The sequence below is a fragment of the Lissotriton vulgaris genome, chromosome 4_1, assembly GCF_964263255.1.
Source record: "Lissotriton vulgaris chromosome 4_1, aLisVul1.2, whole genome shotgun sequence".
Classification (NCBI taxonomy): Eukaryota; Metazoa; Chordata; class Amphibia; order Caudata; family Salamandridae; genus Lissotriton; species Lissotriton vulgaris.
In genome coordinates this window covers 877,939,612-879,093,044 of record NC_141691.1, presented here as the reverse complement: position 1 = coordinate 879,093,044, position 1,153,433 = coordinate 877,939,612, and the positions used below count along the sequence as shown (strand labels likewise).

At 43.5% G+C, this 1,153,433-nt stretch overlaps 1 protein-coding gene across 2 annotated transcripts; it reads right to left on the bottom strand.

Moving 5' to 3' along the window:
• Positions 1-269,690: 269,690 nt before the first annotated feature.
• Positions 269,691-1,132,455, bottom strand: LOC147722680 (cadherin-10-like). 2 transcript variants are annotated; one of them, XM_086965170.1, is made up of 12 exons: positions 1,132,077-1,132,455; positions 852,694-853,062; positions 564,963-565,257; positions 489,034-489,153; positions 486,647-486,814; positions 467,958-468,145; positions 382,300-382,553; positions 349,029-349,165; positions 347,392-347,513; positions 336,064-336,172; positions 300,988-301,239; positions 269,691-270,732 (listed from the first exon to the last, which is right to left on the bottom strand). In XM_086965170.1, the coding sequence occupies exons 2-12, from the start codon at positions 852,943-852,945 to the stop codon at positions 270,242-270,244; spliced, it is 2,388 nt and encodes a 795-aa protein (XP_086821296.1). In that variant the 5' UTR covers positions 852,946-853,062; positions 1,132,077-1,132,455; the 3' UTR covers positions 269,691-270,241. The 2 variants fall into 2 exon arrangements, with proteins under 2 accessions (XP_086821296.1, XP_086821297.1); XM_086965171.1 differs by having other exon boundaries at positions 269,691-270,726.
• Positions 1,132,456-1,153,433: the final 20,978 nt, after the last annotated feature.

Genomic DNA, 1,153,433 nt, shown 5'->3' with positions numbered 1-1,153,433 from the left:
TAGCATGTTTTATAGTAAGGGTCATTACAAGTACTATTTCACGAAATATGATTTGGTACTGCCAGAAGTTCCTGTTTATAAACACCTGAACAAATATGATTATTACAAGCAAAAAGAGAGAATGGGAACGATTTTTATACAAACTGTAACACTAGACACTGCTTAAGTACACAGATACAATTTACCTTGCACATTAACAGACATAGAGAAGACATTTGTAGATCAAGTAAAGGATAGACATAGAGGCTTAACTGTTAAGTTTAACATAGGGAAAGAAAACTTGAATGAACCAAGAAGGAATTAGCTCACAAGGCTAAGGAAAGTTGTGGTGCTATAGGTCTAGATTGGAAACAACGAGGCAAGTTTTGCATTCGACAGGTACAGACCCATTATGGCACTATTTTTGTGGGACAGAGTGTGTGTGATCACATCTTCTTCATTAATGCTTCTTCGAAAAAGTTCCTCCAAGAAGCTGTGCAAGTAGTGCCTGGAGTATATTTTGTGTGTGGGATAAATGCATATGTTCGTCTTCCGAACAATTGGTATATAACTTGTTATGTGGCAGTTGTATTTCGCAAGAAATATCATGTAGAAGATCTGGAGAGTTTAGCGAGAAAATCAAACCATTGAGAAAAATGTGAACTGAGTGCCTGTGAAATTGTGGGAGACATATTTGGAACAATGATACCACGTTTGGGCATGGTGTTGAATGACATCAATATTAGAAGGATATCTACAATTGTGGGTAAGTTGTTGGTTATCACAGCTCAGTCATTGTTGCTCGTAGTTGGAGAGATCTTTTGATAAGGGCCATGGTGATGCAAAACCGTCTTGCTTTAGATGTGTTATTGGCAAAAGGGAGCAGAGTCTGTCGGTTGCTGAAGGTTCAACAGTGTTGCACTTACAGTCCTGATAAAAGTAAAGGTCTGAGAGGATATATACATCACTGAGTTACATCATGAGATGCATCACCTGGTAACTGATGGAGATTAGGATAAGATTAGGAAAGGATTAGGAACAGTTGAAAGTTAGTTTGCTCACCTAGGAAAGGGAATTCTTTCATACATCTTAAAGCCAATAATAATTGTTGTGATCTGTGTTATCATCTTGCTAGGTATGATAAGAGCGTACAAATGGCACGAGGTTGGTCAAATATAGGATTCCTTTAGGGAGAGAGAAAGAAGGGTGGAAAGACTGCAGGACAGTCATTATAAGAAATTAAAGCGGTTGGAGGAGTGCAGACAGAGGAGACTAGCTACGACATCTGTTTAGGTCGGTCTACTCTACAGGGATTTAAGTGTTTGTGATGACTCAACGTCATCAGAGGAGGGAACTGATGTAGCAGAAATCACATTTTATTTGTAGGGGTGCATTATAATCACACGTATAGAGCGCACCCGCATATAATCCTTTGTTGCATTAACTTGAGGTGTTGGAATTTCGAATTGAAATAACATAAAACATGGTGTTTAGGCCATTAAGTAGTAACATTGAGAATTAACGTAGACAGTGAATGTAAATAACAGAAACCATTATCATGAAGAGTTTGTGTTGTGAAACTGACCATCATTTTTTTATGTGTTTATTAATCATATCATTTTAATATAGGCAAATGCATTTAGTTGAATGTGCCTTCTTTCCTATACAATTTCGTATAGCTCACATGCCATTTTTCCTAAGTTAGCTGGATCTTGTAGGCCTGAAATGCATTTCCCTGGAAACTCTTGCTTTAGAATTAATAGCTACATTTCATGTATGCTGTGCAATTTGTTCTTTCTCACATTTTGTGTTACAGGTTGAAGAAGTACCCTTGTTAGCTAGAATAATGTCTTTGTTTTGTTACTCAAGCAAGGAGAGAAGGATTTAAATCGTAAATTCAAGTCGATAAAGGAAAGCTGTTGTGTTTCAGACTGGGGAAGGCCTTGGAATCAAGGTCAGCTTGTTGCAAATCAAAAACACCATAATCTCATGGAAACTATCTTTGAGATTGCACTCAGAGTAGATGGTGGTGTGATCTCCAAAGACTCTTGGGAAAGACTAATGCGATGTTGAGAGTACGGAAAGTGCCCCACTTCTTCTCTGCCTTCAGAGAGAGAGCATCTTAGAGCAAGCTCTGTCTCTGTAGCTTTATGCTACCTGACTAATTATTGTGGAGAGACTTAGGGAAACTCTTTAGGTCCAGTTATTTTTGGCTTTGTAATAAATGAACAAACCTTATTTAATTGTTTGTGGTTACTGTCTGTCAAGAGAATTTCCTGTAAAGTTGAATGGCAATAATAACGACTTTCTCCCATCTATGCTTATATGCTGCTAATAAGAACCATCGGATTGTGATTCTAGAATAGGTCCAGAACTTATGGGCCTGGCCCTTTCACATGCAAGGAAGGATGGATTCAACTTTGGCCCACCCATTAGGGTTTAGGAAGTAAAAGATAATAGTGTACAGGTAGAAGGTGGTCAGTGGTGGAATATATGTTGAGTGGTTAGAGTGAAGTGTGTAGGAGAAAGGCGTGGAAGAGATGAAGAGTATGAGGAATACTCTGGAGTAGGTATGGATGCTGTGAGTGTTGGTGAAGGTATAGGAGGCAATAGTAGCTAAAAGTAGGTACTTTTTTGTTTTAGGGCATGATTTGGTTGTTTCTCAAGGCCTGTCAGTCTTTACAGTGATATGTTTAATGCCTTTAATATAGTGTCTGCAATCATTAGATATGGGTTGAGGCCTTACAATTGGAACATTTCCATGTATTACTTTGTTAGTAACTGTGGTTTGCCTAATATGGCATTCAATAGTTGTAAGATATGTATATTTAGTAGCCATTTATTTGTAGGGCTAAAAGTTACCTTTTGTATCTTTTAAGTATAAGATGTTATCTTTGTTCTATTTATTGAAAGGGGAAACCTGTTTATTACATTATAGTAGAATGTTGGGAAATGGAACGATTCCATGTGGCAGTTTCATGTTCCCTTAGGGAATATAGAGGTGACAGTTGGAAATCAGTTGCTGCCTGGTATGTGTATCTGGTGTCTCGCTTTTTACTTTCTGCTGAGAATAAACATACCTTTGAAGGAAACCTACTGGGTCTTCCAACTTCAACTGCAACAAAATCTTAGAACAATTATCTACTTTTTGGCTGAAGTGTATATCTTTGTGTTTAAACTGGTTTGCACTTTGGATAAAGTGTATCTAAAATGTAACTTTAGATTGAATGATATAGAAAAGTCATTTATGTGTCCTTATCTATCAAGTATTGTGTGGCAAACTCACATCAAGAATCAATTTTGTCTATATGAGAAATGTAATAATGTTAATGATTTGTCGTATCTCCCTAATTTAACCTTTGATCTGATCTAGTAAGCCCACCACAATGAGAGTAAGGCTTTTCCTGGCGGAAGAAGGTGTTGGGCAAATTCTGCACTCCTGTTAGCAGCACCTTGTCAAGTAGCGTGCATGATGTTTCAGACATGAACAAAGGGAGGACAGGTAGACCACTGTCTCGAGTCACCACATGGGTTTCTTTGAAGTCTTAGAGGGCAGAACCGAGATCTGCCTGAGCAAAGTTTGTCTCGAAGAGGGAGACATGCTCCAATTTAGCTTCAAGCTGACACCTTGAATTCTTGAGGTGGCATAGCTGGATTTCGCAATTGACTCCCAAATTCTAGGACATCTATTTCTAAACCTCTTCACAGTGTAGAGCAGCTCAGCAGAACAGGAAAAAAGGAACAGAAGACAGATCAGCACGACTAATAAATCAGTGTCTGGCATATAGAATACCCTATAACTTGAATTCTGTGGCATTTGTGAACTCTATATCCATGAGTTGTCAAAGCTTGGAAGCTAAACAAAAGAAACACAGACAACTTGTCACATTTACATTTTTATGTGATCACGAAGGACCAAGCTAAAATAGAAAGATGACCACAGTACAGAATTTTACTGGGTCTTTTATGCCCGAAAATCGCAAAAGGCGGTTTAATCATACATCAAATCAAAATGCAGTAACAAGGTGATTTATTCATTATCATGAGGAAATATATTGTGCATTGTTGACCAAACAGGACAAAATGACACGAGCATTAGGCTTATAACCAATCCGAGGAGAGAGGTGATATGTGTCACACAGTAGCAGCAGGCATAGCTTGCTGGTGGGGGGTGGGAGCAAGGTCACACTAGGAGAGGGTGTCGCTCAGAGAAGGGGGGTCAATAAGTACCAGAAATATGTAGACCTACCTTTCCGCCGGCCCAGGTCCCTCCTTCTCACTGCTCCTCCTCTCCTGCCTCCGACAGGAACAGGAAGCAGGCAGCCTCCCTCCCCTCCACTAAGTCAATCACAAAGCTCCAGTGGAGCATTTTGATTGGTCGGAAGGCAATCCAACCAATTGCTTAGGGGATTGCATGTTCTCCATGTAGGCTGCAATGCATCCTGCATGGAGAACTGCAGAGTGTGCATGATTGGTTTGGGCAGCCGAGAGGGCTGACCAAAGAGTCTTTGCACACACAGGAGTGGGCAAACTCCTCAGGCCCTGTCCGGGCAGCTCTGCCCACCGGCCTACCCCCAATGAGCAAAGAAACATAAAGTGGTAATAACCAAAAGTTATTACCATTTTATGTTTTGGCTTTTTCGCACTGTGAGAAAGCAGTGGGGCGAAGCTCCTCCACCATAGTGGAGGAGCCATCCCTGGTGCCACAGGAATGATACAATATGGCAGCATGTAATTTCCACATGTCAGCTACCTGTGCGTCATTACACAGTATTTGCACAATACCTGTCTAGGCAAATGTAGACACTTGATCCTACCTATATATGGTCATTGCTAAGACTTCTAAGGCTGGCTTTTGCTGGGCTAACAAGATAATGCATGACACCAGAGGAGTCCTTGAGGACGCCCTGTGCTACAAGATATTCAACCGGGTGCATTGGTATCTGAGGATATTATTAATATTATTAGACTTTTGATCACATTTCGCAGGCCCTATCATCATTGAATACAACAGGACATGAACAATACAAAATGGACTCCATACAAAATAAAACAAGATTCCACATTGTGAGTTTTCTAACTCCCTCACAGGACTCATAATGGGGGGTCTTGATGAGGATCTGGAATGATTTGATGGATGTGTTCTGGCAGTCAACGCCTTAGACAAAGTCATTAGAGGCTCCAGCTGGACATACAGGTACCCTGCATGTGGCTGAAAACCTGGTTGAATGGAGAGTTCAGGCAGGGAAAGTGGTGTGCCATGAGGATGGTGAATTGATGCTGCAAGGAAGGCCCAAGGACAAGAAATCACTATGCTAAACAGAAGAACAGGTCCAAGCCAAACTGCTGCTAAGGAGTGGAAGATCAGAGGCTGTGAAAAGGTATCAGGCTTCCTCATCAAAATGTTTGGGTTCAGGAGGTCTCAGAAGAGTGTCTCTGGTGGCTGGAGTGTGGCATTAGGAGTACCATCCAGAAAAGCATGTGTGAATTTGTGTGAAGAGGCTGAAGATATCACACAAGTAAGTCATTGCTTCTAGACAACCTTTGTTTGATTTCTGCAGGTGAACAACATGCGATGGAAAAAGGCCAGGAAATCCAAAGCAGGATACTTCTTTCTACATAGAGGAACAGCATGGATGTGAATCTCCCAGAGAACATGGGGCCTGGTGTACAAAGGTTTTTTTTTCATTTGCAAACGGCCTGATTTGCAGAATCTGGCTGTTTGCATATTCAAAAAAGCCTTTTGCAATGTATAAAGGCCCAATTTGTGATTCAATAACCTATCACCGAATCGCAAGTAGGGTATGCAATTCGGGATTAGGAATGGGCATGTTTAGAGCATCCCCTCCTAATGCAGAATCGCAGTGGTATGTGTGAATGATTTGGGACAAAAATACAGTTGCAAAACTTTCACATTTTACCACCTACTACAAGTAGGTGGTAGCCAATTCACAAACAGAAAAGGTTCCCCACGGGATCTCTTCGCCTTTGTGAATGTTTGTAATGTGAATGTTTGTTTCTGCTTGACTTAATGTTAATGCATGTAAAATAGTCCTGTGTAGTTGGAAGAGCTTTGGGAATATCACATTCAAGAAATGGCAAGAATGGTTAATCTTTTTGAGAGGAGCAGACAATATTGTCTTAAATACCTCCCCTTGGAAATCCAGGCACAGGAAACTATGGAAGGCGCTTGACGCTAGTCCTAAGATTTTTAAACCCCCCTGAGTTGCTAGACCTAGATGTCCACGCACCATACTACCCCATGGCCCTTTGGTGCCAAGCTCTAACTTCTAGCTCCTTTCTTCTCACTCTTACTCCTTCTGTACCTCTGTCACTCTCTACTTTCCTATCCTCATCTCTAGCCTTCTTATGAGGGCTCTGTACTATACATAATGTGTCCCATGTCAGAAATAAGTTTCCCTGCAACTTCGAGGAAAATATGCTGCCCATAAGACCGGTTTCAATCAAGTTTGATCCTCACAGACCATTACGAAGGATTGCACAACTCAAGCATCTGTCACGGATCTGCCAAGTACAACTTGCATCAATGCATGTTTGCTGTTTCCTTGAGGTCTTGGTCACTAAGGCCAAGTACAACTTGCATGTATGCTGTCTCCTTGAGGACTTGGTCACTAAGGCCTACTGCATTCCAAGGTTGTACACTCACTAACTTGTGTCCCTTCGTATCGATCCAATTTTAATGTACCGTCTGATCCACTGCTTCGCTGTCTTCTAGTAATGGCGTCATGGCTGACGTGATGTACACACAGTACTTTGCCCTGTCTTTTATGTATTTTGTGTTTGTAAGGAAAATAAATAAAATTTCTTTGAAAAAAAAAACATTTTAAAAGAGCAGGCAGTGGTCTCATGGACTTCTGCCTAGTCTTAAAAAATTTAAAGAAAACTTTTCATCTATGTTTTAGAAACGCATCCCGTTTTCATCTAAGGAAATGCTGTATTGAAAAGCAATTACAGGCATCCCTTTCCCCCAGCAGACCACCATTCCTGTGATTTTGCAATTCCCAATGGGTCAAAAACCGAGACCTAATCATGAATATTAACAAGGTAGGTCTATTTGTGACCCACTGGGAATCAGAAAATGTGTTACACACATATTTGTACATGAGTGTTTGCAGTTACCAAATAGCGAGTTGCGAAATTCACTATTTGATAATCGAAAGCCATACACTACATACATTTGGCCCATGAAGCACAACTACACTATCTTTGAAAACTGCACTGATTTTTGAGGTGATAAACTGGCATAAATCCTGCACCCCCATACAATGAAGGGCAGACACAATATGCACCATGTATCTCTTTTTGCTCTCTGCATCCAGATTGGGAGAGTAGCAGGCAGTGCTTCCCCGCCCAGAGCTTTATGAGCATTCCTGTGTGCTGCAGGAGACTGCATCGCCATTGGGTCACCCCAGGTCCCTTCAAAGATGTGCACCTGATATGGTGTTTTCTAAGGGAAAGTTGATTCGTTTCTCGTTTTACTCACAGTCAAAAGAATATGTTGTCCTTGATACAGCTGGTTATATTGTGTAATTACCCCTAATATGCTTCTTGAATTCTTGGATTAATACCAGTTGATTTCCCTCCAGTTTGTGATAATTCACTGTTGATATTCTTTCAGTTTTGAACCATGTCCAACTGGTAGCGTTGCAGCGTAATCAACGATAATTCTAAACTTGGAATGTTCCCAGCTAGAGCAATTCCAGTCTTGAAGCGCGTACTATGGTATGCATTATAATCAAATTTTCACATTTGAAGGTATCTGAAGATTAAAAGACTGCATCCTAATGTCACTGACGATGCAAAATGTAATTTATTGCATAATTGTACTTCATAATAGATGTTGGATCAAATATTCCTTAATTTGCTTTGAAAAAATGTAAATGGAATAAAAATGTTTGTAAATTATTTAATCATTAACACGATTTGTATCTCCAACCGCAAATTGGAAAGAACTGTGGGGCTTGCAGAATGTATCTTTTATATTCAATTTCTGCACTCTTGCTACTACATATGCTAAATCATGACTGATTTGTTACTTTACACATGCTTAGTCACTGTATGAAAATTCTTTCAATATACTAGATTAACAGTCAGTTTAATTTTATTGGGTATTATGCCAGAACAGCAATCTGAAATCTGGGCACGTAATGGTAGTGTTAATAATTGTGACAAAGTACCCTACTACTGGGCTCTTTTCTAAAAAAAGAATTACCATGCCTTTTTTTTAGTACAAGTTGATGACACCAACCTCATCAATTTAGGGAGGGTTCAAATGTCACCTATGGACAAGTATTACATAAGTGCTTAGAGGTTCCTCTCCTCAAACTGATTCACCACCTAATTAAGCAATATTTTAAATCAGCCAGCTAGACACTAGCAAAAATCTTGCTTTTTGAATGGCCTCTAGCTTGTCCATATCAACTGAGGAAACTCTAAGGGGTCTATTAGTATGTCAGGCGGATTGCCACCACGTGTATGGTGGTGGCGATCTGACCAACATTTTCCTCCACCCGCATCTCATTTCCCCCCACCATATTATGATGGCGGGGGAACCCCGGCGGATGGAAAGACCGTCTGCCGGTTTTCCGCCGGTCGATGAGTTGACCGGGTGGAAAAGGGGCTTTATATGGTGGCGGTGTCTGCAAGACACCGCCATCCATATTACAAATCAGCCTGAGATGTGCCTTTCCATGGCGTCGTTGCGAGAAGTGTGGCTCAGGGGTTAGAGGCGGCAGACCCGGAAGCTGAGATTGGCCCTGGACCAGGGTTCAATTCCCCGCCTCGGCGGGTCTTGGGCTAAAAATTCCACGGACTCGATAATTCTCGCTCCAGTGCCTTCTCGACTCACGGGTTCACACTCTGCGACTCTGGGCAATAGCTTGCTTAATCTCCACAACGGCCCCTTGCGGTGGGATGCCTGGCTTTCACCTTGTGGATACCCTGCTGGGGTTATCTCACAGGGGAATACCAGGACGGGTTCCCTAAGCAAGCGCCGGGAAACCCACTGCGGGTAGCTGTGCGCTATACAAGCTCAAAAACATTTACATTTACATTTGCCGCCATGGAGAGGCATGCGGTCTCTGAATGTGGGGGCCCGTTGCAGGTCCCAAGGTTAATGGGGGGTGGGGGGTGCACATGGGGGGTACCATACATTTTCATGCACAACGTGGAAGGCACTGTGCGGTGCCTGCCACGTTGTGAATGCAAATGCACAATGTGCAGTCACAGCATTTTGGCGAGCAGTGAGGTGTGCACTGCCCGTCACAATGTTGTGGATGGGGGATGTCACTGTGGCGGTGGCATCCCAATTGCCGGTGCGGACCACCGCATCACTGGCGGCCAGTCCCAGCACTGCTAGGGTGGCAGGCGTACGAAAGTTCGCCCACCATCCTAATAGGCTCCTAAGCTACTGCCTGATACAAACCTCTTTACAGTATAATCCTACATATCACCACTTCTTCATCCCCTAATAGCTTCCCCAGATTATTACAAAGCTCTAATAAATAATTTTGGCCCTGATGTACAAAGGATTTTACCTTTTGCAAACACTCTAATTCGGTAAATCAAAAGTGTGGAATACAATTTTTTTAAATAAATGTACTAAGCCTGTTGAATGACTCAGAATGGTTTTTCAAACCTTTAATTGTGTTTTGGAAACCATAATAAATCAGTATTGGGAAGGGGGCGTGGTTGGGGCGTCCTTTCCAAATACAAATTTCCTATGGTATGTATTAATGTTCCCCAATCAAAATCTGATTGCAAAACTTTAATATTTTATTGACAACACAAAGGAAGTGGTGACTCATTCGCAAATAGGAACAGGTCGACCAGGGACTCCTCTTCGTGAATGTTGACATAAATGTTTTTAGGAGATAAATTGGTTCATGGGACCATTGAAATACGCCTAAAAAATGTTTGTGAAACTTTTCATTATTTTTTTATGCATCCTGGTTTCTATTTAAGCAAAACAAGATGCATTTAAAAAATGATGGTTTTATTTTAAAGCAACCACAGACTTGGTCTGCTCACTCAGAAGGCCACCATACAGGTATGGCTACAAATTGTAGTGAATCTGAATTTGCAAGCTTTTTCATTAATATGCATGAGATAGGCCATATACCGACCCACTATCTCTTTATTTATTTCTTTATAAAGTTTTATTTTTCGCGAACAAGATCCCGAGGGATATCAGAGCACTTTACAATAGGGTGGAAGGAAGAACATGAATACAAAATTATCATCAAGTAGGAGTAAAAAGACAAAGAAAACAGGATTAATCTCATATTTAAGAACCAGTTCACTATGGAGGGTAATACAATAAAACAGGTATAAGCGGGCAATGAAGGGGGTCACAGTCTGCGGTAAAGAGGAGCAGTAACAAATGATGGCACAATGGACATAGGAAACAGTGTCTTTGAACAGATGAGCTTAGCCCAATTAGGGTGGGAATTTATTCTTATGGAATCTTTTGGCTTCCAATGTGAATGCCGTCTTTGAGGAGATTCTGTGTACTTCCAGTGGAAGAGTGTTCCATATCTTTGGGGCAGCGCCGGAGAAGGCTCTGTGACAAGTTCTCGTTTTGCTATGGATGAGTGGTTTTAAGAGGAAAGAATTGGCGCTTCTTGAGGCTCTTGCACTACAAGATTGCTCAAGTTTTTGGGCAAGACACCTGGGAGTATTGAAGTGAAGGGCTTTGTGCACCATAACGGCGATCTTTAACTGAATTTGTCCTTCATAGGGCAACCATTTAAGAGATTTTAGGACAGGGGATATGTACTCATTTCGTTTGGTGCCTGTAATCAGTGTAGCCGCTGTGTTCAGTGATGCCCTTAGTGGAGCCAGGATGTATGTGGGAAGGCCACAGAGGGTAGCGCTGCCGTAGTCAAGCCTCAGCAAGACAAGTGCTTGGACCACCTGCTTATAGTCATTTTGTGGAAGGAAAGGTTTGATATTTCTGAGTGTCTTCATTAAGCATGGGCGAATTTTGCGAATCTCGCGTTTCGCGAATTTTGCGGATTTGCGAACTCGCAATCCGCAAAATCCGCGAATTCCCGCGAATTTGCGGATTTTTTTTTTGTGTTCGCGCGTGTTTCTGCCAGTTCGCGAGGGTTTTTACAATTTCGCAATTTGCGAACTTACCTGTCGGGTCGCGAGTTTTGCGAACTTGTTGTTTCTACGTGTCCAGCCTGTTTGGGACACTCTTCTTCATCACTGCCACTCTCTGTCACCACTGCCACTCTCTGACTACTCATGCCACCCTCTGGCCCACCCATGCCACCCTCTGTTTCATCACCACACCCTCTGGTTGTCCAGTGTACATTATTTTCGGCAAAGCAAAGCACACCTTCCCTGCCTCAAGTGACCTGAATTAATTTGGGGCTGATTAATGTGTCACAGAATATTTTTTTAGCTGGCACCTGCTTCCTTAGTGCTTCCTGATTAGTGATCTTTTGCACTTTCTAAGTGCTTTCATTGTTGCAAAATTAGTTACAACACCTGCCCTGCCCCAACTGACAATAATGAATTAGGGGCTGATTAATGGATTTTAACTTCCAGCCTGGCTCCTGCTTGTCTCCCTTAGCTGTAATTCAGGACCTTTGTGGCATATGTGTAACTATTCTGAGGTTCAGAGCAGGGTCACATAATAGTTGCAACTGGCAACTGAACTCTGGAGGGGCCCCTCAGGAAGCACTACAGGAAATGGCTACTAATGATGAGCCTGAACTTTTGAACCTGGTAAGTAGTTTCAGTTTTGCTAAGATCGTATTTCTGCAATTTAGCACTTACTCGCGGGGTGCGAAGTTGTACTGGCAAGCCACGAACTCACGCAAACAGTGCGAGCAAGCCATAAAATCCGCTGCTCGCGAATTTGCGGATTTTGCGGGAGATTCGCGGATCTCGCGGATTACGAATTTACCGAAAATCCGAAAAATCCGGGAGCGAAACGGATTTTCCGCCCATGCTTAGTCTTCATAAAGTGGTTTGCTCCCTTACACACATTGCTGATATAATTTTTCATATTTAGGCGCTTGTCCATGGTGACGCCGAGTGATTTGGCTGAGTCTATGATGAGAGGAGTGCAGTTGAAGGCAGTGAGGTGACTCAGCCACATGTATAGATTGGGGATGTGGTTGGGAGGGGAGATGAGCAGAAATTCCGTTTTGGAGCTGTTGAGCAGGGGATGGTTCTCAGTTAACCAGTTTTGAGTATACGTTAGGGTATTGTTGAGTGAGATGATGTTCTCTGGGGAAGAGATTTTCAAATAGTAGCGTATTGTCCACATACATATGGAAGAGAATGTTAGTGGAGTTTAATGAGTTAGCTAAAGGTTCCAAGAACAGGTTGAAGAGGATAGAAGATAGGGCGGACCCTTGGGGAACCCCCATGAGAACTGGAGAGGGCTGGGAGAGAGAGTGATGTGCCTTGACTCTTTGAGATCTGTGGTGAAATAAGGACGAGAACCATTGTACCACCTGACAAAAGAAGCCCATTCTGTTTTTCAAAATGGAAAGGAGTTTGTCATGATTAACCGTGTTGAATGCGGAGGAAAGGTCAAGGAGGATCAGGAGGCAGGATTCGTTTTGGTCAAGTATTTTTAAAATGTCGTCCATGACATGAGTCAGCGCCGATTCAGTGCTGTGCCCCTTCTGAAAGCCGGATTGATGCTGGTGAAGGAGTTAGCAATTCTCTATGTGAGACCAAAGTTGAGATTGTATGCAGTTTTTAATGAGTTTAGCTAGGGTGGGGATGTTGGAGATAGGGCGGAAGTTAATGAGATTAGCTTTGTCTGCTTTCAGATTTTTTAGAATAGGAGATACCTGGGCTGCTTTAGGCAAAATGCGATCGTGCCTTGTGAAAAAGAAGCGTTTTACAAACCTCGTCCAGGAGGGGATGAGTGCAACAGTTCACTGAAGTGGTTGGATGGGTTGATATTCAAGAGGATCTTGTTGACGTCTTTTTCACTGAATGGGGTAAAGGTGCCCCATGACGCAATGTTCTTGGTGATCAGGCTGGTAGATCTGTGCTTTTCTAAGAGGTAAACGGGTGATATGGCCCTGGGGGAAGGTAGTAGGGCCTTCTTAGAGGCGAGGTCAATGGAGATGAGTATTGTTTACTCAGTGAAGAAAGCAGCAAGCTTGTCACAAGAGGGTGGGCTGCCACCTGGGTCAGAGTGGTTTTAACCTACAACTGATTACTGTTTGACCAACTAGAAAAGTTTCATGAGGCGGTTTGCCACTTGATCCAGTTGGTGTCTAAAGTAGTCAGCCTTAGCGATCTAGATTTGTTTGTTGTAGAGGCTCCTAGCCTCTCTAGGGAGCTTTAGTTGGTCCGAGGAGGGATTGCATTGCCAAGAACATTCAACTGCCCTAAGGTGCTGCGTTCCGTGTTTAGGTTGTCATTATACCACGGTTTGGATATTTTTGTTGAGACATTTTTTTGTTAGATTGGAGCAATGGTGTCCATGATGTTGGAGGTTGTCGAATTGTAGGAGTCGGTGAGTGACTGCACCTCAACCAAGTCATCTTGGGAGGTGAGGGACGACTTGCATTGGGCAGCAAGTACATCAGAGTTTGTTGATCCAAGATCCCTTTGCCATACCTTTGATTTCATTGGTTGAGCCTTCCTCATCGATACCTCCCTGTTGATATAATAGAGGATGCTAGAGGATGCAGTGATGGTCGGACCAGTCACACAGGGTAATGGAGTCCAAGGAGATGGTCTGCCCTTTCGAGATGATGAGGTCTAGAATTACTCCTTTAATATGAGTTGGTTGGTCACAGTGTTGAGTCAGTTCTTGATCTTTAAGAATGATTACAGCGAGGTCGTTGGGGTTAGACCAGTGAAGGTTGAAATCACCAAAGAAGATTCTGGACACAGTTGAATCAACATTGACAGAGATGATGTCCATTAGTTGCTCGATGAAGGGAAGATTGTCCCCCGGGGGGTGGTAGAAGGTGTGAAGTTTACAAACCGGTAGGTTCGTATTTGAGATGTTGAGACAGACGTTTTCACATGAGGAGGCTTAGAGGACTCCAAGTGAGAGATCAAGAGTGTGTTTCTATGAATACAGGCTAGGCTGCCACCCAACTTCAGAGCTCTGTCTAGCCTAATTATGTTGTGAGTGGGATGTACTAGGAGGTCTAAAATTGGAGTGGAAGAGGGATTTCACCAAGTTTCATTGAGGATGATAATGTCTAAGTCATTGTGTTGGATGAGGTTGAAGATGTCGGAGGCATGATTATTGGCTGATTGGCAATTAAGCACTACACATTTCAGTCGTAGCATATTAGGGGGGAAGGAGTCTGGGTGACTGACACACGAGTGAGGTTGTCATTGTTGCTGCCTCTAAGATTGTGAGGAGGTACTCTGTACAGGTTTGAATGGATGGAATGAATCTGGCTGGACCATGTTGTGGTTGGACCAGGTAGAATAAGAGTTGTGAAGGTCATGGAGATCAGCGGATGCCAGGCGGATCTCGAGTCTTCTGGGGCAGGATGGAGCATTAGGTAGGGGAATGGATTTCGGGATGGAAGTGGCTAAAGGAGCTGATTACGGGGAAAAGATTGTTATGGAGGGCTTTCAGGTCATGGAGTTCAGAAGTGAGAAATATTTTTAAGAAGCGACCTATATATAGTGCATAGGTCAGTGCTTAATATTTTTACTGGTCTTACAAATGTACCTGCACTGTTAGAAATGCTGCTGAAGAAGACAGCATTAGAATCATTCATTCTCTTCTACAGACTGACTATGCATATTACAAGATTTTGGACCTCTCCTGCCACAAGTTCCCGAAATAAATGAGCCTCAAAAAAATTCATTTTACATGTGTTAGTATTTTAGATTTAAAGAGTTCTCAGACAGTGTCAACTGTGTAGTCGATGGCAGTTTTTGTAACGTTTGGGGGGGCGCTATTATTAAAACACATTAAAAGGGGACCATAATCGCAGGGGCAATAATGGCACAGACACTCATGACTAGTGGTGCGGAACGGAAGTCCAGAGCGACCCCGGACCCTTTATTTAAGCTCTCTGGCCACGCCTGGCCAGAGAGTGGTACATTGTGTGGTTCTTTTTCTGGGTCTTCACCCAGCCGGGTGAAGAACTAGACTGCTACATCCCTTCCCAAATTGGTATATGAAACAAAATATTGTCAACAGATTATTAACAAACAAAATCTGCTAGTCTTTGGTTTGGCCGGGGATTCGGCCTGAGGTTATATTGGTGCCAGTGTTCATAGTGTTGGTGTCGTGGACTTGAAGGCGATGTGCTGCTGGCCTGAGCTCCAGGGCTGTGGGCTTCGGATAGTGGTGACTGCTTTGCTTGCAAATGCTAGAGGGACCCAGGTCCCTGTCTCAGTCTCTTGGGTGAGTAGGGCTCCCAAACCTACTGGGCTGTGGGACGAGTGGTGTCAAAGTATGCCATTGATGTGGTGTCCAGCAAGGCCGACTTCACTTGCTTGAAGGCTTTGTCTTTGTTAGACCTGTCTGCCTCTGGGTGTGCCTTTACTGTTAATTATTTATTGTGTCCCCTTTGGCCTCCTAGTGTTCCCAATTCTTTTTCATGTTCACCAGTGTTGTCAAGGGGCTAGGTGTTGCCTTACCTATGGTGATTTTTCTTTAGGGCCTAGTTCCCCTCAGAGAAGGAACTGATCAACACAGAGACCTAAAATGGTGGCTGGCAACTGCCATAACGGTTCCCTCAGTGCTGCTGACCCATTGGCTTACATAAGGAAAGCTATAGCCTTCTGGCTAATTCTAGCAGCTGAGGGCTAGCCTATATAAGGCCAGTGACAGGGCGGCCATTTTAGGAGAGAGAAGTGACCAGAGGTAGTGGGGTGGGACTGGACAGGAGTGAGGCGGCTCAGTGAGGAGGAAGGCGCTTTATAGGAAGAAAGACTGTCCTGTGGGCCAGCTGCACTTCGTTATTGATGTGACCCCTCATCTGTTGACCGATCCCTGTCTGCGGGACTCAAACCTAGTCCCAATTTACCCCCACAATATTTATATGCAGCCCTGGTGAATCGACTTGGCGTCGCCGTGCCATCCCCACACCAACAGGGGAAACAGCAACTTTATGAACTCAAGCCAAAAGCACTTTGTAGCGTAATGAGTCGTGGGCTCTGTGAATGAGCTGAGACTTACTGGGTGAAGTCGCGATCGCCTATCTGCAGGTCCGACTGCAAGGCGGTGACCCCCCCGCTGATGCGAGTTCCCCCGCTACATGTGGGAGCGAGAGTCGGCGTGATTAGCTGAGTGTCAGCGGAGGTTTCCCTTTTCGTCAAAGACGCGGCTTCCGTGCCTGACGTAGCTGAGGAGGCCGGCGGCGTCAACAGAAGAAGACGACGGACGCACAGGAGGTTGGTCGGAGGCGGAGTCAGGAGTGAGGGAAGCCAGGCGGAAGAGCGTCGCTGGAGCTTCTTCGGACCCCCCCCAGTGAGCAGCCGTGGAAGGTGCGTCGTAACAGCGAAGAAGGTACTGATGAGAGAACTACCCTGAAGCTGGAAGCTCACTAAAGTAAGCTGGGAAGAGTACTCTGGTGGGGGGCGGTGAAAGGAAACGCTTCCAGGCGCTGGGCGTGAGCAAAGTACGAGCCTCCTTCAGTGGCGCTTCCTCCGGTGCTTGGGCTGTACGAGACGAACCACTAACTAAGTTGTGCCCCTTTAGCCTGGAACTGTGACACTCATAAAAATTACCTGACAAGTGGTGAGACGTCCGAAAGGGACTTTAGAACTGAGGCAATAGGGCGGGCAGGCATTACAGGAGGAGAGGAACTGGCCGTAATGCAGTATATGAACTAAGCTGTAGAGAAAAGCTTTCATTGAGAAAGAATATGTGTACAAAATATCCCAGCTTTCCCATGAGTGCTTAGAGGAATCTAGGGGGCTAAATGTATTGAGCTATTAATTACCCTGTCTCCTTTCAGATATCCAGCTGCCTAATCCAGTTACTAATACAACAGTAAGGTCCTCTTGTTGCACAACTGATCCTTCCAGCTGATATTGTCTTACAGTTCATATGGTAATGTAGAACTTGATTCTCTTATAGGAAAGTGTCATTTAGCTATTTACCAACTGTATATTGAGATCAAATAATAAGAAGTAAGGCTAACAGTGGAATTTTGATACACCTACCAATCAGAAAGAGGTGGGGGCAAATATATGCAATGAAAGTTATGTAAAGATTGCGAATGTAAAAGTACACCAATGCAGAAATATTTTATGTGAAAAGGTGAAACGTTATTGCAGAACCAAAACAAGAAACCATAGCTTTCTTTTATAAAACATTCGTATTTTTCTAAATTGGTGTGGCGCCCTTTATTTTTAGTGGTAAGACATTGAGTTACTGTGAGTGGGTTCTGTAAGTACTACACAAAAGCCTTGGAGGTTAGCTGTTTCCCCTCTGTGCCAGGCTACCCTATGTAGTCTAGGATTCCCTAGGTCTAACAGTCTTCCTCGGCGGTCCACTTCCAGGGGGTTTCCTTTTTCGTGAGATTCCGCAGCAGCTCTGCAATTGTCGCTAAGTACAGGATGAATCGTCCGCAATATGTTGCCATTCCCAGAAAACGTCTTACTTCAGAAGCATTGGTCGGCTCGGGAGTGAGTTGAATTGCTTGTGACTTTCTGGGGTCTACTTTGACACCCTCTGCACTGAACACATACCCGAAGAAGTCAATCGTTTTGCGGAAGAATTGCCACTTCTCCCTGTGAAGCATCACACCATGCTCTGCCAGCCACTGGAGGGTGGCTCGGAGTTGTCGGTGGTGGTCCTGAATGGTTTTGAAATGAATAGGGATATCATCACTTACATTAAGGAAGCTGTGAAGACCAGATAGAATTTCTCTCACAGCATTCTGAAATATCTGTGCTGCTGAAGATATCACAAAGTTTAGTCTCTTGTAACGACGAAGCCCCAGGTGAGTCGAAAATGTAGTTATATATCTGCTTTCTTCCACTAGTTTTAATTGGTGCTTGCCAGCGTTTAGGTCTAACTTCAAAAACCATTGTGAGCCGTTTAGGTCGACCAAGATGTCATCAACCATTGGGGTCAAGTGTCTCTCTTGTCTTATGGCTTGATTGGGTATTCTCATGTCGATACATATTCTAATCTTCCCTGGTTGCTTCAGTTTTTCAGCAATCACCATGGGTGACACCCAGGGGGTTGGACCTGTTACTTTTTTGATGACTCCTTGGTGTTTAAGCTTTAGGAGCTCTTGTTCTACCAGTGGTCGGAGATGAAAGGGGATCCGTTGGTGTCTTAGCGCCACCGGCTGTACAGCTTTGTCTATATGCAGCTTAACGGGTGGCCTCTTTATGCTCCCTAATCCCTTGAACAGTTGCGAGAACAGATCCAGGATGTAGTCAGTTTGTAGGAGTTTTACAACATTTGCAAAAGCAATCAGGTTGAGGTCTTCAGCAGTATGTCTCCCGACCATTATGTCGGCCTCCCGATCCACGATATGGAAAGTTGTAGTTACTTCTTGGTTCTCTGATTTCACCTGTACGGTCATTTTTTCCTTTAGGGGAAGTGATTCCTGGCTTCCGTATGTTAGAATCCTGATTTTTGATGGGGTAAGAGGTGGCCTCGGGTTCAGTCGTTTGTAGTGTTGCGACCCCATCACGCTAACCGTCGCTCCGGTGTCAATTAGGCCGGTCACTGTGGACCCATCAATCTCGATGTTGCACTTGGGTTGTGGATGTCATCTCTTCTTGAGGTCGCTTGCAAACGACACGAAATAACACACTTCGTCTTCTTCTGTGAATGAATCATCCAGGCGCTGCGGGTGGCGAGTGTAGGTCTTTGTCGATCTTGAAGTTGTTGATTCTTCCAGTGATAGATTCCTCATGGCTCCCGTTGGCGGCGTCTTCCCTGTGTTGCCTCTCCCTCGTGAGCCTCCTCGACACACACTCGCGAAGTGATTAGGTATTCCGCACTTTGAGCATGCCTTTCCTCTTGCAGGGCAGCTGTCTGGAGGATGTTCTTCTCTCCCACACCATCCACACGAGGTTCGCCGCGTTGTCTTTGTGGGCCACTTTCCTCTTCCTCCTCGAGATGGTGTTCGAATGGCATCAACACGCTCCGCCTTGACACCGACCACTTGCTCGGTGTGCGAGTTAAGCGTGTTTTCCATTGCCATCGCACGGACATCAGACAGTTCATGTGAGCGAGCGAGAATCAGAATTTACTCTAGGGTAATCCGGGGTTGTTGAAGTATCAGCGTTCACAGCGTCTTGTTGCAACAGCCTTGGATGAGCTGTGCTGTCACTTCTTTGGTTTGATCATCCTCCGTGCATGTGCTTGCTAACTCTCTGAGGCGTGCATGATAAGTGTCCATTGACTCTCCTTCTCTTTGTCTGGCTTGCCTGAGCTTTAATCGTTCGTAATGAGGATTGAGCTGGGGGTCAAAGTGAGCATTTAAGGCTCTCACTGCCGCATCATAGTCAGTGGGTGCACCAGTGTTCGGGAGATGCTTGAACAACTTGTATATTTTGTCTCCCGCAAAGTGTACGAGTAGCGATCTTTTGACTGCTTCGTCTGTCTCTCTTGTGGCCACAAAATAATTATCTGACCAACCAATACCTTCCATCTTGGTGACGCGGTGGCCGGGTCAACGAGTTTGCTGAACGGGGGAAGTGCTGTAATTTGTGAGTGTACCAAATGCGGTATCACTGGCGGGGCCACTAGCTATTGGGCTGCCTGTCCTGCGGTTGCCTGTCCTGCTGGGTCCGACAGGATGCCCCTTCCTTTGTTGACTGCACACGCATTTCACTAGTCGTATTAGGTGTCTTTAGTCACGACTCTCTTCCGTTCTGCACCTTTTCTTGGGATTTTTGTCTCCCTAAGTGCCCTGGGTTGCTTGGGTTTGCCAGTGTTTGTTGTCTTCTTATGTGTCTTGGGGCGCCTGACTTTCCCTTGTGTAGTGCTGTGCCCCAGCTGTGCTGTTCTGCCTCTTCTTTTTTTTCTTTGATACTTATTGGCCTTTTAGCAGCCTCAGTGCCACTGTTCCCTATGCATTTGCCACTGCTTGTTTGGTTGTGGCTCCTCTCTGCCTGGTCAGCTCTGTTGCTAAGCGTTATGACGCTCATGCGGTGTGTCCTGCCTTGGAGATGGCTACTTTGTCCCCTCGCAGCTGTCTTGTGCCTTTGTGTGCTTTCTCTCCCGTTCAAACGGGCTTTGCTTTGGTTCTTCCTGGTTCTGCGCATGCGCGCGTTGGGCCGACTGAGCGCAGGGTTTCTCGGTAGCGCTGGGATACCCCCGGGCGGTGCGCGCAAGCTCTTCTCCCCTCTCAGATTGGGGCACCCAAGAGCGCAGGCTGTGTCGCGCTCTGCTCACCGCGGGGCCTCCGGACGGGGCTGCTCTTCCTCCTCACTGAGCCTCCTCACTGCTGTGCTCGGCTGGGCCTCTCGCATGTCAGCGCTGCCTCGGGCTGTACGGTGGGTGTCTATTTCTTCAGCGGGACCAGGATTGCACGTATCGCAGCCTCGTCATCAGTGTAACGTTTGGGGGGGGCCGCTATTATCAAAACACATTAAAAGGGGACCATAATCGCAGGGGCAATAATGGCACAGACACTCATGACTACTGGTGCGGACCGGAAGTCCCGAGCGACCCCGGCCCCTTTATTTAAGCCCTCTGGCCACGCCTGGCCAGAGAGGGATACATTGTGTGGTTCTCTTTCCGGGTCTTCACCCAGCCGGGTGAAGAACTAGACTGCTACAGTTTTGACAGCCGTAAAATAGTAACCTCATTGTTTTGACTGATTTACAATATTAATTACCTTTAAAATATTCTGTAATTATCTTTGAATGTAGTTATTTGTAAGGTATAAAGAAAGACATTTGTGTGTGTGTGTGCGCATATGTACCATATTTTATTTCATTATATTTAACTCACAATAACAATTATTTTAAGCCTGTGAACATTCATGGATGGAAATACAATTATTCACAAGAGGAAGTGAGAAAAAGTAAAAATAGGAAAATAAAACAGCAATGCCTTCAAAGGATTTCACTACACAATGGAGTTCAAATATAAGACTTTTAAATGTGTGATCTGTCTCTAAATAGCTTTCTGCACCTCTTACAAATATTCTCATGTACATTTAAATGGAAGATTAAAACACCTTTAATGTCTACAAAATAGTGCTAATTTAAGAGTAGAGAGATGTGACTCAACAGAGAAGATTGACATCCTGAGTTAACCGATGGGGAGCGGGGAGGTTTGATTTAGGTAGTGATAGAGCGATATCCTCATTTTGCAAACTAAATGCATTTATCCAAAAAGTGCTAAATTAATGCTGATGAACACATGCATAAGAAATGCAAGCATATGTAGTGGGAAATCTTGTTTGGGCACTGTAAGCATGCAAATGAAGTAAAATAATGTACTGACTTAAGCTAGTCTAACTGATATTGCCATATTAAAAGTCCATGCTACTTGTTTGGGACAAGAAGCATGGTTTCACATTTAAACTATTGAATTGTATGAGATAGTTTTCTTTTTCCGACTGCAGATGCTGTAATGTTTCAGAAGCCGTCTTTTAGCTAGTGAATATACTTTTGATATCTATTATGCAACTATTAGTGAGGTTCTCACTGGCAGGAGAAGAGATGGCAGGAAGTGCGACTTGAGGGAGAAACTGTCTGATACACAAGATGTGATCAAAGTAACAATCCAAACGCATAATTATGTAGCTCATTGTGAAGACTTGAGAAACTAGGGAGTATACTTTCTGCCAAATTTTACTGGAGACTGGTTGGTTGGTGGGAACAGGGCATGTAAGATGTGTTACTGATGATATTTTGTAGAATCATATGAGTGTGTTACTTAGATTATTCAGAGGATCTCCTTCTTTCAGAGAGCTTCCCTTTTTCACCCAGAGACTAGGACACGAGAGCTTACTGCATAATTCAGAAGCAAATCTTAGGGATGTCCGTTGACTGTGAGCTGAGAATAATTTCCAGTTTATGCTAAGTGTCATTGCTTTAGTGTTAAGGCTTCATGCCTATGCATTCTTGTTCTCTCATCAGAAGCCTTCATTTCGGATTTGGAAACTGACATATTACGTTGCTTGCTGAAATTAAATTTCCCTTCATATCCAAAATTAATTAATTTAAATTAGGGATCTTCCTTTATGGAACACACTTTTGGCATGTTCTCTATTTTGTTTCGAATTCTTACTAATGCAGTATTTTATCTTATCATGAAATGTCAATTAATCAACTATTTGAATTTGTATCAACGATGACCAAATGTAAGACCTAGAAAACAAAAAAATTGACTTGAATTAATCTGTAAAGAAAACCTTTCAAACAAACACAAAATCTCTTATTGGAACATGTGAAGACAAATTGGACTTCACTGTTCATGATGTTTGAAGTAAGTGATTGCCCTTTATCATCTCTCCTTGTCAACTAACAAGGGTCAGTATGACCTGTGGCGGAGGTAATTTAATGAGTATTCTCAACAATTGAGGCACATTCATTTAACAAACTGTATTGATACATCGGTGCTCATAGACCTTCAGTCTGCTTCACAGCAAATGCTTTCAATTCAACAGCCCACATTCCAACATAATGGCATTCAGGGGCGCCTCACCTTGTCTAAATGACAGAATCTTAGTGCTCTAATTGTTTTTTAGAACTCTGTGGTGAAGTTACAGTAAATACCTATTGTAGATCACTGGGAGTCAACTTTCAGAATGCTACTGGTGTTGGAAGTACAGGTTTCACTCAGCACACCAGAAATGTTTCTGATATGGATGAGAAAGATATTTGAGAACTGCTTCCTTATTTTAGCTTTCAAGAGCACCAACCTTAATTTTTATGACACAATGAAATCCCTAATTTTATTCATTTACTGCACCTCTTCCTTGCAAAATTATTTCAACTCTGATTCCAGTAACATGGCAATCAAGTGTGCCTCATATTTTTCTTAAATATCGAAAGTTAGCACTTTAGCTGTTCAATAATACTCTTTGTTATAGACGCAGGAGAACACTTCAGAATAAACTAACAGACTGCAGCTACAATTTGAAGTACACATATTGCTCAGCATATCAGAGATTTTTCTCACATGAAATCGGAAGTGTCTTGTTGCCTGTTACTTTATCAGTCTCAATCCACATTCTTGTATTAGCTGAATGGACCAGGCTTCCAATGCTCATCCTATTAGGTTGTACATATTGGTTATGACTTTGTTTCAATTATGAAGTATACTCAAGTATAACAATAGTCCAACTTTATTTCTTTATTTTCCACCACAGTATTGTAATATTCTAACGGTCATCACTTTATATCACTCACAATGTTCCTTTTGTTTCATTTTGTCTATGTTTTTTTACTGCAAATATCTATTTATGAATACGAATGCATTTTTAGAAACTTTGAGGCATATTCACGAGGAGCTATCCCCAAATTAACCGCACTTTATCGCAGCCAAAGCTGTGATAAATTTATCCCACCGTTCACAAGCAGGTGCTAACAGCCCACAGCACCAGTTTTGCAGTGATAGCAGCAGCAAAACACATTGCCACAGAGGACCCCCGCAACTGTCGATTAAGGGATGCATAGTAGTCGTTCCCATGCCAAAACTTGCGACAACACCACACCTCAACATTCACAACAACCAGACAGATCGGCGATCAGAACACAAAATGTGCAATAAGCAGCAGGAATTTTTACACCTGTTCTGACCTGGTGTAAAGTCGGATGGCAGCCTGACTACAATAGAGAGCCCTGCCCAGGGCATAATCGGAAGGGCAACAGATGCCATGGAGCAACAGAACACGCACACCCAAGAGGCCCACAAGACCCACCTGGCACCACCCGGGACCACCACAGAGGCAGCGCAGGCAAAGACAGCGGCCCCCCCAGGAAACACACCTGCCTCACAGGCAGAACACCTGTCAATCCCACTATCCACTACAGGCTGAAAGGAACAACCATTCTATACATCCTGGCCGCCATCGCCCAACAGACCAACTGCACCAACACAGCGGACAACCAACATCCCACCCCACACCAAGCTGCTGGCTGTGCAGCACCTGTTGGCCCCTGCCACACCCCAACCAACACCTGCCAGAGTCGGTGGGGTATCACAGACACCAACATCCAAGACCCCCACACCTGTCCTGGACATCACCTTCACCCTGGCACCCCAGTCCCTGTATGGCCAACACAATGCGCAGGAACTGCTGGAGACCAAACAAGGACCATACACCATAGCCGGATGCACGCACATGTTAGGGGCACTCCATTGCACACATGTCCCATTTGTGCCCCCTGATGACTCAGTACACAATCAGTGCAACAGGAAGCACACTTCACACATCAATGTGCAGGCAACATCAGAACACCATGGGACCTACACCAATCTCGCCTCCAAAGACACAGCCAGTGTGCATGATCCCTTCAACCTCAAACAGTCCAACAGCAACCAGCCATCCCAGGATGGCACCAAGGGAAATGGGCAGCCCCTTGGCAAGTTCAAAATTAACACCCCACTCTCCTCAACTCCACAACCATGCAATCCACAACTGTGGCAATGCACATGTCACAAGTCCACAACCCATTAGTGGGGAACGCAACACTAACGTTCCACACCCTGGTGCACAGCATTTTATTTAAAGGATACTAGTTCCCCCTTAAACTCATCCATTTTTTCTGATACTGATTCGTCCATGTTTTAACTTTAACATATTCTTTTCAATATTTCCATCCGTTCCACATATCCATCAAATTGCGTGTTTTTTTAAACTTTAAGTATTCACAGGTGCCCATCCAAGCTTCCTTGTAAATATGATTCATACCCGAAAAGTAGTTCTCAGCAGCATCCTTTATTTACAACCCAATGCATTTCGAGCAATTACTTGCTCTTCGTCAGGGGTAGCTGTAATACAACATCACAAAATTTGCATTAATAATCAAGACACCTCATTAAACTCAAAATTCAGTTTAGTGCAGACATGGTGATCAGAATGATTTCATTGCATGGTTTAATTACATCAAAATACGTTTACTTTGAACTTCTCCCCTAGTGTTTTACTGGAGCTAAATGACTACCCAGACATTTTAGAGTCGAGATACTTTGCAACGAGGCTGTCTGTCATTTTATCCTTCTTTATTATATATAGGTAGACACCCGCTCTCATAACCTACTTGGTTGTTATACACTTGTTCGTTACGCCATCGCTACACTTTCCGCCTTAAAATTCTACCACTTCTTCTGTTTCCAACACGGACCAGTTTTTTCACATTCGTATACGCCGGTGGCTTTATCGGTTTACATATTTAAGCTGAAACTGTGTTCTACATTACTAGAACTTGCTAATTTTCTCTGTGCGCCTTGCGTACCTGCTTACGTATCTTCCTCATTTAAAATCCAAGTTCCTCTCGAGCTCCTGGGTGTATTCCCCTTAGCCGCTAACTTTATCAAATACTTCAGCTCCTCCCTCTCACGTGCAATCAATTAGCAACCTGCAATTCACCATAATGTGCCCGCCCGACTCATAATCCCATAGTGCATCTTGATTACACCGTAAGCTTTGTGCGCACAGTCCGTAAGCCGATCGTTTTGCATTTATGAAAAATGGCACAAGCTTTAAATATAAAAATAGATATCTCTGTATTTTCAAGTCCCCTCTTTAAAGTGCTCATTAGAATTTGTTGTTCCGATAATGTGGCATTTTTCAGACGGCAGTTCCTTACGTACACTCAATTCATCTTCGGGTGCATCACCAATGTGGCAGTTCAATGTTAATGGTGAATGTGGTGGTATACGAATGTGAAAAACCTGGTCCGTGTTGGAAACAGAAGAAGTGGTAGCATTTTAAGGCGGAAAGTGTAGCTATGGCGTAATGAACAGGTGTATAACAACCAAGTAGGTTCTCAGAGCGGGTGTATACCTATATATAAAAAAGAAGGATAAAATGACAGATAGCCTCATTGCAAAGTATCTCGACTCTGAAATGTATGGGTAGTCATTTAGCTCCGGTAAAACACTAGAGGAGAAATTCAAAGTGAACGTATTTTGATGTAATTAAATGATGCAATGAAATCATTCTGATCACCATGTCTGCACTAAACTGAATTTTGAGTTTAATGAGGTGTCCTGATTATTAATGCAAATTTTGTGATGTTGTATTAAAGCTACCGCTGACGAAGAGCAAGTAATTGCTCGAAATGAATCGGGTTGTAAATAAAGGATGCTGCTGAGAACTACTTTTCGTGTATGAATCATATTTACAAGGAAGCTTGGAAGGGCACCTGTGAATACTTAAAGTTTCAAAAAACACGCAATTTGATGGATATGTGGAACGGATGGAAATATTGAAAAGAATATGTTAAACATGGACGAATCAGTATCAGAAAAAATGGATGAGTTTAAGGGGGATCTAGCATCCTTCAAATAAAATGCTGTGCACCAGGGTGTGGAACGTTAATGTTGCGTTCCCCACTAATGGATTTTGAAATTGCGCGATGGCAAGGCAAATCCCAGGTTACACGCAAGAGCAAGGATGTTTAAATATATGGATTAAGAATTATTGTGAAAAGTCTGGTGTGCACACCACCACATTCATCATTAACAAGTCCACAACCAACATGCACAACAACATGCCCACCCGCCGGAAGCAATAGAACAACTCCCAATGGTAACCTGGGCAAGCCATGAACATGGCCAATCAACGGCATGGCACCTCAGCCACACAATAGACGAATGTGGGGAGAGGAGGCAACCAGACATGTGTGAAGGATGCAGTAGAGCCATGATTGGGAAAGTACACAATGCCAAGAGTGGCGGCGAAGTGCTGAACAGACCGCAGTATGCAGTACACACCCATATCCATGGCGACTTACACCTCTGATGAATGGAGTGTAGTGGACAGTGGACCCAACCATTTCACCGCAGCCATACGGGGTCCTTGCGGAAATGTTGCCTGTTACGCCTTGTTGTGTGTCGATTTAGATACCAGATATAGGTTTCCCGATTTATGCCCTTATACGGCCACAATTCGTATTGCCAATATTTAGGCATAGAAATCCTACCCTTATTTAGGCATTATCCATGCTAACCAAATACAGGCATGGCCACCTACATCCATCCATGGACGTCACAACGAGTTCTTGGAAAACCAGACTCTTAAGCCTTTAGGACTTCCCCTTGCTTGGATTATTGATTTCTCCTAGAACTCATTTAATATGCATGAACATCTATTCCTTAGGGGGTTCATTCATGAAGTTCTTCTGCCTGACTTTTATGTCAATACTGGCATTCCTAAACACCTTCAAGGTATAAATATACCTTCACTTGCCATGACAAACCACGGTTCGGCTGCTGACTTGCATGATGTGGAGCCCCACGCCAAGTTTGAAAGGAAGTCAAGTCCCCGCCTGACGCACTGACTAGATGCTGTCATCCTCCTCACAGAGAATCCAGCTCCAGTGTTTCTGACTCCCCTTGCGGGGTGTTAGAGATCGAGACCCGGAAAGAGATTCCAACCTCTCTCATTCTAAGATATGGAGCAGATTAGAGACTAGAGGGACTCTTGACAACTCTGGCAAAACTAAACTATAGCTAGCTATACTTTAGAAACAGCACCTACGTCTTACCTCGTACTACACTTAGGCTACGTACACTGGGGTAGAACTAACTAGAAGCATCAGTATTCACATTTTAGCCTGTGTTATTTATGTATCTATTTTTACGAATATATGTCATAGCTACAAACCATGCTATTGCAGTATTATCTGATGTTACTGCTAACCCTGTACGTATTATACTTTGCATTCTGTCTTACGTTTGTAGCAGTTCATATCTCTTGCATGAGAAATAAGACTGTTCAATAAACCTTTTTTATTGAAACGCCTGTCTATCTATTTCTGTGTAAACTCTGTAGAAACGAAGCAAGCACAATTGACTGAGTGAAACTGTTATCTATTGTTTCCACGATTCTGAGACTGTTCCGATTCTAAGGGAAACAAAGTTGTCATGTTCATGCGGTTGTCAGAAACGAATCCCTTCTTGTATATTTGAGAAGTTTCTAGTGACCTCTGAGTTAGCTGGCACACACAAGTAATTAAGTTTAATGTACTCGATAGAGACATACTGACCTCAGACCTATGTCAAATCTATAGTGTATATTATTCCAATGCGCGGAGCTTATCAGGGATATAGGAACTACACTACAGCCTGTAGGAAGGTACCTCCTGACTATGGTTGCCCCCAACTTTTTGCCCTGTGTTTTAGCTGGTTTTGGACATAGTCGACCTGGAGCCCTGCCAATCAGGACCCCAGGCCTACTGCTCTCTCTTTAAAATGGATTCCATGTACCCTAGGTGCATTTCCAATTGGTACTGGGCCACCTTATCAGACCCCGTAACGCAGGGCATAGGTGTACCCAGGGCCGCCAGGGGCTGCAGCATGTATTATGCCACCCCTGGCTGGCCTCCTAAATTTGACACAACTGGCTGCATGACAGCTGGGGCGAAGTCGTGTAATCACACTTTGCTTTAGATATAGTAGCCCTATATCTAACCATACCATGGACACCCGAGTTCCTATCAGTCACTCCTATGGCAGGCCTTGACAATCCTGAAGGCAGAGTGCGTGGGCTCGTGTGAACTAGGTTCTGGCCCGAGCCGAGCCCGGTTGCAGCTTGCGGAATCAAGACCCAATGGCTGTTCCATGATAACGCGTACCACATCGGTAACTTCGGTGTCGCGTTATCAAGACATGTCGAGTAAGGTGTCATACGAATCGGGATGCTGCCCCCTCACCAATTCTGGCGACGAGGTTAGCATTCCGCCCTTCTAGAGGGACACGACATGTACGTAACTGTGAACCCCGGTTAAAGTTAACTAAAGCCTCAGCTCCACAAAATGGATGCTGCCACCACAGACACGAGTCTGACCTCCTGCTGCTGGGAGTCCTTCCAGCGAGGAGAGCTTGGACAAAGGGTTTCCTGTCGAGGGCGGTGTTCGCACCGTCCCAGACAGGGTTTGTGTATTCTGGGTAGGTAGGGCTTTTGCGAGAAGGTGACTGCGGAGTGGCACCCCGGTGCTCACTACGCATCTGCCGGTCAGAACCAGTTCCAGGGGCACCAACCCTGGCCTGGGGAAAGTCTGGCAGGGGAGAGGGGTGTAACTACCTCCCTTCCTGGTCCCACCCTTAGGGCAGGACCTAGTCATGTACCCACCCCTTTCTTTAGAATAAAGGCCGGAGCGGGGACCCTTCCAAATCAGATCATCTTTGAATCAAGAACTACTTTCTACGAAAGGACACTCAAGACTCTTCTCAAGATTTCTCCCTTGTGACTAAGGAGTAGTCACCCTGCATCAGCGGGCACCATCTAAGAACTCTGCGGTTTGCTGTAAGTCCTTCCTCAAGGAATCCGACAGCCCAGCTCGACGAGAACCGGCTTCCCTGGCACCTCTGACCTCTACCCACGTCATCAGCTCAGCTGTGATCTGTGGGTGCGACGAGACCTCGAAGGGACCGGCCATCATCAGAACCTGCACGCTCTTAACCAGCACGACCTTCGAAGCAATTCCCTGGTGAGTGCTCTGGGGTCCGAGAAGCCCCGACCCTGAGCCGCTCCAGCACCGAAGTGCAGTCCCCCAGCATCTCCACGATCTGCGTGGGGCCCTTCTGCTCGCTGCTCAGCACGTTGTCTGGTCACTAGCCGCCGGCTTGTGCCCTTCCTTGACGACGACCGACAAACAACTCTGCTGGTCTGGTTGCTCCAGGCTGGCCCTTGCTTCCATCTTTGCGAGAAGCACCCCGGACCCTCCTGGTCCACTCACGACGCCATCTTAGGCCCACCACGTGGCCCTGAGATCTGCCAAGGCTTGTTGCCCCATCCTGGGCCCAGCGACGCCGACAGCATCATCCTTCGTGGGACAGCTCACACCTCCGATGTGGTCGCCGACAACGCCTCCTGGTCCGTGAGACTGCAGAGCCTAGCGTCGCCCACTCACCTGGTCGAGGTGACGGCCAACCGGTGCCCTCCTGGTACCCTCTGACTACTGGCTAGTAGTACGAACTTGGTCCCCTCTGCTTTCAGGTATCAACAATCTCTGATCCAGGCTTGGATCTCTACGAACTATTCATCACTGGTCGCCGGCCAGCAACTCCTTTCTTCCGGCTCCTGGCTCGTCAGCGAAGACCCCGACGCCTGTAAGACTTGTGCAGCCGCAGCCCTCGTGGCTAGGTAACTCGGCATTTCGGTGCCTGCATAGCCTCTTTACTCTAGGGTCCCGAGTCCCTCGCTTCTGACTTGCCTTATCGGGTCCGCCCGAGACCTTAAACTTTCCGTGTCCTCGGACACTTGTTTTAATTGTGCACTTGAAGTATTTTCCTAAAGAGATTTGTTTTGTGCTTAGTACCCTGTCCTCATAAAGAGTACAGGGCTGTTGTGATTCTTAATAAATATCCTGTTTATTTTCATAACACTTGTGTGGTGTCCTTTCACTTGGTGTTCAAGGGGTACATGTGTGGTAAACAGCTGGCTTAACACGCCCTCTCGAGTCTTTAGCCTTAGACTGCTCGTATCCACGCTACTAGGATAGCTGGTCTATAGGTTGACTTACAACCAAACACCATAAGGGTCGTTGGAACGATACATAGCGGTCGCTAGAATAGCGAACGTTGCATATCGGGCCAACTTCTCACATTGGTGGCAGCGGTGGGATTTGAGCTTGCTGTTGTTTTACCACACGTATCCTAAGAATATCTTGTTGAAAGATCGCATAAGTACTGTTAGTACATATAACTAAAGCTTAGAATACTCTGAGTTCTACTGAACCAGCTGTTGCAGCTCCTCAAGGCTTAGCACACCTTGGCTGCAACTCTTAGCAAGGGAACAGTAGGTAAACCCATAGTGTAGGTAGGTGCATCACTTACACCACACTAGAAACAGTATGTCGGACAGAGGAGGAAACTCTGAGTCTCCCCTTGTGTCAGTTGACCCTCCACAGGTCATCCCTTCAAGATATACTGCGCTTAACTTCCATGAGTTACGACAAGTATGTACCTCTAGGAAGATTAAGCAAGGGGCTAACCCCACCACGTCCTTTCTGATTGGTCTCTTAGAGACTTATGATGCCAGAAAAGCTGAGACCCGTCTTAGCTCTTCTAATCCAGAAGGAGACATGCCTCCCCTCGAGGGAACCAGAGACGATCCTGACCTCATCCACCTCGCAACCGAGAACGAAGATGTGGAGGAGGATGAGGATGAGGATCCCTCTGGGGATGAGGCAGATAAGGGACAGGTAGAAGTCGTTAGACTAAGCAGGTCCAACTTAAGCAAACATGACAGTGGTACTAGGGGACTCCTGGGCCCACTCTCAGGTCAGCTTAACATTGGGAATGGACGAGTTAGGTCTCTATCAAGAGGCTCTAACAGATCCTTTCGAACCAATGGCTCTCTCAACTCTTCTCACAGAGGAATGTCTTCCCCTAAGAGGAGAGTGTATGAAGCTGAAGAAAGGGCAGTCAAACTGAGGATCGAAAGGGAAGAACTTGCCCTGGCCAAAGAGAGACTTGCCCTTGCTAGAGAGCAAGAATTATGTGGGCTACAGCCCACTGGTGGCAGCAATAAACCTAGCAATAGGGAAAGGAGTTTTGATACAAAGCACCTGAATAAGATAGTGCCCCCCTTTAAACAAGGGGACGACATCCACAAATGGATTACTGCTTTGGAGAGGGCCTGCACTGTGCAAGGAGTTCCCCAGAGTCAGTGGGCGGCTATCTTGTGGCTCTCCTTTGAAGGTAAAGGAAGAGACAAGCTCCTCACCACAAGGGTAGAGGATGCTAACAATTACAAAATCTTGAAGAATACACTGGTTGATGGGTTTGGTTTAACCACTGAACAATACAGGATGCTGTTCAGAGACACCCAGAAAACTCAGTCTCAAGATTGGACTGACTTTGTTGATTGTGCCACTAAGGCTTTTGAAGGCTGGCTACTGGGTAGTAAGGTTACTGATTTTAAAGGATTGTATAATCTAATTATGAGGGAGCAAATCTTAAATAATTGTCAGAACCAGCTATTACATCAGCACCTGGTAGACTCTGAGTTGACCTCTCCACAGGAATTGGGTAAGAGGGCAGACAAATGGGTCAGAACCAGGGTTAGGCCTAAAAACCAGGGTGGTGACCAGAAAAAGGAATCAACCAAGCCTCAAGAGAAGGGTGGGGATAAATCCACAGAGAAGACTTCCCAAGGGCCCCAAAACTCCAACAAGGGTGGTGGGTCCCAGAACACTCCTTCAGAACAGAAGAAACCTTATTGCCATACCTGTAAACAGGTGGGCCATTACAAAAGTGATGCCAAGTGCCCTAAAAATAGCAATAAGGAAAACATACCCCCAAGTAACACTCCCAGACCTCCTGTTACCACTAGTGGTAATCCCCCAGGTGGTGGGAGTGCCCCCAAGAATGTGGTGGGCATTACTTTGGGCAATCAGGAGGACTATGGCCTAGCCAGGTTCCCTGACCACACTCTTGTCTGTGAGACTGGCATGGGGTTTGCCAACTTCACTACTGGACCCCACATTTTGGGAAAGTATAGACAAGAAGTTTTAGTGAATGGTCAGAAAGTTGAGGCATTCAGAGACACAGGGGCCAGCCTCACCATGGTGAGTGACCATCTGGTCCCCTCTGCTCAACTGACCCCTGGTTTTACTTATCAGGTGACAGACATTCATGGAGTGAAGAGAAGGCATCCCATGGCAGTAGTCAAGCTCAGCTGGGGTAATGTCACAGGGCCCATGAGAGTGGCAGTGGCAGATAACCTACCTGTAGATTGCTTACTGGGGAATGACCTGGAACTCTCAGCATGGGCTGAGGTGGAGCAAGAAACTCACTCCAGAATGATAGGCCTATCCAGACAGGTTAGTGCGGCAGTAATAGCTACAGCCCCAGTCCAAGCATCATTCCACCCTGAAAAGGTTGGAAGGGCAGTGGTAGCCACTGCCCAGGCTCAGACAGACATTTCAGAACAGGATAGGAGGGCTGTGACAGTCACAGCCCAAACACAAACTGAGTGCCCTCCTGAAAAGGTTGGCAAGGTTGAAATGGTCTCAGCCACTACTCAAACAGATAGTGAGGTTGTGAAGCCTGAAACAATGGATCACTCCACTCAAAAAGAGAGCATTGAGGAGGAAGAAGAGTCTTCCCCCTCCCAGACACTAGGTGAGAGCCAGCCTCCTCAGGGAACTGACTCTACCCCTGTTGAAGGAACTGCCCCAGAGGTAGTCAGGCCTAGCCTGGCAGAGCCCCTGATGGCAGTGGACCCTTCCCAGGTGGGACCCAGTCTGGAGCAGGTAACCTGCACCTCTCTACCCTGCCTCAGTCAGCCCAGGGCGGTGGAGGTCAGGGAGGCCAGTGGTGGACCCAAAAGGGCCCCCTGTCCAAAAGAACCCCTTAATCAGCAGATTAGGATCACTGAAGCTGGTAAACCTAGCCAGGTGAAAATAGAACAGACTCCTGAGGGATCCCCCTTAAAAGTAGTTAGGGAACTCCCACAGCTGGACACTGTTGGGCACAGCCAAACATGGGGCCTAAAAACCCCAGACCTGACCTGTCCCTCCAGTAAGCCAAACAGAGGGACTCAGCCTCCAGCTTTAGGTAGCCACAGGCTGACCCTGAGAGCTCAGTGCATCTCAGCTAAAGAAAGAAAGGCACACATGATGGATGGTGATTGGAGGAAGTTGAGCCCAAAGATAGAGGAGCCTCACTTCAGTACTCCATCTCAGCATCAGCCTTCTTCTTTCCCAAGACACACCAGAGACAGAGATTCCCTATGGTGGAGACCCTCAGATACCCTTAGGGTGAGGGGTTGCCTAGTGGACCATGACACAGGGGGAAACCAAGCCAGAGCTGGTCCTTCCTTATATGGCCACTTAGGTAATAGAGGCTTACCTGGACAAGAATAGCCTTATCTCCTTTCGTTTGGGGGGGGGGGTTGTGTAGGAAGGTACCTCCTGACTATGGTTGCCCCAAACTTTTTGCCCTGTGTTTTAGCTGGTTTTGGACATAGTCGACCTGGAGCCCGGCCAATCAGGACCCCAGGCCTACTGCTCTCTCTTTAAAATGGATTCCATGTACCCTAGGTGCATTTCCAATTGGTACTGGGCCACCTTATCAGACCCCGTAACGCAGGGCATAGGTGTACCCAGGGCCGCCAGGGGCTGCAGCATGTATTATGCCACCCCTGGCTGGCCTCCTAAATTTGACACAACTGGCTGCATGACAGCTGGGGCGAAGTCGTGTAATCACACTTTGCTTTAGATATAGTAGCCCTATATCTAACCATACCATGGACACCCGAGTTCCTATCAGTCACTCCTATGGCAGGCCTTGACAATCCTGAAGGCAGAGTGCGTGGGCTCGTGTGAACTAGGTTCTGGCCCGAGCCGAGCCCGGTTGCAGCTTGCGGAATCAAGACCCAATGGCTGTTCCATGATAACGCGTACCACATCGGTAACTTCGGTGTCGCGTTATCAAGACATGTCGAGTAAGGTGTCATACGAATCGGGATGCTGCCCCCTCACCAATTCTGGCGACGAGGTTAGCATTCCGCCCTTCTAGAGGGACACGACATGTACGTAACTGTGAACCCCGGTTAAAGTTAACTAAAGCCTCAGCTCCACAAAATGGATGCTGCCACCACAGACACGAGTCTGACCTCCTGCTGCTGGGAGTCCTTCCAGCGAGGAGAGCTTGGACAAAGGGTTTCCTGTCGAGGGCGGTGTTCGCACCGTCCCAGACAGGGTTTGTGTATTCTGGGTAGATAGGGCTTTTGCGAGAAGGTGACTGCGGAGTGGCACCCCGGTGCTCACTACGCATCTGCCGGTCAGAACCAGTTCCAGGGGCACCAACCCTGGCCTGGGGAAAGTCTGGCAGGGGAGAGGGGTGTAACTACCTCCCTTCCTGGTCCCACCCTTAGGGCAGGACCTAGTCATGTACCCACCCCTTTCTTTAGAATAAAGGCCGGAGCGGGGACCCTTCCAAATCAGATCATCTTTGAATCAAGAACTACTTTCTACGAAAGGACACTCAAGACTCTTCTCAAGATTTCTCCCTTGTGACTAAGGAGTAGTCACCCTGCATCAGCGGGCACCATCTAAGAACTCTGCGGTTTGCTGTAAGTCCTTCCTCAAGGAATCCGACGGCCCAGCTCGACGAGAACCGGCTTCCCTGGCACCTCTGACCTCTACCCACGTCATCAGCTCAGCTGTGATCTGTGGGTGCGACGAGACCTCGAAGGGACCGGCCATCATCAGAACCTGCACGCTCTTAACCAGCACGACCTTCGAAGCAATTCCCTGGTGAGTGCTCTGGGGTCCGAGAAGCCCCGACCCTGAGCCGCTCCAGCACCGAAGTGCAGTCCCCCAGCATCTCCACGATCTGCGTGGGGCCCTTCTGCTCGCTGCTCAGCACGTTGTCTGGTCACTAGCCGCCGGCTTGTGCCCTTCCTTGACGACGACCGACAAACAACTCTGCTGGTCTGGTTGCTCCAGGCTGGCCCTTGCTTCCATCTTTGCGAGAAGCACCCCGGACCCTCCTGGTCCACTCACGACGCCATCTTAGGCCCACCACGTGGCCCTGAGATCTGCCAAGGCTTGTTGCCCCATCCTGGGCCCAGCGACGCCGACAGCATCATCCTTCGTGGGACAGCTCGCACCTCCGACGTGGTCGCCGACAACGCCTCCTGGTCCGTGAGACTGCAGAGCCTAGCGTCGCCCACTCACCTGGTCGAGGTGACGGCCAACCGGTGCCCTCCTGGTACCCTCTGACTACTGGCTAGTAGTACGAACTTGGTCCCCTCTGCTTTCAGGTATCAACAATCTCTGATCCAGGCTTGGATCTCTACGAACTATTCATCACTGGTCGCCGGCCAGCAACTCCTTTCTTCCGGCTCCTGGCTCGTCAGCGAAGACCCCGACGCCTGTAAGACTTGTGCAGCCGCAGCCCTCGTGGCTAGGTAACTCGGCATTTCGGTGCCTGCATAGCCTCTTTACTCTAGGGTCCCGAGTCCCTCGCTTCTGACTTGCCTTATCGGGTCCGCCCGAGACCTTAAACTTTCCGTGTCCTCGGACACTTGTTTTAATTGTGCACTTGAAGTATTTTCCTAAAGAGATTTGGTTTGTGCTTAGTACCCTGTCCTCATAAAGAGTACAGGGCTGTTGTGATTCTTAATAAATATCCTGTTTATTTTCATAACACTTGTGTGGTGTCCTTTCACTTGGTGTTCAAGGGGTACATGTGTGGTAAACAGCTGGCTTAACACGCCCTCTCGAGTCTTTAGCCTTAGACTGCTCGTATCCACGCTACTAGGATAGCTGGTCTATAGGTTGACTTACAACCAAACACCATAAGGGTCGTTGGAACGATACATAGCGGTCGCTAGAATAGCGAACGTTGCATATCGGGCCAACTTCTCACACAGCCCCCCCCCCCATAAGCTTGAGTAGAGTGGGATGGGACGGCGTCTGCCAAGCCCTTGTAGGGGTGTGAATAAAAAGCACGTAGCCCTGGGTGTTGTCCTCTTCCGGAAAAGCCCAATGTTTCTGCCAGGGCGGTGCCTCCCATCCCACCACGAGGCTGATGCCGTCCTCGATAGTGGAGTTGCCTGAGATCCTGTGCACCTGCCGTACCCCGGCCCGCTGGTCCACGAAACTGTCAGGGCCGACCCTGCACAGCCAGGCCGCACTGATCTGCAGCCAACACCGGCATGTGTCAAGGAGGGCCCACCACGTGCCAGTGTAAGCTCTAAGCCCAAGGCCCTCGACCCGGCCAGCCTTTTAGACCATCACTGTCCCCCCGATATTCGCCCACATTACTCCTTTCTCATTTGCATGTTCTATGGGTGACCTCTGCAGCCCAGTGAGTCCCATATGTGAGACTGTGTCCTGGCCCCTTAATGGCAGTGACCCCAAATCTGGGACAGCGGTCACAGCACCAGACCCCCTGATCAGTGAGGCATAGTTCCATATGGGCATCTTGCGACACATGCTGCCCCTACTCTGTCCAACGCCATCCTGCAAGCCGTGCTGCCACAAACCCTCTTTAACGCCAGCCGGCGACTCGTGGATGAGGGACCAGGACTACCTTGTGGACCAGTACGTCTCACATCCAGCACCTAGTCGCAAATTACGAACGGCTGAGTCCACACCAGTGGTCGCACAGAGAGGAGTAAGACGAAAGCCGGGTCACAGTCACGTAGGTGACAGAATACGTTGTGCCACTAAACCTGAACAATGCTGAGCCGGTGGGGCCACCAACCTATGCCGGCAATACTTGGTGAATGGCCGGTGCTGACCGCTGCCTCCGGCCTACACTGCTCTTGGCCTAGGCTGTGCTCGAGTAGGTCACAGATTAGGAAATTAACATTAAGTATGCAAAGGCAAATTACACATCAATGCACCCAAGGAGAGGCCTAAGAAGATGTCACCTTGCATCTTGGCAGAGAGAAAATGATCATCGTTACGGAAGTGTTCGTACACCACCGACAACTGCCCTGGTGTCACTAGCGCTGTGCATCCCGAGCCAAATACACGAGGCTGTGGCCCTCTGCTGACCGCTGCATACGGCCTACACTGCGGTTCAGTAGGTCACAGAGTCATGATTCAGCAATGGCAGAGTCCACATCAGTGTACTGGCATCATCGCAGTCTGTATTCCCACTCAGCCCCAGTGCCACTAAGTCTGCTTCCCCGACATTGATGGACACTCTCTGGTCAAGTAGTGGTGGTGTCTGAGCCTATGGATTAGGGTGCAGTTTTCACCCCATGTAGCTGATACGGAATTGGTGGTGACAACGGGCTGTCGTATTCTACTCGTCTATTTGCTGCTTCTGGATAAAATCAAACCTTTTGGCGCCTTGCCCTGGAGAATACCTTCCACTATCCCCTGAAACACTCCGAAACATACATTTCGGACAATGATGGTTACCTGCTCAGGTTTTATGGCCCATCTGACTGCACCACAAGTCGCCGTCCCGTGGCAGGGGGCCTGTGCCAGCAGCAGTGCATCTGGGGCCGCTAACTCTGTGCTGCCCCTGTCCAGGACCCCTTATCCAGAGACATAGACTGGCCCATGAGGCATAGGCTTTGTGCTGTACGCAGCCTCCAGGCCCAAATGCGTCCCACCAGGGCTCACACACCAAAGTGAGTCCAGACCGGGCAGGACGACGCATCACCGCAGGAGGAACACCCCACCACCGCAAGGACCACCTCCAAACGCCATATGCCAGAGTCAAACCAGTGGTCCTGACAGACTTCCGGAAATGCTCAGACCTGTTGTGGAAGCCATCATCGGCCTGATACCCTGCTCAGCACTCCAGGTGCCAGTGACTCAGTACACCGCAGGCCATTGTCTGTTGCTGATTGTGTTTTGTGCTATGTAGCGGTTGCACAGGTATGTCACCTCAAACAGCGTGGGGGCCCTGAGACTTTGATGGGGAAGATGATGCATGTCTGACACACCCCACTGCATATGCATCAGGAATATATCGAAGAGACACAATCCGAGACTTTTTCTGCACATGAGCGCGATCATCTCTAGTCTCCATAGCCCAGTGCACTGCAACTCACTGACACTTCTGTTTGCATGTTGGCTGTCCTCTGGACTTTCTCCACCTCACTCCATGTTGCTCAGCAGTTGAGTCTGTATTGCATGTGTTTTCTGTTTCCATTGCATTGGTGTTCCATGTCCAAGTGGTTGTCAACACAAGACATTCCATGCGGGTTGGCTTACACTCACCCCACACACATCCATCACAGGCATCACTGTACATGTGGCCCTGCCAATAAATGGGCAGGGCGCATGTGCCCGTAGCCAGTTCAACATGATCTCTGCGTGTGTCCCTGTGGTCTTGTAGTATGCATGTGGGCCCTGGCCCTACGACTTTACATTGTGCTGTGTACATCGGATGCAGACATCTCACCAGAGGCACCAGGTTGGGCTTGGACATGTAGCTTTGTCGTCACCCACTCAATTCGTAAGGTGAATGGCCAGGGCCATCGTACGCGCAGCCAACATAGGTGTGTGACTGCTATTTGCACGCCATGGTGTTCTGTGCTGTGAATGTGCATCTGCATGTGTCTCTTTGGCAGTTTGGGTCTCCTTAGTGGGGAGTGGGTGGGCTCTGAAAGGTAATAGACCCCTATGTATGTGTCCTGGTTCGCATTCCATGGGTTCAGCCCCCACCCACACCTATTGGGCCGCCTCCTTTTGGCATGCTGACACATGCCATTGGGGTGCCATGTTTGGGTGGGTGAAGTATTGTGAGTCAGCTGTGCTTGTGGGTGCTTCCTGCGGTGTGGTCTGTTGCAGGCTCTGTGTTCTCCTCTGAGTAGCTTGGCTGTCCCGGTCCTGGTGGGGGGTTGTGTGGGATATCCATGTGCTGTTGTAGTGGGTCGGTGTCAACGATGTGGTGGTCCTCTCAAGCATCACTGATGTGTGGTATTATGTGCTCTGATGCAGGTGTTGTGTGCCCCTCTGTGATGTGAAGGGGAGGTGCGTGTTGCCTTTGTGTTGATATATATGTTGGTGCATTATGCTAGTTTGCATGCAGACTGTATGGCAGTGTACATTGTGACTGTTTGGGGGTGCTGGATTCTTCTGCCGGTAAGTGTACATTTGGACTACATGACAAATGTAAGGTCATACACGTACTTTTCCATTTCACCGGCTCTGTCAGTTGTAGTGGGTATGTTTCGGTGCATGTGCGGAGCCAGTTGTGTCCTCTGTTCTGCAGTGCCAGCTATGCGCGTAGTTCGACATTGTCATGAATGTGGGTGTGCTGTTTGAGCTATGTGTGTGAACTGCAGTGTGCCAAGGGGATCAGGTACATGATCTTGGGTATTTGTGGGTGCGCAGGGTGCTACACCTCGTTGTGCATGTATGCCATTGAGCCCATCTCCCCCGTCCCCCTAGGCCCTGTTCGTTGCACTCCCTGTTGGTGTTGTGCCAGGTCCTCTCGAGCTGTGTCCGTACTCCTTACTCCTTGCACAGTCTCCACACTGATGACTGTGGACTGGGTTTCCTCCAGCTCCTCCGGTGGTGCTGAACTGCCACCTCCTGTTGCCATTGCTGCCTTCCTGTTGGCATCGGGTTGGTGCCTGTTTTAGGTTTTCACGTCATGCCGTCACCTATTGGCCTCCTCAGCACTGCAACCTCATTCCAGGTGGTCTGCTTGTGGGTCAGTTGCTGGTAGTGTTCTGTCACCTCCGTGACGCTGGTCTTGTTTTCTTGCGGTCTGCACCCCATCTTCCTCTTCCTCTTCTCCTTGGCCTTCCCCGACCCCGTTAATCCTTGCTGGTATCTGTGGGGGTTGTGGCGTTCGAGTTGGCCTCTAGTCTAGGTAAGGGTGCATCCATGTTGCTACGTGCATTGGCTTGTTTCTGGTGTATTTTTTCTTGGCTTTTTATGGTGCATTGTCCCACCAGATGTGTGGGATTTGCAGGCCTGTGGCAGGTTTTCGCTACCTGTTGTGCTGCAGTTGGCCTCATCGCATTTTTTTGCGTTCGGGTATTGCATTTTTGCGGCGTGGCGTTGATTTCCACATGGACATTGGCCGCATTATCTGGTGTCTATTGCATGCAACCGCCTTGTTGTGAATTCCACGTTGACACATGGTCATCTTTCCGCGACAGGCTGCGATGTTGAAAGTTGTGTTACGCTACTCTTGCTGTAGTTATCACATGTTCTTGTGAATATACCCCTTTTTCTTTAATTTCTGCTCTATTTCCTTAACTTATACAATAAGTTAAATTGTCTTCAGTAGGTTTCAAAGATGTCCCTCACCAACGTAACATTTACTATGACTCTTTCTCCGGAATAAATATCTGATAATTGACGAATTGACTCATAGGCTCTTGGTTTCTAACCAGACAGTGAAGAGGTCAACTAAAAGTAGCAATCATCATGTGAGTCCTGATAAATGTTTTTTTCTTCCCTTCTGGCTATGATGTCATTATGTCTCAGGCACTACCAGATTAGTCATATATCATATTTTCCCAATACTCATTCCCTGTACTCTTATCCTGCAGAGCTTTCTGAATATTCTTTTCTCACAAGATCTGGTCTCCTTCATGGTCACCTGTTCTCTAAGCCTGGGCGGTGAACTCCACTCCGTTTGAGGAGTTTGTGGAGTTTTTTACACTCTGCGAAGCTCTGAGTTTTTTCCTCTCTCACGCTCACCATCGATAAGTTGGGGAGCGCGAGCAAGGATAATCCAATGCTAGACCACTTCCCTGCAAGAGTTCTCAACGCCGGCGGTTGCGGTTGGTCACTAACACTTGCATTGAGAAACCTTCCGCTCGCATTGAGGCAGCTGCCTTCTATTGCTGAACCTCTAATCAAGCAGCAGAAAAAAAGCAGCGCCCTCTTTCACTGTGCAAGATGTAATTTGCGCTGATTTTACAGTGTATACGGCATAAGGTAGCCAACTCTGACCCTCGTGTAACTCTGCATAGCGCGGAACTCGGCAAACTCCACCCAGGCTTACTGTACTCCCAACTAATCAAAAAATGTGGCCAAAATCTAATACTATATCTTATTTAGAGAAAACCCAAAACACTTTTCGCCAACTATTGTTACTTTACATGTTGAATATGCCTGAAACTAATGACCTGATCACAAGTTTTGCGGATGAGATACTCTGTCACAAACGTGACGGATATCCCATCAGCCAAATTACAAGTTCCATTGGATAGAATGGATTTTTTATTTGGTGGATGGGATATGACGGAATAACCCTGTCTGCCAAACTCGTAATCAGGCCCTAAATGCTCTTCTTCGAAACCAATCCTAGGATGCTTGTTTCCAGTCCACCAAAACCGGTCCTACGATGCTTGTTTCCAGTCCAGGGAGGACCTGGCTTGTCAGTTCAGGCTGGACTGTTCCCATGAGGCACAGGGTCAAGACTGATTTGCATTAGCTGGGTTCAAACTGGAATGGCATGGTAAGCAAAAAACCATTGAATGATCTCTGTACTGGGGTGAATGTATGACATTGTTCTGCATTCTGTCCATCAATTGTTCTTTTTGCACATCTACAAAAATAGCTCTTCACGAATGAGATCTTCAACAGCTACCTAAAGGTCGCTCTTGTAAAAAAAAAAATTCTATGTCAGCAGAAATTGAATGCCTCACCCTCCACTTTCTTGAATGTCATCATCTCTATTTCTATATACAGAAGTGAAAACATTTTGATTCAAACCGTAAAACATTTGAACTATTTTGAAACATTTACAGTCATCACCCGCTCCTTTTAGCTCAACCATTATGCAGCTCAACCATTATGCAGCATTTGCCAGTTCATTAGGCTATTTCTCCCTCCTACCTCTCTCTCTGTATCTCAATCTCTTAATAGACACACACTCCCTCCTTATCAAATACTTATTTTGTCTAACAATCGTGTGGGTACCACCATCAGAACTAACAGTCAGATTTCTTCTTCTTATCAGTTTCTGAACACCTGACTGTTAAGAGGCAAGCCTAACCTCTCCACCCTCAAATATTGTTCACCTAAGTCGGATATTACTGCTATCCATGTTTTTTTTACCATTTCTAGCTAATATTCAGAATGAGTGGGGTGGGCTAAATATTCTATTCCGCCCAAAAAATTGGTGGCATTTTGGCCACTCACTTTACTATTTAACACGAAGTTCTGGCTAAATTCCCCCAAATGCTGCTTGGCAGAATTGAGCTGGTGAGCGCTAGTGAGATTTGGTGTCCCTAAGCATGATATTGTAACCAGGGCTGGTGCCTGCATCTGCAAGTGGCCACCATCAGAGCGCTGCCATTCAACTAGATTTGCTGCGACTTGAGTATATTTTCTACTTGAGCAGCAGAAAAATCAAGCCAAATGGCAGCACACTTTTGCGCAACGCACGGTGCCATTCATGCTCATTTTCAGTGGTACTCACGGTACTGGCACTAAATTGCAGTTCAAGCTGCATATTTTCCACCCACTGGCAGAGTTGCATAGAATGGGAGGTGGGAGCCTAGAGCCTGGATTTAAAAAACGATTTGCGGCGCAGGTCTTTTCTCTTTCCTGGGTTTACGTGGTGTAGCGCTGTAGCACTGTGAAAGTGTGCCGGATTTCGAAGCGCTGGTGTGCTGGTGTGTAGGTGTCTGCCTGCGGAAAACAGAGGAGTGCTCTGCGCTGGCCTGGGTCACTGCTGCTGCTGCCCGGTCTATTATGAGAGGCTTCCAGCTGGTTTTTTCCTGATTGCGAGGAGGAACGTGCAGAGACTGCCCTGGGTCGCAGATGCCGGTTTTGACTTTTTGAAAGCTCCCAGTTTGGTCTCCCTGAATGCGAGGTGGTGCAGGTGAGAGACACCCTCAGAGCGGAGGCTGCAGGGGAGGAAGGAGTGGCAGCTGTATGCCAGCCGTATGCCAGAGAGCATAAATCAATACGTGCCCTGGGCTGACTGGGGAAGTGATGACGCCCAGCGAGCTGCGATAAAAGGGGGAAAAAACAGAGCTGCACTCAGAACATCGTGAGCTTAAAATACGTGTTCCCTGGGTGAAAAGCTAGGCTGCGCTACCCACGTTACCCACGTTAAGAATCTGTAGGTTCACATTCTATAGAATAACGTGAGCTCTCTCCCCTGGAAACATATTTGTTTTGGTTTTTTTTGGTCTGGTGGGCCCCACTGAACTTGATTACACTCTATGGTGAGATATAACTGGGCCATTACTCTTTGGGGGCATTTTGGAGGTGGACCCTTACCTGCTGGGTCCCGTGGACACCTTGTGACCTACACGCAGCTGACATCGCGGCCGCCGAGGGGGGCGAGCTTACTGGACCACAACTCCCAGTCTTCCCTCACTGCCTGTGCTGACCGGCCGCATCATAGAGCAGCGCCCGGAGGGGCATAAGAGACAGCCGCCCCTCCCGCCTCGCGGGCCGTCTGTGGCTGTCAGAGGCCGAAGGAGGCCGGGCTGGGCTACCCCCCTTACATCTACAATGGGCAAGAGGAAACAAGTATGTGCCAAGGACGATGGGGGGTCTAAAGCTAAACACCCCAGAAAGTCAGAATCCATCATCTCATACCTAACCTCTGCAGTAGGGGCCTTGACACAAGAAATTGCGATTGCGGAGAAAGAGCTGGGCTTGAACTCTGGGGAAGCTGACACGGTCTCAGCTGCAGAGCATGGCAGGGTGACACCATTGGAACCTGACATTGTGATTATTAATCGGAAAACAAGTCCAATACATACTGCCTCTATCACTCCCCAAGAGCCCCCATCTCATCTTTTGCCCATTACACAAGTAGATACCAATGTGAAATCTCACAAGAAACGAAAGTTGCTAAACACAATGAGCAGGTCGAGAAAAGACTCAATACTGACTAATCGTTCCGACCAGCGACTTAAGGGGCAAATTGGAAGAATAATTGAGGATTTATTTGTATCACGCCTGGAACCTGCACTTGTTTCCGTTGCCAAAGACATTGTAGACACTTTAAACACCTGTGTAGTGGGGCTTCTATCTAAATGTGCAAAAATTGATGAATTAATTAAACAACATAGAGCCCTAAATGAGGCCTCGAGCCCCACAGTAGGCCCCGTTGACATTCGTCCAAGAGATGACAGTGGGAAAACCAACTTTAGCTCCAGTCAACCCCGTGACCGGGAGGGGCCTTCAACTATAAAAGGACAGTCATCCACAAGGGGGGAAACAGGGAACATCACGTTTGCAGTTAACTCTAATACGCATCAAGCAGATGACACCAATATACGCACTCGATATCCTGGCTACACCCTGGACTTACCCCCAGAAACTGCCCCTTTAGTGGCGGTCTTCACTGGGGTCCCCCCTGTCAGAGGGGGCCGCGGTGAGACCTCGAACGACTTGATGCTATTGGCTAGACAGTGGTGTGAACAGTTCAGCTCAGGAGGAGGCGACATTGCTAATACTGTTACCATGGCAAGAAGGGTTCGCTGGGTTGGGCGACGCCATAAGAACATTCCGGGTGATTGTGTGGTGGTGAATTTTAACAACAGGCATGTGGCTGACAGACTACTTTGGGATGGTTCGGATTTAGATAACAAAGGCATAAGACCATTACCTTTGGGATTCTTTTATCCCCACCCAGGGCTTATAGAAACCCGCAGCCTCCCACCAGGCCTCATACCCACCCACATAACAAAAGTTCCCTATCATATCAGGCCATGATGAGCGCACAGAATATAAGTTCAGAGGGACATGCGCAGGGAGCAGTTACTGCACCTACACTTATTCCAGCAGTATCCACGGTACTCTACCAATCAAGGGGAGAGGTATATTTCTGCAACCGATTTTCCCCCCTGTCCCAAATGGAATGTAATGATTGACTGGGACCAGAAATCACGACACAGGGGCTTGGGCCAGGTGGGGCTAACCATATAAAGAATAACCGACCAGATGCGTGTAAAATCCTAAGCTGGAATGTGGCAGGAATTAAATCTAAAAACACTGACCCCATTTGGCTGCAATTTATTCAACAATATGACATCCTGGCCTTCCAGGAAACATGGGACCCGGAGCAAAATTTTGCCCTGGATGAATATTATAGCTTTACTATCCCGGCTGTTCGAGGCTCTGTGGGAAGGCCAAAGGGGGGATTACTCTTCCTTATTTCTTTAAACCTGGCTGGAACATTTAGGAAACTAAAGGGGGCTTCAGATAATTTCCTCATACTTGAATGGCGCGTCCGTGATAAACATTACCTGCTAATTAACTTATATAATGCTATGGAAGGCTCCATACAGAAGGAGCCTTTTAATGTATTAGAAGAATTTTTGTCAGTCTACAAACTTAATAACTCTTTTGTGGCAGAGATTTTATTAATGGGAGATTTTAATATACATCCATGTTTATATGATTGTCACGGGTATGGCTTGGACGGATACATGCTGGGGAGGGCTCCCCACTTTGAACATGGTAAACAGGGCGATGACTTGGAGGAATTACTCTCTAATTTAAACCTACTAGAACCATGTAAAGAAAGCGATAACGAGAGCACTCCAACCTTTATAGGTCGAGGCGTCAATTCCATTATCGACTACATTTTTTTATCCCCCTCTGTTTTGACTAAAACCCTGACTTATAAAGTGTTGACGTCAACATTTAGTGATCATAACCCCCTGGAACTGGCAGTAGATCTGGGGTGCAAGACAATCAGCACTAATCAAAGTGTAGAGTCAGCAAGGGATCTAGCTACAAAAGATCAAGGCAGACGCTTAAAGTGGGAGGGGGTCGTTCCGGAGGCCTTTTTTGAAGACCTGGTTGCCAAGGCAGAAACAAATATCGGTATCTGCCTAGATGAGCTCGCTGTGGGAACAGGAACAATTACCGCCTTTACTGCAATCTGCAAGAAAGTTGCTGTAAACCTGCACAAGGGGGGTAGGCCCCACCCTAGGAAACCTCATAGATGGTTTGATTCCCAATGTTCCAGGGCCCATTAAGGCTCTCCTAAATGCCCTGAAGAGGACCCCGAGAGACAGGATCTTAGTATCCTCTCTCCGCAAAATATACAAACAAACAATCAATAGGCGGAAACTCGAAATCAAAGAAGAGGCTTGGGATAACTTGCGGTCAACAGATGTACTAAGGTACAGTTGAAAGTTTTGAGCCACAATAAACCAGCCTTTCTTCTCAGAGGGTGACAATTTGGACACAGAATGTGTCATTCCAGATGATACCTGGCTCAAACATTTTAAGAGCATTTATGGAGACAAGGATCATCTCGAGATAACCACGGGTTTAGACACTCCTGTACGCCCTGTAACCTGCATTAACTTTGCCCCGGGGGAAGTGGAAAGGGCCATTAGAGACACGTTAAAAAACAAGGCGCCTGGACCAGATCGGGTCCCAGCTGACCTTTATATTATGTACCCTAATTTCTGGGCAAATATTCTGACCAACGTGTTTTATGCCGCATCAAAAGAGGGCTGGCCCGTCTCCTGGGCCTCGTCCATTATTGTGGCTATTTTCAAAAAGGGGAATAGAGGGGACCGCGCTTGCTACAGACCAATCTCTCTGTTGGACTCTGCCGTCAAGATCATGGGCAGAGTCATCCTGCAGAAACTGGGAGTTTGGACAAAGGACAAGGGGGTCCTCTCGAACCTCCAGTATGGCTTCAGGCAACATAGAAGTACCATGGACCAATGCCTAAATTTACATCTCTTGATTAATTAGTACACCGTTGTAAAAGAGGGCTTTTTATATCTTGGGTTCATGGACTTAACATCAGCCTTCGACCTGGTGAATCGCTCCAAATTGTGGTCTATTTTGTTGGAACTGGGAGTAGACGCACCCTTGGTGTACTTCCTTAGCGACCTTCATCAAGATCTAGTGGCCGCTGTTAGGGTCACGCAGGAAGGCAGATGCACAGACCAATTCAGCTCCAAGCGTGGGGTCAGACAAGGCTTCATTCTAGCCCCTTTACTGTTTACGATTTATTTCAATGGCCTGGAAAAATCTTTGGTCGGGGCAAGTATGGACATTCCTCGAGCAGGGGGAACGGACATTCCGGTCCTCCTGTACGCGGACGATGCTGTACTGATCGCACGTACAGGCCTGGGCCTACAGAGGTTACTGGACAATTTTGGTGGATTCATGGAGTCCCTAGACTTAAAAGTAAACAGTAAAAAATCCCATGTAATGATCGTCGGGACCCGTAGAAAGATCCCAAAGGTCAAAACATTCAGATGCCTAGGTGCGGAGGTCTCAAGGGTTCCGGTGTTCACTTACTTGGGAGTACTCTTCGATGAGAAGGGTAACTGGGGACCCCAGCAGAAATATAAAAGTAATGCTGTAGCAAGATCAACAACAGCCCCCCTTAGTTTTGCTAAAAGGTTGGGTTCGAGGCCCATGGAGGCTATGCTGAAAGTATACAAATCTAAGTGCTGTGCAATAGCCTCCTATGGGGCATCGATATGGGGATACGCGCCTATGGACAAAATACAAATAGCTGAAAATAGGTTCCTTAGAACATTACTGGCGGTTCCCCAGTCGTCGCCGACTTTGTCCGTTCATTCTGAATTAGGCCTGGGTTACATATCAGATGACATAAAAGCAGCTCCATTGATCTGTTGGGCCAAGACGTGGCTCAACGAGGAAATTACCCTTAATCACCTAATCCTCAAAGATTGCTTGGCCCTTGATAGAGCAGATAGTATCCCTTGGCTGGCATACGTTAGAGCGGCGTGTGCCAGACTGGGACGCCCTGAACTATTTACAAACCCGGAGGGTATAAGGAAAGAGGACTTGACGTGGATCAAACACACTTTTCGATCTATGCTAGAGGCAGAGAGGGAAGAATTGGAGCTGAAAAAATTAGGAGTCAGAACCATCTATGTTTTACAGTCCTCCCTAGACATGGAACCCTACCTTAAGATTGTCACTAAGCCTTTCCACCGCTTCTTGTTGACAAGATTTAGGTTTAATTTAATTCATCTCACTTTAGGAAGTTTCCCACATTGGGGAAAACCAGAGGACTCCCCACCATGCTCCTGTGACAATTTCTCTACCCAGGACACTCTCCATGTGATTATGTTCTGCGATAAATTCTCCACTGCACGGAAAAAAAATGTATATCCCATACTGCGTGAAGCTGGGTTCCTGCAGGTCAGACCCGCACTTTTACACTTGCAATTGCTCAGTAGCGTGCGTATCATCTTCAGCGTATCCAGTTTTCTGGTAGCTGCAGGTAGGATAATTAATAAAAAAGATATCGACATGCACTAAGCAAAGCAATGTAGTCTGAGAAAACGAGGGGGGCATCGAGTCCTTTCTATTTCGTAAAATGAATTGGGGTTTTTTATATTTTTAGCGTTGTACACATTGTGGTCATATAAATAATGTACTGTTTTGCACAACTCTTGTATTGTTTTGCACAACCCATGATCGGTATATAGTGTACATATATGACTGTCCATAAGTGTATATATATTTATTTATTGTACTAACTCTTTTAATTTAATACATTTTTATTGATTGATTTTATGTATAATTGAATGTATGTTTTGCTGCTTCTTTTATGATTTTAATTAATTGAAATAAGGAGTTTTGACTGACTGGCATAGAATCTCACTGAGTTTTTCTGTAACTCTGAATAATTTATACTCGAGTATTTTGCCATTATTACTGGTTCTGTCTCGTCATGGGCTACACTCTGTGAAGCCTTTAAACATACATGAGAGGGGTGTGCCTCTCTAAACACGCAGAGGTTCTGCGGGATCTCAGGACAACACTTAAACAGCTTGAAATGCAGTGTGCTGGACCAGGAGTTAGTCATGCACCCAGAACGGGACATACGAACGGTAGGCTGACGTTGCCAACAGAGTTCAGGGAGGCAGCAGAGTGCGAAACACACTTTCTGTGCAAATACGCCACAGCGTGCCGATACGCTCGCCCAGGCTGCATGCTTGCAAGAATGCTTCATCCCCCGACAGGGTGGACTTGTATTACGATGCTGCACTCTGCACAGGGGCAACTGCTTACTGGTACCACAGACATTTGATACAAGTTTTTGAGTTGTTATAGGCAATTGTGTACATCACGACTATCGTCCAGTACTGTTGAACGTGATAACTATTTGGTAGAAGTGGCGGTAGTGTGGTTAGAAAAAGCAATGCAACAATTTCTTTCAGGACCCTTTTTCAAAGACGAAATCATTAGTGCCTTCGAAGCCATCAATGGCACCACAGCACCAGGCCTAGATGGGTTCACTGGTAGCATCTACAAAGCATATGAAGATATACTTGCCCGCACTTATTAGAAGTTTATAACAAAGCAGTGCAATGGCAGATTCTGCCTCCCACTTTGCATGAGGCAGTGATCATACTGCTACCTAAACCAGGCAAGGACCCTCCCTTGTGTGTCTCATACAGGCCTCTGTCATTGCTGAATCTCGATTACAAAATACTCGCTATAATGATAGTATTACGTTTTTCTTTGTTGCTGGACCGGATATAATCGCTGGTACAGTCGGGCTTCGTGCCACACCGGTCTACAGCTTTAAATATCCATACGCTCTTTGCCACCATAAATAGGATAGACCGAACACCCAGGCAGCGGCAGTGCTCCTAGATACCGAAAAGGCATGTGACTCTTTGGAGTGGTCTTTCTTCCTAGTAGTTATGAGGAGGATGGGCATGCCAAAGATCTTCATCGACCTCATTGCACTCCTTTTTATTTTGCCCTCCACTAGGCTTCGATTGAATGGAACTCTTCCCCCCCCCCCAATTTCAATTGAAACGAGGCACCAGGCAGGGTTGCCCGCTGTCGCAGCTGCTTTTTATAATATCTCTTGGCCCCTTGGTTAGACACCTTCTGGCGAGATATTTGCACCTTGGGCTCCAAGTTTAAAACTGGGCCGCTATTCATATCTCTATACACGGATGATGTAGTCCTGTATGCTCGTAGACCACAAAAAAATCTAGATCACTTAATAAGAGAAATCATCCGTTTTGGTGGCTTTTCTGGTTTGGCCTTAAACTGGGCAAACCCAAGTTATTTCCGCTGATGTCCAGTACAACTAAGTGGTATTGTGAGTTCCAGTTGACGTGGTGCAAGGGCGCCACTAAATACCTGGAAATTAATTCAGGCACAGAGGCTGAGCAGGTGGTTTGCCTCAATTATGGTCCAGCAATATACACCCTGGAACAACAAGTGGAGCGCTGGTTTAAACTGCCTCTTTCAGTGGCCGGCAGAATCACACTTATTAAAGTGCTCCCTAGTTTCTATATCTATTCCAAAACATACCTATCCCACTCCCTAATAAATTCTCCCTTACACTGCGTTCACACCTCATTAAACTTGCATGGGGCGCCAAAAATGTTAGGGTCAACTGGGATACCTTGACCCTCCCATACGAGAGAGGTGTCCTGGGATCCTGAATTTTCAAATCTACTACTTGGTCACGCAGTGTAGCTACACGTACTCATGGTACCACCAATGGTGCACGCATACCCTATTCAAAGCTTGAAGCAGATCTGGTGAGCCTGCCCTGCTAAACACGGTTTTACATAAGGGTTTCCCCAGGGACCTGGTCGATGTACAAACTGTCTCTACCACCAGTTGGGCTTGGCGGAAGCTGTCTACAGTCACAGGGTGGTGCAAGTTATACTCGTCAGATATCCCCTTGCTAATAATCCATGGGTGCCTATCACTGAGGAAAAGATTGTCCAAAGGACACTTGCTAAATATGCACTACTCACCTTTGGTGATATATTTCTGAGTGGACAGATATTTCACAGTGCAGAAGATGAAAGATTCAGAGAAGCCTCCTAAACTGACACATTTACCCTCAATAGACTGCGCTGAGCACTTAGAGCACTGTTGTTGAATTCCCCCTAGAATCAGAATCTTTTTCGCCTCTGACAACTCTGATCATCAGCTCGCAAGGGGATCATTTAGTTTCAAAACTGTATAAAACCTCTATATCGCTGCTACTGAATAGAGATACCAGAATCCATGCAGCTTGGGAACGGGGTTTGGGACCCTCTATTGACAATACACATTGGCCATCTGTTGCACACAAATTAAGGAAGTTTAATTGAATAGCAAACATAAGCTGCTGCACTTCAAGTTCCCGTGGAGGGCTTACATGTCTCCGGTGAAACTTCATTCCATTGATCGCTCAAGACCGCACGTGTGCCCTAAATGTGGGTCTCAGCATGCAGACTTTGCCCACATGACCTGGAACAGTGTGAAAGTTGCTAAATACTGGAGGGGGTATATGTTGCCTTGAGCAGGATGACTGATTTGGACCTACAGTCCACACCGCAGGTTGCCCTTTTGCGATATGTTCGGAATATTCCCAAACAACTCCGCTGTTACACCTAAATAGCATTACTGTTAGCGAAAAGGGAAACAGTTGTGGCCTGGGGAAGCAAGCGTATCCCTACTGTTAAGGTATGGTTAAATAGCCTTATTTACTGCAACACGAACAGTGATTTATTTTCCTCTACACTGCCAGTGACCTCCAGACCCAACGACTTATGGGGTCCCTTGAAAACCTTGAAACTGACCAGACCTCCTTGCTACAGACTCTCTCTGGGATATTCCCCTCTGGGGTGGGTTGAGATTTCGATTTTCATATTAGAGTACGATGGATCAGCCACTTAAATGTATGTCAAATGTGATATTTTATCAAATTGTGGGCTTGCTGTCAATGGAATCGACAACTAATATTCAGGCAGATGCATCAAAGAAAATACTGGGAGAAAACGGGCAGATTCTCAGAATCTGGCCGTTTGCTCCCGGTATTTTTGCATTTGGGATGCATCATCCCAAATGCAGAAATCGCAATTTAAGGAATGTCTACATAGGGATTCCTTAAATTGCTCTTGCATTTAAGGAATCCCAAAATGAGATTCCTTAAATGCAATGCATGAAACCCAAAAAAATAGCGATTTTGCTAATAGGGGGAGCAAATTACCATGAAGTTGAACTTCGTGGTAATTTGCTAAAAGTTTGAAAAATGCACTTTTGTGCATTTTTCAAAGTTACATGTTGCGCACACACATGCCCTTAGGGCATGTGTGTGTGTAACATTTGTGCACAGGTCCATTTCAGGGGTGCAACAGGGTGTCCTTTGGACACCCTGGCACCCTTGAAATAGCGGAACATTAGCGATTCGGTAATAGCTAATCGCTAATAAGGAATGGCTTTCCCATTCATTCCTATGGGCTTTTAGGCCCATAGGAATGAATGGGAAAGCCATTCCTTATTAGCGATTAGCTATTACCGAATCGCTAATAAGGAATCTGTAGGAATCGCTAATAACATTGCGATTCCTACATGCATCCCGTTTTGCGAGTCTTTAATAGCGATTCCTTAAAATTCGCTATTAAGGACTCGCAAAACATAACTTTGATGCATCTGCCAGATTGACTGGGGAGAAGTGGTTTTATTCTATGCTATTTTATTTTCTCCTCCTAAGTGTTGCAAAGAGACTATGTACCTGATGATTGCTGTTGATGAAAATGGTAAATAAAGTTTAAAATCAAAAACCTCCGCATAATTCTGAAGAGTGAAACTGTGCAAATTCTGCCCACCCTTTCTGATAAGGTAAGCATATTGTTTTGAGAAAATAGACTAATAGCTGCTAACCTAAGACACACAGTAATTGAAAATATGTCAGAAAACAGATTTTCTTCTAATACTCCCATCCAGTGCTTAAGGCTTAATTCCTATTAATACTGCATACAGCACAGGGTTTTGTCAAACATCTCTGTGCTGATGACATTAAGAATTGTATATGTCAGCAGTCTAAACAAGCCCTCCTTTAGTCCTCTTAACCTCCCCATAATTGTGGGTGGCAACCAGCATAATGCAAATCTTGACACAAATGTCCAAACCTTAATAGCAATATTGAGATTCTGAACTCTTCAACCAAAATCAGTAAGTCTGTTAAATCTCATCTTAAGTGAATTTCTCATAACTGCAAATCTACTACCCAACACAGTGAGGAAATTTAGATACAATATTATCCTTTGGTCTCAACATGCTATTTTGTCTATTTTGTCTAAATGAGTCAATTTGTCTACTTATGGATACCCTCATGACCTGTGACTATTTACTCAAACATGTCAGCTGAGCTGGAAAAACAAGTGTAGGAGTCACATTGATTTGACAATTAAAAGTCTGAAAGATTAAACTTTCTCTACTTTTCATATTTGAGGCTAGAATTTTTGAGAGAAGACACAATCCCTACTGAAATCTACACTGTCTATCATCCACTTGGAGGTCATTGTACATATACTGAACTATTGATGGAGCGGATCAATGAAAAATCAATAGCATTACTCTAGAACAACTTCTTCGTGAAATTCCCTTTTATCCCATATATTGGCTGTTCAGTTCAGTTTGACACCTTTCTACAGAATAATGGATTTGCACAACGCTTTCAATGCATATGCATCCAAAGAGTTGTAGCTTAGGCTCATTGAAGGCTGAAGAAAGAATGGTGAAATCAGATTTCCCAATACCAATAGACTAATTGGACAACTACCCCATTCCGTTTTTTACTACCATTATCTGAGGTAGTCATTACTGGTCAACCATCAGAAAGCCTGTCTCTTCTTGGAGCTCTAATTCTTTCCTACTAGAAATTGTCCCTTAAATAATCAAAAAGACATCTTGCACAATGATTCTCTTCTACCCACCATTAATATCAACATAAATCCCTTCTTTGGGACTTTCTTTTTTTATTATTATTTTTTGCAAAGGAGACAAGCACAAACAAATGTAAAAAAACACATTACATCAACATATTACATACTTTTCATATACATTCTAATTGCAAGGGGGAGATAGAGAAAAATAGGAAAAAGTAAAAAGAAAAGAGGCATAATAAGTAAAAATATTTAGGAAGTATTAAATAGTAAAAATGCCACAAGTTTAGAAAACCTATCCTGATTCATAAATGGCAATAAGCATTACATTTCCGCAATGCCTTTAGCCCCCTAACCTGTAAACCTGTAAACCTGTAGACTTGTAGAGCGCGATTGCTGCCCGGAGGCGTCCAAGCACTAGGGTAACCAGAACCTACCGAAGAGCAGATGAGGAGGAAGCTAGGGATTAGTGGGGGGAATTAAACAGGAAAGTCTTTAATTGTTTATGAAACACAGTGAGGTTGGGATTGGCTCTGAGATGTAGTTGCACAATGTTCCAGGTTCTGGACGCATTGTAGGCGAACGTCCTTCCGCCTGACCTGGATCTTTTTATTCTCGGCGCCACTGCTAAAAAGGTCTGGCTGGAGCCAAGGCTTCGGTTGGGAATGTAGTGAGTAACTAGGTCACGTGAAATGCTGGGGCCTGTGTCCCAGAATGCTTGGTGGGCTATGCACATAGCTTTAAAAAGGACTCTCTGCCGAATCGGTAGCCAGTGAAGGCTGACCAGTCCGGCCCTCACTGATTGTCTCCGAGGGATCTTGAGCAGTAAGCGCGCTGCGCAGTTCTGCACTATCTGCAGTCTGCGCAGAGTGTAATCTGGGGCGCCTAGATAGAGCACATTGTTGAAACCTTAGCCAAAGCCTTTTCTCGTTCCAAGACCTCTATAAAAATACACCACCATTCTATTGCATTACATGGCCTTGGAGAGATACATGCATGGGCTGGGGCCAATCTAACAGTGACAATAACTATAGCCATTAATGCACACTTCGCTCGATTAACCCCTTCCATGCTCATGACTAACTCAGCTCGTCATGAGGCACAGTGGAGCTGTGCTCATGACGAGCTGAGCTCGTCATGACCCCACCCGTTTCCATTGACCTTCAGCACAGGAGAATAATATGTGCAGCATCGTTGAGGTTAAGATCAGTCCTATAATCCAGCAATATCTCTTTGCTAGAGAGGGTCATATCCAATCTAAGATGATTTTTTGAAACAAGCATGACCTCACGCCAGAAAGTCACTAGATGGGGACACGTGGCGAACCTATCAACAATATTAGCGCCATGTTTCCCCCCTTTAGGACAATTTGTCCTATTACTAGATTACTGAATCCTTGTTTACCCCATCTAGCTATCTCATCAGGTGTATAGTACAACATACATCTAGTTTTAAATTGCTGAAGTCTCAGATTATTAGACGAGACAGCATCTTTTAATGTTGCATCATCCAGCGTTGTTGAAGTTATTTCTTCAGCAAGGATTACACTCAATTTTCCAGCTATCTTTACAAAAGAAGCCGATCTATCCGGGTTACATAGCCGATAAGCAGTGCATATTAGTTTCGTCTGGGGAGGTTAATGTAATAATACCAATAGTTGCAGGGACTCCACAGATTTAAACCCCTGCGATCTCACAAAATAATCCCTAAATTGAAAGTACTTATAATAATGTTGACATGGTATCAAAAAAGAATCCTGCAGATTTGAAAAGTACGAAACCACGAACATCAAAGAGGTCTTCTAGTTTATCCACTCCTAGACTAGCCCATTGTTTGGTGGTCCTATCCGGAAATATATCTGGGAGAAGTGGGTTGTCCCACAGTGAAAACTTAGTGAAATAAATCGGTAGAGAATACGTAGTAACAATTTCCCGCCAAATGATAGCTAACCCCCTAAGGGCCAGATGTAGGAAGCCCAATACCGGTCGGTAACGGCCGAAAATACTGATTTTCGGCCGTTACCGACCGGTATTGAGCGTTTGGGATGTAGGAGTCCGAAAATCGTCCGATTCGGTAAATTTACGGAATCGGTAAAGTTACCGAATAAGTAAAATACCAAACCGGAAAATTTACCGAATCGGTATATTTACCGAATCGGTAAAATACTGAATCGGAAAATGTACCGAATCGGTATATTTACCGAATCGGTAAAATACCGAATCAGAAAATTTACCGAATCGGTAAATAAGAAGTGGTAAAATTGAATAATGAGATGTAGGTAAGCACTGAAATACCGAATTTGCTTCAAATTCGGTATTTAAGAGTCGGTATTTACCATGGATTGGAATCAGGTGGTAACCAGGTCCAACCCATAAAAAAGGACCCAAAATGCAATTCTTCTTGCACAATGGCAGCATCTTATGTCATTGCAAGATGGCTACGGCTACAGGAGGAAGGAGAGAGGGAATGGCAGAGAGAGGAGCAGGTCTACTGGGAGAGGATCACCCTCTTCATGCTCACAGAGGCAGAGATTCTCCAGAGGTACAGGTTGAACTCAGACACCATCTTGGACCTCATCAGGGACCTCCACCCACTGTTGGAGCACACTACCCCAAGGGCACACGCTATCCCACCACACGTGCAGGTGCTGTGCAGCCTACACCTGCTTGCGTCTGGTAGCTACCAGAGTGTGGTTGCTGCGGTAGGTGGGGTGACCCAGAGCAGCCTGTCAAGGTTTTTCCACAAATTCCTTGACGCCATGTTACAGAGGATGGACCATTGCATATCTTTTCCTGCAACCCATGCTGAACTGGTCCAAACAAAATCAGACTTTTACCAGATGGCACGATTCTCCAATATCATTGGCTGCATTTATGGCATGCACATTCCCATTTATCCCCCTGCTGCCACCGAATATATATACAGGAATAGGAAGTCAACGCACACCATCAATGTGCAGGTGATTTGCAATGCAAAGTGCGCCATCACTGACCTTGTGGCAAAATTCCCTGGGAGTACCCACAACTCCTATATATTTCAAAACAGCAGCATCTATGCATGCTGACTGCAGGGGAATTTGGTGAAGGATACCTCCTAGGTAAGACACAGTGTGAGACCCCCATAATGCCTATTACATTTAGAAGTACATGTATGCATGCAAGTAATCTATTCCCATTTCCTTTTAGGAGACAGTGCATATGCCCTCCGCTCCTTCATACTCACCCCCTACCTCAACCCCTCAACACCCAGCCAAAGGAGATATAATCGGGCCCACAAGAGCACAAGAAATGTAGGGGAGCGTACGTTTGGTATCTGGAAAAGCAGGTTCAGGTGCTTGCACAAGAGTGGAGGTGCAAGGCAGTATACCCCCATCACCTGCTGTAAGATCATTGCTGCCTGTGCTATGTTGCACAACCTTGCTGTGAAGAAGGGTACTGAGGTGGAGTTGTCAGACTATGAGGATCATGACAGCGACATTGCTGTGCCTGAAACACAACCTGCTGGAGTGTCAACACCAAGTGATGGCAGATACAGATGTGAGGAGATTACACACTATTTCTGAGTAAGTAATGAGACTGAGACCTATGTTGTAAGCAAGAATTTTAGTTTAATTAAGTACATATGTAGGTATGTTAAGGAACAAAAGTGCACCAGTAAGCATTTCACTGCAATGCTCACAGTGAGTAAACACACACAGAAAGGTGTGGAATGCACCCACCGTAGTTGTATATTGTCACTACACAGGTTTCAATAGCACAAATGTGCAACTAAGACTTTCAAATTTCAAAATTGTATGTCCAATGGCAGTAGCCCATACTATTAACTGGTCATTTGCGGCCACGCTTTGCACTGGCAGATGTATGTGGCTCACCCTGTTCCCCGGGCGTTTGGACTGTAGCCTCACCCTGTCGCCTGCTGCTCCTCCTTGTCTCTACAACATGGGCGCTTGGCGTGCTGCTCCTACTGGTGCTGCCTTTACTCTCCTGCACGTCAATAGCAGTAGTTTGTGCAGATTGAGCATTGATTAGAGCCTCTAGCGCACCGGTCATTCCGGCTATGCCCCTTGTTAGGGGATTGCTGTTTTGAGTCAAGACTTCCTGACTGTTCATGCTACGCCTGCATAGCAGGGATGTGGCTGTTGCCAGGTGGTGAATGGCTTTGTCAGTTCTCTGTGCACGCTGCTTCTCCCTGCGCCTTGATGTAATTTCAGAGTCCAGTTTAGTGCACAGTTGCTGCATGGATTGGGTCATGTCATGTATGCCTGTGGCCATGTTTTTGTTAACTTCCACCAGTTCCCTGATGCCCTTGCCAATTTCCTGCATGTTGATGTTGAGGTCGCGCATTTGTCGTTGACAGGACATTATGCCCTTACCCTGCATCCCCTGAATCTTGACCATGAATCCCTCCAGGCCTTGGAAGACACTGGACCCCTCCCCACGTGCACCTACACTCCTTCCTTGTACTGTGCGGTGTCTAGTGGTACTGGGTACAGGCTCTGCGCTGGGCTGCAGTGTGGCAGAGATGTGAGCTCCAGGCAAGTTGTGTGAGTCTTCACCCACCATTTCACCAGCAACTGACTCCATTTCCATCAGTGGGGAAACAACATGCCTCCTGCTAGGTTGTGCCAATGGTGACTCAATTTCCTGTGATGCTGGCATTTCTGGTGAAGATACCAATAGTGGGGACTGTGAAGGTCTTGGGGATGCCTGCATTTCCTCACTGATGTCAGGTTTTTGGGAAGGTGGCTGCACACTCGGTACACCTGTGTCCTGTGATGCACTGGGACATGGATCTTGACTTTCATCCCTCTCGGGTGCCGTGCCTTCTGCCTCCTGTTACTGCCTTCTGGATGTGTGACCTGTGGACATATGAGCGCATATCAGCTAGGTGCAAATGTCTCACAGCCACTACAATTAAACTTGGGAAATTGCACTTATTACATGCTGCCTGCCCTTCATTGTGTCTGCAATCATTTGCCTGACTTGGTGGTTACTGTGCTGTATGACATGGTCTTTCATTTACTGACTACATGTACCATGATGCATTGCAACTGTTTTGCACAGACACACTGGGACTAGGGTAACTTAGCTTCAAGGGGTGAGGGATGGATGAGGGTGTGAGGGGGATTGCTGTGCATGCATCTTACCTTTTCTACTTGCAGACTTCGCCGAGCTGTCCACCTCTCCCAGTCCGTGGACGCTTTCTGGCTCCAAGGTTGTGGCCATCATCTCCTCCAGGTCAGTGAGGGGGGATGCTGTATTCTTTCCTCCCCCTGTTAGCGAGGCCTGTTTGTGGTGGTCTGCTAATTGTTTTTTGGTGAGGCTCCTTAGGTCATAAACCTCTTTTTTAAATCTTCAGTGACTCTGGTGGTCACTCCCACTGCATTCACTTTATCAAGGATTTCATGCCAAACCTTCCTTTTTGCAGATTCAGGCACAGAGAGGGACTGCCTTCCAAAAAGTTTGTGGTGCACCTTTACCATCTCCTCCACAAGGATCTGGAGCTCCATGCTGCTGAATTTGAGCTTTCTTTTTCTGTCTGTCTGCTCTGTGTCCTTGCTGCTTGCCATGTTTGAGGTTTCGAAATTGCACAAACTCTGTCTGCTGCTGCTCCCAGTCTCTCTGCTCCAACTGCCTCTGCAGAACCTTCTAATTAGTTGCAGCTGCCTGTGTAGCCACTTCCTGGTAGGAAGGGGGAGGGTGGTTGCACCTGATTGGCTGTTGTATTGAGTTTCACTTTTGCTTGCTTTCCGATTCGGTATTTACCGATTCGGTATTTACCGATTCGGTATTTACTGAATCGGTATTTCCAATGCATTCCTATGGCCTTTTGGCCCTTAGGGATGAATTGGAAATACCGATTCGGTAAATACCGATTCGGTAATTACCGCAAGTCCGATACCGAATTTTACCGATTCGGTAAAAAATACTGATTTTTTCCCTACATCTCATTTACCGATTTTTGAATACCGAATCGGTAAAATTCGGTATTTAAGAATTGGTAAATGACATTTACCTACACCTGGCCCTAAGTGTCTTAAAGAGTAGTCTCCTGAAATAGTTTGTATCATGTATCAGGTAAAGAAACCTACATCTGTCTTGTTTTAACAAAAGTTTATGATTAAAATCTTGGTCCCTATTAGAGACAAGGCTACATAATCTGCTTGTAAAGGAAGCCCAATAATAAAGTTTAAAATCAGGAAGTGCAAGACCGCCTTGATTAAATGGTAAATTTAAATATTTAATTGACCAGCGAGCATGCCTATAGCCCCAAATGAAGCTTCCTACTGCCTCATCTAGTTTCTTTAAAAACAATTCCGAAACTTTCAAAGGAATGGACAGGAACAAGTAAAGAAACTTAGGTAGAATTGTCATCTTTACAATATTACAACGTCCACGTACACTGATAGGTAGCCTATGCCAATTATTACATTTTTTAACAACATCACCCAACATTTTTAAATTTGAGGGGTGATACAAACACCAAGATATGTGGCTTCTAGACAAGTTCCCATTATAGGACTGTTGTGTTTAAAATTCAGTAAGACCTGAGTTTTATTAGTATTCAATTTGTATCCCGAAAAGGTACCAAATCTCTCAGCCTCTTGGATATTTAGTTCTAGAGATCCGGCTGGATCGGTGGAAAAAATTGCAATATCGTCTGCATAAGCATTAACTTTTACTTCATAAGGTCCTGGAGAAAGTAGTGAGATATCTTGGTTCATCAATAAAACTCGGATGAAAGGCCTAAGATATAAGGCGAACAGCAAAGGAGAGAGAGGGCATCCCTGTTGAGTACCCTTATTTATCCGGAGAGACCTTGACTTTAAACCAGCATAACTATATTTAGCCTGAGATAAACGATAAAACGATTTTACCCATATCAGAAAACTGTTGGGGTCCCCAAATATAATAAGGGTAGACCAAAGATAACCCAATGCCCCCCGGTCGAACGCTTTCTCAGCATCCAACAGTACCATACGAAGGTTAACATTAGTTTGCTCAGTCAGATCAAATGGTATAATCGTGGTGTTAATATGGGTTGACGTATCTCTTCCCAGAATAGAACCATGTTGTTGCCTATAGACTAATATCACCATCAATGGAGAGAGACGATGAGCTAGAAATTTGAAAACAATTTTGCATCAGGATTAATGAGTGCTATTGGGCAATAAGATCCGTAATCTGCTGGTGGCTTTTTCTTCTTAAAAAAAAGACAATACTTGTAATGTCCCAGGAAGGTGGGACAATACCTAGTTCCCCTATTTTAGGAATGACCTTAATAAAGAGAGGGGTTACGAGGTTTTTAAAAAATGTGTAAAATTCGACAGAGATCTGACCTTCACCCGCAGCTTCACCCGAAAGCCATCCAAATATCCTCCACCGTTATCTATGACTCCAATTGGGCAACCTCCTCAGCTGTTAACAAAGGAAGTCACACACTAATTAAATACCTAGAGATCTCCTCGAATACTATAGGATCCAAAGGTGCATAGAGATCTTCATAGAAAGACGCAACTTGTTCAAGAATCGTATGGGCTTCAGTATGTAGGGTATTATCTGCACCTTTAAATTCAGTAATCCTACTTTTAGCCTTTTTATCAGCAATTTTATAAGCTAATACTCAACCCACCTGCTCACTATACTCGCATTGTTCCGAGCCGTATTTATTAAAAGCAACTGCAACTCTCCTTAAGAATCCCCAATACTGATTCTTTTTACTCTTTTAATTTAATAAACACCTGTAATTGATCTTCATCTCATCTCCTAACAGACAGAGCATGGTAGAGTTCTAAACTAGTTAGAGTCCTGCAAGCTACTTTAATGGAAACCTCATTAGTTTTGTTTTTAGCCAGCATAAATTGCTGTGTAATGCCCCTTATGAATGCCTTCGAGGAGTCCCAAACCATATGGGGACACGCAGTATGAGTGTTAAAATGCAAAAATGTTGCCAATAGTTTCCGCATATGTAAAATATACTCATCATCTGATAGCAAATATCGTGGACAAGAAAATGGCCATCCTGCCTTAGGAGCAGGTAGCAGCTGAATAGTTAACAAAATAGGATTGTGATCTGAAGTGATCTTAGGGCAAACCTCCATCTTGGCTGTACTCAACAGTACGGAACTAACCCAGGCCATATTTATCCTAATATTGCCCATGTGGGCAAAAGTAACAAGTAAACCCAGGGCCACTTGGATAGAGGATCCTCCAAGCATTGTGGATATTGTACAAACGTGCAATTTCCAAGATTGCAGCCCGTACTTTTGACATTCTTGAAATAGAACGCCGAGAAGTTGAATCCAATGTTTCATTCATAACGCAGTTGAAATCCCCCATAATTATTAGAATCCCCTGAAATTCCAGCAAGGTTAACATGAATATATTAAAAACCGCTGGATCGTGTGTATTAGTTCCATAGATGACAGAAAAAACATATTTAGTTCCGTGACCCTCCAGTTGAGCAATAGCCCATCTCCACCTAATATCAGCTAAAACACGGCCAATTTCATATACCAAAAATTAGCTAGCTAATATAGCCACACGCCTTATTGAGACTGTTTGGGATGAACAAACAACGTTATATCTAAGTTGATTGAGCAATGTTTGATCCTTGTACGCTAAATGCATTTCTGTTAAGAAAATTAAGTGTGGGTGATACATCTTTAGCTCTTCCCATACAAATTGGCGCTTACGACCGTTATTTACACCGGATATGTTCCAGCATAGACATTTAATCACTCCCATGATACAACAAGAATAGGTTGCTTTTGCTAAATTTTCCTAAAGTACACCCGAAAACCACTCCCCCAAGTGGAAAAAAGATATCATATTCATGGCTTCTTGGCTTTTGCCCTGAAGCAACACACCCTCCCCCACCCCCCTCTTCCCACCCACCCCGTGTCTGAAGAAAGGAATCACTCCCCTCATTACTGTCCAATAGAGACAGCATTGAAGGAAGATTACATCCAGAAGTGCCCCCGAATTAGAAAAACAATTTCTGTCATCTGTAAGAAAGAATGCAAATGTAACAGGCAAAAGAAGGAGAACACCAAAAAGAAAATACATCGAAGCATGAAGAGCCTATCCATTAAGCATTATAGCTATCACTTCAGGTTATTTCTCAGTTTCCTGTCGCCAAGATTCCAGGATAGGCCTAGGAAAGCGACCAGGAGGTGTATTACAAATCAGTGGTAGCCTGTGTGAACATTGGACTTGACTGTCCCAGTTCCAATCAGCTAGGTCTTGGAAATATTTCTGGAGAGATTTACGATATATGTCCAGCAGTCCACACATTCAAGTCCTTCTGGTACCCCAAACACTTGCAGATTTTTGCGCCGCTGCCGGTTCTCCAAGTCCTCGATCTTCTGTTGCATGGTTCTAAGCTTAACATCATGCACCTCAGTAAGCTTAGCTGTTCTACTCATGTGGTCTTCTGTGTCAGCTACCCTCTGATGTAGCTCGGATATATCAGATGTGAGAGAGGCTATTTGGCTTTTAATCTCTGAGGGAGAAAGCCTAATTACAGAGCTGTCGGCCCTAGCTTGGGCATAATAATCCTGAGCCTCCACCCTCTGTGCTTGCAACGCCTGCAGGATTTCTAAAAACGATGTCTGCTCAGATATCTGGCTGGTACTGACTGTGCATCAACTTGATCCTCTTGTATAACCACAGTAGTAGCTAAAGATGCTGAGGAGGAAAGCGACAAGGATCGCATCTGGCCACCAGTGCCCCTGTCAATGGTACTGGTACTGTTTTGCATTGTGCAAAGGTTACAGCAAACAAATAATGGACGGAATGCTGACAATGCAAACATTCTGCAAAGGTTACAAAAAAGAGTCTGGAAGAGTCTGAATAAGCTGAAAAACGCGTTCTGAACCATAGCCAGAAGCGGCAAAATTATTTTCTTGACTTCTCCCTTCTTCGTAACCCATTTCTGAAGAGGACTACTAGTTTGCTACAATTTTAGCGGAGCTGTCACATTGTTTATCGGGAACTTTCTTTTTGTGCTGTTTCTGAATGTTAGGCTTAGCATCGCCTTTGTTATACTTTGTCATTGAAGCCCCCTCTTCAGTATGCTCTGTAAGACCCTCCTCACAGTTAATAGTTATCCAACCACTGCTAGTACTGTCCATACTATAAAAACCTTCCTTGGCCCCAGAGCTATTTTCAAGCATATGGATTTTCCTAGAGAGTATGGGGCTTCTACTTTGCTGCAGAGCAGCTGCTTCACTGTCCATGCCAATTATAGCACATGACATAAGTTTTTCAGAGGGCACATAAATACGAGCATCCAAGGGTGCCAATGACACTAGTTGACCGCGTGGAACCTGGCTGCTATTAGGGTGCTCAGAGCTTTGAGTAGTAAACCGTGGGATAGGAATGGTAAAGTCTTTGCTTAGTTGCACTGAAAAGATGACACAGTGCACACCTTCTTTTCTTCCAATTATGTAGTGTTAATCCCTTTGTTCTCTTCTGTCGCGTGCAACTCCCCGGAAAACGCGGACAGCCCTGCCACGTTGTTGAATGAAAATGCACTGTAAAAGGAGCGAGTCCCACTCCTCGCCGGGTGCACAGCTTAGGTGTTCATGGCATTACAAAATATGCCACCAAATAAATCATTTATTCTCTTCTTCTTTATTATGCATCACAATCATCAAAACTTTTTCTAAACATTTTTCATTCTTCTTGCTTTTGCGCATGTCACAAGGGGGAACACTTACATTTTCGCTCAACTCTAAATGAGGCAGAAATGCTAATCCAAGCCTTCTTTTGCGCCACGAAAGCATATGTAAGTTTTGTCCATGTACATAAAACTCATTTACCCAATGCATTTCGGGCCTTTTGTTTGGCCCTTCGTCAGGGGTTATCTAAAATGCAAAATACATGATTTAGACTATGTTTTACTCAATCCCTCTCAACATCAAATACACATAACAAATCATGGCTGTCTCATAAATCAACGTGTTCCCGCTAAAAACTGTAGCGTAATGCTACATATTTCCATGAATACCTCTACTCTCCTCCATGCCTTTCCCTCTTCGTGTATCCTCTCGATCCTTCCTCCCCCATGTGCTCTAAAACCTTCCTTTCCAACGTTCATTCTCCCCCCATCACCCCTTTGAAACACTCCTTCCCCTGTGCACCACCTTCCATATGACGGTATTCTTTGTAATATACCCACTACCCCACTCATTTACCATTATAACTTGTGCATACCTGTTCAAAAATGTTCAAAGTCTTTGCTTAGAGCATTATTGACAGTTGCTATATCTGTGTCTACCGAAGTTGCAGACGTTTCCGCTCCCTGTGAGTCATTCCCCCTATTAGCTTTTTATTGAGTACCTGGTTGCAATCCAAAGCAGTGAGTGAATTTACATCCTCCTGTCGTTTTTCTCCCCTAGATGGCAGTACAGCCCCAATAGGTGCGCTCACCATGTCAATCTTTGGTGGATAAACAGTAGGCCCCCCCAGATTAATTACTGCTGAGGCTTTTGCAGATCGCAGAATTTTCAAAATGGAGCGACCAACTCATGAAGCAGAGCGTGTTGAGTCACTTTTTTCCTCTTCTCAAGAAGTAGCAGCTTTTTCCCCAGCTCCAGCGCCAGCCACTGCTGCGGCAGAGCGAAATCCTGTGCATCCACCCTTCTGGGTGTTCCCCTTCGTCAGCCCTATTCCTTGCAGTTTACTAGAATGAGGCAGTCCAGTGAGCATGTCGCAAGAAGCCTGCAGCGGGAATCGGCGAGAATGCCCAAGACGCCCGGTAGAGAAAAGTAAAACCCGGAGTGGAATACGGGCAGCTAGTAGTACCATGTGAGCAAGTCCAAAGTATCTTTCCTCTATGAATTTTGGCAAAAAGGTTCTTTCTTCAGCTCCTCAAGTTTATTTTAACTATCTTTTGTACAGACCTTTCTATGAATTTAGGCAAATCTCTCCTTCGTGAGGTTTGTCAAAATGTAAAACCTGGAGCAGAACACGGGCAGCTAGCAGTATCGTGTGAGCAAGTCCAAAGTATACACTGTAAATTTTTAGCATAGAAAATTCTTTCTTCAATTACTCATGTTTGTTTATAACAACCTTTCACACAGCTCTTTCTCTTCCAGTTGCCTCTAGTTACAGTGTTACCACAGCCCCTGCATGCCAGAACCGGTAAGTGAATCAGGAGCACCAGCTCTGCCTGTGACCTTCCCAGCGGCAGAGTCAATCCGCCATCTTTCTTTCCCGTTGTCCCCTGGAACTTAAAAACATTACTTGAAATACCTGTTGATCCACTCACTGCCAATGTAAACATAGCCATTTGAGATTGACTATCCATGTAATCAGAAAATAACAACAAAAGAGTGTTCTAGTGCCGGTAGGGTGGGGGTCTGCACTGAGCACAAGGAGTCAAACACAAGCCCATTTGGTTTGTTAATAAAGCCCTCACTCACCGACCTGGTCGGTGACTTGCTTCATCATCGGGCCCCACCGGGTGTGACCGAATGTCACCCCGGTGTGCTGCAACGCCAGAGTTACTGCGGAGCTGGTCTTGTGAGGATGGAGGGGCTATGTAATCCATGTAATCAAGCAAGAGCGATTATATTAATTTACCTTCTTCATTTTATCTGTATAGTATATTTAGGTTCCCAGTACTAGTGTTCTTTTTCTAAAAATGTGCCACAATTGGAACAACTTCAATTACCCCTGTAAGTCCCTAGTAAATGGTACCCAAAGTACAAGGTGCATGGGTACTGAAGAGGGTCCTCTGAGGCTACAGCACTGTTTTTTCCACTGCAGGTACCCCTCACTATGACTTTGACTTTGCAGTCTGCCATTGCAGGCTGCGTGGCACACAGCCCTGTATATCCATCAGGTGTAGAGCGCTGTTACGCCCCAGTTCCAGTCGCACAGCAATGTCCATAAGTACACAAAATGCTCCATCTCAATTATGTAATCCATATGTAACCATTTTATTCCATTTCATCCAATACCGTTTCATTTCTCTCCCCATCCATATGTAAGGTTGCATGATTTTACAATGCTTTTAATGCTAGAGATTTGCCCATTCAGGCCTTTTTCTAAAGCACAGGTAGAAATTCATCATTCATCCACCACCAAACATGTGTCTGACATCATGGGGTGAGAGCAAGCACTCTCAGAGGACAGAGCCAAAGCCTGCTCTGGGTGGGGGTGCTTCACACCTCTGCCAGGACTGGGTAGTGTTCCTGGGTGGGCAGCTTCAAAGGCAAAGCCACCACTTAAATCCAACCTAGAAACCTACAGATAGCGGGGAGGCCAAGCCCCTATTCCCGCTCCACTTTGGGAAGGAGGAAAGATGGGAAAATTAGTTAGTTTAGAAGGAGGGCCCCCACTTAGCCTGCACAACCTTTAGGGCAGGGCAGGTGAGGTGAAAACCTCGCCGGAAATTCCACCTTCTTGGGATGGGGGAAACAACCTATCAGGGCTAGGGAAGTTCCTCTTCCAACAGGAAGTGGTCACTAGAGAGTCTACGCAGCCTCAAGGTATGTAGCGCATTGGCTACCACCTGTCTCCCCCTGTAATGTCCCGTAATTCAGTATTTAAATGGCCCCCGAGACCTGAACATCAGATTCGACAGACAAGAGAAGACCAGTACAAAGAAGATCTGCTGCATGAGAACTTAAGCTCTGCTGCAGAAGAAAAAGGGGCCCACCGCAGGCACTAGTCCCATGAAGGTTGGTTTGTCAAATTGCTGCTCCCCAAAGAGCTTGATACAGCACCAAAGCAAGAAAAGGCACAACAGCACCAGAGTGACAGATCTGCCTCTCCACTAAGCTTGAAGGCACCAGGGCCTAGCGGAGCCACAGTGCACCAATACCCGGGATACAAGATGCCCAACGGCAATCACTGAAAAGAAGAGTTCACTCCATACTCCCTAAGCACAAGACACCCGAGACAGACTTCCTGAGTGGCCCAGCTGTCCCGAGATCACCTCTCCAAGAGTGCCTGTTCCTGACCGCAAGGACCTCAAATGCACAGCACCCAGCTGACCTTTTTGCTCTGCACCTGGCAGTGTCCTCCTTCGTCTTTGCACACAAGCTTCCAAGACCCTCACAACTCTGCTCCCAGCAGAAAGGGATGCTCCCGAACGTCTCCTGCTGGAACTTTGGACCTGGTGCCAAAATTGACCTAAAATAAGACAGTAAACTTTGTGAAAGCATTGCTTGATGGTATACACATTTTTCTACTTCTTTCCCATTACATCCCATGGTGTGAAATGTGCACAAAAGTGGTATATTTTCAGAACTTTAAAAAATCGTAACTACGAAAGTTCTATTCTTAGAACTGTGTTTATGGTCTTTCAAATTGCATACAAATTGACTTTATTTTTATAAATTGGTCTTGGATTTATTCTTGACTGTGTGTCTCACATTGCCTATGTGAGTACAACAAATGCTTAGCACTACCCTCTGATAAGCCTAACTCCTCACTCACACTCCCTCAAAAAGAGAGTTAGCATAATCTACTTAGACCTCTGTACACTTGTTAGGGATTCACTGAGGTCTCTACATAGTGCCCTTCACTACTTTAGTGCACTGTACAGAGAGCCAGCTTCCCACAACCTGTATTGTACTTTTCCTACTTTTTTTAATCAGGCCCTTTGTCATTCATTGAGCCATTTTTTGAAGAGACCATTGGACATATACATATAGAACAGTCACAAAAGTCCAATTTTCACATGTAAGCTCTGAAGCATTATGCTGTGTAAATATTGTGAAATTTCTAAAGGTTTTCAAAGTCCCTCTGTCAAGTTAGGAAAATATTTCGCAATTGATACTGCTTTGAGTTAAAAAGAATATCTGAACACTTCTATTCAGTAATCAATGCCCCTAAAAATCTTCACTATAGCTGAAATCACTTACTTTAATACGCTGATTTAACTAACCCTATAAATCTCTTTCTAATGAAATTTAATATGTCTTTCTGTGGCTGATGCTGGCTTAAAGGGTAGAGAGAAATCACATTTCTGTTTACACAATCCTCTATGTTTAACAAAGGCCAATCCCAAAATGTCCTTTGTTTCATAAAGTCTGCTTGGGTTTTGAGACCTTGGGGCCTGATTCCCAAAAGTAAAGTCAGACTAAAAGTCTAACCTAGACCCAAAGTCTAACCTTAATATTTTTCGGTTTTCACAAAAGTAAGTTAGTACCAGTAAGTTTACTACTACTAACTTTACTACTGGTAAGTTTACGAGTAGTAAAGTTACTAATAGTAACTTACCTTTGTTATTACAGAAAAATTGTAGTAGTTAGACTTTTGGTCTAACTTTATCTTTGTGAATCAGGCCCTTAGACTTCAAGCCTAAACATAGGGCATGGTTTATACATCACAATGGTGACAGATATCCCATCACCCGAAATCTAAATCCCATAGAATATTAATGGGATTTAATATTTGGCGGGTGGGATATCTGACCTGGTTGTGATGCAGTACCTCGCCTGCTCAGTTGTGTAGCATAGGTGGGCGATCCATCCCAGGCGGCACAAGTTTTGGGGGCAGCGGTCCTCCTCACCCGCTTTTACCTGCAGCTGTCACTGGGCAGCAAATGCAGGGACCACCAGGGCAGCAAAAGGTCTACTTCGCCACGGCATCCGCCGTTATCTAAATCAGGCCCTTAGACTTTAAATCCATGATTACCTTTGTGAATTGGGCCCTTAATGTGGTATCACTCACTACTACAAGGCCCCTGGAAGGAATTGCTATGGTTTTCTAATTTAGAATCTGTGAGTTGCCAGACCTGTTTCATGAAATGTAATTAAAGAAGAATCATATATTGTGATTTTCTGCAAAAAAGCGTTTAGTGCGTTTGGGCCACGTGCAGACAAAAGTACAGGACCCTGACGTCAGTAACACGCACACCAGCAATATGTTCAGAAGTTATAAAATGAATATTGCAGCTGTGAATACATAGCCTGATGGCACATTTGTGCCTCTTTTGGTCCTCGTGTACTGTATAACGGCATGTTGTTTACCAAATTAAAATATATTGTGTTTATAATAAAATTCTTTTGAGTAGCGTAGGGAATGGATCTGCTCATAGGACTACTAAGTAAAATGGCAAAATAGTTATAATTGCACAGTGGGATGAAAGAGATATGATTATAAAAAACAACACAAATTGTTTTTAAGTCCTTCTTTCAATGCACTACAGACAGATGTGCCAAAGTCTTTACTTCAGCATCAAGCCCAGACTTGACGAGGTCTAGGTCTTTCCGCTCAATGAGATGTAAATTCAAGTGCCTGCACCTCACCACCTGTGCTCCATTGCGGCATGCGCAGCCGTCACAAATATTCAAGGGATTTCTCAATTACTGTGAGAGACGTTTGGGAGGGAAAGGTGGGGCAAGCCACACTGACAACCATTTGTGTGAGTAAAACGCTTCTTTATTGAAGCAGGTGCATTTCACAATTTTATTAACACTGGTACTTTGCCTTACAAAACTAAAATCTCTCTATACATCAAAATACTTGACCCCTTGTTTCCCCCCACCCCTATGATCCCCACATCATAAAACTCCACCCTGCAACATACAATACATAACTTTAAATAACAATAATATTACACAATCTTACAATATAGCATTTATAACTCCTTACCTCCCATGACCTAAAATCCTACCTGCCTTCCTGCAACTGTAACTCGCCCATGATCTCTTGGAACTTGTCCAGCGCATACTGGCAGTCCGTGGAGCCTGGTGTGCCCACAAAGAAAAAGTCATCCAGGCAGTGCATTACTCCATGGTGACCCATCCGTTCCATGAACAACCATTGTAAGAACGTACTGAAACATTGGAACAGTTCGCAAACATGGAGCAGCCCATCGACAGTGCTTTGTCCACTTACCAGCGGCCGTTAACCCCAATAGGCCCCAATCGTCCGGGTGGACTGGAAGCAGCCACAAAGCCGACTTGTTGTCGCACTTTGCCATCATCGCTGTTGCGCCCGCGGTCACCACAAGTGACATGGCTGCATCAACTGATGAATATGACACCGTGGTCTCTCGCTCATCAATAAAATCATTTACCGAGCCACCTTCGGGCCACAACTGATGTTGTATAAGGCGACTCTGCCCCTTCTCCTATTTTGGCACTACCCCAATGGGGGAGACTATCAAATCAACCAGAGGCCAATCCTCAAAGGGTCCGACCATGCGTCCCTCACTGAATTCCTTGTCCAGCTTTTCTTGCACCACCTCGGGGTGCTCCTTCATGACTTCAAATTGTCAGCCCAATGCCTCCTCCTTGGTCCGTCGTAACCTAATCTAAACCCCTCTAGAAACCCCATCTGCAGACGTTCTGCAGCCCCCACATCTGGATATCCCTGCAGGGCTACAACCAACTTGTCTTCTGTAACCGGTGTACAAGCCCTTTGGCCCAGGCACCTTGGCCCCTCTCCCACCAGCGGGCTGCTGTTGATTCACGGACCTAAACCATCCTGACTGTCCCTACTGGTTCCCCTGCTGCTGACCTTGAGCTCCCCAGCATTGAACCAGGGCATGCTCACTCTTCCCACAGCCCGACCACTCATGTCAGAAACTGCAGTATTTTCGAGTGCATAACCCTTTATTATAGTCCCAACAGGTCCCTTTGGATCCTGACTGTACCCTACCCACGCCCCCCACACCTCCTTGAGTGGGCAGCCGTGAAAGGGCTGATAAACTATGGGTAGCCCACTAGCCGTAAATATGGGCTTCCCCAACCCTGCTAACCCCATTGTATGCTGCCACAAGTCTGCGTCCAGCTCACCCCATTTCACCTCAGGGTCCCACTCCATGTGGGCCCTAAACTCCTTGTCATATTGAGCCCAGGCATAACCCCCCCGCTGTAATCTGGGCATTCCTAATAACGTCCATGTATTTAAACATGGCTACTGACCCCTCTGGGAATTTTTTGCAATAATCGCTGGCATAAACGAGAAAAGTCGCCATCCAGTTCCCTATCTTGAGCGGCACCTTAGGCCTTTTCTGAAGCTCATACTCCTCCTCTTTCGTCCCTTCTTTTTCTCCAACTTCCCGATATCTCCACATACTCCCCTTTCCATATACGCTCCTTAGTAGCCAACATCGGATGCGCCCCCAGCGGCTTCGTGACACCCATATACAGTAACCATTTCACCTTCAACTCCTTACTCTCCACTTTTACATCTGACTCCCCGTCGTGTCGCGTCCTGCTGCATCACCCCCTTACTCTCTCCATCCCCTGGCCCCTTACCCGGGCCGTCCCCCTTAGCCGAAGGCCCTGTACCTGGGCTATCCTTGCCTCCAGACACCTTACCTGCGATCCCCAGTACCCCTTCTAGAGCTTTGTCAGTTCCCACTTCTACGTCAGCAACGTACGTCCCTTTATGTAACCTGCCCCCATATCCCCCACACTTCCTCCCACCCCCACCGATACCATAAAGGTGGCAGCACGGGCTGCCCGTTTACCTGGAGCCAAAGAAGCCTCTCGCGGATCTCTGATCCTCCCCTCTGGGGGGCCGACCTGTCCTCCCAGCGTGATTTCCGACCCGTGGGCTAAGCCTGGCGCCGTGACACCTGCAATACACTACTGACAACATTACTCTGCCCCCCGCTCACCCTCTCTCAACTCTTCTTCCTCCATACTATCTTCATCATAAACTAAATCAACATCCTTAGAACACCCAGCCCTCATGGCCGGCTGCGCCGACCGCACCCTCTTAGCAACATTAAAAACAACTTTCACGTCGCTCCTCCTCCGATGTTGGTCCCCAAGCCGTGGCGGCCCTGTGGGTGTAGGGGCCGGTGAGCCTGCTGTGGGCCTACTTCTGCCGGCCTCAACGGGATTCCGGGCACGCCGCCTGAGGCTCAACCCTCCCTTCTCCTTGGCGCCAGTTTCCCGTCCCCTGCCCGGCCAAGTCTGGTGCCCTGTGACGCTCCGCCTCCTGAAAAACAAACGGAAGGTCTGATGTGCTTGGCCCCACTATCTTCCCCCTGCCTATCCCACTCCGCCTCATCCCTACCCCAAAAAGCTGGCCGCCCACACCCTACCTACCACAGTAAGATCAACCCCGACTCCCCCATCCTCCCCATCCCCCTCCTCCTCACTCCATGCCAGACCTCTTGTCCCAGCCCCCCTCACCTGAGGAACTCCCCTCCTCACCCCAACCCCCCTTGCCTGCCTTCCCCTCGCCCATCCCCTTCACCATAATCACCCTACGTCCTGAACGCGGGGACATGGAAACCAAGCCCCTGCCCACCCCCCTTCACCCTGGGTGTCCTTAACCATCTCTGCCCATGACTCGAATATGTCCAGCCCCCCAGTCCCTCTTGCTGCCATCTGACTCTACCAGCACCGGGGACATGCCCCCTACCTCTGCCCACTAGCCCCCGCTTCCCCCAGCCCTGTCAACCTCCATTGCCTCCCCCTGGCACCCCCTCTCTTCCTGCCCCAGTCCCTCTGCTCTCCCCCCTTGTGCTTCCCCATACCAGGCCTCCCTAACCTGCTGGGCCCTGAGGACATAGCCCCCCGGCCCGAACTGCTACTGGGCCCGGGCCCCTGCCGACCTCGATCCCACCGGCCTTCCGTGAGCCCTTCGCCCCACTATATTTAGCGGGGGTCGCCCTCTTCACTCGCGGGCGGCCCCTGTCATCATGCACGTGGGCCGGGGAGAGGCTCTCCTCCCTCCCCTTCCACCCCTACCTACCAGCCTCCATCTCCCTTTACATGAGTGCCCGGGCCTCCTCATACACATCCCCGGGCCCCGCCCCTACCTCCCACATTCCAGCAACTGCTCCCGCCCTACCGGAGTAGCCGGGCTTTATAGCCGGACCCACCGGAAAAACTCAAGGAGCGCTTCCCCGTCGAGGCTTCTTCTCACCGGCACCCCACATATCTACCTCTCCCACTCCCCGGGGCCCGACAAACACCTATCCAGGGCCGCGCTCCTAGCATACGTGCGGCCCTGTACGCTCACCTGCCTCGTGGATGTTTTGCCGGGCGGTGAGCAGGCCATGGCGGCGGCCGCCACGCCCGCCGACGTGTGGCTCACGGGGCCCGCCACTAACAGATCCATGCGGCCAGCCTCACTGAGAAGGCGAATGGCCTCCAAGACTCTAAAATCCTCACCAGACATGACACTAAATGCAACAATAATCGCTAATCCTCAGTCTAACAACAAATCTCTCCCCCTAACCAGGCCTCAGACAAAAACCTGCACTACCGCGCTCCCAGCCACAAGGTCACAAGAACCTAAAAAGGTGGCTGGGCGAGCACGCTAACCCCCTAAGAAGCTTGGGCTACTATTAAAAATTTGGGCTACATTTGGGCTAGTCCCAAAGTAGCACAAGGCCACAAAATGGGCGTGCCTATCTGGCCCCACCCACCTCCCAATCTGCCCGGGGGCAGACCTCGCGATACTTATGCCCCCCAAACCCCCTTGGCAAGTGTTTCTGTAATTATAGTATTCACATATGTCAAACGTTCCTCATTGAAGATGGCGGAGAAAACGACGCAGTCCTTAATTGACAGACTCTTCAATGCTGCTTTCACGGGTATAGTGCTGCGGGAATGCTTTGCATGTGTAAGTGCTAAGCCGGTGCTGGTTGTTATCTATACTACTATTATAAAGGAAGAACTTTGAACCTTTGAGGGGGGTAAATTCGGGAACCACAGCGCCAATCCACGCACCCGATACATCGTTGAAATTGTCAGGGTGTGCAGATGGACATAGGCTATATAAATTAAAAGTTATTTCAAAAATTTACGAGAAAAAAAAGTAGTCCCATGGAAGTAGCGCCGGCCGCGACGTGCCTGCTGACATCAGGAGCGCGGGGAGGAGCGGCGTCTAGGAGCGCGAGGAGGAGCGGCAGACATGAGCGCGGGGGAGCGGCGGACAGGCGGGGAGGAGCGGCGCACAGGCTGGGAGGAGCGGAGAGGAGCGGCGGACAGGCGGGGAGGAGCGGGGCGGAGCGGCGAGGAGCGGCGGACCGGTGTATTCAGGAGTGCGGGGAGGTGCGGCAGATTAGGTAAGGCTTCGGGGGACCCAATGACAATGTCGGAGCGGGCGGGGGCCCTGAAGCCAAGGTCAGGACGGGCTGCTACTCCGGGGGAGCCACGGACAATGTTGGGGCGGGCGGGGGCCGGGGCGGGTGGGGGCCTTGAAGCCTGATTGCTCCCGGACAAGGTCGGGACGGCCTGCTAGTTTTTACTAAAGTGAAATGGATGTAAAATTCAATTTGGGAAATAATTTACTCAAAATCTAGGACCTTTCGCTAAAGGTGGAGAAAGTTTTTGCTTGAAAAGATGTTTTTTTTCTCTACACACATACATAAGTGGGAGTCAGCTATCATTAGATATCTCTAGCTATGTGTTACACCAACTGCAACAGATCAGTGAATATTATACTGGTGCATACATCACAAGCAACTTACCTATAATAAGAAATTTACCACGCCGATTTCCGTGAAGCTAAAAGTCAATAGTTTATGCAGCAAGTGTAATGTGCTCTGCGAAACGCAAACAGTAATTTACATATTTGAACGAATTGCAGTTCACTGCATTTACACCATGGTTATATTTAGAAACACTTCCTAAGAGAACTCAATGTAACTGAGAATATCTTCTACTCAAGTTACAGGGGCAGAGATCGTGCAATAACTAGTACTGCATGGAAGTGCAATGGGTTTCTAAAGAGGCCAGATCCACACAAAAATTTCAGGATAACCACCAAGTGTGTGTGTGTGGGTGTGCGCGTGTGTGGGTGTGCGCGTGTGTGGGTGTGTGGGTGTATATGGGAACCATCCAAGACTTCTCTACTTCCTTTTTTGCATAATTTATGCAAGCCTCTAAGCCTAAGTGGGAAGTTAATAGTCAGGACAATGTTTCCATAGGTAAATATTTTTTTGGTTTGCTTATAACTTTGCCACCTTTTGCTAAATCTGTATGACATTTTCCCTCAAAAAATGTTCTTCCACCTCATCTACTAATTGGTAAGTTTCAGGGCAGTATAAGTGTATGGATCACCCTGAAACTTATAATCAGGAGCCTAGCTGGAAGGCATTTTTTTAGGTAAAATTTCATGAAGATTTTGCGAAAATTTGCAAAGTTACAAGCAAAGCAAAAAATAATTTTCCAATGGAAACATGGTCCTAACTATAACTTCTTACTTAGGCTTAGAGGTCTGCATAAATTATGCTAAAAGGAAGTGGAGAAGTCTGTATGGTTCCCAGTTCCTACTTTTTAGGCGGAGAGCAGCTCCTTTATATGGAACACTCCACTAAACCCCAGACACTCTAAAACTGTCTGTTCAGTAGAAGAGTTTTTAAGCATAGGATTAGTGTAGTCTCATCCATGCCAACCTAGAAAAGTGACATAGTCATTTACCATTTTTGCAGCAAAGTCTTTAAGCATAGGACTAGCTAGTGCCATTCACGCCAATCTGAAAAAGGGGAAGAGCCTTTTACCTCCCCAGGCAAAGTGCACAGATTTAGATTGGTAAAATACAATCCAAGCCAACCATGAAAGAATAAAAGCAGTGTAATGGTACCTCATCTTGTCCAATTATTTCAATAGATCAGACTCACTGTGTCAGATAAATAACCAAACATTCCATCCAAGGTAAACCTTCCTGGAGTTTGGGGCCAAAAGGTATGATAATAGTGTGCTGACCAGCTAGTCACGGTCTAGTGGTTGTAAAATAATGTGTTTTCACCAGCCAGTCCTTGAGGGCTGGCTTCACACTCACCCCACACCCATCCATCACAGGTGTCACTGGCCAGGTGACCCTGCTAATAAAAGGGGCAGGGCAAATGTCCCCTGGGCCAGATTCAGACTATACACTATGTGTTGGTGCTGTGATTACCTGCGCATGAGGCCCTTGGGCTCAAATCCTTACAGCTAGGTGACTGGTAAAATGTATAACAACTTCAAACTGAAACTCATTACAAACTTCAGTTAGCCTAGCCCCAGGCAGCTTTATTTGGAAAGCAAAGGCTTCACTTTTCTTTGGTGTTTGTATGAGGGGTCTCAAGAGTAGTGCCCCGGATACCAAAATTCCTAAATGAAGTCTATAGAACTATTCTTGGCATTGTATGGGTTTTGGCTATTCAAAAAGTTGTGAACATGCACAGAAAGAAAGTGTATCTTGAAATAGGGAGCTACAAGTGCCATTACAAGCTGGGAAATGTAATGGTACATTTCATGGGGACTGAGGCAAAGGATTTTTTTTTTCAAAAGTAAATTTGTATGCCTACAGGGGAAAAATAAGCATTTACAAAACCAAGAGGTCTGGCCTTACAAAGCTGGTTCAATACTTTTTTTTTTTATTGCCAGCAAATGCCACATATATAGAAAAAAGATAAAAAGGAAAATATGGTGCTCACTAAGGGCTAGATGTAGGTAATTGCAATTTACCGACTTTAAAATACCAAATTTTACTGATTCGGCATTTTAGAATCGGTAAATGCAATGTAGGTAAAAATTCGGTATTTTTTACTGATTCGGTAAAATTCGGAATCTGACATTCGGAATTTACTGAATCGGTATTTACCAATTCGGTTTTTACCGAATCAGTATTTCTTATTCATTCCTATGGGCCAAAAGGCCCATAGGAATGAATGGGAAATACTGATTCGGTAAATACCGATTCGGTAAATACCGAATCGGAAAGCAAATAAAAGTGAAACTTAAGTAGGCAGCCAATCAGGTGCTACCACCCTCCCCCTCCCTACCAGGAAGTGGCTACACATGCAGCTGCAAGTAATTAGAAGCTTCTGGAGAGGCTGTGAAGGCTGAGCTGAGTCACCGAGCCACAGGAAAAGTTTTTTGCTTTTAAACTTTGAAAATGGCAATCAGCAGTGAAAAGGAACTTCCAGAGAGGAAGAGAAAAATACAATTCTGCACCATGGAGCTGCAGGTCCTGGTGGAGGAGGTGGTGAAGGAACACCAGAAATTGTTTGGCAAGCTGTCACTGAATGTGGCTGAATCTGCAAAAAGGAAGATTTGGCTGAACATACAAGCAAAGGTGAATGCTGTAGGAGGGACTCCAAGGGACATAGATGACCTGAAAAAGAGGTGGTATGACCCGAGGAGCCCAACTAACAAAAAAATTGCAGAGCTCCACAAAGAGGCAAACAAAACTGGAGGAGGGAAGAACCGTGCACCCCCCTGACTGAGCTGGAGGAGCTGGTGGGGTCCACCATTGAACCAGAGAGCGTCTGTGGACTGGGAGATGCAGACAGCTCAGCCAGAGCTGCCACCAGAATAGGTAAGAGGCATGCACATCAATCACTCCCACCCCATCACCTTCCCTTTTCCCTATGTGGCAAAGTTAACCCCAGTCCAGTAGAGGTAGCACTATACAGGAGCAATGCATTATGGGACATCTGGTCATTAAATGAAACACCATGCCATACAGCACAGCAAGCAACAAGTTAGGCAAATCATATCAGACATAATCAAGCGCAGGCAACATGTACAGTGTTTCAGTGTGAATCATTTAATTGTAGAGGCTGTGAGGCAGGAGCACAGAGCTAATGTACGCTTATATGTCCACAGGCGAGACATCTCGCAGGCATACAAGGGAGACGGAAGGCACGGCACCAAAGAGGGATGACAGCCAGGAGGCAGCCACAAGTGCAGAGAATGTCACAGAGGACACAGGTGCACAAACAACACAGCTACCATCCCAAGACCTTGAAATATCTCCACATCTGCAGGCGTCCCCAGAACATTCAGGATCCCCTCTGCTACTGTCCTCACCTGAACTGCCTGCGTCACTGCCTGTTATGGTCCGACTCGCGCCTCACCTACAAGACGCTAGGAAAGTACAACTACAGGGTCCAGAATGCTTAGCGGCATGGAGGCGGGAATAAAAGGCTTGAACTTCCTGTTTCCGGTGTCGGATATTCTGACTCTTGACCCGGCTGGTTAATGACCTGATTCTGTCTAGTGATTATCTTGTGAACTCGTTCGTTTGGTTGTTTCTTCCAAGAGGAGTTGAAGTAATTCCCGTTGTTCGTTTGGAGCCAGTGACCTTGTTCTCCGAGTGCGCTTTCTTCCTGGCTTTCCGTTGGCGAGCCTTCTCATCGGCTCATGCGGAAGGCGGTTCTGGTTTTCCCTTGTGCGCAGATTTCCCTGCACCTCCGTTGGCGAGCCTTCTCCTCGGCTCATGCGGAGGACAGGATTTCCATGGTCAGCGCCCCCACTAGTTCTCCCCGTTTCCGTTGGCGAGCCTTCTTGCATCGGCTCATGCGGAAACGGAGTTGTTGTGTTTTCATCTTATCGTAACCCTATTCCGTTGGATAGCCTTCTTGCATCGGCTAATGCGGAAAGGGTTTTTGCCTATTCTATTTAATCCTCTGTTGGCGAGCCTTTTTTCACCGGCTATTGCAGAGGATTAATTTGTCTAATTCTACTGGAGGAGAGGTCTTGGTGGAGTTAACCAAGTGTTCCAATTCTTCATCTTCTGGAGGCTGCTTAAGAGTGTCTCCAAAAAACAAAGGTACTCGCTTAACCTTACCTTATTAGGGTGACGTAACCCATATCCATTACTGTTTTTCTTTATGGCTGCTGTGAAGGCGTGTTTCTTAGACCCCCACGTTAACACCTGAATGAAAGGAGTTTAGGGTATGTGGATTTCCAGTTTAGACATTCCATCTATTATACTATAGCTCTCTTGCATGAAATATCATACCTTGATTTCAATTGTGTATTTCAGAGGGGAGGTTCCAGTTATTCAGACAGGGCCTGTTCTCAGTAGACGAGAAGTATCTTCTGAGTATCGCAGCCTTTTTCTGTTATCCAGGTAGGGAAGGAGTAAATGTGCGCACTGGATTGGGTATCCTTGAATAAGAACAGTTTCCAATATTTTTGTTCTTTGTCTTGCAGCTCTCCCTCCCCGCTGTCCCCTTCCTTTCCTTCCCGTTTGTTCCTGCAGCCCTCATCTGATCCGTCTTTAGCCCACGGCTGTAATAGCACACTGGGTTTGGATAGATCTGGAGGGGGCCTTTTCAAACTACATACTGATCCTGAGGAAACAGAGGTTAACAGAATATCCGACCCACGGTTATACCTCCTCCCGGTCAGTGTGTAGACATGGCCACCCTAGATGACGTGTTGGCTGCTTTAGTCATAGTTCAGTCCGAACTACTTTCCTCCAGACAAGAGACCACGGAATTGCGTAATAGATTAGATACCATACAGAAAAATCCCTTTAATGCTGGGGCTTCTGGTTCTAATCCGCCCAGTCCAGTGGTACTCGAAATCCCTACTAGCGTCCCTCTTGCCAACCCCGAACGTTTTAAAGGAGACGCTGGTTCGGTGCAAGTGTTTTTGTCTCAAGTACTGATGCATTTTACATGCAAACCACGCTCCTTTCCCACAAATCAAAATGAAGTAGCGTTCGTGATATCCTATTTAGCTGGGGATGCGGCACAATGGGCGGTTCCCCTGATCCAAAGGGATGACCCTCTGATGCATGATTGGGAGGCATTCCGGGATGAGTTTGTCAAGGTCTTCGACAGAAGAGCTGACTCTTATACTGCCGACAAGGAATTGTTGGAGCTTCGGCAAGGAAATCAAGATATTTTAACATATCTGAATTCCTTTAGGAGATTAGTCACCGAGACCAAGTGGCCGGAGGCAAAACTGTCGTCTCTGTTTCATCAGGGTTTAACAGAGGACATGAAGGACATCATCGCCCAGATAGATCCACAGCCTACGACTTGTGAAGACTTAATCAGTCTGGTGTTACGCCTGGATCACCGTCTCAAGAATAGAAAGGGTGATTCCAAGGTCAAATCCAGAACCATCCCTGTATCTGGCCCTACTAAATCCTCTGATAGTCCCCTCGCTTCCACTTCCGAACCTATGGAGATAGGTGCAGTACGCGCCTCTCTTACGCCTACAGAAAAAGAACAAAGACGTAAGAATGGCCTCTGCTTGTATTGCGGGAAAAAAGGACACTTTGTTAGGGAATGTCCTGTAAAGCCCAAATTCCCTAAGTTTCGTTCTAACAGAGGGGTATCCGCTGCGATTGAGAAACCGGCGGAAAACGAATAGACTCTAGGGAGCATGAAGGGGGTCCGTGGAGTCGTGTTTGTATTCCTTCAATGGTAAATCCGGTATTAAGGGCGCAACATTTGTTTATCAATATAGTATTGGTGATCAGTATGGTGCAAGTCCCTACACGAGCTATGGTGGACTCAGGGGCCACGGGTATGTTCATAGATAGGGCTGAGGCGGAAAGGATTGGAATGTCTCTGATACCTAAGGATCATGGGGATGAGGTATATGCTGTGGATGGGAGGAAGCTTGATTTAGGTCCCGTTTGTTATCAGACTGCTGAAACAGAGATGAGGTACGGGAGTCACAGCGAACTGGTCACTTTCAGTGTTATACACGCCCCCCAGTATGGCATTATAATAGGATTACCATGGTTGCAGAGGCATAACCCTGAGGTACACTGGGGTACAAACATAGTAACCATGAATTCGCAGTACTGTAGGGAGCACTGTTTTAGTTGTACTCAGAGTCCTTCTTTTGCCCTCGCTAATGGGAATAGTGTAGCTACTGCTGCTGAAAAAGACGTGGTATTGCCAGGCATGTACAACGAATTCCAAGACGTTTTTGATGAGGTGTTGGCAGAAGGTCTCCCCCCCCATAGGCAATATGACTGCCAGATTGATTTAGTACCCGGGGCCGTGGTGCCTTCGGGACGTTTGTATGCTTTAACCGAACCCGAGAATCACCACTTGAGACAATATTTGGATAAACTGTTGAAATTGGGGTTCATCCGTCCTTCCAAGTCTCCTGCTGCGTCCCCCCTTTTTTTTATTCCTAAAGCGAATGGGGAATTGAGGGCGTGTGTAGATTTTAGGGCTCTCAATGAGATCACGGTCAAGAACCGATACCCATTGCCTTTGATCAACGTCTTGTTGGAACAAGTGAAGCATGCAAAGATATTCACTAAATTGGACTTGAAAGGGGCATACCATTTAGTAAGGATGAGGTCGGGAGACGAATGGAAAACGGCATTTAAGACCAGGTATGGGTTATTTGAATACCTAGTCATGCCGTTTGGATTATGCAACGCTCCCGCCGCATTCCAATTCTTTCTTAACGATGTGCTGCGGGAGATCTTGGATCAATATGTCATAGTGTATATCGATGACATCCTGATCTATTCAGAGTCTGAGGCCATGCATGTAGGTCACGTGAAAACTGTCTTGTCAATCCTACGTCAACATAGTTTGTACTGCAAGCTGTCCAAATGTGACTTCCATGTGTCTACAGTAGAGTTTCTGGGGGTTATGCTTAGCCCTCAGGGTCAGGAAATGGCTGAGCGTAAGATACAGGCGGTTCGTGACTGGCCAGTCCCAAAGAATGTCAAAGACATTCAGTGCTTCTTGGGATTCGCTAACTTTTATCGCCGCTTTATTGATCAGTTTTCTAGAGTAGTGGCACCCATCACAAAACTGTTGCACAAGGATCAGAGGTTTGAGTGGGATACGGAAGCTCAGGCCGCCTTTGAGACCTTGAAGCAGGCGTTTGTGTCAGCACCAGTGCTAATTCACCCTAATACTGAGTTACCGTTTATCGTTGAGGCAGATGCGTCTGAGGTGGCAGTAGGGGCAGTTCTGTCCCAACGTAATGAGCAGACTCGGATCATGCACCCGGTGGCATATATGTCACGGAAACTCAATAAGGCCGAAAGAAACTACTGTATCGCGGAGAAAGAGCTTCTGGCGATAAAGATCGCTTTCACAGAATGGCGACACTTTCTGATGGGTGCCAGGCATAAGATAACTGTCTACTCAGATCATAGAAACTTGCAATTTATGACTGCAGCACGCCATTTGTCCCCTAGACAGCTTCGGTGGATGCTTTTTTTTTCAGAATTCGATTTCATTATAACTTTCCGCCCAGGGGTGGATAATCGAAAAGCGGATGCACTCACTCGCCAGTCTTCTTCGAAGACACCTACAACGGGGAATGATACCTCCATTGTGAAACCTACGCAGGTGATTGGTGCCCTCCAACCTGATGCCTTTTTGCAGGGTATACTTAGAGGCGTCACTACCGAACAATGGCAGAAGTGGTTGCAATCACATCCGGAATGGCAAATGAGGGATGGCTTCCCCGTTAATCGGGGGCGTTTGTTGATCCCTACAGAACCTCTTCGCAAACAAATGTACATGTGGTGTCACACTTCCCCAAGTGCTGGTCATATGGGGGTGGAAAAAACCTTGGATCTGATCACGCGTAAATCTTGGTGGCCATCAGTGCGGGCTGATGTGAAGAGGTGGATCTCGTTGTGTGCTGTGTGTGCTGCAGCAAAATCGGATCATCGGCGTCCTGCTGGTCTTCTTTGTCCCATGCCCACTCCTTCAGTCCCGTGGGAAAGAATCTCCTTGGATTTTGTGGTGGGTTTGCCCAGGGACCAGGGATGTACTGCAGTGTTAGTGGTCATTGACTTTTTGACCAAGATGGGCCATTTCATCGCCTGTCCTCAGGTTCCCTCAGCTGGTCAGTTGGCACATTTACTGATGGTGAACATCGTGCGTTTACACGGTCTCCCTGCGGTCATAGTATCGGACCGTGGCTCCCAGTTTACTGCTATGTTTTGGAAGTCTTGGTGTTCCTCTCTGCACATTGAAACGTCACTGTCAACCAGCTTCCACCCTCAAACCGATGGACAGACAGAGCGTCTCAACCAGTCGTTGAAACAATACCTGCGGTGTTTTGTGTCCCAAGGGAAAGACAATTGGGTGGAGTATTTGTGGCTAGCTGAGGTGGCGTACAATAATGCCACACATTCAGCCACCAAGGTGTCCCCTTTCTATGGGACGTATGGTCATCATCCTAGGTTCTTGCCGTTTTTACATCCTATTCAAGAAACCTCGGTACCTGAAGCGGCTAGGAGGATTGGTGAACTTAAAGACGTCCTGGTAAGGGTCCAGAACAATCTGAAGGCCTCTAAGGTGGCGTATAAAACCTCAGCAGATAAGAAACGACGTCCTGGCCCTTTGTATCAGTTGGGTGACAGAGTGTGGCTGTCGACTAAGAACTTTCGCTTTAAGAAGTACAGTGTATTCAACCCTCGATACATCGGACCTTTCCCTATCGTTAAATGTATCAATCCTGTGGCCATGAAACTAAGGTTGCCTCAACATCTCAGGATCCACCCTGTGTTCCATGTATCCTTGCTGAAGCCGGCGGCGCGGATTGTCCAACGTCTGCCTCCGCCCTTGGTTGTTTCGGATGGTAATGAATTCGAAGTGAGTGGTATCTTGGACTCAAAGTGGCATGGAAGAGGGTTGCGTTACCTGGTGGCATGGAAGGGATACGGACCAGAGGAGAATTCCTGGGAGCCGGCGTCTGGTGTACATGCCCCCCGTCTGGTTGCCGAGTTCCATCGTCAGCATCCTTTGAGTCCAGGTCCTGTTCGGCGCTCTAGGTGAGGGGGGATATACTGTTATGGTCCGACTCGCGCCTCACCTACAAGACGCTAGGAAAGTACAACTACAGGGTCCAGAATGCTTAGCGGCATGGAGGCGGGAATAAAAGGCTTGAACTTCCTGTTTCCGGTGTCGGATATTCTGACTCTTGACCCGGCTGGTTAATGACCTGATTCTGTCTAGTGATTATCTTGTGAACTCGTTCGTTTGGTTGTTTCTTCCAAGAGGAGTTGAAGTAATTCCCGTTGTTCGTTTGGAGCCAGTGACCTTGTTCTCCGAGTGCGCTTTCTTCCTGGCTTTCCGTTGGCGAGCCTTCTCATCGGCTCATGCGGAAGGCGGTTCTGGTTTTCCCTTGTGCGCAGATTTCCCTGCACCTCCGTTGGCGAGCCTTCTCCTCGGCTCATGCGGAGGACCGGATTTCCATGGTCAGCGCCCCCACTAGTTCTCCCCGTTTCCGTTGGCGAGCCTTCTTGCATCGGCTCATGCGGAAACGGAGTTGTTGTGTTTTCATCTTACCGTAACCCTATTCCGTTGGATAGCCTTCTTGCATCGGCTAATGCGGAAAGGGTTTTTGCCTATTCTATTTAATCCTCTGTTGGCGAGCCTTTTTTCACTGGCTATTGCAGAGGATTAATTTGTCTAATTCTACTGGAGGAGAGGTCTTGGTGGAGTTAACCAAGTGTTCCAATTCTTCATCTTCTGGAGGCTGCTTAAGAGTGTCTCCAAAAAACAAAGGTACTCGCTTAACCTTACCTTATTAGGGTGACGTAACCCATATCCATTACTGTTTTTCTTTATGGCTGCTGTGAAGGCGTGTTTCTTAGACCCCCACGTTAACACCTGAATGAAAGGAGTTTAGGGTATGTGGATTTCCAGTTTAGACATTCCATCTATTATACTATAGCTCTCTTGCATGAAATATCATACCTTGATTTCAATTGTGTATTTCAGAGGGGAGGTTCCAGTTATTCAGACAGGGCCTGTTCTCAGTAGACGAGAAGTATCTTCTGAGTATCGCAGCCTTTTTCTGTTATCCAGGTAGGGAAAGAGTAGATGTGCGCACTGGATTGGGTATCCTTGAATAAGAACAGTTTCCAATATTTTTGTTCTTTGTCTTGCAGCTCTCCCTCCCCGCTGTCCCCTTCCTTTCCTTCCAGTTTGTTCCTGCAGCCCTCATCTGATCCGTCTTTAGCCCACGGCTGTAATAGCACACTGGGTTTGGATAGATCTGGAGGGGGCCTTTTCAAACTACATACTGATCCTGAGGAAACAGAGGTTAACACTGCCTCTAACAACACCTGCATCACAAAAGAGCAAGAGGCAGGTAGTTGCCCCACTAGTCCCAATGGAGTCATCAGCAGGTGACATAGAGGGGGATTACACTCAAACCTTGGCTGGGGAAGGAAGCACTGCCACACAGCAGTCCAGTGCAGAGGGTGCCCGTACAGGTATCAGACGCCGCAGGCCCAGAGATAGCAGTGTTGCAGCACATGTGGAGGGTCCCAGTGTCTTCCGTGGGCTGGAGGGTAGCATGGTCAAGGTTCAAAGGATGCAGGGGGAGGCCATTCAGTCGGTGCAACGCCAGATGAGTAACCTGAACACAAATATGGAAGACATAGGGAAGGGCATCAGAGAACTGGTTGATGTAAACAAGGAGATGGCTGCAGGGATGCGGGACATGACACAATCGTTGCAGCTTCTGTGCAGTAAACTGGACCAGGACATTTTAGCAAGGCGCAAGGAGAGGCATCATGCGCAACAACAAAGTAAGGCAATGAACCGCCTGGCCACAGCCACTTCCCTGCTATGCAGACGATGCATCAACATGCAAGAGGGACTCACACACAACAGCAATGAGGTGTCTAGGGGAATTGCTAGGATGACCAGTGCTGTAGAGGTGCTGATTAATGCACAGACAGCACAAACTGCTGCTCTGGATGTACCGGAAAGTGAGGAAAGCACCAGTAAGAGCAGCATGACAAGCCCCCTTGTTGTTGAGACACGGAGGAGCAGCAGGCACCATGGTGAGCCAACAGCCCAAACACACAGTGAAGAGAGCCAGCCACTTACATCTGGCACTGGTAGGCGTGGGCAGAAATGACTTGTACAGTAAATGGGGAAGTGACCCAGGACTACCATTATTAAATGGATTACATTTGTGTTGCTTTTGAGTACCTGCGTAGTGCCAAATATTAAACTACGTTGGGTGCTGTTGGAACCTAAATATGTCAGGTCACCTAGGGTAGCCTGGCCTAGGGTAAGACACTATCACTAGAGGCACATGTGTAAAGGTTGCAAACCACCCAGCAGTAAACCAACGCAATTTCACTCAAAAAGGACGCTACACCAATGTTTGGAAAAATACAAGCTTGTTTATAAAAATAATCTTTGCTCTCTTGTCTTTAGAAATCACAGCTTAGTACATTACAGTTTGTCATGAAAATAATAATACTTTAAAAGTTGCCAAATCCTGTCATTGAACAGTTTTTCAACTTAACAGCACATTACATGTAGTCATGGGTTTAGTAATTTCCTCAAAATTGTCAGAACAATCACACTACTTGGCTCTCTAACGTTACATCACATTACAGTAGTTCAAAAGAAGCAGTGTCTGTACTTCTCTAGAAACGATTTACTCATTTACTCCCTTTCCACTACTAATCCAGAAGAATTGGTGAGCTTTACTCACTTTAATTGCCCTATATAGGCTCCTCACCAGATCTGACAACAGTAAAGGGGAGGGATTGGTATAAAGAAGTCTAATCACAGAGGGGGACCTTCTGTATTGAAAATTAAGTCTCAATAGTTTCTTAAAAGAAGCTTGATAGCATTCCCCAGTATCAGCCCAATCTTTGTTTGGCCAATCGGAAGTCTTGTTCCCTTGAAGGTGACTCAATGGCCTCCAACTTCCCCCCTCACAACCTCCTTACTTTGTTTCTGTGTGTTGGGCCCCCGGGGCCTGTGTTTCTATCTCACGGGAGGGGGGGGGGGGGGGAAGGAACCAATCTCCTCAGGCACTCGATGCGGTCCTCCGCCCCTCCTCCCGGTCCTCCGCCCCTCCTCCCCTGCTCAAGGCCGCTCCTCGTTGAGGCTTGAGTAGGGAAAAGAGACCCACGAACGGGGAATCGCCGATGCGCGCTTCCCGCCACTTCCTCGAGGATCTTCTGCCACAAACGGAGAAGCGCCGATCTGCGACGTCTCCCCCACAGCGGTGCGACCGCGCATGTGCGGGAGACTAGCGAGCCAAGTCCGGAGTCTGCCCCGGCCGCCTGCTGCTGGTAGTGGCTCTCCTACGGGCCTGCTCGCTCCTAGGCCCCTCCTGTTAGGGATAACTGACACTGTCTGGGGCATGCGCGATGGCGCCTGACTTCTGCAATCAGCCCCCACCTCTCCTCATATCAGTGGCGCCGCCACAACAACGCAGTTGATGCCCCCGGGGTCCTGCTCACGGCGGAATCGGTGCTGCCCCAATAAATCCGGCACCCTTCTCTCTCCACTGTCTCACGAGTGGGACAGTGCTTCACCAGCTGCACGACCGGTCACCAGTAAGTGATTTCAGGGTCACAAGGGCAGTAACCGGCTTCAACACCCAAGGCAACGGGAGGTAGGGATTGACCCTCACACGTATAAGTTCCCAGTTCTTGATCCTTAACAGGGACCCACTAATCCTCCATACTGGACAGGGGCTGGTGAAAAGAAGGGGGGCACTCAGTTCCGTTCTCACAGCAGGGATCTTTACAGTTCCACAGTCCACTGGGATTAACCCCTTCACCTAACTGTCCAGGGTCAGCAGGACGAAACTAACTCGGCTAGGTCAACAGGAATGGGGGGTGGAGAACCCAGACAGAGCGAAACCCTTGAAGAGCAATCCACCCTTCAGGACCCTACCAGACCTCAGCCTTCACTCTAGCTGTTCCTCACTGGCAAGACAAAATGGCTGCCCAGCATTCCGCCTTTTATAGGCTGACCCTCAGAGGTCCAGAAGGGACCAGAAGGTTCTGGAATGCCCTACTCTATCCTATGGTACAGGTTCCAGGTATGTCAGTTATGACAGTTGGTAGCCACCATTTTGTGACTCCAAAGAAATTCCTGTCAGGGAAGGCCTCTAGGCCTGAGGTGAAAAACCATGAGGGTGAAAAAGCACCTATCCCCTAGACCAACACCTTGAAAAAGCTAGTGGACACAAAAATAAATAAAGGCATGAGGGGCAAAAAGGGGACAAAAAAGATAATAAATTGGAGGGACTACGCAAAAGGTCAGACAGGTCTAACACGCGTCCCCCCCAGCTGAAAGTGGGGAGAACTACCCAACCCCTTGGGAGTCCTCATCACTAAGGTGGAAATACCTAGAGAGACCGTCTGCATTGGCGTGGTCAACTCCAGGTCGATGTTCCACCCGGAAGTCCATTCTCTGTAGGGAGATGGACCACCTCAACAGCTTGGGATTCTCCCCCTTCATCTGCATTAGCCAACGAAGGGGGCGGTGGTCAGTCTGAACCATGAAGTGCGAGCCAAACAGGTATGGCCGCAGCTTCTTCAGAGCCCACACCACTGCAAAAGCTTCCCTCTCAATTGCACTCCACTTCTATTCCCGGGGAAGCAGTCTCCTGGATAAGAAGACTACAGGCTGATCCAGGCCCTCTTCATTCAGTTGCGATAACACTGCCCCAATGCCATGTTCTGATGCATCTGCCTAGACAATGAACTCCTTGGAGAAGTCTGGGGCCCTCAGGACCGGTGCTGCACACATTGCCTGCTTCAGTTTTTCAAAAGCTTGCTGACAAGCATTCGTCCAAACTACCCGTCGAGGTTGTTTCTTGGAGGTGAGCTCTGTGAGGGGCGCTACAATAGTGCCATACCCCTTCACAAAGCGACGGTAGCAGACTGTGAGGCCCAGGAAAGCTCGGACCTCAGTCTGTGTCTTGGGGGGTTCCCAGGCCATGATTGGCTCAATCTTCGCCTGCAGGGGCTGCACTGTTCCCCTACCCACCAAGTGTCCAAGGTACACAACCGACCGCTGCCCAATCTGGCATTTGCTGGCCTTGATTGTCAATCCAGCTTGTTTCAGGGCCTGGAGAACTGCTTGCAAATGTTGCAAATGGTCCTCCCAACTGCTACTGAAGACAGCAATGTCATCCAGGTAAGCAGCGGAGAAACCCTCCATTCCAGAGAGGACCTGATTCACCAGCCGCTGAAATGTGGCTGGGGAATTTTTGAGCCCAAAGGGCATCACGCAAAATTGGAAGTGTCCCTAAGGCGTGGAGAAGGCTGACCTTTCCTTTGCTCCATCTGTCAAGGAGATCTGCCAGTACCCTGAAGTGAGGTCAAAGGTACTTAGGTATTGGGCAGCTCCTAGCCGGTCAATTAATTCATCCGCCCTAGGGATCGGATGAGCATCAGTCTTTGTAACTGAATTCAGTCCCCGGTAATCCACACAGAACCTCAGTTCTGGCGTGGTGCCCGGTGGGGCGGCTTTTGGCACTAGCACCACCGGACTGGACCAAGGGCTGTTGGAAGGTTCTATAACTCCTAGCTCTAGCACCTTGGCAACCTCTCCATGCATGCTAGCCTTCACCTTGTCGGACAGCCGGTAGGTCTTCGACTTCACTGGTGGGCTGTCCCCTGTGTCCACATCATGGGTACACAGGTGAGTCCTTCCCGGGACAAGGGAGAACAATGTAGAGTACTGCTCCAGTATCTGGCGGCAGTCCTCCCGCTGTTCAGGAGTTAGAGTGGGAGAGAGAATCACTCCCTCCACTGACCCATCCTTCTCTTGAGACGAGAACAAGTCTGGGAGAGGTTCGCTTTCCGCTTCCTCTTCCCCATCAGTCACCATCATTAAAATGACCTCGGGCCTCTCATGGTGGGGTTTGAGTCGGTTGGCATGCAGCACCCGTAGGGGCTGTCGAGGGGTCTTAAGGTCCACCAGGTATGTGGCCTTACCCTTCTTTTCCAACACTTCAAATGGGCCTGTCCAGCGATCCTGGAGGGCACTAAGCTCTCCAGGCTCCATCACCCACACTTTCTGGCCAGGCTCCAATTCCACCTGGTGAGCATTGTGGTCATACCACTCTTTCATGACTGCCTGGCTGGCCTCCAAGTTGTCAGAAGCTTGCTTCCACACTTCGCCATTTGGCTCCTGAAGGCCAGCATGTAGCTCACCACATCCTGGGGGGGTTTCCTGGGAGACTTTTCCCAACCATCCTTCACCAGGCTGAGAGGACCGCGTACAGGGTGCCCATACAGAAGTTCAGAGGGGCTGAAGCCCACTCCCTTTTGTGGCACTTCCCTGTAGGAGAATAGCAAACAGGGTAGGAGGACGTCCCATTTCCTCCGCAGGCTTTCAGGCAGACTTCTGATCATGCCCTTCAAGGTTTTGTTGAACCTCTCAACCAGTCCATTCGACTGGGGGTGATAAGGAGTGGTGAACCAGTAGGTCACTCCACACTCCTTCCACATTGCCCGCATGTAAGCTGACATAAAGTTGGCCCCCCTGTCAGACACAACTTCTTTGGGGAAACCCACTCGGGTAAAGATCCCCATTAGGGCCCTAGCCACCACAGGTGTAGTGACTGTCCTCAGAGGAATTGCCTCTGGGTACCGTGTGGCATGATCCACCAGAACCAGGATGAACCTGTGACCAGCTGTTGTTGGTGGATCTAAAAGCCCTACAATGTCGATGCCCACCCTTTCGAAGGGGGTGCTAACAACTGGAAGTGGTTCCAGAGGAGCTTTCAGCTTCACCCGTTTTCCCACTGGCCTGGCAGGATACACATGTCCGACAGTAGGTGTTGGACGCCACTTTCATCTGAGGCCAGTAAAAGTGGAGGACAAGCCGAGCAAAGGTCTTGTCCTGACCTAAGTGTCCTGCCAAGGGTATAGCATGAGCCAATTCCAGCAGAAAGGCTTGGAATTGTTGCAGGACTACCAAGGCCCTTGATGAACCAGGTAAGGGTACCTTGGGTTCACTGTAGAGGAGTCCATCCTCCCAGTAAATATGGTAGTGTCCCGTAACATCACCTGCTGCCTGGGCTTCAGCCTGTCGCCTCAGTCCCTCAAGGGTAGGGCACTCCCTCTGCCCCTTACAGAATTCCTCTCTGGTAGGTCCTCCCTCCACATGCCACTCAGCAGGGATGGGTAGATCCTCCAGAGAGACTACTTCCCCCTCCACGGATTCCTGGTCCACCACCGCAGGTGGCCGATCTGTCACATGGGGTGCGGAAGCCGAAGCAGGCTCTTCCTGACTTCCGGTCTGTCCCTTTTTGGCAGCGGGTTGGGCCATTGTTCCAGGCTCCAACCCAGGCGAACTCCCCCTCCGGGCAGTCGCAGACCGTGTGCTCACACAGGCCCAGTCAGGTGTACCCAGCATCGCAGAGTGCGTCCGGTATTCCACCTCTCTCCAAGCGTTGTGCTCCATATCATTCCCCAGCAGACAATCAACTGGCACGGCAGGGCTTACGGCAACTCGAAGTGAACCTGCAACCCCTTCCCACTCAAAGGGAACCTCAGCCACTGGATAGTGGCCCATTCTGCCGTCAGCCATCGCAGCGGGGTGGAGTACATGGGGAACCACCTGCTCTGGAGACACCAGTTGACTTCTCACCATAGTCATACTGGCTCCTGTATCTCTCAGAGCCTCCCCTCTCTGGCCATTGATGGTGACCCATTGCCCATACTTAGCAGTATTTGGGGGCACCTGGATCTTAGGAACAATCTCCCGTTCTCCCAGGGACACTAAGGTGACACCCGCCCACTCACCCCCCTTATCTAAGGGCAACTCCTCCCCGAGCGCTACACTAGCTACTCCCGGTGGTTTTCCTCCGGTGGGAGGGGGTGATCTCTTTGGGCATCTGACATCTCCCTTATAATGTCCAACATCACCACACTCGAAACAGTGGAGAACCCTTGGCTGCTGGCTTTGGCCAGGATTAGGGTTTCTGGGCGGGTTAGCCTTAGGGGTGAAACCTGTTCCCTTCCCCTGGAATTGGTTTTGGGGACCTTTAGAGAACTCCCTCTTTTTATCTCCTCCCTCCTTCTTCTGAGGGGTGCCCTGTCCGACCTTTTGGGAATCCCCTCCAGTCCCCTTTGAGGACACCCGGGTACTTGCCCAGATGTCCGCCTCCTCTGCAAGCTTCCGGGGATTGGTCAGCTTGCTGTCCACCAGGTGTTGGCGCAGCTCAGGAAAGCATTTCTCGAGGAGGTGCTCTTTCAAAAATAGATCATACAACCCCTCATAATCCTTCACCTCACTGCCCTTTACCCAGCCCTCCAAGGCCTTTCTTGCGTAATCAAGGAAGTCTACCCAGTTCTGGGTGCTTAACTTGTGGCTCCCCCTGAACTTCTGGTGATACCTTTCTGGGGTAAGCCCAAACTTCCTTACCAATGCTAGCTTCATGGTGGGGTAGTTGATTTGCTCCTCTGGTTCCAGGGCCAGCAAGGTGTCCCGACCAGTAGGAGGCATGTACTTATACAAACCACCCCCCCAGTGCTTCTCCTGCACCCCATGGGCTCTTAAGGAGACCTCATAGGCAGCCAACCATTTGGCTATGTCATCTCCCTGACTAAAGCTAGCAATTAGGTCTTTTGGCAAATAGGGTCTGGTCTGGACTCCCTGGCTGTTTCTTTGGATTCACTGCCACCATTCATCACAGGAGAGGACCCCCGTTGCAGGGTCTGGAGTTCCAACTCTTTCAACCTGAACTCATGAGCCATCCTCCGCTCTTCCTTCTCCTGCTCCAGCTTAGCCAACTCCCATTTTAATTGTCTCATTTCCCTCCTGTCAGTGAGCTTGGCTTCGGTCAGGCTTCCCCCGGAGACACTACTGCCCCTCCTGGAGTAGGACACTGGTCCTGGGAGTAGGTTTTCCCCCTCTGAGTGGAATAATCCTTCTATCTCCACAACCGTGTCCCGGTCTGTCCCTTCATCCTCCTCCTTCCCTTCTTTGTGTGCTTCCACCCAAGCCCTTAGACTGGTCTGGAGTTCCCCCTTCCTGGCACCATGCTTAAAAAATACCCCCATTTTTTGGCAGAAATCTGTCAGCTGAGCCACAGAATAGGTGTCTAGTTTCTCTAGTGCAAACTCCATTTTTCAACAGGCAATACAAAGTTACACACACAAGGAAATTTGAGTTGCAAGGGCAACCTGAAGCTACCTCCACCCCACCACCAGGAACAAATTTGGAAAAACAAAAGTAAAAATTAGGAGGGCCGCTAGGAGAAAACTCCTGGTGTAGGCTAGTGAATTACGCTCAATTACTACTGAGTAGTTGCAACCACAGTCAGGATCCCACCGCTAGACACCAACTTGTTGGAACCTAAATATGTCAGGTCACCTAGGGTAGCCTGGCCTAGGGTAAGACACTATCACTAGAGGCACATGTGTAAAGGTTGCAAACCACCCAGCAGTAAACAAACGCAATTTCACTCAAAAATTATTTATTATTTATTTATTTAAAACATTTATAGAGCGCGACTGTCACCTGGCAGGTATCCTGGCGCTGGTAGCTTACTCCTGGGTTAGAAGCAACGGGAGTTAATTAAGGGGGGGCGGGGTGGAGGGCTAGGGGAAGAGCCAAGTTTTTATTCGTTTCCTGAAGGGTAGGAGCTGAGGAATTTGGCGAAGGACACTACACCAATGTTTGGAAAATACGAGCTTGTTTATAAAAATAATCTTTGCTCTCTTGTCTTTAGAAATCACAGCTTAGTACATTACAGTTTGTTATGAAAATAATAATACTTTAAAAGTTGCCAAATCTTGTCATTAAACAGTTTTTCAACTTAACAGCACATTACATTTAGTCATGGGTTTAGTAATTTCCTCAAAATTGTCAGAACAATCACACTACTTGGCTCTCTAACGTTACATCACATTACAGTAGTTCAAAAGAAGCAGTGTCTGTACTTCTCTAGAAACGATTTACTAATTTACTTCCTTTCCACTACTAATCCAGAAGAATTGGTGAGCTTTACTCACTTTAATTGCCCTATATAGGCTCCTCACCAGATCTGACAACAGTAAGGGGGAGGGATTGGTATACAGAAGTCTAATCACAGAGGGGGAACCTCCTGTATTGAAAATTAAGTCTCAATAGTTTCTTAAAAGAAGCTTGATAGCATTCCCCAGTATCAGCTCAATCTTTGTTTGGCCAATCGGAAGTCTTGTTCCCTTGAAGGTGACTCAATGGCCTCCAACTTCCCCCCTCACAACCTCCTTACTTTGTTTCTGTGTGTTGGGCCCCCGGGGCCTGTGTTTCTGTCTCACAGGGGGGGAAGGAACCAATCTCCTCAGGCGCTCGATGCGGTCCTCCGCCCCTCCTCCCCTGCTCAAGGCCGCTCCTCATTGAGGCTTGAGTAGGGAAAAGAGACCCACGAACGGGGAAGCGCTGATGCGCGCTTCCCGCCACTTCCTCGAGGATCTTCTGCCACAAATGGAGAAGCGCCGATCTGCGACGTCTCCCCCACAGCGGTGCGACCGCGCATGTGCGGGAGACTAGCGAGCCAAGTCCGGAATCTGCCCCGGCCGCCGGCCGCTGGTAGTGGCTCTCCTACGGGCCTGCTCGCTCCTAGGCCCCTCCTGTTAGGGATAACTGACACTGTCTGGGGCATGCGCGATGGCGCCTGACTTCTGCAATCAGCCCCCGCCTCTCCTCATATCAGTGGCACCGCCACAACAACGCGGTTGATGCCTCCGGGGTCCTGCTCACGGCGGAATCGGCGCTGCCCCAATAAATCCAGCACCCTTCTCTCTCCACTGTCTCACGAGTGGGACAGTGCTTCACCAGCTATACGACCGGTCACCAGTAAGTGATCTCAGGGTCAAAAGGGCAGTAACCAGTTTCAACACCCAAGGCAACGGGAGGTAGGGATTGACCCTCACACGTATAAGTTCCCAGTTCTTGATCCTTAACAGGGACCCACTAATCCTCCATACTGGACAGGGGCTGGTGAAAAGGGGGGGGGCACTCAGTTCCGTTCTCACAGCAGGGATCTTTACAGTTCCACAGTCCACTAGGATTAACCCCTTCACCTAACTGTCCAGGGTCAGCAGGACGAAACTAACTCGGCTAGGTCAACAGGAATGGGGGGTGGAGAACCCAGACAGAGGGAAACCCTTGAAGAGCAATCCACCCTTCAGGACCCTATCCCTACCAGACCTCAGCCTTCACCCTAGCTGTTCCTCACTGGCAAGACAAAATGGCTGTCCAGCATTCCGCCTTTTATAGGCTGACCCTCAGAGGTCCAGAAGGGACCAGAAGGTTCTGGAATGCCCTACTCTATCCTATGGTACAGGTTCCAGGTATGTCAGTTATGACAGTTGGTAGCCACCATTTTGTGACTCCAAAGAAATTCCTGTCAGGGAAGGCCTCTAGGCCTGAGGTGAAAAACCATGAGGGTGAAAAAGCACCTATCCCCTAGACCAACACCTTGAAAAAGCTAGTGGACACAAAAATAAATAAAGGCATGAGGGGCAAAAAGGGGACAAAATAAATAATAAATTGGAGGGACTACGCAAAAAGGTCAGACAGGTCTAACAGGTGCATACTCCACCTGTCTGTGTCTCTTTACTTACTTAAAAGTAGTTGCGTGTGATCTCTGCCCGTCTGTGTCTGCCATCTGTTGGTGTCGCAACTCCTGCTGTGTTGGGTTCCGGCAGTGCATGTTCATAATCATGGTCCTCATAGTCACTCAATTCCCCCTCAGTGCCCTCCTTAGTAGCAAGGTTGTGCAACATTGCACAAGTTGCAATCATCTTACAGCAGATGATTGGTGAGTACTGCCATGCCCCTCCACTTTTGTGGAGGCAGAGGAACCTGCTTTTTAACAGCCCAAAGGTGCACTCCACAATGGTCCTAGTAGATTTGTGTGCCACGTTGTATCGTCTCCGGCTGGGGGTTGAAGGGTTGAGGTAGGTTGTCAGGATGAAAGAGCGAACGGCATATGCACTATCCCCTATTTGAAAATGAAAAAGCCATTACTCACATGCACACATACACATACATCTGCAATATGTATCAAGGGAGTGTCGCACAGTGTTTTACCTAGCAGGTATCCTTCGCCAAATTCCCCCGCTGTCAGGCGTGTGTAGATCCCACTGTTATGAAAGATGTTGGAGTCGTGGGTTCTTCCTGGGAACTTGGCCACTATGTCCGTGATAATGTTCTTGGCATCACAGATTACCTGTACATTGATTGTGTGGGTTGACTTTCTGTTTCTGTAAATTTACTCTGTGGCAGCGGGTGGGCATATTGGGATGTGGGTGCCATCAATACAGCCGATGACATGTGGGAAATGTGCAATTTGATAAAAGTCAGTCTTGGTCTTGAGCAGTTCGGCGTGAGTTTCAGGGAAGCTGATGTAAAGATGCATTCTCTGCATCATGGCCTCTAGGAATTTTCTGAAGAAACAGAACAGGCAGCTCTGGGACACCCCACCTACCGCAGCAATCACACTCTGGTAACTCCCAGATGCAAGCAGGTGTAGGCTACACAGCACCTGCACATGGAGTGGGATGGCGTGCGCCCTTGGGGTTGGGTGCTCCAAAAGTGGGTGCAGGTCCCTGATTAAGTCCAGGATGGTGTGGGGGTGTAGCCTGTACCTTTGCAATATCTCTGGCTCAGTTAGTTGAAATAGCTTTATCCTCTGCCTGTAGACTTGCTCCTCCCTTCTCCAGACCCTCTCTCCTGCTGGCTGTAGCCGTAGCCGCCTTGCTATCACGTAGAATGCCGCCATTCTGGTCAAACTATTGCATTATGGGCCCTTTTTTATAGCCTGCACCTGGTTAACACCCGCTTTCAATCCATGGTAAATACTGACTCTAAACATACCGAATTTCATGGAATTCGGTATTTTAGAAGTTACCTACATCTCAATACTCATTTTTTAGCATTTCTTATTTACCGATTCGGTAAAATTACCGAATCTGTAAAATTACCGAATCTGTAAAATTACTGATTCGGTAAAATTACTGAATCTGTAAAATTACCGAATCTGTAAAATTACTGATTCGGTAAAATTACAGAATCAGTAAAATTACCGACTCGTATTTATCGAATCTGTATTTTTTTACCCTACATCTCAATGTCCAAATCGGTAACAGACGAAATTCGGTATTTTCGGGCGTTACCAACCGGTATTTGACTACCTACATCTGGCCCCTAATGTGGTGGGTATAGGCCCACATTCAGCTTTTTTAATGAAAAATGTAACCATGGTATATAATTCCAGTAGAAGGGTATGGTGGTCCTGAGCAGGTATGTGTACTTAAAACAGGTTTACAATTCCTTCTTTATTTTTAATGCACATCACAGATAATAATATTCTCATTAGCACAAATAAAAGTATAATTGTTTTCGAATTATTGTAGCAAGAGGACATAGTTTAACTGCACAAGGGAGACTGAACGCAAAAGCAATGGATAAAAAATGGAGTAAACAAGAATTCACAAAGGAGAAAAATGTCCACAAGCTCTGAGACAGAAGTGCACTTCTTTTTAGATGGATGGGCATAAGTGATCTTGCAAATGCCATCACTCACTGTGCACGAGAGCCAGTGGCTAAAGTAAGTGGGCCCATTGCCTCATGCTATATGCTGTGGTGGGTGGAAGCCAAGATATAAATGACAGGACCAATGAACGAAGAGAGCTAACCCAGCCTCTCTATATATGTAGAGGTGTAAGCTTTTTTTTAATGCATTTTTATTACATGAGGCTACCAGATAGCTAAAGCTGTCTAAAGACCAGACCTACAACTGAAATGGAAAAAGTGATTTTGTACTCTTCTGGATTGCCGCACTTCCGAAAAAAGTAACTCTTCATGCATGTCTAGTGGTATGTGTGGACATTTTTGATTCTTGTAGTTTATCATGGGTACCCTTAGGAGTTTTATGAATCACCATAATAGCCCATATCTCGACAAATCGTAGGTGATTAAACTTCCATGGACTTCTACATTTTTATGCATCAATCGGCCTCACAGTCATTATAAATGACTGTCCCTTTAACCTTGTTTAATCCCACTTACCCCGGTTGTGTCTTGAAATGTACGCAATTAAGCAATATCGCGTTCCTTTTTTTGACACAAGCATTATTTCCCATTTGTTTAATCCTCACGTTTGTATCTGATCATATCACCGAATTAAATTCACATTTTTTCATGTATAAAATAATTTCTAGCACACAGAGCAATCTTTATATCTCTGTTACACCATAATTCCCAACTATTCCCTTTCAGCCTTTTATCCCACTTAATTAACTTCTAACCCCTTATAGTAATTTTACATTATTATCAAGAAAGTACAATTGCACTCATTCTACCCTTGTGATCAGTTGACCTTTTTTCGCTTTCTTTTTTGAACGCAAATACTTGACCATCACTGATGCTGTCTTAAATTCCTTTAAATTATCATCAAGTGGCCGCATTCCTGGAACTATTAACGTTTCCGCTAAACGTATTTCCGCTTTACCATGTAATGTAATCATGCCTTCCTTTCAAGCACCTGCGCTTCCAGAAATGTAAAATACCCAAGACTCAGTTTCATAAATCATCTCCTTAACTTTGGATTCAGACCCTCATATAAATATAATTCGACACCAGCGACTTTTTTTTGTCCTCGTTATATTTTAAGGGTGAGTATTTTACAATCATGCCATCAAATCGATATGCAACTATTTACACTATCAAAAACTATTTAAATCTTCTTTTAGCGAAATTCTCCTTTCTGTGCAGATTATTGTTAAAAACACACTTTCTGAACGATATCCTGAGTGGCACAACCAACTCGAGTTTCACTGGACCAACAGATTTGTCAAAGGCAACCCACTACATTCACAGGTCGCATCACACTGGAATCCAGTTAAAAAATGCTAGACTCATTTTTAGTATAATTGGCCTAGTTAGCATGTCCAAAAAGTGTTATAAGCTATACAAATGCAAAAGTTGCATTTCTTTGCTTTGTGAAACACATCTTCCACTAGAGTTAGTATTTAATTTATTTCACCCTTCTTAACCCCTTCCATGCTGATGACGAACCCCAGCCGTCATGCACTACGGTGCTCGTGTGCTGATGACGGCTGGGGTTCGTCACGGCCCGCTCCTGTTCGTGCTGTTTACAAAATCTATTTTGAAAGCAGATCTCGTTTAAATGCCTCTTTACAAATGTATTTCATTGTTTTAAAAAAAAATTATATGCACCATAGTATAAAGAAAAAATAATAAGATCAATACAATCCTTATCCATGATAAAAAAATGCTGTCGAATTTTAACAATAACTATTTTTGAGCAACGAAATATTATCCTCAGAAAATCACGCACAAATAAGTTCAAGACATTTCTTGAAGAAAAGGAAATCAGAAAGCATTCTCAGTGTTGATGGAAGAGAGCTTCTGATAGAAATGGGGGTCTCTAGTTGGCAAGGGTTTGCACCTTTGTCCAAGCAGGAACCCTTCTTCCTAGTGAGCAGGGCCGGACTGGCTACCGGGCAGTTGTGTGTCCTGCCGAGCTAGGGGCTAATTTCTCTGTGGTGGGGGCTTATTTCGTTGATGGGGACCTGCGTGCGATTTGAAATAAAAAAAGCAAAACGAATTTCGTTTTGCACACGCAGGTTCCCATCAACTAAATTAGCCCCCAGCACGGCAGCACACACAACTGCCCGGTAGCCAGTCCGGCCCTGCTAGTGAGGGTAAGGGAGAAACACTCCTAAAATAAAATCTGCTCACCCACTTGGTAGCTTGCCACGAGCAATCAGGCCCATCTCAGAAGCAGTGTGTAAAGCGTTTGCGCATAAACAACAGTAAAAGAGTGAAAACACCACATCACTTTCGAAAAATGTCTAATATTTTTATATATCCAAAACAAGACCAAAATGATAAAAATCCAACACAGTGGGCCCGATTCAGAGAATGAACTTAAGACGAAATCCTAAACTTACTACTATTTGGTATTCACAGAATGCACTTACTACTTTTGGCATTCACAGAATGAACTTACTACTTTCGGTATTCATAGCATGAACTTACTACATTTGGTATTCACAGAATAGACTTACGACTACTAACTTTCCATCCGCACCCGGGCCGTAATTTCCGCCACTGGGCCAGAATTTACGGCTCTGTGGCGGGATTTACGAATCTGACCCGCAATTTCCGGCATTGCGTCGTAATTTCTGATTCCGGGCAGTAATTTCCGATTATGGGCCGTAATGTCCGATTCCGGGCCGGAAGATACAAATTTTGGCAGTTGGTCATGTTAGCCAAGGGTAAACACCTGTCCAAGTGCCTACCATCCCCCACCATGGATCAGCTGAAACGATGCTGCCAATTGCAGTCAATAGCTCCATTTTCCCATGATGAATGTTGCCAGTGCCTACCATTCCCCACCACGCTCCAGCTGAAGCCAATTAAAACTAATTGACCAGCACCACAAAACACATAAATGCAGCACACATTGAAGGAACAGGTTTGGCCACAGAGAGTTCGTGTCCACAATGCTCACATTGCGACAGAAAATGGAAATGAGGAGAAAAATGAACTTTACTGCAGAGGAGACCATCATGCTTGTGGAGTTCATAGTCAGGCACCGCAAACGCCTATATGGACTCCCACCCTACTGCACCAGTGGGACACAGAAGGCAGCCCTATGGCAGCAGTTAGCCACTGCTGTCTCAGCATTGGGGGAGGAGAGGGGCACAGTACAGGACATTAAAAAAAAGTGGCAGGACGAAAGGGAGAGGGTGAAGGAGAAATACTCCAGGATCGAATTAAGCAGGATCCTCCCTGCTGCATACCCTAGACCCCGTATCTGTCTCACCCCCACTGGAGGAGGATATCCTCACAACAATACACTCCCACTTGGTCCATGTGCTGCCTGTCAGTGACGTCCGCTACGTGGTACCAGGTAAATGGAATGAAAAGAAAAAGTGCATGAAAAGATTGTCTGTGTTACAACGTCATTGTAAGTAAGGAACTTGTCCAAAGTGTATATAAAAATATAGTCAGTCCGAGACTCTACGTAGCACCACAAGTCCCAGAATCCTTTGCATTAGAAAAGGCTAATCCCTCCACCCCTCTTGAAAACATGGGCACAGAACAGCTGCTGTACATACACAACCCTGCTAAGTAGCAATTGACAAATATTAGCAGGGAAGCGCCAGTACCAATGTGACATGCAATTCAACCCTTGCGCAAACACGGATGCGTCGCATTTACATGGCGGTGCACTGTGGAGCAGGGATAGACAGATGTGTGTTGAATCTGATGGTGTTTGGGGGGGGGGCTTTGCTGGAGTCATGTCACAAGAGCGATGCAACTCCAATAATGCCCATGGACTGCCCATACCTAACATGCTGTGCCGCTCCTTACGTTTGCTTCAAACAGGCGTAAGGTTGTGTCGCAGCGGACCCTGAAAAGTGACTCTGTGAAATCTTGTCGATTTCACTGAATCACTTTTACGCGGCATATCCCAAAGGAATGCCCACCCTGACTACATCAAAGCTGATGCAGGTCCAATGTTGCGCAGGGCCTCACAACATGAAGCTTCACCATAGATGCGTCACATTGCGAATATTTCTAAATGTGTCATCTGTTGTACACCACCGCTGTGTCACAGAAGTGATGCAACAGCAGTGTAAATCTTATTCAAGGGGCTTGTAAACCTGCCACAAATTCTCCAAGAAGTACATCACCCTGTGCCAGCATAAATCACAAAGCAGAAGGTTAGGGAATCATCAGATCAAAGTATGTCATACACATATTCCGTTGTCCATTTTCCACTCTGCCACGCCATTACATCCCCAACACACCACTGCTCCTACCTGCCCCGTCTGCGGCAGTACTTCACAACACTGTTAGCATGCAGAAGATATGGGAAAATCCCTGAAAAGTCCCACAAGCACATTTCCTATTTGGTTACTTTTCTCTCTTCTCACCCATTGACACATCCAGGCAGAGCACAGACAACTGCAGTCGCAGAGGTCACCGCATCTACTGCGAGGATCGCCAACGTACAGAAGAAGGCATGACAACCTCACTAACTGGTAAGTCAAACTTGCCAGGGGATGGTCAAAATGCATACATTGTCAGGAGACGACAGAGGGACAAATAGTGCCCACCTATGAAAGTCAACCAGAGATGCAAAATTTGCTTCAATACAATTGGAGTTGTCAATGGACATTCACCTTCAAAATATGACATTTGTGAACAGCGAAATACAAAATATAAAATGTCTTGGCCCATCATACCTTTGTAATTGTGGTACATAACATGTATTTCACCAACCGTCCCAGACCGGGGAATCCAACCCTGTAATCGAGTGCCACCACTAGTCAAAAGGGTGTGCCCACTATATTGTAATAGTGTCTGTAGATCTAATCAATAAATCCTATTTGCACAGATATGGAAATGATGAACAAGCAGTGAGATACCAGTCTCAGTAGTATTGACAATGCATCCACTGTCCAACTTCAAATCTTTCCATTATACATTAAATTGCACAGTCCACACAGCTGGTCATGTGCGGCTTACATTGGATGGATTATTTTTTGGGCATCAACAAAACACCATAGTGGACCTTATCTCTTGATTCGCAGGCATGTAAATATGATATAGGTAGCATCAAGGTAGTGGGCCCATTCTAAGTTAGATGTGGGATCACTCATTACATCATGTATGACACACTACTGCAACGGTGGTGCCCACAACTGCTTGTGCTCGTCCTTTGTGTCAGAAATTGAGTGCATCACATGTGGCAGCAGAAATGTAGAGTTGCAAAACACACTTATCATTGTAGGTACAATGCGGTCCCCCATATTCCAAGACACCCACTGACTTCGGCTACTAGGTGGGACGTAACATCTGTTCAGGGACCAAACACTGCTTCGCTGCTGGGCCACGGTAAGTCAACATGGCTGAATGCTCATTAATTGGGCCTTTCACCTCCCCGTGTGTGTTGTACAACACTGATGTCCTGCATCACAATATGCTCACATATTGTATTTGAACACATGGCAGATGAGACCCTGGTGGCAAATGAGAGGCTGACACAAAATGTATGCCAAGTGAGTGCACAATGGACATACAATAGAACAATGTGTCATATGAACTGACCAAAACACAACAGGCTTGCAATTCAATTATATGGTAAATCCCTAGCATTGTTAAAGCAAAATGAAATTGGTATGGCTGAGGCACACACTGATGCCAGCTGTGTACCTTTGAGATGGGTGTAGGGGCTGATAAGGTGACTCTTCATGCAGTTACACCTGCAAAATAAATTGGCTGTAGAGCAACATGAAAATCCAGTGCAGGCGGGAAGCCTCAAAGATTCTCACATCATCTGCAATGTGTGATCATAACCAAATGGTGTTTTCTGCTTGCCTCCCTTCTATCATATTCACATGTATAGGTGAGTGTTTGACATATGAGGTTTGGATGACTGCTGCACAAGACACCATCCGGTGTCAGCTAAGTAGTACCATGATGTTGGAAATAGAGTATGGGAACAGAGGACACTGAAAGGATAGACATTAGTAATCTGTGTTCTCTCATTCAAAACTGAGCTGTGTGACCTCATGGGTAGGGAAGCACAAATGAGCAACATCATGTCCCGGACTACTGCACATCTCACAAATGAACTCCTTTCTGACTTGTCAACAGACAACATTACACTCATGAAAAATGTTAGTCTCAATGGTAAAGGTGAAATCAGTATGATGCGGATGAGTCAGGGTCATTTATCCCCTTCCTTGAAATATCAGTAACCTTCTCATACAAGTTTGTCAGTTGATGTGTCATCCGATTGATGTCAGTGCTGCATGGAGGTAACAGCTGGCAAATGCTGCATGTGAGCAGGTGCTCACATGTAAAGTCAATGAGGTAAACATACTGCACATTGTCCTTGATTATCCGCTAATGGTTATTGAGAATGACATGTAGGCTCATAGCTACAATCTGTTGTACTAAAATATGGACATGTATGTCTCATCACAGGTGCTGACAGAATGATACCACTGTAGCAGACAACATCCTGGGGGATGCATGACATTCCGGCTGCAGCTGTGTGACCCTCGCGGGCCTGTCTTTCCGGTAAATCTGGCCTGAGGTGTGTCACTAGCTTAGATCAATAGGCCATGACAAAGATTAAGATCCCCTTCTGCATGGAATCAACAGTTGTTGTTTACAAAGTGAAATACAAATCAGGAGTGTCACATGTGCCTGTCTGTCAATTGGTGATGCAGATCATTGAGAATGTTGTCTCTACCCTCTACAGCTATGTCTACAACATCTATGAGGAGACAGGTTCAGCAGGATACACCAGGGGGGAACGCGAAGGGACAGAGAGTTGTGGCTGGAGCTGGTGAGTTTGCTAGTATTATGTACATCGCATGTGAAAAATGTGGCAACAAGCTGATCACAGACTTGCATATCCTGACGTCCTTCATGTACAATGGCCAGGTTTCCTAGATTCAGAGCTAGCAGAGTTTCCAGAGGCATGTGTAAGCCATGCGTTAAAGCAATGTTGTGCAAAACACAACAGGCTAACATGATCTTGCACACGACTTCTGGGGAGTACAGCAGCACACCCTGTGTACGGTCGAGACATCTGAATCACGACTTCAACAGACCAAAAGTGCGCTCTATGATGGCTCAAGTCCGTATGTGTGCCCTATTGTACAGTGTTTGCACGCCTGTAATGGGTGAGGAGATGTGGGGAGTGTGCATACCCAGCGTCGCCTGAGGAGGGAAGAAAGGACAGTTGTTAACATTTCCCTCTTTGACTTGCACAGAACATGATCTATATGTTAGTACATGCAGTGTCTGTTGGGCCATGATTCTTATTGTACAATGGTTAATATTGGAGATTATTCAGACATTTCAATGACACATATCACTCATTTTTAGTGCTTGGTACTTACCCAGTAGCCACATGTTGCCCAATTCTCCAGCAGCCATACGCTGGGCAAGAGGTGACATGCGGAATATGAAGCTGTCATGGGTACTGCCTGGGAACACTGCATGCACATTGATGAACCTCCCACTGGCATCACAGACAGCTTGCACATTGATGGAATACCATCTGTGTCTGTTGCAAAAGATGAGTGCAATGTGGCGGGGTGGCTGAAGGGCCACATGGGTGCAATCAATTGCACCCAGCACACGAGGGAATTGGTCAAGGAGATAAAAATCTCTTGCTGTCCTTTGTCTCATGGCCAGTGTATGTGGCATTTGTATTTGATTGGGGGCTCTAGCAGTGATGCATCTCAGTACCTGATGCAGGCACGCGACTGGCTCACCTGGAAAATGTCCGCATGGTCACAGAAGACCCTTTGGAAAGACCCAGTGGCAAAGAAGTGGAGAGCAGAAAGAATCTTTGGATATGCTGATATTGCATGTGAGCAGCAGGTCACAGAGTCAAGTTCCTGCTCCCACTCACATACCATATCCAAGATGACTTTTGGAGGGAAACGGTACCTGACCCTTACATCTTAGCTGGACATTCGGAATAGGTTGATCCTCTGTCTCAAGATCCTCTCTGCTCTCCTCCTCCTCCTCAAGTAGTTTTGCCACATGGCAACGGGCAGTGCTACAAACACATTCAGTGACATCTTGAAAGGGTTTGTTTGTGTCTAATCTGCATTTATACATGCTGCAGGGCTAGGATTGGCTGAAGTGTGTCAGCTGATCCATGGTGTTGGATTGTAGGCACTTGGACAGGTGTTTACCCTTGGCTAACATGACCAACTGCCAAAATTCATACCTTCCGGCCCGGAATCGGAAATTACGGCCCAGAATCGGAAATTACAGCCCAGAATCAGAAATTACGATGCAATGCCGGAAATTGCAGGCCGGATTCGGAAATCCCACCGCAGAGCTGTAAATTCCGGCACGGTTGCAGAAATTACGGCCTGGGTACAGACGCAAAGTTAGTAGTCGTAAGTCTATTCTGTGAATACCGAAAGTAGTAAGTTCATTTTGTGAATACCGAAAGTAGTAAGTTCATTCTGTGAATGCTAAAAGTAGTAAGTGCATTCTGTAAATACCAAACAGCAGTAAGTTTAGGATTTAGTCATAAGTTCATTCTGTGAATCGGGCCCACAATACTTTAAAAATATATACTTTGCAAGGTATCCTTAAAATTGCAGAAATACCTCAAAAACACAGTTTGTATGAGTCGGTAGCTCTGTCCGAGGCTACTGTGATGCTGAAAACAACAGAGTCTAACAGTTCCAGCCAACAGCGTCAGTACGGGCCAGAGAAAGCATGGACAGACTCTTTAATAGTACCTTTCTCCTTGCGGCTGGCACGTTGGTGAGAGCCTTTCATGGTAACCGCTGCGGTTGATTTGCAAAACGGAAGTGGTGCAGGGTACGGTGCCCTCACGATACGGTGCTGGAAGCGGCTCAGTGAGAGTCGTCCAGACGGTGTCGGTGAGATCAAGGCTTATGGTGCAGGGTGAGGCAGTGCTCAATACAGTGCTGGTGGGTTGTGGTCCAAGCAACAAAGCTGGTTAGCAGGAGCTGGCATCGGTCAGCCCAGACTGCTGTGGGGACGAGGCTGTGCATCATGAATTGTACGATCGGTGCCCCCAGCCACAAGGCGGTCACGGGTGTCAAAGTCAGCAGCAGCGACGGCGTAGGAGACACCAGGATGGAGAAGTGAAGTGTGGCAGTGCAGAGTGTGGTGTCCACAGGTCACGGTGCAAGCAGCGGGTCAGTGGCAGCGGTGTTGGTCATTGTTGAGAACATTCTGTGGTGCCGTTAGGACACTGACCCAGCGACTGAGTCAGTGACAGAGTCAGTTCCTTTTCCCTTCTCTGTGGCAAATGAAACAACGGTTCCAGAAGTGGTACCCAGAGGCTGGTGAAATCTTTGCAGTCAGCGAGACTTCAGTACAGGAGGTGTTAGACCCTGGATCCCTGGTTGGCTGAGTTAGGTACCTTAGGCCAAATAGGGACCCCTGTTCCAAGTCAGAGAAAGTAAGGTCACCTTCTGAGATAGCCCTGCTCATCCCCTTGGTAGCTTGGCACGAGCAGCCAGGCTTATCTTCAAGGCAATGTGTAAAGTATTTGCAACCACGCTCACAGCAACCCAATGATGACACCACAAATGGACTCCACACGAGTTTTATAAAAACAAGTATATATTTTATATAAAAAGATATGCGATAGGACCACACAATATAAATCCAACAAATGAGTTTGTGTACTATATCTCCTGGCCGGTTGTTCGGCCAGCCAGCCCTTGTAAGTTCTGGCGATATTAATGAGCACTTCTAAACATTCTCCTGGAATCCTAATAACATGTTATACAGTTAGTTTTACTAGAATCAGACACTTTTGCAATGTAAAAATAATGCAAGGTGTAAAGCAGCAATCAGACTCTGCAATTTAAAAAGAATGCAAAGCGTAACGCAACAATCAGGCACTTTGCAAGGTAAACCACCAGGTAGGTAATTATGCAGAAATAAGGCAATGCCTAATACACTAATCAGGTAATTCATTATGCAGGAATAAGGCAATGCGTAATAGGCTAATCAGGTAGTTTGTTATGCAGAAACAATGCAATGCGTCATACGACAATCAGGTAGTTTGTTTTGCAGAAATAATGCCATGTGTCATGCACTAATCAGGTAGGTTGTGATGCAGGAATAATGCAATGCGTAATACTCGAATCAGGTACTCCATTATGCAGAAATGATGCAATGTATAATACGACAGTCAGGTACTCCGTTATGCAGAAAAGGAATAATGCGTAGGACACTCAGGCACCGATCACCGTGCCATAGGTGGTCTCTCTGCCACTCCTTCTGACTTGCAGTCAGCCTCTCAACAGTTGCCCCCAAAACGGGTATGGTGTAATCAGAAAGTGTAGCTCCGCAATCAGGCCCCGGTACTGCCACTCCTTTGGCAATTCGGGCTGCGATACGAGCCAAAGCAGAGGCTCGCGCGGCCAGAATGAAAGAGAGGCTGAGCGCGTCTCCTTCCAAGCCCTCACCCCACCACAGGAGTCGACACACATTACCGGAGGGGCACAAACTCACTCTCCTCTCCTCGTCCAGTGAATGGGCCTCCAATGCAATCTTTGTGAATTGGAAACTGTGGGCACGGGCCAGCGATCAGCTCCTCCAGAGCTGCCGGTCCGGGCCGCTACTGTTACGAAGATCCCAGGCTGCCACAGGGCACACCCACACAGCGTCGCTGAGACTTCCTTGAGCTTCGGGTGCCCGATCACCAGGCACTCCACACGAAGGTCTCCGGCTGCATGAAGATCACGCACACAGAGTTGCTGAGATTCACTTTAACTCCGGGTGCACATTCACAAGTCAATACTCACAAAGGTCTCACATTGCATGAAGCACACACACACAACGTTGAGGAGACTCACTTGGACTCCGGGTGCACGATAACAAGGCAAATCCAAACGAAGGTCTCACAGTACACAAAGCACATGCACACAGCGTCGATGAGACTCACTTGGATTCCGGTGCACACGACAACAAGGCAAATCCCCACAATGGTCTCACGTTGCACAAAGCACTTGCACACAGTGTCGATGAGACTCACTTGGATTCCGGAGCATATGATAACGGGACAATCCTCACAAAGGGGTTCAGGCTGCAAAAAGCACACCACACTGCACCGCTGATCCATGCTTGGACTCCAGGTGCCCACGATTACAGGGCACACCTTATGAGGGTCTCAGGCTGCAAAATGCATGCTCACACAGCACCACTGAGATTCTCCTGGAAACTTTGGTGTTCCTGTGTTTCTGCAACAGGGAGCCAGCTCACCTCTGGCCCTTGGGGATAAGGTACTTCAGGACACAGCACAACAAAGTCCTTTCAAGCAGGGGGACACAGCACACAGCAAAGTCCCTTTAGCCTTTACTTGGTTAAAACAGCAAACTGCAGGTCAGCGCCAGAACACACAGCAAGGTTCAGTTCTTTCCTTCAGCCTCTTCAGTTGTTTCTTCCTTGTCAAAGGTTCCTCTTGACCACCATGTAGCTCCAGTCTTGTTCAATCTTGATCAAGCCATTCTTCAAAGTTCAGGGGCTTCAGCTCTCATAGGTATACCCCTCAATGGCTTACAACTCTTTGTTTTCAGGGGGCACTGACCTGTGTTCAAACCAGTTCTGGGTGCCTCCCTGCCAGTGACACCTTCTTCCTTTGATTAGTGGGGGTCTGGATTCTCAATCACTCAGCAGGAGATGGGACACTTGTGTTATAACAGTAACCTAGGACTCTCCACCTCTAGGGGTTACTCCTACCCCTACACTCCAGATGCAGGTCAGCCTGTTGCTGTCTCACCTCTTCCCCTGGGTCAAAACATTCCCCAGATCCTATCACTTTCAAATCCAGACAGTCAATCCACAACCAGGCAGAGACATACGGAAATGTTAGAGCACAAAAACTCAGCCACTTCTAAAAGAGTGGATTATAAATGCACAATGCAAAAACCACCTTCATAAAAAGATGTGTTGTTACATTGTGAGTTCAGGCACACTAAACTTCACCTTTCCATTTTCAGGCTTTGGGAAGATAGGCTGGAAAACATATTACCCAGCCTTCCCAAACAATCCTATGGGCAAGATGGCCTTTCAACAGTGAAAAATGAAATGGAGATTATTTCACAGTCAGGACATGGTACACACCTTGGTACATGCCCTACCTTCACATGCACTGCCCCTGCCCAGGGGGTACCCTAGACCTACCGTAGGGGTGTCTGATGAACATAGGAAGGGAAGGGTAAGGCATGGCAAGTGGGTGCACTTGTCAGAACAACATGGCAGTTTAACAAACTGCCGGCAGGCACTGCAATGGCAGGCCTGAGTTCCCTTTTTAAAGTTACTTGTGTGGGTGGCACAATTAGTGCTGCAGGCCCACTAGTAGCATTTGCATTACCAGCCCTGGCACACATAGTGCTCTTTACTAGGGACTTTACTAGTACGGCAAACATACCAATCAGGGACAACCAATTACCATTACACTTTATACAGGGAGCACTTACACCACTTTGATACTGTTTAGCAGTGGCAAAGTGTCCAAAGCATCTAAGTTGGCAACACCTTGTCAGAAGAAAGGTCTAGGGGGGAAGCAAAAAGTTTAGGGAACTTTAGCCAAAAAGGGCCAAGTCCTACAGGAGGCAAGTTCTATTTCAAGCAAGCCCCTGGAGATACTAAGCCCAAGTAAAGAAAGATCAGCCCAGTCCATTCACTGTCCAAAGCAGAAGTAGCAACTCCAGGCCAACCCAACAGAGCAAGGAAATCTCCTCCCACTACTCAAAATGCAGTCCAGGTCTATTCAGCCCAGCCCTGAACCTTCCAGACTCTCTGGAGCCAATGCACATCCCCAGCCACTGTCACTCCAAAGCCAGACAGCCGATCTGCAAACCCAGCAGAGGCACAATGAATGGCTAAGCAAGAACATACCTACTTTCTAAAAGTGGTATTTTCAAACACAGAATGTAAAAATCACCCTCACTAAAAGATGATTTTTACCATTATGAGTTCAGGCATACTAAACTTTATTTTCCTACCTTGTTCCCAGAGGTAGTTATGTTTATAAGATGTTATAAGCAAACTCCCTGTTCTATCCTATGGGAACAGGTACCCTTGCAATAGTGAAAAACAAATTTGGCAGTATTTCACTATCAAGACAGGCCACATTCACCAGGGCATGTCCTACCTTTCACATACACTGCACCCTGGCCACATGTGTTCCTTGGGCCTACCTTAGGGGTGACTAACATGTAAGAAGAGGGAAGGCTGGAGCCTGGCAAGTGGGTGCATTTGCCAGGTCGACATGGCATTTACAAACTGTGCCCAGACTCTGCAGTGGCAGGTCTGAGTTACCTTTACAGGGGTACTAGTGTGGGTGGCTCAATAAATGCTGCAGGCCCACTAGTAGCATTTGATTTACAGGCCCTGGCACTCTCACTGCACTTTACTAGGGACTTAGCAGTAAATCAAATATGCCAATCATGGAAACACCAATCCATAATACAATTTACAAAAGGAGCTCATGCACTTTAACACTGATCACCAGTGAGAAAGTGAGCAGAGACACTAAACCTGCAAAAAGAGAGTCAAAACCGTAAGGTCAGAAAGCAAGAAGACAGGGGTAACATGCCTAAAGAAGGCAAGTCTAACAGCTTCATACTGTACTAGACACACCACAAAAACCATAAAACTAAGTTGAATTATTTTCCAAACGTAGGGCTTTACTATGAATTTGGCGGTCCATGAACTACCATACCCACTGGTTGCGGTCTAAACACCACGAGCTCGGTGGTCCAACCAAAGGACTACAAGATGTGCGGATTGTGTTGAGGAAGACTACGGCTGAACTGCTGACACTGCCAGCACACTGCAGACCACCAGGGTCGCAATCGGGGAAAAGCAGCTGCCATAGGTGCTACTGGGAAGTTTCATTGCCATCTGAATGACAAAATGGCTTTTCCATGAGCTGACCACAGCGATGAGACCACAGTTTAAGTCAGCAGAAACAAAGGATTTGGGGTGCATATTTACCCCTTTCCTGTGATGTCAGCCAGAATTTGACGTGAATCCCTTTTTTCAGGTCCCCCATTTACAGCAGCATCTTCAACTTGAGGATTATGACCCTGTTTGTAGCAATGTACAAGTGAGTCCTTTATCTACCTTATACCCATTGCCTGGGCTGCTCACATATGGTCCCAACTCTGGCAAAGGATAGGTGGTATTTTTCCACATGTATCATGGATATGTGTGCATTTGACACATGCAGTCAAAATGCTCAATCAGACATCGATACAAATGGAAAAGTAATAACCAGTGCTAGGAAATCTCCAAAACCACACTGCGGGCACCGCAGTAAACTCGTAATATGGTGGTCGGAAGACCACTAGCACTGCGATCTCCTGGGGACTGCAGTGTTAGAGCGGTAAGACCACCAAACTCATAATCAGGCCCTTAGACAAACGTAGCACCCCAGACATAGTTTGCTCTCCTAAGCAGGACACTAAACACTAGTAGCAGACAAACTGTGGCCGGACGATCAAACTTGCCAGATGTCTTTCTAATGGGTCACTTCTGGACTATCGCCTTTAAAATTTCACGCTCATGCTGGAACAACCTCAATCCGGGAGATTGGGTCATGATCAAGAAGGACGTTCGGAAAACTTGTCTGGAACCGAGATGGAATGAGCCCTTCCAAGTATTCCTGGTCACAAACACTGCTGTTAAATGCACTGGAGTTCCAAACTGGATGCATGCATCACACACAAAAAGAGAAATAATTCACCTATAAAGAAACAGTGTTCTTTGAGCCTGAATGAACAGGCACTGGTGATGGCATCTTTGCAAGGTGAACATCTTTGAGAGCCAGGACACAAAGATCTCAACAATAGCAAGTAAAAGAAAGGGGTGAAGAGCCAGACACACTTGCACCAAAGCAAGTGCCTATTATTTCACAAAGTAGCATTTCCATGTCAGAAAGGCCGACATGGAAATGCTGTCAGAAACGGACATAATAATCCTGACAGTGGTGCCTGAGCAGGCACCACTGTCATTTGAGGATTATCTGTCTCACCGATGCCCAGATGGTATTTCTGATCCTGATAGAGGCGTTGGTCTTTCCTCCAGACTGCAGCGCTCTGACTGACTGCATCGCAATGCAGAGGTCGGACCATTGCTTCTGATGTCGGGCGGACCACCATTGACAGCCAATTGGTGGTGATCTATCCGACATCGTAATGGGCCCCTAAGAAATATCTAAAAGACTTAAATTGCTTGAAATGTGCCAAAGGTCTGAAAATATATATTTTTGGTTTTAAAAAGATTTACCTATGCCCAAGGCTGCGGAAGAAGAGTAGAGATAACTTTTTAGAACAACAAGGAGCAGAGCTAAGGTGGTCCATATGAAGATCTTCAATTAAAAAGAGACTTTGTGAAAAAGAGAATATTTGAGGAGACGATTGCAAAGAAGAATTAAAGAAACTCTGAAATACCAGTTGAGCTATTGCTGTACACTTTGCTTAAATGTTTGCACACACAACAATTTACAAGCTACAAAAAGATGACTAAGCAATTAATGTTTATTCTAGGTTAATTTAAAAATATACACATGCCATGGTTTTAAATGACTGCTATGTATGCACTCACTTACCGTCATCATCAGAAGAAGTTATATATTACTACATTCTGTTGACATATCCAATTTCATATAGAAAATGCTTCAACTGGTGAGAGCATTTTGAATATTTCAATTTCCCACCATGATGTAATGCTCTCTGGAGTGCCGCTGGTGCAAAGCATTAATTTACACCCACAACCAAAGGCAATGGACATAGCTTGGCATTGTTTTAGACCGTCTATACCCATAGATAGTAAAGAAGAATAGGTGACGTTACAACGCATGCCATTAAATCGCATGCCATTGCAACGTAAGCTTTTACTCTGACTTTCTGCCGTAGGACGCTGGAAGTTATAATAGATTACTTTTCTATTCCAACTCCAGTGTGTGCAACAGTAGAGAAGGTGTTGAAATTAAATCTAACACCTTCTACCCACTGCTGCACACTTTTCAATTGCAACAACATGCAATGTAATAGCATGCGTTGTAATAGTTTCATTGTAAACGCTGTCTCCCGTCTAAAAGCCTATCAAAATAATTTAACCTGTTTGATGAGACCTTTATTGAAAGTTGTTACTATTCCATTAGAGGGTAGGAGCACTAACATTTACTATAGTAGGAATAGAGAAAATGATGTGTTGAAAAATGTTTGAAAGAAAGAAGAAGATGAATTTAAAAAGAAAATGTTTTACCCAAAGCTGAAATTAGACCACAGTCAAAAAGGGAAAATGTGTGTTTACAAAAGAAAAACACACAGTAGAACTAGACATGTGGGACCCAGTCATTGCGAACACACATTTACTTGAATTAATAGGGAGGGAGGGGATGGCAAATTTTACAAGGGGAAGAAACTGAAATTCCTGGAGAATATTTTGTTTTGGGGATAAGCCATTCACTTCCACTTACCTGCTGATTGGGAGGGTATTTGCTACTTAGCTATATTGTTTCCTAAGATATAGAATATATACAGTATAGAAGCATTAACAGAGACACCATCACACAATCACAAACATAGTGTAGAGGATATAACCTAGTTAATGGGAGACATTTTTAGAACAATTATATCACATGTAGGCGTCAAACTGAATGACAAAAAAGAAAGAAAACTGTCAACAGTTGTCGACAAGTTGAAACTGGTACTTGTGGAGCTTTAAGAGTTATAAACACTGAATTCGTAACTACCTGCATACAAGATGAAAGTAAGAAAATTCAAGAATTTGCAAAGATCATTTCTGATCTAAAACCTGAGATAGAGAGACTAGAATCACCTTGCACATTGCACATTGGGAAGGGAATATACACAATTGGAAACTGTTTCATAACTGCAGAACGAGGAATCCTCACTGCTATTTTAATGCCAATACTAATCGTAGGGCTTTGTTTACTCTTTCTATTTGCATTATTCAAAGTCTGTAGATTCTGAATAAACAAAGGAAAAGTAGGGAGATGAATAAAGGAATGGAAAAATAATTAACTTTAAATGATTGCTTATATGATGAAATCATTACAATTTAAACGTTTGAAAATAAAAAGACTAGACTCAACTGATGACAAGAGTGCCCTGTAAATAGAATTTAATATGATAGCGAGATAGTTAAGTTAAGCATCAGATGAGAGATTTGACAGGGATTTTTTAATGCAAAAATAAATAGTTACTAATTAGATGTGCATCATTAATGTGCAATTTATATTGAACTAAATTGGTGCTTAAAAATTTATAAAAGTGATAAGTAGTCACACTTATTGGTGCTAGGCCTCAAAATGTTAAAAAGCAGCTTTGGTTCATAAATGACTCAACAAAGAAGAGCTGAAATCAGCATGGAAACTGTTTAAAAGGTAACCTGACTAATATTATGCCTTTTAGAGAAGAGCTTCACATAACTTTGTAAAATGTTTCTGATTAATCATAACATTTTGAAATGTTTTCTAAAGGAACCTCATCAAAACATGAAGTAATAGAAAATACTTGCTCAAGAAATGCTTGAATAAAATGTCAACCTTGTAACATGTTCCTCGTATTATAATGAAGGATGTGGTATGCAAATATTTTCTCATCATAGTAGATGTTTCTGTTTCATACAGTTCATAGTCTACCTAACACACTATTTAGTTAATTAGGTTAGACATGTTCATGGAAAGAGGGTCTCAATCGAAAGGCCTCATATGTAGTTACAACTGCAAATTTTGTTTCACCTCTCATGATAACTGTCTGCAGTCCATTGTACAAGATGTGGGAAAGGAAGAGGAGAAACTGTTCTCAGCAGAATCCTTAGAGCTGATGAGATGCAGGAGACAAAGAGACAACATGGACTGCAACATTTCTTTTCAATTTTTTTTTATTAATGTGTTTACCTAGAGTAGTGTAATACTTTATCCCCAGATGCCTTTTTTTAGATTCCTTGGCCAGGTGCCCTTTCTCCTCTTCCATACCTGCTCCTGAGGCTAAATGTTGAAAGCTCTATGCTAAATGCAGAACACTGATTTATAACTTTTGATTTATTGCTGATTGCAGTTTGCTACTGCAGAATTAATGCTTGAGACTCATTTGAGTTTCACAAACTTACCTTTGTGCAAAGTTCTGCTAATATTGATAAATTGAATTTGAGTATGGACTATTTCTCTCAAACATGAACTCTTTATGAGTTCTGACTAATGTCATGTTTGCTCCATTCTTAAAATATGGATTCTTGCTTTATGGAATGTGCTTAATGCTTTATTATATGTTTTTGATCTAACCATACCTATATTATCATTTCTGTAAACTGACTGAGATATTGAACTAATCAAATAAAGAATAAATAGATTTGACTAAGCTCTGATTAAAATAAGAACCTATTAAACTAAATCAAGCTTTCAATATTGACTAAAACTAGCATTAAGAACTCTAATTGTGATTTATGTGATAGTTAGCTCCTTATTCTCATAAACAGCAAGCAAGATCCGTCACACAATTGAGAGAAAATAGAGTAAAGATGAGCTCTGTACATGAGGTGATAAAAGATGAATATTTTAAACTGAGTTTTGCTCTAGCAGCACCAATGGTAGCCAACGGTCACAGAAGACTGGGAGCTAGGTGTGATTTCAGCCTGACTTCGATGGAGCACAGGTCTGATAAACCAGCCACATTTTATCCGTTCTGAGTATTTGCCTTGGGACTAAGCAGCTGATTACGGGTCTGTTGGTCTTTGACTGCCTGACTCATGGTGGAGGTCCTGTGGATGGCCAGTACTGAGTTGGCCATTTGAACAACCACTGCTTCGCTAGGGAACCAATGTGCCCTGGCAGTGGTGCAACAGACAGTTATATCTAATATGCAAGGCGGGACAGCTGCGGTCTACCAATTATATTTTGAGTTTTCACACTGCCAGCCTTTTCATGGCATTGAGGAAACAAAGGGTGCCCAACAGGGCCCCCATTCCCCTGCTGCCATTGGGATGCATCCGGGAGAGCATAACATGTGCCCCCCTGTATGAAATCACACTAAGTTCAAGCACTGCATGGACTTCACAGTCTATGCCGTGCAGGAACTTCTTTTGTGTTCCCATAGTGGAATCTGGTGGGCGAACTATGCATGGCTTTGGTGGTGCTGTGCCGATACAAAGCTGGCACAGCACTGCCAAACCCGTAATCAGCCCTTAGTCTTTGGCCTCAAAATCCTGCAGCAGGGCAAGGCAGCAGGCTGTATCTGAAGAGGGCTCCAAAACAACTTGCATTGGACAAGGTATATAAATTCCTTTATTCGGTTTTTGTCAATTATAAAACCATAAAAGCAGCAATATGAAATGTACAGCATTAAAACAATTAATACAAAAAAAGATTTCTTTTTAAAGATTCCTTCGATGTCTAATAATGCATTTTAAAAAGTTCAGTACGTGATAGCAGGTGCGCTCAGAGTCTAACATCTGCAAAAGGATCATGGCCGGACGGCATTATCTAAGGCCCCTGTCTTTTAGTAATGGAAATAGCCAGGTTCTCCTGTGGGGATGGTAGTATTTACAAAACAGTATCGTATGCATACATGTTTGAACGGAAGTCTCATCACAGGGGCATACAGACAGTTTTGATTCCCAAGTGTTCATTTGCGGGAAAGCGACAAGTCTGTGAAACAGATTGAGTCTGAGTCTAGTTAAGAGCATCCTTTCATAAGAGTTAATTTCCAGTGCAAGATAAGGCTGGATTTGTAGCGATAACTGTACCATGTTCGCGTGTTGTACAGATTGTTTGTTTGAGAGCAGGGAGATTCTGAGTGACTCAAGATGGCTCATTGCCTTCAGTTTCAGCTCTTTCTTGCTTATCTCGGTCAGAGATTGTGGACTGAAGTAGAATCTTTCTAAACCCATATCCGTAAAAAATCGCTTCACGTAGGTAAGCCAGGCTATTCTGTGCACATTATCAAGGGCCATTGAATCCTCTATAATGGCTTTGGTCAACATGTTCTTGTCAGAGAGCCATATGCGCCTCCAGAGTAGCAATGGCTGTACTTTTATTAGGTCCTCAATGTAGGGGATTCCCAGTTCCATGTGGCATGCGTATGTGGCTGAACACTTGGGGGCGGATAAGAGGAATCTGATGAATGAGTTCTCAGCTGTTTGTAGAGATGCGGCATTGACATGTCCCCAAACGCCGGCCCCATATAGGGCAGTGGAGAGGCATTTTGCGGAATAGATTTGCAACATCTCCACTGGGGATCTCCTGATGATGCCTGTGAATCTGCTGATTTTATTGGGAAAAGCTCAGAGTGGGAGAAAATCCTATTTCAAGCCAAGGGAAGTCTGGCTTGGCAGGTTTGCCCCAGGGCCCAGTTTTAATATTTCTCTTGTCATTTCCTAGCCTGATATAACTAAATTAATAATAAATATTGTTTACCTGGTGTTTCTGTATGGACCAGCCAGCCATCCTACAGTGAAATAGCTTTTGGGTGCTGGTCACAAAATACTGTATCGCAGGGAGTTGAGAATGACCTGCATTCCAAAATGGAAAACTCTTTTTTAAGCCTCCAATTATCCTTAAATAATCCAGTGCAGCTTTAAATAGAAGAAAATTCAATTTTAAAAATGTTTCCCCCCCACCGAGGCTGCCAACATGATTCCCATAGGGAAAGGATTACTAAAGGGACCGCTTACCTTTTGCAAATTATTTACTGCCCCAACTTGAGGGTTGTTAGCTCATCAATGGTTTCTGACAACAATCACAGTCAGTCAGTCAAGAATACTGTATTTTGATTCTTAAGCAAAAGAACACTAAATCAGGGCAGACAATAATTACAAATTTTAAAATAATCAGTACTTGCTTCGAATTTAAAAACAGTAAAAAGATCATTTAAAATACAGTGTTTGTTCACAACTGAGCCTGGATAGAGTAAAAACTCAATTGCCATATTATAATGCGTAATCCTTGCAGCAAGTAGTAGTGGGCGAATACACTGTTTTCTCTGAGGGGAATAGCATCCACAAAAAAGAACAAAGTGCGTAGTGCTTTGCAATGAGTAACTATCACATGGGCAGACTGGGAGTGAGGCAAACCATGAGTCTAGGATAGGAAAGGCAACTAAGATATGTGTTGTTTTTAACAGCAGTCTTGTCAACAGAAATTTCCTTCTTTCATTTAGATCAATTTGAAGGTACAGGGCAGGTTCTCTTTGCGGGTGATGACGGTGCTCTGACTGATTAGTCTCATAGGTGTATTGGGCCAAATTGAACATAGTTTTGAAAAAACAGTGACTTTATGGTGGCAGATGATGCATTTTGTAATGTGTCGGGGTTTGTATAGTATTCTAAGACACCTATTTTGGAAAAACACATTTTGACATACCTAAGCCAAGGTATATCTAAACTTTATCCAACTTCATGAAGTATGACAGATTTGTTCTACAGAGGACAGCCTCTGGATTCTTCCAGGTTTTTTGCCAGAGCAGCAGCAGTTGGATCGCAATGAAATCTTTCAAATAATCCAGACCATCCTCCTCATGACAAAAGGAGAGACAGGGGAACTCTGGGGTACTGAGAGAAGTCTTCTTAGAAACGTATTATCTATTATCTGAAGTGATTTACAATTTACATATCCCCAAACCCGAGCTCCAAAGGTTGCCATGGAAAGGCTTTTGCTCTTATAAATACATAAAATCTCCTTAGTTGGTTTGCATCCCAGTCTTTTTGCAAATCTAAAAATGTCATCAATCGATTTCTGGAATTGCATGACTCTAATATCTAAAGCATGTTTGCAGTTAAAATTGGCATCAAATGGCACCATCAGATAAGGAAAATATTGAACTTTCTCAATTTCTCCCCCAATACAATTTTTCTTGTTTTGGCTTTTTTTGGACCATATTTCATGATAAATGATTTGAGCAAGAGCAGAAAGAGTGGTACATTTATCATCACAATACCCTTATATAGCAAAGCTGATAACCAGACTCCCTGTGATGCATTAACGGATATCAAGGAGACCTCTGGAGTCATTAGTTCCTTCAATCTTGACCCTGATACTTCTACTTTTCACACTTGTGCCTGCCTGTGATTTGTTTCCATATATTTATGAAGTTATGTAAATACATATCAATGTCACCCATGTGTTGCCATTAATCAGAAGCATGTGTGTTGCAAATATCTGTGAAGAAGCCAGGGTCACTGCTCATGTAATGTCCTCCTGTCATATCATCGTGGGGTAAATCCCTATGTCTCATCGGCGACCCGGATCATTTATTTATCAGCTATTATGGGTTTAGGCGTTCTTAAGCTTCATTCGGCATGTTATCAGTGAGTATGAAAGTTGAGTAAAGCATAGAGTAGATAAATTTGGCAACAAAATCCATATGGACTGGTAATTACTTACTGGGCATTTTCAGCTGAGAAATTTCGGCAGGCTGAAATGCTCCTGAAAATCAGAAGGCGAGAACTTCATTGCATCTGGTTATAAATGGTGAGATAAACATGACAGTTCTTGTATCTCTGCACAACGATCTTGAATTGATGAGACGCTCGAAATCTAGGCCTAAACCATTGAACAATATGGAGCATATTTACGATGCCCCTGCAGCACTTTTATGCCACCAGAGCGGCACTTTTATGATGCTCCCGAGGCACAGTGTGCCGGCCCATATTTACAAGGCGATGTAAAGCCACCCAGCGTGGCTTTTCATGGCCTTGTAAATATGGAGTAAGGTAATGCCTTACTATGCATGGAAGTGGCGTTGCATGGGTGTTGCTGTGGGTGCTTCCGAGCAACACCCATGAGGACATATTTAATAGAAAAAGATGCAGTGTGGTGCTGCAAGCCATTTTGCAGCACCATGCTGCATCATTAAGAAAGTGCAGGGTTGCTTCGTATTTACAGCAAATACGACGCATCCCCATACTTTCCTCTGCTCTGGTGCACAATTGGCTGCCTAGCACCAACCCAGGCCCCCTTGCACCATGGTGCATGCGTGCCTGTGTTGCAGGAATGATTGTTTCTGTGCAGGAAGGGACACTTTCCTGCACAAAAACAATCATTGCTGGTGTTTTCCTCCTATGTGTGCTGCAGAATACAGCGCACATAGAAAGAGCACTAACGGGGAGAAAAAAATGTATTTCTCCTCATTGCACCACTTTAACATCTCCCCTGGGGAGGTATTAGAATCTGACACATTCCCAAGTTTATGAAACCTTGTAAATATGGGAATGCTTCAGACTCCACAGGCGCTGTATGGAAACACCCACAGCAACATTCATGGAACACCCCCTTCATGCAGAGAAATGTGTAAAAGGGGGCCATATTTACAAGGCCATGAAAAGTCCCACAGAATGTCTTTGTGTGGCCTTGTAGATATGTCCCAGCTTTGAGCACCAATGGAATGTCAAAAAAAGTGATGCTCCGGTGGTGCAGGGGCCTTTGAAATATGCCCCATGGTTTTTGACACTGTCACAAATTTACAACACAGCAAAAATCTGGGTCACAGCCAAAATTAATGCCTTCCCAAAGCAGGCATAATGAGGAGAAATGTTTACATTTCTCGTAATTTTTTCTTTTACTTTCTATGGGTGCTGCATTTTGCAGCTGACATACAACGAGGAAAATAAATGCCTTGTTTGATTGTTTTTGTGTAGGAAGGTGGCCCTTCCTACACAAAACAGCCTTGCCAACAACACAGGCACCCTTTCACCGTGGTACAGGGGTACCTGCATTGGCACATGGCTGCAGTTTTTTGCGCCGGCGCTGACAGAAAGGACAGGAATGCGGCATATCTTATAAACACAGCACATTTTTGGCCTTTTCTTCTGATGTAGGGCAGCGCAGCTAGAAGGCTTGCAGGGCTGCCCTATGCTAAAATATTGTAAATAGGCCCCCATTTGAGAGAATGAAGTGATGGGACACAGAGTAGGTATCAGGAGGAACAGCGCACGACCGTGAAAAACTATTTAAAAAAGAAAAATGGTTTGACAAAAAAAAAAAATGAACTTAAACATTTCTGACGGGAAGCTGTACTAAAACTTGCTTCACCAAGTGTCGTAATAGTCGTAAAATAATAGAACATATGTGGATGCCATTTATTCAACGCTCAACGTTACAATACCCAAGCTATCCATACAGCAGGTGCGAAAATAACACGACACGCATGTTTATCATCTCTACCTTTAGCAAAACAACACCCGCTTGCTGTCATGAATTCCGGAGCTTCTTTTCTAAAAGGTTAGTCTGGCATTTGTAGGTATTGTTTATTTATTTATTCATATTGCTAATGGGAATCCAACAGGGCTGTTCTTTTCTTGATTATGTCCTGACATTTGTACCCTGCGTGCGTTAAGCAAAAATACAATCCTAGCATTTGTTTTCACATTGACAGGTCATTATATATGCAAGAAATGGAGAATATGCTTCCAATGGAACCTTCCAGCATTACCCTCAAGGTTTCTTGCTTTTGTTAATGTTAACCTTCTAAAGTGCTGGGCCTTTCAGATCCCATTGTATGCTGCTTGAATGAAGGGTCTGGTTATTGGCAGTACTTTTCTGCTATTTCTGCTCAATCCACGTTCCACGATTCCGACAAAGCAGACTGCTAATAAGCTAAAAGATACATTCATATGCTGCCAAAGAGGAAACAAAGAATGATTCATATGTATGTGTTTATTCTTTCACTGAGAGAGGTGGAGGCTAGTCTAGAACAACAGTCAGTGGTGTTCAAATCCCAATAAGGTCCTCTGTCACCTGTGCTTCATGGGAAAGTTGTTTAGATGACCTTTAAAGAACATTGCAGCTCTGAAGAATACAAACATGGTTCACCCATGACTTTAACCAGAGGTTGTTCATGGTGATTGGCAACAGGGGGTGTTATGTGTCACAGTTCACTAGGGTGACCTCACTGCTCACTTACAACACTTAGTGATGCAAGCTCAGGTAGCAGGAAGTCAAGCACGGCAATGCTATAATCAGAGGAGGACTGTAGGGGGCAGTATGGGGATTTCTTCATCTCCCAACAGCCAACATTCTGTAATTTATAAAGGGAGAAGGGGTTCAATGTGCAGGCATTTCATGTGAGACTTTCTGGTGACACGGAAGAGAAAGTGAGATTAGCTCCATGCGCTGATAGCCTTTACAAAATCAGAGTAAATGTGGTCGACCACACACATCTTCTAGTTTTGCAAGCTCAACACATTTTTACGTGATTGATTTTGATATTCTTGTGGTCTCAATGGAACAACATTGCATGACCTGCCTCCTGGATGAGAACAACGGCAGTTCCACGACCTTTGACATTCTTGGTATCACATGAAGTGGCAAAGCCAAAGTGGGCAAACGCAATCTTACGAGTTTGCAATGAATTGACCTGCTACACCATCTCACTAAAGCATGTAAAATGCTATTATCAGTTCTTAGCAAATATTGTCTAGGATCCTCTTGTGACATAACAGATACCTAACCATTTTACAGCATCATATAATCAGTAGAGGCATCATGGTTGACATTGTTTTCATATGCCATGAACTACCCCTGTGCTACTAATTCTGCTGTATGCCAGACATAGACATCCTCTACCATGTACCATCTCCATTGCTCTAAAAACAGACATATATTTTTAGGTGCTGTCATAATTGTATGTGCTGCCACCATTAATTTGATACTGTCTTCATATCTCATACTATCTTTTCACATGGCAAACACCACAGCACGTGACAACTACCAATGATCATAGGGTAAGATATAGGGCCTAATTACGACTCTGGTGGTCCATTGGACCATCATAATCATGGTAGCGGTCTGTGGACTGCTAGACTGGTGGTTCACCTGCTGTACTACAGCTTTGGTGGTTGGACCACTGCCATCACCAGGGATCTGCAATCTTGTCGTGGTGGTGCAGCGGTCCGAGGATATTACAAGTTTTCTCACTGCTCTCCTTTTTATGGCAGTGAGCCCACCATGAAAAGGGTGGCCGTGAGGAAAATAAGGGGTCCCTACCAGGGCATGGGGGTGCATGCAAGGGGCACATAGTGTGCCCCCCCTATATATTTCTGCACCCCGTGTTCCGGCACTGGAAGAAATGCACAACATGGTGCATTTCTTCCTGTGCAGGAACGTGCTGCAGTGCTCCCACTTTGGTTCCTTAAAAGGGCACTTCAATGGGACCGCTGCAGCTCGTACCAGCAGCCAGGATATCATTTGTAATCCGGAGGGCGGTCTGACTACAAGTTTGGCATTCTGCCTGTGGGGCGCTGGGCCGGCAGCCTGCAGTGAGACCACCAAACTTGTATTCAGGTGCATAGCCAGGTACCAGGTAGAGCTCTCCCAGGGGTCAAGTGCTGATTATGTGCACATGATAACCTTTCCACATATACCCTAACTGCTCTAATGTAGCAGTTTCAGCCATGGATTGCCATTTTCTTTTAGGGATGACACTACATGCCAGGTGTTATCATCGTATGTCATTCACTATAGTTTTTACTACTAATTCATCTATAATGTGCTAAAGAGAGAAAAGTGGGAAGGAAAATGAGGCAAAGCGAAGATGCAGTTTGGCATGAGAAACAAGTAACTATTATGCAAGTAGATCTTCAACAGATGATTTCTCTGTTAGGTTTTGAGCTTCTTTCTGAACCCAAGAAGATCATGCCTTGGTTACAGCGTTAAGGAACATGATCTGACTTTGGGATATTTTTCTAAAGATAGCAACACAAATGTAAGATTTCTTGGAAGGCGCCGCAGTCAGTGCCCCAGAGGTGCCTTCAGACTTTTATTCCTGTGTATTTCATTTTGAAATCTCTTGTGGAACTTCCCTGATGATAAATTTGTCCTTCATGACCAAAGGAAGAAATTACTAAAAGCACCCATTTGTCCAGGATCTCTGATATTTGTCCATCACTTAGACCTACATAACTTCTTAGTTTGTAAGTCCCATCCCCAAGTTCTTCAGGTGTATGTTTGCCTCATGTACTCTCTTAGGGGTTTATTTTTGAGCTGGTTGCATCACTATTGCACCACATAATGCGCCAAAAAGATGCCCATTCCTAGGAGAGGCATAAAGAGGAGAAATATATTTATTTTGACTCGTTACATCCTCTTTTTTGCAGCACACAGTGAAAGAGCAAAATTCCTCTCAGGAATGGGTTTGTGCTGGAAGGTGTCCCTTCCTCCACAAAACAATTCTGCAAGCAAGGTAGGCACCTTTGCACCATGGTGGAAGAGTAGCCATGTTGCCACTAGACAGCCAAAAGGGTGCCAGCGCAGAGGAAACGCAGGAATGTGCTGTATTGGCTTAAATATGGCACATTTGTGACTTTTCTGGAAAGAGCACCAAACAGCAGTTCTTGGGGTATCCAATGGTTTATTGAGCTATACAGTCACCTCCAGCTTCTCTCTCTTGATCACAACCACCAACTCCCTCTTCACAGGATGCATTCTAATCCAACAGTTCCAAGTTCCCTATTGCATAGCAATAGAATCAGTAACATTCCAGCAGCTCTATACATCCCTTCTATTTACATTAATTAAAACAAACAAAAAATAAGATAACAATTATCAAAGTATAACAAATCAATACATTTAACACAATAATAATTGTAAAAGTATTAACACAATCATAGTATTAGTATAACTGTTATGCACCTACTCTGTCCAGGAAATTTCTTTCTACTACTGTCTTTGGCACTCGGAATGTCCAGAATACCTTAGTGAAAACAGTGAATATTGTTTGAACAGTACAAAGAGAAGAATCAACTCTGTAATCCCCAATTATTTCTAACAACTAGAGGAATACAATGGCTTTGTTTTATGTAATAAGATATCAAGCTAACATCACACTTATTTGAACCTTCTACAAACTGTGGCTCATATAGACCTATTTCGCTCTTAAACTCGGATTATAAGGTTTTTACCAGGATATTGGCCGACAGGTTAGGTGCAGTCACAGGAGACCTGCTGCATACTGACCAGAAAGGTTTCATAAAAGGTAGAAATCTTTTTGACCTTACGCACAACTTCATCGGCGTGATTGACTTTGCCTCTAGCTTCACACTCCCGTTGGCAGCAATGACGTTGGACGCAACAAAAGCCTGTGACAGGATAAATTGGAACTATCTGACAGCTGTGCTCGAGAAATTGAATTTTGGCCAAAATGTTGTTAAACCATCAATCTTATATACAGTGATCCTTCGGTAAGACTAGTGGTTAACGGCAAATTGACTAGACCGTTCCAGATTAAGAGAGGAACTAGACAGGGCTGCCCCCTCTCCATCTTTCTTTTTGACCTGTACATAGAGCCATTTGCTCAGCGTCTTAGGGAGGAGTCAGCTATTCAAAAATTAAATAGCGGTATTTGGAAGAGGAAGATAGCCCTGTACGCTGACTATATTCTTATTCTTTCGTCAGATTTAGAGTCATCCTTCCCTCAAGTTATTAGTTTAGCTAGGGAGTTTGTCCTAGTCTCTGGCTATGAAGTCAATGCTGAAAAAACCAACATCATAACTTGGAACCTGTCGAAGGGACGACATCAAACCAAAAAGGAGATGCGGTATATGGGAGTTAAAATCGTCCCTAATATAGAGAGGATTGCCAAGACAAATCTTTTGAACACTTTAAAAGAGAGACAAAAACTAATGAAATCCTGGGCCCACCTTCATCTGGCTGTCTTAGGTAGAGTCAATTTGATAAAGATGACAATTCTCCTTGATAAATTTCAGCAATCTATCAGTTCATTTGTGTGGGACTACAAAGCAACTAGAATATCTTGGAAAAAGCTAAGACGGAGAAGAGAAAAAGGTGGTCTTGCACTCCTAGATGTTCAGTATTATGTGTTGGCGTTTCAATGAACCCACTCAAGAATGTTGCTAAAATCTCCAGACTCAACAGGTAGAGGGAAGATGTTTACGGCCATGTAAGAACAGGGGAAACTTCCACATGAAGGTTTTCTTTTCAAATATGGAGACAAAAAATTATTTACAAAAGTAAGGCTGAAGGTTTTATTGGGCGTAGCTCAAATATGGGCTAGAACAAAAAATGTATTTAAAATTGATTTTTTACAAGACGGTGGCTCCAACGTACAATTATAACAGGGAGTTGCCAGATGTTTTAAAAGGCGTCAAGTAAATAGCTGAAACTGAGGTGGATACTTTTAATGCCCTAGGGATTATGAAATTGATGAAACATAATCCGACTCATACTATAAGATTTAAATAAAAGACTTGTTTCGTCCTGATGAAGGTGGTAATCATCTACTGTACACGGAAACGCCGAGTCGACTGTTTTTTAACAAATTGTATTTGTCTCTTTAAAATAAAGAGACACGTATATATCTTATTAGATTGTAACCCTTAGGGAGGTCTACGTTTGATTCCATATGAATACATTTTTTTTTAACTAAATATCTTTTTTATATGTGCTTTGTAGTATACTGTGATACCCATAATACTATTAGAATATTTCAAATATCTTGTCAAATGAAATTAAGTCTGTGAAGGCAGACCTTTTATTTTTTGCTCACAAACAGAATTTTTAATGTGGTTAATAGGTTGTTCTGGTGTAATACTGTGTAGCAGGGTTTATGTCCTTTCGGTGTCAGAGTCCGACCTGGTGCTAATCAAACCAAGTTTGGGAGACTTAAATGTCCTTTGATTTCAGGTTTGGTTCCTACTCTATCCTTGTGGAGTTGGCGTCAGCGAGTAGCTCAACAGTGGGCTGCTTAGGTTCTGGGTGGTTCCTGGTTGTTCCTTTCTGCCCTTTAGGTCAGCGTTCCAGCTCCCAGCTGACTGTCGGCCATTTCGTGCGCTCGCGTGCTCAGCACCGCGCACTTCAACTGTCATTTTCTGGCGGACGGACGCGCTTTCCTTTGGTGCGTCTATTCTCCGCATTATTCTGAGTTTCGGCACTTACTGTTAGTGCGGGGTTTATTGACATTTCTGGAACCTCACTTTCCGTCATATGGGACGTCTCCGTCTCATAGTTTTCTGTGACAGATTTAGTATTCTGAGGTGCTCCTGCACCTAAATTCATCTTCCGCCTCATCAGAGTCTGGAGCAGAGTTCGAGCCAGTTATCCTGTCGAACACAGTCTGAGTATCTTCGCGCTTCTGAATGAAGAGTGGATTCCTGTGGGTCGTCCTTCCTGAGAGTTTCCTGACATTCGTCTAAACCACAAGTAGGAGGTTTCCTTTTGAGTTCCTTTTGTGAGAAAAAGTCTTTTGAACCAGCTCTAGAGACAATCGTTTAAAGACTTCCGCTTTTGAGAAGCAACTAGCAATTACCAGTCTATTCATGCGAGTTATTCGGCAAGTATTAGTTTTGAGCAGAACAGTCCTTGTCCTACAGTATAAGCAAGGAGTGAAGTAACTTCTGGAACTTTTGTAGTCAAGGTTTTCTCATCGATCCAGCCAGCACTTGTGACAGCCTGCAACAGCTCTTGTAGATAGGGGTATTCAATTGTATGCATATAATTAATACTGCTGTGTACCACCATATCTTCTTCTTCTTCAAAAAAAGGGTTGTCCTGTCATCGAACTAATTGTGCTTAAATATTCTCAAGCTACTGAAAGTAATTCTGGACATTCTAAGAGAACAGCTAATTCCACACAAGCTTAAGGTGTGACTTGCAGTGTAAGAAGAGTCAGAAGACACCTGTGTGGACGTCTCTCTTGTTTGTCTATCCACTTCCCCTTTCCCTTTCGTTCCGGGCCTCGGAGAGATCCGGGTCCAGGGAGGTGAGGGAATTAGGAAATATTCAGCTGGGGTCCTCCCTTCAAGTCATCTGCTTCCACAGAGAACCTCTGGAATTCAGGTACACTTCTGACAGATTGAAGTGCCTTAAAATTCCTCCGTCTGAGCAAGATGGCTGAAGGATTAGATGTAAAGGCGCTTGCGTCAATCTTGGAAGGGTTGCAGAAGCAGCTTAGCGAAACTAGAGAAGAGGTTAGGAAGTCTAATCAAGAGGCCAGTTATCTTCAACAAAGGTTAGATCAATTATCTGAAAGTCCCAGTCCTAACTTTGGGGGTCTAAAGGCACCTGTCTTTGATTCTTCTCCTATGACTTCATCTTCCCTTACAACTCAAGTAGTGCATGTTATGTCTCCCACTATCCCTTTGGAAGCTCCGGAAAGATTTCAGGGGGATCCAAAAAGGCCCAAATTGTTATGATGCAGTGCTCTCAGCATTTCTTATGTAAGCCCATTTTGTTTAAGGAGGATCAGTCCAAGGTGGCTTTCGTGCTCTCTTACCTGAGTGGTGATGCCGCAGCTTGGTCCATGCCACTGGTTTCCTCTAATGATCCAGTTTTATATAAGTTTGAAGATTTCAAGGCAGAATTTTTACGAATTTTTGATCGAAGAACTATTTCGCAAGCAACAGAAAATGAATTATTGGATCTGAAACAGGGAAATAGAGAATTGGTGGCTTATCTAGCCCAGTACAATAAACTGATTGTGGAGACCAATTGGCCATCTGAAAAGAGAGCAGCAATGTTTTATAGGGGTTTGAAGGATGAACTAAAAGATGGATTATCACAAATCCCAAGGCGACCAACAGATGTGTCTAAACTCATTGATCTAGTGCTCCAAATTGATCAGCGTCTATCTGAACGAAGAAGCGAAAGACGTAAAGACTTAAAGCCATTTTTGCCTTGTTTAGATCGGGCGAAATCAGAACCAGTAAGGCGTACCGAAGAGAGCGTTGGTGAAGAACCTATGCAGATTGGCACAGTTTGAGACCTCTTTCCAAAGAAGAGAGAGAGAAACGTCAAATGGGAAAACTCTGCATGTATTGTGGTCAGTCAGGTCATTTCGTAAAAGATTGTACTAAAAGATCAAAATCACGGCAATGGGTAAAAAACAGGCTCCACCAGTAGACGGAGTTGCTCTGGTGGGAGCTCCTTCTGAGTCAACTCCCAAACCTCAACATTTAGTGAACACTCTTCAGGTTGCAGCAACGCATTTGATAATTTCCTGTAAAATTTTCTTCGGGAAAAAGGTGGTCGCGATCATGTTGGACTCAGGTGCCACAGGAAATTTCTGTGATATTCGGTTCGCAAAATCCTTGGGAATTCAATTCGAGAAGAAACCCAGACCTGAGTCTGTTTGTGCAGTGGATGGCACCAATTTATCTTCTGGTCCTATTATCTTTGACACGGAGGCAATTTTTGGTACAAGGTCCTGGAGAACATTGAAGCTATATTAGTTTCAATTTAATTGATGCCCCTCAATTTCAGATGATACTTGGATTGCCCTGGTTAACTGATCACAATCCTCAGATTGATTGGACCAAACGCACAGTGGAAATGAACTCAACCTTTTGTAGAGAGCATTGCTTTCATGAGCGGGCAGAAGAGGCACAGGCCACCTTGTCATGAAGTTTGGCAGAGCAAGTTCAGATGATTTGTGCTGTAGAAGTCCCAGAGATTCCGCAAGAATATCGAGACTTAGCTGAGGTGTTCAGTGAACAAGAATCCAAGAAACTACCACCTCACAGGGATTATGACTGCCGAATCGAATTGGAGCCAGGAGCAACCTTGCCCTGTAGCCGTATATATGCCCTATCGGAACCAGAGAACCAGCATCTTAAAGATTACATCGAGCAAAACCTGGCTAGCGGTTTCATTCGGCCCTCCCAGTCACCCGTGTCTTCCCCCCTCTTCTTCATTCCGAAGAAGGATGGGTCCTTGAGAACTTGTATTGATTATAGGGCCCTGAATCTGGTGACCAAGAAGAACCGTTATCCGTTGCCTCTAATTTCTGAACTTTTAGATCAAGTGAAAGATGCTTGCATTTACACCAAACTCGATCTAAGAGGTGCGTATCATCTTGTGCGAATGGCAGAGGGTGAGGAATGGAAGACGGCTTTTCGAACGCGGCTGGGGTTATTTGAATATCAAGTCATGCCATTTGGACTATGCAACGCCCCAGCTGCCTTTCAGCATTTTGTCAACGATGTTCTTCGAGAATTTTTGGACCGTTTTGCAGTGGTCTACATCGACGATATTCTCATTTTTTCTAACAGTTTGGAGGAGCATGTAGGTCATGTACGAGTTATTTTGGAGCGCTTGCTGGAGCATCAACTGTTCGTGAAATTGGAAAAATGTGTTTTCCATTCTTCAAAGGTAGAATTCTTGGGATTTATTTTGTCTCCAAAGGGAGTTTATATGGATGATTCCAAGCTACAAGAAATTAGATCTTGGCCAGCTCCTAGATCCGTGAAAGAAATACAGAGCTTTTTGGGATTCGCCAATTTTTATCGAAGGTTCATCCAGAATTTTTCGGAGAAAGTTAGTCCCATTACTCGGCTTTTGAAGAAGAATGAGCGATTTGTTTGGAGACAAGAATCTGAAGACGCTTTTCAAACTTTAAAGGAAGCTTTTGTATCAGCACCGGTTCTTCAACACCCGGAACTGAAAGAACCCTTCTTCATTGAAGCTGATGCATCCAATCTTGCCATAGGAGGAATCCTTTCTCAACGCCATAAGCAGACTGGCCAGTTACATCCAGTGGCATACCATTCTCGGAAATTGTCCTCAGCAGAAATCAATTATTCCATTGCCGACAAGGAATTGTTGGCGGTAAAAGACGCCTTTTAGGTCTGGAGGCACTATTTACTGGGCGCAAGACATGTGATTACAGTATTCACAGACCATCGAAATCTGCAATTTTTGAAATCTGCTTGTACCCTCACACCTCGCCAGTTGCGGTGGTCTCTTTTCTTCGCAGATTATGATTTTGTGTTGACCTACAAACCAGGTTCTGCAAATGGGAAAGCTGACGCCTTGTCTCGGCTCAGTTCAGAAGGTGATGTTGAGGAGGTCCCAAAAGGATATATCATCCCTCGAGAAAAGGTCGCAGCCACTGTTGTGGAGGATGAACTGGGAAATCGAATCAGAGAAGAATTCCGAGGGGAACAATTCCGTAACTGGTTAGAAGAAGGTCCGGATCGAGAAGTCAGAGATCAGACGCCATACCTTCAAGGAAAGATGTTTGTGCCTAGCGAGGAATTGCAGAAGAAAGTTATTCGGCTTCTTCACGATCATCCAATGGCTGGACACAAGGGAGGTGTTAAGACCTTGGAACTGGTGAAGAGAAATTTTTTTTGGCCTGGAATGGAAACTCAGGTGAGACAGCACGTAGCCACTTGCGAGCAGTGTGTAAAGGGAAAAAGTTCTAGGCAGTCTCCACAGGGTCTACTCATGCCTCTGCCCTTGGCACCGTCCCCTTGGCATACCATTTCCATGGATTTCATTGTGGAATTGCCTTCTAGTCAAGGGTATTCAGTGATTTGGGTGGTGGTGGATCAATTTTCTAAAATGAGTCACTTCGTCCCTTTAAAGTCATTACCTACAGCTCCACAATTGGCCTCCTTGTTTGTACAGCATATTGTCAGGTTACATGGAATTCCTAAGGTAGTTATTTCGGACCGGGGTTCCTAGTTCATTTCTAGATTTTGGAGGTCCTTTCTGAAGGGGTTGGGAGTGGACTCGCGTCTGTCCACCAGTTTCCATCCGGAGACGGATGGACAGACGGAAAGAGTAAACCAAGATTTAGAGCAGTATCTCCGTCTGTATTTGATGGATCAGGAAGGAGAGTGGCCTTCCTACTTAAGCACAGCGGAGTTCGCTTACAATCACTCAGTACATTCAGCAACTGGTTACACCCCATTCTTTCTAAACTCTGGTAGACATCCCAATATGTTGGTCGGCAAGGAACATCTTGAGGTCCCAGCTGCTGAGGAGGTGATTCAGAATTTGCAGAAAATATATCAGTCTGCTTCTCTCAATCTCTCGAAAGCAAAAACTGGTTATAAGAAACAAGCTGATAAGAAACGGAGGGAAAGTCCAATTTTTAAGGCTGGGGATTTGGTTTGGATTTCTACTTGTCATATGAAATTAGTAGGTAATCGAAAGTTTCAACCACGATATGTAGGTCCATTCCCTGTAGAGCGCATGATTAACCCAGTTAGTGTAAAAATAGCACTTCCTAAGTCTATGAAAATCCATCCTACCATCCATGTTTCCTTGATCAAGCAAAACCCACCAAATTTAAGATGTGATTCGTCTCCTTCAGCAGTTCAAGTAGAGTCAGCAGAAGAGTTTGAGGTGAAAAGAATTCTGGACTCCAAACTGAGAAAGAACAGACTGTACTATTTAGTTGATTGGAAAGGTTTTGGCCCAGAAGACCGCTCGTGGGAGCCTAGTTCAAATGTTCACGCTCCCCGACTGGTGGCAGAATTCCACAAGACTTATCCGCAGAAGCCTAGAGAGGGGGCTTTAGTGGGGGGTACTGTCAAAGTCCGACCTGGTGCTAATCAAACCAAGTCTGGGAGACTTAAATGTCCTTTGATTTCAGGTTTGGTTCCTACTCTATCCTTGTGGAGTTGGTGTCAGCGAGTAGCTCAACAGTGGGCTGCTTAGGTTCTGGGTGGTTCCTGGTTGTGCCTTTCTGCCCTTTAGGTCAGCGTTCCAGCTCCCAGCTGACTGTCGGCCATTTCGTGCGCTCGCGTGCTCAGCACCGCGCACTTCAACTGTCATTTTCTGGCGGACGGACGCGCTTTCCTTTGGTGCGTCTATTCTCCGCATTACTCCGGGAGGCAGAACCGAACAGAAAGACCAACGGGAGCCAGGACCAGGAACAGAGAGAAAGAGGACCCCCGGCCCCACTCCGTCACAGAAACCAGCACCACAGAGTGCAGCGACAAAATATAGGCCGACGCCAAAGAAGATGGCAGAACGCATCACAGTGCCAACGGACAACAAAGCAACCGTGAAAACAGCCTAAAAGAGGGACGACCCCAGAATGGAAACCGGCAACTAAGAACGATGACCAACAGGACACACTATTCGGAAAGCAGACCGGACCAACGAGTCAGGAACAACGGAGCCAAGCCCCCATATCGAAACAATGTCAACAAAGGAGACAGGTGACCCACAAGCAGGTCAACACCAGGAGCGGAACACAGAACCTGAAGAGGAAGAGACTCAACCACCAGGCCACAGAGACTCCTCCTGGGCACAACATATCCGACTGACACCCAGGGGGCAGCAGCAGGCGCCGCAGAGGCAGGGAATCAAACGGAGTGCAAAAAATGCAGGCAGCGGACCAAGGCGCCAGGGGAATGGCAAAGCACCAAAACGCAGGCCAGAGAGAAACCTCACAAGCCCCCGCCGCCCCTGTAGCCGAGGACAAGGCCCAACCTCCGCATAATCTCCCCAGTTACCTCGCTGTCGGGAACGCTGGTATATCGTCCACCGGGCAGTCTAGCAGACTTTCCAAACAAAATTATTGATCAGACCTCCATTAAGTGTACGTCTTCCACCAACTACATACTACTGGGAGACCTCAATGTACACTTCTTGGACCCAGTCGACAAGCAGGCCAGTGAATTACTTCAGGACATCACCTCCATCGGCCTTGACCTAAAAAACCCACAGGCCACCCATGAAAAAGGGCAATTGCTTGACCCCATCTTTTCAAATATTCCTGACCTGAAAACCCTTGACCACATCCCCCTCCCCTGGACTGACCACTTTCTGGTCCCCCTCGTGTGGGACATCGACACTCCGCCCCCTCAACCCCCCAAAACCAGAACTCATACCAGACGATGGCAGAAACTGGAACCAGACGTATGGGCAGCCAAACTAAGGGAACACGCTCCCTTCCCCTCTTTAGACCCCATAGCTGGGGACATGGAATTTAACACCTGGGTCACCCAATCGCTTGACGCCATCCTGCCCAAAACCTACTCGCTGAAACACACCAAGAGAGTTAACCCCTCACCCTGGTATACCCCCGAACTCAACCTTTTGCGTAAGGTGTGTAAAAGGAATGAACGCCTCTGGAGGAAGGAAAAAACAGAGGAGAAAAAAGAAACATTCCGCACCTCCATAAAATCCTACAAAAGGGAGCTACGCAACACCAAAATCTGCTTCTACGAGAGCAGAATTAAAAACGCTGCCTGCTCGGCTCACGAAACTTACTCCGTTCTCAAAGAACTCCTCCACTCCCCGACCCCCCACTCAAACCTCTCGATCCTAAGGAAGCAGAAAGTAAATGCACTAATTTAGCCACATTCTTTGACGAGAAGATTCAAAAAATTCTCCTGGCTATACCCCCCTCTGAACCGGCCCACACGGATCGAAATCTCACCATCACTATCACCAATCCCCCCCTCCCGGCTGATAACCCCTAACCCTCCCTGAACGTCTTCGGCCCAGTGACAATGGAGGAGGTAGGGGCAACGCTGGCCTCAATTAAAAGTGGTTCCCCCCTCGACCCCGCACCCCTCCGCTTCCTGAAAAAAGTGTCTAGCACCATCATCCCCCCCTTACGGCTCTAATTAACTCCTCCCTCTCGGAGGGTACAGTTCCCCCCAGCTGGAAAGCGGCAGCTGTTAAAGGCCTCCTAAAAAAACCCTCCCTAGACCCGCAGGACTTCTCCAACTACAGGCCCATCTCCCTTCTCCCAGGAAACAGCAAGATCGCAGAGAAGTTGGTGAACAAACAACTGTCACTCTTCCTAGAGAACAATAACCTATTGGGGGTCTCCCAGACAGGGTTCCGTCCAGGCCAGGGCACTGACATCGCCCTCCTGGCAGCAGTGGAGAAGGCCAGAAGCATTCTGGACACGGGAGGATCAGTGGCAGTGATCCTCCTGGACCTCAGTGCGGCCTTCGACACTGTAGACCACCCTACCCTAGTCCAACGACTGGGAGAAATTGGATTAAAGGGTATGGCCCTGAAGTGGCTAAAATCCTTCTTATCAGGACGTTCCTTCCAGGTTTGGGAGAACGACAGCCACTCACCTATCATCCCCCTCCGATGTGGAGTACCGCAGGGCTCGTCCTTGAGCCCTACGTTATTCAACGTATACATGGCTCCACTGGAGAAGAGGGTCAGCTCGTTCGGCGTGTCTTTAATCAACTACGCCGACGACACCCAGTTGGTTGTCACCCTCTCCCATCCCCATCACGCCCCCTCTGATCTTCACAGCTGCCTCTCTGAAGTCCACCGATGGATGAATCTTTCATCGTTAAAGCTGAACGGGTCAAAGACCGAGATACTCTTGCTAGGTCACAAGGGGCCCTCCCTACCACCTCATCTCCGGCCCAGCTGCTTGGGCGACCCTCCCGCACCTAAGGACGAGGTTAAAAGCCTAGGTGTCTGGATTGAGAAGGACATGAGCTTTAAAACTCAGGCAAAAAAAACAGCAGGGACATGCTTCGGTCTCCTCAGAGCCTGCAGGAAGATCTTCCCTCTGCTCCCCGCAAACGCAAGGAAGCTCCTTATTCAGGGCCTAATTCTAGCGAGATTGGACTACTGTAACGCCATCTACCTGGGAGCTCCCGAAGCCACCCTTAACACGTTGCAGAAAGTCCAAAACGCCGCCGCCCGCCTACTTACGGGCACACCTGCAAGATCCTCTGCCAAGCCAGCTCTCAAGTCTCTGCATTGGCTTCCAATCAGAGAAAGGGTCGTCTTCAAGGCCCTCTGCTTGGCCCACAAAACCCTCAACAATAATGGCCCCCCCTTCTCAAGGAACTCTTAATCCCCTACAAGGTGGAAAGAGATCTCCGGTCCAATGGAGAAAATCTTATCTCAGTCCCCAGTGTCAAAAAAGCCAAAACCGGTGGCCGTCGTTTCTCGGTCCACACGGCCAAACATTGGAATTGCCTACCACGAAGTCTGAGGACAGAACCAAATTACCTCCAGTTCAGGAAATCCTTAAAGACTCTCCTCTTCCCGCAAACATAATTTCGTTTAGACGGCTGAAACCCCCTGGAGAAACAGGTCAGCGCTGGGATGCTCATCGAGTTACTACGCGCTTTATAAAACCATTAAATAAATAAATAAATAAATTATTCTGAGTTTCGGCACTACCTGTTAGTGCGGGGTTTATTGACATTTCTGGAACCTCACTTTCCGTCATATGGGACGTCTCCGTCTCATAGTTTTCTGTGACGGATTCAGTATTCTGAGGTGCTCCTGCACCTAAATTCATCTTCCGCCTCATCAGAGTCTGGAGCAGAGTACGAGCCAGTTATCCTGTCGAACACAGTCTGAGTATCTTCGCGCTTCTGAATGAAGAGTGGATTCCTGTGGGTCGTCCTTCCTGAGAGTTTCCTGACATTCGTCTAAACCAAAAGTAGGAGGTTTCCTTTTGAGTTCCTTTTGTGAGAAAAAGTCTTTTGAACCAGCTCTAGAGACAATCATTTAAAGACTTCCGCTTTTGAGAAGCAACTAGCAATTACCAGTCTATTCATGCGAGTTATTCGGCAAGTAATAGTTTTGAGCAGAACAGTCCTTGTCCTACAGTATAAGCAAGGAGTGAAGTAACTTCTGGAACTTTTGTAGTCAAGGTTTTCTCATCGATCCAGCCAGCACTTGTGACAGCCTGCAACAGCTCTTGTAGATAGGGGTATTCAATTGTATGCATATAATTAATACTGCTGTGTACCACCATATCTTCTTCCTCTTCAAAAAAAGGGTTGTCCTGTCATCGAACTAATTGTGCTTAAATATTCTCAAGCTACTGAAAGTAATTCTGGACATTCTAAGAGAACAGCTAATTCCACACAAGCTTAAGGTGTGACTTGCAGTGTAAGAAGAGTCAGAAGACACCTGTGTGGACGTCTCTCTTGTTTGTCTATCCACTTCCCCTTTCCCTTTCGTTCCTGGCCTCGGAGAGATCCGGGTCCAGGGAGGTGAGGGAATTAGGAAATATTCAGCTGGGGTCCTCCCTTCAAGTCATCTGCTTCCACGGAGAACCTCTGGAATTCAGGTACACTTCTGACATTCGGTCTTCTACATACCCCCTCCCTGTAAATTCTATAGGGTTACCTTCTTCCACTTTGACGTCATAAAGTGATTTAATCTGTGACTGTCAGTCAATGCCAAGACCATATTATTGAAAATTGGAGTGCTCATTCGTCACTAGCAGCTTCATTGCCAGGGCAAAAGGTAGGGAATACTGGAGTGATTCCTATTCAAGCATTGTTCATTGCTCTTTCCTTTATGCATATACATTATTCTTGACTCTAGCAACAGTGCACATATAATGATCTGGACTATAGCCACAGGGAACACTTAAATACGTTTGATCCAGTGAAATACTTGAGTACCAAATTCCAATTTCCACAGTAAGTAATTCATAGTGCAAAAGTGAATACTTTACCAGTTTTCAAATTCAGTAAGGCTGTTGGCTCTTCTACTCCCTCTAAGACACAAAGGGTTACTATAGATACATCAATAAATGTAACTGTAGTATGATCCCACATTCATATGTATTATTCATGGAGTTTAATTGTTGCTGCACCATCCTTGCAGTTATGATGATTAACGTTCACATTTGAATGCTTATAGAAACAGAAGACTGTACAAATCAAATCAAATCAAAACAAGCTTTATTCGATTAGTAAACAACCATAAAAGAATTCTATAAAAGATCAAATATAAAAACGGTAAAACATTTATCATAAATGATCATAATGGGATATAAATAATTTATCACAGTGGGAAATAATAAAAATTCATATAAAGTTCAATTACAAGCTAGGTTATCATTATACATAAAGTGCTAAGTGCATTTTGAGAAGAAGACCATATTTATCCTTGAAGCCAAAAAAAGGAAAAGAAAATTCGCCTGGGAATTTAAAACACTAATTATGCTAAGAACATTATAATTTCTATAGACTAAAATCATTTCATTTTCCTTCCCAATTCAATTACTACATTCCATATCGTCTCCAAATACCCAGTGCTACTTTATTGAAACTCATCATTGTAGAATAAACAGTAGAATTTTCAAATAGTTGCAAACACTCATACCCCTCTAGGTATGTACATGGAGAGATATTTTTTAGTATTGGTCTCAAAATCTCCTTCTCGGACTGTACGAGTTTTATCCATTTGTCACATTTACCAGGTGTGGGAGCTCACTGTTATTGATCATCTTCTTTCTTGTTGATACATGCAAAGCCTTTGCTACCTGTGCAGCCACAAAGGTGTTTATGACAAGTGGGATCAGTATATATGAATGTGCCTTGTCAAGTTTGAATGGTAAGGCACCAATGCCCCGGTTATAGTCTTACCAATTAATTCAATTAGTTGGAGTTCCTCAAGACACAAACTATGTTGTGGAGCTATTGATGCAATTTTCATCCATTCCAAAATGTTTGGTGCTTGTCTATGATTAAGACCCTGGAGTACAATGTGATATACTCCTCTTGAGATGTTGTATTATTTTTGGTTTATCAAAAGTCACACACCAAGTGCATTTGTTGATTTAAAATATAGGTTTCACATTGTGTTCCTAGAAGAATGGCAATATTCAAGACTTCTCATCATTCACTCCTTCCCTGTGATGCCTGGTTGAATATTGCTTGTAATTGGCCATCACAGACCATTAAAAGCGTGTCAATATTAACGTGTGCAATAGATTAGGAGGATTTATTATCTAATTTTTTTTGCAGCTACCTTAGTTTCAAATCTCTCAACTCCAACACAAAAAGCATCCATGAAGTTCAAAGTTCAATGATGAGGTGTTTCAGTATGATCCAAAATAATGTGCCTCAGAGAATTCCAAGATTTAGGCCCATATTATGAGTTGGCAGGAACTCCTGTTTCTGCAGAAAACTCCCATTTACAGCTGCAATGGAAATCTGATTTACTTTGCTAACACTGTCGATGTATCCACGTCCAAGTAGCAAGAACATTTGTTGCATTTAAACAGCCAGGAACATGGGAAAATCCTGGATATCAGGGGCCTGTAATACTGGTTTCTACATATTATGCCTTATTCCATATGGTTCTTTCGGAATAAAGCACAATCCAGAATTTTGGGTCTTGTTTTTAAAGTGAGTAGGAGTTTGGGCTTTATAAACATTATGTTGTCAGTACACATTTTTCATCTGTTTACCTTTGCCTCCTCACTGATTTAAGTGCCTTACTGTAGCTACACCAGAACAACAATGGGTCTTTCAACCCACTAGCAAGGGCCAGCATGGTCACTAAGGCATTTTCAGATCTGCTTTCTCAAGCATAAGTTCAGGAGCGGTGGCTGGTACTGTGAAGGGGTGGGGTGGGGTAACACAAAAAAAAGACAAAAAAATTAAAACAACTGCACTTACGTACTCTGACGGCTGCCTCTTTCATCCCGATCCTCGCATTTATGTCAGGAACCTAGTGAACACTGCAAAGGCTCCCGGCACCCAATCCCAGTGCTGCTCACATGCTGGGAATAAAATTGGTCGGGGCACCTCAGTTCGGCGCTCATACTTGGACTGGGAGCCTGTGGTGGTTTCTCTACCCAGCTGTACAACACAGCTAGGTGGAGAAAGGGTAAGTGCGCATAACTGTTTGGTCGGCCCTCTGGAGCCGGCCAAACCATCATGCGCATTCAGCAGTGCACACCACTCCCCCCTCTTCCCTGATGCGGCAACTGCAGCGTCACTATTGCTGCCCCCACCACTCCCTCAGCTCAGCTAGCAGTATGCATAATAAATTGACTAAAATGTTTTATTATCATTTTATTTGTCCTTGCATCTGCTGGCTTTCAGCAGGGGGGTCGACGATCCTCCGCCATAACGGAAGAGCTGCCCTGGCATAAGACGCAATGATGAAGGCTGCAGTGCAAACATTCACATTGTACATTCAAATCAAATTGATTTAAAGGTTGTTTAACTAGAGAGTGGGGGACAACTGCTTTCAATCTTAATTTGCGGGAACAATTGGCTGTATTTAAATATTACAGCAAAGTTACCAAAGTTACCGGCTTACTATGCTTCATAAAGAGTGTATTCATTTAAGGGTTGTCAAGGTTGCAACGAAAACCTACTTTAGGAGTGATGACAATAACATGACAGTTAACGAGAAAGAGAGAGAGAGAAAAAAAGACAACAAAATCTCAAAAGATGAATAAAGTAAGGCTGAAAATTAGTGGAGAGAGAAAAAGAGAATCAGGTTAAGAGAGACTGGCTGTAAAAGGTTATAATTAATTGACTTGTGCAAGAAACAGATTTCATTCACAACAGAACCTAAAACAACTAATTAAAATGACCTACGTGAAATCTATCTACTCATATTCCCATATAAAGTACCCACTGGCCAATCAGCTGAGAGGGGTGGAGAAGGTGCAGTCCTCAATACTCCCAGTGCTGCCCATACTCTCCACCACCTCTCCTTGTTCTGCCTGCCCTAGTGTGTTACTAGAGTGGGTGGATTATATCTTATACTATCCCTATCTCCTAATGAGGAGTCATTTCCTCTGGTCCAAAGCTGCTTCCGATCATGGCTTTATATTTTTCCTCTATCTCCTACTCTATCAATTTCGGCAATACCTTGAAGGAAATCTTCATTAGAGTTCAATGTCTCAACACCTTTCGTATTAAACTGTATCACTTGGTTCTTCTCTTACGTTTGCGTGGCTTCACTGTGGTTTCCAATGTTATCCAAATGTTCCATCAGCTGGTCTGCTATTTCCTGGCTCTATAGTTCCATTGTCATGATGTATGCCATACCCTTTTGCTTTATTGTTAGGCACTATACTGAAGTGGAGGATTTAGTTCCTCCAGTGAGACTTTGCCATCCTGTGGTCTCCTTATACTATATTTGTGCCTAGGTTACTGTTGGACTTGGCCCTTTTTGCAGGGTTATCCCTAAGCTTTTTACCTTTCTCCCAGCCTTTTTCTGACATGGTGTTGGTGGTTTTAGGACTGTAGGCACTTTAGCACTGCTGTCCAGTGTAAGGCGTGTGTGCTCTTTTTGTTACATATGGTAAGATTGGTCTACACCTGTTTGGCCTATTTAATTTACCTTTCAGTCCCTTGTAAAGTGGTATCTCATATACCCAGGTCTGGTAAGTTAAATGCTACTGGTGGGCTTGCAGCGCTGATTGCGCCACCCACCAAGTAGCCTTTCAAACCTATCTCAGGCCTCTGCCATTGCAGAGCCTGTGCACGCAGCGTTATTGCTGTTGTGACTTGGCACCTAAAGTTTGTGCCATGTCTGTGACCCCCCCCCTTTACTGCATGGCTGTCACCCCTAAGGTAGGTCCTAGCTAGCCCTATGGGCAGGGTGCCTTGTAGGTAAATGGACAGACATGCACCTTAAGTGTGTGACATGTCCTGGTAGTGACAAACAACCATTTTGGTTTCTCACTACTGTGGGGCTGCCCTCCTATATGAATGCATTGGGTATTTCCTGATAAGTGTTTCAGTGGTAATTCCTGATATGAGAGGAGCAGTGTGGTCAAGTTTAGTGTATTTGGACTGGTGATAATAACTGCTGCCCAATAGTGTGCGCAGATTTATTATAACTATTTTAGAAATTCCACTTTAAAAAAATTGCATTTCAGTATGCTATGTGTCTGCCTGCTTGATGGGAATTGCATGTCTTGCTTTTGAGTGACAGGGGCTGGTGAGGTTTGTGTGGCCCCAAGAGGGGCAGGGTGAGTCAGCAATAGGCTGAATGGGACATCTGCATTTGGAGTAGTAGGAGGTTAAGTCCCTGGTCCCTGAATAATTCTGTGCCTAGCCTGTACAATGCTGGCTCCACCCCCCTGTGGTGTGTCTGATGACGAGCCCCTACCTGACAAAGGGGAAGAGGAGCCTGGTAAACAAAGTGGCTGGTTCCTCCAAGCCCTGTGCCAGGGCAGACAAGGTCAAGATGCCATTTAAATATAGGCGATGTGACCCCATGAAGTGTTGTGCTGTTCCTGTGCTGAGTGGGCCTGCTGCTGCTGGGCTCCAGGGGGAACCGCCACAAGGGTCTGCCACCCTGCTGGAGGGCCCTGTGAGCTATTCTGCCTTGGCCCAGCCTTGTGCCCCTTCAGCGTGTAACTCCCTTGCCTTGACCAGAGTGATGGTTTCTGCCTGGCTTTGGAGCAAGCCTTAGCCAACCAAAAATCCCATTTCTAACAGTTACCCTAAGCTTACTCACTTTACTGGATCTGATGATCTAGGAGTATGGGTGCTTCTTTCCAATACTCTACACTGCTTAACTCATGGTCACCGGGATCACTTTACTTTTTTCATGCAATGAAAAGCTTGTAAGTTGCATATTTGCTTTCCATTTCCTTTTGCTGCCTTGGAGCATTGCCATGTCACCGTATGATGTCTGTTTGACTCTCGACACTTCTCTCAGCTCAGTCAGACTACTTGCATTCTCTCCTGTCTTGCAAGCCTGGTGTGTACCTGTGGGTTTCCTGGCTCAAAGTCTGCAACCACAGTTACCTTTCCCAATGCATCTCAGGCCAGGTATTCTGGAGCTAATATTTGTTACTGATTATCATTTCTTGAGGTTACTCCACCTAAGAGTGTCTGGAACAGAATAACCTGCTAATACAATATGCGCACAGACGCAAACGCACATAAAAACAGATTTCAAAGTCTGCACCAACATCAAAACGGCATTACAGAACGATCCTATGTAATGTCATCGGGCACATACTCTGGCACACAGCGACAATGAGCTCTGGCACAGTCATCGGTAATACGGCCCCATGTCAGTGGGTATTGGTTTATGGGTTTTGATTGTAGTGTCCTGAATCCCCTGACTGATGTGTGTACTGATTTTTCCCAGTACCAGCAAAAAGACTGCATCCGGGAGCATGTGCATTAAAGTTCCTTATTATTGTTAACAGTGACTACAAGCTGCAGCAGTGTCTTTGAAGCCCTGAAAGAATGTCGATCATTTTGATCGATATCACTCCTAAATAAATACTCTGGGGCGGTCCATGGTATATAATATTCAGGGTGTATGTCTGAAGTGTCCCAAGAATCAGGGCAGTGTACCTCCGTGCTAGTGCAAAGAGGAACAGAACCAGCGCTTGATTTAAACCGGTTGTTGCAGGAGGAACACATTGACACTCATTTTTGGGGACCAGTACTTATATTTCCTCATCAGACTTTGATCCAGAGCATGAAAGAAAAACATAAAAGGGGGAAAGAAGGAGAAAGAGGAAGATGATAAACAGTGAAAAAGAAAGAAAGAAAGAAAGAAGGGTGGGGGTAGTAAAAACCGGAATATGGATGAACGGAGTTAAGTAAACAATCAAATACATAAAACAAATTGCATTACGCACGCTGCATCACATTTTGCGATGCAGCACGTGCAACGAAATTTGGGGCATATTATGAAGAAAAGGCGTTACATTATCGCCGCTTTTATAGGCAGGAAACTGCCTATAAAGGGGCGATAATGGGATTGATAATATGCTCTATGGAATTCCAATCGAAGCCCATGTTAGATGTCTTCACATCCAACATGGGCTTCGATTGGAATTCATAGAGCATATTATCAAGCCCATTATCGCCGCTTTTGCCAATAAATGTAACGCCCTTTGATAATATGCCCCATCAATTTATGTACACCTGCCCCTCCCCCGCCTCACTGCTCCACGGAACTCCCTCCATGGTTCGCTACTGTGTATATTTTATATATTTTTAGCTTAACTTCAAGAAGCAGCAGTGGGATTCACAGTGAACATTCTTTTATTACATCAGGGTCAGTTCAAACGTGAGGCACTGCACATAGTATAGCATTATGGGCGCGGCGACTGTTTGAAACCAGATTATAAAAGCAGAATCTCATCTGGAGATGGCAGATAGGAACATGTCAGTTGGACTTCACTACACAGCACACTGTAAAGTTTTGTATATTACACATTCACTATCTAAGGTACAATGACATACCACAATTTGCCTACAATCACGCAGCATGCTGCAATGATGCTGAGGTTAGAACCTTGATTTGGAGGTCCTAACGAAAAAATGCATACATTTGAATATGGTAATAATTAAGGTTGGGGTGGGTGAAGTGACCCATTACCATCGTAAACGTGGTCATTTTTGCACTTCAGAAGAAAGAGCAAAGTTCCCCAACTTTGTTAGAGCTTTAACACAGTTTAGCCAGGACTTTAACTAAAGAAACTTTTATAAAAGGCATTGCTTATGTAAGTACGAATGTTCTAATGCATTTGGCCCATAATCTCACCTGGCCTCCTCCTCTTCCTCCTGACCCTCTTCCTCCTGATCCTCTTCCCCCTGATCATCTTCCTCCTTGCCTTACCCATACTTATCACAGTAATCCAGGTTCCATTTTTTGACCTCCTCCTAGTCCTAGCCCTCTTTGCCTTGATCATCTTAGAATTGCAGGGACTGGTCATCATTTTCTACATGGTACTGCTCTTAGTACTGGCACTGATCATAATGGGCTAAGGGTCCATTCCCCCTCTCCTTTTGCCCAAAAAGAATAGTGTCTATCAGATTGAGCAAAGGACAGCCTGACAGATACTCTTTACTTTTCTGGTCAGGCAGCTAGGACCTAGATATGTGCCATGGTCAGGCTGGGGATGGCCTGAGGAGAACTTTGCTAGGTTAAGGATGTCACAGCTCCAGTGTTTATGAGTGCATTTGTGTCCCGTCCATTCCCCTCCCTGCCACAAGTATCTGTCTGCCACTGGTTATTATAAGCCTGCATTATTCATATACGTCAGTGGAGTTTCAATGTATTGTATTTGATGACATTTTCATTGCTATTCAGGTATTCTAGTTTTCTGCTCACTAAGAAAGTCTACCGGAGAGATCAATAAAGCAAATATAGACCAGAACCTCCTGTTGGATTAAGAAGCATTTCCCTGTGCCAACCTACTGTTCCATGTTGCTCAGGTGGGGTTTGGTTATCTCACTCTTACGAATACTGATCACAGTGAAATATGACATATCCAGGCCCATCATAGAATCATTTTCCATTAGGATACAGGAAGTATCATGTTGCTAGTTTTCATAATAACCCATAGGAAAAGAAACACTGTAGCCAGGTCAGTATATATATATTGCCCTCGTTCGGAAAGCAACACAACAACTAGCCCATTTTCCAAAATACCTCAATATGAACAACACTGTAGAGAGGACAGTATCCATGCAACTCCACTATGTATCAAACTCCAGTACAATATTGCAGTAGTAAGTAAAACACTTAATCCAGGGAAGGATTGCCCCGGTATGTAAAGCACCATAACCACGTGATCCAGGAACAAAAAGCATCACAGTCAGGACAATAAAGCGCCTGTATGTTAATCACCAGAGCCAGGCCAGCTCTATATTACACCAGCATAAAGTGCTTTGATGAAGGGCCACTACAAGAGGCAGGGAAGAGCTATGAAAGTGCACAATACAATCCATTGTATATATCATTACGGTAAGGCCAGTACTGACATTGCCCTGGTATGTAAAACACTACAGCCAGGCCCATTTCACAATACACCTGTTTGTCAAGCTGCATAACCAGACCAGTTTCCATAGTTGATACCACTCTGAATGAGGTGAATAAAACACACGTAACCACTAAGCGAAGCACCATAGGCAAGCATGTATCCATATTGCCCTCACATCACTGTATGTAAAGCAACATAACCAGACCAATTCTGCATGTACCGACCAGGTAAAGTAAACATTGACCAAATGGGGTCATCTTGAGAAAACCACTATTACCATCCTCATATGCCATTGCTGCTAAAATTGGGAGCTTTGATAAAGTACAGAATGCAAACAATTCAGCTCAGCAGACCACATGAGTGTGCCATTCAAATGTTTAAAAGTACATTAAGAACCAAGTCATTCTTTTAGCCCCTTCGCCGCGGGGCTAATTCCCCTGCGGCGCTGGGGAGAAGGTGGCGTGCGCAGCGCCACAAGACTCGTGACGAGCTCAGCTCGTCATGCTGCACAGTGGCGCTGTGCTGATGACCACGCCCGTTTTTTAGAACGCTCAGCATCGCGGGGGAATTAGCCCCACGTGTGAGCGCCACATGTGTAATGACGAGCTCAGCTCGTCATGAGCACACGGCCACAGTGCCTCATGACTAGCTGAGCTCATCATGAGCACGCAAGGAGTTAAGGTGTGTGCTGTATTTTACTGTTTTGGTGATCAAAACACAACAATGAGATTCATGTATTTTATATTGTTAGACCTGTCAGCATTTGGTGCGGTCTTGCACCATACTTTTTGACTTCTCCTCTCCTGTTTGCTGTTTGCGCTCACTCCCTATACTTGGTAAAATTGTCTAACACCCAATTGGCACATGTTAATTACTTGTAAGTCCCCAGTAAAGTTGGGCTTTGCATACCCATGATCTATAAATTAAATGCTACTAGTGGGCCTGCAGCACTAGTTGGGCCACCCACTGAAGGAGCTCTTCAAAACATGTCTCAGGCCTACCATTGCAGCCTGTGCGCGCCTTAAAACTGCCAATTCAACCTGGCAAAATAACCCTTCTGCCAGGTCTAAACCTTCCTTTTAATGCATATACGTCACCAATAAAGTAGGCTGTAAATAGTCTTTAGGGCAGAATGCAGTGTATTTAGAAAGTTGGACATGTAGGTATAAGTTTTACAAGTCATGGTAGTGAAAAACCTTCGAATGTGTATTTTACTACTGCAAGGCCTACCTCTCCCATAGGATAACATTGGGCTACGGTATTTCATTTAATAAGTGATAACATTTGTTTTGTAACAGGTGGAAATGTCATGTTTGGTCTTAAATTAATTGTAATTTAAAATCCTCTTTAATAACAAAGTTAGATTTTAAGTCACAATTCTGATAATGCCACAATTAGAAAGTTGGTATTTTCTTGTCCTAACCATTTGGTGTCTGCCGCCTGTGTCTTGGATCATATAACTATATGTAGTTGGCAGTTGGACTTTGTGTACTCAAAGCAGTGAGACAAAGGGGGGCTAGCTCTTGACATGATGGGCCATCCTGCCAGGATGGGTGGGGCGGAACTGTTCCCTGCCCCATTTACATTTCAAACAGGCTGCCTCCAGTAAACTCACAAAGCACTTGACAGCAGTATTTTGTCAGTTGTAGAGCCTGGGCTAGGGAAGGGGCGAGTTTTTTAAAACTAGATGTAGAAAGGCCTAGAAGTTTCTCCCACTTCAAAGGCTGGCAGGAGGTATAAATATTGAACCCTCAGACCAACTCTTCAGTACACTCCCTGACCTGTGAAAGACTTCAGAAGGACTTGACCCAAGGACACCCAGAGCGACTCCAAGGATTACCTGGCTGACCTCCTGTTCTGAGCTACAGGGACACAAGTTCCGGAGGCCTCCCTGCAACATCCCAGATGACCTGCTGTGACTAGATCTGCCTCGACCTACAAGTGGACCTGCCTGACTGCTTTTATGCCAAGCTACCAGAGGGTTAAGCACATGCTAATTCAGGTACTCTCGTGGGTCACCATGACAAGAATCAGACATAGGCTTGTCCCATCACACGTGGTAATAGGTAGTGTAAGTGGCCGGCCAAGCCACCGCTCTACTCCCACACCACCAAACCTCACAACCGGCCACTCACAAGATTACAAGTTATCTCATGATCTGGCGGGTGTTCCTTTGGTGTTCCTACGGCAGTACCTCATAAAAAGGCATCACAATTTAAGCGCCAATACCCATTCCTGCATTGCATGGACTGTAAAGTCCATGCAGTGCAGGAAAGGGGGTGCATGCAGACATGGGGGAACACCACATGCCCCCCTGCATGCATCCCATGGCCCTGAGGGAACAGTGTGCCCTGTAGGGCCCCTAAGTTACCTCACCACCGCCCTTTTCATGATTAGCTAAACGCCATGAAAAAGGGTGGATGTGAGGAACTCGTAATATGCTTGGCGGTCCTGCAGCTGCACCGCCGCCATATTGCAGTCCTCAGACTATCATGCCAACACCAGGAATTGCAGATCAGTGGTGGTTGTGATGGTCCTTTTGCGGTCTTACTGGTGTTTTCGTAATACGGCGGTTAGACCACTGGTGCGGTGGTCCACGACCACAAGCGCACCTCCAATCACAAGTTTGGCAGTCCTATGGACAGCCAAACTCATAATCGGGCCCTGAAACTCTGTATCATTCTCAGGATGTGGAATTGTACTTAAGTCAGTGTCAGTTTCAGGCAGAATCTCTCCCGATTCAGTTGTATTTAATCAACAACTCTGTTAGCTTTTATTTGCAGTGTTCCTGCTTTACTATGCTGGAAGAAAGGATCCTTAAGGCCCATGACTCGGGAGGAGAGATGACAAGAGGACCTGAGATGTGTTGCCACGCTTTGGCAACATCGACTGCAGTGGCTATAAGAGAATTCCACAGCTTAAAGGCCAAGATGCATTACAGGTGTTATCCAGGTGTAGCATGGTTGCGGAGCTTAACAAGTAAAGATGAATTTTGGTGGCATTGATGCAATGAAGTCCAACGCATGCTGCAGGGAATCTGAGCATGGGTGCAAACACAGCAAAGATCGCGTGTATAACCAAAAGCTGCTGCCTTGTTGATGGGGTACTGGATGTCTTATTACATACCACCTGTGCAGCGAGGCCCCAGATTGGTTGAAAGGGTGTTGCTCTTTCCCAAGTAGTTTCAGTGTTGCTCAGCAGCCCAAGCAGTAGACATATTGGTCAGAGGAGGAAAGTATTCACAGGACGAGCATAGTTCAGCAAGTCACATGAATTAGAAGGATTATTAGAAGCAAGTGATCAGCGCGCTGTGGTTCAATATAAAATGTAATGCTGTTCAGAGAAGGACAAAGCATTCAGAAGGTATTAAAGGCAAGGACAAAGCGTGTTGTGGCCAATATACTGTTCAGAGCTTGTAGAAAGTGGCTAACAAAATATATAAAGTGAATAGTGGCAGAAACATTTAAAGCCAGTTATAAAACTACAAGACCACTGTCAAAGAGGGAGTCATGGATTAATTTTTGGCCTCCATGGTATTTCTACAGATGCCAGGGGAACTGAATGTACCTCAGGAGGATCGGAAAAATGGGTTTGAGGTCTATGCAGAAGCCAAAGGAGAAGACATTTTTACAGCTCCCAGGAAGTTAGCCATACACAAACAATGACTTGGGGCTCAAGGGAGGTGCATTTTGAAATATCTACCACCTTTAAATGAGGCAGATGAGGAAGAAGGAGAGGGTGTAGATGAATATAGGTTGGCATTAATGCAGTAAACATTTAATTTTGGAAAAAAGAAAAATGAGGTGATGCATATATTCAAATGTCTGAAAATAAGTCAAATGCCTGATGAGTCAGTAGGGGGTTATGTAGCAGGGCCGTGGTTGTTGGCAGCCACATGCAACTACAAGTGTTTGAAGGATGAAACGTTGAGAGATCAGTTGGTATTAAAAGCAAATAATAAGAGGATGCAAGAAAATGTTGCTGAATGCAGAGGATCTGACATTACAAATGGCTGTTGATATTATGAAGAGGACTGAGCTCACTCATAAAGTATTGAAGGAGCTGGTGTTGAAGGAAAGAATATATGTTGTTCAAAGAAAATATGTTAGGCCTGCAATGAGGGAAAATTATGCAGTGTCTAAGTTTGAGGACAAAACAGATTTCAAGTGTGGACTGAAGAGCTATTTGGCAAAGAATGAAATATGTACCACAAGAATATGTGATGTAACAACGTGATCAAAATGATCGCGGTATGTTATATCGCAGTCTTTACAACACAAGTGTCGTTACAACGTCTTGCGCTGGAGGGCGCTGGACTTATGAGTAGTAAGATTTACTATTCCGACACCTGCCTACGTACAGTAGGGAAGGTGTTGGAATAGTACATCTTACTATTCCTTAGGTTATAGCGCCATCCAGCGCAAGTCGATGTAACGCTTGTGTTGTAACAGCTGCGTTGCAACTGCATTGGGGTGTAATCACCGGGTTGTAAAGGATGTTTCCCGTACCACAATAGGCCTGGTGCCCAAGAAGTGGAAGCTCAAGGAACATTTTCAGGGAATATGCCAGGGGAAATAGAATTGTTCCAAAAAGAGAAGAGAGGGAATCAACATGGTGGAGTTTGAGGTTAAGTCAGATGAGATTCAAGGAGTCATATTTCAGAAACAGCAGGTTGGGAGTGTAGAGGGTAAAATAACCCATTCTGTGGGATCAAGATAGATGGAAAGCAGGTGAATGATATGGCTGATTCAGGCGCTGGATACATTCTTATTGGGGAAGAATATGTCTGCAAGTTTCCTAATCACTTACTCAAATCAGCAGATGTCAAATCAGTAGCCTATGGAAACAAAACTACAGATTTGGTTGGATTCATAGAAGCAAATTTGGAAATTCAGGGTGTTGGGGTACCCTCCAAGGTTTACTTTGTTAAGGACAGTTCATGTCTTTTGTGGTGGCCTCAACAAAGGGATTTGAAGATGTGATTAGACCCTAATCATCCTGATTAAGTGTTGGGGGCAAAGTCTGGGTGGTTAACATTGAGGAAGTATCTTTTTCTATCAGAAAGGAGTTTGCGTCCGTATTTGCGGAACATTAGGCATACTGAAGGGGTTAATTCGCAAAACTCTTTTGAAGCAAGGAGCTGTGACAAGAACTCATAAGCCCCAGAGTCTTCCTCGGATTATCAGAGAACAGTTATGGTAGGAAGTAAAGAGGATGTGTGATAAGGGGAGCATTGACGAGATAGAGTGATCAGAATGGTTGGCACCTTTGGTTCTAGCAAGGAAAGGGAATGGTGAGTTGCATATATGTGTGGACTTGCATGATCTAAATGCTGCTATCTGAGTCAACAAACATCCTTTGGCAATAGGCGAGATACCGAGATGATGACCACTCTAAAGGGGGCAAAAGTTTTTTCAACACTGGGTTTGTCTTCAGCATACCACCAGATTGTGCGGCATCAGGACTCAAGACCTTTGTCTTCTTTTGTTAACTCTAAGGTGCTTATAGATTCAAGCGGATGCTGTTTCATCTGGCTTCGTTCCCCGCTGTTTCACCGTGCACCATTTGCTTAAGGGCATTCCTCATGTGACCAATTGCCAAGATGACATCCTTTTGTTTGGGAAAGACAGGGAAGAGCATGGTCAAATGCTGAGGTTGGATTTGGATACATTGCAAAAGATGGCTTGTCCATCAAAATGGAGAAATGTAAAATACATGTGAACGGTTTGGAATACTTGGGCTACTGGGATGATGACAAGGGAATTTCTCCTAAAAAGAAGCTGGTGAATGCCTTAGAGAAGGCTCCTTCACCTGAAAATAAAGATAAATTAAGGATATTCTTATGGCTATCTGAATACTACTCCCAGTACATCCCAATGCTTTCTGGGAGAACTAAGCAAACGAGAAAGATCATGTTGAAGAATGATAATTGTGTATGGTGTGATGATTGTGAGAGGGAGTACGAACAGCTGCAACTAAGAATAGCATGTGCTCCTGCATTGAAACCATGAGACACCAATGATGCTGCTATCGTTAACACTGATGAAGGTTGTGTGACATTGGGGCCTGTAGTTCCGTTTGTTTGTGAAGGAGGCAGGGCCACCACTGCATTTTCTTTCAGGCCTTAGAAGGCGATAGCGAAAAACTATTCTACCATTGAGAAGGAAGCATTGGCCTGTTGGTGGGGGGTTAACTATTTTCAGAAGTATGTGTGAGGTACAGAGTTCACACTTCACACTGGCCGTTGGTCTTTGGTGGATGTATTTTCAAGCAAGTGAGCCAATAGGATTTCTGCCAGGATAGGTTGATGAATCATAGGAATGTTGGAATGCACTTTCAGGATGGAGTATGTCCCTAGAAAGAAAAATGTATTAACAAATTGTTTGTCCAGGTTGCCATCCTAAGAGGAAGAGTACATGGAAGAGAGCCTGGATAAGGGGATGTTGCTCAGGTGAACATGACCACGGAAGGGAGGATTTCACATCAGGAATGGGTTTGTGGCTATGCGAGATGGTTAGGTGATGCAAAACGTCATGGGTTGGCTGGGGAAGGAAAAGTTATTTGATGTGGCAGAAATATTTCAGTGTGGAGCTGTTGTTTGTGAATGGAATTTTGTTCATAGTAGAGTTTTTGGTGATACAGTCAGACTTGAGCAAGAGGATTGTTGACCTCATTGTTAAGGGCCACATCAGGATGAGCGCCACCAAGAGATGGATAAGAGCATAGTATTTTGGGCCCGGAATGGATTAAGATGTGGAGTGCATCATACAGGAATGGGTCCCATGTGCGTGGCGTGACAAGTCTCAAAGGACTGTAAAGTATCTATTGCTGATTTCAGATAAGTCAGATGGACGTTGGAAGAAGGTAGCCATTGATGTAATGGGTCATTTGTACATGTTGGGTGGGTTGCCCAAGTATGCCATGGTGGTAGATTATCATTTTTTATGGTGGCCCAAAGTTACATCACTGATCGTGTGGATACCAAGAACATAGTTGATTTTTTAACACTGGGTTGCCCGGCATGCGATTGTGCAGAAGAATCTGAATGTGTGTTCTTTGTCTGTACTGGCTATAAGAGAGCAAGAAAACGATGGCTGGTTCAGATATGTAGAAACGTGGGAACTAAGCAATGCTCAGAGGCCTTTAGACTATTGAAATATAATGCTAGTCTCCCTAAAGCATACTCAGTGGCATGTTTTCTATTTTCCATGTGGTTTACTCGAAGAGTCTTACTAAAAATGCCCCCCAAAGATGGTGACTAAACTGGCGTATACTTTGTTCCACTTTTTAAATGATGAAACTTATTGGTATATCTTTTTAGCAGCAATTTGAAAAATGTATCTAATTTAAGGTATATATCACTTGGTGATAAAGACTATCAAGAAATAGGACTGGCGTTAAAAGGTCTATAACAATGACTTTAATGCCTTTTTGATTGAAGTCAACTGTTTTTATACAAACTTGTTATCTATTTTTAAGGTTCTGCAAATTCCCTATTATATTATGCACCAGCACTTTGATGTAATCAGTTATGCTGCTAATTGTCTCATTGACCGATTTAAGCTCTTTATATAAACGTAGATATTTCAAAATTTGCAAACATTCGTGACAAGAATTTTCAATTCTATTAAGGACTAGGAGGCGAGGATTATGCTTTCTCATTTCTTTAATGAAATGCTCAGCAGTCAATAAAAATAACCAAAAAACTACATTTCCCATGAACACCAGGGAATAACCATAGAGAGTAGTGTATAAAAGGTCCCAACATCAGTCTGTCTTCCTCTTTCTTTGTGGAAATAAGTCCAAGTTAAAGTAAAATCCCAAATACAACAGGAACAACAATTCCAAACAAGCCGCTGTCATCCAGAGGATCCTGAAGTAGGCAGCCGAAGAACCATAGGTCCAGAAACCAGGAGGAGAAACAGATTCCGCCAAGGAACAAACGCCATCACTTCTGGTCTGAACCTGGAAAAAGATACAGAGCCATAATATCCAAAGTAATAATACTGTCCAGAGCAATTCAGGGAGGGAGAACAAGGAGTGAAATATTTGCAATTGCATGTATACAGTCATAATACATTAGCATACAAATATGAAACACGGGTGGGATAATCCTCGCCTCCTAGTCCTTAATAGAATTGAAAATTCTTGTCACGAATGTTTGCAAATTTTGAATTCTATGTCAGGACAGGAGGCTCTGATTATGCTTTTTTAAAGCTGATCCACCACCACAGAAGCAACACAATCAATCGGTTTAAAATAAAACGTTTTAAATACAGAAGCAGAAGACCAATCTGCAGCTTTCATGATATCAAACAAAGTAACACCCATGGAATAGGCTTTGGACGCCATCGCTCCACGTGCAGAATGCGCACCAAACACAGAAACATCAATACCTGCTTCAGACATAAGCCACCGCACCCAGCGCGCCAAAGTAGCTGGAGAGACGGGGCGAAAGGGCTTTTGTAAAGCAATCAGCAGTTGACCCTGCATGTCTGAGCGAAAAGAAGCGGTACTCACCTCGTAATCCTTTAGGCACTGAACCACACAAAGGTTGGGATGAGAGGGAAAAGAAGGATAAGTAATAGAAGGCGTATTAGATTTTGTACGCCTGGAAAGACGAAAAGAAACCCCTTCAGGAATAAAACTGCGACCCGCAAGATCCAAAGCGTGCACATCTGACACGCGTTTACATGAAACCAAACATAGCAACATCGTTAACTTCGCAGATAACTGCTTGCGAGACAACAAAGAATTCGAAGGCCAGGCTTCCAAGAATCTGAGAACAACTGAAACATCCCATAAGGTAACATACTTAGGAGTGGGAGGTTTTGCAAAACGAACCCCTTTAAGCAACCTGGAAACAAAAGGATGTTCACCCGCAGGTTTCCCATCGATGTGGGCATGACCCGCTGAAATAGCCGATCGGAAACCACTGATAGTCGAATAAGCCAGACCAGAGGGGGCTAAAGAGGCCAAGAAATTAACAATCATACTGACATCTGCTGAAACGGGATCAACTTGTTGTTGAGCACACCAATCGCACCATCGCTTCCAAGACCCTTTATACCGTTTGTGAGTATTGGGAGCCCATGCCTCACTAAGGAATTTGGAAGCGTCGCTTGAAAGGCCCGGGAGCGACCAACGATCCCTGAGATCCTCCACGCGAGCAGTTGCAGGGAGCCTGAGAGGATCAGGGGATGTGGATCTCCGAGAGGATCCAATAGGAGATTCCACAATGGGGGAAGGAGAAACGGCGGAGCCGAACACATTTCCAGAAGCACCGGAAACCACGCTTGAGCCCTCCAGAGAGGGGCAATCAGAATCAGATCCGTCTGAAACCGTTTGGAGTAAGCCAATACCCTGGAAATCATTAGAAAAGGTGGAAAGGCATAGCAAAGGGTCGATGGCCACTGCTGGAGAAAAGCATCTGTGGCCAGAGCTTGAGGGTCCGGTCTCCAACTGTAAAAGCGCGGAAGCTGCGCATTGAGGCGAGAGGCAAACAGATCTAGCTGACAAGGACCTCAACGCCGATGGAGAGCACGGAAGACTCGAGGGTGAAGCTTCCAATCGCTGTAATCTCGGAGATGTCTGGAGTGCCAGTCCGCTATCTGATTGTGGCATCCCGGAAGATACTCCGCAATAACAGTGATCTTCTTCTGCAGACAGAAGTGCCAGAAATCCTTGGCGATCTCCGCCAACACTTTGGACCTGGTCCCGCCCAGTTTGTTCACATAGCGGACCGCCGATACATTGTCCATCCGGAGAAAGACACAACAACTCGGTTGCCGAGGGGAGAAACATTTGATCGCAAAGGAACCCGCTAGGAGTTCCAGACAGTTGATATGCAGAGTCAATTCCTGAGGGGACCAACGACCCCCGGTCGAGAGCGAGCCGCAGCGGGCTCCCCAACCCCACCGACTGGCATCGGACTCTATCACTAGATCCGGGGACACACCGAAAAGGGCTCGACCATTCCAGGCCTCCATGTGGTCCAACCACCACTGCATTTCCCAACGGACCTCCTCCGTAAGAGGAATCTGATCGGAATATCCGAGGCCTTTCCGGAGATGTAGAATTTTCAGTCGTTGCATCGCCCTGTAATGCAGAGGACCCGGAAATATTGCCTGAATGGACGATGCCAGCAGACCCACTACTCGTGCCAACGACCTCAATGACACAGTCGGTCTGGAAATAACAGATGTCAACTCTCTCTTGATGTAACACATCTTTTGCTTGGGCAAGAGAAGTTGACAAGCTACCGAATCGATCTGGAAACCCAGGAAGTCTATAGATTGGGCAGGGACCAAAACCGACTTCTGAACATTGATCAGAAAACCTAGAGACTGTAATAGAGCGATGGACCAATCCAGATGACGTAGAAGTTGAAGAGGACAATCCGCCATAAGGAGGATATCGTCCAGATAAATAATCAACCGCACACCCCGAGACCGTAGATGTTCCACAACTGGTCTCAACAGTTTCGTGAAGCACCATGGTGCCGATGACAGGCCGAACGGGAGAACCTGATACTTGTACCAAACTCCCTGCCAGAGAAACTGGAGAAAACGGCGATGAGGTTTGTAAATTGGAATCAAGAGGTATGCATCCTTGAGGTCCAGACGGACCATCCAGTCTCCCTCTCTCAAAAGATCCCTCAGAAGATGGATGCCCTCCATCTTGAAATGACGATAGACTACCCCCCGTTGAAGTCTTTCAGGTTGAGAACTAGGCGGGAGCCGCCCCCTTTCTTCTCGACCAGAAAGACTGAACTGGCAAACCCCAAGGGGTGACGGGTCGTTGGAACAATCGCCCCTTTCTTGCGGAGGGTGTCTATTTCCTCGGAGAGACAAACCTGGTCTTTTAGAGGAAAATGTAAACAAGGGGGGGACGGGACTGATGGACCGGGTGATAAAACTCTATTCTGAACCCTTGAACAGTTTGTAGCACCCAGGCATCGCTGGAGATCACGCGCCAATTGTGCAGGAAAAATTGAATGCGACCCCCCAACATTACATCGCATGCATGAATCAGGCTCACCTGTAGAGGAGGCATCGTGGTATTGTCCTTGCTGGCCGCCAGAACGGCCTTTTCCGTACTGGCCTTTTCCTTTCCTTGAGGGGTAGAAGTTGGCTCGGGTGGAGTAGCCGGAATCATAGGAACCTCTCTGCTGAGAGGAATTTCCCTTCTGGGACTGGTTCGCAGAGCCACGGCCGAACGAGCGTCCCCTACCTCGTCCGGCCTTTGCAAAAACCGGGCGCATTGCCCGCCTTAAGGAGGCCTGCGCCCTGTCTATCCCGCTGAATGTGGAGACAAAACAAGTGAGTTCTTTCAGGAACGGCTGGCCGAATAACAGTCCTTGAGCCTCAGGACCAGACTCCGAAGTGGCTAATTCCGAAAGTTTCGGATCCAGTTTTAGGAGGATGGACCTGCGACGTTCAGCCGACATCGCACAGTTAGCATTACCCAGATAACATATGGCCCGCTGGGCCCATTCAATCAATTCCTTCGGGTTCACCAGAGCAGAAGCCTCCTCAGCCTTGTTGCCGAGATCCAATATCTTGGTGAGCGGAGCCAACAAGTCGAGCATCTTGTCCTGACAGGACCGCCAAGATCTATCCAGGCCCTTTTTAGGATCTTTAGCATACTTCTTGAGGTACGTGACCATCATGGGGTCAACCTCAGGAGTGTCGGCTAAATGGTCCGCCAATTCCGGTCTGGGGCACTCCGAGCGCAAACGTGCCCGAACCGAGGCCTCAAAAGGCTGACGAATGTGAGTCTCAATATAGGCAGCCACTGCAGGTGAAGGCATCCAGGTCGAAGAGTTCGGGTGGATAATATCTGCTGGCTCGAAATTAAGCACCGGAGGACGCTCAGGGGCGTCCACAAAATGTTCTTTACAGACCCTCTTCCGAGGAGGCGGTGAAGCAGACGGGGAAGAGTGGGCATTATCTGATTCCGATTCATGCAGAGCAGGAGAAGCGGAAGGAGCCGTCGCCAAACTCTGCGCAAGGCGCTGAAAGTCTGCCTTATGAGGATTGACCGGCGACTTAGCCGATTTCTTGGCAGCAGGAAGCCAACCCTGCTGTTGAGCATAAAGATTCAGGTGACGCTTCAGAGGATTGATTGCACGCACCAGTGCCTTGTTAACAGATTGTTGGACCCCTCTGTCCAACTGCTCCACCAAATTCTGCTACAAGGAGTCCTCCTCCTCGACATCATAGCAGTAGTCATCATCAGCGTCATAGTATTCCGCCATTCTACCAGGTAGAAAAAATAAATGCCCACAAGACGACTTAAATCCGGGGTGTCAAAACACCAGTCAGGGGGAGTGTGGAACCCCAAAGCAGGCTTCGAACGAAGCTGGACCGGGTCCGACTTCTAAGAATAATTCAAGTGTGGAGGGAGCCAAAGCCTGCACAGCACCAAAACACTCTAGGCAGAGCCTATGCCACAATGTTGCAACCCAAGTCTTCAAGAGACCTCAGTGTCTGACGGGATTAAAGTCTGGAGACAGGCCGTGGGCAGAACGCCAAGAACGTCGTCACTCAACCAGTTCTGAGGAGAAACTCCGAAACCGGAAATAGGACAGTGCGCATGCGCGACTGTCGCCTGTCACCAAACACCGTCTCGAGAGCGCTCGCGCTCCCCTAAAGAAACGGAAACCCCTGCTCCCGCTCCACCAAAGTACACGAGCGCGAGACAGCGCTCGGAACAAACGGAGGTGAACCACACGCTCCAAATGGAAGGGAGAAAAAACACGTAGTAAGAACGGAGACGAAGCCCCAAACACGTGAACCCCAAATGCGCAAAGCACAACAGGTAAGAGAAGCAACAAAGTCAACCAAGTAACAATATGCTTAGAATAGAAAATGCACTTAACTGGCTGCGGAGCAGCAAAGAAAGAGGAAGACAGACTGATGTTGGGACCTTTTATACACTACTCTCTATGGTTATTCCCTGGTGTTCATGGGAAATGTAGTTTTTTGGTTATTTTTATTGGCTGCTGAGCATTTCATTAAAGAAATGAGAAAGCATAATCAGAGCCTCCTGTCCTGACATAGAATAACGTTTTTGAGTTTTTCTGAGGGTCATACTAAGAGCAGAAAACATCTTGTTATTATAAACTGAACATAAGTACTGCATATATAGGTAATTGCAGACCGTGGTACCAGGACTGCCTGCAAATTAGATCTTTGCAGTCTATACTATATACTTAGATTCAATGTAACTTGATGTCTGTATTCCTTTTTTACTTGTTTTCAACACAGATGAGGTGTGCACATTTTGTGTAAAATGCTTTTATGGTCATATTGATCGAAATAAAGTTTTACAAATGAAATGAAAAGAAAATGATTTTCTAAGCAAATTGTTAAACAGAGAAGGGATACCTGAGATTATTGTGTCTGACAACAGTGTGCAATTTGTTTCAGAAGAAAAATAGGGATTTTTGCAAATGAGGGGAGTCGAGCTCTTGTGGACATCTATTTCTTACTCTCAAAGTAATAGTTTTGTTTAGAGGTGGAAGAGAACTTTGAAGGAAGGTCCGCAGTTGGCATTGGGCATTTGTGGACAGTGGTGACAGGCAGTCAGCGGGTTCATAATGGCTTATCGGACTACACCCCATTCTGTCACCAGAAAGTCTCCATTTGAGCTGATGAGAGGACACACATCTTGGGCATGATTGGCAAAGGGAACTATAAAAAAGAGATGGGTGTGAAGGTTTAAAGTGAGGTTGAGGATTATGTGGTGTGCAAATGGGTGCATGTCCTGAGGAAGAGAAGAGTGAAGAAGGGAGAGTCCAAGTTTTCTCCTCCTCTTAAGGTCAGAAGGGCAAGCAATTACATGCTCATACCCAGTGACAGCAATGCGTGAAATTGTAAGAATGATGTGAATGTCCCACAGGTTGTGATTAATAGGGGTAACATGGAATTGTGTTTGGGTGGAAGGGCGTTAGTGAAGATGGGTGATGGGCTGGAGAAGAAGGTACTCCAGAATCATAAGGTACTGTATTTCCTAAAACGTATAATGATTTCATAATGTATTACCTTATATTTTTCTTTAGATTTTTCTCATGTTAAATTGTCATGTAATATATACTTAGTTTTAAACTTCTTCTGTACTCCCAAGCCGTAAGAGAGAACTTCCAGATGAACAAGCTTGCTTCATAAGCAGGACCCGACTTCCTGAATCGTTGCGAATCAGAGCATCTCAATCTGTTGCAGGGATCTCTGGCCACAGTCTCCTTTCAGGTAGGTGCCCATTTATTAGTACAGCTCGCTTGGAAGTCTTACTCTTTTTTTACTTCCAAGCAGTTTTGTGGTGTGAAGTGTTCAGGCTTACATCTATAAAGGATGTAAAAGGGCTAAGATCATGATTATATGTTCTGCTGAACAGAGTGGAATATTTACTACACCCTGAAACTATCACAACCCCATTGTGAGATATTTATCAGGTGTCACATAACATGCCATGACATAACATGATATGGATTTGCATTGTTAGTACTCACACCTTGGAGCAGTTTGGCACCAAAACAGATGGTGTTTGTTACCCAGCTCAATATTGTGAATGTAATTACCTTTAAATGATGAAAGACTGTACCCACCAGTATTCGAACATTTGACCATGAGATCAATTACGGAGTTCAGCAGTATTTGCATTATTCCATTAAACAACCACACCTAGTTTTCAGATTTCAAATCCCTGTGCAAACCTCTATTTATCCAAGGAACAGAAGTTAGCACTTATATAGTATTCAGGGATTACGGTGGATTTCAGCATTTTCCAGAGTTACTGGAAATGTGTTCCCCATGGTTAAACTTTCCAGAGTGTCTCAGGCTCCAAAGTATAAAGCGTGTATCTCCTTCACAAAGTCTGCACTGGGTAAAGTAACAGGCATTAAGAGGAAATAACTAAAAAATTCTAATTATGAAAATGATTGTTTCCTTATTATTGAGGAGAGTGTTAAAACTTGCAGATTTAGTTCTTCCTCCTGAATGATGAAGAGGCAATATTTCCATTAATTCTTGTAACCAGCCTTTTCCATGGTAAACAACTGATACATCTAGTACAGTATAAAAAGTGCCCCAGGTCGAATTAAAGATACAATACAAACATACTGCTGCAATCAGCAATATTATTAGACTGAAGTCCACAATCATTTAATGTTCTTCTCATTTGCTGTGGCATAATCAGTGACAGCAGGGGTATTTTTTACTTCTGCCTTTTGATTTAGTTATAGTTAGTGATTTATATAGCGCTGAAACACCCATGAGGGTATCTCGGCGTTTAGACCGTGGAACCCTTCCTGGCTCTCCCTGTGAGGGACGGAGCCAGGCATCCCAGCACTGGTGGGGCCGTTGTGGCGATTAAGCAAGCTATTGCCCATAGTTGCAGTGTGGGGGCCATGATTAGAGAAGGTACCAAAGCGAGAATTATCGAGTCCGCGGACATTAATCTTAGACCATACCGCGTCGGGAATTGAACCCTGGTCCTGGGCCTGATCTCTGCTTCAGGGTCTGCCGCCTCTAACCAGTGAGCCACTGCAGTTTCTTTGCTACTCTTCTGTTTTGTTAAGATGTGAAAGATTTTCAAGCCGGATTGGTAAACTGAAAGCATCTTCTAATGCAGTAAACTGAGAAACTTCTAGACATCTTCATGTAATGGCGTGATTAGATACTTTGGAAAGATATTGCACAGCCTCAATTAATTGCATGATTGCAGAATAAATGAATATAACAATGGCATCTATATTTAGATTTTGGCACTTATTGTTTGCCAACTATTGGAGATTAAAAACTGATACTTGATGCAATGTTATATTGGTTTGCATAGCACACTAATTGCCCAATAGTGTATCCAGTATGCTTGGGCAGGTGTGTAGATGGGTGGTCCAGAAGGTGATTCTATGAAGAGCCAGGTCTTCAGCCTCTTGCGGAACTCAAGAACTGAGGAGGAGGCTCTGATATGTTGAGAGAGGTAATTCCATGTCTTGGCTACAACGTACGAGAATAAGCGTCCTCCAGTTTTGCTTTTGCAAATGCAAGTAATGTGTTTGAGAGAGGCAAAGCTAATGTGTCTGGTGGGTTAGTGGAAATGTATAAATGTGTGTTCAGCTATTCTGGTCCTGTGTTGTGTAGGGTTTTGTTTGTGTGCGTGAGAAGTATGAATTGGCTAAACTTGTGAATGGAAAGCTACTGTGGTGCAAAGTGGTGTTGGTGTGTAGCCTGAGAGGTCAAGTATGAGCCTTGCAGATGTCTTCTGGATGGTCTGGAGTCTCTGTCCGAGTTGAATGGAGATTTCTGCATGGTGAATGCTGCAGAAGTCCAGCCTGCTGCTTATGAGTGCTTTTGTGACAGTCTGTCTAGAGTTCTGAGGCAACTATTTGAAGATATTTCGTAGCATGTGTAGGATTTGGAAACAGGAATTGCACCCTGCATTGACGAGCTGTTGTGTTGAGCTTGTCATCCAGGATTATCCCTAGATTTCTTGCATGGTGTGTGGGTGTGAGTGTTGGTCCTAGCTATTGCTGCTACCAGCTGGGGTCCCATGGGGAAATGTTGTTGTCGATGACCAGTTCTTCTGTCTCGATGGAGTTGAGATAAAAGCTGTTGGTTCACATCCAATCAGCTATCATGGTCATACAGTTGATGAAGTTGGTTCTGGTGGTGGTTATCTTGTCTGTCAGGTAGAGGTGTTGGTTGTTATCAGCATGGGCGAAGACAGTAATGTTGTGCGATCAGAAGATGTGGGCAAGCAGTAACATGTATTTGTTGAAAAGGGTGAGGCTGAAGGATGATCCCTTTGGGACTCTGCATATCAATTTCTTGTTCTCTGATGTGATGGGTGACAGCCTGACCCTTTGGGGTCTTCTAGTGAGGAAGGGACAGATCCATTTGAGAGCTGATCCTTGAATTGCCAACTTTGCGGAGTCTTCTGATGAGGGTGTTGTAGGAGACAGTGTTGAAGTCTACAGACAGCTCAATCAAGATGAGTGCCACTGTTTCCCATCAGTCCAGGATGATTCGAATGTCGTCGGTGGCCACAATGAGTGCTGTTTTGGTGCTGTGGTTCGCTCCAAATACTGTTTGAGTATTGTCTAGAAGATGGTGAAGATCGAGGTGGGTTGTGACTGAGTTGCTTGTTGTTAGCCTTTTCATTCACGTTCGCTGGATAAGGGAGCAGGGAGATGAGTCAGAATTTGCTCAATTGATTGGGTTCAGCTGCAAGCATATTGAGGAGGACATTGACGCCTGCAAGTTTCCATTCACCTGAGAACCTAGAGAACCAGATTGAAGATGTGGGTCAGGATGGTGCTGACTGGTGATGTTCCCAGATTGCAGATGTATTGGGGGATGGGTCCATTGAGGCCCCTGAGGGGATGGTCCACTTGATTGCTGTTGTGTCAATTTGGGTGAGGGTAGTCCATTCAGTCAGATGGCCATCTTGGTTTTTGGTGGATAGTTTAACAACAACTTCTCTGGGTTTGGATTGGTGTGTGAAAATGCTGTGGGTGTTTTGCGATTTTGCTGTGCAATATGTTGGATAGATTGTCGCAGATTTGCTGGGAGGCCGCATGTTTTTGACAGTGACTGAGGTCGAGGTGAAATCCTTCACGATTGAGAAGATCTCCTTGTAGCTGTTGGACCGTCTTTCAATGCAGTCCACTAGTGCTTTTCTCTTGGTTTATATTTTTTATGGTGATACAGTCTGAGTGCAGTGTTGTAGGTAGTTCTGTAAGTGGTATTGTGGCAGGCTCTCCATTTCCTTTCTAGTTGTGTACAGTATAATTTGGTGTCTTGGAGGCCTGTGTATCAGCTGGGCTACTTTTTTGATCTACTATGCTTGTTGGGTGTGATGGTTGTGAGGCATTCCGCACAGTTCTTGATCAAGTTATTGAAGTTGTTGATGTCTTTATTGAGGGTGTCTGTTTGGCTTGGTTGATCAGTTCTGTGGGTACAGAGCCAGTATTCTGGCATTTTTCCCAGCTCTGGCTTGAAATGCTGAACCTCGTTGGGGTGTTTACTTGAGGTGTATTGATTTGGAAGTGGATGATGGAGTGGCCTGGCCATGTGGGAGGTGTGGTTGAGTTATATTTGATGCTGTCGCTTGTGGCGAAGATGGGGTCCAGTGTGTGTGCTGCAGTGTGTGTTTTGTTCTGGGACAAGCTGGGTTAGTCTGATGTTGCTCAAACTTTCGAACAGTGCTGTGGAGAAGAAGTCCTTTTGGTCTTCCAGTTGAAAGTTGAGGCCACCTAGGAGAATGTAGGCTTTGGAATCAATAGTGATCTGAGCGACAAAGTTAGTGATGTGATTGGTAAAGGTGGCTCGTGGTCCAGGTGGTCGATAGGCGAGAGTTCTGTTCAAGGTGAAGTTTTCTGAGATTTCCAGCTTGAAGTGCTGGTGTTCCATAAATGTGATAGTGTTCTCTGTGGATGATGTACATTTGCCGGATTCCTTGTAGAAGATAGCGAGTCCTCATCCTGGCTTGTGAATGTGATCCGGTAGAGTGAACTTGTAGCCTGCTGAGATTAGCATGGCGATGTTGGGAGCAGATGAGGTGTTGAGCCAAGTCTCTGTGATGATGAGGATGTTGGGTGCATCGCTATTCAGCACGATCCTTATTTTGGTTGTGTGTTTGCTAAGTTGTTGTATGTTGAGAAGCAAGCATAAGAGTGGGTGTTGACGTGTGGGTTTGCTGTGATTTGTGTTGTAGGTTAGGGGTGTAAGTATTGCCGCTGCTTGTGTGGCATGTGTGTTGGGAGTGGGTGTTGAGGGCATTTTAGTATTTGCGTGAGTGGCTGTTGGAGAACTGGCAGGGGGTGCAGGTGAAAGATCCTACCATGATGTGGGGCACACAGAATTTGGGGGGAACGGAATCCAGGGTCTTGCAACCTAAGGAGTGCTGCAGAGTTTCGCTGGATGGTGATCAAAACAGGGATCCTGGCACTGGGCACAGACTAGCTGCAAACCGGCACAGATGGGCGCAGACCGGTTATAAACAAATATACAATACCATTTTACACATCAACAGAGGGCTAGGGATAACACATATCCATGTACTAATATTTATTAATTATTATTTTTTATGGATATGTTGAACCTGATGCAGTTGTTTTTGGTATTAGAATTCTGTTAGCATGTTGCTGTGCACTATAGTTCTGTGAATGGAGAATTTTAATCTCCAAATCATATAATTTTCTTTTAGAGATTTTCAGTAAAAAGTAATTACAAGAAAATTAAACTAGAGAAAAAAAACATTTCTGTGAGGCATGTCCAATAATCTGACATGATTCTGTTTGTAAAGTTTAAAGGAATACAATGAGCCTTCTAATTAACTATCTGTGCCACTCAAACATTAACAGGAGACAATGTGTTCTCCGAGTAAGAAGTCGGAAGTGACGGGTCACAGCAACAAAGCGCAGACAGCAGACAGTCAGCGGAGAGGAGCTACTGTGTGGAGCTGCTGAGGTTACTGTGGTCTAGGAAGCTTAAACCAGAGCCTAATCCCACAGCCACAATGGCAACCTCCGTGCCCCAAGCCCTGAGCAGAACAGAGGGGCTGGGGGATGCGGAGACGTTGCATCGAGTAAGGAGCTCAAAGACCATGTGGGATGTCGCATAGACACTGCAGCGAGGGCACGGCCAGCATTGGGCAGGCAGGCAGGAGTGCAGATGCGGGCACGGGTCCTCCTGTTGTTAACACTGTCACCCATTGCTTGACTGAACTATACTGTGGCTGTGTTTTGTGCAGGCATGAAACAGTTGGAGATAACACCCCGAAAGAAAAATATAAAAGGGGGGTTCCATTCAACATCACAGCCACCACACAGTTTAACACATCAAACACATCGTGCCATCAGAGCGCTACATGAACCTTGTACAGTCTGGGTCCCTGGAGGGGCCTGGGAGGGTCCCGGCCCATAGAGGGGATTAGCCCACATCTTTGCAATCCTCTTTTGGCCCTCCTCACCCCAGTCCTGGATACCAAGGCTCGATCTGGACTGAACCCTGCCCACTCTTCACTACAGTGGTACCACCGCAAGTGAAGCTGGAGGTAAACTAAGCAACTCAAAGGACAAAAGTTGGACATATATATGCGAAGTACTTGTCTTACAGATGCACCCTCTGCCCAATGGGAGGCTTAAGAAGTAAGGTCCAAAGATAAGGAAGGTGTGAGAAAACACCAGGGGGCCAAAACAGATGTTGCCATTATCCCTAAAACCAGATACAGAGCCCTACTCACACAAAGTAAATGAACCAGACCCTACAATCCTTTTTTATGAGGATGGAAATTATTCCATAAGTTCTTCCTCTACAGACACGTATTTGCAATGGCAAAAAGAAGAGCTCAACGTCAAGTAAACTCAAGCTGGTCTAGTCCCAGTCCCAACTTCACCCTCAGCACCCACTCTTGTGTCCCAGACAGCCCTAAGCATGCCAATTGCTGTGAGTGGGCAATTCAGCACAAAAGGGTTCTGGGTGGGGCCCACTTGAAGAGGTTTAAGTTCACCCCAGACTGAGTACTACAGTCTCCTACCCAACTCAAAGTAATACTGGCGATATATTCTTGCTCTGTAAGGCAAAATCAATTGATTATTTCTTTCAGAAGGGCTGGAGTTCTCAACTCAAAACTTGTGACCCATCAGCTCGAGTAGTTCAAACAGCTTAGGCGCCCTCTACACTTTTGGAATACTCAATCCCAGTCTCGCCCACAGAGTCTATACACGTAGGACAGCATCGCTGGATCTCTTCTTGCCCTACCTTGTGCAGAGACATTTCCATCATCGAACTATCATCTGACAGTATACTGTGTGCATCACTGGAATGCAACCCACGATCAACAACAAGGCCAACAAAGAGGATATGGTCTCCCCACAATGCAAAGGCTGGACTTATATTGAATGACGATTGGTCCTCTCACCCAGAATTTCAACCAGATGGTATTACTACCTAATGGTGAGTGACCAGGCCAATCCTTCCTTCACACTGACAGAGATCATGGGAACTTACTGTCCTCTATTAATTCCACCTTGACCGCCATGATAACCGCCCTCACCTAGCAGTCAGATAAACATAAACTTCAACTGGTCTTGATATACATTAGCAGTGCCAATACCAGGCTGGAGCGTCAACTAGATGCCCTTGGTCCATGTGTCCAACCCGCTAATAATAAAACCTGTGAATGGGTTAGCACCTGCTCCTGTCATCTGATAATGGAGAAACTAAGCACTCTTCCAGAAATCTTAACAGCTATGATAACAGACTGGAAACAGGTTTTATTAAGGCTGATCAATACAGGCACTCACTGTACATCTCAAACCTTGACTGCCTCAGTCACCATCATGGGCCCAAATGTTACCAGCTCACAATCATCAGTACATCATACGGCAGTGGTGGACAGTTAGGATACTATTACTAGTTACTCACAAAATGCAGACCCTCTGTTGGGCAAGCAGAACAACTCAGTGATCATAGATGGTGCCCCCCTTGAAGGCCAACTAAGCACAACTCAAAATATAGCTTCTCTGTGGTGCAAACTGGGCACTCCAGTGAATGCCACCCTCACAGTCATTGATGGCCAACTAAGTGTAAATTTAACAGTATCATCCCAGATGTTTCACCAGGCTATATTATTCACCACAGCATTTGTACCCACTAGCAGACAGTGGAGTGCATCTACCACCACTAGTGTCAACCTCAGTGAATTAACTCAAGTGGCCAATGCGTGGGGCAGATACCTATCGAAAAAATCCAGGAACAGAATGAAAAAGGACCAAAACAAAACCAAAAAAGCTGCCTCAAACACAAGCTCAGCCCGCAACCAAAATCTAGGTCAACGTGCACTCTATCTTCTAGGAAATTTCACCCCCAAGGAAGATACGGAGTGGAGGGAATACAAATTTACCTGAAGAATTGTGCGTGCCTCCCTGCCAGTCACCAGATGACCCTCTAAATAGGCCGATACAAATACACACCCAGGATACTCCTGCCCAGACTCATGATCAGCCGAGGCCCAGTCAAATAACAATAAATGCCTGGCAAAAGCCAATACTAACCTCACAAAGACCTCCAATTCCACTTAAAACCCCAGACCAGGCCTATATCACAATCTAGCAGACTTATGTAAATCAGTACCAGAAAGGGAAACCAGGACATATGGTTGTGGTCAGCTTTATGAGTAGCAGTAGCTCCACCAAAGAATACAGGTCTGAACAAGCATCGGCAAAATTGATCCTCACCCCTTTCTCTCACTCCGAGGGCCAACACAATATCTTAAACCGATCCAATCTGCTGAGATTAACAATAGAAGATATCTTGGCAGTCACATTTAGAACATTGACAAATAGCCCAAATAGACTTGAATCAACAATTATAGTACTTACATTCTCCGCTCTAGTTGCAGATATCCTGTCTAGCGAGACTTCGTTTGATGAATGAGGGATAGAGATCAGTGTCAAGGAAGATCACGACTGACAATGGCGTTAAGCAGGTTTTGTGCTTGCGGCCCTCTTATTCAATTTTTACATGGCTGATATGAGTGCAGTGCTGAAACACGCCAACCTTATTCCTCCACAGATTGGGAGAAGCAAAATTCTGACGATATCGCCTCCTCGACTGCTTGAGCTCACAGGGAGCTCTCAATGCATCGCACAACTACAACCTGGCTAACAAAATGGCAGCAAATGGTTCTAAAACAAAAATTCTTGTCTTTGGTCACCTACTCCAAAATTCACCTCACAGATAGAGCCTGGGGGTGCTACAAATTGAAAATGCTGACTCTTACAACTATCTGGGTGTATGTTTCACCACTAAAGGTGGACATAAAAAACAACTGAGCCATGTTGTCATAAAAGCTGAGGCAATCATCATCAGTGTAAGTAAACTGAATAAATCTCTAGAAAGCCTGTCCATTGGTCCAATAAGACGTGCCCTGGCTGCCACTTAGCTGCCAATGATTACTTATGATCATGAGGCTTACACGGGTCAGCTAGTATGTACCCTGGATAAATACCAGGTTAAGGCTTACAATAGAGTCTTCAGCCTTCCTCCATAAATACAGAATTGCCTGATAAGGCTGTAATTCAGTCTGGTGACTCAAATGTGGGGGAGCGGAGCATACTGACCTTTGTAAGTTACTACCACAGAAAAATCAAGGCACTGGCTAATAGAATGAAGCAGCCATATGGCCAATTTTCAGCCAAAGTGATAATCCTTGGTCACAACACCTACAACTCTCAATTAACACCCTTCAATTTTACCAAGAGGTGTTAAACGTCCCACAGCTCTTGTGTGCCATGCTCAAACATGCCTTGATGAAACAATCTAGAAGGCTATCCAAGGAAAGCAACACAAACAAGCTTAAAAACTCCAGACTTCTGCAAGCCATTAGGTGGTTGTATTCCAGCACACATTCAGATTTCCTCTGACTGCAGCCCTTTCTGTCAAGTGCACTCTGTAAAGGCTGCCTAAAACAAATCGTTTTCGCCAGGTTAATGGGCCTACAAATCAAGGAACTTAACCTAAGATGGCGATCTCTTGGGGCAATAGAAAACTGCTGAGTCTGCCACTATAAAAAGGAATATTTTAACCACCTGCTTTGCTGTTGCCATGCACTTCTTACATCGCATTGCAGACTATTAACATTACTTTTTATTGCTTATGGAGCCCAAGCTTGAAAGGAGGCAGTACATTTGGTGTTCAGCATCACAGAGCTGGTAGATTTGGCAACATTTTGCAAATATATTAATATTATAAAACAGACAATAGAGGTGGACATATCCTAAAGATCAGGCCCAATCGCTTTGTTCGAGTATGCTCAGCTCATAATGAACTGCTTGAAAGTGGCCTTAACTCCACAGATCCTAGACATCGTACTGCTTTTTCCTTCTCTGTATCACTGTTGTATACTTATCTATTGCTGCTAAATTTAACTGCTCCTAGTACACCTTTGATCTTAGCTCCTCACCTAGTAGCAACACACTGAGACAGTTGCTTTAACGACTTTTTGGTGGTTTTATGGATTTTAAGCATTACTTTTTTTACCTTATATTGTAAAGATTTATTAATCATGCAATAAAGATTATTTACTGTTATGTGTTCTCATTTTATGGGGCACAGAATCATACTGATAAAGTGAGGCAATAGGTAGACAATAAGTAGATACAAAGAGCAAACCTTAAATTAACTTTCATTGGTAGTATCAAACGCAGTTTGGGGGCAAGGGTGACACTGGCCAGACAAGGGCAACTTGGGTCCAGCTGTGGAGGGTGAGGTTGTTTGTCATTGGTGTCCTGGCTCTGCAAACTGGCCCAAATGTGCCATTTCTGCATTTGATTCTAAGGATAGCTCGTTCAAGCACTCACAGGCTTCTCAGGGAGATAGTGTGGGAGGGAGCAAGAGCTCAGAACTCAAGAGTCAAGCAAAAAACGCAATAACATATTATCCAGGACGGTGCTTATCTTTTGGATTAAAAGAACGTATTTTACTCACACTGGATAATGTAATATTACTCAGCCCAAATCAGTGATTGATAAACAGTGTTGTATCCCTGGTTGCAATCTCTTGTGAAGGGCTACTCTCCTTCCTAATGGAGAACCTTGTATCCATAGTGGAGAACTAAGGACATGGCATTGGTTAGGCACTGCTACATTTCCCTAAAAACACCCCTAGGGTGTAGATGTGCACAACAGTTCAGTGCTTTCACCTATTAGTTGTTAACCAATACAAATCTTAATTTCAGTTCATAGACCTTAGTATGCAGTCTCTATTGCCACTAACAGTTCTAGGCTCCATGGTTACCTGCAATCTGTCACTGTGGTGTAGCACCTTCTTTTTAGCCATCATCTTCAACATTTGAGGCCTCCCGAAGCTTCATACAGAAGGGATGCCATGTTCTCAGGTGTGGTCTAATGCTGATCTGATGATATCAGTGTGTTCTGCAGTTGTGGCTTCCTCGCTCATGAGGCCTACCACTTCCGTGAAAAAGTTTTTCTACTCAGATATTGACAAGTGGCAGTACCAGTATCTCAATCACATGGCAGATAGCCGGTATAACAGATACTTGGCACTTGCTAGAAGCATTGATGCAGCCACTCAGGACTAGGAAACCCGACCACACCTGGGTTGCTCTTGACTGTTCTCCCTTGTAGTCACTTGCTTTTGCTGACAAGTCCAAATGCGGAGAATATGCTGGGCTTCCCTTCCTGGAAGGGTCTCTGTACTGCACTACCTGGCATATTCCTTCACTCTCTAAGAAGGCAGACAGGCTTCTAGGCTCCAGGTAGACTCTTAGCTCCTCCAGCAGAAACTGCAAACTTCAACTGATGCCCTCAACTTTGTGAAATTGACTGTCATGCCTGTTTTTACAGTTATTACAGACCCCCAGGACTATGTTCCATGTTGCGAGTTTTTTAGTGGGGGCTGTCAGGATTAAGAAAAGGATGTTGTCTGATAATGTAACTAATATGATCCTATAAGAGATGAATTTAAACATTGGTCATAGGAAATGTTTACTTTATGAATTAATATCCTGAAATACAATATGTATATATGGTTTTTACTTACTGACCTCTTTTTAATACATTTTAAAAACGGAGTTTGTAAAATGTTAATGTGCTTTTTATCTTTTTCTTTTTTTGTAAAAAGTTATTGGATGTAAATTAATTAAGATTTGATTTTGTATAATTATGTGTTGTTGATTGTATAAAATTGTATTGTGCCTATGTCTTTTTATGATATTAATTTATCGAAAATAAAGTATTTTGACTGACTGACTGACTGTCATGCAGAGACCAGCCCACATCTCATATGAATCCTTTAGTACTCTGCGGAGCAGTCCTACTTGGAACAGGAACAGTGAAGTTGTGTGGATCCCACAGTTATACACATTTTCTAGACAAGGGATATGGATACACTATCATTTCAATACTGGTTGGGGTTTATTGTCTTTCAAATGTAATTTTCTGGCTTTTCCTTTGACTCAGAGAAACAGATTCTGGTTACCCTTGACATAGAGTCATTATACACTAATATCCCACAACAAATGGCTTGTGATACAATACATAAAACTTTGGAATCTGATCACCAAAAAGACCACCCTATAATGTTCCTCTTACAATTGTCTGAGATTGCCCTGAGAAAAAACTACTTAATGTTCAAAGGTGACAACAATCTACGAATGAAAGGAGTAGCCATGGAGGCCTGTTTCACTCCAAAGCATTGCAAATATGGTTGTGGCCATGTTTGAAAAGGGCAAAATCCTATTGATCTCCAATTATTACAGACCAAATATCACTTTATACAGAAGATATATGGATGATATATTGATGATATAGGATGGAGACAGCCTAGTCCTTTTAGCTTTTGTCGAATGGCTTAACACACAGGACACAGATGTGAGATTTGCCCATAACTTTACAACATAACAGATCAGTTATTTGGACATTCTTGTGTAACATAGCGGAGGCATGATATGCACAACATTATACAGAAAACCCACAGATTCCAATTCACTTCTAGCGTACAACAGTTTTCACCTCATATCATTAAGCAACAACCTGCCATATAGACAATTCCTCCACATACAGAGATGTAGTCTGAAAGTTGAATACTTTAGGAGATGATGACTCTTAATTCATAAACTAATTGAGAGAGAATACCCCCAAAAGATAGTATGCCACCCATTGAAATGGGCAATGAATGGACCTAGAGAGACCATACCTACCCCCTGGACAGGACCAATAAAATCAATAAACACATGAGTATGGTCACCACCTACAACCCAGCCAGCAATGCAGTCAGTAAGATCACCAATAGCTATTGGTACATACTACATAACAAAGTCAATACTAACCCTCTGTATGCATACATACAGGGCACAGTGATGTCATTATAGTACAGCAAAAGTAAAACAAGCTAATTGATTATTTTTACTTTCTCTGCATCAGAGCAAGGCATATCTTAGCTCAGAGCACTGACTGCTTTGGGAGAGTGAATTGTTAGAAATGAGAGGATTTCCCCTTTCCAATATAACCTCTGCCTCATGGTTCCCTGCTTGGGGATCTTCACAAGAGAGTGATTCCTAAGCAGGGATCCATCCACTAGGCAGCAAGGATGGGGGGAGCAGCCCAATAGGCAAGTGTTTGTGCGCCACATCATATTGGGGAAGTTCACTATTTCTGCCCCCAGGGGAGTGGATGGGGTAAACTTCCCTGATCTGCCCCCTCGGGGCAGAAAACACACTAGATGCCAGGGCAAACCTTTTTTTTAATATACTGGTGGGGGCTGCTCACATTTGCATGGCAATGCCTTCACCCCAACTAAATGGGGTATCAGTGTTTCTGCCCCCCTGGGAGAAGGATGGGGGTAATTACCCCATATCTGCTCCACTGGGAGGACAAAGCCCACTATAAGCCAAGGAAAGCTGTTTTTTAAGAAAAATGTAGTAGTAGGGTCTGTCCACCATTGGCATGCCTATGCCCCAACCCAAACTAAATAGGGCAGTAGTATTTCGGCCCAACTGGGGGTGGTTGGGGATAATTACCGATCTACACTTGACAGGGGGAGAAAGCGCCCTAGACGACAGGGAACGCGTTTTAAAAAACAATTAAGGGGTGGGTGGCTGCCCAGCATGGGTATGGCCTTGCTCAAACCCAAACTAAAGTTGGCATCAGTCTTTCTGCCCCCCTTTCGGGGCAGATGGGGGTCATATCCCCCAATCTGCTGTGCTGAGACGGAAAGCCCACCAGTCACTAGGGAAAGCTTTTTATGTTTTAAACATAGGGTTGGGGGCTGGAATCCACAATATTCCTACCACCCAAGAACACAAAAATGGAGAAACAAAGATCAATGAGTTTTGATCTGTATTTATCGCGGGCACTAGGCCCAGCCAAACAAGTGGCACAGCATTTTATTGGCACAAGTAGGGTAATGCTGGGTGAAGGAATGTTGTGGATTCCTGCTGATTATGCAAAGTTTGAGGTTTGCAGGGTACCGTGGGTAAGAGAACCTTGTGGGATCCATGCAAGGCATGCCACTCTGTAATTCCCTGGTTGTCTAGTTTCCAGACATTTCTGTGGTTCATAGGATTGCACATGTGGTGCCACAGCATGGCTCCAATTAATGTAGCTACCCCTCTTACTTATCTATCAATGTAGTGCTTTAGTGGGGTACTGCTCTTCTCTGGGACATGTAGGACCTGAGGATGGTCAGACATTTGTGGCTACTCGAAGAATCCAGCACTTTCCATTACAGAAATGTGAAGAAAATATTTGCATTTTTACCAAAATTTGAAGTTTTTGAGGGCTTCTGGGTAAAATTACATAGTGGGAGCCACAGACGTCCCACACCCATGGACCCTTCTAGTTGCCTAGTTTTCACAAATCTGTGGATTTGCCTGGTTTCCCTAGATGCAGGCTGAGTTAGGGCTCAAAACTCACATCTACCCACATTGCAAAAAAGTGTCCGTTTTCAGTGTAGAAATGTGATGCATCTATGTTACATTCTGGGCTGTTTCCTGTCATGGGCACTAGACCTACCACACAAGTGAGGTATCCTTTTTTTATTGGGAGTCTTGGGGGAATGTTGGGTGGAAGGAAGTTTGTGACTCAAGTATCAATATACTCATCACAGATTCTAGAACTTTCCATTGCAAAAACATGAGGAAAATGTGTTTTTAAGGCAAAGTTTGAGATTTGCAAGGGATTCTGGGTGAGAAAAGAGATAAGATTCCGCAAGTGCCTAGTTTCCAAAAATGTGTAGGTTTGCTAAGTTTCCTAAGTACCGGCTGAACTAGGGCCCAAAATGTACAGACAGCTGAGAGGTATGTTTCAATTCACAAAGGAGATTCCCTGACATAAGTAATATAGCCATGACGTTAATATATGATTCCACAATTCATTCCCCTAGGTGTTTTAGCCACACTGATTTTTGTCCTAAGGAGAGCCACTGGAATTAGTTGGAGAGTCAAAATGGAGATGCTGGAGTGGGAATTATCCAATAAGAATAGATTTTAACCCTAAATCAGTATTTGCACTAAACTGAATATTGAAGTTGTGGATACCCCGAATATATATATATATATATATATATATATATATATATATATATATATATATATATATATATATATATATATATATATATATATATATATATATATATATATATATATATATATATATATATATATCCAATTCGACAGAGTCACCTCCCAAGGAAGAGCCGCTTCAGGTAGGTTAAAAACTTGCTTCTTTTTATTTCACACGAAGGCTGCATACAGGAAAGCAGAGATGTTCATCAAAATTACACTGCACAGGCCAGACGCGTTTCAAGTCAAAAGACACTTCTTCAATGGCAGCAGTTAGGATACTTCATGGGAACGGTATTCGTGCAACTATGTAATTTAAACATTTTCCGCCTCAGTGGGCGTGGCTACTCTAACAAGCCTTCTGGTCTTTGTAGTTTGCACGCATAATTCTCCAGTGAGTCCGTTAGCAATGAAGCACATTTAAAGTTATTATTGTTGCACCACAGTGGGGGGATGCGCACCTTCAGATTGTCCTGCTGCAAACTTGCTCCTCCGTATGGAAGTGCTACCCGCCTCATAGGCGAAGTCGGCTGACATCACCAAGGAACACTGCACTTCACAGCTGGGCCCTTCCGCGACCGAGGCAGGCCGCTTCAATCCAATTCGACAGAGTCACCTCCCAAGGAAGAGCCGCTTCAGGTAGGTTAAAAACTTGCTTCTTTTTATTTCACACGAAGGCTGCATACAGGAAAGCAGAGATGTTCATCAAAATTACACTGCACAGGCCAGACGCGTTTCAAGTCAAAAGACACTTCTTCAATGGCAGCAGTTAGGATACTTCATGGGAACGGTATTCGTGCAACTACGTAATTTAAACATTTTCCGCCTCAGTGGGCGTGGCTACTCTAACAAGCCTTCTGGTCTTTGTAGTTTGCACGCATAATTCTCCAGTGAGTCCGTTAGCAATGAAGCACATTTAAAGTTATTATTGTTGCACCACAGTGGGGGGATGCGCACCTTCAGATTGTCCTGCTGCAAACTTGCTCCTCCGTATGGAAGTGCTACCCGCCTCATAGGCAAATGTGCTTCATTGCTAACGGACTCACTGGAGAATTATGCGTGCAAACTACAAAGACCAGAAGGCTTGTTAGAGTAGCCATGCCCACTGAGGCGGAAAATGTTTAAATTACGTAGTTGCACGAATACCGTTCCCATGAAGTATCCTAACTGCTGCCATTGAAGAAGTGTCTTTTGACTTGAAACGCGTCTGGCCTGTGCAGTGTAATTTTGATGAACATCTCTGCTTTCCTGTATGCAGCCTTCGTGTGAAATAAAAAGAAGCAAGTTTTTAACCTACCTGAAGCGGCTCTTCCTTGGGAGGTGACTCTGTCGAATTGGATTGAAGCGGCCTGCCTCGGTCGCGGAAGGGCCCAGCTGTGAAGTGCAGTGTTCCTTGGTGATGTCAGCCGACTTCGCCTATGAGGCGGGTAGCACTTCCATACGGAGGAGCAAGTTTGCAGCAGGACAATCTGAAGGTGCGCATCCCCCCACTGTGGTGCAACAATAATAACTTTAAATGTGCTTCATTGCTAACGGACTCACTGGAGAATTATGCGTGCAAACTACAAAGACCAGAAGGCTTGTTAGAGTAGCCACGCCCACTGAGGCGGAAAATGTTTAAATTACGTAGTTGCACGAATACCGTTCCCATGAAGTATCCTAACTGCTGCCATTGAAGAAGTGTCTTTTGACTTGAAACGCGTCTGGCCTGTGCAGTGTAATTTTGATGAACATCTCTGCTTTCCTGTATGCAGCCTTCGTGTGAAATAAAAAGAAGCAAGTTTTTAACACCTTCGCTGCTAGGTGTTTTCCCCTCCTGTGCTGAAGAATGCAGGATGTCAGTGTTTCATGACGAGCTCAGCTCGTCATCAGCACAGCTCAACCGTGCATCATGAGGAGCTGAGCTCGTCATGAGCATGGAAAGGGTTAACCTACCTGAAGCGGCTCTTCCTTGGGAGGTGACTCTGTCGAATTGGATTGAAGCGGCCTGCCTCGGTCGTGGAAGGGCCCAGCTGTGAAGTGCAGTGTTCCTTGGTGATGTCAGCCGACTTCGCCTATGAGCCGGGTAGCACTTCCATACGGAGGAGCAAGTTTGCAGCAGGACAATCTGAAGGTGCGCATCCCCCCACTGTGGTGCAACAATAATAACTTTAAATGTGCTTCATTGCTAACGGACTCACTGGAGAATTATGCGTGCAAACTACAAAGACCAGAAGGCTTGTTAGAGTAGCCACGCCCACTGAGGCGGAAAATGTTTAAATTACGTAGTTGCACGAATACCGTTCCCATGAAGTATCCTAACTGCTGCCATTGAAGAAGTGTCTTTTGACTTGAAACGCCTCTGGCCTGTGCAGTGTAATTTTGATGAACATCTCTGCTTTCCTGTATGCAGCCTTCGTGTGAAATAAAAAGAAGCAAGTTTTTAACCTACCTGAAGCGGCTCTTCCTTGGGAGGTGACTCTGTCGAATTGGAGATATATATATATATATATATATATATATATATATATATATATATATATATATATGTATATATATATATATTGCGTCGAGTCCGATATAGTGCAGCAAGCGCAGCCACGCACGCCAAACCGCCAAATCGGAAGATTGAGTAAAGCCACAGACTCCGTGCTCTTGTCGTTAGTGCATTTATTCGTGAAGAATAAACAGCCCACCAGTCGCCATGACGCGTTTCACCTCAGCCGAGGCTTGATCACATGTCATGAGAAGGAGGAAGGAGGTAACTTTTGAATAACAGTATTGGTCACATGACCGGCAGTATATCCTGTTGTTGTTAAAGAGCTATACATCAAATTTGCATCCAGGGCACAGTGCCCTTGTTAACACTCCAAACATACATCAAAGTATATAAGTATACATGTTTCACGATGACACAGTTCGATTATAATAGAACAATCAGTCAAAAATTACAAAGTCGGTGTGTACCATGAGGCCACTAGTTCATAAATTTCATCATTTAAGAAATTTTAAAACTGTTCGTCCTACTTTTAGAAAAATATATACGTATATATGCGCATATATACATGAATTTAATTTCATATATTTACACAATATGCAATAAATATATATACAACTATTTACACAAATTGTTATTATATATAATCATATTGAATATGCCTCATTTGTCCTAAATTAACAGAACCAATTAATTTCGACTACTGATTGTTATTAGGACTTCCAACTGATTTGTCATAGGTTATCATGTCATAACATTTGGTAGTGTTTATTAGATAATACCCAAGTGGGTGAAGATGCTACCTGAAATTGATTGCCAGTAACATATTCATAAGGTATTTTTTGCTATTTACCTCCCTTCGGGTTGTTAATAATAAACTGAAATTAAAGTGACAGTGCTAAACAAATCAAAAAGAACTCATTCTTAATTTTTTTAAATATTCGAAACACAGGCTACCGAACACTACACATTAAATTGAACTATTCCATCAGCTAATTCAATTGTCAGTGGAAAAATTACAGAGATCCCTTTATAAACAAGTATAAAGGTCCTCTGTGCTGTTCAGCCCCCCAGGGTATTTGCTGTTCAGTTCGAGGATATAGCGGGTTTCCAGTAGACGCAGCTTGCTGTCTCTGTCTCCCCCCCTCCTCAACGGTAGGACAGAGTACACCAGATAGTATTGAAGCATTTCTGGGTTGCTGTTATGACTTTTTTCGAAATGCCTCGCCACTGGATAGGCTTGGTCCTTTCCAGAAATTGCCCTTAGATGTTGAAGGATGCGTTTGTGTGCATGGAGACGGGTACTTCCCACGTATTGTAGTCCGCAAGGGCATACCAATACATAAATCACAAATTCCGTTTTACATCCCAGCTTTTGTCTGATGGCAATAGGTTTGTCATGGAAAGGACTTGAGTAATGGGTTTTGTTAATGGCGTGCCTACAGGCCTTGCAGACTTGACATTTTTTAAAACCTGTAATACGCTCCCACCATTTTTTAGGAACATCTAAGGTGTTACTTACAATGGCACTGCCAAGGGAAGGAGATTTTCTGAATGTGACCTCGGGTCTATTTTTAATGAGGTCACCAATGACTGGATCTCCTTGTACAAGATTCCAGTTTCTTGAGAAAAGTTTACGAATTTCGGCATGTTGTTGGCTATAGGTGACTATAGCCCTACACTGAATTTTTTCAGTTGCTGGAATTTCAGTTGCATCAATCGGGTCTGGACAATTACCTAGTAACTGTTCCCTTTCCAGTTTTGTGGTCTTCTGAATGGCTTCATCTATCATTTTAGAGCTGTACCCTTGTTCCAAAAAACGTAGTTTACATTGTAGTTGTGCTGTTCTACATTCTTCATCATTACTACAGATACGTTTTATTCTTAGCATCTCCCCGTAGAGGATACTATGAATAAGGTGGCGAGGGTGGCTGCTTGAGGCATGCAACACAGTATTACCAGCGGTAATCTTCCTGTGTAACTTAGTTTCTATTCTGCTGTTTTTGATATATACCTCCACGTCTAGAAAACTCACTGAGACGTTACTAATTGTAAAAGTAAATTGGAGATTTAAATCATTTACGTTGAGTTTATCAACAAAGTCAGTAGCACTTTCTATGGAACCCCTCCAGATGAAAAACAAATCATCGATATATCTGAGGTACAGAATTGCATGTTGTTCCATTATGTCCCTGTGCTTCCCCATTAGGGTATGCTCCTCCCACAGTCCCATGTGTAGACACGCGAAACTGGGAGAGATGCAAGACCCCATGGCAACCCCTCTCGATTGCTGACAGATCTGACCCCCAAACATAAAGAAATTCTGCTGTAGACATATATCAAGCATCCCCATAAGCATCCTATTATGTTGTGCATTGTGTAATGGGCGTTTGTCCAGAAAGAATTGAGTTGCCTTTAAGCCATCAATATGCCTTATAGATGTATACAGGGAACAGATGTCCAATGTCATAAGTAGGTAGTCCTCATTCCAACTTAGCCGAGATAACTTACTCAAGAAGTCACTTGTATCTCTAATGTAAGAGTTCAATCCTTTAACCCATTCTTGTAAAAAGAAATCAATGTACCCGGACAATTTTTCCGTTGCACTGTCGATTGCCGATATAATCGGTCTCCCCGGAGGAACAAGAGTGTCCTTGTGGATCTTTGGCAAAAGATAAAATGTAGGAATTACAGGAAATTCTTTTTTGAGGAATTTAAATTCTTCCATCGAGATCAATCCACAGCTACGCCATCCCATAAGTTTGGCATTCAGATCATTCCAAGCCATTTTAACAGTTGTGATGTTGGTTTTCCTGTAGCAGGCAGTGTCGCTGAGTTGTTTCTCGGCCTCAGCTACATATTTGTCTCTTGCCCACAGGACAATATTGCCCCCCTTATCTGCTTGCTTCACAACTAGATTTTCCTCTGATTTCAATTTTTTGATCAGTAGATTGTAATTTTGATTTTGCCGTGCAATGGCTTGGCTCTTTTTGTTTGTATTGGTGTAAAGCTTTTTTAGATCTTCCACCATTAGATCCTGGTAAACATCCAAATTATCATGTGCCGAAATAGGGTTAAAAGTGGACTTCGGCCTGAATGGTGTTGTTGCCTTGTCTTTACCAGTGCTATTGATAACAACAGAGGGTGGTGTGTCTAAGTTCACTGTGTTTTGTTCATCCTGCAATTCCCAGATTTCTTCAAAGGAGGAAGCATCTCCTGCTGTTAACAAGTCTGGACTCAAGGGAATGCTGGTAGCATCTTTATTATTCTTAGGTCGTAAGGTCGTAAATATATATATATCAATCATATTTTAAATATTTAACCATTGCACCAATAAGCACTGCATTGTCTGCACTTTTTTAAATTAATTTTGCACCTATCGGAAGAATAATAAATTGTGTAGAAAATCAATTTTGGAGTCTACTTGAACCTCGGGGGTAATCATGATTGAGACCCACAGAACCATTTGTTCTAAGTGTCCACTGTACTGGGGTTCTGTTCTGCAGATTGGGGTTTGGTCCTGTGTATTTTTCTATGCTAAATGAGAGGACATCCAAAATAGGGTCCTTTGGCCTATGTGCTCACACTCTTATCATACATGGAGCTCTACTACCGTACAATTGCAACAAAATCCTTGGACACACATGCAGTCAACATGCACACTGAAATTCAGTGCATGGATCTGGGATTCACATAACAGAGGAACTGTACACAAGAGAAATCAGTAGACTGCACTCTCCCTTGAGACAGAGAAAAATGTCTGCTCCCAGAAAATCTTTGACCCAAGGCCTGGACAGTAGCCCTACAACTTGCTATGAGTTTATGGTTCATGCAGGTCACAGAACAAAATCTGGATCTCACATCACTAGGGACATGTCTAGGCCTGTGTGTCCACGCTAGATTAACATGATGACAAGGCGAAAACAGAAAATACCAGTTTTACACTCAGAACGGGTACCCGCTCATTTAAGATCTAGGGAACATTCCTGTCTCAACAAGTACCAAAGAGAGTAAGACCCAGATTTACTAAGCCATGTCATTGTCCATGAGTTGCACAAGATGACGAAAGGACAACACAAAGGTTTCAGTAAGATTTACAAAGCAACAAAAGGGACAATTTTCATTGCCGTGTGTGGCTTTGTAAAGAAATGTAATGCAACGCAGCAGCTTGATCTGAATGACATTACATTTCGAGATGGTAGGCATTGCATTGGTATAGATTTGGGCATTTCTGTGCATCCTCCTATGGATTTCACGCCATCCCTGATTTACAAAGGTGTGTAAACGAGGCATTGTATTATCTTTTTTCTCCATGTAATTTCTTCTTTCTACATGAGATGTATCCTGCATCACACATAGAAAAAGGAAAATGTCTCTTTGGATTGTTTTTGTGCAGGAAGGTGTCCCAAAATGCATGAACCCTTACAGCGTGGCAAAAGGGTGCCTGCATTAGCGCTAGGCAGCACACAGTGTGCTAGTGCTAGGAGAGAGCAGAAATTTGCCATATCTTAATAGATATGGGCATTTTTGCTCTCTCCGTTTCATGCAATACAGTATTGTGCAGCAACTTTGCTTGCTGGCCTGCGTGGCAAAATACCTTAGTAAATATGCGCCTCAGTATTTTGCAGAAAGAAGATCTATGACACTGAATGAATGTTGATTCGAAAATTCTTGGAACTCCAACAGTTTTCAAATGACAAAAATAGAAATACAGCTAGATTGTGGACCATTTAGAGGAGCTGTCATGAACCAAGTGACATAAGTCAAGTACACATTCTATGTTACTCGGGTTATCTGAAAGTAGTATAGCATCATATTTGATGGTCTCCATGTTCACTAATTACTGTGTGTACTCTGATTTACTTTGTTTGCTGCACAGCAGCACTGCATAAATAATTAGTGTTGCATTGTGCAAATGAGGAAATATTACACAGTGCCAACTTTAGCAAGAGTTGTGAGTCGCTGAAGTCATCAGGCTAAGAAAGCTGTTTTAGCACAAGGCTAGGCATTGCACTATGGTCAATTGTTTTTTTCTTTGCCATTAAATTAAACTGTGGGAAACGGTGTAATAGCTGGATTCATTTAATAATCTATTGCTCAAATTTGAATCCCTAGTATCTTCCTCATTTTATGGATAATAATATGTACACGGTTATTTCTCCTAATTAAATATATTGATATGGGCAGACTATGTATGTCATAATCTTTCCTTTCCCCTCTTCAGTACTAGAACAGCACAAAAGCACACAGAAAGACAGATAGCTGGCGTGCAACTTACACACAGGATGCACATCCAGGGTTGAATCTCAGAATAGTCCCTAGTTCACTAAAATGAGTACTTATGCTTTATATTTCTAATGCACACTCGTCAGTTGTGCCGAATTCTGTTTCGAACAGAAGCAGCTACTGTTTCAATCCCCCCATTACCCTTTTCCATCAGTGATTCAATTTCTGATAATCAAATAGACACCAGTCATTGAGCTTGGGATGAGAAATGAAGACTTTTCAGCTGCTCCTGACAACCCTGTGGAATTGCAGGCTTGTGATAGATGTTTGATCTTCCATGTTCTTTCACTTTCGAGGACCATATGCGTTTCAAAAGATATTGCATTTTGTGGCCTGAACAGATATGAGCCACCCTTTTCTTTCATGAACGTAGTAACAAGTCAAAAACCACCATTACTCAATTTGTACAGCAATCTGAGAGCTGCAGTCTGAGATCATTGATTACTTGGTCATTTTAACCTTACCTTGATAGCATGTTTTTTTTCTGAACAACAGTCCAAAACATGTCTGACAAAATCTATGGAGGAAAGGTAGCAATTTCAAAGGTTACTTTCCAAATGTGACAAAGCAAAAAACACTATTTGGCAAACCATAGCTGCTTAATTTCTCATGGATGGCCCAGATTATTGCAAGGTGTTGCTCACTAAAACAAGGTTCAGTACTATATTCGGTAAAGCTGACAAAGTGATGCTTAGAGGTTGGAATATTTCTTCTAGTCAATGAGAGACAGTCTCCTGGATGATTATATTGAAAAATATTTGACCAATGGCTTCATCTGCTTCTATATTTATGTGTCTATTTCCATGAGTAAACTATAAACCAGCACAAAATAGCAGCCTTTAAACCCCATAGTAATCAGAAACAGGTACAACATGCCATACATTACAGAGATACACAAGCAACCATCATCTGTCATCAATGACAAACACTTTTGCATCCAGCAAAGAGGCTACCATTTGAAAAGGATCAGGGAGCGTAATATGAGGAAGACTGCCTTCCATGTTCATCACAGCCCATCATCCTATTACAGTTTATGAGGATCCCACACATGTACAGGATATTGTGTATAAGACAATACGATCATCAGTGATGAATATTTAATACCTTGGATTTACCAATGATAATACACAATTTATTAAGGCATTTTGTCATTTTGTCATGCTAATGTGAATACCTAGCCCAAAGAAATAGGATCCATCATTCTATGGAAGTCTGAGGCGTATCCCTCTTGTAGAAGACTACAAAGTGCCCTTTCCGTTCCTCTTTTCTCTGGCACCGCAATGAGGAGCTCCAGTTCTTCATGTAAGCAGTAGTGTCTGGTTCAGACATAGAAGCCGTTCTCTCACAAAAACTCTGCAGTGATATTTTGACTCACTATTTGGACATTTATCTTGTATATCCTGTGAGTTTGATTACAAAGTGGTGATTATGATGCTTTTGAATGTGCATACCGCTTCATAGGAGATCATTATGCTAATGTGAATGTATATGATCACTGTTCCCTAAATTGTTGTGTAGTATTTCTGTCTTCTCATCAGTTTGGGGAAAGGATCACTTGTCCTGCCTAAACCAAGGTATGCAAGTTGGTAACTGGGTGTCTCCCAATAAAATTACCCTCATACACGTGTTTTTAATTTTCTCTTTCTTTTGGTAGCGGTATATGATGTGTCCCCGCTTCTTTTAACACGTGCGTGCGTAATCCTTGGGTCAATTTTTGTGTGCACCCTCCACCAGGAGGCTTTACCTTTAGTTGAGGCAGTAGTGATCGTGGAAAAGTGGTCTAGTGATAAGGGAAGTGGTGAATTAAAAATAGTTCGGACAGCCAGTGAATGATAATTTATTAAGTCTGGATTCGAACTATACTTTAAAAATAGTAAGTTGTGCTGCTATGGAATCGGTTATGGATTCTGGCAAACTTTAATGGTCTGATAAAATGGTCGACATGTTTCAGCCCTTGTTGACAAATTGGTCAGTTGGCTTTCTTCAGGACCAGGGAGTGAAATAGTGAAAAAAGTGAGAGAATAGGTAATCGCGGCAGAGACAGCACATGCTGCAAACGGAGAGGCGAAGGCTGAAGCGAAACCTCCCTCTTCATGTTCCCCTTTTCCCGATGAAGTAAAAACTTAAAAGCGAAGAGGTACATTACGACCTCAACCACTTGAAGAATCAGGTTAAATTTTACCTATTCTCTCACTTTTTTCACTATTTCACTCCCTGGTCCTGAAGAAAGACAACTGACCAATTTGTCAACAAGGGCTGAAACATGTCGACCATTTTATCAGACCATTAAAGTTTGCCAGAATCCATAACCGATTCCATAGCAGCACAACTTACTATTTTTAAAGTATAGTTCGAATCCAGACTTAATAAATTATCATTCACTGGCTGTCCGAACTATTTTTAATTCACCACTTCCCTTATCACTAGACCACTTTTCCACGATCACTACTGCCTCAACTAAAGGTAAAGCCTCCTGGTGGAGGGTGCACACAAAAATTGACCCAAGGATTACGCACGCACGTGTTAAAAGAAGCGGGGACACATCATATACCGCTACCAAAAGAAAGAGAGAATTAAAAACACGTGTATGAGGGTCATTTTATTGGGAGACACCCAGTTACAAACTTGCATTCCTTGGTTTATGCAGGACAAGTAATCCTTTCTCCAAACTGATGAGAAGTAATTCAAAAGGAGACTGAAAGGATCCAATCTCTTTCTCCCCCCCCCCCCCATTGATTATCCTAGTATTTCTGTCTGCCAATTTAGGCAGAACTTATCTTGCGTGGAGGTATTTTCCTGATTACATTCCAAGCAGGATCTTCTATCAGAAAGGTTGATTCCTGGGGGGAGGAGCTACGCGGGCATCCAAGATGGTCGCGTGAGCAGAGAGCTCCCTGGACCCGCACCGCCCTCATCGATCTATCCTTTTGATATCCTGATTATTTTGATGGGCTTTTTAAGTACTACTCTTGCTGATACTGCTGCACTTTTCAGGGCTGGGATCGGACTCTGGTAACCATCTCTACGTCGTCCTACATTTTCTGGCCTAGCCCCGGACGGGACCGGGGTCTCTGCTGCTCTGGATGGCCGAGATGTCATTCAACAACAACGGTCGCCTGGCATCTGCTCAACCGGTGACGTTGTCACTTTCACTTTCGGTTTCCCTCTGCCTCCGAGCTGGCTACCTAGGAAGCAATCCGCATTCCTGGCCCCGGTGGTCTAGCCAGCTGTGCTCTCCGACTATAGCCCTGGGCCGGCAGGATGCGATTCCTCGTCTAAGTCCTACTTTGGAGACCAGCGGATCGCTGCCATTTTCACCAGGTCCAGGAAGACCCTTCGGGGTGCTGATTCCAATATGGCGACTAAACCCGAGACAGAGAAACGCAGGACGAAGGCGACTACCCGTGGGGGATCGGTCCAATCCAACGTAATGGACCGCTACACTCAACCAAAAGGCTCCCCCAATGCTGCCAGCCGTAGTCTTGAGGACCCGAGGACAGACCTGGTAGCTACATCGGAGGTGCCCTCAAGAACTCATGGCCGCCATTGCTGGGCTCAAGACAGACATGGGACAACAGTACGAGGCCATCGTATCCAAGATTGACACGGTGGCGGTGGATGTTACCCTTATTAGAGCTGACTTGGCTAAGACCAATGAGAGGGTCAAAGCCTTGGACCTCAAAGCCACCAGTCTGGTCACCGACATGGCGGAAGCACAATCGGAGATCGGTAATTTGCGGTCCTCGCACGATCTACTGGCCAGACGCATGAAGGAGTATGATAACAGGGCCCGACGGAACAACATTCGCCTTGGTGGACAGTGGTGCTGCTTCTATCGATCTCTTGGTCGAAGAATTAATTGTGACCAAACTTGCTCCCGCAGGCCTTAGTAAGTTCTTTGCGGTCGAGTGTGCGTACCGCTTCCCGGGTGGACAGACCAAACCGGGGGCTCCCCCGAGGCCTCTCATTGCTAGGCTATTCCACTTTCGGGACCGGGACGCCATCCTTCAGGCCTCTCGTAGACATGGTCCGCTGAAATTTGAGAACAGCTCTATTTCCATCTACCCTGACTTCACTCCTCAGGTGCAGAGGCAACGATCGGGATTCCTGGGTATGAAACGTCGATTGCGGGACTTGGGACTCAAGTACGCGATGCTGTTCCCAGCTCGCCTTCGCATCCACCGGACAGTGTTGGCGATTGGTTGGACTCATTGCCTAAGGAGGACACCGAGAGCAGAGGCCTCGGAGGCGCGGACGGAGGTGCATCGGCACAGGTGTGACATTTTGGTTCCTGAGGTTCAATCCTGGGTCGTATTATTTACAGAGTATTGTCTATATGCTTTCACTGTTAGGGCCGGGGGTGGGGCAGGTGGGATTGTCTCTCCCTTCCTCATCAGGGGTTCTTTGTGTAGAGTTTGATGAAGGGGCAACAGGCACACTGCAGTTGGGGTGGCTTCTAAGTCAGCAGGGGTGCAGGGTGGGGGGTGTTGAACGGGTTTTTGGTTGGGGGTGGGGGGGGTTCTGGTTGTTCTTTGTGTTTTGTATATGGTTTCTCACATGGTACTTTTTCATTTAGTCATTTAGTTCTGGGGTTCTGGGGGTCCGGGAGGGTGTGGTTTGGGGGTTCTACGGGGATGGGGGGGTGATATGAAAGTGCTGTCTTGGAACGTTAATGGTCTGGGAGACAGGATTAAGCGTGGTATTGTGCTTCAATTTATCAGACGCCATTCCCCTGATGTAGTTTTGCTGCAGGAGACCCACTTGATAGGGAACGCTTGTGAAGCCCTGGATCGCCGAGGGTACCGACTGGTGGCACATGCGGGTTTCACTTCCAGTTCCCGGGGGGTTGGCATAATGGTAAAATCCTCCCTGCCCCTTGAGATAGACGAAGTCACGCTTGATGATCGGGCCGATATGCTGCTGTTTCGGGGAGGTGGGAGGGAATGCTGCTTGTAATAGTTGCTGTTTATGTTCCTCCGGGACTCCAGGCTACTACATATGCTGACCTTGGTAGGACCCTCCTAGGGCTTCCGGACGGTGTCCTTATAATGGGTGGGGACTTTAATTCGGTGGTTTCGGGTGAATGTGACCGGCTGCCCCCCAGGGTTTTGCCTTCGTCTCAATTGTGGCTGACTGAGTTGATTGAGACTTTTGGGTTAGTGGATGTCTGGCGGATGTTGCACCCTACACAAACCCAGTACACTTTCCACTCGGGTGCCCACGGCAGCCTTTCGAGGATTGACTATTTTCTGATGTTAACTGCTAATACCTCCTTGGTGCGTGGGGTCCAACATCTTCCCAGAGGTATCTCTGATCATTCCCCCTGTTACTTGAAGCTTCGGTGGGAGACGGTTCTGGAGGTAGGGTCCCCCCTCTTCATCCCTGGCATTTTAGGAATCCTCAGCTTCGTTCAGACCTGGTTAAGGCCATTGACTGTTACTTTGACGAGGATAAGGGATCTGTCTCTTCCCCTACTATCTTGTGGGAGGCTTTTAAGTCTGTCATACGGGGTTCCGCGTTGTCCTTTATTGCTGCTGATAAGAAGGCCAGGAGAGAAAATGTGTTAGATCTTGAGGCAGAAATTACTTCGCTTGAAAGTGGTTTGGATGGTGACGATACCCCTGCAATTTTGCACTCCTTAGCGCTGAAACAGGCAGACTATAGGGCCCTGGTGACTGACGCTGCTAAAGTGATGCGTATGAATCAGCTGGGCCGGCTCTATGATGTGGGCGATAAGGCTAGTAAGTTGTTGGCGTGGTTGGATAAATCTGAGAGACTGAATCGTGTGGTGCCCGTGATAACCCGTGAGACTGGAGTGTGTGTGACTGATCCGGGGGAGATTGTCGAATGTTTTGTGGACCATTTTCAAACAGTATACCGGTCTGTGAGTGATCAAGACGAGGCTGACTCCCGCTTGCTTTTGCGTGACATCGCGCTTCCCTGCGTGTCGGAGGAGGATAGCTCCGCTCTAGACGCGCCTATTACGGTGGACGAGATTGCCACTGCCATTCGGTCCTTGCCATCAGGTAAATCTATGGGGCCCAACGGTTTACCTATCGAGCTATACAAACTGCGCCCGGACAAAATGGCGACCCATCTGCGCACTATGTTCGTTGATGCTTTTGAGGCGGGTAGCCTCCCTTCCGACCAGCGTTTTGCCACTATTGTAGTCATTTACAAGGATGGCAAGCCTTGTGATCGGTGCACCTCATATCGCCCTATCTCGTTGCTTAACGCCGAGTCAAGATCCTGGCTAAGACCCTTGCTAATCGCTTACTGACAGTTATCTGTGACTTGATCCATCCGGATCAGTCCGGTTTCATTCCTCATCGGAATACGGCGCTCAATCTCCGTAGACTCCACAGCGTTCTCGCGAGAGCTGGGACCCTCACTGAACCCGCTGTCGTGGCCTCCCTGGATGCCACGATGGCTTTTGATACCATTTAGTGGCCATATTTGTGGGCGGCCCTTTCAAAGTTTGGTTTTGGCCCTAACTTTATTGCGTGGGTGCGGCTCCTGTATGAACAACCGTTGGCCCAAGTCGTAGTTAACGGCAGAGTTTCTGTACCGTTCGCATTGGGGCGTGGCACCCAACAGGGATGCCCGCTCTCTCCACTTCTTTTTGCTTTGGCATTGGAACCACTGGCGGCGTGGCTTCGATGGGAGCCCTCGATTAAGGGGATCCGGTGGGCACCGGACCTGGAGGATCTTGTCTCTCTGTACGCAGACGATATTCTGCTCTATTTCACCTCACCTCAGAAATCCCTCAACGTGCTCTTTGATGTTCTTACCTCTTTTGGGAAGAACTCGGGGCTCTTCATTAACTGGACCAAATCATGTGTGTATGTTATAGCGGGGGAGCTGCCTCCGCTACCTCGTAGATTCCCGATCCAGGTGGCAGAGACTGGGTTCAAATATTTGGGGATTTTCATTTCCATGGATTCCTCTGTGCGGTATGACCGTAATCTCTATGCTCCTCTTCGTCGCCTCAAACAGGATGTGCGGAGGTGGCGTGGCTTGCCTCTGTCCCCATTGGGACGCGCAGCACTTTTTAAAATGATGTGCCTTCCTAGATTTTTGTATGCCTTGCAGAATTTTTTTGACCCTGTTCCCTCTCGTTACTTTCGCGAGGTTGAAGGTCTTCAGAGGCAGTTAATTTGGGACGGACGAGCTCGCATCTCCTTATCTAAACTCACGCTCCTGTGGTACGATGGTGGCATAGCCCTTCCGGACATCAGACGTTACTACTGGGCCTCACAGCTCAGCGCGATTAACCACGTGACGTACTCCCCGGGCCCACTCCCGCCTTCGCTATGGATAAACTCCTGTTGCCGGGCGGCAACTTTAATAGGGCCTTATATTCAAAGGCACCATTCCGCCTTCTGACTGGACCTACGAAATGCGCCGTGCGTGCATGGAAAGATGCGACTGTGGCCACGGGTTGGAGTGATAGATTGACGCGAATGACTCCGTTGCATGACTCAGAGCGGTTGGGTGGTCTGTGGCGAACGAAAGGGTTTGACAGACGGGAAATGATCGGTATTAGCAAGGTAGAGGATCTTTGGGCCAGTGGCACAATTAAGTCTTTCGAGGCCCTGAAGGTGGAGTATCAACTGGATGACAGGGAATATTTTCGTTATCTTCAGGTGCGTTACGCCTTGCTCTCTGTTTTCCCCCCTGGGACGGAAATCCCCCAATCATCCCCGCTCGAGGATCGGATTCTGGACGGCCATGTGCCGGACAGCACGATTTCTCTAATTTATAAAAAACTTAATAATACCAGGGCTGATCTTCTGGTGAGGCTTAGGACCTCTTGGACGGGAGATGGCCTCGAACTGGATGACGAAGTCTGGCAAATGGCAATTTCCTCCCCCAGGGAGGTAGCTATTCCGGCCCACCTTCGATTTGTACAGTTAAAGATCCTCCACCGAGTTTACATGACTGGTACGCGTCTGGTTCGGATGGGGTTCTCGACTGATGGGCTATGTAAGCGTGGCTGTGGTATGGATGGCACCTTTCTTCACATTCTATGGGAATGTCCGGTGATAGCCGCATTCTGGTCCAGAGTGCATGATGTAATGGGGCGAGTCACCGGGATCTCCCTCCTCCCTGAGGCGAGGCGTTGCCTGCTTAATGTGTGGGAGCCTACGGATTGTACGGCTGCTCAGACCTTTTGGATCACTCTGGGCAACATGGTTGCCAAGAGGGATATTGCGCAACTCTGGGGCTCCCACAGACCACCTGGGATAAGTGCTTGGAAAGAAAACGTGGACTGGTGCATGTTTCGGGAGAAGACAGTATATGAGGCTCGGGGCCGGCCCAGGAAATGGGGTAGAATTTGGTCACAATGGAATGAATACCGTGGAGACATTTGTACCCCCCCACTTGATTTTACTGCTAACATCCCCTCGTCCCCGTAGTTGACGTTCCTTTAGACTGATTACTATGCCTTTTCAATAATCCTCTTCACCGTCTCCCCCCCCCCAAAATGTTGCCTTTATTCTTTCAGATTTATCTTCCCCCTCCCCCCTCCCATGCCCTAGATACTGTTCCCACCATGTGAGTGTTTGTGTTGTTTGTTTCAAATTTCATCAAAATTATAAAATGAAACCTGAGTGATCCTTCCTCTGAAGTTTGATGCCAATGCACCGTAGTGATGTTATTTCTGGCTTTTTCCGCAGCGCAATGTGGTCTGAAATATTGTCTATTGTCATAGCGGCTGGCCCGATTGGGTTGTAGTCAGACGCTGTGTACTGTGCATATGATAATAAAGGTTTTTTAAAAAAAAAAAAAAAAGAAAGGTTGATTCCCGATCAAGCTAACAGGAGGCAGTCTCTTATGTACTGTCTCCTATGCTTGTGCTTGACTTACAATTAATAATTGCCTTATGGGCATACAACTGACCAAGGGCAGCACCTTGGACCGAGGTAAATATGATTAAAAAAGTTTTGGTTGTGCCATCGGCCATCATGCACAAAACCATAAATGCTTTCCTCAGCAGGATGGTCATAATGCCTGCCTACTTAAAGGTTCCACTAGCAGGCAAGCATTGATTTAATGAGTATGCCAGTACCTTTAGCCAATTTATATCAACTGTTAACAAGAAGCAAGGGCTGCTTGTACCTTTATCTTCTGCTCATACCCCACAGCACTTGTTATTCATGGATTTCTGCTGACCTACCCCTGCATCTGGGCTACATCACAATACTGATGTGGACATATTATCTGTGACACATATACTACCTTTCTTAATACACAATGTAGTCCAGATTCAATGCCACTGTCGAACCACATCTCTTGCAGACGACCCCAAGACTATTTCTTAGTTTGGGAATGCACTCTCTTACCATTGGAGCATCGCTACTCAATTAATTTCATGTTTGGAATTGGGCGACCAGACAGAACATTTAAATAAAATCCTCAACCAATATATTTGGTTTTAAGGGGCAGTTGTAGTAATTTTTCACAAAAGACCCTGCAGTAACCAAATATTATACACTGTATTGTGCCTCTGGAAAAGCCTACATACACTGCAGAAATGCGTGTGGGCACACCCTTAGGGTGGTGTTCTGAGTGATAGATACTGATGTGAAAAAGTACCAAGGCACAGCCCTCTTAGTTGCTATTCTCCAAATATAATTTTCGCCATTACAACTCCAAAGACAAGTGATTTCACCAACTACTCATAGTCCTCAAAAAGACATGTACAATGTTCAATGTTATTCCAAGTCCATTTATTAACAATTCCTTTCTTTTGCCACACCGTCACAGCCGACGCGCGTTTCGCCCTCCGTGGGCTTTTTCAAGGCTAACAAATTATATGGTGAGCATGTGTCTTTAGTAGTCAACAAGAAATCGTATGGTCTGAAAGTACATGGGTCCTTTAAAGCTTTTGTTTTGTGCACCGGGAATTCGGTTTATGTAGTATGGTGTCAGTCCTTCCGTTCTTTGGTCAATGAACAAGTAATTACACGTCTGATGGAGCCATGATAAGTCCCATCGCCATCTCGTGTTCAATCGTCTTTCGTATGGAGTCCCGTTTCGTTTGGTCTGACCAATACTGATGTGATTTGAGTGCACACACTTGATTCATGTTAGTGGGCAGTGTTCATAGTGTAGACACTCTGATGAAATGGGCGGAGTGAATATATGACAATTGATAGCACAAACATACACCAGATTTCATCATTGGACTAGTAGTTTATTATCATAGTATCACATATAGGGCTTTACTTACAAACCCTTTATGTCACCGGTATGTCACTTTTTCCCATGTTAAAAGTGAAGCACTGGCAGCCCATGGGGATTGGAAATAAGCCCCATAGTCCGGAGCCATTTCTACTAATATTGGCCTGTTGCTACTGCTGTTATTTCCCTAATTGGTGCACTCAAAGGCTGCCTTGTGTGATTCACCACCAGATAGAGGTCAGTATGCGCTGTGTAGCCTATGATTTGTACTGGAAACATGCCCTTCCAGAAAGAATTCTTATGTCTAGACGAACATAAAAGGATCATGCCCCCTTAATGTGCGCTGGGCACTTCAGCACACATGCAATGGGTGGGTATTTTGCTAAATTAAAACATTTCTTCTTGTTAGCACTTAGTTCAAGGAGGTGTTAGTTTTTTATGTTAAGCTCGGTCTGCCTCTCTCAGTAGATTGTTTTTTGCATCAAAACATTTAAGTGCTTGATCCATCTTAGTACCACCCCAGTACCGACCGCTTGATGCAAATTGATGCAAAGAAGCACAAAGGGTTATTTGGGTTGAAAGGAAAACACACCATTCCACTGGAAAATAACTTTTGCGCTGGTAAGTCAATGCCAATACCAATGTATTGGTTTGTATTGGTTTGTATGCCTTTGCATCACTTTGTAACAACACAGAGCTTTGGTAATTCTGACCTATATGTCAGAGTAATTAGGCTTAGTGTGACATTCTTTGGGGTAGCAGAGTTTGCATTCAACAATGCCTGATAGACCCTCTCACTTTTACCAATATGAATGGATTGTGTCTCAATTTATTGTTATTTGGGGAACCAGTGCTGATTAAATCCTCAGCGAGACCTCAGTTCAGCATCAATTCTACCCCGCAACATTATCCATTCCTAAATGTTCGCTGTTGCACTTGGCCCTTTTTGCAGGGTCATCCCTGAACGTTTTGGCTTCCTCCTCTATTTTTTCTGACCTGTTGTTGGCTGTTTTATCACTCAGGGCAGTTTACCACTGCTGATCAGTGCTAAAGTGCATATGCTCTCCCTATTGTAAATTGATGTATGAATTAGTGACTCTATGATTGGCTGATTTGGTTTACTTATCAGACCCTAGTACAGTGCACTGAGTGTGCCCAGGGCTTGTAAACCAAATGTTGCTAGTGGGCTTTCAGCACTGATTATGCCTTCCACAGAAGCAGCCTGTAAAAGTGTGTCTAAGGCCTGCATTGCAGAGCTTGTCTGCAGTTTGGTACTGCCATGCTGACTGGGCAAGTGCACCCACTTGCCAGTCCCGAAACCTTCCCTTTTCCTCATTTCAGACACCCCTATGGTAGGCCCATGGGCAAGGTGCATTGTAGTATAAGGTAGGACATGCCCTGGTGTATGTGGAATGTCCTGATAGTGAATTACAGCAATTTTCGTTTTTCACTATTGCAAGGCTACCTGTTCTCCTTAGGCCAGAATGGGCAGTTAGATTATTACATTTTATAGTCCTAACTGACTCAGGGAACATGGTGGAAATTTGAGTTTAGAATTCCCAAACTCAGAATGATAAATTACATCTTTTAGTGAAGTTGGTTTTAATATTCTGTGCTTGAAAAAAACACTTTTAGAAAGGTATTTTCTTGTCTAACGATCCATGCCTGTCTCTGCTAGGTTGTGTATTCCTTGTCTGAAGTTTGCGTGACAGGGCTGGGGGATTCCAGGAGACAGGATGAGTCAGCCCAGTGGTGAATAGAGAGATCTGCATCTAGATGCGATGGAGGAGTTGCACCTGGGACCTGAATAGGGCTGTGCCTTCCCTTCTGTGGTGCGTCTGATGTCTCTGCCCTGCACTGTGAAAGGAGAGAAGGAGTCATGTCAACAGAGTACCCCAGGGCTGTGCCTTTCCTCCACAATGCTGGTTCCACCTCCTGTGGGGCGTCTGACGTCTCTGCCCTGCACTGTGAAAGGGAGAAGGACTCATGTCAACAGATTGCTCCAGGCTGTGCCTTTCCTCCACAATGCTGGCTCCTCCTTCTGTGGGTCTCTGATGGTTCTGCCCTGCACTGTGAAAGGAAAGAAGGAGTCATGTAAACAGAGTGCTCCAGGACTGACCAGAATTGGTTTGGATTAGGCAAAGGCCCCTCTGCCCTCAGAGGACAAAGGATTTTGGGGTATAAATAGGGGGCCCTGATCCCAAGAATTTAGATCACTTTTGGACAAACAAGAAGAAACCTTTGCTTAGAAGAGGAACCTAAAGAAACTGAGGGGAGAATATCCCTAAGTTGAAGTGCTGCTTGGGGGATTGGCCTGCAGTGGTTGCCTGTCTGCCAAAGAGAGGAGAAAGGGACTTTGTGTTCTTTCATTAACTTGTAAGGATCTCCAAGGGCTTGGAACAGAGCTTGCCTCCTGCTGAAGTCTCAGGGACAACAGACTTCAACCCCCTGCTCCCCAGAGTTCCTTGGGAAGTGCATGCTGCTGTTTTGGGCCTTCTGAGGGACTTTGTGTCGCAAGGAGCTGGAAGCACGACTCAAGAGGAAGAAGCGTGTCGCCGTCACTGCTGCTGCCATCACATTTAGGATGTCGCAGATGTCGCGGTCATATTGTACCGCATCGAGGGAAGCGTCTCGCAATGAAGAGGAAGTGTGTCGCCAGCGCTGCAGCTGCTGCCACATCTTGTATGTCGCCGCTGTGCTGTCGTATTGCATCGCATCAAGAAAAGCGCCTAGCATCCACGGAGAAGCGTGCCGCCTTCAGAGCTGCTGTCATTGAATCACAGAACAAGGGTGGCGCCGCTGCAGTTGTTGCATTGTTCAGAAGTGTCTCGCAACATCGGAGAAGATTGTTGCCACCAAAGCTGTTGTCGTTGCATAGCATGCCGCATCTGGAAGATCTTTACGCATTTCCATCACTGCAACACTTTTGTTGTGGAAGCGTAACGCATCGTAAGGTACATTGACTCAAAGTGTCGCATTTTTAAGAACTGAACAGAACTAAGCTAAAACTACCATTTTAAGTACAGTATTGTAGATTTTTGTCATTTTTGGTCTTGTGTTAAATCTATATAAAGAATACTTATATTTTTACTATACAACTGTGTGGTGTCCATCTGTAGTGTTGTCATTTTATTACTGTATGTGGTCACAAATGTTTTACACAGTGCCTCTGAGATAAGCCTGTCTGCTCGTGCCAAGCTACCAAGGGGGTGAGCAGGGGTTATTATTTTAGAAGTGTACCCCCTTACCCTGACTAGAGGCAAGGGTCCCTATTTGTCACAAGTACCTACCTGTGCCAACTAGAGAACCCCAAATCTAACTAGCCTTGAAGACATTGTATAAAAAGTCAAGAGGGACGCTTGTATTTCTACTTACCCTGCCGTGAGGGCAACGGCTCCTGCACCAGATCCAGGGAAACGCTGTGACGGGAACGGCTGCTTGTAACGCCGCAACATCGCCTACAGCCACCGGGGGCCATAAACTACACCTCCCAGGTGCCCCGGCGGCCAAGTCGCGTCCCTGACGCCAGCTTTGCGCCCGGAGGCGCCAGAAAAGAGAGGAGCGCCGAGCGCTCTTTGGGACGCTTGTATTTCTACTTACCCTGCCGTGAGGGCAACGGCTCCTGCACCAGATCCAGGGAAACGCCGTGACGGGAACGGCTGCTTGTAACGCCGCAACATCGCCTACAGCCACCGGGGGCCATAAACTACACCTCCCAGGTGCCCCGGCGGCCAAGTCGCGTCCCTGACGCCAGCTTTGCGCCCGGAGGCGCCAGAAAAGAGAGGAGCGCCGAGCGCTCTTTGGGACGCTTGTATTTCTACTTACCCTGCCGTGAGGGCAACGGCTCCTGCACCAGATCCAGGGAAACGCCGTGACGGGAACGGCTGCTTGTAACGCCGCAACATCGCCTACAGCCACCGGGGGCCATAAACTACACCTCCCAGGTGCCCCGGCGGCCAAGTCGCGTCCCTGACGCCAGCTTTGAGCCCGGAGGCGCCAGAAAAGAGAGGAGCGCCGAGCGCTCTTTGGGACGCTTGTATTTCTACTTACCCTGCCGTGAGGGCAACGGCTCCTGCACCAGATCCTGGGAAACGCCGTGACGGGAACGGCTGCTTGTAACGCCGCAACATCGCCTACAGCCACCGGGGGCCATAAACTACACCTCCCAGGTGCCCCGGCGGCCAAGTCGCGTCCCTGACGCCAGCTTTGCGCCCGGAGGCGCAAGAAAAGAGAGGAGCGCCGAGCGCTCTTTGGGACGCTTGTATTTCTACTTACCCTGCCGTGAGGGCAACGGCTCCTGCACCAGATCCAGGGAAACGCCGTGACGGGAACAGCTGCTTGTAACACCGCAACATCGCCTACAGCCACCGGGGGCCATAAACTACACCTCCCAGGTGCCCCGGCGGCCAAGTCGCGTCCCTGACGCCAGCTTTGCGCCCGGAGGTGCCAGAAAAGAGAGGAGTGCGTCTCGTCACGCGAGCCGCGCGCAGGAGCAGCCGGGCGAAGCCCGGGCAAAGGGCGGGCCCTCTGTGGCCCTCAGAGGCACGAGGAGGACGGGACGGGGCCACCCCATTTCGACATTTCTCTAAGGTACTTTCCATTGGCCCATTGGGCAACCTTCTTTCGGAAACTGTGGTCACAGAAAACATTGTTGGGACTATCTGCCTTTTTGCTAGGTGTTATTGACATTTGTGTCTGTTGTTCCGCGACGCAACCCATATCGCAGAATAAGGGCAAGCAACTGTCAGCATGTCCCCAAGGGGCACTCGCAGCAGAACAGCTGCCACTGTGACTGGCCCCATCGACCTTTTTATAACGAAGGCCAATGACGCCATCAACCAGGGCATTAGCCTTTTAGAATGCAGGGTATCACAAGATCTGGCGCATGCCAAACGTTCCTCACTTGGCCTTATTGCTACCGCCACTACACCTGCACAAGCTATGCCTAATAACATCAGACCCCTACTTGACGTATGTGCTGACATTCACACCATCCCCAGCGAGGTTAACCTTTCAGCCTCCATTCCCCTGTTAGATTCAGATACTGATATTAGCACAGACCTGGAAAAAACCCCTGACCTACCCATTAACCCCTCTCCCAAAGTAAAATCCGCTGATAACACCAGGCAAGTGAGAGGCAGGTGAGAGGGGGCAGTTCAAAAACGGAAGTTACATGCACCAAAGCCCCGGGTCACCATGGTCAGGAAATATGGCCGGGCACAAAGGAAATCTGGGAAAAATACCAACTCTGTCCCTAACCATAACACGACCAGGGTTACGGTAATATCTCAGGGGGATGAAAGTGAAATGGTTCAGCAGGGTAGAACAATGGATACTAATGATAACACAGATAAGGCATACGACCCTCTGCTGGAAAGACTGGGGGAACTATTAAACATTTATCTATCCCCCATCGAAAATAGGCTTACTCGAATAGAAAAACAACTAGCTGAATTGAGTAGCCCTCTTAAGAATTTCCTAAAGGAAGGTCCTGCAACAAGTACAAATAACAGCAACACCACCAAAATAGCAGGCTCCAAAACAAATATTCTACAAGCACCTCCAACTATCCCAAAAAATGCACACAAAGTTGCACCTGTTGCACTGGCCAATGGCCCAACTACTAAACAAAAAGCAGCAACATCGCACACTAATAGCGAACCCACAGATAAAAGGAAGGAACCTGGTACCAATACCATCACTAATACTAAACCTCCAAATGTGAGCACCACAGGTCACCCTGCAACTTCAACAAGCAATCCTATCTCGACCCAACCCATTCCAAAAACACCTAGACAAGTTCCTGCCCGCATTAACCTCCCCCCGGAATGCGGTGCATATGTACTAGTGTTAGTTAATGTCACCAAACTAAGAAAGGATCAGGATGAAAATCCCACATCACTCAAAAACAAAACCTTGCACTGGCTAATTGCTAACTGCAACTACCCTATTGATGGTGCAAGGGAGATTATTAACACACAGCGAGTGGGTTGGATTGGACCACTTAGGAAAAAATTTGAGGGCGACTGTGTCACTATAAGCTTTAGAAACCCACAATGGGCAGAGAAAACACTAGCCAATGCCCCTCTACCATCGCCCTGGGAATTCAACACCACGCTCCTCCCCTTAGGATATTTCTATGGACACTTGATACCCCCCGAACAAGCCACGGCTAATTTCCCCAATAATTTACCCACTAACTCTCATCAGGATATGAATTTTGGAGCAAGGATTAAATCACCCCTTTTTGTCCAAAATCAGAACCCAAATGTCGCCTACTCCAACAACCGTAACTGGCACCCACAACCCCCAATGCCAATCCTAACCCCCAACCCTCCGCAGCACTTTCAAGCCCCAACTATGCATCAGAGTAATTATAGGGATAGGCCTTACCCAATCCCTAACCCGTTCCAGTTTGCACAGATGACTGACGTTAGGCCAATGTACAATATTCCTACTTTCAATCGGTTCGATTATTTATCATCTTTAGACGAACAGGATTGACTGAGTATATCCCCCAATAAAGAAATGTGCAAGGATGCAAAAGCCTGTAACTTAGAGGGTGCCACAACTTCAGCTGCATTGCACCACGTTAAAACTGTTGTTACAGAAATTATATTGTCGGATAGTATCCCGGCCATTTCTAACGAATCACTCAACCATGATATTGGGAATACTGGGAGCACATCCATCAAACACGGGTTCAAACATGGCCTATCAATTCTAAGCTGGAATGTTGCAGGTTTAGAATCCAAGCTTTCTGACCCTGCTTGGATTGAACTAATTAATGATGCAGACATACTTATGTTCCAAGAAACTTGGGCTGTCGATAACCTGTATATTGAAGGCTACCACTGCTTCAGCCTGACATCAGTAAAACCTAGCTTTGGCCGAGCAGTGGGTGGTCTTTTTATGGGGATCAGAATCTTGGCAGGCGGTACAATTAGTGATCTGAAGCTAGACAACCTTGCCAATTCCAATATTCAAATTTTGGAATATAAATTGAAATCAAAGACCACAATTTATTTAATTAATTTTTATAATAATGATTTTTATGGTGTACCGAACAAAAACTTTGTTGCATTATCTAAGGTTTTAAACATGATTGATTGTTCCCTGTCAGTAGACACCAAGACTAGTATTCTGATTGGGGGTGATTTTAATGTGAAACTTATAGAGAACTATGGATCTACTAATCTTGATTACTGTAACGACCGCAGGGGTTTGGAACTGATCAGCATACTTTCAGATTTTAATCTTGTTGATGTAATGAGTGTAGGGTATGATATGAATTTTCCCTATGCCCCCACGTTTAAGGGCAGGGATAACGGTTCAATTATCGATTACATATTTACATCACCTCTGTTAACGGACTGTTTAATCAAATCTTCTGTGGTGCAAACGTCTTTCAGTGATCACAATCCATTGTTAGCTATTTTTAATTTCGCACCCAGCCCGATTTTTATGAATTTAAATGGGGCAAGGGATATTACACCCTCAATTGACGGCCTTCGCCTTAAATGGAGGGGAATTGACTGTGGGGCCATTATAGACACGATTCAGGAGGCACATCCCGATTTACTGAAATGCCTCTCCTCCCCAAGCACTAATAATGAAAAATTGATCACAGACTTTGAAGCTTTATGCTCAAATATAAAAATTATCCTGTCAGTCCCACTCCCTACTGAACACAAAGAGCCACGGTGGTTTGATACATCTTGCTCCGTGGCCAATAGAGAGTTAAGAAAGGCCCTCTCTGCCAAACCCAGATGTAAAGATGTAGTTCGAGCTGCCAGGAAAAACTACAAAGACAAAATATCGAAAAGGAAGGCAAACTTGCTCTCCGACCACTGGGATAAACTAGTCATCAGCGCTAATCTGGGTGGCAGCGCCCCATTTTGGTCGGCTGTTAGGAGAACGAGGGAAATGGGCAAAGAGCTTACACAAACTAGCTGCAATATAACCAGTGCAGCCTGGGAGACCCATTTTTCTAATATCTATGCCGCCCCCTCTGATGAGCAACTTCTCCCCAATATGGACCAAACAGAAGGCTTAGAGATCTCGGACCTAGAAGTCAGGAAAGCCATCAAAGAGAGCCTAGGTAACAAGGCGCCCGGGCCGGACGGCTTCCCTATCGATATTATTAAATTTAATGCTGCTCTTTGGACGCCAATACTCCTAAACATCTTTAACAGTCTCCCACATGTAGCCATGCCTGCCAGCTGGGCTACTAGTATCATCGTCCCCATCTATAAAAAGGGAGACAGATCAGACCCAGCAAATTATCGTCCCATTTCCCTCCTGGATAATACTCTAAAAATACTAGGACGAATAATTTATAACAGGGTACTGGAATGGGCGTCTGATTCTGACTTTTTAGATCCCTGCCAGATGGGGTTCAGGAGCGGGGTAGGAACAGTCGAGCAATGCTTAAATTTAAAATTGATTATCGACAAATACTGCATTGCTCGCTCATCCCCTGCCTACCTAGCTTTTATGGATCTTTCATCCGCATTCGATCTTGTGAATAGATCTAAGCTTTGGTTAACTCTCCTGTCAAACGGTCTTGATGCCACTCTTGTTAGATTCTTAGCCTATCTCCATACTGACCTGAAAGCACGGGTACGTATTGGGATGGGCGGAGAGGTATCGGGAGCCATTGAGATAGGGAGGGGGGTGAGACAGGGGTGCGTTTTAGCACCCTGCTGTTTATCATTTATATCAATGGTCTGTCCAATTGTCTAAAGAAAGCTACCCCTGATGTCCCAACTATTTTAGGTAACCCCCTACCCGTGCTTTTATATGCAGATGACGCTGTCCTTATGGCACGTACACCTATTGCTCTACGTCTGCTTGTACATAGTTTTGTAAATTTTATGGAGGGACTGGATCTGAAAGTTAATTTTAAAAAGTCTTTTATTATGTCCTGTGGGCCGGGCAAAAGGAAACTCAGCACAATTCGAATTGGAACAGATAAACTAGAATCTGTCCATAAGTTCCCTTATCTGGGGTTGGTTTTCGCTGCAAACGGCTCGTGGAGTGGGCATGTGGCCCACGCCATGAGCAAGTTCTCGAAAGCCAACAATTCTGTCCTGAGTCTCCCCCGCCCAAAGAAAATCGGCGCCACAAAAGCCATCGCTAAAATTTTTAAACTACAGTGTTCTCCTGTTGCCACGTATGGAGCCAAAGTTTGGGGATCGGCCAGCAGCATTAGCATCCAAAGAGAGGAAAACCGTTTTTGCAGAAAATTGCTGGGAGCACCGATCTCCTCTTCTAATTTTATCTGCCATAACGAACTCAACCTCCCCTTCATAAATGACTTTATTAAAGCAAGACCAGCTCTCTTCTGGATTAGAATCTGGAGGAATGAGGCTGCTGTCCTTACGCAAAACATCATTAAGGACTGCCTTAATTGCGAAAATGGCATGCAGATCCCCTGGTTTAAAGAAGTTTTTAAAACATTTAATGAAATTGGTAGAGGCATTTTGTTTACCGAGCCAATGGCTATCGAATTAAAGGATAAATCTGAGGTCCAAAAGGCACTATATGCACTTTACCGTAATGAACGGCTTGGAAGTGAATCACAGAAATCAGGGGTCAAGAAATACATTGGAAATGGTCTTTGTATGCAAATCATGCCACCCTACCTCTCACTTCCTATGTCAAGTTGGGAGCGATCTCTATTGTTTCGTCTAAGGGCAGGAACTGTGAAATTTTTGCTGTCTTTTCCTTTGGGGTACCGACATCATATAGATCTTACCCCCTGCCCTTGTGACGGTATAAGTACTCAAGATGATTTGCACTTTCTGTTTTTCTGTAAATTTTATGTGAGATATACCAAATGGCTTTTAACCCCATACTTTAGGAAATTCAGACCTCTCACACTTCAGGAATCCTATATGTTGTTGCTCACCTTGGACACTGATGAACTGACATTTCGCACTAGCACTTTTTTAAGACTAGCCATACGTGCACGTAAGACTATGGAAAGTCCCTGAAATCAGAATCAGTCATAAAGATACTACTGCAAAAACTTTATAAGATAATGAAATCTATTGTTTAACCACTGTATGAACTGTTTTGTTACTATGGAATGCTATTTATATAACTGTTTTGTATTATATGTATATATGTGCTTTGGTGTGTTCGGTACTTTTATGAATTTTATCAAATTCGAATAAAGGTCTTTTGAACTTTGAACTTTGAAGTCAAGAACCACCAAATACCAAAGAGGGACATATATATGGCCATCCACGTACATCATTGCTTTTAATGCTCTTGCAAAGTGGGACAGCGGTTCATCCTCCCTTTTTTGTTTTAAACTATATTACTTCAGTGGTAATTAAATTATTCATTGATTTCTCTCTCAGAATTCAGCCTTTGTTCAATTTCACCTCAATGTTTTTATTTTCTACTGGTTTCTGAACTCTCTCCGAACTGTTCTATCCTACTTGACCCGTGGTTGGTTCGTTAGCAGCTTTAAGGACAGTAAACTGCTCATGTGCATTTGACTCTGGTTTTCATGACCAGGACCTCTTTTCACCATCCCTTCCCTTTTAAATCAGCATGTAGGGTTAGTCCTTTGACGTGGCATGCAATTAAAATGTTCTAGAGAGTTAACATGCACATTGATAGTCCTTGACTGGCTACCATAGTTTCGCTGCCCAACCCCACCATTTGTTGACTTGCTGGTAGATTTAGGAGTGTTTTGTTGCCATTATCACTATCCTGTCCTCTGCTGTGATAGTGTGCTTATGCACTTTTCAGTCACTGTTCATTGTTTCCTTCAATACTTTATGCGCTCCAGGGTGCCTAGGAGATTACTCCTTCTGGTCCCACATTCTTTTTGTGGTTTTTGTTGTGATCCCTCTTTCTTTATCGTATCAAGCTTGTCTTAACTCTATTGTGGCATGAGCAGAGCTTCTCTTATGAAGAGCCTTGCATGCAGCAACTTTGAGTCTAAGCTGCATCACTGATAGCTTTCTTGATTTCATGGGAATAAAAGCCTGAGCATGTTTTAAGTTAATTATTTTGGAGTTTTGTATAAGGCTGAATTATGTTGATTTACATGTGCTTGCGAATCCTTGCTTTGAGCCAGGTCTATAAAATATGGCACCCACTCTGCAACCTTCTTTGCCATCTGTGCAACTGCCATACCGCCAAGTAGGCAGAGATCTCATGATATTTTGGACAGTGCCAGGGAAACAGAAGCAATGGCCTCCGCTAACCTGGCAGGCCGGCAGGGCACCTGCCAGGGTCTAAATGGACCTTAATGCTTTCTGAAAAGAAACATCAAATACCGAAATTGTAGTACATTTCTCTAACTTCTGTTCTTACCATAATGTATTTTGCTTGCGTCAGTATTCTTAATATTTGCACAGGAAAATATTCGTCTGAGCATAAGCTTTATATACCTCTTATAAACTGAGCCACATTTTCACTGAGCCTCACATGTAAACAACAGCTTTTATTGAAGTGAAGTTTACGCTCCTTGCTTTTTGAAGAATTGTTATCTCATGATTGCAAAATAAACCCTTCAATTCTCCTGGAATTTTAATGATGTATATTCATAATATTAAGAAAGTATTCTTATGTGTCCAACAGAAGGGCTGAACGTATCAATTGTTGTCAGTTGTTCAATGGTTGAAATCTAAAATATATGATGGTCAAAGCAATGGTACTGATCTGCCTCTAACAAAGAAAACAAACTCCTAGCAGCTCATCTTAATACCCACATAAACTTGGATGAGCTCCAAATGATAAATTCCCAGATGGAACAGTAGTCCAGAAGGATACAACAATAGCAGACTACTTCATGGAATTTTGCCAGTACCTTTGGTTTAAGCAATCAGCGAGCCCAGATAAGTTTACCGGCTACCTAGAATTGCATCTCAAGGATACCATACCTCATTCCTGGCAGCAATCCCGAGATGAACCAATAGCGATAGAGTAGTCAATATCTGACATTAAAAGATTCAAATCTGGCAAAGTTCGGGCTCTAATGGATACACAGCCAAGTACTATACGATGTTCTATCTGAAACTAGCCCCACTCCTTACATGTCTATTTAATGCAATCAGAGAACCTAGCCTCCTCGCAGACACCGTGTGTGAAATTGCGTTTACAGGTATTACCAAACCGGGGAAAGGTCCAGCACAATGCTCATCATAGGCTAATCTTACTCTTTAGTTTGGTTGTGAAACTCCTTCATGGAATTCTGGCAACCACACAAGCCTCCCTTCTCCCTGACATCATTATGCTAGACCAAGTTGGTTTTATCCCAGGTGGGCTATGTGGAGACAACATGAAGAACATGCTTCACATCTTAGAAAATTACCAGTGAAAAACACAAGAAAGTCCACCCTCTTTCCCTAGACACCAAAAAGGTGTTTGATAGAATGGACGGTATTTACAAGAGAGCTGTCCTACACACATTAGGCTTATGATCATGCTTTTATAAACTGGCCATAGCTAAGTATCAGGCATCAAGAGTAAGAACAAGAGCAAATGGGAGAGTATCACAACCAACCACGATAGAGAGAGAGAGCAGGGAACGATTCCCACTGTCACCTCTCATCATTGCCCTCATGCCCTTAACCTTTGACAACACAATAAGAAGTAGGGAAGACATGAAAGGAGTCACAATTGCCAAAGACACGTTCAAACTTACCATGTTTGCTGATAATTATTAGATTAACTATGCTCAGTGCCGCAACTCCAGGAAAAACACAGGGAATCTCATAAACCTCTAACTTTAAAATATACATAACCAAATCAGAGGCACTGCTCTTACACCCTAGCATAGACAACTAGGTACGCTGCAGTAGCTTATCCCTATTTCTTGGTGATCAGATAATAATAAATACTTGGGGATCCAAATTTGTCTCACAAACTTAAAAGTAGTGGCCATGAATTATGCTGCACTTATCTGAGACCTAAAGCGAGACCTCCAGAGATGGTAGACCAAGCAGTTCTCATGGTTTGTGTTAGACCTGGCATCATTGGCATGAGTCTCCATTCCATTTTTTACTGATTGCCTCCTCTATTTTTGATATGTTGTTGCTGGTTTTATGCTTTGGGCACTGTGCCACTGCTATTCGGTGCCACAGTGATAGTGCTCCTTATGTTAAATTGATGTACTAATTAGTGATTTAATGATTGGGTTATTTGATTTACTGATCAGACCCTAGTACAGTGCACCATGTGTGCCGAAGGCTTCTAAATCAAGTGGAAGGGTGCATTGTAAGTATAAGGTAGGACATGCCCTGATGTGTGTAGCATGTCTTAATGGTGAACTACAGCCATTTTCGTTATTCACCATTGCAAGGCTACCTGTCCTCCGTAGGCCAGAATGGGCAGTTAGATTATTGCATCTTATAAGCCTAACTGACTCAGGGAACATGGTAGAAATTCAAATTTATTATGCCTGAACTCAGAATGATAAAATACATCTTTTAGTAAAGTTGGTTTTAACATTCTCTGTTTGAAAATACCACTTTTAGAAAGTAAGTATTTTCTTGTCTAACTATCCAAAGCCTGCCTCTGCTAGGTTGTGTATTCCTTGTCTGGAGTTTGAGTGACAGGGCTGGGGGATTCCAAGAGACTCAAGAGTCAGCCCAGTGGTGATTAGGGAGATCTGCATCTAGATGGGATGGAGGAGTTCCACCTGGGACCTGAATAGGGCTGGGCCTTCCCTCCACAATGCTGACTGCACCTCCTGGGGTGCGGCTGATGTCTCTGCCCTGCACTGGGAAAGAAGGGAAGGAATCATGTCAACAAAGTGCTCCAGGGCTGTGCCTTCCCTCCACAATACTGGCTCCATGGGGCGTCCGATGTTTCTGTCCTGCACTGTGAAAGGAATGAAGGAGTCCTGTAAACCAATTGCTCAAGAACTGGTTGGGAGTGGACAAAGGCCCCTCTGCCTTCAGAGAACAAAGAGAAAAGCAGTATAAATATTGGGACTCAGACCCAAGAACTTTAGATCACTTCTGGGAACAAGAAAACTTTTGCCAAGGAGAAGAACCAAGGAAGCTGCAGGAGTTTTGGACTGCCCCTCTGCCAGTGTGCTGTTTGCTGGGTTGGCCTGCAGTGGTTTCTTTATTGCCAAGGGGAAGGAGAAGTAACTTTTTAAGGACTTTCATTATCTACAGAATATTCTCCAAGGGCTTGAATTTGTGCTTGCCTCCTGCTGATTTCTCAGGGACAAAAGATTTCACCTCCAGCTCCCCCCTGAATTTTCTTGCTGGGAATTCTAACTGCAGGAGCCGACGTGTCGCTTGGAGCTGGAAGCGCGACACATCGAGAAGTGTCTCGCCACCGCAGCTGAAATCGTCGCACCACCGGAGAAGCTTGCTGCCACCCCATCTCCCAGAAAGCATGTCTTTGTCGAAAGCTCCCTGCTGATGCATCACCGGAGAAGCATGACGCCATCGATAGAGTCGCCATCGCATCACCGGAGAAGCGTGTCGCAGGGCCTGCTGCGGGTTCAAAGTACAGAGTCGTCGCAAGGCTGCCAGGGCGTCTACGCATTGTTATCGCATCTTCGCATCAAGGGTGCCATCTTCTTGCATCGCACCAGGATCGTTGCTGCGCCATCTTGCACATCGCAACCGGACCGCAAGCCGAGAATCTACGCATAATCCCCGCACCGGTAAGGATCACGACGCATCCAATACTCAGCGCAAGCATTGAGGCGCGACAAATCATCTCCCCCGGATCACGGAACCGAAGCACCTACCCTTTTGCAAGCCTTTTGTTCATTTTGCGTTACGCATCGTGGTACTTTGTTGAGAACTTTGTCGAATTTATCATCAACTTGAACTAAGTAACTTTTACCATTTTTAAGTCAATCTGAAGCACAGTTTTGGGGATTTTTGTCGTTTGTGGTCTTGTGTTAAGTCTATATAAAGAATACTTATTTTTATAAACGCCTGTGTTGTGTCCATCTGTAGTGTTTTCACTGTATTACTGTGTATATTCACAAATGCTTAACACACTGCCTCTGAGATAAGCTTGTCTGCTCGTGCCAAGCTACCAAGGGGGTGAGCAGGGGTTATTTAGGAGTGTAATCCCCTTATCCTAACTTAGAAGCAAGGGGCCCTATTTGGACATAGATGAATACAATTGCCAACTAGAGACCCCCAGATCTAACATTGGTGGTCAGCAATGAGGATTTGGACCTGCATTTGTGACTCTTATACAGTAATTGGTGTACACTACTAGTGAGTGCAGACCAAACGCGACCACATCCTTTTTTTTGGTAGAATCTTTTTCCTTGGACTGTTATTTTTTTTCCTGAAAACTCTCAATTCTTACTACCATGAGTAAACCAGCATCTGTTGCATCTAGGGATCTTGATTTTGAGGAACAGAGGTTGGAAACCTACACTTTGAAACAGCTCAAGCACCTCTGCAAGAAATTGAAAGATGCTACACCAGGCATTTCTAAAAAGGAAGACTACCAAAAGGCGCTGAGGGCCTGGGTAGAAGCATGAAATGCCCCTGATCTTGTGGTGGAGCCAGTTGGGGATGCAGATGGGCAACTGGATAGGCCAGTGTTTCCAGCCAGGGGAGGGGTACCGTTCCCATCTGGCAGTAGTATCTCTTCCAAAGACTTGTCCCCCAGAGAGTTGGAAGACAGGGAGAGAAATAGGGCACACAAGATGGAGATGGCTAAGCTTAAGAAGGAGAGTCAGAGGGCAGCAGGGAATAACAGATTGTCCTTGGAGAGAGAGAGAATGAGAATGGAACATGAGAGGATGTTGAGGGAGTTAGAGATCAAGGCAAATGGCTTTGAGATCAATCCCTCTGGTGACAGCGTACCATCTGTGCCTTCAGCAGGCAGGTTATGTATCCCCAAAAATGTCATCAAAGATTTCCATAAGCATGAAGATATTGGGCAAGTGGTTTGCAGCCTATGAAATAGCAGTGTTTGCCCACTGGGTCCATGACAAGGATTGGGAAGCGGGGTTGCGGGCCGCTTTGTGAGTGAGGGGAGGGATACTTTGTTAGACCTACCCAGTGAGAATAGGATGTCTTATGCCCACATGAAGGAAGCACTGATGACAAGGTATGGTTTGACCCCAGAACCCTATAGACAGAGTTTCAGAACTTGTATGAAGCTGGAGGGAACTACTTGGATGGAATATGTATCTTTCTTTTGCAGAGCTATGGATGGTTGGGTGAGGGGTAGCAAAGTGGATAATTTTCAAGCGCTCCATGATTTGATTGCCAGGGAACACTTGTCTGCTAATTGCTTTCCAGAGCTACGCCAGCACCTGATAGCAAGTTGACTAACCCTAGGAAGCTTGCTGAGGAGGCGGACCGCTGGGTCAGTACCAAGGTCCACAAGGCTCATGCTGGAGACTCAGCCAAAGGTGGGAAGGGTCCCCAGCAGAAGAGTGGGGGGGACAAGGGCAAACAGAGGGAGTTCCAGAAAGGGTCCCAAAGTAATTCCCAAGGGAACAAAGGTAGGGGTTCCCAGCCTCCCCCTGAGAAGAAGTCAGAACCCCAGACAGGTAAACCTGTTGATAGGGGGACTGTTACCTACTTTTAGTGTAAGCAGGTGGGACACCATTGGTATGATCCCCAGTGTCCCCAAAAGGATCAGTATGTGTCACCCCGTGCACCACCCCGTCAGATGGCCAGTGCAGGCCTGGGTGTGGAGAAGAAGGGTGCCCAAGGTGGATGGGGTCCCGCAGAAATGTCCCTTGTCTCATTAGGAGACTTTGAGATGGTCCCAAATACTCAGCTGCCTGATAACACTAAAAGGTACTGGCAGTGGATGACCATCAATGGCCATAGAAAGGAGGCTGTAAGAGTCACCAGAGCCAGTGTGACAGCTGTCAAGTGTCACTTGGTGTCTGAAGAGCAGGTGGTCCCCAACGCATTCTTCCCAGATGTTGCCGCAGACAACACAGAGAGCCATTGCAAAGTGGCTCAAGTTCCCATTGAGTGGGGGAGGGGTGTCTCTGGTACTTTTCAAGTAGCTGTGAGGCCAGCCATGTCTGTTTATTGTCTGTTAGGCAATGATTTGGAAAGCTCCCCTTGGGCTAAGGTGGAGAAGAAGGCTTATTTAGTGATGTTGGGTCTGCCTGAGTGGGCGTGTGTGACCACTCAGTCTATGGCAGCCAAGGGTGTTCAAGAGATCCTGGAGCCTGAAAGTATGGCCCATGAATCTGCCTTAAATAGAAGAGGTAGGGGGTGCGGGAAACCATCCCCCAGTGTTTCCAGTGACCAGGAGTAGGCAGACCTTGAGGGGGATGCCCTGGAACCTACAGGGGAGCAAGTTTCTGAACTGGGGAGCCTACCTGAGCTGACACATTGGCAGCAAGAAGGGGGTACCTCCAGGGAGGAATTTTGTGCCGAGCAGAAGAAGTGCCCTTCTATTGAGGGAGTGAGGCAACAGGCACCAAACCAGGCAGGAGGTGATCAGTCTGGATCACATTTGATCTACTGGGAGAATTGCCTCCTGTTTAGCGAGACTAAGGTTGCTGAGACTGGGTCAGCCTGTGTGCTGGTGGTACCCCAGTACTTCAGAGCCTTCCTACTGTGGTTGGCTCATGATGTACCTTTAGCTGGACATCTGGGGCAGAACAAGATCTTTAATTATTTTATTTTTTTATGATTTTTTTATTTTCATAAAAAAATAGCTATGACAAAACATACACTTTTAGAGCAGGTTCATTACATCGAAAATAATGTACGAGAAAATGCAACAAAACATTACCATTAATACACTTTCCATGGTGAATAACGTAGTATTATAAAAATACAGGTCTGTCTACTCCAACCATCTGGCTACTGGGGCCCAAAGTTTCTTTCCCATGGCCGGCCTCCTGCGACCTTTAAGCCTATACACTGCTGTTTCCATACTATATATACCAGTAACCTAGCCCTCCAGTTGATGAACATTGGTGGGTCCAGAGTAATCCATTGTGATGTGATATTGCCGCAACGATTACCATTGCAATAAAAACCTAACCGGTTTCCGAGCAAGTCCAATTCATGTTGCTCTGAGTCTGATATATCCCCAAGATCACAAAACCTGGTGTTATTGATATGGATTTACCAAGCATCTGACCCATAAAGTACTCAATGTCGTTAAACAATTTCATAAGTTTGGGGCATTCAAAAAAATATGAACTGTACCTGCAGCTAGTGTACCACACCGGCTGCAGGAGCTCCCAAGGGATCCTGCCCATTTAGTAATTTTTCCAGGTGTATTATATAAGTAGAAGACAGACATAAAATGTTGAGTTCTCTGACTACCCGTTATTAGTATCTGATTCACCATTTCCAAAGAAAATTCCAAATCCGTACCAACTTGTACTAACTTCCTATCCCAAGTGTCATTCTGAGAGGCTAGATCATCGGGGAAGGTAGATGGTAAGATTTGGTACAATTTTCCAATCCTGGACCTGGTCAGTATACTATCAACCAATGGTACTCTACCAAAATTACCCCTCCCTTGTGTGATGCTTTTGTCTAGAACGCTCCTTATCTGCAAGTACTTAAAAAATGTATGGTGGGGAGCTCATATTTTGCCTGTAATTCCAAAAAAGAAAAGACTTGACCCTTATAAAAGAGGCCACCAAACATTGTTAGTCCTAAAGCTTCCCACCCTATTGGTATCTGATCGCAAAAGATTGAAGGGAGTAGGCCGTGAGCAGAAAACGGGGTATAGGTATTAATATTCCGAATCCCAAGCTGCTTCTGTATTTTCCTCCAAATTGAAAATGCTGATTGGATAATCTTGAATTTGGTATTCTTATAGTAGCTTGGTTCTATTACTCCAGTTAAATAATATTGTGCATCCTCTCCTAATAATATTTCATAGAAGATAGGTCTTACTGGTTCAGGGGCTATTTCTTTACTCCCAGCCAGCAGTATTCCCATTTGTTGCAGTAATGTCACTAAATGATAAAGTCTCAACAACGGTCAGCCCAATCCCCCCCTTAGCCTCGGGAGAATTATCAATGTGGCTGCCCTCCTTGCTTTGTGATACGCTCAGAGAAATCTTGTGCACACAGCTTCTGAACAAGACCTTTGAAAGGCTTGTCTCCCACTTGTATTGGCCCCAGATACGGAAGAGTTCAGATACTCATGGTAGGACTTGTCAAACTAGCCAGGCAAGTGGGAAAAGTGGAAGGGAGCACAAGGCTCCTCTCCAACCTTTCCCTGTAGTCAATACCCCCTTTGAACGGGTCGGCATTGACATTGTGGGGCCAATGGACCCAAGACAGCCATGGGCAACAGGTTTATCTTAGTCTTGGTGGACCATGTTACCCGGTAACCAGAAGCCATCCCGCTCAGGACAGTGACGGGCCCTAGGGCAGGACGTGATGGGACGTGCACTGATGGGGATTTTCTCTCATGCTGGATTCCCCAGAGAGGTGGTGTCTGACCGAGGTAAAAAAACTTCATTTCCAGTTAAATAAAGTCTCTGTGGAAGGAGTGTGGTTACATATAAGTTCAGCACTCCTTACCACCCACAAGTTAATGGACTGGTTGAGAGATTCAACAGGACCCTTAAAGGCATGATCATGGGTCTTGAGGAACCAATGAGGCGTAAATGGGATGTCCTCTTGCCATGCCTTCTGTTTGCTTACTATGAGGTGCCACAAAAGTCCCTAGCGCTCAGCCCCTTTGAACTGTTGTATGGACACCCGGTAAGAGGACCTTTGAGTCTGGTCAAGGAAGGCTGGGAGAAATCTCCCAGGAAAGCTCCCCAGGATGTATACAGTTACATGCTGGCCTTCAGGAACCAGACTCAGCGATTCAGAGAGCTTGCTCAGGCGAATGTGGACGCCAGCCAGGAAGAGATGAAGCAGTGGTACGATCAGAATGCAACACTGATTGAGCTTCAGCCTGGTCAGAAAGTTTGGGTCACGGCCCCTGTAGAGCCTTGTGCGCTCCAGGACATGTGGACTGGTCCATTCGAGGTGGGGGGGGGCGCAAGAGTGATGTCACCTATCTGGTCAACCTACATTCTCAAAGGAACCCTTTGAGGGTCCTACATGTTAACCGCCTGAATCCCCACTTAGAAAGGTCCGAAGTGGGCATGCTCCTAGCGACAGATGATGGAATGGAGGAGGAGACAGAACGTCTTCCTGACCTCCTATCTGCAACAGAGCAAGATGGGTCAGTGGATGGTGTCAGCCTCTCTGCCACACTGGCCCCTGATCATCAGCAAGATTGTTGCCCACTGTTGGGACAATTCTCTGATTTGTATTCCTTGGTTCCCGGTGTCACTGAGTGGTGCGTCCATAATGTGGACACTGGGGACAGCCCTCCTGTGAAGCAAAAGGCTTACAGAGTGACCGACAAGGTCAGGGCTTACATCAAGGAGGAAGTCTCCAAGATGTTTGCTTTAGGAGTGATTGAGTCCTCAAACAGTCCTTGGGCCAGCTCAGTGGTTTTTGTCCCAAAGGCTGCCGCGCCTGGTGCCACACCTGAACTCCGCTTCTGTGTGGACTACCGAGGACTCAATTCAGTCACCAGGACTGACACGCACCCCATCCCCATTGATGATGAGCTCATTGATCGGTTAGGGGCTGTACGGTACCTCAGCACGTTTGATTTGACGTCTGGGTACTGGCAGATCGCCTTGACTGATGGGGCCAAAGACAGGTCAGCCTTCTCCACACCAGATGAGCACTACCAATACCGGGTAATGCCTTTTGGGATGAAGAATGCCTCTGCCAACTTTCAGATGTTGGTCAACCAGTGTTGGCTGGACTGGAGGATTTCAGTGCTGCCTACCTGGATGACATTGCAGTGTTCAGCACCAGTTGCGAAGAACATCTCTGCCACTTCTGGGAAATGTTGATGGCACTGCGCCAGGCGGGCCTTACGATCAAGGCGAGTAAGTGCCAGATCAGGAAGGGTTCCGTGGTGTACTTGGGTCACCAGGTAGGGAGTGGCCAGGTGGCACCCCTGCAACCCAAGATTGAAACTGTCATGGGGATGAGCCTTGCATTTACACTGTGTTAAGTTAGCATGAGCTTATTAGCAGTTTAAACGCCATTTTTCCTTTCTGCTGCCTTTGCACACGGCACACATTATTATACATGTTTAGAGAGTCTCGCAGACTGTTTTGCTTCACACGAGAATATTATGTTTTCCTATTGTAGCAGCCTTGCCTGGTAAGCTTTGTCTGAACAGTGTGTGCCGAGGCCTTCGAGGTTATTTCAACACAGTGGTTGTTGTTGGGACTGATCAGCGCACGTTCTAGACATAACATATATGCAGCTGTGGCCACCTCTGATTTTGGTGCATTTAATAATGCACTGCGTAGGCATGCTCACACACTTTGGAGAAAATTTGCATGCAGAGAGCTGGTGTAGAAAATGATGTGATCCATTTCTACTAGGACCAGAGGTATGGGGCTGCCCTTGTAAACTCAAGAGACCTTCTGTAGATATAAATAGCCTACTAGCAAAGGAGGGTGAGATCTAGGTGTAATCTAGTCTATTTCCATTTAGCATTTTAACATGCTTTCTCCCTTTGTATTTTATGGAATAGTAACTATGCTGATAATCTTGTTGCTTATAGTATGTCTGCTTGTATTAGCTAAGATACTGCCGCTGAGAACACAGCATTCGAAATATTTATTTCAAACTTGCGCGTGTCTCCATTTACTTCCCACTTTTGGACTGGTATGAGAGTATAACAAAAGAGTATTCATGTGTTCCACATTGCCTGAGGTATTCTAAGTTCCATGTTCTGGGTTGTCTAATCATTGGGGATATGGAAGAACCAATGAGACACTGATTGCTAGTCTGGTAGGGGATTTTGGCTACTAAGGTGAGTTTTGGTACACCCTAATTCACTGAGGTTCCAAATCTCTATGCTCAGTTCTGTGTATGAGCAGAATCCCTGCTACATGGCGTACATACGATGGTGGTCTTATTACATGACACTTAAGTAGTACTTCATTCAATCCTTAACCCCTCACTATTGTTTGCGAATAATAGTAGCATCGGACAAACCTACCTATAGTTACATAGGTCTTTTCAAGCTTTAATCTTTTCAAACAGTTTCCTTTTGAATTACTACCCAGTTGTGTTACTACGTTTTACATTGTGCCTTTTTCTTATCTGTGTCACTATGGCTGACATTGTTATACCGCAACATAGTCGCATTGCGGTTCGCAATCATTTGCAAGCATACAATGTTGGTTTGGAGGGCATGGCAGTGATTTTGGTCGTAAGTGCTGAGGTTGCTTACCGGTTTGAGATATTCTACTCTTGGGTGACTTTTCCTGCAGTAGAAGCGGCTACGCAGATTTTTCACACTTACACTCACACGGCCGTGCCCAGGGAATATGTCCCTTATAGGACAAAGGAGATTCTGATTTCTGCATGGCAGCACCGTGTTTGGTTTGATGGCACCCTTCCCCACAGTGTAACGGCGGCTAGATTAGGTCCTTTGTCATTCCGGGCGCTTCCTGGCCAGTTTTGGCTGGATTCACTCGCATCCTCGTGCGGGCCAAGTCCCCGTTGCTGAGTTACGGACCCTATATGACTCTTCTATTAGTGTTATTAAGGCCCTAGTTCAATATATTACCCGCAATTCCCAGGGCGGGCCCCTGGTGTTGCGGCCCTTCAAACAGGACCGAGCAGAATGAAGCTTAGTCCCGTGATGGTCAATGCAGTAATGGGCAAGCGTCCCCAAGATAAGGATAATATGCCTTTTTGGCTTGCCGGGAAATTTGACCAGCTGGAGGCAGTTTTTCCTAATTTGAGTCCCGTAGAAAAACACAGGATTCTCACAATTAGTTTACCCAAAGATTTGGTATCAGAAGCCTGTGACTGTGAGTCATGGGGTAGGATTTTTGCGGCAGTGTACACGAGGTGCTTCGGCACTCCGTCAATGGCTGTCCTTCCAACGGTCATTAAGCGTGTTCAGGACAAACACGGACCTGAGGCTGTGGCTGAATTGGGAATGAGACTCGTTGGCACGCTTGATGTGGTAGCCGATCTCGTCCTTTCTAATGTAAAGGGAGATGCAATGAACTTTCAAGTGGCTAATGCCTTACGCGATGTCCCCGATGCTGACAAACCCCGACAGTTACCGAGAATTATTACGGCTGCGTATAAAACCATTGGCTGCAATCGTTTAGGTGTCAAGCCCTTTACAGCTAAAAAATAAAAAAACAAACCCATGGTGCAAAGTCTGAAACAGACGTTCAACCCACAGCTCCAAAGAAAAATTGGAACAGAAATAAAAAACAGGGGAAACACCAACAGAAACAGGAGTCTCGTCCCCCATCATCAGTGCCTGCTTCTACTGAGCGCGTTTATGATTTGCGCGACCGCACTACGATTAAGTTGCCTGATAGATTTCAGGTTCCCGATCAACGCTCTCCTCGTTCTTTAAACGACATCGTCTGGTGGTGGAGGCGGCGGCAGAGGTCGGGGTGGCCAGCAGAGTCGCGACCAGCCCTGCCCCAAAGATGGAAAAGGCAAACAGGCCGATTCTTCACAGAAAAGACCCCAGTTTCAAAAAAAGAAAGTTGCCACTTTAACAGCGAGATATGCCACAGATAGTAAGAACGCAGCTTCGGAATCAGACATGGCCACTGACGTTGCTGGGTAGGGCAGCGGAGATTACCATAGTGCGAGCGGCCCTGCGTCCACTACTGAAGGTGACAACGACTGACCAATATGTTGTTGTGGAAACAGCTGATACCAGAGTAGCTCCCCCTGATAGGCTTTATAAAATAGTCCTTTTAATTGAAGGTGACATACAACGTACCACAAAAGGGGTATTTTGGGAATATCTTACAACTACCTATGACATTTTGTTAGCAGAGGCTGACTGGCCCCCACCTTTTGTTCTCGCAGCTCCGAGAGGAGAGGAGGTAATCCTCCCTAGTTTCACACACACGGTCTCAAAGGAGCATGAGCTAAATTTTGCAGAAGAGTGGGCTAAAGCCCTTGCACCGGCTCTGTACCGTACCAACTGTGGTTGGGATACATTTTCCCCACACCACGAGATTCCATTACGGTCTATGCCACAGCCTCAACCTCAATATCCCATCCGGCATAAAGCTAAGGCTTCCGTCGCGGAGATCCTTGAACAATTGGAAAATCAAGGAGTGATTGAAACTTGTGTGTCACCGATGAATAACACACTTTTTACTGTGACCAAGCCTGATGGTTCGTACCGTTTGGTATTGGATTACCGGCATTTGAACTCACATTGCCGTACCTGTGCAGTACAGAATACCCATGGCTCTGCTCTTGTGGATGGTCTTGTGCGAAAAAGGTTTAAAACCACACTTGACATATCCAACAGTTTGTTTGCCCACAATTGGGATGGTCTAAGTTCCCAATGGACCAGTTTTACCTGTGGCGGCAAATACAGCCAATTTAAACGCCTGGCCATGGGCTATAAGAATAGTTCAGGTGTGTTTGCTGCCCGTATCGTCTCTGTTAGAAATGGAATTTCTGGTTGGCTGAGGCTTGCGCAAAAGCCAGGCAGAAACCAACCCTCTAGTTAGGGCAAGGGAGTTACACGCCAAGACAACCCCTGCTCACCCCCTTGACACCAGCAGTAAGGCTTATCTCGGAGGCAATGTGTAAAGCATTTGCGCAACACACACACAGCAGCAACACACTAGGCACACCACAAAAAGGAACTCCACAAAAGGTTATATATAAAAAATACCCTTTGTATTACCATAAACACATTAGATCATAATTACACAGATACACTGTGCCAACTGGCACTGGGCAGTATTTACAGAGGATTATATACACATGACAGGGCCACTGTCAAAATCAGCACTTAGTCAAAATAGCACTTCTAGAACATAGACTAATTGTAGCACCAAATAACAAATGTAGAATACAACCAGTAACCACTGGTAAAAGGTAGGTACACACTATGCAATACTAATCACCTTAGGCATAGATCACGCAGGGAAACATAAACTCGCTAGTATTTCTATTTTCTATTTAGGGAGTTTTGTAAAGCGCTTGGTGACGCACAACGGCGTGTCCCCGCGCTAAGGAGCAACTCTTACTGGAACCTATAGAAGCGGCATACCTTACTGGGCAAATAGTGCAGTTTTAAGTTTGGCTCTGAAAATTGATTCAGATGGCTCTAATCTCAGTGCCAAGGGAAGTTTGTTCCATCTTGAGGCTGCGAGGTACCTAAAAGATCTTCCGCCCATTCGAGCTCTAGACACCTTGGGAACGACCAGGAGTCCAGAGCCAGAGGATCTCAACGAACGGGACGGCTCATAAGTAGTCAGTAGTCCCTGCAGTGGAAGAGGGGATCTCCCATTGATGATCCGATGGCACGTACATAGAGCTTTAAATTCTACCCTGCTTCTGACCGGAAGCCAATGCAGAGATCGGAGGGCCGCGGCCGATGCAGCTCTCCTGGGTAGTTTAAGCACTAAGCGGGCAGCGGCATTCTGTAGGACCTGTAGGCGGTTGAAGTTCTTCTCCAAAGTCCCTAAATAGAGAAGATTGCCATAGTCCATCTTTGATGTGACTAGTGCATGCACCAGGGTTTGACGGGCTTTCACGGGTAAAAACTTCAGGGTCTTCCTGAGGCTTTGAAGGGTCCCAAAACATGATCCAACCACCTGATTGATCTGGGGGCCAAAGGTGAGATCAGTGTCAAACCAGATGCCCAGATTCTTTGCTTTCTGGCACGGAGAGGGTGTTGGACCTAGGCAGGATGGCCACCATGCCGACGTCCACGCTAGTTGGCAGCCCCCCACGACCAGCACCTCAGTCTTGCCTCCGTTGAGCTTGAGGCAGTTGGCGGACATCCAGGCAGCTAGATCTTGCATGCAAGCTCTGAAGATGTCCGCCGAGAGACTGGGTGCACGCGACAGGGAGATCACCAACTGCGTGTCGTCGGCGTAAGACACCAAGCGGAGGCCGTGACTCTCTACTAAGGTGGCGATAGGAGCGACATAAAGATTGAAAAGTGTTGGACTCAGGGACGAGCCCTGCGGCACCCCCTGGTCCAAAGAAATTCGCTCAGAGTAGTGGTCGCCCTGCCTCACTTGGAAGCCTCGGCCAGTGAGAAATGAATAAATCCATTTCAACGCTGCTCCTCTCACCCCTCCTTTGTTCAGACACTGTAGCAAGATGGAATGTGCTACAGTGTCGAATGCAGCGCTGAGATCTAATAGGATTAAAGCCATGGTTTGTCCCTCGTCTGCACCCTGTCTAAGGGATTCGGTGGCCCTAAGAAGGGCAGATTCCGTAGAATGACGGGGCCGAAACCCGAATTGGGTAGGGTGAAGAATGTTACCTTCCTCCACATACTTCATAAGCTGTTTGTTTACCACCTTCTCCTCTACCTTAGAAAAATAAGGCAGCAGAGAGATGGGGCGTAGGTTGTCTAGCTTCTCGAAGCTAATGTTGGGCTTCTTGCGGAGGGGGAGCACCACAGCCTGTTTCCAGTCCTCAGGTATAGAGCTCGATCGAAAGGAGACATCCAGCACGTGCCTAATATAGGGTTCGAGGGTCTCCAGACTGTCACTCAACCTTTTTGGGGATGCAGGGTCCCGGGGGGAACCGGATTTAACAGATCTGCAGATTTTAACCAACTCTGCCTGTGGGGGGATGGTAAAGTTGAGAAGCAGATTTGGATCGTCTTCCATCTCTGCTAGGTCTGCAGGCTCTACCGCTGCAGGAGGGATTTCGGGAAAAGCAGAATAAATTTTGGACACTTTGTCTCCAAAGTAGCTAGCAATGCGGTTGCAAGCTGCTACTGAGTAGTCATCCTCCTGAGTGGAGGTTTTAGGAGTGGCCAAAGATTTATATATACTGAACAGTTCCCTGGCAGAGTTCTCTGCCCCCTGAATTCTGTCTGCATAATATGTGGCTTTCTCTATCCGGATTTTATTATGATAGGTACGCCTCTTAATGAGATAGGCCTCTTTCGACCGATCGTCGTAAGCCCCTCTCCATTGTCTCTCTGCTCGTTTGCATTCCCTTTTGGCACAGCGCAACGCATCGCTAAACCAGGGAGCAGTTCTATGTCTGTGGACTTCTTTTGTTGGCCGGCCTAATGGGGCTGTACGGTCCAGAGCAGCAGTGATGCGGTCATTAAGTAATTTGCTGGCCATTGCCACATCATTGCCTCCTGGGGGCCCACCCTCAATGAGAGCTTTATTGAACTCTGGCAAGGAAAAACATGCCCACCTGCGACGGGGGTAATTAAGAGGGGCAGGAGCAGTTACTTTCTGCTTAGGCAGGTGTATAATGAATGGGACATAAAAGTGATCTGTCCAGGGTAGGGGTTCTGGGGATGCCACCAGGACATCCTCCCAATTGGCAAATATAGGATCTAACAGTATAACCTATACTAGGCAAAATAACCTCCTAAGCATGAAAATACAGTTAGAGGTATCACAGGACAAGCATAAAGGCAGTGCGCATTACACATAAATCACATTAGGTATGAGGTAATTATCAACATAAACACAATATACCATCACCTTGCGCAAGAGCCACCTTAGATACTGACACAGTGCGCCCCAGGCGGGGGCACAACACAGGAACACTGTCCCTAGGCCCACTGGCCTCTCATGGGGCTAAAATGCCCTTTGTCCAGCAGAGTCAGGGTAGGGTACGTAGGCATCCAAAAGCAGAGGGCGCAGGGTTTAGGGCCTAAACGTGGCAGCTGCCCACTACTTGCTGGGCAGCTGGAGAATCCCAAGGAACATGTCCCCTCAGAAAAGAAGAACCTAAACGGTGCAGCTGCCCACTACTTACTGATACAAAAGGGGATGATGGACGGAGCGTTTGAGCAAATCAAACACTCACCCCCAGTCAACTGATCTGGGTTTAATCCATCACCATTCTTTAGCTCACTCCGTCCCCCCAGTTCAGACATGGCCATATGCAAATCAGTCTGACCCTGTGCCTCATGGGAACAGTCCAGCCCGAACTGCCAAGCCATGTCTTCCCTGGACCGGAAACAAGCATCCTGGGACCGGTTTCGGATTCATAATCCTCATCAGCCAGGCTATCTTGAATCCAGTGGCAAAATGAGCAAGGGACTCATGTCTGAGCATACCCTGCCAACTTAGGGCGAACAAGGCGATACAAAAGGGGATGATGGATGCAGCATTTGAGCAAATCAAACACTCATCCCCAGTCAACTGATCTGGGTTTAATCCATCACCATTCTTTAGCTCACTCCGCCACCCCAGTTCAGACATGGCCATATGCAAACCAGGCTGACCCTATGCCTCATGGGAACAGTCCAGTCCGAACTGCCAAGCCATGTCTTCCCTGGACCGGAAACAAGCATCCTGGGACACAGAGTTACCATTCTTTTTTTGGTACAGATTCAACATGCATCTCTCTTCTATCTGGAACGTATCATCATCTCTTACATAACAGTTCATGCTCTACTTTTTTCTTATTTTCCCTTTTGTATCCTTTAGTCTTTCTTGCTACAACAAGGTACTATACATTATATAGGTCCAATTTTTCTAGCATTTTCTATACATGATATTATTTTAACCTATTAATCACTCTGCCTCTACACTACTACACTTGTTACGAAACTAATGAGGTTTGCCTTTCCCTTGCACTCTTTGTCCACTGCTGTTATCCACTTCTCTTGCACACAATGCGAGCATATGTATAATGTTCTTATTTTACTATGTACCTTATTCATGGTAGATGTCATGTCTCCATGGAGTAATGATGTTCTCTTCCCAAGTACAAACTATGGGCTTCGAAATAATAGACCGGTCCCAGGGTTTTCTACGTACTTATTCAAGTTACGATGTCACTGTGTGGAATAAACATTTCTTGATGTAGTTGCTTATTTCAGGGCAATTATATGGACTCTTTACTTAATCTCTTGAGTATTTCTGATCGAGAAATAATACCTTATTGGATGAAGGAATGTTCTCAATATTTCTTTGGGTTGTCGTGTCTATTGTTCATTCTTCTACCCATCAAGTTTCTTTCTGTTACACAAGGCAAAATAAATAAAACTTATTTGTGTAGCTACCAGTTCGCTTATTACTTAATTTCTTTGGTATTTTATTTATTTATATACCTGTTTCTGTAGCATGAATTTGCAGTGTATTTAACCGCCAGGAGGAGCCACCGTTCAATAGTTTCTGGTTGCCGTCTCTTTACCTATTTAATTTAGGTATCGAGTGTAGTTTCTATAAACTACGGTCCGTTTTAAATTCGGTCCGTTCTGTATTTTGGCGACAGAAAAAGACAAATACGCATAATTGGTATCTTTTACTTGTTGTTAGTCATCTAATTAACAATTTGACTTTACCCTTCTCTTTTTATACTAAAAACGTGTTTCTAAGGGTTTGAGTATTACCACCCCACCCTCTCTACAACTCGCTATTGGCGGGAAATGGCACTCGGCCGGCATTACACTGGGGCTTCGATCTTTCTCATAGGGCATGACCTGGTGTTATATTTCACTTACCCTTAGTCTTTAGGTCGGCCTCCCCGCTCCTTGTCTCCTGGCAGTCAGTCCGTGTATCCAGCGATCGGATTATCCCGAAACGAAAGGAAACACTGACTGTCTGTTTTCTTGGGTTTTAAACTAGCCGCTATCTAATTGGCTCCCCGTCACGCATTTGCTCATTGGTTAGGATGCAACCAATCACCCTCCTGTTGCTATGGTAAACTAACGCGTCTCGCTGTACTTTCGCGATGTTTTTTCATTCGCTCTTAAGATTCCATCTGTCATCTCTTATTGGTGCCTCAATATCCACGCGTTGTCATGGAAATTTTAGTTGCCGTTTACACACTGATTACCATAGACGAATCCATGACGGGACCCCGTATTTACCGATGTTTCTAATAAAACGCTTTCCCATATTATTTATTATTTATTGTTGTTTCAATCATTGTTGACGGAAACCCCTGAGAAACGTGTACAACACAAAAATCCATTTAGCCTACCGTTACGACTACACCCTTGAATCAGGCATACCGCCATTGTTGAGGGGCTATGATTAAGCATTAGCGGCTAGGTTATTTTCTACCACGATTATACAGCGTCCACACCTACTTTTCCGTGGAATGAAAAGGTTATTCCTCTACAGCCTATTTTAGTAACCAGTACCCACAACACCCCGTTATCATTCAGTTTTTGGGTGTATTTGATTGTGGGTATTCCTGGATTTAAGTGGAGTGTTCTTCATTTGATAATTTTTTCCCAATCCTCTCTCGAGTTTAGGCCACACCTCACACTATTCAGGGTAGACATATAAAATTGCTCCCTTCGTTTCCTTTTGTTGTCCTGATTGCCACCTCTTATGCTGCCACTTATCTTTTCCAGGCCACACCATTTAAGGTCGTTGATCATATGACCAGCTGCCCTCCAATGCTCAGTGAGGGGTGCACCTACTTTATTTGTTCTCAAAGCCGATCGGTGTTCATTAAGGCGAAGCCTAATTTCCCTGGATGTTTCCCCTACGTAGGATTTTTTGCATGGGCATTGAATGAGGTAAACCGCATTCTTTGTCCTGCAATTCATGAAACTTTTGATGTTTATCGTTTTCTCATTGACTGTAATTTTGTTGCCTTTAATTATACTGGCACAGTTGGCACACCCCATGCATGGATGGGTCCCCGTTGGTAAGGGGTTGCCATCCATAGTTGTCTGGAGGTTCTTAGGGGTCTCTCGGTATGTATGCACTAGGGAGTTTCTTATTGTCCTATTCCTCCTGAATGAGAACTTAGGTTTTGGAATTGGGACTAGTGTTTTGTCCGAAATTAGATTCCAATTTCTATTTATGATATTTTTTACTTTATGGCTTACTTGAGAAAAATTTGTTACGAACATGATTGGTTGGGCACTCTTCTGATTTTGGCTTTCTGGTTTAAAGATACTGTCTCTATTAAAATATTTGGCCCATTTATAGGTGTGTTTTATCATCCTTTTAGGGTATCCTCTTTCCACAAATTTCGTTTTTAGATTGGTGGCATGGGTCTCATAATCTTGCATTGATGTACAATTTCTTCTGAGCCGAAGAAATTGCCCGAAAGGGATGTTGTTTTTCTGTGAGGCCGGATGGTTACTCTCATAGTGTAACATGCTATTTCTATCCGACGGTTTAGTGTACAGTTCTACTGACAGACGGCCGTCTGTATGCTTGATAATAATATCTAAAAATTCTACTGAGTGTTTACTAGTGTGTGGTGTGAATTTTAAATTCACATCCCCCAGATTGAGCCAGAGAAGAAAATCATTCAGAGTCTCTACCTCACCTGTCCATATGAAGAAAATATCGTCTATATAGCGTCCCCATTCCGAGATGTTTTCATGGAATGGGGCCACTACATTATAGATGTGTTTATCTTCAAATCTGGACACATATAAACATGCCAGACTGGGGGCACATGTGGCCCCCATGCTGGTCCCCTTGATCTGTCTAAAGAAGTCATCATTATACAGGAAAATATTGTTTTTGAGGATCACAGTTATACACTCTATGAGGAAGGTCTGGTGGTCTGTTAAGTCTAATTCATTACCTCTTAAATTCTCTTCCATGATCTCAATGGTGTTGTCTTGCGGAATATTGGTGTATAATGCTTCAATATCCAGAGTCACTAGCACCTGTGTCTCTGGATTGAAGCTTAGACCCTCTATTTTTTTGATCATAAATGTAGTGTCATTCACGTATGCTCTTTGTTGTTGTACTAATGGCTGTAAGAAAACCTCCACGTACTTACTTAATGGTTCGGTAAGGGACCCTATGCATGATACTACAGGCCTCATTGGGGGGTCAGAAATATCTTTATGCACTTTTGGCAAGCCATACAGTGCTGGAATTAGGGGTTCTGTGCTGCGCATAAATGCAAATTCTTCATCACATATGATGTCCTCATCCTTTGCTAGTCTTAACATTCTCTCTATATCGCTCTTAAGGGTGTGCCATTCTTCCCTGCTGGATTTTTTGTAGTGTTCAGTATTATTCAAGAGTTTTAACATTCTATTGTTATAGTCCTGGCTGTCCATTAAAACTACACTACCACCCTTGTCTGCTGGCTTTACTATCAAGGTATTATCATGCTCCAGGAGTTCTAATGCTTTTTTCTCTTCCTTCATCAGGTTAAAAGGTGTCCAGTTTTTTGTTTTAGAAGGTTATCTACACTTTTATCGACGGATCTTTCAAAGGCTTCTACATCCTTATGTACCATGTTCAAGGGGGGAATCCATGTTGACTTATTTTTTAAACCTGATTTGTTTTGTCTCTGGTGTTTCTCTTTACCATCAAAGAAAATTTGAAGCCTCACTTTTCTAAAAAAAATTAGCAAATCTCTCTCTAGGGCATATCGATCTACCGGGGAACAGATTGCATACCCTAACCCCTTTTCAAAAAGTTTGATCTCTATTGAATTTAGTTGGTGGCTTGATAGGTTAATGACTGCTGCTTTTTTAGTTCTAGTTAGTCCCACTGTTTCTGACTCCTGGTGCAAGGACGTTGAGGGTTTTGGGCTTGTGTGTATTGTGTCTGATGGTTGTAACTGTTTCGACCTCTCCCTCTCCCTCGTGGTGGGCTGAACATTTGATTGCGTTTGTCTAAAAAAGCAAAACCTTCCTTTGATGTTGTTTGTTGCTGTTTATTAGTATCCCCACTTCTTTGTTGTTGTTTATCATTTATTAATTCTCCCTCTGAATCTGTACTGCTATATGAGGAATCAAAAAACCTCACTCTTCTCTTAGATTGATTTCTGGGTTGGTTTTGCCACTGTCTGCGGGGTTGGAAATGTTCCTTTGGGCGTTCATAAAAGTCTTTCTGCAGATAGGGATAGACAAATTCAGGGTTGTAATGATCTATATCTTTTTTTAATTTATTACTTTTCTTTTTTATAAGATACTCGTTATATCCTTCAACGTCATTTTGGATTTCTTTTAGCTTTGCTATGGCATCATCCAGTGCCGTGCTATCCCTGGGTTGGCTTTCCAGTTCCTCTATCTCTTTCTTTTCAATGACTATAAATTCATTCGCCGTCTCAATGATGAGCAAAATCCAATCTCTACTACACCTGTTTGCCACAAGTGTCCATTTATCTAAAAAAAATGTATCTGTTATAAAGATGCCTGGTTCATTAGTAACCTGTAAGCCTTTGGGAATAACACCATTTTTACAGTATTCTACTAGGAACTCTGCATGAAGTTCCGCTCTTATTACCTTTTTCTTTAAGTTCCAGAGCTTCTCCCATTGTTCCTCGTCAGTTTTATCTAGTCTTACTGTACTGGTATTGCGTGATCTGCCATTGATCAATTTATTGAATTGATCTTCAGAGAAAGTATATGTTTTTATACCCTCCATTGTTGTGTATTCCTTATTACTCTTTCAATTCCTATTTGGGTATTTTTTAGAATTTTACCCTACTGCTAATATGCAGATAAGATTAAAAAAAGGCCTCCTCAGCTGAAAAGCCGAGTTTAACGTTGTAAAATTGAAGGAGGACCCCGCACAGACTTATAGGGGATTGTGGGGAAGAAAGTTTTTAAAGGTGAAAACGTCCCCACTGGGAATGGACAGATACAAGGTGTCCAATTACAATGAGTGATCACTCGAGTGGATCTATTTATCTGAAACACAGCATGCCATCAATTGGGCGGGAAAGGCAAAGGTACAAGGCTATATCATAGATTTCTCGTGAGAGGTTAGGAGTTAAAACTAGACACCCCCAACAAATCGTTCTCCAAATATTGCTATAGTATGACGCAAAAACCAAAAGTGAAATTTTAAAAAACTTACATAAGTCCAGGAAAGAGAGATGTTTTCCACACTATACGTTTGGTAAAAACTCTGTTACACTTTATTCTATTACAGTAATTTCTCATTATTACAATAATTTAAAAACACATGTTATACATTTTATTATAAAAAAATTTTAAGATTAAAAACAAAGAATCAAAACAGTCGACGCGGCGTTTCGGTATTTTTGATAGTAGACCTTCTTCAGGACTGATTCTAAATGAATTTAAAAACACAGAGTTACCATTCTTTTTTTGGTACAGATTCAACATGCATCTCTCTTCTATCTGGAACGTATCATCATCTCTTACATAACAGTTCATACTCTACTTTTTTCTTATTTTCCCTTTTGTATCCTTTAGTCTTTCTTGCTACAACAAGGTACTATACAATATATAGGTCCAATTTTTCTAGCATTTTCTATACATGATATTATTTTAACCTATTAATCACTCTGCCTCTACACTACTACACTTGTTACGAAACTAATGAGGTTTGCCTTTCCCTTGGACTCTTTGTCCACTGCTGTTATCCACTTCTCTTGCACACAATGCGAGCATATGTATACGGTTCTTATTTTACTATGTACCTTATTCATGGTAGATGTCATGTCTCCATGGAGTAATGATGTTCTCTTCCCAAGTACAAACTATGGGCTTCGGAATAATAGACCGGTCCCAGGGTTTTCTACGTACTTATTCAAGTTACGATGTCACTGTGTGGAATAAACATTTCTTGATGTAGTTGCTTATTTCAGGGCAATTATATGGACTCTTTACTTAATCTCTTGAGTATTTCTGATCGAGAAATAATACCTTATTGGATGAAGGAATGTTCTCAATATTTCTTTGGGTTGTCGTGTCTATTGTTCATTCTTCTACCCATCAAGTTTCTTTCTGTTACACAAGGCAAAATAAATAAAACTTATTTGTGTAGCTACCAGTTCGCTTATTACTTAATTTCTTTGGTATTTTATTTATTTATATACCTGTTTCTGTAGCATGAATTTGCAGTGTATTTAACCGCCAGGAGGAGCCACCGTTCAATAGTTTCTGGTTGCCGTCTCTTTACCTATTTAATTTAGGTATCGAGTGTTTAGTTTAGTTTAGTTTAGTTTTTAGTTTGTATAGCGCAAACAGCTACTCAACAAAGGGTTTCCCGGCGCTTGTGATTCAGAGAAGGAAGTTTGGACAGCTGACTAGATGTTAAATAGCCAAGTTTTAATGGCTTTTCTGAAACTGATATGATTAACCTCTGAGCGCAAAGCCTGTGGCATAGAGTTCCACAGGGAGGGGCCAAGATAGGCAAAGGATCTACCTCCCATGCGTGATAGTCTTATTTTAGGCACAGCAAATTTGTTTGCTGTTGCGGATCTCAGCGTCCTGGATGGACGGTAGTGTTGTACCAGATTTAACAGGTATTTAGGGGCTTTGTTTGCTGAGATTTTATGCATAAAGCATAATGATTTGAATTTGATTCTGCTCTCAATTTTCAACCAGTGTAATTCTCGTATGAGTTTGGTAGTAGGTGCATGGATGGGAATTTTACCTAGCAATCTAGCCGCAGCATTTTGTACGGTTTGTAGTTTGCGAACAGTGGCTTTTTTGGCTCCCAAGTATAGTATATTGGCATAATCCAATCTGGATGTTATGAGGGCGTTAATGACAGTTCTTTTGGTGTGATCTGGTAGCATCCAGCAGATTTTCTTTAGCCACTTCAGAATGACAAAGCAGGCGGCTGATGTTTTGATGGCCTGCTGGTGCATACTAAGAGTGTCATCTACCACAAAGCCAAGGTTACGGGCCTGGTTAGTTGGTATAGGAGGAGAGCCCATTTCTGGGGGCCAGTGTTGGGGTCCCCAGAGTTCTTTATTTTTTCCTAGGATTATGAGTTCGGTTTTTTCACCGTTTAATTTCAAAAAGTTATTTTTCATCCATCCAGCAATTTTTGTAAGCCCAGTTCTCAAGATAGAGGGATCTTGAGTGTAGGGAGTGTAGTTTCTATAAACTATGGTCCGTTTTAAATTCCGTCCGTTCTGTATTTTGGCGACAGAAAAAGACAAATACGCATAATTGGTATCTTTTACTTGTTATTAGCCATCTAATTAACAATTTGACTTTACCCTTCTCTTTTTATACTAAAAACGTGTTTCTAAGGGTTTGAGTATTACCTCCCCACCCTCTCTACAACTCGCTATTGGCGGGAAATGGCACTCGGACGGCATTACACTGGGGCTTCGATCTTTCTCATAGGGCGTGACCTGGTTTTATATTTCACTTACCCTTAGTCTTTAGGTCGGCCTCCCCGCTCCTTGTCTCCTGGCAGTCAGTCCGTGTGTCCAGCGATCGGATTATCCCGAAACGAAAGGAAACACTGACTGTCTGTTTTCTTGGGTTTTAAACTAGCCGCTATCTAATTGGCTCCCCATCACGCATTTGCTCATTGGTTAGGATGCAACCAATCACCCTCCTGTTGCTATGGTAAACTAACGCGTCTCGCTGTACTTTCGCGATGTTTTTTCATTCGCTCTTAAGATTCCATCTGTCATCTCTTATTGGTGCCTCAATATCCACGCGTTGTCATGGAAATTTTAGTTGCCGTTTACACACTGATTACGATGGCGGTATGCCTGATTCAAGGGTGTAGTCGTAACGGTAGGCTAAATGGATTTTTGTGTTGTACACGTTTCTCAGGGGTTTCCGTCAACAATGATTGAAACAACAATAAATAATAAATAATATGGGAAAGCGTTTTATTAGAAACATCGGTAAATACGGGGTCCCGTCATGGATTCGTCTATGGTAATCAGTGTGTAAACGGCATGTTGGTTGTTACCCCGTATCCTGCACTAGAGGCAGTGACGAAGGCCAGTGTACCAAATTCTAAAGCTTTGCACCCACTGTGGATATAATGGGCTGCATCTTTGAGGTCTCCGGATGTCACGTTTATTTTTGATGGCTCCTTGCAGTCACAAGAGTTTTTGCAGTATGAATTTGTTCATCCTGCGCCATTGACTATGCGACCTTTGGAGGATTTCCATTGTATCATTTACACTGATGGTTCAGCGCAAGTTGCGCATGGGTCTAAACACGCATACGTTTCCGCTTGCGCCATTGGGGTAGGTACCATGGTGAATGATGAATTCAAGTCCAAAGTAGTGCATACGCAGACTTTAGGGGACTGTACCGCACGATTGGCAGAGCTCCGTGCTCTGATGTTTGCATTGGAGTACGCTGATCCTAGTGTGACGACTCTTATTGTGAGTGATTCTTATTACTGTGTCCAGTCTTACAATGAGAACCTGTACTTTTGGATTCAGAATGATTTTCGTGACTCCACAGGTAGCACAATAACAGATAAAATGATCTGGGTCAGAGTGGCTGAGCTTAAAGAGCAGTTGCCACTAATTCACACTCTCGGTCATCAGCGCGTGGGAGTTCACGCTGTTGACAATTCTTTGGCCAATGAGGCCGCAAAATCAGCAGTATCGACATATTTGCTTGCAGCAGTTACACGCTCCAAAGGTAAGATTGATGATGACATCTTGGCAGCTGTAGCCGCGACTGAGAAGGGAAGTAAATATCCTAAGGGGTTCCCTTCGAAGTATTCATACCACTTAAGTCCTGATAAAGTTCCTTATCTGAAAATACCGGATGTTTGTGAAAGGTTAATTCCCAACGCGGACCGCAGGTCCACACTGATTACAGCTGCCCATGAAGGTGTTGCGTCTGCGCATGCAGGCGTTTCGGCTACTGTATCTCAGTTACAACAACGTTTCTGGTGGCGGGGACTGTACAAACAGACAAGTGATTATGTCTTTCAATGTGACATTTGCCAGCAGATTAAGCCTTCAACTGCTGCGCGTCCACCCCAGACACAGTTGTACATTTCTAATAAACCACTTGGTTGTGTTTACTTAGATCACTGTGGTCCTTTTTCTTCTGAAACTGCTTATAAGTACATCTTAGTAGCAGTTGATTCATGCACAAGCTTTGTGTGGGTGTGGCCACACCGCAGCGCTGATTCGCGAACTGTCATAGAAGACTTGCGTGTCTTTGTAGGAATTTTTGCCTGTGGCACCTTCCATTCAGATCAGGGTCCTGCTTTCGCATCTAAGGCATATAAGGATGCATTGACTTCGTTGGGGGTCCAAGTCAAGTTACGTCTACATACAGACCTGAGGGTAATAGTGTTGTGGAACGAATGAACCAAGATTTAAAGCAGTCTTTGACAGCTAGGGTTAAAGGCACTGGCAGGAACTGGCTGGCCCACCTCAATAGCGTGCAGCGTGCCCCTAATAATCTCCCTAGAAGGTCTCTGTGTGGGCGGACCCCAAACAAAATGCTCGTTGGTATCAAGATGTTTGTGCCGGATCTTGACGGTCTAGACCAGGCGGCAGTTGCTGCCTCCTTTGATGTAGATGAACATTGCAATGTTTTACAGGATCTACAAAAGTCGAGAGACAGTCTTGCAAAGGAACACTTGCCCTCCACATCTGAGGCTGCTTTGCAGATTCTGGTACTTGGCTGGCTACCCCAAGTTGGAGAACTGGCTCGAGAGAAGATCAAAAACAAGAAGGAATTTGGTCCCTCATATCGAGCTCCGGTTCCAGTGCTTTGGCGTGAAGGGCACAGGAACAGTGATTTTCCCACCAAATCCTGGTCATAAAAGGTATATCTCCATTGACAATGTCAAACTACACAGTGTGGCCGATTCTTCTTAGTATGACTCCGGCAGTTTCATGCCTATCGATTTGGAGAAATTCTGTTTTGGCCCCGGCTTCTAACCCCAGGCCTGATGTTGCCCTTGAGATGCCTGCAGTTTCGAGTCCTTTATTGTGTTCCCTACCTGGTGCTCACCTTGATGAGACTGAATATACTTACCCCACTTACTTATAAAAGCCTGATTTGCAAACTTATTTTGCTACAGAATCCAGATTTTCATTTGACACAAACTCTCACACATCGAAGACCCCTTCAAAGATTTCTGTTCTTGCAACACTGTTTAAAACACATTTGTTGATTCCTCCTTGGACCTACATTTGGTTGGTGCTTTTTTCGATTTACCTGTTTATGTCTATTGGATTTGTGGTGTATTTTTTTCTGCCTTGTCAACGTACACTATGTTGAAGAAAGAACATGCATTTGACATATTAATGGAACATTGGCTCCCCATTCCTCATCACACAGATTGAAGAGGGACCTGGCTTTTTTTAATATCACTGCTTGGCCCGTATTAGATGGGATTGTGTGGGATGCTATTAGATTTCAAATCCATGGGCCCACTGAGGTTTTAAATGTCCCACATCTCCTAAGAGTTTCTATGGGGGATGTAATTAAACAAAATATATATTCTGATGATTGAGACGTTCAGGCCGTAGAAGCTTTGTTTTCTGATTTGAAATATTATGCTGCCTTTGATGCTGAAGATTTATATCTAGATTCCACAAATTATGGTGATTTGTTTTGTTACCAACATTTTGGCAATCACTACCTGCATAAAGCAAATACCAGGAGGAATACGGTTAATTATACACAGTGGTAGCATTGTCCCGCTCCTGTACAAGGCAGTTCCATTTCTTTTTTAAAGAGGTTCACTTATTTTACTGATTTCAATCAGTCAAATCCCAATGCATTTTATTTTAAAATGACTGAAAAGTCCACTTCCAAGGTTAGACTTACCCACACAAAATTATTGTTTTCAAAGTCCTTTTAATACCAATTGGCTGTTGGAGGCTACGAGCTGTGGAAAGATACTATTGATCTTAAATCTGTTTGGGGTTGTAAAAGTTGGCAAGTGCAAGGCACTGAGGCTTTGCATCGTGCATGCCTCATCCCGAACCATATGTTGTTTTTGAATTCTACAATTTCACAAACAACTTGCTTTGGATTGGCTACTACTAAAAAATTAAATGTTCCGTCTTTTCCTGATTTAGAAGAATATTCCGGTTGGGATAATAATACCAAGTTGTCTATTAAAGAATTACAGACCATGTTACTGAATTCTTCCTTTAACATATCCAGTTTGGATCCTAAAGGTTGGTTCCTGTGGAACAAAAGTGCTGACTCTTGCCAGCATCGTTTTCTGGGTTTAGCTCCAGGCTACACATGGGTCAGGGTGGATCCTCGCTTTGAAAGTGGCCATTCTGTGACTACCTATTCTGTAGGCAAATTATGTCAGAGTTGGCTCAAACACTCCACTTTGGGGTCAGTTAAGATGCATTTATCTAAATTGACTGACGATGTTGATCTGAATGATTTTGTGAAAGGCCCAGCTTCCGGCAGATCTAAAAGATGGATATATGCTATTTACAACGAAGTCTGGAAACTGTCCCAGATTGAGGCGGCTTCCCGCATTAGAGCTATAGATCAAGCAAATTTAGAAAAAGTGCTAGCAGTTGTAGATAACAGCATTAACACGCTTTCTTCCCGCATTTACACGTTAGACAATATTGTGTCATCTGTTGTTGATATTGTGCAAGATGTATTGTCTGTTTTGTACCATGGTCAGAATCAGTTGCGTTCTGTTATGCAGTTTGCATAGACCTTACAAACCTTGAAAGGTGGAAAAGTGCCATGGCACTACATGAATATGTCATCATTATTTGCCCCGTTTAATTTGAGTGAAAAGCAACGTTTTATGTCAATGAAAGATGCAACTTTTTCTATGTTACACATTGAAAAGTAAGAACGTTTACCATTTTCTGTGGCTGAGACCAATTCGGCAACATGGCTTATCAACGGGTTAATAACTCTACCTTTTCCTCTTTTCAAGTTCAAAGCCTGTATGAAGTACTAAGCAATTGGCAAATATGAACCTCTGGGCACCGCTTATCTCCATGAAGCTTGGTCGATACTGTTTACCTATAGATGCCTTAAGGAGGTAAAAGAGTCTTACTTGAATGGTGAGGATTGCACTACAACACCAGATCATTCATTAATGTGTAGGAATATCCAGTTGCATGGCTCTTGTAACCAGAAAGAGCCAAATTTAGCCTGTTTTTTGAAAGGTACACAGCACCTGCTATCATACCAACATTCACATTACTGGCAAACGGGAGTTATTTACTTTTAAATAATGAAGATTGTTGTGGGATGGTTGCAGGAATTCCTTACGTGGTTACCGTCAGTGAGCGTGTAGTTTGTTGTAAAAATGTAATGTTTCCTCCTCCGCATGGGAAGCTTGATGTTTTCATCTGGCCGACGATTCCGCCTTGAAAGCAGAGTTCAACAAAATGAGCCGTATAAGAGCTCTATTGTCACAAAAAGAAGTCGCCCTCACATCTGCTCGTGAAACATTTGTTCTTCACGTGGCAAACCCCTGCACAGAGGTGCATGCTTTATTAAATACTGATTTGCCCATGCATTTTGGTGAGTTGATTCACACTATCTTTATTGCATCCTCTGAGGTTCTGTAAAATCTGCCTTGTCCTGTTATGTTATGGTTCCGTCACGGTTTTGGTGATGTTGTACCGTATTTAGCAAGTACGGCTAATATGGAGTGAATTCGTCATGTTAACTAGCGAGTTCATTACGTATTCAGAGACTTTGTCTCGAATATGGGTTCCATTTTGTTCGTGCCTCCATTTTGGTGTTGCCATCACGTAAGCCCATGGAGGTAACAAGACGAACGAAGTTGCATGGGCTTCGTTGTTCATGCACTTATTAAGTAAGCCTTTTCTTGACTCTAAGGTGCATTGTAAGGAACTGACCTCTTTATCTGAAACTGACCCTTTGCGAGGCCAATTTCCTTGGACGATTGCTATCTGAGATTGCAAGTCAAAGTTCAGGACATCGTCAACTTTTAGCTTTTCTACATGTGCCTTATCTTGCTCGTTATCTATCATTGTTTCCTTTTTATGTTCCTTTGTTACATGCATTGTGCTTTCAATTATGGGTTTGTCCAGCTTTTGGAAATTGAATTTGGGACATCCTAATAATTAACTTGTGGGGTTGGTACAATGTAAAGTGAGTCTTTTTGGAATGTGATAATGTATAGAAACGTTTTTCTATTGGTCAGAATTTGCTGCAGTGGGTGTCCATTTGTAATATGAATATTGTGTATAAATACTGAAGTCTTGCTCTACAAAATTGAGCAGTTTCTTGAGTTGTACACCGTATTGTGTTGCTGCGATTACTGCTACTAGCTGCAGCTAATAAATTTGATCTCTGACCCCACCTAGAAGTGTTCCGTGTCTCTGTTTGCCAAGACAGGAGAACCCAAAGACTTTGGGCGTGTCCCTGGCGCCGCTGGGTTCTTAAAACCCGGTTCTTCAGTTGGCGCCCAGCGGTGGGGCGACTTCAGCGGTACCAGTCCAAGCCCGAGGATCCTGAGGAGCCACGTGAGGAAATTCTGGAGGAAGGCCACCACTTCATCGACCACTGCATGTCGACGTGGACCGAAGGTATTTTCTGTGAGGCTTCCCGCTTTCCGACGGCTACGAAAGACTGCTGCCCTCACTGTCGCCCTGTCTTGGACCCTCGATAGATGCTTTGTAGAGCGAGACGATAGACGGTCTTCTGGTGGCGTGACAGATATTTTGGTTAAGTATAAGTGGGTCGCTCCCACGACTTTGTTTGGTTCTTTGTTTGGTTCTTGGTTTGATTCTTGGTTGGGTTTGATTCGGCTTCTGCAGTAATCGAAGCCGAGTGGCTTGTATATTTGCGAGAGTATCGATAGTTGATAACCCCTTGAAGTATGAAGCTAGATTAGTGAGCTATAAGATGCCTGGTCTTAGCAAAATTAGGAAATGGTTTAGTTGTAGTTGCAACAAGGATTCCCGATTGGAGAACTTGTGTCCGATACCTCCGGTTGGAACTCCAACTTATGAGCTGTATTCAAAACACTGAGTGGGTCCTATCACCTATAATGAGGTATGGATCCGCTATACTAGGTGTTAGGAATCGGGTTCAGTCCTCTTTCAGTGACCATGAACTGTTATCACATGACCTGCCAGTCACAGGATATAAGCCAGTCCTACCTTACTGTCATTGCTTGTTATTGCCGATGCGTGGGTTCCTGGAAGCTGGTTTCTGTGTGACTTGGATTTACTCCGTTTGTTCTCACGGGCTCGTGAGAACCGTTCCATCCCCCTTTCTTCCTCTGAATGCGAGTTTTTTGCCTTTCCCCTCCTTTCGCTTTTCCCAGTTAGTAAGTTAGCGTGTTAGGGTTCCTTTCCCCTGTTTCTTCGGATAGATCCCGGTGCTTTTTCCTATTTCCCATTTTTATGTTGAGCTGGGGGGGTTTCAGGGGCTCCTGTTTTTCCCTCCCATATATTTTTTGTGAGTATCGTTGTGTGGAGGAGACGCGGTGGTTGTATCAACGCTTACCTGTGGGTTGCGCGTCTCCGGTATTCACCGCTCCACATCGTTACTCGCGGACGTGACGATTTTGGTCATTCCGCTATTAGGATTCCAAAGACCCTATTCTAAGTGCTGGTTTTTTTTCACGCGTTATTGTTATTTGCGTGAAGGGGTTTTTTGTTCATGTCAAGAAAGTGACATGTTTTTCCCCTGACATTTAAACATTAAGAGGGACACCCTTTTTACTCAGTCAGCTACTCGAAGTTCCAAGACATTCCATCATTGGGGTGCCTCTTTTTGCTGATTGAAGTCTCCACGATACCAAGCCTGTGCTTTCAACTGGTAAGCAACGTGAATGTTATGGCAGGACATGGTCACTGTAGTTGAGATCTCTCGGAGAGGTACGTGTAATTGAAGTGTATTTCTCTCATTTGTTCAGGTGCAGAAGCGTGGAGCAGGGAGCAGTGCACTCTTCGAGCTACAGGGGTGAAAGACTTGGTGTCTCCTCATATTCCACCCCCTTTCCTGGGTCATTGGTTCACTCATCGTTTCCATTTCATGAGTGGCTAGTGAGTCGGGGAAGTGGATTGGAACATACCGCGTTCCTGCAGTATGTGGGCTGGGCGGAACCCAACAGAATAACAAGCCCACAAAAAAGAGCACACTGCCTGGACGGGTATGGATGTGGACACGGGGGTACTTCCGGGTGGGGGCGCTGACGCCCCTACCATGCAAGATGTGATGGGGGCTTAAACGGCCTTACAGCTTCAGGTACAAGACCTACGGCAGGAAAATGTGGGTCTAAGACAGGAACTAGGGGCCATGTGGGCTAGAGAACAGACACAAACTAGAGGGCCTGGTCCGATTATACAATCAGCAACGTTTCAGTATGGACGAGGGACGGGACAGAGCACCAGTGGGAGTGGGGCTCCTATAGCAGTTACCGTGACATCTCCTGCTCCTGTTCCTTTGGCTCCCCCTGAGAGGTTTACTGGGGATAGTGAGAAGTTCGGGATGTTTATGAACCAGTGGCAATTACATTTTATGTGTAGGTCTGGTGCTTTTCCTGATGACTCTGCCAAAGTCGCTTTCACTATTTCATATCTGGCTGGCACGGCTGCTCAGTGGGCTATACCCTTGGTAGAGAGCGGCGACCGAGTACTGTACAATTATATGGCTTTCAAAGAGTTGATGCGGGGATTATTTGCTAAGCATGCATTCATGCAAGCAAGGGATGCAGAGCTTCTGAAATTACGGCAGGGCAGACAGGATCTCCTAACATACATAGCCTCGTTCAATCGGTTGGTGTCCGAGACTCATTGGCTGATGGAGAAGCGGACCTCCCTATTTTACCAGGGTCTTTGTGAGAAACTTAAGGACGTGGTATCACAAGTGGTGGATCCTCCCGATAACTGCGCAGCGTTCATAGACCTGGTGGTGAAGCTAAACCATCGACTTTCAGAGAGGCGTGGGGGCCGTCATCGTTTCCAGATATCTAGGGGTAGCTATATGAAGCCTGAAGATAAACCAACTGGGGAGCCTAAAACAACATCCGAACCCATGGAGATAGGAGGAGTAAGGGGACCCTTAACTCCTGAGGAAAAGAAAAGGAGAAGAGATTTGAACCTGTGTTTGTATTGTGGTCAGGGAGGCCATTTTGCTAGGGAATGCCCTGTCAAACCATCAAGGGCGGGGTATGAAAAGAAGGTGGCATTTGTCCAGGTAGAAGGAAGCATAAAGAGAAACGAAGAGCTGAGAGGACAGTATGAGGTACAAGGGGCGATCGATTTGGCTCCTAGGCATTTTATCATCACGGCCCATCTTCTGCTTTCGGTGCACAATCGAGTGCCGGTGTCTGTGTTGTTGGATTCCGGGGCAACCGGCAATTTCATTGATATTTCCTTGGCGGATAACTTGGGGATTCCCTGTCACTACAAGGAGCAACCAGAGCCGGTGAGAGCCATAGACGGGACTGAACTGACATCAGGGTGTATCACACGTCAAACCGTTCATTTTCGGCTACTGTGCAACAAAGGGCATACCAAATCTGTGGTTTTTCATTTGATTGATGCCCCTTCCTTTGGTTTGGTGTTGGAGGTTCCTTGGCTACAGGACCACAACCCCAAGATCGATTGGGTGCAGTGTTTGGTGACATTGGATTTTGCCTTTTGTTTGGGACATTGTTACAGAGAGGCGAGCAAACAGATTATCCCTTTGTCATGTGCGGTAACCGAGACTAATACTGTTCCACAGCAGTATTCCGCTTTCAGAGACATGTTTGATAAGGGACAAGCGCAGAGTCTTCCCCCGCACCGGTCGTTCGATTGTAGAATCGATTTGGTGCCTGGTGTTCCTTTGCCATGCAGTCGCATATATGCGCTATCAGAACCCGAAGAGCTGCATCTGAAAGAATATCTGGACGAGATGTTGAGGCTGGGATATATCCGTCCTTCCTCTTCGCCTGTGTCATCTGCGATCTTCTTCATACCGAAGAAGGAGGGGACGTTGCGGGCCTGTGTGGACTATAGGACCTTAAACAAGGCCACAGTGAAGAACAAATACCCTCTTCCGCTTATCCCTGTGTTGTTGGACCAGCTCCGCAAAGCTACGGTGTTTACCAAATTGGATTTGCTGGGCTCGTACCATCTTATCCGTGTTCGACCTGGGGATGAGTGAAAGACGGCCTTCAAGACCAAACATGGCCTGTTTGAGGACTGTGTAATGCCGTTTGGCTTATGCAACGAGCCAGCGGCATTCCAGTTCTTCATCAATGAAGTCCTAAGCGAATACCTGGATAGAACTGTCATCGTATATCTGGATGACATTCTCGTATTTTCAGAGATCAGTGCAGAACATCATGAACATGTGACACAGGTGTTACGGAAATTACAGGAACATCATCTGTACGCCAAACTGGAAAAGTGTCAGTTCAGTACCCTTGAGGTGGAGTTTTTGGGATTCATCATCATGGCGGACGGTATCCGAATGGACCCCAAAAAGATACAAGCGATTGTGACCTGGCCTATACCATCTACAGTGAAGCACATCCAGGTGCTTTTGGGGTTTGCCAACTTTTATCAGCGTTTCATTTCTAATTTTTCTGATGTTGTGGCACCCATGACCCGCCTGTTGAGAAAGGGGGTTCCCTTCATCTGGTCCACTGAGGCTCAGGACGCTTTCCATTTTTTACTCCGGAAATTTACGTCAGCACCTGTGTTGACGCATCCTGATCCTGCCCTGCTGTTCTTTGTAGAAACGGACGCTTCCTCATGTGCGGTGGGTGGGGTGTTATCCCAGTGGGAGGAGGGTACCGGCCATATGCACCCCCATTGCCTTTTTCTCTAAGACCTTGCTTCCGGCGGAATGCAATTATACTGTGGCGGAGAGGGAGTTGTAGGCAGTGAAGCTGTCCTTCGAGGAATGGCGTCATTATTTATGGGTTGCCCGGCATACAATCACGATCTATACCGATAATAAAAACCTGGAGTTTTTTCGGTCTGCCGGGGCTTTAACTCCGCGTCAGATGCGGTGGGTCTTATTCTTTAATGAATATGACTTTGTTATCACCTACAGGCCTGCTGCACAGCAGATCAAATCTGATGCTCTTTCCCGGATCCATGTTGATCCGAGAGAAGTAAGTTCCCCGAAGGAAGCTAGACCGATGATCGATAGTGAGAGGATCGTTGGGGTCGTAACAGCTGAGGACTTCCCTTCTCTTGTAAAAGAGCGCTTAAGACAGATGGATTTGGCTCCGTGGTTAGTGTTACCCCAGGTGGCAGATCAGGATGGGTTGCTGTACCATGAGAGCAGGTTGTTTGTTCCCCCTGTTTTAAGAGAGATGGTTTTGGAGTGGTGTCATTCCTCTGCATTGGTGGCACATCCAGGGATGCGGAAGACAAAGGAGTTATGTTTGAGATGGTTCTGGTGGGAGTCGCTGGCGAAAGATATCCAGAATTATGTGACCGCTTGCCCTGTTTGTGCCATTAGTAAACCTTCACACTGTAAGCCCTCTGGTCTTTTACAGCCTTTAGAGGTCCCTCCTACTGCCTGGCATACCATCAGTATGGATTTCGTAACCGACCTTCCATCCGTGTTGGGATTTACCGCTATTCTAGTGGTGGTAGATTCATTTACGAAAATGGCACATTTCAACCCGCTAGCTAAGATCCCTACAGCGAAAGAAATGGCATTGGTGTTTCTGTCCTCGGTTGTGAGGATCCATGGCTTACCCTCTGTAGTGATATCTGACAGGGGGGCTCAGTTCGTGTCCCACTTCTGGACGGAGCTTTGTTTGGTGCTTAAGACGGAGATACGGCTGTCCTTGGCGTATCATCTGCAGTCCGACGGCCAGACCAAACGCACCAACCAGACTGTGGAACAGTATTTGAGGTGCCTGATTTCGTCTCTATCATGTAACTGGGTGACTGCCCTCCCAATAGCGGAATTTGCCTGTAACAACAGTCTGCACTCCGCGTCGGGCATGACTCCTTTTTTTAGTTCTCTGGGGTACCATCCTAGGGTGTTAGCTATTCAACCTACTGGGCATGTTCCAGCCATTGAAGATTGAGTGACATCTGGGAAGCGGCAAGGGTACGGTTGCAAGAAGCTAAGGCGGATATGAAACAGCAGGCAGACCGGCATCGGGTCCCTGCCCCCTGTTATCAGGTGGGTGACAAGGTTTGGCTAGCGTCTCGCAATTTGAGACTGCAGGGGTCCCGTAAATTACAACCTCAGTACGTGGGCCCATATCCCGTGGTACAGGTGATTAATCCAGTGGCCATGAAGCTTCAGTTGCCACAGGAATACAAAGTTCATCCCGTCTTCCACACATCGTTGCTGAAACCTTATGTCCCTTCTGATCAGGTGTTGCCCCCTCCTGCTCCCTTGGTGGTCGATGGACAGGAAGAGTTTGAGGTCCAGGCTATTCTCGACTCCAGACGTAGGAGGGGTCATCTATTTTATCTGGTGGATTGGAAGGGCTATGCCCCCGAGGATAGGACGTGGGAGCCGGCTGGGGGGTGCATGCGCCTCGTTTAGTCAGGTTGTTCCATAGACAACATCCCCGAAAACCCCGCCCGGTGGGGAGGATCATTGGGGGGGTACTGTTAGGAATCGGGTTCAGTCCTCTTTCAGTGACCATGAACTGTTTTCACATGACCTGCCAGTCACAGGATATAAGCCAGTCCTACCTTACGGTCATTGCTTGTTATTGCTGATGCATGGGTTCCTGGAAGCTGGTTTCTGTGTGACTTGGATTTACTCAGTTTGTTCTCACGGGCTCGTGAGAACCGTTCCCCCTTTCTTCTTCTGAGTGCGAGATTTTTTGCCTTTCCCCTCCTTTCGCTTTTACCAGTTAGTAAGTTAGCGTGTTAAGGTTCCTTTCCCCTGTTTCTTTGGATAGATCCCGGTGCTTTTTCCTATTTCCCGTTTTTATGTTGGGCTGGGGGGGTTTCAGGGGCTCCTGTTTTTTCCCTCCCTTATATTTTTTGTGAGTATCGTTGTGTGGAGGAGACGCGGTGGTTGTATCAACGCTTACCTGTGGGTTGCGCGTCTCTGGTATTCACCGCTCCACATCGTTACTCGCAGACGTGACGATTTTGGTCATTCCGCTATTAGGATTCCAAAGACCCTATTCTAAGTGCCGGGTTTTTCATGCGTTATTGTTATTTGCGTGAAGGGGTTTTTTGTTCATGTCAAGAAAGTGACATGTTTTTCCCCTGATATTTAAACATTAAGAGGGACACCCTTTTTACTTAGTCAGCTACTCGAAGTTCCAAGACATTCCATCATTGGGGTGTCTGTTTTTGCTGATTGAAGTCTCCACAATACCAAGCCTGTGCTTTCAACTGGTAAGCAACGTGAATGTTATGGCAGGACATGGTCACTGTTGTTGAGATCTCTCGGAGAGGTACGTGTAATTGAAGTGTATTTCTCTCATTTGTTCAGGTGCGGAAGCGTGGAGCAGGGAGCAGTGCACTCTTCGAGCTACAGGGGTGGAAGGCTTGGTGTCTCCTCATATTCCACCCCCTTTCCTGGGTCATTGGTTCACTCATCGTTTCCATCTCGTGAGTGGCTAGTGAGTCGGGGAAGTAGATTGGAAAATACCGCGTTCCTGCAGTGTGTGGGCTGGGCGGAACCCAACACTAGGAAAGATGGTGTCTTACGATGGCCCCAACATGGTAGTTTCAAATCAAATATTTTAGATAACCTAGAAGTTGTGCTGTTTAAGAAGAAAGCCCGGCCGGCAATGTTTGACTCTTTCCGCCTTTGGCGAAAGGAAGCCAAACAGAGAGAAATTAAACAAGCAAAAAGAGATAGGAAAGATAAAAATATGTCAGTATTACAAGCTGCTAGGCAGTTTAAGGAAGATGGAGAAGAAGGTGTGAGTGAAGTCTTAGATAGACAGCGTTGCATGGCTATCGATAAATGTTATCCGGCCTTGCCGCCTTCACTTCCAAAAGTGAATGAAGACCCTGAAAAAGATCCTTTGATCTCTCATTTACTGAGATTGCCACCCCCCTATGTGCAGGGTGCTACTGCACCTCCATTACCCCCGGTTGTTCCACCCTTTGTTGTTCAACCTCCTGCTATTGTTCAGCCAACCGGTGCTCCACAGCTGGTTTTGCCTCCTCCTGCGCAACCCATTCTAGGGTCGCCAGCTTTGCTACCAGCTTTGCCTCAAACTCTTTTGCCTTCTGCTTCTGCATCTTTGACTACTACTGTTCTTGACCCTACACCTTCTTTGCCTCAGAATACTTATTCTCCTGTTCTTATGTCTACTTCTTCTCCTTCTGCTCGAAAACGAATGACCGAGACTGTTGTTAATCTGTTGTCACCATTGTTTGGGTCACTGAATATGACCCCTGTTTCGGAACACAAGCAGAGTCGTAGTCAGGTTCCTAGTTCCGAGGAACGGACAGTGTTGGATTTGTTGGCTCGTAGGTGGATTTTAAATGCTCCAAGGTATGATTTGCCAGCAGTTATGGATGTTTTCTTTCAGTGGGAGTCGCCTAAGCAAAGGTATGTTTTCAATGTAATGTGTACTTTTCTGCGTCAGGAATGGGAAGATAATGAGTTGGGTTTGATTCCGCAGGATGTGCTCGATGTTCAGTCAGAGTTTGCTAAAGGGATGATAGTGGAATCTGATGTTACAGATGCCGTAGAGACGATCCTTGCTTTCAGATCTAGGCTTTCGCCTCAGACATTGTATGAACCTGATTCCTCTGTTAGGAGGAAAGTGAAACAGTACCCTATGAGAGAAGTTCCTCCTGTATAGGAAGCAGTTCAGGCTAATGTAAATCAGGGTATTGCTGCCGCTCAGGCTCATTTTCAGCGAGTATGGGTACATGTCCCTTGGAAGAGAGCAGAGGTCTTGGCTCTTAAGCAGACCTTACCTGACCCTCGTAAGAATCCTGCTGGTTGTAACAAGGAGTTGTCCCAGACAGTTGAAGCGTGTATTATGAATTTAGCTGACATCGATATGTTGATGGGTAATGTAGTCCCTCAACCTTTGTGGGCAAAGATTCGTCATGAGAATCATGCTGCTGAATTAGGTGATACCTGGGCGAATATTGTTGCTGCAGATGGTAGACAGGAGGGAGGTGCTAAACCTGAAACTTTAGTTTCAGAATTACCAGGTAGAAATATTAATTTGATGAAAATGATGATGCCCGCTTTACGAGTGAATTGGGATAAGTTAGCAGCATGTAAGCAGAAGAAAGAGTGTATCTGATTTCTTCACTAGGTTTGAAGACACATTTGTTGATCATAGTGGTCAGGATATGAGTACGGAAGGTGGCCAAAGGTTGTTTGTGGATAAATTTGTCTTTAATTTGCTTCCCGAACTTTCTAATAAATTAAAGGACTCTGAGAGTTCATGAGCTGTTTCTTCGTCGGCCAAGATATTGGCTACTGCACAATATTACGAGAATAGGGATAAAGATGAGAAGGATAAAGTACAGAAGAAAACGAAAGAGTTAAAGACGAAAGTTCTTTTGCAGCAAGCTTATCCGCCTCGTCAGAATCAGCCTCAGTTTCAGCAGCCTCCACAATTTCAGAGATTGTTACAGAAGCCTGAGCCCTATGCTCCGCGATTCTTTCCTGGCCCTAATCAGTGTGCTTATTGCAGAGAAGAAGGTCATCATAAGAATAGTTGCCCGGCTTTGTTGCAGCGTGCAAATGGTGTATCTGGTCAGAGAGGTTGTGGTAGTTTTCAGCAGGCACCTAGGGGTAGGGGACGTGGTGTGATCCCCCAGAATGAACGTTCCTCTTCCCTACAGAATTCTGCGAATTATTTTGACAGACATAATGTTCCGAGTGGTCAGTCTGCCCAGTATTATGTTGAGGATTACTTTGTCGAAGGTGAGAGTTCTGGTTATAATGATAACTAGGACAGTCAAGGACAAAGTGAGGGAGTAGTGTCAGTTCCAGTAGATCAGAGTGGTTTTTATGTTGAAGTGATTACATCAGGTGTGGTAGAACCTTTTCTTTTGGATACTGGTGCGATGAAGAGTTCTATTATGCACTCTAAACTTCCTGGCTCACCTTTGTCTGGCTTGACCAATGTTTCAGTAGGATTTTCAGGTGCCCCAGTTCGTAATCCGGTTTCTAGTCCTTTGTCCCTTTCCATTGGCCCTTGTGAATTGGAAGCTCCGCTTATTCTAACGACTGGTTGTGGTGAGAATCTGCTGGGTTTGGACTTGCTGAAAAGATTGTATGTGACCTTGAATTGTTCTCCTTCAGGAGTACAACTTACCCTTGGTAAGAAAGTGATTTCTCCAATGTATTTGTCTAAGGATTGTTTGCCACTGGAATTGTGAAATTGTGAATTGTGGAATTGCTGAGAGGTCACTCCCTGGTGAGACCTGGTATCGTTGTGCTGCATTTATCTAGCATTCCAGCTAAAAGTTTGTTTTTATTGTAGTGCATTGGGCGCTGCTTCGCCTCGTTTCCGCTGCAATTAATTTAACTTTAGTGCGGGTTTACCCCCGGCGCTGTGCTCTGCCCTCCCCTCCACTGCCATTTTGTTTATTTTGTTGTTGTCCTCGGTCTGCGTCCTCGTGAGCCTGCCCCGCCTCCCAGCTGAGCCGCCCTCCCACTGTGTATATACAGCGCTCCCGTACCTGGAAGCGCTGTGATCCCCTCATTGCTGCTTGCTGAGAGGTCGCTCCCTGGCGAGACCTGGTATCGTTGCGCTGCATTTATCTAGCATTCCAGCTAAAAGTTTGTTTTTATTGTAGTGCATTGGGCGCTGCTTCGCCTCGCTTCCGCTGCAATTAATTTAACTTTAGTGCGCGTTTACCCCCGGCGCTGTGCTCTGCCCTCCCCTCCACTGCCATTTTGTTTATTTTGTTGTTGTCCTCGGTCTGCGTCCTTGTGAGCCCGCCCGCCTCCCAGCTGAGCCGCCCTCGCCCCTCCCTCTTTCCACTTTCCATATATGACAGATGAGCTTCCGCGCAGCGTTCATGCGCAGCGTTCGCGCCCCAGTCGCGCCGAAGGTGCGCCAAAGGTAAGCCCGTCTACGCCCGTCCGCGCCTTGACCGCGCCCAGCGCCAGAGCCCCTGGTCCTCGCAATGCCCAGCCTTCCCGCATTACCTACGACGCCTCTACCCTCCTAGCCCTTAACCCCGGCCGACTCCCCAACTGCGTCCAAGCCGCTCCCGGATACCTCCATGGACCCTTCTCCTGCTACTCCTGCAAGTTCGACGGCAGCAAGAACAACTCCTAATCTACGAACACACTACAGATTTCCGACCCCAACCACCTACAATGCATCCTGCTCAACACCCGCTCGGTCCACAGGCACGCCATCGACCTCTGGAATCTACTAGACACCACCTCTCCGGACGTCGCCTTCCTAACAGAAACATGGATGAACACCACGTCAGCCCCAGACATCATCATTGCCATCCCGGAAGGCTATAAGATCATTCGCAAGGACCGTACCGGCCAAACAGGAGGAGGCATCGCTATCGTCCATAAGAAATCCATCCGCATCTCAACCAGCTCAGACGTCAATCTCGCCAACACTGAACACCTTCACTTCCAGATCCACATCGACCCCAAGACCACACTCAGAGGCACCCTCCTCTACAGGCCACCAGGACCCCGCGCACAATTTAGTGAAGAAATCACGGACTTCATCACTCCACACGCGCTCCCCTCCGAGGATTACATCCTTTTGGGAGACCTCAACTTTCACCTGGAAAAGAACAACGACCGCAACACCACCACCCTTTTGGACAACCTCGCCAAACTCGGACTTAAACAACTTGTCACTACCCCCACCCACATCGCAGGTCACACACTCGACCCTATCTTCACCTCCAGCAAACATGTCTCCTTCAGCCACACCACAACTCTCCATTGGACGGGCCGCAGCTGCGTTCACTTTACCTACAACAAGACCCCTACCAACAACCATCCTCAACCCACTCTGCGTAGAAACTGGAACAAAATCACCATCGACCAGATCTCCTCATCGCTTCTTCAAAACCCCCCTACCCACTCCTCTAACCCCGACCAAGCAGCCACTAACCTCACCCAATGGTTATCCAACAGCGCCGACATCCTAGCACCACTGAAAAAACGACATATCAAACTAGGCAGCAAGAAGGCCTCCTGGTTCAACGATGATCTTAAGAAATCCAAGAAACTCTGTCGCTCCCTTGAGAAGGCCTGGAAAAAAGACCCAAACACCAGCACCAAGGACGCCTTCAAAAACGCCACCCGTATACACCACCAACTAATCCGGTCTGCCAAGAAAGCCGCATTCAAAGACCGACTAGATAACAACGCCCACAACAGCAAGGAATTATTCAACATCGTCAAAGAGTTTACCAACCCCTCAGCCAACTCCAACGACATCACCCCCTCTCAAGCCCTCTGCGATTCACTGGCCTCATTCTTCCACAACAAAATTGCTGACATCCACAACAGCTTCGACAACCGACCCGAAGACCAACCCACCCAACCCTCTGCAGGACCCCCACCCCCCTTGAACATCCTCAATGACTGGAACCCAATCTCCACTGAGGACACCATCCGTCTGATGAACTCTATCCACTCAGGATCCCCCACAGACCCATGCCCTCACCACATCTTTAACAAAGCAGACTCCATTATAGCACCGCACCTCCGAGACGTCATCAACTGCTCCCTCAACTCCGCAACCTTCCTGGAAAGTTGGAAACATGCCGAACTCAGCGCCCTCCTGAAGAAACCCACAGCTGACCCCACCAAACTCAAAAATTACCGCCCTATCTCGCTCCTTCCATTCCCGGCCAACGTCATCGAGAAAGCGGTCAACAACCAGCTCGCCGCCTTCCTCGAAACCAACAAATCCCTCGACTCCTCACAGTCCGGCTTCCGAGCCAAACACAGCACTGAAACCGCCCTCATCGCAGCAACCGACGACATTCGAACTCTACTGGACAATGGAGACACAGTCGCCCTCATCCTCCTCGACCTCTCCGCAGCCTTCGACACAGTCTGTCATAGCACCCTTTTACAGCGCCTCAGAAACGTCGGAATCCAAGGAAAAGCACTGGAATGGATCACCTCGTTCCTCACCGGAAGAACCCAGAGAGTCCGCCTTCCACCATTCAAGTCAGAGGCCACTGAAGTCATCTGCGGCGTACCACAAGGATCTTCACTCAGCCCCACCCTCTTCAACGTATACATGAGCCCCCTCGCGCTCATCGCACGCCAACACAACCTCAACATCATCTCCTACGCCGATGACACTCAACTGATCCTATCACTCACCAGAGACCCTAACACTGCCAAAACCAACCTGCATGAAGGAATGAAAGAAGTAGCCGAATGGATGAAGCACAGCCGTCTGAAACTGAACTCAGACAAAACAGAAGTCCTCATCCTAGGCACCTCCCCCTCCGCCTGGGATGACTCTTGGTGGCCAGATGCCCTTGGAAAAGCACCCATCCCGACGGACCACGCACGGAACCTGGGCGTCATCCTGGATTCCTCACTCTCGATGAACAGACAAGTCAACGCCGTTTCTTCATCTTGCTTCAACATTCTTCGCATGCTCAAAAAAACATTTCGCTGGATCCCCACCGAAACTAGAAAAACTGTCACCCACGCTCTGGTCTCTAGCCGCCTGGACTACGGAAACACCCTATACGCCGGTATCACCGCAAAACTCCAGAAAAAACTCCAACGCATCCAGAACGCTTCAGCCAGGCTCATATTAGACATCCCGCGTAAAGAACACATCTCTGGTCACCTGAAAAACCTCCACTGGCTCCCTGTCAATAAGAGGATCACTTTCCGCCTCCTAACCCACGCACACAAAGCACTTTACGAAATTGGACCCGAATGCCTCAACACACGATTGTCCTTCTACACCCCCTACCGCCAGCTACGATCCTCCAACCAAGCCCTTGCCACTGTACCTCGCATCAACAAAACCACCATGGGAGGTAGATCCTTCTCCTACCTGGCAGCTAAAACCTGGAACTCATTTCCCACTCACCTTCGCCTTACTCAGAACCACCTAGCATTCAGAAAGCAACTTAAAACGTGGATATTCGACAAGTAATTCCCCACCCTTCTTCAAGCGCCTTGAGACCCTCTGGGTATGTAGTGCGCTATATAAACATCTTGACTTGACTTGACTTGACTTCCTGATACACTTTGGGCCACAGGTCCAAATGATGTTGGTCTTTTGCAGATTCCTCCGTATGTTGTTACCCTTAAGTCAAATGCTAGGCTGCCTCGTATTACACAATACAGATTTCGAGCGATGGTGAGAGAGCTCTTCTAGCGATTGTCTGTGATCTGGTTGAGAAGGGTGTAGTTGAGGAACCGAGAGGTAATGTGTGTAACAGTCCTGTTTTGCCTGTCCTTAAACGTACTGATGCTTCTCAGCCACCAGTGTACCTGTTTGTGATTGACCATCGAGAGGTCAACGAGATTGTCGTGCCACAGTTTCCTGTGGTACCTGATATCACTGCTTTGTTGACTCTGGTTCCTGCTTCGGCAGCTTGGTTTTCCGTCATCGATTTGAAGAATGCTTTCTTCAGTATTCCTATTGCTGAGGAGAGCAGTGATATTTTTGGCTTCTCATTAGGAGGCCGAAGCTTCCGGTTTAAGAGAGCTCCCCAAGGTTATTGTGAAAGTCCCTCCATCTATAGTCAAGCGTTGAAAACTCAGCTTGACGGTTTTGTGTTACCTGTTGGCGCTACTCTTATTCAGTACGTCTATGATTTGTTGATTACTGCTGATGTGAAAAGATTTGTAAAGAGGCTACTCTTTCTTTGTTGCGGTATTTGTCTGACCTTCATCATAAAGTGTCACCTTCAAAGTTGCAATATTGTCGCCAAGAAGTGACCTACTTAGGTCATCTCTTGTCGAAGGAGGTAAGGAGATTGACCCCAGAACGAATTCAAGCAATTGCGCAAATCAGTGTGCCATCCACACAGAGAGAAGTGCGTGCCTTTTTAGGTATTACATCGTATTGTAGACAGTGGATTCCCAATTTTTCACTCTTGACGAAACCTTTGTTAGCATTGACTCTGAAAGATACTCCGCATCCTCTTCCTTGGTCTGATGAATGTCAGAAAAGTTTTTCTGAACTAGGTGATGCATTGTGTTCGGCTCCTGTGTTGGGTACTCCAGAGTATAGTAAGCCTTTCACGTTGTACGTGCACGAGAGAGAAGGTTGTGCGTTGTCAGTGTTGACACAAACATTGGGGGACAAGCAGCGCCCATGTGCGTATTTTTCAACGACGTTAGATCCGGTAGCTAGAGCGTTGCCAAGTTGTCTGAGAGCTACAGCGGCCGCTGCTGTTTCTATCCGACAGTCTGCTTGTTTGGCATTGGATAATATGTTGATTGTGATGGTCCCACATGCAGTGGATACCTTATTGAATACGACCAAGACACAGCACCTTACTAGTGCACGTCTGTCAGGTTACGAGTTGACATTGTTGGCTAGTCATGTGCACATTAAAAGATGTAATGTGCTGAATCCAGCTACATTGTTACCGATCTCTACAGAGACGGATCCTCAGGAACAGCATGATTGTTTTCTTCGTACAGAGGAAGAAACGAAAGCTAGAGTTGACCTAGGGGCTACTCCCCTTACGGATGTTGATAGTACGCTGTGGGTAGATGGTTCGTGTTTTAAGCTTCCGAATGGTGAGACGACTGCAGCGTATGCTATTACAACCTTACATACGGTTGTTGAGACAGCACGCATACCACAGAATTCTGCGCAAGCAGCAGAGTTGATTGCACTGACTAAAGCGTGCGTATTGTCAGAAGGAAAGCGAGTGAATGTTTACACCGATAGCCAGTATGCGTTTGGTGTTGCCCATAGTTTTGGGCGTTTGTGGAGAGAGCGTGGGTTTCTTACTTCGCATGGGACAAAAATACAGCATGGGCAGTTGGTGAATGAACTTTTGGAATCTCTCACTCTCCCAAAGCAGATTGCAATTGTGAAGTGTAGTGCGCATAAGAAAGTTGTGGACGATGTTGGTCGAGGGAATGCGTTTGCGGATGAAGTTGCGAAGGAAACGGCGAAAGACATGATGAGCCGTATGTATGTTGCAGGCCCAGCTAATTGGGCTATGGCTGGTGGAATATGTGAAGACACAATAGAAAGGGTGAAAATGATTCAGGCTGAAGCGACTGAGAAGGAAGTAAGTATGTGGAGAGAGACTACGGGTATGTTGGATCTTAGAGGTTGTTGGGTTGAGTTGTCAGACCACCAGCGATGGTTGTTGCCAGACGCGTATGTGCTCCCAGTGGTTACTATGGCTCATGGAATGGCCCACATCAGTTCAAAGGGAATATGCAAGTTGTTGGCTCCAGTTTGGCAGAATGCTGGAATTCCGAAATGTGCAGAGAACGTGGTGAAACATTGTATGATTTGTTTGAAGTATAATCCTGGTAAGGGAACTGCAACTCCAGCTGGTCATTTTGCTCCTCCGACGTATCCGTTTGAGGTGATACAGCTAGATTATATTCATATGGAGAGATGCAATAATTTGAAGTATGCCCTTGTGGTTGTTTGCGCCTTTTCCAGGTGGATAGAGGCTTACCCCCTAAAGGATAATACTGCCTTGTCTACAGCCAAGGTTTTGCTCAAAGAATACTTCCCTAGGTATGGTTTGCCCAGAATTGTATGGTCAGACAATTGGAGTGAATTTGTGGGTCAAATCAAGAGGAAAGTGTGTTCTGGTTTGGGAATAAATCAGAAGTTCCATGCAGCGAATCACCCCCAGCCTGCTGGACTTGTTGAATGTTACAATGGTACCTTGAATCTGAAATTAGCTAAGGTACAAGCGAGCACTGGTCTTACATGGCCGGATGCCTTGCCGTTGGCTCTTTTTTCAACAAGGACGACAGTGCATTCTCGTGTGGGACTTAGCCCATACGAAATAGTTTTGGGTCGTCCTGCGAATGTTTGGGGTGTGCCTCGTCCTAAAGAATACAGCAGTATTGAGTACCCTATGTTGGTGGATTACTTACGTGACTTGACTGCTAAATTACGTGTTCTCCACCAACAGTTTGCCGACAGCTACTACAATCCAGGACATTCAATCCTACCTGGTCACTACGTGTTGGTCAAGAACTTCCAGCGTACCAAGAATTTGGAACCCAGATGGACTGGTCCTTACTTAGTCCTTTTGGTTACTAGAACCGCTGTTAGAGTAGTCGGCAAAAAGAACTGGGTGCATGTAGGCGTGGGCGGAAAATCCGTTCCGCTCGCGGATTTTGCGGATTTTCGGGAAATCCGCAATCCGCGAGATTTGCGAATTTCCCGCAAAATCCGCAAATCCGCGAGCAGCGGATTTTGCTCGCACTGCTCGCACTGTTCGCGTGAGTTCGCGCCCCGCGAATAAGTGCAAAATTGCAGAAATACGATCTTGGCAAAACTGAAAGTAACTACTTACCAGGTTCAAAAGTTCAGGCACATCATTAGTAGCCATTTCCTGTAGTGCTTCCTGAGGGGCCCCTCCAGAGTTCAGTTGCCAGTTGAAACTATTATGTGACCCTGCTCTGAACCTCAGAATAGTTACACATATGCCACAAAGGTCCTGAATTACAGCTAAGGGAGACAAGCAGGAGCCAGGCTGGAAGTTAAAATCCATTAATCAGCCCCTAATTCATTATTGTCAGTTGGGGCAGGGCAGGTGTTGTAACTAATTTTGCAACAATGAAAGCACTTAGCAAGTGCAAAAGATCACTAATCAGGGCGCACTAAGGAAGCAGGTGCCAGCTAAAAAAATATTCTGTGACACATTAATCAGCCCCAAATTAATTCAGGTCACTTGAGGCAGGGAAGGTGTGCGTTGCTTTGCCGAAAATAATGTACACTGGACAACCAGAGGGTGTAGTGATGAAACAGAGGGTGGCATGGGTGGGCCAGAGGGTGGCATGAGTAGTCAGAGAGTGGCAGTGGTGACAGAGAGTGGCAGTGATGAAGAAGAGTGTCCCAAACAGGCTGGACACGTAGAAACAACAAGTTCGCAAAACTTGCGACCCGACAGGTAAGTTCGCAAATTGCGAAATTGTAAAAACCCTCGCGAACTGGCAGAAACACGGGCGAACACAAAAAAAAAAAATCCGCAAATTCGCGGGAATTCGCGGATTTTGCGGATTGCGAATCCGCAAATCCGCAAAATTCGCGGATTGCCAATCCGCAAAATCCGCTCATGCTTAGGTGCATGCCACCCACTGTAAAAGAGTTCCTTTGCCTTTACCGTATGATCAGTGGGTGAGGGATGGTATAGCTGATACAGATTGCGAGACATTTGTGCCCTTTAGTGATGCTCATTTGACATGGACACGGTCAGAACGCGAGGATGATGATGTTCTGCAAGCTGCTGTGCCTCCTCATCTAAAGAGTGACACCACCAATCCGGAACTTTTATTTAAGGATCCAACTGTACCTGATAAAGAACGTTTTGAGGCCAAGAAAGCCTGTTGCTATGGACAAATAAAACCAATTTTTTTTATATAGTGAATTACACCTTGTCAGATCAAGAGACTTTTTTACTTTTTCCTATTTCGAGTCACCATCTGGACTCAGCTGCAGGGTCGCGGTACAGCCTTAAGGGGTGAGCCACGTATTGACACAAGGTCTGTGGTTCATGGTCGTTAGTGCGATCTTGGCGCACACTTAAGTGAAGAAGCTAATAGCTGTGAGAAGCACGTTAGTGGATGGAGTCTTTTGGGTCTGATAACAGTGTTGAGAAAAAGGGTTTCAAAATGAAAATTTATATATTGGTCCGTAGCAAATGTTTTTAAATATTACGTTAGCTTGGGTGGGTTGGATTTTCTATATCACACAATTGCCGCTTACATCTACCTCCCAACCTACTCTTTCTTTTTCTACTGTTTCTCCACATGAGTTTCATACGTTACCTGAACATGAGCAGACACGAAGATCAGAATTTGTGAACAATTCGTTTATACAGATGTTGCATCAGCATCAGCTAGTCATAAATACCACAAATTGTTGGGTGTGTGGTCTTATGCCACATACTACAGATAAGGGAATGCCATATTTGGTTTTGCCTTTTTCGCCTACTGGGTCAGTTTGGGCACTCCAATCAATGTTTATCTATGCGAATGAAGCCTCTTCTGTACGTTCTGTTAAAGACAATGCGAGTAATAATGCCTTGATACAGGGAATAGTTGATATGATTAGAGATATCGATGCGTATAACGCTATCCCTAAAGATGAGGTACGAGAATTTGTCGGTTGGAATAAGACGACATATAGTGTTAGCTTGACGGAGAAAGAAAGACAGCGGAGGTCTCCTCCTATTTGGATTGTACCCCACCGAGGTCATCTTTGTTTGCAAGGTAATTGTCAGAATCCGAGAGCTCAGCTTGGTAAGAGTGTGTGCGTTCACACATACGTTTATACGTCCCAGAAATCTCCTCCGTTCGTGCCAGCCAAAGGCACGTATTTTGTCGGTTATGAGAGAGAATATACATAGTTGCCGTCTGATTTTTCAGGTACATGTTATGTGGCGTTTTTGCTTCTCCCTACATACACAGCTGTTTTTGACTACCATAAGACAAGATTTGGTAGAGGTATTATCGATGCGAAAGATACTGTCGGACAAGAAGTTGGAGATTTCTTTAAGGGTTTCCTACCCTTTTGGGGTCCTATGGCTAATAGTAGGAATATTCTTCACCTTACGAGAGTGGTTGAGGCCACTATAAATGAGACTGCAGGTGCCCTTAGCAATATTACAGCTGAGCTTCATGCGGATAGCCTTATGACATTACAGAATCGGTTTGTTTTAGATATTATACTTGCAGATAGAGGTGAGGTATGCAAATTGATTAGATCTAGTTGCTGCGTTTTCATACCAGATAATGCCCCGACAGTGTACCAAGCCATCCAGAAGTTGCATAAGTCTGCTGAATCTATACATGTAGACGAAGGTAATTGGTCGTTGATGGGATGGTTATGAGAATTGCTGTCCAAATGGGGATGGAAGATTCTGATGTTTCTTGGTATGGCGTTAGCTATCCTTTTCTCGTGTTGCCTATGCATCCAGTGTGGTCCCGCCATTTGTAGTCTTTGTGCTACAATCTGTGTGAGAAGACACGTCCTGAGAGAAGTGAAGGCTAATAAGATGATGTTACAGCAGCACCTTGATGACCTGATGAGAATAGATATAGACCTGGATTCAGATTGACTTGAGTTCAGGTTCTTGCCTACCTAATGGCAAAAGGAGGGTCTGAGGTTCTGTAAAATCTGCCTTGTCCTGTTATGTTATGGTTCCGTCACGATTTTGGTGATGTTGTACCGTATTTAGCAAGTACGGCTAATATGGAGTGAATTCGTCATGTTAACTAGCGAGTTCATTACGTATTCAGAGACTTTGTCTCGAATATGGGTTCCATTTTGTTTGTGCCTCCATTTTGGTGTTGCCATCACGTAGGCCCATGGAGGTAACTAGACGGGAGTTTTGTTCCACGTGCCCGCATGGTCCGGGACCTCCCGCATGAGTGTCGACTGCTGGGGGCCCCGGGTACTGGGACTTCTCCCTGTCAAAATCTTAGCTTTAATCAAACTTCCGAGATTCCCGTCGCCCCAGACCCCCTGCATGAGAGGTGACTGTCGGGGGCCTTGGGCCTCGGGATCTCGGTTTCTTGCACCCGCACGGCCCGGGACCTCCCGCACGAGTGTCGACTGCTGGGGGCCCCGGGTACAGGGATTTCCCCCTGTCAAAACCAAAGCTCCAGCCAAGCTCCCGAGATTCCCATGGCCCCAGACCCCCCGCACGAGTGTAGACTGCCGGAGGTCTTGGGCCCTGGACCTGGATCCTGTCTCACAATAGTGAGACAGGATGCCCCTACTGGGACTCCCACTTATAGTTCAGACAATATTACACTCAGGGAAGTTGAACTGGCAATTGAGAAACTGCTCCCGAATAAGGCCCGGGTCTGGATAAGCTCCCTGGAGATCTCTTTCGCTCTCAGCCAAAAATCTGGGCCCCATATTTGATGGTCCTGTTCAATGCTGTCTTACAGGGCTCCCCAGTACCTGAGACCTGGCTGGGAGCCGAGATTGTTACAATTTTTAAAAAGGGCTGTCCGCTCGCCCCATCAAATTATAGACCAATTAGTTTACTTGACACGACCCAGAAGCTGATGGGCCGAATCCTGCTGGAGAGATTATTGGGCTGGATGGAGGAAAACAAAACTTTGACCACCCTCCAAGCCGGTTTTAGATCAGGGGTCTCGACTCTGGACCAGATCTTTCGACTCCAGGTCCTATACTGGAAAACTGCAAGAGTAGAGGGTGGCAGCCTCTACCTTGTTTTTGTGGACCTGCGGGCCGCATTCGATCTTGTCCCTAGGGAGAGGCTCTGGACGGTGTTCGAGGAACTTGGTCTCCTCCTTACTTACTAGATGCCCTAACCCAACTTCATACTGGGAACTATGCCTAGGTGAGGTGTGGGAAAAACGGGGAACTATCCGATCGCTTCCCTGTTACCCGGGGAGTACGCCAGGGTTGCGTACTGGCCCCTACTCTCTTTAGCTTGTATGTCAACGGCCTGATAGATAGACTTAATTATGTCAGGGATAACGATGCTCCATGCCTGGCTACTGGTAGGGTGCCCGCTCTGATGTTCGCGGACGACACCTTGTTGTTGTCGCGGACATCATCGGGCATCCAGCGGGTTCTGGACGGCTTTGTTTCCTTCTGCGCCTCGCGGGGTTTGGAGATCAACTTGGAGAAAACCAATTTTATGATCTTCAACCCCCCGAGGCACACCCGCCCAAACCCCACATTGAATGGAACCCCACTTGAGCAAGTTAAGACCTTTATATATCTGGGGGTAACTTTGACTGAACACTTTACATGGGACCACCAAGTCTCTAAATCCTCCTTGAGACTTGCACAGATTATGGGTGGCATAGGCAGACTCCATAGTGCCTCAACCTTTAAACCAGCTACCCCTGCCCTAGAGATATACAAAACACAGGTCAGGTCTGCAGCCTTGTATGCTGCTGAACTCTGGGGACACACTAACGCATGTAATTTAATGAAAGTCGAGCAGTCTTTCATGCGACATCTGTTTGGTCTTCCACAAAGCACGCCCCTGCTACCATTACGCTTGGACCTGGGTCTGGAACCTATTACTGACCTGGTGGCAGCTCGACCTCTGCTCTATTGGAGAAGGCTCTGGTCTGTGCCGGAGCTTGAACCGTTTAGAGCAGAATTCAATACTATCTGGGGGCAGCTAAAGAACAAGAATATACCTTGGTTGGTACATGTTAAGACTCTCCTTTACCAAATTGGTCTTCCACAACTTTGGGATACACCGGAGGACAGCTGCATGAGGATGCAAAGGATTGTACTGGTGGCAGCTGTAAAATCGCATATCCTCAAACTGCTACACTGTTCTACTTCCCTGGGCAGATTGTCCACTGCGTTCCTCACAACAAAAGTTGAATACAGGATGGAGGTGTTTTAGGACCTGGTGCAGCCTCCACTGGCAAGAAAACTATATATTCAATTGAGGCACGGCTCCTTACCGGTTGGGGCATTCACATCCAGATGGGCAAAAACTACGAAGGCTAACTGCCCTGCCTGTAATCACGCCAGGGAAGACATTATACATATCCTCTTTTTTTGTCCAGCATACAGTGAAATTCCGAAGTGCTGGATTATCCCCTTATGCAAAAACTTGGGTTTTAGACACTGTGTACATGCTTGTAGAGTCCTAACTTATGACACTGCCCCTCTCATTGTTTTTGCCGTCTCCCGGTTTTTATTCGGCATGTGGCGGAGAAGAACTGTATTTATCCACAAGAAATAATGGACTACTGCTTTTATGCTTTATTATTCCTTTGATAACCAAAGTTTAATAACTTTTTAATTCTGAAGTATTTATGTTTTATCATTGTGCTTGTACATAGTTTATTGCACTTTTATGGTCTTTGACCGAAATAAAGTTATCAAAGAAGAAGTAAAAGTAACTAGATGAACGAAGTTGCATGGGCTTCGTTGTTCATGCACTTATTAACTAAGCCTTTTCTTGACTCTAAGGTGCATTGTAATGAACTGACCTCTTTATCTTAAACTGACCCTTTGCGAGGCCAATTTCCTTGGATGATTGCTATCTGAGATTGCAAGTCAAAGTTCAGGACATCATCAACTTTTAGCTTTTCTACACATGCCTTATCTTGCTCGTTGTCTATCATTGTTTCCTTTTTATGTTCCTTCGTTACATGCATTGTGCTTTCAATTATGGGTTTGTCCGGCTTGTGGAAATTGAATTTAGTACGATTGAGATTCGGATAGATGCACAGCTGATTTATTCAGGTAGTACTGAGTTTTAGTTGAAATTTAATGGTGCACCGAAAGGTGACGTCGAGGGTCCGACGGCGTCGTAGACATAAGTTGAGAAGTGAGACTAGAGGATCTCTAGACTCATCCCTTTACAGGCACACATATTGTTGTCTTCCCATAAAAAAGAGACATCCACTCCGTTGATTCTCTTGTTTGCGTGTTATTTATTTCATTAAGATTTTAACTGGTAGTTTCAAAACATAGTTTCTTTTCCATTAGAATTTTCGAACATTTTATACTTCAGGCAATGTGATTACAACGTATCCAATGCATTTCGGGCATTTGGATCATGCCCTTCATCAGGGAATCGAGACTGTAAACATAATATAATAACATTACTATGGTGTAAATCAATAAGTGAAGCAAACAATGTCATTGCAACGCACCATCTTTAAAATAAGCATTTAAAATGTGCACAGAAACTACAAATAACACAAAGGTCCTAAAGATATCCTGCTTGGGTGTGCGATAGTGGTGTACATGGGAAGTGGTCAATAACGGTAAGAACGAGGCGTCACTTACATGTCTTTCTTTGTACGGTTGCTGTAATCTGTAAAAAAAGTGGTAAGGCACGGATTAGGGTACGGTTGCCGAGTGCTTGGTTAGAGCGCTCCAAGGTGTAATTCAGTCCCATATCATAAACTAACCTGAAGGGAGAGTTTGGCGTGTTCGGGTCCGTTACTCGTCTTCGGAAGCGACGGCACAGAGATTTCCGGCCGCGCTTTGATATTTTGAAATGGTCCCGGTCATGTGATGTATCACGTGACTATTAACAAGAAACATAGACTCTGAGGGTCTGGATATGTCGACCGAAGGATCAGAGTGGGGTAAAAAAGATACCAATAGGTAAAAAATGTTGGGGGATAAACACCTGAGTGTTGCGATATTCAGTGGGGGTGTTCCACAATGAAATGGAAAGAGTAAAAAAAAACGGGTTCGAAAAAAAGAAAAGTAGTGTGAATGGGTGAAAAAAGTGTGTGTATGCACATCCAGGATAGAACACCTGGTGTGTGTGTTTACGAGCAGTCTCGCTCTAAGGGTAGGGCCACTATCATGTGCTCGTGAAGGTGCGTGAAACATAAGGATACCGGTAGATGTAGTGGAATGAGTGTCAGATGTAATTGTGAACAGACACAGTATTAACAAGATACAGTCTACGGAGCAAATATTACAGATAACATGAAAATTCAATTCTTTCGTTCAAGCCCTTCGGCTTTTGTGTAGACAGTTTTTGAATCCAGTCATTCTCTCTTCTTAGAAGATGTTTAGAATTGTCTCTCCCCTCAATTTTCTGGACAGTTTCTAGTATAGTGAACTTGATTTGGGAGACATTCTGATGTTCTTCTACGAAGTGCGATGATAAGGCAGATTTCATATTCTTCAATCGGATGTTAGATTTGTGTTCTGTTAGTCGCACCTTAATGCGACGTTCAGTCTTACCCACGTACATCTTTCCACATGGGCATCTTATACCATAAATCAAATTGCTGGATTCACACGTAGCATTTACCCTTAGTTTGATAGGATAGCCTTGTGAAGGGTGGCAAATCGTGTTTCCTCTAATTATACTGTTGCAATTGCCGCAGTTGAGGCAAGGTTTAGTTCCAGAATACACTGTGGTTTCAAGAGGTTTATTCTGTAGGATTTCTCCCAAGTTCTTTGCTCTAGTGAAAGCGAATATCGGTGGTTGACTAAATGACTGTTTGAAATCAGGTTCAATGTTCAGTATTGACCAATGTTTAAAGATGATTTGTTTGTACTTCTTGCTGACTGTGGAATATTTTGACACCACCACCATGCGTGTTTGGTCTGATTTCACTTTAGGAGTAAGAAGTTTAGTTCTGTCAATTTTGTCAATCCTCTCTTTGGATCCTTCCACTAGAGTTTGGGGATAACCTCTAGTGATAAATTTATTAGACATCTCTTCTAGTCTTGTGTTAAGAGTCAGTTCGTCAGAGGTAATTCTTTTCACTCTGGCCATCTGTGAGAATGGTAGATTTTTGTTTAAGTTTGGTTCGTGGAAGCTCGAGAATAGTAACATATTATTTCTGTCTGTTGGTTTGACATATAGGTCTGTTACAAATCCATCTGGGGTTACTGATACTTTAACATCCAGAAAGTTAACCATGGTATCTGATATATCCCATGTTAGTTGGATTCGTTGGTCTATATCGTTGAATTTGGTCAGTTCCGTTCGTAGTTTCTCCTCCGTATTTGTCCAGATGATGAATAAATCATCGATGTATCTGATTATCATTTTGAGGTTGTCAGCCCATTCACTTTTAGAAAGGATGTGTTGGTTTTCGTACCACTGCATGAATATGTTGGCATACACGGGTGCTGCCGAATTGCCCATCGCCATACCGGTGAGCTGTTGGTACCACGATTCGTTGACTCTGAAGTAGCTATGATACAAGGTAAAGTACATGAGCTCCATGAGAAAAGTTTGAAAGTCTTGATCCAGTTCTGTGTTTAGAAGAGCTGTTTCCATTGCTTCTATACCCATGTCATGGGGTATGCTGGTGTATAGGCTTCGTACATCGGCTGTGCATAAGATCACTTTTTCTGCTGAGTTCCACGGAATCTGTTGCAGTTTCCTTAAAAATTCCGAGGTATCCTTGACATAAGTCTGCATGGATTGCACTGTCGGTTGTAAATATTTGTCTATTAGTTGACCGATTGGTTCATGTAGGCTCCCTCGTGTTGATACGATTGGCCGCATTGGTGGATCCAAGGTGTTTTTATGTATCTCTGGTACCATGCGTAGTGTTGGACTTTTTGGATTGGATGTAATGAGAAAGTTCTTCGTCCTCTCAGTGATGGTACCTTGTTTGTAAGCTCCATCGATGATAGTTTTTAGAGTTTTAGAATACTCTAATGTTGGGTTTTGATCAAGTTTGCTGTAGGTGTTGGTGTCTGTGATGTGTTCCATTACTTTAGTGTTGTACATATCAGCGTTCATGATAATGATAGCTCCACCTTTATCAGCTTTGGTGAATATTGTTTTGTCATCAGTGGCCAGTTTGTTCAGTGTGTCAAGGTCCTTCTGTGTAGTGTTCCTTCTTTTGGGTTTGGTGTGTTTGATCTTATGGAGATCCTGTTTAACTAGGTTTTCAAATAAATAAATAAATTGAATTTAGGACATCCTAATAATTAACTTGTGGGGTTGGTACAATGTAAAGTGAGCCTTTTTGGAATGTGATAATGTATAGAAACGTTTTTCTATTGGTCAGAATTTGCTGCAGTGGGTGTCCATTTGTAATGTGAATATTGTGTATAAATACTGAAGTCTTGCTCTACAAAATGGATCAGTTTCTTGAGTTGTACACCGTGTTGTGTTGCTGGTATTACTGCTACTAGCTACAGCTAATAAATTTGATCTCTGACGCCAACTAGAAGTTTTCCGTGTCTCTGTTTGCCAAGACAGGAGAACCCAAAGACTTTGGGCGTGTCCCTGGCGCCGTTGGGTTCCAAAAACCTGGTTCTTCACCTCCGCCACAGGGCTGGCTCACTTTTTTTAAGTTGTTAGCAGTGGCCTTGTGAGTTCTTTTCAAACTATGGGGCTGATTAGGATGGCGGATGGATTGCCCCCCGCCGGGCTGGGGGTAGCCACCGCCGGCCCGGCGGGGACAATCCATCTGCCATCCTCACAGTAATGACCCCCCGCCACATTAGGATGGCGGGGGAGTCCGCAGCGGATGGCAAGACAGTCCACCGCTTTTCCGCCAGTCGCCTTCATGACCGGTGGAAAAAAGTGCTTACATATGGAAGCAGTGTCTGCGAGACACCGGCAACCATATTAAGATGCCGGCGGTTCAATGCATTTCCATGGCGGCATTGCTGCCGTGGAAAAGCATATGGTCTTTGCTTTGGGGGCCCGTTGTGGGCCCCCAGGGTGAAGGGGGGGTGGGGTTGCACTACCTATGGTACCCCCCTGCATTTCAAAGTACAACATGGCAGGCACCGCGCGGTGCCTGTCATGTTGTGCTTTGAAATGCACAACATGCATTTTTAGCATTGTGGCGGACGGTGCTTTCAGCACCGCCCGCCGCAATGTTAAAAATGCGGGATGCACCCGCCACTGTGGCGGGTGCATCCTAATTCGTCACAAAGGACCTCCGCCCCTGTGGCGGACGGTCCCTTCCTATGACGGGATGGCGGATGGACAAAGTCCGTCCGCCATCCTAATCGGCCCCTTTATTTGGTGTGTTCCCAGCATTTTTCCATTCGATTTATTCCAGCCTGTTTGGTGGATTTCCCTTAATGCTAGCTCTGGCCGCAGGCGTACTTCTGTTGTTTTGTTTATTTCAAAATGGATGCACGTCCTATGTTGCGAGAAGATCTGTCACAACCGATGCTGCTCTGCAGCCGAATGTTTGAGTATTATGGAGCGCTGCCTATTGCTACATTGAGTGCGGTTTATGGATTATCGTTTCAATTTTCCTACTTTACATGCGTCCAGCCTGTCTTTCATTGCATGAGTTGCGATTTCGACTGGGCCCTGGATTTGTGTCTCTGCAATACGGTGTCTCCCAATGCGGATTATGATCAGCTTATGAGCCCCTTAGTTCCTCATGAATTGCTTTGTTCTGGTGGAGGGATTATGGCCTTTGCAGTGATGCATGGAGTCCTGGGACGTTGGAATTTTTCGCAGCGTCGCAAGATTTCTTGGCACGCAGCTTCATTGAAGAAACACTGAGTTGCCCTCTGAGGGTGCTAGAGGCTCCGGTAATTGAGGAACATGTATGTTCTTTCCCTTTGCTGAATTGAATGGCTGGCATGTTTTCGGATGAGAACAGTGACTTCCTATTGGAGGCTGTTGCTACATATTTTGCATATACATTATTGGAGTGAGTTGTGTGATTGCTTCTCTCTTCCATGACCGAGGTCGCGAGTTGGACATCGGATATTTTTTAACATTTTTTTTCTCTCAATTTCATTTTTATCTGCCCAGACCTAGGGACTTCACTATGTCCATGGCTAGAATTGCTTGATTTGAAGTGCATTCAAATTATGGAATTTTTGTTCCTGTTTTTTCCCTGTGGCAATTTGAACTTGGTTATGACACTAGTTCTTGAACTCTGCTTTCCAAATTTGTCCTTTGTCTTATCCGTTGCTCGGATCAAGGGAGGGTGTCATGGGGATGAGCCTTGCATTTACACTGTGTTAAGTTAGCATGAGCTTGATAGAAGTTTAAACACCATTTTTCCTTTCTGCTGCCTTTGCACACAGCACACATTATTATAAATGTTTAGAGAGTCTAGCAGACTGTTTTGCTTCACACAAGAATAATATGTTTTCCTATAGTAGCAGCCTTGCTTGGTAAGCTTTGTCTGAACAGTGAGTGCCAAGGCCTTCAAGTTTATTTCAACACAGTGGTTGTTGTTTGGACTGATCAGCGCACGTTCTAGACATAACATATATGCAGCTTTGGCCACCTCTGATTTTGGTGCGTTTATTAATGTACTGCGTAGGCATGCTCACACACTTTGGAGAACATTCGCATGCAGAGAGCTGGTGTAGAAAATTATGTGATCCATTTCTACTAGGACCAGAGGTATGGGGCCGCCCTTGTAAACCCAAGAGACCTTCTGTAGATATAAAATAACATACTATCAAGGGTTGGTGAGATCTAGATGTAATCTAGTCTATTTCCATTTAGCATTTTAACATGCTTTCTCCCTTTGTATTTTATGGAATAGTAACTATGCTGATAATCTTGTTGCTTATAATATGTCTGCTTGTATTAGCTAAGATACTGCGCCTGAGAACACGGCATTAGAAATAAATATTTCAAACTTGCATGTGTCTTCATTTACTCCCCGTTTTGGACTGGTATGAGAGTATAACGAAAATGCTTTCATGTATTTCACATTGCCTCAGGTATTCTAAGTTCCATGTTCTGGGTTGTCTAATCATTGGGGCTATGGAAGAACCAATGAGACACTGATTGCTAGTCTGATAGGGGATTTTGGCTACTAAGGTGAGTTTTGGTACACCCTAATTCACTGAGGTTCCAAGTCTCTATGCACAGTTCTGTGTATTAGCAGAATCCCTGCTACAATACCATCCTGGCATGGGTATCCCCAAAGACTCAGACACAGGTGAGAGCCTTTTTAGGACTCACAGTAGGAGGTTACTTCCACTGGAACAGAGGTGGAGTGCAAATGAGCGTGAGGCATTTCCTGTGGTCTGAGCACTGAAAAAGTTGAGACCATACCTGTTTGGGACTCACATCCTGGTTCAGACTGACCACAGGCCCCTCAGATCGCTAATGCAGATGAGGGGTGAGTACCCAAAGTTATTGAGGTGGTCCATTTCCCTACAGGGTGTGGACTTTACGGTGGAACACCGCCCTGGTACAGAACACGCCAAAGCTGATGATCTGTCCGGATGTTTCCGCCTCAGTGAAGAGAACTCTCAAGGGGAAGGGTAGTTCTACCCACATTTCAGCTGAAGGGGACACGTGTTAGACCTGGCATCATTGGCGTGAGTCTCCCTTCCATTTTCTACTGTGTTTTTATATGATTTTGCTGGTTTTATGCTTTGGGCACTGTGCCACTGCTATTTAGTGCCACAGTGCAAGTGCTCCGTATGTTAAATGTATGTACTAATTAGTGATTCCATGATTGGGTTAGTTGATTTACTTATCAGACTCTAGTACAGTGCACCATGTGTGCCCAGGGCTTATAAATCAAGTGCTGCTGGTGTGCTTGCAGCACTGGTTGTGCCACCCACAGAAGCAGCTTGTAAAGTGTGTCTCAGGCCTGCCATTGCAAAGCCAGTGTGCAGTCTAGTACTGCCATGCCAGTCCCTAAACCTTCCCTTTTCTTCATATCAGACACCCCTAAGGTAAGCCCAAGGGAAGGTTGCATTGTAAGTATAAAGTAGGACATGCCCTAATGTGTGTAGGATGACCTAATAGTGAATTACAGCCATTTTGTTTTTCACTATTGCAAGGCTACCTGTTCTCCGTAGGCCAGAATGGGCGGTTAGATTATTACATCTTATAATCCTAACTGACTCAGGGAACATGTTAGAAATTCAAATGTATTATGCCTGAACTCAGAATGATAAAATACATCTTTTAGTAAAGTTGGTTTTAACATTCTGTGTTTGAAAATACCACTTTTAGAAAGTAGGTATTTTCCGGTCTAACTATCCGAAGCCAGCTAGGTTGTGTATTCCTTGTCTGGAGTTTGAGGGACAGGGCGGAGGGATTCCAAGAGACAGAATGAGTCAGCCCAGTGGTAACTAGGGAGATCTGCAAATAGATGGGAGGGAGGAGTTGCTACTGGGACATGAAGAGGGCTGGGCCTTCCTTCCACAATGCTGGCTCCACCTCCTGGGGTGCGGCTGATGTCTCTGCCCTGCACTGGGAAAGAAAAGAAGGAATCATGTCAACAAAGTGCTCCAGGGCTGTGCTTTCCCACCACAATGCTGGCTCCACCTCCTGTGGGGCGTCTGATGTTTCTGCCCTGTACTGTGAAAGGAAATAAGGAGTCTTGTAAACAGTGCTCAAGAACTGGTTTGGACTGGGCAAAGGCCCCTCTGCCTTCTGAGAACAAAGAGAAAAGCAGTATAAATATTGGGACTCAGTCCCAAGAACTTTAGAGCACTTATGGGAACAAGAAACCTTTTGCTAAGGAGAAGAACCAGGAAGATGCAGGAGTTTTGGTCTGCCCCTCTGCCAGTGTCCTGTTTGCAGGGTTGGCATGCAGTGGTTTCTTTATTGCCAAGGGAAAGGAGAAGGAACTTTTTAAGGACTTTCATCATCTACAGAATATTCTCCAAGGGCTTGAATTTGTGCTTGCCTCCTGCTGAAGTCTCAGGGACAAAAGACTTCACCTCCAGCACCCCCCTGAATTTCCTTGCTAGGACTTCTAACTGCAGAAGCCTAAGTGCCGCTGGGATCTGGAAGCACGACACATCGAGAAGAAGCCTGTCGCCGCCGCAGCTGAAATTGTCGCACCACTGGAGAAGCGTGCCGCCGCATCTCCCAGAAAGCGTGTCTTTGTCGAAACCTGACTGCTGTCGCATCACGGGAGAAGCGTGACGCCATCGAGAGAGTTACCATCGCATCACTGGAGAAGCGTGTCGCAGGGCCTGTCGCGGCTCCAAAGTACAGAGTCGTCACAAGGCTGCCAGGGCGTCTACTCATCGTCATTGCATCGTCGCATGAAGGGCGCCATCTTCTCGCATTGCACCAGGATCATCTCATTGCATCGTGGCGCCATCTTGCGCATAGCAACCGGACCGCAAGTCAAGAATCTACGCATCATCCCCGCACCGGTAAGGATCACGTCGCATCCCCTACTCTGCGCAAGCATTGAGGCACGACGCATTATCTCCCCCGGATCACGGAACCGACGCATCTTCCTTTTTGTTCATTTTGCGTTAGGCATCCAGGTACTTTGTTGAGAACTTTGTCGCATTCCTTATCAACTTGAAATAAGTAACTTTTACCATTTTTAAGCCAATCTGAAATACAGTATTGTGGATTTTTGTCGTTTGTGGTCTTGTGTTAAGTCTATATAAAGAATACTTCTTTTTATAAAACCTGTGTTGTGTCTATCTGTACTGTTTTCAAATTATTACTGTGTATATTCACAAATGCTTAACAAACTGCCTCTGATATAAGCCTGTCTGCTCGTGCCAAGCTACCAAGGGGGTGAGCAGGGTTATTTAGGAGTGTAATCCCCTTATCCTGACTAAGAGGCAAGGTCCCTATTTGGACAAAGGTTAATATAATTGCCAACTAGAGACCCCCAGAACTCATATTTACAAGCCACTTAACTGTGCTTCCTCGTAGAATGGGGGAAGGAAGAAACATTGAAACATTGAAATGGTTGTATTTTATAGAACACCTTATAACAGACACATCACTATGGTAGGTCCCATGGCTGAAGAGGTCACAATGAAGCTGGGAACTCCACTACTTCCCAGTAACAAGAGTCACCCTGGAGACCTGGGATGAAGTGTTTATGAAGCTAAGGTTCACTACCTTCCCATCACCAAGAATTTGATATTTCAGAGTCTGAAAGATTGGCATATACTCAATTTTATTTTTGGGTGCTTCACTCAACAATGAAAGGAGGGTATCTAGACCACTTACTGGGCTGGAAATCAATGTTTAAAGATAGCCTACAGGACAAGACACTGATTTCCTCTCTTTATAAGTTCCTCATTGATTATGCTCATGATCCCAAAACACTGGGGCAAAAAACTATGGGAACAAGAGCTAGGAGGCCAATTGTCCCCAAAAGAATGTGGAAATCTCTTTGACGGAGCTCGTGCTTTTGCCTTTGAAGCTCAACAACTCGAAATGCAATAGAAGCTACTGACCTAAAAATACAGTTTCCCCAAGAAGATCGGCAAATGGAGTGCGTTTTTGCAAGTGAAAAATGTTGGTGGGGATGCAGGTCAACTGGATCCTTTTACAGTCACGTTAGCACTGTCCCAAGTTGGAGAGGTATTGCACTGAGATCTTAAATTAATTGGATGATATGTTCAAAACCCTTTGCCCTAGGGATCCTTGTGTAACTACTAATAGCAATTAGAAAAAGATAGAGCGTTAACAGCTTGACAGTTACAGTCAATAGTGCCTCCTATACAGTGTCTCTGACATCATTCACTGTGCCACATACTGCCTGACCATCAAAGCTTTCTTGTTTTTCGTACAAATTGTGGTGGTGTATATATTTGTGCACAAGTGTTAAAGATGCAGGTATAGTCTTTGGAAATCTTACAGGCTAATTGATAAGGATTTTATGTGGTGTGACATCCTCCAGTTTTGAGATAGCATAATGGCTTCATTACTGGTTTGGAACTGACTTTTTGTTCTTCCTTTTTCAACATTTTACACCCTGGTTGTGGGAAGTGTTAAGTGCCACACACCCCAGACTGCTCACTTTTTTAATTAATTTGTGGTTCTTAGTGACCCTATCATGAAAGCTGCCAGAACTGCACAAACTCATTTGTCTATTTGTTGTTATTGAGGTTGGGCACAGAACGTTCAAGTTCCACAGGGATAACAAATAGGAAAATAATTAAGAATCTCTATGCAAATCACTAAATTATTGTTCCTAACATACATTTCTCTTCTGCACCTCTGAAAAACAGCTAACATCAGCTTTTCCGATATCAAGCTCCAAAATGCAATCTAATGAATATATTCTGCTATTTATTACCTGGCACAATTTGTATAGGGGAATGAAGTGAAAATGTGCATACAACTAATATTGATTGAGGTAAAAACTCCCATTTGCTCTACAATCTGGATTATTGATGCACCTGGCATGATGGCGCAATTAAGCTTTAGAAGCAATCACTTAAAACCATTGTGTGTGTCTGTGTAATATAGTTTGCAGGATCCCAAGGTTGGAAAGACTGAGGTGTAGATCACCCATCAAATATACCATTGTGAATGATGAATAGTTATTTAAAAATATTGAGCCTCATACTTTGCCCCTTATCTTTTTAGAGGTACTTAATGAATGAACTGTAAGCATGGTCTAAAAGCATTCTGGGCCATATTTATGAAGGGGGTTGCATCGCTTTTGCATGGCACAACAATGTGTATGAGCGATGCAAACCCCAAATGAGATTTATCAAGTCACACAAGGCCACTTAGTGTGCTACTACATGGCTTGATAAATCAGGAGTAACGCAATACAGCGCAAATGGCGGCATTGCATTTCTCTGCCCTGAGACGGTGCTCCATGGGCATTGCATGGGTGTTCCCATGTAACTACCATGGATTTTGACACATTCCCCGATTTACCATTTCTAATAGACCTGGGAATGCACCAAAATGGTACACCTTACCAGGTGTGGCCTAACAAGGAGAAATATCTTCATTTCTCTACGTTACTTCCTCTTAGTATGTGTGCTGCATTCTGCAGCACACATAGATCAGTATGTCTCATGGGATTGTTTTTATGCAGGAAAGTGCACCTTCCTGCACAAAAAACAATTCTGTATGCAAGACAGGTACCATTGCACCATGGTGCAAATGTGCCTGCGTTGGCGCTAAGCAGCCCATTGTGAACCAGCGCTGGGGAAAGGAGAGGAATGCACTATATTGAAATAAATATGGCATATTCCTGCCCTTTCCATGTAATTACTTTTTTATATATATGGCCATCTGTTTCTATTATTTTAATTTCCTTTTAGTTTTTTTTACATTTGCTTTCTTTAAAATTTATTTTCTTGTCATTTGTAATCCTAGTTTGTTATTGTGTATACAAGACTCGAGCCACATATAGGAATATGTAACTTTTGAAGTGCCCATCCGTGAACTAAATAGTGATGCTATTGTAACACTCTTGTTTATAATAATACTAAATGAAACGTTAAAACAATTATTCCCTGGCAACATATTGATAATTCAAGAACCATGTTCCCATAGGCAAAATGATACAAAAAAGCTAGTTGTAAAACCTGGTTTATTTCTTAAAAATAAATACAAAAATATAAATATAAAACATTGGCAGATTGAGTTGGATGAGATGACGCTCTATAGACATGTTTTTTTCACCATCTGCATACCACACTTACTAACACCACATGTACATTTGTTTTCTGCATTGTTTAATGTACAGAACAGAACATATTTTTCTTAGACTCAGTTCTCCGTTTTATTTTATATAAAAAGCTGTCATTTGAAGTGGCAGTCCGTGTTTTCCCGCAGTTTCAGCTTGCCCTTGAGGTGACTGCCTGCAGGACAGTGTTTGAAAGTTATCTTCCACTTACTTGACAGACAACACTGACGCCCCATAGTTTTTCAAGGAAATGTGACGTAAGAAAAGGTATACCTCATGTAACGTACTACGTGAAATTATTAATTCAACAAACGAACCATTTATAAAGAAAGCAATCATTTCAGTTCATAAAGAAAAGCATTGTGCTGCGTGGTAGGGCAGTTCGTCTAATTGTTAATAATTGTAAAGTGAAGGTGTCCGCGACGTTAATTCATCTTAGTTTTGCAAATTGGGCTTTGTTTACAAGTCTCTGTCGCTCTCGCCCCCGCCGTACATCTCGGCCAGCTTGTTGAACTGGGGACCCCATTCCTTGAGGTATTCATAGTTATGGTCGCTTTCTGTCGTCGCGGACTCCAAAGAACTCAGCGATTCGGCGATCGAATCGTTTCCTTCGTAGGCGTACGTCGCGAGGGAGTCGTACGGCGGCGCCGTCGGGTCGACGTCGTGCTCTTTCAGCCTTTGGTTAATGAAATCCCGCACGTCCGTGCTGTCTGGCGCTGACGCAGTCCTGCGTGGCAACAATAAGGTCTCGGGGACAATATCTCTGCGGAGCTTCTTATCCTCCATAGCCCCAGGGTTTCGCAGCGTGCCGATATCAAAGGCCTGCGTGTCCTCCTCTCCGCCGCCTTCATCGTTGTAGCTCACAATGTTATCTCTGATGTCTTCCTTGGACAGGATCAACGGCTCTTTCTTCCTCTGCCTCTTCATAGCCGCAAACAGCACCACTATAACTTGAGAAAAGAGCAGAGGGACACTGTCAGTCAGATCACAGCCAGGCCTCTCTTTGAAATAACATGCAAGGAAGACACATTGTTCGATATTTTCGCAAAACGAATTTACAGATTTCAAATGGTTGAACCTCGCGACAGGAGTTCATGCCTTTTATTTGTTACAGCAAAGCATGGGATACGATGTGATTCAAAAAAGCCCAGACATTAATCATGCATTATTGTTTGCACATGAAGACGAGTTTGACGGGGGCATTTGTAGATATAATATGTTTTTGAAATTTACGCGTCAAGCAAGAGTTCTGTATTCCCCACTTTTGTATTACTAGGTAACAATGTTGCTAAGTGGAATAAAACCTGCAAGCAGACACAATATATTTCAAACCCCGAAATGCCTACAATAAGTTAGTTACAATCCGAATGGTAGAATCAGACCAAGGGGTTATAAATGCACAGCTTGTTCTTAAAAGCATTTGCAGTTAAAACAAAATGTATTCATAAAACATTTTCCTGCCAGGAGTGTGTTAAGGTCAGCATTCACCTGTCAATATTAGTATCTATTGCTTTATACACATCACCGTGGAGGACACAGAACAATGCGTTTCATGCAGTGTTGTTATACATGCAATTCAATAATTTAGTCTTCCAGTGTCAGATTCAACAATTGATTCCTGGAGGTTCATGAGAAGTGTTCATCACTCAGTGAGTTTTCAGCAGCATAACAGCAAAATAGTGTCCAGCAAATCACCAGACTATGTGCATCTGCAGGTATTCATTGAAAAGAAGTTGACAAATAATGTGCAGCCAAAGGGTTCCAGACCGCTCATAAATGTAATCTTAAAAGGCACCTCTTCGGCCATTCAATTTCTCTTTTTTCGGTTAAAAACAAATGATCATAACAGCACATACAAAACAATCACAAAGGATAATACTTTTTAAAAAGGCAGTCATATACAAAACAGAATAATATAAATGACTGGTCGTAAATAAGACACACTAGTCATACGATAATGTTTAAAAGGTGGGAATTAAATTTGATTACATAAAATTGTATTGAAACATTATTGATTTGCACAGTTTAGCAGGATTTTAAAACACACCCACTCACATATTTCCTGCGCTATGTCGAGCCTGCAAATAAATTCAGGCAGCTCTACAGTTTCTTCTCTGTCCCTTCTGGCTCTCTGGAATGAGTAGGGCCTTGGAGAATTCTTTATAAAATTTGCAGAAGAAAACAAAGTGCAACAGGGTTTGGCCAGATCTTTCATCATACGGATAGCGGCTGATAGTATTAACATCATATTGACCAAGTGGAAAACAGTTTCATCCTTACTGAGCCCAGCCGGAATTTGGTAAGGAGTGATATTGCTAAAGGGTGGTTTATCCTCTCCAAATAAGGTTCAATTCCAGAACATTTTTTAATCATCCCGTAGCTTCTGATGCTAACCGAGATATCATTGACCATTCATAAAGTCCCTCTCAATTACTCAGTCCTTTAACCCTTCACACTTTCCAATGTATACAAAAATAAGTTGCTGCAGCCCTCTCACAAATTATGTATGTTCAACTCTAACTATTATGTACAGTGCTTTGTTACTACAGAGTAGCTGTATTACTAAAAGTGCTTTTTGCGTCCATGGTGCACGTTTGGCGTTACAGAAGGGTCATAGATGCTTGTGCTGCCATTTCTATAAAACAGATCATACTGGTGCACATGTAGTGCCGGGGCAATCTCAAGGGGGAAGTCCCTCTTTTGCACATTGCTTCTGCTGTTGTGCTATGTTATAGGCGTAGACGCTAGAGCTGGAACATATTAACTCCGAAGCGTGGAAATATTGCGGCACTTGGACCAAATTGGTATACATAAATTTTAGTAACTTACTACTATCTTTCAAATTTCAACACCAATTATACTGCCCACAAAACACCAAAATTATTGACTACGATAAATCCCTATTACCCCCTCTACTGTGAGAGATGCATATGTGATCCAGCCAAGTTTTTCCACCTACTATTGGAATGCCTGATGATCATAGATTACTGGGTAGTAGTAGCACAGGTCATGAGGGATATAATAGAGGTACATGTAGAATGATTGATACTTATAATGCTGCTAGGCCTTGTGAAAGAATTCCCAAAGATGACATGCAGAATGGTGGATGTATTGTTACTTTTATCCAAATGGTGGTTATTGTGCTGCTGGATGAAAAGCCCACCTTCCAAGATGGAAGACTGGCTAAAGGATGATGCTAACAGTCAAGGAAGGGTGCTGGATTATGTAGCACTGCAGCTCCCACAGGCATAATCAGAGAAATACGAGGACCCTTTAGGAGCTACCTGGGCTCACATGACATAAGAGAGCAAGATGGGTGAGTGCATGGTAATACTGATGTATTATGTGGCTTTGAAGGCTTAAATGACTATGGATTGAAAAACATTTATGCCATTATATAATTGAAACAAATGTAATGAAGTCTGCGCTGCCTATTAGTCGACTGCATAAAAGACAACAACTAAACTGTCATGGCTTGTAGATCAAACACAGTACTGTAATAGCCGATCATGCATACTAATGTTGCAATGACATCCCAGTCAAATGTACCAACAAAATACGTTGAGGATGCTCACTGATATATCTGCTGAATGTACCATTCAAAGTCATGTTAATATTAACCATGTACCAGCCAGTAGGCCTCCAGATGTTGTTTATGTGGCATAAGTCATGTGCATTGTGACTTGGGACTTAAATGAAGAGAAATCTCAATGTCTATGAGGACCAGCATAGGGGGTCGTGTTTCTATGGTTTTCATCGAGGGTAAAATCAGCAATGGATGTCTTTACGCTCTGAGACATTACATTGGGAGATGCTTGTGAGGGCAAGGGGCTTTTTACTTGCTGGTCCTAAAGAATGTCAGTGTTACCACTGAGATTTGGAACAGGATTTACCAATTACAGAGGGTGGAATGCTAATTATTGAGAATCTCAATGCATATTTTCACAAAGTGCTTCTTTAATATGTTATAACTACAAATCATTTGGAGCCTGATCCACATTGGTTCTCGAAAATTGAGGACATCTAAATATCATCTTTTATCTCATGATATGCGGAGTGTTCTGAATCTTAGGGTGTTTTGCCAGTGGCCCGTGGCAGTGGGCTGACTGGTTAGCGCTTAGGAGAGCCTGTCATCATTTTATGCATTTCGCCCCGCTGATTGCGAGCGGAGGCGCTATTTCATTGCTGATTGTTTTTATTTACTGTCACTAACATTTTTAAAGTTATGCAGGTGCTGATGTAATTTCTGCTCCTAGGGGTTACCTGCCGGCTGGGGCTGATCGTGTTTTCGCGGGCTCCCAGCGGCAGCGGGCGCCATCTTTGATTGGGCTCAACTCTCTATCCCAGCCCTGCCACTCCCCCGCCGCTCCGCCCCTATTTAGGAGCGCGTTTCCCCTCTCCCTCGTGTTTGCCAGTGGCCCGGTGGCAGTGGGCTGACTGGTTAGCGCTTAGGAGAGCCTGTCATCATTTTATGCATTTCGCCCCGCTGATTGCGAGCGGAGGCGCTATTTCATTGCTGATTGTTTTTATTCACTGTCACTAACCTTTTTAAAGTTATGCAGGTGCTGATGTAATTTCTGCTCCTAGGGGTTACCTGCCGGCTGGGGCTGATCGTGTTTTCGCGGGCTCCCAGCAGCAGCGGGCGCCATCTTTGATTGGGCTCAACTCTCTATCCCAGCCCTGCCACTCCCCCGCCGCTCCGCCCCTATTTAGGAGCGCGTTTCCCCTCTCCCTCGTGTTTGCCAGTGGCCCGGTGGCAGTGGGCTGACTTGTTAGCGCTTAGGAGAGAGCCTGTCATCATTTTATGCATTTCGCCCCGCTGATTGCGAGCGGAGGCGCTATTTCATTGCTGATTGTTTTTATTCACTGTCACTAACCTTTTTAAAGTTATGCAGGTGCTGATGTAATTTCTGCTCCTAGGGGTTACCTGCCGGCTGGGGCTGATCGTGTTTTCGCGGGCTCCCAGCGGCAGCGGGCGCCATCTTTGATTGGGCTCAACTCTCTATCCCAGCCCTGCCACTCCCCCGCCGCTCCGCCCCTATTTAAACGGGCGGTATGAGGCAGCGCAGCGGACGAGCGCAGCGGGCACGACGGAGTTGCGCCTGAGTTAAGCCCGTCTGCGCCCGTCCGCGGCCAGCCGGGGCCAGGGGCACAAGACGCTGCCCGATGTTCCATGTATTCACCCTCTCTGCTTTGCTCATATTGGTCACCATACACTATTGATCCCTCAACAACTTCCCTTCTGATGCATCTTGGTTTGTTTACCCCCCCTCCTTCGTCACCTCCTAGAATTGTATCTTTCCTCACTACGTCACCAACCATGCCCCCCTTTGCCCCTCCGTTATTTTCTATCCCCCTTGCTCCAGTATTTAGCACCTCGGCCGCACTTCTAAACACTAGGTCTGCGGTCAACCACCAATACGAACTATTCGATTACATCGACTCTCATGAACCAGATCTATTATTTCTGACAGAGACCTGGTTCAAGGCCCACTCCCTGCCCAACGTGCTAGCTGCTTTACCAACTGCATATTCCGCCATTCGGGCGGATCGCTCAGAAGACAAACGGGGCGGAGGAGTGGCCCTAATAGCTCGTACCGACTTCAGTTTTCAAATTCTTCCTTTCCCCCCCTATTCCTGACGTAGAATGCCTTGTAGCCCGTTCTACTTCTCACCAGGCCCCGTTCACTTTTGTTCTAATTTACCGCCCCCCCCCAACCAACTCCTTCCTTTCTCCCTAGCATTCAGACTCTCCTGGCCACCTTGGTGATTAATAATTCCTCAGTACTAGTCCTAGGGGACCTCAACTTTTGGCCCAATGACCCTGCCGAGACTCCCCAATCCAAAGAGTTTACTAACCTCATGACCAACCTGAACTTTTCTTCACTTGTTCACAGTTCCACTCATACACATGGTCATACGTTAGATCAAATTTGGGCTCTGAACGTCCCGCCAACATCCCCTATTATATCTCCGTGCTCCTGGTCAGATCATTCCATCATCACCCTTTCCCTCGCCTTAGCCCCTACGTCCAAACCACAGCTCCCCAAGAACACCTGGGTTAGAAAATGGGGCAAAATCGACTTGCCTTCTCTCTGCTCGACCCTAGCCAAAACCAGTCCTGACCTTTCAGGCCTTGCAGCTACTTCCCAGCTGACGGCCATTAACAACCGGCTGACCCTGGTAGGTGACGAATTCGCCCCCCTAAGGCGACTTACAGTCAAGCGGGCTCATGCGGCCAATCGCTGGTTCACCCCAGACTTAAAAGAAAAGAAACTAGCTGCAAGGAGAGCCGAGCGAGCCTGGAGAAGATCATACAGCCCCGAGCTTAAGACTACCTATTTGTTGGTCTTACAAACCTATAAAAAAGGCATCCTCGAGGCTAAAACTGAGTTCTACACGAACAGGATATTGGCAGCAGAGTCTCACTCGAAGGAAATTTTTTCCACTGTCCATGAACTGGCATCATCCAGCAGAACCACGGCCACCATCCCCCCTTCCCAGACCCTTTGCAACTCGCTCAATGAGTTTTTCATTGATAAAGTTGCTAAAATCAAACTTAACATTGCCCTACCTTCCCCTACATTTGTCAATCCCTCCCCACCCCCAACAGCCATTAAGCTGACCACCTTTCCACTGTTAACCAACGATACACTCCCTCCACTGCTCCGTCGGGTAAAATCAGGCTCCCCCCTGGATTGTGCCCTGTTAGACGGACCGGGAGGGTCGGCCGAGGACAAGGGGAGAGGTCTCCGGGGAGAGCCGTCTCCAGCGATCGTACAGACGAGTAACTTCCCCCCCACAGATGGGCACCACACAAAGATAAGGTTTAAGGTTCTTTATATGCAATCTTTAAGTACGATAGAATGGTACAAGGAGGTCTGGACTCTGGGGTCCCTCGAGTTTAGTCTCTTGGATGGGAAGGGGGTAGCGGGACAGTCTCATTACCAATCTGGTAGAGGTGATGATACGATGGATAGCTCACAATCCTCGAGCTCGGTGTTCTAGATGATCGGGCCGCGGCGGAGCCAGCAGGTCCCGAGATGATCGAAGGTGACGACGGTCCGCGGCGGTGCCAGCAGGTCCCGGTGAAGATGGTAGTTACAACGGTCCGCGGCAGTGCCAGCAGGTCCCGACGAGGTTGAAGGATTCAGAAGGTTGCGGCAGCGCCAGCAGGCAGGACAATTCTACGCAAGGTAGGACTAGGGCAGCGCCAGTAGTCCGACAAGGATGAGTTTGTCGCGGTGTCTCTCGATCCCAGGATACAACTGCCTTCCTGCTCTGGAGCTGCCCCAGTTATAGGTCTGGAGCCCTTTGATGTCCGGACCCTCGCACTTGGAGGTCGGGAGGTCTGGGATGAGGGAGTCCAGACACCCTGCAGGGGGGTGGAGCCAGCGCCCGGGGGGAGCTGGGTGCGATCGGCACCTGGCGGGGGAGAGCCATCGACACTTCTTTCTCCCCTTGACCTGCCTTGTGGGCCGTTCACCTCCTGGGTGGATGGTGGTGCCGGGATGTCGGGGCCTGGCCAGGCCCAGGGTTAGGGTCGATCTGAGGCCACGCGGCCTCGTGGTGCAGTGTCCAAGATGGCGGCTGGGCCGGCCGAGGGAGCTGGAAGGGATTCGACCACATGACACAGAGATGTCCGGGGGCAGGAGTCCCGCCTGAGACGGGTTGCGGGTTGCTTCTGTGGGTAACATTTGGAGGACCGGGGCTCGGGCCCTGTCATGCGGGGAGGAGGCAAGCCCCTCACGTGGCCTGTCCAACATGCCCCAGCTCATATCCTTAGGGAAATCTATCTGGCTTGCCCTATCCCACCTTTGACCTTGCTTAATGATTCACTCAAACACGGCACAGTCCCCAGCTTTCATAAATCGGCGGTTGTCATCCCCATCATAAAAAAACCTGACGCCGACCCATCTGCCCCTTCCAACTACCGTCCCATTTCCCTTCTGCCTTATCTAGCAAAAATTCTTGAAACCCATATCACGTCCACTCCTAGCACTCACGTAGAGGCAAATCATTGCCTCTCTCCCCGTCAAGCTGGCTTCCGCCCCCTGCACTCTACGGAGAAGGTGGTGATCTCAGTAATGGACACATTGCAAGAAGGTATTGACATCAACCTTCCGCAAGCTCTGATACTCCTGGACTTATCCGCCGCTTTTGACACGGTGGACCACTCCATCCTCCTCAACCGTGTCAGGGCGGCGGGCATAGAGGGCTTGCCCTTCTCATGGCTCGAGTCCTTTCTAGCTGAGAGAGCTCAAGCGGTCCATCTGGCTGGCTTCGCCGCTGCCTCCCGCAAGGTAGAGTGCGGGGTCCCCCAAGGATCGTCGCTCTCCCCTCTTTTGTTTAATTTATACATATACCCCCTCATTTTTATGTTACAGCAGCTGGAGGTCACGGTGTTTAATTACGCCGATGACCTTCAGCTAATCTTTAACCTCTCCCACTCACCTTCATCCGCCCAAAATGTTCAGACAATCATGAAGCTCATCCAGGGCTGGATGAACTGCAACCACCTTAAACTCAACCCGGACAAGACCGAGTTGGTCTTGACCGGAGGTGGTTGCAGTCCGTGGTCCCCATCCTTTTGGCCCCCGTCCCTTGGTGTCCCCCCACTCCCGGTACCCAAAGTTAAAACCCTTGGGATTCTCCTAAACCCACAACTCTCTGTCCATTCACAAGTTGGTTCAGTGGTCTCCTCCTGTTTTTTCTCCCTTAGAGTAATCAGGAAAGTCTCTCGTTTTTTATTCCCTTCTGCTTTAAAAATTATTTTGCTGGCCATGGTACTGTCGCGGATTGATTATGGCAACATAATCTACAACGGGGCCCCCGCCTATGCGATCCACCACCTGCAGCTGGTTCAGAACCAGGCAGCTCGCCTGATTTATGGCCTACCTAAATTTCATCGGGCCACTCCATTACTTAAAGCACTGCACTGGCTGCCGGTGAAAGAGCGCGCCCTTTTTAAACTTGGCTGCCTCACCTTTCAGGCAAGGTCGGGCACCGCCCCCGCGTTCATATGCTCTGCTATTAAGCCTTATATCCCAGGCAGAGAACTCCGCTCCTCTCATTTGGCCCTCCTAGCCATTTCTCGATTTAAAAAACAGAGGGCGGGTGGAGCGAAGTTCGCTGTCCTTGCTCCAACTTTTTGGAACTCCCTCCCTATTGCCCTCCGAACATCTCCTTCCTACCCTCAGTTCTGAAAGGATCTTAAAACCTTCCTATTTGCTCAAGCCTATACTGACTAAACCTCTCCCAGCTGCTACCGTCCACTGCATCACACATACCGCTGGGTAAAAGTGCGCTGAACAAATAATTTTAAATTCAAATTCAAATTCACAAAATTCTATTGAATTTGGCTATGAAACCACACACATACTTTTAATTGGCTATGAAACCACACACATCATACATTTCAATGTGTAATACTACATTTGTATGTTACTAATACAGACTATCCAGGGGATCTAAAGGAGTAAGAGAATTTGCACATGTAATTCTTTTGTGGGATATTGGATAATATTATTTTCTACTCAGCACGTTTACTTCAGCCTTTTCTGGCATTGAAGACTGGGCCATTGGTGGCTGTGGCACACTGACATAGTGGGACAAGTCACTCACAAAGATTAGATGTGTTCTTTAATATGCATATAAGTGCCTGGAATGGAGTTATTAATTTGGGAGGAGGGCACCTCTACCAACTGAAAAAAGTCCAGTCTGTTTAGATCTAAACGCAGCCCTGGGAGACTCATCTCAACTCTGACACCAACAGCACCATCAACACAGAAAACTTTAATAAGGAAAAAACAGCATGTTCATTAAAATTGTGCTAGCTTGTGGTGTGGTGATTTCAGCATATCTCACATCATTGTTACACTGCTCGGTATGTGAATTTGGTGCATTAAGAGTAAGACACAATATGCCGCCATAATGCAATTGCTTGTTAGTGGGACACATGCTCTCTTTGAATTAGGTTGGGTTTGCTTCCTGTGCATCAGTGGGCTCATAAGTTATTTTTCTATGCCCACTGAGTATTGTAGAGGTCGACCACCCAGAAAATAACCTTTGGTTGGTGAATAATTCCCCATGATCACTGCTGCCACAGTATTGTGTTGTTTAACCAATTAGTGAAGATTGTCTTTGTATATCTTGTAGGACATCATTGCTTGGTTCATTGCTATAGAGGATATTTATTTGTTCCCTTTTTTGGATGATGTGGTATGCATCATTCACTAAGCAACTTAGGTAAGCGTTAAAATGTGCATACATTTATCATTTTTGTGTACCACTATATAGACTCACCACTTATTACACATTTTTGTTTTATATAGGGTGTATCCCATCATTCTATCCTGGCCAACACCTGAATTCATATCATCTTCAAAAGGGTCAAAACACTACATATTTTAATGCATGATTAATCGCAAAGACAAATGGGCATAAACATTGAACCAACTGTTTGCCAATGTGCATTTAGTTTACATCATTGTATAGTGAGCTTTAATTTCTTACCCTGGACTGTCTTTTGTCCCATATCACCTTCACCAGAAGTGCGCCTATGGCTCATCATTAGGAACACCCTTATGTGATACATGTTGTCATGTTTAAAATGTAGACTCAGTCTATTCATAATGTCGGTGTGTACTAGATTTCTTTTTCAATTTCGGAGGGATGAGAAGAAGTGAGTTGGAGCTTCTAAGAGCCCTTGCTCTTCCTGCTATGGAAAGTTTGGAACCTAGGTAGTTTGTATTATGGGTTTGAAGGGCTTTGTTGGTGATGCAAGCAGTCTTGTAGATAAATATACCTTCGATGGGCAGCCAACTGAGATTCTTGAGGGCCGGTGTAATGCGCTTAAATCATTTCACACCTGTTAGTAGCTGGGCAGCCATGTTGAGAACTGTTCTAGGGGGGAGGCAAGGTGGGTTTTCGGAGTTCTTGTGAGGGTGGCGTTGCCACAATCCAGTTTTGAGAGGAAAAGAGGCTGCACTACTGTCTTAAAATCATTAGGCGGAATAAATGGTTTGATTTTCTTGATATTTTTTAAAGTGTACAGGGCTCCTTTGGCTCAGTTGTTGTGGTCTTTCATTGATAGATTTTCGTCCAGAGTGATGCACAAGGACTTTACGGAATTAGATAGTGTAAGAGAGCAGTTAATGACGTCCAAGTTAGTGAGCCAATCTGGATTGGATTGGAAGAGGGTTGTAATTCAGGGAGAAAAGTTGTAATTCCATTTTGTTGAGGTTCAACTTTAAGTGGTTGGTGCTAAGCCAAGATTGTTCCTTGATTAGTGTATAATTCAGATGACTGATGTGATTCAGTGAATTAATGTTGTGGTAAAGTTGGGTTTCATTGGCATAAAGGTGATATTTTACCCCTGCTTGGTTCAAGATAAGAGTAAGGGGTTCCATGAAGGGATTGAAAAGAGAAGGGGAAAGAATTGAGCCTTGGGGTACACCAAGGGAAACTGGTGTTGGTTTTGAGAGACAGTTGTTGATTTTTATTTGTTGCGAGCAATGTTTCAGGTGCAAAGGGAACAAACTAAGGACTGTGCCATTGATACCACTGTGGCTCTTGAGTGTCTCAGTTAATGCTGGGTGGTTAACCGTATCAAAAGCTGCGGATAAATCAAGTAGGATTAGGAGGCATACGTCACCTTTTCCGAGGATCTGCAAATGTCATGCGTGATATTGAGCATGGCAGTTTCTGTGTCACAGCCTTTCCTGAATCCTGACTGGAAGGATTCAAGGAGATGGAATTGTTCAATATGATGGTTGGGTTGTAGAAGGATGCATTTCTCCGTTGTTTTGGCTAGGAACAGGAGGTTGGTGATGGGTCGCAGATTATTGTAGTCATTGGGGTCAGTCCCTGGTTTTTAAGTATGGGTGAGATTTGGCCTAGCTGGAGGGATTCAGGTACAAATTCTGAGGAGAGAGAGAAGTTGATGATTTTTGTCCAGAATGGGGCGATGATATGGTTGAGGTTTTGTACTAATGTGGATAGGAGGGGATCATTGGATTAGGAAGTGGGTTTCAAGTTTGCAATTATATTATAAACTTCACTCACTGGTTTGATGTCAGACCAATTAGCATCATTTTTCAGTTGACGGAGATCAGAGTTGACACTAGTTTTTCTTGAGGCCATTTAGTCAATAGTAAAATCTGGGTGGGAGCAACCTTTAGGTAAAGTGACTCAACGGGGTGGGTTGGTAAGGAAGACGGAGTTTTGACTTGGCTGATGTATTGCTCAATTTTTGCTATTTTGTCAGTAAAGAAGTTAGCAATTTCTGTTGAAGAGCTCCCTGGTTCTGTTCTTAGCTCAGTCAAGTTAGTTATGATGGGAAGTGGCTTTTTCGCTAAAGATGTGTTTCTTATAAGAAAGCTGTGCAGATCTTAGGAGTGCGAGGTGTGTTGTGTGTGTGTTCCATATTCTTTCTATCTTAGCTGTCTCCTTTCATTGTCGAGGTCGGTGTTGAACCAGGATTTCGATTGTAATTTTCTAGATTGTTTTAGTTTTACCAGTGCCACGTGTTCAAGAACACCTATCATCACTGTATTGTAGTGGGTGGTGAGGTCCTCAGCAGTGAGAGTGTGAGGTTGATACTGTAGTTGGGTCCGGACCTTGGATTCCTATTCAGTTATAGGGATTTGTTTGATATTCCTAGCCCAATGCTTAGGTTTGTTGGAAGGGGCAATGTGAGATCTGAGGCGGGTCTTAATCTTAAACAGTATGAGATGGTGGTCAGACCAGTCAATTGTGTGATGGACTGAAGTGAGATTAGCTAATTTTTGCTGATTATATCATTTAGGGTGGTGCCTTTGCAAGGGGTTGGTTCATTGCAGAATAGTTTGAGGTCATTTTTTCAAGAAGGATAGTAAGGAAAAGGACTGAGATGTCTTCTGGGTTGTTCTATTGAGTATTGAAGTTGCCCAAGAAAATGTAATTCGAGTCAGCAATATGGAACTGTGCTATTAGATCAGTAAGTTCCTTCTGAGAAGAAGGTGTGATCACCAGGAGGGAGGTAGATGTTGTGAAGTTTGATGGGGAAGGTGCCTTTAGCTGAAAGTTCAGCTCCGAGGTATTCGAAAGTAGATTATTTTTTGGTTGTGAAGAGAGTGAGATGGATACCTTCTTTTTGAATGATTGCCAGCCCTCCACCTAGTCTCTGTGGTCTGTTCTGTCACATGATGGTGTAGCCAGGAAGAATGAGCGTTGTTAGGAGTCGAGAGTTCATTTAGCCAGGTTTCGGTGAGGAATGCAATATCTATTTCCCATGGTTCAATTTCTGACTGCCTAAAAACAGGCCTGGTCATCCCCCTACTGAAAATCCTTCAGACCCAAACAACTTTAGGGCAGTAACAAATATTCCCTTACTGGCCAAGGGTTTGGAAAAATATGCCAACAACTGAAACGTCACATCACAGAATATAAGCTACTAAATGACTGTCAATCAAGATTTAGACCAGACCACAGTCCTGAAACAGCAATTTTGCACATAGTTGATGATGCTCTACATGCTCTGGACCGTAACAAAACCTGACAACTAGTCCTCCTCAACCTATCTTCAGCATTTGACATGGTGAATCATGGCAAGCTATTAGACCGACTGGAGAATAGGATGGGTCTCTCGGGTACTGTCCTAAAATGGTTCCATTCCTTATTAGAGAACCGATTGCAAAGAATCTTTGTGAACCACATGCTAACCCTTCCATTCATGAGTCATATTGGAGTTCCTCAAGGTTCAACTCTATCCCCATCCCTATTCAATCTATACATTGAGCCTCTCACTGAGGTTCTGCAGCAGGCTAACATCTCCTTCCACATGTATACAGACGAAACTCAGCTGTATATGAAGATCACATCACTTGAAGAGATCAACATATCGAACCGAGCTCTACAAAAGACTGTTCACTGGCTTTCATGCAATCATCTTAAACTCAACTCACAGAAAACAGAATTCCTTCTAATCTCACCCCCCTAAATCCTCCATGATGATCAAGTAATGGACCCAATTGATCACAGAGCTAAATGGTACTCCGGCGCTAGTTGAATCTACCAAGTCACTTGAAATCACGTTGGATAAGGATTTAAACATGCGAGATCACATCAACAATATCGCTAAAAATGCCCAATTCCATCTGAGCTATCTTAGAAAATTAAAACCGTTCATCGACACTGCTGACCTGAAAATGGCTGTCCAAGCTTTGGTTATCTCAAGGATTGAGTATGGATGCACAACTCTAGCTGAGCTTCCTAGGATTTCTACAGCTCCACTAAAAGCCTACCTGAATGCTGCTGCGAGACTAGTAACAGGTACTAGAAAATTTGACCACATCGCTCCACATCTGAAAGTGCTCAAATGGCTACCGTACGAGGCAAGAATTCTCCTAAAGATGGCATGTACTACACTCAAAGCTCTACACTATAAAACTCCACTTTACCTTTCCCAGAAAATTATGATCTCAGGAGGCCTTATATCTTCGAGGGGGGCCGCTGATCTCCTACTGAAACCTGCAATTTACCGTAAGAAGGGAACTTACAACAGAGCACTCTTGGGAGCTGCTCCAGGAATTTGGAATGCGTTGCCACCAAATATCAGAGGAACAACCTTGGGATTCAAAAAAGAGGCCAAGTCCTTTCTCATGAGTTATTTCCTCCCTTAACTAACTGGGGCCCTCTCTTTGCTCCTCTGAGATATTTGGTCATTCCTGAAGCTTCTTTTTGTCCTCAGATGTGCTAATAGGTAAAGATAAACAGGTTGATTATACTGCTATTATCAGAGTAACGACTCAGAGGATTGCACAAATCTGGGGACTTTCATTGAGTCTCTCATATGCTCCTCAGTAAGACCTGTTGGGATACCCTAGTCCATGCGTAAGATTCTGGGCTAATGAAGGTACCTCTACCAAGCCACATGGATATTGGTCTAGTCCTGCAACTGTCATCAAGTTCTGACTCAACGTTTTCTTTAGGAAGGATTTTTATATGCAAATATGTCATGTCATGTACTACTATAACCTAAGAGGTCTCCTAGAAGATGCAATATGTTTATTATTTGTAATTTGTAAACTATGAAAAAAACTAATTGCTGTTAAGTTGTAAAGCACTCTGACACCCACGATTGGGTCATGTTCGCGCTAAAGTAAACACTAAATAAATAAATAAATTATCTTCTGAGATATCAGTGGCGTGTTTTATTGCAGATCTGCAGTGGATGGGTTCACAGCCATATATTTAATCTGCGAGTGCTCATAGATTCTTACAGCGCTATGACCCAGAATATGGTCAACAAACCTTTGTCCACTATTCCAGTAACTGTGGGCTCCAATAGAATACCTCGAATGTCCACCTCACCCAGACCAACTGCACAATACACAACTATTCAGACACTTTTTACCACAAACAATAGTCCTAGCCTTTTGAATGAATATGACCCTTGTGGTCATCATCACACACTCAGGCAGTCTCAATATTCTTTCCAGGTAGTATGCTCATTGTAATTTCTCAGTAGTCAAAGGTATTCACATAGAATCTACATTCAGACTACCAGTGACCAAATTCACCTCCAATTTATTCATGAACACTGGGTGGTAGTGGGCCCGATTGTCAGCGTTTACCATATGGTGAGGCCCGTTGGAAATAGTATGATCCTAAAACACCAGTTAACACATGGAAGTAGTTCTGTTGCCTCCTGTGTCTCTCAGAGTTTTTACCCTCTTTTTATTGTTGGTGTACCACTGCCTGTGCCATTTTGTGTAATTAGACATGTAAGCCATGTGTTCCACCAACCAATTACGCATACATAGCAGGGCAATCTGGCCTCCCTTCTGTCCCCACTGGGCCAATATTTTCAACAAGCCCTACCCTAGCAATCCCGATAGACCGTCCACCTGTGGGGAGCTTCTTGGAATAAATGAATCCCCCTCTCTTGAGCCATGCCTGGAGACAGTCATAGCAGTGATCTCTGATGGAGAGGTACAGGGACTTCTTCATTTAAACCTGCGACCATTCATAAGTGAAATTGGATTACTCTCTCTTTCTTTTCAAGCATGTGGAGCCATTACAGAACTACTCCTTATTCACCCATTCCACTGCTGTTGAGGGACCAGACCACTTTTTTTAGCCCCCCCCTTGTACCTTCCAGGATACTCTAATGCTAAGCCAGAAGTCAGACACTTTCCAAGCTCCCTAAAAACAGTGAGCTTAGACCCAATCAGGTGCTGATGCAACTCTGTAAGATAATGATTCCTGCATAATTAATTACTACAGCCCATAATTGCGATTTACGTTTCAGCCCTCACCCAGACCTACAAAACTTTAATAAACATGTCAACAAATCTTCCCAAGACTGCTGTAATTACTTTTTGGTATCCCTAAACCTCAGTCAATTGTTTTCAGTAGTGAGACAAAACTTGCAAATAAGGGTGGCCTTTATGGGTTGGATCTTGTCTGCTCTGACTCCTTCAAATTCAGGTGTCTCTCCCCATAGCTCATTAGAAATCGGGTCTCTAGTTGGCAGAGGTATGCACCCTGCCAAAGTAGGGTCCCACACTCTAGTCGGAGTAAGTTTAGTACACACTAAATATTTACCTCTGCCACGTGGTCGCTAGGGATATTGTCGACATCTTTAAGTTAGCATGAGCAGGGTAGCCATGATGCTCCTTTTGCGCACGTTACTAGACGTCTTTATTTATGCAAAACTCTGTTTATGCCTTTCATATGAGAACTCTCTGCTGCTGTGCTCGTTCTCTGCCCATTCCTGGAGTTTAGTCTGAACATTGTGAGTACGGTCGATAAACACCGCCTCTTGTTATTCTGCTCTAGTCAGGCCCTAGCACCTAGGCAAAACATGCAGCTGTTATTGCTGGAGACTCGTACTTTGATATTTTGGGGGTGCATGCTTAGGAAACACACACTTGGAGGGGGACCTTTCCAGGGAGAAGAGCAAAACCCACCTGTGATGTAAAAGTAGGATCTATGGCCTGAGGTATGGGGTCTGCTGACAAAGCCTAGGTATCTCCTAATATATAATAATACTTCTTCTTACCAAGGGCAGCCAGCATAGGCACTGTAGTCCTTTCCCCATAGTCTTTGTATAATGACGTCTCCCTTTATAATATATGCCCTTACTTCGATGCTAACAATATTGATATTATGAATCTTTATGCTTGTGGCATGTATACTGCATTTTAGAGCACGTTAGTTAAAATAAATATTGTAAACTATATTTGTGTCTCTGTCAGATCTTATTGTGGACAAGAATGAGAGTGTGAGCAAAAAGGTGTGTCTTGTTACCGCGATTCCTGAGATAACTCAGGAGTGTTGTGTTCTGGGGTGTCTAATCATTGGTTTCTCCATTTGTGAGTAGGACAGCAAGTGAGACACTATAGCTAGTCAGTCCTGAGCTCATCGGCAGTAAGGTGGTAGGAAGGCTTAGACCCTATACACAGAGGTTCCACAATCCTGCGCATAGTTCTGTGTATGTGCAGAATCCCTGCAACACCTCTGCTCACTTTCTGGTAGCTTTGCAGAGAACAGTCAGGCCAAGCCAAAGAGGAAATGTGTAAAGTATTTGTGCACACACACACAGTAATGCAGTGAAAACACCACAAAATGATTCCACACAAGTTTGGAAAAATAACCAATATTTATCTGAGTAAAAGGAGACCAAAACAAAAAAGATCCAGCATACCCAAGTCAAGATATGAGTGATTAACGATTAAATCAAAATGCAGTGCTTAGAAGTCAATAGCTCCAACTGAGGCTATCTGGTCACGCTTGACCAGGACAATTTAAAACTTTCAGTTTGACTGCGATGGAGTGTGGTACAGATACAGGAATCATGCCGACCCCCTTACAGTACCATGGATGCGTCGGAAATCGAAGAAGATGCATGGTGCAGAGGAGGTGAGGCGTCTCAGATGCCGGTGATGATAGGGTTCCTTAAGGCAGTAGAAGGTCATTGAAGCTTTAACGCCCGGGGACGATGCAATGCGCAGAGACGCTGATGCCTTGGTTGCTGGTGTGAGGCTTTGGTTCCTGAAGGCAACGTGATGTCTATGATGTGTCGATATCAGCAGAATGCATCGATTATATGGCTTTGAAATCGACACCGGGGCTGAAGGAGATATGTCGGTTGAAAGTCACACAGGCTGCGTCACAGTTGCAGAGGTGCATCACATACTTCGGTGAAGCAGTGCTCGAAACCACGCTTTGTCAGTTCTTCAGGAGCGCTGCAGCAAAGTCAGTGCTGCGTTGAAAGTCAAGGTAACTGCAGGCAGCAGTGATGCATCGGTTTCACAGGGATGTGCCGGTTCTGAACTGACACTTTGGAGTCAATGCACTGGTTTCATGTTTACAGCACCAAATTCAACTCCAAGGGCCCAGGATTGGATTTGATACCACCTGGCAGGGTAGGGCTGACAGTAGAGCAGCTGAGGTGCTGGTAACAAGATGCAGTTTAAGTCTTTGATGTCCCAGAGACATCAGCAATAGGAGGCAAGCTTAATCAAGCCCTTGGAGAATCTTAGCAAGTAGCTGCAGTAAGTAAAGTCCAGTCTTCTCACTCCCAGGCAAAAAGCAGAAGGCACTAGGCCAACACAGCAAACTAAGCAGCAAAGTGGCATCCCCTCCTGGCAGCACAACAGTTCTTCTTACTGGCACAATGTCCTCAGTCAGAAGTGTTGGGAGTATATGGTGTCAGAGTTCCAGTACGTATACCCATTTTGGCCTTTGAAATAAGGAGACTTCAAAGAAAGGTCTTTGTTGTGCACAGGACCCATCCCTTCCTGTCCTGACTCCATACACAATACAGGGGGATATGCAGCTCTTTGTGTGGGGACAGGCACAATTGTCAACCCCTCCCACCACTCTAGCTCAGGAAGGCTCCTCATCCTGGTGATGGGCCATCATGATATGCAGGGTACACCTCAGCTCCTTTTATATGTGACTATCTAGAGTGAATTCACAAATCTCAACTGTCATCCAACCCAGACGTGTATTCTAGGGACAGGCAGAGGCACCAAATGGTTAAAGAAAATTACAACTTTCTAAAAGTGGAATTTTTAGATCTGCAATTTAAAAAACAAGTTCACTAAAAGATTTGTTTTTAAATTGAGTCCAGAGGCACAAAACTCAATTCTTCTATCTGCTCCCAATTGAAACATGAATAAGGCAGTATGAAAAGCACATCTAACTTCAACAATTGCCAATGTAGGCAATTCCACTAAAGAATTATATAAAGCATTAAACAGCTTTATTAAACAATGTGCTTATAGCTTAACAAGAATTTGTAAGCCAGCCAGGAAAGCCCAGAAAGGGAGTCTGATTTAAATTATTCTCATTCAGGAGCCACCGCTAGTTTGAACGATTTTGAATTCTGCTCTGTGGGTCAGGTGCAGGAGATGCTTGTTCTCGCTAAATCTGTTTCTCCCCAGGACTTATGTCCTCCTAAGGCTTCGTTGTCACCGGGAACATGAAAGACCGGACCCACGAACTGCGGACGTGTCATTTTCCCTGATGAAGGGCATGTAGGTTTATGCCCGAAATGCATTGGAAGCCTAAGAATGACAGTGCTTGCAATATGGAATATATTTTTGATTACTGAATGAAGGAATACAAAATATGAATACAATTGAGATTACCCTAAATGAATAAATAAAGTACTGATGAACAATCAAATAAAAGAGTGAAAGTCTTCTTATACAGGGAGACAACAATGAGTGCCCGGTAAGGGATGACACTAGAGAATCTCTAGTATCACTTCTCAATTTTTCTCCTAAGGCTTCTGCCAGCTTAGCACACCTTCAGGCATTAGCATTTAGGGAAAGGTTTAATCTCTCATTGGCTGTAGCCAAAGTGGCAAAGGAATCAAAGTGTGCCCAAGTATCTCCTCTTTTAAAAAACACTTTGCAAACCTTAATGCACTCTCTAACTACAGACCGATTTGGCTGTTACATTGGTACGCACACGCTCTAGAAAGAAATATAACATACATTTCTTGAAGAGCATAAGATAGAGTTCCCTCTCATTCCGGTTTCAGAGAGCTACACAACTGAGATCGCACTGTTGGTCCTTACTGATGAATCAGCCTCTCTCTAGATGCCGGAACACTGGTCATGTTAGTGTTACTGGATCTATTGGCAAGTATTTGTACACAAGGGAAACTCAAAAATCGTAAGGGACCAAGGGTACTTGAGTAATTCTAGAGACAATGGCACCTTAACAAAAAATGAAATATGGTTTTTCTGGATACAAAAATCAGCTCCATAAACAGATTCAATAATCAAAGTTTTCAATTTTAATACTATAATTCAAACAAAAATTGAATTACCACAGCCGGATTATTTCACAAACTAAAGATCAGGCTAGCACACAAACAGTTCACTGTTTTGCTTTTAACAAGAAGTGACGTAAAGGTGTTATATTAATGTTGGTCACTGTTTGCTTGCCTGTATATGTCCATAGGTTTTTTGTTGTCAGTTCTTAACACCTGGTTTTCTGTGCATTATTGTTTTTTTCTCATTGTTTGCTCATTTTTGTTTCAGGTATTAGTTTGCACCCATCTGTGCCAAGACCATGCACAGCACCAGAAACCATGGTCCAGCTGCCACTCTCCACTACTGCCAGAAACCGGTCCCCGGGAGCTTGTTTCCTTCCCAGTGTAAGAATTGGCTTTTGTAGTTTGGTTTGCCCTGTTCCCATCATGCACTGGGACAGGAACAGACTAATTTGCATACAGCCAGGTTCTGAAACTGGGATGGTGCAGTGAGCTAAAAAACGGTGTTGGATCTAGCCCTGATCTCTTGACTGGGTGAGAGCTTTCTGCTTAATTCAGAGACTCTGTCCCTCACCACCCCTTGTTGTAAATATTTTTGTCCACCCTAAGCGTGGAAGGGTATTCTCAGATGTGAGACCCTTGCTCATTGCACCATCAGGATTCAAGCAAACCGGGCCGAAGACGGCTGTAATGCCAGAAACCGGTCCCCGGGAGCTTGTTTCCTTCCCAGTGTAAGAATTGGCTTTTGTAGTTTGGTTTGCCCTGTTCCCATCATGCACTGGGACAGGAACAGACTAATTTGCATACAGCCAGGTTCTGAAACTGGGATGGTGCAGTGAGCTAAAAAACGGTGTTGGATCTAGCCCTGATCTCTTGACTGGGTGAGAGCTTTCCGCTTAATTCAGAGACTCTGTCCCTCACCACCCCTTGTTGTAAATATTTTTGTCCACCCTAAGCGTAGAAGGGTATTCTCAGATGTGAGACCCTTGCTCATTGCACCATCAGGATTCAAGCAAACCGGGCCGAAGACGGCTGTAATGCCAGAAACCGGTCCCCGGGAGCTTGTTTCCTTCCCAGTGTAAGAATTGGCTTTTGTAGTTTGGTTTGCCCTGTTCCCATCATGCACTGGGACAGGAACAGACTAATTTGCATACAGCCAGGTTCTGAAACTGGGATGGTGCAGTGAGCTAAAAAACGGTGTTGGATCTAGCCCTGATCTCTTGACTGGGTGAGAGCTTTCTGCTTAATTCAGAGACTCTGTCCCTCACCACCCCTTGTTGTAAATACTCTCCACTACTCTGTCATGACCTTCCTTGCTCCCAACCCAAGCCGCCTCTCACTGTGCTGTTCCCGCTTAGCACCTCACAACATGGAAGGAGTTTTGCTTGTGCCTCTTTTGTGTTTTCTTGCAATCTTCCACACAAGCCACTCCATCATCCAAACAGCACTCCATGCTGTTTTGTATGCTCCTCATCAAACGCTCACCCACGCCACAAAAATCTGGGACCTGTTTCATGACTACAGCCTTGATGTGCTCTTCCTCTAGGAAACATGGCTAAACCCAACCTCAGGATTAGACATTGCAACAGCAATTCCTGCAGCTATAATATTTCCAGGAAGGACTGTAAGCACAAACTCAGAGTTGCAGTCACCATCATATGCAAGGACACCATCAGTTCTACCACCTCCATGGAAACTCCCAGAACCTACATGAAACACCTCACATCCAAACTACACATCACAGCAAACTTCAGCCTGCATGGAATCCTCTTCTACTTGTATCCAGATGCATGCACAAACTTCTTCTGCAATTTGCATCCCTCATTATCGGCTCCAACACCTTTATCATTCTTGGAGACTTGCATTTTCACATGGAAGGCTGCACTGACCCAAACTCGATTTTTCCCCTCGAAAACCGCAGAAACATGGCCCCACAGCAAAATTAACAGACCCACCTGAACTGATGGACACTTTCTGGACCACATTTTCACCTCCTGCAGCAACAGCACAGTCAGCAAGTCATCACTAGTCACCTAAACAGATCACATCTCTGGCAGTTTCCGAATCCCCATCCCCACCACCACCAGACCTGCCTGCTGCAGCAGGAAAAACATCAAAGAGTAAGACTGGACTTCTCCTTTTTCTGCACACTGGCCCAAGAATGCCATCTGGCCGTCAAAAGCAATCAAGAACTTTAACAGCTGGATCAGCACAAGCACTGACACTCTGGCTCCGCTGAAGAGCAACAATATAGCAAGAACCTGACCAAAAGCTAGAAGATACACAGAGAAACCCATGTCGATGAAGTGTTATTCTAAGAAACTGGAGCGCAAGGGGAGAATAACTCGAAACACTGCAGACAAAGACACCTTCAAATCTGTTCTGAGATGATGCCACCAACATATCCGGAACACAAAGTGCATAGCACTCACAGAACGCTCAATACCGGCACCTACAGGAGCCTTCTCTTCGTGATTTCTCATTTCATCCAATGAATAGACCTTGACCTAGTGGACATCCATCTCCACAAATGAGATCCCCACCATCATGAAGTCCGTTAACTCCAGGACCCTGTAAGATTTATGCCCTCACCACGCCTTAACCAAAGGACCCCCCCTATCCGAGAAGCTCTAAAACAAATCTTAAGTGCCTCATCACCTTTGCCACCTTTTCTGAAACTTGGGGACAGAACACTGGCATGCGCCTGCTCGAAAAACCCTCTGCGTACCCATCCATGCTCTCTAACTACAGACAGATCTCCATCCTTCCATACCAGCAAATGTCTTAGAAAAACTCATCAACAGACACCTCATCGGCCACTTCAGCTACCACCAGCTTCTTGACAACATGGATTCTGGCTTTAGACTAAACCACAGAACAGAAACAGCACTCAATCCACTACAGACAACATCTGCATGATGAGACGTGATATATCAACCATAAGCCTCCTAGACTTTTCAGCAGCATTCAATACACTCTTTTCACCCCATCCTCATTAATTGCCTGTATAAGATTGCATCCAAAGGCACATTCTATTCTGGTTCTGCTCATTCTTGATGGATAGAACTCAAACTGTTAACCTTGCATTATACTCCTCAGAAGCCTACAAACTAATTTGTGGATTTTCTTAAGGTTCGTCCCTCAGCCCTATCCTCTTCAGCGCATACATGATCCCTCCTGCTGATGTCAAACTTGAATTGACATCAACATTCTCCACTATGCCGATGAAATACAGCTCATAATTTTCCTCTAGTACAAGACCCCCAACACAAGGACCAGATTCACCTCATGCATGCACAAAGTCACCAACTGGATGAAATCCAACTGTCCCAAGCTCAACAGTGACAAGACAGAAGTACTTCCACCCCCAGCACCCACGCAAATAGACATGGGATCATCACTGACTGCAATTAAACATCACTGTGTAAGTCAGTGCTGAACATTAACATAGTGAAAACACCACAACAAGATTCCAGGTTAGAAAAGTAGAGAATCATTTTTTAAGTTAAAGAAGACCAAAATTACATAAATCTAACAAGTAGAAGTTGAGATATTCTTTTTTTTTATCTTAGAAGCAATAAGCACTTAAATGTGATATCTGATCACCCAGGGATGGGGCAAAGTCAAATGTTCAGGCCGACTGCATTGCAGCATGGGGTGGATACAGGAACTCATTTGTGGCTGCTGTACCAAAATATCTTGATCGAAGAAGTGCCATCGCCAACAAGGATGGGAGGCGCAGCTGTATCAATAAGTCGGTCTTGAGCCACGCAGTGGATGAGATGTGTTGATTTTCTCTAAGCAAGTGTAGCTAAGCATCGGTTCTGGGTTTGAGGTGCTTGTTCCAAATGTGATGCATGGCTGCTGCTTCCCACTGTAGGGGATGTGTCATTTCCATAACCAATGTGCTGGTTCCATTGGTGATGTGTTGAGTCTACTTCCTGAAATCATGAGGAAGCATTGGTTATGACTCATGCAAAGGCAAAAATGAAGATGGAGCAATGAAGTCTGTGATCTGGTTGCTCGGAGCCTGAGGGTTGGAAGGCGAAGGTTCCCTCAAGGGTGGCTTTGTAGTCCCTTCGTATTTTGAAATGGAGGTGTTCCATGTTGTTGGTGTCTGATTCAATAAAGGTGGTGCAGTCAATCTTGTTTTTCCAGATGATCATGAGTCCTCAGCCTAGTTTGAGGGTTTAGTCATGGTGCATGTTGTTTTAGGCGGGCAGGATGGCTGTGGAAATGACTGGGTTAGAGTTTGGGTCGATTTATGTTTCGGTCAGGAAGAGAAATTCGGTGTGTTGCTGTTGAGGAGGGCCCAGATTTCGGTGGAGTGTTTCCAGAGGGATCGGATGTTGAGGAGCATGGTGAACAGTTGGTGTGGGGTGGTGTTGATGGCATGCATCAGTTATTTGGAGGTGGTGGTGTTGGTGTCTGAGGTGTCGCAGGTGAAATCACAATGGATGCTGGAGAAGGGTCCTACCATGGTTCAGGGGAATGCAAGGCTAGAGCGTGTTTGCCGATGTGTGTTGCTGTTGCAGAGGATAGCGAAGGAGGAGTAGTGGTGGTGTTCATTGGCTCCGGTGGCAGCTGCAGCAGTGGTTGTGGTGTTGGATGGTTGTGGGGCCAGGGTTCCTAGTGCTGCGCGTGGTCCAGGTGTGAACCGGTGCAGACGCCCTTAAAGCACCCCAGCGGCATGCCTGCGCGGTCACCCTGTGGCCTGCATTAAGTAGATCCTGGGGTGGCCGAGGCTTCTGTTGGGCGGAAGAACGGTGAGCGAGAAAATATAGGTGGAAAAGCCCCGGCAGTGGTGGAGTAACTTGGTCAAAATATGGCAACTGGATCAGGCTGGAACAAGCAGGAGCTGGTGGTCACTGTCAAGTGGCAAGCTGGGTGCCCAGGTGCCTATAATGCAATTCCAATATAGAGTTCAGTATAAAGGTCTGGTTAGGCCACTCTTTTAACACTGTTTACATCTGAAGCAAATACACATCATTATGATTCTTCACATAACTTAAAGAGGCAGAATATAGTTCTCATTACAAAGTAGAGGGAACAATTAAATGCAATGTAGTGCTAGTGTCTTCTGTAACATCATTAAAACACGGAAAGTGTCTAACAATTATATGAACTTCAAGTTTCCAAAGCTGAAAAGACAATGCTGAAACTTGGGACACAGTTCCTCCAAGTTACAAGGAAAAGAAACTGCAAAGCAGTAAGTCGATACAGGCCTTAGAAAGCAGATCAGGGGGATCTGATTGCTCAAAAGCAAGAGCCCTCACACACCAGATGGGGGTCATGCTTCATTATTGGGCAGCTCTGTGTTGGCCCAGCGCTGAAATGTCCAACAAGCCCCTGTTACAACTTTGCCTCGCGTCATGCCCTGTCCCGGCGGGCACTCGTCAAAAGTAGCCAGCGGAGAGCTGAGTATCTGCGCAAGAGGCATCCATCTCACTCTAGTGGGTGATAATAATTTCTTGCGGTTTCTTCTATATTTAGTTACCTCTGCATCCCGATCTGTTTGGATGCAAGATGGTAGAGGAATCAACACGTGTTTGGTACTAGTTTTATGAACCAGTGTTTCGCAGGTGAATTAACACACCTGTGCATTATAGCCACACCTGCCAGTGATATTTATCACTGTGCCTATTATTTCAACACCTCCTCTGCTCCCTCATTACCTACAGGGTAGCAGAGAAGGGTAGGTTGCCACTTTCCTAGCGTGCTGGATGCTGTGAGTATCTTGGAGAAGTCCTTACTGTACTTACCTGCTTTCACCATTCTAGCGTTGACTGATATTTGTTTCATTAGTTTTACTACACAGGTAGCACGGTCTCTGCCATCACCTAAGGTGCAATTTGCTTACTCAAACTGGGTAAGATTTGCCACCTTTGTGGTCTTCTACTGCATTTTTACCTACACTAGCTAAAGCAGTTGTTGTCCACACTTATATATGTGTAGATGATAGGGTTTATGTTTGCATATGTCACATGTGTATCCCCTGCCTTCTTGTTTTGCATGCTCAGACAGGCATGATTCCGCCTACAGAATGAATTTCTTTTAAATTGCCTAATATTTTGTCGTTTTACAGTGGGGTATGACTACCTGAATATCCAACCCTTTATTCTCTCTTATCTTGCATTGCTTTCTTTCTCCTTGCAGGCCGGATTTTAGATTTTGTAAATCTACACTTTGAGGGTGTCTTTTTGTGATTGGGCATTTTGTCAATCATCACAACTACAACCCCAATCATTTGTAGATTATGTTTACATGGTTCTGATAAATCGCCTAGATCCACAGCGACTATCCATAGCAAGAAACATGCTAACCCACTTTTTCACTACTCTGTGAGTTGTACTGGGTCATTTTTTCCAACACAGTTACCCTTTGTTTTTACTTATAACAAGAAGACCCACTCCTTTTTGTCTTTCCTAGTTATTTTAATACTATACTTACACCAATCTACACATTGCACCTCCACTCAGAGCTTTATCACATCATCTTTTTTTCAAATGACTTCCGGCAAAGAGTCTCCTCGAGGGGCCCATTGGGCATTGAAGAGTCAGCCCAATGAGCTGCTGCCCGATGATGATGCATGACATACATCTGGGTGTATAAGGGCTCTTGCTTCTGAGTAATCCCCCAGATCAGCTTGCCCAGGTCTTTCCGACTTACTGTTTTACCTTTTCTTTCCTTTTAACTTGGAGGAACTGCATACTCTAAATGAATACATGTACATTGGGGGAGCTTGTATGCTGGACGTAGACGTGCTCCCAGTCCCCCCATTATTGTGTATTGACTAAAATATTTTCTAGCCCTAAAACGTCCTCATAAAATAGTCTAGGAAATGATCAAATAAGCCATAGAGTAAGATGTGTGCTTTCAGGTAAAGCACCTGCAAAATGTATTTAAATCAGCTCCTTGATATTACCTTCTTTTTATTGGCATTAAGATTTGGAGCAAAGAGAACTGCTATTTTAGTAAATTTGGGTTTGCACTAAATCCTACTGTTTTTGCGCAGGCCCACCCCAGAAACACCACGCTTTCATAGATTAGCATTGGTTAGTGTAAATAGGTTCAGGGGTTTAGGCACAGTGCAAGGGTCAACTTTCTGCACAATTTGCGTTTTTGAATGAAAGTTGATCAGTTGCTGTTGTTTATGGCACTTTTTAATGCTTTACGGTGCGTAGATTCACATAAGAATCAGTGCAAACTCTTAGTAAATCTGGCCCTTTAATGCTTATACAAAGCAAAGATATGAAATAGAAAGATTCCGAGGCATCCAGATTTTTTATCAACCAAATATTAAATGCCCTGAGCAGAAAATAAAGTAGAAAAGCCTCCTGATAACTGAACCAACACGAGGAGATAAAACAAGTTCAAAGTTCAGATTAAGGCTGATGCTTTTTAAATTAGAGAGTAGTGTAAACTCTTGTCCAATAATTAGGATCAGGGATAGGTTCTACATTTGTGCAAAAGTATGATTTTGGCCTTGCCAACATAGAGCTGTTGTTACTTGATAGTCACCTAACACTTAAAAGCCTTTATGCAATGGATGGCGGCGAATTGGAGGATTGGGATCCAGCAGGCACTAAAAGTTCATGCTATTGCCGCAGGCATGATCCTTAATGGAGAAATATGGGAGCATGTAGAAAAGAGGAGCCATGTAGGCAAGAAGAATTGGCAATCCTAGTGCAATGGTATGAAATAACCCTGCACGTTTGACAAATGAAAGACCTGGAGTCTCCTTTAGTGCATGGCTGGTGACCTGCCATCTGTCAGGGTGGCAAAGGTAAATACCACCACCATCCTGGCTGGACTATCACCTGCCATATTTAATGATTTCCGCCCCCCCCCCGTGGAGATGTCTGGGCCTTGAGTTGAGCCACACCCACAGTGGTCCCTCGGAAGGCATTGACAGTTTGCTGAGCAGCCAGCACGTTTGAGGTGGTTGATCACCAACTTTGTTTGTTTTGGAAAATAAACTCCTTAAGCTGGAGTTTGTATTTAAAAACAAAACAAATAAAGACTTGAACACCCTGGGAGGGTTCTCCTACATGTGGGGGACCGTTGTAATTTTGTTTAATTGGGTATTTCCAGGATTTCGCTACATGGTCAATGCTGTAGGAAACACAATGGGCTGCCAGGATTCCTGGAGGATAAGGTATTCCACCACGTTTGTATCAGAGAACCCTGTAGACAAAACTCTAAATCAGGATGCTCATTTGTTTTTCTGATATCTGTTTGATTAAAAACCAGCATAACCAACTGCTGATGATGTTGGTCGTGCAGCTGGATTGGGGGAATAAGGCTGTTTGTACACCACACTATTTAGGTAAGTAAACTTAGCCTTACCATTAGGTCATTAAAGAAAATAATGATAGGTTAATATTGTTTTACTATTCTTAATGCCACATCTATGAACAATAAAGATAGATAGATACATATTATCAAGTTACTCAGATGTGGAATCAAGAATAATAAATCTATAGTTGCCGAGATGTACTTACCTTCACAATATAGAGGCAGTTGATAGTCTGGAGACACTATTTTTTTCGAGATGGTGTTTAAAGCTGTAGAATGTGGTAGAACACCAGGATACTTAAAAAAAGAATGCCTCAAAAAAGTCGCACCTTTTGAGTTCATCTGAGAATTTTCTATTAACATTGCATACGGAACTCTAAAAAAAACATTCTCTTCATCAACGATAGCTCTTCGGGAAACATCCTTAACAACGCGGTTAGTACACAGCAATGCTGTTACATCGCGGTCATTACAACGACCGCATGTAAGAACGCTATGCCATTACAACGCAAGTCTTTACATCTACTTGCGCTAGATGGCATGCTAACATTAAAAATTGTGTTGTTTACTATCCCAACACAACCTACCCAACACCTTCCCTACTGATAAGTGGACTGGAGTTGGAATAGTAAATTACACTTTTTTAATGTTAGCACGCCACCTAGCGCAAGTCGATATAAAGACTTGCGTTGTAAAGGCATAGCGTGGTAACATGCAGTTGGTGTTACAACTGCGATGTAACAGCACGCGTTATAATAACACGTGTTGTTACACCATACATCCAGCTCTTCTCCTGTCTTTCTGTACACACTTCACTATCTGTATTTCTCTTGTTCTTCTGATCATCTTGTTCACTGTTCATTTAAGGTGCAGGGCACCGCCTGTTTCCCCTTAGTTTTACAATATCAAAGTGTTTATTAATTAGCTCAATGGCTAACGCATTGGGAGTTGTGCTGGGATAATCTAGGACAAATGTATTTAATCCTGCGTAGAGTGGTGCACATTTATTCACCTGCATGATATTATTGTAGTCCTCAGTATCTGTTGCGCAGGCTCAGAGGAAATAGGATGAGCCATAGTGTCTCCTTTTGACTTTACTGCGAGTTTAATTCCTGAAAAAGTGGAGCAATGATGGGGGTCCGTTCTGGTGGGTTGTTTATGTGGAGGTGTTGACATACTATACCTGATTTCATGATTCCATAGCGGTCTGTTCTAATCCTTTCTTTGCTTTGTTACATTTTCAGGGTGCTTTATAGTTAAATGTGATAATTGCCCACAATGTTAATAACTCTGTAATTTAATTGAAACTTTTGTATTTAGAAATGACACATAAAGATGTGTATTCTCCAGTTTGGTATTTCCCTTGTCTAATTCATCATGTTGTTATTTGGAATCTGCCGATATGACTGGAGTCGAATTAATTAATAATTCCAGTAGAAGAAACTTCTGACGAATCAGGTTACTAGATAAATACTGATAATCACACGGAGAGAGGATACAGAGGTATGTTTAATGATTCCTTCTCTGCAGAATTGTCTGAGCGGTCCCACCACCCCTCTAAAGTATGAAGATAGGGTGCACAGGGTGCACAAAGAGGTGCATGCATGCAGAAGGGTACCAATTTCACTATATAGTTCTGTGGTGAGCTTTGTCGTTTTAGTTTACAGGTTGAAATGTATTAGTCACTTTGAGATTTTCATCAAACTGACAAACAAGCAATTTCAGACCAGGTTGTAGCCTGTTTATGTCTCGTCAGTGAGGTATAGCTTGAGTCCTATGGGACAGTGAGTACAGCACCCATGTATGAGCAGAGGGTGTGTAGACGTTTCACGGAAAGGATAGAGATATGTTAATTTTGAATGTTGTCAATTATATTTCTATACTAATAACAGGTGAAAATGTATTTGAGGGGGAGAGATTTCAGTTTAGAAGTCCTTTACGATAACAGCATAGTTAAATGTACTTTATGCTGTTGGTTTATGGGCAGATACCCAAATCAAGGCACATACTTCCATAGATGTAAATATGCTGAAATATGCCCCTAATCTGTTGTGCTTTTATGATAATGCATACACTTGGCAAAACAATACGGCTTAGCTAAAAGGAGCCCTGGTAAAATGGCAGGCATAAAATATACTCTGTTTCAATTCTGCGTGGCTTCACCTGCAATGGTCCACTTTTTAATCATGATTTTGAATGATCCAGTCTAGAGTACAATATCCCATCCTTTTATTGTCTGAAAGGTTATCGACCGATAAGCCATAGGTTTTACAACTAGCTCTGTTGAGAAATTCATGAAATATAACAGCCCTTTAAGAATTCACTTGATTTTCCGAAGCATTAATTCTTAAGAGCAGGCAAGCACCAGTGTACGCACAATAAAGTTATTAATCACTTCCATAGGGCTGCTTTCAGGGTTGGTTGAAGTGAAGAACCTTCTGCTCAGGAAGCCCAAAAATCAACTTTCCAACCCCCTAGTCCACTGGGATGTTACATATTTTCTCTGTGGCTGGTCAACTCTTGCTGATTCAAGACATAAACAACAAAGCACTCTAAACATTAAAAAAAAACGAAACACAAAAATGTGTGGCAATATCATTGCTTTTGGTGGTCTTTTTATGTAACTTACCTAACAGTATTATAATGCAAAGTAGAATGGCAATGAGCGCCCCAGTACTGAGGCCGGCAGGAAGAAGCAATGCCTCTGCATTACAGGACTGCATATTGCCCTGGTTATCGCACGCGCACACTCGTATTGTCAGGGTGCCGGTACTGCTCTGGATAGGGTAGTCGTTGTCAGATATCACCACAGGCAGGAGGTAGTTACTGATTTCGTGGCGATTGAAGCCATTCCGTCGTGTTACAATCCTGGCGGTGTTATCTGTAACAAAATTGAGAAATTATCAAAAAAACTCAAACGCTTACTTATCATGTTTTTTTTTTCTTTGACCAGTCTAAAATAATACATAAAGAAACCGAAATAATCTTTACATTCATTTACACCTAGGGTTTATGTACATCCTCACCTGTTCGCATGTGCCGCTCATTTGACAAATTGCCCAATGTTATCTCATTGGATTCATTAGGTAATTTGCCTTTTAATAAATGCAAACTTTAATTAATACAGTTGAATCCTGCACGGAGTTGTTAATGAAAACATATAGCATGTGCAGTTTGTCTGCTGCACATTGGACTTCAGGGCGGTTTTGCAGTTAAAGCATTCATAACTGCTGTGCAAATCAACACTGTAAGTGCAAAGATCACCCTGGCAGTCTCTCAGAGAGACATTCCATCTGGCGCTCTGTGAGTTTGTACTGCTCCCTGCCCCTTTGACCACATGATGGGGTGAGTGCACCCAAGGAGATATGTACAGTTCTTGCTCATCACCTCCTTGCCTGCCACAAAGGGCACGTGCACAGTTTTCCTGGCACACAGCCATTCTTCATGCCCCTGCATGGTCTTGGGCAGCTAGCTGAAGTTGCCGTCCAAGACTTACCTTCTCTCGGGGCCCTCGGGATTGCCATTAGACACTGTTTCCCCATTCTGAAGTCCACCATCCCCAGAAGGTTTCAAAATGTCTCCAACCTGTGAATGCTGCGTCATAATGGTGCATGCTCATTATTGGCCAATGGGAAATTCCATATTAGTGTGGTGTAGGTGTTGTCAGCATGCAACTGCGGGAGCACCCCCATAGGAACTGAGCTTGATCCTGCGCCCATCTATTCCATTTTACATTGCATTGTGGCAAACGCACAAAGGTGACAAAGATGGCGTATTCCCGCATCTCTGTTTCCAATACAGTAACACCCACTACCTTGTTTCAAAAAATTACAATAAGCACCGCCTTAAACAATTTCTTTGTGCAAATCGTAACCATCTACTGCATAGTTTGTTAAAAATAAAAAATAAAAAGATTCCAATACTCCAGAAAGGATTGTGCAATCCTAACATATTACTTCATTATACTGCAGTGCGACAAATTCAACACTTTTAAGAGAATACTTACATGCATATGTAAATAGTAGCATATTATACTCTGCTTCCTACAACGTCCATAGAAATTCACCCCAGCCGAATTTAGGTTAGTCTGACAGCACAACCTTCTTTAAAAAAACTGTAAATATATTGCTAACATTTTACTTTTGAATACATTCAGGTGCTTGCCTCATGTTCCGCCGCTCTCTTTTTATGACCCAACGCCGGTGTTTCAGCCCTCAAACTCGTAAAGAGAGGAGCTTTTTACGACTTGAGGTAAAGCTTTCAATGATCAGGGGCTCATATTTGCAACATTATTTCCTTTTTATCGTTTTAATTTTACCTGACATTTAATAAGACTCAGTACTAAGCATATACATGTCATCTATTTGATATACTGGTGTAATATAGGACCGTTTTTATTTTTGTGCAAAATAATAAAATACATTATGCTACGAGAGGTATAGTGCTCATGTGATTACAAAAACGACTGTAAAAGTCTTCTTAAACTCAAATATTAAGAATGGATATGCTGCTTTGATAAGACTGAAGGTGTCCCTAGCTCACACGTTTTACCAATCTTCACTTTGTAGCGTCACTGATAGTTATGAAAACATTTTCATTCCATTCATTTTAGATCTTACAACAGACAGCTCGAGCTGTCTCCAAGAGCTTAGATCTTAGGCCTCTTTCATGAACAGGAAGCAGGCAGCAGGGAGCCAGGCTCATTCCCCTAAGCCAATCACAAAGCTGCAATTGCAGCATTGTGATTGGTTTGAGCAACGTGACACGGCACTCAGTCCGGGGCTGCAGGAGTGGCCCCTGTTCTGTGTGCAGTCTGTAATGCAGCCTGCATGGAGAAGTGGGAAAGTGCACATGACTGGTTTGGGTTGCCCGAGAGGGCTGACAAAGCAGTCACTGCTCATTTTTAGGAGTGGGCAAACTACTCCTCCACTGCCCTACTCGCAGAGCAGAGCAGCCTGCCTTCCCGCCCACCGCAAAGCAGCCAAACATAAAATGATAATAACTGAAAGTTATTATAGTTTTATCTTTTTGCATCTGCACTGCTTGAAAGCAGTGGGGCGACGCTCCTCCTCCATAGCAGAGGAGCCGCCCCTGGTTGGCGGTCTCACCCTTTACACTATTGTTTATAGAAAGTTACTCAGAACTAGGCCCAGACATAATTTAAATCACGTTATTCATGTCGCACAGAATTCCAGCAATTATGTCCTTAGATCACATCATGTAATTGCCGCTGTTCACAGAAAAATTATAGCATGGGAACAATGTGAACATCCAGAACGCAAATGACTGTTGTTCATGGCAATTGTGTATTTTGCGCTATTGTTTTTGAACAAAAATTGTCCTCGCATGAAGCATTCTGTGCAAAAAGGAAGAACTTAGTAACAAACTTCTTTCTCGTATAATTCTGTTTAATTTTGCATAATTTCCCCACAATTTCAAGAAATTAGTCAAAAGAAAATTATTTGAATTTCACACACCCATTGCTTACTCAGAACCTCTTGGTGACTAACATTCCATTATTCAGATGTACCCATCTTCAATTCCATTACATGGGGCTTTCTGCTTGGAGAAGGCACAGGCACCATCCAATCACTGAGCTGCAGTGTCAACACTGGCTGTCATCCAATCAGAGGGACTGTAGCATAGATGGTAGGAAATGTCTTAAAAATCAATGTGAATAAATAAAGATACAGGCTTTAAGGAAGATTGGTCTTTTCAATGTGGATTCCATCGTCCCCGCTGTTGTCTTCCTTGCTGCTAGCTCTCATTGAATGCCATTTTCCTTGCTGCTGTTTCTTTTCTGGAATGCACCATCCTTCCTCGCTGGCGGCCATCACTGACCACCTATTGTCTTTGCTGATGGCTGCGCCAGGGTTACCAATATGCCTGGACAGAAGATGCATATTTTTTTCTGGTGTTCCATTCCCAGCATCCGGAGCCTCTTCCTCCTTCCCCCTTCCACCCACCACACATTGTTCCATAGGTAGCTCTCAACATGCCCTGACAATTACCCTGGAGCGGGTCATACAAACACTGTCCTTCTTCCTTCACTTTCTTACTGCTGATAGTACTTCATGTGCTGTATAGAGGGAATAATACGTTTACTCAAATTATGGCACTCCAATTACAGACTTTCAGGAGGGTGAAAACCTCAGTGTGCCTTGAAGGACTTAAACTCTTGACCTGGCCAACACCACTTTGTTCAGGGAAGAAAGTTCTACCCAACTAGCCATCCCTGGCATACTAACAGTTTTTGCAGCCAGGAGATAAGAGCAGTATAAAAAAAGCCCATGTATAAAAAGAGAGACTGCTCTATTAGACATGCCATCACGCCTGAATCAGTGTTAGGAAGTGTACATACAGCAAAAACAGGGATTCAGAGTGAAGGGTGAAAGATAAAATAACACGCTATTTGTGTAAAATAATCAGATGCCTCCTACCAAAACTGAGAATTTTACATGCCAGCGTGCTGCAAAAAGTTGAAGGGTGTCATCATTCTGTTGAATTATGGCAATGCGGAGAGGAGCATGTGCTTGTGTACCATATCACACAGCCCAACTTACACCCATGTGAGGATTGCCTTGCAGCACAAGAAACAAATTGTAACTCATTGACTCATTCACTCAAGCTCTCATATACATGCACACATAAACTCTCTCTCTCTCTTCCTCTCTCAGGCTAACAAAAATACACGATTTATCACCCACAAAAATATCTTGCACTCTCACTAACCAGTCAGTGTTCGGAGGTTTGTTTCATAACTGTTGTCCAAAATAATCAAGAGCGTACAGGATAAAGTGCAAGGCAGGGGAAGGTGGTTTGTTGGACTTACATTTAATGGCACCTCTTTGGACCTTATCTCAGGGGGGAGGGTCAGGACTTGACTTTATCTTTTTTCCCTCTTGGGGTGTAGGGCACAATCTGCATTGGGGTGCCCAAAGGGTTGTCAGTGTGCTGGTAGTTTCACCATCTTCCTTCCCTGCATATGTTTGCTGCAAATATTATTCTTGAATAGTTTAACAATTGTAATTTACTTTTGAAGTGATAGCGGCTTGTCTTTATTAATTTCAGTTTATATTGCAAGGAAGAATTATTGTAGATCCTTATTTATTTCCCACAATCTTTAAACTGATATTGACAGAACATTTGCTGTCAGGCTATTAAAATACTTGCTGGGTGGAAAAACTAATTGGGGGTTTTGAATTCGAGAGGGGCACAAAGTTGCTGCTCTTAAAAAGCTGCATATTTTGTTCTTTTCCCTTTGACGTTCAGGCTCATTGTGTGATTACCTGGTACTCATTCAGATGGAGATTCAAACTTGCGATGCACGTTACTCACAGATCTTTACAGGAGTTGTATTTGCCCATTGAGAGATTTGCAGCAGCTGTTTGACATTGCTTTTGTTCCAAGGACGTTGTGAAGTTTCCTTTCATTCTAGGAAACGTGCCTTGAATCAGGACACCCCACAAACCTGAAAGATGCATAAAAAATAGGGCTGTCTGGCCTAGAGATGTATGGACTCTGGGATTGCCCGGATTTGTTTATGTGGCTGTTTTGAGGAGCAACTGTCTGAATGTGCTCCATCTTCAAATTAAGAACATGTGTCACTGCCCAGGAGTTGTGCATCTGGTTTCTGGGAAGATAGAAATGGTACAAGGCAGGTAAGATTTGGCCAATGCATTGCAATGAGCAGATGAATGTTTGCGTTTGAGTGATGAGTGAAGAGACACTGCTGAAGACTTTCGAGACTCAGTTGGGGCTCGTTGATTATTTTGCAAGTGATATGTGAATGGAGTGCTGAGAGATTGCATGGGGTGTGTTCTAGGTTGAGCCTTCAGAGTTGCCCATCAATGAAATAACGTGCTTGCCCCCATCATTTGTGTATATGCCTTTAGTGCTCATCAAGACAGTCTGCTTTAACTACCCTGTATATGCATTCTCCCACAATGTTAGCACAATCAACTTAAGAAAGCTAGGACCAGCTGGATTTTCTGGTTTTTCTACCACCATGGTGCTGTTTTTTTTATCCATGTGCAATGCATACAACTTTAGAGGATATTTTAGCACAGGCGTATTTTTTGTAACTGCAAAGGGATGAAAGTATCCTCTATGCCTTAAGCATTGACTAGGACATGGCCGTTTTCTGCTGGGTCATTCCAAACTTATTGTCTTTATATACCTATTTTTAACCCATTTTTATTGACTGTTAGGACTCTGTGCACTTTACTACCGCTAACCAATGCTAAAGTGCTTGTGGAGAAGGACTGCTGTGCTTCTGAAATAACTGCCACTCTGCTGAACTGCTGCCCTGCTGGACTACTGCCTTGCTGGACTGCTGCCTTGCTGAATCACGGCCTGCTGCCTTACTGCCTAAGTAAAAGGGATTGGACCTGGACCTGTACCTGAAGCCATTGCTACCGGGACATAAAAGGCTCACAACCACCTGAACCAGAACCCAGATCTAGCTGTAGTAAGACCCTGACACCCAAGTGGTGTGACCTTGGATCCTAGGTGTGACCTCAGAGGAGCTGAATTGACGTTTTGGAGCTCTCCAAATTCATATATAGGCCTATTGCCACCAACAATTTGCAGCTCACCCTACCCGCCAATGGAAAATTGGACTGCAGCAACAACCATCCACAACGCCAGGCCTGCTCTTTGCCCTACATCAGCAACCATCTTTGATGCTTTCCTTCTTCTTGTGGCCCCCTCCGCCAAGAAAAGGACTCTTTGTGCTGAAAGAGAAGGTCGTTTTTCTGGAGGAGTAACCTTGCCCCTGTACCCATCATATGCTCCATCATAGTAGGCTTGAACCTGTGATGAAGTCATTTTATTTTTATATCTTTTTTACTCTTTGGTGTTATTATTTATGACAGTTTTGCTATATTATGCTGCCCTAAAAACTCTGGTTTCGCACTTTCAAAAAAGTCATAATTTGATACTGTAGAGGGAATTACTCTTCAGCAGCGTATTTTCCTACATTTTTCAACACTCGTTTCACCACCTAGCCAATCATTTTCACCTCCCTTCTTACACTCAATCACACTCCCACCCATACTGAATAGCTCACCCATCGACTCATTCACAAAATTCAAATCCAATCCACCTACTCTCATTCACAGGGATAATTAAGAGGTTTTTAAGTGCTGCACTTTGCTGTTTAGTCAATGCAGAGTGCTCCAAGTCACTGCTATATTGTAATTTAGTCAGTCGTCCATTCACTCAGCTACTAGCACTAACACACTCTCTCTCCATCAAAAACCCTCGGATTCCTACTCAAAATTCACCTAACTTCATCTACCTACCCACTGGTAATCTCCCACCTGTACTTTGCATACCAGCTTACATTAAACCACCAACATGCATTCACCTAATCTCTCACATTTTCCCACAAACATATATTCACATGTTATACATATATTCAAAGTTATTATCACTTATTATTGTATTCCATTTACATCAACAGTTAACAAACATGAGTCATTTAAAGACACAGCTTAATAGCAATGTTTTAAATTTGTAAATAACCCCTGACGAAGGGCTGAGAAGGGCCTGAAATGAATTGGGTGATGAAAAGTACCGATTGAGGAAAACTTGTGTGAAACTCCATGTTCTAGAATAAGGCCTGGCAGGCATATCTATAACATTAAGGATTTAATGTGAACATAAGTGTCCTTCATGTGACTGGATTAAAAGGAAAAATGTACGACAAGAAGTGGATGAAAAGGAAATAAAGCAACGAAAAAATTGTATTAATGGTGGCATCTTTGTTATGCACTAAAAATGCTGTGCAACCAGTTTTGTGAGGTTACCTACACCCCATCTCTTTCAGTGATTCATACAAACGTGGCTGGGCAGTCCACATCCCTGGGCTTGCACGCAAATACAAGAAAAGAAATCACTGACTGGTGAAACATGATATGAATAAGGTGTGCACTCCGCCACTTTTCTTTGTGATATAATACTATAATGCTCACCCTAATTGCACCCACAAAAGGTTGACAAAGGATCAAAACGACATCGACACATGTTGGACTTTTTAAACATCTTTCTTCGAAAGTAAAATTCACAAACTACTCATTTAAAAATCATGGATTAATTTCTGGCTGGACTTATAGTGGGCTTTATGGTTTTGTTGAAGATTTGCACGGAAGCGATTAAGTTACACAGAACATTTGTATGACCATTGATTGAATATATGTAGTAGCATTAACGTTAAAAATTATACATGCGGGTGGGCGGGGAATTCAAGATGCAAAACGTAAGGAGTGCGATAAAAAAATGTGAGGTTAATGTTTCCGGGAAACAGAGGGAAAATCTAATAGTTAATGATGGAGAACACAAGGTGTCATTGAATAGGTATGAACAAATGTCAGGGTTTACGTTAAAAAAAGATCCTAAAACAGAGTTATTGCTCTGGTTTAATTTAAAAATTATGTTGCAATGCACCATGGATCTTGTAGTTTGATGGACCAGTGGGCGTCAATTGGATAAACACAAATGGGCGGGGACATGACACAGGTGTTTAAGATGAGGTGAAAGAGCAAGGCACCGTGATTAGGTTTTCAAAACACGAGCAAGAGCAGCTACCAGAACACTCAAGGTATGAGCTTAGTGAAACAAGGGTGATATGAAGGGATATTGGGGTTCGAAGTAGTTAATTCTAACTTCACGAGGGATGGGAGCTTATGAAGTGTACATTTGAGGGTATTAGAGAGCAGAGGGACAGGGCATGCACTCAGTGGAAATACATCATTAAGAACTCAGAGGGCAAAATGTTAATAATTGGGTGAACTTAAAGTTATTATCACGTATTATTGTATTCCATTTACATCGACAGTTAACAAACATGAGTCACTTAAAGACACAGCTTAATAGCAATGTTTTAAATTTGTAGATAACCCTTGATGAAGGGCTGAGAAGGGCCCGCCGAAATGCATTGGGTGATGAAAAGTACAGATTGAGGAAAACTTGTGTGAAACTCCATGTTCTAGAATAAGGCCTGGCAGGCATGTCTATAACATTAAGGGTTTAATGTGAACATAAGTGTCCTTCATGTGACTGGATTAAAAGAAAAAATGTACAACAAAAAGTGGATGAAAAGGAAATAAAGCAATGAAAAAATTGGATTAATGGTGGCATCTTTGTTACGCACTAAGAATGCTGCGCGTCCAGTTTTGGGGGGGTAACCTACGCCCCATCTCTTCCAGTGATTCATACAAACGTGGCTGGGCAGTCCACGTCCCTGGGCTTGCACGCAAACACAAGAAAATAAATCACTGACTGGTGAAACATGATATGAATAAGGTTTGCACTCCGCCACTTGCCTTTCTGATTATTTCATCTACCACAACAATTTGCCTACCACTGAATCAACTCATGCAGTGACTGACTCACTCATCCATAACCACCTATACAAACTCAAACTGCATGCAATGTTAATTAATTTCACTAAAAACAAGTCAGACCTGTTGGTTTTGTCAGTTTGTTTGGGAATAGTATTTTGTAGTTTGTAAATAATACTACTGTAGTGCTATATCACACACTACATAATGCAGTTTGTAAACAGACCCCAATGTCTTGAGGAAACATACAGGACCTGATTCAAAAAGCAACATTTACATGTATATATTTACTCATGTGTAAAAACACCGCTGCAAGTTCCTGTAAATCTACCCATTTTCGATATTCAGAATTTTCCAACATAGATGAAGACCTAAGTGTACACCTACATGTCTATATAATCCTCTTACATAAGGATTTATAGCTGTAAAGGTAATCTTGGTATCTTTAGGAGATCTCTGTGTGGGAAAGTACAAGGAAATATAAGGTGTTTATTACATTTTTTAAATAATTTTTTTAAAATATAACATATAACTATAAAATAATTATAAATAGTCATTATAAACACATAACTGTTAAAACACAATCTTACATAACGTTCTTTCATTAACTTCAATGGTATTGAATAATTAATTTAATAAAAATATATTTATTTAAATTATAAATAATATTTCTTAAAGAATAATTGAAAGTAACCACCTACTATATTATTTGTTTCTAATATGTATTACATTTTGTGAAATGAATGTGTAGAATTAACTTCAATCATGTAAAGTTTTCTAACAAAGTTAATTGTATTTATTAACATTATTTCCCTTGGGGTACTTGAGGTGTTAGTCTCATACCCTTTCCCTATGTTCGATGAGAGTGTGTTGAAGTACCTTTAAGTGGCCATGTATGTTGCTCTATTGCTTGATTACCGCCATGGCTGAGATTCAGTACATTTACGACTGTTTTGCGACCTTCAGAACCGTGGTAACTTTAGAAGTGTAGTTTTTGAATAGCAATGGGCTTACTCTTTTTTGGGTGAGTGTTTTTAGTAGCATTTTCCTTCCTAGATTTACCTTAGCTTTCCATAATCCCTTCCGATTGTGTGGTAAGTATCCATCATTGTTCAGCCGCTCCCCCTTGTCCCTCCCAAATTTACTACCAATATATACAGTAAAAGTATGAAAATCTCTGCCACCATGCAAACATCTTTTCACAGAAACGTCAGCAGTGGCAGAGAAGGAGGTCTTCGAGTAGGTTAGTGAATATCATTTTATATGACGTGAGTAGTACCACTGCAGTAATAGTCAAATACTACAAGATGTAGTTTGTGTCTAGGTCCTTTGTTTATCGTTTGTGTTGCCATCCGTGCTTTTAAAAGTCAAGGGTACACAGACACAAAACATTTAAATGTAAACACCATATCAAATAAAGTCAGGAACCAAAGACAAAAGTGGTAATGTTAGGAAGAGTATTTCAAGTTGTGATCAGTTTGTCATATGGTGAGATATGTAAGCCGGAACACTAGATATTGCAATTCATGTGGTTGAGGGTTGCAGAGGCAAACATTTGTGACAAAATGTATCTTCAATACTTCATCTAAAAATACTTAAACAATGAAGCATAAAACCAGAGTTTTAAATTAACAATTCCCACTAATAACTCAATTTTAGTTATTGCATTTCAGCAACTGGTAACAATGAACTCAACACATCTTTTTTTTTTTTTAGAAGATTAGCTTGTGTAAATTGGGTTTCTGCACTTTTTTACTTTTTGTCTGGTGTGAAATTAATGTCATTTTTAGCTTCTGCAAATGGACATGGTTTTCACATGCAGAGACGTGGTAATGGCTTAATATTTGATATGATAATAGGAATGTCTTCTCAATGGAAAAATCAAGATGAATGCAGACAAAAGAAAACCACTTTTTTGAGATAAATTTAGATTTTTCACCCACAGAACACCTCAAAAAAAAGGCTGTAGATTTTTCTTCTTACATAAAAAGACATGTACTCAATTATGCTAATATTTTCTTTCAATGTATTGCTGTCTTGGTTATCTTTTTGGGTAGCTTCATGTGGCCCTTATGTTTTTTTAATCAATGCACATATGTATGCATGTATGTTTGTATGCATGTGGTATTTCTCTAGTGTGAACCTAGCAAAAAGGCAGAAGAGTGCTGTGCAGTATCAAAGACGAGCATAATTTAAGTGAGTGATAGGAAAGGTAGCTGTGTTGGGGTTGGTAATGCATTGTGATGTGATGTTGTTTAAAGAGGCGAGTCTTCAACTCTTTCCTAAATTGTAATACTTGTGGTTGTCCTAATGTACATGGGGTTGTTGTTCCAGTTCCTGGGTGCATTGATGGAAATAACTTTTCTTATTTACACTTCTTAGGCTGTAGCCTTATAGTGTCCTGGTTCAGGTGTGCTAGGAACCGCCAGAGACTGCAAGCTTGTTTGCAATATAAGCAAGGTTGCTGGTCATTATACATTTGAAAATGATGCAGCTAGGTTTATAAATGGCGCAGGTTGGCAAGTTGAGACAATTGAGTTTTGCCAGGATGGAGGTTAGTATTTAGGCCCTGACGAGAGATGCTGTGAGTTGTTGGATGGCCCTAAGGAGTGTCAGTAATCAATGTGCTTGGCATTCAATTATAGCAAATTGGATATGTTAAGCAGCAAGGGCAGTGTTGAATGTCACTGAATTATTCCTATCACTGATGCTCCAGACCTAATCAATGTGAAAAAGATAAAGAGTGCTGGAGGAGAATGAAGCATGCTAAAGAAACACTATGGGCCCTGGGACATTTACCATTCACCATTATACCTGCTTATATAATGTTTAATTAGTGTAGATGATTTCCATCTGAAAATCAAACATTTGTTTGTGTAATGCAATATTTGCAAAATTCAGAATCCTTCTAGCCATTGAACAAGTGGACAGAAGAAATACGCAAAGGAGAATGCCTTCTGCTCTGCCCTTTTCATTTTTTTACTATTCAAAATTTTTGGATCCTAAAGTATTTGCAGATTTTTCAGTGTTTTCTTAAGTACCAGTGATCCAAATCCAAAACCAGTTCAGACGGTTTGCAATCTGGCATCATCTTTGAGAGTAACCTCTCCTTCACTCCATATATGAACTCCGTCAGTGATATCTTGCCTAAAGTTCTGCAAAACCATCAACATTGGCCTCCTTAGAATGTGACTACCAAAATTTGAAGAATTAAAAATCATGACAGGAGGCTCATCTGTGGCCTCACACATAAACATCAATACTCACACAGTGTAAACATTTAAGGGCCTGATTAAAGGGAGGGAACCCCTCGACCATAGGTGGGCGGTTTCAACATCCCAAGTTGGATGCAACCGCACACAGTGCAGTTGGAAACATCCATTTTCCAATGGGAGCTTGAAGGGCAGGCTGAAATTACCCACAACACAAGGTCCCACAGAAAAATTGATGTTTTCAAACATCCCTGCAGCATGTGGCAGGCACCATGAGGTGCCTGCCGCACAGTGCAGGGATTTTTAGTGCCCCTCAGGGCCACGATGCAGAGGGCCGGGAAGGAAGGGGCCCTGCTAGGGTCGCCCAGTGTCACTTTCCAACAGCCTTTCCATGTCGGAAAGCCAACAAGGAATGGCTGTCGGAAACTAACATCATAATAGCGAAGTCGGAACCGTCTTCATAAATGGATTATGATGATTTTTAGATGCACTGATGGGCTCCTTGAGCTAGTTGGAAAGTGCTGGTTGTCCCGCCAACTGCTGCCTCTGACCGCACGCATTGTAATGCATCGGTTCGACCGCAGCAGCAGATGGTGATCGAACCACAACCGAGGAGCCGTTGTATGTGGTCCGACCACCTCCCAGACAGGATCAAGTGTATTGAGGATAGCCACCCCTCTGTCCTGCCCCTCCCATAGGAGTGTCCACAGAATCTATCCAACCCCTTACCATGGTATGAAGTGGGTTACCTGACCACAGGACTTTAGATTTTACCTAGACAAGATTCTTTTAAGAAGAAACCAAGTACTTTGACCACCTGTACGATACTGCACAACTGCAGAATCTCCCTTGGTGTAAAGGAGCTACTCCCTTGCAAAAGCAGGCACCAAAACGCATCTACCCGGTTTGCTACTCTCGAGCTACTGAGGACTCCAAAGATTTCAGCAACACAGGAGGTCCCTGATGTCAATCTGCCCTCTCAGCGTTTCTGAGACCAGTATCCCTCATGGGGACCGTGCAACCTGAACCCCTTTGCACCGTGTGGTTTTGCAGTTACAATGCTTAGTGGCGATTCCTGAGCCTGTGCTTTGGTCTTCGTGTAGTCCTGACCCCGAGCAGTATTTTTAGGCTCTGGAGTTTGTGCTTTTTGATTGTGTCTTAATTGTGTTCAACCTACATGTGGATACCTGTAGCTTTTATTAAATGTCCTCTCACCTGCCCTGCGACCCCTCTTTTCTCCCTGGTCCACCACAGCTCTAAGGGGCTGATTGAGTGGAGGAAGGGAAGGTAGGGGTAACTTTCCCTTCTCACGTTAATCTCTTCCGGTACTAGGGAAGTTGGCGGTCTAGTTGCTGGGCCCTGCAGAGATTGGCCAGGCTCTTCCACCTCCTCCACCATATAAACACAGCACGGCACTGTGGCACAGTGGGCTGAAAGGTTAGCGTTGCTGGCCACTTAATTACTTTTAACCCGATTATCCTACTCTCTTAATCATTTTGCTGATATTCTGATTTTAAGTGTGTATTTTTAGGCTCACGACTTTGTGCTATTTTATTTTGTCTTAATTGTGTTCAACCCACACTTGGATACCTGTAGCTTTTGTATGACTTCCTCTCTCCTGCCCTGCAACCGCTCTTTTCTACCCGGTCCACCACAGCTCTAAGGGGCTGATTGAGTGGAGGGAGGGAAGGAAGGGGTAACTTTCTCTACTCTCGTTATCCTCTTCCAGTACTAGGGAGGCTTGCGGTCTAGTTGCTGGGCTCTGCCGGGATCGGTTGGGCTTTTCCGCTTCCTCCAGCATATAAACACAGCTCGGAGCCCCAATGCAGCGGACGGGTGCCGCGGTGCACCGTCGGCGTGCTGAAGGCACGCCAAAGGCAAGCTTGTCTGTGCCCAATAGCGCTGAGGGCCAGGACCCCTGGACCTTGTCAGCTAGGAATGCAGACATGTTTTATAACCTATACAAGTAAGCCACTTAGGGCTATTAACAATGGTGGTAATCAGTGCAAACAAGCTTGTGTCCACTTCAATCTAGCGTATCTTCCTAACAGGGCCACAGTGATGTGTCCTACCTGCGAGTTTAGATAGGAGGCCCTGGAGAGGGTATATACTAACCAGGTAGAAACTGTACTCAGCAACACACAGCCTAAAAAGTTTAGGAAAAAGGACAATATGTATTCTGCCCTGATGAATGCATGTTCACTCCCTAAACACAAATACGAAATAGCGGAATTCCTTGACAATCACCATCTTGATCTTCTATTCATCACAGAAACTTGGGAAGACCCCTCAGCTGGTCCAGACTTCTGTATCGCCACCCCAGACAGCTTCTGGGAATATAGATACAATAGAGCAAAGAAGAGAGGTGGAGGACTGGCTCTCAAACATCGAAATGACTTTTTACTCAAGATAGAAACGATTCCCTCCATGGAATGCGAGGTTTTTAATTTTAACATAATGCTCACCAGTCATTTATGGGGACCCTCTTATACCGTCCACCAGGCCCCAGGGGAAACTTTCTATCAGCTATGGGAAACCTACTGGGACCCATGGCTGGTGAATGTAATTTCACCATTCTTTGGGATTTCAACTTTCATCTGGAAGCCCCTGAAGATAAGGATTCCATAGCCCTTATTTCGGAGCTAGAGGTGGTAGGACTCTCTCAAAAGGTCACGAGCCCTACTCATTAGGCAGAACACACTCTGGATGGTCTGTTCATGAATAATGAGCAGATATCTATAAAGGAGATCCTCCCTCTCACATGGTCTGACCACTTTGCAGTACTATTTGATATTAAGCTATTGCATCCTACACCCTTCCACCCCAGTTCTATCCCCCAAACAGTTTAAGGATTGGAACAGAATAGGTCAGGCCCCTCTTAAACAGCATCTCATGGATACCCAGCCTAAAGATGTGTAAGACCCAGAATTGGCCTCTACAAATTACACAGAATGGCTCCAAAATGCTTTTACAAGAATAGTACAGCACAAAACAGTGTCTAAAAACAGGAAGACTTCTTCCGCCCCTTGCTTTTCTGAGGCACTGAGATTGGAGAAACAACGTTGTAGGAGACAAGAAAGGTGTTGGCGCCAAGAATATGACAGTGAGGAGAAATCCCGCTATCGGATGGCTCTGACAAAGTATAAACGTCTCATAATAATTACAGAAAAAGTCATTACTAATCTAGGAAAATAGAGACCGCACAAGAATCCTCTAAACAACTGTTTCAGGTAGTCTCGAAGCTGGCAGAACCATCAGACAGCTCCATTAAGTTGGCATCACAATCACTCTGCAACTCTCTGGCTAGCTACTTTTTAAGATAAGGTGAGACAAATGTATTCTACCTTCACTGCCCTCGCGGTGTGCTGGAACCAGATGGTTGGAAATAGCGAGAGCAGAGATAGCCCCAACTTAATAGAATTTAGACCTGTTTTAGTGGAACAGATCTCCAATCTGATCAATAAAGTCCAATCAGGCTCTTCGTCCGATCCGTGCCCCACTTCAGTCTTGAAACTGATTTCACATGAATTAGGCATTAACCTGACGAGCATCTACAATTCTATGTTCTGTTCAGGCATCTATCCCTCCCTATGGAAAATGGCCATCATTGTTCCACTGTTAAAGAAACCTAATTTTGACCCAGGAGAAACTAAAAACTATGAGCCAATTGCGCGTCTCCCATTTCCAAGTGAACTCATTGAAAGGACTATGAAAATACAGCTGGCTCGATTTATTGAGGAAAATAACCTACTGGACGACACTCAGTTTGTCTGCCGCAAAAAAAAATAGCACTGATCCCGCACTCATCAAAGCATCAAATGAAATTAGGTTTGTGCTTGATAAAGGTGGTAACGCAGTACTGGTACTATTGGATCTATCGTTAGCATTTGACACAGTTGATCATGCCACACTTATCAATCGTGTCTCTGCCATAGGTATTGGGCACAAGGCCAAAGCCCTTCTGTCCTCTTTTCTATCTAATCGCACCCAGTCAGTCAGTTTGGGCGACTTTAATTCACCAGTTTCTCACTCCCGTGCGGAGTTCCGCAAGTGTCATCGCTATGCCTGACGTTGTTCAACATTTATGTGACTGACTTAGCACGAGTAATTAAATCTTTTGGGATGAAACTTACATCATATGCTGATAATACACAACTGGTGTTGGATGTGCATAAAGACAGAGACACAGTAGCAGCTAGCTTTCATGATGGCATGTTGGACATTAGTTTCTGGATGTCTAATCATTGCCTTAAATTAAATTCGACAAGACAGAGGTAATGGTCTTTAGTAACCTTGCCCCAGGATTGTTCCCTACCTGGTGGCCAGAGAATCTGGGAGTAGCCTCAATCCCTGTTAAAAAGGCCAGACATTTGGGCATCATATTTGATGACAAATTACCTTTCATACTTCATGCTAATGCAGTGGTCTCCTCATCTTTTTATGTTTTAAGAATAATAAAGAAACTGCTACCTTCCATCCCAGTCATTACCAGGACAAAGCTAGTTTGTGCTCTGTTCATGTCGAAGGTTGACTACTGCAACATCCTTTTTAATCAATGCCCAAGAAAGAGTTCTTGGCAGAATGCAGCTGGTACAGAACGCAGCCGCTAGGATATTATCGGGTACCCCCAAGTTCAACCCGATGTCCAATGTGGTGCGACAGCTCCATTGGCAGCCCATAAGAAGTAGAACAAAATTCAAAGCTCTTTGCATTGCCTATAAAGCAATTCACAATTCAGGACCAGAATGTTTAAAGAAAGCTTTCGAGCTTATACACCCAGCAGACCTTTACGCTCACAGATGCCAGTCTGCTGATCATGCACAGAACTAGGAAAGCCAACTGGGGTGACAGAAGCTTCATAGTGGCCACATTCAAACTATGGAATTCTCTTCCCCTGCAGATTAAGGCTAGTCCCACGGCTGAAATGATTTAGAAAACAAATTAAAACCTGGCTTTTTAGCCAATAGGCTTCACGCCAGATTTTGCGTACCTCCAGCTCACAGCGCCGAGACACCTATGGGTATTTGTGTGCTTTATAAGTTGTTAAAATAAAAATAAATAAATAAATACGACGGATTTGCCAATGGGTGAGATCAAACTGGAATGGCATGGGGAGCAAAAAAACGATGGTCTCTGTAAAGGGGTGAATGTATGACATTGTTCTGCATTCTTTCCATCAATTGTTCTTTTTGCATTTGTCACCCCAAGTGGAACGGGAATGCCTAGATGTTGGTCCCATGCTCTCCATGCAACTGGAATTAAGCTATCCTGGCTGATGAGGGGTGAAACCCCAAAACTGGTCCTAGGATGCTTCTTTCCAGTTCAGGATGGACCCGATCTGGCAGCTCAGGCAGGACTGTTCTCACTGGGTGCAGGGTCAAGACTGATTTGCATACAGCTGGGTTCAAAGTGGAATGACAGGGGAGCAATAAAACAATGGATTTAGGCCCAGATTCCTGAACTGGGGTGAATGTATGACACTGTTCTGCATTCTGTCCATCAATTGTTCTTTTTGTAGGAGTTATCAAGACCCTTGATGCCTAAACAATGTGCCAAATATAAAATGATCAAAGGTTCATGCAAACATAAATAGTAGGGAAAGGAGAAAACGAAGAATGAGATGCACATCACACAAACATAACCAACAGTCCAATGCTTAATAATCAAGCTCAGGAGACAATCAAAGGAAACAAATGCAGGGTTAAAGAGAGCTATAAAAAGCATAAATGCATTCAAAAGAGGTACCCAACATATTGCTAGTAATGAGAGGAAAAATACCCCTTGAGTCATGATTGCACAACAGAGGTAAAATAATTATCAGCCTTCACAAATACAGAAACAAACACATTGAAGTTACAGATGCTACTTGAAGGGTTAATCTCAACAAGAAAGACAGTGTATGCAAATAATAACAACATTCAGATTACGGATAAAGAAGTAAGACAATGAGGAAAGGTTTGGATTATCTGCAAGAAGCAATCTGATATATACATTTGGAGGAGTAAAACAGTAGCGGCCCGTGGAAATAGTGCTGCGGGTGGTGGAGCGGGGCAGGGGAGGAGCAGGGTGGGGATAGTATACTATGGAATACGGCTGAACGGAGGTAGGTAAACAAATAAAGCACATTTCATTGCGTGCGCTGCATTGCCAAATGTGATGCAGCGCACGCAAGGAAATTTGTTTTATTTATTTATTTGTTTACTTACCTCCTTCCGGCCATATTCCGTAGTTTACTACGCCCCACCATGCTCCTTCCCCGCCCCTCCCAACACCCCGCAGCACTCCCTCCACGGGCCGCTAATTGAGTGAAAATATATCACAATGCTATAAAACACAACAAACAATAATGCACCGGGGAGCAAATGCAAAGCTGAGAAATATAAACTGTGCTGTTACCTACACTTTTAAGATACCTTAAAAACGAAACTAGTGGTTTTAATGCATTAATCCAGGAAAAGATTCTCAAGCTACTTGAAAATTGCATTTCAACCACGCTTCAAATATTGGGGCCAAACAGGACATTCCTCAGATTTTGATAAAAAAAGACACATTGAGAGCATTCTTAGCTTTTTTTCTGTGCTGAACAGGAGTGCATTATATTCACTGATGCTTGATAGGCGCATATTCTTGATAGCCACTGGTTTCCTCAAGAGGCATCATTGCCAAGGTAACAAGAAATCCCTAAATCAGCCTCCTCGGCTGTCTCAATTGAGAACTGGGTATCCCTTGCAATGCCTATGTAAAATGACAATATTAAGTGGCCAGATGACAGGAGAATGCTTGAACCGTATGAGCTGTAAAAAATTGCTCAAAGAGCAAGGAGGAGGAACAATCATTATCCCCAAATTAAAACAGAGGACATACGTTATCACGTTTGTATAACAGCCACAGAGCAAAAAAGTGGTAACAAGATTGCAGTAAAATAAGGAAAGTGTAGAAGGGCGAATAAGCAGCCTTGGTAATGAGCAGTAACTTGAGAAAGAGAACAAATAAAAAAAGAAATTGTGATCACTAACAAAGCAAACAGTAAAATAGTACAGACTAAGATCTGAACAAGAAGGAAGAAAGATTAAACAAACTGCACAGGGCCCTCGAATAATACGTTTCTAAAGATAAAAGGAGGTGTATGTGAAAATTCAACAATAAAAGGAAATATACTTCTTTGACAGTGATTACAAAGAAGAAATTGTCATTTAATTAAAGCAATGAAAGTATGCGAAATATGAGGGTCACAGAGAGGAGGAGACAGTGAAGATAACAGAAAGACACGTATAAACATAAAAGGAAAGGGAGCTTGTGAAAGAAAACCTGAATTAAAGTGAAGAACAATTTAAGAACTAGACTGAGAACACGTTGGGGTGTGCGAAATGAAGAATGATGAGTGAAGAGATGATGGGAAACATGTGGTAGAATTCTTTGAAGAGCAGAGGGATTGAAATATATCGCAAGAGTACAGGAGCACAAAAGGTGGTCAGACGTGGGTCCCTTGCTCTCTGTGCCACTGGATTAAAGCCAGCCTGGCTGAAGAAAGGTGACATACCCTGAAACCGGTCCCAGGATGCTTGTTTCTGGTCCAGGGAGGACCTGGCCTGGCAGTTCGATCTGGACTGTTCCCATGAGGCAAAGGATCAAGACTGATTTGCATATGGCTGTGTCCAAACTGGGGTAGCGTAATGGGCAAAAGAACAATGGATTTAACCCAGATCTTTTGACTGGGGGAGAATGTTTGCATTGTCAGCATTCCGTCCATCATTTGTTTGCTGTAACATTTTTCACCCTAAGTAGGATGGGTATGCCCAGACGTGGGTCCCTTGCTCTCTGTGCCACTGGATTCAAGCTAGCCTGGCTGAAGAAGGGTGACATACCCTGAAACCGGTCCCAGGATGCTTGTTTCCGGTCAAGGGAGGACCTGGCCTGGCAGTTCGGTCTGGACTGTTTCCCATGGGGCACAAGATCAAGACTGACTTTAATATGGCTGGGTCCAAACTGGGGTGGCCTAGTGGGTAAAAGAACAATGGATTTAAACCTGATCTTTTGACTAGGGGAGAATGTTTGCATTGTACGCAATCCATCCATCATTTGTTTGCTGAAACACGGATAAACAGTGAAGGCACAGAGAAATTAATTCAGGGGAAGAAAATAAGCATGCTGGCTTACAATTGCAAAAAACAATTGCGTTCACTGTTTGAACTAAATGGGTGTTCACAATAAAAATTTGTTGGCAGAGATGCTAAAACAAATAACAGGAATCTTTTTCGCAAACAAAATATGATGTCACGACGATGCACAACATCAGGACAAGAAGCTGCAGAGATATACCTTGGGTCCTTCAGTGATAGCTGGGAATAATAGAACAACGGTTTCATTGAGTGTCTATTACAAATGTTGCAACTGGAGCAAACCTCACATTAGTTTACTTGTAATTGTATGGGTAACATATTGAATATGTTTGCAAAGAATATGGTATAGCATGTTTTATGGTATGTAAACATATTCTTATCATGAACTATATTCAATTGTAGATTCCAGGATATATTGATAGGAGGAGAGAAAAAAAAAACAGGAGTTAGTACCTTTTCCAAAAGTTGATACAAAATCCTCTAAGTCTCGGCAAATACTACCCGAGAGATTGTAGTGAACATGAGACAATAAAACAGCTATTAAAGAATAGCTACAAAAAAGGTCAAGGAGGCATTTTCTGAGCTGCAAAGGTTGCAACATCCCTAATGGCACATTTAAAAAATCAATCAGGCATAATTACAAGGAGATGCATGGAAGGAGTAAAATGCAGTAGCACAGACAGGCATTTTTGAGGAGTGTATGCGGTTTCCAGTGTAGATTTTGGAAGGCTAGGTGGACTGTCTTGAAGGCTTTTGATGCTCCTATTTTCCATTTTTGGTGATGATAGGACTACGGCTATTACAGCCGTGCTCTGTACAAAGTGCAGAGCAAAACCCATTTGATGCTGGTGATGTACAAGTGCTGATTCATTTCATACCAGGCACAATATAAATAGCACCCTTGTTCGAAATGCAATAGAAATTATTTCTGGACTTTAAATTCCATGCAGCCTTCCAAATATCAGCTATTGCATCAATAAACAATCGTTAATTAACAATACTTCGATAAATAAAATCACTGAAATTGTGAAACAGTCAGAAAACAGTACAAATACAATGAATAAACATAAATCGGACCACCTGCGTCACTGACAAACAAATGCCTCCAATACGGCTTCACCGTTCATAACGTATGAGGCACATATACAATGAAAGATAAAGGATGTACCATTCCCTCAAACTTACCGAAGTTAGCCCATTTATGTGCCATATTAGCACAATGAATAGTGAAATAAATAAAATAAAAATTTATGACATAATTTCCAAGTTTCAATGTGTAAAACCTTATTTAATGTGAGAATTATTTCCAGAAGATTGGAGAGAGGCCTCAGTAGCAGCAAGCAAAAAATAAATAAAAACTATATAGGCTTGTTTCAAACCTTTCCTTTTCAAGATTAACTTGGAGGACTCGGTGGCGGCCGGCACAGATCGGTGTTGGCGGGGAGGAGAGATGGGGAGGAGGGCGGGGGGTTGGTGAGGAACAGACAGGGAAGAGGTAAATAAAAACAAATAATTCAACTTACCTCTCACCGCGTCCTCCCTCGCATCCTCCCTCGCTGCTTCTTTCTGCTGCTAGCCCGAACAAGGCACAGGAAGCACCCAGGCTGTAGCTTTCCTGAGCCAATCACAATGCTGCATTGCAGCATTGTGATTGGTCTGAGCAGCAAACCACATCGCTCAGACAGGGATAGGGTGCCTTGCCATGCTCTCCACCCAGGCTGTAATGCATCCTGGGTGGAGAACATGCTAAGTGTGCATTAATGTTTGGCTGGCACCTTAGCGAAGGAGCTGCCACTGATGGACGTCAGGGCTGGGCATACCTTAGAATGTTCCGTAAGAGCAGCATCTAAATGCAGAGTTTTCACTATAAAAATGATGTTAGGCTACAGTAACGCCAAGTGTTGGGTACAGTACCATGAGAGTGTGACGACTTCCTCCTGCTTGATGTGGCAAGACATGTTTCAGGTCACCAATGAAGAAAGGAAGAACGTCTAGTATCATATGTAGGAATTGATTTCATGCCTTAGATGTTGCTGCCATACCTAGAACACGCCTATTTTACTAGCATCGATATTTAGGCTGCAAACAACTACACAAGAAGTCTGCCATGGCCACACTCTGGCACTTATTATTCAAAGTTATAGAGCTCCCAGAAAGCCTTGATTATGTTCATATTGATACTGGTCGGCTCTAATGTTCTTCATTAGAAGTTAACAGCTAGCCCACTGCGTGTCAATGTAATTGAAAGTTAACAATCCAAATTTACTCTAGTGAATATTTGTTTCAGTACATTTTTATCACGCAACTAATTTTGAACCATGTAGACAACAGCATTTGAACTTGGGTGAGGTGGCCAATGATGGCAGCAATTTAATGCTATTTGTAGAATCTCTACGCCAAGCATCACATTTTGTACACACTCAGATTCCCTTAAACTGTTACTTAAGCCAGCTATTACTTATTTTCTGGAAACGTTTGAAACTACAAAAATGATTAATCATGTCTGCATTCACCATGGACCACTTAAAGGAAAGATAGATTTCAACAGAGCCTGCACTATCACGACCTCATTTTTCAAGGACTAAAGAGAGTCTGTCAGAGGGAAACTGAACGGTGCGGGGGGGTGGGGGGGTGGGAGAGCATACTGTCAATATGTCAATATAATGAATCCTCCAGGTATGCACACATTTGTTTCATGAAATGACAGTGCAAGGTGCCCCACGATACATATAAGTACTGTGTACTGACTGAAAATTGTAATATACATAACATTTAACCACGTCTATTTGTTCTACACCAGCCTCTAGGAAGCCTATCAGCTCCCAAAATGAATGGGCAATTCATTATTTGATTATTTCTGCACTGGATACAGTTAATAAGAACATGGGGGTGTGGGGGGGGTATATATAGATTTCTTCAAAAACCTCTAATTTGTAATCAGATCTTTTTTTTCGAAAAATGCTATGAGATGTTGAAGATGTTCATATTCAGAAAGGAATTAAGGGATCAAGCAGGCACCTGCAGATGGTTTTCCCTCATAATAATAACTTCCACATATTTCTTCACACTGGGTTGATTTGAGTGAGCAGGTTTTACGAGTGGGTGTTAAAAGAGCACTTGTCTCTCTCTTTCTTCTGCTGGGGATCTTACTTGTCAATGTGGTTTGACGAGCCACAGTTGCCATCTTGTCTGTTATTCACCTCGGTTGGTGCAATCTTTTTGTAGTCCAGAGGAAATACTGCACTTTAAAAAGTCCAAGTTTGAAGGGAAAACTCTGGCAATTGGTGTGGACCAGGTAAGTCCTGGGAGACCTGCTTGATCATGAAAAATGTCTCATAGGCTTTGGCGTACATCACCCAGTTGCAAAACGCAGAGAAATACAAATGTCTCGAAGGAGTGTACAGGCACGGAATATGACTATGCATCTGTCTATGAACAAACAGTGTTGTCCATTGCGCATACACTTACTTATGTAACTATATAGCTTAGTGTAGGGGCAGAGCAGAAGCAGGAAGCAGCAAACTACACTCCATATTTATGAGCTGTACTGTCTGTAGCTCACTCTTCACTAAATAGTTACCTAGTTAGTGTATGCACTGTAGACAGGGTAATTTCTCCAGGTACAGACACATATTTCTATTCCTCGCCTCTGCATATTAACAATATAACCCTTAGAGAGCTTTCACAACCTCTGCCTGAATATCTGCTTGTCTAAGCTTTTTGTACAAGGCAGAGTAAGATAGCTGACTGATCTCCTTCAATGCCCAATAGAGCATCTCCTTTATTGCATTTTTCATTCTGCTCTGGAGGCCTGCCATCTGAGTCTAGAAGTGCCTAGAAGCTGGTTGGTCCTGAACAGAGGAGTCAAGAAATAAAGGATGGATGCAAATGCAAAATTTACTAATTTATTGTCAGTCAATGATAACCACTCTGGGCTACATTCTTGCTTGTTGTGTTTATTTTTTAAACCGTGCCCCTTGCAAATTCACCCAGAACATGCAACACAGTCTTTGTTCAGCCACAAGTGGCCAGTCCAGCAAACACCCCCAAGCCATGTCCCTTTAACCAGTTGGACAAAACTCCAGCCACAATTTGACATTGTTGTGACCCTTTAGAGTTATACAAATTGAGTCCAGGAGCTCTAATCGTTATGGGACGTTACTGGGAAAGAAAACGAAAAGCATGTAATAATTTAATTAATCTCAGGCGCTGGTAATTATTCTTGGCCTTATTATAGTAAATAGATTTATGCTAACTGTGCCATAGGAGACTGGGACCGATCATGTGCAAATCGTCTCTTACTCCCTGCCCCCGCAGCCATTAATTGATGCAGTCAGGCACAAATTGTGAGATTGTGAAGCCTGTACATGAACACAAAACGAGAGCGATTACCAGTAGTTCAGATTAATTAAAGAATTGCAGTCCATCACTTTTTGATGTATTAAATAGAAAGGGTATGCCTCGATCTGTCTCCAGAGCTGTCCCAAAGGACTAGTGCTGCCCACATTGATGAATACAAACACATCTGAAACAGGTTTGGTGTTCATTGTGGTGCTATTTAGAGGGTCCACAAGTTCAGGCTTGATTTTCTATGTAGCACAGGGACAAACACTGATTTGTATATGGTTGATCCCTCTTTAGTGCCAAAAATGGACTAAAAAACAATAGATTGGAATGTGTCACACAAGGATGGGAAAGTGTCCATAGAAATTACACATGTATCAGATTAACTCAAGCACTATCATTGATCACTATTTTATTTTAACGGTGAGCTAGCATCCCTGCTCTATGACTTACTGTAAAGCATGAAGGACTTCAGGATTGATTGAATAGTGTGCATTATGATGTGTGTTTGTACGTAAGTAGATTTTTGTATATCCCAGAGAATTACAGAAAGCCAGTAATGCAGTATTACTACGAGTTCTGCATTATTGCTGGATGTAATTTATAATTGAAAGAATGAAAGCAAAAGCATCAGTTTTTGTATAATTTTCACTTGAAGAACTAGAGGCAACCCTGGCATCTATATAAAAAAGGAAACAACCACATTTGATGGTGGGGGAGGGTTGCCCAGCTTGGATACATGTATGTTGTATAGAAACTGACCCGGGCAAGCTCTGTAAAAGAGCAGGTTTGGATCAAGAAGTTGTGTATGAATACAGAACTCCAATATTATCTACTAGGAAGATGAAATTTAAAAAATAACCTGCAGAATAAGAGCCAAACACTGGAAAAGTCCTAACAACAAGCAGTCATCTTGCAGCCAGAATCACCATTGGAAGGATTTTTTGAGTGTATTGATGTTTTCTGCTAAGTGTTTCCGACCTCAATTCGGATAAAATCATTAACCTCAAATCCTATTATCTGACAGTGTTCACTGTGGGTCACTATTGTCTGGTTCATAGGTGGCACTAAGGATTTTAGTGGCCATGTTATTTTTCTTCGCATTGTTTCTTGCCCATTGGCATGCATTAAAATGCCTTTAAAATAATTTTAGGGGCATATTATCAAGAACGACGTTAAAATTATCGCAGGTTTAGTGGCAGAAAACTGCCGCTAAAGCGGCGATAATGGGCTTGATAATATGCCCTTGAGAATTCCAATAGAAGCCCATGTTCACACCAGAATATTATCCGGCATATTATCAAGTCCATTATCTCCGCTTTAGCTGCAGTTTTCTGCCGCTAAACCGGCGATAATTTTTAACGCCATTCTAGATAATATGCCCCTTACTTTCCTAAAAGGGTGTCTTCATTTTTCTGGCATTTACCTAATACATATGTGCTCTTTTGTTACAATTCTTTGGAAAAGTAAGTTCTTTATTACCTTAATAATAGTCTTGATTGTTGTATTTATTCACCATATATTCTACATATTCTCTCACAGTAGTCACTGTTGCTTAAGGCCAACTAACAAAGATGTGCCACGAGTAAAATTTAAGAAAAGTGTTTTACCCTTTTGAGTCCCCCTAATAAAATGGTTTTGGGACTCAGGTGCAGCTCACAGCAAGAACGTAGACTCTTATCCGTAATATACAGAGTGGACTTCTACACCTTGTGACTCTGGGATAATGGATTACTGACTCGAAATATGGGAATATCATTTGTAGGTCTTAGGTGAAGATGTGACTGATTTAGATTTTTTTCCGACAAATAAGCTGTTGCAAAAAGTAGTTGCATTTTGAGCATCAACTTTCTGTGACCTGTTTTAGATTTGTGATGTGACCTAAGTACTTTCGATTCAGATTAGCTTTATTCGATTTGATTTAAAATCATAAAAGCAACAGTAAGCATAGATACATACATCAAGATTTCGTTACATGTTAAAAGCATGATTAAATTAATAAAACAAGTCAGCTAATCAATATAGAACAATTCCCTGTCAGAAGAAGCACATATGGAAGTAAGAAAGAATCGAACATTAAGTGCAAATTAGTGGAGTAGTGATCTAGGGAAAGTCATCAAGCAGTGGTCTATGAAGGTTCGAGTATGATGGCAGCAGTAAACTAGGGTCAAATTGAAGTGCGGAGTCCCCCGCCCCAAACATTGTAGTTCTTTACTGCTGTTCTTGGTAATTGGGTAGGTGGAATGCTCGGATAAAAGTCATGTAAGTCCCAGATACGAATTGGGCCATCCCCCTCTTTATACTTACAGGATCGTAAATAAGGGACTATTTTCCTGTGCTTGAAACTAATTAGCACCAGGTCCCCTGGGATGGCTTTTGGTAAGGTGCCCGACCACCCCACCCTCCTAACACTTAGGATCCCCCCATCAAGGTCAGGTGGGAGGGGTCTATTGTCTGTAACCAAAACATAGCCTTATGTAGTAGATCTTGACGTGTTTCAAGTTTTCCGTGGGTTAGTGGTGGGATCCCAGAAACAACGGTCACGTAAGGGGCGGCTTCGGGGGGTAAGTTAATTCGTGGCATTCTAATAGATTCAGGTTTAGCCTCAATATGGTTTGGTTGTACAAACGGTATGGTTTGAGAATGCGCATTCCTGCGGGAATTCGGTTTGGGTTTTTCCGGGACAGTTGGGGGAATAGGAGGGTCTGATAATACTGGTTTGGTTCTTGAAGGAATGTGTGTTTTGATGATAAGTTCAATGCTAGATATCCTGTCCCCCAGATCATTAATTTTTGCCACCAGTGGTGAAATTAGAGAGGTTAATAAATGCTCAAGCTGGTCCAATAAAGTTGATTGAGGGGATGATGGGCGGTTTTCCATTCTTCCCTGCTCCATATCCCCCGGCACAGAGCTAAGGTTGGAGTGGGGCTGAGAAGGACTGGAGCATAGTTTTTGAGTGTTGGCTGGATTCCCGTTGGCAGTGGCATAATCGTCCTTTCTATTGGTGTTGAGCCCACCCCGTGGTGCTTTGGTTGGAGATTGGGGTTTCTTAGAGCAGAGGGGTGAGATCTGCAGGGTGGTATTTACATCGCCTGGGTTGGTGGCTATGTTTGTAGTGGGTAAAAAGTCAGGGATATATTTAGTTCCACACAGGGCATTGAGTTCCTCCCAGATAGACATGGTATGATGCGAATCGCCAAGGTGGGTCAATAGAAATGGTAAGGGGAATCACAGTACCTCTTTGATAGAAATGACAGGGGAGTGGCCTGTCCCGTCCTCCTTGTGCCTCCGAGGGCCACAGAGGGCCCGCCCTTTGCCCGGGCTTAGCCCGCGCGCGGTCCCGCGACGCGGGGGCTTGCGCTGACCTTAAGCGCACCTCCGGGGGCGGGGCAGGATGCTGGATGCGCGCCTTCCTGGGCGCAAGGGGTGCTGGGAATTGTAGTTCCTGATCTACCGCCTCGCCGCGGTGATCGGGATGCGGCAGGCAGCAAAGGTTTGGTATCACAGGGGAGCAGCGCTCGGGCTGCAACTGTCCTCAACCCCCAAAAGTGACCTCCCAGGTCTGTATGTGGCTCAGGTCCCCCGCTCCCCCGGGGCTCGCGCTGGCCTTAAGCGCACCTCCTGGGGCGGGGCAGGATGCTGGATGCGCGCCTTCCTGGGCGCAAGGGGTGCTGGGAATTGTAGTTCCCGATCTACCGCCTCGCCGCGGTGATCGGGATGCGGCAGGCAGCAAAGGTCCGGTATCACAGGGGAGCAGCGCTCGGGCTGCAACTGTCCTCAACCCCCAAAAGTGACCTCCCAGGTCTGTATGTGGCTCAGGTCCCCCGCTCCCCCGGGGCTCGTGCTGGCCTTAAGCGCACCTCCGGGGGCGGGGCAGGATGCTGGATGCGCGCCTTCCTGGGCGGTAGGGGTGCTGGGAATTGTAGTTCCCGATCTACCGCCTCGCCGCGGTGATCGGGATGCGGCAGGCAGCAAAGGTCCGGTATCACAGGGGAGCAGCACTCGGGCTGAAACTGTCCTCAACCCCCAAAAGTGACCTCCCAGGTCTGTATGTGGCTCAGGTCCCTAAGTACTTAAAAGTTGAATTGCAAAATCTCTAGCCAAAAAAGGTTGTATAATGACCTGGTTAATACTTATTAATTAGACAGGTTCAAAGGTAGGCTGCTATTGGTAACCCACTTAATTGATTACAAACATAGGGATGAGGGGTGACAAGGAACAACAATGAAGATCATAATTAAACCCGCTGATAAGGGTGGCGGGGTAGTAATCCTTACAAAAGAAGGATACAATGAACAATGCCTCACTTTACTGTCCAACGAAACCTTCTACAAACAACTAACTGTGGATCCCACTGAGAGATTGACCAATACAATCGCAATGATGGTACACGAAGCAGAAATAAATAGATGGATTTCGAAGAAAGAGGCCGAATTCTTAACACCAAAAACACCCAAAATACCTTTCTTCTATTCATTACCCAAAACCCATAAGAACAAAACACCTCCACCTGGACGCCCGATTGTTTCGGGAATCGGTTCCTTACTCGAGCCCCTATCCAAATTTGCTGACGAGTTCTTAAAACCATTGGTACAAAAGACACCAACATATCTTAAGGACACTAGAGACCTGCTGAACCAAATTGGAGATGTAAATTTTGACCAAAACAACATGCTACTGGTAGGGCTGGATGTAGAATCCCTTTACACTAGCCTACCCCAAGAAGACACCTTAAAAATGTTGGAGGACTTGCTCTTCAAGCTTGACTGGACATACAAAACTCCACGTCACTTCATACTCGAATGCTGCAGACTTGCTTTGCAAGAAAATTATTTCGAGTATAATGGCCAATTGTTCTTACAATGCCATGGCACATCCATGGGGAGTGCGTTTGCGCCTTCGGTGGCAGGACTCTACGTGAGTCGCCTTGAAGAAGAAAGCATCCTTCACGATACCAACCCATACGTTTCCAGTATAAAATACTGGAAACGTTATATTGATGATGCTCTCCTGATCTGGGATACCAAAATTGACCTCCCAATATTTTTGAATGGCTAAACAGCAGAGACCGCTGGCTAAAATTCACCTCCACAGCACACAAGGAGACAATTGATTTCTTGGACCTCACCATATTTGTGGAAAACGGGAGATTGGAGACAAAAACATTTACTAAGCCAACAGCTAAAAATTGTTTGTTGTCCTATCACAGTTACCATCCCCGTCCGCTGCGAGATAATCTCCCATATAGCCAATTCCTGAGGCACAAACGGAATTGTAGCAAAAAAGAGGACTATAAAAAACAAGCAGACGAACTGAGCCAAAAACTCAAAAAGAGGAACTACACACCATCAATAATATCGAAATGCAAAAAAAGAGCCTCTAACCAACCTAGAGACTGTCTACTACAAAGTATACAGAAAGAACCAGTCAAAGATCTCGTCACTTGCGTGACCACGTTTTGCCCAGCGACCTATGAGGTGCAAAAACTAATAAAGAAAAATTGGCATATATTGACCTCTGGAACATTGACCTGGCCAAGGCCGCGCTTTGCCAACAAAAGAACTAAGAACTTAAAAGACTTCCTTGTTCACACAAGACCTAGAAAAACACCCTTAAGATCTACAATCAGAGATGTACATATGTTGCCAGTCACTGGACATTACCCATGTGGCACCTGTGGAGTATGTAAGTTCACGTCGAGTACCAAGACCTTACAGTTAAATGACAATCTCAAATGGACTCAGAGGAGCCATACTAACTGTAACTCCTCACACGTGATATATCTGATCACATGCCCTTGTCAAAAGCAGTATGTGGGTATGACATGCAGGAAAGTCAAACTCCGCATAGGGGAACACCGGAGCAATGTCAGATTAAAAAAGAACACAACCAAACTGTGCACCCATTTCATAGAAGCTGGCCATACATGTGATGAGCTAAAGTGGACAGTACTAGAAATGCTTGAAATCAAGGATCAAAACGCAGAACAAGTTCTTTTTAATAAAGAACAGAGATGGGTTGATCGCTTAAAGACTGATGAAATAGGAATGAATGACCACATTCCGTGGAATCAACTTAACTAAAAATGTACTTCATCTGTAACTGTTCATATACTGCATCCCAGAATTTCACATGAATATGTGGTCTAAATATAGGTTTCAGTACACTTATGAGCATGATCCGCAAGTCCAATACACTAGCCTACTATAGCGGCCACAAAAACAACTGGTCCTTCCTTTGTGTCGATGGCCTATATAAAAGACCAGCAATACATGACCCGCCCACAGCCGGGGGCAGAGTCAGCACAAGGCTCACAGATTGATGCCGCATGGGTAAGAATGGCGTTCTTTGAGTTCTCCCGAAGAAATGAGGTAAGATGACGGCCAATACTAACCTGAATGAATATATTATCCCGAATGTAGAGTAAATCCAGATGCGACTCTGATTCCCTGTTGGATACCAAACTTCTGAAAACACCAGGTACCTTACGGGTCTTCTTTGGGGTGTGCATGGAGTTGGTAGCACAAACCACAAATGTTGTAAACCCCTTTTGTAAAACCCAGGTTTCCCAACACCCGCGATTCACTGTACACGCGAGTCGTTTCTCATATAACGTTTCTCAACCTACGTATAGACTCACAATCGGCGATATGTAATGTTAACATGCTTTTTAATCCAGAATTGTTACAATTGTCCGCATTCACCTCTATCGACTTTGAATTCCGCGCCAAATCCTTTACCCACAATAGAACTGTAAATACAGCCATGTCACAAAAGATTTAAAGCTTGGAAGTGTTTGCCCGCAGCTTCCAAAACCCATGAGTTTTCTCCTACGTACCCATTCCACGAGAGTTAAGCCACAATTAGGTTTACTCCCGTCATCGCATTTAATAATGCTATTATTTGTATGTGTCTGTCTTAACCCAGTTAGCGCACTGTTGTTACAATGACCTTATTAATTTCTTTCACAGATCGGAAATTCCATTGTGTTATTTGCACCATACACACAAAGGGTGTATGAGTTATACATTTTTTTGTTCAAATGTTTGTGGTTTATGTCCTGACGAAAGCTCCACTGACCCTCTGTGGGCCCGATGAGCTGAAACATGTCGACTCCTGTCAATAGTGATATGGTAGTTTAGTAACACAACTACCTCAATATCCGAATCTTTTTTAACATTAGTGACTAGTCAAACCTTTCAGATTAAAAATCAAGTCCTCTAGGCTAAGTCATTATTTTTAAATATTTCTCTTTTTTCATTTCTGGACACTTCTGCACACACCAGAAGTAGCCTCGGGTGAGGCAGGCATACTGCACGTCAATCGTTGACCCGATGACTATGCCAAGACTCCTGATGGGGCGGATGAAAAGATATACCGCTATAACAACTCCAGGATGTCTATGAGGGTTTTCGATAAAAACTAATGGTTTTTGCAGATACCAGTGTCCGTTCTCTTTTGATTAACAGTTACCAGTTAAGGGGAAACGAATGGACTCTCTATCCTCTTCCCTCCCTTTTGTTTGATATAAGGAACAACAACTCACCATCTCTGTGTTTATGTTCTCAAACTGGAAACCTTTTTTTAAATGATACCATGTTCCCTAATGGAACCATTGCTGCTTCAAAAAAAGTCCGTTTTCCATTTGGGACTATATCAAGAGGAGCAGGCACTTCAACCACAATTTGCTGCTCCTAGGGTCTCCCAACAGGATTCTCTAACGAGAAGTTGTCCTAAAGGGACTCAGTCCCCTTTTCGAAGCATCTACCACCTCCTGTGAGGTGTCAGTAACTGATCAATGGTTTGCAACAGCAATTGTGATTGCAGTTTATTGAAACATATCTTTCCAAATCGCAAATATGGAGGGGACACTTCTCCAGACCTCCTCCTAAAAGTGATTCTGAATGGATCACAAGACTGACTCCAGCTTTGACCCACATAATTGGTGTGCCAAATAAAAAAAAATACACTTGCTGGTCACAAACCCGTGAATTGCAGGGTGTGCAAGCCCAAATGGCTTAGTGGTTCTAAAATGCATGCCATATTTTCACATTACATAATCTTTTCAAACTGCATGTACGGTCCTGCCTGGACATGACGGTGAGTCTCTCTCTGGCTTCCTGCTCCCTGGGTTTCCATAAAATATGCTCTGTGTTGTGTGTTATCAATTGAGGAAAGCAGAAGTACACACATAGTAGAGGCTGGCTCTGTGGGAAATTTGGTGAGGTGGGTGACCTGCTGCATAGATTGGAGGTAACAAAGAGTGCCTCACTGTTGTTGTCACAATATATGTATCATTCAATTTTTATTCATTCTTTTCTATCTTTCTTTTCCTTCTTTCTACCATTTCTTACATTAACCTTCTTTATACCTTTTCACCTAAAATTAGTGGTAGGGCTCATGACCATCCCAAATCACTGCTCACCTCTCGTTTCAAAAGCCACAGGAATTCAAATCATTCCGTTCCTCATTCAAATATTAGAATTAGTGTGATGTAGTTTTACCCAGAGTTCTCCATTAAATGCAAAGTCTGTCATTACCAAAAAAAAAAAACAACTGCCAAGTGATGACACTCCAGGACATCCTACCACTCTTAGCTAAGGCTGCTCATGCAAATTAGCAGGGCTTCTTTGCTTTGCAGGTTAAGAGTATGTAGGATAATTTAAGTGAGGCATTAACGAATGATAACGAGCTGCTCCAGGGATGTTAAACCAAGCAGCTGGGATCTAACCACATTTTTAGAAATCAGCTCTCGTTACCTTGGCTCCTAGTGACACAGAGAATAATGTTCAAAATAATATTTTCTGTTTTCCTAGCTCAAGTGGAAAACGATAAAAAAAATCAGAACACCACACTACACTGCGCAAACCTAGGCCCTCTCTTTGTAGAGTGTTAAGATAGTCCCCTTCGTCTCCCATAGCTCAACGATATTCATTGGTCTTGGGATAAACACCCCCCCCCCCCGCACACAATGGTGGAGGAGCCCCTGAAGGGTTGGGGACCACCTGCACCACAGGGGCTGCCAGAGCCTGTGTCCTGCCGCTGACTACACTCCCAGCTGTAAAGGTAAGACGGATATAACAATAAAATCCATAAAAACCAGAAGCCAGAGGGGGCAAAACCATCTTGAGTTTGGTCTTCAAAACTGTGGAGGGTTTGGAATTCTTCATTCAGGAGTCAATGAACTGTGACTGCCTGATGAGAAGCCTCTTCGGAGAGTTCTATTTCACCACAACTTGAGGCCTCTAAACTGTTAGTGCCTTGTTCGTCAGAGCACAACTTGGTACCCGCATTAGTGCGGTGGCTGAAAGTCAACATGGTGACTATCATCCCTTGGGTTTGCATCACTCATCCATATAGAGAGTCCTAAAGGGTCTTCAACCCCTCCACAACATCATAGCATTGCATAGTATCTGAAATGATAAAACATTAAGGGACTGTAAAGAAGGGGCACTCTGGAGCAGTGCAGAGCTGTGTACTTCTTTTTAAGATATCTTAACACAGCTTGGCAATTCTCTTAGTCAATGCATGTTCCTAGAGGCAGCACAGCGCAAAAAAAGGGGATGTAGCTACTGTTCTCTTTCCGAGATGTTCTGTCTGCAGCTTATGCACTAACTCTAAGAAATTCCAAATTAAGGGGCATCTTTACTAACATTTCGTGCAACGCAGTGCACGTGGGCAGACCAGTGCCATATTTTCGAAGATAGGGTACAGTTTTCCTTTCTACTAGTGCTGGGACACTTGTGGCTACCTAGCTTCCTTGCCTCAAGGCGCTAGAGTGCCTGTGTTATGGGGCGTAGAGTTTTTGTGCAGAAAGATGCATCTTTCTTCACAAAAACCATCATTTGAGGCAATTTCTTCTCTGCATGTGTGCTGCAGAATGCATCACCCATGCAAATAGGAAATAAAAAGAAATACAAATATTTCTCCTCTTTATACAGGCCTCATGTAGTTGCACCATTTTGGCCAAAACCCATGTTTACACGTCTTTGTAAATATGGGGTTGTGTCAAAATACATGGGTGAATGCACAATAAGGCCAATGAACTACCCATATAGTGCCTACCTTAAACAAGGTAACACAAGGCAGCGTTGTGTGGAGATACTTTTTTTTAAAAGGCATGCAAAACCATGCAAGCTGGGATCTGCGTGGCTTTGTAAATCCCAAAATGGATTTTGCAGCGGAGCAGTGCTCAATAGATGACACAACCCAGACGCAAAATCTTTGTGAAACTGGGCCTACGTGTATGTGCTGTATCTTAACCCCTTCGACACTCATGACGAGCTGGGCTCGTCATGGTGTAGCCCGCTCGCACACTGATGACGAGCCCAGCTCGTCACGCAAAGTGCGATTTTGAAAAACCCAGCACGCTAGCGGAATTTCGCTAGCGCGCATGCGGTTAAAAACAAGGACACAGCTATGCTCTGCTCCGGCGCAAACAATAATAATACAGCCACTAATGTTCAAAAATATAAGTACGAGCTTGTTTCAAATTAACCACAAGAAAGATGATATGTGTCTGGAGCAAAAAACATGAGAGCACATTTTATCATGAAATGCAAGTAGAGGGTTTGGTCTCCTATCATAATGTAATCTATGTCTGCATGGTTACACATACACATAAAGCATGTTCGTTTTAAAGCCTATTATGGAACACAGGAAAGACTAACAGGGATAAAGTTACCTTCAATATCCTGGACTGTAAAGTTTGGATTCACCGCAGCAAGACTGAAGAAATACTTCTGCCCACCGGGAGGTTCATCTTTGTCTATGGCACTTATAGTTTGTATTAACTGCAAAGAAGAGAACAAATATAATACAGCAGAGTCAGTAGGACATTGTGACAATGAATTGATTTGAATTCCGTGGAGTCTGTAAGACGAAAGCATGCAGCTTCCAGAAAACAGTCTCAATGCTCGTCATAATGCAATCAAGGTGGAATAAAAAACATGTTATGCTTCTAGAGAAGAGGCATCGATCTCAATAGTGCAGCACGGCTTTACGGGTCCATTTCATCTCAATATCGCAGTATTTCAGTGATAAAACAGCCGATGGGGGGGCACTGTCCTTGCTTTACCGGGGGCCTTGGCACCCTTGCTACACCACTGTTCTAGAACAAAGATATTGTCAGATGATTATTGTCAAAAATTGACAAATTGATTTCTTTTGATGTGTCAGTTGATAATTTGATGGAATCGTGTTTGCAGCGGAGCTGAGAAGGAGCCAGGAATGGATCAAGGACCTTCGGCCAAGTTGCGCCTTGCCTCGGTGCGGTTTCCAATCTGTGTCGTCAGGTGACACGAATCGTGTCACCTGACAACACAAATCATTTTGTGAACGCCCGGTTCCTTTCTTATTAGTGCACACTCATACCAAAGTTATGAGGTCCTGATGAGAACCCCCCCACCAGCTAGGGGTTTGAAACGCATAGACCGCCTATCTACACCATAAGAGTGCAATTTTCTAAATAGCTTATTTTGATATGGTTAAAAATTAGTGATCCAACCAAATAAGTCTCTTTGGTGTACTCTAAAAATTTCTTTTGTGACATTAAAAATTGTAAATATTGATTTGTGTATGTATGGTATGCGTGAGAGTGTGAGATTTGAATGTTAATGTTGATCAACCACGTTTGAATGTTTCTTTCCCACTAATGTGTACTTTTATGAAAATGTCATTTTTATGAAGATAGTATTTTGTATTGTTTGTCCTTTATACTTGTTGTGAACTTTTGGTGAACCTTAACTAACGAATATTTTGAAAACTTCCATGAAAAATAAAAGTGATTTATTCTGACAAATTGTCCAAACTCGCACTTAGTTTAATTTGTTGCGCGTAGAAACTCAAGTTGGTCTTTAAATAGAAGTTGCATTACTGGCTTTTGTTTTGTTGTTTAGTATTTTGTTACAGTCACTGAGTCACTGGCACCAGAACACTTGCATTGACACAGGGAAACCTCCAGGAGGACAGGCACTGGGGCACCAACACCTGCACATGAATACTGAAGAGAAACGTTGACAAATGGATACTGACACTTGAACACTTACAAAAGAGCGCTGATATGGATACACCGACATAGAAAGACAGGGTTGAAGAGTGGCAGTGGAGCACTGACAATACATTGGGCTATGGCCTTGCTTTAGTGCCTGGCTAGGTTAAAGACTGGCACTTATTGTCAGGAGCTGACAACAGTGCCATCCAGAATTCTCTCCAGTATATGAGGATAATGTTGATAATCAATTCCAGGACACACAAAACTAATGGCATTTAATGGAAATAAAATCTGCAGATGTTCAGTCTCCAGGTGAATCATACATATATTTAGTGTTCTTTCATGACTACATAATTACGAGAATACCAAACTCCATTAACATATTATGATCATTAAATTCTAGGAACAGAAAATCCATATTTAGCTCACAAAAGAAATAGTGACACATCTGTGTAGTAATCTATCTCCAATGGCTTTCCCCTTCAGCTTTTTAGAAAAACATACTTCACAAATCAATATTTTGGCCTTTACATGTTTAGCTCATCGGACTAGAAAGGTGAGAGCGTTTTAGACAAAATGCATAACTGTTGTTTGTTGACCATTTATCAATTCTTGGTGAAAAAGGGATGAAAAGACACATCATTACATGTTCACAAATCAAATCGAGTAATACAAATTTAGCATCAAATGATAGATACGCAAGAAAATAAAGAGCTACAGGGAAGCCACGTGGAGACATTAAACTTGAATTACTTTTAGGAGTTTGATCTCAGAAGGGATGCAAGATAAATTGCACTCTTCGGAATCAATAAATAATTAAGATCTACAGCGGGCTATTTTGGAAAAGGTTAATGTGAGGACCTTCTGAGGGACGCGGAAACAATTGATAATCCCTATATTCTGCATTGCTCAACATTGAACTAATGGCCACAGGCGCAGCTCAACTTTCCTAAGCAGAGCTACTATAATCACATTTTTAAATATGGCTTTAAAAATGTATTTGTATCTGACAAAGCCATGAAATATGTGAAGGATATGGAAATTTAAGAGAACCCTTTCATTTGTTAAATGGGTGTAATTGCACATCTATATGTATTCATGTTTTTACTTTGTACTGTCCATGGAAAAGGGATGCAAACATCTTTTACCACAATATTCTGAAAGCAGATAAGTAGAGTTAGTGGTGTGTTTTGTGCTGTATTATGTGTTTTTGTACTGTTTCTGTGCTGTGTTTTTGTTGAATTGTTGCATAGTGTTTCTGTTGTGTTGTTCAGTAGCTATTATGCTGGTTGCCCTCTGTGTTTACTGTTTTGTTGTGTTATGCCCTTTTGTGTTTTTGTTGTCTTGTCATTTTGTTTTGTGGCTCATCGGTGGGCTGTTTGTTTTTAACTATAGACATGTCAAAAAATGTTGCTATATTTCTAGACAAAATCAACACTTCATTTATAATACCAGTAACAAACAACGATTTACAATTCTCTGTGGTGGCAAAATGCTGCTCATCAAAATCATCAACAATTTAGGGGCACCAGTCAGTTAAAAAATGTGGCAGAGACCTGTCGAAAATTACCACTTTTTGGGCCAGATGTAGGTCGCCAATTACCGGTCGGTAACGGCCGAATTCGGCCGTTACCGACCGGTAATTGGTGATTGAGGTCTAGGGGCCATTATTTTACAGAATCGGTAAATTTACTGAATCGGTAATTTTACTGATTCGGTAAATCAAGATGTAGGTGACACTCCACAGAGTGCCTCAGGCCCTTAAGAGTCAGTATTTTCCCACCCAATCCTATTGGGTGGTAAAATACCGAATTCAGGTGTGCATGCACATCTGTGCATGCACACCTGTGCAATGTGACACACAGACATGCCCTTAGGGCATGTATGTGTGCCTCATGGCACACAAGCCTGCACTTGGGTTGCTAGAGGGTGTCAAAGTGACACCCCCTGCACCCTTACTGGATTCGGTATTTACTGATTCGGTAAATACCGAATCGGTATTCCCCATTGATTCCTATGGGCTCAAAAGCCCATAGGAATCAATGGGGAATACCAATTCGGTATTTACCGAATCGCTAAATACCGAATCTTACAGATTCGGTAATTCAAAATAAAAAATTACCTACATCTCCCTCCTTCTAATTTACCGATTCATAAATACTGAATCGGTAAAATTTGGTATTTATGAATCGGTAAATTAGTTTTACCTACATCTAGCCCTTAGTGCTCACTTTTTTTATACAGCCCCAAAGGAATTCATAGTGCAGAGAGTATGAACATGGCTCATATAAGCAGTGTAGCGCATGCCCCGCACTTGTTTAAAGGCCCCCATTAAGTCCAAGGAAAATGAATATAGCTGAGAAAAGGGAGGCCTTCATCAAAGTCTGTGGGGGCAGGCGTTGTTTTGCGTTTAAGGTATATTAGAGTTTAGTAGTCAATATAGCCATGTAAAATAGTCCACTTCCAGCCAGCACATGCAAAAGTCACCTTGGCATGTCCGCTTTGAGAAGCTGTACAGCTGTTGTCTAAGCTGTTTGAAAATGTTGTCAATTTTTAGAAAATCGGGCTTCAAACTGTGGCATTATTTTACAACAGGTAAGATATTCTTTAACGTGGAAACACAGATATTGCAACATCGCTCAATATTATGCAAGAAAATGTCACTAGGTTTGTCTTAGGTGTCACTATTAGCTTACAACTTCTAAATAACATTACGGTCCGAATTCACAAATTGCATTTTGTAGTATATAAAAAACTACTACAGTAGTACTACTCTTGTACTACAAAACACATATCACAAACCTTCGCCTGGAGATCTCTGCTATATTTTCTGTGAGGAGATCTCTGCCTAGGAGGGACAGGGGGAGTGGTGGGAAAATTGGGAAAGACGGATCATAAATGGGTGGGGTTAGGGAGGAAAATGCAAATACAAGACACACACATCATTGATGTAATCAGTGATGTCACTGACCGTGGCTTGAGTGATGTAACATTTGTGTTCATAAGCAGTGCATTGCTTGAGCATAAGTTATAGTTATCTCAGGTAACTATAACTGCTGAATTTCTATGGTTTTGCATGAGTGAAATGTCTGTTTAATTCTAATGTCCCTGTAACATTTGTTTTTTTCAGTGAATATATATATAAAACCATGGGGACATAATCTTGATGAAGAGCTGCATGTCCATTTATGAACAGACCTATATGGCAATTGACAATCTGTGCATACATGTGATTTTTGCCTGGGTATTTTATTGGAAGGGCATTGTTGGACCCTCTGTCATCTAGCCACTATGAGATAATTGTTGAGTATAAACTGTTTCTAATTTGCACATTTCCTAGCACTGAGCAACATTTGCACACTACTATTTTTGGCATATATGTTGTAAGGGACATGCACAAGCCTGTGACACAGTATCTCGTCATAACATTTCAGATATGACCACTTCAGCCACAGTGTTTAGTTGTAAGCAGTGTGACAGACAATTGTTTTCTTTGATTCTTGTTTTGCCACTAGTATGTGCAATACTGTTTTTTCTGCAATATTTGTGTAGTATTATTTTTTATTAATTGAGAATAATATACCTCAATATATTATTATTATTATTATTATTATTATTATTATTATTATTATTAATAGAGTTTTATAAAGCGCATTACTACCCGGAGGCCTTGTAGCGCTAAGGACGGGTGGGAAACGATAACCACCAGCTACGGGTTAGTGGAAGAGCAGTGTTTTCAGGTTTTTGCAGAATTTTAGGAGATCAGGTTCACTGTGCAAGGTGAGTGGCAGGGAGTTCCAGTCAGAAGCCGCATTCCACGAAAAAGAGCGGTCTCCCCATCTGGCTCGTTTGATTTTCTTGGTTATAGCCACAAAGGTTGTACTGGAACGCAACGATCGCCGTGGATGGTAAGGAGTGGCTAAGGAACAGATCATTGCGGGACCTTTTTGCCACATAGCTTTGTGCGTTAAGCACATCGCCTTGAATTTCACCGTGGCCTGTATGGGGAGCCAGTGTAATTTCCTCAGGGCGTCAACACCCGAGTGTCTCCGAGAAAGTCCGAGAAGGAGACGTGCCGCCACATTCTGGATGACTTGGAGTTTTTTAATCGTGCTGACAGGAGCGCACACGTAAAGGGCGTTCCCGTAGTCAAGGCGGGACAGGATAATGGCCTGTACCATTATCCTTCGAGCTTGAAAGGGGAGGAGAGGCAAGACATTCCTCAACATTCTCATCAGACCAAAGCATGTGGCAGAGAGTTTGGTGGCTTGCTGATTGAAGCTTAAGTTGTTATCTAGCCATACTCAAAGACTTTTAATCTGATCTTTTGGTTCTGGGGGAGCATCCATGCAAGTCGGCCAATCAATGGTGGTTCTTGGTACAACAGATTTTCCTAGGAACATCAGCTCTGTTTTTTCCCCATTCAGTTTTAAGTGGGACAGGGCCATCCATTTTGTTATTGCTTTTAGACAACTGCCCAGATTGCTGGATGTGCCCCCCACCTGGTTCAGAGCCACCACTAGTTGTGTATCATCTGCATAGGTTACATATTACATATTGAGAATAATATACCTCAATATATTTGCTCTTGCATTTTAGTAACATCTGAATTCTTTTATAATTATAAAAGGGTACAGTGTTTTTTTGCACTTCCATTTTGTATGTAAATATGAGAGTGAGAGGTTTACATCTACTTGTTTATGGAATATTGATTATGAATTAAGAGAAACGGACTTGCATTTGCACTTTAGTAGCAACTGAACAGAATCTATATAGTATTGTGTTTACAAATGGCAATTGCACTTTATAATAACTATGGCTCATTAGAGAGACATGCATGAGCACCCTTTGACCCGTACATGATTATCATGGCAAGCAAAGGTTTAATGCATTTGCACTTTATCTATAAACATGTGATTGCACTTTATATATGTTTTAGATTATTCATTTGCACTTTAGATTGTGTAAATGTGAATATAAGAACAGTCTCGGACAAGCCTTAGCACTCTATGCGTAGGACTATGAGATATTGTGGGTTATTAGTTTTAGACAAGCATTTGAGCTTCATGAGGTTCTGTGCAATAATACTGGGATGTAAACATGAGTGTAGCTGGTCAACATAGAGATACAAGTAATTTGCCGTCCCAGTGCTTTTTAATGCCTGTGTTGAAGACATGCATTTTTTATACCCTTAATATAGAAATTAAGAAACAGTAATTCTGGCCAGAAATGCAAGTTCTTTCTCATGCGCATGCTTATCTATGCGCTTTCCGCTCATTCGTGAATATGTCACCAACCTTTTTCCTCCCACTTATCAAACCCCTTTATTATGCCGACATTATATACAAAATACGTACAACCAAATATGTGATTCATATTGTGACCAGTTCAGACATTAAATAAATACCATCAACATTATCATTTAAAATACAATCGCACAAATAGATAAGAATAAGCACAAGGTTTTCACAAAGGAGTAGTCAGTTGTGTTAGTGTATACTTTTGTAGTTAATGGCATTTTATTGAAGGTGCATTGTCATGGCAAAGTGTTATATTTCTTTAAGGTTTCAGGTCCAATCGGCATTGTGTCATGGGGTCATCTTCGTTGTTTTCCCATTGGTTAACACATTATGGTATTCACCCGGAAAGCGCGTAGATAAGCATGCGCAGGATAAAGAACTTGCATTTCTGGCCGTTGGAGAGAGTATGAATTATGTATTTAGGCTGCTGGCCTCAACTTTGAAGGTATTACACTAGTTTTTGTGAAGGGATTTAAAAGGTGTAGGCACAAGATAGGTAACTGAGTGGAAATGGGGAGGTAGTTTGGAGGGGTTGTAGCGTTAAGCAATTTTATGTTCATGAATGAATGGGGTTTTGAGCAGACAATGTTTTTTTGGTTTAGCCATTGAGGTTGTGGATGAACGGATATGCTTTTCATACAGATTGAAGTACAATTTCACGAGGGTGGAGGGGCATGGGTTTGCAATCAACAGTGGAGTTTAGTTTTTGTTTCACTTGCACTATTGAATATTGTTTAGCCTAAGCAGATGGCATAGATATTCTGTTATGATGTCTTTTCTCAGTTACCCCTGACAAAGAACTTAACAGTTCGAAATGCATTGGGAGATATCATATGAGGCCATCAAAATGAACTGCTTTACTTGACGTGTCTATGTTGAAGCCCGGATGGGAATGCAGCGACCTTTGAAAATTATGTAATAAAAGCAGATCATGGAATTCAGCTGACCTAGTCGTGAGTGTGATCTTTTCGATGAAAATTGGTATAAGTACTGAAAAATTGGTAAAATATTGGTTTATCTCGTGGATTGAAAGTGGAATTTCAGATATCAACGAGGAACAATCCCTGAATTGAGCAGTGCGACTGGCGTGCACGTAGAATACGTGCACATACTCATCTGTTAACCACATTGCCACGATATTGGGATAGACCGCGGCACCAGATAACGCCTGAAATTGTCTAGTTTAAATTGAAAGAAGTAAGTGAAGATTACAAGGGAAGGAGTGCATGCTTGCATCATGATTACTTAAACTTTCTAAAAGTGGCATTTTTAGACCTGCAATTTAAAAAGTACCTGCACTTAAAGATTATTTTTTTAATTATGAGTCCAGAGATACCAAACTTACTCTTTCTATATTTTCCCAATTGGAATTTACACTTGTAAACCTGTTACAAGGCGGCTCCTATGATAACCTATGGGAGAGATAGGCGTTGCAGTAGTGAAAAATGAATTAATTAGTTTCACTAGCAGGACATGCAAAACTCCACAATCCGTGACCTACTGTTTAAAAACACTGCACTCTGCCCATGGGTCTACCTAGGGCCTACCTTAAGGATACATTTATGAAAATAAAAGAGAAGGTTTGGGCCTGGCAAATAGGTGAACTTGCCAGGTCAAACTGGCAGTTTACACTGCGCACACAGGTTCTGAAGCAGCAGGCCTGAGGTAGGTTTGAAGGGTTACTCATGTGGGTGGCAAAATCGGTGCTGCAGGCCCACTAGTAGCATTTGATTTATAGGCCATGGGAACATGTTGTTCACTGTACTGGGAGTTATCAGTAAATCAAACATGCCAATCATTGAGAATCCAAATGCCATTACATTTTAGACACAGAGCACATGCACTTTAGCACTGCTCAGCAGTGAAAAAGTGCCCAGAGTCCTAAAACCAGCAAAAATGAAGTTCAGTACACAATCAAAACAGGGGGTCAGAAGGCAAATGTCAGGGGAATCCACATCAAAAGATGCCTGGTCTAACACTGGCTCATGGACATTCTTTTTGTTTGAGGTGAAGCACACCTCAAAGAGATTATATTTACCTAAATATTAAATGGTAAATGTTACTGATGTCATGAAATAAAATCTAAAATAGGAATGGTGATAAATCTATTAAGACCTCAATATTAACCAATGATCATTCTCATTTTAGCCATTCTTTGCTATTGAAAGTACATTGCCACCAAACACTGTTAAAGATCAGACAAGGAAATTACACATTTTTTGAAAATTAATTGGGAACAACAAGACCTCTTTCAAATATGACCTTATTGGGGATATAAACCTCATGAAGGCCTTTCTTATTTTCAAAATTGCATATTTTGCAATAGTATTGTATGTTGGATATTATATTCGTAAACATGCCTATTTTTTACCTTTTACAGTGCAGTCTTATGTTCATTGTAGCTTCATGTATACTGGTACAGCCTCAACTGCTGAGATATAGTCTAATTTTCGCCTGTGGTCTAAAAGATCCTCTGATGCCTCTTAAAGTGCAGTATTACCAACAGTTCCCCTAACAGTGTCTAAAGAGGATAATAGACTGGTAGATCTAAGTTTTGTCTCAAATGACCTCCTCCTAAGCTCAAGTAAAGCTTCAAGCTATAAATGTTGTGCAATTTCATGTGTACAGATGCAGCTCCATACACTCAGTTGTAGACCCCTATGACATGCATTCTCACAATGATAGTAGGCATGGGATAAAGTACCCACTGCCATACATTACTGTCAATGAGTTCATTGACCATATTGATTAGCAAGGCCATGGACCTCAAGCTCTTGGAACTCCAAGAGGATATACAAGCCAAGGATATTAAATGTGTTAAATGGGACAGCAGATTTAATGCTCATTCGTGCTCATTCATCAACATAAAAACAGTGAGCAGCTGTACACAAACTTGTTGTACCAGGGGCTCGATGTTAGAAAACACATGTTGCAAATAGTGAGGGTAAATTGCACACTGCCTTTTCATGACCTGCTTTTGCATTTTGCTAAATGACCTAAGTATTAATTAATAGGTTACCTTGAAAAATTTCCAATAACAGGTTGTTGTAAACTGACTTGCCTAATGAATATTAATTAAATAGGTCACTATTTGCAACATCCTCTAATTGGCTACAAAGGCAGGATTATTGCCCTGCAAAGAACAGCAGACCATCTTCCCTGTGTTTGCATTCTGAAACTGAAAACTTTTTTTTATTTTTTTTTAGGGAACTGGTGCTGCTTTAAAAATAAATCGTATTTTGGAATATTTTGAGAAAAGCAGCTCGCTGTTATTTGGAGCACTGCCCGCACCTACTGAGACCACCCGACATGTCTCAAAGTGGAAGCGGCCCTTCAGGGACAGTTTACCCTTTGCAAAGGGGTTACCACTCCCTTTGAGGTGTCTGTAACTGTTCACAGGTTTGCAACTGCAGTTGTGTTCCCAAACTAGTGATACATCTCATTACGAATTGAAAATAGAATGGAATGCCTTTTTCACCCCTCCTCTTAATTGACTTGAATGAGTTGCAAAACTCCTTTTGCTTTTCTTAATAGCTTTACCAAATTACAATAAGATTTTGATGCATTAGGAATTTAGAAATCGGCACAAAATTGCTATGCTCAACAGGCCCTTTTTTCCTACTTTGGTCTGGCACTTTTCGTGAAGCATCCATTCAGCGTTTTGTATTAGCGAATATATGTGATGTGCGACAACTCATGGGTTGGGTTGCAAATGGCCAGCTCACGAATTTTAACAATCTGTTTTCAGCAAATTAGGAATTTTCAAATTTCTAACCTGTGAGCTGCTCGCCAACATTTTAACATATACTTTTAAAATGTGTGCATGCGCACTGGATAGCAAGATTCCTGCTTTTCTAAAAAAATAAAAGAAAAGCAAATCGCAAAAAACACGAAATGAAATTGCATTGTGTTGATTTTTTTCAACAACGTTTGTCAGGCACATGCAATTTCGATGCCTATGATTGTATTGGAACCAAACATTTTGCCTTTTCCCCATATGGATGTATCCTGTATTCCCAGATGATAGCCTGAAAAAGTTAATTAAAATGTTTAATTAACCATGTATACATTTTGTGAATGTTTGGTGCAGAATGGTGACGTGGGATACAAAAAACATTATCGTCTAAAAAGCGCCTGTCTAGCTAAAGCAGTACTTTGAATTTACAGATCCGTGAATGGTGAGAGTGCAATATTTATATTTCATTATTCTTTTGGCTTGTTCATAGAACAAGGTAAACACAATGTAGCCATTGAAAAATGACATTGCTTCAAAAAAATCCATACACTTTTACATATTCCAAAAATGAACTTCTATAGACATCCTTTTCATGTGTTCTTGCGACTCTCTTAACCAGAGAAACACACGTTTCACATCAGCACCACGTTGTTTTAATCTAAATAATTTCATTTTAAGAAATTACATTTGGGTGGAGTTAATACATTTTTTCATCCTCATGTCCCACTCGGTCACCTGCATTCTTTGTATTCCCTTTTTTCTGTTTTTTGACAGATTGAGCATTTGTAAGCCAGTTAATGCCCAGAGGACAACCAACGACCAACGATAGTCAAAAAGGGAAATCGAACTTAAAAAATATTGCATATTATATAATGACATGTATGTATCATGTTAAAGTTTCCCGAATAATGATTTTAAAAAATCAGTTTGTAGACGAGCTCAAAATTACAACATTAGGTTTGCTTTATTATGCAAATACATTACCTGCCCAGCTCTTGCATTTTCACATACAAAAGTGTCATAGAACGTGGCAAATTCGGGTGCGTTGTCATTGACGTCCAGCACTTTTACGTAAACATGAACACGAGTGGCTTGTTTGGGGTTGTCTGTAGACAGAAACAAATTAATGAAATGATGGTGCTGTTGAGACAGTCCCAGCTTAAATTAATATTTCCTCTTCTATTATCCAGTGACATTCTTATATTTTTTTAAAAATGAGCTAAACTGATTTCCATTATTGTGATTCCTCGACCAATTTTTCCCAGTCAACGTGTAAGTGAGATATTCATTTGGATGTGTTTGCATTTATTAAATTTGTTTATTTTATTATTATTTTTAGAATTATCTTTTGTTATGTTAAGTGCAGAGTAGACCCGCCCTGCTGTGCGATATATTTGTACATTATTACCTTTGGCTAATTATTTGTTAAACTCAAACAAACAGTAAATTGTAGGAAAAGTGCCTTACAAAGGGGCAATAGCACTGTGCATTAACTGGTGACACCAGTATAACCTTCAATTTTCCAATCCCCATTGAGTTCAAATCGCTGTTTGAGAAACCAAAAACGTTTTTGCAATGTGCTGAATGTAAGAAACACATTATAACACTCCCTAAATATTTACTTATTAGATTTTTGACTCTACCTCAGCGCTATTTTGAAGGGACTTGTTAGTGTCCCTTTCAAATACTGATTCAATATGAGTTGTATAAACGTTTTGCGTTGGAAATCTGGTTGCTAAACAATGAAACATTACCAATTCCCGAGCTGGGGTGGTAAGCCATTTTCTAAATGAAGGGATACCTTTGGGCACTCTTTCCCTTTTTGAATGTAAAAAAAAATGTTTGTTGGAGAGTAAGCTGTGGCCCAGATGACCACTGCAACCCCTGCCAACTATTGAAAAAAACATTGAAATTGTTTTTTTTTATACTTAGCCCTACTTCCTGTAAAGAAAATGAGGCTGCATTACATTTTTTTTACTTTATTTGAAGGTGATTGCAAACATTTTGATATGCCGACCCAAGGAATCTACCATTCCTGTAATGGCCACCAATCGGTAAGTCAAAATTTGTGACAAACCTCATTAATATTAATGAGGTAGGTCAGCTTGTGACCCATCCAGAACTGAAATTTTACAAACAACCTATTAGTACATATGCCAGTTTGTAAAATTCTATTCAGGGTGCAAAGATACTGATTGGTCATTGCAGCTAGATTTTTTGACCTGTGTTTAGTACAGTGGACCCTTGGTCTCTTCAAGGCCCTATTTTTCACATTAAGTGAGTTTATGAGAAAATATTTGGTAGGTAGCAGCAAAAGGGAATTATGAAATCTAAGCCATACTGCCTGATGCCTACAACATGTCAATGCCTAAAACATGTCACTTCACACATCCATAATATGTCAGATGATAATATGTCATTCTATATTTTTCCCATTCAAGTCATGTCATTTTTTAAGTTGGTTTTGGTATTATGTTTGATTACTGAACAATATATACAAAAATAAATGCTAATACAGAATGACATCCCTGAAAGGGCTGTGTTACAAAAATTGTCTCAACCTCCACAGAATCTATAAGAGGCACATGAAAGACAAATACATTAAACACTAAACGACTTACTGATTTCAGTAGCTATTATGCTTAGGTTGTGCCATTGGGATATTTCACGGTCAAGCGATTTTGACGTGTAGATTGATCCATTTCCAGAGTGTATATTGAATATTCTGTCAAGGTCAGTATGACGATCCAAGGTAAACCTAAGCAGATACATAAAAAGCAAAGTGGAATAAATGAAAGGAAATAAATACAGCAATAGCATAATGAAATATTGATATATCTATTTATACTATTTCTCCTTATGTACTCAAGTATATACAATATGGTGCCATATGCCTTTAGCTTTGCCACGTGTGACCATTATATTTTAAAAAAATGTGTTGCTGTGCGCAGCGGTGCAAAAAGCTAATGCTTTTCAAAGATGTGGCTTACGCCACCAAGTTTTGCTCTGAGGTCATAGTTAGACTTTCGTGCCCTATTCACAAAGATTGTGCTGTTAGTTGGTGTGACTTACTCCTGTAGTACTCCTGATATAGGCCTGAAATTCACGAGTAAGCAGGAAGTACTGCTGGAACTAAAGAGTAAGCCAGGAGTAATGCAAGAGTATTTCACAGTTCGTTTTTTATGAATAGGGCCAGACATGTATACATTTATCTTATATTTGTAATAGCAAAACATTACAAGTGTGTAATTAAAACTACAATTATAATATAGATAACAAAAAATATATATATATATATAGGATAACCATATTGTTAGGACCCTTAATATGAGCCTTGTGGCATGATACATGTCAACGATAGGGGGGCTGGTCCAATAAATCCTGCTGAAGGTGGGACCTCATCATATATACAATGTAGGCAAAAAGTCCTCTACTCAGCCATTAATTGTTAAGACATAATCTAGACACTCAGTCATATTTCTGGTGCTCCAAACTCTTAGGGGGATATTCACAAGAACGTGTGCTAAACATCACCAAAAAATGCTAATGCAACTTTACACATGGCAGCCTATCACAGGAAAATAACCCTGTGTCAACGTGGAATTCACAACAAGGTGATACCATGAATAGGCTGCCGAAACCGAGGCCAATGTCCGTGATGCAACCAACTCGGAGATAAAAACACAAACCACAACACACAAAAACGTGCGATGAGCCCATTCGCGATTAGAAAAGCAGGGATAGGCACCACCAGGCCCGTGACACACACGTCAGGCGGGAATAAACACAACAATAGCCTGAAAAAGAAAGACAAACCAAACAGAAAACAACAGCCAAGCACAATGGAGGCAACCCGAGCCACCAGACAACCCCACAAGCCCCACTGACAGTTGTGGGTTGGATGGTACCCGAGGCCGGCATGTGCTGTGCAGCCGGCAGCTTTGTCTGCGGAGGGATGTTGGTTGTCCGCTGGGTTGGTACCGTCAGCAGGTGGGGGATGTGTGTCAGGATGCGGGGGATGGTTGTCCTTTTGGGCCTATAGTGGGCAATGTCCTTCTCTGGCGTTGGGTCTGGGAGGCAGGTGCATTTCAGGTGGGTCCGTTGTCTTTGTGGGGGGGGGCGGGACGGGTCCTGGGGATGGTGGCGGGCCTAGGGTGGTTGCGGTGGGTGTTTTGGCCCTCATGGGTATCCGCATTGCATAATCATTGTCTCCATGGCATTTGTGGGTATTCTGGTGTGGCTCTTGGCTGGGCTCCGTTTTATGCTGCAGGTAGTCGTCCTGCTTAACACCAGCAAAAGGCAGGTGTTCTTTCCCTGTAATGCACTTGTAATATGACAGACGTGACATTCATCATATTTATGATGACACATTCCGTCTGCCAAACTCCTTGCTCTGGTTTTGTAAAAGAAACAGCACTTTCATGATCTTTACAAATAAACAAAATACAATTTAAGTGAACCTCTCCTTACAATAGAAGACACTTCACGAGCCTCAAGCCCATTTCAAAACACGCAATGTGTTAATTAAAAGAACAGTTTCAAATATCACTTTTAACGAAAAGTTCACATACTTCCTAACTTCACAAGTGACAGCCTTGAACTCAGCATGTTTCCACAGGCAGAATTTCAACCCCCACAAACCCAGCGAATAGGTACCCAGCAGATATTTTCTGTCTTGCCAACTTCATAAGGATGAGACCAGGAATCAAGAAGTAAACAGACTGGAAACGTTCAAGAATGTTAGTTTTTTTTGTCTTTTTTCCATACGTTTTCCCTACATCCTTTTTAGGATCGAAACATCTGCATAAAATCACTGAACAACTCCTAAAGTTGTTTCAATGTTAAGATTACAACTCAAATATTTAAAGGTCGGGGGATGCAACTGGTAAAATTGATACAGAACCTTAAACAAACCCTCCTTAAACTATATACTGCTTTTAGCATTACGTATTCTTCATAAACAAATGGGGATTGGGTCCGTTTCGTGAAGTAGTGTGTTGTTCTAACTCAAGGTATATTCATAGGTTATGGAAAAAAAACTTGCTGATCAGCAGCCAACAACAGTACTTTATAATACAGTAGATATTGTCTAGTGATGGTTTGGTATGGAATACATCCTGTAGTTTGAAAACATGTACACATATATCGTTATATATACCATGCCAGAGACACAGTATTAAAATACACCTTACTGTGTTGAACATGAAAAAGAGTTTCACAATATATTCAGCGTTGTAGGTGTGCAAAATGCTTCATAGTGAATCCACACTCCAAGACAACCACACATTTCCCAATTGTCGAAATGTGTTTACTACTAGAAGGACAAGACAACTTATTTCACATACTGAACATTGAACGCTTTTCTTGAACTTAAAACATCATGGGCTGTGGATGGCCCACTTCAAGAACTGGTCCAAAGGCATTTCAGACAACAAGGCCATTAATAAAGACAATCCCCTGTATAGCTTTATATGTATTATTATACCATCAGCTCTTCATGTTATTTATATACAACATTAAACAGGTATTTGTTATTCTCAATCTTCCTTTTTGCACATTTACACAACATGGTTGTCCACGAGTGCCTCTGGCCTTGCTGCCCTGGTGGGATGCTAGGTTCTCAGCTCAATGCGTCTAGTGAAGCTGTGGCTTTTGCCTCTGAGGGAGGGATTGGGTGGTAGACCTCAGAGTTAGCCTTACTATTTGGCGCCACTGCTGTTTGGACTGCTGCCTCTGGATGGGGGTAGGAGTTCCAAGTTGTTTTTGTTAAGAGAGGTTGAATGTGTAGTTGGAGGGACTTGGCTCAATGTTACTGAACCAGATATGCGAAGCACTGTATATCTGAGGGGGCGGGTGAAGTGTGAAAGGTGCACGGTGGGACAGGTGTGCAAGTTTTCCGGGAACTTTGGACGTTTTTAACATGGAATATTTGGGGACTGGGTCAGTCCATTAAAAAACAAAGACTTTACTCTGACCTCAGGTACTATGGTGTCTATGTGGCTTCCTTGCAGGAAACTCAAACGTGGGAGCCATGCATTAAAGAACTGATACATAGGTGGTGGGGTCACATCCTCCTAATCCAGCTGTGTCAAGAGGGCTCTGATCTGGTCCCGCCTGGAGTTCCCTTTGTGACTAAGGAAGTGAAACTGGACCCTGAAGGACTTTTTGTGATTGTCTTGGAAACGTTAGATGCTGAGATCTATGTTTGGTAAAGGTGTATGCCCCTACAGTGGATGATACTGCATTCTTTGGATCTGCATCGAGTGTGGCCAAAGAACATGTTGGCCCTGAGGTACTGATGGATGGAGGTCTGAATTGTGTACTGGATGGTGGTTTGAACTGACTCCCCCCAAGACTTGACACCAAGAGTGCAATGATGAGCACTCTCTGGGAGATTATGCTGGGTCCTGGACTGCAAGATATTTGGAGGGTACATTTCCCGCAGGGCAGAGTATATTCTTTCTGTGTGCCTGCAACTGGAATGCATAAACACCATGACTTTTGCTTACTGGCAGGGGCCCTGATTCAGTTTGTGGAGGATGCCTTCTATCTGGCACATTACTTATCTGACCATTTGCCCCTGCTGGTCTCTTCCTGAGTGAGTAGGGAGGCCCCTATAGTGCCTTCGTGAAGGATGCGAGTTGAGGAATTATCAGACCTGGTGTTTGCAAATGAGGTGGCTCAAGTACTAGATCGATATTTTACTGAGAATAGGGGTATAGTGCGATGACAAGAGACATGGAATGGGATGCTATAAAATGTGTGTGCGGCATGGATAGTGCTTGAAAGCATCCAATGATGTTAGGCAACAACTATGCAGGTCCTTGAATGTCCTGGAAGAGCAACTTAGTGTCTTGGAGAACAGTGTGGTTGAGCAGCCGCTTTGATTACCTGAAGTTAAGGAGTTTAAGCGTGAGTTGCTGGAGATGTGGGACAGACTAAATAAGTTTGTCCGCTCTAGCTATAGACAGCAACTCCACATGGAAGGAGATAAGGCTAGTAGAATGCTTGCCACGCTTCTCTGTAGAGAAAAATGATGCCCTCCCAGTGAGGGGTACGGGACACCTAGGGGCTGATGTGGAGTACACAACAAGGCATAATGGAAGTTTTGGATCACACCTGCAAAAGGTTTATGCAGCACCGCCTGACAGCGTACCACTGGCCGGTGCTAACTATCTAGCTAATTGGCAGATGTCCTCCTTATTGAGGGAAGAGAGAGGAAGCTTGGACACCCCCATATCAGGGGAGAAATAATGGTAGCAATATGGGCATTGAAGACCGCAAAAGCCCCGCGAGGGGATGGCCTGCCGTCCGAATTTTACCAACGCAACGGTGGACTGTTCTCTGGAAGTTTAAAATGAAGCAATACAGGAAGGGTTTACTTCCAGCCTTCATAAGAAGGCGCTTATTATCATGTTGCCCAAATCAGATAAGGATGTTATAGAGGTGACATCCTACAGCACCCTGTCAATGCTCAATGCAGATGTGAACATTTGCTGAGTTTGGTGAAGTGTATGGGTTACCCGTTAATCGTACAAACTCTGAACTGTTCCCATTGGGAGAATTGACTGGTAAACAAGTGCAGAACCTACCATGGTAGGATCTTCCCTGGAAAATGAAGGAGGTCAGATATCTTTGGATAAGACATACACATGGAGAAGCAGAGTTTGAGATTGCAAACATAGGTAGGGGGGCTAGTAAGTTATAAACTGAAGGTGAAACACCCTCCATTTTGCTCTGACGGCGAAGCTTGCGTTGGAAAAAATTACAGTACTGCCATGAGGCCTGTTTTTCAAGGGACCCTATTTGACATGCATAGGAAATACTTCATGGAATTAGACAAGCTGATAGTCGAACGTTCGTGGGTCTCTGGGAGAAAGAAGGTTAGCATGGCCACTCTCAAGGGCCCCTGGTGGAAGGGAGGCCTCAAAAGACATTGCATAGCACTTTACTATCTGGCAGCTCATCTGTAAAATGCTGTTTACCAGATGGACAACCTTGAGAACTGGGTGCGTAGATTGTCTGAGGGTACCTGCAACGGCGTTTCATTGCCTGAGCTATTAATGATGGGGCCAATGGTTTCGCCTTCCATGCCATATGTGGTCAGACAGGTTTGCAGGGCATGGGAGAAGGCAGTCAGACTTGTATTGCGAAAGGCCCCCATGCCCCAAACATGAATTTTTGGGCATTGCGCCCATTCAAACTCATTGCACAGAGAATGTCAAAAGATAGGTGACATGCCGGTGGGTGTGAGACATTGCGGACTTATACCCCAATGACCGGTTTATCACCCTGGCTGATGCTGTAGAAACATTTCATTGGGAACTGGGCAATTCCTGTAGTTTGTGAAAATTGCAGTGAAGGCCAATGGGATACAGCCATTCTTCCCTGAAGTCATGGGCATCCCAGAGTTTCAGAACACTGTTGAATATGGCTAGTGGGAGAAACTGACCTTGCACATATATAGGGCACTGCAGCAGTATATGCCCCTTGAAGATTTACAGGTGCACATCAGGTGGCATGAGGTGTTGGATTTGACAGTGGCAGCCCCGTAGGCTGAGAGTTTGGGCCAGTCCCATTACTAATTTAAACCAACTGATAATTACTGATTGTGTAGCACTGGAGGGAGCTGTGCACATCCCTTGGTTAAAATACGTAATGGATCTGACAAAATGGCTCAGCTGCCCAGACCTATAACGTAGCCCTAAATCCTTGGGTAAATCAACAATCAGAACCATTAAACAACAGTTCCTGGACAAGCGCCAGGGACCTACGGAGGAAAAGGAGCTAGCAAAACCAACGGTGAGAAGATATGCTACTGTACCACTGTGCAATCAAGTTCAACCGTATCTACTGGTCATCAGAAATGCCTTTCATTGCTTTGTGCGGGCCAGATTCCGACTGCATTTGGTCCCCTGGCTTTTGGCTGTCCCCCAAGGATTTACAAAACCTGGTACTGTAAAACCTTGTTCTTTTGACAACTTCTCTGAGCAAGATACCTTACAATATACTTTTTTCTGTGATTATTATTACTCACTGCGCAAAATATTTATATTTCCATTACTCAGAGATTGTCTCTTTACCCAAGTCAGGCCCGCTTTGTTGTACCTCCAAACAGGCACAGCCGGTAGTAGGTGTAACTGCAGGGCGGTGACGTAGGGAGGGGTAGGGGCAGGGTGGGGGGTTGTAATGTATGGATTACGGACCATAACAGGTAAGTAAACATATAAATAAATAAAACGAATTTCGTTGTTTGCACTGCATCACATTTGGTGATCGCTTTGCCTACCTGTCTGACTGCGTGTGGAAACGCTGCTGGCGCTTGTTCTTTGTCGGCCTTCTGCGGATACTCGGCTGTCTCTACACCCACGCCTCGCGGCCCCCGCTCCGCGGGCGCCGCTCGTGGTCCACAAACTCCTACCCACGCCGGATTTTCTTCTGCAGGGGGTCCTGCCACTGCTCATCAACTGTCGGGACTGCGAGGACCAGCAGGCGCAGCGCTGCTCAACTCGCCGCAGCTGGTCCTCTTCCCGCCCCTCCCGCTGGAAGCTGATATCTGCGGGCTGGGAATCTCTGCGTGGTGTGATCGCTTTGCCTACCTGTCTGACTGCGTGTGGAAACGCTGCTGGCGCTTGTTCTTTGTCGGCCTTCTGCGGATACTCGGCTGTCTCTACACCCACGCCTCGCGGCCCCCGCTCCGCGGGCGCCGCTCGTGGTCCACAAACTCCTACCCACGCCGGATTTTCTTCTGCAGGGGGTCCTGCCACTGCTCATCAACTGTCGGGACTGCGAGGACCAGCAGGCGCAGCGCTGCTCAACTCGCCGCAGCTGGTCCTCTTCCCGCCCCTCCCGCTGGAAGCTGATATCTGCGGGCTGGGAATCTCTGCGTGGTGTGATCGCTTTGCCTACCTGTCTGACTGCGTGTGGAAACGCTGCTGGCGCTTGTTCTTTGTCGGCCTTCTGCGGATACTCGGCTGTCTCTACACCCACGCCTCGCGGCCCCCGCTCCGCGGGCGCCGCTCGTGGTCCACAAACTCCTACCCACGCCGGATTTTCTTCTGCAGGGGGTCCTGCCACTGCTCATCAACTGTCGGGACTGCGAGGACCAGCAGGCGCAGCGCTGCTCAACTCGCCGCAGCTGGTCCTCTTCCCGCCCCTCCCGCTGGAAGCTGATATCTGCGGGCTGGGAATCTCTGCGTGGTGTGATCGCTTTGCCTACCTGTCTGACTGCGTGTGGAAACGCTGCTGGCGCTTGTTCTTTGTCGGCCTTCTGCGGATACTCGGCTGTCTCTACACCCACGCCTCGCGGCCCCCGCTCCGCGGGCGCCGCTCGTGGTCCACAAACTCCTACCCACGCCGGATTTTCTTCTGCAGGGGGTCCTGCCACTGCTCATCAACTGTCGGGACTGCGAGGACCAGCAGGCGCAGCGCTGCTCAACTCGCCGCAGCTGGTCCTCTTCCCGCCCCTCCCGCTGGAAGCTGATATCTGCGGGCTGGGAATCTCTGCGTGGTGTGATCGCTTTGCCTACCTGTCTGACTGCGTGTGGAAACGCTGCTGGCGCTTGTTCTTTGTCGGCCTTCTGCGGATACTCGGCTGTCTCTACACCCACGCCTCGCGGCCCCCGCTCCGCGGGCGCCGCTCGTGGTCCACAAACTCCTACCCACGCCGGATTTTCTTCTGCAGGGGGTCCTGCCACTGCTCATCAACTGTCGGGACTGCGAGGACCAGCAGGCGCAGCGCTGCTCAACTCGCCGCAGCTGGTCCTCTTCCCGCCCCTCCCGCTGGAAGCTGATATCTGCGGGCTGGGAATCTCTGCGTGGTGTGATCGCTTTGCCTACCTGTCTGACTGCGTGTGGAAACGCTGCTGGCGCTTGTTCTTTGTCGGCCTTCTGCGGATACTCGGCTGTCTCTACACCCGCGCCTCGCGGCCCCCGCTCCGCGGGCGCCGCTCGTGGTCCACAAACTCCTACCCACGCCGGATTTTCTTCTGCAGGGGGTCCTGCCACTGCTCATCAACTGTCGGGACTGCGAGGACCAGCAGGCGCAGCGCTGCTCAACTCGCCGCAGCTGGTCCTCTTCCCGCCCCTCCCGCTGGAAGCTGATATCTGCGGGCTGGGAATCTCTGCGTGGTGTGATCGCTTTGCCTACCTGTCTGACTGCGTGTGGAAACGCTGCTGGCGCTTGTTCTTTGTCGGCCTTCTGCGGATACTCGGCTGTCTCTACACCCACGCCTCGCGGCCCCCGCTCCGCGGGCGCCGCTCGTGGTCCACAAACTCCTACCCACGCCGGATTTTCTTCTGCAGGGGGTCCTGCCACTGCTCATCAACTGTCGGGACTGCGAGGACCAGCAGGCGCAGCGCTGCTCAACTCGCCGCAGCTGGTCCTCTTCCCGCCCCTCCCGCTGGAAGCTGATATCTGCGGGCTGGGAATCTCTGCGTGGTGTGATCGCTTTGCCTACCTGTCTGACTGCGTGTGGAAACGCTGCTGGCGCTTGTTCTTTGTCGGCCTTCTGCGGATACTCGGCTGTCTCTACACCCACGCCTCGCGGCCCCCGCTCCGCGGGCGCCGCTCGTGGTCCACAAACTCCTACCCACGCCGGATTTTCTTCTGCAGGGGGTCCTGCCACTGCTCATCAACTGTCGGGACTGCGAGGACCAGCAGGCGCAGCGCTGCTCAACTCGCCGCAGCTGGTCCTCTTCCCGCCCCTCCCGCTGGAAGCTGATATCTGCGGGCTGGGAATCTCTGCGTGGTGTGATCGCTTTGCCTACCTGTCTGACTGCGTGTGGAAACGCTGCTGGCGCTTGTTCTTTGTCGGCCTTCTGCGGATACTCGGCTGTCTCTACACCCACGCCTCGCGGCCCCCGCTCCGCGGGCGCCGCTCGTGGTCCACAAACTCCTACCCACGCCGGATTTTCTTCTGCAGGGGGTCCTGCCACTGCTCATCAACTGTCGGGACTGCGAGGACCAGCAGGCGCAGCGCTGCTCAACTCGCCGCAGCTGGTCCTCTTCCCGCCCCTCCCGCTGGAAGCTGATATCTGCGGGCTGGGAATCTCTGCGTGGTGTGATCGCTTTGCCTACCTGTCTGACTGCGTGTGGAAACGCTGCTGGCGCTTGTTCTTTGTCGGCCTTCTGCGGATACTCGGCTGTCTCTACACCCACGCCTCGCGGCCCCCGCTCCGCGGGCGCCGCTCGTGGTCCACAAACTCCTACCCACGCCGGATTTTCTTCTGCAGGGGGTCCTGCCACTGCTCATCAACTGTCGGGACTGCGAGGACCAGCAGGCGCAGCGCTGCTCAACTCGCCGCAGCTGGTCCTCTTCCCGCCCCTCCCGCTGGAAGCTGATATCTGCGGGCTGGGAATCTCTGCGTGGTGTGATCGCTTTGCCTACCTGTCTGACTGCGTGTGGAAACGCTGCTGGCGCTTGTTCTTTGTCGGCCTTCTGCGGATACTCGGCTGTCTCTACACCCACGCCTCGCGGCCCCCGCTCCGCGGGCGCCGCTCGTGGTCCACAAACTCCTACCCACGCCGGATTTTCTTCTGCAGGGGGTCCTGCCACTGCTCATCAACTGTCGGGACTGCGAGGACCAGCAGGCGCAGCGCTGCTCAACTCGCCGCAGCTGGTCCTCTTCCCGCCCCTCCCGCTGGAAGCTGATATCTGCGGGCTGGGAATCTCTGCGTGGTGTGATCGCTTTGCCTACCTGTCTGACTGCGTGTGGAAACGCTGCTGGCGCTTGTTCTTTGTCGGCCTTCTGCGGATACTCGGCTGTCTCTACACCCACGCCTCGCGGCCCCCGCTCCGCGGGCGCCGCTCGTGGTCCACAAACTCCTACCCACGCCGGATTTTCTTCTGCAGGGGGTCCTGCCACTGCTCATCAACTGTCGGGACTGCGAGGACCAGCAGGCGCAGCGCTGCTCAACTCGCCGCAGCTGGTCCTCTTCCCGCCCCTCCCGCTGGAAGCTGATATCTGCGGGCTGGGAATCTCTGCGTGGTGTGATCGCTTTGCCTACCTGTCTGACTGCGTGTGGAAACGCTGCTGGCGCTTGTTCTTTGTCGGCCTTCTGCGGATACTCGGCTGTCTCTACACCCACGCCTCGCGGCCCCCGCTCCGCGGGCGCCGCTCGTGGTCCACAAACTCCTACCCACGCCGGATTTTCTTCTGCAGGGGGTCCTGCCACTGCTCATCAACTGTCGGGACTGCGAGGACCAGCAGGCGCAGCGCTGCTCAACTCGCCGCAGCTGGTCCTCTTCCCGCCCCTCCCGCTGGAAGCTGATATCTGCGGGCTGGGAATCTCTGCGTGGTGTGATCGCTTTGCCTACCTGTCTGACTGCGTGTGGAAACGCTGCTGGCGCTTGTTCTTTGTCGGCCTTCTGCGGATACTCGGCTGTCTCTACACCCGCGCCTCGCGGCCCCCGCTCCGCGGGCGCCGCTCGTGGTCCACAAACTCCTACCCACGCCGGATTTTCTTCTGCAGGGGGTCCTGCCACTGCTCATCAACTGTCGGGACTGCGAGGACCAGCAGGCGCAGCGCTGCTCAACTCGCCGCAGCTGGTCCTCTTCCCGCCCCTCCCGCTGGAAGCTGATATCTGCGGGCTGGGAATCTCTGCGTGGTGTGATCGCTTTGCCTACCTGTCTGACTGCGTGTGGAAACGCTGCTGGCGCTTGTTCTTTGTCGGCCTTCTGCGGATACTCGGCTGTCTCTACACCCACGCCTCGCGGCCCCCGCTCCGCGGGCGCCGCTCGTGGTCCACAAACTCCTACCCACGCCGGATTTTCTTCTGCAGGGGGTCCTGCCACTGCTCATCAACTGTCGGGACTGCGAGGACCAGCAGGCGCAGCGCTGCTCAACTCGCCGCAGCTGGTCCTCTTCCCGCCTCTCCTGGTATTTACTCGCCACCACTGACGCGCTAGCGGGACGCGCGCGGAGCAAAGCACGGAGCGAAGCCCGGGCAAAGGGCGGGCCCTCTGTGGCCCTCAGTGGCCGAGGTAGGCCGGGCCGGGCTCAGGCATTTTGATTATTGAGTTGTATACCCTTTGATACTCGGGTGTGCCATTATATTATAATTTTAAGTATTGCTGGAGATATTGAACGATTGAACGCCACTAACTGTATGCACTTCTAGTTCATCTCTCATGATCATTAAGTGAATATTTATAGTATTTCATATAGTGTTTGTTGTTTTAAGAGTGTGGATATTTTGTAGGCTCTATTTACATACGCTACCATGGAGTGTAAGACATTACGATCTGGGAAAGTTGTTATGGAGAATTATGACTCATTTTCTAATTTAAGTCATGTCGGAAAAAAGAAAACAAATAGAGGCATCATGAAAGGTCAGATGCAATTAAATCAAATTTGGGAGAAAAGTTTGAGTAAGTCTCTTGAAGTTCCTAGAAAAGATGATACTGAACTACTACCGCAATTGAATCTTTGTTCAAATATGGAGGAAGCTGGTTTTCCAGCTTTTTTGGAGGAAAAAAAAGGGTCTCTGAGTCAGACTGGAGAGGCCAATCGTTCAACATGTGTTGCGAATACGATTGATGCTGTCCCCTTGCTAAAATCGCAATCCTTGACCCATGAAATTCCTATGGGGAACGGTATTCCGGAAGAGGATAAGGGCGATATCTCTATACTCAACAGCATTGATTTAGAACTCTGCGGCCGATATATAGATAAGACATCTTTACCCAATTTAGTAGGTAATAAAACTCCATGTGGTGAAACTCCATCTGGTCTACTATTATATAGTAGTACGCCCTCCATCAAATCTAAAGATAGTCTTTCTCCGCAGCTTGAGATACAATCCCCGCACTTTAACATGTCAGGGATTTGTCCCCTCACATCTTCAAATTTCCCAAAAAACGAAAAACCTATCTCAGAGTCACTCATTGCGCTGGAACAAATTTTATCCTCTATGTTATTGCTAATGGGAAAATTTGCTGTAAATTCTGACTGTATCTTGTCTTCGGTTACTGAGATTCTGCAGGCTTTGTTGGCACAAAATGGGAAATTGGTAGAAAAGGTACTTAAGCCTCCCACTATTCCTGTTGACACTGGTCTTTCTGCTCTTAATGAGGCAGACAATATTATAAAAGAGAGGGGAGAGGCTCATCTGGGATCCTCCACAGAGGCGGGGATGCTTAAGTCTTTTAATCAACCTATTTCACCCGCCTCGCATTTGAGGATTGAGCCTTTGTTACCTGAGCAGGAAGAGAGTGTCTGTGAAGCTCCAACAACGGGGGGCCACGATCTATTTCCTATTTTTGCACAGGATAAAAAGGAGCCAGAAGCTGCCTCGGGGTCTCCAAAAGTCACCAAAATGAAATCAAGAGAAAAAAAGGGGAAACCTACACGTAAATATAAAAAGAAAAGACCTAGACAAATCATTTTTCCAAAACATATAATAACTGTAACACCTGCTCCCATAGAAAGAGGGCATAGTCTTCCCTCTGTTAGTCCGGAGAAGGTGGAAGTGGAAAATATCTTAGAGGATTCCAAGGGACTTCCCCCGGCTGAAGTAAACACGGATATGGTGGTCTCTGGTTTAGTAGTTGATGCCCCTGTTCCTCAACTTACAAGTACAGATGATAAATATTTCCCCATAGTAACACGAGTATATAACCCAACTGCTCCTATTTTTCTGCCTCAGAAGGAGATAGTTAGGAAGGCAATACCACAATCTGTAAAAAGTCCAATCTCATATGTGGACACTTGTGTACTAGACTTTCTTCCATTATTTGACTCTGATCTAAAAATGAATAGATCTTTGTTACTTAGCTGCTTTAAGGAGATTGAAAGTTTAAAGTTGGTCCTATCAAATGATATAGATTTAGTTTCCCCAATAAGATCATTAAATGGCCAACGAATAAGGGTAAAATTTTATTCGAAGATAATTGCTAACCTAGTTCTCCAACAAGCCGAAGCATTTCAATGTAGAGGTATTGACGTCCTTCCCTATGTTAATAAAAATTTGTGCCTTTCTCTTAATGAAAGGAACACAAAGTTAAACATGGGACAGGATGTCCTTCCGTTATGTAATAACGATCTAAAAATGTGGATCTCTAGAGGCAAACGCATGGTTTCCCAGGTTTGTCCTGTACCTAGTAGTACAGACAATCTACTTACTGAAGACTCTGCGATGTGGAACTGGCTACCTGGAGTTCTCTCAAACACCACCTCGAGAAACCCACGGTCACCCTCACATCTTTAACCATTGTTTAAAAATTGTCTCTTGGAATGCTGCCGGCTTGACTAACTGCCCTGAAAAATTTGATTATCTCTTCTCCCTAAATGCAGATGTGTTATGCATCCAAGAAACATGGTGTCATACTTTCCCACATGTTGGAAATGATTACTTCGTCCTGGAGGCTGCCGCAACGCCATCAAAGAAAGGCCATGCTAAAGGCGGAATTGCCTGTTTATTATCTAATGCACTACAATGGCATTTCGCACACTATAAGGACGAGAGTAATCTATTCCAAGTTATAACTATTTCTAACCTGGATCCTGGTGTCCAACGGACCTCGCTTATCATAGTAAACGCCTATATTCCACCTGAAGATAATTTTATGGTAGTTTTAAAACGTATGTTTTCCTATCTAAAGCGTCTATTAGAGGTGGATGATCCTCCATACTTATTATTAGTGGGGGACTTAAACTGTAAAGTGTCTAACACTTCCCTAGACTTATTTAGAAACAAAGCAAAGGAAGAGGTTTATAATATCCCCCAAGCCTCTTTGCCCAATAAAATAAAAACTAATAAAAGGGGCAAGATTCTCCTCGGGGAACTCAATGCCATAGAGGGAATTATTATAAACGGCAGAATGCCCTCTGATACTCCAGCTAATTACACTCATGGTTCATCCAGGGGAGAATCTATTTTGGATTACGTAATTACAGACTTTGAAATGTTCTCTTTCTGCAAAGATTTGGTAATCTCTTATACGCCCTTGAGCGATCATAAAATCATTACATTAACTGTTTCTTTAACATCTCCTGAAGCTGACCTCTGGTCATTAAAGAACAGAGGTTTTACCATTAATAGTCACTCAGATAGATGTTATTGGAGATCTAGTTATAACAAAGATGTACAAAACATCCTTACCCAATTCCTAACTGAGCTTGACTATTGGCAGGGAAAGGAATTTATGTTCCTCGAAACCCTTATCCAAAAAATTACTGAAATAGTTAGGACTTCAGGAAATTTTAAAAAGAAATGTTTCTCTCCTAGTCCTCTATTAAGGTTGAATAAAGAAATTAATAAAGTTGTTAGGATGCAATACCTAAATAGATCTGGAGAGCTTGGGTTAAAACTAGCTTTATTAAAAAGAAGGAGGGTGAGATTGAGAGCCAAATTAAAAAGAGAAAAAGAAGATATCTTATGGATTAAGCTAAAAGAGGCATCTAAGTGTAAAAACGTCAGAGATTTTTGGTCTATAATAAGGCAAGGATGTGGATCCGTAACAACGCCCACTCCGATTGCAATTACTGAAAATGTCTGGACCCAATTTGTGACTACTTTATATGCGTCCAACCATGTAGGGACCGATGTTTGGGTTCCAGATTTCAATTCTGACGTTATAATGGAACTCCCCTCTGAGCACACCATAGCTAGTGCAATCAGGAGCATGCGCTCTTCAGGAGCTATGGGACCAGATGAAGTGCCTATGTCTATAATTAAGCAAGATGTAACTACTTGGAGTAGGATCCTTCTTCCAGTGTTTCGGGTGTGTTTTAAAACAAGAGTAGTCCCGGACTCTTGGCGGGGAAGCATCCTGATCCCAATTTTTAAAAAAGGAGACCGGGCTAATCCCGCTAATTACCGTCTAATTGCATTACTGGATGCTATAGGGAAAATCTTCGCTAAACTTTTATTAATATCTATAACAGAATGGGCAGATAAAAATAATATTATACCCAGGGAACAGACAGGTTTCAGAAAAGAGCACGGAACTCTGGACAACTTAACCATGCTACAGGTAATTGTAGATAAATATGTTCGTGTACGTGGTGGAGGCGTATACGCAGCATTTATAGATTTCTCTGCAGCGTTCGATAGGGTGGACAGACCAACGCTGTGGAGAAAGCTGTCGGCATTGGGCATGCCGGGACATTTATTGGACCTAGTTAAGTCCTTGCATTGGAACACATGGTGTCGGGTGTTACAAGGAGGTGATAGGGGTCTCTCCCAAGCCATCCCATCCCGTAATGGCCTAAAACAAGGATGCATACTGGCACCCACTTTGTTCTCCCTATATATGGCTGATTTGCCAACAGCTGTTGCTGACTGTGAGGGACTTGCCCCAAAAATTGGAGGAACTGCCATACCCATTCTAATGTACGCAGACGATATTCTTGTTCTAGACCTGACCCCGAAAGGTCTTTCTAATCGTCTCCATACATTGAATGAATTCGCCGATGCACACTTTATGAAAATCAATAGTTCAAAAAGTAAAGTTATGTGCATCTTTGGAAAAAAGAAATGCAGGTCCAAGAGTTTTAATTGGACATTAAGTGGTGAAAAACTAGAGGTAGTTAACTCTTATACGTTTTTGGGCAAAATAATATGTTCTAACCTTAGTGAGAAACCCCACATTGAAAATAACTCTAGAAAAGCAATGGCCCATGGGAGGGGATTATGTTCCTTGTACAAAGCGACTGGGAGGAGACACTTCTCATGTTGCTTGGATGTATTCCGTGCAAAGATTCCTGCTACCCTTTTGTATGGAATGGAATTGGTGGATCCATATCAATGGGAGTTTATGCAAAAAATGGAGGGGAAGGTATTAAGGAAAATTTCTTCATTAAATTCTGCCTGCTCCACTTCATCTTGCAGGCTGGAATTCGGACTGCGAAGTTGTAGGGCTCAAGGGTTAGCTGCTCTAGTAAAATGGATAACATGCTTGGCCCGAGGCAAACCAGGAACCTTACGAGAAAGCTTAAAAAAGGAGCTCTTGGGCAACTTTAATGAGTTCTCGCAGCTAGTAAAAAACTTTTGACTGGCTGTTTCAATATTGGATTTGGATGAAAGTACGTTGTTTTTACTTTCTCCATTAGAACTAAAGCTAAAGTTAAAAAGTGTGTCCTGGGAATACTGCTACAAACTGGATATACTTGCCCAACAGAAAGATAAAGATAGAGAACTCCTGGTTTTAACCTATACACCTAAACAAGCCCAACAATATCTAACTTGGAACATTCCGCATGGTGTCCGTAGGGTATGGTATCTCCTTCGCCACAATTTGCTTCCACTAAATACCTTACTTGCAAAATGGTATGGAGTGTCCCCCTTGTGTAATTTTTGTAATAATGCCGCTCAAGATTTTAAACATGTTCTGCTTATTTGCCCAGGCCTGTACTTATTGAGGAAAAAATGGATAAAACCAATCTGTATACAAATGGGAATTACGAATGTAAAAATGTTTTTTAATGCTCTTCTCTGCCCCCCTAATGAAATGTTCTGTTTTAGAATTTTTAAATATTTTAAAGAATTTTTAGATATCTATTAATGTGATTCTGGTGAGATGTTGATGAGTGTAACTTTGTATATAACAAGTGGTTGTTTAGTCGTTGTATTAAGTTTGTGTTTTAAAGTATGTTTACATGTATGTTATTTTATGTGGCCCTCATTGAGAGCCAAATCATAATAAACTTTGACTTTGACTTTGACTTTGACTACAACCCCCCACCCTGCCCTTCCCCCTCCCTTCATCACCGCCCTGCAGTTACACCTACTACTGGCCGTGCCTGCCTCCAAATTCTATCTTCCCCTATGGTCTGTTTCAGGGTTGCAATTTTCCTAACAGGAGACATTAGGTATAGGAAAAAGTTGTTTTTATAGCAGACACTTGTCTTTGCATGTTTTGATACTAGGGCCCATCTCATGCTAATATTGGTATTTTTATGAAACACTGTCTTTTGCACTTGGCCTAAACACTTTGCACTCTATATGATACTTTTATTCTCATTTTATGATTTGAATTTTGCTCTTTTATTGATATCAAGAATGTTCCTATTTTAATGCTTTTAAAGGTTTTGAAGCATGCTGATGAAATGCATCCTTTTAACATGTTCACTTTTATGGCATTGAGTTGCCGAATAAAGTACCTTTGATTGATTGCTTGTGTTGGAATAGCCACTCTCGACTAAGGACTGGGAAGGATCCCTGAAGGGGTAAATGCAACCGCTACTAATGCAATGTTTAGGTTATTCCAGTATAATGTGGTGCATCAGGTTTATCTCACCCCAAGTACACTACATGCAATATACCCGGCACAAGGAGAGGATTTCCTTCACATGTTTTGGGAGTGTCCTCATTTGGATGAATAATTAGGAGGCAGTTTTAAAGTCCCTGAACCCTAGCACAGGGTGGTCCATCACCAGGGATGTAGGTCAGCATCTATTGGGACAGAGTAGAAAGTTCCTCTTTCTGGAGCTTGTTCTGGCCAAGCATAGAATAGCCTTTAGATGGATGATCCCAGATGCACCGAGGATAGCGGAAAGGCAGAGAAGTATCGCTGAATAGGTAAATGCTGAGGAGAGCCATAGGCATAAAAAACACATAGGGATAATAAACATGCAGACAAACTACAGGCCTGGACAACAATGCTCACTGAGCTTTTAGATCCCCCAGATGCACTGACTCCTTGAGTACGAATGATGATAAGGGTTGGAGCGATTACGTTGACTGACCGAGGAACAAACAATGGAGAGGAGTATAGTGCTATCTAGTGTCATGTAACCTTGCCATCAGCAAGCCTCTTACGATGTGCCTGGTTCCTTATACAGTGCTAATTACGGATATATGATTATGTTAGAGCCTACACAAGTGGGAGGGGGGTTATAGTAGGACCATTTGTTATCCTCATTGTGATATCTAAATATGTAAACATTGATATGTTAATTAGGAAAATGCCAATAAAAACGTACACTTAAAAACATGTTTTTCCACTATAAATTCGTGGAGTGCAGATTCCATAACACATGTTTTGCACACCTATATCTTTAAAAAAAAAATTTTGAAAATCTTTTTTATGCACAGACAACTGTAAAGTGTATTTTACAACTGTATCTAGGATATACGTATTCACTCACGAGAACTGTGTCAGTGCAAGGGTGGCCTGGCAGGGAGGTGAGCAATCATCCACATATTTTTTCTCTTAATGCTTTAAGGGATCACCTGTATGGTTTGGGAAGCATGGTATTGGAGTCTCCTCTTGCTGTATGTATGTGTGTGCTCATAGCAGATACATAGCAGCAGCCCCTTTCTTTGACGAAAGATACTGCCCATTGCCTGCCATACAGGGTTCAGTGCTGAGCATGAAGTGGAATCACCCAGTCTGTGGAAAACTACTCCTCGTAGAATGAGCAAGCTACCCACCCTAAAAGACATCAAGAGAATGTGCATACAGTCCACAAGGAACTCTTTGAGAAACAGGAATAAAAGGTAAACCGGCTAATTCTGATGTTCTCACATATAAACGTATCTATATAAACTGCATATCCATTTATGTTTTGAATATTTGCAATTAAATTCCCAGAAATATTTGTTTATAAATAGTGGAGAAAATATTTTCCACAATTTATTTGCCATTTTTAATATTTTCAAGAGACAGCTAATTTGGTGTGACAGTCTGTGACTCGAAGATAGTAAAGCTTATTTCAAATTGTAATAGACAAACCAACATGCAAATTACGTTTGTGCCATCATAGAGGTTATTCCAATCTGAACGTCTGTTTTAATTAATTTGTAGCCATTGCATTTTTAATTGCGGCAGCACAGAAGTAATATACTTTTTGTATCAATTACTACTGTAGTCTCTATTCATTTCTTCGACTTGGAAAGTCTCAGAAACCTCATTTTGTGGTTAAGCACTGGGGACTGGAAAAAAAGGAGTGAAGCATAATGGAAGGTGATGGAACACGCAATTTGCAGTGACACATTGGAGACATGAAAATCGCATTATAGTTGCAAAAATGAAGCCATACATTCTGACAAATATAACAGATTTTCTTGCTGCTAATGCTTTCCTTATTTATTTACTTCAGGTTTGTGACTTCTCCCATGATAAATGTTCTGCACTAATGACCAGTTTGATGGTTGCCGAGTATCCCCTTACCTTCCAGTTTTGTAGGAATTTAACTGCCTTTTTTACCCGATAAATGGTTAAAAATTGGAAATACTCTGCATTCAAACAAGCTGTTTAAAATGAAACTTCTGGCTCACCTAATAACTTGTAGTGCTCCCACGTGAAAGTTGCTGCATTACTTCCACCTGAGCAAGTCCCGTTAAAATACTGGTGTAGGTAGCATAAGAGACGACTAATAGAATGACACGTTTGTACGGCCATGCCTTGTGTAACAGAACAAAATAGGCATTTTATGTCCAGACTAATGGATCTGGTGCCAACTAATATCACGCAACTCTAGTAGCTATGAATAACGTAACTTTCATTAATATGTAGGGGAAATGGTACTTGGCTGGGGTTGATAATATAGCTCTCTTGAGCCTAAAAGTGCTCAAAATTAAATTCTCCATCATAGTTACGAGAAAGCAGTTGCCCATAATTCAGAGGTGCAGTTTATATTTGTATATATTGCAAGACATACTTTTCGACATACATGACCGGAGGTTCCGCAACTGCAGATGAATGATTTTACAGTGTTTTTAAATAATACAATCACCATCCATTGCTCGGGGAAGACAGAAGTCAAGGGCCGTTACTGAGAATGAAAATAAAGATATGTTAGATATGTATATATCTTGGTGCCTCTAAATCCTGCTGGAACTTTCAGGTGCACAGTGGGTTGCACCCAGGAGTCTTTTATTTTTTTGAGTTTGCTGTGTAGCTATATCTGGTTAACATTTATAGTATGTCTTCACATAGAAGTCTAGATATGCATGTATTTGTTTGTCTAAACATATATCCATGTACAAGAAAGAGAAGTGTTGTAAAGAGATATGTCTTAAATTCCTTCTGCAAGTGAATTAACCCCTTGGCTGCGGCGGTAATTCCGCCGCAGCGCTAGGGGGAGGGGGGAACGTGCTTGTGACGGAACCGCTCCGTCACGAGCCTCGGGCGCGCTGTGCTTGTGACGGAGCGGTTGCGTCACGGCCCCGCCCGCTCAATAGAAAGCGCTGCGCAGGCGTGCCGGGTGGGCCGTGACAGAACCGCTCCGTCACCAGCACAGCGCGTCCGAGGCTGGTGACAGAATGGTTCCGTCACCAGCATGGAACGGGTTAAAAATGGTGCAAGGAGTGTAAAAAACTCCAAAACCTTACTACATGGCAGGAGAAGGTTTGATATTGTCTTCACATTTTTTATTTCCTGTTTTTAGCAGTTACCTGTTGTAAGTGCAGCTTAGATACCTGGAGAACTTAATGTTATTCGGAAGTTTGTTCTGGTGCGTACGTTCACTGCTCTGTCATTGAAGATGATCTGGTAGGCAGAGAGATCCTTTGGAGTTGTCTGAGCACCTGGGATGTCTGGACATACTTTTTCAGCCTTTTGATCCAACCAGTCATAACACGGAGATTAATCTTCAGTGGAGTTAGATGTGCACCAGGACACCAGTAAGCAGAGCACTGCCCATAATGAGATGTGCCAGGTCCAAGAATAGCATCCCATTTCTGGGGTCTGATTCATTAAGAAAATATTTGATGACATGGAGCAGTGTAAATGAATGTTGCTAGGGTTATGTCTTATTAGTTGTGGGAATTTTAATTATTTAATATTTTAATCAAGCAGCTCATGGACTAGGTGCCATTGTAAAAGTAAACCTTTGGAGAACACATCTCTTGCAGAGATTGAGTTTAGAGTAGACCTTGGTTGAGGAAAAGCATTGAGTTAGGGGGCTGAGGCCTCAATTAGGAACAAGTAAATTGTGATGTTCTTTTTTAAAATACATATTTTTATTGGAGTATTTATAATGATGGTAAATATTAATACAAGGCATGGAATATCACAAATACATGTCAGAAAAAGTTGATACAATTCAATCTTTATAATGCTAATCACCCTCATTTTGGAAATAGTTTGTCTCATCAGGTGATTCATTCTTTGAAAATCAATATCTAAGCATATCAATGAGAAAAAGAGAAAAGATTAAAAGGGGTATGGAAAAACATTCGGGAAAAGACAGATGAGGGTAAATCTACTCCCAGTGAAATTACCATATCATAAATTCACCAAGCACCTCAATAATGCTGTTTCAACAACTTAGTTAAACATGCTGCAAGAAGCCTTCTCCAAATCGGCTAATCAAGTCAGATTCTCAGTTAATGTACCCTTTCCTACTTTTTCTCCAATGTTGTAATAGGTTCCTTACAGTACAAGTAAGTTTTTTTCAAGTTTTAAAATATGTATTTTCGTTGACACCAGTGTGTTTAATAGTGATGTTGAAAAGAGCAGAACACGGGCCACTTGGCCACAATTCCAATGTCTAAAATTAAAGTAGAACAAATAGAGAATAAAAACAAGGATGCATGCTTGAGGCCCTTATGTTTAATCCCTATCCTGAGGCATGGGACCTTGGCATGCTAAAGCATATTCCCTTCCTTCAAAACTGTACACTTACCCTTTCAGCTTATTAAAATAGGCCTGCGACAGCATCTTCATGAATTACAGTTCATACAAATTGAAAAATAAACTTGAGGTTCCCCATTTGTACAACATTGCCCATCAACTTTCACAAAACTTTCTTTAATTAAGACTATCAAACAACAGTTGGGTGTTGACAACAAATTTACCACATTGATTGTATTCTATGCATTTCTAAATATTTTTATAGGTTCTTAGTTCTAACTCCATGGCTAAAATTGATTTCTGTTTCCATATATCAGGCTGGATTGGGGACTTTTTATCTTTTTTTCACATAGTTTGTTATTAAATCAAAAACATGAACTGAGCAGAATCTCAAGTGCATGGAATTCTCTCATGTGGAGTGCATATGGGATTAGAAAGTGTGGGTGTACTGGTGGAGGGGATATAAGGCAAGCCTTCGCACAGACCGAGACTAGTTTGGGCATCCTGCCTCCTTCTCACAGCAGTCTGTTGGCTGGTAACTCAGTGGTTCCAAGATGAAACCTATAGCAGTCTGATCATCCAGCATTTGAAGTGAAAGGTTCTTTCACTTTCAGTCTGGGGTGCTGGTATAACTGCTGAACTACAATGAATCTAGATTCAGAATAACGTTGTCTGGGTCTTAGAGTGGTCTCAAAATAGTGCAGTGTTTCCAGTTGACATTTGCAAGTCACATATGATTTGGCATATGGGCAGGGAGACAGTACTACCTGTGCACTTCAAGGGTCTCCTTATCATCTCCCATGATCCCTTTTCTCCCACTGGGCTGGTTCTCAGATGGGATTCAGCAACCAGGATCTCTTTCATTGGTAGGTAGACACTTACTGGATAAGGCTCTCTCCTCTTTCATGTCAGCAGGCAGGCAGCTCCCAAGGTCACTGGCAGACACACATCTGCTTCCATAAGGGCTTGCAGAAACCAGACAATGTTTCCTCACATTCAGGTGACTGACTTTATGCCATACCCATCCTGGAACACATCTGCTCTTCTCCTCCTACAATAAAACAGCCTGAAGAGAAAATGTTGGGACCCATTTTTATACGGAATATTCAGAGAGAAGATGTGAAACCACAGTCTGGACTTATAAACCAGTTTGGCCTGGTTTATTTCAAAGTAAACTTATCCACTGCTGGGCGGGCAGTTTACTTGTGCACAGTGATTGGTCCTCACAGAAGGTATTGATGATACTGGCTCCAAGCAGGAGTACCCACAATATGAGTATGTTATGTATGAATCTCTGTATCAGGCTCTCAATGGTGTTCCAGGATGGGCTACTCAAAGGAAAACAAATGATCCAGCCTCTCCCCCGAAATGACTCTTTCATTAGCAACTGTCTCTGCTGACCATTCCCCCTTTCCCACCATTAAGCAAACTGAAATGATCATGAAGACGTAATCTGCAAACCCTTGCTTAAAAGATTGCACAGAACTCCTAAAAGGCAGCCCTGTCTCTATCCCTTCACATGTCTGTGTCTAGAATTACCCACTTCTATTCTGGAATGCAGGCGACAGACTTCAATCATCTAGTGGTGTTTCACAATCACCTTCTAGTACCATGTTAGACCAGGGGCAATCCAAAATAGATTTAACTGGTAACAGCATACTAGCACACTGTTATCATGCACCATACATACATGTGTGATTGACAGTCACACAGGGATGTCATTACAGGGTCTGGTCATGCCACATGAGTAGCATTTTACTCAAATAAAGCTGTAAGCATCACACTCATATCCTTGAACTGCCAAAACAGCCTGTAATCACTAAAACATGGTACAGGGATACTGATGCCCATCCAAACGTATGCTTAAGGTGCCCAAACAGGCCCTCAGGATCCGGCTCTAGACCCCTATGTCAATTCCAGGACTGTAGCATGAAAACAGAGTTTGTTTATGATGAGACTACAATAAACCAAATAACCAATAAGAGAGCGAGAAGACGCAGTAAGGGCTCTTTCCTCTTCCTCCTTAATACATCAAAAACAAACAGAACAAGTTCGCTACCAATAGGCTCTGTTGTCATGAATTTTCTTCAATCATGCATTCAAGGAACCATTAAGTTTTTTAGAAGAACCCTCTCTCACCACCCTAGTTGGTGGCATGCTTCATCAATGGGTTTCCACCCAAGATGCCGAGTGCTGCAATGCCTGATGACAGGGGAGCTGCATTTTATTTTTATTTTATTTTATGTGGGTGTGACTTTGTGAATGGTTTTAAAACTGCCTCAATGTTGTCCTATGCAATCATTAATATGAGTCCACAATGAAGTCAGCATAACAGATTTATTGGCAGTTCGGTCACCCAGGTAGCAGCCGCGGTCGGTAGTGGGAGTACTTGCCGGGCGGTGACGTGGGGATGAGGAGGCGCAGGGTGGCATGGTAGTAAACTATGGATTACGGAGGTTTACAGGTAAGTAAACATATAAATAAATAAAACGAATTTTGTTCGGTTCACTGCATCCCCAAATGCGACGCAGTGCGCGCAACGAAATTCGTTTACTACCCTCACCCTGCCCCTCCCCCTCCCCACATCACCACCCAGCAGGTACTACCATTACCAACTGCAACTGCCAGGGAGGGGTACCTTGCAGGGGAACATTCCCATCCCAATGATTTTTATTAATGAAACAACATTGGAAGACACTGAAAAAATACTGGGTTCAGTTTAGTCCCCAAAGAAGATGCTATTTTTTCACATTCTGTTTCAGACCTGTAGTATTCTTCTTACCAATTGCAACAGAAGATTTTAATATGCCATTACATGCTTCGAGATAAGGGTTCATTAGACAAGACAAGAATTTCTAACACCTTAAAGGCTTCTCAGATGCCAAAAAACAACAGAGTGACCATTATATTTCTGTTCATATATTGGTTTGCATAGTCAACGATTGGAATAGTGTATTATATTGGTTCATCTCTTGCTTAGGTACTTGCTGTGTTGCACTATTACTTTTGCTACTTTTCATCACTGCCAAAAAAAGGCTCTCCAGAAAATGATAGGTGTTTTGGTATAATGAGTACTTGAACGTGTTGGCACCCAACTAATAATAAATCTACCTAATTTCACCACCCAGTAATTCTTTTACAGAATTGATATGTTTGGGTGCTGAAAATATGCAAACTCGTTTGTACAGGCAACTATTAATAATATCTGTTTTACAGATCATGCCATTTTTGTGTAAGTATGCTACACACCTTTTAACGTCCTGTCTAGTGAAATTAGTTGGAGATTTTATGTTTTACTGCTACACAACACAGAATTTGTAAAAAATGTATTGACGAAGATATAGATGAGTATTTTAATATTAAACCGTGGAATCTTTCTAGCATGAATATCGATTGGGATTTTTTATTAGGACACAACAAAGTTGGAATATAAATTAATTGCCTTTTAAGCAAAGGAAGTGCTACATATTTGGTACCACCTGATAAAGTTAGAAAGAAGGCGACAAAGGGTATCAGCACAAAATGCAGCGGTAGACTCTTAGAGATGTAATCACACACATTTGAAATAAACAATATTCAGCAAGAACAGAATATGCTATGTACAGGCTAACACAAACTATGACTGCGTAAAGAAAAGCGGATGAATATTGGTTTTCAGATTAAAACAGAAGTGCAAATCTGCAATCATAGGCAAGACTAACCCAAAATACTTAGGTCTTAAAAAATGCAGCAAAAATAATGTGAAATATATACATCTCCTGAATACTATTTGAAAAACTTTTCTTACAATTCTTGACTTTGAAAGTCACTATTTAATAATTACTCTAATGATGATCGTTTGTAGTGCGTATTGCTAACTGTAACATACAACACTTTTGCATGAAGGCAATATTCATGTTCATGCAGAAAAAAGGTGAACCAGCTGAAACGGATAGTTAATGACACATTTCTCAAATGAACATAAATGTGATTCAGGTGCCCTTAAGCCAGTCAATAAAAACAGCAAAGGTTTCAGCCAATATGACCACTCTGGGTTTCCTGAATGCATGGTCACTTCGTATTTGTCCCACGACATCCAATTAGATTGGGTGATTTTGGGGGTGTTCTAACCAAACTGATTTACCTCCTTTTGGCTGATCAGATTGTCTTCTGCATCCAGGCCACAGTGGGAGTGAGTTTTTCATAACTTTCTCAGCCAGGCAGGTATTTTAGTTCAGGGTGACATTTGTGCAACCTGGCAGGATGGAGAGGCACAGATATATCCTTATGGAAGAATTTCAACTCCCTAAACTGGCTATGCCACAGACTTTAGTATTCACTGGGGAAGGGTTGAATTCAACCAATTTTGCCACATTGGGCCAGTGAGCAGGGATGAGCAGGTACAACCCCATCTACAGATCCTGCTCACTGCAGTCACCCTACATGAAAAAAAGAACCTCATATGGGAAGAATGGTACAAACTTAAACCTATACTGCAATCGATCATTAAAGCTCGGCAAGGGTTCAAAATCGCATAATAAATTAAACTATCTGATAACTATAAAAATAGCTTGGAGCTCATTGATCTTAAAGATGGGCTTCCACTAATACAACAGTCACATTCAGTGGTCCAGCCTCAGTATACATAAAACATAAATTCAATTATACTACATTAATGACACATTTTAACATCTTTCCCACCACATGCCTCACGATAAAGTGTGGTCCTAGGTTATCTGCTATTTGGTGGCAGCAAAATGAATTGCACTTATTTTGTCTACAGAGGCAAAGTATACTAATAAATAGTACCTCTATACAACATATAACAGACAGTAAATGTGACAATACATTGACAAAGAAATGTAAATAAATCAGCTAGGAGCCTTAAAGAGATTTACTGAGAGGCTGCTAGTTGAGCGCTCAGTCGTTTTTAGCTTTTAAAATTATTGCTCTTGATTTTTCCTTTGTGTCCGATCCCCCCCCCTGCATTTGCACTACACTTAGGATTCAGGCTAAGAAATTTTAAAAATTCTTTTTAAAAATCTTTTTAATTGAACGCTCCTACCCTCATTTGGGCTTAGACTTCATCGAGGCATTTCCCTCGGTCCCCGATCCCTGGGTGGTGCATTTCTACCAGGTCCCGGGCTCGATCCGGTTTTGGCGGCCATCTTAGGTGGGGTCACATTCGCCGAGCGGTCTAGTCGCCCTATAAAAGGAGGGCTTAGCGACCAGACCGGGAGATAGAGATTTACTGAGAGGCTGCTAGTTGAGCGCTCAGTCGTTTTTAGCTTTTAAAATTATTGCTCTTGATTTTTCCTTTGTGTCCGATCCCCCCCCTGCATTTGCACTACACTTAGGATTCAGGCTAAGAAATTTTAAAAATTCTTTTTAAAAATCTTTTTAATTGAACGCTCCTACCCTCATTTGGGCTTAGACTTCATCGAGGCATTTCCCTCGGTCCCCGATCCCTGGGTGGTGCATTTCTACCAGGTCCCGGGCTCGATCCGGTTTTGGCGGCCATCTTAGGTGGGGTCACATTCGCCGAGCGGTCTAGTCGCCCTATATAAACGGTCCCTTATGGCTCCGCGCAGCGGACGCGTACAGCGGACGCGCCGGATTCGCGCCGGAGTTCCGCCAGAGTTAAGCCCGTCTGTGCCCGTCCGGGCCCAGACGGGACTAGGGCCAGCTGCTATGCCTGATGCGAGCCCCCAACAAGCTGCTAGGATCAGGTACACGAAGAATGATCTTTTATCCTATAGACTACCTAAGTTTGACACATGCTGCTATATTGCAAAAGGGGGAAAGCGCTTTAGGGGATGTAGAGTCTGTCAACCAGGAATAGGAGAAACTACCCCTACCATCTTGCGTCGTCTCGCCCTGCTGAATTGTAGGTCTCTCCCCTGCCATGCTACGGAGATTAACTCCCTAGTCCTGGACCACAAGGTTGATGCCTTGTTTCTTACTGAGACTTGGCTATCTGACACCTCGGGTCCGGACGTGGTTACAGCGTTGGCCCCGGGATATTTGATCTACTATCTTGACAGAGGCGTAGGGAGGGGGGGGGGTCTGGCCATTATCTACAGGGATTCACTGGGTTGTAAGGCACGGGAGGCAGGGGTGAAAGACTGTGAGAGCTGCCAATTCTCCCTTCAATTCTCCCCTACCAGCACGCTGACAGGCCTCCTAGTCTACCGGCCACCTGGGAGTGCGGGTGATTTTATATCTTCACTAATGGAAACTACCACGCTCCTGGCTTCGGCCTCGTCCATCTTCATCCTGTTGGGAGACCTCAATTGCCACTTTGATGAAGCAACTGACCCAATGGCAACTAATCTGATGAGCGAGCTGAGCGCCCTGCAGATTAAATTAATGAACACTGGGGCCACACATGTTAAGGGTCACCTTCTGGACCCTTTCTTCGCGAATATGGTGGGTATATCAGCTATGCCCCCCCCCGCTCTTCCCTGGTCCGACCACTCATTGATTATGGCTAGTTGGGAAGTAAAGTGTGACGACACTCTCCCATCCAGGAAATTTAGAATAGACAGGGCATGGTCAAGGCTCCCTGTAGAGGCCTGGAATGCCCGCTTGGAGGTCACCCTGCCTGAGAAGGGTCGGGATCCGGTGACTGCAGATGCCACTGTGAGGAACTGGCTGACCAATGCAGTGGACCATGTGTTTCCACTTAAGAAGATGCTTATCAGGGATAGGAGAGTGGGGCCCGCCCCATGGTATACCCTAGAGCTCAGAACCCTGAGAAAGAACTGTAAACGGGCTGAGAGGACATGGAGGTGGAATTTGGGGACAGATAGCAGGGAAAAATATTGCATGGAACTAAGGACATACAAACTTGCAATACGTGCTGCAAAGGCCTCCTTTTATGGGGAGAGAGTTAAACACGCAGCGTCCTCATCCAGGGAAGCTTTTCTAGTGATGAAGGAGCTTCTTAAACCGCCTGATCCCCCACTTGTCCACGACAGACCACAGGAAAAATGTTTGGAATTGGCCACTTATTTTAAGAATAAAATTGACACCATTGTAAGCTCTCTTCCCCCGGTTATGGGGACTCCGGCCTCTTTTGGGGACTCGAGCATCTCGGAAAAGCGACTTACGTCATTTGGCCCTGTAACCTCAGGCGAAGTACTGAAGGTCCTCGGGAGCCTGAAAAGTGGCTCACCCCGGGACCCCGTCCCAATGCGGTATTTAAAGCAGGCCGTCTTGTCGATAGGATAGCCCTTGACCGATTTGGTCAATCTCTCCTTCGCCCACGGGACTGTGCCGCCTGACTGGAAAAGTGCGGTCGTCAAAGCGCTTCTGAAGAAGCCCGGCTTGGACTCGCTGAACCTGGCCAACTTCAGGCCCATTTCCTTGCTACCAGGGGTTAGTAAGGTTGCCGAGAGGTTGGTAAACCGACAGCTATTCAACTTTCTCGAGGAGAATGGCCGGTTGAGGGACTCCCAGACGGGATTCCGACCGGGTCATGGAACAGACACGGCTCTGCTAGCAGTGGTAGAGGAGGCCAGAAGCAATTTGGACGCAGGGGGGTCAGTGGCAGTGATCCTCCTGGACCTTAGTGCGGCCTTCGATACGGTCAATCATGGAGTGCTGATACAACGTCTAGCAGAGTCAGGTGTCACAGGAGTGGCCCTGGAATGGTTGGCCTCCTTTCAGGAGGGGCGTACCTTCGAGGTTTGGGAAGGAAACGCAAAATCTCCTCCCCTCCCACTTCACTGCGGGGTGCCCCAGGGCTCATCCCTGAGCCCCACGTTATTCAACGTGTATATGGCACCCCTGGAGGGTGTGGTGTCTCCATTTGGCTTCAAGACCATAAGCTATGCGGATGACACCCAGCTAGTGGTGGGTCTGACACAGCTGGAGAAACAGCCTGAGATGCTCCACTCATGCTTGGGAGAGGTGTTTGATTGGATGTCCAGGTCATCGCTCAAACTGAATGGCTCAAAAACAGAGCTGATGATCTTGGGCCAGTCAAGTTTCGCCCTCTCGCCGAGCAGCTGGCCCAACTGCATGGGCACCCCGCCTGACCCAAAGAAGGAGATCAAGAGCCTGGGGGTCTGGCTGGAGCCGGATTTGTCCTTTAGGACACACGCCAAGAAGACCGCTGGCGTGTGTTATGGAATGCTCCGGTCGGCCCGTAAGGTTCTTCCCCTGTTACCAGAACTCTCTCTGAAGCTGTTAGTCCAAGGTCTAATCATCTCGCGCCTGGACTACAGTAATGCGCTCTTTCTCGGAGCGCCGGAGTCAACGTTCAAGATCCTGCAACAAGTGCAGAATGCGGCAGCAAGGTTGCTGCTGAACGTTCCGGCCAGGCAGTCAGCCAGGCCCGCTTTAAAAGCACTCCACTGGCTCCCTATCCGAGAGAGAGTCACCTTTAAGGCCCTCTGTATTGCCCACAAGAGCATACAGGGGACAGGACCAGCCATCCTGAAGGATATGATCCTGCCTTATAAGCCTACAAGAGCTCTACGCTCTGACAACAAACACCTCCTTCAGACGAAGAGAGTTAGGAGAGCTCGAGCAGGCGGCAGGAGCTTTTCCATCCATACAGCGCGGGCCTGGAACTCCCTCCCACTCTCACTACGTTCTGAACCAAATCTTCTCACGTTCCGGAAACATTTAAAAACCTATTTATTCCCGGTATAACTTTAGCTCTTTGCTCTGCATGTGCAGCTCGCTCTAGGTCTCTATAAGCGCTGGGATGCCCCTGGGTAACCGTGCGCGGTACAAAATTCGTTAATAATAATAATAATAATAATAATAATAATAATAATTATTAGCTCTACAGCTCAGATCCTGCCATTATTACTACCAGGTCAGTGGGAAGTGTATAAATGAATGTTAGTGTGCATGTTCATTGCTTGATACAAACTGATTAGAGCACCTGTGGTGTGAAAACTTGAGCACAATGCTGTATATTTGTCAATCGGTTGAAAAGCATTATTAATTGTGGGCAGCCTGTCAATATTAGTCCCCCCCATTCTTGGGGACCAATATTAACATGGCTGCCCACAATAAGGGTATTCTTGCTATACAGATAATTATTTCAACTAGGTAAAAATAATTATAAAGGTATTGCTCTCATGATGGTCATGAGTGTGGGTCCTCAATGGGGTCTCTTACAACACAAAATTCAGGTATGAAATTTCTCCACAGATGAGCTAAGGTAGAAATTAATAAACAAAAATTGTGATCCTGTTTGAAAACTTTATAATGCATATGCGAGGTACGTAACTTGGTGTAGTGAACCCACATGTCAGGTTTTAAGGAGAGATGACACTGTGTCCTAGACATACTAATTCACAACTTGAGTCTAATTAATGTTTTATGGTCCTCCTTTAGATGGATACTCATTAATAGTAGTTCAAAGAATTGACATGACAGAGCTAAGAGTTAGGGGTTGCGGCTTGGAAAGGAACTAATTACAGCAATGGAGACATAGAAAGAGACATGGTGTAAAGTAGGATGCAATGAAAAGGAGAGAGAGAGACTGCGTGAAATAGAGTAATAGAGGAGGCGAATAGAGACAAAAAGGGATAGATAGAAATGAAACTAAGAAATATGTGGAGGTGAAGAAAGAAAAAAATCAGAGAGAAATAAAGAGGAAAGCTATAAAGTTGGAAAAAGAATGCCATCCCAACGCACACTCAGGGCTAGATCAGCCTCAACATATTGAAAGTACTTTGGGGCTTATTTATGAACCCTTGCATCACTTTTGCCCCGCTGGTGTGTCACTTTTTGTGACACACCAGCAGGATAAAAAATGCGCCATGTTGTGTCATATTTACAAAGTGACGCATCTAGGTAGATGCGTCACTTTGTAAGCCCCTGCGCCACATTATACCTGCGCCAGGTATAATGTATGCAGAGTGGGCATTTTGATGCTAGTAAGCCTCGTAGAAATGACGCAGTGAAATCTAGGACGCAAATGCGTCATTATCTTACGCCTGCCTCACAGCAGGTGTAAGACTAACGCTGGCACATCGAAATGGGACTTGCCCATGTTAAATGGCCCATTGCTGAAGTTGCGTCCCTTTTGTGACACACTCCAGCAATGCGTCATTTTTGCGCCTACACATACATCAGAAATACTGACGTATCTGTAACTCCTTGCGACATTATGCGTCATATTGTAAAAATTACGCATCCAGCATGTCGCAAGGAGGGCGCAATGAAAAGTGACCCAGCGCTGTTTTCATGCAGCGATGCATCACTTTTCATAAATGAGGCCCTTTGTATTTTGGATTATTTCATGAGTGCCCCTTCAGAAATTCTTGGAAAACAATTCAGCGCAAATATTTTAGAAATTAGTTATAAGATGCTCCATTTTTGTTTTTAAAGTCATGTGAGGAAAAACTCTCACCAGGTCAGTACACACCTGTATAGATGGTCAGACTCACTCGCTTCACTTTAAGTGAATGGTTTACAACGGAGACATTTTAGATTTCTAGCTACAGACTACTGACCAACCTTGCTAGAAAACGAATCCAAAGTAGGCAGCAGGCAATTAAATGATTTCCTGGAAAATGTGGCATGCATTTAGATTAAATTAAAAATACCCTGGCAATGATTAATTTAGGACTTTTTGTTTTGACACAATTTTAATGTATATTTATATTCCAATGGAAAATATCACAACAATGACTAGCTTCTTTAAAATGCGATAGTGAAACCCATCATATTGTGGCCAGTTACATAACCGGGTGACTCAGTATATGTTGGTGTGTACCTTCAATGGGATTGTAAAGAATAGGTGGACAGCATACATCCTATTACAAAAAATACCCCCGTTTAATGCAGGAATCTTTTTCAAGTGAATGCATCAGTGAAAGGTGAAGTGATCAGCATCTACAAAATGTACGCAGTGCAGCTACCAGCAGGGTGTGCTTGGGAGGTTCCATGTACACACTAAGCCATCTCCTAAAAGGCACCATCAGGTTTCACTGATTGTGTAACACTGTTGGTATTGTGTGGGTGCAAATTGCACACCTAAGCAATGAGTATAACAGAAACAGCTGTGTATGCTTCGTAAAACAGTCAGTAATTACAGCAATGCCCTAGTGACCCGAAATATTGACCCAATTGGGACATTTGACCAGTACAGCCCATAGACATCCAATATAATGTTAAACCCTGTGGGCCCGATTCACAAAGGGATTTCCAACTTGTAAAGTTATGAATGCGGAGTCTCCACACTTGGGGCGGAATCTCTGCCCTGAGCACTGCAATGCGGAGATTCTGCCCCGAGTGCGCAGAATCCGCTTCGACTGCACTCATAACTTTACGAGCCATAAGTCCCTTTGTGAGTCGGGTCCTGCGACTGTGAACAATGCAGAGCATTTTTGATTCACTTTGAAAAATTCTTAAATGTACCTGATAGGACTTGAAGCACCATCTGGGTCTCGGGCCATCACTGTTCCAACAATGGTTCCGATGTCGATATCTTCAAGAACCTCAAACAAATATGATGGTCTGCTAAAAATGGGGTGTTCATCTACATCTTCAATAGAGATTTTCACAGCTGCTGTATCCTTAAACGGCCCTAGATAGTAAAAACGTGGATCCATATGGATGTTCATCGCTTCAACTTTTAGGGTGTAAAGCCTTCGTGTCTCATAATCCAGGTACTGCATGACAAAAGACAGACAGAGAACATGTTGAAAGATGTAGACTTCATTGAGCGAAACAGATTTAAAATATTATTTAAGGGTGGCATATCCAAGATAGATCCAGAGAAGTCGAAGCCCTGGTACCTTTTTAGGATAGCTATATAATAATCATTTAGATATAATGAATCTGAATCGAAAACATTTACGTGGTAAAATCGGGTATGACTTATTCCCACATGGACACATTTTAAACATTCCTGATTTATAAGGTACGTCTTAAAAATGGGCTTCTGAATTTCGGGACATAATTATTATTTACATTTGAAATGCAAATAATGTAGTTGGGTATGATTAGAAAAAAATACTGATTTTGTTAGAGGTAACAGGCAACGAAGATGAGTTAGCCGGTTATATGTGCAGTGGGTGTAAGAAACTAGAGCAATTTGGTGATGAGACATCAAGGGTCATATTACTAAAATGTTACACTGATGAGAATACAAGGTAAATCCATTCCCATCTTTTTTGCTGCTTGTGTAATATGACGTGCTATTACTTTTGCACTCTGTGGTGCTCTATCTATAATAAATAATATGCCTCCTGTTCTTTACTTCGATTTTGGTAAAGTACTTAGGGGGATATGTATAAGGAAGTGGAGGAGAGAGGCGTTAGTTTTCCTGGCTTAACGCCTCTCTCTTCAACTTCTGACACCCAAGGCTGCACCATATTTACAAGAATGTGGTGCAACCTTGCGTTTCCCCCGGCGATGGCGCTAAGTTTAGTAACTTAACGCCAACGCAGTCTCCCTTGTTCCAGAGTGCAAGGGTGTCTGCCTGCAGGGGAGGATTGTTTGTGTAGGAAGGTATTCCTTCCTGCACATAAACAATCCTAAAATGGAATTTTGTCACTTTCATGAGTGCTGCTTTATGCCGCACACTTGAAAGTGACAAAATAGATTTTTTTTTAAGTTTGTTAATGTACAGGAAGGGACACCTTTTACATAAACAAACAATGGCATTTTTGCTTTTTCCATGTGTGCTGCACTAGGCAGCACACATGGAAAAAGCAAATACGAGGTGAAATAATGCATTTCTCCTTGGTTCGCCATCTTAAGACCAGTTTTTATATGGTCTTAATTTTGGCACTGCCTCCTATGTACGCCACCCTTGTACATAGAGGGCAGCGTCAAAATGAATGGGTGTTGCGGTGGAACACCCATTGCAACACCCACTGCCCACGTCTTTCACGCTACCCATAGCGTGAAAGGGGGAGTTATGTACAAGGCAGCGCTAAGCTACATTAGGTGGCTTAACGCTGCCTTGTAAATAAGGCGCAGCCCCTATCGCCACCACAACGTCACTCTAGGTGATGTACATATGCCCCTTTGACTCCTAGTGGTTTTGAACTTACTATTTCAAATTGTTAATGAATAACATAAATAAATGTAACTGAGCAAACATATTTGTGCACAAAGTCATATATGAATGGAACAGATTGTAAAACCATATGTAACAATTACATAGCTTATAAATTATTTTAATGATTAATAGATATATTACAAATGCATTCTCAGTGCATGAATATTCTTTGTTCAAAGAAAATACTTTAGTTTGCTATTTTTTCTGGTTATTTATTCAAACATTAAAAACATATCCCATTGTTGTTTTTTGAAAAGTGGAAAGAATATATTAAATAAATGTATGCTATGTTTGTCCAGAGTAGACTGCACCATGATTAATACGAAATTCTACCTTCATATGCATTTGAGGGGTGGACTGCATTCTCGGTGGTAAGAATACTCCATCACCATTGGGATGGAGTATCCTTACTGAGTGAATTAGCTCCATAGTTACTTTTCCCCATTTAGTTGTACTAAAAAGGGATTTTGAAAAGTGCCCCTAAAAGACAAAGTCAAGTGATGGTGTTTGGGAAATGCAGAGGTGTTATCTGCCTATGTGCTCATTAATAGAAGTTTAATTTTCCCCTATATTTTCTAGGAAACTATTCATGAAAAATCCGCTGCCGATTATGCACACCTAACTGTCCTCTAGAAATGGTAATGAATCATGCTGAATAGACTTAAAATACATTCAGCGTTTTTGAAAATCCTGATAGCTATATGCAAATGTCCAGGAAAGGTGTAGACATAATGACATGCTTGCTGTAAAGTGCTCTAAAAGATAAGGAGCATCGGATTGCAACTGAGTAATCACACCCATATGCTGAAGTGCTAAGAAATTTGTAGCCTTAGGCTTAATTATAGATAGTAGTGTATTCTGGACAACTTCAACCAATACACTAAAAAAAGCAAAATTAAAACACATAACAACTGATTGAGCAATAGTTTTCTGTTTGATGCCATATCAATTACAAATTCCGTAACTAAAAATAAAAAATGAAAGAAATAAATAGAAGAAGAGATGGATAAAATATCTTTAATAATGCCAAGAGAAGGATAACATATAGGAAGGTGCAAAGCAAGTTGGATCAATAATTGAGAAAATAGGGAAGGGTAAATGGTAAAAGGCTTATGCGGTGCAGAGAACACCTAGCTAAAGATCGAAAGAAATTACCTCCTCATTTACAAATATGATCTATCATGCACTCCTTGAGTAAGAATGCTATGGTTGTCCCTACTAACCATCCACTAGGTTCTAAGATCACAAAATAAAGTTGCATCACCTAAACCTCTTTGACTCTAGGTACACATGGCTTACATCAAGAGACATGGTGTAATAGGGATCCATGCAAAGTAAAGCACAAGAATCACTGTTGCAATAAAAATGTGAATTTCCATCTCAAACAGTTTTTACTCAACACTTTCACAGTACCCCTGGAATATTTAAATTTAACTCTGGTTATAAATAGGATTCTAAATGGTATCAAAGGCAAAGTACATTTACAGTGTGTTAACATCAGCAAAACACTATTATAATAAGTATACCGGACCAATGTACTCACTGAAACTTCTGTAAAGTATGGAATCTTTGTAAACATATGATTGCAATCATTACCAGACAATGACCAATACATTACAAGAATGAAGATTAACATCCTCCTCTTAAAATGGAGTTACTTTGTTACAAGTCAGTAACATTTGCTGAACTCAAACCTAGTGTTCATGAACATCTAAAATTAAACCAAAACTAAGAAAGAGCAAGGACAACAAACTACTTGGTAACCGACAATAGAAGAGCACAAGGTGAGAGATTTAACAAAGGGCATTTAGTGATCCCAAGGAGGGAAGTCTATCTCCTGCATTTTAGTTAGCTGCTCAAAATGTGGATAACTACCCTAGTGGCTCTGGATCAGTAACTCCACATTCTGGAGAGACCAAACTCAATGAAGATGTGAAGTAGATCATGTTCCAAAACACAGAAACAGTTGCAAAAAAGGCTTCTATAAGGCCATGCAGGTCTCTCTCAATATGGATAGCTTGTAAGCCCAGTGAATGCTGTTACCATCGCCAAAGAATTAGGATCAAATGAAGAGCAAAATAAAAAAGAGACTATGTCTGTCATGTAGAGACACTATGTAGCCCACCTGCACTTGTAGCAGTACATTTCTGTTCTCTTCTGTGGTAAATACCTCCAAGGATTTGAAGAAATGGTTTCTGCAGCTCTGAACTCCTTGATATGACTGGTAGCTTCTGTGTAGACAAGGGCCGCACCAAGGCAATTCAGCAGAGCACATGATTTCAGGCACCTTGCTTTCCATGAAGAAAAGGACGGAACACATTTCTGTGTTGTTATGCGCCAACAGCAGATGGTTCCTTGTACGTCCAGGTCCAGACATGTTTGACAAGCTAGAGGGGAACTCCGTCTTAAACGTTCTAGTTCAGCTATGCAATCAACTACTCACTGGGTAAACCAGCTATTCACTGGAAATCAGATCCAGTGAATTCTCTGGATTCCAAGTACCCAAAGAATCAAGCTGAGGTACAGTTTACTCTTTAGAGACAAGTCTGGTAATGTCTTTTAATCAGAATGCATGACGTAGTCTCTGTTTATGTGCATATATCCAGGGACAGCTTCCAAGGGACTGGTGTGGTGGGATCCTAGTGTATCAGCAGTTGCAAAATCGGTTCTGACCATTAAATGAACCCAGATTTGTTAGCCTTTATGATCACCCATTTTTGGACATTTTACTGTGGGCGATTCTAACTATATGAGCTTCACCCACGGTAAGAACACTGTAAATGGACTGTGTGTGTTTTCTGCCAGTGTCTGCCTTTTAGGATAAGGCAAAGGTAAGGGGCACTTGCCTGGTTACACATAAACACGTGTGTACATGCTTGTGAAAAAGTGTGCAGACTCGGCATATGAGACTACTGTCATGTACAGCCAGGAACTTTTTACAGGTAATCTGGTGCGTATGGGACTCTGCAGGGTCACATATTGCCCTGGGGAAAGCCTTACAATATTAGTGCAAACAGAACAATTGATAGACAGAATGCAGAAAAATGTCGTACATCCACCCCAGTACAGAAATCTGGGCCTAAATCCATAGTGTTTTTCCTCACCATGCCATTACAGTTTGGACCCAGCCATATGCAAATCAGTCTTGACCCTGCTCCCAATGAGAACAGTCCAGCCCGAACTGCCAGGCCAGGTCCTCCCTGGACTGGAATCAAGTATTGTAGGATCGGTTTTGGGCTTTCAGCTCTCATCCTTCAGGATAGCTTGACTCCAGTGGCATGGAGAGCACGGGACCCAAGTCTGGGCATATCCGTCTCACTCGGGGTGACAAATGCAAAAAGAACAATTGATGGACCAAATGCAGAATAATGTCGTACATTAACCCCAGTAAAGAGATCTGGGCCTAAATCACTGACTGGGGGTGAGTGTCTGAAAAGTTTCAGCGCTCCGTCCATTATCTCCTTGTGTTTGCTTTGTTCGCCCTAAGTTGGCAGGGTATGCCAAGACGTGGTCCCTTGCTCACTTTGCCACTGGATTCAAGCTAGTCTGGCTGATGAAGGGTGTTAGCCAGAAACCGGTCCCAGAATGCTTGTTTCCAGCTCAGGGAAGACCTAGCTTGGCAGTTCGGGGTGGGCTGTTCCCATGAGGCACATGCTCAAGACTGATTTGCGTATAGCTGGGTCTAAACCGAGGTGGCGAAGTGAGCTGAAGAATGATGATGGATTCAACCCAGATCTGTGACTGGGAGTGTGTGTCTGAAAAGTTTCAACTCTCCGTCCATCATCTCCTTGTGTTTGCTTTGTTCGCCCTAAGTTGGCAGGGTTGACGTGGGTCCCTTGCTCACTTGGCCACTGGATTCAAGATAGCCTGGCTGATGAGCCACCACACCCGAAAGAAGTAATTAATAGGGCTTCCTTCAGCTTCTGTTGAGAAAGGGACCGGAATGAAAATCTACATCTGTTAATTACCTGCCACACTCTACCAGGGATGGCGACAGCATAAGCCTACTGTACAAAGGGGGAAGCCAAGACAACTGGGATCTTTGAGGGGAAATACCGTGGCAGTGATGTCAGTGACGAGCAGAGCTCAGGTCCCCATAGAAAATGTGAACTATGACTCCTGGATGACATCATATTCAACTGTCCCAGGATGCTGTGCAGAAGGGTTGAGACAGGGGTGGTGGGGTGATTTGGCATGGTAGGGATGGCCAGGGGTGCCCGACTTCTAGAACCATCCACGCCCCTGCAAACAAATCTGGCACAAGTGGAGAACTTTCTTTTTGCTGCTGAACCATGGGATTGCAACAGCCATGGACCAATGGAAGGAGAAACCCCCTGATGCACAAAAGGACTAAGGACTCTGTCCCAGTTGACCCAGGACCAGTGGGTCTCTCAAAGGGTAAAGCCGGGGCCCGGAGGGCGACACATAGAGCATGTGAAAATTAAAACCCTGGCTGGGACTCTGTGTGAGGCCCCATAGCCAGAGCTCCAGAGGCCTGATGATCTGAGCCCTAGGACTGGTTGTTTTATCATGGTGGTCTGGGACCTCATCTCTGGGCCCCCAACACCAAAACGGAAAGGTGGAGCACTGTTGCCCGTCCAGGAAGCAAAAAAAGGGGCCCGGGATCCCAACTCCAGACCCCAACTGTCCATCATCCCCTTTTGTTTCGCTTTGTTCGCCCTAAATTGGCAGGGTATGCTCAGACGTGAGTCCCTTGCTCACTTGGCCACTGGATTCAAGATAGCCTAGCTAATCAGGATTATGAATCCGAAACCGGTCCCAGGATGCTTGTTTCCGGTCCAGGGAAGACATGGCTTGGCAGTTCGGGCTGGACTGTTCCCATGAGGCACAGGGTCAGACTGATTTGCATATGGCCATGTCTGAACGGGGTGGCTGAGTGAGCTAAAGAATGGTGATGGATTAAACCCAGATCAGTTGCCTGGGGGTGAGTGTTTGATTTGCTCAAACGCTCCGTCCATTATCCCCTTTTGTTTCGCTTTGTTCGCCCTAAGTTGGCAGGGTATGTTCAGACGTGAGTCCCTTGCTCACTTGGCCACTGGATTCAAGATAGCCTGGCTGATGAGGATTATGATCCGAAACCGGTCCCAGGATGTGTTTCCGGTCCAGGGAAGACATGGCTTGGCAGTTCGGGCTGGACTGTTCCCATGAGGCACAGGGTCAGACTGATTTGCATATGGCCATGTCTGAACTGGGGTGGCTGAGCGAGCTAAAGAATGGTGATGGATTAAATCCAGATCAGTTGACTGGGGGTGAGTGTTTGATTTGCTCAAACGCTCCGTCCATCATCCCCTTTTGTTTTGCTTTGTTCGCCCTAAGTTGGCAGGGTATGCTCAGACGTGAGTCCCTTGCTCACTTGGCCACTGGATTCAAGATAGCCTGGCTGATGAGGATTATGAATCCGAAACCGGTCCCAGGATGCTTGTTTCCGGTCCAGGGAAGACATGGCTTGGCAGTTCGGGCTGGACTGTTCCCATGAGGCACAGGGTCAGACTGATTTGCATATGGCCATGTCTGAACTGGGGTGGCTGAGTGAAATAAAGAATGGTGATGGATTAAACCTAGATCAGTTGCCTGGGGGTGAGTGTTTGATTTGCTCAAACGCTCCGTCCATCATCCCCTTTTGTTTCCCAACACCAACTGGAGCAGGTGCAGTGCTGCTACATTCCCCTCAGCAGTAGTGGGCCTGTTCCCAACTTCCTGTGGCAGGCTCATAGGTGAGCAGGACATCCACCACAAATGAACTCCCTGGGCAACTGGAGCCGGCAGGGGAGAAGAGCTGATGGCTCCCATGGTATCACAGGAGACGTTGCTTGTGCAGAGACCCAACCACGGCAGCCAGCTTTCCCCAACAAATGGAGGCATACAAGGGGCCCAGGTGGGACAGAGCACCCCAAGATATAAAAGGATATAGGAGATGCTCCCTTCCGCTTTGTGTCTCTCTCCAACTCAGTGGGTGTGCTCCTACTTAAATATTCAATGTTCCTCACCCCAAAATGCCTTGCATATATTTTCTCCTTTTTTAGTGTTTATTATTCCACACCATCTCCGTTGAGTAGGCCTTGGACTGCTCTGCTTTGTCAAGGAAAGTGAAACAATGGGGTGCTTGGTTCTTTGTAAGGGGAAATTGTGGACCTATTACTTGTGCAGGCCTCACATCCTGCATAACTAACAACCTAATTTCATTCAGTAGCAAAGGACAAAGAAGTGTGGATGGACTGTCCTCTGTCTGGACAGCATCAATCCTACATGCTTTCAACTGTCATTCTTAAATAAATGCATGTAGCATTTAGGTATGGTTATCTTACAAATAGGCAAACAGACTGTGACAACAGTGCATGTACACTACATACATGTTCCAGTGATCACAATCAACATTCCAAAAAGTTATGCTCATTATAATCACACACGTCTCAAAGAAATAATCAATAAAAAACAATGAGGAGAATCCTGTCTTTTACAATTCTCTTAACTTAATTTACACAGGGGAAGCACATAGGAAACTTCTCTCAGTACACCAGATAAAGGACAAAGATACATAATCATGCAGCTATCCGCCACGGCTTGTGCAGAGGAGGCTAAGACTAGTCCTTGTGATTGCACTATTTGGAGTACATCTGTGGACCTCCCCATCTCAGTGCACTCTAAAGTGTGTCTCTTCAGAACTACTTCTCCTCAGTTTGAAGGGTTCCCATGGATTAGGGGACCTACACACTGGGTCTAAAGCAGAAATGCAGTTCACTCATTAGGCAACACAAACAATTTCAGAATAGTATACCAATGGGTGGTTCTCGACTTTCATCAATACCAGTGGGTATCAGAGAAAACACCAAAGCCAACATGCAGTTAATCCAGTTTCAATGACTGCCACAAAACATATAAACAACTTAAGGTGCCTTCTACAATCCTGCAAGTGATGTCATAGATACACAAATCCAGTTATTGACCTTCATAATTAAGTAAAGCACTAAATCACCAAATCCAGTTTTTGAACTGAGCAATGTTCTCATTCCTGACAGGTAAGTATTCAGAAAAACAAATAGGTGTGGTGCAACTTTGAAAGTATTTTCACGTATAAGTGAGGTCCCAGGAAAGTTCCCACACAGTGCTTCTTTTTGTTGAATTAAAAACAAACTTCCAAAATGGCCTACCATAGTGTTGTAACCATTGAAACCCATACTGTTCCCTCTCTCCACTAATACTTTGTTGAATTAAAAACAAACTTCCAAAATGGCCTACCATAGTGTTGTAACCATTTAAACCCATACTGTTCCCTCTCTCCACTAATACTTCAAACACCTGACAATGCTGAGGTAAAGAAGACAGTGTAATCGCTTTTACTTTGGGACATGTATGGCCCGGATTTCTCATATCACCTGATATAGCAATCACTGAAGCAACACATAAGCAGTTAATGCGGTTGTCAGTCTCCTTGCCCTCAACACACTCTACACGACAATATAATATGAAATGGATCTGGGCTGGTGTAGTCAGGCGAAGGTCTTCAAATTCATTTTCTTATTCATTTACTTGGCTATAGCTCTGAAAACTAAAAAGCTATGCACCATAAGGTCTTTCTCCTGGCTTCCTTCTAAATGTTGCTCTGATAAATCTTACGTACTGGGCACAATTATTATCTATCATGAGAAATGTATAGATAATGAACTATAAATATGGTGACTATCTTCTATCCTCACGTACTTTCAGGCAATCTCTGCTCGTTTCACTACAGGTGTATATTTTAAAGGTTAAAGCTTGATGAGATACTTCGAAGTTTGTCCTATACCCTTTTTAAATATTTATGCGGGGGTCCTTCATCTTCATTAAAAGATGCAGTCCTGAAGATGGTCTCACAGATGTGCAACAACTGAGACTGAAAAGTTGACGCATAACCCAACTATCTTTTTAAAAATTGTTAACACCTTCAAAGAGTCTTGTATTTTTAAAAAACAGTCTCTAGTTGTATGTCTGAAAGTGAGCATAACGTACATCAACATATGTTATATAACACTAAAAATACATTGGAACAAACATTGTCTATGTACAATGAGATTTATGTTTTGTACCCCTGTGATTATTTGTTTAAATATCATTTTTTTCTAATATAAATATGAAAACACATACACCTGCATCTCAGATTGATTTCTTTTTTTCTAATTACTCTATATAGCTTAAATAATCTTCAGTTGACTTGAGATGTCATTTCTAGGCATCATAAATGAATAAAAAATCAATCGGAAAGATTGGTTTTAGGTAAATCCCTCGGCATCTGTGCTACCTATCTTTTTTGTCGAATGGCATCATTTTGTCATGGTTCTGAAAGTTTTATGAGAGCTGTTTTTCTCTTTGTTGAATACATGTTGTTTGGGGCTAAAAAAAAAATTGGTGTATTAAAAATTCTGTTGATATAGTTTCACAATTTAAGATTTATAAATTGAACAACCACTCTTGAAAACAACTTTAAAGGGTTGACAATTGTTTACAGTAAATTGAAAGTTGAGCATTTAATTATGTAAGGCAAGGTAATATTCACCAACTTATATGGACAGACTCAGAGTTGGGACAGTGGATTTTCCAACCACCCTTGCAACAAATTTCCCTCCTCTGTCAATTCTTTTTAATTTAGATTTCTCTGCAAGTCAGTGGATCTTTCTCTACTAAAGGGCCTGCGTCTGCCACTGGAGAAGCCACTTATTTTTTGTATTGAGCAGAGCATTAAGTACATGATATACATATTATGATTAAAATAATTATTGAAACCATTTTTTACAAAAATACGATAGCTTCTTCTTTCCAGGACAAAATTTAAAAAGATATAGCTGTAGCAGCTAATAACATCAACAATAATTACAAAAAATACCAATGTGCAAAAACATTTAATAACGTGCAACAGCAAGGAAAGTGCTTCTAAAGTGCAACAGCAAGAAAAATGCTAGTGCTTTTTATCACAATAACTGCTACAACTTCTACATCAATATTGAGTGTTACTATACCTCCTTTAGCTTTTCTAAATTACTAAAAAACGTACATTTTTTTTCAAATTTCTTAGTGGCTCCCACCCGTCTTGCATAAGCTTCTTCAAAATGTTGTGTCCTTTTCATTTTATTATACCACTTCAAAGGAGAGGGAGTGTCACTAGATTTCCAATTCTGAAGAATTAGAGAACGGGCTACAGTACAAGAAATAAATAGAGAAACTTTTTCGGCCTCTGGTAACATCATTCTGTCGCTACATAATCTAAACAGCAGCCTCGGCCTCAAGCTGAACTCTCTTTCCAATTGTCAGCTCTATGTCTACAAAAATTGCCTCCTAAAAGGGCCTCAACCGTGGCAAGTAAAATAAATATGGTGCCACCCACCTTCTCTATCGGCCTGGCAGCGAAAGCATTTATTTTCGACCTCCAAATATCTTTTTACCAGAGCTTCTGGAGTCAAGTAGGAGAGTCATTGCGATAAGAAGGCCATCCTTTTAAAATGAGCTGCGCGCAGGGATTTACTACCTAGGCTGCTTAGGGCTTCCCAGTCATTAAGAGAAAAAATAAATTGTGTCTCGCGACCGATTTTAGCCAAATGGCTCTCTATCAAGGGAACTTGTCCCTGATGATGTAGCAAGCGGTACCAATTCCCTACGCCATTAACTTTGGTCCCGTAGAGAGCAACCACAAGTTCATTTGGAGCATCAAAAATGCCATTAGTGTTTTTTAGAAAATGAACCACTTGCAAATATTCAAAAAAGGTAGGTTTCCTAAGGCTTTCAGCACTTGCCATTACCTCTTGCCAGGAGGTCACCCTATTTTGAATAACAAAATGTCTTAGCTCCCGTAGCCTACAACCTTCCCAATTATTTAGATGGCTTTCTCGAAACTGGAGGCCGAGACTAGTAAACTCTCTCAGTCTCACATATTGCAGACCCGAGGAGCCCGTCTTTTTAAAAAAGGACTGAAGTCTAAAAGAATAATACTTTAAGGTCTTGTATCTAGTTTTTTAGGAGGTTTGTAGGTTTTTAAAAACACTCAAATTTGAGAACTAATTTCTTGTATCATTTTATAAATAAAGAAGCTATCTCGGGTACATTTAGATCCCATCAAGCCAGCCACTATGTCTAAAAATGCGGCCTCATAATAAGTTCTTAAATGAGGCAAAGCTAAACTCCCCTGTGCAGTAGGTAATTGCACCTAGTCAGCTTAACCCTTGACACTTTTTTTCCTCAGACAAATTCTCTAAACAACGTTTCCATTTCTTTAAAAAAAGACAGGTTTATTTTTATAGGGACATTAATAAAAATAAATATAGGCAACGGAAGTATGGACATTTTAATTATTGAAATTCTACCCACCAATGATAAAGGGTTTAAAAGCCACTGTTCTAAAAGTCTCTTAATTTTATCTTTCATTCTTTTTTCATTTCATATATAATTCAATGTATATAGCTGTTGGTATTGGCTGGACACGAATATCCCAAGATATCTAATTGGATCTAACTTTGAGGCTTGAGCCCTCAAACAAGATGGAAAAAGATTTGAATCTGTATTGAGGGCAAAGGCTTTAGTTTTGTTAGAGTTTATTTTATAGCCGCCAATTAGCTCGAAATTCCTAAATTCCCTTAATACCATTTCCAGATTATCTTTGTCGGGCATCAAATATAAAATAATATCGTCCGCAAAAAGATTCAGCTTCGCCATGCCAGGGATGGGGTGTTGAATAGCAGCATTATTTTGCATTTTAATTACCAATGGCTCTATAATAAAAGTAAAAAGCAATGGCGAAAGCGGACAACCTTGTCTTGTCCCACAGTTTATTTTTATAATTCCTGCTCGTTTCAAATTTATCGCTACCAGGGCCGAAGCCCCTTTGTAAATATTACGTAGCATGTTAATAACCTGAGAAGGAAAGCCAAATTGACCGAGGGCAAAAAACAGTGTTCTCCAATTAACCAAGTCAAATGCTTTCTCAGCATCAACCGTTATAATACATGCCAGAATAAGATTGGTATTAAAATAGTCCAAGGCATGTATTAAAAACTCGATATTGGCCGCCATAGATCTACCTGCTATAAAACCAGTCTGGTCTCTATGAATTGTCTCTTGGGCGGCAAATAAAAAGCGCTCGCCCATACTTTCATTAAAATCTTATAATCTGAATTCAAGAGACTGATGGGCCTATATGAATTAACATCCGTAGGATATTTATCTTTTTAAACAAAGGACACAATTATCGCCTCTTTAAAAAGTGCAGGAACCAAAGCACCCTTTTTAAAATAATTAAATTGTTTTTTCAAAGGTGCGATTAATTCTTTTGAAAAAGTTTTATAAATTCGATGGGGAAACCATCCTGTCCGCATGCTTTTGCCCTGGCTGTTGCTTTAAAAGATGCCAATATCTCAGCTGATTCCACATCAGATCCTAGTTGACTGATCCGGTTATCTGAAAGTTTGGGAATATTCACGTTTGAAAAATAATCCTCGATCAGCTCCTCCCTCACCGAATATTCTGTAGAATAAAGTTGGTGGAAATGTTCTAAGAAGATCTGTGGAATCTCGTCGCCATTGACAACTTCGTGACCGGTCTGGGGGTCAAGAACTTTAGATATTATGGCTGCTTTATGTTTTTTTTCTTGTCGAATTAGCCAAAAGTGTACCAACTGTCCTCGAAAACCTTTTGTTGATACATTTTAGAACTGCAGATCTCTTCTAAAACAAAAAAATCCCTCAGAGCTGTTCTTGCCTGCTCGAGTTGATTGGGGTGCCGCTGAATCTGGAGGACATACTCTTTTTTCAACTGCTGTTTGTAGTTCAGCTATTTTAGGCCTCCGAGCATTTGACTAAGCAGCCGTATAGGCAATTATTTGCCCGCGAGCTGCCGCCTTGAACCCGCCCCACGCGGAAAAAGGATCCACAGTGTTCTCATTAATCTTAAAGTATTCGGAAATCCAGTCTCTAAAGTTTTTCACCCAATCCTGGTCTTGGATGGGGAGGCGGTCTAGCTGCCACCTATGCTGACCTCTGCTCTCCCCCCAAAAGATGAGTTTGAGCCCAATATACGCGTAGTCCGAGAAGGGATTGCACCAGATATCTGCTTTGAAAACCTGAAGAGACCTGGATGTAAGAAAAAAATCAATTCGGGATGCAGTTTGAAAACGGTGCGAGTAACAGGTAAACATTTTTATCAGGGTTATTATTTCGCCAAGGATCTACTGGTTGATATTCTTGTTTAATGGTCTCCACCATGTTTTTGGTATTTGGTTTCAGTTGTTTTTTATTTTTATTTGAAGTATTCTCTCTTAAATCCTGTATAAAGTTAAAATCCGCTCCTACAATAAACTGTCCAGGGGCTCCCCTCAAAAGCTCATTAATTTTAACCAGCCCTGAGATGTCATCTGAGACAGGGCCAGAGTAATTTATTAAATTCAAGGTCCTCCCCTCTAACCTTGTTGCCTCCCATATCCATCTCCCCTGTGGATCCCTATGAACTTGTAAAAATTCCCAGGGTAGTTTTCTAGAAAAATAGATGGCAACTTCTCTCATGGCAATGCCTGCAGACGCAAAGAAAACATTAGAAAAAACCCTGGATAAAAGTAATTTAGAGGAATTGGATTTTAAGTGTGTCTCCTCAAAAAAACAAGACTTGGGGGTTGAATGATATCAGCCATTTAATAAGAGCGCCGTACTTTCGTTTATTTAAAATTCTGTTAACGTTGACTGATAGGATCTTACATTTACCGATTTCTATTGATGTTTCTATCTCTAGAGTAAACTCCTGGTTTATTCAGTGACAAATGTATAAATTGCTTACTATCTGTACCTTCTGCTCCTGCTCTTTTTCGTGCAGTTAACCCTTTCCCAACCCCACCCCAAAGAAAACCCACAAATTGAAATGTGGAGATGCCCCCACTAGCCACGCTAGCCACATTTCGTCCCACCCATCTAGCCTCCTTGGTGTCATGAAATTACACCCTAGGAGATACCACTGACCCCAGCAAAAAAAAAAGAAAAACCAATCAAAATTATCTGGTTGACGAGCACACTTAGCACCAAAAACAAGAGAAGCCCTTTTTGTTCATATATAGCGGATCCGAGTATTTTAAACAGTTCCCTTAAGCTCCGGATCCATGCAACATCTCTTTTAATAATGCCTGTGCTTCTTCCAAATCAGAAAACATAAAAAACTTTCCCTTAACTAGAACTTGCAGTTACGATTGTTGGGCAATTGTTGCTTGGGTACCATGGGCTTTGAACAAATGAAGAATCTTAAGAAATAATTTTCATCTACGTGCAGCAGCGGCAGTCATATCAGAAAATATGCAACACTTGATACTTTCGTTTACTAAAAACTGCCTCTGCTGAATCGCCTTTGTCAAGATTCTTTCCTTTATTCGAAAGTCTGCAAAGTACAGCAACATTGTTTGTGGCATAGTGGAGCTGGGGAAGGGGAGGTTGGGACTCGATGTGCCCTAGTAATAGTAAGATCTCCTTCAAATTCCGGAAGAACTTTCTGCTTAATGAAGGAGTTGACCCATTGCAGAGTTTGAGAACCTTCAATACCTGCGGGGACCCCAACTATTCGGAGGTTTGACCTGTGGGAATGGTTCTCAAGATCCTCCAGTTTACTCTCCATGTGGTTCTTATTTTAAACTGCCTCTTTCACTTTCCTGATAACCATATTCATTTGATCTTCTAATGCTGAAATTCTAGCTTCCGCCTCCTGTAGTTTTATAGGGAAGCAAGACATTACTTCTACAATTTTTCCTAGCCCTAGGTACAGAGAGGCAATTTCCAATTGTTTAGCTTTTTTCATTTCTCAAACCTCCTCCAATATTTAGTTGAGCATATCTCTGATGTCTAATTGATAAACCCCCGATTTCTCTGTATCTTGGCTGGGGTTGTTTTGCAATTCGGTAGTACCAAGATTCGAATTTACAACCATGGTATCCCCCTGGGCCAACAACCCCTCTACCAATACTTGACCCTGAGACAGTGGGTGGGGTTTTGGCTGAAGTTTAGATTGAGGTGACATCGGGTTTAAAGAGATTTTTATTGCTGACTTATTGCCTTCATCAAATGTTCCTCTGAACTTTGAGTGAATTGTACTAGAAACAGTTGTTTCCCCTAAGCTTAATAATGTTGGTGCTGACAAGACCACCTGGTTTTGGCCTTGATCTTGATATGACTCCTGGTCTACCAGATGATCGGGTTCAAGATAGCAGTGAGGTCTCTCCTGATCTTTTAAAGCTGGATCTACTAATGATACGGGCAGCACTGGTACCACTGACAGGCCTTTTGATGTTTTTGAGGTTGGACTTGGCTAGGGGGGTTGTAAGGTTGCTTTTTTCAAAAACAACGGAAATTCCTTTGCCCCTTTTAATCCTTTCTTTGGGACATCTGATACAGAATTGTCCTGCTGTGATTTAGATGACAAAGCTGCGCCTTCTATCTAATTTGATGCAGCATTTGTCTTATCTTTCGCCGATACCGCGCATTCCGGGGAGGTGGTGGGGGGCATCTCCTCCTCCGAGCTCTCAAGGGTGCTATCGAAGCCATGGGAGTTGATGGTGTTCTCCTTGTTGGCCAGTCTTACAGCTTCTTTTGCCTGAGCTAGGCGTGTTTTAGCCTTAAGACGAGCTGCTGAGTCAACTTTGGTGACTACGTTTGCATGCTTCAAAAGTTTGCCCATTTTTTCGTGTCTTTTTTTTCATGTCCATTCGTGTCCCACTTCTGCCTCTAATATCACTCTTACTTCCAGATGTCACCCCCTGAATCCTCTGTACCTTAAATTTTTGGGGCTTGTTTTTCCCCACAAAGCTCTTCACCATGCTCCGGGGTACGTCCAGTTGCTGTCTCGTTGCACGGTGCCAGCGCTCTACTCCGCCCGTCAACAGAGCAACGAGTTCAGGGGGAGACAAACTGGCATCCAAATGGCCTCAGCTCCCTGCTGCGCTGGTGCCGCAGGCAATGCGACACAGAAACCCGTAACATTTCCACAAAGTGGCCGTTGATCATTAAAGCAGCCGTTGAAAGACTTCCCCGCTGGTCAGAAAGCAGAAGCAGCCGCCTGCCTCCACTGATGGCATCCACCTCCTGCAATCGCCTCGCCTCGCCTCCTCAGTGTGAGCAGAGAAGATCCTGTTCCTGCACTCGACTTGCGCCTCACCTCGCATCTTTGGTGTCTACGACCTTCAGGTACTCGAGACAGCTTCAAGGATTTCACCCGGCGGAATCAACAGGACGCCAGCCAGGTACGAATCTCCATTACTGGGGGTGGAGCAGCAGGGTCAATTGTGGCAACTCGGAGGTGTGGTTCTCCCTAGGCATCCCCGCGAGGATTGAGACGAGGAGCCACTTGAATGGAAAAACATTTTGAAATACTTTTGAACAATGTACATCACAGCTGGTGAAACCTCTATCACAAATGTGGACATAAACATGCAGGTGATTTACTGCTTGTTGGGTATATAATATGTAACCTTTCATGCGTTTTTCCCTGTTTCCATGGTGGATTGCCATGGAGGGGAACATCCCCAAAAAAGTACGTGAATATGCCATTCTTGATCATTCAATAGGTACCTCTGTGCTTCAGTGGACCTGTCGACTGACATGAAGTACGTTTCTCCACGTAAATGCCTACCATCTACTGAATTCTAAGTAGGGTAAGTTTGCCCAGGAACAACACATACAGCAATATTGCCATTAAAAAATGATTTTACTGTTTATATTTCCAAATATTAACAAACAACAATAGTACCCCGTCGGGTAACATTGTGTGGTAAATTTCACATCAAAAACTTTTCTTTATATAAAAACCCACACAAGAACAAAATCACATAAGCTTTTTACCACAACAGAAACATACATTTCTATCAATGCCCCTCTTTTAGCAAAACAAACATTGATTTTCACAGAATGGGAGAATGCAGTACAGTCCCACAAATACCATGAAATACCCCAATAGGCCCCCAGTTCTTTCTACATTTGTGTAAGCATGCTCTGCTCATTTATACTGATTCTTCTGCTATTATACACCAAAATGACCTACAACTGAAGGAATGTGTTCAGAGGTTGGAACAGCTACCCCTTGCATTTGTTAAAATTGAGTCATAAAAAAGGTAGGGTATTTTGGAAAGCTAAATTCTTCCTTTTTACCTAGCATTGTTATTTTCGAATTTGGGGTGATTTCTGTGTCATTCACTGCAGATGTAGTGATTTCCCTTCTACGCCCACTTTGGTTCTCCCTTAGTTTTGCTTATTAGCTCTTTTAGGCTGCCTCTGCTTCGCTTGGCCTCACATAGCACATTTGTTTTCATGACATTATTTAGGGATACCAATCAACAAATGGGAGAGAAAGGGATTAGGGCACTCTTAGTCCCCAGTCAATTAGCAAATAAACAAAGGAAGAGTGTCCGTCAGAGAAGCGTTCAGAATGGTTATAGCACGTGAGATTGAGGCCAGTTGTAAGTGGTCGTATGAAAGGACCAATTTCAAGAAAAAATGCAAGATTTTTTAAGGAAACCCTCACTCACCCTAGTGGTGACATGCTTCATCATCGGGTCCACCGGGAGATATCGAATACCTCCCCGGTGTGTTGCGACGCCAGGAGACTGCGGAGCAGGTTCTTGTGAGGGTAAGGAGTGAAAAAAGTGTAGTGAATTTAAAAATGTCCAGGGTTGTACCAAAAAATCATTTATTGGCTGGTCAACCTGACATATTAAAAACTTGCTATGTGTAGGGAAAACTAACCAAATAAAGTATACTGGTGTTTCCCTCTTAGAGAAAGGTCAACATGTTTCTGCCCGTGTTATGTGTGACTTTACAGGGCTTTCTTCAGGACCAGTTTGCGAGTGTCACCTTGACAGGTCTGGGCGCACTAAGGCCCACCCTGCCAAAGGCGGTGAAAGTTAAAAATAGCACTATGTGTAAAAAGGTGCATAAAAAATACAAACTTGTAAGTCTGGGGAATTACCTCTGTTATGAGGAACCTAGAAGTATGTGGACAAATGGTGAGACAAACAGACAAATAAACAGACAAAGAACATAAAATCAATCGATATTAATCATTTTTAATGGCAATTGATGCAACTTGGTGGCGTGACACGTGCTGGCATACCTATCAAAGGCCGTGGCCGAGATGAATGGGATGCGAAGAAAAAGTTGTGCCACAAGCCGGGGTGGTGGGCCTCAACTAGCGCTGAGAAGTGTAGTCCAGCGCGATCTGTTGCACGTTTGAATAAGGCAACAGACTGATAAATGGAGACTTACAGTGTTAAGTCCATCCGTGCGTGAGGCCAGGAATGGCTACCCATTGTTACATGGCTACCTATAATCGGGCGGCGAGGAGTTGGTCCCCGAGGTGTTAAACGAGGAGGCAAAGCTACAGTGTGAATAACGGTACCTCTGCTGGCCGTGACTTGTAATTTTGATCAAGCACACAAATATATGAGCGTGAAAGGGAAATACTCCTCACTTGTAAAAAAATTCAACCACGCCCCATAGAACTCAGGAGGGGGGTGGGAGGGAAAATGGCACACCCTATTTGGGAAGGAAAAACACACACAAAGAGGATTTAGAGATCTGGCAGAATCTCGAGCAAAAGACTTATCTTAATAGAAGATGTCCGGAGAAAAATTCCTTATGCCCGCAACGCTCTGCACCCTCTCGGTACCTAGCTGTTCCCTCACTGGATCTCGTGGATCCTGAGCGAAGGGCGAGCCCGGTGTTATGAGGGAGGTGACAGGGCACGGGCCAATGGGAGCCGATTTTCAAAACGAGGCTTGGAATACAAGTCCCGTAATCCCGCGAGAGGTGGGTTCAAAGCGGGGGTTGATGACGAGATGAAAACGAGGCTTGAGAAGCAAGCCCTAGGCGACCTTGCGGTAGGAAAGCGCAAGCTTCGCAATGTTTGGAGCGAAGTTGGTCCTGTATTTACTGTGTAATGACAATCATAGCCAAAGTACATTAACCAGAGGTGGTACAAATGGTTGTGACTGAAGAAAGGTACTGATACAAAAAGAGGTTATTATATTCTGAATTTGTATTAGAATAATAACGCCAAGGATGTTGGAGTTTCAGCTTAGTGTCTCAGCACTAGTGGGGCAGGATTTGTCAGGTATGGTATAGAGAAAATTATTCCATATTCCTATAGAGTGGATGATACTCAGTATACCATGAGCCCTATAACTTCGAGATTCAAGAAACAAAGTCACATGGTGCTAGGGTTCAGCCCAGACTCAAGGTACTCAAGAGAGTTAAATGGAGTGCTAGACTAGAAAGTACAACAGCTCTGACTCGTGTTAAATCTAATGTTTTAAGACACTAGTCCAAGGAATTTGATCGTTCAGCCCATGGATATGGGTACTGACTCTGTATACCCAGCGCTGTTCCTTCTCAAACAGGATGCTGTCTCTGTTTCTCGGATTGTTGACCTGCTCGATGACTGTCCAGGTCATGTCATTTGGGGTGTGATGTGCCTGCAGAAAATGCTCGCTGAGTTTGGTGGTGACTTTTTTACAACGAATGTTGCTACGGTGTTCGCCAATGCGTGTTTTTACTTTTCGTGTTGTCATTCCCACATAGCGTTTCGCACATGGGCAGGTAATCAGATAGACAACATTAGCAGAGTTACAGTTGGTATGGGATTTTTGAATCCACACTTTACCGGGTTCCAAATTGAGTTGTGTGGTGTGGGTGGTAAGGTGACAAACACTACAGTCAGTGCAAGGAAAATGACCAGTAATGGGAGGCAGGTGCCAGGGTTCTGTAACAGACCTAGTAAGTGTAGCTGGTGTTGAGCATGGTAAGGGTCTTGTATGTACCAAGGCATCTTTGAGGCTCCTGCCCTTTTTGAAGGAGAAGAGGGGTTTCTCCCAATCATTCATGTTACTTGTGATTATTCTCCAATTTTTATTGATTGATTTCTTGACGTTGTCTGAGAGGGTGCTGTAGGTGGTTACACATGTGAGTGGTACCTCTGTGTTTGTCTTCACATTCTCCTCAAGGAGGGCATCGCGGGGTTGATTGCGTGCCCGGGTCTGGCCTTTGTTGAGGATTCCTTGCGGATATCCTCTTTGTTTCAATTTTTCGGTCAGTTCTTTGGCCTGAACTTTATAGTCAGTGATGTTACTACAATTCCTTCTCAGGCGCAAGAATTGTCCATAGGGCAGATTTTCTCGCAGAGGTCTTGGATGGAAACTGCTGAACTCCAAAAGATTATTTTTTGCTGTTGGTTTATGATGAGTCACAGTGGTGAGAGATGTTCCCTCTATCCTTATCACTACGTCAAGGAAGACAATTGATTCTTTGCTATGATTGTGGGTGAATCTCAAGTAAGGGTCAAGGGTATTGACCCAGCTCAGGAACTGTGTGAGACTGTCTTCATTCCCTGTCCACAGGAGGAGAATGTCATCAATGTACCTCCTCCATAGTCCTATGGAGGAGGCAAAGGGGTTTGTTGTAGGTAAAATATGTTTGGTTTCGAAATCATACACATACAACCCCGCTATGCTGGGAGCAAAGGTACTCCCCATTGAAGTCCCTGTGCACTGGAGGTACAGTTGTCCTTTGTATTCGAAATAATTTTCTCTGAGTGCCATCCTTGCAAACATTGCGAAGCTTGCGCTTTCCTACCGCAAGGTCGCCTAGGGCTTGCTTCTCAAGCCTCGTTTTCATCTCGTCATCAACCCCCGCTTTGAACCCACCTCTCGCGGGATTACGGGACTTGTATTCCAAGCCTCGTTTTGAAAATCGGCTCCCATTGGCCCGTGCCCTGTCACCTCCCTCATAACACCGGGCTCGCCCTTCGCTCAGGATCCACGAGATCCAGTGAGGGAACAGCTAGGTACCGAGAGGGTGCAGAGCGTTGCGGGCGTAAGGAATTTTTCTCCGGACATCTTCTATTAAGATAAGTCTTTTGTTCGAGATTCTGCCAGATCTCTAAATCCTCTTTGTGTGTGTTTTTCCTTCCCAAATAGGGTGTGCCATTTTCGCTCCCACCCCCCTCCTGAGTTCTATGGGGCGTGGTTCAATTTTTTTACAAGTGAGGAGTATTTCCCTTTCACGCTCATATATTTGTGTGCTTGATCAAAATTACAAGTCACGGCCAGCAGAGTTACCGTTATTCACACTGTAGCTTTGCCTCCTCGTTTAACACCTCGGGGACCAACTCCTCGCCGCCCGATTATAGGTAGCCATGTAACAATGGGTAGCCATTCCTGGCCTCCCGCACGGATGGACTTAACACTGTAAGTCTCCATTTATCAGTCTGTTGCCTTATTCAAACGTGCAACAGATCGTGCTGGACTACACTTCTCAGCGCTAGTTGAGGCCCACCACCCCGGCTTGTGGCACAACTTTTTCTTCGCATCCCATTCATCTCGGCCACGGCCTTTGATAGGTATGCCAGCACGTGTCACGCCACCAAGTTGCATCAATTGCCATTAAAAATGATTAATATCGATTGATTTTATGTTCTTTGTCTGTTTATTTGTCTGTTTGTCTCACCATTTGTCCACAGACTTCTAGGTTCCTCATAACAGAGGTAATTCCCCAGACTTACAAGTTTGTATTTTTTATGCACCTTTTTACACATAGTGCTATTTTTAACTTTCACCGCCTTTGGAAGGGTGGGCCTTAGTGCGCCCAGACCTGTCAAGGTGACACTCGCAAACTGGTCCTGAAGAAAGCCCTGTAAAGTCACACATACCACGGGCAGAAACATGTTGACCTTTCTCTAAAAGGGAAACACCAGTATACTCTATTTGGTTAGTTTTCCCTACACATAGCAAGTTTTTAATATGTCAGGTTGACCAGCCAATAAATGATTTTTTGGTACAACCCTGGACATTTTTAAATTCACTACACTTTTTTCACTCCTTACCCTCACAAGAACCTGCTCCGCAGTCTCCTGGCGTCGCAACACACCGGGGAGGTATTCGATCTCTCCCGGTGGACCCGATGATGAAGCATGTCACCACTAGGGTGAGTGAGGGTTTCCTGAAAAAAATCTTGCATTTTTTCTTGAAATTGGTCCTTTCATACGACCACTTACAACTGGCCTCAATCTCACGTGCTATAACCATTCTGAACGCTTCTCTGACGGACACTCTTCCTTTGTTTATTTATTATTTAGGGATACACTGTAAATGTTGTTGGTTTCTCAGTGATTCTTCTTGGGAGTCAGTCTGCACATTTTGTACAAGGTTGCCTGGAATACATAAGAACATGGTGCACTGTTTGTTTGTTTGAGTCACAAACAGCTCCTAACATTTTAGACATAACACTCTAACACAGCTGCAGCTTTCCAACACAGTAGTTTTATGATGTAAACTGTGTCTCGTCCCCTTTAGGGCAGAGAGAGGAATTTCAGCAGAGACACCTGTCCTCGTACAAATGCACACACCGAGCCATACGTGCAGTCTTGCGTAAACCAAGTTTTATACAGCCTGAGAGAAATGATAATTACTTTGTTTAGTTTCATCTGCCTAGTGATCACAGCACATATACTTCATAATAGACTAAAATAGTTTCATCAAATGTATTGTAAACTCTCTTCGTGACTTTCTTTTGGTTACTAAGGGCATGCATGAACAGGAGCAGTCCATACAGGTAAGAGCAGTGGGGTGGTGTGGGTGGAGTCGACAGACGACAATGAGGGAGAATAAAATAAAATATAAAGAAAACCACATACCTTGCGCTCTCCACATCGCCTACTCTGAAATGCAGCCACCGCAAGGTAAGTGGTTTTCTTTACTTTTTATTTAATTTTCTCTCGTTGTCGTCTGCGGACTCAGGTCCACTCGCCCCACTACTCTCACCTGCACAGGCTGCTCCTGTACGAGATTGAGAGATTGAGAGAAGAAAGGTGACAATCGTTTCCATGGTTCCCTTGAGGACTAGAGGGTCATGTTCTGGGTTGCAAAAATCACCTGCTTCTCTGGGAAGTTTAGAAGTTCAGGTGAGGCACTGTGAGCTAGCCAGGATTGGGGCCAACAGACACTGACATTGTAGATAGACTGGGGGCTTATTTACAAGCCCCTTGCACTGCAGTTGAGTCACTTTTTTTTTTTAATGCAGTTGCTTTTCAATTGGGTCCAGTGAAGTGGCTTTTCAATTGGGTCCAACGTGTCAGTTTGTCGAGAACTGCTTCTCATTTTCCCTGCACCAGGTATAAGGTATGCAGGGTAGGCGTTCCCAAGCTAAAAGCCACATAGAAGTGGTGCAGTGAAATTTTACAACATTTCACTGCATCACTATACAACTTGACTGTATCAAAATCTCTACGCCTGCTCAAACTAGATGTAAGGCAGGGCTTTTACAATGGGACGCACCAATGTGTTTATTGCTTGAGTTGCATCAGTTGATCAACCAAATCCAACAATACGTGGCTTTTGCACCAATAGATGTCTCAGAATTTCTGATACATCTGTTAACTCTTGTGCAACGTAGTCCTGTATTGTAAATACAGCACATCTATGGTGTCGCAAAGGCATTTCATGCAGGCGCAAGGAAACTGATGCATCGAGCAGATGCATCAGTCTCTTGTAAATAAGGCCCTTAGTCCCTACATTCTGGCGTCCTACCATCCCAAGGCAGGGTTCTGCTCACCAGCAGAATCCCTGCAACGTGGTGCTACCAACGATTGGTCAGGTACTTATTTAACAAGTGTACTTGTGCGTGTCCATAGTACCCTTACACCTCCTACGGAGACGTCTGTGGTGTTAAGGATTCATCCTCCACAGTATTTTAGAAAGTACCTAATTTTTCCTGTTGCTTGTTCAAGATTGAATCATTAAAAGAATTACCCATATTAGTGATTGCACTTTGTTTCCATCACTGTTTTATTAGTGGCGGCACCACAACTTCCAACAATAGCTGACAATTGCAGACCTTTGAATTTATATGGCCTTCGCTATGCAGGCGGTGACATAATCTTCATGGTTGAAGCCCACGATATCTATTATTAATAAGTATTTAATTGGTCCATTTTCCAGCTGTGGATGCTAATACAGGAAAATTTCATGAAGACACTAACGTTGCACTACCATAACAAAACAGTGTGTAGTAGCTTTTAGAAATGTATCTTTCTCATTGGAAACATCTAAATTGGTTCTGAGGTACCCTAACACACGTACTTGTCATGTATGCATGGGTCCCCTTAGTAATGAAGGGGCCACCTAGCCATCGTTAGGTGGTTATACATTGTTAGAACTGGGATTTCTGGTTGGCTAAGGCTTGCACCAAAGCCAGGCAGAAACGACCACTCTAGTCAGGGCAAGGGAGTTACACGCCAAATATGACCCCTGCTCACCCCCTTGGTAGCATGGCACGAGCAGTCAGGCTTATCCCGGAGGCAATGTGTAAAGCATTTGCGCACGCACACAGTAACAACATCCCAGGCACACTACAAAAGGATTCCACACAAGGTTATTTAAAAATAGCTTTTGTATTCTCATAACACATTAGATAGTAAACACATAACATACACTGTGCCAACTGACATGGGCAATATTCACAAGGGATTATTTACACAGGACAGGGCCATGTGGGCCACTCTCAGGATCAACACTTAGCAGAAATTCTTACAAGTAAAAATAGATCATAAACCTAGAACCAGTAACTACTGGTAATCACTGCATTCCACCTCAACCTGTAACATAAACTACATTATGTACAGTCACATCAGGCGTGAATTACATCCTGCGCCAACCTCACCAGCATAAACACATTATGCAATCTTCTCACTAGTCTAAACATGTTAGACCCACCTCCTAAGTATAACTCACATTTAGGGGCGTAAATAACACAGTGAAGTACAATCTCACTAACACACACCTACATAGGTAAAACAACCTCATAATCATAAACCATATCTAGAGGTATCACACAGGGTGCGTAAAACATACTAAATGCATTACATTTCCTAGCATCACAATTACTTCAGCACATAAATCACATTAGGGCCTTGCGCCCTATCCACATACCAGCCCCCTGGCCAACTGGCCATCTCAGGAAGGGGCTCAAATACCCTGTGCCCAGAATGTCAGGGCGTGCTGCCAATGCAGCGCCAGTCAGGGGTGCGCCATCTGCGCAAACCATAACGTTGCAGCTGCCTACTACTTGCTGGGCAGATGAGAACAAGAACAGGGCCTAAACGCTGAAGCTGGCACTAAGTGCTGTGCAGCTGTGGAAGGCCTGGCACCACTGTGCCACTTCTGGGGCTCTCTGAAATCACTGGCAAAAGGTTGGAGCCACCAAGGCTCTGTAAACAGCTTAGGGGCGTTGGAGTCATCTGGCTCTAAAATCAACTACGCCCCAGGAGCCCATTGGCTCCTTAAACCATCATAGGTGCCCCCAAACGTTGGGGCCACGCATAGGCTCTTGAACTCAATAAAACATTTGCCCACATTTGCCCAGTTGGAGCCACGTAGGCTCTGAACCAGAAAACATGCCCCCATAGGCTGGAGCGGCCCGCTGCCATCAGGGCTGCTCTGAAAACGGGCACTGCACTGTTATGGGCATTGTGGGGCGGGTACCGACAATGTGCCCAGACACCACCCCCCCTAAACAACAAAGTATGGGCCCCTCTTGTTAGAGCGCGCTGGCTCTTAAAGATAAAGTAGCCCCCCCCCCCATGGGGACCACGGGCCTAATTAAACCTGCTTCTTGGAAACACAGAGAGAGAAAGGAGTTGCGTCCGTGGTTACTGGACGGGGAATACTCCTGATTCCCTGGTCGAGGTATAGAAAAGAACAAAAGAAGGAGTATTACCCGATGAGGGTAATGAAGGCTTTGTCCAAACTAAGGAAACGTTGTTCCTTTGTTAGTAAACCCCTCACTCACCACCTGGTGGTGACTTGCTTCATCATCGGGGCCCACCCAAGTGGCCTAGCGTCACTTGGGTGTGCTTCAACACCTGAGTTACAGTGGAGCAGGTAGTGAAGTGTGGGATGTGAACAAAAAAAGTGTGAGTGTTAAAATTGTCCTGGTTAATGCTTTTATACAGATTTTAATAAAAAAGTAACTGGACAATATTAAAAATGTGGGTGAGATAGTAGTAGGGAAGTTACGGCCTACATATCTCAGCTTATGTGTTGGTCAACATGTTTCTACCATGTGGGGTAATCCCCGGTATTCTTCAGGACCAAAACAAGGAAGTGGGTGGTATGCGCCCCCTAAAAGACGCACCCAGTCCTAAATCCTTGGTCATCCAGAAGGAAAATATACTTCTGGGCAGGCACTCCTAAGATTTAGGGTGCAGCGACAGGGAGACGTAGGTGATTCGCCTTTGCTCGCCACATCCAACTAATATGTTGTTACCGGCGAAGCCCCCTCCTCCTGCTTGATGCAGCTCAACTAGAGTTCCACCCCAGTTTTTTTCTGCACCCTAAATCTTAGGAGTGCCTGCCCTAAATCTTAGGAGTGCCTGCCCAGGAGCAGGGCAGGGCCCAGGGAGGCAAGCCTTCCCCTGGGCCCCAGCAGCAGCAAGCCCCTGGTAGATTTTAGTCAAGAACAAGAACATTTTTCATGGGATCACAGCCCCTTTTTATACACCAAATCCTTTGTTTCCAAAGGTGCAGGCAAGGGGTGACCCAGATGCAACTGGTTCTTGAGCACTTTGTTTTGCTCACCCACTCTGCCTATTCACAGGATGGGTCAGGGAAATCAGACACACCACTGGGGGTGGAGCCAGCATTGCGGAGGGACGGCCCACCCCTATTCGGATCCCAGGTGAACTCCTCCCTTCCATCAACATGCAGATCTCTCCATTCACCACCGGGGCAGACCCATCCTGACTCCTGGAGCCAGGCACACCAGCCAGCTCCAGCCAATCAGAAGCCAGACAGTCAGTTCACAATTACTGCACAGACATGCCAACTTCTAGAAGTGGCACATCTCCACTAGACACATTAAATCTTCACACATCATCGCGCAGCATTCAATCTCACGAGTCCGCACATACCAAACTAGACCCTGCACTCCCCACACATCAGGAACTACCATGGACACACATATCATCATGCATTCCTATGGGAGGACAGGCCGCTCTCAACACACATACACAGAGAGCGCACACACTTTACACTGGAACACAGTGAAAAAGTGCGCAGAGGCCTAAAATCACCAACACCAGGTTACAGAAACAGGCTAGGCAAATGCAAAAAGTTTCGGGGTGAACCTGCCAAAAGGGCCAAGTCCAACACACATCATTCCCTAATTTACAAAATCTAAATGCTAATGAGCTAGTGCAGTTATAAAATGGTCTAGTTAGACTATAGAGATGCTTAACTCGATTTGTTTTGTGCACCTGGATGGCTGTCCCAGTAAGGGCAACCACAGTTGCCTGTAGTATGTACAATAAGTTAGGGGAGAGAGTGTAGCCTTACTGCTAAAGCAATCCAACTCGAAGCTGGGGAACTGGGTTAGAGACTCGGCTACAATGCTGAACATTCAGTGATTCTGCGCGAATCACTTAATCTCCCTGTGCCTAACGAAAATAGATATGTCCATCTGTAACACAACTGGTGCTAATGTAAAGCACTCTGATGCCTGATATCTTCGGGTCTAGTTCGCACTATATAAAACTAAAAAAAAAAATCTGTAATTATTCATTCAATTATGGATACAATTAACACAAACCATGAGAAAATTCCTTTTGGATAACCCAAATAATTGATCAAATTGAAGCCTTGTTTCCCCTTATGGGACCACATGAGAAGTGCAGAATATTGACTATGTGCTTACTCAATGGGATAGTACCTCAAACATGTGACTGTGACATTTGGGGCACAGTCTTTGCTGCAGTTGTTACCACCATGCATGGTACTCCTCCTATTTCAGTTTTGCCGGTGGTGTTAAAACAAATATGAAATGAAAATGTGACAGCTGCTGCCCTGGATTAGGGGATGAAATTAATGGGAAACTTTCATGTGGTCTCCTCAATGGTTCTGTCAAACATGTACGGTGAAGCAGCATCTTTAGCTATACACCAGCAGCTCAAGCAGGTTGCACCACCCAGCCAGGAATGTAAGCTACCTATAATTATTGCTGAAGTATTCTTCTAAAGGTCGAAATAAGGGCATCGGAGGGGTGCACCGACGCACGGGTGTGGTTCAGACTAGAAGACAACTTAATACCGTATGGAAGCAGTTGAGGGCGCTGGACAGTACTTGTGTGGGGTATGCCCTCCTGCACACTAAGCAGCACTACTATGAGGTAGAGACTCAGGATAGGCAAAGCTTTGGGGGGAGACGGTTTCCCAGTAGATTTCTACAAAGCATTTGCACCTGAATTTACTCTGCATCTTGTGTGACTTTTTAATCCATTCAGCGAACCAGGAACCTTAACCCCCACAATGTCTATGGCGGAGGTGGTAGTTCTACCGAAACCCGGTAAAGACCTGCAGGACTGCGCCTCTAACCGCCCGATATCCTTACTGAATGTTGATTTAAAGATTTTCAGTAGCATCTTGGTGGCCCGCCTCGCTCCACATATGCAGGGCCCAGCGGACCAGGACCAATCCGGCTTTATTCCCGAACGCAATTGCAGTGACGGGACGAGGATAGATCAAACTCAGCACACTCAGCAGCCTACACTGCTTCTATTGGTCAACACGAGAAGGCATTTGGCTGTGCACACTGGCCATATCTGAGACACGTCCTGCGTTGATTTGGGATTAGGGAGCGAAACCTGAGGTGGTTAAATTGTATATACAAGCCCGGTAAGCGTTTATTAGAGTGAACGGTCTAATTTCTCGCCCTGCTGTGATAGGGAGGGGCACACGCCAAGGTTACCCGCTCTCACCCTTGTTCTTTGCACTCTATACGGAGCCGCTTGCGGAGAGAGTGAGAAACCTCCAGACGGTCTCTGGGATCTGAATGGGAGACAGGGAACACAAAATATCTCTGTACGCAAACGACATGGTGCTCTTCCTTACACAACCATCACTTTCCCTGCCCCCTTTTGGAAGAGGTCACAACATTTAGCGAGGTCTCGGGATTTAAAATCAACTTGCAGAAGACACTGGCTCTCAGTATGACCTTCCCCGGGGTAGAGCAGGAACAACTGAGGCAGAAATTCCTGTTTGCTTGGGCTCAGGGGGGAATTTCTTACTTGGGCTGCAAATATATCCCAAGATGGAATAGACAGCTAAGGTGAACTATGTGACCTTACTAGATGAGACTCGTCATGAGCTCCTCACCTGCAAGAAACATGCAGTGTCATAGCTGCAGCAGGCTAGCAGCCATCAAAATCACCCTTCTGCCTCGCATCTTATATGAGATGCAGTTGCTCCCACCATCCCCCCACCTCAATTTTGGCGCAGTTGCAACACCGTATTGGGAACTTTATACAGGAAAGAAAGAGAACCAATATGGTGCTGCATCAAACATATCTAAAACAGAGGTCCTGGGGTCCTGCAACTGAAGAGATATTTTCAAGCAGCACAATTAAGATACATGATTGAGTGGTATAAATTACAATCTGAGAAACATTGGTGCTTCATCGACCAAGCAATCACAGGGATGCACATATGGAAGGAGCCTTGGCTCCCTAGATGGCACAGACCGGCTGGAGTGTATATATCGGCGATACCGAGAGACACTATTGGAGTATGGGCTACAGTCCTGTGGTCTCTCAACTCCCGTGTCTCCACTGATCCCTGTTATTGGCAACCCAGATTTCCCCCAGCAATGGAAGGGAACAGGCACATGAAGCAAGAAGCTAACTGTAAAAGAATTGGTGACTTATTTGATGACACAGGTATTATAGACTATTGTCAGTCTTTAGAATCCCAACAGATGCATTTTGGCAGTACTTAACGATCCGCCACTGGGTGACACAACCTCAGGTGCAACCCCATGTTAGCCACCTCCTTATTAAATTTGAGCTTTAGTACATAACACGCACTTCCGATAAGCGCCTGTTGTCAGACATTTACTCCTTCCTGAATAAGCCCAAATACACAACTAAGACTCCAGTGCAGAGTATGTTGGAATCGGAGATAAACTACAAATTCTCCCCTAAGGAGTGACAGGATATAATCCACAGGGCCAGAGCCTCCTTCTGCAGTACGGTGGAAAAAGAAATGTTCTTAAAGATCTCTCACTACTGGTACTGCACCCTGGTTAGAACTGCGAGATGGAAACCCAGTGGCAGCAAATTGTGTTGGCGCAACTGTGGGAAACTGGGCACACTCACTCATATTCTTTGGGAGTGCCTGAAAAGAAAGTCATAATGGGACACAATCATGCAAGACATCAACTCCATCCACCACACAGAAATACCCAGACTTCCCAGCTTCATCCTGTTAGGACTACCGAACCCCCTTACCTATCCTCTTAAATCATGTAAGGCGGGCAATCACTCTCATGTTAGGCGCCGCTAAACAGGCATTGCTGTCCCGCTGGGGAACAGACAAGATCCCGACCAAACTAGATTGGCTGTACAAGGTCTGGGAGATACTGGGCATGGAGAAAATCACTGCGGGCTTGGCTCGCGCCTTACCCAGATTTGATAAAACATGGGCCAACACTAACAAGTTCCTCTCCTCAGAATTTGGGGAACTCACCAGCCCAAATTACCTCAGAGTACTCTGACTCCCCACCACACAATCCCTCACATTAGACCACCCCCAGGATATGGAATAACTCCCCCCAAGTGGCCACGGGCTAGCGACACGAAACCAAGGACTCTCTCTGAGCACCATAATCTCTATTTGATCCACATCTGTATTCTATTCTCTGTCTTTTCTCGCCTTCTCTGAATTGTTAAATTTTTATTGCACCACACTGGCCGTTGGATGTAGGTGGAGGTTAATGTTAATTAATGCATCTTTGAAAACAAATAAAAAAAGATATAAACGCTAAAGGTCGCAATACTGTCGGAGCCAGACCCAATAAATCACATCTTGGCAAGCCTGGTTCCGACAAGGACACTGCTAAGCAGGACCTGGAGTTTGAAATAAAACGATGAGACAAACCAAAACCTAAAGAAAAAGCTAGGTCTCAAGGTGTGTCTCCACCACCAGAGCCCTCTAACAGTTGCTATAATTTGTGTGATTCCGCACAGTTGAAAGAACATGATAGGCATCAGCTTTCTGACACACATCCTTCGTGTTCCTTTCAGAACTCAGCTGAAAAACAATAAAAGAGAGAAGGGCATTCTGAGTGTAGGCAGAGGAGTATGTGAAACTGAAATAGGACTCACAATGCTCATTTGACGTAAAGATAAAGAAGGAGGATAAACCTCTGGGATTTATGCGAGTATGGTGTATGGTGAATTAAGCACAGAGGCACTTTATTGACCTTCAGTTTAAAAACAGTGGAATAATATAATGATGATATGTAAGCACAGAGGTATTTTATTGGCCATCTAAATGGCCACTGATTCTATGGTGATCATTGACAACTGAAATGTTATGTTTAGGATGCATTTCTGTGGTATCAATGGTGTAGTACAGTGTGTTATTCGTAAATCATTACAATATTTGTTGCATAATTGCTGAAATTGATGAAATGTTAGTGGGCTCTGCTTTCATAATTTTATTAAACTTATCTTGAACTAATACACATTTGGTTTTCCATGTTGTAATGATTGTAATGATTTTTAGAAATCAGACAATAAAGACTAATCATTATTATTATTACTCTGCAATTTAAGGCCTAATTTCAGAAAATGAAAGTTTTGCCTATTGATACAAAATATGCCATAAACACAGAGAACTCGCCTCCTGAACAGGAGGTGGGCAGTTATTCTCCTTGAAAGCACAGCAGACGTCACTACAGTGTGCCGGAATATCCAGAAATTTCTGGTAGCGAAAGCAACTGATCAATATGCAATATTTGAAACTCCAGACAGGCGCTTACCCCCTCCAGATAGATAATGTAATTTAGATATTTAAATTGAGGGTAACATGCAATGCACCATTTGGATAATATTCTGGGAAAATGTAAAATTTTCATAATGCATTCTCTTAGCAGAGGTCGATTGGCACCCGGAGTTTGTGCAAACATGTCCACAAGGTGAATATGTTATAAAGCCATCATTTTCTGCGCTTGTCCCTGATGAGGTCAAACAAGTTAATGCCACAGAATGGGCTCTTGCATCAGCCCCAACGTTATATCGTAATCATGTCAGCTGGGATAAGGACTCTCCTTATCATATAATACCCACACGGTCCAGCCCACAAGTGCAACCACAGTACCAAATAAAACGGGGTGCTAAAGCACCTGTTAGAGAAATACTCTCACAATTATAGTTCTAGAGAGTAATTGAACCCTGTGTCTCCCAAATTAATAATAATATTCACCTTTTTCCTGTCTTAAACCTGGGTCATTCATATTGTATAGTCTTAGACTACAGACATTTAAATAGTCATACATACACATTTGTAATGCAAAATACAGACAGTATGGCCCTTATAAATAATATAGTTAGTAAAAAATTTAAAACACTCTTGGATAGTTTGGAATGTTTTTTCTGACAGAATATAGCATCTGAATGCAGAGATTAGGCTGCCTTCTTTTCATTAGGCTTTCAACCTCACTTTGCTTGACTCCCCATAGAGTATAAGAAGAGTCCATGACTGTTTGCTGCACGTATTATGTCAATTCTTTATGATCTTGACCCAGACCCACTATCCTATGTAAATGATATCTACCTGATGGACAATGAGTTAAATACACATTTGGCCAGAGTGGATCACATAATATTGGGAATTACTGAATTACTGGTTACAAGTTCAACTTCAAGAAATTTAATATAGTATTTCTAAGTGCCCTATTTTTAGGATACAAATGTACCCATACGGGAAAAAGCCTTGCACCTCACTTCCTAGAAAAGTGCGCTCTGCTACAATCACCAAACACTCTTAGAAAACTTTTATCCTCATTAGGATTCCTTAATTTTTACCGAACATACATACCGCATTATGCACAGTGCATTAAATTAATATATGAATTCATTCATTTTGATTTTTTCAGTTCACATTGGACATCAGATCATACAGACATATTCAGGTCACACCAATCTGACTTGCTTGCTACACAGTACTTACATACATGTGTAACTACTACAAACCTTTTCATCCGGTCGCGGGTGCCATGGGCTTTACAAATGTCACCTTTAATTAAAGTAAAGCATTGCTAATTGCATATGAATCGTATTTATATTCTAATGCGGAGATGCTTTTTGAATCCACTGAAAAAATGCTGAATATGGTGCAGATGGCTATACCTAAAGAGAGGCCACTTGCACAAGGGAAACCATTATTGCCCTTACTACCATGCCAGCCTTAAAGGCTGTCACAAAAGCGAGCGTTACAAATGCTAAAGCCCTCCATCCCAGATGGATGCAATAGGCAACATCCTTAACAGAATTTTTTCAATATGAGCATGTTTATCCTGTGCCCAGCAATGTTTTGCCTCTTGAGCAGAATAAATATATTATTTATACTGATGGTTCAGCCCAACCTGCCATAGGGACCCAGCACGCAATATTCAGAGGCATGCACCACTGTTCTTGTTGTAATGTTGGAGGGTCAATTCCAACCGCAACTGAAAGCCTTGGTTCTCGCACTAGAACTTACACAACCTGAATAACCCACAATTAGAGTGTGTGATTTGTATTATTGAGTCCAGTCATTTATGATAATTTGCATTGTTGGTGCCAGAATGTATTAATTGATTCTAAAGGCAACACTATAAAGCATAAATTACTTTGGGTTACGGCGGCAGACCTAACAGATGGGTTGCTATGGACTCATATCATTCATATATTGAGTCATCAGTGTGTGGGAACATGAATAGTAAGGACTTCTTTGGCAGATAAAGCAGCAAAATCCACTGTTGCAACTGTAACAGTTTCCTGGATTACTCATTCTCTTATGAGGGTAGATGACTATATATTGGCTGCCGTTAATGCTACATGCAACAGCACCGCTTTGCTTAGGGGCTTTTCAGCTAAATATACATACAATTTAAGTGAACAAAATGTTCCCTTGTTACGATTCCAGGAGTTGGTGATCATGTGATTCCCAACCTAGATCGCCAGCTAGCCTTAGTGATGGCTGCACATGATGGTGTTACTTCTGTACATGCAGGTGTGGTAGCCATAATTTCGTTACCACAGCAACTTTATTGGTCAAATGGCTTATATAAATAGGCCAAGAAATATGTCCTTTGTTGTGACATTTGTCAACAAATTCCAAGTTCTACCATGGTACACCTACCGCAGACATACCTGTTGATTTCCCACAAACCTGTCAGCTGCATTTTTTTGGACCCTTGTGGTCCTCTTAATTCAGATGGAGTGTTTATATTTATCCTACTTACAGTTGATTCTTGCTCCTGGTTCCTCTGGGTGTGGCCACAATGTTCTACTGACACTGGCACTGTTATTAAAGATCTGAAAATATTTTATCGGAACACATGTATGCACTACATTCCACTCAGTCAGAGCCATGATTTCACCTCTAAGGCTTAAAGGGATACCAAGGCTTCCCTGGGTGTAGAGGTGTTGTGTTACTTTTCCCTCTATCGTCCTGAGAGAAATTTGGTAGTGGAGCAGATGAACAGTGAGTTAAAGCAATCCCTAACAGATATAGTGTTAGGTTGAGGGTAAAGCTGGATCCATCACCTATACGGGGTACAAAGAGCACTTAACAATCTCCATAAATGATCTTTGGGTAGCCGGCCCCCATATCAGGTCATTTTTGGCATAAAAATGTATCTTTCAAACCTTGACGGTCCAGACATAGTGGCGGCAACCATGCTCTTTGAGGTGAATGATTGTGGTGCGGCCTTACAGGATTTACAAAACGTCTGTGACAGCCAATCTAGAAAACAGTTGAAAATGTCTGCCTCAACCAGAATCAAGAAGCAGCCAGCACCTTCCAGCTGGATTCCCTAAATGGGGGATCTAGTTTGAGAAAATGTTGTGGTGAAAAAGGAATTTGGCCCATCGGCTGATGATTGAGATGTTGGCACTGTAAACTCCATGCTCTCAGAGCTGAAAAATTATCTTGTTTTTAAAAGTGAAGACCTGTATCTAAATTCTGCTAATTATGGAGAAAGGTTCTGTTATCAGCATTATGCACATAATTATTTACATTAAACTAGTGTTCAATGCACATTTTTTAGTTACACACAATGGAATCATTGTGCGTCTCCCTCACAAGGGAGTTCAAAAGGATGTAGGGATAATTTAATTTTTTTTTCTGCCCATGATTCATTAGACCCAAAATCATTTTATTTTAAACTTGTCCCTACTCCAGCAAAGAAATATATGCTGACACAAACCAAGGTAATATATACAGATTGGTTGGTCAAACAGTTATCCTTAAAAGGTTATGAGTATTGGAAGGATAGGATTGACAAGAAATCAATTTGGGATACCAAACATTGGCAGGTTCAGCGAACAGACACCTTATTTAGAGTCTGCTTAATTCAAACACAAATTATTTTTTAAATTACACATTTTAACAGTCTACTTGTCTAGCATTTGCTAAAATTATAGATAATATGAATTCATCCAACATTCCTTCCATTGCCTGGTTTGGTAACTGGCTACATTTAACAAATTATACTAAAGAGAAGCTCCATAGTTTCGAGCAGAATGGTACATTTACCTCCACACTTCTTGATCCAAATGGGTGGTTATTGTTGTCAGTGGATACAAATGGCTGTCATGCTCATTTTTCTAATTCCACACCAGCGTTTAAGGCAGGTAGGCCCGACCTTCATTATTCTGAGTCTCAACACTGAGGTATAGTCACCACCTATTCAGTAGGGAAATTGTACCAACAATTGTTGAAATATTCCACACTGTCTACAGTAAAACAGCATCTCTCCCTTATGTCAGAAGACACTGACCTATTTGATTTTGTGTTGGGTCCTAAGTCACCGTGCTCTAAAATATTTATTTATGCAACTTACAATGAAATTTGGAAAATGTCACAAATGGAAGCAGCTGCACATTTAAGACAAATTGTTTAAGATAATTTGGATAAAGTCCTAGCTGTTGTTGATAATAGCATTAATACATTGTATCTTGCAATTTGCTGACAGTAAGGGTAGGCCTAGACAGATAGATTATTTGCCATGGTGGGGATTTTCATTTTATGCAGCCTAACAGTAATACTAAATACTTTGTATAGTTTAATCTGCCTAGTGATCACAGCACCTATGCTTCATAATAGTTTCAATAACTGTATAGTAAAGTTTCCTTGTATCTTTCTTTTGTTTACTAAGGGCATGCATGAGTGAGAGACGAAAGGTGATGAACTGCTTCCATCTTTACATTGGGGACCAGAGGGCCATGTTCTAGGTTTACAAAATCACCTGCTACTAGGGGAAGGTTAGGAGTTCAGGTGAGACACAGTGAGCTAGCCAGGATTTGTGTCAACAGATACTGACATTGTAGAGAGACTTAGTCCCTACATTCTGACATCCTTTCATCCAAAAGCACAGTTCTGCTTACCAGCAGAATCCCAGAAACAAAGATACCTCTATCTTTCTCCTATTCCAAGATAGTCAATTTTTTTCAATTCAAATTTCTTTATTCGAATTTCAAGAATTCATAAAAGCACATATATAATTATACAGTTTCATAAAATCCATAAGAAATAATAATATTATTACAAATAAGCACTGGTGATTCAAATTTAAGCATTGTCCATCATCTTACGAGCATGAACTGCAATTTTTAGGAAAGTGCAAATGCGGCAAATTATCTCCTCATTATCCAAGGTCAGCAACAACAGATAAGATTCGTCCAAAGTAATAGGTCTATGTTTATAAAAAAAATGGGATTAAAAGCCATTTGGTATATTTTAAATGAAAATTGCAAGAAAAAAGAAAATGTATGTCACTTTGTTTACTTAGCCCATTACAGGGGCAGCTTATTTTATTTAGACTGGGGTGGAAACCCAGGGGAAAGTTTAACAAGAATCTAATGGATCCAGCCCTTAATCGAAACAGGAGACTTCTTTCCCAATGCGTCATTGGTACAGTTAGGTACAGTGCTAGGGGATGTCTGTATAATTCCATATCCATATACCTAACAACTGTAGTTTTCTCTGATTCTATCCTGTTTCGAGCTGTTGTACAAAGTGCATAAAGTGCTTCCTTCAATTCAGTTTTTTTCACCATATTAACATTGCTTGGATTGGTGAAGATGTTATCTTTCCCTATCTTGCACAAACTTTTGTGGACAAAGGAGAGCCATGGGATCTCCATCCCCCTTTCACAACTTAGGCAGGCGGTTATTATTTCTTGAGTCAGAGTGGCTAAGCTATTCCTCCATACCGAGTGCCAGAATAGCACCGGTCGTGCACTAATAAAATCTGAAACAAAATGTAAGTTTAATTCTCTGTGCACAATATGGTAAGATGTGGAGATTGGTAAGCTTAGCAACTTTCTGCAAAAACGGTTTTCTTCTTGTTGTATGTGACAATTATTTCCAATACCCCATACTTCTGCCCCATAGGTAGCTACAAGCACACATTGTAATTTAAAAATGTTAACAATTGCTTGAATGGCTCCAGATCTCTTCGGTCAGGGGATGCTTAAAATAGAGTTGATGGCCTTTGAGAATTTGCTCGTGGCCTGGGCCAAATGCCCAGACCACGAGCCATTTGCAGCCAAGGCCACTCCTAAATATGGGAAAGTTTGAGTAGCAGTGAGTCTTTCATCCCCTACCTGTATAGAGTTCAGCGGTCTTTTCCCTGGGCCACAGGACATTATAAAAGATTTTTTTAAATTAACCCGCAGATCTAATTCATCCATTAATGTCTTAAAACTTTTTACTAAAATACGCAGCGAGTTAGGGGTGCAGCCCATTAGGACCGCATCATCTGCGTAAAGAAGAGCGGGTAGCAATTTTCCATTTATTATAGGAACATCCGGTGTAGAATTTTCAAGATAGTTACTGAGGCCATTGATATAAATAATAAAAAGCAGTCGTACTAAAACGCACCCCTGCCTAACTCCCCTTCCTATTCTTATTAGCCCGGATAATTCCCCTTCCGTTCCTATTCTCACTCTTGATTTTAGATCTGTGTGTAAAAAGGCTATAAAATGAACCAGTGTATCATTCAGTCCGTAACCCAATAAAATAGACCAAAGCTTGGACCTGTTAACTAAATCAAAAGCGGATGACAGGTCCATAAATGCTAAGTAGATCTGGGCAGAACGAGCAATGTTATACTTATCGATAATTAATTTAAGATTTAAACATTGTTCGACTGTGCCGACCCTACTTCTGAATCCCAATTGACATGGTGATAAAATGCCATTTTCCTCTGTCCAGACAATTATTCTATTATAGATAACACAGCCCAAAATCTTTAGAGTGTTATCTAACAGCGAGATCGGTCTGTAATTTGCGGGATCAGACCTATCTCCCTTTTTATATATAGGGACAATTATACTAGTTTCCCAGGTTTCGGGCATCGTTGCTTGAGGTAAACTATTAAAAGCATTCACGAGCATAGGGGCCCAAAGGTCAGGTTTCCATTTAATAAGGTCTACGGGTAGCCCATCAGGTCCGGGCGCCTTATTGCCAAGACTCTGGGCGATTGCCTCCTCCACTTCCCCCAGGGTTATCTGTAAACTACTAAACTGTTCTGGCATGTCGTAAATCGAACTATCTAGTGGAAAGGCATACATTTTTGCAAAATGTAGTTCCCAAGCACTACTTGCTACATTTCCCCCCTGCGGTTTCGGCCAGGAATTCCCAGCGTTCGCACAGGAGTGTGCCTCTCCGTTTGTCTAGTGCTAATTTATAGGCTTTCCTTGCCATGCTAACAGTTGTCCTGATTCGAGGGATCTCGGTAAGAGCTTTACGCAAATTCCTATTTGCCTTTGAACAATTATAATCAAACCACTTCGGGTCTTTTGGGGCCTGAGGTGCTGGCACTGATAAAAGGGATCTAACCGTAGTACATATTTTAATAAAGTGGACGATAACTTCATGGCCTCTGGCTGTTGTATTGGAGCATAGATTGATTGATGTCTGCTCCTCCCTTAATAAGGACTTAATAGTCTCTTATTTATCTATGCCTCTCCATTTCGGCCTCAATCTATCCGTAGATACACTTATGTCCCTTGCCCCCTGCATGGTAACATAAACAGGTCGTTGAGCTAGTCTTAGAATGACTGTCACTGGGTAGTGGTCCCCAAAATCTGTTGGCACAACTTCTGTTACTAATATACGGTCCGTCAGACCGGGGGAGACAAAAATGAAATCGATGGTCGAGGTACTGACTCTTCCTCTATGTGTGGGGGCCAACTGGGCAGTCGATTGATGACCAAAGTCCATTGCATTACTCATGATATGTTCATTTATCAGGGCTCTCAATTCAAAACCCCTCCGCTTGGCTGGGTCCCCCTGTCTTGTTCCCATTTCCTACGTGTCTTTTGAAAGATTTGCATTAAAATCACCGCCCAATACGATCTCCAAACCTTCACCTTTACCCTTGCTGTCCTCTAGTTTGGAAATACATTTAAAAAGTGCAATAAAATTCTTATTTGGAACAGAAATAAAATCATTATTATAAAAATGTATTAAGAAAAAAGGGACTTGGCGCTTATATTCAATGACTTGTATATTGGGGTTATTGGTAATTATATTCCTATAACTCCCCCCAGCCATTATGCTGAACCCAACAAACAGCCCTCCTACTGCCAGTCCAAAATGTGACTTGTGAGCCGCTATACTAAAGCAGTGAAACCCATCTATATGCAGATCATGTGGAGCCCAGGTTTCTTAGAACATCACTATGTCATACATAGAAATTAAGTGTACCCAGTCTTTGTCCATTAATCTGGGTTCAAGGCCAGCAACGTTCCAACTAAGTATTTTAAGATCGTGATCATTATTGGGCTTAATTGGTTTAGGTCCTTTTAGCACACCAGTTAATATGGTTGGTTCGTTGACTAGACTTTTTTGGTTGTATAGTTCCTCTTCTACTACCAATTGCTCTGGGTGATTCCTAGCGTCCCGCATGTCCCATGGAATATTTGGTAACGATGTTCCTATTCTATCTCCTGGGGCGGTTATTACTATTACTGGGGGCAGTTCATTTTCACCATTTCCCATAGTTACTACATCTCTGCATATATCAGGTGAGTACTGAGTGATAGGGATGGGAGTGTCCTCACACTGTCAGTCTACTCCCTCGAGACCTTCTTGTGCGTATAGAACATCAAATCGGTTTTGAGTAGGGACTTGAAACTGGTTATTATAGGAGTCCCTATACCACTTTCCCTGCGTGCTTTGCAAATGCATATTGCGTTGGGCCATGGGAGGTGGAGGGTAAAAATAACTCAGGTCTACTGTTCGTATCTTACTCTCGAAGTTTCCTACCCTCCAACCACTGATGTGGTTTACCATCCGCCTATCTTTAAAATTTACTACAATACAATCACCTTCTTGATCTTTTTTCCCCTGCCCCACCCAACTTAGTCTGCGGACATGGAGAATTTCGCCGTGTAAGAATGGGGGAATCGGCCTATACCTATTTAACCAATGGCTAACTTTATTTTTCAATTCAAAGTAATTTTCTGACCTTCCCTCTCCTAAAACTGGTACCCCTATTTAGACTGTAGTAAATGGGAATGATTCAGGCGGCAGGTTAATGCGTGTGTGTTTGTTCGTTCTTCTTACCCTAACAAGTTGATCTGATTCTTTCGATTGGTTCTTGCCCTGGGCTTCATCTACCCTTTTCTCCCCGTTCTTCCCATAGTTATTACCAGGTTCTAATTCCCTAGTCTGGGGGATAATGGGTATCTCCCTTCTCTCTACCCCTGGGATTACTAGGGGATTATTTGTTGCGTCCGTATGCCCGGTAGCAAGTGTTACAGACAATTGAGAGCATTTAGCGGGCTTGTGTATACCTGGTGCAACTACTGAATTATTCACATTTTTAGGCGGGTTAACTGGTGTCTTGGTATTTGAGGTCTGTGTTGTTTTTACACACTTCGACAACAGCTCGGTGTTCAGCTTCGAGACTTCCTCCATTTTTGCCAGCTTAACCCCTATCCCTTTTACCCTATCATGCAACGGTAATATAATCGATTTCATCAGGTGTTCTATCTTTAACAAAAGCCCCTCTTCAAAGTTTGTATTATCCGATACCTGGATTGCCTGTTGTACCGTGATAATATTGGGGACTATAGTTCCCTGGATAGTTGTTTGCGGGGTGTAATCTGTAGTTGTTGTGGTCTTTACAGCTACACTGGCACTCATGGGTTCTTTGACCTTATTTCCTCCCTTCCCGAATATGCTTTTTGTCTTATCAACCCTTTGTTTCCTGTGTGCTTTGGGCTTGTTGATGGGAACTTCCTTACACATTTTAGTTTTCCCTCCGTGTTTGGGATATTTTTAGTCTTAGAACTGGTCCTGGGGGGTGGGGTATTATTGGTGGCTGTGCTATTTGAATCACTAGACTCCACCAATTCTACAACAGATCCATTATTTTGTATTAGTTCCAAGTTTGGCATAGAAGTGAGAGAGCCCTCATCATTAGTTACCGAGTTGTTTACCCCCACTGATAGCCTAACTTGGTGTGGTGTACTAGAGTTTGCTATGATTCCCATAGATGAACGCCTATTATATAATGGTTCCAATGACAGGCGTCTCTCGGTTAGAGCAATTTCTTTTTCGAGGACACTAGCTGCTCTGATTATAAAGTTATCCAGTGTCCCCGTGATACTGCCTCCAACCCCTCCCCTTCGCACTGTGTCATTCCATGTACTCATGGTCCCTATAACATACAGTTGATATTAAATAAAGAGGTATATTGGAATGTACATTACCCTGAGAGATGTTAATAATATGGCCCAGCCCAGCCTCGAACAGTCACAAATGGTCCCACCCTTGTCCCGGGCTTCTCCCGGGACGCTCCCGCGATGCGGGGAATGATGCGTAATTTAAAGCGCCTCCTGGCGTGTTCACACGGCGTGTGGCTTCCGGCCGCAAGGGCTGCTGGGGGTTTATGTTTCCTACCCCTCGAGCTCGCCCCCACACAGCGGCTGCACTAGGTTGTAGAAATGCAGCGGCGGGGGGTGAGCAAACACGGCAGCACAAAGCGGCAGTCCCGGTAGAGAATATGGCCCCAGTGACAGCAGGTACGATTTTGGCAAGGTTCACCAGTGGCGCTATTGGTCCCAGCTCCACCGCGAATGATGCGTGATTTTAAGCGCCTCCTGGCGCGTTCACACGGCGTTCAGCTTCCGGCCGCAAGGGCAGCTGGGGGTTGATGTTTCCTACCCCTTGAGCTCTCCCCCACACAGTGGCTACACTAGGTTGTAGAAATGCAGTGGCGGGGATGAGCAAACACGGCAGCACAAAGCGGCAGTCCCGGTAGAGAATACGGCCCCAGTGACAGCAGGTACGATTTTGGCAAGGTTCACCAGTGGCGCTATTGGTCCCCGCTCCACCGCAAATGATGCATGATTTTAAGCGCCTCATGGCGCGTTCACACGGCATGCGGCTTCCGGCCGCAAGGGCTGCTGGGGGTTGATGTTTCCTACCCCTCAAGCTCTCCCCCACACAGCGGCTGCACTAGGTTGTAGAAATGCAGCGGCGGGGGGTGAGCAAACACGGCAGCACAAAGCAGCAGTCCCGGTAGAGAATATGGCCCCAGTGACAGCAGGTACGATTTTGGCAAGGTTCACCAGAAGCGCTATTGGTCCCCCAAGATAGTCAAATTTGTGGACAGTCATTAAGGTTTTGCACAATTGCCCCTGTTGTCCACATCCTCCAACATTTACCTCCTACAGCTGGGACCTCATAAATTGATATAATTGTATATGCATGTATGTGCATATGTGCTATTTGTATAGGTTGAACTATTCCAAAAAAAGCAGCACAGCTCTGTAAAGAGTCAAAGATAAGCATATTGTCACTGAGTGATATTAGTGTATTCCGATGTAGTGTTCTTTAAAGAAGTTTGTCTTCAAATATCTCCTAAATGTGTTGAAGGGGTCCTTATGGATACCACAATGTTTCCAGACCATGGGTGCATATATGGTAATGTCCTGCTGCCTTATTTTTTCTTTTTTACACTTCTTAGTTTGCTGTCCCATGGCAGCCTGGCTGTGGGTGAGCCCAGAGTCACCAGATATTGTGAATTTGTCTGCAAGAAAAGCAGGAGTGCTGTTCATGAAGACTTTGTAAATGATGCAGCTAGTTTTAAAGATGGCGCAGGCAGGCTAGGTAAACCAGTGTAGTTCCCTCTGGATGGAGGCAATTCAATCATATTTAGTACAGTATTCGACTCACTCCTCACCACACGTCCTGCACTGCCTCGCTTTCTCGCCCCGTTCCACTGCGGCTGTGTGCCGTTTGAATGGAGAGCATACCAGGAAGCAGGCAGGCCAATCACTAGCCACCTCCAATCGGGAGGGCGGAGCCAGGCTCCCACGATCGCTGCTATTTCAGCCTAATGTGCCAGCAACCCAGCAGCGGGCGCGCCGCTGGCGCGCCAACAGCAAGCCAAAGGCAAGCCCATCTGCGCCCGTCCGCGGCCGGCCAGCCGGGACTAGGGGCCACAACCCCTGCTCGTCCTCTCGCTCACATTAGGAGCTACAGCCCCAACTCTCTCTTTAATCTGAGAGGAACAACAAATGCCCCATGCCTTCACTCTTGGAACCCACTGGACCCACACACCTCCTGTCCTCAGTGCAACTTCAAGCTCAGTACAGTCTACTCCAAAAGAAAAAACCTAAGTTAAAAATGTACCTCCTGAACTGCAGATCGCTCCCTAAGCACTCTACAGAAATCTCTATGCTCTTGGAGGAACTCTGTCCAGATGCCCTCTATTTAACAGAAACCTGGTTGACCAGAGAGTCAGAACCCAACCTGGTGCAAGCCCTCCCCCAAGGGTATCAGATGCTGCGGGAAGACCGTTTGACCGGGAAAGGGGGTGGCTTAGCAATAATTTATAAGGACTGTTATAAGTGCCGTAGCTCTCCCAACTCGATCCCAGACTGCGAAAGTCTCTCTTCGCTATTGACTTTTCCCCCACCAGCAGTTTTTCTGGGACACTTATATACCGTTCACCTGGAACCCTAAAACAATTTCGCAATGCTTTGCCTTCCATCATAGCCGATCTAGCATGAAGTCCGTCCAATTACACTCTGCTAGGGGATCTCAACATTCAATTTGATGATAACTCAGATCATTCCGCCCTGGAACTGATAGCTAATCTTTCTGCACTACAATTGAAACAACTTGTGCTTACACCTACCCACGTCAAAGGTCACCTTTTAGACCCTGTCATCAGTAACTGCGAAGACCTCACCGTGGGCTCCCCCTCCCCCCTTCCGTGGACTCATCATTTCCTGATCCCCCTTGTTTGGCACATCCAAGGCCCCCCCTCCAACATAACCGCACGTAAATTACGCAATTGGTCAAAACTTCCCCTAGAGAACTGGCTAACAGTCCTAGAAACTTCCAGACCCTCAAAAACTCAAGATCCTTCTCTAGCTAACGAAAATTATAACAGCTGAATCTCTAAATCACTTGACTCTATACTTCCTATAAGCTGCACCAAGCCTAAGCGTAATCTAAAAACTGCCCCTTGGTATTCCCCCGGACTTCGGGAGATGAAACGCCATTGTAAAAAACTTGAAAGGATGTGGCGCCTAGACTACTGCCCTTCAAGGAAAGCCCCCTGCAGGGAAGCAATAAGGTCCTTTAAAAACTAAATTAAAACCACAGAATCAAATTTCTTCGCAGAAAAAATTACTGCAGCCGCTTCTAAGCCAAAAGATATGGCAAAAATCCTCCTCAAGCTTCCTGAAAAAAAAACCCCTTCCCACAACACACAAACTCGTTGCAACGACTTGGCAGAGTTCTTCTTCCAAAAAAAAATTCAAAGTATTTACATTTCCTTTCCCCCACCCACATTGACATTGACCATTCACTTATGCTTCCATTGGAATCTGGGCAGCACCTCCCAAACACTCTTGAAGACCTTCCTCCCCTTGACCCAAAGATGCTTGACTCCATCATGTATCAGGTAAAGTCTGGTTCTCCCAATGACCCGGCAACTCCACGCACCCTGGTCTCTGCTATCACCAATATTCTCCCCACCGTTCTGGACCTTCTTAACACCTCCCTTTCCACAGGCATCGTTCCACCTCCTTGGAAGCAAGCTGTGGTCAAAGCCCTTCTCAAAAAAACAAATCTAGACCCAGATGATCCCAGCAATTATCGCCAGATCTCCCTGCTACCCTGGGTGAGCAAAATCTTGGAGAAACATGTCAATAAGGTCATGACAGAGTTTCTCGAGATCAACCACCTACTCGATCCCTCCCAGATGGGTTTCCGTCCCATGCACGGGACCGAAACTGCCCTTGTTGCAGTAACAGAGGAAGCCAGGAGGATCTTGGATCGGGGAGGATCGGTGGCAATCATCCTCCTCGATCTAAGTGCTGCCTTCGACACTGTGAACCACAAAATTCTACTGCACCGACTCACCAGCTTAGGAGTCTCAGGGACAGCATTTGCCTGGCTTGAATCTTTTCTGGATGATCGCTCATTCCAGGTTTTTGAGGGTGACATCACCTCCCCCAGCAAGCCCCTTGGATGTGGGGTGCCGCAGGGCTCTTCTTTGAGCCCTACTCTATTCAATATATACATGAGTCCACTAGCTGAGATAGTCCGTCCGTTCGGGATAAAAATCATCACATATGCCGACGACACTCAGCTAGTGGTGGCCCTCAATCATTCAGATACACACAAAGCACAGGACAACCTTAGGGGTTGTCTAGAAGAAGTCAGCAATTGGATGACCTCCTCATGTCTTAAGTTAAACAGAGACAAAACGGAGCTAATGCTCCTAGGCAACCCCCCTGCTTCTACGATCAACTCACTCTGGCCCGCCTGCCTTGGCTCCCCCCCCCCCACACCCAAAGATACTATAAAGAGCCTTGGCATCTGGCTGGATAAATCACTCAGCTTCAATTGCCAGGCAGCTAAACTATCAGCCATTTGCTTCGGGCTTCACAGGCTACTTCGGAAGATCCATCCCTCCTGCCCTTTCGGGCAAAGCAGATCATAGTCCAAGGTCTAATTCTGTCCCGTCTTGATTTTGGTAACGTCCTTTACCTAGGAGTCCCCCAAACTACCCTACGGAAGCTTCAGATTATACAAAACTGTGCTGCTCGAAAATTGCTTCAGATCCCCCGTCGCCTTCTAGCCAAGCCCGGTCTAAAAAGCCTTTATTGGCTTCCAGTCAGGGAGAGAACCGACTTCAAGACCCTCTGCATCTCCCACCGAGTGTTCTGGAAAACGGGGGCTGCCATCAATCACTCCCAAATTATCCCCTACCACCAAACCAAACAGCCCTGATCAGCACTCTCCTTCCTTGCCACAGTCCCTAGGATTAAGAGATCCAGATGCGGGGGCCGGTCATTTTCGTATAACGCAGCCAAACTCTGGAACTCCCTCCCTCTCCATCTGAGATCCGAGCCCAACCTACTCTTGTTCCGCAAACATCTAAAAACCTTTCTTTTTAAGAAACCCGAATAAAATCTCTTTTTATCCGTCTTACCTGAAAGCATCGCTCATTTAGCGCTAGGACACCCGAGGGCAGCTATCACGCTTTAGAAACTCTCTTTTCATTTCATTTCATTCATTAGATGAGACATGCTCTGCCATGTAGGACATCCTTAAGAGGGGCAAGTGTGGAGTCTAGGAGGTCCTGGAGCAGGACCACCATCCAGATTTGAGAGTACTAGGACTTGAACGACAGTTACCTTATGAAAACAATTGTTTCACTTTCTTTATAAGAGAGAGCTGGTACAAGGTAATGTGTTCCTTGAGGATAAGGATGGTGCCAAGTGTCTTGCATTCAGTGAAAGTTAGGGTTTGAAGCCATCATGGTTCATGCCGTTGTGCTAGGTTTATACTTTTTTTTATTGCTAGTTGTTCTTTTTCCAAATAACAGGACTTCTGTCTTGTTTGGGTTGAACATCAGGTAGGCATTGGACATCCAGGTCTGGATGAGGTGCAACAAGTGTTTGAGGTGCTGGATATCTGAAGCAGAGGAGATTTCCAAGTAGAATTGTGTATCATTGGAATACTGGTGAATCCTGATACTATTGTTTGTGAGTTGAGCACCAAAGTAGTTCTATTTACAATTTGAAGATGACAGTGGGCACAAAGAAACCCTGGGGGACTCTGCATGCATTAGGAAACTTTTTCAACCTGTAGAAATGCAAGTTATACCACAGTCTACCTGAGCTGTTTTTTCCTATTGTTGTCACTGCTTCCTAGTTGGGCAGGTCTAAGCACTCTGCTATGCACTTTTCACTGGTTTCCAGTTGAGCAAGTACCATGTACTCTATTTTTCACTTTTCGATGCTTTCTACTTGGCAGGTGCAATGTAATCTGCTATGCACTTTAGTTTGACATGCTATGCACTTTAGTTTGAGTGCACTCTGTTTAACTAAGTGCAAATGGTTGGAATTCCCTCTGAACAAACATGTGGTGCTGATTAGTTAAAAGCCTCTGTTTCTTGCAGACCTCAAGGTTCCCTGATATTATTGTTTGTTTATTTGTTCAACAGCCCTTCAAGGCCATCTTTTCCTGCCTCAGTCTCTTGCCAGAGAGAGTTTTCTATTTGACAAGAAACACTCAGTAATTTTCCAGAAGGATCCAGCACCTAATGTGTTTGTTTACTCAACCTTCTATTTCCTTCCCCAGTCTCCTGCTGGTGACAGCTTTCCAATTGACAGGAAACACTTAGTAGTCTTAAAGAAGTCTCCTGAAGAACACTTGCATGACAGGCTACATATACTGCTTTCAAACTCAATCTCCTGCTTGGCTTTGTCGATCCATCTTGAGAGAGAGCTGTGTCTCCCATCAGCAATGTTCAAGCCCCGCTACCTGCAACAAGAATAACCTGGACATCTTTGACTGGAAGCTGGGGGTCAGCAGCCACTCTTGAACCCTGGAACGTGGTTGATCAGCCGGCACCTCTGTGCTCCCTTGCCTTGACAGTGATCATCTTTCTGTTTCTTAATGCTCCAGCTATTCCATCCCTTTACACAGAACACAGGTTAGTGGATAAACCAGACAATTCAAGTTTTGGTATCCCTTTTACTTCAAGGACACCCTAGCAATCTGAGTTTGAATAAGAAAGCTTTGACTAAAGGAAAAGGTCTAGTTTTTTGAGGTAACACAATGTTCAGGACAATTAAATATTTCTGAATGATCTGAGCAGAGGCTAAAGGACACACACTCACGATTCAGCTCAGGGGTCAGTGCTCAGTGCCCTTCAGATGGACTCAAATTTCCTATATCAATTCTTGTTTGGTGTGTTATATTTAGGAATTTCAACTTGGGCTGATTGCAGAACATTCATGAAATGATTGCGTTCTTGTTGCAGAGTGCCACTCCTGACTGAAGGACTGCTTCTTGCCTCTTGAACTTCAAGGGTCCTGGTGGGAAGGTTTAACACTCACCCACCATCCTTTTTACTAGAGCTCCAAGTACACCAGAACAATTGCTCTCCCTCCCTCTTGATCTCTCTCTCTCTATCTCTCTTTCTCTCTCTCGAACCCCTCCCCCCCTTAGGGTTAGTCATCATGGTTATTTATATCAGTCAACACTTCCGTTAATAAGAATGAACCTCCAGGGGAAATGGTGGATGGTTTTCACTTTCACAAAAGTCCTGGGAATGCAGGTGAGTGACCCTTATTGTGACACAAACTGATGCTGATTGAAAAGGCAGTAGGAAAATCAATGAAGAACTGTTTTAATGAATCTCATCTGAGACAACTATGTCAAAAGCAGCTGAGAAGTTCAGCAATACCAAGAAGCAGGGTCATCGTCATCTGTGGTCAAGAAGGTATCATCTACAGCATCTACACTGTGTAAGATAGTGGCCTCTGTGCTGCTGCATGATCTGAAGCCAGATTAGTAGGAGATTGCTTTTGCAATGATCTCGCCAGTAATGTGTGGGTGATGATAGGCCTTTAGATGGTGATATCATCAGGGTCTAATGTAGATTGCTTCTTGAGTGGGAGAGTCTGGCCTATCTTAAGAGCTACTGTGAAAATCCCTTGAGTGAAAGAAGCAATGACTATGTTGTGTAGGAGTGACAGAGGTTCTCCAGAAGATGATGAAGATGGAGGACAAGTGTAAGATATCTTCTTCAATGGAAGTGGCTTTAGGGTGTTCAGTGTGCCATTGAGATCTGTGTGATATAGAGCTTTGAAGGATGGCCATTATGGGACTGCATGAGAACGGGTTGGAATAAGAGCAGAAGCACACTTGGTGCTGTTGATGTGCTGTTACATTTAATTTTTTCAATGAAGATGAGGTTGATGGTTTTGCGCCCGTATGTGGAGTATGGGATATGTAAGACAGACAAGGGTTTGACGAAGTGCTTGATGGTCTTAAAATGTTTTCTGCTTCTGCTGGTTACTTCTGTGCTGCTGTTGGCATCATACTTAGCTGGGATGAGCTGTCTGCATATTGCTTGGAGTGACTTCAAAATCATGAGTTTATCTGGAGTTAATTTGAGTTGCTGTTTCTCCTTCATTTTCTTTCCTGTCTGTAGATGGAACATTTATTGTCAGCAAGGTCTTTAAAATACCAGCATGCTGAATGTTTTAGTTTACAGGAATTCTCATTGGAGCATGGATATTTACATAGTTTCCCCAAAAATACATTGAAATAATTTGTTGGTTGCTGTTGTTTTCAGGGAGAGAAATTAGTTCATGCATTAAGTAGTCAATGGAGAAGTCTTTGAACGATCTAACGTTATGGTCGTCTCTTTTGGGTTACATTTGGTTTGCTAGTATCATTCTTAGCAGGGAGATATAAATGCAGAGATGTTGTAGATTACATGCAGAATTTTTAATTGCACTAATATGAACCCGCCAAAGATTGCCAACTTCCTGCGGTACATAGGTGCTGTTTCCTGATCTGTTTCTTTCAAATGGCCACATCTAAAAACTGTTTCTAAATCAGCTACTTAGGACCATAATTACAGTACACTCACTAATCTGTTGACCATCTTGATGAGGTTCTAGAGAAATATGTATGCATGCCTGTTGAGTGACAGAGATGTGCGTTCGTCATTTACAGCATACATCCAAACTTTTCTATGTTTTGTTTATGTGCTGACAGAGAAAGCATTGTGGGGTATAGCATAACCTATGTCAGATCTATGTCCTCTCCCTATGCATCATACAAATATTCATAAAACAGGGTTTCTAACTATCTGTCCTATGTTTTAAAATGTTATGCTTTTTAAACAAATAACATTTGGTTAGGGGGAAGAATACATGCTATTTAAATGTACATTACTGTGAGTGTCATTGCATATTCTTTACATACTCTTGCCTTTTAAATTTGTCAATTTGTATATTTTTAACCACATGATAATAGTTCAACAGCAAATTTGAATGATGAAAACAATTTGCTCCAGGAATGTAACAATAGAAATGAAAGGAAAAATAAATATTATTAAGACTATTTGGAATTTAAAAATGCCACTTTTTGTATTACGTATTATATTGCAACATCCAGGGTGTTGTTGCACACTTTTTTTCTATAGCTCGGACCACTCCCAAAATATTTATGTAAAGTTTGGCAGACTTTTTTCAGAGATGGAATCCAAAGATTCTCTACACCACAAACTGATTTCCACATTTTTTTAAAAGGGATGCTGAGATGAGTGGGGACCTGTAATTTGGCATTAGGTGTACAACATAGATGGATTATAGTGACATCAAACACATGTTTTAGCACTGTTTTCCAGTTTAGACGATTGAGATATAAAACCAAGCTATGGTTGAATGTCATTATCACTACTCAAGTTAAGACTATAAAAGTTAACTTTTTGCATTTTAGATAATGTTACAAAGATTAATTTCCATTGCCTCATTGTCAATGTGTAACAGCAAATGACTCAGTAATTAGTTACACTCTCTCTCAGGATCCTTCGCTATGTCTTCCCATGAAGCTAATATGTACATGAACTGTATTAAACTATTCTAGTTTTGTGAAGTTCCTTGCTGAAATTGATCCCCTCAATAGTGGCCTCTAGTTTTCTCTTGCATAAAGAATATCAAATTGTGCCCTCTGAGATAGTGAGGAAAAGTATATAAATCTGCACCTTTAAGGCAGTATGATGAAATGTTAATTTCCTCTTATATTAGTTAGGAAAATCTGAATTTTATTGCAGCAGCAGACAAATGATATTATGCTTGCTTGAGGATTCTTTGCGAGCTGTTAATGAAGCATCTTAATATGTTTAAACTGTATTATCTTCAAAGTGGAGTAATGAGAGCAATCTGCGGATCTCAATGCATACAGGAAGATTTGCAAAGTGAGATTAACCAGAAACCCAGGCTACCAACTGTAGAAAATGCAAGAAAAAGTGAAATCTACTCAATGTGAAATTTATCAGAAATAATTCACCCCTGGATATTGAATGCTCTAAATTATTCAATGAGATTTCCTATGCTTTCTGAATACATGTTCCTTAGGGATTTAGTCAAGCTAATCAGATCTAGAAATTCCCCCAGCAACCCTTCTCCAAAACAACATCTTGGACGCAAACTCGGTAACCCCTATTCACTTCTATATATCACATTGAGGACATACCAATTATGTCAGCTATCCTCCATAATAGATTGCAGAACTCCCCACCACTCTTACTAACACTGCAGGAAGTGGAGTTGGCCATCCATCATAACAAAGGTGGGAAAGCTCCAGGTCCAGATGGGGTACCTATTGATCTATTGAAATCCATGCCAGCAATATAGCGTCCCCTTATTACGAATACATTTAACGCTTGTCTATCAACTACTATTCCTCCCTTTTGGACTACAGCAAAAATGGTACCGATATTCAAAATGGGGAACCGTATGCTGCCTAAGTGCGATCAACCTATTTCACTCATCAATAGCACTATTAAAATCATCAGAAGAGTCTTCTATGATCGCTTGGTTACATGGGCAGCGTACAAGGATATGCTCTGCCCCTTTCAGAACTAGGAACCAAGATGAATGCCTAAACGTGGCACTGACTATTTCTAAATATTCTCAGGCCAAGTGCTCCCCCATTTACCTAGCGTTCATGGATTTATCCACTGCCTTTGTTTAGTGAACAGAACCAAACTTTGGCTAATGTTGCTGGATCAAGGTGTGGACCCTCTTTGGTGAATTTTTTGCACTGCCTACACTCAGACCTTTCAGTGTGGTCCGTTTAAATTATTATGGGGAGATTTCTTCTGATTTTCCATTGAAGAGTGGTGTGAGGCAGGGATGTATATTGGCACATTTATTATTTATTTTATACATTAGTGGCTTGAAAACCCACTTATCCACCTCCCACCCAGACATACCCAGAATCCAAGGCTCCCGAATTCCTGCTTTACTGTACGCTGATGATGCAGTACTGCTAGCTCTCACTCCAAATACACTGAGACATCAGGTGGACCGCTTTGCTATTTGTATGCACAATCTGAACCTAAAAACCAATTATACTAAGTCACACATCATGTCTGGTGGCCCAGGCAAACTAAGATTAAATCAAACTAGTATTAACGGGCACGATGGAGGTGAAAACACTATTTAAGGAGCTCTGTGCAAACACTAGGCAAGAAAATGAGCTATCCAAACCCTCAGTGTTGCATTATTATAGCCTTCTACATGAATCCCCTTTGTATTTATCTCTGGACTTGTCAAGATGGGAGCGGTCACTTCTCTTCCAATTCAGAGCAAGGTCAATTTTTCGGTACCCATTTTTCAAACGTTTTTTAGACCCAGAGGGGAACACAGTTTTCACCGGCCCCTGTGAAAATCAATCCACACAATCACTATTGAACTGTATGTTTTTCTGCAAATTGCACAGCCCAGCACAACAGCACTTTCTGGTGCCCTTGTTACAGAGGTTGCGTTTCCAACAATGTAGACCAGCTCTCCTTTATTTACAATCCCTAAGTTTACCTGAAACTGTTTTCAGTGTCTGTACCTTTTTGACAGCACCTATTAGAGCTAGACAAACCATGATAGGTTACCTGGTTAGAATTGTATGTGCAATGTGGTTTAGCATCTGGAGTTTAGTTGAGATGTTTTAGCTTAATTTTGGGGGTTAGTAGGAGGGTGTAGCGGAACCTACTTGAGGTTTTTGTTCTCTCTATTCCCCTTTTTTGTTCTTTTTAAATCTCAGCCACTCTCTATACGAGTGTAATGGAGCTTTGAAATCTGATTATGACCTGCACTTTTTTGCTCATCTTAAACATGGTTATTTGATGTATTGAGGAATTTTAAAGTTGTTTATTCACTCAGATGTTTTTTATCTGTTTTTAATGTATGAACATTTAAAAAAAATTATGTGTGATTATAGCTATGTGCAATGTTTCTTTGCACTTTTATGGTCTATTTCTATTTAAACCGAATAAAGTTATATTGAATTGAATATAATTGAATACACATCAGGGTATTTATGCAATGGTAAGTTCACACTGAAGATAGTTAGCTTGTGAAAGAAACATAGGAATAATCATGAGGCAAATTCTGGGAAGGTTTACAAGAATGTGCAGTGCACACCCTAAACCATAAAATATTTAAGCCCTTCTAAAATAGAATGGCTGGTAGAATAAAAGGTAATTCAGACATTCTGGAGGAAGAGCTATTAACAAAATAATTATTCAAAGATAAGGTTATGCTGTTTTGTTCAACCATCTACTGCAGAGCATACCAGGGAGACTGCCTCGGCCATCATTACGAGTAGCCTCTTAATTCCGAGGGGCTGGCAATAACGGTATTGGGTCCCATTTGAATTATGAGATATGAAGTGTTTCCGCAGATCAATTTATTTTCAGATTGAGAGTTTGGATGCTGAATGCCCTGGAGAAAATTAGGTATTACCAATAAGCCAGTATTTCCAGGTATAATTCAGCCCATAATTCCCCATTTCCAAAGAGACCCTTAGGAGTTACTGATACCCTGGATACCTGTAACTCAGAGGAAGGAGAACATCTGTGCCATCTTCTATGTCACTCATATTGTGAGGCTTAAAAGTACCATAGCTTTGGAAGGAAAAAGTATGATATTTAAATCAAGTATGCATGTAGCCACCATTCAAAAGGATGCCTTTCTTCTCATCAGCATAGAAGTTTAAGTAAAGCCATAATGCATAGTCTTAAAGTGGACCTTGTCAGATATTACTTACTGACCACGAGCGGCTGTCTAACAAACTGTTTTACCATTTTGGATACAGCCAAAAGGATCCATTCAAAGTGTTTGAAGAAGATCACATTTATGAATTTGTAATTATTATTTTTTGTTGTTTAATTAGTTTTTTATTAATTTACCAAGTCATAGTTGCACCACACGTAGGTGCTAACACATACAAATTGATGTATCACATGCACAATAGCTTAGTATAGCATCTATGGTTAAAACAGAAATTTCAAACTGTACAATGCCATATTAATAAACATTACACCTAATAAACACATGGTTCCGGTTACTAAAGCCAAGCAACAATATCCACTTATAGTCATAGAGGCAAGTGTTACTGCCCGAGAACTGTTACTAATAGTTTTATGTTAGACATGGTCAGTGGGAGGAGAGGGAGGGAGAATACCTACACAATTAGCATTTGGTCACTAGGAATGGGGTCCCACATCATCAGTTAATCGACCCTGCAAGACAAGCTCTCCCATATTATATCAATTCCATTATCATCAGTGTGGGGGTGCATGGGTGGGCCGTTCATCTGATTTTGCTTCAAAGCTGAACACGACCATGTGCTATTCATCACATACTCTTCGCTAAAAACCCTGTGCTCTGAGACATATTTAAGCATGGGCGAATTTTGCGAATTCGCGATCCGCGAATTCGCGGATTTGCGAATTCGCGAGGGTTTTTTGCGTGTTCGCGGGGATTTTTCCGTCTTCGCGAGCCGCTTGCATAGCGAAGTAGCCCATGCAGTCGTTTATGGGAGAGAGAGAGAGAGATAGATAGATAGATAGATAGATAGATAGATAGATAGATAGATAGATAGATAGATAGATAGATAGAAAGAGAGAGAAAGAGAGGGAAAGAGAGAGGGAGAGAGAGATCGAGAGAAAGAAAGAGAGGCCGGATCTCTGAAGGGCCAGATTCCTGAGTTGCCCCTACAGAACATACAGCTTTTTATTTTTAGCAAAATGCATATGAAAATTGTGCTGTAAAGGTCTCTTTTAGTTTAACCCCTCCTGACAACTCAAAATGGGTGTATTTGCCATCCTCTCCCTTCTTCCTGTTTATTATATCTGTAAGTGCTTCCTGATGAGGTTTAATTCCTTGGACAGGTGCCTGGTTGCCTATTTGTAACTATTCTCTGACCCTGCTTCAAGGGTCAGAGCAGGGTCAGAGAATAGTTGCAAGTAGGCAACGAGGCGCCAGGAAGCAATTAGCAGCAGGTGTCCAAGTTGAAGTTAATTTGTTTGTAACCCTTTTGTAAAAGGTTACAAAGAAATTAGGTTCAACTTTTGCACCTGCTGCTGTAACCCTTGCTTGGCTGAAAATTCGCCCCCGCTGATTCGCGGATTTTACCGCGATTTCGCGAGATTCGCGGATCGCGAAATCACGGAAAATCCGCAAATTCGCCCGCTAAACTGATTTTACGCCCACCCTTAGACATATTTGTGTGTCCACTTCAACTTGTGCCTATAGTTTAATGATCAGAGAGAGATACCCCCAAGGCTCAGGACAACGACCACCTTCCAAGACATAGCCAATATCTTTTATTCTAATATCAATTTCACTTGAAGAAATCTGCAGATACATTTAATAGGTTTTGGTGTGTGACTGCCCCAGCAAACATACCTGTGCTATAGGTCTCCCAGATATATTCACCACTGTTGCCCAATTTCACAACAGATGCACACATCAAGACCATATAATAGAAATCTGCATCCTTTGAGCCATAGCATAAACACTCAGAGGATGCACCATTGTATGCTCTATTGATGTGCTGAAGAGATAAATATATTTGGTTCACATAATCAAATTGAGTGTACGTAAAGTGTGGGTTACATGAGGCTGTCTGTATATATTCTAAGGAGCGCACCCTCTGGTTATTCCTCAGGGGTTGGTCAAGTTGGACTTTCCACCTTGTCCTCAAAATGCTACTGACACATGCATAGTCCTGTAACAGTGTGTTATAGAGTACAGTTATAACCTTCCTCGAAGGTCTGTGGGACAGCAACAATATAAAGGCAGGTGTTTCCTGTGGTTCTGTCGTTTATTTCCTAAGAATACATATGATCTGCGCTTTGTTGGACAACATAAACTTAGGGATTGGTGTCTAGACTTATTCTGGACACCTCCAAAGGATATGTCAGCCTATAGACCAGCTAGCTCACAGTGCCACCATAAACCCCCTAATCTTACCAAGGAGCGAAGAGTTTCTGGCAATCATCGAACATGACAACCCTTGACCCTTCAGAGATCGTGGAAATAGTACAGTACTTTTCGCTCAGTCAATTGTGCTCACTTAGTCTCAGAGAGATACACAGAATAAACGTCGGGATGTTTTCAATAGGCATTTATTGAACCAGCGTCATTCTAGTATAAAACAAATTTGCTGAGACAATCATTAGACAGACGCAAATGTGAAAGATTACAAGCACCAACAGAGTAAATAGAAGGTAGAATTTTACCATTATGCTTTAACAGTAAATATATGCAGGCATATAAACATAACAGTAATCACGCATACTCCTACAATGCGGACCCTTCCTAGGTGAACCTAGCATGTATGTGGGTGTAAAACCAAGAATCCCCTAGGAAAGAGCCAAATTCATTACCTGATGGGAGAGAATGAAGGACCCCGCCTTGGTCTCGAGTTGGACACCCTGCAAGGGAAGTCAGACCGCTGTGTGTTGAGGATTCAGCATGCAGGGACCCCAGTGTCTTGATTCAGCATGGAACCGTCTCCTCTGGTTACCTAATCAAGGTTCTTTTATACCACAAATATAGCTGTTGGGCTCCTACCACAATCAATATGTTGTGAGTATGATTATGTAAATTAGCCTAAATCAATAATTTCAAGTAGTTCTGTCGCCTTAGGATGAAGATCACCATGACTTATACAGCCTATGTTAATCCTGTTATGTACGTCATGTGCAGGAAATTTTACTAAGAATCCTCATGCATAATAAATGATGCTCGTTTCAAGGAAACCAATCGATATTTATTCAGCATATAACTGGCTAAAAGGTCAGTGCTGGAACTGTTATGTAGTGCAAGGTAGGACAAATGTAGGTGAAAGGTTGCTTTACTACTTAGGCCTAGGTTGGGGAACATAACAGTCCCACTTCACACACACTCCATGTGCATCTAACTGCCTCAACAAGTGCTCTATGTGTTAAAAAAAGGCCTTCCCCCAACCGAGAGATGACTCTCATCATTCAACAATAGGACACAACAGTCCATTGGTAAATAAATCCCCAATAGCCACTATCTTAGCTGTAATTGTTCATTTTTACTATTCTATGTAATGCAGGATGGAACTACAGGGATATTCTGAGCTAGTAGGGAGTAGCATAACTATTCCATTTTTTTATGTTATGCCCAACATGCCTGGGCCAAGCACAACAACAAAGTGATTGAGCGAAGGAGTATGCCTAACCAAGAAGTCATGACTAAACATCCACCTCCAGTAGTACTGCCTGCATATCCTCCCTCTCGACTGTGGGCCCACTCTCATCTGTCCATCTCATCACCCATTGCAGCTGAACAGGCAGATGATATACTTCATAAGGAGGTGCCACCAGGCCACTCTCACGCGGGCTTTGTCAAGTGCCTCACATTTCCTTCCGGTTCCAACTATTTGGTGAGGATGGCATTCGGTGAAGCTCCCTAAAAAATCTTTATGGTAATGATTGGTAATGCCGATAAAAAAAATTATAGTAACCTTGCGAGCACCAGCATTTGATCACAGCTGCCCTTTGCGTTGGGGACAGCAGAAGGTGGGTCCAAAATGAGAGTGAGTGCTTGGAAGCCGTCAGCTCCTGTCACAATTTACGCTATCTGTATTACAACAGGAGCCGCACAAGCATCTACGGCCACTTTTGTAATGCCAAAGTTCCCCGGAGGCGCATAAAACGTGCAAACGTCCGTTGTGCCCCATGAGACGATTGTGTAATGTAGCCCCCTGGTCCACAATTAGTACATCATCAAGCACAGCAGCAGCCTATTAACCAGTGCTTTACTTACTATCTTTAAATTACACGGAAGAGGGACAAGAGGTGGTAGTAATAAAATTCATGTTAATGACAAAATGCAATTTATAACTTTCTAGTAGAGAGTGCATCACAGTAAAAGTGCCATCTATCCAATTCTAGTTGAATAGGAAAACCTACTTTAACCATCTCAGATATACACATGGCACCAACTTCATTGTTCAGTCTCAATTGCATCACAATAACTGGGGCAAACCAAATGTTCCCCCCTATTCTGTTCAAATTGGATGCTTTGTGTCAAAATGTTTAATTGTATTAGAAGCTCTATTCGCATAAGTGGATTGCATGTCCTGCTTCAAAATACTCACACTGTATTTTTGAAAAACATGGTTTTGTGTTCTTTGAACTCATGTGGATTCAATGCATGCACTTCAGAAATGATCTTGCAACTAACACAACTCAACATACCTTTTACTTCATCCACATTTACCTTTTTTCTCTTCCTTTACAACTTGCTTGTTTAAGCTTGTCTGTCATTCCAACAAGGTCTTCTCATCATTTTCTCCAGCTCTGTGTTTATTCCCTTAATAATCATCTTATTGTCAACATGTAACTAGTTCTTTCAGTGACTGGAACATTCACCATCCTGAATGTCCATACAGTGCTTAATTTGTATAACAAAGTGAATGGGGCTATATTTTCCTAAGAAGAATATATGGGTGCCGAATACCAAGGCTGCATAGTCTTTATTTCACCTTATGCATCTTTCTTTCACCAACAGACACTCCCTTCCCCTTTATCTTACTCTTGTAGGTTCTTTTTCATCCATGTTTTCTCCCCTTGTTTCTGTTTTCCGTCTTTTTCTTCCTGTGTTTTTTGCCTCCATTGCTCTGAGTGATAGCCTGATGAGGCAACACAAGTGCTGGGCCCCAAACAATAGTGCTGGATGGCCCCACCTCCAAACACAGGCTCACGTTAAGAAGCACTGCTAAAGCAGTGTTTTTTAAAAGAATGCGGACCCTATCCACAAAGAACAACCGTGAAATTTGCTCTCTAAGGATGACTCATACATTTAGAAAACATTTTGACTTTTCAGAAATTCAATTACATTTCTCAGGACTACCCAATGGACCATATTGCTTATCCGGCATATTTTCCAAAACAGTCCATGGGCACACCGGTAATTGGATACATCTGGCCCAGTCTGGGTGTGTACAAAATATGTGCTGGTTACTGTGCAGGTGCAAATTAGTTTTTGATATCCTCAGGCTCGATGAAACACTTTGATCCATCTCATACTAACAGTCCACCGGTCCCCAGCCTTGCTCAGATGCAGCTAAATATATTTTCTGTAAGATTATTAGTTACTGACGGAAGTTCAGCTTCCATTTCAGTAGAATATGTTGAGATGCTACATTAGTTGTTTTTGGGTGCTAAGCAGGATATAAAATTAACTTAAATTAAATAGCAGGGAATGATCGTTCCCCATTACTTCTCCATAACAGCCCAAAGTACCAGGTATCTAAGCTCATAGGCACCCATCCTTTACAATTGGATTATACAAAGGTTATCAGCAAAAGAAGTATTCTGCACTGCAGCATACATAGAGCACAGGGCCAATGGTAAATCCCAAAAAATATATGAAACAGCTTTCGACATGGTATTTGGTTTCTCCTGCCCAACAATAGTTCCAGAATCAAAATATATCACCACATTTACAGTTCCTGGGTCCAACCTGCATAACAGTCCTAGCGCTTTTGCCTAAAGAATCCTAGACTATTGGAAGGATTTTCATTTTCATGTGTCAATGGCATATGTGTTAGAGATGAGTTACAAGGACATCTTAATCTGGTAGACAAAAAAGTCAATATTCTCTCAGGACCGAGATATAAAATACATTCAAGAAAATCCAACATACTATTACCCAATGTCCAGTAAACGGAAAGTGTTAGAACAACAAGTACAGTACCTCCTTGTACCAGAAGAAAGTACAAGATTGCAAGTTATTAAAAATCGAATTTTCACACAACCCAACTCAACTCAACAAGCCATCTTTCTGTACTGCATGAAAGGGAAAAGGAAGGAATGTGCTGTATTTTACATTATACAGTACATTCACTGGCACACAGTAGCTGCCTACCGCCAACACAGGCACCCTAGCAATGTGATGCAAGGGTTCCTGCATTGTAGGAAACATTGTTTTTGTACAGAAAGGGACACCTTCCTGCATAAACTCAATCTTCAGAGGCAGTTTCCACATTCAATGTGTGCTGCAGAATACAGCAAATGTGGAAAGAGGAAGAAACAAGGAGAAATAAACACATTTCTCTCATTACGTCTCCCTGGGGAGGTGTAGCTTTTTTACACACTCCCAGGTCTACCACTAATGGTAAATCTGGGAATGTGCCAAAATACATGGGTGGATGTGTGGGAACACCAATACTCCACCTGTGTAGCACCTCCCTGGGGCAGAGTAATGCAAGGCAGTGACTTGGGCCGGCTTACATTACTCCAAACTTACCAAGCCACACAGGGCCATGCAAGGTGACCTTGGGTGGCCTAGTAAATATCACCCTTGAGCGCCATGCAAGGGTGATTCAAACCCATGATAAATATGGGCCTCAGTTAGTTATACATGTGGGTCAGAACACATCAGGCTGCACATACATTCTTTATAATAAAGGGTAAACAACATCCGTTGTATTTAAATCACATACATGGTTGGCTTTAGAAGAGAAATGTGTACCTGTATAAAAAATACCAAGAGAATACAAAATTCAATAATCCAGTAATGGTGTTTAAAGCAAACAGCCCAGGGAAACAAAATAATATTGAGGCTGCCACAAAGGCTAGTATACCTAATTCCAGAGCTTTACAGATAAAATGCATGCAAAGAGTCTATACTCAATCGGGACATATACACCCAGCATGATGCTACACTAAGAAACACAAATGCTTGAAATACGAAAAGGCCTCTCAGGCCAGGAATTTGGATCAAACATACATATTGTGCTATTTGGATCAAACATACATATTGTGCTGCTTGTGCATCAGTTTAAGGAACAGTTGAGGGTGTATGTAAGCCATTGCAGACTAAGGGCCTGATGACGTGTTTGTCGGCCTTCCAGCTAGACTGCCGCCATGGTGGTCCGAGGGAGACCAGCATCTTGCTGTCCAATTACGATTTTTTGTCTTGGTTGGTGGGGCTGCGGTGGTGGTCTCATTGCAGTGGCATGCTTCGGCTGAAGATTACAGACAGTAGTCATGCCAATGCCGTGGGACCGTGGCCACGTCAGGTGCACTGTGTGGCATGCACCATGCCATGCATGCCACACAGTGAATGCATGACAGTGCAACACTAGGGTGGCACAACAATGGGCAGAATCGCCCCGAGGGCCCTGTTTGTGCCCCCTTCCCTGCCTTTCCACCACCCTTTTCATGGCAGGGTTGTAATCAGCTTGGCGTTACCGGCATCGGCACTGCCACCATTTTCAGCCCCTCTCACCACCGTTACTGCAGGATCTAGGATCCCGGCGGAGGGGCAGTCTTGTGGTAGTCCCACCACCACCATCATAATTGGGTGGGAGGCTCAACGTGAAAGCGATGGCCGTACCACCCTCCATCCAGTCCCAGGACCGCTGTACTCGTAAATAGGCCCTAACTCTAAAACACTGTGTGACTCCAACACCCAAATAGTAGAAATAGGCCATTATTATTGGCCCTGTAGAAAGAGGATCCCTTTATTCCCACTGCAAAATGATTACATAGGCACAAAAGGGAAGCCAATTAAAGGGGAACAGCTATGGAACAGTCTACATCTTGTGTATGAGCTGCACATTATGGCATATCCAATCCAATCCAATACAAAAATTCTTTATTTCGGCCATTTAAGACCATAAAAGATGCAATAAAAACATATAAAAGACATACAAACATACAATATAAAAGCAATTCAAGGAAGCGAGGGACTAATTAATTCAGTGCATACAAGAATTTGGGAAACTAAAAACCCTATTAACTACAGTTTGTAACAGTTCATTTCACATTTAGAGTTAAGAGTTACCCTTTCAGTATTTTTCCCCTTATCTGCCACATAGCCATTAAATACTTGTCTACAGCACAAACAATAAAGTGCAGGGTGCTTGTCTTCAGAATTCTGTATGATTGTAGATAGTTTCTGAAGCCCAGATTCCTACATAGTGGCACTAGCCAGTACTTTCTCGGTCTGATGTAAGCAGGGCAAAAAAACAGCACGTGTAGTTCGTCCTCCACATTCGTGCAGCACCCAGGACAGAGTTTGTCGTCCAGCGTTGTCCATTTACTTGTAAAGGCTTTAAGGGGCAGTATGTCAAACCTCCACTGGATAAAAAGTTTCCTTGCAGTGATAGAGAATATAATATCCATGTATCCTTCAAAATAAAAAGAACTTTTGGTGGCCAGGAATTGTTCAGTGAGGGAGCCGGTTTTCAGGGTACACACAAGTGAAGTTAGGCTCTTGTCCTTGAAAGTCTTGGTGAGCGTTTTGCGGGACACCCCTAAACAGCCTCTTTCTGGATCATCCCACAGATCAGCCAGTTCCAGTCGATAAAATTCTCGTTTTACATATGCCACCCATGGAATTCTGTCGCAGGAGTTAAGACTCAGGACGTGCTTCAGATCTTGTCTATAGTGGGAGAGTTCACTAGTAGACCAAAGCCTATGCCAAAACCTCAATGGCTTTAGAGCCAGTTCATCCCCTGTTGAAGGGAGCCCCAGATCTATTCTCAGTGGTAACAGGGGTGTACCTTGTGGTAGAGCCAGCAAACGTCTAAGGAAGTTGTTTTCCACATTGACAAGTTCTGTCCCAACATTGTGGCCCCACAGCTCACCACCATAGGATGAAGCTGCTCTGGCTTGGGTTTTATACATCTCCAAGGCTGGACTAACTGGTTTGAAGGTTGATGAATTCGAGACCTTCAGAATTGCCCCCACCATTTGGGATAACTTTAAACAGGATCTTACTATCTGTGGACCCCAGGATAGATTTTCGTGTAGAGTTACCCCCAAATACTGGAACGTTCTAACCCTTTCCAGCCTATCAGATCCCAAGGTTGGATTAGGCCTAGTGGTTGTCGAGGGATTGAATACCATGAATTTGGTTTTTTCTGCATTGATCTCAAGGCCATGCGCCCTGTAGAAATCACCAAACCCATCTAGTATCCGTTGAATCCCCATCGGGGATTTGGTGAGCAGGAGGGTATCATTGGCAAACATAATTGCCGGAACCCTCCTGCCTGCCAGCCTGGGGGCATCGTTGTTCCTGACATTGTCAAGGTGAGATATTACACCATTAACAAAGATGCAAAACAGGGTCGGTGCGAGGACACAACCCTGTCTTACCCCCCTGAGGACTGGAAATCTAGATGACAACGCCCCCTCCCTCCCGCACCTGACCTGGGCAAAATTTCCATCATGAAGCCTAATTATTGCCTGTAGTAGCTGTGGAGGAACACCTAGCTCCCTGAGGACCGCCCATAATTTCTTGCGTGGTACCAAGTCAAATGCGGACCTCAGGTCCACGAACACCATGTACAGACTCCCACCCTCGATCCCCACCGTTTTCCAGTAGAGAAGGACAAGGCGAAAAATCTGGTCCATGGTGGACGCGTTCTTCCTGAAGCCCGCCTGGAGCTGGCTAAGAATCGCATTCTCCTCCATCCAGTCCAGGAGGTGGTCCAGCAGGAGACGGGCGAAGAGTTTTTGAGGTACATCTATAAGGCTGATCGGCCTGTAGTTGGCTGGGAGCAGAGGAGAGCCCTTTTTAAAAATCGGTACTATCTCTGCCCCCAGCCAAGTACAAGGGATCTCCATCCCTCTTAGAATAGAGTTGAAAATAATAGGCAAATAGGGACCCCCAGATCTCTGGTTGGTGTCTAAACAAATCTCCAGGGAGTTTGTCGAGACCTGGAGCCTTACCTGACGCTAGTTTCCCTATAGCATTTAATACCTCACCCAGTTTCAACTCTAGTTTTTCATTGGGCTCAGAGGGGCTATCAAGAACTGGCTCTGTGGGAATTACAGAAGTATCTTGATACAGTTTACTGAAGTGGGATTCCCATATTGAGGCAGCGATATTTGGCTCCACAGCTGATTTCGGTTCCCCTGCACCTGTATGGACTAGTGACCAAAATTTTCTTGAATCCCTGGTTTCGAGTGCCAATGATAGGTCATGCCATCTATCCCAATCCCAGTCGGACTTTGCATGGGCGATGGCTTCCCTGTATTTCCGTCTCATCTCAGATATTTTATGTTTATCGGTGCCAGACTTGACCATAAAGATCAACTCTGATTTTATCTTTTTACACATGGAATTGTACCAAGCTGAGGTTGGTGTCCTCTTCTTCCTGCTCACGGTCTCGGGGTAAAAAACCTCTCCTAGGCTTCCCACTAGGTCTACATGAATTTGACCTAGTTTCTCGTTAAAGTCAGTAGCTTTGGGTTTATTAATCAGTTCATCCATTTCAACTAACTTAGGGAGCGCAAAATCATAGATTTTCGTGATGCACTCTGTTGAACTGACTAATTTCCCCCATCTTACCCTACGTCTATTATTAGATAGAACTAGGGTCCCTGTGTCTTGCTTTGGGTCATTAAGTGGCGTGCCTTCTTTGGGCCCTAGGTGTACCATATCCAAGCAGAGAGCATTATGATCGCTGTCTGCTCTTTCAATCACCCTGAAGTCCAAAACCGTGGGCCACACGCTTGTTTCTTCAAAAATGTAGTCCAAACGCGATTCCTGGTCCTTCCTATTGAAGGTGCACACTGAAGGGGCATCAGATGGTGTGCGTCCATTACAGGCCCTCAGAGCGTGGTTCAAGGTAAGGGACGTGATCTGCAACGCTAAGGGGGACCATGATTTCGGGTTTGGAGATTGGCAGGGGGGAATCCCCCAGTAATCATCCTCAGCTGTTAAGGCACCCTCCTTTAAACCTTTTAGTGGTTCAAAGTGGCAATTGAAGTCCCCACCCATCAATATCTTACAATCAGCGGGTAGTTGTCCTAGAAATGAAGATAGACAGAGATAGACCATCTAGGGTGGATGATTCCATGGACACACTTACTGGACGTGAGTACACATTCACAATCGCCAGGTTGTAGGCGTCTGGCCATTTAAGAAGAACACATTGTATGTCCTCCGAATGGGTTGGTAATATCTCTGCTATACAACCTATGTGGCTAGCCACCCAGATAGCGAGACCACCTAGCATGGACATAGAAAGTTGCATAACCCACCCTGGGGTAAGCTTCCCTAGCCCAAGTCTCCTGAAAGAGACAGATGTCATTATTATCTACTAGGGACCCCCAGTCGCTGGAATCTACTTTATTGGCGATGCCTGCAACGTTCCATGAAAGGACCTTCATCCTCTTCGGACCTGGCTTGGGTGCTATTCCCCTCACTTTCTCACCATCTATATCTGTACATGGCACTGGAAACCCGTCCAAAGTTACATGCCCCTCTTGGACCCCCGAATCTGTTACTCCTTGGAGTAGTATATTCTGGTGTAGGATTCTTGGTGGTTGATCAGTAGGGAAGCCCTGCGTACTAACAATAATTGGCCGTTCTGGTGATAGAGGGTCAGAGGTACAATTTCCAGTGACATCTATCCCTGTCCCAAGCTGAACAGAATGAGGGACCACCCCTTCGGTACTCCCATAGCATGCAGCCCTCGAAAGTCAGTCAACCTGGTCAAGGCAGCTATGTCTGTGAGCATGAACATAATTACTATGTGTAAATGTGTCATGTCGTGTGGGCCTATACCTTGAACCATCAATGGCAAATCCCACCCTAGTCCAGCCGTCATTTACCCCAAGATGCGAGTCATTGCTTCTTGGGTAACAAAACAACAGCGGGACCAATTCAATGGATGTATTCCCCGTGTACCCCAGCCAGTTACAGATATGGGGACAATCTGGGAATTCCTAAAACTTACAAGGATACAATCACCCCCTTTTTTCTTTACCGTGTGACCAACCCATTGATCCCTCCTGACCATCAGTACTTCCCCTCTCAAATTTGATGGTAATGGCCTGTGAATGTTCAACCAACTAATAACTTTATTGCGTAAGGAGTCAAAAGATTCCACCGCAGAGTTAGAGAGCTCAGGTACCCCAGTCAGGATTACAGATTGACTACAATTGGTCGAGGACGCTCAGCCATTCTAGTGGGCGACTTTTCCTGCCTCGTTGTAGTAGTTGGATTAGGCAACTTTGACTTCCGGACTAAAGGCACGGGGGGAGTTGCCTTGGAGGGGGTGATGGGTTGGGTTGAGGTGGGGTAGCTATAGGAACATTCCCATTAGCAGTGGAAGTGGGCTGGTTTGGAATCACAGTTCTAGGAACACTAAGGGGAGGGGAAATCCCAGTGTTTATCGCAGTAACTCCTTGGGTGCTGGTCCGCAATCCCTGGTGATCATCCATACCCCCAGTTGCTTTTTCTATTGCTAGGAGTCTGGCGTCAATACAATCAAGCCTAACCAACAGGGGGTCTAATAATTCTTTAAGGATATTAGTGAGGAGGTGGATGGAATGGTCCATACTACTACAAGACCCCTCTCCGAAAATGAACGGGCCAGGCTGAAGTGGCGTCTGAGTGTGGGCAGGGTGCATTGGGCTTACCATTTCGTTGACAATCACGGCGGAGGAAGTTTCCGTGACATCAGTGATATTAACAGTGGTGTTTGGGATGTAATCCAATTTTGCCCTCTTTACACCTTTTGACTGTCTAGGTCTCTTTCTTTTCGGGACAGCGCCCTCACGAAGACCCCTTAGATGTGTTGGGTTAGTATCACTCCCCTCTTCCCGAGTCAGAACTGGATGGGATATTGAGGGTGGCGTCGTCTCAGGCATAGTGAGGAGTGAGTCTCGATCTCGGTGTGAATTGGAGGGTGTCCTCAGCTGCTGTAACACTGATTCGATTGTTTGATCGATACTATCCAAAAGGGATAGGTGGGTAACGTCCAAAAGTTCTGGGGATCTGGCATTCATGGTAACGCCCATGGAGGATCTCTGTGTACTTTCGATCCCCTCTACTATCTGTTTTTCCAGAGCTGTGAGTCCATTGTTTACCACAGTATTTGCTTTAATGAGAAAGCTATCCAAAGTACCTGTTACCAGAGTAGCCACGTTACTCCTCGTCTCCCTCGTTGCCATATTGGTCAGATCCTAGTTGACACAAGACCAGTCCAGGTTGCAAAAGTGTGGTTCTGACAGTCCGAGGGCAACTGGGCAAGGACTTAGAGAGGTGGCCCGGTCCGGTCTCTCTCGGGCTACAACGGGCTACAACGGGCCCGCCCTTGGCCCGGGCTTCGCCCGGCGTCGTCCCGCGCGCGTTCCGCGATGCGCGTCAGGGGGCGTGAACTTATAGTCTACTTGAGCGCCATGCAAGGGTGATTCAAACCCATGATAAATATGGGCCTCAGTTAGTTATACATGTGGGTCAGAACACATCAGGCTGCACATACATTCTTTATAATAAAGGGTAAACAACATCCGTTGTATTTAAATCACATACATGGTTGGCTTTAGAAGAGAAATGTGTACCTGTATAAAAAATACCAAGAGAATACAAAATTCAATAATCCAGTAATGGTGTTTAAAGCAAACAGCCCAGGGAAACAAAATAATATTGAGGCTGCCACAAAGGCTAGTATACCTAATTCCAGAGCTTTACAGATAAAATGCATGCAAAGAGTCTATACTCAATCGGGACATATACACCCAGCATGATGCTACACTAAGAAACACAAATGCTTGAAATACGAAAAGGCCTCTCAGGCCAGGAATTTGGATCAAACATACATATTGTGCTATTTGGATCAAACATACATATTGTGCTGCTTGTGCATCAGTTTAAGGAACAGTTGAGGGTGTATGTAAGCCATTGCAGACTAAGGGCCTGATGACGTGTTTGTCGGCCTTCCAGCTAGACTGCCGCCATGGTGGTCCGAGGGAGACCAGCATCTTGCTGTCCAATTACGATTTTTTGTCTTGGTTGGTGGGGCTGCGGTGGTGGTCTCATTGCAGTGGCATGCTTCGGCTGAAGATTACAGACAGTAGTCATGCCAATGCCGTGGGACCGTGGCCACGTCAGGTGCACTGTGTGGCATGCACCATGCCATGCATGCCACACAGTGAATGCATGACAGTGCAACACTAGGGTGGCACAACAATGGGCAGAATCGCCCCGAGGGCCCTGTTTGTGCCCCCTTCCCTGCCTTTCCACCACCCTTTTCATGGCAGGGTCATCACCATAAAATGGGCATTGAAAAATTCAGGTTGTAATCAGCTTGGCGTTACCGGCATCGGCACTGCCACCATTTTCAGCCCCTCTCACCACCGTTACTGCAGGATCTAGGATCCCGGCGGAGGGGCAGTCTTGTGGTAGTCCCACCACCACCATCATAATTGGGTGGGAGGCTCAACGTGAAAGCGATGGCCGTACCACCCTCCATCCAGTCCCAGGACCGCTGTACTCGTAAATAGGCCCTAACTCTAAAACACTGTGTGACTCCAACACCCAAATAGTAGAAATAGGCCATTATTATTGGCCCTGTAGAAAGAGGATCCCTTTATTCCCACTGCAAAATGATTACATAGGCACAAAAGGGAAGCCAATTAAAGGGGAACAGCTATGGAACAGTCTACATCTTGTGTATGAGCTGCACATTATGGCATATCCAATCCAATCCAATCCAAAATTCTTTATTTCGGCCATTTAAGACCATAAAAGATGCAATAAAAACATATAAAAGACATACAAACATACAATATAAAAGCAATTCAAGGAAGCGAGGGACTAATTAATTCAGTGCATACAAGAATTTGGGAAACTAAAAACCCTATTAACTACAGTTTGTAACAGTTCATTTCACATTTAGAGTTAAGAGTTACCCTTTCAGTATTTTTCCCCTTATCTGCCACATAGCCATTAAATACTTGTCTACAGCACAAACAATAAAGTGCAGGGTGCTTGTCTTCAGAATTCTGTATGATTGTAGATAGTTTCTGAAGCCCAGATTCCTACATAGTGGCACTAGCCAGTACTTTCTCGGTCTGATGTAAGCAGGGCAAAAAAACAGCACGTGTAGTTCGTCCTCCACATTCGTGCAGCACCCAGGACAGAGTTTGTCGTCCAGCGTTGTCCATTTACTTGTAAAGGCTTTAAGGGGCAGTATGTCAAACCTCCACTGGATAAAAAGTTTCCTTGCAGTGATAGAGAATATAATATCCATGTATCCTTCAAAATAAAAAGAACTTTTGGTGGCCAGGAATTGTTCAGTGAGGGAGCCGGTTTTCAGGGTACACACAAGTGAAGTTAGGCTCTTGTCCTTGAAAGTCTTGGTGAGCGTTTTGCGGGACACCCCTAAACAGCCTCTTTCTGGATCATCCCACAGATCAGCCAGTCCCAGTCGATAAAATTCTCGTTTTACATATGCCACCCATGGAATTCTGTCGCAGGAGTTAAGACTCAGGACGTGCTTCAGATCTTGTCTATAGTGGGAGAGTTCACTAGTAGACCAAAGCCTATGCCAAAACCTCAATGGCTTTAGAGCCAGTTCATCCCCTGTTGAAGGGAGCCCCAGATCTATTCTCAGTGGTAACAGGGGTGTACCTTGTGGTAGAGCCAGCAAACGTCTAAGGAAGTTGTTTTCCACATTGACAAGTTCTGTCCCAACATTGTGGCCCCACAGCTCACCACCATAGGATGAAGCTGCTCTGGCTTGGGTTTTATACATCTCCAAGGCTGGACTAACTGGTTTGAAGGTTGATGAATTCGAGACCTTCAGAATTGCCCCCACCATTTGGGATAACTTTAAACGGGATCTTACTATCTGTGGACCCCAGGATAGATTTTCGTGTAGAGTTACCCCCAAATACTGGAACGTTCTAACCCTTTCCAGCCTATCAGATCCCAAGGTTGGATTAGGCCTAGTGGTTGTCGAGGGATTGAATACCATGAATTTGGTTTTTTCTGCATTGATCTCAAGGCCATGCGCCCTGTGGAAATCACCAAACCCATCTAGTATCCGTTGAATCCCCATCGGGGATTTGGTGAGCAGGAGGGTATCATTGGCAAACATAATTGCCGGAACCCTCCTGCCTGCCAGCCTGGGGGCATCGTTGTTCCTGACATTGTCAAGGTGAGATATTACACCATTAACAAAGAGGCAAAACAGGGTCGGTGCGAGGACACAACCCTGTCTTACCCCCCTGAGGACTGGAAATCTAGATGACAACGCCCCCTCCCTCCCGCACCTGACCTGGGCAAAATTTCCATCATGAAGCCTAATTATTGCCTGTAGTAGCTGTGGAGGAACACCTAGCTCCCTGAGGACCGCCCATAATTTCTTGCGTGGTACCAAGTCAAATGCGGACCTCAGGTCCACGAACACCATGTACAGACTCCCACCCTCGATCCCCACCGTTTTCCAGTAGAGAAGGACAAGGCGAAAAATCTGGTCCATGGTGGACGCGTTCTTCCTGAAGCCCGCCTGGAGCTGGCTAAGAATCGCATTGTCCTCCATCCAGTCCAGGAGGTGGTCCAGCAGGAGATGGGCGAAGAGTTTTTGAGGTACATCTATAAGGCTGATCGGCCTGTAGTTGGCTGGGAGCAGAGGAGAGCCCTTTTTAAAAATCGGTACTATCTCTGCCCCCAGCCAAGTACAAGGGATCTCCACTCCATCCCTCTTAGAATAGAGTTGAAAATAATAGGCAAATAGGGACCCCCAGATCTCTGGTTGGTGTCTAAACAAATCTCCAGGGAGTTTGTCGAGACCTGGAGCCTTACCTGACGCTAGTTTCCCTATAGCATTTAATACCTCACCCAGTTTCAACTCTAGTTTTTCATTGGGCTCAGAGGGGCTATCAAGAACTGGCTCTGTGGGAATTACAGAAGTATCTTGATACAGTTTACTGAAGTGGGATTCCCATATTGAGGCAGCGATATTTGGCTCCACAGCTGATTTCGGTTCCCCTGCACCTGTATGGACTAGTGACCAAAATTTTCTTGAATCCCTGGTTTCGAGTGCCAATGATAGGTCATGCCATCTATCCCAATCCCAGTCGGACTTTGCATGGGCGATGGCTTCCCTGTATTTCCGTCTCATCTCAGATATTTTATGTTTATCGGTGCCAGACTTGACCATAAAGATCAACTCTGATTTTATCTTTTTACACATGGAATTGTACCAAGCTGAGGTTGGTGTCCTCTTCTTCCTGCTCACGGTCTCGGGGTAAAAAACCTCTCCTAGGCTTCCCACTAGGTCTACATGAATTTGACCTAGTTTCTCGTTAAAGTCAGTAGCTTTGGGTTTATTAATCAGTTCATCCATTTCAACTAACTTAGGGAGCGCAAAATCATAGATTTTCGTGATGCACTCTGTTGAACTGACTAATTTCCCCCATCTTACCCTACGTCTATTATTAGATAGAACTAGGGTCCCTGTGTCTTGCTTTGGGTCATTAAGTGGCGTGCCTTCTTTGGGCCCTAGGTGTACCATATCCAAGCAGAGAGCATTATGATCGCTGTCTGCTCTTTCAATCACCCTGAAGTCCAAAACCGTGGGCCACACGCTTGTTTCTTCAAAAATGTAGTCCAAACGCGATTCCTGGTCCTTCCTATTGAAGGTGCACACTGAAGGGGCATCAGATGGTGTGCGTCCATTACAGGCCCTCAGAGCGTGGTTCAAGGTAAGGGACGTGATCTGCAACGCTAAGGGGGACCATGATTTCGGGTTTGGAGATTGGCAGGGGGGAATCCCCCAGTAATCATCCTCAGCTGTTAAGGCACCCTCCTTTAAACCTTTTAGTGGTTCAAAGTGGCAATTGAAGTCCCCACCCATCAATATCTTACAATCAGCGGGTAGTTGTCCTAGAAATGAAGATAGACAGAGATAGACCATCTAGGGTGGATGATTCCATGGACACACTTACTGGACGTGAGTACACATTCACAATCGCCAGGTTGTAGGCGTCTGGCCATTTAAGAAGAACACATTGTATGTCCTCCGAATGGGTTGGTAATATCTCTGCTATACAACCTATGTGGCTAGCCACCCAGATAGCGAGACCACCTAGCATGGACATAGAAAGTTGCATAACCCACCCTGGGGTAAGCTTCCCTAGCCCAAGTCTCCTGAAAGAGACAGATGTCATTATTATCTACTAGGGACCCCCAGTCGCTGGAATCTACTTTATTGGCGATGCCTGCAACGTTCCATGAAAGGACCTTCATCCTCTTCGGACCTGGCTTGGGTGCTATTCCCCTCACTTTCTCACCATCTATATCTGTACATGGCACTGGAAACCCGTCCAAAGTTACATGCCCCTCTTGGACCCCCGAATCTGTTACTCCTTGGAGTAGTATATTCTGGTGTAGGATTCTTGGTGGTTGATCAGTAGGGAAGCCCTGCGTACTAACAATAATTGGCCGTTCTGGTGATAGAGGGTCAGAGGTACAATTTCCAGTGACATCTATCCCTGTCCCAAGCTGAACAGAATGAGGGACCACCCCTTCGGTACTCCCATAGCATGCAGCCCTCGAAAGTCAGTCAACCTGGTCAAGGCAGCTATGTCTGTGAGCATGAACATAATTACTATGTGTAAATGTGTCATGTCGTGTGGGCCTATACCTTGAACCATCAATGGCAAATCCCACCCTAGTCCAGCCGTCATTTACCCCAAGATGCGAGTCATTGCTTCTTGGGTAACAAAACAACAGCGGGACCAATTCAATGGATGTATTCCCCGTGTACCCCAGCCAGTTACAGATATGGGGACAATCTGGGAATTCCTAAAACTTACAAGGATACAATCACCCCCTTTTTTCTTTACCGTGTGACCAACCCATTGATCCCTCCTGACCATCAGTACTTCCCCTCTCAAATTTGATGGTAATGGCCTGTGAATGTTCAACCAACTAATAACTTTATTGCGTAAGGAGTCAAAAGATTCCACCGCAGAGTTAGAGAGCTCAGGTACCCCAGTCAGGATTACAGATTGACTACAATTGGTCGAGGACGCTCAGCCATTCTAGTGGGCGACTTTTCCTGCCTCGTTGTAGTAGTTGGATTAGGCAACTTTGACTTCCGGACTAAAGGCACGGGGGGAGTTGCCTTGGAGGGGGTGATGGGTTGGGTTGAGGTGGGGTAGCTATAGGAACATTCCCATTAGCAGTGGAAGTGGGCTGGTTTGGAATCACAGTTCTAGGAACACTAAGGGGAGGGGAAATCCCAGTGTTTATCGCAGTAACTCCTTGGGTGCTGGTCCGCAATCCCTGGTGATCATCCATACCCCCAGTTGCTTTTTCTATTGCTAGGAGTCTGGCGTCAATACAATCAAGCCTAACCAACAGGGGGTCTAATAATTCTTTAAAGATATTAGTGAGGAGGTGGATGGAATGGTCCATACTACTACAAGACCCCTCTCCGAAAATGAACGGGCCAGGCTGAAGTGGCGTCTGAGTGTGGGCAGGGTGCATTGGGCTTACCATTTCGTTGACAATCACGGCGGAGGAAGTTTCCGTGACATCAGTGATATTAACAGTGGTGTTTGGGATGTAATCCAATTTTGCCCTCTTTACACCTTTTGACTGTCTAGGTCTCTTTCTTTTCGGGACAGCGCCCTCACGAAGACCCCTTAGATGTGTTGGGTTAGTATCACTCCCCTCTTCCCGAGTCAGAACTGGATGGGATATTGAGGGTGGCGTCGTCTCAGGCATAGTGAGGAGTGAGTCTCGATCTCGGTGTGAATTGGAGGGTGTCCTCAGCTGCTGTAACACTGATTCGATTGTTTGATCGATACTATCCAAAAGGGATAGGTGGGTAACGTCCAAAAGTTCTGGGGATCTGGCATTCATGGTAACGCCCATGGAGGATCTCTGTGTACTTTCGATCCCCTCTACTATCTGTTTTTCCAGAGCTGTGAGTCCATTGTTTACCACAGTATTTGCTTTAATGAGAAAGCTATCCAAAGTACCTGTTACCAGAGTAGCCACGTTACTCCTCGTCTCCCTCGTTGCCATATTGGTCAGATCCTAGTTGACACAAGACCAGTCCAGGTTGCAAAAGTGTGGTTCTGACAGTCCGAGGGCAACTGGGCAAGGACTTAGAGAGGTGGCCCGGTCCGGTCTCTCTCGGGCTACAACGGGCTACAACGGGCCCGCCCTTGGCCCGGGCTTCGCCCGGCGTCGTCCCGCGCGCGTTCCGCGATGCGCGTCAGGGGGCGTGAACTTATAGTCTATTTGGGGGCAGGGCACCCAGGAGGGAGGCGGGGTCGGTCGGGAAGAGTCTCCAGGTGCGGCTAGTGAGCACGCCGCTGACACTCCTGGGACTCGCAGTCCCGCTCCGGCTTCTTCCGCCCAGAGATGATCCGATGCAGCCCAGGGCACAGGTAGGGAACAAGAACTCCACTGGTCCGTGACAGCACACAACTACGAGCGGCTCCCGCGAAGCGGAGGCCGCGAGTCGTGGTTAAGAACGCCCAGGAGGGAGGCGGGGTTGGTCGGGAAGAGTCTCCAGGTGCGGCTAGTGAGCACGCCACTGACACTCCTGGGACTCGCAGTCCCGCTCCGGCTTCTTCCGCCCAGCGATGATCCGATGCAGCCCGGGGCACAGGTAGGGAACAAGAACTCCACTGGTCCTGTGACAGCACAAAACTACGAGCGGCATATCAGAGTGAAGGTATGTACACTAAAAACAATGCCACAGCTGATACAACTGAGAAAAGAGCAGTAACAGTGTGCAAGGTCACAGCCATAACTAGAGGCAAACAAAAATTGACTCACAAATCACATTAGCTTGCACAGAAGACATCAATCATGTGTCCACTGAAGAATACATTTACTCTGCAACCTGAGGGCAAACCAAAAGTTTTTACACCTGGAATCTGGGGCTGATACACTGAAATTAAACTGAGAGTGGGGAATCTTATTAACTCAGTACCCCATTTGATGATGCTTCAGCTGGTAAGTTAACACTGCTTCAGCAAATATACGGGTGGCTGTCGACACACACATAAAGTAACCATTATGTATTGCAGAGCCAATTAAATAAATCATCTTTTATTTCCGGAGCCAAACCCAATAATCTCATATAGGCTTCCCGGCTGTTCAAAGTTGTCCACTTGAATCATATAGGCTCACCCCCTTCAGCGAATTAATACAAATACATTTTATTTGCTGGGGATTCCAGTTATATATTTCTATATAGCCACTCGCAGGGCTGCAAATTATTTGCTTTATCTGATTGTGATGGACACAGTTTGCACTTTTCACCCAGATAATGGCCTGGCTTTACTGCAAATGATTTAGCTGAGGCAATGACTGTTATAGGGGCATCCTATACAGCCAGAAACAAATTAAATTATGAAGAGAGCAATCAGGACTCTTCCGCATGCTTTGAGGTTTTGAGCGCACACGCTGGTATTATATAATGGTTAAACAAACTTTAGAATGTGTATAGCATACATGCATTCCATAAAAATCTTATTTGGCATTCTAATGCTTGTCCCTTTTTTTTGTAGATTTTATATAGCGCAAACGCGACCAGAAGGTATTGGAGCGCTTTACATGAGCACCAGTTACGTTACACAAGGAGACATTCATTTTTTGGGAAGGCACGGGGAGATTCAGTGAATTGCCCAGAATCACAGGCTGTAGAATCGACCCAGAGGCTCGAATCTTGATTTTCCAGCTCCAAAGTCGGCAATCTAGCCGTCAGACTACATCCTCTCCCCAAACTTGCACCTGATGGTTCCAGCTGCAGTTCCAGCACAAGCCTGGTCTCTTGATCTGTTTAAGGACTTGCTAAACACCAGAGAACACTTGAATCTTTGGAAAATGCCCCCTGAGCACATGGTTCCAGTGCTTTGGTTAAAAGATACATATGCAGCGTTCCTGTACCTACTGGGGGGGGGGGGGTCAAAGACGAATAAGCAGAATTGTATTGACTCTAAAACTTCACCAGTGGTTAATTCAGCCAGCACTCAACAGTCTTGTAGGCTCATGAGATCTTTATTTGCTTATAAAATTCATTAACAAGCTTTTATTAGTCTGAATGCTTTTGGATAGCAATAGTGTGAATATGATGATTGTATCATCTACATCATCTACAGAAATATTTCTGACAAAAACAATGTGTCCCAAATATGATTAAAAAAATGCTTCTACAGGTGTACATTTTTCCTTATTAATTCTACAGGGGTGATATTTTGTAAAAAAAATATTTACGACACAATATCTATGTCAGATGATATATTAACAATGATATGTTGGCATGATACAATGTGGTTTACGCTGGGAAACACAATTTCATTGCTAGTCCCGTGACACACACTTGTGAGATTCCCTTGATTCATTCTCATAAACAACTTTAAAAAACTGAACTGTTTGTTCAGATGAACTGTATTAGTAATATGTGTTTTAGTTGGTAGGTAGAAAAGGAATATGTGATACTGAGAGTGCTCTTTTAAGGAATAAAGAACAATATGCCCATGGATCTAGACTGCTGACAAAGTTAAAGCAGCACACATCTCACACAGCTGATGTATACAGGGATTAGGTGCACTACCCCAGAATAACAGACTATAATGTAAGGCTGTGTTAGGTTGTTTTTATAATATTAGGTGCTTTCTTTGCTTTAAGTTTCGTTTTATTAGACTTTGCTATTACACTTTTCATAATAATCTGTTGCTTTTTAATGCAATAGGAAAAGGTTAAGATTCATGGCCGGTCTTACAGAATCTTCATATGGCACAGAGCATGGGTGGGCTAGTGAAAGCCTCTGTCTTTTTTTTCAGCACACCCACATTTTCCATGGGCCTGGTAGGCAAAGGAAATTTACCAGGAGTACCAAATCCTTGGCACACATTATTGTTGCCTCTAATGCCTTTGGTATTCTCACCTTTTTGTGAAAGAACCATTACAACGCATGCATTACAACACATGCTTTGACCCCGCATGCCATTACAACACAAATGGCTTGCTGTAGGGGTATAAGGTGTTGGATTTAACTCCAACACCTTCCCTACTGTTGCACAGACTGGAGTTGGAATAGTAAATTATACTATTCCAAACTCCAGTGCACCCCCAACAGCAATTTGGGTATACAATTACGTTGTAACGGCCTGCGGGGTAAAAGCATGCGTTGTAACGTCATACAACTCACTTTTTTGCCACAATATGTTCCTGGGAGGGGCTTGTTCATCCCCACACTGCAGTGTGCCACCTGCTCCTGCTGCCCCACTCCAGCCACAGACAGTAATGCTGTGCAGCCTGCAAATCCCACCATGCATACTTCTACAGTGTGTGAAGATCTATCGCAGATAGCATACGGCAGACGTTCTCTCTTTTCACCTTATTTGGGAGACTCTAAGGGCTGGGTGAAAGACTCAGATGGTAAAGAACACTGCAGGAAATTTGTGGCCCAACAGGAAATAATGTGAAGTAGGGCACCTTGTCACCAAATACATTTGCCTGTAGTTTATGGCTGGTACTGTTTATATTTTACGAATGTCCATATAAAGAACAGTTCAAGTATGGGCTTGTTGTTTACATTGATTCTGAAAAGTGCGACTACAGTCAAAGATTGAGGTTTAATCTGGTCTCAGAATCCTAGTCACTAACATTTAATGGGCTTTGGACAGCATGCTCATGAGTTCTTTTGCCACCCCTGCAGTGTGTTACATCTCATAATGTGATGTGCCCTCACACGTTTGTCAGCATTTTGAGAAGACACAGGCGGTGGAGACCCTGCACATAAAAAGATAGGCCTGGCCTATATTTTTATATGCGGGGTTCTCTTCCCCAAGTCAGGAGTCTCACAGTCATAAAATGACTATCACAAAAATTAAACATGTAATTTGTGTATGACAAAAAAACTAGTAAACTTACACAAAAGTGTAAGTTTACCTTTCAGAATCACCGCATAAATTGTACTATTTCCTCCTACACATATAATTATCATGCAAACACATTAGGTGGGGGTTTTATGGTTATATCTTACAATCCAATTGAACTTCAAACAAATTAGAGTGAATTGCCATGCATTGCAGCTGCATAATAAGTCCCTCAGATTCATTTAAATTGTATCCATGACAAAACATTAGCATATGTTTATTCATGTTTGTTTTAGAATGTTCCACATTTTCATGCAGGTGTCTGGATACTTTATATTCAAATTGACCATTATGCCGCTCTCATTATGAATAGATGTTTTTTACTCGTACAAAAGAAGAATGTGCACCAGGGAAAGATTTAAAGTGCAGCTATACCCATATTTTAGAGACAGGGATACTTGAACAACGTTATAGTGTAACCATTAATAGAAAGTAATAATACACTGACAAACTACAAGAGTGAATATATGGGCAGATCATTTTTTACCTTTAAGATGAATATTATAACATTTCCATAAATGTATACACTTCAATTTTTTTTTACGACAATGAATACTAGCCTAGAGATTATATAAATTTACTGCTTTTTTAATTTAATATATGTATTTAGTTCTTAATGTCAAGCAAATAAATGAGGCTTGAGGACTAGGCATGCATGAAACTCGAGTAATATTCTTTTGTATATTTAGATGAAATTTCAGAAAAAGTAGCCAAAATTACTCGAAAGTGCATTAAATACATATGTGGCATTTTGTAAAAATGTTTTGCGTGATGTGTGTTTTTGCACTAAAAAATGCCACGAACAGGAGTCACTTGAGTTCTATTCAGCTTTTTTTACCTAAGTGACCTCAAATTATGCCATGTGGCCTAATGTCAGAATTTCCCCGAATTTCATGTAAAAAGCATAGCTGAAATCCCAGAAAGTATGCAAATTATGCCGATGTAATTGAAATTTCTCACCATCCTATTGAGGACCCTGTATTTAAAAGATAGCTATTAATCTGGCATGGTGTTGTGAACAAACATGGAGGTATTATTTTGTCAACAACAAGTGAGGACTTGATTGACAGCATCTGAGAAAAAGTTGGTGGAAACTGTGAGTTTGATGAAATCAGAGCTGGTTACTATAAAAGTGTAGCCAATACTATTGCGCAGTTCTTAAAATCTTTGGGGCATATTTACAAGCCCCTATTGCCAAAGGAACGTCACTTTTAGTGACGTTCCTGTGGTGATATGGGCTTCGCCTTATTTACAAGGCAGCATTAAGCCACTTAACATGTCTTAATGCTGCCTTGTAAATAAGGCCCCCTTTCACGCTATACTTCGCGTGAAAGGAGTGGGCAATGGGTGTTGTAGTGGGCGTTCCACCGCAACACCCATTGATTTTGACACTGCCTCATAGTTACAAGGGTAGCGCCAAAATTAAGACCAGGGAAAACCTGATCTTAAAAAGGTGCAATGAGGAGAAATGTTTCATTGCGCCTCGTTTTTGCTGTGTCTATGTGTGCTGCGTTGTGCAGCACACAAAGAGCAAAAGGCCATTGATTATTTATGTGCAAGAAGGTGCCCCTTCCTGCATATAAACAATCAATAAAAAAATACTTTTTGCAACTTTTGTGTGTGCTGCATTAAGCAGCACACATGTGAAGTTTCAAAATGCCCTTTCAGATTGTTTATGTGCAGGAAGGAAAACCTTCCTGCAAATAAACATTCTACCCCTACAACGCAGACACTCTTGCAATATGGTGCAAGGGTGCCTGTGTTGGCACTAGGCAGCTTAAATTATCACCAGCGCAGTCGAAAATGCAGGTCAGGGCTGCACTATATACTTGTAAATGCAGACCTGCATTTTGGAAGTGTTGGAGCGCGTCGTTAAGCCAATGTGGCTAATGCCGTGCTCCACCACTTCATAGTAAAACTGCCCTTAATTTTCTTCTTAAACAGTCTTACTGAAATCTCCACTAGCCTATTACTGTACCCCTCTTATGACTTACACAGAAAATGCTGTGTAAGTGATGAAAGAAAAAGGGGGTCTATAGAATATTACTTCTTTTATGTGTGACATTAGTTGGTCTTTTGTGCACTTAACGTTTACACTTAATTATATTTCTAAAGACTATGTCTATACAGCAAAGTATGCCTTTGAAATGAGGAACCCTGTGTTCTTTTTGTTATCCATTAGTTTAATATTGTGAACTCAGCAAGAATTCCCGAATTGCTGAGCTTGAGTCACATGTAGCATTTGTCTTGCACTTAATGTTATATCGTTTTACACGTATCATTGTAATGCGTAATATTTGAAGAAGGCACAAGTGGGAATATGTTCTTTCCTTCTGCAGAGATTTTAAATATTCTAGGGTCAAATGTTGCAGATAAATATGCATTACCGAAAAATAAGAAGTCAAGGTATCCCTTGAGAGATGGGTTTTTATGCCCTAAATGTAAGACAGCAATTTTGGTAGCAAGACAGCAATCACTGTAAGTAGCAAGCATCAATGAGTATGAACCAGTGAAAAGAGTGTATGACAACACAATCTCCCATGAAAATATATTGAGGAAACAAAGGGGTAACTCTGCAGTGAGAGTCTTTGCTAGGCTAATCATTGTAAAGCAGCAGCGATTTAGTGGAGGTATTCATCGATCAAGTCAGTCAAGTATTGTATTTCCTATTGTTTGAAATATCTTATTTCCATTTCCATCATCATCTTTGTTTATGCTTGTCAAACATTTCATCAACTGTTTCGCAACATGTTCAGGTGACCAAACTCATTTATGTCCTTTCTTGTAAATGGGCATCTCTTCTGGCACTTTTTCACCAATCCTATTGTCCACACCCATTCTCGCAGATGTTAAGCACTAATGTGTGCTGCCATTTTGAAGGCACCACCATCGGCACTGAGGCCATACTGACAATATGCACATTTGTTTTCTTTAATATAACATACATTCAGGGGATACCAATGGAAATTGAACTAGTAGGCGAAGACTTAAAGGTCCCTGCTGCTACAACACAAGCAATAATACCATCATTGTGAGTGGCGACTCTGTATTGAGGTGACTGGCGAGGACCGTAACTAACCCCTGAAGAATTATGAGATCTACGGAAACACCACATATATGTTAATGTTCACCCAAACATTTTGGCTGCTCTAAGGAGCCAAATTCTCCTGTGCGAAAGGCCAGGCCAAAGTGAGGACTTACCATGGGAATCTGAACTGTAATAACAACATTTCCTACTACTTCCTCAATTGTAAGTGTACACTCTGGGTCCATGTCATTCAGCGATAGATTTTATCTGCCCATACAGTTGCTGGTACTCCAGTACCTGTAACCCAAGCTGTGGCTGTGAGAAATCGGGTTATTGGTTGAGGAGGGGGGCCCTACTAAGGCAGCAACCACAATCCTTGTTAGGGTGAGGCATAAGCAAACCCCAAATTAACCTGTGCTCAGCCCTCTGGAATCTTGGCACAGAGCAGTCAGGCTTAACTTAGGGGCAATATGTAAACAATGTATGCAGCACTTCAAACAGTAATAAAGTGAAACAAAACACCACAGGAAAAATCCCATAGCAAGTCATAAAAATAAGCAAATTTTACTAAATAAAGACTGAAACAACAAAAATCTAATCAGTAGAACCAGAAATATGCACTTTTAAATATGTTAGGGAAAATAGCGGTAAAAAGCCCAAAGCGCTACGTGCAGTTATATGGTCGTGCCAGACGGGGAGAAAGTCACAGGTTCTGGTTGACTATGATGGAGCGTGGGCCAGATACAGGGAGCAGGTTAGACCCACTGAAATGTTACCTTCCCAGTTCAGAGCAAAGAGTCCGGGTTGTAGTAGAGGGGGCTGCAAAGAGAAAGGTAGTGTCTCCAATGGTTGTCACTGCAGCGGGAAGAGCAGGCCTAGCATTGCAGATGGTCATTGCAGTACCGCAAATATCCTGTTGTTGTTGGGGAAGGTCAGACCAGAGCTTTGTGGTGGTACTCCCTGTGAGCAGTTGATGCTGCAGCTTGAAATGTCGGGCTGATGCGAGCATCAAGGTTTGGGCTCAAAATGTCATGTTTGGGGTTGTGAAGAACCCAAAAAATGCAATTCAGCTCTACTGAGGTCACACCAACGGTCCAAGACCAGAGGGACACCACTTGGGGGTCAGTGGCTTAGTACAGCTCGATCTGGGTTCTGGTCCCTGTGAAGAGGAGACCAGCAGACTAGCTTTCAAAGTCACGCTGGTAGTCCTGGGTTCAGGTGCAGGTCCAATCCCTCTGACTCAGGCAGGAGGATAGCAGGGAAGCAATACAGCAAGGCAGCAGTCCAGCAGGGTAGTAATCCAGCAAGGCAGCAGTCCAGCAGTGTGGCAGTTCTTTCAGCAGCACAGCAGCCCATCTTTCTGGCCACAGTTACAGAAATATACTGAAAGTTGGTGTCTGAGCGCCAAATGTATACCAAGTGCCTCCATTGAAGTGGGAGAAGCTTCTAGAGATTCCCTCTGAAGTGAACAAGTTTCCTGTCTTCCCTGTCCCTGCTCCATTCTAACTATAGGCGGTATGCAGCTCTTTGTTTGGAGGCAGGGCACAGACTATTCAAGTGTAAGTAGGGCTGTGCCAGCTAAGTACCCCCATCCTGCCAGTGATGGCCAATCCAGGCACATTTAACCAATAAGAGAGGATTTTTCATTACAATTCCAAAGACACCAAACATGAACTAGTTGCCTGTACCCAATTGGATGCTGCATCCTATTACATGGAATACGGTAACTCCAATGTTATCCTATAGCAGACGTAAGCCTAGTAGTGAAAAATGAATGTCAGAGTTTTTCCACTGCCATGACATGTAAAACCTAAAAGAACATGTCCAACCTTTTAAGCATACTGCACCCTGCCATCTGGGCAGTCCAGGACCTACTCTAGCAGCAACTTATGTAATAAAAAGGAAGTGTTGGAATTTCCAGGTCGCCATGGCAGTTTAAAAGTGCACACATGGGCTGCAATGGCAGACCTAAGGCATGTTTAAAAGGCAACTTAAGTGGTAGGCACAATGAGTGCTACAGCATGCTAGGAGCATTTAATTTACAGGCCTTCAGAACATGTAGTGACACTTAACTACAGATTTACAAGTAAATTAAATATGCCAAATGGGTGTAAGCCAATTCTACCATGTTTTAAGGATAGAGCACAAACTCTTTAGCACCCGTTAGCCGTGGTAAAGTGAGCAGAGTCCTAAAAGCCAACACAAACGGGATCAAAAAACAGGATGACCCAGCAGAAAGAGCCAAGCCCAACAGGGCAACAATAAAGAAATGCCAACACTATTACCAGGTCCCTTGCAATGAGGGCCTAAATGTCCTTCTACTGCATAGCAAGCAACTCTTTTTTCTTGCACTGTGTAAACAGATAAACAGAAAGCAAGCTACACTCCCATGTCTTAATTTGTCTCCCCATCCCACTTTTGAGCGACATAGTCTAAGGACAAAGTTTCTTTCCATTTATGATATTACAACAATACCACTGACCTCACAATCCATAGTGGATACATGAAGAATTTGGGAACAGTGATGTATTGAAACACACTTTTTTATACACACATTGTTTAACACTCAGGAGCCTTGCTCCATTTTACTTGCAAGAGCACCTTCAGCTCTAATTTTCTTCACAGGCTCATCATTAGAACAAAACATTTCTAAGTACTGTTTCTTGCCCACTAATGCTCTCAGTGGGCAACTATTCAATCTCCGCTATTGCCCCTCAGTTGTGGAACTCCAATCCTTTTTAACATCAAGCATTCTACCAACCATAAATTGTTTTATAACACTTAAAACCTTTATTTTTTTATTTAAACTTCTTTGCACTATCTCTGTTAACTGTGGTTCTCTTGCCTCAGTAATGCCTGGCAAAGCCTATATTTTAGAAATACTCTTCATTTATTCTTTTATTCATTCAATGTGCTATTAAACTGTTAGACTTGTTCTAACTCTGAAGCCAGAGGGTTACACTACTTCTGCACTGAAAGGTCTCCTCTGCCTGCCAATTGGCTGGTGAGTCTGTACGAAAGGTCTGTGTATTGCGTATCACGCTCTCCATGGAATTGAGATCACTTTCCTACAATGGAAATTGCCTCCCTTTCTATCTAGGTGTGATCTTAAAACAAAAGATCCAGCACCAGATACAGATCATTAACTTCTACAAGTCATTTGTTGGAGTAGCCTCTCTTGTGGCGTTCAGTCCTACACTATGAAACTCTTAAGCGCCCTGCATCTGAAAAATTCAAAAACACTTCTCTTTCAGAAGGGCTATCAAAAATGAGCTGTCTAAATAGAGCACTTGATATTATCGTTTATTAACCTGGTCACTTCTAGCGTCTCATGACACCCGGTGTCCGTGATAAACTATCAACACTTCAGCTTTAATAATTTGTAGGTACAGCCTGGGGTAGTAGCTAATCATAGAACGAAAGTTGGAGTAACAATGGAGCCCAGACATTTGAGGTGTCCTCTGCATCCCAAATATGACTGCCTTACACCCTCCAACCTGGAGGAAGAAATACCACTATCCTTGCTTGCATTACAACACATGGAACTCTTGTTGTACCACATTAACTCATGCAATAATTTAATAAGGTATTTATACATGTATGGCAACTTTTTCTTCCACAAAACCTGTTCAATGGTACACAAAATTACACTGAACTCCACTTGTATAGGACAAAATCTACCCCTGCTCTTTGAAACCATACATGCTAGTTCCAGCTTGTAAAACATTGGATAATGCAACCGTGCTGCTCCAACAGTTGTCCCTGAGTAGTTTGCAAAGGACATGACATGGTTGGTTTATGAAAAACACAATATATTATTTAAATAAAAAAATAATTCTTCACCTTTCTCACTGTGATGATGCCATCCTGAGTAAATTTATCAGTCACAATATCAAACATATTCATTTCATCTCCATCTGTGATCCGATATTGCACCTCAGCATTTTTTCCAATGTCGGCATCAGCTGCTTTGATACGCCCAATAGTTGTTCCCACTGGTGAAGATTCAGGGATGCTGAAATGGTAAGTATCTACCAAAGACATTAAGATTTGATTATAAATATGAAATATAGAGAGAAAGTGCCTCTCTGTCTGGCAATAAAACTTTGTTTCAACAAATTGTTGTTCCTACTCATTGTTTGCAGACATATTTAGCAACCATAAGTTAAAACCTAAAGTGAATGCATTTAGGAATTAAATTGCAGATACAAGGAGAAAAAAGGAATATGAGAAGCTAATCTTTCATAGTTTGCACAAACGTAGACATTCAAATGAAAGGTAAGGTAATATGGCTATCTAGGAAGTGAAACAAACTGTGGTTAAAATCTACTAGACAAAGCACAGTACTCATTAAAAATTAAATGCATTTGATCAGTAGCTTGTTTTAATGTGGTTTCCAATATCATGAAGTCATAAACAAGTAAATGTATAAAATTGAGTGTGTTGAAAAAAAAAAATACAGAGAATTTTATGCGTGCAATCAATGAAACATTGGGCCATTGTCAGCTAGTGGTTAGACTATCATTAAAGACATTCAGTGCAAAACTTGGCATGTCTTTACTTTTAAATATACCATATAAAATATCATTCCTTTAGAGAAATGTTTGTGTGGTAGTAGCAACATCATGTTCTGCATAGAAGAACAATAGTCCATACTATTGGTAAGTTCTTTTGTACAGTTTGGCTGGTATGTTTTCCCATCCGCTGTTGAGGCTTTGCAATGCAGTGTATTTAAATCAGCCATTCGTAGCTTTCTCAGACAGGACAGCAGAAATTTGTGTCTACCAAAGGAGCTTTATCTTATAATTGCAGGAGGCTGTCAACAAGAGAAATCTCCAAAAGAAAGTCCACAAATTTATGTCCCTGCTGCCAAATTGTCACTAGTATGTGTTGACACTAGAAATGTACTGCCATAACAGGGGCACATTTTTTATGCCAAATATCTAATCACCCTAAAATGCTGGGGCATGTTCACAACAAGCCCCTTACCATTTCCATGGCAATCTTTCGGAGAAGTAACTCCATCAGACATGAACCAAAGCAGTCACTCTAGAGTTATCAGTTGGCATGACAACATTTCTTGCCAGTATACCTCTGCACATTTGTACCTTTGTGCGTAGATAAAAGAAAAGCTACCTGAGGCTACAAGGAAACTGTGATGATCTTAAGCCATTGCGAAATGTAAGATGGTTGTTGATCTGTTTCAGATGAAAGGAAAAGGTATTCAGTTATTTAGAGCAGGTTCGTCAATTGCATCAGAGAAATACAGGTAGAAACTGCTGAGAGTGAAATCTGTATTTTTCAAGCCAAAAAAGGCAAGATGTCACTTTCACTCACAGAGGCGCTAAGAACCAGTGCAGGAAAATACAATAGTTTTTTTATGTGCCCTCCAGGTGGGTCAGGTCCCGGGGAGGGTGGATTTTTTTTAATACAATTGGAGGAGAGGGCGTGCGTAGCCCAAAACCCCAGGCTGATTTTGGCATTGGGGACCCCATCCCCTGGGGCCTGGCAAACACAGAAGGTGGCGGAAGGCTCGATTTTGGCTCCAGAGACCCCATCCCCTGAGGCACACCATAGCAAATTAAGTGGGAGCCGGCCGTGCGGGCGACCTTCATGACGTTTTCAGCTCCGGGGACCAACCCCCAGAGCCCAGCCGTACCAAGAAATGTAAGTGGGACATAACAGTTTCACTACTGCACTGGTTCAATTTTAAACTCCTGCTAATTGAGAGCAAACACTAAGTCCGTTCCAACTGACCCGGGAGCACTGAAAATGCTCCCGCCCACTGGCAGTGAACTTTTCATCTGTTTCCCTGGCTGCTGTTAAGCGGGCAGGGAAACAGATGAACAAATTGATCCTACCCACTGGAAGAAGGATCGCATTTTAGCTGCCTCCTGCAGGTGGGGGAAATGCTGGTTACCGCTTGAGGCGGATAACAAGCTCTGGCCACGGGGGCATTGAGGTTTCCTTTGCAGCTTCAAACAAAGAGGCAGTGGGTTCCCTGGGAGGGGTCCAGGGCACCCACTGTTTATTGGCTAGGCGGGCCTGGGAAAGGAGGCAGCATCCCCCTCCCCCTTCATATACTGGCTAGGCCCCAAACAATGGGGTCCCTGGGGCCAATTTCTACCCCGGAGGAAGGGCTGCATGACCCCTTCCCTTCATATAATGGCTGCATCCCAGGGAATGAGGTCCCCGGGCCAATATTGGCCCAGGGAGGGAGCTGCCTGCCACTCTCATCCTTCATAGAATCTCATGCCCTGGGAGATAGGGTCCCCATGCCATTACAATAAGGCCAGCCCCAGGAGATGGGGTACCCAGGGTCAAAATATGGCCCGGGGAGGAAGGCCAAATACCACCTCCACTAAAAAAAATTGCAGGCCCTGGTGATCAGGTCCGGGGGCCAAAATCAGCCTGAGGAGGGGAGGCTGCGTGACCCCCACCCAGATTGGCTGTCTGTAGAGGGTTGGCCACAGTGCCCTCATTGCATTAAAAAACCTTAAAAATTCACTGAAAAAATCAAAGGTTACAGGGACATTATAGTTAGGAAATAGAACTTGAAAAACCTTAGAACTTCACAAAAAAACAAAGGTTACGGAGACGTTACTGTTAGGTTCCCAATTAACACACACAGAACCATAGAAATTCAGCAGTTATAATTCGAGTTATCTCAAGAAACTATAACTCGTGCCCTTAGGTAGCTATAACTTGCACCCTCTCCATGCACTGCTAATTACCCCACATTTTACAAGTTATAGTTACCTCAGGGTTACCTTGGAAAGAGGACAAAACAAGGAGAAATAAAGACATTTCTCCTCATTACGCCTCCCCTCGGGAGAGGTAAGGTTTTGGCGGTTCCCCAGGTTTACATGCTCTTGTGAGTCTGGGAAGTGTCAAAATCCATGGGTGTTGCATGGGAAAACCCACTGGAAAATCCATGGAATGCCTCCTGTGCCCAGAGTAAGGCAACCCAGCAATTTGCACTGCCTTGCCTTATTCCATATCTATGAGGCCATTCTAAAGCCACGCATGGTGGCTTTGCATGTCCTCATAGATATGAGTTTGTGATTTGCGCCAGCAGAGAGTCCGAAAAATTGCCGCTCTTGCAGCGCACCGTGATCGCAAATCTACCCCAAGTGTTGTGCTCATCCAATATTTTCCAAAAACTCAGACAGTTGTGCAAATGTAGAAGCACTACTCTTTCATTAAGAAGTAAGTTTTGGTCTGTGCTTTATGAGTGCAGTGGTTGTAGTAATTTCAATCAGCAATATAAAGTAGGAAATGCATTAGATATGCCAATGGTGTTTTGTGGGTATACTACCAAAATATCAAGCCTTAAATATATTGCTGCACAAAATATAATATCCACTACAAAACACTGTGAAGGACAATATGCATAGAATTACTATTCTTATCTCCACATCAGGCACGGCCCGTGCCGGGCGTTATACTGGGGCGGTGACGTCAGGCAGGGGAGGGTCAGGGTGGGGGGATGTAAAATACGGGATAAGGACCATTAGAGGTAAGTATCGAAAAAAAAAAATAAAACAAATTTCGTTGCCCACTCTGCATCGCCAAATGTGATGCAGCGTGGGCAACGAAATTCGTTTTATTTATTTTTTTCGATACTTACCTCTAATGGTCCTTATCCAGTATTTTACATCCCCCCACCCTGACCCTCCCCTGCCTGACGTCACCGCCCCAGTATAACGCCCGGCACGGGCTGTGCCTGCTCCTCATATTTTTTCCATGAAAAATATATAGTAGCAATAGTTAAACCCTATTTACCATAGGAAATGGATTTTGTTTTTGCTAATAACTGTCGCAGTTTGACAAATCTTCGCCAAACTTTCCCATAAAAAAATAATCTACCTTAGTGCCTTCTAGGAATGTGTTGGGCCGTTCTGTCAAGCGGGGCCCAGAAAAAGGGGGCCGGGGTTAAAAGACAATTTCTTCATGCATTTTCCATAGGGACTTTTACCCAGCGCTATAGATAAAACAGCTGAACTGAATTATACCAAATTTGGCAGAAAGTTAGATCTTTACAGAGAAAGCATGTTTTTGTGATTTGGTGTGAATTCATTTAATAGTTTTTGACCAATTAAGGTTCAAAATGTATAGATATTTGGATGATTAGGTACATGGAACTCTCACGAGAGCCCCATGGACCGGCGACCTTAAACAATTTGAAAGGTTGATGGGCCAAGGGGGATTTTTGCCTTCTAGCAGTATTGCACCCATGAAAGTGAGAAGCTCCTTCAATTCCATGATGTGGCCAGGCCCTGATTGGCTGGCCACATCATGTTTAGAATTGTTGTGGCTAACATTACAAGACCTAGGTAAAGCAAACACAGCAATTTTGTAAAAATAAAATAACCTGCATTTCTTCTTTCTGCGCACACACTTCATAATGTTCCCATCCTAGGTGGCTACACCTGTTTTTTTTATCATACATATGATATTGATGCATCTGATAAGCAGCTAGATCCCTTGATTCATATCTAAACTCATTATGAGACATCTTGAGTAACATATGAATAAACGTGCACTAATCACACGGTAAAGAGTCATGAAAAATAAAATGTGAGAGAACTTATTTGTGCATTGTAAAATCATGCAGATAAATTGTAGGCTAGATGAAGTCATGTACATTAAATATTATAGGTTCCTATTTTATTAACCAGTTTTAATTGTTATTTCAACATGTATTAAAACGTTTAAGTGATGTACTCATGTGTTATAAGATTCCTAACTATCCTCATTGAAATAATAATGTGTATTTAGAATTAATGAAATCTAACATGATTTAGATAATTTTATGTGTGATATTGAAGCGGGTCATCTGAATTTCATCATTGCATATGTGAATTACCGAAAGTGACAAGAGAAAAAGTGGTGTTGCATTGCCATCTTTACTGGAACTGCTCTGAAACCTTCAGATGATGATCTTCATATATGTATTAATGTTAATCATTTGAAGCAATATTATTATTTTATCATTTGAACTAGTTTTTCACGTTGATACTTTGAAAGGCAGTAATATGCCATAGCTATATGTGATCTTTACAATACAACTAATAATGCATTCTGGATATCTTTAAAATTGAAAGACTCTTAGAGAATTGTTTTTATTCATGAAATGTATATTTTTATTACTTTATATTCTGCACATCTTTTAAAAGTGAATATAATAGGCCAGCCTTTTTCCCTATTTAACGCTGCTTTACACTTGTGAGAAAGATTCATACATTTACAATGTGAAGCAAAACTGTGTCTTACTACAATAGTTCTTACTCGCTAACAAGGACTATTTGGAAAAAAGTTGATACTTTGGCAACATTTGCTATAGGAAGCTGTCCTCTTAAACCCATTCATGTGCCACTGCCAAAGGATCATTAGGCCACATGTATGACTGTTTTTAGTGGTCGCAAATGGCCAATCAGTACGCTTTTGACTGCGAAATAGGTCTGTGGCATGTACAAATCCCATTTTGCGAGTTGATGTAAACTATTACCTACACGCAAAATAGGATTTGCAACCCGCTATTAGGAAGGGTTGTGTCAAGGGCGTTCCTTCCTAATAGCGACTGACAGTGCCATGTTTTGCGACCCAAATGATGCTTCAAAACATTTGTATTTTACCGCCAATGGAAAGTTGGTGGTTGACCAGTTGCAAATTGGAAGGGGTCCCTAAGGGACCCCTTCCCCTTTCCAAAGGTGGGTTCAAATATTTTTTAAGAGCAGGCAGTGTCCCACGGAAAATGAAGCCAAAACGTTTCATTTTTCCTTTTGAGACACATCCAATTTTCCTTTAAGGAAAATGGGCTGCATTTAAAAAAGAAAACAGTTTTATTGAACAATCAGTCAGAGACATGGTGGTTTGCTGACCCCAGCAGGCCACCATCCCTGTGAGTGAGGACCATGGCCAATGGGTCACAAATTGTGATCTGCCATATGAATAGTAATAAGGCAGGTCCCTTGCGGCCCTTTTGGGAATCGCAAACAGTGTCTGAGACACTGTTGTATAGTCCATTTTGCGAGTCACAAATTGCGAGTTGCGAAAAGTCATATACTTGATGGTCTGACAACTTACATGACCAACACCTTCTCGTACTATATTATATGTCTCCTATATGTCTCACGACAAACATCCTTCACAAACTTCCCAATGGACTGAGAGGTCTGACACGTTTAGGTGACCAAGGTGGTGTCACCCTGTAACTAAAAGATTATAATATACATTACTTGGAAGGTTTTCTGTCTTTTTTCCAATTTTTCTCTTTCTTGCTGGATTGCTCTCTGACGTTTTCCAAACTGAACACAAATGAACCAAACCTGACCTCAGAGATTGCCTTTTGGGAACGTCTGAAGATTCTACCTACTTTCCTCTCGGAATAACGCATACACTGTGTACACCATTCGTAGACTCTTTCTCGATGTGACAGTGCCCATGAGCTGTTATAACTCATGTTGTTGCTGAACTTTCCAGAGCTTCTTGGCACCTTATGACAACCCTAAACTAATTAGATTGACCTGCACTTTTTATATCCTAAATGTTTATTTATGATGTAATACTCTTTGAATACCTTTGATAAAATGTACATTTAACTAAAACAACGACTATTGTTTATCATGACTTGTCTCCTTAAGTTGATTGTGCATTCCAATTAATTGATTAATGACAGGGAAAGATCAGTATAGAGTGATCTCTAATCATCAGGCACTAATGTTATTTTTTTATATTGCTTTAACAGAACTATTAGTTTACATGATTTTAGTCTGGCTAAATTTATTTAGATGGCTCAGACTAGCAGTGCTAATTCTTTATTTATATAGTCTGGTATTGAGAGTCATATACATGAATTTAATTATTAATTTGTGAATAGGTTACCCAATTCATGATCCTCAATTGTATATCCAATGCTAGATCTCTAATATCCAAGCCCTCAGTGGAACAGTACAGGATCCATTGGAGGATCAAGTAAGTGTCAGAAGAAATAATACATATGATGGGAGCAGAGAAAACAAGGGCCAAAAATCCACTGCAACAATAATCAGGTAGCACATGAGTTGGTAATGTCCACTGACATTAGCATATAGAAAAATTGTTCATCCCCACCCAAGTCCAATACTCTAGGTTCAACTCAAGAAGATTGAGTTCCAGTGGAATGGAGTGAAGACGATTTGAAGTAGTGGTGTGAGTATTAATAGGGGTGCACTTTGCAAATGCTTAAGCTTAGATTGGGATGTTGTGACATGACAGTACAATGTTATGCGAAGTGGTTAAAGTCCATGTTTGGGTGTTGTGCTTAATGCAAAGAAATTGAAGCTGTTATTTGGTCCAATGTTATCTAAGATCCCATGTTATACACCTACGGGAGGTCTCAGTGTGTCTGAGTAAGTTGTCTGCTGTGTTTCGAAGATGCTGTTTGTGAGACGTTGCCGGTAGTACCACCAAGAGAAGAGGAATTTCTTTGTGAGATTGAGGTTATGGTTGTTACAATTGTTCTCAGTGTACGGGGAGTAATTGCATCATCCAGAGTGAGATCGCACTGGTCAAGGTTACACTTGAAGTAGATGTTTCAGTAAATTGGATCCTTGTATCTGGTTAGACCGCATGCGTGAAAGGATCTATAACAGAGTTTATTGAAATAACTTGCATTGTGTGAGGATTTTTGCTTAGAGGAAGTACACGCTTGAAGGAATGTAGAGGAGGGGTAGCCGCTATGAGGAGTGAGATTGACGTCACAGTGTGCCGCCCTGGTATTTGTCAGTTGGTGTAACATCGTGCTTTGATAGGTTGACTACGTCAGAGGGTGCTGCACTGGTATTGGTTGTGAAAACTAAACTAGGGAGGGTAGGAGACATTGATTTGTGGAGAATCCTTAACAAATGACTCAATTTAATTAAGCAAAAATTAAAACCCTGAATAATTTGAAAAACTTGATGCAGGGAGATGTGCCCGTACTAAATAGAGGAGGCGTGCTGATATCACCCAAGGTTACACCAGTACTGCGTATGTCACAAGGAAAGGGATCATAAATGTACATGGCTTGAAAGTTCGATGAAATGCACTGGGAATAATGGTCCCTTAGCCTTTCCAGAATATGAAACCTTTAATTTTAGAATTCTTGAAAATTTGAGGGAACAATTGTATGAGATCAATCCACCTTGTAGCTTATCAAAAAGAAAAACAGAATTATCAGGGAAGTTACAAGAATACCCTGGATAGATATGTTGAGGCCAGATGGGATGCACAACAAAATGCTTGGAGAACTGACATAGTAGAAGGAACTAAAATGTATCCTGTACTAGTTGCAGAGAAAGAGGGTGGAGGGAAGCAAAGGGAAAGAAGAAACACCTCGAGGCTACAATAAAACTAGCTCTGGATGGACGTAGTGATAGTGAATTTGAGGATGATTTTTTAAATGTTAAATCATCCACTACATTATAATGAGAGTCAGCCCCCAAATTTGACAAATTCATATCTTGGGAAAATTCCAGATGCAACTGCTCTACTTATAGATCCAGTTCCACTCACACTTTTCTCTCCAATGGGAGTTAATACCAAAATGGCAAACTCTACTAATCAGACTATTCATAATGCATCAGACGTGTTAACTGTTCCAGTATCCATAGGTCCTGTGGTCCCTTTATATCAATCCGACAACAAAGGAAGCCAGGTACACACTTTAGCCGTCCCTACTGGGATAAATGGCCCAACCTCCACTCCTGTTGACTTAAGATCGAGGCAGTCTACACATACACCATTGGATTCAACTCCAGCTGATGTTTTTAATGGAATGAATGTTAAGTCAATGGTACATTTTACACAACTTAATTCTTCAACAGTGAAATCGAGGCAAGCTCAACCTTTCTACATATCTGAGAATGATGTGGCAAATCAGAGTGCCATGGAAAATGCTCTTCATACTGGAATGACAGATTATAATGTATCCCTTTTACATTCAACATCTATTGCAAAAGTAAGATTGTCATGGGGATATATATATTTCTGAATATGCCAAAAGAAAAACCAGGTCCGACTTCTCAAGAAATTGATGATTGACTTAGAAGTATTGACACTTCTGCAAAAGAAAACGGTTGAGGAAATAATGGAGCAAATTCCCCAAGATTGAATAAAACTAGATTCCTTGATGTAGCGAGATTTAAGGTAGAGCTGGAAGAGATGAATATAGGGACAATAAGTCCGGCCAGAATAGTTGCCTACCAGGGTGATGAATTACTGTTCATCTGCAAAGATATTTACAGATGTGCTTGGAGCACTCATGAAAAATTGTCTGAATAGGCCCAGAAATACAGAGTGGATGTACAAAAATCAAAAACATTACAGAAACCTTACAGAGTAGATTTCAATAATAAAGATATTGGAAACATAGCACCTTCAGGAATGAGATTGCAAATTAAGGAGTTGCTAGCTATCCTTAGGAAATTGGGAGAGTTAGAAAATGGGAATGCCAATGGGCTAAGAAAAAGGAAAAGAAAAGAGCCACAATGCAGACGCTACCAGCGATCGAAGACGATGGAGGTGAGGAAATAAGGATGCTCCCTATGAGTGAAGTACCTGGAGGAGGATATGTACACGTTCCTTGGACAAGGACAGACATATTGTCTTTTACAAATTAATTTCCAAAATTGGGAGAAAATCCTGCTCAATGGTACAAACAGGTTGAACGGTTTGTGAAGGTTTCAAAGGTTTTGCTGAAGGATTTGGATACTTTATTTGACATTGTAGTCTCAAGTGATTTGTGCACAGAGTGTGAAATTGCTGTTGATTGGCTGAAACAGAACCAGCTAGACATCCTTGTACAATCAAGTCACCACCTATTTAAAAGGGAACATTTCCACTAAGGAAATTCATTGGGTGAAAATAGATCAGAAAACGCATGAATTGAAGGAAACAGTTCATGCGGACCATGAAAGATTGATGCAGGTGTTCAAGCAGTACAGTGAAATGGAAAATGTGTCTGAGAAAGATATGGGACATTTTGTTTATCGATTTGTATATGGATTGAGACCAGAGATTAGCTACATGATTCAGCAGCATTTGATTTGTTGGCAAGGAAAGCCTGTGGATGAAATCCTCTGGCATGCAAAATATTCTGGGGATGAGACTGAAATGACACATTGAAAGATTAAGGAAAAATTGGTGGTTTCACAAATGAAGGTTGTTCAGAAGAACCAGAATATATCAGGTATTGATCACATGCCTGCTGTGTAGGGAGGTTATCAGCAAACCCTGTGATGCGAGGGGTAGGTGGACTTAAACAACAGGGTAGTCAGTCACAAGGTAGAGGTTGGAGTGTTTCAATTGAAGCATTGAAAAATATAAATCCATATCACATTTGTGGTAAATTAGGGCATTGGAAGCATGAATATGGATTTAATCTAGTTAATCAGGGACATGGATTACAAATTCAGAATATTGGATATGCACAATCACAAGGAAATGCTATGACACTGACCCAACAGGGTTACAGACAGTGAAATCAAGCTCAGAATGTGCCACAAGCCCTGCTGCCTCGAATGAATGGCCAGGTTCAGACATACAATTGAAATCAAGGGTTCAATGCAAGTGAATCAGATTTGTCTCATCAATATTCCCTGAATCAGATAGCTGATGGAGACTCAGACCTGTTCCTATGATGGTGCCTGAGGCAGGAGGAGGAATGCATGCTTGGTGCATCAGCAGCTGTTGACCAGTGTGGTCCCTATGTGGACTGTAAAGTGAATGGGACTGCAATCTGATTGTTTGTTGACCAGTATTTGTAAAAATAGGTTCCTTTGAGGATCTACACAAATTTGTTGTGTGCGATTCAAGTTCAGTTAATCTACTGGTACAAGATTTGCTATGGAAACTCAACTGTTCAATTTATTGTACTCCAAAGGGAATTAAATGTCATACCAATGATGAGGATGTTGTTTTCAAATTCACTAAACAGAACTCAGAACCGGAAAGATTATTTCCCTGGTAACACAAGATGACTTAATCCTGGAATTGAGAGATATCGTATCATCAGAAGTATGGGACTTTATGGGAAAAAATATTGGTCTAAAGGTGTTGCTCCAGTGAAAATCACTGTGAAGCCCAATGCTAAATTTCCACATATTCCGTAACATAATTTAAGTCCAGAAACTATTTCAGGGATTACTCTCTTGATTGATTTGATGGTTGAGCAAGGAATAATGGAAAGTCCATTTAACTCTCCTATTATGGTTTGCAGAAACCAAATAGTAAGTACTGTATTGTATTGTTCAGAATTTGCGCCGGATTTATCATATTGTGGTTTCATGTTGTCCTGTGGTACAGAATCCAGCTGTGATGGTATTTCAAATTCCATGTGAAACTGAAGGGTTCTCTGTCATTGATTTGTGCCAAGCCTTCTTTTCTATCCCATTGCATGAGACTAGCCAATATCTTTTTGCTTTCTGGTGTGGTAGTCATGTTTTGGAATGGTGCAGAGCCCTACAAGGATATACAGAAAGCCCTTCGATATTTAATCAGATATTGAAGAAAAGTCTAGAGTCTTTGGAGATGCCAAATCATTCTTTTCTTGTCCAATACATTGATGAACTGTTGATAGCGTCAAGCACACAGGAGACTTGCACATGTGATACCATTGCCTTACTGAACCGTTTAGTTTAGAATGAAAATATAGTGTCCCCATCCAAACTGCAATTTTGCAAAAGAGACGTTCTGTATGTTGGTCACCATATTGAGAAAAGAGCACGATAGGTGTCCCAAGCCAGAATCACAATGATTCTGAACATGAGTCCACCCATTACACAAAAGGAAGTCTGCATGTTTCTGGGAATGGTTGGCTATTGTCGTCAATGTATTCCAATTTTTTCTCTGACAGCCAAGCCTCTTCAGAGGCTGACACACGAAGATCTGTCCGACCTGGTCCCTTGGGATGACAATTGCATCTTTTACTAAACTGTGAGAGTCTTTGTCGAGCTCCAGCTTTGGGAGTGCTTGACCAGTCACCACGCTGACCAAAACGGGACCCATCGTTTCATCCAGAGACGCTTATAATAGCGGTTCCTCATGTGGAAGGCTCACGCCATCATGCGGGTTGCCAAGGAATACTGAGTTCTTACGATACCACGGAGATACATGCCTCTTGCTCCGGCGACAATTGGGACTTTGCCTACGTCCAGGAGCACGGCCTTTTTAGAAGTGCAATCAATTCACCACCATCAAGACGTGTACGCATTACGCCAGAGTGCCACTGCCTTGTAATTGTATTCAATCAGGCAAAGCTCTCTTATTGTAGTCCTGAAGATGATCCCAACATAATTCTTGGAGATAGGGATCGAAACGTTCGTCGACTGTTTACACAGTACTGCTCTTTTTGCAATTTGTGATTTGTGTCGCAGTTACTGTGGGATAGAGCTTACTTAAGATTTTATTGTATTGTAAGCCGCCGTCTCGCCTGCTTTTTTGCCTGTTACTTTCTCCCCTATGTATTGTCTTTTCCTGACTTGGTACAGGCTTGTGCCCGGCTATTATTGTGTGACTTGTTTCACCTCAAATGTATAAATTCCTTAAATCCTTTAAATAAATACTTCTATGTCCGGCTGGACACTGAAGAAAAACACACAGTCCTTATTTTAGCCTGTGTTCATCCTTTTCCTAATTTGAAGCCAAGGACCATTGTCAACTATAAAACACGAAGATCTGTCCGACCTGGTCCCTTGGGATGACAATTGCATCTTTTACTAAACTGTGAGAGTCTTTGTCGAGCTCCAGCTTTGGGAGTGCTTGACTATAATAAGACTATTACTGTGCTCTGCAGGGAGTGTGAAGGTTGTGCATTGTCAGTTCTAGCTCAAACATATGGTACTGCACATAGGCTTGTGGCTTCATTTCTTGATTACTCTTGATCCTAAAGCCACTGCATTGTCTGGATGTCTGAAAGACATTGCTACCACATGTGTGAGTATGGAACAGAGGGAGAACATTGTCATGGGACATCCATTAAAAGTACATGTGCCCCATTCCGTGGAGGTGTTGCTTACTCGTAATCGAACGCAGTAGCCGCCTCGCAAAGTATGAGCAGATTATTTTTGGAGCTAGGAATGTTACGTTGATGAGATGCACGAGTTTTAATCCTTCAACTTTGAAGCCCCTTCCTAGAAATTAGATTGTGATTAATGAAGCTGTTCATGATTGTCAGGACGTGCCTGAGCTATGAATAAAGCCCCGTCCTAATATATACTTGATACCCCTTTGTTTGAATCAGATCATGTGCTGTTTGTTGATGGATCATGTTTATGAGATGTGGAAGGAAATCTGAAAGCGGCATATGCCATTTCTATGGTTGTAAGTGTGGTTGAAGCTTCATGGTTACAAATAATGTTTTCTACACAACTGGCTGAGTTGGTAGCCTTGACAAGAGCTTCTAGCATCTATGGCCCAATGTGAGTTACTATCTTTACCAACAGTCAGTATGGATTTGGCATTGTACTTGACTTTGGGCAATTGGGGTCACAGAGGGGGGTTCATGACGATGTCTGGTTCCCCTATACATAACTGAACCGATTGCTGTCACTACAATTGCCTGCCCAAATTGCTGTGGTAAAGTATGCAGCCCATCAGCAGGGCAATGATTATGCTACAGTCGGCAACAGTTATGTGGATGAGACTGCATGGTATTGCGCTCTAAATACTTATACCACAATGGAGATCCAATGGGAGAAACCTCTGAAGTCACAGATCACAGATTGTTGTTATCCACCGTAGGTACATGGGAGGAGGAAAAAGCATTGCAAGATGAAGTGCCAGAAGCTGAGAAATAGGGATGGGTTAGAGCAGGTTGCACTAGGGGACAGGGAGAGGAAGGTATGGGTATACACTGATGGAAGACCTGTGTTGCCAGATAGTTTGATGTCACCTATGGTGCGATAATATCATGATCATGCACACGTTGGGAGAGATGCTATGATGCATCTCTTTCCCCAGACATGGTTTAATCCAAGATTCAGGTCAGTTGCGGAGACTCTGTGTCATCGGTGCATGGTGTGATAACAACAAAATGCAGGAAAAAGGGCTCCAGTGACAATGATTTATGTAGGGAGGTCCTTTTAATCTAATGCAACTCGGCTGGATTGAGAATTGTTCTTGTGATTCTATATATTTTCTCACATTGGGTAGAAGCTTACTCTATTAGACGAAATGACAGTTTAACTGTAGCAAAGTTGTTGTTGAGGGAGCTGATACTGCATTTCAGATTTCCAACTTCTTTTGAGTCAGACCAAGGAACTAATTTTAATAATGAGGTCTTGAAGATGTTATGTGCAGCATTACAAATTGACCAAAAGCTCCATTATACATTACTGACCTGGGGCTTCTGGAGTATAAGCATGTGAATGGGACACTGAAGTCAGACTGGCAAAAGTGTGTGCTTCAACTTCTCTGAAATGGCCTGATGCATTGCCTCTTGTATTGATGAATTTGAAAAGTACCCCAAATAGAAGAATGGGATTATCCCCACATTAAGTAATTATGGGTAGGGCTATGGGACAGCCTGCATTACAGATGACTTGGTGCTCGACTACTGTAAAGGACTGGCTGATGTGGTGCATTCTGTGTCTGAGCAGGTTAGGGAAACTGCCACTTCACCTCAACAGGAGCTGTGCCATCACCTTAGTCCTGGTGACAGGGTCTTGGCGAAGAAGCATGTACGCAATCATGCTTGGAGCTTCATTGGCGTGGGCCGTCCCAGATGATTCTGGTAACCACAACGGCTGCTTAGTGTTGTGATCTCCCGAATTAGGTGCACGCTGCACATACTCGCAGAGTCCCATGTCCTCTTGAAGATACAGCACCTGTTTCGGATGTACTGGTGGTTACAGAGACAACTGACTCAGGTCAGCCAAGCTGTTGTTGGCACACAAGCTACTGGGTTATCATGCACTGGTTTTCCAGGGGGTCCAAGAGAGATACAGAAGGGTCACAAGAGAAAGGGCTAACTAAACGTGATTTTGACCAAGTTGAAGGTATTCAGGTATTTAAAATGCAAGAAGTACCTGGAGAACTCTGGCCATACAAACCAGAAAGATTGAGATACATTTTAACAGAGAGAAAATCACCACAAATAATTGCAGAAGTCTCTAGTCAGTCAGATCAAAGTGACAGTGATGGTAAAGGCCGGTCAGTGAGAAGGTCCAAAAGAGCTAGAATACCAAGTTAAATATACACTGCAACTTAATGAACTTACTTGGCAATAAAAGACTGGGAGAAAGCATATCATGGGTTTTGCTACAGCAATTCAAGTTTGCATGAGCCGCCTTGAGATAATGTTGTGTTCTCATTGAAACTTGAGATCGATTTACGGTTAAAAAAGAATTTTAGTCAATTTGTGCTGGTAATATTTTACTGGAAACAAGGACTGTGATGTTGTTGAGATATTCATTTACAAGGCTATAAAGGAAACGTGGACTGTGCTTTAAAGAGTCTTTATTGAAAAACCTTGCCAGAAACTGTTTGATCTTTGCCTGTGCTGCAAAACATCTAATCCAAATTTTATCGGAAGTTGGGAGGTTTGGTTTTAAAGATATGTTGGCTCCAAATGTTATAGGATTGAAACACAACTGTGTATGTGCATGTATACATGCGTTTTTTTTCATAAAGTTTGTAATACTTCTTATAGGTGTGAATTTACCCCATCATCTGTACACAATAAAAACTGAGCCTACGGCTGGGGGTAGAATTCCTTCAATTAATCAAAACAGTCTAAACTTTTCAAATGAGAAACTATTACATGGAGATGTTTCCACTGGTAATTTTTCAATGAATGTGTGTACAAAACTCCTATTCGAATATGTGGAGGCTATGGAAGCTCATGATTGTTATGTGTGCATGCAGCTGCCTACATCGGTATATGAAGGTGTGACTTATCACCACCTTCCTGTGACCCATGGAATTTCTTGTAGTGTATTAAGCACTTTATTTTATGGTAAAGGACAATTTCAGTATTATTACTCTAAGTATGATCTAATCTTGTCTGAAATACCTCAATCAATCAGCATTTGTGTAGCATACTAACCAATCCCCGGGTGTATCCCGGCTCTCCTAAATTCTCCTTAATTCTGCGAGGGGTGGTGGAGTTTTGGACATGGATGGAAAAGTCATTCAAGGCCTTTGCAACAAGGTGGGTGTAGGCACCTCCTCCAGCTCGGGTGCAATGAATGTGTGGGATGTGGCAAGGGCCAGGAAGGCAGACCGCAGGTGTCTGATGGGCTGGTGGAACATCAAGCGGGTGTTCAGCTATTCTGACCCTGTGTTGTGGAGGGCCTTGTAGGCATGGGTGAGCAGTTTGAAGTGGCATCTCTTCTTGACGGGAAGTCAGTGCAGGCTGCGGAAGTCTGGATTATGTGGGATCATCTTGGCAGGTCCAAGATTGCTCTTGTGCTGCTTTCTGGAAAGTTTGGAGGCGCTTGAGGAGGAGGGTGGTGGTTCGGTGTTGAGGACTTTCCTGTAGTCAAGACGACTGGTGGTGAAGGCTTGTATGACGGTTCTTTGGTACTTGTGAGAAAATAAGTCTTGTACCTGACACTAAAACCGCAGAAATGATCGGAGAATATTTGAAGCCTACACAAAGGTTAAACACAGTCTAAGCACTTTTTAACCTCTATTTTGCACCAGGTAGAGAAGGAATTTGCAGAAACTATAGAAGATAGATGAAGAGAAATTATGAGCAAAGCTGCAAACCATTCTAAAATTCCATCTTGGGCGCTTAAAACATCAGAGTTTAGAATAATGGGAAACCAAGCTGCTATAGCTTTAGACTGGCAACATAGTGGAAAGCTATGTATGATACAACATAAAACTGAAGTTATTATTAACTTTGTTTGTTCCAGCAAATGTGACCATACATTCTAAGTCTTAGGAAATTGGGGATTGTTCCTGGGAAGTATAGATCCTGTGTTTCCTTGGGAAAAATGCCTATTGTAGGGTGCCTAAAAAGTGTTATGGATCCTGTTACACAGGAACAGTTTTTCCAAAACGTTATCTTCTGGGTCAATCTGATGAAACCAACAAAGTGACACATCGTAGGTTTAAAAGAGGTGCAAGTATTAGTGAAGTAGTGGGAGACATTTTTGGAGCCATAATGCCATCTGTTGGAGTGATACCTAGGGCCTCATTTATGAGGCCCCTTGTGGCTCTAGAACGTAATGTTTGTGACGTTCCGGTGGCTCATTGTGCTCTAGCATATTTACAAGGCCACATAAAGCCACTTTAAGTCGCTTTTTATGGCCTTATGAATATGTGCCCCTTGCACGCAGAAACTGCGTGAAAGGGGGGGTTCCCTGGATGTTGCTGTTGGTGTTCCCAGGCAACAATCATGGAATCTGAAGCCATCCCACATTTACGAGAAATCGTAAACTTGGAAATGCGTCAGGTTCTAACGCCACCCCAGGGGTGGTGTTAGGGAGGCACAACAAGGAGAAATGTTTTCATTTCTCATTCTTTATTCTTTTTTCCATGTGTGCTGCATTTTGCATGTAGATATCTAGAAACATGCAGAAAGATTCAACATTTTCTATAATTATTTAAAGAGTGCAAGCAATATTCATGTTGTTAATGTTAGTCACTTTAAGTAAGTAATATAGAGCAGAAGAAAGAAAAACAACTTTTCATTACATTGCTTTAAACGGCTGCTCCGTGACTTGACCTACCTTTCACCTCAGCTACTGGCAGCAGGCATTGTTATGTCTGGACTCGACTTTAATGTAAGTGCCAAACTAGTTCTATATTTTAAGTGTTGGGAAGGCTTTTCGTGTTATATTTGTCCTTCTCCCAGCTGTCGAACTTCTGATCTACATACAGCATATTACACTACAGAAAATTAAGGTTACCTCACCAGACACTCTATTATTATTGAGTCGTGCGAAGCTGTGAGGCTAGAAGGTAATGGAACCTGCAATGTCAAAGTGAGCTTAGAAAAAATCCAAATGGTGCCGTGACAAGCTTACGCTGTCAAATAGAGAAACCTTAAGCATCATTTAAATTCCTTTAAGACATTCAGCAAACCGTTCCTATGAATTTAAAGGCTTTTTTCTCACAGCAGTCAATTTTGGTTCACGCTGTTCTACTTTAAAATTCCGAACTTTGGTCCGAAGTGTTTACATTTATATTAACCAGAGAATGAACACTTTTCTTTGGGATATGACCTAAAACATACAGTTTAAAAGAGGAAGACACAACTGACAGGGAGACAGTAAACCAGGCACACAGATTAAAAAAAAACAAAAAACAAAGATGAACTGACAGGCGGACAGAAAAAGGAAATTCAGCTATAAAATGTTTGCAGTTTTCATTGATTGTTGCCGTTACCTTTTCCTGTGCCGCAGCTGAATGAGGATGTACACTGAAATTGAATCTGCGACGAACATGCATCCCCTTAATTTAGAACCTCTTTAAATTAAACCTGATAGCAACAGCTTAGTTGCCATTTTGGAGCGGGAACGCGCACGCAGCACATTAAAGAGCTGCAAAAGGCTGCTTACTCTGCTGAAATCGAGGCGGGTTGTCGTTGACGTCGGTCAGCGTGATGTTCACTGTCGTGGTGCCGGATAATCCGCCCAGCTGGCCGCCCATGTCCTTGGCCTGGATGACCACTTGGTAGTGCTCCCGGTTCTCTCGGTTCATGTTTGGTAAAGCTGTTCTGATGATTCCTGAAAGCAAAAACACGTTTTAAGTATGAAGCAGAGAGAATACGTGTTAAAGGCCTTCCAATCTTATCTAAATGTTGATGGCCTTCCAGTCATGTAGAAGATTAAAGCACAAATCCCTATTTCCATATACCTTAGCAATTCAGATTCGTTCCAAAAACTGAATTTTGCACCTGAATTGACAATGCAGAACAGTCCATAATTTGGACGTTGTTCCTATGCACTTTTTACGGGCAATACCTGGTGGAATGCATGCATGGACATACAGCAAGATTCGGGGTGTTGCACCTCGGAGTAGGGCATCATTTTCTTCCTTATTTACACCCCATTCCAAGGTGCAGAACTCGGAATAAAGTGGCAATACTGTAAATATTGCACCCTGCTGTATTTGAATTTACCGCATTAATGACCAGCAACACAAACTTAAATACAGACACAATTTCAAAAAAACCCACAGACAGTAAAAAGCATTATGTAATGATAATAATGCATATAGTTGTATGGACTGATGACAGTTGACTCCCCATGTGAACCTAGGTATGGATACACTCCAAAAATACATCCCATGCACTGGTATGATTTTTTTCCCCAGAAATGATCGTGAAACCTGGATAATTAAAGGGCACAGCGTAGACTATAAGGTCCCCCCAAGCTCCTCCAGCCAGTGACTTGAAACTCTTTCTTATACCAGGGCCGTTGGAATTATGCGTCATGGAAGGGCTTAATTAAGTGTCAGGTTTGACTAAATTATGCAGCAAGTAAGACAAATTATGCGGCGTAATGCAGCACATTTCGCTTTAGTAGTACTCCTTTATGTTGTAATTTTGCACAGGTTAACACTGTCTTGGTACAGGTTTCACCTCTTTAGTACCAGTCTACCACCCAAATACTAAATGAACAACAGAAAGGAAACAAGTCAAATTTTGCAAAGGTCCTCTCACTGCTGGGCAACTTGTGTTGCTAATCTTTTAGTAACTTTTGATCCGTTTGAGCAGAAAAAATAAATAAATATTTTGCAGATTATGAGGCAGATGATAGATTATAAGGCAAATGCAGTACTTCTATAATTATGAGGAAAACCGCACAGCCGCAAAATCGCTTAGTTCCAGTGGCCCTGCTTATATCTTTGTACCATGGTCGGAGAGCTAGGAAAGTGGACAATCCCAGGGGAGGCTGAAGCCCCAGGAGGCCGGTTATGACACTTTGAGTCTGGTCTCGGCCTCCCGAAGTGGTAGTGCACGTTACGCAATCCCGGAGACAACATGAAAAAGTTGCTCTGGGTCTAGCTTGCTCTAGCATGTCTGCACACAGCCGCAGCAGGGCGGCTCTAGGCTCATGGTGGCCCTGGGCAGGGAGCGTAGGTACGGGGCCCCGGAAGAGGGGGTCCTGGTGGGGTGGAGCGCGGAGGTCAGTGAAGAGGGGGGGTCAGGGTGTTTGGAAGTGAAACAGAGCCGGAGGCTGCCAAATTCCTGCCAGTGCCCACCACGCAAATATGTATCCATCCTCAGAGGATTATTATATTAAGGATATATATTGGCGTGGTGGCCCCTGGGGTTTGGTGGCCCTGTGCAGGTGCACAGCTTGCACATGCCTACGGTCGCCCCTGGCCCCGCAGCCCGTGCAGGTGAGTGCAGTGGGGCCGGGTTAGGGGGGGATTTGACAGACGACCACAAGGGAAAATGAAACAAATAATTAATTTTCCCTCGTCGTCTGTCGAAATCCCGCCCCACCGCTCTTACCTGCATGGGCCACGGCTGTCTGCACATGGGGTCTGAATTTATCATTTTTAGGCAGGGCTCTTTTGAGTTGACAGTTTGAACCTGTCTCAAAGTTTTCCCTCTGCCCAGTTAGACCAAGACCAATAAAGACATAATAAAAATATATATTTTCGATTTAATGCAACTTGTTTGCACTCTACCCTTATTTAAGCACAGCTGAAGACCAAAGGTTTCTATACACAAGGCATTTGCTATGAAGCAATGTGAATTACTTTTGTTGTACACCTGGCTTATAATTCAATTCTAGCAGTAAGCAATGAGTACTCCTTCCTGGCTTACTCCTGAAATTCAGGAGTAAAACAACATTACTATAAGAGTACATCAAGGCAAATTCTTTGTGCATCAGGACATCGGATGCCTTACAAAAAAAAACTGGAACTTGCCAACTTAATCCTTCCCATTCGAGCAAAAGATATCAAAGCAATGTAAAGAGGAATTACTGACCTGTGTCAGGATCCACAGAGAAATACGGCTGTCCTTGAAGGATGCTGTAAACGACTTTGGCACTGTTCCCATATGAAGAGTCATCAGCATCTGCAGCAGTAACCTGAACCACAAACGTCCCTGCAGGAAAAATAACACAGTTTAGTAATTCAGTGTACAAAAGAGAGGAGCAAAATAATGTTTAGATAAACAAACTGCACGAATTGTGAATGAGGGGCCTGTTAATGTGAAGTTAATATACTACCAAGTACAAATCTACCAATATATTTTACTGATGCTATTTTCAAGTAATGCTGCAGGGCCAGCGCTATATTAAGGAAAAAGAAGATATCCACATTAGAAACTCGGCAGCAATGGGATACTACAGTGCACCAAACCTCTTAGAATGTGTGTTTTTGGTTAGATCAGAAGTGGCTCACTTTACTCCCTACCGAGCTCTGCCCTCAGTGCTGCACTGACAGTGTGGCACCTTTTTGTGGCGGACTTTCACTGCACCTCCTAAGTACATGTTTGGCTCTGCATTTGTGTCTGTATTATGTGATGTAATGTAATGTAATAGCCCATTTGTACCGTGCAACAATCGCTCCAAGGAGCATCTCGGCGCCCATGTATTGTCAACCTGATGTCATGTTGCCTTACTGCTTGGTTTAACCAGGACCGGAATCACACTAGAGCTCTGGCAGTCATGTCTTGAAGGTTGTAGATCCAGGTTTTTAATTGTTTACGGAATTCTGATTCCCTGTCCAATGTTCTCAGGTGCGGAGGGAGGACATTCCACGCTTTTGCACCTAGTACTGCCAGGGATTTGCCCCCTCGGGTTTTGAGTCTGAACCCTGGGACGGTCAGTAGATTGGCATTTGAGGATCGTAATGCTTGAGTTGGACAGTATCTTATGAATTTTTTTCTTAGGTATAGAGGGCCTAGGTCATTGGCAGCTCGAAAGGTAATTATCAGCACTTTGAACAAGACCCTTTTTATTATAGGCAGACATTGTAGTACGTTAAGGGCTTTGGTTGCTGAAGATTTTCTTGGCCATTTTAAAACCAGCCTTGCTGCCGCATGCTGCACCATCTGGAGTTTGTGGGTGACAGCTTTATTAGTGCCATCATACAGGCTGTTGCAATAATCAATGCGTGATGTCACTAATGCAACCATGACTGTTTTCCTTGCTTCAAAGGGCAGCAAGTCGAAGAACTTCCAGAGCCCCTTTATCACCCCAAAACAGGTGCCTGCCACTTTTGACGCCTATTGTTTGAAGGACAGGTCGGCGTCAAAGTGTACCCCAAGGTTGCGGGCCGAGATGGTGGTGTGGGGCGGTATTTCTGCCTTCTTAGGCCACCATAATCTGGGAATTAAATCATTTTTTGGGCCTATTGGCATGATCTCAGTTTTGCATGTGTTGCATTTTAAATGGTTTCTCCGCATCCAGTCAAAAGTGGCCGTTAGGCAACATTTGAGTTTTTCCTCCCATACTTGGTTATCTTTATCCATTACCAGGATAAGTTGGGTATCGTTGGCATATGCTATTACATCCATGCCAAATGACGATATCAACTTTATCAGGAGTGCGGTGTAGACATTAAACAATGTCGGACTCAAGCTAGAACCTTGAGGTACTCCCGTCGACAGTGATTTCTCAAGGGAACGGAATTCTTTACCTGTGCATAGGAGCACAGGTAAAGTGGTTGCCTCATTTCCATGGGGCCATGCCCCCATGCAAATGGTGGAATGATACATGAGTGGCAGTGCTCTCAGTATTACAAAAAGCGATACACAAGAATCTGCAGTGCCTTCTGTGATATCATAGTGTTCTGGGGATGCTTAGAGCGGGTGCATATGCCTATTGAGCATGTGACACCTTCAGTAATATGGCTCTGGAGGGTTGGGACCCGTGGGACTACAAAGTTAAAAAAAACAGAGAAACCTGATTGGTCACAAAGGCCTTTTCCAACAACCATCTTGCTCCTACAGGACAGCTATGGTCCATTGGGAGAGAGTGAACTGATTAGCTGGATGCAAACTGATTAGACAGTTTGCGTCCGCCATTACAGGACATGTGCCCCATTCCCACGTCTTCAAAATTGTTTAAAAAGATGATAGGGGGCATGATTAGGGTACACAAACCCCTGGGCCTTGTGGTGGTAGTGGTCATCGAGGAAACCCCATTTACATTATAAAAAATCTGTTTTTTTTTCATGTTGGCACAATCCTACGGGAATCTTGCAGAAACCACAAAGAAGCTGAATGGTCCCACAAGGCTCCCCTAAGAGCACAAGTGATCAGCACTGGCTTCTTCAGGACCCAAAAAGAAAAAAATAGTATGATAAATCTTGTGGCCAGAAGTGAGGGAGACCCTACTCCCTCCAAACACTCAAACCCTACTAGATGGAGAGGCCTATTCAAGGCATAGCCTAAACCTTGAGCAGAAGTATTCATTGGGAGCTCACTCCAATCATACATCAACGCCTCATTAATATGCCAAGACCTTACTGCACACAGTTTTTACTTTGCACAGCTGCCTTGCTGGCGAGCCCAATCTCTATTGATAACCCAAGCCCTATGAAATTGACAAGCCCTCACTACGCACACACTTCTTGAACAGTAGTCTTGACAAAGAGTCCACTCCCCCCAGACATCCAAGCCCAATTAGGTGTCCAAGCCCCTACTATACACACACTTCATCTTGTACAAAAGTATTCACAGAGAGACCACTTCCTCTAAACATTCCATTTTCTGGCAATGCCCCAAATAAGGACACTGAGCCGTGTCTGAATCCCCCCATAACTTTTTCCAACTATAATATGATGGCTTTTTTAAAATGTGTTTTAAAAGAGCAAGCAGGTAGCCTTGCAGGTCTCTTGCCTTTGATGTGCATCAGAGCACAACATTAAAACAACATGAAACGTTTCAGGATATTAGATGTGGAATATGATTGCCAAACAGGGCTTTAAGTGCGCCGGGTTCTGTTAGTGCTCAGGTGCCAAGACGGGTCCGTATCGGGCTCTCCATTTTTACCTTCAGGGAGGAGGGAAAAAAGCTTATCTTTGCAATTGTAAAACCCATTGCTGCTTTTGATGTAACTTCAGAGAAACTCACCTTTTCCGTTTTATATATTGCAATCTTGGTGCGCTTTTCATGAGCACCAGTTACATTGCACATGGACATATTCACGTTTTGAATCAAACAATGTCAGACTCAAACCTGTTTTCTCAGCTCAAACATCGGCTGCTCTAGCATTACGACCCAACCTCGCTCACAAGAACAGAAGAATTTTCAATTTCATATACAACAATGTCATAGTAGATGCTTATTTCCCTTATGCAATTTACAACCCTTGACAAAGCCAGTAGACCCGGCTTGTTTTAGGTGTAATGTTACTTGATGTGTTATATATCTGGATGAATAAACAGACGCAGCAAAATACCAGTCAGGCAGGGTCAATGCTAATTACACATTTTTAGCTTAATTGTTTTAAGCCACACCCTTAATTACATCGGCCATGCCCCCTACGAGAGATTCTCAACTGTTTTTTCGTTCCACTTAAAGCCCTGTTGGCAAAGACATTATTATATCCAAACTGCCCCGTCGGTTCGGGATTAGAATGACATCACTTTTATACTCTTCCACGGGGTGACATCAACAATGTCATGATGTCATCTTTTTCAACTGTCCTAGGTCAAGCAGATGTCACATTTCATCATGGTCTCCACTTTGTACTTTAAGTTTCTTCCTCATAGCATGTCTGCATAATGGAACCTTCCTGTCTTTATTGTATTTTGTGTTTGTTTTTTGTTATTTTTTTATTTACTACTGTGTTTTTTATCTTTTTTTGAAAATGTCAATAAAAACTACGTGAACAAAAAAAAGGACACAAGCTGCAAATAATACAACAATCCTGCTCCAGCCTTGCCTGCCATAGCGGTTGGTGATGTTACCCCTCTCCTGCCTAGGCCAAGTCTCTGGTTTAGTGGTTTAGCATTGTCAAAGTACAGGAAGGGGGACCTTGTATTTCAGCTCTGAGCAGCGTGCCCGAGCCAGTTGCTTAAGTGCATTCATCTATAGTTGAGCAAAAGAAAGCGGCCATATGTGGGAGCATCTGGGGCAGGTTAGTCTCTCATCGATAGGGGGGAAATATTGACTTATGGTGGATAAAAAGAATAAAAAACTGGATTGCAGTTTTGTCCTTTTCACAGTTTGGCTACCCTTACAGCAGAACTTCCCAGGTAAGCTTGCACCTCCGTTGCCTGCTGACATCTGCTGTGCCTGCCCTTAGTCTTTGGGTGTGTGCGTGATCACAGCATCTGCTGTGCTAGCCTTGGTCATGTGGGGGTATGATATCCCTGGTTTCCTGAACCTGCTTCCATCACCTCTCGGCTGCCGCGGACATAGCACTGAGCTCCCCTGTAATAGCAGTCTCCGCCAACACGCTGGAGACCAGAGGGGAGAAGGGCTTCGCCCTGTGCAAGGAGGAATCATTGTGATGGCCAGCCATTGAGTGCAGCTGCGAGGATACAAAAAGCACACAGCAAATAAATAAAACATAACCCAATGGATTCTCACTGCAAGGCAAGGAAACAAAAACAAACTGTGAGAAACACAAAGAAAACCGTGCAGTTAGGAGCATCGAGGTGGGAGGGAACCAAGCAGTGTTAGGCTGCAATGCCCATACAGGAGGAGGGAGGAGCGGCCATCACACACTGTACAGTGTGATGGACAAACAAAACCTTCCCTTAGTGAAATTGCCAGCAAGGGAGCCAAGTCTACAAAGGAGGGACAGTTAAACAAATGCACCAATAACAAGCATTTGTAATTTGTAAATTACCAATATAACGGCCAATGGCAATTGGTGGTTGTGCCAAACCCCACAGAAGAGAAATAACAGGTCGATCGAAGCTCGACCTAAAAATGCTCTTTTTGTGAAAACCCTGACCTAACTACAACTACACAGTGTCAACTGACACAGTGCAATACATCTATATCTATACTGTTAAAAATGGACTCTAAAATATAAGGTAAAATCCTGGCGGATAGATACGCCACTATCCTTCCTCAACTGATCCACCCGGATCAGAATGGATTTGTGCTGGGCAGAAACATATCTTATAATATACGGCGGCTGTTCCACGTACAGGACCAGATCTGTGACCGCTTCCCCTGTGTGGCGTGTCTGCTCCTGGATCTGGAAAAAGCCTTCGATACTCTCTCATGGGCATACCTATTTCCAATCTCCCAGTGGTACCCCCACTCGTTTTTCAGCGAACTGGATGCCAAGCTAGGGACCCTCATCTGGGTCTCTGGCCGTAGGTGTATCGCCCTGGCAAAACTGCAGCTGCCTCTCAACCAAGGAGGGCTAGCTGCCCCATCCTTTGAGGCTTACTTCCTGGCCATCCAATTACAATGGGTGTCCCACTGGACAGCGGGCCGGGCGCAGAGAGAACTGATCACTGCGGCTGGAACACTTCAGACTCCCGTGATCCATCGCATGCTGCTACCAAGGGCTGCGCCACCCCTGACCTAGCCACTCCAACTGATGATGGCGCGCGCCTGTCTCGCACGCATACACAGAATGCATCGCCCAGCACCTCCGTACTCCCCTCTCCTGCCACTGGTAGGGCTCCCCAAAGGCCGCACACATTATACAGAGAGAATGCTGAACATATGGACTGAACATGCCATGACGGACGCTGGAAACACACAAGATGATGGACGGAATGATGCACAATGGCAAAACATTCACCCCCAGTCACAGATCTGGGTTTAATCCATTGTTATTTTGCTCACCAAGCCACCCCAGTTCAGACATGGCCATATGCAAATCAGTCTTGACCCTGTACCTCATGGAAACAGTCCAGACCGAGCTGCCAAGCTGACGAACGCTTGGACGCTATATTTTAATGGACAACTGCAAAAATTTGAGGCACTCATGACTGACTTTGAACTCCCTAGGGGACAGTTCCTGCTGCATAGGCAGCTCCTAGATCACTGCCGTAAACTATGGCAGGCAATTGATGTAGAACCCCCTACACACCCGGTCCTCCACGCAATCCTACAGATGGGCCCCAGGCAACATCCAGTCACCTGGATATACACAGCCATACAATCTCTTAAGCAGCCCACTCTTGCACCCCTCAGGGAAAAATGGGAAACCAACTTTCGCAGGCCGTTACATGATAGGGAATGGGTCAAAGCACTAGCATGCACGAAGAAGATATCCTGCAACTACCGCGTCAAAAACATACAATTGCATATCCTGCATCGGGAATACCTTACTCCTGAAAAACTCCAGAAGTATTTCCCCAATATAGTTCATCCACCTGCCCCAGATGCCAAGAGCCCACTGACTAATTTTTACACATGCTATGGTTCTGTCCTTTCCTCCACAGCTACTGGCATACAGTCCATAATACTCTCAGAGCAGTCACGGGACTACGAGACCTATACACAAGGGAGGCTAGCACCCTTGGTATCTGTAAGCATCACAAGCACATGAAAGTAGAAATGTGCTTTGCATCCTTATTGCTCCTCCTGGCCAAACAATGCATAACTATGCACTGGAAGGCACCAGAGGGCCCTCCCCTGGCGGCCTGGATGGGTGCAGTCAAGAAATGGGGCGCAGCAGAAGAGGGAATACTTTGAGGGGAGAAAGTCCGGGGATTTCGTAAACATCCAATCTCCATGCCCTGGGCCATGATACTCCACTCCTTTACACAAGAAATGCTCACAGTGGCGGAAACACAGAGGGGTGGTTCCCCCACGGCCCACATAGCCCCAGTGGATGCTCGGGAGGGAATGGAATGGGTCCAGACACCCAACAGGCCAGACCTAATGGCTGCCAACGACCAATCACCACACCCTCATACTGACAGCTCTTAGCAATATCCCTCCCTCTCCCCTACCCGCACCAGCGCAACTCCAACATGGTGTCACACAATAGTGCAGCTTTCAGGTGCCCATGTACACGTGATCGCAAACATAAGACACACTGCATCCCAGTTTTATACCCCAAGTATGTTCACGGTTAGAATATGGCTGACATTCCACAAACCCTATGAGAACATGTGTGGGGGGGACAATGCCCTTCACAACCCCCAGCGTGATGCAGTGGTCGTTCTGCTCAAATGTTAATGGTGTATGGACACGGACCTCTGAGGGTCATCGCCAACCAAGAGACTGAGCAAGAGGGATCTATAACCTTCAAATAATATGCTCTTATGTCAAATTATGATGTACCCATGCGAGATCACTTGTACGCCAATACCATTGGCAATGAAAGATGTGATATGCTATAATCTTAAAGGTCAATTAAAATGTTTTACAAAACAAATATATTTTTTTAACAATAGACCATGGAACAGACAAAGCCTGCAGGCATACTCTCATGGGATGTAAGGAGTTTGTGGGGATGGAGATTCAGTGAAGGAGCACGCCTACACATACGCTTCCTCAAGGACTGGTCCCTGGGTTCCTGTCCCCAGAATTTTCTACTGAGCGTTTGGTGGAAAGTTTAATCAGGAATTCTAACTTTGAACCAGGTGGTCTCCTACTAAAGAATATAGACTCTGTGGAGCATTTCTTGGAAACCACTTCCTGGTTGGAGCCTCTAAAATTTCAAACATTGATTAACCAATCAAAAATAATCACCATTTTCAAGCCACCAGCAGACACTTGCACGTCACCCTGATATAACATTGTATTTAGTCAAGAACTTTTTCAATTACATTTTACAGAGCTGATGTCTCCCACTTAGGTATCTCACTGGGGGCACAAACTCACAATATTAAAGGCGATATTAGGTGCATGCCCTGGATATTACCTTGAGAAGCAGAGAAAAGTAAGCCACATTATTCCCAGGTAATGCAGCATTTATTAAACTTTGGGCATGGCTAAGACACAAGATGACATATATAGAATTATTGCATCCTTTCTTAGCACCGTTATATCTAGCTGTGCAGCCAATTTATTAACATCATCATAGGGAGACCATCTACACTGACCTTTCGACAATCGCCTACATACTACTACTATCCATAAACTAATACTAATCCATAAATCCATATACTAATACTATCCATAAACAAATCACCTACATACTACATACTACTACTACTCGTGACCTTGACATTTAACTCAGATCATAGGACAGCTATTGCAACTGTGTACTTAATACCGGATATAAAGCTAAGAGAGCTGAGGTGTTACCACAGAAGCACAATAATATCAAGCAGAACTCTTTCTCAGTCAGTCCTTTCATGTCTAAATTTGGCACACTGCGCAATTTTGTTCAGGGACATGGCCCATTAATACTAGTTAAAAGACATGTACCGCATTTTATTTTAATTGTACTGCGGTTTCATTATCGATATTGTTAGTATTGCTTTCACTAATTCCAACCACAATCTCAAACCTTGGAAGTACAATTTAACTTTTGTTTAGCTTTTCACATATATTTTGTATGTACTCTTGCATCCATGAGAAAGTCCCAAGGACAAAACACAATTTGTCTAAGGCTGGATGTCATGGTTACAAGCATGAACAAGTGATACAAAGAAAGACATTCCTGTCCTCTGGAACTGTGGCCTTGACTATGTATAGTTAATGTTATATGACTTTGTATCACTTCGATCTGCTATAAATATAGTGTCAAGTGGGTGAGACCACCGTCCCTTTTAATATTGCACTGTAGATCCCATCGAGGACTCAGATTTGAACACCCAGAGGCAGCAGAGTGTTTTTATTGTTTTATCTCTACTAAAATAATGCATGTTTAAAAGAAAGAAAATGGTCTAACACCACCTCCATCTTTGATCCCTCACCGACTCCAGGGTTGTTCTGCTGGATATTTTCATTGAAGTCTTTCTTTCCTAAGCTTGATGATCGGTGGCTTAAAGGGGGCATATTATTCTGCCACACTGAACATTCTTTTCTTATTAAACATGTAGTTTTCACAAGAAAAATAAATCTATACTGTTAAAAATTAGGTTGTAGGTTGACTGGGGTATGAGCCCTAGTCAAGCAGCGAACATAGTCCTAGTCAGGGTAAGAGGGAGGCAAACCCTGAATTAGCTTGTGCTCACCCTCTGATAACTTGGCACTGAGCAGTCAGGCTTACCTTTTGAGGCAATGTGTTAAGTATTTCTCCAAATAGTAAAACAGTGAAAACACCATGCAAAAAGAATCCACACCAGGTTAGAAAAACAGTACTGGAGCACACTGCCTGGAAGGAGGTCGCCCAGTGTTACAGTATTAGGCTAGCAGTGGTAAAGGGCACAGAGTTCTAAATCCAGCAAAAAGTGGTCAGAAAAGAGGTGGAGGCAGGCAGAAGGTTGGGGAGAAGACACCCTATTGCTGCCAGCTGTTAGTTGATACATTATGGACCATACTTATGAAAGGGTTGCGTCACATTTGCACCATGCAATGGGGTGCTTATGTGTCTAAACCCTTAAATAAGGGCCAGACTGGGAGCCACAACCCACCCTGGCAAAGTGCTCGGCCGCCCCCCCTCCCCACTCGGGGGGGTTGGAGGTGCCGCCAAGCTCTTTGCCTGGGCCGTTTTTTGGCCGAGTTTGGTACAGGGCCGATTTTGCAGCTATGCTGCAAAAAAGGCCCCCAGGGGCCCAAAACCTGCCCCCACCGGTGCAGCGCACTGGGGGATTGGCCAGTGCCCGCTATGGCAATTGCCTTAAATGCAATTACTTAAGCCAAGCAAGGCCACCATGAGTGGCTCTGAGTGGCTTGATAAATCCAGAGTAACGCTACGAAGTGCAAATTGCTTCATTGTGTTACTCTGCCCAGGGAGGCATCCCATGAGTGGTGCATAGGTGTTCCCAGGCAGCTCCCATGAATTTTGACACATTCCTAGATTTACCAAAAGTGGTAAACCTGGGAATGCACCAAAACGTTTACGCCTCCACAGGTGAGGCTTCAGGAGGAGAAATATGTTTATTTCTCCTCGTCATTTTTCCTATTTCTATGTGTGCTGCATTTTGCACACAAAGAAAGAGAAGAATGTCTCAGCAAATTGGTTTTTGTGCCGGAAGGTGCCCCTTCCGGCATAAAAACTTTCCTCCTTACAACACAGGTACCTTTGCACCATGGTTGAAAAGTGCCTGTGTTAGTGCTAGGGAGCACATTGTGGACCAGCACTGGTAAAAGGCAGGGATGTGCTGTATTGTGTTTAATACGGCGCATCCCTGCCCTTACCCTGTCACGCAGCTCTGTAAGGTGACTTGCTGCATTGAGTGACATACTGGTAAATATGCCCCAATATATTTGCTTTATACGTTTTTTTTGATCATCCACTACATTTAATATGCCTGCATTGGCATGTCGGCTGCTGATCTTATATAAACAACAATTTAAAAGTATTTATGTTTTCTTCTATTTTTGCTTTTTTATTTTCCTCCTTAATTGATTTTAGGAAATGTCACTATTGATCGTTTCACGTATATCCTTGCATGTTGTTTTGTTCTACTTTTACAAAGCTAATTGCTTGCTGCTGCGCTGTCACTGTAGTAGGGCCAGCTCACATTGTGATTCCACCATGGAGAGCACCGAGGGCTCGCGAGGAAGGCTGATGAAGTGGTATCACACTGGGAGAAGCCTGAACGCTAGCAGCTTCAAACATTCTGGCATCTAAACAATATAGTCAATGAACAATAGAAAATTCACAACAAAATACATCAATGCTACAAATATCGACACTATCTGCACAACTGCAAAAACATGTTTAAAAACTAAAACATTAACACGAGAACCACCAGCCTACACGCAAGGGGAATAGAAAAGATCACTGTGAAAATATTATGCAAAGCTAAACATGCTAATAGCAAAGGGCAATTCAACACCTATTCTTAGTGTGAGCCTTTGTTAAATTTAAGTACGCTGAAAGGAAATCAGCATCTGAAAAGAATCTCTAACTTTTACTCTGCATCATGGCATATAGTAGCTTTGAATGCCGCTGATACTATATAAGGCCTCAAACTGAGGGGCTCTTGCTCCACAGGTACGTAAATTTTAAAATGGGAAAAAGTGACCTACCGGCGGCTTAAGGAGCTTGTAAACAAGCCAGAGTGCCTAGCATTTTGGATTAGTTGAATTCTGATATAAAGGCATGGACGTCAATTCACCAAAATGCCTGGGGTAGCGGAAGTGACTTCACTTGCCCCTTCACCTTCACTTTCACTCACTCACACTTACATATGCTTATACATACACACAGATTCACACATACACATACACTCACACTCTGCCTATAAATGCACATACGTTCACACATACACGCACTCTCTCTTACATAAACATACTCTTGACTGCAAACGCAAACGACATACATACATTTAAAAGCATATTTTTTACTTTACTCAACTGCCAGGAAGAGTCCTATTCCAAATATTTGCACTCCACTTTTTTATTCAACGAATAGTGAATAATGTAATATTATGCACTATTAGTATAATATAATGAAAAAATAGACAAAAGCCCAAAAACGAAGGGAGCGACTGACGTCCATAAGGATGAGCTGCTTCTGATCCTGCCACTCATTTTGCCACTGCTAACGCTAGGGGTCGCAAAGGCTGTGCCAGGGGTTACAAGGGGCAATCCAGGGTTCACATCAGCGACCCCTAGTGACCCCTAAATGACGTCCATGTATAGTAGGGGTTCAGAATTTACTTGATGTAGTATTATTTATTCATTCAAACATCGGCAATTTCAAATGTGGAGTAACATGTGGCATTGTATTTGGTCTATAGCCCATCGTTTATTTCATGACAAATTTCCCTGTCCCAATGTGTCCCTGTACATAAAGGATGTGCAGTAATTACACCAAATCAAGGAAAACATATTTAAGCACAACATTTTGCTCGCTATTCTCTAAGGTGTGATAAATACGGCAAGATTAGAATTCCTGATTCGGCACACACTCTTGTATATGCCCAAATATGAATTTTGCAGGACTCTGAATGAGCTCTACTATAGTAAGAACATTTCTTAATTTCTCCTTTCTATAAACATGCATAGGTTTGAAATACATCCACTAGAATATCCCCCAAAGAAATATAAATCATTAGAGTAAGCTTATCTTTCAGGTATGATTTTGTTTTAAATTATGCGAAAGTAATTATGTTTTACTTTATTCTCAATTCATTTTCTTATTTTTTCTCTCAGTCCTTCAAGCTTTCTTCTATATCATTGAATTTAATTTTCAGAAAATAGGTAAACACGTGTGGGCAAGTGCAACATATGCATGACGATAAAGAATTGAAATGAAAGAACTCAACTACTGACACTACGATCGCACGAGTAATTGTGCTGAGTGCTTGGAGAATTTATTGAAACATGACTGGGTGTAGTTGGCATTTGGGCGTTGTGTATTCCTCCAAGACAGCCACACACAATATATGCCTAGGTGTTAATTGATGGGCCATCACTGACAGGATGAGAGGAAGGAGCCCAGCCTCACTTACCCCTGATTTTTTGGTGGCCTGTCTTCACCCAACAAGCTTAATGACCCTTTATTGTCACTTCAGCCAGCTTGGAGCCAGGGCAGGGGAGAAAGGAAATTCCAGGTGCTTCAAAGACAAGGTCTAGAAGCTTCTCCCACTTTCCAGAACCAGGGCACCAGGGTATAAAAGAAATACAGAATCCCCTGCAAGGAAGAAGGACTGCTGTGCTGCTGGAAGGACTGCCACTCTGCTGGACTGCTACTCTGAAAGAACTGCTGCCTCTCTGTGCTGACCTGATGCCTGCTGCTCTCTTGCCTAGGGAGGAAGACCTGAACCTTCAACCCATCTCAAACAAAGAGCCCCACAGAGACTCAAAGGGATAGTCTGCTGGCCTCCTGATCTGAGCTTCGAGACTTACCAGGCTCCCCAACAGCTCCTGAATGCATCTTCATCAACTTCCAGACCCCAAGAGGTGTCTCTCAGTTCCTGGACCTTTGGTGTGGCTCTTGAGCTCCTACAGTCAAACTCTTGGGCTGTTCATCACCATTAACGGGCCCGATCATACAGGAACCATGCCACTCACACCGAAAATCAGCGCGACACATCTCAAGCCTGTCTCCCCACACAGCAAGCATTGTTCGCCCATGTGGGCCCCAGTATGAAACTCCAGCCCAACCATCCATGATGCCTGGCCTGCTTTTTGCACCCCACCGACCACCACCAGTGACGCTCTTCTTGCTTGTCACAACCCTCTCCAATGTGAACAGGACCCTTGGTACAAAACTTGAGAAAACTAAACTTCAGCAGGCCTAATCTGGGACTGTATCTGAATTTCACTCCATCGGAGCTGGCCTGAACCTGACTTTGACCCGGTTCAGTGTGACCTGATAGCTGTGGTTGATGCTTTATGCTAGTTGGACTTGGCCCTTTTGGCAGGTTCACCCCGAAACGTTTTGCTTTTGCCTAGCCTGTTCCTGTAACCTGGTGTTGGTGATTTTAGGCCTCTGCACACTTTTTCACTGTGGTCCAGTGTAAAGTGCGTGCGCTCTCTGTGTATGTGTGGTAAGTGGCCTGCCCTCCGATAGTAATGCATGGGGAATATGTGTGTCCATGATAGTTCCTAATGTGTGGGGAGTGCAGGGTCGAGTTTGGTATGTGCGAACTCGTGACATTAAATGTTGTGCGATGATGTGCGCGGATTTAATGTGTCTAGTGTGGAAGTGCCACTTCTGGAAGTTGGCATGTCTGTGCAGTGAATGTGAATTGGCTGTCTGGCTTGTGATTGGTTGGAGCTGGCTGGTGTGCCTGGCTCCAGGAGTCAGGATGGGTCTGCCCCGGTGGTGAATGGAGAGATCTGCATGTTGATGGGAGGGAGGAATGTACCTGGGACCTGAATAGGGCTGGATCTTCCCTCCACAATGCTGGCTCCACCCCCAGTGGTGTGTCTGATGTCCCTAGCCTGGCCAATGAAAGGGAGAGAGGGGCTGAGCAAAACAAAGTGCTCAGGAGTTCCCCATAACCAGTTGTAGCTGGTTCCCCATTGACTGCACCCTGCTAGACAAAGGAATTGGTGAATAAAAGAGGGGCTGTGCCCCATGATGTTGTTCTTGTTTTTGCAACTTGAAGCTACCAAGGGCATGCTGCTGCTGGGGCCCAGGGGAAGGCTTGCCACCCTGGGCCCTGCCCAGCCCCTGGATGCCTTGGATCTCTTGTTTGGGGTCCCCTTTTGCTTCCCCTGATGCCTTCAGGACAGCTGGGACCATTGGCTCTACAGGATTGCTTTTACCAAGGCTTGTTAGAGCCTAGGCGCCTTGGGAGCGCTGTATTTTAAGGCCTCAGGGAAGGAGGAATGCGTGGGCTTGGCGGCGCGGCAACTCTGCCTAGAAAGGAAAGGGAATCCCTGGCGAGGGATTCCCCCGAGATTGCCTGCGTGTGAAATGCAGGTGCCACCCTGCGTCAAAACCTGCATTTTTAATGGATGTGCAGGTGGCACCGCACTTATTTAATTATTTAAGATTCGGGTGCCCACCCCGATTATGGCTGCTTCTGCAATGGAGCCCAAAGCGGGTGCCCACCCCGCTGTTTATCCTTACAGAGGGAGCCTACCTCTCGTTGTGCCCGGGGAAATTGTCACTGCCTGGGCAAAATGGGAAGTCAGACAGCCAATGCCTGGAGCGGGGCAGGACTTCCGCTGGAAGACGGGAAGTCCCGCCCACCGCGCTGGGATTGGAGGAAGCCTGCGAAGAAGAAGCCGCCGGGGAGATGGAGGCTGGTGCCTGCCGGTGCGGGGCTCCAATTGCTGAGGGAGAGCCCCGCAGGCACCAGCCAGTAGCAGCAGAAGCCAGAGGGGGCGCAAGGCACAATGCCGATGCCCGCCACCCCCGCAAGTGAAGGACCGGGTGAAGACTGGCGCCTCAAGAAGGCGGGGCTCTCGTGAGTTGAGAGAGCCCCACAAGTGCCGCCGCAGGAGAAGTGATGCCGTCCCCGAGGAGAGGAGTCCCCCGCGAGCAGCCCGGTGAGTATGAAAGGGCTGGGGGGCTCCATGGGGACAATCGGTGCTGCCGGGTACAGGCACAGCACTATGTGAGGTGTGAGGCATTTCGAGCATCCCGGCTTGCAGCGGGCCGCTCCCGCAGTGGAGACAAGTTCTGTTCCTTTGTGGCCACTGTTCTTTAATGGGCCAGCTTTCTGTCTTTAGAGCCTAGATGGCTCCCACGCATTGCCCCTTTATTTTAAGGGCCCTGTGTCGCAAAGCCATGTGATTATTTAATTGAGGGCATATGTTGTTTAAAGCCCCAGTTCTAGGGGGCATGTTGACTCCTAGAGCCTTGGTGGCTCCAACGCTGGGAAACTATTGTTCTCAGAGCCCAGATGGCTCCCAGGGGCCCATTCATTCAACGCTCCAGTGTTTGGGGGCATGATTATTTTTAGAGCTGCCCCAGATGGCAGTGGGCCGCTCCAACTTCATGGGCATATTTTGTTTTCGGAGCCATTGCGCTCCCAGGGGGCTTGATATTTTTAGAGCCTAGAGGGCTCCAACGTTTGGGTGCAGTTTTTTTCCAGGGCTAGTGAGAGCCCATGCCGCAATTTTGCTATGTTACAGCTGCCCAGCGAGTAGTGGGCAGCTGCACGGTTTAGGCGCCATTGGAGTGAGAATCCCTGAGAGGGACAGAGGTGGAACAGAGGTGTCAGGCCTTCCACAGCTGTTCATCACTTAGTGCCAGCTGCAGAGTTTAGGCCCTGTTCTTGTTCTCAGCTGCCCAGCAAGTAGCGGGCAGCTGCAACGTTTAGGTTTGAGCAGATGGCGCACCCTTGACTGGCGCTGTGTTGGCAACGCGCCCTGACATTCTGGACACAGGGCATTTGAGCCCCTTCTTGGATGGCCAGTTGGCCAGGGGGCTGGTAGATGGATAGGGCTCAAGGCCCTAATGTGATTTATGTGCTAGAGAGATGTGGTGCTAGGAAATGTATTGCATTTAGTATGTTTTGCGCACCCTGTGTTTTATACCTCTAAACTGTGATTTAGGATTATGAGGTTGTTTTACCTATGTAGGTTTATGCTAGTGAGATGATGTTTCACTCTGTGATTTACGGCCCTAATGTGAGTTATACTTAGGAGGTAGGGTCTAATGTGTTTAGACTAGTGAGAGATTGCATAATGTGTTTATGCTGGTGAGGTTGGCGCAGAATGTAATTCGCACCTGAGGTGACTGTGCATAATGTAGTTTATGTTACAGGTTGAGATGGAGTACAGTGATTACCAGTAGTTACTGGTTGTATGTTTATGATCTATTTTCATGTACCAATTTCTGCTAAGTGTTGATCTTGACAGTGACCCACGTGGCCCTGTCCTGTGTAAATAATCCCTTGTGAATATTGCCCATGCCAGTTGGCACAATGTATATTGTGTGATTACTTTCGGATGTGTTTTGAGAATACAAAAGTTATTTTTATATAACCTTGTGTGGAGTTTCTTTTGTAGTGTGCCTGAGATGTTGTTGCTGTGTGCGTGCGTAAATGCTTTACACATTGCCTCCGAGATAAGCCTGACTGCTCGTGCCAAGCTACCAAGGGGGTGAGCAGGGGTTATCTTGGCGTGTGACTCCCTTGCCCTGACTAGAGGTGGTTTTTGCCTGGCTTTGGCGCAAGCCTTAGCCAACCAGAAATCCCAGTTCTAACAATGCTGTTAGGCAATATTTTGATTTTATATTACTGATTGCATTTTTAACATGTTTGTCTTGTTTTGTTCATTAAACTAAGCTCTTTTTTTCTAGTTTAGTGTTGGGTCTTGCTTCATGGTGTTTTTACTGTTTTGCGGTGTTTCACAAAGGCTTCTCACTTTGCCTCTAATTCAAACCAGACTGCTCTGCGCCAGGATACCAGGAGGTTGAGCTGAGGTTAATTCGGGGTCTGTTTGTGCCATACCCTGACTAGGATTGTGGTTATTGTTTGACCAGGACTCACGCCCTAGTCAACCAGTAACCCAATTTCTAGCAGGTATGGTAATAAGATCTTAGCATATGTTAAAAAAGAAAACACAGAAATTGAGTTAAACATTGAAGCGTTAAAGTGGCATTGAAGTTAGGTGTGAAATGAGATGAGAACTAATGTTTAAAAACGGAATAATCACTGACATTGTAACTTGTTCCCCATCATGCATTGCTTATGAATTTACATATTACATCACTCATGAAATGTTAAACAACAGAATTGATGACATCACTGACATCTCAAATTACATCATAAATAACATCACTGATAACATCATGCAGTCATTGTGGCACCTTCATATAGGGTTTGTGGACTTGAGTTAATTCAACAAGCAATACCTGTTCCCAATTTTCCATCACAAATTGTGTGATAACATTTAAGCTCATGCTAGATACACAGCATATCTGTCAAGTCACCTACATGTGCTGGATGTTACCCTCTTTTAACTCTTTCTACCAAATGATAATGTCACTTAAACACTTGTTTTTTCCTGTTAAGATGAATTAATGTTTCATTCTTTGCAATTCTCCCCTGTTAACCTGGTCCAGTATATTTGCTTAATATTTTTCAGGTGGTAAATTAATATCACATACTACTACAATGTTGTGATTTGTTAAACTGTTGGCATCTCATTTATTACTGAGTCTAATATGGTACTCTATTCTCCAATAACATGTCCTCATCATTGATATTTCTCTGATAATGTACTTTTTCTCGTCGCAAGTTTCAGTGCCTAATGCTTCGTATTCAGGCATACATTGCTAAACCTCCCCCATCCAAATATATTGGAACTGTAGCAGATGTACTCAAATACGTGTTACCCTGTGTAATTTATTATCCATTCTGGAATAAGAATATAACGGTCATGCTATAATTATATCGTTATCTCAATCATTTTGACTCTGTAGACATATGTATATGTATACACACAAAGATTATGAATGATTTGACAAGTCATAAGCAGCATTATTGTAGCTCATTAGCTGAATCATTGCTTTTATGTATACAATTAAAATGATATGAACACCTAGCAGGTGTTGTAGTGCTTAATCTGTATAAATAATCATAGCTATTTTATAGACTTCAGCATCTATTGCTAATATTTGTACACATAGTTGTTTTCCTTTCCCCTAGAATAGCATTGAATAGATTTCCAGCGCAATCTTGTGGAGCATTTTTCCACTGTAACGTGTCCCCTACGTACAATTTTCTTAATTTATTTGTCATTTGTCTAACTAGGTATCGGTCTTTTTAACTTCATTGGGTTAGATTTTGAAAAAAGTGTTTATTTTTGTAATGTATTGTTGTTTCTGTTCTTTTGTACTTGCACTGCATATTTTCCAATGAAGAAGTAATTCCATGCTACCAAGGTCAAATCAGGCATTCATATCAAGAAACAGTCTTGTGAGATCCCAGGAGGCTCACTTTGATGAAATACCTACCCCTTCCCAAAACTCCATTCTGTAAGGGAAAATATTAATGTAAAAGCTTGTAGAGGTACATAAAGTGACTACAGTGACTACATCAATTGTAGCCATAAGACAATCTTCCTGCCAATCTACTGTGTCCATCTTAAGGAGCATATCTGTGGTGACCCTGCAGGCCCACTGGAGGGCTATGAACTTTAAATGAAACACTGGGGTTAAAAATATCGAGGCAGCAAAAACGGACCCTACTGAAAGGGAGGAATTGGTACTTCAAATCCCAGCCTACAGTTTAATGGAAAACATTTGCACCATGGGAAAAAGTGCAAGGTTAAAAGCAGTTTGAAGTACATACCAGATTTTGCATGTTCCCCTTTCCCTATGAAGAAGTTGCATGTTGCAACGAAACGCGCCAGGGACTCATATCAGTTGGGGCTGTTATAGTGATTTTGCAACTAAAGGAATTGAATTCATCCTTGTTGAGTGGCGTTCTCATGATCCGGGGCACCTTGGTAAATGGATATATATATATATATATATATATGGAACAATCCTCAGCTACCTCTCGCCCGGAGCCCAAATGCAGGAGACCGCTGCGCAGGAAGAAGGAAGGAGACCTCAGGTGCAGTGAGCAATCTTTTTCTTTATTGTACCTTCGAGGAAGCGGCACACAGCATGACGTTTCGGCCTACACAGAGGCCTTGATCACATATATATATATATATATATATATATATATATATATATATATATATATATATATATATCCATACCACTGCTTCTCTCCACAGAAAACAAGCATGGACACAGCTCCGGATACCAAACAGGGGATTTATTGAGCACAGCACAACCAGTCCTCGCAGTCCGTGAAACGCTTGTGGCAGACGCGTTTCTAGCCGGATTCGGCCGTCATCAGTGCCGGTCTCACAGGCTGGTGGTAATCTCCTTGGACTCAGAGACCCCTCCCTTAAGGTAGTCTCTCGGCTCCTCCTCCTTTGCGCCGGTGTGGTTGGGGATCAGGGCAAAGTGCATGCTGGGCGCTGTGGTCCAACTCGGTCCAAGCATACAGTGAAGCGGACTCAAAACACCAAGTGATGTCCCAAATTCATGGCGCTGGGCACAGCACTCGCAGACAATGTCCTGATAGAATCGTCCCGCTCTACCTCTGCTGGTATCCTTATCAGGCAGCATAGGTACTGCCTACTCTCTCCCCTCACTGCAATAACCGCCAGCTGGCAATAACTTGTCGTTTGGGGGGGCGCCGCAATTTAGCACTGTTAGTACTCACACCCAGGATTTGCTGAATGATTGCGGAGCACCTGAACGAGAGGGTGTGTCCATTAAGCCGGCATCAGCAAACCGGCATTATAAATCCATACCACTGCTTCTCTCCACAGAAAACAAGCATGGACACAGCTCCGGATACCAAACAGGGGATTTATTGAGCACAGCACAACCAGTCCTCGCAGTCCGTGAAACGCTTGTGGCAGACGCGTTTCTAGCCGGATTCGGCCGTCATCAGTGCCGGTCTCACAGGCTGGTGGTAATCTCCTTGGACTCAGAGACCCCTCCCTTAAGGTAGTCTCTCGGCTCCTCCTCCTTTGCGCCGGTGTGGTTGGGGATCAGGGCAAAGTGCATGCTGGGCGCTGTGGTCCAACTCGGTCCAAGCATACAGTGAAGCGGACTCAAAACACCAAGTGATGTCCCAAATTCATGGCGCTGGGCACAGCACTCGCAGACAATGTCCTGATAGAATCGTCCCGCTCTACCTCTGCTGGTATCCTTATCAGGCAGCATAGGTACTGCCTACTCTCTCCCCTCACTGCAATAACCGCCAGCTGGCAATAACTTGTCGTTTGGGGGGGCGCCGCAATTTAGCACTGTTAGTACTCACACCCAGGATTTGCTGAATGATTGCGGAGCACCTGAACGAGAGGGTGTGTCCATTAAGCCGGCATCAGCAAACCGGCATTATAAATCCATACCACTGCTTCTCTCCACAGAAAACAAGCATGGACACAGCTCCGGATACCAAACAGGGGATTTATTGAGCACAGCACAACCAGTCCTCGCAGTCCGTGAAACGCTTGTGGCAGACGCGTTTCTAGCCGGATTCGGCCGTCATCAGTGCCGGTCTCACAGGCTGGTGGTAATCTCCTTGGACTCAGAGACCCCTCCCTTAAGGTAGTCTCTCGGCTCCTCCTCCTTTGCGCCGGTGTGGTTGGGGATCAGGGCAAAGTGCATGCTGGGCGCTGTGGTCCAACTCGGTCCAAGCATACAGTGAAGCGGACTCAAAACACCAAGTGATGTCCCAAATTCATGGCGCTGGGCACAGCACTCGCAGACAATGTCCTGATAGAATCGTCCCGCTCTACCTCTGCTGGTATCCTTATCAGGCAGCATAGGTACTGCCTACTCTCTCCCCTCACTGCAATAACCGCCAGCTGGCAATAACTTGTCGTTTGGGGGGGCGCCGCAATTTAGCACTGTTAGTACTCACACCCAGGATTTGCTGAATGATTGCGGAGCACCTGAACGAGAGGGTGTGTCCATTAAGCCGGCATCAGCAAACCGGCATTATAAATCCATACCACTGCTTCTCTCCACAGAAAACAAGCATGGACACAGCTTATATATATATATGGTTCTGTCGTCGAGATAACGCACCTCCAAAGAGCGCCGAGCATTGTCCCCGCCTCTGAACCACTATCTGCACGTCTTGAACAAACCGAAGCAGAAAAACACGTCCTAGGAACCACAGTGTTGACCCCATCGACCTCTGCGCAGCGAGTGAACTAATGGTAGCATACATGCAGCACGAAGGAGGGGACCGGCAAATCAGGAACACTTTTTGACTGCAAGATGTTAAAAGACACTCTGCTACACCGTGGCCCAACACCCTCTCCCTGCAGCAAACGTGTCATTTACAGACTAAACACACGAGTGGGACTTCAGAAACCACAATGCTCGGCGAACCTCCAGAGTCATCAGAGGCGGGGCAATAATGTGAACAAAATCACCTGAACCCACAACCAAACCTGCATGGACTGAGGCAACACCTTTGAAAAAGTTTAAAGTCCTAAACGAAACGCGTCAGGTGCCTCACGCTGTGAATAAATTGCTGCCTGCAAACTGAATACCGTGTGCGTCTCATCTGTCACTTCGAAATGGAAGAGAACTCCTTTTGATATTAAGCGACTGGTTCTGTCGCCGAGATAACGCACCTCCAAAGAGCGCCGAGCATTTTCCCCGCCTCTGAACCACTATCTGCACGTCTTGGACAAACCGAAGCCCAGGGGAAATCGGCTGCCGCCTGACACCGGAGTCAGGTAAGGATCCCTCAGCAATCCCATAAAAGACTGGGAAGCAAACTTGGGAGGTAATTCAGACCTGGGAACGCAGAAAAACACGTCCTAGGAACCCCAGTGTTGACCCCATCGACCTCTGCGCAGCGAGTGAACTAATGGTAGCATACATGCAGCAAACACCATGCCGAGTCAACCACGAAGGAGGGGACCGGCAAATCAGGAACACTTTTTGACTGCAAGATGTTAAAAGACACTCTGCTACACCGTGGCCCAACACCCTCTCCCTGCAGCAAACGTGTCATTTACAGACTAAACACACGAGTGGAGCTTCAGAAACCACAATGCTCGGCGAACCTCCAGAGTCATCAGAGGCGGGGCAATAATGTGAACAAAATCACCTGAACCCACAACCAAACCTGCATGGACTGAGGCAACACCTTTGAAAAAGTTTAAAGTCCTAAACGAAACGCGTCAGGTGCCTCACGCTGTGAATAAATTGATGCCTGCAAACTGAATACCGTGTGCGTCTCATCTGTCACTTTGAAATGGAAGAGAACTCCTTTTGATATATATATATATATATATATATATATATATATATATATATATATATATATATATATATATATATATATATATATATATATCAAAATCGAAAGGTAACCCTCTTATGAAAGAATCCTCAAGGTAAATTAATTTATCCGCCTTTTATTTCAAGCTGCTGCATACAGGGAACTGGCAGGTAAATGACATCAAAATTACATCAGCCAGACCGGTTTCGGGACATTAGCCCTTCTTCAATGGCGTTGTGTTGATGAAAAAACAGGTTTTCCTCGCGCACCTTTAATCTCCGAGAGCCTGCCACAGTGGGTGTGGCCATATGAATGGCCTTCTGGTTCTCGTAGTGCCACGATGTCTTCCTCATGTGAGTCTGTCTTTTTTCAACCAATAATTATAAAAGTTTTTCAAACCCATGTGGGTCGATGTTCAGTCCTGCTCACAAACCCTGATGTCTTACTCAGCAGTTAGAAACCGGTCTGGCTGATGTAATTTTGATGTCATTTACCTGCCAGTTCCCTGTATGCAGCAGCTTGAAATAAAAGGCGGAGAAATTAATTTACCTTGAGGATTCTTTCATGAGAGGGTTACCTTTCGATTTTGCTATTAGCGGCTGAGCCCCAGTCGCGGAAGAATCCCGCTGCAGCACGCGGACCCAGGATGATGCCAATTCGGTTTTGTCTGCACTGGGAAGGTAATCTCCCTCGAACTGCTGAGTAAGACATCAGGGTTTGTGAGCAGGACTGAACATCGACCCACATGGGTTTGAAAAACTTTTATAATTATTGGTTGAAAAAAGACAGACTCACATGAGGAAGACATCGTGGCACTACGAGAACCAGAAGGCCATTCATATGGCCACACCCACTGAGGCAGGCTCTCGGAGATTAAAGGTGCGCGAGGAAAACCTGTTTTTTCATCAACACAACGCCATTGAAGAAGGGCTAATGTCCCGAAACCGGTCTGGCTGATGTAATTTTGATGTCATTTACCTGCCAGTTCCCTGTATGCAGCAGCTTGAAATAAAAGGCGGAGAAATTAATTTACCTTGAGGATTCTTTCATAAGAGGGTTACCTTTCGATTTTGATATATATATATATATCTCAGATATACATATATATCAGGAACAGCTCGCAATATTCTTCCACTTAGACGCGGAATCATGGGCGCAGACCAACTTTTTGTGCCAGCATTATTTTATTTTCTTGTATCCAGTCAAGACGTGCTTTGGCCGTCCAAGCGGCCTTGATCATCTGATATATACATATAGGTAGTATTCCTGTCATCCTCCGACCACGTCCAACACACAGAGTGGGTGTGAGTCAGTGAGAACAGGACCCTCTTAAAATAAATCAAGAAGCCTGAGTCTTCAGTACATCAGGATTAATGCCTTTGCATTTTTAGTCACACAGCTGACACGTATCGACCTATGTGGTCTTTATCAGAAGCCGTAACTTTAAAAAACATGTAAGTGTATTTTTAAACAAAAACGTCATCACATTCCTCACATAGTCACATTCCCCAATATTAACATAAATTGTGGACACCAAAGAAAAACATGTTGCACATGACGTGCTTGCACTTTCACAATGTTTGATACTAAAACAGCAATATATTGAAGGCACTCGTGGAAAACCTGCATGAATACACCCATCACACGGGCCACACATAGGGCATGTATTTTGGAATCTATCGATTTCATTACGTTACTTCTGGGTGTATGAGGCCCCTTTTTTCCAGGGGCATTAGCCAGTGGTGATTCATCTGATTGGGCCTATGTGCTAAACCCGCCCTATGGGTGACCCGTGTGATGGGTGTATTCATGCAAGCTTACCACGTATCATGCCACGTGAATAAAAATGCAAGGCATTAATCCTTGGGAGTGCGAGTCATCTGTCCTGCACTGTATTGAAGATGCAGGAGTTCTGATTTACATATATAAATATAAATTATTTTTTTCACTGAAAAAAACAAAGGTCACAATGACTTTACAGTTAAGCTCCGATTTCCCTCAGTGATGTCACTAACCATGTCTTGATTGATGTAATATGTTAGGTCATTAGCAGTGCACTACAGGGGCGGAAGTTATAGTTAGCTCAGTTCACAATAATTGCTAAATTTCTCTGGTTTTGTATGAGTGGAATCTTACCATAACTATAATGTCCCTGTAACGGTGGTTTATTTGTTGTGAATTTCTATAGTTTTTAGTGTTATTCCCAAACTATAATGTGAATGTATCCTTTGGCTTTTGAAGTGCATTTCTAAGTTTTAAAAAGAAAATGTATTTCCTAACTGTAACCAGTAACCTTTGAAGGGAGTGTGTATGAATGCATGAGTGTCTCAGTAGGTTTGTGGGTGGGTGTGAGAGTGTTTGAGTGGGTCTGTCAGTGGGCGTGTGAGCATCTGAATGGGTCTGGGACTGGCTGCAGAAGTGTCTCACTGGGTGTGTGAGAAGGTCATGAGTCAATGAGTGAATATGTAAGTGGGGTACATGAGTCTGAGTCGATATGTGAGTGGGTGCTGGAGTGTGTGAGTCAGTCTGTTGGTGAGTGCATGAGAGTCTGTGTGGGTTTGTAAGTGTGTGTGAATCTCTGAGTGGGTCTGTGAGTGAGTGCATGAGTCTACGAGTGGGTTTGTGAGTGAGGGCATGAGTCACTGAGTTGGTCTGTGAGGGGTGTAAAAGTCTATGAGTGGGTCTGAGAGTGGGTGGGTGAGTCAGTCAGTCTGTGGGTGAGCCATGAGGGTCTGTGTAGCTTTGTATGTGTGTGTGGGAGTTTGATTGCCTCTGTGAGTGGGTGCATGAGTCTTTGAGTGGGTTTGTGAATGAGTGGGTGAGTGCCTGAGTGGGTCTGTGAGTCGGTGTCTGAGTCTTTGAGTGGGTGCAGGAGTGTTTAAGTTGGTCTGTGAGTGGGTATATGAGTGTCTCAGTTGGTATGTGAGTGGGTATGTGAGTCTGTGAGTGGGTGCATGAGTCCCTGAGTGGGTCTTTGAGTAGATGCATAAGTCTCGGAATAGGTCTGTGAGTGGGTGTGTGGGTCCCTGAGTGGGTCTGTGAGTAGTGCAATACTGTCTGAGCAGATCTGCTAGGGGATCTGTGAGTGAGTTTGTGTGAGTCTGTGTGGGTGGGTGTGTCAGAGTGTGAGTGAGTCTGTGAGTGGGTGTCTTAGTATGTGAATGGGTCTCTGAATGGGCGTTTGAGTGTCTGACTGGGTCTTCAAATGGGTGTATGATTGTCTGAGTGGGTGTGCGAGTTGGTGTGTGAAAGTGTAAGTGGGTCTGTGAGTGTGTCTGAGCATGTGAATGGGTTTATGAGTGGGTGCGTTAGTGTCTGAGTGGATCTGTGAGTGGCTGTGTCAGATAGTGAGCGGCTGTGCCAGAATGGCTCTGTATCTGGGTGAGTAATTGAATGTGTGAGTGGGTGTGTGAGTGTCTGAGTGGGTCAGTGAATGGATGTGCAAGTGTATGAATGGGTATGTGAGTGGGTGCAAAAGTGTCTGAGTGGGTGTTTTTGAGTGAGTGGGTCTCTGAGTGGGTGCTTGGTGTGTCTATGTGGGTCTCCGATTGAGTGCCTGAGTGTCTGTGAGTGGGCATATGAGTATCTCAGTGGCTCAGTGAATTTTTGTATTTTTTTTTTAATTCACAGCCGAATTTACTGACCTACCACGCACAAGGGGGGAAAATATGTATTGGCCAATTTCTTTTCAATCCTGGGTCCCTCATACACTCCTATATTGCGCACATGATGTTGGGTTAGCTCTACCCTAACCTCTTCTATTCCATTTTTTGTCAATTCCCACAACCAATGACCATTCCCTCCTATCTAAAATGGTGGCTGCAACTTTGCTTTCAGTTTACTGTCAGCCAATCACAGCATTGCTGGTGGCGTGGCAATCCCCGCAGGGGTCCGCATAGACTTCATGTCCCTAGATATTGAATTTCTTTTTTCTTTAATAACTCCAAAACTATTGAAAGGATTTACATCAAATCACAAAAAGCTCTCTTTGTGGACCATGATCTAGCTTTTTGCCAAATTAGGTGTAAATCCATCCAGAGGCTCGAACTGTAGTTGTGTCTGAAATGCCTATGGGAAATTGCAAGAGGAAAACGTGTTTTTGTCCCCCTTTTTTCTCAGCCCCTGGTTGACAAAGCATCCTAAAACTTTCGACATACCAAACTAAAGTAAGTGTCAAACTAGTTTTGAAAATTTCGTCAAGATTCGTCAAACAGTGCCAAAGTTATTGGCAAAACAAAAAATGCTCTTCTTATGGAAACTAGGCCCCCAACTGTAACTACAAGTAATATATATAACCTGGCAAATAGAATGAGAATAGGAAACAGTCTTTAACCATCATTGATTATGGATAAAGACTGCTTTCTCTTGTCATTTTCTGCCAGTTCCTCTTCATTTTATTATTTTGTTCATGTTAACCTGCACACACTTGAATTGTCTCCTTTGTGGAACTTCAGAGTGGGGGATGATTGTTTGAGCTCATTTTGCTAATGCTTCCAAAGATTTCAAGCACTGAGCACTAATGGGGATACAAGATGTCCATTTTTAGACGTGCCAAATTTAAAATACAACGCCTATCACAATAAATGAAAAACAGGAGGCCCAAAGGGCTGTATTAGCCAATGATCTTATTGTCCATCTGTCAAGCGTTCTTGGGAACCTGGGTGGTAATAACTGACTTCTCTGTGTGAAAGAGCAAGTACAATATCGAAAGAACCTTTAACAATACATGGCAGACGTAATAAAATAACAGCCAGCTTAAAATCCAGGTGTTTGTGATTGTTTTGCTTCCCTGGGCCTGTGCAGTGTTGACTTTCTTTTACTTAATTGCTATCCTTGTGATTGTTTTGGGTCCCCAAACTTATCTCTCATTCACTTCAGCGTCTCGTTTCTAATTAGTCACTTTCCATCCCAGACGTTTTATCTATGCAAATAACTTTGACACAGTGCATTTTTCTGTAGAGTGTGTTAGCAATACCATTCCCTTTCCTGTTGAAGACATGAATGATGTATACAGTGTTATATATATTAACAATTTATATTTCAGACTTTTAAGTAAGGAGGGCAGTAAATACACAATAATTACTGTGAGGTTGCAACGAAGCTCTCAATAAAATCACTCTAGTTAAAAGGTCCATATATTTCTGCTTCTCAATTACTTGTTAATCACTCGTTGGTGGAGTCCAATACTGTTGCATTACACATGACTTCTTCTACATTTATAAATTACTGTTTCACTTCAGTTCAGTCTCGCTCTACACCACTCAGGCATTCAAAGAGAACTACAGAAAGAAAACAGAAAACCTCATAACATACATAACTCACCTTAAAAACACTTAGGCCTGAATTTATTATGGTTTTAAGTCATCCTTGCGACACAAAAGAACACGCGGGATATGCAAAACATAGAATGAGATTCATCAAGCCACCCATGTATTCAAAAGCAGTCCCAGATTTACAGACACTGGTAGAACTGGGAATGCTTCAGAATTAGACTCCTTTCCACCAGAGGTGTGAAGAGGGGAAATATCTTTATTTGTCCTTGTTGTTTTCTCCTTCTAGGTGTGCTGCATTGTGCAGCATACTTTTAAAGAGGAACATTACTTTAAAGTTGTCACTTCCTACACAAAAACAATCCTGCCTGTAATTCAAGCACAGTTGCACCATGGCACAAGGGTGCCTGCATTGGCACTGAGCTGCAGATTGTGTGCCAGCACAGGCAGAAGACAGGAATGTGCCACATCTTAATAGATATGCACATTCCTGCCCTCACCTTTTCCCCTAGTACAATGGGGAACATGTTTGAAAGGCAATTGAGAAGGGCAAAATTAGAGACTGAAGAAGATGAACAGGGGTCCTGTTTAAAAAAAATAGCTGCATGTTTACATGACAGAATTCACTATTTTTTTTCGTTCAAATCCTTTCAGTATTACAAATCAGTGGGTTTACAAAGGACTATTTCTTATTTGTATTGGGGCATTGCCTGCACAGCCCAGCCAAGGGCTACACCTCTAGGGGTAGTCTAACACATTTAAATGGGTGTTCCTGCATCACTGCACTAAAATACATTTTTCACACAATGTTAGCTCCTCTATATTGCCTGAGGTGCTTTGATTTCAGCACAGAATGTGTGAAGCCAACATATATTTGATAGCTCTTTTAATGTCCCCTTGGCCGAGTGCGCTAGGTCTGGAGAAGAAGTGACGTGTGTTGCCCTGGAACCTGCTCTGGGCCCAGCTCAGACTGTGGCATAACAAAAGCACCGACAGTCCCTGCAGCCCCCCCCCACCAAGTTCCAGGGGACCCCCTTTGGCACAGGCAGTTCCCTGGTCTGAGAGCTCTGAACTGCATCTGCAATGTTGGGGGCCTCCTGCATGTACTTTGCAGGGGGCTCCCCTCAAGTTGTGTTATGCCACTGAGCTCAGCCCTCTATCCAGTTCATCTGAAACTCTCTAAATGGAAGAGAAGTGACAGTGTAAGCCGGCCATCACTCCTAGACTGCAGCATGGACTTAGACAGCACAGCCTAGACTGAGTTGAGTGTTTGTAGTTCAAATCCTTTCAGTATTACAAATCAGTGGGTTTACAAAGGACTATTTCTTATTTGTATTGGGGCATTACCTGCACAGCCCAGCCAAGGGCTACACCTCTAGGGGTAGTCTAACACATTTAAATGGGTGTTCCTGCATCACTGCACTAAAATACATTTTTCACACAATGTTAGCTCCTCTATATTGCCTGAGGTGCTTTGATTTCAGCACAGAATGTGTGAAGCCAACATATATTTGATAGCTCTTTTAATGTCCCCTTGGCCGAGTGCGCTAGGTCTGGAGAAGAAGTGACTTGTGTTGCCCTGGAACCTGCTCTGGGCCCAGCTCAGACTGTGGCATAACAAAAGCACCCACAGTCCCTGCAGCCCCCCCCCACCAAGTTCCAGGGGACCCCCTTTGGCACAGGCAGTTCCCTGGTCTGAGAGCTCTGAACTGCATCTGCAATGTTGGGGGCCTCCTGCATGTACTTTGCAGGGGGCTCCCCTCAAGTTGTGTTAGGCCACTGAGCTCAGCCCTCTATCCAGTTCATCTGAAACTCTCTAAATGGAAGAGAAGTGACAGTGTAAGCCGGCCATCACTCCTAGACTGCAGCATGGACTTAGACAGCACAGCCTAGACTGAGTTGAGTGTTTGTAGTTTTTCCCTGTGCAACATGTGACTCTTGTATAGTTCATACTGTGACCTGGGTCTGGGAAAATTCAGGTTACGGGTGGATGTGCAAGATGGGGCAAGATTGAGAGGTCTGGAGTGGAAGCTGAAGGCAATGAGAGTTCTTAAGGTGCTTTTTGGGGGAGGGAGGGTCATAAAGGTGTTAAAATTTCTTGCTCATCCAGTCCTTAGCATCTCTGCAGATGACACAAATCAGTGGCCACATTATGGGCCAATTCAATTTATCATTTTATATGAAAGTGTGCGAAGGAGGTAGGCAACTGTCAAAATATTAATAGTGCTGAATGTAAGGAGAATTGGTATGTTTAAAGGCAAGGAGAGAGAGTGAGGTGGTGTGTGATGAAGGGGGAAAACAGAAGAAAGTACATGCAGTAGGACAGGATGAAAAGAGTAATGAATTGGTGTGTGGGATATGAAGGTGAAAATGTCAGAAAGATGTGGGAAGAAAAAGGACATAATTGGCAAACAGTAAGAAACTGGAGAAGAAATTAATGTAAAGAGGAGAACATGAGTGATTGAGACACTCTGAAGATCTTTACCCCTTCCCCAGGCCTTATTAACTCTCAGCAAGGTACCCAAATACAGATAATTGCATTGATTTTCTAATGCGAAACTGCCACTCTAAGTATTACACATTTGGTGTTAGAAAATCGCTCGTACACATACTAAACTCATAGAAATGTCACACATAAGCAATCCGGAAACTTGGCAGTCATAACAATGGTGATGTGATCATTGCATTTGGTCTTGTACATGTTCCAAATACGGCACCTAAAGCAGGAGGAACAAATCCTTAAGACAATCCAGGAGAGTAGTGCTCCCTGGAGGAGGTCTACATTTTCCATAAACAATTTGGATGGGGCTCTAGAGGTTTCTCACAGGCAGTGAGACCTTTGTCTCAACCCAAAGTTACATTTGAGGTTCCTTAATCAAAGTGAGACAGCAAAGCACTATTTGGGTCACTACTGGAGAACCCTTACACTCACTTGTTGAGTGTTATTTGTTGGCATTAATGATTGTACCCACTCTCATAGAAACATGCAGGCCCACTCATAAGGAAGCCCCACAAACCCTCATAAATTAGTCGGTTTGACTTCTAACTTTTGAGGGAGCATATGATACATTTTTTAGAATGGGCTTTAAAAAGGGAAACTGGTAATATACAACTGCTTCATTCAGGAATCCCCTGCACCAGTCACATAAAAAACTGGATATAATGTACCATGATATGGAACAGTCCTTTTCCACACAGTTGCCACCCATATCTAATAGTGTTAAAAGTACTACATTTGTAGACATGCTATGAGTGATTTTCCGGTACCACAAATTGAAATGGTCGCTTGGTATAATGTTTTCAAGTAAAACACCACTGCATTACGATAAATACACTGCCTGGACCCCTGACAGTACACTTCAAAGCAATTTCCCCAACATGGAAGTCTGTGCAGTGCCTTCAAGCCAACAGATCCCTTGTTTCTTGCATTACTCAATACCCAGAATGATGAATTCCTGTTTTGCAGGGCCTTTAACCTGAATTCCTCTCTTTTTCTCATCCAGAGTCAATGACAACGGTCAAAATGAAAATATTGCCTTCCTACTAGATTTGGAATGCTGATATCAGTAGGCACCATGTAATGTATGATGGAGTTTTGGATTGATTGGAAACCAGAGCTAAAGCAATAGTGTGAATAGAAAAAAGCGGCTAGAAATATGTAGATGAAGACAGACAGCCTTTCACTACTTAGCGAACATAGAAACTGACTTTGAAGAGTAACGTCCTTCTCTAATGAAGCATACTATGATGTTGAACTGTAATTCTGCCCCCAAGGAAGAACGCTTAGATTGTCAGTACTTTCTAACTATGATATATAAATGTGAGAAGGATTGCCTGTGTTCCATATGTTCTTCTGTGTATGTATGGGATGTGGGTAAATAGGAGTTCTGTGGAGGTGAGGTGCCTCGTGGAAGGAGATGTGAATAATCAGATAAGTGGGAAGTGTGTTGTATAATGCCGTGATTGTATACAGGATGAGTTTGAATTGAGCGCATTTGAATATCAGGGGCAGTGTAGTTCCCTGAGGTGTGATGTAAGTTCTGTGTGGGAGGATGAGGATGAGTCTGGTTGCCAAGTTCTGGATAGTTTATAGTCTTTGGTTATTCTGGTGTAGACGGTGCACCCATAGTCCAACCTGCTGGTGAGTAGGGAATGAGTGAGAAATTTCCTAGTGTTGCTTGGGAGCCATTTGCAGAGCTTCCTCAGCATCTTTAAGGTGTGGAAGCAGGATGCAGTGTCAGCGTTGACTTGTGCGTTCATATACAGTTTGCTGTTGATGATTATTCTGAGGTTTCTAGTGTGAGTTCTGGGTGTGGGTATAAGTTCGGCAAGCCACCAGTTGAAGTCCCACGGTGAGGCGTTTTTACCGAAGAACACTACTTGTGTCTTGTTTTTGTTGAGCTTGAGACTATTAAGTCACAAGTTCAAATATTGACAAGGCAAAACGGTCTTTTTTCTTTTTTAAGACCAATAAGGTATCCTATAAAACTAACTCAGTCTATAAGAGTACTTTGATGCTGCAATGCTGTGTCAATAAGCCCTAAATAAACAATGTAAACATATGCCTTCTGCCAAGGATGATATTTGTTGTTAACTGCCCTAAATCCGAACCACAGGTTGGTGTTAGAAATGGGATTTCTAGTTGGCTATGGTATACACTCTGGCTGGAACCACCAATCTAGTCACAGTAAGCTAGATATACAATAAGATAACCTATTCTCACCCTCTGGTAGCTTGGCACAGAGTAGTCAGGTTTAACTACCAAGGTAATTTATTCAAATAAAAGAACATTTATAAAGCACACAGCTACCTTGGACAAGGTGTCCCGGTGCTAGTGCAGCAGACTACAGAGTTTGATGCTCCAGGAACTATTCCCCTTGCTTAAAGGCCAGGTTTTCAGTGCTTTTCTGAAATCCTGCTCTGAATTCAGCATACGTAAATGGTGAGGAAGGGCAATCCGAAGTTTGGTGGTCCTAACCGAGAAAGACCTACCACATTGCTTTGCTTTTGAGAAACCTGGGACAGCAATGTAACGCTGATGGTTGGATCTTAATGTCCGTTCCTGGCGGTACAGGGTAAGCCGCTTCCTTTGGTAGCCGGATCCTTACGGAAGGCAAAGATGAGGGACTTGAATTTGATCCTCCTGGCTACCAGGAGCCAATGGATTTCTTTAAGGTGAGGGGAAATGTGCTGGTGCAGCGGGCCCTTGTGTGTAAGCCTAGCCACAACATTCTACACTATCTGCAGCCTTTTGATCAAGAACCCTGGTATTCCCAAGTAGAGACTATTGGCATAGTCACAGTGGTAAGTCACCAGGGCATGAAGCGTGATACTTCAGCTTTCTTCCGGCAGGAATCCAAGGAATTTCCTGATAGCTGTCATCTTACCGAAGCAGGCGGCCTAGACTTGCGGACTTGTGCCGAAAGGGTCAAACAATTCCTTGTCCCATCTGATTCCAACGTTTTTGACTGAGTCCTTAGGGATGGGTAGGGAGCCAAGCTTCAAAGGCACCATAGGCCTGGAGTGGGGGGGAATGCTTGATTAAAGAATAAGACCTCCGTCTTATCGGCATTCAGTTTCAAGCAGTTTGTATTCATCCATTCGGCAATGTCTTTCAGGCAGTCTTTAAAAGAATCAAAAGCTGCCGTAGAGTGATCTTTGAAGGAGAACACCAGCTGGGTGGCATCTGGTAGGGAGACCACCTTAACCCCTCTCCTAGTAATGTGGGCTGCCAGCAGAGCAGCCAGGTAGATAATAGAAAGCAGTAGGCTTAAGGCAGAGCCCGGTGACACTCCACATCTGAGTGGTTTAGCTGAGGAGATGAAAGGGCATAGAAAGACTTGCTGGCCACGGCCTTTAAGATATGAAGAAATTCAATTGAGTGCAGTCCCCTGTACTCCTATCTATTTAAGTCTTTCCAGAAAAATTGCAGGTGACACAGTATTGAATGCCACAAACGGTCGAATAAAACAAGCGAGGCTGAAGCGCCATCCACTGACAATAGAACTGAGTCTGCAACTTCGAGCAACACAGTTTCCATGCTGTACCCTGCGCGGGAGCCAGATTGAGAGGCGTGTACAAGATCATTATCTTCCACATAGTTGGCTAATTATTGGTGAGCCATCTTCTCAAGCACCTTAGCCGGTGCCACGAGCAGGGAGATAGGCCTGAAGTTGCTAAGTTCTTCCGGGTCGGTGTTGGATTTCTTCAACAGAGGTAACAAATAAGCATGTTTCAATGAGGCTAGGAAGATTCCAGTCCTAAGTGAAGCATTCCAAATGTGATTAAGGACCGGATTAAGCCACTCGGCCAACACCCTGAACTGTTGCACCGAGCAGGGGTCCCCTGGGGAACCTGGTTTACATTTCCGAAGGTCAGCTAGAGACACCTCTATAGAGATTGGAAGGAATGTCGCAAAAAGATGTGAGTTATTGGGGGGGGGCCTTGGTCTTCTCCCATTACTCTGGGTTCTGAGCAGGGGAAAAAGAGGAGTAGAGCTGCATTATTTTCTCTTTGAAAAAATAAGAAAGACTGGCGCATAGATCCTGCAAGGGTTGGAAACCGCGCTCTAATGGGGTGGGTTTTGAAAGAAATTAACTATCCCAAAAACTTCCCTTGAGGAGTTTTTAGAGCTGGCGATATGGTCGGACAGGGATTCCCTCCTCTTAGAGTTTATTAATTTATGATATTCTTTCAAGGTATTTTTGTAGATTGTTTTTCGTCCGTCGAATACTACTTTCTCCACTCATGTTCTAGTCTTTTACACTTGCTTTATTCTGGTCTAACTTCCTCTGAATACCACAGGGCAGGCGGGGCTGATCTAGATAAGGTAACAGATCTTAGGGGGGCAGTTTTGTCAAGCGCTGCCGTCAGACATGTAATAAATCATGCAGCGTCACATTTGGGATTGTCAGTTAAGTGAAGTCTTGAGCCATCGAGCACCGGGCCTAGGGTCTCAGTGGTGACCTTGCTCCAGTTCCTTTTGACTTCACTAGATCTTGTAATGGCCATCGGTGTGGTCTTGAGAGAAAACCAAAAAGGGACCAGAAAGTGGTCCGTCCAGGCCTTATGCAGCAGCTTATCAACCCTCAGTTCCTGCATATTTGTGCAGATGAGGTTGAGCATGTGGCCAGCCGTATGAGTAGAGTAGGTAAATTGCTGGACTAAGTTGAAGCCTGCAAGTTTTGTTATAAAATTTGCACTTTGGAGGCATGGGGGGTCATCGATGTGAAGGTTGAGATCCCCCAATACAGTAAAATCAGCATAGCGTGTGGATATCTGAGCGATGGAATCTGTCAATTTCAGTGTGAAACTATGGGCGCAGGTCTGGTTGCCTGTAGGGCAGCAGCCCCAAAAGGGAGAAGGAGAGGGATATTTTAATAGAAAAGAAGAGCCCTTCAATGTTGCCTATTTGGTCCAGGTTGAAGGTGGCAATCTCCCAAGAGTCCTTGTAGAAGATGGCCACAACACCCCCATACCTGTTACCACCCCTATTGGTGCACACTATGCGAAAGCCAGAGGGTATCACCAAAGTCACAACTGGGTTTGTGTCCTCCCTTAGCCAAGTCTCCTTGAGGAACATGATATCCCATTTGTTATCCTCTACAGATGGATAAACATTGAGTGCATGCTTGGGTAGGGATCTGCAGTTGATTAGGCAAGCTTTTATGTCACTATGTCTGGAGGTGTGGGCTGTGCCACTAGCTGCCTCAGTAGCCTGAGTTGCAAGCTTAGGGTTAAGAGTGAAATCCCAGGCCGGGCAGCAATACACTCTGAACCCTCCCCCAACATCGGCGACAGGCATACCTGTGCATTTTTCCATCTTAGAGCCATTAGTTCATTGCGCCCCCATCTTGACACTCTGCCTCTATCTATTTGGGCAGCATGGCTGGCGCTGGCTGCGATCCGGACGCTGATGGGTGCAGATGGGCTTGCCACGTAAGGGTGGTCTAATTATAGCAGCCAGGATGAGACTGGTCTGCTAACCCCTCACAAAATGGCTTTGGAGAATGTCCTGATGAAGCAAAGGAAAAATGGCACTCCAAATAGGACGTCTCCACCCACAGGAGCACTCGCCCTCTGGTCTACCTTAGTAGGGGTAGGTTCAATACAGAAGTATGTCCTGCACAGCAGAATTTAGAAAGAAGAGATGCTCAAGGTAGGTGCAATTAAAAATATATTGAGCATTACACAGCAAAACTAGGGCAGTCCCACACTCCGTACTGTGCACCCTGCAACACACAGTAGTGCACACATAAAAACATAAAAACACAGAGGACTATTTAAAAATGACTCTACCAACTGAAAGAAGTGGGAAGCAGCAGGGGAGACTGGCAATGTATAAAGTATTTTTGTAACACACACACACAGTAACACAATGAATACACCACAAAAAACTCCACACCGATTTGGAAAAATAGAGAATATTTGTCTGAGCAAAATGAGACCAAGAAGACAAACATCCAATCAGTAGAAGTAGAGACATAAATAATTAAAGATTAAATTAAAAAATAGTGCTGAGAAGTTACTTGCCGTCAAAGGGGTACTTGAGGTTCTTAAGGACTGGTGCAGCAGTAGTGGCTGCTGCAGGTAAGAGCGGTGGGGCCGGCTGGGGCGATTTCGAGATACGACCAAAATACCCCCCAGCCGAAGCCACCGCCACACTGCTCTTACCTGCAGCTGCTGCGGTGCAGATCCAAAGTCTAGGCTGACCGCGATGGATGGCAGGTAGGCTACAGGATCCAGACAAATCCAACTTAGAAACACCTTGGTGGAGCTTTGTTTACGTTGAGAGTCTATTGCATCATCGTCGAGCCACACAAAGGGTGGTGTCGTCGTCAATGAGCTCTATTGAAATGAATGCAATGTGTCGTCATCGAGCCACACAGAGCATCATTGTCGAGCCATGCAGGTTGTGGTACCACTGTCATCGGGTAGCTTCTGCATCGTTAACGAAGGGCAATGCAGCATAATTTCTCATACAGTCTCTGCAATGCATCGGTTTTTGTAAAAATCATGCTGCAGCACTCACTTCTGAGTCCCAGAACCTGAAGGGGGGACCTCATGCAAGAGTAGGACTCACAGAAGGCAGAGTCCAGCAGCACCAGCATAATTGTAGGAAGTATTTTGTGTCCCTGAAACTACAAAAAGCAGGTGGCAAGATAGCAAGCTCCTAGAGATCACTTGGAGGGAAAGTAGAGTCCTTCCAGCAGAGTCAAGGAGCAGCAGCCTCAGCAGTGAAACAAGCAGAAAAGCAGTGCTTCCAAATAAAGCAGTCCAGTTGAGTCCTTTAAGCAGCACAGCTGGCACAGATCAATATCCAGAAGTGTCTGATATAAGGGGGGTCAGAGACCTGGGAACGTATTTACAAGGCCTGTGCTGGAACATAACTTTTTGTAATATTCCAGTGCAGCACAGGGCGTAGACATATCTACAAGGCCTCCAAAAGCCACCCTGTGTGGCTTTTCATGGGCTTCAAAGACATTTAGGGGTATAACTATGAAAGCTGAAGCCCCTGAACTTGGGAGAAATGGATTGATCACGTTTAAACAAGACTGAAGCTACTTCGTGGTCAAGAGGAACCTTTGCCAAGGAAGAAATAACTGAAGAGACTGAAGGAAAGGACTGACCCTTGCTGTGTGTTCTGAGGCTGTCCTGGAGCTTGTTGTTTTAACCAAGGAAGAGGCTACAGGGACTTTGCTGTGTGCTGGGTCCCCCTGCTTGAAAGGACTTTGCTGTGCTGGGTCCTGTAGTAACTTAACACCAAGGACCCGAGGTGAGCTGGCTCCCTGTTGTGGGAACTCAGACCACAAAAGTTTCCAGAAGCGTCTTAGCTTTTTGCAGTCTGAGACCTTTGTAAGCTGTGCCCTGTGGTTGTGGGCACCTGGAGTCCAATTGAGTCTCAGCAACGCTGTGTGCGTGTGCTTTTTGCAGCCTGAGCCCTTCATGAGGACTGCCGTGATCGTGTGCACCTAGCGTCCAAGTGAGTCTCAGCAGCACTGAGTGCATGTGCTTTCTGCAGCCTGAGACCCTCAGAAGAATTGCCCTGTGATCATAGGCACCAGAAGTTCAAGTGAGTCTCAGTGATGCTGTGTGCGTGTGCTTTTTGCAGCCTGAGACCCTCTGAAGAATTGCCCTGTGATCGGGGGTGCCAGGAGCTCAAGGTAGTCTCAGCAATGCTGTCTGCATGTGGTTCGTGCAGCCTGAGATCTTGGTGAGGATTGCCCTGTGACTGTGCACACCCGAGACTCAAGGGAGTCTCAGCGACCTTGTGTGTTTGAACCCTGTTGCAGCCTGAGATCTTCGTCATCGTCCCTGAATCAACCAAGCCTCATGGGAGGCCCAAGTCACGAGAGGCGTAGAGGAGAGCGAGGTTGCACCCCCCCAGGTAACGTGTGTCGGCACCTGGGGCGGGGTGCGGGCTCGGAAAGAGACGCTCTCTGCCTCTCCCCTTCTGGCAGCGCAAGACTCTGTCCTAGGTCGTGTCGGGGCCTGTACGTGCCAAGGATTGGCAGTACAGGGCCTTAGCTGGGAGCTGCACTGTGGTTTACACCAGATCTGTGTTGGGGTCATATGGTAATGGAAACTGACTGCGAGTCAGCGCGGCGGAGAGACAGCCTGAAGGACTGTGATTGGTGCCGGAGAGTATTACGCATTGCACTAGTTTGCAGAATAAACTACCTGATTGTTGCATTATGTATTGCATTAATTCTGCATAGCGAACTACCTGATTGTTATACTACGCATTGCATTAGTTTGCAGAATGAACTACCTGAGTGTTGCATTACTCATTGCATTATTTTTGCATAACAATCTGCCTGATTATAGTATTATGCATTGCATTAGTTTGTCGACCGAGCTACCTGATTGTTGCATTTCGCACCGCACTATTTCTGCATAACGAACTGCTGGATGGTTGTATCACGCATTGCATTCGTTTGCATCACAAACTGCATTATTCTCACATAGTAAAGTGCTTGATTCTAGCATTACGAACTGCATAGCCTTGCATTAGGACTGCATAGGATCCCCTAGAAGTGCTCATTAATACCATCAGAACTTACCAGAGCTGGCTGACCTAATAACTGGCCAGTAGGTATATTACAAATATGCATATGTTGGATTTTTATCATGTGGTCTCATCGTATATCTTTATATATAAACTTATACTTGTTTTTATATGAAACTCGTGTGTAGTCCTTTTGTGGTGTCACCATTGTGTCACGGGGAGCATGGTTGCAAATACCTAACACATTTGCCTTGAAGATAAGAATGGCTGCTCATGCCATACTACCAAGGGGGTAAGCAAGGGTTATCTGAGAAGGTGTCCTTCCTTTCCCTGACTTGGTAACGAGGGTCCGTACTTGGCCTAAGGTACATACCAGGGATCCCGGTTCTAACAGTATTCAACTTTACGTGGAACGTAACAGTACAACAAATCTGCCAATCAGGTATACACCAATCTCATAATGTTTAGGGGAGAAGCACATGCACTCTAGCACTGGTTAGCAGTGGTAAAGTGTTCAGTATCCGAAGCCCAATAAAAAGAATCTGCGAAATGAGAGGCAAAAGTTAAAAAGTTGGGGGGGAAACCACCCTAAGGATGACAGGTCTAAAACAAGGGATACAACTTTTAACAACCTTTAGAGCCCAAGGTAGGAGGGCTATAAGGCTGTTAGAGCATTCCACCCACAGAGTGTAGAATGTTTTTAATCAAAAAGGTTGCAACAGAAAGACAAACATTGGAACGTTGAAGCAGAAGGCTTATACCAGCCTTTATCAGCCCTGGGCTAATTCATTGTATTCAATGCAGCTCTCAACATTCTAATGCACTGTTATGTGCATGCATTGTTCCTAACACTAAAAAATATGATGAGCAACGTAAACAAAAATGAATTAAATACCATTTTTTTAACTAAACATGTTTAGGAAATCTATCTTATACTCTGATTCATTCCTTTTATTTTTAAAACCACACCTTTGTCTTTTCCTGCAGCTGCCTACTCCGGCCTTCCTTTCCATCCCTTGAGAAGGTGTGACATTTTTATTCAGTGTGACATTTGTTGAAGAAGTATGTGAGACTTTGCAGACTAATGAACTATAACATCTTTGAACAATACCTAATTGGGCCAGTGGAATACACCCACCTCCTCACAAACACTTCTTCGAAATACCCTCATTATATTTAAAAAGTGTCTAGGTGTGAATGCATACTGATAGATGTATGGAGTAATAACATATGGAAGGATGTACCACACAGAGTCACGCATTTCTGTACCTTACAACTCTCAGTTAAAGCACACTGTAGCCCATTGATATGTCTGCACTGGTCATGACATTTGTGTATGGATGAACAGTGCTCCAATACTCCATCACTTAGGGCTCTATACTAGCGGTGCTAATTTGTATCATGGTCTTTGCCACAGTTTAATTCTGACTGGCGTCTTAAATAGGTAAGAGAGGTAGAGCAGCAGTATTTTACCACCTTACAAACTGTTCAAGTGTAGTCATGTCATACTTTATTCGATTAATTAAAATCATAAAATCAATTACAATACATTATTCCAAAATTAAAAAACAGTTTGACCAATTCATCATCATAAATGTACATTTAGAATGGCTAAATAACACCATACACAGGAGAATAAAATAATAGCTAAAATAGAATCACACCTCAGAGACGTTCACCATCAATCTTTTGGCCTTAATACGCATAGCTGCAACCAAGAAGCAGGCAACCCCAAATATTACCCGGGTGCTGCCCAACAGTTGTAAATACATGAGTGCAGGCCGCACTTGTGTAAAACCCGCCTCTCTCAGCAGTGGTACCAGAAACTGTTTTCTGATAACAGCATAATGGTCACAGAACATGATGAAGTGCATTAAGGATTAATCAGAAAAATTATCACAACTGCAGGGAATGGACAGATCTGATTTTCCCCATACTGGAAAATGACCCAGGGAGAACAGGTTAATATTGAATCTAAATCTGACAAGAAGGTGACGATGGAACGGGAGAGTAACGATCTTTAGGTAGGGTTCGATAAGTGGAGTGGTCAGAAGCATATAATTCGCCCTGACACATGGTTTTAACACCTCCACTGCCTCCCGTTCTTGCACAGCTAATTCCAGACTGTTAAATAATTTGTAGACTCCGAGCCTGATTTAGATCTTGAAAGAGGAGAATACTCTGTCACGAACGTGATGGATAGTCAATCTGCCATATTACAATCCCATTATATCCTATGGCGATTGTAAAACACTAGACAGGATATGTGTTACATTTGTGATGGAGTATTCCATTAGATTAGATCTAGGTAAGGCCCTTATGCCTAGATGCATCAACCTTGTTAGGAAGTGCAAACGGTGCGAATCGCAAAAATCGGCCGTTTGCACTTCCTAAATTGGTTTCTGGGATGCATCAAGCATTTTTGGAAAATCGCTATTTTTAGCGAATTCCCAAAATGCGATTGCTTTTAAGGAATCGCAAATTTGCGGTTCCTTAAATGCAATGCATCATTCTCAAAACATTTGCAATTTTACAAATTGCAAGTGCAAATTACCACGAAGTTGAACCTCGTGGTAATTTGCAAAATTGTTTAAAAACGCACAAAAATGCATTTTTAAACTGTTAAGTTACAGACACACATGTCCTTAGGACATGTGTGTATGTAACTTACAGGTAAAAGTGCATTTCATGGGTGCAGGGGGGGGTCATTTGGACCCCCCTCTCCACCCTTGAAATGCTTTGTTGAATTCCGATTTCAAATTGCGAATTCGCAATTCCCATTCATTCCTATGGGCATTTCAGCCCATAGGAATGAATGGGAATTGCGAATTCGCTATTTGAAACTCTCAATTTTATTGCGATTCGGTAAAAATTGTGATTTTTACCGAATCTCAATAAAATTGCGAAATAAATGATGCATTGCCATTTGCGATTCCTTATTTGCGATTCCTTATTTTTCGCAAATAAGGAATCGCAAATGACAACGTTGATGCATCTACCCATTAGTGTCTGAATTCAATTTTTGCAGACAGAATATTCTCTGCTGGCCTGCCATAGGTTTCAGTCATTGCTTATTTAAGTTTGACTCATGGCTCCATCAACATGAATGCTCTTCTCACTATGAGAGTTTTCTCCCATGGCAAGGGGAGCCTTAGACAGGCAGTGAAAAATGACCTTTTTGTCTGCCCACTGATATGAGGTTTCTGCACAAAGAAATCAGCCTCCAACTGTCCTTACTCCATTGGGCCATTAGAGGGTGTAACCATAGTGGAGACAGAACTGTTTCAGCCATGGTTAGGCCTACGGTCCATTCACATATACATATGGCGGGCATACCATTATCTTGGCTATAAGGATACCCCGTCACAATAGCCACGGAGTATCCTTACCGCTAAGATATTACTATTGTCTTTTCTCAATGTAACATTAAAGGCATGTGCTGCTTGTAGCTTAGAAAAGAGAATCCTTTGCTAAAGGCTATTAAGTAACTACAGAGCAAAATCCAACACTGTTCGACTTGGCACCCTTCTTGTGAGTCTCCCTTCCACTTTTTGCTACTGCCATATCTGTTTTTCTTGGTCTAGATGCTTTGGGCAATTTGCCACTGCTGATCAGTGCCAAAGTGCAAGTACTCTTTATAGTAAAATGATTTAATGGATTAGTGATTCTATGACTGGTTATTTGTTTCACTTGTCAGACCCTAGTACAGTGCACCATGTGTGCCCAGGGACTGTAAATCAAATGCTGCTGGTGGGCTTGCAGCACTGATTGTGCCACCCACAGAAGCAGCTTGTAAAATGTGGCCCAGGGCCGCCCTTGCAGAGCCTGTTTGCAGTCTGGGACTGCCATAAAGACTTGGCAAGTGCACCCACTTTCCAGTCCCTAAACCTTCCCTTTTCAACATATTAGTCATCCCTAAGGTAGGCCCAGCGGCAGGATGCATTGTTTGTAAAATGTAAGACATGCCCTGATGTGTGTGGGATGTCCTGATAGTGAATTACAGTCAATTTCGTTTTTCACTATTGCAGGACTACCTGTTCCCATAGGCCAGAATGTGGAGTTTGATTATAACATCTTATATTCCTAACTGACCCAGGCAACAATGTAGAAAAACAAATGTAGTATGCCTGAACTCAAAATGATAAAATACATCTTTTAGTGAAGTTGATTTTAACATTCTGTGTTTGAAAATACCACTTTTAGAAAGTAGGTATTTTTTCTTGCCTAACCATCCAAGCCTGTGTCTGCTAGGTTGTGTATTCCATGTCTGGTTTGTGAGTGATATGGGCTGGGGTGGCTCCAGGAGGCAGGGTGAGTCAGCACTAGGCTGAATAGGCCTATCTGCATTGGGAGTGGTGGGAGGATTAGCACCCTTTCGTATGTTTTCCATGATGCATCCAAGGTATTTTGAGAGTAAAGTGTTGCTTTTACCATCTACAATATACTAAGCTAGTTCTACCATTTTAAAGTCATATTTTTATTACAGTATTGTGGATTTTTGTCGTTTGGTCTTGTGTTAAGTCTAGTAAAGATTACTTATTTTTCTAAACTGGTGTGGTGTCCATTTGTAGTGTTTTCACTGTATTACTGTATGTGTTCACAAATGCTTTACACACTACCTCTGAGATAAAGCTGTCTGCTCGTTCCACTCCACCAAGGGGGTGAGCAGGAGTTATTCAGGAGTGTATCCCCCTTTCCCTGACTAGAAGCAAGGATCCATATTTGGACAAAGGTGTATACCATTGCCAACTAGAGCCCCCATTTCTAACAAACACAATAACATACACATACTGAAATAACTATAAAACAAAACATCAGAACAGCCTAAGCAGAATGCAACTAAACAACCACAGTACAAAATAACAGCACAATGCAATAATGTAACACGAAACATAACAGCTCAAGTTTCAGAGGTGAACATATGATGTATACAACAGAGTTGCCCTAGAGTATTAATCCCATCCTCTTATGCAAATCATAATGTATATTCTATTGAAGTGGAATCTGGAAAATGATTTCAACGTTAACATCCATTTGTCTGTTTAGCGATCACGAAAAAAATTATTTTCTCCTATCTCAATATTAGTCAGCATCACTAACCAGTTCTTGAACATCATTTGAATTTTTTTGAACCTCATATAGTTCTTACCTGATTGCATGGATGTCAACGCACCAGAAAGGTACATCACAATCCATTCCTTTGCCCTATGGCACAGTCACAGGAAGTGACATCAAATGATTTATGACATCAAAGAAAGTGTTTACATTTGATATTTGTCCTTACTGATATCACAGAAAGAATAATGACGAGGTTACTAGCATAGCAAGACATTTACTAATGCAGGTACATTTCAATGATTATCCATCTCTTAACTAGGGTGATGTTATGACAGGTATCAGAAAGTCTAATCTGATATAAAGCTGATCACCCAGCCTGGTGCAATCAATGTAAGGCTGTGTACAGCCTCATATGCCTAAACACAGTCAGCACATCTCCAGGCATAGTCTCAAATGGCCAGCCATCATCATCATCTGCCCAATGACAACCGTATATTTTGAGTGGCAGCCTCAAGTGCCAAGCCTCATTCATCAAATAAATATGAAAAGCCTCAATTACCAATGCTAATTTAGACTTACCAAAGACATATCCATAGGCCTTCGAGAACAAATCATTCAGGTTACAAAAACCATACAGGTCCAAACTGCAGACAGGGGGCTTTGCTGCAGGTTACAGAGATCCCACAGATTCAGGCTTCTGACAGGTTAAAGTCGGTTTTATCGCCAAACAGATGCATGTTGTACCATGTTTTTAGCAAACTTATCAAGTATGGTGGTCGCCTTTCTCATCATCAACAAGCACTTCATCTTGTGGAATTCCAAAGGGATTTGTATTGTCTCCCTTGTTCAAGCTTTACGTGATCAATTTTGTGCACCTGAGCCCGTCATTATGCTGTTGTCCAGCTGCATTATTCTCTTTCTCAAGCTGTGTGCTGGATGAGTGACTGGCATTTTAATCTCAATCGTGATACAATTAATCAATGTTTCCCTATTAGACCCTCACCCTTTTGCATCTTTCTTTATATCCTTCTTCTTTCAGTTCCAAGCTTGCCATGTTGCCATATGAATGAAATTTGTGTTTGACTCTGCCCTCACCATTTCTGAACAGATCTCAGACCTTGGTAAATCTTGTCTTTTTCAGCTGACTCTATCGAAACACAAATTGTATCTGTACAATTTTTGTATAAAGTCCAGATTCTCAATGCCCTTACTCTTACGTCCATCACCACCCCCTTTTGTACCGCTTTGTTCGCCATAAGTTGGAAGGGTATGCTCAGACGTGAGTCCCTTGCTCACTTTGCCACTGGATTCAAGCAAGCCTGGCTGAAGACGGCTGTATTGCCAGAAACCGGTCATAGGAAGTTTGTTTCCGGTCCAGGGAAGGCATAGCTTGGCAGTTCAGACTGGACTGTTCGGATGAGGCACAGGGTCAGACTGATTGCACGTGGCCATGTCTGAACTGGGGTGGCAGAGTGGGCTAAAGAACGGTGTTGGATTAAACCCAGATCTGTTGACTGGGTGTGAGTGTTTGATTGGTCCATCACCACCCCCTTTTGTACCGCTTACTCTGGTTCAGCATGACTAGTTCAGCGCTGTGTATCTTGAAGAGCCTAAGTGGATAATTTATGAAGTACAACTCATTCAGAACTTTGCTGCGTGGCATGTACTGGGCTTAAAATCAAAGAATCATGTTTCTCCAGCCTTGGCAACCTGACACTTTATTAGGAAAGCCATTAAGACCTGCTTTTTCCATAAACTCTAGGGCCCAGATGTACTAAGGCTTTTTGTTGAGTTTGAATTGCTTTTGTAGTTCAAGGCTGATGCAAAGTGTTTCGGTGAAATTTATGTTCCAAAACAGATCCGAATTTGCTTGGCCAGTCTCCGAAGGTAAACCAAAGTTGTGCACTGTGCTGACTTACATTCCTTCGCATCAAGGGCTTTCCTTGGGTGGTGTATGGGCATTCCCATGCAATCACCCTGTGGTGTTGTTGCAAATCCCTGTCTACAAAGAATCATATACAGGGATTTGTACCAAAATCCGATGCCTCCTCGGGGCAGGCCAACGAGGAAAAATGTTTTAATATCTCCTCGTTTTTCCTACTTTCGATGAGTGCTGTATTGTACTGCATATATAAAAAGGGCAGAAAGCCTTAAACCACATTTTATGTGCTAGAAGGGATCCCTTTCCATACAAAACCTATCCTTTAGAGTTCTCAGTTACGCATGCAATATGGGGCAAGAGTGTTTGCATTGGTCCATGGCTGCCAATAGAGCTACAGTACAGACAGAGAAGAGAACAGTGCCACATTTTAGTAGATGTGGCACTGTTCTACTTTCTCTCTTTCACACAATGCAGCATAGCAAGTTTAGTTACCCTGCTGCATTGCATGATGTTTTAGTATTGAGGTGTTTGCTTTAGCCCTTGTTACGAATCAAGCATAACGTCTAGCAGGCATTACATGTGCCTACTAATATCAAAATTCCTCATTTAGTATGAAGGCAATATTTTATTTTTGACCATTTCCATTGACTCTGGATGGGAAAAAGGAGGAATGTAGGCAAAATGTCCTGAAAAACAAAAAATCCTCATTCTGGCATCGAGTAATGCAAGGAACAAGGGATTATTTTGCACGCAGGAACTGTACACAGACTTCCCTTTTGTAGAAATTGTTTTGAAGTGTACTGTCAGTGGGCCAGGCAATGGATTCATCCCATTAAAATGATGCTTTATGTGAAAAAATTATAACAAGCTACCTTTCATCTGAAATTATTACAATTCAATTTGAGGTACCTGGAAATCACCCTTAGCATGCCTACAATAGAGTACTTTTAGCACTATAAAAGATGAATGGCAACTGTATGGAAAAGGACTGTTCCAGATCATGTTACATCACATCTATTTTTCTATGAGATTTGTGTAGGGGAATCCTGAATGAAGCAGTTCTTTATTACCTGTGCCTTATTTAAATGTACATTCTCGAAAATGCACAATATGTTACCTCAAAACCTAGCCCGGAGCCTTTCAAAAGCCAGACGCTGTGCTGGTGCTCCTGATGCAGTCACCCTAGACTGGATCACTTCAGCTGTTGCTCAACTGACTACTGCCACACGCAAGTGCACACCTGCCAGTGATCAGAACCCCCTGACAGATCTCTTGGCAGGCTAAGACTTAAGGTCACGGACACTCGATGTATTGGATATCATTTTGCTTTTAGACTCAAGTCGGATTTCACATCCTCAAAAATGTTAATGATACCCTTAACATGGTTTACTTCTAGCCTTGTCAAATTGCTCTCCAAGTCTTAGAATGTTGTGTTCAATTGCAGGCATGACCCACTGATTATTGGGTCTGAATACTATAATGTCCAAGAATTTATCCCAAAAAGGGTAGGGGGCATTTGTTTCTTGCACTATACCATTGAAATGAAATGAAATGTATATTTATAACGCGGACTAATACCCGGAGGTGTCTAGGCGTGGTGGCTCAGAACTAAAGAGTGAGCCTGCATGGGTAGATCAAGATGAGAGAGCCACTACAGATTAAACAGCAAGATTTTTAAATATTTTCGAAATGCCATATTGGGAGTGAATTCCACAGCTTCACTGTCCCTACTACTATGCTTCTCCCCCCCCCTCCCCCACCCCCCATGTTGCCTTTTTGAATTTGGAAGTAGCCAGATTGGCAGAGGTTGCAGATCGAAGCTCCCTTCCAGGTAGATACCACTGAAATTTGTTTGTCAGAAAGACTGGTCTGAGTCCATGGAGTGCCTTGAAGGCGGGGCAGAGAGCCTTGATTTCTATCCTTCTTTGCACCGACAACCAGTGCAAGGAAGGAAGTGCATGTTCTACTGATTACTTTTGAGGGATATTGAGGAGCAGCTGAGCTACTGCAGTGAAGTAGTGTGGCTCACTGGTTAGAGGCGGCAGACCCAAGAGCAGAGGACGTCCCGGGACCAGGGTTCGATTCCCGGCGCGGCAGGTTTCTGGACAAGGGTCAGCGGACTTGATAATTCTCTCGCCTCGGTGCCCACTCTGATCAGCGATCACACTCGGCAACTCTGGGCATTAGCTTGCCTCATCTTCACTAACGGCCCACCAGACCGCCGGGGATGCCTGGTCTCACCCTGGAGATACCCATTAAGGGACCATCTCTCAGGGAAGCCAGGAAGGGTTTCGCAGCGGTCGAAGTGCCTTGGGACCCTACGGGTAAGTAGTGCGCTATATAAATGCCAATACATACATACATACATACATTTTGTAGGACTTGCATTTTATTTAGGAGGTCGGTACATATGTTCAGAAACAGTCCATTACAATGATCCAGTCTGGACAGTATAAGTGCTGTCTCTACTGCCTTCTGGAGCTCCAGCGGAATGTAGGGAAGGATCTCCGCTGATAGTTTTCATTAAGAAAAAGCAAGAAGAGGTGATGGCGTTGATTTGCCCTTCAAAAGATAGTCTGGAAATCAAAAATGACACCAAGGTTTTTCACTTTGTTGGTTGGGGTAGGAATTGCGCCCATTTCCTGTGGCTACCAGTTGGGACCCCAGAAAGAGGTGTCACTTCCTAAGAGGAGTACCTCAGTTTTTCCTGTGTTCAGTTTGAGGTGGTTTTGGGTCATCCACTGCCCAACCTTGCGCATACATTCTTGAAATCTTAGCGCGGTGTCCGTGTTTTCTCCAGCAAAAGGAAGCTACAATTTGTGTGTCATCGGCATAAGACACAGTTTTAAAGCCAAAGGACTTTAAGAGCAGGCAGAGGGGGCTAACATATAGATTCAAAAGTGGAGGACTCAGTGAGGAGCTCTGAGGTACTCCATAGGGCAAGGTGAACCAGGACACGCTGTGTCCTTCAAGCTCCGCCCATCTCATGACGCTGTACTCACAATGAGTCCTTAATGTTCAATTTCTGTGAACCACAAAAAATAACAATGCTCACCTTACATCAATGTCATTATTGAGCTGCTTCAATATACTTTTGTGTTTATACTAGTCTGTCTACACAATGCTCTCAAATGTATATTCTGTGGGCTCAACAGACTCTGTTATATAGTTCTTGACAACAAAGGTAAACCCACAATTTACTGAAACATATTTATACAATAACACACAATGGCCCTAAGTACACTCTGGTTATAATTGTCTATGTGAATTAGGGTTAACCATGCATGAGATAACAAATTATTATTTCTCTTGAGGCCTAAATATAATTAAACTTGTCCTTCAAAATGTAGCAAATAGAAAACTTTATTGGGTGTTAGGAAAAAACAAAACTAATGCCTGGAGTGTTTTAAATAGCTATTAACCTATTAAGTGAGTCAATACTGGTATACCTACTGAGGTGTATTGGGTTTGCTCATACTTATTCATGCACCCATAATTAGCACACAGTTGTGTGGCAGTCACAGTGTTGGGTAAGCTATAAACTAATGATATCTTAAAGAGCAATATTGAATTACTGTATGTTGAATCTGGCCGTCTCTGCAGGGTCACCCCCAAACTTTTTGCCTTCACTCTTACTGGTTTCAGAAGCCATTTATAGTTGCTTAAGGACTCTAAACATGGCAATATACCCCATTGGCATATTTCATTTTCTTATAAGTACCTAGTAAAGTGGTACTACAGGTACCCAGGGCATGTATATCAAATGCTAGTAGTGGGCCTGCAGCACGTATTGTACCACCCAAATAAGTATCCCTTTAAACATGTCCGAGGCCTGCCATTGCGGTTAGTGTGTGCAGTTTAAAACTGCCCTACTAACCTGGCAAATTATACCTTTTGCTATGCCAAAACCTTCCTTTTTAATACATATGCCACCCCTAGGTTGTGCCCATACCAGCCAAAAGGGCAGAGTGCATTGTATTTATTGTAACCACCACTGTGCAAAGCTTCATTAATGCTGGCCCTTGCATTGCACATATCTTATCAATAGCATTCTCAACGGCGATGCAGGTTCTTATATCGCAGCTTAAAAGCTCTTTGGAGCCCCAATTACATGACGCATCTTCAATGCTGGACTTTGGATCATAAATCCTTGATAACAGAATCCACAATGACAACTTAGGACCTCACATTGCAGCTGTATAGCTACTTGGAACCAATGCATCTCCTAGGCTGAGGGTTACATCCTTGATGCCAGCCCTTGCAAAACTCCACAACCAGGACTTAAGATACTCTTGTTGAGCAGAACCGACTGGGTCCATTGCTCCAGATTTAATACGTGCTAATGCTGCTGCAATTATGTGAGAAAATAATTATAGTAAAATAAAGTAAAGTTTTATACAACACCGGTATTCCTGCTTTTCTTTTGTCTCTCGACTGTAGGCTATCCTACAGTCGAGGGTAAGTCCCTATTACCTATGACTAGTTATAAGCGTTAGCACACTTGCAATACAGTGACAGATGCACATAATATGCAAGGTTTTCATGTGATAATTTAGCAAATTGTTCTTGTCTCTCTCTCTCCTTTTTTCTTGCTACTTGTGTTTTATCCATAGATATCTGGGTATGACCTGACAGACAAAAGAAAAGCAGGAATACTGGTGTTGTATAAAACTTTACTTTATTTTACTATAATTATTTTCTCACATAATTGCAGCAGCATTAGCACGTATTAAATCTGGTCCTGAAGAAAGCCGCTGATACTCTGGTATAGATCAACAGGCTGAAACATGTTGACCATCAAGTGACAGTGGTTCTATATCCATACCACTGTGCTGTTTTATTTTAACCCTGTCAGGTAGAACACAATAATAAAGTTAAGCAGTGATTCTACTTAGGCAGTTTTAATCTCACATTTCCATTCCTTCACACAGCGCTGCATACCTCACTACATCCATCATCTCACATATGGGATTATCATCCTGTCCCTTACCTGACAAAACATCTCTGAGCTCCTTCTTTAAACACCGAAGTAGTACCTCCCAGCGGTGACTAGGTTTTCCACACTGGTAAGGAGGACCCATATGATGAAGCATGTCACCCTCGGGTGAGTGAGGGTTCTTATCCTTAAGGGATGTGTCCCCCAGTCACTTTGCACTTGTAGTATTACATTTGAGAGAGACATTACGTATTTGCTTACACACACATGTCTGAGACTATAGGTGTACAATTTGGTATTTAGTGAATTCAGGACTGCCTAGCCTTGCTGTTTGGTGCACTGACATTTGGTAGTACTGGCCTCAGGCTTCTGAGCAGCGCTTTGCGCACCGGTTCTCATTATTTTTCAGATTAAGAACTGGCATAGTGTGTACTAAATGGTTCAACACTAGGCTATTGTTACTTTGTTATGTAGACCTTTGTACTCGTAAGGGTTACCACTGTTTAAAAGTGTTTATTTGACTGTATATTCTCTATGAATACTATTTAAAGATCACAGGATTGCTGAAGTAACGCATAGGAAACTATTTGAGTTGGACAAGCACTTACCCAGTTGTTTTTGTAGAGATATTTTGGCGTAAGCCATTAGGTTAGATCCTTGTGAGTTAAGAAGCTGTTTAAAATCTTAAAGTACATTTCTGTTTATCTATTATGTAACATATTGCACCCATTTGAATATCACTTAAAGGATATGTCACAAGTGCTTCAGAACATGATGAAATAAATGAACCCAATTACAATAGTCTCTCTGGTAATGGACTGAGCCAGAATGGTTGGTGCATTTATCAGAAGCCCATAAAACAGAAACTCTAGGGTTAAATTTACCAGGTTCTATTAATAATTTTTATTCTGAGTTTTAATGTGTTAATGTAGCATAGTGTGAAATTCAGTGCGCCAACTTACTATGGCTCGGTAATTCCAAGACAGTTTTCCCCTGGTCAATATCAATAGGCTTGGCCCCTCAAAATAATCAAGGGAAAATTGAGGGGTGCAATTTTTAACACACTTGTTAATTACATGAAGCAGAAAGCTCTACAAGGGTCAAAAATTCAGAAATATGGGAAGGTATCAGAATTTAGCACCAGACACGGAATCATGACCCAAATGTATATAGGCCACATTAACAAAGGCATTCCTAAAAATGTGAAGTAGTTCTGTGACCTTTTTAGGTACTTTGTAGTTCTTTGTGATTTTGCCTCAAAATTACCAAAATGTTAAGGAAATGGGAATTTCAAGGGGATAGTCAATTATTACAGATACAAACCTATGCGTCCTCTTCTCATATTGTTTTGTGATAGGAAGTTAAAAAGGTTACATATCCAGTTCACGAAAGCATATAGGAGGAATACATAAACGAGCACTCTTCTAGTATGAACAAGTGATACTTTATTGTGTGAGTACTGAAAATCTTTACAATGCAATAGAACAGACAAAACACACACCCCAAAAATATACCAATAAAATTGTGGGCCATGAGGTCGCTGATAAAAATAGGCAAGATAAAAGGCAAGGGACATTTAGTCTAAAAACAATGCATCACGGAGATTTTAGAATACATTGGAATAAGCATTTCAGATGTTTTTTAGGAAACAGGCATAAAGATCAAAGCACAAGATGCCAAGTTGTCAAGACACATCATATGGCTCAAAACAGAGCCCAACAAATACCAGCTGCATGAGTCACTAAACTGCAATTAGGATACGGCATTTCAGATATAATTTCTGTGTGTGAGGAGCCAAGTTCTCAGGGCTTATCCACTGACACAAGACAGAGGCCGACAAAGGCCAGAGGAATGATAAGCAAATGTACAAACTTGTCAAACCAACAAAGAGTGTAAACAAACATTTCTTACAAAATGCAAGGTGCCAAATTGTCAGACCATTCACTAAAGTGCCACATTACCGGCCCCCGGGAGAAGTATGGTAACAGACCAGTCTTTCCCTGGAGTTTTTGTGCGAGGGGCCAGAAGGACAAGCTGTGTGGGGTCAGGGGGTTGGTCAAAGGGTGGGGATTAGGGCAGGTGAAATAAGGGTGCAGGGGAGGAGGCTCCTCCTCTTCCTGCACCCAGCACCACTAGGGAGGGTGGATCCATTTTTGGGGAGTACGAATTTTGGGGTGTTAGCTAGGCTGAAGGAGTGTAGAGCCAACCCGACGATTGGTGTGTGCAGGTCAGGTTATTAGCCAGGTTTAGTTTTTCAATAAGAACTCGCCTTACCATGTGAACCGGCAATGACTGCACCCAATGCGGAGGCCGTCCGGGCTGCGCTTAGGATGCTGGGCCAGTAGGCTGGGAAGACCTCTGGCGGTCTGGTGTTCTCGACCATGCGTGGGTCGGGATGGCCCGCACTCCAAGGTCAGCGTCAGGAGGAGTTGCTGCTGCAGTGGTGGCCTGCCAAGAACAGCCACCACAGAGAAAATTGGTCAGTCAGGCAGGCAGGGGGCGAAAGCACCCCAAGAAAGAGACCGGGAAGAGAGGGCAGATGTCAGAGCCTGCCCGCACGTCTGATAGAAGATGCCCGCACTTTCAGCATGTTGCGGCTGGAGGAGGGGCTAGCAGGGCGCCTTCATGCATGGCAGCAAGACGCTGCCGAGTAGGTAAGTGAGCCAAGCCTGAGTGAAGGGGGTGGGCGGGGCTTTAAGGAGCCAGGCTGGCAGTATGCTGGGGAAGGCAATGACTACGATTTGAGCAAGGGAGGAGAGGGGTGGAGTGGGGAGGGGAATCTTGGTGAGGTGCAGGCCCTGAATTTGTCAGACCAAAATGGAAGACAAGGAAAGGAGATTGGGCAATGGGACGAGACTCCCATAGACCTCATGTGGAGGCCAGTAGCAGGAATCCCACAGCAACCAAGGGGATCTGTGGGCCCCAGCCTATTGGTAAGCCCCCCATAGGGGAGGGCCCAGGGGTAGCACCACAGTGTAGGCAGGGTCAAGGGAGATGAGTAGCAGAGGCAGAAGCCAGCCACCCATACTCCCAGAAGAGTCTGGATGACTCTTGATGAAAAGATCCGGGACCAGCGCAGCTTCATCCCTAAGTTTGAGCAGAGGTGGGAGGACCTGTGCGCAGCTAACGCAGATGGGGGATTCGACCCCTGGGAAAAGGGGCCACCCACCCCCAGAGGCCATGGCAGTACAGGAAGCCAGTTTTAAGGGGCCTAAAGGCAAGTGGGTATGGGTGGAGGAGTAGAGTCAACCCAAGACTGGGTTAGGGACAGCTAAGACGGCAGAGGGACCTGGTGGTATCGGGGCCTCCTCAGTTTAGAGGACCTCGCAGGTGCAAACTGGAATTTGGAGGCTGGTAGACAGGAGGGGTGGGGTGTAAAACGGTCCAAAGATGCCTGCAGGAAGCAGCAGGGGGGTCTGCGGTGGCCTACCCTCCACTGAGGGATCGGGCGGTCTTAGAGAATGGTAGTGGAGTGTCTGCAAAGAAAGGAAAAGGGCAGAAGAGATCGGTGCATGAAATTATATGGGTGCCTGCGGAGATTGAGTCAGAGTTGCAGTTGGATTATGGTGATGAGAGACATGAGTTAGAGGAGGGTGAATTAGAGGATGATGAGGATTTGACGCTGGAGCTGGCGGGCAAATCGGGGATGGCAACAGGGAAGCTTTGTGTTTTGCAGGACGCACAAGAAGTTCGGCACCAAGGGGAAGGACCGGGAGGCACGAGTAAGCCTATCAGTGATGGTGACTGGTGGGTTGCTTGGGACGGTGGTCCGAAAGGGGGTGGAAACAAGCATTTACAATGCAATGGTCTCGGCATTATTAAAGGTAGAGCTATTGGCATTGCTCATGACATTTTTTTTTTTTTAAATCTTAAATAAATGGCATTGTCATTTACATTGCCAATAGCTTAATCGTTAAATAAAGGTTAATCGCTCGCAAATGCATGACCTATTGCATTTTTAGAGACACACAAAGCCACTCACACACACACACAGAGCCACACACACACACCCAGAGCCACACACAGACCCAGAGCCACACACACAAACCCAGAGCCACACACACACACCCAGAGCCACACACACACACACACCCAGAGCCACACACACACACACCCAGAGCCACACACACACACCCAAAGCCACACACACACACACCCAGAGCCACACCCACACACCCAGAGCCACACACACACCCAGAGCCACACACACAGGAGAGCAAGCACGGCGAGGGGGCAGGGAAGCAAGCACAGCCAGGGGGCAGGGGAGCAAGCACAGCCAGGGGGCAGGGGAGCAAGCACAGCCAGGGGGCAGGGGGGCAAGCACAGCCAGGGGGCAGGGGAGCACGCACAGCCAGGGGGCAGGGAAGCAAGCACAGCCAGGGGAGCAAGCACAGCCAGCGGGCAGGGGAGCAAGCACAGCCAGGGGGCAGGGGAGCAAGCACAGCCAGGGGGCAGGGGAGCAAGCACAGCCAGGGGGCAGGGGAGCAAGCACAGCCAGGGGGCATTGTAGCAAGCACAGACTGCTTTAGCCAGTCTCTAAAATACCCTTGTTGCTCAAAACAGCCATCCTATATTGGACAGGTACATCGAGGCGATTGGTGGGAAGGGGATGGGATAATGGGGCGTTGGGGAAGTTTATGATGTTCCAGGTTCGATTATCTTATTACAGAGTCCTCAAGAAGATGTAGAGACACAAAATTGATAAAAATGGTCGTTATTAAACATACATAAACTGTTTGACTATAGCAAGTACAATGGAAAAGTCATATGTCACTGAATGTAAGATTGGAAGACCAACTGTGTATTATGTTGATGATTCCTGAAACCTATAATAATGCTATGCTCGATTGTAATGATTACATGAATACAACCAAGAAAATTATGTTAAAAAAAAGCTAGTAGCTATTTTATTTTATGTTGTGTGTGCACCAGAGCTCACAGGCCAGAGTATTGTGCTGAGTGGGCCCCCTGCAGCTTGCGGGCCACAGCACCACGGGGCCTGTGGGGGCCTGTGTTACACCACTATGTTTGGAGGGGGCTGGGTAAGTGCAGAAAGATCTATTCATTGTTTTCACTAATCATGGTTCACATATTGAGATTAACCTAACCTTTTTAGGCGAAACCCTACCCTGCAGACATGAAATGTGCCTTTATCTAAGACTTTGTACTCAACCACTGTCAGGGATCCCAAGAAATGATAAGGAAAGAAAAGACATGGCATACAAAGTAAACTTCAGCAGTTTTAAGGATTCTCTAGAGGGAAGGGGAATGGAAGGCAGACAGGAAAAGTGAAGAGGGCGGGTGGGGAGACATTGAAGGGGCAGGTAGACGGGAAAGAGAGATAAGAAAGAGTGTGAAAAAAAGTAGAGAGCAATTATAAAGTTAAGAATTGTACAGCATTTTTTTTAATGGGGCATGGATGCCAGTATTGCATATTCTTAACATAACAATAACCCTAACACACGTTATTATAAAGCTATTTATAATGTTTTGGAATACTAACATTGCACCTCATAATTTACATGGCATTCAAATGGCATTGTTTACACGGGCAATTCTATCTGCATGCTGTTGGGTACATTTATATGGAGGGTGGTAAATTACATTGCATTTTCACACCACTGTTTATGTGGCATTGACACATCTCTGTCAACCTGGTTCTGGTAAAACAGCATTACGTGATTTGTGTGGTAATTGCACAACATTAGCAGAACATAGTGGTTTATGATAACCAGTGTTACTCAGGGGCACGTGGGTCACAGGCATATGGTGGTGCATCAGTAGCGTGAAGTTGTGATTTGGCCAGGGTTTATGCTTGTCACACATTTTACAGTTTCTGGATAGTCTAAGAAACAATTTGGCACTCACTACTCATGCTGTTGACTGCTCAGACTGTGAGCACAAATGATGACATAGTGTCAATATCGCAAAAAGTTCCCAATTAAATGTCACGGGGTACACGGTGTGCTCCTTTGCATGCCTGCATTACCCTAAAGGCCCCTGCAACAAGCAACTTTCATCTGGAGCTGCGTAAAGCAAGCCGCGGTAAGTCATCAAAGCAGAGCAGAGGGGGGAGGCCAGTGTATGATGGGAGATGGGCAAAGCTGCCTGAAGACTTTTCTGACTTTCCTGAAGAAAGCAGCTTACCCGAGGTCAGCCGGTGTGCACTACCAAAGCTGCCTCGATCTCCCCTGCATGTCTCCCTTGCATCAGTATCAAAAGCATAGCCTGCAAGCACATTGGCGCCGCACACTTATTTACTGATTTCCCAATAAAAAAGCTGGTAGCATCATAACCACAGATTGCAAACTTAATTCATTCCTGGGACAGAGGTGTCAGCAGCTATAAGAAGGTAGGGATGGGGACTCTAGTTCATGCGTTTGAAGTTTTTTAACCTATAGGTGCCGTGATTTTGTGGCATCCCACTCTTTGCTATTTGGGTTTACCGGTAGCATTAATAAAACAAGTCGGAGTGAGGAGGAAGAGGGAGTGAATGAGGAGGAGAAATCCGCTGCAGCCAAGGAAAGGGAGCAAGCATGGGCGTGAGCGAGTGTCTCTTCACACATAGGTGTTTGCTTCCTGTTCACGCCATTCATTTTCATTCTACAAACAGCGGCCCTGGGTAGACAAGGGGGCACTTTATCTCAGTTTTACATTTGTCCAAAAAGCACAGTCTGCAATCGCATTGGCGCTGCACGCTTAATTATGGATCACCTAGCAGAAAAGCTCATATACTAATTCAGCTCTGAGACAGAGGCGGCAGCATCGACAGAAAGGCAGGGACTAGGTTGTCAGGCTATGTGTTTGAAAAGCAAAAGGGTGAAGGAGAGCCTCTGCAGCCATAGATAGTGAACAGCTGTCTGAGGATGCACGCGACCTCCGGGTGGATAATCAGCCGTGCAAGGGGGAGGGGCTGGGGGGTGGGGTGGTGATGCTGCATCAGGGCCTGTGCTGTGCACCGGGTCTCCCCTCTTTGTAGTCTGTGGCATTGTAAATAGAAAAGTGCTACTTTAACGGTGCTGACCGGGGGCAGTATTGTCAGAAGAGGAGTCAACAATTGTGCTTTCTTGTAAGGAGTGCTTTTATGGTCTCCCCAAGGCATTAGTATATCCGGGGTAGGATGGTGCATACCTCGGGAAGCGTAAGTGCAGCACAACCGCGCGTCTGACTTACGAATATATGTGCACTAAGAAGGAACACACCGAGCTCTCTCGAAGCTCCCTTCATCTTTGGGCAAACGTACAAGCGCCCCAGCTGCACTCCGGGCATTACATCTGCTCCAGTTCTTCCAAGGAGGGGACAAGGCGTTTAAAAAAAAAATGCTATCCTGGCAGGGTTATCTCGAAAATGCAGCTGGGCATTGTTTCAGTTCAGAAAAACTGCTGTAGATCGCCCGATGTGAGGTGACGAAGCTTGCTTGGAAGGCCGTGCAGTAGACACGACTGCCATATGTGCTGGAAACTAGCCAGGGCAGTGGTGAATGAAGTGGAAAACACTACAGCAAAGCGGACTCTAAGCAGCTGGGATTTTTAACACAATAGGTCATTACCAGGGCACAAGACGTTAACAAGCATTGTGGAACAGATGCAAGTTACAGGGCAGTGCGAGCTTTGGCTTATCACCACCATCTTTCTCCGAGGCGAGGCAGAAATGCCTCAGAGAAACACACGGCCATTTTCGGATTCGGGGGCGTGTTTTGGCGTTCTGAGTGACGGATGACGTCACAGTCGAAAGAACGCAAAAAAAACACGCCCCCAAATCCGAGCGAGACCGGGCTTGAACTGAGTGATGCCCCTCTCATCCAATGGCTGGCCTCCGTTTAGGAAGCCAGCCAATGGGGGAGAGAGGCGGGTTTAAGCCCCCCAACTCCAAAACATAAAATCTTCGGGACTCCTCCCACTGCTTCGCTGTGCGACGGTCCCTCGACCTAAAAAGCCTGCCGGTCGGTGGGTGTGGGGGAGGGGTCCGAGTAGAACACGGAAGTGCCATCAAGCGCACAGCGGCACCTGCGGCAGGGGTGAAGGAGAATGGGACAAAACATTTGGTTGGAGCCAGTATACAGACAGACACAATAGAAGGGTCAGAAGGGAAGGACGAGAAAGGGGAAGACAAACACCACAAGAAACTTCCCTATATGGGTTTGGCCATGTCGTTGGGGTCCCACTTATCAGATGAAACAAGAATAGGATGTTGAAGCATGAGTATGTGGATGTTTTCAAACTATTACATAGGGAGATTCAGGCAAAAAAAGGGTTGAAAGAAGAGGAGTGGGAGCAGACAAGGAGGCCCTGGGTACCTGTTAACATGGAGAACTGGACCTCTGCTTTTCTGATATATGCCAGTATTTATTGTGAAAAGCATCTCAACAGGGCCATAGCTTTATTGAAATACATGGACATTATCCGGAAGGCACAGATGCAATTCAGGGGGTTTGCATGGTGAAGCTATGATGAGGAATTTAGGGCTAAAATCAGCATTAACCTGGATAAAGCATGGGGTGAGATGGACCAGGAACTGTGGATGCAGTGGATGTTATGCATGCAATCGTCAGCATCATCACACGCAGCCAGTGGCCTACAAAGTGACGTACCGGTCCTTTCCGGCACCTCCCGCCCAGCCTAGGGCGGTAGGGGGCAATGTTAGCGCAGGGAGTACCGGTCCACCACCTAAGCGTGGGGGCACCTCAGGAGCGTGTTAGAATTTGAACAAAGGGTTTCTGTTCAAGATACCCTTGCAACATTAAGCATGAATGCTTTAAATGTGGGAGAAGAAACCCGCTCACACAGTGCCATACCTTGGCCATGCCGTCAGAGCAATGGCGGGTCACTATGGGCAGAGGACAGGCGGACCAAAGGGCTCCTACACCAGTTAGGATCGAGGCTATGGGCCCATGGCTCTCGATGGACCCTGATAGAGAGGTGGCGTTAACGATTTAATGGGGATTTACTGAAGGTTTTCAGGTGGGTTATCAGGGTCCCAGGTAAAAGAGGTGGACAGAGACTTTGAAATCAGCCAGAGAGTTGCCACAAGTGGTAGCAGAAAAATTGAGAAAAGAAGCAGAGGAAGGCAGGATAGCAGGCCCATTTGCCGATTGGCTGGTAGAAGACTTGATTATATCACCTCTATTGGTGGTTCCTAAGAAAGAGCCAGGAGAATACAGAATGACCCATCATTTATCCTGGCCTGAGGGGAGGTCCATCAACAACTTAATTGCTGTGGAGGACTCGAGGGTGCTGTATGCTTCAGAAGACGATGTGATCCGCCTAGTGAGGTCATGTGGGCTGGGGAGAAAATGGTTAAATGTGATGTGAAATGGGCCTTCCGTCTACTGCCTATACACCCTGCTGATTTCTCGTTGCTGGGGATGTAGTTTGAGGGGGGCATTTTCGTGGATAAGGTCTTGCCAATGGGATGTGCGATCTCTTGAGCATTGTTTGAGATGTTCAGCACATTCCTACAGTGGGCTTCTATGAGGATAAGTGGTCATCTGGAAGTTTCTCATTGCCTGGATGATTTCTTATTCATCGGAAAAGGAAATTCAGGAGATTGTGGGAAGCATTACAACAGTTGCAGGCTATGGCGCGGTGTTTTAAGGTTCCCCTAGCGCCAGAGAAAACCGCTGGGCCCAGCTATAGATTAACGTTCCTGGGCATCTAATTGAATTCAGTCCAGTGGATGGCCAGGTTGCCTGCGGGGAAGGTGACGAGCATACAGGGTTTCCTGTTATGGGTGATTGGAGAAAAGAAGATTGATTTGCGGACAGTGTAGCAACTCATGGGTTTCCTGAATTTTGCTTGCCGGATGGTGAGAGGAGGGAAGACGGTCTGCCAACGCCTCTGCATGGTCATGTATGGAGCAGTGCTACCACACCAGAGTCAGGATTTCAATGGGTGTCAGGGTGGATTTGAGGGTATGGCTGACATTTCTGACTGAATGTAGTGGAATGGCCTTGGATTTTTGTGGAAGACAGGACGATCTGGCAGGTTAACATTTTTTCTAATGCACATTTCTTCTAATGTAGCAGGGGTTTCTGGTTTTGGTGTCTTTTGGGATGGTGTGCTGAAGAATGGACGGGACATTGGTTAAAACAAGGAAGGAGCATAGCTTTACAGGAGTTTTGCCTGTTGTTGGTGGCGTTAGCGGTGTGGGGCCCAGAATTTCAGAACAGGTCCGTGCTATTCCATGTAGACAACATGACAATAGTAGAGCTAGTGAACAAACAGAAAGCTAAAGACTACTTGAGGCTGTTGCTGAAATGCCTGCAACTGAATGTAGAATTTCATGCAAAGCATTTTCCAGGGGCAAGTAATGAAATTGCGGACGCTTTATCTCATTTGCAGTTGTGGCGATTCTGACGATTGGCACCTGGAATGGATGCATGCAAGACTGAGCTGCCGGATAGCATCTGGGCCTGGGGGAAGTGAGAGTGATACACCTGATTGAGAAGTCTATAGCGGAATCTACAAGACGCAGCTACAGGCTGGCTTGGCCTAGGCTGAATTTGGATTGTTTATGGGCTGGACCATGGATGCAAGGAATATGTCACATCAGGACACTGAGCAGGGAGTTATACGTTTTGTTCTCAGTTGAAATGATAAAGGTTTGTCACAGATAATGATAGCCTGGAAGTTGGCAGGGATCTCCTTTTACAGTAAATTGTACATGGGGTTGACCCGGCAAAAGATGAGATACTAAGTTAAATATCAAAAAGTTGAGGTCGGGAGAGGGGGGGAGGGGATGGAGGGGCACCCAGGGAGGCTATTACCTTTGAATTGTTGCAGAATTTGCTGGGTGTTTTGCCCAATTGTTGTTATGACGGGTATGAGGTTTCAGTATTTCGTTTATGCATGGTGTGGATGTTTTTTGGGGTGTTTCGGAGTTGTTGGACATGAAGGGGTGGGCGGGGAGAGCTTATGAGGTAATACGATTGGATGGGGACTGACTGGGGACTCGGCTGGGGCATTCAAAAATGGACCAGTCAGGTAGGGGTAAATGGGTGTGGTTGAATGAGACTGGATGCAGGGGAGTGTGCCCAGTGTAAGAATTGCAAATTTTCTTGAGTAGGTCAGGAGGACTGTCAGGTGAAATCTTTTGTCACGCGCCCAGGGAGAGGTTGACAGCATTTGAGTTGTTGGCGGTATAGCACTACGGCGGAAGCACGTCTGGGTTGGTCATGGGACAGAATACGTCAGATTGGGAGGCGGAGGTCCAGGTGCTGCAAGAGATATGGGCGCAATTAGGGATGAGATGGTTTTCGGGGGGTACTGCAGCGACTAGAAAAGAAGCCTCAATTTGTGCACTGACATTTTTTTCTTGTCATAGGTTGTGTGGGTGGCCTAGGGACCAAGACGGTTACCTGGATTGTTGGACACTCTTTCATACATTGGGAAGCCAGATATACAGATCGACAGGTCTACAGTCGTAACCTGGGTCTGAAGAGCAGCCATCACAAGGTGCATTGGTGGGGTAAAGGTGGAATGTGTTGGGGGGGCTTTAATGCCCCGGCTGACAAAAATGCTATCGCAGAGGGTCTGAACTGATATGTTGGTCCTGCACCTGGGTGAAAATGACTTGATACGTTTGTCAGGTTTGCTGATACTACAGCAGCTGCAGAGGGATCTGGAAGTCATGAAAAGGTATCTGGTTGGAACGTGCATTGTGGGGACTGAATTTGTGCAGATTAAAGTGTGGAAAGGGGCGGTGAAGCCTGCTGCAGTGGAAAAAGCCCGCAGTAAGTTAAACAGGGCAATGGGATTTTTTTGTGCCTCTAGAGACATTAAAGTGATTGCTCATTTTGGGCTACGGTTCGAGAAGCCTTTGCTGTTTAGGGATGAGGGAGAGCACCTATATGATGGAGATGCAGGACGTTAGAAAAAGAATTGTGTGAATGAATCCAATTGGTGTTGCAGGGATGTTAAGGAATGAGGGTGAAAGGTGCATAGTAGAAAGGGTTGGGGCAGGTAAGCGCCCTACGGGGATTCCATGGTTGCCAGTACTTTGGACGGGTGGGGAGTCACTGACGGCACACAGTGCAACGGCTGGAGATACAGGAGAGGATGTTGAAAGGTAAGTGCGGAGGAGAATGGAGAAATCGATGATGTCACAGAGTGAAACAGGAAGAGAGCAACAGGAGTGAGGGGAGAATGGATGGTGTGAATGAAAGGTTTGTCATTGGGGATTGTTATAGTTAAATGATGTTTTGGTTAAATGGTTGTGTTTTACAACCTTGTCCTAATAAATGGCTGTTAATGCTGTAAGTACAGCGTGGAGTGTAATTATTGTGCAAGGTGCTTCAAATGTCAAGTGCCAAGGCTTATCCCTTGGCTCAAGGCAGAGCCCGACTAAAGCCAGCAGCGTGAATAGCAAATGTGCAAACTCACTGACTAAGATTGTGAATAAGCATTCCTTACATAGTGCAAGGTGCCAAATTGCAGACCATGCACTAAAGTGCCACATGCAAATTTGGGTGTAATGTGGAAGGTAAAAGGCATTTCTTTCAAGGTGCAAGATACCATGTTGGGTGGAGCATACTGAGTAATTCATGTCTGTTGGAACGGTTATAAAGCAGCTTCCTGTTCGGACCTTGTGCCAGACCTGAGGGTCAACACAAACGGATAACATTCAAAGTGCAAAGTCCCAAGTAGTCAAAACTTATCAAGTGACACAAAAAGACCAGCCACTCAAAATACAAAGGCGCAAATTAATTAAAGAGCCTCATGTTGATTTGTATGTGATTGTGGACTGACTTTTCATTAAGATGCAAAGGTGCCAACAACTCAGGCCTCAGATGATGGATTCAACCAAGATCTGTGACTGGGGGGGAGTGTCTGAAAAGTTTCAGTGCTTCGTCCATCATCTCCTTGTGTTTGCTTTGTTCACCCTAAGTTGGCAGGGTATGCCCAAACATGGGTACCTTGCTCACTTTGCCACTGGATTCAAGCTAGCTTGGCTGATGAGGGCTGTTAGCCCGAAACCAGTCCCAGGATGCTTATTCCTGGTCCAGGGAAGACATGGCCTTGGCAGTTCGGGCTGGACTGTTCCCATGAGGCCCAGGGTCTAGACTGATTTGCATATAGCTGTGTCTGAACTGGGATGGCAAAGTGAGATAAATAACAATGATGGATTCAACCCAGATCTGTGACTGTGGGTGAGTGTCTGAAAAGTTTCAGTGCTCCGGCCATCATCTCCTTGTGTTTGCTCTTTTGCCCTAAGTTGGCAGGGTATGCCCAGACATATGTCCCTTGCTCACTTTGCCACTGGATTCAAGCTAGCCTGGCTGATGAGGGCTGTTAGCCCAAAACCAGTCCCAGGATGCTTGTTTCCTGTCCAGGGAAGACATGGCTTGGCAGTTCGGGCTGGACTACTCCCATGAGGTACAGGGTCAAGACTGATTTGCATATAGCTGGGTCTGAACTGGGGTGGGAAAGTGACCTAAAGAATGGGGATGGATTCAACCTAGATCTGTGACTGGGGGTGAGCGTCTGAAAAGTTTCAGTGTTTTGTCCATCGTCTGCTTGTTTTAGCATTGTTTGTACCATTTACAAGTTGCCAGGGCAAAAAAGACTGTAAATGAACATGGCATACAAAAATACAAGGTGCGGGTTCGGCAATGCTTAGAGGCAGACATTTCTTTCAAAGTGTAAGCGGTCAAATTGTCAAGCCATGTCAAATTAATGTTATTCGAGAATACGTTCTTAGGGCTATTGGGTGGAACTCCCCGAGGGTGGGCAAGCCTCTTGCAACAGTCTTCCAGCAGTAGTGAAGAACTTGCCAATCCATGCTAGTTCCATCGGACATCAAATGCATAAATGTATATCGATACCGCTTTGCATGTTCTTATTCCATGTTGCAAGAAACTTGCCCTCAGGTAACCTGGCCTCTGAAGGAGCAGGCCTAGGCAACATCCTACAAGCACCAGATTCAAAAGGGTATAGGCACAACCTGCAATGAACATGACCTGGGGGAAAGTTCTTCTAATGGGGCCTGTACTCCCATACAGACAGTGATAGGAGCTTGGTCAGCAGAATGTTCTTTACAGCTTGCCTTCCCAGGGCTGCTTTCAGATATGGCTGGCATGTAGAGGTTTTCTGTGATGTATTGAGCCTCATTGCTCCTGGGAAGTTTCTGATTTCATTAATGTACTGTTCCCTTGATAAGAGTTTGTCTTGCTCTTTCAGGGTTCTTTTTAAGTGCTGAGGTATTACAAGGAGGTCGATTAGATGCTCTGAGGTCACATTCAGTAAGGGCCATATGTATCAAGTACAAACGCTGAAATTCGCAGAATTTCGGCGTTTGCGAACGCATTTTTGCTAAATGGTATGTATGTAGCAAATCTGAGTGCAAAATAAGGAATCGCAAATTTGTGATTCCTTATTTTGCAATTGCATTTAAGGAATCGCAAATTTTGCGATTCGTTAAACGCAATGTAAGAAGCACCAGAAAAGTGCAATTCCGCCTTAAGGAATCGCAAATTACCACCAACTTCAAGTTGGTGGTAATTTGCCATTTCTTTCACAAATGTACTATTTTGGATTTGTGAAGGTGCCATGTGACGCACATACATGCCCTTAGGGCATGTATGTGCGCCATATGCGCAAACATGTGAATTTCAGGGGTGCATCAGGGTGTCCTTATGTCACCCTTGCACCCTTGAAATTATTCTCAATTTTTGATTCTCAAATTGCGAATCGCAAATTGAGAATAACTTCCCATTCATTTCTATGGGCCTCCTGGCCCATAGAAATGAATGGGAAATTATTCCTTAATTGCGATTCGCAATTTGCTAATCGCAATTAAGGAATTTAAAGAAATCGCAAACAAAATGCGATTTTCTACATACATCCCTATTTGCAAATCTCAAATAGCGATTTCTAAAAAATCCCTATTTTAGATTCACAAATCAGGATGTTGATACGTCTGCCCCTTGTCTCTTGCACTTTCAAGGTAACTTGACCAGCTGCTCTTTTTATTGTGGAATATCTCGTCCAAGGCACCTCTCACTGAGTCTGGATCTGCTTTGTCCACGTGGTGATAATGTTTAATTGAGTCCTTTTTTCATTCCATATCCATTTTCACTAGGCCAAATTCTAGGCGGATCAATGTGCGTATGGAGGGTGACTATTTTCCTGTATGCAGCTGTGTTGTAGTGCTCTAATTACTCTATGAGCACACCAGGAAATGCGAGGTGTCCATAACTTAGGGTGGGCAGTAGTTTCACTTGCGTTGCTCTTCAAATGCCCTCTGCCGAATGACTTTGTAGATTGTGATACTTTTTAGTAAATTCTGTTTTGGCTGCTTTTTCTGCCAGGGCCTTGGCTTGTTAGAAAGATTTGCCAGTGTCTGACAACCAGATGCCACAATAATTCAATTTACAGGTCGTGCTTATCTTTAAGGGGCCCAACTGCCATTCTAGCTGATGTTTCATGGCTCTTTGGCTGAAAACCAGGTCTTTGGTTTTTGCAGCAGATACATGCAGTGAGTTCTCAGTGTTATAAGAGTGTAGTATGCCCAGGGTCCTCTTCATCCCAAGTCATGTCTGATCCAACAATACAATGTCATCCGCATACTTGATAATTGGTGGTTTGGTATGGTCTAACTTAGGTAGGAAGATGTTTCCTCTCAGCAACTCTGTGCCAAAGTCCGCTGTCTATAAATTGAACAAGTAAAGAGCAATGATACATCCCTGCTTCAAGCCTTTCTTTGTATATATTGTTGCCGTAGCGTGGGTCTGAGTTATTTTAATCTGGACCCAGGTGTCAGTGTACAATGCTGTGATAGATGCAGGGAGTTGCCTTGATATTCCCCCCACTGCGAGTTTGGTCCAGTGTATGTTCGGGTCTATTCCATCGACAGTAACACTGTAAACAGGCATAACGCTAGGGCAAAGATATTTCAGTGGTCTTGGCCCCCAAATAGGAAAGAGCTATCACATTATCCATAGTTGAAGAGTTTGGCCAAAACTTAATCTGAAAGCAGGTTATGATGTTGTTGTAATTGATCTAGTTCTCCAGCTCATGTAGGAGCTCCTTTGTAAAGGCCTTACCATCTACCTCCAGTAGGGCTATTAACCTATCATTATCTGGTATAGTGTTGGCCCCTTTTTTATGAACTGGATTCAGAATGGAGCCTTTCTATCATTCTGGGATGGCAGATAGCTGAAGGCATTCATTGAACAGATTATGGATGTAGGGTGCCTAAAATGCCCAGTCTTACTTAAAGATGCTGGAAGGTGAATCATTTGGGCCTGGCGCTCCATCTTTTCGGCTGCTTAGTGTCTACTTTTCGGAGACTACAATTGGGTTCACTTCCAGGCCCTCTAGGGCATTAATGAGTGAGTACTTGATTGATAGTGGCCCATGTTTTAGCTGGTCTACATAAAGATTTGTAACATTAACCACCCATTTGTTGGCTGGAGCAGTATTCTCCTTGCCAGTGGTTATGCTTGTCAGGCTGTTGACATACCCTCAAAATTCCCTGGGTTTGCTAGGGACTAGCAGAGAGTATATGTGTTTCCATTTCTTTTCTATATATTTTTGCTTTAGTGCCCAAATATATTTTGGATGTTGTTTCCTTGGGTCTTTTAGCTTGTTTTCCATGTTGGAGCCTGTTAGACTTGGCAACTTTTGGCGTGTTTCCCCAAAGTTTTTGCTTTCTGACCTTCCGATTTTGACTCGGTTTTTGCAGGAGTAGTGTTTCTGTGCACTTTTCTCACTGCTAATCATTGGTAAAATGCAAGTGCTCTTCTGGTAAAATGTGTTATGGATTGGTGTTTCCATGATTGGATATTTGATTTACTTGTTAGTCCCTAGTAAAGTGCACTGCGTGTGCCAGGGCCTGTGAGTCAAATGCTACTAGTGGGCCTGCAGCACTGAAAGGGCTGAATAGGCCTGGGCTGCAATTGGGGAAGGGGAGGAGATTTTCTTGCACCTCAAAGAGCCTGGTTTGCCTCCGGCCATGCCCTCTCCACCTCCTGCCCGGAAGTCACACCAGAGATGGCAGAACTGGTTCTGGCTGGGCACCGACACTCTCTGCCTAGGAGATAAAAGGATTTTGGAATGTAAATGTTGGGGGCCAGACCCCTAAACTTTAGAACTCTTGGACGAAGAAGACTGCCAAGAAGAAGAGGTGGAGAAGCTGTGAGGAGGAACTACCACATTGCTCTGTGTTTTGCTATGTTGACCTGCAGTGGCTGCTTCTGTATTGGGCAGTGAAAGGACTGGACTGAACTTTCTGCAATCTACTTTTGTGAGTCTACAAGGGCTTGAGGTAGAGCTTGCCATCTGTTAAAGAAGTCTCAGGAACAGCAAAGACTTCAAGCTGCTCTGCCCTCAGCACTGGACCCTGTCTGTTTTGTGCTGCAACAGAATAAAAAGAAACCCAACGCCATTTACAACGCTGCTACCGACTTCGTGTCCTGAAGGCAACGCCGCAATGCTACCCTGGTCTCATGGACAACGCCTGCTGACGCTGCCACTGAGCTGCTGCTCGCACCGGGACCTGTGGCACTGCACTCCACACTGCTTCACTTCACGACGACGCCTTGGTGTCCCTGACGACAACGTACCTCGCTGAAATCTATGCTGCTGCTTGCAACGTGGTTCGAGGGTACTGCTCGTAAAGTTACACGATGCACCGCCCTCATCTCACACCGCAGCCTTGGCCTACCGACGCCGGTGCCATCGACTCCAGACAACAGCGCTTCAGCAATGACAACGCCTCCGTTTGCACCGCGACCTGCCAGCACCACATTCACTTCGCACCGCGACCTTGGTCTCACCGACAACGCCATCTGATGCCACCACCGAGCCGCTGCGCGCACCGTGACCTGAGGGCAATGCATTCCGCACAGCTGCACTTCGCACTGCAGCACTCGACGCCTGTCGACGTCGGCACTCCTGACTTCAACAGAGAGGAGTTCGATCTGCAAAACGTGCGACTTCGAGGGCCCCGACGACTCCTGTACCGACCTCCAGAACAGATGCCTGTGGACGCTGTGCTTTCGGAAGCTCAACGAGATGTCGCAGACATCCTGCATTTCCAAAAGGTACTGTTTGTGGGTCTTCCCGACACTGTAGCTGGCCCGCGACACTGCGGTCAGCCAGAACTGTTTGGATCTGTTTGCTCACAACGCCGTGATAGTCCCGGATGGAGCTATCGGCATCAAGGAACTGTTTTTCAAGCATATTTTGATAACCAAAGAATTTTAAGTACTGTATTGTGGATTGTTTTTAATCATTTTTGGTCTTGCCTTAAATATATAAAAATATTGGATGTTTTTCTAACTGGTGTGGTGTCTTTTTGTAGTGCTTACACTGTATTACTGTTGGGTATGTACAAATGCTTTACTCACTGTCTTTAAGATAAGCCTGACTGCTCGTACCAAGCTACCAAGAGGGTGAGCAGGGGTTATTTTAGGAGTCTAACTCCCTTATCCTGACTAGAGTGGTGGTTTCTGCCTGGCTTTGGCACCTGCCCTAGCCTACTAAAACCCAATTTCTAACAGAGCCCTTCCCTCTTCTGTGAAGGAGCTCTGCGAGAAGGAATATCCTTTTACTTTCCTTGAAATCTTTGTTCGCGAAATGAGTGGAGGGCCTTCCTTTTATTGACCTATGATTTGAATTTTATGCTTTTTGTTAGGGCTGCATGTAGCATTGTTACTATTGTCCCAATGTTTCTTAACAAGGTTCAATTTATGTTCTGAAGCTGGGGGAATGAAGGCTGATTTCCATTGTGAATATCTGGCTTTACAAACTGAGCCTCATTTAACTCTTTTTATAAGTGGTCCAACATTTGTTGTTAGCATTTGGCCAACAGGCTTGTGTCTTCTGTGCATCATCGAACTCACTTTGGCCATAATTATGGTGGACTTGATACCTCTCACATCTGCTTAGCATGATCTTGCTTAAGAAGATGTAGTCCAATGTGGATATATTTTTGAAAGTGGGCTTTGGTTTATCCTACACGATGCCTTTTTGACCAGCCAAACCCAACTCATGTTCACTAATGCAAGCTTCTAATATGTTGCAGGATCGATCCCTGCAGTATTCCCCTGGTCAAACATGTTTTGTGTGTTAAAGTCACCTGGAACTATGCACTCAAATCATGGGTGATCATAAAGGAGAGAGTTAATGAAATTGGTGATATTCCTACTGAGCTCAATTTTCACATCCTTGCATGAATTGATATATACAGATTTACCACCATGATAGGAGTTGCTTCTGCATCCATTACCAGACTTTTGAGTTCCAGGGCTTGCACTTAGCAGGTGGAATTCTTCAATTCTTCACTTTTATCTGTAAATCATGCTTCACATAGAAGGAGAGATCACTTATTGGTCTCCCACACAGATTTGTCTTTTGAGCTACTGTGGGGATTGCTCAATACCCATGGAATGGAGATAGGCTCAGTTGGCCACGTTTCTTGCAGGCATAGGTTGTCACTAGCAAACTGATATTTCATGGAATGTTGTGCCCATTAAAGAACACTTTCCAGCTTATTATCTTAATTGTGTACTTTTTCATGTTTTCCCTTAGTTCTAAGAATTGGGAAGCCCCTTTCTTACCATGGCCGCAGGTTGCCATGCACCATCACACTCATATGTGAGGCGGATAGTGGTGTATGCTCTTGGTGCACCAGAAGGAAAGCTGTCCCCTATTCCACATGTCAGTCATATTGTGATCTTTTTTTCCTAAGACTAAGGTTGCATCTCCACCATCCTGTATATGTTATTCATTTCATGTCATTTGGTGTTCTAATAATCCCTCCCCAATTGTTGCAAACTGTCAATCTTTTTCACATGAGTTTCATGTTGCTCATCGTCTCAATTTGTGGCTCATATGAATCATCGACTCTACTAAGAATTCCTGCCTTTCTTTGTGGATTTGCAGAGTTAGCTAAATCTTAGCCATCTATCTGAGCTTTGGATGTGTATATAGGCGCATTTAGTCCATATTTTTGTATGGTCTAAGCCTGATTTGTGTAATAGTCTTTCCTGCTTACCCGGGTGATCATAGCTGATGTCCTCTCGAGGACCTCTATGTTTCTTGAGGGTGTGCTTGGGTTGTGAAAGTTTAGTGTGCATTTGCTTTTTTCCACCACTGTCTTTGCCAACTCCACCATTTCTGAAATGACTGATTCCTCATGACTGGGACTGGGTAAACTATCGGAAATGTAGTGTAGCTCTTCATGTTTCCGCAGTACTTCTGGTTGGCCTAACGGCTAGAGCGGTCAACCTTGAATCTGGGGAACTGGGTTTAACTATCTGCAAAGATGCTGAACATCCTGTGATTCTAGGCAAATCTCTTAATCTCCCTGTGCCTAACAAAAATGAATGTGTGTCCTCATGTAACACAACTGGTGCTATGTAAAGTGTTCTGATCCCCGATACCTTCGGGCAAATTTGCGCTATATAAAAGTCCGTTAAAAAAAAAATGCTGTGCGGCTTTCCCCATGCCTACCCTTATCCTCATGAAATACTTATGAATGATATTTTTGGTTGTAACCAAGCCATGAGCTTGGACGAATGTGCCCTTAAAATGTTCAAGGCCTACTTTCCCCTCCTCAGCCTGGAGCGATCCTCTCTTTGTAGTGCAGCGAGTTCCAGGCTCATGCATTGACATGCTTCTCTCTGTGAGCCTTTTGTTGCCTCGACCCAACTTCTACAGTTTCCATTGATGTAGGCTGTGCTGTCTTACTATGGATCTCTGCGCTGCTTTTCTCTGTTCTCTTCTTGACTAAGCAGTGTACCTATGAGACTCAAATATCCTGCGGGAGAGCTTCAGGCTAATGTACAAAAGGCAGAGGGTTGCTGTCATGTCTTGCGTATATTGCTTGAGAGCCTTATTCGCTCCGTCAAGTGTGCTGGCACATACCGCGGTGTTTTAATTAGCATAGGCATCATCCAGTCAGTCAGTCAGGAGGTGGAACAGCACTGCTTGATATTTTGCGATGGAAAGTACAATGGTGCAATGATGCATGCTGGGAGAGGATGCTCACTCAGGCCGCAAGCCGCACTTGAACCTAACCGGGCTGCTTCCTCAGGCCCCTGGGCTCAAACATGCAACACAACCTACCTTGTTGCCCCCTTGCTGCAATTGACACTTCTGCTGCCTTTCCTTAATCTAGTGTGGCTTGTTTAAGGGAACACTCACAGCCCGCCTCCACCTGCTGCTGATGTCAATTTCCCAGTTTCTCTGCACTAGCTCTGGTGCTCCAGCTGGTAAAAGGCAGGGCCCTATGAAGCCTTAGCCCCTCAATGTGGCTGTGTAGCTGCAGTGGTAGGGCAAGCTGGAGAGAGCCAGAGCTAGCCAGACCTCGCCAACTAGCGGGGCTGCTTGCTGCCCCTTACACTGCTTACAGCATAATGCCCCCTGGAGCCCCTTGCATCGCAATGCGGCACACTGCACTCCCTGAGGATTTCCTGAGGCTTTATGCGGCTTCCTACAGCTGTGAGCTAGATGGAGATTGAGGCAAACAGGGGGAAATAGACCAGGCACACAGAGGCTGATTAATGGTGGCAGTTTGTGTGCTGTTAAGATGCCGGGAGACATGCACCACCAGAGGTGTCGTGGACTGCAGACCTTGGCTCTGCATGACTCCAGCCGCAGTCACTATCGGTAGGTTACCCCCGTAAAATGCTGGGGAGCATTGTGACCGCAGCTCCTGTGCCCCGACTCCAGCTCCAACGCCGGCCTGCTCAGTGTGACATAGAGGAACATAGTGTGTCTTCTCCAGCTGGTATTATTTCAAATAATCATAAATACTTTTGTGAATTACCCCATGCTAGGAGAAGACGCAACTATGTTTTTTTACAGATTAAATGACCCCAATTATTTTAAACGTGTTAAGTTTAAGACGGTGCGGGATACCGTTTATATTTGGCGCTCCATTCTTACTAAGATAAAGATATGTTTATTTCATGATAAAACTCCTCTATGGTTTAACCCAGGTTTCCCTGAAATTTTTCAAGATACAGTAGTTGGCGTATTATCAAAATGCGGCATTAATCTGCTCGGAGATTTATATGATCATAGGGGATTTTTTTCATTTGAAAGATTGAAAATCTGCTATAAACTGCCAGAAGGGGCAAGATTTAAATACTATCAGATTAGGGATAAGTTCCTGAGGAAGATAGAACTTACTTCTCTGACAGAATCTGAAGTCTGGAATTGTATTTAGAAGGAAGAAGATAAAGCACTGATTAGTATAGGGTATAAAATATATTCTGGATATAACACTAATGATATACATAAATTGGCTGAAAAATGGATAACAAGCTGACAATAGAAATAACATCAGATTTTATCACCTCCTCTTTAAATAGCCTCAATCTTGCTGTTCAATCCTCAAATCTTAAATTACAGTTATTTAAAACTATATGTCAATTATACTATACACCGGATCGGATTCTTAAATGGGCAGTAAATAATAACTTCAGTGATCATACAAAATGCCCAAAATGTGATTTAAGGGGGGCTGATATCACTCATATGTTTTTCTCTTGTCCAAATCTTGTTGAATTCTGGAATGGAGTAACTAAAGTTATCTCTACTAAACTCGGTACTCCTATTATACTCTCATTAAAAGATGTATTTGTAGGAGTGTCAGGGGAAAATAATGTGTTATGTGATTTACTGAATATTTTAATCACTTGTGCTAGACTGACTATTGCTAGAGTCTGGGTTCAACAAAATTCACCAAAAGTCATGGAGTGGTGGAGTCTTGTTAAAGAGATACATAATATGGAACACTCTCTTGCAAATACAAGGGGTCTACAGACTAAACGGAAAGTGGACAGAATGTGGGGATTAATTATGTCATAAAATTGCTTCTTTAATTCTTATTCTTTTGTCTCATCATGTTGATGAAGATTAATTCTAGTATTTTCTGTTTATGTCTTGTTGTATAATTTGTTTGATGTTCCACATGATGCAAAAAATAAAAAGAATTAAAAAAAAAAAAGAATTGCCCCATAGGAAATAGATGCGAAAATAATGTGTTTTAATGTATATGCATTTTTGCCATTTTAAATGCTTTGGGGCCAATTCATAAAAAACATGTAAAAGTAGATAAAAGAGTATTACAGGAGTAATAGATATGTTTTGCATAATGCTTTTAGGCCCCATAATCTTCTTGGTCGTGTTCGAGGTTGCTTTATCTTTAGGTCAATGTATGAGTATCTAGAATTACCATTGGATTTTCCATCAAACCACAACAGAATTTCATTAACTGCCTTAACTAATGTACAATGATATGTCATTTAGAAACACATTACCTCCGTGCTGTTGTTATTTCCTGGTTATTTTTTCCATGGTTTGTGCCATTTTACAGCAGCAAGAATACATGTTTGTTTTTTGTCAGTACATATATAACCCAAACACTAAGGAGCTTATTTAAGATTTAGTTTGTGTCGCAACATGGTGCAATAGCGACGCAAACCCTAAGTTCGATTTATGAAGCCATGCAAGGTCACTATGCATGGCCCTGAATGGCTCCATAAATATGGCATAAGGCAACACAGCGCAAATTGCTGCATAGCCTCACTCTGCCATTGGAAGGCGTTCCATGGACTTTGCATGGGTGTTTCCATGCAACTCCCATGGTTTTTGACACATTTGCCGATTTTTAAGAACTGGTAAACCTGGGAATGTGCCAAAAACATAAGCCTTCCCAGGAGAGGCATAAAGAGGAGAAATGTATTCATTTCCCCTCGTTACCTCCTCTTTCTGTGTGTGGCTTGGGGGCATATTATCAATAGAGCGCTTTTTTATTTATCGCCGTCTATCGCGGGAATTTATCTTACGGTTATCGTGTTATTAACAACGTGTATCACCGAGGTCATAAAAATTCCAGCGATAGCGGCTTTATCGATGGGATATCGCTGGAAATCCAGTGAAATTACTACATAGATGGCAAAAACGGTGCTAATAGGCCAAGGTGTACTTAGCCTTATGATCCACCTGCCATAGGATAACTAGGTTAAGTCAGCATTTTATCAGACGTTAGTTTTTGGCGAAATCCGCGGCTTTTGACAAAAACTAACATCTGATGAAATGCTGTGGGTCCCCTTGTAAATATCGTGATGTGCACTTAGCGATATTATACATGTCTTTCTGTGTTAGGTACGCTCAGTGACGCCCACTTTGCATCTCATTAGAGATGCAAAGCGGGGCGTCGGGAAAACGGCTGCTAACATGCGCTAATGCATGTTAGCACCGCCTTGTAAATAGGGCGAAAAGATCATCTCTGCTTTTTTGGATTTTCAAGCCAAAAAATCAGAGATAAGGCCCTTGAGAATATGCCTATGGGTGACTTGCTGCGATGCTCTGCGTGACTTTTTTCATAAATAGGCCCCTGACTTTTTTATGTCACGTGGAGCACTGATTTCAGCTAAATAAAAAGTAGTCCTGGATTCAACTTTTGTTACGCCAACATATTCGCTCATAGTTTCTGGCACATCATATTATGCTTGATATGTGAATATACAGAAATTTCAACATTATGCCTGGTTCCAAAATCAAACACCATTCAGGTAAATAGCCTATTGCTGTAGCACAATAACAAGGTGAACGACCAGAACGCGAGCAGCTGCTGTTCACTGCACTTGTGTTTTTTGTATTTACTATTTTGAGCTCAAAATGAGTAAGCTTCTAAAATGTCGACCTATGTACATTTTGCACTCAAATACAATGCTAAATGTTGGATTTTCATTTTGCGTGATTTTGCGTAAGTTTTCCAAAATTTGTTTTTATTACACAAAAAGAAACGGTGCTAATTTCACCAAGCCCTACACATTAAAGGATCATTACAATATGTAATTTGGAGCTAAATAGCACAACTGTGCAATTGTGTAGTTTTTTTTGTGGTGCTCGCTCATGCCATATCCTGGCTCAAAATGCATTGTTTATATTTAGTGTTCCTAGAAAAATAAAACATGTAAAATTATTTTTTACATGAAACAAGACAAATCGCCCAATCAAAAGAAATAAATAAATATAGGAAGGGTAATATATGGTTATTTTTTCTAATCTACCGATAATAATGTAAAGGTGGAAAAAATGTCTCTTAACCCTGTTTCAGGTCATTTTTTCTGCTCTGCAACATTCCAACAATTGGGGAAATTACTGGAAGGCAGGGTGAAAATACGGCACAACTTCAGGTAATCTATGCATAACTTTATTGCACCCAACGGCACGCAGAATGAGGATATGGAGATGACCAGCTGTAACTTTATATTCTACAAAAGTTAAGTGCCATGCTCTAAACACAGCGGTTATGGCTGCCAGCCTTAGCATTACGACCGTTTTCATTACTGCTGTCTTTTTTCTAAATGTCACCTGCAATATGGTACTAAAAAGGAACTCCTTTTATGGAATTCGACCTCTTGTGGAGGAGATTAAAAACTATTCACCCTTCAAAAGCCTGCATATTTGAAAACAAACAATGGGAAATATGTATAGATGTACACTTATCGGCTAGGTGTTTAATGGCTTTACAAGTAAACTTTAGAACACACCTTAGCAAGGGAAGATACACTTACCAATGTCAGACATTTCAGGAACATAAGCTGAGTAGACTTCATCTGAAAATGTCGGCTCGTTGTCATTGATGTCATGGATTTTAATGACAAACTCCGACTCAGGCTCCACCGGTTTGCCCGATATCCTGTTCACCGCCTGGGCGCGCAAGGTGTAGGAAGCCTTCTCTTCTCTGTCGATTCTCCGGGTCGCGTGGATATCACCGGTATTCTCGTCAATCACGAAAAGAGTTCCAGCCCCGTCTCCTGAGAGGATGTACTTGAGCGAACTGTCCCCCTTGTCCTGGTCGGAGTGGAGCTGCAGTGACCAAAGGGGAGATAAGCAAGTGTTACTGCATGCAAACGGATTGTGCACACACTGCATTAACAAATACGTGTAAATCTGAAAAACAGCATGTCATGTTGTTTTATAACAGCCTGTCGACCTACTTTGGGATGTTTTCTGTATTCTTGCGACCAGACCGCATTTACCTAACAAATATTTTGTATTCCTTATACATGGTAAATAAACTGTTAAGCTCTCTGATACCCTCGGGTCAAGTTTGCGCCATATAAAACTCATAAATAAATAAATAATAAATAAAAACAACCAAAACCCATGACTTACTTGGCCTGAGGCCATTGCCGTTGCACTCCCTGTGAAAGAATCATTAGGGCAGTAATACAAGGACGAAAACAGTGGTGAGCCAACATAGGAAACCATTTTCTGGGCGGCATGTTGTGAAAAAAGTACCTTGTGGAAGAAAAAGCCCTCCGGCACTTCTCGGTGGCATTGTATATTAGTAATTGATGGCTATCTGCCCATTGTATTTCTTACTAATATTGTGTTACAGTTTGCCTGAGGGAGGTCTCCAATAAGGGTTGCAATGGTTGTGTTGTTTACAGCGTCCCTCCATGAGGGGCCCAACCCTACTTTATCTAACTGCGGGGCATATTATCAAGCCTGTGCGCTAAAATTATCGCCGCTTTATCGGCCGAAAACGGCCGATAAAGCGGCGATAATGGGCTTGATAATATGCTCTACGTAATTCCAATCGAAGCACATGTTAGATGTGAAGACATCTAACATGGGCTTCGATTGGAATTCCACAGAGCATATTATCAAGCCCATTATCGCCGCTTTATCGGCCGATAAGAAATTTTACATAACGTCTGTCACATGAGACTAGTTCAAGCAGAAAATGTTTGCCGGGAGACAATTTCTCCTCGTACCAGACTCAGGTCGGCATTTCACATGATTTTTTAATTTGAAGTATACCTTTGAGTGAGGACCAAGGTAAGGAATAGGTCAACCACTATCCGTACAGGAGACTAAGGGCATGATTATGATGTCAGTTGGAGTTGCCTTCGACCAACATCGTTTTGGGGAGAAACCACCGCCCGAGCATAGGTCGGCGGTTCCTCTCACCAAATTACGATCCAACTGCACATAGTGTGGTCTGAAACTCTAATTTCTCAAGGGGAATTTGTGCAGCGGGCACAAACCGCCTGCCGCACAAGCTCTCATTGAGAAATGGGAGTTTGTGAACATTCCTGCACACACGGAGCTGGGATGATCAGGGGGCACCAGAGGTGCCTCCTAAGTACAGATGCAGAGGGCCAGGGGGGAAGGGAGCACTGCTAGGGGCCCCCAATTTCTCATTCTGACAGTCTTTCCATGTCGGAAAGGTCGACATGGAAAGGCTGTCGGAAACCGACATCATAATCTTGACGGCGGAAATGGCGTCCTTAAAGGATTATGAGGAGTTTCCGACCAACCAACCATGAGCCCGTCGGAAAGCATTGGTCAGTTCCTCTGACTGCTTCCTCTGACTGCTGCCTCCGACTGCAAGCAGTGTAATGTGTCGGTTATACTGTGGCAGTAGATGCAGTTTGGACACAACCGACAAGCTGTTGGTTGCGGTCGAAACTGCATCGCGATGAGGCCCTAACTTGTTAATAGTACTCTATCCATATTTTTTTCAGTATTCAAGTTCTCTGTCCCAGAAAAGAAGCAGTTGATAAATTCAGAAAAACAGCCTTGTCCAGATTCTCAGATTAATTTGATAGAAGGAGCACCTGAATGATGGGAGGTGCAAAACACAATTTAATAGCCATAATATTCATACTGCTGAAACATACATGAACACAACATAAGCTGTGAGACTGGCAGATCTGACTAGGTTGACAGAAATCACATTCTCACCAATCGCATGTAGCAACGCTGTCACTTGGACAACTGTATGTGGCTTGTGAAGCAGATTTAAAAAGTGCATGGCACTGGTAGATACATGGCAATAGGGGAATTAATGAACCACGTCCCTTGAAATGTCACTAATTCATAATTAGAGATAATTAGTCATGATCAAAAATTACATCCAAACACAGATTTTAACAAATTGCCTGGACAGACCTGCACTATTCCAGGATAACAAAGACACATTTTGGCCTAGAGTGTTATAAGGTTTGCCAAAGCAAATGATGCAAAACAGCAACTATGTGCTGCCAGTCCTGAGCTGAAGAGTGATGAGATACCGGAGAGAAAGGCCCACCAATATCGAGGATGTATGGACTGCCCATATATGCAGTAAAACATTGTACAGCAATATCAGCAGTCGAAGTGCATAAAGAAAAGTATGGAAACGGATTCTGAGCACAGTGAGAGCAGCATCAGAGACCTGCTAAAAAGAACATAATATTCAGAAAGTATTTTGTTGGCCTTTTACTTACACGTAATTTCATATAAAACATAATGCACACACCTTAAATGAAAAATAAAATACACTTAAATGTATCTGTGGTAAATGCATTTTTCCGGTATGAAAACTCATTTGGTTTTAATAAAATCACTTCAGATGTCTGTGGGAGTTACCTGACGGTCACTGATTTGACTCATTTTCAGTGCACTGGGGATATAGTGATGTGTTTATATATTGCAAAAAAATTCAATCTTGTGAGTTAAAGCACTAGGAACATATAAGGCATACGTTTAAAAAGTATCTTGCACAGAGTTTGGACCAGCTGTTGTAAAACAAATTGGCAGAACAGGGCATCCTGGACTACATGGAGCTCCACTAGTTCATTTTGGCTATTCTCTGTGGTGCCTGATCGACCTTATGCTGCAGGTGCCCAGCCTGGCCACGGGGCACAAGATGGTTGGCTCTGGAGAGCTGAACAGCCCAGAGCTTGAGGATACTGCGCTGGAGCTCAGCTCCACCGTCCACTGCCTTTCTGCATCCACCAAACTCTAAGAGATATGCTTGAGGATGCTAAAAACTGTGCATGCAGGAACAACCTCAATTTTGTTCGCTTCCCAGAGGGTGTGGAGGGTCCTTCCCCTGAAAGATTTTTTAAAGATTGGATAAAATCCTGGCTCCTGTAAGATGCCTTGTCTTCTTCCCTTGTCTTTGAGCGGGCCCATAGATACATGGGGCAAAGAACTCCACCAGAGCCCCCTCTTGGCCCCCTCATACCCAGAATCCTTAATTATAGGAAAGAGATGATATCATCCCAAGGGCGCAATCACATGGACCCATACCATTCAAGGCCACCCACATACTCATTTTTCTAGATTACACCTGTATCATACAGAAAAAGCACAAGGCCTACGAGGCAGTTAAGCTAAAACTTCAAGCACTGAATTTGTCATACATGCTTCTTTTTCTTGCCACTGAAGGTCTTTCACAACTCCCACTCCTTCTTTTGTTGTATTCCAGAGGGAGCCCTGGACTTGGTGGCTTGGTACAAGGTGCTTCTGCCCCATATTATGCCCCCTTTGGGGATTCAGCATGCCCTACGCTCCAGCGTCGGGCATGAGTCTACCCCATCGCAGGGGGCACAGGAGCGGGTGCCCGCTGAGGGGGACAGTGGTGGGTGGCTGGAGCACCTCTGATGGAGAGAGTACCCATCGAGAGCACTTGGAGAGTGAGGCAGACCAGCCCTCCCACTGTCTTCTCGGCTCAGACTGATTTCCAGTAATTGAGCCTTAGAGGGAAAAGCCTTCTAAACTTACAATATTTTATTATTACCTCTTTGCATAACAGTTTCATGCTTTTTACTTGCTTAGCCAGAAGCACATCCTCCTTTTTATGGTTTGATACAGGGAGGCTCTGGTGACCACCTCTGGCCCTCTTAATTCTGTTTGTTCTTTTGTAGCAATGTGGATAACCGATTCATCCAGGGTTGAAGTATAGAACGGGGAGTGTTGGGGGATGATCTGGGGCTTTGTTTCAGTGGTTTGGTTGTGTTATTTGTACTTCTTAGCTTTTCATTCTGGCACAGTACACACTTCTACTTTCACCATTGCGATGTAGACTTGGTACTATTGGTCACCTTTGCGACCTCTCCTTGATTCACTGTGGCCTTCTAATCGCCTTACATTAACTTCACCACGACCCCCATGGACCCATGGTGTCATTTAAGATTACGATTTGGAATGTTATTGGTCTCACCAACTGTATTAAGTGCACTGAGGTCCTCCATTTTGTTAAACACCATTCTTTTTACAAGAGACTGGTCTTCTCGGAACTCTCTGCCCAGCCCTCCCCCGGTTTGGTTACGATAGAGTATATCTTTCTGGTCACAAGCGTGATCCTGGGGTATCACCATCCTTCTACATAAGTCCTTCCCTCTTTCAGTTACTCACTCACTTTCAGACATAGAGGGGATGTATGTGCATGTGGAGGGTCTACTGGAAGGTAGACACTACAATATCTAACCCCATTACCTCCTTGTGTCCTCATCCCTCATCTGCAATGTTATGCTAGATGTTCCATTGGGTTCCACTATCTTTGGCCTTGATGCAAAAAGAGCCAGGGTGACAACTCTTCACCCCTCTGCCCCACTGTCTGACTGGGCGGCGTCCCTAAGCCTCTGTGATGCCTGGAAGACACGGCTCCAGAAACGGAGAGAATACACACTCTGCTCATCTATGCAGCCTATCCAGAAGTGGATATTTCTTCAACCCAGCCAAAGAGCTCCCTACTGTTCACTCGGCATGCATCATGCCCCAGGGCATCTCTGGCTATTCCCTAGTGGTAATGCAATATGGCCATCCCGTGGCAAACCTTAGGCCTATCTTGCATCTTAATGCCTGGTGCATGGTTGATGAACACTGTACTGATCACCTCTCCCATGTGTACTTTGCATCTATTTTGATCTTAATAAGAACTCTGTGACTTCTAATTGCACCATGTGGATGGCTGGTACGGCTGTAATAGAGGGCAGGGACGGGATATCTCCGGGACTAGACTTAATCTTGCCTTGAGCAGGTGGAGATGCTGGAGGTGCTACACTTACTCCTAGAGGGTCGGTATTGGGGATCCGGGAAAGCCCACACTTTGAGATTGTTGAAAAAATGCAGAACCATCCTCTGTCAATTATGTATGGAGGAGGCCAGACATTGCCAGATGGCCTCTGCCAGATGGATTTCCAAATTGGGAGATAAGTCCAAGAAGCTCCTCTGGTTGCTGGCGACCCATGATGCCACATCTAGACTGATCCTGATGGTCCATACTGCTTCAGGTTCACAGCTTATCTTGTCAGTGGAGCGTGCCTCACAGTTTGCCAGTTATTAGAGCACCTTATACAACCATCCCCCCCATCCTAGCCAGGAGGACTATAGTACACTGGTAACAGATCTGCCGCTGTCCTCCCTGACAAAAGTAGACTGGACTGCCATTGAACATGTTGTTACTGTGGAGGAGATAGCCGACGCTATCAATGCCCTCCACTCAGGCAAGTGGCTGGTTTCCCATGTGAATATTAAAAGAAATTTATTCCACTTCTGTGGCCCTACCTTCTCAGTTTCTTCTTGGAGTTTGTGGAGAAGTGCCACTTCCCTAAGAACCTTCAACCTCCCTACAATTGTCATCCTTGAGAACCTGGGTAAACCTTTTGACATATGTTTGGCACACTATCCCATCCATCTCATTAATGCAGAAACTAATTTATTTGCTAAAATCCTTGCCAAATTACTCTTGACATTGCTACCCTTGCTTTTCCACCCATATCAGTGTGGCTGTATGCCTCCTGGAGGTCCTAGATATTTCAATCATTGGTATACATTGCTTTGGAGAACCAATGACGTTTCGCAGATACATCCACACTCATGCCTCTAGATTTTGAGAAAGCATTAGATTCCTTGGATTCGGAGTTTCTGGTTCAGGTTCTTTCCTTTCTGGGATTAGGACCTCGTTTACAATCCTTAATTAGCGTGCTCTATGCTTTTTCTGGGAGACAAGTCAGGGTTAACAGTGTTGTATCCTCTCCCTTTGAGATCAGCAGGGGCACCAAGCAGGGCTGCTTACTCTCACTGTTATTGTTTGCTCTGCCTATTGAACCGCTAGCGGCTGGGTTATCTGTGCTGGCCAAATCTAGGGCTTCCAGTGGCTGGACTGCCCCTAAGACTGCATCACAATATATGTCGATGATGTTCTGCTATTCCTCTGCCAGCCTAATATTACTGGACGCCAGCTCCTCCAGATACTTTGCTCTTATGGTGATGCCTCAGGACTGGTGGACTGGTGGTCAATTGGGGTAAATCCGTCCTTGTTCCTGTTCAACAGGGTCAGGAGGTAGTTGATTGGCAAGACTGCATTCCTGTTAGTAGATTAGGCTTTCCTTATTTAGGGTTGACCATTGCTCTGGAGCCCTAGCTCACTTGGAGCTTGAACTTGTCACCGCTGTTATTTTGGACCCATTGCGACTTGGCTAAATTGGCCGCCCTTCCTCCTAATGTCCCGGGAAGAGTGGCACTTTTCAAAAGGATTTCACTCTGACAGTTACTTTCCACCCAGCAAAATTCCCCCTCTTTATCCTTCAATCCTGGTTAAGTGGTAAATCCAGGACGATATGTCTCTTTCTGTGGGTGAAAGAGACTCTGCGAATAGCGCTCTCGGATTGTGTCTGGTTGCCCTATGACCGTAATATGGGGATGTCCAATGTTCAGCTATATTATTGGCCACACAGTTCCTCATGGTCAATGACTGTTTGGAGATCCCAATGTCTCTTCATTTCACCTGTAAATCTCCCTTTTTGGCCACCAATGTATTATGCAATAACAGGGGATCACTCACTGGTACCTCACTGGCATCTCTTACCTTAGGTACATCTGAAGGGGCTCCCATATGAAGTGCTTCTGGATTCTCCAGGAAAATTCAATCTTCCTAACCCCAGTTCTACTGGTATCTGAAGCTGCACCTCACACTGACAGAATGCCACGCGCTGCTGTGAGACCTGAGTGCATTCCCCTGGAGGCCCAAATCCTCTCTGCACCGCTGGACTGGGCTTGCATTTCACAGATATACCGCTCCCTGATTGTGAACTCCTCTGAAATCTTTAGGCCATACCGCCCAAGTGGCATAGGTGGATTGGTGCCCTGGCGGGATGCTAGGATAGCCCAGAGTGATTTGGTCATCCCTTCTCGTTTATGCCTCATCCAACTCAAGTTCCTTCACATTGCATATTGTACCCCGAGACGGCTCTGGCTTCCTACGCCTGCTTACCCTTGGTGTGTGGTCGAAGATGCCAACTACTTCCATGTAGTATGGGCCTGTCCAGTCATTGCTAACTACTGGTCCTTCATCTTTACAACTCTATCTGAGGTTCTGGAGTGAGCCGTTGACTGCTCCCTTCGTGTGACCTGTTGGGTATTCTGGAGGATGACAGGGGACCCAGGGGCGAGTATGGGCTAGTGGGTATTGGCGCTGTTATGGCTAAGCGTGACATTTGATCGCCTCAGAATATTCCCCATGCCACCGACTATTAAGGAGAGGTGGCCCTTGATGGACTAGTGCGCTAAGGCTCAAGGGCCCATTTACTCAGCCAAATGTGCCCCAGGAAGCATGTAAAGATTTGGGGATGGTGGTGGGATCTTTATGACTTTGATGTTGATTGACATGCGAGCCTCTCATACATTCTTTGCCTTGTTCCACATTTGTGATTTCACTATACAACAACTGTGCGCTGCTTTGATCTTTATTGTAAAATCAATAACAAATTGGTTTCTAACAAACAAATACACTCTACATAATAAATGCAGTCTACATAGTTCTTTGAGAGATGAAAAAGAAATATATATATATTTCACCACTTTATATGAGAGCAAGAAAAGTTCATGTCAAAAAGAAGAAGAACTCTGCTACTCGACAAAAGCCTGACAACATAGAAAAAAACAACGAGGCATCACTGATATTGAAATGCACACGGACTTGAACATTAGTCAACACTCTGAGGAGTTCTAATAATAAACCTCAGAGCAGAACTGTATGGAGGTCCAAGATCAGGCATGCAACAATCAGATATATTCAAAAGACAACAAGTCAACCAGCCTCTTAAAAAGCATTGGCAGCCTCTAACCCCATTAATTAATTTTTGTATTTGCAGCCAATCCCACAGAGGTCGAACGTTCAGCAAGACCAATTTTCTTGCAAGACAATCTGGGCGCAGATGCGGAAACACATTGACCCTCAGACAAGTATTTTTGCCTCTGTTACAACGCCAACAGTACTTTCTCATGCCACTCAGGAGTGTACATAACCATCATTGTTCTGGCAAAAAAAGTATTACAATATTCAACACTGTGGGCAAGTTATTTGCGCTACCACTACTTGTTAGTTGGTTACCTTTGGTGACTGCAAGAAATATCTCAACGTATATCTTATCACAAATGGGAAGGTGTTTACAGTTATATTGGAAGGAAACCCCAAAACTCTAAAATCCGCACTCCTCTGAATATTTTTATACTTTTTAGTTTCTCGAATTCAAATTTAGCAGACTGTCCAGCATGCAGTTTTTGATGAAAATCAGTAAGGCCAGAGTCTTCCTAGTCACGTCTGTGTCACTCTCCCAAGTCCAACATTTGCCCGTTAAAACAAGATCTTAGTCAGTTTGGACTACTTTGTCTAACAGCCCCTCGACGTTTACATCAAGGCCCTGCACTGCAATTTAAATATTCAATATTTTCTGTGCCAGGTCATTATTGTATGTATTGATGGAGCTTTGCAGCATTTAATCTCCTTGACTCAATTCGGATTTATCAGGGATGTCTGTAATGATTCAAGAAGGCTTTTCTTCTGAGAGTTGGCTTTCTTTTTTTGAAAAAACTCTTTATTTTATTCCGAGATGCCAAACTTCAAACCTGTGGAACTGTAAAGAACAGCGCACATTCTGAAATTAGTGTGCATTCCACGCACGGGAAGTGGAAGGCAAAAACTACCAGTCATGCCCCTCCCAGGTAAGGTTGCTTACCAAACCTCTAACAGATGCAGCTGCCATATTGCCTCTGGAGGAGAAAGTTGCCCATGATTTCAGAATGTGGCATTGGTGTGGACCACCAGCCATCTCCTCCCCAGTCACACTCCTTCCTAGCCTTCAGCTCCCTTGGGACCACAGGTGTGATTTAGATGTGACAACTGCAAAAACATCAACTGGCAAATCCTCCCACTAAACAGATATTTCAGCTTAGCCATTACCCCTTGCAGCGACGAGTACCTCCAATCTCCTCAGACCCTTTCTGCTGCTTCTGTTCCTCTGTGCTCAACAATACACACACACAGCAGTGAAAGTGAAGAGGGACAGGCCAATCATATCTGATGATTGTAGCCACAAGGGATCATCTGGGTCGTCCAGCTTCTTCTGCAGTAGTTTACTGAGCCCCATTCAGAAGCCCAATGGGCCCACATTGCATGGCAAGAAGAGAACTGGGGATCACAGGAACATTGTTGCCATCATGGCTACTGACTGGCCAGGACCCATGACTTACTCTTGCAGTAGTCATGACTTACTCCTGAGCACAAGGTGCTCGCCGGCATTACTCGTGAATTATTTCGGGAATTCAGAAAAAAGCGAGGAGTGCTGCATGACTAAGCCCCTTTTAGTCATACCAAAACCATGGAGAAGTGTGCCCACTTTAATTAAGGGGACGAATTCATCAGCTAAATACTTTATAAGATCACAGAGTCGCTACCAGTAAAATGAATTTCATGGAGATAACTAAGCAAAAGTTTGTGATAGCTTAAAAAGATGCTCTATTATATTTATAAGATGACATAAGCGTACATTGGAATTGAGTGAATTAATTGCAAAATAATACTGTACTTCGGGTGATATCAGTATGATTCTAACAACAATTTGGTGTGAACTATATACATACATTGAAGTGAAATAGGACATGTTTTCAATTGCTATTAATGCCAATTGGAGTTTAGTCTGAAAAGCATTCAGGGAGGAGATCGCTGGGTCAAGACTTTACCACAAATGGTTCAGGGGCAGCTGATCCAAGACACTTCAACAATACTTTACTTGGAGACATGTGAGTTGATTGCTTTTAAGTTTAGTTAGAAATGAGTCCACTTGTACGTTGTTGACAGTAGAGTCTGATGCAGGTTTGTTTTCTTGCAGTTGATCAACTGCCAACTCTTTTGTTGTGTTTGGCTCTCCATTAGCACCACTATTGTGATTACCAGATTTTAAATCTGGTTCTTATTCTCTGTTATGAAATATCAAGAGTGGGACACAAAAGTTTTTTCCCACTGTTGCTATGTCTTAAGGGGATTACAAGCCTTTCTGACAGGGCTGTCAGAGATCCTGCCAGTGTAGCTCCAATCCTTTGTTCTGATGGAGAACAGAGAGCTGAGCTTTGTAGTGGGGGAGCCAGGGAAGGCACAGGAGGGGGTGAGGTGCCGGGCACTTTCATATTATTCTTTCAAATTTCGGACAGAGAGGAGAGAACACGTTATCCATGGTTCCCCATTACTCTTCTGCCCTTGCTTAGCCGTTGAAAGCAGGGACAATTAATGTTGTATGTTATACATACAATAAAAATATAGATAGACAAAAATGTAAATAATGGATATTTTACACCTTAGGCTTCTCATTTACTGCATAGACAACTCATGTTTTGCTCTATTTGTCTATTTGATTTCACTGAGAACTCAAAGTGAAAACATGATCCCTATTCACTGTTACCCATCTATAATTCAGTATGTGTGCACAAATTGAACACATTAGCAATAGGTGGCCTCTGTGATAGATTCATATATTTTCAGCTTTCATGCTCTTTTGAATCAACTGATTTGTAAAGGAGGCTTCAGTAGAGTCACTAGTTACAGCTGTGTATTTCGCCAAAGCCTATAGTTCAGAGGGCTGGCATAAGTCAGAATTCGATTGTTGGTCTTTATTACCTATTGGCTCGATACCATCACTGAGGTCTTTTATTTTGACTGATTTGGTGGGGTATGTGATGACATCAGGAAAGCCACATTTTCACGTTAACGTTAGTCAGGGAAATTGAAGATATTCAGATTGTAAAAATAAAATTAATTCTGCTCAAAATAAGGCTAATGATCAATACTCCGGATAGTTTAAAAAAATCAATTTATTACATTTTTCTAAAATACAGAAACAGGCTAAAAGCAAAGTATATATGGATGGCATAATACAGGTATCTGAATGAGATGTATCTCGCCTGCTAGAACTGGGGGGCGGGGGGTGGGAGGAAGAGGAGTGAGGGGGGAGGTGAAGCCATTCAGCCAGGAATAGGTAGAATAAGGTTGGTGTGAAGGGGTGTAGGTCGCACAAAGCAGTGTTCCCGAACGCAGCCTCCCATCACATCAACGCCCACTAGGTCTTTGGGGGCCAAGCCATCTAAAGAGGGACCCTCCGCCCTCGCCCAGCTCAGCGTGTGTACGCAAACATAACTCCAAGGGGTACTAAATATCTTTGGGTCAAGACTATGCAGGCATCAATTCATAACAGGCGGACAGCTGTTCCTGGCAGTAAGCAACATCTCGAAGCCACCCTGCCTTACAAGTCTGCCTGCTTCCAGTGGGTTGTCCCTGACATAGCCCAGCAAAGCACCGCATGGCGAGCACTCCAAATCGCACCCAGCAATATTTTCGTTAAGTCAAAAACCACCAGCCAGTATCAGTGTACCCGGGGGCATTCCCATGCAAGTAAGAGGAAGAATGCATTGGGCACCAAGCATGCACACTGCATAACTTCGAGCAGTCCCCTTCTATGCAATATTACATGGGTGCAGTGCAAGCAGCGCAAGAGCTTTAAGTGTACTAGGCACAATCTGTAGTTAGGGGAGAGGGCCCTGAACTGTGCATAGCAGTACCTGCACTGTTCATCAGTAAAAGTGACATCGGGACAGTGGCGTAACGAAACTTGAGGGCCCCCCCCCTGTAAAGCACAAGGAGGCCCCCCCCCCCCCCCCCGGAGGCGCTTGCCCACCATGTACCACTTTGCCCTACCACCCAGAATTGTAGCATATTTTGATTTGAAACCTCCAACATTTAAATGAAATGCCATTATATTGTCTTTCAGGAAGTTCTAATGAGAAAGTGCGAAACACAAAAATCGGCCCGGGCACACCCAAAAAAGTGACCTAGATTTACGAATTGCCTTTCCGCAAAACACTGCTTTAGCAAAGTTTTATGAAAAGAAAAAAGAGGTGGGGGCATGTTTTATTAACTTCACATCGATAAAAAATGCACAGATTAGTTCACACTGCTGAGCCATACATGAATGCAAGTGAGTCTACTTGTGCTCAGGCCCTCTGCCCACGCTCAATCAGCATACGTTAAAGACCGGCCCAGTGAGAGAAAGGGAGTTATACCTCCACCCATCTGCTTCGAGAAAGGCCACTCAGGCAGCCACTGGGCCGCTGGTGGCATCCTCACAGCACATACAGCCCCCGGGCTGCCCAAAAAAGCAGCCCACAGCTAGAACTCGGCTACCGGCCCTTCCGCCATTTCCTGAGTGCCCGCGGTACCAATCCAACCCTGGTTCCCTCCTTACTCCACCCCTTGTCTAATACCAACTTTCCCTCACACCATTGGTTAATCCCCGCAGCAAATATTTTCCATTCTCAACACGGATGGAAAGCCTTGATATACCATTCATAAGAGTGCGGCCTAAAAGGCAATAAAGAAAGGAAGCATACATGAGACTGGGCTGAGGAGAGAATGCTTAATAGCTAGTACGGCTGACTTTGAAGCTGGAAACCAGGTTCGAGTCTGGCGGGAGGCTCAAACATCCTGTGATTCTGGGCAAATAGCATAATCTCCACGTGTCTAAAAAAATGAATGAATCTATAATGCAACTGGAGCTCATGTAAAGCGCTCTGATACCTTCAGGTTAAGTTTGCGCTATATAAAACTGCCAAAATAAAAAAAAGACAAGAATCACAGCCCCTGTCCTGGAGAGAACACTGGGTCCCAAAGTGGACTAAACAAGAGAGAGCAGATGGAGGCAGAAGTCAGAACTAAGGACAAGAACTCCAGTCAGTGGCACTGGGCAAGAGACACACCCCTTCACGCTTCTGCCAAAAGGACAAGACCGCCATCCCCACCTTGCTGCTTGAACATATACATAACATCTGGCTAAACATGGAGCCGGCCTATCCATGTTACCAGTCTCTCCTCCCCCTCTCTGACCGTAGAAGACAGGTGGAGTTCACTGAAGGACCACATGCAAGTGGTGGTGGCGGCCAGGGAAAGGAACCTGATCCGGACAGTAGAAACACCCTTATGAGTTTAAACACCAATCATAATATTTTATATAGGAACAAGAAAACTGACTTTTTGAGACTTAGATCTATATATTTTGATCGCCTGGTGTTTTGGGGGCAGGAACACTAGTGTACTGGGTTCACCAGTTCTGTCCAGTGTTTAGCACCTAAATTCCACCAAATGCATCCATTTACCACCAGTTTTAAGCAGGTGGGGCCTTTATTTTCACCCATAGAACAGGTCCCCGCAGCCCCTCATTGCCCCTCATTCACCCAAAGGTACAGCGCTCACCAGCGCTGTAAAAGCCTCTCTCTGGCTGTCCCTCACATCTCTGGGCAGCCCCGAACCACCAGCAGTAGGGAGGCACAGTGGATTCAGGGACCCCGTGGCTTCAGGTTGCTACATGCCCTAAGAAAAGTTCTGCCCCTCCTCTCAATTGATACAAGGAAAACAGTGATTCAGGCCCTAATAACTTCCAGACTCAACAATGGAAATGTTCTATATTTGAGTCTGACGGAATATCTTTTGAGCGGCTTGCAAGTGGTTCTGAATGCGGAGGCTAGATTAATTCTCAATCTTGCTCCTGGAACCTGTATGACCCCCACACCTAGGTGCCCCCCACTGGCTACCTGTTAAAAAGAGGATCCAGTTCAAGGCACTGGTCTTGGCACAGAAAGCGCTACATGGAAATGACTCCATTTACCTTCAAAGGAGGCTATCGTACTATGGCTCTCCTAGGACATTACTGTCATCTTCTAGTCATCCTGCCAGCCGACTTGAACCAGGGATAGATCTTTCTCTTATCTTGGAGTCAGGGCCGGACTGGCCATAGCGGGCACCGGACAATCCCCCGGTGTGCTGCACGGGTGTTACAGGGCCGCTTTTTGGCCCTGTAACAAAATCTGCTGAAAACCGGCCCCGGCAGAGAGCTTGGCGGCACCTCCAACCGCCCCGAGTGGGGAGCACTTTGCCGGGCCGGTTTTGGTACCCAGTCCGGCCCTGCGTGGAGTCCAAGCCTGGAAACACCTCCCAATGGCAGTATGGGCCACTTTGGAACTATCCATTTTCAGGAAGCAACTAAAAACCTGACTATTCAGCAAATGAAGTACTTTTGTTCAGTTAGGTTTGAAGACTTACTGTCAGTGCCGTACACTCTCAGGAGTAGCTGTGTGCTCTATAAGTACTATTTTATTAATTCATTCATCATTCATTAGTCCACCCAGGCTGCAGTATACTCTTTTGACATGATCAGCTGCTCTGCCCCCCCCAAGCAAAGATTCGGGGTGATTTGGGGGCGCTAGAGGGCGCACAAGCGGAATGGCTGCTTAGACACGCAGCTCCCGCTCCTTGGTCTTTAATCCTGCAGTTATCCTCCACCACAGGGTGCTGACTTGCCCGATTTTCACCTTACATGCTGTAAGGGGCTACGATCCACATTCGACCCAAGTTTGGGGTCGCTACAAGGAATGGTGCCGGAGATATCGCCCTTTGAAGTCCTGCCGGCGATTGCCCTGGAGCCGGCGTGTGGAGGAGGCCGGCTGCGACAGCCCAGGCAACCCCGAGGATGACCACAAGGTGGTAGGCCGCGGAACCAAGAGCCACCTGGAATCGGAACACCTGCTGCCCGGGGACGCGGGACGGGGACGCTTGGCTGTTGCCTCCATCCGTGCACGGCCCCCCCCCCCAACATCAGACTCTGCTGGCCGTTACTACAGGTGAGCGGCTGCTTGCACCCGGACGGGCGCTGTGAGGCGGGACGATCTCAGGGCGCCCAACGCAACCTTCATCACGCCGGCGCTTTCAGCATCTGGGGACACGGACTGCGGGAGATCCACGACAGAAGGCGGAAAGCCTGCCTGAGGCCCACCGCGGGGGGAACCGGCATGCCTGAACCGTACCGCTGAGCCCGCTGCGCACTGGCCTCGCCACTGCGACGCTGCTGCCAGTCTTTGCACCTCCGAGAATGCACCGTGAGGGATCCTGCCCCCCAAACTACCTGAACTTGTTCTCCCACCTGTAGCAGCGCTGCGGGACTGGGCATTGGGCTGACCTCGATCACGGAGAGACCCCCGACGGCATCCTGCCCATATCGGGCCCTGCTTCCCTTCTGGACCTGGCGCTTGAGAGTCATAACCCACCCGCAGTTACATATGCCAGCCTGTCCCGCGAGTGACCACTACAGCACCACTGACGCCCGGGCACTCTCGGCCCCCTACCACAGGACCACCTGGGGTGTGCGGGAGGTGCCTGAGACCTACCACTGGACGCCTACGTATCCCCGACGGCGGTGCTTTTCCGGCAGTTGCTGCGTGGCGCCCTACCTGCGAGGACTGCACAAACCTCCTGCCTTGGAGCTCCTCTATATCATCCCTGTGATTACAGCGCTGACACGCCGCGGTGCCCCAGCGCTGCGACCTGTTGCGCCATGGTGAGGCCTGACAACCACCAGTCTAAGCTCAGCTTCGATGGAGCCAAAAAAGGTGCGAAATCTGTGCCAACGGACCCTGGGCCTAGTGCAGCCGCTCCGAAGGCCATCTCGTCCCCCACCAAAGACATTGATTTGCACAGCCTGTTTCAAGAGATGAGGCAGGGGTTTGCTACCGTCATCGAGAAGGTCGATGGGGTCACTGCCCGGCTGGATGCCTTGGTGCATAAGGTGGATCGCCACGAGGAGAGGCTCACGACTGCGAACAACGCATTTCCGACAACACAGATGCCACCTCGACTCATACGACGCAATTGGCCAGAATGGACAATCTGCTCAGGGTCATAGCGGCCAAAAACGAGGATTTGGAAGCCCGAAGCAGCCGGAACAACATACGGGTCACCAATGTGCCGGAATCTACAGACACAGGCAGGATGGAGCTATTTATTGAAAAGTTGCTAAAAGGCTCGATCGGGGAGGACGCTTTCTCGCCTCAATTCATCGTGGAAAGAGCACACAGATCCCTGGCGCCTGTGCCGAAACCTGGACTCCCGCCGTGGCCAATAATTGCTAAGCTGCTGAACTATCGGGACCGCGACACTGCCTTGCGGGCGGCCCGGTCTCAAAGAACATTGCAGTTTAATGGCATCTCCTTCTCCATATACCCGGACTTCACACCACTGGTGCAGGAAGAACGATGCAAATTCCTCCCAGTAAGGAGGAAGCTGCGAGAAGCCCAAGTGGACTATGCGCTGTTATACCCGGCGAAGCTGCGGGTAACACACCAGGGAAAGCAACGTTTTTTCACGAACCCGCAGAAAGTGGAGGATTTTCTGAAAACGCTCCGGAGGGCACGCAGGGAGGATCGCGATGCTGCAGAGGACCAAGAGGACGGAGACCCTCCTCCAGCGCTACATGAGTGGCACGGCAGACCCGAGAGCAGAGGACGGCCCGGGACCAGGGTTCGATTCCCGGCGCGGCAGGTTTCTGGACCAGGGTCAGCGGACTCGATAATTCTCTCGCCTCGGTGCCCACTCTGATCAGCGATCACACTCGGCAACTCTGGGCATTAGCTTGCCTCATCTTCACTAACGGCCCCACCAGACCGCCGGGGATGCCTGGTCTCACCCTGGAGATACCCATTAAGGGACCATCTCTCAGGGAAGCCAGGAAGGGTTTCGCAGCGGTCGAAGCGCCTTGGGACCCTAAGGTTAAGTAGTGCGCTATATAAATGCCAATACATTTACACATTTACAGTGATGACTGCCTGCTCCAAATGCACTGGACACATCATATGTGCTGCTTGAACCTCCTCTACCTCTACGAGCGCGGACAGAGCGGAGACTACGCATGCTGGACCTGCACGGACTTCATGCACCTGTGGTAATGTACACCAAGGACCACTCCCTCGGACCTAGCCTCCACCAAGGGCGGTATAGTTCTGGAGCTATGGACTGGGAAGTGGCTGTGCGTACTCTATGCTATTCCCCTATTGGGTATTCCCCTTAAGACTGCTGATGTTTTTGTTGTTGTTGCTGAGGTTGGGAGGGTGGGGGGAGGGGTGCTGGGAGGGGCTCATTGGCTGCTGGCATGATTGGGATGATGGGGTGGGGGGGGTGGGATGTTCTACGAAGAGGCTTTCATCGAATGGACTATTTGTTTTGACTCTACTCTGGTGTGTGCGCCGCGGTTGGCAGGGCAGAACGGGCCCTATACCTTCGCCCTGGCCGGGACTATGGTGCTTAATGTTGGACTATCTATGGCTACTCTGAATGCTAATGCACACTTAACTTGCATTTCCTGGAATATACGGGGCTTGAATGATGCAAAGAAATGTCGCAATGTCCTTGCCTATCTTGATAGACATCGCGTCCAGGTTGCCATGCTGCAGGAAACACATCTGTCATTACAGGGTAGGACCACTTATGCGAGCAGATGGGCTGGGACTCGCGTCTTCTCCTCATATTCCACCTACGCGAGGGGGGTTGCTATCCTTATAGCCCGCAGTGTACCGTTTCAGAGACACGGGGAACTGATTGATGGGGAGGGGCGCTATGCAATGTTGTGGGGCAGACTGGGACGCAACACTTACACATTTGTTGTCACATATGCACCAAACATAGATACTCCTGAATTTTTTACTACTCTGTGGGGCAAGATCATGACTGCCGGGTCGCGACACGTCATCTGGGGCGGGGACTTCAATCTGGCGATGGTGCCACAGCTAGATAGAGCGGACGGAGTCTGCTCCTATAAACCTAGAGCGCGAGAGGCACTTGAGGGGGTGATCATGGAGGGAGAGCTGCTAGACGCCTGGAGACACTTGCACCCATATGGGAGGGAGGGCACTCATTTCACCTCACACACGGGAACTTGGGCGCACCTGGACTACGTCTTGATCACCAGCGGCATAGCTGTGGAGTTGGTAGGGGCAGTGCACCTGCCGAGAGCATACTCTGATCACAGCCCCGTCTTGCTTCACTTCCGCACACCAGGATGGGACAGCCCAAAACCTCACTGGAGGCTCCGCCCAGAAATTCTATTGGACAACTTATTTCGCACTGAACTCTGGGAGGAAATAGAAGCCTTTTTTCCCAGGAACAAGGGGTCAGTTGACTCGGCAGAACACATATGGGAGGCATTCAAGGTGACCATAGGGGATACTGTATCTCTAAGAGCCACGGGGTTTTGCGGGACAACCTTAACACGATAAGCACACTGGAGAAAGAACTGCGTGCACTAGAACTCTGCATGGTCGTCGAGAATGGGCCCGAACTGCATGCTGCTTTCAGGGAGACACTGACAAAGTATGAGGAGGAAGCTATCAGGGAGGCCAAGTTCTGGGGTAAACACTGGCAAGCCCGGAAATATTGTGAGGGGGACAGGCCTGGGAAGGTACTCGCTACACTCACACAACCTTCACGCGCACAAACTGTCATACTTGAACTTGCAGATGATCATGGTTCCACAGTCAGGGACACAGATGAGATACTCAAGATATTTACGACACATTATCACTCGCTCTACACTTCCACCACGAGGCCCGACACGTCTTATGCTGACTACTTGAAAGATGTGGCACTCTGCTGGCTCAGCGATGGGGATAGGGCATTTCTGGCGGCGCCTTTCCAGTTGGACGAGGTCCGGGAGGCCATAATGTCCCTCAAGAACGGCAAAGCCCCGGGCCTTGACGGCATCCCTGCCGAGTTTTATAAAGCCTACATTGATATCATGGCACCTGTTCTTCGTGAGGTTTACTCGGAATCGCTCTGTGACGGTATACTCCCTTGCTCTATGCACGAGGTAGTGATCACCTCTCTTCTGAAGCCCGACAAAGAACCCAGCTCCTGCAATTCCTATCGCCCACTCTCCCTCCTGAACTGCGATGTCAAAATACTCGCAAAAATTCTGGCCACCCGCTTGTCGCTGCTGATGACCAGGATCGTGTTGCCCGATCAGTCAGGCTTCGTAGCTGGCCGGTCCACCTTTCACAACCTCCGCACTCTGTTCTCTCTGCTTCGTACAGTTCATCCTGATATGCCTGTTGCAGCTGTATTCCTCGACGCATCTAAGGCTTTCAACTCAGTCGAATGGCCCTACCTGTTCTCGGTGTTGGCTAGCATGGGGTTCCCCAAACTGTTTATATCCTGGGTTCGCCTCCTTTATACCAACCCCACGGCGAGGGTGTTAATTAACGGTCGCCTGTCACAGCCCATTGCAATCACCAGGGGCACACGCCAAGGTTGTCTGCTTTCTCCCCTGCTTTACGCCATATCAGTTGAACCTCTTGCCTGTCGCTTGCGACAACTACACCGAGATGGGGCGGTACAGTGCTTACAACGTCAAATTGATGTGTCTCTATACACAGACGACATCACGTTGAACGTTAAACACCCGGAGATACACCTTAATCCCTTACTCAGGGAGTTTGTTGCTTTTGGCGGGTTGTCAGGTGTACATATCAATTGGTCCAAGTTGCAGTTTTTCCCCCTAACTGATGCGGTAACTGACTTCCTCTCGATTATCCCCTGGAGTGGTGTAGGACTGATCTCCGGTACCTGGGGATCCGCATCTCCCGGGACAAGGACGAGACATTACGGTCCAATTATGGGGTGGCGATAACCAGGCTGACCGCTACTGTGGATCGCTGGATCACCCTGCCGCTCTCCATGGCTGGAAGGGCATCCCTTATTAAAATGGTTGTCCTCCCCCGATTTCTTTACTTCTTCCTCAACATTCCTTATTTCCCCGGCGCTTACTTCTTCAAAACCCTGAAGACGGAGTTGCGCAGGTTGTTCTGGGGTGGCAAGAGACCCCAGCTCAAATGGTCCACGCTCAATCTCCCATATGATAGGGGAGGCTTTGATGTCCCCGATTTCGAGGCATATTATCAATGCGCGCAGGCACACGTTGCCTATCACTGGATGGCTCCTACGCCTTTCATGCCGCACATCGCGGTGGAAGACTGGAGTGTGCATCCTCTCCCACTTAATGGGTTGTTGCACTGCCCCGAAACATCCATACCTACGCCGAATACCTCGGTCTCTTGCACATTAGACGTGTGGCGCCGTATATCCAAGAGCTTGTCATGTCCCCTGCTTTATTCGCCCAAACTGCCGCTCACCTATCATCCTAATCTTACCCTACTGTTGGAGCAAGGTTTCCGCAACCTTTGTGCGAGGATTCGCATTACCTGCTGGGGCGACTTGTTTTCTAACGGTCATTTTAAGTCGGCGGACCTCTTTTTTGCGATGCATAGCCACACCCCACTAGAGCTCTTTTATTGTATACGCCTGCGGGCGGGAGTGAGGGACATCCTGCCCGACTTTCCCGATGAACCTGAGGTTCTATCTCCACTTCATTTCATGCTCTGCTCGCAAGATGGGGCTCATCTGGTCTCCGGCCTTTACCGCCAGCTCAGGGGCGCAGCTCCGACGCCGGATTCTAGTGCTCGAACGCACTGGACTACGGAATTGGCCACTGACATTACTGACGAGCAGTGGCACTATTGCTGTGCACTCACCTCCCGCATCTCTGCCAGTAGCAGACTGAAAATTATACATTATAAATTCCGGCAGAGGGTGTATTACACGCCGGCGAGGAAGTGCAGATTCGGCCTGGCGGAGGATGATCGTTGCGAGCGATGTCGCGCTGAACATGCAGACTTTCTGCATTTGGCATGGGGATGCCCCCAAGTCGAGTGCTACTGGCGACAGGTAACAGGGGCCCTCACTGAGATGACGTGGGAAGCAGTGCCCGCGGATCCACTGGTGACACTCCTTAGGTACACTTTGCAGGTCCCTAGATCTTGCCGAAAATTTGTTGATATTGCACTACTCTTGGCCAGAAGGCGTGTGGCGTGCCGCTGGGGTCGTGGCAGAGCGCCCAAATTCAAGGAATGGCTGGCAGACCTGACCCACTGTCAGGATCAACATAATACATTCGCTGAGTTACTGCCCATCTCGAGTAGGCCTAGCGACATCTGGGGTCAACTGGTGAGCAATTTGCTTGCACGCTCAGATGAGGCAGATCCGCCTGAAGACCCCCTTGCTACTGTTTAAAATCCCGGTCTGAGCTTCGGACCTGACCATTGATCTCATTCATATGTTCGTAGTTCCTACTGGATGGTCCACACCGGGGCCTCCTGCCCTCTCAACATACCGACTAGGCCTACTTCCCGGGCCCCACGCGGCCCCCACCGTCGTGGATCTCTCCCCTTCCACTTGCCTGTCACCCCCCCCCCCTTGGCCACTCTGGGGTTCCATACTCCATGTTCTACACACACCGTTATTCATTCTACTACTTAACATTTCATAATACCACATGCATTGCTCCTTCTAGAACTGATGGATAGTCATTAGATTTGATATGACGTGACTGTGGTACCACGCCCACCTCTGCCTGCCTGGGTTGCCACACCAGCGTATTACTATTTTCTTTCTGACCTGACGTGAATTGCCTCTTAGTTTCAGTACAGTTGGGGGTTTCTGTTTACTGTTACGGGTATGAACAACTCTAGAAAAGGAACAAAAGAAACAAAAAAACCTGTTCTGCTGCTGTCTATCCTTCCTTGCCCTACTACACCGGCAGTGTTCTTCATCCTCAAGCTTGGATATGCTATGCCGCCGGGCCTCAGGGATGCCGGCCACGAGGCTGTGTTATGACTACCTTTCTATGCTGCCGGCCTCCGGGTTGTAGGCGTAAAAAGCTGTGTATTGTGATTCTTATTATACAATAAAGCAGTGTTTTGAACCCCCCCCCCCCCAAAAAAAAAATATTCGGGGTAATTTAGGATCCTTGAGGCAGGTCGACCTTAAGCCCCTCTTGGTTAAGCCCGGATGCCACCGACTAAGTCAGATTACTGATGGATGAAAGGCTCTAGCCGGCACAGCCTCACGCAGTGGTGGCTATCTTGAGATCGAGCTCTCTAGTGCCCCCCAATACTCAGGCTAGTTAGATGTAATTTACAGAGAGTCTCCAGATTGTTGAAGTTATCAGAATATATCTGAACGATTTAGTAAAACGCTAATTGTGGAGCATCATTAAGTATTTTACAAAGACCAACGAGACAATATAAATCCGGACTGTAAAAATGACTTGTGCAGGCCGAATTCAAAGCAATATTTTTGGCCATTTGCATAATTCATAAAAGAATGAAAAGTTTTTCCAAATAGGCTACATGAACACTTTGCAAGCTCGCATTTAATATTTTAATACGCTGAGGGAATATGTCTCTCCACAATGACAATGGCAGGAAAAAAGCTCTGATTGTAAGGCACATGTAAAAATGTGTTGCAGTGCTTGGTAATTGAATGTGAATTCTGTTAGGGATCATTTGAAAAGTCAATGCTGAAAATTTTGGATATTTGCCACTGTGAGATTACATCCAGGTTTGAATCACCTTGCTAATTTTTGTAAGATTCACATAAATTCCAGAATTGCATCTGGAAATGTATGCTAGGTGTAGATGCATGAGCCGAGTGCTGAAAATAGTTGGCATCTAAATGAGGCAAGAAACATTATGGAAATCTGATAGTCTCTTTACAATCATTTGTGTTATTTTTTTAACATGCAGAAGTGATTCACCTCAATACATATTATTATTTTTGTACAGTGCACACCCTGAACATACGTATTAGATGCCACTCTCATATGAACACGAAAATAAATGAGGCTCTATAAAATAAAATATTTGAATATGATCATACCATATAGTCGAGTGGGAAAGCCAGTATTGGTCCCTGGTTTTCTGGTTTCATACTATGCAATTCACCCACTAGATGACTACCCTTTTCTCCCCTTTTTAACACATTAGGTACATGCTTTATTTTTAATTTTTGGTGCATGATGGTAGAGTGTGGATGGCAAGCAAAAGGTACATTAAAGCTTGGCTTATTTTGGGCTCGAGGAGGGTCCAAGAGGACCTTAAGTTGAGCCAGAGCCCGGCCTCTGGCTCGAGTCTGGTTTGAGCCTTAAGTGTCTCGCCCTCCTCTATTTTCAGGCATGCTCACATTCATAAATTTTGAACATGATAAATTTCCATTACCTGGAAAATTATGTATGCTGGAATGTTACAGAAATGTTCATTCTAACATATACCTTTTCTGTTTATTTGATAGAAATATTTTTCACCAGTGAGAAATGTTTCCCCTACACTTCAATTACACTGGAAAGGTTTCCCCAAATAGTCACTTTAGCAAAACTAGTTACTCTTGCCCTAAAAAGAAGTACATTTTTGTTTCCAGTTCAGAAAACGACCTGCCAGGGATATACGAATTCCTCAAAACTTCCAATTTCACTTGCATCTAAAGGTATGTGCCTCCAGCAAAATAAACAAACACTCAAATTTGTGGTTGTGGAAATTTCATATACAGTCAATGTTTCTGCAATCACGGGGTACAATTCCAATAGTGAAGGCAGTGCGAGTTGTTCACACTGCATTGCAGTGTGCAAAAAGAAATAAAAAAATAAATACTTTTTGTTTTTTAAGTACTTACCTACTCCTCTCTCTACGGTCCTGCAGTCCATCGCAAAAAAGCAGCACGGGGTCTCTTTGAGATCACCCTTGACAAATCCAGACGTCGCTCTCATGCTATTAACCAGCATGAGAGAAGCAGCCGGATTGGTTGGAGGGGGCTGGCTCAGTGCTATTACTGACACTGGAGGCCTGTGTCTGCTCTCCATCAAGCTGTCAAAGACAGCTTGGGTTGGAGAGATTTAAAGTGCGCATGTCAGGTTGCCCATTGCAAGACAGCCCACCAAAGTGACATACGCAGGGCTCGAGTCGGGGGTACATGTGGGTGGACGGCGTCCCCCCACTCTTTTCACAGGGTGGACGCCGTCCACCCTTCCATTAGAAGCTGGGCCCCACAGAAATAAGCTAAACTTGTCCCGGTGTAATTTTCAAACACCGGGACACGTTCACAAGTGACGTCATGAGGTCATTTGCATATTGTCAGTACCCCCACTTATTTTTATAGGACTTGTGCCCTGGACATATGTACTTTAAACTTTAAGTGTGCACCACTCCTCCTCCCCTGCTGCCAGTCAGCAGTAATGGCCCCTCCCGAAGACTTGGCTCGGGCTGGCCGGCTGCATTGAAAAATAAAATAGTAATAAAGCCATTTCATCACCAATTTATTTTTCATGTTTGCTACGACTCATATATATATATTTACCTTTGCACACTGATTTTGAATGTGGCTGCCTTGAGGGTCACCTTATGTAAAATGTATATGACTCGTGCCCCATAATTTAATTATCATGGAAAGTAAGAGTATGCTTTACGATGCTTTATACCATTCTGTACACAAATAAATAAACGTTTTCTTTCTCAGTCTCCTAGCCGCTTACATACGTACACGTAGAGGCGCTTGTGCTTCTGATTATGTGCAACTGAAAAAAATGCCTGTCTGACATACTGCCTATGCTGAGCATTTTTTGCACGTATTTAATTCCACATGAATTGTAAAGCTTAATTTTAGCCCAAATAAAGTCTGGAGTGAGAACGCTTCATAAAAACTCTTATTCTGCCGAGCACAAGTTAGAAACTTCACAGATGTTAATGCCCTAGGGCCTTCTTCTTAATGAGCCGTGTCTGAATTAGCCCGTAGGCTGGGGGCAAACAACACCCTGTGAATTGATCGTGAATGTTGTTCCTTCCGCAGCTATAGCTTCAGTGAGAGAGGATCAGTGTTTAGCTCTGTATAGAGCAGCCTCCAAATATTGAGATTCTAGCAAAATTATGGGCATTTTACCAAGAATTGTGGTGTGGCTTACTTTTGCAATACTCATTATTACTCCTGCCGTCATGACTTTGATGATTTACTCCTGACATACTCCTCAAAATTCAGGAATAAGCCACGAGTATTACGAGAGAATGTAACAACTTCTCAGAGTAAAAACGTCTTGTACCTGGATCAATGTATCTTTATTTGACTATATCAAACCATAAATTCTCTGGCAGACGACATAATTGCAGATGTTTCCCACTGTCAAGAAGGAGTAACTAATTCACTTCATGTTATTGTTATATTTATACATAGTGGCCGATGTTGCTAATAATGCAGGGGCAGATGTATCAACATCCTAATTTGTGAATCTAAAATAGCGATTTTTTAGAAATCGCTATTTGAGATTTGCAAATAGGGATGTATGTAGAAAATCGCAATTTGTTTGCGATTTCTTAAAATTCCTTAATTGCGATTAGTAAATTGTGAATCGCAAAGTTATTCTCAATTTGCGATTCGCAATTTGAGAATCGCAAATTGAGAATAATTTCAAGGGTGCAAGGGTGTGATAAGGACACCCTGATGCACCCTTGAAATGAACATGTGTGCGCATATGGCGAACATACATATGCACCATATGGCACCTTCACAAATCCCAAAAAGTGCATTTGTGAAAGAAATCGCAAATTATCATCAACTTGAAGTTGGTGGTAACTTGCGATTTCTTAATGAGAAATCGCACAACTTGGGTGTTTCATACATAGCATTTAAGGCATCGCAATTTGCGATTCCTTAAATGCTGACGCAAAATTAAGGAATCGCAAATTTTGCGATGCGATTTTAGTTTCTCAACGCGAGCGCTCGCGAGCATGCGTGACCGCTCGCAATGAGAAACCTGACCTCCCCCCGTTGAGAATCTCGCTGGGAGGTTTATTTTCCACGCTCGCAATCTGCAACTTGATGTTGCTGATCGCGAATGGAGAAAAAGTCTTGCGAGGATGTCATTTTGCTTGCTCGCGTTCACCAACTTGACATTGAGGACCACGAGCAAGCAAAAAATGACTGCTGCACTACGCTACACTACGCATGTTTGCACTGTGTTACGTGCAGTTCACGTCGTGCGAATTTGCACAAACTTCGCAAACTACGCGAGCGTAGCATAGTGCTTTGCCCAGGGTTAGTCATGAGTCATACTATATATGAGTGAGGGTTGGTGGCTAAACACATCATGGAGAGAAGATGTTAGTAGAGGCTAGTGGAGCAAATGCATGTAATTTAATTTTGGACCTACTGTTAATTGCTCATGCCTAGGCCATGGATCTCAGCAATGAAAGTGTCAAAATTGTTGGGATCTTCAAAATGGTTATTTTCCCGTTGGAGGTAGACTGGATCTATGTAGGAGAATTGTATTGCTAAGTCTTTAATCGTTTTTTCGCTGAACTTAGAATGGTTCCCTTTTTGCGTCAATGCCTTTTGAGTTATCCTGGGAGGTTTCAATGGAGGTGCCTTGCCAGTTGATCCTTTGCACTTTTTTATCTGTGTAAGTATTAGTTCAGTATGTGAGTAACGGAGTGGTCTGAAGATAAGAGCTCGAGATAAGTTGCTGTTTGATGGTTTGTAAGTAGGAACTCATGTAATTTCAAAGTCTTTTGTGTAGTGTATGCCCAGAAATTGAGGAATCACTTCTTCCACGTAGGTGGTGCAGGATAGTGCGTGTTCCTCCATGCCATCTGGAAGCCCAACGACCTGCAGGTTGCTTCTTCTATATCTGTCTTCTAATTCTGTGATGTTTCTTCCTATTTGGGCTAGTCTTGCGGTGGTGGTTGTAAACATCTTTGAAGAGTTCAGTTTATGGTCTTCTAGGAGGCTAATGCATGATTCTGTTCTGGTAACTCTGCCCCCTAGAAAGAGAATATCTTGTTTTATGGATGTGAGATCACTCTGCATGTATTATGTGGTAGCTTTCATAGATTGGGTGAGGTTATGTAGTGCATAGAATTTCTGCATAATTCGGTCAAAGTCTGTATTATTGTCCATTTTTGTTTTGATAGGTAAGTCAGCGATGGTGTGTCCGGTTTGGATTTCTATTTTGCTGGTTTAGAGTCTTTTGGACCTCCCCTAGACTCGCAACTATCATGTGTACTGAGGATGGCCATGATAATGGGGAAAGTATCAAGTCTTATAAGATTGTGTCAATCCTAGAATAGCAGGAGTAGCTGGTTGAGGGATGTTGACACTGAGAGGGTGTGCTTCTGGACACTGACACAGTGTTGGGCTCAATTGGGTCCAGGTGGCAGAGAGAAGGAAATTCTTTGGGTATTATGGTTTCGTGGGAGAAGAGGGAAAGATAAGCATTTACAAACGAACAGGGCATACAAATTGGCAGCAGACCTATCACCTCCGCAGGTGCCAGAGCTAAATTTGGGACTTCGTTTTGCAGGGTCACCCTCAAGAGAAAAAGGAACCACACTTGAGACAAAGTAGAATATTGTTATGCCAGATTTAGAGGTTTATGTGATTTCACAAGGCCCTGGATGACATGGCCTTACAGTAATCCACAGAGAGCAGCAGTAAGAATGTGGGAAGCTGATAAAGGCAGGGCAGCACCTACCATACAGTGCTCTCTGGAGGCCGATCACATGCTGTGTGGGGGCCGCTGGAGGCCCTCTGTTGTGAGAAGATGCAAGGGGAGTTGCATTTGTACAATTTCGTTCTAAGACTCTGCCAACCAAACTGTTTTGCAGTACATGGAGCCGTAAGTTTCTCTGGATAATCTCACCAATCCTACAAATCAAGTGCAGAATCTTTAGTCCACTTAGTCTTCTTTTGTCCTCACTATCAAAATCTGAGGAGCAAGTGGATTATTCCTCTATGCAGACTGGTTAGTCATGGCCAATATTTGGAGGTGCTAAGAATTTTGTCTACTGATACAAGCAGGTTTTTTGTTTTTTCTTTGGCTAAATTCTGGTATGCTCTTTGGATAAAGCGCACCAAATACACTGTATGAAAAACTCCTATATTTTATTGTCTATATTGCATTTTATGATACCTATGCCTTTTACTGTATCGTTTTTATGAGGTGCTATGTACTTTTTTTAAGATATATATACGATCGAAATAAAGTTTTATGACTGACTGGCATGGGGAGTTGCACTCATTAGAAATTGTCTGATTAGTGGCCATCTACGTTGTGGAGCTAGGCTGGATAGAAGCCCAGGGGCAGTGGTGAAGCATTGGCAAAGTGGGGCAGCGGATGAGCAGTACGTCAGGTGCATTATATGTTCAGCCTGTCAGGCGCTTACTTGTATGTGCTAAAGTGTCTCTCGGAATGGTGGGTCAAGCCGTTATTGGAATTATGAGTGATGAAGCATTGAAGCTAGTCGGCCATCTTCTTGGGCTCTAGCCATCCCCACAGAAAGTGTAATTTCTTTACTCAGACCCCTGTCTGCCAATATTAATAGATATGCACTTGTGTCAAAATCTAGGAAAATTTGAATGGGATGCCCATATATTACCCATGGAATGACCCTTTATGCAAAGAAGTGGAAAGCAGAACAAATCCCAAATGTTCATGTAAGACTGATTTGCATCAATTTTGGGCAAAGTATTTCTAGATCTGCGCCAAATATCCAGCAAGAAGTAAGTGGACAATGGAAAATGTGTCAGTGATCATTTCACATAACTTTACATGTCTTCCCCGAGCCCATGTTGCTACAAAGCCTATTCTAGCTCCATATGTTGGAATGCAGTTAAAAGCAGAATTGCATAAGGTCCCTAAATATTGTTGTCTGCATTCAATAGGCATTTTTTTCTCCTAGACAGACTTTGTAACTCAGATTTTTCAAATTTTCTTTCAGATTTGGGAGGTGTATCACCAAGTCAATAACATTTCTAAATGTAATTTTCCTAGCGGTCATTCAAACACAGATAATGAAAATCATTGTTTATTGTAGGAGACTTTCAGCTGCGTGCCTTTAACAGTGCCCATATACCTGTAGGGCATACAGCTAGGGATTGTTTATAAACCACCACACAAGAGTGCCATGAAATGTAGAGAAAAGCGAATGCTACCAACACGTGCAATAAAACCGGAGTTTATGAATCTGGTTCTGTGGTGACCCAGGGCAGAAATGAGGGACTGTGCCCCAGATATAACATCTGGAGTTATTTGCCAGTAGTATGTTGCCCTCCCCCTCATTCTCTTCAGTACTGCTGAGTCCTGAGCTGGCAGCCAAGCTTACTAGCACTTGACTCTCAGGGTATTGAGGGTCAGCAATCCAAGGTTGACTCAGAGAAGGTGCTGTGGGCCAGTGTCTCAGTGCACAGAAACAGAAAACATAATTCTAAATGAATCGCTATCCAGTCAGTGTATTTTCTTATTAAAAGGTACTTAATTACACATACTACTAAATACTAAACACAAATATATACAACTATACCGAACTGCAGGTGAAGATGTCTATGGTGACATCCTCTTAAGAGCCGCACAACCAACAGGGCATAGACAGCAAAGACAAGGCCCACAGATCAGAAAAGGATTTAAATATACCCTGTTGGCCCTGCGATGGAAACACCTTTAACTGTTTGCACACCAGCAGGCACTGACCCCAAAAATCACTATCCCCATGTGCTGAAAAATTATCATTGGAGCAGTCAACAAAAGTCCTGCCTACTAGCCTTTTCATGGTGTACCCACCATAAATAAAGGTAAAAAAACTAGGTAATCCATTTTTTAAGACATTTCAGGACAGTACCAATTTTTAATAGCATTTGAAAATATCTACATTTACAATAATACTGTTATCACAACTAAAATTGAACGTTTCAATATTATTCAATGTAGGAGCCTTTTTTCTACCTTAAAGCTTGTGGGTGAGTAACCATAGAATCTACAAACAAAGATCAATGCACCTTAGAAGCATAAGACCAAGGGCCAGATGTAGGTAAATCCGATTTACCGACTTTTAAATACCGAGTCATACCGATTCGGTATTTAAAAGTCGGTAAATTGGAAGGAGGCAGATGTAGGTAAAAAATTACCGAATCTGTGAGAGTCGGTATTTACCGATTCTGTAAATACCGAATCTGTATTTCCCATTGATTCCTATGGGCCTTGAAGCCCATAGGAATCAATGTGAAATACAGATTCGGTATTTACAGAATCGGTAAATACCGAATCCTCCAAGGGTGCAGGGGGTGTCACTTTGACACCCTCTAGCACCCCAATTCTGAACTTGTGTGCAATGTGGCACACAGACATGCCCTAAGGGCATGTCTGTGTGTCACATTGCACAGGTGTGCATGCACAGATGTGCATGCACACCTGAATGGTATTTTACCACCCAATAGGATTGGGTGGTAAAATACCGATTTTTAAGGGCCTGTGGCACTCTTAGGAGTGTCACCTACATGTGGTTTTTCCGAATCTGTAAATATACCGATTCAGTATTTTACCGATTCTGTAAATTTACCGATTCGGTAACTTTACAGAATCGGTAAAATATAGGCCCCCTACATCTGGAAACCCTAATACCGGTCGGTAACGGCCGAATTCGGCCGTTACCGACCGGTATTAGGGCTCCTACATCTGGCCCCAAATGTCCCAGGTCCAGGAGTGCACATTAAAGCATTAAAAAGTCTCCCCAGATCACTCTTCCTGCTATCTGGAAGGCCTAGGAACATGTCTGAATACAGAAGAAGGCTTCTTTCGGAGTCCGCTGCTCTCCTGGAAGCTTCCAGAACTGTTACCAATTAGTGGTGGTATCTAGCCCCATCTTAGTCAATCTGCAAATTTTCCTCATGCCTGCTAAACCTTAAGGGGCAATACTGCAGCCTGTGGTACTCGTTTTGATCTGGTCAAAGGCTGATTTACTTTGCTATTGTTTGTTAGCTTTTGTAAAAGAAAGCCACTTTCAGGTTCTTCTGTTGGTATACAGGCAGGCACCCAAGATGCTTTTCTTTTGAGGACTCCAAAAGACCGACTGCTCAAATGACCAAGGCTGTTCTATCGAGCTGGCTCAGAAGCCCCCTTCTTCTCTCCCACTCTGGTTAGTGAGACATGTTCCTCAACACCAGAAGCTCCCTGCTGCCTCCGGACATAGGAGGAAGGGGGCACCCTGCACTGCTCCTGGGGCACTGACTGTTTACTGGAGCACTCTTGCAGAGTGCAATGCATCATCTTATCCTCAAGGCACTGCCACCCTGGGGTAAAAGTTGCACGTGAGTGTGTTACACTCAGGGTTCAATTTGTTTCTGGGTTCCTCGCCATCCCCAGAGGCTACAAAGCTTCTAATGAGAGGGAAATTCCATCTGTGCACCCCTAAGGCAATCTTCCCTGTAGACTCTATCCCTTACTGGGTAGCATAGTTTTGATATAAGAGGGAACAACATGCTCAACCCCCAACTAAAATTCCTTCAAGGTGTTCTTCCCTGGCAGCTACTTCACATCTCTGGATTGTGGGAGTGAACTTTTTATCCTGGAAGCACTTATCAAGCTGCTTTGCCCATGTGGGGAATTGGTAAATACTGTTTTCTTCAGCTTCACTGGACTACTTTGGATTACTCTTTCTGCATTGCTCCCCTGCTGATTGACTGTAGCCACCAAGAGTGTTCATTTTTGACCTCCTCTAAAATGTTGAGTTTTTTCAAAAACGTGTTTTTGAAATTCGCTCCCTACCAAGAGGGAAAGATCAGGACTTGTCATTGTTCCCATTAGCTCCATACGGATCATTTACAAGGCTAGTTTTGCAGCTCTGGCACCCAGCTACCTCTCTCCTACAGTGTCTTTGAAGGACCCTGGGCCTGCTCCTCTGTCTCGGCTCCTGGCACTTCACCTTGGCCTGGGATTATCCTCTGTAGATCCCTACAAACCTTAGATAGAATACCCTCCCTGCCTGCACTCCATTGTCCACATGATGTGTGTCCAGCAGGAGGAAGTAGATCCCCTTTTAACCCCTTCCGCGCGGATGACAAAGCCAGCTCGTCATGGGCGTTACCTGCGCTACGCGCATGACGAGTTGGCTTTGTCACGTAACCCGCGATTTTTGAAAATCCAGCGCACAGCGGGAAAACGCGGTAGCGCGGAAGCGGTTAAGGGCCAATACCCATATTAATAAACCACAGACGATACAGGGACCCTCTCCTCCAGGGTCCCAGCAATACCACACCTGCATTGTCCCAGAGAAGAAGTGGGAAGGCCAATGCCACTGGTCCTGGAGACAATTTGTAGTCCTTTGGTTCCAGGGTGGCCAGAAGTCCTTGTGCCCTCTTTTTCATCAGGAGTCAGGGTGTTTGAGCCCCTCTCTTTATCAAGAGTCTGAAGTCCTTAAGGCAATTTCTTCATCAGGAGCGTTCCTGTAGGGCCTTATTTTTCAGCATTAATTCATCAAGGTCCCAGGAGGTTCTCAAAATTGTATTCTTTGTGTAGGAATTTGTGAGTGGGGTGGAAAGTTCCAAAAGGTTAGCACTGCTGCCCAAAACCAAAGACGGTGTATTCTCACTTCACCTCTCTGCCACCTCTCCTGTACAATATCTTGGGACTTTTCGAAATGGTCTCTCTGGGAGATTTAAGCTCTGCACCTTACTGACACAGCAGCCTACCCCTTCCTTCCAAAACATCAAAGGAGAGCCACTCCTGTGAGTGGTGCCTGAGGTCTAGCAGCCTCATTGTATTACTCTGGGATTGGGTACGCCAAGGCTTGTCAAGGGAATATGGTTACCCTATGCAGATTCTGACCCGATCTTCTTAATCTATAGTGTGGGGAAGGCTTTTATCTAGCCATATGCCAGCATGCTAAATAACTTAATGCAGTACAGTAGTTCAAAGCCTGAATCTAATTAAGACATGTCCGAATTCAAACTACATGAAGGAATGTTAATATGGCCAAAATCATAAATCGTATATTTACATGCAAAATCGAATTACTTATGGAAGAACATGATAAACTTCTCTCAAGGTTCAATCTATACTACGTTGTCATATTGGTGCAGATTTTGCCTACAGTTTGAACACAGTAAAGCACTATAAATGTATCATGAAGCACTACATGGTGTCTGAATTTGCTGCAAAATGATATTGGATGTTGGACTGGAAATCATAATGAACCATGTACAGCTCCTAAAAGTCATTATGATTTGCAACCGGAATGCAGTGGAGTTTAGACGGGTGGTTTTAATATTAGTCTATTTTTTTAAGTCCAAATAAGTACATGGCTGAAGTATTCAGAATACTTTGTAGTTGATTGATAGGGAACTTGGGTAGCTTTTTTTGTTGGGGATTTCCACAGTCTAAGCTTGAATATATTGCCGGCAATAGCACAAGATTATATCCCAAAGAGTAAAGGAAAGGAATTTTGCCCAGTATCTTGAATAGTAGAAAATAGGAGAACCTTAGCATAAGAGATAGAGAACTATCAAAAATGCCTGAATGATTTAAACTTTAAAAACAGGAACTAGAAAGGGCCCCATGGCAGCCAGGAATCGGGTTGATGGTTAACCAGGAGGGAGCACCAATAAGACAGTACTCAGAACTTGTGTAGGGCTTTACAACTTCTCTGGGCTAGACAGACTGTGAGCAAGGCTGGGGCTTTGATAGGGCAAGGAAATGGAATTTGTTCTGCACTCACCAATGAAAAGAGAAGGCCAACACCCACACTCAGCAGAGTGATAGGGACGGACTAAAGTGACAAAGCAATGAGTAGGTTGCAGGGGGAGGAGAAAAACATTGATATTGAGTAGGGTGGTGCTTAGCAGTAAGGTCGACATCACAAATGAGAAACAGAACATGTTTGGAGGTAGAACATGTGATGACAGTGGTGGGGAGGTGGACAGGCATCTGCAGTGCTGAGAGGGCAATGTGTGTGGAAACACTAACATATTGTGAACTTCAACAATGGACTAAGCAAGTGAGATGGGATTTGACACTTGGTGGATAATGTGGAGGTTCCAGAAGAAATACCCCCAAGTGTAACAGACCAGTACACTTGTGTTCTCTGTGTTCCTTGTGTTTGGCAATAATTTGTGGGTGCATCACAACAATCAGAGAGTGTGGGGTGTACCATGTGTTGCTAGAGTTACCATAAGATAGAATCAGTTGAACAATATCGGACCACCCTCTCCCAACCACCATATTGTCTCTCAGCCTTTATGAAGAATATTCTCATGTGAATCTAAAGTCACTACTTTCAGTAATGGTGATATTCTTTCCTGAAGGGAAATATGGATTTTCTACCACCTGTGCTCCAATATTTATCAACATCCAGTGTTTTTGTCTCTGCATGTAGTAACAAATAGCATCCCAAAACATAATTTTATTGCACTAACCAGATTTGCATGTGTAAATATAGGTATTTCTAAAATAGCAACCATATATACTTGCTTTATCTTGAAGAGGTGAATTCTGGTGATGCGGTTTCCACTTCAAGCATTTTCTTTTACAATATTATTCTAAAATATTTTTCACCATTCTGGTAAAAGAACGAATGCTTTACAGTCTTCATTGAGAAGTCTTTATTACACCATGAAAAGTGAACCAAGATGACATAATGCATTTTTTAGAGACTAGAGTATCCTCAACGGATACATTTGTCTGTTTTACAAAAACACAGTTCGCAGTTCTTAAAGTTCAGATGAGGGCCATTGTTAATAAAAGTGTCTTTCAGGGCTGAGATATGGGTCCAGCAAGAGTAGTTTGTAAAACACATTGAAAAATAGAGATTATAGCAGAGGCATGTATGTGTGGTGGAATAAAATGAAAGAAATTAATCCTAAAATAGCCAAAGGATTTTTTTACAAGTGGGGTTATTGCTAGAGAAAACACTGTGAATGAAGAGCAAAGAAATGTCAAGGCCAGAGGGGACCTAACATGCAAAATACTACAAGTAAAGTATATCCACCTGCTGGGATGCTGTGCAGTGCTGAGTTTATTCTGCACTATTCTGTGATCAGGTCAGTTCTTTGACCTTCATTAGGTTACCAATCGGACACAAGTCAAAGGCCCCATGCCCCATCAGTCACAGATATCCCAACTCATTATTATTAAATAGTAAAGATTCAGTTGATCATCTTTTTGCATGTTGCTACAAATTCAGGGATACAGGTCTGCAGGGGGCAGCAGACCCAGTGACCTCAAAAATAATGGGTACAGTGCCAGAAAGAACATGACACTGTGGAAGAGACATGAGGAGTGTGTAATGTTTTCTGCTTGGTCAAAGAAGCTAACACCTCTCTACCATTTGAATATGTTTGCGTGGACAGTTTCATTTTTGCGAATCAATACCTTCAACCCTTGGCAGTCAGTAAACATTAAGGCCCAGACTTACTGAGATTTGACACAGCACAATACAGTAAGGCCCGCACTGTGTCAAACAGAGAGAGCAGGAACGTGTAATATCTACTATGTTATGGGGCATGCCTGCTGTCTCTTAGTGCTGGGACAATCGTGGCTGCCAAGAGCGAACACAGGCACTTTCCCACCTTGGTGAAAGGTTGCCCGCATTACAGCCAGGATCATTTATGTGCAGGAAGGCAGACTTTCCTGCACAAAAAAAACTATCCCAAGAAGCATCTTCCTCTTTCAATATGTGCTGCAGAATGGAGATATAAACATATTTTGCCTTGTTATGCTTCACCAGGGAAAGCATAACATTTTGACACACTCCGAGGTTTACTAGTCGTTGTCTTGCATCCACCCATGGTACGCCATCTCCAGGCAAAGTAAAGCAAAACACTGCCGGGCGTTACTCCAGATTAACTATGTCACATAAGGTGGCTCTTCACGGCATAGTATATCTAACGTAAGTGCTTGTGTTGCCTTATGTGGCCGTGGATGACACAAGGGCAGCACAAGCCCCTCATAAATATGAGCCCAAATACTTTACAACAGTAGATACTCCGCCATACAAGCTGTAAGGAAAACCATGGATCACACCCTTTCATTTGAGACTCACAATGTGATAAAATCCCTTTCAAATATTCAGAGCTTCGTTCTCACAGGTAATTATTAAGCATGACGCCTACGATTGATACTGCTTCAAATTGACTTTCAGTAGCCTTTAGATATGTAGACATTCCTGTTGCATTGGTTTTACATAATGTTTTTATGACTACCATGAATAGGAAACAGCATTTACAACTCTGCCATCACATCGCGTTACTGTTGCAACGTGGTCGTTACGACTGCCTTGTTAGAACGTGATACCTTTACATCGCAATTCATTAGATCGAAGTGCTGTAGGAGGCGCTCTAACAAGGAATTGTATAATGTACTATTCCTACACCTTCCCTACTGTTACGCTGGCTGGAGTTGAAATGGTAAATTATACAATTCCTAAGTCCAGCACACCCCCTACAGCAAGTCGATCTAATGACTTGCGATGTAAAGGTATTGGGTTCTAACAGCACGGTCATTGTAATGACCATGCCGTAATAGAACACGATGAGAGCGCATGCATTGTAACATGCTATATTCCCACGAATTTGTGTGCTTTATGTATCAATGTGTTTTTTGTTTCTTTATGGATATATTTTATCCGAATACAGTAATTGAATTGAATATAGCTATGTTTTCTGGAGTATAATAGTCCTAACCTGTGCCAGGCAGGCCTCTTATTCCACCAGGTATTTCCCCGATGGGCTGGAGCCCTTCAATCCTGGTTTTGAAAGCCTCTGGTTGCTCCTGGTGCTTCTATCCTTTGCTCCCCAAGGCTAATTGCAGTAGACATGGGAAGACTTCAAGAGAGAAAGAAAGGATGGAAAGAAAGAGATAGTATAAGGAGAAAAAAGGAGCAGGGCAGATTGGAGCATGTTTGCAAGGCTGCCTTTGGTTCCCCACTCCACGCCTGTTACAAACAATACAGAAATGTCAATATTATTTTGAAGTTGAAGCAGCCAGTGCATGGACTGGTGTTAGGTAAAACACTGCAATGTTCATAAAGCCTGCCCTTTGTTCCTGTAATTGAGGGTGGGTCTGGTATAATGTGAACCGTGGCTATATTCTGTAGAGCTGATCATGGTATTGTTTTTAAGAGAGGGATAAAGAGTGAAAGCGATGGAGAGAGACAGCGAGAAAGAAAAAGAAAGGAAGAGAGACACAGTTTTGACAGAGGGGTACCAAAAATGGTAAGAAGGGTGTGACAGATAGAAAGAAGAGTGATATAGAGAGGGAGGAAGACAGAAAGGAAGAGAGGTAAACAGCAGAAGAGGAGGAGAAAGAGAGGGGGAATGGGTGAGAGGGAAATAGAGAACAAAAAGAAGAAAGAATGGGAGCATCAAGCATTGGTAGACATTGTCCTAGGTATCAGAATGAGCGCACAGGATTCCATATGGCATACGTTTGTCCCACCTTGGCCTTCTATTTGGCTTAGGTGCTGTAAATCACGTGTCTTTGAGTTAACTGTTTTCAAGGAAGGGTGCCATCTAGTTAGCCTATTATGGTTTACCTGCCAAATAACAGGGTTGAGCAAAGGTATATGGACAGACATTTAATAGCCACCTTGAGCACCGAGTCAGTTTTGTCTAAATTCTTGAAGTCTCTTTAATTTGATGTTGTGTCCAGTAAGATGGAAAATGCTAGAAGTCCTCTAAATAGCAAGCAAAATGTTGGGAACGATGTTGAGCCAATGTAATGAAGTATTCTCAGTAGAAGGGGGAAGATTCGTTTAAAATATTTATGGTAGGCTGACGTGTAAATGTATCAAATCGGATCACGTCACTTTTTTATGGAATTATAATAAATTCAAATTAAAAGTAGAACACTGACTGACGTACTGAAGTGATAAGTAACACTGTTTCCCCAGTACGTTTTGGTAAAAGAACAGCAAGAGCATATCATCAATTAAGGAAATTATTTTAATGTTTGTAATCAATGAATATACACCAAATTTAAGAATTGCAATTAGATCATCAAAGTGTTTTTTGGTACCTTGCAGCCGAGCACCGTGCACATTTGCACAAATTAATTATCATAGCTGTCAGAGGAAAGAGTTCCTGTGCTCTGAACTCAACCACTGATCACTGGTGTGCCTTGGCAGACTTCACTGTACAGCAACACCTGTTCTCTGCTGAGAAACACTTACTCTACAAATATAACTTAAGAATATTATGCTAATTCCAACCTTTTCCTCCTTAAAAGCTGCCTATTAAAATGTGTCATCTGCGGTGCTGCTTGAAAATTCACGGTATAGATAAAGTAGGAGACATACACAGGGAAAATAAGCCAAACTGAAAAACATTAACATTCCAATCTACCTATTCCAATTTTTCTAAAGAATTTCTCTTTCTTCAGCACTAAATTGGGGATCAAATGGGTCTTTAAAGTGACCCTGATAACCTAATTACATAGTAGTTACTCCTGAGGGAAATATGTCGCCATAAACGATTTAACACCTACTAATGGTGTGAAGCACTGCGATTGCTATATTTTTGACAGTATTTCCCTCTCCTGCATAAATGTGTGAGACAATTTACCTCATTACTGTGTTAGGTCTCTTACTACTCTTCAAAAATTAAGCATTTCAATGACTATGAGGCATATTTACAAGGGCTTTGGCCACCAGAGTGTCACTTAGATGCACCAGTGGCACAATGCCCCAATATTTACAAAGCGGTGTTAAGCCACTTTGCATGGCTTAATGCCGCTTGGCAAATATTGTACCCTTTCACGCAGGTATCTGCATTTAAAGGGCATGCAATAGGTGTTGCTATAGGCATTCCACCGCAACACCCATTGCTTTTAATGCTGCCCGAGATTTACACGGATCTTTAAATCTGAGGCAGCGCCAAAAACTAACCCCACTGAATACCAGGCGCTAGTTTGGGCAACGAGATAAAATGCTTTTATTTCTCTGCAATTTGCTCTTTATATGTGTACTACATTCTGGAGCACAGATAGAAGGAGCAAATCGGCTTTAAAGATTATTTATGTGCAGGGAGGTGTTCCTTCCTGCACATAAGCAATCATGCCTGCAACACAGACAACCTTGCATCATGGTACCTGAGTTGCAGGAAATATTTTCAGTGACGCAGGCACCCTTGCACCAAGGTGCAAGGGTTTCTGTGTAGGTTTTATGCAGTTTTTTTAACACCAGCACAAGGGAAAACACAAGAGTGCGCCGTATTTTTATAAATTCAGCACATACCTTATTTGCAGCACCGCACTGTGCCTTTCTTTCTAAATATAGCCCTATGTTTGGTTGACTTGTGAAAATCTATTTAAAGTTAATAGGGAACAGAACCATGGTACAGTCCAGAGCAATTTGCCTATTCTGTACAATTTATCATTAAGTAATATGAATAAAATGGCCTTTTTACTTGCACTATTAATGCTACTAATGAAAACAAACAATTGCTCCATAGTTCTATCTTTTGCTGTAATCTATTTCCCCATATTTCCACTACTTGAGTGACATCATTTGATACTGAGTCAATGCGTTATCCTTTTTTATTAGGTCAAGCCTAGGCAGCATGCATGAGTTGTCTGCAAGACCTGTTGTTATCTCCTCTAGCGGCTTTTGGCATGCACATGGATTGCCATTTGTTTGTTGTTTTGCATTTAGTAAAGTGGGGTTTTTATTGGTGCATTGGGTCTGATTCTACCGCCTTTGCATGCTTGGGTCATGCCCAGGCGATTTCACTCATTGTTTGCTTGCGTTGGCCATCCCAATACGTCTGCGGTTCCTCCTGGTCATCCTGATCTGCCTTTTTATTGTGTAGGCTATTAACATTGTTTTAGGCTTTCATGCCGTTTCATGGAGCAATGCTCTATTCGGCACCTGCAAAGTGGCAATTTCTGTCTGGTAGCTGTTGAGCTATGCTAATAGTTCTAACTCAAAAAATGCTAGACCGATTGCATTTCTAATGTTTGTTTAGGCTTCTGTCTTCTAGATTCAGCTTCTACATTATCAAACTTTGCTGGCTGGTAACACACTCTAGATTAGCCTTTACTGCTTGTTATAAAAGTGTTAATTACTTGCTGTCATTTTAAACCGGATGTTATTAAGAAGATTTGATATCTGCGACTACATTTTGGCCACAGGTTAGTGTAATTACATAATTCCTTTCTGTTGTTTTGTAATGTCTTAACTTAATTACATGTTGTATGAAACCTGTCTAGAAAGGTGAGGGAAAATACTTTATTACAGGCTATGTCAAATCTCCAACTATCCCTCCGCAAACTCATTTCTTAGAGATAAACCAATAACTTCATAGCGATTATATATTTTATTTTTTGCTAGATTGGGATAGGTTCAAAAATATGTGGGTGGGACCTGAAAATGTGATTAATTCAAAAAACATTTGGTGAAGAATGTCATTTTCCTATGAAATATGTCTCTTCCATATGTGTTCTGTCTAAAAGTGTTTGTGTCAAATCCCAGGAGGACTCAGGGAAGTGTCAGCATATTAATAAGTGGCCCATTGTAAGCATCAGAAGATATACTTGCCACACTGTAGGGTTGCATTTGTAAAATTTAGGGGACTTTGTAGTCATCAGCATACATCTTGTTTTGTAGAATACTGCACAGATAACAGACAGCCCCTCTGCAGGCCCACACCACAAACAGAAAATGTATAATTTAGCTACAGTATCACATCTATAACTTTGTACTAACAAATTATGCAACAAATTACTTTTGCTCCAAAAATCCAAATCTATATTTAGATTTTAGAGACCTGTTCTACTTTTATTAGTTAAGCACTATGAATAATTGTTTGCTTCAAACAGCCACAATGAATTGCTCACATAATCACACCTTTGGGGAGAACAGATTTTGAACCCAAAGAAAATGATCCCAGCAAACTTCCTGCTGATGCTCCCAATAACTAGGATTTCTTTTCAAATCGTAGGAGCTGTGAGGCCACAGCACAGAAGTCTCGTCTAGATAAGTGAAAACTGTTGCTATCAGCTTTCCCTATTAAACTTTGTTTACAATGCATGACATAGACCACGTAAAGTGGTGGTTCTAAAGATTTAAAAGTAGGTCACCATTGCAGGCTAGGAAGTTGATATCTGTTTAATTTTTCAACCCATCTCTCAAAATGCTGGAAGTACGTGGCATGCTTGAAGGGGCCTAAGTCTGATAATGATGTCACCATTAGGGTTTTTTTATTATTTTTTTATTTTGAGAGCAGAATTAAAACTTTACAACGAGCAATTTTGGCAATACAAGCAGTTATTATTCCTTTATACAATTAATATTCAATATATCATCTCAAGTTATAGCCAGAATCCATTTCTCTCCTTCCTCATCACCTACAGATATATATCATGCTCCTATCAAAAATTGATTGGACCAATAGGGGGATTAAACTTACCTACACCTTTTGGTCCAGAAATAGCGTTGGTATTGGGATCAGGCCCACAGCACAAGACAGTACATTGTCAGTTATAAATAATATTGTTGCAGAATTTGAAGATAACCTCAAAGAGAATTTGGCTTTTAGTGCTCTAAAAGGTCAATCAATCAATCAATCAGGAGTTTGTTAAAGCGCGACTACTCACCCGTAAGGGTCTCAAGGCGCTAGGGGTGGGGGGGGGGGGGAGGGGGGGGGGTGCAGGTTCCATTCCATCAAGGAGGGGGTCTGTCGAAGAGCCAGGTTTTGAGGTTTCTTGCTAACATGGGGAGCGATGTTGTCTGTCTGAGGTGGAGCGGAAGGGCGTTCCATGCTTTGGCCGCGAGGAAGGAGAAGGAGCGACCTCCCGATCTGGTCTTTCTGGTGCGGGGGACCACAGCGTAGGAAAGCTGGGCTGATCGTAGGGTCCTTTGGGGTGCGTGGAATTTGAGTCGGCTGTTCAGGTATGCTGGTCTGGTGCCGTGGAGAGCCTTGTGTGCGTGGGTGAGCATCTTAAAGGTGATTCTCGCCTCGATGGGGAGCCAGTGGAGTGTGCGCAGGTGCTGGGAGATGCGGCAGTGTTTTGGCAGGTTGAGGACCAGTTTCGTGGCGGCGTTCTGGATGTTCTGTAGCTTGCGGATGATGTTTTTGTTTATTCCGGCGTAGAGTGTGTTGCCGTAGTCGAGTCTGCTGGTGACCAGGGCGTGAGTGACTGTCTTTCGGTGTTCGAGGGGGATCCATTTGAAGGTCTTACGAAGGAGGCGGAGGGTGTGGAAGCAGGAAGATGAGACAGAGTTGATCTGGCGGTCCATTTTGAGCTCGGAGTCCAGGATGATTCCCAGGTTGCGTGCGTGGTCTGTGGGGGTTGGCGGGTTTCCGAGGGCGGTGGGCCACCAGGTGTCGCTCCAGGCATCGGGGTTTGGGCCCATGATGAGTACTTCTGTTTTGTTGGTGTTTAGTTGAAGGCAGCTGTTTTTCATCCATTTGGCGACGGCTTCCATGCCTTCTCGAAAGTTGCGTCTGGCGGTGTTGGGCTCGTTGGACAGGGAGAGGATGAGCTGGGTGTCGTCTGCATATGACACGATGTTGAGTCTGTAGGTTCTGACGATGGGGGCAAGTGGAGCCATGTAGACGTTGAAGAGCGTCGGGCTGAGGGAGGAGCCCTGGGGGACTCCGCAGGTGATCGGTGTGGGGTCCGAGAGGAAAGGGGGGAGTCTGACCCGCTGCGTCCTGCCGGAGAGGAAGGAGCAGATCCAGTCAAAGGCCTTGTCCTGGATTCCTGCATCGTAGAGTCTGCGTATTAGGGTGAGGTGGGAGACTGTGTCGAACGCCGCTGAAAGGTCGAGGAGGATGAGGGCTACTGTTTCTCCTTTGTCCAGTAAGGTGCGGATGTCGTCTGTTGCGGCGAGGAGGGCGGTTTCCGTACTGTGGTTTTTTCTGAAGCCGGATTGGGAGGAGTCGAGGATGTTGTGTTCTTCAATGAATGTGGCGAGTTGGCTGTTGATGGCTTTCTCGATGACTTTCGCTGGGAACAGGAGCAGGGAGATGGGTCTGTAGTTTTTGAGGTCGGTGGGGTCCGCTGAGGGTTTCTTTAGGAGGGGGTTGACCTCGGCGTGTTTCCAGTCGTCGGGGAACGAGGCGGTCGCCAGGGAGCGGTTGATGGTTTGGCGGAGCATGGGTGCGATGGTGTTGGCGGATTTGTTGAAGATGTGGTGGGGGCAGGGGTCCGTGGGGTCCCCTGAGTGGATTGACTTCATTGTCTTCAGTGTGTCTTCGGTGGTGAGGACTGTCCAGTCATCAATCGCTGGTTTCCGGGTGTCGGGGGTGGTTGGTGAGGGTTCAGTGTGTTGGTTGTCTTTGTCGAAGTTGTCGTAGATGCTCTTGATTTTGTGGTGGAAAAAGATGCTGAGTTTGTCGCAGAGGTCTTGTGAGGGAGGGATGTCGGTAGACTCGCTGGTGGGTTGGGCGAACTCCTTGATGATGCTGAAGAGTTCCTTGCTGTTGTGTGCGTGGGTGGAGATTCTGTCTTCAATCGCTTTTTTCCTCGTTTCTCTGATGAGTTGATGGTGGGCGTTGGTGGCGGCTCTGAAGTTGTTGTGGGCTTCTGTGGATTTGGTGTTTCTCCAGGCCTTTTCAAGGCGGCGGCAGGTGCGCCTGGACTCTCGAAGTTCAGTGGTAAACCATCTGGCTTTCTTGGCACGGGTATTGTTTTTCTTGAGGGGGGCTATGGTGTTGGTGCTGTCCGAGATCCATCTATGCAGGGTTCGGGCTGCGGTGTTGGGGTCGTCGTTTTCCGCGGTGGTTGGGGTGGAGTTGTTGAGTGAGGAGGTGAGCTGGTCATCAGTGATTTTGGTCCAGTTTCTTTGTGGAAGCAGGTGCTGGTGTCTGTGGATGGTGGGTGTTCTGAAGGTGAAGTGGACGCAATGATGGTCGGTCCAAGGGAGTTTGGTGGTGTGGCTGAAGGTGATGGAGTTTCCTGTAGTGAAGAGGGGGGTCGAGGGTGTGTCCTGCTGAGTGCGTGGCTCAGTCACGATCTGGCGGAGTCCAATGTTGTGGAGGTTGTCCATGAGGGATGTGGTGTTGGAGTCCAGTTGATTGTCGAGGTGGAAGTTGAGGTCTCCCAGCAGGGTGTAGTTGGTGGATGCGATGGCCTGCGGGGAGATAATGTCCGTGATGGAGTTGGCGAAGGGTCTGCGGGGTCCAGGGGGTCGGTAGATGAGGGTTCCTCGGAGGGAGGCTGTGGGGCTGGCCAGTATCTTGAAGTGAAGGTGTTCCATCAGTTCTGTGGACTCGTCAGGGAGTGTGCTCAGGCGGAGGCTGGATTTGTGGACGATGGCGATTCCTCCTCCTGGGCGGATGGGGCGGTCCTTCCTGGAGATCTTGTATCCTTGGGGGATGGCGATGGCGATGTCCGGTCCCGAGGTGGTGTTGCTCCAGGTTTCGGTGAAGAATGCTACGTCTGGGGTGGTGCTGTCGAGGAGGTCCCAGATTTCTGTTGCGTGTTTGTGGAGGGATCGGACGTTGAGGAGGATGCATTGCAGGGTCTTCGGTTCGGTTGTGTTCTTGTGGGCGGGTTGTGCTGGATCCGTGTTCTTGGCGGTGCTGCAGGTGTGCCGGCAGCGGTGACAGCTGAAGGGTCCATGGGTGTCGGCTGGTGATGCTAGCTTGCAGTTGTTGTTGCAGCCTGGGTTGAGTGCGTGAGTGCTGCTGGGTCGTAGCGTTGGCGGGGCGGAGGTCCAGGGTTCCTGGTGCTGGTTGCGGACGGGTCACAGACGGGCGCAGACGTGCTTGCCTTTGACGCGCCTTCGGTGCACCAGCGGCGCGTGCACACATGACTTGTTGCATCCATTAATTTATATAGGAATAGTTACAATATTTTTTCTCCACTTTCCATGTATCGGTCAGCCTACAAATGTCTCTGTTCCTTAGTTATTATGTGTATCCTTATTTAACCTTGGTTTGAAATTTAAATGCTTTGTTGTTTTCACTTCTATTGCTTATTTGAAATCCAGATTGTTGCACCTCCAGGATCCATTACTATTGGAAATGATGCTGATGTTTAGTATTTGGTATACAATATTTTTTTCACCTGGTGTTTTTTTTATTTCACATGTTCAGAAGCCCGCCAATTAAATAGAACAGTTCAAATGGCCAATTAGGGAATCTCCTTAACATCTTGAGTTAAAAGAAACTAGGACCAACTCAGACAGTGGAGAACAATACAAGCAGACTGTTCCTCTTCAGCACACCAAGGGGAAGATTTTCAAAGAAGTCACACAACACAGCACATCAGCCATAAATGGGAGGGAGCAGGAGAGCGCCATATCTACATAGATATGGCACACCCTCACGTTTCCTTAGCACCGGTGCTGATTTCAGTTGCCTTGCGCCAGGCACACACCATAGCGTCACAGCGCTAAGGTGTTTATCTGAGTCTAGCATAGGTTTTGGACAGGAAGGGTACCCTTCCTATACAAAATACTATGCCTAGACAAGTTCAAAGACGTTTCCCATGTTGTATATGTTCTGCACAGTGCTGCACACATGCAAAGTTGGGCAAAAAAGGAGAAAAGGAAACATTTTCCCTCTTAACGTCTCCTTTCAGGTGGTGTTAACCTTTGGAGCTAAACCCTGTCTACAATTGTTTATAGATAGGGTTTTGCATCGTAAGACATGGGTGGTTACATGGGAACACCCATGTACCACCTTTGCAACGCACCCTTGGGGCTAAGTAATGCAAAGTAATGCTTTGCCCTGCATTTTTTTAAATGCAGATTTATATAGCGCAAACTTGACCCGAAGCTATAGGAGCGCTTTACATGAGCACCGGTTACATTACACAAGGACTCATTCAGGCAGGGGAAATTAAGTGATTTGCCCAGAAGCACAGGATGTGGACGCGACCCTGAGGCTCGAACCTTGGTTTCCAGCACCAAAGTCGGCAGTCTAGCTGACGGACCACATCCTTTCCCCATCTCCCTGCTTTACTTGCAGGGTAATTTCCAAAGCAAAATAGGTAAGTAAATTGCTTTAAAAATATATTATGCTGGTAAGTGTCATTTTTGTGATGGTAACCCAGCGCAAAATGTTTGAAAATCTACCCCCAAGTATCAAACATTAGCACACTATTTCTGATCTCTCCGGCAAACGAGATAATTGTAATGCTCACTCACCGGAATTAGGCAAATTACAACTTACTCACCTGGCATATGCAGACGATATTGTGCCTATTTCTGATCTCTCCTGAAAAATAGATAATTGTAATGCTCACTCTTCGAAATTAGGCAAATTACAACTTACTCACCTGGCATATGCAGACGATATTGTGCTTCTGAGTCTAACAAAAATTGGATTGTCCAGACTGTTGACAGTAACTTCAAATTTTCTGGCTATAAATAATCTTGCTCTTAATTCTTCAAAAATGAAAACAATGTTGATCACTAATCGACGATCTGTACAATATAATATCACGTTTGAAGGAAATCATCTGGAAAGAGTATCCTAATATAAATACCTGGGTTATTATATTAATGACAAGCTTGCCTTAAAAGAGCAGAAAAACTATTTGACACAAAGAGCAGCTGCTTTACTATTTGCACTCTGCACATTGTCTAAAAAATTGGAAGGTCCATCGTTAAAACCACTCTTAACAGTGATTGCAAGTAAAGTGTTACCCATCTTAGCTTATGCAAGTGTTGCAATGCATGGTAAGGACTCCAAATTTTTAAACAAATTAATAACTAAAATTCATAAAAAGGTCTTCCAACACCCTAGGTCAGCATCACCAGCGCAACTGCGGTTAGAATTTGGATTAATGAATGAAATACTGGGAAGACTGTACACATGCATCAAAGTGTGGTATCGAATAAAGGAAAATGCCCGCAATAATAATAATCTTAATACATTTTTATGGCAGGAGCTGCAAACACAAAAAAACTCAGAGGCAAATAAATTCCTGTTTAGTGCATTGGAGTTAACAAGCACCACCAATTTATGGGATAAAAACTTGCCGTTCACTTCTTTAAACAGGTAATAAATAAAGCTGCCAAATTTCACTCTTTGATCACAGACAAAGACATTTTTTCTCACCATTCCCATTCATGGATTGTGATCAATAGCTATAAAACTCTGACCTCGGCGGCTTACTTGGAAACAACTTTCTCAATTTTTATCAAAAAAAGATTGATGGCTCAGCGTTTCGGCAAATTTCCAACTCTTGCCGACAAACCAACTTGGAAGCACGTTGAATCTATTGAATGTCGTCTATGTTGTCATACAACGGAAAATGTAATCCACATAATATGCCATTGTAAAACACTGAATAAAGAGCGAGTGTCTTTTTTGAAGAATGTCTTTCCGGTTAAGAGAATTCGCACATGTAGGACAGCAGTTATCGGAGGTTTGGACTCAACGGCTCCCCAAATGAACTGTAAGCTGATAAAGTTTCTGCTGGCCTTTGAAAATGGATTGAAAGCAAATACATGTTTGGCTACTTAAGCCTTATTAGGACAGAGGACTAATTCTGAAGGTAGTCTTTGTTTTAGGGTTTTAGAAAAGAGATTATTTGGAAATTATATATATATACATATTCCCCTCTTAGTTGTTTTATTGAAATTCATGATTATTTGATTTTTCTGTTTAGGTTATTTTATCCTTGTGTGAATATTGTAAAGAAAATGTGTTATGGTTTTAACTAACTAAACAATAAAGATCAAAATGCAAATTAGCACACTAACATTAACATTATTTCCATGAGAGCAATTCAGCGACTCATGCTGAAGCATTAGCAGCCCTTTCGAATTTACAGTAAGATTTAAAGTGAATTCTGGGATTGATAGTTTTCGCATTTCCTTAGCATATTTTCCTCAAAACATTCTAAGTGACATAACAATTGTAAGTGATGTTCAAGTTCACAGTAGGTACTTCATAAAACTCAGGGTTACAATATAGATTGAGCAAAAAAATCAGCTCGATTGCACTCCAGTAAGAAATCTCAAAGGTAGTCCAATGGAAATTCGGGTATTTTGATTCAAATTTAAGCCACCTTTTGCCCTACTGCAGTGTTGTACTCTTTCCCTCGGGTCACACCTCTCGCAGGTCGGTAGAGGTATCAGCACAAAGCAAGCTTGTCTCCCTGATGAAGTGCACTGTTACCCTTAATGCATTAGAGGTGTGAGCAACAGATTGATCAAATATGGATGTATTGGGGATTCTAAAGATATTTTTTTAGCAGATTTAGCGATACGTAAAAAATTACATAGAGAATGTTACTTTGGATGCAAACATAAGCAACTTTTCAGTACCTAAACAATTTTGTGTCCAAAAATAAATTGACTGTTGTGTACAAGCAATAAGAATTAAGATTTATTTTTGAAAGACGAGGTGAAGACCGAGTGGTTTTTTTTTCTGGCATAAGTGCGCAATGGGACTCTGGACACTAGCTTGTCTGCAACATTCACCTAGACAATAAAGATCGAAGATTACAATGTTAGAAAACTCTTAAGTCATTGGCCCCCTGGAGACAACCAGATTCCCTTTGAGACAATTATGAACAATTATTATAAATCCAAAGTTTGCTTTTTAATGTCATTGCAGCAGGATTCAGCTCTTTCTTGGATATGGGTTATGTTTAATTATAATTACTAAGCTACTTACTTCGAAACACTTGCGCTGGGGTAGCTAACTAATATGCATTTGTCGATTGGAACAAAAATATATTCACAAATTCCAAGGTGTGTTTCTGGACAGAACCGCACACTGACGATACATCAAAAACAGAGGGGCAGATTTACAATCACTGGCGCATCTCTGCATATTTGCAGAGATGCGCCAGTTCAATTGTGTGACGGAAAAATAGCCTTGCGCCACCATGGATGCGCTGCATTTCCAATGCAGCGTACCATGGCGCAATGACAGAGAGATGCATGACGCATCTTTTGTCGGAAAGGCAGTACATTGCTGGAGTCATGTTGTGAGCACGAAGCAATTCCAGGAATTCTTATTCCGACCATGCTGCGTCACGCCTTATGCCTGCTTCAAGCAGGCTCAAGGTTTTGACGCAGTGGAGTAGTAAAAGTCACTCAGTGAAATTTTGTAGATTTCACTGAGTCACTTTTGCGAGGCTTCCTTGCGATGGAACGCCCACCCTGAATACATTATACCTGACACAGGTATAATGTAGCGCAGGACTTTACAACATGAAGCATCTCCCTAGATGCGTCAAGTTGTAAATAAGTTGGATCGTGGCGCATTGTTTACGACCCCGCTGCGTCACAGAAGTGAAGCAATTGCAGAGTCAAGTTGGTGCAAGGGGCTTGTAAATCTGCCCCAGAGTGATTACTAATACAACTAAACTAGGGGACTATACAGGAACAACAGCAAGTATTCATTGACAACAAAATAATAAACTTTTCCAAAAAAGAGATTATTCTTTTTCCACTGTCTTTGCAGTAATTTAAAATTGTGGACAAACATTTTGGTTTAATGTAAATTAAATATTTCTTTTCGATTCTAGGAATAGGAGGTTTGGGTTTCCATTGCATTTTCTTCAGCAAATATCCACATGTCAGTTCATAATTGTATATTTATTTTAAACTTTTTTTGCGTTCTGAGCGAAATTCACTGTGCTGGCTCCAGCAGATGACTCATCATTTGCACAATACAGTTTGCAGCTCAAGATAAATCTCTTACCCCGAAATAGACTAAATATAAAATAACATATCATTATCCTAGAATGAAACATAATAATTTAGACTTAACTTCTGCATACATTTACAACAGAAAACAAGTAATAGAGTTCAAAGAGCATGGACACAATCAATGAGTACATATAAATTGCAAAGTATATTGATGACACAGTGGGATTCAAATGGTAGTAGTCATAGAGTGGAAGCAAATACTACATGGAACATATTTCAATTGGGATGGGAATAATTGGTGTGCAGGTATGATACGTTGAAGCGGGGTGGTGAAGGATTGTGCTTTGAGTTGAAAATGTTAAAAAACATTTTTAAAGGGTTGTGTTTTGAGTACTTTAAATGGTATACAACCTTTACAACAAATCTTTTACCACGCACTACCATTACAACGCAGTCATTACAACGCATTGCGCTGGGGGGCACTCTAGGATAGGGAATAAGTTTAATTTACTATCCAACACCTTCCCTAGTGTCCACGGGGACTAGAGTTGGAACAGTAAATTAAACTATTCACTATCCAGCACCCCAAAGCGCTATGCGTTGTAATGGTACGCATTGTAAAAACCGCGTTGTAAAGGTATGCGTGGTAAAAGTATGCGTTGTAACATCATACATCCACTTTAAATGGACTATACCACTGATGAAAAATGAAGTAGTAAAAAGTTAGTAGTCAGTGATGAGGAGTTGAATTAAAAATTAAGTATTGCTGATCAACATTGTGGTCAAGGCAAAATGAAATCAAGTAGAAGAACAAATTATGTGATCCTAAATTAAAGACAAAGTAAAGCACTTCCCAGTATTAAATGGTACAAAAGTGATGCATTACTCTTGTGACTGGAGAAGCAACTGTATGTCTTTTGGCAGGTCTCCGCTACCTAGGAAAGTAGGACCGTTCTTTAGAGTGGCCAGACATGTAGTCTGATTTGGTCAGTTGCCACAACGTGGTGAGCCTCTGATTATCTGGTAATGGTTTAGACACTTATTTATGAAGGCTGGCAAAAATAAACACATTTCTTATGGGTGTGTCAAAACTATGTTGCATGCTCTGTGTGCAATACATCTCAACCAGCAGCTGAGATTTATAATCAGGAGCACAACTACCTAAACTACCTCAAAATATTAAGTGAAGCAAAACCAGAAATAGAAGATTGTCAAATTCCCTAAGACTCTTCTTGCCCCTATAAGCCATCTGACTTCCCTGGGAGGTAGGAAAATTAGCATAAAAGTGATGTGAAACCCATTCTGGGTAACACTTGAGCCCTCATTGCAAGTGGACTCTTGATTCCAATGAGACCATTAACAACAGTTTCCAGTCCGCCAGAATTATGTAATCCTGGTGTGTTTCTGTCGATCTGTTAATCCTTACTCAGACATTTCAGGTGCTGAAAGCAGCCAACACCTCTGTGAGAAAATCCAGGGGGAAATGAGAAATTCCTGAGAGCATCAGAACCTGAATTGCCAACTCTGCTGGAAATGTCTCCTCTCTAAGAGGACGTGCAGGGTCCCACTTGTAATGGCCTAGATGTTTCCCACCTCTGGAGCTATTGATGTGCTTAGTAAAGGTGGGTAAAATCTGGGCCATTTGCCAAGTCGACTTGTATTGAGGGCTTTAAAGTCTCATGTATCACTTTTCCTGGTTAACTCAAAGGTATTCAAGAATGTTTCAGAAACATTGCAAGAAAGGTTCTACATGTCACTTATATAATAAAATATTTAGGGGGGAAGCGAAAATCCCAAGCTCTTGGAATGAGGCAAACATTGTTCTAATACTCAAACCAGGGAAATCTCCAAAAAATATGGATGCGTATAGGCCGATCTCACTTTTAAACTGTGATTATAAATTTTTTACAAAAATTTTGGCTGACAGGCTTAGTAAAATCATTCATAAATTGATACATGAAGATCAAAGAGGTTTTATTAAGATGAGGTACTTAAAAGATCTTACCTACTCTTTGATAGGCATGATAGATATAGCTTCTAAATATGATTATCCCTTGGCAGTGATAGCATTAGACGCCGCCAAGGCCTTTGACCGTGTTAATTTTGTATATTTAAAAACTCTCCTGCAATATCTTAATTTAGGAGATAAATGTACGCAATCCATTTTTTCACTATATTGTGCTCCGACTTCACGTGTACTTATAAATGGCACTCTTACATCTCCCATTAGGGTAATGCGGGGCACCGGCAAGGATGCCCCTTATCACCTTTACTTTTTAATATATATATAGAACCCTTAGCCTGTAAAATTAGGGCTTCAGAAGAGATACCCCCTTTTGCTGTGATGGACTGGTCAAGGAAACTAGGTCTATATGCGGACGATATTATTGTTTATTCTACTAGTTTAGTTAGTTCTTTAGAAAACCTAGTAAAGATAACAAAGGATTTTGGTAGGATTTCTGGTTACCAGCTAAACCAAGAAAAGACCGAGATAATGACCTGGAATCTTAACACGAGAGGAGTAAAAACTACAGCAGAAATGAGATATCTTGGTGTTAGGATTACACAGAAGATTGAGGACTTGGCTAAAACTAATCTTGACAGAGTAAAAAAAGAGGTTGGTGATATGCTAAAGGGCTGGATGAACATACCTTTGTCAATATATGGGAGATCTAACCTTGTAAAGATGGTGATTATACCAAAAATTACTTTTTTGTTTGAGGCTAATCCGTTGTGTTTTAAAAAGGAATGGTTGGCGAAAATACAAAGTATGATAACTTCATTTATTTGGGCATCAAAAACCTCTCGAATTTCATGGAGGAAAATAAGAAGAAGGGTAAATAAAGGAGGATTGGCGGCTCCTGATTTACAAATATATGCATGGGCTTTTTGTTTGAAAAATTGCAGGATGTTATTGGGTTCCCTTGTTCATTCTCAGATCGGCGAACTTTTTGAGATAATGCTGAAGATATCAGGTTATCATGAGTTTGGTTATTTATATAAGTTTGGAGACCCCAAGTTCTTTAAAAAAGTGAAACTCAAAACTCTGAAAGATTTGGCCGAGATTTGGTATAAAATAAGAAAAATAACTAAGATTCCTTATCTCAGTTATATGGCTCCGATATGGGAATCGCCGGGAGCTCCTACCTGGACAAGAGATGCGTTAGCTTTAAATTTGATAAAGGAGCCAGCCCTACAAAGATGGAGAGATCTATTTCAAGATGGAAAACTAATTTCCTGGAGTTCATGTCAACAAAACTGGGGCCCAGTTTTTTCAAAATACAAGTACTTACAGATTCAAAGTTGGGCAAACCATGCAGGATTAGGGATTGGACGGGAAAATGATTTTGAACTAAAACTGGAGCTAATGGTTTTTAAGAAGGAAGTTGCTTGCTGGTACTGGCGAATATTGGAAATGGAGGATGGAATATTTGATCTACCAGAGACCCTGTGGAAGAATAGCTTGCCAAGGATTGCTACAGAAGACCAATGGCAAGTAACTATGAGCATGCTATATAGAATTGTTCAACCTGCCAACCTAAGGCGAAATGTTTTATTTACTATCCACAGGGCATACTGGTCCCCGTACAGGCTTTCTAAATTTAAGGATGGAGGATTGGTGGAATGTCCAAAATGTAAAGCCCCAAATGTTGATGATTTACACATGTTCGTATCGTGCCCGAATATCAAACAATTCTGGATTGACGTGAGTAACTCCCTTTCCAAATCATTGAACCAACCCATCGAGGTAAGCCCCAAATTAATTATTTCTGGGAGACATGATTTACAAAATAGAGTTTTGGGTAACAATGTTAGACTTATTTTTTATGCTATGTTATTAGCACGTCGAGAGATATGTAAACTATGGGTCTCACCACTCAGTCCTACCTTATTGGACTGGATATTAGCCATGAGGTATATAGCAAAGTTAGACATGTTAGATTGCTCTAAAAGAAATAGAGGATTTTGGATACCCTTCCTGCTAAATTTTGGTTAAAGTTATATTTATGTTAAAAGTCCGATGATTAAGCCCGTGCCTGTCTCGCTGGTATTTGGATCCGAGAATGAGGAATAGAGATGGTGGAGGATACACATCTTGGGTCAGGCGGTCAAGAAGGTGACTCAAGAGGTGACCAGACTCAAAAATATGTGTTGTCTACGCCCCATTACTCTAGACCAGCCTAAGAGATAATAACAGCCCAGAGGTGGAAAAGTACAAAGTTATGGGCGGCAAGACGGCAAATGAGGATAAATTAAAAAAAAAAAAAAGAAAGGTTCTACATTAGCTTATTAAGGAAACACAAAGAAAATTCGGGTAGTGTTTCCTATTTTAGCAAACTTCAGAGGAAAGGATGATAGCAATAAATAAAAGCAGTTGCAGGTAAAAGGCTAGCTTTATGAGGATGACCTCACTTACACCCATATACACACAGACACACACCAACGTATGCACGTGCACAAACACACACGCACACCACACACATAAACACACACACACACACACACACACACACACCAGTTAATGCAATTAAGGCGTAATCCAAATTTAAACAGTTATAGACTGTTTAAAAAGTTGTACAGCTTTGCTTGTAGAGGGCAGCACTTGAACAGCTGAGGCATCAACCCACTCCTTCTATGGTTCATAATATACAGGCCCTAAAGTTACTTACACCTTTTGCTAAGGAAACCATTAAGGTCAACACAACTCTGAACTCCCAGACATTTCGGAGAGATACCACAGCTAACCTTAACCTTTTACCGAATGAACTGTAAAAAATATAGAAAATACATTATTGTTAACCATGTCATTCATTAATATTTCATAAGAGTATATCCAGATACAACTAGGGTGACCCTATAATCCTTTAATACTACCGGATCCCTTACCCTTGGCCTAACCTTAACTTTCATCCTACCTACACCATAAACCTAATCTTAATCCTTCCCATAACCCCATTACAACACCCCCAATCTAACACTAAGCCTACACCACCTCAAAGCCTAACCAAACCCTAATCACACTCCTAACTCCACCCTAGACCTATTTCTTATAATGACCATATTCTTATCCCTCGCCCTAACCCTAACCCACAGCCTAAACTCTTAATAAAAACTAACATTTTCTGATTAGATTAGTAGTATGGTAATCAGAAATAAACCAGAAATGGTCTGGTATCATACTTGAAGTGTACTACATTTATGAAAAACCGTTTATACACCAAAACTTCATAAGCATTGAATTCTTGCTGTTAGCCAAATACAATTGATTTTGGGGTTAGTTCCAACTATAATAATATTTATATTAATCAGACTAGAAATGCAATACGAATCAAAGACAGTTTCTTTTTGTACATCACTGTATTTATTTATTGGTAATTTTGCAGATTGCATATTAGTCATATAATTTCCTTTTATTAAATCACATTTGCAGTGCTTCCAACAAAATTAATTAAATGTTTTAAGGTGTGTGCCTTGCTGCAGCGTCCAATCCATCGAAAGCATGACTTTACACCCTGGATTGCAGGAAAATAAAATTTCTAGACAAAAACATATTTACAGATGTAAAATTAACTGCAGAACATTTTCACTCTAACTTCTACTCTGTTTTTGATTTGCATACAGTAATCATTAATTTAGTAGGAAATGCCATTCTTTGATATGGATAATTATAGAAGGCAGCAAAATGCCATATGTTTTCCTTGCGGCAAAGCAATTTTCCATGCCCTGCATGGGCTCATTGCGGATTTTGGATTCAGTTTTGGTAATTTACAGCTGTGTGACATATCATGGTGGGAACTGTAATGAGAGTTATCTCCAAACAAATCTTGGCTCTTGGTCTCGCACCGGGTTCCAATGATCTGGCTTGGAAGTAAACTGTGTCACTGCAAGAAACTGATAGCAATGAGACAGGCTGGCATGTAAAGGGAGACCGCAAGTGTATTCTGAGAGGCAGTAGCGGCAGGCACAGGAAAGAGCGGAGAGGCGAGAGTGGGTGGGGCAGGCTGGGGCTTGGGAAAGTCGACAGATGACGGGACAAGTAACATTAAATAAATAAATTAATAAAACCACTTACCTTGCGATCGCCGCATCGCCGAATCAGCGATGTGGCGAGCACAATGTAAGTGTTTTTTAAACAAAAATGATTCAATTTTACTTATCCCATCATCAGTCAACTTCCCCGACCCCCTCTCCGCCCTGCCCGCACTCCACTGCTCTTACCTGTGCCTGCCGCTGCTTTTGAGAGGTACCCTAACATCTGCCTTTGCTGACGTCAGATGAAATTTAGGTTTGCACCCAATGTAAAAGAGGCCATCTGACGTTTGTATGGTATATGTACTATATTGTGTACTTTTGGGATTTCAGTTTCAGTTTAATTGAAAAACACATTCATAAATTTCAATACCCCATAAGAATGTTCACCCATAAATAAATAACGTGTTATGGATTTCAGCAGCGGCAGTGGAGCTGTTAATTGACGGTAGCATTGATCTGCTTGTGGCTTCCAGTAATACTAAATTGAAGAGCCAGGGAAGACGTTAAAACCGTTTGACTGGAAAGATGTTCAATACTTTGTAAGACAACTCAAGGCAAATGTTTCCTCCATGTCTTAGGTATGCTTTAATGCTCAAACTATATTGGTACCAAACAATACTCACAAACGCTAATATCTGTGTTGTGAGTTTTGTGGTGGTGCTATGGGATATGTTTTTGAACTAACTACAACTGGCTAATTTAGGGGTTTTAGGAATATAAGTGCTTTCAACTGTGGTTTTATATTAGGCCACAGGACTATGTTGGTGTCCAACCCTGCCTGTTGCTAAGCCCTGAATCAGCCCCAGAGTCCAGTGTGCACTCCTTGTGGTCTTTGGCAAATATAATGACAAATAATAACAGTATATTTAATGGTTGGGCCTCAAAATACTTCCAAAGGTTCTTCAATCCTTATTGGCTCCCTATTATTAAAGTCCAGTGTATCGGGACACTGGACGCCGCATGAAAAGAGACCGGAATGACTGTCATTATTCAACTCCATGGAGCTCAGAGGTGGCCAAAACCTGTTTGTCCTTTTCCTTTCCAACATACCTGAGACATAATTGCATTCTAATAGTCAGAAATAAAGGTCACTTATGCAACTCAAAACAAAACAAAGTTATACAATGCAGCATACAGCGCTGTCTTGTATCACTTTGCTTCAGGGGGTCCTTTCATGGATAGAGCATGGCCATTACCGTGTATCCACTCATATATTTTGATGCAACCCCAGATTTACTAAAGTCTATAAACTGCATTTTGCACCAAAATGGTACACCTACCCGAGGCTGGCATAACAAGGAAAAATATCTTTATTTCTCTTTGTTACTTACTCTTTCCATGTGTGCTGTATTCTGCAGCACACAAAAAAAGAAGAGTAAGCCTCTAAGAAAAGTTTTTGTACAGAAAGGAAACTCACCCTGCATGATAACTATTCTGAACACAACATAGGCACCTTTGAAGCATAACACAAGGTGGCCCGCATTGGTGCAAGGAGACAGCAGTAGTGCACCACATACTTCTAAATATGGTGCATTTCTGCTCACCCTTCTCCATGCAGAGCAGAGCAACAAGTTCCCTTGCTGTGTTGCATTACGTGAAAGTTTAGTCAATCTGGGTCTAAAGGTGCCAAGAATCACCTGCATTTCAGCATCAAACACATCATCCACTTTATATGTCACTGAACTCACAAAAATATATTAAATGTATGTTCTGTGTTTGGAATATTACATGTTAATTCAAATCAAAAAATTGAGTGATTGTTTCTTAATAAATAAGAAAAAAGACAAATGCTTGTCGACAGAGTGGTAGTAACAGGAGCTGAAGCCTGGGATTTCAGGTATGTTAAGAGTGTGTCAGGAGCATGTGTGTGAGTAACTGGGGCGAATTCTGGGCAGGTCTGGACTGGAGAACCAAAACAGCCTTGGCAAAAATGTTCAAAGCAGACCCACAACCTTCGTCTTTTTGCTTAACCTCTCATTTTCCATCCATTGCAATCTCTCACTCCTCCTCTCCTATCTTTTTTCTTCCTCTCTGATTGCTTTCTCTCTACCTTTCCCCCTTTCTCTTTTTCTCAGTGTCTTGGAGCCTCCAGTGTTTGCTGCAATTAACCTTGGGGAGCTGGCAAATGTGACAAAGGAACCAGGAGCAGTTCCCAGCTTTCCAACCCAGCCTCCAAGGGCAGCCCACCAGAGGAAATCCCTGTGGAATAAAAGGCTTTTTGATAATAGGTTGTGGGCAAAAATGGTCAGAGAACTCTGCATCTGCTTATAAAAACATCTCATGTGAAGCAGTTGAGGAAGTGTGGCTCAATGATTAGAGCGGCAGACCCTGATGAAGAGGTCTAGCCCAGGAACAGGGTTCAATTCCCCGCCTCGGCGGGTCTTGGGCTCAAAATTCCACGGACCTGATAATTCTCGCCTCGGTGCCTATTCCAATCATGGAGTCCCACTCTGCCACTCTGGGCAATAGCTTGCTTAATCTCCACGACGGCCCCCACAACGCTAAGGATGCCTGGCCTCCACCTTGGGGGTGCGCAGGAGTGGACCCCTCACAGGGAAAGCCAGGATGGGTTCCACAGCATTAATCGTACAAGCGCCTTGAGACCCTTGCGGTTGAGTAGTGTGCTATACAAGTATCAATTTACATTTACAATTTACAAACATCAGGATTGGGTTAGCAAGTGTGACTAATGCCTTGGGTATGCGCCCACCATTATGAGTTCTTTCTGAAGTAATTTTAACACATCTGGAGATTTTTTAGAGCCCAATTCAGGGATGACCAACAACTGATGCGCTGGTGGCCCAGGCTCTGACATCTCCTCATCTACCTGCCAGTTATATCTAGAGATCCCCACCATATTTGCTCTGATTTTACTCCAAAAGTGCTTCTTTCGACAAGGTGGGAGTATTTTTAGCAAGATTGCTCATTCCAGGCCAACCAGCATGACAGACTGAGAAGCATTGGCTATTTTATCCAATCATGAAACACAAATTAAGGGTTTGGTTCTGAAAAAATACCAGATAAATGTTCATAATTTTCTGAAAATTGTTTCCAAATACCCCGGGGTGATTAGTATTTTCTTTCCAGCTTGGAAGTCCCATGCTGTGCATGGCCATCCTGCGGAGCAAAAAATGAGCTTGAAATTCTTTCCCTTCTTAGGGATGGGCCTTTCAACACTATGAAGCTGTCAGATGCAGCTAGAGCACCACAGGTTCCTCATTCTTGAAATGAAGTGGGGTAACCAGGAGGCGAGCAGACGGGGCATTCACCAATTTTTGTCTGATGCCCCATTAGCACCCACAACCAGTGAGGCCCTAAGACTGAAAGTGGGCAAAACACCTCCCTCATCAGGACCTTTCTATAAATATATCCATTCCTTGAGGTCCACACGCTGAAGCAGTCTAGCTGTGTGGCACATGTTTTTTGAAGGAATTACTTTTGTGACCCCTTTCCAAAATACTCGACTCAGAATGGGGCTAACGTAGTGTTCTTCTATTTTGTTCACCTTGTCTTCGCCTTGTGCATGACATTTAACTCTACCGAAAATCATAAAACAGCATAGCAGACAATCTACACTTCCTCTTTGAATCATCTTTACGATATATTCTACCACTCCTGACAGAAATGTGGGAGTGTGAGCAGTCAGTCTGAGTCAGTAATTCATATTTCTAGGATGCACACCTATATCAAGGAAAGGGTGAAGGATGAGGCCAAAAACTCGAAGGTGCAAAATAGCTAAGAAGGATGGAAATAAATTATCTGAAGAAAAGTGAAAAATAGGTGAATGCCCTTTTATTAATTTTTTAGGTCAAGCCTGGGCCGCGCATGAGTTGCTCTGCGAGGCATTTGTTTCGAGAATGGACTTGAAGCCCCTCCCACTCTCTGCCCTTATTCTTCATTGGATTGTGTCATTGTCCTTTGTAAACACTGGTTTTGGATTCGTTAATAGGCTTGTTAGTCCCTCCTTAGTACCTCCTTGTATTCATTTGTGACCTCCCATGAGGACTGATCCTTTTACTGCTGTTGCTACACAGTATGGTCTGATTTAGTCTGTAAGCACTATTTTCTTCAATGAGTTTCTCCTACTGCAGCTGTTCTCTCGCTTCTTGGCTACAGCTCTACCCCTCACCCCTCACCGCCCCAATTACCTCTCCAAGGTCTATTTCTTTTTTAAATTTCTCTTCCCCCACCCCCACTTGATGGCGCTGTTTTTTTGGGAGAATTAACATTAGGAGATAGATTGAGTGATTTGATGTTCAACAGATGCTGAGGGTCGAACACTGGTCCCCATCTCCTAAGTCAGTAGCTCTGACCGTTAAGCCACATCGTCTCCCTCTGGGGGGCAGCACAATATTATATATATTTGCTTGTTTTACACTTTAATGGTGGCCGCGCCCCTTTCCTTAAACAAGATGAATCTAAGGAAAGGGGTGCCGCCACCCTTTAAGAGAAACACGGCATGTGGCGCTTTTACATAAAAAATGCATTTGTTTGTCAACCTGACATACGAATGCTTTTTTTTGTGAAAGCACCCCATTTTGCACCTTCACTTTAATGGTAGCCACGCCCCTTCATTTAGACATGGCTCGTCTAAAGAAAAGGTGGATGCCAACATTAAAGTTAAAGATAAAGCGTTGCATGGGCGTTTTTACAAACACGCATTTGCAATGCAATAGGTGTCGCATTTACGAAACTCTCGTAGATGCAAGACCTGTTGCATTGCAAATGCTTGTTTAAAAATACATCAACACTTTTCAGATTTTAGCACATCACAAAAAGCTTTCTTTTAGAATGTCACAGATTTTTTCCTCAGATGCCTACTCCTACTTGAAATCTGCAAGACATTCAAAGCTTTTTCATCCCATCTGTTGTCAAATTTAGAGTTGATCAGAAAAAAGTTATCACATTCTTTAGAATGTGGATAGTTGAACTGGATGAACAGAGCGTTAACTTTGTCGTTGTATTAGGGACACTAAAAATACCTAGGGCCTTATTTATGAAGGTCTTGCCCCACCGGATAGGAAAGGTGGAGAGAGAAAGGAGCGGCACAGGTTTTAAAATGGGAAAAAGTGACGTACCAGTGGCGCAAGGGCTTCATTCATGAGGCCCCTAAATTTTTCACAAGAAATTTTAAAAAACCTGTTTTATTTGCTTTATATATGCGCGAACATTGCCCAAAGGCACCACAGTGCGTTTCATATTTTTTCATAATCTTTTGGGCAAGTGGATGTTAAGTGACTTGCCCTGAACCACTGACATAGAGAGCCCAGGCAGGTATTCGCACGTGGTGCCTTAATTCCGTAGCTGCAAGCTCTAGCCACTAGGCTACTTCTCTTTCCGAAGATGCTTGTTTTACAACTTGCTTTGAAAGTCATTTGAATTCAACACATACGTTTAAATTGAGAAACCTATCTAACTTTTATAATTGTGAAAAGTGGGACAGCAGCATGAACGCAGAAATATTTATGAGAGCATAATCAAAGCAATATTAAAAACATGTGTAACATAAATAGTAATGCAGGGAGACATATTTTCAGCTTGACACAAAAAGAAGCTCGGGTATGTGATAGGCAATAAAAGACTTTACATTATTTGATCGGTAAGCTTTAAAAATGTTGCATGAATAGTTAATCAAATTGCATCATCTAAACTATTTACATGAACGAAATGTGGCACTGAATTTAAAGGAAGAACAATTATCATCTTCACGAATGCCACTTGCACGTAGTGTCTGTTTTCTAACATTGTTTCTCACTTCTCGAATATGTGTCAAATATTTCATGGCATCGGATGTCATCTTGAAGAAAAGCTTTATTATAGTGCTGTCAGTGCGGCCCACCTGCTGGTAATCAGTTAATTTAGTCAGCAACAAATAAAATGTCACCTGTCACATAAATTGCCTACAAGACATCTCAGCATGCTGCAATTATTAGTGCTTGTTGTGCAATCATACTTCACAATATTTATTTGCATGATAATATCAACTACAAAGGCCATCAGAGTAAATAGCAATTTAAATATGATATTCATATGTCATGTAAATGATACTTGATATAGCGCAATGAATCACCCCTGTAGGAGCATCTCAGCGCTGAGGCAACAGATAGGTCTGGAAGCATCCATTAGAACAGCCAGGTTTTAAGATGTTTTTTAAAACCTGAGAACTCGGTGCATTTCCGAATAAAGAGGGTAAGCTTGTTCCAGTGGTATGGAGCAAGGTACGAGAAGGCCTGTCCGCTATACTTAGGTTTGCGAATACGCCGGGGAAAAAGAACATACATAACAGAATGGCAATGGATAGCGTTGGTTACATATATGACACAAACATCAGTGTTTATAATATCTTTAGTACCTGGGTTGGCATTGTATCCATGACCCTTGGCAATTCTGAAGCCATTGTTTAGCCCTATGGGCAAGATGAATTGGTAGATTGGAGTAAACATCATTTAAAGGAGGGATAGGACATTACAAATTTGCTCTAGTCGCCACTGGCAGCCAATGTAGTCATCTTCTTGCTGGAGGCGTATAATTTTCTTTTTTATATTATGCCCTAATCAAACATCTGTGTTCTCTGCTGGCTGCAGCCTATTAAGGCCTCAATGAGGTAAGCCAAAATATCAAGTTATCATAATTAAGTCAGGAAATTGCTGGACCAGTGTCTGCCATTCACTGGTAAGGATGAACTGGATAGCTAAACAAACCTACAGCTTTGACCTGTGGAAGAAATTTTTGACGTCTCTCAAAAAAGACCTTTGGTTCCATAAAACTGTTGGTGCGGGGCACTAAGAAGATACATTCTGGCATGTGAGATACATCAAGCACTTTCCAGTTACTAAAGAGTAGTACCCACTCGGTCTTTCTTTTACTCAGCTAAAGACAGCAGGCTGAATTCCAGACGCTGATGTACTTGAGACATTGCTGCTACGCAACCAGTTGGTTCACTGCACCATGCAGGAGAACTGAAAGATGGGGGTCACCAAAAGAAATGGTACCTCAGCTGGTGTTTGTTGATTAAGGCGAAGAGCAGTTAAACTTAAGTGCTAAAATGGAGCAGAGTGCTGGGGGATGCCTAGCAGGGCCGGACTGGCCGTAGCGGGCACAGGGCATTTTCCCAGTGGGCCGGATTATGGTGCTGGTTCTGGATCGGTGGGGGTCATTGTTGTTACTGGGGTCTGGTTTTGCAGCAGTGCTGCAATATCACCCCCCCCCAACAAAAGCAGCAGCAGTGTTTTCCAGCAACAACCTCCCCCCTTGGGGCCGGCCGACTTAATTGCCAGGGCTGATTTTCGTTCTCGGTCAGTCCCTGATCCCTAGGGTAACCCTCAGGAAATGCGACAGATGAGGAAAATAAAGAGACCAAATTAGTTAGATTGAGAACTATCAGACGGAAAATTCCATAAGCAGAAAGAAACGGTATTTGAGACTTCCTACACAGAGGCTAGATTTCCAGCAGATAGGTTAATGTTGATGGTTTTGAAGACAGCAGAGCGAATCAGAAGTCAGAAATGAAAAGGAATCTTGATGTCCGAAGTTTCACGTATACCGTTCTGTAAACCCAAAAGGGCTAAGGTACCTCTCAAGAAAATGAAGATTTCCCCAAAATTGCTGAACTACCTCTCTTCGAATTAGTCCAGTCTCATGCACCGGATAAAAATGGCAATATATCCTGGGTAGTGTTGGTGCTCTATAGCATGACAAAAGCTTCTCCTGTCACTCTTTGTGTGTTGGGGGACTGTGGCAGTGCCTTAGCTTCACTGTCTTGGCTGGAGACCACTGCATATAGCTGGGTGCGCCCTTTTCTCTGCTCCTGTCCACTGTTTGCCAGTGACAAACAGTTGCACCTACTGAGCACACCTGAGTCATCTCAACTCCTAGAGGTAAGGCAAATGATGGGAGGCTGCGGATTGGATGAACCCCAGTGGGATTCTTTTTATTTAAAATGGTTGGATGGATGGAAGTTTTTTTCCCATTCCCATGCATGACACCACTACTTTATTTTATTGTCAATGCCTTAATCAGCTGTCTGGTAAGAGCCAGGGGACATTTCAGCTCAATCAAAATGCCCTCTAGTGCTAGCACTTGTACCTGGTATTAGGGTCAGTCTGCAATACAGCATCCAAGATTACAGATATAATAAATAGAATAATGTTTTTTTCACCTGTGACACACTAAGCTCCACTGCTGTGGTGAATAATGAAACAAAGAAATCAATTAATGCATATGAGCCAAGTCACTACTAGGTGCTTAATTTTAGTGCCCGTTTGAGGGGATGATTTTGAGCTACAGAAACTTAGGGGCATATTATTTAGGGGGTTTATCTCTGTTTTTTTGGCTTTAAAGCCAAGAAAGCGGAGATAAAATTATCTCCCTATTACCTAGCTGTCGCTAACACCAGTTAGCGACAGCTAGTAGGAGATAGCGACCATCTTGGGCCCCACTTTGCATGTCAGTGATATTTATCACTAATGACATGCAAAGTGGGCGTGCCAAGATGTTAGCGACTGGAAACAGTCGCTAACATCGCTATCTCCTATTACCAACTTTTGGAGATATTCGCGCTAAGCGCGAATATCTCCAAAAGCTAACACCTGCCATGAGCAGTTCTTAGCCTTGTTATCCAATGGGAGGTGGATAACATGGCTAAGTGCATTAGCTCGGTAATGCATGAATATCACTGACTTTTCAGCGATATTCATGCATTGCGGCCGATTTTTATCGCATTTGCGATAAATCTTGGTAATACCAAGGTTTATCTGCGATAAAAATCACCGCAGCTCAGCGGTACATTTTTGTCTCTAACCAAGCAATAGCGATAATTATCGCTATTGCTTGGTAATATGCCCCCAAGTTCCCTAAGGCTCTTTACCAAACACCACACTGTCTGTCTCCATGCCGCATTGTTTGATAGGCTGGAGAAAAAGATCTGCGATGCCACACTAATAGGCAGAATCCATTCCACTCCCTGGCCTTCGAATCCCCTCGAATGATGACTAATTTCTATTTGACCTGTAAAGCTACATAATTTAGGAAGCCATTAAGGTATGTTTTTCTCTAGGTTACCTGTCCTCTCAGGGCTGCAGTTATGCTAGCGTTTTTGATGCAAGCTAGTGCTCCATGAAATGGGTTACTTTCCTATGCAAGTGATAGGCGCTTTTTAGAGTCAGCTGCACAACTCCATTCTTGGTGCACTGAGCCATCCTATGTTGCAGGTATTGTGTGTTCCTTAAGTAACAGCAGCATTTATCAGGTGTGCACTTGACTTCAATATTCAATATTTTTTCAGCAAGGTTGACTGCATTTGTAGACAGCTGGTGAATAAAGGAACCAGTCTTCCCCTGTGAATTTAAGAGAAAGCCAGCGAACCCCACGTCTGAGGAGACTTTTTCGACTTTTGTATTTTTATGTCCTTTCAATTTTCCTTTTTTCGTGTTCCTATATTGGTATTGCGAAAAATTCACATGTATAAACTCTTTGGCAGGTGTCTGTTGGATGTGGAACATTGTGACTTTCTTGATATTTAAATGACTGTGAGCTACAGGATGAGTTTTACAAGTTCTAGGAGAATGCCCATAGACTGTGCATGCAGCTCATTAATCCACCCAAAAGTGAGTGAGAAGAAAGGAGTCCCCGACGACTTCTCTATCAATATAGTATATCCCAAAACATTTGATAGTCTAAATTAGTAAAGGACTACTAGAGTCTCATTCGCACAAAACATTCTGGATAAGAAGACATGACTCAATCTTTTGTGCATGCTTCTTGAAGGGTAACCTAAACTCATCATGGTCAGTAAATACTACCCGGACAGACTGGATCTGCTTAATTTGGCAGTTCTTAATAAGTGATTATCGGAAAGGCACACACATTCAGAATAGTAAAATTACCTCAAGGGTGAACTCACATAAATGCCTTTATTAAATCAGGTACCTCAAGTGAGAAAATGATGTGCAATGAGTGCTATGACTTGTGCAGCCTCATTTTTTCCAACATGTTTCACCCTATTCTTATGTCTATGTGTGTATGTAGAGATGTAGCGCTTCCACCCCCCTTTAATGGTATTGCCAATAAATGGCTCCATTCAGGGGCATTGTAAGGCGTGGGCAAACTACGTAACTGCCTCAGGCCTTCAAGGATCCTCCAAATATCTTTCTCACCTCTGTTTCTTTCTCCATTTCAAACTTTGTCCCACTCTGCCTATCTCTACCTTACAGATATGCCTGCCTGATTTCACTCCTACTTACTACTCGCTATTTCTCAGTCTAGCTTTCTCTAACTTGTTCTGTACCTCCCTCTATCGCTTTGCTTTTCTCACTTTAGCTCCCCATTCCGCAGGTCCAGACCTTCAGATCTCCTCAGAGATCTTAAAAGCAAGTGCAGTCCTTCTGTTCTTCCAGAGGTCCAGAAAGTTTTCTGAGGAGGGTGCTTTGAGGTGTCACATTTATGGGTGGCACTAGCTAGTGAGTGGAGGTGAGTCCTTGCGCCTCCCTGTCCAATAGGGTAAAAGTTCCAAGGGACAACACTAGTTCTAGGGGTACCTTATCTCTCAGTGGATCCTTTTCCTAGATGCTTTTAAACCTGAGATAGCAACATTCATATTTTAATCTGTACTCTAGTTGTTGCATAGGGCAGCCATTGAAAAAAGCGTTTGAGGGTTTGTCACTCAGGGACATGGCAACACTGCATTTCTGTATACCCCGCTTTAAAATACCAGGCACACTACCTTCTGGGCTATAAGGTCTAAATAAGAGTGACTTATGAACATTTAAAAAAAAGGTTTAAGCTTTCCAAAAAGGGTTATTTTGACATGTTGGTCTGCATGTTTAAACTGTAGCAGTAAGGCTACACTGATAGTCCTGGAGTGCTGCAGTCTGCAGGTGACATTTAATTTTCTATGCTATGGGAGTAGTTTCTACACAAAATACAATGGCCTTATAGGAGAGTAAATATGCCAATCAGGGATTAGTCAAGTCAACAATTTAGTAAAAACATCAGCAAACAATGGGAGTAACTATGCAAATAGGGGCATTTTCTTACTATGCTTCTCATATTAGTTTTATTCTGAGAGATAGGCACACAACATCCCACATTTTAGGGGTTTTCTGTTCCTGCTTCTCATTATATGATTCATGTGCATTCTGTTGAGGCTAGAAATAGGCACTAGTTAGAAAGATACAATTCTGTTAAAATGTAGACACAGTGGGTACTGTATGTAGATTTTTTTTTAGATGAACCTTTTATCATTGCTACAAGAACCATCAGAGCCATCATAGGTCTCAGAGGACTACAGCATAATGTTGGCAGTTGGAAGTACTTTGCAATCTCATTGGAGCTGTAAGTTGAGTCTGTCCTTTTCAATAAGTGATTGAACCCTAGTCCCTAGAGCCTTTGTTCTTTGTTAGAGAGCAGAATATCTCATTCTAGTAGTTTGAGTTTTACATGGCTGAATAGATATTTGCCAACATCTGCATTGCCAAGGTTAATTCTTCAGCTGCATTCCCCTTTCAAGTAGTGATGGGTAGAATAGTGGAGTGCAAAAGGAATCATCTCCTTGTGTTTGCTTTGTTCGTCCTATGTTGGCAGTGTATGCCTAGACGTGAGTCCCTGTGCCACTGGATTCAGCCTGGCTGATGAAGGGTGTTACCCAGAAACCGGTCCCAGGATGCTTGTATCCTGTTCAGGTAAAACCTGGCTTTGCAGTTCGGGCTGGACTGTTCCCATGAGGCACAGGGTCAAGACTGATTTACAGATAGCTGGGTCTGAACTGAGGTGGCAAAGTGAGCTGAAGAATAATGATAGATTCAACCCAGATATGAGACTGGGGGTGAGTGTGGGAAAAGTTTCAGTGCTCCGTCCATCATCACCTTGTGTTTGTTAGAATAGTGGAGTATCATAATTTTTGCTCCATGCTTTTAGGTTTGGCTAGGGCATATCTATACTTACCTTTGTCTTTATATACTCATGTGATGCAATAATGTTAATGAGGTATGGTGCCCTAAAGGTATAGAAGGGGGAATTATTGTGTGTTTTTTACATATATATGTCTGCGCATATAATTTCTTTTTTTTTTTAGAGACATCTGGATTGCACACACTTTAGGGAAAAGATAGACAAAATAAATAACTCACTTGGAGGAGGAGAGATCTCCAATGTGTTTAGTCCACAGCCAATTGATCCCTCACAACCTAACCTGGATTAATTTGCCACCATTACCGTGTAGCAAGTAGAGGAGACACTTGCATTAACAAAATCAGGATCAGAGTCAGACTGTGCCCCGCCTTTCAATATGGCAAAGTTAGCCATCAGCAGAGCTGCCTCACTTTCGGCAGTTTGTAACATCTCCTTGGACTCAGCTACCTTCCCTAACAAATGGAAAAGAGCCTCAATCAAACCTCTCCTAAAGAAATGGTCGGAAGACCCAGCAGAGATGAAAAACCTTAGGCCGATATCTCTGTTGCCCTGCTGTGCAAAAGTCATGGAGAAGATGATCAATAATCAACTGACTGATTATCTAGAAAAACATCAATTGTTTGACCCTGCCCAATCAGGCTTTTGTGCAGGGCACAGCATGGAGGCAGCTCTAATAGAAGTCACGGACAGCATCAGGATGTCCTTAGATAAAGGGATTCCCACCGTGCTGATGCTCCTTGATCTCTCTGCAGCCTTCGACACCATATCACATAACATGCTGCTTTGCAGACTATGGGATATTGGTGTCTGAGGTCTAGCACTGGCCTGGCTCCAGAGTTTCCTGACAGATCGATCTCAGTATGTCAAGTTAGATGCATTTGGGTCATCAGTCACCCCACTTGACAAGGGAGTACCTCAAGGCTCTATCCTTAGCCCCACTATGTTCAACATATATGTGGCCCCGTTGTCCGCTATTATACGAGCACCTGGTTTTGATACTATCTTTTACGCGGACGACACGCAGGTGATTATTCCTTTTGATTCAGACCCTGCTGTCATCAGAATCTAGTTTAGGACGTGTATGTTGAACATAGCCGAATGGATGGGGGACAATTTCCTCCAACTGAACACCAGTAAAACAGAGATTGTCCTGTTCGGAAAGGCGTAGGAACTTTGGTCACAGGACTGGTGACCTACAGAGCTGGGGGAATCTCCCTCCCCTGCAAAACAGGTCAGGAGTCAGGTAGTGTTCCTGGACAGCAAATTCTCATCCGAAGATCAAATTAAATCACTTTCTGGCACCTGTTTTGGAATTCTGAAGATGTTAAGAAAGGTATTTCCTTGGATTCCCCTAGGATCAAGAAAGACTCTGATACAGGCGCATATTGTACGCAGCTTGGACTATGGTAACACCCAATTGGTCAGAACCAGGGAAGATTTGCTAACAATGTTCCAAGTGCTGCAAAAGACATCCGCAAGAATGGTCCTGAATAAACCCAGACGCTCCACTTCGCGACCTTTATTGCAAGCTCTACACTGGCTGCCTGTAAAGAAAAGATCAGTCTTTAAATTCCTCACTCTGGTGTTTAAGGCATCTCGAGACCTGGGGCCAGCTTACTTGAGGAAGAAGACAAGGCCTTATGTTCCTGGCCCCCTCCTCAGGTCAAGTAACCAGAATCTGCTAGTACCTTGCAGAATCTATATGGCCATAATGGGAGGACCTGCTTTCTCCTATCTGGCCCCATTCCATTGGAATAGGATGCCGGAAGAGATTCGTCGCTGTACCTCTCTGGCACACTTTAAAAAAAGCTTAAAAACCTGGATGTTGTAGGGGCCGGCACTGCTCGTGGTTTCTGTCTGCTGTCATGCCTAGGCGCCATGAGATCCCCCTGGGGATGATACGATGCGCTCTATAAATGATAAATAAATAAAAATTGCTGATATTAAACCTCAATACTTTTAGATTGCAAGGTAGTGTGCTAAAATGCATTTAATACTGTTCATCACCAGGGATTAGTGAGAATGAATCATATACGTGTTCAATGTTTACTTTATAAATTGTACCCAGGTATTGTTTTTGGTTACTAATAACTGTATAAGTTATTGTGCCACATATAATAGTACGTTATAGAGAACAGTGGTCCCTATTCAGGGAGAATACAGTGTGATAGGGACCACTGTTCTCTATAACATGAAATTGCCCAAGGTCCCTGTCTAAATTTCCTTTGGGTTCCCTTGTTACATATAATAGTACAGTATTATTTAGTGGTTGTAGATGTAATATGCATTTAAAAAACAGTCAAGTTAGTGTGATTGTGGGCCTCAAGCTTACCATCAAGACATTTAATACTAACATGAAAGATATTTTTCTGTATGTTTTTCTCCTCTACAGGTGCAGACCTAAGACATTTGTTAGCTAGTAAAAGGCACATTGTATTTCAGAGAAGAAGAACTGGCAAGGTTGTAGTGTAGTTCCTAGTTTCCCACTAGGCCTTGCGCATTGGAATAACATAAACAGTAGTATCGACGTGGAACTGGCTATATTCCAGGCCTCCACTGACTATGCTAAACTTAATTGGGTTGTGTTACCAACTAGCTCAGAGGTCACTGGAAACTTTCTTCTCTGCATAGGAAGTGATCAGCTTCCTTGGCACAGACAAGAAGGGATTCAGTTTTCCAACAACCGTGCAACATGACAACTTTGCTCCTCAGATCAAGAGTCGATCTCTAGGGTCGTGTGAAACAATAGACATAGATTTCACTCAGTCAGTCTAGTGCAGTTTACCTTCACGGTATGTAGAGAATAGAGAGACGGGCGTTTATCAATAAAGGGTTAACATTTATTGAACAGTCTTTCTTCTCATACAAGAGAAATGTATTGCCACAATTGCAATAACTGTTATTATAAAAAGTACGTACAGTAAGATAAGAATTGCGAAATAGAACTGTAAAAGCATTGATATGGTTTCTTAGCCATACAATGGTTTAAAAGTAATAAAACATATATACAGTCATATATACATTAGGCTAACATACTCAACTGGTGCTTCTAACTAAGCCTACCCCGGTGTGCCGGACCTAAGCCTAACACGTGAAAAGGGGAGTAAGTAAGTAGCTTAAGTTAAGTTGGTTTTGCCAAGGTTTGTTTCAAGAATTCTCGTCTAAGGGTTTAGTCAACACCATACCTCTGAATAGAATGATGGAGGATTGGTATCTCCTTCAGGGGTCTCTCTCGATATCCCAGTCACCTGCGAGGGTAAACCGGAAGCGCCGAGACTGGATTTCTCTGCACGAGAAAGGCAGCGGCTTCTCTCAGCGCGTCGGGAGGAAGGAGGGGTGACAGCGTCCGCAGGCAGCTGGGCTGGATGTCTTCGCAGAGGACGGCTGCACGGCTCCTCAAGCGTACTGAACCACAGTTCGCGCTGTAGCGGCGATAATGGTAATCAGTAGCTTCACCACCACAGGATAGCAGGCTGCAGCGACAGAGTGCTAGTTGTTACCAACACGGGGTCATGCAGGCAGCTGGCATCAGCAACAGGTTCGCTCATTGCTTAAGGCAACGTTGGTAATATTTATACCTGACAGGTGCCGGGTTTGACGCAAGTTTGCTGGACATAAGACGTCAATTAAAGATGTCACTAGGAAGTGACAGTTATCAGTTGCTCATTAGAGTTCCATTACTAATCAAAACATAGCAAGCGGGGATTTCCAGGTTTGCTAAGTTTTTATCTTGTTGAAGAACTCGGAGTGTTATCTAGGAATATCAGATAGTGACTGCTGCTCTGTCATTGCACTAATTGGTCGCAAAGGAAGTAGCAGAGAGTCATGCTGGAATGTGGCTCTGTTCGTGTGAGGCCAGAGATGACTTTACAGAAAATCGCACTTGAACGGTTATGCCAATATAGGGAATAAAGGGCTTTATAGCCGAATAGGGGCATAAGGTCACAGTATCGATCAGGAACCTAGATAAGCACATAACACCCACTCCACGTATTCATGTCCATCAAAATTACTAAAACTAAGCAATTAGATGCATGTGTAATATTGTGTAACATAGCCCACCCCAAAATACATAAATGCATTCGAAATAGGCGTACTTGCAATACATGGAATTTCAGGTACTGTACGTTTTTTAAAGCATAGTAATCATTCAAAAGGTTATTGCATATAAAATTAATGAACGATTATGCAAAAAGAATTACACATGAAGTATCTCTGACAGAAGAAATGCGAGATAAATCATCACATAAAAATGCATTGTAATAACATGTGTGCTAGAGGCTGGTGTAATGTTGTTATGTCTCTAGATGTGTTTAGAAATAGAAGTGTGAAGCTTCTGTTCTCTAAGAATAGTTTTTACGTTAAGCAAAGAATTGTTCGTGCCAAAAAAGGTCAATATTAAAAAAATTGTCCAATTCAAAGAAAATAGATTTCCAAAGCTCCTGGCAGTTTTTTTGTTGATCAAAACTGAAGGCCGAATTCAGAGTTCATGGGAACGCTGTGTGTCGGAAAAGCTTCTCAAAAGTTTAAAAAGTTATTGTTTCTCTATGGGAGAGAACATCGTATCAGACAGGCTCGCAAAGAATTGGTCTACAAAATCAGGTGATAGTTCAACCAAATTAGATAGCGCTGTAACTTGGCAGGTGTGAGAATGATTGCTGTCATCGAAGGCAGGACCAGCAATGCTCACAGAACGTTGTACCTGGATGATGTTGCTTTTGTCACTCGCTCCACTGTTACCACTTGGCTGTAGTACAGGAGTCTCCACGAATGCCGTCATCAGGATTGGTAGCCGCTGGGGACAACACAATGCGTGAGCCGTTATTGGACTTAGCAAAGTATCGACGTCCATTGGTACTGCTGATGGAAGTGAAAGACAGATGTCCAACACGCATTCCTCGCCGCAAAGCATACACCGTAGCACAGGTAAAATGCAACTTTGCCATATCGGTCTGAATGAAAGAAACCAGGTCATGTTTAGATCTCTCAGCCTGGCCAATCCAAGGACGTTAGTTATCCTGTCCCTGTAGCGCATTGCTAGGATTGTCTCTTCCATTCCCATGGGAGCTATGTCTGAGCCGAGGCTTGCCATAACGTAGCAGGATGGTCAAAAATAGAATCCCTGCGATGAGTCCCAAAAATAGTGGAATACCACCAAAGATGGAGTGCACAAAATTAGGAAAGATTCCCAAAATTGCCTGGAAGGGTGTTAGCAGTCCCGTAAAGACTGTCTTAAATATGCCTGGGATGCTTGTTGCACTAGACATGTTAAGGAGTTGGCTAAACATTTCTACGAAATGCACGGGGCAATTTGTTGATAAAAGGTCATGGACCTCAGTAGCCGTCCTTGCGACTAGAAGATCATACGTCTCTTTAGATGACGTTATAGGCACTGTTGTCTGTAAAAGCACAGATTTCATTTTGCTTAATGTATCAATTCGTATAGAATAGAGATTCAGACGAGGCCAGAGGGGAGTCACTATGTCTGGAGGCCCGCTCGGGAACAATGCTTGCATACAGCATTTGACCATGGACGTTACTTGTACTAGATAACTTAGTCCGGGCGCGAGGCCACAGCACCTGTGATCCGTTCTAAGAATGTAACTCCCGTTCGAAAGTTGCATAAAGAAGGGCTCTATCTGAGTTGCAGGTGTGACTAGCTGGTGGCATGAGAGGTTGTTTGAATTTCCATCACATGCTCCGTGTAAATTAATACCCTGACACAAAAGTATACCGCTTAGTGAGTGTTTACAGTTGTCACCACTAAGAAATACATTTTTGTCGCTGTCACTATAGCAAGAATGAGTGTATGGTAATTTCCATTCGGATTTAATATATCCCTTACCCAATTGTTCATACTGGCCAGCAGGTATGTACTCAAGGCATTTATGAAATCGGAAAGTTGTTATCGGAATTGTGATAATTCCGTGTATTATCCATTCAATGACAGGGCTCTCTGACATTGTCAATGGTAATCTCTCGAGTTTCTCGATGCTCAAGATTGTATAGTCTGCTCCTTTCTGTGCCAAACTGATCTGTTTATCAGTAAGGTTAAAAATGGAAAATAATGACGTTGTGTTTATCAAACGCCAAGGCACATAGCCTGAACGAAGATTTTGCAGCGTCCAGCCTAGTTCTATAATAGAGCGTAATTGAGACTGGCCATGTTGTAACATTAGCAAATCTCTGTCTATCACATCAAAGGCAGAGGATACAATATTGTCCAAAGAATATATTCTGGAAGACAGAGTCATTAACCCATTGTCTACCACAGAAAGTGATTTCTCCAAATTAATACGATCAATTTCTCGTATTTTTCCAGCAGTTTCAATTTGCTTTACTTTCCAAGCCTCGTTGTAAGCAGCATAGATACTGGTCGCTATGAAACGCTTTTGACGCTGTTTGCGTGGTCCAAGAATGAAATCGCGCAAATCAGCACCATCTTTTAATAAAGACAAGTGTTGGTTAATTTCAGCCAGTGTGGATGTAGTTAGCCATTCTAGGCAGAGTTTCCCTACACTGTATGTTGTTATAATCCCTGGATGTTGTCTCTGGGAGTATCTAGGGTCTAATCTGGTCATATTTAAACCATGTGTTTTATTCAGGAACCTATCTTGACAGTTATTTGTGTCTGTAGGCCAGATTAACCACTTATTCCAATCAGGATGTGTTCTGTTGAAATGTAAAATGTGTGACACGTCTAACTCAATATCAGCAGTTGCATTCTCAGCTATTGGCTTTGGTATAGACGGTGTTTTAAGGTCTTTGATCTTAGCTAGGCCAAGACAAGATGTTTGGTGTACAGTGTCATTTAAAAATAACATTTGTTCTGGTATCATGCAGGTTCTAAACAGTGCTTCTAAGCCTTGCACCTGCCAATCTTTTGTACCCCAAATTGTTTTCGTTTCAATATTATTTTTCCAATAATCAAAACCAAATGTCATCATTTTATCATAAAATGCTTCTGAATATATCAATTTTGAATTTGTCAGCATTGTTTTCATTCCTGTTTTATCTAACAGTTTATAATAAAACGTTTCTGCATCACTTGTGTTAAACCCTGAAAAATATTTGAATTTCTCAAAAAATGCTTTAGAACTGCTTTTAGGTGGTGTAAAACAATGTTCCCATTGATTATACATAAAAACATTTCTAGGCTGTGCAGATTTATGCAAGTAATGATCCCCATAGTGGGTATAACAGAATATTTGCTCATAACTAGATGAACCTTGTAAATAATCATGATCTGTGAATCTAGCTGACATTACTAAATCAGACATCATGTCATTAATACTGTTAAAGTCCCAATCATCAGAGAATGTACTTGGTGTCACAAAGTCACTTAAGGAAACCTTTAGTTGATGAGGATACTTCAGGATTTCGACCGGACCATAGATCTCATAGTCTGTTTTCTCCCATACTACCCCAACAGGTATTGGAATTGCTGTGACATTTACTGTTGACAGTTCTCTTTTCTTCACGTGGGATGATCTGTGTGGTTTCAGGACTCGGTTGATGTTCTGACTTGCTGTGTCCATTCAATTGTAATGAACTTTCCTAAAATTAAAACTAAAATTAGGCAAAGTAGGAGTATGAATACCCCTGAGATAATCCAATGCTCAATCAACGGTGAATCCAGATATAGTTCTTTGATTTGTTGAAGGAGTCCTGTTGTATTTTCTTTAGAATACTTTTTTGTTTCTGGCATCACTTCGGGGTCGTTAAAATCTTCAGAGAAGTTGTCGAAGTTGATGAAATAACCAGAGGCAGTTCTGTCAATTGATGGGATTGTTCTTTCAATCTGTCTCTCGGTAGCACTTTCTGATGCCACATTATTGTAGACTGGTGTTGTTTCCTGACGAACTGTTTCAATCTGTGTTTCAAGAGGCACGAGTTCCATGGCATTATTGCATAGTCCTTCATTGTGCACTGCAGGCTGATCGAATGTGATGAGTCTTTCAGTTTGAACCTCTTAGATTGTTGCAAGTTTGGGTATTCTGTTGTTTCTTGGGAGTCCACTGGGCCTACTGTTGATTATAGGCCACATGCTTGTGGTTTTACCAGATCGATGGACACGATTCTGTTCTCCTTTTTACCAGCAAGGGGCGGTAGCACAACTGATCTTGTTCCGGTGACTGCTAAGACAGGTACTGCTTTTCTGTAAGAAGGACCAAATTCCTTCTTCACCGCGATCTTTTCTCTGACTAGATCCCCAATCTTTGGAATCCAGAGAGGCCTTGCTGGGGCTGTTGCGGGTGGTGCCTCGTCAGTGGTACTTGGCTGTTGCTTTAACTTTTTGTTGCTTAATGATTTTCTTGTTTCATTCAGTTCCTGTAAAACAGCCAAACGGTCTTTTACATCAAAGTGCTTTGTTTCTTCTTGTACCACTGACATCTGACTATCGAGGTCCTGAACGTTCATTCTAATTCCGAACAATAGTTCGTATGGGCTGAAACCTTTTAGAGAATTTCTTGGCATGTTGTTAAGACTAGTCTGGACACTTATTAAATGTTTGACCCACCCAGCGCCTGAACCTAATACCTTCGCTGTTATAGATTGCTTTATGTCCCGGTTTTTTCTTTCTACCACACTATTCCCTTCGGGATGCGACGGACAAGAATACCGCAACCCAATTCCCATGCTGGCCATGGCCTCCCTATAAGCTCGAGAGCTGAAAGCAGGACCCTGGTCAGAATGGAACGTGGTAATTGCGTATGTGCCGATAAAGACTCGCAAATCTTTTATAACCGTTCTAGCGTCAGCCGAGCGCTGGGGCCACATCCATATGAACCTCGTACAGGAATCCACTGCTACCATGATATATCTATAGTTGCCGTCCCTTTGTAGGGGACCACAGTGGTCCAGGTAAACGCATGCAAATGGTTTATCCGAGATGAGAAGGGGTGTCTGCGCTGGTCGTTTCACTGTCGATACTTTTATCCTTTGGCATATGTCGCATTCTAATACATACTTTTTAGTTTGTATTCTCAAGCGAGGCCACCAATATCTTTGTTTTAATAGTGATATTGTTGCGGAAACGCCAGCGTGTGCAGAAGCAAGCCCTTCGTGTGCCGCTTTGATTAGTCCTAGTCTGTGTTCCCTGTTTGGAATTACTCTATCCCCCACTCCAGGGATTCGAGCAAAAGGAACATTATTTGTATCCGTTAAGTACAAGTACTTTTTAGGAAAGTCTTTTGGGAGTGTTTTCTTATCATCTTTTACTGACGTACTGACAGCTTGTAGAATATCGCTGTCTATTTTTGTTTGTGACCGAGTTATCGCAGCTACGGAAGCCGTTTGCACAGCTGCCTTCGCGGCTTCATCAGCCAATGAATTCCCTGCAACGTGAACGCCATCACGTTGATGACTCAGTGTATGTATCACGTGAGTCTTTTGTAGTTCTTTTTGTAAAAGAACTACCTGTTCCCAAAGCATTTTATGCTTTATTGTGCCACCTTTTGCATCTTTGAAACCATTTTCCACCCAATTCTGCAAGTATTCATTATAAGATTGTACGCAATAAAATGAATCGCACACTATTAGTGTGGGGAATTCGCGATCTGTATTTTCTAGCGCCATCTTAAATGCTACTAATTCAGCTCGTTGAGCCGAGCAATCTCCTAGAGATTGTGTTTTAGTGACCAATGGTCTAAATTTTCCTTTGTGCCAGCGACCTTTAACAATCGCGCACGCAGCACTGTAAGCTTGCTTACCCCCAACTGCGGGTTGTGCTGATCCGTCAGTATATATAATACTTCCGTATTCTTCGAGAGGCAGGATTTCAATTGGCAGAGGGCATTCGTATTCATATTGTAAAAATTCCTGTGTTTTTAAGTTAGGATCAAATTCGTAAACTACGTCTGTTGCAGCAAGAGAATTAACCCACTGAATCCATCTCGGATGCAAAGCTTTAGCATTAGGAATGCTTGCTTTAGTTACCGCTTCCAAAGCCGGTATGGGTGTTACGATTATTATTCGTTTACCTTGTGCTAGGGGCCTTTCTTTCGCTACAGCAGTCTGAACCGCAGTTAGAATTTTTTCCGTTGAACTGAATTTTATTTCAGCCCTTGTGTACAAATGTGATTTGTAAGCTATTGGTACCTTTTCTCCCTCATTAGAGGTTAGGTACGTGAATCCGCATCTTCCTGGGATGACTCGGATTACAAGATCACGTGTGTTGTCACGTGTGTCTAATTTTGTTTTTGCTAACATGTCTGTTTGCAGTGATCTCAAAATTTCTGTGTGTTTTTGAGTCCAATTGATTTGTTTTAAATCAGGTTTTATTAGTTCGTAGAGAGGTTTAACCCTCTCTGCGTAATTTAGGATGTAAGTTCTTCCGAAATTCAGAAAACCTAGTATTGATTGTAAATTCTTCAGCGTTTTTGGAGCTTGGAGTACAGCGCACTTCTCTAAGAAGTTGTCCGCTAGGCTTTTCCTTCACTTGATAATTCGTACCCTAAAAACAGTACTGTCAGATGGGCAATTCGGGACTTTTTAAAGTTGAATTTGTAACCCTCTGCTGCGAACCCAAGTATGATGGTGTTCACTCTTTTCAAGTGAGTATCCAAGTCGTCGTCTGTGAGATAAATATCATCTACGTAAGATAATGCTTCATCATCATAGATTTGTAGTAACTCTGTTACCCTAGCTGAGAATAGTCCTGGGCTGTTCTTGAACCCCTGTGGGAGTCGACAGAATTTTTTCTGCGACCCAAATGCAGAGAAAGCGGTCAAGTATCTGCTTTCTGGTGCAATGTTTTGACAAAAGAAACCATTAGAAATGTCTAATGTCGTTTTATATTTTTTCCTAACTATGTTATTCATTAGGGCTGCACTATGCGAGTTTTGTACTGCAAAGGTTTTGCAACATGTATTAAGATGTCTGTAGTCCAAAACTAGACGATATGAATTGTCTGGCTTGGAGACAGGAAACAAAGGATTGTTCATTTGAGAGGTGCATGTTTCAATCACCCCCTGGTTCTTAAGTTGATCTAAGATCTCCCTGACCTGTTTTTTAGCTTCTTGCTTTATGGGATACTGCCGTTGGGCAGTTGGTTCACTTTTTAGCTGGATTTTGTGAGGCGGAGAGTCCTCATCCCATCCTACATGATTTTTATACAATGCAGGTGCCTGGGCTACTGCCCATTTCCTTGCATATGTATATTTTTTGTGAATCGGTATGTGATTCGAGAAGGCAGGCATAATCACTTCTTCGCCACGAGGGCACTCCCTGACAAACTCCGGGGGCCAATCTTTTTCAGCTAACAGAATATCATAGCCTTTCGAGAGCTTATCCCAAAATAGACCCTTAATTTTCCTAGTCTTATCACCCTCCATACGCAATGTTATTTCGTATATTTTATGGGGCTCGCTAAGTCTGGTGTCTGCAGTTTCAACCTGAATGTACTCATTCGTGTCCACTGTCTCCAGATGACTCATCAAGATCTTGCGCGCTATACTGATTTCTGCTGCACTGTCCAACATTGTCAATGCCCACTCCCCGTTTTTCAACTGTGTCCTCAGTATTCTCGGCATGGTTGATTACTCTAATACTAGCTACCTTCTTTTTACGAAATTGAGATTTCTTATTTTGAGCAGGTTCCTTGTCTTTGGACTTGGTGTGCTCTCCTGGGTCTGACCGTCCTCTTCTTTCCGAATTCTGTGGAGAAGATCGAGAGGGACGTGTATCAATACTTTGATATCTATCAGGTTTTTTTATATTATCCCTATTTCTAAGATTATATCTTTTCTCAGAGTGCTCCCGTTGGGGAGACTGGCGTTCTCGAGTCGGAGTTCTTTCCCTCCGTCGAGGAGACCTTCCTCTGGTCTGGAAAACTTTTTCCTTGGGAGTGGATTGTTTATTTCCATCCCAGCTCTTTTTAGGAGTGTTTAAATTATTTTTAATAAATAATTTTTCAGGATTTTCGAGCAGTTGGGGCTTAACTGGTTTTCCACCCAAGCTGTCTCTACCTAATTCTTCATAGCATTTCTCTATGATTTTTGCAAGTTCAACAGGATCTTTTATATCTGTTTCCTTCAACTTCTGGCGGATCGCCACAGATGCTGCTTCTCCCTTTACGTTGGCTAATAATATAGCCGTGACCTGCTTGAAATCTTTCAGTAATTTCATACCTAGATTTAAAGCGGGCTCTGGACCGAATTCATTTTGAATCTGTTTTAGCACGTCTGGTATTACCGCCATAGACGGAACACCGTGTGTTTTTGTGTAAATGGAAGCAAAGACTGTACCCCAAGTGTCGCAGTCCTCCACGTGTGGTGCGATTCCCATAGGAAGGCAAATGGTCAAGATTCTGTGTTTCTCAATAGGGGTAGTATCAGGAAATACTGCCTCTATTTGAGTGATTTTCTGGGCTAACCAGAAAGGAATTTGTTCCCGTTTTACGGGTGTTTTACCAAGACATGACTGTATGTTCTGTGGTGTAATTTTATTTGTGTTCCCCTGATGAGGGGTCAGCTGGTGTGAATTAACAGCTGGCTGGACTGTTGCAGTCCGTATTACATATTGGACTAATTGCCTATGTATTTTTATTAATGTGTTTAGCTGTGCTAACAGCTCTTCCTTAGACATTTTTGCAATGTCAGGATGTGGTGTGTAGCTGGCTAGAACCGGCCACGTGGCTCCTGGTCTACCTAGTGGACCGAGCCTAGTAATGTGATAATTGTGTTTTAGGGCGCCATTAAACCAGAGCAGGTGCTCTTGAAATTTAAGTGGAATTTCAACCTCCTCGAAAGGGGCGTACTCATCCGGAGGTTCCTCTATTTTGTAATAGTGAAACTCTTGTGTTATAGCGTTTACCGCTGGAAAGTTTATCCATGAATAGAATACCTCTGTCTGCCGATACTCGTGAGCCTCTATCACGAAAATTACTGTACCACCTTGAGGTGGCAGTCCGTTATCTATAAGTTTTAAAGTTATAGATCTTCTTAACTGGACCGGGATGATAATAGCATCCGGGTCTGTGTATTCGGGACCTTGCTGAGTCGCATCTACTGCGGCCCCAGAGGTGCCGTTTTCTGGCATTGTAAAAATGCGAGGTTTGCAGAGTAGGTCTCCAAGGAGACAAAGATTAGGTGCACAATATTTTGGAACACTGTATCCTTCAACGTTGAATAAACCAGAGCTTTACATAGGAATCTCTTCCTACTAAGGTCGGGCGGATTTTAACCTTTCACCCACTCCAGACGTCTATTGGAGTATTTACGGGAGAAAGGGGTGTGAAATATGCACGACTGAGTTACTCTACAAGTCTTACGTTAGTTTATCGCCTTACCAAACGTTAGGGCGCCATGTAGTGTAGTTCCTAGTTTCCCACTAGGCCCTGCGCATTGGAATAACATAAACAGTAGTATCGACGTGGAACTGGCTATATTCCAGGCCTCCACTGACTATGCTAAACTTAATTGGGTTGTGTTACCAACTAGCTCAGAGGTCACTGGAAACTTTCTTCTCTGCATAGGAAGTGATCAGCTTCCTTGGCACAGACAAGAAGGGATTCAGTTTTCCAACAACCGTGCAACATGACAACTTTGCTCCTCAGATCAAGAGTCGATCTCTAGGGTCGTGTGAAACAATAGACATAGATTTCACTCAGTCAGTCTAGTGCAGTTTACTTTCACGGTATGTAGAGAATAGAGAGACGGGCGTTTATCAATAAAGGGTTAACATTTATTGAACAGTCTTTCTTCTCATACAAGAGAAATGTATTGCCACAATTACAATAACTGTTATTATAAAAAGTACGTACAGTAAGATAAGAATTGCGAAATAGAACTGTAAAAGCATTGATATGGTTTCTTAGCCATACAATGGTTTAAAAGTAATAAAACATATATACAGTCATATATACATTAGGCTAACATACTCAACTGGTGCTTCTAACTAAGCCTACCCCGGTGTGCCTGACCTAAGCCTAACACGTGAAAAGGGGAGTAAGTAAGTAGCTTAAGTTAAGTTGGTTTTGCCAAGGTTTGTTTCAAGAATTCTCGTCTAAGGGTTTAGTCAACACCATACCTCTGAATAGAATGATGGAGGATTGGTATCTCCTTCAGGGGTCTCTCTCGATATCCCAGTCACCTGCGAGGGTAAACCGGAAGCGCCGGGACTGGATTTCTCTGCACGAGAAAGGCAGCGGCTTCTCTCAGTGCGTCGGGAGGAAGGAGGGGTGACAGCGTCCGCGGGCAGCTGGGCTGGATGTCTTCGCAGAGGACGGCTGCACGGCTCCTCAAGCGTACTGAACCACAGTTCGCGCTGTAGCGGCGATAATGGTAATCAGTAGCTTCACCACCACAGGATAGCAGGCTGCAGCGACAGAGTGCTAGTTGTTACCAACACGGGGTCATGCAGGCAGCTGGCATCAGCAACAGGTTCGCTCATTGCTTAAGGCAACGTTGGTAATATTTATACCTGACAGGTGCCGGGTTTGACGCAAGTTTGCTGGACATAAGACGTCAATTAAAGATGTCACTAGGAAGTGACAGTTATCAGTTGCTCATTAGAGTTCCATTACTAATCAAAACATAGCAAGCGGGGATTTCCAGGTTTGCTAAGTTTTTATCTTGTTGAAGAACTCGGAGTGTTATCTAGGAATATCAGATAGTGACTGCTGCTCTGTCATTGCACTAATTGGTCGCAAAGGAAGTAGCAGAGAGTCATGCTGGAATGTGGCTCTGTTCGTGTGAGGCCAGAGATGACTTTACAGAAAATCGCACTTGAACGGTTATGCCAATATAGGGAATAAAGGGCTTTATAGCCGAATAGGGGCATAAGGTCACAGTATCGATCAGGAACCTAGATAAGCACATAAGAATAAAGACAGTGTTACCCGTTGGTACTAGCAGACAAAGGGAGGAATCCAAACACACTTTGGAAGTGGAGACTTGAATATGAGAGGAGCGATCGAGAGGTCAATTTTTTGGGGGGGAACTGGAAAAGTACTATCATGTGTATGAAGTCATATTTCTCTAATGTTCTATGTGCATTTTAATTTTTAAACCCATCCTGGGTTTGGGGTGTTTTCCTTTATGCCTGGAGAGGTGTAGACCTCTCTTGTCATCTCGGATTGTGTGGCTTTATGCTACACATGAATCCTTACTGATGGAACCTCTACAGAGGATCAGGTGCTGACACCTTTCTTGCTGCTTCCTTCATTCAATAGGGTTTTCCCTATTCTTAGTTCAGTGTAGGGCTTAGTAGATGTTGCGAATATTTTCCATGTATGGGGAGAAGGATCAAAACAATGTATCTAGTCATCAAAGCCTTTTCCATATTATTTGAATAGCTTGTAATAAACATTTTAACTTCAAGTTACTGATTCAGACTTTTATTGTGTGGTCCTAATGGTCACACCGTACCTTAAGATTCAAATTAGTTTTGAACTCTTTCTCCTCTCAGGCTATTATCAAGATCTATTGACCAGTGTTAAATTGGAAGAACCGTCCTTGAGCATTCTCAGTTGGCTTACTTTCTTTGCTTGGTTTTCTGATTTCACTGGGATGGCTGCTGGCTGACACACTGGTAAGGCACCCACAGCAACATGACTGCCATGCAAAGCTTTGGCAAGGCTTTCAGGCCTATTTCTAAGCAGGAAGAATGAGACATTTCACTGCTCCTCACTCTAAATAAACTGGTATATTTCCAAAGCCAGTCAGTTGGGCAGATGCCCAGTGTGAATCATTGCCCAGAGCATCTTTGCAGTTGAAATGTCCAGCTTACCAGGCTTGGGCTGTTATTCTCCTATAAGAGGAGTCTGCAATAGTTCATCCTTACAAAGATCACATAAGAAAAAGATGGAATCCCCTGTGTACAACTCACAGCCTCTAGCTTGCAAATGTCATTCTTCCACTAAAGGAAATGCTCCCCAAGGGTTTTGTATAAACCTAAGGAAATGAGTGCCAGTTTCGTGAAGACTGAGGCATCACAAGGTTATCACCTAATTTCTCTTTCACATCTTTCTTATCACTGAGCTCAGAAGGCATGATCTCTACAATTGAACGCACTGGTTATATTTGCGGTGCTGTAGCTAAACCTATTATCCATAGCAAGGCTTTTTGATGCTTCTTATAGATTAAGAAGTAAAGAAAGCATGCAGGTAAATTGTAAAATCATCTACTCCTCAAAACTTTGTGTAAGATGATCCGCTCATTTTGCCATCATATAGAGGGCCTCTGATTGGGTAGTATTAACTGCATTCATAAGTGCCTAGAGTCAAATTTGTTTGCTATACTAGTGGGCAAAGGTATTATAACAGCAACCGTATACATTATCTTCTATATGTACAGTGCTAACCAGGACATTAATGATGTGAGTATTCAACCGGGATATGGAGTCCTTCGAAAAATAATACATGTATTTAACTTATCTCAAGGGCATGCTATGAGTATGCAGGACAGATAATTCACAATGTTTTCAACACACTGGACATATTTCATGAAGGTCGTGCTTTTCCCAGCAGCCACAATCGTGTCCAATAAAATACTCCAAGCAATCCCTATACATTCACATTCATACTATATTGATTATACAAAAAACTTTAGCTCTGCTGCCTTTTCAGTGAACAGAATTTCGAATTTAAATGTGGGTATCTCCTTGTTTGAAACCAACTATGCTGTGTAGAACTGTGAGTGTTTTTCCGTTGAATGCTTAGCATTATTTTAAGCCGAGTAAATAGCATCACATCCTCTTTAGTGACTCCCTGTGGACTATAAAGAACAGGAGTTCATTAATATAATTAGGCTGCATTGGGTTTTGCATTTAATTTCAGAACAAATTAACATATTTTATTGTTAATTTCTCTGATATTAAGTAATCACGTTGGTATTTTTTAATTATCGCCTTATAACTTAGTTCATGAAGAACATGTTGAACCACTGATAATGAGCTAAAGTGAGAAATTCAATATCTGAGCATCATAATTGAATTTCCTCCTTACAGATTGAATAAGTTATAAATACATAACATTATATTTTGTGATCTAAATCAGTATCTAATGCGACGGTGCTACAATGCTGAAGCTACATAAATCTGCCTGTGTGTGTTGTTGTTACAGTGCACATATGTGTATGTGAGGGGTTCATGAAAGCTCATGTGCACCAGGAGGACCTCCCCGCAGAGCTCTGACAGGGTCTCACTAATTAAGAGCCGTATTTATGAGGCTTTGCGACACCTTTCCACCGCCATAGCTTCCCTTTTTGTGACGCACCGGCACCATGTTGAGCCCTATTTACAAATGTATGCATCAAAGCAGATGTACCACTTTATAAAGCCCTGCGACACATTATACCTGCATCAGGTATAATGTATGCAGGGTGGGCAATCCCCTATAAACAGCATTGTAGAAGTGGTGCAGTGAAATCTATAAGAGTTCTCTGCGCCACTTCTAGGACGCCACTGAGTCAAAATCTTATGCCTACTTCACAGCAGGCATAAGACTGATGCAGGCACATTTAACATAGGGCTTGCCCTTGTGCAATGACAATGCTGGAGTTGCGTCACTTTTGCGACACTCTCCAGCAATACAGTATTACTGCGCCTACAGATACATCAGAAATCCGAATGTATCAGTAACTCCTTGTGACATGGAGCACCGTACAACAAATACGGCGCATCCATTGTGTCACAAGGAGGGCACAGCGAAAACTTTTGCATTGCTGTTTTCCCGCAGCGATGGAGCAGTTCTCACAAATGAGGCCCTAGGTGTCTCTTTTCCTTTAAAAGCTTGTATGCAGAAACAATTACTTTCCTCCAACTGTATATATTTCATGATGATCCAGGCTGGTCAACAGGGTAATATGGCAGTGCCCAAAGAGCTGGTCTGACAGGTGAGAGTTTGGGGTTGTTGGGCTGTTTGTGGGCCTGTGCTATGTTCTGGTGAGCCTTCTTAAAGTTGATTTTCCTGATATTATTAAAACCTTTCCCTGCAGCAAGTACAAATGCATGCAGTCTCTCATACATTGCAAAACACCTAAACAGCGTGCCTTCGCAGGTACAAAACTGCCCTAATTTGCAAATCAATGCCACTTTTTTTTAAGAGATTGACTAATGGTGGCACTTTAATTTCAGTGTCTAGGCTATTTTGTGTCCCAGTCCGAGCCCGGGTTCAAATGAACTTGGAGCTTCAACCCTTAACTGAAATCAGTGGCAGGTGTCCACCCTGGTGTGTAGATATGGTTGCATATGCACGGCCGGACAGGGAGGCCAAAGCAGCCCCGGCAACTTTGATAGGACCAGCCCCAGGGGATGGTGTGGAGTGCAAGTGTGAAGAACTGCTGCTTTTGGTGCTGGGGACCAATATTGCAGCACCGCTGTAAAACTGGCCCCAGTAACAAAACCAGCCCCCCCCACTGCCGCAAAACCAGCCGCCACCCTTCCAGCCTCCCGGGAAACCACCCGATGCTCGCTAAAGCCAGTCCAGGCCCTAGCTGTATGAGGTAGGAAAGACAAGAAATTTAAACTGGCTGAGTTAATGTGCCTCAACCCATTTGGAAAACATTTATACTGCTACCAGCTGAAATTGTAAGTTTCCAAGGTGAACCTGCCCTTTGGGACAAGCTTTCAAAATGACTTCCCTGGTGCAGTTTTAGGGACATTCCCTCGAAACTGCAAGCATACACGCTGCACAGATTGAAAATCCTCACTGTGCGGAGTCAGCAGAGCCGAGCATCGCACAAGGTCCTGCTGCTGCCATAAAATATTGATTAGATGAACTGTTTACGAGCTGAGTGGAGAGCAGAATCAGAAGAAAAGACATGAGCAGCGACAGACTTCATTACACAAAAAATATAGCAATTTTTAGGTTACTTTTGAAATAGTCTGCCGGGTCCTTCTCAGGGTGCCTGGCTTCGTCCTCTGTTCTCGAATCCTCAAGCTTTTTCAGGTTAGCCTCTGCAGCTCTGTGCTCGCCCTGGCTTCCTTTCATCTATTTTCACTCCACCTTGCCCATTGCCAACCCAAAATAGTCTCAGGATCTAGACAAGCACAACTTTTCAGCGGAGGTCAGATGTAGCTAACATTTTTAGCAGGGTGCAAACTATGCTGGCTCAATGTCAGCCTTATATGCATATGTTGTCAACACTGCTCCCAGTCGCCCCCTTTTTATTCCCTTTCCGTGCACCGTGAACACTTAATTAAAATGATAGCTTCGATTTATCATATAAGTGAATCTCCAAGCGCTTGCATTTTAACAGAGCACTTACCAACTCATTAACAACTCTCAAAACATAGCTGTCTGAAAACTATATTTCACTTTTTGGGGCTGTGTTGTGTCAAGAAAGCAGTTTGTGATACCAGGGGGCTTATTTAAGAGAGCCCTGCGTCACTTTTGCACCACATAAACTGGTACATGTGTGACGCAGGGCTCGCATAAAGAATAAGGAAGCTATGCAAAGCCACCCCGCGTGGCACTGAGTGGCCTCAAAAATCATGAGTAAGGTGACGCAGAGAAAATTGCTGTGTTAACTTACTCTGTGCCCAGGAGGCGCTCCAAGGGCGTTGTGGTGATTTTTTGGACGCAAAACCCTTGGAATTTGACATGCCCCCAAATTTACATCACTTGTAAATCTGAGGCCATGCCAAATTCCATGGGCACATGATACGCTCACCTCCCAAATCGAGGCATAATGAGGAGAAATAAGTGTATTTCTCCTCGCTTTTTCCTCTTTCCATACGTCTTGTCGGCTTGTTTTTTTGTTGGAAGGTGCCCCTTCCTAAACAAAAAGCAATCCTTCCTGAAATGGAGGCACCCTTGCAAGGGTGCCTACATTGGCGCTTGGCTGCCTAAACTGTGCATGCAGAAAGGACAGGAATTCACTGTATTGCTTAAATACGATGCCTTCCTACCCTTCCACTTTAGCATAGGGCAGCGCAGCAAGGTGTCTCGCTGCGCTGCCCTATGCCAAAATGCTATAAATGAGGCCCCATATCTGTAATCTCCAATAATAAATGTACTACGATAAATCCCCACATGGTTTACTACACGCTGTGTGTGGACACTACAGACATCACTCCTCTGCTTTTCGTTAATAGAAAGATGCTTACACCAACTCATAAAACGAACCATAATCCTTAAAAAATAGATCTAATCACTGATTACTCTTTTAATATCAAATAAAAAACGTCCTTGCAGGTTTAGGACACCACATACTATTATCAGGGACTTCAATAAGGAGTGTGGTCACTTAGAAAAAACAATATATCAGGAAGAGAATCCAGACAGAGCTACAAGCAAACCAGCCGCCTGGAACCCCAGTGTACGGGGCACAGGGGACACAAAATGAAACAACATTTCAAACGTATGAAAAAAATGGATCCACAGAGCCATTCATATACCTACAATATTAAAGCCATTTCCCAAGATGAAAATAAGTGTTAATTGAATGACAAAACGCTTGAAACTTCCCAGATAAGAGAATACGGTTTACATATTTCTCACCTAATTATTCTTTACAAAATGGGGACATTAACCACTATTGCCTCAGAGGGGGAACCTGGTACCTGGTTGGGAGGAATCCGGAAAACTCATTGGCAAATCCAATAGATCTGCCCTTGTGTAGCACATCCACACAATGACACAATGCAGGCACTCATGCATGCACATAGACAAGAAATACAGCCATGAAGAAATGCGGATGCAACAAAACTTACACAAACACATGCCATATAACCATGAGTAATTGTAGATGCAACGTTACACACACGCACACACACACACGCATACACAAACTTACCCCATACACACACACATATGCACACAAACACATGCCATATAACCATGAATAATTGCAGATGTGACGTTACACACACACAAAGACTTGCACAAACGTACCACATACACACACACAAACACATGCCAAATAACCATGAGTAATTGCAGATGCAACGTTGCACACACACAAACACATCACACACACACACACCCACGTTCACCATACACACATACACACCATGTAACTATAAAGGAAAGCAGATGCAACTACATATGCAGATACAAACACACACACATCTCAAAGAATAAAAACTGAACCTCCTACACCAGGGCTGCACTAGGCATCGCATGGCGCCCACAGTGCACTGTGCATGCAGCCTTCAGTTGGGTGCACATGGTGTAATCTTAATACAGTGCTAGATACATGCATTGGCCGTGGTTACAAGTACTCAGGGCTCGAGGTGGCTCATGAAAATGTTAAGTAGCAGATGAATGGGACAGGGCTGTAGTGTTCAATGGTGGTCATTGCCCTGATACAGGTTTGTGTGCCTTTATGAAATAGTCCAAAAATGATGTGCCTCGAAAACTCATAATTGTTGCTCCCGACAGCAGTCCCCATCTTAAAATGGTGCATGCATCCGTTAAAAAATATAGCCTGCGGGTTGCGGAATACTGATTGAATCCTCCAGGCAACCATCCATAGAAAAAGGCAAATATGAAGAGAATGCTGATTCTGACCACCGAGCAAACGGGAAGCCTTGAAAGTTGTGTGTGTTGTGAGCTCCTCCCAGAGCCCATGTTGGTGACCAAACTCTGGTGACTTGTTGCCATGATGCTGCAGGCCCTGGTCTCGAAAGACAAGTGCAGATGCCTGGAGCTGCAGGACAAATGGTGGGGCATTTGGAGAGCTAAAGCATTTCCCACAGGTATGACGAGCAGTGATGTTGACTGAAACAGCAGCCAGTGAGAATACTGCTGTGAGCAGTGCTGCCCCACGAGTGAGATGCCTCTGCAGTGACAGGTGATTTCCAGGGCAGGAGAGAGGTGTCAGAAGGTCGTGTTGTGGCATTCATGTAAAGTTGCCATCCAAGTCTTCAAGCAATGCACAGCTCATGGGTGCTCAGAACCATGTTAAAGGTATTGTGATGATTATTCCAGAAAGGTGCCCATTCCTGATTTTGAGCTGCACAAACTCTAGCCTGGTTGAGCCCTGTGCTTTTGCTTGTGCTTCGCATATAGAGCAGTGACAGTGACAGAGTGCCCCATAGTGTGCAGAGACACTATGGGGCATATTTATGAGCCCCTTGCGCGGCACTTGCATCACTTTTTGTGATGTAACGACTGCCCAAATGATGAAATCATATTTATGAGGCCACGGAAAACCACTTTGCGAGGCTTTGAATGGCCTTATGGATAAGGAGTAAGGCAACTCAGAAACTGCTGGGTTGCAAATGGGTATTCCCATGCAACTCCCATGGTTTTTGACACATTATCAGATTTACGAGGACATGTGACCCTGGGAATCTGCCAAAATCTTACGCCTCCCCAGGTGAGGTATAGCAAGGAGAAATATGTATATTACTCTCGTTTTTTCCACTCTCTATTTGTGCTGCATTCTGCAGCACACAGGATTTTTGTGCAGGGAGGGGCCCTTTCCTGCACAAAAACAATCCTGCATGTAACACAGGCACCACTGGACCACAGTGCAAGGGTGCCTGCATTGGTGCTAGTCTGCCGAAACGGCACCAGCGCAGGGGAAAGGACAGGATTGCACCCTTTGCCACAGATACAGCGCATTCCTGCCCTCTCACTTTGACTCAGGGCAGCGCAGCATGGTTACTGCTCCGCCCTGCACCAAATCCCCATAAATATGTCCCTAAGTGTTCAGTGACTGCCAAACACCATACCTGCTATGCAGTGACTCCTCGTATGAAGTGGCTGCTGGTTGCCATATCTCCTTCATACAGTGGAAAAATGGAGTGAGGTATGGTAAAAAGGGCCTTTTCAAACACATCCTCAGGAACAAGTGGCATGATAAATATACACTGTGGGCTCAGATGAGTTACTATGTCTTCCCAGCACCATATCTCCTGCAACACATACAGTGCAACTCCAGTGGCACTCCGAACTGGAGTAAGCTTCACATGTTTCTGAAGAGCCAAGTGCCATTCCTGCTCTGCACTTTTCTTATGCGGTGGGCATGCTGATATCTCCAGTCTCACCAATATGAGGCACAAATAGGAGTGAACTATGGTCAGAGATAGACTAATTTTTATTTTTTGCTTGTTAATGCAGTGGCACAATGCTGTCACTCAATATTACTGGTATTCCAATTACTGACTGATGGTCTCAAGGGTTGACCAAATTGAGAATGACACTGCACTACCAACAAAGATAACTGAAAAAGTGGCTAATCTATTTCTCCAGTGTATAAATGATTTTGTATGGGATGAATCAAAATTTCATTGAAACTACCCTGAGCTGCCCTGAGTCAAAGTGAGAGGGCAGGAATGCGCTGTATCTATGGCAAACAGTGCAATCCTGTCCTTTCCCCTGCGCTGGTTCCGTTTCGGCAGACTAGCACCAATGCAGGCACCCTTGCACTGTGGTCCAGTGGTGCCTGTGTTACAGGCAGGATTGTTTTTGTGCAGGAAAGGGCCCCTCCCTGCACAAAAAAATGTGTGCTGCAGATTGCAGCACAAATAGAAAGCGGAAAAAAAGAGGAGTAATAAACATATTTCTCCTTGTTATGCCTTCATCACCAATTGGTGATGAAGCAGCCCAGCTTTGTATGAAAGAAAAAAGCGAGTCCATATTTGTATAGACTAGCCTGTGTCCCATACAAATATGGGGTCGGTGACAGCTACATTTGTGCATTCCCTCTAGACAGTCACAAACCCATGAAGGGTGGGTGTGACAGAGAATTGATCTATCTGCATTCTGATAACTCTTCATGGGCAGGAAAAGAGGGGGGCCGAAACGTACACCTGAATAGGCAGTGTCCTGTTTCCCACACAAAGGGCTGATTACCTCCTACTGATAGTATGGAGCCAGGGCTGGGAAGAAAGGGGGACCTGTGCCGAATTGTGCCTTTGAAGTCACTACCACTGAGGCAACACAAAGGCACACCTGGGTATAAGTACTAGGCCTCCGACTCTACCAAGACATTACACTACTGGACCTGTGAAGAACTCTGCCGTCAGTAAATACTGCTGTGCTACAAGGATTGCCACTCTGCTTGACTGCTGCTCTGGAAGAACTGCTTTTCTGCTTTGCGGTGTTGCCCTGCTGCCTGCTGATCTCTGCCCTGCTGAGGACCAGTGCATAAAGAGGACAAGGACTGAGCCAATCTCATGTGAACCCAGAGTGATTCCAAGGGCTTGCTATATAGCTCCCTTTTCTGAAGTCTTAGGGCCATCAAAGACTTCCTTCAACCCTGCAACAGCCCCTGTACTATGCTATCTGTGAGTGCTGCCCTGCCAAGTGGTGTCAATCCAGTCCTAGATCCTTGAAAGGTGAGTTCTATGCTGATTCATCAAGACAAACGCAGTGACAACTTTGTGCCGATTAGAAACAACACATTGCCCTTCAACATAATGCAGTTGCCGCTCCACAACGTCTCTTGGACAGACTGCATAGCTCAATGACAACAGACTGCTCGGCTCAACAATGATGCATCACCTACATTGGAAAAGGGTTAGTCAACAGAGCTTCACTGACTGTGTGATCGAAACCGAGCATCGCCAACATCCAAACGATCAACCAGTACTTGTTACGGAATAATGCGCAGCCTACCAAAAATCTTTCACTGGATCCCAATTGAATCTAGGGAACTACTTTTTCAGGGACTAATTATATCTGGATTGACTATGGAAATGCCCTGTTGCCCTCCATCAACGAGGAGCTCTATTCAAGACTCCAGGTCCTGCAAAATACGGCTGCCCGGCTGGTACTAAATCTCACATTGTGGTCTCCATAGCATCCATTCTTAAGACTCTCCACTGGCTTACCATTAGGAAGCGAATCCGCTTTAAGGTTCTATGTCTGGCACATAAAAGCATGTAAGGAATCGGGTCAGACTACCTCACCAAAAAACTCAGCTGGTATCAGCCTAATAGGACACTCAGGTCCAGTACTAAATTCCTCCTTACTCCTCATAGGATCCGTACTGTCAGGAATGGCGGTAGATCTTTTTCCTTCCTGGCACCTGCCTTTTGGAATAAATTTCCATCACATCTGAGTTCTATGACATATCACAAGACATTCCGTAGGGAATTAAAAACCTGGCTATTTGATCACCTTAAACGGCCATTTAGTTCTGCTGACCTTCAGCCCCAGCGGAGTTTTATGCTAGCGCCATGAGACCCTTGGGTGATATGTGCGCTTAATAAGTCTCTTTGACTTGACTTTGACAGACGCCTCACCAACTTCGGCCCTCGCCTCGAGTCTTCAACATTGATGCTCCCTTCATCTAAGGTACTTTCTCAATGGGTCAAGGCTGGTTCCTGTATCCGACCCATGCTCCATTGTAGTCCACTTGAATTTTGGATTCATCCCACTCTAGAGTGACCAGAAGTCCCCGATTGGCACTTTATGACTCTAAGTACTATATTTCTATTTGATCTTTAAATGTAAATGTAAATGTATAGGCATTTATATAGCGCACTACTTACCCGTAGGGTCCCAAGGCGCTTCGACCGCTGCGAAACCCTTCCTGGCTTCCCTGAGAGATGGTCCCTTAATGGGTATCTCCAGGGTGAGACCAGGCATCCCTGGCGGTCTGGTGGGGCCGTTAGTGAAGATGAGGCAAGCTAATGCCCAGAGTTGCCGAGTGTGATCGCTGGTCAGAGTGGGCACCGAGGCGAGAGAATTATCGAGTCCGCTGACCCTGGTCCAGAAACCTGCCGCGCCGGGAATCGAACCCTGGTCCCGGGCCGTCCTCTGCTCTCGGGTCTGCCGCCTCTAACCAGTGAGCCACACTACTTCACCACGCCACTACTTTAAAAACTCATCACTCCGGTTCTACTTTTTGGATTTTTGTTGTTTAGGCGTAGTTTTCTTCATAAAAATATGAAATAAAAATCTAAATCTATGTGGAGAAGTGGTTAATTTGTAAAAAAATATATAAGTGCTGGGGCTCTCATCAGGAGGCAGCTTGGACCAGCCCATTTCCCCTGTTAGCATCACCTAAAACAGAACCAACTACTAACCATGAAAGCTGGGGGAGGATATTGTTTAATGGCCAGAGCTGTCGACTTCGGAACTAGGGAACCAGGTTTGAGTCTCGGCATTGGCTCAACTTCCTGTGATTCTGAGCAAATCACTTAATTTCCACGCAAATTAATGTGTCCTTAAATAGTGCTCATAGAAAGCGCTTGTGTTGATGATTACTAGTGCTGGTTGTTAGAAACCACTGGCTCAAATGAACCACTGATGTGGAGTGTTTCTGTGGTGTTTTCGTTGTGTTACATTGGATGTGTGTTGCACAAATACTTTACACATGGCCTCTTTAGATAAGCCAAACTGCTCTTTGCCAAGCTACCAGAGGGTGAGCACAGGTTATCTTTTAGTGTGTATCTAGCTTACCCTGACTAGAGTGGTGGTTACTGCTGGTACAGAGTGCATATTCTGCCAACCAGAAACACCATTTCTAACACCCTCTTTCTTGATAAAAGCCTAAAGTCCGAGCTAAAACATAGAAAGATGTTATGGAAAAAGCCATCACTCAACAAGTACTCTCAACACAAACAAAGAAAAACATGAAAGAAGCAGGGCAAATTACCTCTAGATCCTTTTGAAGGCTTGTAGTTTCTGGCACAAACTACTATGTGTTAGAAGATCTATTTGTTATGAGAAAATGCTGAGCAAAAATAAATAACGAAAGACCTGCTCTATCCGATACTAAGTGGAAATGATCAGACAGCTAAAGCACAGGAACGAATCTTTACTGCTAACAGATTTTTGGTAATAAAAATAAATGACCTCATTAAGAAAACTTGAGATCCTTTTGACTCTATGTGAAAGCCTAGGTATGTGTGAGTGTGAGTGTGACAGAGGGTGATATGTGCATTTAGACATGACAACTGGTACATAAAGGAGTGACTTAGAGAGAAAAACTAGGTAAGTGAGTTAAAGAATGGGTGATTAAGTTAAAATAGTGAGCATCTCTGAGAGCAGCTGGGGTAAAAATAAAAAGCAAAAATGGTATGAGACTTACTGAGAGGGTGAAAGAATGAGTGAAAAATAGATAATGAGCTAGAAGGAGACTGAGTGGTAGATACTGAAAACTAATTCCATAGTAAATGTAAGTGTGTGACTGGGATACAGAGCAAATCAGTGACTAAAAGATTATGGGCCGTCATGGTCTCGGGACAGACTGACCTCCAGTTGACGGCTCTGACACTGCAATTACAATGTGACCGCACATGGTGCCGTAGCATACTTCCATTTCTCTCTGGGAGATGGCGCTACAGCAAAAGCTCCCATAGAGAAATGGGCGAATCTGTTTATCCCTTCATTGCATGCCAAGCTGTGCAGGGATAAACAGGGGGAATCATAGGTTCCCCCTCTGCCCCCAACTGGAGGCTGCAGGGAAAAGAGGGCCCTGCTAGGGGTACCCAAAGTCCCTTTCCGACAGGCTTCTCATGTCGGAAAGCCCGGCATGGAAAGCCTGTCAGAAACCGGCATAGTAATCCCGATGGCAGAAATGCCATCCTATTGGTATTACATGCCGGTTTCATTATCCAGCCGGGATGACCGGCCGGTTTCACTTCCAACCACCTAGATTGTAATTAGGCAGTCAGAAGTGAAACCGTAGATGTCGGTTGGAAAGCTTCTGACTGCAGGTCGGAGGCTTTCTGACCGGCATTGAAATACCCCACTATGTCTGAAAGAGAGTGAATGACTAGCTGATTGTGCGTGGATGTTTGAAGGTGAGTGAGGGAGCACCATCTTACAAGAGATGGATATGTTAAAGGACTAAGCAGAAAGTTACAGTTAGTACGAAAGGAGATAGTGAACGGAAATTAGACTGAATCCCTGTGGAAGGATGGGATGTACATAAAAGAACTATAGCTAGAGCAATTGATGAATTGAAACAGCGTAAAAAGTAAAAGAAATTGTGGACAGAGGCTGTGAGACATTTGAAAGAAAGGAGGAAACAGATGAGAATAAGATGCAGATGGCAGACATTCTGCCTCACATTTTTTGAGGGGATATGCATTCTATGGATGAGTAGGTGAGTCAGCGAAAGAGATCAAAATATGTGTTTGCAGTTTCTAAACACGAGTCTTGGAGAACAGGCAACCTCTGTAAGCTGTTTTTTGGGGAGCCATTTTGCCAAAATGTAATTGCAGGGCAGGAATTCTATGGTGAAGTAAGAGATATGAAAATGCAGTAATTCATTTACATAACCTCTGAGCCTATTTACTGATGAGAATGGCACAAGCTCAGATATTTCGATTTCCATGTTTGTTGTCACAGCAATTCAGCTGCACATTATTATTTTGCCATAGGAATTCTGATGAATATACTCTATATTACGGTAACCTTTAATCTAATTGTCAATATTTGTCAGACATTTCTCATTTGTCAGAGTCATTTTCTGTGCTGTCCATAGCAGAATGTTTCTGTTTGGAAAAACGTGTATCTTTTGAATATGTGTATCAAATGATGAGCCATATTTATTAAGGGGTTGCGTCGCTTTTGCAGTGTGCAAAAGCAACACAACTCCTAAGACGCGATGTATAAAACTACGCAAGGCCCCCATGTGTAGCTCTGAGTGGCTTGATGAATCCAGAACAATGCAGCACAGTGCAAATTGATGTGCTAAGAAATTGCTTTAAACAAGTCAAAAAAATGACACTACATTTCCAGCCGAAAGCAGCATGTACATCAAAAGGTTCAGTGTCTAATACCATTTACCACTGTCTAAGGTAATTAAATATTGCTGTCGCAGCTTTTCAACTTATATCCCAGTCAGTCATAAACTGTGGCAGAGACCATGCCTTAAATTAGCACTTCCAGTGCTCATTCAATGTAATACAGCCCCCGGTGGACAAATGCTCACAAATTCGAAAGTTCTGGAGCAGTGCTAACATCTTTCATCCATAATCCTCTGCCTGCAGAAATGCAAGCTTGCAGAGGGTGGAATGAGATTGCTTAAAGCCAGCAATGAGGCAGTGCACAGAGTGCTGACTAAAGCAACATACTCTGTGGAGAGATGCCTTCTTCATTGTTCCTGAAAACCTACCAGAACAGCTTCTAAGAGCTATACATGAAGAAACCCCTGTAAGCATCCTTCCAGAGACAACTGTTCACTTGAAAGATCCTTGTTTATATTGGAATGACAAGTGTGGCACATTGAAGGAGGTAGGAATCCCCTAAAAAGAATTGTCAAACAGTTTGAATTTGTCAGACCAAATTGTTACCTTAAATTCTTGAGTGGAGAGTGCTGCTGTTGCCTCACGTCTTTCTACATCTGACCAGTTAATTGCAGGGGACGCTGTTGCCGCTGTACTGGGGTGCACATGACTGCTGCCTCATCGTACCGACCAACTGGGGTAGGGCCTCATCTCCCAGCAGGCCTTGCTGCTACTTTGCTCAGAAGGAGGGGCTGCCACACTATTAAGGCACCTCTTCTTGCCCGTTGCGCGGGATGCGAGTGGGCCACGTCAGGACAAAGACTGGGGCCTTCTTCGCCCGGAGGAGTCTGGGCCACACCCTCTTCATTTGCCAATAAAGGTACTGAGCATTTGGTGTTTATATCTACCTATCTGCACTTTTACCAATACTCTGACCTTGTTGTTGGATGACTTTTGTTGACCTACTGTTTTAGGGTTTATTCCATTGGTTTACCATGGATAAACAGAGGGCCGACTCTACCAAACCAGTGCCTGGAGTTACCCTTAATGGCTACCTGCATTGAGCCATGGGCGTCATTAGTAGTGTTAGATCTGGGGGTCTCTAGTTGGCAATGGTATTCACCTTTGTAAAAATAGGGACCCTTGCTTTTAAGTCAGGATAAGGGGATTACACTCCTAGAGAACCCCTGCTCACCCTCTTGGTACCTTGGCACGAGCAGACAGGCTTGTCTCAGAGGCAGTGTGTTAAGCATTTGTGAATATACACAGTAATATAGTGAAAACACTACAGATGGACACCACACAGGTTTTATAAAAATAAGTATTCTTTATATAGACTTAACACAAGACCACAAACAACAAAAATCCACAATACTGTACTTAAGATTGACTTAAAAGATGGTAACAGTTGCTTAGTTCAAGTTGATAAATGTGACACACTTCTCACAAAAGTACCTGGGTGCGTACGGCAATATAAACAAAAGGCTCGCAGAGGAAGATGCGTTGGTTCCATGCTCCAGGGGAGATGATGCATCGCGCCTCAGTGCTTGCGCAGAGTAGGGGATGCATCGTGATCCTTACCGGTGCGGGGATGATGCGTAGGTTCTCGGCCTGCAGCCCGGTTGCGATGCGCAAGATGGCGCCTCAATGCGGTGCAACAATCCTGGTGTGATGCGAGAAGATGGCACCCTTGATGTAACAATGTGAGCCTTGCGACGACTCTGTACTTTGGAGCCATGACAGGCCCTGCGACATGCTTCTCTGGCGATGCGATGGCAACCCTCTTGATGGCCTCACACTTCTCCAGTGATGCGACAGCAGACAGCTTTGACGAAGACACGCTTCCTGGGAGATTTGGTGACGGCACTACAGATGCGGCTGCATCATGCTTCTTCTTGTTGTGTCTCGCTTACAGCTCCCAGCGACACGCAGGCTTCTGCAGATAGAATTCCCAGCAAGGAAATTCAGAGGGAGAGGGTGGTGAAGTCTTTTGTCCCTGAGACTTCAGCAGGAGGCAAGCACAAGTTCAAGCCCTTGGAGTAAAATTCTGCAAGATGATGAAAGCTCTTAAAATGTTCCTTCTCCGTTTCCTTGGCAAAAAATAAACCACTGCAGGCCAACCCAGCAAACAGAACACTGGCAGAGGGGCAGTCCAAAACTCCTGCTGCTTCCTTGGTTCTTTTCCTTGTTAAAAGGTTTGTCTTGTTCCCAGAAGTGATCTGAAATTCTTGGGTCTTGGTCCCAATATTTATACTGCTTATCTCTTTGTTCTCTGACGGCAGAGGGGCCTTTGCAGAAATATCAGACGCCCACAGGAGGTGAAGCCAGCATTGTGGAGGTAAAGGACAGCCCTAGAGCACTTTGTTGACAGGATTCCTTCTCTTCCTTCACAGTGCAGGGACAGAGACATCAGCCGCACCCCAGGAGGTGGAGCAAGCATTGTGGAGGGAAGGCCCAGGCCTGTTCAGGTCCCAGGTCCCAGGTGCAACTCCTCCCTCCCATCTAGATGCTGAACTCCCTATTCACCACTGGGCTGACTCATTCTCCTGGAATCCCCCAGCCCTATCACTCAAAGTCCAGACAAGGAATACACAACCTAGCAGAGGCAGGCCTGGATAGTTAGACAAGAAATTAGCTACTTTCTAAAAGTGGTATTTTCAAACAAAGAATGTTAAGATCAACTTTACTAAAAGATGTACTATTTTATCATTCAGGCGTACTAAATTCGAATTTCTATCATGTTCCCTGAGTCAGTTAGGATTATAAGATTTAATAATCTAACTGCCCATTCTGGCCCATGGAGAACAGGTAGCCTTGCAATAGTGAAACACGAAAAAGGCTGTAATTCACTATTAGGACATGCTAAACACACCAGGGCTTGTCCTACCATATACTTACAATGCACCCTTCCCTTGGGCCTACCATAGAGGTGTCTGATATGAAGAAAAGGGAAGGTTTAGGGACTGCCAAGTGGGTGCACTTGCCAAGTCGACATGGTAGTCACAGCCTGCACACTGGCCTTGCAATGGCAGGCCTGAGATACACTTTACAAGTTGCTTCTGTGGGTGGCACGGCTAGTGCTGCAAGCCCACCAGCAGCATTTGATTTACAAGCCCTGGGCACACATGATGCACTGTACTAGGGTCTGACAAGTAAATCAAATAACCCAATCATGGAATCACTAATTAGTACATCAATATAATGTAGGGAGTACTTGCACTGTGGCACTGAATAGCATTGGCACAGTGCCCAAAGCATATAACCAGCAAAAACGTATCAACAATAGAGGAGGCAATCAGTAAAAAAGGAAGGGAGACTCACGCCAATGATGCCAGGTCTAACAAGTAGCAAAATTGATCTCACTGAATGGTGCCTGTCTCTGTCATCTTGTCAGAGCCAGTACCTGTGTAAACCTGTGCCACTCTGTAGCCCAATTTGTTGGTCGGTATGCTTGCCTCAAAGGCCTCAAAGGATATGCCTAGCTTGATTTATGATGCCTTTACAATCCCTCCCTGTGCAGACACTCTGGATGACACCATAGCTCCAGAGATCAGTGACCATTCTAGGAGGAATCACTCATTCAGCCCACAAAACACAGCGAAGACAAAAAGCCTTGGTGGCAAGAGGAAGAGGATTTAAACGGGGGTCAAGTCCAAGCAATAATGTCCCAGTTGCAACGCTCTCCCCAGCCCCTGACTCATAATTGCAACCCAGCCCTCTTTCTTCAAACCATCTGCAGACAACCTTAGCACGTTCAGTTGGGGGGGGGGGTGCAGAAGCATTGTGTCTTCATTTACAAGTGCACTGGGCCCAATTTTTCTACATTTGGAGAAGCGGGCGGAAGCACTGGCCAAGTTAAGTAAAGCTTTGCTGGTGCATCGTACGAAAAGCCCACGGCCACCAATTCCCACAGGCAGTATAATTAATGTACCCCCACTGGTGCCGTCTATGGCCCCAGCTGGTCTAGGTGTGGTTTCTCTGGGAACAGAAGGTGGTGTTGGCCCAGATAAGTCTACTACTATGCCAAGACCAGGTTCACAAGATGTTCCTGGAACTGGATGTGAGGTGCAGACTCAGCCCATAGGGCTTTGGATCACCAGAAATGTGAGTGCTGGTATAACTCAGCCCCCTCTCCCACCAGGGTGTTAACGCTGCATCTCCCACCCCAGGCAGCTCCTTTTGGGTTTATTGAAAAGATTCTTGCACTAAGCCAAGGCATGCGTGTAGACCACAACCAACTGGTTAACAAGGTGGTTCACTGGATCAATAGCAGACTGTAAGTTCTTGTATTTTGCATAGCCAGATGAACCTTGTTAGCAGAGGCCCTTGGGTGGGTAACACCCTTAAACTGAATGCTTCTGATTGTATTGTTATCAATTTCAGAGACAGAAGGGTGGGATGAATATTTTGAACAAGTTACATTTTGATGTGCCTACAACAGAAGCGATTGAGGCACTTCTTTCTGGATATTTTTATGAACCACAAGTGTGTTTTCTTACTCCATTGCTGCCTGGAAATCCTGCCTTTACTTCTAATAGGTTTGCCCCCATTTCACGCCTGGATCAATTGGACTGACTCTCAGGCGTGGTGACCCCCTATGATACTTGTTCCCTGCCGGTTGAGCATGGGTACACAAAGATTGCTGGAGATACCATGCCTCTTTTGCCTGCCAGTGAGAGGTCTACCTCCTTTTGGGGTCCTGGATGTGATAAAACCTATCCAATATTGTTAGCCTCAGCGAATGCTGTGGGCCTGGCAATCAAGTGGGATATGTAAGACTGGCTCAAATTTATTGAACTCTTTGCGGTCATCTGCCTACAAGAGACTTGGCTCACAGATTGTGTTTTCTTGGATATGTATACCACCTACTTCACTCCAGCCATTGACGGAGTTATAGGCAGGGCGAAGGGGAACCATATTACTTTTATCTCCCTGACATTCCCCGTCCAGGTGACTTGGTCATATTGTGATCTGTGTACTACCAGATGATTTTGCTTCAGTTCAACTCTACTTGTATTGGATACTTCCAAGACTGACTTAGCAGTCTCTCTGACTAAGGATATTGACAAGTGTAAAAGGAACATACAAGGGGACTAATATGTGGCACTATTAGGGGACTTTGGTCTGAGATCTTGCCATTTTCTTCTGCTAATGTTAGTGGTCTGGTGGACGACTCAGGAGCCACTCTTTCACTTTGCTCATTGTCCATTGGGTGACAAAAAATTATATTGCTGGCCAAATTAATTCTAATCTTCTCCTATTATACCCTAAGTCCAGTACTCAGATCTACACCTTTCTATATTGGAAGGGGTACTCTGTGCCACACAGATTTTTAAATCGCGATTTTGGACAAACCCCACCCTTTATCATTCGCCAGGAACCATGGGTTGATTAAGAGCTGGTTGAAGATAGATGAAACTACCTTCTTAACAAAGCTGGTGTTTTTTTCTTTCCCTGATTTTTTAAAATACCTAATTGATGATTATATTCAGGGCTGTGGCACTCAGCTACATCAGAGCTATGGCAGGATATGTGGTATGGCTTATAAATAGTTTTTTGTCCAAATTAAATCAGTCAGTAGACCGCCCGCTAAGTGGTTTGACTCAAATTGTACTATGGTACATAACCAATTGTTAGCTGTCATGAAGAAGAGACCTAGAGATCAGGATGTGCTTCCAAGCTGCATGACCTTGTACCAGAGCACTCTTGGAGTGAGGAAGAATGCTATTAGAGAAGAAGCTTATTCCTCCATATTGCAAGCAAGGCACTCGGACAACAGTAAACCGCAATTATTTTGAGAAAGTTAAAGGCCCTGGCATTGATACTGTATTTTCTCCTGCTATCTGGGTCACTTACTTCGAAAGCTCAATACTGGCCCTGATATGGAGAATAGTCTCTGTACCATCAACCGATCCAGTTCATCCCTAGGTTCATCTGTAACTCTTCAGCACCTGACAACACTTTACACTGCTGAAGAGGTTGAACTGAGTGAGGCTCTGCTGGCAATAGCCAGCTGCCCAGCTGGGCATGATGATGGCCCAAATGGGATCCCTTATAATATGTTTAAAATAATTACTTCTTTATGGGCTCCTCTCCTGATCAATGTTCTCAATGCTGCCCTAGCCACTAACACCCCAAGGGGTGGTCCTATGCTACATTATTCCTATCTTTAAAAAAGGGCTGAAAAAAAGATCTGCAATGTTATAGCCCCATCTCTTTGATTATTTAGACTGCTAAAATCAAGGGTAGTATTTTGCTGTGGGCCAATGAACATAACATACTTTCAGAGGTCCAGTTTGGCTTTTATCCCATCCAATTTGGCTTTCATCCCTGCCTAAGAACTGTGGAGCAGTCTTTTATACCTGTTAATAAGTAAATATTTAGTGGTCTAACCCCTTCCATGCTCATGACGAACCCCAGCCGTCATGCACTACGGGGCTCGTGTGCTGATGACGGCTGGGGTTCGTCACGGCCCGCCCCTGTTTGTGCTGTTTACAGCATACCAGGGGAATCGCGGCCGCATTGAAGGGGCTAGAAGGGCAAACTGTTCCTGGCTTTTATGGGCCTGAGCTCCACCTTTGATTCTGTTAACGGGTTCGAACTCTGGAGCATTATGACAGAAATGGGAATTGATCAGTATATTGTCAATTTCCTCAGATTGCTTCACAATGATGTCACTACCAGAATGAGAAATGGCTCTGACGGGGAGATAACCACAACTTTAATTCAGCTAGGGGCATTTGCAGGGCTGTTTTTCAGCTCCATTTTTATTTTCATTGTATGTAAATGGCTTGGAGGAAAATCTATGAGAGCTCGGGACTGGCTGCCCCCCCCAATAGGTAATTGCAGCGTTTCCACATTAATTTACACTGACAGCACTGTCCTAATTGCAAGCACAGCAATTGGTCAGAGCTCCCGCATAGAAGGCGTTTCTGTAGTCGAGTCTGCTGCTGATGAGGGCCTGGGTGACTGTCTTTCTTGTATCTGTCGGGATCCATCTGTAGATCTTGCGGAGCATGCGGAAGGGTGTTGAAGCAGGTGGAGGAGACGGCGTTGACTTGCTTGGTCATTGAGAGCGTTGAGTTGAGGATGATTCCCAGGTTGTGTGTGTGGTCGGTGGGGGTCGGGGCTGCCCCCAGTGCCGTTGGCCACCAGGAGTCATCCCAGGCTGATGGGTTGGAGGAGAGGATGAGGACCTCCGTCTTGACTGAGTTCAGCTTCAGACGGCTGATCTTCATCCAGTCGGCGACGGCCTTCATTCCTTCATTGAGGTTGGCTTTGGCGGTGATGGGGTCCTTGGAGAGGGAGAGGATCAGTTGAGTGTCGTCAGCGTAGGAGATTATGTTGAGGTCGTGCTGTCGGGCGACCTGTGCGAGCGGGGCCATGTAAATGTTGAACAGTGTCGGGCTGATGGAGGATCCTTGGGGTACGCCGCAGATGATCTCGGAGGCTTCGGAATGGAACGGGGGAGGCGGATGCTCTGGGTTCTGCTGGAGAGGAAGGAGGTGGTCCATTCCAGTGCCTTGTCTCGGATCCCTGCGGCGTGGAGGCGTGCGCGTAGTGTGCAGTGGCAGACGGTGTCGAAGGTGGCGGAGAGGACTTGGAGGATGAGTGCTGCAGTGTCCCCGTTGTCTAGCAGGGTCCTGATGTCGTCGGTGGCGGTGATGAAGGCGGTCTCTGTGCCTTGGTTGCTGCGGAACCCTGACTGGGAAGGGTCCAGGATTCTGTTTTCTTCGAGGTATCAGGTTAGCTGTCTGTTAACGATTTTCTCAATGACCTTGGCCGGGAAGGGGAGCAGAGAGATGGGTCGGAAGTTCCTGAGGTCTCTTGGGTCTGACTTGGGTTTTTTGAGTAGGGTATAGATCTCTGCGTGTTTCCAGCTCCCTGGGAAGGTCACGGTCTCAAGGGAGAAATTGATGACGTTGCATAGGTGGGGTGTGATGGAGCTGCTTGCTTTGTTGAAGTCGTGGTGCGGGAATGGGTCTGACGGAGAGCTGGAGTGGATTGTGCTCATGGTCTTGATGGTGTCGACGCTCGCGCTGGTCCAAGCTAGCAGGGGTATGTGGTCGATGGTGTGCGGAGGGTCTGTTGTGTTGCTGTCTGTTGGGACTGTTTGGGTGTTAAAGCTGTCATGGATGTCTGCTATCTTGCGGTGGAAGAAGGTGGCAAGGGAGTCGCGCAGGGCTTGCGCCGGTGGGATGTCGTTGGTGTTGGAGCTGGGGTTGGAGAGTTCCTTCACAATGTTGAAGAGCTCCTTGCTGTTGTGTGTGTTGTTGTTAGGGCGGTCTTTGAAGGAGGTCTTCTTGGCAGCCCTGATGAGGTGGTGGTGGTTGGGTGTCAAGGCGGTCTTTGAAGGAGGTCTTCTTGGCAGCTCTGATGAGGTGGTGGTGGTTGCGGACGGCATCCTTGTGTGCTGCGTGGCTGGCCGGAGTTTGTTCACTGTGCCATTTCTTCTCTAGTTTCCGGCAGGCTTGCTTCGAATCTAGGAGTTCTGGGGTGAACCAGCTGGCCCTCTTGCTGGTGTCTCTCTGGGGGGCTTTCTTCAGCAGGGCGAGGGTGCTGGTGCAGTCGGCTGTGGGCAGTGTCGTCGGTGTTGGAGGGTTCGGTGGGTGGGCTGAGAGTGAGGTTTGCTTGTAGTTGGTCCTCGGTGATTTGGCTCCAGCGGCGGTGGGGGATCTGTTGGGTGCAGTGGTGTGGGGTGGGTTTCTGAAAGGTGAAGTGTAAGCAGCGGTGGTCGGTCCAGAGGAGTTCGGTGGTGTGGCTGACGGAGACAGGCGGGCTTGAGGAGAAGACGGGGTCGAGTGTGTGGCCGGCGGAGTGGGTGGGCGTTGTGACAAGTTGTCTTAGTCCAAGGTTGGCGAGGTTATTGATCAGGGTTGTGGAGTTGTTGTTGTTCTCAAGGTAAAAGTTCAGGTCTCAAACGAGGATGCAGTCGGTGGAGGTCAGGGCGTGCATGCTGATGAAGTCGGCGATGGAGTCACTGAACTGAAGGCAGGGTCCGGGGGGTCGGTAGATGAGAGTGCCTCTGAGGGTGGAGTTGGAGTCTGTGTGGATCTGGAAATGCATGTGTTCGGCAGGGCTGAGCGCGTCGTCGGTGCTAGTCGAGACACTGATGCTGTTCTTGTGGACGATGGCGATTCCTCCGCCAACTCCGTTGGTGCGGTCTCTGCGGCTGATCTTGTAGCCGTCTGGGATGGCTATGGCGATGTCGGGTGAGGAGGAGTTGTTCCACCAGGTCCCAGAGCTCGACGGCGTGTTTGCGTGCGGAGCGTGTGTTCAGTAGTATGCATCGGAGGTGGTTGAGGTCTTTCTTGGCGTGTGGTTCGTCGGCTCTGTGGCTGGTGTAGCTGCAGTTCCAGCAGGTGAAGGGACCGTGTGTGCGTTTCAGGGCAACCTTGAAGCAGTTGTGGGTCCGTCCAGGGTTGAGAGCGTGCAGAGTGCTGGTGTCGTAGTGGCGGCGTCGTCGTGGCGGGGGGCAGGTGTTCTGGTGCTGGGCATGGTCCAGGTGCGGGCGGGCGCAGACGGACTTGTCGCGTCGCAACCGTGCAGCGGCCGGCATGTGTGGGGAGGTGGGAGTGAGGAGCAGCTGGGAGGCGGGGGCAGCGAATGGGCAGTCAGGGGGGGCGACGCAGGGGAAGCAATGGCAGGGTCGGTGAGGGGCGACGAAGGAAACTGAAGGCAAAAGGGCACAACAATTGAGGGGGAAATGAGTGACAAAGAGAGCAAACGGTCACAAGTAAGGGCAGAAAGGTAAAAAAAAAACGGGGGGAAATGAGTGGCACAGAAGGTAGAAAGGTCACAGAAAAGCAGGGGCAGCTAAGCGACAGAAGGCCAAAACGGGCAGAGAGGCACAGGGGACGCGAGGGGAGCAGAAGGAAAAACTGGGCACAGAGACACGGGGCAGCTAGGGGAACAGAAGGGAAACCGGGCAGAGAGACACAGGGGCAGCGAGGGAGAGAATAGGCAAAGGCTCGCTCTCCTCACCGCGCAGTAGCCGGCCTATATGCGGAGGTGGGAGGGGGGAGCAGCTGGGAGGCAGGAGGTGAGGGCAGCAAATGGGTAGTCAGGGCGGTGGGCCGCAGGGGATGCAGCGGCAAGGGTGCCGAAGGAAACAGAAGGCAAAAGGACACAATATTTGAGGGGAAACGAGTGGCACAGAGGCAGAAAGGTCCCAGGAAAGGGCAGATAATGTCACAAAAAACGTGGGGAAATGAGTGGCCCAGAGGCAGAAAGGTCACAAGAAAGGGCAGAAAAGGTCCCACAAATAAACGGGTGGAAATGAGTGGCACAGAGGCTGAAAGGTCACAGAAATAATGGGGCAGCTAAGCAACAGAAGGCAAAGACTGGCAGCGAGACACGGGGTCTACGTGGGGAGCAGCAGGAAAAAACAGGCAGAGAGACACGGGGGGAGGAAGGCGAGCAGAAGGGAAACCGGGCAGAGAGACACAGGGGCAGCGAGGGAGAGAACGGGCACAGGCGGTGCTGTGCGGAGGGGGAGCGACCTACCTGGAAGGGTCAAGTGCTGGCCCTTTGTTTCATATTTAGGAATTCCCTTTGACAGCAATCTAACCTGGGGTCCTCTCAAGTCCTGTAGAGCTGCTGCCTTCTCCAAAGCCATTGAGGCTGTTCTTATCTTTGCCAGTGAACTAGGCCTATTAGGGAACTCATTGCCATTAATAAAGCCAAATGCTGTGCTGTCACCTTATATAGGGCTGCGCTGTGGGGAATTAGTGATCAAGAGGGTCTGGAAAGAATTTAAAAGAGTTTAATTAAAAGGCTACTATCAAATCCCTAAGAGTTCAAGCTCCTTCATATGTCATTCAGAGGTTGGGATTGAGTATATAAATGGTTTTTTCAGAATGCAACCACTCTTCCTGTAATTATAGTTATCTCAATTGACTATAACTCATGCCCTAAGGTAACTATAACTTACCCACCTGCCATGCACATTTTTCTCATCAATACTTGCATTGCAAATGTTGCAGTGATATTATCAGTGATGTCATAGACAATGTCATGAGTGATGTAATATGTGGGGTAGTCAGCAGTGCATGGCAAAAACACAAGTTATAGTTACCTTAGGGCATGAGTTATAGTTACTTGCGATAACTATAACCGAAGAATTCCTGTGGCTTCTTTAGTTTAAATATTACGTTCTTACTGAACATTTCACCTAGTTATCAGATTACTTTTTTAATGTAAAGAAATATATTGTTACTGTACCTAAAGCCAGCCCACAAGGGAACTGCTTCTAGCAGCGGGACTCTTTCACAGCCGGGACCAGCCATATCAAATCCACAACAAAGTTTTCCCCAACAAAAGAGCCTTCACACAAGTAAGTTCAGCTTTTAGGAATTTTACTGAAGGCTGCCAAAATTGCAAGTGGAACACTTCACAGCTCACAAATTGAACAAACAAAGCCTGACGCGTTTCGTGCGTGTAGCGCTTTATCAAAGGCAATGTTCCAAAGATCAGCACAGCCACAGGTGCAACTTGATTCTTTATTCGACATCCAGCCCCAGTGGGCCTAGCCGACCGCGCGGCCTCCAGGACTGTGTAGTTGCACCTCAGTATTTCTACAGTGAGCTGGCGTGCCGTCATTGCAGTATATTAAATTCCATCCCCAGTGGGATGCTGAGTTGTTTCAGTCCCATCATACAACACATAACTGCCTCCAAGCTCCAGCACCTGTCCCTGGAATGCGCATGCCGATTGACACACACGGGGACTGCTTCTCGCAGTGGCACTCTTTCACGGCCGGGACCAGCCGTATCAAATCCACAACAAAGGTTTCCCCAACAAAAGAGCCTTCACACAGGTAAGTTCTGCTTTAAGGAATTTTACTGAAGGCTGCGGAAATGACGAGTGGAACACTTGACAGCTCACCATTAAACAAACAAGCCTGATGAGTTTCGAGGGTGTAGCACTTTATCAAAGGCAATGATATAAAGATCAGCACAGCCACAGGAGCAACTTGATTCTTTATTCGACATCCGGCATCCAACATCCTGCGCCAGTGGGCGTGGCCGACAGCACGGCCTCCTGGACTCTGTAGTTGCACCAATATATATATATCTATATATATATTACCTATTGACGGTTGCCAGTAGGACCTAGTTTCCATAGGAAATCCGCATCATTCTATTGGGAATAACTTTGTCGCCGGTTGTTGAATCTTCGCGAATTTCTCAAAGAATATGGCCCGCTCCGCTCTGCTCCTTCCCTGAAAGTCTCGGCAAGATTTGTCAAGCAGGGGCCGAGAAAAAAGGGGGTCCCAAAACGTGTTTTCTCCATGTTAATTTCCATAGGACGATTAGACACGGCTACAGCCCGAACCGCTGAACGGAATGACACCAAATTTGGCAAAAGAGTAGAGTCTGATTCGCAGATCGCCCTTTTGTTTAAATGGTGTAAATCCCTCCAGTAGTTGTTGAGAAAATCAAATTTGAAAAAATGTATATATCTATAAGCGTGCACCGAGCGCACGGTGCGCGCACCGTACGCGGACCTCTCCGTGCATGAGCTGCAAGCTGATTGGCTGCCACTGTCTGTCAACATTCCAAAACAGAAATTGTTGGCAGCCATCTTGTGCCTCGGTCGACTGAGGCACAGGAAATCAGAAAAACAAACATGTAGAACTCAAAAAGGGGGCAGGGTAGAAGCACCCTGACCCCCTAGGCCTGCTCAGGGGGTCCCACAAGGACCCCCAAGGCCCCCCCGAAATTTTTTTGGGGGTAAAAATCGCGGGATACGCGCACATTTTAGATGTCATCAGTGATGTCATGAGTGATGTCACTGACCATGTCATGAGTGATGTAATATGTGACGTCATCAGCAGTGCATTGCAGGAGTGTGGGTTATAGTTAGCTAAACTAACTATAACAGGGGAATTTCATAGGTTTTGTATGAGTAAAATGACCAGCTAACTATAACTGGTGTGAAACCTATGGTTTTTTTCAGTGAATATAAATCCGCCATGACGTGTTTCGCTTTCTCCTTGAAGCTTGATCACATGACTCGTTGCTGACATAAAGGAGGGTACTTAAAGATCAAAAGTGCGCGAAAATGACTGTGCTCAATGTTTTCAATACATGGAAACTGAAAACATACTGATGAATGATACTATTTGATAAAATACAAGACATAGTGTCTAAAATCAATGATCAAACACAGTATACAAATTTCAGCAACACATTATACAAATATAGAAAATAAATATATAAATATCACTATAAATATATATATATTAAAATCCAATATTGCAAAAATTATTTTCAAATCAGTAAATCTGACATAACATTTATAGACAATGTTTTGGAGATTAATCAAGTTTCCACTAAGATAAAGCCCATGTGGGCTGATATGCACGATTATTCCCAATTAGATTGAATCCTAAAATAGGAACCTTATTTGTTACCCTCCTCCTAGTGCAAAAAAATTGATACATTGATATATACTGACCTAAAGTGTTTATATCCATAAATAAAATTCCTAATGTGCACATGTTAAAATTTGGGAATAAACGTTTAGCCTATTTTTTAGATGTAGTTCATTATTTGTGACGACATTCATTCAAGGAGCTTCCCTGTGGCAGTCTGCAATCCTTATCGAACATTGAATTGTTGCCCTGGAACTACAAGCAGGTGTACATGTTTTCGCTTGCATTCAATCCTGCAGGGATTTTACTATCGAGTTCCAAAATGTAACATGTCTTGAGGAGACGTAGTCTGGCTTCTCTGTCTCCTCCACGTTTTAGGGGCAATACTGTATCAATAAGAAAATATTGAAGATGCTTGGGGTCACTCTCATGTTTTAGCTCAAAATGTCGAGCTACTGGGTAGGCCTGATCTTTTCCTGTAATGGCCCTAATGTGCAGCAGTACCCGTTTGTGGGCGGGCAGTCGGGTACTACCCACGTACTGCAACCCACATGGACACTGCAGCACATAGGAGAACATAGACCGCATAGTCAGTCTTACAGGTTAACCTCTTGTTAATGGGCACTACTTCAGTTTTAAATGGAACTGTGTAGTGAGTCTTGTTACATCCGTATCAGCAAGCTTTACATGTCGGACACTTTCTAAAACCTTTACTAAGCGCCATCCATCTACTTGGTATAGATACTTCAGGACTATTGCTCACCAATACACTCCCCATAGATGGAGATTTTCTAAAAGGCAGTTTAGGCTTATTAGCACCCAAGCTGCCTGTGATAGGGTCCCCTTTTACCAGATTCCAATTTTTATAGAAGATCTTCCTGATTTCTGCATGTTGTCTGTTATACGTTAAAAAATTCCAGATTGCATTTTGGATTATGTACTTTCAACCTCAGCTACCTTTGATTTAGGAATTAGCGCCTGATATCTAGTTAAAGAATGTGTGCGCTCAATCGCTTTGTTGATGACATCCTTCGAGTATCCTCTCTCCAAGAACCGCAATTTACTAGCTTACTGTGCTTTAGTGCATTCTATATCAGAACTACAAATTCTTTTGATACGCAGCATCTCCCCGTAGGGGATACTGCGTATAAAATGGTGCGGATGTTGACTTGCCACATGCAGCACAGTACTGCCTGCGGTTGGTTTTCGATGTAATTTAGTAGCTAGGCTGGTACCCTCAACACATATCTCTACATCTAGAAAGCAGATGGACTTAGCATGAATTGTGGAAGTGAATTGTACATTTAGATGGTTATTATTCAATCCATCCACAAATATGTGTGCATCACTATGCGAGCCCTTCTAAATAATGAATTCATCATCAATGTGTATTAGGTACAGTACCACATGTTCCTCCATATCAGATTTGTGCTTAACAATAAGGACCTGCTTCTCCCACAGCCCCATGTGCAAACATGCAAAGCTGGGGGAGAAGCAGGCCCCCATAGCAACACCCCTTATTTGCTGAAATAACTGGTTGTTAAAGAGGAAAAAAAATTTCTCTAAACACGTTTGTACCATTGTCAAAATCATTTTGTTGTGCAATGAGAAATTCATTGGGCGTTTATTTAAGTAATGTTCCACCACTTTTAGTCCATCGCAATGTCTTATTGACGTATATAATGCATATATATATATATATATATATATATATATATATATATATATATATATATATATATATATATATTACATCTCAGTCCTGAATCACATCAAATAGTCAGCAGTCACCTCAGGTACAGACCACAAAAAGTTCGATGATTTCCACTTCTAGTGCTTTATTTCTCCATTAGTCAGCATGACTTGTTTCGGCTGCATCACGCGACCTCCTGGACTCTGTAGTTGCATCAATATATATATATATATATATATATATATATATATATATATATATATATATATATATATATATATATATATATATATATATATATATATATATATACATATATATATATATATATATATATATTACAGGAACTTCGTTTCTTTTGATGCTTGCCGCAGAAGAACGAAACGGACCCAAAGAGGTAGAATTGCTTGATTCATTCAAATATGTGCACCACTCCGTCCGCCATGACGCGTTTCGGGCCCTGAAGCCCTTGATAGTTGCCCCTAGGTGGGATGCACTTACAGGTTGGAATTAATGCCAACACAAGGGCGCGAGCCGCGAACAAAGTCCTTTACCTGCCAGATGCGTTTCGGTCCAACGCCCTCTTCAGTGGCAGACCATGTGACATGACAGCAAGCGGCAAGCACCAGTAAATACCCACAGTAATTATACACAGGTGTAACACCTGAAGCAATGCTTTCTGGGGCTGGTGGTTTAGTAATTCCCAAGTGGGTCGCCGCCGCCATTTACATGCAAAAAAGTATTAAAAGGATTGCCAATGTCCCCGCAGGCACCCAGCAAGTAAAAGGCACCTCCCGTACCACAGTAAGTTGCCCAAATGAGGCAGCTGTGGACCCGCAGTTTCTACCTGTAAGTGCATCCCACCTAGGGGCAACTCTTTCTTCCATTTGTTAGCGGCCGCCCGGTCGCGGGTTTGCACTACCGCGGAAAAACTGCGGGTCCACAGCTGCGTCACCAGTCCCAGAAAGCATTTCTTCAGGTGTTACACCTGCGTATAATTACTGTGGGTATTTACTGGTGCTTGCCGTCATGTCACATGGTCTCACGTGAAGCATTGTCTTCCACGCACCAATAAAGAGGGCATGATTTGAACTTACCTGCGTTGGGCCTCCTTTCAGCAGGCAACTTTTGTGTTGAATACTAATGCGGCCCCGCCTGAGCCGCGACGAGTGCCCTACTGCACGTGTGCAGTTCAGCTGCAGCACCAACCAGCGCTGTAGCTGAGGAACAGGTTCATTGCCGGTTGTGGATCCAAGTGCCGGTTGTGGATCCAAGTGACATGACAGACTGCCACAGTGAACTTCAAACGCACTTGGGACTTACGTTGCTAATAGCAGGTATTATACAGCTACTCGTGTGATTATCATCACTGGGACTCCAAATACCAGCAGGCCAATGGCATGGCCACGCCCACTGAGGCGGGAGCAATACCTTCAAATAATTGCAGTGATACCTGTTTTGCATTTGGCCCGCAGCCCCTGAGGAAGTGATTCTCTATCACGAAACGCGTTGGGCTTTATTCCCTTGTTGAACACTGCAGGTCGCCTGAACATTGTCTTCCACGCACCAATAAAGAGGGCATGATTTGAACTTACCTGCGTTGGGCCTCCTTTCAGCAGGCAACTTTTTTTTGTGTTGAATATATATATATATATATATATATATATATATATATATATATATATATATATATATATATATATATATATATATATATATATATATATATATATATATATATATATATATATATATATATATATATATATATATATTCACTTAAAAAACCATAGGTTTCACACACGTTATAGTTAGGAATTAGCATTTAAAAAACCTTGAAAATTCATTGAAATAAACCATAGGTTTCACACATGGTATAGTTAGCTGGACAGCTCACTCATACAAAACCTTTGCAATTCCCCCGTTATAGTTAGTTCAGCTAACTTTAACTCGCGCGACCGCAATGCACTGCTGATGCCGTCTCATATTACATCACTCATGACATGGTCAGTGACATCACTCATGACATCACTGATGACATCACTGATGACATCATCCTTGTGAAAGAGTGGCAGACCTCCGCTCAGTGTAATATAACCTTTGATACACACATTCAAAAATAGAAACTAAAATGGTTTTTTCAATAAATTTGCAAGGTTTTTTAAATGCTAATTCCTATCTATAACGTGTGTGAAACCTATGGTTTTTTAAGTGAATTTCAAAGGTTTTTAAAATGTTAATTTTTGTATCAATATTTACATTTATTATATATTTATTTTTCCACAAACTGCCTTTGTATATTGTAATACACTGACTGTATCCTGTAATATGCAACAGCACAGCTAGTTTTTATGATTTGGATAAAGTTGAACAGTATAGTCTACATCTTCAATCAACATATAAACACTCAAACTTGTTATTGAACTTTTTTTTCTTTCTGATGTGCGCACCTCGTGATTTTTAAAAAAAAATAATTTTTGCCCTTCTGGGTCCTTCATGGGCCCCCTGAGAAGACCTAGGGGGTCAGAGAGTCTCTACCCTTCCCCCTTTTCACGTTCTCCACTTTTGTTTTTGACTCACTTCTGCCTCGAAGGTGCGAGCAACGTGCGCGCACCTGGTGATTTTCTTTTTTTTTTAAATGTTTTTTTTTTGCCCTTCGGGGTCCTTCAGAGACCCCCTGAGAAGGCCTAGGGGGTCAAGAAGTCTCTACCCTGCCCCCTGGTCTGAGGCGTCTTCAAGTTGAGCACCCTTTGTGTGATGAATTTGTTGCGGCTGGCTCGGTCGCGAAGACGCCCTGCCGTTTAGAGCGGATCCTGTGTTTGTACATCCAAACACGCTTAACGGATCAGGGGAAGTCGTGTTGTTGGACCATTTACAAACAGCTTGGCAAGACTTTCCAGCACCCCACAAACCCACTGGGGCTATGTAGTTATGGACTACTTGGAGTTATGAGGCAGCACCCACATGGGTTAAACATCAGGGGAACTCGAAGTACCAGCATGCCTAGCATGCACACGCCCACTGAGGCGGGACCTCCCGGAGTTATCAGGCGTTCCCTGAAGGACTGCTTTCATTCTCCTCCACTTTGCCCGTGAACAAGAGCACGTTGGTGCTTGAAACGTGTTGGGCTGGCGATTCTATTGTTTGGAGCATGAAAATCTGCGAGGCTGTAAACAACAATTAAAGGCGTAATCATCCCTGGTCTGAGGCGTCTTCAATGTGAGCACCCTTTGTGTGATGAATATATATATATATTCACTGAAAAAACCATAGGTTTCACACCAGTTATAGTTAGGAATTAGCATTTAAAAAACCTTTGAAATTCACTGAAAAAACCATAGGTTTCACACCAGTTATAGTTAGGAATTAGCATTTAAAAAACCTATTAAATTCACTGACAAAACCATAGATTTCACACCATTTATAGTTAGCTGGAAATTTTACTGACATAAAACCATTGAAATTCCCACGTTATAGTTAGTTGGACTCACTATAACTTGCGCGCCTGTAATGCACTGCTGATGACGTCACATATTACATCACTCATGACATGGTCAGTGACATCACTCATGACATCACTGATGACACCATCCTTGTGACAGAGTGACAGACCTAATTTCAGTGTAATGTAACGCTTGAAACACATATTCAAAAATAGAAACAAACATTTTCAAAAAAATGGAGATACCCAAACCAGTAACAACAACCAATTCAGTAATTCCACCATCTATATACACATCCACTCATTCAAATTTCAAAGGTTTTTTTAATGCTAATTCCTAACTATATAAGACCTGAAAGCCCACCAGGAATCTCCAGTATGCGCCAGGGGACTGCATTGCAGAGAGGTGTAATGAAGCCACAACCCTTTACACCTCTCTGCAACGCAGCCCCCGTGCATGTTTGAAGAGGGGGAACTAATTCCCCTTGCATACTGGGGGCCCCTGGGGGCCAATTAGCCCACCTGGAACCTCCAGTATGTGCCAGGGGCTGCATTGCAGAGGTGTAATGAGACTATGCCCCTTGTTACACCTCTCTGCAACGCAGCCCACTGCCGCGTTTGCAGAGGGGGAACTAATTCCCCTTGCATACTGGGGGTCCCTGGGGTCAACTGGTCCACCAGGAGCCTCCAGTATGCGCGAGGGAGCTGCATTGCAGAGAAGTGTAATGAGGCCACACCCTTGTTACACCTCTCTGCAATGCAGGCCACTGGCGCGTTTGTAGGGGGGGGACTAATTCCCCTTGCATACTGGGGGTCCCTGGATCATATCTGCCCAAACACCGATATTCCGAACGATTGTAAATTACTTTTCTTGAGAAACATTTGGATTTGGATTATCATGTCCTATACTTTGGAATTTTTGAAAGACTGACTTTGAGGATGCTATAAATTACTCAAGTCTGCCCGAATTGTGTGGGTAAAATTGATACCTAGTCACTTTGAATAAGAATATACTTATGTCTCGTCTAACATTTGGAAGAAATATCTAGTTATATGACAACTGGATACCGACATAACTTGAAGGAAATAAGAACGCCCTGAAGAAGTTCTGTTGTACAGAACGAAACCTTTCGGCTGGCTGTGGTACATAAACTTAAGGAAAATAAAAGCATTTGAATATACACCAAGATTCAGCGCTTCAATAAGGACTCTAAGTGATATGATTTGATTGGACTCATTGTGAAAGTGGTGCTGTGCCAAACTTTGGAATATTCTCCACTACTCTCTACTACTTACTCTCTCCTACTCCACTACTCTCAAATACTCACTGTCTACTACTCATTCTCTACTACTCTACTACTCTCTACTACTCTCTCTCTACTACTCACTCCCTACTACTCGCTACTCACTACTCCCTACTACTCACTATCTACTACTCTCTACTACTCACTCTCTACTACTCTCTCTCTACTACTCACTCTTTACTACTCACTACTACTCTCTACTACTCACTCTCTACTTCTCACTCTCTACTACTGTCTACTACTCACTCTCTACTACTCTCTCTCTACTAGTCTCTACTACTCACTCTACTACTCACTCTCTACTACTCACTACTATTCTCTCTGCTACTCATTCTCTACTACTCTCTACTACTCACTCTCTACTACTCACTCTCTACTACTCACTCTTTACTACTCTCTACTACTCACTTTCTACTGCTCTCTACTACTCACTCTACTACTTACTCTCTACTACTGTCTACTACTCACTCTCTACTACTCACTCTCTACTACTCTCTACTACTCACTCTACTATTCACTCTACTACTCTCTACTACTCACTCTCTGCTACTCTCTCTACTGCTCTCTACTACTCTCTACTACTCACTCTCTACTCTCTATTACTCACTCTCTACTCTCTACCTCTCTACCTCTCTACCTCTCTCTTCTTCTCTCTCTACTAATCTCTACCTCTCTACCGCTACCTCTCTACCTCTCTACCTCTACACCTTTACCTCTCTACCTCTCTCTACACGCACACATATACACATATATGCATATATATATATGCATATGCATTTATATATATATGTATGTGTATGTATAAAAAAAAACAACAAAACATTTTTTTTTTTAAACAGCTACTTTTAAAACTGTCATTCTTTTTCCCCATGGTATGCTCCCCGGTACGCTTACCGGTGCGCGTACCGGTGCGCGTACCGGGCGCTCACCCCGCGAAAATCAAAAAATTTTTTTATTTTTTTTTTGCTCCGCGGGGCCCTTTTATGGCCCCCACATCAAACCTAGGGGGTCAAGGGGGGGTCTACTCTGCCCCCTTATGGCCATTTCCCTCTTTGTTTTGGCCACCTCTCGTGTCTCGATCCTACCGAGACACAAGATGGCGGCCGCTCCGGACTGTTTAGAATGTTTACAGACATCCCAGAGCCAATCAGCTTTCTGCACGCAAGTCGCGGTAAGCAGAGATTGCTGATCAGGATTGGTCAACCCTCTTATCCCCTAATCCTTTTCAAGTTCTAAATACAGAGATGGAGGCAGAAATGGTTGTTAGCCTTGATACAGACTCAGCGCAGTCTCTCACTAAACAGATACCTCAAACTCAAACTTACACACCGGAATCTGCAGCGGGGTGCCCAACTGTGGTTCCTACTGATTTCCAAGAGAATGAAGCAACTGATATATCTTTAAAAAGAGATGAATCGCCAATGAATGGGGAAAAAAGTCCTCCAGAGGAAACCAGTCCCATGCAGCATGAGGAGTATGCCTCAGCAGATCTGTCCGTAATAGAACTTTTAAGAAAACTGGAGCAAGACATTCAGTTAGGGTTTGAAGCCTCTAAAAAAAATCAAGAGCGTATTAGCGCTACATGCACTTTGTTAGAGGACAAGATCGACAAGCTGACTATACGTACAAGCCAGATGGAATCTGAGATAAAAATGGTGCACGGAAGGGTGTTGGACAACCGCAAGGAGATAGAGACATTATATTCTCAGGATAGAGAGTTAGAGGAGAGGATAGAAAGATTGGAAAATATGCAAAGGCGAAACAACCTAAAAATTCTTAAACTCCCAGAAGGGAAAGAGGGAATAGACATAAAGTCCTTTGTTGTGCAAATGTTAAAGAAAGAGTTGTCTTTAGATGAAACTGAGGAGTCGTTGGCTCGAGACATTCAACGAATACATCGCGACCCCTTCAGGCTAAATCCAGATTGGGTTAAGCCAAGAAAGATTCTAATTAACTTTGCAACATATTCATTGAAGGAAAAAATTTTGCAACTTGCATTGAAGAAAAAGTCTATCTTGATAGACGGAGCACCAGTAGATATTAGGTCGGATCTATCTCCAGCGACAGCTAATAGGCAATGGGAGATGGGAAAACGCCTGACACCCTTAAGGGAGATAGGGGCTACAGCTCAGCTAAAATTCCCCGCCTTCCTAAAAGTTATGTGGCACAACAAAATGTACACATTTCGTACAGTCGAGGCAGTTGATGCTTTTTTGGATGTTACCCAAGTAGTATAGTAATAGCTTAGAAACAGAAACCTGACCAAAAAAAAAAAAATAAATAAAAAGAGAAAACATATTATATATATTTAAAATATGACATCACCACTGAGACGTCCACTGGCCTGGGCCATGGGAGTGATGGCTGGGTTTTCCGGGGTGGGAACTGAGAGTGTGGGGAGGGGAGGGGAGGGAACAGGGTTAGGGAGAAAAAAAGAAAAAATTCCTCATGAGCTATCTTGCTGCATCCTAAGTAGTAGGGAAATTTTGTCACTACACGATAAATATTATGAGCAGGGCTGACAAAAAGGAGCTAAAGTTCCTCACTTGGAATGTTAACGGGCTCCGAGTCAAATCAAGGAGATTATTAATTCTGAAGTACTTAGAAGATTCGCCAGCACAGATTATTATTTTGCAGGAAACACACTTAACACAAAAGGAATCTAAGGATATATTCACTACTCAAAAATGGATTGGCAAGGCTATCTACACATCGCAAGATTTGGTTACAAAGGGAGTGGCTATTCTAATTAAAAAAGGTTCTGATATTGTAGTCGAAAAAAGTTTGGTAGACAACAGAGGGAGATGGGTGATATGTAAGCTACGATTGCCGGGAGAAATATTAGTAGTAGTCGGTTATTATGGCCCAAATATTGATGATCCCACAACTTTAGAGAAAATAGAAGTGGAACTATTGGACTTCTCAGGTAAAATTGTCATGGCAGGAGATTTTAACACAGTACTAGATGCCAAGCTTGATAGAACTGGTAATTCTAGGGCACTAGTGAACAGTAAAATGACTGCTAAAGTGAAGTCACTTATGGCCCAGTTAGGGCTGTGTGATATTTGGCGACTTAAAGCAGCAAATCAGCCAGGATACACGTTCTTTAATAAGAAATATAAACATAGTTCAAGGATTGACTTTTTCCTGACAGATATTAGGATCAAAGACCAAGTTATCAGTGTAGAACACATAGGGGCACATTTATCAGACCATTCGGCTGTAGGTTTAAATTTAAGCCTGAAACCAGAAGATATGACCCCGGTTTGGAGATTAGATCGCACAATTTTAGCGGATTCTGAAATCTTAGAGACTCTTAAAGAAGAGACTCAATCCTTTTTGGAGATTAACTTGGGATCGGCTAGAGAAGACATAGTGTGGGAAACATACAAAGCTTTTATGAGAGGTAAAATGGGAGCGTTAGGTGCAAAAAAACGCAGAGCATATTATAGCCAAGTCTCTAATCTAGAAAAAGAGATCCGAGAGGTTGAACTTAGTAGGAATTTACAAGGAGTAAACATCCTAGATGGGTCATGTGAGAAAAAACTTTTAGATTTGAGAATTCAACTTACTGCAACACTCACTCAAAGAGTTAAGGAGAGATGGGAGGCCAGTCAGTTGGCACACTTTTCATATGGGGAGGGATGTGGTAAGCTACTAGCGTGGAAAGCAAAGAAAGACGCTATACGGAATCAAATTAAGGAGATCAAGAAACCAGGGACAGATCAAGTTATTGTAGAAAATAAACAGATTGTAGAAGTGTTTCAGCAATATTTTGCAGATGTTTATACAGAGGATCTTTGTCCAGATCAGCTTGAGATTGATTCCTGGCTGCCTCTAATCTCACCCCTTACAAATGAGGATATGCTGGAATTAATTAGGGAAATAACTCAGGAAGAGTTGATGAAAGTTATCAAGGAAGGCAAAAGAGGGAAAGCACCTGGGCCAGACGGGCTACCTGGGGAGGTTTATAAAGCTTTGGGAGATACAGTGGTACCCACGTTGTGTCTATTGTATAATAAAATCTTTAGAGGAGAAGTGGCAATCCCAAGTTCATAAAACGAAGCTACAATTGTTTTGATATTAAAACCAGGGAAACCTCCAAAAAGTATGGATGCATATAGGCCAATTTCACTCTTGAACTGCGACTACAAATTTTTTTCCAAAATCTTAGCTGATAGGCTAGGAAAAGTCATTCATAAATTGATTCATGAGGATCAAAGAGGTTTTATTAAGAAGAGGTACTTAAAAGATCTTACTTTTTCACTGATAGGTATGATTGATGTGGCCTCGAAATATGAATATCCCTTGGCAGTCATTGCGTTAGATGCTGCCAAGGCTTTTGACCGAGTCAATTTTGTATACTTAAAATCTCTTTTACACCATCTAAATTTAGGCGATAAGTTCACACAATCTGTTTTTTCTCTGTATCATGCACCTATATCAAGAGTACTAGTAAATGGAACCCTCACGCTTCCCATCAGAGTAATGCGGGGCACCCGACAAGGTTGCCCCTTGTCACCGCTGCTTTTTAACATATATATAGAGCCTCTTGCATGTAAAATTAGAGCTTCAGCAGAGATACCTCCCTTTGTTGTGATGAATTGGTCCAAGAAACTTGGGCTTTATGCGGACGACATTGTTGTTTATTCTACTGATTTAGTTGGAACCTTGGAAAATTTAGTCAATACGACAAAGGAGTTTGGTAGGATTTCTGGATATCAGTTAAATCAGGATAAAACTGAAATAATGACTTGGAACCTTGATACTGAAGATGTTAAGACAACAAAAGAGATGAGGTACTTGGGAGTTAGGATTACTCAGAAAATCGAAGATATGGCTAAAACTAATTACGACAGGGTGAGGAAAGAGGTTGGCGAGACGTTAAAAGGTTGGATGAATCTACCCCTCTCAATATATGGAAGATCTAATCTTGTTAAGATGGTCATTGTACCTAAGATTACCTTTTTATTTGAGACTATTCCACTGAGCTTTAAAAAGGAATGGCTGGCGAAGTTACAAAGCATGATAACATCTTTCATATGGGCATCAAAATCCTCTCGAATTTCATGGAGGAAAATCAGGAGGAAAGTTGAAAAAGGAGGTCTGGCGGCTTCAGACATACGAATGTATGCATGGGCTTTTTGTTTAAAAAACTGCAGGATGTTGTTGGGTACCCCTGTTAACTCTCAGATTGGAGGCCTTTTTGCGATAATGCTGAAGAGATCAGGTTATCATGAATTTGGTTTTTTGTACAAGTTTGGAGACCCTAAGTTTTTTAAAAAGGTGAAACTCAAGACACTGAGAGATCTTGCGGAGACATGGTATAAGATTAGGAAAGTATCTAATCTTGTGTACTTTAGCTATAATGCTCCGATATGGGATTCTCCTGGAGCACCCTCTTGGACAAGAGATTTGCTTGCTTCAAGTCTGAAAAAGGAACCTGATCTGCAAAGGTGGAAGGACTTGTTTCAAGATGGCAGTTTAATTCCTTGGGATAGCTGCTGACAAAAGTGGGGCTCAGTTTTTTCTAAATATAAGTATCTGCAGATTCAAAGTTGGGCGAGCCATCTGGTAGTAAAGATTGGAGTGGAAAATGAGTTTGAGTCAAAGTTGGAGACGGAGACATTTGAGAAGGAAGTAGCCTTCTGGTATTGGCGAATACTAGATTTGGAGGACGGATCATTTGATTTGCCAGAGACCCTGTGGAAGGAAAGCTTGCCAAGGATCGCCACAGAAGACCAATGGCAAGTAACTATGTGCATGCTATATAAAATTGTTAAACCGGCAAATCTGAGGCGAAATCTTTTGTTTACCATCCACAGGGCATACTGGTCTCCATACAGGCTTTCTAAATTTAAGGATGGAGGGATTGTTGGATGTCCAAAGTGTAAAGCTCCAAATGTTGATGACCTACACATGTTCGTATCTTGCCCAATTATCAAGAATTTCTGGTTAGACGTGAGTAATTCCCTCTCCAAAACTTTGAATCAACCCATTGAGGTAAGCCCTGAATTAATTATTACCGGGAGAATGGATTTACAAAATAATTTTTTGAATAATAATGTCAGACTTATTTTTTGTGCTATGTTGTTGGCACGTCGAGAGTTATGTAAACTGTGGGTCTCACCACTTAGTCCCACTTTATTAGATTGGGTTTTAGCTATGAGGTACACGGCAAAGCTTGACATGCTAGAGCCCTCTAAAAGAAACAGAGGTTTCTGGCTACCCTTCCTGCAAAAGTTTGGTTAAAATTAATTTTATGTTAAAGTCCAATGATTAAGCCCGTGCCTGTCTCGCTGGAACTTGTAACTACCCCAGTACGATAAAGAGAGATGGTGGAGGACACACATCTTGGGTCAGGCTGGGATGAAGGACAGTTTAGAGGAATGTCAGGCCCAGAATATGTGGTGTTTATGCCCCATTACTCTGAATCCAGCACAAGAGATAATAAAAGCCCAGAGGTGGACTAGATAGAAGAAAGGGCGGCAAGACGGCAAATGAGGATAAAAAAAATAAAAAAATAAAAATAAAAAAAAACATTTTTTTTTTTAAACAGCTACTTTTAAAACTGTCATTCTTTTTCCCCATGGTATGCTCCCCGGTACGCTTACCGGTGCGCGTACCGGTGCGCGTACCGGGCGCTCACCCCGCGAAAATCAAAATTTTTTTTTATTTTTTTTTTGCTCCGCGGGGCCCTTTTATGGCCCCCACATCAAACCTAGGGGGTCAAGGGGGGGTCTACTCTGCCCCCTTATGGTCATTTCCCTCTTTGTTTTGGCCACCTCTCGTGTCTCGATCCTACCGAGACACAAGATGGCGGCCGCTCCGGACTGTTTAGAATGTTTACAGACATCCCAGAGCCAATCAGCTTTCTGCACGCAAGTCGCGGTAAGCGCCCGGTGCGCGTACCGGTGCGCGTACCGGAGCGCGGCTATAGATATATATATTTTTTTGAACCTTAATTACTCAAAATCCACTGGAGAACATATCTTGAGACATAGCAAAGGCACATCGGGCTACCAGTCCCTACAATTTTGCCAAGTTTGGTGGAAATCCATTCAGCCGTTCGGGCTAAAAGTGAAATCGACCGCCCTATGGAAATTAACATGGGGAAAACGCGTTTTGGGACCCCCCTTTTATCTCGGCCCCCGCTTGACGAATCCCCCCCAAACTTTCAGGGAAGGACCGGAACGCCGCGAGGCCATTTTGAGGAAATTTTCAGGCAGATTCGTCAACCGGCGCCAAAGTTATTCCAAATAGAATTTTCAGATTTAACATTGAAAAAAATCCTAACTATAACTACCTACTGGCGACCGCCAGTAGGTAATATATATATATATATATATATATATATATATATATATATATATATATATATATATATATATATATATATATATATATATATATATATATATATATATATATACAAATTGTGTGACTTGTTTCTGAAGAGAGAAAAACATAGGAGATAATACGAGGGAGGTAGGAGGGGTGGGACATGGTGATAGAAAGAAAGGAATAATACACAAATACAAAAACTGAAAAACTGTTCTGAAATCAAATGTGACTTGCTTATAAAACGCTTCACAAACCCCAAACCGGTCTTCTAAGCCCACAAACCAATGTGGACTTCGTCAATAGAACAGAAAATTGAATCAAACATTGCCTTTTTAGAAAACACTCTTGAGAGGTTTGCTTTAAAAGTGACTGTAGAAAGATATAGCATGCTATATTTTTCAAGATAAATATTTAATGGAATGCTCTCTGTTTGAAAACGAAAATGTTGTCAGGCTGTGCACAAATTGACAGTATTTTTATTTATTTTTTTAATTTAGGGCTTATTTACAAGCCCCTTGCCCCGTCGGTGCGTCACTTTTCCTATGTTAAATGTGACGCACCTGCCGCGCAAGGGGCTTGTAAATAAGCCCCTTTGTTTCCAGAAACTTAACCGATTAGATGTGCAACGCTGAGACCAATGTAACCAGGATATTCTTGTTTTAATTCCTATAAGGGTTCATCATTATTATTTATTTATAGAAACCTCACAGGATATACTTGATAACTGTACAGGTCATTTCGTAATTAATGTCCCAGGTACATAAAATGTTCATTATTACTTTTCCGGTGCTTCGCATTCGATTGTGGACTGTATTAATCATCTATGTGAAAGCTAACAGCGCTAGAAAAGCAATTTAGTATGAATACAAGACCGCAGATTAATGCTTACTTACAAATAAAGTTAAACAAATAAAGTTAAACAATATATGCAAAATAATTGAGAGGTTGTTTATAATTTACCTATTTTGTAAATTGTGTATCCAACTTGCATGTATAACTAAAACACAAAAATGTTTATATTAAAAAGCCTGTTCTTTTTCTACTTTCCAAAATGGACTCTTTTTATGAAATCCTTCCAAACGTGAGAAGTGAAAAAAGCAATTTTTCAAATTCATGTCAGACAGAAACACTGTATTGTTCTGGTGGCAAAGATACATTAAGTCTATGTCTTTTTATTAATGTTTTATGTTTTATATTTATATGTTTATGCACAGAAGAGTGGGGTTAATGACAAGGTTTGCAGGAGATAGAGGAAGTATTAAAGGGAGCTAGAGTCCAAGTGAAGTAAGGTATTACTTCTTATGCGGTATTCATTGATTACAAACACTAATTTAGTAGAAATAAGTGGTGTAGTACGGGGGGCATGTGACCAAATTTAAATTGAGCCTGCCTATACCCTGGTTTTCAAGTAAAAAGAGCCACGAATTGTGTTGAAAATGGCCCGTACATCCCTGGAACCTGGTGTCACTCTTCCGGTCACACCTTTGTTAACCGCATGCGCGCTAGCGGAATTCCGCTCGCACGCTGGGTTTTTTAAAAACGCACTTTGCGTGACGAGCTGGGCTCGTCATCAGCGTGCGAGGAGGCTACGCGATGACGAGCCCAGCTCGTCATCAGCGTCGAAGGGGTTAACTATGACCCTGAGAAATAATCAGTCAAACACCAGACTGAAGAGATCACCTTCAGGCATTTTCCAAAGCTGGGATGGCAAGGTTCTGCTCTTAGTCTAAGGCAGAGAATATGCCAAAGTGTGGGCGCCAGGACACAAATTTAAATGCCTAAATAGTTCTGTTTGTTCAGTCTTGTTTGTGTATAAGGTGTTAATAGGTTGATCGAAGCATTCTGACTGGAGTCTGATGGCAGGCCATTTGATGCAAGTATCCCGGCATTTTTTTTCAGTAGACCTTTGGATGGTGCAAATTATCCTGAATTTGATCTTTGATTTTATTGGGTAGCCTTTGAAGTGCTTTCAAGACTCTTTTCACATCCTTGTGATCCCAAAGATTTAAGTACAACCTGGTCTCTAATTGTAGAAAGTAGAGTTTGTTATTATTTGTTCTTCCCCCATTCCACAGTCTCTTTTTTAGTCATGGATAAAGTCAAGGAAACTATCTGTTTTCCAATTGTATTTTTGTTCTATGCAGTAAACCCAGTCCGTCCATTGGGCAATATACGAAGTGTCTCATGGTCCTTGATATCATAGACCTGATGTTTAAAAGCTTTATTCTCCTTTAGACTAGATAATGAGTAGTGATTCCTCAGTGTTCACATGAAGGTATTTGTTCTCCTAAATTGCCAGAAATGCCATTTAGGTTACATGAAGCTTGATTCTGCTATAGTCGGTCAATTGTTTATTCTCCTGTTCCCTGAATTTTGCTAGAAAATAGGAAGTCCAAAATAAGTGTGTAGATGGCCGGGTCATATAGGTTTTCCATTGGGGTCTTCAAAAGGACAGTGGTATCACGGAGCAAGAACAATTCCATTAGTGAGAGGTGCATTGAAGTTCAGGATTTTGGCTGTGAGTGTGGTAAGGACGTTCAAATTGCTTTAGGTACATTCCTTTTTCCACTAGAGCAGGGCCTGGTCCCCTCTCGCAGGCCTAAAGGAGGAAAGTTAATTCAACTAGGTGACTGGGATAGTGAGAGATACATTACCGCTTTATTTAAAAAAATTAGTTTTGTACACCTCACATTCCTAGGACCCCGCCGCTGCTCCAGTTTTCTGTCAACACTTTTCAACGTATAAATAATGAGCTGCTGTTAAAAGTGGCTCAAAATACGAAATCTTCTAACCTTCTTATGGAACCACGCTCAGTAGTGTGCATGACACAGTTCCTTTATTCACTTGATGTGTACTTCACATCAATAAACAATGACCCCTTTCATCTTCATGTTTTTATTGTTGGTCCTTTCAAATATGCCATAAGCATGCTTGTTATTATGAATCCAACAACATGACCCCAAACTCGACGAACTGTATGCAGACAACACAGCTGCGCACAATGATGTGCTTTTTGGCAGTGGAGCAAGCGTAAGGTGGGAGAAAATAGCATTGCAACCGACCAGTGGTGGCTGGCTGGAGAGCACACTGTGGCGCTGACTTGCTGAGGCGTCTGCGGAGAAGGCTCACCGTGCCTGATCGGCGATGCTCTGGAGCAGAACTATCCTTGCCGGACCTGCAGACTGGACTTGTGTGGAAGCAGACGTCTGTGCAGCTCACTGGAGGGGCTGGGGATGGCCGCCGGAGCCTGGGATCACCTGTGAGGCCTACCAACCTGCACCTGGAGCGGCTGCAGTGGAGCGAATCAGCGGGTGAGCCCTCGTGGTCTTGCTGCGCCCGAGGGTCCCCCATGGCATAGACAGAGTCCGCGGGGCTTCAGCAGCTGTGTCTCTGTCAGGGTAGCCCTGCAGCACTCACCGGACTTTCGTCTCAGTAGATCGCGGTCAATGAGACCACCTAGGTGGGGCTAGATTTGAGACCGGAGCAGAAGGGCCTCTACTATATGCAGAGCCCTCAGCAAAGGAAACAGGGGCTTCCGCCCACACGGCAGACGTCAGCTTGTGGAGATCGTGGGCCCAGCACCGCACCGTTGGTCACTGGAAACATCGTTGGCGGCTGGTGCTGGCTACCGGACTGAGCAAGAGCGCAAACTGGCGCATCAAAGCCATGCAACGCTTCCCTGGTGTGCATTACTCCTCAGTGAAATCGCGGCCCTGGCGCGGTCAGTATCAAGGGCCTGAGGAGAAACCCAGCAGCAATAGGAGTTGCAGAGATTGGCCTGGGGTGGTGCTCCGGTGGGATTGGGCTGAAAGTGGTGCAGTGATTGCAGGGCTCCCTGCTTACTTGTGACTGCGAAAAAAGTATCTCTGAGGCCTAAAGTTGTGAAACATGGGCTCTCCACCAGCGCGGTCAGTCACAGGCCACCAGAATTACCAGGTCCTGTGGCGCACTAAGTGATTGGCACCATTGTGGGGCCATACTGCATTACTCACATGCCTATTGCATCTGGGATAGCAATATCGACCTCCAGGCATCACCGGCACTGAAGTGGATCGTGGCCAAACACACAGATTATGCTGCTGCATTGCACTTGTGGATTGAGTTGGGGATCTGGCTGATACTGGCAGAAGTAGATTGGGCTGACTGCCATAACTGTCGCTACACCAGTCTTCGTTCACCGCTTCTGTGGGATTGGCTACCCGGCTGCAGGCTGGGGTGGCGCATAGCAGTGGCTCATATCTTATGGGACAGAAACTCCCTGTCCTGCGAATTGCCAATACATTTCGTATTTTGCACTGACTACCGTGTCGCTGCAGCTACCAAACAATTACCCTTCTTTAACAATACCTGCATGAGGTGGCAGACTCGCACGCCCTGTTTGGCAGAAGCGGAGTGGGAAGTCACGATGGGGAAAACTGACAACAAGCAAGCTAAACTGCACTTCGAAAAACCATCCGCCAGGCTCCACGACAGTGAGCAGACACCATTAATGATAGTGCCAAAAACACAGCTAGAAATGGACCAAGATGGCGATATCAAGACTATGCTACATGAGGTAAAGGTTAGTCTAAGAGATTTCGACTCCAAGTTGGATTCATTGGCAGTGCGCATGGATCAGGTCTCCTAAAAGGTGGACGAACATGGACATAGACTTCATGCATTGGAATCACGAGTATCTGATTCAGATGACCGTCAGGTAGAATCCCGCGATCACCTCCTTCGCATGGACAAAGTGTTGGAAGTTATAAAGACGTGCAATGAAGACCTCAAAGCGAGATCAAAAAGTAACAATGTATGTATTGCGGGCATATCAGAATCCACAAACATACCAAACATGAGAAATACATTGAAGGCCTTCTGCAAGACCTATTTGGATCTGACCTATCGCCCATGTTCTTGTTGGAAGGTGCCAACTGTACTCTGGGACCCAGACACGCCCCCCTGCGGGGCACCCTGTCCAATATTGGCCCGCTTATTAAACTACAGGGACCGAGACACTGTTCTCAGACTGCCACATGAACGGGGGGAACTGCAGCACCAAGGGAACTCCATAGCATTCTACCCAAACTTCACACAGATGGTTCAAGCAGCCCGGCACTGACACCTAGTATGCAATGCTTTACCCCACAAAACTCCAGGTGCAGACCGTGGGCAAACCCATGATCTTCACGGAGGCAGCGCTGCTCTATAGTTTGTCAAACAGCATGCCAAGAAGCAACTGGAACAAGCCATAGATACAGCTACATCCTCACAGAGCCAGCTAAGTGACAATGGTTTATTAATGTGGCCTACTGGCTTTTATCTCATAACACTCTGTTTAGTTCAAAGATAAATAGCATCAGTGGGAGCTTGGCTTCGTCTGGTGACTGTTTGCCGGACCTGAACATTGGTAGTTCCAATTATGCTCGGCCACCCTGATGTCATATAACAGGGCAGTATGCCAGCAAGCCGCACCCCCTCTGGTATGATTCACTCTAGCCCCACGTTCCAAGGGCGCATGTTTGCAGTGGAATGTTTAATTAGCAATATACAACTTGATTGGGGGGTTGGCGTAAGAGGGGGGTGGAACGGATGGGTTAACATTTCTGGTTATTTCTTTCACTACATATTATTTCTCCTACCGCTTACCACTTATCCAGGGAAGCAGCTGGTTGAATCAGATAGGATAAGTGCATTCCAGGTTAACTTCAAGAGTGTGGTACTTATTGCATGCCACAGAGCTGAAAACTTCCACGTCTGTACTGCCATTGTGACACATTTTACATGCTGTGTATATAATTGTCCAAATTAATTTGTATTACTCGTAAATCTAGGCTGTGCAATCATACCTCACTAGACATACCGTAGCCATTTGTCTCTTACAAGAGACCCATCTAAGAGAGGCCACATGCTCTAGACTGCTATCCTGAGGATGGAGTGCACACATCCAGCTACTCGAATTACTCACGTGGGGTGGCAACATTGACTAGAAAGGGAATCCCCTGGCAAACGGTGAAGGTAGTTAGTGACCAAGAAGGCAGATGCCTGCTATTATTGGGGACATTGTTTCACCAACACGTCCTAATTTCAAACATATATGGACCCAATGTGGATGATCCCACCTTTTTTCAACAGATATGGCACCAAATACAGTCTCTGGGAGATGCTACGATACTCTGGGGGGAGATTTTAAAACTGTTCTACCACTGTTGGATGACAGAACTGGACTCTCAAGCACACACCATCCGCAAGCAGCTGCAGAATATAATTTGCTTAAATCAAGGAGGGTACTCAATCCCAATGCCCGGGAGGGCACGTGCATTATGCAACAACATCTTGCATGGTATAGGATCGCCTTCTGGCTCACATCACGGAATTTACACTCTGAGGGCACATCATACCTGCACACTCTCGGACCATGCTCTGGTCACATTAACCCTCTTGGTACCCAAGCCCTATATATAGCCGTTCATGGCACCTTCCTCCAAATGATGCTAGACACAGCCAAATCGCGGAATACTTCGAGCATAACACAGTGGACACTGCCGGAACACTTAGGGAGGCATTCAAAGTGGTGATTTGGGGATCTTGTACAGCCGGGCAGTGTGGGGTACTCTGAGATATTCATGGCAGTCTAAATAGGCTAGAAAAAGATTTGCACTCACTAGAGGCACAATACTTCCCCACCCCGACATCTGCAACAGGGGGACACATTCGCAGCAAGCTCACAGAGTCCCAGGACGAGGCAGCCAGGGAAACTAACTTCCTCCACAAGCATGCCTATGTGCGCTGCTATGGTGAGGGGGACAGACTGGGCAAGACACTCACAAATGTACTGCGCCCACCCAGAGGCTCCTCATTTTTAGCGGCCCTAACAACTCTTGAGGGAGACACTGTACACATCCCACCTGCCCTTCTCGATACCATGAAAAATGTTTATGAATGGCTATACACATCCCGCTCTAGACCACCTGATGCTATCATGGGGGACTACTTTGACTCCATGGAGCTCCTGTGGCTCAGCAAGGCACACCAGGAGTATCTAGATGTTCAGTTTATGGTACAAGACGTCCACGGGTGATTGGTGGCCTGCCTGCCGACAAGGCACTTGGTGCGGACGGTTTGACTGCCCAATTCTATAAAGAATTTACAGAACTACTCGCCCCGCACCTTTTGGAAGTCAACCAGGAAGCACTGCAGTTGGGAACTCTACCAGGGTCTATGCGCAAGGCCATGATCATCACTCTAATAAAGCCAAACAAAGACCCTACCCATTGTGACTCGTATCGCCCCCACTCTCTGATAAGTCTTGATGCCAAGATTTTTGCCAAACTCCTGGCCACCAGACTTCAACCACTGCTTTCGCTGATAGTCAGGCTGAACCAATCTGGATTTGTACCGGGGAGGTCCACCTCTCATAACCTCAGGACGCTGTTTGTACTAATACAATACCTGGCCTGCATGTCCCGGCGAACGCAGCACTCCTCGATGCCACCAAGGAGTTTGATTCCCTGGAGTGGGGGTTCCTGTTCCCGCTACTACATAGATTGGGTTTGAGCCTGCTTTTTATTCAATTTAGGCCTCTTTACGCACTGCCTACCATGCGTGTGAAAGTTAATGGCGTAGTCTCAGAACCCATATCCATCACAAGAGGCACCAGGCAAGGTTTTCCCTTATTGCTGTTGCTATTTACAATAGCAACGGAGTCACTGGCCGCCTGCATATGACAACACCATACTAATCGGGGGATAGGATTCACAAGAAGGTGACTCACGGTGTCAATGTATGCCGATGACATCACATTGTACATGACTGATCCCAGGGTCTATTTTGCACCTATGAAGCATGATCTGATGAGGTTTGGCGGCATGTCCGGGTAGTAGTTAACTGGAGCAAATTCGTAATCATCCCGCTCACACCGGGAACTCAAACATTCAACACTGACTACCCGATAGCTTGGACTACCAGCCTGACGCGATACCTGGGCATATGGATCAGCGGCAATATGCAAGACATCTGGACGGCAAACTATTGCAAGGTTTTGGACTAAATAGAGGACAGAGTGAAGAGGTGGAAAAATCTTCCCCTCTCTCTAGCTGGCCGAATTGCGGTGGTAAAAATAATCATCTTGCCAAAATTACTGCATTTATTTGTTAACGTCCTCATTCCCCTCACAGTGCAATTCTTCAAGCGCATTCGCTCCCTTATGATTGAGCTGGTTTGAGCAGGGAGAATATCCTGGGAGGTGCTAACGCTGCCTCAGGCACAAGGACGCCTGGCTGACCCAGATTTTGCCTGTGTCGTACAATTCCAATACAGTTTACAGAACAATAAAAAGTGCATGGTGCTTCGTTTGCTCTGTCCATCGCAGTAACAAAAACATACATCAGAGGGACAGGACCTCATATGGGGGAAGGCAACAAGACCATACCCAATACCATATCTCAGCATTGCCAGCACAATTCAGTGCTGCCTATTGGTTACATATACTAGATAATTATTGTCCCCCTCCTCCTTCTCCAAGGACTTATAGAACTTTTCAGTTGATTTGTTCTTATCGTATGACTCACGTTTGTCCGAATAAGGGGGTCATTAGGATGGCGGACGGACCAGCGTCCGTCCGCCACCCCCGAGGTAGAGGGACCGTCCGCATGGGCAGCGGCGGTCCCTCCATGCAAATTAGGATGTAACAGCCACCCTGGCGGTCACATCCCGTAACTTTAACATTGCGCAACGGGCCCCCAAACTGACAAGACGACATGCTTTTCCATGGTGGAAAAGACACTGTGGAAAAGCATGTTTCCTGCCCCATCCTAATATGGCTGGCGGTGTCTGATAGACACCGCCACCATATTAGAGCTTTTCTGCCACGGTCGGAAGGCGACTGTGGCGGAAAAGCGGTGGACGGTTTTCCCGGCCGCCGATGACCCCCCAGCCATCCTAATCTGGCGGGGGGAATCACCGCAATCCTAATTGGCCCCCTAGTTTGGAACCGGGTGGGGTCAGTCCAAATTGACAGATTGAACAATTTACCAAGGCAAGAGTGAATGTAAAATAAACAGGGTATATTGAAGGCCTTGTCCAAGGCTAGACAATCTAGAATAATGGTTCCAGTAACGCTAGTCTCTTTCTTAGCCCAAATGATATCCATAATAACAAGGTTCTCACCAAAAGGTGATCTTCTAAAAACTGCAACCATCCTCATTATGAACTATGGTATTAGATGCACAAGGTGGTAAACATAAAAGCCGTTTTAGGAATTTGTTTAACTCAATTTGTAGGGTATAACATCAGCATGGCCCCAAAGGTTAGCCCCATACATAGCAGGCGACACACCCTTAGCTTTATATATAGCAACCATTTCCCTAATGGGTCTACTACCTAGTTTAGAGGCAAACTTAAAAATCATCTGGGAAACCCTACTCATTTTTGCTCTATTATTCAGTACATGATGTGTCCATGAGCCATTGTATATAAAACAAATCCCATATAGCAAAAAGAGTTGACTGAGACTATAGGGGTATCATCAATATAAAAAGTTCTGCATAGTTTCTTCTTTTGACCACGGACCATGGTGAATGTTTTGGTTTTATTGATATATTTTACAGAACAGAGGACCCTAGACATTGAGGATCAAAATAAATAATAGACATATACTTAGTAGTATATATGACCTCTGCCCAGCCGGACAGGTTTTTTTAATTATGCAATTTTTTTATGTTACTCCGTATAAATGACAGTTATACAAAAGTGGGCACAGCCTTTGACCCACAAGAAACAAGGACAAAACAAGTGACACAAACAATTATGTAGAGACGCTCAAAAGCGGTCTGTACTCATTCCTTGGTAATACAGACTAGTTTACAATCACAGCAACCCATTGTTGTTCAGAAATTATGAAATTTGAGCGATCGCCGCCAGAATCCCCCCGTCCAGCCATCATGCTGCAACTGATTATCCCTCATTTGAAGTACTAACCAGGACCAAACGCATTGAACGGCTGAAATAACCATCTATTATTTCTCACGGAAAACGAAACCATTGCTTTGTGATTGTAATCAATTTCCAAGACAAACATGACATATATTTTTTGTCCTGATGATGATGCAAGTATTGTGTAATTGCATCGAAACGTCGTCGACCTAAATGCACCATATGTTGATTTGACTTCATAATTTCTGAACAACAATGGGTTGCTGTGATTGTAAACTAGTCTGTATTACCAAGGAATGAGTACAGACCGCTTTTGAGCGTCTCTACATAATTGTTTGTGTCACTTGTTTTGTCCTTGTTTCTTGTGGGTCACAGGCTGTGCCCACTTTTGTATAACTGTCATTTATACGGAGTAACATAAAAAAATTGCATAATTAAAAAAACCTGTCCGGCTGGGCAGAGGTCATATATACTACTAAGTATATGTCTATTATTTATTTTGATCCTCAATGTCTAGGGTCCTCTGTTCTGTAAAATAGCCTACTGCCCAAGAACCCTAGTGTGATTCCTTTTGGGTTTCCCTTGTCGTGTCAAAACATTGGTTTTATTAATGACCATTTCTTTGGAAGCCATATATTCACCAAAAGCATTCATCAATCTCTTTTGGCCCACTGGTGTTCTTGCTAGGAGTACTGCATCATCTGCATAGAGCAGCACTGGTATTGGGTACCCTGCAGCATTGCAGGCATCAGCCTGCAGTGACTGTAGATGGCTATCCAACCTGTTAATAAAAAGTTAAATCAGCATTGGTGCCAAAACGCAGTCCAATGCCCTACTTTGAAATTTGGAATGTTTTCTCCTTGTGAACCAAAGCAAACCTGATTAGATAGTTTCTTATGAAGGCGTGACCGAAACCCCCCAAATTGATCTGGGTGCACCTATAAAGATCAGTGATGCCCATAATAAATGATGCTCTACTAGATCAAAAGCGCTGCTCAAATTTGCAAACCATAAATATAAAGTACCCGATTTGGCTCTGGTGTATTTCCCTATTAGGAACCCAAGATTAATACATTGTTCTGCAGTCCTCAGATGTTTCCTAAAACCAAACTGAACCTGGGTCAGGATAGATTGTTCAGCTGCCCATTTATTTCTTCGGCCTTAACAGTAAGACTCTAATCCATTACCTTCATCGAGGAGTCTTAGAGTGAAATTGAGTGATAATGTTTTGGATCTGCTCTGTCCCCCTTTTTAAATATTGGTATGATGATAGATGTCTCCCAGGAATGTGGAATACTTCCTGTCGATTAAAAACGCTAGTCCGGATAGGCCCCCAGAAGTCGGGGACAGATTTATATACATCAACTAGCACACAATATGGTCCAGGTGCCCATCCCCCTGCACTAGCTTGTATGGTCAGCATGATTTCTTCAAGAGAAATTTCTAGCTTTACAGCCCCCAAGTCATCTTTCGGCCTCCATGAATGCCTGATTGCATCCTCAGTATTCTGTTTAAAAATGTCAGTGAAATGTACTGCCCAAGTATCACAGGGAAAAAAATTACTGAACTCCAGGATATCTTCTTTTTTTTTAAATGGGGCATTCACAGTATCCCAGAACAACTTAATGTTCTTAGTCAGTGACACAAACGAAGAGGTGTGGTGCAGCGGCCAGGGCAGCTGACTCCGGAACACAGAGGCTCACGGTTTGATCCTGGGTGCCAGCAGCAGGATAGCCCAGCACTTTGTGACTCTGGCCAATAACTTGCTTAATCTTCCCAATGACCCCCAGCGACAGGTCACCGCACCGGAGGTAGCTGTGCACTTTACAAATGCTGGTACTTCATTTCATCTCAAGGCAAGTTTAAGAGATCGAAGTGCTTCAGTGCAGGCGGGATCGAAACATCCGCTATTAGTGTTCCCTGGTCTAGTCGGGTGGTGAGTCAGGAGTGATTTTAATGAGCTAGTGATATAATTAAAAGATTTTACTAGAAAATTGGGTACCATGGTCTCCTACAGACAGTAATCAATTTACCTATGGTTCTTCTGAACTAATGTTTGTAGCATAATGTTATGATCAACTCCTTCCCATTTGATTCTTACTTCATTTGGCATACTTTCAGTGATGTTATTTGCTATAGTAAATGAATCACGCCACTTACCCCAAAAATAGAGTGATAATGAAATCGGGTTATGGTTACTAAGAGCCACCATAGGTATAGTGGGTGTGTCACACAAAGCATTTTCTGATGCAGATAACAATGCATTGTCAGAGGTAGTGGTTGAATTCCTCCCAATAAATGCTGGGGTTTGCTCTCCTTTAATATCACAATCTCACCTCAAAAGCGTTAAATCATGTTTAACAATGATGATGTTCACAGTTTCACCGTACTCATTATGACAGAAATGGTCGCACCACGTCCCATCCTGATTAATATGGCCACAATTTCACGATCTTACTGAATCTAACTTAGAAAACCACCCCACTTGCAATTCTAATTACTACTTCAACTGTAATCTGACAAGCACACCTAAGCTTCTGGAACGCATGAACCAATCTGTGAAGGTTCACCCATGCCAAGTAAACCAAAAATCCTTCGCGATCCCGAGTGAAGCATCGCCACTCTTGAAACCTACTGAGAGAACCACAGACCCACCCCCACTGTTCAATTATCCTTAAAAAATATTTAAGACTGCTCACCCTGTCCTGGTGATGATCTTAACGAGGTAAAGATTGAAACATCGTCAACCCCCAATGAAAATCCCCTCATTGTATATATTCCCTGTGGATTTCTTTTTTGTTTATGTGATATTTCATATATTTTTCACTTCCACTCAGTCACGTTACACACCTTGTCACTTATGTGAGCACCTGAACGTATCTTCATAAATTGACTTTGTTTAAATGTGATTAAAACTATACATGTTGCCCTACTTATCCTGCTCCCTCTTGATTTAGTTTCTAGACCAAATAATTCCTTGTTCTCACCTGGACCTATTAGGCCACCCCTGAACCATGTGTATCAGATAGTACACAGGCCTGAATATTAAAATATCCTGCCCATAACAGTATTAAATTTGTATTTTTAAGACTTAAAAATGATTCAAAACAATGATCAAGTGCAATTGCCACCCTGCTACGTGTATGATCAAAAACATTATTATAAAAATGTATTATAACCAAATCTTTCTCCCCCTTTTTCTTCAACTGGAGTAATTGAATATGTGGATCTGTTAAAAACAATTTTACTGAGAATTTATTCAAAATAAGGATCAGAAGCCCCTTCTTCGCCCGCCCAACATAGGATGCTATTGCTTCTAAAAAGTATGAGGAGTACCCATTGACATATTCCGGTTTCGTACACCAAGTTTCTTGCATGCTTTTAAGGATGAGGATTTCGATCACTGGTGAGTCAGGAACCGATGTGGCTAATGCCCCGAATATTTTTGATATTCAGTTAGGTGCATGTGCAAAGCAATCGTTAGTTAAAGAGATTGATGGGAGTTATTATAAACGAACCAGGTTCAAGGTAGCGCTGGGGGCGTTTAAGGTTTGGAAATGGTTTGCAAAAATAATGGGGATAGGGAGATTATCGTATTATACGCCCTTCAGCGCTTATAGGCTCCTACCAGGTATCTTTTCTGATACAATGGCTTTAATATGGCAGTGGAAAGGGATTAGGATCCTGGGAGATTTGATTAATGAGGAAGGGATTCATAAATCTTTTGAGGAGATGAAAGACCAGTTTTCGCTACCCAGGAGTTTTTTTTTAAATACTTACAAATTTGTGATTATTTAAATCGACGAAGAGGGAAGTTGGATCAAAATAAAGTCATTGAAGGTATCAGGAGATCTGTTAAAATTGGAGTGGTATATCAATTATTATTATCTGTTAAGAACGATGATATAGAAAAAGTAAAGTTAAAATGGAGAGATTCACTAGGAGACCCAGAGATAGAAATGGAAGACCTGTTAATACTATCTAAGGAGGCCTTAATGTCTGCAAATTTAAGAGCCCAGTTTTTTAAAACCTTATATGATTTATATTATACTCCTAAAAGAATGGCAAAATGGGGAGGAGGAAACTAAGGCAAGTGTGGGGAAAATGATGCTGGGGCGATACATATCTTTTATAGCTGTGTTAAGCTTCAGGGTTATATTGGAGATCTTGAACAGTTTTTGTCTTTGGTGCTCAAAACATTGGTTGTTATTACTCCAGCAATGCTGTTATTGAGCAAAATTCCAAAGGATAAGATACCGGAATCACTCTTTCAGCATCGTCATTTTATATTTTTTGCAATGACCGTTGCACGCCTGTGTATAGCTACGGAGTGGCTACAGGAAAAACCACCGGACTTTCATCAGTGGCGTGCCAGAATGCTTAGTTTATACAATTTGGAGTGAAGTCTCTTCTCTATCAAAGGACTGACAAAAAATAGACTGGGCATAAAAATCTGGAGTGCGTTCAGAGATTACTATGAGGAATGAATTATTATTTGGATGTAACAACACTGCTTTGATTTCTGTTTTCTTACATGTGTGGAAGATGATGGAACTGCGAGCTGAATACCTTGTTTTCTCTGCAGTTTTGCTGTGAAAGAACAATAAAATATATTTTTAAAAAAAGTTTCTTGCATGCATAGTATATCGAAGTTAGATATAATATTAATCCAACCAGTGTTCCATATTTTGTTAGTGAGCCCGTTCAGTGCATGTGGCCAACCCATTTGGTTACTCAATAAGGATTTGATAGCAATAAACCTGGAGTTCGGTCTTTTGATGTTAAGGGCCTCTGTAAACTTAATTGAACCCAAGTTTTAATGCAGAACCTCGCTAAGGGCATCATTTATGCCATTTTGACGCAGCTTGCTGATCTGCCCTATACCAAAGGGAAAGGGCAGATATGCACTGTATTTAAGCAATACGCTGCCTTCCTGTCCTTTCTGCCTGTGCTGGCACTGCTATGGCAGACTAGCACCAACCTAGGCACCCTTGCACAATGATGCCTCTGTTGCAGGCAGGATTTTTATTTTGTGCAGGAAGTGGCACACTCTTGGCCAAAAACAGTCCTATGAGGCATTTTCCTCTTTATATATGTGCTGCAGAATGCAGCACACATGGAAAGAGGAAAAACGAGGAGAAATTAACATCTTTCTTCTCGTTATGCCTTACCTTGGTCAGCATCTTTCTCCTCGTTATGCCTCACCTCAGTAGGCGTATGGCAGCACCTACACTGAATGGCAGTAAATCAGAGGTCATGTTGTTCGGTAAAGCCATTGGACATTGGACCGAGGACTGGTGGCCTACACAACTGGGCGAATGCCCAGTCCCAAAGGAATTGGTCCGCAACCTAGGTCTCCACATGGATAATAAGCTCTCCATGAAAGCTCAGGTGAACCACATTGTCGGTACCTGCTTTGGCATCATGCGTAGCTTGCGAAAGATCTTTAAGTGGATACCAGCTGAAGCCGGTAAGCCCTTAGTACAAGGCCTTATTATAAACAGACTTGATTATGGCAATTCACTGTTACTCGCCACAAATGAATGTCACATAAGGAAGCTGCAGGTTCTGCAGAATACGGCAGCACGCCTCGTCCTGGACCTGCCTCGTAGATCCCCCTCTGTGCCGTGCCTAAAAACCTTACACTGGCTTCCTGTGAAAAAACGGATCTCGTTCAAAACATTATGTATGGTACACCAACATATGTATGGAAGGGGCCCAAAATATTGGACCATGAAACTCACATGGTACATGCCAAGGAGGCAGCTGAGATCAAGCACTGAGTCATTACTCACTCCTTTGAGAATCCAAACGGCCAGAAATGGAGGTCGCGCTTTCTCCTTTTTGGCTCTATCTCTCTGGAACAAAATGCCTCTCAGCCTTCGCACAACCTCCAATCACACTAGTTTCCGAAAGAAGCTTAAGACCTGGCTGTTCTGCTAATCTTTCTAGCTACTCTTTTGGTCAGAATCGTCTGCATGCGCCATGAGACTCTTTTGGACGTGATATGTGCGCAATACAAATATCCTGACTTGACTTGGTCTTGGGGGTGATTTGACACTTTCGCGGGTTTACATCACTTTGTAAATCTGGGGAGGCTTAAAATTCCATGGGTTTTTCATAGCAAAACCCACCACTACACCCATGGTATGCCTCCTGGGTGCAGAGTAAGGCGATGCAAACATGAGTTTATTTTTTGCTATACACCCCTGCAGTTTTCTTCCATATGAGCAGCTCCTGTGCTGGCGTTATATGGAAAACATGTAAAGACATGACTGCCTTTATCCCACTTTGAAATTTCAGATAACCATACTTCAAACTAAGAAGCAACTTGACATCCAAGCAACAAATTGTGACTTTGGAATATAGCCAAGGCCATTCAGAGCTATCAAACTGGACATTTCTTAATGACTGATCTGTTTTAGCAATTATGCGTGCCTTGTGGAAATGAACCCCTTCGATGCGGATGACAAAGCCAGCTCGTCATGGGCGTTACCTGTGCTGCGCGCATGACGAGCTGGCTTTGTCACGTTACCCGCGATTTTTAAATTTCAGTGCGCAGCGGGAAAACCCGCTAGCGCGCATGCGGTTAAACTGATGCTTCCTCTAGTTTGTTTCCACTGGACATTTCAGACTACGATGTGTTTTTTCTAAACATGATTTTAACAACTTCCTGATGCTCATAGGTTGATACTAGGGATACCAAGGTTTACTTTAATAATATGGAGGACATTTACACATGTTTTGACAATGTTAACATCTTTTTGTGGACAACACTTGAAACATTTAAGATTTACTGAGATGCATTTTACTATGGTGAATTGCCATTAATTTTTATTTCAGTAATCTTGGCATTAACTTTTCATTGGTGAGTTTCTGATATTTTTATTACTTCATTGGAATTTTCAAGAGGATCCTTTCAACTCTTTTACTTTTATTATTAACTTTGGAAGCTTTGTCAGCTTTAGTAGAGCTAAAAGACAAGCATCGCTGCCAATATGCCTGTACCATATAAGGTATTCACCTGCCACTGTTAAAATGTTATGTGATATTTCACATCAAATTGAATGAGGTTCAGAAACTGTGTTTCCTGTAATGTGAAAAACCAACACATAATGAGTCCAGACTGTAAAGAATATTTGCACTGAATGATGGATGTTTGCTCTAAATCAAGTTGGCTCCTTTTGCAATAATGGAGAAACAAATAAGTATATTTTCTTATTTCTTCACTGGGCAGTGTCATACCAAGCAAAGAATTGCAAACAAGTACTTAGAATATGCAAAAAAAAGTTTGCAATGTCTTGCTTGTTCCTGCACACCTTCAGCCCAGAGCAGTATGCAGCACAAATAAGCAAGTGCTTGACTTTTGGCTGCTTAGTCCAACTGGGCACAGTTACAAATGGATAAAAGTCAATGGGATCAGCAATAATGTCCTATTTGCACTTCATTTTCCCTGCAACAGAGGCACTATTTATCCCCCGTGTCTCAGACGGTTATGGGACAAGGAGTCATATGTGTGCTGTTTTTTGAGGCCAATGGTTTATGTCTCACTCTACACAAAATAAGTAGCATAACTCAAGTGGACAAAGTACGCGTGTCCGGGTCTATCCCAACTCTTCAAAAGCCACCTGCTGTTTACAACAATGATCCTGTTTTGTATCAATGGACATTTACATATTGAAGATTTTTTATTAATTACAAATGTTCACTAAGTGAAATAAGAGCTCTAAATATTCAAAGGAGATAGGAAACAGGCATTTTGTCAATCCAAACCTAGTAGCAATACAAATAAACATGTTTTGAAAAAGTGGAAAATTCAAATAAAAGACAGTTTAGTCAATCTATGGTACAAATAAGAGGCATTGGCAATGTGAAGTGGTCTGACTTTAATATAATGTTGCATTGTAATGTGAAGCATACCAAGTAAATAGCATGGGAATTAATATGTACTTGGGTAGAAGAAAAAACAGGAATACTATTAGTGATGTATTTTAAACGTTAAGGTAAAAGGTGCCAGAAATAAAAATCCATGCAGGTTAATGGTCAAATAATTGTCAGAGGACAGCTGTGCTTTTAAGACAGATCATAAAAAAAGCCCTGTCTTTAAATTGTGTACAATAAAAATAATATTATTTATTTATACTGGAAAATCACATTCAAACACAGATACAGACATGCTTTCACATACTACGTGAACATGTGAACCAATGTATACGTCTAAAGTGGGAAACTATCAATGATAAAGGTAATCATCACCGGAAACATGACAACATTAACAAGAGTTTAGCTACATCAAAAGGGCATTAAACTTGTTTTGCCTTGCTGAATATTAATGTAATCTCCCTAAAACAGCCGAAAAGAGAAATTCTAATCAAAAGCTGTTGGATAAAGGCATTCTATTGAATATACCAAAACATTTATGACAAATTGCCTGCTTTAAACGTTTGATTTTTTTAATGTTTAGAACGTTTCATTAAGAAGAATATTTCAGTTATGTTGTAAGAGAAAAGAAACCTAGAGACTTCAGAGTGTTGACAGAAAAGCAACTAAATTCTGAGCTTAAATGAAATGTTTAATAAAATATCAGATTGATTTCGCTTTGCTGTAATAAAGATCTCGCGGATTTGTCCTGCTTTTTGGTATTGCTTTGGTATTAAGCAACGCTAATGTTCTGCTTTAAGAAATCAATTTGAGGTTATTAATTGCAAGCTAAAAAGCGTGTTTTGTAAATTTATTGACATTACCGTCTGGAAAGGTTGCTTCATTAAAAAACAAAAAAGTAAATACTTTTCCAAATCTTTAATCCAATGGCTATCACGACTGCGATTTGATTCTAACAGTATAAACCTTTCAATTTGCACACAGTGCGACACAAACTTGTTTATCGGTGTCCTTTTTATATTTCTTTTATTTCCTGTGGTTAAATGCCTCTATAGTGATAGAGTGGTCTCTCTATATTTCTAGCTACGGCTAAGAATACTAATTGCCTCAGTTAATCAATGTGCTACTTTCTGAGCTGCTCTACTGTGACAGCCACGCATTAACTATGCAAAAATAACTTTGTCCCTAGGACAAGAACTGAAAGTTTTAAAATGGTTCCGTTAAATAAGGATTGGAATGGGAAAGCAGTCAATTGGCATCTTCCCACCCCACTGGCCTTTTGTAGAATGGACTACTTCAAATAAACACAAATTGTTCGAAATTTCGAACACAATGGATTTTCTGCAAATTGCTAGTCTAACAGTGAGAATACACAAATAACAAATTGACAATTATCCCTTACATTTGGATTTGGTCGTCGAATAGAGAACTAACATTAAATGTACAGACCCTAGTAAAACGGTATGCATACGAAATGTAGCAGATCTTATCACATGAAACCAGGAAACACCCTCTGAGTATATTATGCACAATATAGTGTTTTTTCCTTATTTGTATGGCACCACACATTGTGGTAAAAAGGCCAAAAAGGGGTCTTTGCATTGCCACCTGCCTCTCCCAGCATGTTAACATAACATGAAGCAGTGGCCTTTTCTCAAATACTTGAGGGCACATTTTTAAGCACATCAGTGGCACCCAAAACTGTAAACGGAATGAGATGATAGCAGTGACATTTGACACATCCCTGAGGCAGTAGGAAGATGAGTCTAACAAACACTACAAATGCCCCAAATAAATGCTGCGGAGTGAGAAAGTGCATCACCTTCACATTTGCTTACTGGCTACAGCCAAAGTGATAGAGGGCACTAGCACAAATTGTAAGAGTTAGGGTGTTAAGTGCTCACCACCGGCAGTTCTAAACAGGAGCTGCTATTGTGGGTCTCTATCGGGCTCTCCATTTTTGCCCTCACCAACAGGATGGGAAAAAAATCTTAACTTTGCAGCAGTACCACCATTCACTGTCTATGATGTAACTTCAAAGAGATTTGTTCTAGTTCTTGCACAGCCTCATCATTTCAAAACTGAAGTATTTTCAATATCATATACAACGAAGCCATAGTTGTTGCTTATTTATCTAATGCAAATTACAACCATTGACAAAGCCAATAGTCCTGGCTTGTTGTAGGTGCTGTATGCAATGCAATGACAGAAGGAACAAAATCCTAGCTGAGCGGCACACTATAAGCACAGATTTTTAGCTTACATGTTTTTAAGCCAAGCCCATTATTACATCGATCAAGCCCCTTTGAGAGACCCCCCCCAGTTTTGCCATCCCACTCAAACCCCTGCTGAGAGTGATGCCTATGTTGAATACTAGTATGATGAAGAGTGACTCTCTAGAAACAGCACCATGTCTTGTGTCAACTACATGGGGCACTGAGGTACCTTCCGACTTATAACAAGGCAGGAGACACAATGAGTGAAGTGATGTATGGAAGTGGAGCAGCCAGGGATGATAACCACATGCAATTGGGGAAGGTGGCATTTTTAAAGTGACATATAATGTATACAAACCACATTGTGACTTTTTAATGCAGGTTCAGAGGAAAAATTATTGATGTGATACTGACACCTAGGGGTGGATCATGAAGAGGTGTGCTGGTTCAGCACATAGCTGTGCAACTGTTTTTTTGTGTTTAAGGAGTTTACAGTTTACACATACAACTGGGAAATTCTCTGAGTTAATGTATGAACTTTAGGCAGCACAAGTTGAATACAGAGAGAGGAAGTCCCTGCTTACTATTTCCAAGTTATGCATATGAACTATAGACAACTCAATGCAAAAACCAGGGGCTCAGCACAGCGCTGAGCCAGTGCAGATCATCATACGACCACTGGTGAGATCCAGATGTAAGTTTAAAGTTCACTCTGCCCTTAAGTACTTGTAAAGGTGTCATATTTTCTTTAACTTTTTTGGTGGGTTGACCACTAGATAGAGTCAGCAAGTTTACTTACCTGATGATCAAGCTCACTAAATCAATGGCTTGGGCTTCACACGTCAAGAGAAGCACTTTGGACCTTATCCAGCATGCTTCAGCTGTTGATCAAGCCTCACACGATAGACAGATATCTCCTGCTCTGAAAGTGTATAGTGGCAAGGCAGAGGGCAGTGCATTGTTAGGGGAAGAAGTGTGGGGTAATGTTGATCTGACAACATTGGGGTGGCTGAGAATACCTTTATAAGAGCTCTCACCAATCTGCCAAAAAATACCCCATTGATACCTCTCTGACGTGACCTGAGCCTCAAGTCGATTTGCCATAAAGCCCAACTTTAGATCATTGCTATTTTGGCAACGGCTTAAATGTACTGCAGCATTGGAGGGCTGTTATCATTCTTTTCTGGATGTAGCTTCCCACAATAGGGCTAGTAATATCAAATGGCTCTCCTTTGTCAAATATATGGTGCATAAGATAGGCCTTGGCGAATGTTGATCTTCCTGCCCTGCTCCAAAGCACCTACCAAAGATATCCCTAAAAAGTCTTTTGGGAGAGTATATAGGCTGAAGAACTTAGGCATGTCTCTAAAGGTTCCCTTGTGGATACATTTATTGCTTTTCAGATGATACAGCATTCAAGCATTTTTTTATATTATATACCCCCAATAGCCGCCAAGAGCATATACCTTAAATTTCAAAATGGCACTCTCCCACTACAGTTGCTCCAAGAAAAATTGAACCCAGATGGTGCTGTAAATATTACATGCCCATCGTGTCTGAAGGCAGGGAAATATCTAGCACATTTTGTATTCTTCAGCCCATTGTCTGCGCACCCTTGAAAATAGTGGATTACTCCACTGCTGACACATGGATGTCAGCAGTACCAGGATGCTTCACACCTGCTGTGCACTGGATCCAGTCAGGTTATTGTCTCTGCAGTTTCTAAATACCTATATTGGACCTGGTGCATTAGAAAGGAAGCATTGCACTGACCTTTTGGATAGTATAGACAGGGCCGAACTGGCTGCAGCGAGTATCAGGCATTTGCCCGGTGGGCTGCCAGGTTGTGGCTGGTTTTGGGTTCCTGGGGGCCATTTTTGTTACTGGTGGCCGGCAGCAATATCAGCCTCCGGTAACAAAATCAGGCAAAACCGGCTGTAGCAAACTGCTCAGCTGCTCCCCCTTTCCTTCCCAGGGGAAGGCGGCCGAGCAGTTTAACAGGGCCTGTTTAAGTTCCCAGTCTGGCCCTGAGTATAGAGGCCAGTTTTTTAATCTGACAATGTGAAGAACCGTGCTTGTCTTTTTTAAATCCTTTTCTCTTCACTGGCTTTAGTTATAACGATTTTTTCTTTTAATGGGGTCTCTTTTATAGATAACATGATATCATTTTTAAGGCTATGTTACCTTTTTAAATATATCTCCCATTTTAACTATTTACTAGTGATGGTCTTTCAACTTTTAGAAGCCATTGTCTGCTTTTAATCTGCAACATGTTTTTTAAGGTTACATGGTGCTATCTGTTTTTAAACTTTGTTGTATGTATATTTGTTTTATTGTTGTGTTCATTTATGGGTGTAAAATACCGAATAAAGTATTTTGATGATGACAATAACGCCATCTCTGCTGACCACATCAGGATGGATCCTCTAATTCTATCAATCCAGTGATTCCAGAGACAAACATTAGGATATTAACTACTCTGACTGTGTTTACTTCTTCTCTTGAGAACTATTCTTAAGAAGGAGGTACCAGACCATTCTGTTTCACCTAGCATTTTAAAATGAATCCCGGGCATGTCTTTTATGATCTACAATAGGCTGATTGTATTTGAATGCTCTGCATTTGAAAACTTCTAACACTTTATGCTACTGATAAGGGGTTGAAGTGCATTTATCAATGGGTAACTCTTTACTATAAGGGTGTGCTTGGGTGGAAGTGTGTGGGTTTCTGGAAGGACCGATAGGGAAAGCGTTTTGATTTTATGCGTGGTGGCCAGAATTGTATTTTTATTTTGCTTATGTCATGCACATGTGCTATGGAGTAAAGTGAAAAAAATGAGATATATAAGATGCCTAAGCTCATCAGGCGCTCACGTATGTGTCAAAAAGTATTTAAATTCAGTGTGGCTTTTGTGAGAACTGTTTTTTTATCATGAGAGTACTGCAGCAAGGGCAGCTTACATTGTGTAGGTGTGATCGTGTAGCTGTGCTTTACATAGAAGGAGGGGAAGGAGGGTGGGATAGAGCTGTGCAAGTGGTTGTGCCTACCATCCTTGAGAGAGGTTTGTGTCAGACCACATCAAGACCTAAACAGTCACACCAACTAAAGTGGATTCGATAAGGCATCATAAATCATATTTAAACATAGTGAAATTCAAGTTCAATAATGCCAGTAGAGAAAAAGCTTTACTGCAATGGATGAATGAAGTATCCCAAAAGTCCTGAATTTAATCTAGATTTAATGATATAATTATACACAATAGATGAAGTAACCTTTAGATGTGAATTCCAACAAGACACAACATTCAGCCTAACTGCTGTGGGGCTGATGAAGTATCTCAAAGTTTATTTAAACACTCATAGGGCCAATTTAAAAATGCCCAATACAGGTGAGGCTGCTTGAAATTAATAACTTGAGTCACCTGAATGGCTGAGATATATGTTAATAAATAAAGGATAAAATAAAAGTACGATTGCTTCAGCTTTAAAGAACATAGAACACACATTTGACTCCACACACATCACTTCCTTCCTTTCATAAGGGAAATGGGTTGTTATGCAGCAGCAATCGTAATGACTCTTCGTTGGGAAAAGCTTCCCATCAGGCTCTCTCCTATGAAGGTGAGACAGAGAATAGCACAAGCTGTTGCTTACTATATGGTTCTAGAAAGGCAACCCAGTGCTTGCAGGCAGTAAAAAAAATGGAAATGCTTCCTTTCTCTGTACCCCCATGCAAACATTGATGGTAGATTTCAGGAGGGAAGTCTATTTATTGTCTGTACATTAGGTTGAACTCAACACATTACAAACCATTCTAATTATTTTTATGTTTGATCAGAGTGAGGTATATCCACCATGAAAACGAACATTAAATTACTCACAATTGCATTTCATAGTTAAAATATCGTATTTGGACAATAGTAAGTTGTCTCATGCCTCTTTGAAAATTGCTGTATCTACCATATTTACCACATTCTTAATGTTGTTCCAATTGAGCTGCAACATCAGACTAATATTAATGTTGTTCATTGTACACAACTATTAACAAAACAAAACAATGGGGAATATTTACAAGGGCAATGAATCACCAGAACAGCACTTTTTTAGATGTTCCTGTGGCGCAATGCCCTGCTCCATATTTACAAAGCGGTGGTCAACCACTTTGAGTGGCTTAACACCGCCTTGTAAATATAGTCCCTTTTCATGCATCAATTTGCATGAAAGGAGCTTGCAATGGGTTTTACTTTGGGCGTTTCCATGCAACACTCATTGCATTTTGATGCTGTCTAAGGTTTACAAGAATCTGTAAATCTGAGGCAGTGCCAAACACGAATGCCAGTGAAAAGCAGGCATTAGAGTGACACAATGGATAGAAGTGCTTTTATTTCTCCTGGTTGTTTGCTTTTTCTATGTGTTCTGCACCCCACAGCACACATAGAAGGAGCAAAATGCCATTAGTGAATATTTTTATGCAGGAATGAGTACCTTCCTGCACAAAACAATCATTAATTAATAGCGATTTGCTACTTCTATGTGTGCTGCAGATTGCAACACACATAGAAGTAGCAAATCGCCATTGTTGATTTTTTATGTGCAGGAAGGGGCACCTTCCTGCTCAAAAACAATCATCCATGCAACACATGCACCCTTGCAAAATGGAGCAAGCGTGTCTTCGCTTGAGCTAAGCAGCTATTTTTAGTGCCGGCACAAGGGAAACACAGGGGTGCAGCGTATTCTTGTGAATACGGCACATTCCTGCATTTTTCTAATGGCAAAATGCCATTAGTGATTATTTATGTGCAGGAAGGAGTACCTTCCTGCACAAAACAATCATTAATTAATAGCGATTTGCTACTTCTGTGTGTGCTGCAGAATGCAACACACATAGAAGTAGCAAATCGCCATTGTTGATTTTTTTATGTGCAGGACGGGGCACCTTCCTGCTCAAAAACAATCATCCATGCAACACATGCACCCTTGCAAAATGGAGCAAGAGTGTCTTCGCTGGAGCTAGGCAGCTATTTTTAGTGCCGGCACAAGGGAAATCACAGGGGTGCACCGTATTCTTGTGAATACGGCACATTCCTGCATTTTTCTAATGGCAAAATGCGATTAGTGATTATTTTTGTGCAGGAAGGAGTACCTTTTTCTCGATACAAAAAGAAAGCTCATAGCCTGTGGCTCTAGGGGACAGTTAGGCAGCTTCCCACTAGGGAGTGGAAGAACTCCTATCTCAGACCTCAATGGCCATTTCGGCTAGTATTGTTTTTTCTCCTGGTTGTAGGCTCCTGGTCTCTGGAGTTTTCAGAAATTTTACATTATACTCTATATTGCACTTTCTCTTCAATGAGGGGCAGCCCTGGGACCTGTTACAACACCCCTTTTGCTCCTGAGCCAGATCTTCAGTGCTCACTTGCAATTCCAGCATCCAACTGCCACCTTCCAGGGGAAGTAATTGTGTGCTGTCTTGCTCCTAGTAATCTGTTTAGCCATGATCTGCTTTCAGCAACACAGTTTGGCCTCAACGCAGGTTAAACTGCCTTCCATAGTCCCCAGGGCTCACAGCCTTCTAGCCACTTGATGGGTGCTGATGTGTTCAGTTGGAGACAGGGGTCCCTTACCAGGATTACCCAACACAAGATCAGTACAAAGAAGTTTCAGTGAAGACCTCCGCTCCAGGGTACACAGTGTGTCCACCCTCTACTGCCACCCAAAGTAGGAAATACCAGCTCCATTACTGGGTTATTGGCTCAATAGAGTCTAAAAAAATACAAGTCCAGAGCATTTGACCACTATACGCTTGAGTCTGCCCTTCCTCTCTAGCTTCCAGTGACTTAGAGTTCTCCCCTCTACAGGCCAGATGTAGGTCGCCAATTACTGGTAGGTGGCACAGTTTGCAGTGCCACAGGCCCTTAGGAATTCTTATTTTACCACCCAATCCTATAGGGTGGAAAAATACTGAATCCCAGTGTACATGCACATATGTGCATGTACACCTATGCCATGTGACACACAGACATGCCCTTAGGGCATGTATGTGTGCCACATGGCACACAAGCCTGCAATTGGGGTGCTACAGGGTGTCAAAGTGACACCCCGTTCCCCCTGCCAGGATTCTGTATTTACCGATTCTGTAAATACCGAATCGGTATTTCCCATTGATTAATATGGGCTTCAAGGCCCATAGGAATCAATAGGAAACACCGATTTGGTATTTACCGAATCGGTAAATACCGAATCTTACAGATTCGGTCATTCTAAAATAAGAATTACCTACATCTGCCCCCTTCCTATTTACCTACTCTTAAATACCGAATCGGTATGATTCGGTATTTAAGAGTCGGTAAATCGGAATTACCTACATCGGGCCCTAAGTGTGTAAGTAGAGAGGTCACTCAGGTGGATCTATGTTGCACATTGTTCTTCCATGGCTTGTTTATCCCCCATACACAATATCCGGGTATTTTTCAGGATTATCAAATTCAAGTTTTAATTAGTTACAACTCTCTCAGAACTGGCAACTCCATCCCTAACTGACATGGCACACCTTCCTTCCAAAGAATAAAATGGCTCCTTCATTGGTGCCAAAGGTAGGCATATCCCTTTTTTTCTCTGTGAGAAAAGGCATGGCCATGCTTGTCTGCAAATGTGAGGTAATTAGCTAATGCTAATTCCTCCCCCACACTCTTCTTTTTCCAGAGGAAGGCTGATCCTCTCCAAATGGCCTTATTGTTTGAGGGCTGCATTGATCTCCTGATTTGCATGCAGGCTAATTACCATGGCCCAGTAGGGTAGTTCAAACCTTCATTTCAATAAGGAGTGTGTTAGAAGCTGGGTCTTCAGTTGGCAGAGGTTTGTATCCTGTCTAATTAAAGGCCACAATCCTAGTCAAGGTAAGCTAGATACACACTTTAAATTAACATGTGCTCACCCACTGGTAGCTTGGCACAGAGCAACCAGGCTTAATTTAAGAGGCAATGTGTAAAGTATTTTTACGACACACACAGACACACACAGTGACACAATGAAAACACCACAAAAATATTCCCCATAAGTTTAGAAAAATAAAGAATATGTATCTTACTAAAATACGACCAAAACAACAAAATCTAATCAGTACAAGTCAAAATATTAATTTTTAAAGAATAAATGCAAAAATAGTGCTTAGAATCACTAGTGGTTGAAAGGTTACTTGAGGTTGCGAGGGACCGGTACAAATCAAAAATTCAGACCGACTGTGATGGAGGGCAGGTCGGCTACGAGATTTACACAGGTCCTGCTGAAAAAGTACCTTGGATAGAGCAAGCTTCAACGTTGAGAGCACAATGCTTCAGTTCTGATTCATGCAGTGGGTTCTGTGTCATCATTGAGTACCATAGAGTTTAAGGCACTGCATTGTTGTCAAACTGCACAGAGTGTCGCTATTGGGCCATGCAGGCTGCGGAACCGCTGTCATCAAACAGCCTCTGCTTCGGCATCAAATAGAGATACTTTGTTTCCGACCAGCGCAGTGGTGTGGATACTCCGGTTTTGTAGCAAAACAGCTGCAGAACTAACTTCTGAGGCTCAAGACTGGAGGGGGCATTTCAGGCAAGGGTAGGACTGCAGCAGCACCAGCAAGATTGCAGGAAGTCTTTCGTGTCCCTGACACTTCATAAAACAAGAGGCAAGCCAGAAAGCACTTGAAGTCACTCTGGGTTCAAATGTGATGGGTCCACTTCTTTTCTTCAGCAAGGCAGAGATCAGCGGGCAGCAGGGCAGCTCAGCAAAGCAGATAAGCAGATAAGCAGATCCTTAGAAGGCAATCAAGGCAAAGTGTCAATCCTTACAGTAGAGCAGTCTTTACTCCAGCAGTGTTTTCCCCAGGTCCAGTAGTGTACTAATTTGGTATGGTCAGAGCCCCAATAGTTATACCCAAAAATGCCTGTTAAGGAGGGGGTGACTTCAGCAACTCTATAAAGTGCACATGGACCCCTTTCAATCCAGCCTTGCAAGGTTATCTGCAGGTGGTGAATCAGTGCATTGTGTGTGGACAGGCCACTGCCTATTGAAGTGTTAGTGTCAGCCCCTCCAAGTCTTCCCTGCTGAGGAAGATCCATCATAATTCAGATGAATGCCGATGAGCCTCACCGTCCTGTGTTTATGGCTGTCTAGAGGTAATGCACAAAGTTTAGCTATCACCCAGGCCAGGCGTGTATTGTGGACAGGCTGCAGGCACACAAGTTTAGAGCAGAGAAATATTCACTTTCTAAAAGTGCCATTTCTGAAATAATCGTGTCAAATACAACTTTACCACTAAAGAAGATTTATCCTTATCATTCCAAAGATATGAAACATGATGCAAGCACTCCTTTCTAATCAGGGATTGCAGCTCAAAAGTGTTTTAAGGAATTCCCAATACTGGCCTATGAGAAGAGTAGGCTTCACAGTACTGAAAAAAAACAAATGTAGCAGTGTTTCACTACCAGGACATGTAAAACTTAAAACTACCTGTCCTACCTTTTACTTACACAGCACCCTACCCTTAGGGATAACGAGGGCATACCTAGGGGTGACCTATTTGTAATAAAATGGGAGTTTAAGACTTGGTAAGTGGTTTTAAATGCCAAGTCAAAGTGGCAGTAAACTGCAGGCCTGAGACAGGTTTTAAAGGCTACTTGTATGGGTGGTACAATAAGTGCTGCAGGCCCACTAGTAGCATTTAGATTAGATTACAGGCCCTGAGTATACGGTATACCATTTTACAAGGGGCTTAAAAGTAAACTAAATATGCCAATCAGGTATATACCAATCTTTAATTCAATTCAGTTCAGTAACTTTCATAAAATCAAGCACTAAAGCCACTGCAGATAGAATCAAGCTAATTGCACAGAAGTGGGAGAAAAAAACAACTCTAAAACATGCACAATATAAGACTTCTAAAATTTCTCAAGAAAAACCATTTCACAAGCAGGGTTTACATGCTTGCAGATACAATCATTTAAACACAGAAAGAGTGTTCTTTGCCAGTGCAGGATCCCAGATAAGAAGTGTGACATAAGAAAGCATGTAGGGGAGAGGAGTTGGCCTAATGGCTAGGGCGGTCGACCTCGAATCTGGGGAATTGGGCTTGAGTCTCTGCAATGACGCTGAACATCCTGTGATTTTGGGCAAATTACTTAATCTCCCCGTGCCTAACAACAATGAAGGTGTCCTCATGTAATGCAACGGGTGCTGTGTAAAGCGCTCTGATAACCAAAACCATTGGGTCAAGTTTGCACTATATAAAACTCAGTAAAAAAACATTTTTTTAAAGTGGGAGATTGTAGCAGTTATAAGAACAGAAATGTTGGTCTCACTTGACTAATAATCAGGGTAAGAAGTAATAGGCGGATATGCTGATGACATAAGCTGTTAAATCGTGGTCAGGTCGTTACAATTTGAAAGTGTCAGGAATAGAAGTGTTATCACAGGAATATTCCTGTATACCAATGTCACCTTCTTTAGGGGGGGAGCGCTTGCACTTTAGCGCTGGTTAGCTGTGGTAAAGTGCTCAGAGTCCTAAGACGAATAAAAAGATACAGCAAAAAAGTGGAGGTAAGCAGGTAAAAAGTTGGAGGAAGACCGCCCAAAGGATGACAAGTCTCACACACTTATTCAATAAAATACTGAGAAACACAAAGTAAATGCACCCCAATTAGTATAATATTTATCACTTTTTAAACATATAGAGAACAACTTTAATCTTTCTCTCTATAGAATTAATGCAAAGTTAACATTTCAGTGAGTGTGAATACAGCAAAGCAATACAGACTGACAGAGAAGCACTGCAGGTCTACTGTAATGCACTACAGACTCACAATGTAGTAGAAACATTGGGATATTTCCATTTGAATGCCAAATGACACTATAGGACCTTCACACCTGCAACCAATTTCGTCAAAATCAAATGTGCAAAAGGCTAATTGTGAGCAGATACCAGACTGAGATACACAACTGCTTCAGACTCTCAGCACCCACATGGGCGCACACACATGTGCCAAGGCTGAAGTTTAGCCAGCATAGAGATTCTTATCCCAGTTGCATAGCAAATGGTCTTATTTTGAAATAAGCACTGATGGTCATCATTCAAAGCCATTTTATAGAAGCTTACATTGAGTGAGACTAACTCGCAGCAGAGGTCCAAAAACTAGGCTGTCTAAAATCGAACTACCTAGGGGGTCGTTTAAGTAGGTCAGAACCAACTCTCTAATAATAATCACGTCTAATAACTGAGAACATAAAATGCTTCTATGTTGAGTAAATATGTGCAGGTCAAATTACCATAACTTAACAAGAGTTCTAGTAATGGACACAAATACTTTGAGTTTTATAAATGCCCTTATCACTGCTGCTACTAAATGATCTGAAGCCTGTCAGCATTTACACATCTAAAGAGACAAGGACAGATTATTTCCTGAATACAATATTCACATGCAAAGTTACAGCTCATACTAAATGTGTTGAGGAATCAATAACCATAAATAATATAACTGCTATTCTTGTTTCGAGCAGATCTACTGTCATATATTTCGCAAACCTCAAGATTCAGTGGATTAGCTGTCACTGCAATGCTGAGCTATGATTACAAGACTTGTTTTACTGTTACAGATACACTTCTGGGTATCATATATTATGGCCTATGCTAATGAACTGTCTCTCTTGTCTGTGTCTTCTGCATGCCTCGATCAATCGTCCATATCAATCAATAAGATGCTTGATCTTGCTGAGATTTCTCAAAACACAGATACAGTACGATACATTGCTGAACAAAAACCCACTCTAAATATTTGAGAATATCAAATTCCATATTGAATGATGATCAAACATGGAAATACATTTTGCATAAGGATTGTGAAATAATCAAAACTGTAAATAATGTATAGATTTTAGGACCTCAAATAAAGTTTGGAAATATCATTTCAAAATTGTTTTCCATTTTACTGATGGGTTCCTAGTTCTAAAAATATTTCTAGATAGAAGAAAAACATTTCAGTGTTTCAAATACAAGAGGCAAAGTAAAGATGGACAGGATTGCTGCTAAGATTAAATAAAAGTGACTGAGACTAATTTCAGCATTCCACATATCACTTTTTTGATGTCCTAATTGTGATGCCATGGGGGCGTGGCTTGCGCCCGACGAGGATGGCGGCTCCCGTGTGAGCGCTCCAGGTCGCCGAGGGGGTTCGCTGCTTTCTACCTTCTCCCGACGCCTGCAGATATCATACTCCCTCATTGGAAGCTGGGGACAACATCGCGCTTGCAAATGCGCTGACAATTCAGCGGCGGAACGTCCGCTTTTCTTCATTTCTCGGCGGACGCGGTCTCCTGTCAGCCGCGCCCGCCATTTTGAATGCCGGTGACGAGCGCTACGGAGCAGCTGACTGAACGACGTGACTCTCAAGCGCAGAGCTTTCCCTCATGGCGATTATTTATAATGAGCATCTCTCATCAGGTCAGCAACCTAATTGAAAGTGTTTGAGAAACGCTGCTATTTTACCATATTTCATCGCATTTTTCTCTGCACAATTCAGCTTCTCTTACACAACTCAAGTATGAGCGCAATTTTGGCACACTCTCCACTCTCAGCGCTGTAATTTCCTCCAATTCCCTGCCTTTATTTATCTACAATTGTTGGCGCTCCCATACAACAAGCTGGCGCATTCAACTCTATGCCTGCTGCTTTCGCCTGAAGAAACTTTTATGCTTCTTGCTGTCTCAATTATCAACATCTCACTTTCATGTTGATTTTTTGCCTCATCCATTTATGGGATATTCCCTCCAATTAACTACTTGAAGGCTGCTCTATGTATCTTCTGGCTCTCTGGCTCTTCTGAATTCCTCAAGGCAGTATCTCCTCCTTTCCCTTTTTATTTTTCTTGGAGCCTGTATACCTTGCCTCATTCGAGTATTCCGGATCAGTCTTTGAGACATCCACAGCTGCGCAGTGAGTACTACTGGACTTTCTTCCCTGTCAACAATATTTCTTCTGTATGGAAAAAAAGGTCACCCCTCGAACTCTCAAGACTCCACGTCGTGTTTTTATTAAAAACTCGAAATTCTTTTCAGCGTTGGCGCACCTTGAGGCCTCTCAAGCGCTCGCTACCCAGATGTCACAGTCTAGCACAGAGCGACCCACCCAACCTTCAGGGAAAGTGACCACAAAACGCTAAAAACAAGACCCCCCATCACCAACTGGGTCCACTTCGGCTGTCTCCATGGAGCTATTACTAGAAGAGATCCGCGCTCTCAAGCCATTTATGGAAGAGACTAATTCCAAACTGCAAGTTCTTACTGATAATTGGTCTCAGATGGAGGCTAGAGTGACCAATGTAGAACATTCTCTCACATCTCTCCAGGAGTCGTCATCCAAAGTGACACACATGCAATCTCAGATTTCCTCCCTCCAAAAGCAAGTTGAAGAATTGGAGAACCGGAACAGACGCAATAACCTTCGACTCTACGGCCTGGCGGAGAATTGTGAAGGGACTGATCCCATTGCCTTTTTCAAATCATTTCTACCCAAGCTTCTTCATTTGCCTGAAGGCACAACGCTCAACATCCAGCGTGCACACAGGCTGGGTCGTCTACCATCTACTCCCTCCTCCTCTTCACGGCCAAAAGGTGTCATCATGAACTTTTTAGAATATACTGACCTCCTCAAAGTCATCTCAGCGGCCCGTGCCTCACCTCGTCTACAATGGTCAGGTTCCAATCTCTTCTTCGCGCAGGATTACGCCAAAGCCATAGCCAATCGCCGCAAGGCCTTCCTGGATATGCGACCAGAACTTCGTGCCATTGGAGCCAGATATGGCCTCTTCCATCCTTGTCTGTTTCGAGTAACTTACAACAACAAGACGACGACTTACGAGGATCCTGTCCGTCTCCGAAGCTTCTTGAATGCAACACAAGCATCTGATATGGACTTCTCCAGTTCCTCTTCGGCATTTCCTCCATGATTTATGCCTGATCTAGCTTTGATGCTTTATTTCATCTATGTGTTATCTGCTTGTTGTAGACTGCGTTCATGTTTCTCTTCGTTGCGTTCCTAGCACCTTCAATTTCTATGTTCCTTTCTTCGCTCTTCCCTTTCTCTCATGCATCCTGTTTGGATGATTACGCCATGATTCTTGCGTGGCGCACTATGGCAGTTTCCATTAATTTGCATGCTTCCCGTGCATAGTTCAATGTATCACTGTTTGTTTTCCCCATGTTTTTACTGATTCTAGTTTTCCTGGTCTCCCCTTTATTCTTCATCATTTTTATGGTACTCTTGTTCGTTACTTGATACTGCTCGCTACTATTTCTTTACACACCTTCTTTGTTAGTTACCATTGTTCTGTTGTCACTTTCTTTCCTTCCTTTCATTCATTAATGTCCTCCCTCCCTTTTCCTTGCAGGTTTCACAATATGTACGGCGTCCTCCCCCCGACCTGTTGGCTCGCTTGCATTGGACGCCTGCTTCCTCTGCTGGCGCTCCCCCCTCATCCACTTCCTCACGTATCCTCCCCCTGGTGATCGACCCTCCCCACCTTTACCCCTCGTAAGTATGTTTTCCCTCTCTTCCCAATTGTACGTCTCCCAATTTTCTCTGTTTTACAGGTGTCTCTTCTTCTTGGTTCTCGAATACTCTTCTGTTGCTGTCTTCTATCCATTATTATGCCTACTTCTTGAACTACCTTATCCTCTCCTCTACACAACTCGCTTCTACTTTTCTTTTCCTTACCCTATTTCTTCTTCCCTCATCCTTTTCCTCTCTATTATACTGCACTGCTTTTTATTGACTCTCTTATTCTTCCTGGCTCTTCAATTCTTTTGGTCTCCTTTGCACCCCTTTCTCTCAATTTGGTTTTCTTCTCTTTCTTCGACACGATATGTCCCTGGACTACCTTCTCATTTTTTCCGCATCTTCTTTTTTCAGTACTTTTTTATTATCTTCTTCTGTTTTTCTTTTTTTTTCTTCTTCTTTGATATGATATGTCTCTTAAAATAATCACTTGGAATGTTAAGGGCGTCAACTCACCTATCAAACGACAAAGAATCTTGTCTCATCTTTCACGTTTAAATGTGGACATTGCTTTTTTACAAGAAACCCATTTGTCTGCTGAAGAATCTGTTAAGCTGAAAAGAAGCTGGGTGGGTGATGTTTATTTTTCCCCTGGAGATGGTAAACGCAATGGAGTTGCTATTCTTTGTCACAAAGCTCTTTCTCCTTCTATGATTGCACAAGAGTCGGATACTGAGGGCCGTTGGACCTATGTTAAACTCTCTATTAAGAATGTTCCAATTTCCCTCCTAAATGTATATGCCCCTACCACTGGTGATCCCACTTTCTGGCATTCATTTTCACAACATGTCACCAGATTCATTGATGATAATTTCATTTTAGCGGGAGACTGCAATCAGCCCTTGGATCCCTTTTTAGACAGGAACTCCAACGCACATTTCATTCCTAATAAACCTCACAAATCCTTCTCCCACACCATCTCCCAACACAAACTCACCGATGCTTGGCGTCTTTGTAATCCGAATCTCCGAGAATTTACGTTCTACTCCCCATGTCATCATTCCCAATCTCGAATCGATTACATTTTTGTTACCCACAATATTGCCCAAACTCTCTCTTATGCAGAAATAGGTCCAATTTTACTTTCTGACCATGCCCCTACATTAGTTCAATTGGATCTCTTACCCAAATCAACAGGCCCTAAACGTTGGCGTTTCAATAATTCTCTTCTCCTAGACCCCAAATTTACTAACGCCTTCACCTCTTTTTCCCATGAATTCTTTGCCCTAAACGATAATTCTCCTGTTCCCAAACATACTATTTGGGATGCTTTTAAAGCGGCTGCGAGGGACTTTATCATTAGCTTTGTTGCTAAAAAACGTAGAGCTGCTCGAGAAGCTACTAAAACCATCCTTCTAGATATTAAGAAATTGGAGCATTCTTATTTTACCTCCCGCTCACAGCAAACTCTAACCGCCCTTATCAGCGCTAAGATGAAATTTAACAAAAAATCTACTGATGATGCATCATTATATTTATTAAAATCTAGTGCCAAGTTCTATGGGGGCAAAAATAAGGCTGGCAAGATCTTAGCCAATTATTTAAAGGTGAAACATAACAAACTAAACATTGAATCTATCTACGACACTGACATGAACCTTAAACACACAGATGCAGACATTCTCACTGCATTCTCTACTTTCTACAAGACCTTATATTCCTCTGAAACTCAACCATCTTCCCATTTACTAGACACATTTTTCTCCACCATACAAAAACCATCACATTTTCCACTTGACCTTTCTCAATTAGAACAAGATAAATCCCAACAGGAACTACTCAAAGCACTTCAAACCCTCCAAAAAGACAAAGCCCCTGGGCCCGACGGCTTCACGGTGGAATTCTTTCTCCACTTTTCAAAGCTTCTTATACCCAGACTCCATTCCCTTATTGGCACCTTCCTTTCCTTGGGTTCCTCCTCCGGCTCTTTTTCAGACGCTCATATCTGCCTCATACCCAAGGAGGGGAAGGATCCTCAATACTGCAAAAATTACAGGCCGATTTCTTTGGTCAATATCGATTACAAAATTTTTGCAAAATCCCTTGCAGCTCGACTCGACCTTCTTCTTCCAGACTTGTTGGGTGAAGAACAGTCCGCTTTGTCAAAGGCCGATTTATTACTGATAACACCAGACTTCTATTTAACATTCTCTCTAAATCCCGCCCTTTACCTCACCCTCTTGCGGCCATTGCTTTGGACGCTGAAAAAGCGTTTGATAGAGTTGAGTGGACTTATTTGTTTCATACCCTCCAATGGTTCGGTTTTGGCCCTATTTTTATGTCTTTAATTTCACTGCTTTATTCTAACCCACGCGCAGCGGTTTGTGCCAATGGTCAAATTTCTTCATTTTTTGATTTAAAAAGGGGTGTTCGTCAAGGATGTCCCCTTTCCCCCTTTCTTTTCAACTTGGCTTTAGAACCCTTCCTCTCCAAGCTTCGTCAAAACTCCTCCATTCATGGTTACCAACTATCAGATTCCCACATCAAGCTAGCTGCTTATGCGGATGACATTCTATTATTTGTCTCCAACCCCTCTGTCTCCATTCCTGCTTTTCTTACCGAAGTCCATGCTTATTCCCAAATCTCTGGTTACAAACTTAATAATGACAAATGCGAGATCCTTCCTTTAACCAAATTTACATTCAAGCCAGATTTTGCTGCTTCCAACTTCACATGGAACCCTTCCCATATCAAGTACCTTGGAATGCATGTTGCCCCCACCATCCCAGATACTGTTTCCTTGTGTATGTCCAAATGTATTCAAAAATTGACAGATCTCACGTCCAAATGGCACCCTCTTTACCTCTCCTGGTGGGGCCGTCTAGACACGATAAAAATGATGCTCTCTCCCATTGTTTTATACACACTCTCTAATATTCCGGTCTCTATACCATCCAAATTTTTCAAACAGATCAACTCCATTCTAACCTCCTTTCTCTGGAACAAAAAGAAACCACGAATGTCCTTGGCACGCTTGATTCGTCCTAAATCTGAGGGTGGGGTTAACTTCCCTGATTTCCCAGCCTATCACAAGGCATTCCAACTGAGACAAGCCTCTTTTTGGCTCCAAGATCCAGACACCCCATGTCCTTTATGGGCCAAACTTGAACGCCTTTTTCTATCTCCCTTCTCTTTTTCCGAATACCTCTCCTTCTCTCGCAAACCTGCATCTGTTTCTACCCCGATTCATAAGTTTACCACAAAAATACTCCTCTCCTTCTCCCATTCACCCCCTACCACTATTGCCGATTTCCTATCCTCCCCCATATGGCATAACACCTCCTTACTCATCCGAGACAGACCCCTTTTCTGGAAATCTTGGCACACTCGGGGTCTCCAATGGATTTCCCAACTTTTCTCCGACTCCTCTTTTTTACCTTTTCATGAACTCCGCATCCTTTATGACTTACCCACCTCCTTCGCACGCAAATATCACTCGCTTAAAAATGCAGTTTTATTGAAATATGATCTCCTCACTCAGCCCAACTCTTCTCCTTCCTCATCCACACCCACTATCTCGCTCCACTCCTTCTTGCGCACTGCACCAAAGGCTACTGCTATTTATAAATACCTTCACGCTACTGAGTCTCCAAGACCTAAATCCAAAGTCGAGGAATCCTGGGAGCACGACTTGTCTGTCTCTGGGACAAAATCTGGACCAAACTCCGCAAATCTTCAAGAGCTGCAACACTCACTCAGACTTTATTCTTTATTTACAACAGACTCCTCTTCACACCCTCTGACCTACACAAACGCTTCCCTAACACGCCTCACACCTGCTGGTCTTGCTCATCTCCACAAGCTGACTTATTCCACATGCTATTTTTATGTACTCATGTTCGTAGTTTTTGGTTACAGGTATGGGCTCAACTTAATGTGATTTTTCATACTTCTATCCCTTTCTCCCACACGCATATTTTTCTGGGTAGCCTTTCCTCTTGCTGGGATGTTGTTGACTTAAAACCCCAGATTGTCGACCTTTTACTTGCTGCCGCCTTCCAACAAATAACAGTTAACTGGAAGGATTTCTCCAAAATCTCTTTCAAAGCATGGTGGTTTAATGTCTGCCATAACCACAGGGTCGATACCACTCATGTTTTCCCGGCATGTTTGGCTGTCAAGCGCATGGACTTATGGACTCCAGTTACACTTTATTTGGACTCTTGCAGTAAACTTTGTTTCATCCACTACCCCCACAACAAGAAGTTCACAAACCCCCCTAAACGCTCGATACATTCCATTTATCCTTCACTGTATCACTCTCTTAAATTTTCCCAATGTTTTTATGATTGCCATATTTTACGCTCATGCATTTTTCCTGTCTTCCTTCCTTATTTTTCGCTTTGTACCCAAATTTCTTTTTTATTGCAAACGCATTTGTACATTTATGCCCTTTTAAGAGTCTTTAACTTTGTATTCCATTGTATTCTGTTTTGACACCTGTCTTTATCTTTTTATTATTATCAAATAAAATTCTTTTGAACTTAAAAAAAAATTGTGATGCCATAAGTGCAACAGTTATGCAAAGACGTAGATCCTGTGCTGATTGTGTAACAAGGCTCATGCTACACCCTACTGACGAAGCACAAGTAGGTTGAAACTGGTGTGTGTTGCTTATGTTCCCATTCAGAGGGGGGCTGACCTCCTAGTTTAGGCTGGGCATGTTTGTATTGGAGCAGGAATGTATTCAGGTATGCACCCAGAAGGCACCTCAGAGTTGTCCCCTTAAAACCTCCTAATGTGGTGGCTGACTGGTACAGTCCGGCCTGACACCACAGACATGTTTATGACCCCCCTACCTAGGTGACAGCCCGTACTCTCTTGAGGACAGAAACTATTCCTGCTCCGGAGGAAGTTGTTCACACCTCCTCCAGCAGGATGGCTAGTGAATTTGCATACCAAGGCCAGGGACTTCAAAGCTCCTGTCACCTTTTATATAGGACCCCAGCTTCCCCCAGACCTTTTAGACTTCACCCCCTGCATCGAGGCCTATTTGGCACCAGGGCAGGCTGAAAATTAGCTTTTCAAGGAGACATGATGCACTGCAAGATTAGTTACACTCCTAAGGTGGGCTACCTGATGTGCTCCATGAAAGAAGGATTCTGCCATTTTGAATTTGATGAAAATAGGATTTCTGTGAAGAGGTCATACGTGGGTGTATTGACCCACAGGGTAAATAGCTGATTGCATACTACCATTCACTCTCCTTGAAGCTCCCTAAATTGAGTATTTAGGTGTCTCCCTGATACCAGGAACTAAGATTCCCCTGACACAAGAAGAAGAAGGACCAAGGAGAGCTGAAAAAGAGAGAACTGCAGACTATTGGTGGCCTTTTGGCACCAAATCCTGCCTGCCTGCTCCTGCCCTGAAAATTGGGACAATCTGACTCGTCCTGCAGATGTGCCTCCTCCAAAAGCCTCAGAGGACCTCCAACAGTTTGCCAAGTTTTCAGCATCTCCCTTAAAGTGTAGGAGCCACTTCCCTTCATCCTGCAGGCAGAGACCACAATGCCCAGTTCACCGTTCTGCTGACCACAGGGTCCCCCGACATGACAGCCACCCATGAGGAGGTCAACATGCTCCAAGAGGTTTGATCTGTCTCCCCACCAAGTGAGAAGATGACAGGACCAACTGGAGCCTCCCTCCACCAATACTCGGTGTACCAGACACCTTGCAGCAACCAAAGTTTGTTTGAGTACAACCCAGTCTCCAATGCCACGAAGACCAATCAGCCAACGAGGGGCATAAGCATCACAGATCAGCACTGAGGGTAGCCCAGCTGTCCTATTTTTTCCTCCTCTGCAGTTATAACCTAGAACCGTGTGTGCCACCAGCTGACCAAAACCCTCTGCACCTGAGCTCACCTGACCAGGTCCAAGGAAACTGGCGTTACTCCCCTGGTCCGAGGACCTCGCAAACCGAGCCCCCCATTGGGATCTCCCGGACTTGTCCGAAGGTCCCCCTCTGCAGCTTTTTTCTAGATGGCCCCCTCTTTTCGTATGGTGTAGCGCCTAAGGCTACCAATCCATCCAGCACCTCTCTACCCAGACACTCCAGGGTAGGTAAACTCGAACTGCTGGTGGTACTTTGGATCTTGACCCCCTAGAACCTTAAGTCCTAAAGGAAACCACTGAGATTTGTTTACATTTACCTATATGCTGTACGTTTCTTTATCCATAGGAAAGCATTACCGCATAAATATGTATTTGAGTGACATTTTTACTTACCTTTAGAAACTGATAAACTGAAAAGTTCTTATTCAATTAATAAGTCCTTGCTGTTAAAATAAATATAAAAATACCTGTAATTTCTCTAAAATTGGTCTTGAGTTTCTTCTTGAGTGTGTGCCTCATTTATTGACTTTGTTTATACAACAAATGCTTAAAACTACACTCTGATAAACCGAAACTGCTCGCATACACTACCACAAAAGAAGCATTTGGGGTTATTAATGTAAACCCTGTAAACCAATAAGAGTCGTCTGGACTTTCTACATAGTGTACCTCGTTTTGGTATACTACATAAAAAGCCAGGTACCTATACCAATGCTTAAAACTATTTTAAGAAATCCACCCATCACTAAATTTTTTCATCATGTGGAAAAGAAACATAATCTAACAGGTATTCTTCAACTGCAGTCATACAGAAACTGCAAAATGTAAACATGGAACTTAAAAATTACAAAGTTACATTGTTCTTTTGTGTGTGTAGATGTGAAGAGTATATTATGCCAACTCTCATTGAAAGATTCATTTGATATTTGTAAGAGTCTATAAAAGCAGTAATGGTTGTTTGTTTTCTTACCTAATGACCTGCATTAACGAGTTTAGCGTACCATATCTATTTAGATAAAATCGCTAATAAAGCTAATAATCTGATAGCTAAAGTACATGTCTGTGTGGCTATCCTATTATACATTCCGTACTATGGGCCTCATTAGGATGGTGAACGGACCTGCGTCCGTCCGCCACCCCAGAGTAGGAGGGACCGTCTGCAGGGGCAGCGGCGGTCCCTTCATGCAGACTAGGATGTGACCGTCACCCTGACCGTCACATCCTGTATATTTAACATTGCGGCAGGTGCTGCTTGAAGCAGCACACGCCGCAATGTTAAATAAAGCATGTATCCCTTTGCGTGCATGAAGCTACAAGCACCGCGTGGTGCCTGCCGCTTCGTGCACGCAAAGGCAGGGGGGTACCATAGGTACCCCCCATGTGCACCCCCCACCCTCCCTTCGCCCTTGGGGGCCCACAACGGGCCCCCAAAGAAAAGTCTGTATACCTTTCCACGGCGGAAATGCCGCCATGGAAAGGCATAGGACCACCACCATCCTAATATGGCTGGCGGTGTCTGATAGACCTTTTTTGCCGCGGTCGGAAGGCGACCGCGGCGGAAAAGCGGTGGACGGAAAAAAGATCCCCCAGCCATCCTAATCTGGTGGGGGTCTTTTTTCTGTCTGCAGTGGTTAATCCACATCCTCCGAGCCGGCGGTGGCTTCCGCCGGCCCGGAGGATGAGGATTAACCGCAATCCTAATGAGGCCCCAAGTTTTTCAAACAGTTCAGAAAGTAAATGTAAATGTATATGTTGTATTACTTGTATAGCGCCCGAATCACCCCACATGGGGTCTCTCCGGCGCTTGTACAAATACCGCTGTGGAACCCTTCCTGGCTTTTTCCCTGTGAGGCGCCCACTCCCGGGCACCCCCATGGTGCAGCCAGGCATCCTAGCGCTGTTGGGGCCGTTGTGGAGATTAAGCAAGTTATTGCCCACAGTTGCAGAGTGGGGCCCATGATTAGAATAGGCACCGAGGCGAGAATTATCAGGTCCGAGGAAATTGAGCCCAAGACCCGCCGTGGCGGGCCAGACCTCTGCATCAGGGTCTGCCGCTCTAACCATTGAGCCACACTTCTCCAAAGTACTATGAAATTAAAAAATATATATTTTGCTATAGTGGAGCAAAAAAAAAAATGTCCCAAACCAGTAAAAGATTTGCAAATATGAGTTGCTGCTACCTACCTAACACAATTACTAGTTGCCGCTTCACGTCCCTTAGATGCAACACCCCCCCCCCCCACTCCCCTTCTTTACAAAACTCCTCTTTCGCCTGAGCTGATTTTGTGCTCAATACTCCCGCGCTTGATCTGTGACTCACCTCCCGCCTTATAACTCATCTGCCTGCTCCATCCGCTTCCTCCCCACGAATCCATAAATCTATTCAATGGTGCTGACTATGGTAATGCAATACACTGGCTCTTAATGCATTCTGCAACAGTGTTCACATTAGTGCTTCTAGACTTCAACACTCATCACATCTAAGACAAATAGCTGCCTCCTTTCAAAGGGAGGGGCGTCCTTAGCCAATGTGAGACCCGTAGTTTAGCACCACGCGCCGAATGTCCGCATCAAGGGCGCCGCGCGACAATCTGTTATGCAGGCGCGCGCAACACTTTTATTATTATTATAAGGCATACGAATTGTATCCTTCCACCGCACATTTGGGAGACATTATGCAGCAAACCGTGAGGGCGGCTGCCAATGGCGCATTCTCCAGGGTACAATAAGCGAGGATGGAGTCCGGATTACTGGGAGCTCTTTATCTGCACTAAACACGCATTGACTTTCATGGGTTTATTTATGCTGAAGTTTTGCATTAGCAGTGACGCATTATTTATTTAAACGAACTCAGACTGCTACTTTGTGGAGCAGCATCAGACTAGGGACTTTAAGGAGAGGCAGTGGTAAATCATGCACAGTGCAGAGAAGTTAGAAATCCTGTCACGGGGCAGGCAAACATTTGTGCTTCGGAGCAGAATGAAGGAAGGACAAATGAGTTTTGAGGGAAAAAAAACTTTTAACTAAAAGCTGCAAAAAGAAAAAATCAATGAACGGCTGCGTCCTTTCAGATGGGTATATAGTCGCATTAATTACATTACTGCATGGTTTTCAATCCATCTGAGTGAGGGACTAATTGAGGTAATAAGTGATGAGGTGAGTATTGCCAATTACATAGCAGACATTGTGACTCACCACCTCAGATAGTCGATATTCATGGCCATGAAATGGTGGGGAAAAGTGTAGACGCAAATGTATAGAAGTTGATATTTCTATACCCGCCTATTTGCGCACTCAAAACACATCCAACTGCATCTTGCAGGAGCTGATGGGCTAAACTGCCCTTATACCCACAGCCCGAAATTTGTGGGAGCGTTGTCTGCAGTTTCGCCGCATTACGACATTTTACAACAGTTTATCTTGCATCTGTTTGTTATGTTATTCAGATTTTTTCCTTTTACGTTTAATTGGCACGTTTGTCGGGTATATTGCGAATGGTCACGGAAGAACAGAAGGGAAAGAGAGAGTGTGGTTTGTACTCAAAAGTTTTTGATTTGCACTGAGGAACACCGTTGGCTTGTCACACTTTGAACACTGCTTTGTAGCTTCATTTTTTCCTTGGCAATAATTCTAAGATGTGTTAACTGCAGTCAACTACTGCATCTGACTGCACAGGTATGTAAAATGCATCTATTTAATGAATTTTATGTCTAGCACATATTATTATGATATCAGTAAATATATAGGAGCCATCTGTGTATTTTAGAGAACAAGGTGAAGTAATAATGGTGAGACATAATGAACCAACTTTCCAATTTACTAATTGCTGAAGCACTAAAGGGAAAACATGTAAGTTTGATCCAAAGCCACTGACTTACAGTAGAAGAAAAATGGCAGATTTTTATACTAATTTGACCAAAGGATGAGTACAAAATGAAAGAGATATGCGCGAAGGAAAACAGAAGATGATGAAAAAGAGAAACAGCTGTGAAGGCGAGAACTGGAAGAAAGAAGAAGATAAAGGAAAACCAGAAAATAAGAATGCATCTTTGCATAAATTAGCAGGAAATAAACAGCCCCCGCTCTCTTCTGAATATCCAAGAAAAAAACAGTTATTGATGGGTTCAAGTTAACTCATACTTCATATAATTCATTAACTTATTTATTAACTGGAATAGACAGACATTCAAAGCATAACATTGTGGCAAGTGTTGGTTGATGAACCAATTGCCGTGTATTTAGGCGAAATAGGATCAATCTGATAGAAAAGAAAGGGGACTGGTTAGACTTTGTGAGAGAGGCTGAACTAAACCACATTGATTGTGGAGAAGTGTGGCTCAGGGGTTAGAGGCGGCAGACCCGGAATCTGAGATCGGCCCTGGACCAGGGTTCAATTCCCTGCCTCGGCGGGTCTTGGGCTCAAAAATTCCACGGACTCGATAATTCTTGCTCCGGTGCTTTCTCAACTCATGGGTTCACACTCTGCGACTCTGGGCAATAGCTTGCTTAATCTCCACAACGGCCCCTCGCGGCGGGATGCCTGGCTTTCACCTTGTGGATACCCTGCCGGGGTTATCTCACAGGGGAATACCAGGACGGGTTCCCTAAGCAAGCGCTGGGAAACCCACTGCGGGTAGCTGTGCGCTATATAAGCTCAAATACATTTACATTTACTTCACACATCCTGCCAAAACCCATTGATACTTCACCTATCCTGCCAAAATATATTGATACGTCACCCATCCTTCTAAAACACATTGATACTTCACCTATCCTGCCAAAATATATTGATACGTCACCCATCCTTCTAAAACACATTGATACTTCACCCATTCAGCCAAAATATATTGATGCTTCACCCATCCTGCCAAAATACATTGATACTTCACCCATCCTTCCAAATTGTGCTCCATTTTGAAGTCTTTGTTGGAGGAAAGCCTTGACCTGGCAGCGTGCCTGGCACTAAGCCACCAGCTCATGGTGACAGTCACCCGACCCTATTTAGGGCAGGGCGACAATCACTAGGTATTGTTGTATGAGGCTGCCATTTGAGCAATGGGTCTCCCAGCCAGGGAAAAAACGATATTGCCCTCATTGTGAAGGGAGAAAGCTCCCTGCACATCAGGGTCATTGTTTTCCTTTTTTGCAAAATGGGATTCCAGGTTTGGCAATTAAAAAAAAATAATAATAATAATTTGGTGAGTGGGGCCAAAACAACTCCCACTTGGCAAAGTCTTCTGCCTGCAGAGCAAATGTTGCATCAGCGTTCTTTCTGATGGCAGTGAAAACATCGCACTCTCAAATCATGGCGGTCGGTCCTCCACCAGCTGAATGGAGGCTAAAGCCTCTCCTGACCTGACAAGATGGTAAACTGCCTGTCCGAGTCTAAATAACCCCCACAGGGTTTTAGCTCCTAGATGGAGCATATGATTTACACATTGCACCCTGCAACGGGAGCTTTCTATAGAAAGTATTTCCTAAGTAAGTTATGTAAGATCATTCCATTCACCTTCCAGAGTGTGAAAACCAATAGACTCAGCAATACACTTAACTCATGTCAACAGCTTCTGTCATGATCTCTACCCTGGATACAGCACACAAAAAGCCAAACATATGATAGAAGTTTCAAAACCAAATTGTGTGGAACTGATCTTCCAGAGTTTGGGGTGTATTAAGTTTGAAAAGCTGTCAAAGTTTATTTTGATTTTAGGGGCATATTAGCAAGGGCAATATCGCCGCTTTACAGCACTTTTTGCTGCTAAAGCGGCGATATTTTTATCGCCCTATTAGCAAGCTATCGCTAACAGCAGTTAGCGACAGCTTTTAGGCGGTAGCGCCCGCTTTGCATGTCAGCGATATGTATTGCTAATGACATGCAAAGTGGGCTTACCTAAACAGTTAGCGACTGAAAGCAGTCGCTAACACAGCTATCGCCTATTAGCAAGGTAGGCAAAGCAATAAAAAAAAAACAGCGCTAAGAGCGATTGTAGCTATAATCTAACACCTGCTAAAAACATGACTTACCTGTTTATCCAATGGGAGGTGGATTTTCAGGTTAAGTCCCCATTGCCGTTAATGCGTGAATATCACTGGATTTCCAGCGATATTCACGCATTTCGCCACAATCGCTGGATATTTTAGCACAATGGAGAAAAACGTTGCTAAAAGCAGCTTTTTTCCGCTAACATATCCAGAGATAGGCAGCGATAAAAAAAAATGCGCTAAGCACATTTAGCGATAAATATCGCTATTTCTTGCTGATATGCCCCTAAGTTCTAAGTGAGGGAATCTGTATACTTTAACTTTTGTTGTACACCATAAGAAAAGTTGTTTTGGAAACATACATCATTGAAAAGGTAGAATTAGGGATTGATCCACCTCAATTTTCTCAAAACTCCTTGAATGGAATTAGATGTTTATAGCATTACTATATGGCTAATTCAAGTTGGTACATCCCTCCATCCGACATTTAAAATTATTGTATCATTTTGACTGTTACATTTCTCTAAATTTTGTTGGGAATGTATTGCTTTGCTAGTTGACTTAAAAGTTGGTTGGCGCTACTTCATCCCAGCCATATTTATCTTGGGTAAAGGCTCCTGCTTGTACCATAGATACCTGAGTTGAACAAGGTTTTGCAGTGAACTATGCCTTGGCCAAGCAAGATACTGTCTTACAAGTTAGTGGGATGCCCCCTCCAAAATAAAACACTCAAAATATCACTGTAGATGAACAATAACTTGATACAATTTGTATAATATCCCCGTATTTGTAAAGTGCAAACTAATCACCTCTAAGGATCTCAAGGCGCTGTGGGCCGTTGTGGAGATTAAGCGAGCTATTGCCCACCCAGAATCACAGTCTCTGCCCATGGCAGGAACCACAACGCAGGCTGCTCCCACTCATGCTGGAGACCCTGGAGACAAGAAAGGAGGGAAAGATGTGCTGGCTCCCGTGCACCGCACAGAGATTCTGCTTGCTTGTGAGGAGCTGCTTTGGCCCATGGAGGCGTATGGATTCCCCTCCCAGCCCTCAATGAGAAAGGAGGCTGTTGGTGCCCTGTGGCCCCCAGTAATAAATAAAATAATTGTGGGCCAACACCATATTAAAAACCATTGGGAAGCTGCAATGCTGCTTTTAGCGGTATATGTACTAAGATTTTTCTCCACATTTTCATCATAAAAGTGTCACAAATGTACCCAAAATCTTTTTTTCCTAATTTGCTTATTTTGTGCTGGAAACTCTGAAAGGAACACAAAGCAGCAAATAGCCCTGCTTTGCCTTACTTAGAGCCAAGGGGGCATTCCAATGATGGTGCATGGGATTCCCGTGCAACCACCCAATGGTTTTGACGCAAACCCCTATTTACTAAAAATAGTAGACAGGGTTTTGTGTAAAAAATAGCACCCATTTCAAATAGGCGCTATAATTGAAAACTCATTTTATTTCTCCTTTTGTTTAAGACTTTGCATGTATGCTGCACTGTACAGCACACATACAAAGTGGGAAAAGTTTTAAAGTTGGTCTAAGTATATTATTTTGTACTGCAAGGGCATCCTTCCAGTACAAAACCTATGCTAGACTCACACAGACACACTTGCACTATGGTGCAAAGGTGCCTGGTTGAGTGCCAGCGCTAAGGGGAGTGGAGGAGAGTGTCCTATTTCTGTTTACATGGTGCTCTCCTGCACTTTCTTTCTAACGCAATGCAGTGCAGCATTTTACGACTACTTCGATGTGTTGCGTGTGTATTAGGTAAATCTGGGCCTTAGTTCATCCCACGCCCCCTGGATCACCCCATGAGACCCTGCAGGACATTATTTGCATATTGTTCTTCCTTTTCACTGCCCCGGAATGGGCAGGAGCACCACCACCAATATCTGCAGGTGTTGTTATAGGTGCAGAGGTTACAGTAGCCTCCCAGGGATTGCCCTCAAAAGTTGCCCTTGACCTACCAGGGAGTAAATAGGCATTTCCGTGGGGGGGGGGGGAACTACTTGGCTGCAAAGGTTTTCTAGAGCCTGTGTTTTGAATATCGGCTTTGGTGATGCTGGGATGTCTAGTGGTTGGTCTTAAAGTTGAATCTACAACTTGGTAATGGTCAGATAAGTACTGTTACATCTTTTGAATTGTTATCAGTGTGCTTTATTGATAATGTATTTAAAGTATTTATAGAGTGCAACACTCATTCCAATGGGCCATCACGGCGCTAGAATAACTCCCTTACGTTTCTGAAGGCATTCATTAGTGAGGACCCCAAGAGCATTATATCCTAAACATCCATGTTTTTATCTTCTTCCTAAACAGCAATTGGTCTTTAGTGAGGTGTGGGTCGAATGGAAATGTATTCCATTGTACAGCTGACTGGTATGAGAAAGATGGACCTCCTGCTCTGACTTTCTTTATTTGCCTGGTTTTGACTGATGAAAGATTACAGGATCTCAATTCTCGTAAAGGAGAAAATCATTGCAACTATTGCAGAATTTTAGGGTCAGTGTCATGTATTGCTCTATGAGCATGACACATGAACATTAACTTCCCTCTTTGGTGCATTGGCAACCAGTGTAACATCTCCATGCATACTCATGCTGAGCTAAACTTGTCCTTGTTACAGACTAACTTCGCTTCTGCATTTTGAATAACCTGGAGTCGTGAAAATAAGTAATCTGCCATGCCAACATGCAAGGCATTCCTGTAGTCCAGTCTACTTGTTATCAAAGTCTGAACTATAGTTTTCCTCCAGTTGTCTGGTATCCACTTAAAAAGTCTCCTTAACAATTTTAAAATGGCAAAACATTTGCTGCATGTTGTCTTTACTTGATCTTGCATGGATAATGTACTATCTACCCGGACACCTAGATGTTTCTCAACCCGTTTGGGCTCTGGTGCAGTTCCTAACAGTATAGGCGACTAAGATGAATCCCAGATTAAGTGTGCTCCCCCACAGAGTAGTATTTCTGACTTTTCTGCTTTTAATTTGTGACAGAGCTCTGTCATCCAATTCACAATTTCTGATAGACAGTCAACCAAATGATATCTGGTGTCCTCATGTCTTTCCTATATTGCTATCAACAACTGTGTATCTTCCGTATAAGAGCAGAAGTTGAATCCACATTGTTTCCTAATCCTGGCTAATGGAGAGATATACACATTGAAAAGGGTTGGGCTCAGCAATGATCCCTGTGGGACTCCTCAATGTTTTGTTTTTGGACTAGATGTAAAAAAAACTGTTGTACTTTCTGAGTTCTGTTTCCTTAAAAGGAGCTAAATCATTGTTGAGTTTTGAATGAAGTCCATGTTCATGCAGTTTTCCATCAGAAGATTAAGTGACTCATTATCAAATGCTGCCTAGAGTTCTAATAGGATCAGGGCAACAGTTTTGCCATGGCCACCAATAGTTGATAATGACAAGGCATCATATAAGCTTGAATTAAAGTTCTATTGATGGACAAAAAGTTAACAGACAATCATTATATGTTTTAATGTTGGTCTTTGGCATATTTTGAATGTCTCTATTGACAACCCCATGGTTAACAGTAAATCTTGCCAGGGCCGAATGAACATCCATATGAAAAGTATAGGACTTTCTACAAATTTGTGCATTTACTTCCATATTTTCTTTGCCTTATTTATGCATGGAGCACTGAACACGTTTGTTGTACCTGGTCCTTTTTGCAGGGTTCTCCCCAAACATTTTGCTTACTTCCTCCTATATTTTTTACCTGTGTTTGTTGCCTTTAGGTATTTAGGCATGTTACCACTGCTAATCATTTCTAAAGTGCATGTGCGCACTGTCTAAATTGTAATGGTGTTTGGTTTATCCGTGATTGGCATATTTGATTTACTGATAAGTCCCTTTTAAAGTGCACTGTGTGTGTCTAGGGCCTGAAATCAAATGCTATTAGTGGCCCTGCAGCACTAATTGTGCCACCCACATGAGTAGCCCTGCAACCATAGTTCAAACCTACCACTGCAGTGTTTGTGTGTGCAGTTTTAAATTACCATGTCGGCCTTGCAAGTGCACCCACTTGCTAGGCCCTAACCATCCCTTTTACTACATGTAAGGCACCCCTAAGGTATGGCTAATGTAACCCCAATGGGCAGGGTGCGGTGTGTTTGAAAGGTAGGACATGTAATGTTGTGTTTGACACATCCTGCTAGTGACATACTGCTAAATTCGGTTTTTCACTAATGCAAGGACTATCTCTCCCATAAGTTATCATTGGTGATGCCTTGTAACCTTTTACAAGTGTAACTTCCAATTGGGAAAAGATGGAGATTTGGAGTTTGGGGTGCCTGAACTCAAAATTTAAAGGTACATCTTTTAGTGAAGCTGGTTTTAAATTGCAGGTTTTTAAATGCCACTTTCCGAAATTGGGCATTTTCTTGCTTTACCATTCTGTGCCTCTGCGTGCCTGTGGATTACATGTCTGAGGGAGCCTGTGGAATCCGTGTCTGAGGGAGGATGACAGTTGGGCTGTTTGTGCATTCACTCAAGACAATCACACAAACAGAGCTGAGGTGTGCCTTGCATATCCTGATGGTCCATCACTAGGCTGATGGGTCTTCCTGAGCAAGAGTGGTGCGAGGAGTTTTCTCTGACACCTGAACAGAACTGTGCCTGTCCTCACACAAAGTTGTCTCCATCCCACGGTAGGGTGTCTGGAGCCAGGTCAGGTAAAGGCTGGGTCTTGTGCATTAGAAAGACTTTCCTTAGAAGTTTGCCTACTTTAAAGGTAGAAACTGATATAAGTACTGGAGCTGTGACACCATAACCTCAGAACAATTTTGGACTAGGAGGAGCTTTCACCAAGAAGAAAACCTGAAGAAACTGTATTGGGGGAACTGCTACTCTGCTTGTTACTGTGTTACGCTGGCCTACTGCTTGCTGCATCTGGACTTTGCTTTCTGTATCCTGCTTGCCAAGGTTTTCCAAGGGTTTGTGTGTGCTTGCTTCCTGTTGAGAAGTCTCAAGCACATTAAAGACTTCAGCTGCAGCCCCTGATTTGCTTTCCTGGGAGTTCTGACCCGTAAAAGTGGTTGCAATCCCTGTTCTGGATCCTTGGAGGCGGTGTTGCTGCAAAGGAGTCAAGAAAATCCACGCATCAACCTCCAGTGCCTGTTTTTCCTGACATGGCACTGCTGTGTGACTGAGAAATCAACACATTGCCATGGTGCGGTCGAAGATTTGGTAAATCAATGGGAGAGATAGGGTTTACGGGGCACGTCCTGTCCCCAAGGGAAACTTGAAAAAACAATGTGGACTGGCCCACTATGTGTATTCGTTGTCGCAAAATTGTCACCTCTGATGATTGCCTGAATGTTGGGCACATAGGGTGTTATTAAAAGACCCTTCTCACACCAACCTGGTTGGTGTCATGCTTCATCATCGGGGTTCCAACCAGGCGGCCGAGTGCCCCCTGGTTGTGCTTCAACGCCTGACTACAGCGGAGCGGGTGTGGTGCAACAGTGTGGTGTGAGTGAAGGTAAATTTATGTTAAAAAATACCTCTGGGAGTCCTTACCTAGTACCGCATCACGACAGACAACTAACAGGACAATTATCCCTAGAATTAGTTGCATCACATATTTTAATACAATACCCTGGGCCGCCAATAATAAAATACTAGGTCTTACATGTGTGCAAATGCACTGCGCAAGTGAATGATACTTCAAAAAAGCGGTAGGATAAACTGTTTTTGAGAGCTTTTTGGTTGAATTAATTTATAATTAAACCTATGCACATGAATTTAATTCTATGACCTATTTTCGAAATCCTTACAAATGAAACAACATACTGGATAGAATGTGCAATAAAGTAAATATATGGCAGTTCATATTTAATATATTTTTATAACATAATATCGTTCTATACGGAAGATACACAGTTGTTATAATGCTTAGTCAGATCTTTCCTCCAAATGAAGAAAAAATATAGATTAAAAAAGGTGATTTCATTTTGTTTAACATACCAAAAATGTATGAAAGAAAACAAAAACAAAATAAAATAACTAAACTAAAGTTTGGAAATAAGCTAAGCCTTTCTATATGAAAGGAGCATCTACTATGAATTATTGTGTTTCTAATGAGCATCTGAACCACGTGTCCAAAAGGAACCTGATATGCAAACATGCAAATAGGGAAAATCCCAACTAATTTGCAAATTTAACCCTCTGTACGTGAATTATTTATTTCTGCAAAACAACTAATTTAGAGCGGAAATGTAACTCTAGACATATCAAGATAATAAAGATAATAACAACATTGATTAGGCAACGAAAACAATTAAAAGCTAAAAGTGTGAACAAACAAAGCAGTAATGAAGCTGTAACAAACGCAGCAGTAAATAAATAGAAATATATATTTGTCAATCAAGGGCATTGTAAACAAACACAACAAATAACAAATGTCGGCGAATAACAACACTGTACTCGCCAATTAAGCACAGCTCATTTGACATGAAAAGAGCCAAAGGGTGCCCAAGTAACTGGTAGATGTACACTACATAAAGGCCCTGTAGCACAAAATGATAAAACTTAGCAAAGGATAGAGACTAGTAGCATGTTGATTATTAAAGAATTCTCACCTATGTATGTATGTTCTTATATAGCGCTTGCCTTGGGAACCCATCCTGGCTTTTCCCTGTGAGATAACCCGTACTGGGCATCCCCAAGGTGAAAGCCAGGCATCCCACCGCGGGGGGGCCGTTGTGGAGATTAAGCAAGCTAATGCCCAGAGTTGCAGAGTGAGAACTTGTGATTAGAGTGGGCACCGAAGCGAGAATTATCGAGTCCGTGGACAATTGGGCTCAAGACCCTGCCGCGTCAGGAATTGAACCCTGGTCCCGGGTCTGACCTCTGCTTCAGGGTATGCCTCCTCTAACCAGTGAGCCAGTGAGCCACCTAATGTCCCAGATCTCACTTTCATGGCCAAATTAAAACTTATGCTGTCTGTTATGGTCTCAGCACTTTGCTAACGGCAGAATTTCTCCAAGGAGTCCCTTGTTGGGGATTAACTAATTGATATGATTTTATATCTAAAATCATAAAATAAATCTCCTTTGGATCTGAGTAACAATTTATTCCCCCTTGGCCAGTCCCATTAGCATGTCAACAATTATACTTCACTTCTATCAAAAGTGCTGCCCAAGTCTTAAGGGCTGATTTATCATTGAATTGTGTCGCCCTTGTGCCATTGCAACTACTAAATAAGAGTTATCAAGCCACACAAGGCACCTTAAGTGGCCCTTTGTGGCTTGATAAATCTAGAGTAATGCAACGCAGTGCAAATTGCTGCGTTGCATTTCTCTGCCCGATGGAGGTGTTCCATAGGTGGAGAATGGGTGTTTCTCCACTTCCACTCAGGGATTTTTGTGCATTCCCAGACTTCACCATTACTGAGAGACCTGGGAATGTGTGAAAATGTATGCCTCCCCAGGTGAGGCATAATAAGGAGACATGTCTTTATTTTTCCTCGTTTTTTCCTCTTCCTTTGTGTGCTGCATTCTGCATTATTTTTGTGTTCCTGTATCCAAACAGGAAGCCAGCTAACTGACCATTAGATCCAATTTTTTCTGCGGTACAAGGAGGAACAGGTCAGTCCTTCAAGGCTCCTCTCAAGCCACAGGCAGCAGCTCCTGTCCTCTTCTTCCGCAGGTTGAGTAAGTAATCTGAGGAGGTGCTCTGGGGTGCTCACATTTATGCCCGGTACCAGCTAGTGGGTGGAGATGACTCCTTGGCAATCAGTAGGCAATGGAGTCAAAGTTTTCGTGGGCAACCTTTCTGACTTTTTCAGCAGTGCCCCCCAATCTCAAAATTCAACATGGGGGAAGCCTTTATCTCCTGAGCCGAACCTGATTCCCCACACTGAGGCTTGGCCAGGGCACTGAATAATGACCTCTTCTGCAGACACTTAAAACCAGTTCTGGGAATAGCTTTCACCCCACCCACTGGGTTTGTTGCCAGCTTGACCATGGAGATAATAGTTGGGGTTTTCCAAGTGTCATCTATCATAAGTTTGTTACAGGGAATGCCCCTCGAAGTTAATTAAGTTTCTGGCACACACCTTCTGGTCTTCCTGCCAGGGGTAGAAAATACCTCCCTACACACAGGCCATTGTCTCTGCTTTGGAAGCAGTTTTGATACCTCTTTTATGTGAAATTCAGCGGAAAGACATGCTAAGCACTTACTGGAAAGCTAATGCATATTAGCCTCCAGCAGCTTCAGGTAGGGGAAAGGTAACTTTCTAGAAGTTACATTTCATACATATTTAATTCAAATTCAACTTCACCTTTAGTTTGGATTTGTATTAAATATAAAATCTTTGAATGAAAACTGTAGCTGGTACAGGTCAGAAGTTAGATATTTCACTGTATGATCTATGCTTTGGCTTTTTCTGTGTCCCAGACACGTCCTGGCCTATGACATTATTACTTTAAGCTCTTAAATAATATGCACCCTACCTTGTGAAAAGCAAAGTGTGCTTATCGGGGACTTTTTTATTATTTAAAATCAGGTTTCCCTACCAGACAAAAAGGTGACTTTGACAAACCTGATCAGCAGGGTTCAAGCTCTTGTTATCAGGTGACACGTGGTAGGCTTGAAGGCATTTTTTTACAGTCATTGCAAAGGACGGCGCAGTAGGTGCTACTGCCCTCAAGTGACATTTAACTTTCCATGCCAATAGGTGTATTTCTGCATCATATACTATTTAGGAATGTTTAATGTACCAATTAGGTTTTAAGACAATGTTGACATATTTAGGGGTCACAACACATATAATTGGGAAGGACACTGGGTACTGGGCACTATCCCAGTGTAAGAGAGGTTTCAGATTACCAGGAGATGAGTCTAAAAAAAATGAAAAACTGATGGTGACCACCCAAAAAGGCGTCACTTTGCAACATTCAGCGTCAGAGGAAATGCAGCCCTAAACAAACAATGTTGCCACCAAAGTGTCCAATGAGGCACACAACCTCAATTTGGAAGCAAACTTCAATTAAAGTCAGCCAAAATTCCAAGTGGATTGTTTTCAGCAGCATTCAGCAGTTGTGTTTTCAGATGTTTGTCTTTTGTCAGCCATAGTGCTGTCCTTTATGTGATTTCAGAGGGCTCTGTTCTCAAAGATTTTGATTTTACTTACTTCTGTTGTGCTCATGCATTTCAGAAGTAAGTCAGGAGTACTAGAAGAGTAAGTCACACTTACTCATATAACACAGTGATAATTGTGGTGGTTGTGTAGATGATTGGGAAATGCAACATCCAGTACTTCAGTGAGGTGTGTAACTTTGTTGTTATCTTTCTATTAAGTAGTACATTTTTGGTTTACTACTGATTTCACTAATGGGAGGTCTATAGCCCCAAATATTTTAATAGTTTCTTGGCAAAGAGTACAAAAATGTGTGCTGTGAAGCACACTGACATGCTAACACCCATTAACACAAAGTTAATTACTGCTTTCTGAAATGAATATGGAAGAGATAATGACATTACGTGCCATTAGTATAATGTGATTCCAATAGTTGTAAGAATATATCGGGGATTTTTAAACAAATGTCTTTGGTCGAAGTGGTTATTTCTGACAAAAATAGCAGAAAAGGTTGTGAAAGAATTCAAAAAGTACTTTGACCAACAACATATGATGAGTTTTGTTTGTGATTGTAATACATTATAAATGATTAGTTTTATTTGTGCGTTGATGGTGTGCACTCTGCGATGATAAGTGAAAAAAAAGGAAAGACAAGATTTTATACTACACAACTAGCTGTAAATAACAAGGGTTGATGTTGTCCAATTTAATGGTAATTAATTTATTGACCTGGAAGGCTAACTTGGTTTTGCCGGGATTTGAACTGGTGGCAAAAAAAATCACACTTGGTGTGAGCAGCGAGGGTTTAACTAATTAGGTTATTTTATTGTCCATGTAAGGTAATATATTAATTCTGGAAAAGGTGCCATATTGAGCTGTCTTTGATAACATGCTGTATCCCAGAGGAGATGGGAAGCAGTCAGATAGTGAACGTAATCAAGTACATGTTTACCCTGGGTTCGCTCGAGTGCCAAAGCAATCAGCATGAGCTCACGCTTCTATGCATTTCTTCCGCCATAATTTTGAACCATATGTTGCCCCTGATGGTAAAGCTTTGATACTAGGACTCCTAAGCACCACTGTACATTGTCGGCTCAGAGGACATGCATTCAAATTCGTCAGCGTATGTCGGTCAAAGTAAGGAATGCATTTATATGACAGATTTCCCAGAAAACGAATCCCTTGGCACATGAAATCACATATGCACACAAGAAACAAACATAAAACAATCCCTGAATATTGTTGGCTTTAGTTAGTGAGGACAAGCATTGAAAAAAAAAAGAAATCCTTCAGATGTTCGACATTTTTTAATGTAAGGACGCTTATTAAGCAATTTAAAATTAGCAAAAATATGAGATGTATGCCCTATTAATGATTCTGACACATGAAATGGAATATAGAAAAACTAATGAATTCATGAATTCATTCTTTTCGGTTTAATAATGTCTGCTGTGGGATATATAACACTATACCATATGAATCAAAGTAACTTGTTACCGACTAGCAGGAGATAATTCTTAATTAAATTATAAACTTTACTGAACTGAAGTGATAATTTAATTTTCATTTTGAGTTTGCAAATAATTCTCTCTCTCTCTTTTAAGTGAATGTTTTATTATATATTTGTCAAAATGTCTTTTCCGGTTGTGCAATTTCGAACTTTGAAAATGGTTCCCGCAGTGGGTGGGCCATTCTCTAACCGGCCTTCTACAGAGTTGGGTTGAACAGTAAAATTAAGAATGAAAACCCCCATGAAAAGAACCAGCTGGTACTAACCAGAGGGTCCACCTACGAAAGAACGACGAGAGCAGAACACCCCCCAGCCCACCTCCTAATCCTTCACGCTACCATATATACACTTTCACGTCGGAGCAGCTGACTAGATAGGGGGCTGGATGGACATCAGACTCGATCACTCCTACCAGGATGACGGCCACCCCTAGAACAAGCTCCAGTACCTATCTCTTTTGTGTTAAGTGTTGCACCTCTTAATCCTAGAACAAGCGCCAATACCTATATGTTTTGTGTTAAATGTTGCACGTCAGAGAGGCAGGGACACTCAGGCATATGAGCCCTTCGAAAGAATTATAAAAAGCAGCAGCTAAACCTCATAGGCTGGGGTCCTTGGATGAGAAAACGAGACAAAGTCTACATGTTAAATGTCATATGTTGTAAATATGAAAAATACCAATAAAAATGTATTAAAAAAATTATTCTTATATTCCTAAAGGGCTAGTAACAATGAGTCAGTGGCTCCATTTTCAAGGGGTAAGATCATGTTACCAAAGGGGGGAGGGTATAAAGACGTCTGAGCTTCCTGAGGGATAAGTGTTTCGACATCCAGGCCCAAGCTCTGGATTTGGTTGGTGCAATGTTGGTTAGTGCACAAGTCAGAATGATGCTGGATGGCTTCTCAGACAGACAGGGCCAGGCGAACCCCTAGATTGGCTCAGGCACCAGGGGCGTAACACAGGCCCCCTCAGCCCCAACGGTGCAGGGGCCCACAAGCTCCAGGGGCCCCCTCAGCACAATACTCTGGCTGGAGAGCTCCTGATTGAGTCCGGAGGGGCCCCTCCACGTACCTTGCATGGGGCCCCTTCAAGTTTTGTTACGCCACTGTCAGGCACACATCCTTCACATAGATACTGAGAGCGGTAATGGGTCTGAGCTCTATGTCACAAGGGCTGGAGGCCAGTAGGTAACATGAAAGGAGTGAGGTCGGAGAATACAACAAGTGATGAACAACAAAATGTGGCAGCAAGGAGGGAGTATGTTGCCAAGCAGAGTTACTTGTCTGATCGCATGCTCTTCAGGGTAGTCCCTAAGGAGCCCTTCTTCTGTTGATGATGAGGGGTATATAGGGCTTCTTTTTATCACTGTGGCCATATCTACTACTTTGGCTGGCTGTGGTGACTCCATGTAGGCAAGGCCCGCAGTATACCTGGCCAGAAAAGCTTGAGCATGGCATCAGACTTTGCTCTAGCCAAGAGTATATTGTATGGAGAAAGCCTTAACCTGTTCCCCAAATTTATCGGCAGAGCTGGTTCCCACATTTTATAATGCAGATGCATTCTTTAGGTTTCCCCTCCAACATAAAACGTTAAGCCTCTATTTTGTCCATCAGTCCAGAGGAGCAAGTGGGAGGAAGAAGACATGGGGGACAGATTAAAACTTGTGTTTCTCTCTGGGAAGAAGCCCTACTTCATTTAACATTCAGATTTCTTTCAAGAAAATATTTGCAATAATCTATTGCTAATACTGATAATAGGTGTACATACATGTATTTCTAGCCATTCGTGCCCATTTGTTCACAATCACAGTTACAAACGCCTTTCACATAAAGTTTGCAAAAATAGACACAATTGTGGCCTCATTTACCAAAGGTCATCATTAGACCTTACAGGATGGCCGGTAGGAATCAACCATCACTGCAGACACTGATCTCTAAAAGTATCCAAATTCTTTCACAAGGCAGGACCTTGTCAAAGGGGTATGGAAGGATTACCACCATAAGGCTGGGGATGTTGTGATCTGATTCGGCTCCTCATGTTCCAGTTTATGTCTAGGGAGCACTAGGTCTAGGGGTTCCCTGGGTCATCCGGTCCCTTCAAAGAGAGTGAAAAGGGAAAAATACAGTGGAACTTCGACGACAAACGAAAAATGGCAGAGGGAGCAAAAAAAACGATGGATTTAGTCCTAGATCTCGGTACTGGGGTGAATGTATGGCATTTTTCTGCATTCTGTCAATCAATTGATCTTTTTGCATTTGTCACCCCAAGTGACACGGGTATACCCAGATGTGGGTCCCATGCTCTCCATACCACTGGAGCAAAGCTATTTTGTCTGATGAGGGGTGAAACTCCGAAACTGGTCCTACGATGCTTCTTTCCAGTCCAAAGAGGACCTGGCTTGGCAGCTTGGGATGGACTGTTCCCATTGGGCGCAGGGTAAAGACTGATTTGCATATGACTGGGTTCAAACTGGAATGGCATGGGGGGGGGGACAAGAAAACAATGGATTTAGTCCCAGATCTTTGTACTGGGTGAATGTATGACATTGTTCTGCATTCTGTCCATCAATTCTTCTTTATGCAGGAATGGAAGATGGGAACATGATGTTAAACATTTTCCATCCTCAAGACTCTTCACACTTGTTGGCACTGGAGGAAAACAATAACAGTTCCCACTCTGCATCATTATAAATACAGCTTATCTTCCAAACAAGGCAAACACCTGCCCATTATTAATAAACAAGAGACAGAGGGCACTATGAGGAATTCATATATAAAATGGGTGTTTCCAAATATTAATTAAAAATAAAAACACAGAAAAACATTGTTAAATGTAAGACTGAGGGGTGTAAAAATAACCCAAACCATGGAAAGCACCAGTACTCCTCTAAAAGGACTTTAAAGTTGAAAAACAAGACCAAGACACATCACCTCATTCAACGAAACAACAAACAACAAAAGAGTATATTGAGGAGGACATTTACCTATCCGTTGTATCTGTAACCACACAATGTAGATACAGGCAGTTTAAAATGATTTCTCATATGTAGACACCTTAAATAAGTCCACCAAAAATATGTATATATATATTAAATATTCAAATGCCAAGTAGTGTTAATAGAGAAATAGTAGTATTGATGTGGCTGAAACCTAACCATCAGTGATTCAGTAATTAAAACACAGATAGATATTTTACAGCACGTGTGTGAATTTCAAATGGAAATATATGAACACCCATCCCCACACACACATATACACACCAACACCCAGGCACTCAAAGCTTATCCCAACTCAAATATGTGATTTCATTATGTGTAAGATACCAAATCTTCCTATGTTGGATTTAACAATTTATAATGTTGTTTATTCTTTTATAAGAATCCAGGTCAAATTTTGGATGCACATAACAACTGAATTACCTCTTAGTAACGACACTGTCATTGGGAGTGTGCAGATTTTTTTTTAAGTTAGGGCCTGATTTACACCTCAGCAAGCGGGTTACTCCGTCACACATTTGAAGGATATCCCTTCAGCTGTGTTACGAGTGCATTATATCCAATGGCATTTGTAATACGGCAGACGGGATATCTGTTATGTCTGTGATGGAATAACCCATCTGAGCTCTAATTAGACTCTAAATCTGTAAAAACTAATAACCCATCTGAGCTCTACTTAGACCCTAAATCTGTAAAAACTATCACCTTAACAAATACTTCTTAATGCAGTGGAATAATCTTATGTACTAAGGTGAAACACTTACACGTGTTAAAGAAATACACTTTTTTGCATTTTGAAGAACAATATAATTTGTTCGCATGGTGATCGTTGGATGACTTACATGACAAATATTTTCAAGGCTCAATTCATGCGGGAGCTCTTGGAGTCAAGCCAGACCCTTGGCTCGACTCTCTCTCCCAATTCATTGGCTATCCTGACTCTGACAGGAGATCTGACTATCATTGCCAGGCCATGACCTGACTAAGAAATTATTAGGGGGTGTCACCCATACATGCCTCCGACGTGATGTGCTCTCTTTCATCCACTCGGCTATTTAAGCTTTAACTGCCTAAAAGAAACAAGGCAGAAAATCAGGATGAGAATTTTAATTAGCATGTCAGAATTCTGACAATGGGCACAATTACATATATTCAGGGCCATTGGAATTATGTGTTTCTGTGGCAGCAGCTTTTTTTGATTAATCCTGTATTTTTCTCATTTGCCATATAATATACCATCTTCTGCATTACTGAAGGATTGTACCAAAAAAGTCATTTTGTTTCTAGTGCAAAAGTTATTAAACAAAAACCGTTACACATAATTCAGAGCAGTGGCCTATCTGTTGCAAAGTTTAAGAGGTCACCTTCCAGTTGCTTATTGCTGTTTTCAGGTATTAAACTGACAGTAATGTGGTGTAATTTTGCCCAGGCACACTTAATAGTTGCAAAAATGTCAAAATAAAGAAATAATACTGCTACGGATTGTGCAGCATTATGCTGCATAATTTAAGAACTGGACTAAGGTTTTATTCAAAACATTAAGTCAACTGTCAGGTATGTTTTTTCATTTTTTCAAAGTCTTTTTTTTTAAACTGCTTGTTTCAGTCATAAACCAAAAGTAAACTATGTTCACATATTTTGTGAGGACTCACATTTTTATTCACATCATGCATTAAAACAAGCATTGACAATGTAAATTGTTTTGCATTTTATGTTGTGGAAAGCATAATACTGACTCTTTCATCACAACAAAGGCAAAACATGGGCAACAGAAGTGCAACCTTCCCTATTATACAGAATAGGTAAACGACAGATCACAGAAGCAGGAGGAACATAGCGTGGTTCACACATACAGAACAGGTACAATATCCTTGCGGCCATCATATGGGCCAATTCACCGACTTCTTCTGTTAACAAGAGTACCTGGCCGAACTGGAATACTGCGGCAACGCCAGTACTATTCCTGAAGTATTTCACACTGAAACGTAAACCCATTTTATACCGAAAGGATGCCCAGTACAGGCCCTGTAGACAGACTGCACATCTTATTGCATGCTACAAAACTCCAAAATAACATCATTTTTAAAAGGTCCCACAGCAGATGGGATGTCTAGACAATCATATTAAAAAAATTGGAAGCTATCACTGTTAAACAATCTCATGCAAGTCCGCCTTTTGATATCCTTGTGCTTTTGGCAACCATCCAAGAATTTCTTAAATCTTAACTGTTCTTAAATATTAACTGACCAGCTCTGTCTGCTAAAGCGTTGTAGAGTGAATACACACTGCAGGCAATTTAGCAAGCAAAAAAAACACAAGGCAGTGTAAGTTTCCACACATTGTAGATTGTTTTGCTATGCCAGCAAGATGCCATGGGTGGTTATAACCTTTTAAATGCCATGGTCTCTGGGGATGTTTGTATTTAGTTGCCATGGGAATCTCAGCACCTTGATTTACTGACCCTCAGGTAGGTTCGCAGTATTTTAAAGTTAACTGTACAAACTAAGACAGAATGCACGCTACTTGTTTATAAAGTTGGGGTTTCTTATTTAAAGCACTGTGGTGTGTTTTGCTGCTTGTAACAGTTTTTTTGCTGAACGATGCTCAGTGCTTGGTTTCTAAAAAAGAAAAAAGCCCCCGTCAGGAGGCCACTGCAGCTTGAACCACACATTGCCCCTGCCAGCACTTTCAATGACAGTATCTACAGAACTAAGTTGTATCCTGCTTCCACAAGTGTGACAATTAAGACAGTTCCAGGCCCACCAAGCTATAAGAATGGCTTGGGCAGCAGGTTTTAGCAGCTTTTAATGTATGTTGAATTAAAAAATACAAAATGTGCTCATCTATTATGTAGGCAAACAGTGCTGCCATGTGGAGGATTGTCGAAAGTAATTGAGTAAATGTTGTCAATAACCAATGCCCATACCAGACTCATATAAACTGTTACTTGCACACACCTCCACGAGTGTGATCTAGCATCAATTTTCATGTAAGATGCACTATTGTTAGGACCTCACACTCTTAAGGCTGGTTCCTGATTGCTCTAGGCAACAGTAATTGTATTTTATTGATAAAATGTAAAAAACAAAATACAAAAAATATAGACAACACCTTTAGTCTCCATCTTTGCTCCTGGAAAATGTTATCTGTTTGGAAATTTATTTTGGACGTATTCAGATCTGTTCTCTTTGCATATATTTTGTACCTATCATGTATTAGATCACTTTTATTAATTAGTCGCAACTGGTGTTTCACCAGTATAAAAGAACAGGGAACAGTACCTAGGGATAGGATGAGCATTTTTTTTATTCTGCGGGATGTAGAGATGAATTTATATTAATGAAGAAAACAAGCAATGGCAAAGTCAATGTATCTCATTCTGCCAATGTAGAGCGAGGGCCACAATAGACTGAGGAAAATGCCCTCCGGCCATGGCGAAAAAAGAGAAAACAACAAGGACATTGTTTTTTACACTTTCAAGATGACCCCAGCGTTGTATGTTGCAAAGTGTGTAGCGTTGTCATGCGCATTTCTGTGATAATGCACAACATGTTGAGTCATGCAATGTGGTGGTCATCTTGAAAATACTGAAAACAATCTTTTTTGTTGTTTTCTATACTTCTAACCTGGTCAGTCACTGCCATTGATTTTGCAGGTGACTATAGAGTTTAAAAACCCCTGGCTGTGGCAAAGCCAATAGATGTTACCTCTATGGAGAGGGGTGGCAGACGACTGTGCAGCAGGACAACAACCAGGACATTACCATTGCTGTCATCTGGCACCTAGAATGTCAAACAGACACATCCGTGGGAACACAGCATAAACGCAACATCCATAGCAATGGAATGGTTGCCATCTTGTACCTGGCATCTCGTTGAGAATAGTGAGGGAGGGTGTGAGGTGAGATATGGGGTGAGTCGGAGAAGTAAGGGAAAGAGCGCAAATGCACTCTGAAGAGCAACTAATTCATTCTCATAGAGTGCTACAAAACACATGAAAAAGAACCTCCGTGACATCAGCAGCGGAAGGATACACCCAAACCAAAATAAGCAATAGTAAATAAGCTGTGCTCCAAGAAATGGACAAACACAAAATAGGAAGAAAGTCACCAACAAAATTCAGGAAGGTGAGAGATTGACAACAAAGCTATATATTCATGAGCAAGGGCTGAATCTGTATAGTATTAAATACAAAGCAGTCTGTGAGAAACAACTAAAACTGTTAATTTTTTAAGCAGTTCATGCTGTTCCCGTAGACCTCGATTTTCAAAGAAGAAGCACGAGAAGTGCTTAAACCTTAGAAAGAGCCATAACCTGCTTGTTTCTCAGTCTCCAGTTTGGTAGGCCAACTTCACTGTACAACAGAATTAAAAATGTGTGGATAAAAATAATGAACACCTAATATATTTTTGCCAAATCCCACCTATGAGAAGAGGTATCGAATTGAAAGTTTTGGAGAGTGTCTTTACATTCTTACTGCAAAGCATTGTAATTCTAACAAAAGAAGAATTGTTTGTTTTGTTTTGGCCCGAATTGTGTATCACATAAGTTGTAAAGAGTCAATAGAACAAGCATGATATTTGGGTATCGAATCTAAGGGCAGGTCAATGGAAATAATTTTCACCTCTCCTCAATGAGACCATTATTTCTGTGCCATGACCAAGTTGTGGTGTATTCACTGTACCCTCTCCCCTGCACTTTGGGCCTGATTTAGATCTTGGTGGACAGATCACTCCATCACAAGGCTGACGGATATCGTGTCCGCCGAAATATAAATCCCATAGGATGTAATGGGATTTATATATCAGAAGCCGGGATAGCCTTCATCATTGTGACAGAGTAAGCCGTCCACCAAGATCTAAATCAGGCCCTTTGTCTCTTCATTAGTAAGTCAAAAATAGCTTGATATCCACGAATTGAACATTTGCTTTGAAATGTACATATCATGTCACTTAAGGCTATTGCAAAGGTTTTGTTGCAACCACAGAATTATGTGGGTGATTACAGTTGTATACTTTTGAGACTGAATAAATTGGAATGTGAATGTCTCGAGGGGCATTATTTCCTTTTACCTCTGCTATCTTAAATGAATATTCAAAGCCATGGCTGACCCCGGAGAGTGTTTTTATATTTGTGTGCATATTCATTCAAAAAAGGTAAATGTCTGCACTGCAAAAATGCAGCATTTCATATTATTCAAAATATGTACCTTTTGGGTTGATTCTCATCCCCTTGTGTATTCTGCATGGAAGTGGCCTAAGTGGAAGTTCATTGCTGGTCATAACTTGCCTTTTTTCCAATGGCTTTGTAAATGCAAAAATGAGAGCGATGAAAAGGGTATCAAGAGGGGTCCATGGAGGAATATTGTGAATCCTTGCCTATCGATGGATGGCATGAAACTCATGTCAGTTTCATGACATACCCCAGAAGAGCAGCAGGGAATGAGTGCACCCTGGCTTGGAGGAAAGGGCTCTCTTTTTTCTGCACCCTAAGGCCTATGAGTGTGGGTGGCATTTACTGTTTGGCTCCTATTCACCTGTGGGTGCATTTCATTATTATCTACTCACACCACTTGAACATCAAATTAGGTAATAACCCTAGGGCAATCGGCATGCTCTTCCCTCAATGTAAATTCATCTATGTCTGAATTCTTCAACCATCGGAACTCAGACCCACCCCCACTCTGCACACCCTCAAACTCGGCCTTATCCTGGACAGCTACTCTCCATGAAACATCAGGTAAAAGCAGTCTTTTCAGCCTTCTTCCACGCCCTCTGCATGCTCTTCAAAGTCTTCAAGTGGCTCCCCATCAGCAGCAGGAAAACAGTGAGACACTGGATGTGGTAAGCTCATAACGAAGTAACACAGAGTGTGCATTGACATACCTCATACACAGACCACACAATTACACCTCTAAGCGTGTGCATCTGTCATGTGAGCTGCCATGGATGGTATGTTTTGCATTTTTGGCTTTCACTTTTCTGTTGATTACAATTCTAGACCCCTTTATTGGTCAGACAGACCCTTCTACTCAGGGAAAAAAGGGATACCAGGCAGGAAGTGCGATAATTTCTGACTCATTTGCTACAAAGTGGTCTTCTGTCTTAATATCAAGCATAGACAATGTATATTCCTATGGTACCTCTTGTCAGGTATAAGTGCGTACTATGCGCTCAAAGGAACATCTCTTGTGTGTTCATGTTAGTACCTGGTGATAAAAAAGGAAAACAAAAAGACACTCATATAGAGACACATATAAATCAAAGTCTTTGATTTATATGCGTCTCTATAGGAATATAGAGTGTCTTTTCCCTACTCCTATTTTTATTTCACGATTTCACGCCAGATGGTCCTGACGAAGTGCATAGGGATCCATTAGGGACTGATTCTAAGTGCGAAACATGTCGCGCAAAACATTTTAACCTACACACTCACTCACTATCACACACGGGCACTGAGAGCAGCAGAGTAATACCCTGACCTCTAAGTTATTTGTTAATAGAGGTTCTCCATCCCCTGTATAATTCTTTTAGTCTTACCTCCTGGACCTACGAATAAATTGACCCTTATGTACCAGAGGGGTAATTTTAACTCACATTCGCCTACACCTTTATGCCCACACACCCGCATGCACAACTGCGGCGTCTCCTAAAATATCCCTGAAAAAGATCCCTCTCCGGGGCCCATGGGGAACTGCAGTGCCACCCCCACGAGGAGCAATGCTCGATGATGAAGCAAGACACTTACGAGAGTGTGTGAGGGCACTAATTTCTAAACGAGAAATTTCCCCACCTTTATCAACTGGGAACCACATATAGTGACCACCTTACCTTTCTCTCTCTGTTTTTCCCTGTCATGCATAACCAAGTTGGTTATGTGTCTTTGTTTTAGGTACAGTTACCACACAGTGCTTATATGTTATACCTTGGGAGCAAAGGTACTGGACCTAGCTTTTCTGGAAACGCTCCTTGTCCCACATTCTTTAGTGTTGTGGGTCTTTAGAACCCCCGGCACTGCACTACCCACTTCCCTTAGACTCTGTGTGGGCTGTCACTCATCAGCCTCTGCAATGTGACAGTGGGTTATTTGGTGAGTGTTTGGGGTGGTTTTATATTGGCTGTGAGAACAGCAGTGCAAACAGGTACACTTCACTGACAGGTTATTAGTGTGCCAACATTTAGTTCTAATAGAGCTTCATTTTGTATAATCCTGAAACTCTGGCAACAATTTATGTTCTGAAAAATCTTGACACAAGTTTAACACAATTGCAGGAAAAGCAGTTATATGTGTGACCTTAGAACTGGAATATAAGTGTCAACAACATGTTATATATAATTATAAGATGGCTCTCTGCTATGCTTTCTGTTAAAAGCTGTTATAGCCAGCAGTGGCCATATCACAGTATTATTATTTTTAAACTAATGCTTCTTTGAATAGAATCTTCTATTACAGGGGGTATGTGTACTGTAATTAAACAAATTGCAAAGTCCTTCAGTGCACGCATCCACACACATATTCTTCAAATCTTTACATTTGTGATGCCATTTCTATATTTTTCATTGTATGGATCACCATAGCTCTCTCCTTGCTTGCTCTCCTTGATCATTTTCCTCTTCCAAGCATTTTCTGCTGCTCTGTGTGGGTTACTAAAAGGCCTGCTCCCACTGCCCATCCTAACCCTGGTCTGTTGATGTTATGTATGGGCTCAGGATAGCATGTTCGCCTTGGCTTTCTGCACTGCAGTACTGTGAGAAGAAACTAGAATAAAGTTGACAACATAGTCCAGATTATTTCAGGAATGCCACATACTGACTGGTCTTACCTTTTCAAATAACTGAAACCTAATGCTCTTAACCCTGTCTATTTCCACCATCTGGTGGTACTAGTCTGCCCTATACCTTTTAGTTTAGTACATAAAATCTCAGATTCAATTTTGGAAGAACCTCCCTTTGGCCACAACACATAAAATAGTGCTCTCAAAAATGTTTATCCTCTTGAGCTTGCTATACTGTTTTGTAAATATTCCAGTCATTCCCCCGCAACTCTTCTTTCAAGAGCTGGACAATTGGTTGGTGAGTTGATCTAAGGACACAGGTGTCATCTGATTGCACTGGCTAAACTCCAACTTCCGATACATGAGGGAGGCGTGGGTACATGATTGTTTCAGTCCTACTAACTAGCAGCCCAATTACAATGGTTGTTTTACTGCTGATCGGAAGGTCCATTAAACATGTCCTGGGGCAGGCAACCTTCTAAAAGTAAACCCCAAGCAATCATGTTCCCAAAATGTAACAGTGGCCCGTAAATGTTTGTGCCGAGTCTTCCAGCTCACACAGCAGGCACCACCCTATGCCACATCAATTCCCATTAGGGGTTTACGCTGATACACTGGCTTCTTTGCAACTGGTGAATTGGCTGCTTTGTAGGAATCATCCATAACTACCACAGGGCTTATGCTCCCTGATGGACACCTGCTTACATTTGAGCGGCTCACAGAAGAATATGAAGTCCTTCCAGGCCAATTCCTTACATATTGACAACTTAGGGTGACATTCCACAGACTATGGAATACATCCTCTGGAGAACAACTGACACATGCTGTATCATTGTCACTGTTACTCATGGGCACAGGTCAACAACTGGTTAGCTGGATATTTAAAGGAATCAGAGAGCACACAAGGGTTTCAGTCATGGCCTTGCGTGAGACAAGGGAGGGGGAGCTAGGCTGAGCATTTCACAAGACTGAATGGGCTAAGGCGTTAGAGCTCTGCAGAAGGTCTCCAGAAACGCTAAATTTAAAGTCATCCAATTTACCATACTACATATGGACTATCTCACAGCTGACACTCAACCAGTACTTCCCCACAGCACACCTCATCTGCCCTTGCTGATGATCACCAAAAGCTGAACTACAACATATGCTAGGGTCATGTCTACCCCTAACACAATACTGGAATGCAATACAGTAAACACAGAGGTAACAGGGGACTCTGACTTCAATATTTTGCCAGGAAGAAGCACTATACAGTCAAAGCACCCTTCACTGACCTGGCGATTGGGTTGGCCAAACCCACCGCCACCCTGCATTGGAGGGCAAATACCCCGCCCCCCACTCCCCCAGTCATCACTTGGAGCAATACTGTCATCCACTGGGCGACCAAAGAGAGCACGGCGCTCTGCCGTGAAGAAGCCAAAAAGCTCCATACACATGTAATCTCCATGGCATGGGACACCTTCCTTATACACTTCCAAATTCTTGTGAGAGATGACTCTCTCACACTGTGTTAGGCTATTTCAATGGGGGAAAACAAGGTATGTACCTAAAGGCTCTCCCATATAACCACAAATGTGTAAATTGCACCTCCCTAGCCACTAAGCGTGTCCACCCTCACTGCTCATACATTGCATGTAGATTTCAGCACTGGTTGTCACCGAAGAGATAGACTCAGAAGATTGTGCCGCCACAAGCTCGTAATCATTAAGTAACTGCGCTGACCAGAAAACACTCTTTGACTGTACTTGCAGCCTAAGCCATATTAGTTACTGTTGTGTTCACCCCTTATTTATTTTGTGTATCCCATGTTTAATGCTTGTGAAAAACTATTCACGCACATATGACTGGAAGGGACTCAGTACTAGTACAGAATATGAAAAGCAGTATATGGACATTTGATAATGTTAAAACCACTATGTCAATAAAACTATAGTCCACAGGATATTGTACAACCACAGCATGAAGTATGGAACAATAATGCACCTGCAAGTGATTACCAACTTTGTTTTTCCCAAAATGTAAAACCCAATAAAAACCGTTTTTTTAAAATAACATGACAGGTAGGTGCTCCAAAGACAATGCAGTGAAGGTGATTTGTGCAGTAAGTGACAAAGGTGTGCGAAATGTACAAACACAAATAATGTTAATTTAATTTCTTCTTGATTTCTGAAACATAGACTCGGAATTTGAGTATAAGTTCAATGTCTACAGTAATGATCTGTTAAAGTCACATACATAGAAATCTGTTGATGTTTCAAATCCTTTAAAAACAATTTCACGTGCGGTCTTCATCAGAACCTTATAGATAGCAACCTTCAAGAGTCATATGATACAAGTTCCTAAATGGTTCTGACACAAACAAAATTGCACTGATGAGTATCACATCAAAAACACTCTTACCTCTTTTTAAAGACTAATATGTAAGGAATTATCTCTTGGCACACGTGTTTCTCAAAGCTTTTACATCTACAAGCAACAAATGTTTCAGAATGTCAGTGATCTGCTCTAGTACAAAAGACCCATGAAATTGTAGGAGACCTAGTATAGAAATGTAAGCACATCCAGAGGACTCAATCACCAAAGGTGTTGCCCAATGCTAACTTTTATTAGTAGACAGTGGTTCTGGAGAGTGAACAATTGTTAATTAACTAAGTTTTATCATGCTGGATCATCACTATACACACCTCTACAAAAGTCAATCTAATGGAACTCAGATAACAATCTCTCAGATATGACACGCATAAAGAAATAAATCCATAAACCAAGGAAGGGTCTGCAAATCAATTTTCAAGATTAAAAATTGAAATGCAATTCCCGGCTGGTGATTCATGGCTAGAACACATGCCCACATTGAGATAAATAAAGTTCTGAAGCGTGGTAGTCTAAAGAAATATATTCAAGCACTAGCTCATACGCTTGATATGATCATGAATTATCCAACTCCTAAGGTCTTCAAACAATTGCAAAGCATGTTGGTGATTATAAGAACAATCTAAAATCCAGCAGCAATGTGGCATCAAGTTGACAGAGTCCATACGTATGTAGGCTGGAGCAATCAGACACCAGAATCCCCAAGTAGATCGGGCGCACATATGCAAGGGCTTCTATAAATAGTACAATGGCCCTGTGGAGTGCATGTGGTCTCTATTTCTCAAAAAAAAAACAGAACATATAAAAATTTGTATTACAGCCTATGAGCAGCAAACAGGTTTCCTAGAAAAATTGAAGGCCAGCAGACAATAAAAATGCACGTTTAATAGTTAGGTTTAGTAGAGGCAGTGGGCTGGAAATATCTTTGTTTAAAAAAAAGGAGTATAATGGCTGTGCAGAGTGCATGGGGCTCTTATTTCCCAATCAAAAAACAAGGCATATAAAAATTTGAGTTACAGCCAATGAGTGGCAAACAGATTACCTAGATTCATTCTAGATCTAATGTGCCATTCAATCAATCAAACAGCATTTGTAAAGCGCAATACTGTCAACCCTAGAGGTATTTGGGCACTGTTTCTCTGTCGAAGAGCCAGGTCTTTTATCTCTTTCTGAAGTCTGTGCAGAGCTGGAGGGGGAGGTCTTGGCAGCGATGTATGAGAAGGAGCGGCCACCACTGCAGCAGTGAGGGTGTGTGTGTGAGGTTGAATGAAGGGGAGGTTAGGTATCTAGAGGGTTGGTGGAAGTTCAGTCGATGGTTGAGGTAGCCAGGACCTCGGTCATAGAGTGATTTGTAGGCTTGCGTGAGGAACTTGAACTGGATTCTTTTCTGGATCGGGAGCCAGTGGAGGTCTCTCAGGTGGGGGTGATATGGGTTTGTTTGGGGAGGTCCAGAATGAGTCTGGCTGCAGCCTTCTGTATGGTCTGGAGTCTTTTGAGGAGCTGGGTGGAGATGCCGGCAAAGATGGTGTTGCCGTAGTTGAGGTGGCGAGGTACCTGAGGAACGATCTTTCTGGTGTTGGTTGGGAGCCTTCTGAAGACTCTACGGAGCATGCAAAGTGTGTAGAAGAAGGGGTTGGTGACTTCATTAACTTGTCATTTCATGGTCAGTTGGCTGTCGAGGATAATGCTGAGGTTGTGTGCGTCGTTGGTCAGTGTGGATGTGGGTCAGAGTTCTGCAGGCCATCAGCTTCGGTCCCATGCGGAGGTGTTCTTCCTGAACATCAGTACTTCATTTTTGTCGAAGTCGAGTTGGAGACAGTTGTCTCTCATCCATACGGCTACATTGATCATGGCGTTGCAGAAGTTGGTTTTGGGGTTGGAAGAACCTCGGTGGGAGAATATCAGTTGAGTGTCATCTGCATAGGAGATTATGTTAAGTCTGTGGGATCTGACAATGTCTGCAAGGTGGGTCATGTAGATGTTTAACAGGCTGGGGCTGAGTGATGAGCCTTGGGGTATGCCGCATATGATGTCTTTGGGTGCGAAGGTTAAGGGAGGCAGTCAGAGGCTCTGTGTGCATCATGTAAGGAAGGCGGTGATCCACTTGAGGGCGTGGTTCTGTATGCCTATGTTATGGAGTCATTTGGTAAGGGTGTTGTTGGAGACTGTGTTGAATGCCACAGAGAGGTCTAGGAGGATCAGGGCCACAGTTTCTCCATGGTAGATGACTGTTCTGATGGTTTTGTGGCGGCAATTAGAGAATCACATTGCTATGGTTAGCATGGAATTCTGATTGAGATGGTTTTGTTTCACGAATTATGTGAGCTGCTTGTTGATGGCTTTCTTGAGAACGTTGGTCGGGTAGGGGAGCAGGGACATCAGACAATCATTTCTTAGACTGTTGGGGTCAGTGTTAGGAAACGGTGACTAAAAACCTTGACATGTGTGATGTTCGGGAATCCCCGTCCCAGCATTTTCAGCTATTCCCTAACCACTGTAGCTTATAGGCATTTTTAGACTCTCCCTGGCGCACGTAAAGAGGCGCGTCGGAACATAGCCGTTGCGTGGCTTACTGTTCCAGTACTACGCCCCCTTCCTACTTCCTGATTTCGGTACGCATTGCCGCAGCGTTCGCTGCGCCCTCTTGGCGTTTTCTTGGTTATTTCGTCCTGATTCCTGTGGCCGGTATCTTCCTCATTGCACAGCTTTCTCCGTGCACTTCTGGCGTGTTTATAACTGTCTGCCGGCATTTTCCTTCGCAGCTCCCGGGCGGGCGCTGCAGTACCCTACCTTTTCCCACGCATTTTGCGGGCGTCCTGCTCAGCCCGTGTTTTCAGTCCCAAACCCCCGAAGCATACGGAAGTTACTCTTTTCTTTCATTGTTTATCCTTCCTTCTGAGAGTGAGCGCTCCGCCCTAGTTCTCCCTCGGGCCGGGTGTCTCTCCTCCTGAGTGTGTCACTGCTCCGCTGTTCATGCCCCTGCACAGCCGGTCGGTACACCTCATTCCTTCCCCTTTTCTTTTGTATGTTTGGGTGTGTGAGTCCTTTGTGATTTCTGCCCTTCCTGGCCTGGTTAACGGGTCTACTGGATATCTTCTTGAGCTAAAGAACTCATCTTTACAGTGATCACGACCTTCATGTGGGGTAAGAATTTCCTTGTGACAACCACGCATGTCAATGTTTTGAGTAGTACTTGTATGTGTAGCGTATATGGTATATAGTGCCTCCTGTTCTTTTTCCTAGCCTGGACCACCACCTGAAGTTCTTCCTGTATGATGACCCCCTCGTATGAGGAGAGTGGTGGACACTCCTTGTGTTTTTCTCTCATACTTTTAGGGGACAGTGGACAGGAGTGTGTTCCCTATCACATTCTTGTTTCTGTGTCCTGGAGGTAGTGGGATTCTTCTTTGTTCCCGTGGAAACTGGCTAACTTGCTAACAGTCAGAAGAGGCTTTCTTAAGAGGGGTCTGACATCTATGTGCTTCCAGCTGTTCGGGTAGGTTGCTGTGGAGATGGAGGTGTTGAGTATGCTGGTGAGTTGCGTGCCTATTGGGTTTGTTGCATGGTTGTAGATGTGGTGGAGGCATTGGCCGGTGGCCCCCCTTGGGTGGATGGAAGACATGATGACTGAGGTGGTCAGGGCTGTGATTGGTGACCAGGTGGTGATGGTTTGGCTGGTGCTCACTGGTTGGTTGAGGCCATTGGGGTTGAGGGTGGCTGGTTTAAGGTTGAAATTGGTGTAGATGTTGGTGATCTTGCTGTGAAAGTAGTCTGAGAGAGTGTTGCAGAGTTCTTGGCAGAGGTGGATGATGTTCTGTGTGGTCGTGGGGTTGTAGAATTCTTTGGCTATTTTGAAAAGTTTACTTGTGTAGTTGGCTGTGGAGTCAATGTGGGTGGTGATGGTTGCTTTCTTGATTTACTTAAGGCTGCTTTATGAGCTGCTCAGTCATCAAAGTATTTCTTTGCACACGTGTTTCCCACAAGCAATACATTTTTCAAAATTTCAGCTATCCTCTCTTTCTCAAAAGACCCACAGAATTGTTGAAGACTTGGTATAGAGATTTAAGCCAATACCAGGGAAGCAGTCAAAAAGGCGTTACCCGATGCCAACTTCCATTAGTAAACAGTGGCCCTAGAGAGTGACCATTTGTTAGGTAACCATGATTTTTCTTGCGGTCCATTATTACACCCCTCAACAAAAGTAGAACAAAGGGAACTTAGGAAACAACCTCTTAGATGTGGCAAACATAAACAAATAAATTAATGAATCAAGGAGGGGGCTTTAAACAAGTTTTCAAGATTCAAAATGACATGCAATGTCTGACTCGAGATAAATTAAGTGATGAGGCGTGGTGTTCTAAAGAAACATAAACAACCATTAAATTACCCGCTAGATGTGATCATGAATGATCTGACTCGTAAAATCTGCAAAAAATTGCAAAACAAATTGTGTGCGATAATGGGTCAAATTACACCTTGGGTGACTTCGACATTATCAGCACATTGGAGTGAGAGCGCTATTATTATTGTCATAAAGCGTGAAGGTCACCGTCAACATATTATTCGCAGATGTGTTGTCGACTAATCAGAATATAGCGTAAAACTAAAACATCAAACGGGACTCGTGCCCGCACTTTGACCTTTTTACGCACACGTGGGAAAAAAACTGCCTAACTATAATTGTTTAAGTGGCGTCTTGGGAATCCAATGTAATTACATTAAAAGGAGATGGCTTAAAAGGGGAGGGGTGTAATTAACAGAGGAGATGCAGTCGATTTGTAAGAGATGTAGTAAGTCTCTTCCAGGTGCACGCAGCTGTTGGAGACTGGAATAATTAGTGAAATAATAGCAACAAATAGAGCGAAAGCTTCATATGTATTTGCACCCTGTATGGAAGAAAGGGCACGAGGTGCATAAAGTACGGTACCTTCACTGTGCAAAAAAAGACACACGTACTTAATAAAGAAGTAGGCACGTCGAAAAACAATTTGTGTATTGATGTATTAACGAGGAAAGCAGCGTTTATTAATCACGTCATCCTCTAATCACACCACAATTTATATTGGTGTCATTTAAATATATATATATATATATATTGCTCAATTACCGAATAGTTAGCCAATTAAGACGAAGGCAAGCCTGAAGAGACAATTTAGTCCCTCACGCTGGCCATTTGTTACTCAGACAGATTGGCCATTGTCCTTCGTGACGCTATTTAATTGCATCGCGAGGGCTTTGCTTTCTCTGGATTGAGGCACATACGTTTCTTTCGCGCGTTTGCACCTTAGTGCCTGACCTCGTCTTTTCTAACCTAATTTAGAGCATCCGAGGCTCACTACTGAGGGAAATATGACTCGGTATGTCTCGTCCCCTGAGTTTTTGACCGCACTGGGCAGACCAATTCCATTTTCTTTTCAGAATTCCCCCCCCCCGCAAGCACTATCCCTAATGACCACGAGTATGTAGGTCACTGCCGCGTGCAGTACAATATTCCTCTTTCATTGTCATTGAGAAGGAACAGTGAAATACCCCACCGTGTCTTTTGGTAGTCTCAGAAACATGCGGTGGGCTGCAGCATGGTTCCTTTATTCCTCACCCGAATATGAAGGGCAAATAAACGAACAAAATAATCCATATCCTGACCTGATTTAATGTCGGAGATGGCATCATTTTTTTTCTCCGCTGGGACAGAAATTCAAGTGGCAGTTGTCAGCATCACTTTTTTATGTTTTACAATTGGAAAACTTGCATGCTGCGTTTCTGTCCTGATATTCGTTTACATGTTTGCTGTGTAATAATACGTATTAATAGGAAGGACACAGTCGCTCTGAGTTATCGCCCTATATCTCTCTCATCAGGGTCTAGTCTGTCTTCCAAGAAAACGCAGTCTTTTTTTTCTTCTAATTTCCCATTAAAGAAAACAAGGCTTCAACACAGTGCAACACTTTCATTCTGTATTTAATTATTACTGAGAGTACAAGAACTCGGAACATACACAGCCTCGTTATGTAAGGCTGGGGATCAGAGTCCCTAAAAAAAAAAAAGGATCAATGTAATGGGCATGGCTTCCCATTGGCAGGGCTCCCCCGCAGTACCATCTGCCAGTCACCAAAGGCATATGGGTGTTCGGCCGAGGTCTAATTTGCATGGTTGCATTCACAAGCAAATCAGGTCTTAAATCCTGCCACAATTGGCAACAAATACCGATTCAGCATTAACGGGCCAGCTGTGCAAGACTTACACTGCACAAGATAAGACTTACATCTTAAGCGGTGGTGTACCAGGTGGCGTTGGTGTGCAGGTGGCGATTTCTTAGGAGACCACATTGACTTTCGAGAAAGGTCCAAGTGACATTTCGATTCAGCAGAATCGAAAAATGATCGGCTTAATCATTTCTCCTAAATCACTGAACCAAAAGTGATTATTATACGAGATTCCTTGCTAAATAGACAAAGTGGCCCAAAAAAAAGAAATGCATTCCACCGGTCGAAACGGTGGCTCAAGTGATGCAACAAAATACGCTTTTTTCCATATTTGGAACCAGTCAGCGTGAAATGAGCAATGCGTTACAAAATTGACATTTGTTCGAGTGGTCCTTAAGGAAAAGTATCATACACCCTGTTAGAAATTCAATGCTGGATTTCCCTACGGAATCAGAAACTAATGGGCCCAATTTGTGTTAGTGTTAGCCCTCCACCACTGGCATCCTGGAGTAGGCTCTAAAAACATGGGCTATGTATGTACTCCTTGATGCACTTGACCCTCAGGGTAGCGCAGCAGAGCAGCCCAGGCTGAATTAAATAGGTGCTGTATGCTAAAACAATAAGAAGTGAACAATTCATGCACAAAATTACAAATATTCGCGAGCTTGCTGCAGAATTACACATTGGAACCTTTACTAAAGAGGCCTTGTAAAATGACAATGGAGCAAATGATGCACCCTAAACAAATTCCACAGGAGGGAACTGACTCATACACCTGATACGTTCTCATTATTACTATGTGACCCTTTGTACACCAGCAGGATCTGACCCTAAAAACAGTAGTAACCCTCTGTATTCTTTTAGAAAGAAATGCATACCTCCTTGCTAAGTCAGAAGGATTCACAACCAAAACATCTGGCCTATATCCGTAGGTAAAAACCGAATGCCTATTCACTTTGACCTTAAAGAAACATTTTTAAAATTTCAAAATACATAGTACAAGCTATTGGGTTTAATATGAGGTTTTTTTCTCATAGAAAGTAAGACAGTCAGCTTTTAACATACACATTTCTTCGTTTATACTAGTTGTTAGACCTGGCATCCTTGGCGTGGTTTCCCCCTATCTTTTTGCCTCTACCTCCTGTATTTTTGATGCTGTGCTGGATTACATTTTTGCTGGTTTAGATGCTTTGGGCACTTTGCCACTGCTGATCAGTGTCAAAGTACAAGTGCTCTCTGTGTAAAATATGATGGTAATTGGTTATCCATGATTGCCATATTTGTGTCACCAAGAAGTCCCTAGTAAAGTGCACTGAGTGTGCCACGGCTGGTGATAACAAATGCTACTAGTGGGCCTGCAGCACTGATTGTCCCACCCACATGAGTAGCCCTAAAATGGTGTCTCAGGCCCGCCACCGCAGTGCCTGTGTGCAGTCTGTGAACTGCCATGTCCTCCTGGTCAGTGTCCCCGCTGACCTGGCCTAACCCTTCCCTTTCTGTGTACATTTGTCACCCCTATGGAAGGTCCAAGGTACCCCCTTGGGCAGGGAGCAGTGTATGTGGAAAGTAGAGCATGTACTAGTGCAGGTGACATGCTCTGGTAGTGAATGACAGCCATTTTCGTTTTTCACTATTGTAAGGCTACCTGGCCCATAGGCTATCATGGGGAATGCTGGCTACAGTGGCTACCAGCATATCTTCCCATAGGAGCAAGGTAGGACATAAAAGTCTGGTATCCCTGAACTCAGAATTTTATAACACATCTTTTAGGAAAGGTTGTTTTTAAATCCTGTTTTTGAGAACAGCACTTTTAGAAAGTTGCTGTTCTCTTGTCTGACCTTTCTGTGTGCCTTGGCCTGTTTGTGAATTGACTGTCTGGTTTGTGAGTGACAGGGGCTGGGTAGCTCCCAGAGGCTGAGTGGGCCATCCCTGGGCTGAATAGCTCCATCTGCCTCTAGAGTGGTGAGAGGGGGTAGCACCTGGACCTGAACAGGGCTGTGCCTGCCTTCCACAATGCTGGCTCCACCTCCTGCTGGGCGGCTGACGACCCTGCCCCTCTCTCTGAAAGGAAAGGAGAGACCAGGAAAGTGCTCAAGGAACACCCAGAAATGGTTCAGACCGGGCTCAGAGCCCCCCTGCACAAAGGGAACAAAGACTTTTAGGGGTATAAGTACAGGACCCCTGACTACAGAAAATTAGATCATCCTGGAATCAAGAAGGAACCTCTGCTAAGGAGAAAGCTGGAAGACTGAAGAAGGAAGACTGTCCTGCTGTTGCTTTGCTGGACTGACTTGCAGTTGCTTTGCTGCCAAGAAGAGAGGAAGGACTTTGTTGTTGGTTTTATCTGCTTGCTTGAAGAGATCTCCAAGGGCCTGTTGTGAGCTGGCCTCCTGTTAAGAAGTCCCAGGACTTCACCCCCAGCTTTTCCTGAGCTCTGCTGAGAGAGTTCTGCGCTTCCTGAGTGCTGAATCCGACTGAGGGGCATCTGGAAGTTGTGGCCTGCTGATTGGAAAGCTGGAGAACAAGAAACTAAGACTATTTGCAAATTTTCATGCATCGCTCGCTTGCGGAGCTCATCCCTGTCAGTGCGAGGAAATTCCAGCCGTCGCAAAGATCGAGATCGTCGCAGCGCCTGTTGCCGCTGCAAGAACCGACGCATCCTTCGTTTTTGGAACGCAACGCTCTGGTGCGGGAAAAGTACCATCGCTGCGAGTATCGTCGCAGAGCCATCACATCGAGGGGCCAGGAGAGGAGAAGATCAACGCTGCGCTGCACATCGCCGCCGAACCTGAGATCGTTGCCGTCCCGAAGATCGTCGCATTTTTCCTTTGCGAGATGCTCCCTACGGAACCTACGCACCGGAATCCATAAAAGGTATCGGCTCCCTCCCCATACAGACCGGATTCATCGCAACACACCCGCTGCGTCCAGCGGGGCTGTCGCATCGCCTCCCCAGGGTCTCAGTAATGACGCATCGCTTGTTTTCCACCACACCAGCTTCTGTTTTGGAACTTTGTCGCATCTAAAGGTACTATTGGCTAAACGTGATGCAACTGTGAACTATTCTCACGCAACTGTGGATTATTTTAACGCAACCTTAAGAACTTCTTTGAAACCATATTCTTAAACTGTGTATGTTGGATTTTTGTCCTTTTGGTCTTGTTTAGTTTAGATTAAATACTTTTATTTTTCTAAACAGTTGTGGAGTCCATTTGTGGTGTTTTCACTGTGTTACTGTGAGTGTTGGTACAAATACTTAGCACATTGCCTTTGATAAGCCTGACTGCTCGTGCCAAGCTACCAAGGGGGTGAGCAGGCGTTATCTAAAGAGTGGTTCCTCCTTACCCTGACTAGAAGCATGGGTCCATATTTGGACAGTGGTACCTACCTCTGCCAACTAGAGACCCCCAGTTCTAACACTAGTTGTCTTGCAATCATCCATGCACTTGACCCTGATGGCAGTTCCTTACATGCCCTGTGGCTAAGTGTATTGCTACCCATATCCCTCGTTTTCTGGCAACGAAGATGCCTGCTGTGGGTTGGTTAGCAAGAAATGTGACTGTGATGTTACTTGCCCCTCCCCCTGCTGCAGGGCGATGCTACTCGATTTTGATCCCCAGCTACAATGTATAGTTATTTATAACTCACTATGAGCTCACAGGGGTGTGTGTTGAAGTGAAACTACTGGAATTAAGCTGCACATAACTGTATAGGCCATGTCGGCAGATACCAGTCTTTGGTTACTTGTATACTGATTTGGTGGACCTGGCTTGTCAGTTTGCTGGGTGTTTCTAATGGAGCAGGACCAAGGCTTATGAATGAGTCTAATTGGAAGTGGCATGGTGGTCAAGAAAATTATGGACTAGGATGCAGCCCCAAGTTATTACAAATGGCTGAGGGTAATTCAAGCATTCCTATCATCACTTTGTGGCATTCTTCATTGTGTGATGGGTAGTGTGACAGGTATGCTCAGACGTGTGACCCAAACTCACAGTGCCAGCTGGAAGCAAGCTGCATTCAAATGAAGAGGCCCAGATAGGCTGAAACCAGTCTTGGATTGCTTGTGTTCCAGCTGTGAGAGGACCAGGTTTAGCAGATTGGACTGCGCTCTTTTTTTTTTTTTTAAGTAGGAACAAGGCAAATCTGCATATGGCTGGGTCTTATCTGAGGTGCCTTTGTAGGCATAAAGCAATTGACTGTGATACTGCCCCAAGTAATTAGCATGCGCTGAGTTTAATTCAGGCATTCCTTTCATCACTTTACTGTATTCTTAAAAGCTTTTACATTGGCAGGAGGTGGCCACGGCTCCAGAATATCCACTGTAGGTTTTAGAAAGCCATACAAAGTGCATAGGGAAATGAGGAAAAATCTGTCCAGCCGGACTGTTTTTTGGGAGGCTAGTGACCTTCTATTTCTGGTGGAGAGCTTCAGCCACCAGTGCCTCATCTAGTGGCTTCCTCAACCCCAGACAGAATTTTCTTGAGGAAATCCCTTCTGCCTCATGGCTTCCTCTGGCACTATTTCTTTCTCCTTCTTTGCAGCAGGTTTGTTCCAGGGACTCTTCTGTACAGACTTGGTAATATCCTGACCTAGGGTCAACCTGAGTGCTGCCCCAAGGCCATCAATGGGAAACTGCTCTACATGCTGCAAACTCTAGTCAGCCAGGACTGTGTGCAACACAACGATTCTGCAAGGCCCACTCCTAGTGAGCTCCAAATGGACCACTTCAACACAAGTTTAGAGGAACCACTTCAGGCCCTGGAAGAGAGTCAGGGAGACACATGACCTACCCTGGAGAGAGTCCACAAACTGCAAAGTATAAGACAGGAGTATGCTAGACTCCTGATAGTAGTTTCATCAGTAACACTGTCCATTTCTCCTTTCTTTCAGGCACATTCTCCATTTTGACCTTTTTTGGAGAAAAGAAAAGAGAGGTGGAACTGCTTATACTGTGAGGGGACCCACGCAAACTAGTGATGCCACATTATTCCTTGCTCAGCCTAATGTGGTTATCAGCAATAGCCTACCCCTGTCCATCCCTTTGCTGCTTTCTGGGGAGAATTAAAGAAACTCCAGACATGAAGCAATCATCACCTACTTTAGCCTGCCCGTTCCCTCTTAATCACTTCAAATAGATTGACTGTTGGAAATCAGAGTGCGAAATCTGGATCACTCTATTTTTGAGTCTTAGGAGCAACCCACTCATAGGGTGGCATGTAAGTGTAGGATGATAGCTGTGGGGATTCCAATCATGCCCACTTCCCTCAGGAGGAGATGATAAATGTTCCTGAAATTGTCCTGTTCTTTCCTAAGGCCTATTTGGGGTGCAGCGTAATTTACTCACAGTGCCAGGCAGTTCATAGCATGAATCTCATTAAAGGAAAACACAGAGAAATATGTCAAGTTATAAATATGTAGATCAAGTAATAGTCATATGTCATAGTCAATTTTATATTTGGCTTCAGACTTGACAAATCATAGGCTATTATTTTTTACCTTTATTTCCCCTTCAAGTCCACACCCCTTCGAACTTTGATGGGCCTTCTTGCCCCAGGGCATGGAGCAAAACATAAAAAAATATCCTAAACCAACATCTGATACAGTCCCAACCTTCACTCCCATCTGTCACTGAACTGGCACCCTCTTACTATAAGGACTGGCTCAACTTCACATTTGCAAAACTTGTCCCAACTAAAGTTTTGTAGTGCAACACAAGGGTACCCTGAGCACCTTGGTTCTCAGTAGTGTGTAGGCTAGAGAAACATGCCTGCAGGAGACAGGAAAAATGCTGGCACATGCATTACAACATGCAGTAGAATCTCAGCTACACACTAGCACTGACCAAATTAAAAATCATTAATTAAAGAAAAAAGCAACGAATATACCCAGCAAATAGAATCACCCTCAAACTCCACCAAGGAGCTATTTCAAGTAGCTATGAAACACTCCTATGGCCCCTGTAACAATGTGGTTGCTCCTAGCCAATATGTTTGTGACAGCTTGGCTGTCAGCTTTAGAGACAAATTCGACAACATTTTTCAAAACTTCGACAACTCCTTAAAGGGAGAGGGCAACATCAACACCCCTCATGACAAACTAACCTTTGCTTCTCTCACCAAATTCGTCTCTATAACCCTGATCTAGTTGCCAAACTCCTTAATAGCTCAAAATTAGGCTCTTCTCAAGATCCTTGCCCCTCCCCCGGCACACTCACTCTGGCACCTGAAGTGATAGCAAGCAACCACTTCACCATCTTTAACTCCATGCTCTTCACATGAGTTTCTCTCTCAATTTGGAAAAATGCATCTATTCTTTCATTAATAAAGAAAAAAAGAGCCTAAATCCAACAGACCCTAATAATTACCACCCCATCACCTGCCTAAAATTGTGGAGAACATTTTGAACACGCAGGTTGCCCAGTTCATCCATGAAAACCATCTACTGGACTTGACTTAGTTCAGGTTCAGACCTGACAACAGCACAGAAACAGCCCTTATCAAAGCCACTGAGGTGATCAGAGCTGCTTTAGATAAAAGAGGATTGGCAGCTCTTATCCTCCTTGACCTGTCCACAACCTTTGATACACTTGACTATAAGGTCCTAATCAATCAGCTGCCTAAACAAAGTGTGGAGGACAAGGCCATGTCCCTCCTGATCTTAATCCTGTCCAATAGGATACAATCTGTGGCCTCAGGTGGCTTTGAGTCCTCCCTTTTTTCACTTCCTCACAGGGTCCCTCAGGGATCCTCGTTTAGACTCACTCATTTTAACATTTACATCTCTGAATTAGCCACCCTCATCAACATTTTAGATTTTCACTTATCTCCCACACGTATGACACTTAATTAGTAGTGTCAGCCCTTAATGACAATCCTAGGGTATCCATTCGATTTCAGGGCTGCATGAGAGCAATCAGCTCATGGATGGGCGGGCATTGTCTGAAGCTTAGCTCAGGAAAACCAGAGGTGATAACATTTGGCATTATTTCTCCTGCCTGATCCCCTCCTGGTGGCTGGATGATTGCAGCTCTCCCCCCACGCCAGTGCCCAAAGCTAAAAACCTAGGCATACTCATTGACAATAAGCCTAACTCCAGCACTAAAGTGTCGTCTGTAGCCTCCTCATCTTTTCACACCCTCCGGATCATCGTGAACATTCTTCCCTATATTCCTGCAAGCACCAACAAAATAGTTTTTCACTGCCCTTGTACTATCTAAGCTAGATTACTGCAATAGCCTTTTTGTGAACCTGCTGGAAATATATACTAACAAACTTCGTTTAGTACAAAATGCTGCAACCAGAATGACTCTGGGTTTGACTAAACTCCATTCAATCTCCCAAGGAAACCGGAAGCTCAACTGACTTCCAGTGAGGAGTTGTATGAAAGTCAGAGCTCTTTGCATTGCTCAAAAGGCACTGCATTATTCTGGCCCTGAGTTCCTTAGGGGCTCATTATGATAGCGGAAGGACCGCCACCACCGGGCTGGCGGTGCTGGTCCTTTCTCCATCACATAGAGATTTACCCACCGCCATATTAGGATGGCGGTGGGTATCGCGGCGGATGCAAATTCCGTCCCCCACATTTCCGCCGGCTGACAATTGCCCCCCATGGAAAGGCTGGCGGGGATTGGGTTTGGGGACCCGATGCGGGCCCCCTCTGTGTGGATGGGAAGGTGTAGGTGCACTGGGGGGTACTCATGGTACTCCATGCATTTCCATGCACAAGGTGGCAGGCACCACATGGTGCCTGCCATGTGCATGAAAATGCAAATTGTGGCCTTTTAACATTGCGAACGGTGCTGCTGCCAGCCACCAGTGTCTGCCTTTTAAGACAAGGCCACTGTGATGCAGCAAAAGTAAGGGCACTTGGCTGGTTACACATGAACACATGTGCACGTGCACTCATGTGAGAGGTGCATATGTGAGATTACCATTGTATGCAGCCTAATAACTGCTCACAGCTAGCCTGGTGAAAGAGGGTGCTGCAAGATTAGATGTCGACCTGGGATAGGCTTTAGAATATTAGTGGGTGCTCATAGGTAAAGTAAGTATGGTTTACAGCTTGGCAGTGACACTAAAATATATATATATGTGGGAAAATCCATACAAAGTGCAGTTTTGTTTCACTTAGGCCTACAAAGTTCTGTGAAGTATGGAACTGGGGTGAAACTTGTGCACCCACTTTGAGTACCTAGGTCCCAAGAACATACATGCACACCATCCTGGGTGGCGAAGACTTTTCATATTTCTCTGGCCCAGCACAGGATCAGAGTCCAGGCCTCATGTCCTCCTGCTGGGAGATATTAATTACTCTACTCTCCAGCTGAGGGAACAAAGACTTCCCCACACAAAAGGAGTAATTACCAGTGCTCCCATCTGTTCCTGAGGAGGAAGGGGTGAGGAAGAAAATCTGCATCAGTTAATTACCTTTCACACTTTACCTGGGCCCGGACAACCCAGGTCCACTGAACAAAGGAAGAAGACCAGGCAACAAGAGCCAACACAGGGACAGGGATCCTCTTTGAAGTTTTGGTGGGAAAGGCTCTGGCAGAGCTGAGGCGATCATAGTAGATAGGGCCAGTGACTGTCCCAGCATGATGTGCAAGAAGGTTGGGACAGTGGTGGAGGGGTGATGTGGCACCTTAGGATTGGCCAGGGGTGCCTTGGTTCCAGAAACTTTCACCCCAATTTAAAAACAATTGCACACGGGAGAGAGAGAGGGCTTTTTGCTGTTGCACTCTGGACTCTGGACACTAGGACTACGGTGATGGCAGCAGCCATGGTCAGCTGGAAGCCAAGCACCCTAATGCCCTAAAGGACTAAGGATTCTTTTCCAAGTTGACCTCTGATCACCAGTTGGAGGAAGATCTGGACTTCTTCACCCCAGAAGGAAGAGATGAGCACCAGATACAAAGCTCCACATACTTTTGCAGTGTCCCAGTGGGACCGGGAACTGCCCGATGAAAATCAAAAAGGGAAAAGGTGTGCAGTATGAGGCCGTGAGATGGCAAAGGAATGCAACCAAAGTCCATATCTCTTTGCTGCTTTTGGTGGCCCCAAAATGGATAAGAGTGTTACCAATGTTTAAACGAAAATGTGGGGGAGTCTGCAGGAGTTTCTCCCAAGAAGTTTTCAAAAAACGAACTCCAAGTTTATGAGCGCAAAGCATTTATGACCCTCTCCCCAGCGTTTTACCTATTTTTCTTTTTTAACGTTTTAACAAGAGTGGAGATTCTGCTCTTCGTCTAGGAGTGCAGCACTCTCTAGTAGATGGTTCTATGGTTACATTGTATGTTGTTTGAAGGTGTAGAAAAAAGACACAGATGCTATGTTTATTTACAATAGTTTACTAATCTTTTATGACCACAGTGATTTTTAATCAACATCACAATGCTTAATTGACATTAAAGATAGCATTTACACATGATTAATGACTATAGTAAAATGTTGATGATTTTTAAGCTGTCGTTTGCCTTTTAACGTGGTGCATGTTTGATAAAGCCAATAGGCTTAACTTATATGTTGTGATGAACCTTGATGAAACCAATAGGCTTGTTTCATTTGAAGTGATCCCCCTAAGTTGTGATGTCTATCTGGTTTAAATGGGGAATGACCCAATATGGGCCAAATGTGGCTGCAGATTGTCATCTAAGGTATTTTTATTCTTCCTGGTGTATACATTTGTAAATTATTGCATAGTAATGAGTAGTGTGTGTGAAGTGACTGAACTTTTCTTTTTCTAAAGAAAAAACTCTGACTGGATAATCACTTATTGAGTGTTATTATTGCATGCACATGGTGATTACTAGCCACATCATCTCGCTTGAGTAGGCCTTAGACTGCTTTGATTCGCTACACTGAGAAAGTCAAGTGCCATAATGGGGTGCTTGGTTTCCATGAAGGAGAAATTGTGGACCTATTACTTGATCTGGCCTTACATCCTGTGCAACTAATAACCTGATTTCTTACAATGGATTTCTGAACTTAGAAAATTTACATTTTTCAAGAGATATACTTTCCCCAAAAGTTATAGACGTTGTCTTCAAACTAATTTATGGAAGGAATATTGACATTGATAGCTAAATTGGTCTAACATTTGAACTACTTTATTACTGTAATACATACATGATCTACCTTTCCAGTGTCTGTCTTCAATTCTGTTAAGTCTGTTCTGTTCTGTTGAGCATTTACTTCATTATGATAATATGCAACATGGATTAAAAGTAAATTCATGTAGTAAAGCTTGTAGTACTATAGAAGAAATTATTAGCTGCAAATATTCATGAAAACTAAGGACGCTAAAGAAAAGGCTTGAAAATATTTTGTCAAAATGAATGACATACTCACTTAAAGGTATACATTTCACTAAGGCAAATTCCTTTTTGTGAGTGTCAACTCAGAACAGTAAACAGAGCGGACAAGAGGAATATTGATTTACCAGTACTAACATTTAATATCAATAGAGCAGATTCGCAAAACATCAGCCAACAAAACAGCATTAAAGGCCCTGTAGAAGTAAACATTGTCCTGCAAATTATGTCTAGAGACATATGGTGGTGAAGCATATTGAGCATTGAGATGCTTTTAAATGCGTGCTTGAATGATAAAAAACCAATGTAATGATTAACTGTCACACCAGTGGTATCAAATGCTATTCAAATGTTGCAATACAATATAATATAAAACAGCACTCCTGGAAAAATATAATTGGCACAGAAATTCCAATGTAACCCTCAACCACTTGTAAACCATGATGTTGAAGCAAAAATAAACAAGTTAACTTATGTGTGACCATTTCATGGCAGTAAGAGGATTAGGAAAAGCATGTAACAATAACTCTAAATAGTACCTATAGTAAGGGTGTGTTTATTTTACGATCAACACCAAAAATTACTACAGCTGCATATTTCCCTTGTAGGTTGAGATGGTCAATTGTTGTTTTGAGCTATATTTGCATATATTTGTATGTGTGTGTTTGTTCATTGCAAGGCAGGATGATAAATATTGCTCACCCTCCTATGTTCCAGCACTCTGAAAAAGCACAAGAAAGCTGATCCTCCTCACTAAACCCATACCTGAATTACTGGCTCAGTGTGCTTGAAAGCCATTGATGGTTAACACACAAGTCAAAAGACTATTGCTCATCCTCTGCCAAAGTCCATCATGTATCCTCTGCAAAGGTCAGTGTTCTATGGCATAAGCCCCTGCCTTCCATCTCCTTCTGTCTCATTTGGTTAACTGTAACACGATCCAATATTTGCAGTTTGCAGAAATAAGTATTACAGCATTGATGTGCAAATCAATTGAATATTTATTATTCATGGGGCCACCTTTGGCAATAAGTACATTCTTTAATATTTAACGGTCTTAGCACAATAGGACCATATTGTGATTGAGTGGCCTCCAAAGAAAATGGTACATAGAGAAAGGGGTCCCAGTACACAATATAGTCGGAAAAAGGACGAAATGAACAATATATACACATGTAAAAGAACACAGATACATATACTTAGTTGGCGCACTGTCACAATGTGCCCAAAGGTACAGTATATCACACAGGCAATATGTCATATATTGAAAAAACATTAGTGCCCCAGGAAGTGAGGGAGAAAAAGGGGGAGTGCGTGAGAGGAATATATGCAAGGATTTAAAAAGGTAAAGGTGCTAGTCATCAGATCAAAGTTTTTGAGTAGTCAGCACTGGTTTTGACGTAGAGCCAGCTGAAAAAAAAAGAACAACTAATGTTCATAACATATCAGGCGAAACCATGCTCCATGCGCTTATGCAGATATCATCAGTTTCAGTGGCGCAGGCTGGTAGGGGGATAGGCTGTCGCCGTTTCGACCCCAAACGTAGAGCTAGGTATCCGTATAACCTTAAAGATGGTTCTTCATCAGGACTGGGGTGGTGTAGCGGGGCAGGGTTACCTAAATAATGAAGTGCAATAAGTGACCGAGTAAAAAGGACCAACACAGTGAGTTAAAATCACGGAAGTTGCCAAAGGGCATTTACCGTGAAAAATACATGGGTGGTTGGGCCGTCCGGCTCCAATCCAGGGAGAACCCAGGTAATCTGCAAAACATTGCAAGAAAAAGGGTGGGCATAAGCTCCAGGGAGGAAACATCTCAAGTTGAGATAAATCGAAAGTATACACAATTAATAGTTGCTGATATAGACTTACATGGATCAAGACAAAATCGTGATCAAAAAGGCTTCATTCATGGCAAGGAACCAGCCGTCACGTAGGTCAGCAATTACTGAAGAAATGAAAAAATGAGACAGGAGGGGGAAGCATTTGTGTAGGGCTCGCCTGAAGGCATAAAGAGTCCTGAACACAAACAGACACGGACAACTACCACCCTGAACAACACTCACTTGAGTCAAAGTGCAGTCGTGGTCCTCGGGGTTCAATCGAGAAATGAAAAGCCCCTACAACAGTCGGCGATTACTGAAATGGAAGAAAGACACGTAGGATTCAGCACGCAGAGAATACTAGCATAGGGACATATCCAATCATGCGGTGCAAAACTTAGTTTAATGGCGGAGCAGTAAATACCTGGAAAAACGGGCACAAATGGTTCGTGAAGGGGTTCTGTTCTCCCACGGATGAATCAGCAGTCGCACGGAATGCGGGCCATATTTGTATAAGGACGCACGCTGCGCACGTGCATGTTATCTCACGCACAATGCGTAGATGACCATAGTGAAAAGACTAGATGGGCTACAGTCAATGTAAACAGTGGAAGTGCAGCACCCTACAGTAAAAACACTCATTGCAAGCAACTAAGATCAAAGTGTTTGGCATTTGAGATGCGCACCTCTCAGGCACAAGGGTGAAAACGTCCTGTATGTATTAAATATTTCAAATGCAAGGTTAAACACATAAGTAGCATTTCAGATAATAATGTTACACAATAGACTCAGTTAAATGTACTAAATCGAACATGTGGTGGGTCAGACAAGTACCTCTCTGACAAGAGGGTATAGTCATCTGCCACATTGTATATGGAGGTAAACAATAATGCGTCATATTTGAATAAAATTAAGAGCCATAAGAGCAATCGGATATAGTTGTCTGCCACATACTATAAAAAAACTGAAAAATAATGCATCTGATTTGTAATTAGTCATACTAGGAATCCAAATGAGAGCAATAAATACTAAAGGTAGGCATTCAAGTGGGGTCAGAGTACATAGATCAGTTCTAACAGCATAGTGTTGCTAACTGGGCATAACTACTGTCTAATTCGTTCAGTCCATTATTAATGGAGTCAAGTATTGACATCCACTTGATTCGCAAAAGTTAAAAATCAAGCTCATGTCGCCACCCCTTGGTCCCAGTGATACCTTTTCCAGAACACTCAATTCCAAACTATCAGGGGTATGTCTGAGTCTTCTGAAGTGTTCCACCAGGGGTGCTCCTGGTGCCTCACAGCGTATCTGGCTGCAGTGTTGCATTATTCTTACTTTGACATTTTTTTTAGTCTGACCCATATACACAAGGTCGCAAGGGCATCTGATCACATAGATAACATTCATAGTATTGCTATGAATTTGAGTATTTGAGATGTCATCAGTGATGTCATCAGTGATGTCACTGACCATGTCATGAATGATGTAATATGTGACATCATCAGCAGTGGATTGCGGGTGCGCGAAATATAGTTAGTCCAACTAACTATATATGCGAATTTCAATGGTTTTGTATGAGTAAAATAAGGTTTTGTAAATGCTAATTCCTAACTATATAAGGCCTGAAACCTATGTTTTTTTCAGTGAATTTCATAGGTTTTTTGAATGCTAATTCCTAACTATATCAGGCGTGAAACCTTTATTTTTTTCAATAAATTTCAAAGGTTTTGTAAATGCTAATTCTATTAGCAGATAACTTTTATATATGTTATTATCCTTATGGGACCACCTGAGCAGCCATCTTGTTTCTCAGGAGAAGTGAGGCACAAGAGAGCACAAAACAAGAGTGGAAAACGCGGAAAGGGGGGCGGGTAGAGACCCCCTGACCCCCTAGCCCTTCTCAGGTTGTCCCAGAAGGACCCCCAAGGGCAAAATTATTATTATTTTTTTTTTATAAAATCGCGTAAGGCCTGAAACCTATGGTTTTTGAAGTGAATTTGCAAGGTTTTTTAAATGCTAATTCCTAACTATATATGGCCTGTAACCTATTTTTTTCTCAAAAAACTTCAAAGGTTATGTAAATGCAAATTCTATTAGCGAATAACGTTTTTATATGTTAATATCCTTCTGGTACCACCTGAGCAGCCATCTCATTTCTCAGTAGAACTGAGGCACAAGAGAGCACAAAACAAGCAGGTAGGCGGTGTGATGGTATCCCCCACAGCAGTGCGGCAAAGTGAACAGGTCCCCCGCACCACCGAAGGTGCCTCTTCCCTTTGAGCGCCTCCGGGCGCGATGGTAGGCGGAAGTGGGCGTTGCTACCGCACTGCTACATGGGAGCTGTAGTCTCCCCCCTCGGCGGGCGCGCAATGGAACAGGCAGCGGCGGCAGGGGAGACCGACAGCGTAGGGTCCCAAGTGCAGGCAGCAATCTCCTGAGCAGGTAGGCGGTGTGATGGTATCCCCCACAGCAGTGTGACAAAGTGAACAGGTCCCCCGCACCACCGAAGGTGCCTCTTCCCTTTGAGCGCCTCCGGGCGCGATGGTAGGCGGAAGTGGGCGTTGCTACCGCACTGCTACATGGGAGCTGTAGTCTCCCCCCTCGGCGGCCGCGTGATGGAACAGGCAGCGGTGGCAGGGGAGAGCGACAGCGTAGGGTCCCAAGTGCAGGCAGCGATCTCCTGAGCAGGTAGGCGGTGTGATGGTATCCCCCACAGCAGTGCGTCAAAGTGAACAGGTCCCCCCTGAAACAAGAGTGGAAAACGCAAAAAGGGGACAGGGTAGAGACCCCCTGACCCCCTAGCCCTTCTCAGGTTGTCTAAGAAGAACTCCCAAGGGCAAAAAAAAAAGAAATTATTTTTTAATGAAATTGCGGGGTGCGTGTACGGTACGCATACCTACACGGACCTGTACGCATACCGTGCGCGCACCCCGTGATTTTTTTGGGTTTTTTTTCACCGGTAAGTGCTCCCCAAAAAAATGTGGGAAATAAAATTACATAAAAACGACTGGACAGACTTTCACCAAATATAGAATAGACCCTACTACATACCAGTCCCTACCATTATCCCACATTTGATGGTATTCCATTGAGCCTGAGGCTGTAGCCCTGTATAAATATCCTGAGGTAAATTACATGACAAAAACACATATGAAAGTGTTAGAATTTTCAACCAATTAAAATGTTACTTTCATATCCTACTTTTTTTTCATGACATTTGATTTGTTATGCACATGAATATAAATGAAAAATGAGAGGAAAACACAGCCATTTTATAAATGAAAAATGAGAGGGAAACACGGCCATTTTGACTACAACTACCTGAGATACATCTTTAAAACATTTCCTCATTTATCTTCATCAACTTTCTATAAGCTAAGTTATAAATTTGTGAACGTTTTCTGACAGTTATTTAATGTCCCTCTGTTATAATTACAGATAGGCTTCTCTGTTATAGTTATAGATTGAATTAGGCTTCTCTGTTATAATTATGAATTATATTAGGCTTCTTCACATACACTTTTTTATATTTCTACTTCCTACTATCTTCCTACTGCCTTGAATTTATAAAAAAAGACTACATTTTTAGAAAAGTCTGCCATTCTTTTTTCCTCATGGTACGCTCCCCGGTGCCTTTTATAGCCCCCACATCAAACCTAGGGGGTCAGGGGGTTCTACCCTGCCCCCTTATGGTCAATTTCCCCTTTGTTTTTGCCACCTCTTGTGTCTCGATCCGACCGAAACACAAGATGGCAGCCGCTCCGGACTGTTTAGAATGTTTACAGACACCCGAGAGCCAATCAGCTTTCCCCACGCAAGTCGCGAAGCGCGCCCGGAACGCGCCCCAGTGCGCGTACCGGGGCGCAGCATAGATATATATATTTTTTTGAACCTAAATTACTCAAAATCCACTGGAGCACATATCTTTAGACATAGCAAAGGCACATCGGGCTACCAGTCCCTACAATTTTGCCAAGTTTGGTGCAAATCCATTCAGCCGTTCGGGCTAAAAGTGAGTTTGACCGCCCTATGGAAATTAACATGGGGAAAACACGTTTTGGGACCCCCCTTTTATCTCGGCCCCTGCTTGGCGAATCCCCCCCACATTTTCAGGGAAGGAGCGGAGCAGATCAGGTCGTTATCTTGGAGAAATTTGCGAAGATTCGTCCACCGGCGCCAAAGTTATTCCCAATAGAATGTTGCGGATTTCCTATGGAAAGTAGATCCTAACTATATATACCTACTGGCTATCCCCAGTAGGTTATATATATATATATATATATATATATATATATATATATATATATATATATATATATATATATATATATATATATATATATATATATATATATATATATATATATATATATATATATATACAGTTAGTGACTGCACCCTTCTCTAATTGGATGCCTAGTGGAGGTCATTGGAGCCCCATACCTCCTTCCATGGTGCATTCTCATGAGGCACACCAAGAGTGTGTCACCTCTATACAAGGGGCAGTCAGTACACCAGCTGATGGCCTTGTTGCCTCTGTGCCTGTGTCTGTAATATGGCATGGATGTAATATGAAATGATACTGTCCTTTGCATGAAACTATGCCCCCATGTAAATGAGGTGATACCCCCTTGGGTTTTTGCAGGCTCACACTTAGTGCCCAGGGGACAGGTGGTACAACAATTACCCCATGGGCACTTTGTATAAAGCAGAGCTCTGGACATCACTTCGTGAGATAAACACTGCATCTCTTGTATTTGCTATTCCTGAGCACAGAAGGGTTTGGGCAACTATCACGAAAAAGTGGGGCATTTGTAATCATGACCTAGATAGTGTAACTGATGGGAGTCTAGGAAATGACATTTCTCAATGGGATTAAATATTTTTCTCTATAGAGAAAAAAATTGATAAATACGCAAACTGTTTTCAATGTATTCTTGGCTGAAATACTGCATGTGGAATACTAACATTCTAAAAACAAAGAAATGTGTTATAGAATAGCCTTATGAAAACAATTGTTAGAAATGGGGTCTCTAGTTGTCAGGGGTTTGCACCCTGTCCAAGTAGGCAGCCTCACTCTAGTCAGGGTAAGTAAGTTACACACCCGTGCTCACCTCCTTGATAGCTTGGCACAGAGCAGACAGACTTATCCCAGAGGCTATGTGTAAAGTATTTGTACACACATACACATGCACCCACACACACCCAGCATAACACAGTGAAAACACTATAAAATGACTCAACACTAGTTTAAAGCAAGAGCCAATATTTATCTGAAGAAATCAAGACCAAGTCAACAAAAATTCAACATTGTCGATCTAAGTGCGGCGTTCGACACTGTGTCTCATTCCATCCTCCTCGCGACTCTCCGGTCCCTGGGAGTAGAAGGTGCGGCTCTAGCCTGGATAGCCTCTTTTTTAAAAGACCGTACTTTTCAGGTGTTTTCTGCTTCTGCTTCTTCTACAACCTATCCCTCGGCGCATGGTGTTCCCCAAGGGTCGATACTCAGTCCCCTATTATTCAACATTTATGTAAGACCTTTAGCTACCATTGTGGAGGAAGCGGGTCTTACACTGTACTCCTATGCCGACGACTCAGAGATCATTTTTTCTCTCTCTAACTAAGAGTGCAACATTACCTCTGCTCTGAAAGAAGGTCTGATCCGTGTCTCTAAATGGATTAAGAGTAATTTTTTAAAGCTCAACTGTGACAAAACCGAGGTTGTGATACTGGGCAAGAACAAAGATCTCTGGGGCCCCCACCATTGGCCCACTGATATGGGACCCACCCCGCAACCTGTAACTGCAGTTTGCAATCTCGGGTTTCTCATTGATGAGAAACTCACAATGAGACAGCAGGCTGTAAAGGTGGCCTCCATCTGTTTTGCCACCTTGAGATGTCTACAAAAGATCTTGTGGATGTTGCCCCTTTCCACACGATGAACGGTAGTCCAGGCGTTGGTTGTTTCCCGCCTGGACTATGGCAATGTCCTTTATCTTGGAGCCGACCTAACAACCATAAAAAACTCCAGGTTATGCAGAATGCTGCTGCCCGACTGCTCTGCAATGTTCCTAGGAGAACATCTGCTTCTATAGCACTTCGTGACTTTCACTGGCTTAAAATCCCAAACAGAATTAAAATCAAAGCCCTGTGTCACGTTTTTAAAATCAAACAAGGCTCAGCCCCAAAATACCTCCAAGGTCTTATCCAGGCCTACAAACCCAGTCGTACTCTAAGATCATCACTACATGGTGACTTCTCTATTCCCAGATTTAGGCTGGCAAAAATGGGAGGCTGTTCTTTTGCCCATCTAGGTCCCAAATTTTGGAATGCTCTTCCTGTCACCCTAAAGACAGAAACCAATCTTTTTAGTTTCCGTAAGGGACTTAAAACTTGGCTCTTCCAGCAGTAATTTGTAGCCCTGTAAAATCAGCCTGCCAGTCTTCTTCTTCAGTCTGTCCCTGAGCGCCGGGAAACCCACTGCGGGTAGCAGCGTGCTTTAGAAGTTTAAATAAATAAAAAAAATAAAATACATGCACAAGTCAAGATATGAATTTTCAAACATTAAAGAAAGTTGTAGTTCTTATAAATCAATGGATGCGCTTGATCAGGTAAAAGAACCTTAGATGCTTCAAAAATCAAAGTTGATGCAGGGGAGGTGAAGCGTCGAAAATGCAGGTGAATAGTTGGTTCCTTACTGCTACAGGGCAGTTGTGTAGTATGTTCTTTATTGCTACAGGGGAGGTGATGCATCATTTTGGAGCGCAATGCCTTTGTTCCTTATTTCAGGGTCACTGAAGAAATCAGCACCCGGGAATGATCACTGAAATTCAGGTTGTGCTGCGTCAATTCCACAGCATTGAAGCAGGCTCTGCTTTGGAGCTAGGCGATGCATCACAGACTTCGGTGATGCAAGGCTCAAGACTCATGCATCTGCATTTCTTCGAAGGCATTGCAAATGAAAAGCTGGGGCCTACATTGTAAGCCGTGGACATTGCATCAAGTGGGAACCATACTCCGGTGCAGGCATCGGTGATGCATCGAGTTTCCGTGGTGCTACGCCAATTTCTAATAACACTTGGAGTCAATGCATGGATTTTCATTTTGGTATCACCCGAACTCACTTCTAAGGGCCCAGGAACTGGATTTGGCACCACTTGGCAGAGTAGGACTCACAGGCGAGGAGTCTAGGTGATTGCTGGTGAAGTCTTTGATGGCCCTAAGACTTCTTAATAGGGGGCAAGCTCAAATCAAGCCCTTGGAAGCAGGATGCAGAAAGCAAAGTCCAGTCCTTTCAGTCCCAGGACAGAAGCAGCTAGCAGGCCAACACTGCAAAGCCAAGTGCAAAGTGACAGTCCCTCTTGGCATCAGTCCAGCTCTTCTTCCGGGCAAAATGTCCTCAACCCAGGAGTGTTCTGAGTATGTGGTGTTAGAGGTCCAGTATCTATACCCATTTCAGACCTTGACACATTCAAACTTCTAAGAAAGGTCTTTGTAGTGCACAAGACCCTCCCTTTCCTTGCCCTGGCCTTAGACACACTGCAGGGGATGGAGACTTTTTTGTGTGAGGACAGACAAAGCACTTTTGAGGTATCAGTGTCAGCTCCTCCTATGACTCTAGCTCAGGAAGAAAAATCAGCAAGGTGATAGGCCATCAGGATATGCAGGGCACACTTTGTTTGACTGTCTAGGGTAAATGCACCTTCAGCCCAACTGTCATCCTGACCCAGGCGTGTATTGAGAGACAGGCAGAGGCACAGAATGGTTAAAGTAAGAAAATGTTCACTTTCTAAAAGTGACATTTTCAGACCTACAATTTAAAAACCATCTTCACCAAAAGATGTATTTTTAAATTGTGAGTCAAGAGGCACCAATCTCCAAGTTTCTACCAGCTCCTAGCTGGCGGATTCACTTGTAAGATTTTACAAGATAGCTCCAAAGCAAACCTATGGGAGAGATAGGCATTGCTGTAGTGAAAAACATAATTAGGAGCATTTCACAACCAGGACATTTAAAACACAACATTATATGTCCTTCCTTTTAAATACACTGCACCCTGCCAATGGGGCTGCCTCCCGCCTACCTTAGGGGTGCCTTAAATGTAATAAAAGAGAAGGTTTGGGCCCTGCAAATGCGTGCACTTGCCAGATCGAAATTGCAGTTTAAAACTGGGACATGTTTGCAGGGGTACTCATGTGGTTGGCACAATCAGTGCTGCAATCCCACAAGTAACATTTGATTTACAGGCTCTGGGCATATATGGGGCACTGTACTAGGGTCATACTAGTAAATAAAGTAGGCCAATCATGGAGAAACCAAATACCATTACATTTTAGACAGGGGGCACTTGCACTTTAGCACTGGTCAGCAGTGGTAAAGTGTTGATAGTCCTAACTCCTGCAGAAACTAAATGCAGCAGGTCAGAGGCAAAAAAACAAGGGAAACAACACCACAAATTTCCTAGACTAACAGAAATGTTTTGACGTTTTGGAGGCAATTCACAACACTTTTATGAGTAGGAGTGACTTCTAGAATTGAAGGAAAAAGTCTACCTACATACAGACTGCTTTTCGTAAATCGAGCCATCTTTTGTAAACTTTTATGGATAAGGCCTATAATTCCTTTTACCTAATTGGAAAATACTAAATCCAGTTTCTCCTCCTTCTATTATAATATTAAGGAACCGTTTTGACTGAATACTGATTTTCATTTCGGTGATCACCATATTTTCTTCTTTGCCTTGCCTAATGAATTCAGAGAATTTAAATAATTATTCTTGTCCCTCTCACCATCTACAGTAATGAGTTGTAAGGCTGCAAGGCTATATTATTTAAAAGAAATGAAAAGTAGCAACGTTTTCTAAAAATGTTTGTTCCTACTAATTGCAGAGGTACCACGCTTTTATGCTAAACTTGCCTTCTTGTTTTTCAAAGTACAACAACCAACTTTGTATTAAATTGCTCTCACGCAATAAAGACTGTTTCTACTCCACTCAGAGTTCTTTCATGGCCATTTCTAATTTGACATGCATCAGCTATTATACACTGCATGAATTTGCTGTTGATTGGATGCCCCAAGTACTTTATCAATGTTACACTGCATTGTGAAAATGCTTCTTAACACTGAATGGTCTGGTTAGTACACTCAAGTGCAATGTGTATTGTGCACAACAATTGCAAATCCTTTGCAGATGAGCAATCATAGTTCTTTCATTTATTCCAGTGATCATTGAGTGTTTGGCTCAGAATTATTTGAAATAATTCTGTGTTTGATGACTGCATTTGCAATCCTCGTTATACCATGTCTGTTGGACTTGGCACTTTCTGCAGGGTCATCCCCAAACGTTCTGCCTTCTCCTTTCTGTTTTCTGAACCGATTTTTGTTAACTTTTAGCACTCTTCACACTTTCCAACTGGTAGCCAGTGCTAAATTACTTGCACTCTCTCCTTAAACTTGGTAAAATAGACACATTTAATTTACTTGTAAGCCCCTAGTAAAGTGGTACTACATGTACACAGGGCTTGAAAATTAAATGCTGCAAGTGGACCTGCTGTGCTTGCTGTGCTACCCACTTAAGTAGGTGCCATTGAAGCTTGCATATGCAGTTTTAAATTGCCATTTCTATGTGGCAACATAAGCCTAAACCTTCCTTATTAATACATAAAAATCACTGTAGGCTAGGCACATAGGGCAAAGTGCAGTGTATTTAAAAAGTTGGACATGCACTTTTAAGTTTTACCCATCCTAGTAGTGAAAAGCTCTTCAATTTATTTTTCAGTACTGCAAGGCATACATCTCCCATAGGATGACATTGAATTTTCCTATTACACTCAATAAGTGACAACATTCAAATGGGAGCAGGTCGACATATCAAGTTTGCTGTCTACAGAATGGGAATTAAAAAACCTCTTTCATGGTAAAGTTGGATTTTAAGTCATAATTGCGAAAATGCCACGTATAGAAATTTGCCGCTCTCTTGCCCTAACCATTTCGTGCCTCCAGCCATTACCTTTTTTCCACGTTGATAGGTGTAGTCGGCAATTAGTTCTTGTGCATTGATCCTAGACAGTGAACCAAAGGAAAGATAGGTGTTGGCAGGATAGGACACTCTGACTTAATGAGGGGGCAGAGCTGTAACCTACCACATTTGCACATCACAAGGGCCCTGCCTAAATACACACACAAAGATTGTGTCACTAGCCTTTTGTGTCCACAGACATGCTTGGAACAGGGCAGGGAGGAAGAGGATACCTGATGCCTCAAGGGTGGTAGAAACCTCCAGAACTTTCTCCTATTTCAATGTGGACACCAGGTAAGAATAATGTGCCCTCAGACCCAACATGCCTCTGGACCTGTGGAAGACTCAGAAGGACTGCTGTGCTGCTTTGCAGCCACCCTGCTGTGCTGCTCTGCTGCCCTTTTGCCTGAGTGAGGAGGACTGAACCTGCTTCTTGGACCTAGGACCACCAGAGTGATCACAAGGGTTAGTCGGCAGGCTTCCTGATCAGATCTTCAGGGACAGAACAGGCTCCAACAACCTTGAACCTAGCACCTTAACTCAATCTTTTGTGAGTCTTGTCCCCCAAGTGGTGTCACCTCAGTCCTGGACTGTTGAAAGTGGGCCAAAAGGTACACTGCCAGCCCATCTGTGCTCCTGTGGCAGAACTAATGCAATGCCACGTATCTTCTAACAGCCGCGCTTCAAAACCAACACTTTTGCGATGCATCCCTGAAACAGGACTTCGCATCCCACTCGCATTGTTCTTGGAACCACTGCTGCATGATGCATCCTCAACACAGGACTTCTCCTCACAGCTCTGAAGTTTCCTTTGAATTACTGCATGCATCTTCAAAGTAGGACCTTGCATAGCAGGCTCCTCGATGCAGGACTCTGTATCGCCGCACCGCAGGTCCCTCTGTAACAGACACTAGGTGGCACATTGTCGACGCGGGATCTCGGAACACTCCGCAAATCAGGATTTAAGGTACTTTGTTCAGCAAGCTTAACTTGGTCCCTTTATGTGCTCTGAACTTGTGACTTTGTCTCAGTTCAACCTGACCAGATAACCACAGTTTGTTTGTGCCTTTTTGTATGTTATTTTCACTTACATTTTTAAATTGCATATCCTGGTTCTACCATTTAGATATTTATTGTTTTGGACTTCAATTATTTATAAAACTTTACTCTAGTTTTCTAAATTGGTATGGTATTTTTCTTGTTGTGCTTTCACTATATTAGTGTTTGAAGTGCTGCATACATACTTTACACATTGCTTCTAAATTAAGCCTGACTACTTGTGCCAAGTTACCGGAGGGCTCTGCACAGGTTCATTTGGGATTGCTTGTGACTTCACCCTAACAGAGAATTGTGGTTGCTGCTTGCATAGGGTTTCAACCCCCCTCAAGTAGTAACCCATTTCTTACCATGTTTCTCTTCTGTTTACAGATTATATTACCTCTGCCATAAAGGTAAAGCCCGATCACTCTTATCCTACTGCATTTCCATTGCAGTATGGCCATTGCATTTAAAGTACCCTTAGAGATTGTAGTCTCCAGGTCAGCCATTTAGCCACTCATTCTGGCATTCAGATTAATAGAGCTGGATCACAAAGCATTTTTGGCTGGCACTATTTCATATCCTTGCCGGTAAGTTAAGGCATTGCTTGATTGCTGACGCCTTTTAGATATATTATGAAAGCATATGTCTGGGGGTGGTGATGAGGGACAAGAATGTCTGTGCATATTAGTTGAGTGGCATTTTTTTGTTATGGTGATATTATGATTTTTTTACTGTGTTTCAGTACTCCATTATTGCAATGTGATGTGTTGTGGTTGCTGTGCTGAGTTGTGTTGTTCTCTGCTATGTTATAATTCTGTTGCTTTGTTGCTCTATATTTGTTATTGCGTTATGTTCTTATGTTTGATTTAATATGTCAAGAAATGCTGCCACGTTTCCATCCTAAGGCTGCACTTAAGTTTTATGTTTTGGTGGCAAGCCGCCATTTACCACTGACTTGGGGCATAAATAAAACAACAGTGAGCTAAAAACTGTGGCAGGGAAGGTGCCTAAGATTAGCACTTATAGTGCTTACTCCATGTGATACGTCCCGTCAATTCTGTTCTTTCTTACCCCCTTCGATGCTGATGACGAGCTCAGCTCGTCATCAGCCACGGGTGGCGTGTGCTGATGACGAGCTGAGCTTGTCATGTAACCCGGTATTTTGAACCGCGCAGCACAGCGCAAAAATCACCGCAGCAGCGATGCGGTTAATCCGAATGACATATATTTGTCCCGCCTGTGACAATTCCCCCTAAAATGTACTCTGAGATGAGACAGAGCGAGAGAGAGAGAGAGAGAGAGAGAGAGTCCTTACCGGCCTGCATGGATGTATGAATTTGTGAGAGTGTGTGCTGTTATCTATCGTACGCAGGACACTTTTTCTTCATCCCTTGCATTTCGATTTTCGAGATTTCTTTCACTTTGAGTCCTGCCTTTGATGGTCTGTTATTAAATTTTTAGATAGATTTTAAAGTATGGCTGACTGATTATTCATAGCCCACTGCCCATGAATCACAATGCGCAGTTCCCTCTCTCTCAATGCGGTGCTTTGACTAGTAGCACTGTAGCATGAAAATTCATTCGCAGTGAATTTGAGGGTTGTCAAATAGCAAGTCTTTCAGATTTAAATTTTGATTCCTAGGAGTGTGGACAAGGAGCATTGGGATATAGAGTCGTTAATAAAGAGGCCGCTTGAGGTAAAGATGGCGGGCATGGTTGCCCCTATTGTTGAATGCTGCTTTTGACAGCTTCTTGATTGTATTTGGCGAATACGCTACTGTTGATGATCTGAAAGGTATTTGTGAAATGCTTCGGCCGCATCTGTGTTCCTAAACATTCATTTTGTTTTTAATACATTTTGAAACATAACCGGGATTGTCCTGCACTCTACTTTCTGTGTCGCAGTTTAATTTGTCAGTGAAGACGCATGCACCTATCCATGATCTCGCGGGATATTCAGAGCTTAGATTGAGGCTTCAATAAAAGGAAAGCCACCAGGCAGAAAATACAACGGATTTTTAATGTGAGAGCTTGAATGATTTTTCATTGTTTCTGCTGTTGCTAGAAAGCATTTGTCCCTACTTATGGAAGTGCAACTCGAGAATTTTACTAAACTGATGATGATTTAGTGTATTATCAAGTAATATATATGCAATGAAAGAGTAAAAATGTTTTCTAGCATTAGTGCAATTGAATTTGATGTGATGGTGAAGAAGTGTCTGTATGTTCCTATTCCCATGTAAATTTTGAACCTTCTTAGTGAATCAAACTATGGAGTATTACAGTGGCACTTGGGACAAGGCCCAAGTGCCCTATGTGGTTTTATGTAAGATATTTTTCAAAAGTGTATGAAGAATTTATAACATTTGTATCCAAATGCAAACTAGACATCAGGTGGACAAATGGTGGGAAAATAGGTGTTTGCCAAGTAAATGTTGATTGGGAATTCTGGAAACAATCACAAAGTCAGTGTGTCATATTAATTCATAATCATTCCCAATTACCTTTAAACCCTCTTTTCATACCAGACATTACTCTTGAAAAATGTTAGTGCAAGTGTGAAAACAGGGCAAAAAGTGCAACTTGAATTGACACTGATTGTAGAGGATGGCTTTCTACAGGAACATCCGACATGTGGAGAAAACTAGAGGAAAATAGCAAACGGCCCAAATTCGCGTATTGACCGTGAACGGGGCCTTATTTACAGTTCGGCGTATATCCTGTCTGCCATATAAAAAGAGCGTTCATGTCAATAGCACGGTGAATATGGTGAATGGGATAACAGCCACTTTTTGACAGCTTCCCTCCTTTGTCAAACTCTAATAGGCCTCTTACTCTTAAGATTCGCCTGCACTGCCAGCAAATACAATGAGAAGGATCAGGGTAGGCTACTAGGAGTAAGACAGGAAACCTTTGACCTTACTAACCCTTGGAATTTTTGATGCTTGACATAAGATGAAATGTACTAGAACTGTAGATGTAACTATCATGTGCACAATGTACCGTGTTTTGAAAACGGTGCCTAAGTTACAGCAGGGCAGGGGTGGCTCTAGGCTCATGGCGGCCCTGGGCAGGGAGCGTAGGTAGGGGGCCCGGAAGAGGGGGTCCGGGCGGGGCGGAGCGCGGAGGCCAGTGAAGAGTGGGGGGTCAGGGTGTTTGGAAGTGGAACAGAGCCGGAGGCCGCCAAATCCCTGCCAGAGGCCCACCACGCAAATATGTATCCATCCTCAGAGGATTATTATATTAAGGATATATATTGGCGTGGTGGCCCCTGGGGTTTGGTGGCCCTGTGCAGGTGCACAGCTTGCACATGCCTAAGGCCGCCCCTGAGCAGGGTGTGGCAAGTCTCTATAATAACTCATCTCACTGTATACAGCTGTAGAAATTGAATCAATTGTCTTCCTGAATGATATGTTTATAAATAACATATATATTTTGCTGAAGAAATACCTTCAACTAAAGTTTTTTTTTTTTACAAATGCAGCGCTCATTCAGAAGCGAGGCAGTTCTTGTAAGCTTTAAAACTTGTGCTTTATATTGGAAGTGTTTTTCTCAAATTGTGAGCCTTGCAATTTTGTTGACCAACAATCCCTGTCTCTGTTGCTTTGGCCCAGGAGCGGCACCTCGAGGGAGTGGTACGGTACGAATTACATTGCACACGCTCCAATGCCATCGGCGATGCAGAACGCGCAATGTAATTCATTTCATTTATTTATCTAGTTACTTATCTCCAGGCGGCCATTTGCTGTAGTTTACTACCCCCACCCTGCCCCTCCCCGCCCCGCCTTACCGCCCCGCACCACTCCCTCGAGGAACCGCTAATGAGTTGCACAGGTACTCCTGTCGAGAGAAAAGAATAAATCAGTTTCCAGTAAGATAATCAATGTTCACCCTAATATTTTTCTCTTTGAAGTCAAGCAAATTGTGTATTCAAGCTTTGCTTGGCAGAGTGCAGAGTTGAGAGTGGCAGTCAAATCAGTCTGAGGGATGTTGTGGTTGGTGGGCCAGTCTTAAAAACATTGTTTAAAAATGTAAGCAATTGGCTAGTAAGTTAATCCTTTGTGTAACCTGTCATATTCATTAAGGTTGAATCATTATTTTCGATGAATCAACCAGGTAGTGAAACAAGTTAGAATAGATCTAATAAAAATGACCTCTGGCACTTAAATGTCTGAAACAATATTAATGGCACTATATCCATAGAACAATTAATCTGTGATGAAGCGGGTCAAAATGATTTTTACTATCAAGTAGATTGTCTAGGTCAGTCAAATTACGAATATATACGGAAAACATTTGATTAGAGAGTTCTTGTCTGACATGTCCAAAATATTGTCTTAGATCCTATGCAGTGTCATTTTACAATGTGCGTGTGTGTGTGTGCGTGCGTACGTGTGTGCGTGCGTGTGTGCATGTGTGGGGCAGGTGGGGGATGTGGGGCGACGTTTCAGGGGAGGTGAGAGCAGTAAGAGCCATGGTCTGATCTCAGCACCTTAGGCTGCTTTATTGGGTTCTGTTCCGATAAGAACAATGATCTGCTCCAGTAGCCTCTGCTTACTGGGCTAGAAAATAATGGGCCAGATAGCAGTTGACAGACGACCAGTGTAAGCTGAACACGAACATGCCTTTTTAAACGTTCTGCTTGCAGAGAATGTCAGCTTATTGTACTGCCCGGCGATCACCGTCTCAAGCACAGGCGAAACAAAATAATTACTTCTGGTCCGAAAATACACCTTACTGTTCTGAATTGGCAGCCCTTCTGATGCTTTTTGCCCCACATTTTCTTTAATTATTATTTATTGATTGAGCAGAAGCGTAGGATAAATCAATTTACCATATATATAAAAAAGAAAATCGATTTAATCAATTAACACGTTCATTCAAAAGATTGGGATCCATTATAGCTTCGATGTTACATTCCCTGTTCTTTCTTTCCCTAATGAAAAAATGCAACATATAGAAATGACATTCAAGATACTTTTGCTTATATTAAAAAGTAAATCGAGTATTATACCAATTCACAATAATCGAACGTACATTATTAAACACATTCATTCACACATTTTTGACTAAGCAAGGTGCTATTGTTAAAGTGCTAATGATTTTGATTCCCAAGAAGTGTATTTATCCCTGTCTCCCAATAAAATTACTCTAAACCTTAGTAAAGTGCAACACCTCGAGTTCAGCTGCAGACAGCTTTTGTTATAAAGAGTGATTTCTTTAAACCTAGTGTTCTACTTCATCCAAATATTTCCATATAGCAGTTAACCTTTTGATGGCACCAACCCTTTTAGCGTAGCCTCTACACATTTTTTTGTGCAAATCGTTTTACTATGCCATTTTAAGTAGGCTGGTATTTTTGTTGTCTTCCAATTCTGGAGGATCAAGGATGGTGCCACTACAGAGGCGATTGCAATGAATGTTTTCTCCCCTTTAGACATTGGTGAATTTTCTCTCTGCCTTGCTAATCCAAAAAGCGCTGTCACCGTCTCTGGTTTGAGTCTTCTCTGTCGGCCAAGAGCAGAAAAATCTCTCTCCCAAAACTGTGTTAACATCAGGCAAGGTTACAAAATATGAAGCCAGCCTCCTTCTCCCAGTTGTTGGCAACCAAAGCATCTATCCTCTACTTCTGGATACATTTTATGGAGCCCAACGCAAGCGGTAAAATTTCTCATTGAGAGTGGTCGCTAGCATTGAGAAACCACCCGTTCGCGTTGAGAAAGCTGCTGCTCAAGTAAAAATCTACTGACGTGGCAGAAAGGAAGCAGCGTCCGCTTGCGCTGTGCATGGTGCCGTTTGTGATGATTGCACAGTGCGGACAAGCACCTGGCACTGAAAATCACAGCGAATGGCATTTATCTTAAGAAACTCCACCGCTTGCGGAGCACAGTGTAGCACAGCAGAGTTTTTTTTAACTTCGCCCAGGCTTTAACACATGTAGTGTCTTATATCTAGTTTTTTTTGCGAGTTTAGCTGTCTTCATGAAGACCGGAATCTGAGATACGGCTTACTGTATCATCTTATCGAGAAAGAAACTATCCAAGGATCCCTTACAATCGATTAAACAGGCTATAATATCCAAAAAAAGAGGCTTCATAATACGTACAAACTTAGGGGAGTGCCAACCCCCTCTTTTCAATATCCAGTTGAAGCACTGGAAATTCTATCCTGGAAACCTTCTTATTCCAGATAAAATGTCAACAAATTACTTTCAGTTCTTAAAAATATATATTGTATTGATTTTAATCGGGACATTTGTAAAAAGAAAAATAAATAAAGGTACAATTGACATTTTTATGAGAACTACACTGCCAATTAATTGGTGACATATATCCCCAAATATTTAATCAGGTTGGAGGAGAGACCTTGCTGTTGAAGATTACATGGGAGAACATCACAAGCGATATTGAGCAACAGAATTTCTGTCTTCTTGTGATTGATTTAGTATCCCCCAATTGATTCAAACAGGACAATTTCTGTCAACGTCATCTCAATATTCAGCTTTTCAGGTCTTAGATAAAGAATTACATCTTCCACAAACAACTTTAGTTTAGACATCCCTACTATTGGTGCTTCTATCTCTAATTTGCCCTAATCCTAGCTGACAGTAGTTCAATAAAGAAAGTGAACAGCACAGGGAATAAGGGACAACCCTGTCACGTTCCTCAATTTATATCAATCGTCCCTGCTCAGTTAGAGTTTATAAAGACCCAGTGAAAAATATTGCATAGCATGTGAATGATTTGAGTGGGAACCCCCACATTTCTGAGGCCATAAGAAATATGGGGCCAGATAAGATGGCTGACCTCTTTCTCTCCTCAAATCCTATTTCTTCGGGAAACTCATTTAAAAATAAATGCACCTAAGCATTTTATTCCTAAATACTACTCTAAGGTACTGTTTGCCTTTGCAAGGATGGCAACAAGGGGGGTAGTCATCTATCTTGGGCGAGGGATAGATTGGGATATTACTCAAGTCATGAGGTACCCCCTTGGCAGATGGATATGGGCCACAGCTGGGGTAAATGGCAATGTATTTAATTTTGTGAAACATTACGCACCAATTATAGACAACCCCAAACCTATTATGAAGATAAATGACCTACCAAGAGTGGCTGGGGGCCCCATAATTTTAGGGTAAGACTTTAATTATATGCAAGGCTTGGCAAGGGATACTTCCAATAGAACAAAAATAACAATTGAGGCTTAAGATGAAAAAAGAATTGGATATAATGAAACAAGACTACCAATTAATTGATCCATGGCCCAGGGCCCATTTGGAAGTCTCCCAGTATACTTGCTATTGTTGTCAATTTAAGTCTGCCTCTCGTATAGTTTTTTTCTAATCTCCCACACTCTTAAGTGTCTTAATTAAGATATTAGGGCCAAATTATTCTCCTACCATTCACTGGTTAAAATGGAAATTGAAATAGATGCGAAAAGAAGGGCAAAGTCCAGGTGGCAGATGGATTGTCTCACTCTTTCTAACCAACACTGGATAACTAGTATGAAAAAATTGATAACAGAGTTTCATCAGGAGAATAAGAGCACCGCAACAATCTTTTCTGTCTGGGCGGCTTTTAAGGCTACAATACATGGTTAGATGGTGGCTTACATGGCCGCACAATCCAAAATTCGGAGTTCACGTATAGCTGAACTCGAGCTGGCAGTTGACACAGCTCTATTAAAGAAGAATAGGTATTTGGGGATGGAAGCTCGAGATGAGGGGCAATTAACCAAAGCCAAACAGGAGTTAGGGGAATTTTATATCTTAGACGAAATAAATAGCTCAAGGATATTTAGCATGGTGGACAAGGGTAAAGCAGGAGGCATTATTAATAACGGAATTCCAGGAACCTGGGACAGGAGCCTCGGTTACCAAAAAAAATAAGATTGCTAAAATCTTTTTAGATCATTATGGTAAGCTGTATGGAACCAAATATGCGGTTTCAAAAGACGAAATCCATCAATATTTTCAGAATATTAACCATCCGCAGCTATCAAGTACTCAAGCAGAGGGAATGTAAGCTTATATTACAGTAGTCGAAATCCAGCAGGCCCTTGCCTTAATGCCCTGTGGGAAGACTTGCGGTAACAATGGCCTTCCAACTGAGTTTTATAAAGCATTTTTGGGGGAGCCAATACCATTTGTGGCTGAGCTTTCTAACTTCATAAATATAGGAGGTGAGGTCCCAGTAATTTTTATAGAATCCACCATAATTAGTTTTGTTAAGAAGGGCAAGAACCCTAGAGATATCAACTCATAGAGCCCGATAAGTCTGTTAAAGTCTGACTACAAACTTAATGAAAATATGAGCAAATCGATTTACCCCAGTTGCACAGAAGGTGATCCACAAGGTTCAGACCGGGTTTTTGGCTGAAAGTCAATGTCATCCAATACTGGATTTCTAGTACAAGCACTCGGTTTCTTTAACACTAATCAAACACCCTTATTAATTATGATGATCGATGCTGAGAAAGCATTCGATCTTGTGTATTGGGATCACCTTGCCTCACATTTGTAGCATAGAGTATGAGGGTGATGTTGCAAATGACTGGGGATCTGCTGTTGTACCAGAGGAGGTCATCAGCATATATAGAGAGCTTAGCCATTGTGATCTAATATTCTGGCATTTAGAGACATGGAAATCCTAAAATTCAGTTTAACTAGACTAGAGTTGTAATATCTTTTTAGCATGGAAGCATTTCTCTTTTTCGGAGGGTTGCACAAAAAAGGTCTCCATGTTCCCACCACCCAATAATGGTGATGGAGAAAGAGCCTTGGTTGACAATCAGAAGGAACATAGGTTGGGGTCTGAAGGACACACTCTTAAAATTAATAGGGTGTAGGAGAAAGAGGTTCTACAACATTAGGATACAAGATAAATAAATAAATAATATTACAATTGCAAAAATATGAAGGCATTTTCTCATCTGCAGTTGTACGCTGTGTGCAATTGTACATCTGTAATTCTGTGCCCATTTGAGGTAATTACATGGCACCTGCAAATTTACTAATTGGTCTGTGCCATAAAGTAATAAGATTTGTTTCAAGGTTTTATGTTTTTATCCTAAATACAAAATATAATTTTGATATAAATTCTGATAAAAAAGATGATAACATGCATGAAACCCTACTTTTTTCCTGAAATATTGTGTACCGTAATTCAATTCTGTGTTTTAACTCAAGCACATATAAACATTTGCAATGTATTTATACACTGAAAAAATAAAAAACAAATGTATTCTCCTGTATTTGTAATAAGTATTAAAAACACAACCACAAATTAAAACAATGTCAAGTAGATTTATTCACTTTTCGAATTAGTATATAGGGCAATTTGGTAAATCAATACTATTCCATATATATGCATGCATTTATACTTTCCCAACGCTCATATTCTCTTATGCTTACGTTTCTGCAATGAGCTCCATTTCTTCATTTGTTTTCAGACCTTTGTTTACCATGGTATAGAGACAAAATATCGACTCCAAAATATTGACTGGACATAATATCGAGTTTTTAATATAGACTGGACAAAATATCGACTGGACATAATATCGACTACAAAAATATCGTTTTTCAGGTAAGTGAAGTAATATCGACTGTATAAAATATAGATAGCAAAAATATCGATTTTTTAATAATATATAATATTTTATAGTGTATTTTTATGTAATAATATGTGTGAATAGTGTGTATTAATGTTATAAAATATTTTATTACATGAATTTTGTTTTTATAATAATTGCGTAATGTAATTCTGTAGCGGGTTGTGGGTTTATAGGGGAATAGGGTGGGAAGTAATTTAATAATAATTAATTAATTAATATATGTTTGTTAATATTTATAATTAATAATTAATTGATAATTAATTAATATTAATTAGTTAATTAATTAATATAATTTTGAACATATTTTGTATTAGTAAATAATTGTTAATTAATTAATTGTAATTAGTTAATTACATTAATTAGAGTACATTTTTAATATATATAATTTTGTGTAATTTTTAAGTAATTAATTTTGAAAAAATAATATTAATTATTAAAATAATTACAGCTAATGTTCTAATATATTTACTTTATTGTTATTGTTAATTAATAATTAATTGCTAATTAAATAATATTGATACATTTGGGGTAAAGGAGCATTTTTAGGGTTCTGGGTCAGTTTTCAGTTCATGGGTAAAGGGGTATTTTTAGGGTTCAGGGTCAGTTTTCAGTTCATGGGTAAAGGGGTATTTTTAGGGTTCAGGGTCAGTTTTCAGTTCATGGGTAAAGGGGTATTTTTAGGGTTCAGGGTCAGTTTTCAGTTCATGGGTAAAGGGGTATTTTTAGGGTTCAGGGTCAGTTTTCAGTTCATGGGTAAAGGGGTATTTTTAGGGTTCAGGGTCAGTTTTCAGTTTTTGGGTAAAGGGGCATTTTTAGGGTTCAGGGTCAGTTTTCAGTTTTTGGGTAAAGGGGTATTTTTAGGGTTCAGGGTCAGTTTTGGGTTTTTGGGTAAAGGGGTATTTTTAGGGTTCAGGGTCAGTTTTGGGTTTTTGGGTAAAGGGGTATTTTTAGGGTTCAGGGTCAGTTTTGGGTTTTTGGGTAAAGGGGTATTTTTAGGGTTCAGGGTCAACAAATAAGATTTAAAAAATATATTTTTATTATTTTCATTTATTATTTAATTATTATAATTTAATGTAAGTAGTTTTAAGTATATTTTAGTAATTAAAATTTAATATTAATTTAATTTAACACTGTTTTTAATAAAGTCGATATTTTTTACATCTATATTTTTGTTAACAATATTTTGTACTCGATATTTTTGTACTTACCTGTTTGTAGATACAAACTCGATATTTTGACTGTCGATATTTTGTCCACGATATTTTGGCAACTCGATATTTTGTCCGTCGATATTATTTCAGTGATCCGTTTACCATATCAATTCAATTTAGTTTTCACCACCCTAACGGTGAAGTCTTCAAGGAACTCTTCTCACACCAAGATAAAGATCACTTCTTGCAACTGCAATCCACTATGTTCCTTCTGAGCTTGCAAAACATGTAAGCTCTTCAACTATTATCATAATATGTCACTTGTAAACAACCCTTTGTGCAATATCAAATGTGTTTCTGCCATTAGAAAAGCGGAATTAACCATTTCCATACTACGCCACATATTCTACTTGCCTACAAACACACACCAGAAGCTCAGTATAAGCTCTTTGCACACTATCGTTTTCCTGAGTCCAAGTCTTTTTTACAATTGTGTCCAGAATGGTTTTATCTCTGGACTTTGCCAGTAGTACAAACAATGTAGCACACTACATAGTGTATTTGGCTCATTCCATCACTTTGTCTGGAAAAAATATAACACATTAAATCTATCATCTCTCAAAGACCATAACGGACAAAAAAATTCAATTTTCAGATGAAAGTCTCTTAGTAAAAAGACTGTAAACGTGACCTATGTTTACTTCAATGGCCTTTATTGTAATAATAGAACAACATCTAATTTTACAGAGCAATGCAATCAACAGGGTAGTGGTTCACCCTTTTATGAGTTCCACACAGACACCATAAGCTGTTTTTTCTGTTTTTTCTGATGAAGGAAATTATTCTTCAAAATATCCACTTAAAACAATATACAGAAGGCTGCACACGAGGAACTGTAATTTTACTGTAAACTCTAGGGAGCATATTATCAAGGGGGTTTATCTCCGCTTTTTTGGCTTTAAAAGCCAAGAAAGCGGAGATAAAATTATCTCCCTATTACCTAGCTGTCGCTAACACCAGTTAGCGACAGCTAGTAGGAGATAGCGACCATCTTGGGCCCCACTTTGCATGTCAGTGATATTTATCACTAATGCCATGCAAAGTGGGCATGCCGAGATGTTAGCGACTGGAAACAGTCGCTAACATCGCTATCTCCTTTTACCAACTTATGGAGATATTTGCGCTAAGCGTGAATATCTCCAAAAGCTAACACCTGCCCTGAGCAGTTCTTAGCCATGTTATCCAATGGGAGGTGGATAACATGGCTAATAGCATTAGCTCAGTTATGCATGAATATCGCTGCCTTTTCAGCGATATTCATGCATTGCGGCCAATTTTTATCGCATTTGCGATAAACCTTGGTAATACCAAGGTTTATCTGTGATAAAAATCGCCGCAGCTCTGCGGTAAATTTTTGTCTCTAAACAAGCAATAGCGATAATTATTGCTTGGTAATATGCCCCTAGATGTGCTGGTTATTAATATATGACAACAGGACTGGAGCCATTGATGTTCATTGATTGCTTCAGGCATGTGACGCTTAATATTCCATAACAAAATCTCAGAATTTCACTGAAAAAACCCAAAGTTGAAGTGATGTTATGCTTAGATAGAGTAAGGAGGTCTTACTTTATGTTAAGAAAACCTCAGAAATTCGCCGATATAACCAAAGTTCAAAGTGTCCTTATTAGGCGCTCAAGGGAAAGAGAGCAAGCTATCTTTATGCCTAAAATATACAGCAAGATTTGAAATATTACTACAAAATGATGGCTTATTCATTATTCCCCGATGGATACATGCACACCATTTACTACATAGAGCAGAAACACGTTTTAACCTCTTAAGTGCTGCGTCGGGGCGTTGGCCGACGGCAGCACTACCTCCCCAGTGCTGCGCACAACCATTGGACGTCCATTCAGCACTAGTTCCAATGGACAGCGCAGCACTGGGGAGGGATATTTGCGCCGCATCTAAGGTGTTAAAGACTAAACAAAAACACATCAATTCAAAGACACTCACTATACATAACTTTTTTCTCCAAATGTGCATTTACGGTAACATATCCCCACAGACAGTTTGTTTGCTGTAATATTGTGAGATCTTCTCTTCAATGGGACCAAGTACGGTCTTTGTTTTAAACCAGTTTTAAACCATGCTGCTGGTTCCTCAGTACTTTGTTTTAAACCAGTTTTAAACCATGCTGCTGGTTCCTCAGTACTTTACTTTACTATTAGCATTCCAAACTTCGTCAGAGCAAAGAAAACAATCATTCTGAGAAGTCAAGATCCAACATGTGCATGTGCCCAGTCACACAACCATAGATAGTAGATTTTCAAGTTGTTTGACATAGCATTCACTGGTCTTTCAGACACAAGACAGGAGGCACATTGTACCCAATGGAAACGGTTCACTGGTCAGAACGTCTTTAGTTTACTCCCCTTAACCACTTTGTTATAGTATTAACTGGCTCATAACTTTGCTTGGATCTGTTTGCATGGCATCTTCACCAACTGCTCTAGTCGTATGTCCATCACACCTCAGGCTTCCAAGGTACTGGTACCACAATACCAACGCAATCTAATTGGCTGGCTGCAAAATATGAGAACATATTGTGGCCACCATTAGAGGACTCTCATATATACATAAATATTGCTTGAGTTATAGCTACAATAAATAAATATCTGCAAATTACTGTTTTCGAATCAGGCCCGGACTGGCCATAGCGGGCACAAAATGTATTCAATCTTCTCCAATAACTTTTTGTACACTTTAATTGCTTTATCATTTGAATAAATCAAGTTTGTTCCATTTTGAGTCATGATATTTAATCATTGGTTATATTCTGTAATCATCCATATGAATATTCTTTTTCACACACTTTGTTCAATAATCACATTGAAAATGCTGCCCAATGCATTTTGGGTCAAGAATGACCCTTCTTCAGGGGTCGTCCAAGCACAATTTATACAACTTTATTCAAAACAGAAAACCAATAAGTCCGGTCCTCAAAATAAGTAAACTTCACATCACCAATATGAATCACAATACCTGTAACCCTCCACGAATGTTTGAGTGCCATTACAAGTTTGTTCTTATACACATGCATTACTTTGGTAGATACAATGTCTAAAGTTTCTATTCAACCAAACAATCGCTTGTGAACTACAATCCATGCAAACCTTAAATAGCCCGACCATTATGTTTCCGCGTTCGTTTGCTGATTAGTGATCATGCCTTCAAGTAATAGACGCCTGAAATACTTATCATGCAATACCGTGCAATGTCTACGTTAAAATGTGAACCAAAACAATAATGCGGTTCTATAAAACAGCGTGAGCCCCCTACTTACCTATTGATTTCAGTGAAGGTCTCTACATCTTCTTTGCAAAATACGCTAACGTGTGAAGCTCATTACTGTAGTTAGTTTATTACATGTACACGCAATGTGACGTGCTTGATGATGTGCATCCCAAGACAACTGCATTCATCAAAGTAAACATGAATACAACAACATTCCTGCTATGGTACTGCCGGATATTCACATAGTTTGATGCATTACATCAGTTCATTGAAAGGGATTCGATATTACAGATTTCTTAAGCATATATCCACTCAATTAAAAAATAATTACTCATGTAACTAACAAAACATGAATATTCCAATCTGTCATTCATCCCTATCGGATTATTGTGTTCACATTTTTTATCCCAAAAAAAATCAGATTTCAATAATTTTTTATGCGGGTCAAAATCGGTTTGAGGTTTTATAACTTGTAAAATGGTGCACCGTAGTTGTGCAATATTATGACCAGCTTGTGTCGAATGAGTTGCCACTGTGGAGTTTTCATTTTTCCTTCTTATGTTGCTTTTATGTTCTGTTATCGGGATCTTGATTTTGCGCTCTGTCTCATATAATTTTTCACATGGACATTTTACTACATGAATCACATTTGATGTGTGACAAGTACTCGAATGTAATAATGGAATGGTGGTGCTTTTCATGGGGTGTGTGAATGTATTGTGTATGATGACATTATTACAATGCACACAATTTGCGCATCTCTGCATGCCTTTATGTTGTGTTTGCTCAGTTGTTTTACTTTTTGTCAATAGTTCTTTTAAATTTTGTGACCGTTGAAAGGCAAATGTAGGTTTTTGATCAAATAGGTTTTGCAAATATGGTTCAGTTTGAATTATTGCCCAATGTTTATTAATGATGGCTTTGATTTGATGTGCTTTGGTGGAATGTTTTAGAATACATATGGTTTCTTTTTTGATTCAAGATTCTATTTTTTTAAGTAGTTGCTCTCTGTTTAATGTTGCTACTTTAGTCAAGGAATCTTTAATCAGTTTTTGAGGATATCCGCATTGTTTGTATTGTGTTGTAAAATGCTTGATGGTAGATGATGCTTCATCAGGATTAGATGTTATTCTTTTTAGCCGGATAAACTGAGAATAAGGTACGTGTTGTTTAAGTGAGTGTTGATGACAATTCCTAAAATGGAGACTGTTTCCTGTTAGTTTCTTTTGTGTACACATTGGTTTTCAAGCTTTTAGAATTAATTTAAATCAACATATCAAGAAATGCAATCTTTCTTTTGACAATCTGATGGGTGAACTTGATGTGGTCATGGATTTGATTGAGCTCTGTGATGTTATCTTGCAAATGTTTCCACTCCCCTTTCCAAATGATGAAAATATCATCAATGTATCTTTTATATACCACCAGATGGTCTTTCAAGGTCACTTTATTAAGTATGGTATTCCCTCAAATTTAGTCATGAATATATTAGCATATGATGGAGCTCCCGCGAGCCCCAACCAAGTTCCATTCCATTGCTCCTAAAAATGTTGTTTCCATTGGAAGTAGCTTTTGAAATAGCACAAAATGTAACAGTTCCAATAAATAAATCTTATTGGCTCCATAAGTCACCTTGTATTAAGAGGGCTCATTCCATCGCTTCTATCCCTTCACTATGAGGGATGGAGGTGTGTAGTGCAGTTACACCAATATTGCATAACCACCAATTTTCCATCTGATCCTTGTTTAATGAGGCTAGACAAATGCTGTGTGGTCCTTAATGTATCTTTGACCTTGTTTTACGATAGGTTGAAGGAAAAAATCCAAATATTTCCCGATTGATTCTGAAATTGACCCGTAGGCCGATACTATTGGTCTAAATGGTAGTTTCTCTGTTTTTTTATGTATTTTTGGCAGCATATAGAATTGCGGCTGTCATGTATACTCAATAGAATTTTTTAAGCGTGTTCTCATTAATCCATTTAATTTCTAATGCATTTTTTAGAATTTTCTTCAGGATACTTTGGTACTCGTTTGTAGGGTCATTCTCTAGTTGTGTGTAAATGTTTGTCACTCACATGTGAGTTATTTTGAGGACCGGACTTATTTGTTTTCTGTTTTGAATTATGTTGTAAAAATTGCGATTGAACCACCCCTGAAAAAGGGTTCTTCTTGACCCGAAATTTTCAATGTGATTATTGAACAAAGTGTGTGAAACAGAATATTCATATGGATGATTAAAGAATATCACCATTGATTAAATATCATGACTCAAAATGGATCAAACTTGATGTATTTAAAAGATAAAGCAATTAAAGCATAACAAAAGTTATTCAAGAAGATTGAATTCTTTTTTTGGTGAAAAAACCACCCAGCATTCATTTGCCCAGTATAAACATAAGGACAAAACCACCATTGCTTCAAGTCAGAGGATTTTGGCAGTTCTTCCTTAAAATGAAGGGCCCCTTTGCACTCCCATGATACTTTGTACTGATTTCCATTTGTATGTGTTTTCTTCACATGCTTGCTGTAATTTCAAGAAATCGCCTGTTTGCTTTTTCAGTGCATTTGCATTTGGTGTGTGCCTATAGCGTATGTTAAAAAATCTTGGTTTCTATAAATGTCAAATGAGGTGGCTTATGTATGTCGTTTGAATCCAAAGATCTTCTGTTTTATTCTCTGCCAATGAAAACCTACCACAACTATAATCTTTTTTCTGTGATCTTCCACTTGGCCCTATAAATGGCACCTGTATGTTTCCTCACCACAATAGCAGCACTAGTGCACTTGAGCAAATCATAATGGAATGGACTTCAAAATATTTATAGTAATTGTGTTGCTTGTTCTTTTGTATTGCTGTTTCAGAATTCTCTCAAAATTGTCATCAAGAATATCTTGCTTATTAGTATACATACATTTTCAGAATCTTTTTTTGGTGACTTCTGTTTAGGAACATCTATGCTTTTTTTCAGCAAATATATCTTGATATCTGAAACACAGCACAGATCATTGTTGGTAGTCTCTGCTAAACATGGAAATTAGATATCAGCTTAGTGTTTATGCAATTCCAGTTTAAATCTTTGTTTTCTTTATGTTGTTTTCTACATGGACACAATTGGAAAATAGAGAAAGTTTTTTTAATGTAATCACTTCCTTAGGGATTTTCTTGGTATGTGAAGGTATGTATCTTAAAGTATCCAAGCAAAAACTCCCCTTTGATATTATATAAAAAAACTAGTGATAACCCCATTACTGCTCTGTTTGTAGCAAAGAAGGCAAAGCTAGCTTGTCTGTGAAGAAGACTTTTTTTTCTGGCGGTAAGACACACCTGGCATAAAAAAAACAAAATAGCTAATTCATGTGATTATATGTGATTTTGAAAGTCTGTTGAACACAAAAATAAAAAAGGAGAAATATATACCGATCAGCCCCATTAAGTCTTCTGTTGCAACATATTACAATTTATTTACCATATCCTTCTCTATTTTGAAAAACAACATATGACTGCTGTAGAAATGAATTAGCATATTTCCACCAATTATGTGATTGTAGTAAATTTACTGTGTCTCTGAACGGCAACTTGATTTTCATTAAACTGACTTTGGATATAAACATCTTTGATGACACAGAGCAGAGCTTCGAAGCACTGTTTACAGTTTTTGTGCTGTACTGATACTTTTTCAGGCATATGCAACTATATGTTTGCAAGCATTTATTGGCAAAGTCCTCAATCAAACTGCCTCAATATGAATTAATGAATACACATTTCTCTGTGTACCTTAATAAGTGACTGAGAGATAGTGAGCTAAAATTGGTTTGTGATTATTTAGAAACTATTCATAACACCTTCTTGTCTTGTAAATCTACGATATGAGAGCAAATGGCTAGGTTTGTGAGTTCAAGGTTTTCACAATAGGACAACTTGGATTCCCAAATCATTTAATGTCTTTGAGTACTACCCCTTCTTCGAGGAACATTTCATGGGAGTAAAGTCCTGGCAAGTAGAAGGAGTATGGAAAATCAAGGTGTGGTACACCTCAGAAGTAGTACCTGTACTCTAAGAAACACAAGGGCTGCAGTAAATCGATTTCCATAGTGGTAAAGAAATCATAACACCCCCAAACCTTGCAAGTGCAAGGGAAGGGGTTTCTCCACATGTTAAAATATTTTGCCTGTAAGGGAAAAAGGAGGAAAAAGTGCATTAGCAGCGAGGTGCAGCCTTCGACGATATGGATTTGAAATCTAAGTGCCATATTTATGATCCGGTATGTGTTGCTCTTGCAACATGCAATGTGGTTCAAGAGTGACTGAAACCGTATGTCATATTTTTTATTCTACGGAAAGCCACAATGCATTACAGGGTGGCATTTCATGGCCAATGCGTGGGTGTTCCCACTCACCTCCCGTGGTTTTTGATGCATTCCCAGATTTATCAAACCTGAAAAACCTGGGAATTTTCTTTGTATTCAAATTATTTTCAAACTAATAGTTTAAAGATAACCTTCAAAACCCTTAGCACCTTATTGTAACACACTGTTAACTACTTTATGGTTTTAAATCAAGCCACAAAAGGTTCTACTCTGAGTAAAGAACCTTCCTCATGCTAAACTTAGTATAGTTTCATTCAGTAATGTTTTAAATGAGGTGAGAAAATGTCCTACGAGACTGGAGGAAATTGGGTTACTGGTTGAGGGGAGTGATCCCCTACTGAAGCCTCAACCACTATTCTTGTCAAGGTGAATCACAACCAAATCCAAAATTAACCTGTGCTCAACCCCCTGGTAGCTTGGCACGAAAACACTCATGCTAACTTTGAGGCAATGTATAAAGTATATATGCAGCACACAAACAGTAATAACATAGAAACACCCCCCAAGAAATATCCCAAGCCAGTTTAGAAAAATAGAGTAAAAGGTAATAAATTGTTCTACATCAAAACAACAAAAATCCAATTTGAAGAACCGAAAATATGCAATTTTAAAGATGTAAGTAAAATTAGTGCTTTAAAGCACATCGCGCAAACTGTGGGTATCTGGTTGCACTCCACCAGGACAAACTCACATGTTCAGGATGACCGCAGTCAAACACAGGCCTGATACAGGGACACAAGTTAGGTTTACTAAACAAAGTATCATAAATCCTGATGCGGAGCATTGCAAAATTCTGGGGTGAGGATTCATTGCAAAACAGCAGTTCTGATGAGCTGCATGCTGTTATGTAAAGCCCTGCAGCTAGTATGCATTGCACAGCGGTAATTCTGGGAAGCTGCTTGGCTCTGATGCAAGGTCCTGTTTTAGAGAGGCAGTGCGTAGCGGCAGTTTAAAAGAGCTTTAAGGCCATGTGTTTGGCATGCATCACGCAGCAGCAGTTCTGATACAGAGCTGCTAAGAGAAGCATTCACTGTGTCAATTCTGCCAAAGAAGATCACAGCTGGGCTGGCAGAGCACCTTCAGGTGCACTTCCAAGAGTCCAGGACAGGGGTAGCACCACTTGTGGGGTCAGGATAGGATTCATAGAAGACAGAGTCAAGGTGCAGGGCTCAAGGTGGTTGGAGCCTTTTCTCTCCCTGAGGCTATGATTAGGAGGCCAGCCAATTATCCCTTGAAGTCACTCTGGTTGTCCTGGGTTCAAGATTCCGGTTCCAGTCTTTTTCACTCAGTCAGCAGGGCAACAGAGTAACCCTTCTTCTGACTCTTCCACAGGTACAGATATGTGCTGAAAAGCAGAGTCTAAGGGTCCAATATTTGTACCTGGTGCCAGCTTTGAGGTGTCTGGCTGTTCCTGCCTCCCTTCCATGGCCCCAGCTTGTCTGCGGACACAAAAGACGAGCGTGAAACCCTTTGCGAGTGTGCTGAGGCAGAGTCTTTGTGATGTGTAAGTGTGGTAGGTCACAGTTCTGTACCCATCAAGTCAGAGATTACCCACTTTGCCAACACATATTCCCACCTTGTCTAATTTTCTGGGAGTAACACAAAATGATCTAGTCATGTTTTTATTTTTATTTTATTTTATTTTATTGAAGCTTTGTATAGCGCTAGCTGGACCCGAGGGTATAAGAGCGCTTCACAGCATGTACAATTATGAACAAGAACATTTTGGCCAGCAAACAAGGACACTAGAACAATAAGAGAAATAAAAGTCAGCAGATCATCAACTTAAGAGCAACGAGGAACAGAGTTCGAGAGCCCCATTTCCGGCTGTGGGGTTTTGGGAGGGAGAAATAGCTGTCCTACCCCCGTCAAAAGTGGGATTCTCGTTACGGCCGAGAGTGTTCTAGGAGGAGGGCTTTGAGTAATGTCTTGAATTTCAGGAAGGAGGTGGTCATTCTGATATGGGGGGATGGAGTTACAGATCTTAGGAGCATTTCCCGCAAAGGATTTGTTTGAGGTTTTGTGTTTCCGTGATTTGAGTGGGATGAGAAGAAGCGTGTTGGAGCTTCTGAGGTTCCTGGACTGACCGGCCCTTTTGAGTTTGGCGGCCAGGTATTCTGGTTTGCCTGTGTGCAAGGCTTTGTGCGTGAGGAAAGCTGTACGGAAGCTGGCTCGCTAGTCAATAGGGAGCCATTTCAATTCCTTGAGTGCCGAAGAGATGTGCTCATATTTCTTCGTTCCTGTGACCATTCTTGCGGCGGCGTTGTGGGTAGTGGAGAGAGGACCTAGGTGCGATTTTGCTGACCCGGTCAGTGCTGTGATGCCATAGTCAATTCTGGAGAGCACCAATGCCTGAGTGATCTTTCGGGGGAAGGAAGGGTTTAATTTTGTAGAGTAGTTTCAGATTTAGGAACACACTTTTGGCGGTCTTTGAAATGTGTTTTTTTAAGTCCAGTTTGGGGTCAAGGGTAATCCCTAAGGATTTCACTGAGTCTGTTGTCGTAAGGGCGCCGTTGAGGGCGTCTAAGGCTTTGAGCCATTCGATGATTTGGGGGTTTTCGTCACTGTTAGAGATGAGGAGAACTTCAGTTTTCTCTTGGTTAAGTTTGAGGTGGTTGGTTGAGAGCCAATATTGGACCTCAATGAGTGTGACATTAAGTCTGTAAATGTCTGCGATCAAGGAAGTTTCCAGATAGAGTTGTGTGTCATCCGCTTCGAGGTGTTGGAGAATGTTGGAGTTTCTTAGCAGTGTGGTGAGGGGTTCCATATAAATGTTGAAAAGTTGTGGGGAGAGAACTGATCCTTGTGGAACTCCTCGGCTAACGGGAAGGGGGTCCGACTCAAAGTTGTTGATTTTTATTCTTTATGTACGGTTGTGGAAAAAGGAGGAGAACCATTTTAGAACCGTCTTTTCAATGCCCGCTCTCTCCTGGAGGACTTTGAGGAGCAGGGTGTGGTCAACGGTATCAAACGCGGCCGACAGATCTAGGAGGATGAGAAGGCTACATTGGTCAGAGTCGAGTGACATGTGGAGATCGTCTAAGACATTTAAGATTGCGGTTTCAGTGCTGCAGCCCTTTCTGAATCCTGATTGGTGTGGGTCTAGTAGTTTGATGTTCTCCAGGTGTTGGGTTAACTGTGGAAGAACACATCTTTCTAGAATTTTGGAAAGGAGAGGAAGATTCAATACTGGTCTAAAGTTGTTCATGTCCTTAGGGTCGAGGCCAGGTTTTTTTTAATAGCGGCGTGGCTTGTCCAATTTTGAGGCAGTCTGGAATGGATCCTGTGCTCAGTGAGCTGTTGATAATCTTGCACCAAATTGGGGCTAGTGTAAGCTTGAAGTCTATAGTCAGTCTCGAGGGAAGCGGATCGAGGGCGTGGGAAGAGGGTTTAGCGGTGGCAATCAGATTGCTTACCACTTCTTCCTGGATGGGATGGAAGGAAGATCAGCGAGTAGGGGTCATCATTGGGGTATTGCTATTGGTTGCTGGTGTCGGGATCTCCATGGGGGTGGCGGGCTTGATGCTGAGCGATCGATCAAGTGGATTTTGGACGCCTCCATGTTGGCTGTCACTGGTTTAGATGTTTGGCTCTTGATGATGTTAAAGAGTTCTTTGGGGTGGTTTTTAGCATTGTCTAAGGCGGAGGAGAAGAATGTTGTCTTTTTGCTCTTGATGAGATCATTGTACTTTCCACGTGCTGCCTTGAGGTGATCCCGTTGGAGGGGGGAGGGGTTGTTCCTCCAGGTTCTTTCTAGGGTTCTGAGGTGTCTTCTTTCCTCATTGATGTCTGTGGTGAACCAGGACCTGTAGGGGCTGCTTCTGGGTTTTTTTAGTTTCAGGGTTGCCAGCCGGTTCAAGGTGAGCACCAAGTTGGAATGGTAGAGCGAAGTGAGTTCAGTGGTTGAGAGGAGATCCGCCGTGTTTGGGAGGAGCGTGCTTAGACCTTCTTCCGGTTTTTCTCGGGGGACTCGGGAAGTGTTCCTGACCCACAAACGAGCGTCCTGAGTGGGTGGTTGGGATAGGGCCGGTTGGTTGATATGAAAGAGTATGATGTGGTGGTCGGACCAGTTCACAGGACACAGGAACCAAATAGTTTGGATAAGAAAATGCCAACTTTCTAATTGACGTGATGCTCATTATGTAACACATATGTACAGTGAACCTTGTAAGACGATATATGTGATGTATCCAGACAACTGCGACATGTACGAACTGATACATCATCCTGTCCACCACAGAACATATGTATGGTACAACATAAATGTAAGAACTGAAAAAATAGAGTTAAAGACTGTTGCTGCATGTTGTAGCAGTATGTTTTAATTGCTGAAAATCCACTTGTAAAACCTGAAAATCAATAAAGATATATTTTTTAAATAGAATGCACTTTCTAAAAGTGCATTTTCAGAATTGTGACCTAAAATCCAAACTCAACGTTCCCACCTGCTCCTCACTGAAAGTTATCACTTATTAAATCCAAACTCAACGTTCCCACCTGCTCCTCACTGAAAGTTATCACTTATTAAATGCTGTAAGGTAACCTAATGTTATCCTATGAGAGAGGGATGCTTCGTAGTAATGAAAAATAAATGTTAGAGTTTTTCACTAACAGGACATGTAAATCTTTACATGTCCAACTTTGTAAAGACCTTGCACCCTGCCCTGTGGACTATTTAGGGCCTACCCTCTGGGTGACTTATATATAATATAAAGTCAGGATTTTTTGCCAGGTCAAAATGGCAGTTTAAACTGCACACACAGACAGAACATAAAAAACAATACCTTTTATTGCCCTGCTCCTTAATTTTGGCCTCTCTCCAGTAGTTATTTACAAACATTGAAAACAACAACAATAAATTGAATTCACTACCTACCTGTCAAATTCTTTCTGTTCAACATTCTCAAAGTTTAAGTGAATCAAAACCTGTTTGACCTTTACAGTGATCTCTTGCTGGATCTGCACAAAAGTTTACTGAAAAAAACTCACCAAAGCACACACATTGTCATCATTTTAGAAATCATGATTTTTTTTATTGACATGACACCAAACCTTTTTTTTTTTACAAACATTGCTGCATGAATCATCACTAAAAGAAAATGAATTGCAAGGGTACCTGGCTGCACCACCTATTTCAATCTTGTTGCAGTGTTATTCACTGATATTTATGCTGCATGTGACAGAATTCATAGCCTGTATTTAACCTGGGGAAATCCAATTCTGTGACTCCTCCTTACTTCATTTATCATCACAAACCTACTCTTGTACAAGTTAATTGGGGTTTGTCAAACTTTTGGATAGTGTTTAATTTTGTCAGGCAGCACTATTTCATAAACTGAAACAAATGTATTTAGTATTTACTTTTGCACATGGCTGTTTTGTAAAGCAAAAGCATTGCGATTTCTTGTAATTTCCCAGAGGGTTTTATGAAAAAGCAACTACTTCCTTGGCTATCTGCCATTGGTAGTCAGAAATTCAGATCATGTAAGCCATTGCATTAAGGTTTTGGCAGGGCCTGGGCATGGGCTTGTTAGGTGTCTGGTCTCCTATTGAAGGGAGGTAGTTAAATTCTTTGTTGATGTTATAATAAAGCTCTGTATAGAGGTTTGTGTGTGTGGCTTTCTGGAAGGCTGTCAGCATGAGGAGCAATGCAGTCAATACAATGAAAAACAAGATTAGCAATTGGCAGTATAAGCTCTTGACTATGTAAAATGTGATGGTCAAAATGTTGGCCTGCAAGTTACACAGGAGAAACAAAGACCAATAGCTCCTAACTACAGCTTATGTCCCACACTCTCTTATCTGATTCTCTGAGAATATGCCCTCAACGTCACGAACGTGCACCGCCCCAGCATTAAGTGCTGGAAAAGGTACATTGATGACATTTTCTTAATTTGGTCAGGCAGTGGGATAGAATTCAATGACCTTGTTGTATATCTGAATAATATTCAGAAACACCTCACCTTCACCTCTACTATACATAAGCCCATCATAGCCTTTTTAGATTTAAACATTAAAAATGAGAATGGTACTTTATACACACCTTCCATAGAAAACCAACAGAAAGAAATACACTTCTATCATACAGGACCCACCATCCACATGCACTACGGGATGGCTTACCATTTGAGAAGTTTCTGCACTTGCTCAGACACTGTTCACAGAAATAGGACCACATAACTGAAGCTGAAACTTTGAAGGCAAAGTTAGTGGCAAGAGGCTACCCAAACAGACTAGTCAAGAAATCACTCAAAGGAGCTTGGTTTTGCCCCAGGGAGCAATTGCTAGCAATAGAAGAAAAAGCCTCAATTGACAGACTCATTTGGGTGACTACAATTGGGGTACATACCAACCAGGTCCGCAAGTTAATCACCAAAAATCTGGATATTATAAAAAAGCATTGATCCCGAGATTGAGCCCCCAATGTTTGCTTTCAAACATGGTAAGAATGTGAAAGACCATTTAATATGCTCATCCACAGAAAGTACTGTGCGGACCAGCAACTCATTACTATCTACCTGGGGCTTACCAGAAGTAATAGGACACATTAAGTGTGGTAATTGTGTCTCTTGTGCCTTCACATCTAACACCAAAACATTTGAGCATGCAAATGTAAAACATACATTGGAATTATTTGCACACTGTAACACACGTAATGTGGTGTATTGTCTATGGTGTTCATGGGATCTGCCATATATTGGACAAACTCAACAACCCATTAAGGCAAGGATGGGACAACATCGAAGTCGCATAAGGCTCTCTGTTGCTAATGTTCCATTAGTCACTCACTTCACTGAAAAGAACCATACTGCAGATGACATAAGATGGCAGGTCATTGATAAAGCCATTATCCCAGAAAGAGGCGGGATCTTACACAGATTTTACATCAACTGGAATGCTGTTGGATAGAGAGGACAAACTCCATAGCTCAGGGGCTAAACTCCGCAGAAGAATGGCAGGCTTTTTGACCACACTAATGAACTAGAACAATTGAAAACACTGCCACTTAATAAGAGAAGTACCATTGGCACTTCACTTGTGGGTCCCTTGACTCCCATGCATTACAAGTTACATCTATGTATATGTGGGTATAACTAATTTATAAAAGGCAAATTCATTAACCCACACAGTGAATGATGTTTTTTGCCAGCCGTTGTATGATCGTTCCTTCTGATGATTTGTCTAACTCTATTATCTACATTTAGCTGCCCTCCATTGCTTAGTTGTCTAAACTCAATTCATGTACGTTGCTGTGACATCATTTTGCGCATGACAACAATTATGTTACTTATCAAACAATACCCGTTAGGGCCAATGGTCAATGTACGCAAAGATATAGCAGAATCATATAGTATAGATAATAAAATTGTAGTGCATTTTGTCTAGATAAGTGTAAAATACTACCATGCTTTGCTTGGTTAATACAACGTGGGCACTGATATTTGGCACACAGCAGCATTAATGTTAATTAAACAACACCCGTTATGACCAAATGGGTCATATCGGCAAAGGAGTGGAACAAGCATATTGGGTATATAACCAAATTGTAATGTATATTGTTTAAATGTGTGTACAACACCAGTAAATACACTACTAACTCACACCGAGCGGTGCATGCACAGCAGGTACTCACTAGACATTGTAATTAATTATTTACAGAACACATGGCCTCCTTGTTGGTATTAAATTACTGGGCACTACTATGATGCCTAGGTCACAGCCTGTGTTTTGCCGGCCAATATAAAAATTATTGCCACATTTCACTTCTATCTGTCTCTACTATTTCACTCAATCTGTTCTTCATTCTCCATCACCGGTCTTGCCTTCATTTCTTCTGTTGACACCGGGAAACCGGATAACACTGTTAGGCGATAATTTCAAGTAATGCCAGCGGTGAAACTTTGAGCCGGTTTTGGGGGGATCCCAATCTATTATACTGTTGCGGTCACCGCGGGCTCATTGTCATCTGGCCCCGGCAGCCAGACACATGCTGTTCTGCCACTACGCGTTGCATCGGCACGCTGCACTGAACTCCGATTGTGTCACATAATAGGTAAGATCTTCTCCCTTCCGCTATGAACTGTACAGACCATACACTGTAATGAACCCCTTTGTAAATCATTCCCTCCTGTAATTTTACAGGAATCCCCACCCCTATGACTGATTAATTAAGTCGTGGGCCTCATTCAAAACCTACATGATGGAGCGGCTGTACCTCCTGTATTATCCATCTTCATTATATAATAGGAATTGCCATCCACAAGACTGAATAACTAAGTTGTAGGATTCATGTAAAATGCACAGGACCGAATGACCGTACCTCCTGTGTTTGCATTATTTCCTTTGGGTAAGATCATTTATTGTCTCTCTTCCCTACCGCTGATTTAATGGATTCAATGCAATATTTCTGACAGACACCCCCTTTTTCCAACAGAGATCGAAACAGGATTGCACACATTTTTATGCACCCTAGATTGAGTTCCACCCCGGTATCTCTGCTTCATCGCGCTGTGCTATTAATTAGTTTGCCAGCCCTCCCTACCCTCAGAATGGGGTAAGCTCTCATGTATTAGCATATTATGCGCTATGGTTATATTGCTGATACTGACTCTAATATTACCAGTTCCTCTCTAATGTACTACATTTCTCGTTTCACATGTGCAGCACCCAGCTGGGTCCCTTGTGAGTATCCTTTCCTTCTTTTTTCCAATTGCTTGTGGCACCTATCCATCACCCGGCTGCACAGACACTCTCCTAGGTACTAAGTGACCCTTGGCGCTCCAATTTAGGCACTGTTACTATTACCATGGCCACATACTTATAGTCTCCTTCTCTTTTTAGATGTCCCTACATTGCTAGGTCCTGAAGAGACCCTACATCACACAAAGGGTCGAAACGTCATCGACAAATAACTAAAACAACAGTAAAGTAAAGGTATCCCTTGGTAAGTTTCTTCACTAATCAAGCCCACATAATGATACTGGACATTTACACTGAACAACATATAACAGAAACATGTGTTTAAAAAACTTTTTTCAAATTTATTATTCTTATTAAAAACATAGAAAAATCACACAGTAAAAACAAATATAAAAAGTGTAAAAAATACACTTCTACTTCACACAGGGTTTATCAACATAAAATACTTCCTATACAGAAATACTAAACAGTGCCCTTAAATTCATCAATGGAAAACACAAGACAGGGGAGAGACAAAAGGTTGGGACAGTATCATTTGTCATTGAAATTTGACTCATCAGGTATTATAATCTCACAGAACCAGTCCTGGGCGCTTTCAAATCTTGCGGCCTGCAGCTTTGGCACGGTTACCCAATTGAGCAGTTTATGTTGCGTTGACGCGTTTCGATGGCTTAAAGTTCAAATATGTGCCATCTTTTTCAAGACTATTTCTTTATATGTCTCTCTCTTGTTAGGCGGCACTGGTTGGTTGCCTTGTGGTGTATACACTCCTGTGGGTAAACATATTTCTGTCAGTGTTTGTTATTTTCAAAAATCACTACACCATTCTTAAACCTCACATTTCATCTCATTCTGGTGCCTTATACTTTGAGTACACTCAACTTGGAGCTATTCAATGTTAGCCATGGTATTCTTATATTCACAAATACATATACTTCCTTTTGGGGAAAATTGAGCCTCACCTATGGTCTGACTTCCCATGGATTATAACTCTTTACTTTAAAAAAACGAGAACACCATGAAATGTTGCATGTCAATCCACGGACAGAAACCAAGACCACACAAGGGTCCTCAGTAGTGGGAAACCGGAGAGTACAACAAGCATTAATGAGTCACAATATACCCAGCAGGTAACCGCATTTAACTGCCCAATGCTGGAACAAATTAAAGGTGTGCTATTTAGAAATTTTTTTTATACAATAAATAGAATATTAAAAAAAGGAAAATATTCTCTTTTCTATATAGATTTTAACCCATCATTTTTGTGCCAAAGATCAACAAAGCAAGTAATGAGATATTCATATAAACAGACCACCTCAAATATCCAGGTAACAACTATATCAAATTAGTGATGTGATACGTGCATGTTCATAGATACACGCATATAAAAATGTGATAAGTGCGCTAAAATACGTGTTTGCTCCCTAATGTAAAAGATAAAATAATCTATTTTTCAGACCATCCCTTAAAGTCCCCAATGAGGAGGTTCAATACTGAGAAGAACCTAACAACAACTATGAGATAAAGGTAAAAAAAACATCTCATAGTCACTATGCATGAACTTATAAGACCCTCAGGGGTAGTTAGTCAGTCGCCACACTATGGAAAATAAGTAGCAAGCGACTATATAGTTTCCTAATTCAAAGGGAATTTTGACTTTTAAAAGAACACACAATAATATTGGACACACCAATGGTGATGCAATGACTTTTTAGTTATATTTGAATGCTGATGAAGTACAATGTGGCATAAGTTTGACTAAAATCATGGACCTAACGATCGAACCTTTGGATAAAAGTAACATGCAATGCACATTACATGGTGTTCTCGTTTTTTTAAAGTAAAGAGTTATAATCCATGGGAAGTCAGACCATAGGTGAGGCTCAATTTTCCCCAAAAGGAAGTATATGTATTTGTGAATATAAGAATACCATGGCTAACATTGAATAGCTCCAAGTTGAGTGTACTCAAAGTATAAGGCACCAGAATGAGATGAAATGTGAGGTTTAAGAATGGTGTAGTGATTTTTGAAAATAACAAACACTGACAGAAATATGTTTACCCACAGGAGTGTATACACCACAAGGCAACCAACCAGTGCCGCCTAACAAGAGAGAGACATATAAAGAAATAGTCTTGAAAAAGATGGCACATATTTGAACTTTAAGCCATCGAAACGCGTCAACGCAACATAAACTGCTCAATTGGGTAACCGTGCCAAACCTGCAGGCAGCAAGATTTAAAAGCGCCCAGGACTGGTTCTGTGAGATTGTAATACCTGATGAGTCAAATTTCAATGACAAATGATACTGTCCCAACCTTTTGTCTCTCCCCTGTCTTGTGTTTTCCATTGATGAATTTAAGGGCACTGTTTAGTATTTCTGTATAGGAAGTATTTTATGTTGATAAACCCTGTGTGAAGTAGAAGTGTATTTTTTACACTTTTTATATTTGTTTTTACTGTGTGATTTTTCTATGTTTTTAATAAGAATAATAAATTTGAAAAAAGTTTTTTAAACACATGTTTCTGTTATATGTTGTTCAGTGTAAATGTCCAGTATCATTATGTGGGCTTGATTAGTGAAGAAACTTACCAAGGGATACCTTTACTTTACTGTTGATAAGTACCCCATTCCCCTGGTTTTGGGGGTCCCTCTCTTTTTAAATTAACAATAACTAAAACAAACCATTCACCAGCGCTTATCATTGTATAGAGACGCAGTTTATATTCTGTATATTTTGAAATGATCGACTTTTTGAAAAATTGGAAACCATGCACATATGTCACTAAATATGCAATGCAATAGAGGTAGTAGTGTTTCCCAAGAGGGAAAGAAACCACACAATCAAACAAATATATTCATTGAAATCAGAAGTGCTATAGTGTGACAAATCATATTCCTACTTATGCCATGGGTGCTCGTCTGGCTTAAGGCACCTACTACCAAAAAGATGCCAATTACACTGCAGAATATCTGGAGCGTTGCACACAAGATCAGAAAAAAGCCTCTTATACTGCACACCGTCCGTTTGTCCGGATGGTCCCAAAGTCTAGGAATCAAATAGGTTTCCAACCGCTTCTACTTGTTCATCCCAAAATAATATCACCATTCCATATACATTTGTCAGTGTTCCAAATTGTCCAAGATAAAACAGAGCCACACTGAATCGTCGTTCTTATTGAAATCAGTTTATTCTCTGGTGGTTGTGTCGCGTTCGAATCTAGGACCCTGATCAACCCTATGACCTTATGCCCCTATACGGCTATAATCCATTTATTCCCCTATAATGGCATAAACATTCAAGTGTAATATTTCAGAAACTTGTCTCTGGCCTCACACGATCAGAGCCACATTCCTATGCAGCTTCCTCTGCAGCTCATTAGTAAATGACACAGCAGAAGCCACTATCTAAGATTCCTAGATTAACACTCCGAGTTCTTCAACAAGATAAAAACTCAGCAACCTGGGAAATCCCCGCTTGCTATGTTTTGATTTGTAATAGAACTCTAATGAGCACTAAAAGGACGATCACTTCCTAGTGACATCTTTATTGACGTCTTATGTCCAAAAACTTACGTCAAACAAGGCACCTTTCAGGTATAAATACTACCAACGTTGCCTTAAGCAAACGCTGCCTCGATACTATTGCTGCCTCGCTGATACTGAAGCTACCGCGGCCGCAACGGCATCAGCGAACAATGGTGTGGTGAACACAGGAGCAGACCAGCTGTCCCCGGCAGAGCCCAGCAAATGCAAGCTGCCCACAGACGCTGCCCCTCCTCCTCCTCCTCGACGCGCTGAGAGAGACGCTGTCTTTTCTCCTGCCGAGAAATCCAGCTCCGGCGTTTCCAGCCTACTCTTGCGAGTGACTGGGATATCGAGTCCTGGAAGGAGATACAAGACCTCCAACATTCTATTCCAGAGGTATGGTGTTTACTAAACCCTTAGAGAGAATTCTTGAAGCAAACCTTGGCAAAACCAACTTAACTTAAAGCTACTTACTCCCTTCCACGTGTTAGGCTTAGGTCAGGCACACTGGGGTAGGCGTATTTAGAAACACCAGTTGAGTACGTTAGCCTAATGTATATATGAATGTATATATTTTATTCCTTTTAACCATTGTATGGCTAAGAAACCATATCAATGCTTTTACAGTATTATTTCGCAATACTCATTTTACTGTATGCACTTTTTATAATAACAAGTCTTGCAATTGTGGCAATACATTTCTCTTGTATGAGTAGAAAGACTGTTCAATAAATGATACCTTTTATTGAAAACGCCCGTCTCTCTACTCTCTACATATTGTGAAAGTAATCTGCACAACAACTGACTGAGTAAAATAACTGTCTATTGGTTCGCACGACTCTAGAGATTGACTCTTATCTGAGGAGCAAAGTTGTCATGTTGCACGGTTGTTGGAAAACTGAATCCCTTCTTGTCTGTGCTAAGGAAGCTGATCACTTCCTATTCAGTCAAGAAAGTTTCCAGTGACCTCTGAGCTAGTTGGTAACAAACCCAATTAAGTTTAGCATAGTCAGTGGAGACCTGGAAGATCCGCACTTCTACGTCGATACTACTGTTTATGTTATTCCAATGCGCAGGGCCTATTGGGAAAATAGGAACTACACTACAGTTGTTACATCCATCACAAAAAGACTGCCATTGTGCCAACACGTGTTTCGTCTTTCCAGAGACTTTGTCAAGGCTGTAATACAAGATTATAACAAAACTTGTGTAATCACAATAATGTCCAAGACGTACAGCATAGTTATCATCCACCTCTCTTGGTTTGTAACAACACACTGGACACAAAAAGATCCAAACTCTCAAATTTTCAATTTTATGGAAACACCATCCAAAACATCCTGAACTCAAAAATGTAGTCAAATGTATCACATACCATCAGAAAAACAAATGGGTTAAATTAGTTGACTGCTAATAAATCCCTGTTATTATCCACAATACATATTGAAGCCTTTCACATACAAAAAAAACTAATTGAAATGTTCCCTAACTAAATATCATTGTATCAGGTAAAACCTGTAGCACACTTAGAAAAGGGGGTTAGTACCATAATCACCTCAAGGAATAACTTCAAAGATAGGCAGTAGTCTTCTAAGATGTAGAGTAGTGTTTAGAGAAGAAAAAAACTCCCAGTGCTCAAGAAACATTCACCCAAATAAAGTGTTATGTTGTCACATTTAAATCCCAGTGCTCTATGCAGTAAGAGCCAAATTACTAGTGACAAAATTGTCACCCACGATTTGGCAAAGACATTCGTTCATAAAGGTATCCGTTGATTGACAATGTTCTCTCAGTGCTTTTGGTATCAAAATATTCCAATTCTAGCAAATCAAAAAGGGATACAACTTTAGAACTCATCCCTATGCCGTTATCTGTTACAATCAAAAATATACTTACTGGCCCACAGACAAGTTGTAGTCCGGTTCTACTCAGTGTGTATATAGTCCACATGGTATTTATAACTGAAATTGGTTACATATATAATCTTGCCATTCTCACCCTTTTCAAACGTTCGTTTTTCAATAATATCCTGGGCATCAGTAATCCATATCCTCGAAATGGTCCTGCTATCCGTGGTTCAGATGTTGAAAATGTCTAGATTAAATAAACATTTATTGACCATATTAGTCTTCTAAACTGCTACCCACATCACCCTCAGATGAAGCAAACAACAATATATCATGTGGAGGATCAAAATTGGGCAAGTGCGATAACAAGGTTTTATTAGATCTGTTGTGTGCATGACAGTTAGGTAATATAATTACTTAGCTACAGGCAATGCTGTAATTAAGGGACAGCACTTAACATTAGGGACATTCAAAGCGTTTTGCTCTGACTCTATGTCCATTGCCAGATCTAAGCTAATCATTTGGTATAGAGGTTTTTAAATAACGGTACATACTAGGGAACTGGTATGGAGGTGATACATTTTGATGCTCCACATGATATATTGTTGTTTGCTTCACCTGAGGGTTATGTGGGTAGCGGTTTAGAAGACTAATATGGCCAATAAATGTTTATTTAATCTAGAAATTTTCAACATCAACCCATTTGTTTTTCTGATGGTATGTGATACATTTGACTCCATTTTTGAGTTCAGGATGTTTTGGATGGTGTTTCCATAAAATTGAAAATTTGAGAGTTTGGATCTTTTTGTGTCCAGTATGTTTTTACAAACCAAGAGAGGTGGATGATAACTATGCTGTACGTCTTGGACATTACTGTGATTACACGAGTTTTGTTATAATCTTGTACTACAGCCTTGACAAAGTCTCTTTTTTTCCTTTTTTTTTCACATTTTTCTTTTACATCCGGTGTGTTTACAACATTACACAGTCATTTACAACAAATACAGATTTGTATTTATAAACAAGTAAAGAAAACAAAAAAAAATAACCAAAACCAAAGAGAAGAGAACCAAAATACATATTTAGGACAACCATGAAAAGAGGCAGCAAAAACCACTAAACTTCAAAAAATTGCATCCTACGTTCTCTCCATAAAAACTTATAAAACTGACAAATTTCTCAACTACCATCAGGGACAGATTTCCTGCATTTCCATTTCTCAATAGGTAGCCATATCTTTCCCCCCAGAACTTTTGCCTTCCTTCCTCTTCTATCGTATATGGCCCTCTCCAGGTTGTATGTAGATAGTAGTCTTGCTACCCACGTCTGAAACGACGGTGCTGATTTCTCCTTCCATGCTTTAGCTACAATTATCCTAAATACTGCAGTGACCATAAATAAAAATTCTGGATAGGTTGTATTTACATCTAGGCTTACCCCCAAAATTATCAACTCCTCAGCTAGTTTTGTTTGTATTCCCAGTGATTTATCCAGAAACTCTTCTATCGCCAGTTTTAGGGTATACAATTGTGGGCAGTTTGCAATTATATGTGTTATATTAGCCTCTGTAGAATTACACCTTGGACACGATATTCCAGAGGAGCCGCCCCAGCTGGCTATTCTGGCCGGTGTGAAATATAATGAGTAAACTGTTTTATAATGTTGAGTTTGAAGTGTCGCTGAGCATAAAATAGTTCGACCATAATCTAAAGAAGTTTGTAAGTCTTCTGGACGAGCCTTTACCTGTTCTCTCCATTTATTACTGTATTTTTCTCTATCGTCTATCTTATAAACTTGGAGCTCTGCATACAGCTGTCTTATTGAGCATGCAAGGCTGCTTCCCAGGTATTCCATTATCCTACAGCTCTTCATTCCTCCTACACCCCCTGTTTTTGTATGAAAATAACTCCTCACTTGAAGGTATTTGAAAAGATTATTTCCAGCTATGTTATACCTTTGCTGTATATTTTGGAATGTTAAGACTGCCCCCTCTGCGTCCATTAGGTCCCCCAGTTTCCTAATCCCTTTTACATCCCATTCCCTCATAACTGTGTCATGGAAGATTTCCATTGGAAGATCGTTGTTCATATAAAGCCTTAAATACCTGTTGTACCTTCCCAGTCCCAGTTTTTTCCTTATTGCTTTCCAAACTTTGTAGATCGCACTCAGGGTCTTGAATTTTGTGTGCTTAAAGTATGCGAAGTCCACTGTTGTTACTAAGGCATTTTCTGCCGCTTTACCTAAAAGGGCTTCATATACATTAGCCGAACCCTTTCTTCCCTCCTCCTCCTCCTGAGCGCTTCCGCCTAATAGTCCTTTGGAGTATTGTAGAGCTGTTGCCCAGTAATAAAATCTAAAATCAGGTGCTCCCCAGCCTCCCCTTTCTCGTGATAAAGTTAAAAAACGGTATGCCCTACGTGTCTTCCCCTGTGCCCAAATTAATTTATTAATTACTGATTCTATTTTGTTAAACCATATCCCTTCAATAAAGAGTGGAATTGCCCTAAACAAATATAAACATTTTGGAAAAGTAACCATTTTAACAAAATTAATTCTACCCATGAGAGTCAAGTGTAAGTTATTGACCCTCTCCAAATTGGTTTTGACTTTGTCTAGTAATGGTTCCATATTTATCTCTACTAACTTTTCCAAATCTGCTGTCACCTTAACACCCAAGTATTTTGTATCTGAGACAACTCTTGCATCTACAAATGTAGTATGTCTATTCTGAACTATTTGTGTTTTTCCCCTATTTATTGAATAGCCCGACACCTCTCCAAATTTCCTTGCCTCCTGTTCTATTTCGGCCAGTGACTCCTCTGGTGTAGGTGTTATTACAGCCACGTCCTCTGCGTAAGCAAATATTTTGTACTTCTTTTCATGCAATAAAACTGGCTTAATCCACCTATTTTTTGTAAGCCTTCTCAGATAGGGATCTAAATAAATTGCGAATAATAGAGGTGAAGCTGGACATCCCTGCCTAGTTCCCCGTCTGATCTGTACTGCGTTGGAATATGATCTATTAATGCGTATCCTAGCACTGGGATGTTTATATAGTGCCTGGATTGCGGTTATATACCCTCGACCAATGCCAGCCCACTCCATAGCCTTCCATAGATAGGCCCAAGAGACCCTGTCAAAAGCCTTCTCAGCATCCAAAAAGATAGCCGCGACAGGGTCCCCCAAGGCTGCTTCAGCATCCAGAATAGTAATTAGCTGTCTAATATGTTCGGTAGTTCCTTTGCCGGGTATAAACCCATGTTGTGTAGGGGACACCACCCTCTCTATCACCTTACTCAATCTATTCGCCAATGCCTTAGAGAATATTTTTGCATCGGCATTGAGCAGAGTGATAGGTCTGTAAGAACCCGGCTCAGTGGGGGGTTTATCTTTTTTTAATATGACAATTATATCAGCGCCCGCCCACGATTGAGGAACTATTCTGCCTCCCTGTGCCAAGCAGCAGATTGACCAAATATCTTTAGCTAGTGCCTCCCAAAAAGTCTTATAAAATTCTACCGGGATCTGATCCTGGCCTGTTGCTTTGCCAGACGGTAAGCTGAATATTGCATCCCTTATCTCCTGCACCGTTAACTGCATATCCAATTTGTCCCTTTCTTCTATGCTCAGTCCCTCTTGTAAACCTTCCCTTAGATATTCCAGGCTTTTCATCTCTATCTCTTCATCATTTTTATCCTGCTCATAAAGCCTCTCGTAAAATCTTCTGAACACCTCCTGTATATCTTCAGCTTTATTAACGATTACCCCATTGCCGTCCTTAATTTCTTTAATCTCGCCTGCAGCTAACGTTTGTATAGTTCTTATTGCAAGCAAGTGCCCCACCCTCTCGTTATATTCATAGCATTTTTCTTTATTTGCTAGGTATTTTCTTGCTGTTTTTTGTGCCAAGGTGGTCCCTGTTTCCGCCTTCTGCGCCTCTATAGCCACTAACATCTGGTCAATGGGCTCTTGTCTTTCTATTGCATCTAATAGCATTTTCTCCAGCTCAATCAGAGTTCTAATTTCCTCTTCCACCATTTCCTTTTCTTTTTTATTTCTTCGTAATGTATAACTCAGTGTCTCTCCCCTTATTCCCGCTTTAAAACTGTCCCAGACCATATCTGCCGGGGCTGAGTATCTATTAATATCCCAAAATTGAGTCATCCATTCTTTCATCCTTACAATATAATCCTCTTCTTTCAACAAACCTCTCTCAAATGTCCATGTTGAATTAGCTTTCCCTGCTTGTTGTGTCGTTTCTAGGCTTAGTACCAACGGGTTATGATCCGACATTATTCTTGGGAGACATTCTATTTTGGCCCTGCTGGCTAAAGAGCTAGAGATAAAGAAGTAGTCCAGTCGAGCTACTGTTTGATGTGGCGCTGAGTAAAAAGTACTACCACTGCCTATTGGATTAAATTCCAGCCATATATCCACCAGCGCATTATGTCTAGCGAGGTTCTGTACAGCTTTATGCACCTTTTTTTTTCTTCCCTGATACATACCTCCACTTGCATCCAATATTCCATTCAGTCCATTGATATTGAAATCCCCACAACAGATCACTGGCTCTGGCCACAAGGCCAACTCCCTATCAATAAAATCTAATAATGCCGGGTCATCTTCATTTGGACCATATAGCGAGACCAAAGTGCATCTTCCCCTAGCTGTTTCTATGTCTAGTATCACCCATCTTCCATCAGAATCCTCTTTTTTCTTTTTAATTTGGGCTACTCCTTTTCTGGCCAGAATTGCCACCCCCTTGTTTCTTCCCTCTTGGCTTGTGCTAGCAAGAATCTCTAATCCCATTTGGCCAAGTAGGAACTTTTCTTCAGCTGCTATGTGTGTTTCCTGTATACAGGTTATATCTATTTTCCAGTATCGCAGCAATGAAGATAACTTCTGTCTTTTTTCCATATTATTCAGCCCACAAATATTAATCGACATTATCCTAACTGCCATAATTCTAACTTAGGATTTGCCAGCTCCACATCTGCTTTTTTGTCTTTTTTGTCTTTTTCTATGCGTTCTTTAAGTGCTACACTCCAAACTTTACAAATCTGTATTATTTTATACCACCACCTTTCACCCATGACTTCTTCCCTTCCCTCTCCCCCCCCCCCTTAAAGCCCCCCACCCCGAAAGCCCCCCCCTGTGACAGGCAAATAGGTCATCCCTGACCTATGCGTGTCCGCTTAGCACTGTAGAGTCGCCCCCCCCTCCCCTGCCCTCTTGTCACCTACTACATTTTCCTATCAGGCGTAGTCAGGTATCCTTAATTATTTCCTTCTGGCCCCCCTCTGTTCTTTTAGCTCTGTCAAAAATTCTCCCGCTTTTATTTCAGAAAAGAACATTCTAGTACGACCTGCTACTATAACCTTCAATTTCGCTGGAAACATTAAATATGCTTCTGCTCCATGGGACTGAAACTCATTAATCAGCTGCCTTAGCCTCCAACGCCTCTCCACTGTTATGTGACAAAAGTCAGGTCTCGCAAAGAAAGTTACCCCTTCCACTGATTTTTTGGCATCAGGCCTGGCTCTCTCCATAAGTTCTTGTCTTGCCAGGTAGTTTCCAAGAAATACTAGCATAGCCCTGGGTAGTGTTCCCGAGCCTTCCTTATGATTTTTTTTTACAAAGAGTGGATACCTATGGGCCCTCTGCACCTCTTGTTCCCAGTTCCATGGTACCTCCGGGAATGCTCCCTTTAACAACTTAACCACAAAGCCTCTGGGATCTTGGCCTTCAATCCCTTCCTCAATTCCCAGAAGTCCAACATTATTGCGCCTCTGGCGATTCTCCAAATCCTCCACCTTCCACTGTAAATCTTCCATGGCCTTGGTCTGTCCCTCTTTAGACGCTTGCCACTCATTTACTTCGTCTTCTAAGCGGCCAGTTCTTTCTTCCACTTCGATGACTCTTTCCTCCACCTCTTCAAATTTTTTATTTATTTTCCTAATTGAGGCTTGGATTTTTTTTGTGTCATGTCTGGCTCTTCGGCTTTCAGCCCTTGCCTCCATTTGTATTTGTTTCAGTGTGGCAAACATTAAGTCCAGCTTCCCTCCATCGTTTTGTGTCTCTTTTTCATCTTCCTTATATATACTAGAGGTAGCGGAATAGTCCCATACAAGCTTTTTAGTTGTTCCCCTATGCATGTTCTGGGGAGAGCCTGCTCTTCTAGCTGCTGTTTTGCGCTTCTTTTGCGTGCCTCTCCCTCTAGAAGTGTCGCTATCCTCAGAGCTTGAGAGTGAGCCCGATAAGTCTTTTTCCTCCTCACTACTTGCTAATGTTGACTCTGATTCTGACTCTGCACTTAACATTAGGGACATTCAAAGCGTTTTGCTCTGACTCTATGTCCATTGCCAGATCTAAGCTAATCATTTGGTATAGAGGTTTTTAAATAACGGTACATACTAGGGAACTGTTATGGAGGTGATACATTTTGATGCTCCACATGATATATTGTTGTTTGCTTCACCTGAGGGTTATGTGGGTAGCGGTTTAGAAGACTAATATGGCCAATAAATGTTTATTTAATCTAGAAATTTTCAACATCAACCCATTTGTTTTTCTGATGGTATGTGATACATTTGACTCCATTTTTGAGTTCAGGATGTTTTGGATGGTGTTTCCATAAAATTGAAAATTTGAGAGTTTGGATCTTTTTGTGTCCAGTATGTTTTTACAAACCAAGAGAGGTGGATGATAACTATGCTGTACGTCTTGGACATTACTGTGATTACACGAGTTTTGTTATAATCTTGTACTACAGCCTTGACAAAGTCTATGGAAAGACGAAACATGAGTTGGCACAATAGCAGTCTTTTTGTGATGGATGTAACAACCACCAGAGAATAAACTGATTTCTAATAAGGACGACGATTCAGTGTGGCTCTGTTTTATCTTGGACAATTTGGAACACTGACAAATGAATATGGAATGGTGATATTATTTTGGGATAAACAAGTAGAAGTGGTTGGAAACCTATTCGATTCCCTGACTTTGGGACCATCCGGACAAACGGACGGTATGCGGTATAAGAGGCTTTTTTCTGATCACATATGTCACTAATATGTCACAATTGTTTTAGGTTCCATTCTCACTGGGGACACCACATACTATTGTGTTATTACTTCCTGTATATATTTGATTAACTTTTCAAAAACATAAAAATTGATTGTGAAAAACAGAAACAAAGGGGTATGTGGTCTTTTCTCCTTTTGATATCATCTTAACCCTTTCCATTACGATTGTGCATACCCATATCAGTATTGATTATTATATTAATATAAAGGAACCATTGTTTCTGCTAATAATTCTCTGAGAATATAGGCACAAAACAGCCCAAAATACAGTTCAGATTCTAACCAGTTTCTGTCACCAAACCTGCACACAATGTCCAGCTATAAATCACCTTTGATCATAGTCCATCAGCTAGTATTGCTCTTCCTGAATGATTTACTGATTTAGACAACATATAATGTTCAGTTTATCTGGAGAATATAACTACAGTGTAGGAGAGCAGCAGATTATTAGATTAGTCCAACCAGGGAATTATTATAATTACCTTTGGGAATAATGATTCTCTGTCTACAAAGTCAATCCCTGCTCTAATTCAGACTAGTCCAGGTCCCCAAAGCTATAAAAATAGCGTGGACACCAGCTATTATTTGTTTTTAAAGCATACTGAATTAACAAATAATTGCTGATGTGCTCATCTATATAGCACTAATTATGTGGCACCTGTCATAAGTGCTGGTGTCGACAATTCAGTGACGGTGCTAACAATTAAGTGCTGGTTCTGATCACCGGAAACCACTGACTCAAATTAAGCACTGTATATAACCATGCCACCAGTCTAATTCAGCTCAATATTACATTTTGCATGCACGTAGAGACGCTCAGCAATTGTGATAACAGTCTGCCCACTGTGCTTGTGTATTTGACTGCCAGTCTTCAGCTGTCAAGTTATATGTTAATACATTGGCATGAAGAGTTACTGCCTCAGTCCCTCCTGGGACAAACCAAGTTCCTCTATGTTTGTACATGTTCTATGCTCCTGCCATATTCTTTCTACATTTCCAGCATAGATAATATGAGGATGATTAACATGTGCACCTCAGCCAAAATGTGACAGATCTTCTGCTGCATATATTTATTATATCAGATTTTCACAACAATGGATTCTGTATTCAGATTGTTCGGCTTATTTACCTATTTAAGGGATATTCAAAATAAGCCTGAAGTGGAGTCCTTATCCAGACAGGTAATATTAATTCTCATTGGCAAAGACAATCTACCTGCAAGTCCCTAGTATGTGGTAGAGGATGTAGGTTTAGAGACCCCAGTGGACTTAATGCACTTAAGTGTGCACTGCTGTGGTGTATGGTGCATTTTAAAGCCAGGCTTGCCTTTCAGGCGGGTTTTAAAATAGAACTGTGTCCAAATGTGACTTTGGAATTGAAGGTATTTTTAAAGTCTAAAATTACTTTTTTATTACGTTTAAATTATCCCTATGGTCTGCCCTAGGAGCCCAATGGGTAGGGTGCATATTTTTATAAAGCAGGTACAATATAAAATATTTTTTATATGCCCTGGTAAAAAAAAACAAGCCTGAAGTCGTTTTTCCCTATTGTTTTGCTGCTAGCCCCATTGGCTAACATGGGAAGGCTTTATTAGGGGAAACAGCATTTCCAACGCTGTTTCCACAATGCATGGCTTCACAACGTGGTCGTTACAATGATCGTGTTGTTACCACACGTGCCATTACATCGCAAGTCGTATCAATGACTTGCTGTAGGGGGTGTGCAACACCAGGGAATGTGTTGGATTTTAAATCCAACAACTTCCCTGCTGTTGCACAAACTGTAGTAGGAATAGTAATTAATACTATTCCTAAGTCCAGCGAACCCCCTGCAGCAAGTTGTTGATATGACTTGCAATGTAATGGCACGTATGGTAACAACGCAGTCGTTGTAACAACCACGTTCTAAAGGCATGCATTGTGAACGTATGCGTGGCAACATCATACATTCCTTTATTAAACTTAACAAAGTCTAACTTTTGATTTGAGCCAGCTAGACAACTTCTTCAAAGTATCAAAGTAATGGTTTCAATAAATGCAACAACTTGACATGTTCAGATTAATTATCAGTTTTACAGTAAAGTCGTTTTAGAACTTACTATCCTAATGTTACCTAAAGAAGCCCTGTAGAAGCCTCTTGTGATCGGTCAGCCTTTTACAGCCTATGTCAAGCAGCAAAGTGAGTAGGTGTGAAGAGGCCTGAGGCTGCAACAATACAGCAATTTGGTAGGAGGAGATGTGCTTTCTGGAGAAACCAGGAAGAGGAACGTGCTGGGGTTTATAATGGGTACATAAGCTTGACTTTAAAGGCAGGAAAACAGATTTAATAGGACCCAGGCCAGCCTGCGCTACCTTGACCCCTAGCCAGATGCGAGCCCTACTAAAGCAATTAGGAGAGGGTCTGGAAGGAGAGTGTAGTCCAATAATAGCCAGACATATGAGCTGGGTTACACAGGCATATACACCAAGGAGAAGATTTCTCAATTTTGATTTCTTGGAGAAAAGTACACTCTGGGTCAGAAATATGTTACTTTGAAGAAACTGTTCATAGCAAAGGGATGCAGCTTTAATCCTATTGTTTGGGTTGTTCCCCTTTCTGCTGCAAGAGATCCTCAGATCACTACCTGAAGAAGGACTGCCCTGTTGGACCCCTGGACTACACCAACGAAAGGACTGCACTCTGAAAGACTGCACCTGATGCACTACAAGGATACACAAAGTAAGGACAGGGTCTGATTACTAAAAGAATGGAGTGAACTCCCTCACCAGCAACAGGTACAAAAAGAGCTATAGAAGTCACCTGCAAAGCCAAAGAGAGGACAACCCAAGTGACCAGTGGTAACTGGACTTGGCTTGAACTCTGCAAGTGCATTGTGGGAAACTGAGTCCTAGGCTCCAAATGGCAATCCAGTGCCTCTGAATCCTTAGCCTGATCTAGAGAGTGCTTGTAGCCCCTGTGAAAACAAAAATCAGCTGTACGCCTCATCGGAACCAACATGAACCGACACAACACAACACAAAGATTAACAAAGCATCGCAGCTCAGCTGCCAACTTCAACAGAACCAAACCACGACAACGTGAAACATAGCAAAGCAACACTGTGCAGACCTAAGGTACAATACTCCATGGGTCTAACTTGGTCCTGAGCATGGACTGCACTCCATCATGGTTGGCCTAAATCTTTGACTTTGACCCTACCAGATAGTTGGCAGTGGCTCTTTATGCTTTTTGTCACTAGAATGCATAATTTGGGATTTTTTCTTTAGAAAATCATATCTCTGGGTCCCTAGATTGGACTTTTGCCATTTTGGTGTCATTTTAAAGATAAGACCTCTTTGTATAAATTGGTGTCAGACTGTTATTGTGTTGTGTCATTTACTTACTTACTGTTTTGGTAATATTAAATGCTTTGCGCACACCTGCTCGTTTGCTAAGCTACTAAGGGTTGAGCAGGAATTACTTTATTGAGACTTGACTGGACCCACTAGTGGTCGCGGTAATATTACTAGCTGAGGGTGAATACCCGACCTACAAATAATCCACTTTCCTACCATCATAGGGGTATTATTGGGGTGGAGGGATGCAAATAGCAATAGTTATTGATGCAAGCCCAATTGTATAAGAAAACCTGTCCAGACTACAAGAGACCAGAACTAGATACGTTTATATTTACTATACACAGAACTGAAATGTTAAATAAAGAACAGCAAAGATTTAGCCTGAGATCCGTAGGACAAGTGAGTGAAGGAATTTGTGTCCACCAGTCTCTGAATAGTCAGTCCCAGTTTTTAAAATAAATTGCGGAAAAATACATGTGAGCCAAACTCTGACAGTGTGTGTTTGTCTTAATTTGTAATATGTAAGCCTTATCCATAACCAAAGCCCTTCAGTGTAAAGTATTTTGCAGCATTCTCGTTGTGCTTCATCGTTTGTTTTTCCCCAAAAAACACAAGTTTTCTAAAGAACATCATGAGCTGAGCTCAATTTGCCCTACATTGAGGTTTGTACCAGTGCTCTGTACCAGCTTTAAATACCTGTGAAAAAACATAGTACTATTGTGTTCAATAAGGTTGTTTGAACATGTTTCCCTCCATTTTCAACATATATGTGTTCAGTGATTCCAAAGACACGTAGAATATAAATGTTTTACTAGTCTTATAGTAAAAAATAATTTAACAATTAACTTAATCTCCAGAGGTCAAGTGTGACACCTTCAATTTCTTGTTAAATGTATTTTTGAGGATGATTTCGATATAGTATAATGTATCACATGCTTTTCCCGTTCTCAGGTGAATGACAACCAAACACACACTTAGTGCTTGATTACGAGTTCAAGTGCAGTGGTCGGACTGTTTTAGGACTGCCTTAACTGCCAGGGAACCGCGCTCTGGTCTGGGGGAGCAATATACTTGGCAGTGCTGCTCTACACTGTGATGCATGCAGAGGGAGACATGGGGTGCCCCCTGTGTGCATGCACGCACAGTTCCTGCATGGCATGGACTAAACAATCCGTGCTGTGCAGGAGCTTGCATTGGAGTTCCCAATGCGGTGCCTTTTTCAAAAGCACTGCCATGGGAAAACTAAAGGAGCACCAGCCAAGCTTGAAGAAAAATCCTAATTTGGCAGGCTGGCGATGGTCAACTTTGGCAGTGCCACCCTCTCCCGTACCGCCAAAGTCATAATCAGCCCCTTAATCAGATTTGTACATTTTATACATCTCAGTTATCAATCTGAATCTAAAGTGGAACAAACACTTATGAAATCACATTTATACATCGTATGTAGCCCAAAGATTCAACATTACAATATTTCTCACATTTGTTGTATGCATGGTTGTGATAACATAAACAATCTCAAAATATGTGTTTCTGTCTAAAAACAAATGGCAAACCAAAATTAAGATGAAGCTAAGCCTTTGGTTTTTCTAAGGGCACATCACTTTGATTTATGAGTTAGTACAGAAAGTTTGCTTTCTTTTGATAAATATGAATATCGAATCCCCTAGTGAACAGAGGCAGTTGCAGATGCCTGCTGAGTACAGCACTTTTCTTTCCCAAAAATACTGAATGCATTGCTAGAAATCAATTTTATGTAACTTTTATCTTCTAGATGCTTTTATATAGGAGAAAGCGACTGGTCATAATATGTGTGTTGTTGTGTTAGGTATCTCTCTGTCTACTTAGAAGAAGAAGACAACGTTACGTTATAGGCGATTTCCCCTCTTCTATAAATGAAAGTTTAAATGTGCTAAAATGTTTCTCTCTTCTTAGTTCCTGTCTTCATCTGAGATTGCAGTGATCCTCAAACGTGGGTTTAGTGAGAATCTCTAGCTGCCATTGGTATTTGTCCACTGTTCAAGTTCTTAAATATGCCCACATTCCCAAACTATGCCTTTTTAGGTCTCGCCTAGACAGGGCTTGCGCTGTTTCTTCCAGATTGTTGTATTCAGAATATGAGCTTTAAGCTCTGCTCAGCACTTCTGGTTGTTTGGGTGGCCTGCCTTTTGGAAATTCCTTTACCGTGGATGGTCAATAGGGATGTACGTTGTTACAACGCATGCTTTTAGCACGCATGCTGTAACAACGCGCTTTTTATAACGCATTCTTTTACAACGCATAATACAAAGGGGTGTTGGATAGTGAATATTTTAATTTACTATTCCAACACCAGTCCCCGTTGACACTAGGGTAGGTGTTGGATAGTAAATTTAAAGTATTCCCTATCCTTGAGCGCCCCCCAGAGTCATGCGTTGTAATAGAATGCGATTTAAAAAACGCGTTGTAATAGCACTGCGTGCTAAAAGTTGCCTCGTAAACGACGTTCCCCGGTCAGTAGTGTCCATCTGTCCCGCCTTTTGATGTTTGGTTCCCACCCACAGAACATCTCCAATTGTTTCCTTTGGTTCGCCATCTCTAAACATCTTTTGCCTCCTCGCTCACAGAAGAACCTCCTCCCTCTTGTTATTGCTGCCGTCTTTCTGGTTTTCATTGCAGTGCTTTCATCACTACATCCTCTATGATTATGTTGGTTCAGTTGTGCCCACTTCACTGTGCTCAGATTAGCTGGTGTTATAGTAGTCCTGTGCTTCCTCGCTCACAGATGCACCGCCTCACTCCCATCATTGCTGCTGCCCTTCCTAGTTTTCTTTGTACTACTTTTGTCACTGCATTCCGGTGTTCCCAATTCACTGTCCTCAGATTAGCTGGTATAGATTTTAATAAGTTTGCTGTGAACATTTACGTACTTTGTGCGTACATTCACTCTGTTTCTCATTTCCTCATTCCTCATTTCCTTTAGAACCATTTTCTCACAATAGTAGAATGCCCTGCTGCACCAGATGTCTCTCAGGGGTCTTTGAAGAAACCCCCAAAATGTTAGCTATTCCAGTATGTGAGGTAGCTCTCGCTCCTTCTTGATGCTTGAATTTTAAAGGCATAGTAGCCTTTCTAGCCTTATCATCGACTGTCTTTTTTTAGGATTATGCGATTTACCAACCTGTGCCATGGTCCTCCTACCCCCACAAGCAGGTTACCGAAGTAAGCCTAATACATGGTGGGTATCAATATTTTGACAGTTTCCTTTTCAAGGGCCTGTTTTTTACTGCAGTGTTACTCTCTACACTTCATTTATGGCCACTTGAATTATGTAATAGTGCGTTATTTTTAGCATAGTTATGCATTCGCCGCAGAATCCACCACCTTCTTCATAATCTGTAGATTTTGGCAAAAAATTCTACACCAAATGGTTCAAATGTTACTAAAACAAAGTAAATCATGTTTCTGTGCAGTGGAAGGCCCAATGCAAAAGTTGACTCATCACCTTTCTGTTGCTTATTACTAACTTTGAGTGGTAAACTGGCACTAATAAGGTGCAATCTATCCCCAGACATTGTTAACAAGTGTAAAAATGATAAGATAATGAAGTAATACTATCCCAAATGTGCAGCATTGAGCCACATCATTTGTGTTTTCTTGCCACATAATTTCGTTAACCCTGATGCATATTTGACTCTCCCCTGCCGCATAATTCCACTGGCCCTGCATATATTTATTAGGACATTCTGTTTTGTCACATGCAATAGTTATTTGAAAAATTATTCAGGTGGGACCAGGGCACAAGGGGTTAAATTCATTCACTGAGATAAAAAATCACACTGATAAGGACTCGTGTCTTTTACCAAATGTATTTTTCTTTGCGATGTCATTGTAACATGTATTCAGTAAGATAATAGGCAGTTTTTTTCCGCAGCACCTATTCTGTACTATGGAAGTAAAATGGAATTTGAACTTTACACTGTGAAAATAAATTAGTGTATCTGCTAGTATGCATATTCCAAATAACAAAGGTAATTGGGCCACTTTAAAATTCACTTACATGCCAAAAAGAAAAACAGAACAATTATTCTTAACAGTTAGCCATGTTTGATTCAAGAATGTCATCGAGGATTTCTGGTGAAATGATAAATGATAACGCTGAAGGCTGAGAGCTTTGTAAATGTCACCCAGACCACGAAAGGGCAAAGCTATATAGGTCCTTATTACATCTGTTGGCATTTATGTATTTTTATATTACTTATATTTTGAGGTAGTTAGCTTGAAAACATTTTTTTTTCCTAAACAAGGATATATTTGTTTAAAATAGTACGTGAAATATTGTACTATACTTAATTGTCTAAAAAGAGGATATATTTGATTAGGTATTTGCACCAGTAGTTATCATACATTTTTGTAAGGCGCACATTCACACAGCCGGGCAATTTGCAGCGGAATAACAGATGTTTGTTGTTACTCAACTCAATGGTGTAATTTTATGAATCTCAGGAGGATGAAAGGGTGAGTGGATCCCCTAGGATTTGAACCTCTGACCATGAAGTCAAACACCAATCTTTTCAGTTGATGAATTGGACCAGTGAGCCACCAAACCCAGAGATAAATTACACATCAAACTCTGAAAATGTTGGAGTTAAAATACAATATGTCCACTATCTAAATCTAAGGGCGCATTTACAATCCCCAGAGATGGGGATGTATGCCATGGACATTATGGTGGATGTTCCCATGACGTTTGACACATTCAGAGATTTACACCAAACTGTAAACCTGGGAATGCTTCAAAAGCCTATGCCTCCTGTGGGTGATGTAATGGAGGCATACTGAGAAGAAATAATATTATTTTGCTGCGATGTTTCCTCTTCCTATGTGTGCTGCATTCTGCAACACACATAGAAAGAGGAAATAGCCTCAAAATTATTGTTTTTGTGCAGGAAGGTGTCCCTTTGGGAGAGGATGTAGCCTTACGGCTAGAACAGTCGACCTCCAAACTGGGGAACTGGGTTCAAGCCTCAGCAATGACGCTTAACATCCTGTGATTTTGGGCAAATCACTTTATCTCCCTGTGCGTAACAAAAATGAATGTGTCCTTCTGTAACGAAACTGGTGCTCATGTAAAGCGCTCTGATACCAGATGTATCGGATCTAATTAGTGTTATATAAAACTCTTCGCAAAGAAAAATCATCCCTACAACACAGACACACTTGCATCATGATGCAAGTGTACCTGCATTGGTGCATGGCAGCCAATTGAGCGCCAGCACAGGGAAAGATGAGAGGAATGAGCCATATCCGATAGATACGGCACAATTCTGCCCTTTTTCTTTTGCCATAGGGCAGTGCATCAGGAAGGCTTGCGGCACTGCCCTAAGGCAAAATATTGTAAATGAGGCCCTTAGTTCTCAAAGCAATGCATTGAAAGGAAATGGTATATTTAATAGAATGTTTATAGGATTCATTTCAGAAATTAAGGGAAAGTGCACAAAGTCTATGGAACATGATTTACCTAATCGTGTACTGCATCCTTTCTAGGAAAGCTAAATGGACACATTTAAAAGATCTCCTTTCAGGCATCTATTTCTCGCTCATTGCTTCACATCATGAAGCATGCCTTAGGTGGTGTCCACTGAGTATGAAATATCAATCAGATTTGTATTGTTTAATGACACTTCTCACCTCCAGCTGCAGTCACATCAAGGCGTCAGTCACCTCCCTACTGCCTAAGGCAATGCAATGTAAACACTTAGGGAGGCAAGATGGAGGCCGTGACAAGCGGCTGAGCAGCAGCACTGGACACAGCGCAGGGATGGAATGATGTTCTTTGATGCAACCTCGGCATCCAGGCTCTCTCCCTTCGTATCAGTAACGTGGAATTACTAAAGAATTACCAAAGAAAGGAAGGCTATAAAAAACTGCGAGGCTACCTGACCCCTAAGACACACGGGGCACTACAATCACAGTCTGAACGCCGTAGAAACACAGCAGAGTCAAACATCGACATCTAGGTACTCTCCGTTAATGTCAGTAACGAGGGATCACAAGAGAAACAAGGCTACAGAAAACCTCGAGGCTACTTGACCCCTAAGACACGCGGGGCACTACAATAGCACTCTGCACTGGCGAGACATAACCAAAAGCTCAGACAGAGCAAAACGCTGCAGAAGCATAGCAGCACTCAAAAGCGGCTGGAAATTACCTTTTTGAATCCAGATGGAATCCTGATGCCTTCCAGTGTCTTCGTCAGTGGGCTGCCTCGCTCGGATCTGCGGAGGTTCTTGGGTACAGCTGCAGCTGCGCTGGGAGTCGGGTTAGCTCGCAGTAGCCCTAGCGGAGCTCGCGGAGCTCGCGTAGCCTGGAGGCGGGGCCACACAGGACCGGCGGGAGCGGCGGGACCAGGGAAGCGGAGCGGAAACGGCAGCGACTCCAGCGGACCTGGCAGACCTGTCAGACCGGACAGACCCGACAGCCCGGTACAAGGAGGTGGAGAGGCTCTGTGCTGCAGCGCACCGGTCAAGGTGAGGCAGGGGATCTCTCTGCTGATAGTATTTGTATCTATGGCCCCTAAAATCAACACCGGGGGAAAGTAAAAAAAAAAGGCATGGCGGATGGCGCCTCTGCATCTGGCAATTCGGATAATACCCCGAGCATGGACAATGTGGCAAACACCGGGTTGGAGGGGGCAGCATCAGAAGCTGTGTCAGGGCGGGCAAAGCTGCAACCGCCCACCAGGCAGAACTCCCCTAAGATCAGAACCCGTCAAGCTACAGCCACTGCAACGGTCAGTGTGGTGGAAATGCTGAATCGGAATGAGAAGAAAAGAAAACTGAAGGATATTGAGCCAGCTCCAGAAGCTGTGAACTCTGGGCTACCGGTGTTATCTGTAATACCTGTGCTACCTGCACTTTCTGCACCATGTGAGTTGTCCTCTTTACCATTACCGGCCAGTACTCCAGCTGAGAACCCAGGCATAGACCCGGCACTGCAAACTGTAGCATTATCAGTCTCAAATCTACACCCACAGACACAGATCCCTCAGTCATGTCAGGTGGAGGAAGCCAGGGATGACACCGCAGGTGGGGGCAAGTCTTTAATGATGCACTCAGAGTCTCTAGCTGTCGGATCGGGATCTGGCGATATTTGTGCTTCCAACAACAATGAGTGCACCACCTCATTACCCTTGTCATTACCCTCACAAGATCTGTTGTTTTCTCCAACGGAAGGGTCAGCAGTCTCACCAACTAACGACGAGGGTGATCAAGAAGGCGTATCTACAGTTGATATATTCAAAGAGAGTACCAGTCTTACCACGGCCCCTGAAAGCCATAGGGGTCTACCTGCTAATTCTAAAGTCAATACAATCTACTCCGGGGCCACTCACGGTGAGAGGGAAAAGGAAAAGGAAAAGACCCCCAGCGAGTGCTTCTTCTCTGTTACAGAGGAGGCCAACTGGTCAGAGGAGGATGATGAGCTACATAGCTCAGATATTGATGGCAGCAATCCGGAAACAGAGAGCGACAGTGAAGTAGGGTTACCATCATCTATTATAAAAAATGTACCTCCTCAAAGAGACCACACTGCACTGACTTGGGACCACTCTCCTATAACATCCCTTCAAGGGAATCCTAACCCGGCGACGGGCAACGTAAGTCACAATGAGCCTACACAGTTGTCAATGATGACGATGATGGAATCAATTCACCAAGGAATAACTGCTCACAGAGAAGAAACCCGGGCAGACAGCATCAAATCCCAGGCGGCGATAAGAAAGATGAAAGCAGTGGTCAGGAAGCTTTCTAAAGCCTGGGTAAGTGTGGGAGATAGGGTCTCAAATCTAGAAGAGAGAGTGGTCGCCACCGAAGCTGAGGCGGCTGCAGCCACAAATAAAGTGGAAACTCTTGGAGCCCAAGCAATTGACGTCCAGTGGAAGCTGGAGGACCTTGAGAACAGGCAAAGAAGGAACAACCTCAGGGTCCTGGGTATTCCGGAAGGGGCAGAGGGCCAGGATGTTAAAATGTTTATCGTCAAAACATTTGAGAAAGCCTTCCCGGACATCGCCGGTTGGAACTGGACCACTGAAATACAGAGAGCACACAGGACACCCTTCAGAATGAGAAAAAATGCCAGAGAAGGGGATAAGCCTAGAGCAATTTTAATCTATATAGGCAATTTTCTTCTTCGCCAGTCCATTTCAGAGAAAGCCCGGCCTGACTCTAAAAGAACATTTGAAGGAGGGTCCTTTGTTAGGCCGGATTTCTGTCACTCCACCGTGGAACGAAGATGGATATTAAGGCAATTAATTAAACCTTTCCAGGACAAAAGGGTACAGGTTTACCTCATCAATCCTGCCCAGTTAAAGATTATCCACCTAGGTAAGACCATGTATTTCTCCTCGGAAATCAAGGCTCAGGAGTTTCTAGACTCTCTATAACATGTTCATTATTTATACAACCTAACAAAGATCTTAACTCTTGTTACTGGATGAAGTCTTAGGTTTAGCTTAGCTCAAGGTTAAGTTTGAATCTCACATAGAAAAGAGTGTCACGTTAGGGAGATTTGTGGGGTGATTTGTGGAAGATTTGTGGGGAAATCGTGGGTGCACATAAAGCCGAGGTTGAAATTGGATTTATTGATTGCACTGTGTCCATTGCCGCACCCATCACATGCACAGACTCAGTCTGCGCGCCTCACCGGGGGGTGAGTTGGGGTCAGGGGGGTGGGGAGGGGGGGGTCTCTCGTGGGAGGGGGCGGGAAGGGGGAAAAAGAAGCAAAAAGAAAGTTCATGCAATAAATATGTTTTTTGATATATTGGAGATGTTGAAAGTGGTTACACTTGTCACTGCTAGATACAGGATAAAATGTGACTGGTTAGCTTGTTGGCTGGTTTAACTCCAGGGCTATGTCAAGGATTAAGATAATTAGCCTTAATATAGGAGGACTGAACGATTGGAAAAAGAGGGAAAAGTTCGAGGAGTATGTTAAATTAATAAGGCCCGATATTGTCTGCCTACAAGAGACTCACCTGCCATGGAAAAAGAAACATTGGTTAAACATAAGGGGGTATGAAATATTGTCTTGTTCCTCACAGACCTCAACTGTAAGGGGGGTAGCCATCATAGGCCGGGTTGGATTGGGTGGCTGACCCGTTGGGAAGATGGGCTATATGTGGATTGAGATTAGGTATCACTCTCTGTTCAGTGTATGGCTCCAATCTGGACGATCCAGGGGTGATGGATTACATTGAAAGGGAGCTCACTAACTGGCCATCACCTTTGGTATTTTGCGGCGACCTCAATATCTCAGCAGATTTTACAGGCAATACCCTATATAATGGTCGAAAGCCCCAGGTATTCAGGGCGGTCTCCTCTATAATCCACTCTTATGGCCTGAAGGATGTCTGGGGTAATCTAAAGAAAGATGAACCTGGGTTCACATACTTTTCACATCCATTCAATAAATATACAAAATTGGATTATTTTTTAATATCAGCCACACAACTTAGCAATGTTGAAATTTCAATGCTCCCAAAGCTAATTTCGGATCACAATCCACTTGTTTTGAATATGTCTATAACTAAACCAAGGGAAAAAATTAGACCGTGGTCTTTTGATAGAAAACTTCTAGTAGATAGTAATTACATCGCACATATAAAGGGGTGGTCCCAATCTTTCTTTGATGCTAATAGATATAGTGCTTCCTGTGGCATGGTTTGGGATAGTTTCAAGGCTGGTTTAAGAGGGGAGACTATTAGCTTTTCTGCACGGTTGTGGAAAAATATGAAGGAAGACAGGGAGTGTCATCTGGCTAGGTTGGCGAAGGCCGAGGAACAACATAGGAGAGATGTATGCAGCGGGATCCAGGGGTCTCAGAGCCTAGATAGCTTAAATACTATAAAAGCAGATATCCAGCGGCAATTAGCAAAGAAAGCTGCAGCAGAATATCAGACTCGCAGACTGGGAATGTATGAAACAGGTGAGAATGCAGGCAGGGCCCTAGCGCTTCGGATAAGACAAGCCACCTCAAAAAATATCATTACTGAAATTAAAGATGGTGAGCAGACCTATAAAAAACCAACAGAAATTTTAGAGGTTTTTAGGCGATTCTATCAGGTTCTCTATAAGGAGGAGGCAGATACAACCTACCCGGGTATGAATTGGCAGGATACAGATACTAATTTGTTGCCCAATGAGAGGGAATCCTTAGAACAGGATGTCACTATGGAGGAGCTTCTGCAGGCACTGAAAGATCTATCAGCAGGAAAGGCAGCAGGGCCTGACCTTATACCCTTGGAAGTCTATAAATTCCTGAGTGAAGAAACGGCCCCTCTCCTATTAGATCTATTTACCGGGGTTATTAATACAGGCACTATACCAGAATCCTGGACTAAAACCAATATAGTGGTCTTTCATAAAAAAGGCAAACCCAAGGAGAGCCCAGGTTCTTATCGGCCTATATCATTAATAAATAGCGATAACAAACACTACGCTAAAATACTGGCTTCACGGATGGGGAGAATTATCGCGGGCCTCGTCTCTCCCTGGCAGCACGGTTTTATTCCCGGAAGGGGTACCACCGACCATATAAAAAGAGCTATAACTCTGTTTGATATGCATGCTGGGGAAGGGGAGGGGGGGGTAATCGCGATGATCCTCCTCGATGCCGAGAAGGCGTTTGACCGGGTTAAGTGGAGCTTTCTATGGAAAGTGATGGAGGGCAGAGGATTCGGCCCCCGATTTCTGCAGGCAATTAAGGCCATGTATTACACTCCAACAGCTAGTATCCAGCTAATGGGTGAGGGTTCTAAGCCGATCCACATTTCAAGAGGGACAAGACAAGGGTGCCCGTGCTCGCCTATCCTATTTGCACTGTATATCGACCCCCTGATCTGCCACATTATGGGCAATATTAATATAAAACCAATCATCACCAACGGACTTGAAACCAAAATCCTTGCATACGCGGACGACATAGCTATCACCACTGTGGATCCTGCTAGAGCTATGAGGGAATTAATTAACATCACCTCTGATTTTGGGAGTGCTTCTGGATATAGATTAAATGTGGCAAAAACACAGGTATTATGTTCCAGTAAAACAGTCAAACTGGATGATAGATATGTGGACTCAGTTGTCTATTTGGGAATCACAATTAATGCCCAGACACAGGAAATTATTAAAGATAATTTCTCACCATTATTGATGAAAATGAAACAGGATCTAAAGCGAATCGATACTCTTCATTTATCAATTATAGGCAGGGCTAATGTCATTAAAATGACAATGTTTCCAAAAATCTTATATAAATTTAGGTCTATCCCCTTTAAAATCGATGATATTTTGATTAGGGAAATGGAGGCATTTTTTATGAACTTTGTCTGGCAATATGGTAAGGTGAGGAGATCAATCAAATTTATGTCTCTACCCCAGGAACAGGGCGGATTGGGTATACCTAATCTAAAATTCTACCACTGGTCTTGTCTCCTTACAGATATGGCTATACTTTTCTTCCCTGCTAATATGATACACTGCCAATGCGGTATTCCGTCCATATACAAATTAGTATTAGGGAACGAAGCTTATGGGGTACTATTAAGGAACTATGATAAACGTTTCTTCAAGTCCCCAGGGTATAAAATATTGGAAGATATCCGGGCGGTATGGTTGGCAATACAGAAGAACCAGAGTATTCCGAAGTTTAACAAGCATACTCCACTTTGGAACTCAGGGCTATTCCCTCACTTGAGTACAGATGGGTCCTGGAGACATTGGGAAAGACAGGGAATCACCACATTGGGTCAAGTGATGGTAAAGGATGCTCTGAGGCCCCTCGATCTCCTGATGTCACGGTATGCACTTCAAGGCTCTCAAGAGTTTAAATACATACAATTGACCAACACAATTAAATCCAAGAGACCCATCATAGATGTATCAAAAGAATGCACACTTTTAGATTATATGAAGGGAGGCGGCCGTCGCATAAGGAAAATGTATGCATTATTCTTGGGGACACTGCCAGATGATATGCTTAAGACAGAGGCTACCTGGGTTGGGAAACTGAGTGACCCCGATATCGATCTAGACAGAGCCATTCTTATGGATAAAAGGTTTCTACGATCTTCAAACCTAAGAGCGCAGCATTTTAAAACTCTATTTAACTTATATCACACACCGGCAAAACTGTTTGACTGGGGAAAGAGAGCAGATAACAACTGCCCTAGATGTGGTAAGGGCCCTGCCGATCTGCCTCACATGTTTTGTGGCTGTGAGAAACTAGGGCCAATTAAAAACGAAATTGTAAAGTTTTTAGAGGGGCTGCTAGATGTCAGGATTGACCTATCCCCTACACTTTTAATAATTGGGGTTGACGCCAAATTGGGTTTGAGCACAGAGTCGGAGGCACTTGTTTTTATAGCAACAGCAGTCTTTAGAATATTAATCGCTGCCGCATGGAAGGACACCGAGGCTCCAACCTTTCAGATGTGGATTTGTAGGCTACTTGGGATCCATAACATAGAGTCAGAGCTGTATGCACTGAAGGGAGCGAAATCCAGGGATATGGGACTAAGGCTCTGGTCGCCCGTGGCATCATGGAGGCGGTCAAAAACCCTGGGCTTATAGCTTTTTAACATCCATATAGTTACTTCCCTCTCGATCTTAACATATTTCTTGTATTTTCTCTTATATTAATGGTTTTAATCTGTTCGAACATTCTTATTATAAGTTGAAAATCTGTTATGCATATTTATATCTCTGTATGTATATTTATATGGTATTGTTATGTCAGCGCGTGTTTTCTCCTATGTATTTGATATGCTATTGTCATGAACTTTCAATAAAATAAAAAAATAAAAAAAAGCAATGTAAACACTTAGTCTGGAGTACGCTTGTTTTTGCCCCATCATTTAAGGCCTTGCATATGTTTGGGGCATTCATTAGGACTGTGGTATAGATTACATTGTTTAAAGAGACTTAACCTTCAAGACAGTTCAGAGAAAGCATATCATGATATCCTTGAACAACACATGCAGTGCCTCATCATTCATTCAAACTGAATGCACTGTTCCCTCTTCACACTAGTAGAATATGATTAAATTACCACCTAGCATCAACCGGCGACATAGTGTACTCATATATGGAAGTAAAGAAGAATTATACCTCTTAGATGTTGCTTTGTATAGTCAATGCACATGGGATAAAACCCTATCAGTATATTGCAGTAAAGGATACACATTTACCCTGTGAAATCTGTCCATCGCAAGGTAACACCATTCTACTCAGGCACCTCATTAAAAGGAAAGCGCCAGACGTTCACAGGGGTGCAGAGGGTCCGCGTCATTGTGTAGCGGGACAGGGCTGTGTTATAACACCACACCAGAAAGTAAGGTACGACAGCGGTGTTGAAATGCTGCTGTCATCTTTGTAGTGTTGGGTAAAGCAAATCACGGAGCAGTCTACTCTTGGTTAGCCACTACTGGCTTTCCTGAGCACAGCAAGCCAATTCTTCGGTTGCACTCTGATGATCTGTGCTTACTTCACCTACTCTGGGGAAAACACCTCCATCGCCACATTTAAAGAGGTATAATTATGACTCATTCTTTTGGTCTATCGGTTTTTGAAGACGAACATTTGTATGTTTTGGGTAGAAAATACAGACTGTTCTGTAGCGAGGTCTGGCAAGCCCCACCTTTCATAATGACAGTTAATGGGATTTAATTTAGCGTTGTCCTTTGGAAGTGTCAGTGGGAAATGATTCTATTAAGGGCTAATATGACTGGATTTTAATTTAGAATGAAATTAGCTGCAAATAAGGCTTTTTCTGAGGTTTCATGCAATAGTTTTTTTTTTAAATCAAACGTTGACAATTAGTCTGTTATTGGAATTCAACATTCAATTAAAACTGAGTGACCTTCTGTTAGTCATTACTTCCATATTAATACCGAAGATATTCGTATTGTGACTACAAAGTTTGTGAATTTGCTCCCAGAGTCAAGCTCTGTAATCAGTGCATTTACTTAAAACACTTTAAGGCTTTGACACAGTGTAACCATTACAAGAACCCATGGTTCACTAGCACCACGGTGTGGAAAACATAACATAATGTACCATTGAAGCAATGTGATAATTATTTTCTGAACATTTTTTCTCTATCTTGAAGTCATTGAAAATTCCTTCTCCTCCCTATTATTTTTCTATCATGTCAGATGGAGTTGGGTTTGATGCTGGCCTCTGATCAAGTGTACTCATGCCAGAAGTAAATTCCATTGTGAGAAATTGATCACATACTTTCTCTTATGTCTTAGTTATACTAAACCTAAGTAGTTTAAACTTTAGTTTGGTGACAACAGAAGGGAAGGCAAGATATACAAGCTGCCTTACAGATGTATGTTGTTAGTGCGTTGTAAAAGTTGCGTTGTAAGTGTTGTTTCCCCTGCCTTACTCTTTCTAGCATGTTTAGGGGTAAAAACAGGTTGAATACACTACAATCCGGAAAGGTCCACATTATAACTTGGGTGTTTTACCTTTGTAAGCACAATCTTTGATCTAAACTGTTCTGCAAATGTCTAGCCAATACAATATTTACTTTCTCATGAAATGCCAGGCCAGGCCCACCCTGGACCAGAAAGAAGCATTCTGGGACCAGCTGGCTGCGGGGTATCACCACTCATTAACCAGGTTATCTTAAATGCAGTGGATCAGCAAGCATAGGAACCACATCTGGTCATACTCTTTCCACTTGGGGCAACAAAAGCAAAAAGAACAAATGATGGATGGAATGCTGAACAAATCAAACATTCACCTGAGTCACAGATCTAGGTTATATCCATTGTTTTATTGCTCACCATGGCAGTCCAGGTGCTTGTTTCTGGTTCAGGGAGGAATTGGCCTGACAATTCGGGCTGGACTGTTCTCATTGGGGCAGGGTCAAGACTGATTTTTATGGCTGGGTCCAAACTGGAATCGTATGGCTAGCAAAAAAAAAAAATAGATTTAACCCAGATCTCTGACTGGTGGTGAATGTTTGATTTGTTCAACATTCTGCCCATCACCTGTTGTTTTTGCACATGATATTTTTGCAATCCTGTTATGTGCTTTTCATGAAAGTGTTTGTGGGCAGAACACGTTTGGCAAAAATATTGCACCAAATAATATGGCAGATCAGCTGTGATATTCACAATATCCCCCTAAAAGCCTAATAAGAGGTGGGCCATTAAAGTTAGACCCCTGCACTAACATCAATTTGTGCAGTGATCAAAATTATAAGTGGTGTAAAGTCCATCACACCCAGTAATTACCATGTGTGTTAAACATTCTCACCCTCCTTTCAATTTTGGCAAGCTCAACCTGCTGGAATTTTACAAAAAAGACCCAATATTTACAGGAATATAGCAGATTTTGGTGCAGCAATTACCAAAGTCCACAATATTCCCAAAAACACAAAATAGCCAATAATAATGCATCCAATGAACTCCTTAGTGTGTTTGATTTTTCTCCGGTGCAATAATTAGCGCCCCCAACGGGACCTTTTCGTGATCAGGCTGCAAGTCTGTAAAAAGACTGTGGTACACGTTATGCAGATGGGATGCCTGTAGATGTTTGACTTACCTGCATCTAAACAAGCTTTGTCCTAAATGAGGATCTTTTTTATTGAACAATTAGGAAACATCAATTTTGTTGAAAAAACATAAAGATATATGTGTTTAATGATTACTCAAACATGTGTGTGTGTGTGTTTGTGTGTGAGAGAATAACATATAGACTTAATGATGCTATGTTGAACTTCTGGCCATCGAACAAAGATAGAATTGGGAAATAAATAGGGTGCATTTTGATCATGATAGATGGATGTAGGTAGTAAAGTCAAATCTGAACTGGACCTCTTCATGTGAACTACAAAGAGGGAGAACCTTTTCACTGCATCTGAAATACCTCAGGCATCGGAATGCAATATTTTTAAGTAGTTTCAAGATTCTGAAATTGTGGGATATCAGTTTAACTGCGTATACATATGCTGTGAATAAAACTAATAGGTAGTCTAATGCAGGATTCTCAGAAGAAATGTATTCAAAAGAAGGATATGATTAGTGAGACTTGTAATGAGCTCCGCTGAAGAACCACTGGCTCGGTTCACTTGGAAATCTTTGAAGATATTGCTGCTCTGGGATAAAAGGGAATAACGATGAATAGGATAATGATATTTGAATAAAATACCGCTGCGGCTTTTTCTTGGAATGCATGAGGTTCAGGGAAGAAACTGAGAATAAAAAAGCATATGTCAAAATATAAACGCGCCAAGCAAATGTGGCCGAGCCATTGGAGGTGCGGAAACCTGACAGCAATAACTGATAGTAATTGCATTGCAGAAGAAATGCCATGAAGTGAATGAGTTTTTCAATACTTGCTATAAAAAAGAGAATATCAAATGAGGGCAATGCTGAATTAAAAGTATTGCTGCATGCCTCGCCTGAAAGAAATCTTTGTGTGTGTGTTTGGTGCATGTGTGCATGCTCGGGTCATGTGCGCCTGACTGTGCACGTGTATGTATGTATGGCTCTCTGGTGCATTTGTGCAAGTATGAGTGGGTGTCAGTGTGTGTTACATGGGTGCATGCACGTGTCATGTGTGCATGCCTGTGCACATGTGTTTATGTGTGGCTTTCTGGTGCATTTGTGCAAGCGCGTGTGTGTTTGGTGCATGTGTGTATGCACGTGTAATGTGCGCCTGACTGTGCACATGTATGGATGTATGGCTCTCTGGTGCATTTGTGCAAGCGTGTGTGTGTTTGGTGCATGTGTGTATGCACGTGTCATGTGCGCCTGACTGTGCACATGTATGTATGTATGGCTATCTGGTGCATTTGTGCAAGTGTGAGTGTGTGTGAGTGTGTGATGCATGTGTGCGTGCATGTGTCATGTGTGCATGCATGTGCACATGTGTTTATGTATGGCTGTCAGGGTGCATTTGTGCAAGCGTGGGTGTGTGTGTTTGTGTTTGAATGAGGAATAATGACTATGTGTGGTCAAATTGAAAGGCAAAATAATCAAGCTCTCACATTGGACTGGAAGCCACTTTCTGAGGCACCAGTGGGTATATGCATTTGTAATAAAACCATTCAAATTAAAGCATTAACTCCTCTGACAACTGCTTTGGTGACAACCGTTTCAGAACCAGGTATGTGAAACTCGGGATTTTCTCTTGAAGTCCTTTTCATAAATAAAACAAAAACTGGCATTCTCATTACTACTTCTAATATAAATTTTGGAGCATTGTAACACTTTGGCAGAGTTGCATTTGTCTTTGGATCCAGTCGCACCTTCGATTTCATCTAATACAGATCTTATTGAGAACTCGCTCCTTGATAGCATTGGTTACATTACTATTACAATACATTGTGGCTCCAGAATATGAATCTCGCATACATTGCTAATAAAAGTTACATTATGAGTATATAAAGTTATTTTAGCAAATACAATTATTCAACGATTCACAAAATGGAGATGACGGCAAAAGGCAAATGCACAGTAATGTAAAGCGTAACAAATGAAAACAAATAATTATTCATATTCAAATTAATTTCAACCATAATGACGTACAAAATGAACGCAAATAAAGCGTGTAAAAATATACAGTAAACATATCAATGTATGAATTACATTTGCGTCACTTTCCCATCAACAAGAAGTGTTAGGCAAGGCAATAACAGCTTTCTCTAGAAGTGAAATGCTCACATTCGGGTATGAAATGCACAAATAAAGAATCAAGCTTAATTACTGATGGTATATATGAGGGCGTTGAGCATCAGTGCACTAAAAGCTAGAAATTCATAGAATGAGTAATTGGGTGATATGTACTATGATTCTGAGGCAGCACAGTGATGAAGTTGCACAGGGCAAACATTTTTGACCAAGCAATAAAAACATTCCAAATTAGCAAATGCATTTTGGAAGTCGCAAACGATGTTGCCCCTTTCAAAATTGTGATTTACTAGGGCAGCCCATCACTAAATCTAAGCATGGCTTATGTCTGAATGCTCAACTAAATTTACATGAGGCATGTGACACTAATAGCCACACGCCCTTTTCAAGTGATGAAGTCAAGAAGAATAAGTGGTCGTTCCAAGTAAAACAACTTCCTGAAGTCAAAGGTCGATTCACGCCTGAATTAGTACAAGTGTTGCTAGAACAAGTCTTAACTTCTCTGTGGAGTACAGTGGCCATGCTCTTTCTTCACAATTGTGGTTCTCTAATGGAAAAGGAGGTACAACCTCGCCCTCCTTTCGCACTGATATATGGTGGCTTCTCACTCCGCGGCGGACAACCATGTATGGGCTACACCATGCTATGCAACCAAACTAGCCATATACGTACAGGCCACAGAGCACGGGAATCTGGGTTGGTGGCGAGAGAGACATGTTTTCTTATGGGGAGTATTATATAAACTCGAAGGTATCAGAGCACTTTACATGAGCTCCATTTGGGTTACAGACTAAAACATTAATTTTTTTTCTTAGGCACAGGATGATTACATGATTTGCCCAGAATCACTGGATGTTGAGCGTCCCTGCTGAGACTCCAACCTAGATCACCAGCTTCGAGGTCGATCTCCCTAGCTGTTAGGTCACATCTCTTTTTGACATTTGTCCAAGGGTAGTGGGACCACAAAGCAGCTCTAGCCAAAACCACGGTTGATATTCACAACAAATGTACTCCACCCTGTAGATAAACAGGAAAGGTTTTTCCCAATGAATTCCCATATCACTTAAATCCAAACATTTGCATGTATTGAAAGGGAGGCATCTCTGGACGTAGTTGAGCATTTTATGAGGAGTCAGCATAAAATGTTGAATAGGGAGTTTCATATCATGGTCAGCGTTTTGTTGAGGAATATTTGAAGGAAACCGAAAAAGTCTGCTCTTAAGAATATTGCTAATTGTTGTCTACAATGGGGTATTTTCGGCAACATTCATTCGAAGTCAACTGTGAAAAGGACATTCGAACGTCCTTTGCAAAATGAGGTATTGAGTGCCACCCATATCAACCATGACCTGTGACTAGTGAAAGCATTGCAGTGGCTACTCTCAACGCAAAATAAACTACACTGCAAACTCCCTCTGAAAATGATCTACAACAGTTATAACATTACATCTGCTCAGTGAATGTCCGTATGATATGCCTATGCAAACAGATCATGCAACACATGAAGGATATTTTCACCGCAAAGTGCAAAATACTAGCAAAACACCTCTACCGAGTAATCTATGATTTAAAGATTCATAAATTGGTACACAGTCATAAAAAGTAGTTGGAAATAGTATTATAGTTTGGGACAGTTTTGCTGCTTGCATGAACTTTCCTGTGATTTTAAGGCCACACATGGTTTCATGTGAATTGCGTGTGTGCCGCTGTAAGGGCATGTTTGTATGTGCAAGGTTTTCATTTGTTTTGTTGTTTTATGTAACATGGACTCCACCTGCCCAGGATTCAGAGTATTGTACAATGCACTATAATAATATGAGCAGGGAAAGCCAATGGTGAAATAATTTCAGAGTGCTATTTTTAGCGATTGCAATATTGCGAGTAAGAGAAGCATTGCGTGGAAATCAATTTCAGGTAGTTGTACAAAAGCATTTGGAAATTTAAGATGAAAAGAAGCATTTGCTGAAATAAATTCAGGGCGCTGTACAAAAGCATGTTAGGGTAAAAAGAAGGGTTTACTAAAAAAAGAAAATAAGAGCACTGTACAAGGTGTTACATTAACAAAAGTAGAGGAAGGACTGAACTGAAACAATTAGGACATTAGCATACAGGAAGTATTCATTGTTTGGGTTGAGCATAGGACGTGGAAAAACATATACAGAAAGTCAGAATAATGTCAACAAAATTAGTAATTTGTTTGTTAATTGCAAGATAAGTGTTGAGTAGTATCAAACCATGAGATACGTAAATAAGTACAGTTACACAGATAATAGTTGTGGTCCCTAGTATGAACCATCTAACCAGAAAGATGGCAGCAAGACCTAGTGCAGTGCAGCAGAGGGGAAAACAAAGTAAGTATTCAATAGGAGGTGGTTAGTTTAGACGTAGGAGAGTAGCATAGTAGCATATGTATATCATGAAGTAGCATATGTGTATCATGAAGTAGCATTTGTATATCATGCAGCTGGGTATCACCTGAGAACAGTGAGGTCAAGAAGAAGTAAGACATGGTTGGTAGAACAAAATAACCACAGGTACTGCAGGAAACAGATACAATGGTGAATAATCAGGTATATGAAAAAGTTTCATAATGACCCTGTTTTTAAAGCAGAGAAAACGAGGGCATCTCTGATATGTACTAGAAGATTGATACAAATTGCAGTAGCACCGCCCAAGAAGGATATGCGTGAAGTGCAATTCTTAAAATTTGGTGTACAGAGAGAGCTTTTCTTTTTACTACAGGATTCGTCACAATCCGGACATGGACAACTTTTGAGCAAAAATTGTGTGAGTGTTGTAGTGCAAGGTTTTATAGGTGACGCAAGTAGCTATCATATCACACCTACTTAAAGTAGGTGAACTTTTGCATTAAACAGGAGTTGGGGTGATATCTTTTTTTGTATTGGTTAAAAATCTAGCAGTATGTTAAACAGACCTCAGCCGGTATCAAGATGGGAAATTACCAGACCTATTGCTATTAATTTAAGTCATATAGAGAGTATATGCTTCATGTATTCTAGTTTTCATAAGTTAAAATCTTGCTGTGGTGCTTGCCTTTTCCCATTTGGCTGTCAATAACCAAAAATTGAAAACAGAAATGATGTCAGCAAAATTGCTATTCATATTCAATCGGACAAGAGGGCATGGGAGTACGAGACCGAGATCAATTAATGCTATGGGTAGCTCTTTCAAGAATGATGTGGGGGTTTACCTCATTGCTAAGCCCCCGAAAATATATTTTCAAAGATAAGGCCTTATGACACATTTTAATGCTATTCTTTTGGCTAAAATGTCCTCTGTCACAGAGCCAACATGTAATCGTCCATTAATCATATAATGGGAACAATGTTCTCTCCCAGTGATATAGTCCACACAGAGAGATCTCATGATCATTATTGTTGTGCCAAACCCATATATCTTTCAAAGGTAGAGCTCCTATTAGTTACTCTTGTATATATAAAGATTTAGAAATGTACTTTGGATGAGCAATGCTTTTCAAAGGAATTCTTCTTCAATGATTGTTTGCAAACATGTGGGAACTATGGTACCTTAGAGGACTCCATGTCTGTAAAATTAGTCAAAACAGTGATAGGTGTTATGTCCTACTGAGAGGGGATACTGGGGCTCACCCTGCAGAAACCAATAAAACAGATTGTGTCAGTTTCTTCGTAAACATACATTGTGCTACCTGGGTAATTAAATTCAACACATTTTGGTGGGCCAATTTCCACACTGCCCCTGTAACACAATTATTGGTAACACAGAATTTGGGCCATTATCTTTGCATAGTACATTAAAGTGTAGGCTGAAAAGGCCTAGTCCTACAGGAAATGATTGTCTTCTACTCAGTTGTTTGAGAGGAACTGCTTATTAAAGTTAATTTATTCAATCATTCATTTAAGGAAGACAGCTATGTGAACAAGAGAGTATGTACAAATAGCCAAATGACAGATGGTCAGGGGTTTGAAAATGGCAACTGGTTGTTACTGGACGTAGTGGGACCCGCTGACGCACATGTTATCGAAAGAAACCTGCAGATTTAGTGAGCTCATCACAAGGCAAATAAGTGGCTGAAGTACTCTGTCATAACCAAAGACATGCCAAAAAATGTGATACAATTCTAAAATATTGGTGCTCTGAGATATTCACAAACATGATGTCAAGAGCACATCTCTTTTGTAGAAACTGTTCTTTGGTTTGTTGATAACCTATCACAAAGCCTTCAGTAGTCAATCGTCGTTGGATTGTATAGAGCATTGGGTGCTATGAAATTCTTGATTCTTATCCATCTAAACACAAAGACATATCCTAGCGTACTACATTTAGTGTAGGCACATATCACATCACTGACAGTCTAAAACTGCCTGAAGCTAATTTGTGATTGGAGATCTACTTATCCCGAGATTCATTATTTGCTATACCCGAAGGACTGTCCATGCATCACAGCTACCTTGAGCTTAAGATATAGTAGGGGATCCAAGCACATGGGACTGAAACTCAAGGGTGGATTGTGTATGAGAATTAACAGACAACTCTTTGGTTGTGGAACTGGTGCGCTCATTGGCATTTCCTCAGATCAGAACTGTAGCTGTTTGACTGAACATTCTATATTGAAGATGATGGACTCCATGTAATATTAAGAAGCGTCTAGCACTAAAGTACTTGCGTTAGTTGAAGGATATAAGTGTATTTTAAAAAATAAATGTACCTGCCTTCAATTCTAGTTTTAGTTAGAAATGTAAAAGTTTTGTCACATTATTTTTTACATTACCTGTCTCTATACAGGTAACTGACAGATTTATTTATGAGCAAATGTCCAAGCCTAAATCATTTACAGTAATTTAGTTTTATTAGATATATGCCACCAAATTCTAAATCATTTAAAATATGCAAGTGATGGACCCTACATTATCACTTCATGTTGCCTTGTCTGCTCTATACAGGTTATCTGAGGGGTACTGTGTTGCCTTCTCTTTTTAATTTGACTGTAACCTCTGACAAAAAAGGATTTCATCATGTTTACACTTCCTTGTAAAGGTCACATCACTACAAGATAGTGTAGACCTTTTTTCTGGTCCCCATTCAATTAAGAATTAGTAGTTTCCCAAATTAAATGCTCTTAGTTTCATTATTTGTCCGTTGTTAATCTTTGTTTCAGTCTCATCTAGTTCAATTGAGAACATGGTCTCTTGAGGTCAGAGCCCCTCCAAGAGAACAGTAAAACATGCTTCATATATGCTCTAAATGATTATATAAATAGGCACATACCTTTCCAACATACTGGTAATCAGATCCTGTATATTCCTCCAGCAAAAAGAACTGGTTCCACATCCAACCTCGCTTTTGGCGATGAAGCAGTTTCCCATCACTTTCAGAGACATACCCAAGAACGTCTTTCACTTGATAATCAGAAGTCCTCCTGAACCGAGTCTCTGTGTAGCAAGGACTTGGCTGATTTACCCAGAACAACGACAGAAAGATTTGATGCAGTATCATAGTTCTTAATGGTTGGCAAGTCATTGCAGCATCAGAAATTGTATTGTTTTGTTCACGATTAGTCGATGGCGGTATTTAGCAAAAAGTGATACTGGAGACTTCTTTACAGTGGTTCATCTTTGAGGCAAGCTGCTCCCAAATCTAAAACAAAAATAAAGTGACATCAGATTTGCAAAGAGTGCATAATATTGAATGTAATCTAAAATGTTCTAGTATATGTGTGCTGTTCCTTTAATAGTAAATGTAGTCTTGAATCTATAAAAGATAATATAACCAAAAATAAATATATTCAAGGTAGATAATTTATTCCTCAAACTTCTTATCAAGCATTGCCGGAAAATATGAGATTAATGTACTCATCATGCTGTCATTTCATCTCAACCATTCACACTTAAACCAACAGTAAGTTAGTCATATTTTGTTTTACATCTGAAGCAATTTCGTATAGCTAACACAATTGAAACAGCTGCTTTGCCAGAAAAAGCCCGAAGTGACAATTATACATAATTAGTTAAAGGTTAACATATATAACTAACTTCTCGAAACCATTTTGTGAAATTATTACTGCGAATGTATGTCACTTGTTATTGTTCAATATTCAAAGAATGTATGTAATAGAAATATCCAAAGTATAGATCTGCCACCATTTAAATTATTTTTTATGCTAATGACCATACTTAGGGAGCTCTTTAAAAAGCTACATGCAGCAATGAGGCCACGTGTTTTATGTGTAAAATTGCAAATAGTATCATATGCGTATTATGAAATTTTAATGTGCGGTTCTTGAGCAAGGTGCGCTTATGTGTAATATCAGTGCTAACCCTTTTAAAAGCTGGATTGATGGTTAAGTCTTCCTAATAGAGAACACACTTTTTATAATTGTGGATCTCATATATAGACACATTTAGACCTTTCTTGGCAGTCTTTTATCCCACCAGGTGGGAGGCAAGATGTAGCCAATATGTAAGTTGTGAAGTGTGTGTAAGGGATAACGATGGGACCATGTGTGCCCACTACCTAGTGAAATGCTTACTCAAGGAAGTAAGACGTCAGCGTTTTTCTGAAAATGTAAAAAGTTTCACACGATTATGTGGTGCTGGTCTGGTGGTTATCTTTTTTGACATGTGAAAGCAATTCCTGTTCTTTTAAGTGGTGGTTGGCCTGCAGCTTCAAAGCTCCAAAATGCAACGTGCGCTGTCTGGTTGTATTCTGGGGCATATGTTTCTGAATGCAGGGACGGGGCAGAAAGGTTAAGACATTTCCCTTTTATGTTCTTGCCAGTCTGTATGAATGAAGAGTCTGCCCACCATTGCAGTATTTCAGCTTTGGCTCCCCATCTGTGTTGCTATATTTTGCAGGCACGGCCCGTGCAGGGCGTTCTACCGGGGCGGGGACGTAAGGCAGGGGAGGGTCAGGGTGGGGGGTTGTAAAATGTGGGATATGGACCATTACAGGTAAGTACCAAAAAAAGTAAATGAAACGATTTTCGTTGCCCACGCTGCATCACATTTGGCGATGCAGCGTGGGTAACAAAATTCGTTTAATGGTCCATATCCCACATTTTACAACCCCCCACCCTGACCCTCCCCTTCCTTACGTCACCGCCCCGGTAGAACGCCCTGCACGGGCCGTGCCTGATATTTTGTAATTAATTCCTTTCGAGGCTCCCAAATGGTTGGAAGGTTTCCTTTTACAAATGTCATGCTTTCCCTTATTTTCTTCTGATTTGAGGAACATGAGCGTCATGGCTGACTGGTGTAAAAGGGCTTTTACCAGTTAAGCAAACAAAGGGGCCTATTAGGATGGCGGACGGACCTGCGCCCGTCCGCCACCCCAGAGGAGGAGGGACCATCTGCAGGGGCAGCAGTGGTCCCTCCGTGCTAATTAGGATGTGACCGCCACCCTGGCGGTCACATCCTGTATTTTTAACATTGCGCCGGGTGCTGCTTGAAGCAGCACATGCCGCAATGTTAAAAAAACCATGTTTACCTTAGCATGCACGAAGCTGCAGGCACCGCGTGGTGCCTGCCGCTTCGTGCACACAAAGGCAGGGGGGTACCATAGGTACCCCCCATGTGCACCCCCCACCCCCCCTTCTCCCCTGGGGGCCCGCAACGGGCCCCCGAAGACAACACCATATGACTTTCCACGGCGGAAATGCCGCCGTGAAAAGGAATATGACCGCAGCTATCCTAATATGGCTGGCGGTGTCTGATAGACACCGCCAGCCATGTCAGAGCTTTTCCGCTGCGGTCGCCTTCCGACCGTGGTGGAAAAGCGGCGGACGGAAAATAGATTCCCCAGCCATCCTAAACTGGCGGGGGGTCTTTTTCCAGTCCGCAGCGGATAATCCGCATCCTCCAGGCCGGTGGTGGCTTCCGCCGGCCCGGAGGATGCGGATTATCCGCAATCCTAATGAGCCCCAAAGTTAGGTTTGGAAAAGTGGAGAAAAAATTGATTTGTTTCTCGCTGCATAGTATGACAGTGTGATGGAGCCCCACCTGTTCAATTGTAAACATGCCTCAGTGAATTATTTGCTCAATACTAATATTTCTTTGTGGCATAAAAGAAACAAGTTTGACTTCCGGAAGTGCCTGAAACCCCCCTCATCCATTTGCAATCGATTCCATGGTAATAACAACTGAAATTTACAGTGTGAAGGCTTGACAAAAGCAGTGGTAGCAAGATCAATATTTTACAAAAACATATTATCACTATTGCTATTAGTTTATTTTGGATATAGAAGAGATATGAGAAGTCCTTGTGATAAACTCAACTCAGGCCCAAATACTGGACATGAAGCTTATATTCACCCTCCTTTTCACTGATGTTGTGGTACAATAGCCAAGAGAGGAACTGCTCTACAAAAATCAACATCTTAATGTGAGTGTTACTGTACTAACAGAATGTTGACAGTAAATGTCCATAATTCATGTCATGGTGTTGGTATTCAGAAAGATTCCTAAATAAAAGCATATCCTATCAAATAGACCTTTAGATGTGCATACGGCACTTTCAAATGTGGCCCTAAAGATTGAAACTCCTTTATCTTGCAGTCAGCTGAGCCAACGTTAAAAATGACCACTGAACAATTAGAGCCTTGCTTCCCTTTTACAGAAGGGAGAGAGGTGTTTTATGTGAAGCCAAAATAACAGCATATATGGACAAACTCATGGCTTTGGCTATATATGTTGCAGAAATATGGGGCTATAGGCTAGATTTAATGTTATCCCTCAAATAAAATGTATTCTTGAAAATTCAAATAACAGTTCAATATAGGTAATTTATATGCAGATTATCACGGCATAGCTTAGTCAGTGACATTTGGGGATTGAATCTGAAATTCACCATCTAAAAAACCGTGGACTGCAGCGTAGAGGGCTGAAATGGCCATGGTTCAGGATGAACTGTTTCCATGAGGGACAAGGTGAGTATTGATTTGCATTAGGTGGGACTCTGCCTAGTGTGGCACAGTAGGTGAAAACGATGGGTTGGAATGGTACCCAGAGAAATTGCCATCAGTTAGACTATTTGCAAGCATTCATCCAATCAACTTTGGGGTTTGATTGCCAGTAGTATGCATAGAAACTTAAGTCTGTCACAGATTTCCAAGCCTCCTACTTCTAATGTTTATGAGTTCCAAAAAGTTGTAAATTTGCACTTATTCAAGAAGTACTGCTGTGGTGCAGATTTACTATTTTTTTGGTAAACCGGTTGTTGGACATTGGCCCCCTCTGCATGATCACCGGCAAACCTTTTTCCTTCACTCATTCTGTCTACTAAACCCCTTTTTATGGCTTTTAGGACTCCGGGCTCTTGAGCAAAAGAAGTTGGTCCTGCAGGAAAGGAGAATTGTCCATGAGCTAAGTGTTCAGAGAACTTGACATCAGAGCCAAAAAAGTAGAGTCCAGCAACCATGGTGGCTTCATACCTCCAGTGTCCACTGGAGACAAGAGGGTGCACATTACCAAGGATCTGGTGGCTAATTTGCTTGTGGGGAATGGCATAGATAAGTGGTTTGAAGCCTATGAGGTTGCCCTGGAAATGCACTGAATACTTAGAGAGGCTTTGGGGGCAGTCTCTGGAGGCATGTTCCTAGTGAGGGGAGGAATGCCCTGATGGCCCTAGGTAAGAGGGAATACATGGGGTACCCCCTTGAAGACTACCCATATCAGATATAATGGGTTTACCCCAAAGAAGTATAGGTAGAGGTTTAGGAAAAGCCAAACATTGCTCCAGCAGTCCTGAGCGGAATGTGTCGAGTTCTTTTGCAAGGCACTTGATGGTTGGGTAAAGGACAGTGATGTGAAGGATTACCCAGGGCTATACAAATTATTTTCCCGGGAGCACATGTTTAGCAAATGTTTTACAGAGCTGCACCAACACCTAGTGGATAGTAAGCTCACTGGCCCAAGGGAGGTTGCCAAGAACGCAGACCACTGGCTCAGCACCAGAGTCCACAAGAAGGTACCGGGGAGTAACCCCAAGAAGGGTGGTTCAGGTTTCCAGAGCATAGTAAATGGGAGGTCCAGGGAGACACAGATAAGTCCCAGAGTAAGGTGGGAGAAAGAGTTTCCATGTCCCTTCTGAATAATACGGAGGAGGTTCTAGTGGGCAGAGGCCCAGGGCACCCTATTTCCAACCATGCTGCTTTGAGTGTTCTGAGTTAGGACAAAAACAAGGGGACTCTGTCCTAAGAAACCACCCACTTTTGGGAATTCAACAGGGATGGCCACTGTAGCCTTAGAGGGAAGAATTCCTAAGGAGCAGACCTAATCTGCCCCTTAGGGGCAGACCTAATCTCCCTTATTTGGGAGATACTGTGAGGATAGACTTGTGATCCATGGGGGTGGGAGTCATCATTTCTACCAGGTCACAGTGAATTGTATCCCTGTCACTTCTCTGAAGAATACCAGTGCCGGCAAGAACCAGTGCTGGCAGAAACATGGTAGCGGAAAGATTGGTTTCTCTAGTGTGCAAGAAAATTATTCGGGCAAGCTAAACCATTGTTCTGGCTTGGCTCTAAGAGTCCATGCATGAACCAAACCATACAAGCGTTTGGCATATATACCATGCAACAAATAATGTATAATTATTATACAATCTCTTAAGTATTAAAAAAATGTGATTTTCTGTAACATGTGGAAGCCTTATAGACTGACACTAACTAAACTTTTTTAGAATATTCAGGGCTCGCTCCAAATGACAGTGCCACTAACGAGATGTAAATCAGTAGTCATGAAATCCCTAAATGTGTCCTGGATATTAATTTTAGATGTAGCAACATTACAGTCCAATAAATCAAACATAAGAGGTGCCTGCACTGCTCAAATACTAAAGTCAAGTATTTACACATGTGATAATAGGGAAAAAGGAGGGCCTAATAAATAAACTGTTTACCTAGGATCATGCAGTTTGGACAAGGAGGAAAGCCATCATTAATTGCAGCTTATCTGGTTTCACATTTGGAAATTCAGCCACCAGAGGGGCATCACTGATTCTATCTGTCTCTGTCTCTCTCTGTCTCTTCTCTATCTCTCATGCATTGGCACCAAAGGTCACTGTTTTGCCTTTCATTCTTGCTTCGTGACAAGAAAAACTGACACAGAGATACCAAACCCAACCCAGGTCCCCTGGTCTCAAATACCAAATTAAGAATGTATTTAATTGAGGGATGTCACATATCATACACCCTCCCTAAGCTATGCCCCTCCATGTGAAATTCTGGTGTGCTGGTTTTGCGATTTCAGACTCTGCAGCAAGAAGCAGCATGCTCGTGAATTCTTTATGATGTTAATGCAGCGCATAAAGGTATCTCTTCTAAAGGGTAGATTTTTCAATTCTCTATAATGTCCTATTTCAAATGTGACTTAACCTTCAATCTGCTTTTCTAGTAATAGTTCAAATGGCAGTTCAACTTGTCTCTTTTTGGAAGGTTAGCATGTGACTCATTAAGGACAAATGAGCTTAGCACATTTTTTGAGATTATGACTATTTTGAACAGAGTGATTCAGGTGTTAGTAGAAAGTGTTTGTTTTTAATGGGCTCACTGCTCTTATGTAATTCATGATGACAAAACTTTATTTGAAGACAGACCTTGAAAGAAAGTCTAACTCCCTGTGGTGCTCCCTAGTTGTTTTGCTCTTTGAAATTATGACATGGTTTAAATTGCTAGGGCCTGAGACATGCTAATCAGACCTTAGCCACTACATATCCTTTTGAAAAAAGTCTTTACTCAGCCTTGTTAACATGGAGCTAGTTTGACAAATACTGACATAGCGTCGTCACGTCACAAGGGTGACATTGAGAGATGTCATGCAGCAACAAGCAGCGCATTATATTTTATCAGTGTTAGTACAGATCTCTAAATGTGCTTTTATGAGCCTGTGATGTAATATATTTCTCAATACAACCAAATGTGTCTTCTGTGTGCTGTCTCTTCTGCATAGGCTAAACCGTTAACACATTTCCTTAAAAAACAATGCCCAAATTTACTAACATTTTCCATCGCGTTTGTACCATTTGTTTGGCTCAGCCACAACAAAAATGGTATTTGGTATTTACTAAGCCACTGAAATCAAGATTTGCATGGCACTGCGTTGGATTTTACTCAAAAAGTAATGCAAGGCAGTGTCTTACGTTGCAATTTGTTAGCTCATGTCTGAAAGGTGTTATCTAGGAATAGCATGATCACTCCCATGCATCCACCCATGTATTTTAATGCCAACCCAGATTTAATGCAGTCTGTAAAGGTTGGTTTGCACCACAATGGTGGGCCTTTCCTAGGGTTGCGTAACAAGAAGAAATATCTTTAATTCTCCCAGTTAACTCATCATTCTACACAGGCAATGAGGAATAAGCCTCTGAGAATAGCTTTTGTGCAGAAAGGTATCCTTTCCTGGACAAACATTATTCTGAATACAACACAGGCACCCTTGCGTCAAGGCGCAGGCGTGCCTGCTCTGGTGCTAGGCTGTCACAAGTGGGCCAGCACTAGGAGAGAGCAGAAGTGTGTCATATCCTAATAAAACGTGCACTTTTCTGCTCTCTGCATTTCACACAATGCAGGAAAGCAAATTCTGTTGCTACGTTGCATGAAGGTTTCGTACATTTTGGCCTTCATTTTTTACCTGAATGAATGAGTCTGTTCTGGTGGTTTACCAATACAGCCAGCCTACTTCCAAAGGCTATACCGTTTGTTAGAGACCCTGGACCAAGTTATAGGCCCGAGGCACAGGCAAGGAAATATAACAAGCTTGAGGGCCTTTAACAACCGGTGTAGTTCGAGGCACAAGTTCTGTGAGGACATTAGAACATTCTACATTGAAAAGGGAGAAACAGAAAGACAAGCATTGGAATGTTGGAGCAAAAGGCTTAAGCCAGCCTTTAGTAGTCATGATCCACTTAATTGAAGTGCATCCCAATGTTCTGAGTTGGGCTTGGTCACTCCGCATTCGCAACCTTGGTAAATGAAGTTCCCATTGTATTTGTTTTTATGAGTTTTTAGTTGCAACTTAGTATTGCTCTTATGTAGTCAGGGGTCCTTTGTACATTATTGTCTAAATGTAATACTCTTTTTAACATGGTTTTAAAATGTAACGTATTTATTATCTTATATGTGAAATTGTATGAACTGTTTTTTTATGTATTTTGTTTTTTATGATGCAAATCGAATAAAGACCTCTTGACTGACTGACTGATACACAACAATATCTTGGCTCTTCCAATATATTCAAATTCGAACTGGTGTATGGATTTTCTCTCCAGACATGAAGAGATACTCGTATCAATCCCCCTCGTCGTCACCCATTGAAATGGAACCGAAAGTGATGTTTCTAGCAGCAAGGCTAATGCTCCCTCAATGGTGGCACAACTGTCAGCTGCACTGATGTTGCCAAATGATGTCCTGGCGAAACATTGAAATCCCTTTAAGGTGTTAGAGATGTTTTGAATCAAAGAAACAGACGCACAAACGCGCACATGCAATATACCGAGTGGCTCATGCAACCAGAGTGCCCAGTGCCTGCAAGGCTCTGATGGTCTCAGCTTGACACAGAAACGAAAACTGCAGAGGCATTAATCTCCGATGAGCTTTCGTTTTTAAAAGCTTTCCTGAGGCAGAGAGGAAGAGGAAGGGATTACTGTGAATGCCTCCCTGCTTGTATTTTTAATATTGCGGCCTTTACCGTATTCTTTTTCCGCCTGATTTAATTAACAAGTAATCCAGTGTTTTATTAATCATATTATCAGGAGACTTGAAAGCTAATGCAAAACAGTTTTGTGAAGCACAAGGATGCGAAACACTCTTTCCCCAGGGTGCTTTAAATGGCAAAATAGAACATCACACGCAATGGGGAAAATTTGACATGACAGATGAAAACATCTTAATCTAAAAAATGTCCCGGGTCAAAGCACTTACAAGGTAATGGTTGTAGTCTGCCAACTCAACTGAAAAGGCAGAACGAAATGTGTTAGGGACTTCAAAAGCTGACGTCGTTTGGATGGAGACCTCAGTAAGATGATTCCTTGGGCCGCCAGTAAGGGGTTATTGTGACTTAAGATTTTCTTTTTGGGTTACACAGCTAAGTGCTGCTTTATATACCACTAAGGGCCTCATCCAGCTTGCTTACCCTTTGGCAAAAAAGCAATAACTCAGCCTCATACATAATTTCTCGCAGTTGGAGTGCCAGCTGGCACCATCCTTACCCTAGAAAAGGAGAATGAAAGACTGCTAGGACATTCCTTATGTGAAGCACAAGTGAAAAAAGACATGGTAATTGTGGCTCCAAAAATTGTAATTAGGGCAGTGATGATGCAAGGGGCTGGTAGACGTCCATGCTGAAACCACTGGTGCAACAATATAAAAGAAAAGAGAGAGAGCATCTGGGGTAATATTTACCAATCTTTCACGAAACGCTGGGCAGCAAGCAAAGTTGTGCTAAAAACATAATGCCGCAAACAGCAGCCACTCACTTTCTAGTCGTTCACATTGTTCCTGAGCCCTTGTGCTAAATGTTTGGCTTGAGCTGCATGTAATTACGCAATATGGTGTAATAACGTAATTCAATAGCGACTGCTACCAAACGGGCATAGGGGATGGGGGAGCTGAGGGAGAGGGAGGGAATTAAAAATACATTTTAAAAAACCCACTTACCTGTATGCCGCCGGTTGCTGCCTTTTCTTCATCCTCTCGTCCTCATCGTGGCTTCTTTGGAAGCAGGAACCACTCAGGCTCCCCTGAGCCAATCACAACGCTGCAATGCAGTGTTGTGATTGGTCTAAGCGCCGTGGTTCTGCGGTCAGACAGGGAATGGGACCCTGGGCATGTTCTCCACCTTGGCTGTAATGCAGTCTGGGTGTGCAACCACAGGCGTAATTTCAGGAATTTCGCATAACGCAAAGTTATCGAAACAATGTAAGATAATCTCAGCTTAACTGAAATTTCATTTGAGCGCAGTTATTTTGGAGGCTGCCCCTTCAGGATTTTTTAAACAAAGTCTACTTGGGGGCTGTCTCTTTGTGTTTTGTTTGGTGAGAGAAGAGTAGAGGGTGACAATGGAAATATAGGATAACTGAGCAATGGAGAACAGAGATTACAGAGGTGAAATAAATGGCGAGGGTGAAAAACAGAAAGGAGAGTTATAGAGGAAAGAGACAAGAATGATAGAAGGGGAAAAGATGGGAGAGAAAGAGAAAAAGAAAGGAAAGAATAAAAGAAAAGGGCAACAGAAGATTAAGAGAAAGGGGCAAGATATCTGTAAGAGAAAGCTGATAAGAACTAGTGATAAACGAGTTGAAGAAAGAGACAGACGAAGAAGGCACTAAAGAGAGCATGAACGGAGGAATGAGATAAGAGGAGAGAAGGGAAGAGAAGAAGTTAGAGAGGAAGGAAAGGCAGGTAGGATGAGGAACTTGGAGACCCATAACCAGTGGGAACAGCTATCTTTATTACATTAGGTTCAGTGACTGTGGATTTGAGGATCCACTACACTAACTCGGGCCTATTTTCTTTGCTTGCATTAGGGGGCATGACATGTAGGCTCACAAAGCAATTTGCTGTAAATCTACATGTATGGTGGAAAACTGCTTTGTTTATTCCTGCCAGATATCCAGAAAAGTAAACCTGGAAGCTGTAAATTATTTTACTTCTGCATAACTGTGTGCCACGAATGCATACACAAGCAGTAGGGAGTGGGTGGATCAAGGTGTGGTTTGCAGTGAAAATTTGTGAGCACCCACAAATTTGCAAAAATCCTGAGCATTCACAAATAAATTGTGATTTACCTCACCAAACAAACAAACTACAGAATTCAGTTTGTGAATCAGGTCCAAAGTATGGTATGTGTGTACTGATCAACATGTAACTGAGCATGTTCATTCTCTACCCGTTTCCCTAGAGTGGAAATAGTAAAATATTCAATAGTTCAATGTAGGCAAAACTTCACAGTCAGCACAGTATCAGAGTGACCAATTTAAGTTGACTGAAAGTCAGCAAAAGGAATTGTGTTTTAAATCGGCAATGAATTAGAAAGTGCAGAGCACCCTATAAGCCATTAAATTACCATAACAAAACAATGTTCCTTGAGTAGTTACATGCAGGGGGTTAGCTATCACTTGTGCAGTAAGTGCAGTACCACCAGGGCTTGAGTGTGGGATGGCAGCTGTGCCAGATTTATGGGTGTCTTTTGCTATTAAATACGGAAGAAGAGGCTCTTTTTTCTCCAGCTTGTGTTAGGGTCCACACCACTTTTGCTGCACCACTGATTCTATATCTGTTACTCGAGAGCCCCATAGACCCTTCGCAAGTTCTCAATAAATTACTATCAGCCACATGCATCAAGCTAAAAACCGGTCGCAAACGGGCAGATTCTCAGAATCTCCCCCTTTGCGACCAGTATTTTTGCATTTTGGATGCATCATCCCAAATGCAAAAATCGCAATTTAAGTAATCTCTAAATTGAGATTCCTTAAAGTGCGATTGCATTAAACGAATCCCAAATTGAAATTCCTTAAATGCAATACATCAAAGTAAAAATATTAGCGATTTCGCTAATAGGAGTAGGAAATTACCATGAAGTTGAACTTCATGGTAATTTGCAAAAACGTTGAAAAATGCAATTTTGTGCATTTTTCAAAGTTTCATGATGTGCACAGCACATAGAGGGGGACTTTCAATTCCTAACATCAGCAGGTTAACCCCTTCGATGCTCATGAAGAGCTCAGCTCGTCATGAGGTATACCTCTAGGGTGCTCATGACGAGCTGAGCTCGTCATGACCACACCCATTAACATTATGGCCCAGCACAGCAGAGGATCCTCAAGAGCAGCCAAGGTGTTAAAGAGAATGGGTGCGAGAGCAAATGTTTGAGGAACGCCAAGAGTGTTTGTTTGGGACTTAGACTGAGATTGATTAATTTTCACTCTTAGGGATCTGTTTTGTACACCGTAAAGTCTTGGATGTGAGCACTATCGTTTTAATTGAGTCACATTCTATGCAGTGCCAACTGCGACACAAGTGAAAATGTGTTTAGTGTAACACTACATGACAAATATGCTGACATAGGGATACTATGTGGTGCGGTCAGACCCGTTGTCCATTTATAGTGATGCAGTACAGTGATGCATAGTTTCTGAAAGCATGATGCTTGTTTCTTCTGGTAACACTGTATACTGAAATATGTTCACGCAGGATTCATTTTCAGTGACACATTTGTATTGAGGACAGTCTGATCTGGAGACAAATGCTTGCTTCCTATTTGTAAATAGAAGCACACATTTGTGTTCATAAATCATTGAACGAGGTACGCAGACATGTACGACACAACCGCTTCAGGAACAGCAACCTCAGACACACATTTTTAGAGCCCTCTTCTATTTGTTGTTCCACAGGCTGACAGACAGATTGCATTTGTCCTGATGAGACCTGCAGATTGAAAGATGTGCGAAAACGTTTACAATACACCTGCTGTTGTCACTTGATTGCTCAAAATGGAAACATGAAAATTCATGATAAACTTCCTCTGTTGCTTACTGTTGACAACTCAGAGTGTAATTTTGTATTTTTAGTTCAGTTCATTTATTCTCTGAGTAGAGCACTGCTCCATCTGCACTATTGCCTCATTTATGTTGATTTACTTTGTTATATAATTACAGAACCACTTCATCCACATAGAGATGCTCTGGTGTACCTTTATTTGATATGTTCATGGCTGGTTGATAATTTCCTCTAGATTATGTACTTCGACTGTCCAAATCAATTCCACAAATGTGTTGTATCATGTTCTTATAATTTACTCTGGTCCCATTTTTGGCATGTGGGTTAATCCTCTTTACATGGTAGTAACTGATTCCATAGGTATCTGCTCCAAGATTGTTATAAATGTTTTTAGGTCTTTGTTTACTACGTTTGCCAATTCAGCTGTGTTCAGGGACCCACGTCGTAGCCTGGCTCTGTTGCAGGTTTCAAATTCAGTGTTGATTATGTACTCTTTAAAATAAATATTTCAAATTGACATAAAAATTCTGTTGGAGCGGGTTATTGTCTCCATGGTAGTGCTAGGAGGTACATCAGTCAGTTATGATGATGGCGAATGAAGATACAGGTGGTGGTATGGAGTTTGTCGTACAGGGTAGTCCATTGCAAATACAACAGAGTACCCTATTGGCCAGACCCTCAATTCGCTCGATTTGGAGTCGGTGGACTGTGAGTGTTCTGCTGATGACGTTCCTTTTGACTCTGTTGACAAAGTAATTTCTCTAACAGCCTGAGTGAGTAGGGTCCTTTGGGGAAGGCACATAACTCTGTCTGCCCTATTTAAGGTGGATGATGTTAACTGTTTTTATCTGTCTGTCACCGCCCGGTAAAACCTGATAGTGAGGAATAGGAAAAAATAATAAAGAAGCTCACACCCTCCAAGAAAACTAATGTCCCTGGGAGAGCACTCCCAGAGTGCAGGGGACATTAGTTCCTTATTATTAAAACATCTGGAAAAGTTTGACTTCTGGTAATCATTTATGATATTATCGCCCATCAAACTTTTCCAATGTTGACAAGAACTACCATGAAGAGAGGTGTCTGTGGGCCAGATGGACAACTATCAATTCAGTGAACAGGATGTCCATCAGGGTAAAAGAGTAAAGTATTCCATTACCATGATGGAGATTAAACTGCCAACCAGACACTAAATCATCCCAATAGTCTATTATCAACAGCATTGCTGAGGAGATGAGACATAGGTCGGGAGGAGGTTTTGTTGTGTGCTGTATTAAGGGACAAACTACATTATTTTCTAACTTCAAGATTTTCTAGGAAAAAGTGTTCTAGGATTGCTCCCTTTTGTATCTCTTTTTGGGCCATGTGAAATATCTGCGGCCTCAACATCTCCAGGGGCTTCTGGGTAGCCTTTACTGTCCTCTTCCCCTCACAAAGTTTTGAATTAGATATCCACAGATGATGTCTTGTGTGATTTCTGGAAATGGGTTGAAATGTTTGATATAGCCAGGCAATCTTTCCTCCAAACAGCTGTTTAGGTTCATGTGGGCATAGATGTCAAGGTCCATGATTTCCTGGTCTGAATATCTTCTTACCAGTACTGTTTGCATTAAGGGTTGATTTCACCTCATTGGAACAAGATCCCTGCATCTATCCACTGAATGACTCGCGTTTCTGTTTGGGGAATTTGATTGTGAAGGTGGCAAATGTTTGATGGTCCCATGCGTACGTGTACAATCTTTCTTGCAGGAGTATGATTGTAAGTGTTGTCAAGAAGGGAGTAAATTCAGGATCTCCCAGTTGTTCCTTAATTGTTCGATGTTCCATTAGATCAGGGACCATGTTTTGCAAGCTATCCTTTTTTCCGTTGTTCATTGCTCTTCTCAATGCTAGTCAGAAACTCTGCAGCTAATGCACTAACTCAGAGAAGTTCCATGTTAATAGTGTGAGATTTAAACAGCGCAGTGTTTTGAAAACAGACAATTAGCTCTCCGGTGGGCCAGCGCACCAGTTCATTTTACGACCACTGATTAATTGAAGCTACTGATGTTATGTGCTATGTGTGAGAAATGTCACGAATATTTCACATTAGTACAATGGATGTGTGAGATGGAAACACCTTACCTAGAAAATGTTTTTCAGAGAAGAAAAAATAAGAATCAGAATGTGTTTAATTTGATAACCCTATGTTGCACAGACATTCCACATGCTGGATGAGGGAAAGAAGACGTATATCAGAAATGACTGGGTAACTTACATTTTCATCTATAACCTCTAAAAAAGAAACCTTGCAACTGCAGCAGATGCTTATAGGTGGATTTTCTATGTGTAAGGCACATACATCTATACAATATGGATCCCTAAGCCAATGCACCCGGGGATATAGGACTATTTTTTAAAGAGTCCATTCATCACAATACATTTTACCTTGAACACAAATTATTAAGAATTTTGGGTTCATTAGAAGCTTACATTTTCATTATCACTTGAGACAAAAATGACAACCATATATATGTCTGACACACAGGAATATAGTTGTCTTTCTAATTGTTTATGATAGTATAGGCACGTGAGATGCGCACCTATGGCCAATAGCCTAAACACTAGTAGATTTGCGGTTTCATGGATTACCTCATCCATCAGATGTTTAAAAAAATTAGCGTGTCCCTTACTGCAGCATGTGTCTGTATGGCTTTGTCGCAAACCCACGCCTCCCAAGAGCAGACTGAGAGTCAAAAGCAGCCCCTGCAAAATTTTTCAAGTCAGCCCTCCCTCCCCCTTCCCTCAATCGACCTCTCTTCCTATCCATCAACTCTCAAAATGTATTGGGAGAAAAAGCGAGTAACAAAAGGCAAAACATGCAAAGTTCAGTGCGTAAAATAACTATTCCTCATGTTAATTCTCATTTGCAAGTAAAAATTTCAGAATGTGAGGTATTTGCCAAATGTGGTAAATACCCCATTCCAGGGGATGATATTTAAAGTGTGGTAAATATGTCACCTATTTCCCTAACTTGGAATGACAGCTTACGTATTAAACTCACATGTTTGAGGCTCTTCCCACAGAAAAAGATAGGAGAAAAGGTGGAGGTGGAAATGGACACTCCTAAATGAATAGCATTTCGCAATATTTTAGTACTATTGTAGTACTATTGTAGTACCACTAACAATAGGCCCGATCATTTTTCTCCCTTAAAGATTTCTATTGTCATAAACTATTCATTGTTTTAATTGTGATGTTTGGCACACAATGCTTACTTTTCTTGTATTCTAACCGCAGGCAAATGGCTATTAGTATGACCCTTTTTATGACAGTGACATGGTTACAAACCATATAAAACGGAAAAAAACGTACTAAATAGCAAGATTTAAAGAAAAATAGGAACAGCGAAAATTAACTACACTATGTATGCCTTTTAATACAAATGTAACGGTAAACAAAGGCTTTATGGTACAGTGTATACATTTTTTAACTTTACATGTTGGCTGGATAATCTGTAAAATACTTTTATCCCAATTTTCTTAATATGTTTGACATTTGCAATTTTTCATACTATTTCTGTTTGTAGCAGAAATAGCAGCTGATGACTTACAAGTTGCCAACAACACCCTTAGTCCTGTTAAAATATTAGCATTGACTCGGTGTTAATGTGCAAAAAGGTTTTTGCTTAGCTCATATTTGTCAGCATACAGTGTAGCACTTTGGTATTGATTCAGCACCTTGGAAAGTGGTGTGACATTTTAAGACATGCTTCAAGACTAAGCCATGCTAAGAACAGTTTGAGAAATGAGATGCATGCCATTCAAAGAGCGATATTTGAACTCTTGTAAATATATCACTAAACTACAGAATATCGTATTACTCTCTTACAGGCACTTTTAAAAAACATAGGGGCATATTACCAAGCAATAGCGATAATTATCGCTATTGCTTGGTTAGAGACAAAAATTTATCGCCGACCTGCGGCGATTTTTATTGCAGATAAACCTTGGTATTACCAAGGTTTATCGCAAATGCGATAAAAATCGGCTGCAATGCATGAATATCGCTGAAAAGTCAGCGATATTCATGCATTATCAAGCTTATGCTCTTAGCCATGTTATCCACCTCCCATTGGATAACATGGCTAAGAACTGCTCAGAGCAGGTGTTAGCTTTTGGAGATATTCGCGCTTAGCGCGAATATCTCCAAAAGTTGGTAATAGGAGATAGCGATGTTAGCGACTGTTTCCAGTCGCTAACATCTTGGCACGCCCACTTTGCATGTCATTAGTGATAAATTTCTCTGACATGCAAAGTGGGGCCCAAGATGGTCGCTATCTCCTACTAGCTGTCGCTAACTGGTGTTAGCGACAGCTAGGTAATAGGGAGATAATTTTATCTCCGCTTTCTTGGCTTTTAAAGCCAAAAAAGCAGAGATAACCCCCCTTGATAATATGCCCCAAGGTCCGGTCCAGTTGATTTACAATCCAATAAAGCCTTTCAGCACTTACAAAAATATATGTTTGACAGCTTTGAAATGGCCACGTTTTCTGTCTTCTGCCTGCCAGAGTTCATGGGGTTAATATATTTTTGAGTTACCATTATGGAAACTCATGTGAAGAGTTATGTTTTATACTTTCTACAGGGAGGGCTTCTTATTTTTGTTACAACTCTGCCACTCACAAGCTTTTCTTGATAATCCATTGCATGGCATATAACACAAATTGATTTCTCTTTGTGGTATTAGAATTTATTGTGGAAAAGGCTATCTTTGTGGCTGTATGCTCATTCACCAACAGTACATTGCACAGTACTATATGTCAGCATCAATTTACATTGTTGCTAATAAATTATCAGACAACTGAAAACATTTTCCACTGACAAATTCAAATACCATCTACACAGATCTCTTTATAAGATACAGCCAATGCCATTGACAAATTCGAATACCACAAAACCTTTTTATTTGATACTGGTCCCGGTGCTTATGAGGATACCAGTCTGCAGATTCAACACTCTATGAAGTTCTTGTCAACAGTGATCAAGGGCACCAAGTAAGCAAAATGCCTTGGTGTAGTGGAAGTGACATTACACTTTTTGACTCCTCCCCCTCATGGCTTTATAGGAAGTGACCACATAGCCTTTAACACTGATGCAATGACAGAATGCTTTGTCACGTGACGTTTGACTATTGATATTACAGAAAGTGACATCATTAAACTTTGAAAACCCAATAAAAACAATATCAAGGAAATAAAGAGGAAAGATACTGAAACAGATAAAACTCTATTTATATGACCACTCAAAGAGGCAATCATTGACAGGAAGTGCAACAGTCACATTCCCAAGTACAGCCACAAAAGACCTAGCATAACCATAATTTGCTCAGGCGCAATCATAGCATCACTTGCCAAATTGTAGCCATGGAAGAGCATGTTGCTGGCTCTCCACCCTCTTAGAACTAGTCTTCACATGGTATAAATGGGTCATGTCACACAGCATGTGAAATCCTGTGAGTTCTCCCCTTAAAAATCAAGTGTGCACTTAGGAAACAGGTGAGTCTATTCCAGTGACATTATGGTTTGTTTGATCTCTGACTGGTGTAATGAATAGACACACAAAATCATCCATTAAAAATAACTGATTTGTTTTACATTAACTAAATACGTTTGCAGGAGCAGCCCTGCAGGTAAGAGCGTTGGGGTGGGGCTGCGTTGACAGATGACAAAGAGGAAAATAAAAAAAAACACTTACATTGCGTTCGCCGCATAAGCCAACTCGGCAATGCGGCGAGTGCAAGGTACGTGTTTTTTTAATTTTAATTTTGTTTTTAGTTGTCTGTCAACTCTCCCCTTCGCCCCACCACACTTACCATCACAGGCCGCTCCTGTATGTTTGGCAAGTACGCAATACACACCACTACTTATAATAGTGTGAATTTATACACATGAATGTTTGGATTTTATATAGCACACACCACAAACAGAAATTGCCTTCTGTGGTTTTATTAATTACATTACCACGATGAGTGAGATTCTGCGGATTTGCAACTGTGTCTACATACTGTTTACACAGGTTTCTTCAGCCAGCAGTGCTACTGTACCACCAACAAAGTTCTATTCGCAGGAAGTTCCTGAAGGTCTGAAAAGCAATGTTCTTTATGCCCCCAGCCACTTAAGAGTCATGAAGGAAGCCCAGGGCAAAGTGTTGCAGCAGTGCCCTAAAGTGTGTGAAGAGCAACTCACATGCACATATACATATTAACTCATTATGGCACAATAATCACTGATAGAAAGTGATGCATCAAAGATTTTTCACCATCTCATAATGTTGGTGGTTGTGGCTGTTTACAAATGAGTAATTATATGCAGCAGATGTGTGGAGTGGAGAGCATTCTTGCAATGCGGTCTGGTTAAAACATCTTGAGAAATGGATGTTATTTAATATTTTCTAAACATTATGAATAGGGAAAACAAAATATGTACAAGAAAACAGGCAAGAATGACAAGCCAAGCTATCCACACAGATGCAAATATATACTTAGGAATACGAGAGTGTATACATTTAAAAATCACCATATGCACAAGCTGGCTCAAAAACATGTTTTACTGGCCAAATGGAATTTCCACTATGCTTTTAAGAAAAATGTTACTACTGCCATCCATTGTGCACATTTTCTATTTACTAGATTTATTTCAACTACACATTAGGTCTGAAAGTTTTCATAACTAAATACATCAGAGACAACTATTAAATACATTAGCTTTCAAATTTTACCAACCTGGGAATCATACATTGCAAGTTAATGCTTCTAAAAATGAAGGAATCCATCTTATGTCAATCTGTATTTCTTTCAATGCTGCTTAATGGGAGGAGGGAGGAGCAGCAGATGATCTGCTAAAGACCCAGTGGTTTATATGCTAGTCACTGGCTCTGGCTGGCAACTGAACTCGTCTGGCAATGGCACAGATACAGCTTGCTGGAATGCAGGCACGCCCAATGGCATAAACTTATTCAGGTACCATGTCCATTCTGCTCCTCTCATAGCACACACCTCTATCATCCCAGAGAGCAAATGTATCACATTCTGCATACTGGGTAGCTGGATTTCTACTGTGTATGCGAGTTCAGAGGGAAAGGCAAAGCCCCAGAGTTGTTATAAGGCGTGGGCAAAGTGGGCCTGACTCAGGGCCCTAGTCATTCAGGGGAAGGGGGGGGATGATAAAGCCACTTCTGATCCACAAATTCTTGCCCTGATGAACTTGAATTGAAGTTTAAACACTGTTTTCCTTTGACTTTAATGGTGTTAATGTGTGAGAGTCTATTACAGACATTTTGCAGAGAAATGTTTGTTTTTCAACAGCATGCAACATCCATAAAAAGTTTCTTTTAGATCAAAGCAGGTACTCACCTATCAGAAACGGGTAGGGGTTACAATGATTATTTGCAAAAATAATAATGAGCTGCTGCTGTATAATGTAATATTGAAAACACGTCATTGTCCTTGAATGTCAAATTTAAACGCATTTAGAATTTGGCCAATCTTTTCTGTGCACTTTCAGTGGCCTGGCCAGAGAGGGCATGAAAATGCTGAAAGCATAATGCAGCACACCTAGAAACAGCAAAAACAAGGAGAAAATAATAATTTCTCATTGTTTCACCAGGTGAAGATCAGGTTTTCCCTAATCTTATTTTTGGCGCAGGGGGCAGCGTCAAAAGCAATGGGTGTTGCAGTGGAACGCCTGCCGCAACACCCATTTGCCGTCCCTTTTACGCTAAACTAAAGGTGAAAATGATCGGGCCTATTGTTAGTGGTACTACAATAGTACTAAAATATTGTGAAATGCTATTCATGCTATTCATCTTTTTCTGTGGGAAGAGCCTCACACATGTGAGTTTAATACGTAAGCTGTCATTCCAAGGTAGGTGAAATAGGTGGCATATTTACCGGATGTATGCCGTTACAACGCATACTTTTACCACGCATACCATTACAACGCGGTATTTACAACGCATACCGTTACAACGCATAGCGCTTAGAGGTGCTGGATAGTGGTAAGTATAATTTTATATTCCAACTCCAGTCCCCGTGGACACTAGGGAAGGTGTTGGATATAAAATTATACTTATTCCCTATCCTAGAGCGCCCCCCAGCGCAATGCGTTGTAATGGTATGCGTGGTAATGCCTGCGTTGTAGTGGTAGTGCGTGGTAAAAACTTTGTTGTAAACGTTGTATACCATATTTACCACACTTTAAATATCATCCCCTAGAATGGGGTATTTACCACATTTGCAACCTTTTTGCACATTAACACCCAGTCAATGCTAATATTTTAACAGGACTAAGGGTGTTGTTACCTTGTAAATAAGGTGAAGGGCTTATCACCACCAGAACGCCATAAAAAGTGACGTCTGGTGGTGATAAGCGCTTGTAAACATGTCCCACTGTTTCCAAAATATTACATATACCCACTGGGGTATTTAGGTCAGCCCCTTGCTCATGACTGAATGACTTGTTTGTCTATCTCACCTTCCTGCTCCTGGTATTTTGGATTGTATTTTATTTATTTATTTATTATAAAGTTTTGTATAGCGCGAACAAGACCCATGGGTATCAGAGCGCTTCACATACAAAAGAGAGCATGTTACTGATTAACATATAAAGACATATATATAACTACACATAGAACTGAGGTAGATAGTCATATCACACAGGTAAGAGGTAGATAATTATAAGGCTTTGGGAGGTGCGTATAGATATAAATATCTCAGAATGAACATTGTGCCTTATGTGGTCGGTTACGGTTAACTACAACACATCTATTTAAGCAAATCAGTATGAGGTAGAAGATTATATGGCTTTACGATGTGAGGTAATATGTAAATTAACATTAACATGAGGTAGTGATGCCTGCCTCAGTAATGACGCCAGTCTCAAATCGTTGAATCCTACACATTATTCTCGTTAAGGCTTCACTTGACTGATGGCGGGACTGTTCAGAAGTAGAGCTGCACTTGTTTATAACCGTGATCAATAGACCTATGTAAGATATTTGCACATCATGAAGCTCTTCACTGTGTGAATCTCACAGTGGTTTGATAGGATGAATTGTCTACTAAGGCTGCTTTCATTCAGGGTACAAATTGTTGGTTATTTTTCTTCCAGCACTCTTTGGGAATGCATATACTTCATTACTATCTCCCCTGTGTGCTGCTTTCCCCTCACATTCCTTCCCCACTCTCTGTATTCCTTCCCCCTAGCTTATCAGTTGTGCTTCCCACACCTCACCCCACCCCATCCTGTTCAGTTTATTTTTAAATATTCCTTAACACCTTTACTCCCAGCTCCTGCATGGTTCTCTCGTCCTCCCGACTCTCTTTTGCCCAACTTCTCTACATCCCTGACACACTTTATCCACTATGTAATCACCATTGGTGGTCGCTGCTGTCGACCATGACAATGCTGGATGCTTTGAAAGTGTGCTAGCATTAAAAAGCCAATAGATGTCTTCGGACTTTGTTAAAGTATAGAAACATTGCTTTCTATACTTTTATGATGGCCACCATGTTGTGTATGACAGTATTACAGCGCAATGAGGTGCCTGTTTGGATATTTTCCTACTAAGATTCCTGCAATGTTGTGTCATGCAGTGTGATAAATCAAGGCAGTTGTAGTCTTGTAGCTGAACAAGTAGTATGTAAGTTGTCTGTTGCTTCCCCCCAACTTGTCCATTGTTATTCCATGCCCCTCCTTGTCCTACTCAGCTTTTTAAAAAAAATATTCCTCAGCTTCTGACCCAGCGCCTATATTGGGGCCCCAATCCTCCATGGTTAGCGCCCACTTTTGCTCATCTACTCTCTTCTTCCTCTATCCTTCTCCTGCTCCACTTTGCCCACCTCAATACTGTGTCTGGGCACGCAAAATTAAAAGTTCTGCACTGCAATTTATAAAGTATCCGCACCGATAATTGTTTGTCTCATCTCTACCTTGTTGGCTTCTCACTCAATGTGGGTCATGTTTTGGTTAATGACACTGCAAGGATTAAGATTATACATCAGATAGGTAAGAGTACATGCCTGATAAATTTATGGCAGGCAGTAAAAACTAAGGGGCATATTATCAAGCAGGGCGTTAAAAATTATCGCTGTTTTAGCGGCAGAAAAAAGGCTGCTAAAGCGGCAATAATGGGCTTGATAATATGGCCTTGTGAATTCCAATAGAAACCCATGTTCTGGTGTGAACATGGGCTTCTATTGGAATTTTCCAGGGCATAATATAAAGCCCAGTATCGCCGCTTTAGCAGCAGTTTTCTGCGGCTAAAACTGCAATAATTTTACCGCCCTGCTTGATAATATGCCTCTATCACTCATGTATACAACACAGCTTGGGAGACTTTTGAACAAAGTTAATCCGAATTTAAGCTGTCCTTGACTAAAAGAGGGATGGTCAGTGCCACTTTGTAAGTGTAATGGGCATGTAAGACAGAGGTAGACCTGAGAGGGAGAACTTGCTCCATTTTAAAAGTACATGAAAACTATACCAGCAAAGTACCCCAGATGAAAAAGTGAGATGGGAGACTGATAGACCACTGCTTATTTAGGTACAGTCTTGTTGGCAATTACCATCTTTTCTGTGGTATTCCCTCATATTTTTGCCTTCTGTAGCTGAACCTGTTTTTATGTTGGCCATAGGACTCTGCACAAGTTACTCCTGCAAACTATTGGTAAAGTGGTTGTGCTCTACCTGTTAAGGATGGTAAGATGTGCATACAACTAATTGGCACGTTTAATTTAATTATGGGCCCCTAGTACATGGTGCTACCTGTACCAAGGGTCTGTATATTAAATGCTACAAGTGGGTAGCAGCACTCATTGTGCCTCCCACTAAAGTAGCACTGTTAAACATGTCTTCAGGCCTGCCCTTGCAATCTGTATGTGTAGTTTAAAACTGCCATTTTCATCTGCTGCCAAAATTAACATTTTGCCACGCTCAAACTTTCTTTTTTAATTTTTATAAGTCACCTGTTGTTGACCTTAAGGCCCGTACAGCAGGGTGCATGCTAGTTAAAAAACAGAACATGTATAATGAAATGTTTAGATGCCCTGGCAATGAAAAACCTTCAAAGTTGTTTTTCCTTGTGGCAAGGCTAGATCTTCCAGAGAAAAACACTGGGTTACATTGTCACTTTGTGAGAAGCTAGAACATGATTTTATATTACTGTTTTGGAAATTACACTTTTAGAAAGTTGTCATTTTCATGTTTAAGCCAAATGTGCCTTTCTGCCGGTGTCCAGTGTTACCTGACCCCTGATGGCTCCCTGGAATGTTATATGCATTGCTCCCAGACAGTGTACAAAGGGTGTTGGATGTGCTGAGGGGCATTCCTTTCCTGAGCAGGATAGCCCGGGGCGGTACCCAGCCTTTCCCTGAGCTTCAAGGAGTAGCCTAAAATGTGTACCTAGCCCCTTCCTGACTTCAAAGGTTCTTTGAAAGATAAACTATCATCATCATCATAAGTCACAAACTTGGAAACATGCTAAGGTTATTCCCCCCTAAAGAAGCCTTCACTAGATGCATCCAGGCCGGAGAACTATCGCCCGATTTCTCTATTACCTTTCCTAGCAAAAGTAACTGCAATCCTATGTGAACAGCATTTCTATGCAGTATCTGGAGTCCTACTCCTTACAGGACCCATCTCAAAATGGCTTCCGTCCCAAGCACAGCACCGAGTCAGCCTTATTAGCTGTAATGGAGCAACTAAGAGCCAGTGTGGATGAAGGCAACATGACAGCACTCATCCTGCTTGACCTCAGTGTTGCCTTTGATACATACACATAGTATCTTGATCCGTCGGCTGCATGAGATTGGTATCAAAGGTAGAGCTCTTGACTGGTTTGCATCTTTCCTGCGTAATAGGTTTTTTCAGGTCATCTCTCCACCCTTCCATTCACAGACACACACTCTGTGCTGACGTGTCCCCCAGGGGTCTGCGATGAGTCGACCCCTGTTTAACATTTATGTTCCACAGTGGGCCCTGTTGGCTAAAACCCGCAATATATCTTTGGTATCATATGCGGATAATACGCAACTGGTCCTTTCCTGCACTAAGGACCCTAGCCAGGATATGGTGAAACTCCGGGAAGATCTGTCAGCCATAGCCGGCTGGATGGAGGTGAATTGTCTTCAGCTAAATTCGTCTAAAACTGAGATCCTTTTATTAGGCTGAGATTCCCATCTCTGGGGCAACAATTGGTGGCCGTCAGAACTGGGTACTCCCCCTGTGCCTAAAGCCACTGTAAAAAAACTCGGCATTCACTTGGACAATGCCCTATCTTTTGAGAAGCATGCCAAGTCTGTGGCAGGTACTTGTTTCAGCATTCTGCGTGGCCTCAAACCCATTCTGGGTTTGTTTGACCCCCACACTCACCAGCTGGTAGTTCATGCCACGATCTTGGCCAGGTTCGATTACTGCAACAGTCTTCTGCTTGACGATAATAAATCTGTGGCCAACCGGCTCCAGCGCACCATGAATGCGGCAGCATGAACTCTACTTGTATTACCTAAGAATAGTTTGGTTTCAGGTGCTCTACGTCGACTCCCCTGGTTGCCCGTTGAGCAATAAATCTGGTTCAAAGCACTCTGTGTCACACACAAAATACTGGGGGGCTTTGGTCTTATGATTCTCGGTGACATAGGCCACATCTATTTTCCTATCCATGCTCTGCGGATCTCCACTTGATATGGGTGCCACGATTCCGTAAAGCCAGAGACGGATGCCGTTCATTTAAAGTTTTTGCTCCGACCCTTTGGAACTCACTGCCTTGCTCCATTAAGAACATTTCCAATCTCTTGGTTTTCAGAAAGACAGTGAAGACCTGGCGGTTTCATTAGCAGTATCCTCACATCCACCTTTTTTCTGACTTTTAGCGCTGGGATGTCACAGTCATGCGCCCTACAAATCACATAGCATAACATAACATTCAATTAATATGATGAAGCTAGTATGTTTTTCACATTTGCAGCTGAATCAGTTTTAGCCTCTTTCGTTAATGGTGATGAGTCAAAAACTAGACCGAACGGCAATTCTCGTACTCATTTAACATGACATAATTCTTGATATGTTCAGCGACAACTTCACAAAAAGTGACTTTAAATTTACAGGTGACATGATTTTGTGTATGGAATATTTCAAAAATAAAACTGTATAATTGCACACCATAAAATATCAGTGCTTACGTCTAAAATGTATATGCATAAAAGATTTAGATAGATGATGTGTGTCACTTTTCCTTCATAATTTATTTAAAATAAATGGGCATCAATGCATAGCCTCCTGCAAATAAATGTGCCTACTTTTGCACAAAAGACACAATTCTCCATTGTTACTCAAAGGCCTGCAAACAGGACACATAATGGTCTGGCAACGACTGTACACCCACATGCCCTCTCATTATTCAAATAAAATAGAGATGCCTCATGCTTCATTAACATAATATGAGTTCTAATTTGAGACAATCACATTGACTATGCTTTCCATTGATTAAAAATACTCATAAAAGTAACATGCCCCCCACTTTGAGTCATGTCCCGAATGGCACCAAGGGACTGGTTGCTTCCCCAACAGAATCCTGAAAACAATGTGGCCAGATGGTGGTTTGTACTCCTCGATTCTCAATAAATGTACCCAACCATCCACCATTTCACCTCTCCACCCATCTTTCCTTTGTACATATTTCATTGTTTCTCTGCATCCATCCTTCTCCCCATCCATTCATCCTCGTTTCTCTCCATCAATTCATCCTTTGATTGCAATCCACCCACTCATCCTCTTCATTCATTCATCAGTCTCTCAATTCGTCCATTAATCATGATCCCCATTCATACATCTTTCCATCCTATTCTTCTTTTATCCGTCTATCAATCTATCCATCACTCCCTGTACTCCTCCATCCATTTTTTTTTCACCACACCTAATCTACCCATTTTTCTCTTTGCCCTCCGATACATCTCTACATCTATCCCTGCCTCCCGTCTTTCCTTTCATGCTCTCTTTTTGCATTTGGTCCTCTGGTCCCACAGCTTCATCATGCTGTTTTATTCCGTGGTATTTGTGAGCTTCTGTTTGGAAGTCAGTGTCTCAAATGCGTCATAGACAACATTTTATAGATGTTATATTACACACACTACTCAGTGGCACCCACCCCGCTAAAGCTGCTAAAGTAGGGGATTGATGATGCACTTGTAGCTAATGCATGCACAGTCCAGGTGCAATTAATAAAAAAAGAGAAACATCAGAATTTAAAGTGCAGAAGTGGTATATACCTGCAGAACTTAGGCAAAGTTGAGATTTCCCAATTTAAAAAATCCAGCTAGGGGACCGGTTTCAAAATGTGAAATAAAACTACAGGAGTGCTTTTTTCATGCTCTTATGAGCCTTTATGAATGACCTCAAAACACTCTTATTAGTAAAAGTGCACAGTCATTCTTTTTGCACTACTTCTGCATAAATGTTTCCTTAATACTGCAATTTTAGTTCCCATTTTAGATGTTTTAGGGTCAATCCACAAACCTATGTAAGAGCCCATAAAAGTACTGTATGTGTTGAAGTGAGAGCTCCCAATTTATTAAATGTAAATGTGGTGAGCACCCAGACTGTCATAAAGGGTGTTAACATATGTGACTCAAGCTTATGAACTTACACTCATATGGTTCAGGAGTGTAGGAAAGTACCCTTTTTTACATGGTCACCCCAACATTTTGCCTGGTATTTGATGTGATTGTGACAGGAAGTGCACTGGGTTCTTGCTAACCAGGTCCCAAGTGCCAAATCCCTTTTCCAAAACTGTACAATTGTTTCCTCAATTGGCAATACCTTTGGTACTCCTTGGAAGTCAATAGCAAAAGGTCCCCCTGGTACATAGGGCCAGGAGACTAAAGAGGGTCCTTAAGGGCTGCAACATGAATTGGGCCACACATACAGACTCCCACTGCAGGATGCGTGCCTCGGTGCAGACAAAAGTGAAAACACAACATGGTACACATCTGTGCCACACCTGCAGACACTGCATGCAGTATAGCTAAGTCACCCCACCTCAGACCTTACAGCCCTAAGGCAGGGTGCACTATACTAATTGTGAGGGTTTATATGCATGCGTAGATATGCCTCTGTGCTGGTCAGCTCTATTGCTGTCTGTACAAGTGAACAGGGAAACTATTTTGAGTACATATGGTGGACACTGGTGAAAACGAGATCCCCAGCTGCATGATGGTTTCCCTGAAAATAGGGATTTTTGGTGTCAAACATCTCATCTTAATAAACAACACTGATGGCAGTGTTGGATCTATTGATACATGCACACAGAAAGCATCCTATAGGTGTCCCCTGAAAAGCCTACCAGCTACTGGTGTGCTGACTGACTGGTTTTTGCCAGTCAACCTCCAAAGACAAGCTTCTGACCCCCAAGGGTGAGGGTCTTTCCTCTCAGGAGGACAGAAATCAAGAAATCAAGCCTGCTCAGACAGATGGTGCTTACACCCCCTGCCACAGGACGACCTGCAGATTAGCATTCCAAGGCAGGGGAGCTTCAAAGACCCACACATTTTGGTATGAACATCTGGCTTCTCTCACAAGAGAGGAAGCCAACCCTCTTGGTCCAGGGCCCTTTGGCACCTGGACAGGCAGAACTATTAGCTAGTCAGATAGGCATATCCACCCTCAGGCCAGTACTACCCTAAGGAGGCTACCTAAAGTGGAGGCAAATTTCCAGAGTTAGCCATTTTGGTGATGCCAGACATAGGAACTCTCGGACAGGGTTATGCCCATTCCCCACAGGATGTGATCATATAAGGGGTGTAGTGACCCCAGGGGTAATTTGCCCATTGGCTACTACTCTACTCTCACTTAAAATTCAGTATTTGGGGGAGCACCAGCACCAGAAAATCAGATCCTGACGACCAACGAGGAAGAAGGACACTGAAGAGCTACAAAAGCAGAATACTGAAGAAGCACAACTGACTTGGCAGCAGTCCTACCGGCCTGTCTGCGGTTCCCTGTTGAACCTGCGCCAAAGACGTCTTGTCCTGCAGCTATCATGCCTTCAAAGCTTTGGAGTATGGCTTGCCTTCAATAAAGACTCAAGAACTTCAAAGGAGTAGCAGAGCTGCTCCCCTGCATTCTGCAGGCACCCCCAAGAAGAACCATACGGACTTTAGAAACACTCAAAACCCGATGCCGCCAAGTGCCACTGCACCAGAGCCCAGCCAATGGTGTCAGCATGGTCTCAAGCCCTCAAGAGACCGAGGCCCCTTTAGGTTCACCCCTCGTGAACTCCCTGATGGCGCCTGCAGCCTCTGCTTGGAGACCCCCTTAACCCCGAGTGCTCCCAGACAAAGAAACCCGACACTGCAAAGACCCTCTGCACCCTGCCACGCTGGCCGGAGGAGAAGAGGACCACCAGTGCCCCTACGGCCCCTTAGCATTGCATGACTTGTACCCTGCTGTTCGTTCAACCAGACTGGCCTCTCAGACAAAACTTGCATCCTCTTTTCATGAAGATCGATCCGCATTGACTAACATTGGCCACCCAACGATGTATTGCACCACTGCACCTAGCCACTCTAGTTGCGCTGGAGGTGACCTGCTGGTACTGCCTTGGACATTGCCTAATACCTTAATTAGTCACATAAGTCGCTGTGCTGTACCTGAATGCCATACTTGTTTTTCCTCACATAGGATAACATTGCAGCTTAAAGCGTAACATATTTCTCATACCAAACGTACTTAACTAATCGCATTGACTCTGGTGTGTAAACATATGCAAGGATATGTGTTGTTTTTTCGAAATTGGTGTGGCTCTCCTTATTGAGTCGTGTGCATAATTTATTGACTATTGTGTGTATTTGCAGATGTCAAGCACTCCTTTCTGATAAGTCTAAGGCTGCTCGACCACACTATCCCTTAGAAGAGCACCTTGGTGTTGCTAGAGCAAGCCCCTATCCACTCATAAGGGAACCCTTGAACTCTTTGCATGATATACCTCACTTTGGTATATCATATAAAGAGTGTTTTCAATAAAAGAAGATTAAAAATATATATTTACAGTTTTACTTTATCTGCCACCCCATTCTCTTGACACATCTATGAAATGCAATAAAATTCACAGAGTTAATTAAAGCAGTTCTATTTAATGGAGGGTCTTCCCCCAACATACTGTAAACGAACAGTTAAGAATAATAACTATTTTAGAGGATCCATGTGTAGGATTTGCTACAAATGCAAATAATTATAATTAAATATTACATACATGCATATATTACAATTTCACATCAGTCTTAAGAGACAACATGTAAGAAATAACATAGAAAGCTATGTAGTATAAAAGAACATTCTTTCTCAATTTAGATTTAATTAGCATTAGGAAAAGGGATGTGACTATTAGCTTCATTATTCTGAGTGGTCCTGGATGGAGACAAATGATTATGATCAATAACATTGGGATGGATGGCAGACCCACAAGGGAATAAATAAGATAGTGTGATTGAAACACCAGATGGGATTGCCCCCCCCTCTGCCCTAGAGCTATATCTTTCTGCAGATTATACAAAAGGACATTTTAACATGGTAATATAGGATAGGCTTTCCTCAAGGTTTTAAAGGTATAGAGGCTGGGGATGGAGAGTTTAGGGAGTGAAACAAAGTTGTGAAAATGTTGCAGTATAGTAGTAGTTGTTTATAAAAACAGATTAAAGGAAAACAGAATATAGTGAGCCTCATCCTTTTTTGTAGTCGATTTGATTTAAAAAGGTTATTTCGGTCATAGACCATAAAAGTCACAAGTCAAAAGAGCAGTACATAAGCTCAATTAAGAGTACAGTTAATAAAAAAACACAAGGTTTAAAATACAATGTGGGCTCATTTAAGTGACAACATGACAAATGACATAAAAATCATAAAATGATGGGTTAATATATGATTCAAATAATCATATGTTAGATTTAAAAATATTCTTCATTTTACACATTATATTTACATAATTAATAACATTTAGACATTATTCATGGAGCAAGGAACAATACGCAGACCGATAATCTGGTCAATATATGTTGTTTAGTAATATGATATTAATAGGTAATCGAAGGAAAATGAGTTGTCATTTAAGAGTCTTATTTATACCCCAAGAGTGCATTTAGCCAGGTAAGATGGGTGTAAGATTCTTTACACATGCTTGCAGCACCTAATTTTCTGACCCAGAAAAGTTTGGATGGCTTAAAAACTTTCAGAGCAGAGTTACAAGGGCTGGATAGAAGATATGTAAATGTTTGCTTCCTGAAGGAACTGTACTCTGACAACTTGATAAAGAGAAAGAAGTCAATATGATCTGTGATCCCAGGCTGGAGAACTAAGACTTGTTTCTGACTCATCCTCCTGACATCTATGCTCAGTTAACACTGTGACATATGGAACACAGTCTAATGACTCACCAAAAGCTAGTCTTTCAGGAACTGCACCTTTATGTTATTCTAGGAATGATGCACCCTGTTCAACTCCTCCATGCTAACTAGTTACGCGACCCCCAGCGCCTGAGATAAAAAAGAAGGGGCACACCTAGGGATAAACATAAAAAACACAAAATCCATCCTGTTTATTCCCCCTCGAATTAGACCCCACTGATCAGAATATTCTCTGGCTCTTTTAGACAAGCAGGCTTTCGCAATACATTCAATGTCCGCTTGTCTGCATGTATATACAATATGAAGGACTGGTGCCTCATAACGAATTATTTTGAGGCATTGCACAGTTATCTATGTGATATGTACAGTAATTTGTTACATGTATTTTGTGCATTTCGCATTATGTTTCTGGATGTCCTTTGAATGTCTGTATTTGTCAAAGACTTTCGTTTTTTTCCATGACATAGGAAACAAACTTTTGAAAAGAGTGTTTATAAAGTATAATTGACTAAATCAAATAGTCGTCCAACCTAGCAATTTGTATACTAGGTGTGTACTGTTTGGAATCAAACCTGTCTGGCCAGCGTTTTTGTTTAATGAATTTCAATGGTCCAGGCCAGTCAGTGACAGGACCCAAGCCTTCCTTTCTGTCCCTATATTCTAGATACAGGCGCAGTGTTGGAAATTACCCTTTTGCATGGTATTCCTAAGTTGTTTTTGTTTCTTCCTCCTAATTTTCCTGACCTGCTTTTGTTGGCTTTAGGACTCAGGCACTTTACCACTGCTGATCAGTGATAAAGTGCATATGCTCTCTGTGTAAATTGTTACTCTGATTGGTTATCCATGATTGTCATATATATTTTTTTTTCTTTCTTTTGTCCTCATTCGCCACTCCTCACCCCTTTCTCTCGCGATAGCACCCTAGGGCGATTTCATCTCATATGACAGAAATTATGCTCTCTTGGTAGGAAGTGCACTCCCTTAAAGCATGTTTCCACCGAGATTTTGGAGAGGCTTAATCATAGGACTTTCTTCCACCATTACCTTCACCAATTTCCCCCTTACCCATCACCCATAACAATTTAAGAACGGAGTCCAAAATCTGTATCTCTTCTTATGCTGACCGACCATATCCAGCTTTGCTACAGCCTCATAGCTCTTATCCAAGTCAAATCTGACAGGGGATCAGCAGAAACCCACATGATTGTCATATTTGATTTACTGGTAAGTCCCTAATAAGGTCCACTGAGTGTGCCAGGGCCTGTAAATCAAATGCTACTAGTGGGCCTGCAGCACTGCTTGTGCAACCCTCATGAGTAGCCCTGTAAATCTATCTCAGACCAACCACTGTACCGTCTGAGCACGCAGTATGTAACTACCATGCAGACCTGGCAATTGCACCCACTTGCAACCCACCAACCTTCCCTTTTGTTACATGTAAGGCACCCCTCAGGTAGGCCCAAGGTAACTCAATGGTCAGGATACAGTGTACAGAAAATGCAGGATATGTGCAGGTGTGTTTTACATGTCCTGATATTGAAATACTGCCAATTCCGTTTTTCACTATTGAAAGGCTATCTTTACCATAGTCTAACATGTGAGTTGCTTTGTAACATCTTACAAGTATGACTTTCCACAGGAACAAGATAAAGAAGTATAGTTTAGGTTCTCTGAACTTGGAATTTAATAACACATCTTTTGAGGATTATGGTTTTTAAATTGTATGTTTGAAAATGCAAATGTCAGAAAGAAGGCATTTTCTTATGTAACCATTCTGTGTGCCTCTGCTATTTTTTGTATTGACTGTCTGGTTTTGGTGTGACAGGGGCTGAGGATGTACATTCACTTTAGACAGTCACAATGGGGGCTGAGGAGTGTCCTCCCCTTCCTGGGTGACTTATAGCTGACCTGAATAGACATTGGTAGCATTTAGAGTGGTGGGATGAGTTTCAGTAGCACCTGACTAGGCAGCCTCTACTCTGCACAATGCTGTCTCCACCGCCTGTAGTGATGCTGCACCAGAGAGGACAGACCTGGTTTGAACTGGGCTCAGAGACCTTTGTCACAAAGAGAACACCTGAGCTTTGTCACAAAGAGAACAAAGACAAAATGGGGTATAAGTAGTGGACCTTAAACCCCAGAGCAGTAGATCACATCTGGACTCAAGAGGAATCTTTGCCAGCGAGAAGAACTAGAGATCTGCGAGGAGGAGTACTGCCCCTTTACTGAGTGCTGTGCTGTGTTGGGCTGCAGTTACTGCATCTGCCAAGGAAAGTACAAAGAGTAGAACTTTGCAGTGAACCTGCTTGAAGAAGAATCTCCAAGGGCTTGTGTGTGCTGGCCTCCTGTTCTGAAGTCTCAGGTTTGCAAAGGCTTCACCTGCAACCCACTGACCAGCACCTGGAATCCTGTGTGGACTTTAAGCATGGGCGAATTTTGCGAATCTCGCGTTCGTGAATTTTGCGGATTTGCGAACTCGCAATCCGCAAAATCCGCGAATTCTCGCAATTTGCGGATTTTTTTTTTCTGTGTTCGCACGGGTTTCTGCCAGGTCACGAGGGTTTTTGTACAATTTCGCAAACGCGAACTTACCTGTCGGGTCGCAAGTTTTGCGAACTTGTTGTTTCTACGTGTCCAGCCTGTTTGGGACACTCTTCTTCATCACTGCCACCCTCTGTCACCACTGCCACTCTCTGGTTGACCCATGCCACCCTCTGGCTCACCCATGCCACCCTCTGTTTCATCACAGCACCCTCTGGTTGTCCAGTGTACATTATTGTGGCAAAGCAAAGCACACCTTCCCTGCCTCGAGTGACCTGAATTAATTTGGGGCTGATTAATGTGTCACAGAATATTTTTTTAGCTGGCACCTGCTTCCTTAGTGCTTCCTGATTAGTGATCTTTTGCACTTGCTAAGTGCTTTCATTGTTGCAAAATTAGTTACAACACCTGCCCTGCCCCAACTGACAATAATGAATTAGGGGCTGATTAATGTGTCACTGGATTTGAACTTCCAGCCTGGCTCCTGCTTGTCTCCCTTAGCTGTAATTCAGGACCTTTGTGGCATATGTGTAACTATTCTGAGGGTCAGAGCAGGGTCACATAATAGTTGCAAGTAGGCAACTGAACTCTGGAGGGGCCCCTCAGGAAGCACTACAGGAAATGGCTACTAATGATGAGCTTGAACTTTTGAACCTGGTAAGTAGTTTCAGTTTTGCTAAGATCGTATTTCTGCAATTTAGCGCTTATTCGCGGGGCGCGAAGTTGAACTGGGAAGCCGCGAACTCACGCGAACAGTGCGAGCAAGCCATAAAATCCGCTGCTCGCGGATTTGCGGATTTTGCGGGAAATTCGCGAATCTCGCGGATTGAGAATTTACCGAAAATCCGCGAGCGGAACGGATTTTCCGCCCATACTTAGTGGACTTCTAAATTCAAAAGGCTGCCAATTCCAGGTCCTGTGACCTGAGAATTGTATGGTTGGTGCTGCTCCTGAAAAACAACTCAGACGCCATCAGCGTCACCGCCAGTGATGCCGCCAGTGATGCCGCAACCTGCACCGAGTTCGAGGGCACCACTTGTTTTGGTCTTGTTAGGTTTAGATAAAGATGCTTTATTTTTCTAGATTGGTGTAGTGTCCATTTGTTGCGCTTTCACTGAGTGGAGTACAAATACTTTACACCTTGCCTTTGAGATAAACCTGTCTGCTCGTGCCAAGCTACCAAGGGGGTGAGCAGGAGTTATCTAAAGTGTGTATCACCCTTAACCTGACTAGAAGTAAGGGTCCGTAATTGGACAAACATACCTCTGCCAATTAGAGACCCCCATTTCTAACATGCTGACTCAAACATGCCCTTAGGAGGCACAATCACAGTGCACCACAAAAAAGTGTGCCTCCTGAAGGCAGCCCTCCGGAAGGGGAAAAGGAGGTTCCATGAACCCCCACATAAGACGGGTGCAGTCACTCACTGTACTCACTTGCAGGGGAATCTCTCTCCCCACCTTAAAGGGCAGGTGGCCAGCTACCTGCATTGTGAAACATGAAGCGGCTTGCAAATAGCCTTTTCATATTTCACTGAATGCGCTTCCCCCAGGGCAACACATGTTTGTGGTTGCCCTGAGGGGTAGTGCATTCATTGTACAAGTGTGCACTGTAACAAAAATTTATGAAAAAAGGATGTCTCAATAAACATAAATATTGTTCCTGAAAAGAAACAAAAATACAAATTGCCAAAATAATTTAGCAGCTCATATCTTTATGGAAAAATTTAACATGTGCTTTGTGTTTGTAAATGACATGCTTGTAATTACTAATTGGAATCGTTGTGAATTTCTGTAAAGTCGTAAATATACGCAAAACATGAGTACATTTCAAAAACTTTGTCCAGAAGTTTTGAGAATTGGGCCCTATGCCTCTTTTACAGAGAAATTAGAAATAATATGAATTGTTGCTAAAATGTAATTAGTATATAGGCTTTAAATATTCCATGATAGGAAGATGGAAAGTATGATTTCCTTTTAGTAAACTAACACACTGCAGCAAAAGAGAACAGCAGAAATTAAGATTTTCTTTTTCTGAATTTTGATATTTTTACTATATTGACCTTCTCATTTTGACTATGCTCACCATCTCTTTCAGAAAGTTCAGTGTTACTTTTATGGACTTAGGTCTTTCATAATGAGATCAACCATCAGATTTATTCAGCTGGAAATGGTGAAAATTGATCGACTCCAACCTGTCATTTTCTGTCATCATTAAAGCTTCCATGGTGAGGCATGGTAAGGCTTTCTGAAAAGAATCCACATAACTAGCCGACGGTGCCTCAAACTAACATCCAATTGTAGCCTACAATGTATTTTATGATAGACATCCCCAATTCTACCACCCAACAGCATCACTTGAGGGTGTATTCATTGTGATCATATGCGCTCTTTCATCAGTCTTCCATTGTACACAATAGGCTATAACTTGATTTCCCTGACATCATATTTTCCCATATCCCTCGCTACAGTTGCTTCCTATGTCTAGACATTTTGCATCAGCATAGGGCATGCCAGGTTGCTACTTCAAGAGTGAGTTGTTAATAACTAAATCTCTTCTTTCCAGAAAGGTACAGTGTCTCACCTCTGAATTTGGCCTTTCAATATTTAATACCTTGGGGATTAGAATTAAGGAACACATCTGGAAATGTCATATAAAAAGATAAACCAGTTTAGTATATTTCAAATTTCAAGGCTGCTCAATTATTCCCAGATTAATGCTAAATGTATTATGATACGCACAGTTTATCTCACATAGTTCATAATGCATTAAGGTAATTTCAAAAATAATACATCAAAACTATAATGGTAAAGAAAGAAGAAAGCCGTTTTAGTGATATGGTTTGGAAAAGAAAAGAAAATTCTAATGGTCAGATCCACGAAGTACGCAAGAAAAGTAGAAATGCACCAAATGCAGAAGTTAAATCCAACCTTATAAATAACATCACTACTTTAAGAGTATTCACAACATTTTGTTTACATATAAGACTAACAGGGATAACTTTCAAAGGACAGTAAGACAGTAAATGCATCTAAAAATGTATGCTATTCACAAAGAAAGTTATTATGCCTATTTAGGTAAACTGATTTGTGAGTCAAAGCTGCATTGTGTAGCATAAGTGTCAAGGATTGAAGGAGTACATCTGTGAACCGATGAAGTAGTGCATTCAACCCCAACCACTGAACCACTCCTGAAATCAGGACAGGAGGTGACCCAATGGTTCAGGCTGGCTTGCACCTTTTGGAGTATGGAGTGCACCTTATTCTTTTCAGATCAGCATTACAGATGCACTAACAAAGATACAAAGTGTGACGAGAACATATTCTAGGCAGACATACAGGACAAACAGAAAAAAATTACAAATACTGAAATTCCACTGTTTCATCGGGTCAATTACATTCTCACAAAGCTCTGCACCATACAGTTAGTGTTTTTGTAAAGTGCAGTGTCTAGCAGTCAAAGCTTAGCAGAAAGTAATGTTGTTTCCAGTTTTAGGATTATTATAGCTAATGCCCTAATGATTGGATATTTCCAATATTTGTGACATAATAGAAGCCATCTTGATCAGGGTAGGTCATAGAGGTTTAGTTTATCTACCTGTCATAATCTAATCAATACTTCCTAAATGTTTGCAATATTTTACTTCTTGTTGCTAATTTATATTCTCCTCTTGTTGTATTGCTTTAAAACAATCACATATGGACTTCAATGTAATACATATTATTGTAAGACACTAATGATACGTTATTACAATCATCAAACAATTGGTGACCAATTATTTACAAATATCAATCAACTTTGTTGACAATTACCCAGAAAAATGTTTCTTCTAAAAAATCCTTTTTGCATAGAATATTTAAATCTTCAATACATTTTACAATAATGAATAACAATTGTATTGTAGAAAAGACAAACCTAGACAGTGGAACCCTATGAAACCCAGTACCTGACCCGCTATCCCTATGTAGTGTATTTATACTGGAAATACCCAGAGAGCTGTGTGCACACTGTTAACACACCCACTGTCACAGTGCAATCCAAGAGCTGGAGTATCACAGTTTCAAACAAAAGCAAAGGTGCACCACCCAAACATAAACAAGGAAAAATCAGATCTGTGTTCGAAGGTATATTCTTTAAAGTTCTTTTATTCACAGAAGATTCAAAATGATCAGGATGAACTAAACAGCGACGCATTTCGGCCATACACATGGACTTCTTCAGGTCATAGCTAGATACCGCATGGGGATTTACATCAATCTGTCCACACCATATCAGAGCAGCAGGGGATATCGTAAATCCCGTCCACTTCACTATTTTATCGTCAAGCAGAGTACCCTTCACATAGGTTAACCCCTCTTTCATTCCTCACTGTCAGCCTTTTCAAGGCGGAAGAACCTCCATGACAGTGCTCGCAGTGAGGAAAGTCGTAATATGCTTGGTGGTGCCTCAGGGCACCACCAAGCAGATTGTGGCCCTCAGACCACTGTGGGACTGCCAGGGAACAGTGGTTCCCTGATGGCTGCTATGGAGCAATGGCGGTCCGATCACTGAAGCCAAAATAGGGCAGTCGGACCACCGGTGTGGCAGTGGCTAGACCACCGCCGCCACGCCCCCACATGTCTGGCAGTCCTAGGACTGTCAGACTTGAATTAGGGCTTTTGTTTTTCAGACCAAGGGGACCCAATGTCAAATAAGATGAACAAAACATCATTCAGCTTTCGAAGATGTATAATTACAAATATGTTGACAATATCATGGTATGTACACCATGGACATTAACATGTTACTAGGGTAGTAAATTAAGCATCATAAGGACTTGGATCAGGAAGCTCACTGATGCTGTCCCTCCTTGTGATGACATGCACTAGTGACCGGCATCACTCAATACACATGGCCTCGCATGATGCACTGCACCTAACTGTACAGAGTAAGAGTCCAGAGGAAGCATGCCATTCCTAGCAGAAGGAGATGACAGACTAGTTCATTGTAATAGACTCAGGCCCTGATTAAGAGCTGCTCATTAAATTCCAACCCATACGTAAACCCCTATTTACGCATAGGTCAGAATTACTAGTTTGTTTTTAATTAATGCATCCGATAATTATCAGATGAGTTAAATAACTCAACATTTGTTCAAATTTATCAGGTCAAACCTGCTAAAATTAACAGGGAAAAGTATGCAGTATTTACCACATTATGCGAATTTTGGTGCGTTAAACTCCAAAATCTGCATGTTATTCCCCAGAAACTCATAATAGGTGATACTTATCGCACAGGATAGATAACAAACTGCACGGTATTGTTATTTACCAGGTGCGAGAAATAGCACCTAGACATGTAATCAGGTCCAAAGAATGTAAAAGACATCCCCTATCCTATGAGAGTCTGGATGCATCAAAAGAGAATGCATTGAGGAAGGAGACAAACTTGTTAGGTCAGCGGTTCTTACCCTTTTGACTTCTTTGACTCCCACTCCCACTGAATGATTACTGGACCCCCACTGAGTAAATATTGCAAGCGGGTGGTCACCAGCCGGTGCATTTTCTATGATTTGTGTCTCAAGACAATGCTCAAAAATACAAAAGCAAGTATACACCAAACACATATTGAAATATTTTGAGAATTCATAAACAAAAATTGAAAAAGTTTTCAAATGTTCAATTTTACTTCATTTATTTGTATTTTCTTTTTCATTGTAATTGAATAGATTTAATAATATATAGTTTTGTAAAACAGTGGCAGATCTCCTAAGTAGCGCTTGCGGACCCCTCCGACACATGTTGCCATACGAGAGATGTAAGTATCATTGGATTTCCACTTTAGCATCCTGTTGAACTATGGCATAGGACCCTTTAAATTAAGACATTTATAGTATTCCCATAACCATTTTAGCCTGAACTGGACCTCCTGTCACAGTCCAGATAATTATATATATAAGAGCTCCCGGATTCTATTGAGCGCACTTAGGTAACTCTGTGCTACCTAGGTGAGAATTTGCACCAGTGATGTATGCTACCATTGGGTGGGTGAGGTGTCTCTTCTTATTATCTTTAATGGTCTTGTAGGGTAGACCTTTGAAGACTGGCATAATTAATCTCTTAGCTTCTGCATTTTGTGGTGTGGAATTCAGCTTAAGTGGGAGGGTGTGTGGAAGCAATACATTTGATCATCTTATGCTTTCTATGGGTGAGAAACGAATTATTCACAATAGGCCAGCCTGTCTTTCAGCTTTCCATCAGTTTTGCACATGTAAGTTCAACCTACATTTAGAAATGGTTGCCGTTATGTGAGCAAGGTATTTGCAAGCAGTAGCCCTGCCCTTCATTTACTCATGGGCAATATCACACCATGGTGGCATAAAATTGTGCATTGTGCATGAGTAAATCTCATGACAGGAGTAGAGAAATGTACACACTTTTTTGCTATCAATTCCAATTTGGGGAGGTCAATGATTTACTCCTACAAAAGGTAGGAAACATTCCTGGAACACCCCTAAAATTTGAGTAGGAATGGAGGAGAGGTTTTTAACGGCAAAATAAAAAACATACAGTTAAAAGGTAATTTAAATTACAATGTAATCATTATAGAACATTTTTGTGTAAATGCATTTTATTTTAACTAGTGCATGGACCTCCATTTAGTCTTTACTTTCCCTGTTAAGGTGTAGAATCTGAGGCATATATTAATTAAGCTCTTAAATTCATCTCAGCTATTTGGAAGAATAAATAACACGTGCACAAATTTAAGAAGAGGAGGACGTGTTCTTTTTTGATGTACAGGTACAAATTCCCAGCAACAACATGGTCTGACCCAGCCCTTAAACCACCTCCCCAGATACGTCTAAGCTGGGTTGCTAAAACCTTCACGAAATAGGGCCAACATTTCTCAGTAGTACTGCTATACTTTTCATGGACAGTATCAACACCTCTCAGTAGGGTTCTTATGCTTTCCATGGGCAGTTCCATTAGTCTTTCATCATTTTGAGTTCCAGACAAACCATGAATTTGGGTTGCTATATAAATCAGCTAAGAGACTCAAGGTCACTTTATATCACATTATTTCAGCAAAGCTGCACATTTCTATTAGAGAGTGTCCCTATAAAAAATGGAGGTGATAGCAAGGGAAAAGAAAACATGAGTATGACGTTACCACTGTACCCAGGAGAGTGATGATATTTCATACCCTATTCATGCTCTTATAAATATTGCTGTTTTCCAACCTTTAGTATTGCTGAAACAACTATTATAATACTTTTACAGAGTGTATGCCCTTGGCATAAGGTGAATGAGATAAATATAGGTCCTGATCTGTCTAAAGACCCGCTACTTTAGGGGAATCTAGATCAAAATGCTAATTTGATTAGTAACTTGCAGCACACTGACTGCAATAGATGCTTCTGCACCGGTTACATACAACGTGTCAACTAGATCATGTACTTCTGCTCCTTGGTTCAACAGGGCGTTGGCTGCTGAAAAAAATAAATGTAAACACTGGGAACCTTGAGGGAGAGAATTTACAATGGATGGATCAGGAGATTTATATGGCAACTTTAAAGGTGTACAATGTAGCAATTCAGGGCACCCAAGGAGATCCTGTTTCTGATTAAATCATCTCTGCATCTCACATCTCTAAAAAAAATCAACATTATTCATTCATTCATGGCTTCTAAAGAGTTTTCTATGGGTATCATTCCTTCAGTTGAACTATATGAAAAACTTTCTCTCTACTTTTTGTGGGAATATTAAAAATATCTATGCTGATTTCTCGGAAGATAAAACTTATGTTGCTGACTCGGATGACCCTTAAGGAGTAGTGGATCCCTGGGTCCAGTTCTATATTCCTTTGAAAGAATAGTCCTAGAAATGTATGCTAACACCATTTCAAACTCAGTGGCGGCTGATGGATTTTCAAAGTGGTAGGCGTAAATTTTCTACTGGAGTATAATGAGCGAATCAGCGTAGCAAGCAAGCCTGGAGTGCAAAAGGAGGGTGCCGATGGATTCACTCCCTGCAGGAAATGTAAAAAAGAAAATATTCTAGTGGTTGATTTTACAGCACATATTTACTGCAAATTGCTGAAAAAAGGGGATCCAAACATAGCATTTTAAAGCACATTTGTGACTGGTGGGGACCTCATGGGGTGCAGCGAGCTACACCCAGTGCGTAATTTGAGCCAATGTTGCAAGTGGGGCCCACAGGCAGTGAGAAAGGCAGCATAGAGAAAACGAAGGAAGAAGGGCTTGATGGAAATACAGTGGCAAAGGGAGAGATGAAAAGTAACCTCGAGTGAAATAAAGGGGTGGGAAGTGTGAGTTGATGGGTGAAAGAGGTATAAGGCAAATACAGGGCGAGCCCTCTTGTTATACGGTAACCCCATCATTTGGCAGCACAGGCTGGGGCTTATGAGATAATCTTTGGGGACCGGCACTCATTGTTTTACACATTAAGCCTGGATGCACCATCTGCACCCCGACTCGTGGGACACACAGTCATTGCTGCTGTTCATGGTATTTACAGTCACTGACTGTTCGACTATCCCTGTGGTGCCTTGTAATGCCTTAGGTCAGATGGTGCACGCCCATGTCAGTCCCCGACCTTGTGCTCACAGTGTTCACTAAATAAGCTAAGTATCCATTATTTAAGCTATTCTGCGATGATATGAAAGTAAAGCGGGAATTTAAATCTTTATTTGGATATAAAATATCCATAAAAGAGCACATCGAAAATACCAGCAACAATACAGATTATTATAAAAGTAAAGCGGGAAATGATCTTGGGAATGTAAACCACACCCGACCACCTTCTTGGGTTCTTTGACCATGTGTTGGAAGAATGAGAGAGGTGAGTCAAGGAGTTTTTTGAGACTCTGGACGCTTCACGGAGCTGTCCTGGGAAGAAGAGGGCTGGGCCTGGGACCCACTGCTGTTCTTAGGCTTGACTTTACCACTTGTGATAGTGAAAGCACTCAGGCTCATGGGAGAAGAACGTGCCAGTGCAAAACAGGGGTTTAACGGAGGCCCCAGTTATACGAAGGGATTGGAACACATGCATGTACACAAGTGCACATAGACATGCGCCAAGAAACCACACGGTGATCGAGCGCTTTACAAGTCCCTTAACTTCAACTTCAACTTCATGCAGACCCCCACACAGAGACACAAGCACACGCACAGACACACATACACGCACAGACACATGCATCAGTACACAAAGAGACACAGACAAACAAACATAAACAGGTACATTCGCGCACAGACAGTGCCACACATAGGCATGTCGATATCCGTTGTGAGCTATACAAATGTCAACACACTAGCACAACATAAAGAAAAAACTGCATACTTGCGTCTGCAGTGCAGTTGGACAGAGAGTGGATAAGACATGTTGTGACACAGAATTGTATAAATGGTTGCAGCAGATACCGATGGGTCTGCTGTGAGCGCCGGTGGCAGCCTGCCAGACTCTAAAAAGCCCCCTGCTGCCTCCTCTTCATGCCAACAAACCTTTGATGAGAGTGGAGAGTGGCTGAGAACCACGCAGAGCTGATATGCAGTGAAGATTACAGACACCCTCCCTCCCGCAGGCAACATCATTTCACATAACTTTCATGTCAAGTAGAAATGAAAGAGGGGCAACTATCGTTTATTTAGAGCACGAGCCAGATACACGTGGTGTTAGCAGGAGCCACGCGTGTAACTTAGTGTGTTCAGCAGTCCTTAAAGAGTTGCTGCTCAGCAAATTTCAACAGCAGTGTAAAGGACTTCACGTCATCCGGATACTGTGTTTTCAGTCCTGCTGCTCCAGTTTACAAGTCATTGTTTCAGGTGTGGTAGTCACATAAGTAACCAAAAACTACAAGTCCCAGAATGGACTGATCAGGTACACAATAGCGCCAGACTTGAAACTGATATCGACTGATCTGGTTAGCACAGATATGGGCATATGAAGATTGAATAAATCTAACTCCCCAATACTTAACACCCATTCCTCTACTATAATTTTACAATCATTTGAGTAGGGGTATATAGCATGTCACAAAAACAAGAAACAAACCACGCCAGTTTCAGTAAAGAAAACTGAACTCTGGTCGGCTGAGAAACCATTCTGTTATTCTTAAATGCACAAGCATCACTAGTATATTGACAGTCATAGCATTAGAGGGCTATGTGACTACACCATCCCCCTGATGAAGTATAACCACAATCCGCACTACTTTAAACATACACACAAACAGAGAAAATATACTGAAAACAAGTTCTTTAACAGTCTGCATGTCTAACGTGTCAGCCCTGTCTCTGACTGGGGTTCCTCATTATATGCACAGAGGACCGGCACTTCTTACAAGGAGCCCGAGCCGACGAGGCCTAGCCAGCGTGCCAGCCAGGTTCTACAATAACAACACGTGCACCTACTGGAAAAAGCCCTGGGTGCACCCATCTGTACCCGAACTCAGTCTCACAGCACACACAGTCATTACTGCTGTCCTCTGTATTTACTGTTTAGTCACTGACTGTCTGACTATCCATGAGGTTTCTTGATTTGCATCACCCAAGTCAGTCTCTGATCTTGTGCTCACAGTGTTGACCAGACCAATTAAGCTAAAAATAACTGGACAGTCCTTTTCAATATGCATCCATCCGTTTCATGCCCTTTCAAGCTTCAACTTATTCTTACCTATGCCTATTTTTAGCTGACACTTATTGGGGAGAACACATTTCCCAAAACAATGCCAAGGGATTTCCCAAAACAATGCCAAGGTGCAATAGCCCAAATGGAAGCAGGAAAACTGGGTCCCTTTGGTCATGCTTTGATAAAGAAAAACTGTCACGTTTGGACAGCAGAGGGCCCCACACTCCCATGGGCACTGGTGCCACTGCACATGCTTATTGGTAATTACACACCAGGCATGGTAAGTACAACATAGGGACTTAAGTCAGGTGATGTTGATGGCCAGCACTTCCCTCCCACTGTGAAAATCGTTCCAGCACCACTGGCGGCACGCCTAACCAACCACAGAATATTTAGGGGAGCAATTCTTCACAAATTCCTATGAAGAGTCTGAGGGTTGTGCTGAACAAAAAGAAGCTAAGTGTCATAAAATTTGATGAAAACACTCTAAGCTGCCTCTTATTGTGACGTGACATAGTCGAGAGTAAAGCCGCCGCTGCTGCTCCCCTTCTGCTACACCCCTTCACTGCTGCACAAAACTGGAGACATCCATAATAAAGCACTTTAAAAAGAGGGTGCTCGAAGTCTTTAATATCTATGTCAGAGGAACAAGGGGTGGCACATCCACACTCTCCCTTATGGCATCGACGAGGAACTTAGATCTAGTGGTGCTGACTCCCTTGTCATACTGGCTGGGGACTTCAATTGTAAATTTGAACCCCTTGCTATGGAGGATATATTGGGTACCCAGGAGGACGATGCAAGGAGAGGTATCCCCCCCCCCCCACACTATCCCCAATTAGAAGCTGAACCCAAAGTGCCATTGATCTTAATGCCCTTTGCCTGGAACATGGTCTTAGGGCAACCAACGGCAGATCAAACTCAGACCCTACCGGGGCCCATACGTTTAACAGAGTAGGTAATTCCTCACAAATTGACTTTATTCTCTTGAACTATAGACTTTGGGCCCATTTGCTAGACATGGTGGTTTTACCGTCTACTGACAGCGACCACAATCCTTTATCTCTGTCCCTGTCCCCTTTGTGGGCGGGTGTGACCCCAGCTTCAATCCCACATGTATGGAAAACAACACACGAAGTATGCCCTTCCAACTGTGGTAGGTGCCTGAAATGGAACACCATTGCTGCCAATGAGGGGAAGATCCTGGAAGTAAAATCCATAATGTCTAATACCATGCCCCGTTTAGACTCCCCCGCACTCAGCACGCACGAGGTTCCCGCTTTGTTTGCCGAAACCATCAACGCCTTAGGTGAACTGTTCTTAGTTCGTCCTGTAGGCACAAGGGGCAACGTAAGAGGTGGACCCAAAGGCAATGTGGGTTGGTTCTCCCCTGCCTGTCGTGCTGCCAAAAGGGATCTAATCAAGGCGGTGAAAGCCAAGGATGGAGGCCTGATTAGCATTGCAAGGAGTAATTATAGAAGGGCAATATCTAAGGCCAAGGCTGAGCATGAGAATCAGTTTTGGTATGACCTAAAGGTGGCAAGCTCAAGGAAGGACTCGAAGGGATTTTGGGACTTAATAAGAGCTAGGAACAAACCTGTGGACTCGCTTATAGCATGCAATATAGCGGAGGGCGTGTGGTTTGACCACTTCTCCCAGCTCTACACATTGGCTCTGGGTATTGAGGTAACCCCGACTGAACAGTACCCCATAGATTGCATTGAGCTTAATGAGGAACTCCTGTTTACATCCAAGGAAGTGGTGGGGGCGATTAAGTGTCTGGTCCCCAATAAGGCAGCGGGCCCTGATGGCCTCCCAGGAGACCTGCTCCGCATTAATCCAGATGAGTGGGGGAGACTTATTGCTTCCTTACTGAATGCTGGCTTGGCTGGTGCGGCTCTCCCGGATTCATGGAAGGGCGCAGAGGTTGTCCCAATCTTTAAGAAAGGGAGTCGGGACGACCCAGCTAACTATCGCCCTATAAGCCTTTTGGATTCCACACAGAAGGTGGCAGGTAAAGTGGTTTTAGGAAGGGTCTTGCAGTGGGTAGAGGAGAAGCATATTCTTTCTGACTTCAAGGCTGGCTTTAGATCAGGTATGGGGACTATAGAGCAATCATTCCGGCTTATGATGCTTTATTGGAAAGTGGCTGTACTGGGCAAAGGCAGTCTGTACCTTGCATCCATAGATCTACGGACTGCCTTTGACCTGGTCCCACGTAGCCAACTTTGGAGTGTGCTCGATGCACTGAGAATTCCCCCATACTTATTAAGCATGCTGATAAAGCTGCATGCTGACAACTTCGCACAAATCAGGTGGGGCAACCAGGGACAAAAAACATCACAAATTCCTGTAAATAGAGGTGTCCGCCAGGGATGTGTGCTAGCCCCCACTCTGTTTTCATTGTATATCAACGGAGTGGTGGAGCACCTGCTACATCATCCTGCAGACGCACTATCCCTGGCTGGCAGGAGAATACCTACCCTCTTATTTGCAGGTGATACCCTCCTGATCTCCAAAACACCAGCAGGCCTGCAGAGTCTTCTAACTAGCTTTAAGTCCTTCTGTGACTCAAGGGGACTAGCTATTAACACAGGGAAGACCAAGTACCTGGTCCTAAACCCCCCGAAGAAGACCGCCAAACCACCTACCCTAGACTCAGTTCCACCCGAGAGGGTCAAGGAGTTCGATTACCTCGGTATTCGTCTCTGCGACTCTATGAGTTGGAAATGTCGTCATCAAAAGATGCTGCTGACCCACAAGAGGGTGGTGGGGGCCCACCTTAACGAACAGCATGCCTCATCTCTCAAACCCATTGCACCGGTACTTGACATCTATAGGGCAAGAGGTGTCAGTGCAGCTCTTTATGGGGCAGAACTCTGGGGTGTACAGAATGTGGACCAGCTGTCCCGCTAAGAAAACAAATTTCATAAGAACTTAATGGGGCTCCCCTACAGTACGCCAACTCTACCACTCCTCCTAGATATGGTTACTCGGCCCATTAGTGACCAGGCGAGGCTGCGTCCTCTTCTCTTGTGGGCGCGTATCTGGAGAGTCCCAGAAATGTTCAGCTATGCAAAAGGTCTAAAAGAGGTTCTATCAACGCCTGGTTGGTCTAAGGTCCGCTGGTTAAGGGAAGTCAAGCGCCTTCTTGCAGACCTGGGCCTTGAAGACGCTTGGAATACTAGAACTGCCCCACCCAAGTCAGCCTTGAAGAAGTTATACTGGAGTTGGGTGATTGATGGCTGAAACAGTAATGCTAATTTGTGTAGGACCACTTTGAATTTCCTTTTGGTTAAGGAGGTGCACTTTTGCGAGCCGTATCTGGATATTATCTTAAAACCCTGGGACAGGGCTCTATACTTCAAATTTAGGGTAGACCTACTTCCAGTTGAGAATCTGACTTCCAGGTGGAAGGTCCCGGCACAGACAATCCCCTTCTGCCCTTTTTGTGAGAATAGGATAGAGTCAGTTCCCCACCTGTTGTTTGAATGCTCGGCCTATGTAGTTCCCCGCCGCAGATGGTTGAAACCACTCTGTAGAGAGCTTGGGACTAGATCCCACAAGGAGGTCTTACGAATTTTGAAAACGAACCCGCGGCCCCTGTTTGCATGTGGATTGGCGAAATTCCTAGGTTGGGCATGGCGCATTAGATCTACTAGGCTTTTGTATCTTGTTTAATATGTATTTTAGACTGTTTTTATGTAAATTATTCGCGCCACTTGTAATATGAATTGTATGCTTATTATCTATGCATTGGCTCTTTTTACTGTTTTTATGTATATGTATTGCTTTTTAAGATATGCATCATATCGAAATAAAGCCTAACTGACTGACTGACTTTAAAAAGAACCTGTTCCGGAGCATAGCAGAAAGTGATAAAGCTGCTCTATATTAAGATTACTTACCTAGTGTAAACTGTATCCTCTATGGTCTTCTCCTCCTGTGATGTCCTGGCAGTCCATGGTGGTGCACAGACTCCGCTGTGCCAATCGTGACGCTGATCTCACTATTCCCAGCATAAGAGAAGCGCTGAGGTCGGTGTGAGCACCCTGGTTCGCTGCTCAGACAGGGCATGGGAGCCTGTGTGTTTTTTACCTGGCAGATTAACACAGATTGGGCTATGGAAATTCTAAGTGTGTATGTAGGTTTGGCCTTCCTAAGACAGCTGGCCAAACTGACATGCGCACTTAGACTACCCACCACTCCTCCTCCATGCTGCATAGTCCCACCCTAAGACTGGCTCAGGCACTCAGTCACCTTAGCTGGCAGTCTGCAGCAGGAAAAATAAAATGATGAAAACATTGTTTTATTATCATTTAATTTTCCCTGCTTTCATTTGCTGGCTCTCAATAGTGAGGCGATGCTCCTCTGCCCCAAAGAGAGGAGCTGCTGCTTTTGAAACTGTAGTTCTGGCTCTCGTTTAGGTCCTTGTCCCCAGATAATTTTTGCAAAGGCAAGCAATATTTTAAATCTGTTTTTAAATTACATTTTTAATCAGTCACTTCAGCAAGCCTTAGTACCAAGGAGCTGGAAACATGAACAACTGATTCTGGTATTAAAGAAGCCTTCAGCTGACCTGGAGGTCTTAGTTATTTTTCAACCTATTTCCCTTCTACCTGCGTTTTTTAAAATGCTGGAGAAACTGGTGAACCAACAGTTTACATATTATTTGAAATCTAACATTCTCCTATTAAGTTCCTAATCTGGATTTAGACCTTTTAATAGCACAAAGTCAGCTTTGTTTTGAAATCTCAGAGTTTATAAAACTGAGTTCATATCAGAGCAATTAAACCGCAGTGGCATTAGTAGATCTCTCTGCCATTTGTCACTGCATCTCATCATACACTGTTATAATGTGTGACTAACTGTGGCATACGTGGATCGGCCTTGGCATGGCTGAAGTCCTGTTAATCAGTTTGGTGCCATTAGTTTGCCACCTTTTAGCTCTTCTTCCAGGTCAATGAAGCAAGGAACTCCACAGGGCTTAGGTCTAAGCCCTACATTGTTAAATGTATATACGGATCCTTTAGCTGAGCCTATTCAGCCATTTGGTTTAAAATTGGTGCCATCAGCTGATGACACTCAACTTCAGTTTTCCTTCACAGAGGTAAACAATCAACTTCAATATTCATTTCATATCTTGTCTGATAAAAGTGGTGGGGTAGATGAAAAGCAATTGCATGAAACGTAATTCGTCCAAAACTGAATTACTGCTCTTTCTCCTCTCTCCATCCTTTTGTTGGCCATCTGTTGTTAGTCTGCCTCCTATTCCTACATAAGAGTCCAGAATCTGGGGGTCAAATTTAAGAAGGGAGTATATATTCCTCCACAAGTGGAAGCAGTTACAGGGCCCTGGTTTGCACCTTCTAAAAAATAAAAACCAATGTTTAACCCCTTCGATGCTGATGATGGCCCCCAGCCATCATGCACTACGGTGGGCATGTGCTGATGACGACTGGGGGCCGTCATAAACCCGCCCACTCGCAATTCTGCCGCACAGGCGCAGAATCGCGGCCGCGCCCAAAAGGTTAAGGTTGTTCCTAAATCCATGAGGAAAACTGTGGTTCGTTCTATTATCACCTCAAGGCTCGACTATGCCTACATCCTTTATCTGGCTCTTCCTGAATATCTTCTGAGTCAGATACAGCTGATAAGAAATGCTGTGACTAGGATCATGTTAGGAATTCCTAGGCAGGAAATCATCTAATACATTTACCTTGGCTCCCAGTTGGATTACATAATCATTTAAAATGTCTTCTTATTACTATTTAAGTTGTGCACAACAGGCAACCACATTATCTGAGAGACAGACTTGAGGTATACCACCCCATCAGAGCACTCCGATTCGTAAACCATTTCCTATTAGCAACCTCGAAAATTCAAGCGCACTCAGGGAGTGCAAACTACTCCTCCCCTGCCCTGGCCGGTCCGCCCCACCCTACAGGAAACAGACTGTAATAGGAAAAATAAAATGATAATAACAGTACATTATTGTCACTTTATTTTTTCTTTTGAGCAGTGGGGTGCGACTCCTCTCCTTTAGCAGAGGAGCCGTCACTGCAAAATCTGCAAGTTATTCCACATTTTCACAGGGAAAGTTATTATCAGTGTTATTTATCACTCCTGATAAAAAAAGGTATCCCCTTTGGTTCTTTGTTTATTGAGTCTGTTTAACAAGGCACTGATAACGAAGGACTCATCGACGGCTAAGGAATATTTTTCAAACCTTTAGTGTTGCAGGAAATACCACATCAGAGGGCCTCTACAACATTTTCCTATGATGTAAATGTAAATGTAAATGTGCAGGAATTTATATAGCGCAAATCACCAACTGGTTTCTAAGCGCTTGCTTAGGGAACCCGTCCTGGTATTCCCCTGTGAGATAACCCCAGCAGGGTATCCGCAAGGTGAAAGCCAGGCATCTCACCAACTGGTTTCTAAGCACTTGCTTAGGGAACCCGTCCTGGTATTCCCCTGTGAGATAACCCCAGCAGGGTATCCGCAAGGTGAGAGCCAGGCATCCCGCCGCGAGGGGCCGTTGTGGAGATTAAGCAAGCTAGCGAGGGGCCGTTGTGGAGATTAAGCAAGCTATTGCCCAGAGTCGCAGAGTGTGAACCCATGAATCGAGTAGGCACCGGAGCGAGAATTGTCAAGTCCATGGACATTTTAGGACTCTAGACCCCGCCGAGCCGGGAATTGAACCCTGGTCCCGGGATGACCTCTGCTTCCAGGTCTGCCTCCTCTAACCAGTGAGCTACGCACTAGGACTGAGTTGTCCTATGAATAATGCCGTGCCTTGTGGAATTGTGCTATGATGAGAAAAATCTTCATTGTATGGTAGTTTGATGGAAATTTTCCCCTACTACAATCCAACTTTTCCCCATTTTCATGATCTAAAACAGTGATACTCAAAGTACCGGGGTAGCATACGGCCCTCCTGACCTTCACATGCCGCCCCCAGCAGAATGGCTGCCCTGGGCAGCTGTTTACTTGATCAAGTATTAGCAGAAAGAAAGATGCTAAATAAACGGCAGTCGTTTATCTTCCCTAACTGAAGTAAAAGAGAAGAAGCAAATAAGATGTCCTGCACCATTTAACTTTCGAAACGCTTTATATTTTTAAGGCATTTTGCAACACAAGTTCAAAAATATGATGAACACTCTCCGAAATTCAAAAAAGTGTATTTCATTAACATGCAGATGCATTTCACCTTAGCGCATCAGATTATATCGCTGCATTCAGAAGTATTTTTAAAAGTGATCGTTTTCAAAAATATATGTAGAAATATTCATGACTCCGCCCACCTTTACAACAATGCCAATAGTGAACTTAGAGGCAAGTTACCTTTTTCTTGCACAGAACCTTTTGAGTGATCTCAGTTATTAATATACATGGACACAGATTATAGTGTTTTAGATCAAACACAAAAGAACGTTACTAGTGATAGCGCCCGCTTTAACCCCCTGCCCTCACAAATCCCCACTGCCACCATGCTGGCTTCCTTGCAGCCCTCGGGCACACCACAGACCACACTTTGTGGCCCCAGAGAGAATGTTTGTGAGTAACCATGATCCAAAACTTATTTTCCTCTTAGCACAATATGATACATTTTGTGTGGTGCTTGCCTTTATGACACAGCTCTCTGACAGCTTCCACTTTGGTGTCCAGTTTCCCTTAGCATAATATTCAGTTTCTTCTTGTGGTTAGTAGTTATCTTGAGATCCTGGTTACAACATGGAACAATGCCCACCTCTGGCTATTCTTTAATTCTTACTGTAACACTTGGATGCCAAGAACCCTTATGGGATGTCTTGGCTAGTAGGCTGCTTGAGAATGCCTCTCAGTCATTTCCTATCAAATGTTTTCCCTGTTCTGTATTTAATTTCCCTTCCACCTCTTCCTTAAATTTCCTTGCCACATCCTTGCTTGCTGAGCTTACCCTCTGAAGCTACACTTGGCAGAAGACTAGGAGCCCGTTGCATATAATGCAAACACCACAGCCACATAATATAGCCAATATTACCAGGAGTAGGTAGATTTTATCACACCTATGCAACAATTCCAAAATGGAAGACTTCCAAAAAAGATCAAGGTTGAGAAGAAGAATAGAAAGAAGCATCAGTCAATTTGGAAGGTAGTGAGGTAACTTAGAGAAAATAGGGGATGGGTTCCCTTAAGAGCCCGTGCAAACATTTCAGCATTTCATGACTAGAATAAAGGATTTTATTGGGACTTGTAAAATATGGTATCTACAGATAGGAGGCTCCGCGAACGGTAATTGTTTCTGCCTCTTCCTCCCATTTCGCTAATGGTAAACATTTTGCCACTCTCGCAATCTGAATTTCTGCATATCAAATAGCAGTCTTTACTTTGACTCCAGCTCATTTTAAGTTTGTATCTGTCAGCTTTATGCCAAATTGCTATGTCTAATGGACACTGTCACACTTCATGGGCACAGCAGAAAAATAACTGTGTTTTCAATCTCAGAACCAATTTTCAGGAAACCAATTGATTATGTATATTAAACCCAACCAGTTTCTCGTCTCTCTCTCTTGGATGGTATCCAGGCTTTTACTCTTACTGTTTCTGTAATAACTCTTAATGAATGATTTTAAAAATAAGAAGTGTGCCCTAAGAAAGCTGCAGGCACACTCTTCCATGCGGTACTTAAGACCGCATCCTGAATAATGCATGCTTTTCAGGCGGCCTTTTGAAGGGATTTTTGCACTGGGGCTATTAAAAATATATATGGTGTGGCATTAATTTTAGCTGGAACTGCCATGAAATAAACTAAAAGCAAAAAAGTAAAAAAAAATCGTGTGCTGTTTACAATGCGATGATACGAGAATAAAAATGCTGTGGAAAAGTCTGTAGTGAAATGCAGGCTAAAGCTGTAAGAATGTAAGAATGCGTTCTGACAGGATTGCAATGCTTTATGAAAACTATCTTGACAACATAAGGAGGTAAAGAAACCCTATTAGCAACCATTCCATGTCTGTTAGCTCTTTAATGGAGATTCGTTTGATAACAGTTAACCCTCTGAGGCAAACATTCTTGTAAGAATAAAGAACACAGCAGCCAGAAACGTCAACCAAAGCATCTTTAATTAAGGTATATACAAGCTTTGTTTAGAGTCTTTCTTTACTAGATATGGCTCTCTTCCTAACCTTCTAAATTAAGCTCTGATTACTACAATTCTGGCTCGTGTGTTGTCTTTTGCTAAGCCCCTAGACTTTTGTATTGGTTCAATTGTTCTCCAGTCTTCACCCAATGGCAACCGAAAATTTATTTGGAGTTCTGAAGAACACAATCAAGTGTGTTCTCTGCAACAGCATTTCGTTTCACGGTCGCTCAACAGTTTTCATCTGCACTTTTAACCACATTGTTCATATTTGTAAACTTTTCATGTTTTCAGTTTAAATTTTAGGTCTGGTGTTGCGCGCCAGCCGTTTGCAAGCGCTGTTGTCACTTTTCTTTAAAAATATACATGCGGGCCTCATAATCAGGTCCCTTGTGCCTGCCACATTCAGTCTGTCCTCAGATTTTTTAATATCGAGGGTAAATTTGGCAGCGCCATGCTCCGACAGTTCCAAAACGCAAGAATGTACCGTATTAAGAACAATACGGCGCACCCCTGTGTTTTCCCCAAGCACTGGCGCTAAAGGTAGCTGCCTAGCGCCAATGCCGGCAGGTGCAGGATGCCTGCATTGCAGGAAATTATTGTTTATGTAGAGGAAGATGTCCCTACCAGCACATAAACAGTCAATTATGGTGATGTGTTACTTCTATGTGAGCTGCACAATGCAGCATACATAGAAAAAGCAAAAAAGAGGAGAAATAAAAATGTTTCACATTTTTTCGCCATTTAAACGCCTAATATTGCATGGTGTACGTTTTTTGCCGCTTCCTCAGATTTTCATATTCTTGTAAATCTGGGGGAGCATCCAAATGCAATGGGTTTTGCAGTGGAACACCTACAGCAACACCCATTGTACGCCCCGTTCACGCAGATGCCTGCTATCATATCGACAAAGCCACGCAAGCCAAAAAAAAGTGGCGTAACGCAAAAGTTACGTTCTGTTGGCAAAATCCCTTGTAAATATGCTCCTCTGTTACTGACCCCATCAGGAATTCTGGGGACCTTGTAATCACCCGTAAAAAGTGCTTCAGAAAATTAAACATTCCTCAGCCTATTCACTTGGCTGTTTGGTGAATCACTCCACCTACGCTGGAAGGTTTTTATTGAAATGCAAAAGAGTCTACTTTAGATCCTGAAGCTATAGTAAATCACCACACTTTTAGTCACATGAAATCCCTTATGTCACACATGGGTAATTAACACAAACCAATTCCTTTTTCGCTGCAGCACATGAAATAAAGATATTTTAATATGTGTTCATCAAATTTCGAGTACGGGCGGAACGTCCCTGTCTCATTAGCTTTTCATTTTGTAGATTGGTATAGTATGACCCCACTCTGAAGCCTAGAGATATCAACACTTAAGGCTGCAATATTGTGATGCTTACCACAACCACCTTCCAGATGACACAGGCTTTTGCTTTTTAAAGCTCAAACTTTGTAATGTTTTTTATTTCTCTAACTTACATGCATGCATTTGGTACATTGATACTGGCTCTATTTTCCAAGATGGGTGTTTTACACTGAAGCAAGCTGAAAATGCAAAACTTTTCAATTCGATTCAATTCAATAATAACTTTATTTCGGCCAGTTTGACCATAAAAGCACAGATAAAATAGCACACATTTCATTTACTTTAAAAATAAATATAAGAAGGCCAGATACATACGATTATAGAAAATGGGTAAAAGCATAGCCAGTTGAGCATAAAACATTGTAAAATACAGTGCAATCAATGATAGCAGCTAAACGGTAGGAGGTTCATTACATATGAGTCACTGTAATAATCAAAAGTAAGAAGTAATAATGACGATTGAAAAATGCATGTGCCAAATATGCCAACAATTCTCCAGGCGAGATTTAACAAATCAACATTTTAACTACTCCGTTATAAATGTTCGATTCTCAAAGGCATCAATCCGGTATGGCGGTAATTATCTATTCAAAGTAACTAAATTAGACCATAACAATAGCTCCAGATTGAAGCATGTGTTCCTATGGATTACCAACGTTAAACAACGGGTAAGCAGAGGTTAAAAGATTGTCATTCTTTTCATTTTTTCTTCTTTTTTTTTTACTATAAATTTTTTTTAACTGATTTTAGGAATACTCTACGAGTACACCACATAGAGAATAGAAAGCCTGTAATTGAATAAACAATGGGAGGCTAGTGTCATTTTTAAATAGCCTATGGACCTCAGAACAGCGCCTAGTTCCCAAGTTTCTACATATCTGAATCAGCCACCGTTTTCTTGCTTACCCAGGGCAACAAAAAACCCATGATAGTCTGTTTCTATGGTACAATCACAAGCTGGACACCCCTGGGTTTGTGATCCGGCCCATTTGTTTGTGAAGGAGCGAAGTGGCAGCACCGCATGTCTAAACTGGAGGTAAAGCTTCCTGGCTCCTGCCGGCTTAATGTAATTTAGTGCCGGCTTTAGGCTGTACAGATCCTTAATTTCTAAAAACGCTGTCGTTAACTTGCCTATTAGGGGATTAATCTGAAGTTGTGCCACTTTGTGCTCCAAGTAACAGTCCTTTAGTTCTTTCCTGGTCGCTATGGCGCATGACAAAAAACAAAGGTTAAAGGAGCAATATAGTTAGGTGAATATGTCAGTGACAACATTAATGTTTTGAACTAATCGAACTACAGAAATGTACCAGGTATACTCACCAGAGCTAACTATAACTTGGGCCCCGCCATGCTCTGCTAATGACCTCACATATTGCCTCCATCATGACAGATTCTATCATCTCATTTATGACATAACTGATGACATTTCAAATGACATTATTGATGACAACTTCCAATGGGTGTGTTAGTTTGTTTTACTGTTTACATAGTGGTTGGTAGCTGCCATAATACTTTTCTACCTAATCTTGTAAAGCCTGTGTACAGGTAATGGGAGTACATGTTTACAAAATACATGAGCTACTAATTAGGGGTGGATGGAACTCGTGGAGTTTTGACTCTATGGAATTTCGCAGAGTTACCTAAAATCTCCCTGATATTCCGCAGAGTTATGCGTGTGGTGGAGTTCGATATGTCACGTTGCTCCTGTTGATTTGTAGCACTAGGACCGTGTCCTGCACTGTAAAATCAGCATGAACAACACCAAGTGGCTTACCAGTGGCTGCTGCTGTTTTCTGCGGCTCAAGTAGAGTTTTTACTTGAGTAGCAGCTTTCTCAATACAAGTGACAGCCGTACCAATGCGAGCAGTGGTGACCTGCCGTGACTGCACGTTTTGAGAAGTCTCAACGAGAGGCAGTCTAGCACTTGGTTTTCTCACTTACACTCACAAACTTCATGTTAGGAAGCTGCATGAGAGAAAATAACTCCTCCCTGCAACGGTTGGCAGAGTTTTTCTGTAACTCCGCATTCGAAGCCGAGTGGACAAAACTGCACACTCCACTGGAGGAGAAGAGTTTACTGCCCACCACTACTTCTAATGCACCATAGGTGTACAGAGGAATTGAGCATGTTATAAAGAGCAACTCTGTGTGCAGATACAGTTGACGACTTGTGTCCAGTATGTTCCACACACATTTTTTGGTTCTGCAGAAAAAGTTGCCAGCAAGGCAAAGAGTCTATGTCGTAGACACTACATTTTGTAAGTAGCCTTGAGTTATTAGACAAAATCGTCTCAGCATGACAATTTGTACATAACATAGAAGATTGTGTGTGCCAGGTACTAACATATTTCTTTTGCTTCAGTAGATGGTCTATCTGTAAAATGTTCACCAAAGTATGAAGGCTGCAGGTAGTATAATTTTTAAAATATTCAGATCTTGTTTATTGTAAGGAATAGTATTTTTTCCAAGTGTTACATAGAGTGTACACTGTTCTTAGTAGATACTTTTTAATACTCTGTGGTGTATTTCTTATGAGTGTTTCAGTGTCTAAAAACAGAGTGGAACATATTGACCTCTCTCCATAGAGTAAACACTATTTACAGTACCCACTTTTCTACTCAAATCAACTTCATTTCTCACTGTAAGTTTGGTGACTGTGAGAGGTTTGCTACAGATTAAAGCTGCCCATAGTAGAGCATCCATTTTGGAACAGACATTGATTATCTTAATTTATTTATTTATTATTTATGAAACTTGTAAAGCGCACAAATGCCCGAAGGCGTTTTGGCGCTAGTAACAGTAACTAAGACTCTCGAGGGCGTACGACGGGGAGCTATTGATTAAATAACCATGTTTTGATTTTTCTGCAAAAAATCATCAAGGATTGGGACGATCGTATCTCCAAATCCAATGAGTTCCATAGTTTTGCGGTAGACACCACAAAACGTCTGTCACCCCAGAAAACCGTTCTGGTTCTAGGCACGGACATCAGGAAGGCATTAGCGGACCGTAGTGGTCTATTGGGGACTTTAATTGAAAAGGCATTTAAAAGAAAGCGAGGTCCTTGATTGCGGGTTGCTTTATAAGCAATGCACAAGGCCTTAAAAACGTTATTCTGTTCTTCACAGTAAGCCAATGGTAACTTTTTATTACAAGGGCGATAGGCATGAATTTGGGTGTGGCTGATAGCATTCTGGCAGCTGCATTCTGCACCGATTGCAACTTACGAATCACTTTCTGTTGGGTGTTCATAAACAACCCATTGCAATAGTCCAATGAGGACATTACAAAGGCAGTGATCAATGTTCTGCCTGAACAGGGAGGTAAATAAGGTAAGATCTTTTTGATGGTTTTAATTTTATAAAAGGAAGCAGATGCAATGGTGTTTGCATGAGCAGCAAGCGTAAGCTTTTCGTCCAGAATAACTCCAAGATTTTTCACCTTAGCAACTGGATTAGGAGGGGAGCCTAAGTCAGCAGGCCACCAGGAGCTGGACCAGATCGGATGGAGTTTGCCAAAAATCATAACCTCCGTTTTATCGGAGTTAAGCTTAAGGCAGTTTTCTGCCATCCATTTACTGATGGCAAGCATACCTAGTAGGAAGTTGGCTGCTACTTTCTCTTGATTGTTTTTTATCGCTAACACCAATTAGGTATCGTCAGCATAGGATGTTAGGCTCATCCCATGTAGCTTGATGATTCTTGCTAGGTCCATCACATAGATATTAAATAGCAATGGACTCAGGGATGAGCCTTGCGGGACACCACATGGTAGAGTCATTTGGGTAGAGTGATAGTTGCCCAACGTTACCATTTGGGAGCGATCGGAAAGAAAGGAAAGTAGCAGATCTCCTGCTTTATCCTGGATGCCCATGGAATTGACACAGTCGTTTAAGATGTTATGATCGACCGTGTCAAAGGCCGCTGATAGGTCCAGCAAGATCAAAACAGCTGACCCACCCTGATCCAGAATTGTTCTTATTTTGTCTGTGGCCTTGATCAGAGCTGTTTCTGTACTATGCCCTCGGCGAAAGCCAAATTGGGTGTCGTCCAGTAAAGAATAATGTTCAATATACTGGGAGATTTGAGTATTAATCAGTTTTTCTACCACCTTAGCTGCAAAGGGCAAGCTAGCGATAGGTCTGTAATTTTTAACATCCTCCGGATCTAAATAAGATTTTTTTAGGAGGGGTTTCAATAAGGTGTTTTTTACAGATGGTGGGATAAATACCAGTGAGAAACATTGAATTAAATATTTCAGTAAGAGAAGCAGCTACAATATTTGCCACAGGAACGAGATTAGCTGGGGGCATGGGTCCTTAACTGATCCAGACTTTACTAAAGCCATAATTTCCTTGACTTGGGACATTTCAACCTTTTGAAAGGTCTTGAATATAGGCTTGGGTTCATTAGTGAGAGGGACCAAGAAATGTTTGTTAGTATGGGATGAAAAGTTGGTATATATATCGTTAACTTTCCCATAGAAATGATCAGCCAAATGATTGCAGAAATCTTGGGTAGGCGGAGGTGTTGTTTGCAAAGGTAGTTTAGACAACTTGTTAACAACTAGAAAAAGTTGCCTATTAGAACTTTTAACTTGTTCTATTTGAGCTGAGTAATAGACACTCATTTCTTTAATAATCATCTGTTTATATACCACAAGTTCTTTTTTATATATATTGCCTTCCTTTCTGGCAAATATGCTTTTCTCCAGGAAAGGAACTTGGTTTTCTCTGAACAACTGTATACAGATTGAACACCCTTTGCAGTGAGAGTTTCCCATATATCTGTGGTTCATTGTTATTGTGAACTAGGCTAGACTAGGGTCAATGTTACACATAACACATGTTTGCTACACCTAAGGTAGTTGTATCTATGATGACATTAGTGACGCTTTATATTATTCTGAGCTGATTTGTACTGACCTTCAGGCCTCTAGTGCCATACTAGTTTAAAGAGCAATGTGTGCAAAAGAAGATTGGATGATTTCACCAGTGATGTCATTTGAGATATTATCAGTGCTATCATGAATGACCTCATAGAACATATCATGAGTGATGAAAGACGTGAGGTCATAAGCTGTGCCTGGCAGGGGCACAAGCTAAACTGGTGAATTCCTGTGTTTTTTTAGGACAAAACATTAATGTTGTCACTGATGTATTCAACAAACTATAACAATAATGTAAAAACATTTAAGTGAATTTCTAGTTTTTTTTTTAACAAAAACAGATCTTTTTATCACACCAAACTATAATGTTACTTTAATCTTTTTTCTTTTAGGGAATATCTAGTTTTTTTTAAGTTAAGTATTATTTTATTACCATACAGAAAGCCAACACCTCGCCCCACAGAGCATTCGGCTGCCTACGGTCGGGGGTGGCATCAGGGCCTTGTCTGATGCCAGGCCCTGTGGCCAACCAATCCAGAGGCAACCAATCCCTCAGCATGCAGTCATTCCCATGCTGTGCACTGCCTTTCATCATGAGCAGTGTGGGGTTGGCTGCATGGCGTGGCTTACTGCCAGGCCCTGCATCCAACTCCCTGTAGGAAGCCACCCACAGACAGCCAACCCAACGCTGTACATGGCCTTCGGTCGTGTGGCATGGGGTTAGTCTTGCAGCCAGGATTTACTTCCAACTTCCCCTCGGTAGCCGACCAAATGCTGCACACAGCCTTTGGCTGTGTGCAGGTGGGGGCTAGCCACAAGGCTTAGCCTGCTACTTGGAGCAGGCTGCCAACCACACACCCCACACAGCCTTCAACTAGCGCAGCATAGGGTTGGCGTTCAGTCCCTAAAGATCGAGCCTCTGGGACCAAAACATATATATTAAGATGAGTGGATATGCAGCCCAACCCCTAATTGGCCCCTAAGACCTCATCCCCGGGGCCAGCTCCATTAGAAAGAGGGCAATGTGGCCTCATATCCAAGCCTTAATAGGCCCGGGAAACTCTATCCTCCAGGGCCACTCCCCTTTTTGCATACATTTGGCCCTGGGGATTGGATTCCCGAGGCTGAGTATGGCCGGGGAAGAAGGTCACATTCTCCCTCCCCTCTTTAAGTACATTGGACTACAGGAGATTGGGTCATTGGGGATGAAAATGGTTCAGAAAGGGGGACTGAGCAACCCTCTCCCCATAATAATTTAGTTGGACCTCAGGTGCTATGTTCCCTAGGACTGAAACCAGTGTGGGGAGGAGGACTGTGTGCCACCCTCTGCTTAAAAGTTAGATTGGGTGACAGTGGATGGGGTCCATGCTGCTGAAAATGACTCGGGAAGGGGATTGGCCACCCACCTCCAAATAAATATACCCAGCCCAGGAGGATGGGGTCCCTAAATGGAGTAGGGAGGGGGCCCTATTGAAGTCCCCTCACCATATATATTTTAAATTATGGTGGTTGGCATTTATTTTGCTTTGCCGCAATACCACCGGAGTCCCATAGGATCTAAGGAAAATTTGCTGATTTTATTTTGATTGTGGCCCTGAGGGGGTTCCTACCCTGCCTCCTTATAATATTTTATTTTTTTACAAATTCAGGACAGAGGACTAAGGCCCAGATGCATGAAGCTAAAAACCGCTCGCAAAGGGGCAGATTCTCAGAATCTGCCCCTTTGCGACCGGTATTTTTGCATTTGGGATGCATCATCCCAAATGCAAAAATCGCAAATTAAGAATTCGCTAAATTGCGATTACTTGCATTTAAGGAATCTCAAATTGAGATCCCTTAAATGCAATGCATTAAAGTTTAAAAAAATACCGATTTCGCTAGTAGGGCTTGCAAATTACCATGAAGTTCAACTTCATGGTAATTTGCTAAAACTTTGTAAGGGGGATGCACTTCTAAAATAACTCCTGCTCCCCCCCCCCTTGGTAGCTTGGCACGAGCAGACAGGCTTATCTCAGAGGCATTGTGTAAAGCATTTGTGAACACATACAGTGAAAACATTACAAATTTTAACCACACCAGTTTAGAAAAATAGGCAACCTTTATCTAAACCAAACAAGACCAAACAACAAAAATCCACAATACAGTAATAAAAATATGAATTTCAAAAGGTGGAAATAGTTCAGTTCAAAGCTAATTGCAGAGGCAACACTTTTAATGTAAAGTACCTTGGATATGTTGTGCACACAAACAAAAAGGGCCACAGGGAAGGTGATGCGTTGGTTCCTTACACTCAAGGAAGGTGATGCGTTGGTTCCTTGCTCCAGGGGAGTTGATGTGTTGGTTCCTTACTGCTGCGCAGGGTAGGTGATGCCTTGGGTCCTTACCGGAGAGGAGGTGGTATGTCAGTTTTTACTGCATGGGGCGGTGATGCGTTGGTTTCTTACTGCGTCTCGCAATGATACGACAGACCTGGCAACTCAATGTGATGCGATGGTCCAGGACGATGCGTGGGTTATTGCGGATGCAGAGCAGGGTTGTCATCAGAATCAGTGTGGTATTATCGGACTTTGGAGATCGGTGCACTCTATGTTGCATGCAGCGATTTCTCGAGCCGTGGGCAGGCGCTGCGAGGATTTCTTCAGCGATGCGTCGGAAACAGGTATGGATGCGTCATGCTTCTTGTTGTGGCATTGCTTTTCCAGCTCCCAACAGCCAGACCAACCTCCAAAGGCCCAGAACAGCTAGAGGCACCTATTGACAGGTCAGAACTCCCAGCAAGGAAGTTCAGGGGGGCTGGGGTTAAGTTGTTGTGTCCCTGAGACTTCAGAACAGTAGGCAAGCTCTTCTTCAAGCCCTTGGAGATCTTCCTCAAGCAAGGGATACAGCAAACTGCAAAGTCCTTTTTCCCTTGCCTTGGCAGAAAGTAGCCACTGCAGGTGAAACCCACTTAGCAAAAAGCACAGGGGAAGTATTCCTCCTCCGTTTCTCCAGCTCTTCTCCTTGTCAAAGTTTCCCCTTGATTTCCCAAAAGTGATCTAATAGTCTGGGGCCCCAATATATATAGCACAAATTCCTTTGTTCTCTCCTGGCCCAGGGCTATGAGCCCAGTCCAAACAAGTTCTGGGGGCACTTTGCAAGTGCACAACAACCACCATTGTCATTGTGAGCCTTAGCTCCAGACACACCACAGGGGGTAGAGCCATCATTGTGGAAGGCAGGCACAGCCCTTTTCAGGTGCAGGTGCTACTGCTCCCACCACTCCAAATGCAAACCAGGCCTATTCAGCCTATCACTGACTCATCCAGACTCTCTGGAGCCACTGCACATTTTCAACCCTTGTTACTCCAAAGCCAGATAGTCAATACACATCCTAGCAGAGACACACTGGATGGCTAAGCAGGAAAATACTTACTTTATAAAAGTTGTATTTTCAAACACAGAATGTAAAATTCACCCTCACTAAAAGTTGCACTTTAACATTAATGAGTTCAGGCACACTAAACTTAATTTTCCCATCTGGTTCCTAGGGGCAATTATACTTATAAGATTTTATAAGCAAACTCCCCATTCTATCCTACGGGAATAGATAGCCTTAAAATAGTGAAAAATGAAATTGGCAGTATTTCACTATCAGGACAAGTCCTATCTTTCACATACACTGCACCCGGCCCACAGGAACACATTGAGACTGCCTTAGGGGTGACTAACATGTAAGAAAAGGTATGGTTAGGGCCTGGCAAGTGAGTGCACTTGCCAAATCGACATGGCAGTATTAGGCTGCAGACAGGCACTGCAATTCCAGGCATGAGTTACATTTACAGGTTGCTCATGTGAGTGGCACAACCAGTGCTGCAGGCCCACTAGCAGCATTTGATTTACAGTCACTTGGCACACACAGTGCACTGTACTAGGGACTGACTAGTAAATCAAATAAGCCAATTATGGAAACCCCAATCCATAACACAATTTGCAGGGAGAGCATATGCACTTTTGCACGTATCAGCAGTGGTAAAGTGCCCAGAGTCCTAAATCAAACAATAACAGGTCAGAAACAGAAGGGCACAGAGCAATAAAATCTGGGGATAAACATGCAGCAAAAGCCAGGTCTAACACCCCCCTTTCATGCCCATTCCTTATTCTCATTATTAATGGATTGCAGAAGCCATTATGCGAGCCAGAGGGCTTTTCTGACTTGGAAAGTGTTTTTAGTTTATTGCACGTAACACTTTTGCTTTCACAAACTCTTCGATTTTGTGAATTGAAGGGTTTGCAAATGTGAAATGTTTACTATGTTGGCTCTTTAGTTTTCTATAACAATTGAATATTGATATAATGCATGTAGTTCTGTCGGGAATAGAAAAACACAGCATTGACTCTGCTTCATACTTTGTGCTAGTGACCAATTAATTTAATTACACTGGGATGTTAATAGACAAATAATATCCAATGCATGTAGTTCTGTCGGGAATAGAAAAACACAGCATTGACTCTGCTTCATACTTTATGCTAGTAACCAATTAATTCAATTACACTGGGATGTTAATGGACAAATAATATCCAATGTCTGGACATCTAACATCGCCTGTACTTGCACTCAGTAGCTACACAAGTGTAATGTTGTAGTATCGGCCCAGATGGGAAATTGCTAAGTAAGGGCCAGAAGAACAAATAGTCTGGTTGCAGAGGGTGTAAATTGTATGCCTGCCTTTCAGTTTGCAAAGGAGCCTATTTGTCATTAGGTCATATTGTATATGTCACATATGTCCTTTTGAAGGAGGCTGCAGAATGACAAGATGAAAATTAATTCACCATATTGCTATTTTCAACCCATTGTGATTAGGTAAGACCTCTGGGATGGCGGCCTCCAAGGGACAGCAGACCATCTTCACTGTTTTTTAGCAGCCCATGCTCTTTACAGGAGCAGGTGCTTTTTTTTCTTTAAAAAAAATCTCTTTTGGGAAAACATTAGGTGTTAGCCGATGGTGGTCCCCTGGATCACTGCATGCTACCTCCAAGACATCCTATACAGTTTTGAAAATGGAAGTTTCTCCTTTGTGAATGAATTACGTTATCCTTTGAGGTGTTTGATGTAATTTCTCAATGGTTTGTGACCACAATTGTGGCCACTAAAAATTGATACATCTCATTGTGAATTTCAATTAGTAGTGTATTCACGCACCGTCCTAATTGTGGTTTTGAATCAATCACAGTATCCCATTAGTCCTCACAAACCCGCTGTTTTTGCATTTAGCAGCCTTATGGAAAGGGGCGACCACTCGGTCCCCCCGAACGTATGGATGAGTGCCTCGATCCCCCCGGGAAGCCATTTTTGGGCGGGAGGCGCGTCTCGGCTGGTATGCCCGAAGCGGCGTAGCCGGGGCGCGCTTTTTCCCGCCCTAGAGTGGGCTGGCCTAGACACCGACGCAGCCAGCCACGCCCTCGGGGCGGGCAGGGGCGGGTTTTCGCCCGCCCTGAAGACGGATAAAAGAAGGCGCAAGACCAGAAGACGTCCTCTTGTTCTTGTGCTCCGAAGCTGCACCTCCTCGCTACACGTGAGCTCGGGACGGAACGAAGAGCCAATTTTGAGCGTTTTGATCTTTTTCTTTGTCTTCTAGATACTTCCTCGGAGAGATGCCCAAGAAAGGCGCAAAGAGAATGACGACCGACCAGATGGTGCGGGCCCTTTGCAAAGAAGTGTCCGACATAAAGAAACGGTTGGCGGAGCGAGATGGGGAGGAGGGTTCGGGCACTCCGCCGGCGGGAGGGAGACCTAAGAGGCCGAGAAAGGTTCCAGCCGGTGGGGCCGTCCCGGTTCCCTCTGCCCCGCTCGAGGCGCCGACCCCAGTACCGATGGAGGGGAATCCAATCCCCGTTGTCGTCACCCCGACATCCAAGGAAGACATGCCCCCCGAGCTGGCAGCACAGCTAGCAGCATGGTTGGGGGATAGTAGTGATGGCGCCACGGCTGCCGAGGCACAGGCGCTGATAAAAGGGCTTCGTGAGAAGAAAGAGGCAGCTAGAGTGGCTACGCCGTTGGCGGGGATAGACAAGCCGCAAGCGGCAGAAGCTGCGTCCGGTGCAGGTAAGCGGCCATTGCCGATTGCAAGGGACGAGTCAGCACCCTCTCGTAGAGAGAGATTAGGACAACATGTGCCTTTGGCTATAAAGGAAAAGATCTGGGCGGGGGAGTACGTGAATATTTTTTCCCTGCTTGTTGATCATTATGATGTGGAGCATGTGAAAAGTCAGAAGGACTTAATGCATCCGAGTGTTTGGCGCGCAAAGATGGCCGCCTTTAAGGTAAATGAGAACATTGGCAACTGGGGCAATGCATGGGGTATTTTCACATCGATTTTGGGGGAACGTAGGCCCGAGTTGCTTCCTGAGTTTCCCGTTTATCAATCACGAATTATGGGTTACTCGACAGCGTATCAGGGTAACCATTGGTTTTGTTATGACAATTTGTTCAGGAAAGAAAAGGAACATAACAAGAGTTTGACTTGGGATTGTTACGATTCTTTAACATGGGATAAAATGAAAGAATCGGGAATGTTAAGAATGCCATTGGTCGGGAGCACTGTTGTTGATTACTCCCGCCAAAATGTGGGGACGCCCTTTCGACCAAGTACGAGCACCGACGACCAGTCGAGGCCCGCAGGCAATACAGGGAGAAAGGGTTTCTGTTTTAATTTCAACAAGGGGAAATGTACCAGGCCTCCGGGATCGTGTAAATTCAAACATGAGTGTAGTACGTGTGGGTCGTCCCATCCTGAGTCATCGTGCAGAGCCAGAACGAGTGAGAATGGGGGTAAGGGAGGCGCCAAACAGGTCTAAGCTAGGCCGAGGGGCGCCTTTACCAACCCCGATTGATACCTTGGCAATGATTCCCTGGCTCAGCGAATACCCGGATCGTACTTCTGCCGGGGTGCTGCGGAACGGTTTTACACATGGTTTCCGCATCCCGGTAGGGAACTTTCAGGGTGTAGGGATGTGCAAAAATCAACTTTCCGTTTTACAACATGCAACTGTAGTGCAAGAAAAAATTCAGAAAGAGGTTAGCCGGGGACGGGTCGCCGGCCCGTTTAGTGAAACCCCGGTACCGGATTTCGTTTGTTCTCCGTTAGGGGTGGTCCCCAAGAAGGACCCGGGTGAGTTTCGTTTGATCCATAATCTATCTGCTCCATATGGTCTTTCGGTGAACGACGCAATTGAGCCAGAAGTTTGTTCGGTGCGATACGCATCTTTTGATGAGGCGGTAGCCATCTTGAATCGCCTGGGGCACGGGACGTTGATGGCGAAATCTGATATCGAGTCAGCGTTCCGGTTGCTCCCGGTACACCCGGACGATCAGCGTCTTCTGGGATTCGGGTTCCAGGGGTCATTTTACATGGATAGGTGTATGCCAATGGGATGCTCTATATCATGTGCTTATTTTGAGCAATTCAGTACTTTCCTGCAATGGGTGTTCACTAAGAAAACGGGTTTCCGAAATGTAATGCACTACCTTGACGATTTTCTGTTCCTTGGCCCCGCCGGTAACCCCGAATGTGCCCAGGCCTTAGCTGAATTCTGTGTGTTAATGGATCATCTTGGCGTGCCATTGGCACCAGGTAAAACTATGGGTCCCACGACTTGCCTCGAGTTTTTGGGGATCGAGTTGGACTCAAGGGAGGGGTGCTTCCGTTTACCAGCTAGCAAAGTGTCGAAATTCAGGGCAGCCCTTCAAGTATGTTTAAATGCATCCAAAGTTACACTGCATCAGTTGCAACAGTTAGTGGGGAAGTTGAACTTTGCCTTGAGGGTGATACCAATGGCTCGCCCCTTTTCCCGCTCGATTGCCCAAGCGATGGTTGGCCTAAAGGAGGGTCATCATCGCACAAGGTTATCGGCTGAGGTCCGCCAGGACATGCGGATTTGGTTAGCATTCTTGGCGGACTTCAATGGCCGGGTCGTCTGGAACAAGCCAGCCGTCTCCTCTGAAGAGCTTGGGCTATGGACAGATTCAGCAGGAAGCGTAGGTTTTGGCGCCATCTTCGGCACAAAATGGTCGGCACAAAAATGGCCCCTATGGTGGCACGAGAAGGGGCTGACAAGTAACATCGCTTTCCTTGAACTATTTCCCATTCTGGTGGCCCTGAGAACCTGGCCAGAAGGGTTCAGAGATCATTCTGTTGTGTTCTGGTCCGACAATATGACCGTGGTAGAATGCATCAATAGTCAGGCAGCCCGTTGTAAATTGATTTTGAGGCTCCTCAAAGAAATTGTCTTACTATGTATGCAACTGAACGTGGTATTCAGAGCAAAACATGTCCCAGGGGTGTTGAATCAGGCTGCTGATGCACTGTCTCGTTTTCACATGCAGGCTTTCTCGGGTTTCCTTCCTTCAGCGGACCCGGAGCCGGCACCCTTCCCCGAAGCTCTCTGGTCTCTCGGTGCCCCGAACTTCGTCACCTCGTGGGAGAGAGTCTAGCACCCAGGACAAGGAAGGCATATGAAGGGGCGTTCCAGGCCTATTTAGCCTTTTTGGGGGCAGAGAGAGGGGGACTTTGGGGTCAGGAAGAGTTGGTAGTACTTTTTCTGATGTCCTTACGTAGGGCTGGGAAATCGGTGGCTACGGCCCAAAGGCATCGCGCCGCCATTTCCTTTGTTGCCAGGGCCCATGGCATCCTGGACCCAACAGCGTCTTTCACGGTACAGAAAGCGCTACGTGGGTGGCAACGTCTAGAGGGTCGCAGAGTAGACGTACGACGACCGATAGGTCTAGACAGGTTGTCCCAGTTACTGGTCACACTCCCGAACACATGCTCGTCCCCGTTCGAGACCTGTTTGTTCCGGACTGCATTTACGCTGGCATTTCACGGGGCTATGAGAGTTAGTGAGCTGGTTGCAAGGAACAAACGGGACGTGACGGGGGGCTTGTGCAGGGAGCATGTCCAGATCAGGGGTGATGCGATGATTGTCTCCTTTCTCAGGTCCAAGACTGACCAAGATGGGAGAGGGGACTGCACGATCATCCGCAGGAACCCCGACTCATCCATGTGTCCGGTACAGTGCTTAGAAGATTACCTAGCACGAAGGGTGGCATCATGGGGGGGGACATTGTTGAGGCATGCAGACGCCACCCCGCTGACGAGGTTTCAGTTTCAACGGGTGCTTGCAATGGCCATTGCCGCAGCGGGCTTGGACCCGGGCGAATTTGGGACCCACTCTTTTCGTATAGGGGCTGCCACTGAAGCTACAGCCAGAGGTCTTAATATAGAACAAGTGAAACGTGTGGGGCGTTGGTCCTCCAATTGTTATAAGAGGTACGTGCGATTGCACATGTTGTGAAGCTGTAATCATGTACTCACGCCTCTTGTCTTTTGTTTGTTTTCAGTTGCGCAAGCCTACGCGGCAGGGCAGACTGAGCAGTCGACCCAACACCAGGCCAGCGGTCGCACGTCACCGGCTGTGAGGAAGGAGGTTTGGGTCGTGGGCCACTCATACGTGAGACGGGCTGCAGACGTATTCAAAGCAGGTGACATGGTTCACGTACCTGAGGAATACGGGTACAGAGTGTCCTTCTACGGAAGGGGTGGTCTCTGTATTGACCAGTTTCAGGAATTTTTTGAGGGCTTGTTAGAGCGGATGAGGTCACCGCCGTCCATAGTCATAGTGCATTTGGGGGGCAATGATTTGGTCACCACCGGTAGACGACTTCTCCTGGAGGCTATGCTTTCCACGGTAAGTTGGTTAGCGAGGAGAGTTCCGGGGTGCCTAATTGCATGGTCTCATATGATCCCACGAAAAGTGTGGCGGGGGGCTATCTCGATCCCTGCTTTGAATCATTCTGTTAAAAAATTGAATAACAAAGTGAGTAGGTTGTTCCGTTCCAAGACATTGCATTCGATCTCGCATAATTGTATTAATGATGACAGTATGTATCTGGGGGATGGTGTGCATTTGTCGAGGGCGGGGAATGAGTTACTCATAGGAGACTTCCTAGCCTGGTTGAAATCTTTAAAACATGACCTTTAGGTAGGAGTTTTGTGGGGGGTCCGGATAGCCGGTCAACTATCCGGACCTGTGGCGGTAAGGTCATGATCGGTGAGCACTAATTGGTAGATCCCTATGAGTGGGCGTCACCCAACACGGATGGGAGCGCTCGGGAGAGGTGGCCATTGGCCCCTCAGTGGGGAGGCGGTCCCGTCTAAGGGCGGGTCGCCGGAAGTAAAGGAAAGGCGGTCAAGGCCCCTTCCTTTGTAGGAGGGGTTACAGCCCCCTCCTGGGGAATTTCCCGGGGCCAGTGTCATCTGCGACGGCAGATGCGGTAAGTTGTGTGGGGTGGGGAGAGGTCAACGATACCTTCTAGATACCTACACACAAGTGTTCGAACGACCTTTAAATGGCGTCGAGTCTTAAGTGCCCCCGTCAAGTCAAGGGAAATTGTTAGTAGTTGCACTTGAGGTAAGCCCCTGTGCCATCGCCCCTCCTAAGTGGGAGGGGTAAGTCTGGTTAGGGATCTTGACACCGGTTATGACCTTGCCGTTGGCCCTTAAACGTTAGGATGTACAATTTCAGTGTTCTTAGAGAATGTTTTTTGTAGGATGCTAGTTCGGCTAGGAGAACCTCTGTATTAGAGATTATGTTAAGGTTAGCCAAACATCGTAATGTGATAATGAAATTGTACATAACATGAAAACGTTTAATGTTTTAATTTTTTGTTTTAATAAATACGGCCGGGATGGTCACTCCATCCCACATCCAAAAACTTTAAGAACTGTTTCCGGTTTCCCTTCCTTTTGGGGGATTGTGTTGAGAGGGGGTGGCGGGTATCTCAGCCATATGGAAAGGGGCGACCACTCGGTCCCCCCGAACGTATGGATGAGTGCCTCGATCCCCCCGGGAAGCCATTTTTGGGCGGGAGGCGCGTCTCGGCTGGTATGCCCGAAGCGGCGTAGCCGGGGCGCGCTTTTTCCCGCCCTAGAGTGGGCTGGCCTAGACACCGACGCAGCCAGCCACGCCCTCGGGGCGGGCAGGGGCGGGTTTTCGCCCGCCCTGAAGACGGATAAAAGAAGGCGCAAGACCAGAAGACGTCCTCTTGTTCTTGTGCTCCGAAGCTGCACCTCCTCGCTACACGTGAGCTCGGGACGGAACGAAGAGCCAATTTTGACCCACCCACCAGCCCCTGAGGACAGCAAAGTTGTTGTGCAATAAAGGAATCGATAAGTTTGTTTTTTCCGTTTCATTTACAGGCTATAATAGTATCAGTTTGTGGTTAATCATAATAAAGGATGGTGAATATCGCTAGGTTGTTACGAGTAAAATGATTTGACGTAGTGTTACATTTCTAGCATGTTCTTTCGGTCGTAGCGACCAATGTTTTCATAGGTTTAAGAATTGTCGTATTTATTTTTTGGTAGGCGGTAAGGTCATGATCGGTGAGCACTAATTGGTAGATCCCTATGAGTGGGCGTCACCCAACACGGATGGGAGCGCTCGGGAGAGGTGGCCATTGGCCCCTCAGTGGGGAGGCGGTCCCGTCTAAGGGCGGGTCGCCGGAAGTAAAGGAAAGGCGGTCAAGGCCCCTTCCTTTGTAGGAGGGGTTACAGCCCCCTCCTGGGGAATTTCCCGGGGCCAGTGTCATCTGCGACGGCAGATGCGGTAAGTTGTGTGGGGTGGGGAGAGGTCAACGATACCTTCTAGATACCTACACACAAGTGTTCGAACGACCTTTAAATGGCGTCGAGTCTTAAGTGCCCCCGTCAAGTCAAGGGAAATTGTTAGTAGTTGCACTTGAGGTAAGCCCCTGTGCCATCGCCCCTCCTAAGTGGGAGGGGTAAGTCTGGTTAGGGATCTTGACACCGGTTATGACCTTGCCGTTGGCCCTTAAACGTTAGGATGTACAATTTCAGTGTTCTTAGAGAATGTTTTTTGTAGGATGCTAGTTCGGCTAGGAGAACCTCTGTATTAGAGATTATGTTAAGGTTAGCCAAACATCGTAATGTGATAATGAAATTGTACATAACATGAAAACGTTTAATGTTTTAATTTTTTGTTTTAATAAATACGGCCGGGATGGTCACTCCATCCCACATCCAAAAACTTTAAGAACTGTTTCCGGTTTCCCTTCCTTTTGGGGGATTGTGTTGAGAGGGGGTGGCGGGTATCTCAGCCATATGACAGCAGGATAGCTTCGTACACGACACCCAAAGAATTAAGGCATAGATTATGAAAACCCTCGAGATTTATAGCAATGAAAATCTAAACTGAGTTAATTAACATTGTTGGAATTCACAACACCTTACCACAACATTCCACCAGTGGTAAACCGGATGATAGTAAATGTACTACATCAGCAATGGAGTCACCAAATGATCACTTCCAAAACAGTTCCAAAAGAGAGTATATGCTATCATAAGAAGATAAAGGAAACAGGAAGGTGAGATGTGTCCAAATAATGCTACATTAGGATTCCTAATGAATGGGGGCAGCCACAGCACCCTCAAAGGTGACCTTTCTAAGGCAGGCCAGGGTGGAATTGTGTTACATTTGCAATATCTAGAGTAATTTCGGGCATTTCTAGTTACTCTTTTTACACAAAATTATTTGAAAATATTCTATTACAACACATCATGAAATTTCAATCCGTTCAGATAAAAATCGTATTGCAGAAACAAAGGAACAACATGAGCAAACACATTCTGTTGTGCATTGCGCTTGTGTTTTTTGTGTTATTTTTTTAGCACAAATGCATCCTTTTTCCAAAGGCACACAAGGTTGCATTTCTCACTAAATGTAGTGCTAAATGCCAAATTTGCATTTTCCATAATTTTGTGCAATTGTCATTAATGTTTACAAAGTTTCAAATAATTATGCAAAAAGAAATTGTACAACTTTCGCACACCCTTTATTCTCAGGTACAAAAATAGATGGATCAGCCAAAATGATCAAAAGCAGGAAGTATGCTGTCTGCAACCACAGACATCTTAGTGTTGAAGATTACCAGTAAGTAATAGGGAATCATCTCCAATGCATCCATGACATATTCCATTTACTGCACTGCTCCACCAGAACATGATTGGAGCTTCCATGGGTCCCCCCTCCTTAGACTACACAGAAGTCCCAGCCAAGTCATCAAACAACACCAAAGACTGTGAAAATTGTCTACCCAACTCATGGTTGGGTTTAGCAAAATTGATCACATTTCACAGCACTGACAATTCTTCATTGGCTGCTAGTCTAATGAAGAATCGACTTAGCAATATGTTTTTTGTCAACAAACACCTCCAAATGACTTAACATGGGCACCTATAAAAATCAGTGTGCCCCTAATATGCAACCAAATGAATGGTTGGTTGTCCAGTACTGTTGAGTGCAGTATCAAACAAGTTACAAGTGATATTGTGGTTGGGTCTTCAACCCCCAAGGATCCTCCTTTTGCGTTTAGCCATCGGCCAGGAGATAGATTACACAAAATATCACAAATGCTTGAAAACCCTACTCCTCAGAGAAGAATATAGTCTGGAATCTGTTCTTATCATATTTTCACTTGCTCCACCTCCCCTTTCTTTCCACCTTCAGCATTTTGAAGCTTAAGGCTATTTGTTTCCCAAACTTTCCAAAAACACCAAATAGTAGAAACATTTGCCAACTATATGTGTCATTCACATATGTAGATGCATATACTTATTTTCTTCATTCTAACAATTTTAGAGGCACAACATTCCTCACTGACAAGCGAGAAAATGATGCTCACGCGGGAAGCATTTGTGAAAATAACATGTTATCAAGTTCAGAACATTATCAGCATTGCTTTAGTGTGCGCTGTTTAGATGCAAGGGAATATCACAGTTCATTCGCACATGGTAAAAAGTATCTGCTACAGTTGGCAAAAAAACTCATATTTTAAAGATCATGCGACTAAGATTGCACAACTAGCATCAGAAGGTGAATAATCTGACCTAATTTTAGTTTTGGAAACCAAGATTTGAAAACATGTATTTGGAGGGAGCGGGCGCTGTGGGCAGCAAAGTACAGTATGTTTAAAGGGGGGGCGAATTGAACATTTTGAATTTAAATCTTTAAATCATTTACTGTGAGACTCAAGTAAGGTAGACCCGGGTTTACTACGGGTTGCCTGACAACAAATGGCATTGCACAATTGTACCCTGCACCATGAACCTTTTAACTGAATTTAATTCAACAATATGCTTCGAGTCACCTTGGACCACGCGAGCGGCTGTACAAGATGTTTGTAAATATACCCCTTCGAATTCCACACTCAATCACACGCGCACAAACACATCCACGAAATCATACCACATGTGGGCCACTCACCCAATTACGGAGGCCTTTGCTTCTGAACAACATGAATCGTGTTTTCAAATGACGACAAACAGTAGAGTGACACCATACACTACAAACCCCGGTAGATTCGTGTAAAACCAGCTGTCTGTGACAGAAAACAGGAAAATGCCCGTGCTGGCAAATGGATCAGAGATGTAAAAGCCCAAAGGCAAAATTGGAAAGATACAAAAAAAGTTACCACAATCTAATCAGTAAGACGTACCTTCAATTCGACTGCAGCCTTAGACAGTATAATGAATCCTGGCGAGCAGTGGGACAGGGCGCGGGAGCATGACACATTAGTGCAATAAGCTATCTTGCAAGTAACGAAAAACTGTAACCCGATGAAGTGCTCATACTGATGCCTGCAGACGGAATGGCTGCAGTCATGTTAGCCCCCTGCACCTGCAGTCGGAGGAGACTTAGGTCAGGCTAATTGCATGACGCGAGAATTAAATTCTTCTGGTGAGATGGACATGCACACCAGAGACAATATTCCACAGAATGGCTTTCCCTATCCAGGGCATGCTCGCTGAAGCGCACCGTAGCCCACGGGAGAAGAACGCGGAGCCGCATAATCGCGAAAAGTTTAGATGCATTTTTTTGGAGGAAAAAAAACGAAACATATGCCTTCTTCTGTCGTTTAACTGTTAGAGCGGATGTAACTGAAGCGAATGTGTTGAAACAAAATACCATGAAAACATAATGAAGATTAATAATGCACTGGCACGACATAATTTATTTATCGCTGCTTTGCCCATCGGTCCAAGTCTTTTTTTCCCCTTGCTTGTGTTTGGCTCAGAAAAAAATAACTTCTCTTATTTGACCCTAATTTCAGTTTTCTGCAATTTCCTCGCTGTCAGATTGTAGCCTTTGGTCTACACGCCCTGAAGTCCTTGTTTCCCCGCGTTGGCGCGTTATCTTTCATCTGTGTCCATCCAAGAGTCACGCTGCAAACAAAATGCATTCTCCTTTCTGACAGCGCCACAAAGAAGATTTGCTGACAAGCTCATATCGTATCTTTGAAGTATGCGCCATATTTGTTGTAGTTGTTTAGAGGCATGTCTTTTTTTTTTAAACCCATCAAACTAAACCACGGGTTCCGTTTGTGAGTGGCTCTACTTTCCTGCAGCGTCAGTGAAAACAGCTTCTTCTGAAAGAAAAAAAGGCGCGCGCACCTAAGCCTTTTATCTGCCCCCATGAAACTGGCGTCGTAATGGGCTTTATTGGCGTGGTTTATTGGATGGGTTTTCTCAATAACTTGTGCGATGGCCAGCTCGAGATAGTGTGCCCAGGGCGCGCGTGCCTGCAGCTGGCAACCTTTCCATTAGTTTAGCCGCATTACCGTGGTCAACAGCGTATTCCACTCTGACATTTTATATATCAGAATTCACTATTCGTGAAAAGCACCGCCCGAATGCATACCTGTAAAGATATGTCCTAACTTCCCTTTAAGTGTTCGACACTGTTATAGGACCCATGTCAACTAATGTGACAGTAGGCTATTTTATGCATTATCCCAAGCATTTAAATGTCTTGAGAGTAAATGCAATGGTGCTTGTCACTTCTAGAATTACTGATTCATTCAAAGCATTCATAAAAATATTGCAATAAACTACAGCCTTTTCAGGCTAGGCCAATCGCTAGCAATGGGTAAAATGTAAATTACGCCGGCGTAATTTTGGGGAGTTTATGTTACACGTATTAAACGGGTAAAAAATTGCACAATTGTGTTTAATATAGATAGTGAACATACTGGGACAAAAGAATGCAAGCGGCTGTTGTTCACGGAGCTTTCGTTTTTTGCATAATTTCTTTGCACGAAATGCCTCCCTGTGTCAAAGACTGATACGAGGATGCATTTCATGATAAAATATCGCAAAAAAGAACACATTCGCATTTCCTGTAATTACACATAACTATGAATGATGTTTATTATTATTATTATTATTATTAAGCCATACGTGCTCGCGTCAGCCAACGGCCATCACAAGCACCACCTTGCTGGTGCTGCGCACGTCCGTTGGCTGACGCAGCCCCGCCCACTGATTAGAACTTCATCACTGCAGCGGAATTTATGCAGCGGACAAGGAGTTAAGCATTTATAGAGCGCTTAGCTACCCTTGGGCATCACAGTGCTAGCGACCGAGCAGACAACCGTTAGGATTATGGGGCTATTTGTTGGAATAGCAAGGTTTTTAACAGTTTACAAAATGGTAGGATATTGGCTTCAGAGCAGAGGTGTAAGGTAAAAAGTTTCAGAGCTTTGCCACATTATAGGCAAAGGATCTTCCTCCACTTCTTGTCCTCCTAATTTTGGGGACAACTGTGGGATTGAGGTTGAGACAGCCGCGGTCGGTAGTGGGATGACCTGCAGGGAGGTGACGTGGGGACGGGAGGGGCCGGGTGGGTGGTGGTAATGTATGGATTACGGAGATTTACAGGTAAGTAAACATATAAATAAGTAAAACTAATTTTGTTGCGTGCACTGCATCGCATTTGCTGATGCAAAGCACGCAACTAAATTCATTTTATTTATTTATCACCATTCTGGGTTCCTGAAATATCCAGGTGAAATAAGGTACCTGAGTGTCTGTATATGGAAATCCAATTGGTATCCATGAATGCAAACCTGAATGATAGAGCCAGAAAAACCAGAAAGGAAATTCATAAAGTACATGCCAAAAAAAGTGAGACATCTATTCTAGAATCTGTACTCAGGGATCTACATTACATGATCTAGTGATATGTTATATTAACATTTGAGATTCGTATATCAGTAGAGCCAACTGCCATGCAATTCAGGGTTAACATGTTAGTACTTTATGTATACTTTTTTGCACCAATCCTGATACAAAAGATTGTGTGGTAACCTAAGCATTTGTTAAGACATTTCAAGATTATTTTATGATATGATACAGTGAATCCTATCTACCAGAAAAGGCTTCCACTATTTTTGAAAAAGGCTTGCTTTTGTGACCGATGTCCATTGCTGTAGTTTTGGGGTACAGGTTACACAGCAGTACTATATTTCCTAAGTCCCTCATGAAAACAACACAACTAGGAGCCACATTTCACCACTCTATTGAAACTCACTCTGACGGATGTTTCTTTATTTAATGAAAGAAATATACATATTAAACTTAATATTGTTAGATATATATATGAACAAATTACAGGTGAAGGATATTTTTGAAAACAATATTCTGACATAAAACAAAACAGTACAGTTAAGTTGGTCAAATATATCTAATATGTTAACTTGTAATAATGATAGTTTTCAAGAGAGTGCTTCATGCATTTGGTTTGTCACTTGCAAATTTGAAAATAGCTTGGTCTTCTAAAATCCATTTTAACATATCAATGGAACTTTATCTATCAACCTCAAAATGATGAATGGCTCAATTGAATTTGAACTAAGACTTGCAGATAATGTCAAATGTTACTATTGAGTCTTTAACAAATTTAGCCTAGTTTTTTGCTTTCAATATCACAGCTAGACCCTTGTATCAGCATAAATAGTATATGTGGATTAAACCATAGCATTTGTCACTTGTATGTGTTTTAGCAAAAGGTATTTAACCAAAACCAGGATACATGGGATTACAAATTGTACAGTAAGGGAAAATCACATTGAACAACTTTCCTGGTTATTGGGTTGTGTCCATTTGTAAACGCATTGTTACATGCAGTCTGTGAAGTAGTAAACAGTAATTTTTCTCTTGGCAATTTTACTATGCTGTGGTAATAAACTAGAATTTGACCTTTGCACTGTTGTAATAAATGTGTGAATGTGATTGTGATTTGTTAGTACAGTTGCAATAAATAATGTGTTATTGGACAACATATATATTCACTGCCATGGAAACACTTGTAAGGTACAACTCAACCCAATAGCTAAGGAAGAAGCCTTGAAAGGGAGATGGAACTAAAGGCAAACACAGTAATGCAGAGTGGAATTATACATGTGTTCAGAGACATCTAACCCAAACCCTTGTTAGTGATGTTTGCACATTAAGATGATGCATTTCAGTAGGTTGCTTGGCAGTATACATACAGGGCAGTCATTTCCCAAACAAAGTGCTATAAATGTACAGTTGCCAAAGTAAATGACACCCAATTGCCCCAAGGGAGAAATATGATTAATTGTTCGACTTTGTAATTTCATGAAGCAGTTTAGATTTAGAAGAGGCTGCTAAACAGTGTGCTCAAGGGGTTGCACACTCTTAAAACAACATTGAAAAGGCTCTGTCTATTAATTGTCTTGGCAGTGCCTGAACCACAAAGGCATTGACTCGTCTATGTATTTGGAAAAGGTGACCTTTTGTGCAGAGCTTTCTCATTTTAGAAATGATCAAAATAATTTGCACTTCATCTTCCATACTTTGGATAATAGTGTTATTTATTAAAATATAGCCCATCCATCCAAACAACAGATGTTGCCATAGGTTAATGTTATCTATTTATTTGGGGCTTCTATTTACCACATGAACATTTTGCCTTTGGGTCTGTAGGGAACTTAGCCCTTAAAGTGGAGGTGGGGGAGAGGGGTACAAACATTTTGTTTTAACTCCAGTTAATGGCTTATTTAATAGCTTACAGAGTTTGCTCGTGTTCCTATGTCTACACCCTTCCATCATGTTTCCACTCAAAGGAACAATACTTCCTCTCAAGTGCTACTTTGTGCTGAAAATGAATGTAAACCTTTCGTGCAGCTGTTTCCTTTTGACTTTCGGGCTGGATGGATATTGGTCATTTTCTTTTCACTAATCAAGTTAAAATAGGCATGAAAGTTCTAATTGTACGTTTCACATGCAAACAAATTAGGAAATGTAGCTTGTGTCTGTATTTTTTCTGATAATATGGGAATTTTGAATCAAATACTATGCAACCTTGCACACTCCTTTCTTTAGATCTATTGACTGTCTTGTGGCTGCATAGGCCAAAATGTATTTAAGCCAAAAATCTTGACAAAATGTGACATAATCATGATCCACAGGGGGGATTCGGTTTGTTGCTGTAGTGATGGAAAGGACTGCTGGATTTTGCTGAATTGTGAAGTGGTGGAAGTGGGAAGAAATATTGTTCGGAATTGCCACCGCTAATTTCAGGGTACAAGCCCCAAAAACAGAAGTGAGAGACTAACCAAGGCAGGCAGTATGCAAGTGAAATTATGGTGCATGAAATCACATTGTGTGACATCACTTTACGTGACATTGCATGTGGCATCACTTGGTGTAACATCACAAAAAGTGAGATCATAGATGTGCCATGAGGACATTCAAGAGCATTACAAGATTTAACCTAAGAAGTGAGATTTTGCATCAGTGTTGTACCAAAAATCGACGCAAACCTAATGCAAATTTTGGACCTCAGTTTATACATTTATTAATACATTTAATTTTTTTAAACTCTGCTACAAAGAAATTGGCAACAAGGAAAAACATGGTAGTAAATCTATTCCGCCTAATTGATTGCGAAGTTTGCATTTTAAAATGTCTTATGGGGTTTAGCACTTCCTGTGGAGATCCTTGTGTGCTCAGTTAATCTAAGGGAATAATAATAATGTTAAAATAACTCTTGCTGGTTAATCCACAAGCTGAAAATAGCTGTGTTTTGTCTAGCCCCAGTTTTGAATCAAAGTAGCAGAGAGTGTTAATGTGTTTTGGAGCTCAGCACATCATGTATAATGCAGATGACACATTTTTATTTTTGCAGATAGGTAAGTGGGCTGCTGCTTTTAAGGAAGAGATTCTTTTTGTGCTTGCAGTTCATAAATTGTAGCCCTTCTGCTGTAGCACAGTGATCAATGAAGGACATGTGACTCCTACACCTGGAAGATTCACCGTCTGATGTAACACATCCTTTACACTGATTTACAAACATATGATTTATTAACAATTGTTCCTTTGTATTTGTAATGTAAAGGGCTCTGATACTCTGCATTGGAATGAGTAGTACTATAAAAGAATTAAAACAAGATAGTTGTATATAAATTATTTGTGTAAATACTGGTACAAGCTAACACATCTGATATTTTACAGTGCATGCATATTTCTTATATACAGGAATTGAACAAATTCAAAAGCATGCGTCTCTTAAGTACTTGTGAAGTAACAAGTTGGGTTCTGTTGTTTCTCCTCCATTGCATTTGCATTTGGTGTAAGGCTCAAATAGCTCCCAGCCAAGGCCCTAAACAAAAGGAGACCTGCTGGCGTCTTAAATTTGGCCTTTGTTTTGGGTCCAGCAAGAATCTGAAATAAAGCCCCAGGCTGCCTGCACGGTGCTGCTCAGAAGGAAAGTTGACTACATGCAAGTTTTGCTGAATGTGTCCCAGTGTCTAAAAATTACATCAGACAAGTTCAAGAATAATTCAGTGGGGCCAACTTTTTGGCAGGGTATATGGCATCTACACTGTGAAAACAATGGGTGGGCCTCGTCTACCAGCGTGTACCCCAACTTCTGCCCTGGCTAATTTGTGATAGTTGACCAGTTACAACAAATGATATTCAACAATGGCATTCATATTTTACCAAAGCTGCACAAAGGTAATGTGAATTCTCGCAAGATGCTGTTCGAATGCTCATGTGTGACAAACCAAACGTTTGCTGGATTGTTTAGCAGGTTTTGATGTGGTCAGCATTTTACATCTTATCAGTTTGTGACTGGTGACGAAGAATTAGCATTTTTAATCATCGCTTCATTGGTTAGGTGCTATAAGATGATGAAGGACAAATAATATAATTGGTCTGCTCCTAAATACACACAAACCTGTTTATTTTTCCAGATATAACCAGCGCTAAATTTGAGCATGGGACTGCAGGGGGGACGCAATAACACTCATTTTTGGAGATTCAGACTTATTTTTTATCATAAGACTTTGACACAGAACAAGCATGATGATCAGGACACATAACATTTGAACATTCACGGAGTAGATAATTTTTCAATTCCTGAATATTTGTTGCTAGATTTCTGAAGTATTATTCGTATATAAATACAATCCAGGCATCGAACAACATTTGGAAAAGGTGAAGGCGCATAGAAATGCGCTTAAAAATCAGTCAGTCCTGCGCTGCTTTTGAAAAAGCTGAAGTACTGTTGCTCACCACATATGATTCTGTGCAGTACATGGATCAGGGTCTAGGAGGGAGTAGGCCCTGGTATTTCAGCAGTCATAGTGACTGTTTCTGGAAAGCTTCCCAAAAGCACCGAAATAAAGGATGGACTGGCCTTCACCAATGGCACTGGATAGTACGGATGCAGGTGCAGGGTTCCAATCTAAACTGAATAAACAACATCTGCAGGATGTGTTCGTATCAAGCCTGTACGAACTCAGCACATGTGTTGTTCTTAGCTTAACATGCTGCTGTGCAAATGTATGTCAATTATTACCCCCTTTTTCGGTATCTCTTCATTTTGCGGCACACTTTCAGCATTCTCAGGGCCTTGAACCAGTGCTTAATTTGTAAAAAAATAAGTTCCAGGGCCATGACCAGAAGGCCACTGCAGCTTGCAACATCCATCATCCTGTAATTGCTGACAAAACAACTACAAACCATCTCTCTCGCCTGCAAGTGTGACAGTTCACATTATTCCAAGTCCTCAGAGCTAAAGAAATGTCTGGGGAGGCAGGTATTAGTAATTTTTTATGTATATTGTACTCATAAACAAACATGATTCGCTCATCTCGAAATTGCTAAGCAGAGCCATCATGTGGTAGTGTCACTAGTGTGGTGTCGACAATTAAGTGGCGGTGCTCAGCACCGGAAACCAGTTAAGTGCTGGTGCTGAGCACCGGAAACCACAGACTCAAATTAAGCAATGCCTTGACCTTCTAGGAGCCGCTATCCATCCCCAAAAGCCTAAATGCCAGAGAAATAACAGCCATGTCTCGTTTTCTCCTCTGAACTTGAACAGTAAAATGGTGTCTTAGGTTTCAGATCATTTTAAAACTTATAAACTGAGTCTATGAAGTGCATTTATTTGACAATTTTGTAACAAAAAGGTTGTAACCATGAGTACGAGTGGTAAACGTGGAACTGACAAAACAGAAATTTTGTGGTTGGAAACAGGCAATGGAAACGTTTAATACTAGAAATTTACGCTTTACAATATAATTTTGGTTGAACACGGACCCAAATCATGACCTGAATCTCATCTCTAGAAACCAACTCTGGTATTCTTCCAAGATTTACAAAATCTATATTGAGCATATGATGCACTGTTTATTTTACATTTACCATTGCAGCATATTGTTGATAAATTAAGCGTGACTCGGCAATTATTCATGGTAAATTAGATTCTATATCATGCCTGCATTCAGGCAATGATCCCTTGTGCCCATTCAGTAATTTAATATGCTCGAAAGTGCATACATAATTTAAAGAAGTAATATTTGACCATCGTCTGTTCTTTTCCTTTAAAAAAAAAATGTATAAAGAAGATACACGAGGGTTTGATTAAGTTGTGCAATCTGTATAGACGAAATGAGACAAATAAGCAAATTCAGTGCGACAACGGCCTGGTTTCCTTCCTAATATGGATCAGTCACCTTCAGGTTTTTTCAGGAACAATACAAGCCCAGTGGGTGTCATCTGGCCTCAATAGTAAAAATGACATCTTCATGCTCAAAATCCTTAAGTTACCTTCTTTTTGCGACATGGTGACTTTTGAAATACATTTGCGTACGTGTCAGTGCAGGATAGGATTCCACGAAACTGACTACATTTCAACTTCATAGGCACACTATCATGACACCTTGAACATTCAGTATGATGTATAGAATTCACTGCACAAATGTCATGACTAATTGTTGCCTAGCAGGTGATGCCGCTATCTAGCTAACATAAACAATTGTGGCCTGACAAAGACCTCGACATACCAACATGGGCACTGCTATGAAATATACAACTTTGCTTTCTCATTTAAATCAGAGGAGCACTCTACTGTCTCTTCAAGGTCACAGTATGTCAGAATTCTAACTCGGGTGATTTGTGTAATCTCCATGAGGGATGTTCCTCTCTACACCAAGATGGACAGCCTGATGACACTTGCCTGCAGGTATTGGGAGTTAGAATACCCTGCAGGGATTTTTAGCAAGTCGCTCACCCTAGGCCAAAGTAGGTTAGGTAGTGTTAAGTAAGAGCACAATACATTATACTACAATACACCACATATATGCCAGCATATATATTCATTGTTTTAGCACAGTGGTGGATTTATTCATTCTCTTCACTTCTCTTCCATTGCTAACTATGGTAATATGTTTCATTCTGTTAGTATTAGCTGCAGGTGTATTATACACAAGAATCTCACTGCTTCAATAAATATTGAAACTGCAGGTTGTGTTTTTCTTTCATTATTCCTTTGGGTATGCATTAGAGTTTGAACAAAAAGGTTATAGATCTGTTACCACGCTTCCTCAGGGAGTCAGAGTTGTCATGTTCCTATGTTGCACACACATTTGTTAACCTGAAAGGTCGGGGTTATGAATGATGCACTGTCAGCGAGCAGGAAAAAAAGCCAAAATCTCCTGATGGGGTGCGGGGAATCAGACTCGCACCACGCTAATCTTTATGTTGTCCAGCAAACAAAGTATTTATTGAGAAAGCATAAAGTCGTACGACAGTGTTAGAGTTTGGGCACTTATTTAATGGATCACCTAAGTAGCTTTTTTTGGTAAACCCATAGAAACCTACTCAACTATCAAAAGAAGGTGTGTGAGGTGTTAGGGAATAATCCTCCTCAGCTAAGTAGGGATTTCATATTATTGGCTGTAGATTGCTCAAGCTTGAACTTTTCATAGGATTGTCCCATAGAGGTAGCCTCTCTGATTTCCACATACTTTGATGCCCAAACAGCAGCAATAAACACAGCTGAAAACTGCAGAAAGGCAGTTACTCAGATGCTACAACAGCATGGTCTTGCACTCACGGATAGGGTTATTACCTTCATTGTGGAGTCTCACGAAGCATTTAGGACAGAGGTGTTCTACTCATGGGTTACATTTACAGCAGCTGACTGTCGCTAAAGATTTTTTCACACATACACTGCAACTGACATTCCTTGTAACTAAATAGCTTATGAAGATCTAGAAATACCATTAACATACCAAGAACATCAACATTGGTTTAATGACACTACCACACAATATAGAAGAAGTTAGATTTGGTCAACTTAGCAATGAGGGAGCAACATGACCAGTCATAGCCGGCTACACAGCACAATCAAAATATTGCTAATTTAACAGCAGCACAAGTGCAAATACTATATAATAGTTTAGTCAGAATATATTGAAGCCTGACACAGTTCATTATGCGATCAATTACTTTAAGTACTGTGAGGGCTGTTCAAGCTGCACAACCACAATTGGTTATTAGCCCACAAACAATTAATGTATTCATGGGAAAAGTTCCCATCTGGTGGGAGTAAATTCAGTTCAGAATTGTACAGAAAACTAGTCAGCTTGAAGCAGTGTTTCCCCATTTGGGACCCGAGGAAAAACACAGGATTGTCACCATATGCTTGCCAGTGTGGATGGCTCCCCCTGCAGAGGAATGCACCACTTGTAGAACAGCACAGCACTGCAGAATATATATGTAACTCATTGTACACCCTCATTAACTGATTTAACAGAAAGGCTAAAACAGATCCAAAATTATTATGGGGCTTCCCCTGCCCTGGACTTGACGATGAAAGTGATGGGCAATGTTGCTGCAATGTTTGTGATAATGTTAAGTAACATTTAAGGGGAAGCAGCATCACTGGCTGTACGCCAGTGCCTAAGAGATTTGCCTCTGGGACAGCAGGAGTGCTAATTACCCAAATGTTTGAAGAAACTTACACAACAGGTGGTATAAATAATTTGGGAGCCACACATTGAGTAATTCTGAAATAGATAGCTCAAAGCAAGCACCCAACTCTTTATTTAAAAAACGGGATAGTAAGAAGAACAAAGCAAATACTAAGCAGTGGCTTGTGTCTCCTCAACAGGAATACACTGAAAAGTGGTGTGAACTGGGCAACTGTCAAACTATTAAGACGCCTGACATGTATCAGAATGCTAATACACGTTCCTCTCATTCCTTTTCGGAATCATCTGAAAAAGGCTCAGAAAGAGGTGATATAAAGCAGAGGAGTATGTAAAACCGAAAGAGGATTCACAACGCGCATTAGACTACATCATAAAAAAGGAAGGCAAATTCAAACAGTCCATGCCTCACTTCAAAAAGAGCAAAGTGGCAGGCATCAAAGTGAAGCATTCCACGGATATTGAGGACACTGCTTATGAGCAGGAAATGGTCTCTTGCCATGCTGGACAGCGCAGCAGAAGTCCCATTAGTTCACCAAAACATGTTTGATTATTTGGCGGCAGTAGCACTGAGCGACTATATCCAATTGGAAACACTGGATACAATAGTGAGTGTTCCTCATCATTTATAAAAGATGGAGTTCCTGATTGAAGGGGATATACAATGCCCAATAAAGGTTATGTTTTGGGAGAACTTGTCATTCGGCTAAACATTCTTTTAATTGAAAAGGACTGGCCACCAGAATTTTTCAGTGACTCCTAAAAGGAAGAAACTGTAATTTTACCTGTCTTCTCCGACCTCGTCCCAGAATCAGTTTAACATTCATACACCAAGGAGTAGATGTAAGCGCTGGTTCCTGCATTATACTGCAACATGTGGGGTGGGAATATACTATATATAGAACGTAATATCAGTGAGGTCAACCCTAGAGCCAAAAAGACAGTACCCCATCAAGAGTGATGCTAAAAAGCAAATTAGAGAAATTCTCACACAACTTGAATTACCAAGGTGTAATAGAAAGCTGTTCCTCTCCTATGAATAATTCCCTGTTTCCACTTATTAAAACCTGATCATTCAAACTGTCTTGTATTAGATTACAGACATTTAAATACAGCTACATGTACATTTGCAGTGCAAAACTCGTACAGTGCAGCACTAATTAATAATATAGGGCCCAATGTATCAAAGAGTTTTACCCATTCTGTGTCTATGGGAAAATGTGTTCATGCACAGTGCGTAAAAAAAGTAAAACAACACTAGATACCTCAAATTGATTTTTATGCTCAAATATATTGCCTGAAAGCAGGTATTTGACAAGAATCAGCATTCTAGGTTCTCGGAACAGTTCTGTAATTTACCCCAGCGGTATAAGAACACCTTGTGTTGTTTTCAAACTGGGTTACAGAGTTTGTACAACAATTTGATGACCAGGCATTATCTTATGTTGATGACATTTATTTGATGGATGATGTCCTTTCTGCAGACTTGACAAGAGTAGATCACACAGTTCTGGGATTCGCTCACATAGGTTATAAATGTAATCTAAAAAAAGCAAACATTGCCCTTCTCAATGTCCTGTTTCTAGGATATGAGTTGTCAAGTGAAGGCAAAAGCCATGCAGAGCACTTTTTTGAGAAGTGTGCACCAAACACATTGAAGAAACTTCAATCCATATTGGGATTCCTAAATTTTTGCAGAACTTACATACCAGATTATGCAGAATTATTTAAACCATTCTACAAATAGACTCATTCAAACTTTTCAAGAACACATTGGAAAACTGAACATACACAGATTTCACTTCCAGTTCAACCTGACAAACTAGCTTCAAAACACTTACACACACATGTGTAAATACCACAAACCTGGTGATCAGAATATTTGCGGACCATCAGAGTACACCTAGGTTACATTCAATGAAGGTGACACAGTACCAAATGCATATAAATCACATTTATTCACTAATGCACCAAATAAATAAATACTGATGGTGGTGGAGACAGCTGTAGTGAGAGATAGCATTGTCTCGGGAGAAATGATAAATTATCGTCACCCCAGTTCCCTTCTTAGAGGCTGTGACAAAGGCCACTATTCTTAACGCAAAAGCCTTACACCCACGAAGGATACAATGGCCAACTCTGTCATCGCAACAGATGTAGACTACATCTTTGACTCTACACCGCAAACGCAAGCATTCCTGCAGTTTGAAAATGAATATCCTCTACCTAATGAAGTCATGCCTCTTAATCAATATGATTACATCATATATACTGATGACTTTTCCAAGCCTGCTGTAGAGACAAAGCAACAATATTCCACAGCATGTACAGCCATAAAAGGGTACAAACAGTATGGAGAATTCCATCCTGAAAAGTCTTACATGCAGTTTGTAGGTTACTGCACTGCTCAGCTGGCAGAACTAAGAGTTTTGATGCTAGCCCTGGAGAATACAGATCCCGGATTACCCACACTAATAGTGTGTGGTTTGCATTATTGTGTTAGATCATAAATAAATACTTAGACTACTGGAGCCAGACGGGATTCAGAAATTCCAAAGGGTACACAAAAAAGCATACCATGCATTGGGGATAGGTGGCTAAGCTGGAAGCATGCTTTCCATGCACTCATGTGATTCACAACTTGGGCCACCAACATGAAGGCATGTTGCAGGGAATTTGATTTTTTTTTTTTGGGGGGGGGAAACAAGGGGAACCCAATAAATGGCCTGGGACCTTGGGTATCAAGTATTTTGAGGAAAACAAGTGGTCCCCAGCATAAACAGATCAAATTAAAGATAATATATAGACCACAATGGTCTGCTATATAGTACAAAAACTCCCTTGCCCAGCCGGGCAGGGAATATTTATTCAAGAAATAAATTGTCTCAATGCATAAGTAAAACAGGTAACCAAAGACATGAAGGTTACTGTAAGGCACAGTCCTGTGCCGTACGTGAGAAAGGAAGTGAAGAAGACAGTGAGTGAAAACAATATCAGGCAAACAAAAGTGAGCTAACAGGCCACTACTATAAATTCAAATCAACAGTGTGTCCTGGAGTGAATCATCCATACATTAATAAAACAGATTCTAAGTATGGGACACTCTAAATGCAGTCGACGGGCGTTTCGATTCCAAGCTCAATTATAGGGGGATCATCTTCAGGACTTTTGAAATAAGAACTTTTGCCTGAATGTAACCTTTAAACATAAAACCGCCTGTTGTGGAAAAATGAAAGGGAAAAAACAAAACAGAAATAAAATCAATAGTTAAAAAGACATGTACAGTTTTTGCTCTCCAGTTAATGTATTCGGAATCGCAGTGATTGGTGCATCCATAGGGAATTTGATGGCTGACGTAACCACAAACCTAATGGTGCAAACTGTTACCGTCACTGTAATAACTTGTTCCAGCACGAGAGTGGATCGAGACATGATGGTGGCTGTCAACACTGTGCGGAATGGCACCCACCAGCTGAAATACTTTCCCACAAAGGACTCCTACCATTTAAGTACAGAAACATACAATTTGCAACTATTCCCAGAGTGGGGGATAAGGTAAAGCCAAACTCAGATCACAGGTTAACCTTATTCCTCACAGCACATGAGGGCTTAGTGTCTGCAAACGCTGGAGTAGTGGCTACAACTTCATTATTGCAGCAACACTAATTGAGGGCTGGAATTTACAAATAGGCAAGGAACTTTGGCATTAAATGTGACTTATGCCATCAGATGAAGGGTTCCACCACAGCATGCCCACCACAAACAGCACTAAAGATTTAAAACAAACCGCTTGCATGTGTTTATCTGAACCACTGTGGCTACTTTCATTCAGGTGGGGCTTAAAATACATCTTGGTTTCAGTGTATTACTGCTCTTGGTTATAATGGGTCTGACTACAGCGATCGGCCGATGCCTGTACTGTGATTAAAAACTTGCAAGTCTTTATCAGGACATACACAGTTGGGACATTCTATTCCTACCAGGGGATGGCGTTCGCATCTAAGGCTTACAAAGACACCATGAGAAGATTGGGTGTGACCGTGTGGTATTCGTCTCCATTCCATCGTGAGGGATATTTAGTTGTGGACAGGAAAAACTGCTACTTAAAGCACCCTTTAACTGCAAGGGCATTAGGCTCAGGTCGCAGTTGGGTCTATCACCCATATGGGGTCCACAGAGCACTAAAGAATCTGCCTAGAAAATCCCTGGGTGGTCAGACTTCCTATGAAATCTTGTTCTGGGTTAAGATGTGGGTACCAGGCCTCGACGGCCCCAGTACAATGGTGACAGAAACACCTTTTGAAATAAATGAATGTTTGGATATTTTACAGAAATGCAAAAGCTTCCGTGACACACAAAGCAACGTCCAAGTAAAACACACTGCCACTGGAGAAGTGAAGGAAGCACCAGTGATTTCTGGTTGGATCCCTAAGATTGGAGACCTGGTCTGGGAGAAAATAGTGGACAAAAAGAATTTGGGCCATCTTACAGAGCGCCTGTACCTGGCCTGGCTGTTGAAAGTACCAGAACTGTGCTTTTACAGCCGCTCGCTGAGTGCATAAATAAGGGATTTGTGTCAATACATCTCATCGAACCACATCATGTGGCTGGTTCTACACAGTACACTATGTGAACTGTTGAGTAGTTACCTGTCCCTTCTCACTACCATATAGGAAATCCTGTTGGAAGCTTTGATCTTTGATGAAGCCCCTACTCCCAGGCTGGTGACAGTTAGCAATGAAGTATCTCTTCTACCTGGTACATCAACAATTACCATACACGAAGGAAACACTGCCCTATACCACTACTGAGAAGCTCCAACATGTTTCCTCAGAAATTGTGAGGTTAGCCTTAGTTCTCTAGGCATGTGTCTCATAGCACATTGAATGAACTGGCTACAATGTAGTAATTTATTTAATAAGCAAAAGTGAACAAAGTTCATAATATGCACTGTTACTGCTCTATATGTTATGGAGCTCCAATGCACTACATTACATGACAGGTAAATCAATTTATTATTTATAGAACCAGTTCTTATTTCCATCCCAAAATGAGGAAGAGGAAGACTAGTCTTGTTACATATGTCCCGTAACATTTAAAATGATCACATTTCTGTAGACGGCCAAGTCAGTTTAACCCCTTGCGTGTGCGGCGAATTTTCATGCTGTGCGGCCATTTTAAAGAGTGGGCGGGTTCATGCTGGCCCCCAGCCATCATCAGCACACGCCCACCCTGATGCATGACTGACGGGGGCCGTCATCAGCTTGTAAGGGGTTAAACTCATTTGCAGAACAAACATGAAGCCAAAAATTGGAAACAGATCTCTACCAGGATATCTATGGACCTGCATGCTGATCAATTTGATTAAGTAATTTAGACAGATATTCTACTGACCTGGTGATGATATTAGTGATTGAGCATAGTGCAACAACTGAAAACAACTAGAATAAACACATTTTCTAAACCCTTGTTGAAGGTTTCTTATGTACTTTTTGTATGACTGTCCCAAACATATTGAATAATAAAAAATGGTTTTATATAAACAGCAAATTTATGACAACCCAGTAATGGAAACTATTCCAAATATCCAAAATATTCTGACAACAATGGATTGATTAAAACATCGTATCATACTCTTTTTGAAAAGTTAAAAAACATTTCTATGAAGAGACTCTAAATTCCTGGCTATGTAAGAATACAGCCGCAGCGAACAGTTATTACTGAGTTCACACACTGCCTGAATAGAAAGACCCTCAGATGGAAACCTGATTCAACCTGATTCAAACCTGATTCAATGAGTATAACCTTGGCCTTCATTTGGTAGACTTCTATGAGAACATCGGTGAAGTGTTATGTTAAAAAAGCCTACAAAACAGTATAGTCATAGAAACAAAGAATGTGAATGGTCACATCAAGAAAAAAGATAACTATAGTCAAAAAAATAAAAAAGCCTGTTGATTTACAAGGCCATTTATTGTAAAATATCAATAGAAATCTGCTATAATAAACAAATGGAAAGTTGAAGAATAATGAAGAAGTTTCTACCAGCGCACTGGCTGGGATTTTGGTATCCTTATAGCCAAACCTCAAGGGTGTTCAGATTCCAGCTGTGCATTTTTCTTGTGGAAGGATTCCAAGTTTAAAAAACAATGAGTACAAAAAAGTAAAGTGAGACCAACCTTGTATCTGAATCTTAAAATGGTACCAGGAGTCTGAGTACATCTTGAAAGATCTTTTAGTGATGTTAGTATATCCAGGTGAGAAAGTTCTGAGGGAGAAAAACTCAAAAAAGTACTTCTAAGGCTGCAGGTGGCTTGCCTTACTTAAAACACATGCATATAGAGAAGGACACACTGGCAAGCTTTTTTTAAATTGGTCTCAACTCAAGTGATGTTTCATGCTTGTTGTGAGGGCAGTCAGTTATACAAGGTAATCTGAAATCAAACACTCTAAAGCAAGAAGGTGCCAAACATGACTGACCCACAAGTGCAATTGGATAGACTGATGTTGTCACAGTGTAGTAGCCTAAATCCAACAGTGAAATGACAACATTTTGAAAGATCATGCTAAAGTCTTTAGGTTGAAACAGTGGTGCTAGCTTTTTCAAGATTAGGTGAGTTCCTCTCAGTGATCTCATTCCGAGTTTGATGTATGAGGGTGTGGACAGATGACCAGTAAAAAAGAGGCAACTGAGCACGCAATTCTCCACTCTACCTTCAGTCACTTGCAGAACCAGTACGTGGCATTCAGAAAGCCCATCATTCAATATGAAGGCTGCAAACATCTGATGCAGCAAGAGGGGAAGCTATTGCCAGGTTACTAGTGGAAAAATAAATTCAAACTTACAGTGTTTTACTCTAAGCTCAACAGTTACACTTATTTGTTTATACATAGAACATATTTAGAAGAAATTTTTGTGCTTCTCCTCAAAAAATGCTCCCTTTCAGAAGTAGAACTCAGAAACTTTTTTAAACATTTTAACTTCCAGAGTTTGAATGATACCAACCTAGTTGTTGTATCATACCTAACCAGGGCTCCTACAATGTTGGCCTTATATATCATGTAAGCTCTGGCCTACCACTTCCATTGTCTATCATTTGCGATTAGTGCTTTTTAGCACTATTTCTACTTAAAACTTTAAAATGCACATATCTTGTTCCCATTATTAGATTTTTGTCATTTTGGTGTCAATTTGTTTATAAATTTGACTCAATGTTTCTAGTTCAATTTAGGATTTTTATACCTTGGTGCTTTGACTCTGTTAATGTTTTGTTACTTCTTAAATACTTTACACATTCCCCTAAGTTAAACCTGTCTTCTCTGAGCCAAAACTACCAGGAGACTGAATTCAGGTTATTTAGTGCATTTCAAAGTTCACCCTGACAAGATGTGTTATTATTCCTGAGGTTGACAGTGACCAACTCCAAATAACGATCCACTTTATTGCACTGGATGATACTTTTAGGACTCAATGGTCCTTGATAACACATAGAAGATAGTAACTTCCACATTGCCGGCCTCATTTGGAAAACGTTGTATGTATCAAACTCCACTATATTTAAATGGACAAGACACTTCTAGGCAGCATGTTCAAGTGAATCCCTTTGTGCATTGCATTTGAACAATTTGTTTCCAATTATAAATGTATGTGATATCTCTTTTTAATATTTAGTTGAATGCACTAAGGGCTAGATGTATGAAAGGTTCTTACCTTAGGAACTTCTGCATTATCTGCCTTGCATGATCTTCATTGGTTGAAGATCTCCAGCCGCATAAAGTTTAAGGCATTATGCTACATGTTTAGGATCAAGCAAGGCATTGCACCTACTTACTTACAAAAACTGGTGCAACTTTACAGGCCCAAACGTACCTTATGATCCTCGGAAATTGGCAATTTCTCTATACCAAGATTTAAGCTGGCAAGGATGGGGGGACGTTCCTTCTCCTATCTTGGTCCCAAATATTGGAATGCCCTGCCCACTGCCCTTAAATTAGAGACCAGTCTTCTTCGTTTTCGCAGAGCACTGAAAACGCTGTTGTTCACATAAGTAGTTGGATCCTGTATGCTGGCTATCTGATATCTTCTTCTCCAGTCTGTCCCTAGCACCGGGAAACCCACTGTGGGTAGCTGTGCACGGTAAAAGTTTAAATAAAATAAAATTACCCATTCTGTTCCTATGGGAGAATGGTTTAGTACATGTGGCCCTAGGTAACTGTGTCCCACTATTATGCATCAACAGCTTTCTCAATCATGCTTCACTTGTATCAAATCCTATTAGTATGCACTGTCATCCCAAGTGAAATGTAGTACAAATACAACAAACTAATCAAAATTCATTACAGAAAAGGATCATAAATATATTCTCAGCAATCTTTAACCATGTTCCTAAGCTGTTTATCCTACCAGTGCCTCTTAATACAGTTACTGCTACTTCAACTGTACTCTGATCTTTATTACTTGCTAAATATTGATTTCCTAGAGGACTCATATCATTTATGTTTGCAACTAAGGACTCATCCTACGATGTTCCTGTAATTACTACCATATTCACGTTGAACTCTTCAATAGAATTCCCTTAATGGTTTAATTTTTTTTCTTTGATATAATACGAGGGACAAATCATTTATCATTTCTGCTTCAACCATAAAAATGTATAATTCATAACATTAAGACACAAATACAATCTACAGCAGGCATGATATCAGTAACATTTCCCAGTCCTGTTCAAGTGGTAAATCTTGCTACCCCTCCAATTACTAAAGTAAGTAATGGGCGGGGAAAGACAAAATTGAATTTTGATACAGCTGTGGAATAAGATAGCCATGTCTCATGCAATATTTACAGGAAATGCATTTAAGACATTTCTTACTTATTTATTTATTTGAGAATTTGTAATGTGGCTGAGAGACCTCGAAGAGTGACAGAGCACTTTGCAACTGTATAGCAAGTGGAAGAGAAATTACATTGTGAAGGGACTCCAGTGCAAATGAGTATGTTGCAAGACCATCGGGACCCCAGGGTACTGGAAGTCATCAGGTCAGCATACCAGTGGTTAACAAGTCTGTGGCCAATCCTGTTCAAATGGGTGGAGTCAAATCTCAGGCAACACAGATCCTATAGTGTGGTATCAAAAGGAAATGGTGGTAGGATACAGGGGCAGGAAGCCCCTTTGAACAACAGCAGGAATGGAGCACATCTTATGAGGTACCGAAGAAGATGCCAGAGGGAGTATAAGGTGATAAAATAATTAACATGCTGAGGTGACATCTGTAGTGGATTGTGATGAAATGGAGGCAATTTTCTTAGGGAGAGGTGCTGAGGATGTGGCGCCCTGGCTCTGGACCAGAGTCGTGGCCACAGGCAAGTGAACTGCTGGGGTTCAGGTACTGCGATGTGGTGGAAGGTACTGATGGAATTTCTCATTGAGTTCTAGTACTGAATACACTCATTTTGAGAGGTGCCTCTCAGTTGTGGCATTGGTATTTTCCAATTGGAACCGATCACTTCTAGACAACAGAACGGTGGAATTTAGCACAGCGCACTTGCTGTTACATTGTGTGAAATCACTTCTTCTCCTTATCTTAAAACACACACCAGTCGCCTTCTGGTGTGGTGTTGGGACCGGCATTGACCAGTAAGAAACTGATTACTAAAGCCATATGCTCTTTTTTCACTGAGGGCACACCGCAGGTATATGCAAGGACCTGCATCCAGGAAATCATGCTGGTAGAGATAGAAGGAAACCTCAACATGTGGTGATTCATCCTTATTGGAAAGCTACAAAACATGTTATGAATAAAATTCATTATACATATACTGCCTCAGTAGTCAAGTCCCTTCCAGTCTCCTGTTACAGCCATAACAAATAAAACAGTGTCAGAAGGCTCAGGAGTCCACTGGAGTCGATGATGGTCCCAATGCCCCACCACCTCAGGCGCCACCAGTAGACGACTAGTGGTAACCCCTAAAGCAGCAGGGAAAGGGGAAGTGGAAGAGAAAGAGAGAAAACAGTCGCAGGTTGGTGGGTTGTGCTTCTCCAGTATTGACTTCTAACTTGCGGATACGCCAACCCCTGGAAAGAACAACTTAATGCATTCACAAGCTCTCTATAACATTTTATATGTACTGAAAGTTTAATTACACGTAGTCTCTTACCCCAAGGAAACCTGGACTATGCTTCTCTCTTGTAAGTAGCTGTTGTATGTTCGTCACAGCTCCTGCACATATAACACAATTAGTGCACTGTTCCTTTCTATATTTTAATTGATAAACCTTTGGGTAGTTTTAAGGGAGTTACCTGGGATTTATTTATGTCCCTTGTTATATTTTCTTCTGGAAGTCTTGAAAACTGTAACCTATGAATGAACCTAACCCTCACTATTGATAAGCTAAATTCTAACCCTAATTGCTACGCTGTTCTCTAATGAGCTAACTAACCTACTCTATATCTTTCGAGTCTCAAGCTCGAACTCAAATAAAGAACCACGAAATGTTGCTTAATTCAACAAAGTCTCTCACAAAAGTCTCTTGCCAAAAATCCCACGTTGCGCATGCGAATGTTACTCAGCCAAGAATCAAGAAGCACTGACAGGAATTCTCAGGAAAGTCTTCACACGAGAGCCGCGCTGTGTCTCCGGTGAAGAAGTTAGTTGAAGTGCGCAGTTCCTTGACCGAACGTGCGCTTCATTACCACTGCTGCTCGCGAGCCCAAGAAGACTAGAACTGTCACTCTGCATTGTTTGTGGGCTTACTCTGCCGCCATGTTGAAGTACACACTCTCCAAGGTTCTGAAAGCAGTGCTGCATGAATAAGGTAGTCACTCTGTGCTGCCTCCTCCAATGAGGATACTTAGAGGCTTTCTTAATTGGCCGCTGAGTTTTCGCTTGAACTGCCCTAACGCTAGCTATCGTGCCTGGAGTCTTGGCAAACAGTGAGGCCTTTGAAACGTATATACATTTGTTTATGGCATCACCGTTCAAAAATAAATATACATTTATTTTTAACAGTAACTGAAGATATGTAGAGATGAGCATTAGAATAGTAAGGTACAAAAGATGTATATCGTTGACATAAAATGGAAGTCATGAGAAAAAGGATGAGTGTAGAGGTGCTTAGAACATGAAGGTGCCATGGAGCTCACATGAACCTCTGCATGGTGATAAGAATATTACATGATGTGTCTAGGAATATTGCAGCAGACAGGTTTTGTACTTTTGTGGTCATCATAGTAGAACAGTAGTCCAATAGTGAAAAGATAGTATCATTAGTAGGGTAAGTTCATTGGCATGAAAGAAGTGATGTTAGGACAGTTGTAATATGTGATCCCTATGTTTCTCCTTGGAGATTTGCATTAAGGGAGGAAGTCTTAGAATGGGTGTAAGGATATTTCCTGAAAATGTGTGCTCAATGGTGGACACACAATAAATGTAGGAAAGTGCCTCTTTTTGCATGGTCACCCATCCAAGTTTTGCTCCAAATGCTGATGGTTATGACTCTGATAGTGCACTGAATCCTACTGCCCAGACCCCAGTACATGTTCTCTCTCCTAAAACTATGATGATTGAGTTGGTAATCCCAAATTGGAAAATACTTTATCTCCTTATAAGTCCCTAGTATGTGGTACCTGCAGTACCCAGCTCATTGGTGGTAGAGGGGTCCTTAGGGCTGCAGCATGGTTTTGTGCCACCCTGGGTGATGCAGAAAAACTACTGACAGCAGGCTTGCTATTGCAGACTGCAGGAGCAGTGCAAAGTGTTCGAACATGACTGTGCCCTCACTATATGTGGCACAGTCACCTACACTGCCTTTTATATATGTAATATCAAAAAACAAGTGTGCCAGGGCTCGGATTCAGTTGACAACAGCTTATTTATTCAGCTGGTGTGTACCTTCCTCTTTTTTTAATTCATGAAGGTATTGTATTTACATTTGTCATTATTTCAAATTTTCAAAACGTGTTTACATTTTATGCAAGCTACAGAGGATTAAACATTCCTTTTACTGTGGAAACAATACATACAAATTTCATACATTGCAATACTACCTATGTTTTCTGACAAAACAAATAAAGCATTCATGCATAGTTTACACTTTCACTATTTTAGTAGAAAAACAAACATTAAATCATGTACACCTAAAATTATTCAGGTACTGATCCTTATAAGCTAGTAAACATCGTTAAATGGACCAAACACATGGGGCAATATGACTTTGGTTGCTTCGCCCTGTGCTTGTGTGCTAACCCCTGACATTTGGGTTGCCTCTTTGGAACAGCCAAATAGCCGACGCGTTTCCAAACCCTTCTTTCAGTTACTAGGGTTCTTCCTCAGGGCTGAGCTGTGTACCTGTGGTGTAAAATTAGGGGACATTTAGTATCTCTTTTTCTCTAAACTGTTTAACTAACTTGTTACATAGGTAAAACCTGTAGGGGAATTTTACCTTTTCTCACCGTGTTGTTGGCTGTAATTTTCAAAATCGGGGCATCAAATTATCCTTAGTTTTCACCATTGCCTGAATGAAATTAAAGGATGGTGGTTTCATGAGTTTGTGAATTTCTAGCAATTGTTTGCACGTTTTTGTGTCTAAGTTTGCGATGCGCTATCACTTACTTGTTGTATGTGTTTCAAATCACTCGATGGATTGAAGTGACCGATCATGGGAATCTGTTTGGAGTTCCGCGGTGTTTACGTACTGTTTGAATAAAAGTTTAAGTCAGTCCGTGGGTAAAAAATGCTTAGATTTTAAACGTTCATTCTAACACTGTCGTGCTTACTTGTGTGTGGCGCGGAGAAAGACTCAGGCACTGCTACACTTTCTTTCGTTTGGGCCGTCTTATCTCTAGACCGGTTAGGAATTCTGAAAGTTAAACACAAAGGTGCCGACCATTACGTGAGGGTCATATTTTCGTTTGAACTATGCCTCGGTCTATGCGTTGCAAACTTCTTACCTCTGTCTGTGTTTCTCTAAAGCAGTGCTCGAGGCTCCATGGGGCCGCGTGACTGTCACTCCTTACGCTGCCATTCAAGTCAGATTTCCAACACCCAGTGGAACTGGTTTCCTGTTTAAATATGCTGCTCGGCATTATGGGACTTGTAGTGTTCCACATATTGCCGTATTACGCAATTAGTTATATTTTCGGTTTTTTGTGGGGCTGAATGACTTGTGTGAGTAGCGCAATAACTGGCACCTTCCATTAAAGAGTGCTTCTTGGCAAACGGTGGTTTAGCAGGGGGCTCAATAATTTGATCTTTGCAGTTCTGACATTTCGTTCAGCCCATCCATCACACAATTAAATTTGAGAATTAAGTAGGCTTCTTTTTTCAGTAACATGGCATCGACATTTCCTCCTCTAGGAGGAACTTTCATAACTTGTAATACTGTCCATTTGAAATCTGTCTCAATGTGTTGATGATCCACAAAGTGCTGATTCCATAGTGTTAAAACCTGCTGACAAGGGGGGCGCACTGGTGGTCTGGGCCAGAGACAAATATATTGCAGAAGCCAACAGTCAAATCAAGAATCAAGTCATTCAGCCCCACAAAAAACCGAAAATATAACTAATTGCGTAATACGGCAATATGTGGAACACTACAAGTCCCATAATGCCGAGCAGCATATTTAAACAGGAAACCAGTTCCACTGGGTGTTGGAAATCTGACTTGAATGGCAGCGTAAGGAGTGACAGTCACGCGGCCCCATGGAGCCTCGAGCACTGCTTTAGAGAAACACAGACAGAGGTAAGAAGTCTGCAACGCATAGACCGAGGCATAGTTCAAACGAAAATATGATCCTCACGTAATGGTCGGCACCTTTGTGTTTAACTTTCAGAATTCCTAACCGGTCTAGAGATAAGACGGCCCAAACGAAAGAAAGTGTAGCAGTGCCTGAGTCTTTCTCCGCGCCACACACAAGTAAGCACGACAGTGTTAGAATGAACGTTTAAAATCTAAGCATTTTTTACTCACGGACTGACTTAAACTTTTATTCAAACAGTACGTAAACACCGCGGAACTCCAAACAGATTCCCATGATCGGTCACTTCAATCCATCGAGTGATTTGAAACACATACAACAAGTAAGTGATAGCGCATCGCAAACTTGGACACAAAAACGTGCAAACAATTGCTAGAAATTCACAAACTCATGAAACCACCATCCTTTAATTTCATTCAGGCAATGGTGAAAACTAAGGATAATTTGATGCCCCGATTTTGAAAATTACAGCCAACAACACGGTGAGAAAAGGTAAAATTCCCCTACAGGTTTTACCTATGTAACAAGTTAGTTAAACAGTTTAGAGAAAAGGAGATACTAAATGTCCCCTAATTTTACACCACAGGTACACAGCTCAGCCCTGAGGAAGAACCCTAGTAACTGAAAGAAGGGTTTGGAAACGCGTCGGCTATTTGGCTGTTCCAAAGAGGCAACCCAAATGTCAGGGGTTAGCACACAAGCATAGGGCGAAGCAACCAAAGTCATATTGCCCCATGTGTTTGGTCCATTTAACAATGTTTACTAGCTTATAAGGATCAGTACCTGAATAATTTTAGGTGTACATGATTTAATGTTTGTTTTTCTACTAAAATAGTGAAAGTGTAAACTATGCATGAATGCTTTATTTGTTTTGTCAGAAAACATAGGTAGTATTGCAATGTATGAAATTTGTATGTATTGTTTCCACAGTAAAAGAAATGTTTAATCCTCTGTAGCTTGAATAAAATTTAAACACGTTTTGAAAATTTGAAATAATGACAAATGTAAATACAATACCTTCATGAATTAAAAAAAAGGAAGGTACACACCAGCTGAATAAATAAGCTGCAGTGAACTGAATCCGAGCCCTGGCACTCTTGTTTTTTGATATAACGTATGTTGTCCAGCCAGGACCCGTAGGACAAAACCCCTCCAGTAATAAACTTTTATATATGTAAGGCATCCCTAATGAAGGCCTCCTCAACCCAGGTGGCAGTCTATTAAAGGCGAAGACATATAAGTGCAATCCTATATACCCCTAATGTGGTGTTCCCCATTGGAAACTACTATAAGTGTTAGCGGTCCATTGGATAATATGGGTGGCCAACTGAGAACTCTTGAGATTGGCAGATCCATTATGATACCACTAAAATATGTCATGCTTGGTATCAAACAATGTGCCTTCTCATCCCTGAAATGATTAGTGTGCTCTGGGCGACATGGCATGCACCCAGGTTGCACCTTAGAAGTTGCCCACCTGGTTGCCCCAGCCTCTGTTGTATCTGTACCTTTAATTTATTTAGTGTATGACATGCATTGTGTTCCTAAATGACATATACTGTATTCCATGTTCTATGTTTGAGTTCTGCTGTCGTGTCATTCTGTTCCGTTACTTGGACACGACAGCATCGCTCTTTCATAGCCATTTCTTGTGGGTTTTAATCTTCACAGATTTATTCATAATAAATCTATCTAACAGAACTCCTGCTTTCTTATTTTGTTTATTATACCAAATACAACATAAATATGGCGACGATGGATTGGGATCAAGAAGATATTTTGATCGAATTTTAATTTTTTGGCAGTTGAGTTTAATTTAACCCACCGAGAAAAAACTAGGCTTGAAAAGGGAGACTTTGATGACAGCGACTACATACTCTTGGTAAGATCGATTTACCGATTTAGTATGCATCGCATGAAGAAAAGAGACTGTATGCGTTTGAAATTACCTTGTGTTCCACGGTAACGTCGTTGGGAGCTGTGCGCGAGCGGAGTGGAGCGTGTTTGCACGCGGAGCTGAGAAAGAACTGAGTGCATGAAGTAAACACAGCGCGCTTACGCGCTAAGCTTTCAGTCTCACCAGAACGTCTTCTGTCATCACGCTAGCTCAACTAACATGACCCCACGCAGCGGCCATTTGCTTTTCAAGTAAACAAGGAAATAGATTCATGATTGAAGACACCGAGGACACCGAGCAAATACTTTAAGAAAAAAAGATCGTTTCTGGTAACCGTTTAATATTTAAAAATCGGAACCGAGTATTAATATATTCAAATCGAAACTGAAGGTTAGTACTTTAAAGTGTGATTTAAAAAAAAAATTGTCATTTTTATCAACTAGATAACACTTTAAAATAACAGCAATAAGGTAAAATTTGACTATGGCTTATCAAATTCAACCTTATCAAATAAATCCTTTCCTACAGAATGCAGGTAAACCGCCAGTTAGGTGGGAACAGTGGCATAAATCTTTTGAAAGCTATCTTGTTGCAATAGATGGTAAAGATTATTCCAAGGAAAGGAAAAAGGCTGTTTTGTATGGACTCTTAGGTGATGCTGGAAGGGAAATATTTGACAACATGCCTGAAAGTGAACCACCACCTGGACAGTTCATTCCATGGGATGAATACACTGAGGCAGTAAAAAGATTAGAAAAAAGATTTCATGAACAGCCTAATATAATGGTAGAAAGGCATGGTTTTAATAAGAGAAAACAGTTGCAAGATGAAAGTATTGAAGACTATCTTTCTAATTTACGCATCTTAGCTTCAAAGTGTGACTTTGGTGACATGCTTGATACTTACTTAAGGGATTAATTGGTCTTCCACTGTTTTTCAAATAAAGTACAAGAACGCCTTCTAGCATGCAGAAACCCAACTTTAAATGAGGTCATCGACATCGCAATTGGGATTGAAAGGTCTTCAGTTTCAACTAAGGTTATCTCAGGAACAAATAATGCGGAAGCTGTATGTTCTATAACCAATAAAACTAAAGTACAAGACTTAAAAAAGGAAAAAGGATCCATTTCTGCAAAAAAGAATTTGGTTTGTTATCGTTGTGGTTCGAAGACTCACATCGGAAATAATCCTATTTGTCCTGCACATGGAAAGAGATGTGCAAAATGTAAAAAAATTGGACATCTTGAGAGTGCATGCAAAACTATTTTAAAAAATAGGAATGTTTCACATACCAGTGTAAATGCTTTAGATGACATGGAAGATGAAATTAGTAACCTTGTTATTAATGTTAATTTAATTGATTCTGAGATTACTTTCAAAGCACCTTTAGGTGAAGCTATCATTCAAGGTGTCAAATTGGAAGTAATGGCAGATTCAGGATCGCCAATAACCATTTTAGATGAATTGACTTATGCTAATTATCCTTTTCCTAGTAAACTTTCTGTTGCTGATGTTAATCCAAAAGCAATTGGTGGACATTTCATCAATATGCTAGGGTACTTCACTGGCTTAGTTGAACTACTAGGAAGGGAAATAACAACCAAGGTTTATGTTGTTAAAAAAGGCAAAGATATTATTGGTTGGCGTGATTTAGGAAAGATGGGCATCATGTTAAAACCTGGTAGTGACACACCCATTATTCTTGGTGACATTCCCATAGCTTCAATAGATATTTCCAAAGAGAAAATGTATTCCAATGATTTGGATTCTATTCTTGGTAAATACAAAGACATATTTGAGGACAGAATTGGTTACGTGAAAGGTGCAAAGAAAATGCATTACCTGTGATACATAAGGTCAGAAATGTACCTTTGAGTGTAAGAGCAGAGTTAAAAGAACATTTGGATAGCCTCTGTAAAGATGGAGTAATTAAACCTACAAATTCCTCTGAGTGGGTTTCGGCTGTGGTCTTAGCCAAACGAAAAAATGGTAAGTTGCGCATGTGTGCAGATTTGCGCTCTCTGAATAAAAACATTTTGGTGGATTGCCACCCTTTGCCCTTGATTCAAGAGATGCTTATGGCAATAGGAAATTCCACTCATTTTTCCCTAATTGACTTAAAGTCAGCCTACCATCAGGTTGTTTTGTCAGAGAGGTCACAAGATCTTACCACTTTTGTTACTCCCTTTGGTGCCTTCAAATATACGAGACTCCCGTTTGGATTAGCTTCTGCAGCAAGTGTATTCCAGAAGCTAATGGACTTGTTATTTGGAGACATCAAAGGGGTGCAAGCATTTCAAGATTACATACTCATTTTTGGTAATGAAGTGGATGACCATAATAAAACCCTTGATAAAGTTTTAAGCATCTTGAGTAAGAGAGGGATGACTGTATCTAAAGAGAAGTGCAGTTGTTTGGTACAGGAATTAGAATATTTAGGGCACTCTATTACTAAGGAGGGTATTAAACCAAAACAGAACCTGATTGATTCTATTATGCTTGCACCTGCTCCAGTTGATAAAGACTCTCTTAGATCCTTTTTAGGACTTAGCGAGTACTATGCACGTTTTGTGCATGGTTATGCATTTGTGGTTGAACCACTCAGGTGTTTAACCAGAAAGAATGAAAAGTTTGAATAGTCTTTGATCCATGATGAAGCATTTAAAAAAGTAAAAGATATGATAAAGAATGCTCCAGCCTTGAAACCTTTTTCTTGTGGTGTTAAGTGTGTTGTCACTGTGGATGCAAGTTGCGTAGGTCTTGGTGGTGTTTTAACACAATTTGTTGATGGAAAAGAAAATACTATTGCTTTTATTTCGAGAACCTTGACCACAGCAGAATCCAATTACAGCACCATAGAGTGTGAAGCTTTAGCTTGCTCATGGGCGGTAGAAAAGTTCAGGAGTTATCTATGGGGAACTCGCTTTGATCTTTTTACAGATCATAAGCCGCTTATTTATTTGATGAATGGAAATGGCACAGGCTAAGCAACTTCCAGACTAGTAAGGATTATTTCTAAATTACAAGAATATAATTTTGATGTGAAACACATCTCTGGAGGAGCTAATTTTAGGGCTGACTGTTTGTCAAGAATTCCTCTTGCAAATCAAATCGGAGCTTCTGATATCTATGACGATGAATGTGTCGTGGTTTCTGCAATAGATGCATGTGAAAATTCTTTGGGATGTTTTACAGAAAGTGATTGGTTGGAAGGTTACAAGAAGGATCAAATTTTGATAAAAGTAAAAGAATACATCAGAAAAGGATGGCCTCCAATAAGAAGTCTAGGTAAAGATTTTGTACCTTATCAACAAGTATCTTCTGAATTAAGTCTAGAGAATCAGTTCATAACTAGATGTGGACTTTTTGTTCCACCCTGTATTTTGAGAGAGGGTCTTGTAGAGAGAGCTCATTCTGGACATCCAGGAATGTCTGGCACTAAGAAAATTTTGAGAAAATTTTATTGGTGGCCCAGCATGGATTCTTTTGTTGATACATTTGTTAATCAATGCCCTGAATGTCTCCTATCCGACAAGCATTGGAAAAGTAAAAAGAATTTTACTTCTACTAATTTGTTGCCTGAACAAGCATGGGAAAAATTAGCAATTGATTTGTCAGGGCCTTACAATATCTTATGTGAAGATATGAGATATTTAATTGTCTTAACTGACTATTATTCAAAATGGGTTTCATATGATTTTGTTAAATTTCCCAGTACAGATGTTGTAATTGATTTTCTTGAGAAGATTTTTAATGTTGAAGGATTTCCAAAGAAATTAGTGTCCGATAATGGCACACATTTTGTATTAAAAACATGGTTGATTTTTTGAGCAAACATGACATTAAGCACATTAAAAGTCCTTTGTATTTTCCAGCTGTAAATGGACTGGTTGAAAGAGCTAATAAATGTTTAAAAGAAGGTATACAAACAGCTTTGTCATCAGGTATGGATGTAAGGAAACACATAAAAGAAAAAGTTTGGAGTTATCTAAATACTCCGCATTCAATTACCGGTTTTACCCCTTTTATCTTGTTGAAGGGAAGGGATGCAAATGATATTATCAAACCTGTTTTTGCTAAAAACTCATCTTCTCTTAACAAGTTAGGCCTTACCACTGCTAATTCAATTGATGAGTGTGTTAGGGATAATTTTGAGAAAAAATATAAGTTAGAAAATGCTATTTCTCCTAATAACTGTGAGTTAAAAACTGGTGATTGGGTAATTATTAAAAAACCCCAAAAAGTTGTCAAGGGCGAATCTAAGTTTTCTTTGCCTCAACAGGTTGTTAGATCATCTAATTCGTCTTGCATTGTATTCCTAAATGACATATACTGTATTCCATGTTCTATGTTTGAGTTCTGCTGTCGTGTCATTCTGTTCCGTTACTTGGACACAACAGCATCGCTCTTCAATAGCCATTTCTTGTGGGTTTTATTCTTCACAGATTTATTCATAATAAATCTATCTAACAGAACTCCTGCTTTCTTATGTTGTTTATTATACCAAATACAACAGTCTCCCTCTGCCCTGGCTGTCTAGCCCAAACGTTTCTATGCCTGCTGCCACCAAGGCAGGATTCTGACCTCCTGACAGTTGGTGTAATCACTCCCAGAAGTCATTAACAAATGCCGGGCAAGAAGGAGGTCACAGATTATCAATCAAGAACATCCCACTGCCTGAATAAGATTGATAGTTAGGCTATACATCAAGAATAAGTAAAGGGAACTGCATCCTTTGACTCCCAAAGGCAAACATACAGTGTGCAAACTGAAAAAAGAAGGAGGTCACATCTCCCTCCTCTCCAGCAGATTTGTGATTGGCACATCAGAGCAGATAACGTCTGCACCACCTCTGATACGCAACTGGGCTCTCCTCCTGAGGAGGGAACAGACACTTACCTTGCACCAGGGGTGCTTGCACCTGGGTAAGACTGGAAAATAGCTATGCAGGGACAAGTTGCTCATTGGCTACTAGCCCCCACTTGCCTAACTCCCCTACAGCTAGAATTTAAGGGACTCTCCTGACACCAGAACCTCAGATTTGAACAACATACTTCAAAGAAGGAGCAAGAGGAGACATGTGTGGCTGACAAAAGGACTTTGCCTACTGCACAAAGCAAACTCAGGATATTTTTACCCTGAGGCAATGGATATGTAACTGAGTGATAAACCCTTGTCCGTGACTAAATCTCGACACTTCCAAAGAGAGGGAACATTGTGGAAGCTAGAAAGACCCTCAGTCTCATTGGGGACACTAGTCCTCTGCAAACTACAGCTAAAAACACTCACTGGACCCAAAGAATCCCTGGCCATCAGGCCCTCTGAGGGATCACCCAAATCCAGGCGTCCTGTGCATTAAGTGAGTTTTAGTCTCACCTGCCCCGAAGTTTCAGGTGGTGACATTACTTTTCCGGACCCAGTGAAGTTCCAGAAGCTGTTCACTGTGCTTACTGCTGCCAAAACATTTTGGTCACCAATACTGTAACCCACCCCCACACTTGAGGCTACATCTACAGCGAATACCATGCACCCATCTTTTGACATCAGCCTCAATGTACCTGTTAAGTTTTTGCATTTTGCATCTTGCAGTATCGTTTAGGTGGTAAAAACTGCACCAACTGAGGCTCACGTTTAGCACTAAGGACAGCCAGAAAAACGCTGCATTCGGACTCCACAGGCTAGGCAAAATTAATCTTGAGTGTAATGGCCTGGTCATGTGGCCCACATGACCATACCCCTATAAGTGTTCAAAGTAACTCGACCTGCAAGTGGCTGATTGTCAGTAGTGTATTTTGCCATTGACTGCAATGTCATTTGGCTATGTATTTTACTGCACAATTACTTATCATCCATGTTGGTACTCTGAAATGCTTAACTTATGTTCCTCTAGTTAAGCCTGACTGCTCTTTGCCACTCTACAAGAACTGAGCTAAGGATTTATTAGTGTGAATTCAAGAACCTTCTTTGGATTATAGTGTTAATATTACATGGAAAGCCTACCCAGCCATAGCAAATAAATATTCCTACTTTTCTACAATAACCGTAAATGGGAATCATTTCAATAGTCAGAGGTTATCCTGAAAACAGTATATATTTGTCTCTCCTAGAACTACTTTGCATATCCCTAGTTTAACATCTTCAGAGAACGTCTCAATTTATGACTCTCAAACTGAAAGGAAAGCAGATACCTATCATTTTGTATTTGCTTGACAAGTAAATATAAGGCAGACTTGACACACTTATGTTGAAAGCTAAAATCTCCAAGTGTGATCAATTGCCACCTTCTTCCATCACATTGGCAACATTGTCATTTTTGGCACAAGATGCAACTGCATTGGAGTAACGACATGTAGCACTGATCAAAACACTAGACCCCACTTATGAACTTTGTCCTGATTTCTTTGATTGCCGTAGTGAAATAACTTGCTACATCTGCTTAATCTTTTAATGTTGCTAGGCAAATGTGTCGGAAGAGTCAATAATACAAATTTGCATGGACAAACTTGCAGATCCATTTATCTATATATTAATCATATTAAAATGTCTTGATAATAATAATATTTAGCAATTCGATTTTACGCAACAGAAATGAAATTGCCTTTCAGAACCAATATAGTATATGGTATTTCAACTGCCCTTAGTGAATTTATGATTATAAAAGATTGAGTCACCTCTTCCAAGATCACATCTTTGGAATGCAAGCTGTACATATATTCTTTCAGCTGATGTTTAACCTATTGCCTAGTTAACCTGCAACAGAAAGTACAAGTAAAAGCTGAATTGTCACATATTTAAAAATTAAAACACCTGACTGATGTATATCTTACAGTCCCTCTCTTTTCAAAGAATGCAAAATCTGACCCAGCATATGACTGTGATAAGACTTTTTCTTCTGTATTCAGAGTTGTTTCTGCATATTGTTGGCCTATGTATGATAGTTAATGTAGTGGCTTTTGAAGTGAATCTTAAAATGTGTCGGGCACAAGACCAATGGATGAGGCACACCAAAAGGGATAATAGTAGTGTCACAATTTCAAACAGTGACTGACTGTAACAACAAGGAAGAGAAATATTAACAAAACATGTGACAAATTCCTCTAGCATGAAAAAGAGCAAAGTGAGGCTTCCCAAATCACTTCTGTGCTAACTCTTTTGCACCTTACCTCCACACTTAAATTGCCACTACCACACTGCGATATACACTTGTTAGCTCTGCAACTAAATCTAGATTCATGGAAAATAAAAAGCTATTCTCTGGCCTCCTTTGAGCTTCTTTCTCAGCTCAGCTAATCTGTTTCCCTGCTGTAGTTCACATTCAATCTTAATGTACCAAAGGTCTTCAAGAAATATTTGACTTAAAATATACCTGCGCTCATTCATCTCCACCACACCTGCTGCAGCCAGATAGCAGCTACTCTACATCAGAAAATATGCACTCCTTTCTTACACTCTACAAAGGTAAGTCAGTTATTAATGGTAGCACATTTGCCTTTTCAGCATGGCCATATTTTTTATTGTTTTTAGACCTAATGTTTGCAGACATCTGGAAACTGTGCCCTGCTCATGGCTAAATGTGTGACTGTGTGTGGGTTTGGCCCTAGAATGATAATAGTAAAATTGGTTTCACCCAATTGGCCTATTTAGCTATTCTATAAGATAATTGTAAATTAAGCAAAACATTTACCTATTGTGTGGAATTCAAATGTTATATGTGGGCTGTAGTGTGTACTTACATCTCCTCTATATATGACAAATATATTGCAGTGACACAGTACTGCGAAAATTTCCTTTGCTGTGCATAAATTCACAAGTCACCCTTAAAGTATACCTTGCCATCCCACAAGGTAAGATGCTAATTTATAAAATAGGGTACACTACGTATTGGGGTTAATGTTATTGCAGTAAAATAAAAATAAAAAAGCTATTTCTCTCTGTAGGCTTTGTTAGACGTGTCCCAGAACATGTCCATATTGGATTAAAATCTTTATTTCTTGTTTCTGCTTGGAAAAATGCTTAAAAGTCATTTATTACCTAATTCTGAAAATAACATTTCAGAGAGATATCAGATTTTGCTAACTTAAGTTACTAGACAGGCCCAAGACTTCCCTTTTACTTCAAGTAAGGAACCCCTAAGGTAGGCCAAAGGTATCCGGATGGTCAAAGTGTTGTTTATGTGAAAGGTATTACACATGCTGGTGTGTTCTACATGTCCAAACAGTGAAAAACTGCTAATTTTGTTTTTAACCATTGAAAGACTATCCCTCAGGTTATCTTTGGAGCTGCCTTGTAGCCTCTTACAAGTGTAACTTTTAACTGGGAAGAGATAGAGAATTGGGTTCCCTGAACTCACAATTTAAAAATACATCTTTTAGTGAAGTTGGTTTTTAGTTTGCTTATTTGAAAATGCCACTTTCAGAAAGTGGACATTTTCTTGATTTACTATTCTATGCCTCTGCTTGCCTGTGGGATCCATGTCTTGGTTAGACTGACAGTTGGGCTGTTTGTGCATTCACTCTAGACAGTCACACACATGGAGCTGAGATGTGCCCTGTATATACTGATGGCTTATCACCAGGCTGATAGGCCTTCCTGAGCTAAAGTGGTGGGAGGAGTTGTCACTGACATCTGAATAGCGCTGTGCCTGTACTCACACAAAGCTGTCTCTACCCCTCTATAATGTGTCTGGAGTCAGGTCAGAGAAAGGCAGGGTCTTGTGCACTACAAAGATTTTCCTTTGAAGTTTGCCTACTTCAAAGGCAGAAACTGGTATAAGTACTGAAGCTGTGACACCATAACTTCAGAACTCTTCTGGACTGAGAGAAGATTCTGCCAAGAAAAAGAGTTGGAAAAGCTGTATGAGGGGATCTGCCACTCTGCTTGCTGCGGTGTTGTGCTGGACTACTGCTTGCTGCTTCTGCCTTGGAGAGTTAAAGGGCTGGACTTAGTTTTCATCATCCTGCTTACAGAGATTCTCCAAAGTGCTAGTGTGTGCTTGCTTCCTGTTAAGAAGTCCCAGGGCCATCAAAGACTTCACCTGCAGCCCCTGAACTCCTCTGCTGAGAGTTCTGACCTGCCAAGAGATGTCAATTCCAGTCTTCGGCCCTTGGATGTGGGCTTCTGCTGCAAGAAAGAAAAAAAATCCACACACCCATTTTCAGTGCATGCTTTTCCTGATGTAGCAACGCCATGCTATTGAAAAACCAACGCATCACTGCGTTGCAGATGATAGTCTGGGTGACGCTTGGAATAGACTTGAGCACGGTGACCGACCCCGAACGGATTGTTGGCCGAACTATCGTTGTTCTCAGAACATGGACGTCTGACGGCCCTGTGTGGGAAGTTGACCCCACGAGCCGCACCCGCCTGCCCCCCACCGAGTGACTGAACTCCATGGGCAGCACGGCACCCTGGCGCCACAAAGTCTCCGGCGGCACTGGTGACTCCCATCCCAGATCCTCATCGGCCAAGCGGGCCTACCCGACCTGGCGCCGTTCGTCCCCGCCTCCTCCTCCTTGCCCTCCGACGACACGGTGGTGGCGCGGCCCAAAGTTGCAGAAGAGCTGCGGGTCCTGGAGACGGCGATCGACGACCCTCGGCTCAACGACAGCGTGCCGGGAGAGACATAGTCGACGCCCGCAATCGGTGGTGCCTCTGCCGGACTTTCCACCGCGAGACTTAATCGCCATGGGAAAGCTGAGGGGGACCCAAGGGGACCACCCCAGCCGCCTCGGATTCGGAGGCGCCGGACAAAGATGATCGAGGGGACCCGGAGAGCTCTGGTGGTCCTCGTTTACAACAACAATTTGACCGGGTCCTGGAGGCGATCGCGACCACGCGCTCGGCCCTTCAGCAGGACATTGCCCAGGTTGCGACGAGCCTAGGCCTCCTCAGGGCGGACCACGGCAAGCTCTCGGATAGAGTCAAGGAAGTGGAGAGCTCAGTGCAGACCTTGGAGCCGGCACAGAAAACACTGGCCGCGACGATGAAGGATGCCCTATCCCGGAATGAGGCCCTGGAGAAACGGGCGGAGGATGCGGAGGGACGTAACAGGCGGAACAACATTCGAGTGGTGGGCCTGCCGGAAAAGATCGAAGATGGCGACATGGTGGCCTACTTGGAAACTTGGCTCCGGGACACAGTGACCCCAGAAGGCCTGTCCTCCTTCTACACCCTGGAGCGGGCGCACAGAGTGCCGGCAAGGCCGCCGCAACAGGGCCGCGCCCCGCGACCGGTGGTGGCGCATTTGCTGCATTTTCGGGACAGGGACCTCATCCTTAATGCCGCCAGACACAATGGTCCTTATAAGGTGGAGAACAGCCAGGTGAACATTTTCCCGGATTACACATATGAGACCCAGTGCAGACGGGCCTCTTTCCTGGCGATCAAGCGCGAACTCCGGAGCGAGGGCATCCAGTATTCGCTCCTTTTTCCCGCTAGGCTCCGCATAATCATCGATGACAATACCCAGTACTTTGATTCCCCGGAGGATGTCTGCAACTGGCTCGAACTCTATAGAGCTGGTAAAGATGGTTTCAGCTCGTCATCTCAGCTGGCCGTAGAACCTGGGCAGCGACGGCGGTCCAAAAGACTCTGGAGTCGCCGCGGCAAGACAGGCAGGCCTTCAACTGTGGAGACTTCGGCGGAGCGGAAGGGAGTGCTGGAGATGTTGTCTACGCTGTCTGGTGCACGAGATGGCCCCATTATCGAGGAAACAGACCCTGGAGGCGAAGGGGCACCAACGGACACGGAGGAGTCGGAGACCGACAGTGTCCACATGCCGGTGATTACTCCATACTCGGCTGAGGACATATTGGATGGACAGGGTTGACGGGGTGCGCTACTTCCATTTGGGTGGGGGCCTGCAGCGGGGGTGGTAGGGGCAGACGATTGATTATGAACTCCGGTGAAGGGGGGGGGGGGCCCTGATCGTGACATAGCCTTTTTTCTTGGGCTCAACCCAGTCTCGGCAGCTCGGGAATCGAGGGCCCATTACCGGCGCCCAGCCCGCACCTAGCCCTTAAGGCCTTCCTGTGGTGGCGACCGCAGGATTAGTCGGGGATTGTGGGATTGTTGGGGGTATGGTTTGGATGGGAACTAGATGGCACTATTTGGGTCCTGTTCTGGGGAGGGTGGGCTGGGGGTTGTTTCGAACGAAGGTTGTTGTTTTTTTGTTGGGGAAAATGGCCGCCATCAGTGTTGAATTGACTGTTGCTCTTTCTTTGTTGGAACCGTGGTGGAGAGATCCGGAACGAACGATATGGGACAATGGCTGATATTGCTAATGTGAAATGCATCACTTGGAATGTACGGGGGCTTCACACTATGTCTAGACGCCACAAAGTTCATGCTTATTTAGTGCGTAGAGGGGCGCAAATAGCGCTGCTACAGGAGACTCATCTCAACAAGGCGGACGTCATCGGGACCACATTATATCTCGCTATACGCTGATGATCTGTTGCTCTTCCTTGAGGACCCGGTGGCTGCCTTGAATGGGGCTGCGTCAGCGCTCACGGCTTTTGGGGAAGTCTCGGGCCTTCGGGTGAACTGGGCCAAGACCTGCCTGTTCCCGGTTCGCAGGGGAACGCCCAGCCCCGACATCAGTAGGGAGATTAGGTGGGAACCTGACTGCTTTAAGTACCTGGGGGTGTACATATACCACGACCCGACTGACCTCCTGGATGGGAACATAGCTCGCTGCACTCGCGCATTGCGTGGCAGCATGGACTTCTGGGCTACCCTGCCGCTCTCGGTAGCGGGGCGAATCGCTCTTCTGAAAATGGTGGCACTCCCCCGGCTGCTATACTACTTCAGTGCGCTGCCGATTTGGATCCCGCCGGCCACCTTCCGTCTATTGCGTTCCATGGTGGTGGGATTCCTCTGGGGTTCGGGCCGCCGGAGAGTGGCCCTCAAGACCCTAATGAGGCCGAAAAGTGAGGGTGGTCTTGCGGTGCCGGATTTCAAGAAGTATTACTTGGCAGCGCAACTACAGACCTTCCCCCAGGAGGTCGCCAGGGAGTTCCGAGGCCCGGAGACCGGGAGGGGCACCGGGATGGCTAGGCATGTTATCTCCTTCATCGCGTTGCGACAACGTCTGGCCTTGCAAGACCTGGCGCTCAAGGAAAAGACCATTGGCTTGTGTTGGAACCGTGCCCACGCCCGGGGACAGTTGCGGTTGCCATATGCACCTGAAATACCACTGGGTATGTTGACGGCCCTGCCTCACGGAGGTGATTGGTCACGCCTTGGGAACTGGGAGGACGCGGGTCTGCAGCTGGTGGGAGACCTTTACGAGGACGGGGCGCTACTGCTCTTTCAAGAGCTCATAGACCGCTTTGACATTCCTCGTGGCGACTTCCTCTTGCACACGGCTCTGATCCGAGCGATTCAGGCGCACTGGAAAAACGGCCTGGAGGAACCGCCTGTGTCCCCGGTGTGCCAGTATGTTATGATGTCAGCGGGAACGGTCAAGACGGTCACATGCCTGTATAGCAGACTGATTAATGAGGGGTTGACCCCCCTCACCACCTTAAGAACCCGCTGGGAGGCGGACATAGGGAAGGAAATTCCGGAGACGACCTGGTCACAACTCATGAGGCGGGCCTGGAAGGGCACACGCCACGCCCGCTTCCAATTAGTCCACTTCTACGTACTCCACAGGGCCTATTTGACCCCGGCGAAGATCCAACAGTACTTTGCCACGGATTCGGCGGAATGCCCCAGGTGCCGGGCGCCCGAGGCGGACCTCCTCCATATGCTATGGTCTTGCCCGGCGTTGTCCTCCTATTGGCTCGGAGTGGGAGACACCCTGAATAGGGTAACGGGGAGGTCCTTATCAGTTGACGCGGCGGTAGGGCTCCTACACTGGTTCCCGCTCACCCCCAAAAATAAGATCTCTAGTAAATTTATCGATCTGGGGCTTCTCCTTGCTAAACGGGAGGTGACCAGGAATTGGAAGGCAAGGGTTGGTCCAACAGAGGTTAGGTGGCACGGCGAACTTTTGAAATCGGCGGCGGGGGAGAGCACGCTGCGATACCAATTAGCTAGGAGGCAGCACAACGAGAAAGCGCAGGAGGCGGCATTAGAATGGGAGACGTTAGTGCAGGCCCTCAGGGATTATTGCGCTTCCAGCGATTCCGAAAGTGAAGATGCAGCACAACCCGAGTCCTGATAGCCAACTGTACTTTAAACATCTGTAACATTCTCGGGGAAATCTCCCATGGGTCTTCCTACACGCATTTCCACACACTGATGGCGGGGTTGGGGGGGGTTCTACCCATTTCACTGGGTTGTTGGGGGGGTTTCTTTTGCCTTTTTTGTAGGATGTTTTAGAAAAGCAGATGAAGATTTATGGATCATCCGGACCAGCTCCGACCTCCTATCGGATCCCCACTGGTGTTCGCCGCCCGACCCTTGGGTTGTGGGCTGAATGGCTGTGTACACGTATAACTTGCGAAAGGGAGATGGGATGTGTTCTACTCTTTCTGATTGAGCCTATAATGCTGGTCCAATATGTAATTTTGACTAATTCCTGCAATAAAAATATATTTTAAAAAAAAAAAATCACTGCGTTGCAGCCGCAGGCATGACACAGAACCTGTTGTGTGGCTCCAAGATTGCCCCAGCCTGAGTTCTGAGCACTGTGTCTCTGACATCCGAGACACCCGCTCTGACTCCAACACACATCCTGCTCTGTGTCTGAAGATTTGACACATCACCTGCTTGCAGCAGGGAAAATCAACGCATCATTTGTTTTGCCTCCACCGCATCAACCCCAGCACGTACAGATTTTCCACGCATCACACCTGTGTGCCAGGTTTTTCATTGATATTGCCCAGCAGTAAGGAACCCATGATGCATGTCCAGATATCAATGGATCACCTTCCCTTAAAGAAAGGAACTGACACATCACCTACCCTGACAGTAAGGAACCGACACATCATCTCTGTGCGGCAGTAAGGAAGCACCACATCACCTCTACTGGCAGTAAGGAAACAACACATTACCTCAACCGGGAGTAAGGAACCAACAGATTGGTTTGTCTTCTGCCCCTCATCTCTCCTGCACTCATTTTTGTCTTTGAATGCATCTAGTTATTTGTGATAAAATTGACGCATCCATAGTTTCCTATGGATGGAACTGTTTTAAACCTTTTAAAGGTGATATCTTTACTTGTGTATGTTGGATTTTTGTAGTTTTGGTCTTGTTTTACTTAAAGATGGGTGGTTATTTTTCTAAACTGGTGTGGTGTCCATTTGTACTTTTTTCACTGTGTTACTTTAGGTTTATGTATAAATGCTTCACACATTACCTCTGAGATAGTCCTTAATCCCATGCCATGCTACCAAGGAGGTAAGCTGGAGTTATCTTAGGTATGTAACTCCCTTACCTTGACTAGAAGGAAGGGTCCATACTTTGACTGGGTGCAAGTCAGTGCCAACTAGAGACACCCATTTCTAACAACCTGGAACCAACACATGACCACTCTAGGCACTGAAACCATGAACAAGCCATGCTACATATGTTCACTGATACACTATGCAATAGGTACAGACGGGCTTTACTTATCCGTGGAGATAGCCTCTGAAAAAGCAAAATGCCTCTTCCATCTGCAACTATTTAGGACGAGGGCTAAGATTCAACTCAATAGAGTAGATCCCCATAGGGCAATAATAAACATCACCTGGTATGAGACCAACCCCACAGCACTGTATCCTTTCACCGAACCTAGCAACATCTAAACTGAGGTAGACAGGATGTGCAAAAGGGGCACTATAGGGAAGGGGACCAGGGCACGTGTACAATGAACTGGCGGACCATGGGATAGCTCCAAAGTTGCTAACTCAGCATTCTGTCAGTTCTAAAACTCAGCAATGCACAGTACTTACAATGATATGGCGGACCCCTGCATTTACCCCAGCGCTGGCAATAAATGAAGATGCCAAGAGCCAATGTAGGCACCCTTGAACCTTATGCAAGGGTGCCTGTATTTGCGTTAATGATGGTTAATGTGCAGGAAGGTATCGCTTCTTGCACATAAACAATCCAGTATGGCGATTTGTACCTTCTGTGTGTGCTGAATTGTGCAGCACACATTGAAGTTGGAAATCGTCATTTTTTTATTGATTGTTTATGTGCAAGAAGGGACACCTTTCTGCACTTTTCCAATCATTCTGGCGGTTTGCTCTTTCTCTGTGTGCTGTACAATGCAGCACACATAAAAACAGCAAAAATGAGGAGAAATTAATAATCTCTTTTCTTGTTTTTCCATGTTAAGACCAGGTGTGTTTTGTGATTAATTTTGGCGATGACCCATATTTATGGTACCCTTTTAATAGGGGGCTGCGTCAAAATTAATGGATGTTGCAACGGAACACCCACCACAACTCCCATTGCCCGCCCCTTTGACTCTAAGTTCAGCATGAAAAGGGGTCTTATTTACAAGGCGGCGTTAAGCCATGTTAGGTGGTGTAACGTCACCTTGTAAATAAGGCAGTGGGCTTGATACTGCACATACATGACCTGCAATAGGGCACATCCACGTTGATGTATATATACTGACAATGCTGTGACCTAGCCTACATCTAGCTTGTCCCCAGAATTCGAGGCCTCTGCATCCTCCTGACCCTACACACAGCAACACTGATCATCCTTGGAGAAGATCTGTCTGAGTGGCTCAACATACGTTACAGAAGACAACAACTCTGTTGCATCTGGCTCGATGAAGAACTGCTGATTAATTTGGCTGTGCACAGTACAAGGACCTTTCTGAAGAATTTAGACAGGTCACAGAGACTCAAGTAAATGCCGGAGGGGCAATATCCTACTTCACCATGCATAGGCAAACACCTTTTGGTTACAAAACACCAGGTGGGAGTTGCTGAAGATGATTAATGATACTGAGCTCGGCCCCAATGCTATCATGGAAAAACTAAGAGCGATCCACCTTATGGTGATGCAACATCTGGAAGTGTTGGACTTGATGACTGCGATGGAGGGTGGGGTGTATGTGCCAAGATTGGTGCTTCTTGTTGTACTTTTATCCCCAGGAAAGGCTATGGATAATGGGACATTAGCTAGTGTCATCAAAGAACTGCATCATCTGCAAGCCAGTATGAAGAAGGAGGGAGGTACCCTGGAGCAAGACTGTTTACATAGTATCTTTTTGTGGATCCCCCTATGGGTATTCAAACTATTCACAGCACTAATCCCAGTTTTTATTGTTGTACTTCTGTTGTGTGGTTTCCTAAAGCGGGGGTTTCCTGCTGTTAAAATGCAGTCAACCAATTAGGTAGTATGCACATAGCTAGGGAAATGGTAACAGACACTGCACACACTGTTTCTATTAATATAACAGTCATGGCATATGAGGAGGATAGAGTATGATGCCAATGAACACCTTGATATGTGCAGGCCCGACAACGGCAATATCAACAAATGCAATGTTAACGTATATGCCATAACCTGTGATCGCATACCAATGCCAATACTCATAAATGCAATGTCAATGTATGCCAAAATCTGTTGAATATTGGACGGATTTGTTATAATAAGCTAAAAGCCATTTTGTATTTCTGGCAGCCATTTTAGTTAGCCATGTGCTGCCACATGCTCGCCATGTGCTCTGTCCTCCCTCAGTGTTGACTGCTCTTGTAATCTGCCTAGAAAGAAACTATATTCAGCATCTTCCACCTTCGCACATGCTCAGTTGAGCTTGTAGCTGTCCTTGCAACTGTTCCTAGTCTGTAAATGTCAGGATGTGTTCACCAGAATTAGCAATGGTTAGCTCCTCCCACTTTGTTGAGCAAGCGGATCTTGCATGTCCATATTGTTATCGGGTGAAGGTTTTTAAACATGCCGTGCTAGAATCGGTTGTACCCCTTGACTCTAGGTCAGACGGCTCAACCTGAGGGAAATTTTTTGTAAGATTGTATATTTTTTGTTCAAAATAGTTAGCTATATCGTCGCAGAGGATCTGAGACGGTGGGATTTCCTGTAACAGGAATTTAGCGTTTCCGAAGCTATTGACAATTTTAAAGATTTGCTTCTGCTTGTTTTTTGTGGCATCGATTGCGGTTGTGTAAAAGTCGACTTTCGCACGTTTGATCAAAGCATGATAGTGCCTCCTAGCCGTCTTGTACACCTCATGTTCATTGCTATCGTAATAGCGCTGCCATCTGCGTTCTAGAGTTCTGACTTCCCCTAATGTTTCTTCTAATGTTCTCGAGAACCAGGGTGCAGATTTCCTCCCCTGATGGGGTCTAAGCCTAGCACCTAAGGGTTTCATCTTGTTCCCTATTGCATTCATCCATCTCTCAAACCTCTGGTTATCTGTGGTGGTATTCTCTGACAGGATGGGTTTACTCTCCTTCACCCAACTACAAAAATCAGGGTGGTCTATGATTTTACCCCAGCATGGAGTGGGCCTCCCTTTGCTTTGTGCCCCATTCTTAGTTGCCCCATTAATATCTACCCTAAGGCTGAATGCAAAAGATGTGTGATCTGACCAGGTTTGAGTCGGGGGGGGGGGCTCTACCATCATCGTGTCTAAGTTGGAACTAATGCAGTCTAAAATATGCCCCACTTTATGGGTGGGGTCTAAAATTTGCATGGTTAGTCCAACGACCTGCATTATCTCACTGAAACAAGTGACACTCGGATTGTTAATGTTGTCCAAATGAAGATTCAGGTCTCCCAATAGGGTGAAATTGGAGAACTTGAGTGTCAGGTTGCTCAGTACTTCCCCCACACTTTCCAAGAATTGAGTAGGTTGACCCGGTGGGCAGTATACTAATGCTCCAGAAAAAGTGAAAGACTCGTGAGCCTGGATGCAGAAGCCGAGACTTTCGGCTCCTTTAATGTCCACTAGCTCCGTAGTTGTGCATGTTAAATGTTCTCGGTAAATAATTGCTAAACCTCTACCCCGCTGTATTTGTCTGTCCAACCTCTGAATTTGGAAACCTGGTGGCAGAGCATGTACAATGTCGGGATTAGAACATTCTCTTAGCCACGTCTCGGTGACAAACAGACAGTCCAGGTCCCCTTCTACTATAAGGTCATATACATGTAGTGCATTCTTACACATAGATCGTGCATTCATGAGACCTCCCTTTATAGTCTTGGGTGTCCCTTTCCCTCTCGAATTTTGATGGGGTACCAATACTTGTTTACAACCATAGCAACTAATAAGGCCGACCCAGGTGTCAACATTAAGAGCTTGATGACAGCGATTAGGCTGTTTATTTAAGGATATTATAAAGTCCCTGGACATTTGATTGTTGTTAATTACCTGAGCAACGTCTCTGGCCCCTGGCCCGTCCTCAGCGCGGACGGGCGCAGACGGGCTGGACTTTGGCTTGACTTCGGCGTGACAGACGTGCGCCCGCTGATCGCGTCCGCTGCGCGGAGGCATGTCCGTCTGTCTTTATACTGGCGCCTGAAGTGCTAGAGCGCAGTGACTTGTATTCCCCTAAGATGGCCGCTGTTGTGAAACAGACGTTTCCTTCAGCAAAGCACCTAACTCGGCTGAGAAAAGGGCGTCTGCGGGGTAAACTGTGTGCAGGCTATTGCAAGGAAGATCACAATTAAAATACGGCGCAAAGCAAGAATAACAAAGTATTAAAAAAAAATAAAGCTACCACACATGTAGCATGTCTCCCGGCTTTCCGTCTCAGGAGGACAGTAGAGTCTCGCGATGCCACGTGCTCCCTGCCTTTACACTGGCGCCTGAAGCGCTAGAGCGCTGTGACTTGCATTCCCCTAAGATGGCCGCTGTTGTGAAACAGACGTCTCCTTCAGCACAGCACCTAAGTCGGCTGAGAGAAGGGCGTCTGCGGGGTAAACTGTCTGCAAGGAAGATCACAATTAAAATACGGCGCAAAGCAAGAAAAAAATGTAAGTTTGAGCCCAACACTTTTTAATCTCTACATGGTCCCCCTGATTAAATTAATCTCTTCATTTGACATTAGCATGATTGCTTACGCTGACGATACGCAGCTAGTCCTTGTCCTGGATAAGGACATGGCTAATGCGGAACAGACCTTGAAAGACTGCCTATCTGCGACATTTGCTTGGATGACCAATAATCATCTAAAGTGTAACTCCGCTAAAACGGATATTTTGCCGTTCGGACTACACAACTCCTTCTCTCCCCAAAAGTGGTGGCCAGAGGACATGGAAGCCCCACCGAACACAATTAGTGCAGCACGAAATTTAGGGATCAAATTTGATGACACCCTATTGTTTAAACAGGAAGCAGGGGCAGTAGCAGGCGCCTGCTTTACCATCATAAAGGGCCTAAGGACATTTTTTGATCTGCTCCCCCTGGCAGCCAGACGCACGGTCACAGTAGCGTTAATTACATCAAGACTGGACTACTGTAACAGCCTGTATGCAGGGTCAAACAAATGCACAGACTTCAGATGGTCCAGCATGCGGCCGCTAGACTGGTACTTAGATGGCATAGACAGTCCTCGGCCTCTGCTGCATTGGATGCCCTTCACTGGCTCCCTATCCACAAACGCATTTTGTTTAAGATCCTAACTATTACCTAAAGGGCCTTTCACATGCAGGGCCCGATGTACCTCCGGAAAATTTTTTGCACGATACCACCCTTCTCGAAATCTCAGGTCCGCTACTGCCAACCTGCTTATTGTCCCTAAATTTAGACTTTGAACGAAGGGAGGTAAATCCCTTGCAGTGATTGGCGCAAGGGCATGGAATAACCTATCTTAACAGCTACGTGAGATCACATCCGAACAAGGGTTCAGAAAATCCCTAAAGACCTGGATATATAGTCTGTCGGATTCAGCATGCAAATTATTGATGTGAATTTTGTTTCTCTGGAGACAGTATAGATGGGGACATCCTCATCAGCTTAGTTGAGTCATAGCGCCAAGATGCTCCTTGGAGTGATAGTGCGCTATACAAATCCTGTATCATCATCATATTAGTCATTTTGCATGCTTACATGAGCCAGGGCTTCCCCTTGGTCTTATGCTGACTAAGTAACCCTAAGTATATATAAGGTCCCTGTTTTCTGTACTCTTTAGACTGCCTCATTCAGTTGCTAAGGCTTCTGTGTGACATAGTCTCCCCCATTTGAGGTTAATAAAAATGTTCTTTTTATATTTCACCTTCTGTGCCAATTTCTTCTTTGTTGGTTTAAAAGGACCAAGTATCAGTGGGACCCCTGAGAAGGTTCCATTTTCTACAAATCTATGCCATAATCCATGTATGCATCACAATGTTGTTACCAGTAGAAACAATGATGATGCTTGGCATGATCTACACACACATACCTATGTCAATATCGGTAAAGACAATGTCAATGTATGCTCTGACACTGTACGCACAATGTTGAGAATGTTGATACAAATTATATCATTAACCATATTATTCGCAGAAGTTCTCATGAACTCATATCATTGCTGTCGGATTCACCCAATTTAACCTCTCCTTCAACCCGGAGTCAGAGATACGTTGTGAGACAGGTCCTGCGACCCCCAACCCATGCCTATCGAGTGACAGGTCACAGGTGGGTTCTCACAAAGCCCAAAGACAAATATCCTGATCAATTCTACAGATCAATAGTTGTACCACAAACAGGTTCAAGCTAATTGTCCCACTAAAACAAGTTTGACAAAAAGGTTTGTGTTCCCCAAAAATACCACAAATCTAGATACCAAATATAGATAGGAACACTCAGCCAATCTGGACAAACATGCACACCACAGGTAGTGATCTTGTGCTCCCGAGACCAGACATCCGGATGCATACATACAGGCCCACAGTAGCTCTAGCTGAGGTTGAGAGCATAGACCTGTGTTCTTATCAGATGCCCAATATATGGCTGAGTTATTTTTTCAAGGATGCAGAATTTGTTTTATTGTACCTCACAAGAAATATATAATGTCAGTCGAAACCTTTTACGAAAGACTTTTTTCTGATGAATTCTGTCAAGACTCCCCCAGCAGCTAAGTTTAACTAAACCAATTTGTTCCTGTTTTTCCAAACATCACTTGTATTTTCATTTCTCTAAGGTAAATTCATAAATAAGCAACATTTTGATGGTCAAGTATTCTGGGAGTCCCATTTCAGAGTGAATTTTGTGGCATAATTACATAATATTTCAAGATTACTGAGAGACGCACCTTTAGGGGGGCCGTGGGATGTTGTGGGATGTTCCCCTGAATAGGGGGCAAATGGGCACATACCCCCTTCCTCTCCAGTAGGTCTCAGAGAAACCAGCTTAGGTTTCCCACACACATGGCCCAAAAGTAAAACATTTTACTTAATTGTCAACTTTGGGCAATGAATATCCACTCTACTGAACTGAGTCTCATCCTGCTCAGTTGTCCACGAGCAGTGTCAGTCAAAGCTCATCTAGGCAAGACATTGTGTACAGGGTGAGCTTTACTAGCTATCTGTCTGTTTCTTTAGATCCTTATGACTTGTTTTGTCTGCATTTAAATGAACAGACTTATGAGAAACTGATTTTTAAAAACGTAAATCACCATTACTGCTTAAACATTCGGAATACCAATGTTCGAGGTGTCCATGATAATTATGTTGAACGCTTCAATGTATATCCAATTCGGTTTTTTACTACGTTCCTGATTGTTTAACTAAATTTTACATCATCTCTGGTTACATGGCTATGCACCCTACCACCTTTTCAGCCTTGCCCAGGGAGGCTGAGTCAAAAGACCCTCATCTATTTTTTTTATAATATTTTTATAATATTTAAGGTATAATATAAAGATTTGGTTATTTTCCATTACCATGCGTTTAAGTTGCCTCAAGTTGCTACAGACATTTTAATACTAGAACAAAGGTGAGCAAAATTTAATTTGCCGCCTTGAATTAAGACGTCATGAGATAACAGAAAAAAATATTTTTTTCTGGTACTGTTTACCTTTAGTTGAGCTCTCTTTATTTTTCTCCGGATTCTTATTTTTATTTGTACATATACATGCAATTATCTCCCACTATAAGGTGTTAGCAAGTGCTAAAAAAGTACCGAAGGTTGCTAAACACATACATTCTTCCCTATTGATCATACCACCAGTCCCTCGTAAGTGGGAGTGGACTGGGCCATCTCATCTTTTCTTCTATTTAAAACTTATATTTCTTGGACTGACAGAAACAGTAGAATTTTTTCTTCAATGTTATTAAGAGTTTCTTATCATATTAATGTTTTACATTTTTAGGGGCCTAGTTTAGGGGATAAGATTTTCTTTGCAAATGTATGAATACTGCCGAGCATTTGTATTTTTCTTAATTTTTCAACTTAGAAGTGCTTCTTTAAATTTACCTCTCTTTGTCTGTCTCTTCTTTCGTTTCTGTTGGCATTAGTAGTTTTTAAACTCTAATGTTATATTTAAGTAAGCAACACTGAAAACCTGAACAGTTTGGCTAGTAGCCTTGGCACAAATATACAGTGCCCGTACAGAACAGCATATTTATAGAGCAATTCATTAAGGCGAAGACTGTTTTTTTTAATGTTCCTGCTTCTAATAATGGCTACTGATGACATTTTGATCAGCTGCTAAGTGAAACCTCAGTAGGCTGTCACTGAAAAGTCTGGACTGCAACTGCAAGAAAAACTAAACTGAATTGAGGAGTCTCGTGGAATACATCCTAAATCAGATAGGATACATTTTTGAGCGGATTCTTTAGATGTAAGGTAAAAATAAAAAACTCAACGTTTGGGAAACTTTCCTAGCATGTTTTCCCGTAGATTGTAGGGCAGGAAGTACATCGAAGTTCATAAATGTATTTGTGAAAACCTTTAGATTCTCCTTTCACGCCTGTAGCTCCACATTTCTTGTCCTTCTTTAGAGCTATAAATGGTTGTACATTGTTCTATTCAATTAACCCTGTAATTGATAAAAATATGAAAATGTAAACTTTATCATAAGATATGCCAAAACGAATAATTGTAAAAAAACGAACAATTGTAATTAAAATGCCGTCATGAAACTGCATCTCCTCAAACTATTTTGATGTTTCAAGTAATGAGTGCACTATGTATTCAAAATTGGAAATGTATTTGTGTGTTTCTGAAAGTGTGGTGACTGGTCTCATTGCAATTGCTTGAAGGAATTGTGCCCCATTTGTGGCATACTTTGACTGCAACAACTCTCCATTAAGGCTGCATCCAGAGTTGTTCTCTGTCGAGTAACTTGATTATTTTCCCATGAATCCCTTTGTGTATGAAGCTTTGAAGGTAACTCAGGAATGTATGGGAGTTCATGCACTGACCTCAAAAACGTGGAATTGAGTCCCAGGACTTGTTACCCGTTTCTACTGAACCTCTATGGCCAAGAATGATCGTTGTTTATATCATACCAAGGGGGAAGCATTTTCTGACCCTCATAGCTCAGGACACAAGGCACGCTTTGTGGCCCAAAATGCCACCAGGCTGTAAATGTTAAGTGCCACTGCCCCCACAATTACCATGCAAGATTAAACCAACAAATGAATGCCCTACTCCTGGGTAATGTACCAGCCATCGCTAGCATGCAGATTGCTGCTTCGGCTGTTGTTGGGACAGCATTGGCATATTGCATGCCCCCATGGTAAGCTGTCAATGCCTTACCACATGTTTGCAAGTGATAATGAATGGAGCCTCTATACAATGGGAATTTCACATGGGTTGGACTTCCATACATGACTGTTGGTTGTTACCTAGTGAATGATGCCTATTGATCACTTTTAGGGAATGCTACTACTATACAGCCTAGTAGTCTATCCTAAAATTGTCTTTTGAAGATTCAGAATGAGTGAACTATGCCCATACTTAGGTATGCACCAATAGAAGCCATGCAAAGTCTACAATGTTATCTTCTTATTTTCAGTTGTCATTAATATAGCGCACAATCTTCCATTGCTGTGGCATCATAGCGCTCATTCACTATACCAACCCTCATCGATCACACAGATATTACTATGTAAAAAAAAAATGTCCTTACTCCCAGCGGAATGTAACACCACATCCTGATTTATTTAGATGGGATACTGACTGATGTAAACTGAGGCAGCTCACGTTTATGACTGTGACAGGAGATACCTATTTTGGAGAATGCATGTTATTCAAAGCAAAAGACACACAGTTAATGGACGGAATGCAGAACAAATCAAAACATTCACCCCCAATCAAGATATCAGGGTTAAACCTATCATTCTCTTGCTCATCATACCACCAAGTTTAGTACTGGCCATAGGCAAATCAGTCTTGACCCTGTGCCTCATGGGAACAGTCCAGACCAAACTGCCAAGCATCTCGCATTTGTTATTCGAAGCATGCATAAAATAACCTACTTAGAGAGAATAAACGAGTCTAGAAACCTGTGATCCTAAACAGGATGCTATCCCACATGTGGTATCCAAAATGGGAGTCATTAAGCCAATGCTGCATGGCCTCCACTCACATTTTATGGAGCAACATTTTACAAATAAATGTTATTGACCATTTTTTAAATTCAATAATTCTACTCAAGAGAAAGAAAAGTTGGTCTCGAGAGGAGGGACAAGCATCCACCCTTTTACAGAAATTGGGATTTAAAAACCTGGGGGCGGTAGCGGCCCGTGGTGGGAGTGCTGCCGGGCGCTGATGTGGGCTTCATCGCATTTGGCAATGCAGCGGGCGCAACAAAATTTGTTTTATTTATTTATATGTTTACTTACCTCTAATCGGTCATAATCCGTAGATTACCACCCCTCACCCTGCCCCTCCACCGCCCCACATCAGCGCATGGCAGCACTTCCACCACGAACTGCTACTGGCTGGGGGTGAGATCGTAGCACTGCGTTTTTCATTGCTGGCCTACGACTGAAGCAGGTCGCTTTCTGTGACTAAATATCGCCTCGTGTATTATCAAGTAATTCATATAAAACGAGCATAATCCCATCCACTCTCCACATCAATTAGGCTTAAAAATAGAATCCTCAACCTGGAGGGCTTTCATGCAGTCTAAATAATTTTAAATTAATTAAATGAATTAATCTCCTGTCATATGCTGTACTGAGATCATTAGAAGGCTGTAAAACGAACCAATAAATTCTGAAAATTATGGAACGCTAGGAAATCACTTTCGCATAACCACCAAAACTAAAAATCCAGCAGTATGTTTGATTAAATATAATTTGCCTGGCAGGGAATAGCAGCAGTACATCCTGACAACAGTACTCAAAATATTTTTTTTTTTACTGCTAGCAGATACAAATACACCTTCTTTCGCGCCTGTTTGTCCTACTGAGACTTAAATGCTGTCTGGTGCTATTCCTAGACTAAAATTATCTGAAAATTACTGTTCCTGCTAATTTTGCTAAAACTTAATCACCATATGATTTAAGGCACTATGGGGCAGATTTGCTAAGATTTTACACCATATTGGTGTCACAAAATTGATGCAAATTGTCGCTAAACCTTTTTGTCTGATTTACTTTTCAGCGCTAAACTTGTTTAGCTATGGAAATAACATGAATGTAACGCAAAGCAGCGCATAGCGCTGGTTTGCATTACTTAGCAACAAGGGGACGTCCCATGGGAGAAGCATGGGCGTTCCCATGCAACCACCCCAGGTTTCTGATGCTAAACACAATTTACTAAATAAGTAAACAGGATTTAGCGTCTGAAAACTATGCCCTTTTAAAGTAGGCTCAAGCAAGGAGAAATGCTTTAAATTCTCCCACCTTTTCTGACATTGTACGTGTGCTGCACTGTAGAGAACACATGCAAAGAGGGAAAATGGATTAAGTCAGTCTATGTGTAGCATTTTGTACTGGAAGGGTACCCATCCAGTTCAAAACCAATGCTAGACTCACGGAGACACCCTTTCCATCATGGCGCAAAGGTGTGTCCGTGGTGCACGGCAGCTGATTTCAGCGCCGGCGCTAGGGAGAAGGAAAGAGAGTGCCATATTTCCATAAATTTGGCTCTCTCCTGCTCTTTCCTTTTCAAGCAGTGCAGTGCAGCATTTCAGGCTGCTGCACTGCGCTCCGTGAAAAGTGGTATATCTGGCCCTTGCACGTGCAGGTCATGAAAATTGAGTCGTAAAATAGTCAGGGGGTGCGAAATTGACATTACATACTATTGCCTCTTATGATAGTAATGCTTCGACCCCCTGTCATATCCTTAGCACATCAATGGTCTCCTACTTGTTGTGAGGGACTAAAGGAGGACTGGGACAGAAAATAGCACCCTGGGCACCAAAATAAAATTAGTCCCTATTGGTGAATTAGGGAGCTAAAAAAGTGGTTCACCTTTGCAATTTGGAAAGTTGGAACTTTGCAGAGACACGTTGTGTAACAGTTTTGGAAGGTACGGAAGACGGCATGGAAATGAGCTTGCTGCAGTCATGAGAGACTTTCATGAGAGACTGATCTATATGCCCAATGACCAGCTCCACAAATTCTCTGAAATACCACTTTCTATGCACAATGTGAACCCTCACAGGAATCACAAGAAGACCAATGTCGCTGAATTCTCGTCCTCCTGCTGGGCCACATGTACAATGTGCCTGCCTTGACATGACACGATCCATGACTTCGCAAATAATGCTTTGCTAACTGAGACCATCACCAGAGAAGATCCCTACCATTATGCTAACAATATATGACATCACCCTGGCCCTACTTGCCATGATTGCCCACAGGACTTCAACTCCTTCTGACCACTACTGTATTTCCCATCCCCCTTGCCACCTCCGATGCCTGTACTGCTTTGGTAACACTTCAGTGAATACTATTGGTCTCTGTCTATATGCCACCCCACTACCTTTGGGCTGAAAGGGCTTCAACACCCCTCCCCCCGCAGTGGTGTAACGAAAAGTGAGGGGGCCACCCTGTACGGCACTTAGGAGGACCCCCTCCGGGCTCAATCAGGAGCTCTCCCGGCCAGAGTTCAGTGCCGAGGGGGCCCCTTGGAGCTAGGGGCCCCCCGCACCACGTGGGCTGCGGGGGCCTGTGTTACGCCCCTGCCCCCCCCCCCCCCGTCGTGTTCCATAGCCCGGGCTGCAGGCATGCAGCTGTGTGGGGGTCTGTCCCTTTGTCCCAGGGAAAGCCTGGGCCAAGTACTGTTGGAGAAGAGAGCATCAGAACAAGCATTCTCTCTTCTCTGAAAGACACCTTCAGCTTATCTTGTTTTTGCAGTGTCCTCAAAGGAGGCGATAGGGGTCACAGATTAATCACAACTTTCATGGCAAAAACCTCACATTGGGGGTTCTAATTGTGCAACGCAGAGTGCTTCACTGATCGCCATTGTTTTCAAGAGTGACAATGCTTGCCTACGGAAATATGCTGAACTTTTCCTGTTGTCATACTCAGACACTGGGACACATTCAGCAGCGCCTGCATGTTGTCTGCTTCCATTCTGAGCAGCAACATGCAGGCAAGGAGTGGGCTTATCAGATTCAAGCTTGGCCAATACCAAAGGCCGAGTTTAAGTGGCCATCAGGCCTCCTTTGCTGGATTATCTTGGCTGAGAGCTATGTGAATCCTCACACCTAAATGCAAATGCAAAGGAGGGGAAGCAAAGGCACACAGCTTGTTAGTACTTCAAAAGTACTTAAGAGAGGCATGCTTTTGACTACATTCAGTCTCTGTATGTAAGAGATATGCATGCACTACAAGAATGTCAAATGTGCAGGTTTGTCACAGGACTTACACAAATACCAATTTAAATACCACTATTTTGTTTTGTTTCCTTTATAGTGCTACTCATTCAGATACAGGGTGTCCAGGTGCTTTAAATCCCACATACATACATTGACAATAAGTCACGCAAGTGTGTACGTCAATGTACAGGATGTGTTACATAAAACTGTGAGAGATACAAGGTATAGTAGTCACATGTCCTTCACAGCTCACTGTGCTATATTAGAAGGAATACAATTTGTGAGCTGCAAGTAACAAAAGGAGTTCAGTGTTAAAAGTAGTAACCAACTTACATAGCCACATAAAATAATATCTGCCATCTGCATATTACATGATGTGCTTTGCAGGAGACATATTAACCCTCTATGCTACTTTGATACAAAAAAGGAAGTAGATAAAACACTCATCTCTCCAGTAAATGCATTAACCTCAGGAGTTATCTTTCTATTATTACTATTCACTGACATTTTCTGGACACACAAGGTTCTCTACAGGAGGTGCCTCAACCCCATACACTACTTTAAAAATTCAAACTTTGCAAAGAATTGAGCAGAATTGATGTAAATCCACATTTCTTCTTGTTGCCAATTTCTTTGTGGCAGAGTTTTAAAAACATAAATCTATATGTTGAGGTCTAGATTTGTGTCGGGGTTGCATTGCTATTTTGGCACAACTCTGACGCAAATTCTCATTTGTTATATCTCATAATGCACTCAAATGTATAGTTATGATAGACCTGCTAATCATTTGTATGAGGTCTTGAGATCTGATGTCACTTCTTGTACTGTCACTTCCTGTGAGTTCATGGGTTGTGATGCAACATCCTGTGATGTCACATCCTGAAAAGCTGCATGTGATGTCAAGCGCTACGATGTCTCATACTCTGATGTCACCTGCCCTGATGTCACTGGCATACAGCATAACTTGGTAAGTCCTCCTAATTCTTTTTTTAGGACATGTGATATGCTTGCCCATTAACACTGGTATGAGAGACTGTGTCTGAACTTCAAAGGCAATCTCTGCCCTCTTCCTATACTTTCGAGCACACAAGGCAGACACCGCAAATTGCTATGATTTGCAATTGCATTTATTTAGTGCTTACTACCATGTGATGGCTAAAAATTACTAAATAAATGATAAAAACAGAAGAAAGAGTTTTTGTTTAAATATAATGACTAGACTTTTCTGCCATTAGCATCTTTCTGGAGGGTGGGTGGTTGGGGGGGTGGGGGCAAAGGCATCAGTGCACTTTACATGTGCACCAGATTGCATTCCACAAACTCAGTTTTAGTTTTTTTGGGCACAGGGAGAATAAGTGATTTGCCCAGGATCACGGGATGTTGAGGGGATGCTGGCATTTAAACCTTGTTCCTCAGTTCCAAAGTCAGCAGCTCAGGCTGTTAGGCTACATCTCATCAGTTACTATTGGATACAGTGGCCGCTGGTAATCTTTGAAAGTGGTGAGGCGTAATACCGCCCAGGAGTTTACCTTTTTACATTCGCCTCACTCATACTCACTCTGTCTCAAATTTAGGCCTACAGTAACAAACATTTTATACTGGGTTTGCCTCACAAAATGTGACACAAACCTGCACAAAATGTGTTTTTAAATTTACTTTCTAGCGCAACACCTGTCTTGCACTGGAAAGTTGCCTAAAAGTAACGCAAAGCAGTGCGAAGTGCAGCTTTGCCTTACTCTGTTTCAAAGGGTTGTTCCATGGGTGGTACATGGGTGTTCCCATGCAATGAATCATGGTTTTTGCTGTAAAACCCTATGTACTAGCTACTAGCAATAGAAGACTGGGTTTTGCACTAACAATAGACACCACTTGAAAACAGGTATTTAACCCCTTACCTGCGGGGCTAATTCCCCATCTGTGCTGGGGAGGGGGGCGCGCAGCACAGCGGTGCTCATGACGAGCTTGGCCCTGTTGATTTTGCTCCCTTCATCAGCCATTCACAGTGTCACTGGATGGTGCCGATACCAATCTCCAAAGAAACATTTTGGTCACTATCACACTTTTTTTCAAAGCAAATTAAGTAATGGGTTAAAGTAAAGGTGTGGCTCATGCGACAGATCCACTTGGCAGCTATGTTTTATAATTGTAAAAGTGATCTGTTCAAATTCAAAACTGTATTTCACTCGGAACATCAAATATAAACTCTTCACATACTGCAGAAATGTGACATTTTACGTATTACCTTCCCTGGCTTGGTTAAAGCAGGCAAACCCCAAAGTGAGTGGATGGAGGAGTAAAGTATAAAGCTTGGGGGGGCAGCTCAACTTCAAGGGTGTAATAGAAGGGATTTCCTGCCGGATCCCCTGTTTGTGCATGTCTGCTAATCGTTAAGGTATTTTGGGTGTCACCACAAACAAAGGGAAAAGCTCCAATCATGAGGCTCTCAAATCATAGTCCCCTCAGTGGACTACAGATGTAGGGAGAGGATGTGGTCTCAGGGCTAGACTGCTGACTTTGGAGCTGGGAAACAAAGGTTCGAGCCTCCGAATCGACTCTACTTCCTGTGAATCTGGGCAAATCCCTTAACCTTCTCGTGCCTAAAAACGAAAATGTGTCCTTGTGTAATGTAACTAGTGCTCATGTAAAGTGCTCCAATACCAATGGGTCGATATTGCGCTATATAAATCTGCACAAAAAAATAAGCTCTGCTTAGCCCCTTATACTGCTAGTGGTACCTTCCATCTTCCTACAAGAGAGCACCAGGCACCTGTTCAGATAAAGGAACATGAGCTCGGCGCTGGCTGAGGGTACAGGTGTTGTGCACTAGTGGGAGCTACTGGTGCCCATTAAGAGGAATGTGGCAGGGTTATGGGAATACACACACTTTCCCACATGCATGGGTCTACTCATAGGTTTCCTGGCTATCAGAATCCAATCCTGCAGAAGTGCCTTATGCTGCCAATGATCACCATACCAAGTATACATTTAACTTTTACATGGCTTCAGCTACTTCACTAATGTGGCTGCTAACGCTACTTCCCATGATGAATTTCTGGTGCAGCATGCACAGATTTAAATCTGAGCATCTATATCCAACCTTCTTTCATTTGGAGAGAAAGAAGCCAGTATGACTTAGGCATAAGTGTGTATTTTTTATAAGAAAATATACCTTGATGTAACAAAATGGGAACTGTCTGCATAGGTGTAATTTACAACATTGCCTCACTACTCTCCCAGAAGTGCATAAACATTTTAAGTTTATTGAGAAGTTATTACATATTTGAATAAAAATCCATGTATTTCATATTTTGGTGTTTGTATTGCACAAAAAGCAGTGGTATGAAAACCCATGTAGTACAAGGAACCGAGAAATATGAAAAATATTTTACAGTTACTCAAGAAATACAGAGTTTGTCGTCATCATGGTAGTCCCCTAACCACTGTGCATAGATTTTGCATTGTCCAGGCTACTAAGAATATGCTGCTTGGAGGACCAAGGTTATCAAAAATATGTGACAAAAAATTCATATCGTGTGGCACATTGGTGATAATATTTTCCTCCGTTTGAGGTAGAAACAACAATTTTGGTGAAATCTGCATATTATGGAAATTATGTGTCAAATACAGTAACTCTTTACTTATGCTGTAAAGTCTGCAGCTGCAGATGCACATAAATTCACTGATCTCATCATTGCATATTGCTTTATCAAAATCTATTTGTGACAGGGAATCAAAACCTCAACATTGCAATTCCAGTCAATGTCATTTGTTAGCTGCACTTTGGAAAACACAGCTTTTATTATAAATAATATATAATGCATACTTCGCCAATGCCATCTAGGGATTCTGGTCACATTTACAAACCACAGGTGCAAAGATATAACCAGAACTCCTCAATGATAATATTGGACCAGATTACATAGTTACCCATTTAGTGTCCTCTGTATGTGCTTAACTTTAAACCATTGTGCACATGCAAATAGATAAAACTCAACTTTAGACAAGAGACAACTCATTTAGGTCCTACCCATGCACAATCCATAAAAAACAAAATAAATTGCAATCAGTCGACTCACTAGAGAGCATGAGGAATACGGCCTAATGGCTATGTTAAAACATCAACAGAACATGAGTGTTCACAAATAATGGTGAAATCAAATGTTTGAAGCTTTTTTGGAAAGTTATATTACCACAACTAAGGAAGGAGTTGTAGTCTAGTTGCTAGGGTGTGTATCTGATGACCTTGGTTTCAATCCAGCTTGGCATTGTCTTAAAATTGTGCAGTTGTGGGAAAGCACTTAATCACAATGAGCCTAAAATGTAATTGTTGTGGGATACTGGTGTAAGTGTGTTTACCAAAAAGATTTAAGCCATCACTTGATGAATACCATCTTGCACAATTTCACATCACCTCCCATAAGGTGCAACACTCTGTTGCTCTTGCGCTATGTACATGCTATAGAAATACCAAAACATGCATGCTTTTACATAGTGAACAGGTATCCAGCTTATTATTCTCTGTGTATACCCATTCCTTGCAAACTGTTGGTGAGCCCCCTCCATTTTGTGACAGCCAGATTCAAGCCCCCTAAATTATACACCACAATGTCTTTATCTCAGTTTATTTTTCAAAGCCCAAGTCCAATTTTCAATTACTGTGGGAGCACTTTCTTGGGCACATTGGGAGATTCCTTCTCCATCCATCTTCTTGTTCTGTGGAAGTACTTTATCATTATGCAGTTAATGCTCCTTTTAACCAGTCAAAACACTTTTTCAGTAAGCCTTCAATGCTTTCTTATATGTGCCTCAGACCTGGGCCATAGCTCCCATTGTTGAAGCAGTTGCAGCGGCACTGAAGCCCAGAGCCCTGAGGGGCGCATTGATCCCTAATAATTGTTGTATTTACTACCACATCAGCACTCAAAGTGGCCATTTCCCTTGATTGCATCAAGGCCCATGGCATCCTTGCTGTGCTACTTTGTCAGACATGCACAAGCTGGAACCAACCATCTTGAAGACATCTGATATCTGATATAGGCCAAATAGACCCTGGAGTAAGGACACATGGAAGCTTTACAAAGTAAACAGAGAGGTTCAAGCCCACTAAACTTCCTGCTTTTCCTGCATCTGTGTAACCTCTGTGATCAGGGGTAGCAGGGACAAAGAATTTAGGTACCAAAAACAAGTTATTTGTAAGATGAGTAAGTGCCTTCCGTGAATACAAAAATGAGTAAGTTACTCAAAAGGAGTAAGTTACTCATTTTGGTAATCACAGAAGGCACTTACTCATCAATGAGTAAGTGCCTTCTGTGAATACCAAAATGAGTAAGTGCATTCTATGAATACCAAAATGGTAGTAAGTTTAGGATTTTGTAGTAAGTTAGTTCTGTGAATCGGGCCCTATATAACGATTTTGGTAAGTAAATCATGCATTTTTCACCGGATAAAATTCAGCAGGTTTGACTTGTGGATATGTATCAGGAACAAACTGGAGGACTGGGCTGTTAACTGCCAAACTCCAAATTATGATATGAGCCGTAGAAGCCGATACCATAATATCACAATTAGCTTCGCCATTCATAATGCGGGCCATAGTGTGTCGCATGTTATTACCATCATCAAATTATCAGAATGTGAAGTCCTGTTGAAATTTTGAGAGCAGTCGTTAATGGTTTCTTGAAAAGTCACAATGATGGAGCCCTTTCAGTCATAGGTCACTATCTAAAACACTGGTTTGTCCAATATTATCCCCTGAATAGTCGTACTTGTAGGAGAATTGAAATCTTATGAAATTATGGCACTGACCAATTCAGTTTCTATTTGAGGTATAATTGTGGATGAGTTTTCAGCATGTGCTTGCATGTCATCTTTTCAAAAGTAATCATTTCATGAAGGCAATGGGTATGAGTTTTCGAACTTACACTGCATGATGTCATCTTATTATTTAATACCAATGATGTTGTAAGCTACTAAGACTGAGTTAAGGTGCAACAAATATTCATAATACACCACAATGTCTGATAAACCGTTATTATGACCCGAGATCTTTTCTGATAGTTTAAACATGAGTAAGTTTTTTTATGAAGTTCTCCTGCCACATAGTTAGATTGAGATAGCACTTTTGAAACACGCCGACATAAAACTTACAACTGGATAGCTGGCATTAATCACCAGAAGAGGTGTTTTAGGAAAACTCCATGAAGTATGTGTATATATCTATTTATGCAGGTGAGATATGGATTTTCTATATCACAAAACTAGCCAAAACAGAGTGGAGAGCTTTTCTGGTTCAAAGACAAGCATAAAGTCAACACGCGATAAGAGTGGTAGCTAGGTTGTGAACGGGTTATACGTTATGTTGTAGTTTTCATTATAGACGTCTTCAATGCTTTCATAAATTGGAACAGCTTTGGTGCGCTCCTAATGGTTACAGGGACATTGCTCCAGATCTTGTGTGTGTAGATAGAAAAGGCCTGGTGCCTGTTTTTTTTTTCTTGGTCTGCAGTCTGATTGCCGAGAACCACCAGAGAAGGTGAGATTGTTTGCAAGATAAGTCAAGGTGCTGGTTAAGATGGCTTTATAAATGATGCAGCAGGTTTTTAAGATGGGGTGGGGTGGTAATGACATCCAATGAAGTTCCATCAAAATGGGGCTGCAAATTCCATGATGCATATGCCCAATGCCATATTCTGGCATTTACAAGGTAACTGTAAAATGAAGGTACATTGTCAATGGTTGCATTTCCAAGGTCTGTGCCAACTACAGCTAGGCGTTTTGACCTACAGATCCTTGTGACTGTTTTGCGTCTCAAACTACTATCCACACTGTCTTATTTTGCAAATATTACAGGGAACAAAGGAAAAGGTAGATTCTTCCAATTTGAAAAATGTGGGGTTTGAGGCAATGTCGGCCAGCGTACTTTGCATTGCAATTATTGGAGAATGAATTATATACTAGAAATATTGCACTATTTTTAAAAGCAGTAAGTAAGACTAGAAATTATGTAAAATGAAATATAGGGGTTTTATCTGGAAAATATTTTTTTTTATAGGAATGTCACACAAACTGACAAACATTGATCACTTTGTAAAACAAAGTAATGGAACACCAATATGGTAATGTTCTGGTAATTTCTTAAAAAGAAATCCAAATAAATTGTTCAATATGTGTAAATCTAGAACTGATTTCTGTCCCATTTTTGGCAAAAGAGTATTAATTAAGTTCAGGAAGCAAAGTTAATTTTTAATGTATGATTTTAAGTGGAAAATGGTTTTAAACAAAATACGCCATGAATTGATAACACTTTTATGCTGTAACTCGGGAGTAGGGAAGAGTTGATATAATAGGGCTTTGTTACTTTTTAAAAATGAATTCAAATAGCATGTTCAAAATGTATAAATTTATATCTGTGTATTATGCTTTTATGATTTTTTAATGTAAACGAAAACCGAATAAAGTGAATTTGAATTTGAATTTAACCTACAGTAGTAGAAACATTGGAAAGTGCTCCTATTCAAATGCTAACAAGGAGTGCATGGAGGCCTTACATGATGATGACATCACCAAAGATGGTGGAAAAATGTATAAATGGATTTGATGACTTGTCCTCCACGATTTTGGCAGTATCAATGTTGACACATGTTAGACCAAAAAAAGGGGCATGGGGAGGTTTTGCCAGCAGGGTCTCTGCCTCCCGGTAATCATATACCGGCCTAGTGAAATGCCTAGAAGTATTGACAGGATGAACGCCATTTGGGTCTAAGTAGAGCCAACCTCCACATTACCTCTTCTCAGCATAAAATGTAATTTCAATGTCCTCTGGAAATGTTACCTGTTTGCTTCCCTAACAAACCCAGAAATGAATCATAAGAATTTCTTAAGGAAAAGTATCTTTATCTAAGCTCAGAACCTAGATAGCAAGTGTGTATAAATACAGTGTTTTTCAGTATGTGCTCATTGAACCGATAACCTGACAATTGATATCAAAGAAACGGAAGATTTTAAGAGGTGTAATGGTGATGGGTAAAGAAAAACATCACATTCACAGAATGTCATTATGATGGGTAAAGAAAAACATCACATTCACAGAATGTCATTATTCTCATCTGCCTGTAAGTCAAAGTAGATACTTGGTTACTATTATTGACTTGGATATGTTATAGAAAGACATGCCTGTGCCTAAGTGACAGATCACATTTTATAGATAGGACTCCACCCGAAAAACTTTCTTTGGTTACAATCTTTGTCCTCCACAATATCACGTAGAAAAATGTTTCCAATGAATAGATGGACCGGGAATGTATCAGGAATTTTCAATTAAGGGTCTGAATTAAAGTTTGGTGGATGGGTACTCTGTCACAAACCTTCGGATATCTCATCTTCCTTATTATAGGTGCTATAGGATTTAATGCACTTTTAATAAGGTGGACGGGATAGCCATCACATTTGCGACAGAGTAACCCATCCCCTAAGCTCCAAGTCAGGCCCTAACTCAGGGTTCATTGAAAAACTCCTTGTGTATTAAAGTATGAACAATATAGCAGCCTTTCATAGTCATGTTCTGGGTCCTACATTTCAAGAGCCATCGAAAAAATCTAAAAAAGTTTCCTGTGCCATTGTGCTTCTCTGTTTCATACATTAGAAGGGTGGTGCTTAGGTAAAATATTCAGGCAGTGATTTAGAGTGTCATGATTTATGTGGGGGCAGACAGCCTCTAAAAGCATCAAGTAGAAATCCAATGTTAGAGGAGATGGGCAGCAAAATTAAGCCTGGGCGTAGTTCGCGTAGCCGCACTCCGCGGAGCTACGCGAAGATGCACTTGCACTCTGCGAACTACGCATAGCTCCGCGAGCATGCATAGTAGCTTGCTTGACCCGTTCGCGAGCCATTTTTTGTCTTCGGGAGCGCCGTGGAACTCTGGAACCTGCTCGACACCACATCTCCAGACGTCGCCTTCCTCACGGAAACATGGATGAACGCCTCCTCAGCGCCCGACATCGCCGTCGCCATCCCGGACGGATACAAGATCACCCGGAGAGACCGCGTCATCGAGACAGGAGGAGGCACCGCCATCGTCCACAAGAACACCATCCGCATCACAACCAACTCAGACGACACCCTCACAGCCGCTTAACATCTTCACTTCCAGATACACACCGACCCCAAGACCACACTCAGAGGCACCCTCATCTACAGACCCCCAGGACCTCGCACACAATTCAGCGAAGACATCGCAGACTTCATCAGCCCGCACGCCCTCGCCTCCGCTGACTACATCCTCCTAGGGGACCTCAACTTCCACCTGGAGAACAACACCACCACCACCCTGCTGGACAACCTCGCCAACCTCGGACTAATGCAACTGGTGAACATCCCCACCCACTACGCCGGACACACGCTTGACCCAGTCTTCTCCTCCAGCAAGTACATCTCCTTCAGCCACTCCACCGGACTCCACTGGACAGACCACAGCTGCGTCCACTTCAGCTTCAGAAAGACCACGACTCTCCACCACCCACAACAGGTTCCCCGCAGGAACTGGAACAAGATCACCACCAACCAGCTCCCACTTCACTGATCCAGAACCCTCCCGCCAGCTCAACGGACCCCAACCAAGCAGCCAACAACCTCACACAGTGGATCACCAATTGCGCTCGCCAACCAGCCTCGACCACTCGCAGTCCGGCTTCCGCGCCAACCACAGCACCGAGACCGCCCTCATCGCAGCCACTGACGACATCCGAGCCCTGCTCGACAACTGGGAAACAGCGGCCCTCATCCTCCTGGACCTCTCTGCAGCATTCGATACGGTCTGCCACCGCACCCTAGTGCAGCGCCTCAGCAACATCGGAATCCAAGAGAAGGCACTGGAGTGGATCATCTCGTTCCTCACCGGAAGAACCCAGAGAGTCCGCCTCCCCCGTACAGATCCGAGGCCACCGAAGTCATATGCGGCGTACCACAAGGATCATCACTCAGCCCCACCCTCTTCAACGTCTACATGAGCCCCCTCGCAGCCATCCTACGCCAACACAGCCTCAACATCATCTCCTACGCCGACGGCACCCAGCTGATCCTCTCCCTCACCAACGACCCAGGAACCGCCAGAACCAACCTACACGAAGGGATGAAAGACGTAGTCGAGTGGATGAGGAACAGTCGCATGAAACTGAACTCAGACAAGACGGAAGTCCTCATCCTTGGATCATCACCCTCCGCCTGGGACGACTCCTGGTGGCCCCCAGCGCACCCAAACCAACGGACCACGCACGCAACCTGGGCTTCATCCTGGACTCCTCCCTCTCGAGGACCAGACAAGTCAACGCCGTCTCATCATCATGCTTCAACATCCTACGCATGCTCCGAAAGATCTTCCGATGGCTCGCCACCGAAACCAGGAAGACGGTCACACAGGCACTCGTCACCAGCCGACTGGACTACGGAAACACCCTCTATACCGGAACCACAGCCAAACTCCAGAAAAGACTCTAACACATCCAGAACGCCTCCGCACGACTGATCTTGTACATCCCCCGACACAGCCACATCTCCGGACACCTGAGAGACCTTCACTGGCTCCCCGTCAGCAAGAGAATCACGTTCCAACTCCTCACCCACGCACACAAGGCCCTCCACGACCTGGGCCCCAGGTACCTCAACAACCGCCATACCTTCTACACTCCCACCCGCCAGCTACGATCGACCAGCCACGCCCTCGCTGCCGTGCCACGCATCCGAAGATCCACCATGGGAGGAAGATCCTTCTCCTACCTGGCAGCCAAGACTTGGAATTCCCTCCCCATCCACCTCCGCCTGACGCAAGACCACCTCTGCTTCAGGAAGCAACTCAAGACATGGCTGTTCGAGCAGTAGCGGACCCCCCCTCCCGCAAGCGCTTTGAGACCCTCTGGGTGAGTAGCGCGCTATACAAATATCCTGATTGATTGATTGATTGATTGCCTGCATGCTCGGGATGTGTAGCGCGCGAAGTTACCCATGAGGTTTGTCTCGCCCGCTCACGTCCCCTTATTTCCGGTCACTACTAACGTGTTCGCGAGTTATTCTGTGCCAGATTGCAGTTTCTGCGTGTTCGGCAACTCGATCTTACGACAAGCATCCTCGCGCACGCGAAAATGCTATTGAGCGCGCGAGAACTACGCTACGCAGCAGTTTGCGGAGTATTCGACAACTTCGCGTTCTCCGCGGAGCACGGAGTTGCCGAAACTCCGCAAACTCCGCGAACGGAGCGTAGTTCTTCGCCCAGGGTTAAGCAAAATATCACATTGCCAAGTGCACTAAATATCCTAGTACTGGCCCTATGTAGTAGTCTATGTCTTCAGGAAACAAATACCTCATAGAACAACCTCAAAAAATGCATCTCAGGTTGTTTTGCGAGGTTGAATCAAGACAAGGCTTGTTTCCAAAAGCAGTATTGGCAAACAGCCTACTCCCGTCCCCTCTCTCACTCTCTCTCTCTCTCTCTCTCTCTCTCTCTCTCTCTCTTGCTCTGTCTCGCTCTTTGCACCCACTGTGCCTGATGCCATAAATCCCAGGGAGCTGGAGACAGAGGCAGTGACCACTAATCTTCAAAACAAGCCTCCTCTGGCTCCAGTTCCTCTAGTGAAATGCCCCAAAGGATACATGACTAGGCCAGTCCTGTATCAAATATTCAATGCCATATTGACACATCCTTGGCTGAAGCTTTGATGATTGAGGCAGGTCAATTAAGAAATGGAGCAGGAAGTATTAGCTTCCAAAACATGCGGAATGCTCATTTCTCTGAGCGGAACACTCATTTGTGCCACCTTGCTTTCTCCATTCTGATTTAGGATCAGGGAAAAATTTAGTCAGTGCACTATCACTGAGGAGAGGAAATATGAGCAAGTTGCATGGCAATATATGTCTGCCTCCTCATAGCATGGGGACAGTTAGTGAGAACTGAAATAGAGAATCTATGAGAAGATGGGCCATACCCACAATTAACCTTTGACTTTTATAAATTACTTTTGACTCATATTGCATAACTAGGCCATTTTGATGGGTAATCAGTCTTAAAGTACATTATGACATGATTACATTCACAAGCCTTTGATGAATAAAGTCATGATCTTCTTTTTTATTTAATTATTAACTTGTAGGTTATGTGAAGCGAAAACAGTCTGTGTTGATGCACCATCACATAGGCGGTTGTTCTGCTTTTTTTTCTGATGCATAACACTGTGTATTCTCTATCTAATCCCAGGGGTGATGTCTACTCAGGGCTCTTGGTCCACTGATAGTGGTTATCTAACAAGTGAAGGCTGATTTCCTAGTCCTTTCATGTAGAGGAGTGGAGGTTTTATGCACAGTGGAAGGAGAAAAAGGCTTGTCAGAACAGCAGTTCTTACAAACTCTGCTATGGCTGCTGGGTTTCATGAGGTGTAGATTTGTGGAGCTCAATTTAATAGTACATTATTATTTTCGGATGTACGTTAAATCTTATTACTGGAGCTCAATGTACTTATCTCTTCCTCACTTTAAATACCTAACATATCTGTAGATGTTTGCTGAGATTTTAGAGATTCCTTACAGATCAATTAATTTTAGAATTGGCACACATTTCTACCTTTGGAGACAAAGGTCATGCTTTCTTCACCATATTCAGTTATTATAGTGCTGTGACAGTATTATATGGTAGCTCTAAAGCAAGGGTCTCCAACCTTTTCTATAATAAGAGCTAATTAAGTTAAATGAAAATCACCCTGAGCTACTAATATTATTAGCGTTATAATTAGTGACCCTTAGGACGGTTGCCAGCAGTAATGTAATAAAATGTTTTATTAACTTGGAATGCCTATACATGGGTAATACATAATAGTTATAGCGGCAATGTCCTGGGTACCAAGGTAATAATATCAGAAATAAGTCTCCCTAACCCAAATGGTTTATGATTCAAATAGTAGCTGTGAATATATTTTAGAAATTGAACTATTTTTCTCAAAATATCAGCTCATGAGCTCTGAAAATCCACAATTTTCATCTTGAATGCTCACTTTTTAATTTGTGTATATAGATTTTAATTCAACCAAACGAAAGCTTCTAAGTTAGTAGTCTGGGCCGCACAGAGGATAGCTCCATACAGGTAGCTGGAGAGTGTCACGGATCTGAGATAACTCAAGAGATCAGTTTCAAAAAGGCTTCCCCAGAAAAGTCAATTGATTTAGTTGGACTATGAGTATATCGAGCAGCTGATTGAAAGCTGTGCAAATGAGCTGTTAATGCATTGGATGTAGGACTCTCCCTCAGATGCTGTGAAAGTATGGAAGCACACTCAAACTTATGAGTTCCTTGTAGTGAGCGCACTTCTTCGTAATACTTTGGCATCTTGGAAATATTCAGAAATGTAAACCATGGTTCCAAAAAATTTTGCTGTGACTTTCAATTGTACTACTCTGGTTTTACTCTTGAATTCCAGAAGTAAGTCAGGAGAAAGGCAGGAGAACTCTTAGCTTACTCCTATTCTGACAAGACAGAAGTGATGGTCTTCGTAAAAAAGATCTTTCCATGTGACTCCAATTGGTGGCTTTCTAAGCTAGCACCAACATCTACACCCACCAGCAACACAAGAAATCTGGGGATCATCCTAGATAACAAGCTCAACATGACTGCACAAGTCAACACAGAGAACACATCCTGCTTCCACATTATGTGCATGCTCCAAAAGATCTTCAAGTGGCTGCCACAGAACTCCAGATGGACCACCTTACAAGCACTTTTCACAAGCAGGCTTTTCATAGTAATGCATTCTACTCGGAATCTCCAAAAAACTCTTACACAGATATCAGACCATTGAGAATGGTACAACAAGACTCATACTCATCTTCCCACAGTGCACCCACATCGCCCACATCGCACAGCTCCTCAAGAAGCTTTTTGACTTCCCATCCACAAGTGCACCCAATTCAAACTTCTCACACACACACATACAAAGGCCTACACCATACTGGACCAGAATACCTGAACAGCGCATACATTTTTCCAGCTAGCGAGACATCAACGCTCTGCGTCCCTCACTCGCGCATGGCCCCTGCATTCACAATAGCAGAACAATAGTTTGCTCATTCTCCTATGTTGCACCCAAAACATGGAACAATGTCCCTCAACACATCCGAGCCTCCACACTTTTTGAGTTCTTCAAGAGGCTGAAGACCTGGGGCCATATGTATCATGCCCAAATGCGTTCGTAAACGCCGAAATTCGCAGAATTTCTGCGTTTGAGAACGCATTTTCGCAAAATGGTATGTATCACACAAATCTGCATGCAAAATAAGGAATCGCAAAATTTGCGATTCCTTATTCTGCGATTGCATTTAAGGAATCGCACATTTTGCGATTCCTTAAATGCAATGTAAGAAGCCAAAAAAATTTGCAAAATGTCCTTAAGGAATCGCAAATTACCACCGAATTCCTTGAAAAATGCACATTTTTGCATTTTTCAAAGTGCCATGTGATGCACATACATGCCCTTAGGGCATGTATGTGCGCCACATGTGCACCCATGCATATTTCAGGGGTGCAACAGGGTGTCCTTTGGACACCCCTGCACCCTTGAAATTATTCTCAATTTGCGATTAGAAAATTGCGAATCGCAAATTGAGAATAACTTCCCATTCATTCCTATAGGCCTCTTGGCCCATAGAAATGAATGGGAAAGTATTCCTTAATTGTGATTCGCAATTTGCTAATCGCAATTAAGGAATCTTAAGAAATCGCAAAAAAAGCGATTTTGTACATACATACCTATTTGCGATTCTCAAATAGCGATTTCTTAAAAATCGCTATTTAAGAATTGTAAAACTGGATGATGATACATATGGCCCCAGGTTCTTTGAATAACCCAGCGGAGATTCCATGCCTACACACTTGCTCAAGTACCTGGATATCCTTGCAGGTGAATAGTGCACTATACAAATTGGCACAACGTAACACAACTTCTACCGTACAGGAGTGAAGCAGAAGTACTACAAGTTTAAGAGACCTACTCGTAGAGAATTGTTTGTGAATCAGGCACTTATTCTTGTCAACAGCAAAAGTAAATCCATTTTCCTGGATGTGAATAGAAAGGAACCCCCACTCCGAGACACACCACTTAAGATTGGTAGGGCTGTAGGGAAAGGATCTTCTCCACACTTGAAAAATATTTACTAACAGTGCAAAATATTTTTTTAAAGTGCAATTCCACTGATTTTTCAAAGCACAATTTTGCATCATGAAGAATTATGTATGTGGATGCGCTATCGCAGGCACATGTTTAGAAATTCACAATTCTTTCTAGAAGTCATTCCTGGAAACATGTGTGCTGCAGTTTTCAAATTAAAACGACTGAGAATTCTAGAATTGATAAATATGGACACCAACAAGGGAGTAAACCATGGATACAGACGTAAACGTTTTTGAAGATTTGGACCCACATATTTAAGAAGCATGGTACAGGAAAGTGATATTCGTGTTAAAACACTTTATTTGATCAGCCTGAAGACCTCTTAGCACATACAATAAAATAATTATTTTTCCCTACTTCCCCTTAATCAACCATTTTTGCGTTCTGAAGGTGGTATGGAAAGACGAATTTATCAATAAATTGTCAGCTCGTGCTGTAATGAAACCTGCAAATAACTGATCCCTTTATTACTCAGATCTATTCAGCTAAGCTGGATAAACTCAAACCCTTTGAAGCCTTCATTTTCCAAAGTCCCTCGAGTCAGATTCGAATGCTTCAGCGCTCCATTGTGCATTGGTTAATTGCAGCAGGATTAAAGAATTGGTAAGTCTTGGGGCTTGCGACTTTCTCGCTTACAGTTCTCTAATTAGATGAAACACCAATCATTTTTAGTTCCAGTACCGTTTTGTTTGTTTCTTGCAATTGTACATGGTTGTAAACAAAATGCAATAAACAGTAGGCTTTCAAGTTTTCCACTAGCCTCCGGGCTCTCTCCTATAATTATAAAGTATTCAACCCTGGCACTGCAAAAATACATGGGATCTGGTTCACAGCAATGAAGCACAAGTTTTGTTACTTGCAAAATGTTGACCTTAAATGTGAAACAACCTGCACCACAACTATGTGAAACTATCTTTTGTTGGCCCGAGGCCCTGCATCAGCATTAGGACCTGCAGGCATGGGGAGGGACACACAACGATGCGGATTCTATGCTCACAGTTTTGGCTCGAACTCCACAGTGGTGTAACGAAACTTGAGGTAGCCCCCCTGCAAAGTGCAAGGAACAGCCCCTCTCCGGACACTTTCAGGAGTGTTCAGGCCAGGGTACTGGGCTGTGAGGGTCTCCAGAAGCTCTGCTCCCCCTCTGCGGGGCCTGCGGGGGTCTTTGTTACACCAGTGGTTATGATAAAGAAAAGTGTATTCCCTTGCTTCTGACATTGACTACAATGAACCACATTAGCATAATTACTGGGCTATGGTGGTGTCAGGTAGCCCCTACCCCTTACCAAAACTGGCATATGGGGATCTCATATGTGAAAATACTTACATTTATATTCCCACACATAAGTTATTGATGGAAATTTAAATCTGCATTCAGTTGTTCTTAAATGTTATGATTGGCTGAGTGCTAACTCAAGTTTTTGAGATCCATAGAGGTAAGTGGGCCTCACTGGGTACACATTTGAATTCTTTATTCTCTGAATGAGGGATGCACTGGTCCTTGCTACAGCATTAGCATGCCAAAGACTTTCAATAAGGGTTGCATGCATGTGTACAAAAGAGGCAGTGCAATTTGCACACAGAAAAAATGTTTGTGAATTACTAGATGCTCAAAATGCTCATTCCTCCTTATGTGCCATTATGCAGGTAGGAAGAAACCACTGTAATTCTTCGCAAAAGAGTGATTTTTAATAATGTGTTAGTGCATAACTACTGAAAAGAGATACTCTCTAACTGGCACATCTACTCTGCCCATTTTCGCAGCAGCTGCAGTATCAGGTACTCTACTATGGAGTAATTTACAATTTGGCGGTTGGATCGACTGGCTCGCCAGGTGCAGAGGAGGCTGTGGCTGGCAAAAGACCTTCCACCATAATTAGATATCACTGCTCAACTGGTAGGGAACTCTGCATTTTTAGTAGAGACACTACTGTGGCAAGGACATTGAAGACAGTGAGCATTTGCTGAGAGGTTGCCATGTTTGATAAACCCCCTGAATTTAGGGCTTAGTAGATCTTGCTTTCCTGTGAGATTCTCTCAATAAACATTACTACAGTTCCTTTCTGTGGTATATTTCCAGGGCCAAAATTATCAAGCTTTTGCTTTGCCCTTGCAATGCAATGCAGGCCAATGCAAAAACTATAATGAGAATTACCAGGCTATGCAAGGCTACATTGTGTTGGCCACCTGCCTTCGTAGAGCTGGAGTAACACAAGGCAGCGTAAGTTGGTGCCTTGTGTTGCTGTTCCCTGGGAAGATGTTCCATTGGTGGAGTCCGGGTGATCCCACACATCCACCCATGGATTTTTGTGCATTCCTAGATTCACCAAGACAGGTAAACCTGAGAATGCGTCAAAATGCTACGGTTCTCCAGGGGAGATGCGACAAGGAGAAATATCTTTAGTTCTCCTCGTTGTTTCCTCTTTTAACCTCATCCGTGCGGTGCAGATTTACCGCCGGTGCTGGGCCCTAATGAAAACGGGTGTGGTCATGACGGAACCGTTCCGTCATGAGCACAGCTCGACCGATGCTCATGACGGAACCGTTCCGTCATGAGCATCGAAGGGGTTAACCACAATGATGCAAGGCAGCACATTGTGTGCCAGTGCAAGGAAAGGCTCAAAATGAACCATGTAATGATAAATATTGCACATTACTGCCCTGTCCCTTTCACACAAGGTGTCTTGCTGTGTTGCGTTCTGTGAACGTATGATACATCCAGCACCTATTGTTTAGGCATTCACAAATGTATTCCTTTTAATTACATGATTAAGTGTGTTTCATTTTGGGAATGGTGATTGTACATCTCCAAATATTTTTGGGGTGGGAATATTTATTTCAGGGCCAAACAAAAAAAATGGCTATTACCATTTGGTGCTAAATTGCTGAAATATATAATGGGGGTCTCTAGTTGTCAATGGTTTGCACCTTTGTCCAAATAAGGACCCTTGCTTCTAGTCAGGGAAAGGGGGATACACTCCTAAAATAACCCCTGCTCACTCCCCTGGTAGCTTGGCACAAGCAGGCAGGCTTATCGCAGAGGCAGTGTGTAAAGCATTTGTGAACACATACAGTAACACAGTGAAAGCACTACAAATAGACACCATACCAGTTTAGAAAAATAAGTATTCTTTATCAAAACAAGACCAAACAGCAAAAATCCATAATACAGTACAAAAAAATAGGCTCTTCTATGGTAAAAATAGTTCTGTTCAATACAAGTTGAAAATTCAACACTTTCCCCACAAAGTACCTTAGATGTGTCACACAAAACAAACAAAAGGGTCACAGAGAAGGCGATAAGTCAGTTCCTTGCTTCGGGGGAAGCGGCGCATCTGTTCCTCACACTGGACTGGACTGTTCCCATGGGGCAACAGGGTCAGAGCTGATTTGCATATCGCCATTGTCTAACCCAGGGTGGTGTGGAGTGCATAAAAACGATGGATTTGGGCCCAGATCTTTTGACTGGGGGAATGTGTGACATTGATCCACATTCGGTCCATCACTTGTTGTTTTTGCAATTGCCGCCCTAAGTGCGCTGGGGATGCCCAGACGTGGGTCCCAGGCACTCCACACCACTTGGAGTCAAGCTAGCCGGGCTGATGAGAGGTGTTACCTCGAAACCGGTCCGGTCCTCGGATGCTTGATTCCTTCTGGGAAGGACATGGCTTTTGTAGTTCGGACTGGACTGTTCCCATGGGGCAACAGGGTCAGAGCTGATTTGCATATCGCCATTGTCTAACCCAGGGTGGTGTGGAGTGCAAAAAAACGATGGATTTGGGCCCAGATCTTTTGACTGGGGGAATGTGTGACATTGATCCACATTCGGTCCATCACTTGTTGTTTTTGCAATTGCCGCCCTAAGTGCGCTGGGGATGCCCAGACGTGGGTCCCAGGCACTCCACACCACTTGGAGTCAAGCTAGCCGGGCTGATGAGAGGTGTTACCTCGAAACCGGTCCGGTCCTCGGATGCTTGATTCCGTTCTGGGAAGGACATGGCTTTTGTAGTTCGGACTGGACTGTTTCCATGGGGCAACAGGGTCAGAGCTGATTTGCATATCGCCATTGTCTAACCCAGGGTGGTGTGGAGTGCAAAAAAACGATGGATTTGGGCCCAGATCTTTTGACTGGGGGAATGTGTGACATTGATCCACATTCGGTCCATCACTTGTTGTTTTTGCAATTGCCGCCCTAAGTGCGCTGGGGATGCCCAGACGTGGGTCCCAGGCACTCCACACCACTTGGAGTCAAGCTAGCCGGGCTGATGAGAGGTGTTACCTCGAAACCGGTCCGGTCCTCGGATGCTTGATTCCGTTCTGGGAAGGACATGGCTTTTGTAGTTCGGACTGGACTGTTCCCATGGGGCAACAGGGTCAGAGCTGATTTGCATATCGCCATTGTCTAACCCAGGGTGGTGTGGAGTGCCAAAAAACGATGGATTTGGGCCCAGATCTTTTGACTGGGGGAATGTGTGACATTGATCCACATTCGGTCCATCACTTGTTGTTTTTGCAATTGCCACCCTAAGTGCGCTGGGGATGCCCAGACGTGGGTCCCAGGCACTCCACACCACTTGGAGTCAAGCTAGCCGGGCTGATGAGAGGTGTTACCTCGAAACCGGTCCGGTCCTCGGATGCTTGATTCCGTTCTGGGAAGGACATGGCTTTTGTAGTTCGGACTGGACTGTTCCCATGGGGCAACAGGGTCAGAGCTGATTTGCATATCGCCATTGTCTAACCCAGGGTGGTGTGGAGTGCAAAAAAACGATGGATTTGGGCCCAGATCTTTTGACTGGGGGAATGTGTGACATTGATCCACATTCGGTCCATCACTTGTTGTTTTTGCAATTGCCGCCCTAAGTGCGCTGGGGATGCCCAGACGTGGGTCCCAGGCACTCCACACCACTTGGAGTCAAGCTAGCCGGGCTGATGAGAGGTGTTACCTCGAAACCGGTCCGGTCCTCTGATGCTTGATTCCGTTCTGGGAAGGACATGGCTTTTGTAGTTCGGACTGGACTGTTCCCATGGGGCAACAGGGTCAGAGCTGATTTGCATATCGCCATTGTCTAACCCAGGGTGGTGTGGAGTGCAAAAAAACGATGGATTTGGGCCCAGATCTTTTGACTGGGGGAATGTGTGACATTGATCCACATTCGGTCCATCACTTGTTGTTTTTGCAATTGCCGCCCTAAGTGCGCTGGGGATGCCCAGACGTGGGTCCCAGGCACTCCACACCACTTGGAGTCAAGCTAGCCGGGCTGATGAGAGGTGTTACCTCGAAACCGGTCCGGTCCTCGGATGCTTGATTCCGTTCTGGGAAGGACATGGCTTTTGTAGTTCGGACTGGACTGTTCCCATGGGGCAACAGGGTCAGAGCTGATTTGCATATCGCCATTGTCTAACCCAGGGTGGTGTGGAGTGCAAAAAAACGATGGATTTGGGCCCAGATCTTTTGACTGGGGGAATGTGTGACATTGATCCACATTCGGTCCATCACTTGTTGTTTTTGCAATTGCCGCCCTAAGTGCGCTGGGGATGCCCAGACGTGGGTCCCAGGCACTCCACACCACTTGGAGTCAAGCTAGCCGGGCTGATGAGAGGTGTTACCTCGAAACCGGTCCGGTCCTCGGATGCTTGATTCCGTTCTGGGAAGGACATGGCTTTTGTAGTTCGGACTGGACTGTTTCCATGGGGCAACAGGGTCAGAGCTGATTTGCATATCGCCATTGTCTAACCCAGGGTGGTGTGGAGTGCAAAAAAACGATGGATTTGGGCCCAGATCTTTTGACTGGGGGAATGTGTGACATTGATCCACATTCAGTCCATCACTTGTTGTTTTTGCAATTGCCGCCCTAAGTGCGCTGGGGATGCCCAGACGTGGGTCCCAGGCACTCCACACCACTTGGAGTCAAGCTAGCCGGGCTGATGAGAGGTGTTACCTCGAAACCGGTCCGGTCCTCGGATGCTTGATTCCGTTCTGGGAAGGACATGGCTTTTGTAGTTCGGACTGGACTGTTCCCATGGGGCAACAGGGTCAGAGCTGATTTGCATATCGCCATTGTCTAACCCAGGGTGGTGTGGAGTGCCAAAAAACGATGGATTTGGGCCCAGATCTTTTGACTGGGGGAATGTGTGACATTGATCCACATTCGGTCCATCACTTGTTGTTTTTGCAATTGCCGCCCTAAGTGCGCTGGGGATGCCCAGACGTGGGTCCCAGGCACTCCACACCACTTGGAGTCAAGCTAGCCGGGCTGATGAGAGGTGTTACCTCGAAACCGGTCCGGTCCTCGGATGCTTGATTCCGTTCTGGGAAGGACATGGCTTTTGTAGTTCGGACTGGACTGTTCCCATGGGGCAACAGGGTCAGAGCTGATTTGCATATCGCCATTGTCTAACCCAGGGTGGTGTGGAGTGCAAAAAAACGATGGATTTGGGCCCAGATCTTTTGACTGGGGGAATGTGTGACATTGATCCACATTCGGTCCATCACTTGTTGTTTTTGCAATTGCCGCCCTAAGTGCGCTGGGGATGCCCAGACGTGGGTCCCAGGCACTCCACACCACTTGGAGTCAAGCTAGCCGGGCTGATGAGAGGTGTTACCTCGAAACCGGTCCGGTCCTCGGATGCTTGATTCCGTTCTGGGAAGGACATGGCTTTTGTAGTTCGGACTGGACTGTTCCCATGGGGCAACAGGGTCAGAGCTGATTTGCATATCGCCATTGTCTAACCCAGGGTGGTGTGGAGTGCAAAAAAACGATGGATTTGGGCCCAGATCTTTTGACTGGGGGAATGAATGACATTGATCCACATTCGGTCCATCACTTGTTGTTTTTGCAATTGCCGCCCTAAGTGCGCTGGGGATGCCCAGACGTGGGTCCCAGGCACTCCACACCACTTGGAGTCAAGCTAGCCGGGCTGATGAGAGGTGTTACCTTGAAACCGGTCCGGTCCTCGGATGCTTGATTCCGTTCTGGGAAGGACATGGCTTTTGTAGTTCGGACTGGACTGTTCCCATGGGGCAACAGGGTCAGAGCTGATTTGCATATCGCCATTGTCTAACCCAGGGTGGTGTGGAGTGCAAAAAAACGATGGATTTGGGCCCAGATCTTTTGACTGGGGGAATGTGTGACATTGATCCACATTCGGTCCATCACTTGTTGTTTTTGCAATTGCCGCCCAAAGTGCGCTGGGGATGCCCAGACGTGGGTCCCAGGCACTCCACACCACTTGGAGTCAAGCTAGCCGGGCTGATGAGAGGTGTTACCTCGAAACCGGTCCGGTCCTCGGATGCTTGATTCCGTTCTGGGAAGGACATGGCTTTTGTAGTTCGGACTGGACTGTTCCCATGGGGCAACAGGGTCAGAGCTGATTTGCATATCGTCATTGTCTAACCCAGGGTGGTGTGGAGTGCAAAAAAACGATGGATTTGGGCCCAGATCTTTTGACTGGGGGAATGTGTGACATTGATCCACATTCGGTCCATCACTTGTTGTTTTTGCAATTGCCGCCCTAAGTGCGCTGGGGATGCCCAGACGTGGGTCCCAGGCACTCCACACCACTTGGAGTCAAGCTAGCCGGGCTGATGAGAGGTGTTACCTCGAAACCGGTCCGGTCCTCGGATGCTTGATTCCGTTCTGGGAAGGACATGGCTTTTGTAGTTCGGACTGGACTGTTTCCATGGGGCAACAGGGTCAGAGCTGATTTGCATATCGCCATTGTCTAACCCAGGGTGGTGTGGAGTGCAAAAAAACGATGGATTTGGGCCCAGATCTTTTGACTGGGGGAATGTGTGACATTGATCCACATTCGGTCCATCACTTGTTGCTTTTGCAATTGCCGCCCTAAGTGCGCTGGGGATGCCCAGACGTGGGTCCCAGGCACTCCACACCACTTGGAGTCAAGCTAGCCGGGCTGATGAGAGGTGTTACCTCGAAACCGGTCCGGTCCTCGGATGCTTGATTCCGTTCTGGGAAGGACATGGCTTTTGTAGTTCGGACTGGACTGTTCCCATGGGGCAACAGGGTCAGAGCTGATTTGCATATCGCCATTGTCTAACCCAGGGTGGTGTGGAGTGCAAAAAAACGATGGATTTGGGCCCAGATCTTTTGACTGGGGGAATGTGTGACATTGATCCACATTCGGTCCATCACTTGTTGTTTTTGCAATTGCCGCCCTAAGTGCGCTGGGGATGCCCAGACGTGGGTCCCAGGCACTCCACACCACTTGGAGTCAAGCTAGCCGGGCTGATGAGAGGTGTTACCTCGAAACTGGTCCGGTCCTCGGATGCTTGATTCCGTTCTGGGAAGGACATGGCTTTTGTAGTTCGGACTGGACTGTTTCCATGGGGCAACAGGGTCAGAGCTGATTTGCATATCGCCATTGTCTAACCCAGGGTGGTGTGGAGTGCAAAAAAACGATGGATTTGGGCCCAGATCTTTTGACTGGGGGAATGTGTGACATTGATCCACATTCGGTCCATCACTTGTTGTTTTTGCAATTGCCGCCCTAAGTGCGCTGGGGATGCCCAGACGTGGGTCCCAGGCACTCCACACCACTTGGAGTCAAGCTAGCCGGGCTGATGAGAGGTGTTACCTCGAAACCGGTCCGGTCCTCGGATGCTTGATTCCGTTCTGGGAAGGACATGGCTTTTGTAGTTCGGACTGGACTGTTCCCATGGGGCAACAGGGTCAGAGCTGATTTGCATATCGCCATTGTCTAACCCAGGGTGGTGTGGAGTGCCAAAAAACGATGGATTTGGGCCCAGATCTTTTGACTGGGGGAATGTGTGACATTGATCCACATTCGGTCCATCACTTGTTGTTTTTGCAATTGCCGCCCTAAGTGCGCTGGGGATGCCCAGACGTGGGTCCCAGGCACTCCACACCACTTGGAGTCAAGCTAGCCGGGCTGATGAGAGGTGTTACCTCGAAACCGGTCCGGTCCTCGGATGCTTGATTCCGTTCTGGGAAGGACATGGCTTTTGTAGTTCGGACTGGACTGTTCCCATGGGGCAACAGGGTCAGAGCTGATTTGCATATCGCCATTGTCTAACCCAGGGTGGTGTGGAGTGCAAAAAAACGATGGATTTGGGCCCAGATCTTTTGACTGGGGGAATGTGTGACATTGATCCACATTCGGTCCATCACTTGTTGTTTTTGCAATTGCCGCCCTAAGTGCGCTGGGGATGCCCAGACGTGGGTCCCAGGCACTCCACACCACTTGGAGTCAAGCTAGCCGGGCTGATGAGAGGTGTTACCTCGAAACCGGTCCGGTCCTCGGATGCTTGATTCTGTTCTGGGAAGGACATGGCTTTTGTAGTTCGGACTGGACTGTTCCCATGGGGCAACAGGGTCAGAGCTGATTTGCATATCGCCATTGTCTAACCCAGGGTGGTGTGGAGTGCAAAAAAACGATGGATTTGGGCCCAGATCTTTTGACTGGGGGAATGTGTGACATTGATCCACATTCGGTCCATCACTTGTTGTTTTTGCAATTGCCGCCCTAAGTGCGCTGGGGATGCCCAGACGTGGGTCCCAGGCACTCCACACCACTTGGAGTCAAGCTAGCCGGGCTGATGAGAGGTGTTACCTCGAAACCGGTCCGGTCCTCGGATGCTTGATTCCGTTCTGGGAAGGACATGGCTTTTGTAGTTCGGACTGGACTGTTCCCATGGGGCAACAGGGTCAGAGCTGATTTGCATATCGCCATTGTCTAACCCAGGGTGGTGTGGAGTGCAAAAAAACGATGGATTTGGGCCCAGATCTTTTGACTGGGGGAATGTGTGACATTGATCCACATTCGGTCCATCACTTGTTGTTTTTGCAATTGCCGCCCTAAGTGCGCTGGGGATGCCCAGACGTGGGTCCCAGGCACTCCACACCACTTGGAGTCAAGCTAGCCGGGCTGATGAGAGGTGTTACCTCGAAACCGGTCCGGTCCTCGGATGCTTGATTCCGTTCTGGGAAGGACATGGCTTTTGTAGTTCGGACTGGACTGTTTCCATGGGGCAACAGGGTCAGAGCTGATTTGCATATCGCCATTGTCTAACCCAGGGTGGTGTGGAGTGCAAAAAAACGATGGATTTGGGCCCAGATCTTTTGACTGGGGGAATGTGTGACATTGATCCACATTCGGTCCATCACTTGTTGTTTTTGCAATTGCCGCCCTAAGTGCGCTGGGGATGCCCAGACGTGGGTCCCAGGCACTCCACACCACTTGGAGTCAAGCTAGCCGGGCTGATGAGAGGTGTTACCTCGAAACCGGTCCGGTCCTCGGATGCTTGATTCCGTTCTGGGAAGGACATGGCTTTTGTAGTTCGGACTGGACTGTTCCCATGGAGCAACAGGGTCAGAGCTGATTTGCATATCGCCATTGTCTAACCCAGGGTGGTGTGGAGTGCAAAAAAACGATGGATTTGGGCCCAGATCTTTTGACTGGGGGAATGTGTGACATTGATCCACATTCGGTCCATCACTTGTTGTTTTTGCAATTGCCGCCCTAAGTGCGCTGGGGATGCCCAGACGTGGGTCCCAGGCACTCCACACCACTTGGAGTCAAGCTAGCCGGGCTGATGAGAGGTGTTACCTCGAAACCGGTCCGGTCCTCGGATGCTTGATTCCGTTCTGGGAAGGACATGGCTTTTGTAGTTCGGACTGGACTGTTCCCATGGGGCAACAGGGTCAGAGCTGATTTGCATATCGCCATTGTCTAACCCAGGGTGGTGTGGAGTGCAAAAAAACGATGGATTTGGGCCCAGATCTTTTGACTGGGGGAATGTGTGACATTGATCCACATTCGGTCCATCACTTGTTGTTTTTGCAATTGCCGCCCTAAGTGCGCTGGGGATGCCCAGACGTGGGTCCCAGGCACTCCACACCACTTGGAGTCAAGCTAGCCGGGCTGATGAGAGGTGTTACCTCGAAACCGGTCCGGTCCTCGGATGCTTGATTCCGTTCTGGGAAGGACATGGCTTTTGTAGTTCGGACTGGACTGTTCCCATGGGGCAACAGGGTCAGAGTTGATTTGCATATCGCCATTGTCTAACCCAGGGTGGTGTGGAGTGCAAAAAAACGATGGATTTGGGCCCAGATCTTTTGACTGGGGGAATGTGTGACATTGATCCACATTCGGTCCATCACTTGTTGTTTTTGCAATTGCCGCCCTAAGTGCGCTGGGGATGCCCAGACGTGGGTCCCAGGCACTCCACACCACTTGGAGTCAAGCTAGCCGGGCTGATGAGAGGTGTTACCTCGAAACCGGTCCGGTCCTCGGATGCTTGATTCCGTTCTGGGAAGGACATGGCTTTTGTAGTTCGGACTGGACTGTTCCCATGGGGCAACAGGGTCAGAGCTGATTTGCATATCGCCATTGTCTAACCCAGGGTGGTGTGGAGTGCAAAAAAACGATGGATTTGGGCCCAGATCTTTTGACTGGGGGAATGTGTGACATTGATCCACATTCGGTCCATCACTTGTTGTTTTTGCAATTGCCGCCCTAAGTGCGCTGGGGATGCCCAGACGTGGGTCCCAGGCACTCCACACCACTTGGAGTCAAGCTAGCCGGGCTGATGAGAGGTGTTACCTCGAAACCGGTCCGGTCCTCGGATGCTTGATTCCGTTCTGGGAAGGACATGGCTTTTGTAGTTCGGACTGGACTGTTCCCATGGGGCAACAGGGTCAGAGCTGATTTGCATATCGTCATTGTCTAACCCAGGGTGGTGTGGAGTGCAAAAAAACGATGGATTTGGGCCCAGATCTTTTGACTGGGGGAATGTGTGACATTGATCCACATTCGGTCCATCACTTGTTGTTTTTGCAATTGCCGCCCTAAGTGCGCTGGGGATGCCCAGACGTGGGTCCCAGGCACTCCACACCACTTGGAGTCAAGCTAGCCGGGCTGATGAGAGGTGTTACCTCGAAACCGGTCCGGTCCTCGGATGCTTGATTCCGTTCTGGGAAGGACATGGCTTTTGTAGTTCGGACTGGACTGTTTCCATGGGGCAACAGGGTCAGAGCTGATTTGCATATCACCATTGTCTAACCCAGGGTGGTGTGGAGTGCAAAAAAACGATGGATTTGGGCCCAGATCTTTTGACTGGGGGAATGTGTGACATTGATCCACATTCGGTCCATCACTTGTTGTTTTTGCAATTGCCGCCCTAAGTGCGCTGGGGATGCCCAGACGTGGGTCCCAGGCACTCCACACCACTTGGAGTCAAGCTAGCCGGGCTGATGAGAGGTGTTACCTCGAAACCGGTCCGGTCCTCGGATGCTTGATTCCGTTCTGGGAAGGACATGGCTTTTGTAGTTCGGACTGGACTGTTCCCATGGGGCAACAGGGTCAGAGCTGATTTGCATATCGCCATTGTCTAACCCAGGGTGGTGTGGAGTGCCAAAAAACGATGGATTTGGGCCCAGATCTTTTGACTGGGGGAATGTGTGACATTGATCCACATTCGGTCCATCACTTGTTGTTTTTGCAATTGCCGCCCTAAGTGCGCTGGGGATGCCCAGACGTGGGTCCCAGGCACTCCACACCACTTGGAGTCAAGCTAGCCGGGCTGATGAGAGGTGTTACCTCGAAACCGGTCCGGTCCTCGGATGCTTGATTCCGTTCTGGGAAGGACATGGCTTTTGTAGTTCGGACTGGACTGTTCCCATGGGGCAACAGGGTCAGAGCTGATTTGCATATCGCCATTGTCTAACCCTGGGTGGTGTGGAGTGCAAAAAAACGATGGATTTGGGCCCAGATCTTTTGACTGGGGGAATGTGTGACATTGATCCACATTCGGTCCATCACTTGTTGTTTTTGCAATTGCCGCCCTAAGTGCGCTGGGGATGCCCAGACGTGGGTCCCAGGCACTCCACACCACTTGGAGTCAAGCTAGCCGGGCTGATGAGAGGTGTTACCTCGAAACCGGTCCGGTCCTCGGATGCTTGATTCCGTTCTGGGAAGGACATGGCTTTTGTAGTTCGGACTGGACTGTTCCCATGGGGCAACAGGGTCAGAGCTGATTTGCATATCGCCATTGTCTAACCCAGGGTGGTGTGGAGTGCAAAAAAACGATGGATTTGGGCCCAGATCTTTTGACTGGGGGAATGTGTGACATTGATCCACATTCGGTCCATCACTTGTTGTTTTTGCAATTGCCGCCCTAAGTGCGCTGGGGATGCCCAGACGTGGGTCCCAGGCACTCCACACCACTTGGAGTCAAGCTAGCCGGGCTGATGAGAGGTGTTACCTCGAAACCGGTCCGGTCCTCGGATGCTTGATTCCGTTCTGGGAAGGACATGGCTTTTGTAGTTCGGACTGGACTGTTCCCATGGGGCAACAGGGTCAGAGCTGATTTGCATATCGCCATTGTCTAACCCAGGGTGGTGTGGAGTGCAAAAAAACGATGGATTTGGGCCCAGATCTTTTGACTGGGGGAATGTGTGACATTGATCCACATTCGGTCCATCACTTGTTGTTTTTGCAATTGCCGCCCTAAGTGCGCTGGGGATGCCCAGACGTGGGTCCCAGGCACTCCACACCACTTGGAGTCAAGCTAGCCGGGCTGATGAGAGGTGTTACCTCGAAACCGGTCCGGTCCTCGGATGCTTGATTCCGTTCTGGGAAGGACATGGCTTTTGTAGTTCGGACTGGACTGTTCCCATGGGGCAACAGGGTCAGAGCTGATTTGCATATCGCCATTGTCTAACCCAGGGTGATGTGGAGTGCAAAAAAACGATGGATTTGGGCCCAGATCTTTTGACTGGGGGAATGTGTGACATTGATCCACATTCGGTCCATCACTTGTTGTTTTTGCAATTGCCGCCCTAAGTGCGCTGGGGATTCCCAGACGTGGGTCCCAGGCACTCCACACCACTTGGAGTCAAGCTAGCCGGGCTGATGAGAGGTGTTACCTCGAAACCGGTCCGGTCCTCGGATGCTTGATTCCGTTCTGGGAAGGACATGGCTTTTGTAGTTCGGACTGGACTGTTCCCATGGGGCAACAGGGTCAGAGTTGATTTGCATATCGCCATTGTCTAACCCAGGGTGGTGTGGAGTGCAAAAAAACGATGGATTTGGGCCCAGATCTTTTGACTGGGGGAATGTGTGACATTGATCCACATTCGGTCCATCACTTGTTGTTTTTGCAATTGCCGCCCTAAGTGCGCTGGGGATGCCCAGACGTGGGTCCCAGGCACTCCACACCACTTGGAGTCAAGCTAGCCGGGCTGATGAGAGGTGTTACCTCGAAACCGGTCCGGTCCTCGGATGCTTGATTCCGTTCTGGGAAGGACATGGCTTTTGTAGTTCGGACTGGACTGTTCCCATGGGGCAACAGGGTCAGAGCTGATTTGCATATCGCCATTGTCTAACCCAGGGTGGTGTGGAGTGCAAAAAAACGATGGATTTGGGCCCAGATCTTTTGACTGGGGGAATGTGTGACATTGATCCACATTCGGTCCATCACTTGTTGTTTTTGCAATTGCCGCCCTAAGTGCGCTGGGGATGCCCAGACGTGGGTCCCAGGCACTCCACACCACTTGGAGTCAAACTAGCCGGGCTGATGAGAGGTGTTACCTCGAAACCGGTCCGGTCCTCGGATGCTTGATTCCGTTCTGGGAAGGACATGGCTTTTGTAGTTCGGACTGGACTGTTTCCATGGGGCAACAGGGTCAGAGCTGATTTGCATATCGCCATTGTCTAACCCAGGGTGGTGTGGAGTGCAAAAAAACGATGGATTTGGGCCCAGATCTTTTGACTGGGGGAATGTGTGACATTGATCCACATTCGGTCCATCACTTGTTGTTTTTGCAATTGCCGCCCTAAGTGCGCTGGGGATGCCCAGACGTGGGTCCCAGGCACTCCACACCACTTGGAGTCAAGCTAGCCGGGCTGATGAGAGGTGTTACCTCGAAACCGGTCCGGTCCTCGGATGCTTGATTCCGTTCTGGGAAGGACATGGCTTTTGTAGTTCGGACTGGACTGTTCCCATGGGGCAACAGGGTCAGAGCTGATTTGCATATCGCCATTGTCTAACCCAGGGTGGTGTGGAGTGCAAAAAAACGATGGATTTGGGCCCAGATCTTTTGACTGGGGGAATGTGTGACATTGATCCACATTCGGTCCATCACTTGTTGTTTTTGCAATTGCCGCCCTAAGTGCGCTGGGGATGCCCAGACGTGGGTCCCAGGCACTCCACACCACTTGGAGTCAAGCTAGCCGGGCTGATGAGAGGTGTTACCTCGAAACCGGTCCGGTCCTCGGATGCTTGATTCCGTTCTGGGAAGGACATGGCTTTTGTAGTTCGGACTGGACTGTTCCCATGGGGCAACAGGGTCAGAGCTGATTTGCATATCGCCATTGTCTAACCCAGGGTGGTGTGGAGTGCAAAAAAACGATGGATTTGGGCCCAGATCTTTTGACTGGGGGAATGTGTGACATTGATCCACATTCGGTCCATCACTTGTTGTTTTTGCATCTGTTCCTCACTGCAGAGCAGGGGAGGCGATGCGTCTGTTCCTTACTGGAGAGGAGGGGATGCGTCAGTTTCTTACTGTGTTCCATTTATGATGCGACAAGATGGTGCCTCGATGCGCGGCGACGATCCGGTGCGATGGGACAAAATGGCGGCTCGATGCAATGAGACGATCCGGTCGATGTGTGAACAATTGCAGCCGCACTGCAGGTGCTGCAACGGTTTTCTCGGCGATGCATCAGAACCTAGTGGGGATGCGGCACACTTCTTCTCTGTGGCTCAGCAATGTGTCAGGACCAGGTGCGAATGCTGCACGCGTCTTCTCCGTGACCCGCAGATGCGTCGGGAATCGGTGTGGATTTGACACGCTTCTTCCTCGTTGCGTCGATCTTCCAGCTCCAAACAATAAACAGTCTCTAGAGGTCCTAAACAGCAGCAGGCACCTCTTTGCAGGTTGGGATTTCCAGCAAAAGAATTCATGGGAGCTAGGGTGACGTTTTTGTGTCACTGAGACTTCAGACAGGAGGCAAGCTCAATGTCAAGCCCTTGAAGATCTTTCTCAAGATGACAAAGCAAAACAGCAAAGTTTTTTTCTCCTTTCCTTGGCAACAAGTAACCACTGCAGGCCAACCCCAAACACCAATTAGCACAGGGGCAGTAATCTTCCTTCAGTTTCTCCCGTTCTTCTCCTTGGCAAAGGTTCCTCTTGATTTCCCAGAAGTGATCTAAAGTTCTGGGGTCTGGGTCCCCCTTTTTATACACACAAATCCTTTGTCTCTGAAGGCGGATAGTGTGTGTGCCCAGCCAAAACCAGGTGGAGACTGCATTTTTGAAAGCAGACCTGGCCCAGGCAGGTGAAAGGAAATCTCCTCCCCTACTCTAAATTCAACCTCAGGTCTCATTCAGCCCATCCCTTACTCGTCAGACTGCTGGAGCCGCAGCCCTCTCCCAGCTCCTGTCACTCACAAGTCAGGCATTCCATACACAAACCTAACAGAGGCATACTGGCTGGTTAGGCAAGAAAATATATACTTTCTAAAAGTGGTATTTTCAAACAACAGCATGTTAAAATCACCCACACTAAAAGATGCACTTTAAAATTCTGAGTTCCGGCATACTAAACTTTCTTTTCCTATCTTGTTCCCTTGGTCAGTTATGTTTATAAGATGTTATAATCAAACTGCCCATTCTGGCCTATGGGAACAGATAGCCTTGCAATAGTGAAAAATGAAATTGTCTGTAATTCACTATCAGGATATGTCACACACATCAGGGCATGTCCTACCTTTCACATACAATGCACCCTGTCCACAGTGGGACCTTGGGCCTACCTTAGGGGTGACTAACATGCAGAAAAGGGAAGGTTTATGGACTGGCAAGTGTGTGCACTTGCCAAGTTGACATGGCAGTCCCAGACTGCACACAGACTCTGCAAAAGCAGGCCTGAGCCACATTTTACAAGCTGATTCTGTGGGTGGCACAATCAGTGCTGCAAGCCCACCAGCAGCATTTGATTTACAGGCCTGGGCACACATGGTGCACTGTACTCGGGACTGACGATTAAACCAAATAACTAATCATGGAATCACTAATCCATACAACAATTTACAATAGGGAGCACTTGCACTTTGGCACTGAACATGGTGGCAAAGTGCCCAAAGCATCTACCCCAGCAAAAACAGATGAGGTAACAGCAAAACGTGGTAGGGAGACTCACGCCAATGATGCCAAGTCTAACATTTACCAAGTGGAATTTTCAGTTACCAGTGGGAATACTCCTCGAAGAACATACCTTGTAAGATTTTGAAGGTGCATTTCTGAATTATGTAAGAATTATCTCAAACAAATGAATAATTCTATAGGCACACATTTCCATATGTGATTTTCTAGCTTCTGTGAGTTGAGTCATGTAGAAAATCTGTATTTTCTGCATCTTCACCACAGATTTGTTTGCCTTTTATCTGGACATAACTTACTGGCTTCAAAACATTGTGCACTTTACCCCTGCTAGCCAGGAGTAAAGTGGCTGGGCCACTCTTTAAACTTGATTAAATTAGCTTATTCCTGATTGGCACATTTAACTTGCCTATAAGCCCCTATGATATAGTGTAGATAGTGCACCCAAGACTGCACCTGTTGCACCATCCACTACAGTGACATTACAAACATGGGTACAGACGTACCCTGTGTAGTGAGACTGGAGCAGTGTGGACCATGCAGTGTGTCCTGTCAATATATCCCTTTTAGACAAGTGAAGAAATCCCATTTAAATATTATTGTTATTCCTGTCTAGGCTGTTTAGGCTTGAAGGCAGTGTTCATGGTATTTAAAAGTGGTACATGTAGGGAAATAATATCACCATTCCCTAACAGTGACAAGGCTCAAAAAACGATTTTCACTGTGCCAGGGCTTGCTGTCCTAAGTAGAACTTCAAAGTACAGATTAAAATAATGTGTTATCTTGAAAATCGGACAAGCAAGATAAATAAATAAATTACTATTTTAAATACCTATTAACTATTCAATTTAGTGGTGAAGTCTGATTTCTAATAAATATTACGGAAAGGTAACTTTTAGAACACTCACTTTATCCTGCCTTGTGCTTCTGGTGGTTAATTTGCATTAACTCTCTAGTGACCATCAGCCTGCACTTGGCCTGAATGAGGTGTGAATTGGGTGGAAATTTCCTCTCAGGAGCTACACAAATGATTGCCCTAAATGGGCAGTGATAGCTCCTCTGAGTTCAATAAAATATTCAAGATGAAGATGTGGGCATGCTCTTGACACAATTGTGTCAAATTGTGCCTGTAAGGTCTGTCTGAAGCACCTGTAAATCTTTTGAGCTCTGAAAGGGAACAAACACGACAAGAAAACACTTATGGTATATCTCCTGTATAGGCAGTGAGAGGCGCTGCTTTATTTCTCTAGACTTCTGTCTCCTGGTTTGTTGCAAGTCCAGGGCCTGAATCGAACTAGATTTTAGTGTTAGATGTGGAAGGACAAAGGTGATTTCCTTATGCCACTTCGCACCCCTACCATACTCAGAGCCCAAGTTTGATGTGGCCGAAGTTTTCCCCATCTTGAAACTGCCATGGAAGTTGACATTTCAGGCCTGTTTGAAGTAAGGTAAATAGGAACTAGCGAAAATGTGCGTATGGTTAACCTCAGGAGCATTTATCCACTAGCTGGTGTCAGGCATAAATGTGCCCCACAAGTCACCTTCTCAGAACCCTTTCTGGCCCTGGGAACACCAGAAGAGGACTGGATCTGCTCTCTGTGGCGTGCGAGCAGCCCTGAAGGACAGGGAACGCTCCTACTTGTACCCAGAACAAAGAAGTGAACTTCAGGGGTCAGTGTCAGTTGGGCTGGTCTCCTGTGTGGCTACAAAGACACAACAAGTGGCAAGAGTCTTTTTCCATTGAATTCCCAGCTGACCACCAGCAATTGGACATGGTCTGGACATTGCTGGTGTCCTGTGCTGGAGTGAGTCATGGACCTTAAGTTATGTCGCTGAGGCCCTCTGAGTCTTAGAAGTGACACAGGGAGCTACTCAGGAATCCTGGAAAAATTGGGACTTAAAAGATTACGTCGGAAAGTTAAATATTTGACTGGCATAAACCTGGTTTGCTCCATAGTGGTCAGCCTGAATTAGAACCTAGTTCCTGGTCTACCACAATACACTATCATTAGTGCTTGGATTTTTTGATGTTCTTCTCACTTAAACCTTTAAAAACACACATCTCTGGTGTCCCTTAATGGGTTTTTCGTGAATTTGGTGACTTTTTGTTTAATACATTTCACTATATTTTTCTAATTCAGTTTGGGGTTTTATTTGCTTGGTTTTTGCCTTTATTACTATTTCGGTACTGCATTAATAATTTACACATTGCCTTAAATTAATCCTGTCAGCTCTATGCCATATCTCCCAGCTGGTTGAGCTGAGGTTATTTTATTGACTTTTAGGTTTCAACCTGACAATGGTTATGCTTATTCTTTCAGGTGGGCAGGCGCCCACCACAAATCGTAATTTAGTTTCTTACAGGTCAGTATTTTAATTCCCATGATTCCTAAAGTGAAGCGGGTGCCTCACTTGTTTCTCTTCTGTAGAGTGGTTAAAAATGCTTTCTCTAAGCATCTGTGAAGACAATAACTTATCGAGTATTTCCAAATGTTTAGTAGCTCTTGTGAGAATCAATTAATCTGTCAAACAACAGGAAATAACTGTTGCTTTAGTCACCATTGCATGTCTTATCCCTTCAGATTCAAGAAACAGAGGCTGGTTGTATGCAGTTTCTTTCACTAGTAAAGAACCAGTTACCAGTTAATGAACTGAGATGTTGTGATTGGACGGTATTTAGGGTGGTATGTGAGGATTCCTGTATTGCCACACCCAGTGGAATCGCGGATTACACCCACCAGCCTTACTACCCAATCAACATGCTCAGTCCAGAAATTGCGCCACGCACATAAAACATTATTGGCCCCTATTTATACGGGTACTATTTATTTATCTTTGCTTAACATTGCACTGCACATTTGCCTTAAAGTCATTGAAAAGTTTGCTGGTTCAAAGTGTGTTTGTTTTATCAAAAATTCACAACACCGAAAATCCTGTTAATAAATCATATCTGAAACGCCTAAATCAGTAATTGTAAAAAGTAAAGCTAATTGGGTCTTAAGTGTGAAATATGGAACTATGAGTCAAATACAAGTGTGTGCTTTGCGGTTCAGTTTATAACCAGCACTTCAAACATCTGCGTCAGACCCAGAATAACATTTCCGGTGAGCAGCTGATATTTTGTATGCTCTTTCTTTTAAATGCGTTGTTAAGTAGGTTCAGTATTTTATCTAAATGTATTCATAGCTAGAACTTTTTTAAATAACACTCGAGCAGTATTTGTGCTCTGCAGCAATCAGCGACTCCTACATAGCACTCAACGTCCAAAATCTATTAAACTGTTCTTTCGGAAAATCAATTGCTGTGACAGTGTCTTTTATTCCACACTTCTCAAAGAAGAGATTAATGAACCCACGGCGAAGCGATCTGAATTTCAAAAAAAATACACAGTATTTTAAATGTCATCTGCCACTTTTAGCACCTCTGGAGAGATCCCAAGTAACACCCCCGCTTCTGACACCCATAGTGTTAATGATGGTGCTGCACACAGGATTACTTTTATCACCCAGGAAGATGACAACATTTGCAAAACACGCACAGGAAAAATGCAAAATGTGTGCTCTTGGGGTTTGAGATGCGTATAGCTTGCAACTGTCACGGCCACTAACACTAAGATCACCTTGCTGAAAATGAAGTTGTTTCTCGGAGCAGGAACTAGACACTTGTATAATCCTAGACTAGTGCACTCCTCTTATCCCGAAGCAAACTGTTAACTAAAAAATAGTGCATAACCACACAAAACGTTTCAGCCAATGCTAGTCAGATTTTTTTGTAGGGGATCCAAGGGTAACAAAGTCCATAGAGAAAGACAAAAAAAATCTTCTTTAGTTCAACTGGTCTCATTTATTGTCATTTCCTTTTCAGCTTTTTCCTCATTAGTAAAAACGTAGACTTGCTTTCTAAATCTATAAGCAGATTTGGAAGCAGGAGTAGAGGACAATGTGAAAGTGTGGGGGCTAGACTTGCAAACATGTGGGCACTAATCCTGCAAAAGTGTGGGGCCTAGGACATAATGTCCCCTTTGACCGTCTCTTACAACATCCTGGCATGCTACCAACATAGCAAGAAGCAGGCCTCAAATTCTGACGTGCAGGGTGGAAATTAGAGAGTGGACTTCAAGGGGTTCCGCAATGCAACATTCCTGTTCGTATATGTCAATTTCAGTCCCGCCTCTACCTAGACTAAGTTATACATATACACAGCATTGCTTCTCACCCAGATCAATACGTGTAAATGCTCTACAGTCAAGAAATCACAAACATGGCACTCACCAACTCATTCAGTCATCCACTAAATCCTATATTCATTTACGCTCACTTTCATACACTCACTTGTGTGTAAGTGCCTTATCTTCACAGACTGGGACCAGAAACTAGCCCTGGCAATTCCGCTCGACTGACCCCAGGGGAGGGTAGGTGGGGTTGGGGGGGCTGTGGCAGGTGCAGGGGGCCGATACTGCAAAACTGCTCCTGTGTAACAAAAGCAGTCCCCACCCTTTCGGCCCACCATGAAAATGCCCGGGCAAGCTATGGCCAGTCCGGCCCTGCTCATTTTAGCAGCTTCAGAACCACCCACCTACGTAGAGACGGCATGAAGAGTACGTCTCTCAGATAGCTGATCAATCGCCTAAAGATTTCAAGAGTGTCTTGTAGATGGAAGTGTAAAATGCAGCATTGAAAGTGAGGTGAAATGAGTTGACTAATGCATGTATCTTGCTCCTGACAATTTTCCACTCACAAGATTGAGTGTAAGGGTGTTTGCACTCACATGACCCTCCGGCTGAAGCGCACCATTTTTTAGCTGATCTATTCATAGAATCTGGCCGTTTGTGTGAGCTTTGGGTTTCCATAGCGACCTTGAGGGCATTAGGGTTACCGGTAGTAGTGCATAGTCTTTATTACGTTTTATTGTTGAATGGTCGCATGCCCTGCTTTGTTCCGAATTAGGAAGGGCTACGATTTTTTCCTAAGTGCTTGGAAGCTTGTGTGATCTAGTCTATTGGCCTTCATACAGTTTTCAGATTTTGCAGAATGTTTTTCGCCTAAGTCCAGTTATAGTTTTCAAGCAAGTTGCTAGTGTTGTGTGGCAGAGGAATTTTAGATGTTTTGCATGAGAGCGAATACTTCTTTAAACTTCCTCTTTTGTTATGAAACTTCGTGTGGTGGTAACGTGACCATTTTGTCTCAGAGTGCATTACTGTCTTAGCTGTTTGCCATAAACACTGAAAATCTCTTGTGCAGGTACCTCACCAGCTTTATCTTCCTCAGCCTTCCTTCTTTACCGTCTCAGCACTCATGAAAGAAATTTCAACAAATTACACTGGCTTACAAAATGTTTCAAAAAAGGGATAAGGTCAACTCTGATAGATCTGTGTGTCATGATATCTGAGTTTTTTGTAAGTTTTAGTTGAAAATTCTGAAGCTCATAAGACTATATTTTCAGGCACTCTCTAGTCCAGAGCTACGTGAGAGATTTGTTCTCAAATCTAAGTAATTAACCAATTGCTCCTCAACTTTTAGAAACTAACTGCTAAAGACTCCGATGGCCAAATTCACAATGGTTACTGCACTTCAGAGTCATTTTTTACACTTTGGAATAGGTTTACTACTTTTTTATTCAGAAACTCTGAGTGTAACTTTACTACAAAAGTGTACGCTACTTGTCCTCACCCTCGGGGTATAGCAATTGGCTTACTCTTGTGTGGGTGGTAACTTCCCTCCAGTCCCACCCATATTTACTACTAAATGTATACTTACATATTCAGAGACTACACAGTCAGGGAGGAGAACTCTGCACACATAAGTATAGGCAATTGAGATGTAACCTCCGCACAATGTTTGTTCATAGCATTTTGTGGTACTACAAAACGTACTACAAAGTGTAGATTTAAATCAGGCCCTAGGTGTTGAGGGTGCTGACTAACATTTACTGGCAACACATATTCCCCAGTCATTGTTAGTTAGTAGTAAACAATGCTTTGGTACCATGACATGCAGGGTGGTAATACTTGCTCTGGTCACTGGAACAAAAGATATAAAGATGGTGGAGGAGGACAGAAAAAACAGTCATTAACTTATTGTATGTTAGCCTTTGGTTGGCATATGTCCTCTGTAATTCACCCTATGGAAGCATGCTGGACAGAGGCAGTTCCTCCCTTAGGGCATTGGGGCGTTGCCCCACACATATCCCCCCCCTATAAATATGAACACTATTATATACATTGTAAAGCTTATTTTATTCTGATCTTGGCTGTCAGCCTTCAGCTGTGTGCCAGTTGTCTGAGGCGGTTACTGGAAGCCAGTGCATGCAGGCCTGGGGGGGAAGGGGCTTAAACAATATTGAATTACAGACACTGTACTCACCAGCGAGCGCACCTAGGCCCACAAAGTGTGCATGTTGGGTTGGTCTACTGCCTTCCTTGGCCAGCTCGACATGCACACTAGAGGCATCTCTCCAGGAGTCTCCACCTGTGCATTAGTGAGCCAGTGGGGTAAATCAAAGCCACAGCCCCCGGTTTCCTAATGAGCAGGGATTTTGCATTCCCGAGCCAATCCTGGTGCTGCTTTTATACTGTGCTACAGCAAGGGAGTGGACTGGCTGAGAGACTTGGTTATTAGGCCTTTGCTGCAGTGGTATACAAATGAGGCAACAATGGCGGGTCGCTTCTGTCCACAAAGCATGACCAATCACTGTATGGCTTTATTGCGAAGCTGTGCACTGATTTGCCATTTCTACTCTTGCTGCTCAACGAGCTCGTCTCTCTCTATCAGTCTCTACCCTCTTTGTGCACTGTATGTTGCTAACGACATCTATTGCACAAGGGAGTGGTGGAGAGACGGTGAGCAAGACCACACCTGACCTTGTGGCCTTGCACTTGTATTGTCCTGACTCTGAGCCTTGTGATCAGGTAGATCTCAGTGTAGATCCCCTTTTGTGCGTAGTGGATTCCAGTGGACAGTGGAGTAGACCCTTCTAGTTCATGCATCCTGTCTAAATTGGCCAGCACATTATGGTTGCTGTGAATTTTTAAGGTGTTTAGTGCAGTGTAAAAAAGAAATTAATATAAGGAGGTGAAAAATGAGGAACACATTTGTGTGTTGAACTTGCACGTGGCTCTGGTGATGCCCGAGTTTTAAGTCAATGTCGACGCGATGCTAGTTCACTGTACTGTAAGAAACTCAGGAGTCAGGCGTGAGGCCTGTCTTTCCTTCCATCAGGCCGGTTACTTATTTCCATTGCGTTTTGATTTGTACTTTATAATGATAATACCTTTTGGCTCTTATGTGCACCAAAGCCAAACCCAACACCCTTCTCTATTTTTGATACAGATCAAAAAACTGTTTCTTTTCTGCGAAAGCAGGAGGGGATAGGGAGCGAGAAGAGGATGAGAGGGATGGAACAGATATTCTTTCATCCGGGAGAGCTACTGGGCATGATGACAGCCCTGGGGGGAGCCATGCACACTAGCATTCTGGATATGTGCAATCCTGTGGAAGGCTGCTCTGTGCCTTGATGGGTTTGTACAGTGATAGCGCTGTGCACTGTAGCCCAGGAAGCAGAAGCACACTATACAGTGGCGTACCACAGGCCCCTGGAGCTCCCGCTGTGCGGGGAGGCCCCAAGCTCCAGGGGGCCCCCTCAGCACAGCAATCCAGCCGGGGAGCTCCTGATTGAGTGTGAAGGGGGCCCCTCAACATACCTCGCAGGGGGGCTCCCTCAAGTTTCGTTATACCACTGGCTCTCTAGCATGCTAACAGAGGCAGACCACTGCACAGCAGACTTTGTGATCAGCTAGTTCTGTGTACTGACAGCCTTAGAGGCAATTGTGCACTCTGTTAGCCATGTGGACAGGTAGAGCGGCACTGAAGTCTCCCTGTGCAAGAAAACTCTGCAGGCAGTCCTGAACACAACCCCCATTGAGCACTGCAGTCCCGCAGACTGCTCCGCGAGTGCACTACTCATCCCATGCACTGGTAGCTCTGCACATTTTAAGGATTGCAGTGTGCAGGGATCCTTGTATGATAACATAGTTAAGTGCAACTTGTTAACATTTTGCTAAAAACATAATTTACATTTTCATTTTACTATACCCTTGCTTGTTGTTATGAGATCATCAGTATGGGAGGAAGATTTTCAGCTTTAATTATCAACAAGACGCAGTGCAGAGACAGCCCTGCGGCCAGGTAAGATGATTACAAACCTTGCTTGTCGCACTGTACAATTTGAAGTTACACACAACACTAACCATTGAACCATTTTTAATTCAGTAAGATATGGAACATTTTTATGTGTTTCAATATATATTTTAAGTCTAGACTTTCACAATTGCTTTGCAAACCTTCTTCCTTTCTCCAATTTGCTTGAAAATGCACCATTTGCCCACTTCCTTTTCAAACGTTTCCGGGGGGAGCATCCCCCCAAAAAACCCTTATAACAGTCGGGGTTGCTCGCTTCACTCACTTGCAACTTGCCTTTCTAGGGACATTGGCAAACACCATTGAAATTTCTCATTTTCAAGCATTCATAAAGATTTTTCAAATCCCTCGCCATACCCGGAATGCTTTGGTAAAACTGGAGTTCGGATTAAATAAGCAATCATATGAAAACTGGGCTTCCTTCATCTGATACTACCGCAGAATCTGTGCAGCTTCCCCAAATACAATAAAAGAAATCCTGAATGAAATCTTCCCAGAAGAAAAGTTCCTGGTCAAAGTACTTGCTTAGTGCCTGCAGCAAATTAAACCTTGATATGACAAACTGGAGCACTTCTATCCATCAACCTGGGATCTTAAAAACAGTGCTGAGGAAACAAGTTAGACTCTTGCCCAGGCAAGAATATGCGCTTCTCATTGAAACCTTTAACAGCAACATCAGGGTTATAATTAACTTATACAGGGACAAATCATGCCAGCCTTATTTAAATAGCACTCGGAATATTTCGACTCATGTCCCTTCCAATAAAAGATATAAACGCCAACTGGAAACTCTTTGAGACAGTTACTGCCTGTAGACTGTGCAATTTAAACGATGAATCTCTGACCCTTTAACTCTGCATCTGCCCAAACCTGAAGAACGCACGCCGCACTTTATTAAAACCCCTTTTTTTAAAGTATGGCATCCACACCTGCACAGAAGCAAAGGAACTTCTTTTTAACTTAGAAATCCCAATGGAATTGGCAAGTCTAGCCAAAGTCGCATGTCAACTTCAAAAGGTATTAATGGAAAGCCATGCACATATTGACGAACACTGAAGGAACTCAATGTAGTTTCAAGACGGCATACAAACCCTACTTTTATTGGTTGGACTCACGAACCCTTTTAATCGCATTAGTATAAAATGTACCAAATCAAACAAAATGCGATGATTGATAATGTGATAATTTGTGCACGAACACGCAACGGTTTTCATAACAATGTTTATTCATTGAAGCAAATACATTTCATTCACTCATCCAGAACTTTTATGCCCCACAACTTTCATATGTCACCAAATGTCACTGGTGCTGGAATCCACGTATACACCAGTAAGATGATCTTAATTATCACAAAGTTTGGAGGAGCACCACTTCTTTCAAGCAAAGGTTATGTGCACCGAGGAACATGTAAAAAAGCCCATCACCCCTTCTCTTTGGAAAATACATGCCTACACATTGTGTGTGCAGCCCAGCCTGCACCGCACCAGTTTTCACAGCAGAATCTCCAAAGTGAACATCTCAGATGTTCACTCAGACCTTGTAACAGGGATAAAAAGGTTGTCACCGCTCCTTGTCTCGCAAAGAAGAACACAGCATACTGTGTACAACCCGCGCGTTGACGGCCCTTAGAAGTTGCCTAGCGTTCCTGTAGGCACTGCAGCTCGGAGCATGTCAAGTGTATATTAGAAGAGGCTGCGCAGCAGGCTACTGCTCGCTCATCCGCCCTCTGCAGTGGCTGAGCGGGTACACCCTCCCTCGACTAGACTGTATTCACACAAGACATAAATTACTTTGGCAGCCAAGAGATACATGCACGAAATATAGAGGGCCGGCAGAATAGCAATCCATCTTATCCGAGCAAATAACTCAAGCCATGTTTCTTTCCCTGTAGCATATGTTCAGGGACTTCTGTGGGATGTTGTAATATCAAGCCTTACACGCGTCCCCCACGCGGAAGCTTTGCTAATGCAGGGGTGGAATAATACTGCTGCAAGAAGTGCGACCCTCATTAATGGAAGGCAGTGCCTCCCCGCGAGGGGGATGGTTCAGTCCTGCTGATCTGGAGGAACGTGATCTCATCTGAAAGGCGTCTGATTTATTTCTTGGGCACGGGAGACTGAAAGGTCTGCTGATCTGAAAGGAGTTGGCTCAGCACAGCAAGCCCGGCCGAACTGCTCGTGAAAAATAGCCTCCCTGTGATTCAACCCAGCGCGCGGTGTGCTCTAAACGCAAGTCATTTTATCGACAGTCAGACTTTATGTAAATCAGCAAAAAGCCTTTTCGACAATTGTTTTAGTTGCTACCCGAAAAGACTGACGCCGTCCGTGTTTATTAAGTTGAACGCCAGCATAAAAATTTCAGCCATTTTGGGCCTAAACGGCAATGGATTGTGGCTCAAAAATCGTACACTGCTCTGGAGGCAGAGCGCACTGTTTGACGCCTGTCAAAGATAAAACATATCAGCTATCTTCGTTTTAAAAGCCGTCATATTTCAGTGCCAGCTGTCAGGCGGAAGCGCGTCTCTCAAGATTGCATTCTGGCGCAATGGTAGTGCTGAACTCTGCAATGAAGATAAAGCAGGGGGCAAGCTCGCCGTCTGGGAGCGGTGCCAGCAATTCTGCCACAACAGGATGGTTGAGAACCAAGACGCGGGACACAGGAATACTACGGACCCTTCTGAGACAGATCGGCTTCCAGACAATTCTTTACAGGCGTCACAGATAGGGGGGAAACGTGCTTTTTAAGAATAAAATGAAAGGCATATAAATGTGACCTAAGGATGAGGGAAACATCATTAATTCTGTAGAACTGAGACAAAAGGCAAGCGTCAGCCATTTTGTCACCTTACAGCATAATGAAACTAAGTAAATGGACTAGTGAAGTAAGAAAGGATTAGCAATACTGGACAACACTTGACTAAAATAAATGTTGGAGCCTAGGGGAAGGCCATGTCCTAAAGCAACGAAAAAACAAGCATATAAATATCATTTAATTTAATGATGATACAGACTTTGAGATGCTCTGTAAGTGTGGACTAGAAAGGATCTCCTATTGAAAAATGGGGCGAGTGGGGACAGAGGACCACACGTACTAAGAATGCATTTGGTAAAAGTGGTCGCAATTTGAGCATCAATGTTTACCAAATACATTGGTATTTTGCAAACCCTGGCCCAGATTCTGAAAGGTTTTGCTTTGGGTTAGCATAACTTTTTTAATGCTAACCAGACACTTTATGGGATTCACAAACCAACACAAATACATGTTTGTTTTTGGGTTGTATGGAAAATTAATGCAAAGTAGCATGAAATGCTGCTTTGCATTACTTTGTGTTAAGGGGGTTACGAGGGCCGTACATGGGCATTCCCTTGCAACCACCCGTGCTTTTTGACGCTAAACCTGATTCATTAACATTAGTGGAAAGGGTTTAGCACCAAAAATTAACTTCACTGAAAAGCAGGCGTTACACGGAGAAATGTTTACATTTCTCAGTGCCTTTGCCACCTTTGCATGTGGGCTGCACTTTGCAGCACACATACAAAGAAGGAAATGCTTTTGAACATGTCTAGGCATAGTTTACCCTTCCTCTCCAAAACCTTTGCTAGACTCAGGCACACACCCTGGTGCCTTGGCGCTGATAGCTCAGAAATCTAATCTCATTTGTAGGGGTGCATCATAATCACACGTAGAGCGTACCCCCTTATAATCATTTGTTGTATTAGCATAAAGTGTAAGAATTGTGAAATGTATGAACATGAACAGTAATGTAATTTAGGCCACTGAAAAGTAACACAGAGAATCAATGTGGAAAACGAATCAGACATCATTATTATAAAGAACCTGTGTTGTGCAACTGATCAATGTTTATGTATTAAATGTGCTTATTAGTCATATCATTTCATACATAGGCAAATACATTATTTCAAAGTGCCTTAACGTAATGTGAATTTGAAAAGCTTATATGGTGCTTTCTTATGTTAGTTGATTTTCATAGGTCTGAAATGCAAGCCCCTGTATACTTCCGCTACAGAATGAATAGTTTGAATTTCATGTGTGCTGTGGAATTTGTTCTTTCTCACATTTTGTGTTTCAGTCAAACAAGCACACTCACTAGATAGAATAATGCCCTTGTTTTACTAGTTAGGCCAGGAGAGAAGAAGTTACAATCGTGTGGTTTAGCTGATTAAGGAAAGTTGTTGTGCTTCACACAGGAGAAGGTCTGGGAACCAAGGACAAATTGTATCAAGGAAGATGTACCATTGTCCCGTGGAAAATCACCTTCAGGATTGTACCCAGGACAGATGGAATGACTTGCACCCCACCCTTGGAATGCCATCTACGGATAATTTGTTGTTGAAGTTAAGGATAGTGCGCTACTTCTTTCTTGCCTTCAGAGAGAGAGCATCCTAGAATTAGCCGGGGCTTTTGGTAGCTTTATGCTACTTGACCCATTGATCATAGAGAGGCTTCGTAGGGAGACTCGATGTACTGACACCTTTTATCCTTCCCTCTGAGAATGCCTATTAAGGGCCACCTTAGTGCTTGATTGGGGACAGATTAATGATTTGTACTCCCCCACCCTGATGCAGGAAAATTTGTACTCATGCGTCCTGATTTTCTGTAACTTACTTCTTGAATTAATAGTATTACTCATTCTGCACTGTCTAAACTGAATGCACAGATCTGGCTTTATGCTCATCCCCTTGTACTTATATACTCTTGTGTTGAGGTGTCTTTATGTTCAGCTGTTTTTGGCTTTGTAGTAAATTAACTAAACTTAAGAAGTTGTCTGTGAGTTTTAATGTATCAAAGGGAATCGTTAGTTAATTGAATGCTTCTTTAAAAACTTTTCTCCTCTTTACACTTTTATGCTGAAACCCATCGAATTGTGACTCTAGAACAGGTCTAGAACTGATGGGCCTGGCCCTTTCTGCACTAAGGTGTGTGCCTGGTGCACCGCAGCTGATATCAGCGCTGGCACTAGGGAGAGGGAAGAGAGTTCAATTTCTCTGTGAATATGGTGCTCTTCTGCTCTCTCCTTGTCATGGAAGGCAGCACAGCTTCTTATGAGGCTGCACTGTGTTGCGTGATAGTGTTCAGTATCTGGGCCACTTTATACATATAGGATCGTTTTCGAAACACTTAAGGTCTTATTTTGATGTCAGGCTCACAACTCGCTCCTGGGACCAACCAACAACCGGTTTGCGGTCCCGACCAACTCATTTCAACCCGATCGAACACTGTTTGGTCACAATCTCCCTTTTCTGAATGGGAGCTCTTTTTACTCCTGTTACTGGCCATAACACAAGCTCTCATTGAGAAAGGGAGGTGCAGTATATCCCTCACCCTGTGGCAGGCACCACAAGGTGCCTGCCACAAGGCGCAGGGATCAACAGGGGGACCATAGTTGCCCCATCGGCCTCCAACTGGAGGCCATGCACCAAATGGGTCCCTGCTGGGGGTCCCCAAACAGACTTCCCGACATGGTTGCCATGTCAGACAGGCTGGCATGGAAACAATGTTGGAAATCATGCATCGTAATCACAAGAAGCGGAAAGGCCCACCTTTAGGATTACTAGACGGCTGCCAACTGGCGGACGGGCTCTCCTCATTATGATGGAGGAGGTCGAAAAGTAAACCGAGCAGCCCATTATGATGCAGCCTTTGGGCCGCATCATAATCGTCCCCTGAATTGTGGTGAGTCACAATTTGACATACCTTGTGAATATTAATAAGATAGATCGCAAATTGCAACCCACTGCAATTTGTAGTAATCACAGATATGGTGGCCTGCTGGGGTCAGCAGACCACCATTTCTGTGATTGCTTTTAAATTAAGTAGGTATTTCTTTTCTTTCTTTTTTAAATGCAGTTCATTTTTGTTAAAGAAGAGGTATTCATTTTTAGGAGTAAGCAGTGGTAGTCCCATCTAAAAATACATTGAGTGGGATTTTTATTATGTTGTGTTTTCTACTGTTTAATTGATTAGGTAATGATAAATGATTTACAATGTTCTCCTAAGTTAGGCCTCTTTTCTCTGTGCTACAGCTACTAAGCGTTGAGCGCAGGTTTAAATTATTGAGGCCCAACTTGACCTAGTGAGTTAATAGCGGCCTGATTACTTGAAGAAGACTGCCATCCCTTCAATTAACAATCAATTTTCTCACAGTCTACTAACTTAATAATGGTATGAACCTTATTTAGGGAAATAAGTGCTGGGAACCTGTACTTGAAGATAACAATAATGGAAGTTGCTATAATTCTTGGATGCTGAGAAACCACCAGATTGAAATTTGCACCTTGAGGGCCCCCTAAGAAAGGGTGCTTCACTCTGGAAATTTTAAAGACTGCTTTTGATCCCAAAGAATAGTGCCCATTTTTCTGCCCTTTCTCACCTGCAGATTTGACCAGATTTCATCTGGTGTAATAATCAAGTCATTGGGTAGGAGGAATCTGGTGTGCAATGTTTCTGTAATTCTGGAATCTCTGTAGAGAATGGGCAGAATCACTGCCCTTGCAAGGAAGGTCTAGGGGTAAGAAAACGTTCTGCAGACACTACAGCTCGGAAAAACCCAAACTGCATTTTGCAATATGTGAAGAAGTATCACAGTAGTACTACTCATGTACTACAAATTGTGATGCACTATACTATTGGCGAGACCTCTGCCTCTCCTGTCTTTTCTGTGTAGAGCTCTACGCCATGAAGGCAGAAATCTGTACCCTCGTAAGCCAATGTTTAGGTAGTAAATGTGAGAGGGACACCGAGGGATGGGTGGAAAATAGGGAATATTTGTTACACAAAGGGAGCGGTTTAGACAACAGTAAGTAGGGATTTAAGGGGGGGGCAGACTACTATAAAATCCCACCAACAAAAGAGTAAGCTCATTACTATTCACAACTACACTTCTAAACTTCCTACAGATCTAAATGTGAAAACACAGTAGCAAATGTACTTTAGCCCCATCTTGGAGTGCACCACACATGACACCTCACAGGTACTTCAACAAACTCCTTTAGAAAAGAATTAAAATTACTATCTATCTATCTATCCATCCATCAATCCATCCATCCATCCATCCATCCATCCATCCATCCATCCATCCATCCATCCATCCATCCATCCGTCCATCACTCATCTATCTATCTATCTATCTATCTATCTATCTATCTATCTATCTATCTATCTATCTATCTATCTATCTATCTATCTATCTATCTATCTATCTATCTATCTATCTATCTATCTATCTATCTGTCTGTCTGTCTATCTATCTATCTATCTATCTATCTATCTATCTATCTATCTATCTATCTATCTATCTACATTTTTGTTAAGTGGCAGACAAAACACATATAATTAGTAAATAATTATTTTATTTCCAGATTTAATAATAACGTTAATCTACAAATAAAATGTAAAACAACCTTTAATCATTTAATTAAAAAAAATTCCAAGTGATTCTACATATAATGTTAAAAAAAAGAATATATATGAAATAAAAATAGAAATTTTACTATGGGTGTGTTTTTTAAATTATTCTTTGTGAAATATTATTCTTAAATTTAATACGTGCATTTTAATGAACTAATTATATAACAAACTTGTAATGATTTTATATTCTGTAACACTTCAAATAGTTTTGGGTTTATATTACATGTTTATTTTATTTTGTATTTATATATTTTTATCATAATATTGTTAATATTATTTTAAAGTATTATATATATTTTTTTATTTTTCTCTATACTTTGCAGTAGAGAGATGCCCACCATGGTGGCAGAGATCTCGACCTATATGTGAAAAGTTAGCAGCAGTAACTTTGCACTCATAAATGTTGTAGGTGTTTCCACTAGGGGGTGGAGACATGTAAGTGTACAGTTAGGTATGAATCTGAACTCTGAAATGGTGAAAAGCAAAACATGTAGATGTACATTTAGGTGCAGTAGTAGATTTACACATCAATAAATATATATGTGTACATTTGCCTTTGTGGATCAGGCCCAGTAGAGTAACCATTGTTTCTTATTTTGAAGTGTTCCTATATGTGGCTCAGGTTCTAACTTGTATTGTTACTGATTTAGCTCATGCCAGGCAGTCTGTAAAATCTGTGAAAAGTGGGTGCATGGATCCTTCCAGTACTCGTATGCAGGGGCAGGATTTGATTGTTGAATTACTTTTTATACTCAACTTCGGACAGTAGCATATCAATTTGGAATCAACATTTGCGCTAACCAATCTGTGAAAACAGGATATTTGCACTCATAGACTACTACAAAAAAGAATATGTAAAATGACTTGCATGGTTTTTTTTTGCAGTGGATGATCTGTGCAAATGTGATTTTTGGATTAATCTCTCAATGCAAATCTGATTGAAAAGTTGGAATTGATTGGAATCTAATATGGCCCTGGGTATTGCAGAAAATTCCTGTATTTAGAAGATGTTTTGTGATCTTTTATTTATGTAGGTATAGAGATATACTTTGTTCTGAATATGCCTGTTGGTTCTCTCCCGAAAACGAATTTTTGAAAGATGATTTTGCTGCTTAACTTTTTATTCATAGTCCATTATGTCTTTCCTGGCAAATGTGTACTGAAGGTTTCCAGTTTATGGCTGGAGGCCTGTACTGACAGAATAATTTTTTATTTTCTTGAGTGTTTCATTGAGAAATCTTGTGTTGCTAGGTCCCCACATCCCTGAGCTGCTTAGCTAAATAAGAAAAATGGATACTATGTAAAATCATGCTTTTAACGGGAGTCAAGGAAGGTTATGTGGTTTAATGGCATGTTCATTCCACACAGTTGGTTATTGGGTTTGTGTGGAGCACTCCGTTGTACTCAAACTTATGACAATAATCCACTGGTGCTGTGATTAATAAGGGTGGTCACTCCTTTCTACAATGATTAGTTATGATGGGTGTGTTGATCCATCTAATCACGCACTGTTCACACGGTGCTTCCGCACTTGAATTTTTCCTTACTGACTTATTCACTGTACACCTTGTTTTACTTGTTATGTCTGTTTATTATATTCAGTCTTCAATTTGTTATCATCATTTTGCCATAATTCAAACCAAATTCATTATTCAATTATACATTAGAAAAGAAAACAATATTTTCATAAATACATTGGTTTCTCAATGCGTCAATTATACATTTTATCGTAATCACAAGGTTAATATCAAGCCCAATGCATTTCGGCACCTGATAGGTGCCTTCATCAGGGGCGAACCTGATGACCGGCATCGTTTGAGGCAGGACGGAGTTTTACGTACAGAGAATAACGAACAGCATACAAGGTTGGTGAACACAACGAACGCCCACGTGGTTTGTTACTTGCATCGGGAGGAAGATAATCAGCTGCATTCGTGGTACACAGAGGTTACAAGTTGTACACAGGTCATAACACTCAGGTTCGCCCCTGATATATATATATATAGTGCTCCCATTACCTCTCACACAAGCATAACCAAAGAGTTACACAATATTTACTTTTTAATTCACCCTGACAATCGGTAGTCCAAGATGTGTCTTTGAACAGAGGCGTCATATTTAACCTTTCAAAAAGCCGTGTAATGTCCCACTGTTTCCTTATATATTCAGAGTATGCCAGGATGCACCCGTCACGCCCCCAGATGCATTGCCACTGATCACAGGGAATGTCACTGCCGAAATGATTTTACTAAAACAATTTAGATGTGGCATTCACACAATGAGGCTTTTGTGCGGCTGCAATTAAACAAAAAGAAAATACATGTATTAGATACTGCGTCACGCTGGTGAGTATTCAGTTTAACTCTTATACAAGATGGTTCTTGCCGGGGAAATAACCACCAAGCAGGTGACTCGCACAAGATGTTAAAGAAAATGTAACGTTGAGGATGGAGAGTCCACTGGGATTTGACGGAAGAGCATTTACAAATTAATGTCTTAATAACATTGCTTTTCTACTGAAATCCTGAATCTGTGATGCACGGGTAGAAATGTATTAAATACATTTATTTTTGCGTGATCCTAAATTTAACTTAGGCGAACAAAAAAAGATAGTGAATCAGTCATCAGATCTAAATATGGGTTATAAATAAAGAAGTATGTATTCATTTATGATGTGACTTTTCTGTCTTTGTTCACTTATATTATCAGTCATATCATTCAGGCAGCCCTAAAACACAATTCAAAGTGCTTTCTATTTATATTTGCTGTTCAGAGTATGCTGATAAGTGCTGAAAATAAAGCTTTAGGTGACTGCTTATTTTTGTACCACCTGGGACATCAAAGTAATGAGCTGGCAACCCTAATCATAAAACTTGAAGTTTGTTGGAAGATCAGCCCAATATTTATTTCCTCCACCCTCGATCCCTGGTTAATGCCATAATAGCAATAGCAATAGTTTAACATATCTGAAACCCTGCGCTGCCGTCAATAGCATGCTGAGTTACTGCAAGTGTCTGGAAATGCACCCTGCATTCAGACAACTTGCTCCTCATTCTCGTCCTTCACTTTCATGCTCACCCTGCATTCACAGCAATCACAATTCCCTCACACTGACCCCCATGCACTCACACTATTCACCCTGCACTCAGTGATCACTCTGCTCTCACAATGCACTTGCACGGTTTTCCCTGTACTTCAACCTGCAGCCACACAAGCACACTACCCACCCTGCACTCATGTGACACTTCACTCACCTGTCCCCCTCACTGCTCAATCTGCAATCTCACTGAAACAAGCCCATCACTAACCATGCATTCATTAGTCCCACTCTGCACTAACATGCACACCCAAATTCATATGGTCACCTCACTCAATCCTGCAGTCACTCCACTAACCCTACTCTCACACTGTCGCATACCTCACTGTGCATTCACATGAGCACTCCTGCCATCCTCACAGCACAGAGGGTTAATGTGCCTGCTAGAAAGAAGGTGTACCATGCAGATCAAAGAACTGAGGGGCATATGTTCAAGGAAGTTTCAGAGTGAGGCGTTAGCAGTCATGGGTTAAGGCCTCTCTCCGCCACTTCAGAAACGGAAGGCTGCACCATATTTACAACAAAGTGGTGCAGCCTTGCGTTTCCCCAGCACTGGCGCTACACTTAGCAGTGTAGCGCCAACACAGACACCATTGCACCATAGTGCAAGGGTGTCTGCGTGCAGGGGAAAGATTGTTTATGTACAGGAGGGGGACTTTCCTGTACGTTAACAATCTTTAAATGCCATTTGTCACAATTCCATGTGTGCTGCTTAATGCAGCACACACGGAAAACACAAAATGTTTTTTTTTAAAGATTACAAATACAAGGCATTTTGCTTTTTCCATGTGTGCTGCACAAGGCAGCACACATGGATGAAGCAAAAATGAGGAGAAATAAATAATTTCTCTTAGTTTCACCAGCTTAAGACCAGGTTTTCCCTGTTCTTAATATTAACGCTGCCTCCCTTTTACTCTGCCCTTGTAAATAGGGCGCAGCATCAAAATCAGTCCCTATTGCAGTGGAATACCCACCGCAACACCCACTGCCCACCCTTTCACGCTAAGCATAGCATGAAAGGGGGCCTTATTTACAAGGCAGCGTTAAGCCAAGTTAAGTGGCTTAACTCTGCCTTGTAAATACGGCAATGACCGTATCACCAGCCACAACGTCGTAAAAAATGACTGTGTGGTTTCTATAGGGGCTTGTACATATGCCCCTAAGTATGATGAAACTATGAGTAGTGCTATAAAAAAAATTATATGCTTGCCAGAAAGGTGCTATACAGAGATGAGGTGCATTGTTGGTGAGTGGTAGTGAGGGAATTCATGGAGAAGTAGGAAACACTCATTGTTTTGAACATTATTTGCCGGATATGTCCCGGGATATATGAGTGGCGGTCGATTATGTAGTGTACCGGATTTCAGAAATTTCTGTCAGGGGGTGGGGGGCCCGACATCTAAAAAAATTTAGCTGGGGGGGCTCAACCTTCAAAAGTTTGAAGACCTCTGCTATATAGTAATCTGCGTATCCTTACTTTAGGTACGCATGACATTGCAAGATCTAATATTTAAGGGAGGGATATGTTCGGATGTTTGAAAATGGACCCCTGCATCTGTTGGCCCACTGTATCATTCAAAGAGTTTTCACTTTGAGGTTAATGTTGAATTACAAATAGTGGAGTAATTTGTTGAGCTGGGAAGGTATTATGTAGGGTATTCTCTGTTTAAATAGACTCACCTTGTTTTAATTTTGGAGTTTCTTTCAACTTTCTTTTTGACTGCAATCGGTAAAATGATATAACAGTAGTTAAAATGAGTAAGCTCAAATGCTCTTGAGATTTCTGCCAGGTGACCAGTCTGACATAGTGGGAGGACAATACTGAGAATCATCAGTAGCAAATTGATGCACATGAAAAAGTCACTGCTATATGATAAAAATAATGTTGGTATGAAAAAGGATTCAAATCAAGATTTCGGTTTTGGACCAGCTATGGCACAACTACTTTTTCTGTAGTTGTAAATAGGCATATAAGTTGTCACTCTACAACATTTCAGCAAAGCTGGCGTCAGACCTCTATTGATAAGGGATGGGATGGGAATATAATAGGGATATTTGGAGTAAAAGCTGATATTCTTCAATAATCAAATGTAGAGACAAAATACAATTGTTGATAGGAGGCTGTGACAATGAGAAATACTCCAGGGAGAATTCTATTAATTTGTGAATGTGATTGGGCAGATCCGGATTAAGGCATGCAAAATTTACATTTGACCAACAAAGTTTTATAAATTTCTCACATTGAACACCTTGAAAGATTTGCCATGTTCCATTAAATTCATATAGACATGCCAATAGTGGGCGAAATGGCCTGGAAAAATACTTCTTTTTACGTAGGCTGTTTTTTTTGAGGATTTGTGTATTTATTTGTGAAATTTATTGAGCAGAACTCATCTTTTGTGGATTCATTTCACATTTAGTGTACATCAAAATGCTCAAATAGGATTGCAAAGTTTTGGAGGAAACTGCATTAAGAATGAAAAAGAAAATCTTCCGATCTTCTCACACCACTATTCCAAACACTTTGGCTCTCAGTGGAAAGGAAGGAAAGAATCTTCTGGGCCAGTGTTAATAGCCTCCATCAAGTTCTTCATATGAATTAAAAGAAGATAATATTGTTTTATGCTGCATAACGATACTAAAGGATTATGGTTCTCAGTTGACCCTTTTAAGTAGATAAGAACTGAAAATGTCCTGTCTACTGTCTCTCAAAGTTGTCTCAGTGTCCAGAAGAATTATTTTGTTTGTTGAAAAGAGGTGGTGCTTTTCAGTGAATCCCTTTGGAGCTGTTTATGACCTTCCATTTGAAAGATGTGCTACAGTGAATCAGCTTGGAGATAGAGAAATAAAGAGATATCTTCTTCAAGATAACGATTAATTTCTAAAGTTTGGGGTTCAATGACTGTATGATTGAATGGACCAGCAATTGTACCCAGTTGAAGGTATATGGCCATAAATTAAATGATGTTTGATATGGAGAAGTGATTTTGCCCTTAATGAAATGTAATGTGCAAGGCATGCCTGAGAGAGTTCAAAATGTCCATAACCTACACTATTGGCAGGTGGTTATTTGATTAATTAGGGTACATTTTATCTTGAGTGGGAAGTTATGAGTGGGGAGGACAGTCTGATTAAGATGTAATCCAGATTGAGAATGACATAACTATTATATGGACAACACATGTTATCAGATTTCAAATGTGTGGGCAATGCCATCAAATAAAAACAATGCGACACCGGAGTGCTGCTTTTTATGAAGCTCTGGTGCAGTGTCCAGTTCATATTTGCAAGGCAGTGCTAAGCCACTTTGCGTGGCTTAACGTAGCCTTGTAAATACCGTTCCGTTTGATGCAGTTTTCAGTGTTAAAGGGGCGTGTAATGGATGTTGCTGTGGGCATTCCCAGCAACACCCATGGCTTTTTAACGCTATTTTCTAAGGAATTATAAATCTGAGGCACTGCCAACAATGTACGCCTCCCCAGGCAAAAAGTAAGGGTGCCACAATGAGGAGAAATGCTTTTTTACTTCTCGTTTTTTGCTTCTCCTATGTGTGCTGCACACATTGGAGCAAAAACCCCATTAATTAATGTTTTCGTGCAGTAAGGAGTCCCTTCCTGAACCAAAACTATCACCTCTAAAATGCAGGTTCCCTTGCACCATGGTACAAGGGTGCCTGCATTGGAGCATGCCAGCCCATTGTGCACCAGCACAAGGGAAAAGGACAGGAATGCACCCTATCTCATAGATACCGAGCATTCTTGCCCTTTTCTGATGCAGGGCAGTGAAGCAAGATTTCTTGGGGTGCTGCCCTGTGCCAAAACCTCGTAAATGAGGCCCAACTGGATTTGTGATATAAGTGAAAATTATTAAAAGGCTGCTTTACCTACAATGAAATGTGGGAAGACTGATGTCCCAAATATAGTACAGAAACATCTGTGTAAATGACTGTAGTGTCCAAGACTAAAAAAAAGTTGCCTGAGCTAGTGAAGGCCACTCTCATCTAGAAGTGTTTTACCTTAGGTACTAGGGGGGAAATACGAAGTGACTGCGCATGAAAATAATTTACTTCCCAGTTGATTGGAAAGATTTGGTAGGGAGTTTGTAAACTGTGCTGATATTTCCGATGCACAAAACAATATTAGAACTGAGATGCAATTAAAACGGACATGAAAGACTGTGGGGCATATTATCAAGGGGGGTTATCTCAGCTTTTTTGGCTTTAAAAGCCAAGAAAGCGTAGATAAAATCATCTCCCCATTACCTAGCTGTTGCTAACACCAGTTAGCGACAGCTAGTAGGAGATAGCGACCATCTTGGCCCCACTTTGCATGTCAGTGATGTTTATCACTAATGACATGCAAAGTGGGCGTGCCAAGATGTTAGCGACTGGAAACCGTCGCTAACATCGCTATCTCCTATTGCCAACTTTTGGAGATATTCGCGCTAAGCGTGAATATCTCCAAAAGCTAACACCTGCCCTGAGCAGTTATTAGCCATGTTATCCAATGGGATGTGGATAACATGGCTAAGAGCATTAGCTCGGTAATGCATGAATATCGCTGACTTTTCAGCGATATTCATGCATTGCGGCCGATTTTTATCGCATTTGCGACAAACCTTGGTAATACCAAGGTTTATCTGCGATAAAAATCGCCGCAGCTCAGCGGTAAATTGTTGTCTCTAACCAAGCAATAGCGATAATTATCGCTATTGCTTGGTAATATGCCCCTAGATTTGCCATATTGCAATGTAGGAACACTGGTGTTACATGCCAAATACAATCACACCTGCAAACGCTATGCTTAGCGGCTACTTTACACAGTAGCTCTTATGAAGAACATAATTCCAGTGAAATGGATAGAAAAACACATTTTACACCAATATATAACGTTCTTTCTTCCCAGAAAAATGGGCAATCACCATTACTGTTGACCTTACAATCTGTTGCTATTAACTAGAGTTTGTGAATTGGAACCTCACTGTGCAATATGACCATCAAAATTAATGCTTCAGCATTTCTTCATCTAATTAGGATTGGGTCAGGCTTCAAAATAGACAACTATTACTCTAAATATTATCATTAAATTCATCACAAATATTTATTTCCTTTTCAATCAGTCTGCTATTTCTTGGAACTACAGTTTGTAGGTTTCCTAATGCATCAATATATATCTCTGATATAAGGTTTAAGAGGTGGTTCTTTTATTTCCTATATAAATGTCATTTATGTTCAGTTGTTATATGTTTTTTATTCCATCGTATACTAGTGCATGCAAAATACAATAGTTATTTAAACTATAACCAGACATTCACTTTTCCAAGAGTGAAGCAGCCAAAAATACATTTGTACCTACATACATTTTACAACTAGAATTTGAATTCTTCTAAGCTCTATGTTTTAGGACCATTTTTTAATGTTGCATGTATGTCTTTTTTTATTCTCAATACAATTAAATCCACGATGTGAAACATGTCTTTATTGAAAGTTCATTGCTTTTTTAAATAAAGAGGCACAATGAACAATCAGTTTAATAAAAATGTTTACGCAAAAATTAAAAACAAACAATTTAACAAAACAATACCCATTTTACCAGGTCTGTTGTTAGAAATTGTTTATTTGTCGACTGTGGTGTGAGCCCTGGTCAAGCAGCAACCACAATGCTTGCCAGGGTAAGGCACAAGCAAGCCCCAAATAAGCTGTGTGCAACCCCTGGTAGCTTGTCAGAGAGCAGTCAGGTTTAGTTTAGGGGGAATGGCTAAAATATTTGTGCAACACAACAAACAGTAAAACAGAGAAAAACCCTCACAAAAGAATCCCACACCTGGTTAGAAAAATAAAGCTTAACTCGCTAAATAAAACAAGACCACTGGGAAAATCATCCAATCAGTACAACCAGAGTTATGATTTTTTATAGAATAAGATTTAAATCAGCGCCTAGAAATAGAAAGCGCCAACCTCAGATATCTGGTCGCACCAGACTGAGTCAAATCAAAAGTTCATGCAAACCGCGTTAGAGGGCGGGTCAGACACAGTCCCAGATTAGTCCAGCTGAAGGTTTAACTTCTCAAGGTTTGTGCCAAAAGTCCTGTTTGAATTGTAGAGGGCTGTAAGTAGTAAGGAGAGCTTTGCATGCAGTGGTTGGCAGGGAGCAAAGACCAGATCAGGCATCGTCTACTGACTGGCTGGTATTTTGCATTGGCAATTCTCCATGGTGATCAATGTTTGCTGTGCAAGGAGACAGCCTGGCAGCGGCTCCGCTGATTGTTGGTGAGAGTGGTGCGATTCAGTTTGCAGCTGTGAAGATCCCAAAAGCTTGAATTCAAGAGCTCAAGAGCCACACTAAGGGTCCAGGACCTGAGAGACACCCCTTGGTGGTCAGAAACTTGCAGAAGATGGGTCCAGGCACTGGTGGGGAGATTTTTATGCCTCTTAGGCTCAGATAAGGAGGCTAGCAGTATATCGCTTAGAGTCACTCTGGTTCCTGGATTCAAGTTGGATTTGCTGGTCTTGTTCTTCTTTACTCAGCTGTGGGTATGCATCTGTTCCAAGGCGCTGCAAGGCTGTGATCCCCAGCCCTGAGTCATCATCGAGGCTGGTGTTGATGAGGGATTTGAGGTCTGTGCTGAGGGTGCATTGAGTAGCAGCAGTTCTGATTAGGCAATGCAATGCATGTCTTTGCAGCAGTACCAATCCATACAGTAGCAATGATGTGTCTGTTCTGCTCAGGGCTGCACTGTGCAGCAGAGGAGACACATTGGTTCCGCTGGGTCCCCAGAGACTGGAAGAGCACCTTAAGCCCAGTTCCAAGGGTCCTACACAGGGGTGGCATAACTCAGCAGGTCAGACTCACAGCTGGCAGAGTTTAGGTGCTGAGGTCATGATTGTTAGAGCCTTCTGTCCTTGAACGGCTCCAGGTGCAGAAGTAGCTGGTGAAAACTTAGCTGCAACTCTGGGCTTGCAGGATGCCATTGATATCACTTGGCAGGGTAGACACACACATGGCGGAGTTCAGGTAGTGGGGTAAAGATTGTTTGAGCCTTCTGTCCCTGAGGCTCAAATCAGGAGGCCAGCCAACTAGCCCTTTGAGTCACTCTGTTGGTCCTGAGTTCAACAGATGCAGGTCCAGAAGTTCTCACCCAGGCAAGCGGGCAGCATGCCAGCACAGCAGGGCAGCTGTTCCTTAAAGAGTAGCAGGAAAGAAGAGTGACAATCCTTGTAGAAACACAGCAGTCCTTCTTCCTGGCAGAGTATCCAGAGGTCCAGAAGTGCACTTGTGGTGTGGTGTCAGAGGTCCTTCTTTTATACACGGTTGTGCCTTGGAAGTACACAGATTCCCTGCTGTCCATGCTCTTGTTCCAGAGTAACTACAGGAGGTGTGCAGCTCTTTGGTGTGGACACAGCAATTCTGGAGTAAGTGAGGCTGATCCCAGCTCCCCCCTCCCATCCTGCCAGTGATCTCCCATCCAATCATACCTAATCTCCCATTATGGTGGCTGTCCAGGAGGAAGACACAAAGCACAACTGTCACAAGGTGGAATATTATGTGGTATGGCTGGAGGACCTTATCATACACAATTCTCACAATACACAAAGATTATCCTTGGTTTCAACAGCTCTAATCCTTAGCTCTGTCCTGGTAGTGTTGCAAAAGCAGACAGGCATTACTGGAGGAACAGGTGTTAAGCTTTTTACAGTATCATTTTGATGCATAAGTAATTGAGACGACTCTAAATTAATCCAACACCAATTTATAAAAATAGAGCTAATTTTTATAAATATGGACACCAAAATGAACCTTGTATCATACCTACAACCAGAGTTGTGGATTCTTTAAAGCCTTCAAAACTAGATGCACTTTAATTTGTCAAACTGGTCTTATTGAAATCAATGAGGGAAAACCCACGGTCACTTGCAGGGTGAGTTCAAATGAACCCTCTTGTGAATAAGGTCATGCGGGTCCCTAGACCGATTTTCAACAGTCATTACTTTGCCCAGGGAGCCCACGTGCAGATGTGACTTGGATGTCCCTGGTACTGAATGGGATTCGCTGGAGTTGTCAAAATTGGGGTACTTGACAAAGCTTCACTTGTAGATGGAGTTCCACTCTACCCACAGAGAGTAGATGTTTTTGGGGGTCTTAGGACCGAGGTTCAACAGCTGGATTTCTTCTACCTTGCTCAGCAGCTCCGAGTGCAGATGTAGCTGGCAGCTGTCAATCACCAGGGCAGGTCACGCTAAAGATGCTTTACTACACACTCCGCAACACTACCTTCAGGATTGAAGGGCTTAGCAGAGGGGTTGTTGCCAATGTTGGTCACTGTGAGGTGCTTTCGGCCTGGAGATATCATTCAAGGTATTATTACCTGGCTGGAAATTCCCAAGCCTTGGCAGTGGCAAATGTAGTCCTCAGTTACTTTGGCAGCTGGAGGTCAACAGGAGAGGAGTAGCGACTTGAATCTTTGTGAAAGCTTAGCTACTACTCTGGGCTTGCAGGACACCACTCATCTTCAGGCTTCCTCTCGACATGCCCATCTGGTCACAAATCTAGCATGTCAATTTACCTGCGACTTGCAGGGGACTGGTCCCACAATTCCAAGGGAGTCTAGCTTTAGTTTCTGGGTTTCTGGAGTTCACTGGAATCCTTCTTGGTGGGAGCAACAAGCTTTTACCACAGACATACGTTCAACATTTGGTTCCAGTATGTGGTCTCTTCAGGGCACTCAAGTGTTCTATATCTGCATTGCGGCAGAGTACAAAGTCCTGTTGTCGGTGACAGCAACTTCTTTGTGCTTCTTCTCACATTCAAAGTCAGAACTGAAGCTCTGGTATCAGAGGAGCCCTTTAAAGCCTAATTTATGGGATGTTATGGGTGTGAGGCACAATGGCCAATGGGCTTCTGGCCTCTGCCGCTAGCCCGCTCCTGAAGTGACAACATCCTGTTGGTGTACGTCATTTTTCTACCCAAAGTTCTCTAAGTTAGGGTCTTTCAAAATGGCAGACCCTTCCTTGGCTGTACAGGCCTCTTAGCCCATCCTAAAGGTGTGGCTAATTTTCTGGAGGTGTACACCTCCCGAATAACAAATGTTCCTGCCTGTCGCGCTGGACAGGGCAGGAAAAGCTTTGAACTTGAGTGGGGGGGAAAGGAATTGCACATTAAAGGCAGTGAAAGCCTTTGTGGCTCACCGCCTTGATGTCAGAAAATATTAGCTGTCCAGGAAGGAAGAAGGTGTGACCTTCTTCGTGCCCTGGACTTTGTTTCCATCCTGGGGAAGTGATAGCACATCCCACAAGTTGGACAGACTCTTACCTTGCCGCAACCGACTCAGGGAAGGTCACTAGGGCACTGGGCCACTGTATCCTAGGGGGCACTTACTCAAGGTGGCGCCCCTGTGCATGCCAGCTTACCATTGACACTTTACCCAGAACACGAGACGCCAGACATACACACAGCTACGAGAGCCCAGGTCTCCTTAGCTTTGGACACACCCATCCTATAGCCTTGAGTCTTCGATTTACCTGTTTTTTCTACTACGGCCCGTGATCAGTTTCGAATTTTCACCGGTCCTGCGAACTTCCTGATCCCTTCTCATAATTAACAGCCCTGAAGAGTCACATCTAGACATGGTGTGATGAAACACGTGTCGGCTGATTTAATGTCTTGTTGTACTGATCAAGTTGAAATATATCGCTTTTCAAATGAAACAATGGATGTAGACCTACGTCATTTCTAAATATGAACTGTGAATAATACTTTTGGTTTATCAATCAACCCTCATTACACTTGAAACGTGTGCACAGGATTTTGAACACCACACAAGAATCATGTTGGGGTGAAAAAGCAGTGTTTGACACCAAAAGTGATACAATTGTTCCCATCTAGGCACTACCCACCACTTTTCCCTGGTAACATGATGGATCTTAAAGTATGGTGAAGAGCAATAAGACTGAGAAATCTTTGTGCCAAATCTCCTAGGCATACAGAACAGGAAAGAAAAGATGGAAAACAGTAATGAGTCAGCACATTAGTCATATTTCCTCCTTTTAGCTGGCTTCTAAATTCATTGTTAATTTATATGAAAAATAATTTTAAAGTGCCAATATAAATTAAGATATTTACGACTATGAATATGTTTTGTGACAAATATATATTGCAACTCACCAAACTTACTTTCTATACAAGCCCCTGCATGCACATAGAAATACATAGACACACTCAGGATCCTCACAATGCTTCACAAATCAAGATGTAAGGTACTTTGTTCAGCAGGCCCAACCAATCCCTGTAGTCTGTCCTTGCTCCATCATGGTCGGCTTGAACTTGCGACTTGGTCCCAGTCAGGAGCGACCAGATATCCACAGTAACAACTTTGTGTTTTTGGTGCTATTTTCACAGAAATGTTTAAACCTGCATATCTCCAGTTCCACAGATTTTGTTTTCTGGTCTTTTATTTATTAAATATTACTCTATTTGCCTAATCAGATGTGGGATTCTTTTTTTGGTGTTTTAACTTTATTACTGTTTGAAATGTTATACAAATACTTCATATATTGCCTTTATGTTAAGCCTGAATGTTCTGTGCCATGCTACCAGAGGGATGAACACAGGTTAGTTTAGGGTCGGCTTGTACCTCAGCCTGACAAGGGTGTTGGTTGCTGCTTGACCAGGGCTCATAACCCAGTCAACCAACAACCCATTTTCCTACAATGACTAACATCAGTGATACAGCCTACCCATCATAAATGTTCCCTGCACATTAAATAGGTGTCATGCAGCCATGAGACAACACAACAGTACTCAATTGCAAATTCTGCTACCAGCAACATGAGAATGATATGTAAAACAACACCTAATACAGTTTTTCCTTCCTACTTTATTAAATAATGTTGGAATAAGCTTTGATACAGAGTCACATGTGTAACACAACGTTCATAAATATAGTTAGAGGAATTAGATTTGAGCTGAAGAAAAATAGTACTCGGCCAAGCTATGAGACAGGTTCAAAATACAGGGATGACTAAATGCAACAATGCCAAATAGTCAAATAGTTGAAGAAGTGATTATATAGCAATGAATATGAGGGTTTGAGAAACTAGGGCGAGGCCTGATAACTTGGTAATAAGGCTGGGTGCTAACTTGGTAATAACTGAAGTCACTAGGGCTCAATTCTAACAAACATGACTCTGACATTGGATCCTTTGAGGACAATGTATTGCAAAGAATCCATTATGAAGTGGTCCACAGACCAATACGTTTGTGACAAATGCTCTGACCATGGTCTGAATATGGTCAAATATTTAAATATTTTATCACGAGAATTTCCTCCTACACATATGCATGCTCAACTTTCTGGAAACATTTCACAGTACAAAATTTTATTTTCTATGGGAATTGTACCCCAAATAAATTGTGAGCACAAAAAGAACGAATGAAGGCTGCTATTAGGCAGCAAAACTGGTCATTGCTTGTCAGTGTGTTTCCTCCGATGTCTTATACCCAACAGAATCTTTGCGCACAGCATGAAAATATAAAGGCACAGCACATTCCAAGATGCTGCTTCTCCTTCACATAAAATGTGAACTATAACATGCTTGTGCTAGAAGAGAGAATAAAGGTAACCTGTTAGGGAAAGAAGAAGACTGGGGATGAATGATGTGAGAAATTAGGTCGCTGGTTGAGGTGGGTGTAAGCCCTTCTCAAGCAGGAGCCATAATCCTTGTCAAGGTGAACCACAATAAGTCGCTAAATTAACCTTTGCTAATGTGTGAAGTATTTATACAGCTTACACACAACAATAAAGTGAAAAAACAATACTGGACACATTTCACACCAATTTAGAAATATTCAATAAAATGTAATACATTATTTGACACAAAAACAACAAAAATTCATTTTTATTTTTATTTTTTTATTTATTGGTTCAATCCATTTAACAAATCCTGATACCAGATATAAATTCAAAAATTAGCAATTCATACTAACAAAATATTTGATATAGTAGCAATAATAACGAGCACATAAAAAAGAAAAAAGAAAAGATTTCCAGCATCAAAGCAAAATTTAATCATGATACCACTACATAGTCTAGAACAGTTGCTTATTTCATATATCGTATCATAGACTCCCATACCCAAGCTTTTTATGTTTAGTTGATTTTAAGGCGTATAGACTAAATTCCATTTTAAAATCATGGTAGAATTTTGCCCTCCACATCACAAATGTGCAATACTCCTTTTGAAGCCAACAAGAAGCAATACATAAACGTGCCACAGCCACTGCAATAAATAAAAATATCTAAATTTATATACAGTTGATCATTTGAGATATATGCCCCATCCCTAATAGAATCATTGCCTTCATAATTAAAATAGGAAACCCAGTGACTTCTTGAAAAAACAATTCTATTTGTTGCTTTAGTTGCAATAAATCTATACAATAAAAAAAACATGCACAATGTCTGCTACCTCACTTGGAAACCCGAAGCATTTGCCAACATTATTTCTGCCCCACTTCATCATCCGTTCGGGCGTGTAATATAAATCAAAAATAGTCTTAAAATGTTGCGCTTGTAAGTTAGATGATAGCAATATTTTTCTTGCCATATCAATAGAGGTTTTCATCACCTCTTCGTTAATCCCTAAACCTGTAGCCCATTTGGAATCATGCATAGCAAGATCATCCCTTTTAGACTCCATTAATAAGGAATATAATACGCCTATCTTAGCCTTCTTTCTAAAGGCCTCTACTATTGGAAGCATCGTGACTCCATCATATAGGTGAGGTCAAACAAGATAATCACGCAGTTGTAAATACTTAAAAAAATAATGTTGCGGGAGATGATAACTTTCAACTTATACCTCTAATGAGCAAAGCACCTTGCCCATATATAAATCACCCAAATGTCTAATCCCGCCCATATCTTTCAGTGCAACATCTTATAATCCCAAAAAACTTCAGGAAACCTTAAAGTTGAATCTAATGGAGTATGAAAGTTCAATTGTGGGATATTCAACAATTTACGTAGCCTTTTCCAAGCTTTATAAACTGAAATCACGACCTTAAACCTTGTCTTTTTGTAACAACTAGGATCGGAAAATTTTCTTAACACATTTCTAGCTTCTTGCCCTAACAAAAGTTGAAATATTGAAGGAGCTTCTGCCGCTATAACATCTTCCTCTGTTAGCAGAATTCATAAATTTTGCAATAACAAACATAATAGTAAAAACAAAAATTCAGTATTGACCAGCCACCCCTATCTCTTGGTAACATCATATATTTAAAAGCTCTCCTGGCTGTACGTTGCCCCCACAAAAATCTCTCGCAAATGAATTGGATCCCTTGTAGCTGTTTGTTTGTTAACTCTATAGGTACTGCTCTAAAATAATACAGTACTTTGGGTAGGACAATTATTTTTAAGACATTTCACCTTCCAACCTCTCAAATGCAAACATTCTAGACGATCTAACTGGTGCTTAACCGAAGAGATAATACTACCCCAATTAGACTCGACTAATTCTTGTAGGGATATTCTTATTTTAATGCCAAGATATCGGGCTCCATCAGTTAACCGGCTCTCACCCGGACAGGCCTGATAAGTACACACTATCTGTGTTTTGGACGCATTTAATTTATATCCCGAAACCTCCTCAAATTCTAGAGCTAGCTTTTCTATCTCCCTCAGAGCCTATGCAGGTTCTGCAGAGGCCACCACAATATTGTCTGCATACGCCAGAACGCATGTCTGATAAAGCCCACATTCCATTGACTTTATCCTATTACTTTGTTCAAGCATCTGGACAAAAGGGGCAATATACAATGCAAAAAGTAGTAGGGAGCAGGGATATCCCTGCTGTGTCCCCCTATTAATAAAAACTCAGTGCCTTGTACATACTTTGAATTGACTTCATAAACTCAGGCCCGAACCCCATCCAACACATAACTTCCCATATGAAAACCCACGATACACGGTCAACGCCTTCTCTGCGTCAAGAAATATTAACCCCAACCTTTTATGATGCACATTAGCATAGTCAATAACAGCAATAATTCTATGGATATGATTAATGGTGCTTCTACCTGGAATAAATCCATGTTGGGACATTAAGATCATAGGCGTAATAACCCTCATAAGCCTATTAGCTAAAATCTTAGCATACATTTTCCCATCAGCGTTTAACAATGATATCGGTCTATACGATCCTGGTATAGTAGGGGCTTATCTTTCTTTTTAAACACTACAATAGTAGCCTCGTCCCAAGATGGGGGCACATGTCCCGAATGGGTTTCCAGGAAGATATCCAACATATCAGCTTTCAGCACTGGAAAAAGTAGCTGATACATTTCTAATGGTAATTTATCTGGGCCAGCTGCCTTTCCATTTTCTAGCCGTCTTAATGCGGTCTCAGTTTCATCAATAGTTATTGCTTCGTCCAGTAGTGCTTGCTCTTCAACACATATCTGGTTCAATACTAGTTTTTGAAGAAAATAATCAATTACTGCTTCATCAGGGTCTTGTTGCTTGTATAACTCTTGATAAAACTTATGAAAAATCCCCATGATACCCTCCTCTGTTTCAACTGTATTACCCACCACGTTGGTCATAGACATAATTTTTTGAGAGGATTGTCTTAATCTAAGTCTTTGTGTAAGACACCGCATGGTCGACTCTCCATATTCATATCTGCTTTGTTTTAAAGTATTTTATTGAAGGGCAATTTCCTTGCACCAAACCGCATTTATTTTGGCTTTAACGGATGCAATCCTACTATAGATACTTTTGATGTCTGCCCCCTGTCTAAGAATCTGTAATAATTCCAATTCCACTTCACAAAGCTCATCCAGTAACTGGTGGATATTTATTTGCCCTTGTGTTAATTTGGCAAAGCCAAAACTAAATACCTTGCCCCGAAATCCTGCTTTAAGAGTGTCCCAAACAATGGGGCCCGAAGTTGATCTCCTATTTATAGCAAGGAAATACCTTGTCCACTTAATCATATGATCTCTAAATTCCTGATCATTCAATAGTTTCCTATTAAAAGTGAATGCTCTATCACCCTTCCTCTGCCTATTCATATATAAATCCAGCAAAAGAGGATTGTGATCAGCCATGATTTTGGGCCAGACCTGCATTTTTGCACCAACTGTAAGTGCCTTAGATAGAAATTTATAATTTAGTCTTACCAGTGTTTTATATGGGTATGAAAATAACGTGTATCCAGAATCTGACTGATGTAACGTCTACTAACCTGTGATCCCTCAATATTTGAACTATGGCCTAAAAGACTTTGAGTTTAGGACCGACATACTTATATTTGGGACTTAAAATTTTTCCCTCTTAATGAATATTAAAATCCCCACATAAAATCAATGGAGTAGGCAATAATGCCAATTTAACATTTAAGTTTTCCAGTATATCAGCTTCATCTGAATTTGATCCGTAGACCGAACAGATGGTGCACTTAATTGTTCCTATTAAACATTCAACAAGCGTCCATCTTCCATAGTTTTCAGCCAGAACCCTCCCTGTCCCCATAATGCCACCATATGCCAAAATTGCTACACCCCTATTGGTATTGGATTGCCTATTAGCAGCGAGAATACTATAGCCTAGTTCTTCCATCAATTTATGTTTGGCCCAAGTTATATGTGTTTCCTGAAGGCACAGGATATGTGGTTTCATTATGCGCAATTCTGCGGCTATCCTACGCCTTTTGTTACAGTTATTAAGGCCGCAAACATTGAAAGAGCATATCCAAATTCCCTTAGCCGCCATATCTCAACTAGAGAGCCAGCACTGACTGATTCATTCTTTATCTTTTATTGTTGTGTGTTAGTCGTCTGACCGGAACCAAAAGTACATGCACATGGATTGATTTTTTATGAAATTCACCCCCCACCATCCCCTCACACCAACCCTGAAACCCCCCAGTGCACCCAACCCCCCACACTGACCACCGCCCTCTCCCCACTCCTTCTCCCCAATTTGCAGGCAATTGGGCCCATGGCCCTCTGATGCCAAGTGAGACCCCCCCCCCGAGTTCCCCATCCTACCATCCTATCAATCCCAAACTAGCTGGCATAAACCTAAATAAACTGCATGGCAAATAAATACTCAGTTCACTTGGCATATATTATAGCACAAGCATAATATAGACAGTACCATTTCTATTGAGATATACGAGCTAACAAAACTACAACATTGTGCACTGCAAACAGGGCTAATTGCTCTCAGATACACAGATATACAATCAAATTGAGGCCGGCTATTCTTTTGCTGTCTGCTCTGAAGTAAAGAAATGTGTTTGGCCCTTAAAAATTACTTTAATGGTAGCTGGATTTAACTAATACACTTGTGCTCCCTTTACCTGAAGGGGATTAATCAACTCACGTAACTGCCATCTTTTCTCCACAGTGCGATGACAAAGTCTGGTCGAGCAAAGAATTGCATTCCCTTAGCAGCTCGCTTTTTATCTGGCCGCTCCAGGTCATATATCGCCTGGCGTGCAATGAAATTACTCAGACAAATCAGAATTGCTTGTGGTCTAGCATCCTTATCACCAGATTTTGTAGGCCTCTGTTTGAATGGGAACCTATGGGCCTGCTGCACTTCATTGAGCCAGTTCCAATCCGTTAATTCTGGAAAGGCTTCTGTGAATAATTCAGCTACAAATGTATGAATATCTTGTCCCTCAATACCCTCAGGAATTCCTAAAATTTGCAAATTGTTCCTCCGGATATGATTTTCCAAATCCACAAGTTTGATTTGAACGTCTTCTTTATATTGCTGTGAAGGGTCCACCATTGCCCTTTGATGAGTTAGATCATCTTCCAGTGTGGAAATTCTTGCTTCGGCCTCATTCAACCTTTCTGAGAACTCAGTACATGATTTAGCTATCCGCCTAACAGCATTCTGCAATTTACGACAAGCAGCATGTGTTTTGGCGCTTTCAGTTCGTGTCTCAGCCCTGTATTCACAGATACATTGATAAATTGACTCCAATGAGATCTTACCAATAAGATTCGCTGTTGGCAGTCGTTCAGTTCCTGCCCCACCCTGTGCATTATCAAAAACTGATTCAGTCACAGAGTAGTTAGAAGGGCCCTGAGACCACTGTTTTTGTATCATAGTAGTTTCAGGATTTCCTACATCCGGATTTGAAGTATTGAACTCACTGCCAGAGCTGCTCCGAGATCTCTGTAAAAAGAAAGATTGCAAGTCTATGTGTTTGTCCTTCTCCAGAGTCACTCTGCCTGTTAATATCTTCCAGATCCGGATCGGCTACTACATCAATAGTTGTGGCAGCAGGTTTGATCATATTCACATCCCCTCCTGCACCCACAGCTGCGATGCTGTCTCCTTCTGCTGTGTTTCCTCGGATGACTCACTCACAGACATTACCTCATCATGATTAGATCCCTTTACCAGGCTTCGAGTGGCTACAAAAGATAATTGTTGTTTTTTTACAAAAAATAGTTGGGGTATTTGAGGTGTTTTTCTGTTGCTCAGCTCTTGCAACAGGGTCTCTTCCAAAACCTCATCTACCCCAGCTTTGAGATTCCTAATGGTATTACTAGCAGAAAGGCAGCTCTGCTCACTACATCGATAATTGACTTAGTTTTTCATCCTCGTCCGGTTTTTGGAGACATAACTGGTAAAAAAGAAAAAAAAGCATACTATATAATAGTTAGAGCACCATTAAAGCTGCTTCAGGGGTTGCGCAACCTTCCTCAAGTTGTTCACGGTCTCCACACGGTCTCCTCTTCCTGTAAGCTTCCCGAAAGCTCCCCTCTTCAAAACGTGTTGCTACCGTCGTAATCAGTCAGTCAACACAGCTGTGACCATGCTTCACTGAAACGCTGATGCTCAGCCTACGAAGACTGCTCGGTCACAGCTTTTCAATCTCAGCCGCAGCATTCCGGCTGACCTGCCGGCGGAGTTAACGGATCCGACTAGCAATCGAGGCCAGCAAACGACCAAAATACCATAAATAATTCTGTATATCTGGCAATTTTCAGCTGCTTATCGCCGCTTTTTCCTCGGTACTCTCCTCGGTTGAAAATTCAATCTCCTCTCGGCCGTGCAGTCGTTGGATTGGGGAACTGCATCAGAGCTCCTCACTTACACACCCTGCATGGACGCCATCTTGCCCCTGTGCCAACAACACAAAATTCAATCTCAAGTTAAGGCCAACTGCATTGGAGCATCGGACAGATACAGAGAACAGGTTGGTCGTGTTGAAATAGTTACCTTGTAAAGTCCTGAATGTAGAGTTCCATTTGTAGGGGAATTGGCTGCAAGGAGCAGGGAGAATTTTGAGAATAGTTATTGCTGTAGCACAGTGAGCAGACCGGACATTGTGGAGAACCTATCAGGCATCATGGACAGTCATTGCTGGAGATTAGCACTGGTGATCACCACAGGCGGTTGATGCTGTATTGTGAAGTGCAGATCTTGTGTTGTCAGCCATCATTGGTGGTCGCTGTAGCATGAACAGTTGGGATCACAGGAGCGTTGCATTGGCTGTCGGTACAAGCAGCAAGATCTTCACACAAACAGGCCTGTTCATGGTTGCCAAGATCCCAAAGCATCAGAATTTCTTCTTTTCTTTAAGGAGGAGCTCAACTGATGCTTCTTGGGGATCAGGGGCTCACTCCAGCAGTGGCCAGCAGGGTGCAGGCAGGTCCAGTTTCAGGTCCAGGTGTGTCAGTTGCAGCAAGTCAGCTTGGCAGTTGCAGAGAGGCCTCTGCAGCTTGTTAGGTGCCTGTAGCTCAGAATGGAAGGTCATTCAGCTGACCCTTGAAGTCACTTCAGCCTTGGAAGAAAGTTGCAGGTCCAGTCTTCCTTCTCAGAAAGCAGGGCAGGCATTTAGCTTTAGGGCAGCTGGGCATCCTACTGCTGTAGTAGCCACAGGTGCTGAAGAGTAATGAAGAGTGGGTGTGAGTTTCCCTTTTTTATTTTTGGTGTCCACTTTGAAGTGGGAAAAACTTCTGAAGTTTTCCCCTACAATGATGTCTGAAATTTCCTGCCTCTCTGCCCTGGTTCCAGTCTGTCTGGCGGCACAATAGGCTAGTGTGAAGTGCTTTGTGTGTGAGCTGGGCCAGTGCATTTGATGGGCAAGTGTAGTAAGTGATAGCTCTACCACCATCCTGCCAGAGATGGCCCACCCTGCCAACCTCCAGATCATGTATGATGATACTGTTTGGGAGGAGTACACAAATGCAAACTGCCAACTACACCTACTCATGGGACCCAGTAACAGGCTGCAGGCACCAAATGGTTGGGCAAGAATGCCAGGTTTGGCATTGTCCCAATTGTGACTTACAACTTGATTTTAACATTAAAAAGGGGTTTAAATTACAAACTCGTAGACACCAAGAATGACTTTCCTACCTCCTCCCGGTCAAAAGTCATCACTTATTAAATGTAATAGGGTAACACACTGTTAGCCTTTGGGAGAGGTAGGCCTTGCAATAGTGAAAAACTAATTTAAGAGTTTTTCACTACCAGGACATTTAAAATATAAAAGTACATCACAAACATTTTAAATACAATGCACCTTGCCCTACGTGCTTTTTAGGGCATACACTACAGGCACCTTCTATGTCTTAAAAATGAAGGCTTAACCCTGGGTCATAGGTAGAAGGCATTCTCAAATAGCGTCCAGCTCGCTCACATCGGCATTCGTTCTGCTGAAGGATGCCTCGTCCCTAGAAATGTATTGGGACCTTATTTCTAAACCACTGGATCGGAAATGATTCCACCAATTGAGAACTGGGACACTACCATTGAGGGCCTTCACTAAAACCTGGGTCAAGGGGGGACCAGATCAATGCCCATTGTGTACGGGGACGGGCGAAAGTGTTAGTCACTTCCTCTTTGTATGCCCCCTATATGATGCTCCTAGACCTAAGTGGTTACGCCCGGTCTGTAGAAATCTGGGCACCCTCTCAGCATCAGAAGCTATTAGAATTTTAAGATCAGATACGTCTACTGTGATTGTTGTTGGGGTTGCTAAATTTCTTGGTTGGGCATGGACCTTACGGTCTCGACTAATTAATCTGCCATAAGCACTTTGATGTCGTGTACTCTCAGGATGTTTTTGATCTATGACTCCCAAAAGAAAACACACTCGCAGAGATGGGGTGTGTATATGGATGGCTGTTTTAAACTTTTTAACCCTTTTTATTTTTACAAATGAAGTCAAATATAAGTGATTTAATTCTGTCTTTGATCGTGTTTTTTAACTTTTCACTAAATTATTTTCTTAACACGTTGCTAACCTTGTAAAAATGGTGGTATATTATCGCATGTTAGCATGTCTTTTATGATGAATAATCGAATAAAGACTTCTTGAAACTGAAAACCTAATTTAAGAGTTTTTCACTACCAGGACATTTAAAATATAAAAGTACATCACAAACATTTTAAATACAATGCACCTTGCCCTAAGTGCTTTTTAGGGCATACACTACAGGCACCTTATATGTCTTAAAAATGAAGGCTTAACCCCGGAAAAAGGTTTATTTTGCCAGGTGGTCAAAAGGCAGTTTCAAACTGCACACACAGGCTGCAATGGCAGGCCTGAGACATGTTTTCAAAGATCTACTTAAGTGAGTGGCATAATAGTGTTGTAAACCCACAAGTAGCATTTAATTACAGGTCCTGGTTACATGTACCTACTTTCCAGGCTCAAACCTTCCTTTTTATTTCATGTGAGGTACCCCTAAGGTAGGCCTTGTGTAGCAATGTTATCACCAGACCCAGGGTACTTCTATTGGGAGCACCTTTGCCCCTAGCCTGGCATGCCTCCATATGGCAGCTTTTGAGGCCAGTTGCATTTTTGACACCTCCAATCCATACTCTGTGAACATACTCCTGTGGCGCAGGTACATTGATGACATTCTGGTGTTTTGGAAAGGAGACATGACAACATATGAGGGATTCTGTGGGTGGGTACACACTCTCAACCCATACCTGCACTTCACTAGCACTATATCTGACACATGCATACCCTTTCTAAACTTAAAGATCATTTTGACAGATGGCAGACTGCACACCACTGTTTACAAAAAACTTTCAGAGTGTAACAGTTTGCTACTCTATGGCAGTCACCACCCTAAAGCCCTGAGAGACAACCTCTCCTTCGGGAAGTTCCTACTACTTAGACAGAAGTGCAGTGCAGTCTGGGACTACGATAAGATGGGGGAACAACTGGCACACAACCATAGACACGTGACTACCTCGCACACAACATCAACACTGCCAGGAAATGGGCATGCAATAACAATAGAGAAGCCCTCCTTGAACAGAACCCCTAAAACGACAATGACATCCTGACATGTGTGACCACATTCAACCCTAATTCCAACAAAATCAAAAGGATAATCCAAAAACACGGGGGCATCCTACAGACAGGGTGTCCCAAATTGCCACCTCCCAGATTTGCATTCAAATGCACTAGCAATCTCAAAGACCTCCTCGTCTATACCAAACCTACACCAGACACTCGGACCAACCATGCTTCTCTATGGAGCCCTCCTCCAGCCACAGGCCCCTTCCCCTGTGGCTCATACTTTGTGTGCCCCCTCACCGGAACTATGAAGGAAATGCATTTTTCACCTACCATCAAATGGCCAAAAAAGAGGCACACCAACTGTAACATAAGCAACTGCATTTACACCATCACTTGCCCTTGTAACTTGCATTACAATGGCATGACCACGAGACTGGCTAAAACGTGGATTATGGAACACTGCAACAACATCTGTTGCCACAAACTTCAGACCAAACTCTATCAGCACTTTGCAGAAAAAGTTCACTCTCCAGATAGTCTGAGATGAACCATCATAGAGGCACACCCACATCTGAACAAGCAAATGCTCTTTTGAAAAGAACAGTAGTGGATTTTTCCCTTGTCCTGTAACAGGAACGGACTCAATTAAGATATCCCATGGAGTGAGGTCAATAGATAACCTCCCCCCACACTGCTCCAACACTATGCTTCTCCGTTGCTTTGCAAAATCTAGGGTTGCAGAACTGCTCCCAGGGCCCCTCCCGAGGCTGTTGGACATGGATGTTACACCTGTCCAACCCCGCCCCACTAAGCGCTCCCTTCACTATGTAGTCACTTATATTAGCCACAGGACTGTACATATTCCCATCTCTCCACTGAGCACTATATATAATATGTAGTGATTAAGACCAGCCCTGGCACCTATCATCGGTGCACCAACTCAATTCTTTTGATTAGCTATCTATTGACATGGTCCTACTACCTCCAGATTACAGTCTCCCTTTCCCCATTTTCACCAAGAGCATTTTACAGCAGGACATTTCCTTATTTTGATAGCCCCACCACCACCTCTCTACATCATCTTGATGAGATTGACTGCCTATCTATTGTTGTTGACCAGCCTCCCTTTTCAATTGTGCAGCTACAGGAATACCTTTAGATTCCTCACGTAAGATGGCCGCCACCTTTGCCCAACGCAATCCATGCACTTGCGATCATTACCATGTCACTTAGAACATTTCACCAGGATGCTTCTGGGCCTAACGCTGGATTCAGAAGCTCACTTGATACATAACCCGATCCTGCACACACCCTCACTCTCCCAAGCTGGCGGAGTGAGGGGTAGGTTCCCTGTTACAGATTCCAGCTTAACTGTGGGTTTGATTCCAACCTCGGGCGCATCGCTTAGCACTTATGCCTTGTGCACCCATTTTAGCTTGTCTCTCCTGTTTATCCTAACTTTGACAAAACCTATTTTTATCTTCTTTTAATGAGTAGGACGTTAACGTTTGCAATGTACACCCTGTGCCTGTAACTCGAGGGAGTCTGACCACCACCCAGATCGGGTGAGTCTTAAGCTGCAATTATTTGACGGTGGTTAGTTACCACCACCCTCACCTCAGTACCTTGATGTGTTTCACGTTTGTCACATTTTGCTTCTTTGATTTTATCTAGCTAAACACTCTTTAGTTGCACTAACCACCCATGCATGTGATTTGGCATGTTTTAATTTTGGAGACTGCTTTGTCCACTTTCTTTTTGATTAACTGTGATTTTTGTTATTGTGTTTTTTGTATAGTTCGGTCCATCTCATATATAAGTATAAGGTACCTCAATGTTAGGTTGCAGAGTGCTTGGCTCACCTCTGAGAGCTGAGAACAACCACTGTGTTGATAGTGTAGGTTACCCCGTTCCTGGTCCTGAAGAATCACCAGGTGATTTCTTACACAATAGGTGAGAAACATGTTGACCATCCACTTGTAGCCACCTCTGACCATTATATCAGCACTGACACCATTGATCTTTTTCATTGGGACCAGTGGGCTCACAGATTAAATTCATTTTGGAGCACCACTGCACCTCATTTTATCCCTTCACACACCTTTTCACCACACCCTGTCAACATCTACATCACTAGGCCCCACACCTGCATCTCATTTAACGACTTGGGAAAAGGATCTCTGACAAATAGTCTATCATAGGCTGCCTGTCAGACATTGCAGCGCCGGCCTGACGCGGAGCAAGCCCATGATGAAGCATAATGCCCAACCGGGTGACCGGGTGTGTGAGGGCACCACTTCCCAAATTGGAAGACACTCCATCTCCACCTTAAAATAAGGATACTGACTGACCCAGCATCCACCTCCTTCCCCCATAGGAACTACATACATCTTGCTCTAGGCTCTGTGTAGTCCCATGGAAAGGGCGCAGTGCAAGTGAAAGGTAGTGCATGTACTGGTGTGTTTTACATGTCCTGATAGTGAAATACTGAAACAAAATGATTCCCTTGGGTCGTGTGCAGGAGAAGCTTAGATTTAGCTGTAGGTAAACCACACAAAAAGAGAAGACCAGGTCCAATTTGATGTGTTTTCTTGAATGGTGCTAGAGGATCACTCGGATACGTGTGTAAGGAAGAGTGTTGCGTCACAAAGGGCCAAAAAAGTCCCATCAGACCACCCTCGTGGCGGCATTTCATCATGTGGGGAAAAGGGGGGCAAGAGCTCCGTGTACCGCCCGTGCCAACAGAGGGATGTCACGGAATTGGAAAGCGGTACATGCAGCCACAGTTGTGCGCAACCTCCAATTCAAAAATTGCAGTGCTCAAAGAAAAAGTGCTATATTAAAAATGACTACCTAAACTGAGAACATTTTTCTTGTAAGGATAAGTGTAGGTGTCAAGATTAAAACCCGCGCATGGTAGTCAGAATGTGAGACTACATTATGGCGCTGTGCAGTATGGTCGACTAGTTTCAGCTAGATGGAGAGTTTCTCCAGCTTTCTTCAGGACCTTTTAAATTAGTTAGCTACTGCAATACAATGTGAAAAAAATAGACAGAAGTGTAAACACATTAGTTTCACACAACAGCGTACAATGTACTCTTTGGGAAGACATGTCTCCCAGAAACTTAGAACCTTAATATCCAGTATGGGTAGGAAAGGCTTCTTCTTCCTGTGTAAAGAGACAGAAACAAAAAATACCATGTATCCATTAACACACGAGAATCAGCATGACCCACAAGACACCATCAAGACAAACCACACCTACGAGAACAATTGGCGTTCCGCAAACAATAAGCATATTAGCTACATCACGAGGAGGCATTTCCTCCTAGTGATACTCACCCAGCTTTATGTGGGTGAAGACCTCACCTCGCCCGGCAACTGCTCGGGAAATTGAGGCCCCGCTCTAATGTGTAGAAAAAAAGGGGGAAGGACACAGTTAGCATAAAGTACAGCTGTGTCCAGACCAATCACTACACACAAACACCAATGTACATGTGATAGACACCCAACTAACTTGCCGTAAGCCACCATCGCCACTGGGTTATATTAATCAAAATAATTGTTATTTATACTATACTTTTTATTTTATTTAATGGGAAGTGAGTAACCTAGAAATTGGGATGGTGATAGGGCCAGTAGCGACTATCTGACACCCCATCACTAATGTCGTAAAGATACTTGAGGGTACTATGATAAATTACAGCACTGTGGTGTTATAATCCAAACCAAGGGGGAAGAAAAGTGAGACCCCGATCTTAAGGTATTGCCCTACATAGCGCTGTAAATAAAATAGAGGGCAGCAAGGATACTGAAATGTGGCCTGTTTAGCACAAATACGCAATACCACAGGACGTTGTGGGGACTGTTAGCTGCCAGCGTTGCCTCTACATAAGGGTGCTAGGGGATAATACCCGTGACTCTTTAACAGCTCACCTATCCGTCGGTGCCCCTGGCTCAGAATCCAGCGGAAGGGGAGGCACCGACGAGTTCGCACGTAAGGTTTAAATGTGCGAGGCTTCAGAAGTAGTTAGCCAATTGCAGCGACCGCTGTGCCCGTGAGTCCAGACCTACGCAATGTAACTCGTAGGGAATGGAAGAGTAGACTCACCTGTGTGTCACCGGGAGATTCGGGTCCGTAGCGTCTAACTCTAATCTAGTCGCGCATGCGCAGTGCTGTTGGGAGTTGGAAAACGGAAACCACTATCCCTTCGCGCATGCGCTGAATATAGACTGCAAAAGATTTTTTAAAGAGCGTGTAGTCTCTAACAAAATGGTACAAGGTAGCACCTGTGTGAGATATGGGGGCTAAGTTCATCCCTATACAGTGAACATCAGTCCTAAAGGATCACGATAAGTTTAAGAGACATGGATACAGTCGTTCATGTCCCCAAAGTCCATATAGGTCAGTATATTATATACAACTGGTAAAAGGCAGAGGCTGGGGATAACAGTATCATGGTGGTGTGCACTTTGGCCCCAGACGCTGGGTAGGTATGGTGGACTACCATCTTGAAAAACAACGGCAATGGACAAATTGTCCAGGTGTTTTACCACAGAGAAATGTGCCAACGGAATGTTATGGTCAGAATTATTTAATATTTAATATTTGAGAAGGGGAGTTGGCAGGCAAGCAGAAGGAGTCACACTCAGTTACATTGGGTGAGCCTAATGATGCAAACAACAACAATGCGTTTGCATCTGGAAAAGACCCGCAACAAGCAGTTGCTCTAAATACTCAAAACACAAAATTTACAGAGGGTCAAAGGGGTGATAATTTAACGACCTGTCACCTCATGCCCCAGCACTTAAGGTAAACCACACAAAAAGAGAAGACCAGGTCCAATTTGATGTGTTTTCTTGAATGGTGCTAGAGGATCACTCGGATACGTGTGTAAGGAAGAGTGTTGCGTCACAAAGGGCCAAAAAAGTCCCATCAGACCACCATTTTTAAACGAAGACCCGACATGAACAGACGCGTTCGTTAGAGCAGGGGATTTATGCAAACCATTTTAAAGACACTACCCCAGCGCTCTTCTGAGTACAGGCAGCTCACCGCGCCTTACTTTCATATCCCACAGCGAGATCATCTTTCACAAACATAGGGAGATCCGCCTTGGTGCCCAAAGCTGAACGCGAGTAAGCGTCATCCTAGCAACAATTCAAGAACAATCGGATGAACTGTAGAAATAGAAGTGTCTGAAGATTGACAAAGTCATATAATCCAATTCGAATAGGATAATAATTAATATTTTAAAGACAGTTACCATCCAATAAGAACATCTTCCTGCATCCCGTAAGAATTTTATCTTTTCTAAACAACAAGGAATCCCACCTGATAAAACAGGACACCCATAAGGATCCAGCAATACGACAGACAACAAAAAATAATTGTCTTGATAAAGGTGGCACACAATAATACTCAAACCACCGAAACGCGTCGACGCAAGTCTTAGTACAATTCACCCTCCTGTTCTCCCTTGATGTATATAAGATTGTAAGGTTATAACACCAGGGACCAGTGAAATTTCAATTGTGAATGTACGCTTTGTAAACCCTAATCTTTATGTTTTACAAATTAGTTTTGTCTGTCCTCTATTTTGTGCTGGTCACAAAATTATACAGTATTGTTTTAACTTCAACTGTTTTTTAGAATTCTTCTCCAGTGTAATTTTTAAATTGTCTTTGTATTGTTTCAATAAATTGGTATGTAATTCAACTTTTTGATTAATGTCTTTAGTTAGTGTATTTATATGTATTTTTGATTGTGGTTACAGCTAAATCTAAGCTTCTCCTGCACACGACCCAAGGGAATCATTTTGTTTCAGGCTTAACACCCCAATTCCCTTGTTCACTTCAAGGGGTTCCTCTCTCTATTTAAAATACTGATAGTGAAATACTGCCAATTTAGTTTTTCACTAATGTAAGGAACATTTCTCACATAGGCTGTCATTGGAGCTTCCTTTAACATTTTATAAGTGTAACTTTCAATTGGAAACAGCTAAAGATTTGGAGTTTGGGCTCCAAGTTCACAATATCACAATATAAAACACATTGTTTTTAGTAAAGATGGTTTTTAAATTGTGTTTGAAAATGCTACTTTTAGAAAGTGGACATTGTCTTGTTTAACCATCCTGTGCCTCCTCCTGCCTCTAGAACCAATGCCTGGTTTAGACTGACAGGGCTCTGTTTGTGTATTTATTCTAGACAGTCGTACAAAGGGAGTTGAGGTGTGCCCTGCATATCCTGATAGCCCATCACCAGGCTGATGAGCCTTCCTGAACTAGAGTGGTGGGAGGAGTTGTCCACTGCACCTGAATGGGGCTGTGTCTGGCCTCTCAAAATGTTGTCTCCACTCTCTGCAGTGTGGCTGGAGCCAAGACCAAACATGACAACAATTTGTTCACTACAAAGACCATCGTAGGCGTATGGAGAGAAAATGGAGAAAGACCTACGATCCTACAGCCAGAATCCTATATATCCATCAGAGAAAGCAATACCTTTCTGATATAAAAAGAGCAAAAACTGTTTATTTTACTCATGAAATAAACTCAGCCAACCAGAAACAGCAAACGATCTTCAACATCGTAAAATCTTTCACTCATCCTAAGGCCTTGGCACGTGAAATTCCCCCCTCACAAACTCTTTGCGACCAAATTGCCGACTTTTTCGAGGAGAAAATTCAGAATATCCATAACAATTTCCCCCCCCCTCCACCCTCTCCTACTCTAGAACCCGACCCAACCACGCCCCTACTTAGTCAATTTTCACCAGTCTCCCTACAACAAACGCAAAAAGCCATCTTGGCGTGTAAATCAGGTGCCCCTACGGACTCTTGCCCTCCAGTCATCCTTCATCACCTCGTTGAGACTGTTAATCCCCTAATTAATGCCATCGTGAATCAATCTCTTCACTACGGTACTGTTCCTTCCGACTGGAAGAAGGCCATAGTCAAGCCCCTTATGAAAAAGCAAAATAAATCCCCCACCGACTTGACTAATATGCGCCCTATCTCCCTCCTTCCAGTACTAGGCAAAATTACCGAGCAATTAGTCCACGAGGAACTAAAACACTTTGTGGAAAACCGACAGATCTTGCACCCTCAGCAATCCGGCTTCCGCCCCGGCCATTCCACAGAAACCGCTCTGATTGAGTTATCTGACACCATCAAGTTCTTGCAAGATGGGGGCAAACAGGCTGTCCTCATCTTGCTTGACCTTACCGCGGCCTTCGACACCATTTCTCATGCTATTCTTATTAGCAGGATGCGTGGGATTGGTGTCTCGGGCTCCGCGCTCGCTTGGATAATTTCATTTCTGTCCAACCGCTCTCAAACGGTTTCCTTAGGCCCTTACCTCTCCGGTGAACGCCCCATTATTTCAGGTGTGCCTCAGGGCTCCATCCTGAGCCCTCTCTTTTTCAATATATACATGGCCCCCCTCCTCACGTTGATTGAGTCACATGGGATCCTAGTGACATCCTATGCTGACGACACTCAACTTGTCGTCACCATTGACAAAAAAATCCCTGACGCTGCCATCAGACTTCAAAATTGCCTATCAGAAGTCTTTTCCTGGCTCAATCTTAATCATCTGAAATGTAACAGCGCCAAAACCGAAATAATACCCCTCGGTAAAGGCACACTCTTTTCCCCTAAAGAGTGGTGGCCCCATAATTCTGAAGCACCACCAAGTGCGGTTGTGTCAGCCCGCAATTTGGGAGTTCAATTCGATGCTTCTCTTAGCTTCGATGAACACGTGCGTATCACCGCAGGACGCTGTTTCAGCCTAATCAGCCAGCTAAAGAAGTTTTTTAATTTCTTGCCCATTTCAGCCAGGAAATCAGTCGCGGTTGCACTCATTCTTTCCCGACTGGACTATTGCAACGGTCTTCTTGCAGGCATTAAGAAGTCCTTATTAAAAAAACTGCAGACCGTTCAACATGCAGCTGCCAGACTCGTCCTGAAACTCCCACGCAGGTCCTCGGCCACTGCAGCCCTGAACACACTCCATTGGCTGCCTCTCCACAAGAGAATCTTGTTTAAGCTCTTAGTCACTGTTTTCAAAGCCAACAAGCGCACGGGCCCAGCTTACCTGATCAAGCGATTTCAGCATTATACTCCAACTCGGTGCTTGAGGTCATCAGGCGCTAATCTAATCTCCGAACCCCGAATTAAATTAAAATCAAAAGGTGGAAAGACCTTTTCATTCCTTGCTGCCAGGGCATGGAATCGCCTCCCCCCTAATCTTAGGCTTGCCCCTTCAGAAAGCCTCTTCAGGAAAGCCCTGAAGACATGGATCTACTCTCAAGCTGACTCCTCAGTTCTCGCAGCTATCTGATTTATGCTCTCCAATTAGATCTACTGTAGGTGCAGCGCCAGGATGCTCCTTCCGGGGCGATAGTAGCGCTTTATAAAAAAACCACAAATATCAAATATCAAATATCGTTTGAAGAATGACTACTTCAAAGGCCAAAAGGGTTATAAGTATGGCCCTGAACTGGAGTGATGGGAAGAGTTGTCACATACACCGGAATAGGGCTGTGTCTGGCCTCTCACAATGTTGTCTCCACCCCTAGAGTGTGGCTGGAGCCAAGACCAAGCAGGACAACAATGTGTGCACTACATAGAACATCATTTGAAGAATGCCCACTTCAAAGGCCAAAAGCATTATATGTATGGGACCTAAAACCCCAGACTTTTAGAACACTATTGGATTAAAGACTCTGCTGAGTAGAAGAGCAGAAGAGCTGTCAGGAGGAGTACTGTCCCTTTTCTGTGTGTTGCTTTGGTGGGTTGGCTTGCAGTTGCTGCTTGTATCTGTGGGTAGTGAAGGAACTGGGCTTTGCTGTTTTGATCCTGCTTTCCTAGTTTCTTCATGGGCTTGTGTGTGCTCTCCTCCTGTTGGAAGTCTCAGGGGCATCAAATACTTAATCTACAGCACCTGGACTCCATTGCTGAGAGTCCTGAACCTGCCAAGTGGTGCCAATCCCAGTACTGGGCCACTGGAGGTGTTTGCTGGACTGTAACTTCAAGAAAAGGATTCCAGACACCATCACCGATGCCGCTGCCTGCACCGATGCCCTGGTCTCTGCTCGCCAGGTAAGCACAGCACTGAGCTCGATGACACCACAGCCCTGGTATCACCAATGACGATGTTTCTCGCTGACATTGACGCCACTACCTGCACCATGGCCATGGACACTGACTTTGACAACTACGCTTCACTCCATCAGTGACGCCACTACCTGTACCGTAGCTGTGGAACCCGCCTTCAACGACACCACACCCCCTTGTCCACCAATGACAGATTTATCAACTCCAACATCATCACCCGACACAGCTGCCTGCACTGAAGCCACGGTCACAGCCTTTTGAGGAGCATGAGACACTGACTGCGACAACACTGCAGCCCTTGGTCGACAGACGACAGTGCCACATTGATGCCATGCCACTGCATGCACCAAAGCCAAGGACACCACCCACAACAACACAGCCCTGGCACTGCCTATGTCAGTGCTCCTGACTTTGAACTCACAGAGTTTGATATTCAACGCATGTAATTCCAAGGACTCAAGGATGTCTGCACCAACATGCAGCAACTCAAACTACGCCGCACCGCTACACTTCCCCGCAAGGTCCTCGAGGCCTATTCAACTCCAACATAGTGTTTGTAGGTCTTCCCATATGCCATAGCCAGCCCTCGACTCCATCGAGGTTGGACTGTACTGCTGGATATATTGGGCACAATGCTTTGATAGCCCTGATTGGCGCTATCGACTTTAACCCCTCCCCTGCTGATGACGGAACCGCTCCGTCATCAGCTACAGTTGGGCTGTGCTGATGACGGAGCGGTTCCGTCATGGCCCAGCCGCCGCGCCTGCGCGGCGCTGATTTCGCGCCTGCGCGGGCGTTCTAATGAGCGGGGCGGGTCATGACGGAACCGCTCCGTCACCAGCATAGCTCAACCGCGGCTGGTGACGGAGCGGTTCTGTCACCAGCATGCGGCCGCCCCGCCCCTTTAGCTCTGCGGCAGAATAGCCGCCGCAGCGAAGGGGTTAAGGAACTGTGGGGCATATTACCAAGGGCATTATCGCCGCATTACTGGGACTTTTTCCCGCTAATGCGGCGATAATTTTATCGCCCTATTACCAAGCTGTCGCTAACACCAGTTAGCGACAGCTGGTAGGTCGATAGCGGGCATTTAGGGGCCCTCTTTGCATGTCAGCGATAATTATCGCTGATGACATGCAAAGTGGGCGTGCCAAGATGTTAGCGACTGAAAACAGTCGCTAAAATCTCTAACTCCTATTAACAACTTTTGGAAATATTCGCGCTAAGCGCGAATATCTCCAAAAGTTAACGCCTGCTAAAAGCAGTTCTTAGCCATGTTATCCAATGGAAGGTGGATAACATGGCTAAGAGCCTTGTCATGATAATGCATGAATATCGCTGATTTTTTAGCGATATTCATGCATTTCGCAGGATTTTTACCGCTTTTGAGATAAACCTTGATAATATCAAGGTATCTCAGTGGTAAAAATCCTCGGTGCTCGGCGATATTTTTTTCCCGCTAACCAAGCTATAGCGATAATTATCGCTTTTGCTTGGTAATATGCCCCTGTATTTCTGAGATGTTCTTTTAAAATTCACATCCTTGCTTGTGTATGTTGGGCATTTTGTCATTTTGGTTTTGTTTAGATAACTATTGGCTCTTTTTCTAAACTGTTGTGGCATCCATTTTGTAGTGTTTTCACAGTGTTACTGTGGGTGTTTTATACAAATGCTTTACTCATTGTCTCTGAGATAAACCTAACTGCTCATGCCAAGCTATGAAGGGGGTGAGCAGAGGTTATCGTAGCTGAGCAATCCCCTTTCCCTGCCTAGAAGAATGATCCCTACTTGGACAGGGTGCAAGCCACTGCCAACTCTAACAGTCATCATTTTGAATAAGGTGCGTGATGCACAAAATTTCTGAAGTTGCAAACAGCAATTCGGTCTGTTTAGGACCATAACACATTTTTTTTATTATATATAAACTTTATTTCAGGAGGTAGAAAATTATTTCTGACTCCTAAAATGGGTTTGCAATTCAACCATGAATTGCTATTTGGAAGTGTTTGCTGTGGGTATTCCCTCCATAAATCTATTCTTTAGTAGAGGTGTTTTGTCACCAAACTCTAGGTGCAAAACATGAAAAATTTACCAACTCCCAAGTTGGGGTGCATAAGCCATTTACAAAAAGAAAAGGGTCCCCATTGCACCCCTTCCATTGTGTGAATTAAGAAAAAATGTTTGTTGAGGAGTATGCAGCGCTCCTGGGGATCACTGCCAATACTCACACAGCCTTTTATTTTTAAATACAAACCCCTTTCCTTTAAGGATCACTAGCTACATCTTAAAAAAAAAAAAGTATATTTTATTTAACTGTGATCAGTGACCCCAGCATGCCACCAACTCTGTGATGGCATCCAATCAGAGTAATAAGCAATGTTAATGGATAGCTCCAATTCTAAATGGGAATTTTGTGAATTGATCCATTATAACATAGATAGGTAGCAAAATTCACACTGATCCCAAAAATGCTAGTCAAACTTTGCAACCATTATTTTCCAATCAGTGTTTTGTACATCAGTCCCTAGGGTCTTTGCAGTGGTCCAGGAACACTTGAATTCTAAAATGAAAGGTGAAACATTATACACTTGTGCCTTATGTGTTTTTATCATAACCCTAGTGCACCCCCTTCTAACAATACACTGTATAGCATTAAATAGCTCAGTTTCCCAGCTGCTTTTGTCTACAGAGGAAATTATACTGATGAATGAACTTAAACTTTAGCATGTGTAGTTTTGCAAAGTTTACAAAGGTTAGAGAGTTGTCTAAACCTACCAAAACTTTACCTGCTGGAGAACATTTTTGCATAGTTTTGCTGAATTATTTTAAATTTTTGGCTATTGCACTGCTTGAAAAGTAGTAGAATAGAAAAGGACTAAGGACCTGATTTAGATCTTGATGGAGAAGGTTACTCCATCACAACGGTGACTGATATCCGGTCCAGGAATCATAAATAAAATAGGCTATAGTAGGATTTATATTTTGACTGAACAGATATCGGTCTTGTTGTGATGGAGTAACCCGTCCAACGAGGACTACATCAGGCCCTACAATAGAAACACATTGAACGGAATATAATGGACGCAGATAGTGAATAATTCATGATCAGACTTTTCTGCAGAGCAGATAATCTTCCAATCTCATTAGAATGAGGCAAGCATCGTCGAAGAACATTACATTCAGATTAATCTTTACCACTGACTTCCGCTCACTAGTATGCATTAGTTTAAAATGACAAAGTTATGTTTCAATAGTTTCTAATTAAAGTTTAAATGTAGAAAATGGCGTGCATGAATGGGTTATTATGTTATTAGACATAGCCATTAAGTAGTTGAAGTATAGTTTGATGCTATTCTTTGGAAAATAAATTGCTCAGTACAGTAATGGGACATAAATTAGGTATTAGTTTAGCAGTTTATTAAGAGCAGCTGAGCAACAATGTTCTTAAGAACTGACATTCAAAATGAGTTTGTCTTTTAATTGATCTTCTCTTCATTATATGTTTGTTTTTGTTCACTTGTACTTGTTCCAGTTTCTTTAAATATATCACTAAGCAAAATTTGATTTCGGAATACAAGCAGTTTTTCAAAACTGACTGAGATGCTTACTTTTTTTCACAAATATCGACAGATATGCATTATACATTTCTCAAAAACTAAAGAAGAACTATAAAGAACAGAAACATGTTCAAGCTGATGGATTGCTGAAATAATGGGGGATTATTCATTTTTGGCTTGGCTAAATGGTCAAACATGGTTATCTGGCAGTCTTCCTTCACTCCTTCTATTTAGAGATGGTGTAATCATTGGATTTCCATCAATGAAGCCAACAATAACTTTCCCAACTGTATCAGTTACTCAGAGATCAGTTCAGTCACAGGATGCTGGATCACCCAGACCGTCATCTGCTCCTGGGCTCGACTGGCTTTAGCAAGCATTGGGCATTTCCTAGGACGCTGGAAAGTTCGGGCTAGTTTTGTAGCAGTGGGGGCGGTTTTGGTATTGGGGGCCATTTGTGCTGCAGTGCTGCAATATCAGCCCCCAGTAATAAAATCAGCAGTGCTTCACGCCTGCAGCCCTCCTCGGGGAGGGGCTTATTTGGCAGAATTGCCAGGGTTGCTTTAGGTCCCAGTCCAGGCCTGATCTGCTCTATTGATTGTAGGACTACCGTCTCTCTTTTCCCTGTGTGTCTGCCATGTGAGGAACATGTTAAATGGTCAACATGCATAGCGAGAAAGTTCCTTATGCTTTGGGGCAATTTACTTTTTGTTCAAAGAAACAAATTCAAGTTTGGAGTGTTTGTTTTCTCTGACTGAATAGGTTTGCTTAAGGGCCAGTTTAAACATTATGCCCATTCAGCAAAACTTCATTACTGTGATGGGTGTTGCGGCCTAGGCTCCTTTCACACCATTGAAGGTTTCATATACATCCCGGCAAGGCAGGCAGAGATCATCAACTACAGCAGATGGCCCTCTGTACCCCTCTGCCATGGTAGCAGAAGTCATGACCTCTGCTCCCCTGCTCGACCGGAGGACCATTTGCCAAGGTCTAAATAAGGCACAAACTATTCACTTATCAAACTGAAAACTTATTTTTAAAGATCAGGACATTTTAGATGAATTGATGACATTTTATTAAAACTATATATGTACTCCAGAGTCCCCTTAACCTGCCTCTTTCATTGACACCTATCTTAGTCAAGTTCCACCCCATCTAATGTAGACCTAAACTTCGCACCTCTAGAATCTGATCTGTCAACCCTAGAGCTATCTCAATCTTTAAGTCTTCTTAAAAAAATAAAACTCTGGCCCAGAAGGGTTTACGGTACAATTTTATTTACACTTCTCAAACCTAATTCTTCCAAAACTCTTACAGCTCTTTCAATACTTTCATTCTACTGGTAAGGAATATGGCACCTTTTTAGAAGCTACAATATGTCTAATTCCTAAAGATAGTAATGATCCCAAAACATTGTAAGAATTATTGTCCTTTTTCCCTAGTAAATGTCGATTATATAACAGTTTTGCCAAATTGCTTGCTTTGCATCTTGAACCTCTTTTACCAAAACTAATTGGTCTAAAGCAGTGTGGTTCGTTAAAGGTAGACTAACTTCTGATAATTCCGGTTTTCTATTTAATGTTTTGAATAGGGCCCCAACACTTTCCTACTCTCTAGCTGCAGTCTCCTCTGATGCAGAGAATACTTTTGATAGAGTGAACTGCTACTTTTTATTTAAAGCTCTTCACTGGCATGGGTTTGGCCCTAAATGTATTTCCCTGATCTCTCTGTTATATTCGGTCCCTAAAGCTTTTGTCGTAGTTAATGGTCTTTTCTCTCAATTTTTTTCATCTGCCACAGGGTGTACGTCAAGGTTGTCCTCCTTCTCCCCATCTATTTATTTTATCACTTGAACCCTTTTTATCCCATATCCACCAGAATACCACTATCTCTGGATTTCTCTATGGTGATAAACAGTTAAAGTTATCTACTTATGCGGACACTATCTTATTTTTTATGTCTCCACCTGAACCTCTATTCTTCTTCTATTGCAAGAAATCTCTGATTTTTCCCTAGCTTCAGGTTATAAGATTAATTCTGACAGAAAGACAGAAATTCTCCCCATCACCTAATTTTGTTTCAAACAACATATTGATGCTACTGCGTTCCAATGGAATAGTTCTAAAATCAAATACTTAGGCATCTGGTTTAATAACTCCATATTGGATTCAGTTAAAATTAATATGAAGAAAGTGCTAGATTGTATTTCTAAACTCATCTCCTCCTGGAATCCTCTCTTTCTCTCTTGATGGGGACATCTTGATTCTATTAAAATAATGATTACTCCTTTTTTATAGTATACTCTCTCTATGATTCCCATTCACATCCTGATGACTGTCTATGTTTTTAAAAATTGATTCCCTTTTCTCTAAATTCCTATGGAATATTAGAAAATATAGAATTTCCCTGTCACTTGTTAGAAAACCTAATTCTATGGGAGAAATGAATGTTCCTGATTTTTTACTTTATCACAGGGCCTTCTGTCTTAGATTAGCTTCTAAGTGGCTCCTTACTGAAGTCTCCCCTTTTAAACCTTTATGGGTCAATGTTGAACGATCCTTACTTGCACCTTTTTCTGTAAAGGAAGTTCTTGTCTTTACTACAAAAATCAATGTCACTTCTCTGCCGCTGTTCAAACACACATGTTCATTATTAGGACCTCTTTGTGACTTTAAAGTTATCTCCTGCAATCTCCACTTTGGTACAATCGTCTCATTACCATGAATAATAGACCTCTCTATTAGAAATCCTGGAGACTAAGGGGAATTATTTGGATTCAGGACATGTTTCATAGTTTATCTCTGCATTCTTTTCCTAAATTTCAGGACACCTTTAAATGCCCACGCTCGTTTTGGCACAAAAATTCTCAATTTATATGGGAATAATTCTAGATGTTTTTGTTACTCTTCCTTCAAATGAGCTTGAGCCCACAGAGGATCCACTTCTCAGAGTATTAGCTATGCTTCGAAAAGTGTCCCTGATCTATAAACATCTTCTTACCCCAAATGCTGACCATCCCAAATCTAAGATAAAGACTGTGTGGGAGATGGATTTGGGCTTTGTTTGGAGCATTGATTTCTGGGACAAGATGTGGGGTGGGTCTTTGAAGATCTCTAGATCTGCCTCAACCACTCAATCCATGTTATTTCTTTACCATAGATTACATTTTTCTCCCTTGTGCATAGCTAATTTTACACACACTGATAACAAGGATTATTGGTCCTGTCATTTTCCTTTAGCTGATTTACTGCACCTCCTGTTTTCCTGTGTTGCTTTATCTTCTCTTTGGAAGAATATTTGGTCGCATACCTCAGCTATTTTTAACTTGCATACTCCTCTATCAAATACTATTCTTTTTATAGGACGTTTTTCAGCATTGTTGAGATTCTCATTACATGAGAAAGGTTTATTAGATTTGATATTGGCTTTAGCCTTTCAACAAATTTTGCTAAACTGGAAATGTTCAACTAAACTTTCAGTGAAGTCTTGGTGGAACAATGTTTGTTATTATCACAGACTCGATATTGCTTTCGCATGCTTTGTCAAACCATTTGCTCATAGGGATTTATTTTGGTCACCATTAACTATTTAACTACGGTTACAACAACTCTTGTATTACGTAATTGTTCTGACAATTTTCAGCCTCCATAAACTGTAATTGTCTCGGCTTTCTCATCTACATTATTTCTTCAATATTTAAATGCATTTTAGATGTTCTAATTATTTGTTTATTCCTTAATTAGTTTTATTATTGTTACATATTCTTCAATTGTAGATTTGTATTCAGTTCCCATTTTGCCCCTTTCCTCTCTCCCTATGATATTGTCAAAATGAAAATAGCTTTCTACTCTATTTTATTGCCTATTTTTCCCTTTCTGATATATCACAGCTATTTTGTGAATTTAAGAACTATTTTTCTGTAGTTATTATTTACTCAATAAAGCTTACTAAACCCTTAGTAAGGCACAAAGGGATTGGCCTCTCCAAAATCATACAGTCGGCATACAAGTGGAAGAACATTCCCAAAGAGGTGTTTTCTTAAAAGAAGTGATGCGAGTGAGACGTTAGTACTTAAAGAGAAGGATAGAAAGAGAGAAGCAAATTTCTGTATTGAATCTGATAAGATATCAATGTCCCAATAGTGCCTATGTAAAACATATCCAGTCTGCTTGAGCAGCCCATGAAAAATGATCCTATATTCTACCTATTCATCAATGTAGCATTGCAAGTCATTAAGCCTTGTAGAAAAGCATAAAGACTTACAGTCAATACACAGGAACAACTTGAAAAAAGGTAGCTAAGCATAATAACTCATCTTTAAAAAAAGAAATTTGAATCTACTATGTATATGCATCATTTTTGACTTGGAAATTGTGAATTTTTGGGTGTTCTGTCCATCGTCTCATTGTTATTCTTCTCCTACACTTGGTCAGAATTTGTATTGTTGTGGGCTGGCAAATACAACTTAAAAATTATAGAAGAGGATTGAGAACTATCTCCCAAGAGTAGGAAAAGTGAGCACCTGTCACGAAATGGAAAACAACTGAGACACAAAAATATGAAATTTATGTTATTTCACTAGACAAAAGAAATGGAAAAAAGTCATTTTCGACTGTATTTATGAAAATATGGCCGCACATTTGCAGAGGTTGAAATGCCCCACTCTCATGTTCAGCTGCAGATTCATATTGGGTGGGTGACAACCAATTCATAATCACAGTTACAAGAGTATCATTCTGTCCTGATATTCTTTGATCTTGATACCCCAGGTTTGGTGTAGTCAAAGGCACCTGCTTTTCTCAGAATATACCCACACCAGAATCCTTGTGAGTTGCATTTGTATGTATGGGTCATAATGAACCTGTGTCTGTCAATGCATTGTAATACACGTATACTGTTAACCTACAGTTACTAATAAAATACAGTTCTCCAATATTCACGTAAGTCATGTTCAATGGACTTCAGCGGTACGTAATTCTGACAGTGGGCATTTCAGTCTCTTATCATTGTTGGGTATTTCAGTACATAATCCCTGTACCAAGCCATATTGTGTTATGGGGAGTGGTGTGTGTTTGACCTGTGCTGAACCATGCAACTGATTGTAAGTGCTCTTCCAGTATAGCGATCAACTCTGAGGGCGCGTGCTTCCACTGGAGAGAGAGCAGCAGTGAAAGATAGAGCACAGAGTCCAGTGTCCCACTGTTGGTAGCAGGGCCGGACTATGAATGCAAACCGACCCTGGCAATTGAGTCAGACCGGGAGGCGGGGAAACACTTCTGCTGCTTTTCTTACCGGGGGATGATAAAACCAGCCCCCGGTAACCAAGTGGCTACCAGGTGTCCAAAACTGGCCCCCACCCTGGCGGCCCACAGGGGAAACCCCCAGTGCCCGCTATGGCCAGTCAGGCCCTGGTCGGTAGATTTGACTAACATTTGGAGACTGGCAGCTTTTAGAAGACTGGTGCTATTCCCGGGACCTTGAAAACATTCCTATAAGCACCCTCTGAGTGGACAGTAACTATGCTTGACATCCTAGGTCAAACACAATATATGTGCTTTCTGATTGCCTGATTGACTTGGGGCACATGTTGATAACACCACACTGATACAAAGTCTAAGATTTTCCCTCACGTGTGTGTGGGCAAGACTACTTTCAAACGATGCAATGCTCACTGAGCATTTCAAGTGCAAAAAATATTTGCAATATATAATAAAGAAGGGGTTGAAGAGAATCTGAAGATACTTCTGTAATACCATTTGAAAGCAAAAAACAGATACAGGTGCTGTTTGCATCATTGGTGTACGTACTTCTTTAATCCATTTTCCTCAATAATATGTGACTCTGGAACACAGCAACATAAGTGCACTTTTTCAGGTAAACAATGCAAATTGTTCCTCTACAGCACATCTTGTGCATCCATAAATTTGATTTGTGAATGGCTCATTTGGAAAGGGGCGACCATTCGGTCCCCCCGAACGTATGGCGGAGTACCACGATCCCCCCGGGAAGCCATCTTGGGCGGGAGGCGAGTCTCGGCTGGTATGCCCGAAGTGGCGTAGCCGGGGCGCGCCTTTTTCCCGCCCTGGAGTGGGCTGGCCTAGACACTGACGCGGCCGGGCCACGCCCTCGGGGCAGGCCGGGGCGGGTTTACGCCCGCCCTGAAGACGGATAAAAGGAGCAACAAGCCAAGGAAGCATCCTCTTGTTCCTGTGCTCTGAAGCTGCACCACCTCGCTGCACGTGAGCTCGAGACAGAACGAAGAGCCAATTTTGAGCGTTGTAATCTTTCTTGTTTGTTTTTCAGATACTCTGTCGGAGAATGCCTAAGAAGGCGGGAAAGCGAATGACTACCGACCAGATGCTGCGTGTTCTCATGAAGGAGGTGACCGACTTAAAGAAGCGAATGGCGGAGAAAGACGAGGAAGGGGGGCCGAAACGTCCTCTGGCAGGAGCAGCTCCAGGAGGAAAAGGCAAGAGGCCCAGAAGGGGAACAGCAGGGGGAGACGTCCCAGTTCCCTGTACCCCACTCGAAGCACCCATTCCTTTGCCGGAGGAAGGGAATCCGATTCCCGTAGTGGTCACCCCCTTGTCCGGGGAGGATATGCCGCCCGAGCTGGCAGCACAATTAGCAGCGTGGTTGGGTAAAGGTAGCAAGGGCGCCACGGCTGACGACGCGCAGGTGTTGATGAGGCAGCTGCGGGAAACAAGGGAAGCGACGAAGGCACCATCGCCATCAGTTCCAGTCGCTGATACAGCTTCCGGTTCAGGTAAGCGGCCATTGCTGATTGCGAGGGATGAGTCGGCACCCTCTCGGAGGGAAAAATTGGGTCAGCATGTCCCTCTGGCTATTAAAGAGAAGATATGGGCAGGGGAATATATAAACATCTTCTCGTTGCTTACCGACCATTATGAAATGGAGCATGTTAAGAGCCAGAAAGAGCTCATGCATCCAAGTGTTTGGCGCGCAAAGATGGCCGCCTTTAAGGTAAATGAAAACATTGGTAATTGGGGCAAGGCATGGGGGGTTTTTACATCCATTTTGGGTGAACGTAGGCCCGAATTGCTGCCCGAATTGCCGATTTATCAGTCACGGATCATGGGGTATTCAGTATCTCACGAGGGCAATCATTGGTTTTGTTACGACAATATTTTCAGAAAAGCGAAAGAGCATGATAATAATTTAACTTGGGATTGTTATGATACTGTGTCCTGGTCAAAAATGGAGGACTCTGGTATGTTGAAGGTGCCATTGGTAGGGAGTAACGTGGGTGAATCCTCCCGCCAATATGAGGGGACGCCCTTTCGATCAGGTACGAGTAACGACAATCACTCGAGGCCAGCCGGCAACGCAATTAAAAGGGGGGTTTGTTGGAACTTTAACAGGGGGAAATGTACTAGGCCCCAGGGGTCATGCAAATTTAGGCACGAATGTGGGGGGTGTGGGCAATCATCCCATCCTGAGTCCATGTGCAGAGCCAAAACAGGTGATAACGGGGGGAGAGGAGGCGCCAAACAGGTCTGACATCGTCCGAGGGGCGCCTTTACCTACCCCGATTGATACCATGGCAATGATTCCCTGGCTCAGCGAATACCCGGATCACGCTTCCGCTGGGGTGTTGCGCAACGGATTTTCATATGGTTTCCGCATCCCAGTGGGAGAGTTTCGGGGTGTGCCACAATGTAAAAACCAGATATCGGTCTTACAGCATACGACCGTGGTACAAGAAAAGATCGGGAAAGAGGTGGCTCGAGGTCGAGTCGCCGGTCCATTTAATGCGCCACCAGTTGCTAACTTTGTTTGTTCCCCTTTAGGGGTGGTCCCCAAGAAGGACCCGGGGGAGTTTCGGCTGATACATAATTTATCAGCCCCACGTGGTCTTTCTGTAAACGATGCGATAGACCCAGAAGTGTGTTCGGTGCGGTACACATCCTTCGATGAGGCCGTAGCCATTTTGAATCGCCTGGGGCCCGGTGCGCTGATGGCAAAATCTGATATCGAGTCAGCGTTCCGGTTGCTCCCGGTACATCCAGATGATCAGCGTCTCCTTGGTTTCATGTTTCAGGGTCATTATTACATGGATAGGTGTATGCCAATGGTGTGCTCTATATCTTGTGCCTATTTCGAAAAGTTCAGTTGCTTCCTGCAATGGGTCTTCACGAGGAAAACGGGGTTTCAACATGTGATGCATTATCTCGATGACTTTTTGTTTCTGGGGGCAGCCGGGGATCCCGAATGTGGACAGGCTTTGACTGCATTTTGTGTTTTGATGAATCAGTTTGGCGTGCCATTGGCACCAGGTAAGATTGTGGGTCCCTCGACTTGCCTCGAGTTTCTGGGGATCGAGCTCGATTCCGAGGAAGGTTGTTTTCGTCTACCAGGGGACAAAGTGTTACGATTCAGGGCATCCCTGCAAATGTGTATAAGTGAGTCTAAGGTTAGGCTGCATCAATTACAACAATTGGTGGGACAGTTGAATTTTGCCCTAAGAGTTATACCGATGGCCCGCCCCTTTTCTCGCTCGATCGCTCAAGCCATGGTCGGCCTGAAGGAGGGTCATCATCGCACAAGGCTCTCGGCAGAGGTTCGCCAGGACATGCGCATTTGGTTGGCATTTCTGGCGGATTTCAATGGCCGAATTGTCTGGAACAAACCGGCCGTGTCCTTCGAGGAGCTGGGGCTGTGGACGGATTCGGCAGGAAGCATTGGTTTTGGTGCCATATTCGGCACTCAGTGGTCGGCACAAAAATGGCCGTCATGGTGGCATGAGAGTGGTCTGACAAGTAACATTGCTTTCCTAGAACTTTTTCCCATTCTGGTGGCCCTGAGAACTTGGCCCGAGGGGTTCAGAGATCACTCTGTGGTATTCTGGTCTGATAACATGACCGTTGTTGAGTGTATCAATAGCCAGGCAGCACGATGCAAGTGGATTCTGAGATTGCTCAAGGAAATTGTGTTATTGTGTATGCAATTGAATGTACTATTTAAGGCAAAACATGTCCCGGGGGTGATGAACCAGGCGGCTGATGCGCTTTCTCGTTTTCGTATGCAGGCCTTCTGGGGTTTTCTGCCCACAGCGGACCCGGTGGCAGCACCCTTTCCCGAAGCTCTCTGGTCTCTCGGTGCCCCGAACTACAGAACCTCGTGGGAGAGAGTTTAGCACCCAGGACGAGGAAGGCATATGAAGGGGCGTTCCGTTCCTATTGGGCCTTTTTGGGGGCAGCTAGAGGGGAGCTTTGGGGCCAGGAGGAGTTGGTAGTGAAATTCCTGCTATCCTTACGTCAGGCAGGCAAATCAGTGGCTACGGCTCAGAGGCATCGGGCCGCCATTTCCTTTGTGGCTAGGGCTCATGGGATCCAGGACCCGACAGCGTCTTTCGTTGTGCAAAAATCGCTACGTGGGTGGCAACGCCTTGAGGGTCGCAGAGTAGATGAAAGGCGCCCGATAGGTCTGGATAGGTTGGCTTTGTTGTTATCTGTACTGCCTGCAACATGTTCATCCCAGTATGAAGCAGTGTTATTCCGAGCCGCTTTTGTGCTAGCATTCCATGGGGCTATGCGGGTAAGCGAATTAGTGGCAAGGAACAAGCAGGATACCATGGGGGGACTGTGCCGAGAGCACGTCCAAGTCAGGGGGGAGACAATGACTGTCTCATTTGTCAAGTCCAAGACCGATCAGGGTTCGATGGGGGACTGCATAATGATACGAAGGATCCCCGGGTCCTCCATGTGCCCGGTGAGTTGTGTAGAGGAGTATTTAGCACAAAGGGTGGCATCATGGGGGGGGCCTTGTTGAGACACGCTGACGCCACCCCACTGACGAGGTTTCAGTTTCAGCGGGTGCTTGCGATGTCGATTACGGCTGCGGGCTTGAACCCGAGCGAGTTTGGGACCCATTCCTTTCGGATAGGGGCTGCTACAGAGGCTACGGCCAGGGGTCTGAATGTTGAACAAATTAAAAGTGTGGGGCGTTGGTCCTCCAATTGTTATAAGAGGTATGTGCGATTGCACATGTTGTGAAGCTGTAACGATGTACTCACGCTTCTTGTTTTTGTTTGGTTTCAGTTGCGCAAGCCTACGAGGCGGGGCGGACTATGCAGTCGACCCAACAACGGGCCAGCGGTCATACTTCACCGGCTGTGAAAAAGGAGGTGTGGGTCGTGGGCCACTCATACGTGAGGCGAGCCGCGGACGTATTCAAAGCAGGTGACATGAATCACATGGCTGGGGAATACGGGTACAGGGTGTCTTTCTACGGAAAGGGCGGACTCTGTATTGACCAGTTTCAATCATTTTTTGAGGGTTTGCTAGGGCGGACGAGGTCACCGCCGTCTATAGTCATAGTACATCTTGGGGGCAATGATTTGGTCACCACTGGTAGACGACTTCTTCTTGAGGCGATGCTTTCCACTGTAAGTTGGTTGGCGAGGAGAGTTCCAGGGTGCACAATTGCATGGTCACATATGATCCCACGTAAGGTATGGCGGGGGGCTATTTCTGTTTCTGCTCTAAACCATTCAGTAAGGAAAATTAATAACAAAGTGAGTAGATTGTTCCGTTCCAATACACTGCATTCTATTTCGCATGGTTGTATTACTGGTGACAGTATGTATTTGGGGGATGGTGTTCATTTGTCCCGGGTGGGGAACGAGTTACTCATAGGAGACTGTATAGCCTGGCTAAAGACTTTAAGACATGACCTTTAGGTAGGAGTGTTGTGGGGGGTCCGGATAGCCGGTCAACTATCCGGCCTGTGGCGGTAAGGTCATGATCGGTGAGCACTAATTGGAAGATCCCTATGATTGGGCGTCACCCATTACGGATGGGAGCGCTCGAAGGAGGTGGCCATTGGCCCCTCAACGGGGAAGGCGGTCCCTTCTAAGGATGGGACGCCAAAAGGAAAGGAAAGGCGGTCAAGGCCCCTTCCTGGGTAGGGGGGGCTACAGCCCCCTCCCGGAGAATTTCCCGGGGCCAGGACATCTGCGACGGCAGATGTGGTAAGTTGTGTGGGGTTTGGGGGGGGTCTACGCTACCTTCTAGATTCCTCACACGAGTCCTCGGACGACCTTTAAGTGGCGTCGAGTCTATTGGGGCCCCCGTCAAGTCAAGGGAAATTGGTAGTTGCACTCGAGGTACACCTCTGTGCGGTCGCCCCTCACAAGTGAGGGGGATATTTCTGGTTAGGGATCTTGACACCGGTTACGACCTTGCCGTTGGCCCTTAAACGTTAGGATGTACAATTTCAAAATTTCAAGTTAGATGTTTTGTAGGATGTTAGTTCGGCTAGGAGAACCTTTGTATTAGAGAATATGTTAAGGTTAGCCAAACATCGCAATGTGGTAATGAAATTGTACATAATATGAAACTGTTATTTTAATGTTTTAATTTTGTTTCATATTTTAATAAATACGGCCGGGAGGGTCACTCCCTCCCGTCTTCCAAAAAGTTCAGAACTGTTTCCGGTTTCCCATCCTTGGGGATTGTGTTGAGAGGGGGTGGCGGGTATCTCAGCCATATGGAAAGGGGCGACCATTCGGTCCCCCCGAACGTATGGCGGAGTACCACGATCCCCCCGGGAAGCCATCTTGGGCGGGAGGCGAGTCTCGGCTGGTATGCCCGAAGTGGCGTAGCCGGGGCGCGCCTTTTTCCCGCCCTGGAGTGGGCTGGCCTAGACACTGACGCGGCCGGGCCACGCCCTCGGGGCAGGCCGGGGCGGGTTTACGCCCGCCCTGAAGACGGATAAAAGGAGCAACAAGCCAAGGAAGCATCCTCTTGTTCCTGTGCTCTGAAGCTGCACCACCTCGCTGCACGTGAGCTCGAGACGGAACGAAGAGCCAATTTTGACCCACCCACCAGCCCCTGAAGACAGCAAGTAGTTTTGAATAAAGTTTGATGTGGTAACTTTTTGTTTGCAGGTCGGATTATTATCGTGATAACCTTGAATATGCAATAAAGAGATGGTCAATTTGTGGTATGTTTTTGCAAATAAAGTAATCTTGCTCTAGTGTTGATCAGTAGCATGTTTTAATAAAATTGTTGTTTTTAACTGTCTTTTAAGTAATTTAGTCATTTAGTTTAGAACTCATTTAGTTTAGAACTGTCGTATTTATTTTGGTCGGGCGGTAAGGTCATGATCGGTGAGCACTAATTGGAAGATCCCTATGATTGGGCGTCACCCATTACGGATGGGAGCGCTCGAAGGAGGTGGCCATTGGCCCCTCAACGGGGAAGGCGGTCCCTTCTAAGGATGGGACGCCGAAAGGAAAGGAAAGGCGGTCAAGGCCCCTTCCTGGGTAGGGGGGGCTACAGCCCCCTCCCGGAGAATTTCCCGGGGCCAGGACATCTGCGACGGCAGATGTGGTAAGTTGTGTGGGGTTTGGGGGGGGGGTCTACGCTACCTTCTAGATTCCTCACACGAGTCCTCGGACGACCTTTAAGTGGCGTCGAGTCTATTGGGGCCCCCGTCAAGTCAAGGGAAATTGGTAGTTGCACTCGAGGTACACCTCTGTGCGGTCGCCCCTCACAAGTGAGGGGGATATTTCTGGTTAGGGATCTTGACACCGGTTACGACCTTGCCGTTGGCCCTTAAACGTTAGGATGTACAATTTCAAAATTTCAAGTTAGATGTTTTGTAGGATGTTAGTTTGGCTAGGAGAACCTTTGTATTAGAGAATATGTTAAGGTTAGCCAAACATCGCAATGTGGTAATGAAATTGTACATAATATGAAACTGTTATTTTAATGTTTTAATTTTGTTTCATATTTTAATAAATACGGCCGGGAGGGTCACTCCCTCCCGTCTTCCAAAAAGTTCAGAACTGTTTCCGGTTTCCCATCCTTGGGGATTGTGTTGAGAGGGGGTGGCGGGTATCTCAGCCATATACAAAATCCAGGTGTTTTCCCATGGGTGCTCGTATTGCTGAAGAAAATCATTGCGTGAATTCAGTCATTTACCCCATTACGGAAACACTGGCAACAAGTGCCCTTAATCATCACCCTGGTGTGTCTTCACCCAAAATATAGACTACAAATCAGAAAGGTGGTCATACTTTCCACATTAACAACAACAAAGTCAATAATATGGGACCAGTTCACAAAGATTTTAATCCTGTTTTTTATCTGAATTCAAAGAGCATGCCAGGGCTTCTTATGGCTTAATCCTGATTTAGGGCTTATTTAGAGTTTGCCAGACCGGATATTGTATTACAAATATGGTGGATGTCCTGTTGTATTGCAAGTACTCTATTTGAAGTGTTTAAGCATACATTCCATTTCTGAATCATCTATCACAAGTTCTTGTCTCAGTCCAGAATCAGAATATTTTTATGTCATAACGTGGATATTCATATTTTAATAACTTTATGTACTTTAATATTAGGTCTATTTCCACATGGAAGTGTTTTGTTTTTGTCGAAAGTGTCCTTTAACAATGCCTAGATATATTGATGTTCCCTAAAACTTCATTTAATAATGATCCATTTGGGAATTCTCTTACCTAAGCCGAATTGATGCCAGTCCTCAAAAATTCAATTGTATGCCTGCTAACTCAAAATGGTACTGTCTGCACTCAAAAGACAGCAGAAAAATCAGCAAAGGACAAAAGCAAAGTGGGCCCACTTCACGATGAGTTTTGCTTTTCTTAACTCATATTGTACTCCTCTTAGCTTAGTCCATGAGTAAGATAGAAGTAAGCCAAGATTGCTACAGTCATACACTTGGAACTAAGAAGGAAGGCAGGAGTACTTCGAGAGTAAGTTACACCTAGTCACAGCACATGTTTTGTGAATCAGCCAATTTTCTTTCATATTTAATATCAAGCTCCAGGCGTTCAAAAACAGGCTTCTATAGATTTAAAGATACAAAGGCATATTTCGCTTTTCATTTAAAATGTTGATTGTAGGTTTCAGGGTGCATTATATTGCTCTTCACTGATCTCAGTAAGAGTAGTGTGCACATTATTAAGAAATTATCATAAGATGAGTTCATAGTTTCCTCTAAAAGTTGTTAGTCCTAAGACTCTGAAAACGGTCATTAATAACAGTATGTGCAGCCTGCTAGCCGACCAGTATGGCATAGGGGCTTGCCTTTGTCCACCCAGCAGAGGATCAGCCAACCTAATTAGAGAACCCTATCATGGCAGTGGCAACCAATTTGTCAAGCGCGATCCTGCCATAATGGCTGGACCACTTTCATCAAATCATTAGAGCTGGCAAACTGACATGCCTTGGTGACAAGTCAGCACTTTATTTTTATTTCAAGTACAAAGCACCAAAGTAGGTTTTCTGCAACACAAAATAGCAATTGTCTTCATGCAGAGAGAGTTGATTTTCATTTTGTATGGGAGCCATTTATTATTTTTTCTGACTGGGACTCACATGTCAGGCTTACCCATGCAGGACTAATAAATATTGGAATCCCCGCCCTAAAAAGTATCAGGCCTTCTGACAGTATAACCCAGAAGGCACTGTGGCATGGTGGCAGCCAGGTCTTATATTAGAAATGGTAGAGCCAAATGAGACTCTGCCATCTGAAATGTAGCAGAATCTTCACCTGTAAAGAAGGCAGGAGAAATGTGGATTGGCTGGGCCAGGAGACACATTCATTTATAGCCGTTCTCCGGATCAACTAACCCCTAAAACAGAGGTCTTCAAACTTTGTTGCGCTGAGCCCCCCTTAAGCTAAATATTTTGAAGTTGGGCCCCCCTCTAAAACTTTATGGCAAGGACTGGAGGAGCAAAGCTAAGCACACAGTTTTGGGCTTGTGAGACAATTTGAGGGGTACTTTTTTCTATAGCTCATAATCCAGAGTAATATGAGACTTATAAAAGAGTAAATGCTTGAAACAAAAACTAAAATTGATTAACAAATGCAAATCCTGACATTCTTTGGATAGTAAATCCCAGCATCATATAATGAGTTGGGTTTGCATTTAAAAAAGTAGCACAGACCTGTTGCTAATCAAGGGGTGCCTTGAATGGTGGGGGCAGGGGGTTGCTGGTTGTGCTTGATCTGTCAGTGGCTTTCAATACTGTACCCCACTTTATTCTGCTGGCCCTGTTTTCAAGTCATTGGAATTAGGAGTAACAGAGCGCTTTATAAGTGACTGCTACATTACATTAGTAAATCTGGGTCCCTACAGCAGCGCTGTGCAGCTTTGCATTATATTTGGGTACAGTCCTGTTTAAATCGTGATATGCACTGGATTGTTTATACCAACACACTTACATCAGGTTTGTGTTAAAAATGTAACACAATAAATGTAAAAAAAAAAAATGTAATCTGGGCCTAAATCATTTTGCTGTAGTCTGTCTTATACTGTGTGTATTTAAAATAAGGACACATTCACAGTGCTTTCCGCCAAGAAAGATACCTCGTAGCAATATAAAACCAAAAGTCATACCCACAGCACCAATCAGGAGTCTATTCTGTGACTCTCTCCCACTTTGAGTGCCTTTCCCACTGATTAATTCGCAATTATTCAATGTGTGCATTATTTTATATGCAGTTAAAATGAAGTTAAAAAAACACATCAAATCAGCTACTGAATATTTTATTCTTAGTGTGCCAGTAATTGACCCTGCCACCACACTGACTGACCTCTGCCCTATGGCACTTTAAATCACAGTTCCCACCTTTTTTTCAAACCCTTTGGCTGCATGGTAATGAAGATAGCCTGGAAACGGGACAAATAAACAAATTTGCATTTACAGGCCATCTTAATTTACAAGATTTGCAAGTCTTTACTGAGACATTGGCGCCTGCTGAGAAGGCAGCCACGGACCCCCAGGGGGGCTCGCCCCACAGTTTAAAGACCTCTGCCCTAAAAGATCCCCAAGTGTGTGACAGATGGTATGATATATTTAGCTTTTGTTTTCTTTTGATAAACAGCGATTTTCCATTGCTGTACTTAAGTATTAAAGTTTTGGGACCAATGTGAGTCAGCATTAATCTCTCAATGAAAGCCTGTTCATTACAAAATATTTATCTATGTTGATCATTTTAGATTTGTTTGTGGTCAGAACCAAAATGAACTTTTTCACTATCTTTTTTTTTCAGTTGGGATTTCAAAATGCCCGTCAAAATATGTAAATAATATTTTTTTTAATGTAATGTATGTAATTTGGTTATCGGCCTACTAACCGTTGATATGCTGGAAATCTGGCAAGACATTGATACAAAATTAATACAACTTAAATCATAGAGAATTCTGATTTGCAGTTCTGTTCATTATTTGAGATAGTTAGTCCTTTACAGTGGCAATCATAGAAAGTGCCACAGGGATACTTTGACGGTTTTTTTTAAAACAGAGAAACAACCTAATGATGAAATCAACTGAACGGATGAGCTATGTTCTAACTTGCTTCAACCTTGCTTGTAGAACTAGGGTGCAATAAAATACAGTGAGCCCTGGAAGTGGTAATCGAACATAGGTTTCTGTTACCCACCCTTTTGGGCTGACTAGTCTCCTAAAGTGGATGAGCTGGAGCAGTGGTGTTTTGCCATCCTAGACCGAAATATAAAGGAAAGGGCTGCTTTCATCTCAAGTTGCTGTATGTGTTGACATGTCTAATGTAATTACAGGGCACCTCAGAACACAACAAAATAATATAATATAAAAAGTTAGACTTGTCCCTTTCTGCAAAGTAATCTCGAAAATGTTTACCTTCACAAGTTTGTGTTGGCTTTTAGGACTGCACACTTTACCACTGCTAACCAGTGCTGAAGTGATTGAACTCTCACCTTTAAACTTGGTAAAATTGATTTATACCTAGTTAGCACATTTAATTTACCTGTAACGCTCTATAAAAGTGGTACTACATGCACTCAGGGCCTGTAATTTAAAAACTACTAACAGGCCTGCCACACTTATTGTGCCACACACTTAAGTAGCCCATTCAAACATGTCTCAGGTCTCCCATTGCAACCTGTGTGTGGGGTTTTAAACTGCCTTTTTGACCTGGCAAAATATACCTTTTGCCATGCCCAAACTTTCCTTTTTAACACATATGTCACCCCAAGGAAGGCCCTTTACAGCCCAGAGGGCAGGGTGCAGAGTATGTAAAAAGGTGGACATGTACTTTTACGTTTTACATGTCCTGGTAGTGAAGAACTATTAATTTTGATTTACACTACTACAAGGCCAAAGTCTGCCATAGGAGGATAACATTGGGTTACCTTATTACATTTATTTAATGATAACTTTCAGATGAGATAGGTAGACAGATTGAGTTTGGTGTCGAAAGAGTTGTAATTTAAAGGCCTCATTAATGGTAAAGTCAGATTTTGAGTGATAATTCTGGAAATTCTACTTTTAGAAAGTTGCCATGTTTGTGTCCCAACCATTTGGTGCCTTCGGCATATACTTGAGTCACATAACTAGGTGTAACTGGCAGTCGGGGCATTGTGTATTGCTCCCAGACAGTGGAATGAAGGGCAGCTACATGAAAATACAGGATGGGGCACTCTAACTTAACAAGGGGGAGGAGAGTGGGAGGAGCTGTCATCTACCACACTTGCACTTCATCACAAAGGTTCTGCCTGAGAACTCTCACAAAGGGTTTGTCACTAGTCTTTAATGTCTCCAGACAAGTTAGTACCAGGGCAGGAAGGAAGATGATGTCTGACACCCCGGGAGTGGAAGCCTCTAGAAACTTCTCCTACTTCAAAGTGGACACAAGATATAAATATTGGACCCCAGACCTCTAGTCTTCAGAAGACATCTGGTGCTGTGGATGATGCAGAAAAAGGACTGCTGTGCTACTTTGCTGCATGAAGGATTGCCACTCTTCTGCCTCCTGTGCTGCTCTGCTGCCCTGCTGCTCTCCTGCCTAAGTGAAAGGGACTGGACCTGCATCTTGATCTCAGGATCACCAGAGTGACTCCAAGGCCTGATTAGCTGGCCTCCCGATCCGAAGCCTCAAGGACAGAATGGGGTTCCTCCATCCTAAACCCAGGACCTGGACTCTGCCAGCTGTAAGTTCTGCCCTCATAAGAGGTGCCAACCCAGACCTGGACCCTTTCAAGTGGGACTGAACGAACTCTGCCATCTCAACAGACCCATCGCCTACCAGAAACTCAGCATCAGAACTTGTGTGACGCATTGCCTCACAAAATTCCTCATCAGGGGCAGTGCATGTCACATCCCCATGCAGGACTTTGCATCTCCACCCACAGCCTCCCAGGAACATCCGTTGCATGATTAATCCTCAACACAGGCCTTCGCATTTCAAGCCCCTTGCTGATGGCATCCTTGATCACGATCTAGGACTCCGCATCACAAGCCCCATAGTTTCTTTAGAACCAGCCGGTGTGTGACACATCTTTGATGCAGGACTTTGAATCTCAAACTATTCATCAATGGCATCCTCAATGATGATGGAATTCTCTAAGCACAATGTGTCTCCTTACCCAGAAATTGCATCACCTCTGCTGCATAATATATTCTTGTCGCGGGATCTTTCAATGGTTCATAACCAGGACTTAAGCTACACCTGTTGAGCGGGGCTACTCCTGTTCAGGGGGCATAACATGGTCCCTATAGCTCTATCGCACTCAGCCTGAATTTGTGATTTTGTCTTGGTACGGCACGACCAGATAACCACAGTTGGCATTTTGTGATTTTTTGATGTATTTTCACATACGTTTTTTTAATTGCATTTCTACAGCTCTACTGATTGGATTTTTGCCATTTTAGTCATAAATTATTTATTACATTGTATTCTATTTTTCTAAATTGATATGGGAATTTTCTTGGGTTTTGTTTTCACTCTATTACTGTTTGAAGTGCTGCATAAATACTTTATGTTGCTTTTAGGTTTAGCCTGCCTGCTTTTGTGCCAAGCTACCAGGAGGTTGCGCACAAGTTAATTTGGGGTTTGCTTGTGTTTTACCCTGACAGAGATTGTCGTTGCTGCTCAAGTAAGTTTTCACCCCCTTCCACCAGTAACCTAATTTCTTACACAAACTAAAATAACAACATAACATAAACACATTAGGGCACAACACAGCAAAGCAGTTGAAATCAGAATCCAATGCAATAGCCACACATCAATACAACAACACAATAACACAATGCAATGACGCAGTACAACAACCCAACAGTAGTAAAAGACCTACCCACAAATCACTACCAAAAACAATGCAACAAAACAAATATGCACAAATATTCTTAACACCCAAGCACCTGTTAGTTTTCCTCGTGTATATGTAACAGCACTATTTGAAAACTATTGTGATCATGCCATGGATGACCTTAGTGTTAGAATTTCCAGTAAATTATACTTTGAATGCAATCTCTGTCAGTGGTATTCCATAGAGAGAGAGGTATGATTGTGTTCACCTGCTAAAGTGACGCACTTCTTTTCGGACACAGTGACGAAAGGATCGGGCAGTGATTTAATCATCTAAAGAAGATAAGGGACTTTAAGATGGGAGGTGACTTGGATATATTTCCCTTACACCTCTTCATGCCACGCTTTGCTAGATTCAACTTTTGCCAATTACATTTGGATGGATCCATTTATGAGACTCTCATTGATTTCTTGTCTGAGAGCGGATCAGTAATGATTGGATATTTGATGGTTGCTCTCTACGTTTGATTATGTCCTGATGATGGCCTGATAATTAGCAAGGTCGAAATGTCGCCAACGCCTTCCTTGGCGAAAAATCTAGAGGAAGCATTTATTGTGTTTTGATTTTGTCATCCGGCAAACTTATTTTTGTATTTTTTCCTCCGTCATTATTTTTTCATTTACATTTAAGTTTGTATTTTCTCAATTGTATATGTTTGTGTAACCTTGTGAGCATCAGTGTATTATTGTGTATTTGTGCATTAATGTATTTATTAACACATTTTTTGATAAACATTTGTGGGTACTTCATTAATTTTTGTTTTTCAAATGGTCCTGCATTGCTTGGATCTTGATGTGTTACAATTGTTTTTCTTTCTAATTATTCCTTGAAGCATTGTTGCTTTCATATTATAAAGTGAGAAGGGTAGCATTGTTGTGACTGAGTTGAAGAAAGACAAACTTGCTTTCAGGATGGAGTATGTAGAGTATGTTTCAGGATACCATGTGACTAGATAGTTCTAATTTCAGAAAGCGCTATTGGTGAAGTACAGAAAAGGAAGTAATCTCCTAGAATCTTTAGTTAAGATATATTTTCAGTTGTTAGAGCTCCTTTATGGAAGAATGGAGAGATACTGTTCTATCAAAAATCTTAACTTAATCACCAAGGTAGGCCTAGCACGAAGGTAGGCCAGAAAGGTAGTTCTATACTGGAGTATGGCTTAAGAAGATAATTCTCAGTTGACGATGAGTAAGCTGTTAGTACCATGTCCTGGGTCCTGCACAATCAGCATGTGATCACCCAATCCAGAACATTGTCCCTATCAACACAAAATATATCGCTCAATCCAGGTGGATGTAATGCCTTACTACATCAACTGCTGCTGGCAGATGCAGTAGTCCTAGAACATTGGCAGAGATAACATTATTCGAAAATGTAGACCCTTGAGGAGGGAATATAGAGTACACTTTGTTAGTAGCATATGTTAGAAGTCTTATTGAAAGAAGAATGTACATTATGCTATTAAACCTGGTCAGTCAATTGTTTAACAAGAAAGGAAAACTGGAAATTACTTAAAGTTCTGTTATCAGACAGAAGCGGTTATTCAGTTTTGGCTGTGGAGGACATATAACGTGTAGCGTCACCCCTCCACCTCCCTCAAAATGGCAAGAAAGGCAAAATAAAACAATATCTTTTGTTGGGGGGGGGGTGATTTTGATTGAGCACATTGCTTCACATTACATCACGTATCATTACCATACTCTTATTTATACTGTGGCATCTGCATGACCATGTACTGCTGTGTCCTCCACATCTGTGGGGCATGATATATTTGCAATATTGTTTAAGTTTTTAATATAAAACAAATAGAACTAAACAAATAACATGAGACTTCCACGTCCCCCTCTCCCCCCGGCAACAGACAGTGGCACTATTTGTTTGTATGTGGGCACTCAGATCGGCAAGCATAGCTAGTTTAAGTTGTGTGAGTGAGAGGGTCGTTATCACCTACAGTGGTAAGTACCAATAAAACAATAATTAACACTCTTTTTATTTTCCTTTCCTGTCGACTGCCGAGCCTTGTGTGCAGGACCTGGGAGTGACAGGCACTGAGGTGAGTGGAAGTGTACTTACATCACTGCTCATGACGGTTTGGCAGGCTATCTTAGGCCGACCAAACCATGATGTGCAATGAAAGTTCTCTCCAACGCAACAATGCAGCTGGGTTGGAGATAGCAGGCACAGACTCACAGTCTTTCCGGGAGTGCAAATTTAGGGTGCTCAGGCCAATCCATAAGCTATTCTAGCTTCAGGATTGGCAACAGGGCATTCCTTCCTGCAGTGAAGAGGAGCAAAAGAGCACGATGGGGACAGCAGAAGAGCGCAACGGGGATGGCTGCAGGTAAGGTATTTTTTTATAATGATGTTTTTTTCACCTGCGACCCTGATACCCCCTCCCCCCTGACCCTACCCCCACATCCGCCTGCCGCTCGTCAAACACACTGGCCGCTACTTGTATAAGGGTTTATGGACATTGTTGGAACTGAGGGACACATTGATTATTTTCATATGCTTAAGGAGCTATCAAAAGTAAGATTTTGATGATCAGTATGGCAATGCGGCCAGTGGAAAGACAGTACCACTGCTTCAAGCTAACATAACATGGAGTTGTTGCCAGAATAAAGTCAGAAGTTTGAAACTTAATGGACTGGACAAGGAAACAGCCTTTTGGTGCTGAAGGAAAAGAAAGGAAAAAGATTGGTTGAACAGGAGAAATTATTTTCCAATTCTTTTGAATTGTACTGTTAAAAAGTGATGCTAACGGATTACAAAATTGATGACAAGGGGTTGGTGGTTTTTTGATGAAGTAAGTTTAATTGGCTCGTGAAGGCTTCATATAAATATATATTGATATGAGTGATTTGAGAAGTTAAAAGTATAAACCTGTTTTTCCCTGCCCGTCAATGATTTGCCATGCATGAATGCCTGGGGCGGAAGCAACTGATCCTATGAAACTGATGCATTTCTCCTTGTTCATTACAGCACACTTTATTTCACATTTTCTATGCGATTTCCTTAGATTGAAATTTGGGATTGATTTTAGATATTCCATAGCAGATGCAGTAAATAATTCAGTTTTCATCGCCTCATAGAGAGTGGCTAATACAATGTCTGAACTGGAAGACTACTTGATATCCAGACAGCCATTAGTTATTAGAGCAGTCGGTGTGCTGAGGCCTCGCCTGCATCTGCTCCACAGCTGCCTAGTCTGTGCAGGGTTGGGAATAGGTGAGGGAAAATGGTAGAGGGCAGGGAAGGGAATTTTAGTTAGGTTGGTCTAGGGCACACAGCAGGGATTACCACTAGGATGGTTGGGGGCACATCATTGCTGTATACATCTAAGTGTCTGGGCACTCTTGCTTTTTGCTTGAGCCTCAATATTTGGGACATTTTAACTGAAATTTAGACATTTCTGATTGGTCGATCCAGTGACGATGTATCTTCCCTATGTTATTTAGGAAAATGGTGTTCAAAGGTATGCGTAAACCACATCAGAATGATGACCTAGAAAAGTGTTGTTGGGTGGAGGTGGGCGATAGACTATAGGATAGGGCTGTGATGTCTTCAGAGCAAGGCGTGCAGTGGTGAAGCATATGCGTCGGCATTTCTGTAGAGGTGGGTGGGGCCACAGAGAACAGTTGTGTTAAATGTATGCTTCCTGCTGTAATCATATATTAATTTCGCCATAGCTCTGCACAACTTAATATGTATCAAATAGGGGACAAGTTAACATATAAAGGCACATTTGGGGTGATTTTTTTCAGAAAAGATTCCAAGCACAGTGACAGTGAACTAAAAACCTGCATAGTAATGTTACAAAATTCTATGTTATATCACTTTATGGCATTTCATAGTATACTTTTGTGTTATTTGTTTTTGTGTTATGTTATGCTGTTATGTCATGTTATGCTGTCAGGTTATGTCGCAGCATGTTATGTTGTTGACTTGTTTTGTTATGTCTAGGGGGGAGTGTGAAATTCGTGTAAATTGCCTTTGTGCAATTATACAAAAACAACAGGTGATGGACCGAATGTGGATCAATGTCACACATTCAACCCAGTCAAAAGATCTGGGTCATAATCCATCGTTTTTTTGCACTCCACACCACCCCGGGTTAGACAATAGCGATATGCAAATCAGCACTGACCCTGTGCCCCATGGGAACAGTCCAGTCCGAACTACAAAAGCCATGTCCTTCCTAGAACGGAATCAAGCATCCGAGGACCGGACCGGTTTCGAGGTAACACCTCTCATCAGCCCGGCTAGCTTGACTCCAGTGGTGTGGAGTGCCTGGGACCCACGTCTGGGCATCCCCAGTACACTTAGAGCGGTATTTGCAAAAACAACAGGTGATGGACCGAATGTGGATCAATGCCACACATTCAACCCAGTCAAAAGATCTGGGTCATAATCCATCGTTTTTTTGCACTCCACACCACCCCGGGTTAGACAATGGCGATATGCAAATCAGCACTGACCCTGTGCCCCATGGGAACAGTCCAGTCTGAACTACAAAAGCCATGTCCTTCCTAGAACGGAATCAAGCATCCGAGGACCGGACCGGTTTCGAGGTAGCACCTCTCATCAGCCCAGGTTGCAATAGCTAAGGCATCAATTACAAATATATACATCAATAACGCTATTAAAAAAGCTACTGCTCACCGGGAAAAAATATATGAGGTTAGTGAGTCGGTTGGCCAGCAATTAGCAATCCGGATGAGACAGCAGACTACACAAAATCTAATACAAGAAATTCAAGACCCAATAATCGGTAGAGTAACTGACTCAGAGAAGATCCGAGAAGCATTTTGGCATTTTTATAGTGTTCTTTATACAGAAGAGGCAGAAATAGATCAAGAGAAAATCGCTGAATATTTAGATAGAGATACTTGTGAGAAACTTAACACTGAAGACCAGCTAATTCTGGAAAAGGCCCCCGACATCGAGGAAATAAGAAAAACCGTTAAAGATCTTTCCCGTGGGAAGGCAACTGGAGTAGATGCCATCCCACTCGAATTTTACATAACATTTCTGGATCAACTCCAAGAAATCTTGTTGAGCCTATGTTTACACTTATTTAGAGGTGGCCAACCCCCCAATTCATGGTCTATGGCTAAAATTGTGATATTCCCTAAGAAAAATAAACCTCCCGACCAGATGGGTTCGTATCGACCCATCACTTTAATAAATGTAGATTCTAAAATCTATTCTAAATTACTCGCTAACCGTATCTCGTCAATAAGTCATAAAGTTACATCTAAAATTCAGCACGGCTTTATCCCTGGGAGAGACACTACCGACCACACAAGGAGAGTAATCAGCTTGTTTGACTACACCCAGGTGGCAGGTGACCCGATGGCACTTATTTTACTTGATGCTGAGAAAGCCTTTGACCGGGTCTCCTGGCCATTCTTGTGGCAGGCAATGTCCAGGGTCGGCTTCAATCATACATTTATACAAGCAATACAAAAACTTTATATTAATCCTCAGGCGACGGTGATGGTTAATGGAGGGAATTCAAAAGTACTAAAAATCTCGAGAGGAACACGGCAGGGATGCCCTTGCTCCCCGCTGTTGTTCGCTCTCTATATTGATCCCTTTATTAGGAGATTACAAAATATTAGTACTATAACTCCCATCCGGATAAACGAATACTCAACAAAAATTCTCGCTTATGCAGACGATATTGCCATTGTCACTGCTAACCCAAACTTGGCTATGCCAATTATTGAACAGGAGGCACTAATATTTGGCACTATTTCAGGATATGCCTTGAATCGAGGGAAAACCCAAATAATTATTAACAACAATTGTGCTATGATAGACTCACGTACAACAAATTCAGCCACTTATCTAGGGGTTACAATAACTTCTGAACTAGAGAATTTAGTCGATCTGAACCTTAAACCTATTTCAAATAAAATACAAAAAGACCTTCGGCGTATTAATAATTTACATCTTTCTTTGATAGGACGGATAAATGCTCTAAAAATGGTCTACTTTCCAAAACTTTTGTTTTTATTTAGAGCGATCAATCTGGAAATCTCAGATCAATGGTTTAAAATAATGGAACGTATCTTTACGGATTTTATTTGGGCATATACTCAACCCCGCCGTGCCTATAAACTTCTCACACTTCCCAAAGAAAGAGGAGGGTTAAGTCTCCCAAACCTCAGGTTATATTATTGGACAACAGTCTTGTTATATAATCATGAGCTTTTTTTTCTTGACGGAATAGGGATATCTCGGGATAAAGACGCACCGACTATTCATCAAATAATATTAGATGATAGAAGTATTGGCTATCTTTGGAGATATCTCTTTGATAGTTATCATAAAAAAGTTAAACTAAAAACACTCATAGCCGTGTTTAAAGTTTGGAAATCTGTGAGGAAAATGATAGGTTTGGGACGGTTATCTGTCTATACTCCAATACAAAATAACCCCCTCTTACCAGACATTTTTAAAGATACCTATATTGATAGATGGATCACAGCTGGAATTACTAATATAGGTTGTTTCTTCTCTGCAGAAGGGATATATTCTTTTGAATTTTTGAAAGACAAGTATCATCTTGACCGGCTAGCTTGACTCCAGTGGTGTGGAGTGCCTGGGACCCACGTCTGGGCATCCCCAGTACACTTAGAGCGGTATTTGCAAAAACAACAGGTGATGGACCGAATGTGGATCAATGCCACACATTCAACCCAGTCAAAAGATCTGGGTCATAATCCATCGTTTTTTTGCACTCCACACCACCCCGGGTTAGACAATGGCGATATGCAAATCAGCACTGACCCTGTGCCCCATGGGAACAGTCCAGTCGAACTACAAAAGCCATGTCCTTCCTAGAACGGAATCAAGCATCCGAGGACCGGACCGGTTTCGAGGTAACACCTCTCATCAGCCCGGCTAGCTTGACTCCAGTGGTGTGGAGTGCCTGGGACCCACGTCTGGGCATCCCCAGTACACTTAGAGCGGTATTTGCAAAAACAACAGGTGATGGACCGAATGTGGATCAATGTCACACATTCAACCCAGTCAAAAGATCTGGGTCATAATCCATCGCTTTTTTGCACTCCACACCACCCCGGGTTAGACAATGGCGATATGCAAATCAGCACTGACCCTGTGCCCCATGGGAACAGTCCAGTCCGAACTACAAAAGCCATGTCCTTCCTAGAACGGAATCAAGCATCCGAGGACCGGACCGGTTTCGAGGTAACACCTCTCATCAGCCCGGCTAGCTTGACTCCAGTGGTGTGGAGTGCCTGGGACCCACGTCTGGGCATCCCCAGTACACTTAGAGCGGTATTTGCAAAAACAACAGGTGCTGGACCGAATGTGGATCAATGTCACACATTCAACCCAGTCAAAAGATCTGGGTCATAATCCATCGTTTTTTTGCACTCCACACCACCCCGGGTTAGGCAATGGCGATATGCAAATCAGCACTGATCCTCGGATGCTTGATTCCGGTCTGGGAAAGATATGGCTGTTGTAGTTCGGACTGGACTGTTCCCATGGGGCACAGGGTCAGAGCTGATTTGCATAAAGCCATTATCTGACCCAGGGTGGTGTGGAGTGCAAAAAACGATGGATTTATGCCCAGATCCTTGTACTGGGGTGAATGTAAGACATTGATCTAGATTCTGTCCATCAAATTGTTTTTTGTAATTTTCTTTGTGCAATTATACAACATTTTGGGGGAAAAATCGTGCGCTATATTTTGGTGTGAAAAACACAATTGCTGCGACCAGCAGCGGCTCGCGTTCTGGCTGTTCATATTATTCCTTCACTTCTGCAAACAGCAGCATAATTAAGTGATTGTCATAATTTAGGGAATTTTACGTAACAAGTATAACGGGAAATTACCCAATTTATATAAATTACGCCAGCGTAATTTAAATTTCACCCAAATCTATTTACCTCATGTCACATCATGTGTTATGGTCACTTTAGATTATTTATGGTATTCTAGCTCATATCCTGCAGCAGGATCTTCTCACATTTACACCAACAAAATTACTTTTTAGACAATTGTTCTATAGCTTCCCATATACCATTTCTGCCTATGACCATGGTGCTAGATATTTCCTTCTTTGGCACATCTTGTATACCACAGAATCTTTCAGGTCTGGGTTTTGATGGCAAAGATGCAAACAGACCTACTGTTAACACTATGCATATGTAGAGTGTGATTCGGGTCCTCCCATTTTAACCATTGGCTTTCATTGGTCTGCTTCATTTAGCCACTAACTTGAGGCGTTGTCAATCATGTCTTGGTTCCTCCTGCAGACTATTGTATGAGCTATTTCACTGTATCCTTCCTCCTTCGTTTGGGTGCATACATTGAACTGCATGCGGGACTATGTACAACTATACTCCTGTCTTTCCGCTGCTGCTGACTCCCTCCAATGTGCCTCGTCCAATTGTGCTAATTAGCGCGTTAAACCCAGGCTTTGCTAGTATTTGTTTGACTGATGTTTCCGTTGTTTTTTCACACCATCTGACAAGCCACCCCAATGTTCAAATGTGCCCGGTTTCATACAATTTGGGTATTTAAAATATGTGACCTGGTTTAAATATTTTGAATGTTTGGAAGCTGCCAAGACGGTCTTGTCAGTTCATTCTCGAGACAAAGGAGGCTGTAGTTCGAATGCACAGCTGTGCACTAAAAGTCTCTAAAACAGCAATTAGCATAAATTGCCCCCATTGATTCTATGCAAATAGCTTTCTAGAGATGAGCTCACTACGTCCTACAAACTGTTTACACCAGCCTTTCACACATGAACACGACAAGGCCAAATGACAGCTATCTTTTACAGCCTGGGTAGTCGAATTCAACAAGTTGAAGTACAGTCACGTCTGTACTGCAGCGTCACACACACAGCCCTTTGTAGGTCACGTTTTTCAACTATCATTCACATAAAGACGCTAACAGTGTGTACAATGTTGTTTTGTTTCATAATGTCAGCTTGGTTTTGAGACGTATTACGCCTTTGTTCATGGGATGGCCCCTATAAAAAATGTTGTCTCTTCCCTATCAACAGTTTTCCATGAGCTGTTTATTGCTTTAGAGAAGAAAAAAATACACACACACATATATATATATATATCATGTGACCTACTGACCATGCAGTGCAGGGGGTGTGTACATTTGGTGTTTAAAAAAACGTATAAAACATTAAACGGTCGCGATAATTGCTGAATGTGATCAAGGGCTCTTGAAGCCCGAAACGCGTCGTTGCAGGCTGGAAAAGAAACGCAAATAAATCTGCTTCTTGCCTGACTCGCTGTGGTGGTCTGTGTTCCTTCCTCGCCGCATGTCGGAAGTGGTGGAAATTGTTTGGTGCATATATATATATATATATATATATATATATATATATATATATATATATATATATATGAAATGTAGTTGAGCATGATTCACGTCTTTTTCTTTTTTAGGGTAGCTGCATGATATCGGCAGCCTGTATTAAATTCACTTTGCCTTGCAAAAGCTGTTCTTTTCTTTATGCTTTGCATTCATTAGCGAGGAGGACCGCAAAAACGGCATGGACACCGTAGCCAGTTTCTCCTATTTCGTAACATACATGTCATTCAAAATGTTATACGTTTTACTTTTGTTTTGCGATTGCTACACTTTTATGCATGCACACAACAGGTTAATCGAAACTTGTTAACATTTTTAGCCAAGTTTTGGATCTAACAACCTTTCACCGCTTATTTCGGGGTTCAAAACGAATAAAAAACTGCTGAAAGCGAGAATTGTTTGCTGTCTAAAAGGCAAAGAAAATCATTATTGGCGTGTCGCAAGATGGCGCCAGAGATCTGGGGAAGCTCCGTAGGTTTGTTACAGAACTCACGCGAAGGCAGCTTGCTAGTAGGCTCAACGCCAAACGAGAAATGTATGAAGAACGTTGCATGTAATGGTGGTTTTAGTTATTAGGGCTGCACTAATTAAACTTCTTCGTTATGACCTTACAGCATGATAATACGTCCAGTACCGAAAAAAGTTAACATTTTTAAATACTTCTGAAATTTCGAGATAACCCGAGATAAGGGCTATTTAAACCGAAATGAGCCCTTCCGTTCTCTGTCTCCCGCGAGCAGATCTTCATAAAAATCCTTTAAGAAGAGATGACAAGCAGAGGAGATTGTAGCCCTGCACCAAAGGTTGCCAATGTGACTAGGACCATGTCGGACAGGAACAAATAGTCTTCTCGGGGAATGAATAAATCATGGCACAACCGAGGCCCAGATGCTGAGAACCACTGCGCACATACAGCAGACAAATAATGCATTTCTCAGCAGACTACACAGAGGTGAAAGCAGGTTAAAGCCTGGGAGCACAGTATCAACAGGAATGACCTACCTCTCTGTGGTATGAGCTCTCTGCAGTGTGCAGTGCGCCTCGTTTGACTTCTTAAGTGAATTCTGGCTGCTTTGGCGGCAACATCTCTGTAGTGACTGGTTTGGGAAAGCTGATGCAAATTGAGGACAAGAACAAACAACCCCTCCCAATGTCTACTTGCTGTGTCGCTTCCACTGAGCCCTTTGCATCATACCAAAGGGAAAGCTCAACACAGACTGAGATGTTAAGACATTAAGGGCTGGATCACAAAACATTTTGGCTGGTACTATTTCGTGTCCTTAGTGGCAAGAGAGGCAGTGTTTTGTGTAAACATATTTTTACCACCGTGTTATGAAAACAGGTTTGGGGAGGTGGCAATGTGTGACAATGATAATTGTGCACATTTGTTGTGGGCCATTTTGTTGTGGCCGTAATGTGTGGTGTTGTTTTTAATGTGTTGTTGCTTTTTTGTGCTGCATTATTGCATTGCAAAAAAACAGTTGATGGACAGAATGTAGAACAATGTCATACATTCACCCCAGTACAAGGATCTGGGCCTAAATCCATCGTTTTTTTGCACTCCACACAACCCTGGGTTAGACACTGGCTATATGCAAATCAGCTCTGACCCTGTGCCTCATGGGAACAGTCCAGTCCGAACTACCAAGCCATGTCTTTCCCAGACCAGAATCAAGCATCCAAGGACCGGTTTCTATTGCATTGGGTTATTTGTTGTGCAGTACAGTGGTTGTTGTGTTGTATTATGCTTTGATTCCTTTGTTGTGTTGTGCCAAGTTGTGTTCTTGATGTGTTTTCATTTTACTTTGTGGTCTGATATTGTGTTCTATATAACTGTGGAGATATCACACTGCTCCCACACTTCCAGCCAAAAGCAGCTCTCCCCTTTAAAGTTCCAGGGACCAACATCCATTTCCCATGTCTAAGATGGTAAAATAATGCTGTTTCATCTCTTCAACTATTTGAGAAATCAGTCAGCCGAAAAATGCATCAGAGACAGTACCTTTAAAGACACTCCATGTACTCACTTTATGCGATACGGGTCAATATCTTAAATTAGTGCTGCTAGTCGCCACTTTGTGTGATTCTGCCCCGAGACCGGGGGCCATATGTATGAACTTATTTTGCGTCCGCAAAAATAGTCCCATTTGCGAACATAAATAAGGCTTTTCCTATACATCATACCCTATTTTGCGATTCAGTAACCTGTTACCGAAACTCAATATTAGCTTGTAATTCAGTATTTGGAACAGGCGTTTTTAGGGCATCCCTTCCAAATACTGAATCACAGCGGTATGTATGAATGTTTTGTGGCCATGAACGTGGTCACAAAGCATTTGAATTTTACGATCAACTTCAAGTTGGTGGTAACTCATTCGAAAATGGGGAGTCCTCTTCTCCTTCGGTGTTGGTAGCAAAAATGTTTTCTAAGAGCACGCAGTGGTCCCACAACCGCTGCCTGCTCTCAAACAATGAAAAGAAAACTAAATTTTTTCATTAAACGCAAACCATTTCCCTTTAAGGAAAACAGGCTACATTTAAAAAAAAATGCTTTATTGAAAAACAATCACGGATATGGTGGTCTGATGACCCTAGCAGGCCACCATCCCTGTAATTTTAGAGATTCCTGGGGGGCGCAAATTGCGACCTACCTCATTAATATTAATGAGGTAGGTTGATTTTCAACCTGGTTGGAATCGCTACATTAAACTCCTGGAGTTTCATACATTTTAAATAGCGATTACCTAATTGCGATTTACACAAAATCACAATTAGGTAATCGCTATTCCTAATGTTGATACATGTGGCCCTTTGTTGCTAGTAATAATCAGCAATGTGATGTGCCACCATGGATATCAATTCACACATTGCCCATGGTAGAGGATGCCACTGGGAGTCAAGATTGCCCCTTCTTGGCTCCCAATGACTTCACTGGGTTGAGCTTTTGTCTCAACCACAGTCACTCAACAGCATCCGACCTGCGTAGAAAAGTGAGGAGAAGGTGAGGGAGTGAAAACTACAGAAAGTAAACAGGACTCTGGGAGCTTTGCACTCTATCCTTGTTGCTGCCTTCAGTGCTCATGGCAGCAGGGGTTGCAAGGACAGTTGCAGGGGCAAGGATGTGGCAACCAGGGACACCCACTGCTAACTTTTTGATTAGTATGTGGCTAACATTCCTTTTATTCGTTCATACTCTGCAGTGCTTCCAAACGGCCTAACGTCACGTCTGACACCTCCGTCCACCCTGCTTTGGCGCCACAGCACTTTTTATGCTCGGACCCATGTATACGACACACGTCTCAGATTGCAAAGTACTTCATACTAGAACGAAGGATGGACTGGTATTGTCATGAATGTCACTGTGCCCTCAGCAGCATTGATCATTATCAGAGCTGAGGCTTTGCTGCCAGGCTGTATCTCCAAGGCTTTGTCATGACTGCCAGACCCCATATCCACTCTGTGCTGGTACTGCAGTGATTGGAATATGCAGCTAGTAAAAGGCCTGATTCTTTGGAACAGGTGAGGAATCTTTTCAACAAAGACCATTTGTGATATGTTGGAAGTATGAAGTAAACTCCCCTTAGTTTCAAGCAATAATATTCAATAATATTCAATAATATTCAACGTAGCTGAGAGGCGCAGAACACAACACACATAGCCTAATATTGTCTAGGTAGATTTCCAGAGTTTAAAATACAGAACAGTTCGGATGAATGAGTATTGCATTTGGTAATCATCTCACAGCACTTTAAAACATGATTTGTGGACTAAATATTGACTTTCAGAACAGACATCTTACTGAATAAATAATGTAAGGTCCTTGTTAGTAACACCAAGTGAAAACAGGTGGGATTTCAGAGTCCAGGGGGAAGAACATGAAAAGCCACACTGTCCTACGTGCTCTTAATTTTACAGAAATAGCTGCAGTCTCCTTGGGGTGTAAGGGATCCATGCAGATTAGTGCAAATCCCCGGCTGATGCAGAACGTGTGCCTGTAAAGAACATGGGCAAGTGAGAGCCCTTTTCCACTGGGATTTGCACGATGTAGATCCGCCTGGTAGTAGTCTACAGTGAGAATTAAAAAAAGGAAATTTTTATGAGACCAAGAAGGCCCTACAGCAGGTCCTAGAGAAACAGAGGCACACCCTGCACGTCTCATGTAATGACTTAAGAAACAGTGTGGCCTTAACGCATGGGCACGCTGAGCAGTTGCCCGGGGTCCCACGAGCATAGTGACCCCTTGCAGACCAGAATTTAACACTAATTTTCTGTTAAATATTTTTATTCCAGTGAGTGGTTGTGTAGGCAGGGCCCAGTGCACTGCTTTGCCGAGGGGCCTATAGAGCTGATAAGACAATCCTGATGGGACAGTGGCATTCGTATCAAGATTCTTTCTGTGTAGTCACATTGGGAACTGAGAAGTGTGAGAGGAGGCCACACCAGATGGCCCATAATCCCTTTATATAGACTCTCACAAGGAATTTTTACAAATCTGGATGGGTACTGGCCTTTTAAAATGCTCTATGGTAGCCTCATCTGTTAGAGAGATTTTTGTAGGTATTTGAACTGACATTGAGTGTCCCTGAAAATAATTGACGGACTCTGGGAACTCGTTTTTTGCATGTTTCTGAACTGAGCACAAGGTAAATATGCTGCACTCTGCGCATGATATGGATAACTCTCCATATAGAAAGCATATTCCTGAAATTACTTTGCAAAACACAGCATTGTTATCAGTTTACTCTATTTTGAAGAGCTTTGACCAAGACATTATGGCATATTTGATACTGACAGGACAACACCACAAAAGATGTGCAAAGTAAATTATTCTGGGATTTACTTATTACTCTTGAATTTCGGTCTAGTATAAATATCACATTACTTTCCATGACTCAATAAATTCAATATTCAAAAAAGGAGATAGTGAAAAATTCAAGACATGAATCCCAGAGATTTAATTAATTTTTAAATTGGCATAAATCCATAAGGAAATATATATTTTTGATTCGAATTCATTTTAAAGTTTGCTGGCAGCATTAAAACCATGGGCCTCATTTATGAGGAAATGATGCAGTGCTGCGCTGAGCTCCATCATTTTAAAAGCACAGAGATGAGCCGTATTTACAGCAGTATCGCACATCCTGTACTCTCCCCTGCGCTGGTGCTAAAACAGCAGCCGTGTGCCTACACAGACATACTTGCACCATTGTGCAAGGGTGCTTGCATTGCAGGGATTATTGTTTTTGTGCAGGGAGTGACACCTTCCAGCTCATAAACAATCATTGATGGAATTTTCCTCCTTCTCTGTGTGCTGCAGAATGCACCGCACATAGAAAGAGGGAAAAACAAGGAGAAATAAAAGTATTTCTCCTCGTTGCGCCACTCTTACGCCTCCCCTGAGGAGGCGTAGGAGTCTGACACATTCCCAGGTCTACAAAAAGTTGTAGTTCTGTGAATGCTGTAAAATCCTTGGGTGTTGCGTGGGAAAACCTACAGCAACACCCATGGCATGCCCCTTTCACTCAAAGTAACGCATGAAAAGGGGCCATATTTACAATTCCATGAAAAGCCATGCAGGGTGGCTTTGCATGGCCATGTAAATATGGGCAAGCATACTGCGCCACTGGTTCGTTAAAAAAAGTGACGCATCAGCAGTGCAAAGGGGCTTGTAAATAAACCCCCATGAGCCTAAGGAACAGCCATGTTTACTTTCCGTAATTTTCACTACTTTCTCTTTCCTTAGCCCCACACTGGCATATAGGAGAATGCTACAGGCCCAAAGGTGGGTCAGGGAGTCATTTCTCTGACGCTGTTGGGGTCAAAAGACATTTTTTTTAATTTCTCTACCCTGGTATTTAAATGAATCAACAAAATATTGTATAAAAAACGTTTATTGTTTACATTCAGACTTGTAAAGGCAGATTTAGGGACCAAACCACCTTGAACAAGGTCACAAAAAAAGTATAATAGATCGCCAAACCTGAAATAATTTTGAATTTCAGCAGATTCAAATTTGTTCAGGTTTCGTTTGCTGTGTACTAAATTACATTTTTAACTCATCATTTATTAACACTCAGGCCAGGCAATGAGTCAATGACTGGTGTGGTTGATTGAGTGATGCTCATTTTGCTGCTTTATCTCCCAGGGTGCACCGCTTTAGACAAATATTAGCTCAGTGAAGCAGACAAAGAAAGAAGATGAGGGATAGCAAAAAATGACCCATGTAAGAACTTCAAGAGGTGACCAAGAATTGACATTTACTGTGCTTGGCAGAAATATCAGTAACTCTGAAAACAAATATACTGGATATGGCATTCTTCTTCAGCATTGGGTCCTTTCCATGTTAATATGCAGCAAGGCCGTGAAGGATAGCTTAGAGATGGCATAAGGAGCCTTTTATATGGAAATAGTACTACAGCATCTGTTTGCCAAGATGGAGACTGGCCTATACTCCTAATATACATATTCCTGCTGTACATACCTTTCAATTGGCATATTGTTTCCCTAGACAGCTTGAAAAGAATGCATTAATAAATTGATTGTTTTGGCGTTTAAAAATCATCTTTGCAATTCTTCGATTGGTTTGTAAGTGGAGCATTTTGAGCAGAATTCTTACTATTAAATGCTGCGCTAAGGAATGCTGAGGTCTTATTCAGAAAAGTAAGCATGATCACAAAATAGCTGGTTTCCCATCTTGGGCCTTTGTAGATTAAACATTGCATGCTTTTGCTCACATTTTTTTTCTCAAGAGATGATTATTTTTTTTGCAAACTTAAATGTATTAGAACTTGGGCAATTATATTTTGGTGCCTTAACACAGCACAGCTACATGTGAAAGTTGGAAAACGCGAATGTGGTATATCATCACCCACGTGAGCATAGCACAATTAAAACTAGGTGCAAAGGGCAAACTCATTGCACATACCATGATGTTGAAAACTTGTGGAGCACCACCGTTTTGCTGAGGCTTATCAAAAAGTGAGCCTGATGAAGGTAATACATTAGGAGTAAGAGCAAGTCGCAACAGGATATTATAAATGTGAGAAAATGTCATCCTTTTTGCCCTGTCCATCCGTTTTCTTATGATACTGGTGGTTACTGACTCTGATTGTGCCCTGGCTCTGCTAACCAGGGTCAGTACCCTGCTTAAAAGGTATATGGTGATGAGGTGTAAATACAATTGGTACTGACAACCTACCTCTAAGCTCCTAGTATATAGTAAGGTATATAGGTTTAGAGCCATAGTAGATTTAAGGCACTTAAGTGTGCATTGATGTGATGCCTGCTGTTATTTTAAAGGCAGCCCTGCTTTATAGACTGCTTTTCAAATAAAACTTTGTCCAAATTCTACTTTGGAATTAAAAGTACTTCCAAAGTCTTACAATACCTTAATTTCCTATATTAGTCAGCACTAAGGTCTACCTTAAGTACCCCAAGGGTAAGGTGTATTGTAATAATAAGCAAGGACAACATAAAATATGTTTTATATGCCCTGGTGAGGGAAAACCTGACAATTTCGTTTCCCCCAATGTAGTACATTAGCTCCATATGCTAACATGGGAGGGCTTTATTATACTTAAATAAAGCCTAAATTTTGACAGGAGTGAGCTAAAATAATAATTGAAAGTATGAAGTGAATACTTACAACCAATCAATCAATCATGGATTTGTTAAGCGTGACTACTCACCCGTAAGGGTCTCAAGGTGCTGGGGTTCAGATTCCAGTCCATCAAGGAGGGAGTCTGTCGAAGAGACAGATTTTGAGGTTTCTTGCAAAGATGTGGAGCGATGTGGTCTGTCTGAGGTGTAGCGGAAGTGCGTTCCAGGCTCTGGCCGCCAGGAAGGAGAACGAGCAGCCTCCCGTTCTGGTCTTTCTGATGTGGGGGATCATGGTGTAGGAGAGCTGGGCTGATCGTAGGGTCCTTTGGGGTGCGTGGAATTTGAGTCTGCTGTATGCTGGTCCAGTGCATGGGGAGGGCCATGTGTGCGTGGGTAAGCATCTTGAAGGTGATTGTAGCCTCGATGGGGAGCCAGTGGAGTGCGCGCAGGTGCTGGGAGATGTGGCAGTGCCTTGGCAGGTTCTGGACCAGTCCAGCAACCTGCCATGGTTGTATTTGTTATAGCATTTGCAGGAAAGTAGTTTTAGAATTAAAAAGCAGCCTTGTAGCCGACTCTTCTGATTGGCCAGCCTTTGACAGGCTGAGTCAAGCTTCCCTGATAAGATGTGAAGTGGAATGAGGCTGCTGGTGGGAGGAGATCTGCAGCAGCTGATGCCAGGATAGGGAGAGGGTTGGGTAGCCAAACTGGTCTTCAAATAGAGAAAGCCAATGAGGAGAGGAACCATGCACTCTGAAGGATAGCACATGTTGCACATATTCGGCTTCACAAAAGAGGTCTTTGCCTTGCTTCAAAGTATTAAAGAGTGGACTCTCTGAAAGCAACAGGCACAAAAGAGCTTCAAGAAGTCACCTGCATCAAATCCACAAAGAAGAGCCCAGCACCCTAGTGTCCAGTGGACTTTTCAGGATTTTACAAGGTGCATTGTGGGAATTGAAATCCTAACATCCCAAGAGGCAAATCAAAGTTTCAAGATCTTTGGCTGGTGTTGTGGAACCTTCAAGACCCCAACATAGCCTTCTGGAAAAAGATTCAGAAGTTTGAGATCAATTTGAGAATTTTGGGTAAAAAGCTCCATCAGTTGATCGACCCGGCGACATTAAGCTGCGATTAGGCATGAAATCCAGGTTTGCTCCGCTGAAAGCTCCAGAGCTCATCACCGTAGACGATATGAGCCAAGACCTCCAGGAATCACTGAGGCCTCACGATTAAGCAGGCTGCCATCATCGAACCACAACCTCGCTTGCCGAGGAGACTCGCTTGACAAACAGAGAAAAAGAACCAAAAAAGTGACAAAGCGCGAAGGTAATATTTTGACCTGCCCCAGCCACCTCATCATATCCAACCTGCGCTGCATCGCTGTCGGCCTGAAACTTTGACTTAGTCCCGGCCAAGCACGACCAGATGTCCCCGGTTGGCGTGTTTGCTTTTAAGTGCTAGAAAGCACATTTTTACATTTACTCTTTAAAAATTTAAATCTCCGGTTCTTTACATTCGTTTTTTATCATTCAGTGTTATTTCAAAGAGTAAAATATTTCCTGTTTTTATAAATTGATGTTGGGTTTTTATTGCGTTTTGTGTCTTACTTATTTACAGTATTGGGTGATATTAAGTGCTTTACAAACTTCTCTAAGTTAGGCCTGACTGCTCGCGAGCCAAGCTATCAGGGGTTGAGCAAGGATTAATTTGTTAATTTATGATTTGTGAGGGTGGTGTTACTACTAGTTGTTGGCACTTACAGGCAGCTAATAATAAACCACCTTCCAACAATAAACAACCAGGTATTGAGTTCTTTCAGGAAGAGAAGAACATTCGATTGGAGGTGCAGAGTGATCAAAACCCGTATGTTCTTAAAACAAAATAAATATTTCTTAAAATGAAGGTAAGGTGTAGGGTGGCCCACCACCCACACATCCACCGTGGATTGTCAGAGTAATACAGAGAAAGCATGGGGATGACTAACAGCAGTGAGTGGGTATATACCACTGAAAATGGGCTTGCAGAAAGTCTGGGTCTGAATTAAGGAGTCATGTGGCAAATGAAGAAGCATTTGAACAACGCTCATTTAGCTCCCTCAAGCCCATGCAAGATAGGCTAGTGATGAAATAAGGGGTCAAATTCAGAAAGGTTTTACTGTGAGTGGGTGTGATTTACCCTAACAGTACTCCTATCTTACTCCTGGAATTTAAGGAGGAAGCCTGAAGTACTACAATAGTCATCGCAACATCTTTGTGAATTGCCCCCAATCATTTTTACATGCTAGACATACAGTTCGCCTGGATGTTTTATTCTAGACCAGTCTGAGATCTGTTAAAAGCTATTTGGAGAGCTTTGGATACAGATAATTCCCACAGGCCAGTCATGAAGAGATCATTTCCTGGATTACTGTCCCATCGCACTCATTATGTAAGAATGGGAAAATATAGCATCGACCAGGCAGCAAAAGATCACTAATTGGAATACTGTCTTTGTGGCAATCATTTCATAAGAATGGGAGAATTTAGCAGCTCGTCTTTAGGAACAGGAAGCAGTCAGAGGTAAGTTTGTTGATAGCAGACTTCAGAAACCCTTTATTGCAGGTGTGCAGCACCTAAGTAGATGCAAAATCAATGCTGCGCCTCTCACAAATGCTACTGTGATACATCCTGCAAATATGTGGTTGGCTGATGGACATGATTGCAAGAGGCAAATGAAATAGCAATATTTGAGCATTTGTGTTTATGTGCACACAGTTGGTGTGTCATACACCATGCTGACACATACTGTTACATTTTAGCCATAAGAAATGTTTCCCTATTTCCCCTTTTTCCACAGCAGCACTGCCTCTCTCCAGTTCTCTGGGATTTTGCTCACTAGAGTGTGTAAAAAACTCGCATATGAATGGAGGTTTTTTTTTTTAATCTAGGCGATGTAATTATAGGTTGTATGTAATTTGTAACGTGCATGCTCCAAATGTTAGGAGTTCTATAGCCCATAGCGAGTGCAGCCTAAAACTTTGACAGCAAAATAATGACTGCCTTTTTTTAAAAAAAAACCTTTGTATGAGCAGGTATGCGCCATCATTAAATGCTTTGTTGGCTATACAGAGCAATGCAATTAGGTCATTCGAGCAGAAATCCATCATGCCATAATGGCTGCGAAACTGGCGGAGAGCAGCGCGCCACTGGCCCCTTCCCTGCATCTCTTTCATCTTCAGCGGCCTTGGCTGCTGAATTATTCTATCAGTGTACCTGCAACTAAAATTGGAATTCTGCATCTCACTGACAGTTCCTTTCCATACACTTAGCGCAGACAGATGCTCGCGTTCGCTGCAACTTCCCCATTGCTCTCTGTGAACCGGCGCGCGCGCTCGATATTGGTTCTATTGGAATGCGACGTCCGTGCCCGTACAAGGCCGGACCGGCGCAATAGCCACTTTGGCGCGCGCCAGAGCCTCAAAATAACAATAAACACTGCACCGAGAGTTTTAGCGGATAAACTAGTGCTGGGTCGTGACTGCTGTGCCCATTGTCATTGCATGTGAAAAGCTGCCAAATCCTCTTAATAGACAAGTGCATTATCACCTTCAAATTCTCGCGCCAATGTTCGTTCCATGTCCTCGTCACACAAAATGGATTCCTTTGTTTTTGTATGTTTTTCACTGTTTACCTATTATACACATACGTTGTTGGTGGTCTGTACTCTGATAATTTCACCAGGCATACTGGCTTAAGCTAATAAAGTGTATTTTCCTTGAATTTCAATTTAAAGGAAGAATACATTTTTGGAGAAATGTAAAACTATTTGTCAATGGCATTAAAGAGCTGGACACGAAATGCACTTTTTGAAAAATTCTGCAATTTGTTTGGCAAATATACCTCTCTATTGCTCAGTTTCTTCTCTTCTCCAAGTCACGTGTATCAATCAAACATACTGTTATAGTGTACTAATTAAGATTGTTATGACTGCAGAGGTAATTTTCGCCTAGGTCCCGGAGACAACGCTTGCTTACATGAAGGTAAAAAAACAGCAGGGATCCTGGTAGCAGGTCTAAACCGAAGTGATGTGAGCATATGCTACAACACACACATTTTCCTACCACTGACCCCCACTGTGAGCTGCACTGTTTGCGGTTTAAGTGTCACCACCTGACAGCTTGACACTATCTTTTAATGAGAATGCCCCAGATAATATTCGAGGAAGAGCACTGCGACATAAGGACCCTTGCCTCGTGCTGACCCTGCCCTGTAGGTTCATCTCAAAGTGACGAGGAGCATTTTCAGTGTGGGCAGCTTGAGCTTGAAGCTAACTGCCTGCATCCCTCTGATCATTTTCTTTAATCAGCTGGTCTAACCCCATGCACGTACCACCCCCATCCCCAACCCAGCTCACCACATCAGGTTATCCCTGAACTGACCACATAAAACGGTTCCTCTGATATAAATATTTGGGGCACGATTCACAAACATTTTCTACCTGTTTATACCCTTGTAGTAGTAAGTTAAGCATATTTATGTCTTACCCCTTGCTTGCATATAGATTCAGCAATACGCCAGGTGTACTGAGCGAGTAAATCACAGAAAAATCTTTGTTAATTGCACATTTTGGCATGCTTTGAAGACAGTTATAACTTACAATAACAATGTTCACTTTCCTGAATTACCTTTCAGGCAGTTATTGTTTCCAAGTCAACCGAATGATCTTGACATTGTAGTCTAATAAAATGCCTCATAAGATTGTGGAGATCTAGCCATTGCAGGTCTCAATGATAATATGACTGGCCAGCACTGTAATGCTCAAGGAAAGGCCTCCTTATTGTCATGATTTATAATTGCAGTTGCTTTCCCAGAGCCTTCTCCTATTCTCCTACGTCACTGGAAAGACCTGCAACGAGCTCCCAGCCAACATCAGACATTCCCCTCTGAACACCTTCAGGAAGTCTCAAGACCTGGTTCTTCTACTGACATGGAGCTGCACCCTCCCCCCCCACCCTGTGCCTTCAGACCCTCCCTGGTGAGTAGCGCGCTTTTCAAACCCCCGATTGATTGATTGATTGATTGTATAAAGCCAACAAATGATAAGCAATGGGTGGACTTTAAGCCCACTGTAAGTTAATCAGACAGCTTGCTTTGTCTAGTAGGACTGGCCTAAAAAGAAAGGACTAGTATTCCCTTATGTGCTGTGTGCAAGACAGAGAAATTTGAGAAGGACTTTCTCCAGAAATGGAAAATAGTGTATTTATTGAAGAACTATAAAGACCTGATTAGCCTAAACATACAGAATATGCAGCAACATTTTGAGTCTATTGCATAAAGTTTACACATTTCTTAACACAGTAAGGTTATTTGAAAACTCCATAACGTAATTAGAAATAACCTAACAAGTCCATCACTGATACCAAAGGTGGGAATGAAACTGATTAAAAAAATTGCATTATTTCACAAAGCTAAAAGAGCCAGCTACACATGAAGCCGCTTAACTTTAACCCACTTTTAAGAGAATCTTCCAGCAAGGTTTAAGAATGGTGTTTGATGCAGGGCACTGGCCCAGCAACAAATGCCACAGACAAGGTTATTACAAAATGCTATTTTGATTGTTCTTTTTTTAACTTTGGAAGCTTGCTTTGAAAAATCCATCAGTAGTTCACCAACAGGACAGAGAGACAGCAAAGGATGAAAATTAAGATTTGCAATAAAATCTCAATATTTGTTGAGTGTTGCGTGCTAAACAAATCTTTAACCATGCATATCAAAGAGCCTAGGGAGAGTATGCACACATAGTTGACAAATTGAGTGGAGACATCTAACTAAAAGAACTATTCCACTCAGAGCTTTGCTCTCGATTACGAAACTTATACAATGTTACAGCAGAAGTGAATGGTTTATGCTGATAACACAAAATGGCAAGTCAACATTATCAAGGACCTAACACATATGCTTTGATCCGAAGATTATCAAGGGTGTAGATGTCTTCTCTTCCAGTACCGACTCCAGGGTGATATGCTGTCTGGTAGTGGTCAAGGATAATAAAGGTTTCTGTATAACTCTGTAGTTGAGTATTGAATGCCTAATTCAGTAGTTTACATGTTAAAGAGCCCTGTGAATGTTGGCAGAAGTTTCAGCTGCAAGACAAATCAAAGGTATCTTCTAAGCAATAACATCAGTGTTTCAAATATACCTCTGGAGGCCAAGTTGACAAATTCACAAAGGTCAAAGTGGAAGAAGTAATTCCAATCTATCAGATGATAGATGTGGGCATTATAGGCATGAGCATCTGCTAGTAGAAAGATATTATTTGCCAAACATGTACTGCCATGCTATCACAGTGGAGGTGGGTGATAGCCCAGTTGTTACAGTTTTTATGGTAAGGGATCCAGAGTCTGGTAGAACTTACCCACCTCACTGTTATGTTGTATGTATCTACTTATGATGGATTGGAATGCATCAGCACGTTTTCCCATGGCTGTGACTTTTTCACACACTTCACTTCTCACATTTGTGTTCCAGTATAAGAACCAAAATACAACGTACAGGCCGATACCTTGGTCCCATTATAGTTGTGTCACATAACTAAAACTGCATTCCACTGATAAGGCCAAGAAGGCTAAAACCAGTTTGGGGTAGGTCCTTGCTGTGCTTAGCTGGGACCTTGCATGGTATTTTGGGTTGGAATGCTCCCAATCGTGTGGGACCAAGTCTGATTTGCATAAGGATGTACCACGTCATCAGAGTCAGAGTGTGCATTAAATGATATACTGTAATACAGCACAGAGAGAATGGCATTTCTTCGCGTAGTCAACCCATCACATTTTCATTTCATTATAATAAGTGGTACATGCGTGCCTGATGGGTACCTTAACTGCACTGTATTGTGTTTATGCACCAAACTGTGTGTGCTAAAATTTCTCTTCTCACCATTAAAAATGGGCTCCGGAATCTTCCTTATGAAATGGTCATAGCACACAGAACAGGACACCCTAGATACATTTTTTGGTAATAAAGGCTCATGCTAAACTTATTAATATTATGTGTGCATGTAGATGGCGATTTGATTAGGGTTAAATATACATCGAGAGAAAGTAACATGAGGGTTCGATACAAAAACAGGGTTTTATGCAAATACAACTACTCTGAAGCACTTAGACAATTGTGAGAGAAAGATGAAATTAAGTCAATCTTGTTAGGTTATTGGATGCGACTCCACATATTTTATAACAAGAAACTCAAACATCCACGTTTATTCAATGCTGAAAAAGCCCACTGGTCAGGTTATTTTAAAATGTATATTTTAACTCATGGGCAGCATTCTACTTGCCAGACATGCTAGATTCTTCACATGGAAATACTGAAAGCGACAATTTTCTGGCCATACTTCTAACTGAAGATAATCAACTTGCATTTTTTTCTTGATAAAGAACTTTACTATGAAAATATCATTAGGCCCCAGATCCAGTTTTGAGGTAGCAGGATTTTATCAATTTGACGTCTTATTTTGTGCATTATGATGGATTGGACTGTGATTGAATTTTATTGTATCACCCTTGCTAAAATGTGGCAGATTAATGTGACAGATGAATGGATGTGATTGATACAATTCACGAGGTTTACCAAAAGAATAATTCATGAAGGGTAGACTGTCTACAATGGCATTATGGAGTGAGGTATTTTAAAGACTTGGGACTGCTGAAATAGTCATAAAAAGCGACGTACGCCTCATAGTTTTTTTTATCACTGTCTGTATGTGTTTTTTTTTCTTAAATAAAAATTCATTTTCTTCCTCCTGTAGGGCCTCTTGCTCTTGTCGATAAAACCAGTATTTACAGCGCGCAACAATTTTATGTGCATTTGTCAAGTACATGTTATATTTCGTACCCATACTTAGATTGTGATGACCTAACAATATGATTCAAATGAAAATTGCACATTAAGAGGCATATTTTTAAATATAAGCGGAAATTGATTGGCTGCTAATCAACCAATAAATAAACTGCAAGATCATTGCATGGCACATACAAGTCTTTACTCTGAAGCACTGCCCTTTGTAGCGGACAAAATCAAATCTTATATTGTATCTGGACTCCTTCGATATAACTGTAAAACTCATGGTCAATCCTTGCTTTCAGAACAACTATCAAGGAGGGAGAGGCTTTGTGGCGTTAGTTTCCACCCTATGGAAGATTCTTCCAAAACAGATAAGATTAACAAATTATCTCTTAAGATTCTACAAACTATTGAAAAGTTATTTTCTGTTCAATCAGTTTTTTTCATCTAAAAGTAGATTTGGCCAGAAATCACTATGGCTATTTACAAGCGCTAAGAGGCCCTTGATTAGTAAATCAATATATAAATATCAAAAAACAAAATCAAATCCTAACAAAATGTATTGAAAGATGGCAATTCACGAAAAATATGATATGGGTGTTAATGGGTCCCCGAAGAAAGTGTGCATGTCACTGTTGGCAAAACAAATAAACGCTTTTATGATGTAAAGAACGTTTTTTATCAACGCCATGTACAGACATGTGTTGGGTAAAATGCTCATATGAGCATAGATGAATTACAAAAGAAAATTATTTTGACACCAGGAATGCTCACAATTTCTACAAATGGAACATTTTCGAATGCAGCCAAATGACCAGCAAAACGTCGGGTGTATCACAGTTTATGCTGTTTTATCAGCAAATTTCTTTGTGAGACTTGTTTTACTGAAGATTAAAACCTTGTTTGAATCACCATTTCCTGACTGGACCTTTTGGACTCTCATTCAACAAAGCAAAGAAAGGCTACTTTACATTTGCAAAATGTTCAACACCCATTCTTGCACAATCTCAATAATCTAAAAGTTTATAAATTGCCCATATGGAATTCAAATTATGCACATAAAAAGTAGGACAGACTTTACATCTTTTTGAAATCACATGTGATTTAAATATGTGTAATATGGTCATAGATTTATTTTGATATTCTTTTGTGTTTATTAAAAAAAGAACTTGTTTATTGGGCCCAATTTCTCCAGCATGTTTCAATTGATTTTTATCTTTCACTCACTTCAGGTTTTCACATACCCTTTTATATAAAACAAAATTGCCCCAACAAAATCATTTTATATGCATTTGTAACTATAACGCAAAAAAGGGTCTGTAGAGTACCTTTAGAGTTTATCAGATATATTAATTTTCCAGGAAACGAATTTGTGATGCACAATATTTTGTGCCACATACACCTTGACAAATTTAGTTTACAATGATGGTCTATCTCTATGTGTAGGTATGTGTAGAGCACACTGTTAGTCAACAGAGTGTCCTGGCACTAGGCTGAAAGATCGCAGTATGGGAAAATAATTTAGGGGCAGGAAAACAGCCACGTTTTTATTTTTTTTTCGAAACAAGGGTGTCGATTCAAAGCTTCTTAACTACAGATGCATTTTGTTCCAGTGGAAGGGTCCGAAAAGGAGAGAGTTTACCTTCTACTATGGACCTTTTAAAACAGGGAACATTGGCCAACAACAGATCTGCAGATCAAAGATTTCTATGAAGAGAGTAAAAGGACATCCTATGTTTGAGGTAGCTAGGTCCTTCCCCATAAAGTGCTTTCTGTGTGACAAGCAGAGTTTTTAAAACTATTATTTTCCTTACAGGGAGCCATTGCAGGCCCCTCAAAAGGTGTGACACACATAGGCAAGTTTAGAGTTAGCTCAAAAGTGGAGCGGGCAGCGGCATTCTGAACCAGTTGGAGCCTGTCCAGCAGAAAACCATATAATGGTGTAATAGTTTATCATAAAATTCCATAACAGCCTAGATTGGAACACGTTTCACTATGTTTTTCAGTGTGGGTTTCCAATAGTGATCTAGAAACAGCCATCTTTATACTTCTTTAATTATTAAATAAAAGGGACTACATCATGCTCATATAGATACTTTGATTAGATGAGACTGGCTGTAAGAGTCCGTTTTGCAATCAGGGGTTCAGGAAGAAGTAGGATTTCACATTTAGGAATTTCATGAAATTGTAATAAACTATGCATACTTGGTGACATTTTATGACCCGTGAAAGTATTACACCTAAATTCTAGGAGAAAATTGCATTTGAGGGAGAAACAACTGAAACATGGCATCTTGGCAGTTGTTCTTCAGTACAATATGTTGTTCAACTAAATCTACCATTTTGTGTGGGAGAATCATCCTACTAAAAATTGGAAAAAAATTACCAAAGGGTAGATTAAAAAAAACCTCAAATTTTCCAGTTTCATGACATTGCTAAATTATAGATTTCACCCGATTATACTGACACAAATATAGTTTCACATATTGGTACATACTAAATAAGCAGTGAAATAGGTGCAACAGTGTGACTTAAACACATATTTTAAGAATATTTGTGTTCTCTGTCTATTGTACACAAACCAAAAATCCTATAGTTTGCATGGAATTAATATAACTTTTGTTGTTATTGTCTCTAATTTGTATCCATAGTTTAGATGTAGGATCAAGTCTCTAAAGCTGTTTTACTACACCAAGATGTTAAGATTCCCTTTCACTTTGAGGAATATTCACCATCCCCAAACAGAATGATTAACCAACAATTATGTCTTACAGCAAGACAAGAACATCCAAACTTGCTAAGATGTTTGCATTCTTTGTCATTATATCTGCCTAACTTTCACACTTTCTGTACTCAAACCAACACAGTACTGATTAAATTAGCCTCCCTTGATTTGACATTTTAGTTTTCAAGGACACATGTCTGTGAATATTTAAGAAACTGTTATGGTTTCCATTAGAACTCTATTCACAGGTTGAAGTGCTTGCATGCCGTTTTGTGTACTAATTACAAGTGTTTCCAGGGTAAATATTTCTATTCTTACTACCCTATGCTTGACTCTTTGCTTTCTGAGAGAATGTCTGAAGCATTTATTTCCATCAACAATGGACATCAATAAGGCTGAAAATGTACATTTTCATCTCTATATCCCATTGTCTGCATATTAGATTTATGTATAGTGGGCTTCTGGTTAAACTACTTTTTTTATCAAGCTGTTGCATTAATTTCATTCTTAGTATTATTAGGACACATCTGCAGTGTGGAATTTGTCTCCTACAAAATTAGTCTGAATTTTGACCCACAGATACTTTTCTGAATATATTTACAGAACTCACTCTACTAGAGCTTAGAGGGTAGACACGGCTTATTTTGATCCATCTCTGATATAAAATTATATTTTAATGGGCTAATGCTTTGTGGTAATGGTTTGAGGTTGTTTGAAAACCACAACTAATGCACATAGTAACTTTCCTATGTTATACATACCTTGCTGAATTTGTGATGGCTGTTTCTTTTTTATCAAATGATATCTATATGGACTTAGACTTCCTGACATTAGAAGCCCCTGATTGGGTAACAAATCATAATTATAAGGAAAAGTCATGGATGAAAATTGTATTTATTCATATCTTATATGTGTGTCTGATGCGAGTAAACATACAATAAAGGAAATAATAATCACACAGAAGCAAATATAATATATTCTTATCTCATATGTCTCAACTGTGAGTAAATGTACAATGAAGGGGAGAATAATGGCTCACTTTTTAAATGACATTTAAATATATAGGTCTTAGTTCTATTTGCGCCTCAAGCAAAGGTTTAATAAACAGCAGACTTTGATGTGTGACACATGGTCAATGTAAACATTTAGGGGCCGATTAGGATGGAGGATTTTCCGCCTCCTCCGGGCCGGCGGAAGCCACCTCCGGCCCGGAGGAGGCGGAAAATCCTCTGCGGACTCACCAAAGACCCACCGCCGCATTACGATGGCTGGTGGGTCTTGGTTTCTGTCCGCTGCTTTTCCGCCGCGGTCGGATTACAACCGCGGCGGAAAAGCTCTCATTTGGCTGGCAGTGTCTATCAGACACCGCCAGCCAAATTAGGAAGCATTAGTAAACATGCTTTTCCGCGGCGGTTTTTCCGCCGTGGAAAAGCATGTGTACTTTTGATTTTGGGGGCCCGTTGCGGGCCCCCAGGGTGTTGGCGGGTGGGGGGTGCACATGGGGGGTACCTATGGTACCCCCCAGCATTTACATGCACAATGCGGCAGGCACCGCGCGGTGCCTGCCGCTTTGTGCATGTAAATGTAAAACATGCACTTTTAACATTGCGGCGGGTGCTGCTTGAAGCAGCACCCGCCGCAATGTTAAATATCCAGGATGTGACCGCCAGGGTGGCGGTCACATCCTAATCGCACATGAGGGAACGCCGCAGCCCCTGCGGACGTTCCCTCATACTCTGGGGTCGCGGACGGACTCAAGTCCGTCCGCGATCCTAATCGACCCCATAATGTGCTGTACGTTTGTATGGAGAACAATGACATGCCTATTTTTTTCTATGAATCACTTCTCTATGGTGGAAAATGGGCCTATTAACTTAGTCTTTAACTTAAATATTTTTTACCAAGGGGAATCTTTTTTGTATGTGTCAGACCTGGCATCCTTGTTGGGGTTTCTACTGACATGTTGCCTTAAGACCTCCTGTTTTTGCCTACTTCATTTTTGCTGGCTTTTGGACTTTGGGGACTTTACCACTGCTAACCAGTGCTACACAGAGAAGATGATATGGAGAGATATTGAGGAAAATAGTAGAAAAAGTGTAAAGGATAATAGAAGTGAATGAACAATGCTGTCTGAGGTTTGGAGATGAGATGAGGACCTTGAGTTCCTCTTGAAAATTGAATTTTCTAATTCTTAAATCCACAGGTTCTGCATACATAGTTTAACAAATCATTTGGAAGCAACAGAGAAGTAGGTGCCTTCCAGTCCCGCTATTTGATTCTTCTTGTGTACTCCATTGCCAGGGAATGGGCACAGGCATGGCTCTATCATGTGTGCTATGTAGGCAGCTTTGTAAAGTTTGTCAGAATAAACGTCATCAGGCAAGTTGCAGGACTCGTTTTGAACATTGAACTCTGCAATATGCTTATTTTGTCAAATTTGCTAAATGTGTAAATAACACATTTGTACAGCATATAGTTCCCCATATGTTTGTTACTGAAACCCACTAACTTTAATGATAGAATATTGAATTGGACCTGGGATTTCCAGGAACTACATATTAACTGAGAGATATTTACTAATCACATCTAACTTGTAGACTAGTTCAACTGCAAAAATAGCTGTTAGTGCCACTGCTGTTGCCAATTAATATTTAAGAACTATGCCGGGGCGGAACCTGTTACTATGTCATCTAATAGTCACAGATTCCTGAATTCTAAGGAGTGAGGAGGTCAAGTCATAGTTTGAACATTACAGAGTGTAGTGTTATGTGCTCATGTGCAGTTGGACCCTTGTGGTCCTCGGTGTACTCTTTACAAAGTTACGTAATCAGTTGGAAGTTATCTGGGCATTAAAGCTTATGACATAGTGCGTTCAATTAACGGTTGCATGCGGAGGAAAAAAGATGTGTGTTAGGCTGCTCCATGTGTGGTGTAGTCATTTGTGAGCTCCAGAGCTGAAGAGGACCAGACACAGGGGATGTTGTAATTTTTTTATGTCAGGTAACAATTTGATTTTGGAGTAGTGGTGTACTTCATGAGCACTTCAGTATTTTAAAAATAGATAACAGAGTCAATATGTGCCTTACATGAAATTCTGAATAACCGTGTGTTCAACTGAATCTTTCATTATTCTGAGTATAATGGCATTACTAAGATATTGTTTGGAATAATGTCAGGAATAGTAATTCGATAACCCTATATTCTTAGGCGCTGTTTAAAAATATGCTGTAATCATCATGAAAACGTTTGATCTAGGTCTATAAAGTAGTTATGTACAAGGAATTTTCATAATAATTTTCAAACACTTTGCATAATATTTTCAACATTTTCAAGATGACCTTAATGTCTTACCAGGCATGATGTTTATACATTTGGCTGTTGTTTTGCCCAAACTCTCTTTGAATCACATTTCGCATACTATGTGTATATGACTTTTTTTAAAGACTTTCCCAAAAAGATTCAAAGTTCACTCACCACATGGGCTGTTAAGTATTACATAACTTACACAGGTTCCTTGAAATTTGTAATTTATTGAATTTCTATTGTCCTATGAACTTTTAAATATTTATTTAATGAACTCAAGCAAATTCAAGATAGCTGCCTGGTTCATTAGGTAGAGAATGTGGCACTGTGTTCCTTCATCTAATTTCATAGCGCTGGGGAGGTCCACACATCTAATTAGAAGCCATTTAAACCAAAATGCATTACAAAAGAAAAGAGGCAAATTTCATTGCCAACTTCCATGACAACATCTTCTTGTAATAGATTGCACTTTGAATTGAAATACACAGCAAAACATATAATGATAAATGTATTTACAAATATTACTTACATAGTAGGTGTATTCAAATATTTACAAATGAATAGCCATTTATGTTGCTGGTGTGTCCAGAAGAATCTCCTCTTGTACTTTTAGTCATATACTCACCATTCAATCTGCTTAGCAACACTGAGTTGTGCTGTCTATCAGTCCCTTTGCCTTAATATCCAGTCATTTATATTATGTGAATAACTGACCACGCTTTCCCTATACTGTTCAATTAAACACAGTAAAAACCCAGCTGATAGAGCCACCCACAAAATAGCCTTCAGCATCGATCACAAGCACATTAAGGAAGCTCAGAAAGAAGCCATCAACGCCCAAATCAACACTGGGGCCAGCCACACTAAGGAACTCTTCAAAATAGTTAAGGAATTCTTCAACCCAACAACCACAGAGAACACCATTCACTCCTCCCATGAACTCTGCAACACTCTCTTAAACTACTTCCACAGCAAGATTGCTTCCATCAACAAAAACGTCCACACTCAACCCACCTCTCTCAACCTCAAAACACACTACCCACCAGCAAACACCAGCCAAACGATTACCACTTGGTCTCCGCTCACCACACAGACCATCACAGCCATCATGTCTTCCATCCATTTCGGGGCTACCACCAACCACTGCCCCCACCACCGCTTCATGCTCAGAACCAGCCCAAACAGCATGGACCTCACCAGTATCCTCAACACCTCCATCAAAACAGCAACCTTCTCAGGAGATGGAAACATGTAGAAGTCAGACCCCTTTAAAAGAAACTCTCTTGCGACTCAGCGATCTCAAAAGTTATTGAACAATCTCACTGCTTCCCTATCCTTCCAAAGTACTTGAGAAAGTCATCAACCAATAACTCACTGGAGTCCTAGAGCAAAACCACCTACTAGATGCGTCACAATCAGGATTCTATGCTGACCACAGCATGGAGACCGTGCTGATTGCTGCCACAGATGACATTAGAACTCTTTTCAACCATGGAGAAACTCTTAACCTCTCCGTGGCATTCAGCACCATCTCCCACAATACCCTCTTCAACAGGCTCTACAACATCAGAATACAGCAAGATGTCCCTAAGTGGATAGCCTATTTCCTTACAGGACACACACAGGGTATACAGCTACAGCCGTTCTCCTCCGAACTCAAGGACATCATATGTGGCGTACCCCAAGGATCATCACTCAGCCCCACATTATTCGAAACCTACATGACCCTCCCTTGCTGACAAGGTCAGATCCCACTGCCTCAACATAATCTCCCACGCAGATGACACTCAACTTATTCTCTCGCTCATCGAGGACCCCACCAATGCCAAAACCAACCTCTCCAGTGCCATGATCAATATATCCAACTAAATGAGAGAAAACTGCCTCAGACTGAACTCTGACAAGACCAAAGTACTGATCTTCTAGAACAACACCTCCGCCTGGGACTGTAAGTGGTGACAAGCTGAACTCGGGCAAAATCCAACAACAACAGACCATGCACACAACCTAGGGAATGTTCTCAACAGCCAACTGACCATGAGATGACAAGTCAACGCAGTTGCCTCCTCTTGCTTCCACATTCTTCGCTTGCTCTGCAGAATCTTCAGATGGATCATAATCAACACCATAAAGCCCATAGCCCAGGCCCTCATCATCAGCTTACTCGACTATGGCAATGCTCTCTATACCAGCATCTCCATCCAGCTCCTTGGGAAACTCCAGACCATTCAGAACACAGCAGCCAGATTCATCCTAGACCTTTCCAAAAAGTCACACATCATTTCCCAGCTAGGGAACCTCCACTGGCTCCCCATCCAGCAGAGATGCCAGTTCAAGATCCTCATGCTCACTTACAAAGCCCTCCACGCTCAAGGACCATACTTCATCAACCACCAACTAAAATTCCATAAACCCTCCAGTCACCTGCGCTCCTCCTCACTCACCCTTGCGCACATCACCTGCATCTGTCACAGCCAAAGCAGGGGACGCTCCTCCTGCATCGCAGCAAAGACCTGGAACCACATTCCCCTTCACCTCTGAACAGCACACTGGCTGGCAAACTTCAGTAAGAGACTCAATACCTGGCTTTTCGTTGGAGACTTGTCACTCTCAATGCTTAGATACCTCTTGGGCTGACAGCGCTGTGCTATACAAATACTGATGGTTTGATTGATTGATATTTTTTATCTTTTTGCAGAAATATAACAGTGAAAGTGCACCTCAGCTCTTAATAAAGTTAAATATATTTATTTTCAGTTGTGTAGACTGCCAACCACTGTCTAAGAGCCTCTGAGGGGCTGACGCATATTACATCTTTGGATCAAACCCCAAATCTTTGATGATGAGTTTTGAATTGATATTGTCTCATGATTGTGCAATTTATAAACAAAAAGAGCAAGGTCAAGTGTGCCATCCAGCAGATATACTTTCTCTCAAAAGCTTACCATGTCTACCAAGTCACTACTGGTTAGTGCTGCACAGATCAGTGGTCATGGCGCCCATCAGGTATTGGAACATCACATACGATGGACCAGTACAGAGACTCATGAACTTGCTGGAAAGGCTAGAGAATCAAACTATGAATTTAGGAAACCAGCACTGTAGTCAATTCATGGCCTACCAGTCAATGCAATTAGGTTCAAATGTATCACTAGTAGACGCAAGACATACTTAGCGCGGCAACCTTCATTAATCAAATATATTTTGGTCGAATGAAATGCCGAAGCAAGTCTGTGGTAGGTATTGGAATGTTCAGATTCAAAGCTTAAAGATTAATGTGACCTATATACACTTAAACAAATGCTTCAAACCAAAAATGTTTTTTCATGAAAAAACTGGGGTTAACCCTGTGTCCCTCAGAACCTGGGTGTATTATGATTAAAAGAAAAATTGGTTCTGTCGGGTAGTGAAACAACTAATTTGTAAATTCTATCCGCAGTTGATATTACCACCTCCCTCTGACAGGAATTCACAACAGGTTCTTGCAATAAATTAAAAGAAAAGCCTGTATAGAAGTATTTGTGTCTTTATATTTTACAAGATGCGTTCAAAGTAATTCATAAATGACTGTCAATATCATAGTAAAAAAGTGCAGCATGTGACAATAGTGAATAGTGCTTATATGACACATAGAATATGTACAAAAATGATTTCCAATATAGACAGTTTATACACATATATACAGGTTTGACTTTCAAAAGAGGCCGTCCATTAATACGAATTTGCAGAGTCCCATTTGTTGCTTTGTCAATTCTATTGGGTATCTGAAGTATTGGGGCCAATTGGAAAAAAATGTCGACGTTTCGACCCTTCGCGTGCCAAGATGAATGAGGTCGCAGCGGGTCTTTCTCAAGACAGATGCAACACGCACGACAGTCCTGGAATTCAAGTGCAGTTGAGTCACCTGGACTGGGTCGGATTGAGGTCCTTAAATCCGAAGATGGAAAGGGAATTGTCCAAACAATTCACAGTGCTACTCGGAAACGCTGCAGTTAGTCAGTTTACCAAGACCCGCTGCGACCTCATTCATCTTGGCACGCGAAGGGTCGAAACGTCGACACTTTTTTTCCAATTGGCCCCAATACTCCAATACCCCAATACTCCAGATACCCAATAGAATTGACAAAGCAACAAATGGGACTCTGCAAATTTTTATTAATGGACGGCCTCTTTTGAAAGTCAAACCTGTATATATGTGTATAAACTGTCTATATTGGAAATCATGTTTGTACATATTGTTTGTGTCACATAAGCACTATTCACTATTGTCACATGCTGCACTTTTTTACTATGATATTGACAGTCATTTATAAATTACTTTGAACGCATCTTGTAAAATATAAAGACACAAATAGTTCTATACAGGCTTTTCTTTTCATTTATTGCAAGAACCTGTTGTGAATTCCTGTCAGAGGGAGGTGGTAATATCAACTGCGGATAGAATTTACAAATTAGTTGTTTCACTACCCGACAGAACCAATTTTTCTTTTAATCAAACCTAAAATGGACATGCAGGCCATCTACCGCATATATGAAACATGGGTGTATCAACTAAAGAACAACAGACAAAGGCTCTTTACTTTATCTTTATTTGGTTCATAAATAGAGACCATAAAAGCACATACACATTGAAAACAGTAGAAATTCATAAAACCATCCATAAATATCCACAAAAAGTCCAGAAAGTAAAACTTATTACAGACACAGAAAAGCAGCACTTTTCGAACAAACATGAAGCAGCCCAAAATCTGCATATTTCACAGTGATAATCACAGCAGCGACAGTGTTGGTATTTTCCTTCACCGTAGGGCATGTGTAAGAAAAGTAACCGCGCCTACGCATACCTAGTGTAGGGAGTTTCTGCAGAAATTGGAGTGCTGGGATGTGTCTAAAAATAGAGACGCCTTTGAGGAGTGAAATTAAAAACCTTCTAGGAAAAACTGCAATAAAACCTGCAAATAAATACAAAATGTGCCTGTGTCTTCAGGGAATGTTCGTCACTTGGACAGACCAGGGTGAATTCGGAGTCATACTGGCCCAATGGGAAGAAACGCAGGCTCCTGGTTTGGGCTAGCCTGAATCTAGTCAATAAGACCCTGTCCCAGGTCTGGGCACCATCTCCAGATAAGATTTCAACCCTAGAATGGTTTGAACTAGCAAGTACTCCCTGTTTCATTCTTCTTTAACTCAAACAATTCTCCCCCCCCCCCCCCACTTCTATATCCTCCGAAGCTGGTTTTGATCCAGCTATTGTCCCTTGTGGTAATATTAGCTGGTAAAGAAAATATATCAGGTCTGCCTAACTTGCTGCAGGCATCCTTAATGTACACTAACCATGGCATATGGAGACCCTTGTCACTGGAAAGGCAATCACAAATAAGCTCCTTATTCAGAGAGGCTTCAGGATTGCACCAAATGGAGGACCACAACATCAGCAGGCCAAGTTAATGTCATCTGCAACATATGGTAATCCCAGTTCCTGAAGAACAGCATATGTCATGACCGTGGCGAAATGCCAAGGATAAGCCTACAAATTACATTCTCCTCATACTGCAGATATTTTGCTGCCTTATATCCCCACAGACTAAATCCATAAGTTAAAGCAGGCAATTCCTTTTATAAGTCTCCACAATGGGAGCAATTGGCGTAATGCCAATTTCGGAGGGCATGCAGATTAGATAGCCAATCGAATTGCAGAACTTAAGTCTCCTCTGCTTCAAATAAAGGGCCCAGATCCCCTGACAGTCAACCGTGATCCCCAGATTTAAAAAATCATGGATTTCACCAATGGAAATTCCCCAAAGTGCCAAACTTCGCAACTTCAAATTTTGGGGCCACAGGCCTTAACAAAGGGTTTTGCTGAATTTGTGACCAGGCCTAGACCATCCATAAAACTCATAAAAAAGTCTAGCAGTATCCAGAGGCCATTGGATATTCTAGACAGTAAAATTGCATCATCTGCATACAGAATGACTGGGACACTCCGCCCATTCACAATTTACATGTTCTTCCCTTGTCAACCAAAATAAAACCCAAGTCATTAATATACATAAAAAGCAAAGTTGGTGTCAAAACACACCCCTGCTGAATGCCTCGGCCAAGGCCAAAGTGCTATGTACATTCACCATTCGGCTCAAATCTAATGGAGGCATTAAGATCCGAGTGAAGGGTGCATAAAAAAAGACACCAGGCCAAAGTCCAACCCCTTTAATTGTAGGACTTCCCAAAACTTGTATCTGACTACTCTACCAAAAGAGCAGTGCAGATACATAAAGGCTCAATTGACCCTGCCATTTTTAGCTAGGGTATATTTTTAAAGTAATAAATAGAATTCAAGGCATTGCTCTTGAGTGCCCCAGACCTGATCTCAAGCTTTATTGGACATCAGAGATGATATGGTTGTCAGAGGTCCATGGAATTCTATGAAGGATAATGTAATGGGCCTATACTGGTTTGGGAGATGCCCTGTTGCCTTTTTTTAAAATGGGCACGATGATGGCTGAACAGCATGACTCAGGGATGGCACTCTTGCATGCAACATTAGCATAATTTGTAACAACAGGGGCACACAAGTCCGCCTCCAGCTTATTTAAATCCATGAGAATCCCATCAGTCTCCACGACCTTATGCATGGGGTTAGCACGAATTGCCTTGTCTACTTCTTCTACAGTGAATTTTGTATCCAGTGAAAAAGTAAGCATATCTTTATCAAATACCCCGCTAGCTATATCAACAGAAAGGTTCACTTGTTTGAAGGTTACATCCCAAGTGTCTTCCCTGATATTGGCACAAACCAAGTTAAAGTTTCTTTGAAAACGTTTATTATTGTTAACGGTGTACCTGATCAGACCAGTATCTCTGATCCTACAAGAAGTTCCCAGGGTGGATCGAGTCCCATCCCTTAGTTCTGCCTTTCTCTTGTGGATGGCTGATTTATATAACGTTCAATTGTCGGAAATTGCCACCGAGTCTTTGGGGATAGCCCTTAAGGCGCTGTACAAACATGTATGCACCTCCCTACAGATTTTATCAAACCAGGAGTGGGCGGACGTCTTAATGCGAGCTCTAGACATCAGAAGGTATGACCTAATAGTGAGGCCTAAAGTAATGAAAATGTTAAAACTACAAATGGGGTCATCTATTGGGCTAAAACAATCAAAAAGCAGAGGCAGATTGTCAACACAAAGCCTATGCAGGACTTCTTTAAGGTTGACGTATTTGCACGCTAACCTAAGAGCATCAGTCCTTAGGAGGGCATTAATGCCTCTCAAGGCAATAATATCGGGACGATGCTCTGGGCAAGCCATTGGGATGAAAAGACTGTTGTGGTAGCTGAAGGTGCTAGGAAAAACTGCCCCATGCTCAATATTATCAAGCAAATTCCTGCTGGAAAAAATATATTCAATAATAGACTAACAACCAAGGTTGGAATCATGAGGCACTGTGGTGCAGCCCCTTCAAAAGTATTGCTGAGGTCCTGCTTGAGCAAAAAGGGAAGTAACAACAGCCCTCTACAGTCCCTGGTGCCAGTAGAGAAAAAAACGGATGGGTAGAATTTCAAGATGTGTGAATCTGGATCAGCTAGACCTTTTGCCTCAATACCGAGTTTAGTATTAAACTACCCAGCTAGAACAATATTCAGACCAGTATCTAAGTGAGCGGGGCTAAGCTCCAAGTCGCTGATAAAATCAGAAAGTAAAGCATAGTTGAGATTATCATTAGGGGAAAAACAATAATTATAAAAAAGAATAAGAACAAAGCTTAAAGTTTTAGGCCGCTTGACTGAAAACGTCTGAATTAGCCTACTATTAGTGGAAATGGGCGAAATAACACAATCGAGAGAAGTCTTGAATCAGTCAGCTAAGGCAGCCTGGACCCTGCCAACCCCATAGGGTGTGGTGGGAACAGAAAAGCAGATAAAACCATCATAAAATAAAGACTAGGTGCCAAGTCTCCGGTAACATAACAATATTGAACGCTGAGATGGAGTCCACCTATTTCTTCAATTGAACTTTGGCTGCAAGCCCAGCAATGTCCCAGCTAGGCAACTTTACCTTTTTGTCAGAGTAGGAAAGAGCAGGTGAGGACCTAATGGGGCTGCTATGAGTGACCCCCATACTCAGGTCATTGGCAGGTGATGAAATGGACGCCCTATTAGGTACGTCAACTTCAATGCCTCAGTCAACAGAAGCAATAGGGTAGGGCAGTTAAGTCAATCAATGTAACACTCCCCAGACAGAGAAGCAATTGTTAGTTAGAACAGAATAAGGTACACTCTGTGGCAGCAGGGGAATGTGCCTATCTCTCAAAGCACCATCCCTCAATACCAAGTCTCTATAAAAATAACCCTAGTGCTATATTTTCAGATCACTTTGCCTAGCAAGACCTGGGTAAGCAGAATGAATCAACTCCCCACCAACATATGAGTTGACAAAGTTTACAATGACACAATAACCCTCATGCTCCTTGCCTATAGTGCCCACCCAAGCCACCCTACGCGCAAACAACATATCTGAAAACAAGGTAACTTTGCAACGAACATGAGAATGGAGCCAGTGAGGGGCCTTATTCATTAACTGTTGAGTGCACTCAATCGCCTGGTGTCACGTCTGGGGACATTGGCTAAAACCGCAACATAGGGAGTAGAGAGGGTTCAGAAGGATGATGAATAGGTGGTGCCCCGGTATGGTTCCAGGCAGGGACTGACAGGCAACAAATAAGTATGTGATAGAGACCAGTTGGCATCGATATGGCTTAAGGGTTGCTTAACCATGTGTTCTGAGGCGGAATTAAGTTTCTCCCTGCTCTATGCATCAGCTCCAAGCCCCAAAGCCTCTGACAGCTTATATTCAATAAGAGGCTGGAGATAGGCTGAAGGACAAAACTGAACTAAGTAAGTCAGGCATCTGGGAAGGAAGGCATTAAAAGTCAAAACCAGAGCCCATGAAAGGAGAGTTAGGAGTGAGGGGGGGTCACAAAGATGTGAGGTCAGAGAATCCGCATGACAGCCCTTTATCTAGATTGTTTGCCACGATTCTTATGCTTTGCAGGGGCAGGCCACAGGAGGCAAAGCCATCATCACAGAAGGGGAGCGGGCTGGAAGAGTTTGGCAAATAGATGTGGAGCCACCTAACCCATTACCTAGGGACCCACCAATAAGTGCTGATGAGTCAATAAAAATGGCAGGTAATGGCAAGTCAAGACTATCAGCAGCGAGAGACAGCCGCCGCCCAGCAAGCTGGATCTCCTTAATGATGAATCCCACCACTCACTCAATGAACCTGTCCAGAGTGGATTTTGTTCCTCTAGCAGAGTTGGATACCCTCAGCTTGCATTTACCCATATTGCAACTTAGTACCCTGGCTTCCACATCAGGTTAAACAGTAGGCCAAATGGAACAAAAACAGGCCCATGCAGACAGCAGGCACGGTAAGCCCCTGAGAAATCAATTAGGACATAAAATGGCCTTAAATAAGTCTCACTTTGCACCTTCCATAATATGTCAGCAAAACAGCTCATGTCCACGCTCAGTGGATGAAGGCCATGAGGGGGCCCAACTCAGCCTCCTCTGGACGATGGCGGATGAGGATGGGCCTAATTTTTGTTTTGCGGTTTTATATAGGCAAACTCGACCCAAAGGTATTGAAGGGCTTTATATGAGCACTTGTAACATAACACAAGGACACATTCATTTTTGGTAGGCACTGGGAGGTTAAGTGGTTTGCCCAGAAACACAGGATGTTGAGCCGACACATAGGCTCAAACCTGGTTCACCAGCTCCAAAGTTGGCTCCAAAGTTGGCAGCTCTGGACGTTTTTTGGTCTGGTCTTTGCCGGGGCCCGCGCCAGTGGTAGCTGTGCATGCCTAAAAACACTTTAAGCAGTCCTAGCCACTCCTCCTGGGCTAACGGTGACTTCTTGGGGTAGTCGTCCCCAGCAGCATGGCACAGCACATTTCTTGCACCTAGGTCCTGCACCCGCTGTGCTATTGCATGCTTAAAATAATTTCGGCAGTCCTAACCCCTCCTCCTGGGCTAATGATCACTTCTGAGGATGGTGGTTCCCCGCAGCACAGCCCAGTCAAGAAAAACAAGGCAACAATGGCTCCTACTCCACGTCTTCTCTGTCGCTCACATTCCCTGACCCCATCTATGCAGAACCTCTGCTGAAAACTCAGGAACTCCAAACTGATCAAATGACAATGAAGAATATATATTACTTTAATTATTTAGATTCATAAAAGCATTCATGACGAATGAACACTTTTTAATTATTCTTTACCACTAGTTTGTACTCTGGGCGCATTCCATTCCATTCTTACTTTACTCATTGTATCATTACAGAAAAGCAAATGACACACAAATGAAGAAAGCAAGCCACATGTATTGATTCTGACCACCTTTGCCTGGTTTAAAAAGAAGAGCACAACTCTGATGACAGGTCTCACTCATCCTTGACTAGAATGCTGACCTAAAATAGTGACTTTTTCCAGGATGAAAAGCCTAGGCATGTGATGCCACTTTACCATGTGAGGCTACTTCGCCCCACTATATATCATGATGAGCATTGTCTAAGCACAATATTTAACAGTAGAGTTTTTTAATTTTGTAACCCTACTTTAGTAAGCCTCATAAAAGGCTTCAGTTCGAAGTAGATATCAGATGCCTTGAATACTACATATTCTATTTTTTATCATTATTTAGGCATGCCAATGCAAACACCACACCAGTTTCGAAATAGCAGATTCGTCTGTGTAGTTATCATCTGCAGGTTTTACAGAACGGACCTGAGTCTCTATGCAAAGATTGTTATTATGGGAAGTTGTCGTGTTAGTTTGGACTGCTTTGCCAAACTGTTCCATTTCCGCCTCTGTTGAAGATTAATGGGAACACGTTTAAAAAGAAAAATAAGTGTGCATTAAGGTATAGTAGTGAGTGTGGCATGTCCAGTCTTTTGCTAGAAAATAGCACAAAAAAGCAGAAGAAAAGAGAGTAACCTATATGTGATATTTCATGGAAAATAGCTGAACTACGGCGAGCCACTTTAATTCCCTGTTCACATCAGTAATAAATCAAAAAGCACGGGCAAGCACCTCGAGGGGATTCGATGACACACTCTCTGCGCAAAAGGAGATACCAGCAGTGCAAACATTACGTTTATGCCTAAGGAACGGATAGCATGCAGTGAAATTAACATTTCGAAAACAGCACGTATCACTGCACTGAAAGCCACCGCTAGCCTTTCACTTTAAACGACCTGTCGGGGAGCCGAACCCACTAGAAACTGAATATTCCTACCAATAGCACCGCTTTAGACGAACGAAAACAGACTCATCATCCCAAAACGCATTGGCAAAAGCCAATAGGTCTGTCCTTGGCAAGCATGCGATTGAAAATACATTTGTTTTTGCAAACATATGCAATATATGCATGCATTTCTTTCTGTAAAGATGTGCACTATGCAAACAATTGCACACATATCAAAATATAAATATAAAGGAGTGACCCACTAGGCCAGACGCATTAGCTCTGGCTTTTCAGCGTACTCGTTTTCAGGTGTCTAGGCTTATCTAATCAGGCAAATGCAGTCAATCACAGAGCAATACATCAAACAGATGAAGGGGGCTGACCCATTGCCCCATAGTGTAGGCTGTCGAGGGCGGAAGCAAAAGATGATTGCCACCTGAAGTGACCAACGGATGATGAGAGCTGACCGTAAGCGAATTACGTGTTTATATGAATGCATTTTTGTTTTTAATTTTTTATCAAGAGGGTCGCGAAACTGCTTAAAGTGTCTTGAAGCAAGGCTTTAAAATCACAGATTCACTTCTGCCTCAGTCGCGCATTTCTTCGGTAAGCCTTGGTGACTCGTCTTTTCCCTTTGAACACAGGTGCTGAGAATCATTTTCAAATGAAAATGTCATTTGACTACGGATTGGCGACGGCCAAGAAGCAAAGATGCAGCAGTAACTATTTGCAAGCAAGTCCACGTTCCTTTTATTCTGTCAGGCTCCGAGCTATTTGGGCCGAAATGAATTACTTTGGCTGATAGTGGCGAAGCGGTTATGAATGGTCCGCGGAAGCAGCCTCTTAAAGTAGAGCGAGGAAACAGCACCTGCAGTAAATAATACACAGCCGAAATTGCATTTTCGTTATCTCAAGGCCTTTTCTTCTAAGCAAGCATTGCCCATAGAGATATCAGGGAGCATGCATCATTTGGGAAACGAGCACATTATTCGAACAAGAATGTACCTGTCAAAAGGGAAAGGGCGATGTGACTGAATTATTGCATACGACCTGTGCATGATCACATGCTTGTGAAACTCATACTGAGAATGGATGTGCATGCAGAGGCCATGATATGCAGGCAGTGGGGCACGTGCTTGAGCAGGTGTCTCAATCAAGGTGTGTCTGGGGTTAGAGGATGGGTTCAGACTGGCCTGTCTGGCACTCTGCATTTTCCCAGTGGGCGGTAAACTGGGGGGTGGTTTCGAAAGAGGATAGGCTGCCATCACCCAACTATACCCTCATGGTCCCATACTACACGCATCTTTCTGAGCGGTGGGGCTGGGTTGAACAACTTTGCCTGGGCTTCTTTTGGATTTCAGTTTGGCCCTGGTGGAGGGTATTGTGAACCTTATTGCCAATCTGGTGCGCTATAACAAATTCTTATGATTCATTCAGACAAATATTTTTTATTTAGCGTGGCTTATTCCCATGAGGGTATCCAGGCGCTGTCCATGGGCAGATTAAGTGATTTGCCCAGAATCATAGGATGTTGAGCCGACGCCAAGTATCAAATCTGAATCCCCAGCTCCTGAGTGGGCAGCTGTGGCCGCTGTGCCACATCTCCTCCCCTCAGCGGCTGCAATGACCAAAAGCCAGGCCTACTGCTGCCACTGACTTTGATAGCAGGGTCATCTTGAGATTATTTGAGTCTGGCCAAGTCGCACTTATAAACCATCAAAGAGGGCAACAACTTAGTGTGGCTTACCATGGCACGCAAGCTGACTCCATACCATTCTTACAGGGTTTATGGCAGGGCCATCTTAACAGCATTATAGGCCCATGAGCAAGGCAGTGCATTGGACCCTGCCTACATTCATATCATGGAAAATTAGTGTAAATTCTGGTCTGAATGGGGCCCATAGGCTCATGGTGCCCCCAGACAACTGGCCAGCATACACATGCATTAACTCCATCCATGCTCCTGACGAGAGCTCGTCATGAGCCGTGGAATGCTCACACGCGGGGATAATTCCCCTGCTGTGCTGAGCGTTCCACGGGAATGGGTGTGGTCATGACAAGCTCAGCTCGTCATGAGCACACGAGCGCCGTGCCTCATGATGAGCTGAGCTCAACATGAGCACGGGGCGCTGTACGCGCCCGCGCCCCCCAGCGCAGCAGGGGAATTACCCCCGTTGCGAAGGGGTTAAGACTGTGCTGGTTTATGGCAAAATAGAAGAGGAAGACTTTGGGTGGGGCTTGGCCTTTCAAAGTGGGGATCCCCTAGCAGAGTCATTATTGGTCGAAGCTTGGTTAAGGGATGCGTTTTAAGGAGTGGCCCTCAAACCTGCCAGAACACAAGAAGACACAAACCTTTGTTGAATAAACCTTCATCCAGATTCATACTTCAAACACAATCTTTGTGGTGTCATTTCAAACAGTCAAGCTGCGTGCCCTTTGCTTTGAAATACTCTAGCTTTGGTATAGCAATGCTAAAATTACACTTTTCTCATTACCAAAGTTCCACGTTTGTTAATTTGTTGGACTTCAAATCATGCTGCACAACTCTTGATGGGAATTCACGATTGCTCACCAAACTACTAATTACCTAAAAAGCACATCCTGCAATTCATACATCAGAAATCCAGCCTTCCCATGTTCTCTTACAGTCTTTTTTCCTGATCCCCATGTTTCTTTGTAACAGATCGACAAGATCATGTATCAAAGGCAATAGCCAATCCTGGGAAGGCATTTTTGCTGTCAACCTCTATTGTGATGACGTGAATAATGCCCCGCCTTCAGACTATTGCTCAAGTCCCAGACAACCATGATCAAAGCCTTTAAATTGAGCTTAACCCTTTTGTTGCCGTTACATGCCACTGAACACCCCAACAAGGTGAAACCATGCTTTATAGAATTTGCATTTGTGTTAGAGGTCTAGACATGGTCCTGCTACACTCCACCAACTACTGAAGAAAAAACCTCTACAATAATGCTGCCCCTAGGTGAAAAAAGATAATATGGCAATCAGGGCTTCTTCTGAGTGATATGATGCTGGACAGTATGCAATTCTAGGTTCAGATGTGTGCGGTTCTGTTATAGCGTACTACGGTATCAGACATTCTTATGTCGTGCTGCTGAGTAAACTAATCAATGCTGTCATTTCCAGATATCACCCACTGAAAAGAAGGAAATCAATGATACTGGAGCTCTGCAAACACCAGATGATTGTACGGTCACCAGTTACAAATGCCATTTCCGCAGGACTCAAAACCGTATTACGCAAACAAGACCGATAATGACCTCGATTTCAATAAAAATCTCATAATGTGACATCGATTAGCAGCATTGGTACCATCATGGAAGAAGTTTTGCAGTGCCATTCATTTTCCTCCCAAGAAGATAGCAGGTCATACTGGAAATGAGATTGTGATGCAATCCTCCTTGCTGGAGGAGCTGTGTGTATGTGTGTGTGTGTGTGTGTGTGTGTAGGGGGGGGGGGGGGGGGTGGGGTTGTGGCTCCTAAGGGCTTAAATGGTGCAAACCGAATCACTCTGTTTTAAATTTCCAACAGTGTAATCCTGATTGTACCAATGAACCTGGTCATTTGTGGCTGCATGAGTGCGTAGTGTATTGAAACAGAGTATCTTACTCCTTTTTAATTAAAAAAATATATATAATCCCCACAAACAGCAGTAGAAGTGCAATTGGTTCAAGCATGGCACTGCATACTTTTCCAGACATCACACATTTTCACAAACACAGTCCAGGCAAAGTTTGAGGACACAAGTAAACACATACAAATCCTATTATAACGCGTGAGAGTGACAGGCTGCTATTTATATGTCCCTTAAAAAACACAGAGTACAAAATAATGTACCTCAAAGCAAGTTGGAAGTAATAGATGTGCATTTTTGATAATAGAGAGGCTTTTACCGGAATGAAAGATGGCTATTAGAGCAAACTGCTCCATTTGTGCAGCAGCAGCAAGGATAATGGGTCAGTTTCCGAATGCTGGTTGCTATTTGTCACTGAACGCACCTGCAGGATGGGCTTCAAGGCTGTGGGGCTTCGCGACGCCTCTGGATGCAGCAGGCATCGCCAAAGAGCCTCTGCCAGTTACAATTTGCGGCTCCTTCAGCACCATCAACAGTTACCGGAGGGGAACATTCCTCTGCACTCACCCACGTTGCATCAACAGTACATAAAATACGGATTGTGCTGCAGCAGTGACAATAAATGGTCTTGGAGGTGTGTAGTGTATAAATCCTCCAAATTGCCCCCTTCCTTTTCTCTGTCTATTTTGTCTGTTTGTGTTTATCTGTATCTAGCTGTCTGTCTATTTTATACGTATCTCTCTGTCAATCGCTCTTCCTATCTATCTATCTGCTTGCCTCCTTGTCTTTCCGTCTATCTACTTATTTGCTTGTTTGTCATCTGCCTTCCTGATTATTCACCCACTACCTGTCCAATAATCTTTTCTTCCTGGTATCCAGCCACCTTGCATCCACCCATTCTTCCATCCATCGGTTCATCCATACAGCCTCCCGCCCATTTACTCGCGCACTCATAAGTCTCCCTTCTTCCTGCTCAAATCTGCACTCACTCACCCACCGAACGAACCATTCATAGCACAACCTATCTGAAAATCCATCGATCCATCCATCCATCCACCCATGCACCCTTCCATCAATCAGCCCACCCACCCTTTCGCATATCAATTCACCCATCCATCCGTCCATTCATTCATGCATCTGCTATATCACGCATGCATCCATCCATACCCCGAGTGCTCCGCTTATTCTCACCCTCTTTAAGCCATACTGTCTCGTCTATAATGTCATTTCCTTCTCAGCGCTTGGCCAGGATATGCAGCTTGAAGCGACTTATTTACTTAGTTTTGATATTACAGTTTGCTCCTTGTAGATTTGCATGTAGCCATTCGCATCAGCATCGCATGTACTTTGTTTTTACATGTATGTGGCTGCACATAGTGTTACTTCGTAGATTTAGTTCGAAGGGCGAATATAGTAAAATATGTCACACTGAAATGAGACAGCACTCTGTCATGTGCAATATGTAGTGTGCATGTGTTTGTGTGTGCGTGATATGTGCCGGACATTGCACATTGGGACTGACCGGTTATTCTTGTATGTGGTACGTCCGGGTTTTCCCAACGTGTGCAAAAGAACATTTACACATGACGCACGAAAGTTGTAAGATTTAATTTTCATGCATTTGTATGAAACTCAACAGCGATGCACTCCGATTCGCGAGACAGCAACATAGGCAAACTTGCCTAACCTGAAAAATACACATTTCCATCCAAAAGAGAGACGCTCAGATACAGTATGCAGAGCATCGACTACGTAGTACAAATACGGTACAGAATCTATAGGTAGCTGCCTTAAAATTCGCATTTACCATTTCAGCGCCTCTCATTTCGCAACGCTAGAAAAGTTCTTCAAGGGCTATGGAATATATCTCGCAATGACATGCATCACAGTTAACAGGACTGCCTCTCAGCGAAGAGCGCGCCAGACACCTTTTATCACAGTGGAACGCGGCTTACCTTATTTCTGCCGCGGGGCACAGGCTGGCGCCCGGGGAGGTGGCACTGCAGCCCCCTTGCCACTCTTCAATATTTTTGTTTGTTTTCTCCTGTAATTTTGGAAGGACGGCTCTCCTCCGGTCTAACACGGGCGTCCTCTCTCTGCATCACTTTTAACTCTAGGAGGCAGAGAAGCGAAGCCAGGGGGAGAGCGCTCGCTCTGATTGGCTTTCCTTCTTAGCTCCTGATTAATAAAAAAAAATCCCTCCCTCACACAGAGAGCCTCCGTTGATAGAGCCGCAGCACTTTTCCCGGGAAGGTTAGAGACGAAGGGGAAACGCGCCGGCTTTTCCAGGCAGACAGTGATTTGCAAGTGAATGCCGTGGGAGGGTCAAAGAGAGCTCTGTGAGCAACCCGGCGTCGCAATCACTTCTTCCCTGATTCAAAAGTAATCAACCTGATCTGAGGGGAGCTTTCTGCTCAGACGGAACACGGGAGCGGGCTGCCAGGCAGCGCGCGCGGTCTGCGCACGGAGCTGCCTGCCCTTTCAATGCAGTCATCCCTTGCACGGAAGCGGCACGCATGAATTATGGATTAGCAAGGTGGCAAGTTAAAGGGAGGGTCATGTTCTCAGCCATACAGAACGTCACATAGGTAGCCCTGCAGAGCACGCGTAGACATGCTTTCTTCAAACCTGCGCAATTTCAAAGCTTATTGGGGAAGTGGCCGGTATTTTCTTTTTCAGTTATATCTTTTGATAGAACACGCAGAATCCTTCTACCTTTTACCCCTGGCATCCACGAGGAAAAATTCTGGCGTTGCTTGTATTTGAACATCTGAACATTTCAACTAGGATAACAGGAACTGAAAGAGCTGGTTCTCTGGGGCAGGGCAAAACTGGTAGCCAGCTAGGCTGCCTGCAGCAGGGGACACCAGATCACCCTCGAGACTTAAGGGTAGCAAAGTCGCGGTGACAAAAAACCTTGCAGCGCTCTGACTGCAACCTAACGGGCTCTGTTATGGTTATATTCAAACCTCAGAACTGTAGCTCATTTTCCAGATAACAAGATATCATCATAACCTCTCAATGGCAATATTGGACCATATTACGCATCTATCTATCTATCTATCTATCTATCTATCTATCTATCTATCTATCTATCTATCTATCTATCTATCTATCTATCTATCTATCTATCTATCTATCTATCTATCTATCTATCTATCTATCTATCTATCTATCTATCTATCTATCTATCTATCTATCTATCTATCTGTCTGTGTGTCTGTATATCTATCTATCTATCTATCTATCTATCTATCTATCTATCTATCTATCTATCTATCTATCTATCTATCTATCTATCTATCTGTCTGTCTGTCTGTCTGTCTGTCTGTCTGTCTGTCCGTCCTTTTCTGTGCATGCCATGGCAGTGAAAATAAATGCAGGCCAGTAACACGTTGCTTTGAGTTTATTCCTGCCTAACAAATTGAATATATTATTTGCTTATCATTGTTGAGGAAGAGTATCTCGACTCACTTGAGATTCTTATGACCCATGGCCCAGCCGCGGTGCGTCCATTGGGGCGCAGGGGAGTAGCCCCACTAGACACCATGGACCCGCATCGCGGCTGCCGGCCGTATCTCTAGACTCTAAATAAAATACATTGCGCTGAATTGCGCAGGGGGGGGGGTGGCCCTGCTGCAGCTTGAGTGACAGTCCACACACTCAGGCTGCAGCAGACCGTAGTGCGCAGTCCCGCTGGGGAACTTACAGTGCCATGCTTGAGAAAGTTGGCAACTTTCTCAAGCATGCGCACTGTAAGTTCCCCAGTGGGACCAGGGGTGCTTCACTGTGCTGTTCGCCTGCCACAGCCCGGGTTTCCTAAGGGCGACAGGACGAGCAGCAAATGTGCCCCCCTAGCCAATCCTTGCGCTGCAATCAGTGCCAGGATTGGCTGGTCCACCGGCGCAGCATCCCATTGGATGCCGCGCGTGGGGGTGGCCCGGCATTCAAGACTGGGAGGTGGAGAGGACAGTCTGAAAGTGAGAAGAGGCTGGTAGGAGAAAAGACAGGCTGGCACGGAGCTCCTGGGGAAAAGCGGAGAGGCAAGGGGAGACAAGTCAGATGAGGAGACAGAGAATCCAGACGAGAACGGAGAGAAGACCGTCTGTGAGGAAATGAGACATGCTAACGGAAAAGAGGGAAGACTGGGCGAAAACGGACAGACTCATGAGGTGAAAGGGCAGATTTGGGGAAAGCAAGTAGGCTGAGAAGAAGGTAAGCAGACTCAAGGGACGAAATGACGACTGGAAGAAAGCGACATGTTTAGGGGAAATTGGACAGATCTGGAGGGAGAGGATAAGGCAGATTGAGGAAAACAAGCAGACTCCGAGGTTGAATGGCAGAATGGGGGGGAACAGCAGAGTAGGAAGTCTGGGGGGAAGCAGCCAGACATATGGGAGAACAGACGCACTGTGTGAAAGTGGGCAGGCTGACAGGAAGTTAGGCAGACTCAGAGGAGAGTGGATAGAATGGAGGAAAGTGGCCTGGGTGGGGGGCAGCAGGCAAGCCGATGAAGACATGGGGGAAATGGGTAGAGTGAGAGAAAGCATATTGAGGGGAAATTTGAATTTATTTGAATTTTGAATTTAAAAACATTTATTGAGCGCACTTTTACCGAGCGGTTTCATGGCGCTTTTCAGGTTACGACCAGCAACAGCAGCAAGAGGAGGCTAGGCAGCGAAAGCTCGGGAAAAAGAAAAGTTTTGAGGTTTTTACGGAACTCTATGTAGGAAGGTGAAGTGCGGAGCCGCACAGGGAGAGAGTTCCAGAAAGCTGGGGCAAGGACCGCAAATTTTGCTCCACCAGCTTTCTTCTTTTTGAAACGGGGGGTGACCAGGAGTGCCATATGAGTGGAACGGAGTTCTCTACCCGGCAGGTAGGGCTTGATGGCTGAGCATATAAACTCAGGAGCGGTACCCATCCTGGCCTGAAAGGTGAGGCAGCCAAGTTTGAATTAGGCTCGCTCTCTCACAGGCAACCAGTGTAATGCCTGCAGCAAAGGGGTGGCGCAGTGAAATTTGGGCAGGCCATAGATCAGGCGATGGCGTAGGCCGGCGCGCCATTGTAGATTATGTTACCATAATCAAGACGCAAGAGCACCATTGCCATCACAATGACTTTTAATGCCGGGAGGGAGAAGAAGCGGGAGATCTTCCTGATTGTCCTAAGGGAAAAGAAACAGGAGGACACCACTGAACTAACTTGGGAGTGAACAGAAAGTTGTGAATTGAGAAGAATCCCAAGGGTTTTAACTTTGGGGACCGGGAGTGGGGGAACACCAAGTGATGGGGGCCAATAGAAGGGAGACCAGGGACTGCAACCACCTCCGGTCAAAACCAACTCTGTCTTGTCCGGGTTGAGTTTGAGGTGGTTGCAGTTCATCCAGTCCTGAATGAACAACATAACTGTTTGAACATTCTGGGCGGATGAGGGGGAATGGGAGAGGTTGAAAATTAGCTGGAGGTCATCGGCGTAATTGAACACCGTGACCTCGAGCTGCTGCAACATAAAAATGAGGGGGTAGATGTATAAATTAAACAAAAGAGGTGAAAGTGAAGAGCCCTGGGGAACACCACACTCCACCCTACGGGAGACAGCAGTGAAGCCAGCAAGGTGGACCGCCTGAGCCCTCTCGCTCAGGAAGGACTCGAGCCATGAGAAGGCTAGGCCCTCTATGCCCGCCGCCCCGTGAGGAGGATGGAGTGGTCCACCGTGTCAAAAGCAGCGGACAGATCTAAGAGGATGAGGGCTCGCGAGAGGTTGGTGTCGATGCCTTCGCGTAGCCCATCCATCACCCAGATCACCACCTTCTCCCTGGAGTGGAGGGGCCGAAAGCCCGCCTGACAAGGGGAGAGGCAGTGAGTTGTCTCCACGTGAGTGCTCAGGGTACTGGTGACATGAGTTTCTAAAACCTTTCCCAGATAAGGCAGGAGAGAAATGGGGCGATAGTTAGAAGGGGATGAGGGATCGGCGCCAGCCTTTTTTAGAATTGGGATGACCACCGCAGATTTATGGAGATTAGGAACAGCACCATTACTAAGTGAATCGTTAATGAGTGTGAGGGGCGGGGTAGGACAAGCTAGAAAGATTTCTCTAAGGATGTGAGCGGGGCCAAAATCCAAGGGGGAGCCCGACTTCACCCGTTGGAGCAGTAGGAGGAGTGTGTCTTTGGTCAAGAGGGGAATACAGGTTAATTTGGAGACAGTGGAAGGGGGGAGGGATTAATGAATGTAGATGATGGGAGAGGGATGTTGGTTTTAATCTTTGCAACCTTCTCAATGAAGAACTCATTGAGCGAGTTGTAAAGAGATTGGGAGGGAGGAATCATAGCCGTAGCTCTGTCAGATGAGGCCAGTTCATGCACAGTGGCGAAGATTTCTTTAGACTGGGACTCCGCTGCCAGTATCCTGTTAGAATAAAACTCAGTTTTGGCATCAAGGATGCCTTTTTTGTAAATCTGAAGAACAGATAGGTAGGTGGTTTTTAGCACAGGACAGTACGCTCTTCTCCATGCTCGCTCGGCTCTCCGTGCAGCCAATTTCTTCACCTTAAGATCTGAGGTGAATCATCGGTTGGCTGCGTGGGCCCGCTTGACCGTAATTCGTCTCAGGGGAGCGAATTCGTCGCCCGCTTGAGTCAGCCAGTTGTTGATGGTGGCCAGCTGAGCTGGGGCTGCAAGGCCTGAGAGGTTAGGGCTGGTTTTAGCCAAAGACGAGCAGAGGGACGGCATATCGGCTTTGCCCCATTTCCTGATCCAGATGTTCTTAGGGAGCAGGGGTTTAGCCTCAGGGGCTAGGGCAAGGGAAAATGAAAGGAACGAATGGTCTGACCAGGAACAGGGAGAAATGATGGGGGGTGTTGTGGGGATGTTCAGCGTCCAGATCTGGTCCAGCGTGTGACCCTGTATATGTGTGGAACTGTAAATGTGAGGTATAAAATTAAGGCTGATCATGAGATCAGTGAACTCCTTAGAGAGGGAGCTTTCAGCAGGATCGTTTGGCCAGAAATTGAAGTCCCCTAGGACTAACACTGACGAATTGTTTATCGCCAGTGTAGCCAGGAGATCTTGGAGGCTGAAGACAAAGGAAGGAGTGGAGTGGGGGGGGGGCGGTAGATAAGAACAGAGGTCAGAGGGGTCTGGTAGGAGGTCGAACGTGTTACCAGGTAATCTACTTCAGGAATGGGAGGGAAGGGGAGGATCTGAAAGTGGAGGTCAGCGCGAGCTATCAAGGCCACTCCTCCGCCCCTCTTGCCCTCGGGACAGTCCGCTCGAATGGCAGAGTATGAGGGGGGCAATGCAGCTAGAACATTGAGCAGGGAGTCAGCCTTGAACCAGGTCTCCGTTAAAAACAGGAGATCCAGTTCATGTGTGTCGATGTAATCAAATAGCTCGTACTGATGGTTGACCGCCGACCTAGTGTTCAAAAGCGTGGCCATGGTATTAAATACCGGAGTATGGGGGTAAAGGGATGAGAGGGAGTAAGCGGGGGGGTAACAGGCGAAGGGATCAACTGAGATATAATCACGGGTGGTGTGCAAGAGGGGAGGGAAAACAAACCAAGGTGGGTCAGATAATCAATAACAGAGGGTCCAATGGCACCGAGGTTCCAGTATGAGCGAAGCTGGGATGATGAGTATGTGAGTAAAGGGGTATAATGGGGTGCCCTAGCCCCGGCCAGCCGCGGACAGGCGCAGACGGGCTTGACTCTGGCGCAACTCCGGCGCGCCTTCGTCGCGCCCGCTGCGCTGACACATGTGAGCCGTTTAAATGGAGGAGTAGCGTGGGGGGAGTGGCGTGGGTGGGGTTCGCCGGTCCTGCCCAACCCAAGATGGCGGCCGGGGCCGCTGTGAGCCGGCCTAGGACGATCAGCCCACAGCCAGCCACGCGCAGCCCCTAGAATCAAGGATGCAGGTTAGTAACTTGTTAACTTTGAGGGCAAGGTTAGTACAAAATTAAAAACAGTAAAATTGAAGCATTTAGAAGAGCGTGTCACCGCTCGCAATCAGCGTGACAGAATGCGCTTTTAAAAAACAAAACAGCAACCATCCAGCTACTGCCAGCAAGCCCACTGCCACCGGGCTGCTCGTAATCACTGGGGAGGCGCCAGAAACACTCCTAAATGGAGGAGTAGCGTGGAGGGAGTGGCGTGGGTGGGGTTCGCCAGTCCTGCCCAACCCAAGATGGCGGCCGCGGCCGCTGTGAGCCAGCCTAGGATGATCAGCCCACAGCCAGCCACGCGCAGCCCCTAGAATCAAGGATGCAGGTTAGTAACCTGTTAACTTTGAGGACAAGGTTAGTACACAATTAAAAACAGTAAAGTTGAAGCATTTAGAAGAGCGTTTCACCGCTCGCAATCAGCGTGACAGAATGCGCTTTTAAAAAACGAAACAGTAACCATCCAGCTACTGCCAGCAAGCCCACTGCCACCGGGCTGCTCGTAATCACTGGGGAGGCGCCAGAAACACTCCTAAATGGAGGAGTAGCGTGGGGGGAGTGGCGTGGGTGGGGTTCACCGGTCCTGCCCAACCCAAGATGGCGGCCGCGGCCTCTGTGAGCCCGCCTAGGACGATCAGCCCACAGCCAGCCACGCGCAGCCCCTAGAATCAAGGATGCAGGTTAGTAACCTGTTAACTTTGAGGGCAAGGTTAGTACACAATTAAAAACAGTAAAATTGAAGCATTTAGAAGAGCGTGTCACCGCTCGCAATCAGCGTGACAGAATGCGCTTTTAAAAAACAAAACAGCAACCATCCAGCTACTGCCAGCAAGCCCACTGCCACCGGGCTGCTCGTAATCATGCAAATGTAAGATAGAACAGTCAGACTGGAGGGAAGTGGAAAGGCAAAGGGTCGGCCTAAGAGGGCTCTGGGATTTACTCAAATGGGTGCAAAGGTGGGTAAAGAATTTTATACAGCTGACCCATAGATGCATTTCCACATATATTCAGCTCCGCATTAGCAAATGATATGGCTGGTTTTAGACAGGCAGCGCAAGGCATAGTAGTTATGCATGTTTTGCTGTGTTGTATTTGCCACCAATAGCTTTTCCAGCATTGTGCCGCTGACGTTGTTGAATTGTGCTGAAACAGTGCATATCCTGGTTTCCTGAAGAGATGCGGCCTGTGAGGTTGTAAGCAACGCACAACACTTTTGACATTGAGGTTGTATGCAGCCTTGAGGTTCTGTATGAACTGTCAGGATGGTGACCTTGGGGCTGTATCCAGCTTATCTGGATAGTGAATTCGAAATTGATCTACGTGGAATGGTGTACATGGGTGTGTTAGCTGCAGTGAAATGGAGCATGGGGGGATGTTATCTCACTGTACGCTAATTTGGCAGCTGTGCTCAGAGGTGTGGAATTCCTATCACGACGCACAAGACGTTGTTTGAGGTCAAGGACAATACGATTTCATGTTTATTTCGTCCAGTTTACAACTAGGTAACATCCCCAGCAACAGAAATCCTTTGGCTGACAGTTCGCAGTACAACAGTATGGATTTCTAAAAAAGGATTGTCCACATCTAAGACTAAAATATCCATATGAATAACTTGTTCAAATATGTATATATGCTTGATTGATGCAAAACCTTTACTATTTGGGTAAGAGCTCTCATGAAATGCAGTTAGATGTACACTCAGTTTGTGTTACTGCCAGTGGTTCAGTGTTCATAATTTTGCAAAATCCAACAATTTGGGCCTACATATAATATTAACAGCTAAATTCAAAGAACAAGAACAATCTGCCCACTATGATTTTCAGTTGTTTCTGTTTCTGGTTATTGTGAGCTTATCGCTGTTTTATGTGAATTGAGGACTCTTTTTGAGCCTTATTATAAATCATAAGGGGCAGATTGTTCTTATTCTTTGAATTTAGCTGTTATTTCCCCTGCTTGTCTGCCCTTCATCCGCTCTTCCAGGGGGCTCCTTTCTTATTTATTGGCCTACATATAATCTCCTCAGAATGGTCCCTGAATATAAGCAAATACATGGAGAAACGTGAAAACAAGATTTGAGATTGCTTGCTTTCAAGATAAAGTGTGCACAACAATTTTGCAGCTTGAAAAAATGTTTTGCTAAACTTTTGGACCAACTTTGGATACAATTTCTTTGAGGCATCATTTAGTCAAACATGTTTGACGCAAGCAAATAAGAAAAAAGGTGCTAATGGAGAATATTGAAGCCTTGTTTCAAGGTGCGGGTGAGCGGTTACTGTGATGAGACCCTATTTGTGGAAGGTGATGGGGTTAGCAATGTCTGGGGGGTAGAAATGTAGACATTTTCAAATTATGGTAGAAGTGTGTGTATTTGTTATCCGTGCACATGTGGTTGTTTTTGTCCATCTGGTATTTGTGCTAAGGTGTTAGTAATGAGCCTCATTGCTATTTGTACTCTGGTGATTGGTATGGGTGGATTTGCTCTTTCGTTCTAGGGGGTCAGATTGTGGGCATTCCCTGTCTGTCTCCTACTGTGGACACTTGTTATTTGTGATTTGATGATTTTGTGTGTTTTCTGTTTGCTGTTGGTTCTAGCAATGTGACCTGACCTGCCTTTCCCCTTGGCTGCAGGCTCTGCCAGCAGGCATTGTGACATCACAACTCAACTGTAATAAGAGTGTCTACATCATTTCTTTGTAACAGGCAAATGGGCGGGTCACAAGTAGCATTTTATAAAGAAATTGGAGACCAGTTTTCTTAAAGGGATTGCAAAATCCCACGTAATATATACAATTTATTAGTACAAAAGTACAGACACCCCAATTCTACCACACTGGTAATAATAAACTTCTTTACCAGGCAGACACTGCCCCTGTACCTTGCACCCATCAATCAATTATTGTACCATTAACCGTGTCCAACCATACAACCATTGTGCCACCAGCTAACACCCAGTGTTTCAGGTGCATTCGCATTGTCAGGTACAGGCTCCTATTCTCCCTCTTACAAATATACACTGATACCAAGTTGTGTTTCTTCGGGCTTTTATGTGCCTATGTTCAATTAGCAGACAAGTAGCAAGCTTAATTGCATTCCAGTTGTAATTGCTTGTTCCTTATTTGTTTTGAAGTATCAGAAATTGCGAGCAAACTCACAGACATCAGAGAGCTTGGCAAATCAATAAATACGAACAAAAATGATTGCAGAATACTACTAATTTACTATTCATTATTTCTTTTTTTAAATGGTTCTCAAAATGGTGGCTAAAATCACTCATTCTCCCATGCGGAACTCACATCACACCACACATGAAAGAGCTCCTATGGCTTCCCATTCACAAACTAGCACAACTTAAACTACTCATTCACACTTTCAATGCACTACATAAAACTGACCCACCATACATCAACAATCGCATCTGCTTTCACAAATCTTCATTCCTGGAGTGCCTCTGACTTCGTTCTGTTTCTTTACTTTTTGTGACTGTTGGTCCTGCGGGAAAACATTTTCAATTTATGTTGTCTTGTTTACTGGGAGCATTGTTTTTATTTTCCTTTAGTGTAATAGGCTGGCTGGTGAAGTGCACTTCCCATAGTGTGCAGCCACTTCAATTTGCCTTTAGGTGACTACCTGGCTTGATGGTGGTATTCTATTTGATTTCATGTAACTCCTTGTCTTGATGAGTGCATTGGTTTTAGTTTGTTTGAGGTAACTGCTTCACATGCTGGTTTCATCACACAGCTGACACCCACCCTGAGAAAGCCAGAGCTGCCCTGTTAGTGGTATCCACACCAGTGCTCTTAGGTTCCTACAGCTCCTTCACTTGAAGTGGGTTACCACCTACCCATTACTTTTTGTATCCTGCTCATACCAAGTCAGATCCAGACCCAGACCAGTCCCCACAGTTGCTCCGGATTAAGGGACATTGTCATGTCATCTCATGCGCGATGTAAAGCCTCCCAGTGAGCTGAGGACTCTTTTGGCTCAATAACCAACTAGCTGGAGACCCTTGTGGTTGTTTAAAGGTTTAAGATCAGCCTGTAACTTAGTCTTGAGCTGGGTCGGTGACCTCGATTACAAAGTGGCTGTGCCAGATGTCCCATTATGACCCCTTTTGCCTGTCTCCCCTTCAGACGCAGAGGGCATAAAACTGGGGGGTGCTCAACCCTGCCAAAAACTGAGGGGTGACCCTAAGAGCACAGCTGCCATCCAATCAGGGATGGGATGCTTTGGTGTGCTGGTCTGGTTTTCTGGGTGCATTGGCTCAAGTTTTTCCCATGTAATTGATTGGGTGTCTTGGTAAGTTGCATTTATGTGAATGTCTGACTTATGACTGCGCATTCCTTTCAGTGTGCAATTGCTTCAGTTTACTTTTTGAGTCACTGTCTAGTTTGCTGGATGTATTGCTTTCATTTTTCTTTCATTAAACTGTTTGACTTGCTTGGTGCTTTTATGTTGGTGCCTGCATGCTGAAGTGTACTCTTCTTCAGTTTAAATGTATGTGACTGGCCTGTTGACTAGCACCCTGCTTTCAAAGTGAAGGTTCACAGGTTCACACTTGCTTTAGTTTACTTTTGTATGGTTGACTGCATTCACTGTTTTGCTGGATGCATTGCTTTAAGTTACTACTTGATGCATTGCTTTCAGTTTGGTTTCAAGTAAGTGCCTCTCATTTTCCTAATGCTTTGTGAAGGCTGTTTCCCAACTGCTGAGCAACTTCTTCTATTCTTAGAGCTGAGATTTTCATGAAAGTCTTATAGTCTGAATTCAGCACCTGAGCGTAATAGGACAAAATGTATGAAGCTCTGTGGTTATACTGAATAAGCAGCTACCTATGTTATGCCATCTATTAATGTAATAACTGCACTTTCACAATTGCTTTATTAACCTTCCTGCTTTGTCAAATTTGCTTGAAAATGCATGATTTTTCTTCTTTTTTCCAAAATTTTCTAGGGGGTAACCCCCCCAAACTCCCCTTTTGGGGTTCGGGTCACTCACTGCGCTCACTCGCTACGGTGCTGTATGCAAATCATTTTGCGCCCCACCACTTTGAAATGTCACCCACCGCCCCTGCCATGGCCCCTCCCCACACTCACACAAAATAGCATAACACACTCAGAGGATCTGTATGTGTATATGTATGTATAATGTATATATGCATGTATATGTTTCTGTGTATATATATATATAACAGATTTCTCCTAGCCATCTCTGATAATGAACTGGAATTGAAATTCACTAGCACCACCAGCAGGGAAAGATTAGACTTCCTTGACGTCAGTGTAGTGGTCCAGAATGACAATACAAACCAGCCTACACAGGAAAGCAACAGCGGGTAAGAGCATCCTCCATGCTAAAAGTCATCACCCCCCCAATCTGAAAAACAGTATAACAGTATCCCCTATGGGGAATTATTCAGAGCCAGGCGTAATTGCAGCACCCAAGAGGCAGACACCAATGAGGAAAGCGTAATGCTAGAAAGATTTCGGCAGAAGGGCTACACACGCAAAGTGGTAGATGAGGCTTGGAGGAAGGTTGATGGAGTAGGGAGAGAAACACTGCTTAAACCCAAGCAGAAGAAGAAAACTGCCAGGAGGCACTCGCACCTAGTCAAACTGGACCCTATCATTGGCAAACTGGTTACCCCGAGCGCCAACATAACATACTGCAGAAGTAACTCTCTGAGGGACATTTTGGTAAATAGCATAATGGAACCCAGTCAGAAACACAACAACACATGGTGGAGGGAGCTCCCGGGATTCCATAAATGTGGGAAGTGCAACGCTTGTTCAAACAGTACCAATGTCAAGAATGTGCCTCTTCCAAATGGCAAACAATACAAAATCCGCCAATCCATGAATTGCAACACAGAATTTGTCGTCTATGTCCTTGTGTATGTGTGTGTGTGTGGTTTGAGGTATGTGGGGAGCACCATTTTTCTGGTGAAAAAGCGTATTTTGGAGCACTTAAGGGCAATCAGGAACAATGATGTCACATATCCCATGGCCAGACACTGTCACACAGTACAAAACTCCACCAAACCTGAGAACTTAAAGATCTCATTTTTTGAAATTGACAGGATCCCGGTGAAAAGTCGGGGCGGAGACAGGGAACGAGAACTGAGAAGACTAGAATCCAAGTACACTATCAGTCTCAACACCAAACATCCGGGAGGATTGAACCAATACGAAGAGCTTCATATACACCTAGGATAGTACTTCTAGTTGTGATGTCTCCATTCCCTGTCTGTCACTCCTTTTCATCCCGTGTAGTACAGATGCTTATCTCTCTGACAGTTTCTCCTATCCTATCTTTCATACTGCCTTATCTCTCCGCTGTTCCCCAGCAAACGCTTCGATAACCCAGATGGGCGCTCTTTTCTTCCTCACCCAATGTCAACACACTTTTTTCACAATGGTCAGTTGACCTGTAAACCCGCCCACTCTTTGTATTATTTGTTGTTACAAATACGGTGTGGCCCTCTTTCCTTTCTCACCCAATGCCACCTTATTCTACTATGGTCACTTGACCTATGAACACATTATTGACGTTATTGTATGGCAGGAATATGGTGGGGAGGTTCTCCCCTTTTCAAGCGCATTCAGGGATTATGCCTGGTTGGAATTCATCTGCACTAGCAATTTCTAACCTGTGACGTTTTTTACATGTGCTTCACCTGATATTTATATATGTACAAACATATACTGTTTTCTCTTTTATTTTAGCTTGCATGGTGATGCATTTGCTATTCTATTTCATGACGAAAATGACATTCTTTTTAAATCTGTTTTTCTTTTAAAAAAAATGTTTTGACTAACATAGTCTTTCTTCACTATGACTGATGAGTTTGCAGAAATATTTTTTTTGCCCAAAGTCTTTCTCCTATGTTGTTTTTTTCGTTTCCCTCCACTGTGACTTAATGTATGCCACAATGTGTAGTTCCCAGCTTTGACAAAGACCTCTTGGTCAAAACACGTCAGCTGTTCAAATAAATTACTTTTGGACCTACCTGGAGTGCGGGCTGTGTTCTTCTGGCGTGGCGGGGCTGCATCAGCAAGGACTTCTTAAGCATATATATATGTATATATAGAATTTATTGTATTCAGGTGTCACACGACCCCACAACAAGGGAGAGACGCGTTTCTCCTGCATAGCAGGCTTTATCAATCTGTTTGGCGCCATTTGAGTTGATCATTATATAGCCCTCCCCTCTCATACAGGCCTCAATAGATGTAAAGAACAGACTGCACATTTATAAAATTGTAACTGGCTTAGACAGGAAAATATATATATAAAAGTGCATATTGCAACCAATACATAAATATAATTATAATTATTAGCAGCGCAGTGCACAGCCATTCTATTTAGCCAAAACTGTCAACATTACAGAGAATATTAATAAAAGAATTATAAGAGTGTGTTCTCTGCCCAGAGGATGAGCATATCGAAATAACAATCTCAAATACTTAAGATGACAATTTAAAAAGAGGCGCCAAAACTCCCAAAAGATTCTTAGCACACCCAATCTTCAATTAATAAAACATATTGTAAAACACGTGCTAATAGTAAAATTATTTTGTGTATGTGGACCACACATCACTCCAACGCTAGGCAAAGCAACTTTCCCCTATTGTACAGATGCGGCCCACAAAATAAAATAAAGTATAGCTCCAAAATGCTGTGACAGCTTCAAACATATTAACAAAAGTGTGGGGCTCGTAATAGATCTATGGGGTTCAAAATACGTGAGCATAGTGCTCTCAGAACCGTGACGTCAGTCACCGGGTGATCGCTGCTAAGGTAGTTGGACAACTTGTCCCAGAATCCCCTCGTACGGTTTTGCTAAATCAAAATCCGAACACCAAAGTTAATGTTCCAGTTCCACATATGGATGTCATTGACATAAGATCAGCCAGTAAATCAAAGAAAGGTTTCTTTAAGGGGCCGCACAGTCAAAATCAAAAAGGCGTTTGTGAGTGAAATTTCTCCAATGTCCACAAATCAATGTAGCATGTGAACTGTTACAGTCAAGGGCACAAATGCAAGGTCGAAGGAGACCGATGTGAATAAACTCAATATGCCACACCAACCTCACCGCTTCTGCTTCAGCATCCATGGTGCCCAGTCACCAGATAACCCCAGGTATCTTTGGCAAGGCATTTCTAGCCACGAAACACAGACGTAACATGTCTAAAACCTATGGTTTTTTCAGTGAATTTCTAATGTTTTTTAAATTGTAATTCCTAACTATAACGTGTGTAAAATCTATGTTTTTTTGAGTGAATTTCAAAAGTTTTGTAAATGATAATTTTTAAATGTATTAATTAATATATTTCTTTCTTTTTATACTCATTTCCTACATTTCTATTATAATTATGTGTAGTAATTTTTTTTTTAAGTTATATTCCTTATTCCTAATGTAAAATAATAACAAAATCAAATTTAAATTTTTTAAAATTAATTATTTTTCTTTTTCCAATATATTAAAATTAAATTCTATATATTTCTTTTTTCATTTTTTTGGGGGATAATCTTACCGTACGTGTACGGTGATTGCACCATCCTTTCTACAGGTAATCAAACTGCGCATATGCGCGCATACGTTACAAATACCTTTTGACGTTACATGTTGCATCGGCACTTCCACGTGACGTCACATGCGTTTGTACGGCGTCCGTACGTGCACTCCGCGAACATTTTGAATTGTTCAAAAATATATATTTATGAATTTATTATAAATATTAAGGGAAGACATTATATGGGATAATCATGAAAATACTTTTAATAAGCGTATATTACTTTTAAAAGCAATTACGCAAATCACTGCAGTACATCGTACGTACTCACAGCATAAGAGCACAGAAAGCACACTGTGAGCGTACGCAAAGCCATCTGACTTCAAAACATCAGATTTGATTGATTCTTAAGACTTGCTATTCCAACTGTTGAAAGACCCCACTCATTTTAATCATTCTTCTTTGACTTTTTCAGGAGAACTATCTCTTCTGTAGAGTTCCAGTCAATTTAGAACCAAACTTCACTATGGCTGCACGTATGGAGTCCTCTTCTGGGCACTCTTCAGAAGAAGAATTTGTTGCAGAGCAGCCTCAGCAAAAACGGAAAGAGGCTATGATATGGACATTTTTCACCTTCCCTGAAGATCAAAAGAAGGTCAATGCCCCAAAAGTCACATGCAAAACATGTGACACAACTCTTTCCAGGGGCGATCCCAGCAAGAAATATTCTTTCGGAACAGCGAGCATGGTGTGCCATGTGAAAAATCTGCACCCTCATAATTACGCAAGAGCTTGCACACAAAGACTTCAGGACAACCCTCCATCTTCTGTTCCTAGCACATCATCTGCATCACCTCAAGGAAGCAGTCCACGCCCAAATATTGAACCTGATTTTGTGGATCTCGTCATACATTGCAAATTTTGCAATGCAATTTTATGTTATGGTGAACAATCGATTGACTTAATTATCAGCAGGAAACAGGAGCATCGTTGTTCACGTCGTAATTTTTTTTATTGATTTGTTCCTGTTGGACACTTTTTTGGTTGCAGTTCATTTTTTTTGTTAAAAAAACCTGTTCAAAAAATAAAAAAAATACAAAACTTCAAAAAACACAAAAAATCTGTTCTTTTGAGAAATACCTTCACTGGTCAAAAAAAAGAGCTATATTTTTATGATAGTGCGTAAAACTTTGTTCAAATGAATGTGTAGTGCATAAATGAATGAATGAATACATTAGTAGTGTATGGTGAATGTGAAAGTGCAGAACTATAAGGAAGTGCTACAGTATAAATCTATAAGGTGTTTACTTATAGTATACTGTAGTACTTCCAAAGCACTTGAATGTAACATATGTGCATAAATGTGTTACAAGTGTATGCTTCCCTTTGCACTGCTTGTGAAACTGCTTGGGTGAATTTGTAAGTGTTAGGAGCAGATTTACAATCTCCTTGAGCCTCTTTAACACCGCCATTGCATCACGTTTCTGACGCAGCAGTGGTGAAAAAGATGCACCATGGTGTGTGGTATTTACAATGTGACGCATCTGGGAGGTGCATCACATTGCAAATCCCTGTACCAGAAGGAGACATTCCTACAGGGGTGGGGGGGGGGCGTTCTGGCACAGGAACACCTCCTAAAAGTGGCTGAGTGAAATCTACAAGATTTCACTTTGTCATTTTTGAGCTCATGCTGCTACAAAACCCTGCACTTCCTTGAGGCAGGTATAAGGATTGACACAGCAGTCTGAGCATAGGGCCCCCAGAGCATTGCTGGAGATACATTGCACTTGCAACACAACTCAAGCAATTCACCGGCTTTACGGCACAGACATCACATATCTGAGCCGTTTTTGCCCCATGGTACACTGCATTGTAAATACGGCGCATCCATGGTGCTGATGTCACAGTGCACAATAACTGGCATATTCCTGGGGATATGCCAGTTATTGTTTATGTGCACATTAGTGTTTTAATGTAGTGAATGGATTACTACACACTGATGAATGAGTCACTACAAAACTAAAACAGCATGCATAGAGTGTTTGATGGAAGTGTAAGGATACAGACTGGGGAATTGAAGTTATAAAAGACAAGTTTGCAGGTGCATAGAAGACTGCATGCATAGTTTATAGGTGTTTGATGCAGTCTATGGTCTAAGGCATATTTTAATGCATGAGTACGTAGGTACTGAATGGATGATTACAGTTCTGCAAGGAAAGTGCCTGACTGAATTTATAACAGCTTCAGTTTTACCACAGTACATAGATAAGCACATACTACTGAATGGCTCACTACAATTTTGAAACAGTAGTATCAGAGTGTTTGGTGAAAGTGTAAGGATACAGACTGGGAAATTGAAGATAGAAAAGACAAGTTTGCAGCTACATAGAAGACTGCAAGCATAGTCTATAGGGGATTGAAGCAGTCCATGGCCTAAGGTCTACCTTGCTCCATGAGTAATTGAGTACTGACTGGATGAATACGATTCTGCAAGGAGAGTCTCCGACTGAATTTATAACACCTTCAGTTTTACCACTGTGAATAGATAAGGACATTCTGCTGAATGACTCAGTGAAATACTGAATCAGCAATCAGAGTGTTTGCTGGAAGTGAAAGGATACAAACTGGGGAATTGAAGGTATAAAAGACAAGTTTGCAGGTGCATGGAAGACTGCATGCATAGTCTATAGAAGTTTGAAACCGTCTATTGCCTAAAGCCTGTTTTAATGCATGAGTTCTTGCGTACTGAGTGGATGATGTTAGTTCTGCAAGGAAAGTACCTGACTGAATTTATAACAGCTTCAGTTTTATCACAGTACATACATAAGGACATTGTGCTGAATGGCTCAGTACAATACTGAATCAGCAATAACAGAGTGTTTTCTGGAAGTGTAAAGATACAGACTGGGAAATTGAAAGTATAAAAGACAAGTTTGCAGGTGCATGGAAGACTGCATGCATAGTGTATTGAGGTTTGAAGCAGTCTGTGGCCTTAAGCCTGTTTTAATGCATGAGTACTTAGGTACTGAGTGGCACATTATAGTTCTGCAAGGAAAGTGCCTGACTGAATTTATAACAGCTTCAGTTTTACCACAGTACATAGATAAGCACCTACTGCTGAATGGCTCACTACAATACTAAAACAGCAGTGTGAGAGTGTTTGGTGAAAGTGTTACAATACAGACTAGGAATTGAAGGTATAAAAGAGAAGTTTGCAAGTGCATAGAAGTTTGCAAGCATAGTCTATATGGGTTTAAAACAGTCCATGGCCTAAGGCCTACTTTGCTCCATGATTACTTGGGTACGGACTGGATGATTACAGTTCAGCAAGGAGAGTGCCTGACTAAATTTATAAGAGCTTCATTTTTAGCACAGTGCATACATAAGGACATTCTGCTGAATGGCTCACTACAATACTAAAACAACAGTGACAAAGTGTTTGAAGGGAGTGTAGAGAATACAGACTGGGCAAATAATTAAAAAAATGTATACGTGAATCTATAAGTGCTACACTTTTATTACAGTGAATGTTTTACTACATAGTACTCAAACCATTATTATTATATAATATTAAATGAATTCTTCTAACATCTCATAATTTAACAGAGCTATTAAAATAATTTCATCAGGTATTTCATTGATATCAATTTAGGTGTAGAAAGAAGCAAGAGAAGTGCAGGAAGAGAGAAGTGAGGTGCAGAAAAAAGCAAGAGCAATGCAGAAAGAACCAACAGAATTGCTCAAAGAGGCAAGAGAGGTGCACAAAGAGGCAAGAGATCTGCAGAAAAAAATAACATAGGTGCTGAAAGAGGCAACTGGGGTGCGGAAAGAAGGAATTAACTTGCCTCTTTCTGCACTTCTATTCCTTCATTCTGTACCTCTGTTGCTTGTTTCTGCACTTCCTTTGCCTCTTTCTGTACCCGTCATGCTTCTTTCAGTACCTCTGTTGTTTCTTTCTGCACTTCTTTTCTTCGTCCTGTATCTGTTGTGGCTCTTTCTCCATATTCTTTCTATTTTCCTGCACATGTATTGGTTCTTTGTGTACTGCTCTTGCCTTTTCTACAAATATCTTCCCTTCTTCTGTACCTCTGTTGTTTCTTACTGCAGCGTTCTTGCTTCTTTCTACACCTATTTTGCAATCCATTTTCTAACAGGACTTAAACGTTACTTTTGTCCTTCTGCTTTTCTATTTTAGTCCCGCTCAAAGTTTTGGGCCTACGCAAATATTTAAAAAAGCCTACAACATGTCTCAGGTGTAAGTCTCACCATATTCCGAAGACTATATATGCATTTGATAGATAAGAATATTTGTATATAATTATTTTAATAATATTAAATACATTTTGAAAACTTTTCCTTTTAGATATTCTCTATCATTATTAAAAACTATTTACTATAGCAAGACAATTTGAAAAGAAAAGACAGCAAAAAAAAGTACTATTTAAAGGAGAGAGAAAACCAGAAATGAAATGAAGTACAACATGTGACATTGAAGAAAATGTCTTCTGGCAAGAGAACTAAAGAATTTTTTAAAAGACATTTAAGAACTAGAAAGAATTTTGAAGATGAGTAAAACAGAAAGAAAAGTTGTAGAAACAAGGAGAATAAAATGAAGAAAGGAAAAACTAATGGAAAATCTGGTTATGGGAAAATAATCTATGTTGAAAGAAGGATGAAACAATTCAAGGACATTAGGAAACACATGTATAAAAGTAGAGTTTATATTAGTTTTAAAAAGAATAAAGATGGTAAATAAAACAATGCAGTTCATGAAGGAGAAAAGTAAAAGAAAAAGATTGGTTAATAGAAATAACTTTTGTAAAACAAATTGGGTGAATGGAAGCACACTTCTAGTTCAGAACCTTTTTTTAACGAAGAAAGCTATTTCCAACAAAATACATTAGTTCACGCAATTGATACCAATGGCCTTTTTTTAGGTAAAAAATGGTTGTCCAATTGAAAAAGAGAAGATGGTAGCTAGAAATGTGCAAGACGAAATAGCTGGAGAAGTTCAAGGAAGCCGTTCACAAGCTCCAGTGTATACATGAGATTGTAGTAGTATTTGTAGTATACAACAGTAATCTATTGATATTTTATGAAATTTGTTACGAGAGTATAATAAAAAAATATCAAACAGAAGATTAAAATTTTGCAAGGACTAGATCCTTGTACGGTGAGAAAAAATACTGGCTTGCAGGGTAATTCTCTGGCTTCTCTTTCTAGAAAAGTGTGTCAAAGTACTTTTCACCATTTGAGAATGTTAGCAGTATTCATTCTGCAATGCAAAAGTTAGTAAGAAGATTGTACTATGTAAAAAGTCCTGTAAGTAATAAATTGTAAAGCTTTAGTTTGAAGATGCTTTCTCATCCAGAGATTGGATCCTTTGAATGTTCAGATCGGTTGACCTCTGCAAGTTTATATTCAAGGTTGAGAAGAATCATTTCGGTAAGTCTAGGTCTTGCTGCAGCACAAAATCGAGTATTGAAATTTGCACAAGAAACTGAATACTTAGCTTTGAATAAATCAGAAAGTACAAATATTGGTAAAACAAATATGTTGGATACGTACTATCCTTAAAGAAGTTCACAAATGGAAAACATATGTCTCTATGAAGTACTGCAACATTGCAGCTTTAAGAGAAATGTTACAGAAAATAGGAATGAAGAAAAATATGCAGTAATTGGATGTGATGCATGTTTTGTAAAACATGCCAAAGGCAATCTTATTAATCACAGGAAATTCAGTTGTGATACTCCAGATAAAAGGGATTTTTTTCTATTTAGCACTTCTGCAACACTTCAAGCATTGGCGTACTGAAATGGAATTACTTGGAAATTTTGAATGCTATGAAGATTATTTTAATACATGTAAAGATAGCATTGAATGTACAATTTTTCCAATTTATCTGCAAATGTTGAATGAAGAGATTTAACAAGGAACAACTATTGCATCTGAAATAACTAGAGACAGTTCTCAAGATAGTAAACGTTCTGCTCCACTAAGTCAATATTCACTAGGATAACCAATACTTGAAAATGAAGCAGCAATAGCCATGAGTGAAGTAGAAATGGCAATGCAACAAGCACAAAAGGATAGTATTGAATTGGAAAAGTTAGAGGAACAACTAAATATTGAACAGAAATAAATAAATCAGCAAGTGACACAACAGATACAGCATGGTTCACTGCATGAAAAAAAGACTGCCAATACACATCATTTCAACCTATTCAAATGTATATCAGTGGGCAAGTTGGAACAGGAAAACGTTTCTTAATTAATGTTTTGACGAATTATGTACATAGTACCACTGAATTACATTTATCTTGTGTTGTAACTGCTCCAACTGGGTTAGCAGCACATAACATTAAAGGCATTACATTACATTGATTACTCATGCTACCAGTTGAACATGAAAATAAGTTGGAATATCACAAGCTATCTGAAGAAGCTTGTTAAGAAGTTTCAAGAGTACTCAAGAAAATGAAACTTCTGATCATTGATGAGGTGAGCATGGTCTCAAACTTAATACTTACTTTTGTACATTTAAGAATGAAAAAGATTTTAAAAACAAATTGTGATATTTTATTTGGCGGAAAACATGTAATTGTATTCAGTGATCTACTACAACTGACTCCTGTGAAAGGACAAGCAGTTTTTAAAGCACTTGTCAATGAAGACACTAAGAAATCTTTGGGAAGTATTGGAAATGTGAACATTTGGTTTCTCTTTGAATATAAAGAACGTATTAAAAATATGAGACAAGCAAGTGATGAACAATATGGAAACATTCTTCAAGATATTAGAATTGGTTTTTTGTCAAAACATGGTAAAGAAGCTTTGCAAAGTCAGCTACTATCAAACTT

Excerpts from the sequence above, each read along its gene's own strand:
- LOC147722680 (XM_086965170.1), bottom strand. The coding sequence starts at position 852,945 with ATGACTTGCCAACCATTAAGAACTATGATACTGCATCAAATCTTTCTG. Across the intron at positions 382,554-467,957 it reads GCATCATCACAGTGAGAAAG|TACCTGGATTATGAGACACG; the intron begins GTGAAGAATTAT and ends TTTGTCATGCAG. Across the intron at positions 270,733-300,987 it reads TTGCATTATAATACTGTTAG|TTATAGTGGTGCTGTTTGCG; the intron begins GTAAGTTACATA and ends TCTTTTCTCAAG.